The sequence below is a fragment of the Daldinia childiae genome (genome assembly GCF_008694065.1).
Source record: "Daldinia childiae strain JS-1345 chromosome Unknown Scaffold3, whole genome shotgun sequence".
Taxonomy (NCBI): domain Eukaryota; kingdom Fungi; phylum Ascomycota; class Sordariomycetes; order Xylariales; family Hypoxylaceae; genus Daldinia; species Daldinia childiae.
The window spans coordinates 3,557,378-4,472,742 of NW_022984644.1; the positions used below are offsets into that span (position 1 = coordinate 3,557,378).

The 915,365-nt window shown below is 44.1% G+C and overlaps 254 protein-coding genes across 262 annotated transcripts; 136 read left to right on the forward strand and 118 right to left on the reverse strand.

The window, feature by feature from the left end:
* Window positions 1-3,395: 3,395 nt before the first annotated feature.
* Window positions 3,396-4,905, forward strand: GL218_03684 (Vacuolar cation/proton exchanger 5; the record flags this gene model as incomplete). Its single annotated transcript, XM_033580257.1, has 2 exons — window positions 3,396-4,027; window positions 4,089-4,905. 2 exons carry the CDS (start codon window positions 3,396-3,398, stop codon window positions 4,903-4,905), a joined length of 1,449 nt encoding a protein of 482 aa, XP_033437329.1.
* Window positions 4,906-7,448: 2,543 nt separating this feature from the next.
* On the forward strand, window positions 7,449-9,154 carry GL218_03685 (uncharacterized protein; the record flags this gene model as incomplete). The annotated part of the gene is made up of 5 exons (XM_033580258.1): window positions 7,449-7,759; window positions 7,835-8,146; window positions 8,218-8,517; window positions 8,568-8,950; window positions 9,009-9,154. The coding sequence occupies 5 exons, from the start codon at window positions 7,449-7,451 to the stop codon at window positions 9,152-9,154; spliced, it is 1,452 nt and encodes a 483-aa protein (XP_033437328.1).
* Window positions 9,155-10,063: 909 nt separating this feature from the next.
* Window positions 10,064-11,257, forward strand: GL218_03686 (uncharacterized protein; the record flags this gene model as incomplete). Its single annotated transcript, XM_033580259.1, has 1 exon — window positions 10,064-11,257. The coding sequence occupies one exon, from the start codon at window positions 10,064-10,066 to the stop codon at window positions 11,255-11,257; it is 1,194 nt and encodes a 397-aa protein (XP_033437327.1).
* A 2,191-nt stretch (window positions 11,258-13,448) lies between these two features.
* On the forward strand, window positions 13,449-17,316 carry GL218_03687 (Protein kinase C-like; the record flags this gene model as incomplete). The annotated part of the gene is made up of 7 exons (XM_033580260.1): window positions 13,449-13,917; window positions 14,012-14,281; window positions 14,342-15,325; window positions 15,385-16,486; window positions 16,538-16,739; window positions 16,795-17,200; window positions 17,255-17,316. 7 exons carry the CDS (start codon window positions 13,449-13,451, stop codon window positions 17,314-17,316), a joined length of 3,495 nt encoding a protein of 1,164 aa, XP_033437398.1.
* Window positions 17,317-17,857: 541 nt separating this feature from the next.
* Window positions 17,858-19,225, reverse strand: GL218_03688 (Sensitive to high expression protein 9 like protein, mitochondrial; the record flags this gene model as incomplete). The annotated part of the gene is made up of 1 exon (XM_033580261.1): window positions 17,858-19,225. The coding sequence occupies one exon, from the start codon at window positions 19,223-19,225 to the stop codon at window positions 17,858-17,860; it is 1,368 nt and encodes a 455-aa protein (XP_033437319.1).
* An 815-nt stretch (window positions 19,226-20,040) lies between these two features.
* Window positions 20,041-21,064, forward strand: GL218_03689 (Pdp3-interacting factor 1; the record flags this gene model as incomplete). The annotated part of the gene is made up of 3 exons (XM_033580262.1): window positions 20,041-20,555; window positions 20,727-20,869; window positions 20,931-21,064. The coding sequence occupies 3 exons, from the start codon at window positions 20,041-20,043 to the stop codon at window positions 21,062-21,064; spliced, it is 792 nt and encodes a 263-aa protein (XP_033437318.1).
* Window positions 21,065-21,673: 609 nt separating this feature from the next.
* GL218_03690 (Bypass of stop codon protein 6) lies at window positions 21,674-23,242 on the reverse strand (the record flags this gene model as incomplete). The annotated part of the gene is made up of 2 exons (XM_033580263.1): window positions 21,674-22,769; window positions 22,851-23,242. The coding sequence occupies 2 exons, from the start codon at window positions 23,240-23,242 to the stop codon at window positions 21,674-21,676; spliced, it is 1,488 nt and encodes a 495-aa protein (XP_033437560.1).
* Window positions 23,243-28,987: 5,745 nt separating this feature from the next.
* GL218_03691 (uncharacterized protein) lies at window positions 28,988-30,054 on the reverse strand (the record flags this gene model as incomplete). The annotated part of the gene is made up of 4 exons (XM_033580264.1): window positions 28,988-29,570; window positions 29,646-29,670; window positions 29,745-29,918; window positions 29,973-30,054. The coding sequence occupies 4 exons, from the start codon at window positions 30,052-30,054 to the stop codon at window positions 28,988-28,990; spliced, it is 864 nt and encodes a 287-aa protein (XP_033436731.1).
* Window positions 30,055-31,560: 1,506 nt separating this feature from the next.
* Window positions 31,561-32,292, forward strand: GL218_03692 (uncharacterized protein; the record flags this gene model as incomplete). Its single annotated transcript, XM_033580265.1, has 1 exon — window positions 31,561-32,292. The coding sequence occupies one exon, from the start codon at window positions 31,561-31,563 to the stop codon at window positions 32,290-32,292; it is 732 nt and encodes a 243-aa protein (XP_033437561.1).
* A 2,171-nt stretch (window positions 32,293-34,463) lies between these two features.
* On the forward strand, window positions 34,464-35,561 carry GL218_03693 (uncharacterized protein; the record flags this gene model as incomplete). Its single annotated transcript, XM_033580266.1, has 1 exon — window positions 34,464-35,561. The coding sequence occupies one exon, from the start codon at window positions 34,464-34,466 to the stop codon at window positions 35,559-35,561; it is 1,098 nt and encodes a 365-aa protein (XP_033437562.1).
* A 788-nt stretch (window positions 35,562-36,349) lies between these two features.
* GL218_03694 (uncharacterized protein) lies at window positions 36,350-39,730 on the reverse strand (the record flags this gene model as incomplete). The annotated part of the gene is made up of 2 exons (XM_033580267.1): window positions 36,350-39,173; window positions 39,258-39,730. 2 exons carry the CDS (start codon window positions 39,728-39,730, stop codon window positions 36,350-36,352), a joined length of 3,297 nt encoding a protein of 1,098 aa, XP_033436578.1.
* Window positions 39,731-43,923: 4,193 nt separating this feature from the next.
* On the reverse strand, window positions 43,924-45,666 carry GL218_03695 (uncharacterized protein; the record flags this gene model as incomplete). Its single annotated transcript, XM_033580268.1, has 1 exon — window positions 43,924-45,666. The coding sequence occupies one exon, from the start codon at window positions 45,664-45,666 to the stop codon at window positions 43,924-43,926; it is 1,743 nt and encodes a 580-aa protein (XP_033437558.1).
* A 711-nt stretch (window positions 45,667-46,377) lies between these two features.
* GL218_03696 (uncharacterized protein) lies at window positions 46,378-48,086 on the reverse strand (the record flags this gene model as incomplete). The annotated part of the gene is made up of 4 exons (XM_033580269.1): window positions 46,378-46,626; window positions 46,686-47,264; window positions 47,328-47,784; window positions 47,842-48,086. The coding sequence occupies 4 exons, from the start codon at window positions 48,084-48,086 to the stop codon at window positions 46,378-46,380; spliced, it is 1,530 nt and encodes a 509-aa protein (XP_033436580.1).
* A 1,555-nt stretch (window positions 48,087-49,641) lies between these two features.
* Window positions 49,642-50,658, reverse strand: GL218_03697 (uncharacterized protein; the record flags this gene model as incomplete). Its single annotated transcript, XM_033580270.1, has 1 exon — window positions 49,642-50,658. One exon carries the CDS (start codon window positions 50,656-50,658, stop codon window positions 49,642-49,644), a length of 1,017 nt encoding a protein of 338 aa, XP_033436581.1.
* A 734-nt stretch (window positions 50,659-51,392) lies between these two features.
* GL218_03698 (putative cardiolipin-specific deacylase, mitochondrial) lies at window positions 51,393-53,098 on the reverse strand (the record flags this gene model as incomplete). The annotated part of the gene is made up of 2 exons (XM_033580271.1): window positions 51,393-52,745; window positions 52,817-53,098. The coding sequence occupies 2 exons, from the start codon at window positions 53,096-53,098 to the stop codon at window positions 51,393-51,395; spliced, it is 1,635 nt and encodes a 544-aa protein (XP_033436574.1).
* Window positions 53,099-55,917: 2,819 nt separating this feature from the next.
* Window positions 55,918-57,171, forward strand: GL218_03699 (Sporulation-specific protein spo7; the record flags this gene model as incomplete). The annotated part of the gene is made up of 1 exon (XM_033580272.1): window positions 55,918-57,171. One exon carries the CDS (start codon window positions 55,918-55,920, stop codon window positions 57,169-57,171), a length of 1,254 nt encoding a protein of 417 aa, XP_033436575.1.
* A 784-nt stretch (window positions 57,172-57,955) lies between these two features.
* GL218_03700 (putative dual specificity phosphatase protein) lies at window positions 57,956-58,969 on the forward strand (the record flags this gene model as incomplete). The annotated part of the gene is made up of 1 exon (XM_033580273.1): window positions 57,956-58,969. One exon carries the CDS (start codon window positions 57,956-57,958, stop codon window positions 58,967-58,969), a length of 1,014 nt encoding a protein of 337 aa, XP_033437011.1.
* Window positions 58,970-62,702: 3,733 nt separating this feature from the next.
* On the forward strand, window positions 62,703-63,584 carry GL218_03701 (uncharacterized protein; the record flags this gene model as incomplete). Its single annotated transcript, XM_033580274.1, has 1 exon — window positions 62,703-63,584. One exon carries the CDS (start codon window positions 62,703-62,705, stop codon window positions 63,582-63,584), a length of 882 nt encoding a protein of 293 aa, XP_033437012.1.
* Window positions 63,585-65,100: 1,516 nt separating this feature from the next.
* GL218_03702 (putative carbohydrate esterase family 9 protein) lies at window positions 65,101-67,796 on the reverse strand (the record flags this gene model as incomplete). Its single annotated transcript, XM_033580275.1, has 5 exons — window positions 65,101-65,720; window positions 65,790-65,858; window positions 65,954-66,197; window positions 66,250-66,676; window positions 66,763-67,796. The coding sequence occupies 5 exons, from the start codon at window positions 67,794-67,796 to the stop codon at window positions 65,101-65,103; spliced, it is 2,394 nt and encodes a 797-aa protein (XP_033437009.1).
* Window positions 67,797-69,231: 1,435 nt separating this feature from the next.
* Window positions 69,232-70,938, reverse strand: GL218_03703 (uncharacterized protein; the record flags this gene model as incomplete). The annotated part of the gene is made up of 4 exons (XM_033580276.1): window positions 69,232-69,683; window positions 69,756-70,560; window positions 70,623-70,703; window positions 70,774-70,938. The coding sequence occupies 4 exons, from the start codon at window positions 70,936-70,938 to the stop codon at window positions 69,232-69,234; spliced, it is 1,503 nt and encodes a 500-aa protein (XP_033437010.1).
* A 674-nt stretch (window positions 70,939-71,612) lies between these two features.
* Window positions 71,613-73,490, forward strand: GL218_03704 (uncharacterized protein; the record flags this gene model as incomplete). The annotated part of the gene is made up of 2 exons (XM_033580277.1): window positions 71,613-71,780; window positions 71,853-73,490. 2 exons carry the CDS (start codon window positions 71,613-71,615, stop codon window positions 73,488-73,490), a joined length of 1,806 nt encoding a protein of 601 aa, XP_033437015.1.
* A 965-nt stretch (window positions 73,491-74,455) lies between these two features.
* On the reverse strand, window positions 74,456-75,636 carry GL218_03705 (Carboxypeptidase S; the record flags this gene model as incomplete). Its single annotated transcript, XM_033580278.1, has 3 exons — window positions 74,456-74,498; window positions 74,566-75,417; window positions 75,479-75,636. The coding sequence occupies 3 exons, from the start codon at window positions 75,634-75,636 to the stop codon at window positions 74,456-74,458; spliced, it is 1,053 nt and encodes a 350-aa protein (XP_033437016.1).
* A 2,650-nt stretch (window positions 75,637-78,286) lies between these two features.
* On the forward strand, window positions 78,287-81,340 carry GL218_03706 (ATP-binding cassette transporter abc4; the record flags this gene model as incomplete). The annotated part of the gene is made up of 3 exons (XM_033580279.1): window positions 78,287-79,448; window positions 79,507-81,166; window positions 81,229-81,340. 3 exons carry the CDS (start codon window positions 78,287-78,289, stop codon window positions 81,338-81,340), a joined length of 2,934 nt encoding a protein of 977 aa, XP_033437013.1.
* A 472-nt stretch (window positions 81,341-81,812) lies between these two features.
* On the reverse strand, window positions 81,813-83,234 carry GL218_03707 (Fumigaclavine B O-acetyltransferase; the record flags this gene model as incomplete). Its single annotated transcript, XM_033580280.1, has 1 exon — window positions 81,813-83,234. The coding sequence occupies one exon, from the start codon at window positions 83,232-83,234 to the stop codon at window positions 81,813-81,815; it is 1,422 nt and encodes a 473-aa protein (XP_033437014.1).
* A 1,911-nt stretch (window positions 83,235-85,145) lies between these two features.
* GL218_03708 (uncharacterized protein) lies at window positions 85,146-86,348 on the forward strand (the record flags this gene model as incomplete). The annotated part of the gene is made up of 1 exon (XM_033580281.1): window positions 85,146-86,348. One exon carries the CDS (start codon window positions 85,146-85,148, stop codon window positions 86,346-86,348), a length of 1,203 nt encoding a protein of 400 aa, XP_033437007.1.
* Window positions 86,349-93,607: 7,259 nt separating this feature from the next.
* On the reverse strand, window positions 93,608-95,068 carry GL218_03709 (uncharacterized protein; the record flags this gene model as incomplete). The annotated part of the gene is made up of 2 exons (XM_033580282.1): window positions 93,608-94,542; window positions 94,642-95,068. 2 exons carry the CDS (start codon window positions 95,066-95,068, stop codon window positions 93,608-93,610), a joined length of 1,362 nt encoding a protein of 453 aa, XP_033437008.1.
* Window positions 95,069-96,293: 1,225 nt separating this feature from the next.
* Window positions 96,294-97,073, forward strand: GL218_03710 (uncharacterized protein; the record flags this gene model as incomplete). The annotated part of the gene is made up of 1 exon (XM_033580283.1): window positions 96,294-97,073. One exon carries the CDS (start codon window positions 96,294-96,296, stop codon window positions 97,071-97,073), a length of 780 nt encoding a protein of 259 aa, XP_033436207.1.
* Window positions 97,074-97,804: 731 nt separating this feature from the next.
* Window positions 97,805-98,976, forward strand: GL218_03711 (uncharacterized protein; the record flags this gene model as incomplete). The annotated part of the gene is made up of 5 exons (XM_033580284.1): window positions 97,805-97,959; window positions 98,030-98,102; window positions 98,246-98,445; window positions 98,512-98,697; window positions 98,799-98,976. 5 exons carry the CDS (start codon window positions 97,805-97,807, stop codon window positions 98,974-98,976), a joined length of 792 nt encoding a protein of 263 aa, XP_033436206.1.
* A 1,147-nt stretch (window positions 98,977-100,123) lies between these two features.
* GL218_03712 (Cysteine and histidine-rich domain-containing protein) lies at window positions 100,124-101,203 on the reverse strand (the record flags this gene model as incomplete). Its single annotated transcript, XM_033580285.1, has 2 exons — window positions 100,124-101,007; window positions 101,098-101,203. 2 exons carry the CDS (start codon window positions 101,201-101,203, stop codon window positions 100,124-100,126), a joined length of 990 nt encoding a protein of 329 aa, XP_033436209.1.
* A 606-nt stretch (window positions 101,204-101,809) lies between these two features.
* On the forward strand, window positions 101,810-102,191 carry GL218_03713 (uncharacterized protein; the record flags this gene model as incomplete). The annotated part of the gene is made up of 2 exons (XM_033580286.1): window positions 101,810-102,007; window positions 102,066-102,191. 2 exons carry the CDS (start codon window positions 101,810-101,812, stop codon window positions 102,189-102,191), a joined length of 324 nt encoding a protein of 107 aa, XP_033436208.1.
* Window positions 102,192-102,363: 172 nt separating this feature from the next.
* Window positions 102,364-103,375, reverse strand: GL218_03714 (2-keto-3-deoxy-L-rhamnonate aldolase; the record flags this gene model as incomplete). The annotated part of the gene is made up of 4 exons (XM_033580287.1): window positions 102,364-102,897; window positions 102,949-102,974; window positions 103,028-103,120; window positions 103,219-103,375. 4 exons carry the CDS (start codon window positions 103,373-103,375, stop codon window positions 102,364-102,366), a joined length of 810 nt encoding a protein of 269 aa, XP_033436211.1.
* A 1,752-nt stretch (window positions 103,376-105,127) lies between these two features.
* On the reverse strand, window positions 105,128-106,717 carry GL218_03715 (uncharacterized protein; the record flags this gene model as incomplete). Its single annotated transcript, XM_033580288.1, has 2 exons — window positions 105,128-106,546; window positions 106,649-106,717. The coding sequence occupies 2 exons, from the start codon at window positions 106,715-106,717 to the stop codon at window positions 105,128-105,130; spliced, it is 1,488 nt and encodes a 495-aa protein (XP_033436210.1).
* A 1,051-nt stretch (window positions 106,718-107,768) lies between these two features.
* Window positions 107,769-109,535, forward strand: GL218_03716 (Acetylcholinesterase; the record flags this gene model as incomplete). Its single annotated transcript, XM_033580289.1, has 1 exon — window positions 107,769-109,535. One exon carries the CDS (start codon window positions 107,769-107,771, stop codon window positions 109,533-109,535), a length of 1,767 nt encoding a protein of 588 aa, XP_033436213.1.
* Window positions 109,536-109,887: 352 nt separating this feature from the next.
* GL218_03717 (uncharacterized protein) lies at window positions 109,888-111,006 on the forward strand (the record flags this gene model as incomplete). The annotated part of the gene is made up of 2 exons (XM_033580290.1): window positions 109,888-110,265; window positions 110,317-111,006. The coding sequence occupies 2 exons, from the start codon at window positions 109,888-109,890 to the stop codon at window positions 111,004-111,006; spliced, it is 1,068 nt and encodes a 355-aa protein (XP_033436212.1).
* Window positions 111,007-111,109: 103 nt separating this feature from the next.
* GL218_03718 (uncharacterized protein) lies at window positions 111,110-112,329 on the reverse strand (the record flags this gene model as incomplete). Its single annotated transcript, XM_033580291.1, has 3 exons — window positions 111,110-111,871; window positions 111,926-112,188; window positions 112,248-112,329. 3 exons carry the CDS (start codon window positions 112,327-112,329, stop codon window positions 111,110-111,112), a joined length of 1,107 nt encoding a protein of 368 aa, XP_033436205.1.
* A 772-nt stretch (window positions 112,330-113,101) lies between these two features.
* On the forward strand, window positions 113,102-115,498 carry GL218_03719 (uncharacterized protein; the record flags this gene model as incomplete). The annotated part of the gene is made up of 11 exons (XM_033580292.1): window positions 113,102-113,377; window positions 113,451-113,552; window positions 113,614-113,691; window positions 113,788-113,875; window positions 113,925-114,011; window positions 114,064-114,157; window positions 114,218-114,285; window positions 114,343-114,446; window positions 114,593-114,717; window positions 114,776-114,987; window positions 115,134-115,498. 11 exons carry the CDS (start codon window positions 113,102-113,104, stop codon window positions 115,496-115,498), a joined length of 1,599 nt encoding a protein of 532 aa, XP_033436204.1.
* Window positions 115,499-116,847: 1,349 nt separating this feature from the next.
* GL218_03720 (Fluconazole resistance protein 1) lies at window positions 116,848-118,724 on the forward strand (the record flags this gene model as incomplete). The annotated part of the gene is made up of 2 exons (XM_033580293.1): window positions 116,848-118,303; window positions 118,387-118,724. 2 exons carry the CDS (start codon window positions 116,848-116,850, stop codon window positions 118,722-118,724), a joined length of 1,794 nt encoding a protein of 597 aa, XP_033437058.1.
* A 745-nt stretch (window positions 118,725-119,469) lies between these two features.
* On the reverse strand, window positions 119,470-123,187 carry GL218_03721 (UPF0592 membrane protein C7D4.03c; the record flags this gene model as incomplete). Its single annotated transcript, XM_033580294.1, has 2 exons — window positions 119,470-120,562; window positions 120,615-123,187. The coding sequence occupies 2 exons, from the start codon at window positions 123,185-123,187 to the stop codon at window positions 119,470-119,472; spliced, it is 3,666 nt and encodes a 1,221-aa protein (XP_033437059.1).
* A 3,205-nt stretch (window positions 123,188-126,392) lies between these two features.
* Window positions 126,393-126,788, forward strand: GL218_03722 (uncharacterized protein; the record flags this gene model as incomplete). The annotated part of the gene is made up of 2 exons (XM_033580295.1): window positions 126,393-126,517; window positions 126,572-126,788. The coding sequence occupies 2 exons, from the start codon at window positions 126,393-126,395 to the stop codon at window positions 126,786-126,788; spliced, it is 342 nt and encodes a 113-aa protein (XP_033437060.1).
* A 168-nt stretch (window positions 126,789-126,956) lies between these two features.
* On the reverse strand, window positions 126,957-128,058 carry GL218_03723 (Ribosome production factor 2 like protein; the record flags this gene model as incomplete). Its single annotated transcript, XM_033580296.1, has 3 exons — window positions 126,957-127,818; window positions 127,898-127,981; window positions 128,045-128,058. 3 exons carry the CDS (start codon window positions 128,056-128,058, stop codon window positions 126,957-126,959), a joined length of 960 nt encoding a protein of 319 aa, XP_033437061.1.
* A 3,656-nt stretch (window positions 128,059-131,714) lies between these two features.
* Window positions 131,715-133,554, forward strand: GL218_03724 (putative cfem domain-containing protein; the record flags this gene model as incomplete). The annotated part of the gene is made up of 8 exons (XM_033580297.1): window positions 131,715-131,804; window positions 131,882-132,017; window positions 132,063-132,256; window positions 132,313-132,349; window positions 132,403-132,470; window positions 132,529-132,911; window positions 132,968-133,035; window positions 133,103-133,554. 8 exons carry the CDS (start codon window positions 131,715-131,717, stop codon window positions 133,552-133,554), a joined length of 1,428 nt encoding a protein of 475 aa, XP_033437062.1.
* Window positions 133,555-138,418: 4,864 nt separating this feature from the next.
* Window positions 138,419-139,302, reverse strand: GL218_03725 (Monothiol glutaredoxin-7; the record flags this gene model as incomplete). Its single annotated transcript, XM_033580298.1, has 2 exons — window positions 138,419-138,744; window positions 138,798-139,302. The coding sequence occupies 2 exons, from the start codon at window positions 139,300-139,302 to the stop codon at window positions 138,419-138,421; spliced, it is 831 nt and encodes a 276-aa protein (XP_033437485.1).
* A 2,418-nt stretch (window positions 139,303-141,720) lies between these two features.
* Window positions 141,721-142,770, forward strand: GL218_03726 (uncharacterized protein; the record flags this gene model as incomplete). Its single annotated transcript, XM_033580299.1, has 2 exons — window positions 141,721-141,807; window positions 141,880-142,770. 2 exons carry the CDS (start codon window positions 141,721-141,723, stop codon window positions 142,768-142,770), a joined length of 978 nt encoding a protein of 325 aa, XP_033437064.1.
* A 1,933-nt stretch (window positions 142,771-144,703) lies between these two features.
* GL218_03727 (uncharacterized protein) lies at window positions 144,704-145,090 on the forward strand (the record flags this gene model as incomplete). The annotated part of the gene is made up of 1 exon (XM_033580300.1): window positions 144,704-145,090. One exon carries the CDS (start codon window positions 144,704-144,706, stop codon window positions 145,088-145,090), a length of 387 nt encoding a protein of 128 aa, XP_033437065.1.
* A 1,737-nt stretch (window positions 145,091-146,827) lies between these two features.
* On the reverse strand, window positions 146,828-148,399 carry GL218_03728 (putative pectate lyase C; the record flags this gene model as incomplete). Its single annotated transcript, XM_033580301.1, has 6 exons — window positions 146,828-147,282; window positions 147,338-147,485; window positions 147,554-147,813; window positions 147,875-147,977; window positions 148,052-148,196; window positions 148,251-148,399. The coding sequence occupies 6 exons, from the start codon at window positions 148,397-148,399 to the stop codon at window positions 146,828-146,830; spliced, it is 1,260 nt and encodes a 419-aa protein (XP_033437066.1).
* A 728-nt stretch (window positions 148,400-149,127) lies between these two features.
* GL218_03729 (Aspartate-tRNA ligase, cytoplasmic) lies at window positions 149,128-151,866 on the reverse strand (the record flags this gene model as incomplete). The annotated part of the gene is made up of 1 exon (XM_033580302.1): window positions 149,128-151,866. One exon carries the CDS (start codon window positions 151,864-151,866, stop codon window positions 149,128-149,130), a length of 2,739 nt encoding a protein of 912 aa, XP_033437067.1.
* A 1,292-nt stretch (window positions 151,867-153,158) lies between these two features.
* On the forward strand, window positions 153,159-154,334 carry GL218_03730 (uncharacterized protein; the record flags this gene model as incomplete). The annotated part of the gene is made up of 1 exon (XM_033580303.1): window positions 153,159-154,334. One exon carries the CDS (start codon window positions 153,159-153,161, stop codon window positions 154,332-154,334), a length of 1,176 nt encoding a protein of 391 aa, XP_033436272.1.
* Window positions 154,335-155,296: 962 nt separating this feature from the next.
* GL218_03731 (uncharacterized protein) lies at window positions 155,297-156,425 on the forward strand (the record flags this gene model as incomplete). The annotated part of the gene is made up of 3 exons (XM_033580304.1): window positions 155,297-155,585; window positions 155,663-156,223; window positions 156,280-156,425. 3 exons carry the CDS (start codon window positions 155,297-155,299, stop codon window positions 156,423-156,425), a joined length of 996 nt encoding a protein of 331 aa, XP_033436271.1.
* Window positions 156,426-156,975: 550 nt separating this feature from the next.
* GL218_03732 (uncharacterized protein) lies at window positions 156,976-157,740 on the reverse strand (the record flags this gene model as incomplete). The annotated part of the gene is made up of 1 exon (XM_033580305.1): window positions 156,976-157,740. The coding sequence occupies one exon, from the start codon at window positions 157,738-157,740 to the stop codon at window positions 156,976-156,978; it is 765 nt and encodes a 254-aa protein (XP_033436270.1).
* A 6,225-nt stretch (window positions 157,741-163,965) lies between these two features.
* GL218_03733 (uncharacterized protein) lies at window positions 163,966-164,722 on the forward strand (the record flags this gene model as incomplete). Its single annotated transcript, XM_033580306.1, has 2 exons — window positions 163,966-164,440; window positions 164,508-164,722. The coding sequence occupies 2 exons, from the start codon at window positions 163,966-163,968 to the stop codon at window positions 164,720-164,722; spliced, it is 690 nt and encodes a 229-aa protein (XP_033436269.1).
* A 590-nt stretch (window positions 164,723-165,312) lies between these two features.
* Window positions 165,313-167,776, reverse strand: GL218_03734 (uncharacterized protein; the record flags this gene model as incomplete). Its single annotated transcript, XM_033580307.1, has 8 exons — window positions 165,313-165,876; window positions 165,957-166,555; window positions 166,607-166,684; window positions 166,734-167,227; window positions 167,281-167,333; window positions 167,385-167,432; window positions 167,499-167,522; window positions 167,579-167,776. 8 exons carry the CDS (start codon window positions 167,774-167,776, stop codon window positions 165,313-165,315), a joined length of 2,058 nt encoding a protein of 685 aa, XP_033436268.1.
* Window positions 167,777-170,348: 2,572 nt separating this feature from the next.
* Window positions 170,349-171,948, reverse strand: GL218_03735 (Mannan endo-1,6-alpha-mannosidase DCW1; the record flags this gene model as incomplete). The annotated part of the gene is made up of 4 exons (XM_033580308.1): window positions 170,349-170,900; window positions 170,983-171,221; window positions 171,305-171,784; window positions 171,861-171,948. The coding sequence occupies 4 exons, from the start codon at window positions 171,946-171,948 to the stop codon at window positions 170,349-170,351; spliced, it is 1,359 nt and encodes a 452-aa protein (XP_033436267.1).
* A 642-nt stretch (window positions 171,949-172,590) lies between these two features.
* GL218_03736 (uncharacterized protein) lies at window positions 172,591-173,622 on the reverse strand (the record flags this gene model as incomplete). Its single annotated transcript, XM_033580309.1, has 2 exons — window positions 172,591-173,407; window positions 173,504-173,622. The coding sequence occupies 2 exons, from the start codon at window positions 173,620-173,622 to the stop codon at window positions 172,591-172,593; spliced, it is 936 nt and encodes a 311-aa protein (XP_033436266.1).
* Window positions 173,623-177,306: 3,684 nt separating this feature from the next.
* GL218_03737 (Dolichol-phosphate mannosyltransferase subunit 1) lies at window positions 177,307-178,105 on the reverse strand (the record flags this gene model as incomplete). Its single annotated transcript, XM_033580310.1, has 2 exons — window positions 177,307-177,925; window positions 177,987-178,105. 2 exons carry the CDS (start codon window positions 178,103-178,105, stop codon window positions 177,307-177,309), a joined length of 738 nt encoding a protein of 245 aa, XP_033436265.1.
* Window positions 178,106-178,792: 687 nt separating this feature from the next.
* GL218_03738 (Calcium-transporting ATPase 3) lies at window positions 178,793-182,339 on the reverse strand (the record flags this gene model as incomplete). Its single annotated transcript, XM_033580311.1, has 5 exons — window positions 178,793-180,121; window positions 180,191-181,178; window positions 181,236-181,811; window positions 181,879-182,078; window positions 182,136-182,339. The coding sequence occupies 5 exons, from the start codon at window positions 182,337-182,339 to the stop codon at window positions 178,793-178,795; spliced, it is 3,297 nt and encodes a 1,098-aa protein (XP_033436264.1).
* Window positions 182,340-184,428: 2,089 nt separating this feature from the next.
* On the forward strand, window positions 184,429-185,363 carry GL218_03739 (uncharacterized protein; the record flags this gene model as incomplete). The annotated part of the gene is made up of 2 exons (XM_033580312.1): window positions 184,429-184,462; window positions 184,621-185,363. The coding sequence occupies 2 exons, from the start codon at window positions 184,429-184,431 to the stop codon at window positions 185,361-185,363; spliced, it is 777 nt and encodes a 258-aa protein (XP_033436263.1).
* A 4,160-nt stretch (window positions 185,364-189,523) lies between these two features.
* Window positions 189,524-192,612, forward strand: GL218_03740 (uncharacterized protein; the record flags this gene model as incomplete). Its single annotated transcript, XM_033580313.1, has 3 exons — window positions 189,524-189,622; window positions 189,697-190,242; window positions 190,294-192,612. 3 exons carry the CDS (start codon window positions 189,524-189,526, stop codon window positions 192,610-192,612), a joined length of 2,964 nt encoding a protein of 987 aa, XP_033437111.1.
* Window positions 192,613-193,510: 898 nt separating this feature from the next.
* On the forward strand, window positions 193,511-194,550 carry GL218_03741 (uncharacterized protein; the record flags this gene model as incomplete). Its single annotated transcript, XM_033580314.1, has 3 exons — window positions 193,511-193,533; window positions 193,598-193,860; window positions 193,910-194,550. 3 exons carry the CDS (start codon window positions 193,511-193,513, stop codon window positions 194,548-194,550), a joined length of 927 nt encoding a protein of 308 aa, XP_033437112.1.
* Window positions 194,551-195,208: 658 nt separating this feature from the next.
* On the reverse strand, window positions 195,209-197,037 carry GL218_03742 (putative transporter C3H1.06c; the record flags this gene model as incomplete). The annotated part of the gene is made up of 3 exons (XM_033580315.1): window positions 195,209-195,690; window positions 196,147-196,657; window positions 196,762-197,037. 3 exons carry the CDS (start codon window positions 197,035-197,037, stop codon window positions 195,209-195,211), a joined length of 1,269 nt encoding a protein of 422 aa, XP_033437109.1.
* A 2,707-nt stretch (window positions 197,038-199,744) lies between these two features.
* On the reverse strand, window positions 199,745-200,664 carry GL218_03743 (15-hydroxyprostaglandin dehydrogenase [NAD(+)]; the record flags this gene model as incomplete). The annotated part of the gene is made up of 2 exons (XM_033580316.1): window positions 199,745-200,158; window positions 200,215-200,664. 2 exons carry the CDS (start codon window positions 200,662-200,664, stop codon window positions 199,745-199,747), a joined length of 864 nt encoding a protein of 287 aa, XP_033437110.1.
* A 1,503-nt stretch (window positions 200,665-202,167) lies between these two features.
* On the forward strand, window positions 202,168-204,993 carry GL218_03744 (uncharacterized protein; the record flags this gene model as incomplete). Its single annotated transcript, XM_033580317.1, has 1 exon — window positions 202,168-204,993. One exon carries the CDS (start codon window positions 202,168-202,170, stop codon window positions 204,991-204,993), a length of 2,826 nt encoding a protein of 941 aa, XP_033437107.1.
* Window positions 204,994-206,106: 1,113 nt separating this feature from the next.
* GL218_03745 (uncharacterized protein) lies at window positions 206,107-208,665 on the forward strand (the record flags this gene model as incomplete). The annotated part of the gene is made up of 1 exon (XM_033580318.1): window positions 206,107-208,665. The coding sequence occupies one exon, from the start codon at window positions 206,107-206,109 to the stop codon at window positions 208,663-208,665; it is 2,559 nt and encodes an 852-aa protein (XP_033437108.1).
* Window positions 208,666-210,113: 1,448 nt separating this feature from the next.
* Window positions 210,114-213,516, forward strand: GL218_03746 (Protein PLANT CADMIUM RESISTANCE 3; the record flags this gene model as incomplete). The annotated part of the gene is made up of 5 exons (XM_033580319.1): window positions 210,114-210,733; window positions 210,796-210,959; window positions 212,904-213,050; window positions 213,126-213,240; window positions 213,297-213,516. 5 exons carry the CDS (start codon window positions 210,114-210,116, stop codon window positions 213,514-213,516), a joined length of 1,266 nt encoding a protein of 421 aa, XP_033436224.1.
* Window positions 213,517-214,366: 850 nt separating this feature from the next.
* GL218_03747 (uncharacterized protein) lies at window positions 214,367-215,669 on the reverse strand (the record flags this gene model as incomplete). 2 transcript variants are annotated; one of them, XM_033580320.1, is made up of 3 exons in its annotated part: window positions 214,367-214,426; window positions 214,539-215,297; window positions 215,364-215,669. In XM_033580320.1, 3 exons carry the CDS (start codon window positions 215,667-215,669, stop codon window positions 214,367-214,369), a joined length of 1,125 nt encoding a protein of 374 aa, XP_033437105.1. The 2 variants fall into 2 exon arrangements, with proteins under 2 accessions (XP_033437105.1, XP_033437106.1); XM_033580321.1 differs by lacking the exon at window positions 215,364-215,669 and having other exon boundaries at window positions 214,539-215,264.
* Window positions 215,670-218,772: 3,103 nt separating this feature from the next.
* On the forward strand, window positions 218,773-219,513 carry GL218_03748 (uncharacterized protein; the record flags this gene model as incomplete). The annotated part of the gene is made up of 1 exon (XM_033580322.1): window positions 218,773-219,513. One exon carries the CDS (start codon window positions 218,773-218,775, stop codon window positions 219,511-219,513), a length of 741 nt encoding a protein of 246 aa, XP_033437113.1.
* A 1,066-nt stretch (window positions 219,514-220,579) lies between these two features.
* On the forward strand, window positions 220,580-221,310 carry GL218_03749 (Elongation factor 1-gamma; the record flags this gene model as incomplete). The annotated part of the gene is made up of 2 exons (XM_033580323.1): window positions 220,580-220,633; window positions 220,702-221,310. 2 exons carry the CDS (start codon window positions 220,580-220,582, stop codon window positions 221,308-221,310), a joined length of 663 nt encoding a protein of 220 aa, XP_033437114.1.
* Window positions 221,311-222,246: 936 nt separating this feature from the next.
* Window positions 222,247-223,251, forward strand: GL218_03750 (Glycerate dehydrogenase; the record flags this gene model as incomplete). The annotated part of the gene is made up of 1 exon (XM_033580324.1): window positions 222,247-223,251. One exon carries the CDS (start codon window positions 222,247-222,249, stop codon window positions 223,249-223,251), a length of 1,005 nt encoding a protein of 334 aa, XP_033436329.1.
* Window positions 223,252-225,111: 1,860 nt separating this feature from the next.
* On the forward strand, window positions 225,112-226,501 carry GL218_03751 (Alkaline protease 1; the record flags this gene model as incomplete). 2 transcript variants are annotated; one of them, XM_033580325.1, is made up of 4 exons in its annotated part: window positions 225,112-225,411; window positions 225,464-225,832; window positions 225,895-226,000; window positions 226,056-226,501. In XM_033580325.1, the coding sequence occupies 4 exons, from the start codon at window positions 225,112-225,114 to the stop codon at window positions 226,499-226,501; spliced, it is 1,221 nt and encodes a 406-aa protein (XP_033436327.1). The 2 variants fall into 2 exon arrangements, with proteins under 2 accessions (XP_033436327.1, XP_033436328.1); XM_033580326.1 differs by having other exon boundaries at window positions 225,112-225,399.
* A 673-nt stretch (window positions 226,502-227,174) lies between these two features.
* On the reverse strand, window positions 227,175-230,247 carry GL218_03752 (the record flags this gene model as incomplete). Of its 2 annotated transcripts, XM_033580328.1 has the most annotated exons (3): window positions 227,175-228,472; window positions 228,521-229,864; window positions 229,944-230,247. In XM_033580328.1, 3 exons carry the CDS (start codon window positions 230,245-230,247, stop codon window positions 227,175-227,177), a joined length of 2,946 nt encoding a protein of 981 aa, XP_033436331.1. The 2 variants fall into 2 exon arrangements, with proteins under 2 accessions (XP_033436331.1, XP_033436332.1); XM_033580327.1 differs by having other exon boundaries at window positions 227,175-229,864.
* Window positions 230,248-232,592: 2,345 nt separating this feature from the next.
* Window positions 232,593-233,834, forward strand: GL218_03753 (uncharacterized protein; the record flags this gene model as incomplete). The annotated part of the gene is made up of 1 exon (XM_033580329.1): window positions 232,593-233,834. The coding sequence occupies one exon, from the start codon at window positions 232,593-232,595 to the stop codon at window positions 233,832-233,834; it is 1,242 nt and encodes a 413-aa protein (XP_033436330.1).
* Window positions 233,835-234,342: 508 nt separating this feature from the next.
* On the reverse strand, window positions 234,343-237,135 carry GL218_03754 (putative kelch domain-containing protein; the record flags this gene model as incomplete). The annotated part of the gene is made up of 4 exons (XM_033580330.1): window positions 234,343-234,417; window positions 234,547-236,345; window positions 236,396-236,473; window positions 236,532-237,135. The coding sequence occupies 4 exons, from the start codon at window positions 237,133-237,135 to the stop codon at window positions 234,343-234,345; spliced, it is 2,556 nt and encodes an 851-aa protein (XP_033436047.1).
* Window positions 237,136-241,751: 4,616 nt separating this feature from the next.
* GL218_03755 (uncharacterized protein) lies at window positions 241,752-243,798 on the reverse strand (the record flags this gene model as incomplete). Its single annotated transcript, XM_033580331.1, has 2 exons — window positions 241,752-242,908; window positions 243,696-243,798. 2 exons carry the CDS (start codon window positions 243,796-243,798, stop codon window positions 241,752-241,754), a joined length of 1,260 nt encoding a protein of 419 aa, XP_033436323.1.
* A 2,464-nt stretch (window positions 243,799-246,262) lies between these two features.
* On the forward strand, window positions 246,263-248,200 carry GL218_03756 (Ubiquitin carboxyl-terminal hydrolase 16; the record flags this gene model as incomplete). Its single annotated transcript, XM_033580332.1, has 1 exon — window positions 246,263-248,200. The coding sequence occupies one exon, from the start codon at window positions 246,263-246,265 to the stop codon at window positions 248,198-248,200; it is 1,938 nt and encodes a 645-aa protein (XP_033436326.1).
* Window positions 248,201-249,109: 909 nt separating this feature from the next.
* GL218_03757 (uncharacterized protein) lies at window positions 249,110-251,054 on the reverse strand (the record flags this gene model as incomplete). Its single annotated transcript, XM_033580333.1, has 8 exons — window positions 249,110-249,246; window positions 249,333-249,426; window positions 249,481-249,890; window positions 249,948-250,071; window positions 250,129-250,357; window positions 250,416-250,803; window positions 250,862-250,955; window positions 251,028-251,054. 8 exons carry the CDS (start codon window positions 251,052-251,054, stop codon window positions 249,110-249,112), a joined length of 1,503 nt encoding a protein of 500 aa, XP_033436325.1.
* Window positions 251,055-265,073: 14,019 nt separating this feature from the next.
* GL218_03758 (Cellobiose dehydrogenase) lies at window positions 265,074-267,280 on the reverse strand (the record flags this gene model as incomplete). Its single annotated transcript, XM_033580334.1, has 8 exons — window positions 265,074-265,340; window positions 265,442-265,674; window positions 265,729-265,807; window positions 265,857-265,906; window positions 265,956-266,049; window positions 266,115-266,239; window positions 266,305-267,171; window positions 267,232-267,280. The coding sequence occupies 8 exons, from the start codon at window positions 267,278-267,280 to the stop codon at window positions 265,074-265,076; spliced, it is 1,764 nt and encodes a 587-aa protein (XP_033436048.1).
* A 2,092-nt stretch (window positions 267,281-269,372) lies between these two features.
* Window positions 269,373-269,884, reverse strand: GL218_03759 (putative kinase domain protein; the record flags this gene model as incomplete). Its single annotated transcript, XM_033580335.1, has 2 exons — window positions 269,373-269,702; window positions 269,759-269,884. The coding sequence occupies 2 exons, from the start codon at window positions 269,882-269,884 to the stop codon at window positions 269,373-269,375; spliced, it is 456 nt and encodes a 151-aa protein (XP_033436333.1).
* Window positions 269,885-278,077: 8,193 nt separating this feature from the next.
* On the forward strand, window positions 278,078-279,090 carry GL218_03760 (putative fructose-bisphosphate aldolase protein; the record flags this gene model as incomplete). Its single annotated transcript, XM_033580336.1, has 3 exons — window positions 278,078-278,276; window positions 278,348-278,577; window positions 278,644-279,090. 3 exons carry the CDS (start codon window positions 278,078-278,080, stop codon window positions 279,088-279,090), a joined length of 876 nt encoding a protein of 291 aa, XP_033437195.1.
* Window positions 279,091-280,095: 1,005 nt separating this feature from the next.
* GL218_03761 (Autophagy-related protein 11) lies at window positions 280,096-284,368 on the reverse strand (the record flags this gene model as incomplete). The annotated part of the gene is made up of 3 exons (XM_033580337.1): window positions 280,096-284,016; window positions 284,082-284,193; window positions 284,295-284,368. The coding sequence occupies 3 exons, from the start codon at window positions 284,366-284,368 to the stop codon at window positions 280,096-280,098; spliced, it is 4,107 nt and encodes a 1,368-aa protein (XP_033437196.1).
* Window positions 284,369-285,171: 803 nt separating this feature from the next.
* Window positions 285,172-285,975, forward strand: GL218_03762 (uncharacterized protein; the record flags this gene model as incomplete). Its single annotated transcript, XM_033580338.1, has 3 exons — window positions 285,172-285,310; window positions 285,364-285,529; window positions 285,591-285,975. The coding sequence occupies 3 exons, from the start codon at window positions 285,172-285,174 to the stop codon at window positions 285,973-285,975; spliced, it is 690 nt and encodes a 229-aa protein (XP_033437197.1).
* A 4,307-nt stretch (window positions 285,976-290,282) lies between these two features.
* On the forward strand, window positions 290,283-291,057 carry GL218_03763 (Non-histone chromosomal protein 6; the record flags this gene model as incomplete). 2 transcript variants are annotated; one of them, XM_033580340.1, is made up of 4 exons in its annotated part: window positions 290,283-290,346; window positions 290,547-290,642; window positions 290,694-290,815; window positions 290,962-291,057. In XM_033580340.1, 4 exons carry the CDS (start codon window positions 290,283-290,285, stop codon window positions 291,055-291,057), a joined length of 378 nt encoding a protein of 125 aa, XP_033437198.1. The 2 variants fall into 2 exon arrangements, with proteins under 2 accessions (XP_033437198.1, XP_033437199.1); XM_033580339.1 differs by having other exon boundaries at window positions 291,028-291,057.
* Window positions 291,058-293,786: 2,729 nt separating this feature from the next.
* GL218_03764 (uncharacterized protein) lies at window positions 293,787-295,773 on the forward strand (the record flags this gene model as incomplete). Its single annotated transcript, XM_033580341.1, has 9 exons — window positions 293,787-294,214; window positions 294,276-294,352; window positions 294,405-294,475; window positions 294,527-294,597; window positions 294,659-294,736; window positions 294,813-295,042; window positions 295,105-295,216; window positions 295,274-295,401; window positions 295,508-295,773. The coding sequence occupies 9 exons, from the start codon at window positions 293,787-293,789 to the stop codon at window positions 295,771-295,773; spliced, it is 1,461 nt and encodes a 486-aa protein (XP_033437191.1).
* A 7,605-nt stretch (window positions 295,774-303,378) lies between these two features.
* On the forward strand, window positions 303,379-304,642 carry GL218_03765 (uncharacterized protein; the record flags this gene model as incomplete). Its single annotated transcript, XM_033580342.1, has 3 exons — window positions 303,379-303,918; window positions 303,980-304,212; window positions 304,264-304,642. The coding sequence occupies 3 exons, from the start codon at window positions 303,379-303,381 to the stop codon at window positions 304,640-304,642; spliced, it is 1,152 nt and encodes a 383-aa protein (XP_033437192.1).
* A 1,095-nt stretch (window positions 304,643-305,737) lies between these two features.
* GL218_03766 (UPF0202 protein KRE33) lies at window positions 305,738-309,234 on the reverse strand (the record flags this gene model as incomplete). The annotated part of the gene is made up of 7 exons (XM_033580343.1): window positions 305,738-305,951; window positions 306,012-306,757; window positions 306,823-307,823; window positions 307,871-308,176; window positions 308,223-308,733; window positions 308,792-309,137; window positions 309,218-309,234. The coding sequence occupies 7 exons, from the start codon at window positions 309,232-309,234 to the stop codon at window positions 305,738-305,740; spliced, it is 3,141 nt and encodes a 1,046-aa protein (XP_033437193.1).
* A 585-nt stretch (window positions 309,235-309,819) lies between these two features.
* Window positions 309,820-311,073, reverse strand: GL218_03767 (uncharacterized protein; the record flags this gene model as incomplete). Its single annotated transcript, XM_033580344.1, has 1 exon — window positions 309,820-311,073. The coding sequence occupies one exon, from the start codon at window positions 311,071-311,073 to the stop codon at window positions 309,820-309,822; it is 1,254 nt and encodes a 417-aa protein (XP_033437194.1).
* Window positions 311,074-313,471: 2,398 nt separating this feature from the next.
* On the reverse strand, window positions 313,472-314,749 carry GL218_03768 (uncharacterized protein; the record flags this gene model as incomplete). The annotated part of the gene is made up of 3 exons (XM_033580345.1): window positions 313,472-314,173; window positions 314,323-314,501; window positions 314,635-314,749. 3 exons carry the CDS (start codon window positions 314,747-314,749, stop codon window positions 313,472-313,474), a joined length of 996 nt encoding a protein of 331 aa, XP_033437189.1.
* Window positions 314,750-317,290: 2,541 nt separating this feature from the next.
* Window positions 317,291-319,200, reverse strand: GL218_03769 (Phosphoglucomutase; the record flags this gene model as incomplete). Its single annotated transcript, XM_033580346.1, has 5 exons — window positions 317,291-317,583; window positions 317,649-318,662; window positions 318,716-318,919; window positions 318,982-319,079; window positions 319,148-319,200. 5 exons carry the CDS (start codon window positions 319,198-319,200, stop codon window positions 317,291-317,293), a joined length of 1,662 nt encoding a protein of 553 aa, XP_033437190.1.
* Window positions 319,201-319,979: 779 nt separating this feature from the next.
* GL218_03770 (Oligoribonuclease, mitochondrial) lies at window positions 319,980-320,646 on the reverse strand (the record flags this gene model as incomplete). The annotated part of the gene is made up of 2 exons (XM_033580347.1): window positions 319,980-320,540; window positions 320,608-320,646. 2 exons carry the CDS (start codon window positions 320,644-320,646, stop codon window positions 319,980-319,982), a joined length of 600 nt encoding a protein of 199 aa, XP_033436391.1.
* A 706-nt stretch (window positions 320,647-321,352) lies between these two features.
* On the forward strand, window positions 321,353-322,165 carry GL218_03771 (putative methyltransferase AN0656; the record flags this gene model as incomplete). The annotated part of the gene is made up of 1 exon (XM_033580348.1): window positions 321,353-322,165. One exon carries the CDS (start codon window positions 321,353-321,355, stop codon window positions 322,163-322,165), a length of 813 nt encoding a protein of 270 aa, XP_033436390.1.
* A 1,807-nt stretch (window positions 322,166-323,972) lies between these two features.
* GL218_03772 (uncharacterized protein) lies at window positions 323,973-328,046 on the forward strand (the record flags this gene model as incomplete). 2 transcript variants are annotated; one of them, XM_033580349.1, is made up of 3 exons in its annotated part: window positions 323,973-324,309; window positions 324,378-327,314; window positions 327,364-328,046. In XM_033580349.1, 3 exons carry the CDS (start codon window positions 323,973-323,975, stop codon window positions 328,044-328,046), a joined length of 3,957 nt encoding a protein of 1,318 aa, XP_033436388.1. The 2 variants fall into 2 exon arrangements, with proteins under 2 accessions (XP_033436388.1, XP_033436389.1); XM_033580350.1 differs by having other exon boundaries at window positions 327,583-328,046.
* A 4,109-nt stretch (window positions 328,047-332,155) lies between these two features.
* On the forward strand, window positions 332,156-333,915 carry GL218_03773 (uncharacterized protein; the record flags this gene model as incomplete). Its single annotated transcript, XM_033580351.1, has 2 exons — window positions 332,156-332,163; window positions 332,229-333,915. 2 exons carry the CDS (start codon window positions 332,156-332,158, stop codon window positions 333,913-333,915), a joined length of 1,695 nt encoding a protein of 564 aa, XP_033436387.1.
* A 1,524-nt stretch (window positions 333,916-335,439) lies between these two features.
* GL218_03774 (Aspergillopepsin-2) lies at window positions 335,440-336,129 on the reverse strand (the record flags this gene model as incomplete). Its single annotated transcript, XM_033580352.1, has 1 exon — window positions 335,440-336,129. One exon carries the CDS (start codon window positions 336,127-336,129, stop codon window positions 335,440-335,442), a length of 690 nt encoding a protein of 229 aa, XP_033436395.1.
* A 1,029-nt stretch (window positions 336,130-337,158) lies between these two features.
* On the forward strand, window positions 337,159-338,399 carry GL218_03775 (uncharacterized protein; the record flags this gene model as incomplete). The annotated part of the gene is made up of 5 exons (XM_033580353.1): window positions 337,159-337,311; window positions 337,363-337,620; window positions 337,682-338,073; window positions 338,136-338,308; window positions 338,359-338,399. 5 exons carry the CDS (start codon window positions 337,159-337,161, stop codon window positions 338,397-338,399), a joined length of 1,017 nt encoding a protein of 338 aa, XP_033436394.1.
* Window positions 338,400-339,520: 1,121 nt separating this feature from the next.
* Window positions 339,521-340,333, forward strand: GL218_03776 (uncharacterized protein; the record flags this gene model as incomplete). The annotated part of the gene is made up of 1 exon (XM_033580354.1): window positions 339,521-340,333. The coding sequence occupies one exon, from the start codon at window positions 339,521-339,523 to the stop codon at window positions 340,331-340,333; it is 813 nt and encodes a 270-aa protein (XP_033436393.1).
* Window positions 340,334-340,543: 210 nt separating this feature from the next.
* Window positions 340,544-341,984, reverse strand: GL218_03777 (Obg-like ATPase 1; the record flags this gene model as incomplete). The annotated part of the gene is made up of 3 exons (XM_033580355.1): window positions 340,544-341,095; window positions 341,300-341,785; window positions 341,838-341,984. 3 exons carry the CDS (start codon window positions 341,982-341,984, stop codon window positions 340,544-340,546), a joined length of 1,185 nt encoding a protein of 394 aa, XP_033436392.1.
* A 1,054-nt stretch (window positions 341,985-343,038) lies between these two features.
* On the forward strand, window positions 343,039-343,881 carry GL218_03778 (DeSI-like protein sdu1; the record flags this gene model as incomplete). Its single annotated transcript, XM_033580356.1, has 2 exons — window positions 343,039-343,146; window positions 343,213-343,881. 2 exons carry the CDS (start codon window positions 343,039-343,041, stop codon window positions 343,879-343,881), a joined length of 777 nt encoding a protein of 258 aa, XP_033436386.1.
* A 278-nt stretch (window positions 343,882-344,159) lies between these two features.
* On the reverse strand, window positions 344,160-344,723 carry GL218_03779 (putative 37S ribosomal protein S18, mitochondrial; the record flags this gene model as incomplete). Its single annotated transcript, XM_033580357.1, has 1 exon — window positions 344,160-344,723. The coding sequence occupies one exon, from the start codon at window positions 344,721-344,723 to the stop codon at window positions 344,160-344,162; it is 564 nt and encodes a 187-aa protein (XP_033436385.1).
* A 664-nt stretch (window positions 344,724-345,387) lies between these two features.
* Window positions 345,388-347,065, forward strand: GL218_03780 (Mitochondrial import inner membrane translocase subunit tim44; the record flags this gene model as incomplete). Its single annotated transcript, XM_033580358.1, has 2 exons — window positions 345,388-346,337; window positions 346,390-347,065. The coding sequence occupies 2 exons, from the start codon at window positions 345,388-345,390 to the stop codon at window positions 347,063-347,065; spliced, it is 1,626 nt and encodes a 541-aa protein (XP_033437256.1).
* Window positions 347,066-347,476: 411 nt separating this feature from the next.
* Window positions 347,477-348,169, reverse strand: GL218_03781 (uncharacterized protein; the record flags this gene model as incomplete). Its single annotated transcript, XM_033580359.1, has 1 exon — window positions 347,477-348,169. The coding sequence occupies one exon, from the start codon at window positions 348,167-348,169 to the stop codon at window positions 347,477-347,479; it is 693 nt and encodes a 230-aa protein (XP_033437257.1).
* A 1,243-nt stretch (window positions 348,170-349,412) lies between these two features.
* On the forward strand, window positions 349,413-350,849 carry GL218_03782 (putative integral membrane protein; the record flags this gene model as incomplete). Its single annotated transcript, XM_033580360.1, has 1 exon — window positions 349,413-350,849. The coding sequence occupies one exon, from the start codon at window positions 349,413-349,415 to the stop codon at window positions 350,847-350,849; it is 1,437 nt and encodes a 478-aa protein (XP_033437254.1).
* Window positions 350,850-351,323: 474 nt separating this feature from the next.
* GL218_03783 (Altered inheritance of mitochondria protein 6) lies at window positions 351,324-356,969 on the forward strand (the record flags this gene model as incomplete). Its single annotated transcript, XM_033580361.1, has 7 exons — window positions 351,324-351,517; window positions 351,580-351,790; window positions 353,849-354,107; window positions 354,160-354,201; window positions 354,256-355,161; window positions 355,217-355,314; window positions 356,577-356,969. 7 exons carry the CDS (start codon window positions 351,324-351,326, stop codon window positions 356,967-356,969), a joined length of 2,103 nt encoding a protein of 700 aa, XP_033437255.1.
* A 1,474-nt stretch (window positions 356,970-358,443) lies between these two features.
* Window positions 358,444-359,132, reverse strand: GL218_03784 (uncharacterized protein; the record flags this gene model as incomplete). The annotated part of the gene is made up of 3 exons (XM_033580362.1): window positions 358,444-358,499; window positions 358,550-358,766; window positions 358,842-359,132. 3 exons carry the CDS (start codon window positions 359,130-359,132, stop codon window positions 358,444-358,446), a joined length of 564 nt encoding a protein of 187 aa, XP_033437260.1.
* A 3,116-nt stretch (window positions 359,133-362,248) lies between these two features.
* GL218_03785 (Trichothecene 3-O-acetyltransferase) lies at window positions 362,249-363,685 on the forward strand (the record flags this gene model as incomplete). The annotated part of the gene is made up of 1 exon (XM_033580363.1): window positions 362,249-363,685. One exon carries the CDS (start codon window positions 362,249-362,251, stop codon window positions 363,683-363,685), a length of 1,437 nt encoding a protein of 478 aa, XP_033437261.1.
* Window positions 363,686-364,152: 467 nt separating this feature from the next.
* On the forward strand, window positions 364,153-364,848 carry GL218_03786 (Sterol 24-C-methyltransferase erg-4; the record flags this gene model as incomplete). Its single annotated transcript, XM_033580364.1, has 1 exon — window positions 364,153-364,848. The coding sequence occupies one exon, from the start codon at window positions 364,153-364,155 to the stop codon at window positions 364,846-364,848; it is 696 nt and encodes a 231-aa protein (XP_033437258.1).
* Window positions 364,849-365,758: 910 nt separating this feature from the next.
* On the reverse strand, window positions 365,759-368,023 carry GL218_03787 (Interferon-induced GTP-binding protein Mx; the record flags this gene model as incomplete). The annotated part of the gene is made up of 2 exons (XM_033580365.1): window positions 365,759-366,040; window positions 366,092-368,023. The coding sequence occupies 2 exons, from the start codon at window positions 368,021-368,023 to the stop codon at window positions 365,759-365,761; spliced, it is 2,214 nt and encodes a 737-aa protein (XP_033437259.1).
* Window positions 368,024-369,822: 1,799 nt separating this feature from the next.
* On the forward strand, window positions 369,823-371,358 carry GL218_03788 (Eburicol 14-alpha-demethylase; the record flags this gene model as incomplete). The annotated part of the gene is made up of 1 exon (XM_033580366.1): window positions 369,823-371,358. One exon carries the CDS (start codon window positions 369,823-369,825, stop codon window positions 371,356-371,358), a length of 1,536 nt encoding a protein of 511 aa, XP_033437262.1.
* Window positions 371,359-372,018: 660 nt separating this feature from the next.
* On the forward strand, window positions 372,019-372,963 carry GL218_03789 (Acetylxylan esterase A; the record flags this gene model as incomplete). The annotated part of the gene is made up of 1 exon (XM_033580367.1): window positions 372,019-372,963. One exon carries the CDS (start codon window positions 372,019-372,021, stop codon window positions 372,961-372,963), a length of 945 nt encoding a protein of 314 aa, XP_033437263.1.
* A 185-nt stretch (window positions 372,964-373,148) lies between these two features.
* On the reverse strand, window positions 373,149-373,499 carry GL218_03790 (uncharacterized protein; the record flags this gene model as incomplete). Its single annotated transcript, XM_033580368.1, has 2 exons — window positions 373,149-373,294; window positions 373,355-373,499. 2 exons carry the CDS (start codon window positions 373,497-373,499, stop codon window positions 373,149-373,151), a joined length of 291 nt encoding a protein of 96 aa, XP_033436443.1.
* Window positions 373,500-374,695: 1,196 nt separating this feature from the next.
* GL218_03791 (Oxidoreductase UcpA) lies at window positions 374,696-375,721 on the forward strand (the record flags this gene model as incomplete). Its single annotated transcript, XM_033580369.1, has 3 exons — window positions 374,696-374,738; window positions 374,797-375,483; window positions 375,549-375,721. 3 exons carry the CDS (start codon window positions 374,696-374,698, stop codon window positions 375,719-375,721), a joined length of 903 nt encoding a protein of 300 aa, XP_033436442.1.
* A 317-nt stretch (window positions 375,722-376,038) lies between these two features.
* GL218_03792 (1-phosphatidylinositol 4,5-bisphosphate phosphodiesterase 1) lies at window positions 376,039-377,784 on the forward strand (the record flags this gene model as incomplete). The annotated part of the gene is made up of 1 exon (XM_033580370.1): window positions 376,039-377,784. One exon carries the CDS (start codon window positions 376,039-376,041, stop codon window positions 377,782-377,784), a length of 1,746 nt encoding a protein of 581 aa, XP_033436445.1.
* A 3,291-nt stretch (window positions 377,785-381,075) lies between these two features.
* On the reverse strand, window positions 381,076-382,574 carry GL218_03793 (Demethylsterigmatocystin 6-O-methyltransferase; the record flags this gene model as incomplete). Its single annotated transcript, XM_033580371.1, has 5 exons — window positions 381,076-381,395; window positions 381,447-381,898; window positions 382,003-382,126; window positions 382,218-382,344; window positions 382,401-382,574. 5 exons carry the CDS (start codon window positions 382,572-382,574, stop codon window positions 381,076-381,078), a joined length of 1,197 nt encoding a protein of 398 aa, XP_033436444.1.
* A 2,333-nt stretch (window positions 382,575-384,907) lies between these two features.
* On the reverse strand, window positions 384,908-386,263 carry GL218_03794 (Mitochondrial chaperone BCS1; the record flags this gene model as incomplete). The annotated part of the gene is made up of 1 exon (XM_033580372.1): window positions 384,908-386,263. The coding sequence occupies one exon, from the start codon at window positions 386,261-386,263 to the stop codon at window positions 384,908-384,910; it is 1,356 nt and encodes a 451-aa protein (XP_033436447.1).
* Window positions 386,264-389,461: 3,198 nt separating this feature from the next.
* Window positions 389,462-390,704, forward strand: GL218_03795 (uncharacterized protein; the record flags this gene model as incomplete). The annotated part of the gene is made up of 4 exons (XM_033580373.1): window positions 389,462-389,574; window positions 389,629-389,802; window positions 389,919-390,215; window positions 390,275-390,704. 4 exons carry the CDS (start codon window positions 389,462-389,464, stop codon window positions 390,702-390,704), a joined length of 1,014 nt encoding a protein of 337 aa, XP_033436446.1.
* A 3,054-nt stretch (window positions 390,705-393,758) lies between these two features.
* GL218_03796 (uncharacterized protein) lies at window positions 393,759-395,108 on the reverse strand (the record flags this gene model as incomplete). The annotated part of the gene is made up of 1 exon (XM_033580374.1): window positions 393,759-395,108. The coding sequence occupies one exon, from the start codon at window positions 395,106-395,108 to the stop codon at window positions 393,759-393,761; it is 1,350 nt and encodes a 449-aa protein (XP_033436449.1).
* Window positions 395,109-398,929: 3,821 nt separating this feature from the next.
* GL218_03797 (uncharacterized protein) lies at window positions 398,930-400,171 on the reverse strand (the record flags this gene model as incomplete). The annotated part of the gene is made up of 1 exon (XM_033580375.1): window positions 398,930-400,171. One exon carries the CDS (start codon window positions 400,169-400,171, stop codon window positions 398,930-398,932), a length of 1,242 nt encoding a protein of 413 aa, XP_033436448.1.
* Window positions 400,172-402,179: 2,008 nt separating this feature from the next.
* Window positions 402,180-403,627, forward strand: GL218_03798 (Pyrimidine-specific ribonucleoside hydrolase RihA; the record flags this gene model as incomplete). Its single annotated transcript, XM_033580376.1, has 4 exons — window positions 402,180-402,216; window positions 402,268-402,540; window positions 402,612-402,646; window positions 402,701-403,627. The coding sequence occupies 4 exons, from the start codon at window positions 402,180-402,182 to the stop codon at window positions 403,625-403,627; spliced, it is 1,272 nt and encodes a 423-aa protein (XP_033436451.1).
* A 234-nt stretch (window positions 403,628-403,861) lies between these two features.
* GL218_03799 (U6 snRNA-associated Sm-like protein LSm8) lies at window positions 403,862-404,309 on the reverse strand (the record flags this gene model as incomplete). The annotated part of the gene is made up of 3 exons (XM_033580377.1): window positions 403,862-404,056; window positions 404,122-404,198; window positions 404,282-404,309. 3 exons carry the CDS (start codon window positions 404,307-404,309, stop codon window positions 403,862-403,864), a joined length of 300 nt encoding a protein of 99 aa, XP_033436450.1.
* A 1,456-nt stretch (window positions 404,310-405,765) lies between these two features.
* On the forward strand, window positions 405,766-406,404 carry GL218_03800 (uncharacterized protein; the record flags this gene model as incomplete). The annotated part of the gene is made up of 1 exon (XM_033580378.1): window positions 405,766-406,404. One exon carries the CDS (start codon window positions 405,766-405,768, stop codon window positions 406,402-406,404), a length of 639 nt encoding a protein of 212 aa, XP_033436260.1.
* A 1,512-nt stretch (window positions 406,405-407,916) lies between these two features.
* GL218_03801 (putative transcriptional regulatory protein C1F7.11c) lies at window positions 407,917-410,751 on the reverse strand (the record flags this gene model as incomplete). Its single annotated transcript, XM_033580379.1, has 5 exons — window positions 407,917-408,072; window positions 408,135-409,268; window positions 409,338-409,397; window positions 409,471-410,533; window positions 410,630-410,751. The coding sequence occupies 5 exons, from the start codon at window positions 410,749-410,751 to the stop codon at window positions 407,917-407,919; spliced, it is 2,535 nt and encodes an 844-aa protein (XP_033436259.1).
* A 2,731-nt stretch (window positions 410,752-413,482) lies between these two features.
* GL218_03802 (L-ascorbate oxidase) lies at window positions 413,483-415,696 on the forward strand (the record flags this gene model as incomplete). Its single annotated transcript, XM_033580380.1, has 2 exons — window positions 413,483-414,179; window positions 414,270-415,696. 2 exons carry the CDS (start codon window positions 413,483-413,485, stop codon window positions 415,694-415,696), a joined length of 2,124 nt encoding a protein of 707 aa, XP_033436262.1.
* An 871-nt stretch (window positions 415,697-416,567) lies between these two features.
* Window positions 416,568-417,402, reverse strand: GL218_03803 (Monothiol glutaredoxin-3; the record flags this gene model as incomplete). Its single annotated transcript, XM_033580381.1, has 2 exons — window positions 416,568-416,648; window positions 416,719-417,402. The coding sequence occupies 2 exons, from the start codon at window positions 417,400-417,402 to the stop codon at window positions 416,568-416,570; spliced, it is 765 nt and encodes a 254-aa protein (XP_033436261.1).
* A 914-nt stretch (window positions 417,403-418,316) lies between these two features.
* On the reverse strand, window positions 418,317-419,469 carry GL218_03804 (INO80 complex subunit 1; the record flags this gene model as incomplete). Its single annotated transcript, XM_033580382.1, has 2 exons — window positions 418,317-418,906; window positions 418,959-419,469. 2 exons carry the CDS (start codon window positions 419,467-419,469, stop codon window positions 418,317-418,319), a joined length of 1,101 nt encoding a protein of 366 aa, XP_033436256.1.
* Window positions 419,470-420,567: 1,098 nt separating this feature from the next.
* Window positions 420,568-423,124, forward strand: GL218_03805 (Drebrin-like protein; the record flags this gene model as incomplete). Its single annotated transcript, XM_033580383.1, has 4 exons — window positions 420,568-420,879; window positions 420,939-421,013; window positions 421,067-422,936; window positions 422,997-423,124. 4 exons carry the CDS (start codon window positions 420,568-420,570, stop codon window positions 423,122-423,124), a joined length of 2,385 nt encoding a protein of 794 aa, XP_033436255.1.
* Window positions 423,125-425,057: 1,933 nt separating this feature from the next.
* GL218_03806 (uncharacterized protein) lies at window positions 425,058-425,594 on the forward strand (the record flags this gene model as incomplete). The annotated part of the gene is made up of 2 exons (XM_033580384.1): window positions 425,058-425,132; window positions 425,388-425,594. 2 exons carry the CDS (start codon window positions 425,058-425,060, stop codon window positions 425,592-425,594), a joined length of 282 nt encoding a protein of 93 aa, XP_033436258.1.
* Window positions 425,595-427,052: 1,458 nt separating this feature from the next.
* Window positions 427,053-428,816, forward strand: GL218_03807 (Cytosolic Fe-S cluster assembly factor NAR1; the record flags this gene model as incomplete). The annotated part of the gene is made up of 1 exon (XM_033580385.1): window positions 427,053-428,816. The coding sequence occupies one exon, from the start codon at window positions 427,053-427,055 to the stop codon at window positions 428,814-428,816; it is 1,764 nt and encodes a 587-aa protein (XP_033436257.1).
* Window positions 428,817-428,861: 45 nt separating this feature from the next.
* Window positions 428,862-429,768, reverse strand: GL218_03808 (uncharacterized protein; the record flags this gene model as incomplete). The annotated part of the gene is made up of 2 exons (XM_033580386.1): window positions 428,862-429,531; window positions 429,587-429,768. 2 exons carry the CDS (start codon window positions 429,766-429,768, stop codon window positions 428,862-428,864), a joined length of 852 nt encoding a protein of 283 aa, XP_033436254.1.
* Window positions 429,769-430,601: 833 nt separating this feature from the next.
* Window positions 430,602-431,001, forward strand: GL218_03809 (uncharacterized protein; the record flags this gene model as incomplete). Its single annotated transcript, XM_033580387.1, has 2 exons — window positions 430,602-430,803; window positions 430,874-431,001. The coding sequence occupies 2 exons, from the start codon at window positions 430,602-430,604 to the stop codon at window positions 430,999-431,001; spliced, it is 330 nt and encodes a 109-aa protein (XP_033436253.1).
* A 1,678-nt stretch (window positions 431,002-432,679) lies between these two features.
* Window positions 432,680-433,528, forward strand: GL218_03810 (uncharacterized protein; the record flags this gene model as incomplete). The annotated part of the gene is made up of 1 exon (XM_033580388.1): window positions 432,680-433,528. One exon carries the CDS (start codon window positions 432,680-432,682, stop codon window positions 433,526-433,528), a length of 849 nt encoding a protein of 282 aa, XP_033437048.1.
* Window positions 433,529-441,005: 7,477 nt separating this feature from the next.
* GL218_03811 (Serine/threonine-protein kinase SCH9) lies at window positions 441,006-443,728 on the forward strand (the record flags this gene model as incomplete). The annotated part of the gene is made up of 2 exons (XM_033580389.1): window positions 441,006-442,234; window positions 442,288-443,728. 2 exons carry the CDS (start codon window positions 441,006-441,008, stop codon window positions 443,726-443,728), a joined length of 2,670 nt encoding a protein of 889 aa, XP_033437049.1.
* A 2,691-nt stretch (window positions 443,729-446,419) lies between these two features.
* On the reverse strand, window positions 446,420-447,245 carry GL218_03812 (putative atp synthase h chain protein; the record flags this gene model as incomplete). The annotated part of the gene is made up of 3 exons (XM_033580390.1): window positions 446,420-446,700; window positions 447,039-447,126; window positions 447,222-447,245. The coding sequence occupies 3 exons, from the start codon at window positions 447,243-447,245 to the stop codon at window positions 446,420-446,422; spliced, it is 393 nt and encodes a 130-aa protein (XP_033437046.1).
* A 589-nt stretch (window positions 447,246-447,834) lies between these two features.
* On the reverse strand, window positions 447,835-449,387 carry GL218_03813 (uncharacterized protein; the record flags this gene model as incomplete). The annotated part of the gene is made up of 4 exons (XM_033580391.1): window positions 447,835-448,164; window positions 448,261-448,793; window positions 448,952-449,215; window positions 449,348-449,387. 4 exons carry the CDS (start codon window positions 449,385-449,387, stop codon window positions 447,835-447,837), a joined length of 1,167 nt encoding a protein of 388 aa, XP_033437047.1.
* Window positions 449,388-452,313: 2,926 nt separating this feature from the next.
* On the reverse strand, window positions 452,314-453,819 carry GL218_03814 (Serine/threonine-protein kinase psk1; the record flags this gene model as incomplete). The annotated part of the gene is made up of 1 exon (XM_033580392.1): window positions 452,314-453,819. One exon carries the CDS (start codon window positions 453,817-453,819, stop codon window positions 452,314-452,316), a length of 1,506 nt encoding a protein of 501 aa, XP_033437044.1.
* Window positions 453,820-455,690: 1,871 nt separating this feature from the next.
* Window positions 455,691-457,312, forward strand: GL218_03815 (U4/U6 small nuclear ribonucleoprotein Prp4; the record flags this gene model as incomplete). The annotated part of the gene is made up of 2 exons (XM_033580393.1): window positions 455,691-455,735; window positions 455,798-457,312. The coding sequence occupies 2 exons, from the start codon at window positions 455,691-455,693 to the stop codon at window positions 457,310-457,312; spliced, it is 1,560 nt and encodes a 519-aa protein (XP_033437045.1).
* Window positions 457,313-457,922: 610 nt separating this feature from the next.
* GL218_03816 (Cyclin pch1) lies at window positions 457,923-459,345 on the forward strand (the record flags this gene model as incomplete). Its single annotated transcript, XM_033580394.1, has 2 exons — window positions 457,923-458,390; window positions 458,461-459,345. The coding sequence occupies 2 exons, from the start codon at window positions 457,923-457,925 to the stop codon at window positions 459,343-459,345; spliced, it is 1,353 nt and encodes a 450-aa protein (XP_033437042.1).
* Window positions 459,346-460,241: 896 nt separating this feature from the next.
* Window positions 460,242-461,484, reverse strand: GL218_03817 (tRNA-dihydrouridine(20a/20b) synthase [NAD(P)+]-like; the record flags this gene model as incomplete). Its single annotated transcript, XM_033580395.1, has 2 exons — window positions 460,242-461,385; window positions 461,438-461,484. 2 exons carry the CDS (start codon window positions 461,482-461,484, stop codon window positions 460,242-460,244), a joined length of 1,191 nt encoding a protein of 396 aa, XP_033437043.1.
* A 423-nt stretch (window positions 461,485-461,907) lies between these two features.
* Window positions 461,908-464,005, forward strand: GL218_03818 (phosphoribosylaminoimidazole carboxylase; the record flags this gene model as incomplete). The annotated part of the gene is made up of 3 exons (XM_033580396.1): window positions 461,908-462,820; window positions 462,934-463,512; window positions 463,677-464,005. The coding sequence occupies 3 exons, from the start codon at window positions 461,908-461,910 to the stop codon at window positions 464,003-464,005; spliced, it is 1,821 nt and encodes a 606-aa protein (XP_033437040.1).
* A 1,136-nt stretch (window positions 464,006-465,141) lies between these two features.
* On the forward strand, window positions 465,142-466,323 carry GL218_03819 (Pyridoxal reductase; the record flags this gene model as incomplete). The annotated part of the gene is made up of 3 exons (XM_033580397.1): window positions 465,142-465,562; window positions 465,676-465,787; window positions 465,867-466,323. 3 exons carry the CDS (start codon window positions 465,142-465,144, stop codon window positions 466,321-466,323), a joined length of 990 nt encoding a protein of 329 aa, XP_033437041.1.
* Window positions 466,324-469,317: 2,994 nt separating this feature from the next.
* On the forward strand, window positions 469,318-471,967 carry GL218_03820 (uncharacterized protein; the record flags this gene model as incomplete). The annotated part of the gene is made up of 2 exons (XM_033580398.1): window positions 469,318-470,031; window positions 470,081-471,967. 2 exons carry the CDS (start codon window positions 469,318-469,320, stop codon window positions 471,965-471,967), a joined length of 2,601 nt encoding a protein of 866 aa, XP_033436309.1.
* Window positions 471,968-472,877: 910 nt separating this feature from the next.
* GL218_03821 (putative ATP-dependent helicase C23E6.02) lies at window positions 472,878-476,542 on the forward strand (the record flags this gene model as incomplete). The annotated part of the gene is made up of 3 exons (XM_033580399.1): window positions 472,878-473,682; window positions 473,810-475,779; window positions 475,838-476,542. 3 exons carry the CDS (start codon window positions 472,878-472,880, stop codon window positions 476,540-476,542), a joined length of 3,480 nt encoding a protein of 1,159 aa, XP_033437631.1.
* A 1,463-nt stretch (window positions 476,543-478,005) lies between these two features.
* On the reverse strand, window positions 478,006-478,792 carry GL218_03822 (uncharacterized protein; the record flags this gene model as incomplete). The annotated part of the gene is made up of 2 exons (XM_033580400.1): window positions 478,006-478,689; window positions 478,760-478,792. 2 exons carry the CDS (start codon window positions 478,790-478,792, stop codon window positions 478,006-478,008), a joined length of 717 nt encoding a protein of 238 aa, XP_033437630.1.
* A 3,163-nt stretch (window positions 478,793-481,955) lies between these two features.
* On the reverse strand, window positions 481,956-482,723 carry GL218_03823 (uncharacterized protein; the record flags this gene model as incomplete). The annotated part of the gene is made up of 1 exon (XM_033580401.1): window positions 481,956-482,723. The coding sequence occupies one exon, from the start codon at window positions 482,721-482,723 to the stop codon at window positions 481,956-481,958; it is 768 nt and encodes a 255-aa protein (XP_033437629.1).
* Window positions 482,724-487,211: 4,488 nt separating this feature from the next.
* GL218_03824 (uncharacterized protein) lies at window positions 487,212-488,202 on the forward strand (the record flags this gene model as incomplete). The annotated part of the gene is made up of 2 exons (XM_033580402.1): window positions 487,212-487,793; window positions 487,960-488,202. The coding sequence occupies 2 exons, from the start codon at window positions 487,212-487,214 to the stop codon at window positions 488,200-488,202; spliced, it is 825 nt and encodes a 274-aa protein (XP_033436313.1).
* Window positions 488,203-488,574: 372 nt separating this feature from the next.
* Window positions 488,575-491,315, reverse strand: GL218_03825 (N-acetylated-alpha-linked acidic dipeptidase 2; the record flags this gene model as incomplete). Its single annotated transcript, XM_033580403.1, has 2 exons — window positions 488,575-488,757; window positions 488,811-491,315. The coding sequence occupies 2 exons, from the start codon at window positions 491,313-491,315 to the stop codon at window positions 488,575-488,577; spliced, it is 2,688 nt and encodes an 895-aa protein (XP_033436834.1).
* A 940-nt stretch (window positions 491,316-492,255) lies between these two features.
* Window positions 492,256-495,122, reverse strand: GL218_03826 (Vacuolar protein sorting-associated protein 35; the record flags this gene model as incomplete). The annotated part of the gene is made up of 4 exons (XM_033580404.1): window positions 492,256-492,423; window positions 492,482-492,628; window positions 492,683-494,894; window positions 494,986-495,122. The coding sequence occupies 4 exons, from the start codon at window positions 495,120-495,122 to the stop codon at window positions 492,256-492,258; spliced, it is 2,664 nt and encodes an 887-aa protein (XP_033436311.1).
* A 937-nt stretch (window positions 495,123-496,059) lies between these two features.
* GL218_03827 (3-(3-hydroxy-phenyl)propionate/3-hydroxycinnamic acid hydroxylase) lies at window positions 496,060-497,731 on the reverse strand (the record flags this gene model as incomplete). Its single annotated transcript, XM_033580405.1, has 3 exons — window positions 496,060-496,895; window positions 496,988-497,370; window positions 497,436-497,731. 3 exons carry the CDS (start codon window positions 497,729-497,731, stop codon window positions 496,060-496,062), a joined length of 1,515 nt encoding a protein of 504 aa, XP_033436310.1.
* A 1,640-nt stretch (window positions 497,732-499,371) lies between these two features.
* On the reverse strand, window positions 499,372-500,262 carry GL218_03828 (putative plasmid p 4b orf-3 family protein; the record flags this gene model as incomplete). The annotated part of the gene is made up of 1 exon (XM_033580406.1): window positions 499,372-500,262. One exon carries the CDS (start codon window positions 500,260-500,262, stop codon window positions 499,372-499,374), a length of 891 nt encoding a protein of 296 aa, XP_033436317.1.
* Window positions 500,263-500,931: 669 nt separating this feature from the next.
* Window positions 500,932-502,313, reverse strand: GL218_03829 (Protein KES1; the record flags this gene model as incomplete). The annotated part of the gene is made up of 3 exons (XM_033580407.1): window positions 500,932-501,796; window positions 501,870-502,189; window positions 502,254-502,313. 3 exons carry the CDS (start codon window positions 502,311-502,313, stop codon window positions 500,932-500,934), a joined length of 1,245 nt encoding a protein of 414 aa, XP_033437639.1.
* A 1,194-nt stretch (window positions 502,314-503,507) lies between these two features.
* GL218_03830 (uncharacterized protein) lies at window positions 503,508-504,950 on the reverse strand (the record flags this gene model as incomplete). Its single annotated transcript, XM_033580408.1, has 2 exons — window positions 503,508-504,320; window positions 504,375-504,950. 2 exons carry the CDS (start codon window positions 504,948-504,950, stop codon window positions 503,508-503,510), a joined length of 1,389 nt encoding a protein of 462 aa, XP_033437095.1.
* Window positions 504,951-506,537: 1,587 nt separating this feature from the next.
* On the forward strand, window positions 506,538-507,998 carry GL218_03831 (uncharacterized protein; the record flags this gene model as incomplete). Its single annotated transcript, XM_033580409.1, has 2 exons — window positions 506,538-506,950; window positions 507,008-507,998. The coding sequence occupies 2 exons, from the start codon at window positions 506,538-506,540 to the stop codon at window positions 507,996-507,998; spliced, it is 1,404 nt and encodes a 467-aa protein (XP_033437578.1).
* Window positions 507,999-508,421: 423 nt separating this feature from the next.
* Window positions 508,422-509,249, reverse strand: GL218_03832 (uncharacterized protein; the record flags this gene model as incomplete). Its single annotated transcript, XM_033580410.1, has 1 exon — window positions 508,422-509,249. The coding sequence occupies one exon, from the start codon at window positions 509,247-509,249 to the stop codon at window positions 508,422-508,424; it is 828 nt and encodes a 275-aa protein (XP_033437579.1).
* Window positions 509,250-510,400: 1,151 nt separating this feature from the next.
* On the reverse strand, window positions 510,401-511,569 carry GL218_03833 (uncharacterized protein; the record flags this gene model as incomplete). The annotated part of the gene is made up of 3 exons (XM_033580411.1): window positions 510,401-511,068; window positions 511,123-511,189; window positions 511,240-511,569. The coding sequence occupies 3 exons, from the start codon at window positions 511,567-511,569 to the stop codon at window positions 510,401-510,403; spliced, it is 1,065 nt and encodes a 354-aa protein (XP_033437580.1).
* A 6,339-nt stretch (window positions 511,570-517,908) lies between these two features.
* Window positions 517,909-519,564, forward strand: GL218_03834 (uncharacterized protein; the record flags this gene model as incomplete). The annotated part of the gene is made up of 1 exon (XM_033580412.1): window positions 517,909-519,564. The coding sequence occupies one exon, from the start codon at window positions 517,909-517,911 to the stop codon at window positions 519,562-519,564; it is 1,656 nt and encodes a 551-aa protein (XP_033437563.1).
* A 410-nt stretch (window positions 519,565-519,974) lies between these two features.
* Window positions 519,975-522,002, reverse strand: GL218_03835 (uncharacterized protein; the record flags this gene model as incomplete). The annotated part of the gene is made up of 4 exons (XM_033580413.1): window positions 519,975-520,396; window positions 520,943-521,324; window positions 521,380-521,395; window positions 521,458-522,002. The coding sequence occupies 4 exons, from the start codon at window positions 522,000-522,002 to the stop codon at window positions 519,975-519,977; spliced, it is 1,365 nt and encodes a 454-aa protein (XP_033437564.1).
* Window positions 522,003-523,448: 1,446 nt separating this feature from the next.
* GL218_03836 (Microcystinase C) lies at window positions 523,449-524,963 on the reverse strand (the record flags this gene model as incomplete). Its single annotated transcript, XM_033580414.1, has 1 exon — window positions 523,449-524,963. The coding sequence occupies one exon, from the start codon at window positions 524,961-524,963 to the stop codon at window positions 523,449-523,451; it is 1,515 nt and encodes a 504-aa protein (XP_033437565.1).
* Window positions 524,964-526,961: 1,998 nt separating this feature from the next.
* On the forward strand, window positions 526,962-528,006 carry GL218_03837 (uncharacterized protein; the record flags this gene model as incomplete). The annotated part of the gene is made up of 2 exons (XM_033580415.1): window positions 526,962-527,251; window positions 527,319-528,006. The coding sequence occupies 2 exons, from the start codon at window positions 526,962-526,964 to the stop codon at window positions 528,004-528,006; spliced, it is 978 nt and encodes a 325-aa protein (XP_033437566.1).
* Window positions 528,007-530,244: 2,238 nt separating this feature from the next.
* On the reverse strand, window positions 530,245-532,180 carry GL218_03838 (Delta-1-pyrroline-5-carboxylate dehydrogenase, mitochondrial; the record flags this gene model as incomplete). Its single annotated transcript, XM_033580416.1, has 3 exons — window positions 530,245-531,747; window positions 531,814-531,921; window positions 531,992-532,180. The coding sequence occupies 3 exons, from the start codon at window positions 532,178-532,180 to the stop codon at window positions 530,245-530,247; spliced, it is 1,800 nt and encodes a 599-aa protein (XP_033437103.1).
* Window positions 532,181-532,969: 789 nt separating this feature from the next.
* On the reverse strand, window positions 532,970-535,531 carry GL218_03839 (uncharacterized protein; the record flags this gene model as incomplete). The annotated part of the gene is made up of 3 exons (XM_033580417.1): window positions 532,970-533,838; window positions 533,892-533,970; window positions 534,020-535,531. The coding sequence occupies 3 exons, from the start codon at window positions 535,529-535,531 to the stop codon at window positions 532,970-532,972; spliced, it is 2,460 nt and encodes an 819-aa protein (XP_033437104.1).
* A 1,740-nt stretch (window positions 535,532-537,271) lies between these two features.
* GL218_03840 (Rhomboid protein 1, mitochondrial) lies at window positions 537,272-538,852 on the reverse strand (the record flags this gene model as incomplete). Its single annotated transcript, XM_033580418.1, has 1 exon — window positions 537,272-538,852. The coding sequence occupies one exon, from the start codon at window positions 538,850-538,852 to the stop codon at window positions 537,272-537,274; it is 1,581 nt and encodes a 526-aa protein (XP_033436121.1).
* A 1,583-nt stretch (window positions 538,853-540,435) lies between these two features.
* GL218_03841 (putative carboxypeptidase C24C9.08) lies at window positions 540,436-542,367 on the reverse strand (the record flags this gene model as incomplete). The annotated part of the gene is made up of 4 exons (XM_033580419.1): window positions 540,436-540,626; window positions 540,689-541,447; window positions 541,506-541,939; window positions 542,027-542,367. 4 exons carry the CDS (start codon window positions 542,365-542,367, stop codon window positions 540,436-540,438), a joined length of 1,725 nt encoding a protein of 574 aa, XP_033436120.1.
* A 719-nt stretch (window positions 542,368-543,086) lies between these two features.
* GL218_03842 (uncharacterized protein) lies at window positions 543,087-543,656 on the forward strand (the record flags this gene model as incomplete). The annotated part of the gene is made up of 1 exon (XM_033580420.1): window positions 543,087-543,656. One exon carries the CDS (start codon window positions 543,087-543,089, stop codon window positions 543,654-543,656), a length of 570 nt encoding a protein of 189 aa, XP_033436123.1.
* A 644-nt stretch (window positions 543,657-544,300) lies between these two features.
* GL218_03843 (Trichodiene oxygenase) lies at window positions 544,301-545,158 on the reverse strand (the record flags this gene model as incomplete). The annotated part of the gene is made up of 2 exons (XM_033580421.1): window positions 544,301-544,466; window positions 544,533-545,158. 2 exons carry the CDS (start codon window positions 545,156-545,158, stop codon window positions 544,301-544,303), a joined length of 792 nt encoding a protein of 263 aa, XP_033436122.1.
* A 3,051-nt stretch (window positions 545,159-548,209) lies between these two features.
* Window positions 548,210-550,095, forward strand: GL218_03844 (Asparagine synthetase domain-containing protein C4F6.11c; the record flags this gene model as incomplete). The annotated part of the gene is made up of 4 exons (XM_033580422.1): window positions 548,210-548,872; window positions 548,936-549,358; window positions 549,415-549,960; window positions 550,012-550,095. 4 exons carry the CDS (start codon window positions 548,210-548,212, stop codon window positions 550,093-550,095), a joined length of 1,716 nt encoding a protein of 571 aa, XP_033436126.1.
* Window positions 550,096-550,828: 733 nt separating this feature from the next.
* Window positions 550,829-553,501, reverse strand: GL218_03845 (the record flags this gene model as incomplete). Of its 2 annotated transcripts, XM_033580423.1 has the most annotated exons (5): window positions 550,829-550,951; window positions 551,019-551,214; window positions 551,522-552,324; window positions 552,500-552,706; window positions 552,767-553,501. In XM_033580423.1, the coding sequence occupies 5 exons, from the start codon at window positions 553,499-553,501 to the stop codon at window positions 550,829-550,831; spliced, it is 2,064 nt and encodes a 687-aa protein (XP_033436124.1). The 2 variants fall into 2 exon arrangements, with proteins under 2 accessions (XP_033436124.1, XP_033436125.1); XM_033580424.1 differs by lacking the exons at window positions 552,500-552,706; window positions 552,767-553,501 and having other exon boundaries at window positions 551,522-551,880.
* A 1,649-nt stretch (window positions 553,502-555,150) lies between these two features.
* GL218_03846 (uncharacterized protein) lies at window positions 555,151-557,039 on the forward strand (the record flags this gene model as incomplete). The annotated part of the gene is made up of 4 exons (XM_033580425.1): window positions 555,151-555,384; window positions 555,438-555,701; window positions 555,756-555,846; window positions 555,913-557,039. 4 exons carry the CDS (start codon window positions 555,151-555,153, stop codon window positions 557,037-557,039), a joined length of 1,716 nt encoding a protein of 571 aa, XP_033437018.1.
* Window positions 557,040-557,294: 255 nt separating this feature from the next.
* Window positions 557,295-558,188, reverse strand: GL218_03847 (uncharacterized protein; the record flags this gene model as incomplete). Its single annotated transcript, XM_033580426.1, has 2 exons — window positions 557,295-557,881; window positions 557,942-558,188. The coding sequence occupies 2 exons, from the start codon at window positions 558,186-558,188 to the stop codon at window positions 557,295-557,297; spliced, it is 834 nt and encodes a 277-aa protein (XP_033436127.1).
* A 1,147-nt stretch (window positions 558,189-559,335) lies between these two features.
* On the forward strand, window positions 559,336-560,861 carry GL218_03848 (Oxalate decarboxylase OxdC; the record flags this gene model as incomplete). The annotated part of the gene is made up of 3 exons (XM_033580427.1): window positions 559,336-559,722; window positions 559,782-560,121; window positions 560,173-560,861. The coding sequence occupies 3 exons, from the start codon at window positions 559,336-559,338 to the stop codon at window positions 560,859-560,861; spliced, it is 1,416 nt and encodes a 471-aa protein (XP_033436655.1).
* Window positions 560,862-564,427: 3,566 nt separating this feature from the next.
* On the forward strand, window positions 564,428-566,618 carry GL218_03849 (uncharacterized protein; the record flags this gene model as incomplete). The annotated part of the gene is made up of 3 exons (XM_033580428.1): window positions 564,428-564,764; window positions 564,832-565,721; window positions 565,800-566,618. The coding sequence occupies 3 exons, from the start codon at window positions 564,428-564,430 to the stop codon at window positions 566,616-566,618; spliced, it is 2,046 nt and encodes a 681-aa protein (XP_033436654.1).
* Window positions 566,619-580,510: 13,892 nt separating this feature from the next.
* On the reverse strand, window positions 580,511-581,671 carry GL218_03850 (Methylenetetrahydrofolate dehydrogenase [NAD(+)]; the record flags this gene model as incomplete). Its single annotated transcript, XM_033580429.1, has 3 exons — window positions 580,511-580,603; window positions 580,658-581,390; window positions 581,469-581,671. The coding sequence occupies 3 exons, from the start codon at window positions 581,669-581,671 to the stop codon at window positions 580,511-580,513; spliced, it is 1,029 nt and encodes a 342-aa protein (XP_033436799.1).
* A 939-nt stretch (window positions 581,672-582,610) lies between these two features.
* Window positions 582,611-586,307, forward strand: GL218_03851 (MMS19 nucleotide excision repair protein like protein; the record flags this gene model as incomplete). The annotated part of the gene is made up of 3 exons (XM_033580430.1): window positions 582,611-582,704; window positions 582,776-585,249; window positions 585,507-586,307. The coding sequence occupies 3 exons, from the start codon at window positions 582,611-582,613 to the stop codon at window positions 586,305-586,307; spliced, it is 3,369 nt and encodes a 1,122-aa protein (XP_033436800.1).
* Window positions 586,308-586,613: 306 nt separating this feature from the next.
* Window positions 586,614-587,417, reverse strand: GL218_03852 (Signal peptidase complex subunit SPC2; the record flags this gene model as incomplete). Its single annotated transcript, XM_033580431.1, has 3 exons — window positions 586,614-586,958; window positions 587,017-587,300; window positions 587,378-587,417. The coding sequence occupies 3 exons, from the start codon at window positions 587,415-587,417 to the stop codon at window positions 586,614-586,616; spliced, it is 669 nt and encodes a 222-aa protein (XP_033436798.1).
* A 442-nt stretch (window positions 587,418-587,859) lies between these two features.
* Window positions 587,860-588,805, forward strand: GL218_03853 (ER membrane protein complex subunit 3; the record flags this gene model as incomplete). The annotated part of the gene is made up of 4 exons (XM_033580432.1): window positions 587,860-587,906; window positions 587,957-587,990; window positions 588,045-588,567; window positions 588,624-588,805. 4 exons carry the CDS (start codon window positions 587,860-587,862, stop codon window positions 588,803-588,805), a joined length of 786 nt encoding a protein of 261 aa, XP_033436956.1.
* Window positions 588,806-588,908: 103 nt separating this feature from the next.
* Window positions 588,909-589,739, reverse strand: GL218_03854 (DNA-directed RNA polymerase III subunit rpc8; the record flags this gene model as incomplete). Its single annotated transcript, XM_033580433.1, has 5 exons — window positions 588,909-589,137; window positions 589,193-589,256; window positions 589,316-589,402; window positions 589,477-589,672; window positions 589,728-589,739. 5 exons carry the CDS (start codon window positions 589,737-589,739, stop codon window positions 588,909-588,911), a joined length of 588 nt encoding a protein of 195 aa, XP_033436962.1.
* Window positions 589,740-590,529: 790 nt separating this feature from the next.
* On the forward strand, window positions 590,530-592,345 carry GL218_03855 (uncharacterized protein; the record flags this gene model as incomplete). The annotated part of the gene is made up of 2 exons (XM_033580434.1): window positions 590,530-591,455; window positions 591,514-592,345. 2 exons carry the CDS (start codon window positions 590,530-590,532, stop codon window positions 592,343-592,345), a joined length of 1,758 nt encoding a protein of 585 aa, XP_033436804.1.
* Window positions 592,346-593,672: 1,327 nt separating this feature from the next.
* On the reverse strand, window positions 593,673-594,574 carry GL218_03856 (Ribosome biogenesis protein nsa2; the record flags this gene model as incomplete). Its single annotated transcript, XM_033580435.1, has 3 exons — window positions 593,673-593,925; window positions 593,984-594,510; window positions 594,572-594,574. 3 exons carry the CDS (start codon window positions 594,572-594,574, stop codon window positions 593,673-593,675), a joined length of 783 nt encoding a protein of 260 aa, XP_033436801.1.
* Window positions 594,575-595,039: 465 nt separating this feature from the next.
* GL218_03857 (Homocitrate dehydratase, mitochondrial) lies at window positions 595,040-595,675 on the forward strand (the record flags this gene model as incomplete). The annotated part of the gene is made up of 1 exon (XM_033580436.1): window positions 595,040-595,675. One exon carries the CDS (start codon window positions 595,040-595,042, stop codon window positions 595,673-595,675), a length of 636 nt encoding a protein of 211 aa, XP_033436802.1.
* Window positions 595,676-596,470: 795 nt separating this feature from the next.
* GL218_03858 (Serine/threonine-protein kinase mph1) lies at window positions 596,471-599,283 on the reverse strand (the record flags this gene model as incomplete). Its single annotated transcript, XM_033580437.1, has 2 exons — window positions 596,471-597,325; window positions 597,403-599,283. 2 exons carry the CDS (start codon window positions 599,281-599,283, stop codon window positions 596,471-596,473), a joined length of 2,736 nt encoding a protein of 911 aa, XP_033436966.1.
* Window positions 599,284-600,145: 862 nt separating this feature from the next.
* Window positions 600,146-600,592, reverse strand: GL218_03859 (60S acidic ribosomal protein P2; the record flags this gene model as incomplete). Its single annotated transcript, XM_033580438.1, has 3 exons — window positions 600,146-600,192; window positions 600,251-600,380; window positions 600,434-600,592. The coding sequence occupies 3 exons, from the start codon at window positions 600,590-600,592 to the stop codon at window positions 600,146-600,148; spliced, it is 336 nt and encodes a 111-aa protein (XP_033436967.1).
* Window positions 600,593-601,643: 1,051 nt separating this feature from the next.
* On the forward strand, window positions 601,644-602,888 carry GL218_03860 (uncharacterized protein; the record flags this gene model as incomplete). The annotated part of the gene is made up of 1 exon (XM_033580439.1): window positions 601,644-602,888. The coding sequence occupies one exon, from the start codon at window positions 601,644-601,646 to the stop codon at window positions 602,886-602,888; it is 1,245 nt and encodes a 414-aa protein (XP_033436188.1).
* A 1,716-nt stretch (window positions 602,889-604,604) lies between these two features.
* On the forward strand, window positions 604,605-605,863 carry GL218_03861 (uncharacterized protein; the record flags this gene model as incomplete). Its single annotated transcript, XM_033580440.1, has 4 exons — window positions 604,605-604,828; window positions 604,877-604,907; window positions 604,968-605,589; window positions 605,649-605,863. 4 exons carry the CDS (start codon window positions 604,605-604,607, stop codon window positions 605,861-605,863), a joined length of 1,092 nt encoding a protein of 363 aa, XP_033436187.1.
* Window positions 605,864-607,137: 1,274 nt separating this feature from the next.
* On the forward strand, window positions 607,138-613,687 carry GL218_03862 (Calcium-channel protein cch1; the record flags this gene model as incomplete). Its single annotated transcript, XM_033580441.1, has 5 exons — window positions 607,138-608,727; window positions 608,801-611,176; window positions 611,235-612,997; window positions 613,055-613,144; window positions 613,198-613,687. 5 exons carry the CDS (start codon window positions 607,138-607,140, stop codon window positions 613,685-613,687), a joined length of 6,309 nt encoding a protein of 2,102 aa, XP_033436186.1.
* Window positions 613,688-616,437: 2,750 nt separating this feature from the next.
* GL218_03863 (uncharacterized protein) lies at window positions 616,438-616,728 on the forward strand (the record flags this gene model as incomplete). Its single annotated transcript, XM_033580442.1, has 1 exon — window positions 616,438-616,728. The coding sequence occupies one exon, from the start codon at window positions 616,438-616,440 to the stop codon at window positions 616,726-616,728; it is 291 nt and encodes a 96-aa protein (XP_033436185.1).
* A 914-nt stretch (window positions 616,729-617,642) lies between these two features.
* Window positions 617,643-620,810, forward strand: GL218_03864 (Solute carrier family 40 member 1; the record flags this gene model as incomplete). The annotated part of the gene is made up of 4 exons (XM_033580443.1): window positions 617,643-617,813; window positions 617,876-617,928; window positions 617,990-618,438; window positions 620,434-620,810. 4 exons carry the CDS (start codon window positions 617,643-617,645, stop codon window positions 620,808-620,810), a joined length of 1,050 nt encoding a protein of 349 aa, XP_033436184.1.
* Window positions 620,811-623,661: 2,851 nt separating this feature from the next.
* On the forward strand, window positions 623,662-624,471 carry GL218_03865 (uncharacterized protein; the record flags this gene model as incomplete). Its single annotated transcript, XM_033580444.1, has 1 exon — window positions 623,662-624,471. The coding sequence occupies one exon, from the start codon at window positions 623,662-623,664 to the stop codon at window positions 624,469-624,471; it is 810 nt and encodes a 269-aa protein (XP_033436183.1).
* A 1,110-nt stretch (window positions 624,472-625,581) lies between these two features.
* On the forward strand, window positions 625,582-626,121 carry GL218_03866 (uncharacterized protein; the record flags this gene model as incomplete). Its single annotated transcript, XM_033580445.1, has 1 exon — window positions 625,582-626,121. The coding sequence occupies one exon, from the start codon at window positions 625,582-625,584 to the stop codon at window positions 626,119-626,121; it is 540 nt and encodes a 179-aa protein (XP_033436182.1).
* A 945-nt stretch (window positions 626,122-627,066) lies between these two features.
* GL218_03867 (G2/mitotic-specific cyclin-B) lies at window positions 627,067-628,775 on the reverse strand (the record flags this gene model as incomplete). Its single annotated transcript, XM_033580446.1, has 4 exons — window positions 627,067-627,173; window positions 627,224-627,362; window positions 627,419-628,663; window positions 628,767-628,775. 4 exons carry the CDS (start codon window positions 628,773-628,775, stop codon window positions 627,067-627,069), a joined length of 1,500 nt encoding a protein of 499 aa, XP_033436181.1.
* Window positions 628,776-630,440: 1,665 nt separating this feature from the next.
* Window positions 630,441-631,758, forward strand: GL218_03868 (54S ribosomal protein RML2, mitochondrial; the record flags this gene model as incomplete). Its single annotated transcript, XM_033580447.1, has 3 exons — window positions 630,441-631,452; window positions 631,512-631,585; window positions 631,648-631,758. The coding sequence occupies 3 exons, from the start codon at window positions 630,441-630,443 to the stop codon at window positions 631,756-631,758; spliced, it is 1,197 nt and encodes a 398-aa protein (XP_033436191.1).
* Window positions 631,759-632,745: 987 nt separating this feature from the next.
* GL218_03869 (Peptidoglycan-N-acetylglucosamine deacetylase) lies at window positions 632,746-634,273 on the reverse strand (the record flags this gene model as incomplete). Its single annotated transcript, XM_033580448.1, has 4 exons — window positions 632,746-633,229; window positions 633,289-633,624; window positions 633,677-633,844; window positions 633,900-634,273. 4 exons carry the CDS (start codon window positions 634,271-634,273, stop codon window positions 632,746-632,748), a joined length of 1,362 nt encoding a protein of 453 aa, XP_033436190.1.
* Window positions 634,274-637,819: 3,546 nt separating this feature from the next.
* On the forward strand, window positions 637,820-639,198 carry GL218_03870 (Diacylglycerol pyrophosphate phosphatase 1; the record flags this gene model as incomplete). Its single annotated transcript, XM_033580449.1, has 2 exons — window positions 637,820-637,995; window positions 638,067-639,198. The coding sequence occupies 2 exons, from the start codon at window positions 637,820-637,822 to the stop codon at window positions 639,196-639,198; spliced, it is 1,308 nt and encodes a 435-aa protein (XP_033436999.1).
* A 1,628-nt stretch (window positions 639,199-640,826) lies between these two features.
* GL218_03871 (Casein kinase II subunit beta-2) lies at window positions 640,827-642,223 on the reverse strand (the record flags this gene model as incomplete). Its single annotated transcript, XM_033580450.1, has 3 exons — window positions 640,827-641,303; window positions 641,357-641,602; window positions 642,164-642,223. The coding sequence occupies 3 exons, from the start codon at window positions 642,221-642,223 to the stop codon at window positions 640,827-640,829; spliced, it is 783 nt and encodes a 260-aa protein (XP_033437000.1).
* A 721-nt stretch (window positions 642,224-642,944) lies between these two features.
* On the reverse strand, window positions 642,945-646,344 carry GL218_03872 (RAB6A-GEF complex partner protein 1; the record flags this gene model as incomplete). The annotated part of the gene is made up of 3 exons (XM_033580451.1): window positions 642,945-643,643; window positions 643,691-645,862; window positions 645,928-646,344. 3 exons carry the CDS (start codon window positions 646,342-646,344, stop codon window positions 642,945-642,947), a joined length of 3,288 nt encoding a protein of 1,095 aa, XP_033437001.1.
* Window positions 646,345-646,954: 610 nt separating this feature from the next.
* GL218_03873 (THO complex subunit 3) lies at window positions 646,955-648,374 on the forward strand (the record flags this gene model as incomplete). The annotated part of the gene is made up of 6 exons (XM_033580452.1): window positions 646,955-647,067; window positions 647,198-647,271; window positions 647,390-647,628; window positions 647,679-648,048; window positions 648,104-648,148; window positions 648,211-648,374. The coding sequence occupies 6 exons, from the start codon at window positions 646,955-646,957 to the stop codon at window positions 648,372-648,374; spliced, it is 1,005 nt and encodes a 334-aa protein (XP_033437002.1).
* Window positions 648,375-650,239: 1,865 nt separating this feature from the next.
* GL218_03874 (Glutathione S-transferase omega-1) lies at window positions 650,240-657,493 on the forward strand (the record flags this gene model as incomplete). Its single annotated transcript, XM_033580453.1, has 12 exons — window positions 650,240-650,546; window positions 650,618-650,960; window positions 651,015-651,092; window positions 651,184-651,453; window positions 651,506-652,097; window positions 655,171-655,703; window positions 655,757-656,270; window positions 656,514-656,608; window positions 656,666-656,843; window positions 656,911-656,991; window positions 657,055-657,180; window positions 657,236-657,493. The coding sequence occupies 12 exons, from the start codon at window positions 650,240-650,242 to the stop codon at window positions 657,491-657,493; spliced, it is 3,375 nt and encodes a 1,124-aa protein (XP_033437003.1).
* Window positions 657,494-660,404: 2,911 nt separating this feature from the next.
* On the forward strand, window positions 660,405-662,540 carry GL218_03875 (uncharacterized protein; the record flags this gene model as incomplete). Its single annotated transcript, XM_033580454.1, has 1 exon — window positions 660,405-662,540. One exon carries the CDS (start codon window positions 660,405-660,407, stop codon window positions 662,538-662,540), a length of 2,136 nt encoding a protein of 711 aa, XP_033437004.1.
* Window positions 662,541-665,060: 2,520 nt separating this feature from the next.
* Window positions 665,061-667,085, reverse strand: GL218_03876 (Pre-mRNA-splicing factor clf1; the record flags this gene model as incomplete). The annotated part of the gene is made up of 1 exon (XM_033580455.1): window positions 665,061-667,085. The coding sequence occupies one exon, from the start codon at window positions 667,083-667,085 to the stop codon at window positions 665,061-665,063; it is 2,025 nt and encodes a 674-aa protein (XP_033437005.1).
* Window positions 667,086-667,639: 554 nt separating this feature from the next.
* On the forward strand, window positions 667,640-669,569 carry GL218_03877 (U4/U6 small nuclear ribonucleoprotein Prp31; the record flags this gene model as incomplete). The annotated part of the gene is made up of 2 exons (XM_033580456.1): window positions 667,640-667,957; window positions 668,061-669,569. The coding sequence occupies 2 exons, from the start codon at window positions 667,640-667,642 to the stop codon at window positions 669,567-669,569; spliced, it is 1,827 nt and encodes a 608-aa protein (XP_033437006.1).
* A 9,657-nt stretch (window positions 669,570-679,226) lies between these two features.
* On the forward strand, window positions 679,227-680,054 carry GL218_03878 (Transcriptional regulator NRG1; the record flags this gene model as incomplete). The annotated part of the gene is made up of 1 exon (XM_033580457.1): window positions 679,227-680,054. One exon carries the CDS (start codon window positions 679,227-679,229, stop codon window positions 680,052-680,054), a length of 828 nt encoding a protein of 275 aa, XP_033436997.1.
* A 2,405-nt stretch (window positions 680,055-682,459) lies between these two features.
* On the reverse strand, window positions 682,460-683,707 carry GL218_03879 (putative acetate kinase; the record flags this gene model as incomplete). Its single annotated transcript, XM_033580458.1, has 1 exon — window positions 682,460-683,707. One exon carries the CDS (start codon window positions 683,705-683,707, stop codon window positions 682,460-682,462), a length of 1,248 nt encoding a protein of 415 aa, XP_033436998.1.
* A 3,812-nt stretch (window positions 683,708-687,519) lies between these two features.
* GL218_03880 (uncharacterized protein) lies at window positions 687,520-690,246 on the reverse strand (the record flags this gene model as incomplete). The annotated part of the gene is made up of 3 exons (XM_033580459.1): window positions 687,520-688,827; window positions 688,894-689,045; window positions 689,097-690,246. 3 exons carry the CDS (start codon window positions 690,244-690,246, stop codon window positions 687,520-687,522), a joined length of 2,610 nt encoding a protein of 869 aa, XP_033437621.1.
* A 4,092-nt stretch (window positions 690,247-694,338) lies between these two features.
* Window positions 694,339-695,506, reverse strand: GL218_03881 (Protein transport protein SFT2; the record flags this gene model as incomplete). The annotated part of the gene is made up of 4 exons (XM_033580460.1): window positions 694,339-694,491; window positions 694,547-694,697; window positions 694,966-695,086; window positions 695,278-695,506. The coding sequence occupies 4 exons, from the start codon at window positions 695,504-695,506 to the stop codon at window positions 694,339-694,341; spliced, it is 654 nt and encodes a 217-aa protein (XP_033437620.1).
* Window positions 695,507-701,169: 5,663 nt separating this feature from the next.
* On the forward strand, window positions 701,170-702,795 carry GL218_03882 (putative helix-loop-helix dna-binding domain-containing protein; the record flags this gene model as incomplete). Its single annotated transcript, XM_033580461.1, has 1 exon — window positions 701,170-702,795. One exon carries the CDS (start codon window positions 701,170-701,172, stop codon window positions 702,793-702,795), a length of 1,626 nt encoding a protein of 541 aa, XP_033437623.1.
* Window positions 702,796-703,911: 1,116 nt separating this feature from the next.
* On the reverse strand, window positions 703,912-706,395 carry GL218_03883 (Nitrogen permease regulator 3; the record flags this gene model as incomplete). Its single annotated transcript, XM_033580462.1, has 3 exons — window positions 703,912-705,031; window positions 705,117-705,513; window positions 705,576-706,395. 3 exons carry the CDS (start codon window positions 706,393-706,395, stop codon window positions 703,912-703,914), a joined length of 2,337 nt encoding a protein of 778 aa, XP_033437622.1.
* A 760-nt stretch (window positions 706,396-707,155) lies between these two features.
* GL218_03884 (uncharacterized protein) lies at window positions 707,156-707,533 on the reverse strand (the record flags this gene model as incomplete). The annotated part of the gene is made up of 1 exon (XM_033580463.1): window positions 707,156-707,533. The coding sequence occupies one exon, from the start codon at window positions 707,531-707,533 to the stop codon at window positions 707,156-707,158; it is 378 nt and encodes a 125-aa protein (XP_033437618.1).
* A 723-nt stretch (window positions 707,534-708,256) lies between these two features.
* On the reverse strand, window positions 708,257-709,049 carry GL218_03885 (uncharacterized protein; the record flags this gene model as incomplete). Of its 2 annotated transcripts, none has more annotated exons than XM_033580465.1 (2): window positions 708,257-708,713; window positions 708,793-709,049. In XM_033580465.1, the coding sequence occupies 2 exons, from the start codon at window positions 709,047-709,049 to the stop codon at window positions 708,257-708,259; spliced, it is 714 nt and encodes a 237-aa protein (XP_033437617.1). The 2 variants fall into 2 exon arrangements, with proteins under 2 accessions (XP_033437617.1, XP_033437616.1); XM_033580464.1 differs by having other exon boundaries at window positions 708,257-708,737.
* A 906-nt stretch (window positions 709,050-709,955) lies between these two features.
* On the forward strand, window positions 709,956-713,771 carry GL218_03886 (putative succinyl-CoA ligase [ADP-forming] subunit alpha, mitochondrial; the record flags this gene model as incomplete). Its single annotated transcript, XM_033580466.1, has 12 exons — window positions 709,956-710,008; window positions 710,082-710,116; window positions 710,172-710,286; window positions 710,339-710,403; window positions 711,221-711,301; window positions 711,370-711,491; window positions 711,603-711,746; window positions 711,809-711,899; window positions 711,960-712,034; window positions 712,099-712,315; window positions 712,385-713,363; window positions 713,538-713,771. 12 exons carry the CDS (start codon window positions 709,956-709,958, stop codon window positions 713,769-713,771), a joined length of 2,211 nt encoding a protein of 736 aa, XP_033437535.1.
* A 198-nt stretch (window positions 713,772-713,969) lies between these two features.
* GL218_03887 (putative transporter MCH2) lies at window positions 713,970-715,920 on the reverse strand (the record flags this gene model as incomplete). Its single annotated transcript, XM_033580467.1, has 8 exons — window positions 713,970-714,166; window positions 714,272-714,415; window positions 714,525-714,767; window positions 714,824-715,323; window positions 715,375-715,465; window positions 715,514-715,610; window positions 715,678-715,732; window positions 715,802-715,920. The coding sequence occupies 8 exons, from the start codon at window positions 715,918-715,920 to the stop codon at window positions 713,970-713,972; spliced, it is 1,446 nt and encodes a 481-aa protein (XP_033437619.1).
* Window positions 715,921-718,073: 2,153 nt separating this feature from the next.
* GL218_03888 (LIM domain-containing protein C4F6.12) lies at window positions 718,074-720,332 on the forward strand (the record flags this gene model as incomplete). The annotated part of the gene is made up of 1 exon (XM_033580468.1): window positions 718,074-720,332. The coding sequence occupies one exon, from the start codon at window positions 718,074-718,076 to the stop codon at window positions 720,330-720,332; it is 2,259 nt and encodes a 752-aa protein (XP_033437626.1).
* A 1,263-nt stretch (window positions 720,333-721,595) lies between these two features.
* GL218_03889 (Ubiquitin-like protein SMT3) lies at window positions 721,596-722,063 on the reverse strand (the record flags this gene model as incomplete). Its single annotated transcript, XM_033580469.1, has 2 exons — window positions 721,596-721,664; window positions 721,821-722,063. The coding sequence occupies 2 exons, from the start codon at window positions 722,061-722,063 to the stop codon at window positions 721,596-721,598; spliced, it is 312 nt and encodes a 103-aa protein (XP_033437625.1).
* Window positions 722,064-724,030: 1,967 nt separating this feature from the next.
* Window positions 724,031-724,449, forward strand: GL218_03890 (Cx9C motif-containing protein 4, mitochondrial; the record flags this gene model as incomplete). Its single annotated transcript, XM_033580470.1, has 4 exons — window positions 724,031-724,033; window positions 724,084-724,131; window positions 724,208-724,220; window positions 724,271-724,449. The coding sequence occupies 4 exons, from the start codon at window positions 724,031-724,033 to the stop codon at window positions 724,447-724,449; spliced, it is 243 nt and encodes an 80-aa protein (XP_033436863.1).
* Window positions 724,450-725,178: 729 nt separating this feature from the next.
* On the forward strand, window positions 725,179-729,717 carry GL218_03891 (uncharacterized protein; the record flags this gene model as incomplete). Its single annotated transcript, XM_033580471.1, has 7 exons — window positions 725,179-725,257; window positions 725,324-727,348; window positions 727,409-727,679; window positions 727,742-727,854; window positions 727,905-728,220; window positions 728,845-729,117; window positions 729,201-729,717. 7 exons carry the CDS (start codon window positions 725,179-725,181, stop codon window positions 729,715-729,717), a joined length of 3,594 nt encoding a protein of 1,197 aa, XP_033436864.1.
* A 2,281-nt stretch (window positions 729,718-731,998) lies between these two features.
* On the reverse strand, window positions 731,999-733,183 carry GL218_03892 (uncharacterized protein; the record flags this gene model as incomplete). Its single annotated transcript, XM_033580472.1, has 2 exons — window positions 731,999-732,267; window positions 732,397-733,183. The coding sequence occupies 2 exons, from the start codon at window positions 733,181-733,183 to the stop codon at window positions 731,999-732,001; spliced, it is 1,056 nt and encodes a 351-aa protein (XP_033436861.1).
* A 6,529-nt stretch (window positions 733,184-739,712) lies between these two features.
* On the forward strand, window positions 739,713-741,278 carry GL218_03893 (uncharacterized protein; the record flags this gene model as incomplete). Its single annotated transcript, XM_033580473.1, has 1 exon — window positions 739,713-741,278. The coding sequence occupies one exon, from the start codon at window positions 739,713-739,715 to the stop codon at window positions 741,276-741,278; it is 1,566 nt and encodes a 521-aa protein (XP_033436862.1).
* Window positions 741,279-743,313: 2,035 nt separating this feature from the next.
* GL218_03894 (uncharacterized protein) lies at window positions 743,314-745,934 on the reverse strand (the record flags this gene model as incomplete). Its single annotated transcript, XM_033580474.1, has 4 exons — window positions 743,314-743,357; window positions 743,429-743,932; window positions 743,993-745,867; window positions 745,919-745,934. 4 exons carry the CDS (start codon window positions 745,932-745,934, stop codon window positions 743,314-743,316), a joined length of 2,439 nt encoding a protein of 812 aa, XP_033436859.1.
* Window positions 745,935-747,793: 1,859 nt separating this feature from the next.
* On the forward strand, window positions 747,794-749,235 carry GL218_03895 (V-type proton ATPase subunit C; the record flags this gene model as incomplete). Its single annotated transcript, XM_033580475.1, has 5 exons — window positions 747,794-748,097; window positions 748,154-748,248; window positions 748,323-748,414; window positions 748,475-748,967; window positions 749,029-749,235. The coding sequence occupies 5 exons, from the start codon at window positions 747,794-747,796 to the stop codon at window positions 749,233-749,235; spliced, it is 1,191 nt and encodes a 396-aa protein (XP_033436860.1).
* Window positions 749,236-749,515: 280 nt separating this feature from the next.
* On the reverse strand, window positions 749,516-750,476 carry GL218_03896 (Adenylyl-sulfate kinase; the record flags this gene model as incomplete). Its single annotated transcript, XM_033580476.1, has 2 exons — window positions 749,516-750,188; window positions 750,469-750,476. 2 exons carry the CDS (start codon window positions 750,474-750,476, stop codon window positions 749,516-749,518), a joined length of 681 nt encoding a protein of 226 aa, XP_033436857.1.
* A 1,022-nt stretch (window positions 750,477-751,498) lies between these two features.
* GL218_03897 (UPF0644 protein PB2B4.06) lies at window positions 751,499-752,210 on the reverse strand (the record flags this gene model as incomplete). The annotated part of the gene is made up of 2 exons (XM_033580477.1): window positions 751,499-751,528; window positions 751,587-752,210. The coding sequence occupies 2 exons, from the start codon at window positions 752,208-752,210 to the stop codon at window positions 751,499-751,501; spliced, it is 654 nt and encodes a 217-aa protein (XP_033436858.1).
* A 1,454-nt stretch (window positions 752,211-753,664) lies between these two features.
* On the forward strand, window positions 753,665-754,327 carry GL218_03898 (uncharacterized protein; the record flags this gene model as incomplete). Its single annotated transcript, XM_033580478.1, has 3 exons — window positions 753,665-753,667; window positions 753,737-753,860; window positions 754,002-754,327. The coding sequence occupies 3 exons, from the start codon at window positions 753,665-753,667 to the stop codon at window positions 754,325-754,327; spliced, it is 453 nt and encodes a 150-aa protein (XP_033436865.1).
* Window positions 754,328-754,553: 226 nt separating this feature from the next.
* GL218_03899 (Ribosome biogenesis protein MAK21) lies at window positions 754,554-757,677 on the reverse strand (the record flags this gene model as incomplete). Its single annotated transcript, XM_033580479.1, has 3 exons — window positions 754,554-755,877; window positions 755,934-757,075; window positions 757,138-757,677. The coding sequence occupies 3 exons, from the start codon at window positions 757,675-757,677 to the stop codon at window positions 754,554-754,556; spliced, it is 3,006 nt and encodes a 1,001-aa protein (XP_033436866.1).
* A 474-nt stretch (window positions 757,678-758,151) lies between these two features.
* Window positions 758,152-760,364, forward strand: GL218_03900 (Proline-tRNA ligase; the record flags this gene model as incomplete). The annotated part of the gene is made up of 7 exons (XM_033580480.1): window positions 758,152-758,187; window positions 758,319-758,403; window positions 758,461-758,501; window positions 758,567-758,657; window positions 758,717-758,799; window positions 758,871-759,000; window positions 759,049-760,364. 7 exons carry the CDS (start codon window positions 758,152-758,154, stop codon window positions 760,362-760,364), a joined length of 1,782 nt encoding a protein of 593 aa, XP_033436339.1.
* A 479-nt stretch (window positions 760,365-760,843) lies between these two features.
* Window positions 760,844-762,401, forward strand: GL218_03901 (uncharacterized protein; the record flags this gene model as incomplete). Its single annotated transcript, XM_033580481.1, has 5 exons — window positions 760,844-760,948; window positions 761,009-761,214; window positions 761,279-761,881; window positions 761,979-762,191; window positions 762,266-762,401. The coding sequence occupies 5 exons, from the start codon at window positions 760,844-760,846 to the stop codon at window positions 762,399-762,401; spliced, it is 1,263 nt and encodes a 420-aa protein (XP_033436340.1).
* Window positions 762,402-763,187: 786 nt separating this feature from the next.
* GL218_03902 (Lipase 4) lies at window positions 763,188-765,101 on the forward strand (the record flags this gene model as incomplete). The annotated part of the gene is made up of 4 exons (XM_033580482.1): window positions 763,188-763,745; window positions 763,802-763,936; window positions 764,012-764,267; window positions 764,332-765,101. The coding sequence occupies 4 exons, from the start codon at window positions 763,188-763,190 to the stop codon at window positions 765,099-765,101; spliced, it is 1,719 nt and encodes a 572-aa protein (XP_033436341.1).
* A 1,030-nt stretch (window positions 765,102-766,131) lies between these two features.
* GL218_03903 (uncharacterized protein) lies at window positions 766,132-772,057 on the forward strand (the record flags this gene model as incomplete). The annotated part of the gene is made up of 9 exons (XM_033580483.1): window positions 766,132-766,780; window positions 766,836-766,864; window positions 766,922-767,471; window positions 767,533-767,615; window positions 767,665-767,793; window positions 767,843-769,000; window positions 769,081-769,799; window positions 769,852-770,843; window positions 770,901-772,057. The coding sequence occupies 9 exons, from the start codon at window positions 766,132-766,134 to the stop codon at window positions 772,055-772,057; spliced, it is 5,466 nt and encodes a 1,821-aa protein (XP_033436342.1).
* A 2,905-nt stretch (window positions 772,058-774,962) lies between these two features.
* GL218_03904 (uncharacterized protein) lies at window positions 774,963-778,491 on the forward strand (the record flags this gene model as incomplete). The annotated part of the gene is made up of 4 exons (XM_033580484.1): window positions 774,963-775,573; window positions 775,634-775,943; window positions 776,002-776,217; window positions 776,272-778,491. 4 exons carry the CDS (start codon window positions 774,963-774,965, stop codon window positions 778,489-778,491), a joined length of 3,357 nt encoding a protein of 1,118 aa, XP_033436324.1.
* Window positions 778,492-782,863: 4,372 nt separating this feature from the next.
* Window positions 782,864-783,478, reverse strand: GL218_03905 (Carboxypeptidase Y inhibitor; the record flags this gene model as incomplete). Its single annotated transcript, XM_033580485.1, has 1 exon — window positions 782,864-783,478. The coding sequence occupies one exon, from the start codon at window positions 783,476-783,478 to the stop codon at window positions 782,864-782,866; it is 615 nt and encodes a 204-aa protein (XP_033436805.1).
* Window positions 783,479-784,923: 1,445 nt separating this feature from the next.
* GL218_03906 (uncharacterized protein) lies at window positions 784,924-787,567 on the forward strand (the record flags this gene model as incomplete). 2 transcript variants are annotated; one of them, XM_033580487.1, is made up of 5 exons in its annotated part: window positions 784,924-785,103; window positions 785,195-785,289; window positions 785,347-785,464; window positions 785,518-785,616; window positions 785,669-787,567. In XM_033580487.1, 5 exons carry the CDS (start codon window positions 784,924-784,926, stop codon window positions 787,565-787,567), a joined length of 2,391 nt encoding a protein of 796 aa, XP_033436334.1. The 2 variants fall into 2 exon arrangements, with proteins under 2 accessions (XP_033436334.1, XP_033436335.1); XM_033580486.1 differs by having other exon boundaries at window positions 785,195-785,464.
* Window positions 787,568-793,354: 5,787 nt separating this feature from the next.
* Window positions 793,355-794,620, forward strand: GL218_03907 (putative hmg box protein; the record flags this gene model as incomplete). Its single annotated transcript, XM_033580488.1, has 1 exon — window positions 793,355-794,620. One exon carries the CDS (start codon window positions 793,355-793,357, stop codon window positions 794,618-794,620), a length of 1,266 nt encoding a protein of 421 aa, XP_033436336.1.
* Window positions 794,621-795,880: 1,260 nt separating this feature from the next.
* On the reverse strand, window positions 795,881-797,247 carry GL218_03908 (putative sec20 domain-containing protein; the record flags this gene model as incomplete). Its single annotated transcript, XM_033580489.1, has 2 exons — window positions 795,881-796,841; window positions 796,913-797,247. The coding sequence occupies 2 exons, from the start codon at window positions 797,245-797,247 to the stop codon at window positions 795,881-795,883; spliced, it is 1,296 nt and encodes a 431-aa protein (XP_033436641.1).
* Window positions 797,248-797,731: 484 nt separating this feature from the next.
* On the forward strand, window positions 797,732-798,096 carry GL218_03909 (54S ribosomal protein L44, mitochondrial; the record flags this gene model as incomplete). The annotated part of the gene is made up of 2 exons (XM_033580490.1): window positions 797,732-797,912; window positions 797,981-798,096. 2 exons carry the CDS (start codon window positions 797,732-797,734, stop codon window positions 798,094-798,096), a joined length of 297 nt encoding a protein of 98 aa, XP_033436642.1.
* Window positions 798,097-798,449: 353 nt separating this feature from the next.
* On the reverse strand, window positions 798,450-801,794 carry GL218_03910 (Inorganic pyrophosphatase; the record flags this gene model as incomplete). The annotated part of the gene is made up of 5 exons (XM_033580491.1): window positions 798,450-798,675; window positions 798,728-799,071; window positions 799,150-799,269; window positions 799,344-799,556; window positions 801,783-801,794. 5 exons carry the CDS (start codon window positions 801,792-801,794, stop codon window positions 798,450-798,452), a joined length of 915 nt encoding a protein of 304 aa, XP_033436150.1.
* A 1,311-nt stretch (window positions 801,795-803,105) lies between these two features.
* GL218_03911 (uncharacterized protein) lies at window positions 803,106-804,685 on the forward strand (the record flags this gene model as incomplete). Its single annotated transcript, XM_033580492.1, has 4 exons — window positions 803,106-803,708; window positions 803,757-803,895; window positions 803,969-804,309; window positions 804,365-804,685. The coding sequence occupies 4 exons, from the start codon at window positions 803,106-803,108 to the stop codon at window positions 804,683-804,685; spliced, it is 1,404 nt and encodes a 467-aa protein (XP_033436149.1).
* An 891-nt stretch (window positions 804,686-805,576) lies between these two features.
* GL218_03912 (Retrograde regulation protein 2) lies at window positions 805,577-807,514 on the reverse strand (the record flags this gene model as incomplete). The annotated part of the gene is made up of 3 exons (XM_033580493.1): window positions 805,577-805,766; window positions 805,815-807,269; window positions 807,408-807,514. The coding sequence occupies 3 exons, from the start codon at window positions 807,512-807,514 to the stop codon at window positions 805,577-805,579; spliced, it is 1,752 nt and encodes a 583-aa protein (XP_033437373.1).
* A 4,278-nt stretch (window positions 807,515-811,792) lies between these two features.
* GL218_03913 (uncharacterized protein) lies at window positions 811,793-813,499 on the forward strand (the record flags this gene model as incomplete). The annotated part of the gene is made up of 1 exon (XM_033580494.1): window positions 811,793-813,499. One exon carries the CDS (start codon window positions 811,793-811,795, stop codon window positions 813,497-813,499), a length of 1,707 nt encoding a protein of 568 aa, XP_033436146.1.
* Window positions 813,500-815,231: 1,732 nt separating this feature from the next.
* Window positions 815,232-815,698, forward strand: GL218_03914 (uncharacterized protein; the record flags this gene model as incomplete). Its single annotated transcript, XM_033580495.1, has 2 exons — window positions 815,232-815,389; window positions 815,440-815,698. 2 exons carry the CDS (start codon window positions 815,232-815,234, stop codon window positions 815,696-815,698), a joined length of 417 nt encoding a protein of 138 aa, XP_033437379.1.
* A 3,740-nt stretch (window positions 815,699-819,438) lies between these two features.
* Window positions 819,439-821,019, forward strand: GL218_03915 (Heterokaryon incompatibility protein 6, OR allele; the record flags this gene model as incomplete). Its single annotated transcript, XM_033580496.1, has 2 exons — window positions 819,439-819,979; window positions 820,052-821,019. The coding sequence occupies 2 exons, from the start codon at window positions 819,439-819,441 to the stop codon at window positions 821,017-821,019; spliced, it is 1,509 nt and encodes a 502-aa protein (XP_033437378.1).
* Window positions 821,020-825,216: 4,197 nt separating this feature from the next.
* GL218_03916 (G protein-coupled receptor GPR1) lies at window positions 825,217-827,147 on the forward strand (the record flags this gene model as incomplete). Its single annotated transcript, XM_033580497.1, has 2 exons — window positions 825,217-825,437; window positions 825,506-827,147. 2 exons carry the CDS (start codon window positions 825,217-825,219, stop codon window positions 827,145-827,147), a joined length of 1,863 nt encoding a protein of 620 aa, XP_033436152.1.
* A 991-nt stretch (window positions 827,148-828,138) lies between these two features.
* Window positions 828,139-829,003, reverse strand: GL218_03917 (putative glutamine amidotransferase-like protein C13C5.04; the record flags this gene model as incomplete). Its single annotated transcript, XM_033580498.1, has 2 exons — window positions 828,139-828,426; window positions 828,527-829,003. The coding sequence occupies 2 exons, from the start codon at window positions 829,001-829,003 to the stop codon at window positions 828,139-828,141; spliced, it is 765 nt and encodes a 254-aa protein (XP_033437376.1).
* A 6,875-nt stretch (window positions 829,004-835,878) lies between these two features.
* Window positions 835,879-836,815, forward strand: GL218_03918 (putative f-box domain protein; the record flags this gene model as incomplete). Its single annotated transcript, XM_033580499.1, has 3 exons — window positions 835,879-835,920; window positions 835,987-836,656; window positions 836,715-836,815. 3 exons carry the CDS (start codon window positions 835,879-835,881, stop codon window positions 836,813-836,815), a joined length of 813 nt encoding a protein of 270 aa, XP_033437383.1.
* A 2,899-nt stretch (window positions 836,816-839,714) lies between these two features.
* GL218_03919 (uncharacterized protein) lies at window positions 839,715-841,392 on the forward strand (the record flags this gene model as incomplete). The annotated part of the gene is made up of 2 exons (XM_033580500.1): window positions 839,715-840,206; window positions 840,265-841,392. 2 exons carry the CDS (start codon window positions 839,715-839,717, stop codon window positions 841,390-841,392), a joined length of 1,620 nt encoding a protein of 539 aa, XP_033437382.1.
* A 575-nt stretch (window positions 841,393-841,967) lies between these two features.
* On the forward strand, window positions 841,968-842,651 carry GL218_03920 (uncharacterized protein; the record flags this gene model as incomplete). The annotated part of the gene is made up of 1 exon (XM_033580501.1): window positions 841,968-842,651. One exon carries the CDS (start codon window positions 841,968-841,970, stop codon window positions 842,649-842,651), a length of 684 nt encoding a protein of 227 aa, XP_033436584.1.
* A 4,354-nt stretch (window positions 842,652-847,005) lies between these two features.
* On the forward strand, window positions 847,006-847,563 carry GL218_03921 (putative cupin 2 domain-containing protein; the record flags this gene model as incomplete). Its single annotated transcript, XM_033580502.1, has 1 exon — window positions 847,006-847,563. One exon carries the CDS (start codon window positions 847,006-847,008, stop codon window positions 847,561-847,563), a length of 558 nt encoding a protein of 185 aa, XP_033436585.1.
* A 1,964-nt stretch (window positions 847,564-849,527) lies between these two features.
* GL218_03922 (uncharacterized protein) lies at window positions 849,528-849,845 on the reverse strand (the record flags this gene model as incomplete). The annotated part of the gene is made up of 1 exon (XM_033580503.1): window positions 849,528-849,845. The coding sequence occupies one exon, from the start codon at window positions 849,843-849,845 to the stop codon at window positions 849,528-849,530; it is 318 nt and encodes a 105-aa protein (XP_033436582.1).
* A 3,564-nt stretch (window positions 849,846-853,409) lies between these two features.
* On the reverse strand, window positions 853,410-854,474 carry GL218_03923 (Copalyl diphosphate synthase; the record flags this gene model as incomplete). The annotated part of the gene is made up of 1 exon (XM_033580504.1): window positions 853,410-854,474. One exon carries the CDS (start codon window positions 854,472-854,474, stop codon window positions 853,410-853,412), a length of 1,065 nt encoding a protein of 354 aa, XP_033436583.1.
* Window positions 854,475-857,055: 2,581 nt separating this feature from the next.
* On the forward strand, window positions 857,056-859,023 carry GL218_03924 (putative HC-toxin efflux carrier TOXA; the record flags this gene model as incomplete). The annotated part of the gene is made up of 5 exons (XM_033580505.1): window positions 857,056-857,256; window positions 857,343-857,440; window positions 857,508-858,495; window positions 858,593-858,868; window positions 858,934-859,023. The coding sequence occupies 5 exons, from the start codon at window positions 857,056-857,058 to the stop codon at window positions 859,021-859,023; spliced, it is 1,653 nt and encodes a 550-aa protein (XP_033437559.1).
* Window positions 859,024-859,517: 494 nt separating this feature from the next.
* On the reverse strand, window positions 859,518-860,555 carry GL218_03925 (Glutathione S-transferase 1; the record flags this gene model as incomplete). Its single annotated transcript, XM_033580506.1, has 5 exons — window positions 859,518-859,914; window positions 860,007-860,190; window positions 860,251-860,362; window positions 860,444-860,466; window positions 860,528-860,555. 5 exons carry the CDS (start codon window positions 860,553-860,555, stop codon window positions 859,518-859,520), a joined length of 744 nt encoding a protein of 247 aa, XP_033436889.1.
* A 775-nt stretch (window positions 860,556-861,330) lies between these two features.
* On the forward strand, window positions 861,331-863,038 carry GL218_03926 (Ent-kaurene oxidase; the record flags this gene model as incomplete). The annotated part of the gene is made up of 3 exons (XM_033580507.1): window positions 861,331-861,534; window positions 861,593-862,010; window positions 862,104-863,038. 3 exons carry the CDS (start codon window positions 861,331-861,333, stop codon window positions 863,036-863,038), a joined length of 1,557 nt encoding a protein of 518 aa, XP_033437557.1.
* Window positions 863,039-865,506: 2,468 nt separating this feature from the next.
* Window positions 865,507-870,292, forward strand: GL218_03927 (Ent-kaurene oxidase; the record flags this gene model as incomplete). The annotated part of the gene is made up of 7 exons (XM_033580508.1): window positions 865,507-865,746; window positions 865,826-866,246; window positions 866,303-867,174; window positions 868,570-868,646; window positions 868,710-869,477; window positions 869,541-870,001; window positions 870,072-870,292. 7 exons carry the CDS (start codon window positions 865,507-865,509, stop codon window positions 870,290-870,292), a joined length of 3,060 nt encoding a protein of 1,019 aa, XP_033436579.1.
* A 1,316-nt stretch (window positions 870,293-871,608) lies between these two features.
* On the forward strand, window positions 871,609-871,912 carry GL218_03928 (uncharacterized protein; the record flags this gene model as incomplete). The annotated part of the gene is made up of 2 exons (XM_033580509.1): window positions 871,609-871,791; window positions 871,847-871,912. The coding sequence occupies 2 exons, from the start codon at window positions 871,609-871,611 to the stop codon at window positions 871,910-871,912; spliced, it is 249 nt and encodes an 82-aa protein (XP_033436576.1).
* Window positions 871,913-873,371: 1,459 nt separating this feature from the next.
* Window positions 873,372-875,172, reverse strand: GL218_03929 (putative fad binding domain protein; the record flags this gene model as incomplete). The annotated part of the gene is made up of 3 exons (XM_033580510.1): window positions 873,372-873,602; window positions 873,741-874,629; window positions 874,682-875,172. The coding sequence occupies 3 exons, from the start codon at window positions 875,170-875,172 to the stop codon at window positions 873,372-873,374; spliced, it is 1,611 nt and encodes a 536-aa protein (XP_033436577.1).
* A 2,205-nt stretch (window positions 875,173-877,377) lies between these two features.
* Window positions 877,378-878,367, forward strand: GL218_03931 (Carboxylesterase NlhH; the record flags this gene model as incomplete). Its single annotated transcript, XM_033580511.1, has 1 exon — window positions 877,378-878,367. One exon carries the CDS (start codon window positions 877,378-877,380, stop codon window positions 878,365-878,367), a length of 990 nt encoding a protein of 329 aa, XP_033437326.1.
* A 4,875-nt stretch (window positions 878,368-883,242) lies between these two features.
* GL218_03932 (uncharacterized protein) lies at window positions 883,243-884,409 on the forward strand (the record flags this gene model as incomplete). The annotated part of the gene is made up of 4 exons (XM_033580512.1): window positions 883,243-883,288; window positions 883,352-883,618; window positions 883,825-884,110; window positions 884,172-884,409. 4 exons carry the CDS (start codon window positions 883,243-883,245, stop codon window positions 884,407-884,409), a joined length of 837 nt encoding a protein of 278 aa, XP_033437130.1.
* A 4,807-nt stretch (window positions 884,410-889,216) lies between these two features.
* On the reverse strand, window positions 889,217-889,808 carry GL218_03933 (putative ribosomal protein s21 protein; the record flags this gene model as incomplete). The annotated part of the gene is made up of 2 exons (XM_033580513.1): window positions 889,217-889,673; window positions 889,759-889,808. The coding sequence occupies 2 exons, from the start codon at window positions 889,806-889,808 to the stop codon at window positions 889,217-889,219; spliced, it is 507 nt and encodes a 168-aa protein (XP_033437399.1).
* A 6,238-nt stretch (window positions 889,809-896,046) lies between these two features.
* On the forward strand, window positions 896,047-898,546 carry GL218_03934 (uncharacterized protein; the record flags this gene model as incomplete). The annotated part of the gene is made up of 4 exons (XM_033580514.1): window positions 896,047-896,071; window positions 896,157-896,240; window positions 896,300-898,389; window positions 898,454-898,546. The coding sequence occupies 4 exons, from the start codon at window positions 896,047-896,049 to the stop codon at window positions 898,544-898,546; spliced, it is 2,292 nt and encodes a 763-aa protein (XP_033437323.1).
* Window positions 898,547-899,332: 786 nt separating this feature from the next.
* Window positions 899,333-900,214, forward strand: GL218_03935 (Carnitinyl-CoA dehydratase; the record flags this gene model as incomplete). The annotated part of the gene is made up of 1 exon (XM_033580515.1): window positions 899,333-900,214. One exon carries the CDS (start codon window positions 899,333-899,335, stop codon window positions 900,212-900,214), a length of 882 nt encoding a protein of 293 aa, XP_033437322.1.
* Window positions 900,215-902,659: 2,445 nt separating this feature from the next.
* Window positions 902,660-903,681, reverse strand: GL218_03936 (Glutathione S-transferase 2; the record flags this gene model as incomplete). The annotated part of the gene is made up of 3 exons (XM_033580516.1): window positions 902,660-902,989; window positions 903,277-903,514; window positions 903,578-903,681. 3 exons carry the CDS (start codon window positions 903,679-903,681, stop codon window positions 902,660-902,662), a joined length of 672 nt encoding a protein of 223 aa, XP_033437397.1.
* Window positions 903,682-906,395: 2,714 nt separating this feature from the next.
* GL218_03937 (uncharacterized protein) lies at window positions 906,396-907,081 on the forward strand (the record flags this gene model as incomplete). The annotated part of the gene is made up of 2 exons (XM_033580517.1): window positions 906,396-906,398; window positions 906,494-907,081. 2 exons carry the CDS (start codon window positions 906,396-906,398, stop codon window positions 907,079-907,081), a joined length of 591 nt encoding a protein of 196 aa, XP_033437324.1.
* A 1,328-nt stretch (window positions 907,082-908,409) lies between these two features.
* Window positions 908,410-910,349, reverse strand: GL218_03938 (SH3 domain protein; the record flags this gene model as incomplete). Its single annotated transcript, XM_033580518.1, has 2 exons — window positions 908,410-908,898; window positions 908,949-910,349. The coding sequence occupies 2 exons, from the start codon at window positions 910,347-910,349 to the stop codon at window positions 908,410-908,412; spliced, it is 1,890 nt and encodes a 629-aa protein (XP_033437321.1).
* Window positions 910,350-915,365: the final 5,016 nt, after the last annotated feature.

Genomic DNA, 915,365 nt, shown 5'->3' on the forward strand with positions numbered 1-915,365 from the left:
GTGAATATTTGATCATCACATTACATTTCATCATGAATCCAGTATCATATAATTCACTCTCTTCGGAACACTCAAGTCCAGCGGCCGACGACCACGATCGTACCTTATGGTCGCACTCCCCTCAAGATTCAGGAGGGCCTATATCTTCACCGAAGCTCCCAACCGCGCCGAGGGAATCGGCTGGACAAGCCCGGGCCTTCGGTGCTGGCCTGAAATACCTATATACCGCTTGGAAATGGGAAGCCGCGAATTGTTTACTTATCCTGGCTATCCCCTTCGTCATATTTGCTACGCTGTATCCACATGATGGGTACCCATTACCCCAGTGGCCATTTCGAGTCTCGATAAATACATTGCTTTCAATATATTCTATCATTCTAAGGTCCGGCTTATCCTTCATTCTTATGTCATGCATTGGCCAGTTCCAGTGGAATTGGTTCGCACAAGAACGCCGTCCACTGTATGACCTAATTCGATTCGACAACGCAGGGCGTGGAGCTTGGGGTTCACTACAGCTTCTCTGGGCACAACGCCTACACCAACCTCTTATCGCTTTGGGTGGCATTCTTATAATTGCCTCTACAGGAATTGATCCTTCTATACAACAACTGATAAGTCCATCTGACTGCAGCGTGGCTATATTGGATCGAAGGGCTACGTTGCCTAGGACAAACTGGTGGTACGACCCGACTAACTACCCCATTCCAAGTACTGGAACTTACAATGGATTTCAGTCGGCATTCTTACAGGGAGTTTCACAACTGAAAAGTGGCTTGTATCCCAAATGCGTGACTGGCAACTGCTCTTTTTCAGACCTTTACAGCACCATAGGATACTGTAGTGTTTGTGAGGATATATCTAAAGAAATAACCATAGACTCGTTTCATGTTACTATTTCTAACAAATCAAGCGAGTTAAATATCGAATGTTCGGATAATTCTACCGTCTTCCGCGTAATCAAATCTAGTATTCCAACGATCAACCATTCAACACAAGCATCACCGAGACCTTCGCAACTGAACGTGACGAGTTTTATTCCAACTCGTACCGAGTCCCCTTGCTATGACTTTGGTCACATGGAAGTGGCCAAAATCTACACCTTAAATAGCCTAAGTGCAGATGATGGTTGGAGAGTTATTGTGAATATACTCGCTAGTAAAACACCTCTCTCCGACAACCACAAGGATATAACTACTGGAGATCTGATAGCAGGCTGCGAAAACAAAACATTAGTTGACTCGTGGCGCTGCAGAGGATATGGGGCTGCAACATGCACAATCCAGCCGTGTGTGCGGGTCTATAATGCTATGGTAGAAGCAGGTCGTCTCACTGAGCGCCTGATTTCCCACTCGGGGACTACGGCTTGGGGCGTAGGAGGATGTCTCGGAATGATAGATACACACTGTCTAACATCGCAAGATATAGATGAGCTAGCAGGTCAAGGGTATAATGTCGACAAGACTCATCGGTGGTTTCCCTACGACGAATTCGACCCTGGAATCAACTCATCACTAGCAGACTCTCTTCTTGATCGAAAATGCTTGTATATTATAGATCATGTATTTGGGAGTGCCACAGGACCAATAACCATAGGCGAAAATTGCGAAGGGGTACTTAAAGCTGGTTCGGAAATCGAATGGACCGACGGGTCCCTACAATTGAATGAATTTGACGGCCCCCAGACGTTGCAACACATATATAATTCTGGGCGTATTGATTTTGACCGCATCCAGCAGACATTTTCAAATATTTCCGATTCACTAACTACTTGGGTTCGAACTCACGGCCACGAGAACTATTCAGACCCTGCCGTCGGGCAAGTCTTCCACTACGCAACCTGTATACAAGTCCGGTGGCAGTGGATGCTGTTTCTATCATCAATAGTACTACTAACTATGTTACTATTCATAGTAACAGTATACTTTACGGCGCTTAAACAATTTCCGGCTTGGAAAGCATCTTTTCTTCCCTGGCTTATATGTGGGCCCGGAAGCGCTGAAATTCTAGGAGTGGCGGATCAATTGGAAGAGACCTCATGCAGTACCGATGAAATAGAGAACAAGGCCAAGGAGATTGCTGTTGTTTGGAAGGCTTTACCCGAACCACACGTTCAATTATAGGCTTAACAGTGATGATTGGTGGCTCACGACTGGGGCTTAAAATATACCTGGGGAAATCTTTAAAAGATGATGGCGTCTGGTATAAGATATGGGTTATAAAACATGGAAATTTCTCTTAGTTAAGATATATAGGAGAAGTAGGATTTGAAGTTAAAATGAAGTTTGAAATAAGCTGGAAGAACTTGGGTTGGTATCAATCTGCGATTGTACTCGTTGGAGATAATACGTCAAAGTACATTTGCTTAATTAATTCTCCGACGTATTACCATGTGTTGACGATGAATGCAAAACGGTACAATATCTATACACAAAGTGCACAAATAACATATTAAACACTCATCTACTCATTTAAATTTTGAAGATCTTTCAGTTAAATTTGAAGAGTAAATAGCCTGTTAGTTTAAATCTATAAGTTACAGGAGAGAGTATGTATATGAATGACTTGAGTAAGGAGTTTCATTCTCACAGTCAAGCCTATCAAAACTAACTTGAGATCTTAAGAATCAGCCACTATCCAAGTACATAAAGTAACTACCTAGTATTCAACAAAACAAGTTCACAAAAGAAAACAAATCAAATAATGTTTAGTTCGTCCCGCTTCTTAAATATGACATGGAAGATCACCTTCGTTAGGAAGCTAGCTTTTACCTTTGAATTATTTCTTTATACGAAGCACCGCTTCTCATTCGAGGAGTTCGTCTAAATGCCCCGCCTTTGTTTATGGCTGTTAAATCTAATACAGGCCCTCCCCCGTTTCATAGGTGGATCCTTGGAATCTGGCGCAGAACGTGCCATCGGAGGCCTGACGATACATATATAATGTACATACATAACATGGGTAGATGACCTAGCATACATATGTAGATGAGCATATGGGGGTCGAATACATTAACCATGTACCGCATGTAAACGACGTACCGTAAGCAAGCAAAAGCAGCCTTCAATTCGTCTAATCGTCTTGGCAGAGAACAACTCAGCAGCGCGCCAAGTGGATGAGTTTATGAATTGCTTAGGCCATAAGCTATGGGGTAAAGTAATAAATGATTTATTCATATTTTCCTTTCCTCATTGTTTCACTGCGCTGGGGCTGATGCATTGAAACCATAAGCGCCAGACATTTATTTGCTTTCTGTCTTATTTTTCTCTATTTACCTGCTTTCTTTCTCAGCGGCTTCAGATTCATTTATTACTTTCCTTGTTTTCTTCTCTTTTACCCTCCTATTCCTCGCCGGTTTTCTCTATGGTACTGAACAAAAAGTACCTTGAAGCTCTGTGATGACGGTAAACGGTGAGGGTATTGTCGGGGATCGCGAAAAAGTTACACGACGCTCCCAAACCAACAAGCAAGCATCAGCACTTCCTCAGACTCGACAAGAGACAATGGGTAACCCAGAGGGCGGGGTCCGCGGCCTGGTACGCATCAAATCGGCAGGAGAATCGGGACGAAGTGGCATACATCCTCTCCAATTCCTAGCCATCGTTTGGCGATCTACTAGTTGGATATCAAGGGCTGTGAACATCCTCTGGCCTTTTGTACCCGCCGCAATTGCTCTCCATTATGCGGTTCATGACGGCTATGATATACTCAAGTTCAGTTTGGCGTACATCGCCATGGTTCCATGCGCAAATCTCATCGGATTCGCTGGCCAGGAGCTAGCTAGAAAGATGCCGCATATGCTCGGCGTTCTCGTCGAAACCACCATTGGATCCATCGTCGAAATTATCTTATTCATGGTTCTGCTTCGTAAAAACCAGTACTACGTTATTCAAGCTGCCATTCTCGGGTCTATTTTAGCTAATATGCTACTGTGCTTGGGATTGTGTTTCTTTACTGCTGGTTTACGACGAGAAGAGGCTACATTCCACGGTGCTGTCAGCGAAGTTGGCTCGAACCTCCTACTTATTGCGTACGCCTATCCCCCAATTCCATTCTCACTCTAAGTTTTATAGAATGCTAACACATCCCAGCGGTCTCGGCCTAGCGATCCCTACAGTTTTCCAACGCTCGATCACGAGTACAGGCTACAATCTTACCACAGAAGAGATCGATGCCAGGGTACTCAGTATCTCACACATCATTGCAATCCTTCTTCTTATCGCATATGCCGTCTTCCTCTTCTTCCAGATGCATACCCACCACGGTATCTACGACGCTGTATTCGAGCATGACGAGGAACGAGATGCCGATGGCCACAAGGACCGAGCGAAAGCTAAGCTGACATTTACGGAGTGTGTCTTGGCACTAGCCATTTCAGTAGCCCTTGTGACGTTAATTGCCATTGCATTGGTCGATCAGATTACGCCCATTGTGGAACAGGGTCACGTTTCCGATCCCTTCATGGGCTTGATTTTAGTTCCTCTGGTCGAAAAAGCTGCCGAACACTTAACGGCCATCGACGAGGCCTGGGACAATCAGATCAACTTTGCCCTTACACATTGTATTGGCGCTACCATCCAAACCGCCATGCTGAATGCTCCATTGGTTATTATCGTCGGATGGGGTTATAACTTCCCGATGGATCTCAACTTTGAAATTTTCGATATTGTCATGTTGATCCTCGCGATTATCACCGTTGGAAACTTCCTAAGGGACCAAAAGAGCGACTATCTAGAGGGCTTCTTATGTATTATCGTCTATGTCGCTATCGCCGTGGCTGCCTTTTACTTCCCGAACCCCCACGAGATCGCGGGCCACGGAGCGAGCAGTGAAGGGGGAAGCGAAGCAGCCGGTGAGGCAGCTAGTGAGACCGCCGCTCACGTGGCAAGGTACCTAGGACTCTCATAGCCGAGTTCATAGGACGTCGTAGTATGCATTTACCAAGATTGGCGTTGGATGACATCGGTTAAAACTATCGCATCTCCATGGTTAAACCCGTGGATCCAGGAGTTCCCTCGTTACTATGGAGTCAATGTTTTCCAGGTTCGACGATCGATATGAATTCTTTTTTGGCCTTATGTGGCCACTTCTTATCTTTATCCTAGAATTTGGTTGGGGAATTTTGAATATGTATTAGTGAGGGTCTGGGTTAGAGGAATTCCCGTATTTGAACGAAAGATTGCGTTGTGGGTATACAAAGATGAGGTAGCGGGATAACAAGATAGGAATCGAGAAAAGTCATAATCAGTAACACATTGATCATAATAAGTACATGCGAGCGATGAGTATTTACCGATCTCAACTGTTATATCAACCGGAAACTGACCCAGCTTCTCCGGCTCAATTTCAAAAGTAGGCGGAAACGTAACCGGTAGGGATAACGCATCCACTACTAATGAACCGTTTCTCATGTAAATGAGGTACGCTACGACGTCAGCTAGCCAATACGTTTTCTTAGAGGCAAGATATCAGTTACACTAAAGGGAACCGCCCATGCAAACATGTTGTCAAACAACGCTTTCCTCTCCGTCAATAGATTCAATCCTAGCTAGTTGTACAACAATATTATCCAATCATGATTAACGATGCAAGCTACAATCGACAGTTTTAGTAACGGGCGAATTTGGGGTACGTAATAGTCCAAGACCTTCGACGTTGTGCCAATGCTTGGTTGAGCTTATTTTAACTACCTACCTTATCCTAATACTTATCTATATACGTATGTACAATGATCGAAGTTATATATATTAGGCACTTATCTCATATACGTCTTGTTACTTGTATATCTGTATTATTTCATTACTATGTAGAGACCACAACATGGGTATTGTTATAGGTACCTAATGTACCATAGTATATCAATTCATTGCTCGAGAACCTGTGTACGACGTAACTGTATAACTAAGCTAAAGCCTGGCATATTGATCTTTACGAAAATACTTAACTAATATATGGAATGTTAAGATATGGATCCTAAAATTAATCTCATCTTCATCATTATCATTATCATCTCACGGTACTAGAGTTAGGTAACCATAGGAACGATCTTGAGAGGGATTACCTAGCTTTATTTCTACCTATATCGGCGTTAATAAAAGACATTATATCGATCATTCCTCAAGAAAATACTGAGTCATTGCTTCGAACGCACGAGCAGATATTGGAAACGCCATTAAATCCCCTCTAGTGGTTATACACGGAGGCATACATGGCATGAGGCGAACTCCACTCTCTATCATTCAAATACTTCTATCTAAGCGAGAGTTGATCCTAAAGGAAAATATAAATGTAAGTAGGTACCTACCTAGGCCAGGTACTCATAAACTTAATGCTAGCCTAATGAAGATAAGTTATAGTGCTGCCAGAACTAAGCATGTGTGTTAAGATACGAGGGACTAGAATGCTTATCACTCCTAATTTGAGGCTAATGGCCCTCCTTATAGACACATCAACTGATTATCTTGTATATGCGATCATATCATGGTCTCCTGATAGATGGGTAAAGCTTAGGTAGGATTTGATATTGAGCTAACAATACTATAGGTGTATTCTACGAGAATGATTTAAATACCTTATTTCTAAGTTCGATTCTGTCTTTATTGTAACGACCATGTATGTTTCCATGCCATCACTGGGTAGAATGATTCAAGAGACAATTGTGGGTATTAAGTTCCTGGGCTATAACTAGTTGAAGAGATAGTCAGGTCTGACCTCAGACAGTTTGAGAGTATTAGACTAGGAATTGAACACCAATAATTTAAGTACCCCCACGAAAATTTGTCGTAGAGTAAGTTGTACTAGATGTTGTGTAAGGCGCTAGACTGAAGATTCCATGGCTTGGTGATAGAAAAGGACTCGGAGTTAAGTACCCAATGTTACTAGTGTATCACCCAAGAATTCATCATGTTATGAATATCAACATGGATATATTATATCCATTGGCGTTCTCACAGTGACTTTCTTGCAATGAGGATGATTTTCACTTGGTCTAGTAATTTGTGGTATCATCAAGCCGGCATGACCGACCCATCCGAGTTACGGAAATAAGGCCTGAAAAGCTTGCTGGACCAATTACACTACGAAACCGTAGTCTAGCTTTGTTAATGTGGACGTCATTCGACGCCTCAACCCGAATTCCGAGCCGATACCCCTACATATATGCAGGGCGACCCAATCTAATGATAAGCATATGGGATATCTGATTGGGCCCGAGTCGGCGGGCCAGGAAGCATTTCGTAGATCCCCTTGTTCCCGGTGGCTTTTAATTATCTCGATGTGGTATCATTCAGGTCCTAGTAGAATTTGTGGTTGCTGACATCCGCTCCTGAGTGTGTCAATGCTAGTGGATATGTACGTAATATAGCGCATAGCTCTCAACTTCCAGCCGGTAGCCGAAATCTCTTCATGAATTCATCAGGTGAAGCGACCCTTACATAGCTATCGCAAAGAGAATGGAAGAGAAGGCCGAGCAACCGACTGCACATGCCCCTGACTCGGACGCAGATGCGGCGCTCTTTGCCCTTCAGAAAGTCGAGTTTAGTAGCGCATCTCACCCCATTCACTGGAGTTCGATAAAGAAATGGCCTATCATCGCCGTCTACTGCTTGCTTCAAGTATTCGTTACCCTCTCGACCACGACCTACGTCAGCGCCGAGTTTCTCGTCCAGGAGAAGTATGGCGGGTCTACTCAAGTAGTAGCTCTTGGCCAGAGCATGTTCATTGTAGGGACAGCTGTCGGGCCAGCATTTTTAGGTCCTCTATCGTATGTGTGCCCTTAGTATTGCTGCTGTTTAAAAGAGACCCACTCCTTTTATAGAAACTAAATGGTGTTTTCTAGTGATATCGGAGGACGAAAATGGATTTATGTAGTGTCCATCGGCGTCTATGCGATCCTGAACATCGGCACGGCATTGGCGCGCAACTTACCAATGCTGATCATCTTTCAATTCCTCTGCGGAGCTGCTGGGAGCACGGCTCTCTCTAACGTAGCTGGCACTATTGCTGATCTCTTTGGCGATTTAGATGGAGCTGGTCAGCCTATGGCGCTGTTCGTGATGTCGGCAAATTATGGCCCAAGCATTGGCTCTCCTATTGGAGAACTGATTGCCGAGAACGAGCACCTGGGGCTGCCGTGGATATTCTGGATCAAGTGAGTCTGCGCTCGGCAACTTGCTCCATGATGGACGAGCTTTGGGGACACTTAGTTCTGACCTCAGATAGCGTCATCATCGCCGGTGGTTTTACCATCATCATGTGCTTCATTCCAGAAACACTACCGCGGGTGGTCATTAGTAAAGCGGCCAAGGCACATAAATCATCGGATCCAACTGAGCTCGTTGTTATGGAAGAACGTATCGACGTACTTCGGGAAATGCGTTTTGTCACCTCGATGGCGTTTCGCATTATGCTGACAGAGCCCATCGTCACTTTCTTAGGCATCTACAATGGATTTGCTTATGGGCTGCTATACCTATATCTAGATGGAGTATTTGATGTCTTCGTAGTTAATAACGGGCTATCGTAAGTATCTCCTATCTTTGCTAGAAGTATATCGACTCTAACGGGACCAGATATATGTCAGCTGATTTGACATTTCTTAATTTCGTCGTCAGCGTAACTATCATGTTCGCGTTTGTGCCGGTTCAGACCTGGTTTTATAAGCGCGACCGTATGAGGAACGGTGGTATCGGTCGCCCAGAAGCGAGATTCTTGACTTCGCTCTTATTTGTCTGGGGCTTCCCGATATCCCTGCTATGGTTCGCTTTTACCTGTGACGGAAGCGTGTCATTTTGGTCGCCCGTAATAGCAGGTGGTCTGTTGGGCTTCTGCGACCCGTTACTGTGGCTCAGTATGCTTAATTATATTGCTGATTCATATACTAATGTTGCTGCATCGGCTATAGCTGCATTTTTGATACCATCTTTTCTGATTGCGGCTGCTTGTTGCCATATAGGTGAGTGTTTTCCAACGCAAAGCGTTTTCCGAGTCGACTCTAACATATAGAAATGTAGGTATCGTCATGTTTCATAATCTAGGTGCTAAGTGGGCGATGGCAACGTTAGGTTTTATCTCGTTTGGTCTTGTAGCGTTGGTTTATGTCTTATACTTTTTCGGTGCGAGAATTCGAGCTCGGTCAAAGTTGGCTAGGAAACACTGAGGATAAATAGTATACTATGTATCTAATGCGAATATCTGCCCCTATGCAAGACCAATTTAAATTTTTGGTGTGTATGAGATTAGACCGACTTAAGCATGATCTAAACAGTTGAATTTACCTAGGGGATTAGTTCTTTTTATATGAATACTTCTTCTTATTGCATATCTATCTTTTAGATGTTTGGACGATGTTTTCGTTTCCTACGATATTGTTTCATTTGGTGCAAAGTCGTTTTAGTTGCATGCATTAGCTTCCAATGTTCACCTTCCCCTGTAGATTAGGGCCGATCTAGAATTAATTCTAGGCTAGCTGCGCCGCAACTCAAAATCCGAACTAGATCTCATTGTCGGGTTTTAAGAGCTGCCTAGATCACAATTTCGATGCTACTTTTGATTATTAGTGAGTCACTATTTTGATCATGAGATACTCTTTACGAGATGTAAAGGTTAGCCTATCTGTCAAAATATTGTCTAGAATTGCTATGTAGAAAAGAAAAAGAACAATACTAACTAACTACTAAGTAGTGATAACTAGAGGTAATTATAGGAATATGTAACTATATAAATAGTATCGTGGCGACGTTGATATAGTAGGTAGACATGTAACATGCCTACGCTAATGGCAAATCGCGCCGACTCTTTAAAAGATGACCAGGGCTGAAAAGCTTGGCTCTCGTTTATTTTCAAATGAAAGGCGGCAAGAATCCCCCTTCGATTCATCTCTCTATTTCTTGTCAGCCCATTCTCGTGCTGGAGTTTTCATCCAGCTCGTCGTCGTTCGTTACATTACTGGGAATATTTCCATCCAATCGTTTTTATTATTGTAACTAATTTTTTAATCTTTGCGCATTTACTTCTATCTTTACTTTAACATAAATAGTTACTTATATTGTGACTAATTATTACCAAGATGGCTTCGAACGAGAATCCACGACCGACAATTGAGACGAGGGATGAGAATGAAGTTTCTTCTGTGAGCAGCCCGGCTTCAGTAACCCACGAGAACGCCCCGGCTCCGACGACGAGGGATCAGCTTGGAGAACCTGTTAACGGGGGCGCACCATCGATGCCAGCTAGGTCAGCAGGAAATCCAACTGCTCAACCACAATCGCCAGCTCGTCAGCAGCCACTCCCACAACCGTATCCTCAATATCCATCACCTTATGGACCATATGCCTACCAGCCCCAGCCGTACCCGTGTGCGCAGAATGTTCGAGTCCTTCCTCCTTATTCAAGGTACTGGACAGCCATCAAACTCGTTCTCACAGTCTTCTCGATTATATTCGCTATCGTAATCCTGGCCTTATCATGCGCCTTCCTTGACGACGATGGTGGTGCCGAAGGCATGGTACTATATACCCTTCCCATCACCATCGCTGCCATTCTATGGAACGGCGCTGAGTTGATCACCTTCGGTATTCGCTCACGGAAGGACGTTAAACGAGGGATCCACCCAGGGGCACACGTCGGCCTGCACCTCTGCTTCTGGCTCGCCTGCGCATTCGCCGTTCTTATTACGGTTTCGATTTCCCTCTCCGTACAGTCTATGATCAGAAATTGCGCCGAGGAGGAAATCGAGCGTTATTCGTCTTATAGTTATAGTTACTGTCGCCGCCATGACATCGAACTGTACAGCAACGGCACGTATCTGCCCATGATCCAAGCCGTACTTGCTTTCTTCTGCTTGGCAACCATCAATCATTTCATACTTTTCGTCGTGGCATGCATTGATACGCACAAGCGGAATATTACAAGACCTGCAGGCGTTGTTCTACCACCTATGTTATCGACGGGAGGCATGTACTATCCACCTCCGCCACCACCGGGTACTACTCCTTACTATCCATATCCGGTGGCGATGCAGTCGTTATCGCAACCACCACAACAGTCGCAAGCGGGATTTGGTCCAGCTCCCAACGGAACTGGCGCCGTAGCACCAACCGCCCCTCAAGCCAACCCGGTCGGACAGAATTACCAAAGCCTCGCCGGATTTTACGCACCGGCACCACCGCAGCCTTCTTATTTGCCAGCTCAGCCCGCGACAAACTCAAATAACGAAAAGGCCGTGCCCTCTACTTCTGCTACCCCTGGCCAAGCATCATGATGTAAGAGCATCAACAAGGCAATTTCTGTTTTTTAGCATTTCATAATGTCCTAATACCCTGCGTTTGGTTGTATGAGATCAAACGAGATAAGACATGTCTGTATAGCTGTGAGCAGTTTTGGCTCGTTATGTTAATACTATTGATACCCCCTGATTGCGTTGTATATGAGGTCTGAATCTGAAGAACTTGTTACGTTAGTTTATAGCCTTGGGCATCAAGGATCATCATTTATTTAAAGCTTGCCATGTTGACTTAATGTGTCCATGGTATCGAATGAAATGGCGTATCACGTGTGAAATCTTGACCTGCTTCGATGAACTCGCGAATCGCATAATAACCGCAGCATCATCTCTGATAGTGACATGTTGATAGGTACCTACGTAAGGTGGGGTTAAGTTCTCTTCTCGTTTGTAGTGCTTGTGATATCTAGGGGATATTGTTTCTTCCCCGCCCTGTATCAACTTTTTGACTTGACAGGTCACTTCTTGAAAGCGGCTCCCTAAATCGCCGGTATGTATATTTTGCGTTACGGCACCTCCGGGGACGCGCAACCCATTTTCTTAGCTGACAAATGGATAGAGTTTTGTTGTTTTCGTGATGCCTAATGGTTACACCGGTAGGGCAAGATCAATATCAAATATTGACATAGTTCTATGTATGCGAGCCGCGACTCTTAACCCGCATCTCCACACATGTACATATGTGACGATCTTTACCTATATTGTGTTGTGTTGCAGATTCTGACCGTAGATTCAGATGCAAGCCGTGCGGTGGTGATATATAGATAATAGTTGCTATGCTACCAGGCATGTAGACTTGATAAGAGCGGCAGAGCAATGTATGATGTAGTTGTGAATAGATACCTACCTCTATGCAGGTAAGTAAGGTAGGTAGGTATATAGAGGTATATAGGTAGTGACCTATATCTATGGGCTAATATAAAAAGTCTCAACTTCCTACTCAAATGGAACGTGGGCTGTTTTAGAGTCGATTGATCTCACCTCGCCTGATATTAGTTTGCTTTCCCTGGACGTCTGTTTTATTCTAACCTACTTAAGTTTAGGTATTTTCCTCTTCGATTTATGTATTTGCTGTTTTATTTGAATCCTTCGAGTTGCTAATGATACTAAGCAGACGACAAACAACTTGGAGATTGATTCTTATTCTGGTGGCTGATTTTGGGTAGGCCGAATAGCTCATTTGTCTGCGAATTTGGTTACCTGGTAAACCGATGACACGCAGACGGCTAACACCGACGTAGTAAAATCAACAAGTACCGACTTCGCACTTTTATATGTGTAAATGGTAGGTATGCATTACGCTTCTTTTTCAGGGTTTCCGGTGGCGCTCGTCTTCCCCGGCGTTATCTATTCTTTTTTTTTTTTTTTCTTGTAATTGTCTACTTTTTCGAGGCTTGACGAAAAGTTACGACATTCCATTCTTACCTATAAATCCCCGACTTAAATAATAATAATATGATACCTGGGTAATACTAGAAAAAAAAAAAGGCGCCCGTTGGGTTATCATTGGAACTGATAACAGTAACGGCTACACAATAACAACCTTGAATTATTTAAGTGCACAGCAAATCCTCCATAAATCCATTAGTCCATAAATCCATAAATCCACAGTGGATCTCAACACAGACCACCCATAGACTTGCGCCTGCCGCATGCGAGACACAAAACCCCGCCATTGACACAAGGCAAACTTGTACATACCTCTACCTAAAAGGTAGCGTACTTGACACTGACGACATCGCACTACCCAATTTTCTTAATCTTTTAATCTTTTAATCTTTTGCTCCTTACCCGCTCTTTGACAACACGCCAACCCGGCAACTACACTTGCTTCAATCTAAATATTAACTGGCTTCTGTTATAAGGCTAACGTTAGCGCTGCGGGTAGTGTGTGCCCTGGGCCTACCGATTGCAGCCAATACAGGTAGTATAAGGCAGTATAGGCATAGGCATACCTAGACATAGGCATAGGTATAGGCAATACCGAGTTGTGAGATAGCTTTTCTCCAGCTTTATCTCGGGCCGCCCGCATTTCTGCCTCTGCCTTTCTGCCTCTCTGCCTCTCAACTTCTCAACCTCTCCTCCACTCACACAACAACAAGTCTTAGTACATACCTTCTACATACCTACCTGGTCCCGCGCGTGACGACGCGCAACCCAGCTGCCCATCATGAACGACGAAGAGGCCATGGCAAATATTTACAAAAAGATCGAGCGCGAGAAAGCTCTGATCAATGCTGCTAATTCTATGCGACAGCAGACTAACAACGACGATGTAAGGTCTCGTCTCGATAGTCAGATGCGAGAGGGCCGTCGGAATCTCCAATTTTTCGAAGAGAAGCTTCGAGATTTACAGATGAAGCGTCTGGGACAAGGTGTGGATAACATGAGCATCGGTTCAAGCTCTACCGCAGCCGGCTCGTTGCGTCCTAGTAGTCTCGATATGCGTGATGGCGAAGGACCACCACCGCCTCCGCCTAAAGATGCCGGCGCGTGGTCGGGCGATCAAGGCTCTTATGGTTCGCTACCTTATAGCCAAATCGGCGGCCATGGAGATATCATGCCACCGCGGCATCCATATGCCCCTCCAGGGCCATCATCGACGGTTCCGAAACTGAGGCCAAACTTTACCAAGTTAGGTTTGTCACCCCTCCTTTTCCTACTCCTATTACTACGGGCTCTACCATAGCCCTTATAATAAAACCTCCATATCTAATTCTTATTTGTCTTTAGATCTTATTAAATACGATACCCCTTATCTCGGTCCTCGAATCCAACTTATGCTTTCTCAAATCCAGTTTAAGCTTAACGTCGAGGAGCAATATCTCAAGGGTGTAGAAAAAATGGTTCAACTCTACGGCATGGAAGGTGATCGCAAAAGCAAAGCTGATGCCGCAGCAAGGAGGGTTGAGAGTAAACAGAAGATTCATCTCTTGAAACAGGCACTCAAGAGATACGAAGAACTTCATATAGATGATTTGGATTCCGCCGACTCCCCTGATGGTTCGCTGCCCACTCCGCAGTTTTTGTGTTATATTTCACGCTAACAAGCCTACCTCGCAGATGATAGTATCAACATGCCTAATCTACGCAAGCCATTAACTGGGCAGCTTTCCATTCGAATTGTCCAGGTAAGAGATGTGGATCATGCTAGTACCGGGCGGTTTTCGCGAGGGCCAGAAACCTTCATTGCTATTAAGGTCGAGGACAACGTCGTTGCACGAACAAGGGTATCACGTACCGATCGATGGGAAGCCGAATACCACAATATCGAGGTGGATAAGGCGAACGAGATCGAACTTACAGTTTACGACAAGCCAGGTGAACATGCATTACCTATTGCCATGCTATGGGTGCGGATATCAGATATCGTGGAAGAGATGCGAAAAAAGAGAATCGAAGCCGAGGTCAGCAACTCTGGTTGGGTATCTGCCGATAGGATGGGAGGAGGCCCTGGAGTGCCCCCGCCTCAGTTCCCAATGGATCCGCAACAGCCACCGCAAGCTGCTGCCGGTCCTGCATCCCCTGGATTAGCTGGTCCGGGTCAGCAGCAATTTGGGCCGCAAGCGGTGCCACAAGTTACCTCTCAACCGATCGATGCGTGGTTTAATCTGGAGCCTACAGGTGCTATTCACCTATCGCTCAACTTCATAAAACAAAGCAAAGACCGCAGAGCCGTGGACGTTGGCCTTGGGCGAAAGGGTGCTATTCGTCAACGCAAAGAAGAGGTACACGAGATGTACGGACACAAGTTCGTGCAACACCAATTCTACAATATCATGCGTTGTGCCCTTTGCGGCGATTTCCTCAAATACTCTGCGGGTATGCAGTGCGAGGACTGCAAGTATACTTGTCATACGAAATGTTATTCGAGCGTGGTTACAAAGTGTATTAGCAAAAGCAACGCCGAAACAGATCCAGACGAGGAGAAGATCAATCACCGTATTCCCCATAGGTTCGCGCCATTTTCGAATGTTACCGCTAATTGGTGTTGTCACTGTGGTTATATACTACCTTTTGGAAAGAAGAATTGCAGAAAGTGTACCGGTACGATCGATACTTACTCTTTCTTCTTAGTTGTTCTAATATGGCTAATACTTCTATAGAGTGCGCGCTTACGGCTCATGCCCACTGTGTGCATCTTGTACCGGACTTCTGCGGTATGAGTATGGCTGTTGCTAATCAGATCCTCGAAGGCATCAGATCACAAAAACAGAGGCAACAAAAAGCGACTTCCTTGACTGATAAGACTCTTAGACAGGGCAAGTCTAGCCCTACCAGCACATCGTCAGGTCCCATGTCACCCTATAGCACTCATGGTGCACCATCTTACCAGCCTAGTGTCGCATCTCAAGAGGCAACCGATGCTGCTAAAGCTATGTATGCTAGTCAGGCCTCGCCGACGAGACCTATCTATCCTGATCGTACTTCATCTGGCTCGAGTGCTGCCGCTGCTGCCGCTACAGCTGCTATGAGTGGTACTATAGGTTCTCCATCAGGTCGCCCAGGACAAGTCTCAGACTACTCCTCTGGTAGGACTGGCAGCAGTTATAGCGGGACCATAGACGCTCAAGAAGATCCGTACGCAGCCGGTCAGCCCTACAATGTACCTTCTCAGCCGAAGTATAACCCAGCAGCGTATGCAAATATTGCCAACTATCCTCCAGGCCAGCCACAAATACCGCAACAACAGCAACGCCCGGCCCAACAATCGCAATCTCCACCACCTCAAATACAGCAACAGCAAATGTACCCCCCTATCGCACCGGTTTCAAAACCGCAACCAGTCCAGGAAACCCCTTCACTAACTTCGAGTACTACATTGCCGCCCCCTTCAAGGAAACCTTTACCCTCTGCAACTGACCCGGGAACTGGTCAGCGTATTGGATTGGACCACTTTAATTTCCTTGCAGTCCTCGGTAAAGGTAACTTTGGTAAGGTCATGCTGGCGGAAACGAAGAAAACACGACGGCTTTATGCTATCAAAGTTCTAAAGAAGGAATTTATCATTGAAAACGACGAAGTCGAAAGTATCCGATCCGAGAAAAGGGTGTTCCTGATTGCGAATAGGGAACGCCATCCGTTTTTGACTAACTTACATGCCTGTTTCCAAACCGAAACAAGGGTGTATTTTGTCATGGAGTACATCAGCGGTGGTGACCTGATGCTTCACATCCAGCGTGGACAATTTGGCACCAAACGTGCACAGTAGGTTCCAATGTTTATAACCCCTTTAAGCATGTTTGCTGACCTTCGTAGGTTTTACGCATCTGAAGTTTGCTTAGCACTTAAATATTTCCATGAGAATGGCGTCATTTATCGTGATCTCAAGCTTGACAACATCTTACTCACACTAGATGGTCACATCAAGATTGCGGATTACGGTTTGTGCAAAGAGGACATGTGGTATGGCTCTACGACTAGTACCTTCTGCGGTACCCCCGAGTTCATGGCCCCTGAAGTATGTGTACCCCTTTACTTTACATGCCTCTGTACTGTTTCTAACGTCATGATAGATATTACTGGATAAGAAATACGGTAGAGCGGTGGACTGGTGGGCTTTTGGTGTGTTAATTTACCAGATGCTCTTACAACAATCACCTTTCCGGGGTGAAGACGAGGACGAGATCTACGACGCAATTCTTGCGGATGAGCCGCTCTATCCTATTCATATGCCCAGGGAATCGGTCTCGATCCTACAGAAACTTCTCACGAGAGACCCCGACCAGCGATTAGGAAGCGGGCCAACTGATGCTCAAGAGGTCATGAGTCAGCCTTTTTTCAGAAACATCGTATGGGATGATATTTATCATAAGAGGGTAGCCCCTCCTTTCATGCCCACGATCAAGAACGCAACGGACACCAGCAATTTTGATTCAGAATTTACTAGTGTTACACCGGTTTTGACGCCGGTGCAGTCAGGTAAGAACAATTGCGTCTACACCCAAAATATCGGTCATACTAATAAAATTATAGTGCTTTCGCAAGCTATGCAAGAAGAGTTTCGCGGATTCTCATACACGGCGGATTTCGACTAGGCGCCAAGACTGGAAGTTGAGGACTAATCGAAAGGGTATGATAACAGGAGCAGCAGTAGTGGTAAATCCCAGAAATGAGCGGAGGATTCAATCGTTTTGCTATGACCCAGGATCCGTGGTATACGACGGCGAGGTGATCTGCTTAGTTCGAGGCGCATTGATCAAAAAAGAATTTTTGCACGGTCGATATCACTGTAGGCCACGGCGCACTTACTACTCGTGCCACGGATACATAGGCGTTACGTGAAATCCCATTCGCTGAGCGAATATTCAAAAAAAGGTCGATTACTGTTGGGCGCGATTTAGAATTCTCAGTCGAGGGGCGGCAAGCAGACGCTATCGTACAGTCTACCCCGACATATAGTAGCTTGCCATTAATTAGACCGGCAGATAATGCAAACGTCATCCTTCTTTTTTTCGAATTTATATACAAGGTGAATGTACATGGTGTGCTGATAGGGGCGGTCTTTGGGGGGTATCGTATTGTACAGCTGTGGGTGTTGAAGTTAGAGTACATACCCATTTGACACTTTGCTCTAGTCTAGGATCTTCGGATAAATATAATAGCAGCTATGGTACCGATAGTTGCGGCACCGGCGGCGGCGCCCTCGAGCGCTATTATAGAAACATCTCGCATCTTGAGGGCGACTTTCTTATCACTTGATAAGTCGGCGTACGCAGCTTTCCACCACTCCAGGTTCGAGAGTGACTCTCGCCACGATGTGATCGGCGGACCTATTATGATACCATCGGCTGGTTCTTCCGGTTTTAACTCCGCCGTAACTGGTTCAGCGTCGACTACCTCGGCCGCAATCGCGGTCTCAACGGCAGCGGCGGCAGCTTCCTTTTCTATCTTCCTCCTCTCCTTCTCGGCCCCTCTAAATGCCCTCTCGAGTCGGCGCTCCTCTTCTAAAGCCTCGCGAACCTTCTCCTCGAAGCCCTTGACGAGCCTCCTGCGTCGCCAGGGTTCGGCGCCGAATTGGAAAACGAGGAACATGAGGACGTTGACACCCATAAGGCCCCAAGTACCCCAGGTGCTCATGCGGCGGATCTTGTCACTCCATATTTGCTCCTCGTGGTAGCGGCTCAGAATACCAGCGCTCAGCTCACGGCCTAGACGCTCGGCTTCGCGTTCCGCTTCCTCGAGCTCGGCTGCCCGTGCCGCCACCGCCGCGTCCAGCTCGTAGTCCTGTCGGTACAACGCCGTAAAACGCTCAAAGTCCGTCGGCGACCACATCTTCTGTCGCGCCAGTAGCGTCGTGACTTCTCGCTGCGTCGCGGACCGCGAGGATACCGATGACTTGTAGGCACTACGCGCAGCGTGCAGCCGGGCCTGTGCCGCCGCAAGCTCCGATTCGAGACCGCTGATTTGGGTCTTTAGGGTCTCGATCCCGGAGTATCCCGTCAGGTCGTTAATCCGCTGGGACGCAGCGAAGAGCGTCGTCTGCGCCCGATCCATGAACGTGCTGAGAGAGCGGTTAAGAGCGGAGCGCCGCGAATTCTGAGCCGAGGGGAGTTCGGGGTTCACCGTGGAGTGACTTTCCGGGGGAGGGGGTGGCGGTGGTTGCTGTGGCGGGGGTGTCGGTGTCGGTTTGGGCTCCGGTTGTGGAGGTGGTTCGATGAAGGGTGGGGAGAAGGGGAATATAGGTTCATTTTCGAGAGGCTTTTTATCACTTTCATTATTCCTAGGAGGGTTTGGCGGAGTCGAGTTGGAGGAAGAAGACGAGGACGAGGACGAGGAGAACCGAAGCTGGCGGCTTAAAAAAAGCACGGAGCTATGCCGGCAGGTTGGACATGCCGAGGATGGGCGGCTCGAGATGAGCTTCCTTGTAGACTGAGGTGCCAATTGATCGAGAAGAAGCCGGTAGCTAGACCCGAAAATGGGCTTCAAGGCCCTCGAAGTCGACATCAAGGCAAGCTAGAGGATGGGTCGGGCTACCCTTCCTCTTTGCTGCGATTGAGTTGGCGTATGATCAATCTATGGTGAAAATACCTAAAGTAGGGGACGGGACGGAACAGGGAAGGACAAAATATGACGCTGTGTAGTCCGGCCGAGAAAAGAAGTTAAAATAATACCGGGAATTACCCGACCACCGCTTACCGCCCACCGCCTTACCGGGACCACAGTTAGGCAATAGCTGGTAGCTACGACCTAAAGTACATAAGCAACCAGCTATAGTGCATATAGTGCATATACGTAGGTACCTAGTACCTATAATGTACACTAAAAAGCATAAGGTAGCTTCGCCAAGATCACTAATAAGCCTCAGTGGGGACCCTTTCCTTTTTGGCAGAAAAGCATAGCCGATCGACAAATTTGATGGAGGGGCAGAAGAATGGTAGACAGAAAGAGCCCCGCGGATCGCTCTTGTTTGTCGCATGTGTTCGGAGTCGGTGTTAGTATTGGCTTTTGACCCTTGGGAAACTTTATTTCACTCATCCTTTTCTTTTCTTATTTGACCGGCGAGCACCTACATATTCGCAACTCATCTATTTTTTTCTCACGAACTTGCTAGACGTGAGGCAGCGTAGCACGCAAAGGACCCTTCATTTATCGTGTGACGTCATTCCTTTTTTCTGAGATATTATACCAAAGTCCCTCATCTACAAGATAGAGAGTATAAGAGACAACCATCAAGTGGATACATATTAGAGGCAATACGACTCGACCAACGACATCTAGAATACTGGATTTAAAATCATATTAAACAATAGACAGGCATCATGGCTCAAACGAACAACACCAATGGCACTAATGGGGTTAACAGCACACTCCCCGCGCTGCGTTCCAACCCCAAGGCCATCTTCTTCACCGACTTTGACGGTACCATCACGCTGCAGGACAGCAACGACTTTATGACAGATAACCTAGGATACGGCACTGAGCTTCGTAAGAAGGGTAACCACGATGTGTTGTTTGGCAAGCGTACGTTCCGCGACAGCTTCCAGGAGATGATGGATAGCATCAAGACCCCCTACGACCAATGCATTGCCACTCTACTTAAAAATATTCAACTCGACCCTCACTTTGCCGAGTTCTTCACCTGGGCTCGTGCAAATAATGTCCCTGTTGTCGTCCTGAGCGGTGGTATGCAGCCCATCATCCGTGCTCTACTCGCCCACCTTGTTGGCGAGGATGCCGTTCAGCATATGCAGATTGTTAGCAACGATGTTGAGGCTAGACCCGGCAAGAGCATCAACGAAGAGAATGGCTGGAACATCAAGTTCCACGATGACAGGTAAGCTTTTCCCTTGTATTGTTTTACGTTCTTAAACATTTTACATATTGCATTTTGTATTTTATTCAGAGAATGAATAAATTCCTAAAGATACATACCTATATAGGTAGCTACAAAGAAAGCTCCAGGTTAGGAACCAATAACTAATATATACAATTTTGCTTAATATAGCGACTTTGGACACGACAAGTCCCTCGAAATTAGACCGTATGCTGCACTACCGCAACGACCTATCATGTTCTATGCCGGAGACGGTGTCTCAGACCTGTCTGCCGCCAAGGAGACCGATCTACTATTTGCTAAGGCTGGAAGAGGTAAGTTTTTCTTTATTCCGACGACTTTAAAGATTCTGAAGACAATATGCTAACTCACCAGACCTTGTCACGTACTGCGAGAATGAGAAGGTGCCATTTGTCACTTTTAACGATTTCTCCGATATCCACAAGATTGTTGCGGATGTGGTCGAAGGCAAGATCACCGTTCAGGAAGCGGCGAAGGGAAGAGTGTAAATCTTCAAGCTTCGAATTCGTAGAGGAATACTATTTCTCTCTCTTATCTCTAGATTCTAGCGCGGGATCTAATCTTCAAGCAACATGGCATATACATTTCCAGTGTGCAGATAGATATTATCTTTAGACGGATGGATAGACAGGTAGACGGTGCATAATATTATTCGATGCTGAGCGTCGCCTACCTTTTTTTAAAGAAGGATTTGCAGTACTAACTACCTTTTGTGACTGGATATATAGTATCCTTGCCGTCGGAAAAGGTATTTGCTAAACAATTGCCCACTAACAAGTTAATTCCCAAATACGCCTTACCTAATCTAGCTTAAGAAACAAGATAAAGGGGCTAACGGGGGGGATAGATATGAACAGCTCTAGGTATTTGAATAATGGTTAATTATAGACTATCTCTAAGTAAGGCTAGCTATGTGTTGTCATTGAACTGTAGTCGTAGTGTGTGTATTCGTTGTTGAAGAATAACTAGTATAATTCCTTGGACATCTATTTCAACATAGGTAATACACGTTGCCATCATCGCCTCGAAACCATTCTACCATTGTTCTATTCACCTATGTATAGAGTATGGCTAATATATGGCATTACCATACTCCATTACTCCGTCCTCTTCCTAATTCCAGGCTGTCCAAACCAGCAAACTAGCATGAGGGCAAACAAGCCAATGGCGATAGGGTGCATGATAAACGTACCAGCAGCCTCAGATAAGAGACCCGTAGTGAACGGGGCAAGGGCGCCACCAGAACTACCAAAAGCGCTGATGACGCTCATACCACTGACCTGCTCGCGACGCGAGAGGTTACGCGTAAAAACATACGCAGCACAGGGATAGACAGGACCCAAAAGTAACCCTACAATGGCCAATGACACGGCCTCACCAATAATATTGGGGACCAACCAGACTAGCAACTGGAAGACGGCAGCCCCGACCACGATAATGTAAACGAATAACTTCTCGCCGATTTTAGAGCCGATGGGCGAGAGTGCGAACCGCCCGAGCGTGATGCCGGCCCAGAAACCAGATGTCACGTAACCGACAGACGAAGGGTTACCGTCGCGATTGGAAATCAAAAAGGAGATAACCCATCCCGAGATAGACACTTCAGCTCCCTGGTACGCAAAGATGAAGATAGCCGCTAGGATAACGACCTTTGACTTGAAAGTAATGAGCATAGCTGACACATGGTCTAGACCACGTGAGCTGGTCTCGGACAGAGCATTCGATTCGCTACCGCCAATTTCTTTCTCGTAATTCCAGAAAGCCCAAGTCGAGAAGCCGACATTCCAAATAACAAGGCCGAGAGTCAACAGGTAGTACCGGCTCCAGATAGCACCAGAAGATGCAATAGAAGTCGCAACGAGGGGTCCAATCGTACCGCCAATACCATAGCTTCCATGGAAAGCACCAAGCATCGTCGTGCTATTGGCTAGGTTTGCGCAGAACACATTGCCGATGGCGAGCTGGACGGCAAGACCGAAGCCGATGAAGAAGTTGGCGATCGCTACCGCTGGGAAGGGCGCCGTGCAGATCAGGGGTATATACCCGATGCCGATGAAAAGCTGTGCCAAAGCGATGGTCTTAGCTCGCCCAAGACGCTGGCGGATCCGGTCGATGAATGGTGCGGCCATAATGAACCCTAGAGCGTTACCGATGAAGATCAGAGCTACTACGGAATATCCAATATTGTAATGACTACATTCGCCTCAGTCAGTCTATGCTGTCTTTCTTTACGAGCGTTCGGCAAGTAATCAGCTTGAGATAGGCTCTACTCACGATTCCATATAAGGAATTAGGGCACCAGGCGCCGAATCTGTTAATCCGCCCAGGAAGTTTAGGAAACAGCAGGTGGCTAGACGGTATTTGTTCATAGGCGGGTCGTTCAGGGTCGGGAGAGCGTCGAAGGTATCGGTTGGCTCGACCGGTGTTCCCGGGGCACTCATCTCAATATCCGTCTCCTCTTTAGGAGTAGCGGGACTCGAGGTACCAGAAACGCCGGCATCATTGAGAGGATATCGAAGAGGCTTCAACTCAATTGAGTCTTGCTGAGGGACCGCTGGGTACGTCCTTGATTTTACTCTCTGAGGGGCTATAGGAAGAGGATGTTCATCTTGCCGGGTCGAGTTGGACTCGACTTGGACGAGAGTCCCAAATAATGAAGAATTCATTTTGGGTACCTATTTGAGTATTGAATATCTACTTATCTCATGACTTGGAGGGAAGCTTTCCGGATAAGAATCAATTGAAATTAGAGGGACAAAGAAAGGTGCCTATAAAAGAAAGAAAAAATTGAATAGTAAGAGAGCTGATTAAAAAAAGGGAGGGTTGGCTGCTTAATAATTATTAATTCGTAGTGGTGGGATACCCTGTATTACATGACAACTTGGCGAGCTATATGACGCTGAACATTTTGTCCAAATGACGCTGAAGAAAGCATTTCACGATCCTATCGGTGTGGTCTGACCCCAAACATCCCCGGACAACAGGCCGGCTACCAACCGGTGTTACCCCATTCGTATGTAATCACCAATCCTTAGAAAAAGCTGTAAGGGTCTTATCTGCCAATCATGACCATTCATAGACAGTATGTAGGAAAATATCTTTGATAATACATAGCTCCACTGCGACGACCGGAGACCGGGGCGGGTAGCTAGGTAGGTAGTCAGTGTACATAACAAGCGAAAGCTAACTCACGGAGCATAAAGTTGAAAGAAGGGGGTTTAATAGCGAGCGGGGTTGACACCATATGCTCCGTCGGAAGGAAGCTATGGTCTGGTGGGGACCCGATTGGACGGATTTGTGTAGTGGTCTGCAGCAGCACATGTTGTTGGAACATTGAAGCTATTGATAAAGCGTAAAAGCCGCCACTCAGAAGAGTCCAAATTCTCAAGTAGGAAGTTCCGCCGGCTTAATGCCGGCTTTGGGTAATTCTCGGTTAAATTTACCCCACGGGAAAGCTTATATGTATCAGCATCAGGGGCAGCTGCGGGGGAGGATTGGGAATGACTTATCACATTTCACAAATGAGCTGACCTTAATTCTATATGCATAACTTCACCCCGCATAATTCCATAAACGTAGCATTCACCAATCAAACGAGTTCTCTCCAACACGACGACTACAAGATTCCCTTCTGTATTAATAAACTACCTCTACGGAGGTCAGACGAATTCCTGAAGCAGCCAGAATTGCTAATTTATAGGCTCGAATATTATTTCCAAATCTCCAGGAGTCGTAGTTGGAAAGGATCATAACTGCAGCCATACGAACCTCGAGAAGCCCAAGCTGTTTCCCAGGACATAGGTGTCTTCCTAAGTTTATATTAGCCACGAAACTCCTGTTGTACTGATCTCAAAAATCAACATACCCTTTGCAAAGGGGCTAAAAGCATTGGCGTTCTTCACCATCTCGGGAGTTTTGAGAAGACTGGCGACTCACCATATGTGTCCCGATACCATATTCCCCAGCAACTATTAATAAACAAATAAAAGCCACAAAGGAAGCCTATCCAGGTGTTAATCAAATCAAACCCCATAACTATGAAGTATATAATAATACAGACCTCTGAGAGTATTAGAACGCCTATATTCATATTAGTGCCCAGACAAGGAATATTCATAATAGAGATACTATGATAGTGATCACTTACAATCATCTAGATCAAAATTTCTCATCAGAATCCGAGTGTACACCCGCCCGATAACTGATGCTATAGTAAGAGCTAAGCAGAGGGAGGCCACTACTATTCTTTGCGGTTGCGAAGAATAAGGATTGACAATATTTGATTCCACTCCCGGAGGTGGTTCGCGCGCCAGTGCATTGTTTGAGTCCATGACTTGTATCCTTTAAAATATGACGGATGAAGACGCAAAAGGGGTTTTAAGGTAGATTGATAGTCTTGCCTCTACTGAGAACTTCTCACCTGAAGATATTATTTAGCCTAATGCTTAGAGTGGCATGGGTAAAATTATATAGAGGTAATAAATAATAGTAAAGCGTGCAAAGGAAGGGGGGCAGAATCCTTTTGTGATCCATGATCCGTGAGCTATTACGTGTTTTGTTATTCGTACTCTCAGGTTTTATAGCATATGCAAGTGTGTTCCATCGAAGATGACCTATATCAAGATTTGTACAACTAATAAGGAGACTAAAACATTGTAGATCACTGTACGTTGCTAAAGCTCACTGGCTAGATATCAGCAGTTTATTTAAACAATCCTTCTTGAACTACAAGGAGGAAAAGGACCCCGATTAAACTTGCGTAATAGACGCCGTGCAACAATAGAATCCTTTCGTATCGGCTACGGCACCTAAACAGTATTAGTGTAACCTATAGAGCCTGTGGGCCGCATTTAGACGTTATCCTACAAAGGCTACGTTAAAATTAAGCACTGGGTAATATCCATGAAGCTTTACTTTAGATTCCGTAGTTATACGAAATAAGAACCCCTATTTTCTAACTAACCACTAATATCCCAAGACATTGAAGCATCCTAACGATCTTTTGAAAGATCAACCGCTTTCCTTCTCTGATATCCTAATGATATTCCAACTTCAAATACGCAATAGCTCTTGTATACGAAACCGACTCGCCCCTCTCGATGAAATTTGGTAGCATTGTAGCTAGATTTTCCAAGGCTATCTTTTTCAAGACTAGCAAGACGCCGGAGTTTTGTTCTGCAGCACATAATGAGACGTCGATGAACATGAGAATTGTTCTAGACATCTGAATCAACTGCTTCTCTCGGTCGGACGAAGAGACGATCTTATCAACCTCTTCGACGCGTAACTCAATAACCGCTAAAAGCTCTTGGTAGTTGCTGGTTGAGGCAATCTTCGTGAGGCCAAGGATCTTCGTAGCTAAAGTTCTCAAACAACCAGGCTGTACCTCTTCAGCTATCGCAAATAAGCTGATGAGCGCGTCAAAAATAGTGCTCAAGTCCCGAGCTCTCAGTCCAGCTGATTTATTATTACCAGCATTGGTTTCTTGCACCGTTTCAAAGCCCAATTCAACGAAAGGTTGTAACGCCAATCCCGCCGGTTCGTTCCTATATCTGACAGCCGCGCGAAGTACCCCGATGGCTGTGAGTGTAAGGCCCAATGCTTCATCGTACTTGTTATCCTTAAGGCATCCTTGATATTCTTTCCACCGTTGGTTGATCAACTCCACAATCATGTATTTCATGTTTTTCTCAAGAGCCAATTCCCACCAATCCAGCCATACCTTACAGAGCCTGTCTAGCAATCTCGTTTTAAGGCTCAATGCTGCTGCTCTCAACAGCTCAACTCCAGCTCCTGCGCAAGCATCGGCATTGATTCGATCGTGATTCATAACCACATTTGAAAATCGGGTTGACAATATGTCAATCAGTTCTTGTATTAGTGCTTGTCCTTCTTCGCCAAGTTCCTCGACGTCATTCACTGCCTTGATCCAAAGTTTAGAGATAACAAAGGACAAATGCCTGAACTTCTGCCCTCGCTTAATGGCCATTAGAAGTAGTTCAATACCAACAGAGGCTAAAGCCTTAGATTTTTCGGATCTCTCGTTAGGGCTCAGATCTGGGTTTATAAAGTGTCCCTTGAGCTCACTTGCACGCCTTTGAACTACCATTTCCAGCATCGACTCACCAAAACCGGGATAAGAAACCAGAGTATTCAGTGCCTCAACCCATGTATTAGCGATTAATCTGATTACAGCTTCGTCTTTGCTAGTAATAGAATCCTCTAATATCTTCACTGCCGCTTGAGTCATCCGGTCTAAGACTTGCGGGAGATGCTCTCTTAGGCCGTCTTGACCAAATGTAGTTGCTCTTCTGTGAAGATGGGGAGATATTCCATCAGCATGATCAGCATCAAAGACCAGTTCATCATCTTTGCTTATAAAGTTCATACGCCTAAGATGATGGATAAACTGCCGAAATCGTGATTTACTGCTCCTTTTTCTCCTCGGTGGTGTGTTGCAGTTATCTTCTGGCTCTGTGGCCAACATTATCACGTCCTGGAAGGCATTCTCGCCAAGCTTGGCTAATCCCCTGAGAAAAGATGTTTCACCTTTTATGATTTCCTTTTCAAAGAATTTCTCAAATTGATGGATGAGGCTATTGATAGTGGCCGTGCTCCTCGTCTTCACAGTGGCCCTGAAGATCTTTCGCTGGATCTCTTGACGACCTTGCGAGCTGGAAGCATGATTTCCACTATATTTAGCAGCATTTTCATCCCTTGCTAGTAAAATGTCTTTAATTTCTTGATGTCCACGGTCTTCTGCAGCTTCATAAGCAGTGCCCATCGGTCCCTTGGCTTTGCGAATCTTGGCACCTTTATCCAACAGCAAACGAACAAGCTCTGGGCTCCCGTGATATGCTGCTGCACGAAGAGCTGGCCCTACAGCACCGCTCCGATCATTGACATTTACTCCATTTCTGACCAGTTCCTGTATAATTTCAAGAAAAGGAGCTGGGTCCAGCCCTGGATTAAATCCCGTGGCTGCGGCTGTAATAGTGCTGCCGTACGTTGCGTGCGTTGCATGAAGAAGATTGGTCCTCTTTGAGCAAAGGAGCTTGACAAGATCTGAGTGGCCATGAAATGCAGCAGCATGAAGAGAAGTTCCAAATGGTCCATCCTGTTCAGTAAGTTTAGATGTTCCATAACGGTTGAGTATTACTTCGGCACAGCCACAGCATCCGACTAGGGAAATAGCCTGTAAAGCAGTGCCAAAAGAACTTCGTATCTTCACATCTGCTTGCGCTTTAACAAGACGTAGTATTACATCTTCGTGGTGCATTCTACAGGCAGCTATTAAAGCCGTCTCTTTATTCTTATTTTCAAGGTCAAGCTTGACCTGATTATCAAGAAGCAGCTGCGTCACCTCCCCATTTCCACAGTAAGCCGCGTAATATAAAGGAGCCCGGCCATCTTTGTCTCCGATATTAATATTGGCGCCATATTCAATCAACTTTTTAACAGTGGAGGTAGCACCCTGATGATCAATTTCATTCCGTATGGCCCAATGGACCGGGCTCAGATCGTCATCGTCAAGCCTTGTTGGGTCAAACCACCCCCTTTTCTTAAAAATGTCAAAAAAATTGACAAGAGAAAAGTAACTGACGATGTGTTCATGGCAGACTCCGCCAGGCATTGTTTTGCCCAAATTGATTAAGTACACCTGGAATGCCAATTTCAGATTTCCTTTCCTTCCGACTGCTGATTCCTTATCAAAAAGTATCCTCAGCCGACCGAGTATCTTAGAGTGGCTTTTTTCGAGGTCAGTTTCCGGTTCAAAGCTTTCCTTCATGCTTATGGCCCATTTTAATGATGCAAAAGGTAGAAAGGGATGCTCCTGTAGAATCACTGCCAGGCTCCCAGGACTATACCACCTAGCATCATCTTGAGGGCCTCCAGAGAACTTTGGAGAACACAAGTGGGATAAGCAAAGGTCCGCAATTCGGTGGTTGTATATAATTAACTTATATTCCCTAAAGAACTCAAAGACGGTTCTATGGCAAAACTGAAAGACACCAAGACTCTCGTTGATTCGAACTAGGTGATTGCAGAAACGGACGATTATAGTAGGATCCTTGGTCAAGTCATCATAGAGCCCCTGGTCTACTTCCCCATGATCACCCAATGAGAGTGCCACAAGAATAACCTCTTTCGTCATTGAACCGTTACTGTGTGCGAGAAGAGCCATTGTCCTTTGAGCTATCTGCTGCTGGATTAATTCTTGGAAAGACTCAAAGCCTTCAGCATAGACTCCGTACATGTCTTGTAGTTTTTGCGGTGGAATGAGATTTCTTAGCGCATTTAAGACTTGTGATTCCATTTCCATCCTGCAGATGTTCAATGCCTGCAGGCCAGCCCATAGGAACCTAGTCTCTCCATGTTAGTTATAATCAAGGAGATAAGGTTCATGATACTTACATGCCATCCGCTTTTGCACTTAAGTGGTTAAAGACCTTTTCCCCAAGGTCTGGTCTTTTCTGAAACAGTTTCGATTTTGATTCGAGACATTTCTGAAGGTATATTTCTATATCACGCTTGTTTCTTCCCGCTGTGACTTCGATTGGGAATACTCGATATGTTTTCAGTTGATCTATGCCGTTGCAATCACGAGAACTGATAGCTACGCTAAGACGGCTGCCGTCCGTTTCATTCCTGAGCTTTTGGGCCAATGCGGTTAGGCCGTTGAGAATTTGATATTGAGAATCCAGGGGAAGTTGATCTAGTGCATCAATGACGAGATATACGTTGCGTTTCGAAAAGGTTAGAAATTTATGTAATTTGTTTTCGATTAACTCGATGGTAGAATGATTTCCGAATGTATTGATCGATTGTTGATTAGATTCGTTAGTTGCTTGCTCCCAAAATGTCATCAGCATCTTTCGATAAAGCGTATCCTTTTCTTGATCATCGCCAAAGCCGACATAAAAATAAAGCAGGTGGATAGTTTCAGGGCCTTGTTCCATGAATTGATGATATATGCTCTCGATGACACGAGACCTTGACATGAGCATTAACTTTAGCTAATTCAAGAGCAAACTATAGGAAGTATCTATGGTCTAAGTGGACACTTACATCAATGTTGATTTTCCACACCCAGCTGTTAGGTAGTTAGCGAATAGTACCTAAGGTAGGAAGACATATACATTAAATTAGGTGATTATAAGAACTTACGGCGACCATGAATCCAAAGAAAAGAAACCTCCCTATCCAGTTTCTCCCACAACTGAAAATCATTTTCCCGCAGCAGCCAATCACATGTTCTATATTCCTCCCACTCTGACTTCACCTTCTTGTGCGTCTCCAGCGCAACATGCTTCAAGGTCAGGGGTCTATCGGTATTACCATCTAAAAATGTAAGTGCTGCTATGACTCATAGGGTGCTAAAGGTTCGAGACCAACAGAAAACGTTGTCCCCGTAGTGGACTGCTTGAACTAGGCCAATATTGCCGTGTTGATTAATTGCGTAGCTGTGTCCAGACATTGTAATAAAGGACCTAGTTTCTAAGCCATTCGACAATGAAAATTGGCAAAAGGGTTTACATGTAATTATGTTATAATATCACATACATACTATCCCATCTAGGTATTTCTTACAAACATAAGAGCCGCATTACGATGGGTATGAATGCTTACCCACCCAACACCGCACCGCCCGATAACGTCAACCAATAGCTGAACTCCGGAACTCCGGTATGGCTATTTGACTGAAGCTGAATCGAGTATATACTCCTTAAGGCTTGCATAGTTGATATATTGACATGATGTGCTTAGGTATATATTATAGAAATTTAACGTGATTGGATTGAACCTCGTTACAACCATGTCATAGTGCTTACATTAAGCGAACAAATATTGGCTTGGTAATAGACAATGACATAATACAGCACTTTATAATGTAACTATATTTCCGGGTTGATTTACCTCGCTACCAGCTTTTATACCTTATCTTCTAAAATGCAAAGGTTTCGCCTATTATCAGCCTTATTATGTACGGTACTGACAAGGTTTTATTTATAAGCCATGTATGGTAATGCAGTTACTTTAAAATGGCAAATGTAAGCGAATATTTAAAGTTACAATGTTATAAAACCTTTAACTAAATGCCCCTTTTTTTTTAAAAAAAAACTGTAAAGTGGTTAGGAATTCAATGATATTAACAGTCACTAGTTTAAGAAAAAAAACCGCCCCCCTTTTAAGTTTACACCTGTTTGTATTTATTAGATAAAATTCGAAATCAAAGGTTATGAATGATCAGGCTCTCAAGGATAACGTAAGCGGCTATTGAGGCTGAGTGCCACGATGCATTTAGGAGGGTTTTGCCACCATTACCTCTATCAGCTCGTACCAACATTGGGCACCTTGTTTCCGCCAACCCTGCATGCCAGATGCCGCATGTTGAAACATACGGGTCTCCCGGATGATAATTAGGTACATAGTACCTCCTTTCAACACTTGATATACGGTATATTATTAACAATTTCTTATCATCTTATGCAGCAGCAATGCTTGTGACCTATGAGAAGATTTATAGATATTACTTTCAACAAATTAAGGTATATTTCTAAGATGTTTGGCTGTAAAATATGTATAGATCGATGGATAGGGTTTATTGTCCCAGAAACCTGTGGAGCCAACCAATGAAATATCGAGATGCTTCTTTTCCAACTGCCTTTGCGGCTCTACGCAAAGTTGCTATATGTACGTGACCATTTACGGCTTACGTGGCTCAAGAGAGGGGAAAGGCATTTTTGTGACTTGGCACCTGAAAAGCAAAATTCCAAGCGCTTTTAAATACAGCCTTACTTAGGTAGTCGTGCTACATGTAGTTCAAAGACTACACCGTAGATAAGTACCTCCCAGCTAAGCATCTGTGTTCGGATGTAGCTAAGATCAATTTAAATACAAGTCTACCTTCTTGCGTCCGGCCTCCAAAATGGTACTACTCAACACACGCTCTATGCACCAGTGCCCGGGTCCCTCAAAAACGATGGCTCCATCCACGGCAACCGATCTCTTCCAATGTCATATCAATACTTTAGGTTGCTTTCAAATTACACCAAAGTTCGCGGGTGACTTCGCAACTCATCAACTAAAGCTTGATAATATACAGCTTCGCCTTTCCCGCTTGGGCGAAATTGGTATTGATACGATCGACAACGCTGATAATGACGCAAATGAGGTGGAAAGAGTACTTGGCGATATCGGGGATCGTATAGAGCGTGCTAAACGCGAGACATCAACACCAGAGAATGAGATAGGCAGGGACGTGGGATCAAATTTTCCGAGTGATTTGAAGAAAATTCGGAACCAGTTCATGAAATCCCTTGACGGCCGCAAATTTCAAGCATCCAAGGATACTAAAATCGAGAGGCGGGATTTTGAGAAAGAGGAACTCTTGGACAACTTTATAAAAAATATGTGCGAACTAATGGATGATCTCGAAAGAACCATCCCGGAGGCTAAACGTGAGGTCCTCCTTAAGCTCAGTGATGAAGAATGCAAAGGGTTGAGCAAGTCTAATCTAGAGGAGCTCAAGCGGATTCTTCAGGGATGCGATCCGTGGCTTGAGAAGTCTGTGGATAAACAGCTGGAAGCTAAGGACAAAGGGAATGTCATCAAACAGTCTCGCAATCAAGGTACGACAATTGGGGTACAATATGGCGACAACAAGGGTATTACCAACGGTGATAACAACAGGCAACGAATGGCCTTCAACTAACACAAAACTGTTGCTGGCGGGGAAATAGGGACAGCTTTCCTAATCGTTTGAAAATTTGGGGGCTTGTTTGGATGTGTTCAGGGGGCGAGCGATATAGGTACACAATATAAAGGTTTAATAGACTTAGAAGATTCCTCTTTAAGAATAGCGCAAAATATTCACTTGATCAAATCCAAACTAAACTAAACTATAGATCCTTAAAATGAGACCTGCATAAAGGCGGGAGTCCTTGACGCATGCAACTCCCAGTTCGGTCAGTTTGGACGAGTGGCGATTCCATGACTATTTTATTCACAACTTTACCGAAACAACAGGTTAGGGACCTCGGATACCCAATCAAAAAGGCGTCAAAACAGATAGCGCAGTGATCTTACTAGTAGTCGTACCGCCTTTTTACCGTCCTTCTACTGGGTACAGATAATAGTTAATAGGCACCTTAGGTACTTATATAGGCCTAACTGATTCCTGCTTGTCTAGCGGTAAGAGTACGCCTATAAAGCCTTGCGAGGCGGGTTAAAGTACACTATGTCTTATGTGATATGTATCTAGGTATGTATTAAATCTATGCAGATGTCTTAGATGCTACCTAGGTACGATAGAATAGGCCAAGTGTAATACAAAGTGAAGTTTTCTAGTACACGTGTGAATTTTTCACCGCTTACGCTTCTCATAGTACTTTCTCACAAGGCTTAGCATCCCGGCTAGGCAACCACTGAGCATTAATAATCCGGGATATACAAGTGATGTAAATGTGCGGCGTAGGCTGTAGCTCAATATTATGCAATGAGATCCGATGATTATCGTCTCTCAAAATGATAGGCAGTATAAGCCATGGAGCGGGTGCTAATTGGTTAAATCTCTAGAGCTGGTTGGTTTTATGCAAGGCACGAGTTACGTTACCATACATGTTTATAGATTTGGTCCCTGTAGGTGCAACTGCCGTGATGCTTAATACATTTTCCATCTATATTAGGATAAAGCATAGTTCTTTAATATTTACCCCCTAAAACTTTAAGGCCTTTGAGGTTCATAACAGCTGGTGCAATGAGAGTTTCCAGTGTTGATATTCCCACTATTAATGGACAAATACTAGGAGATAGGTAAGGTAGTTAAGTAGTTGAGAGCTATAGGGCGAGAAACCCCGTGGAAAAAAGGGATAAGCATGTAAACCTATATCCAGACGTAGTAGCTACGCGGCTTATGTTTTCCATAGACTACTATGCTATCACATAAATAGTGATGACCTCCTATTTAGTAAATCGTAAATCGTTCAAGTTTCATTTGAAAATTTTCCCCTATTCAAATTCCGGGCAGTATTAGAAAAGTTCCCCGTGCTTTAACTCTTCCACGTAGCATTTTTTAACCATGGAGAAATTATTTCCCCGCGGTCGTTATAAAGCTACAGCCTTCGCAATATCAGCCACAAGAAATACACCAATCAAATGTAGTCAGAAATATATAAGTACCTAACGTATATCTTTAATGTACGTACTTGTTACACAAATAAAAAATATTTACGTTTTACCCAAGCCAGATCAGGTCAGGTCCAAGTCAGGTCAAGCTATTAACTGACTCATCGAACTTGCTGAGTATGGGGGCCAAAGCCAGTGAATTTGCCAGAGGTCCGGAAGGCACATCGATGTTTTATAATATGATCTGCACATATAGACCAATAGGAATACCTATATATATGCTAAGGTTTATATTGAAGAATGAAGGATGAAAATTCTAAAAAATGTGACTATATGGAAGTTCCATTTCGCTTGGTTTGGATGAGTTGCCGGGTCTCCCTTAGTTATCTTAAAAAGGGGGTTATAGTCTTATCAGAACGATGAAGTAACCTTGATAAATGAATAGTTCCGCTTCGATTTACTATTAGTTAGTGACTTTTCCACCAACTTTACGTAACGAAGGATAGTATCTCTGCTCTTCTGAATCTTCCAGGATCTCCATGTTAAGTTATCTATAGAGTACCTATGTATATTGATACCAACGTTGTAATATTAAGATAACATATGACATAACTGATTTCCAGTAAGCCATTTTTCGAGATAAGCATTACCCCTATTCGCACCAAATCTTGAGTATATAGTACAAATATAATAAAGCTTCGCGCTTCAACATATTCAAAGCCCATTTACTTTTATTTATTAACCTATCTCGTAATTACGATGACTACTATTCGAGTTGCTGTTATACAAGCCGAGCCGGTGTGGCTCGACCTTGCGGGGTCAATCCGAAAAGCCTGCGAACTTATCGCCGAGGCCGCGGGGAACGGCGCCAAGATCGTTGCGTTTGCGGAGGCCTGGGTCCCCGGATATCCTGCATGGATATGGTCCGTGTTTGACTCCATTCCCGTCCTGTTTCACGGAGCTCTACTAACATTAGGTATGCAATATAACAGGACTCGTCCTGTGGATTTTGAGCTCCAGACTAGGCATATTTACAACTCGTTGGCTATAGAATCAGAAGAGATGGAACAAGTCAAGGCGGTAGCCAAAAAGCACTCCGTTGCTGTAGTTCTCGGGTTCTCGGAGAGAAGTCCTTCGAACAGCACCTACATAGCACAGGCAATTATCTCACCGCAGGGAGAGCTAGCCCTCCATAGGCGAAAGATAAAACCGACGCACATGGAGCGTACCGTATTCGGAGATGGATCCGGCAACGATTTGACTAACGTCGCAGAGCTTGACTTCGGCGCTCCGCTAGGCAAAATCAAGGTAGGAGCTTTAGCCTGCTGGGAGCATACTCAGCCACTTCTCAAGTATCACAGCATCACGCAAGGCGGCGTCATTCATATATCTATGTGGCCGCCGGTAGACCCCACAACCGGCGTAGATCATCCGGGTCTATGGAGCATGACAGCCGACGGATGTCAGAATTTATCGCAGACATATGCGATCGAAAGCGGCGCTTACGTTTTACATGCTACATCTGTGTGCACTCAGGCCGGCATTGACGTCTTCAACACTCAAAATGGGCTTCTCTGTGCGCAGCCTGGAGGGGGTCACAGTTGTATCATTGGTCCCGACGGGAGAAGATTGACATCACCGCTTGGTGATGGTAAGCCTGAAACAGAGGGCATCTTATATGGGGATCTAGATCTCACCAAGGTCGTAGCAAATAGGGGCTTCCTGGATATCGTCGGTCACTATAGCCGGCCCGATCTTCTCTGGCTAGGCGTTGACAAACAACAAAAGCCAGTTGTCATTTCTAAAGCCGACGCAAAAAAGCCAGAGTCGGAGCAAGAGACATCTCGGGCGACGTGATAGGTTCAGAAATTCCTCTATTTGGGGTTTGAATAAAAACTATGCTATTTACAGATTGCTTTGCCAGCACTTGTAGACAGACCAATTTGCAAATAGCACAGCTCACCTAAACTCGTATATAACGACGCTCTGATACCATATCCCGATGCCCTGTTCCCATGCTATAACGTTGCTACTCTGAACTACCTCACCTCCACAAGCTCCCTGTATTTACCATACCCGAAGCATGATTTATCGATACCGTAAAGAAACTCCAAGTCCAGTCACGAATAGAATTGCAATTTCACCAAGAATAAAGGAACATAACGTTGTTAAATGTAGTTACAATAGTTCTTTTAAACTATCAACTAACTCCGGGTATTCTTCCCGATAGTACAATACTAACTATGTGCACCTTTCTCGGGTGCAAGTATTTCTGCTCGACTGTAGCCGACCGCGTATAAATACAGGTAGAACAGTACTAGGTTAAAACATTACGTATACAATCCCTCGAATCCTCCAGCAATACCGGGGTTCGAGTATTATACAATAGGTAGTCGGCCAGGTTCGACCGTTCAAAAATACAATAGCTATAAACAGTAAACCAAGGTGGTGATGCTTTAATACAAACGCCCAATGCTGAATCCAGGTGAGCGCGCTGCCATACCCAATGTGTAGGATGTCTGATTCCTGTAAATGCCAAGAAGGAAGGAAAAGTAGTACACATGGGCGTATGCCCATATTGACTTTCATGGAATCGTAATATGTAAAGATGTTCATCTTTCAAGCTTAGTCAATGAGCCAATGGTCTATACCTGCAAGCTCTTGAATCGTCCCTCGAAAGCTTTGACCTTTTCGGCCTGGAGCTCTCTTTCCAGCTTTCGCGTTTGGCTAACGGCCGCCTCTCGCTCTTCCTGCAGTTCCATGACTTGGATTTGAGCAGTATTCATGCGGCCGACAACCTGCTGCATCTCAGCATCCGCATCGGTTAGAGCATTTTCGAGCTCGGCGATACGTGCGCGAAGGTGGTCAATTTGGGCATCATCGGATACCTTGACAACCGAGCCGGAGCGCGTAGCGCTGAGACCAGGAGACCGAGCATTTAGGCCTGAGAAAAAGGGGGATAAAGGCGACTTCGGCGGGAATGTACGGGGAGAACGTAAGCCGTCTCGCATCCGTTTTAGCTGCTCATTGTGGCTGGCCCTGAGGTTAGATATATCCTCCTCGTATCGTGTGATCCGGTCCTCAGAAGCATTTTGGGCGGCCTCTAATTTCTCCTCAAGATTTCGGAGGTGTACTTGCATTGCGGTAATGCGCTCCTTATTGGCCTTCTGCTCAGCTTCACCGCGAGCCACCGTATCCGAGATTCTTTGACGTAAAGTCTGATTAGTAGTCAACTGCTGACGGACTTGAATAGCTAGTTCTTCGACGCGACGAGCTGATTCGCTCAGTTCGTCAGCCAGTGCTTTTTCGGATTCGAGATAAACCCGTTCGCCCGCTTTAAGAGCTTCGAGCTGCTCCTGATACGACGTCGCTTCTTGGCGCGCAATGTCGCGCTCTGAGATCGTCAAAGAAAGTGCCCGCTCAAGCTTCTCCGTTGCAAGCTTTGTGAACTCATCTGGTGAGCTACTAGCCTCGAGCTTTTTAATACGTTCAAGAGAGCTGGCATATGCCTTCTGGAGATCTTCATAGGCTAGTGCTAGAGAATCTGATGTTACTGGGGGTGCGAATTTGTCGCTCCCGTTGCTTAGGCGTGAGATAGACGGTGGGATTAGAATATCTTTCTCATCAAGCAAGCTCCTGAGAGATGCTATCTCCTGCTCGGCTCGATCAAGATCCATCTTAAGACCTCCGAGTCCTTTCTCTACTTGCCACTTCTGCTCGAGCGCCTCATCAGCTCGACGACGCAAAGTGGTAATCTCAGTTCTAAGGTTGGATATTTCTTTCTGGAAGCCGGCCTTCTGTGGTGACTGGGTCAAGAGACGATCGCGCTCCATCTCAAGGGCTTGTATCTTCTTTTGGTTCTCTCTATTCTGATATTCTTGTCTATCCAACAGATTCCGTAGAGCTCTGTGCAAAGCATCTCGTTGCTCTTCGACGTCCTTAATTCGCTCTGATAGCTGATCCCGAGACTCAGATGTCTTAACCGACTTGGATCTCGTTAGACCTGAGGGCGCTCTTTGAAGCCTAAAGGACGGCGGAGGGCCGGTCAAGGAATTGGATCGAGACAGCCGGGACCCAGCGGATGCTGTATCTTCAGAGATGGTGCCCATCGAGTTGGGCTGCGTCTGTTTCAATGACGAGTTCTCGCTCTTCAGAGCTTGAAGTTCTTGCTGCATCTTTGTCGATTCATACGTCATCTTCTCTAGCTCCGACGCCTGTGTTTCGAGGCCTTCCACACGTGCTCGAAGTTGGGGGACGACCTCGTCACGAAGGTTATCGCGTTGGTTGGAGGCATTTTCGAGCTCACCCTTGAGCGCTGCGAGTAAGTCTTCAAAGTTATCCTTGACTTGGCGCTCTTCGGTAAGCTTGCGCCGCAAAGTTTCGCAGGTGCTTTCTAGTTCCTTAACACGTCCGGTTGTATCAACATTATTGACTTTTGCGAGATCAATTTGGGATGCCCTTTCCGAAAGCTCTTTGATCTGCACATCAAGTTGTTGTCTCCTGGACCTCTCATCCTGGAGTTTGTTAGTCAACTCGAGCCTAATCTGGGCTTTCTCCTGCTCTGATCTCCTCTGAATTTTTTCTATCTCTTCCCTCGATTGGTCATACTCGCTTAGTTTAGCAGAGCTGTATCCCGAATCGGAAAAATAATCGCTGGTTCTCTTGTTTCCAGCTGTCGTAGGGTTATCCCTCTCTGCTTGTAGCCTGTCTACCAAGTCTTCTAGGTCCATCTCGCGCCGAATTGAAGCTGCCAATTCGGCCGAGATGGCCTTTAATTCATCTTCCATTTCTTCGATTTGATATTGTGGTGGTATCGTACCGGTTGATGGTGTTGCCAAGTAAGATTCGTAGTAGTCCCTTGAATTTGGAGATCCGAACAATGCCTTGGGGGCGTCCAGTAGTGATTGTGGTCCGATTGTTGTGACTGGGGATGCATCGGTAACACTAGCTGCCTTTGAGAAGTTAAAGGGTGATGGAATAGGCGAATATCCTTTGTCTGACGCCTCTGTATTCGAAGGCGAAGTCCAGCCAAAGAACGTTCCTAGCTTTGACGAGCCGGGTGATTTCGGTAGGGGTTTATCAGTATTGGGCGACTTAATGTCGTTTGTGTCGGCCTTTGGAGTCAGCGACGTATCGTCTGACTTGAGATTCAACTGTGGGGGTGTGATTTTCCGGGTAATGTGCAACGACATAGTATTAGAATAATTAGAATTAGAATTATTAGTATCCGACGAATCTGAGTTGTATCCGTCGAGAATATTGTCACTTAGCGGATCCTCGTCTTCGTCTTCGTCACTAAAGAAATCGTCATAGGCGGTCCGTTCGTGATGTTGCGACGAATCGGTAGTGTGGCGTGTTTGAGAAGAGGCAGGGTTGCTACCCTGAGAACTTGGCCGTTCAACTTCACCCGCCGTGACAGCCGGGCTGGAGTCGACAGAAGCTAAAGGATGGCGAGTCTCGGGAGGTTTTCTGGATAAATTCGAGTGTTAATTAACAACGTCCTATACTTAGATAACCGGCATTGGATTGTAAATTAATAAAACTTTGACTTACTCTCTGTTACTCTGGATCAATATGAAATCGTAGGGAGATTCCAATCCAGGTTTAACTAGCGGACCAACCGGAGGGCGAGGAAACTCGTAAACGGTAGGGCTATCAACTGAAAAAGAGCGGGAGAACCGCTGGTCTGGGCCAGGTAACCCTTTTGCAATCGCGAGATATTCCCCAGAAGAATACCTAGTAGCGATTGGTGACGCGGTCGACGACAGCGGTTTGCGTCGAATGGACCGGACGGGCGGTAGGCCGGCAGAGCTGTCGATGACAAGCTTCTTCGTGTTTCTCGAACCCGGTAGGGCTTGAGGTGAGTCAAGGTCAAGGTCAAGGGATTGGTCTGGGAGGGAGGGAAACGGCTGCTGAAGTAAAGAAAGATCAGATGAGGCACGGGAAGTCTCAGAGTAAGCCGTTAGGGAAGGCCGATGCGGATGGTTTTGGAGGATCTGGTTCGGTAGAGGCTGAGGGACAGACATGGTGGTCGATATACTATCTTACTCCCTTGTCCTGTCATTCATGGCTAGGAGGAATGAGTGGAGAGTTACAGGCTGGGCTAAGAGATTATCGAATCGGCCTGCCAGAGGAACTTGGTAATGTTTCACTGATACAATAAGAGGAAGGCAACATGGGCAACATGGGCAACATGAAAAAACCCAGCAAATAATCGACAAGCCAGAAAGAGTGAGGGCACACAACAGAGAAAGAACGAAAAAGGACCACAGCTCGTCTAAGCATGGGGGTGGAAATGTTCGAAAGGGGGATGGCGGCATAGACTACAGGCCGGGTAGCGTTGTAATCGGTCGTTTATCCATTATTAGACCATTAAAATGTTCAGGGGTATTAAGGATATGAAAAGCATGAGCATCTATGTGGCTCTTGCAGAATGAGGCAGGCGCTTGAGAGATGATAGACATCTTCTAGCGCGTAACTTTTCCCCAGTTTGTAACCCTTAGTTGTCCTAATTGTCCTGATTCTCCTGGGCTTGCCTGAGATGGTACTCCTTTGGTTCGTGTGGCTTTCAAACGGCGATTTTAGTGGCTAATTATTATCAACAAACCCTGTCAACCTATCAATTGCTCATTAGCATTCCAAGCTGCAGATCCTTGTCGCGTTCGTTTTTGTCTATTTGTAATTTTAATTCCTTGTAATCGATTAGTACTTATCCCTCGGGGCAAGGCTGTCGTAAGTCGGAGGGTAAGAAACAAGATATTTTGTAACCAATCTTGCAGGTTTTTTAGTTGACGAAGAGGATAAATTCTTTCTGTTGTACCGCTAACCAAGTAGTACCTAGATCCTGTTGTGCATTCTCCTGCATACTGCAGGTACCAACCTGCATACGACGGCACTTACAGGCATACATAATTGGTAAATGATCATCAAATCTCTACCTGTGGACCTGTTGGACCTGTGGGGGAGATGGGGGGTATCGGTTCGCTTAGAGGTACGTGTGTGGTAGGTAATCTTATTTCCACCATCCCCTATTTAGGTTGACAGATAAAGAAAAGATCGATCATAACCATCTGATTGATTAATTCGTAGCGCGGCTAACGGAAATTTCGCTTTTCGTCGGGTTTTTGACTTTGCAGTCGTGCTGCGAAAAGTCAGCATAGCGCGCGGTAAGATGTGGCGTCAACAGCATCCAGATAGAAAACTGAAGAAACAAAAGTTCATAGAAAGACTTCGTGTACCTAAGGTACATAGTATAAAGCAGGGAACCCCAGACTTGACAAGTCTGTGTAAGCTTGACCCTGACCCCTAGTTAGTTTGGAATCTTTGATTAGCTTGAGCCTCAATAGTTAACGGGACACCGTACTACATTAGATGCGTGATATATACGTTGATATAAGCGCTACTATCGGAGTTCATAAAATATTTCTTAATACTTTATCTAACTCTGAAGAATTATATTAACAAACGGGGTTGAATTATGAGCATTTACATCCGCAATGCTTACCGTATTCGCAGTCGTATGAGTCAGTGGGGATGGTGATTTGAGGGTGGTCCGGTAGATCAGGGCCTTTTCCATACAGTCGATTCAACTGTCAGCACTTTCAATCCTGGTGCGCATCAGTGGGACGGTCTTGCTGGCAAGAGAAGTGACCGAAACTATGTAGATTCATGACCGCTTAACAGCCACTCTTAGAGGATAAATGGAAATTCCACGTAAAACTGCATAGAATAGCTTAGGGGCCTAACCTAATGCCCGTCGTAAAAAAAAAAAAAAGTATGACAAATGAAACAATTGGGCGTAATGATTAAATGGCATAACTAGATCACATGGTAAACTACGACTGGATAAAAATAGCCCGGTACGTCAGTGAAAGACACAGCGTAGTACGTACCGAAAGTTTAAAATTCGATCAGCAACTCCAATTGGTTATTCAATGCGGGTACGTACAGATGGTCGAGTTACAGATTTAATCCTAATAATCATCTTCGGAAGCTGCTCAAGCTTGGTCAATATAAAATATTCCTACTTGTAAGAACTTCTAGAACCGTTCTTTCTCATGTATGGTAATTAAATCCTATACCTACCAGAATCAGCATACATTTATTAAAGGCAGTACGAAGACGAGCCTAGACATCCGAATACCCGGATGAAAAGATACTCTAGCCATGGACCAGTTTCATCTAACTATCATTATACAGAATTCTCGAGCGAAGAAAGGAATATGAAGCCCCAAGGGCTTTGGTAGAATTCTATACTTAGAACTTGGCGCTTATGTTATCCTATCCAGGACTTGCCGTCAGAGTATGCTGATGCGAGTTTACCATGCGTACAGAGTGGCTTGCCTGAGACACTACTCTCTTAGTGTACTATAGAGAGTTCCTGAAATAGTTCTTCGTATAATAAATCCTTCCTGAGTATCCTAATGAGAAGGAAACGTAAGTACCTAATCAAGTTGTATGTTCAATCTTATATAATTCAATTAGGGAGTAATCTAACTATTAGATTACCTCAGTATATAAGCCTAGTAAAGTGGCATGAGGGATGCATAAATGTGAGGACAGTGCTACCTTTCTGGGAGCATATGAAGTGCCTAAGGAATGAAAAAATATATTCAAAAATTTAAGTCATCATGTCTCGCAGAGGTCACTAACATGGTACTCTATACGATACTTGCTCCCAATCATTTAACAAAGATTGTCTACCTAGGAGCCCTATATGATATTAGATACCAAGTTAAAATTACTAGGAACAAGAGACTTCATTATCGACTATTGCCCCTAGATAGAAATGGTTTCTTTTACGCTTTCATTCTATCCTGGCCCACGGCGAAGTGTTATAGTATATCGAATAAATCGAGGTTGAAAGAGTAGAATACAACTTACACAGAAAAAAATAATACCACAGTATTTGACACAATTATGTCTTAAGACATGTCTTGATAAAACTGTTCATATAGATAATGAACAAAATACAGTCTATCAATAAAAGGACACAGTCCTGAAGTATAAAGTTTTGACGACCTTGATATATGAGGGTAAAAATGATTGGACCAAATACCACCTTCGAAAGACTTAGGTACCTCCTACATACCATAGTGGGGCAAGGACATGTGCAGTATCGGCTAACAAACACACACACACACACACACACACCTGCTATAGAATATATACCGTAAAAATTGACGGTCTCTTACGCCCGGTTAGCTCAATCGGTAGAGCGTGAGACTCTTAATCTCAAGGTTGCGGGTAAGTTCTAAAGATTTACCACAGCTCATATCACACTAGCTAACATTTCCTTAAAGGTTCGACCCCCGCATCGGGCTCAATTCCTGATGCTTCCCAGTATACTGGGATAAGCAACCCTAATTTTTTGATTATTATTTCTTTTTAATATATGATCTCTTCCTTTTCTCTATCTGTATGTCATTTTCTGTTGTACTTTCTCTAGCGACAATGTGTTTTAATGTCCCTGTATGTTTATCGGGTGGTTTGTATTTTATTTTTTCGACCCCGCATCGTGTGATCAATTGCTACTTTTTGCAGCTTCTTTCCTTTTTTCCACCTGCATGTCTTACTTTATCCGCTGAAGATATAATATATTATGATATTCTGCGCGGCTACATTGTGTAATGTAATTTTTATCGGTTACGAGAGACAAGCGGCTAACGTTCTACCTAAAGCCATCCCATTGTAGATTACTCGATATTAAAAAAGGTACATTGATGTCAGCTCATTTATTATAACTTGTTACACCAGCGACACGCCGGAGTTTCTTCGTGGTGGAACGATTTCAATGTTGTGCTTCCATAAGATCCCCCACCGGGTTCTGCTGTTTCAAGTCGATGATCCGACACGGTTCTAGCAGATAGCGTTCATGAAGTTAGTAGCAACGCATAGCCGCTTACTAAAAGCTTGCCCGACGACTTTTTAGCACTGGTCATGCCTAATACTATATTATGATAGAGCGGCTTTACTCCAGAGAGAATCGAGCTTCTTCCGTAAAGTCGTCTTTGAATCTCTTGGAGCGAATTTCAAATATGCTACCAATCTCGTAATAGCTAGAAACTCCAGACTCTACAAGTATCGTAAACTTGTAATGTAGAATGATATTCCAATGCCAACTGCTCGCTGGAAATACTCTAAAAGTGATGAATTAGCCCCCTTTTCCCCAATGCTCAGACCATCCCAAACGCCAATGCCATGCAAATTCTTAGAATGTCTAAAACACGCTGTGCTTGCTCCATTTATTAGCAGCCCTAATCCGTCTCCCGAAAAAGTAGAAGATAAACGGCACAGGAATCAACAAGCATGCAAACCCAGCAAAGATACTCGACCCGGGGCCGACCCCGATGTTGTGATATAACGGCGTGACAACCAGCGGAAATGCGGCAGCGAAGCAGCTCCGCAAGAATGTATTAGCAGCCACGGCACTTGCCGCATACATCTGGAAAGTGTCGACGAGATAGTTGAGCGCTGCTTGGAAGATTGTGTTAAAACCACATCCAGTAAGGTAAAGCCCGATGACAGGGACGATCCAGGGGGCGACGGCTGGGTCTGCAGTCCATCCAGTGATGAATTGGCCGGTCGCAAAAAGTACGGAACCTAGCATCATAGGAGGTAATCTCTTCTCGGGGACTGCTCTGTCGCCTGAAGCATGGTAAGATTTATTGTAGTATAGCTGGTTCGACATGTTGATAACTGCGCCGGTTAACGAGCCAAGACAGATGGCTAAAAACGGTAGTTCACTCGACACTAGGGACCATCCTCTGATCTCTCCGAATATAATAGGCACCGCGCCGAGCTGCATGTATAGAATACCATAGCAAAAGCTCGCATACAAGGCAACGAGGAAGCAAATCGGCGTACAAAGAAGCTGTATCGGACGAATAAGAAACTTCCGCGCCAGTTCAACAACGTTCACATCCCATTCTTCGAACTTAGCGTGGAGCGCCCAGTTGCCCGTCTCGTGCCTCAGTCGTCTCGCTTTAGCAACAAGAAGCCTCGGTGGGTACGTCTCGTCGATAAAGATGATAGCGAATAATAGGACAACGGACTGTAACATCCCCGTCGTGTACTCTGTCCATCGCCAGCCGAGGCTCGGCTGCGCTACAACGGCGGCCGACACGATGGGACCAATCGTCGGGCCACCTACAACTGCCATCGCATAACCTGCCATGGCGATACCACGGTAGGCCGGCGTGAATAAGTCGCCTAGGACGCCGCCGGTATTCGTCACCGGAGCAGAGGCGAATATAGCGCCCCAGAACCGCGTTAGCATGAGAGTCTGGAAGTCCTTAGATGTAGCGGAAGCGAACGAAAAGCATATAGAGATAAACATAGGCGTCAGCACCGCTACGCGCCGACCGTAGACCTCGGAAAGCGGTGCCCAGAGCAGAGGCCCTATGCCAAATCCGAGGAGAAAGAGAGTGGTTCCTAGTGTTGCTGTTTGCCTCCCGACGCCGAATTGCTCCGCGATCTGCAGAGTTCCGGCAGAATAAGACGAGGATGCCCAAGTCGCGGTCATAGTAACTAGACCATAGAGCAGTGTTGTAGCTATCTTCTTGTGCTGCGGCCAGTTCACAGGACGATAGGGGTCATCCGGTCCGTCGAAGTCGACGAGCGATTCCTGGCCAGTCTTCACTTTCGCGAGCGGATGGCTAAACGGCGGCACCTCCGGACGGGACCGTATTCGGGATAGTACGGTATCCCTACGCGATACTGTCCGCGAGATTGGACCCGAGAGTCCGCCCGAGCCATCCCGACCACTTGCGCGTATCTGAGATGGTCGTGTGTCGAGGGTACACGGCCGGTGGCCGTCGTGGTTCTTTTCGCTCAAAGGACATTCGCAAGACGAATCTGAGTCGAGCTCGGTCGCTGGCGGATCAGCATCCGGCATAGGTATTCTCGAAGGAGGCCCTCGGCGTGAGCGTTTGGACTCGTCATCGTCATCGCTTATTGACATTATCGTCTTCCAAAAGCTACTCTGTAAAATATATGTACATAAAAAGACCAATATACAAATTGAAAAATAGTCAATGGCGTCACTTGGAAATTAGTAAATAATTTACATCATAGCTGGGGTAGCTAAATAGTTAAGTAAGATCCCCGGTTCTAATGACGTAGTACTTCTCCAAGAGCTTTCAATGCTTGAGCAAAAGGTCTTGATTTAACTAACTTTCAAAGGCAGTTAAACAAGCGCCACTGTCTATTATAGTCTATCAAGTTGGAAAATATAACTGGCGATTACGTTTAATCACGGCGTTGCTTCACGAGAGCTGCTTGGGAAATCATTCGACTGGAAACAACACCTGAGGAACCCCTAGGTTATTCGCCATCCGGCCCCGCTCCGGCTAAGCCCGTATCCGGGTCTCCGGGAACCCCCGAAAGCTTAGAATCTAATATTTAAGGTAACATTATCTAGAAAGTATGACATAGAAGCTCAAGTATCATGCTCATAATAACGCATAAAGAACCAATGTTTCAGAATTTATTAGTCCGTGTCATTATTAAGGTCACGAAATCTTACAATCACGCTCAAAATAGGACTTATATAAACTGAATGAGATGAATCTCAACATATTCATGCTATTTCCAAGCTCTATTAGACATAATCATTAGGTATCTATAATCTATCATTTCTATATGCAAGTCATGCAAGTGGTATAAACCATCCTTATAAGCTAGGATTAAATCTCCCGCGGATACGCTCGCCAAATATAAAAAATACGACCGGTATCGGGATGAGCGCGAGCGCGATGAACCCGAGAAGGCTGTTGCCCCATCCTAGGCCTAATACGTTGTACATTTCGAGCCCACCAAGAGGAAGAAGGGCGCCGAGGAGTGATCGGAGGACCGTCATCGCAGCGGTGACGGATGCTGCGTAGCGGGGGTATGTATCGAGAAGGTAGTTTTGGACGCAGAACTAGTTGAAATGTTAGTATTCTATTATAACCAGGGAATGTTTTAAGGGGTAAAACTTACCATGACACCCATAAGTCCCGCGGCGAAGATGAGCACACCGAGCATAGGAACAATCCAGTGTACGCCAAAGTTGGTAGTCCATCCGTAGATGAACAGGCCAATAGGAAGTGCGATCCCGCAAGGGATGGTAAGCACCGGCGCAATACGGACTTCAGGCCTATGGACGAGTCCCTTCTTATTGTTCCTCTGGACCATCAAGTCGGTGAGTTGTCCAAAACCCACAACACCAATCATCATGCCGATTCCGGCCGGAAGAAAGGTCAAGCCACTGTCTCCCTCGCTGAAGCCATACTTCTCAGTATAGACGAAGGAAAATGTCGTGATAAGAAGGTATAAAATTCCATAGGTGATGGCGACGTATAGCGACATGAGAGTGACAATGGGTGTTAGTAGGAGGAGCTTCATTGGACGAAGAATGGCTAGTTTGAACTGTTCCTTGGGGCTTAGCCGTCCTGCGAATTTGCTGCGAAGGTTTTGGTTTCCGGTCTCTTTGCGGAGCCTTCGAGTTTTCTTCGCGATTAATACAGGGCCGAACGTTTCCAGGAGGAAGAAAAAGGAGAGGGGAATAAAGATGCCGCCCTATGTCCATGGTTAGCCCCTATTTCACCGAATAAGTGTGATATCTAGTGTAAGTCAACTTACCATAATGACGATTAACCAATACACCCATCTCCACCCAGCAGCCTCGATCAGATAACCACCAGCGATAGGACCAACACAAGGTCCAAGAAGGGGACCCAAAGCCCAAGCAGACATAGCCCTTCCACGCTTCTCGACAGGCATTATATCCGCAATGCTGCCACTTCCAATGGTTATAGGCACCGAACCGGCAAGACCCATCAGTAATCGGAAAGCCATCAACATTCCGGTGCCGGTGCTGAGGGCGGCGCCCACGGAGAAGATGACGAAAAGGATGTTGCCGTAGATGTACAGGGGCCGACGGCCAAAGATCTCGCTCAACGGCGCTATGACGAGCGGACCGAAGGCAAACCCTAGGATATATACCGAGACGAGGAAAGTAGCTATGGTGGAAGAGGTCTCGTGGAATTCTACCATGATGCCGGGAATACCAGGGGCAAACATTGAAGAGCCCAGTGGACTGTGGTATGTCAGTATGATGCCGAGAGGATCTTGGGTAACACTGATTGCTACTCACGTTACTAAGGTCATTATAGAGAGGATGGCGATGTTCAGCCATTTCTTCTTATCAGACCAGTTTGCCGGGTTTTCTGGATCGTCTGGTCCGTCCCAATCTACGACGTCGGGATCCTTCTCATCGACTGTGGTTTCGCGGTTATCAACACCCGCCTCGACATCTTGCTCCGATTCAGCCCCAACTGTCGAGTCCCTATCAGGGACTGTGGTGTTGATAGAGCCCTTCTCCGTCATGTCGGTACTCATCGCGAGTAAATCTTTCTATACTAGTAGTAGTTAATGTGACTCCCTAACAACTGTTGTTATAAGGGGGACCTTGAGGCTCAAGGAAGTCTAATAGTTTATAGAAACGATGGTGATCCGTACAAGGGGGATTATAATATCCTGGGAAAAGTGCTGCCTCCATTGCTTATATACATAGCATAGTCGGGCAATATCAAGGGTCCCGAGCATATAGTGAATATGATGGTCCGTTCGGATACGGCTTCGTCCCGGAGCTAGAATAGCATAACTTTATACATACCCCACATGGGATTTGCCTGATGTGGATTCCGGGCCGAGTCTCGAATTTGGCAAACGTAGAAGTACGATTCAGCTCTCTAGCGTCGCGATTCATTGGTGGGTTGGATGGCACTAAGCGCCATTCATCTTGAATAACAAGTAGACCCCCTTCATCTCGCACCCTCCGAAGGCTAGGTATTTGCATAAATATGACCCATTCCAGTTTTAATCACGGCGTCCCCCCCCTATATTTAAGAGATAAAATTTATCTAACTGGTTATAGTTGAATATACATAGTCCTATTTACGTGATGTGGTCTGTTTTACATTAAAGGTACGTTATATCTCTGAGGCGCAGTAACCAACAATTTTCCTTCGGTAATCGGTATTTATGAAATCCGTCTCGTAACGCTCGTAATACTCGTAATATTCGTAACTGTTGCGACGGATTTCGCACCCGAATAAGTTATGTCAAAGACATCCGGTGACCTCCATCAAAAGCCGATCCCCACACGGAAGTGTAATGGTGTATGGGGGCGGGACACATAACTACCATTGATATGATAAATTTTTATGCAATCAGGAAAAGGCTTATGGCAATAAATACTCCCGAAGCCACAGTTGGGAATTCATATATTAACAGGCTCTGAGTATGTGGCAAACTTGCTACTACTAACACTACTTTATATCTCGTTTACCTTGAAGGAGAAAAGATGACGATACGCCATTGTTGGGTAAAATTATATGTAGATGAAATCACGACGGTAAGATCCTGTTAGATTCAAGATCATCTTAGCCTTCCCGGATGCAACGTCTCTCGGAAGAGTGTATGCCATGTGGGCATTCATAAAATGGTAGCTAAACGGAATTTGATGAAAAGTTCTGGTATATTCTCCTTATGGGATACCCCTTGTAGATTGTCCAATCAAACTTATTATCTAGGGGGTTCATGAGGAGGTAACTATGCGGAGTTTGTAGCTTGCACGGCAGGGTTGAGATGGGGCTAGGCTGGACCACTGGGGCTATCGACCGTGAGAGTAGCACAAGTGATTCATGCTAGTTAAGATTCCGCCTCTTGGCATTTCAAGGATGGCATTTATCTCATTCGGGGCCGGGCTAAACTCCGTATAGGGCATTCGACCCTTGTATGGAATATAGTCTATTAGTACGATTTCTATTCCGTATATACTTCTAAGCGACGACGACGACGGAATTAGTAGCAGTACTTAATAGTATCCAGGGGTTTCCCCCATTGTTAACAACCAAAATGGTAGTTCTGTACATACAACTCCTGTCCAAGATCATTCAAAGGGTACCTCGTTCTGTTGGATATCATTGACGCGAAACGTCTCGGGATTTCTCAAAGGTGTCCATCTTTCCAGCTCGCTGACCCGGTAGGTTCTGGCACTATCGAGGGCTTGCCACGAGGCGGGAAATATGATGGATTGGCAGTCGAACCCGACGGGATGTTCTGAGCTAGGTACCCAACGCCGACCCCGATACTCTTCGAACGTCCTCGCGAAAAGTTCGATATCGAACCTGACTTCTGCATCATTCCATCGACGCAAGTACTGCTCTGGTACCTCCTGGATTTCGAGGACTTCGGCGAACTCGGTGCTCACCGTGTCTCGTACCTCCTCCAGATAGCGGCCCATCCCAGTCATGCGCCTATCATAACCGCGGTCTACATAGATGATATTATTCTCCGAACCATTGGAGGGTCTCCCGACTTCGCGGAGCCGACAACGTCGTACCGGAGGCCGAAACCGAACTGCCGTATCTAGAATGGCTTCAGACGCGGGAAGTATGCAAGACATAGTCCGCAGATCCAAGGACGGGTCGCTGAGCAGAATCCAGAGAAAACTGCCGTCCTTGATAGTATGCAAGTCTAATGCTACATGCCGCGTGCCAGGAGGATATCTGCCCCACCTAGGCACTGCATTGATATCAGTAGGAGGCCGGCAAAGGGTTATGTAGACGATATCCAGGTCGGGGCGAAATGCGCGGAATGGCACGGGACAACCCGCTATGTGTGAGTATCGAAATCGCAACCGAGATATCGCCAAGTAACGTGACTCCTGGCAAACATGCATAATAGTAGGGAAACATGTGTCCACAAGGAATGGTTGTAGATAGTTTGTTGACCTAACATGGCCGACGTGGTCGTGTGGCCAGCGTACTGGCTCCTCCTCCAACGGCCACGGGATACATATCTCCGGGATATCGTCCGGGATAGCTAGCTCCCAGACGCAATGGCGTAATTCGATAGGCAGATCGTTAAATTTCGGGAATGCCGAAAATTTTACCTCCTCTGACATATTTTTTTGGAGTACGGATACTGTCTTCGCGTCACTGGGTCGTTAAAGCGAAATGGGAGTAAGAATGACGGCGGAATGAAGCCGGGATATATATGTTCGGAGATGTATATTCGGAGATGTGGGTCGTTGATTGTTGAGCACATGGGCATGGGTTGAGTAATATTACTACTATAAATACTATCTAATCAAATCTAATCAAATACCTAATCACTCTTACTATCTGGTATCTCTATCTAAGTATTTCCTTATGTAATCACTATACCTCGAGACATCTTAAGGGTTACACAATCATCTAAGCCTGAGAATTCTTTGTCGACCTGGATATAAGCATGATGCAGAGCGATGGATCAAAGTAATATATAAATTTCCTAATCGCTCTTATAAGCTCTATGAATATAATTTAGATACTTGAGCATAGTTAATTATAATTATGGTTGTCACTATGAAGACCTAAAATGACACTTTATCTTGCGCTTGAGGAGATAAAAGATAACGAGTCTTCAGTAGTAGTACTGGTAATTATGTTCAGTAAAGATGTAAATCTAAGTGTAAGTAGGTATATATATGTATATAATGTTGATGTACCATAACTCGCGAATAATGTACAGTGTAGCTGGCTTCTGGTCATTATTATCGTATTATCGTCAACCAAAAGCTCTAAGTCTAATTATCCAACCAAAACGCCAGGCAATGCATTCAAAATCCATCACTCCATTATTTATAGACATGAAAGCCTACGACAAAGACTTCTCTTGTAACGTTCGTTGTCTCGTATCTTCTTGTTCCTCGCGGATGTATTTGTTGAACTCGTCTGGGTTATCGAGATAGAGGTGATGACCAGCCTGGCGAACGATGATAACTTTTGCATCGCCTTTTTCTTTCTTCCTCTCTTCTTCGGTGGCGTTTAATAATATCTTAGCTTTCGCTTCCTTGAGCTTCTCCTCTGCCGCAAGACCACCTGCTACATCCATCCAGTCGTTTTCCCCGTACATGAAAACGATCGGAAATCCCGTTTCTTTTACGGCCGGTTCCGTCTCGGTTGCAGGGGTGATGACTTGTCTACCTACACGATGGACTCGATTGATGACTGGTCGTCGCGCATGCGCGCCAGGGGCGAGGAGATAAGGTAGCACGTATTCACCACTTCCCCTTTGCCTAAAAATCGAGTATGCGTAGTCGTGGAGCGTCTGCTTCTCTTCCGAAGTAAGATGGTTGAACCGACGAGAGGTCCAACCTGAAGCAAGTCGTGGTCCTAGCGGTCCCGCCAATCGTACAATACTAAACGGTGACACGTTGGCGTCCCATAACCAGACTAACCATGAAGGATACGGTCGTTTCTTAGCTTCCTGCTGTTGCACCTTCTTATTACCATTAAGACCATCGATATTGTGGCTTTCTGTTGTTGATTGCTGATCCATGGTAAACTCGTCTTGGAACGTCGACTCCATTGGCTCTGGCATGTCGGCATTCACAGCATAGGGATCTTCAGGTATACCGACCGGAGAGGCGAGGATGAGCTTATTTACGTGACCAGGATATTTGAGCGCATAGGAAACGCTCAAGTAGCCACCTAAAGAATGACCAAGAAGAGTAAATTTCTCAATCTTTCGAATCTTCCTCCATTCCTCCAGCGCATCTATGAACCAATTCTCCGCTTCTGTGATCTTTGCCGCTGGATCTTTTGCACAGACCCTGAACGGTGGTCTTGCGGAGTTGCCCATTCCTAGCCAATCCAGCGCATAGAGCTTCCAGCCTTTGGCACGACTAAGATTCTCGAAGTTTTTGTAGTAGAAGCCTAGCCCGGCTCCATATCCGTGAAGCATAACGAGCGTGTCATCAACGGGTTCTCCGACACGTTCCACAGAGAACTCATTTAGGCTTCTATTTTTGCCAGACAACTTTACCATTGTTGACTTCCATATTCTTGGCCCGTAGGGATCGATTTTCGTCGATGTCTGAGCCTCACCAGGATGTTCCGCCGACGGGATATCTGTCGCAGAGCTCGTACCTGACGCGATGGCTTCTCGAAGATACGGAATGCATGATATCACGTTACGTTCAGCGATCGTAGGCGTTACGCTGTTCCACTACGGTTTGGTCAGAATAGGTTCTAAATCCAATAATATGATGAAGTACTAAATAAAACGACGGGACGTACCCATTGAGATGCAGCTTCTTTATAACCTAAAGGAAACATTCCCGTAGCTGTAGAAGGTGGTTTAGAAAGCCCCGTTCCTTCTGGGGTTTGCTCTCTGACTCTCCGAGATGCCGACATTGGTCGCGGTATTCGTCCGATTGGTATACTGGATGGAACTGGAATAGGTTTCTCGGGGGATTGATTGATCTTCACTGGGGGAATATTGTCGGCGTGCTGTGTCCGCGCAAAAGTGGTCACAAGCTTCCTCGACTGTACAATAATTGAAGTTGAACCTTTGAGCATACCGGAGGGGTGGCAAAGCCGGCTACGCCTTTTCTTATATAATTACGGGGGGGCAAAATCCGAGACATGGAATGCGATAACCACCTCTTAGGGGGGTTAGGGGGGTTACTCACACAGCCACTATACTGACCACGTACGTATGAACTACCTAATGCGCAATGTAAAGTCCGACCATCCGCAGTGGTAGTGTATTGCATGCAGGAACTCTGTGGCAGAGTAAAAGTAACGAGTAACGTTTTGAATCTAAGATTAGTTGCGTAAGCCGGATTAGATGAGATCCCACGGCTTCTCAGCTCGGATTGGCTGCGGGTTGAACGAGTCAAGAAACATGGTCAGGGGGGGAGGATATGAATCTGTGGATAGATTAGACTCGGAACATTGAAAACGGGGAGTTTATCTTCAGCTCGGCTTTTATGTCCTCCCGTGCCGACTCTTGCTTTACATAATATTCAGCTATTGAATAACTTAGGTATTTATTTGGCTCCCATTCCCGTTACAAATGTCTACTTATATTAGGTACCTATTCCTTATGAGTAAACATTGACTCGAATTCTAAATTTTATCAATAGGTATTTTATATTTAATCATTCCTCTTAATTGTTACACGATCACGCTAGAGAGAATTCTGCAAAATCGTCGATAAAAACTGTATCTAGGTATTTAATCCATGTCTCCTTAGCGTAATAATACGGATTTAGACATTCGGGAACCGCGGGAAACTCTAAGATCTTAACTCCGCGGTAGAATTATCTAGATCGATTCCTTATTGAGAGTCCGTGCCAATCTAGCTGACCTCAGCTACATATTGTAGGAGCGCTGCATCGGACTTTTGATACGAATAGCACTCAGGGGTAATTGGAAATTTTACTTCAATGGTCTCTTAGTATGAATGCTTCGTTGATCGACATTTAACTGAGCTTCAAATCGCTCGCATGTACTAATATTTCATTATAGCCTTTTTTTCATTAGGTCTAATTGATGACTCGTTTCTCATTCCGTCTTTGAAAACTTTCACCACCTTATATTTCGCCATAGATATCTCTTCTTGCGATAGTTGCGAAACCAGTCAGTTGATTGTCTTTACTCTCAGTCGACCCAATAGATCGCAAGAGGCAGGATTCTGAAACTCCAACCATTTTATCTGGTGGCTAATCACTTCGTCAATATCGGGGAATCGACTGCATATTAGACTTGTCGGGTCCAGGTTAGGCGAATATGTGTAACTCCAAATCCCCCAGGCGATGAGTTCTTTCGCATATCATCAGGAGTGCTGCAAGACCTCAAAAAACAAAACCTCACACTAGATCTAGTGGCCTCAAAAGAACTCCTAACGGGACTAGTAAGTCGCGAGAGGGCTTTGACTATACCACTGGACCCCTGTGGAGCCATAACTACCACTCACGGCCACCACCCCAAGATGCGCCACAGCCAACCGTTCTGGGCTTTTTGATTAAAATAGTTCGTGAGAACTATTATAGATCTCGGGTATAATAAGGCTAAGAGCGCATCTTCAACCTGCTAATGAATCCGATGCTCTTCATATGACCTCTCATTATAAAAGCATGCATTTCTTGCCTGGCTGAAATCCATTGGGCAAGACATCTGGGTAATTGACGTCTGCATAGATCGACCTTGCAGCAAGTTTGGTAGAAGCCGGCTTAGCGGACCTGGGTACTTGGTCTTTAAGGGGCTTAGAACTCGTATTGCTCGAGGCGTGGGTATATGAAGAAGATTTGCTTGGATCCATAATAGCTAGGTATTGTAAAGAAAAGTATAGCGGGCTTTATCGATCGATCTTCGGGATGTTCAAATATTAGTATTTGAAAGACAAAATCACCTCAACTAACAGCGGGTCGGTCGAGTTTAAGTATGCTTCATTCTTGTGTGCCCCACGAGCAGAAAAAAAACGTAAGAAGCCCTAGAAAACAGATTATCGACTGATGTTCATTGTAGCGTGCAGTACAACAATATAAACTAGGCGTTTTCTTCTCAAGATCGTCACCAGGATACGTCAGCGCCTATGTGTCCGCGGGATGTAGGACGGAGACTATTTCGATATGAGTTAAGAGTCCTGCATGTGCTGCACCAAGCTCCTGTTTACAGAGATCATGTGGGCTGATTCTGCGGAGCTACGTATGTTGGGTTAGGTACTGTTCGGAGAGATGTTTAGGAGATAAATCTGCCCAAAGCCTCGAATTGGATATAATTATTCTGTGCTTTAAATGTCTGATCACAAATGAGCCACTCGTTTCCTAAATTTATATTCAATATCGATATATCTAATATATACCTTGTAGACGACCTGGTAAGTATAAATAAAAATATCTAGGTAGGTTACATACCTCTTACGATTAGGTGATATGTTAATAGAAGCATTATCACGAGAACCCCGCACCAGGTGGATGGCAGGGATTAGGTCCTCGGGACAGAGCTATGACCACATACCCTAAAGCTTCAGCTGTTATCAATACATATCAGCTGTCCCTGTGGGGGGATAACCCATCACAACGCTAGGAGGTACTACTAGCACCTGCTACAACAACTACTACTTTGTACGTCAACAAAAAAAAAATATTAATAAAAAAGATGACGGCACTCTAGAAACCGCAAATTCTACAGTATACCTATGTAATTACGACAACTTACGACAACCTGAATGAATCTAAATTCTCACTATTAATTTACGAGATTACGATAATTAAAATTTGCACTCCTACATGCGCCGATAATCTTCTAATCACGTCGATGCGGGCCTACGTCCCGAGCTACCTCCTTTGATTCGTATCGTAGCCATCACGATCACGACCGACACAAAAACTATGGCCGACACTATCGACTCCATCGTCAAGGGAGCCCCTCAACTCGGCCAGGACATGAAATCCCCGCCAATGGGCACGAGCCCTATCGGTGTAGAAAAACCCGGCGATCCTTTAAAGCACACGCCAAGTTCGCCTTCTATGATCTACCTCAACATGCTGATACTAGAGGCTTCGCTACGCTCCCAGTACCTCGAACTCCGTGCCCGTCGACGAAAACACACCTTCTTTCTTAGCCTTCTGTGTCTGTGGTTAGCGGGATTTGGATATGCTCTATTCTTCGCACCCCGAGAAGACGGTAGCGGCGTTGGCGGCTCAGTATATTGGGTCGTGGATATGACAGAGAAGGTGTGCTTCATAAGTGGAATAGTCACCGGTATACTCGTCTGGGCGACTGGTATATGGGAGCGTGGTATTAGGTGGCCGCGGCGCTGGTTTAGCATATGCAATAGAGGCTTGCGCGGATTCAACTGCAAATTGGTTGTGATCAAAAGATCTTGGTGGGTTGAGCTCGTGTCGCTCATAGGTTTCTTCTTCACCTACGGCGCATTCTCTAGCAGGGCTGGTCAGTATCATTTTGTGGAACCTTCGATATTACGCGAAGTTGATCGAGAACTAAATCTCGGCCGGCATGACCACCCTCCACTCCCGTTCGTCAGTACAGACGAAGAGAGAGGAGGCCACGAGGAGGATCTATCGCCTGGGGGAGACTACGTCAAGCTTCTACTATGGCCTAAGCCTTTCTCACCTCACTTCCGGGAAAATTGGGAACTTTTCAGAAGCGAGTACTGGGAGAGGGAGAACGAACGCCGAGCGCTATTAAGAACTAAACTAAAGGCCCGTGAAAGGCAGCTAGCAAAGGAGCAAAACGGTTGGTTGTGGTGGCTACCAGGAGGCCCGAAGGCAGAGGATAAGGCACATTTACATGGCTCCGGGGTAGGTGATGCAGAGAAAAGCATACATCATCGACATTCCGGTCTATCAAAAGAGAACAAGCGTACTAGGAGCGGTAGTTTTCGAAGAGCTAGTAACTCGGCTGGATCAACGCGAAGTCCTACACCGCCGGTGGAATCGGAGGAAGGTAGCCGTAGTAGGAGAGGCAGCATGAACTCGATTACTTCTGAAAAGAGACGAAAGAAGCACCTTTCAACTAGCTCCAGACCGAAGAGGCCAGGCGTCGAGTCGCGATCCGTCACACCGGAATTTACTTCGCCGCTTGCTAGGGAAAGTAGTATTGGTACTAGTGAGGCTCCATAGCGATTATCGAAAGGCCAATAGTTATATTTACTTGCTCGTCGGCTGTGGTTTAGTGGTTCTAATGGCTCTAATTTGTACGAATCCTGCCTGTCTGGCGTACTTTAAGATATAATATACGAGAATATATGAGAACGAACGTATCCACTTTTAAACTTTCTTGATTGTTTATCTTGATCTGCATATTTAGAACAATTTAAATAAACGTAGGTTCCAATGAGTTCTAAAGATTGTCTGAAAAAGACGAGGTTACAGGTAGTTAATGAATTTAATCAACTTTCTTTTAGTATTGAAGACGGTGTACATGATGGCAGGTGCGACATGAATGTACCCAATGTATCTTGGGTACATGCATCTTAGAAGCAAACAAGTAGGTATGTACCTACCTCATAAGGCAGATTAAGTACATCTGCCCCTCATCCCATATATGATTTAGATGCCTAGATGCAGGTGGTGCCGGTGCAGATGCATAATCCCCTGAGGCGTAAGTTGCTTTCTCCTATCTTTAATTTATTCCGTCACATCAGCCGCGTTCGCATGCATTCACACTTTGCATTTTATTGTCAACATCGTGTGCCAATCTATTCCCACTCATCTCCCCGCCAAAAATAAGATTCTTTTTTTTTTTTTTGCGACGATCAGTTATTATTATTTAACTATCCAAAGATCAAACTCACTATCCTTCACATATACGTATTGTATCTGAGGCTCGAGAATCTCGAGTAGCTCAATCAAAGTCGTTTTTGAACCCACAGAGCAAGAATATGTCCAGTTGAAAATAGCTTACATGGACCCTCCAATTTCTCACCGGCATGGTGCCATTCCGGCAGCGCCTTACTCTATGCGTCCTCCTAGTCCTCCTTCTATCGTGATACCCGCCCCCACTCTACATTGTGCGAGTGAGCATATCAAAATCGTGCCAACTTACGAAAAGGTCGATCCGGCTTCACTTAGCCCCGATGACCTTAAGATCATTACCCAAAACTATAAAGAGCAGATAGCTCAAGACTCAGCTCTTAATTGGGCATATGAGAACCGTCGTGTCGCACAACCCATCCTCGACTTCCTCTACCTCGGTCCCTCGAGCATCGCTCGAGATCGCCAGTGGTTACTTGACACAGGTATCACAATGCTACTAGCCGCACGAGATTCTCAGATGGCCATGGTGCACCTAATGGCACCCAGTAAGGTGGCACAAGAACTTGGCATTCAGCTTGAATGCGTTGATGTTTCTGGCTATAATGAGCTCATTCGCGCCTTTCCCTCAGCCGTTCAAACCATCAATAACCACATGCTAGATGTTTTCCGTGGACAACGTATCAGCAACACACAAATGCAAGTTGATGATGGAAAGATGGTGATTCCCCATGACAAATTCCAAAGAGGAAAAGTTTTAGTTTTCTGCGAAACAGGAAACGATCGTTCTGCTAGTGTTGCCGTGGCCTACCTCATGTCTGTGTTTGGTATGAGTCTGATAGAATCTTGCCAGTTTGTCCACTTCAAGCGCTTCTGCGTCAGCTTAAACGATGATCTTAGGTTCGTTCTCAAATCGTATGAGGATCTACTTTCCGCACAGCGTACCGTGCACAGATATGAGCTTGACAATCGTTCAACACAGACAATCGGCGCCTCAAGCAATATACACAAGCCGAAGAGAGGCATCGAAGATACGTTCGACGAAGATGAGATGGGCGAATCTGGAGACTCTACAGCACTAGATCATGATCGCTTTTTGGACCGCGAAAAGTTTGTTCCATTCGTTGACATGGTGGATGAAGACATGGAAGAAGAATCCAGTTAGTATGGTCCAGCTAGTATGGTCTTAGACCAGCCATATTGCACAGGTTACTTTATTGATTTCATAGGAGCATACATCAAGCATCAGGTTGGGGGGAAGCAGGTGACATGGTTAGCTTCAAGTTATGGGAATTAGCAATGGCGTACTGGATGGCTTATACCCATACTACTTTTTTTCGGACGTTTCACGGTTAGTAGTTACATAGGCGAAGCAGTGGTACAAAAGGTATTGATGCGTTATGATCACAACAGAGTCACTAAGACACCATTATTATCACGAAAATATCTCGCAATTCTCGGCTTCGCTTATTAAATGTGTCTGTCTACCATTGCAGCGATGTGCAGGTGCCAAACTTACCTAAGTACCTAAAGTATAAGTTAGCTTTCCGTTGGATCTTACAAGGCATTCCCCACCAACTCCTAAATCGTTCGCATTTCTCCCACACCTTTTGGTGGATGAATACAAGCTCCAAGTCAAAGGAATGATTTCATATTTAATATTAAGATATCACGTAATTGAATACCCACAGTACCGTATCCCAAGAACGTTTCTCGATAATAACACATAATCATTAACAAAATATTATAGCACCCTCTCTGTCAAGGGTGTCAAATAATGAATATCATCGTGGAGCCGTATGTCAGCTATCAATTCAGCAGCATGGTGAAGCTGTTAGGATTCTAGGTGAGACAGACGTCTAGAACAAAGGATGCCTTCAGCATTTATAACCACAAACTTCTATTTTAAGGACCTGATTTGGAGTTCCTTGCAGAACAACCAAGTTCTTTCCATGCCTTCCAGTCCCACCTCCTAACAGAGCATAATTCAATGGCGCTTGTCAAAGCAGGAGGGTGCCGAAAGTATCCAATGTATCATTTAGAGTAGAAGCCGTACTAACTATTCGTTATATTCGGTTACGTTCGAAGATAGACCCTTAAGTCGGGAGTCTCTACAGAATCACAGTTAATGGCTCTGGGGTGCTTCTGAAAGAGTCTGCCTAATGTCCAAATTCTAGACAGATATGATAACTAGCAATTGCTTCATATTATTAACAATTTTGTGTAAATTGCAACATAGATACATAGGCAGTCGGAATGCTACGTACACAACTGGATAACAAGATAGTGATATGATAATGAGACCAAAGGTCATATCCCCCTTATTTAGATCTAGAAATGGCCCTTGCACAGAGAACAAAAATACAAATTCATAATTTAGTAATGTTAATATAATCACATTAAGAATTCATGGTATAAGTGCTTCAGTAGTGTCATGTATCCTTAGATGTCTTTTCCAGGTTATATGCTTATCTGGAAAATGCTTAGCAAGGACCTACCTAGGATATAGGCGATACTACCGTTCAATCATCAGTGATAGAGCTACAGCGCTTGAGGAATAGGGATAGATACGGATCTTCTAACGTGAATTAGTTAGGCATCACGTAGTTAATCGATAATACTCTACGACTTCACCTTTCATGCACATGCTATTACTGAGGTTGCCTAGGATACCCACTCCGTCCAACTCTTCCTTCTGAAGTTTCTCGAGACAACCAGAGTGACTGTTTGCCCATATCCCTCAGAATTCTACGGGTCTCCCATAGCTGCCTTTTCACTAGCAATTACAAGAGATACCCAGCCATATTGCCCACTCCAAGATATTGGCAAAGCCTTCCTTCCCATACCAAAATATCTCCTAGGTGACCAGTTGGCATTGTATCTCATCATCCACAACACACAGGCTCCAGCTTTCCTTTAGACAACCTGCACCTTCCAGATCTCTAGTTACATTATTCATTAAATTTCTTTTCTTATCTGCAACTGTTGTCGCATGTCACACGGGATACAAAGCACACTAAAATAACTTCTTCAATATTGCTTCTAGGCGAGCTTAATATTTTTACCTTGATGGTAACACATTTCTAAAAGGAAGCTCCATGGATTCGCAAACAATACCTATAGAGGATGGCCACGCTGGCTGGGCTGCAGAAGAACACCCATGGCAGAGCATACCTCAATCTTATATCCCCGAGGATAACACTTCGAACATCCCTATTCTAGACTCACACAACTTTAGCAACCTGACCCTCGATGAAAGCCTCCCCAGTCAACCTTTATCTGTGAACCTATCTACGCTTGAGGCTCTGGTACCAACAAAGACTATATTCTTCCCACTCTCATCTACGCCCTACTGGTCACTCATCGAGTTCCCCGTAAAGGAGGTTATTCTAAGGGTGCTATCTGATAGCCTTGGATCATTCCAAAAGGCCTGCAATACGCTTGAGCTATTTAGCAATGAAGTTAGAGAATTCCTCGGAAGGCGTAGTAACTCGGAGCCCGCATCTTATACATTGAAAGAAGAATCAATTGCTTATGGATGCAAGTACCTTCGCTCCAGAGGGCTCGAGAGGTATGTGGAATGCTTTGAAGAATATGCAAGACGTATCGATAGCTGGCCGTTGAGTATTAATTTTAACGACCTGAACTTTGAACTTCTCCCAGAACCACTGGAGTATGAAGAACCAACTGTCGAGTTCTTGCCTCATCAGCATCAGGATTCACAAGCTAGAGGATTTCAGAACTCAACCGCCAAACGCTTCTTGTCTCTCTCAACAGAATCGATCGCTATTTCCGTCAATATCATGAAAGCAGCCTTCCCTGATACTTGGAAGTTCTTTTCAACGATCGAGTCTTTTCGATTGCCTGCTGGAGTTGTCGTGGTTAGTCCCGATGGCATAAAGAAACTCCTTGAAGGCGGCAAGTACACCATAGTCAACCCACCCCTTCCAGCATTCTCTGAGTTACACCAGTTCATCATATGTGACAATGCTCCAAAGCATCCAATGCCTCCAACAGCTGAATTTCCGATCAGCCAGAGTTCAACGCATCTTGGCCACGAGGGAACGCGCCAATCTTCGAGACCTTACTCGACAGAGAGTTCCGATCCTCGACTACCCACTCACTCAAATGCAAGCTTCTTTGATAATATGATCTCATACCGTACTCGAGTCGTAGAAAGAGCATTAGAGGATAACCTCATCCTGCCCAGCTTCCTAGACAACAATACCAGTTCCATTTCCTTACATCCTAAGCTACTACTACAGCCTCGGAAAGATGCCAAGTATCTTTTACCCGGAACTGAAGATGAGGTGGCGAGAGAATTGCATCAGAAGGGACATAAGGGACTCCTACACTTCTATTTACCAGCAGGTTACTCAGTTATATCCCCAAGTGGTTATAAGATGAACTTCGATACACCTCGAATGGGGGAGAGCGATGGAGAGAGCTCGCCCGGTCGTGGTGGGGAGTATATAGTTATACCACCCGAACACGCCGTCCATGCTGATAACTACAGAAGGGTAAATCTAGCGAAAAGTGACATAGCCTGGATTAATTTCAAAGAGTCTGTGGTTGTGTTCCGTGATGGGAAAATGCTCCCCCGAACAGTCGGAACGGGCCTCCATCGATTGTCGATACGGAACGGTGGGTTAGGAATAAGTTGCGAGGATGGAGAGTATGACTTAACCAAGGCCCTGAGAAATCCGGATCCCCGTCACTTATTTACAATCAAATCCACCCCGATCTACGCCGTTGACACCGCATCGAAACAAGCCGTCGCAAATTCTCCTACTCCCAATGATGCCACTCTATACCCGGCTCAGAATAATATAGAGATCGAGGAGGAGAATAATGAGAACAGTTTATATAGTCCTTCAAATACCGCTACATCAGCACTAATGGGGACATTACAGGATCGAAAGCGAAAGCAGCCTCAAGACGCGATCGAGGAGTTACCGCAGAAAAGACCAAAGATCGGGCCCAATGTCCATCCACTAGATCTGCCAGCAACTCCAGAGACTCAGGGAGTAGAAAACACGCAGATAGTTGGACTTACACCCTTAATCGAGCCTCAGCTTCAAGCCCAGCCTAAACCCAAAATCAGGTATGAAAATAAGGCTCAGCTAAAGGCCCGATTAAAGGCCCAACCCATGGCTCAGAAACAGCCTAGATTCTCTGGGGTTACCACAGAAAACGCTGCAAGTCTAGTTAGAAGCGTAGCGTTGCAGACATCTAACACGGTGCCTCCTCCAGATGCTACAACTCAAGAAGAGGCGCTTACGCAGCGTCAGGATGAAGAACAGGCTCAACCGGCGGTTCAGAAGAAACGCCCAATACGTATTGTCTTGACCAAGAAGAAGGTCGCCACACCCGCCACACCCAAAGAACAACCTGACACAAATCGAAGCTTGAGTTTCAACACTCGACGAACATCAGCCGGAAATTCCCAAGTTCAGGCTCAAACCCAGACTCAGACTCAAGCTCAGGCTCAGGCACAGTACCCAGCTAAGCCCCAAGCCGGACGACGACCACGAGGACGCCCTACTAAGAAAAACAAGAAGGTTGCCGCCTCAAACAAACCCTATGACGAACAGTCTGCTACAGCCTCTAGCCTGTCTATCGCCAATAGAGCCTCATCGTTTACCGCTCCTCAAGCTCAACCCCAGGCCGAAACCCCGTCTTCGCGAAAGAACGCCCAAAGACGTACCTCTATTCCTACCCGACGATCGTCACGCCTCAGCGGAGGCCAAGAGAATCTCAACACGCAGCTGGAGAAATAAACGCGTGTGCAAAATTGCATTAACGACATGCGAGAATGGACTGGTTAAGATAGGAGGATCGGAGTCGCAGTATTTGCATTTGGAACGCGTTGCTATCTGCGGTTGAGGATGTAATGGTCTTGTAATAATTGGCTACTTGTAGGAAAAAACCGCGATGCTATTGAATTGCAATTTGTCTTCTAGTTTCTACGAAGGAAGAGTCTGCCATACATTGGTAGCTCTCCTCGATTACCTAGTATTAGGAAACTCCGTAGATTTAATTCACGAATGTTTTTTACACTGCCTGGCGTCTAATATTATTTTCGTAGTAACGCGCGCCGTGTTTTTTCCCAAGGGTTGATATGCCTTTAGATATTAAGATGATCAATGTAATTGTATCGATGATCGAAGAAGGGTAAATCGAGTCACGACGCTTACGGTTGGCCAGGATATATTGCTGTAATTATCGAGTCTTGCTCTCACGGTGTACTGACCCAATAGTCATCTAACGGCACGACGGAATAGAGGAATACGACACTGTCGGAAGAGGGACTCTATATTCTGCTTTCTCTAGCACTCGAAGGATAGGCTAAGGATAGTATTCATATTCGGTTGCAAATGCAAACCTAAGGCTCGGCTATTTTGTCCCTATCACGCAGGGGTTTCTTTAGGTTGATAGAGATAATCATCGAGGTAGGGACGGAAACAGACTTGGCGGTCAAATCTACGCATTTCTAATTTTGAGGCTATCGGTGTTCGACTTGTTCGGGACGCGAGAAGTTTATTGAATTTTGTTACAATTGGGCACTAGACATAACCTATACTTGTGAAGTACGTTAGCTGGCTAGAACTATAAAGAACATGGCTGGAAATGCAAGTACACGGGGAAGCAATGAGAGTAGAAGTCACTCCATCGGGGTTTGTTAGGAGTTAGAGATGCTATAGAGATACAATATCCATCTCGGTTAATATGCTTACATTTATTGCAGGAACATATTATGTAAATTCGAAACGTCTTAACGTAGGTCATTCGCGGTAGGATTATGTTACGACGTACTTGGAACGAAGGACGCGATTCGTTCAGCATTACGAGCCAAACCGATTATCAACAGCAACTCCCGAGTAACTTTCCCAATAGAAACCAGAACTTGTTAGTTGTCAAACACATCAGCATCTAGTTTCCTTAAAGCCTTGTATTAGTCTGACACGTGTGAATTTTTTGTCGTAGCGGTGCTCCATCCGATATCCATGGTTCGTGCGGCTCGTACCGCCGGTGCACCCGAAACGGGAAGCCAACTCCCCGATCGCTTAATTCCAGCGTCCGACCCTCGGAAGGGCCGATATGAAATTTATTCGACTCCAGGTACAGTATCTTTAACCTAGAAACACAGTCTAGGTCCGTTAACTCCAGCGGTACACATGTTGAGTACCTATGTTAGGTACCCCCAAGGCTACAGAACCACAGAATATGCATGTTTTATTTTATATTAGGTATTAGGTATTATCTACGTAGTACGGAATACTTCTAATACTAAACCTAGTCAACGTCTGGATAGCATCTCTGAACTTTACCTTCCTCAAAGATCAGGGCGACACGCGCCCCAAACTCAAACGGGTCTCCTTCATATATCACAAAATCCCTACTACGCGGAAGCCTCAGAATATCCTCGATATTCTTAGACACAAGGTCCAACGCTAAACTCCGATTTCCTGGGCCTGCAACCCAACTGGCTTCCCAGATGCTATTACGAATATGATTATTAGTATCATCCCAATTAGAGATACCGACCTTAACGCCTGCATCTATTAACACCTGCGGTCCTAAACGGTCTGTTAGGGGAGGGCCTGGTAAGCAGTTACGAGCATCCCAGAAGAGAGGCTCACACCCCCAAAACGGTGCTACAATAACTGGTACGTCGGCTTCTGCAAGCTCAGTAGCTAGGAGATGTGACTCTGATCCTCCCATTATGACGATATGAGCACCCGTCTCCTTTTTCAGAGCTACCACGTGTGCAATGACATCTTTGTTATTTGTATGGATAACCACGGCAATATCGCCCTTCGCTGCGCTGTCGTAAATAGGATGGAGATGTTTGTCTATCGTAAGGAGGTCGCGCAGCCTACTTATTTGAGAAGTTATAGAAGGTGTTCGAAATGCTATTTTTTATGGTCATCTTAGCTTCCATGAACAACGGACGAAGGAAAGGGGAAACGGCAAAGACTTACATTTAGCCTCATGTCCAATTGTGAAATGTAGAGCAGCGTTAGGCTCGATAATAGCGCCATCTTCAAGGACTGAGAGCAATTAGTAATTTACAACCTAATAACATCGTCTTCGACTGCCTTGTTGTCTAACAGTTAGAACTAAAATAAGAAATGGATATACATACCGCTTTTCGCCCCTGATCGGAATAAAGTGCTAATCCCATGGAAGAAGCCATTTGTCAACGGTGGCGTTACAATTCGAGTTACGCCGCTCCGATGAGACCTCTCGAGATGTATGCCGTCAAATTTAATACCGAACCGGCTCGAGGGAGGTCTCTCGTATTCCTCGCCTGTTGAAGCACCATCGGATGTTGATGGTTCTTGACGCATTTCAGTTAGGCCGTGCTGTCGCGTGACAATCGTAAGACCCTAACTTTCGGTTAGACTCTTGAAACTGAATTCAGAGATGGGTTTGACCTACGGGAAGTATGTATCCATCTCGAACCTCTACCAAGGGAACTTGATCTTTTATGGCCTGTCTTGCTGCAGTATCGCATTTTCTTTCGCCAACACAAACGACACGACCGGCGCGCACAACAACGGTCAAATTCCCTGTCTCGGGATGTTCATTCCGCAGTCCATCTTCATTAACGAAACTTGTTCTTAAGCCACGGATGATAATGTCAGATTGGCCTGGTATGCATGCATTCTTAGGTGTATCACTAGGTCGTGATATAGGGACTTCTTTGAAACCCGGTATAGATTCCGAAGTCTTCCACAAACTATCCGAGGCCCGAACAACACTATTTCCATCGATATACACTTCGAGGGGTGTAGCACCCACCTGTAAGGGATGACGGTTCCATACTACTAAGTCGCCGTCGTAGCCTGGCCTGACAAATCCAAGCCTACAAATATCGTTAATATCAAATAATTCGATTAGATGGGTAAATATAATGCTATGATGCCTACATGAACATGCCTTTGTACTTACCTGTTGTCGAGACCTAGAAGGCGAGCTGGCACCGAGATGACAGATGAAATGGCACTCTCCGTACTGAGGCCAAAATGATGCGCGATCTGGGCCTCATACAATAACCATTGGCCGTGTTCCGCCGGGTGGTCCCGAGTGAGAGCAAGGGGGATGCCATGTTCAGCTATCATTGCCGGAAGACGAGAACTAACGTTGTAGAGCTCCTTTTTGTCGCCCCAAGAATCCGAAAAGCCGGCGACGGCTATGCCTCTATCTCTAAGCTGGTCCATAATTAAATTAGTATGGAGCGCATGATGCAGCGCCGTAATGTTGAACCCAAACTCATCGGCGTGGTCGAACATAGCTAGCATGTCTTCGGTCTCGTAGCCGTGCACATTTACACGTACATCCCCGCGTAAGACGTCGACTAGGGTCTGCCATTCAAGCGAGAGAGGGTATTCATGCGCTATCGACGCCAGCCCCTTCGCCGTCGAGGCAGCTTCACACCACCGATCTTGTTCTTGTTTTACCCGCCGTGCGTTATCATAGGCCTTTCGAAACCAATACGATTCCCCCAACCTCGTCGACGGCCCTCCCGGCACGTATTGAAACTGCCTCTTTTGGTTTTCGCCCATAGCCATCTTGAGATATCTCTGCGGCTTGCCGCCGCTTTCCGTCGTATTAATGAGAAGCTCACTGACCGAGTTCGCTCGCTTCATCTTAATGAGAACGCCTTCCCCCGAGATCAAGTTTTTTGCTCCCGTTAATACTAACGAGCTCGTCACACCGCCGCTAGCGATAACCGGTATAGCCTGGTCATGAGGCTTCAAGGCATCGACTGCACGGGCCCAAGGTGTTACCGGAGACGATATCTCAGTAACGTCTTCGGTGGCCCATAGCTGGGGTGTCTCCCGAACGCCGGCATGGGAGTGCATCTCTATAAGTCCCGGCGTTACAATTCGACCTTGTAAGTCAATAACTTTATCGTTGGGAGAAGCTGGTTCCGGAAAACCCAGTGCAGCTTTTGAGACCTTTGTAAATATCCCACCTTGCATTTCGATAATGCAGTCTTGAGTAACAGCGCCATCGCCATCAACAAGTGTTGCGTTATGTAGAATAATACGAGTGCCCACAGGTTGGGTTTCTAGACGAGAAGATGCTAGATTCCTGTCTATGACTGGACGTTGCTTGTTTAGAGTACATTGTGTAAGGCCGTATTTTAGGTCTGCCGGGTTAATTTGATATGTGATGCTAGGATGCTCTGGATGTAGATATGTATGCCACTGGGTTGAAAGAAAGTACGCAGTAACAGCAGTTAAAATAATAGTCAAAATAACGTTACTCTTGGTACCGAGAGAAGCTATTCCTTCGTTATGATGCCGGTTCCGGCGACGAGACCGTCCTTGCCATCTCTTCTTTTCCATGTTTTAGTAGTAGTTATCGTATCATTCATAGGAGTTTCATGTTCAGCTTAACAACAATGAAGTTTTCATTTATAATATTCAACGGTCTGATTTACACAATCTTCAACAAGTAAAGCCAATATCTAATTGCCAAGACAATTATATTCTCATCATATATCCACCTGTAGGCCATTGTCGTATCAATAGAGCGTATCAATAGAATAAAGTCCCCCTTAGTTATTAAGTACCCATTAGGAAACTGACAAGCCGAGAGATTGGTCGAAGTCCGGGAATAACGTTCGTCGTAAATGTCGTGATTGCCGATCTTAAATACTTGTTATAGATACTTGTTACAGTGCGCATCGCACTTAAACCACAATTGTGGAGTACGGACCCGCGACTACGGAACTGTACGTGCGCTATATACACTAGTACACAATACGTAACAATCTAAGAGACCACTTGAACAGCCCGGTTCTAAACGGCGTCAAACCACGTGTGCATGGTTTACATCCTAGAACCCTTCCTATCTTGAGGTCCTAAGTACCTCTAATATTTCCGCTGCTTTGGTAGTCCGGGGAACCCCGCGCCTAATAATGTTAGCCCATGAATTAGCAAGGCTTAGTTTTAGCCATCAACGTATTACATACATGTAGTAGATAAAACATTATGCAGTGCAACCAACAACTGCGAGATAGCAATAATTCTAAGATTATTGTGTCATGAATATTACAAGTTCTACATAGACATATAGAGATAACTTTGCTATGTGGGTGGGAATATGTAATATGTTGGTAAGTTCATCATGCTACTCATATTTGCAAACAAAAAGCCTCCATTTCCTTTCCCCTTCTCTTCTCTTCCACGTTAAAACTCGTAATAGATAATATATATTCATTCCTCCAATTAAATCAAAGATTGCTTAGAAATTCCCACTAGTAACACCTCACCTATTATATCTCCGCTGTAGATTAGGTAGGTATTATAACTTCATAATACGCATAGATGCGTCCTTCTTACCAAACACGAGGCACGCAAAAATGTTACCCGTCTTCCTGTAGATCATGTCTGTAGCGAATTCCATTTCCTAGAGAACATAACGAAAGATAGCCTCTTGCTGCTTATCCGTTAGGTCGAGGAATTCGTTGTCCGTGTTGCTAAGCTCGCCTTCTGACAAGTGAAGCTCGTCTCGTCTCTTATTTTCCACAATAAGGTAGAATCGTAGAACAATGGTGAACACGATGCAAAGAGCAAAACATATAAAAGCAGCGAGAAAGGCGGTTTTGTATGCTGGAGCCTCTCTTGGGAGAAAAAGCTGAGGAGCAACGACCTGTCCAACGCAGAAGGCCACGTACATCATCGTGGATGCGGTAGCTTTCTTTGTATACCCGGCGAAATTACTAGATACCAACGACATGGTGAGTGTTCCGACTATACCATGCGTTTGTACAATATAGTACGAGCCGAGTAGCCCACGCGAATTTTCCCGAGGCAGAGTGTAGAGCAGAACAGCTCCGATTAGCGCCGGGATTTGGCAACCTAAATATACGGTCAGCGAAAAGGAGATGAGTGAAGATAACCTGGGGGGGAGGAGGTTCGAGAAACACATACCGGCGATAAGCCAAGTTCGGATGTTTTTGAAGCGCTTGGTCATGAACCCCCCGAAGAGGATACATATGGCTTGGATCACACCCAAGGGTACTAGAAGAAGAGTTGAGTAGAGAGCGTCATAACCAAACCCCTTGACTACTATGCTACCAAATGAACCAACTCCGCCGGCGGGAATATCGTCGAGGAAAAAGGTTGCTACAAGAAGCCAGCATTGTACATCCGTTACGCATTCCTTGACCTGTGACCACTTCCATACATGATTCTCAACTCCAGTACGGTTGCTCCGAACACGCTCGATGGCCAAGGCGCGGTCATGATCTGAAAGCCAACGAGCATTTAATGGTGAATCAGGGAGGTAGTAAAACAGGAAGATGCCGTAGAGGATGGTGATGGCACCGAAAATCAGGAAGAACCAGCCCCAGTTCGGGACATTGTGGTTCGTTATATGAGCAATACCATAACCGAGAAGTCCACCGCAGACCTGGCCGATCGAATTACCGAGATACCAGTACGAAATTCGTAATGGTTGCTCGTCGCGCGTCCACCATTGAGATGATATAACAATAAAGGCGGGATTGATGCAAGATTCGAGACAACCTAGGATAGCACGGATGACCATTAAGCTAGCGAAAGAACGCGACGCCGCTGTGGTCATCAACACAGCACCCCAAAGTGTGGTAGCAACGGCGACGAAGCGGCCGATAGGGAATCGGACAATCAGGCGGGCGACAAAAGGCTGGGAGACCATGTACGTAAGATAGAAAATGGATCCGGAGGCCCAGCTGTATTGATTTCCTACTAGTTTCTAAAGCAGTAAAACTTAGTCGCTTTACGGATGAGAGGCTAAGAGCCACATTAAAAACGCACGTTGTCAGTGATGAGGCCAAAATTGGCCGAATAAGAGAGGGCATTCTTGTCCATAAAGTTTAGAGTATAGGTGATGATCATCTGCCAGATATCGTTAGCAATTGGTCAATGCGACTATATCGACGAGGTCTTCATGTATAGGTATATATACCAAGGGTAACAGATGATGATCGATCTTGCGTAAGATGTGTTTATTGTCCTCGTCACTCAAGGGGCCGACGGCATGCTCCTTTGCAAACTCGTACGCGTTGTCGACATCATCTGGTCTCCCATCGCGTACCGACTCGGCTGTGGTCCTATCCGGGTTCTTCTCCATTTTGGATATTTCTGTACTGTCCGGGCGCGTGCTTAGAGACACGGTCTATTGAACACCAGAGAATGAAGTAAAACGAAGCGACAACAGTCGGATTAATTGTCAAGACAGCCTACTTGTCATCGCCTTATAAAGCTACCTTTCACGACGATCTTACGCCTTATCTCTATACTGCCGCTAAAAGAAACCAAGCGGGAGAAGTTGATGTTGAAACTAGGATAAGGTCGGGTGGGTAAAGGAAGTTTTAGTTTGACTTGTTGGTTAGTTATCTCTCTATCTGTATACAAAATTTCGTACAGGGCAATAGCACAGGGTAGGTATAGTCTGATAGTGTATTGCTTGCATTGATTCCTCATTAGCAAATTACCTATCAAGGCGATTGGGTACCTACTTCCTAACAGTCTAGGCCTTTTAGGTACTAGACTTACTAGGGTATAACTACCTACTAGGTATCGCGTGGTAAGAGCTTGCGAAGTTTCTCAAGATGTCGTTCGTTCTTCGCCAACTTTGATAGGAAATTGCTCAGATAAGTAAGAGCAATACCGAAGCCCCGCAAAGTGGATCTGATCCACATCCCGTTGGTTCCTTCAGGGTCTTTCTACCCTCCGCCCCTAATGTGTAGTATGGATCCAAACCCATCAATTAGTCAAAGTTAGTCTTCCAATCTCACAACAAACATGAATCGAACTCGGCCAGCGAGGTCCAAGACAGGTTGTTCCTCCTGCCGTCGTCGCAAAGTACGGTGCGATGAGACGAAACCTATTTGCAACGCATGTACGCGTTTATCTTTAACTTGCTCTTATGAGCCTAATCGTACAAATTCTTCAGAAACGCTTCGCTATCGCGTGCGCTTCGTTAATTCTCGCTACACGAGATCGCGTGCAGATGACAAAACTACTTCATCTGACTCATCTCAGCCACGTATTGCCCCTGAAGCCAAGCTCAAACAAAAGCCTCTCAAGGAAAATACAAGGGGCAATGTAGAACCGAGCTGTAGCGGAAATGGGCCGGACAATTCCACCGTGCCGCATCACTCTCCCGTTCAGGCCTCGCCCGGAGGCCCGCCTCCTCAGCATGGCGCCGAGCCCAAGGTGGTTCCAGAACCCGGTATGGTTAATACCAACACCATCTCACAGTTGGATGTTTACGAAGCCCAAACCCAATTGAACCCCGGTTACATACCGGCCTTCTTTGATCTTAATATGAACTTCGATCTACTCGGCGAAGAGTGGCTATCCCCACATACTCCAGGAAATCCAATGCTATCGTCTGAGTCGGAATCAGAGCCATGTCAGGTTGAAATCCCGGGACCTGTTTCAAGTAATCAGGACGCTACTGTTGTTATCCGTCCTGATGACCACAGACTCATCCAACATTTCTTGAATGTTATGACTGGCTTCTCCAAGATACGTAGCACAGGCGAGGAGAACCTCTATAGCCACATTTTCAGTAACATGGCGCTATTCTATGCACCATTATTCAATACTATATTGGCGTGGACAGCCTTGCATCTTGGCCAAACGAGGCCCGAGCCTGACCTAGTTCGGAAGGCAGAAGAGCGATACTCACTTGCCATCACAATGCTGCATCGAGACCAAACTGTCGCTATCAATTTTGAACGTTCTATTGTTACTATCTGGTTTGCTCTCCAGTTCGAACTCCTTGCGGCACGGGATATTAGTGGTTACTGCCAGCACCTGGAATTTATTGCAGATCTTGTTGACGCTCACCGTCGCCACTTAAAAGCCGGCGGAGAGGCGACGCCACTTGGATACGTCGGCTCTCGCATGCTAGTCTGGCTAGGTGCATACGATGCTCGGGGGGCCTGGATCGGAGGCACAGGACGTCTCTTGGAGAATCTCGAGTCATTCTGTGCGGAATACAATTTCATAGACGCCGCGTTTCCAAACTTGCCTGCCAGTACGGAAGATTTAAAACCTTCTCTCCGCTTATCCCTAGAGCTCGACTTTTTGGATAGCCGGATTGTCCACTTACATCGCAGGACGGGCCCCGCGCCAGTTGCAATGTGGTCTAATGTACAATCCGGACTTATTACCCTCCGCGAACGGTTTGATCGCGATCCTTCGGTTGCACCAATCATTTCTTATATTAACGAGCCGAGCCGCGCTCTCGCCGGTCAAATTACGACGAAATGTTTCAATTGTCTACTACTGCTAGCAGCGTATTACGGAGTTGTGATAAACTACCACAGAAAGGTTCCCGCTCCTATATCTGTTAGTGTACCGAACAAACTCAAGCCAGCCGAACTGGCGGCAATTTACATCGTGCGTCTAGCATCCTTAGTCGGTAGATTGCGCCCACCCTCACCACAGAATATCTGGCCACGTCTTCTGTTCTTAGCCGGTATCGAGACTACGGATGTCGTTTATCAGGACTGGGTGGTTAAGACACTTATGGAGGCTGAGATTTGGGGAGCTAATTTTCGCAGGACCCGTTTGCTGCTTGAACAGGTCATCAAAATTCAGAGTACTAAAGGAGTCCGGGTTGACTACCTTGATGTTATGAAGCAACATTCGGGCATATTCATTGTCTAAGATACCATACATCTGGTAAAGCAGTCCATATTAAAAAAAGATACTAATGTATTATGGCATAGTATCTATAGTAAGGTGGTTGCATTATCCTATTATCTGGCAGGCAGAACTAGGAATGATTTATATAGGTATCTACCCCGTGCTCACTCAAGCATCATGAAGAGCAGAATTTCTTGTTAGGTCTAATCTAACTTACCTAGCTAATAGCAGGTTTGAATCCTCATTCTCAAATTTTGCAATCTACGTAAAAGAGTTCATAAGCATCATCAGACGAGCAAATTCAATATCACAACACGCGTAGAGCCGCTACCAGGGAAAGTACATTATCTGACGTAGGTAGTACTTAGATAATGTCCTCGCTGCCCAAATCTGTTTCTCGACTTGGGAAAAGTGTTGTAGGAGATAATAATTTACTAATCGCCGATTGCACGAGCCGGTGTGCCTCCTATTCCCCCAATCATCATGTATCCACATAACATCGGTTTGATCATCTCGCTTCTCTTCATCTAAGATTCTAGCGCCAGGTATCTAAGTTGATGGCCTCGATTCATGCGCCGTCCCAGCTATCGAAATTCCGGATCAAATCTGTCAAACATTTTAGTATATGTATCCAGAACATTCTCTATCACCAGGTGATTTACCGTAATATAACCTCATGCCTTCCAAGTGAGCAGTCAGCCCCATCCGCTCGTCGATCCCATGCTGGTTTAACCTGGTTCCATTTCGGGATGGGGTAAATCTGTATATATTGTCCGTAAGATTCCAATAATGAAGAGTGTCTGTGTTTCCCGTCATGATATTCCCAGCCGGGACAACGATTTTGTCCTGTCCACTCTCTGTATTCTCAAATACATTCCGTATAGTACCGCTAAAGATATTCCACACATCATTATCAGTTGTTGATATTGGGGCTATATCAATTATCTGTAGCGTTTTCATCTTTAAGATTCCAGATGAAGTGGTTTCTAGTTCCGAGTCCTCTGTATGCGAGGTGTTGTGAGTTTCAACCTGAAAGTCAAGCTCATATTTCCGTATTATAGGGTCCAACACTCTTCGGATGTGATTGTCGATGTACTGGTTGGATTCATGTAGCGCTACGCGGTGATTCACTTGGAATTCAACATTCTCGGGCAGAGCATTGACTTTAACACCTCCGTTAATGACATCGATGGCCTGGCTTGTTTGAACCAACCATTTCTCTTCTGTTTCTTCTTCAGCGAGCTTCTCGGCAATTTCGTACTCGTCTCCACTGAGAAGTGCATCACGTAACCATGGTTGAACTGCACCAGGGGAGTATCTCGTTCTACATTCTAATACCCTGCGAAACGGGTTTGAACGTGTTAAACGGGGAACATAGGGCTCATTTTCCAGTGCTACGATTGCATCTGCCATAATACCAATACCGGTATGCTTCGGGGGTCTCGAGCTGTGGCCGCCCTTGACCTCGAGTGTCAGCTGGATATCGTAGTACCCTTTCTCCCCTACGCCAGGATAAGCATAGAGAACATCCCCTTGACTCTGTATCCCCATGCCACCTTCGTCCAAAACAAACAAGAATGATTCCAGGCCCCATTCTTCAACCAGAGATTGGTTTAATGCGGCTGCGCCTCTAACACCGCCTGTCTCCTCGTCAAAACCAAATGCGAGTACGATAGTGCGGCGAGGCACAAAGGATTGCGAGAGTAGATCTTCAATAACCGAGAGGATACCGATGAGAACGTTCTTACAGTCAGCCGCCCCTCGGCCCCATATAAAAGACCCATCAAAATACCCTTCATATGGCGGATATGTCCAACGAGAAGCAGTCCCCGCAGGGACGACGTCTTGATGTGCCGTCAATAGAATGGGCTTCTTAGAAGCATCCTCACCTCTAAATGTATATAAAAGACCGTAGCGATTTACCTTGCGAAGCTCAAGTTGCGAGTGCCTATATTTCCGAGAATAAGAATACAAGGGTGGGCCTCAATTTACGAGTGATTATCACTTACACAAGCGGAAGTAATTGTTTCAGTACCTGGTGTAAGTCCTGGAACGTTTCCCAGCGAGGATCCTCGTCGACATCCCCATTATCATCGTAGCTCTCGGTTGGAACACGTACAGCGGCGGAAAGGCGTTCGACCTGTAGTTGTAATTGCCGAGAGTTCATAAAATGTTCGCTCGGCTCAAGGCCATCGTCTTTGGGGATTGTGACATTCGGCAAGGGGCACCATTTTTCTGGATCATCATAGTATGGCTGATTATTGCGTGATCTGTTCAAGCAATGCCTGACTTGCGAACGGAGTAACGGGCCAAAGTATAAAGAGATCAAACAGAGGAAAGCCAATGAGCAGAAAAGCATATATCTGATATTACCGAACTGTCTTCTGCGTTCGTATGGAGAATTTACTCGGTGCTTTTCCATCGTTAAGCTCATGAAGGACGGACTTTGAAAGCCCTAAAATTTATAATAATGCTACCTCATTGGTAGACAGTACAATACATCAAGGAATCACATCTGAGGGATACCCAATACATAGTTATATCTTATATCTAATTCATATATTAATTAGTAGCGTCCTCCACTATGATACCTACATGTAGGTAGTATTGGAGAGTACTACCATTATCAGACTGTCAAAACTGTTAGATAATGGCTTGCTTAAGACCAACAAAGTGCGATGAACACTGTATTAAGTACCATGAATTGGCAAATCGGGTCCCGCTCTTTGGGGGGTCCACAACCTTTACAACACTACCGACAGCTTCTAATTGAATCTTTTTTATCTTCTTGTACGGAGATATATGGAGTATGGAGTATGGAGTATAAACCAACAGGGCTAGTTTATCCAATCGGATAATAACTACCGCATTTATCAAGTCTTCGCCTCTCGGACGAGACCGCGTCGGTATTCTCATGTCCAATAACAGATAGTAACTTAGCGACGTCGCTACACCTTAGAGCTACATTTTTATTATAAGCCGTTTTTAGGGATATTCGGCTTTCATATAGAACAGGTAGCTAACCCCAAATATTAGCGTTATTCTAAGCGGTAATTTAGTGAAGTCGTCAACTGGCGGCTTAAACCGAGTTGTAAAAAGGGCCTAACTAAGAGCCTTGCGTTTAAAGCATTTCGTCCCCCGGCCGTTGGACTTACACACTTGAGAATAAACATGCCCTACGACTACGACGAGGACGAACATGCACCAAGTTCTCCTCCAGCACCTCATGAACTCCGATGTGCCGCAGATACCAATTGTAGGCCTCGGGATCCTATTGGATGAGAAAACTCCTGAGAGGTATGTAAGCTCCATTGCAGCTTTTTTTTTTATATCAGTATTTGCCTAACTAATCCCGTAGTGAGATATGGCAACGCCGTGCAGCCAAGCTATCTGATTTTATAGGAACTGGTCGCTTGCAGCTTGCATGCGTTGGGCTATCCCTTATTTCACTATTGGTGTCTATAATTTGGTCCAATGGATTCTACGGCCGCACGGTAAAGTCCCATGTCGACCGAATATGTAGGCCTTATACACCGCTCGAGTATGCTATTACGCAAATAGCTATCCTTGCAGCAGCATTATCCCTAACGCTGTACTCCAAACTCCAAAATGGACCATGGATGGAATCATTTGCTTTGGGCTATCTGCTCTTCCTGGGAATTTTACAATTCGCCTGGAGGCACAAGGCTGTCAGCATTTCTTTGAGCCGCCACTTGAACATAATAATAGCAATTATCACTATCTTGGAAGCTATCAGAATCATATTTCCCATTGCGATTATTGGTCCACACAATAACCCGTCAAGTATTGAGTGCGTTAAACTCGCTTGTCTGGCATCTGCATTTATGGCTTCGTTCGTCTCGCCACGTCTTGTACGAAGAAAAGAGCCTAACCCCGAGAGTCAGGGCTTAGATGATGTGAACGGGGAACTATCCCCCGAAGAAACCTGCTCGTGGTTCTCGTATTATCTCTCTTACGAATGGCTTACATATCTTATGATTCGTGGTTTCTCCCGGGACTTAGTCATAGACGATCTTCCTCCTCTACCGACATACGATGCGCCGACAACATTGCTACAACGTATGCGCAAAGCTCGTCTAAAAGGGGGAAGAACTTTCTGGACCCTCTGTCGAACGTTTCGGAATGATATCAAGACGATAATGCTATGGTCAATCGCAACCGCGATGGCAGAGTATCTTGCCCCATGTGCTATGTTCTATCTTTTAGGCTATTTCGAAGACCCCGACACAACCGCTACAGTCGTTCATCCATTCGTATGGATTGCACTCCTATTCTTTGGGCCTATGGCTCGTTCTGTCTGCTATCAACGATCTATATTTGCGGGCACGCGGCTCCTTGTACTATCTAAAGCAACTATGATCCAGGAAATATACCAGACGATGTTATGGGCAAGGACAGACAACAGCATACAAGAAAAGATTGATCCTCAGACACAGAATGGATCCAAAGATGCAGAAACAAAGGAAAAGGCAAACTCTGTCAAGATGGAAAGCCTATTGTCATATGATGCTGACGCGATCGCTAATGTGACCGATATATTCTACGCCTTAACAGCGAGTACAGTATCGGCAGTAATAGCCATGACGTTTCTATACCAGTTGTTAGGGTGGTCATCTCTTGTTGGCGTTGCAGTTCTACTGTCTCTTACCTCGCTTCCAGCCCGGCTTTCCGGACGCCAGTCCCGATTGCACGGATTGGTAATGGAGGTGACGGATAGTCGACTGTCAAGAATCTCGGAATATTTACAGTCGATTCGAACCCTAAAATTCTTCGCTTGGGAAGATGTGGCAGCCAAGATGATTAACGCCATCCGAGCTACAGAGCAACAACGGATCTGGAAGCGTAATGTTACTTCTATGCTAATTTTCATGGCCGGCGATATGCTCTCTCTTGTCAGTCTCCTCGCTATGTTCACGTCGTTTGTCCTCTTTACAGACCGACCTCTGCGAGCTCCGACGGCTTTCACAGCACTGTCTCTCACAGAAATATTACGAGCGCAGTTCGTATGGCTATCCAAGGTTATCCAATGGGTAGCACAAGGTCACAAATCATTACAGCGAGTCGACAAATTTTTCGAACTAGCCGAGGAAAGAAAACGTCTCCCAGTTGGCCTGCCCGAGCTCACAGATGCGACTTTCTGCTTGACACGTTCCTCCGGATTTCAACTCCGTCATATATCCATTTCATTTCGCGAAAAGGCGCTTAACATTGTGACGGGACCAATCGGCAGTGGCAAGACGTCCTTGCTGCTATCACTCTTGGGTGAGACAACTCTAGAAAGCGGAAAAGCAACCTGCCCTCCGGACGTAGCCTACGTGCCCCAGACAGCCTGGTTACAAAACAGCACTATCCGACAAAACATTCTGTTCTACAGCTCATATGACGAGTGCCGATATAAGCGAATTATCCATGCTTGCGACCTCGTAGAAGACCTGGCGCAATTGCCTTCGGGCGACTTGACGCATGCAGGAGAGCAGGGGTCTAGCCTTTCCGGAGGTCAGAAACAAAGGATATCATTGGCGAGAGCATTATACTCATCGTCTTCCACCCTTCTTCTAGACGATGTATTCTCGGCGCTTGACACTCACACTGCCTTGAGAGTCTACGAGCGATGCTTCCGTAGCGGGCTCCTAGATGATCGGACAGTCATTCTGGTAACGCATTTTACTACGGCTATAGAAGATGCCGAACTATTGGTGTCGTTGGCTCAGGGGAGAGTGTCGTCTACGAAGACAAATGCTAAAAGCCCTTCCAAATACGCCAAGTCGTATTGGACAACTCACCAAGAGGAGGTTGAAGTCGACTCCTCATCGCAATCAACCACGGCCCCTCCGACAGCAGGGATTTTTGTACAGAGTGAAACCACTGACTTGGTAAATCATGAAGTTCACGAAGTGGACGTAGATGAAACTGCAACCGAAGAGAAGAGGGCGTCGGGGCGTGTCCCACGTGGATTCAGTAAGTTTCTCTTAAGAACCTATACAAGAAACGATGCTAATTAAAACCACCTAAACAGTTGTTAGATACATGCTACTCTTTGGGGGCTACATAACCGCTACTCTTACGATCCTAAATACCTTCCTAGTACAAATTGCCTATTTCTCGATCACCTTTTGGCTATCCATCTGGACTGGATTATCATCCAAGCCCGACTACTCTTCCAAAGCGACAACATATCTCCTCATACATATTGGCACGGTCATGACGTTCATATCCCTCCAGTTTCTCAACAACTATATTTATCAAAGGGGAGGGTGGAAAGCGGCGAAGACCATGCACGAACGCCTGGTTGTTGCCGTCCTCAATGCTCCTATAGCTTGGTACGATAATACTCCTGTCGGTCGTATTATCAATCGGTTCGGTGTAGATATACAGTCTATGGACAGCCTTCTGGTGGACTGGTTACGCATGACACTTGATAACGGAATTAGGCTTGCCCTGCGGTTGGCAAGTATTGCGTCCATAATGCCCATCTTTGCATTGCCGGCGAGTTTCTTCTGCTTTCTCGGTTTTGCTACAGGAGAAGTATATGCAAGAGCGCAGATATCGATTAAACGCCTCTGTGCCGTGCAAACTTCACCTATCTTCTCTCACTTCAGCGATTCTGCTGGAGGTCTTGCGGTCATTAGAGCTCGCCAGCCGATGGACGATGTCTTCCAGACGATCCTTGCTGATAAGCTCGCCGTGTATATGCGCGCGATGGAAGCTCAATATAACTGCAACCGATGGGTGTCTATCCGTTCCGACTTTTGCGCCGCCACGGTTGCGGTCGCGGCTGGATGCATAGCTTACTATAAATCCGGCGCTCCGGGTCTTGTTGGCTTCTCGCTAACTAACGCTATTGGTTTAAGTCAAACTATCCTGACGTTAGTGAGGAACATGAACGAGTTAGAAGTGGAGTTAAATTCGTTTCAACGTGTATCCGAGTACGCGGAAATCGAACCCGAGGTAAACTCCGAGGAAGAAAAGTCGAAGGCAACTGAGATTCCTGCAGCTTGGCCGGCAACTGGTCATGTGGAGTTCCAGAATGTGACTGTTCGCTACACGATGGATGGCCCTGATATTCTACGGGGTGTGAAACTTAACGCCCGGCCAGGTCAGCGAGTCGCTATTATTGGTCGTACCGGTAGTGGTAAGAGTACCATTGCGCGTTCCCTACTGCGCTCCACACACGTGGTTTCCGGTAGTATAGTCATTGATGGTGTCAATATTAACAACATACCTCTTAAACGTCTCCGAGAAAGCATTAGCTTCGTGCCGCAGGACTCAGTCATCTTCTCTGGGGATATCAGATCGAACCTTGACCCCTTAGAGCAACTCGATGAGGTAGAACTGCAGTCTGTCCTTACGGCGTGCGGTCTCACTCAAATATATGACACCGATAGCCAAGCGCCTGGTCGTGGAGTTTCTATTCATACTCAAGTTGCAGCTAATGGGAAGAACTTTAGCAACGGACAAAGACAGATTCTCGGGCTTGCGCGTGCTATGTGCCGCCGGTCTAAAGTTGTTATTTTAGACGAAGCGACGGCTTCCGTGGACCATGAGACGGACGTGCGCATGCAGCAGATCATTCGTTCGGAGTTTGCTGGCTCGACAATCATAACCATTGCTCATCGTCTGCGGACGATCATAGATTATGACCAAGTAATCGTTATGGAAGAAGGAAAAGTTATAGAGTATGACTCCATCCACTTGAGTTCTTCTCTATTATCTTTGTTCACTGCTGACCACTTTACAGGGCTGGTTCCCCCAGGGACTTAATCGACATTGAAGGCGCCTTCTGGGGCATGCTGAAAAACAGCGGCGAACACGACGAGTTGATCGCGTTGGCAAAACACAACCAATCATAAGTAATACCAGTAACTACGCTATAAAATAGGGACATGTATCCTTGGGGCTAGCTCGTCTTTGGGCTTATGGACTCCTACGATATTCCTGCCATCTTACATGTATATATCAATGAGTTAATACCTGCACATAATCACGATTTGCAATTTAAAGTACTTTACGATGTGTTATTATAGCGATTGCTCGCAGCGTACATATATCCAAAACGCAGGCAGTGGTGAAAGATACGATTCATGAGCTGTAGTTGTATATTGACTTAATCTACCAACTGTATGAGTGAGGAGGGAGGTCCTTCTTATATGTACATTCCATGCCAAGATACCATGTACTGTACCTGAGAGTAGTCCCTTGACCACTCATTTCAACAGGTAGGTTAAAAACCACTATGATATCTAAGTACCTCCATAAACTCTATCATGAATATGAGTCCTAGGCATATGGTCTTATAAGATTACATGAACACTAGACCCTGCTTTACGAACAACACCGAGTAGTCGCGAATTTTTTAATCGGCCAACTCTGCTCAAATTTGAAGAACACTTGCGTATTGAAGCTAACAATTACCTCTAAACCTCCTTCGTCGCCGTTGGTGCTACTTGGGATCCTAGGCAGAATGATAGGGTATCTCTTATTTGCCAATTTGGGCCACCTAACGGCGTCACATCTCCCAACTGTATCGCCCCAATCTAACTCATACACGGCTTGGTCCGCCCACGAGACAATTGATATGCCGTCATGGCGCGGTCCCAGCGTGATTGGCGGATGGTCACTAGACGCGGTATTTAAATATGTCAGGATATCTCGCACGCTTTGCTCATCAACACTGCGAAGGGAAGCACGAATTGTGGAAGCAATCTCGGCTAGTTTTGAGGTCGAGGTAAAATCCAATAGGGCGTGGTCACTAGAAGAGGCTGCCCCTGTAGCAAAAGATATTAGGTCCGTCCGTAAAGCTGTGGCGGCTGTCATCACAAAGGCGGCACCGAGGTAGTTTAAGGGTAAGGGTGGGCTAAAACGAGAGCGAAAGTTCACGGGGAAACCTATTGTACTGGTATCCCTTTGGTTAGTCGTTGCGTCCGATTCAGCGGCGGACGGCACTTGTTCGGCAGCTAGTATGGCGCTCCAAAGCAGCGCTGTGAGAATATCACCTGAAGAAACCCAGCCTGCATTACCCTGAGAAGCGATATGCTTATTCACGGCATGCTTCAGCGCCTGTAGCTTCGTTTGCGGGAAGAAGAATATGCCAGTCCTGAGATCATTAGGCGATGATGCTGGACCAGCAAGCCTAGCATAGTCGTCAGGTCCCCGGACATGGAGTAACCTAGGTATAGAAGTAGGTGCTATCACATCGGGGATGCTATGTCTCTCAATCAAGGCCCCACGGTCTAGCCAAGACGGATCGAACCTAGCCACTGCAGACGCGCCTGTGCGGCAGTAAGAGGCCCATATCTTAAGCAAGGCCCCGAATCCGGTGATGTCGGTCGTGCAATGATGAACGGCGAGGCATAATATGAATCCACCTCTAACCAGCGACACGCTCGCCCGGAATACCGGCGCCGGATTCGGAAACGGGGGCTGCGTGTCAGGAGGTATAATCTTTGGTGCAGTAAATGCTGAGGGCGGGAAATTTTGTGTCTTGATAGCGGCGTAATCAACGGTATCCGAAAGATCTTGTTCATAGCAGAGGTTCTCTAGTGTTTGATAAGGACTGCTGAGGGAAATATGTTTTTGGTCTTCGCTGGTGAGGATCCCGGAAAGAAGGTAGGGAACATCATTTACAACGCCCTTCAAGCCTGCTCTAAGTGTATTAATTATGTCGGCATGTGTCGAGGGGAAGCAAAACATTTGGCGGACGTAGCCGCGGGGCATAAGTTTGTCAAGCGGAGAGAGCGCGGCCATTTTGAACGGGACTATACAGATTTTGCTAGAGGAGTTTTTAATCTATGACTTGAGATCTAGAGAAGGCATATATTTTATGAGAGCATTATCTTGATGTCTACGAACTAAGAGTTTAGTGGTAGAATCAAGACGGTATGTACCTAAGGTAAGCAGCATTAAAACTTATTCCCGAATGGACTCTAAGAGCACTCGGCTACTATGTAAGCGCTATATGAAATTGCCTACTGATTAAAATAAGATAAGTATAAATATTAATCTTGTATCTCACGTTGAATTCTTCGCAAAATTATGACGGTTACTCAAGATTCCAATGAAAATCAAGAATAAATGATATTCTAGTCTAGGGTCGGTAGACCAATTCACGCGTCCGAGTAATAATAATTGCACGCGTCTCTCGTTCGCTATTACAAACGCGACGTCTAAGAGGGAATGCGGGCGGTTCTGACGGAGATTACTGCGAATAAACTGTCGGATCTATGTAACCATCCCCGTCACCCTTGATATAATTTAAGGTAGAGATATTCTTATTAATGGGACATAGTAATATGCGATCCACTGCTTCCCGTCAGAAGCGGATATATCGCGGGCCTTAAATGTCATCCGTCGGGAAGAGTTGAATTGCATCCATGACAATCTTGTGCGCGATGGTTGCTGGGTCAAATAGGTACTATATAGGTACCTAAGCCTATGTAGATTACAAGGGGATATAGGTCAAAACGCGTCGATTGATACGTACAGCGCGCACAAGATAGCACCGTTGGAATCAAGCTAAGGGACTAGACATGGGGTTATCCAATACCCCAGCATTCTTAAATTTCCAGTTTTACTACTTAAGCGGTTCAAGGTGGCTTAAACGCGTGGCTTCTTAGCAGATCCAACCGTTAAGCAGTTAAGCCTAGACTAAAAAGAGGGAAGCGCGTTTTCAACAGCCACAAACGTTTTAAATGTATCATTGTACCGTATCTGCATCAAAGTATTTCTACTGCAAGGCCGAGTCATTAGCTTACTAGCGGCCTTTCGTAAATACTACATCACTAACTGACAGAACAACATTGGAGAGGCCCGCGATCAGGCCCACGACATAATAGTACACATAAACATGGGGATATGTGTGTTTTAATGCTGTTCCTCCATCTTTAAGTCAACCTTAGAATTCCATTAACTAGTTTAAGTTGCTTCTTTCGTATGTACAGAATACACACAAAATTCAAGTTGAGCGCATTGCCAAAAGATTGAAGAGCTTTCTCTATATTCCTTTATACCTTTACTACCTACTCTTTCATTGCACAGAGCTACTATCTAAATACCTAATATTGACGTCGATTTTGCGCCCTTGTCCCCCGGATGACATATCCCCGGCACCACCGCGTTCAAACTCGAATTTAGAACCCTTCCACACCACACACCCAGCATCAAACCAGTCAAAACGTTAGAAATCATAAAGCGCTTATCTACTCCTCGATATCTTTCTCGCTATTAGCCATCCGTTGACAGGCGACGTGACGTCCTTGCGTGAATAAGGAAAATAACGGGAAATGAGAAATGCCCAGTCGATTGCAAACCCCTCGAATACGTCCTGTTCCTAATCGAGAGCCTTTGACTCCCACTCGACAAAGCATTAAACAAGGTAAACATAATCCAGTCTACATATTTATATAATCCACTCATCTCTTTTCTATTCCATAAAACGTTCGTTAGCATTGTTTCGGAGACAACTAAAATATTGTCTTCTCACATTTTCTTGGCCCATTTATTGTTCGGGACAAAACAAAATCACCACTATATTCTAGCTCGGAAGGCGGTAGAACTACACTAACATATTATTCCGTAGAACCTACATACACAGACAATAGTGTACTAAATGCCAATTCAAAATTGAAACCGGCGCATACTTCCAACAACGTGAACACCATGAGCACCCACAGTCCGACCTTGGAGTCAAAACACAGCTCCTATGCCAACTCTGGTTTCTCTCCCAACAGCAAGAATAAGAGCAAGAGCAAAATACCATCCACCATCCGTACCGTCCCTAGCTTTGAAGCACCTTCAGATATCTCATCAGAATCACCATCCGCGCGAAACAGCGGGTTTTCAAGCTCCATTAATAGCAATGTCAGCGGCACATCATATAACTCTCAACAAGCACAAAGCAGCTCGACGGTCAGGTTAAAATCGCAATCACCTGGCTTAGAGCCGCCTTTACCGATATCGCGAAGTGAAGACCCGTATATGTCCGCAAGTGCTGCGACTCTCGGAGAAGAGATGGTGGAGGAACCAACCTTATCTTTACAGGTTCCGGGGACACCTATGCCCGAAGATCATACAGGCGGAGCGCCGGAAAGTTCACCGCAATGGGACGGCGCCGTCGGTAAGGCCGGCTTAGGAAAGACAGGCAGAGTGATTAATAAATTGGTGTCGGACAATGAAGCCTTGAAACGAGATATTCAGATTGAGCGTTTCAAGGCCGAAGAAGCAAAGCGTGCGGCTAAAATAATCGAAGACAAGATGGAGCATATGGTCGCAGACTATGAGAACCGCCTATTAGAAGCTACAATAACTAAGACGTTATTAAGTCGCAAGGAACGTCAAGTTGAGCACTTACAATCTACGGTCGACCTCGAGAAGAAGCGCACAGCGGATGCTCAAGAACGCGAACGGATATGGCGTGAAGAGATGGAGAAGAGTCGCCGGGACACTAAGGTTCAGGTCGAAGAGGCTAATATGCATGCGGCATTAATGGAGGGTCGATACAATGCTATATCATCTCATTGGAAGGATCAGGGCGACGAAGTGAAGCGTGCTATGGCGGGTCTTGAGGACAGAATTAAAACACTGGTTGAGGAACGTAGGACGGACGATGAAAAAATCAACGTTCTCCGCGATTTATGTGACCAGCAAGACGGAAACATTCGAGACCTGCAACGACAGAAGGATGAAATTGCCCAGCAATTTGAGGCCTATAAGCACGAACAGGAGCAAGCGCTAAAGGATATCAAGAAAATCGCCCATGAGAGAGAAGAAGAGCAGGAGAGGGCTCTCGAAGAGGCGAAGCGCGTGCTTGGCCAGCTGAAATGGGCGCTTAACGTGAAGAAAAATGTGAAGGGCGCTGAGTAGTAATATACTCCTAGCTTTGCTATGCAACCCCTTCGTCGGCAAAACGCCCCTGAACACACAAAAACTCATGCTGGTCCGTTCCTCTTCGACAAAATTATTCCTCTATTATGTACTAAAATGGCGGCTTGAAATTGCAGTACCTCATTCCCTCTTTTTTTTCCCCCTATTCCAACCTGGTGCATCGCGGCTCTGTATTTCCAAGCATGTCGCTAGTACCAAAATGATACCATTCGAACTATAATAACGACCTTTTCGCTCTTCGCGATATCCTACAACAATTCCCTTTCGGATTTTATAATACAACCTCGACGGTTGACTAAATTGAGCGACCAGGGTCAGGTCAGGAAATGGTACTCAAAGAGAGTTCTGGTCTGGATATGTTACGATACATAGGATTGGCGTTCGAGGCAAAGGATATTCTGTGATTGCGGTCTGAATCAGAGTGAGACCCAGCAGTCCATGGCATTTTCATTTCATCATAAGGCCCCCAAGTTTGAGAGGGCAGAAGGAGACCCTTGGCTGGTATGATAAAAGGAGTATGAACATTTACATTCATGACCCTCCCTTCTATTGCCCACTTACGTTGTATATACCCAGGTTACCAGTTTATAGGTAGGTAGTTATAGAAAGAAACCATTTGTGATGAACAGATTTACGAGCACTTAATATGTTCTACTCAGCTCAAATTTGTTAATCACTAAGGCATCCAACACTTACTATTATCATTGCTTAGAATACTTCTCTCGTACTATATCGTGTTACAAAGAACCTACTCGTCCTAGTTGCTTTTTTAAGCAAGCCAGTATTTTCTTGCCAAGTATTTGAGCACCTCCTGACCATTAAATCCACTGCAGCAAGGTTTGATTACATAAGCAGAATACCCCTTTTCTACCGTCTAGTACTAAAATTCGCCAAATCAAATAATCCGATTCACCATGACTGTGTGTGGTATATCCTTGGACGAGGTATAAGTATAAGTAAATCTCAAGGTTGTTTCTACCTTTGCATAGGCATTTCAAGGCATTCCAAGGCATTTAATTAACGTGCTCTCTTTTTTATGTATTAACCCATCAGTGTTCGATGCAATTTTCCCTCATATACAACATAGGTAGATCTACATGTTTGTATATATTAATTCTGACGTAGAACAGCTATATATCATTATTTAAACGTCCAAGGCAAATAACTATCTCTTTTTTTGTTTGGTATTCCAAGCCAGTAACATTATTTAATTTGAACAATATATTCTCTGCTAATCGGCATGTCTTAACCGTGTTATTTTGTCAAAAAGTATTAATAAATCATTATGATCCCGTCGTCCCTGTGGTTCACCTTGGGTCAGCATTTCCATGGGCTTATTTTAGATCCATATGTGTCAGGATTCTAGAATAAAGGGCATATTTAGTATATATAGCCACGGGATCTCATGGTAATATAGGTTAGGGCTTTAAGAGGAACAAGTTGTTTCCATGCTGCTTGGTTCCACCTCGTGACACAATCAGCATTTCCAGAACATGTTGTACTTAGAGGGCTGATTTAGCTGTGCTAGCTACTTCTTGATTGCTGCTAGTTACCCCGACTACCCATTATTTTAATTGTATATACCATTTGTTACTAACTGCCTAACTGTATAATTATTGTGCGCAGCCTTATGTGGCTTGGTACTGGGTAATATATCAAGTAAAATTTTAAAAAAAGGGGTAGACTTTGAGAGTTTATATGTGGTATAAATACCAACATACTCGTTATAATTCCAGCTATGATTTTTATACCACAGGACATCTTCGGCTACAGGTTTCTATACTTTAGGTAAAGTTTCTTTCGGAATAAAAAACTTAGTCTCATGCCTTCTGAGTCAAATTTGTGATTGCCCGTCTTTGAAATTACTAGATGAAGGGTGACACGAACTATTAGCATAATCAACCCTATAATAAGTTAGTTTAAAGTGCTTCGGTACATGATATCTTCAAGTTAAGTTGTAATAATCCGTAACGTTATTCCATTATACTAATTTGGTTTCTTATAAGAACGAATAATTTTATGGCAGATACTCATATTCCATCAACCTTAGCTGCACAATTTATGTCAAACCGACTCAACATGGCCATATAGGAAAACTAAAATGAACAAGATCAGCTATAATAGCCTTTTAGGTCAAAATGGAATATAGTAAAATATTGTATCGTTCCATGCAAGCACCTCGTGGCTAATGAACGATATTGGTAGATATTTAACCTATATGTATCTAGGTTGGTTCAATAGGTTTATTTCTACATTGCACATATAGGTATTTCAATGTATTAGAGAAAAAAGAAATCTTGGTACATTCAATAGGTACATGTTTGTGTACACCACATGCACCACATAGAGGTACGGCATGACCTGATCTAAGGAGTGTTCTTATTATGTTACATGAGGTACCTAACCTAACGGATCTGAACTTGCCGTCCCGAGAGCAAGTACGACTAGGAAATAGCGCCTGATAAGGCAGAACATGGGATTGATGTAGGTATATATGTATTGTGGGCACCTGCAGTACCCAAATAGATAGGGGGGCCTCGTGGTCATTTCCAAAAACCAGAACTGTCTTGCATCGGTTAGTGGCAGGAAAGAACGTTTAGGTCATTAATGTTTGGAAAGACCGACTTCCTTCGTTCTTTACCGTTTAGTTTAAGCAAGCACCTACCTTGTGTAGTTACCCAGGTGATTACTCCCCAATCGTTCCTACCAACTTACATGCAATCTTGATCTGTAGTGAACATCCACCTTTTCCAATTCTTTCCTCCAAACATCATCCTCCAATTCTTCACTTCTTCTACACACACAAAGCTCACAACCAACGCCGATCATAAAACAACCTACCTACCTTCTATCTACTATTTAACTATATTAAGTCTTGAGGTACTATTAATTCCTTTCTCTGTTCTAATTCCCGTACATCATTTCTCACAACAGCAGTCTCTATCAATACAAACCCCATCACGTCGCCGACGCGACTTCTCAACCCTAAAGACTCAGTTAACCTTGTGACCTAACGTTGTTTGTCAAACATACTCACCTTTCAACCTTCATTCCGTGTGAAAACTACCGGCTCTTTGCCTTCATTATTTGTATCTCGTCGCCGACCTCACTAAACTCCACCGTCCCGTGTCTTCTCCTTCCTTATACAATATATTGTTGTGCCTTATCACTAACTACTTACCCACCTCTTGTCGCCGTCTTTGTTATTGTACCAACTAATACCGTGAAGAGTCTTGTCGTGAAGAATTTGTTGAGAACATCTTGTTTGCGAGTACACAACTTCAAGGTAAGTACTCTACGACGCGTCTTAACATGTTACTGGACGCATATTGTCAATTAACAAGATTGCAACGTGCTCATAAACAAAAATTATGAACACACAAATAATGGCTAACATCCCTAAGGATAGGAAACATCATGTCTCAGGTATCCACCCAGCAGGACCTTGTCGCCGAGCGCGTTGCTGAGGCGCTTCGTAACGACTTCCCCAAGTGGGTAGCTGCGAAAGAAAAGCTCGAAGCCGAAGCTGCCCAGAAAGAGGAAGAGGAAGAGGAAACCGAAACCGAGTTTTTCTTGGTTTCTAACTGGGCATTTCACCCAGGCGGAGTCCAGGAGTTCACTAGTGAGCTCCAAAATGCCTTCCCAGTAAGTTTCAACCCTTATTCAAAATTACTTACCTCGAAATATAATTGTATTAGACAGTTTGCTGATATAATTATAGGGACTTGAAGTCTCTTACAACTTAGAGACTTCCTGGATGAAAATCAAATGCCTAACTGCTGATGAAGCAGAGGTAATGCTTGCCTGCCAGCTAGTCCTGGACGGCATAGCCCGGCGAGAGCTTGAAAACGGATTGGTAAGTGTTCCCCCTCCCCTATTTCTCTCGTTTCAATGGGTTTTTTTTATTTCTTCATTTTTCTTTTCGTTTTTAGAATATTATACTGCCCCTTGCTAGTGGTATCTAATGTGCATATAGCCTTTCAGCGATAGGATTTTCCCTTATCATGAAGGGAGTGTAGGTGCCCATGATGCCGGTACCGATGATGCCAGTACACCGGACATCTCGGAGGTGATGCTGGCCACTGCACCTCCGGAAATCCAAGGGGCTGCTTGCAGAGCGCTATGGTGGGTCCCTGAGGGACTTCTTGGAAGAGGTCCAAACCCTTTCAGACTAGCAACGGCCGAGGTATTGGCCAAGTTGCAACATATCACGGGTTGTGCCCTGGCATTAGAAAGCAATGGGCTTGCCGTGTTTGTCGGCGGTGAATCACTCCAAGAGATAAATGTAGTGATACGCAAGCTTGACACTCTTGCGGAACATGCCGTGAGTTTTATTAGTCCACTACTATTACCACGGTTGAAGTCTAATATTTCTTAGGGGTCGCCATATCAGGCTGATACTCGTTGCGAGAGTTTCATTTACGCAGAGGATAAGCAAAACAGTCCTGCGGCATTCACTTACATGGTCCACGGAGAGAAAGCAATCCCAAAGACTTTCTTTCTCGACCGTGCCAAATATGAGTTGGCTGAAGGGGTTTCCGTATACGGAAAAATGGTTGAGCAGGGCGTGGTTGTGGTTTTACCACATACCAGCTCTCAACCAACCAAAGGCCCCGGGCATATCAGACCAGCTATATCGCCGAGGGACAGAAAAGTACCATACAAAGCATTCTCATCTCAGATGTGGCACTACGAACCGAAGTCTAGAAGTTATGTCTCGGATGAAGTCTCATTCAACATTGAAAATAACCCATGGGTTGCCTCTTGGGTTACTCAGGTGCCTAAACCAGAGTGCAACCAATCTTGGGAACTTTCTGGAGGACCTAGCGCAAATCTGGATGATGAGAATGTTCGGCTAGTAAGCCCGATGGCATCATATCCTCTGACAGAAACAGTTGTAGAACAATCATCCGTGACCCCCAATAACCTAGAAATGTCTTCAGCAGAACAGGGCCTTATCGGATTCGACCAGCAACAAACAGAAGAGCTATCAGCAAATATTCTCAAAGAAAGTGAGAGAACAAGCATCACTCAGTCAGGAGCAGAAGTCCCTCAACATCCACCGGCCTCTGAAATCGAACGCGAAGACCCATTCATTAAGTTATGGAAGGGTGCTCAAATAGGAGAGCTCCGCGTGGAGCCCAGCGTTACACCCCCGCCTCGGCGCTCTACTATGAGACAGCAGGCAGGTCGCCGATATGATGGTTTTCAAGTCCCAGGATGTCAACCTAGTCACGAACAAGTGCATAGAGAGCTGGATCCAGATCCCGAATTGATCCAGGCCATCACCAAGAAGCTCGTTCGGATGATGGGCTCTCTAAAAACCTTCACTGGTAAGGTGTCTTTGAAAGCTGAACTAGGGCGCCTCTGTCTCATGAAAGTCAATCACAACCATGTGTACTTGAAGGGCAGCGCTTATCAAGATAAAGTCAAGTCACTACAAGACATAAAGGAAATCTTGGATAGACATCATATCAAACCACGACATGCACCTTTCGCAAGATTTCTTACAGGAGATGGCGGGGATGCGAATTATATAGCATTTGCCGAGAATAGTTCTGGGGAAAGACTATGGACGCCTACTGCTCGTCACACTGTCTATGAGATACACTGCCGCGTTAAGACAGCAGACGAAAAGTACCACAAGTTCACATTGGAGGTCGATGCCAAAGAATTCACCTATAGAATCTATAAACAAGGTGGTGATTCTTGCGCTGTCTTTGTGCATTGTCCCAAGAGAGTATGGGACTTCCAAGTCACCCTCACCAAGTTGCAAGACTTGGGCCTAACTTACGGTGACTTTGCAGAGGACCTTATTAACAGTATGCGAGTCATGTAAGTTTACTGCTACTGAACCATTTCATCTATTACATCTTTGCTAATATTATGATATAGAAACCAAGACTCTGGTATACCGTTATTGGAATTCATTGTTAAGGGAGTATACCAGGCTGAGATACAACTCGTCCGAACCCGTAATGTTGCATCTTACGCGAGGAAAGAAGGAAGTATTCAGCCCTTTTTTAACGCCTATGGTTCGAAGTCATCAGCTACGAGCGTTCTAGAGATCTGCGAGGTACACGACATGGCACCAAAGACTATCAGCAGAGAAAATGACAATGTGACCATCCTATTTAAGCAGTATGGTGGAAATAAGGAACTTGGTCACTTACCAATCTGGTACGAAGTCTCATTGCAATCCAAGGCGATCAACGAGGCACTGCAGCAGAACCGAGACCTCGAAATTGGCGAGGAAGTTTCTTGGACACCTCAGCAGCTCCAGAAAGCTGGGGCATTTGACGAAATTATCACATCTGCGATGGAGGCGGTAAAGAACATTGATGGAATAGGTTACTGGGGAGATAACTGCCAGAACGCAAAAATCCATAAGATGCCCCCTTCGGGAACAGAGACATATTTGCAACATCCAACTTCTAAGCCGCCCGTCTGATAATGGAACGCTCAGCCAGGGAGTACGAACGGGCGGCCTTGATTGTTATCGTGAAATTGTGTATGATTTGGTGAAAGAGAATGTTGGCATCTGGATCGGCGTATGGTCTGACTTTTGCTTCATGGTTATTCTACTCTTTGTGCGAAATGGCAATTCCTACTTCTTGTTCGAAACTTTAATACGATATCACATAGATGATCCTTGACTAATATGCAAGATCGCATACCTGTTAGCCGGTTTGTTAGGTAGCTGAATTCTAACGGATAAGATATTCGAAGTCTGCTTACAATGCAAATTTATACTTTACGAATAAAACTTGGCACGAGGATACAGACATAATGCTTATGAATTTTTATAATGCTTGACGTCATCAGCTTCTAACTAGAGATACTTATTCTAATTGGTAAGTTGTGATATAATCTATGGCTTAATGCTAGTAGGTTAGTAGAGACTGGAGAATGAACACCTGTGCTACTAATAGGTATTCTTTTAATGAAGTACATATATATAAAGGTACAGATGCACATACACAAGGCATATTATCCTCCCATCCGACCCTTTTCCCTACGACCTCGAATAATCTGTTCATGTTTCCATTTCCTAGCTTGAGTCGATACTTGGGTACCCACTTAAGCTAAAGGCTTCACCAGCGGATGCTCAACCAGTCATACCCTTCTTTCTTGGTCTTTTCCTTTACACCCCCTGCATCTTCTGTTTTCCTCTCTGTCCCTATTCCAATTTCTCTTCTTCCCCTCAGCATTGCCATGCCTTGACCACGACTACTCCCCTAGAGCGCACTTAGGTCCAGCGGCACGCTGCTCCCACGACCGGCTCGGTACTTGCGGGGACCGCCTTGGAAGGGTCGGGGTTTGGGGAATTCGCTCTCATCCTTGAAACGCCAGCGGCTGTCGTGGATGATATACCGCTCGCCTCTGCTCGCCTCGCGCGGGCTGGGTATCGCGCTTCCTGTGGGAGTAGGGCTCGGGCTCTTGCTGGTGCCGTTGGGGACTAGCGTGTATGTGCTCGGGTCTAGCATCGAGCGGAGATTCGAGCTGGCGCGCTGGCGATTCGAAGGCGGATCTCGCACTACGGGAGGTGGTGTTGGCGCGGAAGACGGGGGGAGAGGGGGTAGTACGCCGGTAGGAGAAGAAGCACGGCCTCCTGTTGCCGTTGCACGCATTGCTGCTTGGACTGCTATATTTGGTGATGTTGAGTTAGATGGTGGTCCTGAGGGCGGAGGAGGAGGGGGTTGTGATCGCGTTGTAGCAGGGGGTGGTCTGGGAGCCGCGGCTGGGGGAGGCGGTGGTGGTGCGGGTGCCGATACTGGCGGCGGAGGTGGCGGTGCCGGCGCAGATGTTGGTGGTGGAGGTGGAGGTGCCGGCGGCGCTGGAGCAGATGATGGGGGTGGAGGCGGCGCATGTGAGCCCGGTAAAGGAGGAGGAAGAGACAGGTGAGAGTGTGATGGTGCGGTTGAGGGTTTCCTGGACCCGGGCGGAGGAGGCGGCTTTTTCCCTATTGGCGGCGGGGGGCCTTTTGAGGATGCTGCTGATGCCATCGAGACTGGTCTTGGGACATCACTGATCGCCTTCCTTAGAGTCGCTACCGAGGCGTGAGAGACCGTAGTCGGGGGTGTGGGTACTGCACGAGCTGGAGCTATTGGTACGGCGGGGGCGGATCCGACAGGCGGTCTCGGTACTAACGGCGCTTTCGGGCCTGACGATTCTATGTCGTTTAGATATGATGCGTTTTGATTTGCTACGTATGCGGTAAGTAATCATCGTCACTGAGCTTAATAAGACTGTAGCACTGTAGGATGCTTACCTCCTGTATCTACACCTCCACCTCGTTTCTTTAGCTTCGGCATGCCGCCCACAAATAAACCTGCTAACTGCGGCGCGGGCTCTGCCACTCCGCCGCTACTATGGTCATTGTTGCTAGCTCTATTTCCCGGGACCGGTGGTGCGAGGCCGCCCGGAACGGCTGGAGCCCCCCTAGGTATTACAGGAACAGGTGGTGCTCCTCCAGTGGGCATTCCGCCTCCTCCTCCCCCTGACGCCTTCGCTACCTGGGGAGCTGAACGATCATTCGTAACGGCCTTTCTAAGGGCCCTCCCTTTCGATATATCGCTAAGTAAAGCACCTCGGCCAGCACCAGCAGCCGGCCGTGGAAGTCCGCCAGGGGGAGGGGGAGGAGGCGGTGGCCCCCCCATACCCGGGAGCGGCGGCGGCGGAGGTGGTGGAGGAGGCATCTCGGAGATTGGGCTCCGGCTCTCTTAATATATCGAAATACTCAGTCACGTAGGCGATATAGAGGAGCGTTTATCGAGTCGATGAGGATTGTTATAAGTTGAGGGTTGGAATAGGCGTCACCGTACGTGTATCGAGTTAATAAGAATAACTATGGGAAATTGGTAGTTATAAGTTATAAGTGTCTTGGTAAAAGTGAATTGATATATGTTCTGTGTTTTCTTAATTACGATGGGTATCTTTTTACTTCAATGTAAGTCGAACAATGTAAGTAGAAGGGGTGAGAGATGTGGTTAGTACGTAACGACGCGAAATGCAATTTGCTGGTGCCTTATCGATGGTTTAGGAGGTAGGAATAAGATACAAGTCATTGGACGTCGTTGGAATTGTTGGAAACATAAGCTTCTCAGCCGCGCGTTGTCGTCACATTTGTGGCGCAGGCGCAGGCGCGGATTTGCCCCGCCTTATCTCGGCATTGAAGCATATTATTTGAAATATTGCATGTGACGAGGAAGATAAGAGACGATAAGTCACATCTCTATTACCTAACCGAGTCTCATTATTGAGCCTTAATTGAATTCATTTCATTACGTCTATCACAGGGCATATTCACATATTCACCACACCTTAGTCTCCTGTCTCCTACCTATTATAGAAATCGCTGTAATGCCTCGACCGACTGCTGTTCCGCGACCGCAGTCAGTTTGCCAGATTTGCGATTCTATCATTACTCGCCGTTTCTATTCCACAAAACCTGCATTGAGCTCTCATAATACTACTCGGCATCGACCGCAAATAGTGCAACATGCCCTACGAGTCAATGCAGTCCAGAAGGCACTCTTAGCTTCTACTATATTGCCAACTAGAAAGAAGATACTAGAGACTGGTAACACTCGGCATACGCTAGGAGAGCATGATAGTAAAATCAGAGCAACACCTAAGACAGCAGCGAGCGAAGAGTTATCATCTGTCACTAATATGATGACTTATTTGGAACGAAGCAAATCAAAAGTACTCTCAAATAAACGCATACCGCCAGAAGCGGACGTGAGTGCGGCTTTCCTAGCATGTCGTGTAGTGGCTGATTATATTATGGATGATGCTGTACAACCACAAATCGCTCATATGATAAATGAGTTTGATTCGGCCGCTTCTGAACTACTTTCGCTGGATAGCACAAGCAATCCTAACTTCCCCAAGTCTATAAATACTGCCACTGCCAGTATAATGGACCAGGTCAAGCAGATCATCGATCGAATATCAGACACCGCCTATGCGGTATTAGCTCACCCACCTGTCTTCATAACGCCAGAACTACTAGAAAAATATGTCGATGTGCAAGCACGACTAGGAAAACCTGAAACGCTCCCTCAGGCGTTTCAACTATATGCGTCAAAGCCCATGCCTCGTGAAGGAGCGGGGTCTATTAGCTACGCAAAGCAGAATCCCAACAAGGTGGCAAATGCCGTTGAGCCTAACGTAATCGAGAAGGCCCTGGACACTGCAATTGAGGCTAGAAATTTAGACGCGGCAGTTGGGATTATCGAGAACACCTATGCCACGAAAGCTTTCATCCGAAACAAGCTCTTACGCAAGGCCCTACTACCCGTGGGAACCTTTGCGGCAACACCATTGGCGGCATACGTGCTTGCGATGAACTTCTCCGACCTTCAAAATACCATGGACAGCGCTACTGCGACTAATGTTGCATTCGCTGGTATATTGGCCTACGTAGGCTTTACAGCATCGATCGGCGTTGTAGCGCTAACTACTGCAAACGATCAGATGAAGCGAGTGACTTGGGCACCGGGAGTACCTTTACGGCTCCGGTGGATAAGAGAAGAAGAGAGAGCTGCCCTGGATAAGATTGCTTGTGCGTGGGGATTCCAAGAGAAATGGCGCCAAGGCGAAGAGGAGGGAGCGGATTGGGATGCCCTGAGAGAGTATATCGGTCAGAAGGGAATGGTCTTGGATCGGACAGAACTAATGGAAGGGATGGACTTCTAGTAGATCTAAAGCACGCCTATTCCTCACAGAATTGTTGCGAGCAATATAGAATCCACTTGGTGGTTTACCAAGCATATCCACCAAGATGAGATAACATTAGTTTAGAGCCGGATCTGCTCTTCTAGCAACGATCTTCATCTAAACCTGGTCGCGATACTATCCCACCCCACCGCGGATCTCGGAAGTGAAAAGCAGCGAATCTATGTACAGCGATACGGGCCGGGGTTATATGAACAAGAAAGCATGGCAACCCTATTGTTGTTATTAGGTTTGCTTGAACTGCCTACTAAAATTATCTACTAATTGCACAGCCTCCTAATCATGTACATCACTACTCGCATATCGGCCTTAGGGAAGAGATAAGCTATTAGTTTTTACAGCCTGAATATTAGGGACTAACACGTGCGGCCGCTCTCTCGGCGTATAGGCAAGGACTGCACGACTCGCCATGGCTAGACAACGCATCATAGGACGCTGCGGCCCTACTTGGCGTTTCCCTATACTTTGTCTCTGGCTTTGAGACTTCACGTCTTTGTTCGATTATATGAGGCCTTCATCCTCTCTTTTCCCCTCTTCGTACTCAACGAAGCTGTTGGAATAATCTCTCGAATCTTGATCTAAACTATATATATATTATCTTGACAGCGGAAGTGTCTTCCGTTTGCCGTCATTGATTTTTATTGTTTATTTATACGCTACGTATTCTCTCTACCGTCTATCCCTGAATCAAGATGGGCGGGCAGTTTACACCTTTCGACCCCTTAAGATGCCCTCACTACGCCCAATTTGCATCCGGTCTTGATAGAATCCATTTCGACGGTATCTACTGGGCGCTATTTTTTCTGGTAATCGTTATCCTGTTTGCTGCGTCATGGGTTTATCAATCGTATGTGATACAATCTTCTAACTCCGAGATAATGAAGTGTGACTGACTGAGATCAATGCTGGATATACAGGACGATGATGTATCGAGAAAAACCCGGGTTCTGCGAGCATGAATTTCGACGGAGAGTTAAAATAGGCCTTGCTGTATGAACCACTGAATCTCCTTTCACCGCCCTTTCAGTCTACTTTGGAAGTCAATGCTTTCAACTCGAGCTAGTTAAGGGTGTCTTCTCTTAAGATATGCCCAAGCCCCTCAGAGAGATGGTTATTAACTCTTATTACTGTAGTGGTCTACGCTACTATTCTTAATAGCAGCCGTCTTCTTAGTGGTCGAAGTGTTCGCGCTTCTAGCACTACAATTCTGCGATGGCGAAGACCTCATGGCTCTATACTGGTCCACATGGACAATGTTACAACTAGGCTCTGAGATTGCCATTCTTGGTGTTGTACTGGCGCTGTGGCATCATCTCAGCGACATCCAACTTCCGTAAGAACCCCGGACATTTTTTCCTAGTTTCTCGTATTGTGTTTTCTAATTAATTTTTTACTTTAGGCTTTGGGCTCTCGCGCTAGGCACCCCTGTCCTAGTCGTCGCGGGATTCGGACACGTTATTCAAATTGCGTGCCGGATGTTCTACAGGCGCGCGCGGGCTCGCACACGGGCTCGAAGGGGCATTGACGATGCTGAGGCGGGTGAGACGGACAGGGAGCGGGAAGACAACGACTCTTTTTGTTCAAGGTAAGTACATACTTGAATCCCGCCTAGAGAATACCTAAAATTTACTATGCGTACTTCCTTTTATTATTGACTCCGATATCTAATTGTTTCTTTTTCTTTAGCACTAAACCAGAACACGAGCACAACAGCCTCCGGGAAAACGAACTGTCCATGTACTTCGCGATGGACGTAGGCGACGATGAACGCGTAAGGAAGTGGCCGTGTTTTATTGGGTTGTCAAATGGCAAGTCAATTATCCGCCTATCTACGTACTCGGGGAATTTGCCGAATTCACCTTGACATTGCTTCTAAGCCGGGGTATATTATTATCACTTCTTTATGTAGTAGAAGCGCTTAGTTCGCTTTTAGTTACTACTACTTTTTCCGTGGGTTGGATTTGTATTTAGTTGTTAGCGACCATCTAGACGCCGTGGTTGAGTATTGCCCGGATAGTATCCGGAGTATGTACTTCCTGGAAGTCGGTGGTATATTGAGGCTCAGTGCGAGCATGGTAGCTCTGGGTCAACGAGATCCTCAGGTTCTACTAATCCATAGCTTCGAGGTAGATGTTTACCTAATATCAAACGATACTGTATCGTTTCCTATTATGTTGACGTATAAGTGGGAAGACGGCGGGAACATGACAGGAAGATGCGTATACGGACTGGTCCGCAGAAAGCGTCTGCTTAAGGCGAACCTAGGTCTCTAGGTAACGATGGATGGAAGTTTATTTGCATGCTAGTCGTCTTGTCGGCCGAAACATGCAGATTCACGACTCAAATACAATAATTATGATCACTCTATGCATTCTACGTATATATGGCGTTTGTCTTTAATTGATAATTTAAAGCTACCTGGATCGTGTACCTACTACCTAGCTCTTATTAGATGACCGACTCACGGTTCATGACCCAGAGGGATTGGCAGAAAGCATCGGCTGTCTTATAACACGTGACTTTCTAATAAACGAAGCACGACGAGAGTGGATGCTCCTTTAAATGTAGCCTGCTTCATGCAGCAATGAACTTTCAGTCTGAAGAAACTTTCCGAAAAGTCTTGAGCCGAAAGCTTCGCTTAGTGTTTACGCGTTATATCGAGAAAGTGGAACAACAGGCGACTAAGATGGAATTCACTGTTGAAATTTGTCTTTCTGATTATTGAGAGTATGACATAATTGATGATTCAACGCCTTCATACCGTCAACTGTGGGATTGGGATTGGGATTGAGATTGACGGTTTCCCGGTTCGACAAGGGAGGGAAGCAGAGGGGCTAGGATCTGCGCAGGGATTAGTTTTGACATTTGCAAATGTGCCGAATAGACGTTTTCTTCTTCTCAAAATTGCTTATTACTATGCTGACGGTCATAAATCCTTATGGCCGAGATAACCAGAACTTCAGGTAGCGAAGTATTCTGTTAGGATGATGGCATGATGACAGGATGATAGGCTACACTCGTCCCGCCCGTCCAACCTGCAAGATCTCGCCTGTCAGTCGCTCGTCGCTCCGCAGGACCGGCCAGCTCGCGCCATCCGCCTTGCACAAGCTAACCTCGAGCTTCGTGCCGAGGATCTTGTGCGTCGACTTTTCTGGGTCGATGCGGCCGAATAATGGGACGCTGGTCTTATAGCGCTTAGGTTGCGCGTCACTTGTTGGTAGGTCAAGTACAATTGTTTGAGACTCGAAATTCACCGACGCTTTATCCTTGTCAATCTTCTTGAGGAAGAAAGATGCTATTACCGTCGAAGGTGTCTGGTAGAAGTCATGCCGCACGGTTTCAAGTAGCTCCTCGCCATTCGCGGTTACGGAAGAATTGGCCGCGCCGGGCTTGCTCTTCTGTTGTCCGGAGCCGATGAATAAGTGTCTGGGCGAGGTTTTACATCCCTCAATCTTCATGAACTGGTCGAACTCTAGCACCCGTCTCTTGCAACAGCTGTAGCCCTTACTGCCTTCGTGGAATATGGGGGCGCCAGGATGATGGACACATTTCTCGTCGTCAGATCTGCCTTGACTCTTCTTATAAGCTACATTGCAGCCTTTCCGGCGGCAAACCTTGCCATCGGGGATCTCAAGAGATGAATCGTCATCTTCGGACTCGGGAGGCGGCGGGGGGGCAGTAGGAGCAGGCTGAGGATTGAGAGGGGCACGAGTAGGTACTGCAGATACAGCCTCGGTGAGTTTTGAAGCTAAGGTCGAATTCACATCGGTATTCTCTGGAGTCTTCTTCTCGATCTCCGGGGGTAGATCAGTTGTGCTATGCTTTCCTTCTGTGCAAGGCGGGATCTCGAGGAATTCGTCAAAGGTCAGGACTCTCGGTTTACAACATTTCCAGCCTAAAGATTGGTGAATATAGACTTGCGTTAGCGAATCTCTTGTCGCTTATAGTTAAGCCGGCTAATATAATAATATAACTGGTTGCCCACCTTTCTGACCCTCGTGAAAGATTGGAGGACCCGGATGGTAAACACAGGTCTCATCTGGATCCGAGTAAACCTTGCCACAACCTTTGTGGACGCACTTCTGAGCCATTGTTAGGTGGCACGTATGATCTTAGCGAATATAATTGATGTTTAGTTGATTCTTAATTGGACTAGATCAAGTAAAGTCGGTATTTTTTCTCCGGCGAGTTTACTAAGAAAGTGTATTTGTTTGCATTTATTGTATTTGTTATTTGTTTATAAAAGATCTTGTAATTAGATGAAGCTGATGGAAGCTACGAGAGCCTCGAAGCTACTCACCGCCTTCTGTTTGTGGGAGCTCTATGTTAAGCCAAGTCCACATAGCACCTTTTTAGGTAACCTTAGAGCCTATGACGTACGTTTTTTTATAGTACGTACATGCTTTCAGAAGCATTTGTACGGGAGGTACATATTTTTCGCACCGGCAGAATTTAGGAACCCCGCTTGGTGGGGTGAAGCTACCTATTTGTTGTGTATAATAAGATATCCATATATCCATATATGTATTACCTAATTCTTTATATCCTAGAAACTATTCCGATGGCTTAACTTGTTAAAATTCAACATGTTAATCGTTCCACCTATTTCTTCTTAAATTAACAAAAAACCTCATTCAACCCAATTTACTTTACTTGATTATCTATATTTCAAACACGGTGAGACTTTGGACTTCAAAATGCGTGCTACATGCAGACTACTTCAAACCTGTAGGATCACGCTATTCACACGTGAAAACTGTGGACTTTGTACCAAAGCCAGATCTGTTCTCTCCGACGTTTGGGATTCTCGGCCATTTCAATTCAAAGAGATTGATATCATCAAGTCAGATGTTAAGCCTAGCTGGCGAGATCTCTATGAGTTTGATGTCCCCGTGGTATATACAATACTCATACCTGAAACCATCGTCAATAAATTAATAAATCTCTTAATAGATTCACATTAGCAAGTCTTCGACCCCAGAGGAACATCCGCAGTCCGCCTCGAAAGCAATCAAACTCATGCACCGGTTCACTACTGACCAAGTAAAAGACAAAATGGATCTTGCCGAGAAAGCATAGAGCAGCTAAGCTCGTGATGATGAGATAGAGGTGTAGACACCTAAGTGATATTACTAATGTACGAACCCCGTTATGAGGGCTTATAGATCTGGGTATATCGGTTTATGATCTTACTCATATTGAAGATAAGAAATTCCACCACCCATTTTGTCTGTACGGCAATAAGATATCCCTAGTATCTTCCACCAGCTTTTGATGCCTGCTGCCCTCGAGCAGTGCTTAACGATACGCCTAGCGATGCCTGCAACAGCGTCGCGTCAAGTGCGACACTGATCATATGGAACCCCTTATCGGCATATTGCTTGGCCTGTTCTCCGCCCGTGGCGAAGAAACCGCACTTCTTCCCTGCTTTATTGGTGGCCTCTAGGATCCGGTCAATTGCCTGTTCTAACTCAGGTTTAATAACTCCATTTAGTATGGGATAACCAATATTATTCCCTAAGTCGAAAGGACCCACGAAGAGAACGTCAATTCCTGGGACAGCGGCTATCTCTTCAACGGCATCAAGCGCTTCTTGCGTCTCTATTTGGACCATCGTCAGGAGCGATTCGTTAGCTTGTTGCAGATACTCTGTCATGGTTGGCACCGGGTTGAAACGTTCCATAGAGAATGGCGATCCGAGCCCACGCTGGCCTTGGGGCGGAAATTTAGCTGCGCTAACGATTCTTTTGGCCTCATCAGCGGAACGAAGAAGAGGGACCAGAATCTGTTTTGTTAATATTGTTCTAATACCCGTTACTGCTTGCTAGCCACTTACGCCGTGTGCCCCTGCATCTAAAGCACCTTGACTAGATGTTAGCTACATAACATCGCTAGGTTTCAAACAATTAGCTTACGTTTGATCATCCAGCCTTGCATATCAGGAATCCTCACGAGAGGACTAACTCCACAGCTAGCGATAGCTGGGACGGCCTCATGCATTGCGGCGTCTTTGCGAAATAAATGTTAGCTCTGTCTTTGAGGAACGTTAAAACATATATTCGTGTTTAATCGTCGCCTCCTTTCCAGACAGTGTTAGGTCTCATACCATCCATGTTTCCGTGCTCGCAGTCAACCATCACCCAGTCGAAACCAGTACGTGCCAATATTCTCGAAACGTTCTGACCTGGCAGAGTCTGCCAGGCTCCTATGCTGGGGCCTGCATTATTGATAAATACGTTCTTCAGTACACACCCTTGCAGCATATTGGAGTATAGTCTCGTGTGTACTATGATATTAGCACGAAAAGGAAGAGGATATCGCTTTGGACTCGACAATGAAGTTCGACTGGCTGAAGCAGCAACTCGAGCTATAAATGGCATTGGTCTTAATGAACTGGTTGAGTAGATGGACTAGATCAACTCTTTTGCCGGAACGGGGTAAGATAAAAGACACTTGGTTTATAAGACTACCATCTCAAAATTCGATATGATCCTTCTGCAACCTTGGAACGCTCCGTTTATGAGGAGAAACCGGTTACCGGCCCCTCCCGATCATACGGTAAGCTACCTACCGAGAGCGGGGTAGTTACCAGTATAAGGTCTAGGGATTCTTAGACCATGCACCGCGATGATCCATTAGACGAGATAGGAAGATGATAACTGAACTCATAACGTTCTTTTTTCGACGACTTCTCATTCTCGAGTTATCCAACATGGTTTAATTGTGGCTTGTAAATAAATACCTTGCATGGTTACATCACTCATGTTGAGGCTCAAGAGGACCCATGTTTGCAAGGCCAAATTTTAATAAATTAAGTATGTTTAAATGGGCCCTTTAGATGTATACCCCGGCAAGGTACCTCGTAAGAATCGAATCCTTTATGTAGTATTTTATAATAAAATTGCATGTACTTTAGCATTTCTTACTTAACCTTTAAAACGTAAAGACAAGGTGTAACCTAAAGTTGCCACATCTATACCAGATGCTGTGTTTAGTAAATGCTAGGTTGTACAATGCATGACAACATAGTAACATCGCACATAGTTTAAATGGCGCCCATTGGATGGCCTGACTCCGGCTGTGCCGCAACCGATCCCCGAATTCCGACTTCGTTTTCTAAAGTATCCGAGGTGTGCCCCGGGGTCCGAGCCGGAATCCTAATTAACCCGTCTCGGATATCCGAACGCCACCGGGTATCTTACATAGGTAAGGTAAGGTAAGGTAAGTGCCAGCTTGACATGTTATTTTTGCGAATTCTTCAACGTAAGTAATATTAACTATGTGATATATTGCTAAGTTAAGCGTTTATTGTTATAAACAAGAATCTTCAGGGGAATTAAAGCTATTATTACATAGGTAGATAGCATATACTTCGTAAACACGCGAAGTTGATCCTAGGTTTGGAGTTGATCTATTCATAGTGGTGTTTTTAGCCCTTCCTTAATATAGGTTTACCTACGTTGTAGTCAGCTTAAAACTGCACGTACTGTATAATACATAGTTAGCTAGTGATCCCCATAGCCTTTCCCTTCATTTTAACCCATCTGTCATATATCGGCAGATCACTATGTCGAAGTGTATGTATATGTTGTCGCCCCTTATATCTTCTGCCAACACGCTTTACAGCAAAGCCAATAGCCTCATATAGTAGATGTGGCGAGTCGGCGCTACGGCGCTTTAGCAACTTCTGTCCTTAGCTGTTCGAACCCTGATAAAACCATCCCGATAGAGATAGATCATGGTATCGATACCGCATCCTCAGGGACGTAAATCCCAATATTACATATTTCACCTCCTATGTGATGAATCGTTCGATGCTATTGTACATCAGCCTCATGAAAACTCCTAACGTTGTAGCGTTTAGTTGCGTAGTCATGCGATGCACATCTAAGGCATCCAAAGAAGCAAATAGCATTCTACTCGACTAGATCATACTCTGGAGATTAAGATCTTGCCTAGGCCGTTCAAGCTCGGATCAACGACGCTTGACACGAATAGGTGCAGTTACTGTAGTTTCAATGTAACACGTGCGTATCATCTCGGAGTGACATTTGCCGGCCGAATTCTTGGGATTGAGCTAACATGGTCTGATGGGCGAGTGCGTCAAGGGCGTCGCCTGGCATCGTTGGGGGCATATTCTGCACAGCAGAAAACATTTGACTCACGAGCTCAATATGACTGACGTAGCCTCCATTCTGGCCGCTTTGGTCCAACAGTGCCGTCTCAGTGCAAGATTCCGCGCCCCATACGTCTGGTGGTATGAAATCGCCCTCGTATAATGCAATCCGTACAGGCCATTGCAGACGAGGCCACCATTCTTCATCGTCTGGGTCGAATAGGGAAACAATGCCCATGACTTCGCGACGCGCTAAGCCCTTTAACCACCAAACACTATCGAGAGACTTTAGTAAACCAAAATAACTAGCAAGAATTGCAAGAGCACGTGGGCGCCGGGACTCGAGCAATTCTACGAAACGGCGCGAAACGGTTGCGAGAAACACGAGAGGAGCACCGGTATGGGGTATCTTATGAGCCCAGTCAAGTACAGCGACGGCGTGCTGGTAGGCCTGTCGCGTAAGCTCCTGGGTTGCGGGATCATCTTGGTTGGCAACCTCGTCTTCCACTCCGGTTAGTAGATGCCCGAAAAAATTCGCATTTTGCCCTGATAGATCAAGATTAAGCGCGGGTTGAGACTCGATTATCGGAATCACGATCCCACTATGACGCAACCATTGCCAGCTAGAAGCCACAACAGCCTTGATTCCTTGAAACGAGTGAAACCACGATAGCGGTAGGGAATACCCATCAGATCGGTCCTTCAAGTCACTGCTGTCATCCCTAGTGAAAATACGGGACGCCGTCGACTGAAATGCGATGAGGGCAGCGGTAAGGAATAGCGCTTCAGCGTTTGACTCCGTTATACCCTTTCCTAGCCTCGCACTATATTCCGAAAGGGTTGACGCCATATATGAATGACTAGCGCGTATAAGTTCTTGATCTTGTGGAGCGTGTGACCGTAGATGGAGAGCGGAAACGGCAAGCAAAGCGTCGGCTAGGAATTCTGCACCAGTAAAGGCAAGATTCGGCACAGTATCCCGCCATATTTTCTCGCTCACCGGTGAGGATATGGCTAGAGTCTGACAAGTAATGGTAGTGTAGTGATGTAATAGTTTTAACTCCATCATGCGATTACTTTTGTTCGAGTTTGTCAAGGGAAGAGGTTCCGGATGTCGATATAAGGGAAGAGGCGTGCTCAACTCTACGGAGGGCGTTGGTGGAAGAGTACTCGTTGAGGGACTATCGCAGTTACTTGTAGATGTCGTCGGACGGGGGGTTTCGACTGGACTAAGAGTGTCGACGATACCGGGATGCTCAAAGTCGCAAGCAACACCATGTTTGGTACAATTTCCACACCTAGGATGGACTTCATCGCACTGCGAACGCATCAGTTGCGCCGCTTCCTTTTCTTTTTTTTCTTTTTTTCCTTTCTTTTTTTTACGCCTTTTCAAGCGCAATTAGATCCAGACCACACATACCTTTATTTTTCGAGCTTTACATCTTCGGCATCCGGCACGAGACTTTTTATGTGATCTTCTTGGAGGCATTATTTCGCAATATCATAATATCATAACCGGTGACGAAATGATATATCTTTTACGTCGATAAGGGCATATAAACGAAGCCATCGAAAAAGATGTCGGAAAGGTCCAAATCAAGTAATTGGGCTTATCGGAATACCGAACCGAAGGGCAGTAGTGTCCAGAGAGAGTCGGTGCAATTGAAGGAGACGGGATTGGATTTACTGCAGAAAGTGGGGGGGTAATTTGACATTTCACATGTGCTAAGCCACCGTTAGGGACGCGGCAGATCCGGGGGAGTAGCCGTTTAGCCAATCATATCTATCTGATGACCTAGCGTGGCAGGTTATACTTAGGTCATTTAGCTTGTGTGTCCATTGGAAGTGATGTACATAATTTAATGTAACCTTCTGTACGGGCATTAGGTACCTGTACTTACTTATATGTATCTAGGTACCTACGTTAAGTTATAAAACATGGCGTAGTTAGGTATAAGTTTAGGATATATTCAACTTGATATATGATATTAAATATTAATAGTTGAATCAATTTACTCATGTATTAACAGCAAGTTCTCTTATTAATATATTCTCTCATGTACTTCATATGTGTTGTATTATCTATTTAAGGTACCTAAGGTATTTAAGCTGTGCCTTAGCCACATCTCTCCAACTTATCCACATACATCCATACGTACCTGTGACATACATTTGTTCGGATTGTGCTACTTGCATGAGCCGTAGGCGTTCGGTATCCGAACGTCCCCGAGGTACCGAAAAGCTAACTTTCAGTCTAACATCCACATCACGTCCTTAGAACTAGAACAACGACCATTCCCTATTACATCATCCGGGTCCGATATGCAGGTACAATTCATCCCATGTTAGAAATTAGATAACTACACTCAAAAATAATTACGGCATCACTTAAGACCGGACTGGTCATACCGACCCGGGTTTCTCACGTAAGCCTCATAAGCCTCAGGGGGTATTCGCGTGTCAACGTGGATGCGTGCCTAGACTCGAGAGGCCTCCTAAAATCATTTCGGAAATTTCCTACAATCTCCAACTCTAATAACATGGCGATACACGTGAAAAAGTTAGGTTGGCTCGCAATTTTTGTTGTTGTTTGTTTTACGCTCTTCTGGGGTCGGTCATTTTATACAACTACGAGGCTCTCGGATCAATTATGCTCGATCTTAAGGACGTGTAAGACCGAAACTTCAAAGTCCTTCTCAGTCGAAGATACACCTATCGCACTTGAGGGTTATGGAAATTTCACTGGAAGACCGGTAAAAACCACGCTGAGCGGTGCTGCGTTCTCACACCCAGTTGATGCTTGGCTCGGTATTGATTATGCAACTCAACCTGTGGGTGAAGGCCGTTTTAAGCCCGTCGACTGGCCAGCTCCATTTGACGGCGTGAAAGCAGCCACGGCATACGGGAAGGGGTGTATTCAAGATCCCAAATACGTGAGCCTAGAAGCTCAGGGGGAGGCTTGTCTTAATTTCAATGTGTACCGGACGCAGGGTGTTCCACTAAGTAAAAAGCTTCCAGTTTTCGTCTATATTCATGGAGGCAGTTTCAACTTCGGCAGTAGTAAGAGTCTAGATGGGGCCGCATTTGTCGCATCATCTAAGGCGCCAATAGTCGTGGTGAGTTTCCACTACCGCCTCAACTCGCTTGGTTTCTTGCCCTCGGTAATGTTCAGTAAAGAAGGCCTCCTCAACCTTGGTTTGCGAGATCAATACTTCTTTTTGAAGCATTTCATGCAAAAACATATCAGCTCCTTCGGCGGTAACCCAGAAGACATCACCCTTGGTGGTCGTTCCGCGGGCGCTCATTCTGTGGGGATTCACCATTTTCACAACTATGGCGAGGACGCTGGAAAGCCATATTTTGCTAGAGTTATCCTTCAGTCCGGATCCGTCACCGCGCGGTCGTTTCCGAATGCTAGCTACCCTCTCTACGTCCGTCAATTTGAGGAGTTTATGACACACCTCCATTGTCCTATCAATGACAATGTGGCAGCTCTAGCCTGTTTACGTTCTGCCAAACTAGCTGATATCAGGAAAATTAGCATAAAATTATACGACGATTCTCAGTACAATAATACATGGCCATTCCAACCAACACAAGGAGGTCCAATGTTAGAAAAGTTTGGTTCGCAGTCCGGTCTTGACGGTACTTTCTTCCACGTACCCACACTCACGACCAGTGTCACGGACGAGGGAAGATTCACCGTACCAGGTGATATGCAAACAAACGACGAATTTTTGAATTATATGCATATTACTGCGCCACTTCTGACTACAGACGAGCTTCAGTCGCTGGTAAGTCTGTACCCAGATCCTGTGGCAGATGATGCGTCTCCCTTCAAAGGTTCTCCGAGAGGGGTACAATACGCTCGTTTATCTGCGGCTTGGAGTGATTATGGATATATCTGCCCGGGACAGGAGACCGCATATAGGGTATCCACCGCCGGCGTACCCACTTGGAAAGCTCGTTTCAACACCAACAACAGCTTCCCAGCTTGGCGCGGGATTCCGCACGCAGCCGACGGGAGGTACACTTGGCCTGAACCCAAAGTGCAGCACCCAGAAATCGGCCATGTGCACCATGGCTATCTATCCAGCTTCGTCGCAACTGGTGATCCGAATACACATCGGTACCCAGGTTCTCCCGAGTGGCCCAAGTATGAGCCTGAGGGATATGGACTTGATTCTAAACCAGCACTTCAGCTTGTTGTACAGCCTGACGATACTAAAGTCGAGTCAGACGATATCCGACGCGAAGCCTGCCTATTTTGGAGAGATCCTAAGAGAGCGCCCCGACTGAACAAGTGATTTGACACATGTTCTTTCAATTATTATATTAATACATGCTATTTTCTACCTGCAAAGCTTTATGTAGCTCGTTGTCTACATATAGGCTATAAACTGTTGGCCTACTCCAGCACGTGATCTGAAAGCTGCGTACGATGCGGAGAAGGGCAATCCTAAGCTGGGTTGAAAACGTTGCGATATATGGTTAAAATGACGTGATTTAGACTTGTACCGTATTGGTACCTATCATTTCAATGGGATTTTATTAACCCAAGTTTATTTTAACTATTTAGTTTAAAATCTTACAGTAGGTCGTTTATACTAGAAATTGATATCCTGAGGCGTTAATATCTCATCACATCAATTACAGACAATGGCTACAGCATTTAGCGAGATCCCAATAATAGATCTTTCGCGGGAAGATGACAAATCAACCAAGCCTGGCTTGCTAGATAGTCTTCGCTATGCTCTTACAGAAGTTGGCTTTTTATATGTGTCAAACCACGGCGTCCCAGAAGTTGTTGTTGACGGGTTGGTGAATGCATTACCTACACTTTTCGACCTAGATAAGGACGCCAAGAATTCCGTTGCATTAGAGAATTCGCCCCATTTCCTTGGATATAGCGGTGTCGGTAGTGAAAATACAGGCGGTAAAGAAGATCAGAGGGAACAGTTTGAATTCGCTACGGAGCTTACAGCAACATGGCACTCCGGCCTCCCATTATACGAACGTCTGCGGGGCCCTAACCAGGTCTGTCTACAGTCCAAAAGCTATAACGGCATATGATACTGATTATCCTAGTGGCCAAAAGGGCATCCAGAACTTCGGTCTACGGTAGAATCATATATACGAGAGCTAACGAACTTGGGAGAACGATTTCTAGATCTTGTTGCTCAGGCTCTGTCGCTTCCGTCTGGGACCTTCCAGCCATTTCTATCAGATCAGCATCGCTTAAAGTTGGTGCACTATCCCGCATTGCAAAACGGGGACCCTGCAGGTTCCCGGCAAGGTGTTGGTCCTCACAAGGATTCTTCGGGTTGGTGGACATTCTTGCTCCAGGCATCGCCCCCTGAAGTTAAGGGGTTGCAAGTCCTGAACAAAGCTGGAGATTGGGTCGATGTCCCCGTAGTGCCAGGAACTTTCGTCGTCAACATCGGCCAAGCTTTTGAGGTGGTTACCAATGGAATATGTAAAGCCACAACGCATCGAGTTCTCTCAGGTCCGCACGAAAGGTATAGCGTACCTTTTTTTCAGGGTGTTCGTCGAAACCTTACAAAGGCAGAGGCGACTGGGTCTCTTAAATCGCATTTTAGCACTCTTGATACCGGCAGGGAATCTGAGGAGGGACATGCGATCGACTCTGCCTTTCTAAAGGGCCAATACGATACTTGGGGAGAGTCGCAGTTACGGACGAAAGTGCGCAGTCATCGCGAGAACGGCAAAAAATTCTACTCTGAAGTATACGATCAGTACATCAACGACGACGCGTAAAGTAGGATGCACTATTAATAAACAAGGAACAGCCGAGTGTCCGCTGTTGTAACCGCGATAGTATTAATTCATTTCGAATTAGCCATATTTATCAAAAATATGTCTAGTCATAATATTTAGCTGTTTTGCCACGGATGATCTCCTGCTCAGATACATCACTCCTCACTTTATCTTTGGCGACTCCCCCAGCGACACGCGCCTTCACCCACTCTCCGGCAGTGATACCAACCGCACTTCCGTCCGTGGTCTTGTTATATCCCAGGCGATCCAACACATTACTCACGATTGGTCTCAACTCGAGGCTGTCCTCGGGTCTCACAAAATATAGAACGCCCAACCGGTCTATATTGGCCTGGTCGGGCGGCGGGACAACAACGCGATGGATGCTGCTCTTCAAGAATCCGTTTGTCAGAAATTCTAGCGAGTCGGCGAGATTTACTGTGATACTTTGTGGATACGGCTTAACCCACTTCCACTCCCCCTCGGGTGTGCGGACCTGTAAGGCACTCACGGGTTGCCGGAAAAGTAGAGTCAGGCTACCGAAGTCCGTGTGACCTTTTACCCATACGTTCTCTAGGATCTTGTTTTGCTCCTCGGTCCGATGGTGGTATTTCATGTATCGCAAATGGCAGTCGCTCTTTTCTTCATACCGGTGTCTCTGCAGGAAGTAATCCTCTGGCAGCTCTAAGATAATGGCAAAGAGGACGAGGAGCTTGCCTACAATGTTATCGTTGATATGCCGGGCGAAGGTCTCTATCTCCTTCCGGTTCTCGTTAATAACCTCGGGGTGTGGCTGTTCAAATGCGGGTATAAACTTGGGTATGTTGTAGATCTCTGTGTTGTCGTATACTCCAGGCTTCACTTGCTACCAAAATATTAGCTGAGAGGTAATATAGAATATCCAGGCGAAGAAACTTACACGAAGTCCGAGCGGCTTGTAGCCGTTATATCCCCCATGCTCAAGGTCTGCCCGATATTTCAGCTTCTCCTCAGTCGGCAGCTGAAATACTTCCTTGCCGATGGCAAATTGCCTGTCCACCTGTTCTTGGGTTAAACCAAAGTTGGTGATATAAAAGAAGCCGATCTTTTGAATGGCATCAAATAGCTGTGTCGCAAGTTTCTGCTTTCCATCCGGCTGATCGAATTGGGAGAGATCCAATGTTACAAGATCTGCCCAGTCAACTATATCGCACGATATCAGCGTACAAAGCTCCTCATGAATGCACATTAAGCTCTCTTACGCTCGTATTTTGTTTCTGGAACCTGATGATAGGTCGGTATATCCGCTTTCCCCTCAGCGATTCTACTAGCGACTGCCGCCATCTTGATAATTTCAATATAGATTGATGTACGGATAGTTAATTAACTGACTATGGTTTAAAGTTCTACTTAGGACCTCTCGCAACAACACGCGATCGCCGTAGCCCGGAGGTACGGTTCGATTTATGCATGACATAGCTAAACAGACATCGGATCCGATGTAACGACCTCCACGATTGCGTGATCGGCTTACGAGCATTCATTCCAAATGGATTCAAGGGTCCTGCCGACCGAAGAGGGGGGGCCGTCGGTTCCAAACTACCGGATTCTGTCAGTTCTACGTACTTGATGTGAGCTAAGCGAAGTCGTGATCATCCCGGCCGATGACGAATCTCGGGGGGCACACTCTGATCGGTCGAGAGCTCCAACCCCAATTCCCAATCCCCTACCACATTATCGGAAAGGGTCCCAGAGTGTCTAACTTCAGCACGTAGCTATCAATGATAATAAGAAGATTAACAGGATGTTTGGGTCTTCTATCCACCTCGTCTATTTCATAGAATTGATGCTAGTAGATAATATCAACTAGGTGTAGTGTCGTATCTTGGCAAGCGTGTAACAAGAAATTCGTAATAATAGTGTGAAATGATTCTATGATCATTGCTGGGCTTCTGCTGGGTTGTTTTCGTCGTTCGTCGTTCTTTAACTTATCCTCGGACTTAAAAGATGTAGCATACTTGATACGCTGCTGCATTACATAAATAATAATTTTCCAATCCGACTAACCTCCTTTTACTCCGGATAGAAGGTTGCGGCCTCTTAATTCCAGAAAAAAATGTCGAATTTAAAGACGACTGCAGCAACGTCTTCTGAAGCCGCAGCAGATTCCAGCTCCAGCAGCGTCAATGATGGATTCCACCACGCCCGAAGAGGCGAAGTAACTGACGATGTATCTGCTAGCGAGGCCATCGATGGATATGATGCCGAGCGCATGCGTGCGCGTACTGCATTAACAGTAGAAGAAGAAAAGAGGCTCATTAGACGAATTGACTGGCACCTTATGCCTTTATGTTCTATCATATTCATGTTCAAGAATTTGGATTCGGACAACGTAAGCTTTATATCACATCCCTAGCTGCAATATAGAAGAAATAAGAGAGCTCGACTAACATGAGCGGCTTAAGGTTTCAAATGCTCGTATTATGAATAGAGGAACTCCTGACAATATCATGACGCAGTTGGGGTTGACGTCCGATGAATATGCTTTGGTTACCGTCTTATACTATGTGAGTCCAGTTATGATACGACCAAGTGCGATTGATGAGGAAAACTCACTATGCCAAACAGATACCATATATAGTCGGAGAAGCACCTTCGAATCTACTGCTTAAGAGATTCTCACCTTCACATTGGCAGTCGAGAATTGTAAGCACCCCTAATGAATTCAAGTACCTCCCTTGTACTCCTATTGAGAGCATACAACGAACCTCTTTTTACGTAAACGCTAACGATGAGCTATAGATGATTACATGGGGAATTATGCTGGCATGCCACGTCGCTGTTAAGAATAAAGAGGGTTTATACGTGACGAGATTTCTTCTGGGTTTAGGTGAGAACTCCTGGACCACCGAACGAGGCTTTGCTGACCATTACCTTAGCGGAAGCTGGAATGTTTCCGGGAATTATACTGCAAATGACCTACTGGTATCGACCAGATGAAATGTCTCTCAGGCTTCTCTACTTCTGTGGGTAGATCCAAAGCGAATAGGTTGCTCTTGGGGCTAATACATATGCCAGATATATGCGGGAATCTGAGTGGAATATTTAGTGGAATCCTTGCGTTCGCCTTTGACCATGCTTCGGGAGCAGGGGGGTTATCTGGATGGCAGTGGTGAGACTACTAGCAGCTCTCATATCATAACCTCTTGCTCGGATCGCTGATATTCGGCAGGTTATTCCTGGTTGAAGCAATAGCAACAATTATCATGGGAGTCGGCGTATGGTTCCTCTTACCGGACTGTAAGTTAACTTGATTGGGCGACGCTGCAACCTTCATCACTAATAAAACCTCAATAGTTCCCGAGACAGCGTCTTGGTTGACAGATAAGGAGAAAGCATTCATACAAGCACGGCTCCCGTCAAATTCCCCAAGGGCTGCAGAACAGGATTTCAAGCTCAGCGTATGTAAAATATCGAGTTCCCCCTCGTGTTTTCTTCTTAGATCAAGTAGATCATGTGTTTCTGACTCCTATCGAATGCTCTCTAAGAGTTGTTACTTATAACACACTCAAAGAAGAAGAAAATACTAATTTCTGTATTATTATAGGAAATTATTTCATCCTTAAAGGATAAGAGGTTATGGCTCTTCACTTCTATCTGGGCTTTCTTCACGGTTGGGACTTCGGGGGTGCGCTTCTATCAGCCAACAGTCATTGCAGACCTTGGTTTTACGTAAGTCCACGAATAATACATGGATAGGAATTTTGTTGATTCTGACGACATATTTCAGTTCAATTGCGCAGGCGCAGCTTCTTAACCTCCCCATCACGATCCTAGGCCTCATCGTGATCGGCATATCTGGGGTCTTCGCCGATAACGGCCGGCTTCCAAGACCGTTATATCCGCTCTCTTTCCTCACTATCATTCTCGCGTGTTACGGGGTTTTAGTGGCATACCCTAATAGCGGCGCTGTTTATGCGGCGACCATGATTGGAAATGCTGGTATGTAACGCTGAGAATTCCATATTTCCCTATTCGTCGGTCTGTCTTGTGAGATGGTATATCCTTATTGAGATTTCGAGACATAACCAAACCCATTAACCCCTTAGCCCCTTAATAAAATAAGTAATTATTAACTCTTGTTACAGTTACCAGTGCCTGGTACCCTATGATGTGGCCGTGGCGTGTTCAGACGACCAGCCGGGCAACTGGGTCTGCATTCTCTATTGGATTTGTAAATAGCTACGGCCAGATCGGAGGTGCTATCGGTCCTCAGATCTTTAGGAGTGCTTACGCACCACGGTACCAAACATCTTTTGCTATAGCCATGGCTCTCGTAGCATGCTGCATTATCACTACCCTAATAACCTGGTGGGTCACCCGCCAGACTGAGAGCGATACGCGGAAGCTTAAGCTGGCGAGAATTGCCGCTGCCAAGAAGGATGATACTATTCTAGACGATGTAGTGGATAATGACTTGAAGAAAAAAAGTGATATATCTGCGGAAGTTTGATAGAATATCAAATACAAGTGGGGGTAGAGATGCCCGGGATAAATCTTTAGTATAGAAGATCAGCTCTAGACCGTTACAGTTGGATCGAGAGAAGACAAGAAGCCAACAGGACGATTCCCGTTGAGATAGATAAGGATTAAAGTCGACAAGATTGGACGTTTGAATAAATGGAGCTTACGGATGCGTTCCACAACCTGCTGCTACTTGATACGATCTTTATACGGGATGGGTTGTATATGAGTAAGGTCCACATTGGATGAGAAAAGGTATCGTGTTGTTCCGTTTAGGGTTCGCTTGAACATCAAAATGCAGTCGTAAGCTCCTAGTTAAACCTTTTCGGATACCCGGGAAAGACATCTAACCCGAGAAACTAAACCCCACGAACCCCATTACCACATTCCGGGCCGGGTTATACTGCAAGTGTAAATGTAGGAGGGAGCCAACATCTTTACGGCCCTTCATTGGTTGGGTTGTAGCCCACCTACCACCGAATATCGGTAGTTCATTCGCGACCCCTGAATTTTTCGGCCGGGTCAAGAACTACCGGGGACGCAGGGTATATATGCATTTCCGCATGTTCCTACATATAACCGTGTCCATATCTAGAAAAGCGACCTACTCCAAGGACTTACCAGTTATATCCCTTCAAAATTTCGTCTTCTACACACCCACACCGTCTCCTCGTGTGGGTAATCTCGGTATGCTAATCCGTCCCCGGCCCTTGGGCAGCAACATATTCGAATTATACGCACGCCTCGCATCAAGCTAAGAACTTTCCTACCTCACAAGCCGCCAAGCGTAGAGGAAATTCGACTATTGACAGACCTTATCTCCAGCTTACAAATTTGGAAGTCCGGATCCGATATGATTAAATGCGCATATATCATTACCGTCTAACCAATAAGATGGGGAATGTGGTTCTTGTTACTTAAAAAACGCGGCCGTCAATCGCGATCTCCGAGGACGTCATGTCATACACATGCCGTAGTCGAGATTACACTACCTAAACTGACCTCATAATCGTGATGAGCTGTCCGGAGTATCCTCACCATGTGGTTATCTCAGGCACAAAATCTAGATTAATCAGGTCGCTATCATGAGTGGATGTATATGTGTGTGTGTGGATGGGATAAGACTGATGTGAGCTGTCTCGTGCATGCGGACCCTAAAGAGAATATTGCGATATCGCCATGATCCTTTCCCACGCACAACTTTTAAGGACGAAACCAAGCACTCGCTAGAGATGGAATAAACCATGGTCTCGTCTCAAACTCTTTGCCGCATTCTCTCCCCTCGATTTATATTGCCCTTCGTCAGTTGCTAGCACGCAAAGGACAGACGACTAAATCATGCGGGAAGTCATCCGCGAGACTAGCATCGGACAGATCGCGCGCCTAGTCTTCGGCCGCAAGGATCTGTTCCCTTACCCAGAGGAGCTCCCCTCGTTCCAACTCCCGGCGAGTTTAAGCGCCGGTGGTCCAACCGCGCTCCTGGACCGCAAGCTAGAGGATGAGCTAAAGAAGCAAGAGGTGTTCACATCCTGCGTAGAGCCGTCGGTCTTCTCTACGGGTACGGTGACGCCCTTTGATGAGAAGGATCTTGAGGCTGGTACCTCGCAGATATGGGATAGCGGTTTGCCGAGCCCAGCAATAGCCGGCAATTCAACCCCTAAAGGCGGTGTGGCGTCCGTCCAGACTATACCCGTATCCGTCACTCCTGTACGCGAGCCTGTCATAGTGGACTGGTACGGTACCACAGACCCGGCCAACCCTGTGAACTGGCCGTTCAGGAGAAAGTTATTCATCACTACGCAGATGGGTTTATACACATTTGCCGTTTACATAGGCTCCTCTTTATATGCTCCGGCAGAGGCAGATGTAATGGCCTCCTTCGGCGCGAGTTACGAAGTTGCTGCACTTGGTATCGCGCTGTATGTGTTTGGCTACGGGCTCGGGCCTCTTCTCTGGTCGCCGCTCTCCGAGATGCCAGCAGTCGGACGCTCTGGTATTTTCATAGTGACATTTTTCATCTTCGTGATGTTAGCACTTGGTGCCTCGCTAGTTAATAGCCTGAGCGGTTTATTCGTGCTTCGCTTTCTGCTGGGCTTCTTCGGGTCGCCTTGCCTTGCTGCAGCTGGTGCTACGCTTGACGACATGTTCGTGGCGTGGAAACTGCCTTATGTGCTGACAGTGTGGTCATCGTCGGCGACGTTGGGGCCAGCATTGGGGCCTATCATATCCGGGTTTGCGGTAACGGAAAAGGGCTGGCGATGGAGTGGATGGGAACTCTTCTGGATGGCGGCGCCTGTGTGGGTGCTCATGTTCTTGACCCTGCCTGAGACGAACCCAGACACCATCTTACACAGGAGGGTAAACCGGCTCCGAGTTCGTACGGGACGGGTTGAGCTGATAAGCGAGGAGGATCTTAAACGCGCCCATATGAGTGCGTTGCAAGAGGTTGTCTACGCCTTAATCAAACCCTTTCAGATCAATGCGCTTGACCCTGCTATCCTTTACACCACGTGTTACGCCGCAGTTCTTTACGCTACGTACTATTCTTTCTTCGAGGCCTTTCCGATAGTATTCTCTGACATGCACGGCTTTAATCTTGGGGAGTCCGGCTTGCCATTCCTGGCTTTTGTTCCGGGTCTGTTCATTGCCGTGCTAGGCTATATTGGCTGGTTCCGACTCAAGGCAGAGTCTGTAATGCGCCGGGAACCGCCACCTCTATACGGGTTTCCCGAAGCAAGGTTGCTTCCGGGAGTAGCGACGACATTTCTTGCCCCGATTGGGTTGTTCATTTTCGGTGAGCAACATGTTTTATTCTTTATGCCAAACGTCTCGCGAATGAATATAAAATGCTGATGGTCTCCTTTTTCTTGCGATTAGCGTGGACCTCGCGACCAGATATCCACTGGATCGTGCCAATCATCGGTCTCACGATTTTATTTATTTCTATCTTCATCGCATTTCAGTGTATGAGCTTCTATATTGCTCGGTGCTATCCGAAATACTCAGCCTCTCTGTTTGCTGCCAACACCTTCGCACGAAGCTCATTCGCCGCTGGCTCCATCTTATTTTCCAGGCCCATGTACCAAAAGCTTGGCGTAGGTGGAGGAGTAAGTCTGCTTGGGGGACTCTCAATTGTGTGCGCCGTTGGTATGATCTGCTTGTACTTATATGGCGATAGGTTAAGAGCTAGAAGCAGATTTGCTCAGTCGTCTTAATAATTTAGAATATAATATATATGAAAAGAGCGAAATGATATAGATTGCTTGCGGTTGAAAACATCAAATAACCAAGTTAAAATCAAGAGAAATCAGGCAAGGGTATTGGGCTCAAGTCGAACCCACTGTCGGGTAATATTATATAATCCGTCCTGACGGTTGGTTGATGCAATGCTATGATACAAGCTCAAGCTCAAGCTCATGTGCTGGAGTCTATGGACTCTTTCCCACCGATGGGGGCCTCTTTTATGTATATACCTACACGGCTATGAACCGAAATTGCAAAGTGTATTCGCATATCTGCCACCTTGATCTAATCCGTTCCTAAAGTAAAGTTTTCTTCTGTTTTTCTATTGATCACTCCAAAGTTATATCCGGTACCTCCTAGCCCTAACCTAATATATGCTCAAGTCTGATGGGGTATGTTGTGTCATTCCCTGGTCATGAGAAGAAAACTCGAGTTTCTCGGCGCCAGATATGACAATTCCTCAACGCCAGTCAACAAGTCGGTTGCAAGTAGAAATATAAATAGCCGACCCCTTCCGGATTTTCGAATAATGTATGCGAGGTCGGATAGTTGTCCGAAATCTCGAATTTGCCAAAGGTTAACTCCAAACTCCCCGTAAGGTATCTGGCTCTTTTTACCATAATCCGCAAAAAACGAAATCACTTAACATCTCGCAATATGACGCCGAGTATGCAATCCAAGTTCCTGAGACCTCTTTTCGAGGTGTTGGATAGTTAATTAAGCGAGCTTCCTGAAGCCCTCCATCTCAAGAGCTGGTACTTCTACATCGCTCAAGCCTGGAACACCCTCGTTCCGCCTTCGATCAACGAAACTGTTACATTCGGCAACGACTAGGCTCCATTCAGCCAAGGCTCGACCGGCATATTTGGCGCCTGTAGCATAGACACCTTTTGGTTCAACCGACATGACAAGTGGTTCTTGTGTTGGGGCGGTTGGGGCCGGGCTGCGGAGGGACACTTCATCCTTGTTTTCACTAGATCGGCTCAAAGGCCTGTTGAGTGGTAAATCATCGCTGCTTCTCTCAATAGGACTCATCTGGCTAAAACTCTGCCGACGGTCAAACGTCATGGAAATCCGAGGAGGTACCTCAGATGGATCGGCATTCCTTGCGGAATCGACCAATCCAGGATTAGGGCTTCCGGATACCGCCCGAGTTGGAGCCGGATAACCAGGAGCATGCTGCGGCGAATTGTCAGCCCGACCCTTTGTAGCGACACAGCATTGTGCAGGACTCGGTAGCCGCGGGCGAGTAAGGATACGATTGGGCGGAGGCATTGTGCCAGCAGGGTTCCATGACAATGTAAACTTGAAAATAGATCGCATATCTTCATAAATGGGCGATGAGCCTATGCTGTCCGAGTCAGACGCAGGCGGGCTAATGTTTGCAGAACCCTTAGAAGGTAACATCGGTCGAGTACGTGAAGCCGCAGTCTCGCGTCTCACGGATTCTAAATCGCTGCCGCCAGAAGTGCTACCGCTAAAGGAGAAAATTTTACCCAGAATGCTGCTCCTCTTCTTCTGAAAGCTCGGTTCGATGTCGAAGTCAATAACGTCCATGGATTCAAAGTCAGTTGCTGGGCTTGACTGCAGGTCAGTTTGTGGAGATGAAGTAGAAGAGTCAAAGCTCATCATAAGTCCAGGCTGCGCAGTAGGCAATTCGCTACGAATAATCATGAATCGCTTCCCAGGGGCTGGAAACGATGGCGCAGTCGACGGCGGAAATTTTCCTTGATCGTCCGCAATCTGCTTCAGCCAAAGATAATGTGACCATACAGTCTTGAGGCGTAAGTAAACAACGAGGAAGATTTTGCTGTGGCAGAGTGAGCAGAGTTCTAGAGTTAGGGGGGTTACAAAATCCTTACGCGTCTGCATCAGTCGCATTGCCAGCGTCCCTACATAATCTCCAGCAGAGCAACCGCATATAATAAGCTCTAACCATAGGACACCAATTGGTAAATAGCTTATTGAACACTTCCTCTTGAAGTAACCACTCTAGACATACGATCTCCTTACGTGACTGATTGCTTTCGATAGCGTCCCAGATCGAGAAGATGAAAGAGACAACTCGAATCTCGGACATTGTATGGTTCGAGTTCAATATTTTCTTACAAACATCGATCCAGAAGGGCCAATCGACGTAGGTAAACCCGGGATTTTGAACGTCGACAAAATTGTCATAAGCCACCAATGCTTCTTCCAGAAAATCGCAAATTGTGAAACACGCATTGTGGTCAAATTGCGAAGTTCGCTTAGCGGCAGCTTTCATGATAGCCATAAACGACTCGGCAAACGTATGTCGTGCGCCTGCGAAAAACATCGAGGCACTAGACAGGAAGTCTTTTAGGAGTACTATGAGGCGGTTCTCGCTCATCCCCTTCATGATATTGTTATTTGGTGGCATAGGTAAAGCCATAGCCGACGCATCAGCACCGTGAACTGCATCTGAGAGAGGAGGTCCTAACATAGCCTCAACAGCTGCCTGACGATGTATAGTAGAGTCTAAAATGGAAAGTATCTGGGCATTCACGAGGACAAACCCCGGGGCACGAGCTTTCTCGGCGAGGGGTAGGCCAGATGGCATGAATTCTTCGGCCAGCATGTAATAGTACTTGCAAAATATGAAGAATAAGTCTGTATCGCGTCCAGTCCACCTGGAGACCCACGGACCACGCCAGGAGATCTGGGCTGCCATCACCGGTAATGTTGCAGGTTGCTTAAGTAAATTAGACATGGCCCTGACGGAGGACCAACCAAGTCCGCCGACGGCCGGAGGAAAGAATGCTGCAATAGCATCACTGTCGCCTTGACCATACCGGGGCAGGCCGAACTCATCTATAACACGGCGTATCTGATCCGAATTTAAAGACCATAAGCGTATGAGCACGTCCGCAATGCCTGGCGCAAAGAAAAAAGCATAAGCGTAAACTTTACCCGCAAAATTGACAAGACTTAAAGGAGCATGTCGAAGCGACAGCTTGTCTACCACAATAGCCATCTGCGATACCAAGTTTGTAATAAACATAACTTCTACATTATGTCTTGCAGATTCGGCGAGGAAGACAGAATCCGTGGAATCGAGCGAGGAGGAAGACATATTAGAGCTGGCTCTGGCTCTTTTCTCGAATTGGTCTGTGGAGTTTCGATCTGCCAGCGCACAGAAGCTAACGTTGCACTGCCGCCATTCCGGTCGCATCATAATAGATGTCATAGCATCAAGTAGGTCAGGTCTATCAGCTCCTGCAACAGGTTGTTGAGTCTTCCCTTCCAGCAGCTCGAGAAGTCCTTTCCACCATTTGTCCAAAATGATAGCTCTCCGCTCTAAATCCTCGTGGTGCAGCCTCTTATTTGATGAGTGATTTGCATAATTCCCCAAGAAGCGCATCAATACGCTTCGAACCATATCCATTTTTACACTAGCAGGATTGACGTTGGGTTTTGTCTGCGCTTGAAATTTATGATAATCGTTATCTAACCCCTTAAATGCCGACCAGAGAGGATCTCGAGATCGTGCCGATTTTATGGGCGGGCCATCCTCTGGGAACGTACTATTGCTTGTCTCCGAATTATGTGACTGGCGAGTTTCTGTAGATGGGGGCGCAATGCTGGCTGTGGAGGAAGTAAGACTTTCATTATCAGTATGAGTTTTCCCCTTTAGCATAGCTGGTTGCCGTTGCTTGATCCTACTAAGGTATGTGCCAAATTTACTAGTAGAGTCGGCTGACTTGCCGCCATCGCTACTAGCGGGCGACGCTGGGCGCTTTCGCGAAGACCTTTTAAGCTTCATAATCGAGCTGTTGCTAGCGGATCGTTCACGACTAGGTCGGGTATTAGATGTTGCTTCTGTCTCGTCCTTTTTTTCATCCTTCTTTTCGTCTTTCTTGTCGTTGGGCGAGGGCGATCGCGATCCAGATATCCACGAGCGTCTGGCAAACGATACAAGCGACTCTGATACGTTTCTATACGTTTCCTGTGGATTCGGGCTCAGGAGTTTAGAGTTTCCAGCCCCTTCATCATTGCTAGGCCCTCTCTCCGTAATCTCTTCAGAATCCTCTGTAACTTGCAACGATGGTCTAGGCGATCGATTCATTGCCGTCTTCCATTTCCCCACCCTGCCTGTCCTGGGCTCAGGGCCAGGCATATTGTCTTCGGTGGGAGTGATCGTAGGTTTCTCATTGGTACTATCGTTCAACAGCTGATCTGAGAAGGAAAGAGTCGGGTCGAAATCCGTGCCGAAGTCGAAAGTTGGTACATCGAAAGAAGGTGGGCCAGAGGAGGCGTTGGAGTTCGAGGATCGATTTTGCGAAGAGTCAGTCGAAGTTGACTGGGCTTGATAGGCTTCTGTAGTGGAATGCGAATGAGAATGGCTGGGTGACTGAAATGACTGTTCAGGCTTGACGGTTGGTAGGGCCGTAGCAATCAAGGTTGAGCCACTCATTTCATGGCAAGTGTCTCTGCAGCCGGGTGGATCAGCCCAGCTGAGGACAGTTAGAATGTCAGCGGACAGATCTGTTAGTAGATCTGCTTCTCAGTCGCCCTGGCGATCAAAAAAGGGGGAATTTCGCAACTTGAATTAACTATGAGGAGGGGGGCTTGTCTCAAGGTTCAATACAACGATGTCACCTTAAATCATTAAGTTAACTGATGCAGCATAACGATTTCCCCGCCTGGAATATGAAATAGAAAGCAATGGCGAAAATCTTTCCCTTCTGCAATATGCAATAGAATAATATAAAGACCAGGGCTGAAGGTGGGAAAAAAAATTATAGGCACAAACGAATGTGGGCGCAAAAAAAAAAAGGTGAATAACGAAAGACCAAGAGCGATGGACAGGTTAAGCTAGTAAATTGGTGTTTCAAAAGCTGAAGGCACGCTGGGTCTTTGGTTATTCACGGTCCTAAAGTTGTACTAAACAGGAGGCAAGTACCTAAAAGAAGTATCTTACTTGTGGGGCTAGCGCTTAGGATAATGACGGCGGTTTTTGGTTGTAATAAGGCGGCTCTCTCAGCCGAGGCGTACTGCAGTGCAACTAAGATAAACAATAATGAGATAATTGCGCGTCCGACATATTAAGAGGTACCTAATAATTAGATAACTGTTTTATTATTCTGTTATTACCTTTCTGTAGGTATTACTAATATAACCCCATCTACCAGCTTACATGTACCTAACTTATATTAATATAAGTGAATACATCCAGTAATTCAAACAATTAGGTATATTAGGTACCTACTTATGTACCCATCAGTGACTTTCCCCGCTTACAACTAGGTATCATCTATACTACATCCGAAATACCATCAACGTGGGCTGCCATAACCATAAGCGCAGTTTGATAGTGAATAAGAAGTTGGTATGGTAGTCGTCACGACATACAACGAGCTTATGAAACTGTAACAATGATGCGATCAGTTACGTGTTTTTACCTTCAAACGTTGCTCATCCTCCCCAGAAACGGCACCCACAAATACGTGTGAAGATCAATCGATACACGTACACATTTCATAGAGATCGACAAGCTTGCCAGGTCTATGAGCTAGGATACTCCAATAAATGGAGGACAAAGCCAACAGACTGCAATAAACGTCCGGCAACCAAGAACTAATACTTATGGTCACAGGGTGAGACGATAGTTGAAAAGACCATGGATTCTTAATGGCTTAGTCACAGCTATCTAAGTAAATAACTTCGAAAAGGGGCCCTGCGAGGTGCTTATATCTACCTCTATCCGAAACCACCAAAAAGGTCAAACTTGATATATACGCCTACGCTGTCACACCTCATCCTATACTACTGTATCACTATACTATTGGTATAGTTATTATTCTAAACATAAGTCAAACGTTGGTGTTAAATATTTAGATATATTGACTGAAGTTTAAATAAAATGAATACCTATCTGTTGGCCAAAGCTTTTTACCCCTTAACGCATTTAACTTTCTTCCATCCCTGCGCAGATATTATTCAGCACACGTGTAAAAGCGACAGCTTTTTAATGACTTTATTAAAGACTTGCCACCTTAGGTTGTTGACTTGTCATCCAATGGCATTTCGTCTTGTTTATCTGCCAGTTTGCATTATAGCAGTCATATTTTGACTAAGCAGCTAATTGGCCCTACGTAAATTTTTTTCTTTGTGTAGCTGAGACTTGGCAACATGGCAAGCTGAACTTACGTCTTCCTTAATTGTATTAGTACAACCCAATAGCACCAATTTTACGGAAATTTCAATAATTAATACGCCAGAACGATACACATTGGCCACTTCCAAGACATGAAACTACGAAAGAGGTTTACGGTATAATACGACTAATGCAATACTCTGGTTAGTGCTGTTGGATGTTTAAGGGCTATTCGTGACGGGTTTACAAACTCAAGATAGATGGGAATTTTGATTGCTACCTACAGGGGACAATGCATATGTATGTACAAACCTAAGCACGGGATGAAATGACGTGACATGATATGCAAGGGTTTAATTATAGCTTATGGGCTGCATGAAAGGAAGCCAATGTATCGTTTATTGCAAATACTTCATAATGCGCTCAATATGAAACAAGGCAGTTATATTGAGTTATCGAGATATACGTTGGTCTAAAGAAGCATTTCAAGATCATGATACCTTTGAATGCAAACCCCAAGCTTCCTCTTCCCCTTCCCAATTAATCAAATCCTCCGAAACCAACATGCAATACCATCAGTCTATATGCTCTCTAAATTCAGGTTTGCGGCAGAAGATATTCGGGATTTGACGGGAAATTCCATATTGTCATTATCGGATGAGTATCGTCGTCGCCATCTCAGGTCCGCTGTCGTGGAACATACCAAGACCGCTTATGTGAGACAACATTTTCGTACATTCTCGTGGCCGGCAGAGTCCGTTAAGACTCATGGCGTCTTAGTCGCCGCCGAAGAATTTTCCATGGAAACGTAACTTAAACTCAACGTAAGAGATTTAACATGTCGGTGAGATATAATATTACTGAATGAAGCATGGATAAAATTGATATCTATTACTAGCCTCTTGAGTCATCTTTGTCGCCTGAGATCTCTCACCGAGCTCTCCTCTAGGTATAATGTGGTGCCCAATTGGAAATCTCGACTACGTGGGTTATTATTTGCAGTCAACAAGCCATGGCTACTCTGAATAGACTACCTACCTGTTATCGAAATACTCCTTTAGGATTATCAAATATAGATTTTTGCTGATGTCTAAAGTATGCCACGCCCATAATATAAGCCCTTTATCTTTTATATGATCTCAAAGTTGTCCTATATATGCTAGATCATTCCTCTAACAGAGAGAACGGTTGTCAAAGGACGGAACCTAGTTATGTCATCCGCCGAGAATAGTGGGCCCCGGCTCCGAGAAATCGGGTTCGCTCTTTTCGGGGCAATATTATCGGCCGGTTTTATCAACCCATAATGACTTTCAATATGGCACGATTCCGCCCAGGTTTAAATAACAATCAATAGGCACTCAGTAGTTTTGTAGAAATATAAAAGGCCAAGTTGTTCCACGATGGTAAGAATATATATTTTGTAGTAATTATCACCTGTGGTTGAATATAGCTATATCCCGCCTATTTTGATACCATTTAGCACTTATTAAAAGTAATATTATCCGGAAGAGTCTTAAAAATCATGGCGAATAATTCTAGTGTTGACCGCGACAATAAGCTCGCAGCTCTTAACTCTGCTACCCTAGGCGCCGAGATGCCTCAAATAACACTCCCGGATGGCAGCAAAGTACAAACCGGGACTATGGGGTCTGTCTCTCTCTTCATAACTTTTAATGCAAACTGCTAACTTGGAGTCGAAAGTGCTCTACTCATAAACATACGCGCTTACAACGAAGCGCATAAAGTTGAAGACAAAGATAAGAAGGCGGAACTAGAGGAGTCGATGCGCGCAACGCTGCCGCTTTTGGATAAAGTTGGCATGTTCGAACTTTTCCCGGCGGAGGAGTGGATTTCAGGGAACAACGAGGGTCGGAAGGTCGTGGGCCAAATGTATCAAGAATTCAAGTCACGGCAGTAGGGGGCACGAGATGCTATTAATGTAGCTGTGGGACGAAGATCGGACGAGGTATAGATATCATCAACGGGAAACTCCCAACTCCACAAGACATGTGCATGTAGTGTAGTAATACCAATCAATCAACCCAGCCAGAACGCCATTCCATGCGCTTCGTCCGCAAAAAGCCAATTACTTCTTCTGACGTTTCAGAGCGTCCTCGTCGACAACGGGATCCTTCATTTCTTCATCGTCCAGATCTCGGCTCCTCTTGAGTCCCTTCATCTTCCTCGTTTGCAGTTCGCTGAGATCCTGCTTACCAAGGTGGATACGGCCGATCTTGTCACCAATGCTGTCTGTCGTTACGTTCTTCTTGGTCTTCTCTTCGCCCACCTTAACCGCCTTCATAGCTTCCTTTAATATCGCCTCCTCGGGCTCCCGCATCCGACCAACGCGGAGGTCCATGCGAGGACCCATCTCCTCTACTTCGACTCTGGGGAGCCGCTGTCCGCTGCGCTTTGTCGAGATGAGATAGATGCGCAGGTGGATCGCCGGCTTTACAGCATCACCTACGGGCTCATCGGCTGACACAGACACGATGTACTGTAGGCCCTCTACATCAATTTTGTCGCTTGTGGCGTCGCCTTTGAACAGATCGATCAACATGCTTTTAGCCATCGTATACTCGTTTGCGACGGGGCTCTCAAAAGCAGTCCCCGAAAATAGCATCATAGGCCGTAAACCAACTGCAAACTTGCGACCCTTGAATTGCGAGATCTGCCGGTAGCTCTCTGGATCCAGATGAAACTCTAACATATCGAGGATCTTGCTTGCAAACGTGCGCGCTAAAGTTAATGTGTGCGGGCGCTTTTTAGAGCTGCTACCAAATACGAGAAGCGATGTATCATTTTTCTCGCTGAAAAACTCTAGCGAAGCGGGATCTTCGAACGGGTGGATGGCATTCTTCTTGGTAAACTTCTTTGCGAGTGGCTGGCGTAAGGAATAAAGGTCGGTTAATGCATCTTGTACGACTTGCGAACAAGTAGTTCCACGACTAAAACTTAATCAGTCTTCCAGTATAGGGTATGAGAAGATCCTCTTGCAATATCGCGGATCTGGATTGAATAGCATACAGGAAAAGAGCAGTCTTGGGGTTCTCGACTACTTTCGGGGCTTTCTTCTCGAGTGCTCGTTTCGAGCGCGCATTTCGGGGTTTTCTAAGAAAGTCTCATTAGCCTTTGTATAAATCTATTTTAGATATTTGATTATGTTGTCCATACATTTGTTTCAGCATTGTGTCTATATTTTTAATCGAGGGTTCTTTTAGTTGTAGTGAATGTTGTCGCCAAAGTTCACGTAGGTTGTCTTTCAATTGGAGGGGCCTATGGAAATTTTTAGGACGGCAGAACTTTTTTTATGTGGGTACCAAAGTAAAAATAAGTAGGCGGTGTAAAGTAAATTCTCAGAAGGATCATCCTACCTATTTGCATTCCCCTAAACAACCAAGCTCAAAGTCCCAAGGCCCCTAAAAGCTTCAATTTTACCAACGCCATTTTTTAAGCTTTAGCACATATCAGATCTTCACATCTTGGTATCTTCCCCTGCTTTATGCCAAGGTGTTTTTTTTGTCGGGTTCTTTTAACCAATGACTACCTTGGATACGATCCAAAGGAAACCAGGTTTGCCTCTTGCCCTTGTATCCCTAGCTTCGCCCAGCTTCGATCTATTGTTGGTAGACACAGTTCATATGATGGCATCACGGAATATAATAATTCCCAAGTATTTCATGTAGGCAGGATCAGACTATTAAAACTTAGAATGAAGAACTGCGGTTAGATTCATCGTCTCGTCACTAACTCACCTACTCACTTAACAAGTCCGACCCCATTAGGAAGAGTGTTTACTTGTTTCCAACGCAAGTTCCAAGGCGAAATATATTGCTGCGTTGAGCTTGATATATCATTTCGTCAGATATTTATCAGCGCGCTAACCTTCCACGCTACATCCTTCGACATATTCTAGCGGCTTACTCAAGAAACAGTAATCATATAGAGCTGTAATTTCCTTGAAGAAATAGTCTTCCGCATTCGAAGCTAAGATCTGTCTCTGCACGACGAATCGAGATAGTCGAAACACGGTACGGATCTTAAGCCTCATATTTATTGAGGCTAATGCAGTGGCATTATTGCGGCTAACTAGTCTTCCTATTTCCGAATCAATAGCGGCAGTCGTCGTCAGGCTAAGTTGACTGGGTAATCTAGCCTCAAGCGGACGGCCTACACCATACGGAACATTTTTCATGTAGTGAAGTTGGTCTCGCGTAGAGACATACCGTAGGTCATGGAGAACTGTATGATGTCTTTAGCTCCTTTACGATTCTTTAGTTGGATGGCGGCCCGCACTCTAGTTTTCGACTGGCCTTGATTATAGAAGATGATACGCAACTATTAACGATAATGATCAGTTAGTCAATTCCACTAGCTTAGGCAATATGGTTTTTGCCGTCATCCTCTTATAGTTGGTTCATTGACGATCACCGACGATTCAACCCCTGATATTTAGGAGCGGATCGGCCTCTAACCTTTCCAGCCTTCTAGTCACCGTCGCGGAGGCGTCCCGAAATATACTTGGGCAGCTTCTATTGCAATATATATTCTAGACATCGTGCTACTTGCTCCGATCACGGCGTGATCTACAGAATGACTTCTCGGGATTGATAATTCCGTCGACGTCAACTTCAGCGTAGCATTCCTTGGATGCTACGATCGACGGCACATCTCTAATAGTAGCTATTGTAGAGTATACGCTAATACTGCAACGACCGTAACCATCTCCGTGGCGGAGATGTTTCTTTAAACTATCTACATAGGTCATACGGTTATGGGCTGTTCTGCATTAGGGCTTACGTTGTGTTTGAGATCGTGATTTAACTCGGACTCCCGTATGCGGCAAGCTGTGCGGCAAGCGCTGCGTTAATATACTCGCCTCAGGAGACTATTGTCAACTTTTCTCTTCCTGCATATTGAGGCGAATAGAGAGCCAGGCTACATTTTATTGATAGATCCATATGCATTGTTCGTCCCCTTCCACACTATTATTATCTCATAAACCTCATCTCGACAGCTTTAAGATGTAATCTCTGCTAATAGCTAGTGGATAAAAGCTGTAGTATGCCACCATCGTAGCTAATCCCAATAGGGTCGGTAGAACGTACACTAGTGTGGAGATCAGCCTTCCGACAATATAGAAACCCACCTGGTTTCTGGGTATGTAGGTACGTAGTAAGGGGGGTCGATAAGTTTAGACATGTATTGTCAAAGCGCATTCCATCTTGCCTAGCGAATGCTTGTATGTTTTAATCATGTGTAATAGAAACTCACCGACGACATTTCGGGTGTTTGGAGACTTGCCGTAGATCTAGCGCGACGTCTTCTGTTTACCATGTTTTGGGTACCCAGAGCTGTCAACGCGGGTAGAATGAATTTGATCGGACCCTGATTCTCTTTTGAGATCTACTTTACTAGTGCCTACCTGTATCTTGGGTGCGCAGCGGAGTAACATGAATCCAGCAGGTCATACCCTATCTATGGCCTTACTCGGTAATAGATGCGTAGGGGAACGAATAGAAGTGAAGTGACCCTGATTTAAATGATTCGAAACAATCATCTGTCAGAGCGGTTCCCTGGAACACGTTTTTTTTGTGTGCCTATGTGGGTTCCGGGTTTCTGGGGTTTGAGCAACCGAACATAATGGCAGAATGGCAACTACCGGAGTGGATATGCAGACCGTTTGATTGCGCCGTCCCAAGACCGGTTCGCGGCTCTAATCGAATCGGGTTAGAATTGTACGTCTAGCAAATCACCAGCGGCATAGGTACGGAGCCGCCACGGAGGTATTAACCATATCTGGAATCCCGTCCGTCTATAGGGTGTCTCCAACGCGACACTGGTCAGGAACCAGCTTTGAGCCGCATAAATTTTATGCCAAACTACCAAAATTTCATCGGCCTAAAGTTAATCAGATGTGTCATGCCAATGAGATGGTGAGATGGGTAATAATACGCAGCAGATAATGTTAACTATCTACCTAAGGTACTTACCAGCACTCCGGTCAGTCGGGCAGGTCGCATTTGCATGCATGAGGCTACGATAGCAGAGTAGCATTCCGAATAAACATTGAGTTCTAAGCAACATTTACCCCGGTCGGATCTCGCCGGGACAGCCAATGTTGAACAGACGAAAAAAAAAAGCTTCGAGAAGCTTAAGCGAACACCACGATGTCACTTCATAATAAGTCGCGGCCCTGTCCCGGCAACCGGCCACCCATCTAGCCTCAAAGTTGCAAGGGCAACACAATAGCACCGAATCGCCGAGTCCCAAGTACGTCAGCAAGCCTCCTTTATCTTGCCTAGACGACTCTAAATCTGGGGGGTATATCTCCTAATTCGGCAGGTCTAGAAACTAAACCGCGCATAGTCATGATATGATAGTGATAGCCAAGGCCGAAAAACTAAGGCCTGATCGCGGAATTATCGCCACCGGTAGACTACCGGTTTCGAGCTTAGCTGTAGTTTAGCTGTCACACCAGCTTGTAGATATCGACGAACCTCACGAACCGGGATATGTCCCACAAGGCTGGGTTCCCAGAGCAGACAGAGTTACATTAGTGAATTCTTTTGCACATGAAATCACGAGGCATGAGAAGAATTGGGTATCACTAATGATCGACACTATGTTAGTCCTTTGATATCCTGGTCTCGCCTTACCGAGTACTTTCCGCTGCTACGCATACACACTCTCTTTAGAAGCGGGTGGCGCTTGATTAGACTTCTCTCCAGAAAATATACTAAGTCTGGGGTTCTCTTCCTTTTAAAAATTTCTATGGTTCTGCGGTGTCATTCGTTTTGTTTCCCCCCTATAACCTCAGATCTTTCGTTTGCGATCGGTCAGGATGCAATTCCTTTCGTTGCTTCTGCTATGCCTGACGGCACTGCAACCAGCGCTGGCCGTTCTCGACGTTACAGGAGCCCCTGCTTGTGGTGTAAGTCTTCCAAGGAAGAGGAGGGGAGATCCCTTCGAGGAAAGTCTCAATGAAGACTCAGGCTAAGAAGTGTTCAGTTAAAATGTATCCTAACGTCGACTGCCAAATCGGACTGCTCAATAAGCAACACTACTTGTATATGTGCTACTGCGTCGCTACAAGCTCAAATTACCGAATGCGTGACTACTAGCTGCTCGATCCGTGATCAATTATGTGAGTTAAAAATGAGGCTTGGTTCGTTTACATGACTGACTTGAGTGATGCTACTAGCTACGAAGAAATTCTCGGCGGAATCATGCGGCATAGAAGGCGAGGATAGACGTGGCCTTATTCGTGTCCTTGCGGTAGTCTTTGGAGCAATTGGGCTTGTGGCTTTCATTCTACGGTGCACTGCAAGACTTATTGGGCCACATGATTGGGGCCATGATGATACTGTTATGTGTATTGTTATGGTATGTGTTCCTGGGCTGGGACATAATCCATCGAGTTTTTCTAACTTACTTCATAGGCCCTTGCGCTCGCCTTCGCAGCCCTCTCGTTCCCAAGTACGTTGCTTGCTATAATATCTAGATAGTTTTCCATGCTAATATTCTACTAGTTACCGATGCCGGGCTTGGTCTGGACATGTGGTTCGTTCCGCTTGATAGTATAGCAGAGGTTCTTCGGGTGAGTTGGCTTCTGCTAGAGATTCACAAGAACAATCTGTTACTGATACGAGAAATAGCTGTACTTTTTCGACGAATTGCTATACATCACGGCCTTATCTCTAACCAAGATCTCTATTCTCTTCTTCTACCTGAAGGTTTTCCCGAAGCGGTCATTTCGTCTATGCACATATGCTCTCATACTCATCAACTTAATTTACGCCGTCACCTACGATTTACTTTTGATCTTCCAATGTGATCCGATACGCGGCGCCTGGCTGCAGTGGGACGGCGAATTCGAGACGAAATGTATTAGCATCAATGTGTTGGGATGGTCTGCCGCAGCTATCAACATCGCTTTGGATCTGGCTGTCATTATACTCCCGCTCCCCGAACTGTTCGCTCTGTCCTTGTCGCTAAGAAAGAGGCTGCAAATTATTGCTATGTTTACTGTTGGTTTCTTGTATGCGATTCATCTGAAAATCTATAGCGAAAGGCACGCACTAATCTATTGCACAGCATTACAATCGTCAGCATCGTCCGTCTTTACTCGCTCATCCGATTTGGTAACACTCAAAACCTCACGCGTAAGTGCTTTCCCTGCAAGAAATTTGTTCGTACTGCCTAGCCGGCAATCCTAACCCGACTCATTAGAGGATTATGTTGAGACGGGATACTGGTCGACAATCGAAGTCCCTGTGGGTATTGCGTGCGCATGCATGCCGGCAGTGCGATCACTCTTCAGTCTTGCGCTTCCAAAGTTGTTCGGCACCACTCGCGCGGCAGCCGGCTCGACATTCAACAGCTTCGGTCCATCTTCTTCTGGCAATCGGCTGGGAGACTCCCGGGCCAAGATCAGCATCAAGCAGGAGTGGTCAGTGCTTAGCGAGGGCCCTGCTGAATTCGATACCGAACGACATGGACGTAACGATAGCGATGTCGAGCTCGTAAATGTGGGCGTGGCTACCGCCGAGGGTAACAATCGTCCAACCCGGAAGATGACCCTTTCGAAGAACGGCGGTGCGTGGCGAGGCATGAGCATTCCGGAGCAGCAAGAGGAGACGTACAAGTCGGTCGCTTTCACTGGCGAAAGAGAGTTGCGGTAGAGAAAGCCTGTTGTCGTGGTCTTGTATAAGTTAAAATCCAAACTATTTCGCTCGGTATTAGATCTTGATAGATATATTTACCTTTTCTTTCCAAATTTTTACACTAGGTTTTGAGCGGAGAGGACTTCTTCCCCCGTGAAATGATTACGGAGTTGTGAGCGGAAGTGGAGGAGAAAAAGACATCAGGGAAATGCGGCGCCTAACGGTATTACGGAAATCGAAAAGTTAATAATAAACTATTCATCACATTACAGCCCAGTCTTATTCTTCAGATAGCTCGGCTCTAGTACAATGTTTCTTCTTCATGACACTACGCAAGGTAATGACCATAATGAAAAAAAGATGTCTCTGATAGGAGATGGTGAATCAAAAATTAAGTCCATGAGTATGCTCAGTATTCATGATCGCCAAGCACGGACCAAGAGCGTTGCCAATACCAATGAAAAAAAATTGGATATTGAACAAGGCTCAGCTTCCTTCTTCCTAGATAACCTCACTGGCACAATGTACCAGCAAGGGATTAGCAGTACACATTCCAAAACTGTAAAGGGGGAGGGGGGACGTACCTGATAAAAAGGTACGCATCCGGGGGTCCTACCACTCCAGCACTCTGAATCCGACGCGAAGATCACAGAGCCTGGGTATGTTTTTTCTAACGGCACTTTCAGTAAAATCCCAAAAGCACCGTGTCGCAGAGCACGGCGCGAACGAATCGGCTGCCGGCAGGAGGCTTCGGGGAGCCCACAACGTATCTCCCCTAGGCGTGGAAAAAGACTCCTGGAAGGGCGTAGCCCCCAAGGTCCTCCGTGCGTTACGAAGGGAAGTGGGAAAATAAAGGACGGGTAGAAAGTCAATGCACTACTAACTCTCCGACCCGCCCAGTTGTTGTTGTGGAAAAGTACAGCCAGTTCGAACCCTTAGGCGATCAAAGCCGGCGTGCGAAGGAGTTGTTCCGCTGCGACAACCTGGGAATATCGCGACGCACGACTTGACATCTGAATAGCCAGGCATCTGACAGTGGGTTAGTGTTTATTCACCGTGTGAAATACCCGCAGGCCACCCCCAGAATGTCAGGCTGTGAGAGTTCGCCAGTGCATCAGCTCCCGCTCAACAGTTTTTATAGAAAAAGATAGGACCCCCTGCGTACGGCAAAAAAAAAAAAAAAAAAGCCTATCAACATTAGCAGGACGGGTCTAGGAAGAGGAAGCGTCACGTTGAATAGTTCTAGGATAAATATAGAATATTAGTATCTGAACCATCTGAGATGCAGGAAGGAATATGAAAATTTGGAGTTTAATGAAAAGTTGAAGGGGTGAGTGAGGTTGGCCAAGGGTAGGTTGGCACTATGCAAGGTAAAATGTGATGTTGGAAGGCAGGTGTAAAATAGGAAATTCACATAATGATGAGTGATACAACACGCGTATATATTAGGTGAAAGTTGTAGGTGCTAAGGTGTAGAGCAGGCTTAGGGTTAAGGAAGAGTACATACCTTAGCTGAAGTTGTTGTTGTGTTGCATGGTGTATGGTGTATGGTGTATGGTAGAAGGTAGAGTGAAGGTAGAGTGAAGGTAGAGTGAAGGTAGAGTGAAGGTAGAGTGAAGGTAGAGTGAAGGTAGAGTGAAGGTAGAGTGAAGGTGGAAGTTGAAGAATGTTGAGGATAAAATAGAATGGTAGGTAGGAGAAAGGAAAATGGGAAGATGGGAGGAAACTCCTCAGAATTAAATAGAAATGGGCAGGGCGGTAAAGGAGAAACAGAATCAGCATTGGCAGAAATAAAATGCAAGTGCTGATCCTAGTTGCTGTGGTAGTAACTATGGCAGTTGCTTCATTAATGTCAAATGATCTCTAAGAGTTGTTCCCTAAATGTGAAGCTTCTGCATAGAAGTACCTTCTAGGCAGAAACTGGTGATACTCTACTTGAGTTGTACTTCAGTTGGCAGGTGCCCAAGCAACTGCTACTTGTTACCCGCCACCATTGATCTGAAAATAAAACTTACTGCGGAAGCTACTGCCTTTAATATATTCAAGATGTTCTGATCTAATGGACTCTGATCTAACGACAGCAGCCTAATTATTCTGATCCTGCATCAAGTACATCTCGTAGCCTAGTAGTTCCTACCAACCTCCCTAATCGATCTGTAAGCTACCCTACTTAAAGTACTCATATGTATCAGCACCTACATCCTTTCTATGCATGTACGGTACCTAAATTTATTTTTCACTCCTGCACTTAAAAACTTGCCTTAGAAAGTACTTACCCTTGAGGGTACAGTCGACAGCAAGCAGGTATGCAAGTAGATACCTAATCAGCATACATGTATCTTAGGTATCTTAGGTAGCTTAAAAACACCCTGCATTAGCAATACGTTGGTTACTACGAGAACGAAATCATGAATATCTTTGGTGAACTATCTATGTAGCGGCTGGCTTGGATATAGGTTAGGTAGATGACGGATCGTGTTTAGCATTAACTAATCATAAAGGGTACGCGGCTTCTCTTATTACGAGAAATATGTAACAATAACCTACAGATTAATAGTATCAGTCCAACGGGTTGCTTGACGATGAGGTGGCCGTGCTATATGAAGAAAACATCAAAATATATCTCCTAGGCTATCCTAATAAATGACCAATATTTATTAACCTATTAGGGTGCTTTCCTATGTATAAATATATCTAATACGCTGTAAGTTACCCGTTCTAGCATAGGAGAAATCTAACATACAAAATTAAATCTACATTAGGTACATAGAAACCGTTGTAACCAAGTTCATGGCCAAACCTTTCATCTGGTTGATGGAGATTTACTTCTAATGGATACAAAATTATATATAGAATCGCGGTACAAAGTCTCGTATCTAGGTAGTGATGTGCTAGATCTTAAATGTGAACGTCCCGTCAAGTAAGAAGCTTTCGATCGGTTTGTCCCTTTTCTCTAGTTGCTCCAGTTACTCCTGAAAGCGTTTTCAGGTAGTCCCCACAACTGCAGGAACATCAAAACATCAATGATGGGTTGGTAGATATACCTACCTTAGGTAGGTTAAGAGGATACAGATATCGAGGTGATGCTTGCTTCAGGAGAAATTACTCGGATATAATTTGCCTGCGATTCATTTAATGAAGCTTCAGCATAGGCAAATAGGGGCATCATTTCTACGATGAGCTTCGGACGCGTTTTAGTTCATCCTTTGTATGTAAGAGGTTCGTTTAATCTTTAATCTACAATCTCCGGTATTTTACTTGACTATAGAGTCTATATATATGATTTTATATGATATTATCGAGCTTCTGGTACGTTATTAATATTGTGACGTCGTTGTTCGTTCCCATGTGTATATGTAAGAATGCTTCGCAGAGGATCTCAACTACGTTAGTATACTATGTGGATGGTACAACCGAAGGATCTAGACTCAAACAACAAGATACAAGCTTTAAAGATGTTTGAATGGTAGTCTTATGTGTTACGAGTCTTCTTGATTGTAACAACAGTACGTATTTAGACGCGTAAGTTCGCGGATATATATAAATGGTAACCCCAAACAAAGTTCAGGACAATTCTTAGGGTTACTCTAGAAATATCACAAGCTTTCTACCTATGTAATATATTCTATATCATACCTAACTCACTACTGTTGGTAAAATGGTTCGCTATACCTCCATTACCAAAGCCGCAATCTTCCTGACCGGCACCATCAATGTGCACCTTACTGCTGGCAAAATTTGGGCACAGTTCTGTGACGATACAGGGTGTACCAAGAATTGTGGCGTTTCTATTGATGTGAACGATCCTGGCTGCTTAACGGGAGAAGGGGGACGTCAATCGCTCAAGTTTCACGGATCCGACTTTATCGGCACTTATCTAGTGCATTCGCCAGACAACAATTGCGGATGCCAGCAAGACTGCACTGAAATATCCCGTAGCGCCCCGCCTTGTATTGATATTTCTGGCAAGGTCGCCTCCAAGTCCTATCGCTTTCAACTCACGACTTGTAAGGAACTTGAAGGGGGACCTGGGGTCGGGAATAATTGCAAGCCAACAAAGATCGTCGCCTCGCTTTAACAAGAAGGAAGGGAGGATATGCGTCGGAAATGTACGGCGGCTTTGAATGTTGGCAGGCTAGTCTCTGGAATCACCAATTAAACCAACTCGGTTCAAGGCTTATTTAGGACATTTAGATAGGATGTAAGAGAAATGAGAAGGGGTTATTCGTCCGGTATATATCGGACCTGAAACTTCTCTACAATATAGTTCTAGGAACAGATATCAACAGAACGACATGTATAACTAGCCCCTTATTTGTTATTGCTTTCTCCGTATTTGCTTGAGTTGGTGCTGCTGACATGCTACTGGAGGTGTTAGAAGAACTGGAAGGACTTTTATCCGTTACTGTCGGATTCGATATTGGCATACTGTTAAAGGATCTTAATCTTTGCGTGATCAATTGCCATTAATTTCCAACACCATTCGTCACAAGCTGAATATTTGGGTAAAAACCTTGGCTTACTGGTTCGTATGAAGACTGCTCCATAAATGAACCTCGAAAGCTGGCTCGAAGGCCTTATCCGGATACGTGCCTATATAGGTTCATACAGGCACAAGATGTACGTGTTTCAGCACATTATCATACACTGAAATGTCCTAGAGCTGTAAGTCTAGAACACAAAAGCTGAAGACCACGCCTTGGTCTTGTACCGTCCGTGCCAGACCCAAATGCCCAACACAATAGTACTTAGTAAAAGAGACCCCAACGCCATACATGCAGATAACAACGGTTTGTCCGTACCTTTGCCGCGTTCCGTATTCACTTGACCCCCAAGATATCCCGAGAAGAAATCGTTGTTTAGGTGTCCGCGTGTGCCTTTATTACTCCTGCTTCTCTTTGGTGTTCCCGACGAATCGCTCCTTCATAGATAACTGCTTCCCTCCCATAGACTTAAACTTGTCAATGAGGGTTTTTCTCGAGTCTAGCTCGGCAATTTCGTCACTACCCCCAACACTCTTGCCATTGATCATGATATTGGGCACTGTCTTACGTCCCGTCTTGATACCTAATTTGGCCTGTAGCTGCTTGCCTAGGGGATGCTCGTCTAGTTCGACAACGTAAGGCGCGGGGTCAATAGAATATTTCTCGAGAAGGACACCCTTTGCCCTTTTAGAATACGGGCAGAACGATTTTGAGAAAATAACAACTAAGTAGAAGTAAGTAATAAGATAAGTGTGGCAAACGACATGGTGATCTTACCAGATGACTTTTTGAGTAAATTATTAAGAGTCGCTTCGACTTCGCGATCTTCCTCTGACTCTTCGCTCTCCTCGCCTGTCTCCTTTGAGCTCCCCTGGGAAGCGCCTTTCTTCTGCCCCCCAGCCGAACTCCCTATACCAATGACCTTACTCGGAGTATCTGGTTTTAGTGGTGCCTTAGCATTAGCTAAATCCTTGGCCTTCTGCTCGGCAGCACGTAACCGATCAGCCATCTCCTTTGCCAACTGCTCGTCATCTTCGTCGACAGATCCATCCCCATCCTTGTCTTTTACTGTAGAATCAACGGTCGTTCCTTTGCCGCTCATCACAACTTGTCCAGGACCCTTTTGGGGTCCTAGGCCATTCATAGTCTTGCCAAAGAAATCATGTACTGTCCGGTTGTCGTGGGGAATTGCCGACCGCATCTGGGATGTGAAGAATAAGGTGGTGATAACAGCGGCTAGCACTACCATCATGAGGAGACGTACTCTTCTAGCTGAAGGCATCGTGAATTGACGGGTGCGAGGCTACTTGGAGAAATTCGATTGATTATTTTTCCTCGGCTTGGGAATTATGTGCACGATTGTATGCTTGAACGAAAGGAATTGAACCCTGATGTTTGTTACGATACGTATAAGGGTTTATCGGACGACCGGCGCAAACATGCCTCTCTATATTGTTTGAATGGTGTCGCGCTGCTAGTACCCGCACCAAAACGTCGATTAACAGATGACTTGAACAAAATTTGGTAGAGCGGGAACAAAACGATTGAGATTGTGACGTATAGCGGGAACTTTTGAAACGAGTTGCAAACTTGGAAACCGGAGGATATTCTGAGGATTGGCAAGGCTGAAATGGAAATCTGGCAAAGACTGGACGTCGACAAGAGTTTTTCTCGAATGGAGGCGGCTAAATGCGACCCTCAGCGCAACACGCTATTAAATTAGTCCAATTGTAAGGAGAAACTGGAGAACCGGAGAACTGATAATTGAGAGCTAAAGCAACAAGATGTGGCCGCGTATGCCACTGGTACCAATGATGTGTGAATGAAACGGTGGATTGAAAATCAATGAATGGACTCTGATAGTTGAAACATAGATGGCGATGCTGCAAACTGCGAGCTGCAAGCTGCAAAGAATGACGAAGTGTAGTTTTTGGTTTTGGTTCAAACTTTAAACACTTAAACTTGCCTCGGGCGGCCTGGACTCTTGAATGCTTCCCCTGTACTAACCCCTGTACTTGATGTACGTACCTAATGTACGGGTTTATACCTTGTCTAGACCCCGCGATCCTGGTTAGATCGGCATTTTTGTGATTTGAAAAATATATTAAAAGAAAAGAAATAGAATCAATTACTAGGATAATTACTAGAAATAGACTAACCTGTTTTTTAAAACCAGGCAAAATTTCTGCTACGAGCTTAGCCTCTTCTGCAAGAGGAAAGGGGTTAGTCTGCCTCCTAGGTCCATGTCCTTATGTAAGTTTAGTACCTAGGTAGGTACATAGGTACCTAGATAAGTTAGGTCTGGCACAGCAAAATCTTACCGGTCCATCACCACGCAACAAACGCAGATCTGGGGTAAAGTTTCCCCTGTACAAAGCTTTATCCATCTCTTGTCAATACGATCCTGGCCTCTTATATTATTCCATTCAATATAAAGATATGTAGAATCGCTAGCAGCTATCGATACATATAGTATAGTTTCTGATCTGTTACCTTTCTACCCCTGTCATTTTCGGCATGCTTCATTGGTTTCCGGGGTCGAGAGGACTTGTACAACTTCATGATGCTACAGGACGGACAGTAAGGCTGGCCCCGTAATGGCTACACGCAGTTGAATATTCTAGTGCCGTATAACTATTGACTTACCAAAATATCGAATCTGATTGGACGGAACACCGCCGCTGATATGTCCTCTGCTGTGATGGTAATTATCGATCAATAACCATGGATAGGCTATTATGCTAGTAAGCATACATAGCGATCATATCAATATCTTACTACAAAATAGCATGGTAGATTTACATACCTATTACGGAATTACCGAACTCTCAGATTTAAATTTACTATCAGCTATCTTCTCACGACAATACCTATACCAAGTGCAGAGCTTCGTATTTCTGCCAGGTGGTTAAGTGGCTGAATAATTACCTAATCTTAGGAGGTATCGAACGAAGCACTTGACCAATACATATCCATAGTATATGTTGCAAGCAAAATTGGTGACTTGGGTACCTGCATATAGTCAATTGAACTTCGGTAGGTAGTACTTACCTGGCTCTTTCCATCCGATAATTGGCAATCATCCGTACCTACCTCTCATCTAGACTGTCCGTGCACCTATGCGGAGTTAAAGAGGCAGCTATGACCACGAAGTTTAGAGATAAAAGGAAGGACAAACACCCCCACATGACTAAGCATACAACCGCACGTACGCTAGTACAGCTGTAGCCATCCCATCTCAACCCGTTCATGAGTGACTAAGTGACTCTTTCACGAGATTTACGGTCTTAGAGGTGGATACATAGGACAATGGCAGTAGCAACCGAATCAATGCAAACCTTGATGGCTAGTTCTTCGGTCAGGTACGTCAGAAGAGTTAATTGCAAAAATAGCTTGCCCATCAAGGTGTTCAGGTGTCCAGCGCCGCACATAAAGGAACAGACTTAATCATATCAAATATCAACGATACCATACATATAACAGACAATTATCCCGCGCGTACTCTCAGGGTCGTCGACAATCACTGACAATTATTAACTTCAAGTTATGACTTGGAAAATAGTACTTTTCTTGCAACCTTAGCACACATATTACTATTTCCATTCATTCTTCGAACAATTGGTCTTACAAACGTCGCCTCTGTTACCTTGTACACAGAGTCCTTCTCTTTTCCTGGTGCAGCTCATCAGCTATTCCAACAATGGCTAGGATCTCACGGGATGTGTTCCTTGAGATCGCGCAGCATTTAGACGTCAAGACTCTATTCAAGCTTTGTGAGACAAGCAAGGTAGGTCTCCTCAAGACTTGAAAACCTAGATTGTTTACATCTAGACAAACAGCTGGCTAATTTACAATATAGGAGGCCAATATGCTCCTCAAGACGTATGAGCGTTCATTATCACAGTTACGCCTAGCAAACTTCCCTGTCCCGCCTACTGGTGATGTGCTCTCTTCAGAGCTATATCTTCGACGCCCAATTAAGCATAGAAGCTTTGAAATGCTTCTAGAGTTAGAGAATCGGAAATCCCGAGTTAAGGACATACTCACGGCCTCTCCCCACTTCAATCTTAAGTCACCACCCGGCTTAGGAGAACTCACGATTCCTCAGCAAGAACGCCTATGTGCACTCCTATACCGTGCATTTGCACAATGCGATTATATTGCAGATATCGCAGCCAATACACCTTGCCAACTTCCTGAGGCACAATGGTATAAACCCCGATTCATATCATGGTGGATTGGGCGTGATGTACCAGAGGGCTTTCGTCTGAAAGATCCGTATACGAACTATTCCGCACGCCCTACGCAAATGGAATACATCCGCAACCTATCCAAACAGGATTGCATCATGATGTACTATCTGATGAATATGATGGGATCGTGCTTCGTCAAGTCCCGCGAAGATTGGATCCTCTCAGATCCCGCCTTTTACGAGAGGACTATTGTCTTTAAGGAATGCGTTCTGCGACATGGGTCATGGTACGCATGGGCTCACTTCATGGGAAACAGCGAATGGGAAATCATGACCGTTGATATCGCTAGGATCGGAATGGCCGAACTCAATAGGTTTGAGTACGGCGACCAAGATGCCATATGTAGTCTACAGTCAGTGCTGATTGGTCGGTTTAATGAACTGCACGAGTCCCCTGACAACAAAACCGAGGTCGTACAACAGGCCGTCAGGTCTTTGATCACTGCGAATATTGACGACAGCGACGATCGAGACCGGGATGAGGAAGACCAAGAATAGAGTGTTGGGGTCAGGATAAAGACGAGTATTGGGGTTGGGATTAGATTTGGCCTCGGTACGCCAGTATATAAGGGTTGGCGTATGAGAGCGAAGGCTTGCTGTTTTCTTTGATATGGACAGGCTGGTATACAAGGTTATTGGTGTATTATGTTTGCCAAGCGACTTTGAGGAAGCAGGCATGTTAGGCCTTACATGTTAGACCCCCTCTCCTCGATTTCTGCTATGCATAGCAAGCCCGGAGCAGATGTCGATGCGATGAATTCATCTCTTCCCTCTAAGAATTGCAAACAGTGAAATGTATTATATATGTCTGACCACGATATTTTATTGGTGTTTAGATAGAGGTTTATGGCGATCCGGGAAATACCTAAGTGAGGTGGATATGGTGCAATGTATGTATGTGTATTAGTGGATATGGCCTAGTAGTTGGTTGATTTGACTAGCAGGATCTTTACTATAATAGAGTACTTCATACTTTATATAACTAGAAATGGCATAAGGGCAATCCCTATTAAATTGATGGCTATGAGAATAACCTGCTTTGAGATTGAATTAAAAATGCGTAACAAACGATTTTGGATAGATTATTAATTCGAAGGGGGCATTTTGATTAGAGTATTAAGCACCTAATTGAACAACACCTCCGATCTAAAGACTAATGCACACTTCATATGTTTTATATTATTGCAGTACCTATTCATGACATACTATTCAATTTGTCATCTGGTTGACCTGTCTTTAATGTGTCATCATATGATTACAAACAAAAACGCGCCTTACCTGATGCCGGGTGTTACATGTAGCAACTAAAGGCCGTGAGTCAAGTCGTGAATATTCACCGCAAATAGAAGCAGGTATGAAAAATATTACAAGCTGAGGTAGCTAAGATGAAAAAAGGAAATTCCAGACGATACGCTTTCACGCATTGGACTAGTGATACAGATAGTTAAGAGACGGTGCTCCGGGGGCCCATTTAATTTTCGGTTGGTGCCGGCAGCGGGCCGGGGTATAGCGTGTGTACTTCATTAGCGTGAGTCACCCGGTGGAAAGGCAATTCTAAGCAAATATTTGGAGACATTTGGGGATAAGCCCCCCTCATCTACTTACCTTACCTATTATAGTATGCTCTCGCATTAAGATGCGTCTTCATTGGTCTGGGACGCGTATATCTAATTTCGTACTTCAGCAGACAAAAATACAATCCGATCTCGCAAGGCGTATTAAGCCAGGATTCAGATCGGGTACCCAGGATCTGATGACCGTTCAATTGGGACTTGGGAATTGGGACTTGGGACTTAGCTAACAAGAATTATCTGGCAGCCTAATAATTGGACGCGTCAATACAAGGAAAGATTCGTTGCTTTGTTTGCTTGATACGCCTATGATATCAATTAATATAACTATTACCCTATAATAAGGTCGGAGTTCTACTATATGTAGCTAAGCAGAAGTCAACCACGAAATGTACCTCGGTAGCATTGTGCCGTAAGAGTCATCTTCTCACCCTGCATTTGTGGCTTGTTCGATGGTAGCTTACGTCTAGTGGGCGTATAAGCGTATTATCACCTGTTGCTTGTTGCCAGGCATCACTAAGATGAACTACTTCTGGCCAACCAGGTGAAAGTGAATCATTTGTGTAGCCTCATAGTAGTCTGCCTGCATGATCAAGTCTAAGTTGCGTCACCAGCCCCCATTCCGTCTATAATAGTTGCCTAGGTATTAGTCATATTGGCATATTAGAACCTCTTATAAGACTGATGCCTTTTTTCTAAGGTTGGTTAATGAATTTGTCCTTCATCAACATCACTATCATCATCATACTATCAGGATACAATTTTGCAGTTGTCCAATAGATCATATAAGACTTCAATACAAACTACCCCTTTGCTTGCATTATAAACTCGTAACGAAAAAGCCCTACACCCTTATAACAATGTGCCAAGATTGCTATCGAACGTCAGCGGCAGCCGTCTCCATGTCTCTGGCGATGACGAACCCGGAGCTCATCTGGCCATATCATCAAGAGCAAAAGAGACAGTCAGCCCATTCACAATCATCGAAAGCACAAACACAAGCACAGCTAGACGTCAAACCTTCATCTGCCTCGACTTACTCAGAGTCTACCACATATTCGTACGACAAGGAAAAGAGTCACAGCGATACCAAGCAGAAGCGGTCGATGCGGCAACGAATTAAAGAGACTCTCAAAGATATTGGGAACCCACCTACGGCAAAGTCCGATCGAAAGAACGGCCAAAAGACCGAAGACCTGACGACTGACTACGGTCTGATGAGCTCGAGTACACAGGGAAGGACGTGAGGTGAATAATAATGAGGTTATAACGAGTACCAGCCTTAATGCGACCTATGGCATGGGTATATAAGCTGGGTCTGCTAAGGGGTATAAGCTCCAGGTGGTTTTGTTAATCTTAATAATGATAATGAGATTCGGGTTACTCGTGGGGCTCGGCCCATAGGGGCCAGGATGGGTCCCTGAGGTAAAGATAGGGGGGCTAGGACGTCTGCGATAAAACAAAAGTGTGCACTTGTATTGGAATTGGATAGGTATTAAATATTGGAATTAATGCCAATGGCTTCGTAGTAATGTTGAAGACGATCTTGGCTGAGCTGGGTGAGTGGGATACACTTTTAGGACAGTCATTTAATACCATTTTCAGCCTCAAGCCTCTGTATCACTGGAAATCGATACTGATCCGTAAAGTAACAAAGGCTCATAAAAATCATAGTAGTTGTTAATAGTGCCATGTCCTCTGAGGAATATAATAGATGGAGTTCTAATTCATAGATATCTGGCTGTTTGCGTCGGTTCCCTACCCAATTTCCCAGCACGGCGCTTTCAGTAACTGAACATCGCCTTGCTACCTTTTCTTAGTTCTACCTGAAATAATTACCTATTATATACGTCTTTAAGAGAACGTCATTTGCTTCTAGTACAATATGTTTAATTAAACATTCCTATTAAGGGGTAGGACTCGCCGATACTGTAGATCAAGAAGAAAGAAAAGGTTATAATTTAAGAAACGTTCAGCTACTGAATATATGATGGCTATTCCCAATCTGTAATGGTTCTTTATGTACTTCTAGAAAAGGGTTGCATTTATGACTCAATAAATTCGCACCTGACTACCCCGACGGAATGATTTGAGTTCCTAAAAAGGGGGTTCCCTCTTGGAAAAGTGACTAATAGAGAAGTGCTAATCATATACACCGGACTTTAGAGGTTACAGGCACAACACGTCAATTACAAGAAAAGAGGGTTGGAGGGGAATCGAGTAAAAGACACAAAGAAAAAGATTATTGTAAAGAAATTGCTGAATGATAATACTAAGCTTGTTAATACCAAAATGAATAACCTAGTTGAAGGAGATAATAAAATGAATGACTTAGAATATTTGCGTGCGACACTAGACGTGATGAGGGGAAGTGAAAAAAGCAACGAACGGTTTAAGAAAAGGCAAAAAAGTTATGATCCCTCGGGCCGGAATCGAACCGGCGACATTTCGGTAAACAATCTTATCAATTACAGCCGAACGCGATAACCAACTACACCACCAAGGGGGGGCGTGTTTTTGCAAGTACTGACGGAAGGAAGTGGGCTTCCTTCCGAGGGATAGTTGCTGTGATGTCGATGGATTTTACAATGACCTATATTCCATGTTAAAATGTGCGCAGAAATATCCCAATTAGGGATAGTGAAATGGTAGAAATGGCTCGTGCAGAATTTCGGTTTTTTTTTTTAATGTACCATGTACCACGTACCTAGCTAGTACGTACCTTAGGTAATCAATAGGATGTAATGAAGCCCTCGTTTGAATCAATTAATTGTTTTCTAGAGACATCATGGTAGTTGAATTACACGAAAGGTATAAATTGTAGTGATAAATTCTCCATTCATAACTTAACTTCTCTTGAAGAAATATACCTATGCAATAATGGCCTTGGACTCATGGCTATAGATTTCAATGGGTTTTGGCATGATTACCATCATATGCAAATTGCTACTTCTAATCGATATGCTACTCATTTTTTTTGCTCTTTATGAAGAGGGGACGAGAGAGTTAAGATATACTTCAATATTCGTATATCCAGAACTACTAATCTTCATCGCGTCGCTTGCATCCCGAGAATTCAACCCATGTGCATTCTCGTACGCGTCCGGAATCCCGTCTCCATCCGTGTCCGTAGGCGCGTTTCCTTTCGAGTTATCTAAAGAGCCCGCGTTCTCTGCGCTAATCAGCTCGCCCTTCTTTCCAAAGCTCTGCACTTCCGTTACGAGACCTTTGTCGATTTCATCGCGTCCAGGGAAATTAGCACCGACGTTGCTGAGGACGTAGGTCAGCGCATCGGGCGCCGCCATTAGACGTTTTGGGCCTGGATAGTCGAACTGCGTCTTCTGGATATCCATGTCGCTGTAACAGCTGGTCTGGACGCAGAGGGGAGACCCATTGAGCGTCCCGTCTTTATTGCTGTCGTAGTAATTCTCCGATACATCTAGGTAACAAGGTGAGCATTTACTTGGAAGCATGGTATTAGTTAGCACACTTACAACCGTGGAAATTAGCATTTCCTCGCGTGAATGCGGTTACGCTCGTGCTGGGCCCAGAGATAAAATAGTTGTTGATGATGTTGGCATAGCTCTGACCGTCACTGTCGCCAGCGATGTAAGCACCACCCCCTCCCCAGTTGTAAATGACCTGATGAGTTGTTTAGTATCCACTTGTGTGTCTATCTAGTACCCAATGGCACATTTGGTAAAACTTACATTGTTCTGAAAGTCGTTCATACCCTTGACCTTGGGGTTTCTCGTCTTGTTGTCGATGTACAGGTTCCTGAAGAGACTAATACCAAAGTCCGACTGCATCAGTCCACCGCATGAGTGGGTCTGCAGGCCCTGGCCGATGATCGTGTTCTGTACCGTTACGTTGTGAACGGCTCCGTTGATAGAAAAAGTCTCGTCTCGACCCCAGGTGGCCGACACATGGTCGAAGATCATGTTACTGCCATCAGCAATAGTAATCCCGTCTGTTGGTAAGTTTTAGTACATGATCTGATTCTGAACTATCTTTATAGGATGGAAGAGCACCTTTGCCAGAATCACCGCTTTTACCCATACGAAATCGGATATAACGCACGATGGCGTCGTTAGCATTGGAGAACGATAGGCCATTGCCATAGATTGTGATCCCCTTATAGAACTATTAGCACACGGGATGAAACATACTCTACACATCCTTAGCAGATATATATTCCAAGGACCTACATTGCCTGGAGCTGTCTGACCAGCAATATAAATATTCTTCGAAACTACAACCCGCTTAGTGATTTTAATGGTTCCGCCAACGTCGAAGACGACAATGCGATTTGACTTCGACACAGCGTCACGGAAGGATCCTTCCCCAGAGTCGCTAATGATCTTGTATGAGAATATTGAATTTATAGATATGCGCAGCTACACTCACTTCAAGTTCGTGACATGGTAAACCGACCCCGTCCTACCACCAACCGCGTTTCGACCAAACCCCTCAGCCCCAGGAAACGCGAGAAGTGCCGAGGCGTTCGGAATGAGGGTAGCTAGGCAGGCTATAGTTAGGAATTTGAAGACGCCCATAGCTGCGAACGAGTATCTCACTGCTTGAGAAGATCACCTTGAGAATACTTACAGCATAGGGGGGGGGGGGGATATTGGGTAGTTAATGTACTTAACCCGATACACCGAGCAGTTATAAATTTCCCGGCCCCTATTAAGGAGACGTGGGGATTAATCCGCCGCCATGGCATATTAGGACGGTGCCGCTGTCAAGATTGGGTAGAACGGCCGGGGTGAGTCGCATGCATTGAGCGGACCCCTGGCTCCGGTGCAGGCTAAACTTGTACACCACTTATACGAGATTGAAGGACGATGCCACCGGAGTTAAATGTGAGAAAACAGCATGTAGCAGCTTAACATGTCTCTAATAAGCCGACTTCTGTTTCGAAGAATCTCCACTTAGGTCATAATATAAATCTACCATTCTCCATACGACCTTTTCATCACGATAGCTAGACTCGTTGAGGCGTCGTAGCTCTCGTTGAAACTAAAGTCATGACAACAATTAACATTCAGGTTAATGAATTAGGGGTCTTTTTTATTATCCTTCTTTTCTATTATTAAGCCGCCCAATATTTATTGTCCACAATGGGTATCTATCATCGTTAAGAAAATGCTCATGAGGTGCGTCCAGATCATCTACCCTGGTATCGAATTGAACATGTCTCCGCGCCAAGCCATGCCGTGCCATAATAACAAAGGAAACCAGCAAAAGTAATTATGTCTTGCGATTGTAAACTAATACCCCTTTACATCTCGTCCTCGAAGAACTTAATCAATGTCCTAGCGCCAGAAACTCCTAGGCCCATGAATGGATAACAGATGTAAACCGGATCGTGCTTCACGCCGAATTTTTCTCTGAATTCGCTCTTTGCTACTAGCTTTAGTTGTTGCGCGACTGTCTTATATGTGCGGCTTAGCAGCTTGGCTTTAATGCCGTTTAGGTTGCTCCCGATGAGAAGCTCATCCATAGCACCAGCACCGAAAGTCACGCTGCTGACCCCTGTAGCTGTTAAACTTTGGATGGCGTGAGAGATGAGCGCCTCGATACTGCCGGATGGCGAGCCGGGGAAGTCAAGCGCAAACTTGATTTGGTATCCGTGCTCGGGGGAGAGGCGGTGCAGGATGACAAGGCCAACGATTTCTCCAGTCTTATCTTCGGCCCATACATAGCGCCGGTGTGCCATCGATATCCAGGGTTGGACTTCGGTAATGTGGACCTGCTTTCGACCTTTGCGGCTCTCCTTCCAGTCGACAATACGCTTGTCGCATTTTTCCCTCACGTCGTCAGGGACCGGCTGACCGAGTACTGTTTCATGTATCTTGATCTCGGCTTTCTGGGCCTGGCGCTCCTTCTTGGTCACGTTGCCTACATTTTCCATATCCACGCGCTCTTCAGCCACGCATGTCAGTGTCCTCCACCCGAGCTTCGCGCCAAGGATATCTTCGACCTGTGCGGAGACCAGGATCCAGATGGGTCGTAGATCCTCGCTTTTCTTCAAATATTTGAGAAAAGAGCTGATGACGATAGGATACTGACGTGAATCGCAAAGTGGGTTGCCCATTATCATTGCGTATCCGTTCTCCTCTGCGTATCCAACGGCTGCTCCGGTATCCACATCCCGCCAGACCTTGTACCTTTCGTCAAGCCAGGAAGTGTTTGTAGCATCACCATAGTTTACGATGAGCTTATCTAAATCAGGTAGATGGACGTGGTCGTGTTCTCCTTCGAACGCATAGCGGATGGTATCGGCCTCGGGGAAAGGGACCTTGCCGTTTTGATCATGCCTCTTTGCAGGAAGGGATTTCGGATCTCTTGGGAATAAGGTGGCATTCCGGACGTCTCCCAAATTCAACATCAAGAATAACACACGCTCGAGACCGATACCACACCCCGCGTGCGGTGGCGCACCCCATTCGAAGGCCTGCATGTACTCTTCCATCCCTTCTGGGTCTACTCCAGCTTTCTTCATTCTCTCGGCCAAGATTCTTGGATTGTTGATTCTTTGACCTCCCGTTGTAATTTCTTGACCACGAAGGAATATATCAAAAGAGTTAGTTACCGTCTCGTCATTCGGATCTAAATGCGTATAGAATGGTCGTGCTGATGCTGGGAATTTGTCGAGAATGAAGTAGTCAGTCCCATATTTCTCTTTGACTAGCTGGCCAAGTCGGATCTCTGCACGAGTCACGAGGTCTTCGTTCTCAGAAGCCGGCTTTCCATCATCATCCGTCCACCCAGATGAATTTAATAATTGAACTCCCTCTTTAAATGAAAGACGAGGTGTCTGTTCCAACCAGACTAGATCTTCATGGGGAAATCTCGTCTTGATATTCTCAAGCTCCTTGCGGTATCGTGAGTAAACACCTTTGAAGATGGCCTTCAACATCTCATCAATTACATCCATCGCTTCGTGATAGTCCTTTTGAATCGTCATTTCCAGATCTAAACCGGTATATTCTGTCAGATGTCGGTGGGTATTGCTGTCTTCAGCTCGGAAAACAGGTCCAATCTCGAAGACACGGCCAAAATCAGCGGAAATTGCCGCCTGCTTCGCCAATTGCGGACTCTGCGCCAAGAATGCGGTTCTTCCAAAATAGTTGACCCTGAAAACTTCCGCACCAGACTCGGTCGCGGCTGGTTGGAGTTTGGGGGTTTGAATCTCAATGAATCCTTGTTCCTCCAGAGAAGATCGGAATATACTACAGATACCTGATCGGATGCGAAAGACGCTCTGCATAACTGGTGTTCGGAGGAAAACTAGTCGGTTCGCAACGCGCACACGATTTGAGACCGCTAACTGCTTCTCATGGGTGTTTTCATTTTCCTCCACCTGCTCCATGTTGTAGACATCAATGGGTATAGGATCCTCCACTGGCACAACGACATGCATGGTGTCAATGAGGATCTCGAGATTGTGTAAACTGCAGGTTTTGATCTGCTCAGGTGGTTCGCGTATAGTACCTCGAATGTGTACTATAGACTCGGTATTAAGATGCTCGGCCCACCGTACGAACTTCTCGGACACAACTCCCTCTCGAACTTGTAGAACACCTTGTACGGTATCGTCCTGTTGGCGTAGCAATATGAAAGCCAATTTCGCACTTACGGATCGCACATGGTGAAGCCGGGCACTGAAGCTGATAGTCTGCCCAATATTGTCGGTCGACAAATGCTCGAGTAGAAAAGAGGGTGGCATGCTCTCTTCGGTGAGTGTGCCATAGCTTGATTGTAACTCTGGTGGTTCACTAGACAATGCTGCCAGCTCTTCCTCCTTACGCTTTTGTTGTAGCGATCGCCGATTTTCTTCTTGTAACTCTTTCTTGGCTCGTTTCTCATACAGGGCTCTTAAGTGCTTCTTATCTGCCTCTTCATCTAATGCCTCTGTGTCACCAAGATGAATTTTGGTGATATGATTCTTGGCCGACGAATGCCCAATAACCCTATTCAGTAAGAGAAGAGGATTCTTCATCCTAATCGAAGGCATATTGATATTACGGTTGGGTATCTCTGTGGGGAAGTTTATAGACGGGGGTATGGAATCAAAAGTTGTCTAGTTTGTGGAGATGTAGCGCTGATTATAAGACAGCGCTTGAAGAAAAAAAAAGAATATATGATGAGGTCAGTGGTACACAGTAAATTGTTAGATCCAACGGAAAATCTGTTGGGTGTGTTACTTAAGAAGCAATGGACTCGCTGGCAGGTTTATAACAAAAATCTTGGCAGAAACCTGGTTGATAGTAGATGATCTATTGCGTCTGGCCTCTAACTTAGGTTTACTTTGTAGATTCTTCTAGGGTTTACTGGATAGAATTTTACATCGACGGCCATGTGAATTAAGGTGTGGGCATGTTATGGCAACTTTTTTTTTTTTTTTTTTTTTTTTTCGCTATAGACGTTATGAAATTCCTAGCTGTCTTTGCCCGACTTTGTATCTGTGACGAAATCAACTACCTCGGAGTCCCCACCCGGAGCAAATAGACCGGTCCTGTAAGGGTAACGATAGCCAATCAAAGTGTGCGCTGCCCTCTACATCCATCTCTATTTGGCGATTTTGCTATTTGTAGGCGCATTAGTGCAGGGGTTGGTGCCAGCGAAGGTGCCATTAGTGATCTAAGTTCGCGGTATTTTTATGGGTCTACGAGAATCATGACATCATGACACCAAACATTCGGATTCGACAATTCGATCACATTCATTTGACTCCGATATTGTCAAATTATTATTGAAACGTCTGGTTAATATTTGTACCGAGGTAGAATTACCGAGCCCTCTATCTTGTGGCGTCCACTACCCAATTTACAGACTTGCCACATAAGCGCCACAGATATGTATAGACTGACAGATCAGGTACCTAAGGTCCGGCAAGGAGCAAGGGACAAGGGTTTAAGTAATGGTCAAGGTCCCAAGTAGCCAACGTCATATTGACAAGACGGTACACTCTAAAATACTGTTACTGTATCATGAATTGCTTATCCTGTTTACGCAATGTGCCCGCCTATCCTGTCTTGTTTATGCAAATCCCGACATATCGTTTCAGATAACTTGCAGCTGAAGACTTCTTATCCATAGCACTCAAATTCCATGTCACATCAAATCTAATGCAATCACTTGTCGGCAATAACACGGCGAATTATCCATCTAACTAACTACCTTCCTTACCTTACTTCTACCAAATTCTTTTTTGTATGACAAACAAATAATTAAATAAATCTAGAAGATTATAAGAAGCATATTACTAAAGTTAGCTCTTACGCGACCTATTCTATACCCTCCAAAATGCAAACGGTTGAAGGGATACCCGTTCCCTCGAGCAGTGACCCAGGAGAAAAATTACCTGAAGTCCCATTGCCTCCCAATAAGAAACCGCGCAAAGCAAAGGATAAGACAGGAGCTCCGCCCTCACGTTTCTCTCTCCGGGTTACCGCCGGCTGGTGGAGGTCTTTACAATGCATTGGAATGAGTTTACACTTCCTCGCTTCTCCGCGACCACCAAATCCAGACTTCATCAAGTCTATTACTTCTACCATATCAACCACGAAAGGCCAATTTAATCTCCAATTTTATGTACCCGAAGGTTACAACAAGGATCCAAAGAGCGAAAAATGGCCAGTCGTTGTAAATTTTCATGGAGGAGGGTTCACGTTGGGTAGCGCATCAGACGATGCAAGATTCGCTCGCTTCGTACTCGAGAAATGTCACGCGGTTTTCGTCTCAGTAGATTACCGATTGGCACCAGAATTCCCATTCCCTACCGCCGTTGATGACGGAGCAGACGCATTATTATATATCATCAATAATGCAACGAGACTTCGGCTTGATAGCAATAGGATAGCAACATCGGGGTTTTCAGCAGGCGGTAACATCGCCCTCACGGCACCGATCCGTTTGTTCGAACATCGAAAAACTGTGGAACTTCCCGAGTATCGTATTCTCGCTGTCGCAACCTGGTATCCAATTACCGACTACACACTGACTCGTGCCGAACGCCGGGCATCTGCACTCCGTCCCGAAGCCACTCTCCCGCCGACCTTGACAAATCTATTCGACGCGTCATATCTATTTCCTCCCGAATTAGACCTTGCTGATCCATGTCTATCACCCTCGAAAGCGTCGGACGAGATGCTGATCGAAGGCCTGCCTCATAACGTAATATTTTATACGTGCGAATGGGACATGCTTTTACACGAAGGTGAAGAGCTTGCTCAGCGACTACAGAAGCCGCCTATCTCGAAAAACGTCTTTTACACTATGATACCTGGCGTAGCACATGGATGGGATAAAGGACCAAACCCAATGAAGCCTCCAGAGAAATCGGAGAAGCTATATGGTGAATGCTGTCGCAAGCTTAAGAACATATTTGAAGAAGATCAGGCGCATTCGATCCTTGGTCTTCCCTTAAAACTACCCCCTTTACTACAACCTAAACCCAAGGATGGGAGTAGCACAAAGTAAAAGAAGCGAACTGTCGAGACTTTACACACCATTTGGGTTTAACGAGCCACTAAGAAGCTGATGGTCAAGTATACTATCAATATTATTGAGAAACGATGCCTAACTCTACTAAACTAAATACCCTACTGTAATGAATCGTCATTCATTATTGTATTCATCATTGTACGCGAAAACTGCCTGCAGGCTACTAATTCTCGTAATATAACAATCCATCTCTATTGTATCTAGTATAACCCTAAAAATATTATAAATTAAAGCGAGCATTTGAATGGCTATCAAATCGATGCATGAAATCATGAAGATGTGCGATGTCAGATCCAAGACAAGATACCTTGAATTTCGTCGTAACGGGCCAAATCCTAAGGGTCTAGATACGTCATCCCGTAGCTTTGGGTGTGGGGCAACGCTAGAGTTTTAAGACTAGCGCTACTTATGTAGCACAGGGGCACACCCGTAAGCTAATAGGTGCTTTTGTTGCATATCTACGCCTATAGATCTTCTCCATAATAGCATGTGTATATTTCTAATCGTATAATCCTGCGGCATTTGCTGACCTACAGTATCCGAATTGTGCATATTATACCAAGTTGCAAGGATTAGAACTAAACCGTTCGGAGTTTATCTTTAGGACTGGTCAGTTAAATGGTCCTAAAGGATTATCCCTGCCCAGAGGCTCAGAATCAACAACGTCATCGCTGTCCTCTGGGCTTTCGTCAGTCTTCCTATGTACCGATTTTTTGAGATCGATCGATAATACAATGTCTACACCCCGACCCCATCAAAATCATGGTGCAATTCAAAATTCTCCAAAAATGGGATCAACAACTTCCCATAGAATTGGGATTTTATTCATTAGTAAATGATCAAATGATTGTGTCGGCTCGACTACAGACATAATAACATAATAACCTAATAACCTAACGACAACCTTTTATCATCGTTTCTCCAGATTTCAGTAACTGATGAGTCGCGATATGGCTAGCAATGACTTGGAAAACGGGAACGCTGATTTAGACCCGCCTCCAGCATTGTCCGGTCCGGACGAACCTCCGGATTCATCCGCTTCATCTGCGACCGCAAGCAAGGATCCAAGCGAGGAGCTACCCGGCCTACCACGACTAAACTATCAGATCTTAGAGCACAAGAAGAAGCTTTTCTTAGTTGGAGGACTTTTGGTTCTCGAAGGAAGCATATTGCCGATTATTCTGTTCTATCCGCTATGGTATTATACGACCCTGAGACATGGCATTCGTAAGTATTTATTTCCCTTATCTCAATATAGTTCTTCTATGAGCGGGACATAATCACGAGCTTACACGTTGAATCAGTTTTCGCAATTATTACTTCATTCTTTGGCATCGTCTCGGGTCTCGAGTTCGCTCATCGTTCATGGCGATTGATTCTAAAAGATGATACGTACCGGCCACTAGACGGCAAGCGCTGGCGCTTTGACTTCACACATACGACACTATCTATAGGCTATACAGTCATGACGGGAATTCTAATCGGCGCATCCATTCCACATGAGCCGTTAGTCCGCCCGTTGGCTATGCCTCTACCCTTATTCTTCATCGAGGTGGGCTCTCTCGCCCTCGCTACAGGTTGGATGGAAGTCATGAATATGCCCACCACGTGCAAGGTCAGCTCGACCCCGAAGGGAGCGCCGATACCACCTGTGCTATTGACATTCATAGAAGATGTCGTAGCCGTTGATGGCGGCGCAGGGAAGACGTATAGACAGAGGATACTGAATAGATATAAAGTCAGTAAACATTTCAGGACGTTGATTAGGGGCCTGAACTGGTTCTGGGGTGTTGGCTCCATGATTGTCGGAGTCGGTTCTTTGGTGGTCGTGTGGACTATCCCCCAGGAAATAGCGTACGGCATAGGTAAATTACGATGTCCTCTAATTCCTCGTAACCCCTTACTAACATGAAGTTCATAGGTTGGGGAGCACCACTAGGTTTTACCATTATTTGGACGTTCATCACGATAATATGGACGCGTAGGAGTCTGAGAGTCGAAAAGAAACGTTGGCTAGATGATTTACGGCGGAGCAAACAAGAGGGTGAAAAGCCGTTGGACTCATGAGGCATAAGCACATAATTAGATTGTACTATTATGATACACGCATGGAATATGGTCACGAACATAGACAACGTAAAGCAACGAAGATATATCCATTAACAAAGCATTTTCAATCCCTATTCAAATATTACAGAGGACTTAATGATGTACTGACATACATAGAGTTTGTGGCAACGGTACTTATCTCGTTCATAGAATGTTTCAATTTAGCAACCGTGAAAAACCATGGCCCAATAATATCAACAAAGGCTGACTCGAGTTCAATTTTCTCGAGATTACCATCTCTACCGTCAAGCGTATCAAGACACTAGGGATCATACATGTAAAGCAGTCATACGAAAAAAGATGATATAAATATAAAATTATTTACGTGTAATATTAACTAATTATAGAATTAAAAATAAATGCAATCCCTCTAAATCCTCGTAAAGGAGCGTGATTCATATGTAAATGCCATCATAAAACGCCAACGCTAATGCATGATCATAAATGAGTGAGTTTTCCGAATCCGTACCGATGTAATAAAAATACCCCCTATTTCCTTTCTTTTCATTTAGCACGTGTAGTCGATGTGGAACCCGTTCTTCTTGTCCTGGTCCATAAAGACGTGGCCGAAGCCCGAGAGGGTGTCGAGGGCGATTCGGATGTAGATTTCCGAGCTGCAGTTGACGGGGCCGATGAAGTGAGGCCAGGCGGTCTTGGACTGCTTGTCCCAGTATGTGAAGTCGCCGTGCACAGGCTTGGCACCCGCCGGCTCGAAGGCGGCTACGCTGGATGAAGAGACGGGCTCGCCGTAAGGGAAGCCGTTCAACTGTAGGACGGAGACGTAGCCGCTGTCTTCGACGGTGAAGTTGCGCTCCGACTCGTCGGCTTGGTCCCAGTTGATATTGCATGTCTTGGCCTCGGACGGGATGCCCCGGAAGACCATCGCCTGTTCCACGGGTGGCTTGTTCTCCCGGGTGGAGACGTTTATGAAAGAAACGGATGGTTCAGAATGGTCAGGGTCTTCCGGGAATAGGTTGTACATAGACGGTTGCCAGACGCTACCCTTGGTGCCGTTCGGGCAAGCAGCAGCGCCGAAAGAAGTGCTGGAGCTGGCAATGGACGTGGTGGTAGTGCTAGGAGAGGCGAGAGAAGTAGTGGCAACTGGGGGAAGAGCGCATGGGTCCTTTTCGAAGCACCCGCGGTATCCATTCGAGCATGAGTAGAAGACCTTGCCCGTGGGGCAGTCCCATTCACCTCGCTTCATGAGGGGAGTCGCCATCGTGACCGCTGCGAGGCAGGCCAAAGAAGCGGCAGTCTTGGCAAATGACGACATCTTTGATATTATTATGAATTAAAAGGAGCTAAATTAGAGCTTGAAAGGTAGGTTTTATAAGCAGTAATGAGCTTCCGAGAGGGGGTGACGAGATTATGAGTAAGGTCGATGGTGAATAGATTATTAAAGATGTAGAATGTGTGGGAGATGGTGATGGTAAGTCATCTTAATTAAAGTGACAACCGATCAGAGATTTATATCTACGAGATCGACAAGCCTCGTCATGTTGGTCCCCGCAGCAAATAAACTTCTACAAGGCTGGGTTGCCGAAGGAGCCATAGTCGGGTCTTGGCTGCTGACCGCAAAGCACGGCTGAGCGCAGGTTGGTGCGAGCTTGCACATCATAACCTGATGATGGGGTCGAGAGGAGACAATAAGATTAGTAGAGATACTAGAGAGATGGGGCTAAGATTACCTCTTACCAACGGATTCTTCTTAGTGGTCACGATAACGATGCCCAGTGGGACTTGAACGTAGGCCCCGGATTCTACGTGGCTGTGCGGATATATCCCCTCAGCTGGGCTTGCAGTTGGCCCGTCGACGTGGCTGCAAACGCCAAGTCCATTATTCTTGGCATAGTCTATTAATAAATTCACCACGTGTGACCTGTTGTTAGCCGTCACCGTAAATATTTTTTTGGACTTGATATTCAATAACGTCCTCTTCTCGTATCCTTCGCAAACGCGCCTCCATAGGCTGACTTGGTATGCCGATAGCCAGGACTTGTTAGGTGAAGTTTAGCTTGATATCACGTTGCGATCTAGGACTTTTAGTAAGCTGTTTTCTCAGAAACCATATACAGCGACAACTAGAGAGTCTTCAAAATAATACAACCTATATTTTAACCTTTACCCGAATCCTCGACGTAGAACTCTCGGAAAACGTGGCTGGGGTGGCTACCAGGGCGTACTTAAGAGTTGTTCGTAGTGTAACACGATGGCTCACTTAGTGAATGTCTTAAAAAATGATTTGTGATAGACCAATAGTCTCGTATGACAGTGTAGTACGAATATGCTACACAAATAGATACGATATTTGTCTGTGCCACCGGGCTGGTAAACATTAAAAAGTTAGTTGGTCCCGAACGTTCGGAAATACGACTACCTACGGTGTTACGGTATTTCTACGCCGAATAGCGTACGTTTCCTGGGCTGGGGTCCCCTGTTGGGAAACAATACTTGAGAAATACACTCTTGTCATCATAATTCTATTATAATTATTTTCCCTTTCATGGCGGTATTCACGTCTTAATTCTTTGAAAATTTTATCTCATAACTATTCTAATTATTGCTTTTCTACTTCCGCTCCACTTAAGCCGACAGTCAATCCCAACAAAGATTCCATACCCAAGAGCAGCGATACTCACTCTCTTCAATACTATGGCTTTCCCCAAACCATTTGTTAATGAAATATAGAAATGATTTAGCAAGCTGGCCTAGTGGTAGCTAAACAACTTAATAGTCTAAGGAGAACTGGGCTCCGCTTGTTGTTGAGGCTTTGAGACCCGGCTGCGAGTCCTTGAGGATATAGGATCGGGGATTTCTTCACCAAGGTCTTCATTGTTGATAGGCCGGTGGTTTCTTCTATCGCCCCAATACTCATGATTGACGACAGTGTCGATATCAATACGCTCCTTCGGATCGTGTTTAAACATGCGCAATAAAAGGTCAGACAGGAGTAATACTTCTTCTCTAGGCATGCGAACTACCCGCTTCACTAATTCGCCCCCCTTTTCTGTCGAGTTTTCGTTGGTGCGCTGGCGCTTCGCTTCTCTTTCCTCCCTGTATTCGCTAGTATTTTTCTTCCCTAAGGACTCCTTAGGACTCGATGGAGTCTTAGTTTGATTATTATCATTTTCGTGAGACTGTAGATCTTGGGACGCTTCTTTCGTTTCAGCCAGCGGTAACTTTTCAGGGAGGTTTTGCTCGTCTTGAGGTTGCTCTATTAGATCCACAGGGATATCAGGTATCGGTAATGACGGCGAATTTGACTCTTCGCTCCCTTCATCTGAATGTTCTGAAACTATTTCTTGGTTCTCGATACCTTCGAAATCAACTTCTAATTGAACATTGATGTCCACATGAGAGCATTCGTCTCCCGAAGACCAATTCTGACCCACGGCGTCTGAACTACTAAAATCAGTGTCCGTGCTGTTTGATGAGATATACTCTGCATCGTTTCTTTCATAGATATAGCATATTTGCTCTTCGCCTAATACTGCTTGTAATGGATTTGACCAGGTAGTTCCCTGCGTAAATAAATATCTTGCTTTCTTGTATTCATCTGGGGATAATGAAAGCGGCTGATCTGGATCAGATAGTTTATCCTCGTATATTGATGTTGTGTTGCTCGAGGGCTGCTTTCCATTAGATGATATCAGGTTCCGCTTTCTATCTCTCTCTAAATCGGTGCTTGCAGTCTTTCGATATTCCACAGGCAAAGGCCCAAACCACGATTCCATCTGGCGTATCAGGGAACTGTAGTCCTCATATTCACTAAAGAGCTGTGTTTGAAGTTTAACCTCGTAAATAGTACAAGCCAAACCCCAAATATCTTGGGGAAATCCGCTTGGGGTTTTTGTAAACAAGAGTTCTGGTCCTGCATACTGCCTATGCCATCGAGAGGGTCTTTTGAGACTCGAGCTATGAAAACTATGGGAGAAGTCGACAAGAGCTACCTGGCCGGTTCGACATTTCGTTTCTAATTTGTCCAACGAAGCAGGTAGTGCTAAGTACCTAGGTCCATGATGCGAAGGAGTCGTCCCATTCCGTGGATAAAGAGTCTCGCATCCTCGGGGCCCAAGGTACCTATAGAGCCGAGTTTCTGGTAATTCCATCAAACTATACTGATGTAACTGCATAAGTATGTTGCTTGGCCTTAGGTCTTATCACATTAATTTTTAATTTTATTTCTTATACGCTAGTTCTTAGAGATTGGGTACTTACCTGCGTGGCAAATTCCTTTCTTATGAAGATACTGTAGCCCCTTACTGACCTGGTACGTTAAACTTGTTAAAATCTCAGGGGTGTGAAGTCCGGTGCCGAGAGGTGAATTCCTAAATAAGCTTGGGCCAAGGAGGTCCGAAATTAGACAAAGATGGCGACCATTGGGCCCCTCAATCCAGAAGTATTCATGCGGTATAATGATATGATTATCTTCGAGTTCCCGGTGGCTAATGTCACCCAAGGTTTTCATTATGAGAAGTTCTGAACAGTCTTCTGCTGATTCATCTGCAGTCATAACCTTGACTGATCTGTAGTACCCGGACTCTTTATCGAAACATAGCCACACAGTAGAGCTCACGCCCCACCCCAGTTTATGGATGACATTAAATCGTTCGTTAGGTCCCAGGTTATCATTGAAATGAATTGGGTGATATCCACCAGGCCGGTACCTCTCTCTGTCTTCTATTTCCCCAGTGTCTTCCACGGCAGGTTGGTATAAACGCTGAAAGGGCTTCATAGTGCCTGAAGATAAGTAATAAATAATACGATGCGACCTAATAATACCAAAATAACAATTAAAAATGATCAAATCAGCTGCTTGAGGTTACGGGTATACATAAATTGAACCTTCCTTTGTTCACGATGTCTTGGGGTAGTGTCGGGTAGGAGTATTCTTCCTAGAAGCAAACACGAATAGATTAAATTATTTAATAATATTACTGTGCGTAGTTGGTATATAAGAACCGATTTCTTATTACAAGGACAACGGCGTAGATGATGGTTCTGTAAGTTTGGGTGCGAGATAGTTTTCTAGATACGTTTATTGGAGCCCGACCGTCGGCTTAGGATAAATTAGTTCTTTGTCCGCATAGTGCCCGGTCTTGGAAAAGATTCCTAGTTCCATTAAACATGTTAAACATGAGTCTTTGTTTTATGCATAATTTGTTCAAAGCTAAATTTGTTCCAAAAAAAAAAACTCCCCTTCGAGAGCTTAGTTACCTCTTAAATCGCCAAAAAAAAAATAATATGTTCAACTGGATTCATGTACAGTGTTGGGCCGTATTTAATCATTATCAACTAAGTCCGTATCATCAATGCCATACCTAGTAGACACCTAAGGTAGAAATGATACAGCTATTGAATTAATTGTACTTAAGTCAAGAGAAATTTGAAACCCGGCTTTTGTAAGCCGAAGGAACTACTTGGACGTGCTTTTTGTAGACATATTGAAACTCTATCATTGAGTACAACTTTTTCACAATGAGACCACAAGACAAGTAGACAATGAACTCCTTACTCAATTGTTACAGATGGTCCCAAATAACAACTAACCCATACTATTAATGGCAGCCCTTATTCTCCACTGCCGTCTTTATTTACATTGGTATATATATGATGAATATGATCTTATATAAAGTACTGTGTTAGATAACAAGTTTTATAATCCATAATAAGTATATTATAACGAGATAAAAAACTCAAAATGTTGTTCGACAAAGCCAAAGGACGAAAGTGGGAACCTGGTATGGATCTTCCACGAGGAGGCAGACCGAAATTACGGATAAAGCCAGATGACCTTAAAAACTACCCCAGAGATGGCGAAGGAACACTCGATAATCCCATGGTGATTTGGGCTGCTCGCTTGACAAAAAAACAACGACAAGAACTGACAGTCCCCGAGTTTGAGGACGAAGCAGACCTATACCGTGCGATCGATGCTAATACCGATATAGCAAAGACAGTAGCTGTGAGGTCCGGATGTACAGTTGTGTGGATAATTTGTCCAGTTCACACTAGTAAGTACGTTTATGATAATGGCGAAAGGGTGCCAACGAAGTGGGACGATGCTGGAAATCCAACTGATTATCTTGTTGTGGAGGCTGATCCACACATGACTCTAAGGCTGGGTACGAGCGAGGATGTATGTCTCCTCCACGGTCATGCAAATGTACTTGTGGATGAGAGAGGGTTCCCGACAACATTTACGACTGGGTTCCAGAGACGTTGCAATGGACATCTCACTGACGGTGACGATAGGGTCCTTGAGCTTTTCGAGTGGACCGAAGAATCTTCGATTGATGAATATTTCCGCCGGGCAGATGCAGACTACGAACTCTTTAAGAAATTAACTATGCGAAGTGAAGGGTGGGAAATCGACGATTTAGGAAACGATGACGCCGACTATAAGCCACCTGATCATATAGAGACCATACTGGAAAATGATGCTAAGTATGTACCTGTGGTAGATGAAGAAGCTGAATACCTTAACCCAGCATTTGAGGACTATCTCATCCATGAGTGGAGCCCTTACCAAATATGTCCTAGAAAACCAAGATGTGAAGAATCTATTTCTACCCGCAATTTTGGTTATAATATCCGGCAATCTAGGTATAAGTATCCTAACCTATCACGATATTTTAATCGGCGTTCTAGGGCTACTTGGTATTAGTAAGGGCGTAGGATGTTGAAGTTGTAGCGTGTCATAATGATTATACTAGTTAGATAGTTAATGTGTTCAATACGATGTAAATTATATAAAATATTTATTTTAAAGCAAAGTCGTTCGCGTTGAAACTCATATAAAAAGAATAAGGAGCTGTCGAATTAAGTTATTCTTATAAGCTATTATGTCTGGAAAATATATCCAGTATTAACTTCATTTTAATACGAGTTCAAGTACTGTGCCTTACATGGAACCCAAGGTACGCTGACAAGATAACTAGCAAGACTTAATATGATAAAAGGGGTCCATTCATATTTACTTACCTGGTAAATAAGGTACCTTTAAGCAGCTAGTAATTGCAAGTATACCAAGTTATGAAACCGCTGAGCCAATGGTATGTTTCGTTAGAACCAAAACCACTATTTCATCCCTGTAAAATAGCCATGACTTGTAACCAATATATGCTCATTATGTATTAGATCGAAATATTGGGCCGCCATCGGAAGGAATCCGTAATATTACACGACGTAGCTTACATGTTGCTTCTCACGATCTTGTATCTCCTCGGAGTTGGAGTAGTTGATTGGCAATGAATACCAGAGAATCATATGCAATGAAACTATATAATACTGTTGAAGGCCGAGACAGGAAAGCTAATATGACTCACTCAATCCCCATAGTCTGCCGAGGTTTATTACCGAAACTCTAGTGCTCGATCTTGAAGATCCCCACCTGCAACATTAATAAATGAACCAAGTATGAATATAAAAGGGGCAAACATCCCAAGAGTCTCCTCGAGGTATTACATGCTTAAGCAGAACCAATTCATTATCCACCATGCCCGACTTCCCCGAGATCGATACAGCGCTAGCCTCTATAGAGGCCAGCCCTCAAGTCCTCCAGGTTCTTCGCGACTTACATACACAGGCCCTTTCCGAAACCCCATTTTTAGGTGGGAATGGGCCGACAACAGGAGCTTTAGACAAGTTTGTAGCTCTTGATCCCGACAAGTGCGCATTAGTCTACCTTCTTCTGCGATCTACCCAGGCGCGCTTCGTTGTTGAAGCCGGGACATCTTTTGGCTTGAGCACCATATATCTCGCGTTGGCTGTAGGCCAGAATGCCGGACTACAGGGCTCTGATGGAAAGGTCATCGCAACGGAGAACGAGCCTGTTAAGGCAGATAAAGCCCGAGAGCATTGGGATGCCGCTGGAGGCGAGATCGATAGGTGGATTGAACTAAGACAGGGCGATCTTCGTGAAACTCTCAAGACGGATTTGCCTGAGCAAATTGACTTCCTACTGCTAGACAGTGCGTTCCCTCATCACTTTAACGTGGAATTACCTGTTTTATGATGAGATGAGCTAATATGAAGAAGTCTGGACTCCCCTAGCGCTACCAACCTTGGTCCTTGTGCACCCACGATTAAAGGTTGGCGCGATGGTCGTTGCTGACAACACTATCATAGCGGCGGATGGATACAAGGACTTGATTAGCTACCTAGAAGACCCTGCCAACGGATTTAAGATGACAACAGCCCCTTATTCTGGGGGTCTTCTCATTGCGGTATACGTCGGGAAGAGAAATTCGTAATCGGTTGTCGGTACTTTGAGCAATATTTTCAGCTTCAACGGTCTTTCACTTCATTAGCTGATATATCTTAGGGTTGCTAGCGTTGAGAAGGTCTATTTTTACCCGGCATAGTCTAGGAAGAGGCGACCCCTGGATCTCTGGCTCAGTGAGACATCCGGGATGAAAAGGTTCTAGCTAAGTTCATAGATTTTTGTACTTACACAAAACTATCTTTTCACTTCTTGGTCGCATCCTCACAGCAATAACTTAAATGAATATGAGTTGTCTTAGTGTGTATTGAAAGGCTAATATTCGCCTCCTATTTACGTTGTCGTAGCACCTATCGTGTTTCGATATATACAGCGTAGAGATTGGCCATAGTATATGGTAAAATAATCCTACTGCAATCCAACTTGGCGCAGCCTTTTAAATCCATAACGCCATGTCAAAGACTTGTTATCCAAAGAACACCGTAGGGAACCAAAACTCCTATCCACTTGCTAAGATTCTTCGAATCGAGACAATTTACTTATTAGCCACATACGCCATATACAATCGTCAACGCTTAACTTATGCATAACCAATCATTATCCGCAGCTTCATGAACTGCCCTATTCATATCCGCGTCGCTGCCCACGAGAGTTTGCATCATGGCTTCGCCTGTCTTGACTACGTCTTTGTCTTCGTGCCTCCCTTGCTCTGTGTTCTTCGTATCGTGGAAGAGGTGGAGTTATTACATCGTATTCGCCCGACGAGGATTCGACTCGTCCATCTTCATAGTCCATAAGGTGATGGTTGTTCCGCAGAGGCGGTGGAGTCTGAACCCCTTTAGGACCCCTTGGCACGTCAACTGCCTTATATGTCCCTTTTCTAAAGCTTCCCATCCAGAATCCGGATGGATGTGGCAGATGCGTTAGGACAAGCACAACGAAATAACTGATTGTAATCGTTGGTAACATCCAAGAGCTTCCGTAGAATGCCGTGCGCCTGTCGCCTCTGAATACAGCATCTTGGTTGGCTACTACTAGAGTAAGAAGTGCTAGGACGATGGAAATTGAAATGCAGACGGCAGTCCTGAGAATATTGAAGGGTGTCCATCCTCTTCGTTTAGAGATGATGTGCATAATAGTCAAAATAAGCAAGACAATGCCAGCACATGCAAAAGCATAAATATACTGAAATTCATCACGTCAGCTGCCTTAATATGGAAAAGGGGGTAAGATAGGTAAGATAGGTAAGATAGAAAACAACTTACAACTAATCTAAACCTTTTGGCGACTGCTACTGCTGCTTCAGACTGCCAATATTCGGGCTTGGGGCCATCCCCTTCCCCTTCAGGCGGATCGATTTCAAAAGCATTGTAGACAGCATTGAGCATCGTGTTCATCAAGTCTATCAGATCGTTTTGGTAATGAACCAGCGTCGAATTATCTGGGTGGGAATCTTCTTTCCAGAATGAGTCAGGCATATCAGCAATATGCTCCAGAGTCTCATTCACGGAATCCATCGTTTCAAGGACGTCGGCGGGTTGATATTTCTCAAGGAACGGTTGAATCACGCTCGCAAGCTTTTCGGAAACCTCTTCGGACGTCATGTCTACGAACTGGATCTGAAGATTGACCACCTTTGAGAGAGCTGCGTTGGAGGTTTCGAGGATACGGGCCCAGACAATAAACTGGTTTGCGCCTTCAACGAGAAGAGTAAGGGCGATATGGAAGGGTAAATGTACCGCTGTCCATAATACCTGATGCCGTCTGGACATTGAATGCTCGTCATGCATCCAGTCGAAGTAGAGCTGGAAAATGATGTATATCAATGCAGTACCGGCGGTAACGAGACCGATGAGAGTCGAACCTTGGCATGTTAGCGATGGAAAAAGAACCTAAGTAGGGCAATAATACGTACTCCACATCGAGTAACTGGATTCTTTGAGGTAAGTATCTTTCACCAAGAGAGTGATACTTTTGGCTAGAATTATACAACCTGTCATATGCGTTAGCGTCGTTCTTCGGTTAGGGGCCGATAAGCATACCTTCTCCAAGAATAACTAGGGTGAGGAGATTTAAGCGCTCACCCAGATGTGTACCAAGGAATGTTAGAACATGGGACAGCTGGGAGATACGTAGGTGTAGAGCCATCTCGACACCACCACCAATATACCAGACGAGAAAGACCCGACTCGTCTTGCCTAAGTTATACCTAAACGAGACACCGAAGTATATCGCGGCGGCGATGAAATGGAGAACGGCGGTGATGAACATAGCACGTTTGCCGTGGGCATACTTGCGAATCTGGAATGTGACCATCCCGTACTGTAAAGCAAGTACGAAACGAGAAACGGCAAGGAATAGCGACATCGCCCTAAATACCGATACTATCTGGTCGTTTGGGTCGAAGGCGGCACCAATCTCGGCAAATCCTATCATGACCCCTAAATGAATGGCCTTGCAACAGCGTTCCCACACACTATCGGCCGTAAACCGTACGTCGTAGAGGGTAGTTAATAGCCATGTTGTCCATAGGAGACTAAATATTGTGTGAGACGACGTTCCAACGCATGAACTACCAAGCTAACTTACACGATGTATCCGATAAAAGACGAGAACTTCGATATATCTGAGATGTCATGTTTCTATGCCAATGATCAATACGGCAATGTGGTCTGAGATGTAGGAAAACTCACGCTAGTAAAGACATTTAGATTGGCTACAAACCACAAGTCGTAGAATAGCTAGGTCAAACGTCAATAATAGAAAACTTAGGTAGGTACCAAGTAAGAGCACGGGCCTAGGCGAACCTCGAAATTTGTAGCCGAGTGAGTCTAATGTATGTTAGTCCTGTTCAAGCAGAAAAGACGTATGGGCCAAGAAAGCTCACCTTAAGGAACTTCGGTGTATGATGCCTCCCCTTTTCAGGACTTGACTCTTCCGTGTCATCGTAAGAGCGAGAATGAGAATGGTGATGGTGATGATGCTGCATAGGAATAACTCGGTGGCCGGAGTCCTCGGCCTCCACCACTCGGGAGCCCACTAACTGCAGCCGTCGGCCGGCATAGTCGAGATCGTGATGGGACATCTCGAACTCGCAGGAAGTCTTTTTTTCTTTTTTTTTAGATCCTACTTAGCTAGGTAGTCGACGATCCTCTCCCACGATCGCAGAAGATAGGAATGCTGTGGATGCACAAACCAAGTCAAAGCCAAGAACGGCGGCTCTCCGCAAGTTATATGTTCAGGCCAACGACCCAGCTCTGCGCTGGTGCCCAGCCTATGGGGCAGTGTTCCGCCTGCGTCTCGCCCCATCTGAGTTGAGTATCCATTTTTTTTCAACATATCCCTTGTAGGTATTATGCTGCGTTGTCGTCCTTATCCTTCAGTAAAGACCAGGAGCCTCATAAAAGGAAATTCTTCACACGGCTCATCAGAACCTATGCATAGCTACCTACAATATTACATTATACCTTAACGCAACTAAGATATGCGCTCCAACAGCCATACACTAGCACGAAGGAGGGAGTACATAGCAAGATTATCATAGCTGGCATATAGGGCTGATAGTTAGGCTCGGCAAAGCTTGGCTAAACCCACGTCCACGCATGTTTTCATGACAGGGGCTACACGTTTCCGTGGTGATAGCTGGCGCCACCGGTTGGCCAATTCTAACATTGGCTAGCGTGAACTGACCTATCAACTCGAACCCGCAGGTTGTGTACGCAGCATCAAGACTTCTTTAGGCAATATAACCATGTATTTGGGTATGAAAAAAAAGGTAAAAAGACATCATCTATAGGCTGGCGTTTGATCCCACGAAAATCCCCTTGTCTGCTGATGCAAGCCGATGTGCCTCGTGCAACCGAGGTGAGCTCAGTCTAGGTACTTTGATTGGCGGTGTAAGACATTAGGGACTTGCATGTCTCCATGGTACTCTCATGTTCTTAGGAATATATTCATCTATATGTGTAGTACGGGATTTGTCAATTTAATCTAGGTAACGACGCAACTTCATTATCTACCAATAACCATCTATACGAATCCATGGTTTCTTGGATATGAATTCATGACAGACTTCCATTGTTTGATGGCAAGAGAGGAGGCATCCAACGCAGAGGGTAACCAATGACAGTTCTTCAACCAGCGCTTGAGAATCGGCCATACGGATTCGAAGTGATATCGTATCAAGATGCATACCACTAAAAAGACTGACGGACGTGCCGAATTCTGCGACATCTCTATCTTATTGGCCTGCCAGCTCAATCATAAGCTGGGCAGTGCGGATCATCGCAGTATGTGTCTTTGGCAAAGATCGGCAGCGCTACTTCGAGTTTCGCGCAGGGTTTCTGTCGTTTCTTAGCTCTGTCGCATAGCTCGATTTCGTACTTCCATTCGCCGGTGCTCTCTTCAACGAACCGGCATCCGCACATATAGAAAAGGTCGTGACTCTTGCACATATTGACTTTAGTTTATTTAAGTGGCAATGGTGATTTTACTTGGACTCTTTAGAGTAAGTTGATGTTGACTCGTACTCGGTCTTCCTTTATTACTTGGACTGAATTTGTAAAAGGTGTCTACTGATGATAGTTATAAATATATCAGTTAACGTCTTGAGAAAGAAGAAGGGTCTGTTCCGGCGTGTATGTATGATCCAAAACCTTTCCACAAAGAACATTTTCGCTTTGTACTGTCCGGAATACCAAGCCACTTAGTCACAAAGTTGACGAAGCGTAAAGTCAATTTCACTCTCGGTTTCATTAACATGCAGTTACAAACTCTATAGACTGTAGGGATTAGGATATAAAGGACATGGACTTGAAATATCTAAAGACAATGAGAAGCAGACTTAAATTGCAGATCTCTCGCTTGCTTGGGTTATAGTTACCTCCTAATAATAGCATCAGCAGTCGGATACCTAGGTCAATATCTAAAACATCTCATAAAAGAAATAAAGACAATCATATCCTAAACAAGTAAAACACAGCTAATATAAATATAACTAGTATTTCTAATAATTTGCTTTGAATACTATTATTTGGGCATGCTTTTTATTATGCAAGGCCATGCGTGAGAGCCCCTGAGTGCATAACTAAAATGTCTTTGTATCATGCTCTTTCCAACTCCGTTTCCGAAATAATCTTCAAAGTAATGAAATTATTTATAGCTCTAGATACACATAAAAAGGTATACTGAAATTACTAAGTCAGCTTCGTTTGTATTAGAAGGTTCCAGGTATCATCTCAAGAAAAGATAATCTATCTCTCTTATATTGCTATTGGCGTATACAACGCTTAACATGTGTCGTGAGACTACGGTAAACTTAACATGCGGCTGCAAAACGAGGTCGGACTCTATCGGCTGCGTCTACGATGAAGGACAAGCCTGTAAAGGCTGCGGGGTGTTCATAATATTCTCCAAGGTATTCAAAGAAGGACAATGAATAGTCGCGGGAAATATACTGCTAGCTTGTTAATTTTCGACGACCCAACCCAGACACATTCGTCCTTGAAAATATCATCAACAGAATTAGCAAAGCCTGGGCTAGATAACCAAGGGCGCCTGAATAGAATATTTCATAGGTTCTATCTAACAGGTACCTATCTACCTACATACTGCTATCTAATATCTAATTAATCATAATAAAAAGGTATACTACAATATTACAACAGGAGGCTTCCCAGTAATACTGATCCTAAGAGAGCGAGGCCTACACTAGCCTTCGTTCCCGCATTACCGTGAGTGTCATCGCTGGAAGTATTCTCCTGTGAATCTTCATTTCCACTTCCGCTTCCACTACCGTTACCGCTACCGCTACCAACGCTGCTGTTGCCCCCTGAGGCCTGCTCTCCCGCAGGCAGGATGCTTACCAAGGCACTTAATACATTCATCTGCTGAGCTGCCCCTGTATTGCCATCAAATTTGCCAGTACTCCAGACGAATCCACATAGTCGACCGTTATTACCCCCCGTGCACTCGGCCACGGCCGCCTTAGCACTTGACTTGAGACTAGGCTGAATCTTGCCAGCGGTGTGCGGCGCAACTTGCATAGTCGACGCGAGCGCCCTGTGTAGTATTCCCTTGAAGAAGTGCATGTCAGAGTTACAAGATTTCTCTTCGCACGCGATCTCGGTCGCGACGCCATCCGGAAAGAAGAGTTCGATAGTTCGATCGACAAGACCATCCACGCGTGTTTTCCAGGTATCGTTTCCGGTCTATATTTGATTAGCGTCTGAGGATAACATATACCTAGGAAAAAGATGAATGAATAGGTAAGGTACCTAAGTAGGTACTTACAAGATTATACATGAACGCGGAGCCCTCCAAGAGATACGCAGCATTCCATGAGAATTGCACCTTGTTAATATCCTTGCAGTCATCCACGTGTGCCCCATCGTAGACATTGAAATTTTTGGTGATAAATCCGATACGCGTGAGTATGTCGTATGTAGAAGCGGCTGCATCCGCATAGGATTGTTCGCCAGTCAAATATGCCAATTGGGCAGCTAGATTCAAGTATACAATGTTCGAAGAAGCTAGGATCAAAGTTAGCGAGCGGAATCTATACTAGATCATAGGGGATACGGCAGAAAACTGCTAATATGACAGGATTACCAACAGTCAATATAATTGTAGCCCTCATTTATCGCATATAACTGCCACCTCAAGGCCCCAGCGCAGCCACCTTCTTCGACTCGTCTATCCTCGCTACTTAAGTTGTCGAAGACGTTCTTAGCCAGCGTAAGCCACTGGGGAGAGTCTTTCTCTAATTGCAAGCCGGTTTCGTTAGCTGTGACAGCGGACAGAGCCCATATGCCTTGATCCGAGTTGGCGATTGTCACGGACCAATTTGCAGGAAGGAAGTTGTCATTCGACCCAACCTGCCATTGAATACCACGCGAGATAGTTTCGTCGTACTTGGACTCTCCCGAGCGAGCTTTATAGTCCAGTAGAGTGTCCCAGAGAACACCCCCTGTCCACCAACCAATATTTCCATCGGCAACCTCAGGCAAAACGCCAGGAATATTACCTGGTTTTTCGCCATCATATAATCCCATGAGATCCTCCGCTACGAGAGCTGCCGCCGCCTTGATAGAATCTGGTGACTCGTGTGAGCTGTGAATAGGTACCTCCTAATTATTCAAGAAAAACATCCTCTCGCCGGGGGTACTAACCTGTATTTTCGACGTCAACTGTCAAACCCGCAAGCGCGCCATGGGCGGCCAGAAACCAGGCTAATGGATTAAACACGACCCTTGCCATTTTTTTGATGCTACAAGATTTGCTAAATTGCACAAATATCTAGGGCTGATACTAACGGTACAGCTAAATGACTGTTCTAAACGAATGAATGCCAACTATTGCTAGATCAGGACTACGGTGATAATAACCAATGTAAAATAAAGGCGGCCATCCTTTTCTATTGATGGTACTGCGCCTTAGAGACCTAGGTATATATATATATTAGCTGAAAGTCGGAAATTACCCCTATGCGCTTATAACCATGGCTGTCTACCTAAGGCTAGCCCTAGAGAGACATGAGATGGGGTTCTAACATACTATATTAATATCCTCCCTGAAGCGGTATAACAGCTTGGCACAATAACTATAGGACCTATCCTAGTTTTTACCGCATACATACCTGTATTTCGCACAGCGCACAGCCGCTTTCGACCCAGTCAGCCCTACCAGCCTACCAACAACCCTTACACAGGATCGCTTCACAACATAAACCCAAAGATCTTGGCAATCTTGGCACTAGGCTCCAGTCCCATAATTTACAGAACGAGAATACAACTGAAACGAAGACGGGATGATTCGTATGAAATTTGTAGTACCTATCACGAGAATGTTTGAAGATGATCATATCACCCTAAGGGTATCAATAAATATATTCTGCCAGACTTACCGAGCCTTGACCTTTCTAATGACAACCTTCCCACCATCTAGTTCCCACCCGACACCGTCCTCTGCCGTGAGGCTTCCCCATTTAGAGTCTGCGCATGACTCCAAAAAGTCCAGGTCCACGCTCAAATACGCCCTCCCGAAGCACTTGAGTAGGTGTTTCCGCATACCTTCATCAGCGTATTCCAGTAGCTTCGCCTTATGTCCATCAACCCTTCTCTTCAGGCGATTAAATTCTATATAGTTGTCGTGTGCTAGCGCATCGAGAACCATATCAACCTTTGCGTCCCTCAGCCGATACTTGTGTCGCACGGCAAATGCCTCGGCTAAGTCGTTTCTCCTACACGCCGTGTCAAGGACAAGATAACCAACCACTTCGCTCATCTCGACCGACGTCATGCTATGCAGCGGCTGGATTCGGCGCAGTAGGTGAAGGATGGCTGGATGATATGATTCAGGATGCCTGACTAAAACAGAAAGTCGAATACAAAAGAGGTACACTTGAATAGCAAAGTCGTCGACACGCTTAGAGGCTACAATGCCCTCTCGTAACTTCCTCAACGCTGACAAGACATCGGATAAACCTTTCGTATTACTCGGTATGGTAGCTGGTGCCATTGAAAGTCGATTCGAAACCAAAGAGGAGGAACTAGGGATAACTTTCGCGATGGAATTCTCGTGCTTAGAGATAGTCGAGAGCTCTAACGATGCGAAGCGGCGGAGGAGTTCATCACGTTCGCCGGCATCAGAGCAAAAGGTCATGTAGCGTTCGACAATCTTGGTGTAGTAACGTTCTTGAGTCTTGAAATCGAGCAATCTACCCGTGTTTTGTTAGAGTTGTGTCCATCTTTTATTCTTGAATAGACCAAGATCATGACTATGAAATAGATTATGAAATAGATTAATCACCAACCTACTATCACCTTTAGACGGCAAACCCATCGACTCTAGCGGGTCCAAATCCACTGGTTTAAGACGACTCCATGGTGCAGAAGGTGTTCTGCTTCCTCGGGCGCCCCCGCGTCCGCGCATTTTAGGTCATGTCAAGTAACAGCCAAAGCGAATGGTGGAACGAAAGACACACGTCCAGGACAAAATGTCCTGAGAAGTTGATAAGTTTGAGATTAGTTTCGGGTTAATTTTATTAGGGTCAATTGTTGAAAGGTTGAAATACCTGTAAAAGGCTAAAATGATGTCTTAAGAGTCTCTGCACTTGGTAAAGCACCTCCGATAAAGCGATAAGAGGATTAGCGGGGTGACGACCCTTAGAGTACCTAACCTATAGGTATACCTAAGCTTATAAGTACCTAACCCACATACATACATCTACTGAGGTATTTATGTGGCTGGCCTATACGGCTTCTGGGTTACACTTCTACGCTTCCTAATACTACCTCCTAGGTACCTGATTCAATCAGGACTCAACTTAATCAGTCACAACACTCTCCCAATGAATCGCTCCAAGGTTCTTCATATTTGTACAAACCCACAAAGACCTTGAGAACAGTTAATTGACTATATCTAGATCGTAATTTTTTATACATCAAATGACCAACATTGAGGAAGTCATTGTACAATAGGGCTATTAAATATGGTTGTTAAACAATTCTTTTGTTTGTGAAAGTTGACCAAGAAGTTAAATATCCGGTCATTCGAACTCGACTTGATTTCCGCATCTCTAGGTATACTCATTAACCTAATAACCCAACCTTAACGATATATCATTACGGACGCCTACTAAACCAATCAACTCATCCGAAAATAACAGAGTATCTACTAAAAAAGAATCTTGAAATAATGGGAAGCGAAAGTCCCTTTCCCTACAAGGGAAGAAGGTTCTCATATAACACTAAGTCGACTTCCAGTTTGTTCGAGCGACCCAGACGAAAAGGCCTAGGCAGAACAAGACAGGACAGAATAGACAAATTTATCGCTGCTCGTAGAAAGCAGAAAGATCGAACCACCGTAGGTGTCGAATTTGAGTTTCTACTCGCTGTGAAAACAGCGCAGGAGGCCGTAGATCCACATCCGGAAGAGACACGATGGCATGCACGCAAATTGGCACCCTTCTCCGAGTCCTCCGCCGAGTTTAGAATTACCGTTCGTAATGAGATAATTGATAAGCTTAGGGAGAGAGGAGTGATAGCAGTGAAATCTTGGAACGACACCGAGCTCGTGATGAATTTCAAACCCAGCACAGAATTCAGCTGGACATATAGTAAGGAGCAAGATTTAATTCGAAATAGTACTAAGATCATGCCGTTTGCGGGCGAGTACAGATGGGATTACTCTCAAGACAATAAAGTGAACATCTCCGTTGGCGCTAATCATTGGCTAGACCAGTTTGAGGATTTCCATAAGGAAAATTCACTGGAATTTCATCATACTTTGGATGAGGATATTGATCTTATTCAAGAAAGACAACTCTATGTTAATTATAAAGGACCGCGGCAGTGGCCAAAAACTGCTCAATTCAACCTGGCACGGAAAAGATTCAGAGAATGTGCCAAAAATCGAACGTTAGAAGTCTTGGGGGAGTATGAGAAACGAGTGTCAGAGGAGGTCGACCCAAACGCTATTGATATCCACGGATCTAACCCTCTCTATAGAGCTTGGACGTGTGGTGTAGATCTAACCATAATGCCAGATGACTTTCCACACGATGAATGTATGCGTCTTTATCGGGTTCTAAAGGACTCAGACTCTATTCCCGACTCGTACCTATCCTTTAACGAAGATGGGAGCCCACTCTTAGATAAAGACGGATACCAAATCTTGTCCCAAAACCCCCTAAAGCTCTATTCTTGGTATCAGGGAGAACTACGGACACCCATCCTGGATTATAACCATTGGAGCACTATGACTGCTATCCGGAAGGCTGTAAGTATCATCCCCGAGTCTAATGCAAATCCTATCTTCCACATTTATTTTTAACTCAAAATGACTAACTCTTATATAGTGCGCTGCTCTCCGAGATGCTTTCTGTATTCATAAACCGATGTCGGTCATACGGACTGGCCTCCATATCCACTTCGGACAGGAACAGGCATGGACATTATTACATCTTAAGAAGGTAAGTTGGAATATTTGCTTTATACATTCAGCATATTGCCTTACTATCAATGGGCTAGTATATCACCGAATAGTAGTCGATGCAATCTCATAACGTTTCATTCTATATGATAAACCATGCTAACTTTAGAATATAGTTCGCCACATTCTGGCTTATTCTCGAGGAAATGCTGGAAACACTTCACCGACGCGATCGGTCTGACAATTCCAACAATTACTGTTTGCCTAACCGGGAGCGTTGCCCAATCATCGTAGCATTGGAAAATTTTACCACTGACTGCTTGTCAACCATCGAAAGCACAGACCCGGAGGCTTACGAAAGGAATATGGATGAGATGAGTCAATATGTGCCATTTTCGCCGTTTGTAAGGGATATATATGACCTCAGTGACGACATCCGGGATATAGTCCATGAGGTTTGGAAGTACCAAAGTATCACAGAGTTAAGTGGTGGCATGTCTGGCGATGCTTTTCTTTATGTAAAATTCCGGATTTATGGTGACACTGTATCGGTTATGAAGGAGAAGGACACAGAGACGCTAGAGATAAGGCTCATGCAGGGGACGTTAGACGCCGACCACATAGAGTAAGTCGTATTCCTGCTCCAATCCCTATAAAACTAAACTAACTCACCGTTTTCACAGGCGCTGGATGAAGATATGCGAACGCATCATCATGTTTTCTCGAGACGCATCGAATGTACAATTTCGCGACGGAATAAATAGATTACTACGCGGTTCAGTAACCCTAGAGGAAATAACCGGCCTTCCTCTCGGATACCTAGATTGGTTTCGGGATCGGCAGGGGGACTCGGGATATTTTGAATACCCTGATAAGGATAGAGTGAATGTATGTAACAACCCTCTTCTTACCCTCTATAACCTGTTTCGATTCGCTAAATCCCCCCAACCTTCATTAATTAAAATACCGATCGCTAACTTATTGCTATAGTGGGATAACCTTTTCATGCCTCCTGGACACGGAGCTACTCATAATCCTGAATCTTAGGTAACTTCGGGGGAGGACGGCAGTTTATTGAGCTTCTACAGTCTCAGAGACGTTCGAATCTGAGGACTACTGAGAATGCAAGAAAGATTGAAAAATGTTAACTTGGTGAGTAATTTATCCCCTAACATACTTTCTCGGAACGTAGTTCTCGTGTCGAGGTAAGGTATACGGTCGGGGGCCGTCCGAGGAAAGCGATACTTTTCCTCTTACTATTTCACCATTTTGGCTGTCAGGATTGTACTGATGGACGTTCGGCTGTTTTGATTTTCATTAGCTCGTAGTTTCGTAAGAGTAATAAAAGGTTTGTTTCTTATTGCGATACTAGGAGAAGGGTTTATCGTATCGATGTGTCTGTTTAGGGATATGAGACCTTAGCTATCATGTATTATGGTAGATGACAATTGAGTAAATAATAGGGAGGAAGCCGCTTAAAAAACGGCTTGTAAGAAATTCCCCGCCGAGCTTCACATTCTAAACAATTGATCGCTCATAAATAGATATCACAATATTTCGCCTGCTTTAACTTAGTATGTATAAGCATCGATGGTACATACATAGATAAAACTATCTAACCAGAGGCCAAGCCGACTCAATTGCTTTACCCCTTGCACACCTAGCCGGGGTATATTTTCCACATCAAACCTTCAACCATAAGCTGAGCACGCCCTTCGCATACTCGACGATTTCATCACCACCAAGCTTCGACTCGCCGTAGAGACGGTCGACAAAGCTAATGGGAACTTCAGCAACACTGAAGCCCATGGCCTTGGCGCGCACCATCATCTCCATCTGGAAGGTGTAGCCCTTGCTTTCGGTACTCTCAATGACCTTCTGCAGGACGGACTTCTTGTAGAGGCGGAAACTGCCGGTTAGGTCACTGACGCCGGGGCGCAGGACGGTATCGGCGAATAGGTTGGCGCCGCGGCTAACAAACTTGCGCTTGAGGTCCCAGCCGTACACGCCACCGTTGCCTGCGTACCGGGTCCCTGTAACAATGTCGAAGTTGCCGGCCCGTTGGCGCGCAATCATCTGCGGGATGAACTTGGGGTGGTGACTGAAGTCGGCGTCCATGATGATGACGAAGTTGCCCGTCACAAACTGTAGTCCGTGTACGTATGCGGTTCCTAGCCCGAGCTTACCCGATCGCGTCTTCAGCACTACGTGCGGCGAGTAGGCCTTGACCAGTTGTTCCGCTACAATCTGCGTTCCGTCGGGTGAGCCGTCATCGACGATGATGAGTTCCCAGTCGAGGTCGCTATACCGCAGTTAGCTCCTAATCATACCCAAGGAGTAAATAAGGAGGGGAGATAACGTACTTCTCGGTAAAGGTGCGGTTGAGAAGCCAGGTAATGATGGGTAGGTTGCGGCGCTCGTTGTACGTCGGCAGGATAACCGAGTACTTGTCCTTGGTTGCGGTCGCTTTTGTCGGAGCCATTGTGATTTCGACCTTGATTATTTAGGATATAAGGGTTCAAAATAAGAGGAATTGGAATTAGTATAGGTAGAAAGTGAAGTAAAGTTACAGATACAGGGCAAAGGAGTGGACTGAAGTTGGGTGATGTGAAGTTGGAATTCGGCGCGTAACTTCGATAATTGGGTTAAAGGAACAATTGACAAGGAACAAGGGACAATTAACAATTGAACACGCTAAATGATAAAAAGATCTGGGGCGTGGGGCAATGCTACGGGTCGGATGACTCAGCATAATTTAGCCCCTTTTCGGCCTTCATTACCCCTTTTCATTTTGGACATAGAATAGATCGAAAAACAAATAAAGATGAAGTTATAATATTAAAACAACGTCAAAATTAATATTCAAAGAGTTATTATATACTAATTCATTGTGAGTATATCATATTTATATTTCTGGGCCATCCTGTGTAGGTAGGTAAAATTGAAATAATCGGAAGCAATACATAACCTTCGTAAACATGGTATCTACAATAATTACACTATCTGGTATCCTTCGTGTATCCTAGCCGAGCAACATTTCCTCGACTTTCTAAACAATATTTAGTAAATACCGTCCCCATTTTATCATGTCGACTTTTCAACCCCGGAGAGAGCATAATTATTGCTTTCATCCAGCCAACAAACTATGTCGTATCCAAGATGTATGACTTTATACGGGACTCGTGTCCTTCCTCTCCTTCGTACTAGCCCGGGTATCAGTAGTATGGGTTTGCCCAATACTTCGCCAGCTCTTTAAACTGCTGAAGCTGAACGTGTGGTGGAACTTGCGGCTACCTTCCTCGCTACCTTGAGAGAACGCACCTCTTACGACAGCAGCATCTTCGAGTAATCTGAAGTGACGCTTAGCCAACTTCCAGAGTTCCACACCAGCAACGAATATAATGGTCGCGACGACAACAAGACTCCATTCCCAACTGATACCAATGTGCTTGAAGACGTTGGTATTTATTGTAGGAATGTATACAACAGGAAACACGCTAATAGCGCCTAGTACCACGGCCCAGAACAAGAACTTATTCTCGTAGACGTCCTTGAATAGCGGGAACTTGGAGCTGTCATCTGGGTTGAGACGGAACATAGACCGGCGAATGTCCTTAAACTCCCAGGCGCTAATAAGGATCAGCCACGTCAGCTCCGCGAACACCGTGGCTCGCGCCCGGAACACAGGCTCGCAAAGTCCGTCAGGGCCATACTCCCTATTGCAATTTACGCCTAGCTGCCCACCGTTCACCCCGTAGATGACGATGACAAATGACATAAGTGATAAGGTGCCCATTAGCAGTCCGTAAACAAGCATATCGACCAGGATCTGGTTCGTGAATACGCCTCGCTTCCTATCGTGCGGAGGTTTACGCATCACTTCACGAGAGGCAGGCTCACGACCGAGGCCGAAGGCGGGGAACGATGAAGTTACCATATTGATCCAAAGAATTTCGAGAGGCGAGATGGGGAACACCGAAAGGCCTGTTTCGTCCTGAAATCCAAGGCCGCATATCAAAAGAATAACTTCTCCCACGTTCGAGGTAAGTAGATGCAGGATGAATTTCTGGATGTTGTCGAACATTCGACGACCCTCGCGGATGGCAGCAACGATGGAATTGAATTTATCGTCAGTCAGCACGATTTTAGCTGCAGACTTGGCTACATCAGACCCCGAGCCCATTGCGATACCGACATCAGCTCGGGATAGCGACGGAGCATCATTGACACCGTCGCCAGTCATAGCCATATAAGCAGATCGGCGGCGGAGAGCTTCTATCATACGGGTCTTCGTGTCCGGAGCACAACGTGCAAGAACAAGTGGTAATTCCGGTAAAGCATCGATCTCGTCATCAGAAAGCTTATCAAAGTCACTTGCCTTCTGCACAATCGCACTGGCGATTTCATGGCTAAGAACACCTAGATTTCTGGGAATAATACCTACTTCCTTGGCAATCGCTTCGGCCGTAGCAGGATGGTCGCCCGTCAGCATGTGTACCTATGATATAGTAGGTTAGTACCTAGGTATTATGTTTCGATGTGCGTTTAAAAGTATATAAAGACTTACCTTGATACCAGCAGTAGAACATTCGGCGATCGCCGGTGTCGTCTCTTTCCGTGGCGGGTCATAAATCCCCGCGAGTCCCAAGAGTGTAAGGCCACTCTCCACTTGCTTCCGCAGAGGGTCGTCCCCTTCGTTATTTTCAGCTGTAGTCTTTTCCTGATATTTCCCTTCCCACGGTCGAGAAGCGATGGCTAGAACACGCTGCCCTTGGCTAGCAAAGACGTCCATCTGTTTTAGAATTCGCTCCTTGTACTCCTCAGTCATTGGCTCTTGGGAGTCTTCGGTACCGACGGTAGAGCAAAGGTCAATGACTCGCTCGACGGCGCCCTTGGTGAATACCATACTATGATCAAGGTTTGGACCATTGTAGACAACAGACATACGCTTTATACCACTGTCAAAGGGAAATTCGGCAACTTGCTTCCAGCCTTCTGCCTCCATGATCTTCTTCCCTTTCTGAAAACGATATGAAAATACTTGTAAGGCAATCTCGGTCGGTTCGCCAGTAACTTGCCATTCGGGACGACCATCGCTAGGCTCTGGTTCGTGCCTAACTGTAGCAAGGTTACAAAGCGCTGCAGAAAGAAGGAAGGCCTCTAGTTTAGGGTTCATAGTGGCCTCTTTCTCGTCTTCCTTCTTCTGTCTAGGAGGATTGAGCTTCTCGTCTGGGACGTCAAACTTAAGAACTGCCGCGCTACGTTCCTGGTCAAAGTCTCTTTTTTCAGGCTCTTGGTCTTGGTCATCAACCTCTGAGAACGTGACTCTCCCCTCAGATGGGTTACTTGGATGCTTGGAGTCTTCAACGGTATAAATTGCTTTGGAGGGAATCCATACTTTCCGCACTATCATTGCCCCTTGAGTCAAGGTGCCTGTTTTGTCAGAGCAGATATTGGTAACACCACCAAGAGCTTCTAGAGCGGACAAGTTTCGGACTACTACATTGGTCTTACGCATAACAGTAACAGCAACAACCATAGTAATAGTCAAGACTCTGGAAAATATGTTAGTGGTAGTGGCGCAAGGATATATATATATGACGAGAACTTACGCAACAAGAGATTCAGGTATGATGGCAATACCAGTACTTATAGCATAAATGACAACTTCCCGGTCAACAGAAAACTTATTGACGGCGAATACGATGACGGCAAGTAATAGAGCACAGCCGAAAAGTACATAGGCCAATTTTGCTAGCTTGATCTGAAGCGGCGTGCCTTCAGTCAGTCCGAGGAACTTGCCAATGAAATCGTATATGCGCCTAAAAAGACCAATAATCGGCTGTCGCTTTCCGTACTTCTTATAGTTCATAGAGCGACCGGCTTTGCGATGTTTCTTTGCAGTCGAAGCAGCAATCTTGCCAACCTCGGTCTGCATACCAGTAGAGATAACAACACCCCTACCACGTCCCTTTCGAATAGTTGTTGTTCCGTAGGCAATGTTTATCCGGTCGCCAATGCCGAGGTCGTCATCTTCCAGGTGTTCGACTATCTTCTCAACGGGAACTGACTCTCCAGTAAGAGATTGTTCGTCGGCGGCCAGATTCATGGCTTCAAAAAGACGGATGTCGGCAGGGACTGTGTCACCCATTTTCAGAATGACAATATCGCCAGGTACCACTTCAGCACTGTGAATAGGTACGTTAGCATTGTTGTGGAGCTAATGTAATTACACGGATGATAATGCGGGCTTACTTAGGAATTACTCGAGTCCTACCATCACGAAGTACCATAGCACTAGGAGCGGAAAGTGCTCTAAGAGCATCTAACTTCTTTTCTGCACCATACTCCTGGTAGAACCCAATCGAAACATTAAGTACAATAACGGCAAGGAGGACGCCACCCTCAACCCAATCGCTCATGCCAAAGCTTAGTCCCATAGCAAGGAATAAAATCTATCATATAGGGTTAGCTCTATAGTCATATTCTCGGGTATGGTATAAGTGACTTACCAATATCATAGCATTGAATAGTTGCTTAAGGAAGATTTTATACCCGGGAATAGCTCCGCCGACATCTAACTCATTAGGGGGATACTTCTCCTGTAGCTGCGTGACTTTGGCAGAGGACAAGCCTCTTTCAAGGTCTGTCTCGAGTTCCTTGGCAACATCTTGGGCAGTTAAGAGGAATGGATGGCGCTCAAATTGCCCAGCCATCGAATCGGGTTTGGGGCTTACACGAATATTGTCGGCTTAGGACTCGACTTAGAACTCGGCTCCTCATAGATGAATACAATTGTAGGTATATACGTCTATGAATTTCAAGATTTTTGGTCTTAGCTTAAAATATTTCTAGATAGCTTATAGAAAAAAAGATCCTAGAAAAAAAGGAATCATCTGATCACACAAGTCTTTTTGGAAGCCCAGCCGCACAGATCCGGGATATGGATCTCTTTTATAACCTCGAATGGGAGCAAACAGTTCGCCCAGGCGCGGGGAACTACGCCGCTGGAGATACAAAATCTTTGTGATTCCATCATCGGCGCCAAGTAAACCAAGAGCACTTATCACCATCATGATGCATTCTAGTATGCTCGAGGAGTTGATAAGTCACCGAGGTGCTGTTTAGCGTGGGTATTGTGCGTATGAAGGTTTCTAATTGGCTAATACATGCAGAAAATATTGGCATGTAGTCGGTCCCAAGAAATTAAAACGTCAGAGATAACACCACATCACTACATAAAAGATGGATGAGGCTCCTAAGCAAGAGATAGTCGCGGGGTTCGGCACAGCACGCGAAGAATCAACCTTCGTAATTGGTAACATACGGCTTGGCCCCAAGTTTACCCAAGGCTTGGCTTCTTAGCGCTAAGACTTGGCTTCTAGAACGTCTTTGTTCTAAGAGGCTCGCAAGGCTGGGTGTTGGTGATGCGCGACTCGTAGTTGAGTCTTGGGAGGATAGAAGGAGAGTTTAAAGTGGAGCTAACCTGTTGATTTTGGGGAAGAGGGTTTGCACGTGCTAACTAAATTTCAGCAGTTTTAGCCACGTGACGCAATGCCTATTCCCCTTAGTGCTTGGCGGCAGAATATCGGCTAGTCGGCATAAATTTGGTTCGGAATTTTGGAATTGTTCAATCATCATGTCGTGTGCATAACAAATAAGATTTCAACCTTTTACCAATGTAGATCATCAATTTCCATCTCTTAAAATCCACCTATCACGCCGTTTTCTACGTGAGCCTCAGCTTACGGTAAATGTACCTATATTAGGTTTGTAAAGGAACTTACCTTACGACATCGAAACCGAAAATGATTGAATACATTATCTGTTAAGTCTGTCTAGGTATTCGTCTTACTTATTAGACTGTGCGAATATAATATTAAATACTATGTCCTTAACCGGGTGGTACGGTATGTATGCGATCCATGCTGTTGTTAGGTAAATGATATGAAAACAGATATTTCCGATGCAAACGTCATCCCACAAGCTGACAAATGACAATTCACATTCACAATAGTCTCCGTCTTCTCATAACATTTGAACCTTTTAGCATCGGTCCGTCTTGTCTATACCATTTATCATGTACAATGTATAATATAGGTAATGAACTTCATGTTCGATACTCATAACTTACACAAGTACGTTACAATATATCATTACAGTATATGCCGTACAGTTGAGTGTATGTAGATAATGGTCTGATAATTCTCTTGGGTAAATTCTATAAATCCGTAAATCCTAATGGTCAACTAGATCTCCCCCGGCTCCAACTCTCACAATTATGTATTCTGCAGCTTCCCCTCATTGGTCCTATTGGTCCTATTTGGTCCCATTGGTGGTTTCTTATTGGTAGTCGGATGCAAGTGTTCCCTAGCTCTCCATGCTTCCATGCTCCTCCCCTGTCCACCCCTTGCCCGATTTATTCTACATATGCATGTTTGTGTCTCGGTTGCGTAAGGATCTGAGAGCAAATGGATATGGAATGGAAGCTTCCTCATCCTCAATAGTTTTCCCGGTCCGTCGACGTTTCTGATTCGTTCGTACTACTGAACTGTGAGATGGATCAAGAAGCTTGGTCGACCTCAAACCTCAATTTTCCTCCGTTTCTATTCCTTTTTCTCTTCTTTTCATGTCAGCTTCTAACAACGCTTCTGTAAAAGCCTTATAACACTCAACATCAAATTTCCATCAAAACTTTTACATTGCTATACTTTCTAGCTCGCGTATTCCTTTTGCACCGATCCCCTTATACCAACTATCGCACACTGTGCATATTCTTCAGCTAGCTCTTCTGACGTCATCAACATGGCCGACAGCATTACCAACGGCATCGAAAAAGGTATTGTTTCCAATAACTCTACGGCCTATATACCGTAGAAGATTTTGCGACCCTGATCCGAGCCCAATTGAGCTATTTTGAAAGCTCATACGCACTTATACGGTTATGCGACTGGATCGCAATATATTCAACACAGTACACTAACTGTATAGAACTAGGCACGAGTAGCGAAGTAACAACATCTGGGTCGCAACCTAGTATCCCGCCAGTTGCGAAGAGTCCCATTAATCCAGGAGAAGAATCCATGGAGCCATCGACTGTGGCCAATGTCGTAGCTCCCGGGGCGGCAACTGCGCCTAACTCCGAAACCCCGGCGCAAAACGATGTTGCTACCACTGATTCAAAGGAATTGACCGAGAAGATAGACGCTGCTGACAAATTGGCTTCGCAACCGGAGAAGTCAGCCGAAACAGTGCCTACAGAGTCTACTACTACTACTACGAAGATAGCAACTGATCCACCATCACTTACCAATGGTGAAGCTAAAGAGCCTCCTAAACCCGTTACTATCGAAGAGGTTCACGATCAAGATGCGCCAGCTGCGGCTCAACCTCAGCCTGCTGAGATGACTGGGGCATTGCCCGTCCAAGAACCAGCAAACGATACTCCGAAAGCTGATCCAGTACCGGTTACTGCCGAGCCTGATAAACCAGAAGCAAATACTGGAGAGAAACGCAAGCCAAGTGAATCTGAAGCATCTAATGACGATGTTACGCAGGAGGAGTCCCCGGAAGATGCACCGGCCGAGAAGAAGCAAAAGACCAATGGAGCTAATACTAATGGCACGTCCAAGAAAGTTGGTCGACCAAAGAAAGAATCGAAGAAAGATAAAAAAGCACCACTCCCCGTTGGCAGGACGGCAAGAAAGACCAGAAGCCAGGGAGCTGCGGATCAAATCTAAACTAAAATGACGGATGGATGTTGTTCATTCTTACCCCTTCCTATGCATCGATTCGATTATCTTGTAAGGCCGTGGACTGGGAATATCGGAGGCGTCAGTGGGAGTTGCTATCCACAGGCTTGTGAGGCGTAATGTTTTACATTCATCCTATTTTGTACATATTGATATTTGAATGATCAAGAATAAGGGTCAATTCCCTTTTTTGTCGTTGCATACATGGAAGGAAAACCAGAGGCCTGTGCGATGGGAATGTGTGTTGTGCGACGCAAGCAACGTAGCGTTAGCTAGTCGAAGATAGTGTCCTAGGATTACCCAAAGTAGGTATCCTATAAAAATGATCAATATAGAATCTTAAAATAAATATTGCATAGAATATAAGAAACTGAAATATATGACTCCGGAATGGTTAGATGGAGAGGGGATGAAGCAAGATTAACTTCTGTTAAGATTTTAGATGAGACATTTACATAGAACAAAAGAATAGCATACCTACCTTATAACCATATGTTCCCGTAGATGGTTTAGAGTTCCTCGCGGAACGAAGTTATTGCCTAGCTTCTTGGTCCACCTCGTGAAAACTTCCCTTCTAATCTACTCCAAGTCTATAACTACGAGCAGGTATCTGATTCAATTGATATTCCATACCACATTCAATCGTATCTGCCCGGCTGGCAGAAGTCTAGAACAAACTATTGGGTCTATTGCTTAGGGATAATACTGGTTATTAATTATCTGGGTATGTGGTTATTGGTGCTTTAACTTCAGGTGGTTATATCGCCATGTCACATTGTTATAATATAGGACGCTTCTCAAAACCTACACGGTGTATCAATGCACGACCTTTCCATCTATGCCTCTTGAAGTAGGATGAAAATCATTATGCTTCTTATAAATTACGCCTCTCCTCTAGGATGTTTTGTTTCTAATCTATTACCCTACGTCTAGTTATAAGAGAGCTTACATAGTTAGAACATTCGATATGACTGTTAGGCTACAAGTGAATTAGGGGTAGATGTAGGAGTAGATCTCCTATATAGGAGGCGCGTAGCGCCCTCGTAAGAAGGTAGAAGATAGGCGATAATGGTTTAACTTATCTATTCTGATATTCACCCTATGTATGACCTTAATTAAGGGTACAATGTCTGACAAAGACTGTGCTCAAGCGTACTCTCGTTATTGAAAGTTATTATTTATATATCAAGTCTTATATTTTATCGGGTGACACACGACTTGAAGCTCCGAATAATGATTGGAACCCGCAGTCTATAAGAGGTATATCCGAGTAACTTAGGTACATTTACACCTCGAACGAGTATCAAAGAGGCGAAGGCCGCCTTGCAAGCTTATGGATTGTGGGATGCATTATGCAACATTCTTATAAGTAGCCTTCTGTAACCTAGTGGCTTTTGATAGAAACTTCACCTAAGTTTCTTACGGGGTATTGTGGAGGCAGTACCTTAGTCTCAGTCTTCTCCATTAGGTACTAAAGACTATGTTGGATGGCATTGGTCAGCCCTACTTGTGAGTGCAACTCGACACTAGAGCTTAATTTTCTGTAAGACAATTTTAATAATATATCGAACATATATTAAGCACTAAAACTATTAAGTTGTACCTCGTCGCGCTTGGGCAATATCCTTACCTATTATTAAGGTCCTCAAAGACTCTTGATGTATGCTGACTTGGGTATTTATACATGAATAACTATTATGAACGGCAGGTCTCATTTCTAGTCTAAACGCCGTAAAATCAATCGTGAAGGAAACTGAAGGTCAAATTTAGAGCGAAAGAATTCATGAGCGAGTATGAAGAATATGCGCGTGGGACTTCTTATAATGTAAACAGAAGTCCTCTCTTTAAAGGTCTTACATTTCGCTCGGCAATTGCGGCATATTTCTATGTTAGGAAGAATCTTTAGTGTAGGAACGACCAATTCATAATTTGGTACGCGTTTATATCATCGATTAGGAGCCACCTTTTCCCACGAATAATTAGTTGTTGGTACTGATGCCTTTCGTCACGTGGGGTCACCCACATGGACCCTAACGGATACACGGAAGAGATATTAGGATATCCGCACATAAATCTTCGAAATGCATCGTTATTGTGAGCCGAGCGAAAGATTTTGCCATGGTAATGTCTTGCGGTACGGCTGGATATCCGAAGCGTGGTAGCACTAAGCCGGCCGAGCGTATCGGCTTCTTAGCCTGATTCAAGAAAGGCCGTTTAGGAGACCGAGGCCACCGGCCGCGACATCTTACCAACTAAATGCAGTACATACGTACATGTGTGTACGTGTAATGAGTAATTTCTTGAATACTCTATTGGTTGTCGTTTAGTAGTTTAGGAGCCTTGAAAGTTAGATTTACACATTGCCAAGGATGAGGTTCTTAGATAGTGGATTATAAGCCCCAATTCCCGAGACCCTGGTTCGGGGGATCGGCGGCGACCCTTACTACGTTACAGATACTGGACCTTGTATCTTCTACATACATAGTACATACATGTAAATAGATGGGCACTATGGTAGGCACTCGATAAATTCAGATCGAAGGCTTAGGTACATATACGTCGAATGTATAATGGTTGGTCATTTCGAGCATTCGCAACCCCTTGCTATATTAGGTATTTTTATATTCACGCGTCTGTAAGCGCGTGATATATGAGACGGAATGACCTGCGCGTAAGGCCATTTAAAGACAACGTTGAGGCCAACAATGTCTTGCATACCTCTGGCGGTCGAGCTCGTATTCTAGAATGGCCCCACTGAGATACCCCCCGGATCTTACGGTCTCATTGGCTATGCGATAGTGTTGCCCCTAGGGATGGACCAGTCAAAAATAGAAGTTGTGAGTGGGGATTGAGCGGTTTCGTTATTTTTGTTATGCGATTGGACACAAATGTTTGGCTTCGAGTCTCATTTGAAGCTTCTTCAAGGGTACATAGTGAGATGGTAGGATAAGTGTCGATTTTGATGTTTGAGCATTATGCAGTTATAAGGCATTGGTACGCGGATATTCGGAAATCTTGTATTATACGGTGTATGGTTGCAAAGGGATCATCTGTACATATGCTATGTAGGTAGGTAGGTAGGTAGGTATGTAGGTACCTATGCATACATCTTCAGGCACTTGTACATGGAATAGGCTATTAATTGTAGAAACAGAAACTTAGCTGTAACCTTCCAATCTTCCCATCTTCCCATCTTCCAATCTAGAGTATTTGATAAACGCTTATTTCGTATGTAGCTCGTATGTAGCGACTCGTTAAGTGAGCTAGAGCGGGTTAGTGCATGTACTATGTGGTGCGTAGCTCGACGTGTTCCAGCCGGCAATGCGGCTTTTCGTCATTCAATCAGTAAGGTACAAGGTAAGTATCCCCTGGATCTAAAAAGTTCAGAAGGGATCCTGACTCAAGTTATCAGTGCATTCAATGTTCCTGAAATTTCCAAAAATTTCTCAAATAAGGTATTCGTTTTCTTCATTGTATATGACGATACCTTCTTTTCTACATACACGCATATAGGGTCTTATCCAAACCCAAGTACATACATGTAGATTAGGTACATGCTTACCTAGATACCTTAGGTACCTACATATCTCTTGTCGTTATCCCCACGCTGCTATCAGATCTTGATAGGCGCGATCTTGGCTCTCCTCCATCTTCTCTCTTCCCTACCAACAACACCAACTACGTACCTCAAACTACGATACCTCGAGCCTACCTACGTAATATAGGATATTTCTTTCTCCCTTCGCTCGTGTTACTTGTTCGACTCTCGATTTATTCCTACGGTCACGTCGCTCGTTTGCAGTTGCTTTGTGCATTTCGACCTAAGTAGCATCTCGACCATAACGAACGCCTTTGTTAGAGAATAAGAGAATAAGAGCTTGTGTTCTCTTGTTAGGAAAGACTACAAGACCCTAGAATACTTTCGCTACCGAACCCGACGATAACATATATATATATCACTATAAGATATTGGACTATCAAATGCTCTATAGACGCTGCGGATGAGCCCTATACGAATCTACGAATTTGAATACGTTTTTTAGACAATTGGCCACTGAAGTTGCCTCTTCAGGCCTCAAATCAATTTTTTTGGAGCCCACTTCCACCACTGGCCACAGAAGGCTACCCAAACAGACTTCCGTAGTAGTATGGATGTCTGGGCTCATGCGCGGTTCCTGCTACCCAGGGACGGACCAAGTCCGGTTGAGGAGCTGCTAGACTTGCTGCGGAACCCCTTTAAACAGACGGTAATTAGATCAACCTACCTACTTACCTACGTATCTCTATTGCAGAATAGATAGCTAACTTAACTTCGTCATAGCTTACAGATGGTGCTATCTGGTCTGCCTTGGGTACATCAGTAGGATTCACACTCTTTATCGCCATCGCTTTCTCGTTTGTTCGACCATATAATTCCGTTGTCTATGCACCGAAGCTTAAACATGCCGACGAAGAGCATGCACCACCTCCGATTGGTAAGGGGTATCTTGCGTGGATCCCGCCGTTATGGAGGACGAGTGAGAAAGATATGATATCCCACGCCGGCATGGACGCTGCCATATTTATAAGATTCACAACCATGTGCCGCAACATCTTTCTTGTGCTTGGCGTCGTCGGTTGTGGAATTCTCCTCCCCGTCTTCTACACTCTTAACAGCGACAAGACAGGCAACCAGAGATGGTTCATGAGATTGACACCTTCCAATGTCAACGATCAACCTGTTTGGGCAGTTGTGGTAACAGGTTATATATTTAACTTCGTCATCATCGGGTTTCTGTGGTGGAACTATAGGGAAGTTCTGAAGCTTAGACGAGTATATTTTGAAACCAAAGAGTACCAGCAGAGTTTATCCGCTCGGACCCTAATGGTAAGTCCTTGTTTCTCCCATATCGTTTATATCAAAACTTACCAAGAGTAGTTGAACGATATTCCCCGAAAATATGCCAGTGATGAAGGTATTGCAAGGATTATCGACGATGTCATCCCGCACGCTTCATTTGCTAGGACAGCCGCTGCTCGCAACGTTAGGGATTTGCCTAATTTAATCCAACAACACGACCATACCGTTCGAAAGCTCGAGAAGGTGTTGGCCATATATCTCAAAGACCCTCAAAACTTACCAGCTGCTCGGCCCGTGTGCTATCCGTCCAAGAAGGACCCATCATATAGTACTTATCCGAAGGGACAGAAGGTTGATGCTATTGAATACCTTACTCAGCGAATAAGAGAACTCGAAGTAGAAGTGAAGGAGGCCCGGGCCAATATTGATAAACGCAGCAGTTTATCTTACGGCTTTGCAAGTTACGATGATATTTCCGAAGCCCACAGTATCGCATACGCCCTGCGTAAGAAGAAGCCTCAGGGTGCTACCATCGTCTTGGCTCCGAGACCAAATGACATTATATGGGATAACATGCCCCTTACCCCGGCGACGCGGAGCTGGAGAAGGATGATTATCAACTTCTGGATTGCTATACTAACGATCATCTGGATTGCGCCTAGTGCTATGATTGCTATTTTCTTAGTCAATTTAAGTAACTTAGGTTTGGTTTGGCCTGCCTTTCAGGCCCAGCTGTCCGGCAATACTGGGTTCTGGTCCATTGTTCAAGGTGTTGCGTCTCCGGCCATCTTATCTCTGGTCTACCTAGTGCTTCCTATTATCTTCCGTCGACTTGCAATTAGAGCTGGTGATCGCACGAAGACCGGACGCGAGCGCCACGTCGTTGCTAAATTGTACGCTTTCTTCGTCTTCAACAACCTAATCGTCTTCTGTCTTTTCAGCACTATCTGGAATTTGGTTTCGTCTGTTGCCAGCGACCCGCAGAAGGCTTGGGATACGCTATCAAACTTCGGCATTACCCTCTTTATCTCGTTGTGTGATATCTCATCATTCTGGGTTACTTGGCTATTGCAGAGAAACTTGGGTGCTGCCATCGATTTAGCCCAACTGTGGACCTTCATCTATAGCTTCTTCATGCGCAAATTTTCGAGTCCCACGCCGAGGGAGATGATCGAACTAACGGCACCTCCGTCCTTCGATTATGCTAGCTACTATAACTACTTTTTGTTCTACTCCACTGTGGCTTTAGGTTTTAGCTGCCTCCAGCCCCTTGTTCTTCCGGCTGCGGCATTATACTTTTCTATCGATGTATGGTTGAAGAAGTACCTGCTGCTTTACATCTTTGTGACAAAGACGGAGTCTGGCGGGATGTTCTGGCGAGTCCTGTTCAATCGCTTCGTCTTTGGCACTATACTTTCGAATCTGGTGGTCTTCCTAACGGCTTGGGTGCATGGTGACGGACTCCACACAATGGCCTTTGCAGCCATTCCTTTACCATTTATTATGGTAATCTTCAAAGTATATTGTTCTCGAACATTCGATGCCAAGATCCATTTCTATTCGACTCGCAACATCCAGAAACATCCTGAAGGGACTATGCAGAAGGACCCATTACGCTCGGCTGGACTCGCTCATCGCTTTGGTCATCCCGCTCTTTACAAACCTCTCATCACGCCAATGGTACACGCAAAGGCTCAGAATATTTTAGCTTCCATATACAAAGGGCGCCTAACGGATGGCCGTGAAGCTTACTCTGGAGATACGATGTCTACATCTGGCTATTCAGATGCCTACATCATGAATCCAATGAATGCTGGTAAACCTGGGAAAATGGCGGGCATACCGGGATTTGAAATAGTGCCAGAATCAAGGCTTGACTTCGAGTATTACAAGACACGATCTGAATTTGCGGCCGAACATGGTGGCGGCGATATCTTTGGCCGTTCCAATGATGTTATGCGCCCTGGGACGCCTGGTAGTTTATGGAATGGGAGTGAGCCAACGTCTAGATCAGGAAGCCCGACGATTCCAAGCATTCCCAGGCTGGATAGCCCAGGATTGATGAGCAGAGCGCTTTCACCTGGTTCTGACGCAGGTATGACATATCCAAGCGGATACAACCAACCCTTAGGTAACCCTTACGCTCCCGAACCCAGTATTAGTCGATCGCGTAGCCCATTGTATGCGCATGCAAACGATAGTGGATCTAACCTGGTAGGAAATGCAGCAGCGATGCCAATAGCTGCTCCTGTCAGGGCACCAGGTGGTGCAGGAATGTTGGGCGGCGGCCCGCGAGGTTATGGTGGTCTGCCGCAGGAAGAAGACCTCGGGCCGCCCGAACAGGATCCTATGCAATATAATTACTTCCGAGAAGCAAGAACTTCACGCAGGTATTAGGGGTAATTAATTTCCGATGAGAACGAATGTACATACAACTCGGCGCAAAAAAAGCGGATTCGGATATAGAGGCTTTCGGCGACTCGGGTGCGGCGTTTCTGGCTGAAGAAAGTTGGCCACGGTGACGGCGACCCACGACGACTTTTCTGATATTGAGTTATAGGTTATAATAGAAAGGGATGCATGATAACGACATGATCTTTTTAGATAGATGGGACTCGGGCCTCATTTATAGCGGCTAACTTGGCTTATAATATGCAAGCAGGAAGAGTAGCCGGCGTGCCCTAAGGGCCGTCTTAAATATTATACTAATATTCTATAAATACTAACGTAAATGTCTTTTCGGATCATAGTAGAACTCGTTGAGGATATAAATACGAGGCAGAATTTGTGGCTAAGTCATGAGTAGGCTGACTGGCATCTGGGTAAGTTTTCTACCTACCTAGGTACCTCTTATGCGGTCTTCCGATCTGGCCAATGCTTGTCTGCTACTCACGACATGCATTAGGTGGCACGCATGCTTTTGAACGTTACCTTATGCTGTGTTCCATGTTCCATTGGTTACCTAGGCACCTAAGATATGTATGACAGACCTAGAGAGCTGGCTTGTCTTAGGACTCAAAGTCAGCGTTGTCAGCGTTGTTTTGAATATCACATTGCGATGTCTAGGTTGGGTAGTTAATGACCTATCGCCTTGGTAGCATTGCACGACTTTCTGCAGGCTGGTTGTCGACACGGCTTGCTACAGAACCCCGCAGCAGCCCGAGCCTCGCGTACAAACTACAAACGAAGTCTCCCACCTGTCTTCAATATAATACTAACCCATCCTTTAAGTAACCATCAAATTCTCAGATGATTATTTATTTTTAGATGTAATTTCATTATCCAAGTATTGACAATGGCAAGCGTCCCATATGCAATGTAAGACTAGCGCAAATTAAAGGAGTCAATCCTATTATAGAAACCAACTTACATTATTCTCTAGTATTGCCGCTTCGAAGCCGTTCAGATTCCTCGTCGGGCCGGACAAGAAAGAGTTCTTTATGCATGCTGAGCTGGTCGCGCGGATGTCTAAACCCCTCGGGACTTTGGTCAACGGCGAATGGAAGGAAGGAAATGAAGGATTTACGGAATGGCCCGACGTCGACGAGGGAACGTTTATCCGGTTCTACGAGTTTGCATACACAGGGGATTATAAGGCTGCGGAACCGTTCGAAGATGTGCCGACACCACTAGAGCAGAAAAAGGGTATGCTATTAGAACTTACCTGACATAAATATACTCACAAGAAAGGTAGGCAGTGAAGTTGCAACATCCGCGTCGGGACCAGTAGTCGACGGAGAAGAGATTATCGAGGAAGCTTCGGCTCAGGAGCTAGTAGTTAATCATTCTATGTTTGGTGGATCGTCAGTAGATTCTTGGGATGCCTATGGAGTGTCGAGAAGATACAAAAACAAGAAAAAGGGGTTCTTCGAAGAACAACCGCAGCCACCACCGTCAAAGAAGGATATCATCTGGCGTGAATTTCAGGAGGAAATTAATGATGAGCCGGATAAGAGAGTGAAGGAAACTCCAAATACGGTCCCCTCAGCAAACTACTCCGAGGTTTTCCTCTCACACGCGCGTCTGTACGCCTTTGCAGATTGCTACGGTATCGATACGCTTATGGAGCTCAGCATTCGCAAATTACATCGGACACTGAAAGTGTTCAATCTACACAAGGGGACGAGAGTGACCGACATATCCCAGCTCATCGACTACTCATATAGGAACACGGTGAATAAAGGGGGCAAGCAGGACAAGCTGAGGAGCCTACTCGCGACCTATACGGCGTGTAATATCGAGGAGATGTGGCCGAACTTGTATTTCCAAGACGTTCTAGAGTCGGCTGATGTTTCGAAGGCTATCATCGGGCAGCTACTCAAGAGAGTGGATTAATCACACTGAACATAGGCCGTTTATGAATTGGTATTACTTATACCGGGTTACTGTTCAGTTCTATCGTAAGTAGTCGTCGAAAAGTAGATATGAATAATTAATACATAGCCTCCATGACAACTTTATTGGTGACACCGTTCTAGATGTCTTAGGTACCTCTGCCTTGCCCGCTTTTTATATTTGCGAGTGCCTTGTATATGAGATATTTCCCCTTAGATGTCGCATTTCTCTAATTGCCTCGCTGGTATCCTCTCGAAACTTCAAGATACGAAGGTGATAGTTTTGAGGTGTACTTTACATTCAATGTGTGATTCCTATTATTCAAATGGTGTTTCATGGAAGCGTTTTATGGGGGCTGAAAAGCTGTTGTGTTCTAGTAAAACGAGAGCCCACCGAATCTAGCGGTCGCGAATCTGGTCTTCGTGATTATATATCTAATCTAATATGTATATCGTGTCGTGTCTTTACTATTATCATTAATATTAAACAACATCTAAAGGCGTTGCTACCCCTATTAGCATTATCATGTATCCTCCCATATCTTAATCAATATATTCCTGGACTATAATATCTCATCATTTGAGAGTCCCGCTGTCGCCAAACTAAGTCGATTGACCTTTCATAGCCCTACTTGGTCACTTTAAATCGTAGCGGTAAATCATGTTTCAAAGTGCTGCCGTCCGCGTTCCGTCTTTTGGAGAGTCAACTCTTCTGTTAACAAAGATGATACGAAACCAAGGCCAGAGAAACCGAGCATTGCGTAGAATACGCCACGCATGGCTGACAAATACGCTTGTAAGACGGGTGCTATGACCTCCAATGGAAGATTTACGGTTCGCATTATTGGAATAAAGGCGACGGCATTGTGCGGATCCCTGAGAAGACTTAGGGAGTCGGGCAATTCCCCAATCGTAGCAATCGCGGACCCAAAAGTGCTGCTGAATATTGTCGAACCAATAGCGAGTCCGACTAGACCACCCAAACACCGGAAGGTCAACAACAGGGCGATCGCATGTCCAGTGTCATCAACGCTAGATACGCTTGCCTGCATGGGAAGATGTAGAAGACGGAGTAGAGCACCAACTCCCGCACCCCAAATGATAGGGATCCCGTATCGCATACCAACCGATGAGTACGGGTCTAATAGAATTAGCAAACCGGTTCCCAGAGTCACCAAGCCCCAGCATAGCCAAATCCTCCTTTGGTAACCCATCCCGGCCTTCCCGATTCCGATTACTGAAGCAATAGCACCTATGACGCTGGTAACACTAGTAGGAAGTAACGACACCGCGGCTCCGATTCGTGTATCAAGCATAACGGCTTGGTAGGACAATGGAATATATTGCAGAAGTGTGTATAATGTCATACCATGAATAAAAGCGCCACATAAGGTAACCGCCGCGGTTCGAGAGCGGAAAATTCGAAGTGGGATAACGGGGGCCTCGGGTTTCGTTTCGTAAAACACAAATAATGCTATGACTGCGGCGCCTAGGAGCAAGGGAACGAGTGTTTGATAAGAATCCCATGGGTACAGAGCATCAGCCCAGCTTAAGGGGAGCACAAACACGGTACATCCTATCGTCAGCAATAACATACCATTCCAATCTAAGCGCTTCAGTTTGGCATCGAGCGACGAGCCGAGTGACCGAAGACGAAGAAAGAAGGCTAATAGGGGAAAAGCGATGCCCAAAAGCGGTAAGTTGATCCAACCAATCCACCGCCAAGTAACGTAGTCGCTGAAAAGCGCGCCGATAGTTGGCCCAAGGATACTACCAATAGCAATGGGCAAGGCCATGATTCCGACGTATAGAGGCCGCTCTTTCAGAGTGGTCATATCGGAAACTATGATCTCGCCAAGGACATCAAGACCGCCACCACCTAGGCCTTGGACGACCCTGCCAGCGATGACAGCAGCCATATTTGGGGCGAGGGAGAAGGAGAGAGAACCGGCGGTAAAGAGCAGGAAGGCTACGTAAAGCGGGGGTTTCCGACCAAAGACGTCGGAAATACTCGCAAATAGGGGCTGACTGACAACGAGGCCGAGATAGTAAGCGATTCCGGCCCAAAAAGATTCCAATGTACTGCCATGGAGTTCTTGCGCGATACTCTAAGTGATGTCAGTATGGTCATCCCCGACTTGATTCTCATAAAGCCAGTCGAGAAATCGAGTAGAGGGGAGAAGAAGAAAAAAGGGGTAAACTAATTACTTACGGGAATAGCCACTGCGAGAGTAGTAGCATCTAGAGAAAATAGAAAGACGAGGATATTGATAGCCAAGAAAGAGAGATAGAACCCCAAGGGCTTCTTTTGCGTAGTACCATCATCTGCTGCTTCGGCGTCGGCGTCGGTGTCGGTACTGACCTCAATGGCTTCAGGTTGATCGATCTCAACTAGCCGATTCTCTGGTTTGTCCGTGCTGGTACCCGAGGTTTTGGGTTCAGTCGTAAAAGACTCCCTTGCGCCGGACTCTGCACTAATGTGCGTCATGATTAAATATTACAAAATCCACCAGGTGTTTGCTTGTCCAAGTCAATCTATACGGAGTGGTATAAAATGTAAGGAGATATGTCGATTTCCAAGGATTAAATTCTCACGATCTACAAGTCGCACAATAGATATATTAAACCGCGATAGTTGACTATGCCTAGGTAAACATCGTTGCAGGCGCCTAGGTACCTAGCTTTCCATTTATGAGAGGCAAGAGGAATGAGAATACAAAATCAAAAAGGCTGGTCACGGATTTGAATCTCATAGGCGGCCTCTGAATTCCAATTGAGCGGGAAAAGCGGGAAATAATTAAGGTTGGTTCGGGTACCTGAATCCACAAATACCCCTTGAAGAAGTAACCTATCATGACAATTATAGACCTAAAACGGCGGGTTACAATGGGCCTTCAGCCCTACTAGTACCAACACCTTTAGCGAAATTAGGCAGTCAGCAGGATTGATCGGTGATCGGGTAGTTATATACTTCCACTCAGGCTATCAGGGATATCAGGCAATATCTTCATCAGCATCTCGTTTATGTTTAGTATAACAGGTAGTTATTTTAATACAATTTGTTTAGCCTGGTTTATAGGTAGTTTAGTGATAAACTATTCAAAACAATGTAACTATTGGAAAAACAATCATGTCCCTAGTATTTAATAGAAATAGTTACCTTAAATAAGTTTTAGGTACAATTACCAGCTAAGAAAGGAGCATGAGAGCTTTGACTTGTTGTGATTAAATTAACAATTCACATTCAGTACTTCTACGAGCATAGATTTACGCCCCAAATAGATCGTGGTTTAAAAGTTTGCCGAATAGCTTACAACCATGTTTCAAGAAAACAAAGTCCTCTTAAACAAAGAGGAAACAAGCAGAATTTCCTAAAATATAAACCTTTAGGCAGCAGTATTTAGAAGATTGTATACCTACATATCTCGACTTGCTTAAGTAGTCTGCTAATGCAATCAAACACCCCGGTATATCGGAAAGAGAATAAACAGTCCCAGCCGCTAACTACTACCTTAGGCACATTTCAACAACCGTTATTGGGGTGCATAGGTACCCACAGTATTTAGTATGTATCCACCCCGGAATCCCCGGGCAAGCCCCGGTACCGACTGTTGGTTCTAGAGTCCGGATTCAAATATACCTAAATTCCATGGTTCCATGTTAAGCCCCGCAACCTTCCTAATACATATCCAAATACGGGTGTAACGGAAAGATACATGTTTTTAATGAGGATACCATGTCTGAATAGAACTTTTGAAGTTTAATACTGGCTACATTAATATATCCTCTTTGATATAAGTTAACTCCTCAGCACCAACAGAACTAGCCAGCAACTCCATCTTAACTCTATATGGCGGCAAAATAGCCAACGTGTAAACTCGAAATTTCCAATAATTATAAGGAACGCCGTAATAGCACTTAAACTCGTGTTAAATCTATATAAATGTGTATAATATACTTAACATAGTCTCGAAACTTCCGAGTTTCATTAGGTAGGTTAGGTAGTTAACAGGTAGTTAATTGAATCTCGGAGCATTTTTATGTACCAGAGTCCAATATATATAGTATTCAAGGAGTGAGATATACTTATTATAATATCTAGTGCCTTTCTAAGGGTGTGGACAAGTTAAGTTATGACTTTATTTCCAAATTCACGTACCTTCTAAGTCTAGCGCCGTTTAGACATGGTAGTGGACTCCCTCCAAAATAGAATTATACCCCCTTCAGATAGACTTCTTTAAAAATACTAGTACGGGACATCATTATGTAGTCACTACCATATATCTACTCGGTAGACACAGGTATGATACTTGCTACACCCCTGCCCCTATATCCGTTGGAAGTCAGCAACTTCGCATATTTTATATTCACTATATACTCCCTCATTTACTAAACAACTGGCATCTTGTATACCTAGAGCGCCTATATAATTTTGGGGTGCTCTCCGTTAGCCCGTCACCCATAAATGTTACGTCATATTCTCATATTACGGGATTGCCAACAGTCTCACCCCCCTTGCTGAACGCTCTTGTTAGTCTACTGATGGGACATGTCATCTATGTCAGGGGGCGGCATAGTCGGTGTCGGGGTAATCTTAGTGGTACGAGGCCATGTATACAGAGGTAGGTAATGTCTTCAACTGAGCACACGGGCATTATTCGAATAATAGCTCTTTACAATTTCCTATAAATATAGACTTTAGCGCCGGTTCTAGCCCTAATCATATATTTTACCTGTTGAGTAGTTCGCAAAAGGTATTTATACTAAGGGATGGCCGGAGCAAGGTCTTCTTAGCCAGTGTTAATAGATTTACTCGAAGCGAGGCAGGCACTATTATTATGGTTTATATCGAGTAATATCAAAACAGATAGTTATTGAATTTGAGCAGGTATAGAATAATAGCTGCATTAGTATTTCTTGAGGACTGGAATAGTCACGGAATGTTGTTATTATGATGTCAGTTAAGAGTGAATGAAATATCTAAGGCGCGGAAGACTTGTCAATAGGGCGTAGTGATGGTTTTTTAATCCATTATTTACTCGTTACTAATGAATGAAGAATAACTAAAAGTATACGGTATTGCCTTTTTAACATTGTGGCCTGATGGGGGTAGATAGGAGAGGGGGGGAGGCAAGCCTGAAAAAACCATTTGGACGTATGGAAATGACGAGAGTTATAACCAACTAAAATAAAATTTAAACCCTCTTCTCGCCTATATATTCCCCCTTTCTAGGGCGCATGTGTTCAAATATGGATTTCATACCATCGTTGCAGGGACTTGGCGGACCCCTGAAATACACATCATCGACGAAAATCTCAACGACGAGACCGATACTCGATTCTTCGAAATTTTGCCCCCAAGAATCCGAAAATTTCGTACCTTGAATAAGCGATTCGATGGTAGTGGTCACTTTTTGCATCTGGGTTAGGTATTCCTGAGGATACGCATCCCATAGCTCCTTAGGTAGTATATTAGTTCGCACCGACCCAGGACAGATGGCGTATGTTCTTATACCATCCTCTTCATAGAAGATAGGGGCGACCGAGCGCATAAAATTTATTATGCCCGCTTTGGCGGCCGAGTAGAGAGGGGTGATGGATTGAGGATACTGGATGTATATGAGATGCGGATATTACCATAAGAGGTATCCTATCAAAAACTCACTATACCAGCAACACTAGATGTCATAATGAGAACGCAATCCTTGCCGTTGTTCACATTTGCCCTGAAGTAATGCTGAGCAAGGTAACTTGTCCTAGTTATTCCTTTGAGATTGACATTGATAGATAGTTCCTCTGGTTCCGGTGGCGGCGAAGATGGATTGTGCCTCTCGAAGAACTTCCCCTTTTCCATGACGCCAGCATTCGCGAAGACAAAATCGAGTCGACCTTCAGCCTTGAAAACGGCATGGAACGCAGATGATAGCGAATCCCAGGAGGCGACGTCAACTTGATGGAAAGCGCAGCTACTTAGACCAAGCCCCAAGACATCTTCGCCAATCACGTTTAAGTCGAAGGCGTGTACTCGCCAACCTTTTTGAGATAGGGATCTGGCGATATCAAATCCTAAACCTGATGCACCGCCAGTTATGATAGCTACTTTGGAGTTTGCCATTACTCACATATAATATCTACGACAGTGTGTAATAATAAAATTATTCAAAACTTTTTAGTACCGGTTGCATTCATAGGATAGGATAGGTACCTACCTCCTAGGATAATTTTATCTAGGAGATAGATAGGGGTTCCCCGCACCGGCATTTCGTGAAGTTGTGTGCTTACTGGAGTGGCTCTGTTCTTCTACTAAGAAATGCACCTCTTCTATGTGGGAATATCAACGATCGGCGTCTCGAATATAGTAGGATAGAAGAGCCGCATCGTGGTTGGTACTGACACTGATGTGACGTGTGATATATTCAATGGAGAATAGAGATTGACACGATGCTAGAGTTGACACTTGTCACGAGCAGCAATGCGATAAATGCGATAAAGAAGTAATCTGCCACGCTCTTAAAAATGCGTGGACATATGATAATATTGTGGTTTTTGATGACATTAAAACAAACTATATCCTTCCGTCCCGTATCTCATTTGGAGTTGAAAATGACTTGTTATACACTACATATAAAATTAGTAGGTGATGATAGGATGATGACGTTCACAAGGCTTACGATTCGTGATGAGTTGCTCAGTCTGCTAAATTATATTCACAAAGTTCATAGAAAGGTACATGAGTCCTAAGGTACGTACCAGTACGTATACTAATCAATCAATCCAATCAAATACTGAGAAGCTGAGCGAGAGGGTCCAGATTGGTGGAAAGTTCAGCTAGACTGCTGCACATGGTTCACCGCTTTCCATTTTGGGTAGTCGGAATCAACGTGGGTCCTGGCCGCGCGAGTCGCGACGCCAATTTTGAGTGCAGCAGAGCTCTCTAGGTGATGATAGCATAACAGCTTCCAATTATCTTCTAATTCTCTTCCAGTTCTTGCCTTTTTTCACTACACTCTCTATCCTCCCATGTGCTCAGATTGATGTAACACTAAGAACCATGGTTAATAAATACTTATTCTAATACCCTTTTTTTTCGAGTCTATTGTTTCTTCCTTATTTTGATTTTTTTTTTATCTAGCGTGAACTATTACATGTCATGCATGTATATATCACCTAAACGATTATGCTCTTTTCTGCTTGACTTTGACCCTCGTTACTGTCGTTACTAGAGATAATGGATCGCGGTCGACTGAATTCTCCGGGCGTCTTAGCCGCAAAGCCCAACGGACATACAAACGGTTTCAGTCACGGCGACGGTCGCGTTAGCAAGAACGCGACACAGTCCTTTGGCCACCGACGAGTATCGAAAAATACTATCAAATCCGAGTCAAAAGAGAACAATATTACATCCGACGGCGAGACCAGCACTAGTAGCGGTTCTCGTCATCCGCTATATTCAGCCCCCAAGTATATTCCGAATACTCGCAGATTCAGTCCATCCCCACGTAAAAACTCCGAATCACCGCGCGAGACACGAATACCTCTCCCCATGAGTACAACACCTTTAACAACTTCGCCTAGCCCCAGAGATAAGCAAGCGAACTCTCAGGGGCAAACCCTCGATATGCGCCAACCCATGAGCTTCAGATCAGCCTTTGCGCTGGCTAAGAAGCAGGAGGTGGATGACCAGCTCGACGACGACGATACCTTTAGCATTAAACACGCCTTTAACATAGCCAGTGCCGAGATGAACGGACGTATTGACGGCTCCCCTAGTCCTGCTCCACGAAAATCTCAACTAGGGCGTCAATCATACGGCGCCCTTCCGCGAAAAACAGCGACAAGTAGTCCGAACACCGACCTAGGGCGTCATCTCCAACGATTTGACCGAAACCACCAACTTAGCACAGGTAACGGGCCACTTAACGGGTTGTTTGGCAAAACTCGAGTAAGGCCCAATGTACCAGAAGCTGGCAACGGCCTAGCTAAGAGAATAAGCGATGGTAATCTCAGAGGTTCTCCAGTGCGTCGCAGAGAAAGCCAGTGGGAACCTAGGTTAGGAAAAGAAGATCCTGCCAACGCGCCTGTTCCTATCCCGTCAATCGAGTATGAATCCGCTAGCGATGACCGAGCTTCTCCTATCGACGAACTTGCCACTCGATCACCCGAAAAAAGCTTTAATTGGCATCTAAACGCCGATTTTACGGCGGGAGATCTCCAAGTTTCTGATAGTCCTCGCATTCGGGCCGGTCAGTCTAACGAACGACCTACCCGACGGCCACCAAGTGTGACAAGTTCTCCGGTTAGGAGTACACCCAATACGCGTCGCAGCAATAATCGGATCGATCAAATTCGGCAGAAAGAAATTGAGGTTGCAAATGTTGTTTTGCCGGAAGAAGATATATCTTCATCTATGCGAACAAACAGTCGACTCGACGAAATAAGGGCACGAGAAAGAGAAGCGTTATCTAAACGGGTGATGGCTTCGAGTAGGCTTGAAGAAATCCGAATAAGGAATTCCGAGGCGCGTTTGGAATCACCGGAGACCGGAAGGAACCCCTACAGAGAAGATTTACGCAGGACTTCACTCCAGGCCGAAGAGATCACAAAGACGCCAGATGGAAAGCTAGGATCAGGGGCGAAAGAAGATCACGTTTTAAACATCCCTGTCACTACTTCCCGGAGCCCAAATAACCAGAAATTCAACGAGCCTCCGGAAGAGACGGGGAAAGAAGATGAAACTAAGGTGGAAGAGGATAGAAAGAGTGTCAGACTCCCACGAAATGATTCACAGGACTTACTTTGGCGTCTCGCGCGGGCAACAAGTACCAGCCCGCCTGCCGAGAAGATCCAACAACCTGTCATTCCTGATAATACTCTACCAAAGGTATCATCTGAGAGTAGGGAAAGCAGTCGCCCACGTCCAACACGAGAGGAAAGGAAACCTAGGAATCTGGAAGTTAAGAGCTTCAGAGAAAGGCCAACAGTTGGATTCACAGGCTTGCCAAGGGATTCGTCTATTGACTCTGTTCGAGAAAAAAAAACCAGTCGTTCCGGTTCTGAAGTAGATCCTACGGACCGTATCGAAGCCGAAATGAAACTGTTCGCACCGCTCGACAATTACTCCGAGAAGGGCTCCGTCCGAGCGCCGTCGCCCATTCCGCCAGAGCCAATCGATGAAGAGACGCCACGCCCAAGTAAGATTGACCCATTGACACAACCGACCCCGCGCGTCACCGGAGCGTATATTGAAACACCGGCCACCGTTAGAGTTAAGCGAGAGGAACGCCTAGAGGATATAAAGGCGTTAGGTGACCCCAATCGACCTTTGAAGATAGATTCCGAAGTTCGTGGTAGGAGCTCTAGCGACCCCTCGAACGTCGGTCACATTAAATCTGAGGATGATGATACTCAAGATTTGAAAAAGGCATCAATGCCGCGATCTTTTTCGGTTCCTGCGGCTTCTCGTCGCGCTAGATCTGCTTCCAGACGCCGTCGGCCTCGTCGTCCTCTGATTAATACTGCTAAACCACCGTCGGTCAAAGACGACATTCGCGCCATACTGCGTACGAATCAAATAGACGATTCCACACTTGAAGATTCCGACACGATTCTTGCCGACCAGGAAATTGATGATGATGAACTCGAGAAAATGGTGAACGACACCATGAACAAGATTGACAATGATCTTGAATTTCCAGAACTCTCGGAACGGGATCGTGAGCTTCAGGTTTACGATAGGATGAGCAAGTCGCTAAAGACCGGTCTTCTAGGCATTCGATCCGCGAAGAAAGGGATCGAACGCCTAGAAGATAGGGTTATGCATACCGAGCACAAGAAAGGTCCGGATCATACTATTCCAACTATCCCCAATCCCAAATCCGAAACGACTATATCCGTTCCTAACCCCGCCCCCGTTATACTCTCCATCCCTGCCCTGTACCAAAAATCTCCTAAATTCAGACTCACGAAGTTGGGCTTATTGACACTTGTCATGCTCATATGGTACGTTTTCGAGTCGGCTTTCTGTGTCCTATACACGCCTCATTACGACTGTACACCAGAGTTACCATGTGATTGGTCACCAAACGAGCCATACTTTCCATACGCGATGCCTTTCATGCTAGATGAATGGGCCACAGGCGGCAAAGGAAGAGCGTTTACATGGAAGGTTGGCGAAGAAATTGGAGATATGGTTGCTGATGTCTCGGACTGGATTACAAAAACAGATTTTACACAATTTGACGAAAGATTTATGAATGTCTGGGAGCGCAAGAGACATAGGAGACGACTACGTAAGCATGGCTTAATTCCTAAATGGGTGGCACCTCCTGATTATAAACCCAAATATGCAGAGTGGAATGCTGCACGGTTGGCCAGGGAAGCTGCTGAAGAAGATGGATATGAAGTAGAAGATGAGACCATGAGCGCAGACGAAAGGGTTAGGTGAGACACACCAACAATCACGATAGGCCTCTAGGTCCTAGTGAAGACGTCACCTTGGTGAACATTGCAGTATATAATTTTGGAACAGCAACAGCTACGCTCATTTGAGTGTCAATTGTGTGTAGGGTATCCAAGGTGTAATTTTATTTTGCATTTGCAACTGGTGGACTGTTTACGGGGGTGTTCACTGGCTTGGGCGTTGTGGTCTCGTCAGAACAAGGACAAAAGACAAGGGTTACTTGACGCTCGTACCAAGTTACTGCACATAGTATTAAAATTACGTAGGCTACGGTCATAATAATGGAAAAGAAATCTCCCGGCGGTTATGAGGTCTCGTTTACACAGGCACAAGTTTGAGTCCCTCTACATAGTATGTAACCTAACCTAATATATTCTTAGAAGCTGCCGGATTCCCGGATTCCTTGTATCTCTTGGGTTCTTAGGTCCTTGACTTGTTCTAGCCCATGATGATCTTCCCATTGCCAAGATTTATGTTTCCGCTTTGAGCCGCAACGTCAACTTCAAATATTTACAAGTGACAACTCATACCAGATGTCATACGAACTAACACCACCTACGCAATCAAGCTTATTTAAATAGGAGCTGATCAAGATCTATCCATAAAAACTAGAAGCCTTGGTGAGTTGGGGTCAACTGACGAGAACCCCGATGACGAAATTGATCTTCTAGTCTATGACGGTTCGGCACCAACCTCTTAGTTCACGACAGCCCAATTTCTGATTGGACAACGAAAACGGACTGAGACAAAGCCATTAAAATGTTCAACATGGTCGCTGCTAACGTCTGATGTCATGACTATGTGTATTGCTGGTATCATGTAAGATGGGCAAAGCTGAAGCATACTTGCGAAAGATCTGCAAGATATTGGAGCTGTGGCGTAACCTATTCAAGCTGTATAACTATGGGCCGGTCTCTCTATGAGGCTCGTAAGACGTATTTAAGACTCGTGAACCCTCTCGGGTTATTGAAATTATAATAAATTAATACATTTGATATTGCAAGACATTCCAAACACTTCTACTTGCCATAAGATACCCTCTAACTATATTCAATACCCAACAGACCGACTCCTAACACGACTCATCCAACTCTCGCAATGACTTCTTACACCGTTCCACAAGAATCTGAACCCCACCCACCAGGATCTTTCCCAACAGACGACATGGTCGCCACACAGGATTCCAGCTTAACTTCCTCGGGCTCACATCATCAACACAATAAGTTACACAAGCGAGAAGACCCAAGGGGTTGGAGTGAAGAAGAGAAGGCAGCGTGGGGACATCAACACACGGACTCGGGTGTTGGTTTAACAGATCCGAGCCTGTTATCAAACTCCCATACTCGTGGTAGAGTGAACGAAGGAGCTTTTCAACCAAATAATGCTACTCTACAGAACAATGATGTAGCACCAAGCACCGTTACTAATACCACAACAAGGTCACCCAACTACCAAGGAAATGAGAATAAACCTGGCGTTATGACTGGCGCCTATGGTCATAGCAATGTTCATAGCGGCAGCAACTACTATCCTAAGCCGACCGCGGAGGATACGTCGTCCCAAAATCAAACCAGCGCAAGGGGCGTTGGTGCTGTTGGACCCGCACCAGGGATAGCTACCGCTACTGAACCAGGCAATACAGAGCTAGAGCAAATACCTGAGGATCGTAACACCATTCGGAATGGTTTACGTCAAACCAGCAACGTTGAGCATGATGATCCATACTGGGGCGATGTTCCCCACGGTACCGGTGTCTATAACACAGTTACTGGACACGGTAGCTCTGAGACAGCCACCGAAGGCTCCCTTCATCCACAGGACCCTCTAAGTCACGAGCAGCAGCGTGCATTCCCACTTGAAACTTCTAACGATGCCCCCCACGACGAGAGTAGCCACCGCAACGGTTCTCGGTTTAAAGAGGGGTTAGGCGAATCAACTACAGGCGCAGCGGCAGGACTTACTACATATGAACTTGCCGAAAGGCGACGAGATCATCAACATGAAAACGATCTGAAAGAGTCTACCTCCCGTAAACACAATGAAGCAGATACCAAAAAGGAGAGTAAAATTGGTAGCTTATTCCATCGGGATCACAAGGGTGAGAAGGAAACTAAGTCTGAGAAGCCTAAGGAACCAGTTCCCAGTAAAGATGACAGACCACTGAGAGAAAGGGACGCTGGCGTAGCCCTCGCCGCCGCTACTGGTGCATATGGTGCGAAGAACCACGCCGACAAGCATGACAAGAAAACTAGAGAATCTGAGCATGATATAACAGATAACAAGGCACACGATATTTATCAGCATCCTAATGAGAAGATTGATTCGAAGGATCCTTTTATCGCCGCCGGATACACGAAGCCTGGCAGCCAGGGTTCTACAAAGATTACCAACGATGCTTACCCCCCCTCTGAAGATGTGACCACGAGAGATCGCCCCTTTACCTCTCAGACTACAGAGAAGCCTAACCAACGAGACGATTCAAAATTTGGCTACGGCCTCGCAGCCGCTGGCGTGGGAGCCGGTGCTGGTTATGCTGCTCACGAGCATGCCCACGGTGATAGCGACAAGAATAAGGTGCACCCCAACCAGCAAGCATACCACGATTCAACGACGGCGTCAAAGGCAACCACGCAACCATCGGACACTGGTTACACTATCGGAAAGCCTCAACTCGCAGTGTTTTCCGGCACCGGAGAGACCGCCGTCCCCTATGAAAAGACACAGGGTCTGTCGCAGACAGGTTCCAGCGCCAGCCGCTCCCCCAACGACCCTAGCCGACACGGCGAGTATAACGTCCTGCAAGACGGTACTCCTTCCGGCGTTAACTTCGGAGATCATCATTACAGTGACAAGAAGAACGTAGTAGCTTTGTCGTCGCCGAATGCTACACGCGATGTCTTGACGAAGGATAACCACACTAGTGCTAAGGTAGCAGCAGCTGGTGCTGGTGTTGCCGGCACGGGCGCTGCGGCTCACTATACTGGCAAGCACAACAGCAACACTTCATCAACACCATATGAGGTCTCCGGCGCCAACGGTCCTGCACCCACGAACTCTACTCAAGGCAGCACTTACAAGAGCCTGCCAACCGGCACTCCCTCTGGTATAAATGTCAACGACAGCCAGCAGTATAACAAGCACAACGTCGCTACGTCGTCTCCTACTAGTGCCACACGAGGCACTGTGGACGACAACAACCACAGCCGTACCAAAGCTGCTGCTGGTGCTGCTGGTATAGTCGGTGCTGGAGCTGCTGCAAAGCACTATTCTCAGCGCGATACTAACAATACTACTACTGTTCCATCCACCACATCTCGCGACCACCAGTCTTCCACGACTAGCTCGAGCAACCGTGTGTCGAGCGACTCCAGCCACGGCGGACAGTACAACGTCCTCCCATCCGGCACACCTTCAGGCATCAACATCGGTGAGCGCGACGACCTCAGCCGCAAGAGCCTAGACAACACAACCAGCAAGACCAAGACACCTGCAACCGTAGCTCATCCAACCGCTGCGAGTGCGATTCCCGCTCCGAAGAAGGACATCGCTGGTACCTCGGCAGGTGTCCCGGCGGGTCTCAACCCCGCAGACAAGGTGTTGCACCGGTGCAGGAAGTGCGGCGAGGAGAATGATATCACGGGATACTTTCGCGTATGAGACGAATAAATGTGTAGGGGAATGATGGATATGAATAATGAGAGAGAATATGCTGCAAATACTGGAACTGGAACTGGGACTGGGGAATGAATTGGATATGACATTGGTCGGAATTGGAAACGATGGGTATGTAATTATGTAGCTATGAGGTTCAGCTATAATGAGAATAAAAAGTACCTAACTATGTCACATATCAAGATTGCTGTCAGTTCCTGTGTACTAATGCTTTCTTGCAATGGTGTTTTCACGATGAAGTGGTATATATACCCCCTCTGATATTAGTATTAAAAGACGCATATTGTTGAATCAATGTCATTATAAACTCAGTTAGTTATACATTTAAATCAAGTGAATACCACACGTATACATACCAAGTCCAAGTCGTCAATACTAGACCGTCGCTGATTAGTCTATTCCATATCGTAGTACACTTGGGCCTAATTGATATGTCTACTACGTATAGTATAACATATCGGTGATATATAATCTGTATATGAGATTCTAACGATTCTATCTCTGGTTAAACCAACGCTCGATGAGATAAGATGCCCCCCAGTGCTAAACATAATAGCTGCTTGAATTTGTTAGTGTCGAAGGAGATGATAAGATCCACAACTATAAAAAAAATTCACTCAAAATACTCCACTTGGCGTAGTGGAGTTGCAAAAAATTGCAAAAGTAAATGCATGAACGGGGAGTCGAACCCCGAGCTCAACCTGACATCAGAAATGGAAGGGTTGAATGTTACCGCTACACCATTCATGCTTATAATTACAGTCACATATTTGACATTATATTACCTAGCCTTTAGCCAGTCAAGCTACCACTTAGCATACAGAGAAGCATAGTTTCGAGAGATTGACTGACTTTCAGTTATAGTCGTACCTTTTTCTTTGAAGTTTATTATTTAGATGGTTTATTTACTGTTTATAGTACATGTATTAGGAAACATGTCACTGGGTCATCAAAACACGTAGAATAAAGGAGTTACGTGAATGTGAACTGGGCATTAGTCCTATGTTAGAAGGCAGCTCCTAGATCTTTACACGACAAAGTAGTTTCCTCTGTCCTTACTCGCATTGTAGAAATGTCAAATGTACAGGTGCATGTTATTTTAAATAATTAGTAGAGTTGGGATAATATCAAACTGTCATGTGGATCACGAAAAGGTGAGGATATCATAAATCCAAATCGCCAGGGACAACATCGCAGGCGGCGACAGAAGTTGAGTCATAATACTCGGCGTTGATTTCACTTCTGGCAAGACCTTATGTTTACCTTCCTTGATCGAAGCCTAAACTAAAGGTCAACCAAACAACACCACAGTGAATGAACAGTGACGTCCGTACTCATAAGCTAACCCCAGCTCGTGCTCTCTATCACGTCCCCCCCCTTATCATATCTCTGTCGTAAGAAATCCGAGAACAGGCGCATCAGCGATTCAAGCCATGGATCAGGATCCAGATCCGCAGCTCGGCGTGACAGCCTACGAGGAGCTTCACGCGGAGGAGCTTCACAAGGAGGATATTCAAGAAGATATTCAAGAGGATATTCAAGAGGAGGAGATTAACAAGGAGGAGCTCAGCAAGGAGCTTCATGAATGGTCTCCACCTCTCACTGATTTTGGATACAATCTTACGAGCAATAACCTTAAGTGCATCCCACAAGAACTCCTTGACATCGAGTGCTCAAAGCTCTATATTGAAGTCCTGCTACAGTTTATGGATCCAGAAACAGAAGGCCCAGATTCGGACAATATAGCAGTTACCACACACACCGTGTTGAAGGTCGACTTCGTGACTCCGCATGACAAATTCAAGGGCGTACGAATCGCCATGAATCTAGATACGGAAGAATGGTCCGCCGAGCTGGGAGTGTTGGGAGTGTTGGGCGTAAAGTTTCGCACATACCCTGGATGGACTAAATCGTCGGTTCGTAGTTTTATGTTTAAACTACTTACCTCTGTGAAAGTTGGTCAGATCCTCGAGGCCATTACCAGCAAAAAGATGCAGTACTTCTCATTTGACTATGATACCAATGGCAAAGTCTGTGGATGCTCTGACTTCGTGTAAGTTCAACCATCTACAGCACTACAAGCATCAGTCTTTAAATACTAACAACATTTCTTAGTACCCAAGCTTTCTACCAACTCGAAACCCTTGGCTATGTCAGCCCTCAAGTAGAAAGCATCATTCCGGAGGAGCCTCAGATGCCTAGCGGCTTGACCGCCTATGATGTTCTACCCATGGCGTTCAATCGCAAAAGAGGCCAGGTTGAACATTCTATCGGCAGAGGTAGATTCGCGTTTTACACACGAGTTGAAGAACCCTACATGAAGTACGATGATAATATTTCAATGGAGGTTGACTAAGGTCCTCTTGGTTCTCTTTTCTTAGTTTGTTCTTTCTGGTTGGTTTGAAAAATTCTCAATAATACCCAAGGGCGTTAATTAGGATGCGTGAATAGGGACAAGGAGAATACTCATGCAGGCGGAATTGTATTTAATCACGGAGTACGCTGTAAGTTGGTTGAAAGGTTGTTTGAAGCTGGTCTATATACAGACCAGGCTATAATCACGGTTCTCGTCTCGAGTTGCGCTTTGCAGTTATTAGGAGCATGGAAATGACATATTTGAGGGGTTATCATAGCTTAGTTCTAGTCCTGCTGTTATTCTTATGATTGAATAAACTAGGGGAGACCTACCTCATACCTTTCTCCAATATTAATAATATAACTGCTTGCTTATAATGCTATAAATTGCGATTTAAAGAGGATACTAGCGTGACCTTCGCTCCAATTAATGGTGGTTTAATTCTGCTACCTAGAGGTTCTCCTATCCACCAAAAGATCCTTTTTTCCCCTCTCAACTATTGCCGATGGGCTTTTCAAGGATGACACGTCGTTAGAATTAGAACCACTATGCTGGTATGTATTCTGTAGAGGTGCAGAGGCGTCTCGTTTTGTTTCATATGGACTAAACTATTAATGTGTTCTTAACGATTTGCTATATTTAGCTCGGCTACGTCAGGAGGGAGGGTAGTATTGCAGATAGATACCTATGATATTGCAGACCTAGCCCTGTGAAACGATAATCATAACAAGGTGTCTAGGTAGGTACTTGAATAATATTCTCTCAAATATTATTATACAAAGGTAATCCAATGCTGCTAACTATAATATATTCTTTAGACTCTTACGATAGGTAATACCGCTGCTAATTCTATTGTTTTCTCTTTTTTCTTTTGGCGATAAGTATCCTTGCGCACGGCATTACAAAAGTACCTCGAATTAATGATACACCAACATTGTGAAGTTCATGCCAAGATCAGCAGATCTACGGTCGAACTGCTCTACGAGAATGGGGTATTGCCCCGTAGGGTTCACTCACATTCGCCTGGGGCAGGGAGGGGGGCCTGGGTACCTAGGGATTAAACCCATGTCTAAGTTCTGCCTTACGCCGCTAATTTAACCCTGGTTTTGGGGGCTGAATAGGGACTTTTTTTCTGTTTTTGTAGCGGACGAACGGGCGCAGCAAGCGGTCAAGCAACTCATTTTTCTTAGCCTACAACGCTGATTCGATAGACCCCAACGATTAAGCCAGATATTATCGTCATGTCCGTGCTCTCGATTCCTACTAAGAGGTGATTTTCATTCTTATCCAAAAAGCTCGGCGAACCATTTTACGCTTATGGCGTCGCTGGCGGAGTAGGTAGTCAGGTAATATGCACAGCTCCTTCAGCCGCAGCTAACAGAGACTCGATTGTGGATCTAGTGTGATGTGATGGGTGTTTCGTCAGGAGATGAATCCTTCATTACCAGATTACCTGGGTATAGTGTCTGTATAGGCTGCAAGGGTTTATTCGATAGTTTACATAGGTAGCGCGTTGCCTACCTATTTATTAATCTAAAGTAGCTTCGCTGAAGATTTACAAAGGTTTGGTCTTTTATTCTTTTCTAAAAATTTCTCCATCTTTCTCCTGGCCGGTCAATCTCTGATATTATCCAACCTGTAATCAGTGTAAGACAAGCGCAAACAAAAAAGCCAATCGGTTCAATATTGTCCCTATTATAACACCTTCGACGAGTTGGTCCATTTGCAAATATCACGATAATGGACAGTCAAGAGAAATATGTCCATACTGGACCTCAGTATCCTCAAGGCAGCGATCCTCAATACCAAATGCAAGCTCATCCACAAGTACACCCTCAAGCACAACCGCAAGCCCATCCGCCAGTAGGACCTTATGTGCATCCTCATGCACCCCAACAACCGCAAGCGATTCCCCGAGAAGCCTACGGCCAGCAAGGTGGTGAATGGCAAGCGAGTTTATGCGATTGCTCGCCATGCTCGAGCTGCTTATTAGCCTGGTGTCTACCATGTCTCCGTATGTTCCCCGATCTTAATCGACCATAGAACATAAGTAGATTAGACAGCTAACACGATCTCTTTTCCTTCGTAGTGCTCGGTCAAACCTCCGAGCGAATTCGGGATCCCTCGATGCAGACAGCCGACATGATGAACAGCGATTGCATGATTCACGGTCTTATTACATGCTTCACCGGTTGCGGATGGATGTATGTTCCCCCCTCTAACTGTTTTAAGTTGATTCCAGTGTTGATCTTTATTTCAGCTACGGCATGCTCAAACGAACCGAGATCCGTGAACGCTACGATATCAAGGGAAGCGGATGCGGCGACTGCTGTGTATCGTTCTGGTGCTCGTGCTGCGCTCTCATCCAACAAGATAACGAAGTCAAGATTCGGCAAAAAAATGCCCTGCCTATTGCTCAAGGCTACCAGCCGCAACCAGGCATGCAAATGCCAGCGCCCGCATACGCGCCGCAACATTAATTTTTCGGCATCATATCTTTGATTCTTAATTCGAAATCACTGGCATTACTAAAATATAAGGATTTCTGTGGATGTTTGTAAATATAAACGGCGATTGGAAATTGCTTCGGCCCGGGTTGGGCATGGTTATGAACGACTTTTTAGGGGCTGTGGGCAAAGATGCGTGTCGGATTTAATGACAGCATGTGCTATTGAGATATGTAGGTGGAATGTATTTGATAAGTATACCCAAGATGGAAAGGACTGAAATATTAAGCCGGAACGAGTTTATACGCGGAACTATAGTTTGTCTAAATATAAGAACCGCACAAATGAAATAGCAATCGTTCTAGATGTGTCTTTTATTAGCCTAGAGAATAAGCATCCATCGTAGTCTATGGCCTGTTTGTAGTTTTCAAACATAGTCGTATCTTGTTGAAATTCAATTCAATCCGTACTTTGCTCCCCAAGGTCAAGTACTAAGTATGCCATCGTATGAACTTATCAACATCGTTAAGCTCCAATCACTATAAGGGTATATATATCCAATATCATAACACGACTATCTTACACCTTAAGTTCGCTCAGATCCATATCGAACGAACCGAAGACCTTCGATCGCCCCAAAGCTCTATCTACTCTATCCACCCCCATGAACAGTGTCTTGATCCTTTGGGCCGAGTTTCCCATTTCGTAGCTTCATATATATTTCGGTCCTGGATCTTGTAACCATGAATAACCTCGGCCATGAGTGGGGTCTCTAAATGGGCGATAAACTGTGCTTTCTCGCCCTCCGTGAAGTCGATCCAGCTTTCGCCCTCTCCATTTTCACGCAATATCTTGGTTACATCTATATCCGACGAAGTAGTACCTACGGTGCCGCGCCAATGTATATAATATCTGGTACATCCCTCGGGGACCGCTGGTATATCTGACCGCATGCGCTTAGAGATTTGGGAGCTTCCATCGATTCTATCCTGTTCTACACTTTCATTCTGCCCTCTCTTCCTCTTTGAACCTAGTTGAGATCCACTCAAACTCACATTATCGCTTTCGACCGCCGGTGCTGGCACTTTGCGCAATGGTTCGACTAAACGAATGTACCTGTCAATGTCGTCGGGATTTTGTGCCAGGATTATTACGCCTTCCGCTGCAGGCATGAAGTTAAAAGTCGCCTCGAATACATCGTTCAACATAGTCTTCCTGATCTCTACCCAACTGCTGCCAGCTTCGCGTTGGACTCCTATGAGGGTAGCCTCAACTATGTAAGAACCTTCGAGCCCGCGGTTACGCACAGCATTAGCCACGTACTCTCGGTGAGGTTGTAACCGCGACGCCGCCTTCTTTTCAAGCTTTTTCTCGTGCGCAAGAATGGTATGCTGCTTTTTCAATTGACGCCGCACGGCAGCATTTTCTTTGGCCAACGTTGCATACTCCTTGCACGCCTGCTTGACGTCTTTCTTGTCCCATCCAACCCAGAGCATCTTCTGAAAATCGTTACCTACTTTTTGACAGTGCAGTCCCTTAATTTGCTCTATAGCTGTCATAACGACGTCGAAGTTGATCCCACGGAAGGGCATGGGATCTGGAAGAATATCTGGATCGCTGTAATAAGTTTCCAGGAACATGTCGATGTCAAAGTTAAGCTTTTCCTCCAAGGTAGCTAAATTATCAAAGTCTGCTTGTCGACGGCCAGAGAAACATGACTCTTTGTAGGCTGAGGATTGTGTTTCCCAGTCCGCCTTCATCTTCTCAAACTGACCTGGCATAAATGACTGATACTGTCTCTTGATATCGCCGAACTGAGATCTTTTGGTTAGTAGAGCCATCATATTAATATTTAGCAATATATATATATATCAACCCACATCAGGTTTGAGAGATTCCCTGCGGAAGAGTTCTCGTAACTCATCTTTTGAATAACTGTCTACGGGCCCTAGCACCACGCCATAGTGTCGGCTCTGAGCTTCGAGCCAAGGTTTCGTCACTACTCGGAACGTCTCTGTACGCCATTCGCGAAGTTGGTCTTCATCGGCACCCTCCGGCTCGAAGAGGAGTCGCCTTATCTCTACAGGCTCCACACGAGGTATGCCTTTCACAGTAAGCCTACCATTGTATTTAAAACCTTGACCGAACACTGGTTGGGGTTTGGGGGCTAAAGGTTCGTACTCCATCTTTGGTGATGGTATATTGAGTAAGAAATGGTCGAATATTGACTTGGTTGGTATATCTTAAAAGTACATTATAGTGTAGGTTATAGGCTATTTTTAGATACTAATATGTACCTAACCAATAAGTATAGATGATGAAGTGGAAGCCGATAGTTGACGGCGAGGAGATCAAAGTTCTATTGAAATAGCGTTGCGATTGTACAATTGAAGTTTAGGTACTGTAAGTTACCCGACTGCCCGGTCGCGAAGATACATGCACAACCCCCTGTCCAGGGGCAGAAGGACAGGGGTAGAAAGTGGAAAAGAATATATATGCGGGGCTCGGTACCTGGGGAGCTTAGTAATAATTACGGTACCCCATCGGCTCCTTATACAATTCGGTACCCTTGTCCTGTTAGCAGATGGTGTAAATTCTGAATGCCTTCTTTATTTAACTAAAGCAAATACCTAAAGTATAAGTTGAAGCAAAAAGGTATATTTTTCATCTCAAAAACACCTAATAAGTACAGGCTATAATAGATTAACATCATATAACTAAGGTACCTATGCATTTGTATGGCAAGTAAGAAATAACGGGTATTTCTAACAACAAATGCGTTGCCCCTCAATCACATATATTACTCGCTTCGCCTAACCATTCTTTTTTCCAGAGCCAGAAATATCCAATTGCACGCGATGCCGATGTCTCAGGTTCAGGTATATAGCAACCACCACAAATACCCAACGGCGTAACTAAACCTTGCCATTCAATCGTAATTGTTGAGTATTGAACCCGTAAACGAACGGTGCACGCCACGGGCGAAGCATTCACTTCGCCGTGCAAAGAAAATGGTCCGATATCATCTATTCCATTAGATGCCTCTAGTGAGTATGTATCGCCCTCGATGTTAGTCTTGCAAAAGGAAAATATAGTGGGAGGGCCGACTCGAGCTCCCGGTAGTAGGCTGTATACGAAGGTTCCACACCATTCTCCCTCGACTTCCCTTGCTAGGTCGCGCACTCGCGTGGTATACCATGACCACCATCCATCACCGGCGAAGGGGTAGAAGTAACGACCCTTTTTTCCTCCAACAGAGATAAGACTAGGCGTAGGAAGTGGGAATCGTGCGCGTAGAGACGTAGCTCCCATCCATGTACCATGCTCAACGTCCTCTTCTTGGCCGCTTTCGAAATACCAAGAACCAAAGAATTTGATATTCCTTGGATTTGGGAGCTCTATTAACATCCGGCAACCTTAAATTAACAATCCGATTTCTAGCAAACATAAGATACGGAGCTCCTTACCTTTTGATGTATAGTAAATATTTCGCGCAACGAGTTCTATCAGAAGAAGCGTATGTGTCTGCCTACCTATCCACGAGTTTTGGAATTTGTCGTATCCTTGATCCAGTGTGTTGCCGTCGTATATTTTCTTGATAATAGTGAGGTAACTGTTCGTTACTGGAAGCTCGATAGCTAAACGGTGCGTTCTGGATTGGCACCACGTTTCGAGTTTACTTAAAACCAAGCAGAAAGCGAACTGTAGGGGATTCTCGCCGCCAATACACTGATCAATTCTGATAGTATTTAAGTCTCGAGATAGAGAAAAGAGACTAGGGCATAAATTGTCAAGTATAGCAGAGACGCCAGAATTGCAGGCCGTTGTGTCTATGCAAGCCATCAGTGAATATATCCTAAAGAGACAGCAGGGCTATAACACGAATGCAATACTCACATCCCCAGATAGGTAATGTAGAAAGTAAAGCGATCAGGCCTTGGAGAGATGCTTTCGTGTCTTCGCTTAATTGCGGCGGTCTTCTCATAGTCAGCGTAAGATTCCCGCGAACCTTAACAGTTGATGCTATTGGCTCTGCTAATCTTTCTAAATCTGCCTCGACACCTGGAAGCCGAGCTACAGCCATGGCGAGACAGAGCCATGTCATCTTTGGACCTTCATTGCGCTGACAAGGCTTGTTGGGACCATCAACATAGCCGTCCATGAAGCGCACCAATGCGGCCTTATTCCCAAAGGTGGTGGAGGTAAGTTCGGGAAGCTAGTATGATGAAATCAGTTCCAGACCTTAGGAGCATTGGGTAATGTACGTTAAAGTAATAATACATAAAGCTGGAATGACATTCGGAAGACGGCAGCAGTGTTACATGCTTCGTTAAGAATTCGACATGTCCGGCTGAGCGCTAGAATGTCTAGGGCCGTGCATCTTCCAGCAATAAGCTGAAGTAACTCTGTAGGGAGGTCTGTAATAGCCGGCATTGTAAGTTTAGTAGGGGCTAGATACAAGAATGAATGTTAGAAGGTGGAATATTATCAAGGAACGACATAAAACTAAGCGTGGGAATATCTAGAGTTTGAGATTGAAATGTTATCGCCGGAAAGAAAGTACACTAACCTAGATGTCTCAGCTGAGGAATATACCTAGTACCAGGTAGGCATCCATTTAAATTTACGATTCGCTCTGTAACATCGCGCCTTTTCCTGCCCCGCCATCAAGCTTCAGGTCACATGGAGGTAACGGTAACATCAATATCCGTACAAATTCAATATATCGTGAAAGATTAAGAATATGCTGCGAAAATATAACAACCTAGATTAATACGTTGAGAATTGATTTGGATTTGTGGTAATAGATTGATCGTTTAATAGATAACTAGTTATATTATTTACCTGTAAGATTGTTTGTATTTGGAATACCTAACCTATTATATTAAAAGATGAGCTGACTAAGTACTTCTTATAATCGAATGATAGGTCTCATGATGAAATTGAATTAGCGGGTCTGCTCAGACACCGCTCAGGTACGGATCCGTAAATTTGTAGGATTCGCCATTCTTATGAGACAAGAGAGGTCATTTTGTTTCTTCATTGTAAGCAGATTCGCTCACTGCCTACAAGATTTTGATATCCTCGTATCTTCTTTTCACTAGTTATCCTACTTAGTTTCTCGCTTACCCAGTGAACTGCATAAAAAAGTCGATGTCTCATTAGATATTAACTACTCTGACTTTCTGGAGAATGGCCATCTTATTGAACCTACCTAATGAGATTCTCATATCAATTCTTAATGCCCTCTCTGATGTCGATCTTCAGTCACTCATCATCTTACAACTCATGAACCGCCGGCTTTATACGCTCGCGAAGGATATCTTATACGACGTGAAGAATATTTCGAGTACTGACGACGTGAGCGACGATGAGGGAACACGAATACATCCTCTTTGGAGAACAAAATTTAAAGGCCTATTCGATACGTCAGAGTGCTTTACGGACGAGGAGAAAAAGAAAATGGCGTTTCTGACGCTCAACGGCGATTACACACTCCCCTTTCGTAGGCTCTCATGGGCACAAACGGAAAGTGAGCGTGACGCGTATCGCCGCTCAGGAGCGAGCTGGCGCGAAATTAGCCTTACATTCGGCCGAGCTCCCATAACCCACTTAGACGTAGTCAAGAGTTATTCCGCTCCTGAAGGCGACGCAGTCGACTATTACCAAGTTGATCTACCACCGTCCGGTATGACAATGGGTCTCTTCTACGATGTTCTCCTATGCGACAAGGCAACATACGGCTATGAGACAGGTAGTTGGGAATTGATCGTCGGCCGAAGATTACACAGCTTTGATGTCTTATTCGAATACGAATGCTTCATTCCGGATGATAGAGACTTGGTCGACATCGGTAAAGAGGCGCGCCAAGCTGCAGTGTTGTACGTGCGGGGCGGCCCAGTGAGCCGTAAATTCATACCCGAACCCGTGGTAGAGGACAGTTGGGTCGTCAACAGCAATATGGAGCGACGACTGCTCCCGTGGCAAGGGCCTATTCAGAATTTCATCTTTACCGGATATTTCGACTAGATTCTTGGAATTAGGACTGTTAAAATCTCAAGGTTCTGACCGCGATTGCACCCTACGATCTTCCAAATCGGATACGGTTTACCTAGACGATCCATAGGACCATAGGATTAAGAAAACATTAGAACTTTATGTAAGAGTGGATATTGACTTTGACATAATGAAACAAAACGGGAGGACAGTGGACATAGACTTTATCGAAAACCTTAGGTACCTACCTACCTGCCTAGTTAATTACGTCATATTTCGAAGTTCTAGAGATTCGGTAAAGATTACCGACGGGACAATCTCACCTCCGTACTTCAAAATTTTCTAAGCAACGAGCGAGTTTATTTCTAAACAATGTAAGATCTCTGTTACACAAGAAAACATCCAGACCAATAAAAAGCTCACATCGCAAGGCTACACTTCCGCATTTGAGATGTTGATTCCTAATCGTATAGATATATAAGCATCCAATTAGTAATGATGAGAGTTATTTCCTTATTAGCGACCAATTGCAACCCCCTTTTTATATTGTATGAAGCTTAAGGTGGTATCTCGATAGATCTACATTGTTATTACTACGCGTCTAGATACACGACCATGGGCCAACTATTCTAACCTAACCTAACCAAATCATAGGTAGACTTCTATTTCTAAATAGATTGGTTGACATATAATATAAGTATAGTGGGGCTTGAAATATTCAAGGCAATACATTAGTAACGGACAATGTTGCAGAAGTGATGGAATGGGAAAAGACTACCGTCACCGCCCTCTTTCCGCTGTGCTTCGGACCTGTCCAGAACGAGTGACACGTTTCAACACCGTGTAAGTGCTGATATACTGACTAATACAAAAGCCCACCTTAAAACTAATATTGGACCTATTCCTGAAGCTTCTATAGTGTACATCGAAGTGTATAAATAACGGGTACCTTTTCGAGCCTAAAATGTAATAAGAGGGGTTGTCTTCCATCAGTTCCTACTTCAATCACAACATTAAGACCATCGATTACAACATCGCAAATAGTCTTTTCACCTACCATAACTCCCAAAATACCATACTTCATATTTACTCGACAATCATGGCACCTTTTGGCAAGATTTACTCCTACCCAGGAAACTTCCGTGTCGAACGGGTAAGTATTTTTATTTTATTTTTATATAGTAGTTAATTTATACTCATTATATCTAACTTATTTCACAGGCTCAAGTCGTAGCTGCTTACAATGGCCTCGAAGTGCCCTTAGCTGAGGACTTCAAGATGAATGTGGACAACAAATCCCCTGAGTTTCTGGCCAAGTTTCCCTTAGGAATGGTCCCTGCTCTAGAGTGTGCCGACGGCTTCTGCGTCGGCCAGGGCGGTGCCATCGCCTACTATCTTGCGCGTTCGGGACCCAAGAAGGACCAACTACTCGGCGCCGATCCTAAGACCCAAGCTATTATCGACGAGTGGGTTTTCTTAGGCGAGACCGAGCTTATCCCCAACATCCTCCCGCCTACAGCTATTGTGTTTTACAAGGGGTACACTCTGGACGATGATCGCTACAACAAATGTATAGCGGCTGCCGAGCGCGCTCTAAAGCGTGTCGATGCCGCTCTGCAAGGCGGCCAGAAGTACCTTGTCGGTGATAGTGTCACTCTTGCCGATATCATGGTAGCAGGCTGTGTATTCTTCGGCACCAAGGTCGTTATCGACGCCGAGATACGCAAGGAGATTCCAAACGTCGTGGCGTGGGCGCAGCGATTGGAAGCTCTTCCCGAGTTTAAGGCACTGGGCGAATTTAACTTGCTAGAGACTCGCATTAAGCCATGAAGGACTTAAGATAGCGGGGAATATATCCACTGCTACCTTAGGATAGGTTAGGATGTACTTAACGAAGGCAAACTATGAGCATCACGAAAAACTTTAGGAAGCATTAAAATATCAATAAAGATGAACTCGAGTCGAATCCAAAGGCCTGATAGTATCGCAGTATGGCATATTTATGTCTATTGCTCGGATTATGATTTGGGGGTGAAAGGGATCGATAAATCAAGATAGTTTCAAATCATGCTACGAATGCAATTATTTCGGCCCATAATTTCTCTCTTAGACCATTTCGGCTCTTGCTAGCCTCCTCGTGCTCTAAATATATTATTTATTTACCCGTATTAGTAGTGCGAATAGAGAACTAGGTACCTAATCATAAGTATAAACTATATAGGTACCTACCTAGGTAACTATTAGAAGAATAGTGCCTTTACAACTCTAAGCTGATGATTAAATATTAATTGTCCAAAGGTAAAGGGGCCCACCCAATCTGAAGTCCTTGACGATACCGCGTAGGTAAACGAATACAACTAACAAAAATAACAACTGCGGGGACGCTAGTCATTCGTAAGGTGTATATAAAGATAGATGCTTCTCATCATTGCGCTTCATCATCTGAGCTCACCAATTCGCGCCCTTTTATATACATACCATTTGCCGTTCTAGTCAAGTATAAGCGAATCAGCAAGACGCAAATCCACCGGGATGATGACGACAGTGGGAAGATGTTACGCAGCGAGAATATCAGTCAGATACGCCCTCCCGACTACAAGCCGCCGGTCTCCGGTTCCGGAAAGTATTTTACGGTCCGGACCCACGACTTCTCAGAGACGATTTATATTTTCCAACCCTACCAAGTTTTCTAATCTCCGAAAAGACAATCCAGCAGTCATAAATACAACCCTACCAAGTAGCAATCGGCAAAACCTGCAGAGTAACATGGCGCAGAATACAAATACCCATCACATCGTTGTCGCTCTGGAAGCTTCAATTGTTCCAGTTCCGCCGCTGGACCTCCCTGCGCCACATACATACGAGCTCAGGGAGTACGGAAGGACCCGCCCTGAGGAGATAGCCGAGAGGGTAAAAGATGCCGACGTAATTATCCTAACTATTGCTCAGATCAAGGCCGACATGCTGCGGCCCGAGATGACCCCTCGCCTGAAAATGGTAGCCGTAGTAGCATCTGGGACCGACTGCGTGGATCTAGCAGCATGCAGGGCCCGAGGGATCGTCGTGGGCAACACGCCGCATTGCAACACTGTTTCTGTCGTCGACCATGCCGTTGCGCTGTACTTTGCCACGCGGAGATCAGTAGCGCTTTTACACACGATGGTCCAGTCAGGCGAATGGAGAAAGGAGATGTTGCATAATACCCTCAACGGTCCAGATGGCAGGGCGCCAAGGACCTGCCGGGACGAAACCCTTGGGATCATCGGTTATGGTGCCGTAGGAAAGTTGATCGAGTCTACTGCTAAAGGCTTAGGTATGAAGGTCCTAATATCCGGACGCAAAGGTGATTCGACGGCGGCGGAAGGCCGTACTCCATTTGATACGCTGATCCGCGAGAGCTCGGTTATTGTGTTATGTCTGCCGCGGTCTCCGGAGACGATGAATCTGATCTCTAACGCCGAACTGGATGCTATGAAGCCCTATGCGGTTATAGTTAACGTTTCTCGAGGGGGTATCGTGGATGAGAAGGCACTCGTGGCAGCCCTGAAGTCGAGAAAAATCGCGGGTTATAGTACAGATGTCTATGAGCAGGAACCTGCGAATCCTGATAGCAGCCCTTTGGTGGGACCTGATGTAGCTGGTCTTAATATCGTTACTACGCCGCATGTTGCTTGGTGTGCGGGTGACACTATCGCAAATTACAATAGAGCGACGAAAGAAAATATTGCTGGATGGTTGACTACTGGGCGGCCAAAATATTCGGTGGTATAAGGAGTATGGGCTATTAGATAGATGCTTTAGATACCGTATTGCATTGCATCATAGATACCTAGAGTACAGAAATAAATACATGTTAGATGGTGTACATATATACCTGTTACATTGGTGCAAACACTGGGTTGCCGGGTTGTGCATGAGGGTTGTGATGGTAATAAATAAATAAATAAGAACAGAAGGTTGCAGGGCAACCTAGAAAAAAAAGTACCTGAGAAAGTATTCCTTATAAGTCATAATAAAACAGCAAACCGTCACCCAGAATGGAACGTCCCAGTGGAGGCTGCGGCCTGAGAAGCTGGTGCCACCCCATGACTTGATGGTTAGAAAAACCCAAAGGGGCTTTTCGTAAGGAGAGTTAAGAAGTCACGCCTCCCCAGCTTTTTTGGCAGTTACCTCAAGGTCCACGGTTCAAGTCACTGCATTTATTCTTTTTTTTTTTTTTCTGTAGGCATTCTTTTAAGACGGCATGGTCCGTGATATCTACGTAGTTTGCTACAGTGACAGCCGCCATATTTTCCAGCTAGGATATCCAGCTGACTAAGAAGCAATTATTTCACCTATTCATATGCCTAAGGATACTATTTAGTTTAACTCCTTTCTTTTTTCTTTTTCTTTTTTTTTTTTGGATAGAGTTCCTTTGTTAACTGTCCACTTTGGTGGTTACGAGGTAATCATAATTTTTGATTCTACCCAAGCAGAATTTCAGGATCGGAATTGGAAATACCATCACCTCAAACTACAAAGAGAAATAATGCTCATTAATATTTATATTACTACTGTAAATAACGTCGTTATATCTGCTCAATATATTTCACTTGTAGAGGATGAATACCAGCCGGAGTAAAAAGTCTCCAACACAACCAAATACAACTCAATTATTCCTCATATATATTTCTTGTGTTGATCTTAAATTCTATTGTTCTTACCACCACATTTTTACTTAGTCTCGTCTACTACACTTACTATTTTTCATGATATATGACTTAATGAATTAGCACAGCTAGAAATGGACTTTACAGAGTCAATATATATAAAGAGGTAGTTATTGGCCCATTTGCTTGAATAAGACACGTCTTTGCATTAAGGAGCACGTATTGAATCTCTGCCAGCATATGTAATAATATATTCTAAGTTATTTACAAAAGTAATATCTATCCACAATGTTTATGGTTACGTTATATTTAGCGTTGTACGGACAGTTTCTGAGGTAATGTCTCGTAACAACATTAGTTATGAGCTTTAGGTTTCTGTTAACGACTAATATGGGTTATCTTCCTTTAATAGATTATTTGTGACCTCACGAGATGAGAATGATAGAGGGATGGATGATAAGCTAAATATAGAATAAAGTTATGTAGGTCTAGCTACGAGTTCTGAGCTTGAAGTTATGATCACTTACACTTTGGAGACAAGCAATAGGCATTATGTAATAAGTTTTCCTCTTTCTTTCTTTAGTTAGTTATTTGCTTTTCTCGCCTTACTCTTTTCATCTTTTTCTTAACCTGCGTATGTCTTCGGAAGAAAACCCTCTTGGCGCTGAAGCTAATGCTCTGTAGAATAGGCAAATGTCAAAGTTATCTAATATGCCAAGTAAACGATACCCGGGTTCGACCCACTCAGGCCCAGCCATAGTTTGGTAATGGGACGGTAATTTCCACACACCTTACCCGAATCGGATGATGCCCGGGGAAGCAGAAGGTTTGAATACGAGGACATTGCTTTCTTCCCCTGATTTTGGTGGATAGGGGTGACCTGCCGAGAAAAAAGGAAAAAGAATAAAGCTCCGGCGCATGGCCTAATTTACTAATATGCTTTTCATCACTGGGTTCTAAGTAATCTATCTGACAAGACAAGATGCCGCGCTTAGCAAGACTGGCTTTGGCCATTTTCGGACTCGCTGTTCCAGCGCTTGCTAAGAAAGTTGACATTTTGAGTCTGCAGGATGGCGACCAAGTGCCCGGCAGATACATCGTGAGCCTCAAGCCTGATATAGATATTGGGGCCCACTTGGATTGGGTGCTCAATGTGCGCAAACGGAGCCTCTCTCCTTGCAGTACTAATGGTCCCGAGAAGACATATGGGTTCAAGGGCTTCAACGGATATGCGGGCGAATTCGACGAGAAGACTATCGCGCAGATCATGGTCAATGAAAATGTAGCGCTCGGTTCCCAACTCTATTGTAATGCGCAAGTGCTAACGCTCATAGGTCCTGGCCGTTGAACCCGATAGAGTCGCGCGTCTGACGTCCGTAGTACAGCAGACTAATGCGCCGTGGGGTATTGCAAGCTTATCTTCGCGATCGCAACTTGCTAACGACAACTCGCGGGGTCACACGTATTCTTATAGTGACTGCGCAGGGACTGGAACGTATGCCTACGTGCTAGACTCTGGAGTCCTAACCAATAACAGCGAGTTCGGGGGCCGCGCCATCAAGGGTTATAACACATGGACAGGCACAGAGTCCTTCGACGACCACTTCGGCCACGGAACCCATGTCGCAGGAACCGTTGCATCAAAAACTTTTGGCGTGGCAAAGAATGCGACTATTGTAGACGTCAAGGTTGTTAGAGGGCCGGTAAGTTAAATCTGTGCTTCGCTATATTAGCTATTATATTCTCATACTGAGTGAAATCGTAGGGTTACTCGACCATCTCCCACGTTATCGACGGGATAAATTGGGCCGTGAACAATATTACCTCAACGCCGGGACGAGCTGGCAAGTCCGTCATCAACATGAGTCTAGGTATGTAACTTACAATCTCATCCTCCACTCTACCTTCCATCTAACAACCTCTTAGCGTTTACGACCTCGTCAGCCCTCAACAACGCCGTCAATGCTGCCTCTCTACTAGGCATACTCTCCGTAGTTAGCGCAGGCAATGATAATGCCGATGCCTCGACACGTTCTCCCGCCTCAGCCGAGTCCGCCTTGACGGTAGGCGCCGTAGGTTGGGATCGGACCCGACCTTCATGGAGCAATTTTGGACGTGACGTCGACATATTCGCTCCCGGAGTCGATGTGCCCTCGCTGTGGAACGTGGAAGGCCTTGAGACCCTCGAATCTGGTACTTCTATGGCGTCGCCGCATGTCGCAGGCCTTGCGTTGTACCTCAAGGCACTCGAAGATGGTCTGGATTCGCCTGCCAAGACGGTTGCCCGCATCAAGGAGTTAGCTATCGCGGATGTCGTTATTGATGCCGGGAACGGCAGCCCGAATTTATTGGCTTATAATGGTATTGCGTGATGTACCATATATTGTTAGTGTCGTAGGGAACGAAGGGTTGCGGATCGTATGCATACGTATTATAGACTATGTGAATGGGAAAAGCATCCAAGAGGAACTGTACTAATTACTTTTATCATTGAAGAGTCTTGTTAGGATATCAATGAACCTAACTAGAAGGTAGCTTATAATTACACGCGTGCGGAATAGTCAATCCTTTACGTGATAATACTTCTTGATACACATGTCACGATCCTCATCAACATTAAACTGTCCATCACGAGTATCAACAAAGTGTACAATATGTGGGTTGCTCAACCGAGTATGAAAAGTTTTGGTAATCGGTATCATCCTAATCCTAGTGTAGGCACCGTAGCCTCGATGCCGGAGATGTAACCCTGTGTAAGGAAAAACAATCGTACATGCAAATCTCAGACCCCCGTACCTCTCAGCAAGAACTTTTCTGGTCCGTTCCATGCCCCCGCCAATCAAAACGAGGGAGTAAGCGATACCCCCAAGAGCTCATTAGAGTAGAGAAAGTCTCATGATCAACTTTGCGGAAAAAGAAAAGGTGGCATGGTTACCGTTGTTACCAATGCTAGTAGTACTTTAGATCTAGTAGTACTGTCGGACCTAACCCGAAGCCTCTTAATTAGGTCCGGGGATGTCTGCGATTCGGCCGCTTGCGTGATGATTAGTGGTAGTTACCACCCCAGCCTTGCTGTTGCCGGCCGCCGTAGTAATTCCCGAAACCTTGGTTGCCTCCGTAACCCCCGTAGGGACCATTGCCGTGCCCTTGGCCAGCAGTGCCCCCGAGGCCATAGGCGCTCCCTGCAGACTGGTTGCCGTGTAGACCGTGGCTCAGATGACTAGGGTACCCTCCATATCCGCCCATACCTTGCTGGGCTGACTGGGGAGGTGGAAGGCCGGATGCTGCGGCAGTGTTTGTAGCAGAACCCGGTCTTGCGGCGGCGCTGAGGGAAGGGCTAGGTCCACCAGCAGCCTTCGAGTCGCCATACGGTTTCAAGTCGTCGTTTACAGGCCCCGTACTTGAAGCAGGTGCATTCGGAGCGTTGAAAGACTGCCCGGCCTGAGAGGGGTAAGCAGAACCACGTCCGAACGTGTCGTGCATCCCGCCGAATCCGCTGCCACCAAGACCGCCTGGCGCGCCCGTCTGAGTGGAGCCTGCGCGGCCATAGTTATCGATGCCGGAAGCTATTGCGCTATCACGGCCACCGAGAGAGGACTGACCAAAGCCGCTTGTTGCGGGAGAAGAGGCATGTTCATAAGGACCCTGTGGGGACATTCCGTACTGATGGGGTTGTCCATAAAGCCCCCCTTTACCGTATGGGCTGCCGTATGCTCCCTGTCCATAAGCACCGCCATACTGGCTCATGTACTGGGCGTAGTACGGACTCGAGTAGTACGGGTGTGAATAGGGATATTGATTAGCATGCGGCTGCTGATGAAGGTTGGACTGAGGCTGGGTAGCTTGGCTCGAAGCCTGTTGGCCGCCTTGACCGATAGGATTTGGTGTATTGTGGCCGCTGTTGTGAGACTCGGCAGAAGCAGCAGCTCCATATCTAGTCTGTTGAGCGCCGCTCTGCGGGTACTGACTTAGATTATCATTCTGACCAGCGTTGTAGCTACTAAATCCACGGTTTGAAGCGTTCGAAGTCTCGTGATGGCTTTGGCCAGTATGCTGTTGCCCATATTGCTGCTGCTGCTGCTGGTAATAACTATTGTATGAACTACGAAGCTGCGGGTCATTTGAATAAGGCGGGTAATCACCCGGTGTGGAGCTAAATGCGCCGCCAGTTTGCGGTCCTGAGGCCTGAGTTGTAGGAGTTGGAAAGTTATCGAGACCAGCCGAGCTGGTAGCAGTCTGCTGACCGAAGGTATCGAATGATTTCTGCGGGAAGCCGGCCGGTTCTTGCGCACTGGCTTGACTATAGCGTCCAAATTGCTGGTTGCTCGAGGGCGCTTGCGGCGCTGTAAGAATATTAGTAGGGTGACTGACTTGGGGATACTGCGACATACGCTGAGTTGTAATAGCAGCGGGGCCGGTCGGTGGGGCCACGGGTGTCGCTAGACGACGGTTAGTGAGCTTCTTCTTCTGAGAACGGTGAAAGGGTGCTCTACCAGTTACGCTGGGTGCTGAGGGTAAAGATGTAGCAGGCTTCTGAGTAGCCGCAAATGCGTCGGGTACTGCTGCAGGTTGAGACACCGGAGGCAATGAGGCACGGGGAACGGCGATCGGAGATTCAGGTGGCGGTTGAGTTCTAGTTTCAGGATCTTCACGGTCACCATCGATATCATCTTCAATTCCGTTTAGGCTGAAAGCACCGAATTGTACGGCGGCACGATCGACCTCGCGATTCCCAGGCATTCGGACCGCTTCTTCCTGCTCAAGAAGACGCTTTTGATAACTAGGCATGCGAGGGGCAGGACGTTCGGTTGCCTTAATCGCGGTTGTCGCAAACCCACTAGCAGCGGGGCGTGTAGCTTGGTGCTGCGCCTGGGAAGCCGAGAGCGGAGTCGCCGTAGCACTATGCTGCGGTTGTCTGGGATCCCAGGAATCTGCGGCTGTGCTAGCAGCTGTAGCGGTATTTGGGGGTTGAGATTCGTCGGGTAGCTGCTCGAGGTTGACTCGGGTCAAATCGTCTTCAGGAGGGGGTAGTGTAACTTCAGGCTCGACAACCTTAGGTGTCTCTGCGGGGGCAGGCTGTTCGGCGGCCTCTTTCGGGGTTTCCTCAGGCGCAGGCGGCGATTCAGGCTCGGGGGCGGCGGGGGCGGCGGCAGCGGCGGTAGGTTCGGCGGGGGGAAGAGGTTCCAACACTTCGGCGGGCTTGGGCGCAGGGGCTTCCTTCGGCTTCGGTGCTGGTTTCGGGGCGGTCGACTGGCGTAACATGCTAGCCCAGGTCTTCTGTGTACCTTGCGGGATAACACTGGGTTTAGCAGGAGCCGAATCAGTAGTAGTAGCGGTGGCAGGCGTGGCAGGCGTGGGAGTAACAGTAGCTTCGGTAGTAGAATCAGTTATTCCCCAGGCTGGGGTGCCTTGATCATTGGTAGCAGCTTCTTCAGTAGTGGTATTGGCAGTTCCCCACCCAGAGGATTCTTCAGTCGGAACGGATAGTTGTTGGTTTTCCTTCAACCGTTGACCATTCGTAGTAGCATGAGAAGTTGCCCGGCCTCTACCGCTTCCTCGACCTCGCTCATTACCACGGCCACGACCACCTCGTACACCATCTGAGCGACCGCCACGAACTGGTCTGCTGTTACCGGTCGATTCGGCGAGGCCAGCTGAAGTGGAAGCATCCTTCGGCTTGGGACGGGTAGTGGTCTTCTTCTGCTTTGATACTTCGTCCCACTGGGAGATGGTACCTATAAGTGATGATTATATTAGCAAGGCGAAGCGGTAAAAGAGCGAGGGTGGCGAAGAATAATGAGGGTAGGAGCGCACCTTCAGCAATTCGTGTAGCGGCGACTTCAACATCACCGTCTGTTTCTTTTAGTGCATAGAGAATATCGGCATCCGACCAGTTCGGGAAGAGCTCTTTAATAGTGTCGAGCTTTGAACCATACTGCTTCCTGAGTTGGCTAACATCACCGTCGTCATCGAAAGCGGTCGCATCTGCATTCGTCAACTTATCACCATTAGTCCGTCTGTTCGTAGAAGTACGGCTGGCGAAGCCTCCTCTGCCACCGCGGCCACCACCTCGGCCACGAGAGGATGGTGCCTGTGATCGAGCCTGAACCTCAGCCATCTCTTTAAGACTTAGGTTAGACAATATGATATGTGGTGTAAATAATTCCCTTCTTAGAAGGGGGTTTCAACGATAGCAGTCAAATCGGCGATAACACCAGTGTGGTGGGCGTTGCTGAAATGTGAAATGGTGGAGAAATAAGTTGTAGGTTGAATGACAGAATTGATTTGGGTGGGTGGATGTTGGAAGAGGTAAGAAGTTGGGGGCGCGTGGCACTGTATGCGATTCGACGCAGGTGAAGGTGAGGCTGACAAAAAATGTGCGACGTGTCAATAACGCGACGGCAGGCGAATTGGCCAATTGTCTTTAGACAATGGCAATCGGGGTTGAAGTAGGAGAAGCTTCAATGCGAGAGAGGGATGTTTAAGGTAGATATTTGCTTTGTGTGTGTTGTAGTACGTGCGTGGTGTGAGAAGGCAATCCAGAGCTTGCAACGAAAAAGGGAAGTGGACTGGATCTGAAGGCTTTTTCGGCTGTTGGATTATCTAATAGTCCTGGCCTATCTCATGTAGGTTACCACTTGTACCACTTTGGTTTGCTTTTAGGCATGTTAGGTATGTTAGATACATTTAAATGTACTGTGATACTTTGAAAAACATGACCTCAGGCCGGATTGGTGCAGGTAGCCTTCCCTAGATGTACCTATATTCCGCCTGACCTAGTGGACCTACCTGACTTGGGTACCTAGGGATTATGCCCCACAAACACTGAACTCTTTTTTTTCTTTTTAATGATTGGATAACCATACAGGTGGAACCTTCAAGTGATAGCACGTGCGAGTCAGTACCTACAGTATGGGGAAGCTGAACCTTGTGACTTTCAAGGCTACCTAACCTAGGAGACAGTCGCTGAGGTAACTAAATGCCTGCCCGGTATCTATTGCATGTAGGTATGTACACAGTAAGATCAATCTGCATGCTTTCATACGCACATAGTATACATATGCATACCTCTACGAAATCGGCTATTATTCGATTGACAGGGAATGAATGTGCACTTGGCTAGTTTTACGCACTTTAGATCTGCTATACTACACGCATTTTATTATATTTTATTATATGTAGATACCTTCATAAAGTTAACGTATAGATAAGTATTTACCTAAAACAGGAACAGAAGGTAGGCATAATATTTTTCAGATACGTATTTAGGTACTTATTTTTCCTATTAAACGAACAAAGGTATAATAATAGAAGGGGCTTTCTTTTTTTCTTCTCATGACGAGATCCTGGAATTTCAATGGTCGAACTCACGTGCCAACCCTTTAAAATCTGTCCGTGTTCATACCAACCCTTGATTTAAGAAATCCTAGCTACCTATCTAACAGATACAATACCGGATCTAGGAAGTGTCTGTCCTGCAGATAAATTATACCTACCTCCATGGAAGGTACATATATTTTACTTTACTTATCGTAAGGCTGGAGGTTGAGGGGACACGCTTAATGCCGTCATGGCCTTTAACTTCTTATTTAATTTAACGATGAACTGCCCGATGACTTTATCCGGAGTAGGTATTATAGGTACATATTTTAAGCCATGGCGTTGTTTGTGCCGCGCGGTTCAGTGCTGTGTGACCATTACCTGACTCAGTCGCATATTTGGTTCATCATTTGACTTCTTCCGACTACATCGCCGGTTGCGTTATCTGGCATGGCGAGACTATCGCCCCATGTTACCGTATTATTATGATAAGTTTGTGGGAATTCGATATCTAGTGCTTCATTATATCTCTTATTCGACTGACAACACATACCTGATAATGTAATGAATTATAAGGATGTGAGACATCGAATTAAAATCTTGAAAAGAAACTGGGCTAGTTAGCCAATCTTTAATACATAGAGGTAGGTATTTTCAAATCCTTTTGTATTGTCCAATATGTACCCAACCCAAGTAAGGTACCTAAGTAGATACATGCAGTTCAAAAGACCCATAACTGAGATCTGTCGCGAAATCTGGCAAAGGATTCAATATGTAGATCCAAAACCCGGGTTGGAACATGTAGGTACCTTGGTACATATGTAGTAGTAGACTGTACCCGACCTGAGCTGAATTATGTAAGCATTGTAAGCACCGGGGGGGGGGGGAGAGAGGAGAGAGCTAGAACTAATCGTCCAATCATTATCTGCTTATCGAACCATCAATCCATCTATATCTATCGCAACCTCTTAAGTGACGATGTCGACTCGACGACGTAAGAATTGACGTTTTTGAAACATCGTATCTTAACCCGACCCTATCAGGTATATATTCAAAAACTTGAGAATTATGATTGAAGTCTGGATATTCCCATAACATTAAACCTGTTATCCTATCCATCGTCACCATCATCAAAAGCTCAAGATGGTGGTCCGAACTACTTCGCTCAACTCGCTCAAGAAATTCCTCCCCAAGATACACCAACCGTTACCATTGACCCACCGCGAATCCCAACAGCTTCTTGATTCCATCACGACGTCTTTCCGAAAGAACCTCGATAGAGAACATCCGTGGGAGCATCACGATGATATAACATCACAGACTTCTGCACCTCAAATTAAAAAGCCTATCCTTTCGACATCTCTCCCCTCTTCGTCTTCTTCGCTAGATACCCCAGGTCAACAACATCCGACAGACCAACATTTACGCGCCATTCTTTCCAACCCCCTCTTTTCCCATCAGGGCAAGAAGAAGCTGCCTTCAGCATCTCAGGACCCTCTCCATGTCTTCGATTCTGCCGTGTCGCGGGGCCTTATGACCCCGCAACGTGCTGTCGGCTTTCTAGCCAAGGTACGATCACAGATTGGAAACGGATCGGCCGACGATATTCGGCGGGGTATGGCCGCCTCCGGGGCTGGGCTAAGGGTGGTTCAATGGCTTCGGGCCTCTGGTCTAGAAAATGACCTACAGTTCAGCTCTAACTCGGCCTTATTTGCGGCCCTTATACCGTTTATGTATGCTGAAGGCCTTGAGGAAGTAGCTTGGACCTGGGTAGCGCGCTTATCTATATGCGACAAGACCTATGATACTAAAAAGCTTCACATATCAACCCTGTCGGCCCTATTGTTCGCTATTGTGAACCAGACGAGTTATACGTACTCTGGGGTGAAGACTACCCTTGACCCCTCGTACGAGGCTATAATACGTGCGAACGATATACTGCCTAGACAGAACGAAGTAGCGCTCAAAAGTTTCCGGAAGGCGTGGGCTGGATTGTCTTGGATTTCTACGGTGTGCGCCTCGGAACGGCCAAAACCCTCAGCATCTCTGTTCGAATCGTTCGTCGACATAGGGCGCCCATGGAAGATGCCGATGGATATGGCGCATCTGGAGCTCCATCACCCGCTCGTGCCCAACCATTCTGCCGCTGTTCAGTTTTTACATAACAGCTTTGATTCCGCAAATCTTCATCCATATACCCGCAGGCGGCTTGTTTGCTTAGCCCTGGATACAGCCGATCGGTTGAAAGAAGTCGGAGATACAGACGAGGTCTCCTGGGTTGAGCGTTTCTTGCTAAGAATAGGAGACGACTTGAACTTTAGCATTTTTAGTGCACCTGGAAAGGACTTGATCGCATCCGAATTACCCATTTATCGCATGATGTAAGGAACGCAGAACCATAACGCGAGGATGGGAATGACCATAGTGTTCAAAATTATATTAGGGGAAAGGAAATCTACGTTGGGTCGGCGTTTCGAGGGAATTGGGCAGCATACTGAGCTTTATCCAATGGGATGGGATTCGAAGTTCGCAATGCAGCGTTTAAGGGCTATCAGGAGCATAGGCACTTCTTAACAATAAAATTACTATTGTATATTTTGATGCCCCCTCTTGTGTTTCCTCCTATACTCGCCGGTCGTATTCCAATCAATTCGCACGAATACGTTACATGTCGTTACCATGTTTCTAAGCCTCGTCACAAATCTGGGTATCGTACGGCCATTCAACGAAACAAAAAACCCAAAAATCCAACTGGACAGGACTCGTATGCAGATCATTCCTCGTATATCGTTCGTCCATCTTATTAAGATCTTTCACCAGAGCTTTTTGCCAAGATGTTATGTTTTAGAGTCAACTACAAAAAAAAAAGAAGCATGAGAGAAGGCAGGCATCACTATTGATCTTCTATCCCATTAACAACGCGTAAGGCACGTCTGGGGGCCAATACAACACTAATGAAATTCGGTTGCTATAATAATAAAGTTAGCAATTAATTCTTGATGCAAGGAGCCCGAAGCTCCCTAGATCAACGCGATTAGGAAACTCCGAAGACGTAAACAAATGAAAGGGAGGAAGAGAAACATTGAATACTACGTACCCGTCCATCTAATAGCGCGTCTGCCGACCCAGCTGTGCTGCGACTCGCGCCACTCTTAGATCGCCCGATGCCTCCTGCGCCCGCCGCCCCGCTGATGTAGTTATCATACGCCCAGGGGCTATCATCGCTAGGACGCGACCAACCATAGCCCGAGCCCGATCCGGATGCACCAGAACTCGGATCGTCGCCGGCCCTCTGCTTCTGATCACTCTGGCGGCCCACCCATCCGAACTGTTCGCCAGGGCCATCGGAGGATCCGCGGCGGCTCCTGCGTAGCTTCTCGCGCATCCCGGCGACGGTCGCTCCGAAGCCCTTATCTCCATCTATGGAACCAGAATCTCGGTTTACAATAGCCATATGCTGCTTATACGCGGCCACCTGGCGACGGTATAGCCATGTGCAGAACCCGAGGTATAGTGCTGCCAGACCTGCTAGGCCTGCTATTACGCCTGCGGCGACCAAGCCACCATTCGCACCGGTGGGTGATGAAGATGTGTCGCTAGACCCTGAGTCGCTATTTGTCACGGTTGCGACGCTGCCCGGTGCCGTGATGGTAAACACAGGCGGTGTACCAGTTTTGAAAGGTCCGTCTGTAGCTGGGCCAGACGCTGGTTGCGTTGCCGTTGCGCCACCATCAGATGAACCACCTACTACCGACTGAACTATATCGGGCACTTTATAACCGTAACTACCAGCCAATATGCTGTTCTCTGGGTGATCGTCTGCCGGGTGGTCTGCTGTATCGAAAGAATCTTTCCATCCTAAATTTGAAGCGTCAAAGTTGTAGATACCAGGGTTGTCACAAGCAATCTCAGTGCCGACATAGCCACCAATCACGATCATCTGACCATCTCGGGCAGCACATTGATGACCGGCTCGGGCTGGTGGCTCCTTGCTAGTCGAAGTATCGACTTTAATCCAAGTAAATGAGGGCACGGTTAAAATCCATATGTCCGTGTATTGCGTTTGATTTCCATACGGGAGCAGGTTCTGTCCGCCGTACATATAGATATTAAACGAGCTTGCATCGGGGGCCGAGAAAATAACTGCGCATGGATTTACTCGTACTTGAGGTGCTTCACCAGACGTCTCTTGGTGATACCAGGTACTAGTTTTTATGTCATAAACATCAATAGTACTCATAGAAGAGAATGCGTCGGTGGTTTCGTGTTCTCCGACCACCCCTCCGCCAAGGCCCAGTAAAATACCTCTCGGAGCCCAGCCCGGAACGTAAACGAGAACACCGTCAGCTCGCTCGGTGAAGCCATTCTGATTCTGAATGCCGCCCCATGTGATGTTTCTGTAAGCACCGCCTGGGGGGGCGCCAGAAGAATGGAGCGAGTCGACCCCAGAGTTTGCATACCCTGGGTGTGTGAACTCAAGTAGGCTCTTCAGATAGACACGGTCAACCTGGTTCGTCCATCCTGGTGTAGTAGCCCAATCTAGGTGGCCGCCGAAATACCAACTGACGCCTAATTCGGGGACGGAGATTCCTGCGCCTTCCGCCGCCCGTTGTACGGGAGTGCCTTCGGGATCTGAAAAGTTGCCAGCTGATGTCATAGGATCTTGGAGTTCTGTCCATGTTGATGAAGCTACATCATACATCCATGTGGAGATTGGCGATGGTTGCACCACAGGGTTATCGGAAAATTCGCCGCCATAGAGATATAGACGGTCTAAATCGTTCCAGAGATAACCAAGAGATACCGCTGGCGGACCTGATGGTATAGGGAGACCTGACAGGGCTGGTGAGCTGATATCCCATGATTCAGTGAGATCAAGGGCTATAAAGTCGTTGTCTAGGACCCAGTTAGCAGAAAGTTTGCCAACACATCAATGCTTTGCCTACTCCATGTGTTCGTTTCCTGATCTCCATTATTCTTTGACCGACCGCCGTAGATATATACCGTCCCATTAATCAAAGCGCCTTAACGAGGTTAGTGTCTATTATATGAAGAACCCAAAATTATCCGATAGACACTTACTTTGTCCGGACCACCTTGTACAAACGTCTGTAGGACTATCCTCTCTGGTTTTGAGAATCACGCTCGGATTTGGTCTAATTACGCCTGCGTCTGCGCCGCTGACCTCAACCTTTTTACGGCCGTTATTATAACTAATGGTAGGAAGAACAATTGCGATAAGTAGAGCGATCATGGAGAGCCTATGAAGCCCTGAGATCATGGGAGGTGGCGCACTAGAAGTAGTTTTCATCCTTGGGCGCCTCGACGGTGCCAGTTTAGACAACCACTTAGACTTCCCCCTCAGCGAACCTTGCCCAATAGAAGATCTCGTTTCCACCGGTGACGCTAATTCTGAGGATGGCCCAATTCTTTCATCGGTGTCACTTTCTTCGTGTGTTTCGGAGGCTATATTTTGTTGACTTTCTCGCTCCTCCGCGGTCAGTCCTACTTCCTTAAATATTGATCGTCGTCCTTTCCTGATACTGTTCCCCATCGAAAATGTTGGTAGTCTTGAGCCTTCTCTTAGACGATCTGATGTGACTAATGAATTAAATCTTGGGCGCCGAGTCTCGTGTTGTCGACTTCCGAGGTCAGGATTGCTATTGAGGATTTTGGTAAATGTCATGGTGAAATAGCATTTTACTGTCACGTAAATGGTTCTCTTCTCAAATTCACCGCATAAAAGAATATCGCCACTTCATGCATGGTGATGACCACGGGAGGGGGAATGGTATCTTCATATATGGATATGAGATCACAGAGCAACCCTTTTGAGGCTTCCGGGGGGGCAGCTAAAATGCACAGGATTAATCCAGGGACCAATGACGATGGAAGTATCATGGTATTTGCGGATACATCAACATCGGCATATAGTATAATAGGTCCGGGTAACGTTTAAGACTTGTGGATGTAACGGGGTGACATGGGCGCTTAGCTCACTACATCATGAAGATGAAGATTATATGGCATGATTGCATCAGCCGTAAGATGGGCTCGATGCGGCGGATTCAAGTAGGAAAACTTGGCAGCTTGTCTGATAGAAGTCGGTAGGCGTGTAGTTGCTCATTGCCATTTTAAGCCAGGAACAGGAATATTCAGCGCAAATGATTGGCTCCTAATGAGTGGACCAACCGGGGTAGGCCAAGTATGACGACACGTCCCCAAGATTTGATCGATCTAAAGTCTGAAAAAGGCAGGATTATTTCTCCAAAAGGAGGTTTTGTTCCTATGTACAGTTAGTGTAATTACTTTTACACTAACGCTTGGATCGGAAATAATAGAGAAATATAAATATGTAATTAGCAATCAATAATAACGAAGACCTTACCCATAATCGATCGCATTGCTGAAAGAGTGTACTTGAAGGATTCTTTAGTCAAGCTTCCAAATCTTAGGTATGAAGCCTAATGTGTCCTTATTCAGCCACAACGAACGCCACAATGCTGTAGCGCCACATCACATATAACCCCTGAGGTTGCTTGTAGAGGATGCTTTTCAAGGGGCAGCTGTGAGATCCGTTTAATCTTTAGGCCAATGATGTCTTAAGTTCACTTACTATATACAGTATCCAAGAATAACATCCTATTCACACCGAATAATCTCCTTTTTTATCAAATATATTATTGAAATGTCTTTTAGGGTGATTTAAGGCTACATTGAACTTGCTAAAGCCATTGGTGAATTATTTAGAATTAGTTTAGTGAATAATATAGATACCTATATACACCTTACCATGAGTGTAGCATAACCCCTTAAAGGACTAGGCTCTGGTGTATAATACATCGGCTATTAGATGTAGATACAATATTGATTGCTCTTTTCGATCTGAGTATGGCTGATGGCGAAGTAGCCCTGCTGTAAAGTAATGGTGACTACTAAGTGACTAGGTTACGATTATTTATTTGGGTACTAAGGACACGACTTCACTTGGAGAACAGACAAACAATGATGCCATGATAGATTCTGACTCAGGTACAAGTGGGTGTACACGGCAGAAAGTACGGGAAGAATGTGATTTTGCTAAGTTAATTTCTGACTACCTACATCGCCTCTAATGAGTATATAATCAAGCACGGGTTCTTTTGAACTTCCTTGCAGACATATATCTGTATATTATTATCTTTTCGGCTTGCTTATCTTCCCCCAAGATCTATGAAGACCCGTCTAATCAGCTAGGTACCTTGTAGACCCGTGGAGCTACAAAGGCTGTCGCCGCGACAATGAATACATACGCGATGCGTAACTTTCTGTTTGCTCTGGTGGTACGTGCATCCGGTCTCGATACAGGACAACCACCAGAGCTGACTACCGTCACTATTCGTTCGATGATAATTACAACCACAAGTACGGTTACCGTTCCTTCAGTCTTATGGGCAAATACCTCCATTCAGACCTTGCCCCCAATCGAACCTTCCACTGCACTCATCTCTAATACTACTGGAGGAACGCTGGATACAGGCGCTACAGCAGCAACTTCGGCCATTATAGAGACCTCGATTAGCGGGACTGGGGGTTCATGTATAACTGTCACCCCTAACCTATCGGTTCAGCCTTCCCTGCTCCCCTCAACAAGTTCCGAAACGACATCAACGTCAACTAAGGGGGATCAAACCATGTCTTCCGTGGCCATCATCTGGCCACGACCGGGAATTGCTGATCCCCCAGAGGCTCCATCATCATCTTCCAGTGTACCCCAAACTACCTCAAGGTCACCAGCCAGTTCATCTACGCCCGATACCGTAGGGAGCAGCACAATAATAGGATGGAGCATCTCGCCGACGATAAGCCCGACGGGGCTCTTTGGTTCTTCTACTGGTCAGAATAGCGATTCATCTACGTCGACTAGTAGCGAGACGTTCACTACTGAAACTTCGTCACAAGTGACCAGTGTGAGCACCGTCACCACCCCTGATGGGACGGGATATGGCGAGGCTACGATGATCCCGACCACCGCTGACCTAAGTCGTCCCGATCAAAGTTCATCCAACTTTAGCCCCACGACTCCTCCATCGACCCCTTCTCCTAGCACGACCATAAAAGTGTCTGCTATCAACAAACATTTCATAGAAAATTTTTTATAATTGACCATCTTATATAGCTGTCCGGGGATGGGTCTATTGAGAGATGTTCTGGAGTTTATTCTCTTTTCAACGAGGCATCTGAAGTCCGCCCAAGAATTTTTTTTTAAAAAAAAAGAAAAGGGGGAAGGGGAGGGGTGCTAGCGGGAGATAATATGTAATAGGAAAATGGTTTAATGAATTTGGAGTTGGGTAATAGTTTTAGGCTATGGTATTAATTATGCATACTTCGTATGATTTTCGGAAATCCTTCGAGGTTGCTTGAGATAATCATGTCTACAGTATATTGTAGTCCTAACACTGAGTTTTCATATTTCTACTCTAGTAGTCGTGAGTGAACATATATATATATGATCTTTTAATGTTTCTCCAAGTATACAGAGTTATCATTATCTTCATTGTACTACTTGTCGTACTCATAAATGTGCGTACCTAGTCCAGACTGATTCAGTTAGTAACTACCCTAGCCAATGCAAAACTCCAGTCCAACACTGTAAAAACTGCGTCTAAAACCGTGATGCGATCAAGTCCCTTGCCCATGATCCATCTATCATTCTTTCGGCTCAACGTGAAATTCAAAATCGCCTGAGAGAAGTTTGCGAGACCAAGGACAGTCAATGCTGTAATATCAAGCGGAATATCACCCGCGCTAGTCTTTGAAGAAAGGTATCGCGAAGGGCGTAGTAGTGAATACAGTCGAATAATTGAGAGAAGAACAAGCGGGGAGTTCATCCCGCCTAGATATGCCATGATGTCGTGATGCCACTTGTCACCAGATGGTGAAGATCGGATTGCTGGATCTTTGAAAGTTTTGCGGTGCGAAATCCTTCGCATTACGTGGGCTTGGCGAAAGCCGAAGTGAATGACAGCACTTGTCATGATTAGTTTTTGATCTTATTCGGCATCGAGGGTGAATTTCGGAGTAAACATGATGAGGATATAAATCTTACCTACTAAACCATAGCTTGAAACAAAGAAATGTTAGTTATCGAATAGAATTAATTATTAGTTGAGAATCTAAGACTTACTGCATTTCCGGCGTAAAGGGCTCGGGTTAACCCAGGGCTAGTAAGCGCTGATAAAATGTCACTCATTGTCGGTAGCTCGAAGATTAACCTGTTACTTTATTCTATCGTTGACCTTTTTGTGTCTAAAGCATTACCGATCAATGATTTAGTGGTATAGTTTTCTAAACATGCTCTTAGTAGTCTGGCGAACAAGAGCTTATATTGAGAGGCACTATTCGTAGGAATCCTCAGCCAAGACCGAGGCAGGGCTTAGCCAACTCCACCTAGACAGGACACCTCGGCTGGGGCATCCAAGACGTGGGTTTAAGCTTACCTCTCCACATGGGATGCAATAACTTAATAGGCAGGTAGAACTTCCGGAGTTGGTATAGGAGGTAAAGTAAACCAGGGCTCATACATATACTACCCAATACATAGGTGGTCGATACGACGGCCGGGGTATGGCATTCTACGTCCCCATGCTTCGAATCCCGATTCTAGTAGACACTAACAAAAGCTCTCGGGACGCTCGGGTTCCCATTATTATTGATAATGTCGTATACTAGACTCCTTTGAGAAGGCTATCTATCGATGAGTAATGTCAAATGCCATTAGAGTGCTTACAATCACCTATATACCTATCCTATAGTACTATCGTATAGTCTCTTTGCCAAAAAATTATATCTAAAGCTTAGAGCACTCTCTACACACCATATTACGCGGGATCTTGGATTAATATTAACAGTTGAATGTTGAAGAAGCATATGGGGAGATTATAGAAGATAAATGGTACAAAAGGGCAAGATCGGTTGCTTAGGTATATAAGGGGCGCTGCGCGCCCCTCGAAAGAGAGTAGAAAGGTTAAGCGTTAATAGATTCATACTACTACACGACTACTATACAGCAGCTTCGCTGCTGCTTCTACCATTCACTCTACGTATGACAACCATCAAGGGGTATCTCTGACAATCAGTTGATACAAAGTAACGAGGCTCGTAAACTGCGGGATAGCGGCAAGCCCATTCAACGCCATCACGACCAATATTCACCTGCCCGGTCTACTTGCCATTTTGTTCAGCTAATTTTAGCTATATTTGAAATAAATTAACTAGAAAAACGCTGCAACATGAAGCAAGAGAAACCTCAAACAGGAGCCCTTAATTTTCATCTTCAGAATCCTCAAGCCAGGTGACTTTACCATCGGAATGCCTATGAAAGTGTTGCCTCCTTTTCGCATCCCATTTCCAATACTCTTGAGCCTTGCTCTTTGGTTTGGATGATCCGCGACAAGGTCTTTGCGCTGACGAGGCCTTCCGCTTGTGGCTACTGCTACAGGATATATTGTCATCCCCAGGTGGGGCCGATTTTGACGACTTGACGGAGCTTGACGCCGCTGGGGTGGGCTGATAGGGTTGCTCAACCACAACGTACTTAGTATCGTCTGCGTTCGTATCCCCGAAAGTGCTATCAGCAATAGGCGCGGAAGCTTCTTCGACAATTGGGTGGAGGGCACTGCTCCGCTGCTTCCAGTGCTCCTTTAGCTGATCCCTCACGGCATACGACTGTTTCCTCGCATAGTCCTGTTCATTCCTAAGCCCTATTCGGCCGTCTTTGAGCCCCTGGTGAGAGTCTATGAGGCTTGTCGACTTAATGGGATACTGGTGGTACTCAAGTGTGCCATCTTCTGATGGGGTAGCATAGTGCGCAAACAAGTTGAGAGTAGTGCCGTCTGTGGTGAATGTTGTGGCCTCGGCACAACTAGGAAGATTAGGTTCCCCGACAAGCTTCAACGCCTCGTTCCGGGCGTAGACAAGGGTAGCTTCATCGTAGGCGCTCTGCAACCTCGCTTCTTCCATATCCTTTTCACGTCCCTTCCATTCCCCGGCAATATGTGGCAATGTCAGGGAACAAGGGTCGCCTTTATAGAGAACGGCCCCCTTGACATGCTCGTCGACCGGAAATGGGCGGTATTCTGGCATCTCAAGCCCTTCAATAAAGTCGGGCTGCGGCGCAGACAAGCCGCTGTTGAAACCAGCATCTTTCGGAAAACCTGTGAATGCCTGGTTGAATACTCGGTTGTAACCCTCCCTTGGATAATTCTTCAGGAGTTGCCAACCAACCTCGAAGACCATAGTCGCTTCATTACGAGCTCTTCCAACTGTGTCGACATAGTCCTCGTACATCGACTTAATTGGTGAAGCCGTACCGCGAGACTGGGCGTATCGTGTGCGGATATCCTCAATATTTGTGGGAGGATTGGAGCTGAGAGGGTCAAGGATACCATTATTGTAGGCCTGGATGGCAAAGCCAGATGCTATTGTCGAAGTGGTCTTTGTTGATGACGACTCAATCGTGGATTCAGGGGGGGGGGGGGAGCAGACGCCTTCCTGGCTCCCTTCTTCCCCATTTTATCCAGTTTGGCCAACTTCTCCCGCGTCAACCGTGCCGGCTTTAGCTGATATTCGTTGTCATTGTCGTCAATCTGTCGTTTCCGCGGTAGTGTGGCTGGAGAGACTCGCCCCTGTTCCTCGCTCCTGGCCTCGAGAAGTGAGGTGGATGGTCATCTTGGAGGCTTTGGGTGCTGCAATCTACACAAGCTGTCAGTAGTTGGCATACATCAACAAGTGTAGTCCTACCTCGACGGTTTGTTCTAATTACTCGTCCTCCGCTTGGGGTTGTGGATTCCTTCTCATCGATCCCTGTCGCTTTGATAGTGATATCCAAGCATCTGCTTCGATTTGCCGTCTGAAAGAAGCTCTCGATAGGCAAATAGGATCTCCACTGCTGGTGGGTTGCTGTCCTTGAAGTCTTGCACTATGCCTCGAGGGTCCTGTACCACGTTAACATGTTTTTCACACCTCTTGTCCGTATGGCAGGATATTTACCTCTATGTATGTCCGTCCGTGTCAACCGCGCTCTCTTCGGAGGCGATGTATCGTTCGTAGATGCTGGGCCTAGTGACCGTTTGCTGGATTGCAAGGGCGTCGTGTCTTGCGTGACACCTCACCGGCTGGAGAACGACCTCCGCGACCCGGTGGAATCTGCACCACGGATTAGTATATGTTCCAACTTCCTGGAACACGGTCGTTCGACATGCATACCTTGAGTCCTGCTCGCAACAGCGTCTAGCTGCTTCTCTTGCGATGCCTTGGGTAGGTTGAGATGAGAGCGGCAGGCCCGTGACTTGGAAACTCTTCCCCTCATGATGAGAAATGTGCGGTATGAAAAAGAAGGACGTTCTTTGTATCAATTTCCAAGCTGGCCGACAACGGGTTGTTGGAGGTGGTCTTCTAGCCTAGCTAATGCCCGAGTTTACGAGGGATATTGTCTTAGGGTCCTATTTACGAGATAGGAAGTGCGTCTATGCATAACTTTTAAACATTTTCATTCGTTATGTATATCTCTAAAATAAATAGAATCTTTCTAAATCCCTACTTTCATCTTTTTCTCAAAATACGTATCTTTTTATTCCAGATCTTTCCCCCAAGTATCGAGTCTTCTTTTTGGCTGCCGAGTCGTAGGTGACGGTATTGAGCCCTTCTCCTAGGTGCCGAGCCGTGCTGTGGGTGAGGGTAAGAGTGTCGAGTATTGTTTAGGGTTTCGAGCCCTTCTTCTGGGTGCCGAGTCCTCCTTTTGGGTAGGTGAGGGTATCGAGGGTAAGGGTATTGAGGGTATTGAAGATGTTCAAAATATTCAAAATATTTAACTGTACAACCTCTGTAAACTCGGGCTACTGTGGCAGCCCTCTGGATGGCCAAAAACGAGGCTCCTGATCTTGGCCTGAGGCGGATGCCGGCTCACACTACGCTCAGGTAAAAGCAGCACCAACTCAGGTCAATGCACGACAAAGGTAATTGCTTAGAGCAACTTCCGGGAAATGCATATGTCTGTTATAAATGCCCAGTTAGACAATGTTGACAAGAAACTCTTAAGGCTCCATTTATCCTAATCCTTAGGCCAATATTTTACAGCTACTAGATGATGTCTTATAGCAACGATTCGTATTGGGTATCCGCGTCTCTGGGATAAGTCAGGGTCTCTGTCGACGTGTGGGGAGGGGGGCTAGTGACAGGTCAACTTGGCAAAGCGCCCTAGATTTACATGGGGATCCCCGCCTCTGACAAGAAAATCCCGCGCAAAGACCCTGACGGCATGGAATCTCGATCTTGGTAAAGTTGGGGTGGGGTTACGTTACGTTTGAATTGTTTAGGAAAGGCTTACGGTTGAATTCATAGTCGATAAATCGAGTGCGTCAAGTGCTACGTATGTTTTACATACAATTGGAACCCGACCTGTAGTGTTTTCTTATTATAGGTTAGGTTAGGTACTTTAGGTAGATAGGAAGTAGGTATGTGCTGGACTTTTTTGAAGCGATTTGGAAGTATAAGAGACCCCCCACGTTCTTCTTCTAGAACTGGTGCCTATTTATTTAGGTACCTAGCTTTAATATGCACCATTAATTCAGGCGGTTGATCTTACCAATTAACTACCTAGATTTAATATAATAACTTCCATAAAAGAATAAATATTGGCTAGAACCTGTTAAAACACGTGGGACAGCGGGGAAGAAGATATTGGATGGTAGTTAAGGGGCGAAAATGAGATGGTGGATGCTAATGGTGTGTAGTGATAGAGAATTCGAGTTTCTGGTCTTGATGCGATGCAACTACAGAGAATACAACACTGCCAACACTCTTCTTTTTTTTTTTTTTTTTTTTTTTTTTTTTCCCCTTCGTGTTTCGTCTGAACCCAACTCCCCTTTATGTCCTGTGATTAACACGTTAAATACACGAAAAGCTCTTATTCCATCCACTAATATTGATACCGCCGTATCCGTTATCCTTACCCGGGTTGCGGAGAACCTTACCTACCGGATGGCCTCGGGTTCACGGGTACCTCAAGATACCGCTACCGAATCTTCTCCCGCATAAAATTAGGCTGCATTTATACTTTAGGTACCTAATTTAAGTACCTTTTTATACTTTATAACCCTGATGCGTACCTAAACCATACCTATGTATCTAGGTACATACCTATGAGGTACCTAGTTCTTCTAATTCCCATTTATCTAATTCTTCTATATTCACATTATCTTTTCTTCTTCTAGATTTCTACCCCCGTATTTCTGTTTTGTTAACTGTAACATGTGACGCAATTGAAATTGAACGTTTTTGCTGCCCTTTTTGATATTTATGTAACTACCTAGGTATACATCAACTACTTACATCACAGCCTACACAAATACCTACATACACCACTTTAGGTACATACACAGACCTTTCGTCGCCTTATTCCCGAACCGCGAGCAGCCATTATCCCTGCTACTAAAATCTTGCCGTGCTTCATCTTATTGCTGCATTGGCCTCCAAGCATCTCTACTTTTGATACCGACCATCATCCCTGTAGCAATCTTCTTCTACTCCGCCAAATCTCCAATTCTTTCTTATGGTCTTTTTTGCCCAGCATCGTCTTCTCTTAACCTTTATCCCGGTCTCCCTTTTCCGTATCTAGTGATGACCTCGAGTCGCGTTCCGAATACCCATACCCTCTCGACGAATTCCCCAATCATCTCTACTACCATCCCTTAGCATTCGTAGCTACAATTGTAACACGAGGGAGCGGCGTGATAAGACAGAAGTGAAACGAACCGAACCAGCGGATCGCCGTCATGCCTGAGAAGCCTCTTACCGTTGCCACATATGCGGCCGGTGCTTCTCTCGCTGCGATCACTCTCTTCTACGTCTTTGCCCCCAACTATTTTTTAGATGGTGATTCTAACTCGACACGTAAAAAAGGCGTCGTAGGCCTTTCGAACCCGGCGAACGACTGTTTTATCAACTCCGTCCTCCAAGCCCTCGCCGGCCTCACAGATCTCCGAATCTACCTCATCCGAGAAACTCACCGAAGAAACATAGATGAACCATGGGTATATCAAGAAATAGTGCAGGATCCTGCATACAAGAGCAAACCCGAATGGAAGGTCCAGGGTCTACAGGCCGGGCTCGTTACAAAGGGCCTGAAGGATATCCTTGATGCTCTTAACGAACGGCCTATTTACAAGAAGACCATATCTGCTGGCCCCTTTATCAGGGTCCTTGAGACTGCTTTCAAGCAGCGCATTAGTAGGCAACAGCAGGACGCGCAGGAATTTTTACAGGTGGTAGCCGAGCGATTATGCGATGAATACCATGCTGGAAGGAGAGCTCGACAAGCTGCGAGAAATAAATGCGGTGCTGAAGCGTCAGCAAATAAAGCAGAGCCAATTGATGGTGACGCTGTTGAGCAGCGTTTGGCAAAGCTAGCCATAAATGGAAACGGAAATATTGACACTGCTGGGCCAGAGGAGAGTGAACCCGAAGTCGAGGCGCAAGGACTACCGTCAAGGAACGAAGAAGATGGGTTTCCGATGGAAGGCAAATACGAAAGTCAAATTGAGTGTCAGAAGTGTAGCTTCAAACCAAAGCCAACAGAAAATACGTTCTGCACTCTGACACTAAACGTGCCGCAGTCAAGTTCGACATCGCTCAATGCTTGTCTGGATGGGTTCTTTAAGACTGAGTACATAGACGACTTTAAGTGCGACAAATGTCGTCTTGTACATGCAAAAGATGTCCTGGAGACACAGTTATCGCGATCCAACTCTGAGAGTTTTAAGGCCAGTACGCAACAGGCGATTGCCAAGCTGCAGCATGCCATCGATAGCGACCCTGAGAATCCTCCGCCAGACGTTGAATTACCTCCTATGCGAGACGCTCCCGCTTGTAAAATCGCGAAGCACACGCGACTGACGGGCTTCCCTAAGATTATGGCTGTCCATCTTTCCAGATCCATATATAACAGTATCTCACAGAAGAATTCAGCCAAAGTTACATTCCCAGAGCAGCTACTAATGGGAACTCTATTGAATCGTAAAAAATACAAATTACTTGCCACAGTTACGCATAAAGGAAGTCATCATAGCGGACATTACGAATCTTTTCGCCGACAAAACATCTCTCTTCCGTTCTCAACTCCAAATGCGTTCCAGGCTTCCGACATCTTCGCCAAATCAGCTACACCAAGCCCAGCCTCAACTCCACGCGTTAGTGCTATAGCGAGATCAGGGGATCCTAGCCCAATAGCCTCTACTCCGGATCTTGGTTTCTCTTCGTCCGGAAGCAGCTCGTCTAATCACTCAGTTGATGTCCTACCTCGGCCATCGACGGATTCCACGCCCCAATCTTCCGCAACGTCTAATGGTCGACATTCCTCTCGTCGTAGCCCAAAATTTTCTTCCCTAAAAGATCGCGAGTCGGATACCATCAGCCTCAAGTCAGTTGCGGCATCCGCGCGATCGACTATGTCGAGGATATCACACTCAGCTCGAAACAGTAGACCGAGCAGTCCAGCTAGCCAGATTCCGGTCGCGCCATCTACTGCAAACGGGAAAGCGATTACATCTAAAGTAAATGGGGCGAAGCCGAAGCGTCGAAAGCAAACCGACCGATGGTGGCGTATTAGCGACGAAAAGATCAAGGAAGCTAAGACGGGCGAGGTATTAGGGATGCAGCGAGAAGTATATCTGCTCTTCTACGAATTAGAGCGCGAGAGTCCGGCAGAGTCATAGAGCGATGCATACCGGCTCTTGGATGATATGACGCGGGCAGCAACTTATAACCCCGAGGAAGACGAACAGGAAGACGAACAGGAAGACGAACAGGAAGACCCATTTCTAAAGCTCGAAGCCGAGCAAAGTGTTATTGGATGGATTAAAGCAATTGCTTTAGGATTTGGCTTGAAACTGGGCAAATTCTCCCGAAGCATACGGAGAGTTATAAGACATTCATGGAATAATTATATGGGGTACTCTGAATTTAATGATCTCGAATCCGGTTTTGGAAGAGATTCCCATCGATGGCAACAAACTAAGAAGAGCGGAAGCACCGCACGTCACGGATGTACGGGTATATGGATGGTGCCAGAAGGGAAAAACTTGGATCGATCATGGTCGTCTCTGAAGAAACCGACTGGCGAAGATTACAAAAGAAGTACATTAAACTCTCTCGAGGTGCCAACTGCATAAAGACATATCATAAATGGTGTTTTGTGGCGCATGGAAGGAGGGGGTCTATCGCATTTTCTGGTCCATTTGGCATATTGGGAGGGGTTTTTGTGGTTCATAAGCATGGATGTGGATATGAACTTGCTGGATTAGACCTTATGAAGGGTTCGAACGCCGCACCCAGGTGAGTAGCAATACATAGAAGCACTCATAGAGATTCGGCATCAGTATAGGATTAGCATTTTGCGTCGGAAAAAACGAATAATCGGAAGATGTCCGTACTAGCGCTATACTAGGTAGGCTTTCGTGTATACCGTATTGGAAAATTCAGCGGGAAATATTAAACTTGAACCAAAAAAGCATCGTGGATCCATGTTACATACGTGATTTTTTGATCCCTCACTATTATCCGGTTTTGCGTACCAGCAACTACCTCTTATTTAAGCACGAAGTCGATTGAACAACTCTATACTTTTAGTACTGTCCTTCGAGCGTCAATGTTCCTGTCTTCGTGATGAGATACTCGTTTATAGCAACGTCCTTTCCAGACTCCTTGCCGAACCCCGAGTCTTTGATCCCGCCGAACGGCGCCTCCGCTGCTGACGAATTTCCTAATCGGTTTATATGTTATCAGCCTGCAGTTCTGTGCGAAGCTTGCTAACACGCTTAGTTTGCAAGTACTAGGGTGGAAGCTTACCGCTGTTCAACCCAATCATGCCCGCCTCGAGATTCTCGAACAGGCGCCATATCCGATCGATGTTCTTGGTGAAGCAATATGAAGCCAAACCCATCTAAATGTCAATGTTAGAACTTATAAAACTACACTACCTATAATTAGGACTCACGCTCGTGTCATTAGCTGCCTTCACAGCTTCCTCCTCCGTGTCGAACGGGAACAGCGCCAGAAGCGGACCAAATGTCTCCTCCGAAGCAACCTGCATGGACTGCGATGCATTCGTGATGATGGTAGGTTCGAAGAAGTACCCGCCGTTCGAAATTATGCGGTTTCCACCCGTAAGTATAGTGCCGCCGTTCTTCTTCGCGTCTTCAACCTGTCCGGCTACCTTGTCGACGCCCGTGGGGACTGTTAGAGGGCCCATCGTGGTGGTCTTGTCGATGCCGTGGCCGACTCGGATTTGTCGTGTTTTCTCCGCGAGGAGATTGGCAAATTTGTCGTATATGCCCTTTTGGACGTACACCCGGTTCGCGGTTATACAAGCTTGTCCGGCATGTCGGAATTTAAGTGGTATTAATGCTGAAAGGTTTCTGATTAGTTTGTCTGCCAATCTATAGTGGAATTATGAAGTCTTACCGTCGCAAGCTTGTTCTAGATTCGCATCGTCGAATACAAGGAACGGGCAGTTACCGCCTAGCTCGAGAGTGAGTTTCTTGAGGCTATCTGCGCAATGGGCAGATAGGATCTTTCCCACCCTGGTCTACTAACATGTCAGTTAAATTATTAAATATGTTTGGGGGGAAATTGGGTGGCGTACAGAGCCAGTGAAGGATACTTTCTTCACGAGTGGATGCTTGCAAAGAGCCTCGCTGAGAGCTGGAGTATTGGCTAATGTAGTAGGCATAACGTTAAATACGCCTTTGGGGTATCCAGCCTTCTCAGCCAAGTATGCTAGCGTTAATGCCGATAGAGGCGTCTCGGGTGACGGCTTCGCGACCATCGTGCATCCTGCTGCTAAAGCAGCGCTCGCTTTCCTCAAGACCATTCTAGAGTAGCATTAGGACCGAGACTCGGTTCTCACTTAAGTTACAGCAATCAACCTACGCAATTGGGAAATTCCAAGGAACCAGCGCGGCAGTAACGCCAAGCGGTTGCTTGATGGTGAAGATACGTCTACCGGGAATGGCGGCGGGAAATGTAGTCCCCTGAATTCGCTCCGCCTCGCCGGTGAACCAACGCGTAAACGAAGCCGCGTACTCGATCTCGCCGTAAGCTTCGACTAGTGGTTTACCCGTCTCGTATACCAAAATAGTGGCGAGGTCATCTTTATGCTCCCTGATCAAGGCGTCGAATTTAGCCAGCAAGTCAGCGCGAGCTCGAGGTGTAAATTTGCGGTAGACTTGGAATGCCGCCTCGGCTGCTTGCACCGCATCATCGGCATCCTCGGCGGCCATGTCCGGACATGAGGCGAATTTCTGGTCAGATCCTGGGTCTGCTCGCTTATAGTATAAGCAAGAAGTCGAATATCAAATGAACAAGCCATTACTGACCGATGACATCGAATCTCTTCCCAGATTTTGCTTCGATCCATTGTCCATTGACATATGCTTTGTCTCGAAAGAGCTCTGGGTTCTTGAGGTTAAGCTATGTCTTTATCAGCTACCTACGAATACTTCAGGGGTAATCAATGTTGACCAATTTCAGGTGAAAGCTTACGTCAATAATTAACTTAGATTCGGCCATAGTTGAATGTGATATTAAGGGTCTAGAAGGTTGTCTACCTAAATAATACTAAGTTCTCTAGCGATAGGAAGATATCTTTACTTATTTACTTAGTGGCAACGGCAAGTTGCCTGGATGTTTTACGTCTCCAATATATAATCACCGTTACGCTAATTATCGTCACGAAAGTCACCCCGCATACGGTGGACTATTAGTCCAACTATGCCAAAATCAAGAAAATTAGCTGCAATATGCCTAATATAGTTAAGCATATAATAGATATTAAAAATTATATATTTTAAAATTATATATTAATATTTATATATTATATAAGTAAATATTTATAAATAAATATAATTAAGGGATATATTTAAAATATTAAACTATATTATATATATTAGATTGTTTTTATTTATATCTTTTTTTTTTATTTTATATAATATTATTATAAAAATAAAAAAGAAATTTATTAATTTTAAACTATATAAATGGTAAATTACTATTTAATTTTATAAAAAATTTATTATTAAATAAATTTTATATAAATTTAAATAAAAATATTATTAAAAATTATTACATAAAATATTTAATTATATAATAAAAAGTTAGAAATTATAAAAATAATATTACATATAAAGAAAAATAAATAGAAATATATCAAAAAACCTAAAAAAAAATATTATTTTATTATTTTATTAATTTAATATATTCGATTAAAATATATATAACTAATTAAATATTAAAAAATATAATATTATTTAAAAATAATTTTAATAAATTTAACGCAATTTCGGTTTAAAATGTTATATAAAAATAATAAATAAAAAATAAAAAAAAATCGATATTATTAAAGTTATTTTAAAAGAAAAGTTTTTTAAATTAAGTTGGTTAAATAAATTTAGATAATAATATATATATAATATTATAAAAAATAAAAATAGAAATTACTTTTTTTAATTTATACAAATAATAATATTTTTTTTTTTTTATTTTAATATTATATAAAAATATATTATTTAAAATATATAAAAAATTTTATTTTAATATAGTTTATTATTATATATAGTATATTTAAAAATAAAAAGAAAAGTTTATTATATTTAAACTTAACTAGGTTTAATATATTAATAGTTATAATAAATTTAAAAAGTAAAAATTTTATATTTATAATATAATTAACAATTATTTAAGATTTATTATTTAATATTAAATTTTTTAATTTAAAAATATTATTATTAATATTTTAAAATAATATTTACACATTATAAAAAGTTTAAGATATACGTTTTATATAATTTATATAAATAAAAATAAAAAATTATTTTTATTATTAAATATTTATTAGATTTTTTTATAAAAAAAATACTTAAATAATAATAAAATTGCGGTAAAATTTGGTAATTATTTTTATTACGGTTAAAATATAAATAATATTTGTATAAAATTTTAATAAAGATAATTTAAAATATTTTATTTAATATATTAATAAATAAATTTATATTTATATATAAATTAAAATATAAATATTAATAATATTATAAGTTTTATTTAAACAAATAAAATATAATAAATTTTAAATTTTTAAAAATTTTATTTCTTAAATAGTTTTTATAGCTATATATATATTAATTATAAAAAACAAAATTAATATTTTTATTATTAAATAAAACCGGTATAAAATTTGCCTATAATAAAATTATAAAAACATTATATAAAAACGGCTTTAAAAAAATTATTTTATTTCCAATTTCGATTTTATTTTATAATAAAGATTTAATATTAATATAAATTTTTTAACCAATATTAAAAAAACTATTAAAAATAATAATATCAATTAATATTTTTTTAAAAATATTTTAAAATAATACAAAACTTATTTTATAAAAATTAGTTTAAATTATATAAAAAAAAATAATTATAAATAACTATTTATTAAAATTTATAATAAATTTTAAATAATAATTTAAATATAATTTAATAATAGAAATTTTTTCGGTTTAAATATAACACTATTTTTTTCGAAAAATAGTTTAATTAAATTAAAAAAAAAGTTAAAAAAAGTTTAAAATTTTTTAATTAAAAATAAATTGAAATAAATTATATAAAAAGTAAATAGGCGTAAAGAAAAGTTAAATTATTTAGAAATTATATCGTATATAAATATAAATAAATTTAATAAAAATTATAAAAATAATTTAAATTTTAAAAATTAATAATATTTATAAAAAAAGTTAAATAATAGAAATAATAATAAAAATAATAATAAAAATAATAATAAGTTATAATATAAATAGTAAATATAAATAATATAATAATAATTACAATAATAAACTATAATAAAATTTAATTATAATAATATAATAATAAACAAATAATATAATTACTATTTATTTTTTATATAAATTATTTATTAATTTAAACTATTTAAATTATTATTTTCTTTTATTAAAATAGCGTATATTATTATAGTTATTTTAAATTATTATTTTTTATACCGAAAATAACATATAATTTTATTTAAATAAAAAAAGAATTAAATATAAATTAATTTTTTAAAAATATTACCAAAATTATTAAAATTATTATTAAAAATATTAGTAATATTAGTAAAATTGGAAATAGGTAATATTTTCGGGCTTTTTTTAATATTTTTAACTATAAAATTTATATAATAAATTAATTAAAAAGTAAGCAATTTTAATAGCATAAAAAGTAATTATAATATATAATAATATTAAAATTTAACGCATTTTAAAATTGTTAATTATAATAAAAAAGTTAGATAAAATAGTAAATTAAAAATTTTCTTAATAAAAAAAAATAATTTTTAATTATTTAAATATTAAAAAAAAAATTAAAAAAAAAATTAAAAAAGTTTAAGGTAATAATAGAAATTATTTAGCAAAAAAATAAATATCTTACACTTTATATTTTAAATTTATATAAAAAAATCTTTATTTAGTTTAAATTTAATAAAAATAAAAGATTTTTTTATTTTAATTTATATATAATTTTAATCTTTATTTTATAATTTATATTTAATAAAAAAAAAAGGTTTTTTTATTTTAATATTATTTTTATAACTATTTTTAATTTTTATATAAATATTAAAAAAAAATTATTTATTTTTAATAATTTTAAAAATTATTTAAATATTTTAATATATAATAAAGATTTTTTAATACTTTTTACTATTTTATAATTTAGTTAAAAAAAAATTATTTTATATTATATAAATATTATTTATTTTCTATATTTTTATATTTAAATTAGTAAAATTTTTATTAATAAAAATTTTATAAAAAATAAAAAAATATTTATTATTTAAATTTTTTTTACGGTTAAAATTTTAATTAATATATTTCTTCCACTAATTATTAATATTAATAATTTATTTTAATTATACAATAATATTATAATTATAAAATATTTTTAAAAAATTAGGAATAAAAAAGGATAAAAAAAAATTATTATTTTCGTTTAAAATTTATTTAATAAAATATATATTAATATTAAAATAATATTATATATAAATTAAAAAGAAATTTTTTCTTACTAATCTATTTTATATAATATTAAAATATTTTATTATTTTTATAAAAAAATTAATAATTAATTATTTTTTTATTTTAAATAAAATAAATATTTATATTATAAAAATAAAAATAAATTTATTTTTTAATATAAAAAAATAAAAAATAAAACGTTAATAAATAAAAATATTTTAATTAATTAAAATAAAATTATTAAAATTTTTATATAATTTAAAATTAAAGATCTTTTTAATTAATTTTTTTAAAATAATATTATTATTATTAATAATAATAATAATTTAATTTATAAATAAAATTTAAAAATATATTATATAAAAAAAATTAATATTATAAAATTAATAAAATCTTACGCCAATTTATAATATATTAATATAAAAAATACTATATATTTTTAAATAAAAATAAATATTAATTATTATATTAATATAGTAAATATATATATTATTTATAATAAAAAATAAAAAAAAAAAAAAAAAATAAAATTATAACCAAAACTATAATAATATATTAATATTTTTTTTTTATTTTTTTTTTTAATTTAAATACCTTTTTTAAAAATTTCAATTTTTTTTAACAGTTAAAATAAAGAAAAAAAAATAAATAAATCCTATATTTAAAAATTATATAATAATAATAAATTAAATAAATTAATTAATAAATAATTTAATTTAATTTAAAATATAATTTATTTAATTTAAATAGATTATTTTAAATATTTATTTAATTTTATTTAATTTAGGTAATAATTTTATTTTTTTATTTAATAAATAAATAAAAATAAAAATATATTTATATTTAATTTATTTAAATTTTATTATAGTTAAATTAAAATAAATTAATTTAGGTTTTTTTTTAAATATTATTAAATATTAAAAATAATTTTATTACTATTATAAAAAAATATATTTAATAAAATTTCTTTAATTAAAATTAGCTATTTAACGTTATTATTAAATAAGTAAAATAATATTATAAATAAAAAAAAATTAGAAATATTATAAATAAAAAGTAAAAAATTTTTTATACTAAATAATATTTTAATTTTATTTTTTTTTATAAAAAAGAAATATTTTAAATATTTAAATAACGCTATTAATATATTTATTACTTAATTATAATATTAATAAAAATAAATATTTTTATTATTATATATTTTATTATATATTTAATTTATTAATATAATATAAATAAAATCTTAATAAATATTATTAAGTTTTATAAAATTATTATTACTATTATTATTATTATTATTATTAAAAAAATTTTAAAAAAAAAAGAAAAAATAACAAAAATAAATTTTAATAATTATAATAAATATTTAAATATTTATTTTATTTAATAGTTTTTTTATTTAAATATTTATTTAAAAAAATTTTATATATTTTATTTTAATATTTATTTTATATTAATAAATTAATATAAGGTTTAAACTAATTATATACTAATTTATATAACTTATATATATAAATATATTAATATATTTAAAGTTTTAAAATATAGTTTTAAATATATATATTTATAAATTATAAAATTATTAAAATTTATAGTTTAATATTAAAATTTATTAATAAATTTAATAATAATATTAATAAAAAAATTAGCTATAATATTAGGTATAGCGTATTATAGCATATTATAATATAGGTAAATATTTATTTTATAATTTTAATTTTATTTTAAATTGTAAATTTATTATAATATTTAGCATAATATAAATTATATTATTAAAATTTTTAAATTTTTTTAATTTTTTTAGTATATATAATATTTAATTAAAACCTATTTTAATTATATAATAAAAATAATTATAAAATATTAAAAAAAATATTTTAAAATATTATATTTTTAAAATTAAAAATATAATTAATAATATTATTTAATAATATATTATTTAAATATATTTTTAAATTAATAAAATATATATTATTAAATAATTTTAAAAAAAATAACTTTAATATAATATCTTATTTATTTTTTTATATTTAAATTAATTTAATAAATATAATATATTTAATATTATATTATTTTTAACTTTATTAATTTTATAACATTATAATTTATAATATATAATATTTCTTTTTTTTACTTATAAATATAAGAATTTTTATATAATTTATATATAATAATTTATAATTTTTAACTATTTTTAAAAAATAATAATATTATTTTTAATTAAATAAAATAAAAATTTTTATCTTTTTTATATTTAATTATATTTTCGATCTTTTTATTTTTTAATATATTATTAATAAAGTTTTTAAATTAATTAAATCCGAGATTTTTTTAAAATAAGATTTAAAATAAGATTTTTAAAATAAAACCTTTAAAATAAAACTTAAAATAAAATTATAATAAATTTAAACGTTTTATAGTTTATTATAAAATAAAATTATTACGGTTAAAATTTATATAAATATTTAGCGGGGTAAAATATTTACGTAATTTAATTTTAAATTAAATATATTAATTATATATATAAATTTTATAATAAATTATAAAATTTTTTATATTTTAAATTCCCTAAAAAATTATTATTTTTTATTAATTTTTTAATTTTATAATAATAAATAAGAATAATTTTATATTAAATTATGTTTATTAATTATTTTTTAATTTATATTAATTTATATAATTTATATATATATATATTTATTAATTTTTATTAAATATATTATATTAATATATAAAGAAATTTCTTTATAAATATATTTAATTAATTTAAATTTTAGATTAATATATAAAAAAAAAGAATATATTTTAAATAATATAATTAATAAATAATAATAAATTTATAATAAAAAATTTTATAAAATTAATATAGTTAAATATAATTTTATAATATTTTTTAAAATTTTTTAAATATATAGGTAGGTTTAGTTTTAATATAATTTAATAAATTTTTCAAAGATTATTTTAAAAATTAAATATATTTATTTATTTAAGATTATTTAATTTATCTTATTTTATAATATTAATTAATTAATATATATATTAATATTTTATATATAATATTATATTTAATATATTATATTAAAATTTGGAGAATTTTTTTTTAATAATATTTTAAATTTATTTATTTTTACTTATATTTTTTAAAATATTTTTATTTTAAATATTTTTTTAAATTTTTTCGAAATAAATTTATTACATTTTTTAATAAATACTTTATTAATTATTTTTATTAGATTTATATTTTTTAATATTATATAATTTTTTTATTATTTAAATAAAAGGTTATATATTTCTAATCTTTATTTTTTTTAATATATTTACGTTTATTATTTATATTATTTTTTTATAATTAATTATAATTCGATATTATAATTTTTAATAATAAATAATAATACGTAATATTTAATAATATATTATATTTATTATATTTTGGTAAATAATTTTATAAAAAATAATAAAAAAAAAGATTTTATAAATTTAACTGGTCTTTTTTTATTTAAAATTATAAATATTAAAGGTTATATTACCATATTTAAAAATAATATTTTCGAAATTAAAATTTATTTTTTTATTATTTTTTTAATTTTAATTTTATTTTTATTTTTACTAATTTATAGAAAATATTATATTATTATTTTAATTTTTAATAATTAAATATTATTTTTAAATATATTATTGTTTTAGCGTAAGGTAAAATTTTTTATAAATTTAAATAATTTAATATTTATAAAAATCCAAAAAACCGAATTATATTATATTTTAAACAATTTTAATAGCGTTAAATTAGTTTATATTATTTTAAAATAAAAAATATTTTAAATAAAACAAAATAAAATAAATAATATTTTTATTAATGCGAATAAAAATATCTTTAATAATTAAAAAAATAAAATTCTATTTTAAAACAATTTCTATTATTTATAAAATTATAGTTTTTTAATTTTTTTTTTTAAGTTTATTACCTATATTTTATTTAAAATGTATTGATTTATAATATACGTTAATTATATAAGTTTAAATAATAATAAAACCTACGAAATTATTATAAAATATTAAAATATTAAAATTAAAGGTTTATAAAATATTTTTGCTAAATATTTATTTATTTATTTTATATAGTTAATTTTTAATAAAAATATTATATATTTTTTTTTAAAGAAATTTTTTTATAACGTTAAGGTTTTAATTTTAAATAATAATGGCAGAATTAATAAAAAATGCGGAAAAAAGTTTAATTTAAATATTTTTAAACGCTAATTTGATTTTTTGCATATTTATTTGCTTTGATTTAATAGGGGTATTAATTTTAATAATAAGAAATTGCGTTTAAATAATAATAATAATAAAGATTATTTTTTATTTTATAAAGTTGGAAATGGTAAATATTTTTTATTTAATAAGATTAAAAATAATAAATATTTATTTTTAACAGATTTTTTTTTATTTTTATATATTGTATATAATTGGGTTTTTAATAGAGATTACGATAATATAAATAATGTTTTTAATTTAAATATTATAAATTTTAATTTTAATAAAATTTGTAACTAATTTCAAATTAAGGAAGTTAGATTTAACGCTTTTAATACCTATTTTTTAATTAAAAAATAATAATTATTTATTTTTAATATTAATATTAAAGATTTTACCGGTACGGTTTTTAAATTTGTATATAAAAGGGATAGTAATTCTTTATTTAGTTTAGGATATAAACATATATTCGATTTATTTAAATTTATTAAAATAGTTAAAATAAATAAAAACGTTATAAAAAATATAAATAATTATTTACGGTTAGGTTTTAAATTTTTATTATTAACTATTTAGAATAAAATTTTTAATTTAATATATTTATTTAAAAAAGATAAATATTTCCGTTTTTTTTTAAATTATTAATATATTGTTAATTTTAAAAAAAAAAGGTTATTTAATTAATAAAATATTATATAAAATAAATAGATTAGAAGTTATTGGTTAAGGTTGATATTTTCGAAATTTTTAAAATTAGATTGGATATATCGGTTAATAATATTATAACTTTTTTTTTTTTATATTATTTTTATTTTTTTTAACTTTAAAATATTTTTATTTAAAATAATAAGATAAATATAAATATATTTTTTTTTAAAAATTTATATTATAATTAATTATTAATATATAAATTTAAGGTTATTTTTTAAATATTATAAAAGTTTAAATTTATTATAATTATAAATTATATATTTATTTATTTATATGGTAAAAAATTAAATATTACTATTATAATTTAAAATTAATTTAAATAATTGGGAAATGTTATTAGAAATAATAATGTTATTTATTAACCAATTTAGATGTTTAAATATTTATAATAACTCTTTTTAATTTTTTTTGGAAAAATTTTTAAAAAAGAAAATTAATTTTAAATTATTTCCGAAAAAATACGGTAAAATAATAGCTATTATTTATAAGTATAAAAAAAAAAGGTTTAATAGTAATCTTTAAATTTATTATATTTTATATTTTAAAGTTAAAATAGGTAAATTTTAATTTAAAAGAAAAATTAATTAAAAATTTATTTTTTTTTAATTTTCTTTTTTTTAAATATATTATTAATTTTATTATAATTAAATATTATAATATATTTAACGTTATATAATTTTTTTTATATTTTATATTTTATAGTAAATTATATATAGGAAAAGAAAAAAAACAAAAATAAAACTATTTTAAAATTAAATTATTATTTAAATTTAAACGGTATTAAATATATACCAAAATTATTATTTAAAAATTAAATAGTTTAATAGGTAAATATTTATTTTATAAATTAAAATATTAATTTTTTATTTATTTAATTTCGATTAAGTAATTGTAATTATAATATTTAATTATTATATATAATATATCTTTTTTAAAATAATATTTTTTATAAATTATTTTATAAAATAAATGTATATATATATTTACTAAATTTAATAGTAAAATAATATAATTAATTATTTTCTATTTTATTAGTTTTATAAAAAGTTTAATTTTATTAATAATTATAATAAATATATTAAAATTTTAAATATATTTATAATTATTTAATTAAATTTAATTAATTAATATTTTTTTTATTAAAATATAACCGTATTTAAAAATTTTTTTATTTATATTATTAAAAATTTTTATTAAGGTTTTATATGTATTATTATATATTAAAATATATTTTATTTATTTTTAATATAAAATTTTATTTATAATATTAATTAATATATTATATTTAATTAAATAATATAATAAATAAATCTTATATTATTAAAATTATTTTAATTAAAGTTTTTAAATAATATAGGTTTTAAATAAATATATACTATATTTTAATTATTATTTAAAGATATAATTAATTTAATATAGTGTGTAACCGTAAAAAAGCTTTTTGTCAAATCTTATATTATATTTATAATATTAATTAATATATTATATTTAATTTAATTAATATATTATATTTAATTTAATAATATAATATATATAATTTATATAATTAAAATTGTTTTAATTAAAACTATTTAATAATATATAAAACTATTAAATATAAGCTTTAAAAATAAAGTTATTTAGATATAAATAGTTGTAATAATTGTTTTTAAGAGAAATTATATAATATCCTTTTACGGTTATATATATATAAAATTATATAAATATTTAAATAGTAATTAAAATATTAAATATATTTATTTAAGGCTTATATTATTTAAAAGTTTTAATTAAAATAATTTTAATAATATAATTTATATACGTTATATTATTAAATTAATATAATTATAATAGTTAAAATATTATTTATTAAAAATAAGTAAGATATATGTATATATATACCTTTTATATTAATAGTAAATATAAGGCCCTAATAAAAATTTTTAATTATATAAATTATTTATATAATTTAAATTCTTTTTAAATAATATATTATTTTATATTATATATATATATTAGTTATTAAATTTTAAATAAAATATATTTATTTAAATTGTATATAATTTAAATATTTATTATTAATTTTTAAGTATATGATTTTTAATATCTATTATGTGTTTGACTATATTAGGTATATTGCAGCTGATTTTTTTAATTTTGGTATAGTTGGACTAATAGTCCACCGTACTGCATCTCCTATCGCATACCACCATCCCAAAAACTCTCGGATATCTGATCAGCGCGACCTGACTATTCTTCTTAGCTCTTATCCCCGCAGCCAATCCAAACGCTCCCCCTCTACCGAATCCGGTCAATAGTGTACCTACATAGCGAAGCGACTCTAAGCTACCCCACATAAGAGCAATCATAGATATCGCCCGTGATGTAATGGTCCTATTATAACTACATCGTAAACGTTGTGCTAAGTAGTTGAAATTTGTTATAATTATACTTTGAGTATAGAGAACGACCATTGAAAGCATATCGCAATTTGGATTCGGGTTATATGTCGATGTGTTCGGTAGCTTGTTATCCAGCAGTTTTAAATAAATAAAAATACTGTGAGGAAACTTGATTCGAATATACGAGCTGCAATAGAAGCGCCGCATAATGCATACTACAGGGCATAGAAAAACAATGAAGATGTCTATACATATCTTAATCCATATAGAGTTTCATGTAAGAACGCGGCCCCGGCCCCCAACATTGCTCGTCATTTTTTACCTTAAGTGGCTTATAGCCTGCTCGTAATTATTAGGATCACAGCCAATCAATACCTATTCCATACTATTTATGCGACATTATAATCAAAACTTCCCCCTTTCGATTGAATCTATTTTTAGTAGTTGTCTTTTTCTCACATACTAAAGTATCAGTACTCTAGCGACTCGCTATCTACCTAACCAATCTTGTCCCTCAGGATTCGAAGGTATGTTATTCAAATGGACCTTCGTTATAACGCAACAGGCTCAATGACCTCCTTATCGACTTTATCATTAGACTCTCTCATTGTAGAAACACCTCCCGAGAAGAAGCAGTCAATTTTTAGGAAGGTTTTCACAACCATCTCGACACAATGGACTCGTACCTATCGAGAAACGTGGTCGGATTTGCGCTCTGTCCGATGGGCACGTGCGGGACTTTGGACGCTTTTTACATTGTGGACTATGGCGATATTGGGTTTTTTCATCTTTATTGCCTTATATAATTCTATCGATTTCGAGATTAATAATGGATCAGCGTGTAGGACTGACGGTTCATTCATAATCAATGCATCTGACTATAGCCTATGGAAATCATCGAGCTTCTTCGACATAAGCTTAGGCTTTGGGAACCTAACTTTTGCGGAGGCGAAAGTCATTGACATATCATGGGATATAGTGAGGAACACAGCATCTTATAAAGCAAGCATGAACTAACATGGTTGCCTACCTACCTAGGTAATTGGTCGCGGAGGACAAGCACTTATGGCATTTGTGTCTTGGCGTGTATTTGCCGACTATGTAACCACCTCGATGGAGTTTGCACCAGTAACTTTTACAGTTTTTTCCATTATATTCCTACAAGATGAGCCATCCTTCTTTTCAACAATAAGCATCGTACGGTCTTTCATCTCTGGACGAGGTCTCAAGTCCAAAATATCTATGGTTTTCATGGTCCTGACCATGGTATTCATCATAGCATGGCCAACAGTTGCTGGCGCAATGACTGGGTATACTACTATCGGTAAAGCATTTGTCCCAGATATTGACAACAATTACATCTCATACTCAGCTTTCCAACCACTGGCATATATTGTCCATGACGGAGAAAGAGTCAATCTCACTAGCAACTATATATATTTCGTCTCTGAACGTAGTCAAAGTAGGTATTCAAAGTACCTCGAACGCAGTCATATTTGCTGATAAATTACTCAGTGGAATCAGTTGCCTCTTATGACAGATTTTTCGAGGCTTGCGAATTTAGTGACTATTACGTGAGACCCGGCTGCTGGTTACAGTCTAATGTATCTACCTGTTCGTATATACCTACGTAAACATCCATGTCAGCGCAAAACCTCAACTAATGCACTATATTATAGATGCATCTTCGTACGGGTTCTACGGCCTAAAAAATATATCATCTCGCTGGATGAATACGACAATCCCAAGTCCAACGTTGAATATATCAGCCTTTTATATACCTCCATCCAAGTCTTTATATGGATTTAACTGGTCCGGCGACCCAGGGACGGAACATACACGAGAATTCACAAATATATCGAATACAGCCTTTCTATATTCTAACAACACATATAGTCTTGACTATGTTACCACCAATGGTAGATGTCAGCCTGTACAAGATGTAGGTGTTCATTCCACATATGTTATAAACTATATCACTCATTAGCATCTATCATTTCTAGCGATTCAAATGGGGATTTTCGTGTATACAATTATTTCTCGTACTAGCGTTCTTGTCCATTGGAACGATTGGAACTTATCTACTGTGGCTTAAAGCTCGATTTCAATTGCCTCTCCAAGGAGAGGTAGAAACATATAGAGGTTGGAGAGCAGTATTGAAAATGGCTGAAAAGATGACCAAAGAATTGCAAGAAGCCGGTATTGATGCCCGCTCTTTAACAGACCAACAGCTCAAGGTTGCAGTTGGGAAACAGCTCAATGGCGGTTCAATCTCGTTTGACGCTCCACTCACTAGAAGTGGGTATAGCTTCCGCCATGGCTCGTGGCAATGGATGAAAAGAGAATGGAAACGGTTTCTTATATTGCTTTCAACTTTAATACTCACAGGGGTCGGTATGTACGGCTTTATATGGGTGTCTCTTTTTGGATATTTGTTTACCTTTTCTTTCTTCCCTTTCTTTTTTTGCGGGGCTTACTTCGCAACGATAGTAGGAAGCACAAAAAGGAGCAGGCTCCTCATGATGCTCTCTTGGACAACATGTGGACTCATCATTGGCCTGGCTGTATTTTTGAACAAGTACATCCCCTACTTGAGGTTATACTTATAAGACATAGAAACCTAAGGTTTACACCGCACCATACCTGATATTTATTAGGTATTGTAGCCTTAATGAATATTAAGATAGATTAAACTATGAATGCCTCCATCTCACGAGAGCGCTGCACACATCTTATATACCCATGCCTAGTAGATCTACTCCTAAATTTACCTCTCAATCATTTATACCTTAATAGAATTCTACCTCTCTTGTCATTTATTTATTTTTTCTTATTCTTGTTTTATTACTTCTTGTAAGGTAGGAAAAGTCCGCACAAGGTAATAAGGCATATATACCGAATAGGAAATCTTTACTCACATTTAACACAGTATCCTAAGGTAAACCTTAGGCATTACTATGTAATAAATTTTCTCCCATCGAGGAAGTACTCTAGACCGATCACCTCACCTATTCCATCTGAGCCAGCCTCTGAATGGCCTTAAATACCTCTCATTACGTTGCTCTAGTAATAAGCATGGTTTATTTCAAGTAATTGGACAACGACAACGACCAGACGACCATATGCCGGAAAAATGGGGTTCGATTGAATGGATTATATTCTTCTATATATTTTCACACTCTGATCACCCCCTAATTAACCGTGATTATCTTTGGAGCGGGAAGTGCCAGTATTTTATTCGCCGCATGCTCGGCGGCAGCAACGATCATTGCTGAAGGGTTCCCCGTCATCATTCCTGGGAAGATGGACGCATCAACGACGAAGAGGTTGTCCGTACCATAGACCTTGGTGTTTGTGTCAACGACGGACGTACCATTGGCCACCCGGCCATCGTCAAGTCCCATCTTGGCCGTACCAACCCAGTGATTCGAGCATCGCACCGCCGGTATTGCAGGGATCTTTATGTTAACATCATCAGTCCTTAGTTCTTTTATTTACATCGTCTTCTCTTATATGGAAATAGATGAATTATAAAGGGGCAAAAGTAATCCTAACTCACTGAGTCAACAAACTGTGTTGATGTCTGATTTGAAGCCGGCCGAACCCAAGTCAAGTTCGAGATGGGTCCGAAATACTTGCGCACTCTCTCAAGCCCCTCGATAACAGCTGCCTTGTCGTTGGAATCTCGGAGATAAGGAGGGACGGACACGCGAGTATTGAGCTGAGGTGTGACCACCATACGACCTCTCGATGTTGACCCAGTTCCAAGATACTGGGTGATCGTCATGGAAGCTAAACCGCAAATTTAGCACCGGTATATGAAAGATATCGGGATAATAGGCTTACTGTTCTTGGAACCCTCGACTCGCGCTTGCCAGTGCAGGTGACGATCTATTCCATCCTCACCGGGAATGATCTCCCAGAACTATACATGTGTCAATATTATTATCCCTAACCCGTTTTAAGTTACTTACGATAGGACCTAGGTTAGGCGCTGCTTGGGCGAGAATACCGGTGCGGTTTTCTGTGATAAAGTCAATGCCGGATTCATTATTCTAGCCTGGATATCTTACGCAAGTATATTTCCGTATCATTTAAGATGGGCTTGCTGTATGCCCCATAGAAATCGTAGAAGACGACGTCAGGGTGAGCAATCTCAATGTCGGTCTAATATACCGTAAGTTCAGACAATGGTCCTAAATAGCATAGCCCTGGATAATATCAGTACTCACGCCAACATGGTCGATTAGATTATATCCCACTGGGAGATCAATCCAAGAATCCTCAGATATCATAGTCTTCGCATCCGACGTTGAATTCTTCACCACATTCAATTGGTCCTTTGGCCCAATGCCGCCTATTTTAACTTGTCAGAAGACCAACAAGTACCTGAGGTTATGATAGATAGATGAAAAGCTATACTTCTGAAAAGGAGTTTTGCTGAGCCAAAGGAGCCAGCAGACAGGATGACACGGCCTGTTCCAGGGGTAACCGAGACCACACCAGCGTGTCCAGCAGCATTTTTACTGCACTCGATCTCAACGCCTGTCGCATGACCTCCCTCACGAATGACCCTCCTTGCGGTAGTGTTCATCCAAAGTGTGAACTCCTTGCGCTGGCTTGCATCGACTAAGTATGTCGCGAGGGGCCCGCCCCGTTCGCCGTTAGAGAACATGTGCGTGCTGTGGCCAAAAGTCCGGTTCTTGCGATCGGGATGTTCGTTAGGCACAATGAACTCCCACCCGCTTGCATTTAGTCCTGATGTCAACGCCTCGAATCCCTGCTGCAGGTATAGCTTGCCGTCCGTACTGGGATGCGTCGTTCCTGGTATTCGCTCGAACACCCGCGCGGTCGCATCAACTACATCGGAGCTTTTCCAACCTTCGGGCCAGCTATAGTCCCAGTCGTTTGGATGCGGCTTCCACCATAGGCCAGAATTGACAGCCACGCCACCACCTAGTACACAACCTGCCATCTGGTCGACATCCGTACATACGACGCCAGTAGGGTTGTGCCAAATTTCGTTGGCCAGCCCAGGCACGTCAAAGCGAGTAAGTGTCGAATTATCCAACCACTTGGGTTTTAAAGTGCCTCCCCAGACGCCCGTCGACGGCGGACCCTTCTCTAAAAGAAGGACCGTGTGCCCAGCCTCTGACAGCCTGTCAGCAAGCGGGATGCCACCAGCCCCTGAGCCTATGATGATATAGTCCCAGGTCTGACTAGTCGTGATATTAGAGCAAACTGGCGGTGCCAGAGCTACATTAGCCCGTGCTGAGCATGGTTGGAATACTACAAGAGAGTTAGACAGGATCCACGCGTCTACCTATCTATCCTTAGGTGTGTGCTTACAAAGCAAGGCGGCTGTTGCGGCGGCGCTTAGGTATAGATTACCATGCATCTCAGCTATAAGAGGTCTCGCGTGACTGAGTGTACAGAGAAGACTCCGCGTCAAACCTCAGGGGCGGACCTAAGCCTTTTTTAAAAACGGAAAAGAACATGATGTGTCCCGCACATCGCAGATAGGACATTAGAAGCCATGATCATGCCGCCACGCCAATGTCGACTTGCATGCCTAAGTCTCGCACGCAGAAGCGCCGCTTCAAAGTGCTGTCGTCGGTGTATCGAAGAAACTAGCGCGCTCGAATGGGTCACTGGTTCAAAGTTGTAGGGATCTGCAATCCTTTTTCATTTGGGCGCAATTAGCCGAGTGCGATGTCGTGGAGCGTCCTAGGAACCAGGGTGCCCATACTTAGCCGCGAGCGAAAAACCTGGGGTGACCTGGGGTCGTCTGGGGTAAGGTAAGGGCGTGCGGCTGGCCCAGGTTTCTGGTGAGGTCCATTCACGATCCAAAATGGAAGTGCCGATGGAAAGGGAGGGCGGTGATGGTGCATCAGGTCGTCACACTCAGGACAAAAAAAGTAGCCCCCGCAAGGCTACGGACTTACGGTGATTAGCAAGGAGGGGGATTAAAACCAGGTGTCTCAGGATAATTCCGGCCAAGCCATTCGGGTTTGTGACGTTTTCAGCTTACTGCGGAGATATAGTTGACAATAGGAGTACGTAGTAGGTAAAAAGGAGAGAAGGGATCAAGGATCACGACAGTGACATTTCATCCGGGCGTTCTAGCCCTATTCCTTTGGCGGCTATCAGTTTGATACATCTTAATCCTTGATAATCTACGTTGAAGGGAGTAGAATGAGTATTAGGATACATCTTAATCCTTGATAATCTACGTTGAAGGGAGTAGAATGAGTATTAGGATACAACTAACCATGGATGTTCGCGTGTCCAGTAGAAAACATTACTACTGCCTGATATATTCCAGAACAATTCTATGTTGAAAGAGTACGGTTAGAAATGGATCATTTAATGGGACATTCAACCTAAGATTTATCATTACATTACTAGCATTAAAGAATGATTTCCATGATAGTTATAGTGAAAAGCCACCCCGAGTTCCAGGACCCTACTTTTCTTGTAAACTCAATTAGTACTTCAAAACTTCAACACTATTAAACGAACGATTCAAATACTCCAAAACCTATAGTATCATGGCGCTGGCACCAGCTGTATCCTTTAGTTTGCGGCCAATGCCCATATTGCTGTTAACCGTTTCTTGTGTCCCACTTGTAGATTTCTGCTCTTCATTAGCGGTACTCCCGCACTATAATGTCCTAGTCAGCGGGATGCTCGGTCCTATTATATATGTAATAAGGTATTATTGTATGAAGCTTACACCTACCAGCTTATCGAGAGGACCTCCAGCCACTGACACTGGTTTGGTCTTTTGGGCTTCAGGTTGCTTAAACCAAGTCAACAAAAGCATTCTACATAATACCGAGAAGACTCTACTTACGATAGCGCCAGGGGCCTCAAATATACCGCTGGCTAGATCAACATTTAGCAAGGCATTCATACTACCCGTGTCAAAGCTCTTGCCAGCTTTATTCTGATCTTTCCGCCCTGCGGCAGCCATGTTCTTTCTTGTTGCGAGATGGGAGACTCTTTTTAGGGATTTTGGAAATCCTACGGTGTACCAAATGAGAACGACGAACTAGACGAAACTCTTTCGACGATTTATTCACCTTTTAGTCAAACAATTTCTCGCCTCATAATAGTTATTAGTACGTCATCTTACAATGAGGCTCCATATGGCCGGTTGCGACCTAGCTACTAGATATCTGGGGATTTACATCACGGCTACGTGATAAAGGTTGGGACCCGAAAATTTAAATTTTATCACTTAATGAATAGGCAAAAAGTACTTCAAAGCCCAGCATTAATAAAATGATTTGCAATTCCTATGGAATAGCCCTTTCCCAAAAAACTCGGTTTTGTAGGGTACGGTTTGCCGGACAAAGGATTGAAACCGGAGCCGGGGCCGGAGTAGCTCCCGCCAACTGATAGATTGATGGTAGAGATTCATGACATATATATGATCTATAAAGAAACAAGTATATTACAAGCTTATTATATCTACTTCCCTGCTCCTATATATCTGAATCTGCATTATATATAAATTCTTGTATCAAGTCTCTAATCGCCTCATCAGTCTCACCCCTATCTCCCGGGAATACTGCGGCGGTTTTGGTCTGTACGGCATTTTCAGCTATTCTCAGCATATCTCGCAAGCTCATTCTGTCTGACTCTTCGTATGCTAAGCATATAGCTAGGAAATCGCGAATATCATCGTCGAGCGTAGGATATTTTGCGCCATTTCCATGGTGTAAAAACTCCGTTGCTCTTGTCTCGAACCCTTGGTATTTTGTAATCCAGGCCGATATTCTCACTTGTTGTCTTGCGATGAGGTTAACCATAATCTGGAGCGACGTTAGCTTATTAATAGTTCTAGTTGGAACGGGATTGCCGCAAATACCCTCATTACTGATCGAACGTTATCGGGGACGCCTTTAAATCCTTCTCTTGTTCGTCCGAAGTCGATGAATTTGAGCGGTGGAACTAAGTCGTGCTCCGGGAATCCGCCACCAGCTTTACCTATCATGACTTTATGCTATTAGTGAAATGAAACGTCCTGGGAAAGTAGTACCAAACTGTTCGCTGCACTCAAATCGGCATGTTCAATCCTGCTCGGCTGTGCGTCATCTCCTGGGATCGTCTCCAACTGGTCTGGATCATCTTCGCCGCTATTCGGAGGGTACGCGAGGGCAACACAAGCTCTTGTCACTAAACGTATTAGGCATATATTAGACTGTTATTTCTAGGATACAAGAGAAATAAAGTTGGTATACTAACAGCAGAGAAAAAAGGACCATATTACTCGGTTAGGTAGTAACTGATCACGATTGACTAGTCTTTTATATAACCGTGCTAGATCTCCATTTTCTAAATACTCGATCACTGCTATTGGTCCAGTTAATCCTTCTAAATATTCTTCTAAGGCAGATCGTCTTCTCAATAAACGCTTTCGGTCACGTCTAAAAAAGGTCGTTGGGTGAGGTTCGTCGCGAGATGCTAGTATCCCCACAACATGTTCGGCTCCGCGAAGAGTCTACAGCATGTGAGTCATTAGCCATCTACAGTTACTGTTACACGCCCTATACGAACTTTTAGCCATTCTATTTCATTTCTTAGGTCGTCTTCTCCTCGGGGTTTTAGAGATCGCTTCACTACAAGACGTCGAGTCCTATTATGCGAGAGCTTTTCGACGAGACAGAAAGCGATGCCGAAGCCACCGCGACCGATTAATCCTTCAAATGTAAATTTATGATGTTGAACAGCAAAATGAGACCTTAATTCCGCTTCGATATCAGCAGCAGATTTGTTGCCATAGGCAGCGGGCGCAGAGTGAGGTCGACTCATTGGTAGTCTTTCTATTAAACCCGTGAATTAACTGCTTTAAAAAAAACTTATAGATAATCCTAGTAAAAAATACATAGTAGATGTGTAAGTGTAATAAAGCGGCTATTATATAATAAAGAAAGATACTCAAGTAGTCTGATTGCGGAATAGGTACATGAACATATTCCACCCGAGTCAACTTTAGGAAGAAAGAGGTAATATCTATTATATTTATAGTTAACTAGATGACATCTGTTACTGAACTATGTATTGTATACCCTTTCTAATCCAGGTAGTTATATTTCTGTTGGATGGATAAGGATGTTACATGTAATATAAAAGGGTATCATATATATGATAAATAAAAGTTATTATTAATAATGTTCAATATATATTCTAATTATAGATTAGAATATATAAGAATATATATAAGATAAGTAGGTCTATCCTACCTAAGTTACATAACTAACGTTTTTATATTAGTAACTTTTTTTTTTTTTACGTAATTATATAATATTATAGGTTTATTATATACATTAATTAAGGTTATAATTTTAAGGCGTTTTAAACGTAATAAAATCGGCTTTTTTTTATAATTTTTCTTTTTTTTTTTATTTATATTAAATTAAATTAATAATTTTTTATAAAATAATATATTTACGTTTTTAAAAATGTTTAAAATTTAATATTAAACTATAATATTATAAATTAATAATTTATTAATATTAATATTAATAATTTAAGGTATTTTATAATTAGGTACAGTTTTTATTAGTAAAATATTATTAAAAACGTATAAAAATAATTAAGGAAAATTTTTTAATAAATGAAAAAAAAGTTTATAAATTAATAGTTTAAATTTATTTATTAAATTTATTTAAAAATATAACAATTAATTAATATATATATTTTAAAATATATAATTATTATTTTATTTAATAATTTTTTTTTTTTTAAAATATATATTTATTTATTTAAATCGGTTAAAGGAATAGTTGGTATTATTATTTTAAATTTATTTAATCTAATTTTATAATTTTATTATAATATAATTGGTATTAATAAACGTTTTAAAGATTTTATTAATATTAAATTTTATTATTACGTTAATTAAATTATTTTATTTATAAATTTATTAAATATTATTAATTTTTTATTATTTATAAAATTGTTAAAACAATATAATATTAATTATTAATTGTTTTTTTTTTATTATATTAAATTTAATAAAATATTTATATAATAAAAATAAATTAATATATATAATTATAAATACTATAAAAAATTAAATTTTATTAAATATTAATATTATTATTATTTTAATTATTATAATTATATTTATATTATATATTATTATGTAGATTTTATTTATTAAAACGTTTTAAATAATTTATTTATATTTTATAAAGTTTTAATAAATTAAATTATTGGTTATAGTAAATAATTTATTAATTATAGTTTTATTAATAATAAAAATTTTGTAACCTATTTAAAAATTAAAGTCCTTATTATTCATAAATGATTTATTAATAAATATAAAGATTTTTATTATAATAAAATTTAATTTAATATATTAAAAATTTTATAATAAATTATTTAGTTATTATTAAAATTATTTATTAAATTTATTAATTTTGGCTTTATTAGATTTTTGGTATTAAATAATCTTATATATATTAAATATTATTTTAGGTTAATAAATTAAAATTATATAAACGTTATAGGTTTGTTATTATATATATTATTAAATAATATTGTTTTTTCTAGTTTAAATTAATACAATCTTTTTATTTTATTCTTTTTGGTATAGGTAAATATTATTATTATTATTAATCAAAATAATATAATTATTAAATATTAATAAAATATTTTTATTAAAATATAATTTAAATTTTGTTTTAAATTTTACCTTTTTTATTTTATCTTTTTTAAATTTGTTAAATACCTTATTTAATATCCTAAATATATTGTTAATTTATATTTTAATTAAATTAAATTATTTAAATAATTTTAAAATTAAGAAATATAAATTATATATTAATATAATTATAAAGAATTTTTTTTGGTAATATTTAAAATAAATTATTTATTAATATATATTAATTTTAGTTATTTTATATAATAGTTTTATAATAATTATTATAATATTTTTAAAAAATTAATTTTTAAATTTATTAAATAGTTTAATAATAATTATATAATTTAAATTGATATTTAATTAAGTATATATTTGTATAATGTTATAAAATTATATAATTATTTTACCTACTTTTTATTATAAAAATAAAATAAATATAATAATAATTTATTAATTAAAATATTAAATTATTAATAATTATATAAATATTTCCTTTTTTTTTTATTATTATAATTTTAAATAATAAGTTATAATTTTTTATACAGTTTATTAATATTTTTTTTTTTAACTTTATAAATAATTTATAATTTAAAAAATTAAATATTTTTATATTTCTTCTTATTATATTTCTTAAATAAAAATATTCTTTATCCAATAAATCCTTTTATTTCCTATATATTTAATTTTTTAAATAATTATTTCAAGGTGGTAATTTTTTCTTTTTAATATAATTATAATAATAATTTTATATTTATTATTTTTTTAAAAAATATGTAAATTTTATTGTAAGAATTCATTTATTAAAGCTTATTTTTATTTTTAAAAAATTATTTTTATAATTATTTAACTATAAATACGTTAATTTTAAAAATAAATTTATTATTATTACCGCGTTTATAGTTTAATTTTTCATTTATAAGGTTTGGAATATGAATAAATTTATTTCAAAAATAAGGTTTTATAATTATAATCTTAAATTTAATTAATTTTTTATTTATTTTAATAATATATATTTTACTGTTTTAAATAATTAATTTATAGGATTTAATTTAGTTATTATTTTTATAATAAATTTATATTTTAAATTAAAAGGATAAATTTAATATATTTAATATATTTAATTTATTCTTTATATTTAATATATTATTAATTTATTATTTAATTTTAAATTTATAAATTTTATTTATTACCTTTTTAATTACTATAATTTAAATAATTATTAAAAAAAAATATAAAAAGTTATTTATTAATTTCAAATATATTTTAAATATTAATAATATTAATATTAAATTATTTAATTTTATTATATTATTAATAATTTTTATAACCATTTATAAAATATAATAAATATTAGTTTAAATATCTTAAAGATTTTTTAATATTACCTTATATACCTATTATAATAGTTTATAATAATATTTAATTTTTCTAATTAAATTATATATTTTAATAAATATTTTTTTAATAATTATTAATAATATTTTTATATTTAAAATAAAATCATTAATTATAAAATTTATATTTATATTAAAAATTAAATTATTAAATAGTTTAAAATAAATATTTATCTATATTATTTTTAATATATTTTAAATATACTTTACTATCATATTTTTAAAAAATTTTATTATTTAAAATAATATAGTTTTATTAACAACATATAAGATTAGTTTGCCTTTAATATATATTATATTAACATAAATATTATAATTAAAATTAATATTATTTTTTATAATAAATTTAAATTATTTTAATATATTATTGTATATTTAATATTAATAATAATATTTATTAATTTTTTTAAGGAATATTTAATTTAATTTATTATATTTAATTTTTATAAAAATATAATAAAATTAGTTTATAATTAGATAATTAAAACGTTTATATATTTATTATAATTTTTTTTTAATTAAATAATAATATATTATTATTTATTTTTTATTATTAAATAAAAACCATAAATATTTTTATTTCCAAATAATAAAATAATATTTATTTTTATATATAAATATATTTTTTATATTATTTAAAAAATTTTTTAAATAATTTATATTATAAAAGTATAATAAAAATGATATATTAAAAGGTATAATCTAAAATTATATAGTTTTAAATAAGGTAAATATAATAATAATATTAATATTTCTTTACTTAACACTATTATCAAACCATATTATATAATTTTCTGTTGTAAACATATTTAATTTAATATAAAAATATATATATTATAATACTTTCATTTATATTTTACCTTTTAACAATATTCCGGTTACCCCAATATTAAATAAAATATTTTAAAATATATATATATATTATTCTTTAAAATAAAAGGTAAAAAATAAACCTAATACTATATCGGTATATTACTTAAAATTATTTCCAAAAATATCTATTCTAATAAATATATAAAAAATTATTTAATTTATAAAGATTTTAACAATTTAAAAACTATTAATTTTATTATAACCTATAAAATATTATATAAAAAATAATTAGGTTAAATTATTTTTATTATTTATATTATTATTATACTATATATATCATAAATTAAAATTATTATTATTATTATTATTATTTTTGTTTTTATAATTAATATTAACTTTTTTATAATTAATAAAAAATGTTATAAAATTTTCTTTAATATTTTCCATTTTATATTTTTATATATATTAACGCCATTAATTACACTTATTACGTTATTTATATATAAAATATTTAATAAATTAACAATTTAATTTATTATAAATAAAATATTTTTTTTTTTCGTATTTAATATACTTTTAATTATTAAAACGTTTATTTTTATTTTAATTTATTTAATAAAAGTTTTAATTTTTTTAATAAAATTAATTAATATAATATTATTTATTTTTTATTTTAAATTTATTAAAAAAATTTTAATATATATTACTTATTATTACATAAAAATTAACATAAATACTTTTAAATATATTTAATTATTAAAAAAAAATAGATAGAAATATTAAATATTTTTATATAATATAATATAAACCTTTTTTAAAATAAATTTTTTTAATATAATTAATTAATAAATTTTTATAAATATATTATATTTATATAATTAATATTTTAAAGTATTTAAATAATATTTTTTTAAGATTATTTTATATAATATTCTTAATTATTATATTTTTCTATTTAAATATATATATTTAAAAATTTTTATTTATATAAAAAAAACCTTTTATTTTATTAATTATTATATTAAAATTAAAATTTTTTTATATAAGATATTTATAAAAAATTTTTAATATTATTTCTTTTAATATAATATTATAAATATTAATATATAAATTTAATTTAATTTTAAATTTATAATAATAAAATAAAAAAATTTAAATTTATTTATTTAATATTTTATATTTTTTATTTTTAAATTTAAAATTATTATTATTATATAATTTAATTAATATAATAAAAAGTTAAAATTTACATATTACTATTTACTTATCTTATTTATAAATAAATAATTTTTTAATAAATCTTTATACTATTCTTAGAAAAATTTTTATATTTTTTATAAATTAACTTTATTATATAAGGTTATTTATTATTATTAAAAATATTTAAATTAATTATAATTAATAAATTATTTATTTTTATTAAAATATTTAAGTTTATTAAAATATTTAAAAAATTAATTAAGGATTTATAAATTATATTAAATTAGGTTATACCTATTTTATTTATAGTTATATAAATATTAATATAAAATTTTATATAATTACAATTTAAGTATTTATAATTTAAGCTATTGAAAGTAATTGCGGTAATAACGTTGTTATTATCGGATTTGATTTAATTATAATATTTTCCGTTATAATTTTTAATAAGTATATATATATTAAGTTAATTATAAATTTAAATTTAAAAAGGTAGGTTTTTAATAATTTAAATATTTTTTTTTTAAAATATATCGGAAATAATTTTATATTAATAATATTTATTAATATTTAATAATTATTAATTATTTTTTTTACATAAACATTATAAAATATAATATATTTTTTAATTTTAACGCAAAATAAACGTTTAATCTTATTAAAATAAACTTTGGTTTAATTATTAAAATTAATTTTAAAAATATGCTATAAAATTTCGTTAATTATATTTTCATTATAACCTTATATATTTTTAACTATATATATTTCGATTTAAACTATTAAAACTTTTATCACATCGTTGGCTATAAATTCCGCGCTAAATTTTTTATTGTTAATATATTTTTATTAAAGGTCTTATATTTATTTAGCCATATTAGGTATATAATATTATAATTAAGGTTAATAATAATATTAATTATTATAATAAACGAAATAAATAAAAAAAAATAATAAAGAAAATAATATTATTAAAATATATATTATAAAAGAAAAGGTTTATTTAATTTTATTTTTATAAATTATTTTTATAAAAGGTTAAAAAAAAGTAATATTATTATGTACTTTTATAATTTTTAAATATTATTATTTTTTTAGGTATTAAATTTTTAAGTAATATTAATAGGTAAAACTTTTTAAGTAAGGTTAAAAATTTTTAGGTAAAGTATAAAATTTATTAATAAGGTAAAATTATAACGTAATTTGTAATGTTATTATTTTTTTTTAATATCTTATATATTATAAATAAAAGCGCGTAATAAATGCGTAAATTAATTAATATAAATTTTTTCAAAATTATTTACTTAATAAAATAAAGTTTTAATATTACTTATTTATACGTAATAAACGTAAATTTAAGATTTAAAATTTAACGCGTAAATTATTTCTTTTATTTAAAAATCTTAAATTAACACGAGATTTCTTAAAATTATATATAAAATTATAAAATCTTAGGTTTAAAACTATATACGAAAGTATAAAATTTTAAAGTTATTTACCTTTTCTTATCGAAATTTAACGTATAAACTATTTTTTCCCTTTTAAATATTTAATTAATTTATAATTAATTTATCGTTAATTATTAATTAATATTAAATAGATAAAGATATTATATATAATATAAAAAAATATTATATATATAATAAGTAAAAATTATTATTAATAATATTTAATACGTATTTTAATTGTAAATTAAAATATGTGGGAATATATATAGGATAAGTAAATCTGTCCCACTTAGGTCACATGACCAACGTCCCCACAATTTCGTTTCGTAATTTTAGAAGGTTATATGATAATATACACGTAGGATAATTTATGAATCAAGTAATTCAACTAATTTAAGTACCTTAGAGGTAGTTATTTAATTAAACTTCAGTTTATCTTCAATGTTGTATCCCGTCCCCAGTCTTTAGTAGCTAAGACGCAAAAAGCTAAAGCGATAACAAAATGATTGGCCAAAAAAAGCTCCGACGGCAGGTGCCGAACCACTTTAAACTCGGCTCCTCCAAAATTTCAACTCGACAAAGCTTCAAGAAGCTCTGCACAAGATTCCCGCATAACGCATAACGCATAACGCTCACTCGATCAGGCCTAACTGGTACCAATTGGTCTGGAGCCTCTTCCACTTAAGATGGCACCCGCGCGCCTTATCCAACCACCGACTTGTCTCGACTGTCTGCGCCGTCTCGTCCACCCCACCCCGGCATCGCCCCCCTCGTTTCTATCTCTGCAGACTCGAGGCGCTAGGTCGTCGACGAAGGCCGAGGAGGAAGATTTGCAGGGTATTCCCGTGCGCTTGCTACAGGACATTCAAGGGTTTGGTCGGAGAGGTAAGTTTTCCCTTATGTCTCTATATATTTCTCTAGTAGATTATTGTATAGCTTATGAGGAAACGCGATAGATGCCATAATCCGAGTCAAACCCGGCCGCATGCGCAACTACTGGTTTCCCAAGGCGCAGGCCGAGTACATGACGCGCCAACGCTTCAAGGAGCTCGGTCTAACTGAGGCTGCCATTGGTGTGCGCGATCGGTCCTTCGGCACCAAGCTCCTCGTCGAATCTGAAGATGTGCTGGCTGAGGAGGGGCCTAAAGAGACTTGGAAGAGCAAGAAGGATACCTTGACACTACCCGTAAGTTTAGCTTAATACTTTTACAAGTAATCCTACGACATGACCTATGTTAACATATAAATCCAGCCCGAGGAAACCCTCACCCTCCTCGAAACTCTTCTCCCTCCCATCCTAACCTTCTCCCGCAAGCCTATCCCAACTGTCTCCGCGCCTCTATCTAGCGAGCATAAGCCTACCTCCACTCCTCGATCGCCATCTCTCGCCGCCAACGCCGCAGCATCTACAGACTCCACCGCCGAAGTCTCGACTTCGCCTCCGACGGGTGAGGCAGCATCGGTAGCCATCTTTGGTTCCGTGTCCGTAAGCGATATCCTAACCTTGATACGAGAAAGGTTGTTAGAAGCAGACCCGGCGCAGGGTGGAAGCGTGGCACTCGAGGCAGAAGCCGTGCAGATCCAAGGTCTAGAGGGCGAAGACCGCATCAAGCACCTCGGTACCTTCGAGGTTCTAATCTCCGCCGGCAAAGACCTGAAGCCCTTGGTGCGGAAGATTGAGGTCGTACCAGAGGAGTAAATAGGGGCGATGTGCTAATTATTATGCCATCCCCGTGGGATAACTGGCTTCGACATGCTTATCTAGACCAAGGGAAGTAGAAAGCCTGCGAAAGTGAAGTATCTACTACCTGGTAGCGAGCTAGCATGGTACTCATATACGCATGAAATGACATAGCACGTGTATGATATACTAATCAGCTAGGGTAGCTGAGCTAACACTACCTAGACATGCACATATGTCGACAGATTTGGATCCATGTATCAATATATGCAGTGCCCATCTTGAAGTCTTTTTAAAAATTCGATCTTTAAAATAGCATACGTATTTCTCCAAGGTTGAAGTGTTATTATAAGAAATGCGCCGGGGAGGACGTAGATTAAGGCAATGGTCGATAGGTAAATAATTAGGTCATGGATTGGGTATTATTTTCCATCGAGGTCCTTCGCTCTCTCTCTCTCTCTCTAATACGACAACTTAGTCCCAACCCCCCAAAATAAAAAATAATAACCAAGTGTCCAAGCATCTATTATGAGACAAGAAACCAGAAAAAAAAACCCCGCAAGACAAGCAGACCCTTTTACGCCAGCGCTGTGCCCAATAAAAATATGATACGGGAATATTAGCCTGTACTGTGCCATTCATCCTGCATATCAACGCTGGTCTTCCTTCCAATTAATCAGCTACAAACTTCTTGTGCTTAGGTATGGAAGCGGTAGATGTGATGATGTATGGTTATGGACAAGAGAGCTGACCAAACCTAATCATCTGCCGGGATAACTAACGTCTAAGTTCCATAATGAATCCCATACAATACTCCTTCTAACGGGGCTTGGGTTTTCGATAGAAGTAGCGCTTATTTCTCTGCGGAGTTGGGAATGCTGGAGTCGTTGTTGTTGCTGTTGTTGTGATTGTGTTCGAGGCTGACCCGACGGCCTCTGCTGAGGCTGCTGCGTATTGGGGTTATCGTCTATTCGGCGACGCTAGATCCCATCAGCGACTATGTCTCAAGGATCGAGGGTGGTGTTAATTATCGCGCCGCACCTCGGTTTGCTCGCCTTTATCTGCGGCAGTTTGCCTGTCCCCTGTTGATTCTTGCTGCGTTCCACTTAGCCCTGCGCCCCCCGGCCCAACTGTTGGACTTGTGATACTGTTTGTCTCGCTAGCTAGCGCACTGCCTTTTGCGGCGACGACCCCAGCAAGAGGCTGGGCCTTCTTAGAGCCTGAACTGCTACGCCTGCTCTCGAGACTCTTGCTGAGGGTTCTACTGACACCCTCAATTCCACCGTTAGGGCCCAGTTTGGATTTCCCCTTGCTCAAACGTCCATGTGCGTGCATATCTGCGACGGCTGCAACAGTGTTTGCGGCGACGGTGGACTTTCCAAGCCCAGGGGTAGATGGGGCACCGGGTTTATCTTCGTGCGCATCAATAAGCCACCAGCGTAGACCATCCGACAAATCAAATGGATTGTCATTTTCGTCGCCAGTATTAACAGAATCAGTTTCACCCTCTGATGGAAGAGCAGTGGTAGATTGCAAGCTCTTAGATAAGTCGACTACTCGCTCTTGAACACGGGTTATGCGGGCTACAAGCCACTCGCGGCTGCGCAAGCGGTGGCCTTCCTGCTCCCGCAAGAAAAAATGAGGACATCCGACATTGAAAGCAGCCCAGGCACCTGTCGTCTGATTACGGGTGGGGAGAAACAAGGCCAGGTCGCCTTCTTTGAATTGTCTAAAGGCAATCTTGTCACGAGCTTCCTTAGCGGCATCGTGTGCCCGTTCTCTGTAATTACGGGCGTCCCGAGTCATCTTTCGAGCAGTATGCTCCACTTCCTTAACGCGACGATACATGGCTTCAGAAAAGGCATCAATATCAAAGTTGCCTGGACCGGCCATGAAAGCTTGGTACTGCTCATCTTCCGTATTCGAGTCCTCCGCGTTCATCCAGTATAGTAACTTAAGGTCAGCACTATCAGCAAGGGGGTTACTTGTTAACGAGACGGATCGCCGTATAGAAGAGCCGGGATCAGACGAGTCGTTGGGGTTTTGAGATGTCCGTTCAGACCGCGGAATTTTTTGGATGGCCATCGACCCATCCTTGCGTGTGACGGAGAACCCAAGGCGTTCGAGAAGCCTGCATAGCCTCTCATTTTGTGTATATAACCGCTGGGTGAGGTCTTTAGTGCGACCGTTGCGTACCTCAGATCGACTATTAAGGACTTCTAGTGTAGTATCGGACGCCTGTAGCTTCTCCTGGAACATTCGGACTTCCTCTTCAAGGCTACCTAATTGGGATTGTTTTGATGCCACTTGTTCGGTTAGCTCTGCGACTCTCTTTTCCTCATCTGCTAGTTTCTGCCGTAGTGTCTCTGATCCTGTTTCGCCTTCAGTCATCTTCATTCGGAGTTGGTTGAGTTGCGCTCGCCCTTCGTTCACTTCCATCTCAAGAGTCGCGCTTCTAGTCTTCTCCTTATCCAATGTCTCCCGCAAGTGCACCGAGCTCATCTCTTCACTAGAAAGCTTCTCTTTCGCAGTGTGTAATTCGGTTTTTACATCTTTGACAGTAGCCTGAGCACGCTCTAGATCAGCCTTCGTTAGAGATATGTCTTGTTCTAGGGATTTCAATCTGGCCAAGACATCGTTGGATTTAGTCGCGACGGAATCTGTAAGGTCTGCGAAGTCTTGAGGAGGGTCGTCCGTTGGAGATAACTGGCCGTAAAGCTCCCTGAGCGAGCGAGCATGCGTGTCCATACTATCAAAGAAAGTTTCAGCTCGCTTGTTTAGCTCTTTGACCTTTTCACGCGATTCCTTTAACTCCCTCTCAAGAGACACATTGCGTTCTCTCTGAACTCGGGCTTCATTACGCAAAAACTCGACTTGTCCCTGTGTCCTTAGAGCATCATCCCTCTTCTCTTTAGTAAGACAATCAACCTCTGCTTCGAGAGAGTGAAGTTTCTCATCGTACGTCAACTTCTCATTTTCTCTGGATTCTCCGAAATGCTCGATCTCATCTTCGGTCTCCTCGAGGCGGGCCTTCAGCGCCTTGACTTCGTCTTCCAAGGATTTACGCTCTTCCATGAATTCTCTCTTCAGGGCTTCCATATTTCCTAAAAGATCTTGCTTCGTGGAGTTCACTTCATCCATACGGCCTTTCAAGTCGGCGTGAGCATTCGCTTCTTTCTCTAAAACTGCAGACCGTTCTCTCTGAGCACTGAGGTCTCCTTCTAACTGCGCAATACGATGATATAAAGCCTCGTTGCCCTCTGAGACGATCGATCGTCGCCGATCATCGGACACGCGGGGTGATTTAACGGAGCCGGTCGAGTCGTTTTGTTGGGGTTGAAAGATATTACCCAAAGGTGACGGTCTTGATACCTGAGTTTGGCGATGTAAGAGATCTTCCAGGCGGCGAACTCGACTCTCAGCTGTCCTCAACTTATTCTCTAGTTTGGACTTATCTCCTTGTAAGCTTCTTAGAAGATCGTCGTCTCCGCGAATAAGCAGACCGCTTCTCCCAAGAGCTGCTTCGTGTACACTACCATTCTTGAAAGCTTTTAGCCGTTTCGACTGCTGCTTTGTTGGATTAGTGAGATCGTTTATTAGCTTGGTGATATCGCCCAAAACTCCTGCATCCGCATTATATCGCCTTAATACGGTCAAGAACTCATCAAGCTCTTGCTTCGTCATCTGAGGCCAAGATTCATCATCACCATGAAGGTTAACCTCGAAGCCAAGTACGCTGCTCTCGGTCTTCTCTGGGCCATAAGTACTACCAACCATTTTATGCCACTTCCGGCGTCTCTTCAATTCCTCGTCTTGGAATATAGCCATTTCATTAAGCAGCGTCGAAGAATCGGCTTTTACCTTCTCCGACCACTCTCTACGCCGTATAGCCTCGGCGACAAAAGACGCATACATGTAAGGGAGTTGTTGGATGAGGCGCAGATAGTCGAAGGTAGTCATCTCCTCTTCTCCTTGGTTTATTGCGTGCATCTGAGTCTTGACACTATGGTGTACGCTGGTTATCTCAGCAATCCTACGCATAAAGGTGAGAGATTCAGCAGCAATGCTGTTTCGCGCTTGAGTGACATAGCGGAGCATGTCATCCATCTCAGAAGCTCGGGTTTGAATACTCGGTAAGAGCTGTTTCGTGTGATTAACAGCTGTTTTTGAAGCCTGTGGGATATCCTTTGCTTGATTAGTATACGATAGAGTGGTCTGGTAATCCGTATCGACCTTTCTTGCAACAGCCTCGATATCTTCTAGTAACTGGATACTGTCGCGTTTATGTCCCATCACCGAGCGATCTAATAATTTATTGAACTCCTGTATCAACTCTTCGCAACCTCCAAACATCATCTCGACTGTCTTGTCTAACTCGGATATTTTGTTATTGAACTTTCGAAGGGATGTGGCGGCGAGTTTTCCAGCTTTCCGAGTAGGCTCGGGGTCAATGAGATCCTCTAGCGTTGCTTGACGAGGCTTTCGAATGTCCTGGCCTGTCATAAAATGCACCATCGTCGGGGAAATAGCAATGCTCCGTGCTAGCTCAAGGTATTGTTCCCAATTGGAAACCAGATTGGCATACTCATCTTGAATGGGCGTTGCCCATTTCTTGAGTTCCGAGTGCTTTGGATCTATTAATTTAACACTGCTGTCGAGATTTGCGACAGCGGCATCGAGACATTTTAGCATAACATCTATTTCATTATACCGCACCTGGGCCGCATCGGCCATAATGGTGCAGTCTTCTACGACTTTTAGGGTCCAGTCGCGACGTCTCTTGAATAGATCCTGCCATGATTGCAGCGAATGCGCGTTCTCGATCGAGTTCGGGGGAGTAGATATAGTATATCGTTTAGGCACGGGGGACTCGGAGATAAGAGCGCTAGCAGCGCCAGACGAAGAAGCTTGAGTTATTCGGATATCATAAACATATACCTCCTTCTAATGAAAATATTAATCTCAAGTTTATACATGGGTCTAACTGAGAAATGATAAGGTGGACAAACCTCAGATTGTATGTTCTGGATCTTGACGGTCTTTCCTTGCGATGTAAGAGCAACAATATTCTGAACGGGTATAGAGCTTTGCCTGGCAACCAACGCCTTGAAACCATCTAAGCTGTAAGAAGAGAATAAGGCCGTTAGCAGAAGTATCCATGCAGACTAAAAAAAATGCGGTAGGCCGCATACTCAAATTAGAGTAAGTAATAGAATACGTACGATGAGAACTGAGCGGTATCGACCTGCAGGCGCTGGCCCGTGTGGGCAATCAACACCTGCGTCTGCGTCGCCATGATTTATACAGTCCATCCCCTGAAAGAATGAAGTAAATGATGCGACAACAAATATGAAGTTTCAGATATGCAGAGCCCTAAGGTGGGAAACTCAAGCGTTGACAAGCCGCTTGAAGAATAATGAAGATGGTAAGTGAAGCTTTATCTTTCTGTATCGGAGCTCAACGTCAGCTGGCAGGCAGTCAGGCGCCGTTCGTACATAAGGCTCCCTCCGATTTCTCTGTAATTCGTCACCGATGATCCACAAATTTTGCTGGGGACGGACTATGTAAACTTAGACCCTCTGGTGCTTAAGTACATAAATGATCTACTTCAGATCCGATACACGAATCATATGTATTCAGGTACCACGAACACCTAACAGTACCTTATGTACCTAATAGTGGACGTGTAAATCCCGTTCGTGTAATAAAGTGTATCAAGCTTCCATAGTAGAAAGTCTTACAGGTCGAAGTTGAAGCTTAAAGATTTGAATCCAATTTGCGTATATTATATAGGCATAATTTTGGTTTGCGCCAAATGCGTTACACTATAGCTTAACTTGAAGTTTGTTATTTAGTGTGCTAATGGATGTTACAACAAATGGGGGATCTAAACGCGAACAATCAAGCCACATTCAACCTTGAAGTACAGCCACATCTATTAAACGTAACAAGCCTAATACATCTTTACCTCCATTGTAATCTTGTAAAAGAAGCGATAACCAAGCGAAAGTGTGTTTCATAATAAAATAAAGATCATCTCACACGCTTGTATTTCAAACAAACCGCCTTTACGTCGTGTATGCTCATTCGCAAAAGGACATGGCGGGTGGGACGATTCACGAACCAACGCCACTACTCCTTTCAGATGACGAGAATCGCATTCTAGGTTTACATGATCGCCTTCAGCAGCTTCAATTAGAGATCGCCTTACTCTCAGCCCAGAAAAATTACGATCCACGTAAGTTTCTATTACCAACTTATAAAGTATACATCGAATCTAATTAATGCTAGGTATAAGTCCGCCTACAGGAGATGGGAGCATAGAAGTAGCCCAGAAAGCGCTTCTGGATTCAAGATCCAAATATGTCCTCCGGAATCAAGTAGTAGACAGTGTTGTGGCTGCCAATCCAATCCTACAGGCAGTACACAACGGTACCAAGGCATCTCCTATAGAAAGGTAAGGCTTATAGCATCCACCCCTATACCATTATTTCTAACTCTAGTCCGTAATTCTATAGGGACTTACTGCCCATTCTAGAACAACGCGACCAGTCATCTTCAGCATTAGCACAGCAGTCCTCAGAGTTACGCACACTGCTTGACGAAATCACGGAGGTAGAGAGTCAGAGTCTACGCCTCGGTCGCGAGAACGTAGAGCTGGCGTCCAAGTTACTCGAACTTGCTGAGCAGACGAATCGGAATAAGGCCGAGGCGGTTAACCTAGATCCGGAGCGGGCAGCTGAGATCTCGAACCTGGAGGGCCAGGTTAAGCTAAGTAGACAGAGATGGCGGGTCCTGAAAGGCACTGCAAGTGCAGTGGTTGCTGGCAGTGGAGTTGATTGGTCTAGAGATTCTGAGCTGAGGGATATTGTTTTGGACCCTGAAAACGAGGATGAAGCGTGATAAAGGGGTTCAAAATTCTATGTGTTGATGAGAAGAGCAAGTTCGATGATACCCACCTGAGTAATAATCTCACTAATCTGACAATACTATTCTTTACCTTCATATGTGAAAACTCGTTATTTTCTTTATCGTCTTAGTCTACAAACCCTAGAATAATGCATCTGAACCATTAAGTCGTCACAATGCTACCTCACAGATAGATAACCCTATCGTCACGGCTTATCTAGACCCATACCAGCTTTGATAATATGTAGATTTCCAACGCACCAGGTGCATCCGTTCCTGATAGATAGGGCTTAGCGTAATCAGTCTTGGCCGAAGCAGGCATGAATCACGTGGAATGAATCTATTTTAGGATTTGATGTGATGCATCGAAGGTTAGGTAGCCAGTAGACCGATGAAGTTGCTATAGAAGTGGCAGATTGCATGAAGTATACTGCAAGCAGATAGGGACATGAAAAACTTGGAAATATTGTTGACGAGGCAAGCCGTACTTTAAACTAACGGATGGATCATTATATCAGACGTGACGTAAACAAAATGGCGTGTAGCATCAACCTGGGCTTCACGCTTACACATGTAGACTTATTCAAAAGACTAGAGTTCAGTTAGTTAATTGTATTTTGCCTCTGACGGAATCAATGCTTGTTTTGCCATGGTGTTATCAACGGTGGAGAATCTTGAAGGGAAGAAAAGGTCGTCATCGTTACGCTAATAAAAAAAACCACCATAATCAATATGGAAAATGAAGAATGCGAACACAGTGTAAGATGCAAATGAGACCATTCCCGAAGCATCTCTTGGTGTAACCCGCATCTCTGCAATAAGATGTACCTGTTTAAACATGTGGTACCTGGCTGTCTTTCGATGATTTTGGCCTAGCAAGACACCCGATGCCCTAGAATCAGATGAGACAGTAAAGCAGCCTGTTTGAACGGATCAAGACGAGACATGGCCAATATTCCCAAACGGATGTACACATGAGAACACCATAATATGAATTGTTGTTGGTGCTTGGGTATATCATGCAGAGATCTGACTAATAAAATCTATCGCGGGCTAATAGAATTTTTCGAGGATTCGCATCGCGTCCCTCGTCCCTAACTAATATAAATTATTTGTCCGTTTGTAGATTGTAACGAGTTTACAGTAAGGTGTTGCAAATGCCTGCCCATAATGCGACTCGATAATATGGTGATACAACTCCAAATCGGTGCGACAGGATTGCATTGCTCATATTATTGCTACAATAGGGGGGCTTATTCCTTGAAGGATGTGCAGCAAGCTTGAGCAGGCTGGCTTACGGGACTCTGCGGGATGAAGTTACGCCAGTACAACTAGGATAACCGCAATGCAAATTCTTAAAGATTATTGGTCTATAAAATGGCTGCGTTGATATTTGCCTGTGTGAACGTATTGGGTTGGAACAGCCCCTTGGTAATATCCCAAGAATATCGTGCGTGTATGGATAGTTTACGCGATTCATATTCGTCTAGTGGTTAGAGATGCCATATAAAATATCCAATAATCATCGGGCTATGATATCGTAAAGAGGGTAAAGTAATAGGACATGGGCTATAGGAATCTAGATTTTCTTAGCACTTTAGAAACAAAACGGAGAGTATATCGCGAAAATAAAATAAAACGTCGCCATGGAAATGTTTTCACTAAGGCAAACGGAGATGGGGAGAATAAAATACTGGGCCTGCGTAATCCAGCTGGATAGGTAATATCACCGTTGTAAAGCTGGAAGAGTGGTTGGTAAAAAATTGTGAGGGGTCAATGCTGTTTGGGGGTGGGATGCGAAAGAAAGGGGAGAAAGACAGAGAAACTGGTGCAGAGGCGAAGAGGGGGAATGTCAGACTCCCAGAACTGCAGCCAGAAATTTCGTGTGGTGGTAATCAGCTGCAAAGGACCAGACCAGGCAAAAAAGGCATAAAAAAAAGGCCATCCCATCCACCCAGTAAGTCCAGGCCTGATAGGTAAAAGAAAAGTACCTAGCATGGGTGATGTACATTTACGCTAACAAGGAAGCGTAAAGTACTTCCAAGCCATAGTGTACAATCATCAATTGTGATGCACCCGGGTCAGTCTCCAGTCTGAGGTACATACAGTCTGTACGTACATGTATGTACGCGCGTGGGCTTAACGCTGTACCTCCAGATAGCTTTCCCTAAGCCGTCTGGTTTTCGCATTCTTCTTTTGTTTTTACTTTCCTCTTCTTCTCTATGCAATGCAGCACTTCCAACTTATGCATCGTTTTCCCTTGTCTTTTGGTAAGATGCAAGAGTGCAACTAAGGTTGAAGGAAGTAGGATGCATGTACATATGTAGAGGTAGTAGGTTATCTATATGTAGGTTATTATGTTGAATAATTGAAGCATCATAGCGGAAATGGAGTCTTGTGTTTATGGTTGTTTTAGGAATGGAGGCACGTTAGGTAAGTGATTAAAACGTTGATTCCCGAAGCATTGACGCAAAAAAGAGGAAATCAGTGATGCCACTCCATCGAGGTACACAGTATCAGACATCCGGCTAAGACCTGGTATGAGCCTGGTGATGCTGTACTAATATGAGTTTTCCCCCTTTTCGTCTAGTCTTTTCTCTATCTATCCAGCGGCATTCTGCTCAATATCCGTCGGAGAAACTGCAACCATTTCCCGTGTTGTTTTTCATGGGCAGATTAGAGGGAAGTTTGAGAAGGACAACAGAATGTATGTACGCGGTATAAAGATATTACCGGTAACCACTTTATATTAGGTAACGTACCGTGCTATGTAAAGAATAATAATAAATGATTTAAAAAAAGGAGTCATAAATCGGTTCCATGCTTTGCAGCTTTGCAGTTTTGCACACCTACATGTAGCTATGCTGAAGAAGAATAACCAGGACTGGTTGGGCTGGGCTAGTTGCCGCTATGAGCGATGAATGAAAGAGTGAATGAATGAAAAATATATTGATGAAGAATAAGTGATACAGTGATGGAGTAATAGGTACATAAACAAAGCAACATGGCAACATACCCTAATATTTCCTCTCATAATGTTGACCGTTTTAAACATTAATAATAGTGATATGTACATACATAGCCGAAGGTACAGTGGTTCTTACAGTGCTTATTGCACTGTGGCGTAGAGGACTTACTTCCCTGTATCGTGCTTATTGCAACGTCCAAACCGACTAATAACACACAAGGTATGAGAAGTACCTCCCTACCGAAATTGGGTATACAAGGTACTAGACAACCTACCTAGGTAGGCAAAGCCTGCACACAGAAATTCTCTAACCTAAGAACAACCAGTGGTTACTCGCTTTGGGCTTGGTTACCTCCAGTTCCCTGCTTCCCCTACCACCTGCTCAGGTACCTACCTAGGTATCTCTCCAACCAAAATCACTCGGCCACTGTGCCTACCTTACGGTCTGTCTATCGCTTGCCCGCTTTTTGGTGCAGACCCCCCCTCCCTCTTTGCACCCTCCCTTAGAAATTGGGGCAGTCTCAAGTCTGGCTTTGCACACAATCACCCAGGCGCAGTAAAAAGGCAGTAGGCCAACGCTCCCCCCATACAAATTTCCCTTTCTTCTCCCACATACAAATCTCCCACCTAAATCGTCTCTCATACAAACGCAGCCTACACTCAACCTCAATAGCTGCCCATACAAATTGTGAGTACCTCCGTTTATATGGCACTGCACTGCAAACCTCAAGTCACCTCAACCACTTCCTTACATTGCGCGCATCTTATCGTCCCAGCAATGTCAATTCATCTCTAAATAGATGCATCATGTTTTTAACTTGATTTGCATCATCGTCGGATGTTTTGAAGCTTATTCGATAGCTTCTGTTGACATTGACTGCTGCATCGACTTCTTGCGAATCCACCATCAGATTTTCCTAGTCCACCCTGCATTTTAGACTGGACAATTCCACTGACTGCGATTGCGCGCAACAGCTTCATTCAACCACAACATAACTTTTCAAGTTTTTAAGAAGTACTTCAAGGTATGCATTTAGGTCTACTTTGCTCAATTCCGAGCTTCAAGTCGCGGTTTTTACGCGTTGTCGCATACAATTGCATTTGCGACAACAGCGCATCGCATTCAGCATGACCGTGCATCACCACCTCAACATCTTATCCATCTGCCCCTCATTCGCATTTATTCGAGTTGTCGCCCGACCGCACCACCCAGCGACCGATTCCCTTAGCACGCTCACTCTACCACATAACCTCTTATAGTTCAATCTTAGGCACGCACGTCCATTTAGTCTAACAGGAACTAACATACAATTACATTAGAATATCAGTCAAAATGCCAAAGGAAGCAACCAAGCGTGGTAAGGCCGGTAAGGTCGAGAAGAGAAAAGGAAAGAAGGGTGAGTCATACAGAGTTGCTGTTTTCATATACTCGGTCTTGATGCATACCAATTCCGGTATCTAATCTAGCATACTTTTGCTACATTAATCCCGGATGGCTCGAGTCTCTAGGAGTGCTATAAGACATCATCCATCTGTTACTAGCCTACCACCAAGCTCGCATACTTGTTGGAATAATCACTAACTCTTTTGGACATAGACCCCAACGCACCCAAGCGTGGTCTCTCTGCCTACATGTTCTTCGCCAATGAGCAACGAGAGAACGTTCGTGACGAGAACCCTGGTATCTCGTTTGGTAAGTTATGCTAGTCATACGCCAAATCTCCTCGTACTAACTTCGTCATAGGTCAAGTTGGCAAGATCCTTGGTGAACGATGGAAGGCACTCAACGACAAGCAACGTGCTCCTTATGAAGCCAAGGCAGCGGCCGACAAGAAGCGATATGAAGACGAGAAGCAAGCCTACCAGGTAAGTTACTCGCATTCCTGTTATTAATATGCAGCGCTGAGCGTGACTAATTAGGCCGAATCCGATTAGGCTGGCGGAGATGATGAGAGCGAATAGTAATGTCCTCTTGTCTTGCCCGCCTGTTGGTCATGAGCTTTCACGACGAGATGGTTCTGGTCGTGCGGCATAGGAAGCCTTTTGACCGTGGTAAATGGCACAAGTTTCCTTTCCAGTCTAATGCGTATGGGATCGGTCGGTGTTGATGCACAGGGAAAGGGACATTGTGCTTTAGTTTTCTTTACATCATTTTCACTCTGACTGGACCAGAGTTCGGGGAATTACCCTGGTCCAGTGGCGTTGTCGCAGCTAATTTAAGCTAGCCATCTTGCTACGAAGCACGAAGCTATGTCAGTGCTTCTCAACAACGCGATGTAAAAATAGTTTGCTCTTATCATTGAAGAGAGTTGTCCACACACTACTAGTATTTAGTCCCAGCTGGCCTCATTACTCTAGCCCGTGATATAATGATTACGGATACAATACTGTGTAAGCGCGGCGTTCTCACGTGGCCGAATCCAACCCAAGTCAACCCGTGCTCGGTAGACAGATGCATGCGAGGATCTTGTCCCGGAGATCTGGATAGTCAGGGGTCTGACCAAGAGAAGTGTGGGAGGCAGACGTGGCTAAGATCCTTGCCCGACCTATTCCCCTACCCTCCTTATTCACAACAACGCCGCAAACGCAAGGCTGTAGGACTAAAACGAACTACCTGGAATTTTGTAGCCTATTAAGTCATTCTTGAAGACATAGGTGCTTACCTACCTTAGGTAGACATATATATATATATATATATAGTTGACTTCTCCGAACTTTCGTTGCTTGTTTCGACAATGCCACCACGGATAGACTGGACTTACGATTGGCCCATACGGAAGGGAAATGGATGATTCGATTAAGCCAATCATCGGAGTCCTAAATTAAAACACGGCATCCAGTCGCATCTTCGGCGACGGCGGCAGTAGCATATGCAGGGCAGCATAGGTACCTACTCACCAAGATATCGTCCGTCATACAGCATACGTATCCCTACATATCGATCTAATATATTGCTTAGATCAGTCAGATCTGACACTCATACGTACTAGCTGCCCAAATCGCTCTGGGACTGAAAATGCATGCAAGCACTGTTGTATGTAAAGTAACGCAAGGAAGCATCGGGTTCATCGCACGCCATCTGACCCTCGATCGGAGCTGTGTATCAGTCCCTCGACCAGAGCTAGAGATGATGCTGATGCCCTTTCCTTATAAGATACTAGTCTATCATGCTGCATATTCTATGATATACAACATTCAGATCCACCCTACACTACCCGATAACCTGCTGGGCAGATGATATACTAATATTCTATCACCATCTAATACGGTCGTTCCTGTTTATATACGATCATATTTTATTGACCAGGCATTATTTTCGATCGCAATATTTTTTTAGCCGCCCGACAAGCGCTGGCAAACATTATATACCATGGACTGAAACAATTATCGCCGACCAAAATTTGGTACGCATCGGCGCTTACGAGACGAGCGGTAATATTCATCACAGAAAGTCATAAACGCCAAAAGTTTTGTCTTTGTTAGATTTCTTCCCGCTTCATTATTTGTTATCCCATCAAATTCCGGGCTTGCGCCAGGCCGCAGACAGACAAGCGCAAAGCTGCCCGGCAAGCATCGTCATGACAAAACCCCTCGTCCCTCGTCCAGTCCGCTTTCTTCCCTGCATATTATCTTATGCAAGTGCTCCCTTCTCCGCGCCGTGAGCGTGGTAGCACCATGGCCCGCTCTACGCCTGATCCGGTCTTTGCGGACAAGATCCACCAATCCCTGGTGCATACGCTTGCTTAGAGGTTCGCTGCCGGGCTTCGTGGCAGTCTCTTACTTGAGTCAAGGTAATAATGTTTGAAAGACCACTTCCAGAGCTGCCCGCAACGGCAAACTTCCGAACAGACAGCCAAGCCAATTGGCGGGGGGTGGTTTTTTTTTTTTTTTTTTTTTTAAAATGTTCTTTTCTTTTTCATACCTTTCCCATCTTGATCGTCCTTATGCTCATTTATGTATGTCTGTGTCGGCTGATTCCTTCATTGGACCTAATTGATATCATCTCTACGGCTTGCCACTCGGAGCAAAGGGTTATTATCATTTTTTGTCCCGTCGATTAATTTCGTATTTATGCACTTCTCACCGGCATCAGAATAGCTGAGCCACGCATGCACTTCTATCTCGGTCAATAACTATAGCAAAATACTAAATACCAAAATTCAGATCTGAGATTATATAGTTACTAGGTTTCATACGATTATAGCCGCATCGTCGTATAATTAGTATTATCCTCTCTTTTCCCACCTTCGGTGTTTGTCCACACGAACTCCACACACACATACGGCCTTCTTCGGATCGAGCCTTTTCTCGTTGGGGAATACATACCTAACACGTCACCCCACCGTCGTTGGGCTCTGGACTCACGTTATATGAGATTTGCAGAAACATACTTCCTTTCGCGGGCAAGATTCTCATTACGTCTAAATCTTATTAGGTATAAGACGACTCTTCTTGAGTCTACCCTCGCTAGTCAATTCATTCTTAAAATTCCCCCTCCCCACACGGCCAACAACCTCTCATGTGGAGACGGTGATCTTCCGGGTGCTTATCAACAACCGAGTGAGAATCTTAGTGTTCCTAAACGACGCTATACTATCACGTCAATATCGATTTCGTTCGCTTTCTGCTACCTTCTAGAACCGGCATCAGCTGCAAGTACTGTCAAGCTTGGTGTGTAACGAAACCGAGTCCCGTGGTGGCTGTGGAGGATAAGCTGGATAGGCGACATTTTTCTCTTCTGCGGTGAGACATCTTGATTATTTGCCATCATGGGATCATAAGAGCTTCATTAGCCATGGATCCGATTCTACACCGTAATAGAACCCCGGCCGCCAGGATGGCGGTCCAACAACTCAGCCCTCAGTTGCTCAATGGCTGTTTTCTCGAAGCTGATCGTGCCGATATGGTTGGCTTTAACCTTCAAGGGCTACGAAATTGTCTCCCAGAGCAGTTCCATCCCCATTTAAGCGGGATTATTGAAGAGATATATAACACAAGCCGTTTACTACGCGACCTTGCAGAGCAGGCCCAGATTCACGTCTCTCAGCTGCCCGCAGTCTTTGACTATCTTAACGTCGTCCTGCCATGTCTCTGCAAAACGCTCCGAGATATCATGTCATTCTACGAAGACAAGTCAATGAACAAGGAGCACCGATGGAGGACCATGTACCATAAACTTGGTAACGAACTCCCTGGTACCACTCTACCGGCTAGATTTATCATGTATAATCAATTCCTGCGGCTGCTTCAGGAACTTTTAACAAGGTATGGCTCCTATCATCCCGGTTGACTTGTTAATAGATCCTTCTGCTACCCAGTTAGATAGGTCTCCGAACTTCGATTTGAATGGGATGGAATCCTTGCGCATCCGTATTCTCCAACTACGTGCAGCTAGGAAGATACGTTAGTAACTCATACCTCCTTATTATTACAATATAGCTGATCCTTCTTGTAGCCCCGCCAAGTCCTATCAGAACCGATCTCATCCGACGAGACGAGGCATTAGAGTTCTGGAATCAAGAAACAGTAAGCCTTTCAACACTTCTTTCTGGGAGCAGTTGTATTGAAACCGGGTAGAATTCGCACTGGGCAGAGGCAATCTTTACTCAACCCCTGCCGTCGCGGAGGGAATTTAAGCATCAAGGACGGTAAGTTATCTGCTTCTCTAACTGGACATTTCAAGGTCAACTTGCAGCTAATATCGGACAGCTCAGACGCTTTCGGCCCTTTGCAGAAACTTGGCCATCTCCCGCCACTCCCACGAGACGTCAAGATACTAATCAAAAGGTAACTATCCGTCTAATTTCCTCATGGCGCAGGTTTACTTCGGTACATACGTACGCTATACTAATATACATCACAGGTCATTCGATAGCGATCGCATCTCAGTTATTTTCTTCCTGCAGCTTAGAGACCAGGCGCCATCGCTTCTGATTCGATCGAAAGTCGCTAGCCAGAACTGGGTTTCCGTCCTCGGTGTCCACGAACTCACTATTCGAAGAGAAAGTGATTCTGTCCTGCACTTATCCAGATGGAGCCGCTCGGAGCGGAAAGTCAAGCCTTGGGCAGACTTATCGTTTCTGACTTGGGAAGGTTAGCTTTCCCCGAGACTTGAAAGATTCATACTATTGAAGAGCCAAGCTGACTGGTGGTAGAAATGGTGCTCTTCTACTGCACATTTCTATGCCTACGAGTTCGTAGCCAACTTACACTCAACGTTAACCCTGCCGAATATCACATTCGCAAGGAGAGACGTCTGTTTCAAGCGTGAGTCATAAATACACTAGGTTTGTAATGAAGTAGTGAGGCTAACATGTAAACTAGCCAAATTATCGATGATGGTTATCAACATGTTCTAATGGTATTCGAGGATAGCGCCACGGGCGGCTGCCGCCTCCACGCTGCTGTCTGGGAAGGCAAGCTGCGAGCATGTCCCGTATGGACGGCATTTAGTAGGTGTCCATTTACGTATTCCAACAGCAATTTTCCTTCCACATTTTCGTCTCTATTTCTGCTATGTGGTCCCATCATCAGCTAATCGTGATGTTCCCCTATTAGTTCCGCCGAACGTGTCTTCGTCCTGGCTCCTCCGTAAATCGAAGCGTCGCATCTGGCTACGTGATATACAGCCATACGTGTTTTGGGAGAAATACCGACCCACGAACCAGCGCAGGGGTCGCCTTGACGCGTTCGAACTTTCATTCGCAAATAGCGAGGCTGCCACGCGGTTTCAAGAGCTGTTCGCCTCGTCGCCGGATACATCAGCTGCATCGGCCGCCCCGGATCCTTCCGAACAAAATGATAGGGTTGCGGATGCTAATTAGTCTATTTATACGGAACAGACAAGGGAGAACGAGAGTAAACAGCCTCTCTAGAGACGATATAATATATACCATACGGATAATAGCGCCGAGAAATTTTTCGAGATTTTTTCTCTCTTCCCAAATATTCCATTTTATTTGCAAGGCTGCGAGAACTCGGATATAGCTCCTCGGCTACAGTAGCCAGCTCGCACGAAATCTAAGGCTTATACGATTCGAACATAAAAAAGTATATGCGGCATACTTAACTCAATTTCCCGAAACGACAAGATTTACGACAGACACGCGTTTGCATGACTACATTCACGAGTTAACGAAGCTCACGATATTTCCCATGTTGCATTTCCTCCAATGAGATTGATGACTGAAAACGATGATGACAAGAGAGGCAGATTGTTCGATGATACCCCTTTTCTTTATCATAGCATTCAGCGAAATCTTGATTTATTCTCCTATTATTTACTATGTTTATTTCACATCCATAATCATTTGAAATACGTGTGATTAAGTTAATAATGGCTCCGTTGATGATGAGTTTTATCTACGTATGGGGGCGAGGACGGGGTTATCCTATACCTGTTTACCTATCTTAGGTGGGTCGAACAGCAGTTCAAGTCGGGGGAGATATTTTTGGCCATTGTTTTTAAGAAGCATAATTCCCCTAAAGTCTTTTATATAATTTATAGCTAAAGTAATCACAAGAACGTTGCTACTGTCTAGGGAACTCATCCATTGTGTTAGGTAGAGTTCGTAGGATCTATAGGACCAGCCAATAGTCATAGTGCGGGCACGGAGAGGAGTAGGAAAGTAAGAGAATTAGAACGCTGATGGATATCTAGATGCTACTACTTTAAGGGGAACGCAGTACTTTTCTATAGGGTACAGGAATAGCAAATATAAAGATAACTCAATCCCTTCCCAGCTGAAGTATCAAATATCTATACGCCTCGCAAGCCAGTTCCCTTGGTACCCCGGCCATATTAATCCATTAACGCCTAATGAAATACAATTGTCCATTTCTAACGCTTGATTCTAGAACGCACTCAGACCCCACGACTGGATACGATGATCGTTTGTATGTGCCAGTCGTCTCAATGCCTCGAGGGAAGCATAGTCGCTGAGAAATCGAATGCGAAGAAGTTTATCCTCAGGATCTTCATCGATCCAGAGTATACCGTCAGTTGCATACCACCCGCTCTGTGTCTTGTTCCAGATCTTGTGTATTGGCGACTCTGGATCGTTATGGAAGCGAGGGTAGTTGAGCTCATCCGTTCTGTAGAGAGCCTCTCGATACAGGCGCATATGTGCCGGGCCTGAGACAGGGTATGAGTTGTAGCAGAAATTCACATACTCCGCACGCATTGGAATAATATCGGTCCTAGTTGGGCAACACCAACGAAAGAGTGTTTGTATGCCGACAACTTTTGAGAGGTCTTCCAGCTTTAACCATTTATACGGATCTTGCTATCGCGGGTGAACTACCCGTTGCTCGTTTAGAATTCCATTCTTGCTAAAGCATTTGCAACCTGGACCATGCTGAGCTTTCGGTAGAGTGATATCATTTTCTTCTAGTGCAACTATAAATCATGTAAGATTGGATATCCGCGTAAAAAGGGGTGACATAAAATAATAGCAAGGAATATTTACGTACCTAAGAACCTATACGGCCAATGCCTAATGGCCTCCACCTGGATAATCTCTCCATGAGAGAAGTTGATTCGGAAACCGAGCACCCACTCTGGGTATGGAGGTATTTCCAAAAAGGGTGTAGATGTATGTTTGTATCGAGTAGGTATCTGGTGAAACAGATTAAGGAATATTTCGCGCAAATAAAGAACTCGAATCTTTCGGGCGTGCTCTGTGGCCGTCTCTGGAATAATGTCACGAAGCTCCGATATATCAAGTCCATAATCGCTTCCCAAGATGTACTCAGCTGCATCCTGGAGCTCAGGGAGATGGAAGGCAGTGTACATCCGAAATAGCTTGATATCCCATTCACGACAGTGGACGTAGTCATTGAAGAATTGTTTCAACTCAGCTATATCTAGGGGATTGACTTTGCGAGACTCAATAGCCATAACAGCCAACTTGTAGTCATTGGGATCAAGTCGGCGAAGGATGATGGCCCTGGAGATGTGGTTGGAACTTTGGACGTAAACCTTATAGAATCTCTTTGGTGCGAGAAAAAGTGCACGAGCTTCTCTGGCACTCTCCATGGAAGTGAATATCTCGACGACAATCCTAAAATAAGATACGCACAAGGCGCGATATTATAGGAATCTACGTCTTAATTGAAAGGTGTTTATCACCTACCTAGGTAATCTATATATTTCTGGCTCTATTGAAGCCAAAAAGAAGAAGAAAAAAAAGGAGAAGAAAACAACACTTCACGGCATGTGATCTCCAAGTTAACCCTAGGTACCAAGGTACTCTTATTGTTTTCTTTTGGGGAGGGGAGGGGGGACGGTGGGCAAGGGGGAAGGGGGAAGGTATGATTGTATATAACCTCAAGTAACAAAAGGTTGACCGACTAACTGAATGAGTGATTGACTTGAAGCAACCCAATATATATAGGGTGATAGCCCGTGACTACCTACAGGTATGCATACTGAAAATATCCTGTATTTTAGACATCTCATCTGGAATCTTAGTAGTGGCATCGAGTGAAGATTTTTTGGCTAAACTACTTCAATTTCTCTATAATTTAAAAATATGGCCTGCCCACAAGACAATACCGGCAACAATACGACAGAATAAAATGGGTAAAAGAAAGAGCCGTTAGATACACACCTCTTTAGGTACAACCTTTAAGTCTCAACACCTGGAGTTACTGCGCCCCGATCCCCTATCTAGTGTCACATCTTCCATTGGACTTCATACACTGGCTAAGCTGAAACCAACTTCTCAGGTAGGGTAATCTGGTATATGTTTGCGACTCTTTAGGAAGCGGGTGTTTATACTTGCTAGAAATTTTCGTACCCTGTTGGTCCTGCCTAAATGGCTTCTTGCGTCTAGCGTATCGCTATAGGGGGATGACCAATTATTCAATGCTTCATGTGTTAAGTACTATCATATATTCTCATAGATTCCTAGACATAATATTAGATTAAGTCTGTGATGGTCCACTAAATTCTACTTGATTCCCCTGAAATTCATATAAAAATGTACCTCCTATTTCCGATATTTTCTTTATTGTATGGAACTAGATTTTCACAGTAATAAATAAGCTACCAGAAACTATGTATCTAGACAGCCATACCATTATAGCCTGGAAAAGGCAACTAGGAAGTACGATTTTATATCCTTCGTTCGAGATACTATGTCGTAACTTTTAAAATGTCGGTAAAGAGGTTGTGATAAAAGGTGGCCATCAAGGCAACTGGCAGGCAATTAGCAGCCACCCACTCCAAAATCTAAATCCACGACTAACTCTACGTGGATACGGCTGTTTAGTTTTACTTGGTATTTTACCCTTAACGAATGATCTGAAGTTCTAGACCTGATTGGTACTGAAGTGTCTGGTAACCGTATTCTTCGCTGGCTAGACTAAACAGTTGGGATAGCTTTAGACTGATAAAATTGCGAAAACCATTCCGATGTTAGATTATCCATTATGTATGCCGCCACGTGCAATATACATGCTTGGCAATCAAGTATTCTTACCGTACTTCCTATGTAACTAGTACGAGCCGTACTACCTGCTGATAGCGCCCATCTTTTAGTTCTTCCTACGAAGCATGAGTTAGTAACGTAGAACCGGTAATTATTAGTAAGGGGCCGTAGATGATATAAAGTTTTAGAACGATCCCCTATTGTTAAAGGGATTCGAACTCTGTGTTATCCGAAGACCGAGGTGGGAACTGGTTCCTAGTAAGCCTTCTTTGAATCATGAAAATGGGATCTAATTGGCGGAAGCAATGATGGACCATGTTATGTGGACCATTGCTTAATTCGAATTTCTCTCTAGCTAGTGGGCTAGTTCATACTTGGGGAGACAGCATGTATTTTAGTCTAATTAGACTCACCATTGGACCTTAGCAGAATGGCGTTAAAATAAACGGCGTGCTCTACCATCAACTATATTGGCGGCGGTGCCTGTCTTGACTTTATTCTGCTCAAACATGAATAGAAAATAACGGCTGGAGTACCATTAGTCTCTGACCGTACTCTTAACGACTCGAGTAGTCCATAGTTTTAATACGAGCCGACTTGAATCTATGACGGCTATGACAAATGCCAATGAGAAAGAGAATATTTTTACCTGGAATTAGATGGGAACTTATTGCTATTCCTTGACCGTAAAGTTATATTTATCATGTGATAAGACGTGCCCATATAAAATGAGCCTTTAAGACTTCTGGAAAGCCGGAGTTGGATGAAACAGCTTTGGGGAGAGTTGGGGTAATTCATATAGCGCATCGTACGCATTAGTTTAGTGCCATTGGTAACCAAGATCCTCCTCTTCTTCGGTTAAGGTCTACTCTACTGTATACGGGGAACCAAGGAAAATGGCAGCTAGTATGTTTGACAGGTTAAAACCAGATACACTATTCGTCTCAAAATAGAGTAGAAGCTTTAATAGTACAAACACCAAAAGCTTATTCTACTTGTCTTGCTCGTCTAAAGAATTAGCTGGCATATCTGCGGTGGTACGTCGGTTGCTCTAACCTAGATGGGTTAATATAATGTCCGGAATGGGGTTTTTATCCTAGTATTTTGACAAATGCTCCAGTAATACAATAATCCGCTATGACTTTTGGTATGTATTCATTACATATTCTCTTTCGCGGAAAACCTTTCCGTGCAGCTGTAGCGTGCCGGACCTGCATCCAATATGCCCGACCCCAGGGCCCAAATCCCCAACTAACGTCATGAAAGGTGGCAGGCATTTATACAAGATATAGATACTAAGGGCATTCAGCTCGTGGCAGAAAAGGAGCTTGAATAGCGGGTCTTCAAATCTCGATCTGGACCCCCGGGAAATTCTCCACTCATAGCATGGCGTCAAGCATCGCTATCCAGTCGTATTGAAATTTTTCTTGAGCTTGTAGGTTCGGTAAGCTTGGGCTGGAGCTCTAAACGATTTTCGGTTTGATTTCTGTTGATGCGATTGGTATGTCGTTCTAGTTTCATTCTATTTGAGCCGCATTATAGGGAGGGAATATGCACCAGTTAATAAAGCCTCGGAGACATTCTTCGGAAAAGGGGGTTAAAGCTCCATCCTTACTACTACATTGTGGTATGTAGTGACGCTTCTACGTATGGAATACTTTACATATGAAAGTAATCTAGGCCCTTCCCGTCAAGGAAGTTATTGGAGTCCGCACTACAAGGGAGCCTAGATGCCAAGCTCCTGACCGAGAGCTTCAGTAGTGTGGGGCGTCGGATTAAGGGAGGTCAGGTACGCATGCTAATCAGAGCTCCAGATGTCGATCAGTATGTATACCTACCTAATGAATAAGGATTTGAACCGATTGGGGGCCAAAACTTGACGTCTGTCAGGATATATGCTCCAGTTTTGCTCCGTCTTTATACTAGACCATGCCGGTATGTAATCATCCTGGACCTTCTGTTCCGTCTGTCTGGAATACCTTGCAGCATGTGGTCTGATGCGCCGTCAGGGTCACTGGGGTTATTGTTCAGACTTTAAAAGTTCTACCTCGTGGCTAAATTGCCCCTCACGCCATCATATGTGTAACAACGAAACGGATCTGCTCCGAGCCGAGAAACGCCTTGCCCGCCCTATAAGGCAATTTGAAAGTCAAGTCGAAGAAAGCTTTCGGATTTACTGAATGGGGGCGAGCTTTTGGATACCCGATATCTTTATCTTGTTCTCATTCTAAGCTTGTTTTCCTCTTTGGTATATTTCGTTGAAAATGCGACAGGAATATTCGTAGAATATAAAGTCTATGGGTGATATGTATGTATTCCTTATTACAACCTCACATTGACGATATTTTTAAGTAATAGCTGTGGTGATCATTGTATATATGTAGTACGTAGTACGTAGTAAAAATGACTCGGTCGACCGGGAATTACCAATGAACACCCAGGGATTAAGATCTTATCAAGTGCATCCTCCGGAAATCCATTGCCTGAGGTTCCAGGGTTGGCATGAAAATTCAACATTATCTCCAAATATTTCTCCAATTAGATACCTAGGTAGGTACGTAAGCATGGCAATATAATGGTCAGGTTCTTTTGTTGGAAATTGAAACCTCACTACTTCATCACCTTTTTGGAGGCATATTTCTACTTATTATTCTATAAATGTCTTTATTATACTCCCGCTTACCTCCTAGGCCAAGAAAATTACATAACTTTAAAGATAGTTAACTAGATGATATAGTTAACTAGTTCTTAAATACCCATGTAACGTATCCTAAATAGTGGCTAGAATTTGATAACTCGCATTCTGGGGTTAAGTATTATGTACCGACAACCTTGTGTTGCTCCTAGTGTTTTGCTTATCTCCACTACATAGCGGACCTTTATGCGCGGGCTTGTTGCGCGGACCCTCGTGCAGGCTTGCGGGCTTGCGGGCTTACAGGAAACCAAGGGGTCTCTTGTGGATGTAAAGTGACGAAAAGGAAATATGAAACCGAAGATCTCAGCCAAAATCAGAGAAAATCAGTGGAATACTGCAACCTTAAGTCTATGTACATGCAAAACATCAAGCCTTTTCAAAGGCTTATTCATATGTACATACTAAGATACGGTGGAGTTGAATTTCGAGTTCTATTTGATATCGTTTCATGGGATATCGCCTCTAACTTGCGAAGTCCCCATCAAAAGTTTTGTCCATAGGTCTGCCCCCTGTCAGCTTTAACCAATATTGACGGGGCTTGACACCAGCTGTAAACCATATGGTACACGTACTGTCCTAACTACTCTGTTTTTACTTACATATCATAAGCTATATATTGATTTGAAAATAGGGAAAAAGCATATAGAAATACCAAAAAAAATCTAGAAACAAATAGAGATATAGAAATATAAAAAAAATTCCAAAGTTTTTATATCTTTTATTCTGTAGTTATATTTAAGGTATAGTTAGTTGTATATATTAGAAATGGTAACGTTTTATGTACATCTTAAATCGCGGCCGTCAATTGGCACTGTTAGTTGTCAGGTGGCGTGTATGGACAAAACTTTTGATGGGGACTTCCGTACCGTCACCCCATGCCCATGTCTGTGTGCGCTACCTATTTCTTTAGAGTACATTAAATTCACATACTAGTTGAATACCTATTCAACGTCTCCTTCGCCGTGCGAGATCTGGGGTTCGGGACCATCTGACTTTCTCTTAGTGTTGGACTATTGAAAAGTTCCTAGGCGAACTTGGCTTAGACAGACACTCACATCTAGTTTCACTTCGCTTCGTATGATAGATCTGAACGGGACGGGTTCTGTATGAAGCCTCACTTTTATCAGTGATTTTTTATTTTTTTTTTAGCTTTGGATTTTTATGGTATATCATTATCGTGTCCCTTATGGTTTCTCGCCTCGTTTCTTGTCGTCCGCCAGTATTCCAACTCCCTATTTACGGGTGTTTGCAGGAGCATACACCAAGAACGTCATTCAATCAGCCAACTAGGAATCGTTAAAATGGCGAGCAGCGATGGGATTCCTTCAAAATACTTCGAGCCGCCCAACAGCCTCTTGGCTATGGAAGACCGTACTTACAACGGTCTTCTCGCTATAGGAACTCTCGCTACTATTTCACTAATCTTCACGAGTTCTCTGCTGAGTTTCGTTACGTGGAGAATGATAACGTGGAAATCTCATTACTCCAGTGCCGTCGGTCGAAATCAGTCTGTCGTGCTCATTTATCAACTTATTCTCGCCGACTTCTTACAATCGCTGGGCTTTTTGATATCATTTCACTGGGTGGCGGAGCGTCAGATCATTGGGCCGAACGAGGCGTGTTTTGCACAGGGTTGGCTAATCCAGCTCGGAGATGTCGCGAGCGCATTCTTCGTCCTCTCCATTGCGATACACACGACATACCAAGTTATTATCTCAAGAAGCTTATCCTACAAATCATTCATTTACTGTGTGCTTGGCATTTGGGGACTTTCTCTACTTCTTACATCTCTCGCGCCTATGATAGGTGGTCGGTTTGTGTTTCAGAGAGCTGGCGTTTGGGTGAGTGAATCCGCTACTATGGAATATAAATACGAGTTATGTCGCCTAACACGAATGCTAGTGCTGGATATCTACTGACAATGAGGGACTACGTCTTTCCCTCCACTATATATGGATCTTTATCGTCGAATTTGGCTCTATCCTCGTCTATGCTACCGGTTTCTACTACCTTTTCCGTGCCAAACGCTCGGATTCAATTGTAGTGCCTGCACGTAGTGCTGAGACTATGCGTAAAGCCCGAACTGCAATGTTGGCATACGCAATAGTTTATACACTCCTAAGTCTTCCATTAGCGTAAGTTGTATCTAAATATTGCTTGATGATTCCAGGCTGACGCATCTTTAGTGCTGGGCGTATGGCTAGTATGTCGAACAATCAACTATCCGACGAGTATTATTTGTTTGCTGGAGCTCTATTTACTTCTTCTGGTTGGGTTGATACCCTTCTTTATACCTTTACTCGACAGGCTTTACTATTCGACGAATTAAACGTTTACAGTCGCCGGCCTGGGACTCATGTGGAAAGCGGCAACCACGGTAAAGATACGGGGTTCCAGCGGCAGAGTAGCACGGACAGCATACTCGCCAATAACGGTTTTGGAAGTATGAGAGGAATTAAAATGGAGAGAACAGTGAAGGTGGAATTGGACGACTTTGACAGCAGTACTAGCAGTGGAGGAATAAGACAAGAATATTATGCAACGGCAGAGGCATTCAAACCATAAGCGGACGGTTTGGTTCTGGAGGAATGTCAATGGGATACTATGGATGAATTATAGTTCCGCTTGTTCAAGCCGCTACATGCAGTTTCTGTAGTCGAATTATGAACATTCCAACAGGCACTATCTTAGGTATTTAACGATCTCTTTTAATTATAATGAGTAACAAAGTATTATTTAGATATATTTGAAAACGACTATATTGGATTTATGAATAATATATATATATATATATATTAATACGTAACATGGTGTATAAGGTTGACTTATGATCAGTTCAGTGATGAAGATTGTCCACAGGAGAAAGTAAGATTCAATTGGCCATGACCTATCTTGTGATAAGGGGTATATACTAATTTAATTTAATTCACTAATCATTGTTTATGGGTTATTAGAAAATCATATTGAGTACTCTGTATATGACCTTACTCCTGTTCGGATTCATCGTAGTAGGCAGCAATGAGCAGAATATTATAATTATCAGGCCGATGGGAGACGCTTGAGTTGATCTTACTGTTCTAGTTTTGGAACCAACCCTCCAGATCTTCAGAAGGTAACTCTAAAGTCTTAAGAAGTCGCTCATGCACTTTTCATAAGCTATAGACAAAGGGGAGCGATTGACGTAGCAAGATATTGATATCTTTGATATACAACGTAAACAAATCAATTCCTCAACTTATAAACTTTGTACAATATTAACTAACTAGGTAGTTAGTTAAATTATATGTTTAAGAAAATATGTAATCCTACTAGAATAGCCGACATGTAGATCCCAAGGACGCTTACCTCATTAGTATGGGAAGACGCCTCCTATTGGCTGGGGTAACACAATAGCTTTCTCTACGCCCCGGTCTCGTGTCTTTGGAGGCGTTTAGAAGTGACCGTCTATTTGTCAATAGTAATATAATCGCAAATTGTGTTATTTTGATCGTGGGTAATGGCAGGTGGTTGACCATCTTCGATGCGGTGACCATGAGCGGCTCTATTGCCCCGAACATAGATTTGGTATCACTTCTAGGTGTTGATATATATACATACGAACTTATTACCCCAAGCTCGCGAACGTCAAAGAGCCTTGCGCCAATAATTATCGACAATTCCTCAATCTGTTGCACCTTTCTTAGACTTCTTTGCTTTCTTGTTCCTCTTGTCACCAAATGCTTCCTCGTATACTTCTGCTGCCGTCACGCCGGCTTTCCTTTTGGACTGCTTTGCTTTCACGCTAACAACTGGATTGGATTGGCCCTTCTTGGTGGCCTTCAATACTTGTTTCTCTGCTTCTTCCCAGCCGGGTGCATCACCCTCAATCTCATACCTGTGATATAATGTAAGTGAATTGATCTCCTTAAGCTATTGGGGGTGGGGTTGATCTTACTGGTCAAGAGGGAGAGAGTCAATGAGCTCCCTCTGCTTCGCCCGCAATTCTTGCAATGCTTCATCTCCAGCCTCATCTAACTCATCATCTAAGCTCGTTTCAAGGGGTGCATATTTGTCGTCTACTACTTCGTCTTCGTGTACTCCAGACGCATTTTCCCTACTAACACCAATCGCATCCGAGTTTGGCATATCAGCTTCGACGGCGGAAGAGATCAATGTCGAGAAATGTGCCGTGATCTTTCGTATGATCTTCATAAACATGGCTAAGCCCTGTGATGACTCCAAGGACAGCTCTGCGCAGATAGCCCCCACGTCCTTGCGCTGCAAGCCAATTCCAAGCAAAAGGGCTCGCTGTACGCCCGTGAGCTTAATGCTTGGCTTTAGAGGGCCCATGAAATAGAGATCTGCTAGCTTGGGTACAAGATCTAGAATGGCATGATGATCTAACACACCCCTGGCATAAGATTCCAATCTTTTGCAATCGAATGGTGTTAGGGCCCTGTCCAATTCTGATTTTGTTAACTCGGGCAGCTGGTTTGACGGATCCAGCTGAGCACCGGTTGTGGCAGATTGATCTATACTTAATGCGAGAACACACGGGAAATCGCGGAATCTGTACGAGAGTAGAGCAAGGAAACGACGATGGAAGTCGGCAGCGAAAGCTCCAAGCCATTCTCGGTCACCTTTTAGTGGCCTAAGCATGACGCAGGTGTGTTCACCGGTTAGATCATTAGCCGTTTGTCTCTGTAAAAGGGTTAGTTTAAAGGCTTAGCATATAGGAGGAATTGATTCGGATTTAGGGATCTTACCAAGTATACTGGTATGAATAGGGCGCGCGACCAGAACTTATGGAGCGCTTGAGTTAACCCATAGCTCACACCAACATATTCAAGATTCTCTGCCTTGCGTTCCGCCAGTCTCGAGAATAATGGTTGCATCTTATCGATATCTCGAATCTTGATGTCTTCATGAAGAAGACCACTCCTTTCGCCTTCTGTGGCATCTATAGCCATGCTATCGGCGTTCTTGGCTAAGGTGTCGTTATCTTCCCCTAAGTTTACGAATTTGCCTTCATAATAGTCGATAAGAAGCTCGAGCGCTTTCGAGCCGTATCCCATCGAAACACAATCCGGATGGGTTGCTATTCGAACTACGCGAGCACCGGAGAGAGAAGCAAAATCATCTTGGAATTGCTGACTGACTAGCCAAGGAATCAAGTCTCCAGCAGGCCTCTGACCTCGGTCTAAACCAGCCATTACACTCTTCTTGCTAATATTTCCTTCTAGCGCTATTTGAACAACGCATAGAGGCTCGGGCAAACCATTTTCTTGAATTGTCGACGAAGTTAACACGAAGAGCTCGTGCGCTGGAGCGTCGCTAAGAAGCTGAAGGTCATCGGGCGAATTTTTATAGTGACTAGTGACGAAGAGGGCTATCATCTGTCGAAGAAATCTCTCTGGGACTGGATGGAAGGAGAAAAGGGTGTCCCGGTTGACATGTAACAGCTGACATTGGGAAGGATCTGGGAATACGCTGTTCTTTGGTTTTGAAGGGGTCACATCTAAGCAGAGAAGTGCGTTCAACCACTTCTCGACCGCATCGCCTTTTCCATAACGTATCGGCTCAGCAAGAGTGACTTCTTTTAGCGATCTTGGACTTCGTGTTTCACCATCCTGCGCCACACTAGTTGCGGCCTGCTCCTTTAGCTGTTTTATTAGTTTGAGTGATAGAGATCGACCAGTACCTTCATAGCCACTTATTGTAGAGGCCATGAATACTGTGTAAGGTCCCAAGAGCTTTCGTACCAGCGCTTTTGGGTGTTAGCACATACATATGAAGTAGAGGAAGAAACCTTACGTAGTGGAATGGCGGCTGCTTCATCAATTATAACCAACTCTGCTTGTCCTAGGACGTGGGCATCTTGCGGTCGTATGTATTGTATAGTCTGTCGGTGATTCCGGAAAATGTTGACCCTGACAATTGCCTTCTTGAAGTCAGGGTTTGTAGACTGAATAATGGAATAGTCCGTGTGGTCTTGATAGTTTAAGGCGTCAAATGCCTTGAATACGAATTCGAATAGCGTGCCTAAGTTTTCCGGAGAAGGTGATGTAACGAATATGTTACTATAGCCATAAGATACAGCAGCAGCAATAGCAACACCCACTACTTCAGTTAGTCAGTTGCTTTGGGAGTAGATTAGGAAACATACGAGCTGCTGATTTACCACGACCACGGGCCGCAGTTAATGAGACAGTATTGCGAAGTGTCTTGGCAGCTATGGCATCAACAAATGTAACGAGAGCATCTGCTTGATCCTTTGTCCGGGCAAGTTGAACCAAAGATCCTATCGGCTGTGTTTCCCGAAGCGACTCCTTGATTTTCTCCAGCTCTATTTGTTCCGGAGACTTTTTCTCCTCCTTTGGCGGTAGTGGCTTCACCCCCCTACCACCAGATATAGGAAGAACATTTAGCTCATCATCAATAACGAGGCAAGATTCGCAACGGCCTAGAGATAGCAGAAATCGTTCGTTGAATCTTGCGACAACATCGTGGTGGGCTTCGGTTCTATAGCGCGCGTGCACATCCATCGACAGGGTATAAAGTTGCCTTAAACTATCCATTCCTTTTAATAAAAGCACAACTAAGCCGCCTCCTTCGACTGTTTCGATAGTACGGGCTAACGTATTGGGAGTAAGGGCCTCGAAATCTTGTAGGATACACTATAGAAAAGGAATTAGTTTGCGCGTAAGGTGCGGTATGTTAGCCTCGACTTCTTACCATGCCAAACGTCCTACCAAGAATTTTGTCGGTCTCCTTGTAGTATACATATCTAACATCGTGTAGAGAGACGAAGAGTTCAAAAGGATCTTCTGAATTAGCTTCTCGAATACCACGTTTGATCTCTTTCTTGATCTTAGCCTCTCGCTTTTTTCGGTGACTGGTAAAGCCGAGAAGCTTGTTTTTGTAGGCCCATAGTACAGATTTATTCTGGCGCAAATCTGTCTGGGACATTATGTAGTGTAGCTGGACGATGACATCCTTCGATCGGTCACCGACCACGATGAAGAAGCTGCGCTTGTGCTCGGCGAGGCCATTTCGAATTAGAGTAGGAATGCGCGAATCTCTGGAAAATAATACGGTTAGTTGTATTCAGGGAATTGGAGTTATATATTGAAAATTGAATTTATAATATATATCACTTACACAGCTTTTCGCACCATCTTGACGTCCTGCTCCTGTGCGATTCTCTAATACCGAAAATCGTGAACGAGCTTTACTTCTAGATGCTAGTCGGCCTGTCGGCGCAAAAAAAGTTCCCCAAAGAAACATTATTCTGCCAGGCGGTGAAGTATTTCTGCCGGGCGGTACCCCACTAAGTACTGTTGTACTCTACACTAAACTACATGTACCTAAGGTAATTTCCATGGGTTACCTCATACATAGATGTACCTCATAGCCGCAACTTCAAAATGCAAACATCGTTATATTAGTTACATATAAATAAGCTTTTCAATTTAAAAGAATCAATCACGTATATTAGATAGAGGCTATGAACGTAGCACAATTTCAATAGAGACAGATTTTCCTCATGTAAGCATCTCCGCACTCAAGGCGTGGTAAAACTGCCAAACCGTAAAACCGCCGCCAACTTAGAATTCCTTATGTTTGAGGAATCTTTCATACAGATAACGCCAAACGACCTGTCTTGGAAATAGAGGGAATCATAAAACCGCCAGACCTAACCCGAAATAATACACAGCCAGTCCTGTCTAACAGCCCGTTCCTTTTCTGCACTCTTCCCTCATTTAATGCCGAACTTGCGCATAATCTGCCGGATTATACGCATAGCCTTGATTCGTTTGCGGGTTATTCTTATATGTACCCTGGTGGTGATGCTCCTCTGTGGTCTCTTGGTGGGTTGGTAATTCAGCTGCGAATCCCTTGTGATCTAGTCCGGGAGACGCGAAACCGGCACTACCCGTATCCGAAGAGTACGAGGTAGGCCGAGAACTAAGTAAGGACGGACTCGGTTGGCCTTGAGACCACCCCCAAGATTTGAGCTCAGGGGAGTGGGATTGCACTGAAGATGGGGAATTTCGGCCTTGGTGCGGGTATGTTGGTGACGGGTAAGGTGGCTGTAAGTGTGGTGATGACTGAGGATGGTGGAAATCACCAGGTAATTCCATAATGGCGCTCTGGCTATTTGGTAACTCGGCGTATTGCTGATGGATCTTCTGTTCGTTCGAATCGACTTGCTGGAATTGAGCCTGCCAATGCGCTGGGTAGCTCATTGAATTTGCTGTCCCTGGTCGGCTTCCTTGTTGCAGCGACATTGGCCTTGGGACTTGATATGGTACCGATGGCGACATTGGTGGTTGATGATACGGACTTGCTGGTGATAGTGGTGGTGATTTCATCCCTGCGCCTACACTCAGCCCACCAGTGTAAGTACTATTATTAGGATTGAACGTTCTAATCTTCCCGTCCTCGATCATTCCTTGCAATATTCCGGAATCAAGTAATTCTGCCTTTTTGATGATTCTCTGTATCATTTCTTTACTAGCTGTCTTCATCTGCGCCTTTACTATACCGACCATGGTAATATTACATCGTATCTCGATGTCCTCTCTTAGGTAAAGTCCATCTTTTGGCGCACCGAGCGCAGCAAGTCCAATCTCTTGATGTTCCGGAGGCTCAACACCGGGTTGATTTCCTCCAATGCGATACTTGTTTCGGAGGTCGACACCCATCGGCGCGTAAATGTGCGTTTGTAGACCCCATGGAAGATCATGAAAGCAACCGTTAAACGTGATCTTCCCGGACCCGAATCTTCCTATGCCAGGGACATATTGAATTCGCTCGTGTATTTCATACCATGTTGAGAAATACTCATCGGACACGGCATCGCGAGGTGCCTTGATTTGTTTGTACTCGAGTACGAGGGGATTTAGTGTTATGACTTCGCCGTGGCTGTGGAGAATGTCGATTGCTAGCTGGCGGGGTATAAAGCTAGGAATGGGTGTTATCACCGTATATACTTCTTTCTTTTTAAGCACCATCGCGGGCAACCCGAAATTCGATATTCCTGCTTCGTATTTTTGGTCGTTAACTTGAGTCGATAATGAAAAGAGTAAGTTGATGATCAGAAGAATAATCTCCCTCAGTTTTTCGTTACACGTAAGCCTGCTCAGCCGATCGCATATTTATTGCTGCGCAAAACGATTAGGTTGGGAGGCTTGTGGTCGTACAGAGCCTAACAAGGTGATTGACAGGTAGAACAAGATGGTTATCAACTAGAACAAGGTGGTCAGCACATCAACGATACCAGCTTCCTAGGTTAGTGTAATCTATTCTTAGTCCTAGGGCAGCATCAATCACTTATTCTAGCCCGGTAACAACCGATTCCCAAGCCACACAACGCTCGGGAACCAACAGGCTGGGCCCATCTTGGCAAAACCTTTGTTTGGCCTCCGGATGAAAAGACCTCCGGACGAAAAGATGTTAGGGAGTTTCCCATTTAGCCATTTACGTACTTAGTATTCTTCACCCGCGTCATAATGATCAACCAGCTGAACCAGTATGAACCAGTAAGAACGCCATGCTCTCGTCAGCGTAGATGTAAATGACGGTACCAAACCATACAGACGTAGGTACATACGTAGAAGAGTTAGGATTTTTGAGAAGGCTGATAACACAATATGTTGTAAAAAGTAATGATATGCTGCTCATTTACTTAAGTGCTTACGGATTGCATACGTTCTTAAGATGTGCCAATGAAAAGTTGGTGGAGCATTTTTCCAAAAGGCCCGGTGGAATCACTCCAGAATAACGATCCGAAAATGAGAGATTTTGCTTTAGACCTAGTAATACACAACGTCTCTCACTCATGCGGTGTTACCTTGCTTTCTAACTAATGCTACCAGTTACGCGGCATCTCTTTAACTACCGAGTCTTAGTAGATGATTTTTGAGAGTCTAGAATAAGATACTGCATCCCCCACTTCGTATTCCCAGCTACCATTTCCAAGAGCCCCAACCTAGATACAACCAATCAAACAGCTCAGAGCAATCCGTCCTATCACGGATGTGTACAATAAGTGTTTAATAAATCGTTTGTTTTAGCAGCATCTAAATCCAGAAAATACAAATAAAGACTTTAGATGTGCAATTTGACGATCTTTACGGCACGGTATAATTAGCATTAATATCTTATCATCAAGGTCGACCAGCTTTGCCTTTAATGCAATTCATTAGGTACTTTAGGAATTTGCCAATGCTTATTATTTGCTAGAATCGAGACCTACATACAGGAGAGGAGGGGAAATTTTTTTTTCTGTTGAAAGGCGAGCCTTTTAGTAACTTCGTGAATCAATAAGAAATATAGCAACTACAGTCTCAAGTTTAAGAACCGTAACTAGTGTACAAGGTGCAAATTAGTCTTTCTATGAAAGAAAGAGCCAAGGCGGCGGCATGCAAAAGGGGGGCCATAAAGAATAGGCGTGTCCCATAACAAGACGATTATGCAATCGTATACCTGGTGCTCAGTTAGAGTGTCTAGGCCATTGTTAATGGCTCAAGATGAGCAGGTAGTTGTCAAGAGAACTTATCGGCAAGGCCGTAAGAGTCTACTAATAGACGGCAGAAAATAAAACCACCAATGAGGCTTTTGAAATGCCGCAAATGAGGCCATAGACAAAAGTCACAAAGAGGCGTGTTTCCAATTCCTAGGTAAATCATCCTGAAGAAATTTAGGTTGGCTAAAATCCATTGGCGAGAAATCCTAGGTGTGGATGGGAGTTGAGTGTCATAACTGTGGGCGCATATGTAGAGTTGTACCTGAATAGTGTCCATGGATCGGTGTTAATGATCAAAGTCAGAGGGCAAACCAGACATTTGGCCCGTTGATGAGGTGAATAGAATGCTGAGTCGCAAACGATGAATCGCATATAAAAGCTGCAAGGAAGGTGATGGGTGTAAAGTAGGCCATTAACGTAAAACGTGGGCGTAAGCGGGCCTCAATATGAACCGCGGCTGAGTGAGAAACTGCATATAGGAGCTTCCAATAGAAAAGAGTGAACGAAGAACCGTGCCGGAAAATTGGGGTCGTCTTTTTTTTTTTTTTTTTTTTTTTTTTCGGAAATCAAGACGTGCTAGAATCATTGCCGAGAAAGTATGAATGAAAAATTGTAGAAAAAGAAACCACGAAAAACTCGTGCTAGAGTCGTAAATGAGTGACTCTTAACGAGAAACTGCAGATGAAGAGCTGCAAGACTGCAGCTATGAGATCCGAGGACAATAAATGTGCGATGAGTACGAATATATCTAACTCGTCTGCTATTGTGGCTACCTCTAAAGGAACTTGGATCCGGTCATAGGTTCAAATTATCGAGCCCCTGTGCTACTACTATAATAAATGTTAGTAATCTCCAATAAGAAACTTTGGGATTTGGTTTATATGTCACATACTAGCTACCCAATTATCGAAGGCGCCAATCGTTTCAAAGATTCTCTCATGCTCCTCAATATCACAAGCGCTAGGCTTGTGATATGGAATAGGAATCCATTTCGCAGTCGCAGCATCAGCCCGCTCGCAGAGGGAACAGGAACAGTCATCGCCGGGGACTGTTGGGGAAACACGAGCGACGTGTGCTTTGAAGCTAGCATCGATATAGTTATGGACTTCATCGATAGCCCATACCTCTTCGATGTCGTTTGCCCAAGTCCAACCCCAGTTATTGTGTCCGCCGTACATTTGGAATGTAGTTAAATGTTTACGTGCATTCTTGTAAAATATCAATTCGGGATGCACGTGGTGCGGACGCTGCACTGCGACTCGGTGGAAGCCCCGTTTGCTCCGAGCCTTGATGCGTTTATGGATCGGTCGAAGGGATTTCCCTTCTGCTTGAAGGATGGCCACCTCTTTTGGGAAAGGGGTCGAGGATGAATTCCAGAGGTGCCAGTCACCGATCATCATGATATCGTTTTCAAACGAAATAACTGGTCCCCTTGCAATACGAAAAGCCGGCATGATCCTTCCATAAATAAGGTCCCCGTTCTTGACTCTCTTGTACAGATCGGTCGTCCAGAATTTAGCCTCCTTACAAGTAAGGAACAAGACAGGGCAGGGAGCTGACTTGATTCTGCGTAGGCGATACGTTTCCTATAGCAACAATAGTCAGCAATTACTGTTATAGAATGGTGAGTATTAGGAGGTTTAATATGTCTTGGGAGCAGGGATTCCCAAACAAGCCAGGAAACTAATTGTCACTGAAGATAAGTAAAAAAGAAGAGATAAATTCCAGAACATACCACGAATCGGTCCTGCGCCCACGCGGCGTAACGCCAGATCATACCTCTCAACTCCCGCGGGAGTTTCGGGAACATGTGGAATGTCTCCAAGCGGGACATCTTTCCCGGGGTTTTCCGAAACTTCGACAGCCGTATGTTGGAGCTGTCTTCACGATTGATGGGGACTTTGTCCTTGCCCTCTATAGTCAAATTAATACCATGTTAGATAATATAACAAAAGCTAATAATGAAAGTAGCAGTAATTAGGTAAACGAGAGTTACATTGACCTCTGGAATAAGACAAAAGCAACATTTCATGCTTGGGAGACTTACCAACCGACCTGCGGAATTTTTCCAGAATGGGTATCTTGTCGGTAATCCGGAGAAGTGTTCGAATAATTCTGAGCTCGCTCGGCTCGAGTTCTCTTGATATGCTTTTGTCTTCCATCGCGTCGGTATTGTGGACCTTCGATACCGAAGACATCTTGGTTGCGATTTCGTCCTTGTAAGTCCGGGAATGATTGTCTATTATAAATAACCAACGTCCCCTTGGGAGATGGAATTATTCAAGAGCGGTTGGTAGATACAGGTAATGCTCAAACGCGAACTTGGTGTTATCCGACTCGTGATCAAGTGTATAAAAGAATCCAGTTGACGAAATACGCATCCAAGACGCACTTAGCAGTAATAGGGAAGGAAAAATATCAATAGGGTAAAAAGAGTAGTGCGTAGCAACAATGCCGAGGCACTGACTAGCCCTTAGGACAGAGAAGTTATCCTAGAGTGCAAGGTTGAAATGTTGATGACGATGAAGAGGTGGAAAGTAAAGAAGGATGGTTTGGGAAGGATAGAGAGTAATGTTCACTCTGAGAAATTGAACTGCCTGAGGACCAAAATCAGTATTTGCGAAATTCTGAGAAGGCATTCACAGGCGCTTTTACCTACTGATGTAGTAAGAGAGGCAGGATGTCACCTATTTGTATGGTAATGAGAAATTAGGGGAAGGTAGGCCTCTCTAGGACAGCTTCGAAGGTGGCAGTTGCACAGTGTTTGGTTGAAAGGAAGTAGATAAAATGAAAGGAGTAGGGGGAATATTGCAATTCTAGCAAGTCCCACCACATTTGTTTTCACCGCCTACCTTGTTGCCTTCCTCCGAGAATCAGTCAGTTGTATTTCAGCGGTTTGTATTGGCAGAAAAAGGGATCACAGGTGGCAGAGGAAGTAGGTGCGGTAGTTAAGGTAACGAAAGTACTTGATAGTTTGGGTACCTAGAAGATATCAAGAAGTAGAAGGTGGAAAGTCATATGTAGGTACCTCTAAGTACAATGTAAATCTTCTACAGTCATTAAGGAGCATTTAAAAGCAACGGAAAGTACTATCTAAAACTGTACATAATATCAAGGTTGGCTTTTCTTCCTTCGTTTCTCTCAGATTAAATTACTACATGACCAGATAACCCGACACCAGCATAAATACATACATCTCATCCAATTCTGGTGGTATCCTTTGACTAAACTAATGATGAAATAGCTCAGAATTAATGGAATTTATTATCTATATTCCTATCGGCCACCTGTAAAAAAAAATGAGGCTACTAATGATCAATTGTTGATTTGGATATTATCCCGTATATGGAGTTCCCGACTCCGCGGAAAATGCCATGATATTCTCACTTTCTCTCTACTTTATTACTTTGATATCATCAATATTCAGGTACTTCTGGGGATCACTTGTATTATTTATGCCCTTAGGGGGTTTCTACTAGACCTGACTGGGACACTGTCATAACAAACTAAATTACTTTCGAAAGGAAGAGTGACTCCAATAGGTACATTCTTAAAATAGAAAAGAGCAATATACATATATACCTAGGTACCTACCCATTAGTTAGTCAATTAGTTAATATATTTATTGCCGAGGTGATGGAGATGGACCAGTTCTTGCAAATTTTCTTAAGGACATGTGGTGCGTAAAGTTACTTAGGTACCTAGGTATTTAAAGATTAATAGCTACCTAAATACCTTCCATACTTTGTTTCCCAATATTTCGAAAAGTTAGTTTTAAAAAGTATCACGTATTGTGTGTGGTTAATCATGTATGATGTCCAGATCTAGTGGGAACATGGTTTGCTATGTTAAAGAATGAAAGAACAAGTACAACGAGCTTGAGCTTATCCCTTATATAGACGCACAGCTGACTGCTAAGCAAGATGAACGCACTGGCGCCCCTTGCTCTATGACAAAATGCACAATTGATAATATTTTAGCCGTTTCCGTTAGGCTTTCCGGACAAGTTCATATTCGGGCCGCTAATAAGACGTCGGAGGGTTGCTTTAAGCCGTCCGGTATCCCGCTTGCAAGGACGTGGGGCTTTTTCGGCCGGAGGGCATCTGCCGGCCTTAAATGTCGGCCCCACTTCGGGTTCGGCGGTTAGTACGGAGGTCCGTTTCGAAAATTTCTGCCATAGGGAACCGGAGTCAACATTGTCGGCAGCTGTCTGATATTTGGCTACATCTGTCAGATGATTCAAAGATGTGTATGTCGTTATCCCTTATGTTTAATACTATGTTTTACAGCTGAAAGTAATATTGACATTAAAAAAGACCTATATTTATTCTCCCTCCTCTTGTCTTTATAAAATTTCTCCTTATAAAATTTTATGGTTTATTTTGAAGAACTATTCCATTCAACCTTTAAAGTAAAATAAGATATGCTTGTTGGATAGTCTCCTTATATATGGTAAAAACTTTTGAAAAGGACATCCGTACACCTACTGATTGAGCGAATTCCTAACGCATTATATCAAACTGGAGTGATTTCCCCGGCTATATTACCCAGTAGCTTGTTCTGAAAAGTTCGTATTTCCTTCAACATATACTAGTGGTAACTACGTGATTTCTTTTTTTAGCAAATAAGTTCCAATAACTACCCCTATAATCGATTTTACTCCCTGCTCCCAAGTTTTCAACCTCGCTGGCCCGTAGTCTCGTCTATGTCTTCACATCCGGCTCGTCACGTCCCACGTACTCCTTGAATTTCAACAGATCTGTGGCAAATTTGATTTCATCCTTGAGGAAGTCCTGGGCGTCTTGACTATAAGTTGAGGCGTCGTTGCTATACTTCTCGATATATAGACGGATGGTCGCACCGGATGATCCAGTCCCTGAAAGTCTCACAACAATCCGACTGCCGCTATCGAAGCGGGCGTAAAGACCCTGGTTTGAAGCGACGGAACCGTCCAGGTCAGTATAGGAGAAGTTACCAGCGTCAGTTACCGTGCGTTCTGTTAAACGTATGTTAGTATAATAGCTTAGCTTATAGCCACCCAGTGGGTTAGTGGTTACGTACCTCCTATCTTGCTTCCCTTAAAGTTAGGATCGGCGACAAGGTCTTGTAGTGTTTTGACAACCTTGTTTGCGCCGTCAGAATCAACGTTCTCGTAGTCGTAACGGGTAAAGAACACCCGGCCATATGTCTTCCAGAAGTCCTGCTGAATCTGTTTGATGCTTGGCTTAGTCTCGGGGTGGGCCTCCCCTAAACCGGCAATAATGTTAAGCCATGCTACGACAGCCCATAGTCCATCCTTCTCACGAACATGGTTGCTACCTGTACCAAAGCTCTCCTCGCCACAGATGCTTAACTTCTTTGCGTCAAAAAGGGCACAGAAGAATTTCCAACCTGTGGGTACCTCGTAGGAGTTTAGACCTTGGGCTTTGGCAACAAGATCGACAGCCCCGGACGTTGGCATACTGCGGGCTAGTCCATACACACCTTGTTTCTTAAAGTAGGGGATGAGTTGTGCATGGTGGGCTATGATTGCCAGACTATCACCGGGCGATACGAACGCTCCGGCACCATAGATCATGTTTCGGTCACCATCACCGTCAGATGCTGCGCCGAAGGGGATAGAGTTCTTATCGACAACTTCCACTAGAGAATGAGCATAGGTGAGGTTGGGGTCTGGGTGTCCACCGTTGAAATCAGGTTTGGGAACACAGTTTTGGGTAGAGTCGGAGAGTCCTAACTCCTGCTCAAAGATTGCTTTTCCATATGGTCCTGTAACTCCGTGTAGACCATCAAAGAGAACCTTAAAGTCGGGATTTTCGGTGAAGAACTTTTTGATTAGGGGGAAGTCAAAGATGTCCTTGAGCATCTGGACATAGTCTGCTGTGCTGTCGATGATTTCGATTTCTAGGCTACCGTAGGTCTTAGTCCCAATTGTAGTTATATCTACGTCGGGGATATCGGCAACCTTGTAGGAAGTGAGGGTTTTTGAGGCTTCGAAAATCTTGTTCGTTACACTTTCCGGGGCAGGACCGCCATTGGACAGGTTGTACTTGATGCCGAAGTCTTGGTCGGGACCTATGAAAGCCACAGATTAGGGATGTAATTGTAATTGAACATAATGGACTTACCACCGGGGTTGTGACTGGCAGTCAAGAGAATGCCTCCCGTAGCCTTTCGCTTTCGAATAACATGACTAGCAGCTGGAGTAGACAAAATGCCGTTCTGGCCGATTAATAACTTCTTAACCCCGTATCCGGCGCCGATCTTCGCAATTAGCTGGATAACCTCGGGATTCCAGAATCTGCCATCACCTCCGATAACCAGGAATGAACCTAAGATGTTGAATTTCAGCAAGCGTTGCTGTATGTGTCTAGTATATATTGAAGATACTCACCCTCGACGCCTTCGGGGATAGAGAGGAGGATGCTAGCGATAAAGGACTCGCTATAGTGAGGTTTTTGGAAAACCTTGACCTTTTTTCGAAGACCTGAGCTAAAGGGGTGTTAGTAATGTTAATGATAGCGACAGCGGGGTAGCTTTGAATGGAGCTATTTACGCACGTTCCAGGTTTCTGATCAGTAAAGGGCTTGAACTCAACAGTTTTGACGCTCATGATGATATCTATCTCGGATTGAGATTATAAAAAAGTGCAGAATAAAAATCAAGCAGTTCACTTGCGTACGGGAGCTTGGAAAGACTCGTGAAGTTATGAAATGGAAACTTGTTCAGGGGATGAGGGGATATCAATAAAAAAAACATATGACGAAGTTGTTAGTGGGGTAGCGTACAAGCTACCCTCCTTAGTCCCGTCCCTATTACCATAGTACATAGTACATACAAGTTACAAAGTTACACAACACATCACTGCTTTAAGGTTGCGACGAATAAAACGATCCAATAGTGTAAGGTGATCTCATTAAGTGTGGTGGAGTATAAACACCAAGGAAACGGCCGACCTCATATTCTACATACCTAGTACTTGCTTAACATCTTATAGAAATAAATAGAAAGGTGCTAACGGCGGCATAGTGCGCTGATGAGGATCCACATCGTGCATTAACCCCCCTATCAACAAATCAACATGTAATTAATCAACTCTGTCACTTTGCGTTGCCATGAAAAACATCTTAGGTAGCTGAGTAAGATGATAACCAAACAATTTGCCACATGGGAATTTCTGCCCAATACTGTCTTTTCATATATGAATTGTCGAATCTACATTAATGATGGACCGCATCCCGCCTTTTCCGATACCGCGATAGACGCTATCGTGAACGCCAGGATGAAAATTGGAGGTATTTCAATATTATATCATCTATTCTACTGGATACAATATCAAAATATTTCAAGGGATTTGGGTTATACGCTCATTATTAAACTACCCAATCTAGTCTACCCTTGACTTGTCTTGTCGTTCGCTTTATCAGCGTGTTCAACGGCGTGGTCAAAAATCACCTCCTTGTAATATTGAGCCTCAGCAATGCTCTCAAGGATATCCTCTTTCGCTTGGTGCAGCCCTTGCTTGACCGGTGCATTCTTTATGACGCTTCTGGGACACCATCGCCGCGCGGCCTCCTTTAGAGTGCTGACGTCCAGGATTCGGTGATGTAGGTAACTGACTACTTTCTTGTACGGTTCTTTTCGAAGGAATGCTCGGTCTGCGTGTACACTGTTGCCGGCTAGCACTGCGCCTCTCTCCGGAACATATTTCTTGATGTATGCTAGCAATTCATCTGCTGCTTGTTCAGGGGTCACCTTGGAAGACACCACGGCAGCTGTCAAGCCGCTATTCCCATGCGTCCGGGTACACCATTCGTCCATCTTGTCCATTCTCTCCTGTGACTGGTGGATGACAGTTCCCCAACCATTATCATCTAAGACATCTAGCGTACCCGACGTGATAATACAGAAGATCTCGATGATTTCCTCACAATCAGGGTTAAGACCCGTCATCTAGCCCTTAATATATTAGATTCATCATCATAAATTTGTGTACCGAGAAACGTATAGAACTTATTACCTCGCAGTCAATCCATACTAGCGCACCGTTACTCGCCATAGTTATTCGAGAAGGATGGAACTTATGGTCAGTGATAAAATATGGTATGCAACTGTAACTGTAAGTATGATGCGTTGATGCCCATTGAATTGACCTTTTATTGGGAGAGCAAATAATAGTGGTTAGTCTTTTTTTTTTTTTTACATGATTATATAATCGATAGGAAATGTCATGCAGATTATAGTATAACACTAAATACACACCCGTATGGAGGTTATTTAGAGCGATGAAAACAACTTAGGGAACCCCAATAAGATTTTACCAAAAAAGAGAAAAGAAAAAGGGGGGCGGGGGCAACTGGCGTATACGAGTTACATACCTACCCAAGGTAGATACCTAGGCATTTAATTAATAGTTACCTATATTGGTATCTATCCTAACGATATGGCCCAGGAAAGAGAAGGCATATATAGACCAGCTGGCTCGCAGCTGTTAATGATATTATGATAAATTCCTATACTAGGCATTCTATATAATACTACTTAGCCCGAGTTGATTGCTATTTATTAAGGAAGTAACTTTTATTACTTTTATGAATAAGTAAATGTGTGTACCCCTTGATTAAGAAAGCCAATGACTCATCGGTGAATGAGCTACGAATTAGTAGAATCTATAAATCTAATAAACCCTTGAAACTTTCTTGTGTATAATCTCGAAGCTTACCTATATATCCGCTTATTTACTACCAAAACTTTCCATAGCAATAATGCCATTTACTCATAATCTACCTTCTCAGTCTGTCCGCTACCTACCCACAAATGAAGCTTACGACCGATGGGCGATAGTTTACGACACAGATGGCAATTTCTTACAGGCGCTAGATACTATAGAGCTTAAGATGCTGTTCCCAAAGTTCCTGCTATCTATCATATCCCCCAGACCATGGCGTGTTGTCGATCTTGGCTGTGGCACGGGCCGAAACACTATGTTGCTTCTCGATGCCCCTAACGTTGCAGAGGTTATCGCACTAGACTCTAGCAGAGGCATGCTTGATGTCGCAAGATCACGATTACAGAAGGAGGGTGATGCTGTTGATATATCAATTAATAGCCTATCGCGGACGGGCCCGAAGCTGCATCTCGAAGTGTTCGATATGCTAACTGCGTCATCTCCCCCAGTTGTCGCACAGCAAGCAGACGGAGTGATATCTACCCTGGTTATTGAGCACATACCTTTGCCAAAATTCTTCTCTCAGGTCTCGCAAATCTTGAAGCCGGGGGGTGTACTCCTACTAACCAATATGCACGAACAAATGGGTGCGATTAGCCAAGCCGGGTTCGTGGACGCTAATACGGGCGAGAAGATTCGGCCGACAAGCTATACGCATGTTATAGCTGATGTAATAGCCGAAGCGAATAAATATGGATTTGATGTTGAAAGAATTGGTGAAGGAGAAGGAGAAGGGATCCGAGAGAGGGCGGTGGAAGACGATATGGTTGAAGGGTTAGGACCTAGGAGTAAGAAGTGGGTGGGTATAATGTGCTGGTTTGGTGGCTTATTTAGGAAAAGGAGAGCTTAGATGAGTATTGGCTACAGATTATAGGCTGCTTAAACCGACCAAATACAGTGAGCTCCTAAAAGAAAAGACTAGACTACTATGCAAGAATTTGGAGTATGCATTTGGTTATGGGTGATGACTCAAACTTGCATCGCGGGGAGTTTGGCGGAGCTGCGAATTGCAGGCCATATATACACCACCTGTCTCACGATATTTAACCAAGTCATCAATTAAAGAACATTCTAAGCTGGTTGTTAATGCTTATATAGGATACCATTAGCTACGCCCTTCACAATGCTTGGTTAATGTTTACACGTGTGGGATGCTTACACACAGCGCGATATTAACGCGCCACACGTCAAAGAGGAGTAAGATCGAACCAAATAAATACAATCAAGGCAAATGACAGATACTGGTTAAAATGCCTCAAAACGTTTACGACCGACAAGATTTCTTCGAGAACTATATCAAGTTAGACCGCCAAGTTAAGGGGCTTCAAGGTGCACCGGAATGGCCGCAACTAAAATCAATGCTTCCAAATCTTAATGGTCTCACCGTGCTGACCTAGGCTGTGGGTTTGGTTGGTTCTCTCGGTTCGCGAGAGAGAACGGCGCAGAATTTGTTCGCGCGATTGATATCTCCGAGAAGATGCTTGAAAGAGCTCGAGAAATGACTAGCGACGACAAGATCCAATATGAAAGGGCCAATTTGGAAGAACTAAAATTGGCGGAAGGTCAATACGATATCGTCTTTAGCTCGCTGGCTTTTCACTATATCGTGAACATTGCTGGTTTGATTAAAGAGATAGGCATCGGACTGAAGTCATCAGGACGCTTAGTATATTCTATTGAGCATCTGATATATACAACACCGTCAAGACCTAGATTTATAGTGGATGAAGAGATAGGTAGCAGGTCATGGCCATTAGATGACTATCAGAAAGAAGGATTGAGAACGACTAATTGGTTGGCGCCAGGGATTCAGAAGCAGCATAGAACGATCGGAACCTATATTAATATCATGCTGAGAAATCATCTTCAGCTCACGGATTTTATAGAATGGTGTCCAACGGAAGAAGAATTAAAATGGTTTCCTACAAGAGAGAGCGAAGTAGTGAGACCTACTTTTCTGTTACTAGGTGTAACAAAATGACCTTATACCTTAGGTACCTAACCTAGGTGCTAAATAGAAAGGAACAATGGATTATGTCAATATGTAGAATACCTTGATGCATGCGGCTATGAAAATGGGTTATGGAAGCTTTGCTTTATGCCAGCTGTAAATAGGTGACAGTAGGTGACACCAACTATGATTAGATACCAAGTGAAATAAGCGGCTAAAGGTCGGTAAAACTTAAATCTACCTACCTAAAATGACAAGATAGGCGGTGATCTTGCCTTAGGTAGGTACGGTAGGTACGGTACCTCCCAGCCCAGGCCTGTTATGTCTTGTATATCAAGTCGCAACGACCTTGTCTGCTTGTGCCAGGGATCATATGAAGCTTACCAGCCTACCTTGCGCTTGTCGTCATCCCTTATTGCGCAACATCAATCTCTATGGACTATCTTACCTTTATAAATCTTTTTTTTTTCTGAAATTATAACGCGCCAGTTCGAACCGGAGTCGATTTTACCTTCAGCATCATAGATATAATTTCGAGTCTCTTGCCCGCTTCATAAGTTAAAAGCCCCTTGCGCTAGACTAGAATCAACTTCGCAGCCCCTCATATTTCACACCAACTAATTTATCAGGTACTTACTTAACTCCTGGCGCGAAGCTGGGAAGAAGATATGATTGAGAGATTCCGGTGGACGAGACGATTGCTTGAATGCAACCCCTGAATCCCTTCCTAGCCGCCTTCTTCAAGCCCGGCAGTCCTATTGTCACCCAGTGCACTCCCGTTCATCACCACATTCTCCTAGTCCCGACAACCGAATTCTTCCTTACCTCCCGCGAAACCGAAAGCGGCCTATCTCTGTCAGACATTGTTGGGTCTGAAGATTTTCTGGGAAGCCATGTACTTCGCATTCCCAGTCCGGCCACCGCTGCGGGAGGGAAGGACTCCGTCGGAAACTTGCGCGAGCAGAGGGGCAAGGCCAGACAATACTCAACCTTGAATGGGCGTAGCGTTGTCGTTAAAGATGCTTTTATTTATAGCAACAAGGGTAAGTGAAACTTGAGATAGCGACACTCTGGCTCTTCCTAATCATCTATCTAATTGTCAATTTGACAGGGTTCAAAACACTTTCCCAAGCACAATTACTAAACGACACTCTCTGGTATGCCGACAGCATCGAGCCGCGGCAATGGTTAATATATTATATCTCGCGACCTTTGGTCGGCATCTGGGTAGATAAGGAGGTGCCGCGTGCTATTTTCATAGAAGGCATGGCAAAAGCTAAACTCGCAGAGACCAAGCGAGCTGCTGCTGTTGAAAGTGGCGAACCGAGTACCCCGCGGAAGAAGGATATAAAGAGTTTTCATGATCTTCTCAACCATTTCCCAATGATTGCAAGGCAGATGCATCCTGGGTTAGAAAAGTTATTCCGAGAATTTACGACAATTTTCGAGAGACCGCTGCCCCCTCCGCCGTCTGCAACACACATTCCTGATCCTATCCCAGACGGACCTATAGCGACAGCTATGAAGAAGGTGCGCTCAAATAGCTTATCTGTACGAAGAACTAGCGTAGAAGACGACGAAAGTACCCGAACAACTGAGAGTTTCTACACCGAAGATGATGAGGATGTTATGAGAGCTTCACTTGAGACGGCAGTCACGAGTGCTATCGATCTATTTCAAAGTGTTGACAAGCAGCAGCTTTCTATGCTTGGGGCGACAACCGATCTTACTGGCCCAGTGGTTGAACGGCTAATAGAACGGTACGTGGCTGAGAATGTTCATAATCTTATATGGCCTCGACTTGCTGCGATGCGACGACCAGAGGACCTCGAGCTTGAAGCAAAAATTCGACAAATGGAATTTATCGATATTTCGCAGCTGGGAATCTTTATTGAAGGTGGTCCTAGAGCGAAACATGGGCTTACGGTTAGACTCAGCCACGCCGTCGAAGAATTTCGCAGGATGTCCTCAGCGATGTGTCCACAGGAGATGATGGAAATCTTGTTGTCGACAATGAAAGCCGCAGCACAATTGACCGAACAATCCAAACCAAACGCCGGATCTAGTACGACAGAAAAGTCCACTCTCACTGTCAACGCTGATACTCTAGTGTCACTGCTCCTCTTCGTTGTGATCCGGGCCGGTGTAAAATACCTTCAGGCCAGGTTACTTTATATAAAACACTTCGTCTTCATTGATGATGTAGATAGTGGCGAGTTAGGTTATGCCATTAGTACATTCGAAGGAGTACTCTCATACCTCTCCACGGACTCGAGTAGCCTACGAAGAGCGAGTCGCCGGAACAAAGGTCTCTGGGACGCAGCCGCGAAAGGCGATATGAATGAGCTCAAAAAGATGATGGATCCAGATCCAGATGCTATCAGTTTCGATGCTGACGAAGAAGAACCCTCAGCGTCTCCAGTTTCGAGTCGTTCGCCATCAATCAGCTGGAGTATGGTTAATGGCTCCTCCAGGAGATCTTCAACAGCATTTACACCATCCGACTCATATTCCCGTGGGTCGGGGCTGAGCCATGTATTTCCATTTCAGAACCAGACCCTAGAAGATTCTCCAATGCCCCCCATGAAGAAAATCAAGAGAGTTGCCATGGACACTAGGAGCATGTCAAGCGGCTCAGAGTTTTCGTATCATTCTAGGGCAGGTAGTATTATTACTCTAGGAAGTGGCCTTGAAGGCGATACGTCAATTGAACGGCTCTGTCAAACTGAAGATTCTCTTGGGGAATCTATTCTAATGATGGCGGTCCAAAATGGTCAGCCAGAGGTACTCAGATACCTGCTCTCACTCGAAGATTATTTCCCACCCAGCACCCTTTTGGACGACTCTAATAACGAAGGCACCAATCTTCTAAGCGCTGCTGTTCAGCTGGGCCACACCGAGTTAATTGATGTTATCCTAGACTTTGTGATAGCATCAGCTTCTGAGCCGCAGATTCGGAATTACTTATCCCTGCAAGACACTCGGGGTCGCAGCGTCGCACACTACCTATTCCACGCACCATCTCTAATCGGCCGCATTGGTAAGTTACTCCCTTGGCGACAAAAGGATAGAAATGGCCAAACACCATTGTTCGCGCTCTGTCGGTCGTACGACCACCAAAATTACCATGATATGGTCGAGGCCGGTCTCGAAGCAGCGACCGGTGCACAGGGCGATGGCCAACCACTCCACATAGACGAGCATGTTGATTCAAAAGGGAATACTCTCTTGCATATCATCAATGACCACCAACTAGCAGTGAAAATCCTTATGCAGTGCGACATCGATGTCAACGCTACAAACGATAGGAAATTCACTGCGCTAATGGTAGCTAGTAAATACGGTCGCTTTGAGATGGTAAGGGTGATGTACTCGGATCCAAGGGTGGACGTAGCCGCGAAGGAGCTACGTGGGCTTACTGCGGTAGAACTGGCGAAGGATGACGACGTTCGGAATAGAATCGACGACCTCACACTCTTTACCATGCCGCCTGCTGATGACGGACGTATCACTGGCGTTGTTAGATCCTTCTTCGTGGAAGACGCTACTATTCGGCTAGTTCTCAAGTCGGGAGCTCCTGCAGATGACGATAGTTACACGGTCACTACATGCCGTCGCTCTTTTACAGATTTTGAGCGTCTAGCCCACTTGCTATCTATCGAGAATCCAGCGTCGTGGATCCCGAAAGTCACAAGCCAACGGTCACCATTCCAGATTCCTTCGAAGCCTTCGAGGGCCGTCCTGAAGGACATACAAATACGAACTGATTCGTTTCTTAAGATACTTTTAGCTCATCCTACCTTTGCGACACATGAGATGTTGTGGGAATTCTTTTTAGTGCCCGATTTACAAGCCGACATGATGGAACAACGCAGCAGACTAAAAGCTGAGACGAGAGCCGAAAAAGTGCGAGATGAGTTGGAACCTCTAGAAGATATTCGCGAAGTAGAACAATTTGTGGAACACGCCCGAGATATGGTCCGCAGTGTTAATTATTCGACTAAGAGTGTTGCGCGAAGGACCAATGCTATCGGCGTCGTCACAAATGGTATTAATAACACTTTCGTATTTATTACCTAGTACTAATATGTTTACAGATTTCTATGATGCAGCGAGTTTAGTTTCACGAGACGTTAATAATCTTGCATTTCTACCTCAAACGCACATCTCTGCGTTTGACGCTTATGTTCGAGCGCTTGTTCCCCCGCAATCTAATCCGTCATATCCATTTCACAGTTCCTTTTCAGCTCTTCAATCTACTATACAAGCCATGCTATCGTCATTATCCCGGCCATTACAGCTTGTAACCCAAATAGTATCTTCTCGTAAGGCGATAGAACGTAACTATAGTTCCGTTTCGCGCTCAACAAGATGGCCACTCGGGCTACTTGATGAAACCCGCCAGCGTCTCAATGAGGAAAGGGAAGAAAAAGCAAGGCGTGCTCAGACAGAGGTAGACGTCCTAAGCAAGGAGCTTCGATACACACAACAGACAGTAGCAAGTGAACTAGCGGGATGGGAGGATATGCATGAGCGTATGGGCCGTAGAGCCATAAAGGAGTTCGCTAGAGGTATGCTCATCTTGGAGCGTGAGCGACTACAGGGTATTCGTAGAGCGCAGCGGAAACTGCAAGATTTAGGATCGGCTTTTAACAATGAAGCTCATGAGTCAGGAATTGATCCCAATGATACCGCGGTAATGGAAAATGGCGTTGACGATGATGTCGGAGGCAGCGAATCTAGTACAATGAGCGAGGCGTTCGTGGATAGATTAGACTAGGTATTTGGCAACGATCTGAGGTGTTAATCCGGGTCCTCTTAGATGGGTGGCCGTTGAATAGCAAGCAAGAACTTAATGCAACTATCATAGCCACATTGGCCATGCCCGTGTGCCATTCGGATTCTCATGTACCCGTTCTCATACTTCAAGCCAACCCTAATATCGGTATATCAATCGTACTCGGCAGAGTAGACCGAGAGTACAAGAAAAAGGGAGGCAGTCTATTGTCATATTATATACAGCTTACGACGATTTAAAACTTGATTTGAGCTACTTGGAGGTGGCCGTGCTACTTGAAACGGACCGGATCATCGATGAGCGCTTCGCCTGGGCCGAGTCGATGGCCAGACAGCGCGCACCTCCCCTCCCTTATACATGTCTAAGACGCAGGCCAAGAGAAGCAGAAAAATCTAGAGACGGGCCGCAGAATAACGACCACGGAAACGAAACAAAGTTTAGCATTGTTGTATTCTACATGCTAATATAATCGTAGATGTAAGGAACGGTGGTCTCGGGGACTTCCACCTATACCATATTTACTATATCCCTACATCTTGTGCCGAATAAACCAATTGATCAAAAAGCAGGATTTCTCGTGGCCTTATTAACGTTTCCGAATGTCTAACAAGTACCAAAGGGTCGGTAAAATCACAACTTGAATAAGCTAGACTCAAGATCTAAGACAAGCACATCTTATGTAAAGGTCGCGAAGACAGGTCATTCCCAGCCACTTGATTTTTCACTTACCTTGGGGATCAGAGACGGATCGTCGTCCCGCAAGCATCATGGATTTTACTAGATCAGCATTTTCTCAATATATCGATACCTAACATATCCAGCCAAGCATGTAGAGTCATAATCATACAACGATCATGATTATCGTGCAGAAATTTAGACAGACATATGGATGCATCTGCATGTGAGAGCTAGGAAAGATGACTCACTCACTCAGACGTGCATATACAGATAAACTAGACGGTGAACAACACCTAGGAGGGGAGCTATGAGCGAACGAGAATGGTCCCGGTAGTGTAGATCTGAAACAAAAGCCTGAAAGGGAAAAGACTTGAAACGAAACATTTTTTTTCTGGGTTTGTTCTTCTAGTCTGCCGTTTGGTATGGTTTCTTTAAATTCTAGCCAATAGACCATCTTCGACGCGGTTGAGAAGGTACTTCTCGTGGGGTAACAACATGTCGTGAGCCGATTGGTTGTAACTATAAGTTTAGTTACAATGAACACGAGCGCGTTGGTGACCCGCGAATTGAGAAGGTTTTACTGCGCGCCATTCTTCTTTTGGAGCCGAGAGTCGCGGGGGCGGGGCCGTGGCTTTGGGCGTGGGCGACCGGACTTTTCTTTGGGGTGGAAGGGATAGGTAACTTCCTATTCCATTCTTACTATTTTGTGGCAGCCCGTGGCAGTGGCATTTTACGCGCCGGGCGGGGAGGGGCTGTGCAATAGAATTTACTCGTGTAACTTTGTACCTAACCCTTACCTTGACGCCTGACGATGTCGGATGATGTTTAGGCGCGCTTTATTCCATTGCCCTGGCGCTTACGGCTTTGCTCGGACGTCGAAGATCCTCGTCAAGGAATTAGATGAAATAATCAATAAAAAGACCTTATCTCTTAAGGCAAACCATAAAGGCATAAGGAAGGAGGATAATCATACGTATGAAGACTTACACGATGGTGACTTGGCAGTGCTTATAGCCGCTGAAGCAGTAATAATCATTCTATACGATTTCACAAAAGTTCTGGAACACTTCTTGAAGCTGCTGTTTCAATTGATGTAGTGCTTCTTCATCTAATAACTGGTAGTCTTATTTGATTAATAGAACCTATTAAGTCTACTTAACCCTAGTATATTAAGACCAATAGGACCATATTCGGCGGTCTTGTCGCCTTGCCTTATCTCTGGTCATTAAAGTTTTGATTTACAGGTTTGCAGATTTATATAGGTACACAGGTATACACACACCCGACTATTACACAACTTAGGTACCTATTATACTGAAGAGAGACAAAAATATGCATGCTCCCATAGTCACCATATGCTACTTCGGTTCACCTTTGAAATAAAACTCCACAATAATCTCTAATTGCCGCCCAACCATCGATAGCCGCCCGCACTCCCACTAAAAAAAAAAGAAGATAAGATCGCTAATCAATCTTCTTCAGTCAATGCTTCATTTTACTTTTACTACTATTTTTGGTTATCGGCAATTTAATATTAGCGAGCGGTAAAAAGATGTCTATCTCGTCAATCAAGCGCAAGCGCGGAGTGGGAATACTAATATTACACATGATCAGATCTATTACATGGTATACATGTAGTATTACTTGCGACTATCTATTGCTAAAGAAGAAAAGAGGAGTTCGGATCTTCAACGTTCCTGTGGCGGAGTGCGCGGTTGTGATATTGGGTAGCAGAAATTCATGCGCGCTGCCTCTTTTTGCCGTATCGCATTGAGAATGTCCTCTATTGGTATAATTGTCTAATGACAGCAAGCCTAAGTGTATGCATCACGAGGATGTCGTGGAAATAAGTAGAATCTTAGAACCGAGCTCTATAGCTAAGTAAAGAGTATCAGGGCAAGAAACAAGTGGTTGTGTGTTGTGATATTGTTCGCTATAGCAACGCATAGCAACGTAAAAGACACGGTCGTATGTAGCAGTAGACGTACAACCACGTCCATTCACGATCATGACGCCCTCCACGCGTCGAATGATAGATTGCAGACGCGTTCTAACGTCTTGCAGGTACATGCAGAGATTGTTCCCGGGGATGCATCTTGCTCCACACAATCGAAGGACTACAAGTTGAACTAATGCACGATGGGACATGTGTTTATTTCTGATATGAGTCATAATGTCGGGATTCGGAATAGTTTGTTCTTAGTTTGTTCTGATATGACCTTGCATCCAACTGACTAGGCTACGAAAACTACGAGAACATAAAAACGAATTCCCACATTCTATCCATACCTACCTAAGTTAGGTACCTAAGGTAGGTTATCTACGCAAATGGGCAATGGGCAATGGGAACATCTCAATGTGGAACGTTGCACCGACTGAACTATAATGCTATATGAGGTGGTAATATGTATATAGAGGAGCAAAAAAAAAGAGAATAGTTTTGTCCACTCATCGTTGAGGATCTACGGTCCGCAGAGGGATCCCGGGCTGTCAGATCTGATAGGCCTATTTTCTGTAGCCACGATGAGCTCTTGGCTTTTTTTTTTAACAAGGGATAAATAAGGTTAAAATATAATAAATGCACTGTGCTTAGCCGCCCGTTCTACGCTGATCTAAACTGATCGTAACGTGTAAGTTGGTTTACCTTTTTACGGTATAATGTACTGTTTTATTACTCTGCGCTAAGAGAAATTGGTGGTGGTGCTAAGCCCGAGCCTGTACGCGCTGCGTTGCGCTGCACAGCGGTACAAAGATGGCGGGGCGGACTACTCGGGACCCACCCGTTAAGTATACCCACTTTGCTACTCTATTTTCGGTACGTAGGTACCGGCCCAACTTCACCTCGAGCCAAATCCAAATCCACTTACACGCAGCCCATTCATCCAACCTACCAACCTACTAAGACCCTTACTATGGGCCGACCAGACCGTTCGGTTTCCTACATACTGCGCTACTTACATCCGAATTATATTCTCCTTCTCCATGTTTCAGGTTGGCCATTCTTGCATTTAGAAAATACATCATCGTTTAGCCCAAGGCTGGTTCCGCCGAGCTGATTGGCATCCCGGTTCATCGTGGCCCGGCCGTATCCATCTCGAGGATAAGAGGACCGGTCCTCCTCCTCCTTCCGTCTCTCTTCTGTTCTAGTTCTTCAGTATCAACTCTCTGATCGTATAGGATCAGCTTTTCTTTTTCATCCTTATTTATTAGATCTTTTATTTCGAGGCAGGCCGCTGGCTTCACGACCTGAATTTCCTCTCTTAGCTTCACAGCATCAAACCTCCATTCACATCAGTGCTTTTGCCCTCCACCAAATACTAAGGAGCCGGCTCTCCTACTCACCTTCACTTTATAATCTATAATCGTCTAGTTCTTGTCTAAGCAGACAAGAACACCCAAATCCATATATCGACATGGCTACGTGAGTCTCAAGGCCTCTGCTCCTATTATTATAGAGACGTAATAACTAATATCCCCTTTCCATAGTCTGGCAGGAGACATGTCTTTTGACTTCACATTCCCTTCATGCGAGCCCGTCACACCACCGAGCTTCACTTTTGAACCATCTTTACTTGAATTTTCTTATCATCCCGGACATGCTCGCTCAAGCTCGTATGGATCTTTTTGTTCTACTACCGAGACGTCGCCCTCCGACTCGGTTAGCACACGGGTCACCACACCGTCCCGCTCACCACCGCCAATCCGACAACATGGCCCCATTCTGCTACCCAAGATCCGCTCTCAGGACCAGGCCATTGACTCGCCCGCCAAGCGTGTCAGGACATCGCCTACTCCCACCCCAAAGCCTAGCCGCCGCCCAAGCTTCCGCCCTTCGCATACCCGGAGCTATACTAACCCGGAGACTTTAAACCACTTCTCAAACGCATTCTTTACGCCCCAGGATGAACAAAATACTATGTCTCAATCACTTCTATGCTCTCCCATCACCTTCCCTCAGGATAGCATGAACCAGCCCCGCCGCGCCTCAGCTGTCAGCCTCGATGGTGCAACGCTTGAGAAGTATGGCTTTCCTACTTATCGACAGATGCCATCATACGTTCCAGCTGTTCCCCAGCCCCAGAACGATCAGTTCTTCTACAGTTATGCGCCTCGCGCCCCTTCTCCATTAAGCCTCTCTTCCACCCCCACACCTGATCCGACCCCATCTACCACTCTCATGAACTACCTCACAACATCCAATCCTGCTCCGTCTCTGGTTCGCACCATCTCATTCCCAATGCGCGACCCTCATACCAAGCATTTCTGGTGGGACGTTCGCCAAGTCCGATCATGGTCCAGCTTTAACTTAAGCACAATACTCTCCCTTCCCGGAGCATCTGGTCTCTTAAACTGTCCAGTCCCGCAGCCGCTTCTCCAACAGCCCCCCACTGGTGCACGCCACCCCGAGACAGAGACCGCACTCCATGCAATCTACGCCTCTTACTACATCCCTAAGCTTAACTCGGCTCTTGGGCTTTCTTCTCAGCGACCTGTCCAGCTCTCTGTTCCTTCGACCAAGGCTACCACAACTTCATCGAATGACCACGTCTTCGTGGGTAACATCGCTGGCGAGTCTTCTACCGCAGCAGCAATCTTCGGTGGCAAGCCTACAGCTCGTGTGGTTGGACTAGTTAAATCTTTCGACCGCTTCAACACGGGTATGCGTGTTGAGGGCAACATTAAGCGCGTCGAGTACCTACGAGGCCTAGCTCACTTACACCATGTGATGCGCGAGCACGGTACACGTTACGGTTTTATCCTAACTGAAATCGAGCTTGTTGTCTGCCGTAACGGTGCTGAGGGTACCCCACATTTTGGTTACCTAGAAGTCAGTAGCGTCCAGCTTGCTGCGACAGCCGACTCAGTTTCCGATGAGAGTGATGAAATACCCCTAACTGCTTGTCTTGCACTTTGGGGTCTGTGCATCATGGCTAGTGATGATGGCGTCAATTCCCATGGCCTAGGTTTTAACGGTCAAGTCACATGGAAGGCGGAAATAGGAGCTCCTGCTGAGGGGACGAGAAGAAAGGCGCTTCCAAGAGACGACTGGATGCCCCAACCACAGCTCGCAGAGAAGCGCGAAGCGAAACGCGCCAGGGGGTGGGTCTTCCCAGAGGAGCCCGTAGGCAGAAAGGAGCTCGGAAAGAGAGGTGTCCGGTATGGTGGCTGTTAATTAATTCTTATTGAGTTCTAGTTCTTTGGGTGAGCAGGTTTGGCTGGTTCCAATCCTTGCTCGTTGTATCTTGTGGGAGCAGTGTTTTAAGCGGATGAGAAATGAGGCATGATTGACGAACACTGGCTTTATGTGGGGGATTGGGGCTACTTACTTGGTTGGTTGGATTACCAACCCCAGATATCCAAGAGATAAATCATTAGTTACTTTTAATACTGAAGCAAATCAGTTAAACTATCCGTTCAAGTTCCAGAGTAAAATGACTGGTGTTGATGGTTTAGACAATAAGCTAAGTAGAGTGTTAGTAAACGTAAATGATCAGTCGTAGTTTTACAGGTGAAGCAGTTCCGCCCTCTTCTATATGGTTAAGGTCTCTCCTTGTCGGTTTCATGGGGTTGTCGTGACCAGAATTAGGGTCGTAACATAACACAGAGTGCTTGGACAAGTTAATATAGTAAGTGATGTGTTACTACACTCTAATCATTCGAGAATGTCATCTTTGGTTAACAGCGCTCTCCGAAGAAAAAGTAACTATCAATTCTCATAATTCAGCCCTAGTGTCTTGAGGCATGAAAACGAAATCGATATATCGAATACATTCATACCCACTCTCACATTCCTTATAGTTTATCCCCCTTTTTATAACAGCAAAGTAGTTCGACGATAATTAGCGACTTCTTACGGAATTTTATTTTACTCGACCAGTGACCAAGTATGAAATATGATCTAACTATCATAAGTAGGTAGGTACTCTTAACAACATGACAAAGCACACACTTCGGTATGATGATGTTAGTTGTCATAATACCTTCTACAGAGGAGTTTGTAAAATTATATGCGGGAATATATAGTGGGCACTTAAGATACAAAGAGTATTAATGGCCCTACCCAACGAGGTACAAACTGCAACTGAAATTTATACGTGTGGGACTTAGCGTCCATTCACCGGTATAAATATGTATTACTTTATATTACCCGGCATGTACGTGTCTCCTTCATATCGCTCACCTCACTCGCACATTCGGGACTATCCTCTCGGCACCATCTACCCGAGCTCACAACTAATCGGTCAGAAATTGGGGTAAAATGACGTCTGTCTATCTCTTTTTCTTTTTCCTCCTCATCCCTTTTATCCTCCGGAGCGCCTTGGCATTTCTTAACCCGGTTGTCGTTGGAGGCTAGATATACCCATGTCAAGGTGGCAATACTGGGCGCGTGGTTTTTTTTTTTTTGAAATAGCCGTTGGTCTATGCTGGATCTAGATGCCTATTGTTAATATATTGCTGCCGCATGAGTTCAACGTCAGGAGATGTGGGTTTGACCTCATCGTTACAGCACGCACGAGTAGTTTGTACAACTTCGACACAGGTTTGGGCTTCTCGTTAAAATTTCACCTGGAAAATTCTTATTTAGAGAGTATATATAGCTTAAATTGAATTCTAGAGAATATAACTACATTATAAGCTATCATAAATATTTCGTATTTTCGGCATCCCCTTAAATGAGCAAGTATAGGGGGCCCGCTTACTGCTGCTGTTGGCGAATCGTGATGCCATCAGCCGAAACCGTCGTTTTGGAGTAGATCTGCCCGCTAGTACCCTGAATCTCAAAGGTTCCAGCTCCTGTAGGTCCGACCGTGGTTCCGTTCGCGAGGGTCGCGCTGCTCTTGGTGAAAGTGACTGTATCGAAACGTGGTACACGGACTAGCTCTCCAGCCTCTTGGTAGGCCTGGACAAACCAGTCGGCGGCGAGTGCTGTCAGTGCGCTTGGGTCTTCTACTTTGGTGGGGATAGGCAACGTCTGAGTCGACTTCTTGTTTTGAGTTGTGTTCTCGACGACGACAGTACCCGTAGACTTGTCCGGATCCGAGATAGAAACCGTGACAGTAATCGAATCCCCAGCACTTACAGGCACCGCACTCGTGATGTCAGTCTCGTTGTCTGGGTACCAGGCGGCGAAGGATGTTAGACCGTTAGAATAATTAACACCACCCTTGAGTACAACGTCTTGTTCGAGAGTGTCTCCGATAGCAACCCATATCGAAAATTTGTTGGTTCCGCTTAGGTTAGGTACAGTGAAGGTTCCAGTGATAGAGGTAAAGGATTGTCCCTCGGGAGCTTTGAGAACGGCGCCTCCGCGGTTCTGGTCGAATGCTGCAAAGGCAGCGGAGGCGAATAGGTTCGCGACGAGGGAACTGTAAGTAGAAAACCTCATTGTTGATAGAGTAACGTGTATACGATAGAGTATATGTCCCGTGCGTATGTATGTGCCTGACAAGTTCCTAAAGAAATATATTGCTGTGCGGTCTAACGGAGGGATTACAACCCGCAACAGAGCTGACCTTGTCCCCTTATTATGCGATCGACATACTCAAGACATAGAGCCTACGAACTGGCCACGTCCAACAGATGATTCCACAAGATACCACAGGGGTCATCTTCCATCCATGGCTACCTTTGCTACGACAAGAAGATATCTAAAGGTTGGCTATAATACCTCGTGGATACGGTCAGGCTCGATTTAGACGTTGGGACCGGATATCCCCTTTTGGGAAACTGGAGACCCAAAGAAGCCAATCAGAAGGCAATGTCTACCATTTTTATTGGCTGGGTATATTGTCGACTTTTGCCGTAAGAAAAGGTTGTCATATATCCGGTATATATAGAGCCAAGGTCTATGCCAATGTTATTAATAGATTACCGCTCTGTGTAATTACGGATGTATTAGAGTTGCGCGAGGTTGGATGTCTCAATACAAGGTTAGTAAAATTCTTTCAACCTCTAAGGAAAGGATTTGCTATCATTTTCACATGGCGCAGAAGTTGGGAGAATTTTCGACATACGTAGATTAATAGATTGATCATCATTGCATACTATGCCAGAAATCTGGTAGGATACTATATGCGGCTGAGGCAGTGTGCTATCTCGGGTTTCTAAACATCGTATAGTTCGGCGTCAAACTAACCAAGGAGTCGGGCCGTCAATGACAAATTTCATGGTCTTACACCTTATCAGTCTTGGGTATTTCTCCGAAGAGGACACTTGCAATCGCCACGCATTCATGACCCAGTCGTTGGAAGCCCAGCTTTGAGAAATGGGTCTCGGCACTTATACATCCTTGCTATCAGGCCCTCTCTAGTTCCTATAAAAGATACTGTATCAACACCCATCCTCTTATCACGCTGACTACCTCGCTAAAATCACCAGAACACTCATCTTAGTTCCTTGTAACTGAGGCGTCAAGATGAAGTGGCTCTCTCTTACCACGCTGGCGCTCTTCGCGCCCAGCCATGCTCTCATCCGTTTCCCTTGCGCTCAGTTGGTTGTTGACCGTCTTGATCCATTAGTCAATCCCGGCTTAATCCCTTCGCCGCATCTTCACCAGATCGTAGGAGGCGTAAGTACTCATAGTTCATAACACTGACTCCAGTAACTAACACCTCGCTAGAACTCATTCAACGCAAGCATGGACCCGGCTAAGGATATGCCTGGCGAGTCTACTTGCACGACATGCCAGTTCAGTGAAGACTTTTCAAACTACTGGACGGCAGTATTATATTTCAAGGCCCGAAATGGGACGTACAAGCGAGTTCCTCAAATGGCTAACTCCGGGTTTGACGGTGTCAATGCCGGCATGACTGTTTACTACATGCAAGACGGCCTTTACAACTTCCAGCAGACCTCTAAGGTTACAGCTTTCCAGCCTGTTAGTACTATCGTATTTTTATAAGGGAGAGACAGTTTATTTGCTAACTTTCTACTTCTAGGGTTTCCGCATGTACATTGGTAACGTCAACGCTCGTTCTCGCGAAGAGATGGAGCGTTTTCGTCAGCTTACCTACACTTGTCTTCAGGACATCAACACCCGTGATCCCCAGATACTTGACTTCCCTAATGAGCCTTGCCCATACGGCATAATGACGGCGTTAAGATTCCCCACATGTTGGGATGGAAAGAATCTTGACTCTGCCGATCACATGGCGCACATGGCCTATCCCGAGAGCGGTACCTTCGAGACAGGTGGCCCTTGCCCGGCATCGCATCCCGTTCGGATGAGCCAACTCTTTTACGAGGTTAACTGGGATACTCGGCAGTTCAACAACAAGGAAGACTGGCCCGAGGATGGATCCCAGCCTTTTGTCTGGTCCTTTGGTGATTTGTGAGTAGCCAACTATCCCCCCTAATATTTAAAGCTAGTCTAACATTATACTTCTTAAATAGGACTGGTTATGGCAACCACGGTGACTACGTCTTCGGATGGCAGGGTGATGCGCTCCAGCGTGCTCTAGATCAGCCTTGTTACATCAACTGCCCTACGCTCAAGACCCAAAATACCCAGGCGATGAATGCATGCAGCAAAGAAAGAGTTGTCACTGAAGACAACATTGACGATTGTAAGTACTCTGAATACAAGTGTTTTATCGTTGAACTAACAATGTCCTAGGGGTTGAGACTCTACCTGGTGGAATGGTTGCGGGCATGTAATTGAACCAACCCTGTCTGTTCCCGGATGTTTCTTCCAAGAAGGGAACCAGCATTTCAACAGGAGCATAATGATGGGGCATCGTTAATGATGATTAATTGGCCTAGAATTGTGTTATATGAGTCTATGTATTTGCATTTCCCTCAATATTCCCCAATGACTACCTGATCGTTAGATTCGCACATGTATCATAATGTTTTGTGATCGAATAACGTTTCGTCGCCAATTGACCAAACTCAGTTGTAAATGCTAATATATGGCGAATATATAATAGTACGTAACATAACTCTCATCAACCAGCAATAATTCATGCGGATATATGGTTGTTGGTTATGGTATCAATTGAAGGGATAGAAAACGGCAATATAGTTGGGTTAAATTGGAGCTTAAAAATGTAACATTTAGAAATTATAATTCACTATCACTACTTTTATTATATATTTCTAATCGCCTTGTAGCAAAACTGCAGCTTAGTATGGCTATTAATGGGGATTACACCGGTGTAGTTAATGAAGGAATAGGAGGTATAAAAACAGGAGCTAATATTAGAAGTATAGAGCTCTCTCTTTACCACGCGATATGTAAAAATAGACTGATTTCTGATTTACATAATACACAGGGTGTGCGATTGTATTGTGTGGTCTAATGTTATGAAGTGAATAGTGAAGTAAGGGGTAACGAATGCATTTTCCAAACCGAGACATTCCAAATTTAAAAGTTAAGGTACGCGTAGGACATTGCATTCCTATAAAAGAATGATTAGGGATATTTCGAATGCGTCTTCCGCCACATACTAGAGGGGTTCCAGTCGAAGAGGGAAATGGTTAGATCGTCCGCCTATGCACTGAGAATATTGTAACACTTATGAAGGCAACCGTAAATTCTAACCTTGGGCAAGGATCGCAGTGAAAGTCAAAGAATCCTACCGTTTTCAGACAAAGAACAAACAGTAGGCAGTTACTCATGTATATATCAGTGTCACGCCCAATCTCTCAATCGAGAAGCACACTCTTTCAAAAAGTCAAGACAAAGAGTTTCTCAACATCTCAAGTTCACTCTCACCTCCTGCTCTAGACCTGCGAAGAGAACTCATAATCATTACTCCAGTATAGCTATAATCACCATGTCGCTAGCACGTAAATTCCACAAGCGCGGTCGCGTCACCGCCGATACAGGTAGCAAGGCTGTTGGCGGATGGGGAACCACGGCGGACAATCCCGTGCCCTCTGTTGAGAAAGATAAGGGATACCCCGAAGTTCGCTACACACGAGCAAACCCCAGAGACTACAACAACAATGAATCCTATCATGAAACATCATCCCCGTCCACACCGCCCCTAAAAGTCCCACCTTACGTCCCCAATCAGCCCGTCAACCACATCCCGGACTTCTCCGACTCCGACGAGGAGGCCGAGTTCGCCGCGAAAGTTGAGGCGACCTACAAGAGGATGGAGGCTGACAGGGGGCAAAGGCCGACGGTGCGGCTGGCTGCACCCAAGCGGAAAATCACTGAACTCCTCTCTGACGACGATGCCTCCGACGACAAGGTAGATGTTAAGGAAGAAGAGGAAGAAGAGCAAGAAGTCAGAGAGGAGGTCGAAGAAGATGAAGAAGTGCCGATCGCGCGGTCCGACATGATAAATAACTTAGTAGACCTCTTGGAGATGACTGGTATCACGCTAAACTTCGTCGTCAAGTTACGAGGAGTCGATATCGACCCGACGGACTTGGAGGAGGTTAGGGATGTGCTTGATGACTACCTCGAGAACGAAAGCAAGCCGTTAGAAACGCCTGCTGAGGACGCATCCGAGCACGCGGCGGCCATGATTGAGCGGCTATTCGACATGCCGCTCCGCGAGTTCTTACCCCTGGCATACGATGTTGCCCAGTTTAGGGACGACATGGAAGCGCAGGGAATTTCTCTGAACCAGGAGTAGTGTTCATTTTCATATTTGAATGTATAGTTGAATTTGGCGCGAGGAATTCTAGTAGTTTGTGTACAAGATTATTCTATTAGGTTCATAGGTTAGGGGAGGAAATGGCAAATGGAGGCGTTCATCTCAGATGTGGTATCGTTTATTCGTTGCAACATTGCTCGATAGGTAGCAATAGACTTTATACTCATTGGATATATCTATATTCGCTCCCTAGCCTTTGGCAGCGCCGGCCTTGATCAATAAAATATCGCCGTCTTCTACTACGTAGTCTTTGCCCTTGGTCATAACCTTACCCTTGGCCTTGACTTCGGCCTCGTCACCCAATTCCTTGAGTGTGCTGAAGTTGTATACTACAGCCTGAATAAAGGTCTTTTCGAAATCCGTGTGGATAACACCGGCAGCCTGTGGTGCCTTGGTACCAAGCCGGATGGTCCATTGCCTTACCTCGTCGGTACCGGTTGTGAAAAAGCTACCAAGATTCAATGCCTTCCGCATCGTTGTGATGATTTTAGGCAATGCCGACTCGATACCGAGCTTCTTGCATTCTTCAGCAGCTTCTTCATCAGAGCCGAAGTGCGTGAGACGTTCCTCAAATGATACGGAGATGGGTAGAATAGGATCGCCCGCGGCGTGCTCCTTCATCCACTCAGCAATCTTGGCGAGATGCTTGTTCTTCTTGCGAGTATAGTCCTTCTCTGACAAGTTGACTAGGTATACTACTGGTTTTGCGGAAAGAAGAAAAAGAGTGTTGATAACCTCGACCTATTGACATATGTCAGCTGCGTTTTCCTGTAGGTATAATAATAATATTTGGAGAGGTTTAGGTTATCAGAGTATTCTTTTATCACAGTATGCGCTCTGCGTTGTATTATTGAGGCATTCGAAGAGCTGGGATTAGATCAGGCGCTATGGCCCTTGTTCATCATGGTAAACGAGAGAAAAACGGGAAATAAAAATTCATCTTACCTCCTTTGGGGTCCAGGCGCCTTTCCGAACATCTTTCCCATCCTTCAGCCACGCGAGGATTTTTTCTATAGTGGCTTCTTCCTCTTTAGCCTTCTTCAATTCCAGGCTTTGACCACCTACGCGGGTCTTCTTCTTGGAGTTCTCTATAGCTTTCTCGACGAACTCGATATCCTTTAGTCGCAGCTCCTCTGCGATGATATCTAAATCTCTGACGGGGTTAACGTCACCCTCGACGTGAATAATCTCGGCATCATCGAAGCATCGGACGACTTGGAAAATAGCGTCGACAGCTCGAATGTGTGACAGAAAAGCGTTACCCAGACCTGCACCGGTTGACGCGCCTCTCGTCAGACCAGCAATATCATAGATGGTCAAATGAGCGGGCACACGCGACTTGGGATTGTACTTCTTGCACAGCCAGTCGTACCGCTCATCTGGAACCAAGACACGGGATTCTTCCGGGTCAATGGTAGCATAAGGGAAGTTCTACTCGTACCCGGTTAGCTGGATTATGAGATGTACGAAAGCCCAAACTTACGGCAGGGTTACCAAGACTACATTTGGTGATAGCCTGGAACAGAGTCGACTTGCCAACGTTGGCAAGACCGACGATACCACTCTTCAAGTTATTTCCCGGACGACCGAGGAGGATCTTCTCCTCTACAACTTGCTTCTTGGGAGGCATTTTTCGTCGCTTGGCGTAGGTACGAGTAGAGATATAAACTGTGGTGCAACTAGGCACGCGGTATGGAAGAAACGCAGAGCTAGCTGCGATAGGTCGAAGGGTGCGGAGTAGAGAAGTGAAGGGAAGGGTAAAGGAAAGGGAGGAAGACACGACGGTAGATATAGGCTGAAGATCAGCCTCGATATCAGGTTAAACAAATAATAGATATATGTCTAACTCCTGACGACCATTGATTTAAGGTATTGTTGGCACTGGACTGCTGACCTCGTCAGGTTTTTTTTTTGTCGCACGGTTTGGCACAGCTGTCCTGTCCTTTTCCTGTCCTCTTGGAGGGGCAGTTGGGAGAGAAGAAGAAAAAAAAAAGCTTGCCCTTGTGGATTCCCAATCAAAATTGAATTTCCAGATATTGTTTCGGAACCCGGAAGTCCTATTATACCGAAACTTGGTTTTGACCCCACCTTCCATCTTGGTTAGGTAGGTAGGTACCTAGGCTAGCAAGCCGGCAGCTGTGAACAGTAGATTGCCACTTGTATTGTCAGCTCCCCTCAGGTCTTGCCTTCCAGCGCTCTTTGTAGCGAGAATCGGGCAGTCGGGACTGCGGGGAGGCAATGCTTTTCAGCAGACCCTAACCAGATTCGCCATATGATTGGTCTACGTATCAGCTGGATGTGGCTAACGCTTTCAGCCCATTAGCTCAATCCTCCTTACCTAAAATGCTTGCATGTACCTAACTGGATAGCATGAAGTATGAAACTGTATTGTCCTTCGTAGTTGCCTCGAGGTAACGTAATCTGCCTTGCGTCAACTTTCCGACTTTATTCATGGCTTTTCTCTTGTTATTCACGATGATTCTCCGAACCTCCGTCTTATAGTAACACAACCGATACTATAGCAATATTCTCGTCTCGTCCATTATTTTCCTGTACAGCATACATCAAGCCTTCTTTGGATGTAAATGATTCTCCCCCGCTGCATTGGGACACCTCCTCTCCATACTAGGCGTAGCCGTACTTCCGCTTATCCTCTCACAACGTAACTCATACTAAACGCAAATATGTCGTCTAAGAAGTCAACGTCCAGCAGGACGTCAAGACAATCCCATCGATCAACGCTGTCGCTATCAAGAACCGAAATTGTGATTAATGTCTATGATCTGTTACCTGTAAGTAATTCAAAATATATAGTGTCGTCTAGCAGTGGTTACTGACAAAATGCCCAACATTAATAGCCTAGCCGTCTCTCTTCCGTCCTTTGGACAGTTGGTGCCTCACTACTACATTCAGGTGTCGTGATAAACGGGAAAGAGTATGCTTACGGTGGTCACGATCGGCCTGGGTTAACGGGCGTGTATTGGACACCACCAAAGACAGAACCACCTGGAGGTACTTTTAAGACCGAAATTCTACACGGTTTCTCGTTTGCGACTCAGGCCGAGATTGACACCATTATTCGCCATGCCTCCGACGAATTTCAAGGTACATCCTATAATCTACTTACCCGAAATTGCAACCACTTTACTAGCTACCTCTGCAAGAAGCTCACTGGTAGGCCTGGCCCGGGATGGCTTAATCGCGCTGCAAGTATTGGCGTTGCTTTCCCGTGTATCGTTCCTCGAGACTGGATCGAACCGCCTGATTTCGAGACGGCAGATGGTGCGCTGCTAGACGAAGAGGGACTCAACGACCATGAGAGAACTAGGATGCTTAGGGAGGATAGTTCTAGGAGACTGGCAACACATGAGAGCGATGACGACGGAGAACATTCGAGCCGGGCCAGCGAGGAAACTCACCGTTATAGCAGGGGTGGCAAAGGAAAAGGCCGAGCTAAGGACACAAGCGGACGAACATTACCACCTGCCGAGAGAGCACCTTCGTCTGGTAGACCAAGCATGTCTTAAGTGGAAGGATGATTTGATTACACTGGATTACACTGACTGCATTATAAGGCGTTGGCAACGAGTATGATAGTAACTTGGCTGGGTGGCGTTACATGAGGTTTGATTGATACCAAAGGCACGCTCCGTCGTTATGTAAAGCGCATTTAGCGCTCTTTTGACTATTTATATGCACAATGAACTTGCTGGATGATATTGTCCACTAATGCATATGGCAATGATGTGATATACACTGGTCGTATAGTTAATTGTTCCACTCTTACCCTTACTCTCTTCGTTATTTAGCCTAATCTTCTCGGCTTGGGGCTCCTTGTGCCACCGAACTTAAGCCTCGTAGAATCTGATACCTTCACGATCTTATCTCTCAGCATACGACCTTCGGTTCCCAGAAGAACCTTAACGGCGGCCTCCCGTCCAGCACCAAAGCCTCGTAGAACAACCTCCATGGCCGTGATATTTTTGTGCCAATTTCCCTGGTGAAGTTTATCTATAATGTACGCCGTCAGTTGGTAGGCAGCGTCGTAGGTGCTACGTTTAGCCTTCTTGAATCCAATATCGCCGGCTGACTTGCTGATAATTGCGCCACGATTCGGCTTCGTTACCGTGATATGGCAGTTGTGCTTATGTGCGTAGATGTGGAAATGAAAGGGCTCGGTCGCAGGTCCCCAGTCCTCTTTTGCCTCATTCTCATCGGCTCCCAGGATCTGTTCGGTTATTGTAGGCTGGTTTCGCGCTTTCGCAACAATGTCTTGCGCCAATATTCTTTTTAGAGCGGACATATCGCCTCCAGCTCCTAGACGCGGAGGTCCATTCGGTTGTGATGATTGCGCACTTCGTGGCAGCATGCTGAGAAGTGAAGGTGTGCGTTTAGGTCCATCATGCTGCGAATATGTTTGAGAGAAAGGACGGATATGTTGGTAGGTAGTTTGGGAGTAGGATATGGGAGTGCGGGCGGTCGCCAATAGGCGATTTTGTATTCGGCTCATCGTAGAAGCATTAGGTTGAATAGTCTGTCGGTGCTATATCGGGAAGCCCTCAGATATTACTTGAGAAGTAAGGCCGACGTCAATTGACCAATGTTGAAATGTCACCGTATGCCGTGACTCGCGGCTGATAAAACCTAGAAATTTTGACGGCACGGGATAAGAGAATTGCATCTCGGACCGGCCGAATTGTAAAATTCTGGGACTAGTATTGTTGGGTCGGAATATGATTGGCTAAGGTAGTTATTTTATTTAGTAAAGTACTACTTCTTCGGGTCAAGTTGTACATACATGTACATGTAAGTAATAGCCCTGTAGGTACCTAACCTAGGTGTATGTTCTAGGTACAATATAGAAGTACCTAAAAGTCCATGCTTTAGTTTAGGGAATTTTTCTATTTTCTATTTGCCGGCTTCGCCCGCCTTCATACATCAGTTGCGAAGAAATTCCTTGCCGGTTTTAATATCCTCCTACTCCCCCTCCAGACCGGTGGTCTTTTTTTTGCGACGCTTTCTCACAGCGCGAAATGACTTCACTAAGACAAGTTACTAGGAGCGCACCCCCGCCGGCCTTCCTGAGGGCACCTTCGTTCGCAGCTCACTCTTACGGCAGAGCTCCAGCATATAGACGGTTACTATCGAACACTGAGAGCTCTAAATTCTCAGGCAATAATATAGCACCACTCACCTCTCCTCGACTACTTTTTTCGCCACTTTCTCAGCTACAGTCACCCTTCATTCCCGAAACTATAGCTACCTTACAGTCCCGTCCTTTCCACCAAACGTCGAGATGGTACCAAGAACAACCCCAGCAAGCCCCGCAATCCGCTAAGCCAGACCCTAAACCTGCGGAACCAAAAGAAAAAGCCGAGCAGAAAGCCTCAGATACCGAATCCGAAGCGAAATCCAGCTCGGAGGAGAAGGCCGATCAACAAGAGGAGCAGGGCAAAAAGGAGGAGAAAAAGGAAGATCCACCGCCGCCACCTCCCCACGGTGACAAAACGCCATGGCAAGTCTTCATGGAAACAATGCAGACCGAGTTCAAGGCTTCGAAAGAATGGAACGAGTCGACCAAGCAACTGGCTGACTCAGCTCATTCCTTTACCGAGAGCGAATCTGTCCGCCGTGCGAGACAGGCCTATGAAAGCACCACAGGTGCTGTTTCGTCGACAGCAGGAAAAGTGCTGAAGACTTCAGCTACCGCGGTTGGAAAGGGTGCGGCATGGACATGGGAGACGCCGGTCATGAAAGGCGTTCGGAAAGGAGCAAATTTAACTGGAGATATATTGGACAAAGCGACGAAGCCGATACGGGAGACTGAGGCATACAAAAATGTCAAGGACGTAATCGACGATGGAAGTAGTTCAAGATATGGTGGTTGGGTTGAAAAGGAAGAGCGGAGGAAAGCTAGGGAACTTCGGGAGAAGCAAGCTCGTTCTATCCATGGCAAGGCAGAAGATGCAGTCGAAGATCCAAAGTAAGTCTAACAAGGATATTGGTTAATCGCAATTGACACTAACGATCTTCAGCGCTGGTACAAATATCACATTGCACAAAGACGCAGCCTGGAAAGAGGCGTGGCGGGATTTCCGAGATCAAAACAAGTTTGTCCAAGGGATATTCAATATGAAGAGTGTCTACAACGAATCTGAGAACCCCTTAATAACAACGGCACGGAGTATCACTGACCGTGTGGCTGGATTCTTCGCGGAGAACGAAACGGCCATGGTCATTCGAAAATTTCGCTCTATGGACCCTAATTTTCAGATTGAACCATTCCTCCAGGAGCTGAGAGAGTACATCTTACCCGAAGTGCTCGACGCTTATGTCAAGGGCGATACTGAAACTCTGAAGCTTTGGCTTTCGGCTGCTCAGTATTCAGTGTATGAAGCTTTGACCAAGCAGTACCTTCAAGCTGGCTTGAAGTCAGATGGTCGAATTCTTGATATAAGGCACGTAGACATCCTAAAAGCCCGCATGCTCGATCCTGGTGAGATTCCCGTCTTCATCATTACCTGCCGGACGCAGGAGGTTCATGTCTACCGAAACGCCAAGACAAATGAACTTGCCGCAGGAATGGAAGACAAAGTTCAACTGGTCACGTATGCGATCGGCATTACACGGACACCTGAGGATGTTAACAATCCGGAAACAAGGGGATGGAGATTGATCGAAATGCAAAAGAGCGGAAGGGACTATATATAAACCAGATATTCTGTCATATCTACACGCAGATACCCCCCAGCTCTATGATATAATACTGTACACTATCGACTAGAGACGACGGAATAAAGGCCGTGGAAGGCGGTCTCACTACACCACTCCAAGTTGGCGGCCTTGGACTAAGGCAGGCAAGGCGTTTGGGGTCAGCATGGTCAAATGTATGATAGACAAAAAGGTGCATATATGGACACGCATGGAACACTGCAATATACTAACTCTAAGTAGTAACCATGCCTCAATACATTAAACAGCAAGTCTAGCTTTACCTAAGTATTTCGGCTTCGTTCTATTCTATTTGCCCAGCAAACCCTATCAAGTCATAATCTAGTAGACCGCATTTTAGTCAGACTGTCGAAATCGAAGACAATATTTCAGCGTACCCTTGGGGGATTCCTAGTTTTCGAAGGTCTCCATCATCATCTTTATTTCTTCCTCACGTCGGATGCGATCTCGTAGTTCCATGAGGATTATTCCTTGAAGATTGAGACCCCACCTCAGGCGCCGTTGCCATGCTACCCTCCAACAATATCCGTTGCCCCAAATGTAGTCAAACGGTGATGCCTGGACAATCTGTCGGTTACCTGTCTCTAGCAGAGCTTCCTTTAATCGTTTCGAATGCTTAGATGCCTCGTTGGACATTTCAAACCATGACTCACAGGCAGCGGGGAGGGTGTCACGGGGGATATATGGTGCCGTGAACTTATGCCAATTTGCGTCGTAAAGGATGCGCTCACGATGGCTTTCCCAGATAGCTTGGTCAAAGTTCTCAAGGTTCTGGGCCATTTCTTTAGCCCTATGTGGAGATTTACACCTAAGGATCTCGGCGGCGATTTCCGGTTCATCGAATAAGAGCGCTTTGTGGTGTAAGTAGTAGTGCTCAGCTGTTGGGTAAACTTTTGACGGGTCGTAACTGTCGCGGAACGGCGATGGGTACCACATCGACATAAAACCGTACTTTTTCTCGAAAGGTTTCCAGTAGTAGACGATGTCTGGCTCTGGTTCTGGATCAGGGCCATATGAATCGCTTCCTATTCGGCCGATTCGGCCAAATATGGGCAATTTAATCTTGCTCAGGAAGGGCGCCATTGCTATGGTGTATTGCAGATATGATGGTATGATAGTATGACAGTATCTCGGTATGATAGTATACTGGTATACTGGTATACTGACTGACAAACTGTTTAATGAGTAGGTCAAACTAGTAAGAGATTTGAATACAATGTTTAAAAGGCTTGGTTACTTGAAATATTTTCCCAGGCGGATGTGATTAACGTATATATACTCGGTCCTTCCCGTTAGCTTTGATACCAGTAAGAACCATAAACCCCATGCCAACTACGACCAGCTATCTCGTGGGGTCAAAGTTTTCTCATAATATTCCCCGTGCGGCTTAAATGCAATAAGTTGGAACTAGACCACGAATATGCCCCTTCTAGAATAAGGGTTCTTTACGAAGACAGCAAGACCGCTTGTTCGCTACTTAAACTATCCACCCATAACCTCGGACGATGAAAGAAAAGGCATTTAGTTGAGTATATGAAACTATAAATGATAAATGTTTTAGGTGGTATTATAGGAGGCCCTTTCATATCTGGTAGATAGCTTTTAGGAGATAGCTAGAACAGGTAACTCTCGAAATAATAAACCATCACTACTACTGCTACCTGTCAAGCTTCGTGAATATGTAGCCTAAATTATGTAGTTCATGTTAATAAACAAGTACCTAATAGAAGCTATCTACACATAGGTACCTAACCTAGATATTTAAATTAATTAAACTGGCCTCTTATCTCCCTGTTCGTTCAATGCTCAGGCACTTCTATCCATCTCTACGTCCAAGCGAAAGGTTGACAAGACTAATAACGTATTAAGAAATATAAATCCCAACAATCGTAATAAATATTACGAAATGGTTTAAAATACGCATCGAGCTATGAATATACTAATTGAAACGGGCTGTTTGATTTATTTTGGCCATTAGAGCTTTAGGGGGCATTTACGTAGAGGTACATTAAGAGGTACCTAAGTATAGGTAGGTAAGTGAGGTCCTAGCATCAACGTTGAGAATTACCTAACATCACTAAGAGAACCTTATACATATGGTCCGTGCGCTATGCCTCTTCTAGGTCTAGCTGGTCTAGCTGGTCTAGGTAGCATTTTAACATTTTAGCGTTCCTAGAATAGAACATAGCGGAAATCATATCGTACCTAATTGTCAACAATGCCTTTACCAATTCTAGCCACCATCATCAACAAGTCATTTAGCTCATTAATAAAATTGAATTTTGGATGAGAGCATGACGATCGAAATAGCAAGGCGTCTTGCTCGATGATCTGCCGACCTCGCATTACGAGAGATGCTCTCAGCCAGCCTGGCATTCGCGCCTTGCTTTTTCTCGTAGCCCTCGTTTCTCTATACTCGATATACGGCTCATTCTACTTTTACCGTGATCCTCTCTCCATTTTCTTCTCCGAGGAACATGGGTTCGATCGTTTCTACTCGGCCACGCGCCAGGCCGAATCTGATTATTTTCTCGACGCCGTTATGGCGGACCCCGACTTGGCGCAATCCAAACTAGGCAATTCTGGTCCCACACCCCAGATTTGCGCCGTCTTTATAACCGTTGGAAGGAATGTGGATGGTCGGCAGTACATCGACAGTGCTGTAGGCTCATTCTTGGCTAATATGTCCCGTGCCGAGAGGCAGACCGTGCACTTGAAGCTGTTCTTTGCCGACGTACCGAACCCTACTACCCAGCACAAGAGCTATGCCCACCTAACGGCTGCTGGTATCGCCGACGAAGTATTCACTTATAACTCCACCTTACCACCGAAGCAAAAGGATGACAAGATTCGCGAGTTTATAGAGTATACCAAGGATCGTCAGGATAAGCATGCGCTAGAAAAGAAAACTGTATATGATTATGCATACGCTCTAGATCGTTGTGTTATGACTACCGAGGCTCCTTACATTGCGATTTTCGAGGAAGATATCCTTCTTGCTGATGGATGGGCCGCGAGGACTTTAAGGAATTTAAGAATTATCGAGGAGATGATGAAAGACCCTAAGCGGCGCGATCCTAAGAAAGGTAAAATTGATCCAGGTATACCAAACACATGGTTATACTTGCGTCTTTTTAACCAAGAACGGAGCTTTGGATGGTCGGGCGGGCCCGGATTTAGAAGCAATAACCTTCATGTCATATCAGCCGCGGTAGCTATTCCGCTCCTCTTAGTTCTCTTTTTAGTACGGAGAAAGCTACCGCGTCATCTAGCTCGACATCTGGATGGCTGGACGTTACTAGTGGTTTGCGGCGTTGCAGTACCGCTTATATTGTGGTTATTCTATGCCTCTGGTAAAGCTGCCCTCATTGGTTCACCACCGGGAGTTCGTGAGGAATTCTTCGGATGTTGCAACCAGGCATTGGTTTACAATCGTGAACACGCGGGAGAGTTATCAGAATTCTTGATGACTGCTTCTAAGCGAGCCGTCCCTGGTAGGAGCGATATGCTTCCAAAGAAGTTCGCTTATGATCATGGCTTTGCGAGAGTTAGTGCGTATCCGATGTTAGCGCAGCACGCAGGTAGAGTGAGCGCGATTGACACGAGTAATGACGAGGCGAAGCGTGTATGGAGTATGGCCTTCGAGGACTTGAAGCCGTCCAAATTGGCGAAGGAGCATGTTAAAGATGTACAAGTGCTGTTTGGAGACGAAGCAGCCGAGCAGATGAGAAGACAGTGGGTTCAAGCGCCAGGTGTAGCGTGAACAGTTGTCAATACGATTCATGAAATGAAGTTGCCTTAGCCGTTGTCTTTACCTAACACCCAAGTCAGCTATTCTACGCATATGATAGACACATATCAAAATTTTGAGATCGCTAATCAGTTCAACATGGGTTAGGTATTTTATTGAATTTTAATGGCCAAGACCAGGCGCTAATTTTCAAAGAGTTTAGCCTAGAGACTGTGCCGCTTTAATAGATCTTAAGAAGTGAGTCAGAAATACGGATGAAAGCGAGGCATATCGATCCATGAATCCTCATTAAAACTACCCTAAACCACGAAATTCACATTATAGAGTACCTACATATTCAACATTATTAATAAGACATCGGCGCTCAACACTCAACGCCCAACGCAATAGCTAGAATGGTAGTTGGGGAGAGTCTACTACCTGAACACGCTTCTAGTGGTAGCAGCGGCTTCTTTAGACTCCTCGACCTGCCCCTGGAACTTCGAAATGAGGTTTACGCGCACCTACTCGTCCAGTCGGAACCAATCATCTGCTCACGTGTATGGTTCCGGACCGCAGCTCGACACCTACGTCGGTTCGCGAAGGAAAATGCGCCTGATTGCTGTGGCCAGAACTACGCATGTACGCACTACGATGGGCGACTACGCCCGCGAACAAGCCTACTACGGGTCTGCCGCCAGGTAAGCAATGAGGCACTTGAGGTTTTGTATACCCAAAACGTATTCCGTGTTGACCTCGAGAGCCGCTTTACGTTCCTACGGTTCTTTACCATCGGCGAGGCGAATCTACGCCGTGTGCGCCATCTACGCCTCAGTGCCTTTACTGCGTACTATTCGTACTGTATAGCTGGGCCCGGCGAGAAGCAGTGGCAGTTCTTCCGCCCTGCAGCCCTCGACGCGGCGTCCTGGACGGCATTGCTTGAAGGCTTACTTACTCTTGAGTTCATCATGAAAGTACCTACCTGGGGCCATCATCGTGGATGGCCGGTGTGGGTTGGGCAGCTTGAGACCGTGCTAAGTTTCGTGGGCGGATGCATCGATGAGAGTACGGATGTTATTATTGACGATAATTACTCGATATTCCTATGCGAGGCTGTCGATCGGTGTTTTCGGAAGCCTTTCCGAAGAATAAGGACTAGGGAGGGCGATGCTTATTATTATAAGACCCGGTTTGATCCAGATAATATTACAGGTCCTGTAGCTAGTGATGAGGGCTAGACAGGTGAAATCTTGGCTTTGAATTTTATAATACCCTATCCTAGCGAATATCGTTACGGGCGCGTTCCTAAAGTCTTTCCTATAAGGTAATTTACATGCCTGATTACCCAGATGTCTGCCTACCTAGGTATACTTAGACGCTTGGTAATTTTCAACCGAATTGACGTTTAGGTTGTTACTAATGAAACTCCATTACCACCTGACATATGCACAGCCCAAGGTTACCAATTCTTATGGTTGGTATTCTATAACATTTAAAAACTCGTTGAGTTGGTTGGTTCTTGCTGCATACGACAAGATTGGTTGAGGCTGTGGAGGGCTTTGCCTAAGGGATACATCTGATACTTAGGCCTCACCAATAACTACAACACTATATTTTATACCTACGGCTACGGTACTATACTTTTATCAAACCAACGGTCGTACATAGTGGTTAAGAAGCTCCGAGCTAACACCTCTAACCACTGTCCAAGCTTTTGGGGCACTAGACTAAGACGACTTTCGGTGTGTGCGCTTTGATTCTACTTCAAACCAGTATCAGTATACTTCTCGAATGATAATATCATCTGACGATATATTGGTTGGGGTGCTGGCCCGTCTGGTTCTCTAATCGTCACCTGTGTCTCACTAGCGAACCAAAACTAACGAAAAGGGGTCTACGGATATTCTCGTCTACGATCACGCGTGGAAAGCCGTCGTAGCGGATGTCGCATGCCGTATTACAACTACCTAGGTTCTTAGAAATTCAACAGGTACAGCATCGAGACTGTCTCTAGCTAACGTACTAGTGTATTAGGTATCCTAGGTACTCGTCTAGGTACCTGAGGTAATCCTAACTACATCAGAAAAAGGAACAGCTGCGGTTGATTTAGTATATTCCTACTCTGCTCCTACTCTGCTGGATATTACATTATTGGGTTATTAATACTTAAAATGACAACTAAAGATCGCCAAGACCAAGTGCTACCTACTGTAGCTCTTCAGTTTTGGCGCTTCGTGTAGCACAGCAGATCCGAATCAATATTTTCCAGACCGGAGTAGTAGATCTGAAATCCTTCGGCCTTTCCGTATATTGAGTCGGCGTACAGGATTGATACATTTGACTTATAAAGAAGGATAATAGCTGAATATGTATTTCGACTATGTGGTTTCTCACCGAGCTTCCTTCTTGAGATGTGCTGGCTTGTGACCCCTGAGTACAGGTCTGTATTCACATGCTTAGACCTACAATATTATGAATGAGAATCAATTACATTAAATAGCTTTAAATGCATCAACCCACAAGCATCGAACATGTGTATACTGATTTGATTTAAACATATTCTCACCAAATCCTGTATACAAGAGTCAGATTTACAAGTGAGGATATAATTAGATGTAAAGTCGGTATATCCGGCCAATGCACATGAACCCATCCCGGGTCTCAGCTTTTGGATGTGGGGGCTGACCGGGGAGAACACGCGGTAGTCTCCTTTAAGAAGGTGTTATTTACCAAGGATCTCCGAACGGCACACGGGCTGAGAATCCGCCCCTTTATTGGTCTATACAACGTAGGAAGCTAATTTGTTTACTGCCTCTGGTATTTTTTGTAGTTATAATAAAAGCCACATGTTAGACTTGTAGATTTTACAAAAATCGTTGCGGATCTGAGATTTTGCTTCTCAAGCATCCTTGGTCGCCTCGCTCTCGAAGCTCACTGAAATATGGAGCTCACCTTGCTTGCGATCGCGGTCGCTGGACTATCCGTTAGGCTCCCAATGACTTCATTCGCAATTATATCTAATAAAGACATAGTCTATCCCACTCGCTCAGTGTGAGAAGCAAGTCACAGATGGAATATCTAGCTGTGGAAATGAATGGATGCCTAGAGACAATGTCACTATTGCGCAAGGAACGGACACGCGTAGTGGATATAGTACGGCGGTGCAAACCTTTTGTAGCACAGCGAATGGGCAGACAGTGAAGTCTGGGGGATATCTCTCACTCGCGACAGAAGTCTTCCTTAACGACGGGAAGAGCCCCGCTACATACGGTGTTCTAGGATTTGTATACTGTAAGTTTGTTGTGTTGAAGTCTTCATCGGAGTCTAATATTCGCTCGTGTAGTCGAGGTCCACAATAAAGAAAACTCGGATCATACTATTTCAAGTCAGTACTGCAGAGGGGATGTATGATATGGGCCCGACTACTAACACTAGCTAGCCGAGAATTGTGAGAAATACCTCTTGGCACTTAGCGCTGACGGTGGTCAATGTTCTGGAGAGCAAAACCATGACACGAAGGGTGGCACTTGGCAAGTCGGGAATAATGGCGTCTCATACCATGCCCTGGGAAATGAGATACCACCCAAACAAGACGCCGTTAATAAGTTATTTTCCGGCTCTGCTTTGGGGGCACAAAGTGTCAATAAAGGATCCGGCCCACCCCTGAACCCCTGGCCGCTGGATTCTCTGAATAGCGTCAAGCCTACGAACTGCCATAGTCATAACGACTATACCCGAAATATCCCCGTATACTCAGCTTTAAGTGCAGGGTGCATTGGGATTGAAGCTGATGTTTGGTATTCTAACGGAGACGTTATTATTGGCCATATCCTTCCAACTCCTGGAAGGACTTTAACAGTGCAGTATACCCAGCCGCTGCGAGCAATACTGGATCACAACAACGGCGGCTCTCCCGGGAATGTTGGTCTGTACAAGGCCAGCCCCGGACAGAGCGTCACGCTCCTTGTAGATTTCAAGACCTCTGATACCCAGACTCTGGATGCTGTCGTCAAGGCACTCCAACCCCTCCGGGACGGCGGATACCTCAGTCACCTCGATGGTGATAAGTTCGTTGAGAGACAGATAACAGTTGTCGCTAGCGGGAGTGCTCCATTTGACCGCATCAACTCAGGCGACGGTGTTCCTAACAGAGACGTATTTTACGACGCCCACGTAGACCAATGGGACAGTAAATTCACCAGCCAGAATTCATACTACGCCTCGGCCGATTTTGAAGACGCCGTTGGAAGCCCAGGCAGCGTGAGCGACTTCAGTCAGGACCAAAAGAGTACAGTCCAATCGCAAGTTGAGAAAGCTCATTCGGCAGGTCTTAAAGTGCGATACTGTAAGTTCAACTCTGCTATACTTCCAGTTTAGACATAGACTGACATACCTTATAGACAATTTGCCGGGAGATTATCTTTGGGAACCCCTCGCAGCTCTTGGAGTAGATCGGTTAAACGCTGATGATATGTATGACACGGCTAGACTTCCACGGGTATAGTATGATTTAGGATTTGTGAATATCTGTAAATAGGAAACCTAACCTATACGAGAGGTATGATTTTGGATAAGAGAAGTCTTTGGGGGTAGAATATAAGTTAATGCGTGGAAATGTCCAGGTTAGTCCCGACGAGATGGAACCCAATTCGAATCCTAGTAACACTAGACTTTTTCCGGTTTATTCAATCCTACCTACCTATATCATTCTACTTACCCACTCTAGAGGATGGATTCTGATATATGACGGAGGATAAACTTAGGTACTTACCTAGAAAATTGTAAATATTTTAACCTAATACTAGGATACGAATGGCCTCCATAAAGGGCCACCAATTGATTCAATAAGAGACGCTATAGGTCAAGATGCACGCGCCTCATAACAAACACCACGAGCCAACCGGATTCGGGGTTCCATCCAAGCACCCCACGACACAAAGAGGCCTGCAGCTAGCCTATCAAGAAGCGCTTCTTTAGAACGAACGAATAGATAACTCCAAGATCCCTGAATGATGGGTTCTGTCGCCGAGTACTACTTCCATGAGGAGATCGACTGTCCGTAATTCTAGGCTTGTGACCATATCGGGCTCTTGTGATAGGCAACTCAAGCTTTAGCTTCTTTAACTCCAACGCGAAAGCTCAAAAAGTCACTATCGTGAGCGTATTCAATGTCTTCTCATCGGCTCATATCGGTGCCTTCAAGGCGTCGCGTACGGCCCGAAACCCCACCACCGGCATATTCAGAATACGACATGCACGAAATGTCCCAGCTAGTTCCCTACGACCAAGGTATTCAGAGCACGCTAGAGTTAGAGTACCACGCAGCGGGTATACCACCGCAATCTGCCACAACCGGTCCCCGTTGTCAATCCACCTTCTGTTATAGAACCGTGACAGGGACGAGCCACTACTGTCGAAAACATAAATGTAATATAACCGGCTGTGTTGGTCGTAGAGAAAAGGGGCATGGCAAGCGCTATTGTACGGTACACGAGTGTTTCTGGAGAGGATGCCACAGCTCTAAAGCCGGACGTTCGAATTATTGCGATCAGCATACTTGTCAACTAGAAGGTTGTCACGAACCAAGTCCAGAGGAATACTATCGTTACTGCAATATCCATACTTGTCGTGTCCAGCGCTGTGCTGGTCGGCGCGAATCTCCCTCGAGGTATTGTTCCAAGCACAGATGCCACGCCAGCCACTGTTCTCGCGCATTTTCAAAATCAAGCGAATTTTGTATGGACCATAGATGCGAAGTAGATCGATGCGGAGCGGCGCGGCGCGACGGTAGCAATCTTTGCAGTCGTCACGAGTGTTCGGTCGAAGATTGTAACGGGAGGAGGTTCGAGAAGAGCCAGTTCTGTGGCGCGCACAAATGTGTTACTAAGGGATGCGCGGATGTTCAAATTGAAGGGTTTCGCCATTGCGCACAGCACAAGTGCCGTTCGTGCGAGAGGCCTTGCATCCCTGAGAGTGGTTTTTGTCGTCGACACAAATGCCGAGAGCCGAGATGTCCGCAAGCACGAGCGAGCGGCACGACCTGGTGTCTACGGCATGTCTGTCAATGGGTCGGATGTACTGAGCCTGCGTTCCAGCGTAATGGGTACTGTGGTGACCATACCTGCTCTGCAGGAGATTGCACTGAGAGCGTAGTTCAGGGAGAGAACGCCATTGGCTTCTGCTGTCGTCATCATACTTGTACAGAACAGGACTGTCTTCAGGAGATTTCGAGAATCGCGTACTGTGCCGAACACGAATGTCCACGACGCACATGTCTCAACTCTCGATTTTGGGGTGATAAGAAGGACGAGAAAGAGCACCAATGTTGCAGAAATCATACATGTGCTCAAGAGACCTGCTACGCCCCTACGATGCGTAACAGGGCGTTTTGTGAACAACATGTATGCTCCTATACTGGGGGTTGCATGTCGTCTAAAGTTCCTAACCTCGAATGCTGCGAGGCGCATAGGTGTAACCAGGGTTCATGTCGAAACCCCTGTATCCCAAGTAGTCTATTCTGCAACGATCACGTCTGTGCTTGGGAGATAGGATGCTTACGCGGTCGTGGTGGTCCAGACCATATCTATTGCGAGTCTCACACATGTACGGAACAAAGTTGCTACGAGAGATGTAAAGGACCGCATGGTCTTTGCTCCGTACATGCGTGTCGATGGAGTCCATCGTGCCTGGACGCACCCTCGAACTCCGGCGAATATTGCCAGCGTCATTCGTGTATCAAAAGCGGATGTACTAGGGCAAGTTTGGTTGAGGGGAGTCTGTGTCGTCATCACGCCTGTTCCTGGAATTCGTCCGTCTGCCTCAAGCCTCGTTGGAAAAAGAGTAGTTACTGCGGAGATCATACCTGCGGCGAGATGGGCTGTGGCTTTTCTCGAGTTCCGGGCGGGTCATATTGCTCAGATCATTCCTGTCAGGCATCTAAATCTTGTACCGGACAGGCGGAAATGGGAAGTGACTATTGCATCGAGCACAAGTGCGGTAGGCCGAACTGTAGATTGAAAAGCACAGGGGGTACACGGTTTTGCAAGAACCATAAATCCTTATATCACCCAATAGGGACTCATCAACTGACAAGCCTACAGAGGTAAGGATAATATCGTCCCCGAAGCGTCATGTTAGCTTACTCGTGCAGTTTTCGGTCGCGTGCGGGATACGGTGTAATTGACCCCTTACTCGCAGCATCGCTTACACATGTGGACTCTCCACGGAAATTTCCGAAAAGTCATCCTCGGCAACGCAAATGGGCGTGAGATAGTGGCCGTTGTTCGTAGTGACTAACCTTGATTTTTGAAATGACTAGATTGTACTCATATGAATCCATTGTCAGATTGGGTTGATACTGGTACCTGCCACGAGATATTGATTGTACGATTCAGCTTATGAGGCATATGGCAAGTCTATAGAATTAGCATACGGAGAATGTATATCCTGAGGTTAGATTACTATGGACCATTTACAACTGATAACTCTTATTCAAACCGAGTTAGGAGATTTTCAGATATTGCAAGGTTTCTTGTAAGGTATTTGTATATGGGTTGAGCATATCAGAATTCCTACAATTGATATGAGAACATGTTCTGCGCCTCTTGACAACATATTACCGAACCTTTCAAGAATGAATCACAACCAAAGTCACCTTTGTCCAGGGTCTGTCCACGTCATATGCTTAATACACTGTCAGCGTGAACAACCCTATTGGGGACGCAATGACTTACCGGTATTTCCTGCAGGCGTCCATCGAAAGTCATACATGCCGTTAAACGGGCGAACCCCGATATTTCCTCCTATTTCCAAATCTCCTCGAGACTTGAAGGATAGTTCGGTCTGCAAAGCATCCGTGTCAGGATTGCACCCGTACACAACATCATAAATAGCACGTGGATCTCCACGTTCAGTCATGAACATTTTGGTCGTATTATCTTTCACCTCATACTATGTATTTATGATTTGTTAGCATCTATCTAGGAGGTAGGTAACTAGGAAATATCGAAGATTTATTAGATTTACCTCCCCGTTGATGACTGCGCGGCGAGGCGGGTCCCAAGGTAGAGTGATCACGCCGTCAACGAGTATAAGCTGGCTCGTGGAATTTCCGGCCGGACTAACAAAAAGATGTTGGTCACCGCCACCCCAGTCCCAGATATTCAAAAAATGGTTATGAATGTCTGGAAATGACGCATTCTGTATCTGAAGGGCGAAGCTCTCGGCAATATTGTTAGAGAGTGGGCTTGTAGGAATATCGCATGCCAAGATAGTGGCGGCTAAGATGAGGATAAGAGAGGTAGGCAGCATCATCATTTGAAGAATTTACTTTGAAGCAGATATTAGAGCTACTATATCTTGATACCTCTTTTGTCCCGTCCTAGTTGTGCTATAATATATAAGTGAGTTCCAATAGTCTCAAGAAGTCAGCTGAAGATGAACAAAATGTTATACGTCTTTGCCAAGACTTTATACGAGGTTATGCATCAGCTTGTACAGAAAGGTTGTATTATTGCTATGTCATTTTGCTGCAGAATCGGATCTAGACGCTCGATAAATCTTACCTGCAGAACGTAAGGTAATACACATTGTTACTTTTAACTACCTACCTCATGTACTTAATTTCTGTCAACTGGTCACCTGAGTATAAGCTTCTAATAAATGGTCACTTCATTCGCCTTTTCAACAATCCAAGTTTCCCGACCATCCGCTGCAAGGGTCAAACTTGCGCCGTATTACCTTTAGTATATGATATGTGATATATGATATTAGATGAAGAATGGTATGGCTTAATGGGGAAATGGTTCTCGCTGTATAATGCGGAGGTATCTACCTAAGTAACTTAAAGTAGCCTTTTAAGTATTCTCTTCACTAATAGGTACCTAACCTAGGTAGTTACCCAGTAATTAAAAGCGGTTTGTTATTAAACTCTTGATAAATGGCTAGCTTTTTAAGAGTCCATTCTTTTATACGCGTATATAACTGCTTTCATATTCTTTTTATATCATTTCCAATTGATATATTAGCGCAGTCTATCGAGTCTCGTGCCTTTCGGGCGCTGCAGATTTCCTATTAAAGAAGCGTGCAGGGCCAGGGGATACCTCCGAGCCAATTAAAAGGTGTGGAAAAAGCGAAAGACTCATGAAACTTTATGAAAGTTCGGAAATATCCCAAAACGGGTGGGAAATGCGTTAGTGCGGAAGTATTTCGGATGAGTCTTTACTTATCGGCCGATTCTTTCTTTAATTGATGTAACATTTGATAGACAGTGCTAATATTAGTAATAAGACCCAATTGTCGCATGCTTATTCTTTAATAATACGACAACTTAATCATTAGTAGTGCTATAGATGTGGTTACTTATACTAAAGTAAGATTTTTGTATTACCTAATAAGCTGTTTGTTTATATAGGAGGTAGTTATAGTTATAAAAAGTCTAACTAACTAATTTAGAACCTCAATCAATACACTATTATTCATACTTGTATTCACGACACCGCTACATGACGGATTGTAGGTGATACATTAAGTACATGTTATTACTATCAATTAACCTTTACTTCATGGTGGCTTTTGCAATGAAGCTCCGGACTCAGAATAATTGTCCCGAAATTACTACTCCCGGACAGTTTTAAGCGATCTTTTATGTATTGCAATTTTGCCACGTACTTTTTAGAATCACATTCAAGTATCACTTTCAGCAGCCCACATAGTTGTCAAGTTCCTGTTTTAGCTATTACAATACCCCGCTATTTTATCTGGTATAATCATACACCGAAGTAGGTGCCTAACATACGAAGATACCTACCTTATGGTTAGAAAATGTAGTCTGGAACTTGATGTCGGCATACAATAAGGCTACCCCGCTGGGTAGTCGCTAAATACCAGGTCTATAAAGAGACTATGCGTTCCCCCTGTTCTTGGAAGCGCATGGGTTAAGACAGCCACCAATATACTACTATACTAGCGGCTAGGCCCTTACTTCTTGCTCGGTGCAGCACGACCGACCCATAGCACTTAGTAAGTAAATGCATTAACTATCTCTTAGTTTTCCATAGATGCCGACAGCTAATCAAACTCCCGTAATAGGCGCTTCGGCCCCATGAGAAACGCCACTGCGCTAGTGATGCCGTAGTTACTAGTATACGTAGGTAGTTCGTGAATCTTAAAGCTATTGCTGTAGACTAACAAAGTCCCGGATTACTTGATTAAGTAATCAATCAAAACAAGAATTGCTTTTTTTTTTCCCATGGCCAATGCCTCGTTTAGGAAATGTCCAAGTTCGGTTAGGAAGCCCCAGCTTCTGAAACAAGCTTGAAAGGGCAAAAGGGACTCCGAGGCAATCTTGGCAGAAGCAGCCCCACGGTGGGCGGTCGGATGCTTAGAACGAGGTATGATGTCTTGGTAAAGAATGTCTCGTAAACGAGAGAAGACGGGTCAAATCTTAAAGAGTTATATCGGAAATATTTGATCTCTCTACAATCTAAGGAAATGCTTTGTTTTAATAATGAACTAATAGTGAAGCATTTATAATCACCTAGCTTAATCTATATACAGTTTATATATTAAAACTGACCACTTGGTTTCGGGGAATTCGTATAATATACTAGGTGAAGATACTAACTAGCGGGATACCCGGAGACCCGGGATGCCAGGATAGTCCAGCTAGGTAATTTACCAAGACTGATGCGAAGCGCCATCTTCCCCTTGATCGGGTAAAATGTGATCTTGGAAGTCCACTTCGTATTACGTAGTCCACGATATCTAGCTCACCTTAGCTGACTAGCCCCCAGCATTCACTATGTTATGTGGAAGATAACATTAGCTCACCGATAGTCGAGAGTATTCAGAATGTGATCACTCGGCGAGGGAACGAGTTAATTGTTACGGGAAGAACCATAAACTTATCTTATACCTAATTTGTTGTTGATATAGTTAATAATTATTCGTTCTACCTACTAAGCTATCTTAGCATTTTGAAGATGGGGCCTTCTGACAGAGACTATACTCATATATCATATTGTTAAGCACTGTAGAAGTATATACCCCATCTCGCGCTAAGTACGCATAAAGGTTCCCGGACTGTTTTAACACTAGATCAGACCACTTAAAGGTTAAACTGACCATAGGAACTCGTAGTTTCCACCGTAAATATGCTCATGATAATTAACTAGATATGTGATAGCCTAGAGGTCTAGTTTCTCTTAGGCTACAAGGATATGGGCATCTAAATGTCTCACTATGAACCTTTCCCTCTCCCCATACTCACGTAGGTATGCCTATATATAAGACACTTGGAGCTATCGACTTTCTCTTATTATTAACATTCTTTCTACTACTACTATATCTTTACATCTTGATCTGAAACCGAGGATATCTTATATTATCTATCTAACAAGTTTCCCTTTACTAAATACATATAATACGTTGCCATGCTTCAGCAACAAGTGTTTCACCTTCATCCACATGGCTGGGAGGATGACCCAGAGGAAGAAAGATATAAGGTTTCAACACTTGACTACCTCTCCGGTCTTCGTTATAACAATTATGCTCTATTTTTCAGACTAGATGACGGGGCCAAAAGACGAGTGGCTAGTATTCTAAAGGAAGGCCTCGAACGCACTATCAGTCAAGCACGACATGTGTGTGGGACGATTGAAAAGGATTCAGAAGGCGGACATTCTTTTGTGAAGAAGAGAGACAGTACAGTACAGTTTGTTGTCCAGTGGCTCGACTCGGCCGCGGACAACTATCCATCATTCGATGATCTCTATGATTCACACTTTAGCACACTCACACTAGGGCCACTGGATCTCTGGAGCGTCTATCCAATGACGGCTGGAGACAAGCCTGAAGCGCATCCAGATAATAGTCCCGCTGTCTCGGCGTTCAAAGCAAACTTTGTTCGAGGCGGGCTTGTTTTCAACATGCATCACCACCATTACGCTAATGATGTTCTTGGTTGGACTGCGTTCACTCATCAACTAGCCGAGAACTGCTACGCTCTTTTTAATGGGACTTCATTCCCTACATGGGATCCTATATATTTAGACCGCTCGCGGGTAACAAAGAATGAAGTCCCCGAAGAATCTAGGGTTACGGGGCCTATCCAGCAAGAACGCCACCCTGACCATACTATGGGCATAGTGCTCCTCTTCCATTTGTCCAAGAGCAAAGCTAGTGAACTGAAGAAATTGGCAACGCCAACTAACGGTTCTCGGATATCAACATACGATGCCTTTTCTGCCTTTATATGGCGCACACTTTCTCGACTTCGAGCCCCCGTGTTCAAGCCTGATCCCTCATCCAACTTATTCTGGGCCGAAGCCGTCGATATGCGTCGACGTTTCCACAGCCCCGAATGTCCAGAGCGTACGCAGGGCAATATTATGTTTGCAGTCCGGTCCACAGCAGCTCCGGTTCAGCAACCAACAGTGGCTGAAATTATCTCAGAATGGCCACTCTCTAAATTAGCATCGTATATTCGCAAGCTCACAAACTGCGTCACGCAAGAAAATCTTGACAAGACATTAGACGTTGTGGCACTTATACGAGACAAGACGGCGTTGAATGCTCGTGTCGACTCACATCCGCCTATGTCGGTTCTGCAAACTGACCATCGTCGCGCAAATGTTGCTGCTGCCGACTTTGGTTTTGGGAAGCCAGTTACGTATCGACATCTATGGGATGATATATCCGTAGGAGTGATCCTTATTTACCCCCCACGCTCAACAGCCCCTGATTCAGATGAAGGCTGCGAGTTTGCTATTATGTATGAGAAGAATTTGGCTCAAACATTGATTAAAGATCCAGAGTGGAATAGATATTTCGAGTATAGGGGAGTCACTGCTGATCATCGCTGTGGCTAACCTATTTTATGGTGTGTAATTATTAAGAGATAGTCAAAAGCATTACGTTCCAGTGCTAAATATATTGAGTATTAAAAAGCTTGGAAGGCATCTGCTCTCCAATTTGCTACCCCCCAATGTGCTACCCAAATATTTTGTTATTGGCCATTTAATAGATTTTCACATTAGAGAAAAACCTCCCCCATTTATTACCTTAGGTACCTCCTAACCTACTATAACATTAAATGCATGCATTAAGCCCCTATTTCCCCGCTGGTATATTCAACCGATTGATCCTTGAGTTGGTTTCTAGATGACCAATCTTATACGATGAGATCTTTTTTCCGACTCCGCGACCCGTTTTATTGTGACTCATCGCCGAGTCTGTGATATAGGACGGAAGTATTTCTACAAGATTTGGAGGTTGGAGTTTGTAATTTTGAATTTCCAAATTTCAACTTTAGATTCTAAGTGCTTTAAAATTAGGAATGAAAATGAGTCGAACCAACGTACCTGAAGATGTCAAAGAACGCATCAAAGCGTCTTACGATATTATAGCGCCGAAATATAACGAATGGACGGTGAAACACATCCCTCTACGGCAGGAGTATACAGCAAAGGTCTTTGAATTTATATCTGCTTCTGGTCCTTTGCAACAACCCCGCTTCCTCGAGCTCGGCTGCGGCGCTGGACTGCCCATTACGAAAAAGCTTCTATCGCACCCAGAAGCACATGTCACTGCAAATGATATATCGACCACCCAGATCGAACTTGCAAGGAAAAATCTGCTCGGGGCTGCGGAAGAAAATGCTAGAAGCTCAGAACGCTTGGCTCTCATTGAGGGGGATATGACAAAGCTCTCCTTTACCGACCAATCCTTCGACGCTGTATTCGCCTTCTACAGCTTGATACACCTCCCTCGTACAGAACAGACCGAGATGGTTGGAAAGATTGCACGGTGGCTGAAGCCCGGCGGCTACCTAGTTGCTAATTTTTTCGATAGTGACAAGGAGGCAGTTGTAATGGAGAAATGGCTTGATAAGAACGATTGGATGTTTTGGAGTAGCTGGGGTAAAGAAGAGACGTTGAAAATAATAGAGGAAGCCGGATTTCAAGTCGTTGCCAGTGACGTAAGGAAGGATGAGGTTAATTCTTCGTTTCTTTGGGTCGTTGGGAAGCGATAATATGATTTAATGATGATACGTATTGTTCCTATCTATTGGCGGTTTTGAAGTCTGTAACTCGGTAGGAAGTTTTGCGTAACACCTTATCATCTGATTTATCTAACGAGCAAACGATGACCTGTTTGATTCGTAGTTTCTTAATATCTAAACCCCTAAGGAGCTGTGGTTAAGTTCTATATATACCTCGAGGACGTAATTAGCGGTCATTATATTAGTCTTGTAGTAATTATATAGAAATACCTAGGTTAACCTCATGTGAATAGTGGCTTTGATTCTGAATCTAATGAAAAGTATCTCAGCTCCTCCGGTGAGAATTTATCGTATGGCTTTTGAAAGCATATGTGCTTCATGAAGCTGAAGTTAGAGCCTTCAATAAAAGAACCAAATTCTATCATGGGAGAAAGGTTGTTAGGAAGAGGACTCCAGTCTATTCCTAAACATTGGTAATTAGTTATAATCAACCGCTTTTTAGAGAACATACATTTATTTAGTTTTGAACTGAATCCATCCCATCCACCGAACCCTCCAGAATTTTGTTTGCTCTTGATTGGACTACCGAAATTCAGCACCGCCGGTCCTTTAGATACCATTTCGGTAGAACTTTCAAATAGTGAGCTTTGGGTAGAAGGTGGCGGTGTTAGCTTTCCAAAGGCATTGGTAAATGGATTCCCAAGTGAAGCAGTAGAAGAATTTTGCGAATCTAAAACCCCAACATTGCTTAACCCAGTCAAGAATAGTGAAGAGAATTTCGGAGGGTTCTTATCGCTAGAACTGGCGCTACTAAATAGCACACTTTGATTTTTGGTGATGATTGGGATTCCTTGAGACACGAGTGCATCCTTTGAAGTATTTGCGGCTTTTGGTGTCTCTGGTTTGGTTAATATCGAAGGCACAACTGACGTTACAAGCATTAGTGTTTAAATCTAATATTGTAAGGGTTCGAATAATTACGAGTTGATTTCCGCTCCTTAAATTTGTTGCAGATCTGCAATCCCTTCTTAAGAGCATCATATTCCGCCTGCAACTCCTTGCGCTCCGTTTGAACTTCTGGTGACTCTGATGCAAGCCGCTCAAGTTCATTATCTTCCATCCCATTAACTCTAGTTGTGGTAAATATTGAAGGGAGATCTCTCATGAGGCAGTTCTCGACAGCTAAGACGACTACATTATCGGTGAAGGTCCGAAGCGACATCTATAGATATCTAATGTTAGCATTGGAATTAAATTGAAATTATGGCTTTACCTCGTAATAGGTTTCAGATTTTTCGATCAAGTTGTCCACCCCAAACTCGCTCACAGGTTTGGACCATTTTACTCTCTCAAGGTCCTTACGCGCCTCTTCCGTGAAGAACTCGGGTCGACTTGCCATCAAGTCTTGGAGGATATTAATTCCGACATTTTTCTGACGTCTCTGCGCAAGAAGAACCCTAAACTCGGCATCAAGAGGTTGCGGATAGCCGCTTTTGTAGTGACAGAGAAGCTCCTGAAGTTTAGATTCGAGTACACCAGACTTTTCTTCGAAGAATGGATCTACAATTTCCGTGAGAATCGCTGAGCAAGTCTTTTTGTCTGGATTTATAATATGTCCCACGAGCTTCTCAACGAATTCTTTGGCCATATCTAGCACGAGCCGTAGGTGACAACGTGCAATTTCCTCCCAAGGTTGAGACTGGTCCTGGAAAAGCTTCACGGCTAAGCGGTCGTTTGAGGTACCAGGGAACTCATTGCCCTGGTTGGCCGACGAAAGTGACTCTAGATCATATGAAATCTTTTCGAACGTGATCTTTTCTGGATCCTTGAACTTGTATTGATTAGCTAGTGGCTGAAGGAACGTCGGTAAGATCAATTTCTTCGCAAATTCCTCAGATTGCCCAATAGTGTGTGAAATATTACCAATGCCATTCGAGCTCTTAGGGAGAATGATGCGTCTTGAACCTTTAGTTTCTAAAATGTAAGCGAATGTCCGATTTAAATCGCGTACAAGTGCTCGGAACTTTCTGACTCTGCTGTTATCAACTGCGGATGGGTGGTCGAACGCAGGATAGAGACCCCCGAAAAACTCATCAGTGTAATTCCCTTCCACGGCATGTAGACACAGAATCTGGAACTTGGAGGCAATTTTATCTAGGTGTGTCCGTAGCTCTTTTGGAGTTGACCTTGACTCTCCTAGACGTTCGAGTTGAGTCTTGCGACTATTAATATTTTTCTCAATACTCTCAATGAGACCTTGAAGATTATTCTTGATATGTTGCAGGAGAATACCGCTCAGCTTCTTCCGAAGAGCTGCCACGCCTCGATTCTTCGAGGGCACACTGGACCATAGGCCTAATTCAAAAAACTTCGTTTCTTTCTCGTCTCTCTGCTCATCAGTATCCGAAGCTTCCATTTCGCCTCTATTACGAAGAACGTGCCACCCCAAATATAGCTCATGCGATTTATCAAGGTTTTTAGCCAATCGAATAAAATTATTCTCGTCCTGGGTGTCAGGAGTAAGAACATCTGGCTTTGTAATAATTCCAATAGTCCGTTCCTTGAGCTTGTCGTGAAGCTTGACTTTGGATAGTACCTTCTGTAGTATGATCTGATTGCGCGCCGAGATAACAGCTAGAATAATACTGTTCTTGCGAGCCATGTACCTCTCCACCAGGCGGTCCACAATCTTTCGGCCAGCAGCCGACTGATTCTCATCTTCCGAGTGGTAGAAGCCGGGAAGATCAACTAGTGTCAAGTGTGGGACATCGGGACTCCTTATCTCGATTCTAAGAACGTCCTCGGAGAAGCTAGCATCATTCTCGAGAATTTTCTTCTTGGCTTCTTCCACAATACGAGGTAGATCATCTTTACTAAAAGATTTCTCATCAAATGGAGGCGTAGATTTATTGAAAATCGAATATGGTAGAACGCGTACATCGACCTTAGTTTGACTGTCGGTACGAAGAACAAGTTCCGTTGCGAATCTTGTACACAGTCCATCTTTGACAGGGAAGCGTACCCTAGAGATGGCTTCAAGAACGGAGCTTTTTCCTGACGATTGATCTCCAACGACAATTATCTGGGGAAGATCGACGAAACGATCAATGCCGTGTTTACGAAGGTCATCAATAGCATCGAGGAGAGCCTTCTGCTCTCCGTGGAGCTGTTCAAGAACTACCGAGTCTAAAGAGATAACATCCATTTTTAAATTGGATGTGTTTGATAATTGATGAATGTAAATGCGAATGAATACCTAAAGGTGGGCGATTAAAACTCGGCTTTCCTTTTATATTTATCGACATGATTGCGCCTAGCTAGAAAGTTGCATGTGATAGGTACCTATCTTGCAAGGTTCTTCTACCAACAAACAACCCCTTCATTTTAAATGTACTGTATAGGTTTAATCTAGGTAGATTACAGTTTCATCAAGCAAACAAACGTCGTTCAAAGTAGGTCCGGATTAACTCCTGGTTGGACCCTTGTTCGGCTACCCGAATCCTCCCTTCGGGCCGCAGCTTGGCTCGGGAAACGCCTCTCGGTTCATAAATGTCGGGCGCTTCAAGGGCTGTTATTATTGGTCTTCTAATTCATATTAGGCGAATGGAACATATATCACAGTGCGAATTCAATCGTATTGCATATCTACAAACGTGAAGTGCGGTAATATCGATGGTCACCCTTCCCTGTCAACAGAATGTAGCAGTGCGAAAGATGGATATCAGCCTTACCGTTGCATAAAAAACATAAACTCAGTTGCGACGAAACTATCGAAGTTATTTATGTCAAATGTACTAATAACCCTCTAGCTTAACCGTAGGTAGTCTATATATAAAATCCGTCAAATGTTTAACCATGCCAAGTATACAATATATATTTACTTCACTACGATATATCTCATAAACACGTATAAAACGCATTTATATTCGGTCATTTTAACTCAATCTCAACTTCTTACTAATATGGTAATAAAATTAGGATCTTAGGTGAAGCATTGAGCAGCAAGGATGCATTCGGTGTCCATTAGTAGTTGACCAACCTCCATAGTCTACCTAACTTAGGGTTCAAGTTCCTCACAAAACAACTACTTGATAACAACAATGGTATTGATGTTAATTTCTGAGAGTATACTCTAAGTACGTACGTACATGTAGCATTTCTCTGCCCATAAGATCTACAGGTAACCCTAGCATAGGCTCTTAGCCCCTGCTATATTTTCCAACATTCTGTAACAGGGTGGAACAAATCATCATGGAATCAACTTCGTTGCTCCGCGAGGAACTTTAACCTAACTACGGGAGCCTATGGCCATGTATACTAAACAAGTCTTTTGTTGTAGATGTCTAGTGACACTTTTAGTGAGACAAATAATTTCCAAGAGTGGAAACGTTAGTAGAAACGAAATTTAAGAGCGGTGAGGGGGTGTCGTGTTGTCTTTTAATAAGGTGCTGCTATAAGCAAACCAGTTTCGTATTGTTCTTGATTAAGTATCTAGCACCAATGCCAACTAATATTTAAAGTTGGCTACCTACAGGTAAGTATACAGGTAAGTAAATACCTACCTAAAGTAGTCAATCATGTTGGGCATTTCAGATTAGTAGTTTACCCCTTGATTGGTAACTATTCTTACTGCTAGAATTGTAGTTGTGGGTACGTGTTGGATAATAGATCATTGATTGAATAAAATCTAATGATACAATTATTATTTTTTTTTTTTTACAAACACTCATCTATGATGAGCGTTTGGTTGACACGTGACCGAAGGTCACGTGTTGAGATGTACTTAGGTACATCTCACAGTACGTACCTACTTAGCGAACTCGAATACGAGAATGTCTTGGCATTATATTGCGGTTGACTTACACATAAGCCATCTACCTACCTATCTCACAGTGAATTTAGAAGTGAATATTTATAGAGGTCAAATATCATCTTCATCTGGACTGATCATCTTCCATTAGCAACTTCAAATACAAATACGATAAAACCAAGTTTTACTGCGTCATGATAGACCTCAACACCCCTATACATAATGTGGCCTATGTCATTGCCACCTTGATTCTTACGATCGCCATCAACGTACTTTGGCAACTATTGCCTCGGAGGAAATCAGAGCCGCCATTAGTATTTCATTGGATTCCCTTTGTGGGCAGTGCTATCTCATACGGATTGAATCCCTTCGAGTTCTTCACGACTTGTCGGAAACATCATGGCGACATATTTACCTTCGTACTCTTTGGCAAGAAAATTACCGTCTACCTCGGAGTCGAGGGCAACGAGTTTATCTTGAACGGAAAGCTACGAGACGTCAATGCCGAAGATATCTACGGCGCACTTACTACCCCTGTGTTTGGCAAGGATATCATTTACGACTGTCCGAACGAGAAGCTGATGGAACAGAAGAAGTTTGTTAAATTCGGTCTTACACAGAAAGCCCTGGAGTCATACGTGCCATTGATCGAACAGGAAGTCCATGAATATATAAAAGCTTCTCCCAGCTTCAAAGGTTCCTCCGGAATAGTCGATATATCAGCCGCTATGGCAGAAATCACCCTCTTCACTGCCAGCCGTGCCCTTCAGGGAGCCGAAGTACGAAAGAAACTGACGGCTGAGTTTGCCGATCTATACCACGACCTCGATCAAGGTTTCCAACCGATTAACTTCCTCATGCCATGGGCGCCTCTTCCACAGAATCGCCGGCGAGACGTGGCGCATGCCAAGATGACTGAAACTTATCTGGAACTAATTAACAACCGTCGTGGCGATAAGAAGAGCAAGGAGACCAATGCCGACACCGACGGAACCGACATGATTCTTAATCTCATGGGATCTATCTACAAAGATGGACAGGTTCTTTCCGATGAGAATATTGCCCACTTGATGATTACCCTTTTGATGGCGGGACAGCATTCTTCATCCTCCTCAAGCGCATGGATCATGCTTCGCTTAGCATCACGACCAGATATCGCTGAGGAACTATACCACGAGCAAGTAAACAATATTCACTATAACGGCGAACCACTCCAATACTCCGACCTCAACAAGCTTCCTCTACTACAGAATGTCGTCAAGGAAACATTGCGTGTCCACTCCTCCATCCACTCGCTTATGCGGAAAGTCAAGAATCCGCTGCCAGTTCCTAATACCGAATACGTTATAACCCCCGACAAAGTCCTCCTGGCCTCGCCCATCATGACGCATCTGAACGAAGAATACTTCGCGAACCCGTTAGCTTGGGATCCGCACCGCTGGGATAATATCGTCGAGGTAGAAAACAAGGAGGATATGGTTGACTATGGCTATGGCGCTATGTCAAAGGGAACAAGGAGTCCATACCTACCCTTTGGTGCAGGTAGGCATCGGTGCATCGGGGAGAAGTTTGCGTTTCTCAACCTGGTCACGATAGTCTCTACCCTTGTTCGAAATTTCAAGTTCACTACGGTTGACGGCAAGTCTTGGGTACCCCCGACAGATTATACATCGATGTTTTCGCGCCCTGTTCAGCCAGCCTGTATTCGTTGGGAGCGTCGTTTCCCTTAATCTTCCTAGAAGAGTATCGTTAGTTTGATGCCATTTTACTGCATTTGAGACTGAGATATCTTGGCTTTTAGCTTGGCAGACATGATGGGACAACTTTGGCAAGGGTAGAATGCAGAATGTAGAACATAGAATATATTATATATAATAGAAAATCTTCTCATTCTTTAATATCAGTGATTGATTGCAATTGAATAGGTGGCCACCTTTTTGACAATAATTTACCATCGTGTAGCCCCTAGTTTACTATCTCAACGGACTCCGAGCACAGTCCTTCCACAATTTAGCTTTTATCGGTTATTTGTTATAATTTTTAAATATCTGCTCTTATTACCAAGCAACCATGGATCTTCTATCTTTCTAATCTTTTATTTTTTAACAGTGTATACTATGAACAGAGCCGCATGGTCAATAACACCGCCCCCTGCCCCTTATTGATCTCCACTATAACCCTCCGGGGTCGCGGAGCGCAATGCTCCGCAATTCGCGGAACACCATCAATCGTCCGATGCGTCTAGATGTCTCGATTGAAGATATGTAGCGGTGCAAGCGTGGTGTGTTCCCGACCGTGGGGTTATAAATGGCTCGATCCCATATCATAAATATTGATTGTATCTTCGACTCTTCTCGTCAAGGCATCGTCCCATATTACTGCGGAGCAACATGTACTCTACATTGCGGTCTGCCTTCAATTGGCTTCTAGCTGCTGCCCCTATCTTTACGCAAGGCGCTTCCCTCCAAAAAGTCACATCTGACTTTGGCCCAAACCCAAGGAATGTCGGCTTTTACATATATGTTCCAGATAAATTGGCTACTAGACCGCCAGTTCTTGTCAATCCTCACTGGTGTCACGGCGACGCGCAAGCTTGCTACTCGGGGTCTCAGTATTCGACTTTAGCTAGCAAGTACGGATTCATTGTCATCTATCCTGATAGCCCAAATACGGCCGATAAGTGCTGGGATGTTTCTTCTAACGAGACTTTAACACACGATGCTGGAGGCGACAGCTTGGGTATTGCTAGCATGGTGCGGTGGACACTCAACAAATATAACGGCGATCCGAATCGTGTTTTTGTTACTGGTATTTCCTCCGGGGCTATGATGACTAGCGTATTACTCGGAGCATATCCCGATATTTTTGCTGCGGGGTCTGCATTTGCCGGCGTACCATACGGATGTTTTGCCGGGAATGGTTTTGGTGTTTGGAGCGACGCTTGCGCTACAGGGAAGGTCAAGAAAACTGGTACTGAATGGGCCGCATTAGTTAAAGCGGGATATCCAGGCTATACTAGGTGGCGGCCTAGAGTTCAGATCTTCCACGGAACGAACGATGAAGTGCTCAATTATATAAATTTCCAAGAGGAAGTCAAAGAATGGACTACGGTGTTTGGTTTTAATGAATCTCCTACAAGCACGACGCCTAATACTCCCGTCAAGGGGTGGACAAAGTATGTATATGGTAGCAATGATTGGCTCGAGGCCTATAGCGCTGCAGGAGTTTCACATAACATTCAGAACCAAGAGGCTACCGCTATGGAATGGTTCGACCTTACTTGTACAGGCGACGACTGCTTTAAATGGGGACAAGGGGGTCCAAAGGCACGATAGTTGAATAAGACAATGTGTTAGTAGTTAGTCACCGCCTATTTTCTCTGATTCTCGTTCTCTGTATTCAACACAGGCTCCTATTTGTTAAGAACTGCATTGACAGTATAATCGATTCAAGGAGAGAAATAGACCTTAAAAATCCCAAGCTACCCTATAATACAAGGTAATTTCGTGTTTTCCCTAATCTAATTACTCCTACTACCTTGACCCCCGAGAGTTGACTGTACAGATCCGCCGACACTACCCTCTGTAGTAAACTGCTTTCCAACCATGCCCTCTTTATCCAAAGGCCCACCGATCTTCTGCGCTGTACCGCCAATCGCCCCGTCTTCTACACAATGAGGATTAGTCTTTCTATCGTGAAGCAAAAAGGTATTGCATTCATCCTTACCGGTAAACTGTTTGCCGATAGAGCCCTGGGCATCAAACATCTTGGGTTTGTCCTCGCCAATGCCAGCAGTGGCGGGTGTCTTGATTTGCGAAGCCATTCCCGTGCCTGTCTTGGAGCCAGTGTTGGAGCTGCCGTGTGATGACATTATGTATAGGTACCTAAGGTAATTGTACAATTTAGACTTGTAAGTTGAATCCGGTTGAAATTATTTAATGAAAATGATAATTGAATCTATGGAGGATTTGAGGTTCTGCTATGGGTTTCCTTTAAGTACGTTTTGATAATACAAAGTTAACTAGGAGACAGTCGGGCCTTGACGCTACAATAGCAAATCTATGAGGTCATAATTTCGTACTTTAGGATCAGCTATGTCACCACTTACGAGATCAGCCTTACGAGCCCGCTAACATTAAATCCAGATCTATTCCCATATTCAAATATTCTACAAATTATACATAATATGTAGTGTCTCTGGCTGTAGAATTAGTATTATAGCGAATCCTTAACGACGAGATATTATTACTTTTCCCACCTCTCAACTTTCTACTATGCTTGGCAGTAATCTCAGGCCTATCAAAATGCATGTTAACCCTCGCCATAAACCGCTGAACTCTCCTCTTTTATAGCTAGGATATTTAGGTATACTTTGCTCCTCCAAGGAAATTTTGAAAAGCATTAAATGGACAGTAGATCTTAGGTCCCAGGGTTGACGTAAAAACTCACAAATGATGCCTGGCCTAAATAAAACAATCTATCCCAACGGTGTATGATTTATCATCGAAAGCATACCATAAACATGTCACCATCATCGTAAACTCTACGTAAAGAAAAGTAGGTGAAGAGGTTCCGTATAATAGAATGATTAAGTCTTGTTTAATAGTCCTACTCAATAACTCAATATATTGTCTAATACCTTAAAGCCGTAGGTAATATTGCATTAAAGAAACTTAAAATAAGAAGTATCTTAGGTACTCCTTTCCATCTAGGCGATAATCTCCTTGCCTCGGTATGTAAATAAGACTACCACCCTATTATAGGACGGACTTACGAATCTCACAAGGGTATTTCCTAATATGTACTCCAACACCACCACCACGTTCACTTTATCGCACTGATTTATTGGTAGTCTTCCAAGTGTTAGATTCAAATCTCATAAACTAGTGGATATAAATTAAACGCCGATAGTAATCGCCGTCGTACAAGAAGCTCGATTTCAAAGCATTGAAGTACCTAGGTAGATAGTATATCTAGACCGTTGGGATCTTAGAGATCGGGCCACAAGTTGACTCACTTTCTCAACTTTAAATTTTCTACCCAATATCAACGTATTTAATTATAATCATGCCTCCTCCGAAGGGCACTCCTAACCCTCTAGAGGGTCCAGGTACGTTGAGAGATCATACTAGACACAAGACAATTTCAAGTGCTAAATGCACGCTTAGGTGACTATGACGTGACCTCTGTAGTACACAACGACACATATCCTGCGATCGATTCTGCTAAGGCAAACTTGAGCGGTAAGGCCGTCCTTATCACCGGTGCTTCTAAAGGCTTGGGCAGAGCGATCTCTGTCTCGTTTGCCAAAGCTGGCGCATCGATGATCGCAATCGGAGCTAGGTCCGATCTCTCAACTACAGTCAGCGAGATTAAAGCAGCAGCTGAGAAGGTGGGAAAACCGGAACCGATAATCTTAGCTCTCAAGCTTGATGTAGCCGACCCCAAGAGTGTCGATGATGCGGCAGCCCAAGTTAAGGAGAGCTTCGGACGCATGGATATCGTTATTAATAACGCTGGCATTTTTGATGTAGCCATGATCCTAGATACCGACCCCGAAAAGTGGTGGAATATATGGAGAGTAAACGTTATGGGGCCATACAACACTGCACGCTCCTTTCTCCCACTGCTATTAGAGGGGAGTAACAAGACAATAGTTACATTAAGTAGCGTTGGCGCTCATTTGGTAGGGCCGGGACTCAGCGCATACCAACCCTCTAAGCTAGCAGTGCTGCGTCTTTCCGAATTTATCTCGGCGGAGTATGGCGACAAGGGCATAGTCGCGTACTGCATACATCCAGGAAATATTCCAACAGATATGGTTGCCGATGTCCTGGTTCCTGAGATAAGGGATGGTAAGTTCTAGTTTCTCAACTAAGTGAAATAGAAAAATAAGCTAATGCAACTATCCCATCGGTAGCATTTGTCGAGACTCCGGAGTTAAGCGCAGATTCTTTAGTGTATCTAACATCGGAGAGACGGGATTGGCTGGCAGGCAGATATATCAATGTCACTTGGGACCTACCGGAATTGATGGAGAAGAAAGACGAGATCGTTAAAGGTGACAAGTTAAAAGTGCGGCTAGTTATATAAATTGTGTAGGTACCTACCTAGCTATTTCCTAGATAGCGGAAACACGGCACGGCATCGTTTCCGATATCAAATTGATACAAGTAACAACGACCAATTATTTTTTTTCTCTAGGCAAAATCGCAAGTTCCACCCTCTTGTCCCCTTGTCCCCATAGGGCTGAGACAGGGGCTTTGCTGATCTCAGCTGAACTTGTCAACCCTCTATTTACGTAAGCTCATCCTTTTCTCCTAAAACAATTAACCTAACAAGTCACCCGCCACCTTTTTCTTTTATTTCCTTTCTCCTCAGATATCAGAAAAAAAATAACATATTTTAAAATGACAGATTCTCTTGTATCCCGGTTCGCCAAGTTGAACCCTCTATCAAAACTTTCTGCTGGGGTCTACGACGAGGATGTTGGAGAAGAAGTTGACGAAACCACCATTGCGGGGGGAGGCCACGGTGCGCGACAAACGACTATTACTAAATCCCAGTTACGAGTTAGCCACGCATTAAAGTCGTTCCTTATAAAGAACAATGTGCTATCCGAGGAAGAAGCAGGAATAGAGTCGGAGCAGCCCAGCACCGCACTACGAGCATTACTTGACAAGTCGCACATTGAAGTGCCCTCTATAGTGACGGACAGATCCTTTCCACTCCCAGAGTATTTTATAAGCTCTAGCCATAATACATATCTTCTAGGCCACCAGCTTATTGGTCAGTCTTCTGCTAATGCTTATGAGACCGCGCTCAATGCCGGATCTCGGTGCGTTGAAATTGACGCCTGGGATAATGAGGACGATAAAGAAGAGCCTAAGGTTACGCATGGATACACGCTTGTTTCCCATATCCCATTCCGTGCAGTATGCGAGACAATACGCAATGTTGTCGACCGAGAAGCGATGCAATCTAGCAACGCGGATGGATACCGGGCGGCACCAATCATGCTCTCCCTAGAGAATCATTGTAGCGCGTACGGGCAGCAGCGACTCGTTGAAATCATGAAGGAAATTTTCGGCCATCGTTTATTGAACAAAGCTATCAGGATAAAAGGCCACCAGGAGCAAGCCGGGGACAGTGACCCAGTCACCTTAGCGGAACTAGGATCGAAGATAGTTCTCATTGTCGAATACCACTTACCTGAGGAAGCAGACACAAGTGATGATGACAACCCTAACTCTGACGATGATGAGGTAAGACAGGCACAAGAAGCTTATCAGACCAAAAAGAAAGAAGCTATCCCTACTATAATTGTTCCAGAGCTTGCGGAGCTGGGTGTTTATGCCCAATCCGTGAAACCGAGAGACAATTCTTGGTTTGAAGGTGTTCTAAAGGACGCCCCCAGAAACCACTTAATCAACGTCTCAGAAAGTGGACTGGCGTCATATATGCCGGCAGCGAACCAGATGATTGCACGGCACAACTCTCGGCATTTGATGCGCGTCTTTCCGAAGGGTACACGTATCTCTTCGAAAAACCTCAAGCAAGTTCCGTTCTGGGGTGTTGGAGCACAAATCTGCGCGATGAACTGGCAAACTTTCAATGCTAGCATGCAGATCAACGAAGCCTTATTTAGCGGCACTGACGGCTACGTCCTAAAGCCTGCAGCGCTGCGGGCGGGCGGTAGCATGAGCCTCAACACTGGTAGAAAGAAAAAGCTAGTGCTGCATGTCGCAGGAGCATCAGATATACCTCTATCAGAAGGCCAGGAAGAAGATGATGTCAAGCCGTATGTTACCTGCACGCTCGTTCACACAGATGAGTTAGACGGCAACCATCCCAAGAGCAAGACCAGCCCCTACAAACACCACAAACTAGGATTCCTCCATAGGGGCGAGAACCCCCCACCGACAGACCCGATCTGGGATGAGACGCTTGAGTGGGAATATGAGGACAATGAGCTAGTTTTCCTCCGTATTCTACTCAAGAATGACGTCAGCTTTGCAGAAAATCCCGTCTTCGCAGTTGCGGCCGTGAGACTCTTATACGTGGTTCCTGGCTGGAGCTTTATTCGCATGCTGGATTTGAAGGGCCGAGAGACCAAGTGTTCGTTGCTGGTGAAGTTTGACTTAAGCGACGTCTGAATCCGAGAGCAGTGGATGATTTCCTGATAGGAGGTTCCCGAGATAGCGTGTTAGTATCAGGTAGATCATACGCTACGCAGGTCGGTATGTCGGTAACCTACCTAAATAATGTGAAATAACAGATGGTTTATTAAAAGATTTCATTTTAATTTCATAATATATTTTCATGTGCTCAGATAAAAACAGCAATACCTCAGGGGGTAACCTTAAGTGAATATAGGTGCCTACCAATAGAAAAAATGACCGAGGGGAACCCCGGATTTACTTTCTTCGGTGTTCGTAACTTAAGCCTTATACCATTTTTGTCATAATACGCATTATCTTAAGCCACTGCTGTAAGTGTTCATGCACATGAGCCACTCGGTACCAAGTTAATAAAAACCATGTAACTAACTAATTCATGCATGAAGATATATGTAGAGCGTCATTGGTTCCTTCCTATTGGATTATTTTGGTTTTCTATCTCATGGCGTTTTCTCTTTTCAAGTACATCTAGATCGACATATGTTATACTGATCGTATGTAAACTTACTTAGATGCGGGATTGTTTCTTATCTCCCGAGGATAGTTTAGCAGTGGGAACAAACTATTGGCTCTATCCTCCGCAACCACGAGGTTAGTGAGACAAAAGGTTCAGCAATCGTTAAAATAATTGCTGGTAAGAGGTGGCTTATCCTGACATAGGTACGTCATAGTCTGCTCTACGGCCATACAATATGAACCAAGGGCGATGTCTTACATGCATAAGCATACTTGTTGGTCATTAGTCTAATATTACGTTCCAACTACTATCCAGCTATGATACCATTAGCAACCGTAGAAAACCTCATTAGATCAAGAAACAGTAAGAGTCGCAATGTATTGCCTTGACATATATTTGATTTCTTGTCGTGAAACAATAATGATCAAATTTGTCTTTAGCAAGAAGCGAGTGGATGAACGTATCTGATACTTTGAATGTGACATTGGAGAAGTGAATGTGTAAGAACATCGATGACTCCGATCCTTACCCTAACCACCTATCGGATCAGTTCCCCGATCATTGAGCCAACAATTGTTTGGTCGTGATCAAACGACTCGTTATAGTTTCTGAGCAGTATCCCACCGCGATCTGATCTAGGCGCTCTATCATCTATAGATTTGGTGGTTAGTTGTAACTGCTAAGAGTTGTATAGGTGAATGCCTCGATGAGTTTGGGTGTAATATCTCTTTGGTTAAGACAAAGTACTTTTAAATAAACTCTTGAATACTTACAGTATAAATATTTTGGATCTGCAGACTTAGTAGTCCTTGGACTAGTATTCTGTGTTCGTCTAATGAGTCCACCAAATAGCTTCCCAGTACGAGATCGGGAACAGCTAGCTGGGAAGTACCCCTAGGAGCCGGTGTTGAAGATAATTGTGGATAGGCACTCGAGATATCTCGACATGTTTCGCCAAGTTTCTCTATTAGAGACGTAAGAATAATTATATTTTCAAAGTGAGCCATGCAGGTCTCGCAATCTATCATATCGTTTCCATGACGTAGGGCCTCTTTATTGGTGCTGAGGGCCTTGTCCAGATTGTCAATCCTTATAGTGATGTCTTCCAAATCGAAAATGATTAGGATAGTTCTATATGTGTGAAAACACTGGCGAGGATGCGTAGTTTGATCTGTGTGGCAGTCTGCAACGTGTTGCCATTCCTCGCAGGATCCTGCAAACTCGAGATGACATAAGAATTCATTTCCTACGTCTGCATTCAAGTTATCTTCCTTTAGCTCAGTGTTGAGAGATATCAAAGGTTCGATAACCGTGTAATCCGGTTCAGTCAACCTGGGCATCGAAAGAAACATATCCGGCTCTGCAAATGGCCACACTGGTGATCCTAACTGGGTCAAGTCCAGAATAGGCTCGCATTTGCCTTCCATGTTGCTAATGTTTGACTCTGAGGCCTCGTATTGATCTAGACTTGTCGTATGGGTCAACTCCGGTATAGTGTCGACTATGTATTCGTCTCCTGAACCGAAAGGGATTTGAAGAGAAGTATCTACCGAAAGCGAACTTGGATTTTCAGTTTCATGATGCTCCTCCAATTCATCAGACTCATTCCATGATGTTGATAGACAGACTGCCTGTTCGCGTGGTGAGACTATTTCAAGGGGCACTCCCTTGGTATGTGAATGTTGATAGGTGCATTTCCTTGAGAGTAGTCGGCATCTCTCACAACCTGTTCTCTCCTTGGTACATTTTAGTTTCTTCGCTCTACACAGATTGCAAGCTCGTACTCTAGTCGCTTTAAGGGTCACGGGGTGAAATATATACGATTTTTCGAACGGTACTGGGCTGCTAATCTTCGATCCAACTTTCCATTTGCTCAACATGATTATCTTCAAAACAATGTTCAGTGTACCTAGGAAAAGGATTCGAACCGATCGTGAGCGTTCCGTTGCTAACAAGTGGTTGTATGCCATCCAATAATTGCAACTGTCTCCTTACATATAACAATTCTTACGTGGTAAGCAAGCCTCGAAGCCCAGACATCACCGGACATAAAATGGAGTTGTCCAAGCCATGTCATGCCCATCTAGTTCATGCATTAGACATGGCGCTCTTGCAGCATCCCGCCTTGGCAATATCCCGAAGAAAAGGCACAAAAGAGCGTAGTTGTGCGTAAGGTACTTAACGTCATGTAAGTATTATTATGCACGCTAGACAGATGCCACGGCACAAATTACCGTCATATTATATTAAAGTGAAATTAAATTTTAATTTAATAAAGTGGCTGCTAAATTGTGATATTAATAACACGTAGCATATCCTTTTAGCACTTCCTTGAGTTTAATACCAGGTAATCCAATAGGTTTCTCTCTAAATTAATGATTTGATAACTCGAATAATTTATCATGAAAGTCACTGAAAACCCCTATGGCTAGTTTTATAAACGATATGTAGGTAGGTAGATAGATATATACTGAAAGTGACAACTATTAGCATACGACTGTACCTACCTCTCTACCTACTTCTCTCTCTTGATGTACATCTATTCAATTATCCAGCACAGGTAGATGATAATACCATTACATGACTGGATCTACATCAAGTTTCTCAGGAAATCATACAACCAATAAGCTATATTTCTAACGAATCCCTTTATCATATACGAGCGATACGTATGCATCATAATGAACCTCAGGGATAATATCCATGTTATTGAACTTGGTTTGTTGAAAACGCTATGCGCCATAAAACTGTGGTCATTCGTTGAAAACGCCGAATCCCATAGAACCATTGAGAACCCCAAACTAACCGAACTACGCCTTGAGCATCGCTTCTATAATCCCATCAGCATCATACTGAGGTGGCAACCAAACTTTAACAATGTCAAACCCGGCCTTCTCAAGTAGTTCTCGCCATTGTCTCTCACTCCTTTCTAGTCCCCCGTTGAATGCCATCATTCCCAGATCCAACATTCCCTGATATGATGAAGCCCCTTGCTCTGGTACGATCGAATCATGCAAAATTAGCTTGGAGTATCCAGGCTTCATAGCCTCTTTAACCGGCTTCAGTATCAGTAAACACTGCTCATCGGACCAGTCATGTAGAATGTGATGGTAGAAATATGCCCTCGCGCCTATGAATACGTCAGCATCATATTGGGAGGGGGGTACATCGTAGATCTCACCTTTGATGGGCTGTTCGGTGAAGAAGTTGTATGTCATCGGTTCAATCACTGGGATCATGTCGCGTATGTTGGTAATTACCGGGGCCGAATCTTGTAGAATAAGGCGTCCCTCTACATGCGGAAACCTTTCATGGAAGGAGATCAAATCGTGGCCCTTTCCCCCACCGATATCTATCAGCAATACTGAGTTCTTGGTGAGGCCAGCCCCTGACACGAGTTCTTCTTTGACCGGAAACCAGTCGAACCAAAACTTCCTGTCGCCCATTGTGTTCCCCATAGATAGATTGAAATCGTGCAAGAGCTGTGGGATCGAACTGAGTAGGTCGAAAGATGAAAGTTTCGTCTGGTAGGCATATTGTATCAAACCATCCTTAGGGTCTGTAGGGAATTTGTAGCCGGCTTCTTTGAAATATTTCGGAGCCTTCACTATCGGCTGGACGAGGCAGTCGTGTCTATATTGTGGGAAGTTTGAGTTAAACTATTATGCTCTCATATTAAGAGATGATACTGATCAAGAAAGAAAAAAGAAAAAAGAACGCATTTTTTTATTACTCACACCATCCTGTGTGTCGCGGCAATTTCCTCCTTAGCCATTACCTTGGTGATGGGCGTCGCTATCCATGTACGTTCACCAACTTCTTCAACGAATCCCAGTGAAGATATTAGCCGAAGGATCCTGACTATTCAGTACATTAGCAATTACACTCCCATTTTCTCTGAGTATTCTGTTTATGTTCACAAAACCCAGTAAAAGAGGGGTTAAGGTCATACCGAGCATTATTTCATCCGCACCCGTTAATGCCGCCAACTCCAGGGAGGTAGTTGGACCGTCGTGGTCAGCGATGATTTTGAAGATGTTAAGATCAACAGCGACCCTCGTGAAGACACTGTAGAATGGCTACCAGGTAGTAAGTTCACTATATCCATAAATTCAATAAACATCTGGGTTAATACCGCGTAGGATAACTCTATTGCCAAGTTTTCCGGTTTCTCGATAGAAGCCGCGAGCTTTCGAGTTAGTAGTAGGGCCTGCTTCCTGGCATCTTCGTCGCCTTCTGACAACTTTGGGGAAAGACTGCTGAGATTTCCGATAAGGGTATTAATCCGACTACTGTCAACAGAAGCCATTCTACCAGAAATAGTTACTAGTCGTAGTTCTCTTAAGGTAATACAAGCTGTTCTGTATGTTCAAATTACTCTGCTAGGTGGTGATAAATAGGAGTGATATTGTTAGTAAAAAAGAGGAATGTTGCTAGAATATATATAAATCCAGAGGTCTTAGATTCCATAGGCTTATATGTATCATATTTCCTTTTCTATCTTGTAGGTACCCATTTTATCATTAATGATACTTTCTGAGTTACATGCATTCACCCATCAACCCCTCTTCTCTTCTACCCATCCGTTATCGCCGCTACCACCCTATATCATATCTTGACGTGTATCCTTTTCCTTACCGGCAGGTTGTTAAGTTACCCCGTCTTGGGTGTAATAGTACCTAGGTAGATATCCAAGTACTTCAACTCTTGGGGCAGAATTCGCTAGGACATACCCACGGTGGAAAGTCAAGTAGTCCCGTGCGCAGCTTCGTATTAGCGGTGACGAATGTGTATGTTTTCCTTCTACGTACAGATCTTCTACATGAGCAATTTCTAAATAAGGTAATATCAAAGTCTCACTTATACACTGTGTATTTCGTGGCTTGGTATTGATGAGTCAAAATTAGAGTGCATTGCAGAATACCATTCAATAAAGATTACCTAATAATTCATCGAGAAATATGTTCTCCGACCCCTTAAATTGCTACCGATCAACTCCTTGGACTCATACAGTAACGTTGGCTCGGGCCTATCGGGTATAATACTTGCTCATTATTATTGAAAACTTGGCTACCTATATAGCGTTGTCAGCTGTCTCCCGAAGCTTGACCCCGAGTATCGCCGTTAAGAAATACAAGTCAGGGAGAACAATTCTATGTTTAGTTAGGTTCGAGGTATCACGTTTCCTTTCCTCTTCTCACTTACTGTGTAGACCAGATCTACATTCTTAGACACTATGATACCTTAGACGATAGCTTTCCACATAAGATTTACAATAGTAAATCTAATCAAAACGTCACAGAGACTTGGTACTTGCTCGTTACGGAATGCTACAACTGATTTTAACCAATCATATTCAAAAGTAGATTTGTGAGTCTTTACAAGACCCAGAGAGGGTAACAGTAAGTATTACATGCAGCCTCTTCAAACCACTCTTTCTGTCTATATGGTTCAAGTGGATCACCGCCTGTAGATACCCATTAGTAGACCCTTGGCATCCAGATACTGATGCATACAACTACCTAATATACGTGCCAGGAGCTAAGCTGAACCAACCCCGGGTTCTGACAAATCTGACAAACTTATTACCCATGAGTACCTAAATCCGATCCCGAAGCCGAGTCCGTCACTTTTTTATCCCCGATACCACCCGGTATAACAAGGAGGAACGCGGTGATGCACACGATCGCCTTTTGATCAGGTGTTTACGTTAGCACCCGGTGGTTTATAACTTCGGTTGATGTCGTATTTCTAAAGTGATCCCGGCATTAGAGCCCGGGGACGAAACCCTAGGTCATCCGAAAATGACCTGTTCTGCATCAAGTTTTAACAAAGACCAACCGTACTATGCCCCAAATCTACCAACGCCGTATACCGCGATTTCGTCTAGGTCCAGTCGACAGCGTTAGAGATACGGGCTTGAAAATCGGATGGCCTATATATAAAAATATATACACTACCAATTTCTTTCTTGATGATATATTAGTAATTTTCTTCAGAAAGCTATCTAGCCAATTATTGTACCTTTCATAGACATATCGCACAAGAATGGGCATCAGGTAAATACTAGCCTGTTTAGAAAGTAGCGAAAGGCCGATATGCTCCAAAAGGATCTTGGCCATGGTTGGCTCGGTTGGTGGGAGTGACAGCCGCAAAGGCTAGGACATCCTATTCTAGGAGGTACCTAGGTTAAGCTATTCCCGCAACCCCACGTTGACAGTTATAAACCAACTGCTCCGGAAGTTGCCTTTACTTCGAACCCCAGCCAGTCAACCAGCCAATCTCTTGTTATACATCCCTGTCATATGAGGAGCATTGCGTGACTCTCGTGCAGCTTGCAGGACGTTTCTCTAAATCCTCCTTTAAATTAAATAGCTTCCGTCTGAGATACTTTCAGAAGTCAAGATTCGTGACCTGACAAATGGCCTGAGAAATCAGCAGTTGTCTATGTCGAAGCCTCGAGATGACAACATTATGTTGTATTTATTCTTTAACAAAAGACAGCGGACAGCTCCCGACATGGCGAGTAACGTACTCTTAGAATGATCATCTCCTATAAAGGCATACCGGCTGTTGGGGTATCTCATGTATAATACATTAGTTAGATAGGTAGTTGTTACATATAATATACAGGCCAATGGCTTATTTCTCCGGTTCTAACTTTGTCGGAATGAGGTGTTCAGCCATGCTGATGGCGCCCTCCATATCATTTTTGTTGAACAGGAAAAGGCCTTGGATAGCAGCAGTGCTAGTTCGAGGGAGCGACTCGCCATCCTTCGCGTCGCGAAAGAGCCCCAAATCATCGAGTCGCTTCAAGAACCTTTCCCGGTGAGTACCATCGGCATCGACGTCACCATAAAATCTGTCCCACATCTGAGCAGCTTGATACCTGGTTGCCTCGCCTATGCGGACCATCATATCCACGCGGCCTGGCCTAATCAGAGCCGGATCCAGAAGTTCGACATGATTGGTAGTGAGGAATGCAAGTCGTTCCTCCCCCGCAGATAATCCATCTAAAGCATTCAACAACCCGGAGAACGTCACCGTCCCGCCGCTGTATCCATCTGACTCACGCTTCCTCCGGTTGACAAATGCGGAGTCAGCATCCTCCAGCAGGAGAATAGTCCGCTCTGGAAGCTTGGTAAGAAGAAAGGCGAGTTTATCATCGGTCACTCCGATCTCGCTAAGATTAACCATGGCCACGCTAAAATCCAGTTCGCCAGCCAGCGCCTGAATGAACGAACTCTTGCCACTTCCCGGCGGGCCGTATAGAAGATATCCCCTACGATACGGGATTCCGCGATCCACATACCATTGTCGTCGGGCGAGAAAGTCCTTAGCATCGTTGACGATATCTTCCTTAATACCTTGGTCCAAGATGACGCTGCCTAAGGGTCGCTTTCTTCGAGGCTCCCCAAGTGGGACCCAATCAAAATTTCGCACCGAATAAACTACAGTCTTCCCCTCGTTTGCTTGGAGTGCAAGACCCCGAGCCTCAGCGAAAACATCTTCGAAAATGTGTCGATGCGCATATAAAGTAGTAAGTTCCACGGTCTCATGGGGCTCACCAGTGTTTGTCTTTGCTGTTGCCTGTTTCTCTCTGTTTACGGCAATGTACGCATGTTTGTACTTCACAATATGACGGCCGTATCCAGGTTGTAGAAAGAAGCTGGCTTTAGTGGCGCCGTTTGGAGTAGAGCTAGTGGACGTAGTAACAGATAGCTTGTTGATACGCGTCAACTTCTTCGCAATTAAAGAAGTTTGTTCACGAGGTTGTGATAACCAGGCAAGGACCCAAGGATAAGACGGGTCTTGCCTACTAATTTCGACATTAACAAGCATACGACGTCGAATCATACCAGCTGTAGCCAATGCGCCTCGGCGAGCAAATGCCAAAGCGGCGCCAAGAGACGCGAGGCCAAAGCCTCCGGCAAAAACAGGATTTTCAAGCAGCGCATTGAGATTTAGAAACGACTGCGCTGCTGCAGGATCCGACATGACGCATCTGAAAAGCTTAAGATGAACTTGACGACATTTTTTTGATGAAATGGATATGGCCTCAAAAAAAATTGTGCTGACTAATTTAATACTACCGTTGTTTTACCGGTCATTCAGTCATCGTACTCTTTTCCTTTTTAAACAATATTATGTACCTTTAAACAGCAATTTTAATCATCGCACTTTTATCGGGTACTGATGCGTTAACGGGGTGCTATGCTCGAAGCCTCCCCTTTATCTCCTAAATACACTAATACATGTATTAAAGACTTATGACGTTACATTAAACTTATCTGATCCGTCATTATGCATGCATCGACACTATGTTAACTATTGGTTAGTCTAAGGCTAATCATGAAGTCATCAACGTTAAGGTGTTAGTATGACGACTTAGACTAATTCAGTTATAACAATAATCAAACGACTCTATAGCCACATACTAGTTGCCCATAAAAGTCACAAATAGCTAAATTGACTATACTATTCGGTTTTCATAACACTCACTATAATAAGAAACCAATATGCCTTCCGGAACTGAAAAAGCGAAACAGCAATTCATGAGCGGTGTTGAAAAAACCAGGGCTGCTGCTGATGGTGCATTGTTTCCCAATCTCGTATTAAAGAGCAGTTACTAATACTACCTGTTCAGATAATTCGATGCAGAACAACCTCAACACTCAGTCAGTCTCAGGAGGCGATAATCCAAAGTCTGGAGGATCCTCGTTCAAACCTATTGCCAAGGGTGACACTAATTCTTCGAACTACGTCCCTGCGAAAGGACCATCAACCTAGGACTTCTATAAAATTTTCTTGATCCTAGAATCATGTATATAGAATAGATATAACCATTTGAATTAATTTTGTAAACTATTAATCCCTGGCTGAGTTGAGCGCCCAGAATAGGTAACCTAATCCCTAGAATATGCCATTTTATGCATTAAACGACATGCTCGGGAGATGTCAGCCCCTATCTTGGCAAGAATGCTCCAGCCTTGGTCTGGCCTAAAGTTAACCTATGCTACTTAGGTACTGCAATGTTTATGTCATCATAACAAGAGTAAAGAATTGGATGAAAGATGAAATAGATTTTATCAGTCAATAGATAAATGAAATAGCCAAGCCAATACATAAATGCCATACTGACCCAATCTTTCAACAGACACATTATAAGGTATCAAGGTTCCAGCATTGAATGCTAAAATATATAACATCGTACAAGTCAATGGTCACTATCATCATATCTATACATTTCCCAATTCGATATCATATAATACGCTTCAAAATTGAGGAAGCCTAACTAAACCGCATCTACCAAGTAGCATGAATATTAACAATATAATAGCCCCTTATCCAGTTCCGATCATCATCACAAGAGGTCAGTTATGTAACTTCAACAAAGAAGATATATATATATATTGACAACGTGAGATTAGAGAATGAATGGCCAAAATTTCATAACGTTTTAACCATGATACCGGTGGCAATAATATGAAAGCCTTCGCAGATTGTTCTAAGTTTAAAATGTTGGCACTGATAGCCAATCAACTAGAATGGCGTAGACCTACCTAATATACGCAGTAATTCAAAATAATATAATATGTAAAAAATAAGAAAATAAAATGGCAGATTTAATTCTGTTGCCTACCTAGGTAGGTAGTCTTACTTCGAACTATATCTACCTCCTTTCAAGACGTTGTCGAGGACGGGGAGGAATAACCCTCAAAAAACCTCGATGATTTCACAAGCAAGTTTTTACAAAATTGGTCACATACTGAAATATTCAGAAGCAATATATAAGGAACTTATAGACCCATCACGCACTTAGAGGGACTAATCCTTTGGTACAGCAGTTCTTTAATCACAACGCCACGCTGGATACCACCACTACTCCTATATTGAACATAAATCTCCTTGCTGGTCTTGACTTATGTAGCTCAGAATCCCGTGATCAATATATCTTACATACTTGTACATGATATAGCCATGTCTCCGCAAGGGTATTACAGCTGTGCAATAAGGTACATAATTATCACACCATCTACGGTAAGATTACGGCGTCTCTTCGGAAGCATATATGTGGCATAAAACTACTTGTGCTGCCTGCATAAAAAAGAGTCGTGCCGTCCTTCTTCGCTCGCGTTTCGTCTGAGATGCATCTAGAGTGCATGCATCTAGCTATCTGCATTTAAGACGTCATCATAGGAATTTGGAATTCTTAACCAGGTTTCAAATTTGAACCGTTTCCAATATAAATTTCTTTTCGTTCCCAAATGGCATCTCTACGATCCCTGTCTCCAGACATGGTGTTGAAAAATTCCGGCCGGGTGTGATCTCGTGGGTAATCGCACATTCTACCTCTCGGCCAATCCGATATCTATCACATGAAAAAAAACGGCCGACGCTAGAGAACATCTACCGGGATCGAGTACTTTATTCACTATATTTGTCCTCTTCATGTAACGCGTACCAGGCCATTCCCATGCCAGATGTTGCCTTTAAGACTCCCTTCTACCATCCCAGCCAATCAATTATGAGCCTCAAGGTTGGACTGATACTATTTGGGCAAGGCACTCTCGGGTTAGGTAGTACTGAGCCTTAAAGCAGTAATACACTATAGTAGATCCGTTTATACCTAAAATATCCCTAGGTAGTATCGTACTCTCATTATGTCCTTCAATCTCTCTCTTGATATCTGTTAGGGAGTGTCCTACTCGTAGCCAGTATAAACAGGACAATTCCTAATAAATAAGAGATTCATTTATCTGGATTGACGGGGAATAAATATGCCGTGTTTCCATTGCAATCTTTTCCAGCTTCCTAAAACTTATACGCGGACCAGGAGTTGGTCACTTCCCGGCAGAATTCAATCTGGCTAAATGACAACTTCGTTCCACACTTAATCTCAGAACTGTTAACCATTCGACGATATATTTATAACTCCATCGGTCTAGAGGACTCAATCCCCTGCTATGTACCCCAGAGGCCGAGCGAGCACATGGCTAAGAGATATGTAGGATTGTCGGCAATTGTGGCCTTCGGCGCTCAGGAGACGAGCCCATCGATGTGGGATGCGACATAAATCTCCTCCATTATCCCCCTCCTTAGGTCGTCCAGAGTCGTTTTAATCTTGAGGCGTTTTTGAATAGACTTGGGATCGACAGCCTACTGTATTACTCCAGAAAGGTTGCCCGCACCAAAATGCAGTTGACAAACCTCGTACTCCTTGCCGCCGCGGGCATCGCGCCCAGCGTTAACGCAGCCGCGACTCTTCGTTTCTCGTGCTCGCAGCTCGTTGTCGAACGTCTAGACCCGTAAGTGATCATTCGACTCTGAACTAGAGGTTTTTCTAACCAACTTACTCTTAGTCTTGTCAACCCTGGAGAGAACCCGTCCCCTCATCTTCACCAGGTTGTCGGAGGAAATGCCTTCAACGTCAGCATGGACCCTAACGTACACGATTTGCCTTCGACGGCAACGTGCACTTCCTGCACACCAGTTGAAGACTTATCTAACTACTGGACTGCTGTTCTCTTCTTCAAGTATGATAAGCCACTTTTCCTCACTTCTAATTTACCATAGTAACGACATAACCATGGATCGGAATTTAACCCAAATTTGGGGTGGTATGATATTATACTAACAATTCTCCTTTCAGGGCGAGAAACGGAACACTACACCGTGTCAACACCTTCGGAAACGAGCTCGGTTTCACAGGTGCCAGTGGCGGTCAGACCGTCTACTATCTCTCATCGGGCAAGGTGACTGCTTTCAAGCCCGGATTCCGCATGACAGTCGGAGACCCGTCCATTCGCACAGCTGAGGAGCTTAACCGAAGATACAAGTATATGGACTTTACTTGCCTTGCCTCCTCCATGACCCGAGGTGGTCAGACCACATACTTCCCCAAGCAGCCATGTGCAGCCGGTATCATGGTTAGCATCCGCTTCCCAACGTAAGTGTCCATTTTACCTTTCCCCGGAAGCGATAATAAATTACTGACTCCCTTTACAGCTGCTGGGATGGTAAGAACGTAGACAGCCCCGACCACCAGAGCCACGTCGCCTACCCCAACGGCAACGCATGCCCATCAACTCACCCGGTCACAATCCCCCAGGTCTTTTACGAAACTTACTGGGACACCCGACCCTTCAACAACAAGGCGGAATGGCCGGCCGACGGATCTCAGCCTTTCGTCTGGTCCTTCGGTGACAAGACCGGCTACGGTATCCATGGTGACTACGTCTTCGGCTGGAAGGGTGACGCTCTCCAGCGTGCTATGGATGCCAACTGCAACAGTGACCTGTTCGCTAACAAGATCAACTGCCCTACCCTCCAGACCCAATCCCTCGAACAGGCCAACAAGTGCACGAAGACAAAGACCGTCACCGAGAACCTCGACGGCTGGCTCCAGGAGCTTCCTGGTGGAATGCCCATTAGCTAAAGGGATTCCTCTAAACTAGAGTTTTGCTTAAGGGATATGAAGGTGCTTCGAGGGAGCCAGAGTTTTTATCAGCTTTTTGCCCCCTTGACGCAACCCAGTTCTTCGAGCCTTATACCTAATAGTCGATTGTTTTATATACCTTAGTACCTAGCTGAATAGAATAAATTCTTCGCCATAAACCCGAGTCGGCCCAAGTTTGATGTAAGCCTTCAGTACTCATGTAGTCGCAGTCATGCCAGCTTTCTCTACCATATTATGCCGTCACTCCCGAAACTCCTGCTCCCATACGCCAGGCAAGCAAAAATATGACGCTGCATCAGCCGCGAATCGAACGCGGGGCCCATCGATGGCAACGATGGATTTTACCACTAAACCACTGATGCTCATTGGATTGTCATTGGATTGCTCCTTGATGAAATTCTGACTTGCAATATTTTCTTATATTCTTGGTGTGCGTTCTCCACTGCCGTAGGACCCATTCTTCGCCCTATTGTTAAGTTGAACTAGCACTTTCCGAGAAGTGAGGGCCCATTCGGCCCGTTCTAGACCGTCAATTTGAACAGAACTGGGAGATCTAGGCAATGGCCAAACACACCCGTTTCCTAAGGATCTTGAAGGTTTAGTCTTTTAGGTATATACGTGTGAAGCTACCAGATGTTAAGGCGAGTGATTGCAATGAAGTTGATTAAATTGAATATGAGGCGAAGCCTTTCGTATGAGATCTAGTAATTGTTATGAATGTGTGATAGTTTTTATATTAGATACGTCCTAGTCTATGCTACCATGACGTACCCCGCTTTCAAAGAAGTTACGATGCCTTCCTTTCTTTGTCTAACTGCTGCTTCCTTCTGTCAAACTCTAACCCGAGTCCTGTTTCGTGTCTTCCAACTCCAAACTGACTTATGTTCATAAGGTAAACTGCTGGTTTGAGGAATGGGATTGTCATCTCAGGGCAGTGGGAGGCCGTATATATGTCCAGATCTGATAGTAGTGGCTTAGTTTAGTTTAGTTATCCGCGCTGAAGTCAATAGTCTAAAGAAAGCGAAAGCAACGGTGGTGGGAGGTAGATAGAGTACGTAGAGTAACCGGATTTATTTCACACATTCATGAAAATGATGAACTATAAACCCAATATAGACTGGACGACTCATAGCTAAGAATTTTTTGCCCTATGTCTCAGAGTAGCAAGCATGGTCGTTCCATATTGAATGGCATGCTCTAACGCACAGCCTCAGCTCACACATCGGTACGGGGAGTATTGCTAACTACCAGAGGTTGATTAGGGCCAAAGTATTCGTAGGGAATGATTCGCAAATCACCAAGGGTCCCCCCTGGAACGTGCGTGTATGTCAGAGTTGCTTGTAAATTTGTCGTGCAGATTAAGACTGATCAAAACATTGTCAGTCAACACTTAATATATTAGACTCAGGAAGCAATTGCGTGCTCAAAGAGGTTGGAAGGATACTTACCTGCTCGAGATGCCCTTGTAATGAACCTGAGTTTCAAATGAGTCGTTGAATTTCTTATTAGGTGTATTAGATCGGTCATCAGTTCGCAGTCTAGTTGCGTTTATTGCCAACATCCATGATTCCGAGCATTCGCGATCTTGTGTTTTGATAGATTTCTGTGTTATTGATATTGGTGAAGTTGCTGTAAAAGTTCTAATAGAGAACTCGTCATGTTGGGCTCAGATGCCTTAACTGTAAGTCTTACACCTTAGCAGTATATCCGATTTGGTTTGTGAATAAGATTTAGGATTTATGTTTAACAGTATGGATGATTTGACTTCAAGCACTAGAAAAACAGCGTGTTTGATTGCCGAAGATGTTGCGAGGTGGTAAGATAGTAGAGGGCTGTGTCTAATAGATGCAGAGAAGTAGGGGTAATTATTTTGCACCTTGCTGAAGTTGCGCAGATTAAATTGTTGAGTAATAGTTTGAGGAGTTTTGAGGATTTTATATGATGAAGCATGGAGAAGGAACAGTAAATCTTTAGGATGAAGTGCGAACTTTACTGTTGGAGGGTCAGCGCGAACCTTAAGATTGAGTCACTTTTAGGTTTTTTTCTGTATTTTCTTAGAGACATACCTTCCCGCCCAGTGCGTAGGGAGATAAAAAGAGAAGGAAGAAGGAGCAGAAGTTGTCCAATGTAAATTATCTAGCAGTTGCCCCATAATCGCTATTGCCTCTGCTTAAGATAGCATAACAACCATCCTTCCCCTTTTGCCAAGGTTGTTACACAAATGGAAGCTTCGATTATCGTTACCTCATTTTATTATTCCATTGTCTAAAGCTAAAGCTGTCTAAGGCAGGTGCTTAATATAATTGTTCATTGAAGACTGCCTACATGTATCTAGGAGGTATGTAGTTAGCTCCTTCTATGCAAGGTACTCACAAGCCCACATAGGAGGTAGCTTTTGCAACTATCGTCACAACTCTTAGATACATTCATACGAGTATCAAGTAACTTAGAAAGGTATAACGGAAAAACGTTTCCTTTCATATACACATTCCTCACTACAAAATAGATATACTTCGTACCAAGGTAGGTAAGGTTAGATACATGTATTTAGTAACAATCTCTAGTAAACAGCAGAAAAGGGGCAAACGTCTCCTTCAAAACAACAATTACAAGTGTACATGACCTCAATGACTATACCTACCAGGCATTACAGTACATTAGGTACATAAAAACAATATATCTTGCAGGAATAAATCATGTAAAGACAATATTCAAACAGCCGACTCGAGAAACTTATGCTAATGAATGCCCGATGGATCTAATGCTAAGATACAATACGCCAACCGAAGCCGTTCGAGCTTTTATCGAACGTGATCCCAACCGTACGCCATGCATTCCTACCGATGCAAACCTCCCTAACCCAAATTGCCATGCATTTTGCACCCGCAATGAATCCGCCTGCTAATTTTACAATCATCTAACCAGCCGGTATTGTCCATTCGACGAAACTTCGACTCGCCAGCATTGCGTAGCTCGAGGAGCGTACACATGAATGCTGCTATCTGATTTGACTAGCTGTCTGCCCCAGCGACTCTATGCAGAGACCTTCAGTAGGGGTCCTAGTACCATTGGCGAGGACGTTTCTGTCGTATCTTTTTGCAGCGTCTCTTCAACGGGTTCAGCGGTCGACGAGGTTTGATTCAGTTGCGATGTGTTGGTAATATTGGCAAGTGTAGAGCTTGCTGATCGAGCGAGCTTCTTATTCCCCTTGGCCTTGGTTGGCACGTTCTCCTTTGTATCCTTCTCGTTTTCCTGGGAGCTTGAAATAGGTCGTAGCGTTGGTCTCCGAGCAGCTCTTCTACCTCGCCCAAAGGAGTCTGAACTTCGCAAGAAATATTCTTCTTCATCGGAAGAGTCAAAATCCGCAGTGGGCGTTGGTCGTACTCGACGGCTTCTCTGCTTTGTGGTCACATCAGAAGCGTCTGAAGACTCTATCGATAGGCTCCTGCTCCTTGTCCTTCGATGGCTATGGTGTTTTCGGCTTGATGTATTTTTTCTTGTAACGGTCTTATGGAGTGTTGAAGTTGATTCGAAATCTGTCGGTAACTCGCCGCTCCTAAGTTTAGCTTCTACTGCCCTCTCGTGTACTAGCCGGCTTAAGCTAGGTGCATCGCTCATCGTCGTCTTACGACTAACGTGGCTAGCCATGCTTCCACTTCTGCTAACAGGCACTTTGCCTTCCATGACCTTCGCAGGCGGCGGTGGCTGCAACATCCACATAGTAGCGTTTTTGTTCGTAGGCTTCTGTCGCACAATCGGGGGGTGATATTCATTGACGGGAGGATTCCTCGGCGCGAAATAGAAGTTATGTCTGTCTTCCTCAGTAACCGTCTTAGGTTCCATCCCTAATCTTGTTTCCAGAAGTCGACCGGCTGATGATCCCGCCTGCTTAATCGCGTCCATCAGCTTATGACCTGTACGGGACAGCTCATGACCCCATAACTCTTCATCTTCCCTTTGGTAACGCTTTCGGTTCCAATCGTCCGATAAGGTAGTTGAAAAACTGAGCTTGCCGTCTTCCGCCACGGCAGTATGACTACTTACCGGGCTCATGCTGTCGACCTGCGTACTACTTTCGGCAACGCTTGTAGTCTCCTTGCCGGAACTACTCAGGCGCTTCTGGCTGTTATTCTTACCATTGCCGCCGGTATACTTCTTTGATTGTATTCTCGGCCCCATCATTATCTCCTCCGACCAGTACGGATTTGTATTGAAAGGGTCAGGGTGGCGGTATGATTTAGGGTTCGCAGCCTGAAAACGCGCTTTCACTTCGCTCTCCTTCTTGGCCAGCGCCTTGGATTGTTGGTGATGCCTTGCCTGAAGACATGGTGCACAAGAGACGACGTAGAATATGGCAGATTGGACAGCAACGCCGAACGACATGATAGATATGGGGTAGTTTCTCCGTAGGGGGGGAATAGAATGTACAGGTGCCTATTGAGGCTTATATCGAAGACAAGAGAGCTACCATTAGCAACAGCATTGGTGAGTGATTTAAGGTACTTCGTCGGGGGTAATCTAGAAGTCGTATCGAGAGTTTGGAGTTCGGTAAACGGGAAAAGGTTCGCAGAGAAAGCGGCGTCACACGTAAAACTGAGTTTAACTAAGACAAGACAAGTTTAATTCTTAGTTTCGTCGAGCTTAAAGCTAATCAGAATACAAGCTTGTTTCTTTAGTATGTATGCTGAGCTGAGGAAAGTTCGTCGGTAAGGAGAATAAGTAAGTACGTGGATCGTCGACTTCCAAGACGCGGTTGCTCGTGAGATAACTGCACAAGGAAAAGGGGGCAAAACTGATTGCTAAAAGGGTTCGGTGAGATGTAAAAATCGCTCAATTGGGTTATGAGACTTGAAAGTTATAGGTTGGATAAGTTGATGATTGAGCTACCCAAGTAAAAATGAACGTGGAAACTAGTCTAGTAGGATAGTAGAGCAAACAAAGTATCCTGTTAGTAGTAGAAGTCGTTATGTAGTGAGAAAATAACCAATGATGAAACTGAATAATAATACGCTCAGTCGGTAGGCAAAAAGGTCTTGATTTACAACGAGAAAAACGAAGAAATGAGACTTGAAGCCGCCGCCGGCAACGAACGGGAATAACTAACGAAAAGGAAGTAAATGAGTGGAGGGAATTCGGAAAGTGAATTCAGGATTCGATGTAAACTGCGTAAACTGCAGTTGGCGATGGGCAAATGGTGTGGACGATCCCACGCTCTACTGCATTTGCCTGCATCCTAAATGTACCTGTGTAGAATGTATAATGCAGACCAGATGGTGATTAACCAATAATATCAGACGGAGAAATGGGGGTTTGCCTAATTACGCTCATTCGGTTTCAACGCCACAGCTTGGCTTTGTTCACGATGCAGGGATTATGGTAATATAACCCCTGTAGGTGCAGTAAGTATTCTGTAAGTGCTACTTTAACTAACCCCCCGTATCCTCCTTTGCCTTTGTGGCATACCGCTAATTCAGCACTGATGAACCTTGCTGAACCACAGAAGGTGGGGTTCATCGAACTGATAGTCTCCGCAGTGCCCGCTAATCCATGTAGCCCACGCAGCTTACGATCCACCATTGTGGCACATTCATTTACGCATACGTCGCTACTAATGGCTGGCCTTGCTTGCTAGGAGCCTTCTCAGGTCCAGGCGTTCAGCCCCTCGTTTTGATCCTCAAATTGGAATTTGGATAATCCCTCGCTTACCTTTGTACATAATACATGCCTGCACAATCTCACGTTTTACCCTTGGGTTTCTACATAGATTAAAGGTCTTGCATAACTCCCCGCACAGCATCTCCAGGAACCATGTAACTCCCGCATCTGATAATAAACCAAAAATATGCATAATGACCCGCCATTAAGAACCCAGAAATTCGATCTAAGATGCACCTCTCTTTTGCCTCGTGTCGACTCCTCACTTAATAACTGGATAGCTCGATGCAAGAGGGGGGAGTATACAAATATGTATTCACCTATCTTTAATTTACACGTATATACGTGTAATTGAATATGGCTGCCTATCTGGTTGAATAGTGGCTCAGCCACGATGACTGGCCATTGATGACCATAATCATCGTAATAGCTATGATGACCACACGTCAGAAGCTTAGTGATCCAAGATTATCCCCTCTACATACTATGCAAGGATCGCCTACTTCTATCGCAACCACAGTCATGAAATACCAAATATGTGTTGATGCATCTGTTTATGAGACGCCGAGATATACGTTAGGTACCTAGGTAACATACAAATTCATAATTATACCAAATATGCTTCATTGACGCCACGTAGCAACAATTTGGTATTATTCGAATCACTTAGCTAAGTCGAATAGTTCAAACTCCTATAATAGCCTTTGATTGGACATATTCCCGAAAAAGGTTTGCTCTGTAACACTCTCACACTTGAGGACTTAAGAATATATGTATACCTAACTACCTACCTACCTAGGTATCTAATAAATTTTATTGGGTTTAACTTGGTTACATTGTGAGGGGAAAGCTGTCACACGTGGGCCTTATCTATCATATTTCGTTAACCCTTGAGCCTCTATCATGGTTACACATTTTTTAGTAATAAATGATCGTTTTTCTTAAGTAAGACCAAGAACTTACTAGCAGAGAGACCAATATCAAGCATGCAAGTCCATCATATGTTTACCTACCTAGTTACCCAATATAATAGAAACGTGTCAAATGTGTCTTTGGTTGCACGAAGAGAACTCACTCAAGCCTCTAAGTTAATAGTTTACATAATATATAAACCCTACAGCCCTTAGCCGGTTATGTACACTAGTTGTGTAACAAGCAACAAGCCTAAGCCTAAAGCCTAGAATGTATGACAAATACCGAAACACTTGTCTTACAATATGAGGCAGGAAACTGATACCTACCCAGAAGGGATGCCGCCATGGAACAGTTGATACGATGCTACATGCAGATGTCAAATATGAGGAGGGACCTTATTCGATGAGATCTCTTAGTGGGGTGTTACACTTAATATGTTGCCATGACGTACATTCTCTATCTCCTACGAGAATCATGAGTTCATCCACATCCCGTGGGAGTGCTAAGACTATCTACCTAAAGGTCTATCGAGTAAAGTAGAAGAAATATAGATTTTATAGGTTTGTAACTTAGAGCTAAGACGTTAATTTGAGAAAATAGAAACTGTGTACCTCTGCTTCCCTTCCACTCGAGGATATTGGTACAGAGCAGACACAAGAACAGTGAGTTATTTAGACAACTGCCTATACGTGGCAGGAATTCCCCATAATTTCTACCCAAATGAATGCATGAACACTAGACTGGCAAACTCTACAACTTGAGGGAAAGCAAAGAGCCGGAAAATATTGGGGCTTTCTCTCACAAGCCAACTTGCATTATATCTATCCTTGACTTGGGTCTCTTTAATTTCTCTCCAGAGAAGACGCCCCTGACTGGTGTTAAATTTGCTCATAATCTATGAAAGTGGTTAATCAATAAAACAGACATGAACTACTAATACATGCATTAACATGGAATTAAGATGATTTCCTCATGTTTTTTTCTTCCTTTTTTTTGCTATACATAATACAAGCCGCAAGTCACCCCCATTGATAAAGTATTCGGGAGAAAGTCAACAACTGCCGCACGTCTGCAACCTAACAAGATAGCATGGACACAGATAAAATGAAAGTATACGCATTCATTGAGCTATTTGAATTTATAGCCACTACAACTAAGAAATAACGACGCCCAGTATCCGTCCTCCTATAGTGGACTTGAAAACATTGGTACAGTCTCCGGCTACGAGTTGTAGTCATCAGGCAACGGGTAATTCCGTACGTCTGTATAATAACAAGCTGCAATTATCAGGAAAGAAAAATCATAAGTCACTAATACAAAGCAAGGATGACCAATTCTGCGTTTTCTCAGGGAAACGGCAAGAGGAACGTCCATCTTGCAATCCAAGTCCAAGCCCTTTTTTTCATAAGCGATAATAGATGTCCATGTGCATAATGGGATTCGATACGGTGTGATGTGTCGAGGAGAATACTGTACAACAGCAATATTGACCGTTGGTGTAGAAGGTGTGATGATGGTGATGGTGGTGGTGGTGGTGGTGGTCGAGTCTATGCAATATTCACAGCAGACAAAAATGTATAAAGAAGTGAAGATGGACGCCCCTGAGACACCCATGACGTGATATTTTTAACATATCATACGTCCCATTCTTTTTCTTCATCATTATCATCTGTCTCCTCGGGAGTCAGGGCAGCAAAAGAAGAGTTGCTGCTGGTCAGGATCGGCTTCTTGGTGCCATTGACCGGAGCCGGGGCCTTAACAGTGGGGGTGCTTGTGGCGCTCCGACCGTTGGTAGCCGGAGCAGAGGCAGCCGACACATCAGCGGAGACATCCTTCTTCTTTCCCTTCTTTTTGGTCTTAACCTCGCTCCACGAATCCTCTTGACGGAGTAGCTCCATCTGCTCTTCCTCCGAAGGCATGCTGGACAACCAGGGGTCGGACTTCTTAGTGGTTCCGACAGCGCTCACAGTGCTCGGCTTTGTGGGTTCAACCTTAGCTTGTTGCTCGAAAGTGTCAAGGGGTTGGACCGTGCTGTTTTTGTTGGTGGATTTTTCATTCCAGGCATTTTGGGCACTGGCTGTGAAGCTCGAGCCGTCCTTAGCGGGTCTTCCCTCAGCGATACGAGCAGTTCGTCTCTGTTGTTCCTGCTTAACCTTGCGCTCCTTTTCCTCTTCCTCACGGGCAGCCTTAGCGGCCTCAGCCTTTTTTCGGTTCTGGCGTTGCTTCTTAGTCTCAACAACTTCGGGTGCTTTTTGCTTTCGTTCCTTGGGCTTCACAGAATCGGTGTCTGTAAGACGGAGGACGGAAGGGCCAGATGCGACAGGCTCGAGCATATCGGATACATCACGACTGTCAACAGCTCCAACTACAGGAGAAGTTTGGGACGATAGATCGTCATCAGCATCGTCAGCATGTGAGGAAGGGACAGATGCCTTCCCAGCTGATGCATCTTGGATCTCTTGAGCTTTGGACTGCTTGACAGACTTCTGCTTCTTATCGTCAGATTTCTTAGTGCTGAACTTAGTTCCTGCATGGGCGCTGGCTAGCTGACGAGCAAATTCACGGTCGGCTTTCTTGCCAGCAGCTTCGTCCTCGTCTCGATTGAAATTGACATTGGGTGTAGTGCGTTCGTTCGATGTGGTGGTCGGAGCTTTTGGCTTGGGTTTGGGCTTCGCAACCTTTTCAATCTTCTTCTTAGTATCGGTCACGAGATCGGTATCATTTTGTCTTCCTGATTGTTTGGTGAAGGAGCCGCGGCGAACGGTCCTCTGAGTCTTCTTTTGCTGGTTCCGATACCAAATAACTCCGCTGATCGCCAAAATGACCACCCATCCGCCAATAGTGGTGAGGGTCGAGTGGCTAGTGGAAATATCCATTATGAACCGAAATTGTAGAGGGAACTCCTCTGTAAGATTCACCAACTAGGTCGAAGTAACAGTGGAGGTAAAGGAGATTGATGGCAGCACCAAGTGCCTCGATGCGATGGTGTCTCAACGATGCTCAATTGTGCGTGGACGTGCTTCGCAAGACACTAATTGTACGTAGATCTTTGGGAAGCTAAACCAGTGAAGGAAGGTAGTGCGTCGATTATGTCGAGCAGTGCACTGTATATTTATAATACCGGTTAAGAAAGAGTGTGAAAGTAATGCAGCTGGGGACGAAGGATGAACATTGAACGATGCAAGCTCAGCTGAATCAGAAACAGATGATTCAGTGTCGATTTTATTAAATAACAAGGTATTTCTCTTTTTTTTTTGTTGACGAAAGAAAAACTTGTTGTATAATACGAAACGGTAAGATAAACGACAAAGTGAAGGTGGTTTTGCACTGCACCGCACAGCTGCACAGAGGTCAGAGGTAGTCTGTTCAGGTTTCGGCAATGGGATGAATTGACTGATGGCTGATGAGTTGATGGTGTAGGGGAATTTGGATTTGGGATAAGCTGTCATCAACTGTTATTGACCAATCGGCATAAAGTACAGACTTGTACCTAAGATGTGGTAGGTATGAGCACCTGGGCACTGAGGTATGGAAGTCTAGAAGCAGAAGGTTATCTTGTCAGCCCGTGTAAAGGGGTTCAATGTTGAAAGCTGTCCAATACTGGAAGTACACTAAAAGTACCTAACCTTAGGTACCTCCTAACACTAATAAGAGGTACAACTGATGGTGAGTCTCCACTTAATATACACTAACTACAACATTTGAACTGTCTGTTTTCCGTATCGCCTTATCCCGTTACTGTATTAGCGTCTCATCAAATTCAATTGTATACGTGGAAAAGCCCCTTAAAATTGACGAAATAGAAATTCTATTCGCTTGGCCGTAAAGTTGCTGAGCGACCTCACAGCCAGCGTAATTCTACACTCGTACATATGTGACTGAGCAATTGACAGATTCAATTTGATATGGGGTGAAAATATGTAAAAATCGTAAGAAAGTTCGGTTGGTCAAAAAACTCCCGTGATGCAGTCCTCCCTTACTATGAAAAATGTTCCCAGCCTGCATAAAACATGCAGGTCTAGATCTAATACCAAGATTTATATTTTTCTTTGTTAAAGTATTTCCGTGGAGTGGCTAGTTTTGGGGTTGATATCTAAAACTGATGCCGCCATCCGATTCAGATAACCCTCTTATAAGGCTGACGATCTCAGCTATCAAGTCCTGTTTTAATATGCCTACCTGTTAATATATGATCAGCCAACTATTACTTAGATCAACCCTCACTTGTTTCTTTAATGTATACCTTAGGTATTTGATGCATGTGAATGTTTCAAACATGTCAAGCTTTCGACAAACTAAAATATGTATCAATTTATAAAATAGTGGTGATGTGTTAAGTACTTGTTATCATGCATTTAAATAATTATTTGATATAGTGGATTCGCTACATGCTGGCTCTTTGTGGAGTTGTTAAATAAATACCTAGGTATATATATCACTAAGTTTCCCTGGTACCTTCCTTTAATCATGGAGTATTACTGCTTGAATTTATTTAAAAACAATTGGGTTGATATTTATTGCGGGCAGCTTTGAATACATAGGCAACTTCAAACAGTACGAAATATGCGGAAGCTGATGGAGCGCGTACATGATCTCCGCTTTCCGGTAGACGGAGACTAGCGGGATCGTCTCTCCCCCCCGCAGGTCACCGACGGTAGGAACCCTGGGGGTCACGTCACACAGTAGACTTTAGGTATTAAGACATAATAAGAGGTACCTAACTTCCCACCTGTAGCCGCATCTTATCGATAATATCAGTCGTGACTTTGCTTCTTAACCCACACGCCTATCCAGTAAATATTTAATATCATATCTACTTCAGTGTTGCTCTAGAATTATATAGAACTCCGAGTTAGAATTCTCTAAACATTCGCTGCACTAGTCATGGCACCAAGAAAGATTATTATAGATACCGACCCAGGTAAGTAGCAGCAAAGGGAGATATTAAACTTGTATCTTAACTATTTTATAGGCGCCGACGATGTTATAGCTATGCTTCTCGCCCTGGCCTCCTCGCCCGACGAGCTAGAAGTGCTGATGATTTCGGTGACTTATGGTAATGTGGTTCTAGAGGGCTGCTTGCGAAATGTAGTCAGCATGTTCCACGTTCTCGACCAGGAGATGGAGTGGCGCAAGTCTAAAGGGAAATCATTAGGCTATGAGGTTCTACGAACTTATAAACCTATTGTTGCTGTCGGCCCTGAGCATGCTCTGGAAGATGAGATTTTAATGGCAGATGATTTTCGTAGGTTGAGAAATGTAGATGTATGCGGAGTTGCGCTAGATGAAAAATGCTGACGAGGTGCTTTCTGGTAGATGGAGCTGACGGCTTACACGGTGTTCACGAAGCTGTATGTTAAAAACATAACTCGTTGGTGCGAGACTCGACTAACATATTCTAATAGCAACCTCACTTATCACCGGCTGATACTTGGAAAGCTCTTTTCAAGGATGGACTTGAGGGAAATGCCGAGGATCCCTCATATTTAAAATATTTCACGCCGTCGAAAACGCCAGCACATAAAGAGATCCTGAGAATCCTGAAGGAGGAGCCTGCTGATACGGTCTCAATATGCGTCCTGGGCCCATTAACTAATCTAGCTCTAGCTGCTTCGGAAGACCCCGAAACTTTTCTCAAGGTCAAGGAGGTGGCTGTTATGGGTGGGGCTATAGAGTGCGAGGGCAACGTAACGCCAGTTGCTGAATTCAACACCTATGCCGATGCCGTTGCTGCCGCTCGAGTGTTCGCTTTGACGTCACCGAACCCGGCTTCCACTATGCCACCCGTACCCAAGGACAAGGCAACTCTACCGCCGTATCCTGAAAAGCTTTCACGGCCCCTGAACTTGAGTCTGTTCCCACTTGATATTACTACACCTCATCTCCTAAACCTAGGCTTCTTTCTGGAGAAGATTGAACCGCAGCTCGCCGGCAATAGCCCGTTAGGAGTATGGATAAACACTTTCATGACTGGCATATTCCGTCAAATTACCTCCATCCTCGGTCCTGAGGTGGAACCGGGCCTATCGCTTCATGACCCTTTAACCGTCTGGTACATGCTCACAGGATCTGATCCAGCGTGGAAGCTGGCAAAGAATGCGCCAGAAGATATCCGTATTGAGACCTCGGGACAGTGGACTCACGGAATGCACGTTTCGGATCGTCGCGGTAGAGCACGGCCCGACGGTGTGACGACTTTTGAGGTCCCTAGGGATGAACATGGCTGGCTCAGCTTGGTGAGGGGCAATAGAATAAACAGATACGTTAGCAGTCCAGGCGAGATGGAATTTGCGCCATTCCTAATGGAGCGTCTGTTCGGGCGAAGAAGATAGTAATTAAAGAAGACAACGGGTTGGTCACCATATATCTGACACGGCGGGGACGATAAAGATGTCAGCAGAACGCATATGTGGGTATCATTAGACAAGAGCGTACCCTATGAGTAAAGCTTCCAGATTCCTCTCTCATGTAAATGCAATTATTATTTTCTCCCCAACGCCAAAAGTGCAATCTCAAGGTATCAAGAGCATGTGTTTCAGGGCATGATCCGCCGCCGCCGTCGACTCCTATATATGTTTAATACCACCAATTGCCGAACCCTTTACCTGTTCCCAGTTGATGCTATCGTCAAGAGACTCGTCTACTAAGCCCACCACGCAAACATTGTCTCCCCGGACAAGGTAAAGACCCAAAGGGACTTCGGTAGACGGATCCGTATCGTCGGGTGTTCGGATGACGCGCTCGACTGCTTGTCCAAGGACCTGGATACGTGGGATTAGCCGCAGACTCAAAAATCTAAAAATATAATATAATGCTCCGCCCTTACCAAGTTGGTCATCTGGTCACAGCTCAAGAGATTCCCCACCAAGGTTCGAGAGTCAGCTGTAATTATCAGGACCTTCTCTACGCGACTGTTAGATTCCTCGCGCTGTAAGCCTTGCTCGAGCCTCGATACTAACAAGGTCAAAGGGTATAGCGTAACTTACTGTTGATATAATTATTTAAGTTGGACATCTTGAAGATGCAGCTGTTAGGATCGAAGGTAATCCTTACTGGCGATAAGATCACGAGGTTAAGTTATAGCTACCTTAGGTAGCTATCTGTGCAATTTTTAGGGATTGCGGGGTGTAGAATAAAGTATTAGCGATCTGAAAGTGCGTAATGTTAGACTTGATGCACTATCCGTCAGGCAGCTTCAAGCGGTACCTCAAGTTTGGAGCTCTCCACTATTCAGATCGAACAGAAAAAGCTCAAGTCACCAAGCCACAGATTTACATACAAGTAACAAGCTTTTGTGGCTTGTGCTTGCCTTTTCGGCTCTCCATATCGGCCGATGCAATTGACGGGGGCTAGATGAAGAATGCATGGATTTGGATGTACCGTAGCTATACTTAGGTACACAAATAGCGGACTAATTATTATTTCGACATCCGAGGCGGCCGAGATCCGTATAAGTGACTTAAATTAGCCCCTTTGAGTACTCAAGTATTTGGTGAACTTCCTTATAAGGAAATTTGCTTGTTTTAAAGTCGCCCTTAATTTTCTCCCCAAAATCCCCCCCAATAAATATACGAAGGCAAATGGCTAGGCTCTCAAAGGAATCTCATTAATTCTCATTGATGGGTTTAAAGGACTGCAGCTTAGAAAAGAACTGTGCCTCGCCTCTGTTCTAGAACAATAAAACCTATAAGTTCCTTTTACATCATAGTTGTGGCCAGTTCCGATCCTTAAGGCCAATCAATTGGAAGCGTTTGGTTTGAAACATCACAACCCTAGCCGGGGTCATTTGTTTTGACTTGCGGCCTTCAAGACCATTTAGTCATAATGATTGGCTATCACTATTACCCCTAGTTCACCCCTGTCGTCCTTGCACATCACCACCTTTCTCGTACTAGCAAGATACGGGAAGGTTCAAGCACTTTATTCACTAACATCATTAACAGACTGACCAGATTCAGGGGCTTGGCTTCAGGTGGCACCTGCTAGATTGTCCAGTTACATGTTAGGAGGATCGGCTACTTACAGTAGGTATCTAAGAGATCTCTTTGTCTTATACCCGGATACTTGATATATATCCTACGCTGATCCCGACATTAATAGTCCCTCTTCTTTTTATTCACCACCCAACTAAGTCTTGTTCGTGTCTGGCAACATTTCACTCTCTTTTACTTTTTTGTATAACGGGTATTATCCCTTTACCTTTCTAAACAATCACCTTCTTTAAACAACAACCCCTAGCGGTTCCATTCTTTCGTTCTATTTTCGTTGCCAAACCACAAAGTCACTATCTTCAGGCTGAGCCATAGACACAAGATTACGTGGACCAACACGAACAATCGACCCAGATCCTATAAAAGCAAAAAGCAAACATCGTTCTTTTTCACAGGTTGAAAAAGACGTCGATCAATTACCACTTTTGGAACTATTAAGATAAAATCTTTCATCAACACCAACACCAACCACCATCATCATGAAGGTTCAATTCGCTTCCGCCGCCGGTCTCCTCTTGGCTGGTCAGGCTCTTGCCGCTCCCCGTGTTGTTCACGAAATCCGTGATGTGAAGACCGCCGCGGCCATCATTGCCGAGGTCGCACCCAGCACCGTAGACTGTGCTGCCGGTGGCGAGTGCGTCAAGTCCGACGTCATCGGTCCCCTACTGGTACAAGCCATGCAGCAGTACGGCATCTACAACCCGGCTCAGATGGCCGGTATCATCGCGCTCACGGCTTTCGAGTCCGTCGAGTACACTTTCAAGCACAACGTCTCCCCCGGCCGTCCTGGCCAGGGTACCTCGAACATGCAGATGTTCAACTTCAACCTCATGTACGCCAACTCCATCCCGGAGCTCGCGAGCCAGGTTGCTGGCGTCGGCGAGGATGCCCCCGATGACAAGAAGAACGAGGTCCTCTCCCTCGTCAACGACAACAAGTACAACTTCGGCAGCGGCCCATGGTACTTCAGCACCCAGTGCACTCCCGATGTCCAGGAAGCCCTCAAGAAGGGCGACGACGCCGGCTTTGCCGCTTACATGGGCTGCGTCGGTGTCACTGTCGACCCCAAGCGACAGAGTTACTGGGACGCCGCCAGGAAGGCTTTTGGCCTCATGTAAGCGTGCCGTTAGCCGTTTGTTTGACACTATGCATGTAGGAATGATGTATGAGGCATTGAAGTTGTCAGATCATACGGGCGTTTTGGGCATTGCTTTCTTGCATCATCATAGCATCTAGTGGGGGAAAATAGCGTTGTTGTTCTTTTAAATTCGGTCTTATTCTATTCTCATGTATATCAATATTTTATAACACTTCATATGAAAATCTTGTGGTCTGACAATATTCATTGGTCTTTCTCGAGTCCCTAATGTGATATGATATGATTTTTTGTAAATATATGTCTTATGCCTGACCAAATTTCAATCCTCGTTCTATCGTTCCTCTATCTCACGCTCAGACTACAAAGCGATATATTTATTAATGTTGTTTAATATTCGTAAAATCCCTTACTTACACATTGAAAGCCATCGACGTTGTGTAACGGGATATGCATGCAATACAGAATATCGGGCACCTGCATTCTATTTATAAATACCCAAGCATGCTTAATCAAGATGGCGTTACACTACTTGAGTTACCTAACTAGAAGACTCAATGTTTGTTGGGTTTTAAACATAGTGCTCTCTGCATTGATTACCGGGTGTAACCTGCAAATGCGAATTCCCCTGTCTAACAAGGTACACATATTCCGTTATCAACGCCACTTAGATTAGGCCTCACGCAATGTAGTTAATATATACTTGAATCCCCTCGTTTTATTCTATTATTATATCTAGGTAATTATATACTCTCTGAGAACTTAGATACGTGTTAGTTAACATCAACAACGTTACTAATACCCCAGAAGACCATACCGATGGTTAAGAATCGTACACGTAAGACAAATAAGATCTGTTGCCTAATCAAACTGCTTAATGCATGTAGTAACTCGCGATGCGCTTAAGAGGCGTAGAACTTTATATGAATCTGCCTACCTTCCTTTCTAGTCCCTTTTTTAATAGCCACTGACGCCAGGAAAGATATGTTAGCTTCCGAAGAGGCTGCTTCGGATGAAAGCACGTCGGACAATTCCTCAATTAACATGACACGAAGAGATGGGAGACTATAAGTTAAATGTAACTTAAGTGTTATTAGTTGTTCATCATCTTGAGGTTTGGGCGGTCATACAACATATGTACATAATAGCTCAGTTTCGAAGTCCTTAAGTATGGTAACTAAAAGCTACGCAAGAAACGCCATCAAATATCCCTCTCACTGCTGGCGGCGATCTACAAGTGGCTTCAGCCGTAAAGGATAGCCAGGTCTATTTTAGGCACTGATATGCGCCCGGAGGAGAGTTGTGTAATTGACTTACGTACCATGGACATGGTCAAAAGAGCTATACGTACATATTACGTCCTCCCTCCATCCGCAATTTTCCTTTTTCTTTTTTGTAACCCCTAGAATAGACAAGAGTGCCACACTTGAAGCATAACGATACGCAAAGGCTCCTTACCGGGTATCTGACTTTCATACCAACCCATCACAGCCAAGCGCCATCTTCAATATTCACAAAACTAGAGCCGGGAAGGCTATGTGCTGGGCGTGTCCGGGTTCAAGAACGCGAAAGAACCATCGGAAGATCCTTGTTGGGATTGGGATTGCTGCTCGGGGTTCCCCGCGAAGAATTGGAAGGATGTCTGATCTGGACCCCAAGTTGCTGTCTGCGCGTAATTCTCAAATGCGTCCTGTTAAATTATAGTTAGCCTAATATTTACCATCTAAGGGTGTATTGAGTCTAGGAGCATACCCAGTCGAAATTATGATCAATAGCCATGTTGCCCCCTCCGCCTAGAGTTGTGAACATGGAGAACGGTGACGCGGCGTTGTTAATTGTACCAAGATTGTCAGGTTGGAATTCAGGTGTAAGTCCCGTTCTAGCCCCGACGCCTCCCACGCCTCCCACGCCTCCTAAATTAAGCTCTATATTCGGGTAAGTTGTCCCGCCGGGTGACTGGATGGTTGACGCCGAGCCCTCTGAGAGCATACCGAGAGTCATCGCCGCGGAATGCTCGGGTAGCATTTCAACACCAAAAGTGAAGGGATTTTCAGGTTGCGTCGTTGGTGCTCCAGCAGTACCAACCGGTGCTGAAGGAGGATTCCTGAGCTTTCCTAGCATGATCTCGAGAATATTTGCAGCCTTGTATGCCTCAACTGATTCGTTGGACAGTGACTTCCAAATTTCTGCAACCGCTTCGAGAGAACTCATCATCTTCTTCCGTTGCTCTGGCGTCCAAAAGTAAATTGCCTGCGAATCCTGCCGCTTACCAGACGTGGCAGCAATATGATCATGGTGAAGATCAAGGATGACTAGCATTGTTGGAAGCAATGTGTCTTTAGAGGTAGCCGATACATACCATTTCATAGAACGAAGTCGACCATTCGGTTGACATTCACGATGTATCATTCTTAGGTGCCCCAGAATTTCTAGTGAGGCCTCAATTGCGCTACGACGAGAATGCGCGTACCGCGGATTCTGCCTCGCGCGTAACATGTGTTTCCTGTGCAACATACACATGATCTTCTGGTATAAGATATCCAAATTGAACCTCGCAATAATAAGGGTCACGGGGTCGTGCGATCCATCGAGAGGGCGAATCTTTAGATGCGGTGGAAACTCATCCAAGATTTCGCGGAGTTTCTTGTCGTGTTGTAAAATATCATCATAGCTCACCGGCTTGCCTACTCGGGAGACCGAATGGAGAACATTTCCTAATTCAATACACAGCTTGGTTTTACTTATCATATAAGCAATCGGACTCGGTTCCACCATCGGCCTGGAAGGGGGAAGAGTTTTGCTATTGGGACCGAATTCTTCGTCAAAGATGTTATGCGGGAGCTTCGTGTCGGTGTCATGTTCGTGGATGCTGGCCGGTAAGGAAATCTTTAAATATATTAGTGACCACCACGAATAGATGGAATAATAACTAGACATCGTGTATAGGTGACTTACTTGATACGAGAATATGATATCAGACATGCGTATCAAAGCCCATGTTCGTCGTCGCATTTCCTGTGACGATAGTATCAGCGATATGCTGTTCTACATGATGAAGTTTCAAACTTGGGAGATGTTCTATTCATACCCCTTGGAATGGCGTAACTGACGGAAACCAGTCCGCATCTCGGTGATAACCCATTCGAAAAGCCAATTTCGCAATAATACCTGTTATAATCCACAATGAAAAATCTGCGTCCCAGCGCGAAGAGTATTCTCCAAATAAGTAAAGAATCAGTGTTTCCACTGTATACTCAACCGGCTTGGTATAATCCGCGACTACCAAGCATTGTACCGTTCGCAATCGATATTCTGCTGCGAGATCTAGAGACCTACCTTTCCATTCCGGAGGCTCGTCCCCTACCTTATGATAACTGAGCATCGCAAGACATAGCATAGAATAGAGCAAACCTATCCATGTGATAGTTGACTTAGATGGATCTTGCCAGTGCGCCCGTAGTTGTGATTGAAAGGTAGGCGCGTGAACTATACTAGCGGCAGTATCTAACGAGTTAAAATATCTCGATATTAACGTCATTATGGCCGTCCTCGAGGGTAGTTCCGCTCTCAGTTCGACTTCCACGGCCGGCGGAGCAGAAAGTAAAAATATGGGCGAGTCTCGAGCAGTTACAGGTTTTGAAGACATAACTCTCTGGTAACTGCTTTCAAGTTCCTTCTTGTGAGAGGCAAAGAAATTCTTCACTTCAGCAATGTCGAGCAGGAGTAGATGCCAATGATCTTGCCCAATGTACATGGACTTCCCTTTATCTGCATCGACTTTAAGCATACCTAAAGACGTGGATAGCCCATCATCCACGTCACTGCCAGGACCATCGCCGTCGGCCTCGTCGTCCCTCATAGCCCCTTCATCGTCTTGATCGACATTGGGAGAAGAACTATCAGACGTAGAAGGGGCTGGGGGTACGGTACTGGAGGAGTTGGAGACTTCGATATTCGCACCGCCATGCATCAGACTTAAAACTAAACCTTCTAGACGGTCAATACGGTTCTGCATATCATCAGGAGTTGCGGAAGCTCCAGCACTACTTTGATTTTTTCTCCGACTTGTTGGAGTAGCATAGACGCAGGACTGTGTATCACCACGTTTGATGCAGTTCTCACAATTTGGAGTTCCCCTATTGCATTTCAACCTGTTGAGCAGGTCAGCGATGTCGTCTTATATAGAAAACTGCGAAGTGTTGGATTAGGGAATTAGGCTAGCATTTTCAAGGAACAGGATCACTCACTTCCTCGTCCGGCACGGATAGCAGCTAAGCGGCACCCTATTTCGACGACGAACCACCCTGAAATGCTCCTCGGGCGAATGGCCCGAGGATGATGTCGTAGCAGACGGAGGTGTGGGGGTCATTTTGGAATAATTCAAATACTGTAGGCAAATAGAAGCTCTTTTCGGGGTGCTCGCTCTTGCGTTCAAGATGTATGCCGGACTTAGGAAATTCGAATGCTATAAGAGGGCCTAGCCTATTCTTTAATCTACGTAAGCTGCTCTCTGGAATGGCAACTTAGAGCATCAGGGATCGAGAGATATGAGGCCAGTGAGTAAGCGTCAAGGGCTACTGGGAGATAGTAGGCTGACGTTAAGGATCCCAATAGTTCGGAGATAGAGAGTCCCTTGCAGGAAGTTCAGGGGTATAACGATGACAATGCTGCTAAGAGTATTGGGTATTCGTTAGATCACGGCTTCCACCAGTGATAATAGCCAATCAAACACAGAAACTCTGTATGTAGACTTGGAAATGAGAGGACCACGACTGGGCGATCTCGCGAACGTAAACCTTGTGGTATGGTCCAAATCAAGATATTCGTTATGCTCGAGGTGGAGCAATGAGGGGCCGAAGCAAATCTGATGCGGTCGATATCCCAATGCGATAGAGATATTAAAGCAGCGCGACCACCAGCGAAGTATCTTGAGAAGTATCTTGGAGTATTACAAACAGCACAACTCCTCCTGGTAAATAAGCCAGTTGGTTGAGCAATAAACCTCAACTTAGATACGTCTGGATCTATTCTGTATATTCTTTCGAATAGGCCAAATCCCAGGTGCAATATTCCAACTAGAAAAAAGTACGACTGGGACTACGGTCGCGATCTTCTCGTAAGGCTGGGTTAGGCTTGGTCAGGCTGGATCGGATAAAGCGGTCACGGCGTGCAAGCGATTCGTGAAGTAGATAGGTATTGATAATGCTCTATTTTCCTGGTAAGCAGACACGCTACTACTCGCAGTCGATTCATCGGCGATATACAAGAGTTTATGGGTCGACATACAGAAATAGAAGAATTTGGCCACCGCTAGTTTGTATGTAGTTACATTTGGTACTTTATAATATTGCTGCAAATAAGAGAGTACAACCGCTGCATATAATACGACGGTTTGTACATAGAGTGGCGAAGTATTATCTGCCTTGGTCTGTAATGTTTTTTTTCCTGCCTTTTCTCTACGAAAATAAATCGAAAGGGGGGCGGGATAAGGAGAGGGTTGGGAATAGGAAGTGAGAGAGGGAGAGAAATAGAAGGATAGAGGTTGTTGTTTAGGTGTAGGTAAGATGGGATGGGATGGGATGAGATGGTGAGGGTTGCGATGGTAAAGTGGTCTATGGAGGAGGCGCGGGACGAATTACGCTTGAAACTAAACTGAAAATGGATAGTGGGGGAAGGGAAGAAATGTTATGCCCACCTAACGAAGCCAACGGAAAGCTCCTAACCAATCACAGCTTAATTTGACTTGATATGCTACATTGACTAGTGTAAGAGGTACGGATGCAAGAGAAACCTTGTCTTGTTGATGCAAGGCTACGACTCTAATAAATTTCTGAATTTTGATAGTGAGTCATCTCTCCTCAAGTTGTCAGCAGATAATTCGGCACTTGGCCAGATTAGGTACTGTTGTACGTATGTTCCTGGGCTGCCTATTCCCGTCTTTATTTCAATCGCCAAGCTTAACAACTCCAAAAAATTAATATGATATATGATAGTATGTATACCACGGTAACATTATTCTTACTATTGTTTATCTTTACATCGTAAATTCGTTCAATTGTATTCGTGCGAATACTGAGAGTATATATAATGGTAAACTTGTAACCAGCTATACGTAATAATTTAACTTATAGACTTAAGGCTGACATACTACGGATTACGTTCGTAATATATTACTGGTCAACTTTAACTTTAACTCTTGGAAACGTCAACTAAAGACTTGTAACTAATGCATAGTAGTATATATTATGTAAACAGTATAGACTAAACTAACCCTCAGTTCTAAACCATTGGCTTATCGTTTAAGCATAGTGTCTAGAGAGACGAGCTACCCAGGTTTTATCTAGAATGTTTTTTTTAACAATTTGAAATTCGAAATGCCATCCTATATAAGTCTCCACAAAGCATATATCGCGGATTCGCAATTAGCAACGCGGTCCGTTCCCCGGGGCGGGTCGTACCGAAGACATTGACCAAGCACGGAAGACGAAAGAAACGGGGGCTTCTACAATAAGAATAAAAAAGGCCAAGCAAACATCATATTAAATTCGTCCACCACATTTACTACTAATGCATCTAATCAGCGCTCCGAAGAGACGGTACCTTCGGCGATTAGCGTGCCGGTCCGACGCATCTGCCGCGGTGAGAACTAATGGGCATACGTGATGAGGTTACATTTGCATGTGTCGGGATCCAATCATATCGCCGTAGTCAGCACATGGGGATCTTCAGCCTAACTTTCTAAAGATAGTACTCGCTCTCGCCTTGTCGCACAGCACTACAAGATAGTAATAATGAAGACGTTCGTTGAACTAATATCTTGATCATACATATGAACCGCCTTGCCGCTCATGCCGATGAGTCTTTAAGTTCTAGATCGATTTCTTGTTGGGTTGGACCAATTGTCTTATCGCCGTCGGTTGTTTCCATGTCAAGTCGCTTTTAACAGGTAGTTAAGCTACGATTCGACGAGGTTCAAAGCCGCAATAATAATTCGGTGATGATTCACGATGCTACTTGAGTAAGGAAACCAACCAGTAGCTTAAACCCTTTAAAGCTCGGAGCTGTGCTCGAAAATTTATTTTTTCGATGTTACGGTAGAAATGGTCATCCATCGCATCTTACATGCCCTATCGCCGACGGCGATCCATCGCGATGAGGCAAGAAATCGGCTTTCTGGCGTCGAAGAAGGCGAAGGGGATAATGTTGCTTACTATGGGGAAGAGATGGAAGAACAGGACCGCCTACTCATATCTGGTCGTGACAACGTCGACGTGACGGTAGAAGAAAATTCAGTTGATCAACGCCAATCAGTATGGCCGATTACCGCCTTTGCTCTCGCCTGTGTCGGCACTATTTTCTCTTTGGCATGGGTAGCTCTGTCGTTAGATCTCCACCGACGACCAGAACCGTCTCCTCTGGAGATAGCACATAGCATTCCTCTTCGCCGTCCAGACAAGGACTACATACTAAATCCCGACTGGGATTTCGAAGCCCCGAACCAAGTGCGAAAGTATGACTGGCTGATCATCGACAAGGATGGAGAACCGGATGGAATTCTGAAGCCAATGATAACTATAGAGGGTCAGTTTCCTGGACCACTGATAGAAGTTAATGAAGGTGATATTATCGAGGTCAATATCCATAACCATGCTTCCAACGCCACCGCTATCCACTGGCATGGCATTTTCCAGAACGGCACGAACTGGATGGACGGGGCTGTAGGCGTTACTCAATGCCCCATTGCTCCTGGAGCTTCGTACCTTTACAGGTTCAATGTTACTGGCCAAGCTGGTACCTGTAGGTACTCTCTCCACTAGCAAGCCCGAGACCTCGTGGGTCTCTTTGCGTCGTGTTATATTACGAGCAAGATATTGACTCCTCATGCAGATTTTTATCATGGTCATCAGGGCGTCCAGGCCTTGAATGGACTCGTAGGACCTCTCGTGATCCACGTCCGGGACGAAGCGACGCATAAGCCCATCCCATACTCGTCAGACCGCGTGGTCTTACTCCAAGACTGGTACTATGATTCAGACAGTGGGCTAATGCGAGACGTGCTATCTCCGGGTGTTGAGGATGCGCCGATACCTAATACAGCTTTGATTAACGGTGTGAACCAAGCTGACTGCTCAGATCATCCCAACAGATGGTGTTCAGAACTGGAGAGGTCTCTCCCCAACTTGGATCTAGCCCCTGGAGAGGGCCACAGGTTACGATTCCTGAATGTCGGTGGGTTTGCTTGGTTCCAGGTTGCAGTAGATGAACATGATTCTCTGCCAATTATCGAAGTGGACGGTACCGCCGTTGAACCCGTATCCGAGTCTTCGCTAGTAATTGCCCCAGGACAACGGTATAGCGCGGTTTTAACAGCAGATCAGACCGGAAATGAGACTTTCTGGCTTCGTGCTAGGATGATAAGTGCTTGTTTTGCAAGTCAGACGCTTCCAGAAAATGGCATTGATGAGGCAAAAGCCATTATACGCTATCATAATAATGCAAGGAGGGATAATAACCACAAATCCCCTCCCCTACCAAACACTACTTCCAGCCTACAGTACCTGCCAATATGTAAAGACATGAGTTCCACATCCTCGCTTTCCCCTTTACCAGCGCAGCCAGCCCCTATTTACGCCGATCATTCATGGTATCTACGTGTCAATCTTGCTATTGGCGACTGGCGATTACAACGAGGCGTTATGAACGCATCCTCGTTCCGACCGGATGTTACGTCGCCGACCTTACACCGAGTCCTCGACGGTCTCGCCCAAAACAACGAATCCTTCGTCCAAGACGGCATACTTAACACGGCATTTGACCCCGTCTCCGAGCTCACCATCTCTCACAACGGCGTTGCCGACACCGTCGACATCATTCTGCAGAACATGGACGAGAATAGCCATCCCTTCCACCTCCACGGTTACCAGATGTGGGTTCTCGGGGCCGGCCACGGCTACTTCCCCGGCTACGAAGCCCTTGGGCTAAACCCCGAGGGCAAGGGGCTTCTCGACCCTGCGAACTCAACTGTTGTCGATAACCCTTTGAAGCGAGACACGGTGACTGCTGAGGGCTTCGGATGGGTGCTCCTGCGGTTCGTAGCGGATAATCCCGGCGCCTGGCTTTTCCATTGCCACGTACTCTGGCACTCGGAAGCCGGCATGGCAATGCAGTTCCTCTCCCGCGTAGATGTCATGAGGGAATGGGAACTACCCAGTGACGCGAAGCGATTGTGCTCGCTTCCCGAGGCGGAGTTGACGAAAGGCGCCCCGCCTAAGGACGAGGTATTCTTCGGCTTTAATAACGAGGATGAGGGATGATAGAGGTAGATTGTTTGTTTATGCATGGACTGTTTGTGATACTAATATCTATATGAGACTATAGGCGATAGATAGAGTCGCGTTAGATACCCCGTACATATATATATGATATTAGTTAATGGTATTGCTTTGAGGTATATACCGAAATCATATTATAGAAGAATACCAAATATACCTAAGAAACAAGTATTTAGACCCTATTAAAGTATCTTTACGACACGATAGAAAGCATTGCAGTGAAAAGAGAATTTTCCTTGCAATCAATTTATTAACCAACTAAAATATTGATATTGTGATCGTTACCTCCTAAATTTTTTTTTTCAAGACAGATACTAATTCTCCCTTAGTTCAACAGAAAGATAAAGGAAATGTATGTAAGAACTATAAAATAAGATTAAACCTCTACGATTCAATTTCAAATACCACCTAAATACTCTTGCTAATGAATAACAAAACATAGAAGCAAATCATAAAGTGCACTTTCATTTCATGGCCTTAATACGATTGGTGGCTTAATTCATTCATATTATGGTATGTAGGTCGAAGCACTAGTTATAGTCCTTTGCACAATCATTCGTTGTAGCAGTATCATAAGTCTATCGACCCCAATAGCCTCCTCGTTCCACATGGAAGAGAAACAATGGAATAGATCGTATGAGATAGACGTCGAAGCAACCGAAAGAAGCTTTCAGATCCCGAAATTTACCAGAGTATACACTTAGCGACGTAGGCTATCAACTACTTCGATACCTGCGTCAGATAGAATCTGTCGTAATCATTCGTGGCATGCAATGTCCAGCACACACTTAGATCATAGGTAGTAAGTACCTCTCATCAGCTACGCAGTCTCCCCATTATCCTAATGTGGGATTCAAGCAGCGGTAGCGTCATATCCTTTAGAAACGCTGAAGCTCTTGAAGAAATTGGGCTCCTTCTCCAATTCCTCTTTGACCTACGTTGGATAAATATATTAGCTAGAATTCTCTTTAGAGAAATGTAGTGGAGTTAAAGGAAGAACTCACAATATCCAGACCACCGACTAGCTCGCCCGAAACCCACAGTTGCGGGTACGTCGGCCAGTCCGCAAACTTCTTGAGACCTTGCCGAACATCGTCGTCCGCGAGGATGTTGAAGAAGCCATACTTGACGCTGCGCTCTCGAAGAAGGTTAACAAGCTGGCGCGAGAATCCGCACTTAGGTTCGCTAGGCGTGCCCTTCATGAATAGCATGACAGGAGCCGCGCTGACTAGTCCCGTCAATCGTTTATTAAGTTCCTCCTCAGGGTTCAGCACATCTCCGTTCCTGTCTAAGGAGTCCTCCTCTATGGTATCTGGCTTGTTACCGTTGGTGGCGTCGGGCTTCAGCGGGGCGTGCGTCTCGATGACCTTCCGTAGCGCGGCAGCGTTACTGCCGCTGACGGCATCGAGGACTTGGTCGTTTTTTTGCAGGACTACGTAGGGTACAGCGACGACGTCGTATATCTCTGATACGTCGCTGAGCTCTTCGGCATTGATAGAAACCCAGCTCGTGGGGGGTGCATCCTTCGCGGAGTAGTCATTCGCGAGCGTCTCGATAACCTTGGCCATCTGTGCGCATGGTGCGGCCCAGGGGGCATGGAAGAAGATGATGAGGATGGTTGATTTGGGAAGCGACCCGACGAAGGTTTCCCACTCGTTCTGGGAGGTAATCTCCTTCACCAACCCCATCTTGTCGTTCGCAATAAATTGTATCTATGTGACGTTGGTAGTGATTGAGCCTTTGTGTCGTGTTTATCTAGGGTATCTATACCTGACCTTAGGTATAAATAAAATAAGAAGCAGACGAAAATGGTGGTAGGTATTGATTTAGTGGTTAACCTTTTTGATGGCGTGTTTTGGGAATATTTGGGAAAGAAGTAGATTGCCCCTCCGATAGATGCGCCGGTTAGGGAGTTTAAAGGCTGAAGGTCCAATGGAGGGGCAGTTGATTACCTTTTTTACTTAAGAGATCCTTATCCGTTAGCGCCTGCGAAGTCTCCGGAAACTATTGCGTCATTTTGGGTGATTCCCATATATGGACTACCTACCTCCTTAGTATGTATGTACCTACATATTTCAAAGACCATGTCCCTTCCGCTACCGCTATTGCCTTTGTCACTGGCTGAATAATATCACTATTTACCGATTTTAACTGTTAATATAACTGCACTCTAAATACTTTAAAAATAGAATTATCAAACTACGTTTTTATATACGGTATTTCTGCGTTATTGGAAACGGCCACCCGATATCCCCCCCTTTTAGTATTTTTTAAGTAACATACTTAAAGACCATAGGGTCGATTCTAATAATATTCAAGAGTACTTTAAAATCTAGCGGAATAAGGCATTCACTGGCTTTGCGGTCTATACTGAGAATGAATTGTAATTAGTATATTTTGTCGAACTAATGACGCCGTTGCTGCTGGATGTATTATTATATTCCCTGGAAGTTTGGGAATGCCCTCATAGCAATGCCTTAAACGCTTCCCTGCGCTTCTATTCATGACATCTAAATCCCTTCTATAATCCACAGACAGATGTGGACCACATGGCATTGCCTTTTCATTACTATTTCGAAAGGGTGGGGCTCTCTTCAAGCCTTTAATCTGTGAGCTGGCTTAAACTGGCCGCAGTAACCTGCGAGCCGTTGGCGTTATCCTGAGTATCCTCCGGCGCTACACTTCCCTCTCCCTTCTTAGCTATTCGAGTTTTTGCCTCTGCCTCGAGAACCAACTCACGTCGTTGCCACCAGTCTTCCTCGATTTGGATGACTTGATCTAACAGAGCCTCTTTCTCTAGCCACTCCTGCCTGTATGCCTCTTCCATCTGTTTGCACTGTCGCTTCAGCGACTCGCTATCTTTCGTCACCCACTTGAGATTTGCCACACACAGCTTGTACAGAGATTTCATATCCATTGTAAGCTCCTTGCTAGAGAAGCCCTGTTGCTCCGTCAATGGTGTAAAGAAGTCTGCTATGTCCGAGCCGGTATCGCCATCATCTACGGCATCGTCTTGACCTGCGGCGTGCGACTGCGGGGTCTTGATTATGATCTTCAACTTTCCGGACTTGGGGCCGGACTGGGTCTGCATTGACTTGGGTACGGGATCGGATGGCCGCAAAGCCTCGGTCTCGTGGACTGTTCGCATATGTTTCGCCAATGCGTCGGACCTTGTAAATGCACGGTCACATTCTATTATTATCAGTTCCTATTCCCCTCATACGATGGAACTTGATGGTCTTACCGGGCAAATAACAATAGAATGGCTTCTCCCTTGTGTGGCTTCTCATGTGAGCTTTCAATGCGTAGCCACTAGCATGCGGTAAACTTTTTCTAGGACAGCCGATCCATTCGCAAGTATACTTTTTCTGACGGCTCTCGATATGATCGTTATGAATATGCTCGACCAGCCTGTCCATATTCCCCAAGTCGCCTACTCTACACCCGTCCCAGGCGCATACCGTGACTTGTTCCTGGAATTCGTCCTCATCGAGTTTAGCATTGATGGGGGAATTGGGTATGTCACCCGAAGTGTCTGACGAGATATCGCCGTCGAGGTCATGGTCTGATTCTTGTTCAGGCTCGGGCTCTATATGAATGGAGGAAGAAGCTCTCGACCTGTCGCCAAGCTTCTGTCGTTTGAAGGGAGGGGGCGCTGGTTCATCAACGACGCCGGTATCATCGAAATCGTTATCGGCTTCAGGCGAGTCGGATGATAAAGAGCTGATTGACGATGAATCTGACAACAGCACCATCTTTGATCGCGCTCGACGTTCAAATATTAATAATTTAGGCGTAAGGGGGCGTTAAACGGAACAAGTCCGCGCTAGAATGAGTTGGGGAAACGAATAAGTTATAGGCGCAATCTAGGTAAACGACTAGGACAATTCGATATTGTTATTTGAATATTTCGAGGAGGTGAATTAAAGGTTGATGGATAATAGGTAGAATTTAGATTAAGGTAACCTATGTAGGTAGGTAGGCTTGTTGGATGACGAAGGGAGGAAAGTAAATCGTAGTGGTGGAGGAAGGAAAAAAGGCTGATGAGCTGAGACAGCCAGCAATCAACAAGGAATCTCTAAATTGTTTCTAGAGATGGGATGCTTCCGCGCGCATTAGCATTGGCGGCCGCGTTGTTACGATAAGCATCTAACAGGTATAGCTTTGAATATGCACAAGATGAATAAAACATTGGAATAATTTAATGCGAATTGTAAGTTACTTTTTAGGCTGCTAGGTTAGGTACCTTAGGTACCTACACAGGGGGTAATGAAACGAAATATCTCCAACAGGTAACCCACTAACCTGCTAACATACCGAGAGAGACTCACTAACACGTGGGGTATCATAAGCTCAAGGTCTTCAGGTGACTTTCAATTGGAGAAGTTGGGCTGCTATGTACCTAAGGTAGTGGAGTGAATATGTATACGGCTAGAAGGCGACCCCGAAGGCCGGGCACTAAAAACCAAACACAGCCCACTTTCGTAACAAGCTGCGATTGCTCGCCAGGCACGAATCGAAACTATCGATAAATTGGAACTGCGAGGAACTTCCTCTCTTTCCTTTTTAACACGTTAATTTTACTCAAGCAATCGCCATCGAAACAAGCGTAAACTATCATTAGAATACTTTGTTCAGGTTGGCTAGATAAGGTAATTTGGGTTCGAGTAGCGGAAATACTTTGAAGCTCTCTTCCCCCCTGGTTGCTGTGACATCACCCCCACTCACTCGAATTTATTACTCCTTGTGTTACTATTCTATTATTCTATTTAGGTTGTATTTCACCAAGCCTCATCATCGACGATATACGATAAACGAACCAACTGTTACAATACCTTTCCTCTCTCCAAAAAATGGCTTCGTTAAATCTCTCTACAAACGGCCCCTCGATCAAGAGCAGTTACCAGGGAGTTGTCAATGCACCGCCTCCGCCTTCAGGAAGTTCTTCTACATACGGTCAATGGGCCTTGTTCTACGTACAAGCCCCTCTAGCCAATGTTTTCCAAGATACCGGGAACAAAGAAAGTGTTCTGAAAGTTCAGTCAACCGGCTCTGGTGAGCTAGAAGATCTTATTGAGGACTTCAGCGAAGGTCGTATCCAATTCGCTTTCCTTAAGGTTAAGGATCCGAATACAGGTCTGCCTAAATATGCTCTAATTGCATGGGTTCGTCTTCTCACTCTTTTTCAATGAGAATTGTGATTAATCTGTTAACCATATTGTAGTGCGGCGGAGGTGTTCCCGAGAGGACTAAAGGCTACTTCACGAGTCATTTAAATGCTGTTTCTAAAGTTCTTCACGTATGTGATTTAAATTCTTTCTAGCATGAGATCACGATGCTAACTAGGACTAGGGATACCATGTTCAAATCACAGCTCGTTCCGATACCGACCTCGAACCCGCAAATATCCTCCAGAAAATCTCTGATGCGTCTGGTGCCAAGTATACAGCCGGTGGAAGTGCACCCGTGCAGACTGGGGGAGGACCCCCTCCAGTGAAGTCGAAGCCTGTATTCTCTACAACTTCGAACTCGTCTAGTAACCCCATAGTCGCCGCACGAAACGCAAGCCTGCGAAAAACAAATGACGACGGCTGGGGGGATGCACCGCAGGTTTCGCGGACCGAGCTTGAAAAGGTGGAATCGGCATATAAGCCAACCAAGGTCAACATAGCCGAGTTGACAGGCCAGAAACAAGAGCCCTCGAGGTTTAACGGCTCAAGCCAACAAGATGACAGGCCTAGGGATACAATCGGGGGAGGGTACCAACCCGTTGGGAAGGTCGACATCGCTGCCATTCGAGCTGCAGCAAGGAACAAGCAAGACGATCGACCGATACCGGTCAAGGGTGCTTATGAGCCGGTAGGCAAGGTTGACATTGCTGCGATCCGAGCTAAGGCACAGAAGCCAGGGGAACCTGAACCTGCACCTGCACCTGCACCTGCACCTGAACCTGAAGAACCACCGAAGTCTCTAGCAGAACGAACTGCAGCGTTTAAGCAAGCCGAGCGTATTACGGAGCTTCCCAAGCCTAAAGTTGCGAAGAAATGGGGTGGCGCATCTACATTTACAGGCACTAAGGCGCCTACTCCTGGCGCATTGGGTTTGGGTAGCCCTTCGCCAACGCCCGTCGCTCCTCCGGTGGGATCTGCTAGTCGAACCTTCGCGGATCAAGGAGGCAAGACGCCAGCTCAGATTTGGGCCGAGAAGAAGGCACAGCAAGGCTCTATTTCTGGAATCAACAATCCTCCAGCGTCCCCTGTCGCAGCGCAGAAGAGCGGGGGAGGTGGTTGGCAGAGCAGTTACAAGGGGAAAAGCTGGGCACCGGTCCAGACGGGATCATATGGCCGTAGTCTTACGGGGCAAAAGACTGGCGAGACCGAGACTAGCCAAGAGGCACCGGCATCTCCAGCGGGAAGCGTTGGTGCCATACGCGATCGTTTCAAAGAGACAACTCAGATTATCTCACCCGCACCATCTGCTCCGAAGATTCCATCACCTGCTGAAGACAATGAGCGTGCGCCACCTCCGCCTCCTTTGGCCTCCCGGCCTTCGGACGGAGCACCTACCGGTGGTTTTGCGCTTCCTGGTATGCCTCCACGCCCGCCTCCAGTCGCGGATGAGGATGAGGAGCTCGAACGAGAACAAGAACGGGAACACGAGCGAGAACCGTCACCTATTCGCATGGCAGTACCTGTCCCTCGTGGACCTGAGCCTGAGATTGAGCCAGTGCACGAACCTCCTCGATCGCTTCCTGTACGACCTATCGAGCAAGAACTCCCTAGGGAAGAAGAACTACCAGCGGAAGAGGAGACTCACGATCCTCGCGCGGCTGCCACGGCCGTTGCTGAATCCCAGTTTGGCCACGAGCAAGTGGCAGAAGCACCAGCGGCTTCGAGCGGAGGCAAACGTGCTCTGATCCAATATGATTACGAGAAGGCTGAAGATAACGAATTAGAACTCCGCGAAGGCGAGTACGTCACTAATATTGAAATGGTTGACGAGGACTGGTGGATGGGTACCAACTCTCGAGGCGAGACGGGCCTGTTCCCCAGTAACTACGTTGAAGTTGTCGATGATGAGTCGGAGGAACCAGCACCGGCACCTACAGCCAGCCATGAAGCACCCCCGCCTGTGCCGGCTGCCGAGGCTGAACCCGAGCCAGCAGCGGGTGCCGGACATACAGCTACAGCTCAGTTTGACTACGAAGCTGCTGAAGACAACGGTAAGCAACCCCTATCCGACCTATTTGCTACTAGAACAACATAATTAACAAGCGTGATAGAACTAAGCTTCCCCGAGGGGGCTACGATTACTAACTTGGAATTCCCCGACGAGGATTGGTGGTTCGGCCATTACAAAGGGGATTCGGGTTTATTCCCTGCCAACTATGTGCAGCTAGACGGGCAGTAATCTACTATTATCTTCGCCTACAAAACGATGCCACGACGAGTATGACAGCAGCCGTTGATTTGGAGAGTTACCTAGACAAGGAGCAGTTGACAGCGACTCAGCAGAGAGACTTGGCATGAAAAGAGTTTGTTTCATTTATTTTTCTTGTTTTTCGTAGTTAGCTGAATAAGAAAAAAACCGCACTTCTATATACGAAAAATCAATCAATATTCCCCGTATTTCAGTGTCCCCTAAATAAAGGCTCCTCTTTGATATCTTGGCATTCGGAATCTTTCAGCCCTACGTGTGATTGGACCTGCTTTTGATGCTCCATTGCACCTACAAGCACATCCAAGCAAGCAGGGTCCTACTCGGACGGGGATATCCGGCTTCGGACAAGTAAAAGTTCATAGATTCGGTTCGTGCCTTACGTTAGTTTCTCTTTGATGCAGTAAAGTAGCAATATTGGTAAGTTGTTAGACCGATTATCTTCCAATTATATACGCACATATAAGTCATTGATATTAAGAAACGGGGGTACGTACCAATAAATCACATGGGACTTAGAATCCTTACATGGAGAATAACTAACTATATATGGTATATATACACGTATTGGACGGATATCTCGGCCATTTTAGCGCCAACCGAGATAGCCTTTCATTCCTTTTCTATGTAGTATTTAGTATCTAGGTAGTATCTAGTGTACCTAGGTAGTATCTAGTATTTACTACCTATCCCATGCGGACGTGAACGGGCTAAGTCAGTGGGGAATATTAAAAGCCTTCCAGCGCATACGTACATCTTACCCTTAAGCCAACATAGCATACTACCCGTACGTGGCTGATGAAAGACGGGAGGCCGCTAATATGGATCAAGATGTTAAGCAGCGGTCTAGCGTACGCGCCACCTATTGCCAACTAACATATTCCTTTGTAGTCTTGTTACATAGTAGTTTTACTCGGTATATTTGAATTTCTGGCAGATGTTGTATGTAACTAGTTGAGATGATGTTGTTGCGCAAAGGAGCATTTTGTACAACTACCTTGATTTTATAATTTGTACGTACTTATTACATTACGGGTACTATGCGAAATATAGATTTGCCTACACGTATATTTGATATGGATAATTAGGTACTTACATATAAGTGAATAAGGGGGCTGTGAGTTTCAAGTATGACGCGTTTCGAAGACCTCGAAAGGCAAAAGTCAAAACAGTAGCGCACCTATGTATGTTAGGTACCTTAGGTACCTAACCTACGTTAACAACGATAGCGGCTGAGCCACCTTGAGTTGCGTGCCGCTTAGCCGCACAGCACCGCAGCAACTTGCAATAGCAACCATCCGAGACAGCAAGAGAAAGCGCCAGAAATAGTACCCGTGCAAAGTACCATGCAAATGCGCTAAGGCGCCTACCCAATGCAGGTAGCAATTCCAGTAATTCCAATGATTCCAGTCATTTACAGCTAAGGTACATGTGTATCCCTTGAAACTCTTTTCCAAAGAAGGAATGCATGACCATCCGATCTCAATTCATCTACAGTTACATACAGTTACAAGTCTTATATTTGATGTATCTAGTACCTTAGCAATACATTTACATATTCGACCCACCGCCTTCTTTTTCCCTTTTCATTTACACTTTCTGACTTCTTGACCTTAATTATTATTATCAAGATTCTCGTCGTCACCATCAACTTTTCCTTCATTTTGATCCTTAAGAACAACCCGACCTATTCTATCATTTTCGGCGTTTAGACGCGAACAAAACATCTCCATATCTGAATAAAGTACGTATAGCGCATTCAGCTAATGATGGTTATTCGATTGAGGCTCTAGAGCTTATATTCTTGGCGGATTGACCTAACCGCACCGCCATGCTTCTTGGCTAACTCAAATCTTTGTTGTCGCAGGATCCCAAATTCAACTTACATCCATCAAATCTTTCCAAGATGGCCAGTCACGATTACTACCAGCAAGGTCCTCCTCAGGGTTATGGTGGTGGCTACCCGCAACAGCCTCAGCCGGTATGTCGCATTTTAGTAAATCGCTTCATCGTTCCTAGAATATCTAATACATGTCGCAATCCCATTGAGACATCAAATCCCATTTGCCAAGACAATACCTTATGCCTGCGCTGCACCCCGCGATCTCCAAGCCTCTAGGCCAGCACGCAATACTAGGCCAAATATCACCTTTGTTCTATACACGAATAGCAACCTTTCTCTTCACTATAGAAATATAGAATATAAAGGTTAGAAGCTAACTTGATCGAATTATAGGCATACGGTCCTGCTCAAGGCCAGTACTATGGCCCGCCTCAGGGTCAACCCCAGATGCAATACCAGCAACAACCCCCTCAAGAAAGGAAGCAGGGTGGAGGTGGCTGTCTCCAAGGCTGTCTAGCAGCACTATGCTGTTGTTTCGTCTGTGAGGAGGGATGCGAATGCTGTGCCGAATGCTGCGAATGTTGTTTCGAGATGTGTTAAGGTGGCCCCTATCTAAGCCGATACGATAACGACGCCCCTGACGAAATGAGATGGCGGATCGGCTGCACTTGAAGGAGTGCGCTTTGGGATGGGGTGTCGAATAATATTGCGCATGCAAACTGCTACCTCGACGGTGCACTTCGACACCAAGAATGAATAAAATTCGATAGGGTGATTGGTCTTTTTGCGAGATTATCAATGCTTCTATAGCAGATGCGTTTATCCCTGTTTTCTTTTCAGTTCATGGGCAAATCCAGGTTTCAAAATCAGTTTATATGATGATGCTAAGCCAGCTTCTTTTGGTTTTACGACATAGGCACGGAACATAGGTTTCTTGCCTTTTCCCAAGCAAGATTTTCTTCTGTAATAAGAACACCATTTGCGTGTTAGCAAATATGCATTACAATATTATGGCAATTCGTGAAATTTATGATTTTGTTATGCCCAGACCAAGCATTATTTTTATCATCGTAGTGAACATCTGATCGTAGAAATGTACTATGGTGATGTAGTTGGGTTATAGTGCTTAACTATCTATTCAATGTATGCCAACAGAGAACTGTGAAACTTGTAAATGTAGGAGTCTTAGTGAAGCCGAGGTAGAATATACTCTAATAGATGGCTTCATCGTACGTGCATGAAACCGGAGATCCCATAGATGTGCATATAGGATTCCATTGCTTGTTCTTTGTTACATTTCCTTTTAGTTCAACTACCTATAAGAAAAATAACCACTTAATCCTTTTTTAACTACCTAAACTATACAAAACTCTTATGTTCGTAAAATAATAGATTGTTTAAAATATCTAGTAGACTATATGCTCTTGACAAATAAACATGTTAATGTATAGACGTTTTTAACGATAAAGTCATCATGTTAACAGGTGAATCGCTATTTTTCAACAATCCCAAGTTTCACAAGGATTATGAGCGTACAGTGCGATATAGTATAATCTTATTATTTGCACGGTACGCATAAATAAGGGTAACCCCGCGGAACAGGGGCTTAGGTATGTACATAGTAGTGGGGTACCGCCACCCGTCCAATGCTAGGGAGCCGATTTCGCATGACAAAAATTCGATAAACCGCATTTCAAAGCAACTCCAATGCGACAATCATTACAAAACTCCAAGAAATTTGCCTTTTCACTTTCAGACTACACATTTCCTTAAGAGGAAAAAATACTTGTGTCTTATTCATATGCCAACTTGATTATACCTTGAGCAAGGAAAAGTATTGGCTACAACCTCTAACGACCTTTATCTATCATTTTGGCGTATACGCATTTCCCATCGCGTAGTCGGATTGCCAGTGTCGCATCCCAAATCCATAGGTACCTCTATTCAATCTTCCAAACCAACCAACCAACGACGGAGCTATATAAATAAATCAGGGGATTTTTCCCCCACGCCTCGGCTGCTCTCCTTTCCCCACGTTCTCCGACACAAGCATACACAATGTCGGCGATCCTCTCAGCCGATGACCTAAACGACTTCATCTCCCCGGGCGTAGCCTGCATCAAACCAGTCGAAACGCTCCCCGCCGCCCCCTCGCAACCCAACCCCAGCGACCTCGAGCACGAAGTCATCCTCGACGGCCAACAAAGCGCCGACGCGAACACAGCAGGCCCCGCTCAGATCTCGCTGACCGACTGTCTGGCCTGTTCCGGCTGTGTGACATCCGCCGAAGCCGTGCTCGTCAGCCTACAGAGCCACTCGGAACTACTGAGCGTCTTGGACGGCGCGCCGGGGTTACGGATAATACAACGCGATAACGGGTTCGGAGTTGAGGGCCTTGAGAACCCAGATAGCAAGCTCTTCGTAGCAAGCGTTTCGCCACAGACGCGCGCGAGCCTTGCAGCGGTCGCGGGACGAGACGTAAGCGAGCGAGATGTCGGGCGCATGATATCACAGTTATTAATAGGATCAGATGGGCTGCGCGCGGGCGGCAAGTGGAATAATGGGTTTACGTGGGTTGTCGACACAAATACAGCAAGAGAAGCATGTCTAGTCCTGGGCGCAGAGGAGGCGCTAAGCGACAAGGGCAAAGTTGCAAAACCCATTTTGACGTCAAGTTGTCCTGGATGGGTATGCTACGCCGAGAAGACACATCCACATGTCTTACCTTACATCTCGAAGGTGAAGTCACCTCAGGCGCTTATGGGCACGCTACTGAAGACAACGCTAAGTCGGACACTGGGGATCTCCCCCGACCGGATATGGCACCTAGCTGTCATGCCGTGCTTCGACAAGAAGCTAGAGGCAAGCCGTGAGGAGCTTACGGACGCTGTGTGGAATGGGAATGGGCAGCCAGGTAGGGGAGTAAGGGATGTAGATTGTGTCATCACGAGCAAAGAGATCTTGATGTTAACAGAATCGAGGAGTATTGACTTCTTCGGATTATCCAAATCCCCTGTTTCCGCCTTATTGCAAACTCCCTTTCCTGATCCCACACTGAGGCGCTTTCTCTTCCCTCCGCGGCCTCGAGCAGGCCAGGCGGACCCGCTAGCAGGGACCTCAGGTGGTAATCTCTATTACACACTAAAATACGTCTCCGCACGACACCCTGGGTCGAAAATCGAAACCGTACGCGGCCGGAACGCCGATGTTGTGGAGTATACAGTGAACTCGCCAACTGGGGAGCCGATATTCAAAGCTGCGAGATATTACGGCTTCCGGAATATCCAAAACTTAGTCAGGAGGTTGAAGCCGCCGAAACTATCGCGGATGCCGGGCGCGAAAGTTACCGGACCTCGGAGACCTGCGGGTAAGCCGGCTGGGCTGGAATATGCTTACGTTGAAGTCATGGCATGTCCCGGAGGCTGCACAAACGGCGGCGGTCAGATCAAGGTTGACGATCCGGTGGTCATTGAGAGGAGAGGCTTAAATACGAAGCCTGGACCTCAGGAACAGAAGCAGTGGTTGGCACAAGTTGATGAAGCATACTTCTCGGCTGAAGACTCCGACTCGGATCCGGAGGCCGAGGATGTGAACTCGGCCGTAGAAAATGGAAATCAGGCGCGAGGTGATATGGTCGACAGCATTTCTCCGTCGTACATTCGAGATACCCTGACGCATTGGGCGGGCATAACAGGCATAGATGTCGATAGATTGGTATACACGAGCTATCGCGAGGTGGTGAGCGACGTGGGCAAGGACAAAGCGGCGGGTAGCACGGAAAGGGTCGTCCAATTAGCTGGCAAGATCGGCGGCGGCTGGTAGCATCATTATTGTAGATCGGCATATAGAAGAACCCAAGTAATAATATCAACTGCCCTTGGCGCCACGCTTGGCAAAACCGAACCCTCCCCTTCCACTCCCGTCCGGGCCCCGTGGTGCACGGATGATTTGATCTTCCTCCCGCGGCGTAGAACGCCGGGACAATGGTGCTCCACCATCGCTGTTGTTGATGTTCCCTTTCCGCTCAAGTTGAACCCCAGGCTTAGGCGAGTAGTTTGGGTCGTAGAGCTCCCGTCCCCCGCCCGACTGGCTACTAGGTCGTTGGATGTTACTATCCCTGTCCCTATCCCTCTCTCCTCGGCTCTCATTATGCCGGTGTCCTCCACCACCCCCTCTACCACCTCTTCCCCTACCCCGCGGACCCCGCCCCTCGGCCGACCGCGGGGGCGTCACAGCGCCAGGCGTCGAGGTGCCCGACGACGGGTTCGAACTTCCTATGACAGTACTATTAGTGCCGAATATCTTAGCGCGAGCCTCGTCGTAGCGTCGCTGCTTCTCCTCGCGCTCCCGTTGCTGCTTGGCTAGGATCTCCTCAGGTGTGAGCTGCGGGGTCTTCTTGTTGTCTTCGTCGTCGTCGCCAGCATTGGGGTCTGAGACGGGCTTCCGGCTCAGGACCTTTACGGCGGGCTTAAAGCCTGTCGTGAGAGGCGGTTCTGAACGCGCGGCGAGGTAGTGGAATGTCTCGGGGGGCGCTTCGCTGCGAATGTGTGTTAGTCTATCTGAGAACGTAGGAAAGGGAAATAGAGACATACGCTGATTCCCAGAGCTTCTTATTGGACTCGGCATGTTGCGCTAGACGCTCGGCTTTGCTCAATTGCGGCTGCTGTTGCGGCTGAGACTTCGATTCTTCTTCGATAGTGATGGCCTTGTCTGCTTGAACCTCCCAGTCGTCGTCCTCCCAGGCATCTGGAACTTTAGTCGTCCTCTTTGCCATGGTAGCTAGGTGTATTGGAATGCGGGGCGCTCGAGCGAATTTAAGGCGTATATACTGATTGTATTAATCTAAGAATAATCAATTATCTCAGCTCCTCAGCTTCTATCCGTAATCACATATATAAGATTGTAATCATATTGGGTCTTTAAAAAGGAACAGCTCCAGCAATTGAGCGGGAGGGGAGATTTTTCGCTTTTCGCGAACGGAGTTATTAGGTTAGGAAGTACACATGTAGAGTTACCCCATAACCCATAGCCCCTTGCATTTGACGCGGAGCTTTCGAGCTTACCTAATTTGTGGCAGTCTGGCTAACCTGCTGCGTACATGTATGTACGTTTTGTGTTACAGTGCAGGGTAACCTGAGTTACAAAGAATGGAGCCAATCACAGTAGCTAATATAGAGTGGGGTCGGCTATTGCCGCCCTTAGCTCCAACTACAACTCTAGGTTACAGCTGTACCTAAACTGTGCTACTAACAACTAACAACTCACCAAGAAAACATCAGACAACATTGAAGACACACAGTCATTGGTAGCAAATATAATATAAGGTACACACTAGACAACTTGCTCAATATCATACGGCCTACCTTGTTTTCCCTTTCTTCCTTTTTACCCTGCCTTGTTTTACTTAAATTATCTGTCTATTCACGTTTCTTGGAATATCACAAGCTCAGCTATTTATATCAGCATAGGTTAAGTACCTCTTACCCAAATCCTAGTAAGTCAACTACTACGTTGGAAGACGATGGGATATCGTAACTAACTTTAGGCTGTAGTAACTGAGACTTATTTATTCTGTTACCTACAAGGGCTAAAAGATACTCAGAAGCCATGCAGAGCAACACTCCCAGCTCATCTCGTCCGCTCACCTCGCGGGTACCGGGCCAGCTTCACACGCCCACACACTCCTTTAGCGATGCTGCCTTCACCCCGGACTCTTCCGAAGTCAGAGTGGGTACCTGGAACGACAAGCGGTCCAGGGAGGATCTAGATCTTGCGCGAACTAGACTTGCCGACCAGAAGTTCAACATGAGTAAGTTTCTATGTCCTCCTTGGCTATGTTTAGAATTTGTCTACTAACCGTAGGGTATAACTTTTTACAGGAGATTTTGAAGATCCTCTCCTACCCCGTCAACATCCACAATCTCATTACTACCCAAAGGGTGTTACGGAAGAGACAGAGGCCAAATTACTTAAACTCATTGTCGAACTCACAGGCTCCTCTAGTTGAGTTTCATGAGTCTGGAGTACAGATTAGTAGCTAGTATCTAAGGATATCTACCCTGGAATTGTATACTATCCAGCACTAGAGAATATATTGTTTTCTACCTATCACCTTGTCTCTGCCCCTAAGACTCTTTCGTTTTAGACATGTTCGTCGATTAACAGACCGCCTCGGATAATATTCTAAACTATTGTCTCTTATTCCTATTGGGGATGCCACATAATAATGATAACAATATCTTGATTTAAGTTGCAAAGGGGTTCTGTTTCGAACCAGCTAAGCAAGTAATACAGAAACAAAGGATATAGACTTCGCAGCCAGTCGAGACGTACGACTACTTAATTCATATAATAAAAACTCCTTCGCTAGAAAGTGTACATATATTCTGACCAATATTGAAGCTCCTACAGTACTAGAATATGTTGGCCCTATTGTCAAATATATAAACACACTATTCTTTTTCTTATGTCGCTGGGTCTTCTCGGTATAAAGCAACCAACGTATCCTCTTCTATCTCTTAATCTCTCCTCTGTTATAGGATCCTACTACGATACGATACACGATACAAAAGGGGTGTATTCAAGATTGCCCACAAGTAGCAAAGAAATACAAGGTTATTGTCCGGGATGTCAATAAAATTTAAGAGGCATCTAGGTACCTAAATCTACTGAACAATTTCATGGTCTTTTCTTTGAACTTTGTTATATAGGACATAACCCACCAACAATGCCGTCTTGTTTTCTTGTCAAATATTATGTTACGATATTAAACGAAATTTGAAAATAAAGGGCTCGATACCCGGACCTGATACTAATTTTCAAAATTACCACCTGTGTACGTCTGTTAGGAATATCAATTTTTTAATTAGCATTGACCAGGTGTCTAAAGAGAATTTAGGGCAAGATACCTGCATACCTAAGGTTTTAATATTTTTTAGGAAGGTACCTTAAACCCTCAGTGCAGAGTTGATAAGTATCGTGATTATTTTACAGCTTACCCAGCCTTCTCTTACCGCCCAAGTTCAAGCAAAGTAAAGAAACTTTTACAACACAGGACTTAAAAATTTTACTTCTTCCTCTCAAGTTCTTTCTTTATTCAAACCCTTCGATCAGTTCAAGAAACTACAACTACAAGTACTCCTCCTAGAGAAAAGAAAGCTACTACAAGGTGAGTCAAGTACTTCGTCATATGTAATTTCAACATCCACCCCATTACATTCACCTGCACCCTTCAAAACTTTTGTCAGGTACACACTACAAAAAACTGTTATGGTTATTTAAAAACAACGTTACCAAAAAATCAAACACTTTATCCTCAATCATCGCGACAAAATTACACTCTGATATATTTTCACAACCCACCATATCACCTAACGTGTCTAGCAGTCAACTAACTATTTTAAGATGCCGCTATCTTCAGTAACCTCGTCGAAAGTGACCTCGTCAACAGGGAGCTTGTCGGTGGACGAGCCACAGTTATCACCAGAGATTCCGGCTTCACCATGGACTGACCGATGGCCAAACCACAACCTACAGAACTACTAGTAAGTAACATTGAAATTTCCTTTTCCCTATTTATTAATTTGTCTTAAGAGCCACTGGCTCCTAATCGAAAAGACCAATGAGTTTGTTCTTCGAGATACATTTACTCTTTGCAAACACATGCACTAACCTATTTTCAAAGCATGGACGCGCAGGCCAACGCTGTGCCTTTTCCTGTCTCTCCGGGTGGTCAGAAGTCCTCTGCTACTTCAGTCGAGCAGCAGCCGGTAGTTTCCCGGAAAACTGTTCCGATTGGTGATTTGCGAATCACTCCCCCTTACGATCCTAACCTCCCTCGGCAATGTACATATCCCAACTTCAACGAGCATCTAACAATCCTTCAACGACGGCAGTTTAAGCTGTTCGTTAAAAGTCTCAAGCAGCCTATCGCCATTGTCCTACCGACAAAGCGTAACTACTACGATAGCAGGCTGGTTATCACTAACCTCGACCAAGAGCGTGTCCTCGTCAATCTTGAAAAGCACCCACTAGCCCCCATTGATGAAGGAGACCAGGCAAGTTCTGGTGACGCGGAAGATCAGAGTACTGCTGCTGCCGGCGAAGAATCCTACCAAGGATCCAACGAGGGATCTGTCAGTCCCATTGACGATGACGATAATGATGATGACACCGAGGAACCTCCTACCCCTCCCCGTCGTTCCATTCGCATCAAGTTAATCTCTAAGACTAAAAAGGATGCCGTAGACGATGCTGGCTCTCGGGTTGCTATTCCCCAGGACCCCCTCCCGCATGGAACAACACTCGCCTCAAACACCGGTCCCCCCTCCGAGTCAGCCCCAGACACCCCATCAAGCCCGGCACGTCTGTCAAAGCGCGGCCGTGGACGTGGCCGTAGACGTGGTCGAGGTCGGGGTCGAGGTCGGGGTGGTGGTCAGAAGCGTAAGATGGACGACGACGCAGTGTATGAGTCGAAGGATGATGAGTCTAGTGAACAGGATGGTGTGCGCAAAAAGCGACATCGGACTGTATGAACGTTATCGGGATGACCTTTTCTTTCGGATAACTGATGTCAGAGAGGGGATATAAAGTTACGTTAAGACTATGCAACGAGATTTAGAAGCTCGTCGTTTGCGAATATGGTCTTGGAACTTGCGCGTTTGGTTTGTCTAGTACTACTCCGATATCGAGAGTAAGAGGTGGACATAGGATGAGATGACTTGAGGATTACGTCTGGGTCTAACTACTTGATTTGGACAGGGAGTCGATAGGCTCATGGCAATAGGAGGATCACGATATGGTTCTTCTGTTCTCCTAGCAGTATGGCAACAATAGGTCATGGCTGTTTACCATTAGGCGTCACACTCACTCTGAGGTGATGCGATATATATGGATATTAGTGCTATTTGCTGATAACGAGAGTTCTCTAAGGAAGAGACTGGCAACTCAAGTACATAGCTATATAGATGCTCTGGCATTTTCAATCAATGCGTGTTTATGTTTTCATGGTATTCTCTTTACTCTGGTGTCTGGGTTCAAGTAGTGATGCCGAGTAGGCTCATCTAGAAATACTCTTAAGATTACCTTCTAAATATGAAAAAGTTAGGGTTACTATAGCTCTAGTTCGGAGAAGAGAGGTAAAGCCATCATACTTTAGACATGCCTTCCATATCCCCTTAACGAAGATACGATTCCTACAGTAGAGTACTACCACGGGGTAGGATGAATATTGTTACCCTAGTTCTAGACCCTAGTTCTAGAGTCTTATACAGTTACACAATCTGTCGTAAGAGACGCGTATTATCATACTTCTAATAACTTAGTAAAAGGCTGACTGAGATACACTCCCTATTCTCAAGATGGCCGACTAACAAATGGGATATCTGGTGTCGTATGTCTGAAACTATTCGACTCAGCTTATCGATCATGAGCAACACACTCTGGTCAGCGCTATTGTTAGTGAAGTCTTGGGCTCAAGTGTTCTAGGTCTCAATATTCAGGTAACTAGGTGGTTAGGTTAAAGTTGCTATAATGTGACCAATATAGCTGGATTGTTGCATTGGCGCTACCCCTGGTGTGATAATATACATAGCTCTTCATCCCACTAATTTATATCCTCCATTCAATGCGTATGAGCTAGGCGCTGGGTGCTAGCCTTGCTATATTTATCGTATAACCGATTGCTACACGTGTTATCTAAGTATTTGGAGCAATTGCATTTCTGGAAGGGGATGCTACCCTCGATAAATCTGTGGAGTCGGTTGTGCGTACATGATACACGTTACCTACCTACTTCAGCAGGTAACTTTCAAGTCTCTTACGTGTTCAAGATAGAGTGTTAGGTAGTTGATGTGGATTAGGCCTGTCTAAGGAAGGATTACGTGTTCGACGGTATAGGAAATAGGGTTCTGGTTCTGATATAGCGTACATGTGAAGATGAGAGGCGGGCATGTCTGAGGTAATCTTCAAGGGGAAGGATATCGGGACATGGGTGGTGATCGCAAACTAGATAAGCTTGTAGACATAGACGTATTCGTGTATGGATGTGAATAAAATTCTAGACTTCTCATCTTGGTTTCATTCTCATCTTTACATATCCATCTATATACGCTCGGTAGATACCGTGGTAGGGGTATATTTATTATATCTCCAACTTGAACCTTACCTTGGGCGACAAGCTTTTGGCGGGGATGGTACTCGATACCCGATCTCCCCGTCTCTGCTCTAGAACTAGAAAACGGGACTGCGCCGTCCGTTGATCTTGGAGGTGGTCGGCTACCACATGGCGACAAGGGTCCCGTTTTCATCCTCTCCCTCTAGGTGAGCGTCTCCCTATTCTGCCTGATAATTTCCGAAAGGCTTAAACCGAGAAACTTAGGTAGCATCAAAGGGCGCTTACTGTTGCTAATTCATATCGGCGCCCTCTGGGGTGAGTAAGAAATTTTCTCATTTTCTTTCGCCCCCGGAGTGACGGAGGATATTTGCGAATGGAGCCGCGCGGGTTGGTGGCATCGATCCGTCGGCTCGGATTAGGATGGTGGGACTTACGGCGCGCTATGAGGTTAGCGAGATAATAGATCCCGGCTCAGGGTTTTTCATGTACTATGTAAGGTATACTACCAAGGTTATGTATGTAAGGTATAGCCCTAAGGCACGCGAGTATCGCGTGGCCCGAGAGCCTAAAAGGATGGATGGACGGGTTGAAGAAAAGGGAAATGTTGATAAATTCGGATATCCGTAAATGGGGTAGCCCAACGGCTTGGCATCCGAATTCTTGGATTTGCTAAGCTTCGACTACTTAATTATATCGTCACTTTTGTGTTGCTGGATACGGTAGAAAGGGGAGGTCTCACGATCTAGCCAGCTTGGCTGGGTTATGTGCAATACTACACAGTTACCCACGGGAGAGCACTATAGATTGCTACCCATCCGTAATGAAACCCCGGATATGGATAGAAAGCGGCGATGGTTCTGAGAAAAGAAATTTTTTTTTTTTAAATAAATTGAATCATGACTCGCAGGCTTACACCACCCCCCCGATCCCCATCCCGCATCTCTCGCATATAGTCCCACGATTACGATCAAGTGGCTTGCGCATGCGTGACAGCTCGGCTGCATCATCGGTACTAAAATGTCCTTTTGAGACACGGGCATATGTGAGCGCCATAGGCTAGGTACTTGGAATAGCACTTGACAAGGCCATGCTGGGTTGGTGACGATGCTTGGGGAAACACAACTTTGTCGTCCCGCTTTACGTTGCAGAGGCGCGCGGAAATACACACGCATGAATGCTTGCTGGTAACGAGCAGATTAGGTATGCCTATCACTGCAGCAGCCTCTTCGGTCAGTCAGCGTCGACATGATGCATCCCTTTCCCAACGGACCAACAGTTGACATAATCCCTAAAACATTATCATGCATGTTACGTCATTGTCTAGTTATATAGAAATGCATATAGAACTTTTAGTAAATAGTCTTGTCTTTAATTTAAGTCAAGTATTGCAATATTTGCGCTTATAGTTGACAACAATATTATTAACTAGTTAATATTCAAGACTTCTTGTTAGAGTGTTACACGTAACTACTATGTATGTAAACTATGTACTAACAGCAATGAGATATGCAGCTTACTTGCTGGATTGGCCACGGCCATTATTAGCAAGGGGCCAATCTACAAAAAGGAGATTAACGAAAAGAGATTAAGGCCCGGAGCTGTAACACGATGCTATTCCAAGCTTGAGAAGGATGCTAAATAATAAGCGTCTAGTTCAAGTTTAAGATAGCTCAGGATTAGGTTAGTGCGTTTAATTCTTATTCAGGCCATGTTCATTTTCATTGTGGTTGGCAATGCAAGCGTCCAGCGAGAGAAAAGGCTACACAGGGATTCATTAATGACAAACGCTGCGTTCCGCATTAGGGCTGGTGGTAGACGCCGCCGCCTTTTAAAAAGGAATCGCTGATATCCTATCAGACGTTCTCCACATCAAAGAGGTAGGTATGTAATAAGGATATGTAAATAGGAGGTAGTCTAAGTACCTACCTCTATGTGCCGCAGTAACGAGGTTAAAGGATTGCCGTGTGTACATATATACATGTATGTATGTATGTTATGGATTATATACGGATTACATCTCGGGCTTATATTACTTAATATATATAGAAATAGTCTCGACACCGCAACTTCGAGACTTCTAGAAGAACCAGCCACCTTAAAAAAATGTACAGGGCATAGCCGTGATCTTTCCGTCTTAGGTATCATCTTAGGTAATATAGGAAGCCGAATCAAGTCGATGAAGCCAATGATAGTAACAAATGATTATAGTAGGCTCTTCTGGGCTCTTACATACCTAGGTAGGTAGTATACATAATATTATTCGGGTCGGGTGTCATGTCATCGAATCGTCAATAAGGAGATCCTCCCGGATTCTACCGCCTTGACTTATTTTTGCTTGTTTTGCGCCTTGAGGGCGTTGCATATGTTGCATATGAAACCAGGTAAGAAACTTGATTTTAAGGATGCAACAGGCGTAATATGGTACCGGTGCTAGTTCTGATGCTGTATGATGATGCTATATGGTTTCGTACGTTTCGTACGAAGATATATAGATCAACAAGGTCTCAGATCTTGCCCGCTCCGGCGAATATTCGTTGACAAGGTCTTAGTAGAGATATTCTCCACCTTTTCCCACCTTTTCCTACCGTTTCTTATATTTTCGCCGCAATTGGCCTGCCTCCTTTCTTTAGTTAAATGGTATTTGGAATTGGGAATTGGAAGATAATTCATTCCCGATTGTTCGTGTGTCGTGTTTTCTGCAATTCGAATTCATCATACCTTTGTAATACTTTAATCCCCCCCTTTCCCACTCCGTTTCCCGCCAAAAGTCGGCGTTGACAGGTAATCTCATCGCGGCTAGTTTCAGAATTGCGACATAGATCTCGCTCGACTTAGCCGGCTAGCCAGACCTAGGTACGATCGCCTTCCCCATCAGGCATTCCGCTGGGTTAGGCACAAGGGACTGGTACGGTATCAAATCACGATAGCACAGTTCCCCCCATTCAGACCCTTCAGGGTAAGAAGAATCAAACGTCGGAGAAGGGAGAGAAAAAGAGAACTTCCTTCGAGGTCAAACTAGTACCCGAACCTCGCCGGCTTCTCCAAGAGGGTACACCGAATCACATCAGGAACTTGTGATAGTCGGCTGATTTCGGTACCGGTAGTATCGGTAGTGAAATTACTGGTAGATATTACTGGTATTTCTCGAGAGCTGAAATTTAAGCGACAACTACCTTAAGGGTAGGTAAGCCCATCGCTTGTATGGTACCTATGGTATATGGTACATATGGTGTATGCTGTCTGGCTATCTGCTGTCTGCTGTCTGCCCGTGTGTGGTTTATGGTATGTACAATTCAATAGAAAGTACGTGGACACACACGAAAAACAACACGAATGCCGGTGTACCTAACGTTGCCACGTACAGTACAGTACCGTAGATCTGGTCCTTGGACCCTGACGACAAAAACCACCTTTTATTCGAAAATGGTGAATTACCTCATCTCTCGTACCTTTCGCACCTATTGAATTCGTACACGAGAAAGGAACCCCGCCGTAAACGACCCTCTTAGAAATCGATAAAGAACATTTAAACAATTGTAAGTACCTATTTTTATGTATCTTATGTGTACGGATCCGTACTTTCCTTATCTAAACTGTATATTAGAGTACACTAGGGTACGCTAAGGTACGCACCTTATACTCGGCGTCTACCGTTCGCGCTGTGCCGGGCGTTGGCGGAGCCTAGCTAAAAATTGGTCAGCCACTAGGCGTTCCCGGGTCCTTTTTTAGCAGACTGTCCCGATTGAATTTTTAGTTCCCATTCTTGGTGATTAATGCTAGGTATGAAGACCCTTTCAACGGTCTAACGTATCCAGTGGGTTATCCAGCACAACCAGCATGTACTAACCTTCTAACGAATTGCCCCGCCATCAGGCCCATCAGGTCCATCAGGCTCAAATCAGAAGCCCGCCTTTTTCAGCAGCGAGACATCAATCAACCGCAACATCTCTCCTTCGCGACATCATTTTACCAGCTACCAAAACCATTGACGCCAGAAAAAAAAATACTTTCCCCTCACGCAAATCAACAACTCTTCTCCGTCTCTTTTCTCTCAACCCCCACGCTCGCGTCAAACCTCAAATCTCCAACCAAACGAAGTTCCCTCTGGTAATTGATTTTATTTTATATTCATCTCACCCATCAAATCGGTACTCAAAGAACCAATACATATTACCACTACCACTGCCGCACCCACCCGCCGTACAACTAAACTACAACTACTAACTACTGGTGGCTCGTAGTAAAGTTTTAGGGAAATCTGTTTGGATAGGAACCTGGCATTGAGTGAGAAGATCAAAACTACAAATTTGGTCCATCATCATGTCAGGTTCGGAGGGCGGATTCGACCTGCTTCGGCGGGCAACTCAGGCGATGATGTCAAAGTAAGTCAAAAAGAATTGGAAAAAAAAGGGTTCATATGTTATGTTGCGTCTATTCTCCTCAGATCACCAGATCACCAGGTCACCAACTCGGAACACGCCCCCCATTTCATTTATGCCCTCCTCCCCATTCCCTGTTTTTAGTCGCTGTCAATCAGATTCATTCATGGTTCCAAAAGAATATTGAATTAGCCCTTACCCATACCTCACAATACCTTAATACTTCACACCTCATACCTCATACCTCATACCTCGTGCTTCACATGCTTCACTTCACATGCTCCATACTTCATATTTCATATTTCCCGTCCGTTACAAGTTTGCACAATTTCCCCAATCTCGCCGTTATGCCAATTACGCAAGCCGCGACCTCTGGAACCTTTGGAATCACCTACAAGGTTCTCTTTTCCGTTTAGCCAGTATTTATCTTCGGATTACGGATCACTGCCCAAGGATATTCCAAAGTTGGCCGTACGACACCCCTGGTTCGAAAGTACCTAACTTTGACCGCAATGGGGCCGGGCTTGATGAATCGTCGCCGACGGCTGTACTCGTACTACAATGTATACTACGAAGTACTCTCCTCTCTCCTCTCTATCTACCTGTTACCTGTCTTGGTATTTCTCTGCTCTCTCAGGCCTTATACCCAAGCCGGCTATACGAGGTTACTCCAGATACACCAATCCGCATCACTTCAGCTTCGCAAGTGAGTATTCGGATGAGACGCTCAGCCAGTTGTGGTCCAAGTCGGTCTTCGGCCCTCTTCCCGAGAAGGTTACCAGATGTATACAACTCGACGCTTATTTTTAGATGAGACCTCCCTGGCTTATCTGCGTTGTACAGTCGTGGCTGGTCACCGATATTCGCAACGAACAGGTCCCCATATTGCTTTGGCCAGCTCCGTTCTGCGGCGAATCTGAGCGCGGGGTCTGGACGAGGCTTATAATTATTATCATATTGAGGCCTGACTCCTTACTCGCCAGTGCAATAAACCGCAGAGGAGCCCAATGTGTCTCTATGTCACTTATGTCACCCTCCTCCCCCCCTTCGTTCCCTGCTGGGCTATTCCCTCTCTTGCATCCACCCCACCTCGCGTCGATCCATCTCCAACCGCACCCCTTTTACCCCCACCTCAACTCCCCTTCAAGGTTACCACATGGCGAGTGTCATGGGTGGTCGCTTCGAAAGCAACATGGGGTTCGGTTCGATGAAATGGCTCGTGAAAATTTCGCTCTTTTTTACCACCTGCCCGCCCATCTTCCGCGTCGCTTGCAATCTCGCATCTATGGATATCTGGTTACGTTGCGGGATCATTGGACTTCCTCACCGCTGCCGTTATTGGATACTTCTTCCTTCGAGATGTCCTCTACCCAAGATACCTCCTTAAATCTCCTTTGACTCTAATAATGTTCATATCCTGTTAACCCCTCGTCCTTTTAACCCCTGCTTCGCTCTCGCCCTTTAGCTCGAAGAACATCTTGATTCATCGTCCTGAGAATTGGAGTGATAGTTATTAACATGCCAAGCAGGACGTCTACTACGGAGGAAGATGTGTCTGATCAAATTGGTTATGACACCCCACGCTCTGGCATCGCTACGCCTCAGCCTGACCTCCACGACAAACGACTACCGGGTATTATGAGTTACTTTGGCCAGGTTCGTTGTACCCCTCTGCCTTATTCCCTTGGCCGCTCGTCTTCCTCCCGAACACAAGAGACTGAGTCGACCTACCCTTCATGTCCCCAGGAAGAGAAGGATGCGCGCACCGTACCTCAACAACTGCCGAGCCCTGGGTCGGATTTGAGCAGCAAGGACCTCACGCCTGATATTTCACCTCTCCTTCCACATGAGAGGATCGAACCCCTGGCAAAAGTGCAGTCCTCGCAGCAATCAGCTTCCGATATTCATCCCTACCCTACGCCTCCTTGTTCACAAACACCGTCAGAAAGGGGAGGCAAGTTGTCTGATTCGAGTGGCGATTCCGACGCGGCCGCTAGCGGCTCATCGAATCGTTCTTCAATGAACAATAAGAGCGCCACAGATCTCTCGCAGCTGAAAGTTCGGAGGGCCACTTTGGCATCCCCCCTTACGAGTATTGTCACTACATCTAGTGTCCTCGCGAGTCACCTCTCTATCCCTAGCGACCGTACCTCTGCAACAACACCAAGCTCTCCCTCGGATACCCAACCCCCTGCAGGCGATGTTGGCAGTTTTTTCTCTAAGTCCGCTTCGATTGATCGACTCAAGAAGCTAACTGATGGATCGAAAAAGAGCGGTCCCTCGACGCCTACTAGAACGCTCTCGGCTACCCACTCGTCCCAACCCGAGGAGAGGTCACCCTCAAAGCTTAGTGGAGATGGCTCGGATGCAGGTGGCAGGCAGACACCGGTCTCCTCCGCGAGTGGTGGCGCCGCCGCGCCACCTCAGAGGGGCAAGCTTACTATCAAGATTCTGGAGGCAAGGGGCTTACGAAAGAGCCGCGACCCCTACGTCGTTGCCGTATTCCAAAGGAGCGAGCTGATCTCTCACGGACCGCGAACATTCGAGGACGAGGACGAGTCAGTACCTCAGCCGGTTGCGATGGGCGGTATTCCCATCCAGCGTCAAGGCAGCGACCCCGGTCGTGCGATGGCAATCCCCATGCGCAGTCGCCAGAGCAGTAATACTAGTATTTCGGATTACAATACTTTCCGCAATCGTCCGCGGCGATCGTTTACAAGTCCAAAGTGGGATGCCGAGGCATTATTGTAAGTATCGTAGATCGGTCGCGTCCCTTGGGCACATCGACTAACTTCAGTAGTGACGTTGTTGATAAAGACATGCTAGTGGATATCTCGATTTACGACCACAGTACACAGGGGGAAGAATTCTTAGGCCACGTTGACTTTCAAGCAGCTATTCCTGGAAAAGATGAACCTGTGCGAGGTTGGTTCCCGTTACGAGGAAATGCCGACACGAAACCCGATAAGACACCCACGGGCGAGATATTCGTTGAGGCCATCTACCAGAGAACAGAAAAGAGGCATTATGGTCCGGATGATTTCCAAATTTTACGATTGATTGGAAAAGGTACATTCGGCCAAGTTTATCAAGTGCGGAAGAAGGATACCGGCCGGATATATGCCATGAAGGTCTTGTCGAAGAAGGTCATTGTGCAGAAGAAAGAGGTGGCACATACAGTTGGGGAGCGGAATATCCTGGTCCGGACAGCCATGTCAGAGTCTCCATTCATCGTCGGTTTGAAGTTTTCCTTCCAAACCCAGAATGACCTCTTCCTTGTCACAGATTATATGTCTGGTGGCGAGCTCTTCTGGCATCTTCAAAAGGAGGGACGATTCGACGAGAAGCGAGCCAAATTTTACATTGCGGAGCTCATCCTCGCTATCCAACATCTTCATAACAACGACATCGTTTACCGCGACTTAAAGCCCGAGAATATTCTACTCGATGCGAATGGCCATATTGCCTTGTGCGACTTCGGTTTGTCCAAAGCAAACTTAACTCAAAACGACACCACCAACACATTTTGCGGAACTACCGAGTACCTGGCCCCGGAGGTTTTACTGGATGAAGCTGGATATACGAAAATGGTAGACTTTTGGTCCCTTGGCGTCCTCGTGTTCGAAATGTGCTGCGGATGGAGTCCCTTCTACGCTGAAGATACGCAGCAGATGTACAAGAACATCGCATTCGGCAAAGTACGATTTCCGCGAGACACACTTTCGCAGGAAGGCAGAAACTTTGTGAAGGGCTTACTTAACAGGAACCCGAAACATAGACTGGGTGCCATGGACGACGCAGAAGAATTGAAGCGTCATCCGTTCTTTGCCGATGTGGATTGGGATATCTTAGCCAAGAAACTCATAACCCCGCCTTTCAAGCCAAAGTTGAAGTCTGAGACGGATGTGTCTTACTTTGACCCGGAGTTCACAAATGCGCTGAACACGAATGGATCATTGAACGAACGTGCACAGCAGTTAGCCACGGGTTTTGCCACGTCAACTCCCCTTTCTCCGACCACACAGGCGAATTTCCAAGGCTTCACATTTGTCGACGAGAGCTCACTAGACGATCATATGAAGGGAAGGTACATTGACGAGGACATGGATGACGTAGATCGCCGAGATAACGACTGGGACGACCTTGACGACATCGATCTCCGAAAATCAAATAGGATGAGTGGAATCGTTAAGACGGGCAATAACGATGAACCGTTTGGTGAATCCCACTTCGATATATGACACGGATTTTTCTTTCTGCTTTTCTTTTTCTTAACTGGATTCCTACGACACGAGGATGACCTCATCCGCTCGTTCTTGGCATCTAGAGTGGATTCGTCCATTACTCTTAAAATTCTCTCCATGGCATCATGCATAGGGCGGCATTCTGCATGAGGCGGCGGTTGGCAGAGGTTACTTAGTCACTACGGAGTGGTAGGGCGTTTGGCATTTGCAAATAGTCTGGAATCATGGCACATACGTACACGAAATCGCGGGATAGTTTCGGAAATACCTAACCAAAATCACCTATTCAGGTCATGAGGGACCAGTACAGATCGCTATGATCCTACTCCTTTGTCACTTCAGTTTGGAATTTTTGCAGGCTTGGATGCCGGCTATAGGGTTGATAGTGATGCCTTTGTTATTGTTGAGAAACTGGGCATCTAGGCCAAGTACTCATTACAATCTCAAAACGCAGAAGGAATTGGTAGTTCTTGCTTGGTTGCTTGGTATGACAGGTGGCTACTAGTATGCTAACAATGCTTTTGCCGAAGCGAGCGAGCTGTGTGGGCGTTTGATTTAAGCTGAGTTCTTGCTGTTTGCTGCCCCTTTGTGGGTTCTAATGATGAGCCTGAGAGGCATGTAAGCAGGGCTGGAATGCAAATAACGCACACGAGTACATAGCGTACTAATTTGAAAGGCTTACTCCCAATGAGGAGCAAGAGACCAAAAGTCAATTAAAACTACCTAGGTTGCTTATGATAATTAATTCAAGTCGCAACGTGATTTCGCCCGTTATTCTTAGTCAAAGTGAAGATCATACGTCGTAATGCTGAGGGAATGCTCATCTCATCGGAGCCTACCCCAGCCGTTACATTCGGATACATGTAAGATTATAAACTGTGTAACTGACTCTATGTAGGACGAGTCTGACAAGTCTATGTTGAATCCCCATGTCTTCCCCCTTTTTTCTCTATGCAGTCATGATTCATTTCCCCCTCTTTCCACCGAGACAAGATATTAACCTAGGTATGTAACTAGGTAGGATCACATTAAAGATGAGCTTTTACTAGAAATATGCAAGCCAAGTTTTGCATAGGGAAGAAATTTCCCTTGTCCAAGGAAACACAAAGCGGGTGGTACGACTTTTGATAAAGGGGGGAGGGGTTGTAGTATATATGTACCTAATATAAGCTGATTATTGATGTCTACCTAGGTACCTACCCATACCCTCTCTTCTTCGCGGATCTAATCGTACCCTGTTGATATGCGACGAGGTTTTGCAGAACTCGTCATGATGAAGTAAGAGGGATTAACGTTGAGAACGACGGGGGGGGAGTAGGAGGAGGAGGAGGGGGAAACGTCGAATAGGAGAGGAGGGCATATAAACACGGGCAACGCTAGAAAATGTCACGTACGACCATAGGATTCGGAAAATTCGGGATCCCGTCCGCTCTCCCCCTTAGACAAGCCGGATACCGCCAGATTAGTAGTTGGGTCGGTGACGACCAGCGAATCCCTGGTGTTGTACGTTTTTATTTTTTATTATTTTGGTTTTGTATTGGCTTTGCTTCTCTTCCTTTTTGCCTCCCTCGTCTGTCATGGAGGCGGCTAGGTATTCGGGCTACCGTCCGGGGTTGTATAGGGTTGCTAGCTTCACCGTTGGCTCGTCGATCAAAGGAGATCCCGGGTTTGGCGGTGTTACCTATGTGCTGGATGATCAACGGTGTGAGGATACCATGGGCATGTGAATACCCTCACATAGACCGTTCAAGGTTGCAGACTATTCTACTTAGCCGGGACGCTTGTAGATAAAATAATATTGGTTGAGCGAGTATTCCTCCCAAGTATTTTTGTCCTGCTATCCTTAAGTATCTCAGATATGGTGGTCGATAAATCACTGAGCCTCTACTTGATCTTGTTCTAACTAGACCGGGCAAGCAGGTGAAATGCGTACCTACGTATATAGCTATAACCTACAATCAAGGGATTTTCAAGTGCTCTATCCGCTCGCACAACACCTAGTTACATATCTTCTTAGGGGTGAACGGGGAATAGTCTGGGTAGACATCAAGGAGACAGGAGTGTGTGTAAAACATGTCAATTTGTGATAAACCTATACTATAATTTTATTCTATAAATTCAATGCTGGGGAATATTCATGAACTATCAAGATATTCCCGGATAACTGACGAAGACTAGACGTAAGACACGGACGAGATGACGCTCGTTGAATTAAGAGTTTGTAAAAACCGTCTCTAGTAAGACTTAAAAGCGAGCCATATATTTAACATAAAGTACGAGACACGCATACATAGGGGTATATGAATACCATGTAACCTAGGGACGGTAGAGACGATAGTAACCCATTTACTTTACAAGTCGAAGTAGACTCGACTCTACACAGCAATCATTACAATTGGAGCGTAACTATACAATTTTACTGCGAAAGGATAGCGTAATAAGTGTAAGTTCTTCAATAACGAAGGATCTATTTGTGATTTGGCACCAGCGATCCTAGGAATAAATGTACATGGACGTTAGGGATCTGTCTTCTCTACCACCTCTGACGACTTAACATAACACTGGAGTATGTGTATATGCCTCGCTTGCTTTCTCTATTTCCCTCTCTCTCTCATCCTCCCGGTATAGCTTTTTCCTCTCGGCTCAGCCTCTCCTCTCGCGTAGGTAATTAAGTCTCTTGGTACGAATTTAATGGTGAGCAGCAGCGCCCTCCTCTTCTTCCTCATCGACAAGCCAGTCCTCGACGACGGCGGGTGTCGACGAGTTGGCAGCGGCGCCCTCGTTGCCTTCGACCTCGACGGCCATGCTCTCGTACTCCTTCAGACTGCTGGCTAGGTCGGCCTCCTCGGGCGACTTGGGGGTCTTGGGTACTGTGAAGGTCTGGACTTGGCCGACCGAGTCAGAGTCCTTGACGGGGGGTGCCTTGTAGGCCTTGAGTTCCTTGAGGTAGAGCTCTTGTACGAAGTCGGCTGCGGGTTCATGTTAGTATAGGATCTTGCCAAAGTACCTAGATATGTAGAATATTCGAGAATTGGTATGTGGCATGTATTCCGAGTTGCGAAAAAGAAGAATTGGATAGATGTACGAGATATCCTTTAGCTCTACGCTACTCAGATATATCGCAACCGTATGTCGAGTCGAGTTGGTGAGGGTACGAGCTGTTGAACCGGATAATAATAATATCTCATCCCGCCGTACATCTCCAACTCTTACCATTCCGGTCCCGGTCATATACCCCAGCATAGCGCACTTCTCAATTGTCTCTACTATCCACTTGGTATACGATAAATAAACATTCGAGTCTTACCTCGTCGCGAAACGGTAGGAGCGATAAATCCTCTGACGGCGTTTACCCTCGCCACACGGGTGATAGCCGAAGTGGCCGACCGAACAGTCTGAGCGTTAAAAAAAAGATCAAGTTAGCGAATAGTTCCTTAATGACGATATTATACCGAATATTAAAAATAGAATATATAAAATAGGTACTTACCGAAACCCTTAATTGCACGAGCATGATGTCCGTCTGTTATGGGGATTGCCTCAATTGACGGTATATGAGTGGTGGTGGTGATGGTGGTAGTGGTATGATAGTGGTGCAGGACGGGAAGACGGAGGATCGTGGAGAGAGTTGCGATTGAGGTTTTTCCTTCGCCGCTGCATTTCGTCCTTCAATTCTTAGCGCCGAAGTGGCTAAAGGTGGAGTATCAGAGCTTCCGATTGGTCAATCACGTGATTACTCTACCTACTACGACTTACATAAATGGGCTTACATAAACGGATTTACATAATAACAGTCTTCAACTCAAGGATCTCAAATATAAAATATACTATGTACTTTTAATTATTTCTCTATTATATCGATAATCACTTTAGGTACCTATATAGTATTATGCCAAAGTGTCGTTAACAAATATCATTAAATTTTATGAATTCGGTCTAACAAGTCCTTTCCGTTTTTATAGAACACTGGTCGCTATTATAGTGTCTGCTCTTTTACACATATACCACATCTAAACTAAACTCATAAAACCCATCCCGTATCAAAGCGCTATAATGAAATACTCAAGTAGGTGTGTAAATACTCCTGACTAATCAGATACAAATCAGGAATTCTTCTGCTCATAACCTCCGGTTCGGCGGCGGCGCCACTCGCCAAACAAAATAGTACCGATGTATATAACGGATATAAGGATAGCGAAGACAGTATATACCACTACGAAGGCTCTGGAAGCACCTGCAAGCTTCAGACCGAGCCCGCCGTTTACTATGCCTGTAATTATTAGGGCGCGGCCGTACCAGATATGAGCGTGCGACACGAGACCTCGATGTTGGTGTCTCATGAAGTGTTTATGATGGAACCAGCCCAGAATCGGTTGAAACCCCAATAGGCCAACCACGACCGTGCCGAGGATCGTATGTGTCGAATTGAAATCCTATTAAGAAAATTAGCTGTGGTAAAGTTTTGTTCTTTCACTCTGCTGGGTTATCTATGTAGGGCAATGCACGTATCACATATCGACAGGACTTACAAGTTGAATGCGCTGCAAGGCGACGATACCCAGCCCGAAGCCACCCCACATTATTATGAAGGCAAAGAGCTGCCACACGGCGTGAATTACCCACTTGCCGAATAAGGGCATGAGCGCCGAACCCAACGGATATAGGACGATCATGACGACGGTCATGATGATGCCGTGGCACAAGATTAACATGCGTGGGTCGGCGAAGCTGCCGCGGTCCACGCCACGGTTGTTGTTGTCGAACTGCCTTACGCCCACGAACGGGTTCGCATCGTCAGTCACGGTGGCTACCGTCAGGTCGAACGTCCACTCGTCGTGCGCGTCGTGGTACCGGATCTGGGCGTCCGGGTCTGCGCTGTTGATAGCGTCGCCTACCTTCCATGCCGCAATCCAGGGCGCCGCGTTGTCGTCTAGGCTCATGAAGCCCCCCGGCCATGTACCGCAGTTACCGCATCGGACGTTGGCGACCATCGTCTGCTCGTTATTGAGGAGGCCGCTTCCGTCGAGAAGCTCTAACTGTACGATTGAGTTGTACCGTGGCACTGTGATTGATAGGTGTTAGTAATCGCTATTTCGTCAAAGGAGTAGGTATATCCCGAGTGATAGATTTTGGCTAACTGGTTAATGTATTCTGACTGAGTCCCACGATGGACTAAAAAGGAGTGGATGAGGATAGAATATAAGGCTCGATTTTACGTACTGCTATGTCCAGTTCCAGTACGTGCTGACACCGTCACGTTACCGTTACCGTCTTGATACATGACAAAGATGCTCGAATCTTTCATGGCATCTCCTGTACCGAAGGCCACCCACGAGTATGATATCGGCGCTCGTAGCTGTAGGTATATATTGCCTCCATCTCTGGCGGCGGATACCTCTGGTACCGCGACTTGGTAGCATACCTCCGCGATTGGGCAGTATTGCACCGGCACGGAGGAAGCGAGGACGGTGTATATGAACGCATCTAGGAAAGGTGAAATATGTTAATGAATATATCGTTTCTAGTACGCTATCGCTATAATTATAGAATCCCCCCCAGTGTACGACTATTAAAGAAGAACGTGAATGTTGCTATTGCTGGTGGGCATTGACTTACACAACGCCGCAATGGTAAAAAACGATATTCGCGCCATCATAGAAGCTATCCTCTAGGTATTCTTTGTCGTATAATCGGTATCAGACCTATTAAAAGATTTAGCCTTGCGGTAGATTCGCGGTTTTGCGATATGATAGCTCGAGGAATAGAGGTGTGTAAATGCACGGATTTCAACGCTCACCTTTTAGTATTATGTCTCGATTCGTTTCCGAGGTCTGAGTTCGACTGATATATCCGGAGAAGCCCCCCCCTCTTACGTTCTCGCTTTTAAGCTCCTTCAAACATCTAAATGATGTAACCCGCTTGCGCGCTGGCTATGCGGCCCTCGGCCTCGAGTCCTTATCGTATTTTAACGTTTTGAGGGTGTGCTTTACCGAAGTTAAATTCTCCGGGTCCTCGAGACTGAGATATATTGGAAATTTATGATATATACTTCTTATAGTTATATGCGAACAGAAAAGAGGTACGTAGTAAAATATGAAGATAGACCTTCCATGGGAGAATATATATTCAAGTAGATAACCCTTGGCTTTCTTAGTATATGTGAATGAACTAAGAAGGGAGATCTTACAGACATCAAGATGTAAGTCATTTCATAGTACTATACCTTGCTTGCTATGTACATTGATGCCGTACATGGATCTTAAGTCTATTTCCCAATTTCATATATACCTAAATACCTAACCTTACTGTATCATTAGGTAGATACGTACATATATGCGCATCATACTTGGCGTCTTGGTATATTCACGCTCTAGACGGCGTGAGACTTTCTGTCGTCCGCTAATATCGTCCTGGGCTAAGAGATCAAAGCCTCTATGCCTACGTATGCTATCTGAGAGCCCCAATGATCTCGTTTCGTCCTAGACAGAAACGGTAGGTAAGTGGACAGGCTATGCATACATTCATGCTAGGACCGACGATCTATTTTGTCACGTTGTAGATCATAGGTTAAACCCCTGTCGGCCCCCGATGAAGCTGTCATGTTTTGAGATTCGAACTTGGGGGGCAGGAGGAGGGGGGATAATTGGCGTCGCTGACGACAACGTTCTTAACCCCGGAATCTGGAAGACCCGATGCTTAGTGACTTGTTTCGGAGGCAGTGCAACTTGGCGGATTCGGTGTTATATGTAAGTTCCGCTTAAGTGCCCTTAGGTACGGTAGGGTTTCCGGCAGATGGGGAACCGGACGCAACCCCAACATCGCCGTTATTAGAATCGCGGACGTGATGATTCGTCAATCTGTTTGGGACGGCATCGAATCACGCGGCGGGGTGGGGGAGGAAGAGGTTTCAGGGGTGCTCGGCTCTGGCGATCATAAGCAGCTTGATTTATACTTGATTTACACTTGGCTTTATATTTGGCTGGCGAAACTTACTATAAATTTTATTTTCGTCAACGATGTGCAGCGTTTAGTAATGAGCTTAACTGAAATATCTAGAGGTGATGATCTATTTGTAGATATTATTTCTACCTTGACTTGAGAACGAAAACTGCTATATTAAGGATTTATATTTTCGTCATTTGGTCACAATCACGAATTATCTTCAAGCTGTTTAGATCCAGTATGGTTTTCTCATATGATAAGATCACATACCTAGGTTAATTCAAGTTAATTCATGCCAGAGCGGGGAAATAGGTCGAATCAGAACCCTCCGGGCATATGTATCGTCAAACTATAGGTAAACTAAATAATGCCTAGTCCAAGCGATGATTATTTTAGATGATATGAGATAAGACTTTACATACCAACATAACTTCGCGTAAGAGGAAAATATCTCCCACGTGTTAAATAAGACGCAGTATATAATCGTCTATCACTGGATAGTAGTGTCACCATTCTCGACCAACAACGAGGATCAAGCATCTATGCAAACAAGGTAAACGAATAGACAGCAAAACTCTATCTATCCGAGACGCTCCCGTAGTATTCCCATCTATAGCCCACAGCCCCTGGCCCCTAGCCATGGACGCGGTACCATATTGACTGCATGCAACCCCACGAGCTAAGACCCAGGGGATTCCTAGTTCATATAAGATAACCTATTCTACCAAGTTAACTAATGACTTGGAAGCGACCGCGTCAGCAACTACGGATATAACTATTGGATAGGATGTGCTTATGAATAGACGAACAACATTGAGACACGTTGGTTTCGAGTACCGCAGTCGGCTAAGTCGGCTAGGTACCTAGGTAGGGTTCATCTATGGATCTTAAAGCTAATCTATTAACATACAAGGTATAAGGTATAAGGTGTATATTGTTTATTTACTTTCTATGAGGCTTACGACGGTATATAGAAGCTTGACCAGATGGATGGAGTATGTACTTTTCAAGTTCGTGTATTGTAATCAATTTCTATCTACCTTTCTGCACAATACTCACCTTCACCTGGACCACGGTAGTAAAAAAGTTATTTATTAACATGACCAAGGCTACTATAGATGCAAACCGACTCGCTTAACCTTTGATATCATCTATTTGGGCGACGTGAAGGCGGCTTGATTCGCAACATACTATAGCGGTGTAATATTCGGGGCTATGCGCTTGTGTGTCTTTTGAATAAGTTGGACGTTTTCGGTCACTATCCTAGACCAAACGGTGTTAGTATCATGTAAGAAAGTATCAGACATAGGCTTCATTTTGATCCGAATACGTCAATTTGCAATAATCTTTTTCCCGCCGTGGCAGTGTCCACATTAGTTGTAACATCACGCAGACCCTGTCACAGATGGTAAGCAAAGGATCAATTGCTGTCGTCTAGTTGAGGCCTCCTGAACGCCATTCGCACTTCGAATTCGTTAAGCACCTGTCTAGAACTGTAGTGCTAAGCCCTCGCTTTAAAAACCCATCTCCTCCTATCCCTTCTGTTAGTCAAACAGCATATAAGCCGGCTTCAAATCACAATCTTTTCTATAACGCCCCCCGCTCTGCTTACATTCGAAGCTGTGTGTCGCTGATAATGCTTAGGCTTCGACAAATATAAACCCATGGTCATCTAGCAGGCTGCTGGAAGCCACGTAGCTGAATCCGCCAAAGGGATCTTCCTTTAAGCTATCCTTTAGTAGCATATCATCCAAAGGACACTTGGCCAAGATAGGGCTTAGAGGTAAATCGGTGAACTCGGGAGCAAAATTTTCTGCCAGCTCAGGGTCCGTGATCATCGGCTGGATTGGTGGCTCTATTTCCCTGGCCGCAAGCTTCTTCCAATCGATCTTCCGGAAGAACCTGTGCTTCTTGATGATTAGGAGGTCTTTGGGCATGTTCGAGCCAAGGCGCTTCGTAGGATCTTTCTTCAAAAATCTTGTTAATAGATCCTTGGCGTCAGGCCCTAGGAAATACGGCAAGACAAGCTTCTGTTTAACGATGTTGTTCTGGATCTTGGCGTGATTGCCGCCGCGGAAGGGTGGGTTACCCGTCATAAGGTCGTAACCCAGCGCACCAAACGACCACCAATCGACGGCTTTGCCGTATTTCTGACCCAAGACGACCTCCGGAGCCATGTATTCAACTGTTCCAAGTATGGACTTGCAGCTATCATCATCCACCGCTACCTTAGACAGGCCAAAGTCTGTTAGCAGGAGATGACCTTGTGCGTCTAAGAGGCAGTTTTCCGGCTTCAAATCTCTATAAACTACACCGAGCGTGTCGTGGAGATGAGATAGAGCCAGAACCATTTCTGCCATGTAAAAGGCGGCAACTGGCTCGGGGAACATCTTTTCGGTATTGAGGTGAGTGAATAGTTCTCCACCCTGCCCATACTCGAGGATAAGATATAGCCTCTCTTGATCCTGAAAGGCGTAGAATAGCTTGACAACGAAGGGGTGTCTGTTGACGGACTCGAGTATCTGCCTTTCTGTCTTTGTTTGCTCGATAAGTTTCTTGTGTACGACAACAGAAGCCTTTTTGAACTGCTTCTGCGCATAAAGCCGACCTGTAGTACGTTGCTTAACTAGTAAGACGGTTCCGTATGTGCCCTTTCCAAGACAACGCAATGTCTCGAAGTCGTCGGCCTGCATCTTTCGGGGCACTAGCCCACCTTCAATCGCGCCATATCTCTTCTCGTGCACGCTTTCACTCACGAAGTCATGCTCTAACTGGACTTCGTAACTGGTTGATCCACCCTCTGAAATTTCGTCGTCACTACGACCCATTTGGCTGGTGGTTCCGCTCATGTAGCGGCGGCGACTATTACTTCGAGTTCGAACCATAGAGCTGGAGCGAGAGCCGCTTAGACTAAGGGGCTCTAGCTGCATACGCAGCTTAGCGATGCCGCTGATAGCAGGAGAGTTATGACCACGAAGTATAGGGCTACAGTTGGCGCTAACAACGTCGTCAAGACGAGAGGTGCGGCCACGTCGCGCAGATAAAGGTGGCGTCTGGCAGTGATCCGAATCTTCGTCGCCGGACATTATTGGGGTGTGCGCGAACCCGCGAACGGTGCTAAGGGCTGGAGCGGCGGGAGGTAACATGGTGAAGAAGTTTTGGATCCTTGATAATATTTAATTAATTAACTAAGGAATAGTAAAATAGAGTCGTCCGTCGATATGACTCTCTCAACCCGCCCCTATTCAAGGTAGGCGGGAGCCACGTCGTCGCTCGGCGTCGGCGCGTGCTTCGCAAAGGTAATCTGGATGCGCTGGCTGAAGGGTCCGGGCGAGCATCTGGCTACGGACTAATGACGAAGAGAAACTGTCGGAATCGGTTTGCTGATGCATTGGCAGTCGAATAATTAATCGCGCGGAGGCGTCTTAGATTTGTTTGGTGTAAAATATGGGTTCACCGTATGGCGGTGGTTGAGAAAAGTTGAAGAGGTAAAAGGAAGTGAAAGCCGAACAGGGCAGGTGTTTGTTAATAAGGCCACCACCTGCTCTAAGACAATGGAATTATACGACTTCTTGCCTACAACAAGGGTTTTTTTTTTCTTTTACGGGCGGGGTGTAGTGAGCGGACCTCAAATTTTCACAAGCCAACCAAATCTTTTCTATTTTCAGCTGTGCAGATTGGAAAGCCCCGTGCTAAGGGTAGTCAAGGGGGGTTAGTCAGGCTAAGCGGACACCAGACCCCCAGACCCCCAGTACGCCCTAGCACTTCCTAGTACGCTCCTTCAGGCTGTTCAGGTGCCCCAACCATTAATCCACCCTACCATCCTACCTAGATACCTAGGTACCTACCACCACTAATCCATGTCCCGCGTTCCCGCGATTAGCCATTCTGCCATTCAAATATAAGCTGACTGTCAGGCACTATGCTTTTTCCTGCAACCTTTGCCATAACATTTGAACCAATAGGATGACTAAATCAAAGAACGCACACGGAATATTAATACAGTATGTATAGCAACTGTATAGCAACTGTATACATTTTGTAAAGTACTATCGTTATATAATCGTAGATATTTTAATTACTTGTCATATTGCGCTACGACAATATGAGAGACATTGAAAGCAAATTATTACCAACATTGGCTTGGTGTGCTTGCTCATCTTATGATACAGAGGATTGTGGATACAGATCCGTTAATAGGTAAAATGATGACTCGTACTTTGATATTGCGGTTGGGTAATGTGAAGAGGGTTAGAATCGGTAAAAAGTCGCCTCAAGGGGCAGAGTATTGTAAGCGAGTTATAACTTGCAGTAAGGTAATTATGTCCTACAGGGAAACCTGCAGGACAAGTCGGCATTATTTGAAACGTAGCATTAGGATAGATCGGTATGCTGCATGTGCCTTTTGGAGACCTAAAAGATGGATAATATTACAATGTTGGGTCAAAACAAAGAATTCCAATCCAAGTCCAGTGTTTTAGGAATAGTATTGATGTTTTCAACACAAAGAATAACTAGTACGTGAATCGCCCTGTTTAATTCGCAAAACAAGTAGGTATGACTGATTTAATAACCCGCTTCAAGTCAGCCTTGGAAAAAGGGGTAAGTCTATTTGAATATAAAATGTGATACTTTAAAGATCGTGAAATGGATAAACTTGGGTAATAGTTAGAATGTAGTCAAAATTGGGAAGCAACTGCTGTCTTCTGACCTTTTACGTACAAATGTAGGTTACAAATGTACAAATTCCAAACGGATTCGGCTTGAAGCTTAAAGCTAAAAACTTGGAGCTTTGACCACTGATAGCGTGTTTCTCCACTTTTATATTCACCTTCAACGCGGGTTTGAAGAATTCGCAAAAAAGCTATCAATCTACGGAAGACATGTGGATACATTTTCTATAGGGGACCGAAACTCTTCGATTATCAAGCGATACGTTATACTACTACCGTTCCAAGTTTTCGAGTAGGTACGCGCATCAGATCCAAGCCCAACATCCTGTGACCTATTGCCCATCATGATGCACCCGGCGCGACAGGCGTATGTGGAGGAGGCGGAAGATGTAAGTTTGCATATCCAATGTCTTTTCGCGCTGACGTTTGGTTAACGTCTTTTCTTCGTTAGGATCGTGGTATGACCTTGGACGAGGTCCCCGTAGATCGCGACTATGACATTCCCTCGGCAGCCGCCGGCATTGCGCCGGAGAAAGCATCAGCTATATTGTCCCAGTTTGAACGGAAGAGGCGAGCAGCAACAATGGCAGTACCTACAGATGATGGCCGAGTACGTGCTAGGCTACGGGAACTTGGGGAGCCTATCACACTTTTTGCCGAAGGCCCAGCAGACCGACGAGACAGATTAAGAGAACTCTTGACCCTACAGGCGGAACAAGCACCTACAGAATCACCAGATGTTGCTATGGAAGATGCGCCAGAAGAGGACCAGGAAGATCAAGAAGAGGAATTCTACACCACCGGTAGCGATGAATTGTTACGGACGCGGCAAGATATTGCCCGTTTCTCCCTGCCACGGGCGAAACAAAGGCTATCTTTTCAAAAGCAGGAAGCATCTATACCTTTACGAACGCACGTCAAATTTCGCAAAGAGATCAAGGAGCGCCTACAAGCATTCGAATTGCAAGGCAGCCAGACCGCAGGAGATAGGAACGTCAGTATGACGAGAATATCTCCTAATGGCGAGCTTATTGCTGCCGGAAATTGGGGAGGCTCTATCAAGCTGATCGGAATACCGACGTTGGAGGAGAAGATGACGTTACGGGGGCATACCAACAGAGTCAGTGGTATTTCGTGGTTTCCTGGCGCAACTCTTGCCGAAAATAATGTTTCGCCAGAATCGGTTAATCTGGCTTCAGGAGGAGCTGAGGGCCAGGTAAACCTTTGGTCTTTAAACAAGGACACGCCGCTCTCAACACTAGAAGGACACGGTCAACGAGTATGTCGAGTCGAGTTTCACCCTTCAGGGCGGTATCTCGCTTCAGCATCAGAAGACACTACGTGGCGCTTATGGGATGTCGAGTCGACAACGGAGTTATTACTACAAGAAGGCCACTCGAGGGGTGTCTTTGCTATTAGCTTTAATTCTGACGGTTCGCTACTGGCTAGTGCAGGCTTAGATAGCATCGGTAGAATATGGGACTTGAGGTCTGGAAGAACAGTCATGATTCTAGATGGACACGGAGACGGGCACATCAAACCTATCCATGGCATCGATTGGGGCTCAGATGGTTATCGAGTTCTGACCGGATCGGCAGACGGCTGGATCAAATGCTGGGACGTAAGGAAGGTCCAAAGGACCGGCGGTATTGGAGCTCATACCAGTGCAGTTTCGGACCTCAGATGGTACAAGGGGTTAGATGATCCTATCCTAGGTACCCCTCCAGGCCTCGACGAGAAGGGAAACCAGCTCCCTAAGAAGTCGAGCACGTTCTTTGTCTCCAGCGGATTTGACCGTAAGGTTAACATCTTTTCTGCCGATGACTGGACTCTCATACAGACCTTGGAAGGACATACTGGGCCAGTTTCGAGTGTAGATATTAGCAGAGATGCGAGATGGATAGTCAGTGGTGGACACGATAGAACAGTTAAGTTGTGGGGTCGAAATGATGGAGAGGGAATTTAGTAAATTGTAAATTGTATTGGGGGAATAGTTAAGGACGGAAGGTAAATACAAGTAAAGCTCGGAAGATACCCAATAAAATGATCTTGCTATATCGAGGAGAAAGACGATGTGCTTTTCCAGAGCAAGACGTTAACATACTATGTACCGTATATATACTGTGTATAACGTATATACATACTGTATCAGGTACCAACCTTAAAGTGTATAAGAGTAAGAGGTACCTACCTCATATCAAAGGATTGGTTAGACCCACGCCTATGGGTTCAGTAACGAATCCGATTGAGAAGCAAGGGCGATCTGATAGCAACCATTCAGATTACCATCTCCATCTTGCCATGCCATCCTACCATCCAACTTATTTCTTTGTATTAATTATTTCTTTTACTTCTACATTTGCGTAGGTATCTATCAGAATCTCAACTTTTTTTTTCTCAAAAAAAAAAAAAATACAATAAGAAACAACAGAAGAGATGATTTCGTTAATTAACACTACTTAAAAAAAGGGTTCCTTTAGGCGACTTACCTAAGGTTTGAATCGCCGTAGGAACTTTGAAGCTTTCAATTGCTTCGCTCAACTCCCCACAATCCACGGGCCACGGGCCACAACGCAATGGCGAGCATCGATCGATACCGACCTCCTCAACGGGAATCATATCAATTTCCACCTGCACCTTCTAGCAAAACCAGTATTAATAGTTCTTCAAAGTCGCCATCTAGAAGACGCGACATTCCTCCCCCGGCTCCTTCACCACCTACGAACTCTTCGCGCACATCTCCTCCAAGACCACAGTCGCGACGAAGCGCGCCATCTCCTACCCGCTCAGCAACCAGAACACCCCTCACCATGCCAAATCAATGGTATTTTAGTCAGGACGAGGTTCTTAGCAGCCCTAGCATCTTGGATGGATTGTCGCCACAAGAGGAGAGGTTAAGGCGAGCAAAAGGCGTCAACTTTATATACCAAGCTGGCATTCTGCTCGAACTTCCTCAGACTACCCTCTACGTTGCCGGCGTGTTCTTTCACCGATTCTTCATGAGATGCAGCATGGTTGAGGAAAAACATGGGATACACCACTATGTGAGTCTACCAACAAACCAAGCCAAACCATCCGACAAAAAAAAGACATAACTAATCGTGTCTGGTACAGAACATCGCTGCGACTGCGCTTTTCTTAGCGAACAAGACGGAAGAGAATTGCCGCAAAACTAAAGACATTATTATCGCAGTTGCAAAAGTCGCACAGAAGAATGTTAAGCTTATCGTAGATGAGCAGTCTAAAGAATACTGGAGATGGCGTGACAGTATCCTCATGTTTGAGGAGGTTATGCTCGAGAACTTAACCTTCGACCTCATGATTGAAAGCCCGCACTTTAAGTTATACGACTTCCTTGGTCAATTACAGTCGATTCACAATAAGAACCTGCGACATGCCGCTTGGGCTTTCTTAAACGACTCGTGCCTAACCACCCTACCACTTCTCATGGACGCGCGGGATATCGCCATCGCAGCTATCTTCTTCTCCAGCGTTTTCACTGGGGAGCGGATAGAAGACATGAACGGCGAGGCATGGTGGAAAGCGCTAAATGGCAACGAGGATAACTGTGCGAAGGCAATACTTGTCCTCAAAGATTTCTACATCGAGAATCCCCTACGCAAGCAGGAGAATCCATATTCGCAGTCTCCTGTCTTTATTCTCGATAGTACTCGAAGAAGAGGCGAGGACATCGATATACGTTCAACTAATGGCACCCCTAGAACCGATAGTGCTACTCAGAGCCCCAGAGGCAAAGTTAGCAGTGTTGACGAAGCGGCAGCAGAAAGGGAAATCGACACGGCTGCTGCCGAGTCTGCCTCCCAGGCTGCCCCGGGTGATTCGGACGTCGTCTTAAAGGAAGCAGCGAATAATCCTGGTCTCCACCCAGGGACTAATGGCACTAAGCGGAAAGAAGTCGAATCGCTCGCACCAGAGAGCCGGGACACGAAACGGCAACGTCTTAGCTCGGATGACGACGAGGGTGAGGTGTATGAATAGGGAACTACATCATCCCAGGACGAAGAGTCGGAAGGAGATAATCAAGGGGAGGTAGAACGACCTAAGTCTGAGTCTGAGTTTGAGCCTGAACCCGAGCCCGTAGCCTTGGGAGTAGGTGAATCCGACTCAGGATATGCAGCATCGGACGATGAATAACGTTTAAGACGCTTTTTACGCGTTTTCGGGTATCATGGAACCCAGCTATTTTCCAAATCGCTATATCACGAAATAGGCCTACCTATTCCGGTTCAGATTTCTACATTTGGATAGCCGGCGCGATTTCGGTCTCTACTATTACTACCACCAAACCTGTAATATGATTCACGCACTGGTTAAGGTTATAGGGATAAATCTGCCGGTCTAAGGGAGCAAAAGGCAATACGTTCGGAAATACCTGATTTGGTTCCTTTTTTTTCTTGTTTCCTACAAGAGCCTTAAGGCTGCATGCGGCGTTCTCGGCTCAAGGGCAACAGCGGAGTTAATCACGGCACATTCTGACTTCTCTCGAGGCGAGGGGGCGGCGCGGTGCCGTTTTATTTTCTTCTAGGTTAGGTCTACGATACCTCTGTTACATTACGTTCTACAGTCAGGTTGTTGTACAGTAGAATGGACGCATAAGGTGCATTGCATTATGAGGGGCTTTGTAGCAGAGGTATCTATCTCCTTAGGGGGAAGGGGTGGCTAAGTGATACCGGACTTTTTGATAGGCTTCGAACTATTGAATGCATAAGTCATAATCATCGTATTTCATCTTGTTCAAATGCTCAAGTTTATTAATGCTATGCTTACTATGTGTTCGGTTGCTATAGAGCAACATCCGCCATAATGGGTATCGATTCCTTCCGAAAAATGTACATGTATCTATCCTATCTATCCGTTTTAGACCGCCCAAATGTTCAAGTAAATCGCACGACGCCGCCTTTCCCTCCACGCTGACTCTTGATCTCGTCCATATAGTCAATCACGTCGATCCAGTTACTTATCTCGTTAAGACGTATGCGTTCCTTCTTCGATAGTAGGGCGGCGTTACGGTCCGGGCCGAAGCCTGGCCCGCACATCTCATTTAGATGGTGTATCGCTAGTTTAAGGGGTAGCGGTGCTCGTGCCACATTGTTCATGAATACGTCGACGGCTTCCCAGGGACAGGCGTTGTACCCGGCGAAGAGCGCCGGGTTTGCGAGAAGTGCGCGTGCGGACATGAGGCCGGATAGGTTGGGTAAGTGGAGTTTTGGCTTGGAGGAGTTGTTCCCAGTGGTATCGAGGGACGAATCGCTAGAGGTAGTGAATGTGGGCTGGGGGTCTAGGAGGTGAGAGGTGTACGGGAGTGTAGACAAGGTAAAAACGTCGCCAGATACGAGGATTGGCAGTTTCGTGCCAAACATAGAGGTGAGCATCTCGAGCGCCTCGACATTAATGGGTATACTGCTAGGAGTGTTGCGCGTGCGCGGATGGATGGTAAGCCAGTCGATGTTCCGGTGGTGCTCGTCCCCTAAGACAGTAGTGATAAAGTCTACTGTCTGCCGCAGGTCCTTATGTACTCGAATCTTAACGCTGACGCTACGGCCTACGCGACCGTCAACATCGGAATCGGCACCGGCGAAACTATCTACATCCCACCCGTCGCGCGCGAGCCGCTCCCTCGTCGCAACCACCATATCGCGCACCAGCTCGCGGCGGCCCATCAGCGCGGCACCCAGGGTTTCGGCGCAGGCCCAGCTCTGGGGACACCCGCAGTTGAGGTCGACGCCGTTGACGAAGGGGGCGGCGAGGGAGGCAGCGCGAGACAACTCGACGGGGTCGTTGGCGCCGAATTGGGCTATGGTCGGGACCTCGGCGCCGGTCGACGAGACGGTTAGGTCGCTGTCGCGCGCCACACTGCTCCGGTTGAACTCCTTAGCTAGGATCATGGGCGTCCAGCATAGGTCCGTGCCGAAGTGGTGCACCGTCTGCCGGAAGGCGAGCTTGCTGTACCGCACCATGGGCGCGCAGGCGTATAGGAGTCGTTTCTGGGATCTGGCTGCATCGAAGAGCTTGAGAGGGCTAGGGAGATATGTTAGATCGGATTTAGAAAGGAGGTAGTATAGGGGCGTACTGGATCTTAGGCTGGAGGAGCTGACCTCCGTTTTCTTGTAAGTCCATCTTGGTCACCTGTGTACGTGTTGGGATTGGAGGTGGAACATGTTGCGACAGATATATTTTGTGTGGTTATATTCCAATAGTGTTGCAATTTTTGGCGCGGTTCTAATATACAAATGTCAAAAATCTTATCATGGCCTACAGATTTATGAATTGGAGTTGCATTACGCTGGTATGTGCTGATATATAATATAATGTATGTTCTTGTATAGTTGAAATCTGAAGCTAAGTGTAAAAGTCAAAAAGAGATATGATCTTGGTGGGGTTAGGTACCTACGTGGGATGGAGGGGTAGCAAGCTGAAATATGCAATTAAGCCCTTGTAATAAATCATTGGAAAGTTTACTTTCTTAAGGGGAAGAAGTTTTTCATTCATCACTTATAAGTGACGCTTAATTATCCCAATCTCTTATATCTTTCTCTTATAATGGCAGCAAAGAAGCCTGTTATTGGGCTTTTAGGGGGTGGTCAACTTGGACGTATGCTCTGCGAAGCGGCTGGACCCTTAGGAATACCAATTGCTATCCTCGATGCTGAAGATTGCCCGGCAAAACAGATTAACCAGAGCAGTCTTCACGTTACTGGATCTTTCAAGGACGCGGAGAAGATCAAACTCCTAGCATCCCGTGTTGACTTCCTCACGGTTGAGATCGAGCATGTGGAGACGGAGGTGCTAGAAGAAATAGCAACGAAAGGTGTAGAGGTGCCTTCGCCTGATGGGAATGGTACAATATTGAAGAAAGTACCTGTGCATCCGTCATGGAAGACCATACGCTTAATTCAAGACAAGTATCGCCAGAAGGAATACTTTGCTCAAAATGGTATTCCCGTCACTGAACAGATGGCTATAGAGTCTGGAGAGGGCAAAGCCGATTCTCTGGATGAGGCAGCTTGGAAGTATGGATTCCCTTTTATGTTAAAAGGCAGTAAAGGCTCGTACGATGGCCGTGGAAACTTCAAAGTTAGCGGTCCGGAAGATTTGAAGAATGTCGCAGAGCAGATGGGAGACCAGCCGTTATATGCGGAAAAGTGGGTGCCTTTCGAAATGGAGCTCTCAGTCATGGTATTACGGACAGAGGATGACAACGGCAACTTAAAGCACGTCTATCCGTATCCAGTCGTTGAGACTATACACGAAGATAGCATATGCACCAAGGTGTTCTATCCGCCACGGAGCATACCAGAAGACGTCAAAAAGCGAGCGCAAAATGTAGCAAGCGATGTCATAGCTAGTCTTTGGGGTCGAGGAGTCTTCGCAGTAGAGATGTTCTTACTTGCTGACGGCCAGATTCTGGTGAACGAAGTCGCTCCTCGTCCGCATAACTCTGGTCATTTTACTAGTATGCATTTCCTATCCGCTACTCACTCCTGGAAGCTTTTTAAACTCCCTTTATTAGCCTTACTCTCCCCCAGGGCTTTCCTAGCGAGTGGTTACTAACTATGAACCTTATAGTCGAAGCCGTACCTCAACTGTCACAATATAAGGCTCAACTATACTCCATACTAGACCTTATCCCGCAGACAGGCGCAAATCTCAACGCGCGAGTGTCTTCCGCAATTATGCTTAATGTTCTTGGCGGTGCTCAGCCGAGTTCTCACAATAGATTCGTGGAGCTTGCTGAGAGCGCGTATGATGAATTCACGGATGTATATGTACATCTCTACGGGAAGGAATCGAAGCCGGGGCGGAAAATTGGTCATATAACCGCCACGGGGTTCTCCTCCGTTGAACGTCTAGCTGAGACCATAACCCCTCTCATCAGTGCTATGGATGAGATTCGAGCTGAACGTATCGGCTCGAAGAGCTCAGCGCAGACAAAAGCGCCACGAGCGAAAGCCGTCCCTCTAGTTGCTGTAACTATGGGGTCCGATTCGGATTTAACCACCATGACAGCCGGTCTGAAGATTTTAGATGAGTTCAATGTGCCTTACGAAGTCCGTATAACATCGGCGCATCGAACACCACATCATATGATGAAATTCGCAGCGGAAATGTCAAAATCTGGCTGTAAGGTTATCATTGCGGCAGCAGGTTAGTACCTAGAAAATTTCTCGTGTTTATTATAAACCACTCTCGATGTGTGAAACCTGCCTTAGTTGGCAGAACTAATGAGTATAACCTACATATTCATCATTCATCATCCCTAATCGTCCACCGAAATCACCGAATGGGATCTTTACTAATATCGGAAACAGGGGGTGCTGCACACTTGCCGGGTATGCTCGCGTCTGAGGTGCATATTCCAGTAATAGGCGTTCCTGTGAAGGCGTCGGTGTTGGATGGTGTCGATAGTTTGCACAGCATCGTCCAAATGCCAAGGGGCATACCCTGCGCTACAGTCGGAATCGGGAATTCAACCAACGCCGCGCTGCTCGCGATCCGGATTTTAGGTAGCGCATATCCAGAATATGCGGAGCGCATGAAACGCTACCAGGACAATATGAAAAACGAGGTGCTAGCTAAAGACGAGAGGATACAATCTGTGGGCTGGCAGCAATATTTACAGGGTATGCAGAAAAAATGAGCTATACATAGATTCCCTACGGCGGCCCCAGTGTGGATCTCGGAACCCCGTCGGCGTAAAATTCGTCCATAGTCGGATTCACGAGGAATATCATTGGATATATTACTACCTCACATTATATTAGTACACACTTCTTTCATGTGATTACTACTTAGACCATACACATGAGACTCAGTTACTTATATACTAGGCTTCAAAACTCAGAGCAGAACTTAGAACATTCTGAACCAATAAAGGTTAACCTATGATGTTATACACAGTAGTCAAAGAAGGTATTCGATCTTCGTACGCCCTGGATCACTTGAACGATGAGGACTCTGAGAAGAGTATTTTGCGTAACCTTACATATTAACATTACGTGATTATATTGAAGGTTCAAGTCAACTATAGTAGCTAAGGTTATGGCTAAACCGTATATAGGATCTATAGTCTCCGGTTCCCGTTAACCCGTGGTCGGGGCCCGACATCCTTAACGCCGAACAAGTTGACAAAACATACTCGAGTATTTGGGATGGTCTCATATCGATATATCTAGGTACCTTCTAGTGCGAAGTCGGTAAAAGGTTCATAGGAACTTTTGTAAAATTGGGGCTTGATAATATTTGAGTAATAGGTTGATAGGCATGTAAAGGTACCGCATGTAGTGATGAATAATCCCACTCTCTTAAAGCCGCAAGGACCATCGTGGTGGTGATGCCATATGCAGTAACTGCATGTGGTCAGGGTGCATGATCTTCGGTATGATCTATGTGACCAACTTAGCAAACTAGAACACATTACGGAAGCTTAATATCTGTAAAAATGCGTAGTTTGATCAGCTCTCACTCTAGAGTAAGGGGCTAGAATCGTCGGGGTTTTACGTATGGAGGTATTAGAAAGCCGAGATGCTAAAGCCGTCCCGCAAAAACCGTACCGTTGACGTAGCATGCACACGCCATCACTATTACCATATTGCGCCAGGTATGAATCTATTCAATGTCCCGAAGGCAGGTACGTTTGATATATAAGGCCTCGCCGCCGCAATGACTCGACAAGATTCAAACCATATCGAACTCACGAACCTTCACAGTTAACCTACAAGCTCTTGAGAAACTCGTCGACATTCCCTAAAAGAAAGAACAGACGAAACAGCAAATATGCCTACGCTAGTTGGAAAAGAAATCGGACCTACGGGGTACGGGTTGATGGGCCTGACCTGGAGGACGGAACCCGTCTCGGACGAGAAGGCTTTCGAAGCGTTGAAGGCCGCGCTGAAAAATGGGATGAACTTCTGGAACGGTGGCGAGTTCTACGGACCGCTCGAACGAAATTCCCTCGTACTGCTGGAGCGTTACTTCGCGAAGTACCCCGAGGACGCCGAAAAGGTCGTGCTTAGTATCAAAGGCGGCATGGACCCCAACGGACTTGGACCTGATGGTTCACCGGAGGGCACTCGTCGGTCTATCGACACCTGTATTGCCCAACTCAAAGGCCGCAAGAAGATTGACATCTTCGAGTTTGCACGCCGTGACCCCAAGGTGCCTTTAAGTGTAACCTTTGGAGTTATCGAGAAGGAGTGTAAGTCTTCGACCTCCTTTTATATTTTTGCTTACCTCCCGGCTTCCAAATCGGCAATTCTGTTAACTACCCCTGTACACATTTAGAGTTTCTAACATACTAACATGTATTAGATATCCAAACGGGTAAGATTGGAGGCATCTCGCTTTCCGAAGTTAGAGCTGAGACGATCCATGAGGCCGTGAAGGTAACAAAGATCGTGGGGGTTGAGGTCGAACTCTCGCTGTAAGTATACACTGCCAATATATTACCAAGATGTTCCTCAGAAGCGTAACAGAAACAGTGAGCTAACTGGCCCATGAAGATTCAGCAGGGAAATCCTCGACAACGGTGTAGCCGACGCATGCGCACAGTACGATATCCCGATAATCGCTTACTCGCCCGTTGGCCGAGGTTTCTTGACAGGCCAGATAAAGTCGCTAGATGACGTGAAGCCGGAGCTCCGGTCCTGGCCGTGGTTCCAGCCGGGCAACTTCGAGGTCAATCTGCAGCTGGCGTCACAGGTCGAGGAGCTGGCCAAGAAGAAGGGTGTGACACCAGCCCAGCTAGCTATCAACTGGACCATTCGCTTGTCATCATGGCGTAAAGGCGCCCCTAAGACCATTATCCCGATCCCTGGTGCCACGACGGTGGCCCGTATCGACGAGAACGGCGTACAGGTAGATATCTCGGACGAGGAGATGGCTCAGATCGATACTACGCTCTCTAAATTCAAGCCTAGCGGCGGCCGGTACCCGGACGTTGTTCCTGTTAACACGTAAATTCAGAAGGGTAGGGTGGAAAGGGATTTGGAGCGTTACTGGGATTGTTGCTCATATTAGAATACTGTTGTTATTTACAATGGTAAACGCTAAATGACAAACACCTCTCTATCACATATTATATTGGTAGTTAAATGTTTGTACATGCCTACCTACCTGTGCATATAGGCCATAATAACAACTGTACTTCCAAAGATTTAACAAAGGCCACACTAGCCGTGTTCTAGTAGTGTATTCAACTTGTACATTTACCTCTGAGTATCAATGTTCGATTCCCTTGGTGGCTACATTTTTCTCGTTACTTCTTTTCTCTACTATTTTGTTCACGCCCGTTGCCATTTGCACGTCTTTAGAGAATTTCCTAATGTTTTGTTTTATTGAAATAGAGACCTACATCTTCAAGGGCTTAATCGCTACTTGAGTTGACTTATGCTGTATATGTTTCCAATTTCTCACCTTTCAATAGCTCAACACCCTTAGAGACCTATTATTATGGTTAGTTAATCAATATTATAATAATATGATTCATATGTTGACGGATACCACTATCAGGCAAGAAAGTCTCGACAGATTAGCAAGCCTGGAAAGGCCGCTATTAAGCATTGCAGAATTCTTGGTATTGCTCATCACTTAGTGATTAAAGAAGGAGGTAAAATCAGATGACTTTAAGAATGTACTTACGTTAGAAAGAATGTGAGTTGGTAGTTGGTAGTTCGTGAGTACCTATCCTAGATACGTTAGGTCAAGATGCTCGTCGGTGATGAACCATAAGGAGCCAACACAGCAATATTATTAGATCAGCAACATTCTTCAACCTCATCGAATTAGTGTTTGCTCTTCATTGCCTATGCTAGCATGGAACATGATATGTTCTATTTAGCATATCGAGTAGATCGTAGCAAGTTATGACCTATTTAAGTCGATAGAAGGGACTTATACAAAAATCATGAGAAGAGGTCAAACTTGGATCAATGTGAAAATTGCTGTGAAAATTCCTACAGTCAAGTAAATATGGGGCTTACAGTTTAGCTCCACTCGGAAATTTATTATATAAACTCCTCTCTTAAAGCGATATCTAGTTGCACTTCAGGTATCTCACCTGTTTATAGAGTAGCGTAGTCTTGAATATCCACTCTCCACTCATGAAACATGAAACAGTGCAAATGTCGATTTGCGTAAAGGTAAAAAGAGCCTTGAACTAATCTTGCATTTATTGGTACGATATTATTAGTGCGTCCAAGCGGTCCGTCCCAACGCGTCGGGAGTTCCGCCGGTTTCCATTCTAGGCTTCTTTTCAATGCCTGCATCTTCTAAGTCTCATCGACAATCGACAATGCGTGATGAGCATTATCAATACCTAGTGTAGATTGATCACCATAATCTTGATGATCGGTCTCGTGAGCCTCGTTGTCGCACATCTTTTCTACATAGTATCTGCATAAGGTATGTGACAGTGATCCCCTTACTTCATAGTAGAATATAGTAACTGTACGTGCCAGATTATAGATTACTTGCATATACATACCTACATAAAGATGGCCCTTGTCGTCTCTGCATACATATATATCGCATTGAAACGTGACAAGGGGTCAATGGCATATCTCTTCGTCCTATTGCACGTCTGTTTCCTACCCCTAATTCACAATCACAGCGTCGCGGGAATTTTTGCAAAATTTTGAGGATCCTAGCTTACTGGGTTGCATGAATATGGAAGCTCGTTCCTTGGGCTGATGGAATGAATAAACCTGGTTTATTCATTTTGTTATGCATAGAGCTTTTACCAAGCACACTTTAGCCTACCTAAGTAATCTTCGTCCCCGTATTTCAACTACCTTAGTGTATTCTAGCGGCCGTCTTGTTTGGTTTATTAGATACCTAGCTATAGTATTATAATAATGTGGGTGTCCTTTTCCTCTATTTGAATTTCTTTCCGGCTTTTGTTAAACTATAGAAAACCTTAGCGTTGAAAAAACACGAAGCCCTCGCTATCTATCTAGCAATCCAAAGCCGGCAGGTGTAACGCCGGCTTATGCTAACAAAATTTAGGGTCTAGGTGATCCGAAAACCAAAAGGAGGCTTCGTCATTTCAGGTGTGCTCCACCGTGTTAGACAGCCAATTAATCAACTAGGACCACCCCAGAGCTAGCTTGGCTTTTGGTCAGGTACAGGCAGCATTAAGCGTCCAATTAAAGTAGTTGCGCTAATATACGTGAAGTATACGGATCCGTACACGTATAGTACCTACCCTACTTACTAGGTTAAACCCAATAACCTCGCTCTCCTTTGCTTGCAACTCCGAATTACAATTGCCCTCTTGACACCCGACGAGAATGCCGGTGCGACTACGATTTTGATCAGGGAACAGGACACTCGAATCGATCGATATAGACATCACCACCTGCATTACCATCACTATCACCATCGGCGCACTTCGAATTCGGGGCGAAAGAACATACCAGTTAATACTTCTGGATATTGGGATTGGAAAAGAATATTGATATTGGCTTTTTCTATCATTTTCGCTATGATAATCCTTGGTATTCGTCAAACCGCCGCATTCGCCTATAACGTCTAAAGCGATCCAACCGATTTTCAATTTCATGTTAAGGTTTTTGCGGTTTCGCAATTACTTGTCCGAACGAACCTTACTCTATCTGAATTGGCTTTACATGTGATTCCATACCCATCGCAACCTAATATCGCTTTGATTTACTCTCGAGTCCTACGAACGTTACGAATTTGCACAGCCTCTTTTGCTCTTTGGGGTATACTTTGGATACACCGGCATCAACCTAATTCATACGCTCGCATCCGCTTTCGAAAGGCGGTGCGGCTAATTGCAGTCTGCAGTCTGCAGTCTGTCTTAATCTGTCACCTGTTTCTACTAGACTCTAGTAATCATCACCTCGTAGAGTTTTTCGCGAATACTCTCCGTTGGTGACCTGCGCAAACGACAAACCTCTACGATATCTAATACGATAATTAACCGGCCTTATGTCGCCAACGCGAACGGTTACTACTCCGCCAGCCCAGGCTCAGGCCTCGGGGTCGGGATCTGGCTCCATGTCTTATCCACCTCTGCCAGCATCACCTACGCTGACAAACCCGGATATGATATTGCCAGATTACGAAGATTCATATTCTTCTCCAGATAGATCACAATCGCCTTTGACTATGTGGAAGAACACACAAGTTGCTAGTATGAGCTTTGATCTTACTCCTCAAGCCTTCACAGGGCCCGTCACCCCTACTACCCCTATCATATATGGAAACGGGACGATGCTATCGGATATCGGGGAGGTCACAGAGGTTGAGAGCACCTGCCCTCCGAATAAGGCACGGTCCGGGTCTACGCGTAGTGACGACTCGATACAACCGGCATCCATGATGCATTACGAGACGCTGAAGAAGAAAGACTCGAAGCTTTCTCGTGATAGGCGAGCATCAATAGACTCGACAAGTACTATTACCACCCACGAGCAAGCTACATTATTTGCCGACTTTGACGACACTGTCAGTGTCGACGACAGTAACTTTCAAGGCGATGACGAAGAAAGTGTTGCCGATTCTTACATCGACGATGCATCTATTCAGGGACATGTCTTGCCAAGTAGTGAGGTCCGGGCCAGAATTGGAGAGGAGCGCTACTCAACTGCGCTGAGTCGAAGAGCGGAGCAGATATTGGCAAATGCTAAACGACGATTGACGGTAAGTATCCTTGAATTACAGTTGATCTTGTTTATCTGACGCATAATAGACCATGGAAGGAAATTTGAGCCGGGCACGAACCCTTCACTCCCCTACCATATCCACTGATTCAGGTTCAACAGCTTCACCCACCATGTCTCGGCCTACAACTGCAATCCACCGCGATCATGATTCTACTCGCCGCAAGAGTGGGCATGGCCACACAAGAGTATCTAGCGAGAATAATATCCCTACTCTTCCCCTTGATGTGATCAAGCCGGGTGTGTTTGTGCCGAGATCTTCGAGTGCCTTGGGCGCAGCGGGTGGATATCGACCGCCCCTCCACAGCCCTCGTAGCGCAGATTACATCAATGAGGGTGCTAAATCATCCTTCTACGCTAAAGAGTCTACCCTCGAACCGTTAAGCGAGGATGATGCCTCGCAAGAGATAGATTCGTCAAGGCCGAGTTTGGAGGGTTCGAGATTAGATACGTTCCTAAGTCCGACTTTTGGGTCTTATACAGACAAAGGGCTGCGGCGATCTGCGTCGACAGCACAAATGCGAGATCTAAAAGACCAAATGAAAGATCTCAAAGGAAGACTGTCTACGCTAAGAGACCAAGCCCGAGCGGATAGCTTAAAGCGTCAAAGTATCCAGAACCTGCGAACGCCTAGTCCTTTCACGCACGCTCGAGTTGATCAGTGGTATGCTGATACGGCACAATATGAGGACGACAGTTCTGTTCATAGCGGTTATCAATCGCAGCGATCGAATGACGATGTTTCCACTATTGACGTTAACGAGGGGCATTTAGCGGCGAAACGTATGGTACTCGAAACGGATGAAGCGCAGGTCCCGAAGGAGATCTCCACAGAGGAAATCGTTCCAGTGCAGTCAAAGGGTATCGAAAGTAGCTCTTATCCACCTGAGAATAACGAGTCACCAATAATCAACCAAGTGGAGGATGATTTTGATATGAAGACAGAGGATGGTTACGATGACAGTGATGGGACAGAGAAAGACGAGGAACAACAGGAACAAGTGGAGCTAGAAGAGGAGGACGAACAGAACCTGGTAGATGATAGTGCAAGCGAGAGTGGCGCGTCTTCGTATTACGATTCCGTCCAAAACCAGGTTTCTCATGAGGATCGTGAAGATGCTTTCGACTATGAGCATTTCTTCCTGCACAGTGCAATGGGTAGTATGAGCCGAAGTAAGATGAGAAGCAAGGGCAGCCGCGAGAGTTTTAGCTCCGAAGACTCGGTAGAGACGACCCGAGGACCAGTTGCATCCACCAATGTGACCTCTTCCAGTAAGATTGGAAGGCATTCTCGCAGAGGCAGTACCGGCTCAATCTCGTCCGTAGACTCATTTGCAACAGCTACAGAGGGTCGGAGTACGAGGACAGAACATTTTGTGGAGGTTTATGGCGAGTACGGTGTTATAATACCCAAACGTGCCCGAACGCATACGCCAGATACGGCAAAACGAGCCGGATTCTCTACCGAGGCGAGCGATTCTAGTTCCGATAAGATTCGATTTAGACACTCAGATATCCGACGACCGCAGAGTAGCGCGGCGGCATTCATGCATCGTCCTTCGGTATCGTCGTTAGACTCGAATAAGACACATAGGAGCTTCCCTTTGGTGAATAAGCCGAAGGTTAACGGTGGCATGTTAACGCCACGAGAATCGCCGGACAGGGAGTTGAAGCAAATCTCGGAAGTTATTCTAAACGAGAGTGCCTCCAGCAGCCAGAGCGGAGACAGTAGAGCAACTCCGATCGAGATGCTACAAAAAGATGATCGAATACTTGTTGAGCGTCTAGTTGCTAGCCTTGGCCGATGTGTTCTTGGTTTGGCTGAATCCAGCCGCAACACGGCTGAGTATCGGGCGTATCGGAGGAAAATAGAGGTGGCGAGACGAGTTTTGGAGAGTTTGGACGGATCCGCGTAATACTTAATGCACATCTGATCAGGCGTTTGCGAATTATACCATTTGATAGGCGCATCGTGTTCATGGAGCAAGGCTACGAGAGCTTTTCCATTTTTATTCCCCTTTTTAGGACATAATGTTTTGGTAACTTGTGTCTTTTATTGTCAAGGAGTTCTTCATATGGATTACGATTATGAGGAAGAGAAAAAAGAAGATCCCTTTCTGCACTATAGTACTCTTTGATCCATATGGTCCATGGATTGAATTTAGGAGAGTTCATCGGGTCAGTCACAGTAGCGATGGCTTTTACATAGCATAACTCTTCGATACCCTCGGCTGATATGTAGCCGTTCTATTTGTACCTATTGCTTAAAAGTTATAATCCGCATATAGCTAAATATTGAACCGAAACAGCATGGTTATAAATTATTCAAGTCCTACGTGTACAAATTCTAAGTTGTTTTGGTAGTTAATATGTTCGATTCTGTTTGCTGATCTGATTGTAAAATTGCGGAAGCCAAGTTTGTCGCAATACAGGCATACCAATAATGCAATATTAATAACTACAATAACTGAATTAACCCGTTTAATATACTTAAAATAGTAAATTAGGCCGCATTTTGTACTAGAATAAATGCATAGATTGGAGATTTGGGGGTTGCAGCTGCCTTTCAGTTCTGCCAGTTTAACATCCCCTGTTCCTTCTTACTAATAAATCTTACCTGTACTAAGACTGCACCTTCCTTCTAGATCACCATTTATTTACCTATTCATTAATATATCTCTATATACATTTGTATAATAGCATTTTTATAACCTTCCACTCTAAATATGGATTAAACACCCTTCCAAGTCGTAATCCCATTACCAAGGCCACCCATGGATAAGATCTGCTTTCACTAACACGGCTCCAGTATCACTAACTGCTACAATGGTGTCTACAATAGACATCCCAGGGCTCAACAAATACATCCCTGCTGGGTGTCTTAAGTTATCCGTGGTTGATACCAATTTAATATCACCCGAATCCTGGAAAATATCGAATTCACAGTCATGGAAGTTCTTCTCTCGGCGTCTTGATGATATCCCCGAGTCTGCCTGTCTTCCAAGTCAAGCACAGGAAGCGCTCCTGAAGTTACCTATATTGCAACCGTTTATAGGATCATGGCAAAGTCGATGGATTCAGATGTCTTTTAGTTTGACTTCTTGTGTCAATAGCAGTAGCCGCATTCGGGTTTATATCCTCCCACAAGATGTTGACAGAAGCACTATTGATCTTCGAAATGAGCTGATGAGAGCAACGTCCTTACTTATATCCCAGCTTGACTTTTCATTGAAATCATGGAATGGAGAGGAAGATAGTTATGAGAAGCCAATGCCCCAGAGCGAAGGTCTGCCTAATGGCGAGCCCACATCTCTCTTAACCATGTTCAACAATGTTCCTTCTCCCGACCCCCTCCCTGAGTTGGAAACTAATCCCGATACCCGAGACGGGATGCAGTGCTTGCTAGAGAGTCAGGTTCCTGGTCTAACTACGAAGCTTTACCCCTACCAAGGCAGGTCAGCAGCACTTATGCTTCAACGCGAAGAAAATCCTGGCAGGATTGTCGATCCCCGATTTCGATCAGTGCTCGACCAAGAAGGACAGCCTTGGTACTTCGATAATGTCTCAGGCATTGTTTTGAGAGAACCTAGATATTATGATGGAGTGCGTGGCGGGATCCTTGCCGAAGAAAGTGAGTACAGCGAGAATGTCTTAGCAACCCTCTGCCTTAGAGGCTGTGACAGTGTGAATAAATCCCTGACAGCCTATCAAGCCATTGTTAGTCTTCTTAAAATGGAAATTACTGACTATTGCGATAGTGGGTACCGGCAAGACCCTCATATGTCTAGCTCTTATTCTGTGTACGAAAAGTGAACCGACAAAGGCTCCAGAACCCTTTGTAGCTGAAGTTGCGCCCAGGTTAAAAAGTGCAAGCTTACTTGACATGGCTGCAGCCACTGCAAACAAGAATTCCATAGCATGGAAGCCCTATTTCGAAGCATCTGCTACTCGATTCGGTTATGAATACCGGAACTGCATCGACGCCTTGACCAGGCTGGAAAATCGTGCATTATATAAGGTACAGAACACCTTAGTAGAACCAAGAAGAAGTAACAGAACCACATCTCGAATTGTGCCGCCCAAAGAAGTCTATCTGAGCCATGCCACGCTCGTTATTGTCCCTAACAATCTTGTTAAACAATGGCAGAATGAAATGAAGAAGCATACGACCGGTTTAAACACACTAGTGCTTGTAGAAAAGCAATCTATTCCACCGGTGACTACCTTGTTAGGTTATGATTTGATCATCTTTTCCGAGAGTCGCTTCGAGTGGATCCAGAGGGAGCGATCAAATAAGGAGGGGCCAACTTCAGATATTTATTGTCCGCTTGAGTACATTCGATTTAAACGATGTATCATTGACGAAGGCCACAAGTTGGGGAATAAGAGTCGGAGCTGGAAGAGCGATGTTATGAGAGTCCTCGATCGTCTTGAGATTGCCGCCCGGTGGGTCGTCACAGGAACTCCTTCGAGAGGTCTTTATGGTATTGAGCAGCAGTCTTCTGAGACGAAAGATAAGAGTAATAATGAGAGCACAAAAGGGAGAGTGCAGTCTACCTTACGACAAGAAAGGGAGGACCTACAGAGAATTGGCAACCTTGCGGCAAAGTATCTTAAGGTTCGCCCATGGGCGAATACGAAGGACGAGGCTGGCGATAGTGTAGCGGATTGGAACACGTATATGATGCATCCAGAGCAGCACGCCAAGGGCCATAATCGTAAAGATTGTTTGAGGACGGCTCTCAATTCGCTGATCATTCGTCATCAGCTTCCGGATGTCAGCACACTCCTCCCCCCAGTAGAAGAAAAGATCGTGTTACTCGACGGCTCGTTCCAGGATAAGCTGTCTCTAAATCTTTTTTCGATGATGATCATTTTCAACTCAGTGCAGTCGCAGCGGACAGATATGGATTACTTCTTCCACGAGAGGCAGCGTAAGAGTCTTGCCCAACTCGTTAGGAACTTAAGGCAAGCCTGCTTTTTCGGCGGGGTGTTTTACTCAGCTGAAGATATCGCGAAAGCATTGGAGACCGCAGAAGGCTTTCTTGAGAAGAAGGACATTCCTATCAGCGGCGAAGACGAGGACCTACTGAGACAGGCAATTGACTTCGGTAAAATCGCTGTGAACAACCGGTTAAAAGATGTAAGCAACACATTCCACGCCATGCCGTTGTATATCGACAACTTTCCTGGAGGTGGCGGAAAGAACTGGTCGCTTGATGATTCGGACGCCGGTGGCCAACCAATTTGTACTGATGCTGGGATGGTACACGCACTACAGAGGTTCTTAAATCCCTGCATTGACGCCCCAACATCTCTACAACTTATGATAGAAAGTGGTCGTCTTGATCAACAAGGTGCGGCCGAGCGCTCTCAGGCCTTAATGGCAGCAATGGATGCATCTGGTTACGTCGCAACACAACCAAGCCAGGCTTCGGCTTTGGCGGGAAACACCGCTCTTGGGGGTGATTATCACGCGATACCGAAATCAGGTACACTAGGAAACGCAACACAGCCGGTAATCGAGAATGCGCAGGGAATTGGAACAGAACTAGGGGGTCATGTTAAGGTTGCGGAGCCTTTAGCGAAGACTAGAATTATCTCGACAGTTTCGGCTAAGTTGTCCTACCTCATTGATTCTATCGTCAAGTACCAAGATGAGGAGCAGATCATTGTTTTCTATGACAACGAAAACATTGCGTATTACTTGGCTGGCATGCTAGAAATTGTAAGATATTGCTTCCCCGTCCGCTTATTAGTATATTAGGTACTTACTTGAATTATAGCTACAGATTCAACATTTGATCTATGCAAGGGCCGGTCTCAGTGCAGACAGGCGTGCACAATACGTTGCTACTTTTACACACAATCCGAAGTTTCGAGTTCTTTTGATGGATATAAGTCAAGCAGCATTCGGTCTCGATATGCGCTCTGCGTCGCGAATATATTTCATCAGTCCAGTATTGAATCCTCAGGTCGAGGCGCAGGCTATCGGAAGAGCGCGACGGATCAGCCAGCAGAAGCCGGTGTCTGTCGAGACTCTTGTTTTACGAAATAGTATCGAGGAGGTCATTATAAATCGCCGAAAGGAGATGACATATGCCGAACATAGCAAAGTCAAGTCGATCTTGGACGATAGACTTATATACCGATGGATCCTAAATGCGAAGATAATACCTTTGCCTGACGAAGAAGATGGTGTTGCCCAAACTGCGATGTTGGAAACTCCGCAATATGTCTTTGGTAGAGGATCCGGCCGCGAGCTTCATCCTGATGAGGGACTGATCACAGGTAGTCCGGACGCTAAAGTAAGGTCAGATGCCACCACATCAATAGGCGGGCCCGCCCCTATACCTTTCAGGATGAATAAAAGCCTAAAACGAATGCATAGTCTGTCATCTACGACTAGCGAATCGCCAAGTAAGAACAGCGATACCGAGGCACACGAACGACCACCAAAACGCAGCGCCAGAGTAGCTTTCGCAGTTTAGGATGGATCTACATGCCGACGTCTTTCTACTTGTCATGATATTTGGTCTAAGATTCAAAATTCAATCTTAACACTACCAATCTGGAAAGGGATATACCATAAGGGAATAAGAGGATCGCAAGGTATTTATTCATACATGGAAGCCATCATACCGTGAAGTTTCGGAATATCAGGCGCATCATTGATCTTACTGCCATAGTCTTCGCTTTAGTTGTTATTAATTCAAGATGCTCACTTGCCGATGATACTAAGAAGTGATTATACTTAGTTACCTAGGAGATAGTTAGGTACCTGTTATAAGGAATGGTTGAAGTCAGCCCCTTTTTAAGCAATTACCTTCAATCGCTGATTAATAAGATTAATTGCAACCAACTAAATCGTAATCCGTACATGCATCGCAACTTACTACCTGCTACTACGAAAATAATGGTTAAGAATACCGAGGGGGACTACTACATATAGGTACCTACCTAGATAACATGCGTCTTCTCCTCGAAAGGGGGGCTAGTATCGGGCCTAAGGACCGTTGGGGATTCACGCCCTTGCACATTGCAGTCTACTTCGGCCAACTCGAAGCTATAGAGTTCCTACTCCAAAACGGGTGCGAAATCAATGAGGAAGATCTCCTGGGAAGAACTCCTTTGATGTCTGCTGCAGAGCAGGTGGCTAGAGAAAACTGTGCCTTTTTGCTCCTCCGACATAACGCAACTTTCCAAAACCCCGAAGGTGGTTGGCTTCTACCATTACTTAGCTATGCTATCGATTGCAATGAAATCGATATTGTCAAAATACTTATTGAGGGAGGGGTTCCGTTCCGGGTCAGAGACCGAAGTCTCCTAACGCCTTATCAACGTGCAAGGCGAGCAGGGCACCAAGCGATTGCTCAGTACATTTACGACAGGGCGATGGGAGATAAGAGCTACAGAGCTTCAAATGAATCAATAGACACGATTCATGGCCAAATGGAACCGGCCGATGCCCAAGGCACAAGCATCTCAAGTTTCAATATGGAGAAGAGCAGGTCAGGGGGAGAACTAGCAGATACTTCAGAGTGGGAAGTAAGCGTAAAAGGCACTAATCCTGCTGTGTCCGACGGACAATCATCGTCCCTATTATCGATATTGGGGTTGACGGCAAGGGAATGTGGTCTTATGGTCACGATTATTATCTTAGTCACGATTTTGCTTTGTGGATGAACGATATATATGAGGCTGTCGGATTGGTAACTCCATAACTAGTTGTATTTAGTCATTTTATGACGAGTACTTAGTAATATGATCTATGTTCAAGATACAGAGGAGTTTGTAACTTGGAGAAGATAGAAAATTAGCCATGTCCAAAGTCACTGGGTAAGAGCAACATCGTTCGCCCTGTCTACAATTAGGATAAATCGGTTTAGTTTGTTTTATTATAGGTGGTATAATCAGGTATTTAAAAGTTCCGCCTCTTACAATATCCCTATTCTTAAGAATTCTCTCTTGTCGCACTTGTAACAGCATCGTGACTTGACAGCTCTGATATTTGGTGGCTATCGAGAGTACCAGAGTTCCAGCTGGACGTGCTGAATGTTCCTGGCTCGTCTCCAGCGAGCTCAGGCTTTTGAGCCGAAGTAGCGTCTAGTTCGGATTTGTACCCATACCACGAGGAGGCTGGCTGGGGCGATTCGGGGCTAGCGGTGTTTACAGGCTTAATAGAGCCTTGATCATCGTGGATTTCTTGCGCGGTGACAGGTTGCTGGTCTTGACGTGGTGCTTCATCCTGAGGCTCTGTGTTAATCGCTGATGCCGCTGCTTTTGTTACGAGCTTCCTGCGCCGAAGGAAAATTGCGAGGAATATTAATGCTGCCAATAGGGGGACACCCACCCCAACGGTCACGCCAATGATTACTTTCGTATTTGACGATTCTTCCTGTGAAGCATTCGAGGTGGGTGTGGGTGAAGCCGTGGAAGAAGACGTCTCGGTGGTTGAGTCCGGATTTTGGTTATTGGTAGAAGTAAGGGTCGGGACCGCGGTAGGGTTGAAGCTGATAGTACTCCCAGAGGTGGGAAGATGTGCAATCTCATAAAGACTAGACTTCCCGTTCGGGTTGCGGATTAACGCTTTAGAGGCGTTGCACGCGCAGTCCGGCTCCTTCTGTATCTCAATCCACTTGGGATGATGGGAACAGCCTGACCATATATCTACTTCATCACCTTCGCATCGAGCTATTGCTACATACTGCTGATCGGGATACTCGTACTTGTTTGTGCATTTGGCAGATGTGAACGTTGAGTCTGTGCATCCGGCGAGGTATGTAACAACGGCTATAGTATTACCTGGGTCAGTCCTGGGTAATTTACATTGTGAGGTAATGAGAAAGACGAACTGTCATTGTCAAAACAGGCCGTGCTCGACAGGCAAAAATCCCCAGCGTAACAACAAGACTGAGGGCCCAGAAGCTCAGAATTTCCGCAGGGAATATATTTCGAGTCTGCGACTTGACCCGGCCCGAAGAAACATGTGCCCTTGGATATGTAAAGGTCAGTCCCATTCATGTTTCTTACTTGTTTATACTTGAGAATCTCACAAGAGATTGCAGGAATAAGATTAAAAACGATCGAAGGGGGGTGGAAAGAGCCCTTTCAAGACAATTTAATGACAACTATTGGTATCCGGAGCCTCATGATGGGCTGGCTATATTACCCCGAGCTGCTTGTCCTCCACAATATGCCACTCGCTACTAGATATCGATGTGTATATTGATGTATACTAGCCCCTCTCAACATCTTACAGCAGGCTCTTCGATAACCATGTGTACCACGGCATTTGGAGTCATCTGTGGCCATAAGCCAGAGGCAAAAACCCGGTCGAGAGGATCTGAATCACGCACAATTATGTCTAAGGCTTACTCTAAGATATTGTGTTATACCAGGAAAGGATTTCTTAAATCAGAAGGTTGCATATATTTGTCTCGTTTGTTATGGACTTCCTTGAGATAACAGCATAGAAAAGGGGACACGACCTATTCGAATAGCACCAAAGAGGCGATAAGCAACATAATCCTTATAGGGTTAAAGTGGTAAGCCGGGCGCGTAGCTGGATGTATGTAGACCTTAGACTTCCATGCCACCCATATAGATACCTAAGCCAACCAGCGCTCGAGCGCGACGCCGAAAGTGTTGGATTTGCGTCACTGTGTCACGCTGGGTGGGATGACAATATAAGATGTGCGTTTCCTTGTCCTCTATTAGCATGCAACCTTTGTACTGATGGGATCAAGGTCCTTAGAAATGGGAGGCAGGCTTCGGTATTCATTGCATATCTTCTTGACGATAAAGGAGATAGAAGACGATACTATACGAAACTAATAGGATTTAATGCCACTAAATGCACAGTATGTCTTAAGTGGTAATAACTCTAATAGAGATATCATCAAAGAAGTTTGAATTATGCTTCCAATCGATATACACTGAATCATTCAAGATGCTAGAGTTCTCCAACCCCTCATTTCCATTTTCATTGGCTTGCATACTTTAGCTTCAGACGAAAATCAGCCATCAAGATAGCCTGGAAACTATTTCCATCTATGGCTTCATGTCTCAGATTCCGTATAACCTTAGCCTGACTAGGGTGAGCTTGTACTATCTAGAGGACGTGGACCTGGTAGACCAAAAACCGCCCCCCTGTATTCGTAACCGCTGCGATTAAGCTGCGTGAGCCTGATATCTCAGTAGAGTCTATGGGTGGCGTGCTACCATATCTCCTTTCCACAGCATAATATCGTAGTAACCTGGCACAACTTACATTATAAATCGTCTGGAACAGCGAAAGGATTAGTACTCCTGTTTGTAGTGTGCAAGACCGCATCTTAGACTATAGAGTCCATATAAGCAGCAGGTGGCCAGAATGTATTAGCATATTCCCCTTTCTACCAAGCTCTTACCATATATACCTAGATTGAATTAGCTAGAAACAAATAAAACGGGGAGAATACGAGAACTTGAGCAGTTGATATTAAAATATTTGAAAAGTTGATTGCAACTCTTCTCTATATGTATTTAATTACTTATGCTACCTAGATTGTCTATTAAGAAGTTGCCTGAGAGAATATGCTTAGACTCTTGACTTAAGTGCTAAGTTTTTGTTATAAAGAGTAGCTAAGGGAGGTTACAGGGAAACAATCTGCCCCATGTCTCGATTTGATATCTATTTGGTAACTGATACTAGGATATTGTTACGGGATTGGCTTTCTAGAATTGATCTGCAACTTACCTAATCGAAACTTCGTGTACTTATAACTTGGCTGCTTGGCCTCATTATTTGTTGAAACTTCCCCTCTTCATCTCATAACCTAGGACTTTTCGCTCCTAGATCGTTACACAGCAGTAGTATAACTATCACTTCTCTGTAAGGAAAATTAACTATCAAATTTGAGCAAAACCATGAAGCGAACGACCCCTTTTCTAGCTCACGTGAGCACATTCATATCATACTTGCCTTAGGTACCCAGGTAGACAGATGGAAGTCGATCGACTAGGTCGAGGCTATACTGCTAATCGCGTTCAAAAAAGCCAAGATATAATATTGAGTGTGCCATAGGCAACTAAGTGGTTGAATTGTTCCAGTATCAGACAATTTTTCTCAAGGTTACTAATTCAAGTCGATTAGTTTATGCCAGACTTATTTGCCCGATGACGATGATAAAACAAATAACATGCATTGGCTTATCTGAGCGGGAAACTGCTATGGAAGACAGTATTTTTCTGAGGGCGTTTGAACTGTTTATTATCTTCCCCTTTTCTATTTCTCTCAGTAACCATTAACATTGGCCCAGTGGCTAATATTTTAAACTTTTCCTCGTAGTTCTCTTTTACTTATAAGTGTGTTTGGGGACTCAATCTTCTTATATTCTCACTACATGTACAAGTACTTAAGTAGTCTCTTTACGAAGTTTCGAAAATTTATGATATACTGCTTTCATGTTGCGTAATTTTTATTTTTGGTATCCACTAATAGAAGTATTCTTTACATTGAGACCCATAGTTACGTATCGTATACTTCGGTATATTTAGGCCCTATAATTACATATTTATCTATTAATAGCATTCAGTCGACTTTGAGATGATGTTATTTTGACTCTAACAGGATTAGAGATTAGTTACTTAGGTACCTACATTGTGTCACGTTTAGGAAAGAGATTATTGGGTGGGTTGATGCTATGTGGTCAATAATGTGTATAAAAAGGGGTTGGATGTTAATATCGAGTTTCTCGAATAAGGCGATATCAATATAGCTATTGTCTTGTATTAAGTACCTATTTATCGTAAGACTATAATTATTTTCTACCGTCCAATTAACCCAAGTATTCCATTTCTAATAACCAAATTTTCCTATCCCATACATGATAACGTGAACTCGTACATGCAAATTGTACATCATAGAGGCAAGCATAGCTGTGTTCTGAGGAACTCCGTTAGACCCCTCTCAATAGAAGCAGAGAGGGCAGCGAAAATGATCATATTGGTAGACGATGGTGGCGGGCAGTAATGGACATCCGGTAGGATCTCTAACTCCTCGATCCCCTTGACGCGGGCGAGCTCCCCGACCCAATCTAAGCTCTCGTGCTTGAGGTCGAAGAGAAGCTTTAAGTCTGCCGCGGTGAATTCTTTCGGCCCTTCCCATGTCGCATTGGGACGGCCACTCTGCACCACCAACCGCAGCTTTCTGACAGACCCGTTATTTTCTAGGAACCGGCACACGCTTTGCCACTCGCCCCTGTCGTTGTCGTAAGGTGGGACGGGCCCCCGCTTATACAAGGATATTTCTCGGATAAGCCCGCGGCTCTGGGGTGTCAAATCCGAGAGGAAAGGCTCGACCGCTTCGATTGCGTGCCCGAAGTCGAACGTGTGTCTACCATAGACCAAGTATGATGTTTCTTCGTATATCGTCTTGTTGATTCTCATGGCAGATACGCAGAAGTTAACACCCTCGGTTTCGAGATGATAGGTCGTCTCGTAACAGCGGCGATGAAATGTCCGTTCTAAGGTGTAATACCTCCTTCGTCGTCTGTCTTCCGTCTTTGGTAATTTTTCAACTCCCGCGTTCCGAATTTGCAATTGCTTATGTCCGCCATCATCGAATAGGTATTCAAGTATCATCAGCCGTACTTCTGCTGGAACGCGCATCAACGGTGAGACCTCCATTGCTTCTCGTCGCCTTCGATATCTCCTACTGCTCGATAAGAATTGAGCTCAATGTGCGATCCGATATATCTTGGTAATTCGATTCGGTAGCGAAATATTTATATCTAAGACATTGTAGAGCAACAACGCGTCCGGAAAAAAGGAAAACAAAGTTAATAATAGCATCAATATTGAAGATGTTAAGGGCCGACCTCTTATCAAGAATCGAATGACCATCCGGGTTCTCAATTGCCCGAGCCAACAAGGTCCTCCGTATCGCCGTAGACGTCAGTCCTTGAGCCAATCGCTCTTTGTATTTCCGAGCTTAGGAAAAGTTAACCTTGGAAGAAGACCCTAGCATCTGATAAAGATGCTGTTCGAGATCCTTTGTTTCGTACATGAAGCTGGGTCTTGCATAATCCCTTCGAGAGGTACCGCAATAATTACAACCAGAGAATGATACAAATTGGCACGGTTCTCTTTTTGATCATGCCACGATCATATGTAGACCGCCTCAAATCCCCACATTAATGTTTCGTTTTTGTCAGCTTAGCAGGGAGAGCGTCTAAAGCTTCGATAAGGGAAGATTTGTTATGAAAATCGGTGATAGCTGCTTTAACTAGGAGTTAAGGAGCCGAAGGCATAGTCAACGAATACCTAGGTCTCAGAGTACGTTCGTCCTATCTACCTATCTTATCAGACTGTGAGCTTTCAGGAGGTTTAAGCGGAGCTTTCGGCAATGCAATAACGAAAATGCTTGTTATTATTATCTTTACGAAGCACTTCTCCTGAGTTTCCACTCTTTCATGCGCCTAAGAGAAGGCGTAATCCCATAACCTTGCTCAAACTCCACCAAGGAACATAAGCAACATACTGGACTTCATCTTCGTTTTCTCTGCTTGACTATGGTTATGGAAATCCTTCAGCACTCTGGGTCTACATCATGGGTAAATGGCGGTCTTGATGTTGTGCAAGGTAGGGATCGAAGAGAGTTACATCATGAAATAAACTCCACAATACCATTAACCATCCTCAATAGCCTATCTTTAACTTATCTTACGAAGAGATACCTTGATCTAAGAAATATTACGTTAAGAAACCTTTAATGGTATTGTACCGAGGCTTAACTGGGCATATAAAAGCACTGGCAATGACTGGGAGTTGAAAGAATATGTTAACTACCTCCTAACTAGCTGTTTAACTATCAAATAGTTTAAGTTGACTAAGCAACCCTAGGTGTCAACTATGAGTAATGCAAAATCTATGATAATAATTATCAAGGTTGCTTGTCTTCAGGCGAGGTTCAATTACTTAAGTTTAAGTTCTAGTAGGTAAACCAAATTACAAGCCCACATACGAATATTGTAGACTAATACCGGAGATAAGTCATAACTAATTAGAAATAAGTAACTACAACTAACTAACTATGCCTAGTCAACTAAAGCTTTACTTATTCTTACTAACAACCTATACGTATTGTAAACATAAAGTTGGAGCTTAGTTAATAATTAGAACTCCTTGGAGCATTGTCAGTTTCTACTCGGAAAATATATCATTCAACCTAGGTACAATGGTTATAATACATTAATGCTCGCATACCAAGTTACGTTACATACAAGTAGTAACACTTGATAAATTAGAATCAACCATCAGCTAGCAGTTCCATTAGTTTAGGAACTGACGAGGTTTATGGAATAGTCTATAGAACAGTTGGTAATATAAGTTCATGTAGCTAATGCCACGAGGTGAACCAAGAAGCTAGGAAATAACTTCGTAGTTCTGCGAGGAACTCCAAACCAGCTACGAGAACCCACAGGTATACACACTAGCATTGATTTTTGTTCTAGATGTCTCATATAGAACGTTGATAGTTGACACATTCCATACTACAATATTTCTCCGTGTTTCTAGAATCCTTTTGCTATCGTTCGTTTTCAATAGTCGCTTTTTTATGTGGAATAACAAGCAATATCTAGAGTTAAAGGTCCCAAACGAGAAGAGAAACTATTTCGAAGGGAAAAATAAGCATGATGATGTATCTGGCCAGTCACGGGTTATTTTTACGGAGCCTCTTACGACCCGGCCGAAGAGACGTAAGAGGACAAGAACGACTTCTAACACTAACCAGCCAACCACAGAAACAGACTAGCATTATATCATCAAATAGAAAAACTTCTAATAAATTCATATAAATCTTAAACATTTACGCCATAAATGAACCGGGTTAAATTTTTATTATGCCTTGTTACTTGTTTGGTGAACTCGGTCTCCAGGTTATAGCAGTCAAAGAATGCTTAAGGAGCCGTTTTTCATAATAGTTTAAGGTAATGATGAACAAAACAACCTGCGACAAAGCTAAAAGCGTGACTATGAGGATTTCTCTAAATAGTATTCCGCAATAAAAATTCAAAAATTTCTAAGCCAATTTCTTTGGTTTCTCTCAGAAAACTCTACAGCATATGACGTGATGGGAAGCCAGGCATCTATACTGTTTCTAGCTTAACACTTAGACCAATAGCAGTAAGAGAAGAGTTTGACATTTGCATAATAGTCTGTGGCTTATTTGAATAGGGCTACGGATGGAAGATGTCAAACATTCGTCTATAAAGAAAAGTAATTAAAAGTATAATACTTGAGAATATATTTAACCACCTGTAGAAGACAACGAATAGTCCTCGATATTGTGATACCTGCATGTAGGAAACTAGCTCGTAACTCGTTGCAAGAGAATACGCAAACGCTCCGTTTGGAAATGTAGGAAATATTTTTCTATGTTTCTCTATGTTTCTCTATGCTTCTCTATGCTTCTATATGCTTCTCTACCTAGATACAATCTAGCAGTCAACTCCTTCACACAAGTCGACATACGTATTATGTATGGTTGCCTCGTATCAAGCACTGTTCGATTCTCAACAAGATGCGCCTCGTAATATAGTGCCTGCATATTCCCGGCTCCTATGTGCCGAGTGCGGAGTAGATAGTGCAAGTAGCCGCGCCGCTGTATGCTAGCCGGCGTGGCAACGAGATCGTGACTCCCGAGCATCTTGTATTAATATCAATTAGTTAATGCTAGTTTGTATGTATAGTTATCTATGTACCTCCCTTAAGAATACCTAGGTACCTTTTCCTATCTTTATGTCGAAATTGAGCCTGCCAAGGCTCTTGTAAAACTCTGGGCGTGTGATTTTCTTCTATTCTCTTTACCAGGAATATGAATATGACTTGGGTGACTATAGACGTAGAACCTTCTAGGTAGTTAGAGTTCCTTGTGGAATAACGAAGTTGTTTCCATGCTGTTTGGTTCCACCTCGTGACAGGGATATCGTAAATTTGCAGGAGCAGCAGAACTCCAACCCAACCGGCTGCTCGCAGCAAATTCATCCTAACCTACCTAAGGTATTTAGTTTTCAGCTGTGGCGTCCAATGCCAACTTTCCAATTCTTGGGATGTGCCACGGAACCAATAGCCGCGTGGCTCTTAGCGTAGTAGAATCCTGCTCTGGTTCAGGTAAGGATTGCGCTGCAGATAGTGGCTTGTCGGCGCAAGGCGTACAGACGGGCTATCTAAAAAAGAGTCATTCACTCTAAAGGGACCTGAGGAAGAGAGGGGTTTTGGGCATCAGCGATAGGCAGAATATGTATGAGCCCGTTGTCCCCATCGCTGCCGTTTGTTCAAGGACTGAATGCAATGGCAGCTGGCAGCCCCCCGCCCCAACGGCCTGAGAAATTGTAGTTGCATAGCAACCAATTTCTACTAGAATAGAGCTCTTCTCAGGAAACGAGGAAAATTCTTTCTTTCTTCTTCTTCTCGCGACAAACACGAAATAGCTAACTGATGAACAGCAGGGACACCATGCTTGTTGCAGGGTAGCATATTACGTAGTTTCCAGCCGCACGGATCCCCTAAAGATCCTAAAGCAAGTGGGATCTTATGATCAAGAATAAAACACACGATCTCATCATCAACATACACTCTTTCCAATTTTTTTTTGTTCAGAGTGTAGCACTATCATCTGCTGTCCAGGGCCTATTTTAGGTGCTTGGATAGTTGGAACGACAGTTATACTCTGCAGGTGACCTCAACCCCTATTCACTACAGCTGTAAACTGCACTGCAAATACTACAGATCTTCTATCGGAACTTTCGTTAACATGTAAGTCAATTGATCGAAGTTCGTCCCTATGAAGATAATTAAGTCACTGATTTGTATTTTTTTAGGACGCCGACCACTAGACGTGCCTCGGCGGCTGCGGCCCTGGAATGCCGGGTCATCGATTCGACAGAGCCGTCCAAGGAGTCGTTGGTGGAACCTGAGCCGGCTCTGTCGCCCTCAGCTACCGTCGTCTCTGAAGATGATAGTAGCTCACGCGAGTCTTCAAGGACCTTGAGCCCTTCAAGAGAAGGGACACCTAATCCTCCTGTCCGTGAGACGGAAGTGAAATCGGAGCTTCCAGAACAGTCTTCGGAGCCCAAAGGCAAGGAGCCTTGTCGCACCTATTCATCAGTACTGATGTCGACTAAGGTTAAAGTGGAAGCACCTGATCTATCTGGAACAACAGTGGCGAAAACCAGTAGCAGCAATACCCTTGTGCAACCTCCTATAACCCCTAAGCGCAGCAGAACCATCGCTGCAGTGGACACGGACGATGACGAAGACAACAGCGGATCAGCCAGAAAGCGTCTCATGGGAGCAGCCCCGGTTTCCATCCAGTATGAACCCGTCCCTGAGTACTGGGATGACGACCCATCAACTCACGGCATCCCCGAGTGTTTTGGTGACGGCCCACCAAGTCCTATCATCAAATACGAAGACATCGACTTGGAGGATGAGAAAAATCGCTTCTTTATATCACCCGATGCCCAGCGACACTACGATCTAGGCCTAGACGCAGCCCCGATCCCGTTTCGGCGGTCCTCCGCCCACTTGCCCTTCCCTCCTCGGCCCCAAACTCCACCGCCTCCCGGCGTACCCTTCTACCATCCCAACTTCCCGCTGCGCCGCCCCCTCCGCTGCCCTAACCATCGTTTCGACCACCTCAGTTTCGAGCTCAAGCAGTCCCACACCCTTTACAACCCAGATAGATGGTTCTACGTATGTAGCGATGTAGGTTCCCGCCCCTGACATCTTTTCAATTTATCTATTTCACTCTGTTATCATTCTCTTCTCATTTTCTGCTCGTCGAGGGGTTCGATTATCTTAATCTTACGATATCTTTCTAATCTCTTATTGTATACCTAACTAACTCTTACTACTGTAGTGCTATGATGGCTTCATCTGCTGGGCCGATGACCGCGGGGTGCATAAGAACAACCCGGAGTGCTTCTGCGGGTACCCATCGCGCGAGGAGATGACGACCGAAAGGTCTCATAACCCTCGAGTGATTTTTTACAACTGCGCTACGAAGGGGTGTAGGTTTCGAGACGCTAACTGGGAAGATCAGCTATCTGAAAGGGAGGTAAACGAGTATTACGGACGGCAAATTTACCCGAATGCGAAATAATCATTTCCGCTTGGTGGACATGTTCGATATCGGCGATGCTTCGCTGTCTTCATTAGATCGGACTTCTGGACTGTTATACCCCCTTGATGATAGCTTCTAGTTTTTTGTACTGGACGAGTTGTAAAAGTTAATTCACATATTTTTTATTCCCAAGACCGTGAACTCATCTTGTCTAATGAAATCTTCGAGTCTTGTTCCCAGCCGAGCCTCGAGTTATGTGATGATACCCTGAAGTAATATAGGCCGATGTATAAGACTCAACCACCTATAGGTATAATACAATGGTGAACCCCTTCCAAATTTCCCACTAACGCCGAACAATGCATCCATGACCTACAAGAAGCTCCTTAAAACGTGAGCATCGCGAGCCTCTTATTCTATTAGCCCCTTGGCGGCATCCCTTATGATACGAGCAGTTTTGTCGATAATATTTTGGACTAACGGCCAATCTTCCGCGTCGACGGCATCCCGAATAGCTGGGAAGTAGGCCTCGTCATACCCGGACCACAATTGCGGTCCGAAGACAACGTGCTTGAACTGAGTTCGGTTTGGAATCTGCGACAACCTGTTAATACAAGATCAAGATAAACGTAGGGACTCCAACTCACTCCACCGCCAAACTCTAAGTCTAGTAACCCAGTCTCGAAGTTCGCCATGCGGCTATTGTAGTCGCCTCTCCGTTGGGTTAACCCTACTGGCTCCCAGCCGTTTGACGCCACTACGCTTTGTTGCCAGTCCGTCTCCCATTTCTCGAATTGAGAAACAGCCTTTTCAACCTCCTGGACTGCGTTCTTGACGGGTTCCAGATTGAAATGTCCGTTGACACCTTTATCTTCAGCCCATTGCCATAGATCGCCTAGATATCGGCCGAGAGCGAGCGCATAATTACCCATATCAAAGGGTAATATCGGCTTGTCAGATAGCTCTAGAATAAGAAGCCCAAGAACTTGGCTAAGCAGGTTGTGGTATATGAACCCTTGATCTCCAACACGGTCCATCCAGTCAAAGTTATCGTACGAAGAATGGTAAGGATGAGCGGCCCCATCGAATCGAATATCGATAGAGCTAGTACCCGCCATGTCCTGGAATGCCACGTAGTCACTGCCAGCACCAAGTCCTTCAAGCTCCCCATTACGCCCATCCCATAACGCGCGAAGCGTAGCATTTAGGATGGGGTCGAAGACTCTGTCAATCACCTTATAAAGAACTTTACGGAACATCGGAGATGCGGCGGCATGGAACTCCTGGCCCGAAACTGCAGTGTCAAGGTTGATATATGCGAAGGCATTCTTCTGGAGAGTCTCCATGTTCTGTTCAACAAATTCGGTGCTGCCGATCAGGTTATATTCTTCGGCGTCCCAACTCATAAACTCGATCGTACGAAGCGGTCGCCAGCCCCTAGCTAGAAGATCGCCAAAGATGCGCGCAACCTCGAGCATAACAGCCGTACCCGAATTTGGATCGGTTGCACCAAAAGCCCAGGCATCGCGATGATTACCGATAATGATGGATTTTTCGTTCTGTTCGACGCCAACAATTTTACCATAGACATTCCATATCTCTTGTTGCTCTTCTTCATCTTGTTCATTCTTCAATCGCACAACCGGCGACGAGGAGTTCCCCGTCCACCACTCAACTTCCGGTATACCACCCCGCCAGTCGTCTGGGCACGGTTCGCCAAAGCCCTGAATATGTTGTAGAAGCACCTGGGCATCACGCCAGGCGAGGGGAAGACTCGGGATCTTGACGAGACCAGCCGTCTGCTCCGTCTTCATTCGTGGAAGGCCTTTCTTGCTCCCCCAACCAGGTGTGAGTACGTCTCCCACCACCCAACTCATCAGGCTAACTGCTCCTCGCTGAACACCATCCGGAGGCATATATCGTCCAAGAGGTGCTGGCTCCCCCTTTAAGAAGCCGTCTTCCGCCGGGTCGCTGTATATGATGCATCCGGCAAATCCGGCCATCTCGGCGGCCTTAACCTTTAGGGCCCGATCACCCTGTGTACCGTAATAGCGTACAAGTGCAATTGCGCCCTTGGTGTCAACACCCTTATCAGAAAGCCTCTTGAAATCCTCTCTCGACCCATAGTTGGCATATATTAGTGGTCCTCTCACGTCACCTGCTTTAGAATGGCCGTGAAACACAAACGTCTGGCGGCCCGCCGTCTTTTCAACGACTTCCTCCTCTTCAAGGGCAGCTTTCCACTTAGCTTCCTTGCCATCCTCGGACATTATTTCGACAGCTCTGCCGCCGGCTTTCGGATAATTCAGATATACATAGTAGTCGTCTACTGTAACTTCCTCCAGGCCATATTTTATGAAATCATTCCGCACGTCCATCGCAAGCGCGTAGTCACCTTCAGTCCCCGCGATGTGCGCGTAGCCCGTGAAGTGCTTTAACGTATTTCTCAGCATGTCCGAGTTAACTTCGCCCTGTACGTATTGACGAACAGCTTCAGGGTCGAACATGTGGCCGCCGATGCGCCTCGTCATGTTCGTGAAAATGTCACTCATGAATAAGAGGTACAGGAAACCTAGGATGAGGAAAACCGCAAGCAACCTACCGACCAGAAGTATAGCAGCAGCGCTGTTGATACTCGGCAACCTGAATCTTGTCCTAGTCTCGCTAGATTCCGTATCTGCATCATTTGCGGCATCGCTCTGACGAGGTAATCGAACAGTAAATCTAGGGAGCCGCCATCGCCATTTCCATTGCGGTAATGAGGATGCTATCCGTTTCCTCCATGAAGAAGATGATGATCTTGAACTCGATTCGCCTAACGGGTCCTCAACTTCCAGCTCCTGCATTTCGCGCCGAACCTGCGCGTCTTCGCCGTCCTCACTCTCATCATCGTCAAGGGTCCATTGCGACCCTTCGTCATCAGATTCTACATACGGAGGTCGGTACCCTTGGGGCGCACGTCTCGACGAGTCGGCCTGCCTGGTACGTGAAGAAAGGAGGGATTGCGCTTCGGTTTCATTATCGGGTCTTGTATCTATGGGCGAAGAAGGCGGGGGCCAGTCCGGGCGAGAAGATCCAGGATAACCACCGGTCGCTTCATCGTATGTAGGTATAGGTGGTGGTGGTATATACTGAGACTTTTCGGAAGGCATCTTGGTAGTACAACGTCATTGATATATCGCGGGTATAAGACTTAAAGGTCGGGATTCTAAAATAAGATATGTCCGGTGAGTACGCGTAGATATTTATTTAATTGCTTGTCGCAGTGATTAAACGAATGGTTAAAGTCGAGTCACGATAAAGGAGTGAAATTGATTGGAGTATGAATTTGAAATCAAGAAAATAAGGCAGACATAAGACCAAGTACCACCGCGGTGGTCATTGGAGGTAAAACTAAGAGAATTGATTTATTAAGAGATTATCAAAAAAACAAGAGGCGAAAGTAAAGTAATTGGGGATTCTGATGTCTCAACGGTGTTCTGAATTCAAGATCGCTCTCTCTCTCCCTCAGGCTAGTGCTAGGTACTACCAATTGCGGAGCACGCGGGCAGTTGTGAATCCATTAGGTTAGTCATCAAGCACTGCCACAATCAGGGGCATTACCTACAAGAACCTAACCTTAGGTACCTAGTGGACTGCATACATGCAAGGATCTACTATCTACTAAAAGACGGACACTATTAACTATAAAAAATTAGGTATTACCTATACTAGGTTATCAATAGGCAAGACAAAATAGATATAAATCAAATATAAATCATTAAAGCTAGAACATTAAAGGCAAGTAAAATGGAAAACCTCAGTGATTCGTGCAGAGGGTCAGACCTCTTGGCACTAATTAACTAACTCTTAAATGCATGCCTAGACTCCTCTGAGAAGCCTGGCGAATCCTTTGAAACCGTCAGAAATATACATATGTACACGGTTATCTCTAACAAACAGGACGGCGGCGACGCTTTCTTTTCCCTGAAAAAAACACCTTTGGTACAACTTTCTCACTACGCAAACTCAAGCATCTCAGTGACACTATGCAACTGCTTGAGTACGAACCTGGACTCTTATCCCGACCGAATTCCTATATCTCAGGTATCATTATTTCTGTGGATACAGAATCACTCCTTCGTACTGCCTCGACGCGATATTGTCCAAGGTGTGCTTGAAATGCCGCCTGCTGCTCTCAACACTTGCTGAATCCTGTTGGTTCGTGTTCAAGTTTGAGTGGATTAGCTCAATGAGCCCATTAATGTATTTAGTGGTGACCTATCGAATACGTGGTTAGCTAGGCAGGTATACTTAAGCTATAATATGAGCATCTTACCGATTCGTTCTGCTGGTCGAAATAGTACACATAGCGGTCCAATATCTCGACGAACAGTTCGATTGATGTCGCTTGTTCCATACAGGAATCCGCAACACGCAGAGCTCTTTGCAAGCATTCTAATACCCGCTTTCCATCTCGGTAGAGCTAGGGGGAAAAATTAGTTTGAATCTTTAACTTAAAGACTGACACAAAACTTACACCTTCATCCGACTCATCGATAGCGGTCATTGGCATCGCCCACCATAAGTGGCTCGCTAGATATACCGCTCTACATTGATCCGGTTTACGCAGCAGCTTACTTCCATGAAGGGCACACTTTGTGATAAGAGTATCATAGTTCTCTTTCCCGAAATTTCTTGTCTGGTGTAGTGCATTGGCAATAATGCACACAGCTTGGAATTGAGCTTTCGAGTCCGAAATGGCCTCTTCGTACACTGTAAAAGCCTGTGCGAAGAACTCGTACGCAACCTCTTCAAAACTCGTCATGTCGGCGGATTGACCGCAGGCAGAGAATAAACGCAGAGAGAGTTCGGCAGCACCAGGGCCGTTGACTCTTGTGTAGATACCGGAGATCGCAGAGTGCATGAACTTGTATAGGGCACTCAGCTGGGTTTCCCAATTGTCCTCATAATGCTCCCTAGCCTTAAACCGGCGTGCCAGCTTCATACCAGCTGTAATTAGGGGAGGAGTCGTTGTGCGGATTCTCTCATTTCCTTCAGCAAACGCCTTACGTACCATCTGAAGGAGACGAAACTGTGTGTCGTTATTTTCACCGTTGAGTAGGTGAACGATCCGTGCCAACCAACCCTGCTCTTCCATTGTTTCGTCTGTTTCCAAGGCTCGTCGCTGGGGGCCGCCAGGATATCCAGCAGGGGGTTGCGAACCCTCCTTAATTAATACTTTAAGGATCTCGAGAACATTTTCAAGCTGAGCCTCTGTAGATATCACGGTCTGATTCTGTAGCAAGGTCCTAGCAACTTCACCTGCAACAGCCCTTCTAGTTGGGTAGGTTTGGGACTGAAAGAGAGGCACATACGTGGGAAGCGACAAGGCTGTGAAAATGGAAATATATCTCTTGAGAGGGGCTTGTAACAGTGCGAGTAAGCTTTGCTGTGCCGGCGCAGAATGGAGATCGGCGCTATTAGCATGCTCTTTAACCTTGCGATTCGCATAGTCAAGAATTTGGTCTACGTAGTCCAGTCGGCTAGGATATATGTTTAAGGAAAGGTTGGTAAGGGAAACCAGTAGCGCGATTGTGTCTTGGATAGGAAGATGCTGCGCATTAACAAGATTGTTGACTTGTTCAAAGAAAACCTCGTAAAGTTTGACATCAGGAGGGATTCCACGCTGCTTCTTGGGAGTTTGAGGAGCATCGTCTGGCTCTTTATCAACAGCTGTTGTCTCGGTATCCGCAACTGACGGGGCAGGTTCCGGTTCCGCCGGCGCATCATTCTCAGCAGGTTCCGTAGGTTCGCCATTAGTATTCTCTCCGTTCGTATCGGTAGACACTTCATCCGGCGTTGGCTTCGCCTCCTGCTGCTCTTTCCCTAACCGGATCTTTTCTAGGAGACTTGACAAAGCATCTTCTTCTAGTTTCGCCCTGTCTTCGACATCTCCTTCTTGCGATTCCCGTTCAGCATAGGCAGATAACCTATTCATCAAGCCAATTACGATAGCCTTGACGTTAACGTGAGGATTCAGCCGCGACACCGCACCCAGGAATTGGTCCAACGTATGTAAGTGAAACTCATCCGGGAAAACCTGGGTAATTATCTCTAGAAGATACTCTTGGGCTAGGACGTCCCGGCATTGTACTACCTGTTCCAATAGCGGGGCCAAGATACCGTTCTTGTAAGCCTCGAGATCCACCAATTGACTCAGCCGTTCAATGTTGTTGCCTACGAGAAGCTTCAGCTCCTTGCGCTCCTTGGTCCTCTGCTCCCGTTCCCGCGAATGACCTTGATGCTGTAATCGTACCCAGAGTTTGTTCATCTCGACGAAATTCGTTAGGATGAAGTTGATCGAGTCCTGGAGGTTTCCTTCAGGACCATCACCATCACCGGCAGGCAGGTAGTCCCTGGCTTGGCCGGATAAGAAATAACGAAGAAATAGACCACGGATAGGATGCTGGACACCACGGCTCATATCCATCATGTCCTTCATTAACTCCTTAACCGGCGCTTCGGGTATAGACATATATGCGGTACCGACGGTTATCATGAGATATAAACGCGGAATGATGTTGCCAGCATATTGGACGAGCTCGTAGAGGTCGGCGAGGTGATTATGGGGATGATTTTCGCGAAGATGTACCGAAAGATAGCGCAATGCATCGAAGACGGCCATATATAACTCGTAGTATTGCTTGGGACCTAGGCTACTTGTCCGCAGCTCAGCGACCAAGGTAGAGCTTCATTATATACCTGTTAGCTAGTTGCTAGAGCGATAGAAGGTGGGTGGGCAGTAAGGTGCCGTAGTAATTAGATTATGATAAGACATACCAGCATTTGAGAGCATCCATGAGTTTGCCAGGAGTATCGAGACATTTGCGCATAAGTGCAGTCTGCTGGCGCACAGCAACCAAGGCATCTTCCAGCAATCTCGCCTGGTCCTCGGGCGGAACGGGTGTGGTGGACATTTTGGAGGATTATGTCGATAATAATGGCCGAGTCTGCAAAGGAAAGGAATACCGTAAAAGCTCAATGATATCTCGCGCAAGTCATTGGGTCACACCGTTCGCTTGAATTCGATGTCGAGGTGCAGGAAGAGCCTGCTGCAAGCAAGGGGTTCTTTAAGAAATCGGGATGCCTGGCGCAGTTGACGTTAGCGGGACAGGTACAGAAATACAGCAGTCAACCTTGTCCGCGAAAGCATTCGTCAGCCCAGCAGACCCAGCCACATGCCGGACAGCCACAGGGGTTCCTTAGCTTCAACCACACGTGTCACCTTATTGGTGAATTCTATCTTTGCCAACTAGAAACAATTAACAAAGTCAACTCAATACAAACATATTATTATTATTATTATTTGTCTTTAATATGTGGTGCCTTTCAATACTGCCAATTAATAGCACTTCAAAATTATATATCATAATCTCTTAAACATTTCCGCCAGTAGCAGTCTACAATATAGTGCATCGCTAGTGAAAGCGTACGAAAAAGTACGACGTGATTATTACTATTATGACAATACTAACGACATATATCATTTAGTTTCCAATAAATGATAAAACGGCCAGAAAGTAAGGCTGTTTGCTTAAGTATCGTACACTTGTAGGGCTTATTATTGCAATGTCAAAATATCCCAATCACATCTATCAAATAGACAAGCGTTATTTTTAGACCAAATAAACACTGACTATTACAATGCCTCAAGGTGACTATTCGTAAATACTTTCCTTTGCGAGGGAATTATTCGTAAAGCACCTCAAAACTCAACTCAATAAATTATGCGGCACTTCGTCTTTGAATAAGAAAAGCTACACGATAAGTCTATAACCATTACCTAACCATTAGAAACTATACTACTACCACACTACAATCTATCTATTACACACCAAAATCAACAATCTAAAACTACCATATAGGTAGTTTCTCAAGGATAGGCAATCTATAACGGCTAGTGAGAGCCATCGACGCCGCCAGTGCAATGCCACAAATACCCACCACACTTAGAAAAGGGGCCACTAGGTTCCCTTGGGCCTTCTTAGCCAATAATGCCCGAGTAGCTGGGTTTGGCATAGGATGAGCCCAAGCAACATTTCCCTTGATCGTCTCCTCGCCGTCCACAAAATCCAGCACCAGCCCGTTGCGTATGGCCCTCTTGAAGGCAAGTTCCAGCATCCAAGAGTCCGCCCACTTCGGGAAGTACGGCATCATCCAGGTGTCAAGCAACCAGAGCCAAGTCGTCCGCTGTGTCTGCTTTCGTATTTCGTGGCCCGAAAGGTCACAGCCTTGATGGGCGCCCGCTAGTCTCCCGTCTTGGTACCGCTTGAATGCAGCGGACAATATCTTAGTATTCGGCCCCTTGCCGTCATACTCTCCGTTTGCGTCGTCGCGGTATGGTTTCAGGACACTATGTAGAATGTTGGTAAGAGCAAGAACATCTTGCATGCCATTCATATATCCTTGCCCAGGGTTCGGTGTGAATTTGTGTGCAGCATCGCCGACGAGAACAATTCGATCCCAGTACCACCGCTTCAGTACTCCCTCCTCGAGGTTGGTCATACCTGCGTGGATACGCTTTGAGAAAACGTCTTTTACCTTCAACTTCTTACCAAAGGCCACATCTCCCCACCGCTCGCCACACGCAATAACATCCTCCTCCGTGTACCTAGTAGGTTCTCTAGTCGGGGTTGAAAGACGCTCGTAAATGAAGATCCAGCCTCGGTTATGTCCAAGGACATATTGTACTTTAGTGAAAGTCAGTAGCAACTTCTTAGACTGGGAAGTTCCCTTCGAAGAACTTGACTCGAAAAGAAGAAAAGGAAAAAGAAACACGTACAAGCATGGTCACTGCAATGCGTGCTTCCTCCCAAGCCCGGTGGGCCGTCGTGTTTATCACCCTGCAAGGGAAATGAGGCCCATAACATCCTATACTCGGCCAAAAACGGCTTCTCCGGATCGATTTGCATTTTGGGTGAAGCCTTCAAGGCATTGCTACGCATATGTTTTCGAACAGCACTGTGAACACCATCGGCGCCGACGACAATAGATGCATCGTACCGTGTTCCGTCCGCACAACGAACAGTCACGCCCCAGTCGTCAGATGTAACATCGGTTACTTTCTTATCAGTCAAGACACGAGCCTGGTCGGATTCACTTAGGCCCTCGTAGATTGCCTGAATCAACTCGGCCCGGTTGAAAACGCTGCTCGAACAGCCAAAACTTATTAAGAAGACGTTTGTCAGCACCACAGACACAAATCAGAATAGGGGTAGTGATGAACTTACTCAGCCGTGAACTCGTCGCGAACCGATATCGTGTTATACTCGCGGCCGTCTTCAGTACATGTCCGCGAGTCGGTGAACTCTACGCTTATCTCGCGAAGTCGTTCGTAAAGTCCAAGTTGCTTGAAGGCGCGCATCCCGTGAGGGCCAATAACCAGGCTAGCACCGGCATCTTCGAAGACACTCGGTCTACGCTCGAGTACGACAAATTCGATTCCGGCTTTCGAGAGCGTGTGGGCCATAGTTAAGCCCACAGGGCCACCGCCGACTACAACAACTCTGAACTTTCTACCAGCCATTGTAGGTTAAGATGTTATTTTTGTTTGCTTTTTTTTGAAAATTAGTTGTCTAATGTGAAGTTGTCGTGAAGTTAGATAGCAGTAGTAGTAGTCTTCTGTTGATGATTATAAATATATAGTAATAGTTGTGATGAGTCTGGACATGACGCTTTTATATAATTTCCTCCACTGTTACAAATTGCTACTCAGTCCCTTTTGCCAGATCATATTTCCCCATGGGTTACGTAGAATCGTTCCATGAGACCCATTGAACAACCCTGCCGTGACTCTTTGCTTACAATAATAACAGCCTGCACAAGAGAATAGAGCCTGCGGGAATTTACCCTTCGGCCAATACCCGAATGAGTACCTAATACAGACGGTAGGCTGCCAAAGTTTAGGTATAAGATAGCATAACTGATTTATCAACCAGCATGAAACTAGCTATTAACCCAGACGCAGAGTTCTTATTTGATGATAAGATTTCTTGTATCATCATACCCACATGCTAAGCGTTCGTTAAATCCCGAATCTTGCAACTCTATAGTTCTATTACTGGTACAGCCCCATTATAGCACAGCATCATAACGTTAACGGTCCATTGGCATGTTTCTAGTTACAACTTTTACTAGGGTAGCTCTTCGTGTACAATAGTAAACGTCGCTATCGAGCGGAATTCCGCCAGATGAATTCCTGAGGGTTTGACAATCGAAGCCGCGGAAATCGTGGATAACATCCCGACTTGCATCGGCAGTAGAACTTCCGTAGTCGTCAGTTTGTGCCCCCTGTCTGACTCGGGGAATAATTCAACGACAAGAACATTCCGGAACAAGAGTGGTAGAATCCCGTACATTATCCCGTTATTCTAGTTGACGAATATCCCCCTTTTTAGTGTGGGCAGCAACAAGGTTGATAAGTATAGTGAACATCAGATAGACTATTACTTAGTTATACTATAGTTACTACTGGTATTGGTTACTAAACATACGACATTTACAATTAATATTTTACCTAATAAACATAGGCTTTCTCATTATAGAAAAAACCGCAACTCGCGATATCGAACCCATCTATTTTATTGCCCAGTATATTCTTAACACGAGTAGATTTATAAAACCAATCCGAGTATGTAGGGGCCTCTGCTGTAGATTTCTTCACCCTCGGGTTGGCATAGTTTCCGTAAGCCCGCATCCTATCCGGATACCGATGAGATATACGGAAGTCATCGGAGATTACATAAAGACCCGCAAGAGTCATCTAGACTATCCATAGTTGAGAAGACTATGGTGCCTCTTGAATGCATAAACCTGCAGGAACGGAACGATCACGTTTCCCGCTCTCGTTCATCTCGACATATTATAGGTGGATTCGTATCATATTCTATATTTACTGGCGGTTATTGAATAAACACACTGGTTAGGCAGCCAAATAAGAATACCATCTCATCACCATTACATCAGTAGCTCCCATAAACAACGCAAGATAGGTACCGAGTACCCCACTGGCGTTGCCCATCTATCTGCCTGGCCCCTCGGTACCGAACTTCCTATCACGTCCTAGCCAGGCTACTCTTTACGAACCAGAGGCCTCTGTATACGCTAGTTAAAGGCAACTATTTCCATCTCGGCCTCCTGTTCCATGCGATTGAAGCATTTGAAGAGTCACTCATTCTTGAGCTGTTCATTGATGCGTAGGCGGTCCCACACATGGACTCTCTCACCCGCTAGACCTGCGGCGTCCGCATTACTACATTTATGTTCATACCACCACATTTTGTGGCGCTGATCTCCATCAGGGTTCGCGGTACGGTACGCTTCCTTGAGATCCTGCCAACCCATTGGACCGCCTACGTCCTCAGCTGCACAATGGCCGGCACCATCGATGCACACGAAGTTGTCCGTAGCGCCGCCATACCCTAAGAGCGTCATTTCGTGCTCCCAGCTGTCGCCGAAGTCGTAATTATAGACCATCTTATAGCCGGCGTACTTCGGGTTATCGAATAAGTTATACAGCATAAAAGAGCCAGCTTTCTTCTCTATGGGTTTAGGGCGTTGTGGGGCCAAGGATGACTGAAAGTCGAACCCGAAGGACTCATCATCCTCCATGTTGGGGTCGACAACGCGGAGTAGGGGTTGATCTGGAAAATATGAGCCGGGTTGTTGCTCGGGTCTAGGATTCCTCCACATTTCTTGGATCGTGGCTATCATGTCGGGCGAGGGTATATGGGAGGCCTCGAATTCGAAGCAATGGGTAGTCGCCCAGCCGAAAGCGATTTGCAGGGCCATGTGCAGACGATGGAAATCAGCGTCGGCGGGACAGGAGAGTGTGCGGAAGATAGGCAGGTCTGTGATCTGCTTGGGTGATAGCTCGAACTTCACAATGTAGTTCCGAGGGACGCATCTTTTTTTATGTGTCGGCCAGAAGGCGACCTGGCAGTCTTTAGAGCAGAAATAAACCTTTTTGCAGCGACCACATAGTTGCAAAGACGCCGAGCTGGATGTGTTGTCGCATTTAGGGTTGCCACACTCCTGTGATGTTTCTGTAGGAGGCATGATGCTAATGAATTACAGGATATCCCTCTTCAGCTCAATGGCTGTGGTTATATCGTTCGAATTTTTCGAGACAGCAACAAATTACCAACATATGTTTTCGATAGGAGCTTTATATAACCATCGGCAAACAAACATTTGCAGTTAAAAAATTTTCTGTTTGCTAAAGCTGATTTAGGACAATATATTAGTCGCTAGGGCGGGAGCTCGTTCTTCAACGACAATAAACTTCTATAACGGACAGCATCGATTATCCTAGTTAGCCAGAGTCTACATATATTCCATTGGACGATACAACTAACTTACATCTTATCTATATATTTCGCCCAATCATTTTAGTAAAAAGCAATGTTTGTACTGTTTATTTTCTTTCCTGTTATATGTCATTTATCACTTTTTATTTATCGTCTATTATGTCTCATTTTCATTTGTTCTTCTTTGAACGAGTTTGCCGCGAGAACGAGGGGTTCGTTTAATTATACTGTGTGATCTACTACATTATTAGGTAGGTATTTATGCGGTAACCAACCGGTGAAGCAAAATGCCCTCCCGATGCCTACATCCGCGTTTCCCTTTATCAATATTACTTCATCACCTACATGATTCGGTATCGTATACCATCTCTATGCAATTACTTTGGACACTCTTGCAGATAGAGATGCTGGTAGGAAATTACTGACCTAGCAGCTCTTGAGCTATTTGAATTCTCTCTTCTTCGCTCAACTCATGGCTCTTGACCTTCTCCGCTTTGGCCGCATCAAACCGCCACAAACCGCCCGTCTTGTCCGCATCGCCGCTCGTACTTAGTCCCACGTTGGGACCTAATGCTCCAAGAGGCAAGTCTGGTTCAGTGAGAGCAGTGAAATATCTCCGCTCCCACTCCCGACCCTCTGACTGCTCCTTTTTCCGCATTGCCCGCTGCGCCTGCTCGATCTTGCTCTTCTCCTTACCGACGTAATCCATATCCCCTTTGGCAATGCCTGTCGCGACGTTAGCCCACGCGCGTCGAGACTCCAACGGGTGCTGCTTCTCGAGAGGTGCAATCTTGAGTTCGGTCGTGGGATTGTCAGTAGGATCCCAACTTCCAATGAGATTCTTAGGCGAATTACTCTTCACTGGGCCGGAATGGATCTCAAACGCCTTGGTCCATTGGCCAGAGCAATTGTAGAGTACGTCCTTTTCCTTGCCGGTTGGATACAGAGTAGCCGTAAATGAATTCTTCTTGCCACTTATCCAGCCCTTGCCACTGTAGTCTATTTTAGCAGTAAATCCTGTCGACGTGGTGATATAAGAGGCGCCGTCGAGCTCAATGAAGGGAGCGCCAAAAATTAGACCCTCAACGTGAAGGGATGGTAGTGTGATCAAGTAGGTATCTTTCTCCCCGGGCTTGGAGGGGTCAGGAACTGTCAATACTGCGTGTCCTATCTGCTTGATATTGATAGTCTTGGAGAAGCTAGCCTTTTGGGCGTTATATCCCTGGAGATGAACCCCGGAGGTCTCATTGATAATACTGTATGCCGTTGCTGGCGGGTGGTGGCTAAACCGTAGGGTTAGCCCAGGTTTCAAGGGTTGCGTCTAGATATTGCTGGGTTTGGTTGCGCCAAACTTACTTCACCTGCTCACTGATCAACTCGGTTGTGCCTGCGTCATCTTCCCACTTCCCTAGAAAGATTTCGCCTAAAAAGGGGTTGAGAGGTTTCTTCTCATTGCCATATTGCTCACTGCGACTAGCATATTGTTGCTTAAGCGTAGTTAGAAACCATTTAAGCACTAGCAAGGCCCTCTTTGCGGGGTCCGGCTCCTTCGCTGGTGCTGCGAAAACGCTAGGATGTTCAGCCCAGTACGAACTGAACTCGGTAAGACTCGTAGAGGAAAGGATGAAGGGTGGGGCTGTGAGAGAGGAGAGGTCGCCGTTGAAAGAGGCGATAGACTATTCGCGAGGTGGTCAGCTTCAAGTAGAACAGAAAGAGGAACATTAGGTCAGGCTAACTTACCTTGAGAAACGCAGCCCAACTAGAGCCAGTAGCCTGGGCATTTGGTGTAACTTCTGACATCGTTGCGACGTTTTCAAGATGCCGCCTACGTATAGGGAAAATTCACGGACACGACGTGGTTCGGATGATATACTGCGTGATTAGGAGAACCCTCCGTATTTCAAAGTCTGATGATGTTTGTTTCGAGTGCGCGAAAGATGGCGGGCCGACAGGATAATAAATTCTGGCGGGGGATACAGAGTTCCACAAACAATCTGAAGCTAAAAAGGGGCGGAAAGTTAGGCTACTCCTTAGTTATCCTTAATAAAAGCTACTTAGGTATATAATAATAATATAAGGCGTCTTGTTTTCGGAAGATACGGGAAAAACTGGAATGACAAACCAAAAACGGATTGTATTCTTTTAGTTGTGCAAAAGCAGAGCTGGCAGCATAGATGAGTAATATGATAATTTGGAGAGAAAAGTAGTATTACTTTGGGATTTGACGTCAAAAAACAAAAAAGTCCCAAAGGTAAAGTTCCCCACACGTCATCGACCCTGCCTTCGACTGGTTTGGTACCTTGACATTATCCCTGCTTGAATACGCGGATTGGTGGGATCTACAATCCACTTAAATCGCGTGCCCAACTTTTTTAGCTTATCGCTGTACTACGCTATCTAACTACATGAACCAGTACGTATATACATTAGGTACTTATAGCATGATGCAAAGTTAAATATATTAAACTTCCCATCTTAATGGGGCATATACTCCCTATAATATCCCCTGGAAATCCTACATAGATAAAGTTAAGTTTCATTTATATGTGCGGCTAACTCGTTAGGGACTTGGAAGAAGAAGGTACCTACATGTACCTCGCCCTTTTCTTATCCTGCCCTAAGGCTTGTGGTGTTGGCTAAGGTATTTTACGTGAGAATTCTACTAGCCTTGCAGCGTCACACTGCATTTCGATATATTTACCAGCAATTGCTTAGCTATATGCTCGGAATAGGAGTATATCTTACATTCGTCGTTCATAAAGAAGATATAGAACTATACAATTAAATCCAACTAGGATTAAGAAGCTTCATTATAAATTACATTCCATCCAGGGTATCATTCCAAGTCACATGCCCCCTCCCCTCTGCGAAGTCTATGTATAACGCCGCCCCTCTAAACAGTACGTCTCTACTGAATGAGACGGTTTGTTTATGTCATACCGACCCATATTTATATAGAACAGAATACCAGAGATTGAAAGAGACATGAAGACCCTATGCTGGGCCGTGACATGAGTCTTCTAGCTTCTGGGCTAGCTGCCCATTTATGCCAGAAAACCGACCCTCGGCGACATCTCCTAGGATTGCCCATCGCGCAGTGTGACATTGTTGACGTCCTGGATCAAATGTCCAAGCTAAGCATTCTGTTGAGTGATCATGGCAGATTTTGACACAGGCATCGACTTCCGTGACCTTGTCTATGGTCTTGCTGTACTCGTCTAGGCGTCCCACGTAGTCCACGTTAGATCGAATCGGTTCGGCGATGAACGAAGCGAAATTCGGAGCGCCATAAATCTTCCCCAGCTGTCTCCAAAATACGGGTTCCGTCATATTTTTGAACGTATCGCCTACATGTAGCATAGCGTCGTCCTTGCCGAGGCCGTGGAACGATACTAAGGGCAGACAGAATCTGTCGATCCACATCCGCGTCATCCAGGGGGGTTCACCATTAAATAGGCGTCGGTATGTCTCGTCAAGATAGATCCCTACTTTCATAAACGTCGTAGAAAGTAGCTTATCGCCCCAGATTGCCGTAGCCGACTCCTGGTGGCCCTCAGCAACGACCTCGGGGTGTTCTTCGTACAGCTTGCTCAGAGCAGCACCGGACATAACTACAGATGATCCGCCGTGTGGGAAACGACCTTTGTAGTCGCCTACAGGGTTGCCAATGAACTGCGGTTTGCCGTAGTTCAAATGCCCCAGGAGTAAAGCCAAGGATGATTTGATGATATAGGTGTCGTCATCCAACATTACGTACCACTTCTTTTTCGGCATGGTGTGCCAAATATATTCGAGACTTGAGAGAAACTGAACCGCACGTTAGCAAGTGGTGGCTCGAATCATAATTGAGGTATATCGAACCTTCATCGCATCCAATTCCCATCCCATGTCCTTGCCTAATGTATCAGCAAGCATCCACTCTTCGCCGTCAACAGCATCAGCAAGATTGATATATTTCATCACGCGCTCCTGCTGTTCTTGGCCCTTTAGAGAGCCCCGTTCTAGATTCCACCCGATGATGTCGATGATCGGCACTTCTTTTCCACTAGCCAATGTATAATTCTTCTGATCCGGGAACAGCGGAAAATCCTGAACGACGATAGTATCCGCATTTAAGGACTCGCTGCTCAACGCTTGCAGCGCCGCTGATACCCGTTTTTTCGTTCCAAATCCGGTCTTTATTACTATGCCGATATCATTATTAGGATCGATGGGGTAGGGTTGAGGCTTGAAAAGCCAGGAATCGCTCGGGAGGGTATTCTGGTAATAATCTTGTATGACATTATGTTGGAACCGGAAGAATGATCTTGGTCGACTGTCGTATGGTGTTAAACTATAAAGAATGAATAGGAAGACCAAAGCACCCAGGCCAATTTTTTGCGGGCGAGACATGCGTGTAATGCAAGAGCGGATCGATCTTCGTTCGGCGATCCCCATCGTGATGGTGGGTGTTGATTGCTGTTGTCGATTATGTCCGTGCGACCGAGACCAGCAGTCAAACGATGCTGGCTGATAAGACGGAGAACATGCGTATCAAAAAACGAAAGTCTGGAACGATTATAAATGTTCTCGTAGACAATTCAAAGTTGGAAAGTAGTAAGGGAAGTTAAGAAAAGGGGGATACAGGTTTCTAATGCTGACCCCAATACGAGAAAAAAAGGAAAAGTGAGAACTGAGAACTTTTTTAGAAACTTGAAGATGAGAGGTAAAGATGTACTGAGCTCTCGATATGCGGGGGATTAGGAGGTTTAGTGACGTCCAGGTTAAGCTAATTCTAGGATTGATCTCATCTAGATGGGAAATGATGGGCGCTATTGCGGAACGGAGTGCTAAAGTTGGCCAACCAAGCGTTAACTAATGCAGCCGCGTCCCACTAAAGCTCACTAAGAAAACCTGGCATTGTACAACAGCCGGACCCAGCGCATGTACTATAAATGCCCTGCTAGGTGAGGATTACGCGTTCCCAAAGGTAAAGCTTCTAGGGGTACGATTGAACTTTACCCCTGTCAACATGGTACATATTATGAGGTAGGTATACATGTACCTACATAACACCTAAAGGGCCAATAATATCACGTGAATTCTACTGCCAACTCTGTCTTGAATATTTCGGTTTTTAAAAGCAACTCTACATACAAATAGGTGAGGCGATCATCGAACCATCGAGTGCGGGAATTGGATCAAAGCCTAGGCCAACAACCCAAGGTACTAACAAAACCCTACGTATTAACAATTATGCGGGTAGATACGCCACCACGGAACCACATCTACGAGTTAGAGCACAAGGACTGATAGGACTTACATATTAATATATATAAATAGGTTATATAATAAACGACGGAGCGTTAGCTTTCATAGACTACTACATAAACTACTACGTAGACGGATCAATAATTATAGTAGATTGTCACTGGATCACTGCTTCACCACAACATCGTAGGATTATCTCCGAAAGTAATCAGATTCCTTCGCCCCACTAGATTTGCCCAGGCCAGTAATGAGCTAGGCATTACAAGAGCATCTAACGATTATGAGCCCTAAGGCTTAACCTCCAAGCTTTCTTCATTACTGATCTCTTTCAACCGCCTATCTATTGATCTAAAGGCAGCATGTTACAATTCCTAGGGCCCTCAGGCCCTCCCATCACATCATTCATCATGAGAGGGATTGGGTATTTAACCCTAGCTAGCTTGCTGTTCTTCTCATTCTGCTTGTATCAAGCTCGGATGATGTTTCGGCGAGTTCAAAAACAACATGGGATTGTGAGTAACTTCTATCATTCAGCACTAGAAGCTTCCGAAAGACGTCGAGAGATTATATTCCTATTAAGTTTATACATATCTTCCTATAATAATAACCATTTGTAGCCAATCATGCCCCATTCGTTTATTTTTGGTCACCTTTGGACGCTCGCTAAGATTAGCATTAAATAGTATGTATAAAACACCTCCTGATACCCACTACATAAGACTATAGTAATTAAAATCTAATAGTAAAATCCCACGAGACGGCCATGGTCAATGGATGTTTCTTTACATCAAGCAAGAATACCCTGAGATTGCGAATCAGGGTATTGTTTACATGGATGTATGGCCAATCGGCTACCCGATGCTTGCGGTCTATCATCCCAATATGATGGCACAATTCATTCAGGAAAACAGTCTACCTAAATTCTGGGCTATGCCCCAAGTTGAATTCAAGGGCTTCACCGGAGGTCAAGACATAGTGAATCTAGATGGCCTAGAATGGAAAAAGGCTCGAAACCTATTCAATCCTGGCTTCTCGGCGAAGAATCTATTATCTCTCGTTCCTGATATGATAGAGGAAGTATTAATCTTCCGAGAACGACTTGGGAAAGTTGCTGCCACTGGAGAAGTTATAAAGCTCGAAGATTATACGACCAATATAACCGTCGACATAGTTGGGCGCGCTGTACTGTAAGTGTGAACAATGTGATTCTATTTTTCGAAACTTAACGCTTAATATAACAATAGGGGAACGCGTTTACAAACGCAGGTCAAGCCAAATCGTTTGATGGAAACAATGAAATCTCAATTAAGTCTACTCTATTTTGGACTCGACCTTCCCAAGCAACTAAATCCAATTCTTCCGTTGAAAAACTGGATATACAATCGCATGATTCGCAACGAATTGGCCCCTTACATTCTTAACACGGCTCAGAATTACGAGAAAATCGAAGGGCCCAAAACTATTGTCGCCCTAGCTCTAAAAGAATATATCAATGAGATACAGGATTACACCGCAAGAGGAAATATCCCATCTGAGTTTGTTGAACGGGTTATCAAACATATCAAGATATTCATGTTTGCTGGACACGATACTACTGCTACAGTTCTTGCGTATATATACTACATGCTTAGCAAACATCCGGACAAAGCAGCTAAGATACGTGCCGAGCACGACGAAGTATTGGGTGCAGACCCGAATGCCGCTGCTAGCTTGATTAGAGCCGATCCTACATTACTGAATAAGTTGCCGTACACGATGGCCGTTCTCAAGGAAACACTCCGTCTATTCCCTCCTGTAGGTGGTAGCATCCGTCAATCACCGCCGGGACACTTCCTTACGCACCCCGAAACTGGGGTCCACTATCCAACATATGGGTTCATGATGCATTCCTCTGCAGCAACGTTATTGCGTGACCCAGAATACTGGCCCGACGCTGACTCGTTCATTCCGGAGCGATTTATAACACGTGATGAAAGCGATCCCTTATACCCAGTGAAAAACACCTGGCGACCATTTGAGATGGGACCTCGGAATTGCATCGGTCAGGAACTAGTTTTTGTCGAGGTGCGGCTGATCCTCGCCCTGACAGTACGCGAGTTTGAAGTCGAGGAGACTTACCCAGCAGATGCACCCTCGTGGATGGGCTTCAAAGCGTACCAGATCACGAACCCAGAAGTTATTTCCACGGCTCACCCCAAAGACGGTCTTCCCGTAAGGGTCAAGTCCAGGAGCTGAGGTAGTTAGGCTAGTTCATTCTTATGTATATCGTGCAAAAAACTAGCATCTATTCTTGTTCATAGTGAATTAATCTATCTGCAATACATTGAAAACCAATGCTTTATTTACTCGAATCAGCCAATCTAATACCGTCTGAAATTACCCCTGGATCGTGTATTCGTTGCTATAAACGACCCACTCCTTATTATGAGGAATTCGATTAATAAAAATACTCTGAAATAGTTACAGCACTATATATAGTCAGCACTTATAGAATGTTTTAGTTACAATAGTTACTATCGTAGATGCCTACGGAGCATCAATCTCGATACTACCCTAATCATATAATAAGTTACGGTTGTCTAGACTCCGAGACCATCTAAAGTGCGAGTAAACAAACATAATATGCAACAAGCGCTCGTGACTATTACAATCGATTATCTACTGCTTGAAGATATTCCTCATCTCAATTTCAAGGCAGCCGGCGTAATATTCTAAGCGCGGCACATACAGCTTTTCATACCATTGTAACAACTCTACCACGTTGTCAAATACCTCTGTCCCGTACTGGCCTTGATCAGCCACGTACCTCCATGCCCACTCCTTGCCAGTTTCATCCTGCCGGCAGTAGGCGATAAAGCATGTTGTCTCGGGGCCCCTACCGCACTCCCATCCAGCCTTGGCCTCCCAACCATCAACGAGAAACTGTTTAGCCAATTGACCATCAGGACCAAACACGCGACAACCAGCCTCTTCCTCGCTCTCGCCCAGCCCGTCCCAGAAACGCACCTGCTGGCCCTCCTCTCGATATTGCGGCCATCCATGACCCTCGAGACTATCTACCTGGCCCATAAGTACTTCAAAGTCAACAGGAAACTTAAGCTCGGGGTCTATCTTGCGCAGTTCCGTTTCTATGCCGTTCTTATAATTTTGCCGGAGTAGCTCTCGGCGGTTGGCATCGGATCCGATGTGTGCGCCGTCTAGGACGAAAGCTCGCACCATGGCATCCCATTTGGTCATCACGTCGGCGGGCATATTGATTTGGAGCGACGGATCTAGGTTCTCTGGTCGCGAAACGTAGAGCATATCATAGAAGAGCTGCTGACACACTTCGGAGATGCGGTCGGGAGTTATCGACGCGTTTTCTATTGCGAGAGCTGCTGCCTCAATATGCTGTACAAAGCGTTGGAAGGCGGTATGATTATGTTGCAACACGCTGGCACGATAATGCGCTAGAGCTGCGAGAATCTCATCTTCGGAAGGTTGCATCGTTTTTAACTATGCCTGTCGCTTCAACAGTGACTGTCTCTGCTGTTGATATGTTTTCGTTACTAGGTAGGTATGTATAGTGGTTTTGATCGCAATGGGTCACACAATCCCTAGTAGGCCTCTATTGATTGAACTGAAGATGGTAGGAAAAGAGAATAGTTTCAATGAAAAGAGCTTTTGAGGTATAAATACTAGAATTGACTTCGTGATCATCCAACATTCCGTAGCACTTATGTTACATGATTTGATCACCAGACAAGGATACGGAATGACTCCATTTATATACCCAATGAATTAGAAGAGTTAAACTCGCTACCAGCTTCTACACCTAGACTTTTACAATAGAGCCAACATCAACCATGATCTCAACTAGGATCTCAACTAGGCAATCATTGGCTGCCTACCAACTAGCATAAAGAAAAACAGCTTTTAATATACATATATTGTTCATTGGGCATTTTATTCAGCCAAGGGCCTTGATATTATCTTAATGATTTTGTTAATGATCTTCACCCCGGTCGATAACTAAGGATCTAGAAGTGGCACGGATGATAGTTTCGGAATGAAAAGAAAGTTGCCTTAGGTAGATTTGCTATTAAAACTAGTACAGCGCCTCGATCCAAACATTTTATTTTATATTCGTTAGTTAATTAGAGACTTGGCAAATAGCAAGATTAGTACTGATTTTAACGTTAATTCTTAGTATTTTAGTTAAAAGGCCATCGGGATGTTTTGGCTGCAAGATTCATGTTGGCAATAAATAGTCTTATTCTTCGTACATCAGTTATAATTTGATGCTTACCCTCTTATTTGCCATACGTTAAATTAGATATTCCAATAAACTCGTTTCCATATTATAATCCGAATATACTTTAAACGGAAAAGTTATGTCCTAACCACACGATAATCTTTTGATAAGAAGAGAGCAATCAAACTGTAGTTTATTTGGACTGTGACCACCGTCAAACAGTTCCTGCCGACCAGGTAGTAATAAGAACGCTATGGTTTATAATGCTGGTATTTGGTAGTGTTTAGCTATTTAGACTGCTTGCTGAGCAAGCAAAGCAAGACAAAAATTCGCTAGAGCTACCAACGAAAAACACCAAATACCAGTTCAAATTATTTCCTAATACAAGACACCCACGGCCTCCTTATTCTATACGCCCATTGCATTTCTCATCACCATCCTCTTCCACGTAGCCCTCATCAACCACAGTATCATTGTTTGGTAAGCCACCCTTGTCCATGGTGTTCTCCTTAGGCTCGTCACTGGCGGGTGTGGAACTAGTCTTGGCTTCTATCTCGGCTTTTGACTCGGCTCGAGATATGGTTTGGGTAATGGAAAGTTTAGCCCTTTCTCCTAGGTCTTTCTCAGTTCGTATCATAGTTTCTATCGCCTCGTCAATGGCCGAATGTAGGTCCTCGCTGACCTCGGCTTTGATTTCTGAAAGTCGACGTTTCCAGAAACACCATCGCTCAAGACTGCAGCCACTCACACCAGAATATAATGGCCCACAACGGTATGGATAACCTTTGTCCGGACCTTCGGGATAATCCGAATAGCTATGCAACAGAGAGTCAAGGAGGAGGCGGCAGGAACTCCGCAAAATCCACTCAATCGCAACTCGGACTCTAGTATCTGGCGTCGGCTTGTATTCCTGGGGAGATAGAGGGGACTCTAGGCCATCATGAAGTTCCCAGATCGGAAATTTTCCCCATCCCGTCTGGTTATCATGAATTCTCGCCATAAACGAGTTTAGATTCAGCCATTCTGATTCAGTGAGCTCGTAGGAGTCCTTTTTATTCTGAACCGTTGGGGCTACCGGCAAGGTCAGGGACGTATTTAATTAGGCAAAGACTGAAAGGTACTTACAAAGATTCCAGGTTTCCCTCACCGCAATATCGAAGTCACCGAGGTCCTTCCATAATTGGTTTTTAGGCTGGAATAAGTTAATTGGTGGTTATACGCGCGAATATAAATCCATCTTACCTTATCTCCCTCTCCGATAACTTCTAATAAGATCACAGTCTCAACGAGGACATCTTGCTCAGGACTGCAAGGTGGAACTTGGCTCGCTATGTTGATGAGGTAATCCCAAAATTGCCACACAAAATCTTCTGGTTCTAGTCCCGATTCCTCTATGGATGAGAACTTCATTAAGTTATGAACAAAGTGTGCGGCTTTGCTTTCTGGGCTAGTTGGAGGTGAGAGCTTCAGTGCAGACTCCAAAAGTTCAAGGACACGAACGCCAATCGTTCCCAGGTATCTGCTCCCATGTGTTTTTAAGTGGTGAAAATCGACTTCATTGGTTCCCACCATTTTGGCAATAATTTTTGAGAAGTGAGATGGCCAATCTAGATAGTAAAAGGCGACCGAGTTTTTTACTAAAGAGAATTGGGAAGATGGTAGTGTTTTTGTATCGTTTTAGATCATAATGTTTGTCTTGGTGAATGTAAAAGATGGAGAGTGGATATGGGAAATCTACGCTGTGGGGTTTGTGGGGACATGTGCAGGGATGACTCACGAATAGAGCAAACTAGGTGGATACATACTCTAAATACAGTACGTACATGTATGTACCTAACATCAGAGCAATTACATTATGAGGTAGTATCTTATATATTGGCAGGTACATACTGCTAATGTCACTTAGGTACCTAGGTATGCATGTGTACCTGCATCATGTACCTGAATCATGTACGTTTGAATGGAAGGCAATGACTCACCTTATTAGAAGATGTCTATCAATGTGTAGAGACTTCCCTGTCACCTCAAATATAATAGAGCTTCATAGAAGGAGCCATGTGACCCCGTCCCCGAATACATCAACTTCCCGTAACTAACATTGTCACTAACATTGTCACCAATTAGATGAAACCCCATAATAAGTCGTTAGTAGTGCGTACCTAAGTACATGTAGGTAGGAAAAGATATATGCTCATTTTTAATAACGATATTTAATTCTTTTTCTCCTCAATAGTATGCCCTCCAAATTGAAGTGTAGCTCCCTTCACTTCAAACCCAACTGGAAGTTACCGTCAGCTTCTCTCTTAAGTTAGGTTCCGACCTAGGTATGTCAATTACTACTTCCCATGCTTCCCCATACCCTAATCCGCGGGTAAAAGTGGTCCAGATCTACTATGTACGTTCCCTTGCTAATGCAGATCGTTTCTATTTTTAGCTTAAGATCCCTGAGCAGCAGCCATGGCTAGCAAAGGCAATAGCAAGGACAAGAAGAAACCGGCTCCCATCAACACTTCCATCGCAGCTCAGGCGAATGTTGAAGATGGCCCTAACACCGGAAGTTCGGTAGTAAGTGTTAAATATGCAATTCAAACACAGGATCACAAACATTAAAACACCACTAACATTTGCTTTACCTAGTATTCGTGTACCGATTTAGATAGGGACCACCCATATCACTATTTAAACGCAGCAGAAGTACGGCGCCAGGCCAAAGATGCACCTAGCGAGAAGGCAGAAGATCCCACACAAATTAAAGGAAAGACGAAGTACCCTCAAGCCTTCTGGAACAGAGAAGGAATTCAGGGTCTACAAAGTAAAGAGCCAAGAACAGAATACCCTATAGTTCTCGGAAAGGGCACATGGAACCAGATGTCAACGGACAGATCAGGGCCGGCGCGGGTTGTTATCAACCCTGACCCAGAAAATCGCGACGAATTCGATGTGGTTTACCACTCTAGCAAGACGCCTGGGCAAAACAAAAGGGACATGAAGCCGGCGCAATATAGACCAGCCAAAGCATGAAACAAGGAAGCTCCAAAAACCTCGGTCTGTAAGGCTTCAATGGTCGTTTCTTCGGTATTTCCATCCATTCCTAATATCTAGAATTCATACCAGGTTTTAAGTTAACTAATAATTCATTAGCAAGCAGTTGAAACTTCCAATGTCCGCTCAATCGTCGACTTCAGCATTCTCATGTATAATAAAGTTAGCATGGCTCGCCCGAGACCATCAATTCCTAGTGATCTGATAGATACCAATTATCAGATACGCAAGCAGAATATGCAATAACCTTTCGCAAAGCATATGTGGAGGCGAATTGAGTATTGCAGAAAGTGGTTATTTTACGAGGGTACAGCTTACTCATTAATTGGATTGGACTGGAAGATATGACAGAAGTTCATTTATACATGTATACTTCTTGAGATGTCCTCTAGTACCATACGTTCTGGAGGATGCCGGCACAGAAATCAACTCCTGTCGTAAAATATACTACCAATTGCGCAGTTTCGTTCTTATTTCAAGCAATGTGTGTTAAGTCAGGTTAGCTGTTGATACACTGAAGCAGGGATAGTGCAAATATTACCCTAATAGTAGGTAACCCAACTACAAAGTTTAGGTACATATACGATGACATATTGGGGAGAGATATTATACTAATCTAAATTTGCGTGGCAATGAATGAATGGTTTTAGTTTCTGTAGTGCCCAAGGAGCATCTGCTTCGAAGGCTAGATTTTCTTTTCCCTTCAAAGAACATCAGTGCTAAAGGTGATGCATCTCAAATAACAATGATTGATTTCGGAGTAGTTACTCTTAATAATAATTGAACAAAAAAGGCGACCGGTTACTGCATTGAGGCGTAATCTTTCACTAGACCAAAACCTTTCACTAAACTACCTAACTCTTTAAGTATCGCCGAAGCTGTAGATATCGTATCACCGGATCTCCGAAGAAAATCATGCCGTAAAACCATGCATACCGGCTGTTATTGATGGTAGATGCCAATTTGGAGAGCCCCATCGAACCAGGGTATGACAAGGGTATTTCAGTTGCTACGCCGTTTTATGTACTCAAAGCGTGTAAAGCTTGCTGTTTCTACGGCCATGAACCGATAATATTGAAGACGATAGTCGTGTGATCATTTTTCGCTTCGTGGTCGACTCGGGTTATTTGCGTTATATAAAGCCTGATATTAGGTAAAACAAGTGTTAAAAAGTACCTAACACGCAGTATCGTTGCTTGAGGAGAGTTGACTTTTAATGGAACTTATCTTATCCCAATACTTGGGCTTTTATCTCTACTTAGGATCTTAATCCTAGTAAAGATTTCCTGAATTCTTAAGCCAACTATATGCTTAACTAGCGGTTATTGAAACTTCTGAGATTATAGCGTAAATCGTTGCTTTATTTTCGCTTAAGATCTTCCGCTTCAAAATCCGAGAAAGCTCTATCATAGGTGACTTACCTATCTTATAATGCCTGTCAAACTTGGGAACCTTTCAGTCTCTCCATCTAGCCCTATTCGTATCTGAATAAACGCGTGGAAATTAATGGTTATATTCAATTATAAAATTATGATTAATTACACGATTACTATACTCCACTTATTCCATAGGGCTGCGCGTGGATTCGCCTAACCAGCTAGCTGCAGACAAATGCGGTAAGGAGTAGCTGAATACTGTCGCCTGATACGTTAGCAGTACGGTCCCATTCTAGCTAAACAGCCCTAGTCTTAGGCTTAAACTAATATAGACAAGTGAATGCCGATCTTGATCTCCTCAGGGGCACAGGCAAACAGGCTAGGTAGGAATATTTATCTACGGGTTTGAGCATTGCATTCCAACAGAAAACCACAATTGTCCTGTATCTCAAGTCCTTATCAAACGTGCATGTTTAATCAGATGAGGAGATTCCCAAATTGTTGGGTCAAGGCAATTAATTCATCTATCCCCTTGAGTATATTTCCCGTTTCTGGTATCGCGCTAAACATACAGAACATGGTATGGCTTCACCCATGATATAGAGAACCAACAGCATGTCTTACAGGCTCGAGGATGCCTTCGTAGAATTCTATAAAATCCACCAAGACTTCCTTCAACCTGGCCATTCTCTTTTGCTCCTTACCCGCAGTTTCATCCACTCGTTTCACTTATCGGATTGTTCGGGCCAGTCTTTCGTTAAGCTATCAGTTATTCACTATACTATAATATAATACCTAGGTACATAATAGCCACTTAATCCAACTTCAACGTGCCAAAATGAAGTTCACCACTACCATCTCCATCATCGCCGCCTTCTGCGGCTTTGCGGCAGCGGCCCCCTCACCTGCGCCCGCATCCGCTCTATTCCCCCGCGAAGACTGCCCCTACGGCGGCAACTGGAACTACTGCGAGCTCAACGGCTTATACGTCGTCTGCGTCGGCGGTCGCGCTACTAAGTACACTTGCGATGGGGACTGCCAGCCCATCTGCCCTGAAGGCCAACCCTGCACGCCTCGCTGCAATAATGGTCGCCCGGCCTAAAGGATTTGGATAGAGAGTTGTGCCGGAGATGGTGGAAGCAGGAGGGGTTGATTAAGTAGAAACTGAGTTTAGTTCAGTCAAAATCACAGTTGAGAATATAAACCTTCATGATCAATACTCGCGGATTACGATGATTAGCTGTTGATTGCCTATTTAGGTAGGTATTAAAGGTTGGAATAGCATTTTCATTTCATTGTTTTCCCCCTGTTCTTCAATTGTGATAAAACAAATTTATTAAATTTTTTTTTTTAAGTTAATTATAAACTGCCTCACTCCCCCCTTTTTTTTCTTGTTTTCTTTCAACTTTTACTAACTATTTTTTTTATCGTTTTTTTATTTATTATACCCCCCAAATACGTAAGTACTATTTCTTTATTGACAACACCGTATTTAAAGTAGCATAAAATCTTTTTTTTTTTTTTTTTTTTTTTTTTTTTTGCGTTTTCATCGGTATGTAGCGGACAATATCCATTGTAGGGACACTACAAATTTAGATATCTTCGTATCCCATAGGAAGAACAGGAGAACCTTTAGCCGCATCCTGACCATGTTGTCCCCCAAGGTAAACTACTTACATTTAGCCTTTTGGCGTCTACCGCTCGTCCAAAAATTTAACTAGGCACCTACCCATGTTCCTGAAGACGTGAAAATACAGCTCATGCAAAGGCATTTTTCATCGTCCTCTTGAACATGCGCCCGTAGATAGGCAATCCAGTCTCGGTTTGACTCACTTATCTGCTCGCCTATATTCCATCTGTCGACTCGATCGAGTATAATAAGGGCTATGATATTATCGTCGATCTCTAAGAGCTCCGCGTCAACACCCTCCCAAACTTTCAGATGATCGATCAGTATATCGGCTAGACGGGTTTCACACTCGCATTTCGCGGGCACGTGTTCAAACTTTTCATACACTGGAAGTCCAAGATTGTCAAACTTCATTATGCAACCCCATGGAAGGGGCTTGCTCGATTCAGTACTGCTATACGACATTTTGACGCGTTTCTAGGTCTTAGGATGTAAGTAATTGCTCAAGAAATGTTCACTCAGAAATTGTTGTAGACTATGTGAATTTTTCGTCGGGAGATAACGCTGCTAAGTACGCCGATATTATAGCGATGGCTCAAAAACATGAAGGCATTTTGTGAGGGGATAGGGCGCTTTATATAGATATCGAGAAAGCGTAACTATCACGGAACGTGTCGGTTACTAACGCGAGTAACAAAGAGGTTGTTGATAATATATGTAGGTAACTACTACCCAATACTTCCTTTATACTAGATAATTTTTTGAATCATATCATTATTATTCTGTATGTTACAAAGCCTTGGTGTCTATCTGCTACCGTCATGTCACGAATTCTCTATTTCAACACAGATACAAGTCTCTGTCACCTATGGAATTCAAATAAGAAGGGATCAAACATGTTTTCTAATTGTATGATATTGAATTGAAGACTAAAGAAATTGGGAATATCTCTATATCGATTAAAAAATACCTACATCAATGTCTTCGCATGAAAAGAGGTGTAGGAGAGACTATTTGGATTGAAATCAAAAAGGTTGGACGAGCAGGGAGTCGAACCCTGGGCTTCTCGCATGCAAAGCGAGCACTCTACCACTGAGTTACACGCCCTTAGAAATAAACTAGACTACAAACTAGCTGATTGGTAATGTGTGACTTAGTTTGCATTATATAGTTTATGAAAAGGTGGCTCATGACGTCACCCGTTGAACATTAAATTTCACAAAATGCAAACAAAGAGACGCTTCAAAGGCAACGTTGCTGTTTATGCTTTACTTTCTTTGTTTAACCTTTGTTCATAAAACAAATTCGTTATCATCATTATTGACATCTTCGGTACCCGAGGGATGCGATAATGCAAAGCAAGTGCTGGTATTGATTCTACATGTACTAACGAACTTAGTGATATGTACCTGAGGTACCTGAGGTAGTGGGTCGAATTATAAGACTTGGGGATTTAGGTTAGCCTATCAGACCATTACTGATTTGTCACTGTTGTACTCTTACTGGCCACCTTATACGGAGGGAACGACGGACCCGTGCCAGTTTGACAGGGCGCCGTTACGTTACTGAAGATTACCGGAAGCTAACGGGGTCCCTTTCGTTCCTATGTCCGCATCGGACGACATCTTGCCCGACATAACATACAAGGTTCTCAGCCTCTTAGGGATTCGCTATAGTGTAGCACAGAATCTCTTCGCTACGTTACTCATGTGGGGTATATGACATTTCGAGATTTGGAGTCTTATCTAAAGTATATATTTTAGTATATATCTTCTAGCTATCAACTTAAGCATTAGGTAGGTTAGACATACTAAACCATACTCAACCATCTTCGAGGTACTATCTATATCTTCGCAAATCACTATGGCTCCTCATAATATTCAAGACGAGACGCCGTCGGAATTCAACGATGGACCTGTGGCAACCCAACCACGGCCGCCCACGCCACCACCTATGTCCGCAAGTCCACCCCGAGTCGTGATTATCGGCGCGGGGTCGCGGGGTCACACCTATAGCCGCTGTATTGGCGAATCCAGCAATGGCGTCGTAGTCGCCATTTGTGAGCCAGATCAGTACAAGCGCGAGGAGTTCGTACAGAACTACATCCAGCGCGACGGCAAAAAGCTACCTGAGGGCTCTAGCTTTAACGACTGGCGCGATTTCGTTGAATGGGAGGTACGCCGTCGTGAGCGCGAAGCTGCTGGAGATAATGATGTGCCTGAGGGTGTCGATGCTGCTTTCGTGTGTGTTCGCGATGAGATGCATCACGACGTTGTCGTTGCTCTCGCCCCGTTGGGCCTGCATATCATGTGTGAGAAACCACTCGCCGGAAACCTAGCTGAGTGCATCGCCATGTATCAGGCCTTAGCTCCTTTGCAGTCTCACAAAGTCTTCTCCGTCGGTCACGTACTGCGATACTCGCCGCATAACATACAACTCCGCAAGCTGCTGCTCGAGGACCGCGCTATCGGTGATGTCTTAAGTATCGCACATACCGAGCCTGTTGGATATTGGCATTTCGCACACTCATATGTCCGTGGCAACTGGCGTAAAGAGTCCACCACAGCGCCGTCTCTACTAGCCAAGAGTTGCCATGATATGGATATCCTGCTGTGGCTGATGTGCTCGCCGACACGTCCTGGATCTGATGAACCTCCGCATATCCCCTCCGAAGTCACATCTATGGGCTCATTGCAATTCTTCCGGAAAAGCCGGAAGCCCAAGGCCGCTGGCGCCGCGACAAACTGTCTTAGTTGCCCCGTCGAGTCGGAGTGCATATACTCGAGCAAGCGAATATACGAAAGCCCACGGCACTACGGCCTAGAAACAGGTAACAGGTCCTGGCCCATCAGCATCGTGCTCCCAGATATCGAAAGCTTCGGTGGCAACATTGAGCGTGCACGCCCAGCGCTCCTCAGCCGTTTAGCCGAAGACTACGACGAGTCGACGCCGCAAGAAGAAATCGACGCGAAAAACTGGTTCGGGCGGTGCGTGTTCGAGTCCGACAACGACGTGTGCGACGAGCAAGTCGTCAACATAAAATGGGACGACGACCCCCTCCCCTCCGCCGCCGCCTCCTCCTCCTCCACTAACTCCGTCGGTAACCGGGGCGCCAAGCAAGCAACCTTCCACATGATCGCGCAGACGAAGAAGCAATGCGAGCGCTTCACCAACATATACGGAACGACGGGCGAGATCTACGCGGACTCATACAAGATCACCGTCGAGGACTACAAGACCGGCACGACGCAGACGTACACCCCGAAGCTCGAGAGCGGGGGCCACGGTGGTGGTGACCACGGCATTACACGCCAGTTCATCCTGGCCGTCGACCGCGTCAAGAATCACGGTTGGGAAGCTCCGCGCGCCCAGAGCGAGTTCATCGGGTGTAGTTTAGAAGAGATTATCCGCAGCCATGCCATAGTGTTCGCTGCTGAGGATTCACGGAGAGGGCGCAAGTACGTTGATTTTAAGGATTGGTGCGCTGAGAAGGACATCGCTGCCATAGCAGCATATTAGACCGATACTTTTTTTGCTACATTCCGGTTACTCCTTTAAGCATTTCAACGAAGTTCCTAGTTGCATATGTACCTCCTAATCTAGCTATGCGTGGAGCTCTGGTCGTTTTGGCGTTTTTGCTGTGTATCACATTGGCATGGAACGAGTCAAGATATGGTTATGATGATATGAATTCTCGAGTTCATTAGATTGTGAAAATTATGAACGCTTAGAAATACAACAGCACGCTTGATTTGTTACTTATACCGTATACCGGGCGCACTGGCCTGCTATAATACATGTTTGTCCCAATGTACTCGTACAAACCCGAGGCATCGTGCCTCTCAAAGTAATTCGACAAGAATAAGCCTCCATCCATATTAGGAGAAGCACCCCCATTAGAATCTTACAACTCGAAGTGCTTGAAGTATTCATTGTGAAGTCGGGGTATTGGGCATCTCTACTCCACGACTTCGCTGTAGCGATTCTAGATAATCCTGCAAGCCCTTCTCTCTTCGCCGTCGTACAACTAATTCCTGCTCTGTATCCCCGGCTTCGCGATGCCAGGCTTCTAGCAGCTGCATATTCTCAAATACCTGCAACTCGCTAAAGCCACGTCCAGCCTCGGCGGTGTCGATAGCTCTTTCTAAAGCATATCGAGCCAGCGCGTGCCGTGGATGGTCTTTTACCGCGGAGTTATCCACGTCACATCGGCTTCTATGAAATTGAGCAATGACGCGCCACGCCACCCAGTTCGTCCAGTCGTACTGACCGGATACATCGAGCCGAAGGGCAACGCGAGCCAATTTAACTGAACGTTCATCGAGCGGTCCTTTCTGCCAAAGGTACGCCACTGGCTCAATGAGCGTCATTAGATCCGATGAGTGAGACCTGCCGTGAGAGTCAAATATTGCTGACGCTGATGCTACTGCTTTCTGAAGGGATGGCAAGTTAGTTCTTGTCGAGTTAGAGGAGATTAAATCTCCCAGCAGAAAAAAACTAATAGACGGTGCGATAGTCTGCGAGAAATCATTCGTCTCGAGCAACATGTCCAATATGCTCTCCATACAGCTAAAGATGAAATCAACACCAGTTTCCAACGTGTTATTACGGAAAACCTCGTGTATTGCAGTAAATAATCGGCAGAAGGTACTCGATCGCCCCAAGACGGCTTCTGCGTACCCAGCTAAATACCTCCATAATTCCTTCGCTAGCCCATAATCGGGAGATATCACGCTGGCTATTAGTAAGTCAAACAGGCCAAGGGCGGAGGGTGATTTGATGAGTAAATGTAACGAGTTGAAAGCGCGCTGACCGAGTAGAGCGCCGAGAGGATAATGGTTCCTCGAGAAGAACCAACAAGCCCTACTAAAGTCTCTAGTAGCCTCGCATAACTCACCATCGAAATAAGTATTGAAATCTTTCTCGAATGATGCGGGTGATTCTAACGAATCTCGCCAACCCAAGGTAAGATCCTTAAAACATGAGACGAGGACTTCCTGGGCGTGAAGGTGAGATGGTAAGGTCATATGTTGGGGTTCAACGGGTGGAGGCGTGAGTGCTCGTAGATATTCGGGTAAGTCGACGCCGGCGACAGGTGTTACAAGTTCAAAACTTGAAATCCCTTTTCGCTTCATGTATGTTTCAATGTCAACCGACCTTCCGTGGCGACGAAAAGCAGTAGGCTTGCCCACAGCGCCGCGCTCGCGTTGTAGTCGCAACATCATCGCCACGTCCTTCTTCTTATTATTCTTAACAAATCCCCATTGCGCAAACTTAGCCTATACACGATCAGCTTTGTTTTCCGTAGTATTATCCAGTTGCTTTCTTCATTACCTTGTACATACGGGGACTATGAATAAATTAGCATACAACTCCAATACGCGAGTAGTTTGCCGGTATATATATACTGACGTTGCTCCGAACCCCTTTGCTTGCATTATGTCCATTAGTTCATTTAATGATTTATTTTCTTCGATGTAGAGTTCATGTATCTCCTCCTTATATCGTTCCCATATCTCCGGCTGGAGATGGTGGCGTGTTGGGATTTTGCTGTACTGTACCGGTTTCGCCGGGCGAACGGCAACAGCCAAAGGGCCTGGCGAACAGCTTCCATCCTCAATTGCATATTTTCCCTCCTGCTTTGCCGTAGCTAGGCTTCTATATGGTAATAATGAATCCGAACTGCGGCGGCTAGCAGTTGTATCCGGCTGATCCTCCCCGGTACTATACGACTCCGAAGGGGTTAAAGAAGAGCCGATCGTTCCACTGTACTGAGCTAAAGCAGCACTGGAACTCGGACTCTCAATCTTCACGCTATAACTCGGAGAGGAACCATCGATAGTAACGCCATCGTGATCGGCGCCCTCTAGAGTTTGGCGCGGTTCATCTGGCTTCACCGCGGGTTTCAAATCCGGCCCCGCTGATTGATAATGAAATGCTGGCCTCATGTGATGCATCAACGCGTGAGGTACTTGGACAACCGACAGAACTTGGTAAAGAAGCTACATGTCCTATACCACGTTTTCTAAGTTTGAACCGGCCAAAGGGACTTGAAGAGTAGACGGGCGATTATGCTAGAGGAAGCACAAGGTGAGGAATAGTAGACCAATAAATGAGGAAATTGACGGTGGCTCCGTGGGGGTTTAAGGCGTAACATAGACGGCCGAGAGAGGTAAATGCTTGGCAAAAGCACGTTAACGGATCCCGTTCTAGCGTCGTCGTAAGACTTCCTACCAATCTATCATCATTACTTTAAGTATTGGATAGAAATGGTATGAAGAAGATAAGGAGTAGTTATTCGTCGGAATCCGGTTGTATCGCATGGCTGAGTGATTATCTTAGGTACGGCTGGGTACGGCTGGGCCCTGCAAGCCTGTAAGGGATAGTGTATGTAGCAGAACTTTGAACAGCCTGAAGACCTGAATGGGACATGAAGGAGCCCGGACCAAACTAGCGCTGCCCTGTCGGTACTTGTGTTACACGTGTATTTTCTCCAATATAAAACTAGTGAGCGCGGTAATCAAAGAGTTAGGTTAGGTCTAGGTAGATTGGGGGCCGAGATGCAATATGTATGTAGATAGTGCTCACCCACGTGTCTCCCAACTTGACAAGTATCGTGATACCAAAATAGTCCAGCTGAAACGTTCAAGTAGACCAATGTGACGCAATTCTCCAGGGCTGAATAGTTCCCTAAATCCTACAGTTCACACGATACGACATGTATGTAGGCACGACATATCGGGTACCTTCAGCCGCATCCAAACTTGAATTGTCGATCTCTGGTCAATTCTTCCATCTTATGAGGTACCTAGATCCTAATAAGGCAGGCAAATCTTACTTGGCGACTTGGCTGGGGTGTTTGGATATGTACGTAGTAAGAACATGCCGCATATTTCAGTCATGGTTGGAGTTCCAAAATGGAGAGCTTCGTGTAAACGGTATTAGATGCATTAGCTGTTACTAATATATTAGGTAGTACGTTATGTACCTATTAGGTTAATGATGTAGGTTACACGTAACTACCTTCTACCACATGAGCTTTGCATAAGGGGGTTACAATACTTGCTTAACTAAAGGGCCTAACTAACATGAGTTAAGTCCCTTACTACATGGACGGCGGAGGGATAAGTACTGGCGGAGTTACCCCTGACCATTACTTTTTCTAGGTCCATTAGGAGGTACCTACTTACCTGTATGTAAGCTAATAATAACTATGTAGCTGATAAGGCTGACTGGGTTGCATCTAAGTCCCCCTCCCCCTCCCCCCCCTCTCTTATGCAGTTGTCTATATCTTCACCTAAGGTGTCCATAAAGCGCAAACGAAAGATGCCTCATACATCTCGGTAAATATCACGAATTCTACCTATTAACATTATCGTAGCTAGAAATTATTCACCCAAGCTCTATAATGGCTCATTAGACATTGAAATCAACCTTGCAGAAAGGTCAGGGTCCTCAAACTGGCGGTCGAATGGCCACATCGGACGACTGATCCGCTTATGTCCTAATCGTTCTAGATCTTGGTCAACACCACCAGGCGTAAGACCAAGCATCCAATCGTCAGCCATATCATATAATTCCGGCTCTAAGTATCCTATCTTGACGATGACGATATCTGCGGACCGGGGTACGAGGTTTAATTCCGTAAAATCGCTTTCATGGTGGTACGGTTTACGCAGTTTAGTCAGGATCGCGAAGACGCTACCAACCTGCAGCACGATCTCAATCTCTGCGTGGCTGTCGCCATGTTTTATCGAATGCACCCGTCCTGTCATAGTGATAGGTCCAGCATGAATATCATCTACTTCTGCCCCAACTGTCACCGTCACAGTCGCCCCTACGCCCGCTTCGACCGCCTTTTGGACTGCTTCGGGGCCCGGTACACTAGCATAGATGACTTTCAGGCCTGATTCCGACTTAAATTCCGAACGCGCGAGGAGCTGCGTTAAGCCCCATGTCACATCTCCAGAACCTCCGGCCGTAGGATTGTCGCCCGAGTCTGAAATAAAATACGGGCGCTTATCCGATGCCAATGCTGTGTCTAAACATTCATTAAATGACCCCGTTGGTGCAACGAAGGTAAAGTCCTTATGCGAATCCCAAAATAGCCGTGCTAGCCGCTCTGCACCCTTAGTAGTCGCCTCTCTGTTCCAACCGGTTACTACAACTGCAGCGCGGTTTCTTGGCTCGTCAGCCCAAGCGTAGCCAACCCATATAGCCGCATCCAATACCCCTTCCGTAGCCTCAACCTCAGGCACCGCGGCGTAGATATGTGTAGCCGGCTCATCCCTCGTGGAAGTCTGTTCGCCAGGGAGTAGAATCGGAATCGGAACCCAAGCCTTGAACGGGCGGATAGTTTCCTCGCCATTCGCTCGTCGCCGAAGCAGCTTAAGCAAGTTCCTGCAAGCCCTCTCTTTTGTTTCCGCAACATCTACATGAGGTGCCGTGCGGTAGCAAGTAATTAGATCCGTTTGATGCGCTAGTTCCCGTGAGATGTTACCGTGCAGGTCCATCGACGCCGATACTAAAACATCAGAACCGATGACTTCGCGGCAGCGCCTTAGTAATTCGTATTCTGCATCGTCGAGCCCCTCGACACACATCGCACCGTGTATATCGAACCAAAACCCGTCAAGTTTAACTGTAGCCACTATCTCTGTAAGACGGCTGAGTATCTCCGAAGAGAGCGACTCAAAGGCATCTCTAGTCACGATACCACCTGGTAAGGCATGGCCAATGAGTGCACCGCGCCACTCAACAGCATCGCCTAGCAGTGTACCAGCTTGAATGAAGGGGTATTTGTCTATGATCTCTGTGCCACGCCGGGGGTGAAATGCCGGTGCGAGGGTCCTCGACGGCGTGAAAGTTGATGTTTCGCAGGCCAAACCGGCGATGGCGATAACTGGACGACGAGACATGGTTATACTCTATACAGCAGTATTACACTAGCCCAGGTTCTAGAGAAGGACCATATCATAGGATTGTTGGTTTCTTGATGAGATATCATCCCCGCTTCCCCGCATAAGGAAGCTCTTCTATCAGAACACGCTATGTACAAATGTACCTAGTCAATATACCGATAAACTAGGCCTAATAGTAACCAATAGGGTTATGTTGAAGCAATACTGTAGTATAGAAGGGTAAGTTTACATATATTATGACAATATATCGTGTAGCCTTACATATGGTAACCATTTATTTTCTTTCTTTTATAAATGAGAGTGTCGTTAAGGACCAAGGTCAGCCGTTAATACTCGTAGAGCGATGTCAGCCCTCGTTTACACGAATATCTCTGCATATATATCAGTTATCTTATATAATTATTTTTCTGTCGCTCGGCCAGGCGGTAAGCTGTCCAAGTGAATGTATAGAAGATATATCGGTATATTTTAATAGTCATACATATTAGCTCAGTATGAGTTTACTTATGTACTCTTATTCTAGATAATGATTCGTAGAACTTCATCTCAAGGTGTGTGAAAGGTACAGATACATACTCCATCTAAGTCCGAGTAACTAAGCCTTTCATGTCTTCAATTAACTAATTGGCAGAGGTATGTGCCTTTCCTAACGCCTTGTGAGATAGTTTCGGCCGACATTTTATTTCATCGAAGAGTGAGTTAAGAGATTCGAGCAATGGCAGATATATAATAGTAATGAACGATCTTAAAAGGCTATAAGATATGGCGTTCCATCATATTTCAGTCACCGGGGAAACGGGTTAGTCCAGGGATTATTGAGGGTTTATTTATTTGCAAGATTCCAGAAGCTCCCTTAGAAATCTTGTTGGAAGTATTTCTGTTATACACCTTAATGCTTGAATACACGTGCTTTCGAAAAGGACTAACCTAGTAGGATCGAATTAACCATCGAGGAACGATGGATAAGTCATTTCCAAGACTCGACATATTACTTGTTCGCGATCATCCTTTAACATCTCGAAGAAGTCTGGCATCCAGCCGTGTGCCCCACCGGGATCTTCTGCTCCCGCGCCGCTTGAAGATCCGTGTCAAAGCGCTTGAGGGACCCCGGATCTCATCACGTACAACAATTGATAGATATCATTTTTGTAAATTATCTATCTCGGTCATTATGTATCTGAGATGACCTATTATCTACCGAAATATCTATCTCGGAATCTCCGTAGTAATATTGCCTACTGTTTTTGCCATAGCGATATTCAGAACGCTACGATCATTGTCCTATATGTAAAGAGTCTCTAACTACCTCTGTACCATGGAGCTTTCGCCGTAACTTCGGACTCGGGATCATCTTCGCTTATGCCTTTCGGAGCTTTTATATAGGGGCTCTAATGTAACATCCCTAGCATATATTGAGATGATTTATGTAATAAGCCAAGCTTCAAGGCGAAGCATTCACTAATAATGTATTTGAAATAAGTCACTGAACGCGTCTGGCTCTTCTTTACTACAATATCCAACATATGTATATGAATACGGAAATTATACAGCATAAAACTCTATCATAACTTGCTGTTATTCCTAGTTGATGGCTATCTTTTCTGTATGTAGAACCAAATGATACTTCGTATATAGCCTTGTGGGGCGCATATTAACGCAGCTCTCTGGCACAGCCAAGGGTATAGACAACTTGACAACCAACATCAATATGATACGCATTTCCCAGCGGTAAAATGCCCCATCTAATAGGGTAGTGGGTACACAATTAGCTGTAGCAGTTTTACATAAATAATAATCTGAGACGAGATGTGCGGCATTGTCCTCATAATGGTACTTGTCCCTCTAACCCATCGATGTACCGCGTAGCCCGTGCTGCGCGTAGGGGGCTGGAGAAGAATTAGGCACAGAGTCGATCTTGGGGCATCACCATCATCTGTCATTCCCGTTCACACCCACATAATAGGGGATGCCATTGTCATATCAGATACGAAAACGATGACTACGCCGACCTACACCGACGGTATCACAGCCGCGACCTCACTCGGTCCGTTAACCACAACGTTCTCGCCGCCTTCGTCGTGTTTTCCACTCAGCCCATATACGGACACAGTAGATGGCACACAAATCTACAAGGTAGGTACTGTGAGTGCGGACGATGGTTGTTTACCTCCAGACTGGGTCGTCAACGGTTATTACTCCCCAGGAATATGCCCAAGCGGTTACACGGAGGTTTGCGAGGCACCAGGTGACAATGTCGTGACAACAGTCTGTTGTCCATATTACCAGTACGTTGAGTATTAATCTGGACTCCGTTCTTTCACAGAAACTAGTTAACTAACTAAACTTCTATAGTTTCGACTACTTTCAATGTTATCCAGGGGTGAAACTTGGCAGCTATGGATGTGGATATTACACTACTTTTCAAGGGGGCGAGTTCGCGAATATCTTAGCTCCCAGTATCCAAATATTGAATGCAGCGAGTGATACAGATAGTCTTACAGGGTCTACTTCTTCTCGAGGGTCAAGACCTACTGGATCGGTAACATCCAGCGGAGTGATACCGACCGGCTCAACGAACACGATCAACTCGGACCTATCCACCTCGAATACAGCCAACCCCGGTGTGGGAACTTCTCCCTCGGATATTTCTGCCGTAGACACCTCTACACAAAATGATTCGGACTCTTCAAGCTCAGGTGTTCGAATATTGGGAAATGGAGCTATTGCGGGGATCGTAGTGGGAGTTGTAGGCGCCTTGATACTCGGAGCTGCGTGTACCTTTTTCTACATGCGTCGAAGGTTAGCGAGTAACCCGCCGCCTTCATCCCCATCCTCGTCCCCGTCACCACCTGTTCTTCCGCCTCGAAACCCCGAATTAGCTATACATGAACTGCACGATAAGTCCAGACCCCCAGAGATGCCGGAGTCAAACGCGCTTTACGAGCTCCATGAACCACATAGTCAGTCGGAGATGCCCACGTGGAGCGAACATAACCCCCAGGGACCCAACAAACCAATGGCATGGGAATTACCTGCATAAAGTTATACCGTTCGAATTTAGCATAAAGAAGTAAAAAACCACTGCGCGGAGTAGTGACGTTTCATCGTTGTGGAAGGTTCTGGTCTATTGAATTCAGAGCGAGGCGTATATTTTCAGGGCCGGTGTACATAATATCATCATTTGATCATAACTCCTAAAAGCCTTATAGAGCAGATCTATACATTTGAGCTTGGCTAGCTCGATCACAAGAAACACTTACTAAACCATTCCCAGCGTACATATCGAACGACTAATAGGTGCGTCGGGATAGTTGCATTGGAATCATTAGCCGAACGAGCTGAAGACAATATCAAGTTTAATGTGACTCAAGGAATTCACAAGAGCTTAGCATCGACTAGGTCACAACGTGGGTCACATTAGGATTTCGCATCATAGTAAGCTCTAAGGTTAATGCTCCTGTTGGCCTAGTCAGAGTTAGTTTCGTAGTTTTCAGCTCATCTGTTTTGTGTGTTGAACTGACTACAACGTAAAGATTAGGGAGACATCAGTCTCAAGCCTTTATAGCAGCACCAGTACAAGCTAGCCAAGTCTAGAAACATTAGCTAGTTAGATTAGGTTTATCTGAACGCATCGGCTGGGTGAAGATCTTTATTTACATGCGAGGAACGTCTGCAATCTTAGTACCTCTAAACCCACAGAACTACTGCGTGGTTTCTATTGAGTTGACGTAAGTGATGTTTATTCCCTGACTAAAAAAGCTTGATTTGAAGTCATGGTAACTTCATGAGATATATGACAGGGACATCCCATCCTGTAGTTTCTCGAGTTTGAGGGCCACAGCAAGAGAATATCAAGTGAGGCTCAGATAAGTACCTATGTGTGGAGATGCGGAAACTTTGGATATAACGGTTTAATCCAATCGAGACTTTTTATTACCTCTTATCACATGTAGCCCGATGAAGTATTGCGTATTTATTCGGGCGGTATGATACCAAGAGTAATGAATCATAAACCATTCCCGAAAAAGGCTCTCTGTCTTTTGTTTCTTGATATTTACTTAAAGATCGAGTAGCCCCCTCGGTCACCTGTTTACTTTTAATCGAAAAACGTGAATTACAAAAAAAATATCATATAACTCAAGCCATATATAAATATTATTCAATCAACATGGACAAGCTGAAGAAGGCAAAGGACGCCGTAACCGGCCAGACGTATGTTGCATCTCCCAACATGACTCCCTGATATGCGAAATAACTCACAATTGGAAAAGTGCGGCCAACCAGACTTCCCAACAGCCCGGTAAACATGCCACCAAGGACACCATGGTCGATTCCAGTATGTTATAGTATTTGCTCCAGTATCGTACAGTTAACTAAAAACATACCATTAGTGGTGGACCGAGAGGCGCAGAAGAAGGGCGTTCCTAGCGGAGCCGACCCGATGATCAACAACGTCGTCAACGATGAAGTCAACAAGTTTTAAGCACTGGCTTCGGAACGATACGATACAGAGTCGTGGCTGATATTATTATTAGGTATATAGTATATATTCGCCAAATCATCTCTTTTTAATACTTAATAGTCCCCCCGTAAATTATATCCACGGTGTCTCCATGTACGATAACTATCCTCTTCTTGCGGTATACTTTAAAAAAGGTACTAGAATTCGTAAGTGTATTGGGTATTTTTACTTCTAATTGGTGATGAAACAAGAACATCGCCCACGTATGGAATTTCCCATAATACCACAATATAACATACCGTCGCCGCATTTCACACCGGATTCCCTGTGAAAACAATATAAGTGTAGGTCCGCCGTCAGCATACTCTTAACAAAAGATAAACCTGGAGCACAACGACAATACGGACACAAAGTAAACAAATAAACACCGTTCCCAACCCCAGATAAAGTGAAAGGTAACGCGAATACGACAGGCAAACTACGAGATCTGATTAGTAGCACCCAAGCACATTTTTGTATGGTGATATCGCTCTGTTGCCCGTAAAAGGGTCTTGTTGACATAAAACCACGTCGCCGTAACCTACGTAGAGGATATAACAAATATCATTCACAATAGAAATAAAGGAGAAATTGCCCATAGGAATTTAATAGGATAAACACCTGTATATTCGATCTTAAGCAGGTAGGTAACTTTTATTCGACATCCTACGTGCCGTACTCCATATAGAGAGCCATATCATACTTGATATCAAGCGATCACAACCATCGACCGCCAAACCACAACCCTAGCTACCTCCTTAATAACTCCCCACCAAACTAGACCTCATTACTAGGATACTCTACCGTATTACTAGGCAAAAACTCCTCCTTAATGCTCCTCAGACTGACAAATCTGCTGATAATATTGATGCTACCCGCCTTATCATTCGTCCCGCTAGCCCGCGCGCCACCGAACGGCTGCTGGCCCACAACCGCGCCCGTGCTCTTGCAGTTGACATAGAAGTTGCCCGCCGCGTTGCGTAGCGCGTCCTCCGCAGCGCGGATCGCATGCCTGTCCGACGCGAACACGGATCCCGTGAGGCCGTACTCGCTCGTGCTGTCCACCAGCTTACACGCGTCGGCGAACGCCTTCTCCGCGTCGCCGGTCGTATCGTCGTACATGTACACCGTCAATATCGGACCGAAGAGCTCCGTCGATAGCAGCTTATGCGTCGGGGTGCTGGCCTGATAGATGGTAGGATGGACGAAGTACCCCTTCGACCCATCATACTTGCCGCCAGTTAGGAGCTCCAGTTCAGGGTCGTTCTTTGCTTCGTCGATGACTTGGGTCAGCTTTTTAAAGCTGGGCTCGTGGATCACGGGCCCGATGAAGTTCTCGGGTTTCCACGGCGCGCCAACCTTGAGCGCGCTGGTCTCTTTGACTAGCTTCTCCTTGAACTCGGGCCAGATCGACTTGGCGACATATGCACGGCTCGTAGCGCTGCACTTCTGACCGGAGTATTCGAAGGCGCCGCGGATAGTCTGGACTACGGCATTTTGGATGTCGGCGGATGAGTGGACCAGGTGGAAGTTTTTGCCGCCGGTCTCACCTACGATACGCGGGTATCCTACGTACCGGGCCTCGGCGATGCCCTGTCCGATTTGACCGTACAGCTTGCGGAATACGGCTGTGCTGCCGGTGTAGTGTAGCGCAGCGAACTGCTTGTGCGCGAGTACCGCCTTGGTCACCTCTTCGGGGTTTCCGGGCACGAACTGAATTACATTCTCAGGTAGTCCCGCCTCGAGCAGGATCTTATGTAGCAAATGACCCGCTGCAACCGCAGAGTCAGATGGCTTCCAGATAACCACGTTACCCAGAAGCGCAGGTGTTCCTGCCAGATTGCCTCCGATAGCAGTGAAGTTAAAGGGGCTGACGGCGTAGACAAAGCCCTCCAGCGGTCGGTATTCGATACGGTTCCATAACCCAGGCGAGTTGTGGGCAGGTTGTTGTGCGTACAATTCTTCTGCATATTGGACATTGAAGCGTAAGAAGTCGCATAGCTCCGCTGCAGAGTCGATCTCGGCTTGCCAAGCATTTTTACCCTGGCCGAGAATTGTAGTGGCCATAATTTCATATCGATACTTAGTAGCTATGAGATCTGCTGCCTTGAGGAAGACGGCGGCCCTGTCTGCGAAAGGGAGCGACTCCCATGCTGGCTTTGCAGCCAAGGCTGCTTCGATAGCTTTATTAACATCAGAGGGACTAGCTGTGGAATAATTGGCTACCGGCGTGTTGTGGTCGGAAGGGTTGTGTTGTGTAGATTTTTGTGATGTTTTGACCTGTATAGGAGATTAATCTACGGAGCTTAAGAGGATATTGGGGTTCGTATTTCGTATTATACATACCTCCTTGCCCCCTATCACGAGCGGAATTTCTATTGTGCCCTTCTTCTGTTGAGTCTCGATTGCAGAAAGGAGTCCTGCTCTTTGCGCCGAGCCCTTCGCATATATGTGCTATGTCTCTTGTTAATTACTTGGCTGATGATTGGTGAGACTGAAAAGCATGTATAATAAATAAACGTACATTAGGTTCATTTGTAACTTTGGGTATCTTGAAAGTAGCTAGCGACGTTGTTCTGGCGCTCGTCGTACTCAAAGCCCTTATATTTCTAGGAGATTGAAGAGCTGGTAGACATTTAGAACAAACCCTCGAAGACAGAGTAGGGCTCTGAATTGCCCTCATAAGGCCATAGCCTCTGGGTGTAGACGCCATATCGAATATACGAAGGAAGGGAATGGGTATCTTAGTATGTTATTATAGATCAATGAAATCTCATCACTGGATATTGTGTGCAACGTAGCTACTTATCAAATAACAGAAATTAACAGACGATGCTTCATCGGCGCTTCACCTCCGATGATTATGATGTATGAGCTCGCTTTGTTACGGCATAAACGAACGACTATGCGGGGCAAAGAAGCGCAAAGTTCCAATTGAAGGGAAGCACCAATTAGGAGCTTGATATTTACTGCAGACGAGCCGAATTCGGCATGAGCTTCTTGAGCCGCCTTGCTAATCCTAGTTTAACTTATAAACTGGAAGCTAACATTCGATTAGAACGGAGAACGGCTAGATTCGTATCTCGGCGTCGGACCCGCTGGATCTTATCAATTCTTCAATAACTGTTACTATCGACTCGTGAACTGTGGAGAGGTAATCTCGGCATATGGAACTTAGGCTAGGCTTCCTGGATAATGGGATAGCGAACGATGCGAAAACGCTTCTTTGCACACTATAACAAGCTGCCAATCGTGATATCAGTAGTGGAGTATAAAGTACATAACTATCGAAGGGGATTCAAAAACTAATTAGTTATAGCAATCCACTTTCTGGGGTATTATCCTTCGTCCATTCTTTTAAATACGACCTTGTGTATTCCTAATCCACTCTTGAAATATATCCGACACGTAGACGGTATGATAGACCGCGTAGTATATACGCCCTTATCTCGGTTACGGTCTATAGTTGCATGCCAATCATACTCACTAGCTAGGCTTGTCTCTAGTGAGTGGCTTCAGGCGCCGAGACAGGTAACGAGGGTGCAGTACTTGGAGCAAAAGAGCTCGCAGCTCCAGCCGTGTCTGGTCGGCTTCGGTGGTGGCGAAGATGATGAGTGTGCGCGTTGGTACCAAACTTTCCAGCTTCGTAGTTAAGAACTGGAATCGTTAGGCCGTACGGTTCCGTCTTACCCTCATTATCATGCTGGTCAATCTCTACTCGAATGCAGACGTCGAGACCACCATCGTTGTCTTTGCCATGCGTCTCGAAATTCGCGGCCTTGTGCTTAGTGCCCGCGCCGAATTCACCTTTGGATAGGAATGAATGTCCATCCTTACCATCGAACTGATTCTCCGACGGATTGGCTTCCGCCGGTTCTGCGTGGCCATTAGTAGCCCCACCCCTATTGTTTGGCGAGTTTTCTGTGAGAACAGCGTAATTTCGGCTAGGCATCGTGACATTGTTCGAAGACCGTGTCTTGCTAGAATTCCCTGGGTCTTTATCGAAGAGTGCCATGAGCGTTTCATCCGTATCCGCATCGAGATGATGGATTTTGTTACGGCTTGCCAGGAGGTTGGCAATTGCCGCCGGTGGGGGTTTATTCACGATCGCGGAAGATACCACGTTGACTATGTAACGATGATCGGCTTCAACTGGAATGTGCAGGTTTGGGTTTGAGTAAAACCGTCCGAGAGCTGCCAAATGAACGTCTCCTCCGAGAATGGTGAGGCGGACCGAAAACTCTGAGCAGACAGTCTGAAGCCGCTTTATTAGAGCGTTTCGCTCTTTCTTATGGGTCCTGGCGGTATAGTGGTCGTCCAAATCATCTAGGAGATCCACACTACCGTCGAAGTGATTAAACACGCCGCCACCTGTGATAATCATGAATAACCGCGATAGTTAGACAAATCAAGGCAGTACTTACCGAATCCGAATCTTCGGTTCAAGAATTTAACAGGAGCAATAAGGGGGCTGCTGAACACGTTCTCCAGCCAAGTGAGTCGCTAGTACTATTAGCAAAGTGCGATACTTCAAAGAACACAAATACCTTACCGGATACGCAATCGGAATACCTAACAACAAAATCAAATGCCTAAAAGGTCTACCAGCTGCTGCCGCTGCTCCTAGTTCATCCTTCACGCGACCAAAAATGAGGTCGTACGTCTCAGGATAGTTAACCTGGTGTCGTGTACGTTCGGTACGAGCGTCAATGCCAAGGAATGCAATTCTGGCGCCGAGCTTGGAAAACATGTTCATCGAGTGTTCGGCGACATATGGTCCGGGACTGCTACCGATGATATAAGACGAGTCAAACGATTGCTCTTTCACAAAGGTATCTACGAGTTGCACCGGATCCTGTTGCTCTAACCCATGCTCTGGGGTTGCGGGAATATCCGACGTGTATGTCGAAGGAGGTGGTGCTAGATGATGCTGGAAAAGCATATAGTATTTGTGAGCAGTGCCACCAATACCTCGGAATACATCGCACTTCATGAACTCGTTAACATAGGATCCGAAACCATCAATAATATCATGGTCGTCCCAAATGTTTAGCTGGGGTATTTGTCCATTGGCAGCGGCGAACGGTTCCGTTGAATACCACCGAATATAATTATTTAGGTAGTAATCATCACAAGCTGCTCGCAAGCTTTCCGGGAAAGGGAAATCGCGTCGTTTCTTCGGGTTCCCTATATCGGTCCATTCACGAAGAGGCCCGCTTACTCGAATACCATCGTTATAGATTTGGTCGCCACCTCCTATCATTACGTGGAATGGAGCTTTGGCATGATTTCTCACTACGTCATTCCATAGCGCCGGTCCGCTCCAGGCGTCTTCGTCCGTGCCCACGCTGAAGCCATTGCACGAATGGAACATGATTCGCATCGACTCGTCGATGGCTGGAACGAAGAAGTAGTTCGTCTTTGGCTTCGTAGCGCTTTTGTAGCGCATATTGGCAATCGAGTACGCCCATTTCGTTTCGGTATTGCCGATTTCACAAGCAATAGGAAATTGCCAAAATGTGTTCCTAGGATCAGAATAGAGACAGATACCTGATACGTCGGCGCCGTTCCGAGCGGCACTGGAACTGCTCGTCCCTAGCGCCTCGGAGCCGTTAACGCTAGATTCCGGATGAAGTAAACCTTGCTGCCCGGGGGCTGCCTCGACACGACTGAGGCTTAAGGTAGGCTGAAAGGCTTGGGTCTTGCCACCACCCTTGATAACAATCAAAACGCTTCCGTGCCACGTCCTGTCTTCCATACGTCGGTAATTCAGTAGAGGTCCACACACCACCTCTTTCCCGTCGTCGACGATTCCTCCGTCGTGTGCGCCATCAGCGTTACTGACAACAATTGGTTTATAATTTCCGGCAGACCCGTCGCCCTCGACACGCGCGGAGTTGAAAAAGTTGGACAGATCCTTTGTGTCTGCACTAGACGATTGAGCATCTCGTGCAAGTGCGGCGCGAGCGTAGGAGGACGACTCTTGATGTCTCCATTTATTGGCTGAGGCGTAAGGATTGCGCGGATCTTCTTCGATATGATCAACGTTCTCAGGCGTGGCCATGGTGCTTTCTAATACGACGGACCGACAGTTGCTTTAGCTTCAACTTGTTTTAAGTATTGCTTCTACTCTAGTAATGTAGGCTCGAAAAGGACTTGCTAGTCGGTGTAGCTGACGGCGCTGATAAGAGCGTATCAGTGTTGAGAGTCCTCGATGCAAGGCACGAAGAACGGTGAAACGCGACAAGTTGCTTTATTTAGACGAGGTCTACAGAGATCGCGCCGTGGCACAATTGGAAAGTATTGTAGACAAATTCAAATTTCGGTTGGATGCAGAGCACGAAAGAGGCGTCGATAACGAGTTACAACAAATTCGACAGATCAGGGTATCACCTAATAAACTAACAAAACAGGGACTCAAATGTATGCCAAGAAACCGAGTACTCGAACACGAGTCGAACAATAAGAAGCGAAAAAGTAACAATTGAGATTCAATTCTGCCGATATACGGTAATTAATAATTACATTCAAGTTCAGCCCCCAGGGGAGAGAAAGGAAACAAAAATTGGCGAAATGAGGAAAAGAGAGGGTGTGGAAATTTGGATGAAATTTGTGAGACAAGCGTGTGCCGATTCCGAACAATGAAAATCATAACAAGAATAAAATCTCACGATCAGCAGTTTCCGTTGTCAGCAGTGATGATCCTTCCTAACCAGTCAGCTACTAGCTAAAGAGCTACCAGGTAGGCAGCTGGGCCCGCTATAGCATGCAGGCAGGCAGGCAGTATCAAGAGTGGAGCACGGGAGTGATGTTACGTCGATGGTGAATGGTCACTGGTTAGATTCCTCGTGGCTACTGTAACCAGGGCTTGCGCCAGGGAAGCCTATCTTAATTTAGGGTATGGGCTAATTAGGTCAATATTTACCTAGGTACGTACACTTGATGTTCAATGTTGGTATGGCTGCTTTACATAGCATACTTGATCCTAATTCTAAGTGCGATAAAGGGGGTTTTTTTTTTCTAGATTTATACTAAGGTGTTTTACAGGTTGAAATATGTATACCCATATATTATGCATAGAAACCTGTGTCTAAATTTATAAATCCAAGATGAGATGCTTTGTGTAAAGTCGATTACAGATCAATACATATTTGCTCTCATTGGTCATCTTGTTTCGACCCATCCCACGACATATGTGTACCATAGAAATGCCCTACGGGGATATTGTAGACCGCTGTATGTATATCAGCAAGGGAGGCCTCGCAGCTGCATCGCCTGCATCGCAGCCTCGTCGGCTTTGACCTTGGCTTCGCTTGAGGATGCGATAAAATAATCTTATAACTTACTCTCTTAACCATGGGTGTTTTCTACATATGTAGTGTCATACGCCGACGCACGTTGAGTATGAAACCGTTGGGGCAGGTGACAGGCTAAGCCATGAAAGTATACCTTATATACATGTCTTACACGTTTTCACTTCGAGGCTATTCGTTGGTTTAACCGCACGCATCTGCTGCACATAAATTATTCCCCTAATTAGAACTGCTACCCTAAGAAATGACGTACGTCTCATGTGGGTAGGACGAATACTCCACAAAGGTCATGCTGGGTTCTTAACAGGTACGTACTATCTGATATCTTGAAATGGAGTCTTTCTATATACCTACATACAAGCTCTATCATATCAGTTAGTATATTATACAAGATTTACATGGCCGCCGCCTTTCAACTTCAAGACCTGTAAATATGTACAGGGAGAATAGAGACTAAGTACATGTATGTCACTAGTAATTTTGGTCAACGCTTAACGCCCGACAGTCGTTTGGAGCGTCCCCTGGGAGTCCTTCTCCTTTACTTGAACAATCTTCTCCAGCGCGCCCATAGTCTTTAACCTTTCGGCCCTAACCCTCGCCTTCTCATCCATGTGTCTCTTGACAAGGTCCGCCCCGGCTACGCCCGCTAACATACCTCCTAAATGCGATGCAATGTCGAGGTTATGTGCCCTCTTCGAGAATAGGGGGAGCACATGTAGACCCAATATTAGGCCGATAAAGGCTAAGCCCTGCGGGCCAGACATCGGATCAGGGGGGTACCCAAATAGTTTAAACTCGTCGTACCTGTGTAGCCAGAAATACGCACCGATGATTCCGTAAATCGCCCCCGAAGCCCCAAGTGTCGTATATGTTAAGCCCCCAGAGAGAACTAAACGTGACAGACTACTTATGAACCCTAAAGTTCCAGAAGCAAACCACAAGGCGAGAAAATTGCCCCTTCCAATCTCGTCGTGAAGCCGAATGCCGAAGAACCAAAACGCTACCATGTTTAAGGCTACGTGGCTGAAGTTATGATGAGAAAAAATCGCTCCAACCAACTGGAGGGGCCGTGGTGTCGCAGGAATAACTATAAAGTATCGGTTCAGGAGTGCCCATAGCGGTGGTAATTTCCAGGCGATCCAAACTGTCAAGTTAATTCCGATGATAGCAAGACAAGTTGCAGCTGCAGGCGGAATAGTCGGCCACAATCTTTCAGATCGTCTAGGCGGCGTATACATGATAGCATACGCGACGCATCCCGCCAAGACTATAATGGTCATAGCGAATTGTGGAAGTAGACGTTCCCAGGTCTTCATTTCAGGAGGTGCCTTGAGGTCGGATGATGCGCGCGCTGCCCACTTCTTCACGAACGGGCTCAACTCTTTCGGCTTATGCTGCTCAGTCTGGAGAGTGCCGATGTTCTTTGACGCCTCCTCTTCCTCGCGCTTCTTCCGTTCTTCCTCCAACCTCTTCTCTTCCGCCTCGCGTTTCGCAATGTTATGGGCGCGAATTCGGTCGAGAGGACTTACTCCATAAGGTGAATCGGTTTTATCTATTTTCGGGAGTCGTCCGGTTGGAGTTAAGTATTCATTCGTTACGGTGTCGGAAGAGGGGCCTTGCGGGCTACTTTCTCCGGTTTGCTGTTCGCCACTCTCATCTTCTTGTTCCAAGTATTTGAGTTCGTCCTCAGCTCGTAGGCCAGCATTAATAACCTCGTCTACGGGAATATTAGCACGTAGATATCCCAATGCTTTCCTTTGATCCGCAGCGCTGAACTGGGCCGTGTTCGTTCGAAGATTCGGGTCATCTAGAGTTCCTGCTACTCGACGACCATGTAAAATTCGAAGAAGCTTGTTTGCCAACGAAGCAGGGAGGTGCCCTCCACCAAATATCTGGTTAACCTCTCTTTGGTTGAGATCTTCTTTTCGGAATGGCAAGCCCTTGCTATCTTCGTAGGAATCAGGTAATTTCAAGTAATGTGTAATCGCGCGGAATCTAGACAGCATTCGAACGGACATTCGAGGTGACAGGTTATTTGAACGGTAATTTCTCGGAATTGTTGAAGGGCTCATAGCCCCTCTGTTGTTATATCGACAACATGGCGTTGTGGAATGGTGCCTCGTTAAAAACGAGCGAGCCGCATAAGAAATCAGCGAACTCCCGGAGTTACCAGTGATAGCCCGCAGGCCAAGCCGAAAACTTGACGGGGGAGAGAGTGAGGGGAGAATAGGCATGGTATAGTGATTATACCATCATGCCGCTATATCATTTTTAACCCTGCGAGATCCATAAGACTTATACGGGCGAAAGAGATCTAGGTCTTGAGCATGTTGCCGGATAGATTTGATACTTTTTTACCGCATCCGATTTTCAATGGACCCATAAGGTTTAACGTTTGCGCCAGCTGCATGGTTAGTTGTATCATGCTAATATGATTGGCTAAAGGGGAACCCCGCGCTAACTTCAACTCAATTCAGTGGAACTCTTAAATATGATAGGTACATGAGCCCCTTACTACCTTAGCGTCTGTATATATTCGGCTCAATTATTCTAATCTGTATATATATTGTTTTTTACAATATACCGCTTAAATTATTTACGTATCCCTATTTTTACCATTTATTAGTTGAATAGTATTGGTACGGCTCCTCCGCTGCACGTGCTATTATTTTTAAACGTATATGTGATAGAGCCATACTTATACTGTTCAATTGAATAAGCGGTATAAATATCGTTTAATTAGAATGAGCGGTTCAATTTTTGAACCGTTTAGGGATATGAACCGACCAATTAAATAAGCCGTATACTTATAGCTTAATATAAATGGTATATAATAGATTCAATTGAATAGACATACCAATTAAATAGACTTAATTAAATAGACTTAATCAAATAGATTTAATTGATTTAGTATGTGTAGCCTTGTATGTGGCTTTGTATGTGGCCTTATATGTGGTATGTGGTATGTGGTATGTGGTGTGTGCGTACCTGCCCTGTTAGATACATATATACCATACTAAGAATATTATGTACGTGCGCGCGTAACGTGACTACTGATATTGATTGGTCTATTTGAATGATGTCTATAACTTAACCAATTGAAAAATTAGATCCTGTGACTTTGTGACTGTAATATTTACCTAAGTAAAAAAATAAATATGTAACATGTAAATAATAAAAAGTATAGCACCATATAATTAGTATAAGGCTGTACCTCCTTTTTGTTATATATGCCTATACACTATATGAACCGTTTAGATTTTAAGCGGTTTAGCTATAATGAGCCGTATTTATACCGTATAAACACGGCTTATTATATAAGCGGCTTATTTTGGTTTAGCGTTTTCTTTTTAAAACGTTTATAATTTTTTGAACTACTCAATTAGGTTTAACGGTTTAAAATTCCAGCTGCAACTTTTCCATATAAGTATTAGTGCGGTTTAATTTTTTAAATAGTATATATACAGTATATATACCGTTTGGTAGACCCCCCTATCCCCCGCTAGGTATCTATCAATCATCAACTTATCAACTTACAATCATATGAATACCTTTGCTATGTACATTTTTCGTTGATACCACTTAAGGAGATAACCATCATCTTCAACGGCAAGAAATAGAAGAATTACCTCTATTTGGGTATGACTTATCCAAGTCACAATTCTCCAATATCCACTTGTTCCTCAAAAGCCGCAACAGGAGACGCATCAAAGTTCCTAATTAAGTCGTAATAGAACCTGACGATTTCTAGATGAGCGTACATATCTACTCTTTCATCGACCGTATGAGCATTGGCGTTGCGTCCCTGACGAGTCGGTGTCCACCGATAAATGTGGTTGGTCAAGTCTTGGAAATCGAAAATTAGTAACTATTATCGGGGTTCTAAATGAATCTAGAGCTTTACTTACTCAGATAATGGCGAGTGTCCGTGTTACCTGTCATGAGCTCTCCCACGGGAATTACCTTTCCGCCTTCAAAAGCAAAGCTATGCTGGATCGTTCCCGAGAAAACATCCCAGATTGGCCCTGACGTTGGTGAGATCGGAGCAACCAAAGTAGATTGAGACGATGTAAGGACAAGTGTTCCATTGTATTCCACCTCATACATCGGGTCTACAGCTCCGTCGCTGAGGTTCTCATCCAGTTCAATATCTGGATTGTGTTCCTCCCCTTTGAAGGCGCTGACTGTCAACCCGAATTTTTTCACGATTGGCTTGATCTGTTTCAGGATGTTGGCCTTCACTGCTGATATGGAATCCTGAGGCGCGATGCGGTGGTTGACACCAATCTTGATATACTCCGGCATAGCGTTGATTTTTACCCCTCCGAAGAAATAGTCAACAGCTTGAGAAGTCTGTATACGATACTGAGTCGGCCGATCGATCGTCGCCAGTTCTTCGGTCAATGATTCCAAGTCCCCTTTGTTTATTAGCTTGGTGATGTTCGGTGACACATCAGGGGAATATTTTGCCTGGCAGACAAAGTGATTGTAGATGGGCGAGCCCTCAATGAGTTTGGGCTTCCATGGGTTAGATTCCAGATGATTAACAAACTCAGCCATTATACCAATACCTGTATGCGGAAACGGTGCTGATGAGTGGCCTCCATTTACGTAAAGTTCCAACCAGATATCAACATGGCCCTTTTCCATAACAGCAGGAAGAGCGTCTATAGTATATAATTAGCCCAGAAATACGGAAAGCGTATTCTTGTATTAGGTACTCACACAAAGTGTCGTTGCCAAGGAGTTGTAATCCCATTCCTCCTTCATCGAGGATTAGGGCCACCGACTTAGGACCATACCGCTTTTCTAGGTATGGCCCAATATGGCCAGCTCCTCTACGACCTGAACACTCCTCATCAAATCCAAGTGCGAGTATTATGGTTCTCCTTGGCACCCAGCGAGGGTTTGATAGCAGGGCCTCCAGAGCAGAAAACAGGCCAGTCAAACTATTCTTGTCGTCTGATGCGCCCCGTCCCCATAGCCATTGCCCATCAAAATGGGCCGAGAATGGTGGATATTTCCAAGTTGAGGCGTCGGCAACTGGTACCACATCTTGGTGCGCAGCTAACAGGAGTGGTTTAAGGGCGGGCTCTGTTCCCTCAATCGTATATACTAAACCGAACGTATTCACTGTCTCGCGGGCTGCCCGAAGGTGACTACGAATCGCGGTTAGTTCGAAAGGTTAGTGGGATACCACGATTTTCTTAATGATACTAGAAGATTACAATGTTATAGACACTTACATATTAGGATATAAAGCAGCCAGGGCCCTGTGTAAATCATAGAATACATCCCATCTAGAGTCTTCGCCCGGTTCTCCGTTATCATCGTACGAGATGGAAGGTATCTTTACAATGGTACCATGCCTCTTAACCTGAAGCAGCAAGGCCTCTTGATCAGAGAAGATATCACGAGCAGCCGGTAGTCCGTCTTTCGAAGGGTCAACCACTGGCGGGATATCGCATTTGAAAGATGCCGGTCTTACATCGTCAAGTACCTGTTGAGGCCCATCTTGGTGAACTGATCGAGCTATAGTAGCCCCCGTTAAGGTACTGGCTACAAGAGCCAACTTAAACACGATCATGGCAATGTCTCAAGGATACCAACAATAATGCAAATTATAATTAGCGTCCCGTTATATACACAAAATGGCCAAGTTTCCCGGAAACTAGAGACAGAGACAGATGGTAAATATAACACTTTCACCTCCCCAGCTCTGATAGCTACTCCAATTCCCGAATGTGACGATAGGAGCTCCATCTTGTAGAGAGTATCAACTCTGAATGGTCAATTCGAGCGGATACGACTCTTAGGAAGATAAGGAGGTTCGCACTATACGTAATAAGATGCCGAGTAGGATGCCGAGATACAGGGCTCTTATCACATCATCTAAATTTCCTCAGACAGCCGAAACTCCAATGGTTCAAGGTGGAGAGAGTTGCGATAACGGTCGTGATAATGTTAAGTAAGGTAAATAATATGTACAAACTGACAAGGTATATAAATGCCCCGCATGCCCCTCGGTATCCATATTTATATGGCCCAAGCTCCTTTCAAAGCCCCGCTAAAAAGTTTCCGGAATGGCTTATCGATGGCGCTGATGTAGTAGATAGGTACCTAAGGTAAGTACCTCTTTTATACATACATGTACAGCTTCCCTCCAGGCAACTTTCAGCATTGCGACAACTTTGAATAACGTCAAATTAAGAGCCTTGAACTTACCTAGGTACCTACATAAGTTGGACTTCTTAACATATACCTACCGGAAGACCAATTAGTAGGAAATTAGACCTCTTTTGCAATATGTCTTCCGAAGCACAGCCCATAAACCCAGCACGCTTCGCCGAAGCATTAAAAGACTTATCCGCTGAGAATCTCGCCCTTAAAGTCTTCGAGCTACGTAATTCGATAGCCCATCTAGATTACTCCAATGCTGAACTTAAGCCCTATGCCGAAGGGCGAGTGCCGACTCTAGATCAGCAGGACAATACTACGGAGCCAGACCAAGATTGTATCGACGCCATCGCAGAGAATGAGGCTGTCATCGCGCGCATGCAAGAGCGCATCGAGTTGATACGCACCGAAGTTGAGGGCCGCGGACTTAGCTGGCGCGAACTCCAAGGGAAGGTCGACGATGAGTATGTTACTCCCGCCGCAACCGATAACGCCAACGCAGAGACCGGCAACTTGACAAACGGAGTAAATGGTCATGGAGTAAACGGAGAAACCCAACACCCAGCATGGCGAGATGGCACGTTCCAAACGGGAACGCTAAGTCAACTAGGAGATGAAGAGCGGGAACTTCTACGGCAGCTCCAAAGTCGAATGCCGCCTGAAGATGACGAGGACCCCGAAGGTGGCATGCATCTATGAGCTAGTCTCGTGATATATTTTTTTACGCACCATGACGCGGGGAGCAAACTATATCACCGTCGGCTTCAGAGCAAGCATTGATAGGACTAAGAGTAATTTTATACGGTGGAAAACATCGGCATCCCTTTACATAAGGAACTAGTTGTACCTTATACGACGGAGTTGAGTTGGAGAGTCTTGAAAGCGATATACCCTGAATCCACGGGACGAATAATCTCACGTAAGGATGGTATGTGCAGTACATTTACTGACACTAAGTCGCCCCGCTGGCCACCATACGGGGCGTTGAGGGCTCCTTGAGACCCTCCAAGTCGGTAGAACACTAGACCATAGTCATATACCATGAGGTAGACTTCAAGTCGATATCAATCAAACCAGCTAGTAAAAAACACTTCACTGCGGCTATTAGACCTTATATAGTTCATCTGATATAAAACAAAAAAGAGGCATGTCGTAATGAGTCTGTCGAAACTCCCTCGGTTTCCCTTTCATTACTCCTATAGTTCATTCTGCCAGTATCGCCCAAAGAAACTAGCGGCCAAGTGCCAGGAGAAAAACATAAGCCACATTTAAATCCGCCTAAAAATCATTACGAACCTTCATATGGCCATCATGCAGTGACATAGCATACTATAGCTTAAGAGTTATACAATAACCGCCCTTACGCCCTTGCTATCGGCTCTAGTCATAGGTATAACTATATCATAATCATATCGAATATCCTCCTCGGTGGTTTCGAATAGGCGCATATGCGGAAACACGCGTAACACCAACGCAGTAAGACCGAGATGCAGCTCGCAGAGCGCAAGACTATATTGAAGTATTTCATTAGTAGCGGCACACCAAAGCAACCTCCAGACGTCGGGATTTACATACTTCATACCAAAGCACATCCTGCTGCCCTTCCCAAAAGAGAGGTTATGCTGCTCGATCTCCCTTCTTTTTTCTAGGTTCTCGTCAAGCCACCGCTCGGGTATGAATTCATATGAGTTCGGGAATAGGGTCTCGTCGTGGTGAACTAGGGGTGTTGACATGCCAATGGCGTAGCCCCGGGGGATAATATACGCAAGTGGCACGCTCTTCTTGCTGCCCTTTGGTTTCCATTCCCCGCGGTACACCAGGTCTTCCTCGGGTGCCACGCGGGCGGTGCGCCCGGATGCACCGTATGCCAGTCGCAAGCCCTCCTGGAGCACTGCGCCGAGGTACGGCAATTTCTCCAGCGTCGTCCAAGGGGGCAGGTTCTGCGGATCGGACACGGCTCCGCGTAGTTCATCGGTTAACTTGCTCAGGAGCTTCGGTTTCGTTAGGAGGTGGTATGTAATGACGCTGAGGGTCCAGCTTGCGGTCCCGGTGCCGCCACCCATCATGGCCGTGGCCTCGTTTACGAGTCGCGTCATGGTTTTTTCTTGCTCCGGTAGGTCTGACTTGAGTAACTCGGCAAAGACGGTTGGGCGCTCGCGCTTGATGCCGGCTTCCATGCTGAGCTTGGCTTTCTTAACCATATTTGGTAGGATGGTCTATATTTGTCAGTTTGGGCCTATGACTCGGTAATATTCTTACCACGCACATTTAGCGTCCGGATCATCAACGCAGTGTCTTGAGGTAGGTAGTTTAAGAACCTAGATTTTGTCAGTAACTAGCTAAGATACAGTACAGTACTCCTGAGTGGTAACCTACCATGGAGCTACCTCTGCGATGTAGTTTAGGGAGGGAAAGAATCGGAAGAGGTGAACTGTGTTTAGGATCGAGATTTGCGACCGTAGGTAATTGGGCTCCCACGATTCTTGGTCGAGATATCCCGTGCTTTCACCAAAACTATAGTCTGAGATTGCATCCGCGGTGAAGCAACTATAAGCCACTACGGCAACGAAAGTCAATAATAACTTCTCTATAGGAAAAACAGTGGTCCAGATATTTCTTGGGATTAGGAACTCCCTGCTCGTTGCTATAAGAAAACACCAGTTCCGGAGACAAGATATAAGGGGGAGATAAGGAATTCTCTATGCTACATACTCGCAATGTTGAAGGGGCCCGTTTGTGCTAGCATCTTATTGCAGAGACGTTGGGCCAGGCGCTGGATCAACGGCTCGAGCTGCGCGAGCTGAGCCCTGGAGAAGAATTTTGCTACTGGAGCACGGCGTATACGGTGTAGATTATGGTCGGAGGTTCCAAAAGAAGAGGTGCCCATACTAAGCTCCTATAAGCTTCAACCGCCTAACAAGTTATACGAAAGTCTTACGCTGAGCCGTTCACTTGGTGCAGTGACTTGTCGCGCTTCCTACCACCTACTGCATATATCTCGTCTATGAATCGGAAGTCGTTGCAGTGAACCTCGTCGGGGTTAATACGAACTAGGGGGCCTTGATGATGTTAGTTTGACGTATGCAAGCACGTATCATGTCCGCAAGAACGCGTGGGAATATCAGTACCGTATATTTCATGCATTCTCCTTATTTCATGTGTGTATCGTCCGAACTTTACTACGTCATGGTAAAATTCGGGAAGATATGTTGCAGCTGCCAGTTTCGGACCAGGGATGCGGCTGAGAGGGTGGAAAGGGGAGATATTCCACAAAGCACGAACGAACTGGTAAGTTATCCAACTGAAAACAAGAACGAGCATATAGCAGGCTGCCATGATCCCGAATCCGCTTTCACGGGATGGTAGCATGGAGAGCAAAATATCCCGGAGCGCCATGGCATAAAACTTGAGGATAGCAGCAATAGATTCTTATGCTGATCGATAGCTTACCTATACTTTAGCAACAAGTCCTTGATCAAGCTGACTTTCTCGAGAGATACCCCTCTTTTATAATGCCTATTATCGAGTTTATAATAGTTACATTGTAACACAATCATCGTAATCGTATAAGAAGTAAGTGCCAGACACCGGTTACATAAACCCCTCACATCTTAAATTATGAGATGTGTTATACCGCAGGGATCACACGTATCAACGCAGAATCCGTGTTGCCATTTTAGGGTGGCGAGATGGACTACATATGGTCTTCCATAGCTCTTTGTGTAATGATGATAATGATAATGTTTACGTCTATTAGTGGCTATAAGCTACCTAGGTAGCTATAGCGGGCGTATCCATGGCACTTTTAGACGTTTAGTGTACCTCTTTCCAGGGAGGTAGAGCCAGAGTTTCGCCTAATATGAAAGATCTTCCATTTCCTATCCCCAACCTTTACCTGCCTATAGCACCACTCTACTTGGTTAGCGCTAGCGCTGGATAGTTGACTTTGATTAGGGAGAAAACTGTTGAATATGCCTTCTTATAACGGAAATATAACCGCCCTCAGCGCCCGGTAGTACCCAGGGAAAAAAAAAACTTGAATTAGACCATTTTAATTGATCACAATGGGAGCTCTTGTGTAACACGGGAATCATTTCCGATTTATGAGAGGTATACCTACGACAGGATAACGTAACTTGGGGGTATATACCTGTCTTGGCAAGACGAGGAGGTTTCCATTAATACGTCGGAGTAGAGAGGTTCTTGTAACTTATCAAGGCCGTCTAAACCTCTTCAAGAGCTTCTGCATGCAGGTGTGTAGGTGGAGGGCACACCAATAGAAAGTTACACGAATCTTACTAAATCCTACTTAGACCCCATGTTATATCCCTGTTAAATTATATATTTCCGCATGACTTGTCTGTATGAGTATATACCTGGGTCATAGATATCTAGGTAGGTATTTAGGTATGTATGTATGTAATCGTCTACCTCGAGATGTGTATGTAGGTGAACTCATAAACCAAGGACTTATACGCTTATCGATAGATGGCTGAATTTCGGGATAATAACGAACAAGAGCTACGACAGCTGCATATGCATTTGTATCTCCTATGATGCTTAGGTAGGTGCTGTCTTATGTACCTATTGTCCATTTACGTGAATCAAGTGGCGGAGTTAGGAGGCGTTTGCATGGGTAAATAAGTTAAGTTTCTAGACTGGCAGCGCTAAAAGCTTAAGAGCCGCATAGAACCTGGTTAGCCCCATCATTTAGGTAGATTCCATAGTACTGTTCCACCCAGCGCTGCTGCTATGGTTATATAGCGTAAAAACAGACCCTTACATCAACCACCGACTCAACTGACTATGAGATTTTAAAAAGCACCTTGGCGCAGTGGAAGCGCGCCGGGCTCATAACCCGGAGGTCCTCCGATCGAAACGGAGAGGTGCTATCTCGTTCTATTTTTGCATTTTTGCAAACCTGGACAGTTCTTTCCTTCTTTTATTTTTTTAATCTCTTTTAATTTTTCTTGCACCACTTTTTACGCCATTCACATAGACTCGTACATTTGTACATTTTACAATAGAATTTCTACTTGGGAGGAAATGAAAAATTTCCTTAGAAATTCACGCACGTATCTAATACGAGTTAAACTCTTGGACAAGTGGCGTCATGTGGCTGTGCTAAGGCAAAACAAGACGCGAAAGTGATAGGATTACTTTTTTTCTTATCATTCCTTTGGATTGTTGCCTCGATTCTTGACAGGTTCTTCTCCTCGGCATCATCTGAAATTGCCTTGGACATTGAAAATATGTGTGGCATCCATGGTGTAGTCTCCACGACTGCTATACCGGATATTTCCCAAGAGTTGAAGAACCTCTTGTCAAATCGTGGACCCGACCACTTCGGCCAGGTCTCTCGCGAGCTTCCCTTCGAAAATGGGAATTCGCTAATCAATCTCAATCTCACCTCTACTGTGCTAGCCTTACGGGGAGACCATATTGCAAAACAGCCGTTGGAATCGCCTGCAACTGGGTCTGTCCTGTGCTGGAATGGAGAGGCTTGGAGGATTGAAGGCCAGCCTATCAGTAGTAAAAATGATGGCGAACTTATTTTAGCCAAGCTTGATGTCGCCGATGCACCTTCGGCTGAGACCCGAGAGTCACATATTCTAAGCGTTTTGCGCAGCATTGATGGTCCGTTTGCCTTTCTGTTTTATGATACTCAGGATAAGCGCCTTTACTTTGGTCGAGATCGTCTTGGCCGACGATCGCTCCTATTTAACCAAGCCGAGGATGGTGACTCGATTTCTTTCTCGAGTATCGCGGATGTGCCTACTACTGGTTGGAAAGAGGTTAATGCAGATGGGATATATTCTTTGAACCTCGCTACACGTCTTGCGACGCCTAGTGGAATGAAGCTTGATACTCATCTCACTAGGTACGACTGGGTGACATTAGGAGGGGATAACATGGTAAGTGGTGGTCCAGAATCTGAAATTACGTGTGCGATCTTTGCTATAAAATTTACATGACAGGTTTCAAGTATTGGAAATTTCAACATGACGCTACCGCCACCTGATCACAAGCTGGACTTTAATTCCTTCTCAGTTGATCTTCTTAGACACTGGCTGTGCGAATCTCTCAAGCTGCGGGTCTTAGAAATTCCAGAGCCACCGAACTCGTTATCTGACACCGACGTTCGCGTCGCGGTTCTTTTCTCCGGTGGTCTCGATAGTACCACCCTTGCGAGGATTGCTCACGACTTAGTCCCTCCTGATCAGGGAATAGATCTCATTAACGTTGCCTTCGAAAACCCGCGCCAAGTCTCTGTAGATAAGACACTGCCTCATCAAGATGTAAGGGACATATATGAGGCATGTCCGGACAGGAAGACTGGCCGCAAAGCATTTTCCGAACTGAAAACCACCTGCCCTACACGCTACTGGCGCTTCATTGCGGTTCGTTTTCGGGTCACCTTGCTCAGGGTTGGATATTAAACTAACCTCCCCGATAGGTGAATGTTTCATTTGAGGAAGCAATGAGTCATAAGGCAAGAGTCGTTTCTCTCATGTATCCGCATAGCACCGAGATGGACCTATCCATTGCTCTCGCACTTTATTTTTCTGCACGAGGTATAGGTTACGCCTACACAGACAAGTGCGAATGGCAGCCAGATCCGCCAAGCGTAACCTCGCCTGCTAGAGTCTTGCTGTCTGGTCTTGGCGCAGATGAACTCTTCGGTGGTTATTCACGGCATGAGATAGCGTTCAAGACTGGTGGATACTCCCGCCTCCTTGACGAACTAAAGCTAGACATAGGTCGTATCGGACAGAGAAATCTAGGTCGTGACGATAGAGCCATGTCTCACTGGGGTAAGGAGATTCGCCATCCTTTCTTGGATGAGGAACTTGTCAGGTTTGCTATCAGCACCCCAGTTTGGGAGAAATGTGACTTTCAGAACCAGTTTCATCCAGCCGTTATCGACCCTGCCAAACGAGTATTGAGGCTCATGGCCGATAAGCTCGGCCTATCCGTAATCGCCAGGGAGAAGAAAAGAGCGGTATGATAACATCCAAGGAGCCAGCGTGAAAACATACTAATAGCATGGCAGATTCAATTCGGCTCAAGAACAGCAAATATCGAAAGCCGTACCGGCAAGCGCCGGGGCACTGCAGCGATTACTGAACTTGTATAGTCCGGTCGGTCATTGATATAAGAAGTGAGTAGAGTTAGATGCTCTGGTGATGATGATTACATCAGATACTTCCGAGTCGGTTCCCAGTTCAAATCTCATCATGCGTGTTTCTGCATTTACAGTAACCCTCTTGGGATTTGGAATATTGGTCTATCACCGACAATGACGTCTTAAAGGCATGTCTGAGCCAGAGCTTTCTCTACTTGATATCTTACTAAGGAATCAGATTATAGGCAGGAATAATCGCCATACGGGCATACGTATTTCGTTGCGTAGTGAGCTTGTCCTAGATAGCGTTTACTCTATATCTAAAATAAAATATCCTAACTGAGGCTTTTCTGCTTGTAATAACAGTGTTGAGTTTAGAGGTTGGTTAATTGAATGCTCCCCAAGAATATAAGTAATTATATGAAGAATCTGTTAAGTCTATATTTAAGCATTGATTAATATCTGAGGACTATAAAGGATCATCCATTCATATCTTCCCGGGCGAAGCCGACCATGTCCCCTCCCAAATCCATCATATTTTATAGGCGATATAAATTAGCCGTTGATAGTACCCGCTCTAGTAACACCACCTGAAGCCCCATAGTTCAGCTACTACATGACCTTAAAAGCAAAGAAGTCGAGTCCAGATCAAGGAGTAGATGGATACAGTAGCAAAAATCACTCATACATATACCTTTACCAACTACGAGGATCCCGAGCGCAGTTACCACTAGGTCTGAGGGTTCTACATTCTGACCCGAAGGAGGTACCGCAAGCGAACTTGAGAGATATCGTAGCAAATGTACTCATTGTAGAGAAGGTAGGCATTAGGAACGCCGGTAGCACCGGGCTTCACGTTAGTATCAGGCTAGGGGGAGAAGTTAGTTAGCATCAAGATAAACAAAGCGTCAAGATCGGGATTAGATTGTTCCTACCATTTTCACTCCTTTTAATGATGGGTGAACGCATTCGGCATCTTTCCATTGGCTCGGGCCTGTGCACCCCTGGCCCCAAGTTGATAACATTCCCTTTGACTTAGCATCTTCGGCAGCGCTATATGAGGCGTCGGTGAGTGTTTGCATTGGGTCACCAAGTTCTGCTTCGCAAAGAAGCAGCAGCGCATGCCCGTTGCTGATCGATGGGTAGCAGTAGTTGGCAGACTATGTGAGAGGTCAATGTTGAGCTTCACAAACTTGAGTCAGAATACTCACCTTGCTGGACATATCCGCCAAATAGATGCCTTTTCCGAACACTGTTATACGTTAACATCATAATACAGTCTAAGATATCATTCCTAGCAATATGATTTGTCTAGTATATAGAGAAAAATATGATAACATACTACAAATATGTTAGCTTCATTAAAATTAACGTTGGGATAGCAAAGCGAGCCCAATGAAGAAAGTGAGATCTCGGCGTGTAATATTGAAATGCATACCTGTAACCTGTAACCGGAGCCTCGGGAGGCGCGATACGTAATCCCTGTGAGAGGATACCACCAAAATTGGTACAGCGAGAGCCGTGCCACAAAAGTCGTCTGTCTTGGTATGCCTCGTGTACGGCTTCTAAGCGATCTTTTTCGCCGCCGCGCTCGACTCTGAAAATTTGCGATACCTGGTAGTTGGCGCTATGAGTTGCTCCTCGCGTATCCATCAAGTAATCCACCAACTGGGTGAACTCTGGACTCTCCTGGTCAAGCGGAGTCATCTCATCCATTCCTAAGCTCTGGAACTGTTGATCAAGCTTATTAATCTCTTCTTTCTGATCGCTCTTCATGAGTAACGATGCGTCCTTCATATCTGATAAGCTCTCAAGAAGTTCTATTTCTTTTTTGAGTAGTGTCGTATCTCGAATGACGGGAGGCTTATTCCTCCCAAACGCATGTGGAATCAAAGTGAAGTACAAATTCGAAAGTTGCTCTGTTGCCGAAATATAGCTAGTCTGATACTGAGAAGTTGCCAATGCTGGATTATTTATGACGGCCGAGAGATCTTTCAAAGCCTGAAAACCTCGAGAAATTGTGGTTTTGCTGAGTTTTCCTAGAGGTAGCTTCACAGCATCGTAATTAAGATCGCGCATAGTCGCTGCAAAGTACTGCTGATTGAAAATGAGCTGCATCAACTCCTGAACCGGCTTAGATAGTTTTGAGTCGGGCTCCTCGACATCCTCAATTTTAACAGTACCATCATTCGTGTCTTTCGTATCTTTCGTATCTTCTTCATCTTCTGAGTCCGGTTCATACTAAAGGACTTCGAGTTAGCAATTGCTTTTGCAAAGGGAGCTATCTAAAGAAACAAGTTAAGGATCTGTAGGATAAGATTTCTCTATATTCGGAATTCGTCGCTGGCTTAACCATACTTGGTTGATCCAGAATAAGATGCAAGACGGATAATAAGTAGCATGGAAAAATACTTACGCTTTTCTCGATGAAAGCGTATTTCCCAGATTTCGGAGACTCCCCGCGGTCGACCCATGAAAGACCAGTCTTCGACTTAAATTTATTGTTGAATTCATGAAGAGCGTTTTCAAGTGTTCCATTACCGACGGCTTTGGATTGGCCATGTTCACCTACTCGGCCCCAACGAGTCCAGCATATGAAATGATCCTTGACAGAGCGAAGCAACTAGGGAAAACCATCAGTACATCATCCAATCCATTCAAATATACGAGACGGGATTTTCACCTGGACACGGTAGAATTTATTGTTGTTGGCTGTCGAGTTGGTCTGGTTGAGCGAGGCATCAAAAATGACACCGTCGTCATCAATATAGACTTCATAATTATTGTATTTGCTGTCAGCGCCCTCGTCGAGTGGAATTCTGGCGTCTCGAGATTTGGCAATCTGACCATCAGCAATAATGACCTTTTTTTCCTCAGCCTTGACGCCTTTCTCTTCTTGGCTCTGTGCTTCAGTTTTCGAAGTCTTAACCTTCTTTTTAGCTTGAGGTTTTACTTCCTGCTTATCGTTATCTTCTTCTTCAGGTGTAAGTTTCTGTGCCGCCGATCGCTTTCTAGTGCCACGGGTCTGTATAGGTAGAGATTGCGACTGAGATTGCGGCTGAGATTGAGGCTGGGGTAGTGATTGTGACTGAGAGGAACCGATGCCATATGAGCTCTCAGCCATACGAGCTGTTTGGTTAAGGGAGTCCTCAAGCCATTGGAAGGTGACAATGGGTACGCCAAGAGATTGCGCAGCCTTAACCTTGATAGAAGGCTTGCTGTAGTCTGAATCGGTACTGATAAGGTGTGTAGTGGTTGCCGTAACAGACTTGGCTAGAGATGCACCAAGAACATTGATAAAGTCTCGCTCGATGGCGGCTTGAGTGTGGCCGGGTATTGTACCACTAATAGCTATACTGTAACCTTCCAATGGTGGCGGAGGTGGTTTAGCTACTGCGGCCTTCTTTCTAGGTGGCATTGTTTAACCTTTATAGGGGCTATGCTCTTATTATATTGAAACACAAGGTGCGATAATTTAATTGAATTCAATTAAATAAAATGAAATAATTAATATCGAATTGGATTGTCGAGGTAAGAATTGGAAGATGTGAGTTTTGAGGATAAGTAAGAGAGTTAATGAGAGAGAATCGAAAAGGAATTTGGGAGCAATTGAGGTCGAATAAATATTGACAATGAGCGCGCTCAGTAACACTTTCCCTCTAGGCAACCGACGCCGAGAAGGAAAGATGGATGCTAATTGATGCCACCATAGCGCGTCTTAACGTGACTTCCCAAGGCAGCAGCGCCGCCTTTTTTCTAGCTTTGAGCTTCTATGCCTAAAGAGCGGAGCTTGGAGCTGAAGATCTATTAAAGGCAGCTACCATGTACCTTGGTAAGTGCCTAAGTACATACCTAAGGTATTACCTACATACATATAAATGGTACAAATGTCTTTCTAACGAGAGAGGTAACAATGTCTCTTGTCGATGGCCTATTTGAAAGTCTTTTTGAGAGATGCTTCGATTCTGTAGGTAAAAATGTTTAATTGTCAATCGTTTTTTTTTCTAATTTGATGAATCGTTGCTCTATTAGAATTTTATATGTATCAATGGGGGCAGTTAGTTCGTTTAGTTGCATACGAAATTGGAGATGGCCCAAGACGGGAATGACCTATGGAGTCCACAAAGTACATTCATATTCAAGGTGGCTGGTCGATAATCGACAATTAACATTTGATATTGGTAGCCTAAATCACCGAAAATTCTCAAAGGTATGCTTTCGAAATAAATGAACTTGGATTGACTTAGTATACTAGAAATTGAACGTCCATATAACTATTAGATGTGGGTAAAAGAACTTAGTGTGATTTGATAGTTGATGGATTGTCCCTCTTACACAACTTACAATAATTCGACTCGATATACCAAGTTAAACATAGTCGTTACTTAATACATTGGCTGCGCAAATTAGATTTCCTTCTAGAATAATAAATTTCTAAGATCTAAGAGTTGTTATTCTGTATGTATGTAAAGTGAACGTAGATATTGGAGATATGATCATTTGACTTATAATTATTGAGCCTTGAACTGACTATTGGGTAAGCCTTTCGTTACGTAATATGGTGCACCATTAGATACCTGTTTAACGGCAACTGTCTCTTTTCATATCTGGCCAAGCTCAATCTTGGCGCGCAAACAATTTGAGATGATAGCCGTTTAGTTAGATCTATGGTTCAGCAAATCAGCAAATCTACCGTTTGTACGGGAAAACGTACCCCCCTAGTGAACCGATACCGGGTCCCGGAAGAAGGGCGGCGAGGACCCTGCAGCACGCCGTTCTTCTCAAACTGGGGGATTGCTCTAATGATACCCAGTGTTGATTGGTCAAGTAAGGGGACATGCTATCATCCCCAGGTTATAGTATTGCTTGTTTCGGAAAAGCCGTCCCGAGTTGTCTGTTTAATTTTCACGGAATCTGCAATCCTAATGGCATTGCATCTTATCCGCACGCGATGGCGGAACACCTGCAGACGTATATGAGCGTGACCCGGCCCGGGGCTAATCCTACTGATTTCTTCCGTGGTATTTCGGCCGGATTGTTGTGAAGACTATTATTGCCTCCGCAAAGATGGCAAAGGACTTAGAGATTGGCCAGAACCCTACAGCGGAGGTTGAGAACGAAGAAAAAGAGAAAGAACGGCAGGATTTCGATATTATCGAGACGGAAGACTCACCGCCATCACGCCAGGCTGTAGAAAGCGGACCTGAGGAAGACGACGGCACGACTAAATCGGACTTACCATTTTCTAAAGCAAGATGTATTGCATTGGTCGCAACGGTCACCGGCGCTAGCTTCTTGAATGTAGGTAGCATCGTCATTAAAGCCTATGATGTATTCTAGCTAATTAAGTCCAGACTCTCTCGATCCAGTCTGTTGTCATTATCCTACCAACAATTGGCGAGGATTTAAGCATTCCCGAAAGTAGATTGCAATGGATTGTGTCGTCTTATGCGCTCACATTCGGATGTTTCTTGCTTCTGTGGGGTCGCATAGCGGACATCTACGGCAAACGCTCTATTTTCATCTTGGGGAGTGCCTTCGTAGCAGTAACGATGATCATTAATCCATTCATACCAAATGAAATAGGATTTAACTTGTTTCGAGGCTTACAAGGACTTGTGAGTATACGGTATGACATCCAGAGCAGTCTAGCATAGCTGACGAATCCTCAGGGTGCTGCCGCCAATGTTCCTACAGCTATTGGGATCCTAGGCGTGACTTTTCCACCTGGCAAGGCGAAGAATTATGCTTTTAGCGCATACGGTAAGTTATCTCTAGTTCAAATAATGCTATGGATTTAACAGGATTTTTTGCTAATATCATGCTTAGCTGCTGGTGCACCCCTTGGCAGCGTCTTTGGTAACCTGATTAGTGGCTTCATCTCTGCGTTTGCTAATTGGAGATGGGTATTCGGGGCCACTGGTGGACTCGCAATTGCTGTCACGCTTGCGGGTATACTATTCATACCTCCGCCGCCACAACATCTAACGGCTAAGAAATCCAGCTTCGCATCACTAAAGTCTGTAGATTGGATAGGTGGTGCACTCGTCACCGTTTCGATCCTAGCATTGCTGTTTGCCTTAACGGAAGGCAATATCGTGGGCTGGAATACTATCTGGATCTATATGCTAATTGTCATTTCCGTGTTGCTTCTTGGCATCTTCATCACATGGCAGTGGTATCAAGAAAAGCATATGACAAGCAAGCCGCTCATGAAGGTGTCTATGTTCAAGAACGCCCGATTTAGTGCCGCTATGGTGATCATGGCCCTATTCTTCGCTGCCTTCAACGATCTCATCGTCTCCGCCACGTTCATCTTCCAGGACTACCAGGCCCTTGGTGCGTTGCAGACAACCTATCGGTTTATCCCAACCGGTGCCTCTGGGGTTATCACCGCGTTCGTCGTGAGCCACCTCATTTCACGAATACCTACTTGGATATTGCTCCTTTTCGGTAATCTAAGCGTATCGGTGTCCTGCTTGCTATTTTCAATACCTATTCCACCTGACACGTCTTATTTTGCGTACGGCTTTCCTGCTTTTATCCTTTCGGTAATTGGTGCTGATATTACTTGGCCAACCCTGACTTTGTTTACCTCAAAATCTTTGCCCCAGGACGACCAGGCGTTAGGAGGCGCACTTATCAATTCGATGGGTCAAATCGGAAGAGCTATTGGGTTAGCCATCACTACAGCTATTCAAACTGCTGTTATGGCAAGGGACAGGGGTGTTCCGGTGGAAGCGTCTGGCAAGATCTTGCCCTGGGAACCCGCATCTTTAGCCGGGCTAAGAGCTGGCATTTGGTTCAATTTCGCACTCGGACTATGCTGCGCAGTTGTTGTCGCTGTGTATTTCCGCGGTACTGGTATCGTTGGCAAGATTGAGAAGAAGTCACAACAACCGGTGAGGATGCTCCGACAAGAAGGTACAATAAATCAAGATGCTGCCCATAGATAGATTCCGCATATCGTGGACATTTTCAAGTTGTCGCTATTTTAACTAGCAACACAATCAATCAGTCCCAGTTGAGTGTTGTTGGATTTGGAAGCGGAATCTATTGCTACCTATTTATTTATTTATTTATTCGCCCATCTGGGTAGCAGATTGGAAATGTCTATGACCTAACAGTTCGGAAGCATTTGCTAACAAAAGTCGCAGTCTATATCTAAGTCTTTACCATGTATATCTAGGATTATCATCTATGTGCGACCGTTATTCCTTTTCCGCGGGCCACAGGAGCCACGACACGACGACAAACAGCTTCAAACCCGCAGCAATCCATAGTACACCAGCAGTACCAACTGCGCTCCTAGCCAGCAACCCACCAAGCACAGCACCGATGAGAAGCAAAACAGGGGCACCGACTCTACGATTGCGCTCGGGATTTTGCGGCGCGAGCAGCGCAGCATCGGAGAATAAGTCGCAGTAAATGCTAGTCAGGACAACGCTGGTAAGCGCGTTATATTTGAGCGCACGACTGGCAACCGCCTGGCCACAGCTTTGAAAAGCGATTAGGGCGATTGGGACAAGCACCGGCCAGTCGATAGCCTCTTTCTTGGACTCACTGTCGGACTGGGGGCCGAAGGTAAGAATCGCCGCAGCACCGGCAACAAACAGCATCTGGATAGTGAAGGACGCGCAGAGCACCCAACGCCGCTTAGGTGACGGTGATAGCATCCGGTGAAAGGAACTGAAGAAGACGGACCCGATGCAGAAGCAACCGAGTGAGGTCCCTGACTTAATCCACCGTGTTGACTCGTGCGGCGCGGCAATACCGAGACCGAAATACACCGTATTTCCTAAGTAGATACTATTTTAGCAAGACTTAGTAGTAGTATTCGTGGTAATAAGTGACAAACCTGTCTGCATCGACACGAACGAACCCCAGGTGGATATCGATGCGCTATCAAGCATGCCAGTAATGATATAACAAGCGAGCAGGACTAAGTCAGCCCAGTCGCGACGAACGTCTGTCGTTAAGCTCTTTCGCCATCTTGCTGATTTGGACGTCACATAACTACTATTAAGCAGAGGTTGCTGCTCCTCATCTCCATTTCCATTTATCCTCGAGTTGGTAGGTAGTGTGTTATTACCATTGGTAGCCATCTGGGAGTCGATCCGAGTATCTATAACAGAACACAATCTAAGTATATATTTTATGAGAAATTATTTCTCTTAACAACGTAGGGACGTGCGTAAAATATATAATAGGATTGGATGAGTGAAATATTCGGGGCGTTTGCTGCCTCCAATATAGAAATGAGGGCTGCCGCGTCCCCGTCCCGGGCTGTGTGCATCAACGTCCGTGTGACACCAGTTGAACTATTTTAGGGAGATCCCTAACGTCATAGAAGAAAGCGCCGAAGTTACCTCCCATCCTCTACATAGCACTATTTGCCAAGGCTGATATTTAACAGCTCAACGGTTATTTGACAGGGGGAAGTTGACGACGATGTCGGGCTGTGAATCCTAGATAGGCAGGAATATATAGAGCAACATTAGGCAGTGTCCGATGTGGTTTCACTGCCCAGGTACCTACCAGATATGTATCTGCAATCAACCTTGTGTAAAGCGACCCTAGATCTTGGGCCGTGTAAGCGCGAAGGTGCATAGGTGCATACATGTATTGTAAGGTTTATAAGTTTCGTTAGCAAAAGAAAACCACTTTTTTAACTTAACTAATGATGCTTGTTCATGTTTAGCTCATTCTCTATCGGCTTACGGCACCTAAGAGGTACCCACTTCTCTATACTCTATACCTTAATTTGACATAATACTGAAGGTACTTCCATAGCAGCAACCAATGGACTTTGGTAAGTACCACGGACATAATAGTTGATCCAGGAATGCAGGCACAATCACACCCATCACCCAGCGCTTGCCTTGTAAAGGCCCTATAGGGCGTTCTAGAGCCGAGCTGGAATGTACTGAAGTATATACATTCGGTATTTACTCGGCATTGACCCCCGTTTGCAATCGGGTAGTAGATTTACCAGGTACTTGTTACGTAGCTTAGTGTAAATGAGACCTTGAAGCTTGAATGGGTAACGAAGCTCTCCAAGAAGATTGCTTAACTATGACGCCCATCCCATTTACTTTTACTTATACTTTATTTACCTTCTTCTATTCCACTATCTTCATATCTAACTTCAGATGAGGTTCAATTGCCTCTTAGCTGATTTCTAGATCTTAGCTTCGTTAACTAATTGACAATTTGACCAACGACTTATAAGTTTACCGGCCATTCTTTAAAATGCAGTCCCGAAGCTATCGCGGTATTTCTACATGGCAGTTATTACTCACTGGCCTCGCATTGAGCAATCCCGGCCTCGCTGTTCCTGTAGATGATAGCCCTCGCCGGTACCTCGCAGCTGGTCTTGATCTACCGCCGAAATATAGTAAAAAGTCAAAGTCGCCTTATACTCCTGGCTACAAGGACCCTTATGACCATGCCGTCGATGCTATAGGCGAGGGATTAGATCCTCTCCCCTACCGCAATGGACTGGGAACATCTGTTCTTGGTCCCTGGAACCGAGAGAGGTCACGCCAGTCTCCGGATTTAGTCCGACCACCCAGTACGGATCATGGAAATATACAAAATCTGCGCTGGAGTTTTGCTGATTCCCATATACGCATTGAGGTATGAATAAGGTTTTAATATAGCTTTCCCCGCGTTCGACCTAACCAAATTTTATCTAGGAAGGGGGGTGGACAAGACAAACCACCGTCCGCGAATTAGGCGCTAGTGTTGAACTGGCTGCTGTGAACATGCGCCTTGATAAAGGTGTAATTCGCGAGTTACATTGGCATAAAGAAGCCGAATGGGCATTCGTCCTAGATGGCGAAGTTCGTGTCACTGCTATCGACTACGAAGGTGGCAACTTCATAGACGACCTCAAGAGAGGCGACCTGTGGTATTTCCCAAGCGGCGTACCTCATTCCCTTCAAGGACTCGGAGACAACGGTACCGAATTCCTCTTAATATTTGACGACGGAAACTTCTCTGAGGAATCCACCTTCATTATATCTGACTGGCTAGGTGTGTATTACAATGCCATCGTGTAGATTCTCGAAGCTGATATATTATAAGCGCATACTCCCAAGTCGGTCATCTCGAAGAATTTCAACCTGGCACCCGAAGTGTTCAAGCACCTCCCCGAAGGAGAAAAATACATTTTCCAGGGCCGCGAGCCAGGTTCAATCGACGATGAGAAGCCCACAGGTAAAAATATCAAGAAATCCAAGTACAACTTCGTCCATAGGATGCTTGACCAGGAACCCCATAAAACTAGTGGAGGTGACGTCCGGATTACAGATTCGAAGAACTTTGAGATTTCAAAAACCGTAGCAGCAGCCCACGTCACTATCGAGCCCGGCGCCATACGTGAGATGCACTGGCATCCTAACGCTGACGAATGGAGCTTCTTTATTAGAGGTCGAGCACGAGTTACTGTCTTCGCCGCAGAAGGAACAGCTCGGACCTTCGATTATGTACAGGGCGACGTCGGCATCGTGCCCGCAAACAATGGCCATTTCGTCGAGAATATCGGTGATGAGCCGATCGAAATGCTAGAGGTATTCCGTGCGGATGAATTTAGAGACTTCTCTCTCTTCCAGTGGTTGGGCGAGACACCTAAGAAGATGGTCGTCGATCATTTATTCAAGGACGACCCAGAGAATGGTGAAATCTTCTGGAACAGGATCAAGAGCGCAGAGAAAGATGAAGTCACTCTTCCCGGTTCTGACAACAAAGAAATGTCGGAAGAACGCGAGTTGTAAATTTGTCCTCGATGTTTCAGTTTCAATGTTTTCTATGGCGATTATTCTGTATTCTAAACCACCTTTATTACTTCTCAGATATTTATTAGTACTATTTAGATTGAATATTTAGCGATATTAGAAAATAACGTGCCGAAAGCATCATAGTTCCTTATTTCTAACACGTTATACATATTAACCACTAATAGAGTGGTTATGAACCAGCGTTAGCTTCTACCTATGAATTGTACCTATGAAATAGAAAAAGGCATATGTTAGGTATTTGTTAGTAATGATTAAAAGAGCAATTATTTACATGCCTATACAAAAATCTAATCATTTTAAGCAAGATGCCTTTAATAAAACCCTGTTGTCGGCCTAGAATATCGACAACAAATAGGTGCACTTTTCAATTACAGTTATAGAAACCTCAAGTCTTCCCTTGTAAAAACTTCCACCCACAATATTCGCGCTTCTAGGTTATATTTCTGTATAGGTGCCCAGACTTAGTATCGTGTTTATTCCTCGGTATGTAACACATTATTGTGAGCTTCCTCGTCAGCCTGCACCTACAGGAAAATGGTCAACTCAACATTTGGGGGCATATTGGTAGGATGAACGCCTCTGACCCTCTTAGGAAATGTATTCGGCCTATTATGCGAGATCCTTGTTTCGTTTAGTATTCCTTGGTCGAAAAAGAGGACGTGGTAAAGCCGCCGAATACCGAAATGAGGCGATATCTTGCGTAGAATCTATAAAGTGATAGGGAACACAGAGTATATAATTGCCAAGTATAATCGCCGACCAAAACACTCATTACAATCAGCCACTCGGAATAAAATAATGAAGCCATCTCTAGATAGTCGTCTCGCTTTCTCTTTGAAACTGCCTTCCTACCTGGGATCGCGTTCGGCAGGTCGGCTTTCGTCTGCCCAGAGCTCGGAATACACACGGCATTATGCATGTAATTTCTAGATTTATGATTCCAGTATGGAGGTGACACAGCTATCATGAAAAAGCCTTCCAAGCTCACCGTGTAGATATATCCTGTAACGTTAGACCAGCGAAACATGCTATACCGCCGAGAAATGTCCAGCTGACCATGCCGCTAATCCCGAGATGAAGCAATTTTGAGAGCCTCCCTATTTCAAAGATCGAGACTAAGGCTGCGGAAACACGGCAAGGCGGTTTCCTAGTCCGCTGTGGGGGAGTCTGGGGGCTGGCTTATGGGCTCCACGCTAATATTTTCGTCTGATCATATGTCCTAGGTTTAGTTTCCACACGGCTTCAGCTCTGAGAAGGATTAATAGCAATAATCATCTTTAGAAATCCTTCGTACATATAAACATGGAAAAGTACGTTATTCGTTTCGTAACAGTCTAAGAGGTCTCGTAACACAGCAGAAAAAAGAATTTATGCGCCTGTATATAGTCTACTTATATGGTAAGAGTATAACCCTTGAATATAAACGGTCTCATCGTCACTACGAGAAAAAGGTTATGCTAAACTATGTTATAGTCTGTTCTCGAAAAGGATAAGGCAGCTTCTACGACTAATATGTTGTCTCTTCCGCAGTAGGGTTACGTACCTCCAAGCAACAACTAGGAAGGTATCCAATCGCAACGTTGTCCTAGTTTGGATCAATAAGAATCAAGATACCTTTTGACTTCTCGCCTCGCGTACCTAATCTTCTCAAATAACTGGTGAACCCCACGAGGGTAGCATTAAATTGGCAATACCCCCCGAATGGCGCTTACGAATTCCGGATTACGGCACCAATTGTAGTAGTACGAACTGTTCAATCATATCTCGTTCCGTTGTTCCCCCCGTGTCACGGCAGCATACCGGTTTATACTATCTACCAGTTAGGAAAGTAACTGCGGTATCCAGTAGGGACGGGTATGTAAGTAAAGGTAGCTGTGTCGCAATTGATACTCACCAACCTATCAGAATCCTTGTCGTTCATACCCCTAACTAGGATCGTCGATATTTCACATTTGCACAAGTCTTATTTCTATTTTAAAAAAATCTTGAATAGAGATATCACTTCGCAGGAAGTAAAAAAAGAAAAGAATTTGTCTAATCGTGATGGAATTGATAGAGGTCAGTACGCCTATCACTTGGCATTAAGAACATGCCGCGTTACCAAGGTCTTGTCCATGCAATGTGACCGTTACACCCAAAGCTTGGTACGTGTCAAGCTTTCTCTTACCCTTGTAACTTAACCGAGAGGGGAAACTTTAGAACCCGTGGCGCTGTTCAACAGTGCTTGGCCGCATCGTCCAACTAAAATCTCCGGCAGTAGAAATATACCCCGGTTATACGGCAACGTATTAAGTGACCTGTTTGTTTCCTACGGACGCAGTTCCAAGAATCCAAGACTCTAGGCATTACCTAGGTATGCTTAACTACCACGCAATTGCATTGCGAAGCGTGACTACAAGCATGTCAATCCTTTGGGCTTAGCCTACTATCGCGGCCGCGATCCGAGGACTCGGAATGCTTTTTTTTTTGTTTTTTGAAACTTATAGACCGCCAAGAGATCTGATCAAGACTATAGATCGCTGCTTAGTATTCGTATAAAGTTGATCGAGATGTGCATATTATATCTGCAGAATTGAACCGAGTTATTGTACAATTGCTACAACGGTAGATAAGTATCTTGATATACAATGGGGCACTATCAGCACAGTAACTAAATAGAAGAAAATTATACCTTTAGATATATTTTCTATTTCTAGAGATCCGCACAAGGAGCTGTTGAAGCTCATGATGAAGTTATACCGAAGATGAGTCCATTCATATGTTATAATCCCGTTATAATCACAAAACAGCTGTGTGACGGCGATGCTAACCGCTGGACGAACAACATTTCTTGGCACTGATTGGTTCGCTGAACGACCCAAGATAGGTACCCAGATCACGAATCTTCTGTTTCTATTTTAGAGGACATCCTGTTCCATATACATGCTCCAACGTCCCACATACGGTCAACTACCCCGCGTCTCTATATCACTTCCCAGACGGCACTGTCACCCAAAGTTATGATCGACTATTAACACTGGCATACAGTTGCATTTAGCCACGAAATGGCGCCTAATCCTGTATCTCAGATTCGTCTGTGCGGTTTCTTTGTATAGCAGTGAAGACGGGAGACTCTTTTGCTTCCCCCCCTGAAGCCCGGGTCGTACCCTGGGCCCCCGCGTGGTCTATGGAGTGTGACTGATGCTGTGCTCCCTCGCACTGCTGTTTACATGAGCAGGAAAAGGAGGTTGATACTCGAGGAGAGTCTCTATAATACCGACAGAGTGGCGAGAATGTGCCGAAGGGGGGTATGATCGCTACGGAGGTGATAGGTTCTCTGAGTCGAGGGCGTTGTTGTCTCCATGATTGAGTATCTTCATGGAACCTTCTGTTTACGGAAGCCACCCGGTGAAGTATATTGATTGGAGCGTAATGTAAGGTAGATACTGGCTCTCTATAGACTTGGGTTTAAAGTCTATATTAATATCTATGTTGAGATCAGCCGCATTAATTAGAAGACATAATTCATCAGTTTCAGTCTTTTATGTTCCTTCTTCTTAACCATGGAGAGACAAACCACAGCTGTCAAAAACGCTGTTAAGGAGGAGTTCCGGACGGACGTTACCCTCAACCGGGTGGCGAAGTTCGCCCGCACTGCACCCAGGCACTTCCCATCAGCTGCTAAACAGTACCTTGCCGACAAGCTTCCTATCGTCCAGTGGTTGCCACGATATTCCCCGCCATGGCTCCTCCAGGACTTCATGGCTGGTCTCACGATCGGGGTCTTACTCATTCCTCAAGGTTTAGCTTATGCTAAGATCGCAACAATTCCTATTGAGAATGGTCTTTACTCTTGTTGGGTTCCTGCTGCCGTGATGGTGTTTATGGGGACATCAAAGGGTAAGATGTTCCCAAAATTAGAACTATGCACAACAGTGTAATGAAAGACACTTACAAAGAAGCATAGATCTATCGACGGGACCAACTTCGATCCTGGGTCTACTAACTGCAGAAATTATCCGCGATCTTAAGAACGAGTACTCCAGCGCCGATATCTCATCAGCCGTGGCCATGATGGTGGGTATCTGGTCTCTCCTTATAGGCTTGCTTGGGCTCGGATTCCTCCTCGATTACGTTTCGATCCCCGTCCTTACCGGATTCATATCTGCAACAGCCTTCGTCATCGGCATGGGCCAAGTCGGCTCCCTAGTCGGACTCAGCAACGTACCAGACGGTGCCTTCAACCAGCTAGCTGACATCCTACGACGTCTTCCGCATTGGGACGGTCCGACTTGCGGAATCGGGTTCGGAACCGTAGTTGTCCTACTAGCCCTCGAGAAGTTAGGCAAGACATGGGGTAACAAGCACTTCGCCATCAGGTACATATCGAGCAGCAGGGCGATCATTGTGATGGTAATCTTCACTTTGATCTCGTACCTCGTTAACAAAGATCGTGATGACTACCTGTGGTCTATTAGTGAAGTTAATACCCATGGAATTCAACACCCGAAAGCCCCAGGCGGCGACCTTCTCGCAAAGGTCGCGGCTCGATCCATCGCTCCCTTAGTCGCATGTACCCTCGAACACCAAGCAGTTGGCAAGGCATTCGCCCGCCGGAACCACTACTCCATCGATCAAACTCAGGAGTTCAACTACCTCGGTGTTACCAATATTGTCAACTCATTCTTTGGCGCAATGCCCGTCGGCGGAGCTATATCTAGAACGGCCGTCAACTCGGAGTGTCACGTCAGGAGCCCCCTGAACGGCGTCGTTACTGCGGGTTTCATCATCTTGACTCTATACGTGTTCTCGCCAGCTCTTTATTGGTTACCTAAGTCTAGCTTAGCTGCTATCATCGTAAGTCTCCCCCTGGGTTTTGCCAACGACACCGAGCTTCCATATAAAATACATTGCTAACGTTTCCCCTCTAAACAGATCATGGCCGTAATACACCTCTTCGGACCGGTCTCCCTAATCTGGCGCTACTGGCGCATCTCCCTCGCCGACTTCATCGCCTGCATGGTGGCCTTCTGGGTTACCATCTTCGTCTCGGCCGAGATCGGTATCGGCGCCGCTGCAGGATGGAGCGTAGCATGGACGCTTCTCCGATCCGCATTCGTAACACCGTCGATTCACGCCAGCAAAACAGCAGACAACTCGGGCACGCTGCAGCCGCTCGCGCGGGTCTCGACGCAGATACCGCAGAACGGGGCGACGGAGAATATCGGAGGCCCAGTTATCCCCGATGACACAGTGGTAGTGCGCTTCGCGGATTCGCTGTTCTTCCCGAACGCGAACCGCAACAAGATCAATGCGCTCGAGGCTATCCAGCTCGTGTACCCGTCGGTTCAGAACCCAACTTACAGCGCGGATGCGGAGCGCCTATGGAGCGTAGCAGCTGAGCAACGGCTAGAGCGTCTTCGCACGGCGCGAGGTGTCGTCATGCGCCAGATGCCTCTAGCTGTTGTGATTTTGGACTTCGGCATGGTGCCGTTCATCGACGCGACAGGCATTACAGCCTTAGCAGAGCTCAAGGATGATATCCGCCGCCAGCTCGGGTTCGGCGTGCAAATACGGATCGTGGGCATGACGAAGGGCGTGCGCCGTCGCTTCAAACGCGCTAGCTGGAAACTTGCGGACGCGGATGACCTGCTTGATGGCGATGCTGATATTGTGTATCCTTCCTTAGAGAGGGCTATTTGGGATGAGCGTGACCGGGACAGTTTGAAGGGTATTACGACGGAGAAGGTGTAAATTTATTATGGGTGGAGTGTGCAATGGTTTCGTGTTTTATCCTGCTCTTGTTAGTTATTATATGAATTCTATCTATAGGAGAGAGAAATTTGAGTCCGAATATTGAATGTTTGAAAAAAATGAAAGCTTTATATTGGGGTTATTAAGTTAGTACGCAGCTTCAACTCGAGTAGGATAAGAGAGAGTAGTCAGGGGTATACGTGATTAGATGAATTTATGATACTTTGAAGATTGCTATCAGGATGTTAAATATTAGAATGTGTACCCAACGTAGTGCATTAAATTGATGGTGTTCGAGGAAAGAAATTACCTTTGGCAGTAGTAGATACTAATACACTATATATCAGATAGATTATATCTTATATAGATGCATAGTTAAAATAGTAAAGAGGTGGCCTAAAAAGGGATTTTTACTCCGTGAAAGATTAAGGGAGATGCTCTTTACTTATAGTTCTCTTCATTATCTCAAAATCTCAGCCCCAATCTAGTATTTCACTTCGTATTATTACGTATAAGCCACCCAATGGCAGGAGCTTATGTTTCTCTAGGAGTATTATATGGGTTAAAGGAGAAAGAAACTTTGTTAATTTAAATATTGACTCTAATTGATCATGATTCAAATTGTTAAGAGTCTCACTATAGAACATCTTTAAAAGCATCTGCCTGAGTAGAAGAGATATCATGAGGAACTATAAATTGAAGTAATAGAAGGTCTTACTCGTGTTTATAAGAGTTGGAGATTTAAGCCATGAGAATTCGAGGCAAGACAAAGACTAATTATAGCTAACTTCTCTTTCTCCATACTGCAACGAATTTGCTTACTATAATATGAAAGTCCATGCGTACAAGCTCCTTCCATTTTATCAATATACCAAAGCCTTCATAGAACTAAGTATTCCTCTAAATCCTATCAGTTTTAGATCCTTTTCATTACCATAACAGAGGTAGGGGGTTTGGAGGAATGATTTTACTTACGAAATGGTTTTATAGGGTAGAACGTTTTTAATTTTTAAGTAATATAATTGGTTAAAATTTAAAATAAATAAATTCAAATTTAAAATTTTGGAACTTACTTTAAAATTACCGTTTTAAAATTATAAAACCATTTTATTTTATAATATTATTTTCTTTTTTGTAATTATTTTATTAATTTTTTATATATTTTAATAAATATTATTGGATAATTTAATATTTTTATTTATATTCGATTTTATAATTAAATATTTATTATATATTTTTTATATTTTATTTATTATTAAATAAACTAACATATAATTTTATTTTTATAATAAAATATTAGCCTAATATATTTTATTTTTTAGGTAATTTAATTCTAATTTAAAATGTAAATACCTGCCTTAAAATATATGTAAACTTTTTAAATTCTTAATAATCTTAACATATTTATTTTATTTTTAAAAATGGTTGATATATTTTTTATTAAACCTTTAGTTAAGTATAAGAATTTTTTAAGTTATGTTTTAATAAAAATTAGCGTATAGTTATTTATATATTACGTTATATAATAAAATAAAACTGTAAAGAAATATTAAAAAAATTAGATTATCTTTTAAATTAGGTTATAAAAACTTATATCGGTTATTTATTTGAATTATTTAATATATAGTTTTAAAACGTTCCTTTTACCTTTTTTAAGCGCATTTTTAATAGAAATTTGCTTTGTGTATTTAGATGTAAGATTTTGCGATTTTATATTTAAATTAAATTATATATTTATTGTTTTTTTGATAAATATCTTAGCGTATTGTAGAAAAAGTTGCGTTTTTTTATTGGTGCGTTATGGTATACTAATATTAAAGCTATTATTTGGTTTTTAAAATGTTTTAATAAAAAATTTACTATATTATATTATAAAATTAAATTTATATAATAGCTATGTAAGGTATAAATAAAATATATTTATATGGTTTTGGAGTAAAGGTTGCACCTTAACAATTAAAGCTAAAATATTATACGAAATATATTTTTTAATAAGTTTATGTTTGCTTATACTAATTTACAAAAAAAGTATTGGGTAATTTCATATAACTACTATAAATTAAAATAATAATTGCTAACACAAAAAAACTATAGCTAAATACTTTAAGGCTTTTTTTTTAATAAAAAACCGGAATTTTTTTTTATTTAACTTCGAAATAGTAAAAGTATAACGCTAAAAAAATTTAATAAATATATTATATCTTTCTTAAATAAATATGCCCGTAAAGTTCCCGGCTTAATATTTTAAATAAAGGATTTACCAATTTATAACAATACCGACGTTTAATAACGTTTTAATAAATTTAAGATTTATAATCTATTATTACTTAAAAATAGTTTAAACTTAAACCTTATAAAAAACGTATAATATTAAATAAATAAATATTTTATTAATACCTTTCAAAACCAAAACTTTAACGTTAATAGTTAAAATTTTATTTTAATTAAGGCTATTTTATTTTAATATTAATAAGCTATTAATTTAAACTTATTAAAAAATAATGTTAAAGGTATATTAAAATTATTAAAATAAATTATTTATATAAACAAAAATTTTATATAATTTTAATAAAATAATAATTATATAATATAATATATTTTTATATTTTTAAAGTTTATATTATTATAATATTATAATAATAAAAATAATTTAGTAAATTAATAAATTAATTTTATGGATTTTTAAATGGTAATAATAGCTTAATAAGATTAATAAAATAATAATATAATCTCGGTAAATTTTATTATTAAAAAAATTAATATATAAAATTTAAGAAATTATTCTAGGTTTTTTCCGAAAAATTTTATATCGTTAAAGATATTTAAAACGTTAAAAAATTTCGAATATTTAGAAATAATAATATAATAAAACTTTATTTTAATTGTTTTATAAAGTTATTAAATAATATTAATATTTTTATTTTTTAATAGTTTTAAATATATTTTTAATATATAATTTTGAGAATAATAAAATATTGTATAAATATATTCGTTTTATAGCTTAATTTATAATAAAACTATATTAACTATTAATTTATTATTAATTATTTCTAGTTTAATTTATTATATAACGTAGCCTAATTTTTTAACCTTTATTTTATAAACGCTTTAATAAAATTAATAATTATTAAATTATAAATTTATTTTATATATTATACCATAATATCGGCAATCTTTTTATAAATTTATATAAAATTATTATTAAAAAGTTTATATATTAAACTATTTAAAATAAACTACCGTTATAATTATTGCGTAATTATATAAAACTAAACCTTACGTTTATAACTTAATAAATTAGTAAAAAATTAATATTAATTTTTTAAATTAAAAATTATTATTTTATAATAATTATTGATATTAAAAAAATAAATAAAATAAATAATTAATTTTATATTATATATCGTAAATAAATCTTTAACATTTAATTTTATAACAATATTTTGGTTTAATATCTTATTTATATTATTAAAAATCCAAAATAATAACCTATTATTAACCCTTATAATAATATATAAAAATAGTTAAAATTTAAAACCTAACTAATATTTTTTTTATTTGATTTTTTTAATTATATTATAAATTAAAATAAATTTATTATATTAAGCTTAGAGATTTATTCTTTTAAAAATTTATAAATAAGATAATAAAAAATATTATGCTATATTTATATAGCTAATTTTATTTTAAAAAATGAAAATAAATTATTAGTATATTATTTTATTTAATTAAAATATAATTTATATTATAATGTTATTAGGGTATACCGATTTGGATATTAATAAGTAATTAATTTTATACTAACCATTACAAAATTATATTAAAAATATTAGATTAAAATAAAATAGTAGATATAATAAATTAAAATTATTTTTAATTAATTTATTATAAAAATACTAATAAAATATTATTAAAAATTATATATTATAATTAAAAAAAAAGAAAAAGGTATTAATATTATTTAGTTATTATTAAATATAATTAGGTAAATAGTTAAAAATATATTTTATTACAATTTTAATAAATGAAATAAATTTATTAAGTATTTAACGTTAGTTAAATATTTAAAAGCAAAAATATAAATATAACAAATTAATTATTTAGTTATTAAGGCTTTTAATATTAATTGGTAGTAAAGGTTAAATATCTTTCGTAAGTTTAAAACTATTATTTTAAAATTTATTATTATTTTTTATCAATTTATTTTATTTAAATATTTAATTTTATTAATTATATAATATAGTAATAAATAATATTTTAGTTTAATATTTATTTTAAATTTTATTTTATATTAAAATTAAATGTAACAAATTATTAAAATAAATAGTAATTAAAAATATTATAAATAAAGAAAATAATAATAATAAAATATATTAATTTAAAAAGTTAAATTAATATAGTAAAAAAAAAATTATAAATATAAAATAATAAATTTTTATATTTATTAAATATAATATAAATTATATATTAATTATTATAAATTTTATAATTTAATTTTAAATAGTAAAAAAATAATAAATTATTTAAAATGGTAAAAATATAATTAAAATTTATATTTTGAAATTTTTAAATAAAATTAATTAATAAAAAAATATAAATAATAATAATAATAAAATTATAATATTTATTAATAATCTACAGATAAAATTTATAAATAATATTAATAAAATATTTATTAATAAATATTATATATAAATATAATAAATTTAAAAAAATTATTAAATTTAATATAATTAATATTTTAAAGTTAAATTAATAAAAAAAAATAATGGTTATATAAAATATATAAAGAATATAATATCTAAATTTTTTATATATATATTTAATAAAGCTACTATCATATATAAGGAAAAGATAATCGATATATATTTTATAAACCTATATTATATATTAGAGATAAGATATTTTAAGATTTTTTTACGTTAATTATAATAGAAAATAATATCTTTATTATATATTAAACTATTATTTCTTATTATATCTTACATTAATATTAAATACCATTTTTATATATTCTTTATAAATATATATAATAAATTAATATAATAAAATATTATTATATATAATTATATTATATAAAACCCTTTAAAATATCTTTATTATTAATAATTTTTATAATAATAATAATTTAATAATTTTATATTAAATTTAATTAATATTTAAAAATAATATTATTTTATTTTGATTATATAATCCTAATCTATTTTATTTATTTAAATTTATTATTTTATAAATTTATAAACATTTTATTATTATTAATAAATTATATTTAAAAATTAATATAAGAAAAATATAAAAAATATATAAAATAAATAATAATTTTTTTTATATTTTATTAATATAAACTATATATATAATAAAAAATAATATAATATAAAATAATATAATAATTAGATATTTAAATACCAAAATAAATTTTAATAATATTTTATATAATATAAATTAATTTATTATATATAATATATTATAAAACTTACATTTTTATTTAAAAACGACTAAATTATATTATTTTTATTCCTATTATATCTTATATTAATATCTGCCATATCAAAATTGCCAATATAACTACTTTCTATCTTATTAACCTAATTATTTAATATTTAAATTGCCTTTTTTAACGTTTATTTTCTGCAATTACGCGGTATATTTATCTTTTTAATCTTTACTTTTTATTTTAACTTTAATAATTATTAAATATTTAAAAATTTAATATTAAATACTATATTAAACCTAATTATTCAATTTGGTTAGGCCTATATAAAATCTTAAATTTTAATAAAATCTTAAATCTTTATAAACCCTTATATTTTTTTAAAGGGTTTGGATTTTATTAAGATATTAATATTTATAATATTAATATTATCCTTTTTATTTCCCTTTCCAATATAACTCTTAATAATATTAGCAATAATAATTTTATCTTATAAATTTTTTTTTATATTTACTTATTTGTTACGTATTTCCATTTAAATAATTTTTAATCCCATTTAAATATTTTCCAATTTCACTTTAATATTTTTTAATCTTACCTTATGGTTATATATATTTATTTAAGCTCCTCCATTTAGATTAATATTATAAATATCTTTTAAATTAAAATTATTAAATAATTAATTAATATTAATATAAAAATCTTTTATAATATTATATTTACATTTAATACTTATAATATTAAAAATATTAAATTTATTAAATATATTTTTATAATTACCTATAATAATTTCTTTTTATTTACTATTTTACTATTATACCATTATAATTAAAAATTTTAACTTATTAATAAATAAATTATTTTTTAAATTTAAAAAATTTAATAATGCCTTTATTTTTTTAAATAAAAAAAAATTAAAATTATTATATTTATTTAAAAATATAGCCTTTATTTATATAATATAAATAATTTAATAAATTATTTTAAATAAAAGTTTTAATATAATAATAATAAAAGATATAAATAACTATTAATTAAATTGGTTTAATTTAACATTTTTATTCTTTATTAATAAAATTAAAAATTTAAAATTATTTTATAAACTTTTACAAATAATATTATTAATATTTTATATTTTAAATTTAAAATTCCCATCTTTATTATAATTAATAAAAACCTTTTTTTTTATAGCCTTTATAATATAGAATTAATTTAACCTAAAATTCCTATCCTTTTTAAATTTAACTAAAAGAATTATAAACAGTATAAAAATAGTATAAAAATGTTATAAAAAATAAAACATTAAATTTTTCTTATTATTAAGTGTAGATTTAATGTTTATAACCTTAAATATTATATAATTTTATATATTTTTAAAAATATTTATATTAAAATAGTTTTTAAGTTAAATATAAAAACGTTTAATAATTATTTTATTAGTTTAATTACACTTTATTTCTTTTAAATAATTTTAAATAAATTAATTAATATAAGGTTAAATATTTATTAATAAATTTTAATATATTACAATTATTATTATATTTATATAAAATTAATTAAATAAGATTTTATATTTTATATTTTAGTAATTGGAAAATATATATTTATAAAACGTTTTAAAATTGCTAAATAATATATTAATATTTTTATAAAATTTTTTAATTATTTAACTTATATATATTAAATTTTAGAAAATAAATATATATTTATATAATTTCTAATCTAACCGTTTTTTAACCTAAATTATTTTATTATTTATTAATTTAAGAAAATTACCGTTTTTATATTTTTAGTTATATTTAAAATTAATATATATTTTAATAAATTTTATAATATTATTTTGTTTAGGTTTAAAAAAAATTTTTAAATATAGTTTTTTAAAAGATAAAATTTAAACGTTTTTTTTAATGGAATTTGTAAAGAGTATTAATAAAGATTATAATAAAGGTATTATTACTATTACGTATACAAAGGTTGGTAATAAGGTTAATATATTACTTAGAAAGCCTAAGCTAAATGAGGTTATAATAGTAAGCATGCAATGTTAACTATTACATATTATAGCATAAACATTGCGGGTAGGTATTGAAAGAAGGTTGTTATTATAAAAAGATAAATTTAATATTTTATTACTTATTTTATAATATATCTTTATTAAATATTTATTAATTTTTATTTCTATTTTAATTAATAATAAAAAATTTAATATACTTATTTTAATATTTTATAATAAAAATTATTAAAAATTTAAATATTTAATTATAAATAAGTAAAAAATTAAATTATTAAATTAAATTTTAATATTTATTATTTAATATATTTAAGAATTTTAAAAATTATATATAGTTAATTATAATTATTAAAATAAGGTTTCTATTATTATATTAATATATTAATTAAAGTATTAAGAATTTAAAATTATAGGTATAAATAGTATAATATATTAATATATTAATATTAAAATAAATAAAGTAATTAATCCACCTATAATAACCATATTTTTTACTTTATTTTTTCTTTTTATTAATTTTATTTATAATTTTTTATATTAATATATAATTTTAACATTTTAACTATTTTTAAATATACTATTTTATATTATATATATTTACGTAATTAAATATTTATATTTTAGTTATTACTATTTTTTAAAATATTATATATAAAATAAATTGCGGATTTATCTTTTTCTTAAACAAATATATTTAATATATTTTATAATAATATACATTTAAATCTTAATATTCAATATAATACCAATAATAACATTAATAATAATATTAATAATAATATTAATAATAATATTAATAATAATATTAATAATAATATTAATAATAATATTAATAATAATATTAATTTATATATAAATATTATTAATACAATATTAACTTTAAAAATTTTTAAAAATTAAGACAATATAATAATTAATAATAATTATAAAAATATAATTAATAATATTAAATATATTAATAATAATAATAATAATAATATAATAAAAAATAAATATAATAATATTAATAAATATAAAAGTATATTATTTATATATATAATAAAATAATAAATGAAATAATATATAAATTAATATATTATAAATATTATTAATTTAAATATAATAGAAGATAATAATATTAAAAATAATATGGAGTATGTAGTATAGTTAACTTTAAATCTATCTAATATAAATACTATTATAAAATATAATAATATATTTAAATAAATAAAATTATTGGTATTAAAAGGATTTAATAAAAATAATAATAATAATAAGGAAGATTTAAGATAAAAAAGAAACTTAGATTTATTTATTTTACTAAGCTTAACCAAAGATTTAGCCAAACTTTAAGATTTAGATATTAGTAATAATAATATTATTGATATTTTATATCTTTTCAAAAATCAATATAATTAAAAATTAAATATATTTAAATTTAAAATAATAATTACTATTTTTATAGACTTTATTAATATAAATTATAATGAATAGATATCTTTACGTAAAATCCTTACGTTAATTTGCAATAAAAATGGTAACAAAATTAATAATATTTACATTTTTCTAATAATATTAACTATTTTATAATAATAATTTTATATTTATTTACTTCTTTTACTAATACATAAAATAAAAATCCTATTTAAAACCAAAAAAATATTTATTAAATTTAAATCTTATCAAGTTAAAACCTAAATAAAATTAATAAATTAAAACCAAAATAAAATATAAAACTATAAAAAATAAAAGGTAAAATTTATAAAAAAAATTTTTATATTTATAATAAAATTACTACTTTTTAATCCGGTTATTTTATTTAAAATTATTTTAATCTTTGATATTAATAATGATATATATTATAAGTTAATTATATTTATTAATAATCTTATAAAATTTTACTATAAATATTATTAATTTAAATTAATTTATATATTAAGCAATAATTATATTTATTTTAAATCTTAAACTATAATCTTTTTTAATAATTAAATATATTATTAATATATTAATAATAATTGTTATTATTAATTTATTAATAAAAATAATTTTAAGATTATTAATTTTTATATTGGACGTATATATGGCGTTAGGTTAGATATATATAAAAAATTTTATATAGGAAAAAATAAAATTATTAAAATATTATAAATTTAAAATTATATTTATTAATATTATAAAGATAAATAATTAAATAACTTTAAATTAAGTTTAAGATTTGACAAAAATGAATTAATATTAATTTTAAAAATTATTTATATATTAAAGATAAATGTATAATTATTAAAAAATATATATTTAAATTATAAGTTTAGGGAATATTTTAATAATTTTAAGTTTTTTAAATTACAGCTTAATATAAAAAAGTAGATAAAATAAGATATACTTTAGCCAAAATATAATATTTGTATAAGGCCATTAATTAAAAATAATTTTGAATAATATTAGTTTATTTATTATATAATTATATTTAAATAGAAAATAAATAAAGACCTTAATATATATATTATAAAAGAAATAATATCCCTTTATTATACCTATTTTATATACGCCAAATTAAAATTTCAGATTTATAATCGAAAGATATTTAAAAAAAAATAGAATTAAATCTTACTTAATATAATACCTATTAAAACTATTTCCTATATTAATTTTATTAATAAATTTAATATTTTCGGTAATTTATATTAATTTTTAATAAATAATTATATTATATTAATTGGATTATATAAAACAGATCAATTTAAACTTAATAATATATATTTATTTATATTTAAATTGTATAAATTAAATTTTATAAATATTATAAAAATACTTAATAAATTTGGAATATTAAATAAAATAATAATATTAAATATTAAAAATAAATATACCATAATATATACGTTTATTTTATATTATATAAAAGATATGTTTTAATAAATTAAAAATAATAAACTTAAAGGCCTTTATAAGATTAAATTTTACTATTATTATTTTATTACATTAATAAAAAATTTTTAATAATTTAATACTATATTAAATTTTAATATTATTATATATAGTTGATACTATCACTAATTTAAATATATATAAAAAATTATAATCAATATATATAAAAATAAGGTTATAAAGGTTATATATAACTTATAATAAAAAATAGTTAATTTTATACCACTATTTAAAACTATTTCTTTAATTTTTAATTTAATACTTTTACATTTATTTAATATAACTTATTTAAAATATACTAAATTAACCAACTTAATATATAATTTTATTTATAACAGTGTATTAATTTCTTTAATAATAAATAAATATATATTTAAATTATAAATATAACTATTTTTATTGGGTAAGTAGCAATTATAATTATTAAAATATTATTTAATTAATTATAATATATCATTTTATATTATTTAATTTATTATTATCCCTTTTTTCTTTTGTAACTAATTTAAACCCTATTATATAAAGGTTAATTTTTATAGGGAAGCGTTTTAAAATTATGAACCAATTGATATTATTATTTAAACTTATATAATAATTATTAAAAATAATTGTTTTTTAATAAGGTCTAAATTATTAAATATTAATTAAATTAATATTTTACAAAGTATTTAAAAAATTAAAAAATTTTTTAATTAATTTTATATATATATATTTAAATTTTTAAATTTGCAGGCAAGGTTTATTATATCTATTTAAGATTAAAATAATTAAAAAATTATTAGAAATAATATAATTGTTTTAAATTGTTTATTATAATATTTTAATAATACCTTTAAACCAAATATTTATATTATATTTTATTTTATAAATTTTATAAAGAAATATAGTTTAATAATAAATTATAATATATTAATTGGGGAAAATTTATATTAATAAATTTATTTTATTTTATTTTTTTTTATATAATATAAAATTATATCTTTTATATATTTATTTTATAAGGTTATCTAAATATTATTAAGATATATTTTTTAAAGTATACTTTAATAAATCGAATTAATATTTAATATTTTTAAATTTTATAAATATTAAATTTAAGAAATAAATAAATATAATATTAAAAAAGTTTTTTTTAAAAAATAAAATATATAAATAATTATATGTTTTATCTTTTAAAACGTTTATAGTAAAAAAAACCCCGATATAATAGTTTAGATATAGAAATTTTATATATAATATTTTACTTTATTTAAATAAATATTTTTTTGCATTAATTAAAATAAATTAATTAATATAGTTAATATTAATATTAATGTTAATAATATGGAAAAGGTTATTATAATATTTAAAAATAATATATATGTTTAAATTATAATAATTAATTGTGTGGATAGAAAGGAATTTATATAAATTATATATCTTATTTAAAGTAATAATTTATTATTTATAAAAAATTATTAAATATTTTTTTTATTTATATTTAAATTTTGCGTAATATATTATTATAATTATAGTTATCTTATTTTATATTTTATAAAATATGAAAATAGCAATAAGATTGTATAGGTATATAAATTTGGGTTTAATAATAAATAGGTTCTTTTATTTTTATTATTATTAAATATTTTTTTGTATAAAATTTAATTAATAATTTATTTATTTTAATATAATATATAAAATAATTAAGATATAATATATTTTTAATAAAAATAATTATATTTAATATAATAATTAAAATTATTTTGATTATATCGATTAAATTTTTATATTTAACGTTTATAATAATATTTATATTTTTATAATAATTATGCCGTTATAATAAATAAGGCTATATAATAAATTATTAAAATTAAAAATATTTTGTAAAATAGAAGAAAAGTTAATTATTATTAAGATTATAATTATTAAATTATTTAAACTATATTTAATTAACGTTATTAATATTAATATTATTAATATAAATTAAAATTTTTATTAATTATAAATAAAATAAATATATTTATTTATAATAAAATTTATTTTAATTAATATAAAATGGTTATTATAAGGTTATAATATAAATATATTTTTTTTAAAAAGATTTGGGGTTATATAATATATAATAAAAATTTAAATTTTATTAATTGTATGTAAATAACCTAATATATTTAATAGTTATTTTTTAGGGGGGAATATTATTTATAAATTAATAATTTTTTATATTTTATAAGGTATATATTTTATTAGTAGTATAGTAAATATTTTATAATTTAGCAGATAAGTATTTATATAATTATATATAAAATTTAATTAATATATTAAATTTTAAATATATAAATATTCCAAAATTTTATTAATAAGATAAAGTTTATTTTTATTTTAAATTTATATTATTATAATATATTAATTTAAAATAAGGTTATTAAAAAAGTTAAAAAAGATATATTATATTTTAAAAATATAATAATGTAAAGTTTAATCCTATTTTAAAATAATATTATTATATATTTATTAATTAATTATAAAATTATAAAGAATATTAAGGAGGAGATATATTATATTTTAAAAAAGTAATAAAATAAAATTTAACCTTATTTCAAAATAATATTATTATAACATATTAATTAATTATAAAGTTAAGAAATATTTATTTATAAATAAAGTTTAAAAAGATATATTTTTTAAAATATATTAGGTAATATTATATATATTTTTAGGTTTATGGTATTATTAATATATATTAATTTATTATAAAACTATATTTAAAATAAAATAAAAATATTATATTTAACCTATTTAAGGTATTAAAATATAAATATTTAAATATTTTCTCTATATTATAATTAATTATAATAATAATTTTAATAATATTTAAAATAGTATATAATTATATATTATAAAATAGAATTTATATATATTAATAATTTTAATATATAAAATAATAATATTATATAAAATAATATTAACGTATAAAATAATAATAATATAAAAAATAATTTTAAATAATAAAACTATATAATTAATTATAATATTACTATCTAATAAAATGATTTTATAAATAAAATGGTTTTTATATATATAATAATTTTTATATATATAATAGTTTTAATATATATAATAGTTTTAATATATATAATAATTTTAATACATATAATAATTTTAATACATAAAACGATTTTAATATATAAAACAATTTTAATATATAAAACGGTTTTAATATATAAAATAATTTTAATATATAAAATAAGGTAAATTAATTCTTTTATTATTATTAAGCGGAATGATTTTACTAAATATAATAGTTTTAGGTTTACGAAATAATTCTTTATACCTCCGAACCTTTTCTATAGTAGTTAATCATTTATTCTTCCTTATTTTTAAGGTTTTATTTAGTTCAATATTCATAGCAAACATTAGCATAGATGATAAAGCCAAGAAAGGCATTTTAATAATTTATAATTGAAATCAAGTTTTGTAACTTTTTGTAGCACACCCTGGGCATGCTTTTCTAAGATCTAATAGTATATGAGATATCGGGGTATCAGCTTATTCCTTCTAATTTTAACCATCTACAAATGCCTCGCTCTTGGCCTTCTGCGCGCTCTCGTCGGTAGATCCGTCCTTGTTAGTTGAAGGGCGGTTTGCAATCAAACGCTGAGCTATGGTTAGTACATCATAAACATCTAGCTTAAGTCATGGATCACATACCACAAGATTTCTAAGCAGCACCGCAATTGTAACTTTACCAACGGAAGGCACGTAAATCGATGCCTTCTCTTTGATAGCGGGCCCATCGAAGTTTCGGAAAGAAGAGAAGTTAATGCAGACGGTTCCATCGCGGATGAGCTCCGTCGGCACCTTGTATTTCTCTGAGGGGACACCACCAATGATGACGTCGCTGATGGGTATGCACTGCTCCAAGGTCCAGCCCTCCTTGTCTTGAACCTGGTGTCGTGGCTGCTTGATGCCCTGACCACGGGTGAAGAGCTGAACTCCTGTTATGTCGACAGAGTACACAGTGGCGCCATCATTGGCAAGTAGAGCGGCTAATGGCCGGCCATTGACCTCGGAGCGGTTAATAACCGTGATAGTTCTCCCAAAAAGTCGGTTTCCATAGGGTAGGATAGAGTTATAGATCTGAAGGTACTCTAAGATCTTAACCACGGCCAGGGGAGTGCAGGGCAAGATAGACTTCTTCAGGTTTTGTGGAGGATCCAGAAACCTGACATTGTAGTACATATTGTAAATATGTTTATGGCAGAGACCCTCAACATCCTTGGAGAGCGAAACGGTCTCCTGAACATAGCGGTCGTGAGCTGGGTTTCCAGGGAAGATGGGATAATAGACGATAATGCCGTCTACTTTGCTGTCCTCGTTGGCATTCATGATTTCTTCTTCTAATTTATCCTTGTCTACTTGACGTAGGTCGAATGTAAATCCGCTAATTATCAATAAGCATGATGCCCCCAGTGTAAGTGAGCAAAAAAGCCCACTGCATTGAGAGCATGTGATTTCTTACTTCTCTTCGCAAGTCTTCTTTGACCATTCAGCATACTTAACAGCTGCCGGGTCATCATTGGCAAGGAAGGCAACTAGGGTGGGTTGGCCCTCGTTATCTTTCTGAATAGACTTCAATGTGTCCTTAACCTCAGTGAGGAGCCCTTTGGCAATGGTCTCTGCCAATATGACCTTGCAGGTCTTTGGTACATCTTGCGTAGCCATCGTTCGGTAGGGAAAAAACTAGACTAAATCAGTTGTTATATCCTCCTGAATAGGTAGATATCTATGAGGATAAATATTATAACAGGTATATAAGATAGATTATAATAGAAGAATAGAGATTCTAGAAATTATATCTCAAATAGGACGAATGAGATGTGATATATATATAATACAGGGGCGAGTGAATTTCGACATACCTGCCCCACTACAAATGCTTGTAGTGCCCCGCGGTCTAAATTGAGGGAGCGTCGCGACTTGTGAAGTAGTTTGTGTTTGTGTAGTTTGTGTAAGTTAACGTAAGCAAAGGGATGCGTAGAAGAAATTTTAAGCTTATGGTGAAAAAGAAGGTCTTGTGATAGAGGGATTGCCAATGATAATGGAAAGCTGTGGATTTGACGGTTAATTATATATCTAAAAGAAGAATTTGGGGAATGAGTGACCAAATGTAGATTAATAGATCTCATCGTCAAACATCCGGAGTCGCTGTTAACTTTGAAGCCAAGTTTTTTTTCTTATCCTTTCCCGGAACCCCACCACGCTAACCGATGTGACTCGTGTAAAAGTCCCTGAAAAAAAAAATTGATTGCCCCTCTTACTTCTTTAGGTATGGAATTAGCTCTAAAATCGGCAACTGTACAGGCAATCTAGCCGGATCATCTTGCAGCCGCGGGGCATTTCGTCATTCAGATTAGGTGCAACCTCAATGTTAAGGTTTATTATTATTATTATGTACATCCTTAAGCCTGAGGTTAAGGCATTAACAAAGAAGTACTAAATTACCTACTTCGATATATTCTGACTGTCGCGACAGCGCATAATCAATATTCACCGCATTTTCTAATAGGATTATTATTCCAGGGGTGTTAATTAAAGAAAAAGCGCACCAAAAGACGCCTGTTCGACTTTGTCGAATAGCGTTGTCTTGTCCCACCTCCAAATATGGCGGGCGTTAAGTTTGACGATCTCGCTTTGCAGTATGTCCTCACAGATGAGAACGATCGGGAACAAGCAATATCAGAGGAAGCAGCCACAAGTAAGTTTTTCCCTTGACACAATAAGAATAAAAATAAAAATAAAAATGACATGCCAACACCATCTTCTAAGGAATTCAAGAGTCCACGAACAGCAGAATAGCTGTCGGCCAGTGGGTCGCATCTATAAATCGTTGGATTCAACCCGGCGATGATTCCAATGATGACAACTTCATCGCGCGGGCGAAGGCGCTAGATTTTCTAGCCAGTACCCTTGGGGTTCTTAAGAACAGAGATGTGCCCTTGAAAGCTGATCAAATTAAGCTCTTGGTGACTTTCTTTGGTTCCCTCTTTTCAAGCGACCACCGAGCTGGTGTTACAGCTTCTGCCAAAGCATTAACGCATCTGGTTAGCATGAAGTCATTCCAACCTACTCTAGGAGATGATATAATTTCAAGCGTCTGTAAATTGGGCGATGATTTCAAACTACAAACACCAATGACACGCCTAGAGCTCTATGAATTATTTATTGGGCTGCTCCAGGATCCTGCTGTGGCCAATGAGCTTGAATACCGCCATGGAAATACCTGCGGATTTATAACCAGTCTCCTGGACCTATGCCGGAACGAAAGGGATCCGTTGAATTTAATGAAGTGGTTTGAGATTCTAAAAACATTTCTGCAGAACTTTTCACCCTCAGAAGATATTACGTTAGAAGTCTTTAAGACCTTCTCAGCTTATTTCCCTATTTCTCTGCGGTCATCAGCTACACCGTCAGGTATTACCGCTGATGATCTGAAGGGCGCTGTGCGATCATGCTTCGCCGCCCATTACCGCGTGGCTAACCATGCGATACCATATCTTATTAACAAGCTTGATCAGGGGGACGCGGTAACTGTCGCCGTAAAGGTTGACATTCTACAGACCCTTGACGCATGCTTAGTACAATATGAGCATCCCAAGAAAAGTGTTATTCCATTTGCTGATCAAATATGGAACTCACTTAAATATGAGGTTCGAAACGGCGAGATACCGGATACTATTAAGGCAACTCTGAAGGTCATACGATCCCTTACCACACGGCTTGACGAGGATGAGCTTCGATCATTCTTAGCAAGCGCTTGGAGGGATCTTGTTGAAGACTTATCCAGTCCAACCTACACGGCTCAGGCTGGTAGACTCCTGGTTGCAATTTCTGGGGCTGATTTCCAGTCGTTTTCGAGTATCACTCCCCAGGCCATATCCCATGCTCAATCTACACTTAGACATACCCAATCCGCATCACATAAACAAGAACTCGTGGCGTTACTCAATTCGATACTCACCATACGATCGCATTTAATCGATACACTGAAGGATGACCTAAATGTCGATAGGAGCTTTGGCCTACTAAAGGACGAACTATTTGGTGATTCGCTCTTCTCTGAGGTCTATGAGCCTCTGTGGGAAGAAATCTCGGGTTCTCAGGCAGCAGAGCAAGTAGGTGTCTTCAAGAAGATTTTGGAAGGACTTGCTGTTCTTGTAGGGCAGCGATCTAGTGATGCCGGTCCTTCTCGTCAGCTGTGTTCTCCTTCCACTTGCGAGAAGATCTTTAGTTGGCTCGCAAGCCCATCTATCATCTATCCTTTGGAAGGCAAAAAGTTCAATCAAAACAATAGCGATACAAACCAAGACATCCGGGATGCTGCTGTTGCAGCGCTGAAGGAAGCTGTACCTTTATACCCCCCGGCATTCCAACTCCTGCTGCAGCAGTACCTCTCCTCACTCAAGGTAGCATACCAGCAGCAACTCGCTTTATATGAGCTCCCCTTAGAGATTAAACTGGTTGCTGGTACCCTATGTGAAGTTGGTAACTCAAATTCTCTCGGAAGCCATTCCTTATTATCAAACTCCGTCTCCCTAATCAACACCCTACTCGAGGGGTTATTATGGATGTTATCAGAGCAGGCACCAATAAGATATTGGACTGCGCTCATCTGTTCTATTCACTTTTCTATTATACAGTCCTTGGGTTCCACGTCAAAACAAACACCCGACACCTTGCAGCCAAAGCGGCCTGGTATTACAAAGGAATGGTACATACAATTTACTAAAAATATTGAGAATGCTGGGGCCCCTCGACTTGACCTAAACAAGCCTGGAAACCCCGAGCCGACGATTAAAGCACTTGAAGGATCAGAGACAGATGGAATCGACGCTCATCAGCAGCTATTGGCATACTCTCTGTTTGTTGTGGAGCAGTTATACCGTCGTTTCACTACCGTCGAGTACCAAAGTGACGAAAACAACAGAAACGGGCCCCAAATAGGACTTGGTAAAGATTTCAAGGGGGGACGTGATTCCGATATTGAACAAGATATATGTCTTCATCAACTTGGTCTTCTAGCCGCGTCAGTTGTTCGGGCTTTAAATGAGGAGGAACAGAAGGCTCTGGACCTAAGCAAGGATGCATTCATTCTTTTCCATAGTATCGATTCCACCAAAGCTACTACCTCAGGATATTTAGCCCCAGAGGCTATTGGAGTAAGCCCATTGGACGAATTCCGTACAGCACCTTTATCGATGGGTATCCTTCAGGGTCTCTATCCTGGTGTGATGAACGCAGAGGTAAGCAAAAAAAAAAACATTTCGGCTCTCATTGATAGTAGCTAACTGTATTATAGTACCATACCAATGCACTGAAGAATATTTGCACAGTCTTGACAACCAGCCCGTCACCTTGCTCAGATACAACAAGGGCCGCGTTAGATATTATCCTTACGATATTATCAAACAAGCTCCGCATAGAAGACAAAAACCACAGCAATGAAAAATTGCAAATTCAACAGAATTTGATCGATACCTTAACAAACACTTGGAATCAGGCTTCGGGATCTATGGTTCTCATCGTCCGTAGCATTCTTCATTTCTTAGCCGGCGATGTGGCACGATTCAGGAGTAGTCCTGATACACATAACGCATTACTCAAGATGGTGTGTGAAAAAGCGCCATCGGAACCCACACTAGGCCGCTCATTAGCAAGGAACTTCGAAGTACTCGTTAGTCCTAAGGAGTGCCTTGAGAAAGAAAACCATGCGATTCGAAAGAGACTAAGCGGCGAGTGGCTGTACTTTAAGGTCATCCAGCCTTATTTGAAGGACTGCTTCCCTAGCTCGGGGGTGGATGAGAGAGTTACAGTTAATCGAGCTATAATGGTGTTCGCGATCCTAAAGCACCTGAAGTACGAACAGTACTCCAGCGACATTGAACAGATCGTGCGGATCGGTATCCGATCTCTATCTACCTTTGATACCGGCGTGGAAATGGAATGCTGCCTTAACGTCCTGCTCCAAGTCCTTGAGAAGGAGCCGGACGCACTTAAAGAGCATATAGCTGGTCTTATCTCAGGTATGATTGTAGTCTACGAGACGGCTAAAAGGGGAAGCAAAACTACGGAGTCAACAGAGGATCATACGGCGTTTAAGAGCAAAGGAAAGGAACGAATCCTGTGCCGGAAATTTGCGTTGGAATTCTTCCAGAAACTACCAACTTCGTACGAGTCTCAGTATCTCGTGCCTTACCGCCAGCAACTACTACGTCCTCTGTCGGCAGCTTGTGGGGACTCGGTTAGAGAGATTCGTCGAACGGCACTGACAGCTAGGAAGGCCTGGGAAGCGCTTGCTTAAAGATTTAATGCTGAGTATTTGTTGAGGTCCTCGATGACCGATTGAAATGCTATCGTACTTAGCTACCATAATCCAGATAGGGGTTGACTCTTAGCATAGAAGATGAATATTAAAGCATATGCGAACTGTCTTCGATAGCTGCATTTAGGCACGTTTCGGTAGTCTAATTGTGTTCTCGTTATAATAGGGTAACATACGAATACATTGTAAACGGCACAAAACTATTCATGAGCGGGGCATCGATCGTATCAGAAGATATGACAATATATTTTAACACATGAACCCATGCATTACTATATTATTCAACTACGCCTTTCTGCGCTTCGACTTTTTGCTAGCTGACGCCGCCTCAGCACCAGTAGACGTAGACTGAGAAGCTGCGATGGCATCTAGGACATCTGCATCCGCATTTAGAAAATCAGGTACTGGTGCAGCGGCTTGCACCCGCTTGGGATCGGCCTTTGCGACCAACGGCACGGCCGTGGCGAAGACGGTTTGGAAGGGCCGCGCGATGAAGTGACCCTGCACGTCGAACCACTCCGTGAACGACCGCGCTAGTTCAATCGTTTCTGGTGCGCCGTTCTTAGGCGTCACGGTGATCTTGACGTTATATATTGGGACGTTTTTATTCGTCGATGTGGATATTGAGATCTATAGTGGTTTTGGTCAGTTGCGGAACTACTTCAAGGTAATGAAGGCCACGCCATACCTTCGATCCGTCCGGCGCAACGCCCTGGTACACCGTGCCCTTCTCCACGAAGCCGATCCAGTACGTTAGGATGCCGTTTAGCAGGGCGTAAACGGCGACGGCGGCAGCAGTGTAGTATTTGGTAGCCTCGAAGCCGAGCTTGTAGTCCCAGGCGAAGCAAGCAGCAGCGATGGCGAAGGCGCCGTACCCGAGGGCGAGCCGCGTGTCGATTAGACTGTGGTCCTGCTTGAACTTGAGCGAGTTGAGGTAGTTGGGGATCGCATCGTCGGATGTGTTTTTTAGGTCTGCGTGACGGGGGGGTGTAAGTGTTAGCAGGGTTGAGTTTGTTGGACGAGAGGATAGCAAAGGTAAGGCATAATACCCGCGAGGTTGTGGACGGCAATTCGTTCCTGGGAAGCCATTTTCAAGCTCAATTCTTTATCCTAGTGCCTGAAGAGAAGCTTATTAAGAATGTTTGCACTCGGATCGTGGTCGGTTGTGACTTGATATCGAGGTGAAGTAGACGATAGCTTAGGTGGCCTTCTTAGTCGAAATGTCTTGGTTGAGTGTTAGCTTGGAAAGATACAAAATACTTCGTAGTGCACCTCTAAGGTCCATTGTAACTGAGAGGTACGGAATAAAATGTATATCTGCATAGGTGGCTTTGGGGGTGGGGCGCTTTAAAGTTCAGCCCTGTACCGAGTTAGTGTAACGTTAATGGAACTCTACTTGATATCGCATCGCTAATACCTTTCATAATCAATGTCTCATAATCAATGCCGACTTGAGCTTCAACCATCATCAACCGTGTTATAGTATTTTGACAGGCAGTTACTGTTAAACTATAGCATCAAGTCTCTCACGATGGCTCAATTACCACCACAGACGATCCATAGGGATCCCCAGCTTTTGTAAGGGTTAGCTGGAGTAATGTTGAAGCTCTACTAATTCCGCTTGATAGCTACTGGATCCTACTTCCAATTACTGCTGTGATGGTAAGCTTATGTATCCTTTCTATCCAAGATACTCGTGTGCTAATCAAGGAATAGATTCTAACTGGTGTTTTACGATACTATGCCACCGTCCTTATGCAAACGCCTCCCAAGAAGCTCGACCAAAAAGCCATGAGAGAGCAACGGTCTCTGCTACATGGTGTCGCCGTGCGTAGTAATTTCCACGTATTATCTGCACCATCTTTCCGCGCGAGGAGAGACTATCTCACCAATGCCTACGAATCTGGTGCTTTCCTGAAAGATCCCGAGCGCCGCGGCCAGCCTCCCCCGAACCCGATGACCGACCCTGGTGCTATGGACGGCATGATGGGTATGATGAAGAATAACATGGCCATGATGATTCCGAACACCCTTATTATGAGCTGGATCAATGCCTTCTTCAGTGGATTTGTTATCATCAAGCTACCTTTCCCTCTTACTATCAAGTTCAAGAGTATGTTACAGGCTGGCGTCGCAACCAAGGAAATGGATCCCAGATGGATGTCAAGCATCAGTTGGTACTTCTTGTGCTACTTTGGTCTGCAATTTGTGTTCAACTTCTTGCTCGGAAATGAGAACGGTGAGTCCTTTTGGGTTCGTATTAGAATAGGCGTAACGAAGCTGACTATATACTAGCTGCCAACCAGATGGCCCAACAGATGTCAGGAATGGGGCCACAAAACGGCCAAATGTTCGGGCCTGGTGTTGATCCTGATAAACAGTTCAAGACGGAGGCTGAAAACCTTGCGGTGGTTGAGCATTACTCGGTCTTGGACGGAGTAGAAGATCGATTACTCGAGGGTATCAAGTCTAAATAAGGGGGCTAGGTAGCTAATCAGCCAAACCTATGCAAGTAGCGATTCCCAACCAAACGCCACCTTATGCAGTTATATACAATTAGTTAAAGGCAACACTATGAAATCACTCCCACCACAAACAGACCCCGAGCCCTTCTTTCATCATGGTCCCCTTTATGCGGTAAGGAGATAACTTCTTCGCCTTGTCGACTGCTTCTTCCTCGGCACTCTCAGGGGTCTGGTCGTGCCATTCCTCTTCAATCACCTGGAGGCGTACCATCTCGTTCTTGTCGTACCACATCGGATCACCCTCGGGATCATAGATCCATGTCCACGCATTCTCATTATGGTTGCTAGAGGGTGGTGAGTCACTTGCGAGGAATATAGAATAGGCCGGGTGGTACCTACTATTGTGTGTTTTCGGGTAACTCCTTGTACTCCACAAATATATCTTCAAAGAACTCAGTGCGGACTGGTATTGGTTAGTGGTAGTTTTCTATAAAGGTGCGAGAAGTTTGATGGAGAACATACTGTGGATTCCTTCTTGACTGGCTTCACTGATCCTCCCAAACATAGTCTCGCCCTTGAAGGGCCTGAAGACGATCATACGAAACTCGACTTTTATCTAAAAGTTAGTATTATTGTTTACAAGCTGGTTCCTCGTAATAAAATAAGTAGAAATTGAGATATACCGTTGACATTAACCATGCCACTTCCATGGCCGATGAGACCCTCAGATGCCCATAGTAGATCATACATGCAGATGCAAAGACCGATCTTCTGGATTACCCGGTTTGCATACTTAGCATTAATGCTATCTTCTATCGCGATATGGCTGGGCTTCTCAAAATTGTCTGGCCTGATCTGCACTAGATCGGCAATCTTTGTCTGGTATTTGGTTAGCTACAAAGATCCGATCCAGTATCCGTATAAATTAACTGACCAGAATGAACATAGTTGCGACCGTAACTGTAGTTGTTATTATGAAAATCTCATCATATGTTCATTTAGTTACACGGTATTGTACAATCCAACCATAGAAAGTTATAGCAGAAAGCAATGGGACCTTTTCTGAACTGTTTTTGTGTTTAGTGTAAAATGTAGAATGTAAAGCATACCGTGTAATTACAAAGGTATGTACTGTACAAGATATAATTCAAAAGACTGACAGTGCACATCATTCATGGGGAGAGGAGGTAGGTGCGGCTGAGCCGTCTGGTCGTACTATCAATATTCCCACTCCGACTTGATGAGTCAGGATTTTAGGTCTGCGCTAGCGTCGCGCTAAAAAAGTATTATCGCGTTTCCATAAAATCCTGCAGGGGTCCAGCTGTACATACAGACCGTCAAAAAATAGAACCCACACAACACAATCATTCATCATATACAACTCAGAAATCTTCGAGTTAACATCCATCAAAGGACAAACGTCTCTCGTAAAATATCTTAATTCTCTCCACGTCTTCAATCGTGACCTTTTCTAATTAGTTCTCTTCACACTCTGTGTTTTCCGTTTTTCATTCTAGTACACTAAAATCACCGGTCTTGAAGTCACCAGGCGGTGTGATTTTACCCCTTGCCTACCTATACAGTGGGCAGTTAGCCTCTGGTATGTTCAGCTCTCCCATCTATTTTGTTATTTTCTGATATTGTGTTGTATATCTTCTAACATCAAGTCCTCTAGTTATTCCTTAGGCTAACCTTTACTTACCTTACCTCTCTTTCTCAACTTTTACAAATTCAAAATGAGCAGCTATCCCTACGCACCCCCTCCGCCAGCTCCCTCAGCAGCTTCGCCGGGCCCGTATCCCCCGTACGGTCAAGGACCAGGGTATTCTCATACACCTCGTGGTGGTCATGCTGCTGCAGCGAGTAGCGGTAGAGGGCATGGCCATCACCAAGGACCCGGCCGTACTGAATACAGCTCGCCTTACTATCAGCAACAAGATTACTCTGCCCCCAGCGGTGGGCCGTACAACCCTCCTCAACCGACTAGTTACTGGCAAGGAACTCCACCCGCGAGCCACGGTCACCCTAACGGCTCGTCTCTTCCGCCAAACTATCCTCCTAGTTACGCACCTCAGGGATTTCATCCTCAGCCCAGCCAGTCCTACCAACCGCCATATCCCAACCAATCCTCTCGTCCTCCATATGGAGCTCCCTACGGTCAAGCGCCTAATGAGTATGCTCAACAACCTGTTCAGCCATGGGGCGATCAAGCTCAATCATTTTCTCACTATTCTAGTCGCGGCGGACGTGGCGGATATCCGAGTGATCGAAGTGGTCCTCTACGCAGTCCTTATCCTCCTACACATCACCAACCAGCTCCCCTCCAGCAGCCGTCGTACGGCTACCCCCCAGCCCCTTCCCCATCATATTCCGGTCCACCACAATCTCATTATGGATCTAATAGTAGAGGACATGGTCGTGGTGGCGGTCACGCTCACTCGAACAGAGGAGCTATGAACAGTGACCGTGGCGAGAAGTTTCGCCCTCGTGACCAGAAGCCGCACCAACCGTTCAACAACTATCAGAAGTCTGATCCTGCTGGCGCTAAGAAGAAGAAGCGCAAGACAAATACACTGGGACTAACCCCAGGGGACGAGGATTCAGACGATGGTGTGGATGAGGAGAAGCGCCTGGAAGAGCTACTCGGCACAGATGCCCCAGGGTAGGTTGTAATTCCATACCTATCTGCTCTATAGTCTAAGCTAACTGAACAGTTACAGTATACCTGATGGTGATTTAGCGAAGTGGATAGCGGAGCGTAAAGCGAATTACCCGACGAAGGCTCGTGTGACACAGAAGAAGGAGGCAGTAGTACTCTCGACACCGGCAGCTAATGCTAACGACGGCAAGGAGACTGTCGTCATCACTCAGGTCGATCCAGTTGAAAAAGAAGCAGATCGTCTACGTAAGAGGTTGGCGAAGCTCGACCGCCAGATCGAGAAGCGCAAACGTGCACCTAACGATGAGGGTGACGAAATGCGCTTAGAGTCTTCGGATGATGAGTCCGATGACGAGCAACCTGAAGCTTTGCCGACCGACAAGTCAGCTAGCGGATTTCTGCCTCCTCCCCCGATTACGCGAGCTGACCCCTCAAACCACTGCAAGTACTACTCTACTGGAGGAATTTGCGGCAAGAAGGGCAAGTGCCGTTTTGTACATGACCCAGCCGTTCGTGAGGCTGCTCTTCAGGAGCGGACGAGAAATGGAGGTCGAATGACTCTCAAACAGCGTCTCCTCCTAAATGACAAGGATCAAGACGACATGGAAGTGATCAAGACGATTGTGGATATGCGCTCCAGCGGACGCTTACACGATCCTCATACCTCTACCGATCAGCAGGACAAGGAGAAGGTCGCCGTCGCTGCTGTTTCTTCGCTACCCACTACTGGTGGAGAGGCTAACCTACCACCTAACCCGTACGCACACCTGAAGAACGCGGATAGAAACCAACAGTACCGCAAGCCTAAGAAGCCTAGTGATTGGTCCTCCCCCACCCAAACCCAAGGATGGAATATCCCCGGCTACGGAGGTGCTGGCATGCCACCTAAGTAGTTGCCACAGTTATGCTCTGGATGGGTATAGCTTTCCCACCAATCCGACACCAGTTTGCAGTGCACAGAATACAATTTTTCTCATCAATGTGATGAGTTTGAGCGATAAAAACGATGCCATGTGGCACGTAACAGGCCATATGCGCCTTTCGGATTAGTTATCCACCAAATATTAGGGGATGCTGAGTTTCTAACAATGGTTCGACATATTCCTTGTTACCAATCGCAGGACGTCATGATTCTCACACGTCATTTTAAACCTATTCGTCGTTCGTTTTCTTCGTCCAGGACCTGCCAAGCTGTAGCAGGCGTTATGACGTTGGCGTTTACTTCGGTTCATTACTATTTCCCATACTCTACATTCCTTTGCGACACGGGCGGATTAAACAAGAGACTGAATTTTATTTTCCTACGTGGAACGATTTCCGCCTTTGCTCTAAATTGCATTTCTCGACACTTTCCATTTTTTTGGCGAGCGAGTTCCGAGCCATCTCCATACACTCGCACCCGATTTTATCTGCTGTCATGGTCACTATGGCATTTGGGGGGCGTCTGGCGCGGGCACCGCTAAAAGGACTTGCAAGGACAAGCCTGGTTAGGTACCTAGGGAAGGATCGCGGGTTAAGTTGCTGGCGTACATGGATAGATATTAGGTTGCTGGCGTCTGGATTCATAGGCTGGCTGGTAGCGCGTATAATTTCTAGTTCCTACTGTCTCGCTTTCGTATCGGGGTATTTGATCGCTTATATTATATTTTCTTCATGATTTGTGGATGTGATTTGGCTTGTATAGTATAGCTCCGCGATTTGATTATGGGAATCGTAGACTAAGATTGGGTGCTATGGGTTTTAAGAGGTTAACTAGATGATTTAATTCACATATGGAGTCATGGTTTATGAATGTTTCATAATATCTTTTGAATATCTACTTTTTTCATCTCACTCATCTACCCCTTCTATTGGTGTCGGCTTACTTGCATGTCCATCAAACGCCTGACGCCATATTTAATGCATGGTGATAGCTACCAACGTATCTTCCCTTTTCCTTGGCAAGTGCTTGCTCATCTATTCCACCCCAAATATGTCCACATAGAATAGTTTACTATAGTTGTAGACACCTAGCGTTGCTTTCTTCCTCTCATCGTTTCGTCCATGTTTCTGTTGGTTAAATTTATACCAACCAATTAAACACAAGCCGGGAACCCCCCCCTTACAATGAATTCAGGGATTTCGTCATCTCCTCAGTCCCTATTCCAGTTTCCTTTTTTTTCATCATTTTCCCATTTCCTTGACCGAAGGTGAATATAGGAGTTATGAACCACACCCACTTTAAACCAGTAGCACCGCATTTACGCAACCGTCGTTCTCGCAGTTGTTCGTGATCTGGGCGTACCGGGCCCAAGCAACCTTGCCGCCGGCAGTGACAAGTCCGAGCTCGGACACGTTGACTTCGATGATGGTACCTTTGCTTAGAACACCGAGTTGCGTGTATAGCGGTTGCTGGGGGTTCTTCTTGACGCTGACGATGGGGAGCTGTAGCGTTACGCCTAGCTCGGGGTGCGTCACGTTGGCTTTCTTGTATCTATGGGGTGGGAGATTAGTATATATAAGTCGCTGAATACTGGAATATAATAACGTACCGTAGACCCATAGGCCGTATAAAACGCTCGTACTTGACAGGCCGCCTCGTGAAATCGGGCCCGACAAATGTAGGCTTGGTAACCATGCGCTTCCAGCTCTTCTGGTGGACCTTCTTTCCGGTGCTGATGACCTTGAACATCTCGTCCTCGCTGATGCCGCGGACCTTGGGGAGGGGCACGGCGAACTTGGCGGCCTTCTCGGCGCGCTTGTTCTTGACGGCGGTGCTGAGGGCCTTGGCCTGGGTCGGGTTGGAGCGGTCGAGCAGGTAGTTGGGCAACGGGGTCTTGGGGTCGTTCTCGGACGCTGACTTGACGTTGCGCTCCTCGTGCGCCTTGATCTGCTTGCGCATCTGGATCTTCTCCTTGTGCCGCTTCGCCTGATGCAGCTTCGCCCTCAGACCCCGCAGGTTCTGTGCGTCCTTGGACGCCTTGTGGCCTTCTCGCGCTTCGCGCTTCCGCGCCCGTTCCTCGTGGTCGAGACGGCGACCATGGGTTTTGCGGAATCGCTCCATGTACTCATTTTGAGGCTGACGTGCACCATCCGTTAGTATTATGACTTGTTATTCGGGAAGAGAGGAAGAATCTTACCATGATGAATGGATTTGCCCTCGAAGGGGTCTTGCGAATTGGCTAGAAAAGGCTCTCCTCTTGGATCGATTCCGAATTTCAGTAACAAATCAACGGGCAACTAAGGATTTATACTGAAGTATTATTATATTGAGATGTCGGTAACCAGTGATAAAAAAGTTACGGCGGTAGTTGTTATCGATCAAAAGACCCGCCACTATCAAAATTTCCAGAGCTCCAGCCACATCGATTAGATAGATATTTAGGTACGTACTTCCCGATTTCCGTCCTGCAAACCACAGCGGAAAAACCAGAGTCTCCACTTTAACTTTTCGACCCTCCGTCGACTTTCAAATATCACAATTCGGAGCTGTCGACACTATTTTTCGGCGACTCGAAGACGCCGGGGATAGCTACCAGTTGGTCCAATCGCAAACCGGCCAAATATTCTCCTACGACACGGAAGAAGGGAGGATATAATATAGCAAAATGAGCCGGTCACTACTGCGCTCCGTCCTGGAGCTTCGCACGCCTATAACACGTCTCCCACCAACCTTCCTCCTCCCGATCCAGGCCCGCACCCTCGCGACAACAGCAGCAAGACGCAATGTTGAACCAACAACGCCTCCGAGTGCAACACCCACACAAAGCACCGTGCCCCCCATAGCGCCCTCCAAGCCATCCCCCGCCCCCTCAGCAACCCCGTCTCAATCCCAAACCCACCCCCTACCGGGAACGACATCAAGCTCCGTAGCAGAGCTCTTCCCGCTGCTACGCGCGCAGCCCGCACACTACATCACCATCCACATCCACGGACGGCCGTACCTAGTCACGGAAGGCGACCGCATCCGTCTGCCATTCCTGATGCACGAGGTGCTGCCGGGCGACGTGCTGCGCCTGGACCGCGCGTCTACGCTCGGATCCCGGGACTACACGCTCGTCGGTAGCCCGCACGTCGACCCCTCGCTGTTCGAGTGCCGCGCCACCGTCCTCGGCGTCGAGTCCGAGCCCCTGCGCGTCAAGGTCAAGACTAAGCGCCGCAACCGCCGCTCTCGCCGTGTCGCGAGTAAGCACCGCTATACCATCTTGAGGATTAGTGAGCTTAAGTTACTTGGGCCGTCCTAAGTGTTTCTGTGATGAGAAATAAGTGGTGAGCTTTGCGCTAGGAATTCCTCCTTTTGGGGAGGGGTTTGCTTGGTTGGACGGGTGTGAAAGTAACGGGAAGGATCAGTTATCCGTTCTGCTATCTATGTCACTGCATTTCTCATCAGGGAATTCAACCGTGGAGAGAGTACTATGAATCCAAGTCAGTCAGTATTAGACTTCATGTATGTAACACTTGCAAAATGGGCTTGCAAAATATCCGGCAAGCTTCATGTATAAAAAACACGAATTCAAACATCAGAAAAAGCAAATATACTTCCAAGACTGATGCACACATATGAGACTGAAATATATCCACTTGAACCATTCATGCTTCACAAAAAGACTAAAAAGCAATATAATTAAACGTTAAAAATGATCAGGTTTGATTTCTCATTAAAAAGTAAAGTTTCACGGAAAGCGTAAAAACGACCACAAACGTATCGCTAAAACCAACCACAGCTCCAACAAACCGTGTCTAACGATGAAGCATCATCCCATGCCTTATCCTGAACTCCGTGGCTAATGCAGCATACGCGTGAGCAGAACATCAGGGATATCTCTCCATGGAGACGATACCTCGCCCCAACGACATCTTGAATGGTAATAAAAAAAGGGGAATTTAAACAACGGGATTATAGTATCCCAAAAAACAATTATCCATCCACACGAGCCCATATATGCAAATCGGCTACCATCCCCTCTTATTCAACCGTAATTTTTCAGTTCCTCAGTCATAAGTCATGTTTTATTATTAGCTTTCCAACCCCCGTCCTGTCACCTTGCGTCTTCGGGAGCGGCTCTTGAAGCCACCTCTCTGCCAACAGCTTTAGCGACGCTGCCCCAATAAGCCTGAGGCCATATGCTTAGCGCCTCGGCCTCAGTCGGCATCCTCTCGCGACACCGAGTAACGACGCTCTGAATAATTCGTCCCAGCAACTCTTCGGTGATAGGCAGCGTCCCTGCCGGCGCTTCAACGGGATACAGGAATGGGTCCGTTCTAGACAGCAATTCTTCACATGTGGGCCGCAGGTGCTGGTCGCGGCTAAGGCAGCGCTTCATGGTTCGCAGGAGGCTAGGAGGGACAGGTGCTCCGCCAATACCCTTGTCGCGGAACTCGATATCGTACTGCCAATTGATGATGGCGTGGCAACGTGCCATCTGGTTAGGAATATGACCGAAAGGCGGTGTACCATACACCATCTGGAACAATATACAGCCTAAACTCCAGATATCGCTTGGCTTGCCCAGCTTCATAAGCTTGGGACGCGGCGCGTTACCGATGGAGGTAATGCGGTGACCGGCGGAATCAGTGGTATTAGAGTCAAGAAGACTCTCCGGGCTCATATAGTTGGGGGTGCCAACCTGGGTCTCACGGTGCACATTGACGGTCTCGTCGGTCTGAATAGCGTTGGCAATGCCAAAGTCGATTAGCTTCAATCGACCTTGAACCACCACGAAGTTGGCAGGTTTCAGATCCGAGTGTACGATATCATGGACATGTACCGCCGCCAAACACTCGAGCATCTCCTGCCAGTAGTATCGCACGAAGACTGGGTCAAATTTGGCATTCTCGGGCGACAGCCGGAGGCGTAGGAGCGTGTTAAGATCCAACTCGCCCATTTCCATAAGCTATTTAGATGACAATCCAGTTAGCCCAGTCACACCTGACCTCTCGAGAGGCAATAGGGGCACCATTTAAAACTCACCAGGCTGAGGACCTGTTTCTCTTCGTTCATCTCGTAGTCGTATAGAGTAACAACACGCTCGACGTTATTTAGCTTCTTCAAGAGGTCGATTTCACCTTTATAGCCTCGGACTGTATTCTCGTCTGCACCCTCGATAGAGACACGCTTCAACGCGAACATCTTCCCGTTGTCGGCTGCAACTCGGTATACCTTTCCGCTTCCTCCGCGGCCGAGGGAGTCGAGCCTCGTGTAGCATTTTCCGTTGACTTTCATGTAATTTCGTCGCTTCGCCGCTTGTACCGTAGTTGCTGCTCCAGCTGCAGAGGTGGCGGCGTCCAGGATCGACATCTTGGGTGGAGGCGCAGGTGCTGCCCTGCGAGGTGTGTTCTGGCTCAACGAGCTTAATGCCTTGCGGTCCGGTGAGATAAGTCGTGCGGAACCCACCTCGGCAGCACTCGAAGGACGGGCTGAACTCTTAGGTATATCTTTCTCCAGAAAGCTTCCTACAGGGGGTTTGTTCCTCTTGAAGGTTGGCGGGGCCTCGTTCTCCTGATCTTGTCTCGTCGGCACTTCGGATCGAGGGGGTGGGACCCGATAATGTGGAATTATAATTTCGTCGTGTTCAGGTGAAGTCTGTCGTGACCGTGAGACACGTCCATTTTCCGCGGCAGTAGACAGTTCCCTTCTCTGGGCCGCCCTTGCAGATCCCCTAGAGCTAACAGGACTCCCCATGGCGAGACGGTCGGGTACGTAATATGAGGACGCAAGGTTATCCAGCGGATCGTAGTCCTCGGTATCCCGAGCATGAGGCGCATCGGATTCCTGACCGGATCGGAGAGGTTCTCTTCCATTCTCGGCGTCCTCCTCACTTTGTCTTCTTCGTCCTCGGCGTGCTGGCCCGCTGAGAAAGCTGCCGGGAACCTTTCCTACTCTTTTAACACGCATTGAACTCTGCACTGCTTGATTCTCGTCACTGCGATTCCTAGATCCGTTAGAGCCTAACCTAGAGGCGCTTCCCGGATTAGAAGACCCCTGTTGCCGGGGAACAGTCTGAGGAGCATCGGGAAGGTCAGTTTCGTCAGATGGCACGCCGTGAGAATGGAACGATGAAGCTAAGTCAGTTGGCCTAGAAGACATGGCCGACGAAGCCGACGAGCGACCCTTATTGCCCGACGATCCGACGGCGATTCTGACCACGCGCCCTTGCTGAGCCGGCGTATTTAAGTCCTTCTCCTTGATCAGCGAACCATTACCCTTCTCGTCTGTGACACTATCGGCTCGACTTGGAGGACGGTTCCTGCTTTGCGAAGCGGAGAACGACGTTGAAGTTGACCTCCTCTTTGCAGGCGCCTTAGGTAACGAGGTAGCAGCAGATGTTGCAGACGCGGCACTTAACCGGACAACGCGCTTCCTGACGGGACTACTTTCTCTACTAGGCTGACTCCTGACAGGTGAGGTTGGTCTTGATGACAACTGAGTACTGCTGGCACGGGTATGCCTTCTCTCTTCGCCGATTGAAGCTGCCGATGCACCGAGGACGCTGCGCCTCTTGGCAGGTTTGTCCTGCTCTGCATAGACGGGCGACGAAGGACGATGGGCTTGAGCTCGAGTTCTAACGCGTCCATTGTCTCGTTCTTGTTCAGCTCCCTCATCGTTGAGAAGAGCTTTAGTAAGAGCGCTGAGCTTCATAGGCACAGGGATCTCGTCATCTGAACTATCATTGCTCGCGTATTGCGACTTGGAGGCATGAACAACATGAACTGGAGCTGGAATATTGGATTCGGAACGGCCGATCTGCGATCTAGAGGGAGCTCTCCTCAACCCCGATCTTAACGACGACTTTCTCGTTACAGCTCCCGGATGATGACTGGACGCTCCGGGCGTCGGCGATGCGGAGGTCATTATTGTGTAAGCTATAATTATATGAAATTTAAAAACAAAGCAAGCGCAAGCGGGTTATAGCGCGTTGAATTGGCGAATTGGGCTATCTTATTGTCGATTTAATGGATATTATACGTGTCAAAGCAGATGGCGATCCAAAACATAATAGTTTGGTAGTCAGGTCGAGCAGATGGGGCGCGGTAATGCAGAAGTAATTGGCGCGGTCTTGTTAGTTGAAGGACATCTGAATTGTTCCTGACTCCCTGCTTCGATTGGCTTGGCGTCTTTTTCGTTTTTTTATCCGTTGCTAGGAGCAACGCCCACATTCCCTTTTTGGTATCCAATTACGTGTCGTTCGCTAATTCTACTACCAATACTAGTTCGCTTATGCAATCCACAAATATGGGTGTTGTTGCATAACATGCGCTGGATAAAGATAAACAGCCCCTCCATAGTCGACTTGTAATTTGAGATGATGTTGTTTATAAATGAAAGTGATGAAGCTGATTTAAAATGTTTACCAACTAGTAACATCAGGCGAGCTACCTAATTTAACCTAACTTATTCATCACACTAGCTAAACCTTCCATACCCTAATTAGTGGTAGCCTTGCATGCTAGGTCAAGACGTGCGAATAGGTAGGTTCAAGTTATGCTAATGCAAATTTAAAGTTCACAAGTACAATCACATGGGCAAATCAAAAAATTGAAGGACTCAAAATTCGGAGAAGTAGCACTGTATTTTTCCTTAACCGTCTCTAGATGCCTTAGTTGATCAAACGCAGACCCTTCCATGCCGGATACCATGTATGACCACTGCCCAATTCCGTGCCACCTCCCCGAAAATGCATGACTTCGTTGTCGTAACCATGTACGATATCCGCTTAGTCGAATAGACCGAAGCCCATGTCGTCGTCGGACTCCTCCTTCTCTAAAGCCGTTCGTCAGTATATAGAACCAGATAAAACCAGAATATTTAGTGAACGTACCCTCTTCCTTCTCTTCGACCTTCTCCTCGGCGGCGGCAGCACCACCGGCAGCGGCAGCGCCACCAGAGGCAGCACCGCCAGCACCGCCAGAGGGAACGGAGGCAAGCTTGCCGGAACCCTCAGAGATCAACTGCAATATCGTGTTAGCTTAAATTTACATTTTTCGTGCGTTTATAATCGTACCTCGTTGATGTCCTTGCCCTCTAACTCAGAGAGGAGCTTCTCTAGACGGTCGGTATCGGCCTCGATACCAACGGACTCGAGGACTTCCTTAACGTCGGAAGCGGAAGGCGAGGTGTTGCCACCAAGGCCAAGGAGGAGGTAAGCTGCGAGGTGCTTCATTTTTTCTGATTTGTTCTGTGTGCGCGAATCTTTGTTAGCAGAGTGGTCTTTCTTATACGAATTAATTTTTGCGACGAGGGGTGATCGCGGGGTGATCGAGTACAGTAATTCGTCGACGTTAAACGTTTCGACAATGATATGCGAATGCTTCAAGAGAATAGACTTACGAGAGATGAGAAGAACACGAGAAATCAATCGATTTAACCGCAATTTTGGGCGGAGACTGAGCCTTCGAGTTCTGTGGGAAATTCGGTGTTAAGAGGTTGAAGATTGAGAAATTGATGACTCTGTTCGGCCAGAAAAGTTCCTTTGGATTTTCGGTGCGCCTGGATTTGACTGTGGGCAAAGTGGAGAGTGGATCCTCGCCTATCACCTGATTAGGGTCGTCTTAGATACCTTTTTTTCAATCTTCCAATCAAGCTTCGCATATTTACTCCATAATCTATGTGGCTTGACTCTAAAATTTACCCCCACTCGGACATCTCTAATGGCGAATTACGGCCTTGACATGACGTAGATCAGCCACACTTACCGGTTACTAGAGTAGAGGTACCTGCTGTGGTACGTGCATGTCCAGAAGTTGAATCAGGCTCAGGAAGTATTTCGTACTTCGGACGTCTTGTTAGGAGCGGGAACGGCACGAGACTTTCTTTTTGTTCAAACGCCTTCTTATCATCACTTCTAACATTTAACGACCCTCAAGATACCCGCATTCTTTGTTGCTCGATCAGCCGACGCATTCGTTTTCTTGCATAAGTCGCATGTGATACCATTTCTCAATTACAGAATTGTTACAGCTGGTCAATCTGGCCATATCTTACCATCTTTTTGAGGTCGCATCGGGGTCTTAAGGAAAAGAGTCATCGCACATGCCACAGCCCGCCGACTTATGACGCCTCAGGCACACTATAAGCTCCTGGCGGCAATTAGGATACCCTTCAGAGACTCCCTCCTGTCATCCAACAGACATCGAGTCTTATCATAATGCCGGTACGTGTCATTTTTTTTACTACTCTTCTATTGTGCTTACCTCGGTTCTAACATCTTGCGCATGAAGATCGGTGACCTCCTCGCCGAGATCTCTGGCGGGAATACATCATCCGAGCCACGACCTAAGACACCGATATCGACCGCGGTAAAGCGCAAAGCCGATGACGACTCGCATAGCACAACGTCGAATAAATACCCCAAGTCGCGACAACAGGACGGAACTTACTCGACTAGTAAGACCACCCGCGATATAAAGACGGATCCTGTCGATCGACCGAAGCCTACCACCGCGTCTGCAGCCGTTAAATCATCGTCTCTACCTCACCGCACGAGTTCGCCGTCCATAAATGGCCGCTACCAACCTCCGGTGCCGAGTGTGCAACGTACAGGCATCTCATCTTCGAACGGCAGGCCGGGATCCAACATATCCCAACCGAAGAAATCAACAGATCAGATTGTTAGTCGGCCAAAACTTAGTGCATCTTCGCTAGCAGCTGCTTCCAAAGCGCCTCCTGCGAAATCGTCACCCACGACTCCGACCACCTCAGACCCATCCAAGGCGCCAAAGAAGGGTTCGTACCAGGAGATAATGGAACGTGCAAAAAAGGCTCAAGCGTCGATGGGTAAGGTCGGTATGATTCAGCACAAGGCCATCGGAACCGCTAAGAAAGAGCAGCCCGCGAAGGTGGAACAGAAGCCAAACGGTGCTAAGGGGAGAGATGGAAAGCCGTATCTTGGGAACAGTCGGTCATCCACTGCACCTCCCCGTGGAGGGGCGAGACCCGGAATGGTGGTTCGCGATGCAGGCCGAAATGGAGCCGGAAAGGATGCTAAAGCAAGTGGCAAGTCGAGGCCTGGCTCAGCTGGCGGGGAAGCACTAGAAAAAAAAATAAAGAAGTCGGCGACAGCTACTACAGGTTATACTGGAACCGCTCGCCCCCGACCTGGTGCGGTATCGGAGAAACCATCAGCATCCAGGAAAAGCAGCTCAGCTTACAAAACCGGCGGGCTTCTTGCACCCCCAAGGCCAAGTCGCCGGGATGAATACGAAGATGAATATGATGAGGAATTGGACGACTTCATCGAGTATGACGAGGATGAGGAGCCCGGCTACCGAGGCGAAAGGTATGGCGGATATGATTCAGATGCCTCCAGCGATATGGAGGCAGGCCTTTCGGATATCGACGTAGAGGAGCGAAGAGCTGAACTGCTAGGTCGCGAAGAGGACAAACGGGAGCAAGCCCTCGAGGAGAAGCTCAAGCGGGAGAAGGAGGAACGAAAACGACGACTTGGCGTAGGCCGTTAAGATATTACTTTAATACTAATCTGCCCACAAACGACAGAGTTCGGCGCAGATATTCGCGGGATGGCGGCTTCTTCATACTTTACTTCGTTCACGCTTATTTTAAAAGACATGGTTCACGTAGATGGAAATTGCATGGAAGACGGCGTTCTATGATATTTCCACGCGTCCAAGGCAGACCTTGGTGAGCAATGGCGTTCTTCATTCTTCATACATACCCCGTGTCAGGGTCGTCAACAGGATAATTCAACGGTTTGATCATATCAGCGTAGTGTGGCCTTAGATGTCTTTTTGACAATATTACTGTATATTTTAGGGACTAAATTATAGTTGGTAGTTATTAATACGCGCTTTACTTCTTCTTTTCGGTGTGATAACTTGACACACGTAACCCCTTTATCTAGATATCTTAGTCTTAGAGGCAGACCTTTTCACATCTTGTTTGAGATCAAGGAGGCAAATAATTTGGAATTGCTGCGGCAAAACATTGTATAGACATGTTCCCTTAAATAAATATTTGTCATTCATAATCCCCCTTCTTGACCCTCAGCCTAGAGGGTATACATATTCCCTTGTAGCTTTTTATATAATAAAATACCTTTTTCGACTCTAAATCTTGATAAGGTTCATAACTCCGACTTACTCTCCCTTTGTGAAGAGTTAACTTCTAGGTAGCTTTCAGTATTACATCCTTTAACTCAGATATTTACCTAGGCAATTGGCTGCTCAAGTATTATCTATATTACACGTGTCTCTTGGCAAAGCCCATTTCAACCGGAGAATTATAATCAATAGCAGAAATGACCTATTAGGGTATCGTGTCGCATAGAGTAAGAGATAGTGGTCTGGATACTAGTATAATAGTGCATTTATGACTGTATTGACCACTGCCTTTCCATGAATAGGGGGGAGGGAAGAGAGCTAGAACAAAGGACATTGTCAGTATGTATAGCCGTAAGCTCCCATAATTAGGTAGCTTAGAGTTCCTCGCGGAATGACGAAGCTATTTCCTAACTTCTTAGTCCACCTCGTGGCAATCCTAATTGCCAAACTAACATCATATACCATGTATCAGGAGGAAATACCATAGATAAACAAACCAGTCTCCCAACCCTCCCTTTCGACAAGGCACTATTGCAAGTATTACGAATGTGTATTACGAATGTGGTAGTTTATGCGGCACTGTTCTTGTTTTTTTTAAGCTGGCAGAATATCGCTGTGTCCTGGTTCCTACCGTGACTTCCCGAATCAAATCATGAGTCATGAGTTGTGCCAAATTCATATCCATCTATTTTTCTTTGTAAGATCGTCGCCAATATTGCTTCTCGATATCAGCTGCCGAGATCACACAGTTGTTATATAACCCTTAGTGATGATTGGTTTAGATGGTTAGACAGCTACCTATCTGAATTCAATATTTTTCTGTGTGGCTACCTGAATGGACAGCTGTTCATATGAATACCTTAGGTAGGTATGCCGAGTTTTCAGCCGCTTCGAAATGTGTCAGTCTATACGAAAATCTGATCCGTCATTTTAATGATAGCCCAGCTTAGGACGTCATCCTGCGCTTCGGGTAGCAAAGCAGAGCCTCATGTCGGTTTAAAACAAGGCTCGGGTGAATTCAATGTAACTAATATAAATATTTGTCTTGAATATGGCCGCTCTTCCACTATCTGTTATTAACATCACTAGCTTCACCTTCACCATCTCTTAACAACAATGTTCTTCAATACAATTGCAGACTCCGTCGAAGATAACGCCGATTTAGCTGCTCAGGCAGTCGGCGTCGCTCATCGTACCCAAAATGGGGTTCTTGATGCTATTGGTATTAACGGTATCTTACCCACTCCCATCAGGGATCTCAACGACAAGGTCTACGACGCAAACGAAAACCTAGTGCGCGAAACCGGGCGTAAGACTGCTACATTGTTGCGAAAGTTCGAGTAAGTCAAGCTATTCAACAAGACATGAATAATTTCTTACTGAAATAGTGGCTCGAGCAAACATCCTCAGGACGAAGAGGTAAGCCTAAAGCTGTAGCGAAGGTATGAACAAAGTAACTGATAGATAAACTGGAACCAGGGGATGAAGCCAGATGACAGGCCAGGTGCTAGTCCAAGCAATAGAGGACCTCATCCCTCCCGCCCGGATTCTCGTGACCATTTGTACATGTATACTGACAAGCCTCTGGGCCCCTATGTTGACCTTCGAAGTGGTTGCCCAGAGGTATATAATCAGCGGCATATGATGAGTTGTACCGCTCATGCTGTCGCTGCCGCATTTGAATTTGATGTCATGAAGCAAGGTTTACCCCCTTTTTCACCCTCCAGACTTTTCATTTGGTACAACGCTCGTGCTAAACACGGAGACACTGGGAAAGACGTTGGTAGCAATCTGAGGGATGCTATCACTTCCCTTAACATGAAACAACATGGTGTCTGCTCCGAGGATGATTGGTCTTACGAAGTTAGTGAAAGCGATAAGAAGACGCATATATTCCACCCTGGTGCTAAGGCAGCAACGAAGCCGCCTATTCGCAGAGAACATGCCCACCAGCACACCGCACCATCCTACAAAACATTCGAGAAGGCCACTGTGAAGGTGCTTAAACATTGCCTTAATGAAGGATATCCTTTCGTCTTCGGAATGAAAACCTACGGCCTCCTCCATGGAAACCGTATTGGTCCAGATGGATATGGGCTCAGTACGTTATGACCTAAAATCTACCTCTGCTGTTCACTAACATATGATATTGCTTCGTAGAAAAGGACCCAGACAGAAAGGACATGAAGGAAGAGCATAGACATTCACTCCTAGCGGTTGGCTACAAGGAGGAAGAGAAAGTATTCATCATTCGCAACTCATGGGGGGCCGACTGGGGCGAGGATGGCTATTTTTATATGCCATACCACTGGTTGAACCATTGCTATGATTTCTGGACTATTCGCCTTGTGAAGTATAATCCCGAGAAACATTGACGAGAAGTGGGAGAAGACGTAGTTACATCGGAACTAAATAATAATGGTAACTAGCATTATACGTAACCGTACCTATTTATGCTTAAATAGATCAATAACAAGCTACCTAAAGTAATAGGTCCCATGCAACGACATTATTGCTTAATACATTATTTTTTTTATTTGCACTCGTATCAAATTTGCATCTTTGTTGGCTGGGATGTGGATTAAAAATGACTATAGCGTAGGTTGTTGGTAGTTTATAAAAGGGGGGGAAATAGAAGTTGTACATCATTCGCAAGTATCCTATTACGTAGCGTAGAAACAAACGGGTTGCATCGTCATTAACTGAGAGGACGATCCACATGTTAGCTGACCTTCTATTACCCCTGCAGATAATAGCCCCATTTGGGGTATTGGGGATGCATCTTTAAAGAACCAGAGAACCAACTCGTATTTTAGTAACCTATCGATAGTGTAACAAACCTTGTATTGATTGTTAAGGATAAGCAATTAAACCACGTGTAAAGTATATCTATTAGATTAACATTTGATTAGCAAAGAATACAGCAGTATAAGGCTTAGTTTAGTTTAATCATTCCTTTTTTGGGGTCCTTCCGTTCTGTAGTTTTCTAAGCCTACCTCTGAGCCAATGGGTCGGAAAGAGGCTGAGCTTGCCTAGGTACCTACTAGCCAACTAGGAGACCTCAATTCTCTTTTGATGCAGGTCAGCAGCGAAATGCGGAAACATGTAAATCGTCGGCTTGGAACCTTCCTGTCCATGTCTTTTCATTTTATATTTTTCATGTTTTTAAATCTTTACTGTAACAACCTCCTACAGTAGTGAATTTTATAATAAGTTGAAATTTTGTAATGAGGATTGCAAATTACTTACTTAACTTGATAGAAAAAAAGCGTGCAACATTTTACGTCTAGTTAACTATCAATTGCATGTCCTTCTTTTTTTTTCTTCTTTTCTTCTAAGCCGCAACCTGCAACCCGCAACCCGCACTCTGCGACCCACGCGTCCTGATTAATGTGTTTCATACTCTCTTTTCCACGTCTCTCATTCTAATCCAACTTCACACCTTTTTTAATAGTCTTGGCATAACCCCGGATTTGTCTCGATACACTATTCGAAACGAACTGCCTATTCCTATGTGATGCTATTTGATATTGTTCAAGTAATCGTCTTGCCAGTGCGCTTACTTGCGTATTGCGCCCCGGCGTCTACGTCTCTACTTTCTCTCATATATATCTCTAATTGAGTGTCATCTGGATGACACTAAATCGCCATGACTAGGTCTAGCAATTCGCCTCGAGACTCGCAACAAAATCCTTCTACATCTTCGTCCCAATCCATCCCCTTACAGGATCTCGCGAGACAACAACGCCAACATGATAGTCAGTCGCAAGGCGGGGCCCAGAGGGGATCTGCGGATCGCAATCTAGGCGTCTCGACATATTGGGATGGTTACCAACAACATCACCACAACGCTGACTTGGGCCCGAGTCCTGGTGCTTCACCGATAGACCCTACTGCTCTGCAGTTCGCTTTACCTCCGGGGATCGATCCCTCGCCTCCAGCGCCGCCTCGAGCTACCTTAACATCTGCTCAACTTTATGCCCCCGAAACACCCTACTACGACGAGACGACTCATGTCGACTACTTTGAATCAGATAGTTCGCCCCTGACGTCTGCCGCGCAGCCGATCGCTGGTGCTTTGCCTACCCCACAAGTCGAGTCTCAACCGAGAGATAGCTTCCAGACGGTGTCGGATATAGACAGCTCTCATCCGCGTGGACGATCTGCTCAGATGCTTGGATTTGATTTGGAGAACTCATTTGCGTCGACCAAACACCGCAGCTATGGCAATTCTCTCACGCCAAATGATAATCGGACTTCGCGGATGCCGAGCACGGCTGATGCCTTGTATAGAGCTGGGTCAATTGTTAGGGCCATGTCTCAGCGTGTTGTTAATATCAGTAATGAAGGGGAAACTTTCGAGCAGCAGCAAAGACGGCAGAGATCAAGATCAAGATCACCAAGTGCAGATGGCCGGGCATCGCCTAGTCATCTTTCCACCGAGTTGAACATTGATACGTCATACCCTTCTCAAGTCTACACGAACACCGAGAAGAATGGCGATCCCGGATGGACTATGTCGGAAAGCCCCTTGTCCCCTCGGCGTGGAGCGCCAATGCCGAACCCTTTGAAAGGTCGTTCGCTCGGTATATTCGGACCTGACAATATCATCAGAAGAAAACTTTGCGATGTACTTGTGAATCCATATATGGAACCTATCCTGCTTCTACTAATTGTACTTCAAGCCGTCCTGCTTGCTGTCGAGGCCGCAAACAATGTATATATTCCCGGAAACGAACGCCCCAAGCTCTGGAATCCCTCTTCAGGAATAAACTGGGCTCTTCTCATCCTCTTCATAATATTCACCCTCGAGACAATGGCTCGGATCATCGTATCTGGTTTTATATTAAACGCTGCAGAATACAGCACCATTGACCGAAAGAAAGGAATCCGTGTAGCTATATCGGATCAGTACAATGCGGTTTTTCGGCCACAACGTCAGAAGTCGGTGAAAACTCCTCGTGAACAGGCTTACGGGCCTTCTACATTTGCTCGGTCCTTCACTATGATGCATAGTAGTGTGCCCGAGACAATCGAGGAACAACAGAGGATGCAATTGGCTCGCCGAGCTTTCTTGAGGCATGGTTTCAACAGGTTGGATTTTATTGCGGTTGTATCCTTCTGGATAGCTTTCGTCCTCAGCATAACAGGCATTGAAATGGAAAAACATTTATTCATCTTTCGCATGCTCAGCTGTCTTCGAATTGTTCGACTCCTTGCCCTTACGAACGGAACAGCGGTAAGTTACTTATAGAGAGAGAGGGAGGGGGGGGGGTAAATTATAAGGGGCATCATTCTAATTTACTCGCTAGATCATATTACGAAGTTTAAAGAAGGCAGCACCACTTCTACTTCGGGTTTCCTTCCTTATTGGCTTTTTCTGGCTCTTGTTTGCCATTATTGGCGTGCAAAGCTTTAAAGCAAGTCTAAGCCGGCAATGTGTTTGGCTGGATCCCTCGCAACCCGATAATATGTCCCTAGCATATACGAATGATATGCAGTTTTGTGGCGGATATCTCGATAAAGATGGTATAGAAAAACCCTGGGTTAAAAGCTCGATCCCCGGTTCTTTGCTGAACCTCGAACCTCAATTCCCAAAACCAAAGGGATACATTTGTCCCAGGAACTCCATTTGTCTTGAACAGTCAAGCCCATTTAACAATACTCTCAGTTTCAACAATATTCATCATTCCCTAGAGTTGGTTTTTGTGATCATGAGTGCCAATACATGGTCCGACCTTATGTATTACACCACATATTCTGAGTTCCTCCCGGCAGCTATATTTTTCGGTGCTGGCATTATGATAATGATGTTATGGTTGACCAATTTGCTCATTGCTGTCATCACCTCATCATTCCAGGTTATTCGAGAAGAAAGCAAGGCCAGCGCTTTCACGGGAGATGAAGACTTCCAAATTTCCGATCCCCAGGAAGAATTACGTAGGATCTCGACGTTTGAGAAGATATACAATAAGACACGACTCTTTTGGGTGTTCCTTATCGCGGAAGAACTCTTTGCTCAGGGTTGGCGCAGCTCAGATATGGGACCTACGCGAGCAAATTTTATCAAAGCAAACAGTATCCTGGTGACAGCCCTCCTGGACATCGAAATTATCATTAGAATCGCAGCTAACTGGAGAGCCTTCCATCGAAGCTACCAAAACCTATTCGACCTCTTCCTAGCGTTTGCAAATACGATAATAATCATACCCCCTATCTTGCAAAGTGGTCAGACATACATGTGGCTCACGATATTCCAAATCCTACGCTCCTACCGTGTAGTTATGGCCTTACCGCTCACGAGAAAATTGATTGTATTGGTCCTCGGAAATGCTACGGGTATTGCAAACCTCATCGTCTTTGTGTTCTTAATCACATTTATCATGGCAATTTTCGCGGTCCAACTTTTCCGGGGAGAGATCCCCTTATATGATGACGGCGGTGAGCTGGTTAGAATATCATTCTACAATATTTTCAATTCATTCCTTGGCATGTACCAAATCCTATCCAGCGAGAACTGGACGAACATCCTTTACGATGTGACGACGTACACCACTATTTACAGTACGTCCTGGTATGGCGCAATGTTCCTTATCGGCTGGTTCATCCTTGCATTCTTTATTCTTGTTAATATGTTCATTGCTGTTATCCAAGAGAATTTTGATGTGTCAGAAGATGAGAAGCGGCTGGAGCAAGTTAAGGCGTTCTTGCAACGCAAGGAATTGGGTAGCAACGCAACTACTAATATTACCCTCTCGGATATTTTCTCCTTTGGGAAAGCTAAGCAAAGAGATCCGTTAGATTACGGACCGGCGACGATGGAAATGTTATTGAAAGACGCCGTCGTTCGAGAATTCCTTGACGATTCGATGGACCCATTAAACCAGGAATCCAGCAACACCTCCTCTCCCCAAGAGGGAGCGACCGGCGACGGTATTCGGCCTGGCTTTATGTCGACTGTTTGGGGCCGAATCCGAGGTGTACTCACCAGCAAGGAGCCGAACCCGTTCTATTCTAACATCCGGTTCAATCTACCTAATGACGCTCTCGATCCGCGGCAGATGGCTCGTCAAGCTGTGTCTGCCACTACAGAACGCCGCAAAGCTCAACGTGAATATCTTGCCCGTCACCCTACGTATAACAATTCTCTCTTTATTTTCACCCCCAAAAATCCTATTCGCCGTCTTTGTCAACGACTCGTCGGGCCGGGAAGAGGCAATGAGCGCTTTGATGGCGTGGAGCCGAACAAGTTCGCTTGGTATGGATTTACAGTGTTCATCTACGCAGCCATCATCGCTATGGTGTTGCTAGCTTGTATTACCACGCCATTGTATCAAAAAGAATACCTCCGAGAGCACGTGGGGGAAACCCGGTATAAAAGTTGGTTCGTTTGGGTTGACCTAGGCTTCGCGATAGTTTTCTCAGTTGAGGCGGTAATAAAAATCATTGCAGATGGTTGGTTCTTCACGCCTAATGCCTACTATAGGAGTTCGTGGGGTATCATAGACGGCATGGTCCTTATCACATTATGGATTAATGTGCTTACCCTCCTGTTTCACGATGGGGACGTCTCCAGGGTCATCGGTGCTTTTAAAGCGCTACGCGCCCTCCGCCTACTCAACATTAGCAACAGTGCAAGAGATACCTTTCATTCCCTAATAATAGTGGCCGGATGGAAGATTATTAGTGTAGGTCGAATTCTGTGAGATTGATACCCTAAAGGGCTCTGCTGACCTGACATTCTAGGCTGCGCTGGTCTCCTTGTCTCTACTAATCCCATTTGCCATATATGCCTTGAATTTGTTCAATGGGCAACTGTTGGAGTGTAATGACAATAATGACATTACTCACCTATCTGATTGCTTTGGTGAATTTGAAAGTACGCCGTCTAACCCAGACTGGCCAATACTTGCACCTCGTGTTGCAGACAATCCCTATTTCAAATTCGACGACTTCGCCTCCTCGCTATTTATTCTCTTTCAGATTGTCTCGCAAGAGGGTTGGGTTGACGTATCATTCGCTACACAAGCAATTACCGGTCGTGACCTTCAACCACAGCCAATGGCAGCGCAAGGTTATGGGCTGTTCTTCGTGGTTTTCAATCTTCTTGGTACAGTCTTCGTGTTGACTCTGTTTATTTCCGTCTTTATGCGAAATTACACTGAGCAAACCGGCGTCGCATTCCTAACGGCCGAGCAGAGATCATGGCTCGAATTACGAAAGCTTCTACGTCAGATCTCGCCGTCAAGAAGCTCTTACAACGATTCCGAGAAGAAATGGAAAAAATGGTGTCACAAGCGAGCAATCGAGAAGCGAGGCAAGTGGTATACTGCGATTACCGCGATATTAGTCCTTCACTTAATCTTGTTGATGTTGGAGTATTATCCCGAACCGGAGGAGTGGTCTATTACAAGAGATGTCATATTCCTACTCTTTACACTGATCTATATCGCTAATATCGCGATCCGCGTCGTCGGCCTCGGCTGGAAGCGATTTAGGAGGAGCACTTGGGACGTCTACTCGCTGATCTCTGTATTCGGTGCTTTTGTAACCTCCGCTCTACTAATCGCAAACTATGAGAATCCAACCTTTACTCAGATTCACAAATACTTCCTCGTCAGCATCGTCCTTCTTCTCATCCCTAGAAACGACGCACTCGACCAGCTCTTTAAGACAGCGGCAGCAAGTCTCACAACCATCTTCAATCTACTTGCTACATGGCTAGTATTCTTCTTGGTATTTGCAATAGCATTGACACAAACTTTCAGTCTAACTCGCTTTGGGGAAAATGAGGACGTCAACATCAATTTTAGGACGGTCCCCAACGCTCTTCTTCTACTCTTCCGCATGAGTGTAGGTGAAGGCTGGAACCAGATTATGGAAGACTATGCAAATATCGAGCCTCCGCTCTGCGTAAACAGTGGCGAATTCCTCGATAGCGATTGCGGTAGCACTAATTGGGCCAGATGTCTATTCATCGCCTGGAACCTCGTCAGCATGTATATTTTTGTCAACCTTTTCATCTCGCTCATATACGAGAGTTTCAGTTATGTCTATCAGCGTTCGAGCGGCATGGCACATATTGATCGAGATGAGATACGGAGGTTTAAGGAGGCGTGGCGCAGCGTTGACCCTGCTGGTTCAGGCTTTATCAGTAAGGAAGCATTTCCAAGGTTATTAGGAGAGCTCTCTGGCATCTTCGAAATGCGGATCTACGATTCAGAAGATTCAGTCCAGCAGATCTTAGAGGACGTTCGGAACGACAAGACACATATGAGGCATTCGTCGATCGCTACTACAAGCAACGTCAGCAGTGGACTGAATATCAAAAGGTTGAACGAGAGGCTCTCTAAGATCGACGTTCGGAAAGTGCAAGAAAGGCGCCGCCGTTACAACATCTTTTACGAGGAGGTGATGGTTTCCGCGGATCCTGCCCAGGGGATATCTTTCACGACGGTACTCATGATAATGGCGCACTATAAGATCATCAGTGACAGCAAGAGCTTAAGGTAACAAACAAATACCCCTACTAGGACTTGAGTAGCTTAGAACTGACAATATCTCAGACTCGAGGAATTCTTGCGTCGGCGTGCACGCCTTCAACGAGTTGAGGAAGAAGTTCGTCGAAGAATTGTCGTCGGTTTCTTCGACACAGTGTAAGTTTTCTACCAAGATGCCAATCGTCCCGATTCACTAACCCATATGCTAGCTACTGGTCTCGCCAATTCAAGAAACACATGGAGAAGAAGAGATCTGCACGAATGACAGCGGTTCCTCAATTAGACGTGCCAGATATCTTCGTCGACGATGAGGACGATCGTAAACGGACAGCGACGCAACGCAGTACAATGGCGGCTCCAGGCGCTAGCGGTACATCGGATTTCCTTAGCGTATCCGACGCATCCCGGCCGCAGCATAAGAGCTGGACTTCGGGCACCGATATATCAACATACGACTCTTCGCAGACGCATCCCTTGAGCTTACCACGAGCAAGCCCATCGATGCCAGGACATCGTTCCCACGCGTCTGCTTTAAGCTTTGAATTGCAGGACCCTGGGACAAATTCAGGCGAGAATAGCAGACGGGGTAGTTCAGTGAGCCCGTCCCAAGTCAGAGGGTTACTTGACGATTCCGCTTGGGTCGAAAGCATTAGGCGGAGCGCGACAATACGTAGGTCAGTACGGCGTTCTGATCGGTGAGACGGCTCATTTATACGATGACAACATTCACTACACTACGAGATAACGGCGGGTCAAGCTTCCCCGCAGATCTCGGGATGCACCTTCATACATCGAGATTCGGGATAGGTTAAAGCAGCATATCAAGAGGCTCAAAACGAAGCAGGGAATGACTTGGATGAGGTCAATAGGCGTTCTAGGCACTTTAGCGGGGTTTATATTGGACGGGATTATTCGTCTAGGCCGTGAATCGGCGGATCTTGTTTTACACTATATGTATTTGTCCATCGGTTGGTTGGATCCCAAATATCCCGGGTGCATTGTACAGGTGGAGATACCATTATCATATTATATGTGTTTGACTACACTTGTATTTGTTAGAGTTATAAGATCTAGAATAAAGACTAGAGAAATAAAGCATCCGACATGAACGCAAGGCTTGTTTAGGCGATAGGTTTTCTAGTTTATCTTTTTACCGAATCTCCGCCAAGGAGTGTTTATCTTTCGAAGGCAGCATCTGGAACATGGACAGGCTCTTACATACTGCAAAGGCATGTAAGTGTGGGGATGAGAGTCTACGTCCGGCTAGACTTGCGTTCCTGAACGATGGCCTCCGAACCGATGGTGCGGCGGTGCCAAGGGTAGGGTTCATTGGCAATGCCTGGGACCCCGGGTGATAACAAATCTCCGGTAGAACCGAGCTATGAGTCTTCTTAGCTGACCTAGATGTTTCAATACTAGTTAGTTATACGAACTTGGATAATAGTATTAACGGGTAACTAATTTATTATGGAAATTATATAGTTGACTTATAAACATTTTATGGCGACCTTATATTATACATGTTAATAATGAGTGTAAGACTATGAGACTGAGATTGTAAGTCAAGCCACAGCATTAAATCTCTTTGGCTGTTTAAATGCCAAGCGTGATAAGCTTAAGTAATCCATGTTCCACTGTGCTACTGTGCCACATGCAGATGCAGACGCAGATGCAGGTCCGTGTGTAACCGCATACACGTATCGCGTCTTTCCCCTGCCAATTTCAACGACCTGGAACATCTTCAATACTGGAACATCATTCTTAATTCTCTCATCCTTCGTATTCTGATGCAGCTCATCCATACTCATAGTAGTTATGTATGACTCTTAGTTCATATCACTTAATAATATACCTACTTAAAGTATAACTATCATTTTACTTTACACCATAATAATTTATTTAGTTCAGCCTTTAAATCCAATCTTGTAGTTTTATCGCTTTCGGGATTCCAGAACTTTTCTGTCTCACAACCATCATTATAGGAAATCCATTTACTCGGTCAAGCTAGTTCATGATATGCATATTTCTCTGCATCTATGATGAATTGATGTCTCTGATAGATTGACTATGTCATGCCTGTCATGAAACAACCTGAATCATTGACCAACCCATTTTCAGCAAACCCCCCTTAATCCCAGCTGACGATCATACGCTCCTGAGAAGAGGTGTCTTTACCCGTTTCGGACATAAGAAACCCAAAGACTGCAACGCACGCTCCACATCTACCTTGCCTAGCTGCCCAGTTCAAACAATCTGGCTGGTGATGGTGCAATATTCCATTGCTTCCGGCAGGGCTACGAGACAACGACATTGTTATCTTACGAAGCGAGCCTAGAATGGAATAGGTAGCGAAGAATACTCGTCTGTTTCACCACCACTTACACTACAGTACGCCCCTTGTAATAATGTTATTCAGCGGACCCCTAGAGCTACTTTGCTAAAATCCTAAAGCGTATATCTATTGTCGCCCTATGAGGTTGTTATAGCTTTTCGAAAACGTCGTTTCAGGGTATTTTATGCTATAAAAACCTGGTATAATAGTTGAGATGCTTTAAAGGGCGTTTGTTTATCCAGAATTAGAAGCCTTGTTTTGTATCGTGCACGTCCAGTAAGCTAACATTATTACAAGGGGCGTACTGTACGTACAATAGGCGAGAAAAGAAAAAGACTATTTTCGCTCGGTCGCAGATCTAGGCCAGTATCTGCATCTCGTCGTGTCCTACCATTCGTTACATCTCTAGTATCGATCGTAGGCGTTGTACTATCGTTTGTTACATAAGAGATCTCATAAATTGCTGCTCCTATATTATACAAGTGTATAGCCACAACCACAAAAATACGTAAGTCCTTGTCGCATTAATAAAACTAGACATTGATGTTCAAACCCCTGAGCAGGAGATGTATATGCTTTAACGAAGTCACATCACAAGCGATGTCCTTGTCATATCTCCCTGTTCCGTCAAACCCATGACCAAAGTGGATCAGATGTTTATCGACCTCCTTACTATGCGCATTCCTCTCTATCTTGCACCATCCCGTATCCAACCTCACAACCCTTGAACCCTTAGTTTAAGGCTGGAGACTTGGTGTAGATCTTCCCGCGCTCCTACTACTTAAAACTACGTCGGGCCGTATCTCATCTGTGTTCCTTCTTCCTCCAGACTCCTCTGTAGTGTCTGTTTCTTCCATCACTCCTCACCTAGGACCCATTCACCTAACAAGTATTACTTGTTTGTTCTATTCACGAATCTCTCCGGAATAGATCGTCCTATCTTTTTTAACCCAAAGCCAGCTTTGAAACCTTCATTCACTTCGCATTCTTCCAAACTCACAGGCTGTGCCTCTTTTTTACGCACTTTTAATCACCACCAAGCCAAGCCTTAAGGAATACCTGAGCCAACTTCGACCTATTCAAATCCCATATCAAACTGGAACAAAACACCTTCAAGATGCATTCGCGATTCCAGACCATCCGATCTCGATTCACCCCGAGCGGGATTCGCACATCTTTCCGCCGCTCATCTACGGCATCCACTTCCTCAACAAGCTCATATCAATCATACAGCTCGAGCTCTTCATCACCCGTGAGCACGATCAATGCTGTATTATTCAGACAACCGTCGATTGCCGACCTGGAAGCAGAGAAGCGCAGCTCTGGGCCTGAGTTAAACATGCTCGAGCCCAGACCCATCGTCTACTGGGGCGGTGTTGAAGAGCGAATGGGATCCTTACACTTCTAAACATGAGCTTAAAATTAGTTACCTTCGTCATACGGAGTAAACAGTTTTCAAGCTTGCTTCTTTTTTTCCAAACAAACCTTTACTATAGACCTTGATGGCCAGACCAGATGCGCTTAATCATATATTAAAATGGGGACCCCTGGAGGAGTTTCGCGGATGACCTTGGGTCAATGCACGATGTGATGGGACGGGTCTTATTGACTGAGGACGTTTCCCCACGATTACGGGACACGACACACAGAACTTGAAGATATCACAATCGCGGAGCACACGGGGGTCGGTCAGGAATGGGGTTTAATGGCGCTCCCCAGGAATGGGCTTATTCGGAGTTTTGCAATTGCCGCTCTATGAGATACAGTTTTAGAAGAGAGATTTTCCAGATATTTACGAGGAAATGAATAAGATACAGCTTGCTCAAACAGGCTGGTTTTTACCAAATTAAATTTGCTTGTTTGAATCGTTTGTGTGAGCTTTATGATGTTAGTCAAACAAATAGGTCCTAGTTAAATAAATTAAGCTTCCCCTTTTATTAGTAGAATAGTTTTATTTTGGTCACTTATAACTACCACTTTACCTATCAAAGTTCATCAACTAATTGTGTCTATAGGCAATTACACAATACATGAATAAAAATATATGAATAAGAAAGCTCCGGCGACCGGCCGCAATCCCGGTCAAAGCCCCGCTAAGGAAATAACATCATATGTCTACATTATGGCATTCGCCAATGATATAACATCATTCAACAACTTCTCGGCCTGACTCACTTATTGGCCAATTCATTGTAACCCAAAAAATACAGCTTATAGCAATTATTTTACTGAGCATGGTTTATTATAATAATTAGCTGTATACTACGTAGTTGTGGTCCGCTTCCATCAGGTATTCGAGTCGAATTATAACAATAGTATAACATGGATAGCGATACCGAGAGCGAAAGTAGCTTCGAGCTACCTGACGATGGCTCTCATGACGGCGGAAATAGCGGTATCACTCCGATTAGCCTCACTCGAGCACAAGCCTTGAATTTATATGTTAGCCATGCTTTCTCGACTTGGAACGCTCGTGGTTATGAGTTCGCGGCAGTATGTCTCCTAGAAGAAGCGGCTCGATGAACTATGTTCATACCGGCTCACCACGTCGATAGATTCTCTTTACGGCAGCCGCATATCCTGATACCCTTGTAGCAGCTGCGTTACGGTAAGTCTCACCGACTATGTTAAAAACTTGTTCTAAGCTTGTTGCTAATACAAGCTTGCAGCATGATCATAGTATATTTTGCCATGATCCTGTTCTCTAGCTCGGTTGGGCAATGGGTCCAGAAGTCTCCTAGCAGACTCCGCACGTTGCTCTCGACTATCGTTTGTAATCGCGGCTCAGTTATTCTCGGCTCCTTTTTCTGGGTCTTGATATTGAGTCAGGAGGACTTGGTAGGACGCCAAGCAACCTTTGTATTACCTGAAAACGCTATCCTCAAGGGTATAGGGTTCGCCATCGCTGTGACGCTCGGTATTATCGAGCGTTTAAGTGCGTCTGCTAATCTTATCTCGATGGAGCGAGATTGGGTCGTCACCGTTGCTGCTCCTGCTGGTAACCCCTATGACCTTACTCACTTAAATGCTGTCATGAGGAGGATTGATCTTGTCTGCAAACTCATCTCGCCCATCTTGATTTCAGCCGTTATCTCGATCCTCGGATCGATCCGGTTAGGTGTTATATTCACGGGACTTACTAGTCTTATTAGCATCCCAATCGAAGTCTTCTCTGCGAAGCGAGTATGGAATAGCAGCCCCTTGCTACAAGCACCACGTGTAGTACATACACCTACCTCGCAGCCAGCGGTGGTAACGCAAGGAACGTCAAGATCATGGATATCAAGGACTCGACAGTACTTTCATGGCTTCGAAATGTACTTCAGCACCTCTGTCTGGGTTCCGTCTGTCGCATTAGCACTTCTACATTTTAACATGCTGACCTGGAGAGCTACCTTCATCACCTATCTAATCAATATAGGTTACTCGCTTAATATAATTACGCTGGCCAGGGGTATTGGTTCTGTATTTGAGATAAGCAGTACAGTTATTACCCCCCGAGGTATCGATTACATGGGAAAGACGCATCACCACGCTTCTACTTCCCCTATAGACGAAGACGACGAGTCAGGGGCTCGCTTGATTGCTGATGATGACGAAGGAAACCGAGATATCCAAACCATGATAGGATTGCAGCGGTTTGGGCTCTGGGGTATAAGCTGGCAAATAATAAATACCGTACGTCCCTAGTCCCATGCGATTATATTGGTATCTCACGTACGAATACTTACGAACTGCAAAGGTACCGGTTGTTCTAGCTCTATGGGCAATCTCAGCACAACAAGAGGAAGCAGAAAACCTATTTGCTGTTATCCGGAGGTTTATCAACGAAAAGGTTCCACCCAATGCGGGCTGGAGCGTCGTCTTATTCTCATTTCTGGCGTTCTCGCGACTCGGCGTATGGGTCTTCGACCTCACTACCCAGCAATTGACGCAGATACTTGTCCCGGAACACCAACGGTCAAGTTTCGCGGGTACAGAGAACTCGGTGGTAAACATATTCGAGCTCCTCGGCGCTGGTGCAGCCATAGCTTTCCCCCGTACGGAGCAGTACAAGTGGCTAGCATTGGCGAGCTTGGTGTCCGTGCTAATCAGCTGGATTATGTACGCCGGTTGGGTTCGTCGACAGAGAGGCCATTTAATTCACTGGGAGAAGCTAGCTCGAGGGTTTTGCGTCAATGAACGTGGTTGGTGGATGGTCGAGTGGTAGATAGGGGGGAGATAGGGGGGCTTCATTCACTAACAAAGTGGGGGAAGGTCACAAAAAAGGGGGTAGTCGACAGGCAGGCCAGAGATGTGTTACAGCATATATTACCCCTTAGATGTTGTCGCTATATGTTATCAAGCACCTTCCCGCCGTAAGTTTAGGCAGGTTAGGTCTTAACAACTAAGCACCCCTCAGGGCTCAAGTCCCACCATAGGTCACGATCCTTTTTCTTAACCTAACCCACGCGCTGTAGCCTTGACTCCAAAACCTAAATTCTTTTTTTCAACTATTCACTCATTCTTATTCAGCCCCGTATTTTCTAAAGTTGTGAATATCTTTCTTGGTCGTTCTTCGTGAGTCGTACAGTTGCCGAATCCAAAAAGCTCTACCTCTCTCTTTTACAAACTTGCAAACTTCTTAATCGCAGCCATCTTCACAATTATCTTCCTATCCATCCTACTACAAAACTTCCTTCAACTTCCGTTATTAGTATATCAGCTCCAACATAGAATTGTCTTTCACTTAATTTCTACACACAAAGGCTTCTTGCACTCATGTCTTTCCCGCCGAGAACTCCCTCTCCTACGCCGCAACGCTCATCATGCGATCACCATCGGCGCCATTCTATAAAGTCCCCAACAATCATTACGCAATATATGCCAGGACTAGAACTACCTTCCGCTGATCGTCAGGCTCAGCTTTTGCAACACCCGTCGCCATTCGATTCGCCGACTTTCAACTTCCAGAGCACATCAGCCAGGGAACATTATCGTAGGCAGTTTTGGATACGGACATCTGACTGCGTTCCTATTGATCGTCCTGTTAATCGTCTATCTTCACTCGGCACCCCGTGCCCATTGCCCTCCGAGTCTCTCCTAAACCCTAGCCCTGCTAGTTGTGGAGTAGCTAACTCGAACAAGCCGTTTTCTTTTGACAAGAGCAAGCGATTCCTCGCCGCGGAGCTGTACAGGCTCGTGCTAGATGAAAATCCGGTTACTCAGCTCAACTATCTTGAGGCTGGCAAATATGGCCGCCCCAAGAAGCGAAACGCAGCTACAGATATGGACATGGAGAGTAGCGATCATGACTTCCATGCCGGATGTCAAACTGGGGATATGATGGAGGATACACACCCTGTGAAACGTACGAAGCTGTGTGACCCGGATATGGACACCAGTATCGCTGCCGACTCCCAACAGCTCCCTCATCCGCGAGTACATCCGCTATACGCTGCCCGCTACGGTAAAGACTCTGCCTGGCATATCCCCAGCACGAAGGGATAATATGTGGTGAAGCCACGCAAAGCACAAAGACATTAATGTTCATTACACCGTCTGATCTAATAAAGGTATGCTTAATAGATTCTATACACGATAATTAACTAACAAACAAAGATTCAGAATACGCAACTTTTACGAGGACCGTTAGCATAGCCACTGTTAGTAGATTGTCAACTAATCACCACTTTGTATACAAGCCTAAAAGGTAAGTCATGAAACTCGAGCTACATCTCCACTCGCTAACGATGTCAAAATCTCTAGTTTAGTTATATTGTATACAACAATCCCCCTTTGCAAATACCAGAAGACTTCAACTTTGCACATTGCCTAGCAGAACATGATCGAGATTAGTACATTACAAAACGAGTAGGAGGTGGCAGGTTGCAATGATGACGAAGGAGAGGGACCCAATAGGTCAAATGTGAGATAGAACATCTAGCAAAGGGGGAAGACTCGTTGCTACCTCCCATCAACTATGCAAATCAGAAACGCAAAACCGGAAAATCATGAGCATAGCTTTGATATTAGCAAAACCCTATTACTGCTCCTATACATGCTTTAGGCACCTAGTTTATTTGTTTGCCTCCTAGACTCATAGTACAGACCCAATAAAGCTCAGTAATGTTTAATACAAACCTAACCTCGTCATTACTCTACTCAAATTTTTCGTAACCATAACCAATGTCACGTATAGTATAATCACACTTCGGTTCTCAGCTTGGACCAATAATGTCAAAGGTATGATATGTCCTTATATTAGTAACTTACGTCTGATACTCACTGCTACAATTGAGCCTGTGCCTTGCGAACAGACCACCTAATCTATTTTCTACGTTTATACTTTGCTTGCATATTGCCACCTAAGGGTTTTTTTTTTGGGCTGTGACTTTTTTTTGCGCCTTCCTGCCGTATAATCGTTGGTTTGTTCTGCTTAGGTTGTAATTTTTGCACGGACCTTCTAGGCTATTGCACAAATCTGTCATCTCTCCTCGCAATGTTGTTTTCCTAAGTTTCTTATTTCCATCTTCACTACAAACATCTTCCATCTCAATCGGCTCTTTTTATCGCGACAATGGAAACACCAAATCATATACCAACTTACCACTTTATTGACGTTTGATATACTACTATCATCCATCATCATGGCTCCCATACCGCGAACTCCTTCTCCCCGGCCCAGGAGCCCATTGGACATGCCGACTCAGACAGTCCAATTTCGTGCTTTTTCTTTTAGCACCTTGCGTAGAAGATTCAAGAATGGAAATCTGGAGTCAATTTCACCCACCAGTCGTGCCATGTTCGACCACTACTTCAAGAAGCTACCGACCCCTGGCTCCAACAACCAGTTTAGAGAGCCATCCCCATTCTACTTGCCCACCTCTGACTCTAGAAGCAAGTCTACTTGCTGGGTGCGTCTTAAACAACAGCAGAAGATAAGACCTGTCGACCTACCCAGTGTTGCGCTACCTCTTCCAGCTCTTCATCCTTTAGTACCAGGATCACCTTATCCTCGGCACAGTCAAGAACAACAATCTCGTCTAAACCCGACCTCCGACTACACAGCTAAGAAAATTACAAAGAAGGTCGCAGCCCGGAAATCCTTAGCAAAGAAACTCCACTATCTTAAAGTTAGAGATTCTATTCCTATTGCTCCTCGTAGGCGCAATAACCCTCAGGGCTCCCAGGTCTTGGGTAAGACAATCTCTTTGAAAAGACGTATAAACATATATACAAAGAAGCGAATCGTTTCTCAATATGGAAGTACGGAAAATAGCTACGACGGTCAAGTAGATGGCGGACGGCCCAGCGAAATGGATCAGGGACCACCAAAGAAAAGTACGAAAAGACGTCCTTCAACCCCCCAAACCACTAGTAATACTAGTCATCTAGCTCCTAGTCACAGACAAGTTCACCCCCTACAAGCTCGTCGACTACAAGCTCGTCAACTACAAGATCATCACATACAAGCATATCCTCGAGTCCATCCGCGCCACGGCGCTAAATAGGATAAGTCACACATCTGGATCTTGGTTTCTATTGTGTATATACCAATGACCACAGGAGCGTCCTTGTTTTACCCACATAGCCTCCATAGAAGTACGATTTGGATCCTTCGAATTTGGAAACAAACAATCGGCCTCTATAATGGCAGACTGTCGGGGATGGCTTGTGTAGGACGTACTTAGGAAAATACCAAGGGGGATGTCAAGAGGGCTACTGGATGGAATAAGGGAGCGTTGGATTATATTCGGATGTCCTATATCTCGATAGGTACCTAATAGATCGTTCCCTAATATAAAGCCAGTAAGCACCGATCGAAGAGACGAATACATCGTCGGTATAGACCCGTGCTAACCATACGCAGGCAAACAACCAACCAGGCAACATAGTCCCAACATCATATAGTCTTTCGTAACAATTCACTTGGACTATATATATACCAAGGTACATACCTATGTACTTAGGTACGATATGTCCTGATATTGACTTGTCGCCAACCCTACAATTATGTTTGTACCTTTTTAACGTACACACCGCGTATATTACCAATGCATCGTCGTGTCTCTCCTGTGAACAGACCACTTAAGTTGATTGTAACTGGTTTGCAACTATACCCGACCTCCTTACTGTGTTCGTACCTGTTGTATATACTTACGGGTACGTCCCATATTGTTTGTACCTCTCCTCCTGGTGGTGTATAAATATCTAACATCCCCCCCTGTGAAGTTATTCTTAACTTTCTCTTCTACAAAAACATATCCATCTCTGACTACTCTCTCAATTGATATCTAGAAACACCAATCTAATATCAATTCATCATTCTCAATCTCTAGTACCTCAGACATTTACCATCATGTCTCCCGTACCTAGAACACCTCCGCCAGAGCCGTCACCTGACTCATCTGATGGATTCCACTCTCTGCCTCACACAACTCCACGACGGGGCTTGACTCCTGCGATTGCTTACGGACTCGACGATGAAGACGACGTCAAATTGACTTCGCTCTCGGGCCATGAGATATTGGAAAAGCATTATCAAATGCCTCAGATGCCCACCTGGCCATCGCCCTTTGACTCTCCAACATCAGACAGGATGAGCTCATCGGCTTCCAAATATCCCTGGTTCCAGGAGAATATCGTCAAATCCGTACGCATGACGGAACACCCACCAGACTGGCGCCTTTCGGCATGGGGCACACCATCTCGCTCCTCCAGCGGACGGGAGGGTCGGGCACAGCAGTCTTACTCCGGGGGTACATTCGTTGGCTACGGCAACAACCCTAAGCGGATACGGTATCACGAACATGATCCTGTCCGGCGGTTCCTTGCTGCAGAGCTCCATCGAATGGCAGACAGTCCACCTAGTCAAAACAACGCCACCAATACCGAATCACCTACAATACCTCAATCCCCCAACCAGGCGCCAAAATCTCGTAAGAGAGGCGCCACCGCAGTTGAGAATCAAGACAAAGATCTCGACGCAGCGATTAGGGAGAACGGTGACGAGGACTGGATGGACACCAAACTAGTCCCTGGCATGGCTGAACTCGAGCTTTCTCGCAAAAGTCCAACCCCGAGAGGGCGGCCCTCAAAGCGAGCAAAGTACACCGAAGCAGACTCAGACTACGAGGGCATTACCGACTGTCCTCAAACCAGTTATTAGCGGTTACCGTCCCACTATATACTGGGAGACAATCCAAACTGGAGCGTCTCGTCTGAGATCTGTATAATAGCGCGCTACTTGCGCGAGTCTGTAAGTGATAACCCCCCACTGAAGTTCAAAATCATTCATATATACTAATATAATTAATTACAGGCGTAATACTTTAGCTATTCAGCTTTAGGAGTTCCTTGTCGGAAAACCCAGTACGATAAACAGGAACCGCAGACTCCCCCAACACCGACTATTGGCAGACCTACGCCATGTGGATATGAGTGACTTGTCGTCTATCCGGTTGGACACTATTGTTGGGAAGGAAAATTGGTAGTCGTGGTAAGAAGTCAATATATCGTCATTAGGGGAGATGGGCAACGGACGTACAGCCAACAGGGCTAAGCGATAATGACGAGACTTCCTTCACTATCAATATATATGCCCTCTGTACGTGAAAATGCCACTACCTACGGCATCACGTACATGGTATCACACACAAAACTCTCTGTCTTAATCTTTGGTGACTTAATATGCTGTAGACCATTTGGTCATGTGACATAGACAACCCCTGAATGTGACTTTGTTTGTTGAATTGCCAACTTAACACTCGTGACACGTAGTAACGAGTGTAGCGGTTCATATATTTCTGTTCATCACATGTTATAGTATTTCTACCATTGGCATCAAATCAGGCGGGAAAAGAGTCCGAATTTGGGATTTTTAGTTAGACATACGATCGCATCATATAGATAAGATAGATTTAACCTGAAGGTATCTGATGTCGTAGAGCTTATAAGATGAGTAATTATGAAAATAAAGTATCATCCTTATTTTCAGATGGTAGTCATAGGATAGTAGTACATGAATCCCAAATATGCTCCTTAAAGACATATATAAGAGTCTTCTCATAAGACTTGCCCTTCCCCCTTTTCTTCTTCTCAGTACTGATCTTCTCATGCTATACCCTTATATCGTGAAGCGTGAACTAACCTTATAACTATCAGTTGGATCTTCAGTTCTGGTAAGTCTAATCCCCTAAGCTCACCTATAAACCCACTTGAATCGAAAAGACACATGTAGCCACGAGACATTATGGCTAACTTATACTAGACCATCACAATGTCTACGACAGCTGAATCTAATGCCAGCGACAACATCAGCTCGAACGCCAACAACAATGGTATACCCAGCCCCCACACCAATATCAACGGCTCTACTGAGGCCCAAGACAACACCGACACTACCAACATAGACCCCGAACCTAGTAACCCAGAACTAGAGAATGCCAACCCCCCTAAAAGCAATACATCCGAGATTCTCCCACCCAACAACCTCCAACCTCCAACCGTCTCTCCAGACATCGCGCCCGCAACTCCTCAACCTCAGAACTCGGAGCTGGACAAACCCCTTCCGCTAACCTACTGGTTACTTACCGGCGGCACCGGCGCACCGCCCTCGACGGGTAGTTTCCTGCGCATGACAAGCGAACGCAACGCCGTAACCCGAGAGGCAGAAGCGCGAGTAATTGCTCGACAGAAGGCCCTTGAGGAGCGTAGGGCATATCTCGCTCGCTGGGACGAGGAATGGGGCCCCGTGGGTGTTAAAGGACTACTGGCTAGAGTATTTAGGGGTAAGAAGCGGAAAACCCAAACAGGTTAGTTAAGAGGTAGATAGCACCTTTAATTAATCCCATTGATTTCATTAGTAAAGGCAGTATGCGTAGTTAACATAAAGTAGAACAATGATTTCAACAAGTTCGGCCTAACCTACTGATCCCCAATCCTGCAATTGGTCATAGTGAAATTAAAGAAACATCTAAATTCACAACAAAGGTATCATCAGTAAACATTATTAACCATATCAATAATTCTCACTTGAGAATAGACAAAAGCATCACAAGCAGTCTCACGAAAAACAAGAATTAGTTTTAACGTTAATGAAAAACCTTGATTAATGCAACGCAAATCGTACTGCCAGCCCCCCCTGCCCTTGCCCCTTGGTCTAATCCGAACCGCTTAACAGTATAATATGTACAACCTGTGAAGTTCCCTCCGAACTACCTATCGACAGCCAGCTCCGGGTGGCCGTCTACTAAACCTTCTCGGAGAAGAGTAGCAGGCTGAGCTGGCGAAACTCTGTTGATAGAGACAGAACCAAGCTCGTGAAACCCGAGCAGAGCATTACGATAGCCGCTGAGTAAGCGGTAGTGACCGGAAATTTCGTAAATAGGCAAAACGCCACCAGCTCTGGACGCCCGAGACTTTTTACCGTGACGTGGTGTGCCTAGCACACAACAGGGGAAATATGAGAGACGAATGTGTCAACGTAGCTGCAAGCTACCATAACCGGGGGGCCTGGTATAATGAAAAGACTTCCAGGCAGCATCTGGAAGTCGATTTGGTCGTGGGTATGGAAATTAGACGCCCGGATCAAAAACGTCCATCAGCTCAAGGAGTAAAATCCGCAATCAAGATTATGAGAATCATCGGCCGAACGTCATACAAGCTGGTATCGTAAGGCCATCATCCAACGAGACTCTGAGTATCCTGACACTCAGTAAGGCTCTTAACGTAGGAATATCATAGTGCAATTGAATGGTATGTATTAATAATCCGGCTCCAGCGACGAAAGGTCGTCCACAGATAATTTTGTGTCCGTGATACCAAAAATAGGCGCGTTCTTCCTGGCCCATTGGCGCGTAATCAACGAAGCTATGGGCCGTTAGTAAAGTAAATAAGCGTGACCGTGCATAATGACATACCTTTCATAAACTTCTTGCTAGCATACTTCTTGTAGAAGGCTTCGTGGCAAATGGGACGAGCCAGATAATCGACCATAAGCTCAAACACGGGTTCTATCTCTTCTTCCGTGTATCCGGCGTAGTAGGCGATGGTGGGGTCCTGATAGGAGTTAGAAGACGACATAAACATAAAGCTACTACAACATAAACACTTACCCATTCACCACGGTCGAGTATCATTCGAGCAAGATACATGGCACCAGCAGCAACATGGCTAGGTCGGTATGCTAGGAATCGGTAGTCGACGACACTGATCTCCATCAAGAACTTTCCAATAGTTCGACATTGAATATCGTAATCATCTGCCTTTGAGATTCGTCGGAGAAAGTTCATGGGGTTCGGATAACTTAAGTCGTAGTTCAATGTCTCTAAGATAAACCGCTCTGCACTAAGGATCTCGGCATCACTGAAACCGTCATCGGATACCATTCTATAGTTGCTGACATGAGGGGACAACACCTCCTCGTACTTGGCTGCAATAAACATGGCTGTAATACCGACAAGTTGAACGCGGTCTAGTTGGACAACCTTCTGAGACAAGAATCGATCGATAATGTTAATAGCGAGGAAGAGAGTCTCGGGAAGGAGATGAAATCGGGTATGAACTTCGATCATCCAGTCGACAAGAATACTTCGCGTCTTCCACTCCAGCTCGTCCTGGTGTCTTATGTAATCAGGATTGGGTACCGACTTGGATTCGAGGTCCTTGAGGTATTCGAAGATCTCATGGGCATATTCAGCCACCATCACAGGGTCATCTAGACCTTCTTCTTCCAAATCCTTAACACCTTCGGGGAGCACAAAACCAGCTTCCTCCTTGGAGGAAGCATCTTCTTTCTCAACGGCCTTCTCGGCTGCGATTTCCGACTTGGATGACTTGGTTTCCGAGCGTTCGAGCTTCGCGGGTTCGTTGCTCACTGTGTTGGCCTTCTTGCGAACCGGCTCTTCTAAGAGGACGTCTTGCTTGATTGTTGTTGACGTGACTTTTCTCTTGTGGGTCGTACCAAGGGCACCGGAACCGGATCCTGCTCGCTTCACCTCGGGCTTTTTCGCCTCCTTGGCGGCCAAAGCAGATCGAGTTGAAGTGGCACGGGCAGTGGTCTTCTGAATTCCCGTAGGTTGTGCGGCCTTAGAGACTAGACCAACTTTGCTAGCAGTTTTCTTGCCTTCAGCGGCCTCCCCTTTTCCAACGTTGCTGACATCACCAAGGGCGGCGCGCTTTCTTTGAGCGGTAGGATTCGCGTTAACTGCGGATTTCTTGGACTGAAGGGCCTGTTTGGCCGGCTGAGATGTGACATCGAGATCAAGAGCCGCGGCCTTTGCACGCGTCATACGCGTAGCATTTGCAGTTGCATTTTCGTCGTTCTCATTGGTAGCGACTCGCTGTCTGACAGAGCGTCCCTATAAAAGTTAAGTTAGATTATGTCGAATAACGCGATATAGCGCCAAGTTTGGATAAGAGCTGTGATCGGCGAAGAAGTCGGTGAAATAAAATAGGACTTACCGGAGGCATCTTGTAAGTGGACGAATTTGCTTGATTTAGAAATCACAGTTAGATTGAAAGTCTGTAATAATAGGTCAGCAAAAGCTTGAATGAACGTGCAGTGCATATATGCAGGGTGGGTATATATGTAGGGAATGCTGCGAAGCTACCGCCTTATATACGCGTAATTTGCGAGGCATTGGCAGGACAACAAGCAAAAACTTAATAAGTTGCGATAAGAGTAAGAGAAAAAAAACATTTCATACATGAATTGATTGTTGAATGGGTCAGGGTGAGTGTCTGTCAACAAGCTTTAATTAAAGATCAAGCGCTGAATAGTGCAAATGTTAAAATCAGGCAGTGAACCTTAAAGACAAGACGCGATGCTAGTAAGAAACATTCGTGGACGGCGTGATTGGAGAATAATGTGGTGGAGTAATGAGGGATAGAATGGGAATAGAAGAGGTAATTGGGTTCGTGAAAAGGTATGTAAGGTTGTAAAGTGGATGATTGAATGTTGTTGATGAGTAGAGGGAACAGTGATGTTTTTGAAGAGTGCGGCCAATGTTTGGCTTTTGGGTGGGTTTCGAAAGTAAAAGCGTGGTGGTGGAGGTACCCGTAACTTTGACGTGAGGGATGTGTTTGCACGTACCTATTTTATTGCACGTAGCAGATACACGGTACCCTAGCGCGAATTTGGGGGGGCTCTCTCAAGGCAGCTTCTAGGGCAGATATACCCCTGTTTAAGCTGTTGTTTCTTAGGGCCTTAATACCTAACTAGGTAGTTCTTGATACTTCGGTAATAAAGTGAGAATAGAATCTCTGGTGTACACGCGAGCAATCTCGGTCGAGCCACCAAAAGTCAAATTCCGATTAGACTATGTTGGATATTGGAGAATCTATTGTTCTTGAAGTGAAACTAGTGAACGAAGATTTAAAATTGGTACTTAAGGGAGGTAATATGGTTCAGAGTAGCCCTCTCAATTGCGTGTTTTGAGAATGGAAGATGGTAAGTAAAGTGAGTAGGTTAAGTAGAGTCTTGAAGGAGAGAGGTTGGTACTGGTTAAAGAATTATGGTAGCTCCATCACTGCAAGACTGCAAGACTGCAAGACGCGATCTAAGGATCCCACACGGTACGACTGTACATAATAACGGGTCTGCCACCAGACGACGGTTGTTGCGGACCCGCACCTGCTTCGGTTTTTCCTTGGATACGTGACTGACCCCACAAGCCCACTTGAATCAACAGAAGCAACGGAGGGGCAACGGTATTTTCATTGGACAAACTTCGCCGGCCCGGAGGATTCACTTCTTTTTGACCAATCCACTGACGTGATCCCGTGTTTGCAGGGGTTCATACTTCATCCGTACTTTACAACTCACAGTAAGATGTGGCTGAATCTAATAATTTTCATGCCCTGAATCATTAAACTAAATTTTCAGCCCCATTCACCTTACAACCTTACATAATCTCTAACTCATCAGCCTCAACACTGGCAAAAACTCGGCTGATCAACGAAATCTTCAATTAAGCTATAATGCCAAGCCTCTACCCTTGACCTCAAAAGAATTTGAATTCCAGAATAGCTTCAATTTCCGAATTTTAGTTCCCAACCTCCAAGGCCGGCCTAGCTTTTCTCTGCCGAGTGTGTCTTAGTCGACATATATGCCATCACTAGCTGTGAGATGATATAATGCTACAGCCGCGGATATTGTCCGTCTCAGCCCGGAGGGTGCTGGCTAATTGCCAATGCTCTTTAAGTCTGCCCCTCCGAGGCTATGCGACAATTCGCGAGGCTGCACATCCCCCCAACCCCGATGTCGACTATGTACCTAGGGTTCCTAAAGATGAAGAGGCTCCCCCTAAACCCGCGAGGCAGCACGCTCCGTCCGGACTCAAGTCTGAAAGGGAATCGACATTAATCCTACGTACATACAAACCTAGGACACCCGGTGTGCGACATCTTAAGCGACCTATCAACGATCACTTATGGAAAGGTAGGCCCTTCCTTCCGTTAACCTTCCCAAAGAAGGGTATGGGGAAGGGTGGCCGTAACAACAATGGCAAAATTACAGTCCGGCATCGTGGTGGTGGCCACAAGCGGAGGATAAGGACGGTGGATTTCCACCGCTGGCTTGCCGGTCCTCACCTCGTCGAACGAATCGAGTACGATCCGAACCGTAGCGCACATATTGCGCTACTCACCGAGGAAGCTACCGGCCAGAAAACGTACATCGTAGCAGCCGAGGGTATGAGGGCTGGTGACGTAGTACAAAGTTATCGGTCTGGTATCCCTCAGGACCTTCTCGAAAGTATGGGTGGAGTCATCGATCCGGGTATTCTGGCTGCTAAGACGGCACATCGTGGGAATTGCTTGCCATTACACCTTATCCCCGTTGGAACTCCGGTATACAACGTCGGTTCTCACCCAAAGGGAGGTGCTGTCTTCTGCCGAAGTGCGGGGACCTTTGCTGTCGTTGAGAGTAAGGAAGAAGAGGTAAGGGATGACGGAGTCAAGGTCATGACGGGTAAATATGTCAATGTTAGACTACAGAGCGGCGAGGTCCGGAGAGTCAGCAAGGATGCCTGTGCTACTATAGGCGTGTCGAGTAACCCTCACCACCATTACCGACAGCTTGGTAAGGCTGGTAGAAGTCGATGGTTGAACATCAGACCAACAGTACGTGGTGTGGCAATGAACAAAGGTATGTTGGATACGCGATCCAAGTTCATGTTAGATATGATGTTAATTATTGGCTTCTAGTGGATCACCCTCATGGAGGTGGTCGTGGTAAATCAAAGGGTAACCGACACCCGACAAGTCCTTGGGGTACACCGGTATGGCTCACCTCATCCCTTGAAGCTGAATTTAATGCTCAATTACTAACTCATTCTCTTAGTCGAAAGGTGGTTACAAGACACGCAGAAAGAACAACCCCAACAAATGGGTTGTGGTTCCTCGGGTACGGAACATGGGCAAGCGGAGAGACAAGAAAGGCAAGGAGTCATAGAATTGACCCTCTTCGAGCGAGTCCTATGCACTCTGTCTATATGTACAACCTACAGTCTCAGCGAAAAGAGCGAGACTTCTGTATTGAAGTGTACCATATTAACCGAGTCATCGTACAACTCTGGCTATCACTGGCTAGATATCTTTACAACACTGTGTATTTTCGACAGGTAAGTTACGCTTAGGTGTGAATTGCAACGTGATGTGCCGCCTGTGTTTATTTTCTTCCTATAGGCCAGCCTCTCTTCTCCTAATCATATAGCCTAAATTCATGTGGTGAGCCGTGGGCACGTGTTTTATGCACATCGACAACGTCAAATGTAAATTATACTTTGACACGTAAGAACACATATTCTCCAAGTTTCTAGGCTTCTAAAATGCTTTGGTAAACTCTATGTTTAGGTATATTTAAATTATTAGCTACTCCTGGATACAATGAAATACAGTCCGAAACGATGATGATTGGTGGAGGCCAGTGCTATCTATAACCCTCATGTAAGGAGTATGCAAACAAACTGCGAGCCTAAGCCAAAGTTAAATAACCCACAGGCGCTTGCAATATCCCTTTTCACATCTTGCAATACCCTAAATACACAAGCTTAAAATTACAGATCATAACCTTGAAGTGCATCGTCAATGAATACTCTAGTAGAGTATTCTATCGACCATTCCCTCAAGACTCAACAACTCACCGCCGCCTTTATTTATCTTATCTAAACATTAGAGTAAGAAAAAGGCGACTTTACGGCATACCCCCCTCTTCGACATGAGCTAAATCTCTATTATATCAAGGTGGAAGACTTCTTATCACGTTCCTCCTATTAACAGCTACGGAGATGTTCTGGCTAAGTATCTCTACTAAAACATATTGACACATATAATTAACTTTAATATTATAGAGAATCATATCCAAGGCCCAAAGTCCCAGCCCCTGCTTCAAAACAACATACAACCCCAGAGACAAGGCCTAGGAAGTCAGCACCTACTACTAAAGTTCCCTATACCAGTTTTGGACAGGATCCCCAAGACACTCGCCCACGGTTACAGCCTTATACCCTCGGCTCTGAATACCCTTGAGCATGTACTCGGTCAAGTTATGCACGGTCTGCTCATGGATATCATGCGAAATGACCAGGGCATCGTCCGAGTCGGGAGACAGGCCCACGAAAAACTGGTCAAAGTTATCCTTGGAATTCTGGATCAAGTCCGGCGAGTCGTTGAGGTAGTCCGCGGTGTCGAGGTCGAAGTATATGACGTGGTACCGCAGCGCGGCCAGGTCGTCCTCGCACCCGCTGGCTTTCGTACACGAACTGTACGGCGGCCGCATGTACGTCGGGATGAAGCCGAGGATGTTGCGGAACGCCATCTCGTTCTTGATCATCTCGTCCTGCCGTCGGGCTGACGTGATGGCGCTTAGGTCGGCGTGCGACCACGTGTGAGATGCGATTTGGTGGTTGTCGGTGTGCATGCGCCTGGGCAGAAAATACGTTAGGAGTCAAGTTCACTGGTTGGCAATGTGGGTAGTACTCACTTAATTATGGACGGCCATTGGAGACTTGTATTATCGATCTCACCCTTGCCGTTATTAATGCCGGTGATAAAGAACGTCGCTTTAGCGCTATACCGCGCCAGGAGATCCAAGAGCTCAGATGTGTACTGGCCAGGCCCATCGTCGAAAGTCAGAGCTACATCACCGTCATTCTGACAGTCGTAGATACCTACGCCGCCGACGGCCACGCTTCCGAGGGGAGACCGGGATAATGTCGAGGTGTTAGTGCCGCTGGGAGTTTTATTTGCGTCGCAAGCCGGTCCGTATTCGAAGAGACAATCCGGAGCATTGCAGTAATCAGAAGTGGTACCGCAATATCTACCAGCGATACATGAGCAACAAATATCTTCGACGGACGGGATGAGCTTACCCGGAAATAGAACAACATTCCGTCGTACCGCACACCTGATCGTCGAAATCAGGTCCGCAGCGCCCATCGCCGGAACTTCCACCGTTCCCACCACCGTCCGGCGAACACGTTCCAAATGCAGATTGACACCCGAGTTCACAGTAATCAGTCGAGTTACCGCAGTACCCACTGAGCATAGATGTCAATACGGAGTCCAAGAAGAAGCTCGTCCCGAATTACTCACTACTGAGAGCAGCACATGCCAGTTGGGCAGATATACCCATGCTCCCCGGCTCCCGTATTCCCACACGTTAAATCCGGTGAAGTCCCACCGTCACCATCGTCTCCAGATCCGTTTCCGTCGCCGCCGGACCCGCTACACAGGCCGAATTGTTCTTGACAGCCAGTGGCGCAGTAATCCGTACTGTTGCCGCAGTAGCCGTACTGGGAGCAGCACAGGTTATCAGAACATGTGTAACCCTTTGTCCCGGCCCCCGTGTTCCCGCAAGTCAGGTCGGGCGAGACATCGCGGTGGCTCAGCGACGGAGGCAGCACGAAGGCAAAGCCAATCGCCAGCTGACCTGCGAGAGCGAGGAACACTTGGGTGCGCGAATACATCCTGGAAGAGAGTTCTCAAGCGAGCGTGTTCATGAGCGAATGTGGGAAGCTAACGAATGGTGGTGTCTGTCAGACGGGGGTTGAACAGCAGAAAATTTTCAGGTACGTGGGAGTCGGCCGCTCATAAGATATTTACACCAAGTGCGGCTGACCATTCAGGGCGGCGCCATAATCGGATGGTACGGTCATCTATCCATCTCAGCTTTCGTCTCGGACGACGGCGGCGTGCCACAGAGCCACAGGAGCTCGGGAATTACGACCCGGGGCAGAATAGGGGTCATCCCAATGGGATGGGCCAGCGTGAAAAAGAAAAAGAAAAAAACAGGTGCATGCATGGGCGTCGGGGAACTCAACGAAAAAGTCTGGTATCGTGGCTGCATGCGAGATAGCATACGACGGACCATATAAAAAGTTTTACTCCAATTATATTGCTCGGACAAGTCAGTAAGTCCGTATTCTCTCCACGTTGCTATAGGTACCTAGGTATGTATGAACATGAATTTCTCGAACGATGATGTGATGGCGGATCTTTGGAGCCTAGATCGCCAATAAATCTGAGGCTCTTCCCCAAGTCCGCCAGATCGGTCCTGAGATTGCGTAATCTAGGATGTACAAAGAGATTACTTGATCAACTCGGAATCAGCAACATGTTACATACAAGCGAATCGAACACTAGGTACCGCATTACACAATCGGTCATATCACAATCTTGAGTTCGTATATACGCGTCCTCAAAAGCGAAAGGTTAGGACTTCTTCTTCCTCTGCTCCAAATATTAGTAAGAGAAATAAATACAACTACCAAAAGGGGTGATTCATCTTGCAGGTTTCTATCGATATTTCCTGCGAAACCAGCACATCACGGCTGGAAACGTGCAGGTTACATGCATGTTCAAGGCCTGCCGGTGAATTATCTGCTGGCTTTGCCAAGCCGTTATTGCAGCCACCAAATACGAGATCACATTGTTTTTTTTTCTCCTTATGTCGTACTACGCAATAGGGCGGAAATGATAATTGACATGAAAAAAATGCTTTTAAAGCCACCATTACTACCTAGTCAATGAGTTATGACTAAGATATATAAGTAAGTGGTTTGTTTCCTACTTTTGGAACATGATATCTAATGATCATGACAGGAGAGAATGAGGTGAGACGTTATCTACCCCCAATTATAACCTGCAAGACAGTTTTACAGCCAATTCGGCTAGAGAATACAACAGCTATAATTATATCATAAGATATACACAATGGTAGGTTTAATTCTAAGATTGAAGAAGGAATAAATTAACCAAAGCCTTGCTAGCTTATAGTCTTGTTTGTGTATAGTGAGATATGAACGAATACCGACAAAGATCAGCCTCTACTAATACATCTATCCAAGCGACGCTTCAACATACGCAAATGGGGCTTTTGCCCTAAGCCATGTCAACACAGGTCAGTTATGTAGGATATTATTTAAGACTTAATACCTACATAAATTGGGGGAAATATACGATTACGTCTCTACGACCACGTACTACGGAGGCCAAGCGACACCAAGAGTGGCAGTGTGAACTATCCGTGTATAAAAGTCGACATCACAGGTTATGAACTATTGTGTTTAAGCCACGCAAGCCACGTAATGTTAGGGTACCTAAAAGATCCATTGCGACCTGTCTTGCCCCCTGTACCTAAACATGTATCTAGGTACCTAGACAGGTATATCAGTACATTAATGGTCTTAATTTAGCTGGGCAGCTTTTCACCTTATGTATTAATTGCCGGTAAAGTTAAAATACCGTAGCGGCAGTGTATGGGTTTCAGGAAGGATTCCATGCGTAGATTATCATATTACCCATAATAATGGTTAAAATGGGTAATACCATACCTTATAAAATTATAATTCTTTTGTCAAAAATCATTCCTGGGAAAGGAATGATTCCTTGGAACTGAAGGCTCTGATTGGTTGGAATAAGTGGGATTAGGGTCATGTGACCCCCAAAACCTTAAAAATCAAAAAAGCTAGGAGGCCTGGGACTCGAACCCCAGGCTCCTAGCCAGCCCCACCATAACACACCCCACCAATGCGGGAGTGTTTTGATTGAGCTAGCAGCTCTAGTGGGTGGCCAGTCCACTAGTGCTGAAAGATTACCCGTTTTTGAACCTTATTACCCACACTTTCATTTTTTTAATATTGTAATAATATTTTATCCAAGCAAGATTCTAATTCCCGTACAAGAAAAGATATCCGATACAAGAATCATTCCACCCCCCAAATATCATATCTCAAAACCACATTTTGCCGGTATGGTAACCTCCCGCATCTCGTGTCACGCTCAGATACCTATGATGCAATAATGTAACCGCTGAATACCTATGCCTTTCAACAAGTCATTTGATATACCTACCTAGGTAGGTAGGTATACATAGGTAAATATAGCATGCGAATATACACCTAAGCGCGCTCCTATAACGAGACGGTTTTCGTCATAGTATAGAATTATAGTACAGAATAGGACAGCATAGCCTACCTTAGGTACTTGTAGCAGCATAATATTTTAGCGTGTACATACCTACTGAACACTTCACTTCACCACCGTATCTTATTAATGCAAGACACTACCTAATAAATCGAATCGAATCCCATCTATATTCACTTTAGATCGAAGGGATATCGCCACCTCTATACGAAGATCTTGATTTCTCTAAACATCTTGTAAGACCAGTCTAAGACCCGAGGCAACACACCAAAAAAAGGGTGCATCTAGTATAACGAGGACAGACAATTCCATTAAACAAGACTATTACACAACGCACCACTCTTGCGCTGCCACTTACATATACCTACCTACCTATACACTGCCACATTTGCTACTGTTTGACAGCGGCAGTTTTCGGCCGACCTGACCTAGTTTAGCATCTAGTAATAAGATAAAAAACGGAGCCCGAGGGTCCCAAAGGGAAACGATATAAGGGAATCCTCCCATCCGCGCGGCAAAACTCGTTCCTACATACATAGCGCTCGTCCCAACCGTACCCTATACTTTTAAACTCGCCCGCCCAAAAAAAAAACAAAACCAAATTCAACGGTGCTAAGCCAAGACCCTGGACCCACGCGACCTGTTACCTCATCAGGCTTGGCTCGTCTCGAATTCCCTATTCCTTTGCCTTGAAAGGCGCGGCATAAGACGATCTCTCCATTGGCATTCGTTAGCAGCGAGACGCTGTGTCGTTTTGCATTTGGGGGGGTTTTTATTTGGGTACTCTGGGAAGGTCAATTAATTTGTAGTTTGAAGGAATCTCCCGAAGGCAGTGACCAGGGAAACAAAACACCAAGAAATTCGGGGGGCACTTTTAAATCTCTCCACACCTTCTCCATACATACCTACATACGTACAAGCATCGTCATCTGATGTACACCTACATAACTCACATGCGTACCTGTATCCAAGTTATCTAAGACCTTAGCGGGAAGCGGATACGATCAATCTTATTGTTATTGATAATGCCCGAGGGCGACAGCGCTGTTCCATCTATCTCTCCTTTGCTTTCCCATCCTTACAGCAAAATGCCCGATCGCAGTTCCTCAGGCTTCCAGAGCCGTAAATCTAAGCTTAGCTTCGTCGTTATTGGGTCTTATGTATTCGACTGGTTAATACTTATAGTCGTCGGCATCGTCGGCGTCATTCTGGGCAATGTTACTCCGAACAAGAGACCCTTCAGCTTACAAGATCCTAATATATCGTACGTATTGTCCCCCTTTCGTAATTGTTAGGGAACTCCACCGGCGGGTGTAATTAGCTAACCGTCCACAGCTTTCCTTTCACCGTTCACGAGACCGTAAACTCCAAACTCCTGTTAATCTGCAACGCCGTTATTCCCGTCGCCGTTGTCCTAATCGTCGTTTTTATTTTCGTTCCGGGCCCTACCGTTCCCAAGGGCACTCCGAAGTCTTTAATATGGAAGCGAAAATTATGGGAATTACATACGGGATGGCTAGGTCTGGCCCTCTCCCTCATATCGGCTTGGATCATCACACAGGGCATGAAGAACCTATTCGGAAAGCCGCGACCGGATCTCCTATCCAGATGCCAACCGGATTTCGAGCACGTCGCTAGATATATCATTGGGTTCCACACGCCTGCCGACGACGGTTCATTAGACGGCCCATATAATGGCCAGCTTGTTAGTGCAGATATCTGCAAGAACCCGGACCGTGCTCTACTTGACGACGGCTTTCGTAGTTATCCTTCGGGACACTCCAGCTCTGCGGCTGCGGGTTTGATTTACCTTTCGTTTTTCCTAGCCAGCAAATTTGCCATCACGTTGCCTTTCGTGCCGCATGACGCAGCAACGGCCGATACGAGTGCAGTTACTGCTTTTCCGTCGCGACTGCGTAATATCGACACGTCTTATGAAGCTGTGCGAAACGAGCGGGAAATCGATAGGTCTGCCTCTCCTGTTGATCCAGCCACGGTTAAGCAGATCGGGGCCCATAACTCGGCTGTTCTCTCCACCCGAAGACAAGCAGCTGCCCCGCCTGTATACCTACTCCTCCTAACCGTTCTCCCCTTCTTTACATCCATATTCATCGCCAGTTCACGATGGTTCGACTTCCGACACCACGGATTCGATATCCTCTTTGGCTTTATCATAGGAACGATCTGCGCATGGTTTGCATTCCGATATTATCACATGCCGATCCGCGCTGGTGCCGGATGGGCATGGGGACCTCGTAGTCATGACAAGGCATTCTGGGCGGGCCTAGGATCGTGGAGCTACGCCACGGATAAGAAGCACTGGGAGAAACCCGGAGACGAAGTAGAGAGGATGACGGGCCACCGCGCAGATGATATCGAGTTAGGGATGCGGTATCGAACTAAGGTGGATGCTCCATCTCATGCGGAAAGTTCGGGAAATCCTGCTCAAACAGACGAGAGGATTTGAAGGGGGAATAGCATGGAGTTCTAAGGAAAGCGAGTTGTTATTTTTCGGCCGGTTGCTCAGCGTACGAGGGTGGCTTTTTCGCACTTGTAAACGATATTAAGGGTGCATATAGATAGGATACGAAGCAAACTAGCTGAATTATTACCAGCGGAATATAAAGTTGACTTTGAGTCTTTGGGCAAGCTGGGATATTCTTGGATTGCTTGTGATGACTGACATTAGGTACTTTAATAAGGCGTTTGAGAGGTACATGATATTCGTAATACAAATCATCAAGGTTTGTCTGAAAGTTTGAGATTATCTAAGGGTAGGACGATGTGTCAGGCTTCGTGGCTTGCGTCTCGTTGTAACGAATCCAGCCATCGCCCTTACGTCTTATCATGTGTGTCACACAATCCCTCCTTGAAGTTTAATAGCGAGCATCCCTTCCTGCTCCTTAACCGGGGGTAGCACTTACTATCCTGTCATTACAGTTGTAAGCCTAGGTACCTTATCTCCTTCCCCTTTTCTACGAAGTATGTGATGTGCAATTGCTTAGCGAGAAAGGTAGAGCGCAGGTTCCATTCGATACCTACCTACCTAGATAGAAAGGTTCTATACCAAAAGCTCTCGCTCCTATCATCAATATCTAGTAGACAACCTAGCAGCTGCTAGGCTCGAGGAGGAAAGCTCAACACATTTAGGACAACAGCAACAGCAACAGCAACAGCAACCTCACCAGCCTAATACATGTATAAATACCCTTCCTCTCCGTCCAACCTTTCAGTCTCTCCTTTTCCTCTTTTCTTCCCCATCTTAGTGCACGGGCTTTAGGCGTCACAGTGAGGAGTAATCCGAGTGCGTCTTTTTGCTAGTTGAAAACTATTCCCTGACCACTTCTGTTTGGGCTGGCCCGGGCAGAGAATTTTTGAAACCATAACGACGTCGTAGTACGGATTCTTTCCTCTCTTTTCTTTTTCGTCATGGTTCTGTCCCTGGTTGGACGGACATGAGGAAGAAGACGAGGTGACGATAGGTACGGTGTCTGGGATAGCTAGCTTCCCTACCTATCTACATGGAGAGTGAAGATTAGAATGATTATTTACTAGCTACGTCTTGTATATCTATTGGCCTTATCAAATGTTATATCATATTATCCATCGCGCAGGGCGCTACGTGCGTGTATGTTATCAATATAAATCCGAGATACCATCGTGTAGACATAGCAACCTTGAGAAACGTCTTCAATATCACCTTATCATATTATATCCGAAGGGAGAATTCCGTATACAGGGAAATATCATTAGTGAGGAACTTTATTAAAGGTATCCTGGGGGAATCTTGTAAAACGCCGTGGAATGACAGCCAAGTCCTTCTCAAACGCCTGCATAATAACATATCTGCATCTTGATTATGAATACCGCTTATACCGTCCACTTTGTACTCGTGCCTTACATTAAAATCGTTGTTGAAGGCATGGGACAAGACATCGTGCTACACAAATAGAAGGGTTTCGTGCTTTGATTTGGCCGTAGGTATCGGAGCATTTCCTTGTGACTCTTGTACGAATAAACTCCGACACGGCATACGCTCGTAGTGTTGATAGTGTGGCCATGCTCAGACAAAAAATATCCGGTCAGAACCAGAACCTAACCGACAACGTGCATAGCATCGCCTTCCATTCCCTCTAGCTCCAAATCGTCTTCCTCTTCGTCCTCTTCTTCGAGATCCTCATCGCCCACGTCTTCCTTGAACCCGCTCTCTATTTCCAGCTTTCGTAACCGTCGGAGCATATCTGTTCGCTGAGTATTTTGCCAACGGATCAACGCAGCCGAGGCGTGTACCTTGAAACCGTAGACGCGGGGTATGTATCGGTCGACGCTCTTAGGGGGAACTAATGCTGGGTAGACCTGAAACATGATGTTGTGGAATGAGGTACCGAAATACGCACCGTCGATGGCTGCGTGTCGTGAGGACTTCGGATTGTAGACATCTTCGCATCGAACGCAATAGAGCTTCACAGGCTTCTGATGTGGGATGTCGGTCTGGCCCATCGGTAGGAGCGGGTGTGAATGACAGAAGACTCGCGGACATTTACCGAAATCGGCTTTCTTGTATTTGTCGAGCTGCAAAGAATTAGTTAGCCCATATATAATCCAATAAAGCGGTATGAACATACCATCTTCGCCAGACCACGCGTAGTGACAATGTAACGGGCATGTATTAAACCGTACAGATGACGGGCCGATTTCTCTATAGTCTCCCTCATGTCGTCATCGCAGTCGAGGTCGAATACGTCTGTGATAAGATCGAGAGCATACTGATAGTATTGTACTTCTGTGTTGAGCCCAGTCAGGTTGAAGCGGTCAGTAAGGTAGTCCTCGTCAATCTCGCAAAAGTACTCGTTTCCGCGTGAAGATATAAACTAAGGGCGCATAATTAGCATCAAAATAATAATAATATCTGGTGATATGTCTAGGGAATTTAAATATTAATTTGGGGTCCGCGTAGATCGAGATGAAATCTAGCTCTGGTGAGCATGTGCCTAATCGTTCTGGTACTGACAGTGGACTGCTTCCATTTCTCAAAGAAAGACAATGTAGAACACTCTCGTGGGACTGATGCGGGAAGAGGAGGACGAAGGACTGGAGGATGAAACGTCGGTGGGAGCGAACTTCCCATGATCAATACTGGTTAAAAGAAAAAGAAATAGACTTGATAATATAATTCTTTTGTAAAAAGCAGAGGGAACGTCACTGTACTCCGAAGACGAGTTTCCCACGAATCAAATACTGGGGAAAAGTTGCAAGTTGCCATCGATACTTTCGAACAAAGGATATCTCTCGAACAAAGATAAAGGAGTTAATGTATTCCTAAAGTGGAATGCGCTCTCGATAGAAGCAACCGTGCCATTGGAATTTCCTACCCACTACACCGCCTGCGTACTCGCTTTGGAAGAAGGTTCTAAAGAACCACGTGCACTTACCCAATCTCGCCAATAGCTAGTGTAGTCACTATCAGATTCGGAAGCGAACTCGTCCATCATGACCACGTCGTCGGGCAGTCTTGACAGAACTGCTGGGTTTATAGTCGATACGACGTTAAGTCTGGGCGGTTAAGTCCGCGTGACAGAAGAGACAGAATGGGAAATAAGGAAATGAGGTTTATAATGGATAATGCTTTCAGGTCGCGTCGTATGGGAATACGGAGATGGAGGGGTTCAGGCGCAAACAAGTGACCAAAATTGATGAAATGCCGTCAAGGTTCAGTGGGCTGCTAGTGGGGGGGCTCGAAAAGTCCCAGTGGGTCCAGATTTCAGCCTCAACAGCCTCGCAGATGTATCCGGGGATGTAGATGGACTCTACCTGCCCAAGCAAAATATACGTATGTAGGTGTAGGTACCTTTCCAGTACGTAGTAGTACCAAGATACAACAGCATCAATTACTAACCTAAGATTACCTAAGATAATCGACCAAAGATCAATCTTCACTTATCATTGGTCATATTGATAACTCTTTTCATCAACTTTTCGAACTTTTCGAACTTTTCGTCATGTAGTTATTTGAACATATACTCAGACCTCGTCTCCGCGGGATAGGTAGGTTTTAAGAACAATAGCATTACGTTTCAGCAGACCAGTCTAAGCCTGCATTCTAACCAGACCCAAAGGTTTACATCTACAATACGATCCTTTAGCACATAACCATGTGAATAATGTAAAAACCACTTTTCGCTTTTCCCATTTTATCCCAATCAACCTCTTCTATTATATTGGACTAGCTGTGCCCAAGCTGCTTGTGTCGCTCGCTGATTGAGCGTCGGAACCTGTCTCCGAGTTCTGTCTCGTCATACGGGAGCTGCCGTTAGCTTTCCGAGGCGGCACTTCAAGTCTAGACATTATGTCTGTATCATCCGACTCTTGCTTGACTCGAATGTTGACCAATTCCATTGCCTCTCTTAATGTCTCCCCGCTTTCGTCCATCGCCGCTAGAAATCGAGCTAACTCTTTGCAAAGTTCCCAATCCTCTTCTCGGATCGCTCGAGAGAATAGCCGTACCGACTGCTCCGATGCTGCACTTAGCTCGTCGAATGTGTGTAGTATTAACAAGTAACCCCCTGCCGTTTTTAACGAACCGCGTTGAAGAGACTCTTCAAAAAGTTCTTGTGGTGGGGGTAGGTATGCAAAGAGCGTTCTCCAAGACCTAACCTCGGTTTTTCTCGTACATTGAACTACAATATCTAGATATTGCTTAAAAGACGATAAGAGAGAAAGTACCCTGGGAAGAATAGCCGCCTCTGGTTTAGGTGCCGAGTCGACCTCCTCGTCGAGAACATGATGGAGTAGTACCTCTAGGCCGTGTGCAAAGTACTCGAGGTTTTGGTATTGCCGGGCCAATTTGAGTGCCGCAGCAGCATTGTTTGTTACCAGATAAAAACGCAGAATTTCAGGGAGGAAAAGATGAGTCTAAAGACCATTAGCCTAGCACGGGAAAGGATAACCTATTTACCTACCCTGATAGAGAAACGGAAAAAAGAGAAACTGATGTCTCGTCGTTGGACTAATTCGGGTTCAACTCCCAGCACGATTCCTTTACCTAATAAGATGGAGAGAGGATAAAAGTCTATAGGCATAGAGACCGTAGATGGTAGTTCTTTCGTTGGCTCAATAGAAGTAGCTCGTAGAACTTCCTGGACATCAGGCCAGACTTTCAACTCGTGACCCTCAAATACCCATAACGAATTCCGAAGACTGTTTTCTTCGGCCTCTGTAGAGAACCGCGCACTAGATTCGCCTAACATGTTAACGGAATACTGATCTCTCATGCTGACGTAGAACTCTACGTTGTGAGATATGACGCGCATATCGTATTTGAGCTGTCCTTCGCTATTGACGGACGGTTGAAGGAGAACAAGTTTTCCATCTACCAGGAACAAGACTGAGGCAAACGCGACATCTTGTGAGGGGTCACCATCGATCATTTGGTTCTCGGGTAATATCCAACTAAGGCCCCTCACTCTGGCGGGAGATCTGACAATACCATGGAAAGCGATTTGTCCCACTTGTATGGGTCTTATCGCACCAGAAACGGGCGCAAATACAAAGTGATAAAGAAGGTTATCGTAGGTGTAGACTAATAGAGAGTCTTCTCCTGACGGGGTAATCAAGACTATAGGTGCTGGCATTTGCTGAGTAAACATGACGGTTGAACTTTCTAGAGCAGCTTCTCTCGAATATAACCGGAGCTCATATGATCTATTTGCTTCGACAGCTGCTACGAGGATGTGCTGATACCAACACATCCCGCCTCTGACCTGGAACTCGTTCTCCATGGCATCATTCGCAAACGTCTTCCACCTACCGCTATTAACGCTGTAGTGTGCGAGTCCACGCCTACCCGCAACCGCAACGTATCTACCGTCGGAAGACACGACGGTACACTTGATCGGCCATTGGTTCAGAAGATAATTGGCGGGGATCCTAGCGTTGTGCCAAAGGAATGGCTCGGCGGAGATGCTGGTGAGATCTGGGAGATCGTAACCCCGGTAAACCATAACGCTAGACGAACTCTGTAGTACGGTACGGAAGAGGTTAGGAGGAGTGTAGCAACCAGTAACTGCACTCCGCGCCATCTCAAGCAACCAGATGGATTCATTCTGACGAGCAATCATCAATATCTCGCAAGCTCCGCCAATCCAACTAGCTTCTGTGACGCCGCTTAACCATCCCTCTTGATTAGAGGTGGTAATAGAGGGATTATTATGAAAGCTGTGGCCGGCAGTCTTTCCAAACACGCTCCACGTTGCCCATCCATCCTCATAACCGGCGAAAAGGCAATATCCGTCTGGGGAATAACTTAGAGTTCTTAAGGGACCTGCCGATTCAGACGAGACTGGGATTCGGTGGACATGAGATGGAGGGATGTTGCCCGCGTAATCTCTAGCAGAGTATACGCGGATGCTCCCGTCCATACAGCCTACAGCTATTAGTGAGAACCTGGCATTAACGACTGCTTTGACGGCATGGTCGCCGCTGCTAAGAGGCGAATGGAAGCAGTATCCTTTGAAAAGTTTCTTTGGGTCGAATTCGGGGTTATCTTTGGCCTGACTAGCCGAGATTCGTTGAACAGCATAAGCTTTCCCGTCACTCGTAACCCAAGTAGAGAGGTTCATGGGCCGATCATGGGTCATTTCTTTGATTGATACCTTCTTCTCCAACCAACCCATGCGACTAACGAGCTCAGTGCTCGTCTGACTACCGCTGCTGTCAGGGGTCCACTTGATGCATTGAACAGCTGCTGGCTTTTTGGTGGCGACGACTAACTCGTCGTCAAGGGCAATAGCATGTTCAATACCGGCATCTACCTTAATCACCCTACGAAAACGGAGACTTATATCACGAACCCCGGCTCCTTCACCTGGACCCAACAGAATCTGGTCGGGTGTATTATTACCAGGACCCCCAAAGTGACTTTGGCGTCGCCTTTGGATATTGCTATGGTCCGAAAAGTGAGGTTTATAGACGCGGGACTCGGCATCGGTAGCAAGTGAATACGTAATTAAGAAGCCTAAACTTGTTTGAACGACAAAGATAACAGAATCGGGTCTTAATAAGAGAGCGACATTAGTACCGTAGGATCTAATGGACGCTTCGGATCGAACGACGACGGCTTGGATCACAGTAGGCTAAGAGTAGACATTGCCATGGTTAGCAGGTAAAATAAAAATATAACGTTGTATAAAGGACGAACTTTGGTCTGCCATATTGTCATAGTAGTGGCTGTAATGACGGCAAATAAATGACCGGTCCTAGACACTTTCAAAGCAATAATTGGATCTCCAGCTGGAATAGTACTCCCGCCAGCCCCTGAGAGATGTTGTTGTGAATTAGAGCTGCTACCGTCATGATAGATGTCATGTTCGACCGAGTTTATAGCTGGAGTAGCTGGAGTTCTGAGACCGGGTGTGAGAGGTGGTATATATGTGTCCGGTATGGTTCTGTCTTTTTCGTCGAGGAGTATGGGAGGGGGCGGCTCAGAGCTCGACAATGAGTCGCTATCGGCGGCGATAGAGGAGACGCCATCGTTGGATATGACGAAGTTCGTCTTAGTAGAAGCTTGGCTGGTGGTTGTCGCATATATCTTAGGAGTTCCAATGGGCCAGTACATGGCTAATACAGGCCCCTGGAACCTTCATCCGTATACCCCAAGTATTGGTAAGTCATAGACAAGGTATAATAAGAATATGAGCGGCCAATCGTGCCGCTATGTGAAAAATGCGTCAGTTGGTAACATCTCGAGATGTGATGATGGATGAGTTTCTGGGGAAGGTTAATTCGGGTTGATACATAAAGTACCTAAATACATGTGCATTGATGAGAGGTATGCGGATGCATACCTAGCAGTTAGGTACGATCGGAAATCATAATAATTGACTACAGCAGTTATAGAAATATCTTTCAAGATATAAGGATATATGGTTAAGCAGATATTTAGACTAGGATGATGCACTACCTAAGGTACCCAAGCTAAAGTGGGCCACCTGGGCATTCACTTTTGGTACCTAGGTACATCTAGATCTTTGTACCTCGAGCTTTATGGAAGCTTCAAACAATAAATTTACAACCTCAAACTATTCAACAGTCAACAAAAAGCATAGAACTTTTCAGTACCCGCTGAACTTTTGTCGAAACATATCATGAAACACCATATATTGGCGTGAAATTGTTTCTCTGCTCTTTCCGCAGTAACGGCATAGCTATTATCTACTCGTAAAGCCATGGCGCGCGTAGTACCGAGAACGTCCGTGGCGGCTGATAAGTTTAAGACTATACTTCCCAATTTGAAGCCGACGATTTACCACGACCCAGCCGTGAACAAGACCCCAAATAAGTAAGTTACTAGTTACCTTTCTCTTCACCTGGCGCTCATAATATGCGTGCTGTGGTCTCATAACCCCTTGCCGGGTACGACTCCTGGACCCTGTGTTATAATCTGAGATCTGACTGATTACTTCTATTAGCATTCGCACAATTGCCTGGAATCCACTGGGTACTTATATTGCAACTGGTTGTTTGGATAAAACGTTACGCGTTTGTACGTGATTCATCCTTAGCTCGTGATTCGGCGACATCATAATACCCTTTAGGATGATGTAATTGGGATTTTATGTTCACTCCGGTATGGAATGCTAATTCTTAACTACTGGTTTAAGGGAATGCGGACAAACCTAATGTTCGTCAAACGACTGAGTTGAAAGGTCATACGGCATCAATCGAAAAAGTTGCCTTCAACCCCGTCAAGGAGCTCGAGTTGTGTAGTGTGAGCAGTGACGGAGTAGTTAGGTTCTGGGATGTCAAGACTAAACAGGTCTTGAACGAGGTTAAGGGCTTAGGAGAGACCTTCACTTTAGCATGGCATCCCCGCGGCGAATGTGTCATTGTCGGGAATAAGGTAAGCATTCTCATCAAGCCTACTTTCCAAGCTCTGACCCCTTGCCTTAGGAAGATAAGCTCTTCGTTATTTCACCAACCCAAAGCACACCAATTTCTTCACACCAACAGCCTGTGCAGACCAACGACATTGTGTTCTGCTGGAGTGGCCAAAGAATATTTGCTACTACTGGAGATGGGAAAACAAGAATCCTCTCATTCCCAGATTTTGAGCCCGCCTACCAGTTTGACTACAAAGAAGGTCCAGATGCCGAATTCAAGCTGACCGGGCATACCTCATCCTGCATATCTGTTGAACTACATCCTTATAACCGGTACCTGGCCACAGGTGGAACGGATTCATTGATTTCGCTCTGGGAAACAACGGATTGGAACTGTGTGAGAACTGCGACGAAGATGATCGGCCCAGTTCGCAGTCTTAGTACGTATATTGAAATCATACACCGTAAATCATGCACGCTAACCTTTCGACGCAGGCTTCTCTTGGGATGGTCTCTATATAGTAGGCGGAAGTGAGGAGGGTGAGTATTATTAAGCCATGCATTTGTTGATCCTGACACTAAATTTCTTGTCATGCTTGTAGGATCCGGACTAGAGATCTTCAACTCCGAAACGGGAGATCATCTCTGCACATATAAGACTACGACACCTTCTCCCGTTATTGCGTGGTCTCCAAACCGATATTCACTCGCTTATATTGACTCGGGAAGTCTACGAGTAATAGGGGCCAGCCCAGGGACTAAATAAGAAGACCTGGAGTTAGTTTGATTAACGGTTACGAGAACGGATAATTAAGAGAAGCCCATAGTTTCGGTAGCTGCGACGACGGTAAAGACCGAATTCTGAACACGAATATTAGAAATTGTATTCGTATATGGTGGGTTTAGCGATCGTGGTAAAAAGGTAGTCTCTAAAAAATGGGTTTTATAATCTAGACGGATAGGGTGTCCTAATACTGCTTATTATTAACATTAGAGACAAGCGTTGGTTTAACAGGGTTGGGGGCGACGTCCGATACAGTATATGAGAGGCTATCTCACGAGATAATATTTCGCCAATAACCCTAAATTATCACATGAAGCTTACTGGGAGAGACGGCACTTTAATAAGAAGTTTGTTTAGTAGGTATTACTTTTCCCTGAAAGCTTTACCAAGGGTATTATACGGTGAATTGGCATCGCAATGCTTTGAGGCTGTTACTAATTTTCTCTGTGCTAATCGTCGTTATTTGAACTGCAAACTGCTTACGGCCGCGTACTTGGCAGAGCTGAGATAGATAATTTTTGGGTCATTTGCCATTTCAAGCTTAGATGTAGGCTTAGTTTCACTAAGCTTTCCGGACTGCGCTGTAGAATTAGGTATACCTATGAAATGTTGTCTTACACATGTGGTACAGCAGCTCCCCACTTATCTCCTTCAATGTGAGAGGTTTTGGACAACTAAGGGTTCCAATAAGTTCTAGAAAATAGAATAACCAATCAGATTTGATTATAGCTTATAGTGTATTGCTTAGTAGATGTGAAACCAGTACTCCGGGTTCTATAAAGATACGTGAAGGTACTAATACGATAACAATATACATAGAATTGCTCTATAGATATCAATAAGGCTTCAAGGTAAGAACGACGTAAAGAAGGAAATACAGGTAGGTAAGGTAGGTAGGTACATAGTTAGAGGACTCGAGACCCCGCTAATAATCTTATGTTAGGTAATAATCTTATATGGGTTAATCGATTCAATCTAACCTAGAACCCACTCTGTTACTTCTACATACTACATACTACTCAGCCCTACTGCGTAAGGTATATCAGCCGAGACGAGTCCCTTTTACATTAGTAATTCATGTTGGCTCGACTTTTTATTTGTGATTGGCAGGACATAGCGACATAGTGGCCGGGATTCATTCCTATATCCCTCTAATTTTGCATAAGTGTATTGAGAGAGAATAGTCATTCTTCCTGTTGCCTATGGCCTTAATAGCTTAGGTATATACTTGTCTACCGCCTCAGGATTTCGTATAGGTAGAGACATACACTATTTTCTTACATGGCGGCGCGTGGTTACTGTTAATCCCATCTTGAAGTTGGGGTCGCTCTTCAGCCCTGAATGTTCTTCAACTACTCGGTCCCAAGCAATAATACCATTGCAATTCCACTTATAGAAAAGAGATTCTATTAAGATCATTCCCCACATTATTAGACCCGGGATCCCCTCTCCCTAAGATCCTCTTCATAACCTCCATACATTTTCCCCATCTACTTGCCAATGCTTATCGACTCGATTTCCCGCCGTAAGATTTAGGGCTTATACCGCTCGGGCTCAACGACACATATTAAAGATTAAAGCATCGAGACAGAGTGTCGGAAAGTAGGAAATATTTTAAAAGAGGAGAAAAAGATCTTAGAAGGAGTTGGATTAAATTGTTTTTATCGCCGATATCTCGTTTGGACAGTGGTCCTCGAACTGGTGCGCGTGCTCGAGTCGCTATCGTGGCTTGAGGCCGAAGCGCATTCCGAAATACATACGGCTCTCCTATTCGGGGTCTTCTATCGGCGCACTACGGAGTCGTAGCTGATTTCCCGTATTTGCACCATCTAATCTTGTCTTAGATTATGTCGACTTCGACTGGCGAAGCCCCTGGCGCCGCAGCCAACGACTCTGGGTCTCAGGGAGGTACCGACAATAGTCCAACTGCCGATACGAGCCCGCCGGCCGCACCTCAAAATCAGAATAATGGCAACGTTCCCAGGCCGAAGCGGCTCGCGTGTATGATATGTCGAAAACGCAAACTCAGATGCGACGGCGTAAAGCCGAGTTGTAGCACATGCACGAGGTTAGGACACGCTTGCGCTTACGATGAAGTGAGACGAAAGAGTGGTCCTAAAAGGGGATATGTGAAGGCTTTAGAAGAGAGACTGAGTAAGTGTCAATTCAACAAGACACCTATTAGAATAAGCGAATATGAACTAAGGGATCTTGCTCTCATTTAGAACAAGTCGAAACGCTCCTAAATAAAACCCAAGAGCCGTCTTTTACCGTCGGGGTTGATACGGGCAAAACGCCAAACGCCACCTTCGAACAGCCGAATCGCAACCAACGAACCGCTCCTACGCCAAATTTCAATATCCCAAATCCTCAAATAAACATCTCAAGGGATCGTGATATGGACCAATGGAATTTCAATGCCGAGTCACCACAACCCACCGCCGGCTTAGATGATTTTAATTTTGGCGGGAACTTGAACATGGGCGGTATGGACAGCAGTTTTACGTGGGAGATGATTGGTCTTGGATTGGAGGAACCTCTCCCGCCGCAGGAGACGATCGACGAACTGTTAGAGTCCCTTACCTTATTATGCACACCATCTCGACTAACAAAAACTCGCAGGCATCAAATATACTTCGATAAGATCCATTCATCATTGCCTATGATTCATAAATTCCGGTACCTAGCAGCAATGAACTTGTATGATATACCCTTTGCATTTTTACCATGTACCTACCCTTAACTTTCCGGACTATGTTCATGTTGGCCTTCATACTTATTCACGGATTAGGGCTCCTAACCAACGACCTCCCGTTGCACTGCGATATGCGATCTGGACCCAGGCCTGTGCGGTAGCAGACAAATACGCGGATTTAAAAGACCTCTTTTACCAACGTGCTCGTAAGTATATTGAGGCGGATTACGTCAAAGGCTATGGTGAGCACATGATTTCAGTAGCTCATGCTCAAACGCATGTGCTGCTTGCCTCATATGAATTCAAGATGATGTACTTCCCAAGAGCATGGATGAGCACAGGCGCTGCTGTGCGCCTATGCCAGATGTAAGTATCGAACTAAAACTAGCTTGGATGACTTTATGCTCACGACCTTTAGGATTGGACTGCACAGACTTGACGGAACGGGCCTTGATGTGAAGCAATGTCTTCCGCCTCCTCGCGACTGGACGGAGCGTGAAGAGAGGCGAAGGACCTTTTGGATGGCCTTCTCGCAGGATCGGTATGCTAGTATCGGTACCGGATGGCCCATGACGGTCGATGAGCGAGATATCATGACCAATTTGCCATCTTCAGAGGAAGCGTTCGAAATGAGTCGAGCGGAACAGACGCAATCGCTTGCGGACTCAATGTGCCCAGCTGGAGCCGCCAAGCTTTCATCCTTTGGAGGTATAGTATTGATGGCCTGTTTGTTTGGCCGCAATCTCGTCCATCTTCATCGGCCAGATGCCGACGATCGCGACCACGATCTTAACGGGGAGTTCTGGAAGCGCCATAGAAACATGGACAACATTTTGCTAAATACGTCCCTCTGTCTACCAGACCACCTAAAACTTCCTTCCGGGCTTTCTAATCCCAATATCGTATTTACTAACATGAACATCCATACTTCGACGATATGTCTTCACCAAGCGGCTATCTTTAAGGCAGACCGGAATAAACTCCCACCGTCTGTTAGTGCGGAAAGCAAAGTACGATGCATCACGGCAGCGAATGAGATCGCTAGCATCATGAGAATGGTATCACACTTAGACTTGTGTGCTGTAAGTACCTATTGAAAAATCCTAGACGAGAACGAGTCCCGCATCTAACATCATTATAGATGAATCCGTTCATATCTTTCTGTTTATACGTTGCTGCACGAGTATTTGTTCAATACCTAAAGAGCAGGCCGGACGACAGCCAGACAGCAGATTCGCTACGGTTTCTCCTTGCTGCTATGAATGCATTGAAGAGGAAGAACCCCTTAACTGAATCATTCTTGGTACAATTAGATGTCGACCTAGAAGCATTAGGAACGCGAATACCTAAGCTCAAATCTGCCTTCCCAAGGAGTGCGGATAGCGTAAGTTTTATCCTAAATAATTCATGATGAATGTCCTAGACTGACAGCTTCAAGCCTGGCTCCGGTGTCAAACTCCCAAAGATGACTTATCGAAAAAATGGTGCTGGAGAGGGTAACTGCACAACGGATCACGAGTCAGGAGGTGGTGGCCTTCTTGCTTATCGCCATGCAAACGTGGGAAGCGATAATCCGCCAAATGCTTCTAATAATCATCAATCTGAAAATCGCCACCCGATTAACGGTAGACAACTGGTGGATGAGTTCGCGGGCCAAAATTGGCTCGCGAGAGAACAAAACTCAGCTACTCGCGACCAAAGTGGTAGTAATAATAATTGCAACCATGCAACAATCCCGCCCATAATGTTCCCAGGGTTCGTAGAAGGGACTGGAAGCGATTCAAACGATATATCAGCATCATCAAATACCGACGGGCCATCAAATAGACCGACGCCAAACTCGAGTACGGCTTCAGATAATCGCCAGAGCGCGACAGGGCCTGGTCAGATGGCAAACTCGAGCAGCAGGAGATCTTTTGATACTAGTCCTATCGGATCCCACCAGAGTCTAGGGCCGCAAGCCGAGATAGACGCTACTACAGCCGCTTTCTTTCAAATGGGGGGTGGTGGTACAGGCATGAGTTCAGATCAAGGCTTCACACTTCCAAATAATTGGGCTGGGCAAAATGATATGACGCCAGTAGCCGAGGGGGTTCTTCAAAATCTATTGGATGTACGAATGGATTTGGGATGGGACTCTAACACATAAAGCTATCACGAGGGTCATTAACTAACCGAAGCATGATCATTCTCTCGATATAAGCTGAATAGGAGTAAGGCAGGATTGGATATGTACAGGGTTGATCGTCAGGCTGGGCACTTTTATTACGACTTGGGACATATTGGGGCGTTCTAAGTGTTGCACACGCAATATCGACACGGAGGTTACGTCCATTTTGGAACTGTATAGTAGACTGCCATGACATGACGCACGGGGTTGGATTTTCTAATACGTCGGTAACGGAAGGCGAAAGGAACCCTTACCTCACTTATCCATATACTCCATTCATATTCACATAGACAAATAAATGACGAAATCCTACGATGTAGGCAGATACCCAAAGAAATGCGTATTTTTACAAAGATAGGTATCCAGTTGGAGTTGAAAGTTGGATATAGTATTGCATCACGCAATCTATTAACACGATGAGTGGAAAATATATTTTCTATTATCTAATAACCCCCTTATCTGTCAAATATCGCGGGAACAGCTCAGGATTGGCGACTCGATGGCTATCACGTACCCAAGTTAGAAAGGATGCAGATGCGGGCACGTAAGCTTCTTCGTATCACGACGCCATAATTACCAGAAAGAGGGTCATTCTCACGAGGGATAATTCAACGTGGCTCGTGATGAGAGGTTGATTCGTAGAAAGGGAACCAGACTTTGGAGCATTTTTTCAGCTTGGTATGTGTGTGTCTTCGGGAATGAAGAGCGAAGGGGGTAGGGGGGTGAGGGGTGAGGGGCAATACTACGAAGTCTGCGAGTATAAAGATAATGGATAATGGATAATGGAATGGATGAGATCTTATTAGATCGTCAGGGTCCAATTCCCACTATAGGTAACGATTATTGGCTCAAGTATATTACATGTAGGTATTACCATTACACTTACATCAATACATACCTATAACACACCTATAACATACATACATCAGCTCTTACATGAATGGAATATATTAATGTAACTACTAACCTAATGTACCCTGCGTACGGGGGTTTATCGTCCTTTGTATTAGGTAGTGCCGCCGGTATCTTTATACTAGTGCAGATTATAGTGTGATTTATAGTGCAGATTAATACTATGTAGTGCAGGATTAGTGTAAGTTAGGCCGTTCATCGGCATGTGGGGCCCTATAGGTACCTAAGGTATGGGAATTGATGAGAATTATAATTATAATGGGATGATAAGGTACAGACAAGGTGTTCGTTTGCCACTTTAGGACTAGACTAAGTTTCCCAGGGAAGTAGGTCTGGCCGCCCTGGGACTGGAAACTGCTATGTACCTATGTACTTAGGTGCCTTGAATGGGGCAAAGGACCCGCAAGGCGGGGCAATTTCGTGAGCTGCACTTTTCAGCTTCTATCGGCGCTTTTGGCATTTTTGGCATTTTAGCATTTCCCATCTGATCTTACTTTTTTTATATTTTTTATATTTTTATAATTTATTTTTAATTTTTTACCTTTGTACGTTCTAGGTAACTTCTAGACTCTTTTCCGCCTTGCCGGCATCGTCCGATTCCGATTCCATTAACCCAATTTGTTGACTTTCCGTTACTTTACCTTGGCCTACCTTGGATAAGCCAAATTCTTCCAACTAGTAGAAGTCAAATCATGACGGCGAAGACACTTCGCCTACGACATCCGACTTGAGAATGGGGTAAAAACATGCTTGGTGGCTGCGCCGAGTTTGTTCTGAGGCACTAAGCAGCATCGTCACCAAGCAGCAGACAGACTTATATACAAAAGGCATAAACCACGATGGACCCCGCCTCCGTATCTTTTCCACAACCGCCGCCGCCGCCGCCGCCGCCGCCGCCACCACATCAGCAGCAGCACCAGCAGCCAACATCACAACCACCTCCTCCAGGAACAGGGACTCCGCTGTCGCATGAACTTCACCATCATAACCATCACTCTCAGCAATCGCATCACTTTCGTGTCCCAACCCTTTCATCGCATACGAACCTCGATCTATCCACTCTCGATCCTACCGATCCCGTTTTCCAACAACACCTCCAACGTCTACAAGTCGTACCCGCTATCCCCGTCGTCCCAGGTGACTATACTTCGCATGTCCAAGATAGTTTCGATAATGAGCCAAATGCGGCTCATATGCTCCAGCGCTCCCATAACGAAACGACTTCCGACATCCACCGAACTCCACATCAACACCATGCCTCTCTCCCTCCATCGTCGCACTCGGCGCCGCCTGCCTCTAGTCAATTCGGCATCCTAACGCACAATGGCATGTCTCCAACTGCTATTCCCCAGCTTCAACAAGATGAGGACATGTTCATCCAATCGGCGCAAGTCAATTCCTCAGCAGCCGAATCCTCTGAGCCGAGACCCCATGGCCAATTGGTCAATAGGATAGTCGTTGACCCACCTGATCTTCAAGCTTGGCGCGAGAAGCTATTTAACGTCGACGATACGATTATCTTAACCAATGACCAGTAGGAAACAAGATTCCTATTGGAACTAAGTCGTTGTACTAATTACCAACTAGATTCGAGACGTACTTCCCCCATATCGATAATGTTTACTCACATCGTTCCACCCAAAAGTACAAGCGCAAGCCCTTTATATCGCACTACTGGGATTGCCGAATGAAGGGACGACCACCGGGAACGCCCAAATCAGATGACCCTTCCAAGAAGAAGCGCAAGCGGAGCGCGCGCGAGAGGGATCTATGCGATGTTAAAATCAAGATTACCGAATACTTTCCGGGAGCGACGATCCTACCCGGTGACGGAGACTCGAGCCTCAATTTAGCTGCGCCGAGTGTTTACCAATCTCCACAACAGCCAATGTTTAACGACGGTCTACCACAGCCTATGGATGCTCATCTCAACGGAGAGAAATTTTGGACAATACAAAGAGTCAATGGCAATGGCGGGAACGGTAAGGGCGACGGCGTCGCTGGTCCTCACAAGCATAGCCTAGAGAAGAGCGATGAGATCAAGAAGTCAACCGTACAGAGATATATTACCTCGCAAGAAAAAGAAGCAAAGAAGATTCAGGTGGGTTGTTCCTTGTATCATAGTTGTGATTACCTTTATACCCGGTTTTATATATGGAAAACTTCTGTTAAGATACAAGTGATCTAGAACGGTAGCATCTCCCTTTAGCACAGTGGAGGGAGGAAAGCAATTGTTATTAGAATAGGGAGGGGGGACAGTCCTTCTCGGCTCCTATTATCTTCTATTCACATCTGGTAGTTCTAAAAGCTAGCTATAATTGCTCACACTAACTTGCTCCTATAGAAGCCTTTACCTAGGAGGATGTCAGGAGCTGCACTTGCAACCGCGAAAAAGCACTTGAAGGAGCACGAATTGAAACTCTATGCTGCTTGCTTTTGGTAAGCTATCCTCCTAGAACATAAGGCGACTTATAAGCTAACGAGCCTCCTTATCAGCCCCTTTTCACAGAGAGTATGGATTGCTCTGGAAGCGAAGGGTATGCAATATCAATATTGCGAGACAGACCCATTCAAACGCCCAACCCAGCTGCTAGAAGCAAATCCACGAGGCCTAGTTCCAGCTATTCGTGAAGGCGACTGGGCCAGCGGTGAGAGTGCCATCATCTTAGAATACGTAAGTTATCAGAGTTGTGGGGCGATTATAGATGGCTCCCTCAATCGCTGACCGTCTAACTTGCTAGCTTGAGGATCATAACCAAACGGTACCCCTCTCTCCCACAGACCCCAGATTAAAGGCAAACTGTAGACTATGGATCGACCATGTGAGTTCCACTAGTGAATATCCACCGTGTAAAGGACACAGAGAGTCTGACTGGCCGATCTAGATCAATGCAAGGATAGTTCCGGCTTTCTTCGCTCTCGCGAGGGCTACCGATTTCACAAAGCAGTCGGAATACGCTGAGAGGCTCCGGAGTGAGATAACAGCCCTTGTTCAAGCTGCTAACGACAGGGTAGGTTTTCCATCCCGTACTTTCCCCTTCAAAACATCTCTAATCCGCCACCCAGGGGCCATACTTCCTCGGAGAAGATCTATGCCTTGTAGACATCCATTTTGCTCCCTTCGTCCTTCGGATGTCCCGCATACTCCGAGAGCTCCGTAACTGGGGCGATCCCGTGCCGGGAACACGTTGGCAACAGTGGACTGAGGCCCTCGAACAAAACCCACATGTTCAGGCTACGACTAGCCAGAAGGAGCTCTATATCGAGACCTTGGACCTCTTCCTTAATAGCCGTCAACCCCACGGCGATCACTTCGGATCGTAATATAATAATGGGATATATCGTCGTCGCTACATCCTCTTCTACATACATATTAGGTACTTACATACGCGCATAAATACGAGAGGTTGTTATCGGATTCGAGGAGTATATACGGTACATACTAAGTTATATCATACCATACACAACAGGACCAGGTAACCCGCCTAGGATTCTTTTTTCTCTTCTTCTTTTTTCTCCCCCTTCCCGTTTTCAGGACCGAGCTCCTTCAGAGTGCTTCGAAAAGGGTAACAGGGGATCGGAGTTGGAGTGGTCTGGACCATCCCCGTTTTGGGAGCCAGACAATCGTTAGATACTAGTAGGTCGTACATATTGCATGGTCATGTTCAGCGCATACATACATACATACATCAAGCTGGGGATGGGGTGGGTAGGTGGACCTGGAAAAGTGTGCATAGAGGGTTTGTTTGCTGCTATTGCACATTCTTTATAGCGTCGATACATAGGTATATACAGATCGTTGAATTGCTATGTCTTATTGATAATATGCGGTCCAGTTGTTATAGTAGTTATGACGCTTAAGGGGTAACCGCTAGCGATCCCATTTGGCACATACCCACTTTGTGGCACAGGTTTACACCAAAACTACTACCTTTTTAACCTTGAATAAAATCATGTATATTGATGATATAAATTTAAAACTGAATTTATTTGATACCTTATAAGGCCGCATTACTAAAAATATACTTTTAATAAAATCGAAAAATTTAGTTGTGGCACAATTGCTATGGGTATTGCTTAATATAAAGGTACATGGCCCCACATACAAATTAGGTACGAAATTAAGTATTTTTAATAATATGAAATATTGGAATATTGTAACAATAACGTCTTATATCTTAAATCTAAAAGATGTAATAGAATGCCCATGTCTTTTTATATATGGTATATATGTCTTATAAACATTGTACCTTTTATTATTAAAATATTAAAATTCGAAAATAGCCTTATAGTAAATATTATTATATTTGTATGGGCAAAACTTTCAATTTATGTAATATGCCACCTAATTTAATTACAGCCATAAAACTTCGTATATAGCGTAAGATTAACTGTATTAACCTTTTAAGCCTAGTATCTTTAAATATGGAATGTTTAAAAGTAAGTTATTGTAACGTCTTTTTACACCTAATTTGTATGTGATATTTTATACAGTATACTAAAGTACCAATCTCCCAATAATAATCACTCCAATTCCAATATTATATATATAATTATAAACACAAATCAATTCTTTACCAATTAGTATAAGTCTTAGGTTTTTTATCACCAATATATATGATATTATTCAAGGTTGAAAAGGTAGTGTTTTGGTGGGAAGTGTCCCACAAAGTGGGTATGTGCCAAATGGGGGCCACAGCGGTTAGCTTCTTCTGAGTTTTTCAACGGCAGAGGAGAATTATATGCATCAACCTTCGAGAACACCGGCACTTATTAGCTGATCTATTTCCTAAAATCCACACAAGGCAAATGAGCGTAGGGCTTAGTGGATTTTGGCAGAAATAGCTCCCACCTGACTCTCAAGCCGCATTCCTACGCGGTGAACTATTCGGCGCATAGGACTTTGAATGTTCCGTCTTACATCTACATTAATAGTCGCCATGTATTCACAGGGATATAATCAACCATCAACTTCGGGCGAAGGCTGAGCTGTCACGTTCGCTATACGAAGGAAGATAGCCGAACTAGCATACGCCTAGTGCGAGTACCCTTACATAGCATCATTGGCAGCATTGGCAGTGAAAGCCGCTAGGTTCTAGATTTTCCTATAAGGGGGGTTTTTATGTACTACTCGCGAAAAATATGATCTACGGTTGGGTAGATATGCCTTGCAGCGATGGCGAACTATGTCGAAGGTGAATCTGATCTTTAATAAAAAAACAGTTGTTTCTTATACACCATAAACTATTCATAGGCTACGAATAGAACAAGTGACGTTATACTGAGACATGGACAAGACACTAAGATATCGTCTGGGTTCTGATTGTGTAATGAACACAACGCCCAACAGCAACTTAATTTGTTCAAAGTTGGGTAGCCAGATACGATGCCTGTCGTGATACGGCGTACTTAGCTATTCAGATATTCAGCTATTCCACCAGATTCTATCCTCAGCAGTTACGGTTACAATATTATGAAGACTTCGTAGGGGCTACCCTGCTAAATACTAGGATTATGTGCCTCGTAAAACCGAGTTGCTTCAGCAAAAAACTTGATGACGTTAGTTTTGTAGGTTAGGCAAATTCAGTTAGCACATACATGAAGGAGCCACTTAACTGCATCGCTCTCACCGCGAGGCGCAGTTTAGGACTCCTTTGGAAGAATTTGTCCAGTCTCGGTAATAGCTTACGGTTGGGTATTTTCTCGATATACGTACCGTACCTACGCATCTTAAGTCTTTGCTGTAATAAATAAAATAAAATAAAATATATTAAAATTGAATAGTTTTTATAATATCTTGTCAATAATACCTGACATGTCTCAGTGACTAAACGACTACGAATAATATATCGCTTTTAAAAGGTCTCGGCTATGTATGTAGTTACAGGGGTTGACGTCAGGTTACACGGAGCTTCAAGCTTGTTTTCGCCCGGAGCAGTAGAGCAGCAGATAATAAATTGCCCCGCTCCAATTGTAACGCACTAGCAACACCACCATCACTGGCAACTGCATCATATGCGCCTAATACTCGCCCTTGCCCCCCTTCCCCCCGCCGCTGTGAATTATTGTGCTACTGTTCTGCCGCTCTGCCGTTCATTACTCATAACTTCCCAACTTCGACAACTTGAATCAGTTTAGAGTTTGATCCGTTTTCCAACTACACAAAACCAACAATTTTATACTCTCACACTTATACAGACTTATCACACTTATTACTCACTAACACGCGCCAACAATGTCCGCGTACGACCCTTATGACCCTCCCCCGCGCGAGTATTCCCGTCGGGTTTACCATGATGATCGTCGTGAGAGGGCAAGTCCCCGGTACACCGAGACTCAGGAAACATACTACAGAGTAAATCCAACGAGCCGCACCGCACTTGTGCCTCGAACGAGGGAAGATAGTGACCAGCTTTCTGTCGAGGAAGTTAGTAGAGACTTTCCTCCTCCAGGTTACTCCCGAGATATCCGTAGAGCCAAATCCGCCGATCCTGGTTACGATGATTACTACTACGACTCCCGCCGCCACGACGGCGCACGGGATCACCACTCTCGTAAGAAGCCCGCTAGTGTTTATTACGAGGAGGAGGAGAGAGCCCGCAAGCGCGTTCTATCTAAGCAAGAAAAGATCATTGCCGCTGTCGCCGGTGGTCTCCTCGCTGCCGGCGCTAAAGAGCTATGGGATCGCCATGAGGCAGAGAAGGAAGGCGCCGAAGTTCATCGCAACATAGCCGCCTCTGCTGCTCTCGGCGCTGCCGGTGCACTTGCCGGCTACCAAGGAGTGGACTATTATAGTAAACATGCTGGTAAAGATGACAAAAAGTCGACCTACATTGTTCACAAGGGACGAGATGGTAAAGTTGTCGAGTACTATTCCGACGATGACGATGACGATTCCAGGCATCAAAAAGGCAACAAGTCTTTTCTTGAAAACGCCCTGGCCGCAGCTGGTCTGGGAGGAGCTATTAAAGCCTTGACCGGTGGCGGTTCTGAGAGGGATTCAAGAAGTCGCCGCGGTAGCCCAGACTCGTACCGTTCGCGAGGTAGCACAAAGAGCTCAAAAGATACTCCTGCGGCTAGAATGCAAAAGGCCGCCAAGGCATCGCTCGTCGCAGGCGCTGCGGAGGCTTTCCGTGTTGCAAAGGAGCCTGGCGGATGGAAGGGAGAGAAGATGAAGCGAGTTCTTACCGCGGCTGCCGGTGCAGCAACTATCGATGCCGCTCATGATCCCTCCAAGGATAGCAAACGCCACCTTGTGGAATCCGTTATCGGTGGCCTTCTTGGTAACCGAATGCTCAATGGCTCCAGAAAGGACATTGAGGAAGATAGGAGGACAGGTCGGAGCAGGTCCCGCTCTCATGCACGCTCCCGCTCTCGTGCACGTTCCGAGGGTGGTGGAGGACCCGGTCTTGCGGCGCTAGCTACGGCAGGCTTGGGAGCTTTGGGCGCTAAAAAGCTTATCAGTAGCCGGAGTCGGTCTCGGTCTCGCCCTCGTCGGGATAGTATCGACTCATACGATAGCCGAAGCCGCTCGCCCCCGAAGCGCCGCAGTCGCAGCCGCAGTATCGTCGACAAGACACGACGCAGTCTAGCTAAAATTGGCCTAGGCAATGACCCTGATGACAAAGACGACGATGACTACTATGACGACCGGTCTTCTCGCCGGAGTCGTCATAGAAGCCCGTCAGATGACCGCTATGATGATGATCACAAGTCTCGCGCCTATATGAGAGGAGGCCGAGGCCCTGCTAACGACGGTTATGATGATTATGATGAGGAGGAACGTTCTATTGGTAGCGGACGACCGCGTAGTTCGTCCCGTTCACGAGGAGGTAGGTCCAGTTCTGCTTCTAGTAGTGATCTTGGAGATTCAGACGAAGATAAGAAGATGACGTCGAAGATGCGACGTAAGCAACTCATTACGACGGGGTTAGCAGCTGTTGCCACCATCCATGCTGCTAATAATGTATATGGTAGCATGGGGCAGCGCGACGCAAGGCACAGAGCAGTTAAAGAAGGTAAACTGAGCCCGGAGGAGGCTAGGAAGTTAAAAACTAAGGCACTTTTGCAAGATGCGGCCTCGGTTGGCATCGCGGCACTGGGCGTCAAGGGCGCCCTCTCGGAGCTCAAGGAGGCACGAGAACAGGCCAAAGCAGTTAGGGAATGGAAAGAAGAGAAGCAAAAGCGTCATGAGAAGCGGTTGGAGCGAATTAGGCAGGGAAATTCCAGCTCTAGTAGCAGGTCAAGGACTGACAATTGGCGTTCTTCAGCTCCTCCGCGGGAGAATCGGTATGACGATGGCCCCCATTACACTGACGGGAACCCTTATTCTGCCTTACCTGCACCTCCGGAGGGATACGACAGGAGGTGATAGGGTAGGGTTATCCACCACTATGCATTGACCTGCATAGACCCTACTCCTTTCTGCGCCAACTACATATGACGGTTTGCAGAGCATAATACCTGCACTGTACCTTTTGACGACTTGACGATTTACTGCTCTTGATGATTTTGGGAAAAATATACAAGATTGGTGTGTAGAGGGCGTTGGGAATAAGAAGAAAGCTGCTTGCCTCGCGTCGTTGCTGAACTAACCCCGGCTGTTTTGAAATAAAAACGAAATCTCGCTCGTCACATTAATTTCTTTTATCTCTTCTGAATCTCTAATGATACGCGAAATTTTACTATGATATATAAACTGAGCACCTTCGCTGATCCTGATTAATGTGTGACAGATGGGCGTCATCGCCGCCACCACCACCATCGCGACGACTAATGTATATATCCCGCTGTAATGCAGCAAGGGGTATCTTGTGCTACCTGATTCTTACCTGCGTTACCGAAAACGGGTCCAGGCGTTAAAGGAGCACCAGTCCTCTTGCAGCACAAGCGCGGAACAGGGGCGTCCACCAGTGGACGTTCTCTCGCTAACCGGATGCCACGGATTTGCGTCTCTGCCATCACAAAATTCGATTTGGGGGTTCGGAACCAGTCAACGGTCGTAATGAGGATGCACACGGGGATAGTAACAGGATCTGCAAGGTTTTTTTTTATCGGGACTCGGTAGGATCCAGATGACAACGGTTCCGACAAGTGGGAAGGGAAAAGTGGTACAGATTAACGCACGCGTGGATGGGATTTGATAGAAGATTCGATTGGGAATCGCGGACGGGATCTAAGGATACTACTATAGGTACACGTACCCGGGGGGACGGTGTGTATAAATGGAGAGGAAGAGGGGAAATTGGGGGATGAGGGAAGCTGCAGGGTTTCAAGATCTTTGGGTATTTCCGGGGGTATTATACTATCACCACATGTTTGATGACGACGATGACGACCTTGAGACTATTTCCGATTGGACGATGTGACGAAAGTCTTTTTCCCTTTTTTTATTTAAAATAAACATTTATCATTTATATCTTTTTTTTCGTTTATAGTCTATTACAAATTAAAATTAAGGGCTTTTATGCTTTTGTTTATTTTGACATTGCTATATCTGCATTCTTAGGTATATAATGCGTTTACTCTGCATACATAGTACTGATACCTGATGAGGGATCATTGGGCACAAGTATAGCCTATCAAGCAACTAGAATATAACTTGTCATGAGGACTGTATTTGGGCCACATATGATTGCAGTAAAGTCCCCTGTTTACATCGGCGTACATACGCACATGCATACGTGCTCCCTTGTTTGCATATGTCGGGAATAGATACACAGGCACTCGGGTTCTTTCAGGTATACCGGTGGGAATGGGGTACATTCTAGGAACATTTGCTCCGTGTTGGAATACTTTGACATTCGTATGATATATTAGGTACTGGTGGTTTATTTTATTCTAGTTATTAGATGCTAACATACATACTAACTTGAGATCGGGAGAAGCAGTACGGATCGGAGATAGTGTTTACTACCTAGCATAGCATAGCATATGTAGTAAAATAACTAACCTCTCTTTCTCTTTTACCTACGAGCTTACATGCCTCTACACACTATGTACCTTGGTATAGTAATACAAGTATACGGCGCTACATACATGCGTACATGCGTACATACGTGCCTCATATCTCCCGTCCTTGCCAGCAAAACTCATGACATCATCGTGCTGACCGCCTCCCGCCTCCCGCCTAGGACCCCCCACGATGCGATTTGATTTGTTTCCTGCATCTTCCTCCCCGTGGTTAGTCGGATCGAAAGAACAGAAACAGACAAAAAAACGTGGGCGCGCGGAGGACTGCTCCTTGGGGTAAGTAAAGTGTACGTAGGCAGGAAGTGGGTAAACTTGGAGTTGGAGACTTGGGAGCCGGATTCCCCAATTCTAGGACCCTGTCATGCGCCTCTGGCAGCTAACGATCCCCTTCGGTTACGCACGTGTACAAGTAGCTTGTCAGACAGGTGGTGTAGCATGGAGGTAGTCAAGCCAGTCAGCCCTGTGTTACGTCTGTATCGCTCCGGATTGTATAGTGCTATTCGGGAGTGAGGGATTATTAGGTGGGAGAAACTAGAAAGTTGTGTAAACTACAAACGCGTCTCGAGACTCTAGGATGTAGTTCCTTCAAGCTCTGTCGATAGCTTGGCAACATGGAGGGAGCTGAGCCGCATAGCTATCCTCCCCACCAGCCTTCTTGGCATGGCTCGTTCAGAATACATACAATTTATGGTTCTATAGAAGTTGGAGAGAGGAACATAGACGTGAACGAGGTTTCTCAAGATGAGGCTCGGTTTCGTACTGGTAATTTAATATTCGACCAGTTCGCGGAGGTCCTATTAGACTAGCTTTTTTTTGCTCTAAATATGTAAAAAAGCCTATTATGTACTATATCGAACCGTCGATTTGTATGGTATTTCCATCTGATACACGAAGAACATAATGCGCGCACTCATCTCGATTAGCTGACTGCACCACCCCCTTGCTTCCAAGCCTGAGCCATGGCAAGCAGCTTCGATAGATCTTGCTTCTGTTCGTCGTCTGCGGGGAATACGTAGTCGATATACTCTTCGAACGTGTCGTCTTCCAGTCTGCGCCTGCGCTTCGTCCTCCTTGGCATCTGCTTCTGGACTTTCTCGATGTCCTCTGCCGATCCATGCGTACGCTCGAACGATAGCCAAGCATTGAGGAGAGAAACCCTCTCTTCCTTGAGCTCCTTCTCCTTCATGCGCTTGTGAGCACGCTCGAACACATTGCGGGCTCTGGTCTTGGCCTCCTCGCTGACAGGCCGCTCCTCCTCTTCGCCCGTTTCTTCCTCGTCTTCTTCTGGGATGTTGATCTCGAAGTGCGCATAGCTGATCCAGACCTTGACATGATCTGTCTTCTCCAGAAGTCTCTCGTACAGGTCGCGTGTCTTGTCGTACTCGCCTTCCTCTTCCTCGAAGTCGATGTATGCCTTCCACAATAGTTCCGGCATATCGAGCACGGGTTGGTTAATAGCGAGCTCGAAAATAGCTCTTGTCCTGTCGAGGTCGTCCAATCCTCTTTCGAGCTCGGCAAATTTGATCCACGTCTGGCAGTTGGCTGGATTCCACTCGATGTGCTTTTCGTAAAGGGTTCGACACCGCACAAACTCAAATAGCTTTAATTCCAACTCGATATAACCCTTAAACAGCTTGTCCTTCGGACACATCCCGATTGCTTGCCCTAGCGTTTTTCGTGCGGTTGTAAGCTCACCCTGCCGAATTTCAAACTGCGCCCTCAACAACCAGACCTTAGCAAATGTGAATTTCTTGTGAGGTATCAGGTCGAGGCATAGTTTATAAATCTGGCGCGCTCGATCAACATCCTTGGCTTCCATCTCCTCCCAGATAGCGTAAAAGATCCATAAGTAAATGTATCGGCGCCAATGCCTCTTTTCTTGTGTCGGCGGGATTTGGGCTACAGCTCGCTCGTATACATCTCTCACCCGATCCAGGTCACCTGAGGTCTCTTCTAATCGAGCGTAGTCGAACCATATATCGTAGTTCTTCGGATTCTCCTTGATTTGGTCTTCGTAGTGTCTCCTTCTCTTTGATAATATTACGTCCTCTACGCCATCCCTGTCACCGTACTGCTTCTCGAAAGTCGTGTACGCCTTGTGCAAACCCATAGACTTTGAGCGAGGGAGGCGGTCTAGAGCGTATTTGTAAATGGCCCTAGCTCGCTCGTACTCCTTGAGCTTCGCCTCGAATCTGGCGTAAGCAATAAAAAGCCTCTCATCAACAAATTCGTCGCCCAAGGCCTCGACTGCAGCGCCGAAAACCTCCCTAACAAGATCACTAGTCCCAAACTCTTCTTCGAATTTGGCCCATTTAATCCAGTTACGCGGTTCCGGGTGTACTATCGTGAAGCGCTCGAAGATATCCCGGGCACGTTGGAATTCGCCGTAACGTTTCTCGAGCTTAATGTACGCGCTCCATGCTGCCTCGTCCGGCTCCCAGGCCATCCATCTCTCAAATACCTGTCTCGTACCAGGAATATTACCCAACATCTCTTCCATATAGACATATTTGTACCATAATTTGTCAATCCTAGGTAGGATAGTGATGGCACGATCAAGTAAGTTTCTCGCATGATTGATATTCCTGTTCTTCATCTCGGCCTCGATATAGCGAATCCATAACACGACAGACGTCGGATCGACATCGAGGGCTCTCTCGAAGATAGATCGCGCGCGCTTAAACTCTTTCTGCTCAAGTTCCCATGCAGCATAGCGCATCCAATTATTCATATTAATCGTATTTCGGCGAACGAAGCTCTCAAACTCCCTTCGCTTCCGACCCTGGAACTCATGGAGCTCTTCTAGATCACCAAAGCGCTGGGTAGGTGCTTGTAGGGACGTCTCCTGTCGGTCTACTGCTTCTCGGAGCAGCTGCTCGGCAGAGATTTGAATAGGCGCGGCGGCCTTGTTCTTGACCCTTGGAGGGCCGCGTGAGGACTCCATATTGACTTTAGTGAATAGTATCGGTAGGGTGATATATGTGAAGAGTGAAAATGAAGGATGATTGTGAAGGTATAGTGTGGTATGGCTTTGCCAACCAAAGCGTTTGGTTTTGAGCCAAGGGCAAGTTGTATGTTATAAGAGGTTGGCGAGGCTGATTAAGAAGAGTCTCGATTAAGAGATAACAAAACGCGACGAGATCAAGTTCAATTATTAAAGTGGACCCAATCCTGGTAAATTCACGGAAGAATTAGTTTTACCGTCCGTTGGCTTTACTTAAGACGAGTTATGATTGGATATGAAGCTTAAGGTCCCACATTAAATTATAGTCGCGATTAAGAAGGCTACGACCAATTTCTACATAGTACATCTTTTTTGATTTGCCTTGTCGCAATTGGAATTTGTTCACCTTCAATACACAAAGAACCATCGACATTTTCCGGGGTTCTCCTCACCTGTCGTATAAACATATGAACTACATATCCATCTACTTTTAAGTTAATAATTTATCTCATCGAATTACGTGATCGTCTGACGATATATTACCGTTCGACGCCATGTCGACTCTAGCGGAGGAATTGCTGCAGGACTTTGAGGACTCAGGGTCCGAAAATGGGGAGGAGCAAAATGACACCGGACTTGACCTCGATGGGCCAGCTATTGGTCCGCCGGCAAGCCACGATGATAACGACATGGTGCTAGACGGCGATGAAGAAGAGCCCGATGAGGACGAAGAAATGGGTGGCGTGAGCGCCGCCGAACCCGCGGAAGACGAAGAAGCCACCAAGGCCAAGGTCGAGAAGATGCAGCTAGGCGGAGTTAAAGATATTCGTAAGGTTACAACTGTTATGGACAGACTGGACCCTCTGCTTAAGGTTAGTTTACCCTCTACTCCCTCACTTCACACTACGAACAGTGATGAAATGTTTACATCTCTTATCTTGAGCTAGACCTGACCGACTGGTTACGACCTTATAGGATATCGCACACTATCAATCGAAACCTCTCACGCTACACACTATCAATATAGGTAACATTGAGGACAACCCCGAGTACAAGATCCTCACTGAATCCAACACTCTCTCCACTCAGATCGATGGCGAGATCATGAAGGTCCATAAGTTCATCAGAGATCATTACTCCGCTCGATTCCCCGAACTTGAAACGCTTGTTCAGAACCCGATCGAGTATGCTAAGGTTGTAGCCATTCTGGGAAATGGACCTATGGATTCGGATAGCATCAGAGCGCTTCAAGGCTCAGCTGACAATCCTCTGGGCGAATCGCTCAAGTCAGTTCTAGATGGACCATCGCTGATGATTGTCACCGTCGAAGCCACTACAACGAAAGGTCGTGAAATAAGTCAGGAGGAGCTTGAACGCATTCTGAAAGCTTGTCATATGATGATCAAGATGGACAAGGCCAAGAAAACACTTACAGACTACGTCCAGTCGCGAATGAATATATTTGCTCCTAACCTCACAGCCCTAGTTGGATCCTTGACTGCTGCGCAATTAATTAATACGGCAGGGGGGTTAACTAATCTTTCCCGGGCGCCCGCCTGCAATCTTGCAGCTTGGGGCTCGAAAAGATCAGGGAATACGGCATTCGCCACTAATGTGGGCGTGAAACAGCAAGGTTACTTGTACCATTCACCAATCATCCGTGGCATCCCAACGGATCTAAAGAAGAAGGCTATGAAGGCGGTGGCGGCGAAGCTCGTCCTAGCTGCACGGGCGGATACCGGTCACTCAACCCCTGATGGGTCATATGGCGAAGAACTCAGGGGCCAATGTCTAGAGAGGTTAGACAAACTAACGGAACCGCCACCGAACAAGGGTCAACGAGCGCTACCGGCCCCGGATGACAAACCTTCCCGAAAACGGGGTGGTCGACGGGCCCGTAAGGCCAAGGAGGCAACTGCAATGACTGACCTTCGCAAAGCTCAAAACCGCATGGTTTTCGGCAAGGAAGAGAAAGAAACGGACTACGGAATTGGAGACTCTACTACGGGCATGGGAATGATCGGCCAGACAAACGATGGACGAATTCGTGGAGTGCAGATTGATAACCGGACACGAGCAAAGCTTAGTCAAAAGCATAAAGGCTGGGGAGGAGCTACGCCTATTGGCGGCTCAGCTTCATCATTGCGCGGATTTGGCCAATCAGGCAACATTGACCTTCGTGGTAAGGGTCTACGAACTTCAGGGGTAGGATCCACTATCGGAGGTGCAGGGACAGCCTCATCTCTAGCATTCACACCAGTTCAGGGACTAGAGCTTGTAGACCCCAAGGTTCAAGCTGAGCTTAATCGCAAGCGAAAGGCGGAGGAGGACCGCTGGTTTAAGGGCGGTACCTTTACCCAAGTGGCCGGAGGCGGGACAGCTAGTAGCGCCAACGGTAGCTTCAAGGTCCCTGAACACCCCAATAAGAAAGTCGATACCGGTGCTGGTAAGATGGGCCCGCCGGCGGTACCCGCTAAGAAATAGAGCAAGCAAGGTACTGCACTGCTATAGGATCGCGCGAAGTAAGGGGGTTTTGTACAACGTATAGTATATGTACGCAGACAGACAAATGTAAGAAAGTAAGTAAGGCATGGCGTCAAGAGGAATGGTGGGGCCACTCGTTGGTTTTTTTTTTTTTTTTTCGCAGCATGGGGTCGGTCGCATGGTTACGGCGTTCTTGGAAGGGGGGCTATCGGCTACTAGACTACGGAAGAGGAAGCCAAATCGGCTTAGTTCTGATAGTTAACTCTTGTCATGCGATGTGTGCGTTTCTTACAGCACTCGTTTTTCTACAAACTTAAACTTAATTCTCCAAGGCCGCGCGCCGTCTGAAATATGAATTGAATGGATCCCCCCGCCGCCCGCGCCTCGTTTGTCCAACTCTATCCCTACCGTGTTCTGCTTGCCTATGTATGTGACATGGAGCCGGCTCCGGCTCCGTCGCCGCTCGTACATTGACTTTAGCTAAGGGATATAGCCTTCGCCGCTGCGGCGTTACGAGATGTTTCTTTCTTTTATAAAGTATCTATCTGACCTAGTCCCTACCTACATATAGCATATGCATGCATGTAGGTAGGGAAGAAGTGAGACTTTTTTCTATATTTCCTTTTTCCTTTTTTTTTTTGCCTCTAGGTTAGGTAGGTACCTAAGGTACATAACATACATACTCCACGTTTTGACGCAGGCGCGCGTAACGGCCACGGTCTAGGGGAAGGGAAGGGAGGAAGGGAAGAAAGTGTCACGACATTTCGAACAACAGGGACCTTGGAGGAGGAAGAGGAGAAGGAGAAGAGGAGGCTCGCACAGATCTCGATCGTCGGGCGGGAAAAAAAGGTCCTTGGGCTGGACTGGACTGGAGCGAGGGAGCTGCCGTGGTATGATATGTTGGTAGGAGGTGGTAGGTAGGTAGGTATGATGGCGCGGCGCGCGTGGGTTACACGATACGTGGTCCCCCAGATTCAATGTCCGCTGTAGTGTTGCAGCCTCTTACGTAGATAAGTAGGTATATTGTATATGTATGTAGGTAGGTATGGCATTCGCGTGTTGCCGTACGCAGAGCGAGTTCGGTACTGCTACTGCCGGTAGGTCAGATCGAAGTCAAGTTCAGACATGTATGGCATATATAAGACTCAGACTCGCATGGGCGTACGACCGTTGTCGCACGTGAAGGCGAGGGGCGAGATGAGAGGTCGTAAAGTAGTGTAGTGTTTGTGTATGTGTGTGTGTGTGTGTGTGTGTTTGTGTTGTGGAGGGGGAGGTGTTAAGGGGGGTGTGAGGGAACGCGAGGAGCGGGAAAAGGGGAAAATGCGAAAAAGGGAAAAGAAAAAGATGGCATTCTGGTGAAACTCGCAGATCCCGGATATGGGATTTTTTCTGATTCTGATTCGGATTTCTGGATTCTGGCTGACATGGCGATTTCCCAACATTCGCATCCCGCGCGAATGCCCTGGATAATTAATGCCCATTTCTTGTTTACTTCGTACATACTTATATACATACATACATATACTACGCACATCTACCCAAGGTACTACTAGATAGATACTGCACACCGCGCCATCCATCATACCTTGCCGGTTGATTATGTCGTAGCTGCGGTGCAATTGGTGGGGTGAGATGGGAAATGGGGACAGAGACGTTCCGAATAGTTACATTTTCGACGATATTCTAGCATTGATGTTCTTGTTAAATTTTTTTTCTGTCTCTTCTTTTTTCTTCTTTTTCTTCTCTACCTGCCTACATATTTATCTACTTGGAAATCTGCAGGGACTCGGCCGGGAGAGTATGTACATGCGTCCGTTCAATACGTATGAGATAGGTTATGTATGTAGGTATATATCTGCTCCCGTAGGTTGGGTCGAACTGCTGAGCGCCGATCAGTTGAAGATCAACAATGCTGAAAACCGGATTTCGTCATGACTGATCACGGTGACATATCTCTCTACTGTAGTATGTATAGACAAGGTCTGCATCGCCATGCGAGGTAACAGCTCACAGCTCACAGCCCACAGCGCGGGGTAAAATAAAATAAAAAACTGGTACCTTAGTTTAGCAGAGTACCACACGGACGCACATGTGAGGAGACGTGAGGAGGACGAGGAAAATCACATCCTTGTCTGTCCTGTTGTGCGTATTATGTATGTAGGTATGTATGTATGTATTGTGGAGGGTATCTTCGGTACCGGTTGTACTGCGCCAATACGCCAATACGCCAATACGCCAATACGCCAATACGCCAATACGCCAATACCCAGGCTACCAAAATCTGTAGTGTAAGTATCTACGTATATGTCTTCAATGTCAATGTATACGTGTTCTATGTATATGTATGAAATATGTATAAGATATGTATGTACGCCATAGAGGTTGCGAGTCAGGTTCGTGCAGTTGGCGTTGTCGTTGGCGTTGGCTAATATCGATATAGAAAATGCCCAGCTTTTGGATAGCGGGGACGTATCCAACTATGTAGAAAGAGGTATTATACATACACCACGTAGGTGTGTGTCCGTGTGTTTATCTTTACGTCTGTGTGTATTGACTAGGGGAACCTACGGAATCTCGGTTCCGGACATAGACTAGAATACCTAGTGCGATTTCACAACGCACGTAATAGCGACTATCTATCAATATACCAGAACTTTGCTGAAAAAGATCGTCAATCGTAAGGCTGTGCCTTCGCTAGCGAACACGAGACGTATCCTGGGGGCCGGGTCGATATGTATGTAGGTATGTATGTATGTAGAAAGGACCCCCAAGAACCCCAAGAACCCCAAGGGCCCACGATCGTGCGTAAGCCTATTTGTTGCATATACCGAACGGCCGGTGGTCGTCTCGGCTTGTCGTGGTCGCGGAGCCCCGGGTCGAGCGACACTTTTAACGGCGTGTCCCGGAATAGCATACCGCTTTATACCGGTCTGGGTCGATATTCAGGCGAGCGTCTCGCCATTTTATATAAGAAAGTGGTCTATCCTATATCTAGCTATGGCATACACATGTTTACATATGTTCGTGCGAGTGTAGTATGTTACCGTAAACATGTTATCGTAACCATCAAGGTAACTTCTGCCCCTGTGGCTCGTGGCAGCGCTTACGCCCTACCTTACAGAGTAGCTATCATCGATGGCATGATTCCTATTGGTCTCGTTGCTTGTCGCTATATTTCTCGTCGGGATCCTTACATTATCCTCGGTATGGAGGTACGTATGTTTTATTTACTGTAATGAGTTAGGTTAGTCTGCTGCGTTATCTACCTAAGCTGTACATATGGCGTGAATATGCTAAGTTTCGTACCGAATAATCTTTAAGCTCGGCCCCAGATTAAAATGCACCTTGTTGGCGATATTTTAGCATATTTGTTTGCGTATACGTATAAGATACCTACGTATGTAAGTATGTAGTATCGAGTAGAGGAAGAATGGGGTCTGGCCAGATCCTCAGATATAGTGCATGCGTAATGAGTATGCAAATGCCCATTTGAATCTACTATATGTATCTACGGTTTGCTTTGATCTTATCGCGAGATTCGCATACCGGCAAGTAAAGTCGGGTCTATGGAAGAGCTCTTGGGGGCTGCGGCTCGGTCGGCCTATATGCATGGTAAGCAATGCAAATGACAAATAGGGATTCAAAAGGCCATTATAACATGCCATGAATTTTTGACGACTCTTTATCAGCTCATGAACTGATGCTCGGATGTTGGCATTTGCTTGTGTGGGCCATTCTTATGCCATCTAGACCTAAACTACACACACCACACACCTATAGATGTAGTAGTTTTGTAGTAGTTTTGCACATTATCTCAGCAGGGGTCAAGGTCCTGGGGCTTGCGCTACTGGGTACGGGGTTCCATCCGGGCATCCATCCATCCAATAGAATAACTGACTTTTGCGTCCCGAAACAGTTGACATCTCATCCCGGGACGGGGTCCAGACCTTGTTAGAACAGCTAAGTAACAAATATGTAAATAGATGCAGATGGATAAAATTTTGTATAAGCTGAGTAAATTGAATAAATTGAGTAAACCGAATAAACACGAGGAAATCCCGAACTTCCAAGCCTTTTCCAAGCCCTACGAGGCCCTTGAAAGTTTCTTGGGACGGGTACCGACCAAGATGCCGAGCCGGAAACAAGGCATCCACGGACGTGGAAGTATATCGAAGGTTGAAGCGATGTCCCCTCGGAAGCCACGGCCGGGTCGCCCTACTAACTGGACCTAAAGCTCCGAAACGAGCGCCCCGTGTGAACATTAAATTTTTGAAGTCAAAGCTTCATTTGCGTCATTGTGACAATCGCTATATCCATATTTTTTTTTACTATGTACCTCGATGCGAACGAATGTATTGAATAGGTAGAGCTAAGTAAGTAATAGACCCGTCATCGATACGATATAGAAAAAGAAAAGATAAGAATATACAATGTTCTTGTAGACACAAATATGGAATAGTAGTTCGGATGTACAAAAGTTAATTAAGTGAAGTTTACCGGAAATAGAAATTTCGAATGATTCAAAATGTTATACGGAATAATAAATATATACAATAACAAAAAACTGTGATAATCTACTATCGGCGCTATCGTTAGATAAGCTTATAGATAATCTATAATATACCGCTTTTAAACGATGTCGCTCTTATGTCTCGGCGACACTCGAGAACGTACAAATAACATAGTTATAGATATTCCACAAATATTCTTCCATCCTATGTAATTATAAAACTTGTTGGAAGAGTATGTATATCCAAAGATCTGAAAATCCTATGTATGAGATAGACTTGATAAGAGTTGTCCGTTTCCGTCTAACCAAAATGGCTTGTACTCTGGTTGGCGCGCATGGACAGGGTATTAAAACAAACCGCATTCAGAATTCCAGGGACCACCATCGTACCACAGGCAGATGTACATGAGCCGGCTCTGCTCAGTATGTAGGCTGACAGGGCTTGGTTTAATGAAAATGTAGTATTATTAGACCGCCAGAAGCTTTGAGAATTTCGAGGCCCGCGACGGACAATTAACAAATCCAGGGGAGCACAACGTATGTACCTACATACATATAATCTATGTACATTAGGTACTATGTAATATGTATGCCCTGTATGCCCTGTATGCCCTGTATGCGTGTCCGGGACCCTGGCTGTCAAACGATAAGTTGGCCCTATGAGAAACACGAAGTTCGTGCCAAGAATTTTAAAAGGTGTGTTCCTGTAATGTGGACCTCGCCGGCGATCTTGCTAGCAATCGACGATTGCCCAACATTGTTTCGATCTCTGTGTTGCTGATGCGCGGAGCCAGTTTACTCAACCCTCAACCCCTAGAAGATTTGTTGCTACGCTTGCAGGCCGGCATGCTTCAAGGGCGGGTTGAAGGAATTGCTGGCCGTCTTCCATTCCACTCATTCTATTCCGGTAGGTAGTACTCTTATTAATTATCATCCGCATCGTCCTTGTCCTAATCGTGCCGATGCGCTTCCCTTTGATATACATGGGTACCTATTCACCACTCACCACTCAAGACTCGACGAGGTCAACGACTGAGCGAGTACATGCATACCTACATAGGGAGGGTAGAGAGGGGTAGGCTGTGTTGTGTAAGAAGGACTCAAACATAGTTAGCGCATACTCGATGAACCCTGACTTTTGTGATCAGTTCCAAGAGTTGGATAGGTGCCCAGTTTGCTAGTACGTAGTGTATTAAACCCCTACTCCTGCAAGGCTTCTTGCAGTGAGGTACCATATAGGGTTTAATGGACAATGCCGTGATCTATGTGTATGATCTGGTAATATGCATACCTATGTCCATGTTATCGGGGTACCGAAGCTGCGAAGCAAGCCACGCTGAGCCTCCTTTGGAACTTTGGACGTTGCACGTAGCTTTCATCCCTTAATACCCAGGTACCGTAACCTGCGTAGTGTCCATTTCTCAGGGTATCATATTCAGGGACTTGGCAACGGGAGAGAGACCGTAATAGCAACCCCATAATTAGCATGGGCAAGCCTACCAGACCCAGACAGGGCATAGAACATTGAGAAAAAAAAGAACCCCCCCCCCCATCCGCTCAAGTTCCATGTGGGGCTTGAATATCCGCTTTCATTCAGTCCCTTGCTAAAGTTCTGCGGCCCTCCATCAGGCGGAGACCGATCTCCCTCCAAAATCGAGATCGCTCTTAAATTTCCTCGGGTCCCATCGTTAGAATTTGCTGGCTATCGAAACAACCGCACACGGACACTCTCTCCTTCGCCATTTGGCATCGACCCGCTCTGTGCTTACCTCGACTCCGGGGCGTTTATTCATGACATCATTATTTTCCTCTCATTTCTTCCGATTTCCTTGCCGGCATTACTACGTCCAGGATACTATTCGGAAGCCCGATAAATAAATGATAAAAAGTCATTATGCTCCGGTCTTGATCTCCTCCGCATGCGGCATACGGCGCAAAGAAGGGCTAAGGGTTTATTACTCCCTCCTCGTCAGGACCCCTTAATAACAAGTCAGCGGACTGCAACACATCAAATATATGTCGCATGGGTAGACTTGCCGAGTTGGCGCCTTGTGAGACCAAAAGGTAGATGTGGCTAATGTACACTATCTTGCTTTGTGTCCACACGAGAGAAAAAATGATGGAGTGAATGGAGTGGATGGGTAGGAGGGATCGAGATGGAGGGGAGTGGGGTGTGAGTGGAGACTCGAGGGAAAGCATCGAATTCTGAAAAAAACAGCAACGGAAAAGAAGAATGCCATGAAGGGAAAGCGGATGACAAAGTATTCAAAGTAACCTTAGATGTTCCGACTCTACCTATCAGGTGTTAAAGTTCTAGAGCTCCTCTCGTTATCAAAAATCATTCAAATGAAAATCTAAATGATCCAATGATTTATATGGTAAGTAACGATGGTATCTTATTCTTTCAAAGTTATTTATTCCGCATATTACAGTTGTCATCCGTGATGGAGACGCATGCGAGGGTTAGTGGACTTCGTTGGAGCACATGTAACTTATTGTAACTTAACTAGATGTATTCTTGTCACCATGGATTAGATAGTTTAGATAGTTTAGATGATCTCTGTCGTACAAGGTTTCCGACATGTACCTTCTCTACTTGTTCCATGTACCCCGAGCTTCCCCCTTGTCTCCCTTTGACGCCATATGTCTTGGCAGATTCGACAAATAATCTTCGATCTATATTTCTACTTACATATAGTATGTAACCAAGAAATTGAGGCGTCGAGGGCGTCGACGATGCCACAACTTACATGCATCAGAACTTGATGCATCAAGGGTAGCCTGGTATTCTAAGAACCCTGAAACTTTACCGTCTCTGGCTAAGTCGATGGATAGCGACGGCTTCCGTTTAATTATTATTCTCTCTGGATCATTTGCTCCGGATCTTAAGTATATTATTATGCCTAGCCTAGTAGATCGTGTGTTAGTAGATATCATCGAAGAACGAGATAAAGAACTGTTAAGTCACGGGCCTCATTCTTTACATGCGTAGTAAGGTGAGAATAAAGACAACGAAATTTTTTTTTCATTGTACCCACAAACATAGTAATAGTATCATAAGCTTACCTTAGTCCATACCGCGTTTATACGTACAGAACGTATAGTAACAGACGAACACTACCAGCTCCTAATATATCTTAACTACCTGTTCCTACTTAACATAAGACCCTTTAAGCATGTACCCAAATGTCCTTCTATACTATAGTCAGTAAATAGTAATATAAGAGGTGGACGTGGAAAACTGTAAGAGCTAGGTCAGCTTAGGTATCTTCGATAGCCTCCTACGTCACCGTCATCATCAAAATTAGACGGTCTTGACGATAGCGTAGGCCCGCCTTATGGGACATTGTTTCTCCTTGCGTGTGGGCGTTGGATGGAGACTGGGAGCACGAGTTGCTCTCAGACTGGAATGTAAATCAGGGACCCGGGTGACCGGTCTGGTGGTGCTGGCATCCTGAAATAGACACTAGGTGAAGCGAAATATGCTAGCAAAGACCCGAGCAATGCAACATCTAGACGTGCCTGCTGATCATCTGTACGCAGCCTGGCAGCGCGACGCAAGGTGAGCCACCGCAGTGTACCCGTCTCGTCTGTGGCGTCCAATTCGTCAAATACCTTTCTTCACCTATCCTTGCATGGAAGAGGTACGTATCATACTCCACGAGATCGGCTTTGTCGAAGCTTCACTTCCTAGAACGGATCAACGAGAAATCTTCCTGCATAGCAACGACGCAACGACGCAACGACATAACGACGATATGTAAAATGCCTAGAATAGCGTTTGCAGAAATATTACTGCTCATCTTCGTTCTTGACCAAGAAAATTAAGTTGGATTCGGCAACAAGGGAAAAAGTATCTCCTCAAATGCCTCACGTCAAGGTTGCGGTGCGTCCTGGTAAAGTTCTATTCTGCGTATAAGTCTAACTGCGTAATATTCATACATGCCTAGGTACATACCTAATGCACATATGTAGTTAGTAATAGGTAATACGAGAAATTATTCTTCGGAACGGTCTTGGATAAGGACAACCTGCATACGCATATATTTCTAGAATGATGAATCACGGCTTACCATCGCGATAAATGGCTTTTCATGCAAGATACCTGTAAATATCTGAACATAGGTAGGTATCTGAACAAGCAGAGCCTTACAATGTAACTCGGTACTGGTCGGTACTGCAGGTAGCAGACGGGACTGGGAAGAAATGAATGTAACTAAATAGGTACATGTAAGTAACGAAGTAAGGAAATAAGCGGTGACGACGATCTTTTTTTTTTTGGTTGTGTTCTTCGGCACTACATCTAATATGTAGCACGCCAATGCGCAAAGGGTACATTTGTGATACTCGCAAGACTCGGTCAGGTACAATGCCTCAGTCCCATGTGTCTGCAACCGCCCCCCGCTTCCTTCTGCTTTTTTGGAACCACTTGCTAGCATGTAGCGGAACCCCTGATCCCTGTAATCTTTGTGCAATGTACCAAGGTACTCCTTGTACCTTTTAGTCTCTTCTTTTTTGGCTGGAAATGTGGAGGAAGCTGGGAACTCGATGGGATTCATGCCTTTCCCATGTTTCTTTTTAACCAACTCACTTCCCGTCGTATCTCGCACGAAAAAAGCTCCTCTGATCTTGCCTCACCTTCCAACCTTTATTCTCGAAAACCTCCCTCAAAAATAGCTACAGCACTAGTCAACCATACTTCCGTCTAGCAGCTATTCATCACAATTGTCTTCACCTTTATACTTCGGAAGAGAATAAACCAGTCCAACCTAGCTTAAGCTTAACCGTACACACACAACCTGCCGAACCATACCTCTCTTCAAAGACTATAAACCATCCCCACCTCAAATCGTCTCGTCGTCTTTTCGACTCGTGTCAATTTTAGCTACCACCCGCAAGAAACCTTCTATGTGTTCAGAGTGTGCTCGATTAACCACAATTCATTGAAGACTTTTTTTGTCTGCTCACATTACAATTTTCTCGGCTGTGCCTTACCCTACTACAAGGGTTTGAGCTTTACATACATTTACATAGTAAAAGACCGAACGACGCAAGGCAACGCTTGAACACAAGCACGGTTCAAGCAGTCAATTGCAATTGAATCTTTATCCCGCTTTCAGCGCCCTATCCCCACACCTACGGACAAAATGCACGCCCGAGACGCCACCGGCCGTCAGGTCTCTCTTTTAAACGATGACCCATACGCCAGCCACCAGTCATACCACACGGCTATCCACTATCAATCCACCGGCGACCAATCGCCGCCGCCCCACACACCAGAACTCCTCCGTTCGGATTCATACGACTCCAACGCCAGTTACGATGCCTACTCGCCGCTAACACCTAGTCTATACGACTATTCGTCACGACAGCTCTACGATGACTACCTTCCTGACCAGCAAGTCGGCATGAAACGCCCTGTCTATGTTGCGACTAGTCGTTCCAATTCATACGAAGATGATAGCTCTGCTAGCTCAGCTGCACCCGAGAAGGCCGGCAAGCGATATCCCTGCCGGTATCGTGATAGTCACGGTTGTGAGAAGACTTTCACTACTTCGGGACACGCCTCGCGCCATTCTAAGATCCACACTGCCGAGAAGGCCGTTCAGTGCACATACCCTGGCTGCCACAAGAAGTTCACCCGCGCAGATAACATGAAGCAGCACCTTGAAACCCACTTTAAGGACAAGTCAAGATCTTCTGGGTCTTCCAAGTCTAAGAGTACATCCCTATCTTCATCCTCCAAGCGTGGCTCGGTGTCTTCTAAATCATCATGCTCTCACAGCAGCGCGCCGTCTCACGAAATTCAAATGTGGGATTCGGACCAATACGGTCCCGATGCTTCACTTCCTTCCCCCGGTGGGGCTTGGGATATGCGTGGTCTCAACCTCCCACTTATAGGCCGGCCCGGCGCAGCCAGAACCAGTAGCGGACTGGACGCACTGGCAGCAATCGCTTGCCAAGAGGGTGCTTAAGACATCTCCAACACAAACTTTCTTATTTTTACAAACCGACTTAAGACCAACATCTAGTAATGAAAGGGTAATGGGATTGTTTTGTCCCTATCTGTGTAAGACAGGGACCGGTATGGTGGGAGATACGATATAATACGGCGTTTAGGTATATTTGGAAACAGTTCACGACGGCATTATTGATACCACGGTGGCACGCATACGATGGGCGCACCTTTTTTACTTTGCATCTTTGACAGACGGCTGGGAAAAGCATTCGAGCAGCATGGAGTGCTTCTCACGCTTTTCTCTGCTCACAACACGATAACCCGGGCCAATTGGCTTGTCGCCCCCGGTTTTTTTACTTGATTGGAAAAGGATGATGGAGCAGTTGTATAAACATTAGCGAGGGCGAATACGTGTGCTCTTGCATATTACACATGGGAGCTAATTAGCAGGCGCACACGGAAATGCGCCGGAGACCCGCCGTAAAGGGTCCACATACTTCGTCGGGCGGCATTTTGTCTACTATATATAAATGACGTTGGAGTTAGGCATTAGATACCAACGTCCGCCCGGATCAGAGTAGGGGCGGATGGCATACGAAAATGAAACGCAATATTTAATGATAAAACTTAAATCTCCTTTACTCGTTACGAATTGCCTACTTGAAAGTGTTTTAGTCTTGAGATCTGCTACGGTGATGAATTTGTATGTAATAACCAAGTGTCCCTGTCGCCGATCCGGCAAACGGACCGGACTCTACTCATTATGGGATACGACTAGTAAGTTATTAACGTCATTATTTTCCGCTGACAACACATTAGGGTCGGGATGATCTCCAGGGTTCTACCGTACCAAACAAAACAGAACAAGAGAAAATTAAACTAAAGTGAGCCCTAGCCTCGGTTGAGGAGTATGTACCAACCAGTCCCTGATCTTGGCATGGACCCTGATGATCCATCCATCCAACATCATCATCATCATCATCTTCTTCTTCTTCTTCTCCTTTGCCTTGCCGAGCAGGTACAATATGCGTATCGGCGGGGAGGGTGATACCTACATACATACATACAAATTAAAGGGGTACGTGGGTGGTGCGCCGGGCTACCGGCCGATTTGCGGGTTAGGGTAGAGTGTTGCAGCGATATTTCGGTACCATCTGGACGGGGCGGCCGTTGAGCAAGTGACCGTTTAGCCGTTCCGTGGAAGTGGTGTATAAGGTAGGTAGGTAGGTAGAATGGAAGGTATGTAAAGAGGTGTTCCTCGAACGGGACTATTACATACAGTAGCGTCAAGCATCCCAGCTAATTTAGTAACCACCTCCAAAGCTCGCGTGTGGTTGAAGTAAACGATAGGCGAGCAAGCGAAAGAAGGGTCGGTTTGGTTTGGTTTGAGTGCATGAGCGGTCCCGTACGTAGGCTACGGAGTAGCGCCGTCCGCAAGGGGGAGAAAGGGGGGGGCCGCAACTTGGGAAGTGGGAAGGAAGCGCACTATTATTACGCTCCCGGGGGACCCTTTCCCCCCCTTTTCTCCCCCCCCAAATCGACGTCATCTTGCATCGGTACGTCATCGTCCAAATACCCCCCCAGACCCTTACCCTAGACCCTACCTCTTTCCCCATCGAGCCATTCTTTTTTTTTAGGGTAGTCTCTCCTCCCGTCCAATTCCTGGCCTGCCCTTGGATATTTCACATTGAAAACAAAAAAAAGTTCCTTCGAACGTCTCCCGGTCCAATCACCAGATGACACCCCCCATACAGGCGGTAGTTCTAGTTTTTAGTCCGCTTGCTCGCAGTACGTCCTATTGTGGACTGCACTAGAGACCCGAAACTCCCCACCGCCTGCTGTCTCGTCACAAGTCACTTTTCCCAACGATCTGCTACGAACGATGATCATCGGTGCTGACAGGCGGGGGTCCATCGCTTGTCAACCCCCCCCGGTGCCTGTCGATCATCGGGTCTATTCTTTATTTAGGCGGGAATTATTTTTTTCTTTCTTTCTTTTCTTGGAAGTGGACTTGCCGGTGATCCCGAGCTTTGAGCAAATTATTCGTCGCTCTTGCGGGAATAGCTTCACATCCCGCCTCGCCTCGCTCGCGTTTCGACCCTTGTTCTTTTCCCCCCTGGCCCCGGTCGCTGACTACATAGGCGGGCCCTAAAACACGCCCGGGTTCGGATTGCGAGCCCGGATGGAGTACAGGGTGTTTCGTGCTATAGTCGTCGCAGGTCAATAGCAAGGTGAAAGAAAACGGCATAAAGATGCATCGATCATTTCTATGGATGGATATACCCCTTCCCTCTAAGTTGACATGCTATTTCCATATTACATTACCCCAGATTATTCCCAAATTCATCCCTCGTATGGCTCCCTAATATGCAATGCATGTAATGTCTGTGTATGAAAATAGATAGCTAGCTATCGCGTGTCTCACCACAGCTCGTCGTTGTCGGCGCACCCCCTTGCCATCTCGTACTGCTCGTCTGTGCGGCACACGAGAGTCCGGTGCCTGGCGTTCTTAGCGCCTACGTCCTGCACAACATTTGAGATCTTGGCCGCGTTGAGCACAGGGTCGATCCCGAAACCAAGGCACGCGGCCTGCCCTGCGACGGCCGCGCGCAGCTTATCGCTCTTCTCACCGATACCGCCCGCGAAGACCAGCGCGTCTACCTTGCCGGCTAGGGATACGTAATATGAGCCGACAAAAGCGCTCACGCGGTCCGCGAACAGGTCAAAGGCCAGTCGGCACTCGGGCCGGTCCGAGGTCGCGATCTTGCCGAAATTGGTGGTGCCCGTCAAGGCCTTCCACCCGCTCTGCTTGTTGAGAATTTCCTCGGCCACCGAGATGTGCAGCTCCTTAGTCGATGACGGCGACATTTTACCCACGTCGCTTGCGTAGTGGAACACCAGGCTCGGGTCTACGCTGCCGCTGCGCGTCGCTCCCGGAAGCCCCGCCAGCGGCGTTAAGCCCATGCTCGTGTCCCAGCTGCGGCCGCCCTTGATGGCGCACGCGCTGGCGCCGCTACCCAGGTGCAGGGCGATGATGTTGAGGTCCGCCGGGTCCTTGCCGAGGTACTTGGCGACGGAGTGAGTGATGAAGGAGTAGCTGATGCCATGGAAGCCGTATTTGCGCAGCTGGTTGTTCTTAGCGATCTCCTGGTCGATCGGATAGGTGCAGACGTGCGCGGGTAGTGTTGAGTGGAACTGTGAGTCGAAGTAGGCGACATTGAGGGCGCTGGGCAGTTCGTCCATACATGATTTGATGATGCGAAGCGAGTTGGCGTTGTGAAGCGGTGCCAGATCTGTTAGCAGCTCTAGGTGGTGGTAAGTCTCTTGCGTGATAATCTTGGAAGTTGTGTAGTCGCCTCCGTGGACAACTCGGTGACAAGCAACCGATATGTCGCCTTTAGAAGATAATTCGGGCAGTTCCTGGTCGCCGGTGAAGGTATCGAGCAAAACTTTGAAAGCGTCATCCTGGGTTTCGACATTCTCTTTTACCTCTTGGTGGTCAAGAACCTGTACATCGCCCCGCAAGTACGAGAGTTGCGCCGGTGGTGCCGTCAACCCGCTAATCTGGGCTTCGGCAAGCTGCTTCGGGGGCTCGCGGTGCTTAGCCGTGTACACGGAGATCTTGACGGAGCTCGACCCCGCGTTAATGGAGAGGATAACCTTGGTCATAATTTCTCCACCCCTTTTTTTCCCTGGAGGTATTTCTGGATTCTGTAGTACAATGCTTCTCTTACTGAATATTAATATTCAGGAACCTATGAGAAACGTTCGCTAGATACGATAGTAACTCTTAGTAAGTACCCAATTGGTGGGTATAAGTTGGTATGAGTAAGGTCCCGATGTAAGTAAGGGAAGTAATTGTAACGGTTGCAATCTCGTTAACAAAAGTGTTACGATGGTCCTCTTTTTATGTATTTCCAGTTGTCGCTGTCGCCTTCTAACAGTGTACAGCAGATACGAAGTTCCTTCTGCTGAATAACTATACTATGTAGTAACTGTCCACTGGCTTGGCTCTTTGTTTTCCCCGCTACGACGTTCCCCGGGCTTACAGAACATGTGCATATTACCTTGCATGGCATGATCGTCCCATGACGTCTACATATGGCCTGACTTTGCCGGCTTTAGCCACGCATTAGCCTCTCTTTGAACGGTCGCAGCGCCGCAATCCGATACTTATGACTTGCTGTTTTCTTACAAGTCCGATTGCGTGAGGCGGCCGGATGCTATCGAGTTTTTATTTTTCTGGCCTAGGATTGTTGTTAGTTGGATCGGTATAGGATATTCGGTCCGCAACATAGGTTTTTTGGTAAGATGCACATGGTATCATTGTCTTATAGCTTCTTTCCTGTGACTATGTATAAGACACGATAAAATGGAATTTTGGTAATTATTTCGGGCCGGGTGGCTGAGGCGATTAATACGGGTTACCCGTTTTAGGTAATTGGGTGTTGAAGGGTTTGTAGGGTTTTACGAACGGCTCGTCCCACCGGGGGGGGGGGGGTATAGGAGTAATGTTACAATATATGGACAGGTTTATGACCATGTTTAGTATAATAGTTACTAGCTAGAGGCAAAATTGAAGGAAGCCTCGTTTTTGGCAATTTTAAAAAATCTCAAAGTGAGTAATGGGAGTCTGTCTGATCTTATTAGATGACTTTATAACACATCATTAAAACAATTTGCGATAGGTCGTAATTTATAGCATAGGCATATTGCGTATGCATAAGACCAGAAAGCTTCGTCTCGATGACTTCATTTCTGATATCCAACAGTACTAAGCTAGGCTATTCGGTCATCGTCTAAATTGCGGCTATTCATGCCCTTTTATGTGTTGATTGGGATAATACTACACTTGCGTGGAGAGCACTCGATGAAGTCTTGGAGGCTACGGTCTTGGGGTACCAAAGGACGGAATTATATGGTAAACCGATTAGAATAACCATCTTATAATTTCATATCCTCATTGACTAGAATCTTCGCATAGTAATAACCCCTAGGAATCTGCGTATATGATTAGGTGTATGGGGAGAGCCCACAAATACGATAGGATATACTCGCGTAAGCTACTAACGAGCTCAAACGCCACTATGAAAAATGATTGTTGAAGCAATCCTAGGATAGTACGATAATTATATAAAGTACCTGTTTCCATCGTCTCGTTTCATAATCAGACCAGACACTTGCGCTTAGTTATAGACGTAATGACTTCTGCCCTGAACCGAGACCTAAGAACCCAGTTACTTAACCCTATCAATCTATTCCATGTATTGGCATGAATAAATCTAGTGTATATGATGTACTTGGGGGAGATGGCTGGGGGGTGAGGGAAAAAAAAAGGGGGGGCAGGAGTTACGACCTGATAACTCAATAAACCATAGTGTATAGTCTACGAAGACATGACACCGCCAACAACACGATTATGCTCTTCCTTTCCGCCCGGTCATATCACGTCTATACCAGGTTTCAAGGGATGACCACCAGAGCCCACGAAGAACTTATACTTCCAAGTACCTATACACATTGACCTATTTCCGTCAACTAAGTACCTAAGCTCTCTACCTAGAATTAAACATCAAACATCGTCGTGCTCGCCAGGTTTGAGTTTGTAAGTAAAGCTTGAAGTAGCAACTAAAGTAAACGAGACAGCTGTCGGTTACATTAGACGTCTGGAAGATTGTAGATGAAAGCTAGGCAACAAGGGAGGCATCAGAACAGATTCTCCGTCCGAGGGGTAGTAGGAAATCTTTTTTTATATTAATACGTATACCTGCCTCAACCAAACCCGAGCGTAGTTTAACCTCAACGGCGCCCAGACGACAGCCCTGTAACATGTCTAAAACATCAACGCGGTTTAATTTTTCATGACGTCCCAGTTATTGATAAGGTTCCGCTACCATGTTTCAAATATTCTAATTATAGTGAATAACAAATAGCCTTATTTACCGGGGGGGCAGAGAACAGGTAAATAGGCGTATATAATAATCCTATTTAGTATGTACGCGCGTAGTGCAATATATACATGGTTGGTATTCCCGAACAATAAACCACAAAGTAGTGGTGATAAGGCGGTGTTTGTCGTCAATCCGCATCAATAGATAGAAATAGGCACACACCAGCTATCCGCAAGAAACAAAGAAATCAGAATATAAGGTACTGTGCTCACAGAGTCGAGGTTCCTGAGGATTAGTATAGTTCCTTCAGGGTAAAGCTTATCTTCACTTCATCGTAGTTCTCTAGGTATATTTTTTAAAGTAGCGATGACGAAATAGGACGAGGGAACGATATAAATGGCGATAGGCGATGAAATTGACGCGGGACGAAGATGTTTCCGAGCACCTAGATGCAGCACTCAGATATCTCAAAGTTCCGTTGCGTTCTGTTTTTGTTTTGTACTTTCCTACTCATACATAATATAAACTCCATAACAAGAGAGAAAGACCTTTTTGTTTCTCCTTTTATGACGTCGAAGTCTATTTGCAAAAATTCCCCTTTCCGTGAGGCCTTCCCCTTATGCGAACAATCCACGCCGCGAATGCAATTGCGAGAAAAAGAAGAAAGAAAAAAAAAATTCAGTGCTTAATACTTTTGTCTAGCAGTGAGATGCTAACCTCTGGAGCGCAGAGGTGTCTAAGGGTAAACGAATCCGCAGAGACGAGTAACCGAAGGAAGGACTAAAAGAATCGCATTGATCACAATCACCACCTAGATCTGGTTCTTAGTAGAGTCCGTATTCTGTGCCACCAAGAGGACAGGCTCGTAGTGGTAATCCCCCGATGCAAAGCCCACTATTATTCGTGGCGGGTAGGTTGCTTTGTAGTAAACAAACGTAAGAGAAAAAAGTAATTGCGATGCCGAGTCTACTGTGACCGAGATGGTTGGCTCGAACTATAAACGAGGTGGAATCAATCTCTTCTCGTTTATGTGATAACCCACATCAATAGGCCGTAAAGATATATGGCTTCGTAATCTTTTTATTTTGGAGGTATAAGAGCTTCCTGGGAGTTGGACATCCATCATGTGCTGCATACTAATCGTTCGTAATCGCCAACGTGGTAAGTCCCATCGGCCATAAGTCCATGAATTGGTAGGACTCACAGCGCATCTTATTCAGACGTATCCAGGAGGTTTCATTGAAAGTAATCGATCATCATTGGTAAATGGGTATCCGTCCACTAACCGCACCAAGAAATTCCACCGAAATCGTAGAATGCTGCCGTTTTAGCTCCATAAGCCGGAGCCGAAACTAGAAGGAAAATAAAAATTCAAATGGTCCAGGTCAAGAAACATGATTTACCAGTCTATAAGCTGGCAACGTTGTACAAGACCCGTGAGATGCCGAAGCGCCGCATAAACTTCATCATTTGGTGACTCATCATAACGTTAGAATCTAGTAAGGTCGGCGCCTGTTTTAGGAACGTAATATGGCTTAGGAATCTAAGCCTTATGGATCATCTTTATAGTTAGTCCAAAAGACTAGCTTATTACGCCTCGCGCTCAGGACCGGCACCGGTACCATTTGTGATCGTTTCGTCGCTTATGCTAGCCTGCTCTTCCCTTCCGGAGCTGTGAGAGCCATTAGGGAGCGAACCGACTTGTTCACCAAAAGGCAAAGTCGTAGTCTTTCGGTCGGCGTTGTTTGACACCAGACCATTGCTAGAGAACGCCGGCACGGCTTCGCCTTCCTGGCTCGTCATGCCCATGGTGGGATTACCGATTGGGGAGAACTCTGGGACTGCTGCAGAAAGCTGGGAATCCGAGGGATGAGTATTGCCATTGATCCCGTTGCTCGTCGGGGAGGCCACGCCATTTCCATAAAGGTAAGGTGTGAAATGAGCATCTGCATTAGTTGGTGAGAACATGTGAGGTGCTTCGCCCACATATGAATTCATCTGGGGCCAATACATCAACTGGCTGTTGAAGGGACGGTAACTCGTTGGTCCGTCATTTTGGGCTTGTGGGAATCGCGTTCCTATTTCTAGGACCCACTGCTCCCAGTTCTCACGGCGTCGTACCTTGTCTTGCCCGTCTTCCGTTACGACAAACTCGATAAGGGGAGAAGTGTCACAGGCTATGCGAATGATCGGATACTCGGCTATCTCTTGCATTCGCTTGAAGGCAGCTATGATGGGCAGGGGTACAAATCCTTGAGAATCCATCCACTTTCGAAGGTATGTATCCTTGCAGAGGTTGTCGATAGAGAAGTAGTACTCAACTTGTGATAATACTCCACTTAATAGGTGACTAGGGTCTCCATATCCACCGTACGGACCGTTACTTTGCGGATACGCCGGGGGTTCGTACGGCATGCCGACTGCTGGGTAAGAAGAGGCTCTCGAAGATGGGTGTCTAGCGTGCTGTGCGCGATTGCTTCCCGAGCTGGGCCGACTACGGTGTTGGCTTCCGGTTGCCTGGGCTGGATATGCACCCCCGTATGGCATTTGCACGTAGCCGTTAGTGTACGGATGACTGGGTTGTCGTACATTTCCATTACTCGGGTAGTATCCGTTGGAGCCCTGGTTAAATTGAGATTGCGAATGGCCAGCTCCGTTCACGGCAGAATGACCTCCACGGCCGCGGGCGCCACCTCTCATGCGCTCATTACGGCTCACAGGATTTTGGCTCTGGAAGCTGGAATCCTTAACACCATCTCTTACGGGCGGTGATGATTTTTGCGTCTCATCAGCTCGCTGATTCGAGCTCGCGATACGTGCAGGAGCATGCTGTCCCGCAGCTCCATTAATTGCAGGATCAGGCGAGTTTTGCTTTGACGCATCCGCCTTTGAGCCAACCTAGAGTCAAGATTAGTTCATGATTGCATGACTTACCTGATTTGCTGAGACAAGTTCTTGACTTACGAATTGTGATTCTCCCGACGTCTTCCCCGAGGCTGCTTGTGCCTGCAGCTTTCGGCTGTCGCGAGCCGTGGACATGTCAATAGATGCACGCTTGGACGCTGATGCTGCAATCGTGGCCGATCCCGTAGCCGTGCCATTGTACTGAGTTCGATCTGGATAATAGTTAGCGGGTCGGCAAGCTGTAGAGAAGTCTGGTAAATTACCAAGTGAGGCAGTAGCAGCGTGATTGCCCCTTGCCGCAGCATCCCGTCCACCTCTGAGACCACCACGACCGCCCCGCGAGCCGCCTCTCGAAGGTATAGGCGTGTTGAATGACACACTAGGTACGAACTCTATGGGTTGCCACTCCTTCTTGCTCCGAGGCTTGCTCGGAGCAGAATCATCCTTCTGCTCTTTTTCGGACTTTCCAGTCTGAGCTTGAGTCTTCAATCCGCTTGCTGCTGTTTCAGGCGTTGGCCAGGATGAAGTGTTATTTGCGGCCGGGCTTAGAGTCTCAAGACTGGCTCTTTCTTCGCCGTTGTTTAGCCTAGCGCCCCTTGGCGCCGCTCTACGGGTGGTTTGATTGCCATTGCTTCGGAATTGATCGAACTCCTTCTTAGGCTTCATGTTACCCGACGACGGCCTGCTGTGGGCCGCGTTTACCTCGACACCCTCATTCTGGGGTGACTTCTGCTTTTGATCCTGTGTTGTTGCATTGGACAGTCCGTCAGGTTGGTTTGCTGTCGCGCTGCTAGAACTACGCGGTTGTGTAGTTGTGGGGGAGATGGTCTTAATCTTTGCAGCTCTGGCTTCCTGCCTCTGTGTCCATACGTTAACTGCCGGCACCGGTGCTTCAGACAGCTCTGGCTTAGGAGGTAGATTCTCCTTCTTCTCTTGGTCCTGATCTTGACTAGACTCCTTTTCGGTTGCTCTGCTCTTCTTGCCCTTTCGACCTCTCTTACCATCTCCACTATCCGTTGTCTGCGAGGTAAGGGTCTGACCACGCCCTCGCCTCCCGGCGCTTTGGGGTACAACCTCACCTAACACCTTCTCGCCCTGGCTCGGTAGACTCGATAGCTCCGCTGCTTTATCGCTGGTGGAGGCGATATCTGAATCGGCGCTATTTAAGCTAACAGATTCGGCCTTGACAGAGGAGCTCCTGGTATTTTGCGAGCCATCTAATTCATTCGATGTTGTTGAGATTGCGACGGATGGGGCCCGCGTACTAGGCGTAGGGACAACATCGCGACTTTGTGTGCTTGTCGTTGATAGCGCTTGACTCTCCGAACTCGACTGGGACGCAGTAGTAGACTGCATTGTAGTAGGTTGGCCTTTAGCGGCCTGAGCGTATGAAAATGTTCCCGAACTGGACATAGCGCTGCGACTCGAACTGATGATATTCGTATGCAAGTCCTGCAGTTGATCTGGTTATGCAACAAGGTAGCGACAAGCTACTGGTCTGTCGCGCACCTTAAATAGACGAGGGGTAAATAATCTGCCCACGTCCACCGACACGCCAGGCGCTCAACCAGCCCTGGAAGCACCTCACCAACCAAGGGTGGCCCTCCACAAGTATAGATTCAGGTTGATCAAGCTTCCAAGGGTAAATGGAACTCGAGTTGAAGCTCACAGATAGATCAATCAGCGTGGTAGTAGATATAAAATTGGTAATGCGAAAAATCTATCACACCAATAGTAGAATTTCGCGTCGAATATATTCGCGAAACTGGTGATGGCTGAGAGGATGGAGTACCGGCAAGAAGAATTTTTTTTCTTCTACTTATAAAAATGGACCAATGGTAATTGGTTTATCGATTTTCGAAAGTGAATGCGGGGTGCGATCAACAAACCTCCTAGGTGTAATTCGACTGAGGACAGAAGAATAAGTAAAAGTGAGTATGTGTGATCTCGAGGAAGGGGGCTTTGGGGCCAGGTAGAAGAAACTGCAACTTCTGAAATAACCGTTGACTAGTTACGTGGGTGACCAACAAAGTGGTGTCGTTTAGGTTTGGGAGGATTTGAAGAGGGGAAAAAAAATTAATGAGAGAAAACGTGACAGTTATCCGAGATGACTGTGCTTGGGGCTGCAGCGGATTTTAGTTTAGGAACCGAACCCGATGTGGCCTGACCAAATTCAACCTGCTTAAGTTAGAAATCCCATGGATTTCGTCCTAGTTCGTGTTAGTAACTGGATGTTGATCTTGGATGGGCGAAATAGAGAAGCGGTTCGGACCGTAATGGTTGCCCACAGTTTGCGTACGTGAGGGTGCGGGACAGATTTGTTGTGGTACCAGTAGGAGTAGGCAGGTGTAAAACGTACTTGAGTTGGTGATGATGGAAGGGGATAGAGAGTGAATAAATGTAGAAGTAAAAGTAAATGTAAAGGAAGACAAAGCGTAAAGTACCTGGTAGAAGCAGGGTTTACAGATTCGCGGAAGCGAAGTGAAGCCTGTGATGCTTCTTGGACGTGGATTGTCTTCCTTTTCTTAAGAGTAACTTGTATGCAGGGTTGAGAAGTAGGGTTTTAACAAATTGCAGGGTAATAAATGAGGAAGTGTGTGTTTGCAATGTTGTAAGAGTACGGGTGTGTGTAAATGGGTTTATTTTGTGTGCAATGGAAAAAAATAATTTTTTTTTCCCTCTTCTTCTGGTCCCTTGCTAAACGACCTAAGGAAAAAAAAAATTCTAGCTAAGATCGGGTAGCCGGTGGTTGTACGGGTTGAATTTTGAACTTTGTTACCTACAAAAAGGTACGCCTTGGTCATTTAGTTGGAAACTCGCAGCTACTGATGGATGGTGCTTGCTCCGTACAGGGACAACCCTCCACATTTAGTATGTTAGGTACATACAGTACCTACTGTAAATTTATTTAACCTTTTTGCACGTTCGCTTTTATGTACATTGTATTACCTCTTTGGGACCTGGGTACCTTATTTTCTTACTCATTTTTAACCTATTTCCGTCTATTATAATAACCGCAATGATATTACTTGAACTTCCACCTCTGGAAGCTAAGGGCAATGTATGGCAGGTGCCTGACGCGTAGCAATGCAAATATTATGTAGGTACATAGGTACCTACCTATTAAGGAGGTAGTTACGACTTGAGGTCAGATACCTAATCCAATACATGTGGTAAGGTAAGCACCTAACCTTAGGTACCTACGTAGTTACCTAAGGTAACCTAGAGGTCTAGGCGGAAACAAGGTTACATACCAGGTATTATTCCACGGCTGTTGCTCGGCACGAACATGGCATCTCCTAAGTTTGACGTAGCTTTGGGGGTAATACCTGAGATAATACCTGTAAGTGAATTTTAAACTAAGAGATAAAGCATGACGCTTAGAGGCACTAAATAGCCCACATTATTAAAGATAATTCGTGGGCGCGTACATAGACTGCATACATATGTAATTCGCGGCGGACCCATTACGAGGTGGGTGATGGTGTAAGAATCTTCAGACTTCGAAGATGAAGATGAAGTCGAAGACGAGCACAATCAAGACTGTGGGAATACAGATGTGCTGTCTTGTGCTGCGTCGCATTTGTATAGGTATACCTATACATAATATACATGTTTACATATACAGTGACAACTTGACCGGTCTACATAATCAGATGATAAACTCGACGTATAAATTATCTGTAGTAGCTTATCCGAATGAAGAGGTCTATGTAATTCCTTGCCGCACGGAACCATAAAAAAAAAAGATAATCAGCCATGGCTTATAAGTGAGGGGCACGGTTGCGCATAGCAAGCCTGCAACCAGACCATAACCATCACTATGACTAACTACCTAAGAGTATACGTTTTTCTTTTTTTTTCTTTTCTATCTAGGCGTGTTACAAAGTAAAGTTACACTCAATTAAAATTATATTTAGGTGCCTGTCCGGATTGCGACGAGTTCATCGTACACGACTTGCTTACGACTTTCTACAAACAAAACTAATGGATCGGCCATACCTTTAGTTTCCCATCTCTCAAACTTGTATCTAAATGCGCAATACTTACCCAAATAAGGCATGTATGTCTGAGTAGACATGCGTATTATTCCACATAAAGAAGCTTCTGGTTAGGCTGAAGAGGGGTACGCCAACCAGATCCCTTCTTTAATGTCTTCCGTCCGTCCCGTATATGAGGTAGGTATGTATATATATATCCCTCGTAGGGCGAGCGGACTTGATAACTTTCTATCATCTTGAGTTTAGGGTCTTCTATGCTTAAATGACTCATTTATTATTTATCTTTCTCCGCGTGGGGGGTTTGATGAAATCTTTAATTTAGGTAAATAACTAGATTGTCTTTTTCTTTCTACTTTGACCAAACCATCCCTCATTCTGCCCCGCGTAAATATAAATTCCATTTTTAGAACAATAAAGCATGTGAATTGTACTCTTACCTTCCGGTAAACTCTTTTTGATATCGCTACGCGACGTCTATGTCGGATTCTAGATCCCCTTACCATATATATCTACGTAGTACCGCAACTATCTCTTAAAGTCATCATTGATTTCCATGCTACCTGGTCTGCCTGTGTCACACTGAGGACCAACCACAACGGCCATCATCTTGCTCCGCTTTCTCCATTCGATCATCCACTGTATATATCTTATTGTATATGTACTTACCTCGTCCCTGGACTCGCTCCGTTTCTTCCGACCACCTTGAAGGTTTTCTTGGAGGGGTTTTTTGGTCGCTTGTAATACATTACCTAGAATTTGTCTTAATGGAATGTGAGTAATAAGTTAGACAACTATATATTGTTGCGAGTGAGTATTATTTGTGTTTTATTCGAGGCTTGAAACTTGTCTCCCGCCGCTATGAGTTTTTTTTTTCTTTACCTGCCCGGCTCTTTGATTTCATGCTAACTAGGTGTTTGCGAACGAGCTTTAAGATCGGAGTTTCTAAAAGCATGGATTATCTCCAGGCAAAACGGGATGCAGGTTCCGAGGGCCAAGGCCAAGGCACGCTCAACCCCAACCAGTGGTCCCAAATGAGCAGCTAGGCCTTATTCATGCCGCCCTTTAAACATTTCCAAGTTTAACATCTATAATAAATGCATTAGGTAAGTAATATAATGCGGCCTGTTTACATTGGGTCGAGCTCTCAAGATGAAGCTTCATAGACCGTTCTAGGCTGATTTGTTGATTATGACTTTGCAAGTTAGTAAATTACGTTTTCCTATAGTTAGGACTATTTATACTCCAATAAAATAATTGATTCATTGCCTTGTATATATGTAGGCATATATCAACAATTAGCCACTTACGAATATAGAGTTTAAGACTTCAAAGCGCAAATCAACACGGTGAGATATAGACAATGCTAACGCTTTACCTTCACTTCTATTAGTCTTGTAACTGTTCTCCATGGTAAATGAATTCCAATCATCGTAACCTGTAACTGGGACCAATAAACTTCTAATCGCAATACAAGCGAAACCTAATAATATACAATAAATAGGATCTAGCCAGTCATCCATGTAGCCGCCCTCCGCGCCCCAAAGCTGGTAGCTAGTCGAAGACCACTTGAGCCCATCGGAAAGTAACTGACAAGGTACCAGAGAAGGCATACAATCTGGATGACCGCAGCTATTAGAGTAAGAAGACCATTGTGGAGCTGTACTAGATTAGCTGCCTCGATCTTGCCTTAGAGTAAGTGATCAATGACTTACACCCATGGAGAAGTAGATAGTCAGTGCAATGGATCCGAAGTAGGCTGCCGTGAAGGGCAAGCGCGTTCCTGATGCTAGATGTTGAAGGTACGCCATAGGGCCCATCATGGCTGCGAAGGAACAGAGAAATAATATGGAGCCAAAGGTCCATCTAGGAGACAAGATACTGTTAGCATGTTATCCTCGAGTTGCACATCGTTTACGCGAAACCTGAACAAGGCGCAGAAAACGTCGTAGAAAGAAGGTTGGATCTACCAGGCTGATCACCCGTGTCGTTATGCAAGATTGATATATATGCAGCAGCGGCTGCTTGCAGAGATCTTCATCTTATCTAGAGTCTTATGGGTGCTATCTTTGACCACGAGGACAAAATAGCAGGGGTAGTAGAAACTGAGAAGCTAGGAGAGTCTTGGCCTTACAAAATGACGAATTTGCTAGGCTTGGTCACGAAGACCGGCCACAGAACGAAGCAGAGCAGAAAGCAGATGAAAGCAGCCAGGTTACAGGCACCGAATATTAACAAGCGGTCCCACCGGCTCACTAGGTAGAAGAATCGAGATTTCAAGTTAGTCTTGAGGAATAGCTACGGTGGGTTGTTACGTCCATGTGCAAAGGTAAGACAAGATGCGCGCCGCGCGGAAGACGCACGTGGTGTCAACCATTAAAGGTCCGCTTAAAGGTCTGCTGCAGGGGAAATTATAGGACTAAAAACAAGAACGAGGACGACTCACGGACGAACCATCCTTCCTCCTCTTCGCGACGGTTGCTAGCCGGCAATGGGGCGCCAGCGCCTTCTGTAGTAGGTAGTTGTACATATCCGCGATCTCCAAAGGGGTTCAACGACTTTATCGATGATAGTAGTCCGGACCGTTGTGACGTATTCGCTGTAAATTCTCGGTCTGGTTCACGGCGCGACCACCCTAAAGAGTTCATGGATTCCCTAAAGGATGCAGACGCCATCGTATATGATATCTCTCGCTCGTTGGAATTCAAGTCGGCTCGATAATATCGGGTTCCGGGATCGCAAAGGAGGGCGACTTCGGTATCGGTAGGTGTGCGTATGGTTTTTAGATATGGCTTGGAGATATACGGGGCGGATCGTGCGGGAGATGCTACTTCGTAGTGGATGTTACTATGCGTCAAATGACCCCTCTCCTCTCGCGTTGGAGCTGGATGGTGCTAAGGGAGGAGGCTGTGGGTTGATGGGAGATGAGATGCGTAGATGCGTAGATGCGTTGATGCGTCTAATTGATGTCGCGTTTAAAGAAGCACTAAAAATGAAGTGTGGTGGAGAGTGCGTACAAAGTGCGTAAGTAAAATGCATTAGCCAGAGCCATGAGCCACACAAGTACAAATACGGTTGGTGGTCTGTGCGAGTGGGACCGCTAGCATGACATTCAGATGTACGTCATTGGTTCACTAATCTGCATGTGGCTTCAAATTGATCCCGCTAAAATGGGACCCGCTCAACCTTGTCCTACTTATACCTTAGGTATACCTTGTCTCAAGATACCATACTACCTAGGTACTGCACGCTTGCATACCCGGTACAAGGTAGATGTTTAGTATAAATTATTTCTTGGTTTTATACAAGTGAAGGTGTTGCTATACTCAGGCATCTTTTAGAAGATTATCCTGGTCGTTATACTATAAGAATTTCTAATTTCGTTTTTAGAGAGTGAGCATAAACACGTAATTTGCGAATATATCTTGTAGCCTAGATATTGGCGAGTTTAGGTACGTGGTTTGTTAACGCAACTCGCTAATCTGCTTCCCACCCTTCGTAAATCTAAGCATCCGTCTACTCCGCAGGTGGATGTATGCAATGCCCCCCTATCAGGCAGATATTCCAAGTTGTCGACATAGTACGATGTTGATGTAATGCAATTTACACGCAGGTTCTAGTGGTTGCGTAGATTCGACGATTACTTGCTTGCATATAGATACCATATCTATATATCTATATACATAAACATACATAGAAATCTACCTACCTTTCTTATCATTAAGGTGTGTCGGAAGCGACGCATCCTATTGGTAGAAAGCACTTCAGTCATCTAAACTTGGGATATAGTTACCTCTCCTGATGGTTGCAAGATTGGTTAACTTCTTAGAGCGGCGGAGAGCGCGGCTACGCAGTTTGTAAAATATTAGTCTAGGGGGAATATTTGCTAGTATAGATTTAGGTCTCACATAACTAACATCCTCGAATTTATTTATTTATTTTTGTCCAAGTTTTTAAAGTTTTCAGAGTTCGACGTTTCTTAAGACAAGCCTTACCGGTCCATTTGAAGCATCAGCTAGGTCCCGTTATTGTTAGCCAGCTAAGATTGCCAATCACGCACCGTGCCGAACGGACGCTATCCAAACTTTATTAACAACTGCCCACGGTGCTGGATGCGCTACGAAAATGATTGGCTCCCACTGTTAATGCTGGGGATGCACCGATGCAGAAGCCGCGGATCGCCATGGGGAAGAGGCCGGCGACATTTGGGAACCTGCAGCCTTAAGTTACATCGGAGCGGTCGTCGGCCGGCAGAGGCCAAGACTTACTTCTATACTCCACTCACCATAGCTTCCGTTCACATCAACCTGCTGCCATTCTATAGAGCATGTATGTTCCAAGATCTACCCCTCCATCGTCAACAGATCATACTACGTTGTATGCAAAGAGACTCTATCCTACCAACCGCTATGACCTCATATCTTCGTATTAACATGAAGATATTATAGAAACGCTGCTGCCGCGCAGGACTCTATAAAATTAAATGTTTCAAAGCTACCTAGGTTTTTCTAGGTATGTAGGTAGTTAGGTAGTTATTCATTCATCCTGTTATAAACAGGTATGGATCCGTCTACACACCACGCGGCTCGCATGACTACCCCTGCGCGGGAAACTGGTAATAGACTACCTAACTAAGCTTAGAAAGTACCGTTTGCGCAAATGCTGCACCCCGCCATCACTGATTACATGTAGATTACATGTAACTACCTAGTTGTAAAATAGAAAGACACTCGAACGCGAGTTCCTAAACGAGTTTCCAAAGCGGGTGCCTTACGCAAAGAGCCAGATCTCGCAGTCTTCAGTCAGCCTACTAACTAATTCAGGGCATGGCCTCAATGACTATGACTCACAATAAGGATCATGCTGACAATTTCTAAGGTTTCTGTCGTCCATATTTCCTAAAATCCCATGTCTTCGACCACACTTTCCGATAGATCCTCGTTCTATCCTTAGGCCAAAATAAGGAGGGCACCGTGTCTCACCTAGGTGGGTGGGTTGGCTGACTTCGGCCGGGTCACGAGTCTAAGTGCCGCCCACCCTTCCCCTTTTGTCTTTCGCGGACAGGGGTCCCTCTTCATTATAGTATTCTGACGATAAGATAAAGCTTAGTTGCGCGGTTCGCGGTTTAAGATGTACATAGTGAGGTAACTTCGTATGAGTCCGGTGAGAGTTGGGAGAGACACCTCCTTCCCGCTGCCCTCCTACACACCATTATTAATTCAAACGGGGCGATTCCAAGTTATACCAAGTCATAAGACGCATGAATACCTGTTTGAATAAAATGAGGTAGAATGAGATGTGGTTTGGGGGGTTTGTCATCTCACCGGGGGGTATTTTTAGACGTACATAAACATTTACATAGACATTCGAATATAAAAGCTATGCACCCCACGTCCATAACCCAATGAACGAATGTTTCTGTCATCTCAACGATTGTAGTTAATCAACAGGACTGATACGCCTAATTTATGGAACGCCTTCCTACCAACAGAGGATATTGAGAATATTATATACAGTGGATTACTCCCGGATATAAGCTGAAAGACATCTATCGAAGAAACAACACTCTATCAACTATCGAGAGGATAATAGAAACAGAAAGCAAGCAAGCAACGAAATTTGGACGACCTAAGGCTATTGTTTTGGACTCTTCCTCTAGTAGGACTATTCGAAATTACGGCATCGGCATAAACGCGATCGACCTTGCAGGAGATCTGATCAGGGATTCGACAGACACCCCGCGGAACCTGGCTAGATAAATACACAACAAATTCCGACACTGTTTGGTTTACATGGAAGATATTGCCTGTTTATACTGGACTATCTCAACTCCTTCATCCGGACCACAGCAATATACACTCAATAATACGGAACGATCAGTACGGCAACAAGGGCAAAGCGGAAGGCCGGAGATCTGGTCGGTAGTATCTAAAGGATATCTTGGAACGGTACAAAAGCTCCGACAAGATACGATCTCACTCTGCCGGCTGCTCTCGTCAACCATACGACATCTGACCCTCATTCGGGAAAAGTGGTTAAGTTTGGGTCTTTTGGGTCCTTCAGTATAAGTCGATCGGAAGCCGGAGTCACTAAGTGCTGCATGTGCCTTCATACATAACTGGTTAAGGGCACACGCTAGGGTCTAGCACTATCACTCGCTAGCATCGAGAGCTATCTTACACCCTACACCCTCCCCCTAGCAACTTCCTAGGAAGTTGCAGCACCACTGCGCAACCCCCTACATAAGTACGCACCTAAAAGTTACCCAAAAGTTACCAGGTGTCCGCTCAAGGGTCTCTAAGCCTTTATAGGCAACCAATCAATTGCCCGAGAGTGACAGGGAAGGCACATAAACGGTGCACTTGCATTGGCTTGTATTACCCTGTTCACCTTGCGCTATCCCAAGTTCTTTCCCACCTTGTCCAATATCAGATCGAGCAGCTACTTACAACTCGTTCTTACTCGAGACCGCCTCCTGCAAGTTCCAAAACTCACCGTGCGATTCCTTCTAGCTCGCATTTTCCCAATCATAAGTTAGGCAACTGGATTTGTAGGTCCACGATCTATTAAATCCATCTGTACTACAAACAATTCTGTGCGGCCACCCTCGTCTAGTCGAACCTATCAGCACCTCTTGGTAGTTCCTCCTCGTATAGGACTTTAACCCCGGCGCTTTTCGGCTCGAAGCTTCGCCCACAGCTATCAGTTATCAGCTACTAGCTACGCCCGCTTCGTCTGGAAGTACATATGTAGACGGGAGAGAGAGCTGACAGGAATTGCCCTACCAACGAGCTCTTTGCTACTAAATAAACCAATAACCTTACTATTCTCGCCAACCGAGTTCACCCAACCCAGGCTAGGCTACCTACATCTTCCCTCTAGTTCAAGGACTTGAACACACACACGTTTGTACCTTCGGCCTTTACCGCCTCGATTCCTAAGAATCCTAGGGTCCTCTTCCTCTTACACATATAGGAGGGACATTCCCAACCCCTACCTTTCGCACACATCCAACCGAGTTTCCCTCTACCTATTCTTTGATCTATACGATCTGCTAGTCAGTTGCTTTGCGCTTCGGACTAGTATTTTGATCTGATATACGATTTATCACCTCTCGTGCAACTAGTCATACTTAATAAGAGCCGACTAATCCCGGCGTCACCTCCGTGCTTACGGTCTGACAAGTCTCGTCATTTTTAACCTCTTCGTACGCTACTTAGGTGTTACCTTCCGTACCCTGCAGTTCATCACTCTTCTGAGGTCAGAATCGCCGTCATCGAGGTTTACCGGCATTGCCTCGGTCGTCTTTCACATCTTACTGGTGTAGGGATTATAGCGATACCGCCTTTCAAATCCGACGAGGCGCAAAATATCTCTTCACCACCTATCCCCGAGGAAGCCAAACTTTACTTCTTTTTTTTCCCTCTTCCTTTTTCTTTTCCCACACAGTAAAGCGCTTACTCAAGCCGACCAATAAACTACACCAACGTCCATTGTTGGCCATGCGCATTCATTAACCTGTACGTATATCTCTACTTATTCATTCATTCCTCTCCGCACCTCGGACAACTCGCGTCCGACTCAACAGGACAAGGGACAAAAGCAGCAAAAAAAGGAATGCGAAAAGAAAAAAGAAGAATCTATGCGCATTTTTTCCTAATTCAACTTGACTTAGTTCATTCTAATTAGAGATGCAATAGATATACCTCAACGCCATTTTACGTCCCGCACCCGCACCCCCCATCTATATAGCTCGGATCCCACAAGATATTTTATCTAGGCGACACATTCGCGCAACGTTGTCTGTTATTTATCCTGCATGGCTACGTAATCTGTGGCCAACGTTAAGAAAGACGCTTACACGACTTCGTGCATCTTTTACCCGAGGTAGATAAGATATTTCCTTTTGTATCCTTGTTACATAAACGCCCTACAACATTGGCGGCTGCCTTCTATTAATATTAGTTAGGTACATCCAGTGAGCTGAGTCTCCTCGGTGTATCAAGTGTATCAACCCATGGTGTACCTTGATGCTTCCTTTGCCCCACACACATCCCACTACTCCCACTACTCTTCACTTCCTTCTTCCTTCCATACCCACTCGCCAACTATATGTAGATGCGGGGCTGACTCTGTCCTCGACAGAATAATTATACCAGACTCCCAATTGCCGACCATACTCGACAGGGTACAACAGCCTCATATTTACTGCCACTGCTATAGTCCGACAATAGCTTGAAGGGCTATACATAACTGACCAACTACACACTATTATTGCTATTGTCGTTATTTTCTTCCTTAACCTTTTTGATATCTGTCCAACCCGACGCCGGACGCAATGGCACAACACGCCTTCAACCAGTTTGGTGGCGGCCAGAACGCTGGCGGTGCCAGCAGCAGTGTCGACCCGAACGACCTGGCAATGTCCGGAACATACGCAGCCTCATACTCGAACAATTTCAATGGAAATAACAATTCCTCCAATTTCTTCGGCGATGACGAATTGCTCGACACCCTCGGTAGCCCGACGGATCCTATGTCCAACCAGCCCGGCATGCACAACCAAGGCCAGGATTTCGGTGGCATGAACGAGATGAACATGGGCTTTTCGCATGGCATATATCCATCACATCAAGGAAGCCACGGCATACCCATGGAGCAAAACCATATGAACGGTTATTCCAATACGCCGGATGGGGACCCAATCCAGAGTCCATTCGTCCATAGTTTTAACCAGGCGCAATTCCATCAGATGCAGCAGCAACATCAACAACCATTTGGAAACTCCCTTCAATCGCCCATATCCTATTCTGGCTCTCCCTTGGCCGGTTCCGATCCGAACAACGAAGGTGGTGATCCCAGTTACCTAAACGCCAAGTCCCGCCCTCAGCTCTCTAACATGCAGCGCAAACCATCGAGTACCCGAAGCCCGCTTACACCTAAGACTGCTGCCATGTCCACCTTATCCGTGAACTCTCGGGAACAATCAGGATTCGGTGCCCAGCCAATTCGAACTACTAACGGCCATCACGAGAAGTCACCTTCGGGCCAATGGATGCACACTCCCAACAGCCTTTCTTCCTTCCCCGGATCAGGTTTCTCCTCACCTATGCAACACGGTATGCAAAACCCGCAGATTGCGGATGTGCTACTAAAGGGCGGTACTTCTATGCCTACCAAATTAAATACGCCACCAAATGCAGTTTCGTCACAAGAGATGAAGAGGAAGCGACGCCGCGAATCACATAACCTTGTTGAGCGACGACGCCGGGACAACATCAACGAGCGAATCCAAGATCTAAGCAAGCTCGTCCCAACGCATCGATTAGAAGACGAGAAAATCAGGAAACTCATACAAAACGGCACGCCATTATCTCCTAGCCTAACCGGAATGTCTCACCCAGCGCAGGCCACCTCGGGATTAGCCGGTCCGGGCGCAAAGCGAGCCACTGGGGTGGGCAACATTACCACCGGCCTTCCTCTCGAAGAGAAGGACAAGGGCCCCAACAAGGGGGATATTCTCAACGGGGCGGTCAGCTGGACGAGAGACTTGATGTGGATGTTGCACCTTAAGCTTCAGCAACAAGAAGAACTTATCAACACCATCGTAGAACTCGGTGGTAATGTTCCACTTGGACTCACGGATGACGAGAAGCGAATGCAAACAGAGTTGATGGAAGCAATGGCCAAGAATGGTCCGCATACCTTTTCATACTCTCGCTTTGCTGGATCGGGTCTACGAGTGCCTCAGCACACTGACTACAGAGGGGACTCTTTGAACGGGTCAGAGAGTGCGATCGCCGCCACTTCTGTGAGCCCTGACGGCCGGAATGGCGTAGACCTTGCAGCGGATATGGGTGACGCCGGCCAGTTCTGGAATGATCCGGATGATGACGACAGCGGTCCCGCGTCGATTAACTTCAAGGAAGAGGATGAATTTGGGATGGATCTCTCACACGATTAGTGATCTTTGGGCATTTCATACCCCTCGCATCATCACAGCATTTTCTGGTGTTAGCCAAGCCTTTGATTGCTCATTTGATTTTTACTCGTTTGGTCATTGAGCATCATTGCCGTCATCATCACATTTGAGTTCGGGTCTTCAGGCATTTTTTTCCATCGTTCCAGGCATTTTAGTCAGGGAAAGGATTCACTACTGCATATGGCGGCCGTTTTGGGTGGAATGGACTGGCGTTCTATCTTACATACTCCACGAGACGGTGGGAAACCGGCTCGGAGCGGCCAGGGGTGGTCTATCATTTTCATGGGGGTTGTGTCCGAGACATCCGGAACAATGGAGGGCTCTTTCGCTTGTTTCTTACACATTTTCCCATGTCGTTTCACATCATCTTGTCTCTTTTTTCTATGTCCCCCGGGCATCATTCATCTGCGGGCTGGGTCTGATTTTTCTTAAATGATACCTCGAGGGCTGCGGAGTTGGGGGAGGGAGGGACCATATTTCCGATATTGCGTTCCTTATTTTCTTATTTTTTTTTCGCATTTGCATCGTCACATTGCTGATCGGGGAGTTCAACTTTATTTTTTCTTCTTTAGGTTCCCACATGTAAGCCGTTGCAACCCGCCCAAGGGCGTGGTCTCGGTATCGTTTAACTTGTGTATTCGTTGACCCCCGAAATGGGAACCCGATTTGGAGAGAGAGAGAAGACATTCGGAAGGCTGAAAGGTCCATATATACGCCGCTAACATATCCCGGGCTATCCTAATATTCCAATACGTTTACTTGCACAATGACGTCCATGTATTTGCTTTGATGTGAACTTTTCAACTTGTATTGGTGAATCTCTATATGTTATTTGGAATGCTATCCAAGCCGGCAGCCCTAACATGTCTCATCCCTAAAATGTCTTATCCCTGGCAATTATGTAGGTAGGACCCGAGGTAGCAACCCGGCTTTTATTTTCTTCGGTCTGCCGTACGACGTCCCCGTCCCCTTTCGTCCGAGATATTATGTAAAGTTCCTACTGACACCCTATACGCTATCTACATATATTACACTACATGTACGTTGGTAGGTAGGCAGGCAGGTAGGTTAGGTGCTTAGATAGTTCTATAGATAACACTACCAATGTCTCACGCACAACAGATATTCGCTCATAGAATTAAGCAAGTTCCACGCGTCGCGGCGCTTCAGGTCCTCGTGCAGGGCGACACGCTCCAGGGCGTAGCGGCCGTTGAAATATTTCCAGAAATCGGGCCACTTGGCGCGAGGATTTAGACTTGACGACCCTGCCCCTGCCCCTATCCCCTCTTTTCCTTTGTGACCACTGCTGGTAGTAGTAGAATGTGTGATCCTCTCCGGCAATCTCCGGGCAATGGCAAGTAAGTACCGGGAATCCCGGTCGCCGACACGGCCGGCGTCGGCGATAATATACGGGGTTAGATGCGCGAGGTACGAGGCGTCGTTAGTAGACGGGTGGTCAGTCTGTCGGGGCGGGGGACGGCGGGCGTGAGCAGCAGCTTTTTCGGCGGCGGCGAGGTGTGCGCGGGTGGCTAGGCGATCGAGGCGGGCTTGCTCGGCGGCTTGTTCGCCAGTCGTAGTCATTATTGGTGATCTGATTGTCGCGGTGGAGGATGTCATTGACAAGATGCCTGGTGGTGGTGGCGACGACACCGCTGTCGGGCTGATGTTGCCTACGTGGTCGTCGGCGGATGTTGAGAGAGGGGGGGACGGGGAGTGTGCGTCGTCGGGTGAGGAGTTAGGGGGTGAAGATGATGCGTGAGAAGAGGACTCGGCGGAAATGTCGGTTGCGACGGAGCGGGCTTCTTGGAGAAGTTCCTCGGCTTCAATCTCGTAGTCAACTTCATACAGGATCTCGGGCCAAACGACGACGTACGCGAATGTGCACAGCTGGGTAACCCAACCGCCGCGCATGAGCCAGGCCAGCATGGATAGGTAGGTTGGGCGATGGTTCTTGCTAGGCGCAAACAACTTATAGGAGCGCGGCGCGGCTGATAGAGCTGCGAGGAACTCGGGGAGAGGGGGTGCGAGGGGGAATACGCGCGCCCACGTTTGGCTGGCTCTTGGTAGCCGGCTCATGTCGCTGTTTGGCGATAGGATGTAAATGTCCCGCGCATGTAAGGGTGGGATTGCGATCGCCCGCCGCCAGAAGATGAAGTGTTGTGCGTATTTGCGCACTTGAGCTGGAGAGAGGGCCGTACCTTGACCGATCTGGTAGAATCTGTTTGATGTAAGTGTGAATAGGTCTGTCCGTATAAAACTGAGATTTGAAATATAGAAAATCAGCATTAGCCATCTTCACTTACGACATTGTCGGCTTTGAGAGCCTGACGAATTCGATCATTGCCGCTGTCGTCTCATCTGGGTCGGCCTGGAGCTCCGCAATGATTTTTTTCTCATCGCTCATGAGAAGCAGCGCAAAGTTCTTGTCGAGGAAGGCGGGATCATTAAGGCTATCTTCCTCTACAAAGTTGTTTGCGGTGGTGATCCACAAACCTTTAGAGCCGCCCTCGTCGTCGGGTGGAAGATCAGGGAGGTAGAAGGTCACGGGGATCTGGACCGAATGTGTCACGGCACCTTCGGCCGTATCTAGCTGTAAGGCAGCGATCCTATTATGGGAGACGGCCTCATATACATCCTGCATAGATGCTGCAAGGGAAGATATCTCCAGGATTTCTCTCCATAAAGAGCTCATCTTAGTCCCTGCGTATACTTTGTCAGCTTACCAATTCGTATATACGATGGAGACTACCTTAAGCACGTACTTGATTCTCGCCCCTTATCCTTTAAAGCTAGGATCCGCTTCGATTCTTTCCAGACAAAATCACTCTTCTGTTGGCTGTACTTGTAGGCCTTGTTGACCTTCTTGATTATGTGAAGATAGAGATTCTCTGCCAATTCCTTCGCCTCGTGCTTTTTAGGGCTCAGGATAAAGACAAGATTAAACATAGTCATCCCGCTCTTCTTTTCGTCAGCCTCGTCCGGTAGGTTACCAGCAATAGCTTCCTCAGCCATGTCCCTAGTTTCTATTTGTGGCACGTCACTTGCAAGAGCAGAGGACTCGCCATATTTACTTGCCGACTCCGTATTCTCGGGCGATTTGGGGGGCTGGTACTTTGGCTGCTTCTTCTTCTTCCGCCATATCCCGTTTTCCGGAACGTATATGGGATACGATGCGAAGCAAAGCTGCTCCAACGAAACGTGAAAGAGCTTCTTATGAAAAGCGCGGTTAGGGGTGAGAAGACTTTCGAGATCCCTAGTAGGATAACCGGCTACGTGCTCCCAGGGTACTATCTGGGAACCGCTATCGGTCTCTAAATGGTCGTCGTGGTTCCAGTTCTGCAAATCGAATGACTTGGGTAGTGAACCAGAAGGCGCCTCAAAAGGGGGATGGGACATCTGATTTAACAGTTCATCATCGTCGTCCAGCTCATCTCTAGGAGCACTATCGCTAGAAGGCGAAGCGTACGGCCCCTGGATCTGAGGCGGATAGTGGAAGACAAACAAGGGCCCATCGCGTAAGCGGTTGACAACTAAGGCCACGCCTAAGAAGTTGGAAGTGTTTGGAAGTATAGGGGACGCCATGGTTTTTAAAGTCTGGTGTTACGGATGGCGACACAAGTCTTAGATGCAATCGTTATTTCCCCAAGCCCGAAGGGTATGAGGTACGCATGTACGCTGCGGTCTCCCGAAGACCATTTCAGCTGGTCCGTGGCGTCGCCTGTGCAAACTTCATCTGACAGGTAGAATTGGATTTGAATGATACTTCTTCTACATTAACAAATGAGTATCTGTTTTCTCACATAGAAGGTTACTAGTAGCCACATCCATCAGGTTGTAACAAATACCAATGCGAGTAAAGTTAGGTACTTTTGAAATTATTCATGTAAGTATTTGTAAGTATTAGATTCTTCTGATATGTAAGGTACTGAATAGATGCACTTTAAGATCAATTATAAGGTAATCGACTCCACTTAATTAGAGTAGCTACATGTATTATCGATAGCCACCCGGGCAGGTAATAGGTACCTAATCTAAATCAACTATCTCGTTGGTAAACGATTTTAATTCTAGAATCACATCCAATAACACTTAACGATCCAATTTACTATTATATACAATAATTTATTTAGCAAAGTCTATTTAACATGGAACATGTATTCTATTTATCACAATGCAATTATACACCGATTTTTAAGCTCTATAGCTACTAGTTTATACTTAATATATCACTTAACTAATAGTAATGCTAAAATCCCTAGACGACTGAAATAGGTTAGGTACTTAGGACAGAGGGCTCCTAACTATATACCATATATCAGCAGTCCAGTCTTAGCATAATCCATCAAGCTTCAACAGAGACGTGTCGTTGCTGTTGCGTCTTATTCAAATTCTCCTCATAGGTAATTTTTTCAGTATCACATTGGCCTTTACCCCAGCGACGGATGAGACCCGTAGACACTCGTCTTCTTAGCAGAGTAGGCGGTTCCACGCTACTCAGCCGTAGAAATGACCGGAAGCGGCTCTGGTTCAACTCATCGGGCTGCACCTCCTCGAGCTTAATGCTCGATAGGTCCGGCAATGCCGGCGTTAGAGACGGCGCCGCAACCTCTAGCGCGGGAATGAGAAGGTAGGAGGAGGGAAGTGGCCGTATAGGCTTCGGCGCCACGACTTTCACCTCACTCGAGTATAGGGGGGCTTGGTCTTGTTGGTTGGCTGGCATGATGTCGGCTGGGTTGACTTGATGATACTGTTATAAAAAAAATACAAACGTACTCGCTGAGTTATTAATAGAAAAACTCTCAGTTGCAATGAGCGAGTAGAATATATTAAATTCAGAACAAGTTCTTATAAATGTATCACGTCGATTGTTCTGTAAATGTTTGAAAGAGTAAGCTATAGGTTATGTTCGAAAGAACATTTAACTAACAATCCTCATTGTCTAGTTTCATTAAGCTATTAAGAAAGGCATTGTTTGATACAAAAGCGACCTTCGGGCTGAGACACTTCTGTTGTATTATGACGAAAGAGATGTTCATTAAGTTCATTAATATACTCCTATTGTACTCTTCACAAGTAATTCATAATAGGAACTCAAGCAAATGAAGCTTAGCATGATGCAAGTTGAGAATTCGTTTCGATAATTCGTCGAATTGTTTCATTCATTTTGATAACCCACTATGTAAATAACATCCTATCCCCATTCCGAACCCCCGATGTCCAAGGAAAACGTTCCTTCATTTGTTCCGTTTCTATGTGCAAAGTCCCCAGTTCCCATATTATAGGCACATATCTAGATACGCCAACCAAATATACACATTTAGAAAAGGGCCATAACAATTCGTGACGTCATTCGATCAGTATTTAGATCCCGGGGATCCGAAGCACATCGGCAGGTTAGTTCAAGATTCAAATCATCTGGCTATGAAAGTCGTTCGACGAGTGCTCATATATAACCTCCAATGAGACTTAATCCGATGCTGGCGATGACGGCAACTATAGGAGCAGCGGTAGGTCGTGCGGCGGCATTTCCGGTGCCGATGATGAAACCTCCGGTCGTACCGGCTTGCGTGCATTGGGCACTTTGCAAGTTGTAACAAGCCTCAGATGATAGGCTTGAGCAAACAGATGTTGCCGACGGTGCGGGAAGTCCGGTGGCTTGCGTGGCAGCAATTGTCGTCCCACCGCCTCCCGGAACCACGATGGTCACGCCATAAGCCGCGCTACTTCCACCTAAACCCGAAACACACGATGCGTAATTCCTCGAGCACTGGTTGAGAGCTGATGTACATGCCACTGAATTCGCAAACGACGTCGGTATATACGGAAAAGAGAAGTACGTATTGCTCACGTAGGACACAGAGGGCGTTGGACCGGTTGGTGCCACTCCTGTACACGTTGCTCTATAATTGAATCGAATATGTAAGCTTCGAGCAACGAATCGTATCCTAGGATACAGGTACTCTCCGTAGGATTACTTACGTAGTAGGGCAACAGGCCGCTGAACTATAGGCATCTAAAGCACATAGCTGTCCATTTTGACAACAAGTTCCTTCGAAGACGGGACCCCGATCCTCGCAACTGAAAAAATTATCGGGGCAATCGATCGCCCTCTTATGAACGGGGGAGAAGTCTTCGAAGGTCCCGTACTCGAGCGGATTGACGATAGAATCAGCGAGCGCAAGTGTGGTCGCAGTTATCGAAAGGAGCGCGACATGTCGGCAGAACGTCAACCGCATCTTCTATCTAGAATTTCCGCGAGCATCAAGTTGGACGGTCACCTCCGTACCAGGCGGTCGCGCGGGCTTATAAGAGCGAGGATTTCGATACGAGGAACAATTAGATAGAGCAGGTATTGAGTATATGTATCTGGATTGGGTATGTGGTATTCCAATTCACAGCTGACGACGCTGCAGACACGAGGTGGGGAGAGTCGCTGGGTGGCAGTGCGCTACTGGTCTTCACCGATTTTCAGGTATGCGAGTTTTAAGTATGAATGTATACCTAGGTGCGTATAAGGTGTGTAAGTGTAAGTGTAAGTGTGTAAGTATGTAAGTGGTTAATGCGATTTATTATAAGTCAAGATGAGGTGGTATATTTAAGACGGAAATACACAAGACTCGCTTCAAATTATAAACTCATGTTTCAAATAGGAGAAAGTCGGCTATTGAAGCAGATAAGAGTTATTCAAGTACAACATGTGCAAACAGCAGAGCAGTACATGTGTTAGCTAAACTGGATATTGAGGTGATGTCAAAATTGATTCGGCAGCCCGTTGTTCGCCCAGCAACCAAACACAGCCCACCTACCCACCTAACAACCTTGGAAAGACTTCCCTGATCGACCCCGGAGATCTTTGACCGATGTGGGGGGAGGGGTCATCCGTAAAGTACCATGTACCCATGTACTTTAGTACCTAACTTAGCATAGTGTGAATAGCAATTTCTAACACTGTCGCTCTCCAAAATTTCAACACTTACATTCGACATCCATTATCGAATCATAAGTTGAAATCAAACAACATATCAACACAAATCAACATATCATTACATTAAGATTAGCAAATAGACAAACCTCCGATTTAATCTCTCGTAACTAATATTAACTTCAATTCACGAGTTAAAGAGGGTCAGATAATTATTCCTATGAGTTCCTTCGGCAGCCCAGGCGCGGGTCCATATACCGGGAAGCCTACCCCGTACGTCTTCTAGATATCACCTCTATTCTTAAAAGAGAGCGCATGCTGACTTTGGTCATTCCTTCGTTTATAGACCTCAACGTGGAAGCTTCCCTTTAGATCATGATGGTTAGCAAATCTTATCCTAGAAGTATTTCTTCATTTATTAACCGTGCATCCCTAGGCGAATGCAAGGCCGTCATGACCAAGTATCTCTCATGTATCAAAAAAGTCAAAGGCGTCAATGACGAGGAGTGCCGCAACCTCGCTAAAACATATTTATCCTGTCGTATGGACCGGTAAGCTTCTAACCATTCTCTAAGATCATCCAGCCTCTTTCTCACTGTTCAGGAACCTTATGGCGAAGGACGACTTCAAAAACTTGGGTTTTGCCTCGGAGACGGATACGCCCTCTAGTTCGGAAGCACAGGGACGACGGTAGTATGGCAATAACTTACAACAGAACCTGCTCGTCGGGATTCGAGAAGAATTATCCAAATTTTGCCAGTCTAATTACGGAATTTGACTCCCTTCTGCTACCACCTGCGAGTTTCTTTACCGACGGAATGCCTAGTCGGTAGTGACCTCACTCTCTACTACTAAGAAGTATAGGTCCTAAATTATATAATTTAACTCGGGGCCGTATTGTATTATATATTAGGAGGTATGTTGAATTTTCAAATGAAAATGAACGGAACTGCGGTTCATATTGTAAACCATTAAGTATATCCGAACATACCCAACCTCCGGATCGAATGTTCTTATAACCAAACCCATGTACATACACAAGTCTACAATGCAAATTACATCCAACTTATAACTACTCACATTGCTTATATCTTACGGCTTATATCTCTTTTGAATACATTCTAGTTAGCGCATTATTTATTAATGCATCACTTCCGATTCTCTCGTAGTTGTCGGTAATTAAGCATATCCGACTTATTCCCAGGATTTGTTAAAGTTGATGAAAGACATCGGGTCCGGTGCCGGGCTAGTTGCTTCCGAATATTGAACATCATATATAAAGACCAAGACCAGCTTATCCAGCAATATTTCATTTAGTTACTTATCTTATACATGTAATACGATGAATAGTTTATCTCAACCCAACAAGACATTTCAATAACATGTTCTGTAACGTCCTGAGAACTAGGTCCTTGAGGCACACCTCTTTCATCTCCCGAAACCTCGGTCTGTCAAGAGTAATACTACAGAACTATCGCTACTTAGGTTCTAACTCAAAGTACGACTTAACGCTCAAGAATCTCAAAATTGGTAGTCATACAAGGGTTATATTTCAGGGGTTTACAGGTTTATCTCCCCAACTTACTCATCTACCTACTCCTTAGCCTACCCTCCTGCTTACACACGAAGTACAGGGAAACAAGCCACAGCCAACGCTCGTGAATCTTTAGAATGGGGTACCAATATCTTAGGAGGCGTGACCCCCGGCCGGGAGGGCGAGCACTTAGGCTTGCCCGTATTTCCTACGGTTCACAAGGTACCGTCACACATCCCTAAGGATTTTGTTCTACGATAGTGGGACACGGAAGGGAAAGATGTACCTAATTAGGAACGGGAAGGAAAAGTTAACGAATTCCGTTCCCTCTAGGCCGTGGAAGCCCTCAAGCCAGACGCGACGGGTATCTACGTAGCTGCACACCAAGCTACCGGCGCGATCGAGGAGGCCATCGAAGCCGAAGTGCCGCTTATTGTCGCCGTGGCGGAGCACATTCCGCTTCACGACATCCTTCGTGTGAGCAGTTAATACCAGTTTACCTATAATAGCTATGAAATCCAACTAATGACGAAATTTAGATTCATTCTATATTGAAAACGCAGTCCAAGTGTAGACTAGTCGGCGCAAACTCGCCCGGTATCATATCGGCGGTAGGAAAATGTAGAATTGGTTAGTGTGCTGGTGTATTTCTTTTTGACGATATTAACTTATAGCCATCATCACCCATAGGTTTCCAACCACTCCCCTGCTTTGAACCTGGCCGGATAGGGATCGTGGCAAGGTCAGGAACATTAAGCTACGAAAGTAAGTCCGCTATTCATCCCACGGGGCGTATCCCCGATTCTAATAATACTCTCCCCTCCCCTAGCCGCTGCTTCTACACTCAGATCCGGTCTAGGTCAAAGCATGTGCATAGGTGTCGGCGGGGATATCCTCCCGGGTACGAGTCTAAAAGAAGGTCTCCAGATCCTCATCGAGGATGGGGACACGGACGGTATTGCATTAGTAGGGGAAATTGGAGGAGAAGCCGAGATCGAAGCAGCGGATTGGATTAGAGAGTACCGAGCTACGACAAAAAACCCAAAGTGAGTCAAGTTCCTACTTTTTACTGGAGCTAGAAAGCTGGGAACAGCATAGTTGACCGGTACCTATAGACCGATCGCTGCTCTTGTCGCCGGCGTGAACGCAGTTCCAGGTCGGATCATGGGTCATGCCGGAGCGTTCGCCCTACCCGGCGAGCCGTCTGCACTAGACAAGATCGAAGCCCTGAAAGCAGCAGGAGCAGCTATCGTCAATCATCCCTCTAGATTTGGGCCGGTGTTAAAATCTATGCTAGACGGTGTGACGCCCACAGGTTCGGGTGTCACCTCCCCAACCAATACCTCACAACGGAGGGGAATACATACCATAGCCCGCCGTCCTATTCCGCCCCAGCAGGCCATATATCACCCTCCTAGAGGCCAAACACGTAGCATCTACCTCCCCCCAAATACCGCCCTCGACCTCCTCCACCAACACGGCATCCCCATCTCCAAAGACCCGTCCGCCGGGCCCCAGAAACTCCTCGCAATATCCATCGACCGGTCTACCAAAACCCCCTGTATCATCGCCTCCCCAACCATCTCAGCCTCCCAAGCAGCCAAATTCGATCTCACACTTACCTCCACGCCCGCCATATCACAACACCTCAACCTCGACCCCGAATCAACCACTTCCCTCCAAGCCCTCCTCACCGCACTAACCACACTCTTCACCTCCAAAGAAGCCTTCCTCCTCGCAACCCACATCACCACCACCGCTCCCCACCGCACCATCCACGTATGCGCCGCACACCTCGGCTTCGACGCCGCCGCCTTCCGCAGCTGCGGCCGACAAGCCGACATCCACGCGTTGCCGCGCGGCGAGGACGCGGCGGAGGCCGAAGCTGCGAGGTACGGGATCGTGTATATCAAGATAGAGGGGACAGGGAACATCGGCACGCTGGTTAACGGCGCCGGGCTGGCGATGAATACGGTGGATGCGCTGGCGGATGCGGGGGGCCGCGCTGCTAATTTTCTGGATACGGGGGGTAAGGCGACTAGCGAGACGGTGAAGAGGAGTTTTGAGGTGATTTTGACGGATCCAAGGGTCAAGGTTTGCCTCCCCTTTCTTTTTCCCTTTCTCTTCCCCTTTCATCCCTTCCTCTCTTATCCGCCCCCCTTTCTTCTTCGTCTCTGTCTGGGTGTTACTATCCCCCACATCATTATCTCCTAAACAACCTATCAAATACATATGGCAGCTAACCCACATCCCGCTCCCGCGTTATAGTGCATATTCGTAAATATATTCGGCGGTCTGACCCGCGGTGATATGATCGCCGAGGGCGTGATTCTGGCCTTCCGCGATCTGCAGATGGCGGTGCCCGTGGTAGTGCGCATCCGCGGGACGAATGAGAAGGAAGGACAGAAGATTATTGCTGAGAGTGGATTGCCGCTATTTGCCTTTGATGACTTTGACGAGGCGGCTGCGAAGGCTATTGAGTTGGCAAATAAGGAACTTTAGGCGGAGAAGTGTTTATAGAGCATATTTTTAAACTACCTGTCATAGATATTAACTATATCATTCAGCCCGTTTATATGTGTTTCAACGCTGCTATATGGGTTCTGTGGTAAGTCTTTTATATATCTTGTCTTATTTTCATGGCTATCCTATGGTCGACGTACACTACGTTCTGGATGACCATAAGCCTCAGCCCCTACGCTATACCCGTTCTATAGCCCATAGTCCCTCAAGAATAGATAATCGCCGTCTAGGAGGAGTGGCCTGATCGTTGTTTTGAGACTGGCGCTCTATTGCAGAGGATAGTAGGCCTTCGTCACGAATAGCAAGTTCTCGCTGCTCCTTATCGAGTCGTACCTGTTTCAACTCCCAGACTTTCCACGCTCTAAGGGCCCAGCCTATATTATTGATAGTTAGCGAATCAAATGTCAAATGAGAAAATACGAGGCTACTCTCAGAATTCAATTGATTAAAAGAGGGTCTACCTTGGCGGTGTGACTTACCGAATATAAAGGCGCCAATATAACAAAACGCGGTGAAGAGCTGGACGTGGAGATAACCCCCTGGCCCAGACCGTCTGAGGCTCACACCGATGACTTCGGCGAACGTCGCCGGTAGAACCAGCACGAGCCAAGTCATTGATAACGCTACTTAGAAGTTAGTACATCGTAGTCGGTGGAAGCATGTGTTAATAGGGGTTGCGTTGCGTTAACAAGTTGAGCCAACGTAGGGTGATGACGGAGGTCATTAGCTAACCTGAAGGTATGAGAGCAAGTCCGACAACTTCGGCACATATAGGGGCAACCGTAGCCCACATTACCCCGGCAACACCGCCGGCGAGGAGAGCAAACACTATGCAAGTAGCTAGGCTTTTAGCTCCGAATATCCAAAAGAACATGCAAAGAAGACCGCATAATAGCGTAGACAGGTTGGCGATATTTAGACGCCCAACTGAGTCGCTTGATAACCCTATCGCAGGCCGCCCAAGTCCTTGGGACACTATATTTTTAGTTAGCACTATTAGACCAAAGGCACAATCCAAACGAGAAACTCACGGCTAAACAACGCGCCAACTAAAGAAGCCTGAGAAGCCGTTAAGCCAACAGTCTGGCAGTAGTCAACGATACTGAAAATGAGGATGACATATCCAAGAATAGAGAGGACCATCCAGGCTTGGAACAAAAGGAACGGTGGCCTCTTGAAGAGCTTCCAGTTAAAGGCTATATGAACTGATCCGATAGCATGGTTGCGGTCGCGAATGAGATAGCTTGCGACAGTATTCACTACGAAGCATACAATAGCTATGACGCGGAAAGCCCAGGGTAGACCGATATTGGTGATCATAGCATTAGTCGCCAATGAGTAGCATAGACCCCCGAAGCCCGACCCCGAAGCGGCGATCGAATTAGCAAAGGATCGGCGTTTTACAAACCATTGAGGGGGAACGGCAGCAGAGGCGACGAAGCAGAGACCCATACCAAGGCCGAAGGATACGCCTTGACTCAGAATCAAGTGCCATAACTCCGAGGCAAACGATGAGCCGATGAAGCCAATCCTATGAGAGTTTAGTATCTGGATTATCTCCGTGAAAATCGGGCGAGCCTACGTCTCAAATATAGCCCCGAGAAATATAGTTAGTCGTGTCCCGCACCGTTTCCAACCAACCAAAGTAGTTGCTAGAGGAGAAGCTAAGAGAGCTATGCCTCTGTTAGTTAAAATCTCGGTAATATGTATAGCTCACGTACCAATCGAGATAGATAGGCCGCCTACGAAGGCATACCCACGTTGACTTGCACCAAACGTGCCAGATCTAAGGTAATAAGCGAGGAAGACGGCAAAACTCTAGTGGTGATAAGAGATGGTTAGCAAGCTGGGAAGATAATATCTTGAACATCTTGAACACGCTTACAGAGTTGAGACCCCAAGTATGAGCGTTGAGTAAGAATACACCAAAAATAACGACCCTAGAGAAAAGAGAGTAGTTAGTATCGTAGTGCTCTCATGGAGATGTTTGAGATTTTCGATAAACTAACCAACCATAACCACCCTCCTTGAATTCTTCTTGCGGTTGAGGATCTTGAGATTCAAGGTGTGTGTTGACTGAGTCATTACTATCCTGGCTATTATCTGGATCCTTGTCGGATACAGCCATGGTAGTTAGAAATATGGTAAGTTATAAATTACAAAACAATAGCAAATAAATCTTGATAGGGATAACTAAGTTGTTGTTTATAATTGGGTAGTTTGTATTGTCAGGACTCCAATGAAGGTTCATACCTAGACGTATTATATATTTCGAAAAGTCTACATCTATACCCTCTATTAGGTAAGAGTTGGTCGGGAATAACAAAGATTTAGTCATTTTTGCTGAGCCGTACTTGGATCTAATAATTAAGCCGGTGCCCACCCCGGTCCGACTCCCGAGTTATCCGCCCCACGGGGTTACGGCGCAGTTGGTATCAACCTTTGGGCGTCAACATCTTCTGTGTTACTATCATCTCCGTGTCCGGCGAGGCATCTCCACCTATAGTACTCATAAGCGATAAGAAGAAACAAGGTTGCATTGGGCATAACCAGTAATCATAAATATATATCACTAATTAATCGGGGAAAAACTTCACCAGTCTCGGTTTTTTGTTTATGATATGGATGGCCGATATCGATAGTGGATCAAAGCTCGACTCGTACAAGTAGTCGATTCAAGAAGCATTTGTCCCGCGTATTAGATTCGACGGTCCCGGATTAGGAAAACCGAGTTACTAACCTTAGAAGGACCATCGTTCGTCCACTGGATAATATATGTCATAATACTACCTCGTTGAAGGCTGACGTTTGATAATCTCGATATAGATAACTTTCGTCTTCCCATATTACTACGCTAAAACCACAGAACCAACACAAGAGCGACATCCGAGTATGGTTTTCGTTCTGCAGGATCGACGCCTAATAAAAGAGCCGCAATTAATAGCACGTGGTAAATGACATCTGCATGCAGAAAATACCGACAGCAAAAGCGCATTTAAACCCGGTACTACACTCGTAGAGTGGATTGTGATTATAATAAAGACTGTGCTGGTAGGCTAGTTTTAATAGATGAATTAAGATGAACCAGAAAAACAACATTTAGCAATGTTGTTGATGAAATAGGATTGGTTCTTTGAGTCATCTTTTACTGCGTAGTACCTGCCAATATCTGAGATAGGTATGGTGAATAACAAGGGGCGGAATTACATAGTGGTAATAAGTGGTTAGGGTGGACCCTGATCGAAGATTCCAGGTAAATTCCAGGCCTTATCTGCCTAGTAATAGCAGGGTAAAGTCTGGCTGAACTGCCTGAATTAACCTTTAAAAATCCTTGGCAGCTTCCGACCTTTGGGCATCGTCGCTGCGTCGCCAACTGTCGGAGTGGGGAACCTTGTAAGAACAACGGACTCCAACTGCCAGTTGTCCTACGCTGAAAGCTGCCCCCCATCCTGCCCATCTCTAGCAAGCCTAGGCGGTATCGACCCTACCTAAGCGGCTGCCCCGGCAACGCTTGGACGGTAGTACCAGCAAAACATTGGACAGCATGAACAGCCAAATTCTCCCCATTCCTCGCTTTACCCAGCCCGACCGAATAAAGGAAGCTGGGTGGACACCTCATCATGCGTTATAAGTTTTCTGTGAAACATATTTCTCAATACATAAATAAAAACTCTCTCTGTCCCTAGCAACATTCGGTAGTTAAGAAGTTGTTCTAGTAAACAGAATTATTCATCAATAAACCGCCATAGAAAGCAGCTATTAATCACATATTTAACCTGCATCCTACCAGTTTACCCCATTGTCAACAAACCACCACCGATTTATTCACGATAAAAACATTGCAACATTGTTATAACATACTTACTCTACCTGCGCAGCCATGTTGCGAGGCAGGTCGAAAGAGAGGTCCTCTAACAGAAAAGTCACACCGCCTTCGCCAAGTTATATGAACAATGAGCAATTCGGTTCGTAAACATCTGAAAAAAAAAAACATGTGATATCAGTATAGCACTAACCCGGACACTTTCTATAGCTACATATCTGGCAAATCTCCGAGATAGTCGCGTGAGCCGCCCAGGAGGCGCACGGCCCCTCCCTCCTTCGTCAAAGCCACTGCACCGGGATTCTACAGAACGACTCGCCACCGGCCGCCCGTCCCCCGCCGCCCCGTCTGTCTTGTCCGAAGCCCCTAGCAATCACCAGAGGCCGCTGTCCGATCTGCCAAGACCACGCGGTAGCCGCCCTAGTGCTGCTCCAAGCGTAGCCTCTCGCTATTCTACCATGACCTCCATTGGAAAGGATTATTACCCCGAGAACCCTACTGTTGCGCCTTTGAAACCAGGAGAATTTGTTCCCAGTGCCACATATATCGAGCGCGGGCAGCGATGGATGGAGAAGGAAGAGGCTGTCTCACTTCGTGAGGCAATGGATGCTATGGATGCCATGAATGTGAAGGATGGGGACAAGGATAAGCAAGGAGATGGAGAGCAACAGGACGACGATGAATCTCGACTCTACAATGCGGCTCTCGATGAGGCGGCGGAATTGGTCTGGCAGCATCAACACGGAATAAAGCCCCCTGAACCAGGTGCTCCGTACCGATATAAATCCCACCTGCGAAAGGATAGTTACGCTCATGCTCGTGCCGCTAGTGCCGGACGGTATGGTAATGAGATCAGTCCTACTGGGCTCGCGAGGGACTCCATTCGGTCATTCTCTGGTAGTTCGTCAGGTAGCGACAGGGCGCACTCGCCAGTGAGTGGACGCACAAGTATGGACCAGCAACGTACCTATTCCATCGGATCGACCAAGTCGAAATCGAAATCGTACGGCAGTATGGGTAGTGCGGCACGTTCGAGTTCTGGTGGCCGACGTCTTAGCAGCTTGAAGCGCAATATAAGCGGGGAGATTGAGAAACCCTTCTCAGGCGACCAAATATGGGAAGAGCCAGAAACCATTACGCCTGAACGGTCCCCAAAACGAACTCAACCGTCAGACAAATCGCCACAGAAATCGCCACAGAAGTCACCACAGAAGTCACAACCCCTAGGACTTAAGTCAAGAGGCATTCCCAACAGGGTTCAATTCGCGCCCGCCTCGGTTGAGGACGATCCAGACGATACTCCATCGTCAGTGCCCGCCAAGCCTGTGTCAAGATTCGAAATCCACAAGAATCCTCCATCACAATCTCGCAACCCGGCCTACACCACAAATACGCCGTTAGAGTCGCCACCGAAGCCTCAGGAAATTCAGACGAAGCATGGTATGGAGATTCGGGGCGATGATATTAGATTGGCAACCACTATGCGGCTCAAGGACCGCAGTGCGAAGCTCCCCACGCCGTCGGCCGTCAGCGACAGCCCCGGGCGTCCAATCGTAAGCTTTGATAAAAACTGGAAGCCCCCAGAGGAAGAGGCGACTGATTCAAAATTAGAAGAGTCCAAGCCCAGCAGCCACCGATCTTTCGGGGTCGTCGGTAAAGAGCGTCCGGGCCAAAATCCGCAGCCACCTGTCCCTACTATCTCAGTTTTGCCGGATACTGAAGTTCCGAAGCCGTCGTCAGCGTCGCGGCCATCCGGTAACACGCCGGCCATCCCAAGTATCCAGATAGGCGGGGCGGACGACGGTCCACAGGTACCGATGATCTCTGTCTCAGATGACGGCCCGGCCGTCCCAACTATCGTACTACCAGGAGATGACGATGACTATAATAACAAAGCCCCCAATGTACCAACTATAGTTGCCCCTGATAGCGGTAGAAAGCCTTCCGCTAGACCCTTACCAAACCCCAAAGCACTCAATAACACGCAAGATCGCCGCCGAAGCCATTGGTCTCCGGCACCAGGAGTGACCGGCCGTCGCGCGACGGCGATCTGTCATGAGTGCGGATTTCCCATCGAAGGCCGCTTCGTAGCCTTGGCCGGAGCCTCGGAACGGTTCCACCCGCAATGCTTCCGGTGCTACTGCTGCGGCACAGCTCTCGAAGCGCTCGAAATCAGCCCTGAGCCGGATAATTTCCGGGGCGAACGACTCGACCGAATCCGACGCAGAGCCGCAGGCGAAATCCTCGACGAGGAACCGGGGAAGACGATGGCAGAAGACGGGGATGCGCGACTGCGCTTCTACTGCCATCTAGACTGGCACGAACTCTTCGCGCCGCGCTGCAAACACTGTAAGACGCCCATCTTAGGCGAGCACATGGTAGCACTAGGCGCACACTGGCACTACGGACACTTCTTCTGCGCTGAGTGCGGCGACCCGTTCGACCAGAAAGCGACGCACATTGAGAAGGACGGGTACGCGTGGTGCGTAAGTTGCCAGACGAAGCGGACGGAGCGACGAGCGCCCAAGTGCCGTGCGTGTCGGCGTGCCGTCATCGGTTCGTACGTGCGCGCTTTGGGAGGCGAGTGGCACGACGAGTGTTTCCGGTGCGCGTCGTGCGGCGGCGGCTTCGACGACGGTCAGATCTTCCCCATGCCCGAGCGCGGCGAGGGCGTCGTGCTGTGCACGAGGTGTCGCGCCGCGGAACTCAAGATGTGACGTGATACGTACGCAAATGAATTACGAACGACGATACGATACGATAAGATAAGATAATTATTAGATATTAACTAACCGACGAACGGCATAGTTTGCGATTGTGTTGGTTTTTGCGACGGAGTACTTTGGCAGTTTGTTTGTTTTTGCCTCCTCTTATGCCTTCCTCCTCCTCCCTTCACCTTGTCATCCTCTCCTCTTGTGACATCTTGGTGCCTTAAGAGTCAAATTGAGCGGCGAGTGCGAGTTTGCGGAGTGAGAGATGGGCTGGCTGGTGGGTGTTGTTATTTGCCTTTTCCCGAGTCTGGTTTTCGTGTTGTACGGTTTTGCGTTTTGTGCGCTTTTGACTTTGTGCTTACCTTACAGTAATACTTGATTCATCCAAGGGCAAGGCGTATGTGCGACTCGAGTCTGACATTGGTTTAATTTGATTTGATTCGGGTTGGTTTAACCTAGGGGAATTGCTTTGCTGGTGGTAATTGGCGGCGTTTTTATTATTATTATTTAGTATTGGAGTTGAGCAATAGCAGCAAATAGCAGTTCGGAAATACAAAAAGGCTTGCTTGGTTTCTCTTTTAACTACCTAATTACGATGTTATGTGGTTTTGTGATGTGATAATGCCATGACGTATTTCTTTTGTACTTTTATTTTTCATTTCACCCTCGTCTTCTTACTATCTCTCCTACTCGATCAATTATCTGAGAAGATAGGATCCCCCGCTTCCCATTGACTTCCTACCGATTTGTGTAGTCGTGTTGTTCTTGCTCTCGAAAACGTAGAAACCATCAATTACAAAGTTAAGAGATAGGGTTGGAAATGGTAGATTTGTTCCCCTCCATTTGTTACGCCTGCTTAACAGTCTGAACATGTATAAGACAGCAAAAGGCGAGCAGCAAAGGATAGATAATTCCGAAAATAGTTGGATATAGAGACGAAAATATAGGAAGAACAAACGCAGCTCTAATCTGAGATCAGCCGCCACCTCGATTAATAGAAGACAGTACCTCTGAAAGACTCATAAAGCAAGAATCTACATGATAGATACTCTCCAACTTAGAGCAGAGCGAAGGGGGTACCGAGGACACGCAAAGAACCCTTGGGGGCGAGAGACCTCGTTCATAGTCGTCCCTGTTGCTTCTACTGTCACCTGACTTAAATCAAGGATACGGCGAACCCTTTGAACCCTCCCATTCCAAATCCATATTCCATCCATATATCATGCCAACGGCGAGATCGATCTGCTAATCATGGGAATATTGGCAATATCAGCGGCGACAGGCACCTCCCACCTGTTCCTGGTGAACTTCCAAGGTGTCACCGTCGGCCATCTCCAGCTACGGAGTGAATAAGATGGTTAGCTTACGTAAAGTATACTCAAATAGTAATGCGTGAAGAGCGAACTCTTAAGATGATAGCGATATCATGCCAAAATGGAGAGGGAATGATCATAGCAAATTTAAAGAGGGTTAAGGGCCTAATTGGCAACTTACCGAATCGGGTGTATCGCTCTTTTGAACCCGCTGCCCTTCGAACAGAAAGCGCACGGAATCGACAACCTTGCCTTGACGCTCACAAAAGGCCGTCATCAACTTCTCGAGCTTAGTAGAGCGCTTGATTTTGAAGAAAACCTCGTTATTGTTGTCTGTCACCTTGATGTTAAGGTGTTCGCTGCCGCCGGCAGGTGCGTCCTGTCGTTCCGCGGCAGGGCTTCCGCTGTCGTTCTCTCCGGACATCGTGGGCGTAATAGGCGGTGCTTGTGGAAATATCAGAGGATAATCTAAGTCTAGTATGTCGTCCGTTTGAGAGATATCGACTCTCTAATCTTTTACTAGTCAGCTAAAGGAAGAGTGGGGGTTGTGCGTTGCTTTTTAGGAAAATGGCTAAAAAGATTTGTGGTTTTCACGCACACCGGGAAAGATGTGAGACTTACGGGTAGTGTAGATAGTGTACTAATCGATCGAGAGCGAGGTATGGCAGTAAGGAAACTCGAGTGTAGAGGCTTGCTACGCTCAACGCGATTAGTATTGATTTTTACGAGTGGTAGAGGAAAAGGATTGAAAAAACGCAGTGGCCAAAAGAAGAGAAGTGAAGTTTGAGAAGTATGCGATTGCGGTGGTGAAGTTTGGAATCAACGCGAAGGCTACGTGAGGCGCCTTCTAGGTGGAAACAAGGACCGTTAACCACGCTAGATGCGGGGCAGTTACTTCAAGCGTAAATACGCTAGCAAGGAGTACCTTCTGCAGGTCATACTTTCCCTATAGAGGTACATATCTAGGCCTTTTCCGTGGGTTATGTACCTCTTACAGTCTTTGATTTCAGGCTAGACTCACCTAAAGGACGAATTATACATAGTAGATACAGCGTATACTGTCTCTGGAGGGGAGGGTCTAACTCCAGCTGAAGCTTATTCTTTCGGTGAGCCGATCTATGTAAAATACCCCTCACAGTGTCACTCGCACCTCTTTAACGTACATTTTCATATTACATTTATTATACGTTATCTGACCTAAAACTTTATGATACACGCCCTAGACGCGTGGATTATCATTAGCTTACCATAAGAAACCTGTGTGATTCTTAGGCAATTTTCTCATTTCGATTCGGAGGTCGGAAAGCAGGAAGTCCTGGTTCATTGGAGGCCTAGTCTTTATCTCCGATTCGTCAAAACCGAACCTGTTGCTTTGCGAGGTAAGACATGCAGGTAGATTTGATAAGTCAATCATCTAGCTTAGGATTTTAGCCTACACACTCTGATGCATCTTATTCGAATACCGTGTATGCACTTTGCTGCCTAACTGGTAATAATCCCCTATGGCTGAAGGTGGTCAAGATACGTTAAAAATAGAAATCCAATTCGAATCTCCTACCATAATTATGATCTTATAACAGTGTTATAAGGAAAACATGTTGAAAGGTCGACTTAAAAAATAAAGGGACAAAGCTGGTGAGTAAATATCATATTCTAACATTAATCATATTTCATTAGATCCGTACGACGACTAACTAATATACAACTTTTGGTGTAAGAGCGGCCGGGCCTATCTATGGCGAGTTTACCAGTTGAGCATATCAATTGAGAGCATATGTGCTCTTATAGAGTGGCTTTGGTATAGTAATATGCAAGAAGTCGATACGTGAAATTCCTTAATAATGTGAAGAATTTTCCCATTGGCTTTCTCTCTTTTTACTCCATAGTCTTTGGCTATTTTGCTCGACTTTTATATAGCCAGAGATCAAGCTAGGGGCTTCTTATATTATAGCAATTACGTCTTACAAGCAGAAGTGATACCTATAAAACTCAATAGAAAATCAGATTATGTCGTAAACTAGAACCTCGTGATTGAAGTCAATATTTTTAAATAGGAAACACCACACTGTAGACTTCATATAAGGCGAGATGATAGCTTAATAGGTAGGTACATGCTGTGATTATCAAAGCTGATTATCATTTATTGGGTAGGGTTTGGGGTCTCCTTATCCGCCTTATAATAAGCCCAATGAGGTTAGCTTTGATAATCTGTCTACGTCATAATTGATCAATTAGTGGCATATGTAAAGGTAGGTAATCTCATAGTTAGATCAATTCCAAACTCTTAGATAGTATTATGTTAAAGGTTATTCGGTATTCATGTCAATAATCTTAATATCATCCATTTACCCCACAACCCTGAAAGAGCGATCCGGCATATAACAATAGAATATGGTCTGTCTTATTAACGCATTGGGGGCGTATCTAGACTAACTATGACATAGGGATTGAAAGAAGATCTCGAGTCAAAACCACCTTGCCATCCTCGCGCTGTGAGTACCCAATATATTATACTAAGTCTGGTGGGCTGAGATTGAATATGTACGTAACTAACATTCACCCATTTAGTGTGCTATTCAAGGTATGGAATTTGGACACCTAGACTGTCGTTTGGTTCTAATGCCGGTACAGATTGTTTGGGAAAGAATGGTTATAACGAAGCCAAATGTTCTCGCTATATCGATGCCTTGTACGAATGCTGCGACGCTTTCTATAAAAAACATGGAGACGGTGCAACAAGTCCCAGCTGCCCGAAAGCAAACCTTTTACGTTTAAAAATGAAGCAGCGACAAGACGAGCATAGCAAGTGAAATTTACCATTTACATAAACATACATATCAACATTAGAATAGATCTGGAAAGATCTTCTACCCGGTACGGAGACGAGTGTGGTATGTTCTACATCTCCTTCTTTGCGTCAACCCGAATAAAGAAACCAGGCAACATTTACGGAGAGTAGAAATCCTTCTAGGCGATCATTGAGCGCGCGAGAGATCCGCATGGGACCTGGATAAGCATTGAAGGAAATAATGGCTTATCCCGAGACTCTAATATGAATGCCGATGACATTATTGTAGAAGAAAAGAAAAAAGAATAAAAATTTCGGCAGAGAAATTCTTTTTTGTACTCCCTTGCAGCCACTGAGGCTAATCGAATGAGGCTAGTGTGTTTGCTACAGGCGGCTTTCCAGCCAATCTGCTAACCTGCCAACCTTATCCAATCTTATCACTGCTCCATCGACATCTCTGAGTGGGTAGCTGCTACCGACACGCATACATAGGATCTGAGTCGCGTTGATTCTTTTTTAGTGCAAGTGCTTGACAGCTCCATTCCTGACGACACCAAGTATCGCATTTCCCCATTCTTTGAACCGGACCAATAAGTAGAACAAATTATCACCTTACCTACCTTCATAGTCGATAATACTGTGGCCTGCCTTTTATTGTAACCGCAGACAATTCGGAGGATGCTGGCTAGCAACCAGCTCCTCGCCTAAATATACCAACAACCCACTCTCGGTCATCTTCCTTATATCCACGATGCTGTCTCAAAGAGCTCAGCGTACGTACGGCATACCGTTTGGTGGGCCGTCGCCATCCCCCGACCCTGATGAGCAAAGTACAGCACCACTACAATCAATTGAACCAGACGAGTGGTTAGAGGCTAACAATGACATGATAATAGCGTCGCCCATATACGACGATGCAGAAAATGAATTCGCACAAGATGCCGAGGAATTTGCTAAAGGCCTCGACTCTCTCTCGATAGTGCAGAAGCCCAACGCCGAGAAACGAGCGGACATATTCAGACTCGTCGATACTTATTACCAATATGCGTCTAAAAAAGTTCGCGCCTTGCGCAAATTGCAAGGACAACTATCTGGGGCTGACCCCCGCCATTCGTACGAGATTTCTAGCCAGGACTCTATGGACCTTGATGACGGAGATGATTTGGTAAAATCACCAGCCTCGTCCGAAATGCTTAAGAACTGGGAGCTAGAAGCACAGACGTGGGATATGTTGCGTCGCCTCTTACCTCTACGATACCCGAACAAGACCTCTCTTAAGCCTGCCCGCCACGACGTGTCAAGATTCCAATCATGTGCGCAACTCTGGGACGAATTCCTCCAGACAGACCCTACCGCCCAGGAACGCAAAGCGATTCTAGAATGCCTGCAGACTAGCGCAGACGAATCGCGGGTAGATATAGATGAATTAGTCCGAGACTATCAGCAGCGAGCGGAAAGAGGCGATATAATTGCTTATGGATGGCTTCATACGCGATCTGCACTCAAGATGCAAAAAAATCTAAACGGTTGGTCTGGAGCACTAGACCCTAATGCTACCGATGTTGTACAGAAACTCCGGAACGGATCAAATCCTATGGTAACCCAACTTGATCCTGACGTAGCAACAAGGCAGAACCGGAAGCTTCAACCGCAGGATGAGTACTTCGAGAGGGCTATCTGGCTTGGCTGTTACGAATTACTGCGAAGAGGGCGAAGCATTGCTGAAATTCGAGATTGGTGTGTTGAAAGGACCGAAGTTTGGCGAGCTGTTAGTATGTCAGCTATGCCATTATCAAAGGACGAAGGTGAGAGCCGGTTTAACTGTGACCCTCTTTCGATGCTTCTGTGGCGTCGTACCTGTTTTGCCTTAGCGAGACAAGGAGGTACCGATGACTTTGAGCGTGCTGTATACGGTATCCTTTCTGGTGATATTCCAAGCGTTGAGAAGATTTGTGAAGACTGGGATGATTTTGTCTACGCTCATTACAACGCTTTGCTTCGAACCCAGTTCGATGCTTACCTAATGAAGCGATCTTCACCAGATGCGACGGCAGCTATAACACAATCATTCTCTACCTTCAACGCCGTACAGTTTCATGGTGACGCTGCTTCGGTCGGAGAACGTCTGGTAAAATCACTGGAGACGAATATCAAGACTTCGGCGGAAGCAAAGACGCCGATGAAAACTCTCCAGGCGGCGATCATTTCCAATAATATAGAGCAGTACACCTACGAGCTCGGTCTCGCACTTGGAAAGGCGGCCAATTCAGGGGATATTTCTGCTTTGATACCGAGTTTCGGTGCCTCCAATGAAGATATAGACGATGGCAAGTTCGTCCAACTAAGGGATCATAACGGTTTACGAATTTTGGTCCACGTGTATCTGATCATATCAAGTCTCGAAGAACTACAAGGTGGTTTGCACATGGAGCTTTCCGAACGCCACAGGGCGCGAGAGAACGTAGTCTCCGCCTATGTTAGCACTTTACGATTAACGGGCTTAACGGATATGATGCCGCTGTACTGTAATCAAATGCAAGGGGATAGGGCTTTTTTCACCCTGAGCAGGAATGTTACTAGCGTAACTGACCAGCATGAACGAGAGATACTACTAAGACTCATGGAGAAGCTCGGTATGGACGTTGCCGAATTTGTCCAATTCCAGCCTCGTTCTCTACTTCAGGAGCACCCCGAACCTGAGGAACATCCTCCTCCATTTGGTAGATTTACCGTCTTCTCCAACGATCCACCTACACTTAAGTACGGACGTCCTTTGAAGCCTGATTTCCTTGGGGAACCCCCAGAGAGTCTAGACCCTGTCGACGAGCATCTTATCCAGTCATTAGAATGGTTCCTTCTTGTCGATGGCCTTTGGGACGAGGTCTTCCAATACGGTACTGCTATCTACAAGCGCTTTCTTAGTAAGTAGTCACTTTCACGGTACACCTAAGACAGAACTTTCAGTGCTAATGTTACACTAGAGCAATTCAATCTCCATGCGGCTCGTGCCTTGTCTGAACGAGTTCGTTGCGGCGAAATTTTCAAGCGGAAAGCAGGCATTGTCTACTCTGACGATTCGGACGTGTCGTGGTTCGACGAGGTTCGAGCGAGCGCTGCGGCTGGCTCATTAGATGAAAACAGCCTTGGGGTTGAAGACATCGCAGTAGCGCAAAACTTTTTCGAGATGGAGTGCCTAGTCCGAGCCTTGGATTCGATGGAGACTATCGCATCAAGTGAACTATTAGCCCAAGAGTGAGTACCTGCCATGACAACTACAGTTCTATTGTGCAATACGAAGCTAACTTTCAACACAGCCCTGCGGAGAAAGTAAGCCGGGACTTCTGGTCCAACGTTGGACGCGAAGTAAAGAACATCAAGAGCTTTATGCGCCATATATTGAGTAATTGGCTTATGGAAACTATTGAAGGTTAGTTATAAGCAACTCAAGGAGGGAATACATCTAACTAGAGTGATCAGAAGACGAAGATTTCACGTATCTTCGAGATGCGTATCTGCCCGAGATGATTATTGGATACGTCAGCGTGTTACATTTCGCAGGTACAACTCTAACCCGTGACAACCTGTTAGAATGCATGGAGCTTGCCTCTGTGATCGCCAAAAAGGATGCGGACGTGGCAGCGGTTATTATGAAAGCCGGACGAATGAAGGAGCTCGTGGAGGGCTTCGCAAACTGTAGCAAGGCGCTAGCTATCAGCAGCAGCGACAAGAAAGGAGCGGGTGGTATTAGCAGCAAGAGGATGATGCGAGAACATGGATGGACTCGGGAATTATGGTCAGTCAAAAACTGATGAAGGCCCGTAAAGATCTACATTGGGTGGATAGGTACTAATGCTTGTAATGCTTCTTCTACCTTTGAAATTCGGAGTGGCTATGGCTTGCCGGCGTTGATGATTCATAAGGATAAGAGATGACTATCAAAAGTGAAGGCGTTCATTGGGGCATATGAGAATGTCCGTAGTCTACACAATCAACCCATAATTATCCAAGTGTCATGCACAATGTATACATTTCAGAGGGTGATTAAATCATTTCTTAATTTGTTTCTGTTCCTTAACAGATATTAAGCTAAGGTTGAAGATGTTGATCAAATTTAATACATTAGGTACAGATGGACGAAGTGGAAAGGGGTATTGGGTACTTTATAAATGATAAGATAAGCGGGTGACGTTAGGCACATGTACTTCGTAACTCACCCACTTCGTCCAACAGCTTGATAGCTTGACCTTTCCATCCTAACTTTAGGTAATAATCTATCGTTTGCAAGCGCTACTAGAGCTCTTCTATTGTCTCTTCTATTATCTCAAAGTCACATCATAGTTAAATTATAGCACGGGTACTGACATTATCTAATAATACCTAAAAATAAAAATAATTAAAAATAAATTACCATGTACAGCCCGACTCCCCCACCTCCTGTACCACCCCCGAAGCCGAGCAGCCACGACGCCAGCCGTCTAGGTACTCCCGCCACCACTAGCTCTCCTCGACCACCGGCCCCGATTCCGGATGATACATTCTTGAGGTCTATAGAGGGGAGAGACAATTCACCGGCTACTATGGATGCGTCAGGTTTGATCCCAGCCTCGGCATCTATGACCAGAGGGACAGAGCGAGAGATCATACCGGATCCCGGTGATCAGTGGCTGCCGAAGGCCCTTGAGGATAAATCGTGAGTATTGATTCTTATACCAATTTAACATAATGAATAGGTATATATTATATATTCATAGTATATATCTAACACCTACATAGGAAACAAGACCTTGCCGAAATCCTCTCCAACCCAGCCGCCCTCGACGCTCTTACACACGCACCTTCAACAGCTCACCCGTCCCTGACCTCAACCCGCGATGCGCTCCTCGCCGCGCTAGACGATAACGTAGCCCTCGCAAACCACCTCACAGAGCTCGAGCTCCACCTCTCCCAGCAGCGCGCACAAGCACAAGCACAGCTCCTCTCAACGCACGCCCTCGAGCGCCAGTGGCGCCAGAAGCAAGCCGAGATGGATACCGCGCTCGCGCCGTTCGCGCCCGCAGCTCTGTACGCGAGGCTAGGCCAGAGCCTAGCAGAGCAGGAGGCCGTGTGCCGCGCGCTAGAGGAGAGCTTTCTAGAAGGAGGGGGGAGCGAAGGGACTGGAGGCGAGGAGTTGGCGACGGAGAGGGAGACGCTGGATTGGGTGAGACGGTATCGCGAGGCTAAGAAGCTGTTTTATCTCCGCCATGAGCGACGGGAGAGGTGGAATGAGCACCGCGTTGGAGGTTGGCGATGAAGGGGTGTTTTGTTCGAATTCTAAGAGACGGGTCTCGCGTGCTTTGATACTACAACACTAATAGAAGCAGCGCCGAGAAGAATAGTCCTTTGGCGAGTTGAGTTACTTGGCCTCCGCGCCCGCGATACGACTGGCATGATTCTGGCCTCATCGACCCTCGAACGATATACACGACGATTACATTTAAGCCGATATTGGCCAGCATGTTTACTGCTGAATTGGGATAATTTACCCCAGCCGTCATAAACGACCTCGAGGAGGGGTCAATCTTCTTTTCCTGCGTTGATACCCATCCCACCGCGTTTTAATTTCAATTTACTCTTCTACTCGGGGGTGTACCTAGACGCACGTGCTACGAGAATTATTCGTGGTCTAGAGCCGATCTGGTTCTGGGGTTTCTCTTAAGCGCGAAATCGTGAGCGAACTGTTTATTAGGGGTTGAGGGGAACGGTCCGACTAGTAGTTTGTGAGTTGTGGGGGAGTATGGACAGACAGGATGAAGCGCGGCGGCTAGTAGGATGGGAGAACATGCGAGATGGTCGCGCGCCTAGCTTCTACCGAGCCATACGTCGGAAGGGGCATTGCTCAGGGCTTCACGGTTTTTAATCCCACCACCGACTAGGCTGTGAGACCTTCTACAATGGGATAATGGCAGTCTACTCTACCCTACGAGTTGTGAGGTTGCTCACCGGTTAGTGGACCTGACCTGAAGGAGGTGGTGGTGGGCGGTCGTTTCAGGACGAGCAAATCGCAGGCGGGTCGGAGACGGGTAGGGCAGGCGGACATAGATACGTATAGCAGGGCGGAGCTGCGACGAATCACAGCGGGTATGGAAGCACATACTAATGCGTCGCGAGTGGTCGTTGCGTTGATGGTCGTGAGGGGCCTCCTATTCGGACCGACGCACGTATACGGGTTACAGCATGTGACAACCACGAACACACGTGCAGCAGCAAGTTCTGAGCAGTGATTGTTGATTGCGGATTGGATTGGATTGGATTATATAGATAGTCTTATGTATAGTATAATATATACATGTGATGAACCCAGACTAAACGGATGAAGTATCTATAATACCTATATAATCGCTCAAAGTGCTGGGATGATAGTAGTGATAGGAAAGACTATCATTTCGTGTCGTACGGATGGACTTCACCTAATAATTAACGCGCGTAGTCTTTCTGCATATCCAGTTACCTTATGTAGGTAGGTAGCTAGCTAGCGATGCGTTGGCGCGGCGCGGCGTAGATGGATGTAAGGGCGATCTTCAACATTACGCGGTAGGGCTATACATACATACATAATAATAATAATAATAATATATTTTGTTGTTTGAACCAAACTCAACAAACCCGGTTGTTTTCTTAGTTACTACATATTTCCGACTTTTGGCTTCTTGGTTGAAGGAGTCGTGTTAGTTAGGGTGGTGTAGTGACGGGACTGTTATTATATCGGGCATTGGTATACTTCTTATACTATAATATGTTATACTCTTCCCTCCCGTCCCATCACGGCAGGTTTGTTTGTTGCTCTAAGGAGAGAGCATATGGTCTCGGCTTCAGTTTGTTCTGTCTCTACCGACTACATCTACCTGGTTTATCAAGTACATACCGGGTAGACATACATACATACACGCATCATGCATGCGGGCTATTCCGACCAGCACCAAGTATATTTATTTGATTGTCTTAGGTAGGTTAGGTAGTGTACCTAACCTAACGTACGGTAGCATATCCAGACCCCCATCCCTATCTCTATCCCTATCCGCTATGACACGCATCCGCGCGGAAGCCGAGTGGCTGGGTAAGGATTCCGGCAGTCTGGCCATGACAGCCACGTGGGTCCTTACCCCTTTCCCGGCACTCCCGACTCTTTGGCTCTGCTCTAAGCTATATGTACCGTGCATACATCATACATACGTACGTACGGTACGCCCTTAGGCAAGGGATATAGGTATTATCCTATGGGATTTTTGATTGTTTTTTTTTCGACCACTAAGTTCTATTTCCATTCCCGACTCTTATCCCCTTTTACTCGTTCACACCACTTCGCTACCTGTATTTTACTTGATTTCATATTATTACTCTCAACTTTCGATCCTACTGAGCAGGCCGTATCTTCCCCTTGTCTACGTCGTCGCGTCTGCTGTCTCAAGCGAACCCGAGCATCTATCAGTTATATGAATTCTCTAGTATAGTATTAAAGTCCAACTCAAGTTCCACATGCCTCGCTATAATTTATCTCAGACGAGATATCTACCGACTCCATTTCCTCGCTTGTCTTACTTTAGAAGGCTGAACGGGCTCATGGCCTTCATGTCGGGGCTGCGCGGGCTCATCGGCAGCGCAAATAGCTCGTCTTCCGTCTCTTTAGTCTGGGTCGCGGGTGGTGGTGGAGCGACTGCTTGCTGGTTCCCGCCGAGAACGGCATCTAGGGATGCCACGTTACTGGTATCTGCACCCGTTCTCAACGCTGTTGTCTCTTTCCTACCCGGAGGAGGCGGATCACGCTTTGGAATATATTGGTTATATTGATGCGAGTAGTGAGTACCTAGAGAAAAGGTAAGTTTGTCTGTAACGTGAGAATAGTAACGCGTCTAGGGATTAGGTAGGTAGAATTTTCAGAACCCCTGTAACCAATACAGAGAAGGTATAGAGAACAAGGAAAAAGAATGATTACCTGAATGATTCGCCAAGTCCGACGGCGAAGTCGCCAGCTTTAGCCCCTTCAACTTCTCGCCTAGACGGCCACCTATCGGGGAACGCGGGCTTTGCGGAGGTGCCTGAGATATAGAGTCGGTACCAGCGGTGTTGAAAGTGGCATCAGGAACGGGGAGATCATCGAGACCGAAGTGGTCGATAATCCAGAGGCGTTCCTGAACAGCCATCTCGAGCCCCACGCTCTCGCTATTATCGCGGAGCTCCGCACGAATCTCATCTTGGAGCTGTTCGGCTCGCAGCCGCGCCCATACCGTGTGCAAAACGCCGCGGCGGCCCGCATCACGGGACCCGATCCAGAGTCCCGGCGCGAAGATAGCCGGCATTGCCTTAGCCATTAACGTTCGGCCCGAGGTGGCGTGAGATATAGTTACTATAGGGGGTATTACGGCATCCGAAGGTAATAGGAAGTAGACACGTTGCCGGCGCTGTCCTCTCTTCTCAATGTCCTCTTCCTCGTCTTCTACTCTCTCGACGACTGGAAATGTCGTCGTCTTAGTTTCCCACGTCACGACCCAGCCGTCCTCCCCAGACGGTGTCGGATCCCATTCCACCATAAGAATCTTGGATCCCTCGTTTCCGCGGCAGGCCTCGAATTCAAACCGCGCGAAGGCGTTTGGCGAGGCGGGAGATACCGGCGAATCTACTACGCCCGGTTCCGAGGGGGCAAAAGATGACGGGGCAGCTGATTCGGGTATCCGGAGGGGACCGGACCCGGACGAGGTCGGCTGACTCGGTGTAGGATCCATAGCCATCTGTGTAATTGTGTGTGCGCAAGCCCGGTAGCCCGCTTTGGGTGAGAACGAGTGTGAGGTTACCTCCCGAGGTGTGTAAGTAGGGTAGAGGACCGCCGCTAGGAGCGCATCGAAAGCCAATGGAGATGGCTGAATAGACGGTCTCTCGAAGGGGGGGGAAGGAAAGGAGCGCGCGTCTGGCGCAAGAGGATGGACGACGGACCAATGTTCCCTGAACACACGCGCCGCACACACGCACAAAACTTACTCGCGCAGCCGCGAAGCGGGGGGAATAATCTGTCAAGTTGTCTCGGGAATATTGTCTAGCAGCGGATGAATCTACTGGGTAATATCAAGCGGCAGCGGCAGGGCCAGTAAGGCGATGTAGGCTCCCTTCTTGGCTACTGCCACTACTCCTCATGCAACGTAGACATCGGCAGTTGAGAGATGGCGATAGGGAAGAGGAGGGCAGATCAGTTTTCAAGTCGCAAGCGAAGACGAAGACGAAGCGAAAGCTGAATTGTTATGCCTTAAGGCTTCAACAACAGCGTAGGCCTAGTAACAAGGGTATGGGTAAAGGGTAGTTGAAAAAGAGGCTACTTAGGTGTGTAAATTAGAGCCTTCGATGATAATAAAGTGTAGAAGTTCCCTTTGGCTCTTCTAGACGCGACTACTAACTAGGTACCTAACCTCACTCGTGTAGTTTGAAATGAGGCTACTATACGTATGCGGGCGGGTATGAGCCTAGAAGGTGAGGAGTAGTAGGCGGGGAGAGGAACGAGATAGAAAGAGAGAGATCGAATGGTTCTTTTTTTTCCCCAAGTGACGACTCTCGTGGCAGAAAAGGGAATGCTCGACGTCTTGGCGGCGATGATGTATAGTACGAGAGAGGAACACGTAGGGTGAGCGAGGCTCGCTATGTTGAGCGGTGTTTTTAACAGCCCATTCCGCCATTTTGGAATGGCATCCATGTAACTCCCAAGTACCTATAGTAAGGGGACGTCAGTGACAGCGGGGGGGTTAGGAACGCCATGCCATGAGCGAAAGCGACTCAGTGAATAAAAAGTCGTGCCAATCCACGCATACATGTGGCTTTCTAAAAATAGACGACACCCACGGTCCCACGCAACGCAGCGCAGCGCAGCCAACCCGTTGGTTCGGGGCTAGTCGGTCGTTGATTTCGGCTGCGTACTAAGGAGAAATCGGAAATTGGGGGAAGCAGTTTTTTAGGTGAGACTCGCGAATTATGTTAATGGGCATGGGGGTCGTTTACTATGTAAGCCTGTCCCCATATTCCTTCGACAACGAACTTCCTGATCTGTTCTTCAGGTGAAGCTAGGATGCAGAATCCCATCTTTGGGAATTCCAGCAGCTTGGCTCCTCGTGCTTCTCATACATACTATGTAGAAAAGAACCCATAGAAGCCTTATCTAGAATCATTCTAGACGCCTGTACGCGCACGCGTCCCCCCGTGTTTGGGAACGTAGAGATTCGGGTTAGATCAACTCCGAATCGGCAAGTCGAACAAGCTTCTTAATAGGGCTGATTTCCTAACACCATTTTCTTTTCTACGTCGCTTGCTAATTGGTGGTCTTTTTCTACACAAATGTGATTCAACGAGATTTATGTGGTTGGGGTACAGTTGCTTTAAGGGAGTTGCTTTTAAAGGACGGAGGCGGGCCGCTATTAGTGGCGGGAGACACAGAAGAGCAACTTGCCAATGTCGATTAAGGAGAGACAGTGAAGCTGGAAACGACTGCCGCTTTACACCATAACCTCAGGGAATGATACGAGCTGTAGGCTAGCTCGCGTCATGGATACTGTCTCCTGTTGTGTGCCCATTCTTTCTCTCGAGGATTGGTTCGCTTGGTTTCATCTTGAATATCAAGTATAAGCTCATCACTGGAATGTTTATCGCTGTGCCTCAGCTGGCGAAACAAGTAAATGAAACGCATGATAGAACATGTTCACATGAGCAATAATGCCACACCGAAATCACCGAAATACACTAAACATCGTCTTATGGTAGCGGGAAGAGATAGCCGGCTTCTAAAGGACAAGCCTAGACTAAGAGTACTGCAACGGAGAATAAGAGCCACGTTGTTGCATAGATGATATCTAAGACCGAGCTCGGGAGAAGTCTTCTGCGCGAAACAGACGAAGAACCACGGCTATGATGGCCAGAATAAGGCTAGCTGAACATAGTCGCTGGATATGGTTTGTCAATAACTGCTTTTTATTTCACCAACCTTGTGTATTCTGCCTCCATCGTGGAGGTTAGTGTTGATCGTCACCGCATGGCGGGTAGAGCTAAGGTATTAAATGGTCATGGATACATGGAGTCTTGGAGCATCGGAAGTGGCCCCGATGACGTTTCCCCAGGCCATATTTTGTAGTATCCAATAGCTCGCTACGTGCGATCGTCCTAGATTTAACCAAAGACGTATAGCTTCCGAGTTATGACATCTCATCGGAAACATCTACTAGAATTAGTTCGATTTGATTAGCAAAGCCATTGCAACAGATGTATCATCTCGAGGAAGGTCGAGACGGCGAATAGTTATCGGGTATTGATCATTTCAAAGAGACCTCAACATGTGCTAATGTATTAAATATGATATGAAAGCCGTAGAATTGATGAGTAGACCATCAATTTGCGTCATATAATGAATAGGTCTGGTTTAGATCATGAGTACCTTAGGTAGTTAGTAGCAATGTTTCATTCTTTCGACTTCAATATTTATTCTTATAAAGATCACGTTGCACCCGCGGAGGACAGTGGCGTTTATAAGATCCCTACAGCTGGCACGACTCTCATTTCTGCTGCGGGCAGCCAGGTGATTTCTGACCGCATCTACACGGCTCTGGGAAATTATCCACAACGACGTCGTACTCCAAAGTACGTGCATGAGTCAGGCTGGCTCAAATCCATCGATATAAACATTCCTGTGTGATATTACTATAGTGGTTACATAGAAATATAGTCTTCTCTAGTCTCGATTTAATAGTGAGCAGGTTAAGAAGTCGTGAGTTATAGATATGTAAAGAAAAGGCATAATTCGCGTCTTGGATAGAGTTGAATCTGAAGATGAAATTGAGGGCTGCTAGCCAATGAGGGCGAAATTATGTCGGATACTGGGAGGGTTAGAAAAGGCCGTAGTAAGGCCGTCCGATCCACATGGGCGGACGGTCCCTTTTCCTTTTCAACCAGCAAGACGGACCCGGCGGCTCTATCGCGGGGAATTCTCAAGCCCTTGTTTCTGACGGGGCACGGTCACATCTGGTAGGCATCATGTAGGAAGGTGTCCTTCTTATGTACATTGTAGTATAAAGAAGTAATGATGCGATACGATCAACGCACTTGGCATATCATGTTACCTTTGCATCAGAATGTCCAAGGTTATCACCGTTCATCTAGCTTCCCCATCTTCGCGTCTATGTAGTCGTAGATTGTGAAGTACACGGGATGAAGAGATATGTATGTACATACTCCGGATAAAATACTTGTGCTGACAGGCACCACATTTGGGACGCTGTGGGAGTTAATTGTGCCGAGACGCAAGTAATAAAGGAATACCTATGTAGGCTTCTATATGCATAGCCATTGTATCATGATGCAAGGCCCCTTTGGTTCTTGATTTTCATTAATGAAACTTGACGGCTTAGAATGGTCATGTGCAATGTCTCGCAGAAGTAGAGATTGAAAAAGGGGTCTCGATCCCATTGGGAAAAAGGGTGGTCTCTCTGTCTAGGTGGCATGTTACACTGCGAGACCGAAATGAGAAAAGCAACCCCAGAAGTGCCGAAATCAAATGCAGATCTTTCCCAAACGGTAATTGCATCACCAGCGCTGGTGAATCGTGAATCGTGAATCGTAAATCGTGATCAAAGACCTCGCTCTCCCTGGTAAGTTGGCTTGATACGGCCCTTAAGTGAAGCCACTGGCTGCATGAGATCAAGCCTTATCATCTATTGTTTCTCCTGGAAGCTTGCGTCTGGCTCTCGGTCTGTAGGCAGGGGATATTAAGTTTAGATATTTGGGTCGGATCCCGCATATGCCAAGTGTTATCACGACCGCGCTCATGATGAGCGAGGGAGGCCAGAATATCGTAACCGAGTTTACAAGCATCTTCGACGACGTCAAGCAGAAAAGTCGGTACTACTCTCGGCACTGACCACGACAAGTATTATAATTTCACGAGACTATGAACGGAAGCCCACGAGGCTCCGCGAGGTACAATCGTGGAGCAATCGTGGAGCTGCAAGCTATAACCGAGCTGGAAATAGGCTAAATGGGAAAAGCTTGGTTGCGATGCTTTCCCAGCTATCAGCCAACCCCATAAAACCCCATAGTCAGATCCGGCCAGACGCCCAATTGGAGGGGGTCCTAACGTGAGACTATATGTTGATGGTGATATGTCTAACGGGAGACAAAAGATAACACGTAGATAGAGCTAGCAAGGGAAAGAGAGCTAGGTGAGATATCATGAAAGCTGAATTTTGATAAAAGGCCGAAGGAGGGAAGCTAGCTAGGATTTGATAGAAATTATTTGCGGACGGCCGATATATCTATGAAGGTGTCCGCGGCCCGATAGGTAGTGACTCCGAAGAGGACCGGCTGCTGGTAGGTCTAGGCTCGTCATATCGAATGCGGTGCAAGTCGGATGCTGATGGGAGATGATACAATACCAATGCCGTATGAGGAAGGCTATCGGTCAAGGCCGTACTATGGAACACTCACGGAATTTGTCTGACTTCACTAGGAGCTAGGATACGGTAATAACCTTCCCCGGGTTCAGGTACGGTTGAATTGGTTTTAGCTGGTATTAGCAATAAATAAGCTGATGCCGGGGCTTAATGTTTAATAATAATACACCCTCAATGTGTTTGAGGTGTTCATTAATCAGGATAGACCCTAAGCCGTGAGTAAATGACTCTGATGAGTTTTATCACAGTGTTTTTTTTTCTTTTGCATATATGAGCAAGACGGCAAACGATTCGGACAATTGCGTAGTGATAAGAACATCGATGTAAAGTGTGGATCGTGGGAATTGGTTCAAGGTGTGGAAAAAAAAGAAGAGGGGGAAAAAAATTAAGTGGTTTCTCGGTGCAAAAGAGTCAGGGACTAATAGTGGTAATAATGGTAATAGTGGTAATAGTAGTAAAAGTCAGGCTCGATGTATCTTTTTTTTTGCGACGATTTAAACGATAAGGCGCATAGCGACATATCACTCGCTGGCGATAGGTCGGCAGCACCTTCCAGCACTCCACTATTTGGCCGGCCAAATCGCCGTAAGCAGCAAGAAGACACCCCCTCGGGCACCCTATTTTATAGCTCATACCACCATAACACCGAATAGACTTGACGAGTTTTAGTGGATTTTCCTTTCCCCCAGTGCCACCCACGCCCCAGACAAGCCAGGCCAGCACACCCCCATGGGCTTCTTGCTCAAGTACAATCGCCCGTTCTCCACACCTACCTTACAATGTACCCAGTCTAACTTACATGTACCAGTCCTTCTTGCAGTATTTTTTTTGGTAAAGTTACTAATGACCCTCGTCTGGATTTTCCCGCTGTTTTTCCCTGAGCCACTCCCAATCCACTCCCGTACACTCCCCCCCCGTCCATTCCCGTCCTTTTCCAATCCCCCCCCCAAGCTTCTAACTCGCGGACTAGTTCCCACTTGGGTTCTACCATCTTCAAGTTCTCGGCCTCATTTTTCCCACGCTCTCAAACCTTATCCACTTCCTTTATTCCAGTGGTAAACTCTATGGGTCTATTCTGTTCCTAGTATTGGCCATACGGCATCTTGCCCTATCTGGTCACTTCTGTCAACGTTGCCCTTCTCTCCGTTGCCTTGTCTCAGTTGTTTCTCTCTGTTCAACACCATTTCGAGACCATCTCTCCCGCTTCCCGAACCTTGGTCCAGGAACATTGCGCCTCGTCTCTTGGCTTCCTAATACCTACCAGATACAACACCTGTGCTTTCCTAGTCGACACTTTTTTTTCTTTCCGCCGTGATATTCGTCTTCCCGCCAACTCGAATCGCGTTCGTGACGATATCGAATCCTCAGGGTCTGCGACAGCTACCTAATCTTCGGTCACCATATCGGTCTTGAGACTCAACATTCCAATTCCACCCCTACGGCCGAAACTTAGCCAACCAGAGTTTGCTTTGAGCGAGAGAGGAGGCGCAGAGCGCTTTGGCTGTCGTATTGTGTCTATACATCTGACGTCGCTCGCTTCATCTCATTGCTGTAGTTCTAGTCTGTCCTTTTTTCAGTCTCCTTCGCCCTCGACTCGACCTGCGAACCGTCATCCTTCACTCCGAATCCGTGAACGGATTATCCAGCCTACTCTCTAATTCACTCGATATATTCGATGCCTCAACATGTTTGATTTGCGTTCGGCCATTTTCAATATTATCGAGTCCGTCGCCGTCGCCTTTCCTGTATGATAAAGGACAAGCGTGCATTACAAGCACTCGCTATCTGTCCCATTCGATCCAGGCGTGCCGGTACAATTGTCTAAAAGTCATTTATAATGGATCCTCCACATCTCACCGAATTCGCCTCGCAGCGGTATTTCGATAAGCTCAAGCAGCTAAGCGAGTCTAAAGATCAACCTCACGATGCTATTGCTCAAGCGCAAGACGGCCCTATCGTGGCCGAATCCTCGACATTCATACTACCTATCAGAAGACCGAAGGCAGTCGACCAAGTCTCGCACGACACCCACCGGGCGGAAAAGCGCCGTGGCAATTTCATCGGTTTCAAGATTTTACCGTCGCGCAATTCTGTTGATCACGACTCCCGACGACTGTCTGTCGATTCTACGAAGAGGAAGAGCACGCCTTTCGATCAATTATTTCTAGCCCTCCCCAATGAGCTGAAGATCCAGATCATTGCCTCTCTGCCTTTATCTGACGTACTGAGCCTCCGATTAGCTTCGCGGTCATGGCATGCGATGATTACAGTGAACGAATTCCCGATTGCTCGATACCACCTGGAACATCACGTCCCGGCTTATGCGAAGCGATTATATCCAGTGCCCGACCCCACCGCGATACGGCTCCATTATCTCTGTGGAATATGGCACCGACTGCATGTTGCTGCTAAACTTTCTTACTTAATATGTGAGAGGGTAACGAAAGAGATATTTCTGAGGACTACCGAGGCTCAGCGCCTTGAATTCGAGCCGCAATACGAAAGGATGCGCCGCCGATTAATACCTCTACTCTTTACAGTATTTCATTTCTTCGAAACGTACCGAACATTACATATCGAATACATCAAGGAACATGGGCATGGCTTGTCACAGGAGCCATATACCCTGAACCCTATCGAGTTAAAGATCATGAGCATGTACGACGATCAGACATTATTACGCGTTCATCAGGTGTTCCCCTTGGTAGTGTCTTCTTTCTGTCGACGTCTTCGACCACCGTCCTACGTGGGTCGGCTAGAACGTTCTCTCCGAGGTTACTTGAAGGACCGGCCTCCCGACGAAGTTTACGTGACTGCGATGTGTGTTGGTGGACTTCGACAAGTGGAGCGATTCTGGGAGATTAAAGGGTATAATTCAAGGAGAGGGGCCGTCGATTCGTGGTATAGTTCGGTCTTGAGGGAGCCTATGGAGGTAGCGTTGAAAACGCGGCGAGGATTTAGGGGCCTTACCCGAAAAAAGTCGAGCGCGAGCGAGGCCGATTTTACGAGATCTGGAGAACCCTGCGTAAACGGCCGCGGACGGCAAGGGTCGGACGTGGGCCGACGTGGCAGTGATGCATCGATGATTACGTGGGAGAATTTGGTCTTTAATACGAGTCTAGCTGAGGGAATGCCGATGGGTGAATTATCGCGCGAACAACTGAAGATATTGCTTCCCGACCTACCGAACTTACAAGACATATGGCTCCCAACAGCCGAAGCTCTTATACTAGACCGAGGGATCGTGGAGCGCCCTCAGGATATTAAGCGCAACGCCCAGGTCATGCTGGAGCTGATTCGGGAGGACGGTGCTGCTGAGGAAGACGAATGGTGGTATGGACGGACAGCACCGGAGTCGGTCCGGCCACCTCTCGAAGCGATCGAAGAAGATCCCATCGAATAATTACACTATCTACCCATCTATTTATTTATCAAAGGGGAAAGGGGACGGGGGTTGTTGGGTTAGTTGATTGATACCTAGCATAAGCGCTTAGAAGATATCCGCGGGGGGCCAGCCGTCGTCTAGCCATGTCATCAGCATTTACAGGGCGTTTATAACAAGGGCGGGAACTTAATCTCTTTGGTCTGAAATTTTTTCTTGTCGTTTCTCCCGAAGACGGGAAGTACAATATTTCTTCTTATATATCCCTCACCTCATGGGTAGGCGGGGATGGGAAGAAAAGGCAGGGAGCTTGGGCGAATCTATAGGAGTTCGAATCATCCGAGGAGCACACTTTTTACTGCTTGCTTGCTTGCTTTCTTGGCTCAACTTGGGGCCAAGACATATATCATACCATATCATATCATATCTATCGTACCAATACCAAACCTACTTGGTGTTCAGCTTTTTTTCCTTTATGTCGCTGTTGCCTTTTCCTATCGCTATAGGCCATAAACCGAAATGGGGCGTAAGTCCATCTTATTTTTTTTATGTTTCTTGCGGCATTATTTTATTTCGAAATTACACAAGCAAGCAAGTGAATTTTCTGAGCTACCGCCCCCAACATGTGCTAGGGGGCAAAAGGGTGTGTGGTGTATAGCAGGATGGATATCTTTGGATAAGGGAGAAAGAAAGGACATGTGAGATTGGTTGGTGGATTGGGTTTTTATGCGGATATCACTGGTCGCACACATGAGAAGTGAGCGAAAAGACGTACGCGTCTTCTATAAGAATATGGACGGGGAGGAACCAAGCGAAGTAGATATATATCCCATATATCAATCGATGATGTTCTCGAGCCCATCTTATTTTATTTCATTCCGTTTCACATGTCGCGCCTACATAAAGTCACCCGTCTAGCCCCCCCCTATTTCCTCACACTTATCCTTATCCCCTTTCCTTCCTTTAATGACCACCTCTTCATCTGCATCATACCATGCCATACCATCCAACCTCATATCCAGCACACACTCAACAAAAAGTGCAAAGTCGTAGCAGTAATAGAACGAACCCGGCGACACAAATGGTATATTTGAAACAGACACTCGAAAAATTCCGTAAAGCATGGTGTAACAGAACCCGCGCTCCCGACGCTTTGCTTTCCTGATATGAGGACCGATGCCCATGAATAACAAAGTGAGGAAGGAAGAAGGGAGAAAGTAATCTGTGAAAAAAAGAGTCTGTGCTACAAAATAATATTCAAATCAAACCCCTCTCGAGAACCGAAAAAACCCGCCCGAGTGTGCTGGCGCCGGTCGGAGGGGGGATCATTTCACTATGAAGAAACGAAGAAGAATAACAAGTGGCCCTTATGCCATTTCCTTTCCTGAATCCCTTTCCATTTAAGACGTTCCATCGTAAAAACCATGCAGCGAAAATAGAACAAACAAACATAATGGCGGAGAGCAGTTTGAGCTGTGCCCTCTCTACCCCTGAGATCCAGATACAAACGCCACTTTATATTTTTTTTGGACCATTCCCTATAACGCCGCGTCCCGTCATATATCATGTGCATATTGAACCTTCCGTGCTTCACGGCCCCCGGGGGTCAAACGAGATAGCTCATGACGGCCACCTATTCTGAGTGGCGCGGCCGACATTCGAAGAGGGCAAATAACTATTATTCATCCCCGTAGCTGAAGAATAGAGAGATGCTGCGCTTGAGCCGGTTGTTCGCTGTTGCGAAGGCACGCCGCTGCCTAGACCGTACGAACCGGTACTAAGTCCTAACCCACCATGATTATTGCTAGAATCTAAGCTCTGGAGTTCTAGGAAGCTCGAGTCAAAAGAAGGTGCAAAAGTTGAGGGCATCGCAGGATGTGATGTACTATGAGTAGTTGTTGGGGTCTGACGTGCGCCGAAATGGGGCGAGTGGTTTGAAACACCGTGGCTTGTGGTACCTCCTGCACGATAGTTGCTATCAAGGGGTGATGCTGAGGGTGTTCGACGCGGCGGATATCCAGTACTGCTGTGAACAAGTGACGGTGACCCCCTATAATTAGTGTCCCCTTGCATGAGCGGTGAGTTGGACTGTGCGCCAAACTGAGGAGAATTAGTCATATGCTGTACAAGACCTGTTCCAGGAGATCCTGTAGCCATATGCTGAGGCTGACGTTGGCTCGTAGAGTACGTGGGCGTTTGTGTGTTGTAGGACGAGCTAAGAGTCTGTGTTTGGTAATAATTTTGGGACGGTCTGGTCTGCTGGTGGGAAGCTAATGTAGATGGCATCTGTGGAGCCTTCGAAGTCTGCGAAGAAATAGGGGAAGCCGTTTGGGTATTCTGTTGCTGCATCTGTTGACGATTGGCAGTCTGCTGTCTTGCGTTATCCTGGCGATTTTGGAGGGCCGTGAAACGTTCGTAGTGAGCTTCCAACCCTTCCGCAGGGGTCGGAGAGGCTGTGTTACCAATTGATGCCGTTGCCTGATGCTGCTGTTGTTTCTGGGGGCGATTAGTGTTGCTCTGTACTTGGTCACTGCGATTCTGTAGCGCAGCTATCCGTTCGTAATGAGCTTCGAGACCTTCGGCCTGTGTATGGCTTTGGGAAGGAGCAGTGACCTGGCCGGCTTGCCGGGTTTGATCCAGGTTTACCGTTGCAGACGACGCAGGATTCTTATTCCCTATATTATTCGGAGTTGAGCGTTTCGCTGTTTGTAGCGATCCCGACTCCTGGGACTTACGCGGTCGCTTTGTAGACGGTGTAGTATTAGCATTCGCAGAGGTCTGCTGAATAGACTGAACGGCTGACGGTTGCGTTTGAGAAATCGAAGCTGAAGTTGCCTGGGAAAGGCTAGACTGTGCTTGTTGGGGAATTACATTACTTCCGACAACACCATCGGAGGCTCCGTCAGTTTGAGGGTTGACAGTACCAGTGGGGGCAGACTGACGCTTCCGCTTCTTACCAACTATAGTCGACTCCTTAACTTGCGGGGTTGGCACCTGGCTGTTAGTTATAGCAGGCGGAGGTAATAGCTGGGCTCGCTGATCGTTCTGAGAAGTAATACCATCCGTGATAGAGGATGTAGCAGTACCACCTGTAAACGAGGGGCCAGCAACAGCATGCTGGCTAATTTGCTGGTTCGATAAGTCAGCCGTCTGCTGCTGCTGTGATATAGTACCATCTTGACCTATGGACTCGCCGGCGGCCTTAGGGCGATTCTTAGAACCCTTTGGCCGTCCAGAATTTGTTTTCTTTCTAGGTTGCTCACCGAGCATGGGTATTGGTACTGGTACAGGGGTCACCTTTGGTGGTATTGGGAGCGTCGATACATGATCGGCCTGGATAGGGTGAGCATTCGAGTTTGCAGGCGTAGGATCAGCCAGTTGACCAGCTTGCTGCACACCAGGCATGTCCTTGGGTCGGTTTTTTGAGCCCTTTGGCCGTCCACGTCGTTTTGTATTAGATCCAGGCGCAAGCATCGCAGTCGCATCGTTGATAGACTTAAACCCACCAGTCGAACCCATGATCGGGGTATTGTTGAACTGGCCTCCGCCCTGAAGTTGCGGGGGTGTATTCGGAGCATTCTCCGATGGCCCCTCAACCTCGACTAGATCGTCGTCTCCGTTCAATTCCAGGACACTATCCTCTACATCCACCCAGCTGTCATCTTGAGCTTCTTGGGATCGGTTTGTGGTTCCCTTAGTACCCTTCTTGATACCCTTGTCACTCCGAGACTTGCTGGCTTTGCTGCCCTTCGGACGCCCCCTAGGCCGTCGCTGATGTATAGACTGCGTGGATGGGAATGATGCCCGCCTCCGAGGTTCTTTTAGATTAGGAAATATCTCAGCAATCCACCCTACAAATAAAGAGCCGGATCCATTTGATTCTGCGCTTTCGGGGAACTTGCCATCAGCAGGAGGGGGAGCCTCGGGGATGCCGCCAAAGAATGCCAGTGCCTTACATAATTGGTCGACTACTGTATGAGGGGGAAGAGTTCTTAAAAGCGTCAATAATCGAGCCTGTTCAGTTTTTGTTTCGGTGATAGTGAGAGGGCTAGCTGTCTCAGGTACTGGCGCTGGCGCTGGCGCTGGCACTGGCACTGGTACTGGTACTATTTCAGTGACCGGCTCTATAGAAGCAGACTTCTTCGGGGATGTGAATTGTTTTAACCCAGGCGGTCTGGGATAGTTCGCTCGTCGTTGGTGGGATACGTAGCTGTCGGTCTGAGCCAATTTGGCCTGCAGAGCCGTGCTTTCGCTCGTGCGCTTCGCAGCGGCATCACGACCTTCGCTAGCGCGATGACTAGCAACATCCATGTGCATTACACTGAAATTCCCCTTCATCTGTTCCGTAACATCTTTCAGTTTGCTCGGGACCGGATTCCTAACGCGTCCGTCTCGAGGATATTGTCTTAAGTCTGCATGCATAGAGCCATCATTCGATAGCGTAGAAGACAGAAGGCCATTGGTACTGCCATTAATAGTAGGAGCGGCCAGAGATGGCGACGGTGCGGTTAGACCGGGCGTAGGAGATTCAGAGTGCGGTTGGATATTGGTACTCGAAGCTCTAGCAGCAATGGAAGATGAATTGTTTGCCAAATTGGCTGGTTGTTGGCCTATGACATGGAGTTAGGTAGAGACATGAGAGGGAGGGGAAAGTGGCATACTGGATGTGGTAGCCATTTGGTTGGAGCAGTACCAACCATGACAAGGAGAGAATTACTATCCGAATTCTTGTCTTGTTGGCTACACCACAAAAATCGAACTTATCACTGACAGCTGAGTATGGACCGGTTGGCGGGATTCCATGCTCATCGACCGCAGACGGATATATAGGAACTACCAGCGCGTCATTGCGAGTAGTCGATGCGACACCGCGATCAGCCGGGGGTAATGAAAAGGGTCAATGGGTCGAATGCGCCGAAAAGTTTTATATCGAGACTACCAAGCGATAGAAATAAAAGTAACAGCAGTAATGATAATACTAATAATACTTCTAATGGTGTTGTAGTAGATGCTGGCTACACTAATAAAGGTGGGAAATCGGGGCGGCGAATACGGTGCAGATTAAGTTTTGGATGCTGATGTTCAGATGTTCAGCCCGTCGGCGAGGGGACAGGACAAATCAAAGTTAAATGTGGTTGATGGCGACAGGTGGTTGGGCTTCATAGGACTGGCTGACCGCTAAAGGTTGGTGTAACGGATGATTAGGACGACTAGGACGATGCAGGTTATGGTTATTCAAGACCAAGAACCAAAGGGGGTGGGGGAAAAGAGAAAAAAAGGTAAGATTGTTTAAAAAAAAATGGTGTTTTGGTAGTAAGTGGTTCGGACGATTTAGTTCTCGTGCTCCTTCGTCGGCGGCTATTGGATTTACACGTCGACTCTCCAAGATTTGGGGTTGTACCTCAGTCAAGACGGGATTAGTGGATTAGATAGCGGAGTCGCGAAGCTGTTCTGGTAGTTTGGTAGTTTGATAGTTTGGTAAGGATGGGGGATCCATTATCGCCTTCCATGGCTGCCATGGCTGCCATGGGCAATCAATAAACAGGATCGACTACGGGTGGTTTAATGGTCCGTGCATGCCGTGTCCCGCAGCAGAAACAGTTAACCTGCAGCAAGTTGGCAAGTAAAGACGTTATCTTATCAACTAACCTAGGTACATGTACCTTTATCACCCTCTAGCCCGAACTGCGTGTATCTTTATGATGTTTATTTGATTGGCTCTAATAACGGTAAACTCGTGTAAACTCGTGTAAGCTGAATGGACTATGGCGTTTGAAGGCCCATAAGCAATTTACGATTAACAAGACAGGTAATAATATGCAAAAGTAGACTACAATTATGACAATTGCAATAGTTTACAAGTCTTAATGCAATTGTATTAAGTTAGTTATTTTATATTTGTAAGTGCCACTTTATAGCATCAACCGAGTATCTGCCACAATATAAGCTCTATTTCAGTAGAAGAGTTATCCTCGATGCTATCTAAAAGTCTACCTAAATAAGTTATTATATAGGTACCTAGGTAGCTATATGTGTTAGCTAGCTACCTAACTTAAGGTAGATCCCATAGGTGCTTTTGTAAGCCGTAAGACTATAGCAGTGCACTTACACACAATTGAAGTACCCCACTTAAGGCTGAGCTAGAAGAAGCACTGACGTTGAATCTACAGCGGTACGGTACTTGCAGCTGCTCCAAATTCCAAAACAGCCTTACTTCATCTTTCTATAGCGCAGCTCCCTCTCGACCTCACCTCCATACATATACTTACCATAATTCACAACCCGAGCCACAAACATCGTGGCTACTTTTCATGCGAGGAAGTCATACTTATTTATTATCGGTGTTTCTTCCTAGTTATACGATATATACTTCCCTAGCTAGCTCAGCTCCATATTGTTTAAAACTAAACAATATACTCCGACTCCACCTTCGAGAGCTCATCTTTCCAGCTCCTCTCGACCATAGCTAAAGTTGCATTCATCGACGGGCATACCACGCAAGCACGAACACAATTGTTTAGTCCCAGATCGCCGCCATGGCCCCGACTCCGGCGAAATATGTTCTCTTGTCGCTACCCCTGAGCACCTTCGACACAGGCGACCAGCAAGAAGCTCTCGACTCCGTCAAGACCACCATCACGTCCGATAATGGAACCGTGTTGCCCTTCCCTGTCCCCAACTTTAAGATAGGAACTCTAGACGCCTTGGTTCAGCAAGCCGACGACCTAGCAAAGCTTAATACGGCCTGCGAGGGAGTGGTCAGCAAAGTTGGCGACGCCTTGCGATCCTTATACGAAGGCAACGATGATAAGGCTTCTGAACAAAAGATGGTAAACGACAGTGCGTACCCCTTTTTACAAAATTTAACATGTTAAGATATTAATATAAGACTTTAGAGCCGACGGATCAGTATCTTCGCACCTTTACTTGGAACAAAGTCCGCTACCGAGCCGACAGGCCTGTAGGCGAAATCGTTGATATCCTCCAAAAGGTACTCCTCCTTAAACATAACTCTGTCCAGTTCCAGACGGGAGTTATACTAACAGATACTCTTTGCGCCGCTAGGAATTGGCTACGATCGACAATGATGTCAAGGGCAAATTCAACCAATACAACCAAGTCAAGACCAACCTCGCAACTCTGCAAAGAAAACAAACGTAATGCGCCCTCGAATTTTAGTTCCCGGAGAAGATACTAACCTTACTCGTTGAATTCAGGGGCAACCTCGCGACCAAGTCTCTCACACCGATTGTCAACCCATCTCTACTGGTGCAAGACTCCGAATATCTCGAAACTCACCTCGTCGCTGTCCCCTCCAACCTGAAAAAGGAGTATCTTAAGAGCTACGAGACCGTGTCACCCATGGTAGTGCCCCGGTCGTCTGTACAGGTTGCGCAAGACGATGAATTTATCCTGTTCGCTGTCACCACGTTTAAGAAGCACAGTGCCGAGTTCCAACAGAAGTGCCGAGAGCAGAAGTGGACGCCCCGCCAGTATAAATACGTCGAGGGCGGTAAAGAAGAAGAGCAAAGAGAAATAGATCGCGTCACTCGGGAAGAAAAGAAGGTCTGGGGCGAGGCTCTACGATTAACCCGCACGGGATGGAGTGAGAGTGTCATGATATGGGCGCACATCATGGCCCTCCGCGTCTTTGTAGAGTCGGTGTTGCGCTACGGCTTACCGCTAGAATTCGTGTCAGCTCTCGTACTGGTAAGTGCAATACTTGATTTCACCTAGGCAATTTGATCCTGTACTAATTCAATAATGATAGACGACCGCGAAGTCGGTAAAGAAGGTGAAGACAGCGCTGGACTCGTCGTATTCGTACCTGGGTGGAAATGCGTTCGGACGAGACAAGCGAGGGAGGATCACAAAAGACGACGCGGCGTTAACATCAGAAATGGCAGCGGCCGGCTTGGGGCACGCAGGGGAAGGCAACGAGTATACGGCATACGTATATTACGAATTCGAAGTATAGACAGCATGCAAGCAGCTAATTTATCAGGTTGGCGTTTTCGCGGGCGGACCAATGTCATGGCTAGCATCTCCCCGAATAAGGGACTTTGGTTGTCACATCGTAGCAATGTGACTTTTCTGTATATTTCTTCGGAAGGGTTGATATCCATTGCTCAACTCTACGTGTTTCGCCTCGCTTCTAAATAGCGATTTACTTCTCACTTCGTGATAGATTGTAGTTTACATCCATGCCAGCTTCAGATCAAACACCCCTTCTCCTATTTTATACTAACCAGCACCTCTCACGAAGCGAGAGCAGCAACGCCAGAATTTCCCGCGGCATCGGCAGCCGTAGTGGTAGCAGTCTTTGTAGGAATCAAATCCTTTTCCTCAAGCCACTTGACAATCTGCGCAACACACTCCTCGACGGAGTTCTCATGCGTGCGGATAGTAATCTCGGGATTCTCGGGAGCTTCGTAAGGGCTGCTAATGCCCGTAAACTCCTTGATCTCGCCGGCGCGCGCCTTCTTATACAGACCCTTCGGATCGCGCTGCTCGGCAACCGCAATCGGGACGTCGACGTAGACCTCGACGAAGGGGATGGGGACCTCGCCGTCGGCGGTGACGGCGTGCAGGTCGCGCGCAAGCTGGCGGTCAGCCCGGAACGGCGAGATAAAGGAGGTAATGGCGACTTGGGCGCTGTCAGCGAACAGCTTAGCCACCTCGCCGATGCGCCGGATGTTCTCCTGGCGGTCGGCGTCGCTGAAGCCTAGGTTCTTGTTCAGCCCGAAGCGCACGTTGTCCCCGTCCAGCCGGTACGCGGCGATGTTCAGGTGTAGGAGGTGTTGCTCTAGCGCGGTGGCGACGGTCGATTTGCCAGAGGCGCTGAGCCCGGTGAACCACAGCGTGAAGCCGCGCTGACCGCGGAGGGCGATGCGCTCGCTGCGCGAGAGGGAGGGGTGCCAGGTTATGTTGCTGGAGGGGCGAGTTAGTTAATTAATGAGTTACATATTTATGTAGCTATTTGTCTTTTTCTTCTTTTCGATTTATTCCCTCCTATTATCAGGAAAGAAACATCTATTTTATTCATCATCCAATTATATTCGCCATGTCCATTGGTTCGATTACAGGATATCCAATTTGTAGTGGGTATAGAAAGGAGGTTGAGAAGAGTATAAAACTGAGGGATAGCGGGGGAGGGGTAAGAAAAAACTCTGAAGAGTTATACGAGCAAAAAAAGAAAAGAAAAACTCACGTCGCCATTTTTATCTTGATTTTTAGTAACGGAAGCTGAAAATTCTCAGGTGAGGTATAAAAGAAAATATACACAAAATATAATAAGATAGATAAATCTAGGATAATAATAATAATACTCAAACCCTCATAAAAAGTAATTATGGAAGTTCCCGTCTCAGCTCGATTTCGCAATTCAAGGTTCTGGACTATGTCGATAGGTGCTGCACCTAAGCTCGACTTACTGACGTGCCTTAGCCGCAGCGGGTATCAGTTACCGTTTAGGATATCGGTGGTCGGATGACGTGCTTCCATCCGCCTCCGATTCGCGGGCCCTCGCTCAACTGGGCAATTGTCTGAACTGCTTCCTATCAAGTTGTATAAGTGATGCAGGATAGGCTAATAGGTATTTTTTAAACTACGGGAAAATAATATTTACCAAATATGATTTATGAAGGAGTTCTACGATGCCAACTATGTTTTACATATAGCTAATGTATAATAGAAGGTGTGCTTAATGAAATATTTCGTCATCTAGCTGCGTAACGCGTAAAGAGCACGCTATACTAAACCGGCGTGGCCATCCTGTCTTGTAATGTCGTATGCTTAACGTATTCCCGATCTTTACTTTAGCTTATGAGATACCGTCCACTAAAGCAAAGTAAGACTTTATATAAACCTCATATAACAATATTTATTTGCTTCGAAAAAGTTATGTCGGGACATCTCTTCGTCTGTAGTTGTTCGGATGATAAATACGTCTTCCATACCACGTACTAATAATGTTCGATAAAGACATAGCAAACCAACGCAAACTATAATATAGGCTTGCATCTATGAGGGGTTTGATGTATAGGGTATTAACCAATTCCCGGACAAGTGTTCAGACGGTCCGATCCATTCCGTCTCCGATCCCTATAAGGTTCGAGTAGAATACCTCGAAAATGAACAAATATCAAGCATTACCAGCTCTCATTCCAACTCCATGCCAGGCGTAAAGTCTTGTCTATCCCGATCTAAAAGTCTATTCATCACAATGCCATCGTCTACCCTTATGCCGTTGGGTACAAGTTCATCATCATCTAAAAAATACACGTTAGCTAATTTTGTCTTAAAGATGAGTCTTTGGTATATACAAACCGCTGCATGTTTAGGAGACACGAACAAAGCTGTTGCCTCCGCGAGGACCACCGGAGTCTCGCCTTCACCCACCAGGGTTTCGATGCGGCCTTCGACCCACGCCTTACGTCCTTCTACCTTCGTCGTCGTGGCTCTAAGCACAATGTACGAATCCGCGTGTGCTGGAGCACGGTAGTTTATGTTTAGGTTGGCAGTCAAGCCCACCTTATGCGGCAATGCGGCAAAACAGCACCGCGCCAGACCCTCGTCGAGCATGGTCGCGAGGAGCCCGCCGTGCACTATGCCCGGGTGGCCGCATAGCTCGTGGCCCAGGTACGATATTGAGACTATGGACTTGCCGCCCGCCTCGACGAAGGCTACCGGCGGTACGACCACCCTGCCCGGCCCCATAAGCGTACCACCTGTCAGGTTGTAGACCCGGTAGGGGGCTGGGATCTTGAGATGTGGTCTCGACTCGTAGAATTCTTCTTTGGACCGCATCTCTTTAGTGAGCGGGTGATTGTTGATGAACTCCTCGACCTCACGCTCGTGGTCCGTTTCCGGCTCGAACATGGTCAAGGTATCCTCGTCCGTAGGCGGGTTGAGGAGATCATTGACGATCGGCGCTGCGGGTGCTGCTGCCATTGCGATGCCGAGGGAGGTGAAGAATAGACCGATAGCTATAACGGAGGCGGCACGACGTAAGAGGGAAGGTTTGGGTGATAAGGACGAGTCTTATACATATATTGTCAGCTTGGGGTATTACTACGGCGTCGATGTCCGGTTAGAGGAATCCTACCTGCGGCTGGGAGTGTGCTGACAAAGCGACTAGATAAAGACGGACTCGGATGCAGGATCTGATTTATAGTCGGATATACGGTATATTTCTGGCGGCGACCCTTAATAATAAGGGCGCCGACTCGCATTCGCGCAACCAGCATGGTTAGGTTATTATAGGGATTAACCACCGGGTGGGGACTCCCGAACCAGCGGAATATATCTCCTAACCAATTAAATCAGATCCTAAACTAGAATATTCCTCATCGACATAACAGCATAATTTGAAAAAAAGGCGGGCTGTTGTTGAGAAACTTCACCAGGTTGCTTGGCTTGCTGGCTGGACTTCTGGCTGGACTCTTGCGGATGCAAATTCCCAACGGATTTCGCTCCAAGTCGCTCCAGTTGTCCGTCAGCCGCTAACTTTAGGGACCACTTTTTGCCCGACAAGGAAAATACCGAGGTAAGTTTTGTTATATTAGGTAAGCCGGGTTAAAGATTTGTCTGATAAGCAGTACATCTAAATACATTCTAGAAGACTTGACGTCTGAAAAAATGATGCTAGAAGTTAGCGTCGGCATGAGGGGGGGGAACACATCTAAGATCTGCAAGGAACATGAAACCCACCGCCATTATAAGGGTCCCTCTTTAAATGGATCAATTAAGAAATCCGTTTCAGAGTATTTTCTGTACCTCAACTATGACGTCTGTTGGAACATGACATATCTGCATGAGTACTAGGGATATGTATGTAGTATAGAAAAATACTTGCTTTAATATGTTCGTATTAAAACATACAGGCTAGAGCCAGTTGCCGCTATATCCGCCTCCGTAGTGCACAATTCCGGCCGTCTCCGTATTAGTGGCCGGACAGGTTTTACCCAATCCAAATGCCAAATTCAATAATTCATTCTACTATGTACTAAGACACATCCAATCCCCATCCGTTACACAATATGATCCGTAACTACATACGTAAGTGTCCTATCATTTAGTAGCATCAGCCTTCCCTCTAACGCAAACGAGCAACAAGACTTATGACGTTCGTGTCCATGATTATGGGCTGCCTAGCAATCTAGAATCTAGAAAATTCATGTACATATGTAGATTACCCCAGTCTGTCACACCACATTTGAGTGATCCCCGCGATCTGATGCTGAGTATAATAATAAGGCGTCTGAACTAAGCACTTTACTTTGAAGCTTGTCACTCAATTAAGATACGTCACTCATATATATCTATCATCCTCCTACATTATAGAAATTATCACAAAACACTATAACAACCTTACATACTTAAGGCCAATTATATACACCAATATCATGGTAAGCAACATCTCTATACACATGCCTGACATCCAAAAATATAAATGGCTAAACAAAATGACTTCATAGGCCTCCGCCGAAACAGTTGACCTGGGACCACCCCATCCCCCCAAAGAGGAATCCCTCAAACTCTTCAGCGAGATCGAATCCGAGCTGAAGAAGACGCTTCTTCACATGAAGCATACATACCGAAGTATATACCTATTCTCACTTCTCACTCTCCGACTCTCCCCCCCCCCCCCCCCCCCCCCCCCCCCCCACCCCCCCCCTTCCCTCCCCCAATCCAAGAACCCAAAAACATAGCACTTTCAACTCTGCTAACACGCCCCTCCAGAGCACGAACCTGAATACTTCGCCCCAGTCCAATCCCTCAGCGACTCCGACCTAACATCCTTCTCCTCCTCGGACCTAGAACAAGTCCGCGTCGGCATATCCGCCTACGGCCTACACCTATTCGGCAAGCAGCGGCTCCCCGCCATGCCCGACTCGGGCCCCGCGTACATCCACTTCCGCGCCTTCGTCGGCGGCGACGGCCACAACGAACCCGGCATCGCCACCCTCCACAGCATCCATACCGAGGATTTTGAGGAGCCCGACGGCGGCCATAGGTACCGCGCCATCTTTACCAAGGAAGATCCGCTCGAGTGGTTTGACACTTGAAAAGGGGGTTAGTTATGGCGGGTTGATGGGGTGGAAAGGGTTATTGATTGTAACGAAATGAGCAGATGAAGATCACGAATAATAAATTAACAATCACTTATGAAATTTGTATTATTTTGAAATTTCAGTACCAAATCGGGTATCTTGAATTTTGAACGGTCTATGTCCAGCCAGAGTAAAAATATCGTTGACCGTCTGACACCATTAAAACTATCTATTTGCCAGTTTACAAATCATCGTCATCTTGAGCAAGCAATTCCGCATAATCATCGGCTGACGCGAAGGTAGGCAAATTTTTGAGAGCCTTCTTCCTCTTCTTGCGGTCCGACTCTTGTTTCTCCTCGTCCTCCTCGGCTACAGGCGCCTGTTGTAGCTCCGACTCTCCTTCCTCGTCATCATCCTCCGAGTCGTCCCAGAACTCGGCTCCGTCTTCGTCTTCTGAACCTTCTCCCTCATCCATCTCTGCCATCTCCTTCTTAAACTCCTCGTCAGACTCGTCGAGGCTCATTAGATCGTCAAAGCTGGCGTCGCTCTCTGAGTCGCCTTCCACTTCTGGTCGAGATGCCACGAGCGCGTCCCAGATTTCGTCTTCTTGTTCCTCTTCATCATCTTCGCCCTCTCCTTCTTTCTTGTCTGCCTTCGATTTCTTGCGCTCAGCCTGTTCGGACTTGCCTATCCGCGTAAAGTATTCATGGAAGAAGACATCCTCCACAGCAACATCCTCACTCTTCTTGTTCCAGAATTCCGCCGAGTTCAATGTGCTTCCCGCTCCCTTGGCCGAAGGTCTGCTCGACAGCAAGATGCTTCCTTGACCGCTTGCAGCGACAGGTTGCATAATAGATACACCCTTGCTCGTGTCGGCAGCCTTTGCATTGCGGTAGACGAATTTGTCTAAGAATGCTATGAGCGTGTGGTTAGCCAAATCGGGCTTCTGAGCAATCTCCTGTCCGTTTATCAGACATGATGCATAGACATCCACAGAAGGGTGAAAATGCCGTATGAACGGTAGTAATTCCCATAGACAACTGCGGTGCGCGTTGCTATATTCGGGGTCTCGCTTTCGCCCATCATAAACATCCTCGACCTTCTTCGACTGGGCTCCCGGCCCATCGATAACTGCTGCTTCCGTCGGGGCATCTGATGCCACCCCTGGGACCGCTTCAGCTTCATCATGCTCCTCTGGTTCATTTATAAGCGTTTTTAAGTCTGGAAACGTTGTGCAAAGATCGATTATAAGATAAATGATACCACAAACGAAGGAAGGCTGGTGCAAATTCAAGACCTGTAACATCCTCTTGACAAATGCTTTCACACGGCGGACATCCACGTCAGATTTTAAACTTCTATACAGGAGGTTCAGGTATAAGGCCTGTTTAGAAGAGGTACTTAGACGCGGGTCTAGTAGCGACTCGTACAGAGTCCGATAGAATCTTTCGGTGGCAATATGTCGGGTAGATGATAGTTGCTGAACAAGTAGAAGAGCTTGAATACTAGTGTTGAAGTTAGAGGAATGTGTAATACGGAAAAGCGTGTCTAAGTGTGACTCGAGTCTGGGACAAGTTAGTATCGTCGCACAAAATGATATACTTTAGATGGTAGGACATACGTGGACTGTTCGGCCTGTGAAAACGGCACTGCTCGATTCACTCCGGTAAGTATTGCAGAGACAAGCTTTTCGGCGGCTTCTCGATCACCCGGGCTAGCCTGAGCCTTATCCTCAGCCTTCTTTGTTTGCTTTGGGTTCTTCTTCTGCTTGCGTTTATCCCTCTTGGAGGTATCAGGGTTTCCATCATGCTGACTAAGTTCACCACTCTTGAGTAGGGCAACAAACAGACCAAAGTATATGTTCAGAAGAGAATCTGCGACTTGGGGTTCTTTGGTGCTTAGAATAGTCTGATTCAATGTATTGATGGCGTAGTACTTGGCGCGGATTTGCTGTCCGGGTCGAAACAGGATATCTTGTTCGATGCTGCGAATGACTATTTGCTTCATTCCGGGATGGGTATTTAAGAGTTGTAGGAGTAGATAGGAAGCTCTCGAGGAAATCTTACGCTCGCGATCGCCAAGCTTATTTACGAGAAGTCGTAGGAGATTGGATTCCTGTTCAGGCTTGTCTCGCAACAATGCGAACGCTAAGTCGACGGCCTTGGTTCGAGCATATTCAACCTCATCATCGCACCATACTTCGAGGTTTTGGATAATCTTGAAATAGGCCTCCTTTAGCCAGTCCTCAAATATCCACGATATGAGGTGCTCCTTGGTGATTTTTCCTGGTAACTTTTGACCAGCAGACCATCTTTTCACGCCATACTTTTGGAGAGTTCCGACGAGACCCAACTGCGAAGAAAAAAGACGTAGCCGTCTATCCGATGGTAAAATCATACCGGGTCCAAATAAGTCCACCAGAGCAGCGAGAGCAGAGAGGGCCTGCCCACGACTCCTTTTCGCAGAAAGCCCTATCAGGTTCTCAAGGGCTTTAATATTATGTATGGGGGATTCCTGGATAGCCAGAGTTAAGGCGGATACCTTATCTGACATCGTACCCGAAGACATAATAGTAGACATGAACTTGTGAGATGACGATTTAGACAAGGTCTTATTGTACGTCGTACTATCCTCGTCTAAGACAGTTTTGGCATAAACCTTTAACTCGGCTATTGCTGGTGCGTAGGCGGCTACATCATCAGACGCTGGAGTCGGCAGTGATTTTAAACTAACAGCATGCCAGTCAGGACGAAGTTCAAAAATCTTAGAGGCCAGTCAGTTCAGCTTATACAGCGGCTCCTACATTTATAGATATGCTTACTAACCGTCTTTCTTTTCGGATCCTGTGGAGATTTTTCTTCGGTCTCATCATCATCATTGCCATCCTCACCTTCGCTTTCGTCTTCTTCGACACCTTCGACTTCTTCGGCGTCGGGTTCCGGTTTCACATCGTCGAAACCGAGACCAGCAGCAAATTTAGCTAATTCAGCTCGAAGACCCTTGTCTGCACTCTTCTTGCTTTTGAAATTGCTAGGTTCCTCATCCTCGGAATTTATATCCTCTACTAACTTTAGGTCCTCCTCGTCGCCTCCAAGAGCTCTAATTTCATCTAGAAGGGTACTAGAGTTGGCTTTCTCAGAAGTACTGGCTGGTTTTTGAGTCTTCTTTGGGATACGGTTATTCTTGTTATCGCTGGGCTTTGATATATTTTTCTTCTTATTGGGTGGCGATTGGACAGCATCTCCTATTTGGTCCCGTTTCCTCTTGCCCTGGTCCTTCTTTTCTGGGGTTTTCTTAGACTCGGCGAGCTTGCTGTCGATTTTGGCTGTCAATTTCGACAGCGCTGTATCGTCGAAAGTCGCCATTTATATATAAGATACCCGGACGAACTGAGTTAGTAGGGTTACTACTGAAGTATGTATATTTACGTTGTCGGGATTGCCTATGCCCGGTATTTATCAGGCCCTAGATTATGGGGAGGCGTTATCCGGTTGCGACGAGTAAAAGAAAATTCAAAAACTGGAAGGGAAAAAAAGTTGAGAGGGGCGAGGCAGATGGTTCCACTATGCGAATTAGCCAATCGATAGGCCTCGATACTAAGCTATTATGCAAGGCTGAAGACCCCTGGAGCTCTAAAACCCACTCATAGATCTTATCTAACATAAGTACCTAAGTATCTTTTAGAAGTGAAATCGCATGTTTAAACTCACAAACACCAAGATTCAATTACACTTGATTATAATAATATCCAGGTGGATTCTCATACGTTACTAAATATTATTTTAAGAGTGTAATAAATTCACTGAGCGTGTGAAACAATTAACCATGCTACAGCCAAGATGATGTTCCTATCACGTACTCCAAGGAGAAAATATGTATTGGCGTTCCAGCGCTTGAGGATTTACACTATACGACCTTCGAGTACCTTAGCATCATCAAACGATCTACCGGTTTGGACAATGACCCTTATTAGCATATCATGACATACAAGTTAATGTATCCTTAGCCTGAATCCAATATACAAGACAGTTTTACTCGCCTGTCCAAGTTTTGGATACCTACGGGAGGAATAACTGCTACCGAAAATGAAGGTACGCAGTTTATGTTTTAAAAACAATTTAATTATGACCATCCTGACATATATCTAGACGCTCATAGCAAGTTAATTCGGGCTGGATACCTTCGTCAAGTGAGTGATCATATCATGAGTTGTCTTATTTTCTTTCGAGTCTTTCCTAACAAACCATTTCAAAGTCTCATGCAGGGATATTCCACATGCTCCCACTAGGCCAAAAGGTTCAAGAGAAATTAGAAAGACTAATAGATAAATATATGTCACAACTTGGTAAGAACTATATATCCCCTTTTCCCAATTATATTCTCACAATGCTTATCTACATTAAGGTGCTTCTAAGGTATCATTGTCATCTATCTCATCGCAAGCACTGTGGCAGCAAACAAATCGACTGGAAGGCTACGGACAAGAGGTAAGTTGAAGAAAGAATGCTCTTAAACTCAGATTTGATATACTTATTTGATACCTTTTTTTTTTTTTTAGCTATTCCGATTTGCCGATAGAAAAGATGTCCCATATCTACTTACGCCAACTCATGAAGAAGAGATCACAACACTTGTCTCGAAAACAATCAAGTCATACAAGAATCTCCCCTTGAGGCTCTATCAGATTGGTAAGTTTCTGTAGGTAAATATCTAAATCTTTAGTCTTATTTTGTCAGGTCGTAAATACCGCGACGAAATCCGGCCACGGCATGGAGTGCTACGGTCAAGAGAGTTTCTCATGAAGGATCTCTATACCTTCGACTATTCTGTCCAGTCAGCACTCTCAACGTATGGACAAGTATGCGCCGCTTATTCCAGACTCTTTGATGAGTTAAAGCTTCCATATCTAGTTGCGGAGGCTAGCTCTGGTGATATTGGAGGCGATCTAAGCCACGAGTACCATCTTCCAACTTCGATTGGGGAGGATAACGTGATTAATTGCAATAGTTGCGACTACGTCGCTAACGAGGAGCTCGTTACTACACGGATTAGCCCCTCAGAAGACATACCCCCAACCGAATCTGGGGATGTGCTTACTGCTGGCGTCTGGCGTGGTGTTTCTAAAGATAGGACAACTCTTATTAATGTCTGGTACCCTGCTTCCTTCTCGGACGACGACATTAACACATATGCCATCAAATCCGTCCTGCCTGAATTAGATTCGAGTCTCAATGACTCGACACCATTCTGGTCTTCTACACCTTCCGAAACTAGACAAGGTCTACGGTTAGTGAATATTATCGATTGCAGGCTTGGTTCTCCTTTCACTACCGCACTTAAAACTAATCCAAGTCCCAACTTTTTACTACCCCAAGGCGCCGACCTCGACCTTTCTATTATCACGAGCGACTACATAACCGCGTCGGCAAATGGAGACCCCCTCAATGTTCTTCGCATTCGTGATGGCGATGACTGCCCTCGATGCGAAGCCGGGAAGCTCAAGGTACAAAAAGCGATCGAGCTCGGGCATACATTTCATCTCGGGACACGATACTCGGAACCCCTTGAAGCTTGTGTACAAGTGCCTACGCACTTGATAGAAGGTGATACCGCAACCACCAAAGCTGGAAGTATGACAACTGTACCTATACAGATGGGTTGTCATGGTATAGGAGTGTCTCGCATTATCGGCGCTGTCGCAGACCATCTGGCCGATAGTAAGGGGTTAAATTGGCCGCGTGCTATCGCGCCTTTCGAGGTAGTTGTCGTCCCAGGCCGTGGCTTAGAGAAAGATAGTGTTATTGTCTCCGAATATCTAGCGAACTCCCAAGCCTCCCGATCCTTAGACTTGCTACTCGATGATCGCTCGGAGTCGTTGCCATGGAAGATGCGAGATGCCGACTTAATAGGATACCCGATTGTCGTGATCCTAGGGAAGGGATGGAGTTCGGATAGGCTCTGCGAGGTTCAGTGCAGGAGATTATCTAGCGTATCACACGTCTTACTCGAGGATCTCCCCATGTACATTAACCAACTCCTTACTCAGCTCTAGTTTCTAAAAGTAATTCAAACAGTGCAGAGACATTCATATTTTTGACCGTCTACGAATCTGCAAAGATATCCGTAAACCCGCGCGTTGCGGGGTCGTTAGGAAGACTTGTAGAACAACGGCATAAGATCTACAAGGGTCTTACGTGGGGTTTAAGACCTTTCGGCACCGAGATAATATCGTGTCTTATGCGAAATCATTGTATGTTAGAGCGGAATGAATATGAAAGTCGGAAGCGCGAAGACGCGGGAATCCCCACACCCGGCCGTCCGGCTCCTCACCCTTCCGTTTTGTCTGATCTAGTAATAACAATATAACACAACACTTGGCTTTTAATACTTTGATAGTTCTAACCTAGGATAACCTGTAGTTATACATCTAACATAGTCATTGGCCTGTTCGTCGATCGTCTGAACTATCTACAGCATTTAACTAAAATATACTTGTACAATTAGATATCTCACTCCTCATATCACATCACCATGGCCGCTCCCGGGAATAAGTTCTTTATCCAAGAGAAGCTCAACCAGACAGCGCCACACCACGAGAGCTTCCAGGCCTTATGGGAGACGAAGTGGAAGCGGCCGGTATGTCTCCCGACTTGGTTGACAATTCAGTCAGCACATAACACTAATCAGTTAGGCTAGTGTGAGATGGGCGTATACCCATTCATGTTTGGGACTACACAAGACTTCCAGCCTGTAGTCGACGAGATTATCGAGAAAGGGCTAAAGAGACCTTATGACTGGGACGAATACGCCCAATGCTTCTTTCCTAAAGCAGAGGAGCTTGTGGCCCGCGCAGACGCTGCTAATAACGAAGGGGAACGGGCTAAAGCCTCGGAATTATACTTGTGCGTTATAACCCGCATCGAATGATAACTGCCACATTATTCTGTAAGCTGACCTTTATTTTAGGCGCGGGTCGGCGCTCTACCGTATCGCCCGGTTTCCAGCACCGCGCTCTGAGAAACAGCGGTACGCTTGGACAAAAGGTAAAGAGGCTGCTCTCAAGGGGTTAGAATTATCGCAGCATCCCATGGTGGAGATTGAGATCCCACACATCCACGCAGCGAATGGAGACGGGCCGGTCCTTTATGCTTACTACCATCACCCAACCGCGTTGTCCAAGTCGCCAACTTGTCCCCTAATTATTATATTCACAGGTCTGGACGGCTACCGGACAGAATTATCGGTCTGGAAGAACGGCTGGGCGGAAGTAGGCTGTGCCACACTCGTCGTCGAGATCCCAGGCACCGGTGATAACCCCGGAGCGCCGTCTGATCCCTCTAGCCCTGACCGGGTCTGGAGCAGTTTGTTCGACTGGATCGCGCAGCAGGACGACATCGATCAGAACCGAATCGTCAACTGGGGCTTTAGTACGGGAGGGTACTACTCGATACGCGTGGCGCATACCCACGCTGATAAGTTGAAGGGAGTGGTGGCTCTTGGGGGTGGTGTTCACCATATGTTTGATCCGGAATGGCTGGATGCGGTTGACGACTTGGAGTATCCTTTCGAGTAGGCCTTCCGAAATATTCTTTCCTTATTTCTAGACTCTAACCTCGAGTAAACGAGGTAAAAAAAAAAGTAATTCTAACTAATGACGTGTCTTTAGTCTCGCCCGTACACTTAGCCACAAGTTCGGATACGCAGGCCAAGAGTTTGAAAGATTCAAGAAAGAGGCGCGAGATAAGTTCTCTCTGCTAACCACTGGCATATTGGATAAGCCATGCGCACGTCTACTTCTGGTAAACGGAACCGAAGACGAGATATTCCCAATTGACGACTATTATCTATGCTTACAACATGGCAGCCCGAAAGAAGCTCGGTAAGCTACCCAAACTAACATTCGTTTTTCTATTCCTCTAGGTGTCAAGAAATTAATTTAATCTCCCGCTTTAGGTTTGTCCCGGGCGTCAAACACATGGGCGAACCGCAATCCTTCTCTATTATTCTGCAATGGATCTTTAAGCTGCTTGATATCCAAGGAGATGTGGGGAAATTCCTGTCGACTATCCCATTTAAACCGAAATATTAGATGACAATGGTGTGGTATTCTTATCATATTCAATTAGTATTATATATAACATGAGACATATCTATATAGGAATATAATGTACTTGCAACCCTAACTTAGTATTGCTTGTATATCCTGACGACTAGAGAGTCAAGACAAATTGGAAAGATTATAGAAATATGATGAAATTAGTAATTATAATTAGGTATCTACTGTTTGTATTGCAAACACGCCTAGTCTTTGACACATCTGCAAATTCGCCCTGGTTTACGGGTACCTACCTACGTACCTAAGGTACCTGTATGCCCGTTCTTTGTCCTTTCTCGGTGTAGCTTTCCCAGAGGTGATCAGCGCGGGGTTGGGCCTGATGCTGTGCTACGGTGGCTGCAGCCGATTGCGAAAGAGGCTTGAGGTACCTTTCTTTTCCCGTATGTCTCTTCTCAGCTGCATTTCGACATCGCTAAGAATACGACCTTCCTGAAAAGGTTCACTACCTATACTTACGCGGACAATAGAATTTCTAAGAATGCAAGGGGAATCATACAATTTGTCCTAGGTATTGAGACATATACCTTCACCGTCTACAATACCTCATATAGATGGGAGGGAAAAGTTATCGGCCCCACCATCGGTAACGATTTCTGGACTCGTGGGATTCCGGATCTCTAAAAGAAACTTGACATTTATGGAATATCACGAGTCTCCCTCAAATCATACTTATAACTAATAATTATAACATATATTAATCTCTCCCCATCCATTCTGGACCGCTTAGTTCTTGGAACTACAGGCACGATTACCCTCACAATGGCGGTTTCGGGAATCGTATTGGGCCTGCTAGCGGCGGGATTCGGCAGTACAGCAGCAAGGCTGACCAGAGCCGATCCCGTGGTGACATTAACGAATGGTAGTTATGAGGGCTTATACCTTCCGGGCTTTGAGCAAGATGTCTTTCTTGGCGTGCCGTACGCCCAAGATACCGGTGGACAGAATCGATTCCGCGTTCCACAGTCCTTGAATGAGACGTGGAACGGGACACGGACGGCTAAGGCTTACGGTAACGCTTGCCCGGACTATTACTTATCGGCTGAAGAACTGCATGGTATAAGTGAGAATTGCCTCAGCATCAACGTTGTGCGACCGGCTGAGGTCCGTGGTAGCAGTAACGGTAGTAGGAGCACCTCGCCCCTCCCAGTGATGCTATGGATCCACGGAGGTGCCTATCAATACGGCGGTAGCGGACAATCCGTGTATAACCTTACATACCTTGTACAGAAGTCGGTGGAAATCGGCTTGCCTGTTATCGGAGCTAGCATTAACTATAGAAAAGGCGGTTGGGGTAACATGTACTCCGTTGAAATTCAGGTGAGACACGGCTGCCGCTCTACTTGAGACCTGCAAAGAGCTAATTAAGAGTATAGGGATCGGGGAATACTAACCTAGCACTGCGAGACATGCGTAAAGCGCTAGCTTGGATACAAGAAAACATTGAAGCCTTCGGAGGGGATGCTTCATCAGTGACAATATGGGGCCAATCCGCCGGATCATTCGCCGTGGTATGTCCGAGATGAGTATTTCGAGGAAAGGGGCCCTAGAGAAAGTAAAGAAGCTAACACTGTAAAACCGAGTAGGGTCAACTTTTAATGAGCTACGGCGGACGAACGGATGGTCTCTTCCATCGTTCTATCCAGGAGAGCGGGAGTGCGACGACAGCGTGGTGCAACGGGTCAGACTGGTATCAGCCTATTTATGATAACGTAGTCGACCAGGCCAACTGTAGCTTGGTTCCAGATACACTTGAGTGCTTACGAACCATCGACTACGAGACCCTCTATCCTCTCCTGAACTCATCAGTTATCCCCGGTCCGGGTTTCTACCCTACTGTTGGTGAGTATAGCAAAAAGTAATTTGCGCACAGGTAGTAGCAACAGCTAATCTTGATTACCAATAGATGGTGATGTGCTCCCCAACTACCCATCAGAACTCTTGCGTGCCGGCCGGTTTGCACACGTACCACATATCTATGGGACGGTATCAGATGACGGCACTGACAACGCCCCTTTCGGCATTAATACGGATGAGGACTTACGGGACTTCCTGCTCCATCGCACGGGTTTCGGCTTCCCAGATGCGACGGTTGATCATGTCCTGGAGCTATATCCGGACGACCCGACACAGGGAATCCCTTTAAATACGGGATCAGAACGCTTTGCAGATTATGGATGGCAGTATAAACGAGTTGCGGCTATCGTAGGCGACGTCTTTTACCACGGGCCACGACGCTTCGACACGCAGAACTACGCTCCGTTCTCGCCGACGTACGTGTATAGATTCAATACTCGACCATGGGAAAGCACACTCACGAACACCACGGCGATTGGTAACCCCCTTAACGGGACCGGAGGGCTCGCACCCGCTTATAAGGGCGTGGAGCATTTTAGCGAAGTACCTTTCGTCTTTGCTAATCCAACGATGCTGGGCCCGTGGCCAGAATATCACAAGCTGAGCGACCAAGTAAGTAGCCAGTGGATACGATTCGCGCACACGGGTAATCCGAATGGCCAGGGATTACCACACTGGCCGCGATACGATGAAGGTAAAGAAGGTCTTAATCTGGTTCTGCAGACGGAGGCGCAAGGTGGAACGTATGTAGAAGAGGACACATACCGGTTGGCTGGACGCGAGTATCTGACGCAGTGGGCGAGAAGGAGGCACGTATAAAAGTCTTCCAATCGAAGGCCCAGTTGTAATAAAACTCATATTTAATCCTAGTGATAGGTATAGGCCAGCTTATGGTTAAGACAGTAGCCCCTATTCACGATATTATAAAGTCTGACCTGCGTTAACTATTCATCTTCGGTATTGGCTATTAGTAGCCCATCGTCGATTATGGATGTCATCAAATAGGCATGATAGCCAGCCACCAGAAGACGAGAAGATGAGAAGATATTCGGGTCAGAACCTAGAATACCTATCTGCCAATCGGTTAAGATTTTGTGTAGTACAATGTGCAGTCTATCAATGCAACACGAGTGTATATCGGAACCGTAAGAAAAGTCGCATGTTGCTTGCTTACTATTTATTGAAAACTGACGTGTAGCGCAGGCAACATAACCTCCATCACTCGTGTAAGTAGGCAGCATAGGCGGTCAACGATTCAGAACCGAGGTATCACCATAATCAATTCTCATGATGAAGTTGGAGTAAAATTAAATAAGGGGTGTGCTGCCTTAGAGAATGCAAAGTCGTCTAGTCACAAGACTTCGCGACAAGTTCAGATCCTTAATTGCTGTAGTTCCATCATAGACCCATAATTTTGTACCCGGATACCCCTGTTTTTTTTAGGCTTCAGTCGCGCTAGATTTTCTTCGGCGCCTCAATGGCGCGTCTGCTACCCCACGATAGTTCAAGTTAATTTCTTCGGTTTAACGTCATCCCATCCATCCTTACCAAAAAAGGTAACAATACGAGAGTATGTACATAGAATTACCCTTAGAATTGGCGAGTCTGCCTAATTCCTATGTTCGATTGTCTATATCGAGATCTGTGCCTATTGTACATAGATCATTAGTATAAAATATCTAATACCATCCCGTCCCATCTCAATCAAATGTAGTTTTATCTTCAGTAGCCCAACTTGATATATCTCACTTCTTTGTTCTTGTTGTATTTCTCTTACCTAGGTATCTAGTCACACCTCACTTTGACTATCTTGAGCACTTGGATTTTGAGCTGAGCTCAGTCGAAAACAATGGCAGTTATAGACCTTCCTAAGTTGCCCGCCGCTCACGACGGCCTGGTAAACTACATTGCCAACCACCATGAGACTCCAATTAAGGAGATAATGGAGCCCTACCGCAAATTCGAGGCCAAATTACGTGAAGTATACGCTCAGGAGCGCAACAATCCAGTCTTGGATGACCCCTATCTCAATGTTCTACCCCTTTTCACTAAGGACACACCAAATATCAAGACCCGTGCTCGTAACCTTGAGGCAGAATCACTTAGCGAGAAAGAGAAATACATTATGTCTCTCCCAGATAACAAGCGGCGCCCAAACGACTCACCCGCCGTTGTGACTTCTCTCAAGGAGTTTCGCCGCAACTTCGGCATCTTTTCCGAGTCCTCTCTCGCCGAGATGGACTGGAGCAACGTCGTCGCCGCCGGTTCATCCGTAGTTAACTGTCTCCTACCTGTTCCCGATCGGTATAATCATTCCAAGAGAGCTCTTCGCGAGTATTACCACCAGAAGTTCTGCCCGGCTTCTGACGTCGACTTATTCTTGTACGGACTCGATGAGCAGCAGGCTATCGAGAAGATTAAGAACATCGAAGCCCGGATTCGCGACGCAATCCTCTCGGAGGTGACGGTCGTGCGAACTAAGAATGCTATCACTATTTGTGAGTTCTCATTTCTATATGGTTTATGGCTACGATCTAACTCTGCGATAATTAGGCAGTCAATATCCTACCCGCCACATCCAGGTATGGTTTCATGTTTGGTTTAATTTACACCCTATCAGCTATTGACATGTCCCTTAGATTGTTCTTCGAGTGTATAAGTCTATCTCGGAGATTCTCACCGGATTTGATATCGACTGTTCTTGTGCTGCTTATGACGGAGAACAAGTCTATTGCTCTCCACGAGCTCTAGCCTCGTATATCACCCAGATAAACCCCATCGATCTTAGCCGGAGGAGTCCCTCCTACGAGAACCGTCTTTCCAAGTACAGCCACCGAAACTTTGAGGTTTACTGGACAGAACTCGACCGGTCTCGGGTCGACCCAACTATCTTCGAGCGCAGCTTCCAGAGGGTCCTTGGACTAGCCCGTCTACTCGTTCTAGAACGACTACCGACCACGAACGCTAGAGATGAGTATATGAAGAAACGCAGACAGGAAAGGGGCCGACCGGAACTACCTTTTCGCTACCAGCACCGTCTCCGTGGAAATATCAAAGATTTCCACGAAGATGAAGTGGCAGATTGGGTCGACGAGGACGAAGTTGCTAACTATCATACTTTTACCATTCCCTACGGCGAGAAGTTCCATGCCAAGAAGATTGAAAAACTTTGCTACACTAAAGACTTGCGTAAGTCGAGGCTCCTTTACTACTATAGAGTTATAATCTTTTATGTCTAACCTAATCCTAGTTTTGAACGCCGAATGGAATCAACCTAAAGAAAGGGAGGTCTATCTTCACCGACACCCCGCCTTCTTTGGAAGAGTTCAAGATGTAAGTAATATAATTCTAGGTGCTTCGACACGCTTCTAACGATTTCAAGGTGATTGGCGACTGTTGTGGTACCTGCCCAAAGCCCGAGACTCCTGAAGAAATCGAAGTAGCCGAGAAGGAGAGCGAGATTTACGTGTCTGGGAAAGTGACTTTTCGTATTGATGACCCAGGCAGACAGGTGAGCGAGGCCCATCTCCAGTTACATATGTATAATTGACACTTCGTAGCAAATCGGTTCATTTAATCCGCTCACCGAGGATGACTGGACCGAGATGGCATATGTTGGCAATACTGCTCGACTCTGCCAGGCCATCGTCAATGATGACCTCGAGCACGTGGAAGATTGGCTCTCACAAGAAGGCGCCGACCCCAACAAGAGAGATTACACAGGCCGAACCCCACTTCACCTCGCCGTCATCAGCTCGACTCCTCAGATCGTGCAGTGTCTAGTTGATCACGGAGCGCGTCTTATTGCCCGCCTAGCGGATGGTCGAACCGCGCTTCACCTGGCTGCGGCGCGAGGCGATATTGAAATATTAAAGATTCTCCTCGAGAAGAGTAATGCTAACGAGGAAGAAGAAGAAGATAAGCTCGACCGGCGTCGGAAGGATCGTAATGCGACGGGCAAAGACACCCAACCTGGCGAAGCTGATGAGGAGCCCGACCACGAATCCGACGATGAAGGCTCCGATCCCGAGCTGGTAAGCGATGAAGAATCCGAAGATGGTGACGACGCGCAGTCCGTAACGACCGGGTCATTTGTCAAGGTCCGCAAAGACAAAAAGGCCGACGACGAAGATGTCGTAGTCCTCGAAGACGATCAGAGCGAACCAGATTTCTACAAGATCGACGCCGTCGCTTGGGACTCGAAATGCAGTCCTCTGCATCTAGCCATCCTCGGGGGTCACTGCGAAGTTGTCAGGCTCCTGTGCCAGGAATTCGGCGCCGATGTGCTAATGCCCGTTAAATTCGGCGACGGGTCATATTCGAACCCCAATGTTGCCATCCTGACGTTGACCTTGGCTTTGGCTCTCCCGACTGATAAGGCCATACCTATGGTAGAAATGCTGTTGAGCTTAGGCGCCACGTCTTCGCAAGCCGAGACAAACGGGGTCACCGCATTCCAACGATACGTCCGAAGCGGAAGGCCGGAACTAATCGAGGGCCTACTAGAGAAGGACAAGATCGGCCTTCAAAATGCGATCAATCACGTAGCCGCTCACGGTACCCGCTATAACGGCAGTACGACCAACCCGCTGATCACAGCTCTCGGTGTAGATAGCCGAGAGATCGTGCCCAAGCTGCTCGAAGCCGGAGCAAAGGTCGAAATCGACTACGAAGACTGGTTGAAGAGCGCCAAGCTCTCCTACGGGGATCAACTGGGTGTAAGTACGCCTCGTATTCTAACATCATATTTTATCCGGCCTTCCATAAACGTAAATACGTACTAACTAAAGGTTGATAGAACTACGAGAGGAACCTTCAGACATTCAAGGATCAAACCGAGCAGCCCCTAATCGTGGCTATCAAGTCTCGGAACCCTGCTAATGCTGTCGAGCTACTGGAGAAAGGAGCCGATCCAAATACGATGACTAAAATAAGCCATAACGTCGCTAAGGGTCAGGGCTCTAGTTATAACAAGGGTGAAACTTCATTGGATCTCACTCGTGATATACTCGAACAGGCTCGCGAATATAGGGGAATGTTAGCCGAATCGAGCCAAACAACCCAATCTGGAGAGATATCAAGTTTCTATAACACAGTATCAAACAATGTTCAGAAGCGCCCAGCTGAACCTTTCGGAATTGAAGAGTTCCTGGCAAAATTTAGCGAAGGGACTTACCAGCATTGGATCGTCTCTATGGATGCTACCGCGAAACTCGACCGTCATAAGATGGATCTGAAGTTCTTCGAGGAGCAAAAGGAAAAGAGCGCCAACCTACAAGACGTAAAGGAGAAACTTGAGGTCCTCGAGGATGTCATCTCGCAACTTGAAAGCCTAGAGAAAGCTCTCGAGGCTAAAGGTGCGAAAACGTTCAAGGAACTATATCCTGACGCTCGGGAACCCCTGCAACACGTAAGATATACGTACACGACCCCAGAACCGACGGCATACGCCCTGGAGTTCAACTTTACCAACGCCCCGGACGTCACAGAGACAAGAAAAGCCGCATATATCAAACTGTGAGCACAGCCCCCGAACCTATAACTTTTCTATAATACTAACCTGTCAAAGTTTCGAGGCGGCTTGGGCCGGCGACCTTCCTACGATCAAGTCGCTTACCCTAGCTTCGTGGGACGCAGAGAAGCAGGAACCGCCTCTTAAGATAGCAGTGTCCGACGCGAAGTTCAACAATCCGTTTTCTCTCGCGTTCATACGCGGGCACTACGAGGTGGCGAAAGCGATTCTGGATATCGCCCAGGCCCAGTGGGCACCAAGCGAGGAGAAGACGAAGCGATTCACAATGAACAAGGACGAAGATGATGATTCGGCGGAGTCCGACAGCGACGACGAACCCGAAATATACGAAAAGATCATCGACGACCAGTTCACCATCGAAAACATCGGCCAAGTCTCTATGCAAGTCAAGAGCCAGACCACCGCGAGCGCGCTTCTCAACTGGGCGGCGCCAACGCGCATACTCCGCGACGGCTCGCTCACGGGAAGCATATACAGACAAACTCCCCTTTTTACGGCTATAGACCAGAACGATGCGAAAGCCTTTAACTTCTTGCTCGACCTGAATATTCACTTCGCCAGCAAGGAGCCCGTCGGCGAAGACGAGTCAAGCCGATTCTACAAATTTCCGCAGGACCTATTCGAAAATGCCTTGCGACTCGGCCGAACTGATATGCTCGCCAGCGTCATCAAGCGAACCGGGGCCGGAATCCCGATAGATGACCTGGTGAGCAACACCGGCGCCGAGCTGAAAGTGAAACCTCGCTACTATCAGGGTCTGAGCGTTTACGGAAAGAAGAGATCGGATTGGGCTACAGCCGGTCGCAACCTCGTCGTCAAGACTACAGGAAGCAAAATACCACCGTTGCTTACCGCTGCTCTTCGAGGTTCTTTGGAATCGACGGAGTGGTTCGTCAGCGACGCGCCGATGCGGCTCTACTCGGAGTTTGGTAAATCTAAGGTCGCCAAGGAAGATCCTCGCCTCAAGCACTTGAGCGACGCACCCGGTGGATTCGACAGAGCTATCGCAAAGTGGCTCGGAGCTCAAAGTAAGTCGAAATACCGTAGTCTGAATCTGCCTAATTCTTTTTGCTAATGGTTTACAGATGACCTTGTCATTCACTGCGCCGTGATGAGCGCGTATACAGAGAAGACGAACAAACTCATCGAGTATCTGATCAAGGTGTGCCCGGCGTCGCTCGAGGCCAAGTCCGAACAAGGGTGGACCCCTCTATATCTAGCATGCCTCCTCGGCAGGGTCGACTTCGCAAAGATACTGATCGACGCCGGAGCCGACCAGTCGGTGAAGGATAAGGAGCTAAACAACATCATCCACGCTTCTCTGACGAACTTGCCGACCGCAGCGGGGCAGCTCAAGCTCGATAATCTTCGTGCCCTCCTCAACCTCTTCGATCCAGATCTCAGAGCGCACTTGTTCCTGCAACGAAACAACCTCGCCAGCGGCGGCGACACTCCTATTCACTCCTGGCTCAAGACCGCCAACCGGCTCACGTACTTTCGGACGAACCAAAGCTGGCCCGCTCACCAGCTCCTCAACGACGAAGACCTGCAGAACATCGACGTCCTGCGCCTCCTCTTGGAGTTTTCCGGCGGCGCAGACCTCGGCATCCTCAACGGCGCCGGCGACACCATCCTCCACACCGCAGTGCTCCGCCACCTAGCAGAACACACGCAGGTTCTCCTGGCCCAGGACCCCAACCTAGCGTACCGCGAGAACGCAGTCGGCCGCACCCCCAGCGAGATCGCGTACGACCTCTTCATCAACTCCAAAGTCGAATCGCAGGAGTCCGTCGAGCTTAGCCGAAACGCCGAGAATATAGTCGCCACGTTGAAGAGCGGCAACCGCGAGACGCTGAGTCGCTACGTGCGGAAGAGAGGTGCTAGGCAAGACACCGTCGGCAAGAACCGCAAAGAGTATACCTGGCGGGTCCTCGAGGCGCACCTCGCCAAGGTCGACGGCAAGCGCCGCCTCGTCAGCCTTAACGAGGCGAACGACGTGGCGAAGCGGCTGGGCGAGAGCTACTCCTGGCAGCGGTATTATCAGAAACCTACGGCTACTGATACGGAGCGGGCGGAAGAGGAACAGCAGAAGCAGCAGCAGCCGCAGGAGGACAAGCTGGTGGGATTCATGAGTACTCAGTATGAAGGGGCGAAGCAGAGAGCTTGGATTATTATGAATAAAGACGAGCCGGTTATTCCTCTGCCTCCTTTTGTTTTTGGGATGGGTCTTTATCACGCCTAGGTTAGGTTGGAGTAGTTGGTCTGAATATGGCTTTTGGATTTGGATTTGGTTGGGTATGATGGTTATAAAGATTTGTTGGTCTATTTTTCTCAATATGATGGGTATAGAGGTATATTTAATCATTGCTTTAAGCTGTGTATCCGAATACTCTTATGATATCGTATTTAAGATTTATATAAGGAGATGAATTATACGCATTTTGACGTAGCGAGTATAAACCATAACAAAATAATAGACTAGCACGTACTACTATATTATTCAGAGAGCTTGGGGTCTTGCCGACTATCTATAGAAATATAACTTAAGGTTACCCCCCCGGGTAACACAAAAGCCTAAGGCTTACACCGCATCATAACTCCCTGATATTTATCAAGTATTATATCCTTGGTAAATATCAGAACATATTAAACTATGAATGCCTACCTTTCACCCTTTTACTCGGGTACTTCACGTATTTTATACGCTCATTCCTAATAGATTTACTCTTGAATCTACCCGTAAGTTATTTATACCCTAATAGGATTCTACCTCCTTTGTCATTTATTTCTTTTTCTTTTTCTTCTCTTAGGTAGTTATAAACAAACTAGGGAAGAAAAGTGTTATTATACAATATCGCAGTCACTATCATATACCTAATCTACTAACCCTAGTATAATCTATTTCTCTACCATTTTAGCACCGAAAATATTCCTTGCATAATAGCTAGCCATGAACGTACCCTTAGGTAGCGTTTAGAATGGTATCTTTTCATATACTTAGATAAAAGAGGGACAGGAGACTCCTGTTTTCCGAATTCCAAGTATGTATACATTTACGTAAACGAATAAAATAAGGCGAGTTTAATTGAAAGGAGCATAAATGTAGTTGAGGTATGTTGCCTCATCATAGTCCTACCTAGGTAGGTACCTAGGTATAGGTAGACAATTGATGTATGTTGCAAGATGGCACATACATATGTAGGTAGGTAGCAATGGAGCTCAATCTGTAAGTACTTAGGTACATGTATACTGAATGTGCATTAGCTCCGATCATGTAATATATCGATAAGGTTATCGGAGAGCGTAGATTAAAAGGTACCTGCATAGGTGCGGGGCGTGGATTCCGAACTTATAAGGGGAAGGAACGACCTTAGCTCTTGCCTTCGGGCATTTGGTCAATTTGAAACGATACAGTACGTACCCTTAATACTGCATTTCAGACCAACAACAATGCTAACGAGATTTTATAGGAGAAGATTAGCATGGCCCCTGCACTAAGGATGACACGCTTAATCAAAGTGAGCTTCAAATTTTTTTGCTAATTTTTTTGCCAATTTTCTTCCTACTCTACTGGCATTGTAATATCTGATTGAATATCTGGTATGATCGCATTTATTTTTGAATTAGCTAAGTTCCTGTAAGGACGAATGTTTAAAGTTTAAAAATGTGGGGCACCAATCCGAAGGAAAGAGCATTCGAGTCTAGCAAGAACACTTTGCGTAGGTTTTTTTTAAAGGTCTTACCTACCTAGCTTCCATTACATAAGACATGCATATGTATAGAGGTACCTTCCAAAAATTTTGTCCATAAGCCAACCCTTGTTAACTTGGCAAAGCTTGGCCACAACTGTTAGCCATAATGGTAATTGTAGGTACTTCCCTGTCACGGTTAAGAGTCTCTTTCATGTATATATAGCCTTGCATCTAATGTAGTTATTTACTATAACTACTTTAAATATAAAAGCTATTATATTAAACTTTACATTATAATAAACTTAAGCTTTTAAATTGATAGTCATTCTAAACATTTGATACTTTCCTCGTATGTTTATTCATGTAATTACCTGAATAGAAAAGAGTACCTGGATAGAAAAGAGTACCTGATTTTAATATACTCAGGTATCATTGTAAATTGCCAGGTGGGTTCGGCTGTTCAACAGCTGTGGCCAAAGCTAACACTTTTGGAAGGGACTTCCGTAATTGCCCTTTTTACCTTAGGTAGTATGGTTCGTGTTTGCTATGTATGGTCTGTGCATGAGCCTTTATCTCACCGCCCAACCGGCAGAAAAGGCGGTCGCACATATTCAATTGCACAATTTGCACAACTCCCCACAAACCTTTCCCCAACTTTCCCACAACTTTCTCCGCAACTTTCTCTCACAATTACCCACAACTTTTACACTATAACATAACTCTCCCATAACACTTCTAACTAGTTATAACTACTAGTAACTATAACTAGTTAATTAGTTATAACTTTTCTATCATTATAACTCTCCTACACCATTTCCCCTTGCGAAATAGCCTCGATTAAAACATCGCATTTACCTTATATCGTTTCTACCTTAAGAGCGAGGTACCTATAGATGCGACGCTTAAGCGCCATCCCTTTTCAAGGCTAGTACATTCAGCAAGTGAGTTCCTACTAATGCGAATTTCCATTGCACTTCGCGTTACTAACTCATCGCAGGTGGCTTTACTCAGCAAATAGCCGCCGAGCAAACCCGACATCAATCTTCTCGGACTTAACGTGAGTTTTTAATTATTATTTTCTTTTTCTTTTCTCTTTTCTCTTGCACTATGTCCTCAAGTACCAGAAAGACGCATGTACATGTTCCACTTGTATTGACAAATTAAGACTTTGAAAAGACTTAAAACATACCACTTTAGGAGTGGTATAAACATCTCAACCAATCACATATAACCAAGTGGACACTGTACTATTTCTTTCTGGCACTTACGGACAAGGTAACTTACATATGTATATAATTTAAACTAACATACATTTGATTAGTATAGCTACCTCTATAAGTTATTGAGGTCTTATCCTCGGTTCCTTTCGACGCTATTGATTGTCCTGAGTAAGTACATTATTCTTCTTATATCGCATGCATTCGAGAATAGGCAACTAATGATGCTTTCTTAGCCATGCCTCCTAAAGCCCGAACTGACCGCAGACCTTGTATCTTGTGGGCCCCAGAGGCTAAGGTATTCTGCGGTGGTGGTGGCATGCTTGATGGCCTTGAGGATCACTATAAGTCGTGGTTTGTATGGAACGTTAGCCGGGAATCTCCCCCTTACGTCGGCTTCACCATCCATTTCCCCCGTCGCGTCGACGGCGTGTATCAGTACTATGCCCGAGGTGCTGATAGACCGTCTGATGCTCACAACATCTTTTTCGGCGCTCATCCCGGAAAGGTAGACCTTGTCTTCGCAGAAATCGCGCCCGACTCGGAAGCCCTTCCCGAAGAGCTGCGAGGTAAAGTGGATCTACCATGGCTCGACATAACCATGAAGCTTCACGACGACGCTGATTTGATCTGTGAAGGCTGGCCGTGGCCTTTTGAGGGCCGTGACCAAGCTGCTGACGCTGCCTTCCATCATCACGGACCCGTTGATGGCGCGCCGATCACCCTCTCGCAAATGCAACAATTGCGGACCTGGTCCTTCCTCGTGAAGGGGGCCGGAAACGAGAAGTACATCAGCGCCGCTCGTGATTCTGTCTTGGACTTTGAATTTTACTATCCATTTGGAAGCAAGTAAGTGGCTAATCAATATTTTACCTTATATTTTATGCTAATGTTTCTGTCTTAATCTAGATTTCATTGGGATATGGAGCGATACGCCGAGACCATCCCCAACTTCCGCGCAGAGAAGCAGTTGAAGAAGGTTTATGTGCATGCCTCTTTGAACAATGCGCTTACTTGCTTTACTCAGAGCGTTGTTCAAGATGTCTTCCCCTTGCTTGAGTATGCAGGGAATATTTGTGGTATGGAAGTGCAGGCTGGCTTCATGATTCCCCGGAACCTGTCTTCCTCAAACGAAGCTGGCACCAAGTCAGACGTGATGGAGGAGTCGGAGGTAGTAGAGGAGTACGAGGTTATTGCCGAGTTAACTCCCGAAGTCCTTGTGAGTCTATGATACCATTTAACCACAACTGATATTCGAGCTAATAAATAATCTATAGGCATTTAAAGAAGCCTTGCGCATCCTAACACGGCATGGTCACGCCTTGAAGATCTTCTTTCAGCCACCTCAGCTTGTCGATGGTGAGGTTATTGAAGATGAAAACTTCTGGGAGGGTACCATAGAGGGAATGGATTTCACAAACGGCCGCCTCACGTTCCGCGCGTGTCGTCCCACCGATCCCGAAAACCCACAATACAGGATGCATGAACAGGTTGTGAATGTCATACAGGAATCTAAGATCTGGGATCGGGATGACCGGATCAACTAGGAGAAGATCTGGGTGCTTTTTGATTCATCAATCGCTGTGGCAAAACGACGAGTTAATGCGGTCAATGAGTTGGCTAAACGCGGGTCTTTAGGTGCAATCTTAAAATATTTTGACGATGCACCTGAAGTACTTGAAGAGCTTTTTCTTGAAGTGCTCGAAAAGCCCGAAAGGCCCGGAAACCAGATTCATAAAGCTGATGAGATGAAGAAGTTGATTCGCCGACGCCTCCAAGGCGAGATCCTTCAAGGTGCCTCTCTTACCTCGCTCTTGCCGGACTTTTCGCATACTACGGAGACTCTAGGTCCGTCTAGCTGGGATGAACTTCTCGCACGTCCTGACCTCCAACAAGGTTCTGAGTATAATTCTCACCTACCCGGGTTCTCTCTTCAGCCTCGCGGTACTCCTGGTCAAGGCAAGGAAGTTTCTCCTGCGTTCAATGCCATGGGTGCCTTTTATAAGGAGAAATGGAAGAATCCAGATCTGGTGGAGATAATCCTTAGACCCATCAGAGAGGATCTTCCTAAGTTCAAGGAGGCCCTTTCCAACGTCCCGCTGAGCGTATTGCCTATTATCGGCTTCCCGGGATCTAGCAAGACAAATATGCTTGCTACGATTCTAAACATGTGCTTGCAGGACCCAGAACATGACAGAATCATGGCATGTGCCCCGACTCATGCTGCTGTTGGCAATTTAGTCGAGCGTATAGTACGGCTGAATACAGAAGCAGTTGACTGTTACAACAAGTTTTCGCGAGGTTCTCGGTGTTCTTACGCAACCATTGTCCATGCCACCAACCCAGATGTGAATGACACAGCATTTATTAACATGGTTCGGTCTGGTAGTGATGACACTTCTATTTGGGAACCCTTGAAATCGGACACTACTCGCCGATGGTTCTACGAGAACTCGCTGTGCGATTGGGCGTTGAAGGTAGTCCGCTACAAGACCTGGGCTCTCGACCGTGATGATAGCGCAGCCCTACATGAACTCCGCTCGCGCCTTCAGGCGGATGATAAGTGGACCATGTTCCTCTCTTGGGTAGCAGGAGAGACGAAATGGGAGGCACTAATGGAGGACTCAAACGAGAAGAGGGAAGCCTGGGAGGAAGAGTTCGGAGAGGAGCCTGAGGCTACACGACCCCCCGAGCCACTATCACCGAAGGACTTCGTAAGGAAATTGATGGAGGAGGTTTGCCTAGCATCAGACATAGTCGCTGCTACAACTCATGGAAGTAGGGATAATCCCGTGGAAAAATTCAACCGCGGCGTAGCTAAGATGACTGCATTAGATGAGGCTGGTGGCATAGGTATTGCCGAGGCATGCATCCCCTGGATTGATGGCCGGCCTATTGTGATGGCAGGTGATCCTCGACAGCTCTCCCCTACGGTCAGGACTTCGCTATTGCGCATCGACGGGAGATATGCGAACATGTTCGCACAGATGGGCAAGATTTCTATTCTAGAGCAACTTCAATTAGTAGGTTGGCCATGCCTTGTCATCAACCGTCAACGTCGCATGGTTGTCGGTGGATTTGATTTAGTCCACGAGTTGTTTTACAAGGACATTGTCGATTTCTTATACGACCAAGACCTCTGCGCCATTTACAAGCACCCGATTGCTATATTGATGGAGCACTGGATTGAGAAATTTGGTCTTAAACCAAACTTCGACAAGCTCTGGCCTGTGTTCTTCCATTGTGAGAATACTTCTTGTAATGTCGATGGTTTTGGATCATCATACAATCCCGATCAAGCAGCACATACTGGCAAGCTCATTTCCGACGCCATAGCAGGCAAATTCACGACTGCAGACAGCTTCGTCGTCATTGTTCCATATTATGCGATGAAGAAGTATATGCAGGAGAAATGGAAGTCGGACCCCGTACTCTCGACCATTCCCATCACCACCACAGATTCCTTCCAAGGTGGTGAGAGTAGCATCACGGTATTCGTTATGACTCGTACAAACAACCCGGGATTTCTCAAGGATGCCCAGCGCCAATGTGTAGCCTTCAGCAGACATCGAGATGCACTTTGGGTTGTGGGAGACAAAGATATATGCGGTAGTTTAGATGCTCCGTATGAATCCGCTAAGCAGAAAACTACCAATCCCGAATATGGTGAAGATGGAGCAGAAACTATATACATGGGCAAGACACTTCGACAGGCGCTGGAGTGGTTTCGCGATCGCGATCGCATTGTGCATCTAAAGAGATTATAATAAATACCACCCTCTCGGGATAATAACAATGATATGCATTGGTGAGATGGTGTGTAAGAGATTTTTGTAGTCTTAATTAAGTTTACAATTCCTATATTGTGATATAGCAGTGTAATCATCATCAATATAGATGACAGTGCTTTATTTGCTACAAAACTACCTCTTAGCTAGTGAGCAATTAGAAAAACCTTTACGTTTTTCACTCGATTATTTATGCTTAATTGAAGCTCTACTCTCATGATAAACACCTCAGGAACGACATTTCTAGTATAAGCGCATAGTTTCTTGCTACTTTTTATCTACAAGGCCACTACCTATACAAGGCCTAGGGTTTACGCCTATCTTACTACGTTGCTGTACTTCTCTTGTACCCTACCATTCTCAGTTTAATCTTAGGTGTGTTTCAATTTTCTAGTATTTACACCTCGTGAGAGATACTTTGAGCTTGCTAAAGCTTGGTAATACTTAAATGGACCTCAAATATGTCTCGAATAAATAAACACTCCTTTTAGCTCCTACACTGTTATCTCGTAGAAAGTTGGCCGAGTAAAAAGCAAGTACAATCTTTTGTCAGGGTATAAGTAGGTAGGGGTATCTATCTACTATATAAGAAGCCTCGCAAGACGATAGAAGTCCAGGCGTTACTAGATCAATAGAATATAATACTTAGTCTGCCTATTTTAGACAATTACTCTATATATAAAATTAATCAATAGATATCAATCTTCTTGCAAAATCCTCCTCAACCGCAAACAGGATTTTTAATCGGTATGGTCAAGGTAAAACCTGCCACTCTTGCTCCCGAGAACGAGTTGCCCAGGAGAGCAAAGGTGCATTGTCCCATGGGTCAAGTTCAATCGACCCTCCACTCGCCCTACAGTATATACCAGGTGGCCGCTTGGGCGAATAATATAGCGTAAAGATAATTCGCTAAGTGTCAAGAGTTGATCGTAGTCATTGTAGTAAACTTAAGAGTAAGCGCAGATGCGAAATTTGTTAAGTTCGTAGAGGAAATACGTGTAAAATCAAACGCCATGATATACTTCGGCGTGCTGTAGACTTGTAGATTTCGGCAGAATCGCATACCGCATTCACCAGTCGTGGATAGGTGGTCATTTAGATCACGCATGCGTACTAGTAACACGTCCCCAATTATTAAAAATGTTAGGTAGGTACCTATGCTTAGAGGAATTCGAGGACTTCCTGGCTTATAAGACTTGTATGGTAATAGATGCCTAGCAGAGCTGAGAGCTGAGATACTCCATACGATAACGCCCACTCACCTTCCCGAGCATAAGATAGCTTCCATATAGGTACCTATTTTTGCTAGTTACATATACTTACCTGGGTATATAGGTACCTTGTAAATGTTTAAGATTGGTGAAGTTACACTCTTTCGGTGATCCCTGACAGCGAAGTGAAGTCCAAGGTAACACTGTTTAAAAGGCAAGCGCAGCTTTGGCTGACTGCCCTTTTTGTAGCTCTTGTCACAAACATTCGCAAAAAGGTACCTAGGTACCTATGTATCACAGCCTTCGCACTGGCCTCTTGAGGGCCAGTGCAAGCTGAGATTAGGAAGGAGAGAACAACTGGTGACAACCCTGTAACAGTTAATTACATCGTAACTAGTTAATATTTAAGCAGAGCCACTCCCGTCAATATTTTTCTTCCTGTCCTCAATTATGTCAACACCTCTAAAATATTCAAACATACCACATTAAGAATAGTGCAATTAACTCTATCAACCCAAGTTAAGCAATAATACCTGTCTCTCTCTCAATTCAAGGTCAGGATTCTCTATTCATTTCAACATTATACAACCCTCCTAACAAATCATCCACGAAGTCATCCAGCAACACCGACATAAGACTTAAATAAAGCATATTCGTACCCCAACAATTCAAACTACTTTCCTAATACTACCGAACTCTACCCAAGGAAGCTTCACCAAAGCGGAGGTGCTTGATGAATATGAAGTAGTCGCTACCTTGATCAAGGAAATCCTTGTGAGCTTTTTAGATCATGTTCATATGTAGAATATGAATCTAAGCTAATCAATAATACTAGGGATTTCGCGATACTTTACGTATCATAACAAGGCCTAGATCGAGACTAAAGATTGTCTTCCAGCCGCTAAGTTCCTCCATGGGAGAAACCCTTCGCATAGCGTTGGAGTTTCGTGATCGAGATCGCATTGTGCATCTGACCCCTGAAAAGATCGGAGTGGATACCGCCCTCTCGGGAGATGGTGACAACGACACATGGGGAGATGATGACAATGCTATATGGGCAGATGGTGCCAACGGCACAGGGACGGATGGTGGTAATGAGGGTCGGGGTTGTGAAGTTATTTATGACGCTGATACGGAGTGGTGAGATGATGGATCTCTATAGTCTCAATTAATGCCTAGTCTTCTTACTGCTTTCCATTCAGGAGATCACTCTATGGATTGTACAAAAACCTGAGGTTTGCGTCTATCTTGTTGGATTCCCACCGCACTTATTGTCAGGATTCTAGATGAGACATCTAGAACAAAGAACATGTTTAGTATATAGACATAGAACCTTTTAGGTAGTTAGAGTTCCTTACGGAACAACGAAGTTGTTTCCATGCTGTTTAGTTCCACCTCGTAACACTTATTTTATACCCAAACATTCCCAGCTTAACCTTAAGTTCTAAATTTCTAGGATTTGTAACTTGTAAAAGATGATAGGTACTGTGGGAAGGTGCAATGAAATGAGGGAATATATAAGATTCCCACTATTGAAATTAGAATAGAAGAATCTTTACAATACAACATCACTTTACCTATCATTCCACAATATTTATAAAAACTTAATAGTTTTTCGAATAACCCTTAAATATGTCTTGAATAAGTAAATGTTCCTTTTAGTATGCTATTATTTAGTGAAATATTAGCTAAGTAAACCGCGAGCCAGAAATGATCCTGTAGCCTCCCCTTCCCCTGAGCCTTGGCCCTCCCCAGCCTAGCCTTACGCCTTACTTAGCCAAATCTACCAGGCCTACCTACACTACCTACCTATGTAGGTATGTAGCCTTACCACCTCTTTCTATGCGGGGTTATACGCCTTGTACCTGCCAGATAGCTGTTGTATGACTATAATCTAGATACCTCTTGTTTATATGGCCTACTACCCGCTCAGCAGTATAAGCATATCAGTTTCCTGGGAATATTGTGAAATGTGTTCCACGTTGGTACCCATGCTGGAAACTTGTCGGCTCGGTTGCCATGAAAAACATATCTTAGGAAAAAATAGAGTTTAGGTCTGACTTATTGAGCTGTGTGCTTGCCCTGGTACGGAATAGTAGTCCGCAAGTGAAGCCAGTGGAGTAGGAAAAAAATTGGCAAAAAAATTAGCAAAAAAATTTGAAGCTCACTTTGATTAAGCGTGTCATCCTTAGTGCAGGGGCCATGCTAATCTTCTCCTATAAAATCTCGTTAGCATTATTGTTGGTCTGAAATGCAGTATTAAGGGTACGTACTGTATCGTTTCAAATTGACCAAATGCCCGAAGGCGAAAATTTATGCTATGCTAGCTCGAAGCTTCGCTTTGGGGTCTATGATAGAATGGATTGACAAGTGGTATTGGGCCAGGGGAATCTTCCAGCCTTTAAATATTGGAAGGGTTCGAAAAAGCAGCAATGGCACAATTCCTATGAATAACACAGCATAGGGAATAATAAAGTTGTAGGCTTGGGAACTTGGGATAGACATACGAAGAAAAATACAAAGCAATATGTAGTCACCCAGAAACACACTGAGAAAGCCCTAGGTGATTTGTCATATAGCAGAGAACCCCCTATTTTAACTTAGGTTAATTATCCGCAATAAGGGGGTTATGGCTATCGACAACCCTAAGAGACTTGATGAAACGAGTGACTTGATACTACTGCTTTTCCAAACGACATATGGCCTCAGGTCTACTTGGCTTCGATCCGCATAAATAATAGTTCGATGAATAAAGATATTGTGTTTATAAAACTTTTTGAATAAAGCTAGCTGTGCTATTATGGTCTAATTCTAGACACATAACTTTTGCTTCCCATTTCTCTTTTATGCTGTTGAGTTTTCTTTCTTAATCCTCTTCGGATTATTTGTCTTGAGTCCACTAGCAGGTTGTGCTACTATGAAACCTGTAATATATATATATATGCCTTCATTTTTATGCCACTACAGAGTTTTCAAGAATAAGAAAGTTGAACGATTGAGATGGTAGCTAGGCATGTGAAAAAAATGAAACTGATGCGTTCGCCTTGCCTAGCACACGTGCCAATGCCTTTTATATAGTTATTGTAAGAGGTAGTCTACCACTAAATAATTATACTACTTGCTTCGAAGAGAGGCGAGTATCATTGCTCCTCATTCTGAGCATAGATAAAATTCGCCGCTACGCGCTCATCAGCATCTCTGGTCTCCATAGGATGATTTAGGATCGGACTGCTAAGATACTCACCAACAGGTTTGAGACCGTTCTTTCCTGCCCAATCCCTCACGCCGTGTCTCGCTTTCCCTGTGCCCCAGTGCTTTCTGTCATCCGGTTTGGTTAGATGAAGCGGGTCTGTAGTGCCGTTCGCGGGAGCGAATAATAGAAACACGTATCTGTGCTTTCCAGTCTTGGGTGGCGGGCCAGGAGGCTTGTACGGTATAACATCTTTTAAGCTAGATAAACGGAGAGCAGCAGGCTTCGATGATGAGATATCCACCCCCGTGGCGATGAAGTGACAGAATTCAGACCACTCCGGGTTATCGCGAGATGGAGCGTCTGGATCAGTAATGATGATTGTGTAGGTCACGCTGGAGCGCTGCTCAGCCGACGACGATGAGGAGTGGCTCTGGCGTATTGTGATGGTGGGTTCGTCTTGAACATCATCCACCTTCACGGTATTCCCTAGCTCCGTACGTTCTCCCGACGGCCATTCCGCGTCAAGAAGAAACGAAGGGAGGAATTTGTCAATGACTATCATTGGTTAGCTATATATCAGATCTGTAAGTAGAGACTTGCCTGTTGGAAAGATCTCTGCCTTTTTCAACCTGGTATTTACTCTGTCAGTTAGGTCCTACGTTGAATGCTATTGGTATGCTGAGATGCACATACTCATGCTGGACCTTGTATACGTCGGAATCCAGCTGATGCTGCTCAGATGTAGAAATGACGATCTGCTCGGTAGGTTGGTGTTTACCGGTCACGGTTAAAGCTTCTAATAAGAAAAAGATGATCCATGTGGGTAAATAAACTAACATCTTCTTAGGTTTTGATATTAATTTTTATTTTATTAGTACTAAACTTATTAGAGTTCTGGGTTTTGAAGACATCTCTCTGACACTTTTAATATTGGAAGTGATGTTACTCCGTCCCCGCATTACATTGTCGTGATGTCACCTAACCTACCTGGGTAGGTATAAAGTGACGATCCTTGTAATTACTATTAGAATGGTTAATATTATTTATTTTGATTTCAAAAGACTTTGATAGGACTAGAGACTTATTGTTTAGATTTAGCATCCGTAAGACTATAGTGGTTATGCCTAAACTATCATCGGCCGAGACCGTAATTAGTGAACCTTGGGGGGGAGATGTTGATGTTATTTCATTAGATACTTGACGCGAGTAAAATTCCAGAATATCGTATCATATAGTTTTGTTAATAGGTACGTACATAGTGTATAACATAGATTTACGAATATATTTAGAAATTATAAGAGATAAGAAGTTTTCATAAATTGAAAAGTTTAACTTTAGAGTATTAGGTATCATGTGCCTCTTTAGTATTTATACATTCGTTACCTGCATAGGTATTTGGGTATGCATATATAGGTACGTACCTAATGTACATCCAGACTCTTTCAATCTTGTGGCTTGGCCCCCTCTTTTTTGGTGGGCTGCGGCGCGTAAGTGAGATCCACATGCCATTCTGCTTGCAGGTTATCAATTCTGGGTGTACAGTTGCGTCGCGTAAAATAGACTTGAGGTGCAAACTCCCAAATCGCGCCTAGAAATTTATTCCCCCAAATTACGTGCCTACCAAAGCTATGTACATATAATCAACTTCACCTCACGTCACTCTATTAATTGCCGAATGTAGCTGTGCGTTTTTCCAAACGTCAACAATACCTACGACGTATCCTGCCCAACTTATTTTTAGGTACTGGCCATAATTAAACTCTACTTTTCTCATAGCAATGAAATATCTCATTCTATCTGTACCTATGTTTAACTTCCCTTAACCCTAATTCTATCTGCCCTCTTCTCGCCTGCCCACGACACTGACCACATCGACCACACCGACCACACCGACCAACTTCCAATTTATTTCTAAGCCCGCTTAAACTTCCTTCGTTGAATTCCCTGCGCATTTGTTAGCCGAATATATCTCGGCCATCAAAAATCACCTACGATACACTTATCGTCATGGTTTCATCAAGGAAGCGCGCCTTGCGCGATGCCGAACCAGAAGCTGAGGCGCAAGGCCCCCCCAAGGAGCTATCTTTACTTCATCGCATTAGAAATACTTGGCAATTTGCCAACCTGTTCCAGTGGATATACTTATTTGGCAAGGTCGTGAAGATAGACGATAATCTCGAGATAGATGTATGTGCTCCTTGCTATCCTTAATCTCAACTGATAGTTCCTATCAGGATCTTTAATATCGATCCGTAGCGCTAACACTCTGTCGTGATAGGATCTAGAGACCGAGTTCCTGAAACCCCGTTCGACCGTTCTAATTAACATTGGCCTTGCCCTACTCAAGTTTGTATCGTCGCATCGCGGCTTAACGTATGTCCCTTCGCAGTATACGTTTCCAAAAAGTTGTATTATTGACTCGTCTCCAAGACCGGATCTCTTCGACGAATATACGCGGCGGCAATATGTTGCTAAGGCCGCCGATCGAAATCCGTTTGGTACCGCGGACACACCCGCCAAGTTCGATGACTTCGATGCTCTCACAAAGGTTCGTCGGTCGCATAGTAGACAATCATACAATACTAAGAGTTTCTACTGCAGATCAAAATATTGCAGCAGCTTACCCAATGGGTGATGCTACATCCCGAAAGAATCCGAGAAAAGATGGATGAACAGAAGCCAAGCGATCAAACAGAATGGGTACGGATCTCCCCCGAGATCTTCTGATGAATATGCGCTAATATTATATCAGAGAATTGAACCCTCTGGCTGGGATAGCGACGATCGCATTTATTATATCCTAGACGATAACCGAATATACCGCATGACAGAAGCCCCGCTGACCCCTACGCCCTGGAAACCCAAGAAGAATACTAAAAAGGCCAAAGCAGCAGCAAGAGCTGCCAAACGACGACGCGTATCAAGATCCGCAGCGCAAAACGGCGGCGATGATGATGATGGCTCTGCTTCCGACGCGGATCAACCTGTCGAACCGGAGGATGACGGTCTGGGGGGTGCGAAGTGGGAGTGCATTGCAGCGAGCCTCACAGAAGTACAGGAATTCCTTAATACTATTCGAAAGACCCGTGACGACAATGAAAAAGTCCTAAGGAGTACTATTGAGAACCACCTTCTACCTATTTTAGAGAAGCAAGAAGAATCTCGGAAGCGGAAAGCTCTGCAGAGGGAGAAGGAGCTACTTAATCTCGAAAAGATGGCACATGCCAAACGTTCAAGCCGCCTCGCCAACAAGGCCGAACAACAACGATTAGAGCAGCAGGTTAAAGAAGAGGAACAGAAACGCCGGGCAGAAGAGATGACGGCTCGAAAGGAGCAACAAAAACGTATAAAAATGGAGAAAGAGCGCGATAACCGCATGATGTCTCGGGAGCAACGACTTCGAGAACGGGAGGACCGACGGCGACTGCACGAAGAAGAACTAGCACAACTGTCTGAGGATAGTAGAAACCTAAGCGCTGGGACCGGTCGTTTATCAGAGAGACGGTTGAAAGCGGAGATCGAGAAGAACAGGCAAGCCCTGCAGGAGCTTGAGGAGGAAGAGGATGACTGGATTTTTGACTGTGTCTGTGGCGTCTACGGTCAGGTCGATGATGGCACACACAGTATTGCATGCGAGAGATGCAATGTTTGGCTGCATAGCAAATGCGTTGGCATCAGCGAGGAAGAAGCCGATCGCGATGATTTTCATTTTATTTGCAAGAGCTGCCGCCGAAAGAGTTCAACGCCAAAGTCTGCTACGGTCATCAAGTTAAAGGTTAATCAACAAGATGCTTCATCTTCATCTCCTATCACAAAGTCGGACGGTTCGCCTACTCCAGACCGTGCTCGACTCACCCAACGCTCTGGCATTGCAGTCGAGATACCGGCAAGGCTTAATAATACGCAGCTCACCACTCAGCCACTGATCCCTATAAAGCAGGGAGGTCAACCTAATGCTCCTCCTCCATCTTCACCCTTCACTAATGGTGATGGGCTTCATCCATTTTCTTCACCGCACCCAAATTTATCGCCTCCGGAGCAGTCGCCTAATAAAGCAAGGGCCTATTCAACCATGTTCAATGCGTCACCAACCTCTGGAAGCCGTTCCGGGGATGTAAGGGTGCCACAAAAGGGTGTGTTCCGCGTGTCACCAAAAGCTAACGGCGTACCTCAATCCGCACAGTCGAACAATCTCCCGCCTCATGCAGATGCCTCTATACCTCCCGTGGCCGCCAGATCTGATTCGCCTTTGAAGCAGCCTTTTGATGCCGCAAGCAGCAGCCTTCCAGTTCTTTCGCCACCATCTGTATCATTTTCCGCTTTAGCACGCCCTTCGAGCAGTGATGTCAACGCTCAACAGACAGTGCTTTCTACTCCACAGCTTAAGAAGTTTGACCAGGCAGGAGCACGGCTTGACGCAACACCTAGTCTACCACCGATCCAAAATGGGATCTCGCCTCTAAAACGCTCGCCGCCTCCACACCAGCAATCAGGCAATGGCTTATTTTCGACCCCAGCACATTCGATTCTCCCTCCAGTGACGGCCTTATCTCCTTCACCTTCACAGCAAATACTGACACCTCCTGTCAAACCTTCCGACCCTATACGGCCGGCATCGCATACGCCAGGTGGGATCACTAGGGATGAATAGTCAGAAACGCCTTGGGATAATGGCTTAGTTGGGCAGCCAACTAGACTGTTACAGGTCACCGAGAGTAGACTAATCTGTCATGTAGTCTAGAGACTGGTCATATTTTCAGCGCAATTTCTTTGGCACTGTAAGTTCGACTACGTCCTAATTGAGATGGGATACAGATCTCATATATGCGCCTAATTATGGCATTGATATTAGGCAGTTTTCTTTAGCATACGGGTGTAAAGATGGATAAGTTTAGGTGTTCCCGTAACGTCAATCTCTTCCCCGTGGAATGGGAAAGGGATGCATCCGCAAACCCGTTGGAAGCATGTAGGAGTAAGGATTTCCGATTGGTTTAGATAGTTGATGCATTTTACGGCGTAGGAGACAGGTAAACCAAGCCTGAAATGTAAACTAGAAGGGAAACGTTATAATACGTTATTTTTGCATGCATTGACGCACAACTGGTGCCGGCGGTTTTGTAGTGCAACATTCAGGAGAATAGGTAGGTACAGAATCCAATAATTCAAAAATGGCCGTGAGATATTATATTATGAGGGACCCATTTTAAAGATTCTTAGCAAATGCATATGTACATACATGTAGTCGGTAGCAGCCGTGCGTACATGCATCTATTTAGGTACCTCTTAGGTAATGTACTTCCTACATGTATGTTAGGTAGGTTAGGTACCTGGTTAGGTCACGACGCCTTACCGCTCATTGGAAGCCTCTTTCCCTACGGGCAGTACCTAATTTCTTCTTACGGGTCGGTCCTTTTCTAAATCGTCATATTAATAAAACAATATGTAAATTTATCACTATTCATATCAATTAACATCCTGCTGCAATATTTACATCTCCTACGCAAGGTACTAGGTACCTAAGGTAAACGAACCATTCATCATACCAATAATAGACATATCACTTTCACTTCAGTGTATCATTCTATTTCATCTCCCCATATACTTCTTACTTGTCATCTTTTATCATAGCATTTCTCATCTTAATGTCTAAAGCAAAGCTCTCCCAGTGGTAGACAACTACACCGACTCCACGTTTCTCTCCTCGGTAAGCTGCAGATTGCATACATAGATGCACAGCAGTTCGCAGCCCGGGCGGGTCTGGGCATCCTACTGGACAGGGCATATTTTCCAGAGCCTAGGATGAGCTGACCTATCCTGCATCTGTCAATGCTTAGGGGGAAGCCTAACTTAATCAACCTTAGACTTCTGGTAGCTATTATTGGGTAATGCGCCATGCCGTCGAAGTTGAGCTGTCACACAAGTCCCGAATGTTCGCACGAACTGTTGGTCAGAGCGCTGAGACAGAATATGAGCAGACCGGTGCATGAAGAAATGCAATTAGCAATGCAAAAGCGAGTTAGTTGAATGGTGCGCACATATTTGTATGCTTCCAAGTGCCATTAGTCAAGCAAGCAAGCGAACGAACAACGCAACACGATGAAGTCATATACGCTTGATACCAGTATTACCAGCATTAAATTAAGTATTATAATATGAAGATGTTGAAGGTGAGGGGATAGGTCAACTAGGTTCTTTCTAACGGTTTCATTGTTATAACTCTACACATCCGGGTTATGAGCAAGACAGTACATAGCAAGGGAGAAAAAAAAGAGACCCGGGAAGAGCTAACTGCGTGATGACCTCAAAGACAGACCCCGAGTCCAAAAAAGACGAAAGAAAAGAAGATAATACAAGCCGGTCTTTCAAGAAAGTGGCTGGCTAGTATATATGTATGGACGCATACGCGATGCTGCACAGTAGCATCCTTCCACCATGATGCCCATCCATTTCTTACATACTTCTCTTCGAAGAAAGATGATTATGTCTCCTTAAGCCATGAGTATTTCTTTTCTCTTAATATTCTCTCAATACGACTGAAACCACTGCTTTTACTAAAACAATTTACCTTCCTATCCGTCAACATAATTGTACGTCAATTTTTAGTTGTTGGGCTTTCCCCCTTTTAGCACTACTGGGGTCGAGGTTCAAACAGTCTGCAGAGCTAGTGTAAATACCCGTCGTACGGTACAGGGATGCGGCTGCAAACAAAATGCCCAGGCACGATCTGATCTGCCAGCCATACAGCTATACAGCCATACAGCCATACATGCTCATCACTAGGGAAGGACAGCACTAGCAGCATATTAATACTGCAGTTAACATCCATATTGCAGATTGACGGGTCTAATCAACAGCCAGTAGGTTCTTCTTGCTTGGCTACGGAGCTGATGCCGAGATTAGCCCACCCCCAAGATAAAGGGGTTGGCCTATAGAGCTATGAAGACACTACATGTTGAGAGCTCGGAGATATTCTCTTTACTCTACTCCCTCTCTAGTGCAGCTACTAAGACCTATTTAGTGGTTAGTAGTAATGCGTCATGGTTATCTTGACCGGCTGCTTGTACGCCGCGATCTGGCTAGGCAAAAGGGTGAAGAGGGGAAGAAAGAATCCAGCTCCAGTCTGTCTGCATTGGGTTAATTTCTTCAGCAAATTCTCAAAGGAATGTTGGAGTATCCGCGCCACTGGAGAATTTAGCTGTAGGAGACACGTTTTCGGGACCTATACAGGAACCAACATTCCAGTCCCTCACATCGGCCAAGAGTAGCTACGACGGTACCCAGTGATGGTGACCCTTCAGAAATCCTTGTTAAAACACTACCAAAAGCAACTTGTAGTGGGCAACTAGATGATATTTCCCCCTGGTCGTATTGAAGATGTGGCAAAAAAAAAAAAATCTAGGTTGCTCGGGAATCAAGTTCATTCAACTCCCCGGTCCCTCATGCAGCACATCTCATGCAATCTTGCATGTAGTCTATTAGCCCAGGATCTGCGGCCATCGGTATCATGTGGGTACAAAATGCTATCTCTTTTTTTTTGCATATGTCTTACCCTAGTGGGCAATAGTTGAGTGGGAGTCCATCGCTATCGGCGTTAACAGGTGTAAGAGCATACGTGAAAGCGAGAAAGGGAGAGAGAACTAGGTATAGGCTACATTTCATCTACTCTAGAAATCATGACACTAACAATACCAGTTGCTTACTCTCTCGCTCTCTACCGGCCCGGAATGTTCGGTGCCCAACATAAGTACAGTTCCTAGATTCTCTCCCTTTTGCCCCCGAACACGGCTAGGGCTATCATAGCTCCGTAAGTGATCTAGAGTAATTTTCTAGGCCAGCACACGTTGTACAATGCCTCGCATTTTTCCCTCTTGCTTTCCGAAAGCGGTAATGCGCAACCTTGCGGCCGCATTCTACCTTCCGAAGAAAGCCGCCATACAAATAACTATAGCCCCAGGAATATGGCTTTGAAAGGGAAGTTTAGAAAGATGTTTCTTTTTGTTGTTGCTTGTTACCTATCGCTGCTTTTCGTCGTTCGTGCTGGGTCAACAAAGGCGGCATCTAGCAGTAGTTCTCTATCTGGTCCTTTTCACCTATCCATCTATACATGCAGCAGCTTCTTGTCGTACTATACAACTTGTTGGGTTGATGGGGATAGGGAAGGATGCTTATACAGTCGGCCGACAATAATTGATAACTTCACATATTCGATACTCAGATCAATTTCCACGCGCCCCATCGATTTTTCTGGCTCAAGGAACCAGTCACATCGTTAGCCAGCCTTACGGAGATACTAGTTCCTGTTACTTCTGCGGCACGTGGGTAGCTGAAATTCCTTTGGCGAGGGAGTGGAAACAAAGAAATAAAGGAAGCTCGTGCGGACCATAGGCCGGGGAGGTTGCATCAATCAGTAACTCGTTGTGCCTACCTATTGCACTGTACCCACTAAGAAAGGGGCGTGAACTCATCAATCAATCACATAATTCACCCCTCGGAGAGGAGAGAAGCCTTACACATATCTCTCTATCCCAAGACTCTGGTTCAGCTTCTACCATCGGTCTTCCAGATTTAACAACGAGACAAAGTGAGGAAGCACGCACATATAAGCAATATCGGGAGAAAAGAGAAGCCTCGTCGCGGCGCTGCTAAAGCAAGGATATTACAGACAGACCAACATTCTATTAGGCAGATATCATGCAATAGGTACGTTCTTCTAAGTCTCTATGCTTCGTCTTTCTCCCCTCTCCTGCTCACATGACCGAATGCGGCTGCATGCCCCCTTCCCTTGCAGTGTCACGACCAGAGACAAACCTGGTTTCTGATAGATCTATGCCTGCGGCTGCAGGCTACACTGGCACCAAGCCGGGTAGCCTATGTTGTCTGGACGCACACATTGCTTCTCCAGTTGCAGAAAAAAGATACAGCTTAATAGCCCATATGTGGCGGAGCAGGAAGGCAATGTGGGCGACTAGAATTGAAGACTTACTCACCCATTCACAGACCGAGAAAGTCCAGATGAAAGCTCCGGCACCTCTGTAGTTGGAACAACCTCAAAAGTGGTAACCCGAACCGGTTGCCCGATACATCTTCGATATTCTTCCAGGATATCTGAATCAATAAGATACTGATTTCTACTTTTGAGACGTCTTCTTCCTTGCCTCCTTGCTGTATATGTCTCTCTCGACCATACTCACACTATTTGATCTCATCCGCGGCCTTATCACGCCCGCCGCGCTCTAAGTTGAGGCGTTCCCAGGTAGCTACGAACCAACTATCAGAGACATACCCGAATAGACAAGTTAGAGACTGGCTGCCAATCTACGTCACGGTAGATCTGGTGGAGACCATACACAGGCACGGAGACGCTGTGTACTAGTACCTCCTTGTACCTACATTCATCTCATCGATCTATCTAGTTCGCAACTCATATCCAAAAGATAATCGCCGTAATCATCAGTACTCCATCCAAGTTGAGGGGCTTGGGGTATTGGTGGGTGAATATAATATTCATTACTCACCAACCTTTTATCTGGTAATAGTTAAGCGAGAGTCTGGCCGCTTGTTGGCTATTCGCTAAGAGGAAGGAATAGAACCGGCAGCTTATTGACAAGAAGACATCCTCTAGTTTCCTTTGCACGTAGGCGTACGTTGTCTCTGTCCTTACTCAGGGGAAACCCGGCGGCTCTCTAAAAGTGGCCTCCTTATTCATCTTCAATCTTTATGGTTATCCGTCTTCCCTCAATATTTACTACAGTTTCTCCCTGTCCGCCTCAGACCATTTTCAACGACCTACTCCCGCTTGTCGCATAATAGTGCAGTAGAAAACAACCTATGACATGGAGAAATCCGGTCCGTCATCGCCAGCACCCTCAAACAATAACAATCCCCCTTCCTCTACAACCGCCGACGACGTCCTACAAAATCAATTCCAACAACTTATCCAGCATAATGCGACAGCGGCGTCTGTTGAGGTGCACAAGCAGATAAACTCAAAACCACCCTCACGATATTCAAGCCCGGTTCCGGCTCAAGCACAGCAGCAGCAGCAGATGGTCATGCCTATATACGACCACGCCACTACGTACAGTAGCGGATATCAGCAGCAGAATTATCAGATGGAGCCAAGCCCGTATCCTCAATTGCCCGATACAGGCTCGTCGTTGGTATGTTATTATTAGAAATAAAGGATATTGAACAACTTCAATAGACGAACAATCAACTTGATTTCCTTTTGTCCTTTATTGTTCATCTTCGTTAGAGATTAATCTTTACTAATGTCTTCCTATAAAAGACACCCCACAATGCTTATAGCACTCCTGCGACTTCACCACCAACACCTTTACAAACAGACAGTATTAGAACAAGAAGCGGCCGAGCTATAAACCGGACGCGAGAAGGGACACCGATGATGAATTCTCGAGGGCTCAAAAGGCAATCACCAATGTCTGGGGGAGAAGGCACAGGCGCAGGCGCCAAGAAGAAGAAGAAGACCAAGGGGCAGTCAGATGAGCCACCAGTGGTACTGGACGCGCCTCTGAGTATACTAGTAAAAGATATTACCACAGTGCAGGACACTAATATCGAAGACTACGTAAACCGAGGCGCGGAGGTGCGGCAAAGGGAGGTAAGGGAATCGAAAGATGGCAAGGTGAAGCGTCCGATGAACGCATTTATGCTTTATCGGAAGTCTTACCAAAATCGAGCCAAGGAATGGAGAAAGCATGATAACCACCAGGTTATCTCACGGATCTGCGGTGCGAGCTGGGCTATGGAGCCATCGTCTCTGAAAGAGCAGTTCGACTCCTATTCCAAGATCGAACGGGCAAATCATGGCATTGCTTTTCCTGATTATAAGTTCGCGCCAGCTAAGGCTAAGAACAGGAAATCCGGCAGTAGAAGTACTACCGTCAATGAGTCGGAAGACGATGGATCTGACCTGGAAGGTTACCACTGGGATACCGCTCCGCCGTCGAGAAGTTCCTCAAGACCGCTATACGATCCAGATGGTGAATACCAACCACCAGGAACGAGAACAAGGTATCAGCCGTATCAGTCACCAGTCATGAATCACCAACGACTGCCACATCCAGCACACCCGTCTTCGTTTCATCACTCGAACCCGGGCAAGCCTCGGCCAATCGAGTACGGGATTGGGCTTGGACCAGGCCAGTACTATCAGCAGACGAGCGACTACATGCGCCCGACTTACCCACATCATATGTCGCCATACGGCAACCAAATTCCCTTTGTAGAGAATGTCTACATGAACAAGGCGAACTCACCCGTGGGGTCATACCATAGCTCCCCTGTTGACCACTACGGAAATATGATGGGATCCGCGTACCCGCCACCACCTCATCCGCACCAGCGCATGAGCGAGCACCCTATAGACCCGTCACTCATGGGCCAACAAGGTAGCGAGCACTTCGACGCGCTAGGTATCCTCGGACTAGGGAGCCAAGGTGAGGGACTCCAACCTCACTACACGCTAGACCAGGGAAATCTGAGCGGACACGTAAGCGAAGAGCAGCACCATCAGCAGTTCGAACAGGCTTTCCATCATCCTAACCACACTGTGGCTGAGGAACGACCATCGTGGCACGACGACGTACCGAAGCTGGCAGAGGGCGAGTGGGAGACACTAGCCGCGGGCACCGACTTCGACATCGACGGCATTCTGGGGACGACGGAAAGCCCTGGGAGTTAATCTCCCCGAACAGATGTAAAGATTAAAGGCGGAGATGATAGATAGAGTAAGAAACAAGTAAAACCAAACAAAAGGATCGGGAATTAGAACGCGAAATATCTTGCGTTCGGAGTTGGGAGTAGACACACACTTTTATGTATTTAAATTTGACCTTCTTTCTTTTCTCTCTCTCTCATCCTGTTTTTCCCATCGGCGCTTTTTGTGCCTTGGCTTACTTGTACGTTTCTCCACACGCTTGTGTGTGTTGTGTTTACGTGTTGTTTGTTTGCCTGTTTGGTTACATGTGTGTGTGTCGGTGTGTCGGGGCATCCGCGCTCAGAGCAGTAGTTTGGCGGCGTCATCATCGTTTCGTGGACATAGACTTGGGCGGCTTGGCTGAAGAAGCGGTGGTGATGATGATGATGATACCCCCCTCCCCCTTTTCCCTCCCACCCGTGGCCTGGAAGTTGTGCGGAGATCTAGAATGGATGAACATCAAGTCAGATTAAGTTTGTTAGTCAGATAGACAGACAGACATACAGACAGACAGAAATAAGCCGCATCAGAATTTGTTTTTGGGGGGGATTTTGCAAGACGGCTGCGTGCTTTTTTAGTAGTTTGGAGTAAGGAGGATGGACTTTGAGGATTCAGATTAGTAGAATGAAATGATAAATTACTGCATAAATGCACCTAACCTATGTGAGGATAGCTACCTACTTAGTTAAGCCGTGATTGTTTTCGTTGCTTGAGTTAGAAGTTAGGAATAGAAACGAGAATATTCTTCGGGAGTTAAGAATTGTCAGATATAAATATCTGTCCGACATATATAAAATGTAATAGAATAAAATCTATTACCAAATAACCTTTTAGTGGTGTAGCGGTATGTTGACAAGAATTTGTTTTATAGGACAGAGGGATGGATGATCATATATATCAAGCCATTCCGCTTCATCTCTTTTGTTCCCGCCCATACATATATGAATAAGAGAATCTACGTGGCTCTCTATTTAACATCGTCCACCCCTCCATTAGCCGCACCTTTTCATTGTGCAAGCGAAATACAGAACCCAAGTCAATAATAAAACGATCGAGCCCCCCGTCTCCCGCGCGGGGACAAAGGAATGTTTTAGCCTTCAACTTACAGGAGCTTTCCGCAGGGCCGCGGGGCCTTGAAAGGGATTAATATCCGTCGAAACAGACAGAACTATATACCGCGCGGGATGGCAATAAAGAATTTTTTGGATGAGGGTAAGGGATGTGGTTTATTCGTTTTCTAATATATTACAGCTCATCCTTGGGTCTTTCTTCGCTATTAGAGGATGGGGGGCCAGTATGCTCTTCTACTTCTACTTCTACTTCCATCACGCGCTTCTTTGGATTAGGGGGTTCGTCATCGTTGCGCTCCCTTAACACGGTTTCTTCCTTTTCTTGTCCTTCTTCCTGTGTATCATTTTCTGCTTCCGCTCCGGGGGCTTTTTCTGCCTCCACCGTTTCGTTATTAATAATTCTATCGACTTCCTCCATGATAGCTTCTGTACTCTCGCGTGACAGCTCCGATTGATAACTGACTTGCGCCGTCTGGACCTCCTCGTTATTCATGTATACCTGCGGCGACCTGGATTGTGTTGTAGACGCGTCGAGGTCGGGATTTGATACTTGTGCGTTTCGCCGGGAGACCGTATTCGACACGCCAACTGCGCCTTTAAACATGAGCTTCAAGGGGAGCCAGACGAGCCACCATGTCGGACCCCAGAGCAGACGTCGGAATATTAACCACCCGATGGTGACTACTAATATATAAAAAGCCGACTGCAAATACCAAGTATCAGTCTTCTGGCTCTTGAGCAGCGTACCAAGTAGCGCTCTCGAATTCGACAGCATGGTATCCAGACTCGAGTAATTCTCGGACAGCTGCGACAGCGCGGCCGTCGACTCCTTCAGTGCATTATGTGCGAAGTCGCTCTTGGATAGCTCGGCGGCCATCATATCGTGGGTCCTGCGCATCGACTCCGTCACATCGCTGCTAGCGCTGAGCATCTGTTCCTCTTTGGACATCTCGGCGCGGGCGCGGGGTTTCCGTCGGCTGGGCGGTAGTAACGTAGTTGATTCCGGGGGTAGGGGGGACGAGGCGCCGGATCGTGGACTCGAAAAGGAGGCGTAGAGAAGCTCGCGCTCTTGGCGCTGGGCTAGTTGTAGGTTGCGCTTCGCCGAGACTTGGGCTTTCCTAAAAGCCTTTCGACAGCTATAAAGGAGTTAGATTAAGTACCTAGATAATTTCATAAATATAACTTGTATATATTTCCCCTTACGTACTTTTGCAACTCCTCCTCAAGCCGTGTTGCGCCGTCTTTCAGTCTATCTTTGTCATGTTGTAAACTGCTCCCTGGCTTTCCTGGGTGGATATCTATTATTTCCTCGTGCAGCAACTCGAGCTCCTCCTCCTGTTCGCGTAGTATCTGGTTAATTTCGGAGCTGAGTTCAGACCCGACATTGTCGTCGTCGTTTGCGCCGAGGGGCACAGAACCTGGTTGAAACTTGAAGTTTGCTAGTCGGTCGATCAGCACCTTGAGCTGGTTAGTCGCATCTTGTAGGAGCGCAAGACGGTCTTGTAGATCGGTAAATCGTTTCTCTAGAGCTTCGTGAGACATGTTGTTGTTGGTTGAATAAACCGAGCCTCAGCTCTTTATAGGGGTATTTTCGTGGCCTTGTTCATAAAGGCGAAGTGTGGATTTGTGAGACCTGTAGGTTAATAGGTAAGGGTTTACTTATACGGAATTATTTATTGTTAACGGTGACGTTGCAGGTTCCGTTGCAGGTTCCATTGAATTGGAAGCTTTAAATGTGGCTAGTATAAGTGATGCACGGCCACATCCCCTGCATTCTATCCCGTCCATCTTTCCGTCATCCCCGCTCATTCATCCCACCTTATCAGCACCAGCCACATCTTGAATTACAGGCTCCAGAAAATCTTCGGAAGCTTTATCGTACGTCGTGAATCTCTTATACTAGTACCGAAGGGACGAGCCAATTCGATGCACATGTGAGCTATCCAAGTTAAATACACTTCAACGATTAAGCTATAGTTATATATACTAATAAATATCTAATACGTAAAAGTAGACAACCGGCACAATGATCACGCGCTTCATCACCGAGGTGAACACCAAGTTCAACCCCTTCTCCATACGCTCGCGGGCCACGAGGCTATTCCTCAGCGTCCTCCCTCCCAATGCGCGACAGAACGGTATGCAGATAAACACAACTATCTTACCGCGAACATCTACTATACCAGCTACCCTAAAGGTCAAATTCAGTACGTCTAGTTCCAACGACAGCTTTAGGCGTTTATTATTCGGGTTGTGCTAACAATACTTCCTTAAGAGGATGGGAAGGAGATGACCTTGGATGGCGAGCAGTTGGGTATCAAGGGCATAATCGAAGAAGTCGATAGACATTCGCGAGCCTTACAAAAACAGTCAGACTTAACAGATGGTTAATGGAACAAAGTTATTCTTATAATTTATCCCTCGACTTTATAAGCATTGACTGGCGTTTTCGTTTTGCTCGGATTATTAGCGCGGAGCACCCCCCCTAATTGAACGGGTATATATCATTGCACAAGAATATGTCACTGCATTTATCGTCTATGAAATCGCAAACATGTCAGGGCAACGAACGAGAGCGGATTGGGTAAATTCGATGCCCATTTTACGAATGACCATTTATTCATCTTAAGCCAGCACATGAGGTCGAAGCATGTCAGACAGATATGCTACCAAACGGAGCCCCTTTAAGATTCAAGCCCATCAGCACGCCAAACTTTTCTCTACCGGACCCAAGGATATCCAGCCTACGCGGCAGCACCGCTGATGAAAAACCACTTGTCAATCGAGCTGTCAATCTTTTCGGGCGCGAGTTCCTCATTGGGGGGTAGGGGAGGTAGCTGCTCAGGTCCGACGCGGCTAGGTGAGTGGGACACGGTCAGATTGGTCGTAGAGATGCCGCCGGGCTGCGTCTTGCCGGTGATCAATCGTTCCCAAGCCTCACCGCATTCGCGAATGACATCTAGGGCGTAACTACGTGTTTCGTTAGCAGTGAATCCGGTATAAAAATAGGGGTAACACTCACGCCTTGTTCTTGCATTCACCGGTGAAGGCGAACTGGTTCTCGGGCTTTCCATCGGGGATCTTGTAGATACGGAACCACTCATTGGTAGCACGGAGGAGGCCGGGGAGGTGTCGCTCAACATCCTCGACATCGTTTAGCTTAGAAGCCAAGGGGTCGTTAATGTCGACAACGATGACCTTCCAGTCGGTCTCTTCCTCGTCGAGCAGAGCCATAACACCGAGGACCTTGACCTGCTTGACCTGACCTACGTAGCCAACCAGCTCGCCGATCTCGCAGACGTCGAGTGGGTCATTGTCACCCTTAGCCTTGGTTTCCGGGTGAATCGAGTTGGGATCTTCCCAGGTCTATGTAAGGTACACACGGTCTTAGTAGGTATATCAAGCAAACACGCAAGAGATACACAACGACGTGGAATGTATTACCTGAGGGAAAGCACCGTAGTTCCAGAGGTATCCCTTGTGGGGGAAGCAGTTGCGGACATATCGTAGCTTGCCCTTCTTGATGTCCTGCTTAATGGGGTTCAGGAGTTCGTCCTTGGAAATCTAATAAAAGGAAGGCCCTAATTAGTAAAACTAGCTGCGCCAATATGCCGGAGCTACTCTGGCATAGTGCATACCTCAAGCTTGGCATTGGTCCATCGGGGAATCTCAACGATCATATTCAGAACGGTCTGCTCCGCGTTGGCAAAGAGAGGAATGTCGTGGAAAGGAGAGACGGGAACGCCATCCTTCTCGATGTAAACTCGGTGCTCCAAGGTATTGGGAGCACCGACCTTACGGACGCCATAAGACGAAGCCATTGCAGACGAAGATGCTGAATTACCCGAGTTCTGACCGACGGTTGATGAAGTAGAGCCCTTAAGGTGTTGGGCGAGTTGAGTAGTACGACGAGACGCAATCTTGGAGGTTGGGTTTTTAGGAGTTGAAGAAATAGGAGAAAGTTCGATATGTGGATTTGGGTTTAGATGGCGAAAGTTAGATTTAGTAGTTTTAGTAGTTTTAGTTAGGGGCAAGTGGTCAGAGGCGGCAGAAGAAGGAGGGGGAGGGGTCGAAGACGTGTTGCTGCAGTGGACCGCCAGCTTGGTCGAAGGGATGACGTGATTGGCCTGATAATTTCGTTGTATTACTAGTCGTTCAAGTAGTAACCGTTTGTGTGGATAACGTGGATAACGTGGATAATGATAAGTGAGCAATCTTTTTTCTAAAGAAAAAACTTGCTGGCCAACTCTTGGTAATAACATGCGGGATAGCCTTATTAAAAACAAAAGAAAAAAAGGCAAAATTGAAAGGGATGAGGGTTAAAAAGGGGTTAGATAAATTATAGAATGACCATGAATAAACAATAAAATCAGTTGGCTATTATCCACAAGACGAGCCGAACTTGGCCGTTTTCCTTTTTACCGCTTCTTTACCGTGGTTGCTTAAACAAGTACACGATTAGATTAACCTAGGTCAACATTTTACTCTTGTCTTCTACATATGAATATCCCCGAAAGACTTACTATGCGAGCCACAAATTTAGTTCGGGTCAAGTGTGGCTCGAACACGGAGTTTATTGCCCAATTAGGGCCAATTAGGGATGTCTTACTAGCCACAACTCCCCGCCGGTCGCATCTCAATTCTGATACCTAATGTACTGATAGTTTGTCTAATAAACCTACGTCATCCTAGCTTCGACGTAACAATATGTAAACAGTCTGTTCTAGACTGCTTCTTATGCAAACATGTGCATCGCTTGTTTAAGAAACATAAAATTTTAATTACGAGCGGACACATACCTAATATGAGAATTGAGCTGTCACCACCAGTCAACTACCTAATTCTTGAAGGTAAACCAATACTTCGTGAATAGTTGATTCCGTATAAACCTCGTCGAGATATGACACGTAAATCCGTATGCTACCATCCGAGCAAACATTGCCAACACATTTCCGAAATAGAAGAGTAGATTTCTATGGCTTTCGGGGTAGAAATTGACTTACATAACTCGAGTCTCCAGACTCTAAGAGGATATTGCTAAGGACCTCTACACCTTGGTTAATCAAAGCTATTGTTAGATCCCCGGATTACCAAGACACTTATAATAAAGGGTCTCTGACTATATCAGGAGCTTGGTTTGAGCTATGTCGATAGGTAGCTCCCTATACTGAAGCATAGCTAGCTGTGTTCTCACTTGCATACTACTCGCATCCTCACACATGACCTTCCAGTGTTCGGCCAACTAGAAAGCCACAACCCGAAACCCGAAGTCTTAGTGAATAGATCGATCCCGTGTTGTTAGTAATGGTATAAGAATGGATGCCGTTTTAGCGATTGAATTTTGGCCTGGCCGGTGCCAAGTCGACTCTTCCTCGTGTAGATATCATATAGCAACAAGTCGTGGATAGTGTTTTCTAACCTGGAATGAGGTTTAAAAAATCGATTTCCGGACGATAACATGTTATAACTTAGGTGGCGCTAGGTCGGTTTCTTCCCGAAATTAGCTGTCATGGCTCACTCCGTCACATGTCATCGGGTACTCGCAGAACCGGGCCACAGCAATAAATGTACTGCCTACAGGTAAGTAGGTAGCATCTGGTTCGAGAAACTTTCCGGGTCCTTGCTGACTTGAAATGACGCTGCATCGAGACTGTTGCCTCCCCAGTTACGTTGGATTGCATATGCTTTCTCAGTGTTAGGGTGCGCTAGAAAAACCAGGACACGTTCATGTCAAGCTCATCTTCTCAAGTAAACCAAGCTATTTCTAGGATTAGTTATCAGCAGAATTTAGCCCGGACGTAGTAGGAATACTTACTTCGCATAAGATCTAAGTAGCCATAAGACTCTTATCGGCTTGGATGCGGCAGTAATGTTACGATATCTATTCGTGAAAACTATTCGAGCTCCCCAGCGTCGAGACAAATATCATACTCAAACCTTTCTCGACTGGATGAAAATAGGGTTGAAAATCTAGCTACCATGTGTGATGGTATTGTCGGAATAGATCTCCACGCGAGTAAAAGGGAAAATACAGCTCCGAGGACAATGCCTTCGGATGACGAGAACTAGTCGCTTACCGGACTGATCATGCCATCCTTTCAAGATGGATGAACATGGTCATGGTTGACCGTACTTACTCACTCACAGTGCGTCGCTCTCAGAGCTCGTCGGCGACTACTAGTACTCAAGGGCTAGGTCTGCTTCCCCAGTCCAATTTCCACTCGGAAATATCTGCACACACCAGCAGGAGGATTGGGAGGATGTAGGAAAAGGTCAAGAGTTTAGCAGAACGGATGGTCGGGGGACCAAGGCCTTATATACCAGACCTCTAGCCCATCCAGCCCATCGTTCTATCGTTCCATTAATTAGTAACGTGGGGGCATTCCCTCGGAAGGCCGATACGATTATGCAACCACTTGCCCAAGTTCGGTGAGAGACTGGAGTCTGGAAATCTGGATGGGAAGGATCATGGATCAGGGGTAAGCTAAATGCTGGTACGGAAACGACCTGGCAATATTCGATACCCGCTGCTACATCATACATGGAAATGCACACCCTACCTACCCAGGTAGCTACTCATGTAGGCGCGTTGGAGTCGTCTGGCACCCCAATACATACACACCTGGTACGTGTGACAGAATACTCAAAAAGTAACGACTATGCGAATTGTGCAGAGCGACTGGGTTACCTAGCAAGGCCTGCACGGTCCTTGATTGGACCCTAGTAAATTTTCCGTATTTGTTAGCGACTCTCTGTCGGAAGAGCTATTACTGGAATTTTGGAGTCTTTTTTTCTAGTGTATTTGGGACCTTTTAGTCCAAGATATCTATAATTGTCTTGAGTTAGACTATACACCAAACCCCAAATTTACTATGGAGTTGCGATTTCTCAACTCTACATAGCTTGGAGGTAATTGGCTAGTCCCTAATAATAAATGTCTAAATTCGGTGCTTCAGCCCAGAAGAAATTCCGTCATGGGCTGCATGCTGTCACATGATTTCAGGACCCAGCGCCTTGGGTGCGACACAATCTTCCGCAAGCCGTAAGACTCCCAGTTCGGTAGAGACCGGGGTATCTATAGGTCAATGGGGTGGCCCTGTGGTGGCCCGGTCCTAGGGTGTAGCCAATGAGAGTTGACGGCCGCAATGCGCACTCTCAGAGGTACTCGCAGATGCGGACTTGGGGTCGTCAAGGCCTCGACATGAGACGATGTCTTAGCAGGAATTCATGACAGTTCATCACTTGTGCCCCTTTGGTCCTCAACATCACTTATCGTCGTTTTCCCCCACTTCAGGTACCGAAGCGACCCGCTGGCGTGTGCTGATTTGTCTCGTGCACGGTCTGACAAAGAGACGTACCTACATATACAGGCGACTTACACGAGCCACGCAACTGCCAACATGAGCAACAGTGACCTATCCCAGATCACCTCGGAGATCCCTGACTTTATTGGCGGGCTCCCCAAGAGGAGACAACCCAAGGTTCCTGCCCCACCGGATGAATTCGACCAGTACTTTGATTATAAACGTTTCTACGAAGGATCCCCAGCCGCCGATGCCGACTCGCGGAGCCGCTCTGACGCCTCTTCTATCCCGGGGCTAACCTCCGGTCCCTCGGAGGAAGACGGCGCATCCTCCCCCAGGTCCACTGAGGACTCTTTCCACTTCAAGGAAGCCGTGGAACAGATCAAGCAACACGATGATCGCTTCACTGTACCAGCTCGTGAGATCAGACCTAACGGCGTGGAGCCATACCCATGGCATATGGATATAGACGGTACGCTAGGTTCGAGTGGAGCCGAAATCCAGGGACTCGGTGGTAGTAGTAGCCCGCTCTCTCCAGCCTCTTCCAACGGAACTGCGCCGTCCTCATATCACAGCTCTTCTTCGGGCGAGTTGCCACTTAGCCGTGGCAAGCGACATCGCCCCCTAGATAACCCAGATAAGGTCGCCCAGATGCGCAAAATTGGCGCCTGTTTCCGGTGTAAGACGCGCAAGGTCCCAGTGAGTAGCCATGGTCGTATCTCGGCTTCCTTCCTAATCAACTAGAAGTGTGACCAACAGATCCCTTGCTCGCGTTGCAAAAGTGACGCCAATAAGTACTGCAACGATGATGACGGCGAACTAGCAGAGCACATGTGTTTCCGCCGTCTTTCCGCCAGCAGCGACCTCGTCTTTCATGTGATCTGGAGTATGTTAATCCCATCATCACTGTCACCTAAGCTTTAGGTTCGAATGGAATTTTGAATAGCTGACCGTAGCAGAGATGAAAGTAAACCCCCCTGTCACGTCGCAGAGAGGTAACCCATCATTGCGTTGGGACGTATACTTCAAGCCGTGTCTTGCGACCCAACAACCCCTAGCAATTTCGGTCACGCGTAACGATAGCAACCACAATAATAGTCAAACATGGCAGAGGTGGCAAGCCAACCCAGGACAGGCAGCTCCTCAATATGTTTTGAACCCTCATGGCGCGCCCGAAGACGTTGTGCTTATTAAATGGGCTTCGTGGCAAATGCTCACAGACGAAAGTTCTGACTTCCAATCGGCTCTAGACGTTCTAGTTAGCAGATATGCCCAGGATGAACACTCATTTCTACCATATGTTAGTCTAGTGTTACTAACCCCCTCACGTTGTATACCTACTAACATGTCGCCAGCACTCTCTTGTTCGCAAAGTTTATGACATGAGGTGCATGTATAAAATCTGGCGGCAAAAGAAATTTTTCTGCCAAAAATATCCCGGATCCGGTCTAGAGGAGCTTCCTAGTCAGATATGTCAAGACTTGAAGCGGATCATAGTTTTCAGGATGAAGACTCTCGAGTCCGATATCTTGGCGCAGTTCTGGAAGACCTTGGACGCAGCCTTGAAACCGCATGAGCGATTACCCCTATGGGCTTGTATGATGGAATTTATTATGATGTACCGGGATATATATGAGCTCAATCAATCGGAAGGTAACGAGGCCACCCCAATTTAGAACGCATGGACCTAGCTCACATTGCTCAATAGACATTTGCGGGGATCCACTACAGATACAAACCATAACCACGAGCGTCTTCAGCAACTTAGTCGTAATGTGTGAGATCTGTTTCGGCAAAAAGAAGCCGGAACCTATGAATGAAGACGGAAACCCGATGCTGAGCGCAGCGAAGAGGCAATTGAATGCCGATTTCAGAAGGGTGGAAATCCGCAGAGACGAGTTCTGTATGTTGCAACGGAGGTTCTCGGAAATTGAAGTGTTTAATGAACTGACCATTTACTTTAGACCAGACCCTCCAAGACTGTACTACTTATCCACACTCTTCCACGCTGGACCGTCTGTTCTGTGTCCTGTTGATCGGCGCACAAAGAGGCGGTACAAGAGCTGGGGCCCGAGCGCCTAAGCGAGCCAGGCGATAGATGCGTCGTCGTATCACGAGGATTCTGGGTAATTTTATTTCTTGTTATGTCTTTTAAACCTGGTTCGGTTCGGGGTTGGTAAACAGAGTTTCGGTATGAGTTCATTTTTGGCCTGTTGGGTGATCGATGGTTTAGCGAAGGAGTTTAGCGACAGGCTGATACCCATTTACCGCATTTGAGCTTGCATTATGCCTCGCGATGAAAGGAGGAAACATTTCAAAAGGCATATTACTTGTTCGACGACACTCGCTGCCGGTATCAGCGTCGCGGGGGGTTATGACTGACATTCCCTAGTAAAAACTGCGAGGGTCGTCGTTTCGGTTGTGTTTGCATAAGTCATGTTCTCACCATATCTGAAAAGTGGTGTACGATACTCTTAGACAGCTATAATAGTAGCTTGTAGTTAGAGCGAGTACACTTTCCGTGCCCAAAATATCGGGGTTATAATTTAAGAAGAAATGACTAAAGTTCAAGCTCCTCTCTGGATAGTGAGCTCGACCTTCCTCTCGGTCGTGTCTGCGACATCTTGATACTTTCCAACGCCCTTGAAAATACTGACCAGTTCTTCCGTATCCAAGGCTTGGAGAATTGTTGGAGACAATGAAACTGTTAGTTGAATCTTAGTCTTCTTCTTTGTAAGTTTCATTGACGAGCTGAATCTATACGCTTGTTAATATGCAAATAATTCATCATTGCAAGTTACTTACTTGATGACCTTCTTCAGCCTATCCGCAGAATCTGGGCTCGCTGGACAAAGCACGGCAAGCAGGTTGGCAACTGCACCGATATATTCCACCCAGAAGTTGGCCTCAGGGGTTGACTGGCTAACAAGTCTCTGCAGATTAGCTTGAAGCAGTTTATCAAAGGCGCCGAGGCTGGCTCCCCATCTGTAGCAAAGGGTCAAACCCAAGACTGCTCGCGCTAAATGACTGAAACCAGGTGCACTAGGGTCACGGTTAATGGCTTGGTGCAATTCAAATGCTGCGTTGGCGCCACTTGGTTCTCCAATGCGCGTCCAGATATTGCTGGCGAAGAGTGGACCAAGTCCTAAAGTGAATACTGTTGGGATGTTGGAGAAATCGAGATTGCTCGGTAGAGATGATTGCACAGTATCGATCACCGATTGCAAGATTTCAAGTTCGTTGCAACTAACTTGATGGAGAAGTAGCAAGGGGCTTTTCTCTCTTACAGCCTTGGGGAGCTTCATAAATAGAGCACCCTCTCGATTGCCACCACTGCAAAATGTTACTGTGTGGATTCGAGGAATAGCACAAATCAGTGCCTCTACGACTGTAGCGATAGCTGGAAATTGCTGGCGCCGCCGTTTTGACATGCCATAGATCTTGCTCTCGTATTCGGCATTTACCTTGCGCATATGTTCAGTCTGGCTAAAGAACGAGCCTCCAACAGTGTATGCCCCAACCGCAGGAATTGGGTATGGCTGGATAGGATCAACGTGCATTAGGAGGCTGCCATAACCCCTAAATCCACCGCCGCACAGGAAGACGTCGACACCGTTACTATTTTGGTTGATCTGTGTCTCCCGTAACGGCGAAAACTTCTGCTGGAGCTGGGCGAAGGCACCTCGCATGCCCTCTTGCAAACTGTTTACAGCAGCAGCTCGAACCTCTGTCTCGTCGCCCTCCAGGATTTTGATCAGCTTAGCAGCTCCAAATGGTAGACTCTTTCCGGTTTGCGCAGCTGAAATTTCGTAGCCATCGATAGAAGAATTCAAATAAGTCATCTGCACCGAACCACCTCCTAAATCAAGAAACAGGCCGTTCACCGTGTCGAAGCCGCTTCTCGCACCCATGGAGCCAAACAGAGTCTCGACTTCTGGCGCTAGCACATGAATGCCAAGTCCTGAACTCTCCAAGACAGCATCTAGCATAGCAGCTGTATTTTGGGCCTTCCGCATAGCTTCCGTAGCGAATACAGAGATATGCTCTGTCGGTACGCCATAATCATCGGCGATAGACTTGAATCGAGCTAGGGTCTTAGACACTTGGGTAATAACATCTGAAGAAAATGCCAAAGGACCACTTGAAGCCGATGTATGGAGAGCGTCAAATAAAGAGATAGCAGCGCGCTCGCGATATAAACATCTGAGAAGACGACTTCGCGGAGGCGATAGATCCGAGATAGAGAATCGTATGCCATTGCTATCACAAGGTTACTAAGAAGTAAATAGAAGAGATAGCACTAGTTCAAATAGATGGATACGAGGTATCTTGGGCTAGGTTTTGGGAAGGGCTGCAATCTCAAAATAGACAGGGTGACGATGTGATGATGTGACAAACCTTCCCATATCAACTAGGGCATAAAGGTGGTTGGAGAGGTTGGGGTCCCATCGTGGCATATTAGATGCAAAGTTATCAAGTGTGATAATATCAGTAGTGGACGACATATTGAATGTAACTACATGAGATAATATCCGAAGAGGAGACGTTGAGCCAAGACCAATTATGGGAGTTGTTGAATGGAGGTAGTTGGTGTAAAGCAAACTGAAGCTCCACATTGCTTTTTAATCGACATCATTCGTACCACAGATAATGTCAGCTGTCAGACAAATTGGCGCCGTTTAAAGGCACGTGAGATAACGACGCTTATATAATCTACCAGCGATTAAGTATCTTAGGTAGGTACATACCTAATGTATATAGAACTGAACGGGCATTAATTGGGAATATCCATGGAAGTGGATACCTTCAAATACATACCTGCACTCCAACTTCGGAATAGATACATACCTCTTACATACCGAACGGACATACATATACCTCATATCTGTACATAATTCTCCGTAGGTCGTTAGTTGCTTTCAGACGTTTCGTATTAGGTAGTTATGTAATATATTTCTTACTTACCTAATTGCCTAACTAGCTATTTAGTAATAGTTTGCGGTAATAATACTATATCTTATGATGTTTCTAACTTTCTATTGACGAGAATTATAACTTAGGACATGATTAAGATGCAATTAAAAGCAATAATTATTCATTTTTGTAGTATATGGTGCATGCCAATTATTGACCGAAGCATCAAGGTTTTTGCTATACCCTAAGGAGCTTCGTTGTGGGATTTAGGGAAGAAATTCTCAATCCGGTTTCTATAAAACCTACTTACTATAAGTACATTAAGTTCCTAAGTTGGTGGAAGAAGAAACCTTAGTAATCTGATGATTTAATAAGATCTGGTAATATAATGTTCTGTAACAGCAAGATCGTCACCGGGAATTGAGCACACGGCCGCTGGACCGTGCGGTGTTATGCCGTACAACATCAGCCTATAAATGATCTCCGAAAACAGGACCTCCTTAGAGATTCACGGAAGCGTACATGCAGGCCAGACCATATTGATCCTCGGGGCTGTTCGGAATAGGACCAATCCCTCGTGGTATCATGTAGGTACTTCTATAGTATAATGGATTGGGCTTCCGCTTAGAGAGGATGCATAAGGAACGTATCTTATAGTAAGACTATTCAATGGCGTCAATGTTCACGTAATAGGGATTTACCCTATCTCTCAGCCAATCATTATTGCGTGGGTAGTTTTTATGCTCACTTTACTTCATGTATGTAAGTGCATATTGATAGAAAGTTGTCAGACAAGGTCTTTAAAAATCCACGAACCAAATAATCCAATGAACGTAAAGATGCTCGTATGGAATATATTCTTGACACTTATTAGGAACCGAATCCAACCTCCCTGACCATGTGGAATGTACGTGGGGTAAGAGTAATGAAACCTCTCATGCTTCCTATGGAGTACAGACATGCCTACGCGTTGATTCGCGTTAGTTTCGTGTCGTTTTCTTTCGACGGAACATTCCGATTCGTCAGTCAAGCAGCCCGTTAGTAAATGGGGTTAAAAGTGAGGCTACAATTTCAAATTTCTTTATGAGATGATATAATAATGGTTAACTCAAGTTGCGAACAATACGACGAAAGTACTGTTTAAGTATTTTAAGATATAAGTATAAGTTGTCTTAATCAACTCTATACATTTCTAACTTTTTAGGTGGGAGAACCTTTAATTCTAGCTACTAACAACACCATCGATATTACAATAGCCGCTTATATTTAGTGGGTATTGAAATTATTATTATGAGCAATCCACGTGTAGCTTGTATATTCTTGCAATTTATTAGCTTGGGGTTAGTTTTATAGACTACCTATCTTCTATGCATGTTATAGTGTTTCTCCAGGTCTTTAATTTCTGTCTTCGTAATATCTGTAACAAAAGAATTTTGCGACAATTCGAAGCCGACAAGTCTTAAGCATTATTATTATACGGGTCTCTTTTCGGCTATAAATCGCATGCTATTTAGAGGAATTATTGTAGTCTACGTAGGTAGGTACTTGATAGATATGTACTTCCATAGCCGCAATATTCACCTCGAGACATTGAACGGTCGCGTCACGTCACATGCCGTCACATTTTATGATGTCTCACCTTGAAGGTCGGGTCTCGCCCGTACCACAGATCTTCTAACCGCCATCCCAACGCATTCTCCTAATTATATTCCTAGGGTAAGATAGCTACCATCATAGAAAAACTTGGGCAGAACAAATGAACGATCAACTGCTTGCTATGTGCTCTGATTAAACTCCACTCGTATTGATACCCATTTTACTACGTGTTTGCATCCTATGTACTTCGAGTCGACTAATAGTCGATAGTGGACGAATAGGCTGGCGACAACCAAACACAATACCTACATACGGGAGACACCCGGGATGCGCTAGGTGCCACTAAATCTGCCTAACTTGATCTCACAATCACAGCTCACAGCTTCGATTACCTTAGGTCCTTAGGTATGTTAACATTGCCTCACTTACGTTTGGGTATATTTGGGGTCTTCTAGAACTCGAAAGCCTAAGCAATATGTGTTGTTCGCAGTGGCATGTACGAAGCTCCAGTACGCGGTACTGCATAATCCAACGAACGAAATCGGCCAAGTCGAACGAATAAGAGAATAGAGAATGTGAATTCACGCGTTGCATGAAACATTCTCGTCCACTCGATTTCGCGCTTTTGGTCAAACGCGTACAGTGAGTATACGACCAATTCGCACGGGTACGTTCCTCTAGATCTAACTGGAACCCCAACTCTCCATTCCACTCCATCCAACTCCATCCAATTCCCCCCATATAGGCTGGCGGCTAGGGGGTCTTGTTCAGCGTCTGTGCCCTCTGCCTATCATCGGTATCCTCTTATCCTCCCACTTGGCGATCACTGCATATGCACTCCTGTCGTGTCCCTCCGCTGGCCAAAGCTGCTGTCCGGAGTGCATGAGCAGCGGCGCCAGTCGTCGCAAGTCGCAAGCAGAAGTGCGTCAAGACAAGTAAGTTACTAAGTAGGAAGTTAACAGTTTTCGGCCACATATCCCAAGTACCACTTTTACTCTTCTCAAGGTTCAGCAACTTTTTTTTTTCTCCACCGATTTACAACCTTGTTAAAATATCCGCGACCTGTTTTACAGTACAATCGTACCGATATGTAGGTATCCCCCCGTGTCTCTCGGTTTCTCGTTCTTTTCTCTCTACCCCCTTTGTTCAAAATTTTCTTGTTACATGTATGTAGGTACATAACTTAGTTGGATAGTACATAAGGTATACATGTAGTAGTAGCACATACAGACATAGCATTTTACCTACCTTGGTTAATGTTAGATGCACTTGCTAGAAAATAAGGTCTAAAGTCACATTAAGCCCTAGTCTTTGAGGTTTGTGCATTGGTTTAGAGCAAGGAACCCCAACTGACCGCTTGAAGTTTCCCACTCCTTATAGTGGGGTCTCTAGTAAACCTTAGGTCTATAAATGGCTTAGCGCGATATTTCATGCCGCTAGAACTGCCAGAATCAGCACGCAGGGTTCGCACCAGTGCCACTCCCGCCTGCTGATTCTGGGCAAAGTACAATTCCAGTGGGCCAGTGTAAGGATCAGTACGCAGTTACGATGTACGATCGATAGATACAAGAGATACAAGTTCCTAGTTCCTAGTTCTGTTTAAACTAAAGTCTTCCATGTCCTAGTCTTTCCTAATCGGCCCCTGTCAGTTGCACCTGCAGCGCAACGTGATTCTACTACCCATCCACCTATTCCCTCTCAAGCCCACACCTTAACTATCCTCTCTTTCGCATCCTCTTTACATTTTGCCTCCTATTTCTTTTCAATACCTAATCTGTCGTTCCTTTTCCTCCCCTAATCTTTCGGTTGGGAGGGTGGCTACCGATCCCCCCCCCTCGTGGTAGCCACTATTCTACCTACGCACGAAGCACGCGCGCGATCGCATACTACTTACTCTCTACGACTTCACTTAGTTATTCCCTTAACGTGAATCCTGCGAACGCCCGTCTACGAGCTCGTCCATTTCATTCCCGTCGAATTTAACTATGCGCTATCAAAATCAATCAACCAAGAAAACTTAATCGCGATCCTACGAGATACTCCTTCGATCTTCCCAATTGTGCGACAAAACAGATATAAACATAAACTCTTCTGGCTTCGTACTTCGAGAAACTGTGACTAGCGCCAATGATATCCTAGATCCCGACGTCTTAATTACCGGTGTTATTAATGAGGTGGATTTCTTGAACGGTCATGAATGTGTCTATCTGATTGATTCTGGATTACCGCGGCGGATAGTATAGGAACCACCGATGCGCCATTCACATTCCACAATGCTACAATTCAACTCCAGTAGTCGTGGTCTAAGTCAGGGGCCGAAGACACCCGAACCTTCAGCCCCTGGCGACGAGTTAAGACTTCCATCACCACCACGGCCACGATTGAAACTAAAGAGACGACATGTATCTCAGCACCTAAACGCGCCAACCCAGCAGTTTTTGGCGTCGGTCGCGGCAGCGGATGTGCCAGTTCCAAGTATCGAAGTAGAGGAGCCCGACAGTATGGAAATATACGAGCACTTAAATGCGCCAACTTTTTCGCCTCCGAAGACGCCTGCAATAGAGTTCGCGCCGCCTTCCGAAACAAAGTTTCCCGACTGGTCTGTTGGGTCCGAGTGGAGCTACTCGGATGTCGAGTCAAGTCCTGAGTACGAGTCTAGCAGGCCATCAACAGCATTTTCCACTCAAACTAGTTCTTCGTTGTTCAGTCAATTCTCGCATGCTTCCGAGGATGGCAATTATATGAGCCCAGAGCTTAAGGCTCTAGAATTCCCTAAACTTGAGTCTGATACTAATGTAAATGTACCGCACAAAGAAAGGTCGCGAAAAGCCCCATGGACCAAGGCTATGGACTCGCACCTATGGTCGACTTACATGTTATATCTACAAGACCCGCGAGTAACACCGATACGCTTAGGTAGAAGTCGTATTCCTCCTAATGGGGTCTGTTTGCGTGTTGCACGCGAGACTAAAAGAAGTTGGAAAGGTTCTAAAGGACATCTAACAGTGGATATGAAAAGTGGAAGCAACACCCCTACCGCAGAGTCCGCCAAACCATATATTGAATGGCCCCATACGTGTGCAGCTACCCGAGCTCACCTACGTGAACTTTGTAGGATGAAGGCCACGGCTAGTCCAGGGCGATACATGTCCCGGAGTCCTACACCCTTTCACAAGACGGCTCATCGTCGCTGGAACCGAAAACCAGTCCCAGCTCAGTCATCTGCAGCATTTTCTGCTCGCGATATGGCCTTTTCTTTAGCAGTCAGCACTTCGGATACTATGAAGCTTGATGCTCCTCTCGCTCAACTCACAGGTTCCGAAAGTGAACCCTTTCCAGAATTCACCAAGGATGCTGAGACTATCGTTAGACAAGCACTCCCGTCTCCGGAACTTCCCCGTCTCCCATCTCCGGTCATGGCTAAGAGCTATGGCCCAAGCTCATCATCCTCCTTTGTTGCTGATATAACCCCGCCACGGCAATCAAATTCTCTAGGCTCTCGAAAGATTCTCAAGTCACCTGTTCGTTTAACTAGGTCGCGCTCGGGAACACAAAAGCGGAGGTCAGTTAAGGACGTTGAGGACCTACCGCGAAAGCGACCGAGCCTGGCAGCCGCTTTTTGGAAAGAAGCTTCGGAAAAGGACGATTGCGGAGAGCCTTCTACTTCATCAGTTTTGCACACCATCTCAGCTGCAGCGCCTCAAGACCCATTTGTGCAACCACGTCGCCTAGGATCTCCATTCTCTGGCGCAGGTTCTAGCTACAGTTTCCCTAATAGACTATCAGCACCAATTAATTTCAATTTAACAGCTTTACGCCGACCTTTTGCGACTGTACAGCAGCCAATCAGGGAACGTTCAGAAGCACGATCGCCATCTAGACCATCGTTGGCGTCTCGATTGGCTTATCTCGATCAACGACTAAGAGAATTACGAAACCGCGGCAGCGATCGCAGACGTTCTCAATCACCCCCTTCATGAGTTCAACAATCAAGTTCTTAACTTACTTCAACAACACTAACACGCACTTTTTTTTTTTTGTATACGACTATACCAGACCTAACGATTTCCTTACGATGAATGATATTTACGCTATCCGGATTATGCGTATTTAAGGCATATCCCAGCTATTGATTTTTTTTTATGCGAGACTACAGTCCTTCACCCCCTCATATGTACCAGAGGAGGGGACATCTCACAGATTTTCGCAATTTCATGAACTTCACATATTTTGGAGAATGACAGCTTGGAGACCAATTTATCAGAAGCCCGGGAGCTTACCCCAGCAGAAGGAGATTCCTTCACACAACAGAATTTTCTTGATTTCCTTTTCTAATGAGTATTACGAAGGATGAATGATTGATGAGATAGCAAGAGTACCTTCTTGTTCGGATCCACGGTTACGACATGGCATATCTCTTGGCTAACCCAAAGCAATATGAGATGATGATTAGCTATTAGCTACCAGCTACGATTAGATCTAGGCGTCTTTGGCTCGGACTGAGACAGAAAAAGTACTGATGACGTGACAATAGTCACGTGTTACAATTCTAGTTCGATAGGGGGCAATCCTCTAATAGATAGATAATGTTGATAGAATCAACACGATCTGCTATAACTTTTCAAAAAAAAATTCTTCTATAAAAACGATTCGTACTTGTTTATGATACCATTAAGCAAACCCCATCATACCTCTCCATATAACTATCATATATATACCTAAGTATTAGATCATACTCCCGGAGCTTTCATCCATAGGCAATGTCGAGTTCCGAACCGTCACGATGAAAATTCCTGCGTAGACTCGGCGCATTAGGTGACCGGATTATGAGTGTGTCAACCCTAATGTTCCTCTATGCTCGCGTCCTATGTATTAGCTACTTGGGCCTTTTCATATACCAGGTAATCGGTGCTTACTGTGGCATATAGCATTCCACTCTCAAGTGAAGCTAACTCATCAAGTCCAGAGATTAAACCAATGGGAATAGATGCGTTCTCCTGAATTGGCTGGACCCTGTGACGACGAATAACTCGAATGAATAAACGGAGACTTGGAAGAAAGCACATTATGAGCAAAGTGACTATCCCAATAATTGTCTCATTTGAAACTGTCATCCTAAGTTCGGGATGAGAATATATTAAGTAAATGGGGAGTCTGGATAGTTATCTCTAGATGCAGATCCATGATTTATTAGTGATATCAAGGGCTATTTCTAGGAGAATGAATGACACGGAAACGAGTACTCAAGCCGTCTTACTAGTAATAGGAGGCTGTACGAGACCTAACTGTAAGTACTGGGCCGATAAGCATATTCAGATTTTGGACAAGATTTTGGACATTACAGCGAGGCGATATTGGTTCCAATCAAAGCAGGCAGATTTTGGGCAATCCAATCAAATAGGTTAGATTTTGGACAATGCAATGAAAGAGGGCAGACTTTGGACAGTCCAATCACAAAGGGCAGATTTTGGACGCAACTTAACGAATCAGTTAAAGCTGATATGCATAAAACTATTACCCTCTGATACGAAATAACTCGGAGAGCTTTCTGTTATGTAACGCTCGCAGCCTGATCCCCCCCTCCCTAAAAATTTGTATATATCTTCGTCTTCCCCATCATCGAAACCAGAATGATAGGTAAGTAGTCCCAGAGGTTCCACCCCCATCAAACTCACAATAACTATTCATCCTCTTCATGATAACTCAGTCACTATGCCACCTGCCAAACGCCGCTGCCCTGATCCAGATCCTGATGAATGGGTATGGGAACAACACAGACCTACCTTCCTGAGGCTCTATCAAACAGAGCGGAAAACACTCAAAGAAGTAAAGGAGATCATGGAAAGCGAACATGGATTTCCTGTCAATTCGTATGTCAGCGGATACCGGCTTCAAATTGCGTTGCTAATAATATCAACAGCTTGTTGACTTACGAAACAAAGCTCCGCGATGAGCTTCACTTGCGTAAAAAACTCAAGAAAACCGATTGGGTTTCCGTGCACCATCATCGCCTAAAAAGAGGCGACAAGCCCACTGGGGTCTATCTTAATGGGACAGAAATCCCACAGCACAAAGTGTGGAAGGAGATTAGAAGATCAGGAGCTCGATCAGCAGACAATAGTAAGGAGCCTCGCCCAAGCCTAAGCACTTTACTACCGGCCCATATGCTGCACTATTAGAGGCTGACCCTAATCTACATAGGTCAATACATTCCACTTCCAAGGGACATAGTTGTGAGAACACCATCACCTATCGGACACCACGTGCTTCATGTATCATCAACGCGACAAGAGAAGCCGCAAAGCCTCTCTCCTCAGGTTCTAGCCTCCTCAGTGACGATGCTCTCCGTGCCATCATCGCCTGGTGTTTTTATCTCTAGCCCACAAAACACAACTTGGCCATCTCAAAGCCATGTAGATTCTTCAATGAATTACGAGGCTCAAGGGGGTAAACTTGCCAAGTTGTTAGAAACTTCTTCGGGAAGCACTGCCACTGCATTATTCAGTATCCCGTGGGTTACATTTAGTAACTCTATACGTCGTAAGTACCTATATAAGATACTTTATACTACGATCTCAATATCTGGATTAACATTAGCATTAGAGATAGCTACTGCCTTATACCGCCCAAGTGCATATAGTAGAGTGTTGGACCATCCATTAAACTTCGAATCTCTACCATTTACTATATATTCCGAATCCGAGCTAGCGTCACCTAAGACATGGGGAATTGAATCCTCATTACATAGCTTGGCTATACCAAGTCATACGCCCTCATCCTCAGCACCTACATTAAACATGGATATACTTTATCTACTCTCGAAAGTTTTCTATCTGATTTCTAACAATAAGTTAGAAGATATTCGTGCCCCATTTACCGAATGCCCCAGTGTTATTCAACTTATACTCGACCGGATTCCTCAAGTAGGCTTAAAAAGTCTCTTCCTGGAAGATCTACCTACAATCAGGGCTGCGTGGCAATACTTGACAACTTGTGCTGGTAAATACGGCTACCGAGATACGTTTATCTACTTGATGAGAATTGGGCTTCTTCACCGCGACTGGGTTGTCCCTAATGGAGCATCGTACCTCTCATTCGCTGCGTCGATGGACGCTCTTGATGTTATTCGAAGTCTATCGGGGGCTGGGATTCGTGCCGATGGTAATATTGGGTATTATCCAAACCCCGCTATCGTCGAAGCAGCTGCCACTCGTAACTTAGAATGCATGGAGCTGCTGTTAGCAACATGTGATGTGAATTGTGAAGTTCGAGAGAGCACTTGGGATGGGGAGCAAATATCTATTTTCGGCGAATTTTTCTCTGCCTTGGCTAGGGGAAACATTTCAACATCATTAAAACGAGACCATGCATATCCCCCGAATTATTTCAAGGAAACGAAGAACAATATTATCCTAGTCCAGTTCAGTCTCGAGGATGAGCTACAAAGTCAAGCGCTAGATATGCTATTACAAAGTGGTGCGAATGTCGATACAACATACAGATATGAATCGGATGGGATATTACTGAATCAAATTTTAAGGGAAAAATGCCCTAAGGAATATTTACCAACGATCCTCGAACAAAGCTATTACATAAGTATAAAATTGTTTTATAAGTTGGCTCCATATAGCACTCAGACAACTCGGCTTTTCTTCCGTCCAGATATTTGCCTCGCAGCAAAGCAAGGATATGAATTTCTCAGAAAGTGTTGGACATCACAGCCAGCTCAGCCCGGATCTAACGGAACTAAACTCTTAGAGTTAGTATTTGCCGAGCAATTCTTAGTCAGATATCGAGATACCGACATAGATATTGTTAAAAGCCTTCTCGAGCTTGGAATTGGCCCAGATCTTACTTCGCTGCAACTGGGTAGCGGCTATTTCCTTTGGCGTATAGTGACACATGCAAGCACTGACGGCTACGATGAACGCTTTGCCCCTATTTTTAAGGCACTTGTTCAGTCAGGAGCAGTCATAGATTCAGGCGTCCTAGAGGCTGCAGTTGAGGAAGAAGGTGTTGGCATCCTAAAATTCCTTCGCGAGTCTGGTGCTAATGTGAGCAAACATGGTGTATTGGCATTGTCTACAGCAGCTCGTCTAGGTAATTACGAAGCGGTTTCGTGGCTATTGGAAGTTGGTGCAGACATTAATGCTGTGACAATGATTGAGTCCAGTACGCCGCATATCGGATATGAATCATGGAGTGTAATTGCATTAGCAAGTGCCGCATGGAGGCCACATCGCATTGAACAGTTGCCTGAAGGGATATATGGAATGCAAGACACTGATCCAGCAAGTTTCGAAATGATCGATTACTTGATCGATCACGGTGCAGAGTTGAAAACCGGCCCTCACGATCTAAACGCCGCTAAATTCCTACGACGTCTTTTCATTTATGCCTGGAATCACGACTTTGTCGACACAATTTTGCTTGATCAGATGACCTTTTTTGTTTCGAAATTGGATCATCACGACCTATCTAGCCTCGAAGTGTGTCTATTGAATGATTGTGCTACTCTACCTTCTAATATAGGTGACTTTAGCACCGCAGAGCAGCTGAAGACGTCCTTGTTTGAATTATTTCGTTCTCATGGTGCCCCAATGCCAAATGGCGATATACTTGCATATTTAATATACAATAGAAGCCTACCCTGGTTAATTCAAGAGTTTCTAAAGGAATGTACGGACATCGACAGATATTATACAGGGGACATAATCGAATTTCAATATACCCCTGTCCAAGCCGCAGCCTACCGAGGTGATAGAGATTTGTTCGAGCAGTTAGTAAAGATGGGAGCTAATATAAACATGCCCGCATATGAGGTCCGTGGGATGACGGCACTCCAGGCCGCAGCCTCTCAAGGTCATATGGCTTTGGTTGAGCGATTGGTACGTATGGGTGCTAACATCAATGCGCCCGGGGGTAGACGGGAGGGTGTGACAGCACTCCAAGCTGCTTGTGGACTTAATGCGAAGTCAGCAACAGAAAGGGAAAATATGATAAAAGTCATACAGTTCTTGATAATGGAAGGAGCGGACGTGAACGCCCCTGCGGGAATAGGGGATCTTTATCACGCCGGTACGGCCTTGCAAATTGCAGCTCGTGAGGGGGACATGGAGATGGCGCTCCTACTGATCCAAATGGGAGCAGACATAAATATATTTTCACAAACGATGCATAGAGGACAGTGTTCTGCGCTAGATATAGCTGCTTTATTCGGAAGGCTTGATATGGTCCAGTTTCTATTGAGTCTCGGGGGTCTCAGTCGTTATCGAGGACGGACAGGATACGATGGAGCAATCCAAGCTGCAGAAAGTGAAAAACATTTTGTCATTGCCGATTTGATACGACAGCATTACGCGGAGGATTGCAAGTTGCTGGGCACAAATATTGCGAGAACATTCTTGGAGGAAGAATCATTATTAGAAGAGAGATTTTCAGAGAAAGAACTAATAGGATAGGAACACGACGTATAACTTTTGTATTTCTTAAGTATAATAATCAATATGATAAAATTCTTAGAAGAGGTGCTCATTTACCAACAAATCTGGCCTAGGTAGACCATCTACCTCTACCTGTTAAAACTACCTATAGACTGACTTAGCTAGACGACAAGAAATTGTATCATCCGAGAAATAGGAGTAATTAGTAATATAACCCATAGATCTGAAGATATTGACTACCTTAGGTACCTAGTTATTTTTTATGCAAGTATGCTTTTCTTAGATCGTCGACAATCTATCTTAGAATAGCCGCCTTTCTTGATAGCTACGAACACGTGACACTGATACTTATTCATCTAACTCTCTTTCTCTCTTCGGCGATTTTTGTTTTGTTAATGGCCATCTCCCTCGAGTTATTTGTTGGAGAATTTACGCGTAATTAAAGCATCGCATCGCACCAATCAAACATCCATTCCATGACATCCACAATTACGTTTCAATACCAACTCTTGCCGGCAAGATCAATTCGAATAATTAAACTGTTACCGGCGCATCGGTCTGAAGATCCATTAAGATGTACCATTGAGGCCGTCTGCCTTGACCACGCAAAAGCGCGACCGTATGAGGCCCTCTCATACGTATGGGGCGAACCGGCTCGGCAATGGCCTCTAGACTGCGGGGGCGCAAAGCTCCTAGTTACTAAGAACTGCCACGAAGCGATGGTAAATTTGCGGCATAGGTTCATGTCGAGGGTGCTGTGGATTGATGCCATTTGCATCAACCAAGGAACTGATGACGAGGCGATCAAGGAGCGAAATGGCCAAGTGAAGATGATAGGAGAAGTATACCTCAGAGCGAAATTGGTCTTGATCTGGCTTGGACCGGGAGACGCGTCAACCGCGGTCCTCTTTCGTTACCTCCCGATTTTTAACCTCTTGGATAGGATCCAGGATGAGTACCCGATGCTTGAAGATGCTTTGTATACGTTAATTGCTCAACACTTTGACATCAGTTACGGTAAGCCACGATTGGGTTCTCATGCCTAAGGCTGCTGCCTAGTAAAAACTACACTTACACGGCTCGGAATAGGGTTTCTGGTTAAACACAAGCGTTCTCGATTGCTAGAGTCAATGGCCGCTATCCTCAAAAACCCGTGGTTTGAAAGGGTCTGGACGATACAAGAAGCTGCGTTTGGACGAAAGTGCGTTATCATATGTGGCAAGTCTAGTGTAGATTGGGAGTCATTCTGCGGGGCCTACCTGGCTGAACCCAAACTACGAGGATCGAGCCGCTCATCTAGGGACCTAGTACTCCCTCGCTGGAGGTTGTACTTATCGCTGCGCGGCTCGAGTCTCGAAGCTATCCCGCAGACCCGCTTTGAAGGAGATGGTCAAGTAAGATTCGAACTTGGGCTCTTGTCCGAGATTCGGAATATGAAAGCAACCATCGCGCACGACAAAGTGTATTCTCTATATTCGGTATTCCAGGCCATGGGAATCAACTTGCCGAGCCCTGACTACGGGAAGGATGTAGTAAAGGTTTTTGAAGAAGCAACGCTGGCTTATATCAGAAGCCGTCAAAATCTCAATGTTATCGCAATTACACTGCCTCCAGATCCAAGCTCCGGATCTCCTTCTTGGGTCCCCGATTGGTTGACCCCGGGACGCAACGGCTCGGCGTTGATTTGGAAAATAACAGACTTTGATGCACAGTATCATTCTACCACCCCTATACTCACTGATAACACCCGAGATGGCAAGTTAGGCGTAATGGGGAAGGCTATTGGGAAAATCAATAAGAGGATTCGTTGTCCCCTTGTTTTAGACCAGGCACTCAGTCGAAGCCAAGCATATCAAGAGGTTATTTCGGCTTGCCTCGACTGGCGCCATTCAGTCAGTAGTCTTACTAGATATTTACCGGGAAAAGATCCGAAGATCATCGGACAGGCGCTACTTCGCCCTTATCACGCCAACGTACCCAACAGCAAACTAGGTGTTTTATACCGCTGGGCTTCGCATGGAGGTGACACATCGCCTCCAGATGATGGTAAGTGTTAAGATTAAGGTCCTATGAAGTTTCTCTTTGCTAACCCTAGGAATAATTAGAAACTACTTTTGAGGCTATTATGGAGAAGCGTAAGCTTCGAGAAAAATGGGTAATATTCACCCTTGACACAGGCTACTGCGGTACAGCGTACCATAACTGCCAAGCCGGTGATGATATAGTTCTTCTCAAATCGCTCAATCCACTTGTCCTTCGACTCCAGCCGAAGTCTCACGAGTTCAGAATTGTAGCTCACGCTTATTGTGAAGGGGCAATGAATGGTGATATAAATCTGCATGATGATGAATTAGAAGAGATGATACTTGTATAATATTGCTGTATAATATTTCGTTTAGCATGCAGTCGATGCATGGAAATTTAGGGGAGTGTTTTGATGAAAAGAAGTTTGAAATAGGATAATAAGTAGAAGGCCAGTGTTTACTGAAGGCCGCTATGTACCCTATTATTCAAATTTCGAAAGACTACTTTAGCTACCATGGTTCCTAAATGGTAACCGAAATGAATAAATTAAATCAGTTCTTAAGAAAAATAATTTATTGTTGCTACCTACCATCCCATATCCCAGACTTGGGGACTAACTTCAAGGTTTCTAGTATAAAGCATCGTAAAACATACTAAGTTATAAAATTGCTAGAACTTACATTCGAAATATAACCGTAGTTAAACATAGAAATTTCGGTGAGTTTCCGTGGTAGAAAATTATTATTATGATTAAGGTAGTTTTATATATTACACCGGGGGGGGGATTCCAGTATAAGACAATAATAATCCATAAACTAGAGGTGAAGTAAGTCCTTCTATTAAGTTAGAGTTATACTAATTACTAACAAGATACATATAGTAAATTTCAGTTACTCACGTGAGTTAAGAAGTAAGAGTGAAGTGGCTCAAGATTAGCCATATTTGTTAGTAAGTAATGCTATTCTGGTATTCTTGTCAGCACTTTGCTAATATATCTCAACCCAACCGTATCGCTTACATATTAATAACTAGTTACTTAATCACCAATAGGTAGTTATGTAATAGTTTCAATTCATAGATGCACCAACCATTGCACGCATGTAAAGAGCCTTCATCCTAAGGTGTCAGATAGATAACCTCGGAAGAGTGTATATTAAAACACAACAGTTTAGCTACTGCATCCAAAGATCTAGTGTTAAACTCGATGAGACGGTTGTGTAACTTGGTTAAAATACTGGAATTGGCAAAAGCCTTTAGTCTCACTCCCAACTTAAGGAAGCTCACTGGTAGCTTTTGATGAAGTTAGGAATCAAGTGCTCTAGCTCCTTGTTCTAAAGCCCCAATCCTCCGTCTTGTCGTGTAGCTGTAAGTGAACTAAGTTATTTATATTCTAACTTGTGGTCGGACTTCCCATAGATACTGGGTTCCTTTCTTAAGAAACTCGCCCGATCATACTGCCAAGATTCACCACCGCGGCGATACTAGATAATCGTCTAATCAGATCGGACAAGGCGTTAGATTACGACGTCTTTCGTCATCTATACACTGCTGCGCACGTGTGGTTTATCAAAGACCGGCACAGCACGCAAGGATGTAGCTAACGACAAGGGTGGCAAGTTTGATTCGACATACGATTAATCTTGCGACTAGGTAATTTGTGATCATCAATGGGAGACGCACTTATGTGTGGGGGAATAGAATGCGGAAGGGGAGTCCTTTGACTGAAATACTCGTAGCCGCCCGCTAATGAGCTCCCGTGTATGATTGGATACAATAACCGAAGATGTTACCAACGATTAAAACAAGTTTCAAGTCTTTATAGCCTATCGCGAGACTAAGAACATTCCTTCATAAAACACTAATGCTGTGATTTCACATTTTGTCTTTTCCATGTTTTATTGGTCTAGAAGTACCCAGCCGCGCAAGGAAAAGAAAGAAAAAATTACCAACTCGAATCCTTCGCTTTCAATACCCACTCACTAAATTACTACGACATAATAAGCTTGGTGTCTTCGGTGAAGGTGGTTAAAGAAGGAACAATATGTCTTACCCGAGACACGTTATTACGAGGTATTCTCGAATGAACTTACCCTTATTGGCTATAAAATAAAATGAGGGGATCCCATTGATTCGTAGCTGAAACTAAGAAATAATAGTAAAGGAATAGAAAATACATTTCGGATGTATCAAATAAAGAGTTGCACACTTTGCAATAGGTAATCTATTATGCTCTATTGTGTAGATACGAGATCAATAATGAATCGGCATATGAGATTTATGTTGATTGTCTCGGGTTTTCTAATGGGTTTGTGCCACGCACCATTTCGGAGATGTGAGAGTTCTCGTACGAATCAGATCCGGGGCTTTATTTGGTATAGCACGACCTCAATCCTGATATATTGATTCAATCTCATATGAACTTGTCAGTTGGCAGTAGCTTACATCTAGTCCCCCAAAGGATTTGTGGATAACATGACGGCTTGAGGCTCCGCCTTTGGGATTAAGTGCTGCACTGGACTTATGAGAAGAGTATGCGGGCCGCCTTCTCCGCTAAGTGTTTAGCGGGTAGATGAAAACGGTTGTAAATAGTAGGTTAGGTACCTAGGTTTCTACTTAAAGATACAACTAATAAGAATTTAGCTATGATGGTAAGCTATGATGGCAGATTTATATTGGATGTTTGCTTCCCTTCTCGTTTTATATAGATGAGAATGTAAAAATAATAATATAAGAAAAGTGAAGTTGTATTTTGTGGGGGTCAGCAGGCATGGGATTTGTCCCGGGACGACGGTCACCAGATCTGGGTTGCATGCAACAAAGTGTGCTTGCCTGCTACGTGGTTGAGGTTATGACGAAAGCAGAGGGGTCATTGTTACGAGGGTGTTTATGGGGAGTAGCGCGCTAAAAATTCATGGATGTTAGCCCCGCATATGTTCCGTTACGCCTGTAGCGTCACTGGGGCTTCATCACTTGGTCAAAGTTTTAGGGCTGGAGATCCTATTGGGAGGACCAGGAATGTGTAATACCTTAAACGTTAAGCCCCCCTTAAAAGTTAACGGGATGTTTAGACCCTTACACCGATAGCTACCAAGGTACAACAACCTACTTACACACAAGGTATGGACATTTGGCACATCGCACACACATTATACATTGCACATTGCACATTACACATTGACCATTACACATCCCACATTACACATCTAACGCACCTTTACGTGAGAGTACAGTACCGTGCATCTTTTGTACATATTTAATTATTGTAAATTTATTGCACATACATACATTAAGTACATGACATTACATAACATACACATACCATTCCCTGGTTCTGAAGTCCTTCACATATCCCAACGTTCTTTTTTTTTTTGCTCTCACCGCCACGAGCATAGAAAATCATACCGCCAATGGTAAATTATGGTACGGAATATACCCTAAGGTAATCCCTTCATATTTTCTTTGACTGTCACATCTCTCTCTACTTACATCTCCCCTTTATTTCCTTGTTCCTTTAACCTCTTCTTAAACCTTATCCTTACATGTATTACTACATGTATGTAAGGTACGCACAGCTTAGAGGCCGGCATTTGCTCTAGTTGATTACTGCATTCCTACGTTTTAGCTCTTACACTGCTCTCATACTGCTCTCATACTGGCTTGGGCTTGTGATTGCCACCGCGTTACCGGATACAGAAACAATTATTGACATATTTTACCTCTTTCAAACGTACAATATGTGCAATATAATGCTCTAAGCTTAGGTTGGCTTCTTAAGTACGCTATGCATGACTTGCATCCTAGGGGATATGCTTTCCCACAGCCCGGCGCTTCTTCGTGGAGTGGATGTGAACTTAATTCACTTTTACTCCCTCTTGTCTTCTTCCCATATACTTCTCAGATACTAAATACCTCTTAACCTCTCCTTAGAGGCTCCCCTAACTTGGAATATTCTAACCTATTTGACCTATTCTTAGGCATAGAAAGAGCAAATTTGTTGCCTTGCTCATATATTTCGAATTAAGAGTGTCTTTCATATTGGCTTTCCAGCAGCTTTCTCACACTTCGGCGGCCTCCGACCCCATCTACTCATTATTTCCACCTCATAACGATCACCAGCAAATATGATACTCGAGATCCGATTGAACTAAGGCAAATTCATTGGGAAGCATGACAGACTATCTCTTGCTTCAATTGCACCCCGAGCCTCCGTTTTGGCCACCTCAACAAAGATGGCTCCCGTAGCATGGCCACCAGGCATAGCATCCCTTGATGAATCCCTCGCATCCTATAATATCATCACGAAACGCAACCCCACTCGAGATTCGGATTTCAACGACCCGGAAATCGTGGCCCTTATGTCGATCTCGCTCATTACAGCTGCCATCAGCGTATTTGCGGCTTTATGCGCCTTTTACTTGTTTGTTAGGATGAGGAGGAGCTTCCGTCATGAGTAAGTTGACTAAATTTGGTAATTTTGTTGTTCATGTGATAGTTTTAGATAAACTTACAATTTTGCAGCTTAATTATGCTTTTGATTCAGAGCGATATGACCAAGGCACTCTGGCTCGTGGTCTGCCCGCTTGCTTTCTTCGCTAGGAAACCGATCGACTCGAAGTCGACCTCATGTCAAGTCCTGGGATTTCTCCTTACTATGAGCGTTGAAGCCTCGGATATTGCCGTTCTCTTGATCGCAGTTCACACGGCCTTGTTTATTTTAAGGCCCCGGAATTCCAGTGGCACAGCCGGCCTCTATCCGTATAGACGCATAGCCTACATCTGTTGGGCCATCATTCCTATCATCCTAGCAGCAGTTGTACCAATCACTGGTGGCCGTTTCGAAGATAACGGTCCCCAGTGCTATCTACCTGCTCATCCTGATTGGTATCTCAGTGCACTCAGCTGGATTCCACGATACATTATTGTTGGTGTCATAGTAGTTACTTACACTTTTCTCTACATATACGTTGCTTTTCGATTTCGAAGTTTCAGCAAAGACCAAAGACGTGCCAGCACAGTACACGGCGACGATCCTAACCGGAATCATAAGCGCGATCACCGCCGTGACAACAGTGGGGATGTCCCACCTACACCGCCTTTCACTGACCACGGATTGCTAGATTCGGCACGAGATAGCCTAGCGAAAGAGGATGATCCCATCGATCATCAACAGTCAGTTGCCTCAACACTTAGCAGTCTCAATTGTGGCGGGGACACTCCCACTTCTCTGCGGCGACCCGAACATTCTCTACGATGTTCAGTTAGATGGAATCCCGTAGATTTTGCCACCGACGGATATTTCGATCCACGAGCGAGGCGCGGCAGTCATACAGCCTTTGGTAGTCCCGCTGCCTCATCGCCGCGCGCGGAAGCAACAATCCCCATCCGCCCTCCCGATTTCGTCCATTATAGTCCGCCGAAGTCCTCGCAATCCACTCGTGGCCATTCTCGCTGGAAGCATTCTATGTCGTTCGGCTCGAATAGCATAGCAGCTTCTGTTTCTAATACGGCTAGCATCCCGCGACGTGGGTCACCGCAAGCGAATGGTTCAAGGCGAAGCACATCATCAAGTTCCGTCTGCTTGCCTCAAGAAGAAACCGAAGAAGCGATGAGGCGGTCACGGGAGAAGCAACAGCGACAACTCCGACTCCTATTCGTTTACCCATTAATTTATATAATAACGTGGGTTGCACCATTTGTGTCACATATTCTCCGGTATGACGGTAGTTACACCTCGCCCGGAGAGAAGTCGGAACCTGTTGCACTGCAGGTCATCAGCATCGCGAGTTTGTGTATCGGCGCTGCCGTCGACTGCTGTTTCTTCAGTGCCTGGGAAAAGCCTTGGCTGCACCTGCGTGGTGGATTTTGGGAAGGCTTAGCATCACGGTTGCGGATACGCAAACCCTCACAACGGCGGCAAAGGGGTATGGGTCGTACGCGCGAGGAACGGTTCGTAGACGCGACGATGGCACGTGTACGCCGCGAGCAAGAGGAAAATCTTGAAAGCTTGAATAACGGAGCTGCGGCCGCTGGAAGGCCTTCCGTACACTGGACGCGACAGAACACGGCGCCCCGCGAATGGTGGGACGTATTAGACATGGAATACGATGATTCCCCCGGGACGAGCCGCCCCCAATCACACGAGATACAAGCAGGATCTTAACATAATAATTACGAACGGCATGACGAATATGAGGGCTAGGCGCCAATATGTATTGGGTAACGACCGGGAAACGACATCGGCGTAATATCGAATGCAGGTCAGACTAGAGCATTTACATGGGGAAGGGCAACGACGGTCATGATAAGATTCATTTGCATATATGCATGGCACGGTGCCCGGATTTCATTTTGGGGGACACAACGGTACTATGGTATACATACCTAGGTTGGAGAAGAGAAGAGCGTGGGGGTTGGATAAAAAAACCCTTCTAATTGCTCTTGACACATTTACTGCGTATATTCCATCAGCGTTACGGGAGGCGGGGAGCATTGCTAAAAAAGGGAGGGCATTGGGCGGCGTTCACACATATGTAATAAGCATGGAGTTACATCAGGCGATGCGACAGGAGGAAGGCTACCTATCCGAGTAGTCTAAATCTGGGCATTGAGGGTCCATACCATGGAATTATAATTCTTGACAGAAAAGGATGGTTAGGTTATTGGATCCAGAATAATTCAACACGTGATGTTGTCTCACTCATTTATCACTTCTCTGTTGGCACTTGTGCGATGATGATTCTTTTTTTTTTTTTTTTTTTCTTATTTGATTGATCTTCATACTCGATCTGAGACAATGTCTGCTATATGTGATAGAAGAACTCTGCAGACCTACAGACTCAGATAGGAGAAACGGATAATCGACAACCTTCTTATTTTACTCAACCGTTATGTGATATTAAGTCGGTAATAGATATGATTATTCTGCATCAAAGGTACGTATCGCATCATAAGACTTCATGGTGTCTGAGGAACTGGTATTCCCCGGCAGCTAGCCGATTGGTCTTCATAACCGGTCAATAAAGCACGATCCTATTTTGTGTAACCAACACCTGCGGATCGTTTCTGCCCCGTCTTATCATGGTGCTGTTCGAGGATGTCTATAAATTCCGATTTCCTCTCCTATCTTTTACCTTGTCCTTCTCTACTATCTCTTACTGTCGTAAGAAACGCAGGAAAGCCCTAGCAACAGCGATGCCATCGTGTTTATTACTAACACGACGCATGCCGTCCTCGAAGATGTCCGGGCCCAGAATGCCACCATATCGGCGCATCTCGAGGATCTCACGCACCATATCGTCGGTGAACTCGGGATGGCCCTGCACCGTGATAAATCGCTTCGGGATATACATGGCCTGCACATCGCACACGTCTGTGCGGGCCAGCTGGATGGCGCCTGGGGGTAACGAGAACACCTGATCACGGTGCATTTGGTGGATTGCCTGTGATGCGCGCAGATAAGCAACTGACTACTTAAGGTAGGATATGGGGAAACAAGGAGGCGTATGGAAATGAAGAACGAAAAGGACAAGGTATACGAACCAGCTTCTGTACGCCGAACAGCTTCTTACCCTCTTCTGTGAGGTCGTGGTCTGTGACGCTTATCTCCCATCCGCGAACATTTTTGCCGACCTCAACCCCAAGGGCACGGCCAACTATCTGGTGACCGAAGCAGACGCCGATAACTCGGACGCGGCCGCCTTCGAGACACCGCCTCGTATACTGAGTGAGGCGGACGATCCAATCGTCATTGTCATATGCGGAGTACTTAGAGCCGCTGATGAGGATGGCGTCGATCGTCTCGGGATCCGGGTACGAGTCAGGGTGATTTACAATGTCGTGAGACGAGAGCTCGAGTATGGCAGAGAGGGGTTGGGGTGGCTCTAGAGATGCACACGCCCTCTGAAAAAGATATTTGAAGACCCCGCCGTACGACCCGTATTTAGCTTTGATTCCAGGAACTGGGTTGTCGGCTTCAAGGATCGCGAGGCGGATCGGAGGGATGTACACAGAACCCATTTTGCTATTTGGGGTGTTTTTATTTTTTTAACCCGAAATTATTGGGCAATGGGTTGGCGATTAAGTAAAAGGGTAGGTCAATGGAAAAGTATGATAGGGGCGCGTTGGATGTTATGAAGATGCAGTTGGCCCGAGGAAACAATGAAGAGGATGAAATGCTTAAAGGCTAGGGAATCTACCGGGTAGACCAAGCGAGAAGAATGTCTCAAGACTTCGCACTAGCCTTTATATATACGATTAAGACGCCGGTAGTGGAGGCCAGCTCGTGCGTCGACAGGATTCAGGTGGTGAACACCTCCCCCCTTATTCAGAAGTGATTCAGAAGTGACAAGTGTTGGACGTGACTGTACTTCAGCAGATGCAGGAGATCCAAATCCCTCTCTCCTGCCCCTCATGGCGACATACCTTGGCCCCCAGCAGCTACCCAGACCCCCATTAATGAAGAGCTTGTTCTTAGTTGCACTTGCATATACGTGTCTGTGTACGCCAAGAAAACTGACTGGATAGGTTCGGAGATAGAAATGTAGACGGGTGGCGGGGGGGAGTATAATGGGCTGAATGGGTTATAATTGGGGGGGGGGAGAGAAAACTTGGGCAAACGATAGGAACATTAAACAATTCGATTCACTATCAACGGAAACTTCGATAGGCAGAATTATAGGCGGTGAGCCTTTTCGTCATTAGTTAAGGAGCTAAACCAGGTTAACATTACCCAGGTAGTCCTAGTGTATTACAGTGTATGTATGTATTAATTATGTACTACATGTATAGGACCAAAAACCTGGTTGGGTAGCACAACTGCACAAGTGGGGATTGTTACTCCAAAGTATCTTCCCTTGCCGTCACCCGTTGTATATACATATATTGACACTATCGTACTTGAATCTTTTAAGACCCTAGTTCCCTGACAGTACATATACATTGAACCTAACGTTAGCATATTATGGTACGTATATGTAGTACTAGACTGGACTTCCAGGTACGTAATGCGCCTCAATGAAACAGCACAACGCGCCATTGCGGCTCGGTGTTCAGGTTGTGGCTAAGGAGCCTCTGATTCGTTAAAAGGGGAACTAGGTCTCACGTCCCAGCAACATATTAACTAACATTACCTAACTAACATACACTATTAACATTATTTGCCCTTCTACAATACGAACAATTAGAGCTATTCATAATAAGGCTTAGGGTGATTCTATTTTTCTTCAAGCTTATTTAATTATAGCTAGCCTCACCTCAGAATTTCGGAAATAACATAGCTTGTACATTTCCCTCTTTTTTTCCCTCTCATCGATTGATGTCTTCTCTCCTCCTCTCTCTCCTTCTCCTTCTCATCTCACACCCACCTTTAACACCGGCAAGCTGGATACCTATTCGGTCCGCTGCTGAAAACATTGGATCGGGATCCGGCTATTTCAGCTATTACAAATTTTGCAAATTCATATCGTATGTGACCATGTGTGTCATAAACCAATCAATGAACATTCAGGGACCGATGGTAAGCTTCCCATTCGCTAGAGAAACGGTGCTGCTTCAGCTGCTAGGCAGTTCGGCTGGTCGGAAGAAGCAAGGTGCTGTATAAGATAGTGTAGTCTCTTGCAAGGTCGTCAAAACTGAGGCAACTATCCGCGAACATGGAGCCTCTTCCTAGCACGTATCCACTGGACAATTCTCCACTCTGATCTGATAGTTACACTTCTTGTCCCTGCAATGCGACACCCGCTTCTGGGGAAGACATGCCTCGGCCTCGGGGTCTGCCAGTTGCGGTGTTTGCTATTGGTGTGGGGGTGGGCTGCTTAAACCGTCTTCTATGTCCTATTGCGAATCGGGATATGCAGTAAGCAGCCATCCACTGCGGCACTACCGCAGTGACACGTCGGGAGGGTGTGTCAAGATTTCGGTACCTGGTTTGGGAAGCTATTCAGATGCATCTATTCGACCCCAAAAGGAGATAAAACACGATATTAACCCCAACAAAGTGACGACAGTGGTTCTATCGTGATTGAAAAAGCATCTCATCGCCCATATTGATCACTAATGCTAGATACGATCGTCGGTCACTGCATGAGCTCTTCTGCTCAAGGTACAAGGTAGTTTATGCACAGTGGCTGCAATCTGCCGCGGATGGCGCCGCCGTACATCAGAAACGACGAGGGTGACCAAACCTGGCGTTTTGACTTAGATCATAGTAATACAACACGGTACCGCCTAAAAGCTTGTTAGGTGAAGCAAGCGTAGACCCAAACTACCTACCTTCCTAGCTTTGCTCTTGTCTATGCCCTGCCAATGTTGTTAGGTGAAGTTAGCAACAATAATAGGAGAACTTATTACTTCAGGTGCCTAAATAGGAGAAGTTTATTTCACTACAATAAAATGCCGTTAGGTTTTAAGAGGCAAATTAGACACGTGCCAGTCTAATATCATGAATATCCATCACATGCATCATCTAGCGAACTTCAACCGAGCAATAAGAAGGAGATACTCAAAACCCCAAGAAACACGGATTTTCAATAATCATCACATATCCCACACCTAGCAATGTAACTGCGCCCAAAGCTAAACCGAAACTGACCATGAGATACGAAAGCAGCATTGGCACTAGTTGGGTTGTAAAATAGCCTAACTACCAAAGGCAAAACCATACGATCCGAGCATGAGTGTGCATCGAAGTGAAGGGCTATAGGATTTTAGGCTCGCATTTTTGAGCCAGAAAAAATCAGGAGGGTTATAGTAGCAGTAAGGAATAGCTCAATGCGGGATTACTCGGTTGATAGCTTTTTTTGCGAGGCGACGGTGGGAATATCTGTCAAAATCTATCGTATTACCACTGTTCCTATCCGGAAAACGAGCTTACCGGTGAGGAGTTGGTTGGCTAATAAATTCATTGATAGGGCGTAACATAACCAAGATTACCTAATTAATTTCAGATCGCCCATAAATAGCGCTTGCTGCCGATGATCGTTTCATGAACAAGACTATGTGTAGACATCGAGATCGTGGGAGACTGGGTAGTTTTATTTCGTTAGAAGACTTACTGTGTTTGCCGCGTTGACAAACAGTTAGTCTCTGCGATCGCATAACATTGATTAAACACAGTAATAGTCGGAGAATTAGACCAGGCCACACGGTAGGTCTCAGGCACCTCACAAAACTTGATTTCATTGCTTGGTTTCTTGTTGATAAGTGTGGCAGGGTAGTTAATCGAAGGCTATTGATTGGGAAGAGCTAACAACTACAGAAAGACTTAAACATAATATTGTCTCATGTAGTAACTGCAACACTCTATTGGTGTCAACGTACCCAATATACCTTACGTAGTCGTTTCGGTATTTATTACCCAAAAAGGTGCGTTGGAACTATACCCTACACTAAATCCAACATCCCGAGTTGTTATTTCGTTGTCTCCGGAAACATAGCATATTAGACTTACTTCTCGGACAACATCGCAAAATAAAGCCCGAATCACTCCTATACTTAAAATAAACTACCAACACCGAATCCCTATCATCTCTGGAATTTGGAAAACATGTTTAGCAGTTCGGCAAATTCGTAACTGTATGGCCTTTACTCGTGAACAGCAGTTAATTTAGTCAAAGACTCGCGCCCGCTTAAGATAGACATATAGATACCTGTAAGCCCATTTGTATACTTGTGCTAGGGGCATATGCCTATCTTTATAGAGAAAATGAGATGCGTTATAGGCGCATTATATTGGAATTCGTTTAGGGAATCAACTCCAAGTGGTGAAGCCCAAGGGTCTTCATTGATAGTATCGATAGTTAAGTGCGATACTTCTTTTCTATGAGACTATGATCGAGAATGGACTTGGTCATGTTACTGGAAACAATGTAAGTGATAGACAATGATACATACATATCAATATGCCTTATAGAATGTAGTTATTAGTGCTTAGAAAGGTATAACATTATATTTAATTATATCCACTTTATGCCAAGGAAACTCGCATTTGGGGTCATATATAATTGAACCCCTTACTTGCATGTATCTCTGTCTAGACTCTTCGAGGCTTGTTTGCCCCACTATCAATAAGTTGTGTTCCGGAACACCACAAATAAGCTCATTATTAGCCCATTAACAATAATATACTAGTTAAATCAAGAATAAGTCAAACGAATAACCAATACGCCTTGTTATCCTTGTTGGAATTCTGGCCTCACTACATCTTTTTCGGCTATGCTTTCTAAATATGGTTTTCGTTATCAGAACTCCAGTTCCCGGCAATCTCTAGTTAATTCTAAAGAAGATCCCATAACTAGATCATCTCCTGAAAACTGCAAATTGAATGGCGTGTCGAAATCTATCACCCCCAGATCGAACCAATTGAAGTGATTCGGATGCGTATACTGTTAAGTTCACAACGGCTCATTCTCGTACTATAATTCTCCTCCGCTGATCAGGCTTAAACGGGAGGAAGTTAGGGAGCGAGCTCCTTGAGACGGGCCTAACTTCAAGCGGCCGAAATATTCCAACAATTGCTGCCCAACGCTCGCTTCATCTTACCCACGGCGAAATCCCTTCGCTTTTCTATGCCTTAATATCGCCCGTAACCCCAATCTAAAGTATCGGAAGGAGGCCCAGATCTAGGGGTTGGTGTAATATGCTGTAGAACCAGAGCAGCTTATACGCTAAAAAGTCTCGATAGTTTCACCGCAGAACGTGGTTATTAGGTGGCTTGACTAAGGCTGTGCCATGTTGCTCAGTATGCTGCTTGCCCTTGACTGCCTAGGTAATTATGTGGCCTTGTCGGGATGCCTGGCTATTTGCCATGTTGTAAAGATATAAAAGAGGCAAGTTATAGCGATGATATGGAAATTGATGAAGACGATCCATCCACCACAGTGGAATCTAGCAATGAAGTTACTAAGATCCACCAGTTAGGGTTCTTATTTTTGGGAGACCCTCTTTGTCTCCCGCCCTTGGCAAACGCCACAATGCACGCTAATATTTCTCGGACATGGTAATGCATGTGAGAAGAAGTCGTATAAGCAGGGCGATGCTGCAGTTATAGACGATGCAGGCTGCCGCATATAAAGTCGTCTGGAAGCTTTACCGCGATCTCGGGCATTGGTGCAGATTATTACATGAGATCAGCGATATTGGTGCATTTACTAAGTCGAAGATTGGTTGGTCATGTTAGAGGTCATATGAGGCTCCGTTGATACATGGAGGTACTTAAATAGGGCAGCGGCATACTTATGCACACTTGAAATCTTGCTTGAAAATCGGATTGGAAAATACGGCGATCATGTCCTATATCGATTTCTACTAGATAGTTAGTAAAGAGCCGTGGCTAATTTTGTAATATATTGGCAGCGCTACATATCGGAGTGTTCTTACTTAGACTTGTAACTAAGAGGGTCGACACATTAACCTAGAAGACTGACGATATCGCAAGTGGCTGAAAACACTTACCCCTATCTTCTCTATTGATCGGGATGAACTGCATGTCTACATTGAAGCATTTAAAATGTTAGGACTCAGCCTGCTGTGGATAAGCGGCATTCAAGGTAGCTTAACTTGGTAACAAACCTACGAGATAGCACTTGTTATTTGAAACGATCATCATGGTAAAGGGATATGTATGTAGTACAATGTAAACTGATTAAATCGCACGCGCTTCTACGTCTAATTAAGCTCGCGGATCACTGGATGACTTTAAAGAAGGAATAAATTCGGCCCTGGAAGGTATCAACTCGGGCCTTGGCATTTCCGGGTTATCTTGTCTCCTATGTAATAGGACAAAAATAACTTAAGAAAAGATATGTCGGTAAAAAAGAATACGAACCAATTAAAATATACCTATGGCCGATCTCTATATCTCGGAGATAACATGATTGCACCATCAAAGCAATATGCAAAAAAGAGGATTTGCCCCTGAATGATACCTTGATTCTAAGGTATCCCCTTGGCTGGCATAAGACAGCAACTCCATAACTTTCAGTATTAGTACATAAGACTTAACGTCATTCATTAACATAATAGGAAAAGGCCTTATGATTAGTCTCTAAAACCGCAACCCACAAATATTATTGGTCGATTCAGTACCGCACGAGCGTTTCTTTCTTTTCTAGCCAATCCGTATGTATTGATACTGAAAATTATGGAGTTGCTGTCTTATGCCAGCCAAGGGGATAGGTCGACGATTATAATCCGTACAGTCCCTATAGTAATATTAACACTCAAATTACTGTGTCCATTAAGATAACGACGATAACGGCCTTCGGAAATGTGGCAAAAACATAACCATTGTCATCATTGTTCCAAACATATTAAACAAACGGTTCTTCGGTGTTACTATCTCACCAAAGTATTATATTCAATATACATAGACCAGCTGAAAAACTTATCAAAGAGTAAAAAAAAAAGAAACCCCATAAAAAACTCAGCTCATATCGTATTATCAAAATTTTCTATATCACGCAAGGGGGAAAGTTATCTCGGAGCAAACCGGGCGCGCTTAAGGAGTCAAGCGACAAACTCGCCTGATCTGGCGTGGTTATGTAACGGCTGAGCCTCTACGTACATCGTCGGCTTTCGTTCGGTAACGCGGTCGATCTACAACATCTGATTGCGCTAAGATCGCAGACCGACATTATCAGAGCCTCAAATTCGACTGGGTATACTGTTGTCGCGTTGGCCCAGGCCGTGATTCGCCATTTACATTGGCCATCGTGGCCGCATTAGGTCCACTCACGTCCCGAATATCCCAGCTAAGGGTCCCGAACAGCTTGATATAAATAGTCCTTCGGTCCTAGTAGTACGTGTCTTGGTTTTCCTTTGAGGCTACGACGACGTGCTTTTGTGTTTCTGTTGACCCTTACTACGTATCTTTGATCTTGCCCATACCGCACGTCATGGCTCACTCCCATCTCTCGATAGATTCTCTCCCGAACGAGGTATGAGACCCCTTATATCTGACATGACTTAGTCAACTTTCGAAAATATTAACATCCACCTGAAAGATAATTCTCAATGTTCTGAGTAATTTCCCGACTCGCTCGCTGTTGCCCCTTGCTACTGTCTGCCGCCGGTTCTATGGACTCGTTGGCCGAGTGCACTATGCACGTCTTGTGGAAACATCGAGGCTTGAGGATCACGAAGTGATTCTCGAAAGCTTTCACCCAAGCGAGAAGCTTAGTACGCCTTCGCTGCACTGCGAATTCCAAGGGATGCGTGGACTCGCCGAGGCCGGCGAAGTTGCTGACCTCGGAGAGCTCAACAGCATATACGCACGCTTTCGCCCCTGCCTCGACTCCGAAAAGGCAGCAGGACAGATTGTCCAGATGCCGTCTCACGAAATTTCCCTGGATTGTGGCGAACTCTTCTCCCAACTATGCACAATAACCAACCTGGTTAAGGTGGGACCCAGACGCGGCCTATTTTCCAGCTTTGCCAACATTACCGATAACGTGGTTCGTGTATGGCGTGACTGGTTGAACGAGGCAGCAAAAGCAGCAGCAAGGACGCAACAGCAAGCGGGCTCGGGCTCAGATGAACGGACCATCCTCTGGACCGATTCGTCAAAGACCGTCGGCATAAGATTTCGAGTCGTTGAAGATGAGAGCATACCAGCACCCGTCCTCTTCGGCCGATATGATGAGCCTTCGGTTTCATATTCATTAGAGTACCAAGGTATGTTTATCTAAAAAACCGATGTTTAATCATTCATAAACTTACGAAATTATTGCAGAGTTGCTTATAAGAGCAAACTGGCTACTTCTCAGCTTCGAGTCATCTGAAACTCAAGAAGAAACTCATGCAGGTAAAGCAGTCGTAATTGCATCCATGTGAAGAGCTACAGCGCCATTCAACATTAAGAGTCTAAGATAAAAAACATCTGGACTCGGTTGCCATCAACCTTAACCCAATAGCCAGTCCATCTATGGGCTGGCTACGAGACATGAGAGCCACATTCGCGGATCAAACCGTGATGCGACGCAACCAACAAAGCTGTTGAGCATGTTCCGTCGGTGCGAAGGAATAATGTTGGCCCAGTGGACCGAACCGAACCCGAAATGGAAACCAACCAACGCGAGCTGCATTGGCTGATCCTGGCCGTGCTCATATCACTCCCGACCACCCTTGGTTGGAGATCCACTACTTTTTTAGATTGAAGAACATTGACTCACATATCTTAATATTTTAGGAGCCGTTTACTTCCCAGGTACCGGCACGGTTTACCAGCCCTGTAATAGCTTTCTGCAATGCGCCATCCCGTCAGAACGACTGTTTCGGTCGATGGCACCGACGTTCGTTATGTAAACCGCCACGAATTGCGGTATGGGCTTACGGACTTTAATGAGATACGATATTTAATGCTATGGGTATAATACAGGGACATGAGGATTGACATATGTCAGACTATGTAATTCGGCGATAGGTTTTTGTCTTTTAATGATGTGCTTGGAGTTTATGTTTATAAACCGCGCATTGAGAGTTAGCGTTTCTATTTCGAAGACGGGCCTTATAGAATTAGAAATTGGCTATAATAACTTAGAATCTCAAATATTCCCATATACCTCATATCTCTATTTCACGAGTCTTACGCGTTGAGATGAAGGACTGCCCTAGGAGTAGTGCTGGTTTTTGGGAATCGATTCACATTTTATCATCGTACGAGATAGTTGATGATAACTCAGATATAATTAGGCCGGCATTGCCAAAAGACGCCGAAATACACATGCTACATTATCTACGACTCCTTATCGGTGATGTGTCACTTACATCAAGTCTCACCGCTGGCTCTGCGGACCATGACGAGCGCGAGACGGTATATGAGCGAATTCACGACGGAGCCGTGCATGAATATACGTACCCAAACTAGATACTTACCTACATATATGTGTAGATCTAGTCCGGTTCACCTATCGGGGGCTCACCGTCATCGACCCTCGCCTCTCTACCCGGTAATGCCCGTTGCCGTCCGGGACTGTCTGCGTCGTTCCTGCATGGATCGCGGCCTAGGCGCATACCGAGTCTAGACCGAGTCATACACTAGCACACATATGGCAAGATGATATGTTCACTTATGTATACATAAATATATACGTGCGTTAGCGGCTGCTTCGAGGATTACCGGTCCTATCATTAATTCTCCGATCGTACGGGACGATGAGGTTCAACTGCGCTAGGGCCACATTCACATGGAAGAAGATTTTGCTTCGGGTATGTGTACTTAATAGATAGAGCAAGGTCATCTTACGATGGATGGCCTGTCAGATAACATATTCTGGTCCGTAACGATAAGAAAGCGGGCCAACAACTTGAAAATCTCTTTGGTAGGTGTTTACCCGTCCAGTTTGGAGTTGGACTTACATACCTACACTTAGCTGGCCGGTTTTCTATGGTGTGGTATTTGTCTTTGTTGATGCAGCGCGGGATGATCCGCGACATGCTCCCTGCGTCAGGCGAGTTTCACACTGGCCCGAGCGCTGATCGGAATGTGCCGACTTGCTCCGGTACGCTTCTCTCTCTTTTTTTTCTCTGTTTGTTTTCTCTGTCTTCGTCCTTGATCTATTCCGTTGGCCCAGATCTAAAAACCGCACCACAAGTAAAAAAAAATATTATATCGATCTAGCTAAGGGATTCAGAAGTATGTAAGTAACATTCTGTGATTCTTACCGAAAAAAGGCGTTTTCTTGCTGCTCGGAAATGATACATACTGTAAGTAAGATGTTGTGCAGAGGAAAGGATTTTAGCTTGGCAGACTTGGATCCTTTCACACCGTTGACATCCTGAGACTATCACAACTCGCCTTGTGATCATAAGAACAATCGATGGATGACTCGGAGGGGGATTAGGAATGATGACAACAGGATTTTGTTCAGTTCAATCAAGTTATTATCGAGGATTCACTTAACTCTGGGCGGTTTCGCCAGTGAGCCGGGCTCACCAAACCCGAGCCACATTTTGAAATACAGCAAATAATACCCTTGTTCACACTGACTAGCGTCCGCGATACCCATGAAGCTCTATGGCGATCTCACAAAGCAAGTGTCCGTGCCATCCTGCCTGTGGATGGGACTGAGTGTGGTTCTACGAGTGCCACTTTGGTAGTTGACTTTTCTACATTTGCAACACCAACGTGGTGTTCGCCGTCTTCAATATTGTACTAACATTTTATTGCGCTTTCATTTCTTCGAAGTAGATCTTCGTGGGCCTGGTAGCCCTTTGTTAATTATACTTGTTAATTACCTTCATCCATTGCTGGTCATTTTCGCGCGCCGGCGATAAAGTCGACCGCACATTCTTAGGCTTAGGACAACGGTCGTGAGAGAACCACTTGTCGCAAAAGTTTTAGTGAGAGGTTCGTCGCTAGAAGAGAGGCCATATCGCGATAATCGCCGTCATGGCATCTCCGGGGCCGATGGTTGAGATATCAAATCCAAAGAGGAGCCTACCGGCAACACCAAAACCGCCTGTTAATTATCGGAAGACGCTTCCGCCTCTACCGCCGCCGTCGCCATTACCCCTACCCTTGTATAATAGTGAGAAGACCGAGGGGTCGAATACTAATCGAGCATCAACAATTTCGAGTACGCTGGAATCATTGTTGTCGGTTCTAGGAGGGAATAGGAGCGATGGAAGGTTATCGTTGGGCATACCGTCGATGGGGCAGCGCCCTCCGAGGCCGATAACAAAGGATTTCAGACCAGAGACTGCAGCCACTGCGCTAACTACAGAAACTGCGATGTCATATTCGACTACGGGATCGAAACGGACTATTAAGTACGGCACGGGAAAACTTGCGAACGTCGAACTGTCTCCGCAGCCCAGCGAGGATCCCGATGATCCTTTGAATTGGCCGTTATGGAAGAAGCATCTAAATCTAGGAGCGTTACTTTCTATGGTCGCACTGGTGGGGGCGATGAAGACGGCGTATATCAGCGTAAACAGTGTTATTACAGTGGAGGAAGGGGTCTCATATACGGCAGCGGTAGCCTTAACCGCCGTTCCATTAATGATGGCTGCGACAACGGGGCTAGCTTCTTTAATAGTGTCGAGGATATGGGGTAAAAGGCCGGTATACCTTATTTCAATGGTAATGATATTTATAGGGACTGCTTGGAACACAAGAGTAAGGGGGGATTTGGCGCAAAACATGGCGGCGAGAATATTCCAGGGATTGGGTTGGGGTGCCTTCGATACTCTGGTCCTAGGATCGATATACGATACATATTTTGTTAGTACAACCCCCTTGTTATTTTCTTTAAATTTTATGTGCTAATTCGCCTGTTCAGGAGCATGAGAGGCAATCTAAGATTATCCTTTATCATGCTATCTCAGTTGCAACTATGTTGGGCTCCCCGCTCCTTGGAGGCGTTGCTTCAGCTGGTCCTAGGGGATTTGAGTTACAGTTCGAGATTATGAGCGCCTTCTTAACGCTCTCCATCTTATTACTTGTGCTGGGCGCTCCAGAGACGGCGTACAGCCGTGCCACATTCGATGTCGAGGTACCAACTCTTGAACGTTCCCAGTCGCTCTGGCCGAATATAACATATACAAAGGAGGCTGCCATGCAGTACATTACTGATATGAAGCCTTGGTCATACAAGGCGAATGAAATTAACCGCGCACTAATATTGCAAGCCCCCCGAGCCATAATTGCGCCGACGAACGCACTCCTTTTTACCGTGACCCTTCTGCCATATGCTGGTTACTGGAGCCTACTACACTCACTTTCGATGCTGTTTTCCCCACTTCCTTTCATGTTATCTTCGGCATCTATTGGCTCCTTGATGGCAGCCCCCTTTCTCCTTGCTACACCTGTAGCTGTTGCGCTTGCTTTTCCTTCATTTCTCAAACGCTTTTCGCGAATCATCCATCTCACGACGCTTGCTCTCGGTACCACTTTTGCTTCAATTGGGATGTTAGGATTTGGCCTCTACCTCTCTGCATCAATGGAAATGCCTGCAGATAACTCAACAATGCCCTTCAACACGCCGTGGAGCTTTGGGTTAGATCGGGTCAGTCTCCCGGTAGTCTCATTCCTTCTTGGACTTTTGGCAGCTGGGTCTCTAGCTCTGGATAGCACATTCTGGCCCGTCATCCAGCGATCTACAGCTTTCACTTCGGCGAACCTTACAGTCTGCCTGCGCAACACAGCGGATATGCATGGTGGTCTTACATGCTTCCGGAATATTGTCGCAGGTGCCCTTATCCTAGGCCTCCCTAATTCTGTTCTTTCGTGGGATGACCTCAAGGCAGCTACATTGGGTCTGGGAATCGCGCAAATTATCCTAACGATAGCAATATGCGGCGTGTATTGGTACTGGGATGAAAATGTGAGACGGCTCGACGGCCGGATAATGGGTTTAATTGATTTATCCTTGTTGAAGGAAACGGCTAGCATTTTCGAAACGGATTAAGAGGTAGCTTAATAATTTGAAGTAGGAAACAGCCCTTGAAGTTTTAATATACCTACCTATTGTTCAGGGTTAAGATATTCGCAGTAATGAACTCAGCGTGCAGCGACAAATACTCGGAGTGATGAACAAAGTGCAATCTATAATATAAACTTGTACCCTTGGTCCCTAATATCACTAGAACCGGGGCAAGTCACTGTATATAGTCGGAAAATAGCGGCAGTCATCTATTGCCTATCAACCTACGTAGATTCTACAATAACATCTTATAGGTAAGTATAGAGGAGGCTAACCGAGATGTACCGACTGACTTGATTACATTGGGCTCTCTTCATTATGAACATAGCGTGGGGCATTAGTAGTATACTCGAGCTTATCCCTGAGGAGGTACTTATCTAAGTGACTCATGTAACTAGGGCAGAGCTATTTTGCACTAAATTTGGACATCGTGTAGCAGGATACCTACATCGGACTTGACTCCTTGTTCAGTTGAACTGAGACATTATCTTTGAATTATAGTTAACTATAATATATCATATGTTATCTTATAGAGTCTTCATATATTAGATAACTGCACCATGGCCCAACACGATATAGATGCTACGGATATCATCTCGAGACGATCTATAACCTCTCTCATTAGCGTGCACTCGGCACCCGTTCGGGACGGACTTCCAGACCCACCGATGAAGTTGGGCCAGGATATTATAATTGAGATCCCGCCTACATCTGCTGCGGACGACGAGGCTTTCGTGGCAGCTCTCGTGGAAATTATCAACGCCGCATACACAGAAACAGAGGGTGATATTTTTAAACCCGGCTACCTACGAACATCGGGGCAAGACATAGCAACTCTCTTGCGATCCAGCGAACTAGCAGTTGCGTCACAACATACATCGTCTGGTGGTCGTATTCCTCTAGGCTGTATTTCTATTCAGAAACTGGGTGAAACTCGCGCCGAACTCGGTCTATTTGCAGTTGTAGCCGAGCTACGTGGTAACGGACTTGGTCGGGACCTGCTTGAATTTGCTGAGCAGCATTGCCTTAGCGAGCTGGGGGATTCTGGGGCTGTTGTCACTCAACTTAACGTCCTATTTCCGAAACATTTCGAGCACCCATTCAAAATTCGCCTGCAGAAATGGTACATGAAGCTGGGCTATCAGATCGTAAGGCATCGAGACTTTTTACTTGATTACCCGCAGTTGGCACCGCTACTTACAGGGCCCACTGAATACCGTATGCTTGAAAAGAAGTTAGTTTAGATAACAGATAGAAATAAGAAATATACTATGAAGTATCTACTTGTTGAATATCTATTTAGAAAATCCGAATATTAGCGAGAAGCAAAAAATAGATACACTAGGATATTCTTGAAATAATCTAATTCTATCATCCCGTACGGATTATTCTCTTATTTACAATTTAATATTACCTCTATGTCTCTTGAAATGCTCGTGACTCTTTACGAAAGTCGTCGAGCATAAGCACTATGGCTTGGATCATTCCATGACGAACAAACTTAACATCCGGCGAGGCGATTTTCGGAGGAAATACCGGGAAAACAATTTGTTTAATAAGTTATTAAATTAACAGTCGATTAACCAGTTGCATCTAGTATATTATGAAGCCATTTTAGGATGGTATTTACGTCGAACTAAAATTGTGCCATTAGGCGTTGACCTAGTGGAAGATGTATTTGAAGACGATTCGGTAGTCTGTAGGAGGTTGCCTGGACTGTTTCAGGTATAGGGGTTATAATTGCCTCCTATATATTTACGTATATATCTAGAGTGCGAATTCTTAAGAGGAGGTTTAGGTTCGGGGTTTGTATTGGTTTAAAGCTTTCAATGACCTCTCTCCACCTAATCTGAATTTTTCACGTCAAGAATCTGCAAGAATCATGCTGGCCAGCTGCTCAGCCATGGCATACAGCGTAGCTTGTGGATGTCCGCCCAGGGGTACTGGAATAATGCTTGCGTCGACAAGCCTAAGTCCCGTGACGCCTAAGACTTTGCCTTACCCATAGCCGCAGTACCGCCAGAATGTTGGTGTTGCTCTCCAATCTGCTGGAGTCTTTCCAATATCTTTTCATCACTTGTATCAACAGTAATCGGTGTTAATTCTTCCAGGCCTTCTTTAACAGATGGCGATTCACCCTCGACGATAGGCTTCAAGTTTTCAGTTGCCGTTAGGACCTTTATAGTTGTACGGACAGCATGAATAAGAGCATCGCGATCTAGTTGGGTCGAGAGATAATTTGGTCGCACGGACGGGAGGTCCTTTGGCGAATTAGACCGAATTGTAACCTTACCGCGGGATGTGGGAAGAAGCAGCATTGTTGAAGTTGAAATGTGGCTGCCATCAATGGGAATACCAGGAATTCCTGGTTTAACATAAGCTGTAAGGACCTCGTAGACATTTCTCTTCTATGAAAAGGTGAGCATGGACCGCATCACCAATGGACATACCTAACGATATAACCCCCCCAGACTAAGTTCGCCGTCCATGTCCTTACTTCCATTGGCTTCGGACTTGTGAAAGCATCCATCCTCGTCTTCTACGATGGAATCTTTCATAATGTTCGCCCTTTCCGATTGGCTGCCTATGTCATGCTTGGACTTCTCGGCGCATGGTCTATTTTCTTCTCCTTAGCTAATCTATTCATGTTAGTAATGCCGAGCGTTCTTTTCTCTCCTTTTAGCCTGTCTTTGGAGCCAAGGTTCTCGAATAAAGATGAACGAGGAGTCGGTGCTCATGAGACATGCTTGACATTATTAAACTCATTTCTTAGAAAAGTAATTACTTACTCTTGTTATAGCTGTTATCCTGTTACAACGTTGATAGAACCATACTATAACAATAAATGTGTTGATGAAGCAGCTGTATTTCTTTCCACCCTCGTCACCGATCTTATATTTGATATTCTCATCCTAGCTATGCCAATTCCTATTACCTTAACGATGATATATGCATGTACCTACCTTAGATATCCATGAGAACATATTGTAACGTGCGATCACCAAAACACCTCTATAACTAGACTACACATCGCCTGTCTTCTTCTGGGGTAACATTGAATTATCTATTGCTATATTATCAGCTTATCTTCCAATATTGAAACCAGTATTAGTTTATTTATCCCCTCCCGGCCCAGCGAAGGCGCAAAAACATCATCAACTACTTGGATCGTTTAGGTTTTTGGTAGGTTGTTTATATAATATGAGGCGATGTGTACTTTAGTCGTAATATATCATGTCTTAATCACAGGGACTGGACTGAGCCACGACAGTGGTATGCTACCTAACGGGGCCGTGACAGTCCGTTAAGACATGCATTGTTAGCAATAGCTATCGCTCGGACCCCACGATACTCGTGCTAACGATATAGCCCGCACTATTGATTTAACAGTTAAGAAACCCCAGGCTTTAGAGAAATTAAACGGCCCAGCAGTATACAATCCTAGCCCAAAAGTACCCGTCGACCGGGTTTGGAAAATCTGGCAAGCAAAGGAGCTTGCAAAAGCCCTTGAAGAGGAATTTTGTACCCTTGAATTCTTGCAGTTCAGCCCCCTGTACCATGTTAGCGATCGTTTCTGGTCAGATTAAAACATGCAGATCACGCGGTACTTGATATTCTCCTTGTGTCTTAAGATAGAGTGGAGCTTAGCGGCCCTTCAGCGCTCGTCCCTCTCAGCTACATTGTTCACTTCTACATAAGAGATCCGGCGTACACCCCGCACAGTTGACTATATGCGGTACATGTAGTATAAATACCCGTCGAATTGTTTGGGTACGTGATGTAAGTGACTCTACGGAACGTTTAGAAGTAGGGAGGTAATGTAGCGGAGGTTCCCTTACAGTATGTACAACCAACCGTCCTGTGTAAGATAGGATGGAACAATAAATATCATCCGATCATAACCTACTACAACATAGTATACCTTTGAGAACGTCCCGAGAGTATGTATATTCAGGCTTATTTATGTCTGATATACTATATAGACGAAGTCGAAGATGGCAAAATATTAATTCTCACACTTCTTAAAACAATACTCCAGTCTATCTAGAGGCCGATCATACTAATCGTGGGCGTCTCTGGGGTTATTGAAACAACTGACCTAAGACGTGGCAGCGGCGACGATAAAACAAATATTAGGGTGAAAGAGAAGGTTGAAGACATGTGAAACTTTGCGTCGACCAGTGCGAAAGCATATGAAATTGTTGATCTCGAATTTTGAAGATGTCGAGCCTCGCACAAGCCATTGCCATAGGCTACTACACATATTTTCTCCATAAAAAGCGTCTATTATCTGTACGAAGTAAGACTTGAATGGGTAGAATGGCGTCAAAGTCAGATACCCCGTACCAACCACTAGAGTGGAGATCACAAGGTTTACTTACTACATAGTATCTATATCCTGGCCTGTCTGGCAAGGGTGTACGTATGAATATGATAACAATAAAGCGTTATTATGCTCGAACCCTGGAAATTGACAAGATATTGAAAAATAGGTGGGTAATTAAAACCGATAATACGATCTAGTTAGTGGTCTGTCTAGGTAAGTTGACTTGATAAAAAAAAGAGATAGATAAAAAAAAAGCCTGCCCCCACACCGGATTGAACGATGGACCTCTCCATTTCGATGTACGCTAGATTATGCAGAATATAATCAATCACATGATACGAGTGGAACGCTCTACCACTGAGCTATAGGGGCGTGATATTGTTAAAACTTTATCAAATAATCCATCTTATATTTTGGGGTGGGGTGAAGGGAGTGAATACCCGCCAAAACCTTTCTAATTAGCATAGCTGTAGTGCGTTTTCCCCCACTAACTTTAGCTGCTTAGTACCTAAAAAAAACCCCCTCCAAAGTTCGGGGTCCAATGGAACGTCTATATCGCAATTCAATTCTACGTAAATATAGCTTTGACATGTGGGGAGTATCCGACAAGACTAGATTATCACGAAAATAGACTAGACATCGTACGATTCCGTCAAAGCAACCATGGTCAAGAAATAGGATATAAATATTAGAAAGCTGATTAAAGATCGTCAATCGTGTACTCCTATATACCAAGCGGTACGTGCGTAGAGGCTAAGTAATAGGAAATTGACATTATTGACACTAGCAAGTGGAGTGTCTCGCGCTTTCTTCGCAGATCGCTATCATCTCCGGGATTTCAACTCCTGCCGGCATGGGGTCATCGGGGGCAGTCGCGGATTCAGCTTCGCGGCTTCTCATCTCGTGCCGGTTACTAGATCTAGTTAGTGCCGCAAAGTACGTACCTTCGATATAGATTCAGGTACGCATTATGATCTAAGTAAACCTTTGCTAACATTCTACTGGCATTATAGGAGAGACTTCATGTATAAAAACCACCTCCCCGACTTATTTTTCGACTTCCCCTTAATGACTCATTACCAAACCCTCAAGATATAGCCTTTATCTGGTTCTTATCAACACTGAACAGTGCATAACTACCTCCTAACCTAGTGGCCTTGGAACGGCCTGTAATCCCTACGTATATTATACACCTCGCCAACTATAGTTCGCTTCGGGACACCATCGCAGCCAAGGTAAATCACATCGAAGTCCATCATTAAAAACCCGTCATGACTTCAGACGTCACCCCACCATCCGGCGTCCGCGTAGTCGTCACGGCCCACGATGAGGAGGGAACCTCCATCGTCCACTCGGACCAAATACACGAACCCTTCATGCCTTTCGGGCTCGGAGGAAGTTCCTTCTCGATCTTTGACACTCGTTCTTCGGTGCCTATAAATAATAAGGGAGAACCGCAGTACCTCCAGAACACGATTCCCCGTCCCGAGCCGGCGGGTGTCACATTCTGCATAGCCAATTTGGCGCCCCACCACAGCTCACCGATGCACCGCACGCTAAGTTTAGACTACTGCGCCGTACTGTCGGGTGAGATTGTGCTTGAGCTGGACGGTGGTGAGGAGAGGACCATTAAGACGGGCGAGGTGGTTGTGCAGCAGGGTGCCAACCACGTGTGGCATAACCGCACGGATGAAGTCTGTAGAATTGTATTCGTCATGGTGGGGGCGGAAAAGATTAAACTTTCGAACGGACAGGAGTTGAGGGAGACCCCGATCGGAAATAGTTCTAATTCTTGCTTAGATTCCCTAGAGGAGCGGGTTTATGCTTGATTGGTTTTAGGGGGCCTATGGTATGAATAGAAGTTAGAACTCCAGGGTATTCGGACGGGGGTTTGGGTATATTATATTCAGTTAGAATGCTTTCCATGCATATACGAAGGTTGGGGCCAAAAGTTTCGCACATTTAAGCTTGGTAAGCCACGTGCGAATTAAAAAAAGACTGCACGGTTTTATTTAAGCTATAGTGGCTGATATCGCTATAAATATAGCGGTAAGCCACCTAGATTTAGTGGATAGGCCACTATTTGATTTTTAGCTTAGCGTGTGGCTAATACAGTATTGATAATTCAAAGAACATATAAAATACGGTGCCAAGATTTGGACATGTGCGGAACTTTTGGCCCCAACCTTCGTAGTTATTGGAAATATAACCCTTGCTCTTACCCCTTTTTAGTGTGCCCCTGAATGCCACCGACCGTATTAACCGACCTGGTATTCAAGTCATAATGCTTAGAGAACCAAGATGTGACTTCATTCCGGTGTACTGTCAAACACTATCTGCCCCTTATGCATTTACTCTAGCGTCGTCGCAAATTCTTTCCCCTTGATGGCTTTGATAGGCCAGAGTAGAAGGTATCCCCCTATTCCCCGGCAACGCGGATATTCGTTCCACTTTATTAATCATTATGTAAGCGTCCTAAGCTGTCGATATCGCCAAAGCTTTGAGGCACAGTTGAAAGAACTTCATCAGCCCGTATCGTTTCGGTGAATTTCCCAACCAAGAATTGTAGAGCCTCGTTTGCTACATTATCTGGGCTGAGGGATTCCACCACGGCCTCTAGGCACTTCAGGATCTGCTGATGAACAATTATTCGCGCTGCACGATGATAATTCCACTCATAGGCAATCCGGAGATCGGGGTGGAGTTGAACAGTGCTGGTCAGGGATTGTATGGAAGGATAGAAAGGGGGCAGGTCGGATACGTTTAAGATCTTACAGGGCCATTCGGGCTTCTGCCGGCAACTAACCACCTCGTTATCAAGCTTCATTAACTCGTATACCATGTCTAAGATCTCAGATATCGACGAGCTACCGCCAGCTAGGGTATTCTGCAACATCCTCGCCCGCTCGCATGTCTTGCTAATGCAAAGAGAGTCTTTCTCTAGGCGAATGAAAGACATTTTGTCGTTCAACTGGCTAATCCAATGGTCCGACTCATCGAGTGGTTTCATGTTGAAAGCCAGCTGCTGCTTTTGCTGCGACTCGTAAATATCACATTGCTTCGCTGGGGGGGAGGGGGGAGAGGGGGTAAACTAACAATTCTGTGGTGAGCAAGCCTGAGTAGACTCCAGCCTCGAGGGCTATAAATCTAGTCCGATCCTCGCAGTCTTAGGATCTGTGCCACTATAATAACTAGAGTTAATAATTGTTTCTGATGAGGGGTTGGGCAGGTCTCAGGATTAAGGGTAGTTTAGTAGGGAAACCTTGGCACATTAAAAGGCGCTGAAAGGGGGGGTGCAGGGGACTCTTAATTCTACCTACTTTCCTGAGCATGAGCTCCCCTCATTGCGGGATCATCAATGAAGAAGGTCTAAGGACTTAGCATATGTACATGAGGATTAAATAACGCTCATACCTACCTCAAAGATATCTAACATAACTACGACCATAAGATCGTAGTCATCGGAGATCTTTCCCACTGCTTTTAACGATTTGCCTAGTGCCAAAAGCGACAACTCGTAGCAATGGAATACTTTGGCTTCTAGGGCGTCTCTATTTCCAGTCTTCGACAAATCAGCGAACGCTACAGCCTAAGCGGCCTAACTAAGAGCGAAGCGACCTTCCACCTTTACTTCTGTAAATAGACATGGAAGTTGTTCAAGAAATCTGGGTGATGATGTCTCGTTGCCCGGATATAAGATATATTTATCCATACACTGATTGACAGCATCATCTTCGGGGGTAGGTCAAATGATCCGAGATTGCATTCGTCCACGGAAATCGCTCCGGTAACTTCAATCCAACAGCTTCTTCCATCGTGAGCTTAGAAGAATCGCTAAATGTTGTAGACAATTTGCTCCGATATGACCCGTCGCGGTAGATCGGCTCCTCCATCTTGAACTCCGCGGGGTTATCGTAGCGGACAATATTGTTATAGCATTAACATGCTCGACGACCTTTTTTGTCTCGTGACGAGATATTATGCTTGCTTCATCGCGATATCTTTCGCATGCCTCATTGCGGTTTACGCAACGCCGACAAGCGGGACGTCCTTCGTCGCATTTGACTCGTCGTTGGCGGCATTTCAAGCACCCACGACTAAGACGAGACATTAAACATTTTGCAGATGGAATTATAAGATAGTTCTATTAGTCATGATTTGTTGATGTGTTATATGTTTAGCGTAAAGGTCCTTTTTTTGGTTTTGTTTTGTGTAGCAGTGAATAACCCTCATAACGGTGATATCAACTTGTCAGCATTCTTGTATTCGAGTACCGGAATAGGGGTCACTCACGTGACAACCTAAGATAGCATCAAATCGTCTTCCTATTCCGCTGACTTAGGCAACCGTGATAGTTTCTTTCTACTATTCTATAGCTAAAGCTCTGCTAAATACAAGCGTATCTTGAAATTCAAAAGAACTTACGAAATACCACAAGATGCTACTAAGCTATACCACCAATATACCCAACCACTAATGTGATCAATACATTATTTAATATTAGCATAGGTATCACTTTATTCTTGCAGATATACAACACCTAAAAATAGGAGGTACCCCTTTGTCTCTCTCAGGATATACAATAGTTACTGTCAGCGCCAGGTCTTATCAGGTTACGTGTTACAAATGTCACGTCCAACCACATGGCCATACGGCCAGCCACACCGTCAGCCCCAGGGTGTAATTCCAGTATCGGGTACCAGGCTTTCTTTTCCTCAGTAAACTCGAGGCAACGGGCAGGCGAATTATAAAGACGTCGCTGTTCAACAAACTGGAACTTGTAATATTACTTAGACGCGCACGGTAGACTATCTTGATTCAAGTTAGTATCACTTGTAAATGAGAGTGACAAATTAAGAGACAGCTTCACATCAGAGCCTAAGTTCAATCATAGATCGGAGTAAATAAACGATGCTTCCGATGCTTGTGCAGATGTCACGGCAAATGCAGCGAATAGTAAAACTGCCAGTACCAATACAACCATTCGCGGTACGGACAGTAATCCTCCCCGCGTTCGACCCGTGCAAATAAAGCTTAAATCTTACAGAACGCGTGTGAAATACTTTATCGCGTCACCATGATCGGTCAGATAATAGCTACTCCAAAGTTCATAGCAGATTGAGAAAGTCTTTTTGGTTGCACTCTCGTGTATAAATTACTCCTATTCCTACCTATACTGCAAAGTTCACCACATGAACGAGTGAAAAGAAATGAACGACGACTCTAGGGATCATCTGCTTCGGATTTCTGTCCGTCATCAGCAGTCCATAATTAAGCATCTTCTCGATATTCAACAAAAAAATGAACAACGAAATGAAGCTTCTGCCAAGTTTCTTAGTAATCTTGAGTGCTTCTGTGTTAACTATGGCAACTCTGGGAAGGTTAGTCTTGATAGGTGTTGGATTGATGTCGCAGAAGAGCAAAACTATGTCGCCTTATCATACACCTGGAGCCCTTCAGAGTACGAGAAGAGCGCGAAAGGCCGCTATTTAGTACAGGATAGGAAACAGAAGAATCATTACGGATCTCCTGTACGAAACTGTGTTTTAGACCGCACTACGAAGTACATGAAGCATATGGGCGTACAGTTACTCTGGATCGACCGGCATAGTATCCCACAACAGACTTATAAAAAGGATCTGTATGACAAGAAGGTCGCAGCTCTCCGATCTATGGATTGGGTTTATAAGAAAAGCCGGTACCCCGTAGCATTGCTAGGTCGGCCGATAGACAAAGAGTGCGAACTGGAACTTCTCTGTCAGATCCTCACAGGAAAGTTCGCCAAAGGGGTCAGGCGAGGGGTTAGCTCGGATCAGGGGGAAAGAGATGCATTGATTTTACTATATCAAATTACAAGCGACCTTTGGTGGCAGCGGGCTTGGACATTTCAAGAGAATTATAAAGGGGGCAAAGAAATGACTTTGCTCATTTCGCATCCACCATTGTTAGAAGAGCTGAAGAGGAAATGCAGGGTTTTTGGGAGCGTCCTAGGTGAGCTCTGCATTAAATCAACTTGCCTGTTTGAAAATGCAACCGGCCTCTGCCTAGGATTGAAGAGTAGAGGAGATATGACGCCCGGGGTGGAGGAGATGATAGAATGCATCTTAAGCAAAGCCGGAAGATATAAGGAGTTACTACCGAAATCGAACCCAATGGATCCAGCCATAATTGCCGATATCGAAAAGCGAGGCGTCAAAGAACCGTGGGATCGTCTTTCGATCGTCGCTAATTGTTGCGATTATCCAGTTCGCCTGAACGAGCGATATTTACAACAGAGCGGCTGTAGCCTCAGCTTATCGATGTTAGCCATGTGTCTTCTAAACGGACTGATTCTTTATAACGGGTTCTCGAAAAATAAATCAGTATCTAACATGTGTTTTTCTGAGTTCCTCGAGATGCAATGCTTCAACAAGTTCTGTTCTCCACCGGGTGCACTTAGCCTAACATTTAACAAAGGTTGCCGGTTCATCAATGTTGAACTTAACGAAACTGGGATCGGAACGGAAGGTCATATATGGGAGCTGAGTCCAGTTCTCGACATGGAATTTGATCATTGGCCATCCTGGGTAGACAAGCCGAGAAAAGATTTGGCGTTACCGGCGCAGAAGGTGCTCACTCAGCTTTCTCATATGTTAAGATGGCTCCGCCAAGAACAGCTTGCCGATGATATTGAAGCCTACCTACGCGAGAAACATGTTGGAAGCGATTCTTACCAATTTGTGGGAGAGTATATGCTCATGATGGCAGAGGCGGTAGCTGGCGCGATTGAGGAGGGAAAGGCATTAAGACTTGGAAGACTCTGGAATCCCGAGGGACATACTACCCCGTATACGGCAATCTTCATCTGGGAGGGCGCATATAAGAAGGGCTCCGATAACAGGCCGGCATTCGCATTCACTGCTTCGCAACCTAAGGAAATTGGCACAGATGGATACTATGTCAATGATACAGATCGCCACGTTTCTCTTGAGGTACATTTTGTAAAGAATCAAGGAAATAGTGACATTCCGTACCTATATACTAAGCGTTGGCTTCTTGGGCTGTGCTTTTTCCCGGGATGCCGTCGAGAGAAGGTCATTTTTCCGTGGCCGCAAGCTTTAAGGGATATTAGGCCTGATATGTAAGACCGGGAGACTAGGGATGGCTGGTTTGGTTCCGAAAGGGAAACCCTTCCTTATTTATGAGAACAGGAATGGAAGCGATGGAACGAAAGGGTCAACGATCGTCTAGGATTATAGTTAACTTTCTATAGCTTTATCCTTATACCGTGCATCTAAGAGCTTCCATCGGAGACTTCTAACTTCCTAGCCCTAATATATCTCAAGTTACGAGGCGTTCATTGCGGAGGTATCAATTGAGATGCCTTCTACATCTATGTGACGAACGTATACTTGGGTACGTTGGATATTTTGTAGCCGGTCCATCGCTAGTACTTCACATGTTAAGAATACAATGCTGTATGAATCGTTTGAAATTTATCCTACCCAGTTACTATTATTGATAATAAACAACTAGAAGTAGTCGTACGTTACTAGTATCTGAACCATGTACCCAGTAAGTAGCCAGCTAACTCGTTGCGTACACTATAGCTGCTTTTCTGACAGCCTAGTCAATGTATAACCCCCTTTCTCAATTTAAAATGGCAACTATGCCTTTGGTTAGGTAAGTACATAAATTACTTCCTCGTAGCAATATCCTTCACGACGTATATCTGCCCATAAAGATCTGTAACATTGACAAAAAATCTAATCGCACTCATCCATTTACCATTATTTCTGCCACTGCTTGACGAAATCTCATGATCCAACTGATCTAGCGCAACATTGAGACAACGCCTCTCGTATTCTGAAATGCTCATAAGCTGGGCCTTGGCCTCTTGTTCTGTTATGCCGCCATCGTCTACAGAGAACTCGGGAAAATTGAGCGAGTTCAAATTCGACTCATCAAGATCCCGGGCTAGAGAGCCGTAGTCGTTGTATATTCGGCATAGGCTAGCGAGGTGCCTGCACACGTCCTCGACAAGGTACGCTATCTTGGGCTTGCGGCCCGCAACGTCTCCGTGGGTAGCGAATAGCAGGCATTGGAAAAAGACGAAGGAGAAGGGGCACGAGGTATGATCTGCGGAAGTGTTATGTACCCAGTTGTAGAATGTCCGGCCTGGATTCTCGTATTTCTTGAAGTATCCTCGGGCTCCATTAATTATATCTTCCCCTTTCGCATCTCCTGCGCTGTCGCGATTCCCGTTGTAGGCCTTATGTGACGTTTTGTTACTAGGAACGGGAACGCTCATTGAACGCTTATTCGATTGATGAGCAAACTTATAATTATCTTCTGCGTGGTCTATATGAGCAAGAAGGAATGTTTCAAGTTCTCTAGCGAGTCGGGTCTGCATATCTCGAGTGCTCTTTACCACCGAGGGGTGCTGAAGTATATGGGCGATGTAGCGACTAAGTACCACTTTCATGTGGCTAAGGTCAAGGCTACTGCCATTCTCATGGCCATTGACTTTGGTATCATCCTTGTCATAGCGGCCTGGTAGGTTTGATTTCGATGTCCGTGGGGGAATGTTGCAATTCTTAGGAGCTTCACCCTGCTTATTTTTGTTAGGAGCGGTCTCGATAAATAATTTCCTTACTGTATCTCGCGCTGATGCGAAACCCTCTTTATATTGGTACTCATGCTCCAACATATTCTCCATATATTCGTCTACCTGATAATTCAGCATCGATAAGACCGTCATGTCGAAAAGCACCGCAAGACTGACACAGTCATCTTGTAGTGACATACATGCCGTCCAGGTGAGAGGAATAAATGTCAGATATTTATCTTTTCCCATCCCCGTCCGTGGAAATATGTCTAGACGGCGACATTGGAGGTCCGATAGAATATAACAGGCTTGCAACTGTGCAGCAAATAGAAGCTGAGCATCGGCTTGGCTGAATAGAGGCGTGCGACTAATCAAATTCCTTGCTTTGCTCATGTCTTGTAGTACTCTCTCAGAGACTTGGAATGGTGATGGTGTTGTAATGGTAGCTGGCGATGTCGCACAATTGACTGTCGCGGCAAGGCAGTAGACCTGCGACAGAATAGTTGAAGAGTATGTGACCTTCTCAGTCCATAAATATGCACCGTCTTTCCATTGGGCTCTGTGCGCAGTGAGAAATACCTTTCCCTGATTCATACTATCATATACCCGTTCTTGCAGTCCCGCCTCTCCCAAGAGGAGTTGTGCAAATGAAGATAGTGTCAAGATAGCGTAAGATGTGAGTTCACAGCTCTCTTCCCAATTTCCACGATTATTCTGCATTTTCAAGACAGTCATCAAGACTTGAAGTGAGATAGTGGGAATCTGCTCCTTGAGATGAGGTGCAGTTACTAGGAGGTGTTCACAAAAAGTCCTATTTTTCTGCATCTGCTTATATATAAGAACCACAGCCTTTGATAGAAGCATCATCCAGTATAGTTGATGTCGGTGCTGTTCTCCCAATGTCAGTTACACTGGATATAGAGAAGGACGAAGTTGAAGGAAATGAGGTCAAGGAATTCTTACCCATTTCTCCTTGACATCTCCAACGAAGATTGTTTGACATACGAAAGAGGCTGCTTTAGCAATCTGCGGTACATAAGGAAGGGGGTCATTTATGAGTAGTAGACAAGAAAGCACATTAATGTTAGTGCTTAAACTTGGGTTGCGTTCAGCCAGGTAGGTTTGGAAGTGATCGACAGTCTCAAAGGTGCCAATAAGAGCTTCGACGTAAGGCTCTCCTATTCGACCAAGATAGAATAGAGCTATTATAGATTTGGCCGTGTCATCTGCATCTGCGAGTGATCCAGGCGCTAAAGGCTAGGCGGTCAGTAGTACATCTTTTTGGGGAGTACATAATGAAAAGGAATTTTTGAAAAGAGAAAAAAGGATCACCAAAGCCAACAATGCCCTTCTGCATTTGTAAAGACGTCTCCAGGAACATTCCTATAGCTGAAGCTTCTGCTTCGCCGATAGGGATGTTCGACTCAGCAAGTGTCGTTATTGCCTTGTGTATGGTAGGTAAGTGTTGTGCTTCATACTACAAGATGATAACCTTGAAGCTTACCCAGGAGACCTCGAAAATCGAGCTGGGCCATGCCGATGGCACGCTTCCACATCCTCGACCACTCCCATTTAACAGGGCATCTCGGAGGTATGCCTCAGCTAAATCATCCCATTTCGAAGCATGAATTAGATAGGCAGCCGTAGAGGACGGAGAACCCATCATTGATCCGTTAGATTCGCGCCACTGGGAAATATTATTAAAATCGATATGACCAATTAATCCTTCTAGGGAGTGATATAGAGCTGATGGCCCCTTGTATACCAATGAAGCTGGCAGTCGAGATAATTTTATCTCTCGCAGAGTCTTCAGCTGCTCAAATTGTGGAACTTGTAATATGACTCCTTCTTTCTCAAGTAAACTCAGGTGAGTCGTAACAAGAACCTCGTAACCAACTTGATCGCAGGAGAACACATCCCACCCACGTATTAGCTCCGCAAGTGCCCCTTCTGCTCTGGATAATATTATTCGAAGGTCGGGAGCCTTCGGGTTACGGGATAAGTGTTTTCGGATAGCTAGTAATGATGCCGCAGTATTCAATATGCCGTCCAATACGGAGGCATAGCTTGGCCAGCTGCCATCTTCTAGCTGGTTCCTAAGAATATAATCAAAGCACTCAGGAAATAGCCATTCCTTGTCATCGCCTGGCTTCTGGACCATAGACAACCAAGCCGTATCATAGATAGATACGGACATAGTGCCAAAATTGCTGCTAGAGGCGCAATCTGATGCCAGCTTTTTTACAAGAGCCTGGCAGGCATCGATAACATTACTCCTAGTAGCCATCTTAGGTACTGTGTACAAATTATGTCGAAATTAGAATTTGATTTGATGTAGTAGCCGAGAAGTAATGAAGAACAAGACGTGAAGTAACATAATGGATAATTATGAAATCCATTAATTTACGATTGAAAATGACTTTATTTATTATATATCCATTGGTACTTCCCAGTTATGCTATGTAGTCTTTTTGGCACGTTGTAATATTCGGGTAGAGGAGCTTGGGGTACATTACATTGACTTATACGACACAGTCTTAATAACACCGTACGTGTGCTACCCACCATTCTTGATAATGATATCCTGTTATCTCCCTTTATTTATTGACTTGTCCTTTCGGGTTCCAGCCTTAAGAGGGAAGGGATTTCACTGAACCCCCCGGAACACCCCTTTACCGTAGCTCAGTCAAACAAGGCGGCTACATTCATATCTTGTTAAGAACATCTTGGTATTATGGCAGACACCGAGAAGGCAGAAATAAAGACAGGGAGCGCCGAGGATATCTCCATTCACAAGGAAACTGATACGGGGCCTGAGCCCGGAGGCCGCCAGGCTTCTGAAGAAAACACCATCAACCCAAAAAATGAAGTTAAAGGAATTAGGCTTGTCCCGATATTTACAGCCGTTTGCATGTTCACATTTCTTGTTGGACTGGTAAGTGTTAGCTGACAGGCACAGACAACTACTACCTAATGGTTGCATATTTGGTAGCGAGCTAACAGAACTGATCCCTTATCTAGGACCTAAACATGATAGCAACAGCTATTCCTATCATCACCGATCACTTCAACTCCATCACAGACGTGGGGTGGTACGGATCATCCTTCATGTTGGCATTGTAGGTGCACTTATGCTTCTCATCACAACCTCCTTTTTCTTCGCTTTGTCCACTCACGTCATTTTAGGTGCTCTACTCAGCCGTTGGCAGGTAAAATCTACGTTCTGTTTCCCAAAAAGCTGGTGTACCTAGTGTACGTTGGCATCTTAGAGGTTGGCAGCCTCGTCTGCGCATTAGCGCCCACATCCAAGGCCCTTATCGTAGGCCGCGCTGTGGCCGGCCTAGGAGCGTCGGGCATCTTCGCGGGTGGCTTTATCGTGGTGACTACCATAATCCCGCTTCATAAGCGTGCCATCTACACAGGTACTATCAGCTCGACCTTTGCTATAGCGAGTGTCGTCGGCCCTATCATCGGAGGCGCCCTAACTGAACACGCTACATGGCGATGGTGCTTCTATATTAACCTCCCTATTGGTGGGTTCGCCGCCCTCCTCTTTGTACCGTTTTTCCACATCCATTCCGACGCGAGCGAAAAGATGCCCCTGAAAACCAAATTAAAGGGCCTCGATGGGCTCGGATTCTTGTTATTTGCCAGCTCCATGACCATGCTACTTCTTGCACTTCAATGGGGTGGTGTCACGTATGACTGGAACTCGTCCATTATTATCGGTCTTTTTGTTGGATGTGGTGCCGCCTTCGCGCCTTTCGTTGCGTGGCAGATCTATATGAAGAATGATGCTCTCATCCCCCCACGCTTATTCACCGTACATCGAAATGCCTGGCTCATCTGTGCAAGCTCCTTTTTCGTAAACGGCCCGTTCCAGGTTATCATCTATTGGTTACCTATCTGGTTTCAAGCAGTTCTCGGCGCCTCGCCCACCCAGAGCGGTATCAACTATTTCCCGACTGTGATTGCCGATGCGGTAGCCGCTTTCGTCGGCGCCGGCGTTATTGTACAGGCTGTTGGGTGGTGGAATCCTTTCCTTCTACTTGCTGAGGCGTTGGTGTGCATAGGGGGAGGCCTCTTGTCCACCATCTACCCGGAGATATCTAGTGGTCATTGGATCGGCTATCAGATTCTCGCCGGCTTCGGGTTCTCTTTGGCCGGTAATTTGGTATGTAACAATTTGATTCTCTAGTCCCTCATCCCCTGTCTGAAATTTCCCTTTATATCTTACTGCTAGGAGGAAACTAATACAGACTGTGTGCCAGGCCCATCTCGGTATGCAGGCGTCTCTACCAATAGAACTCGTACCGCTCGGTGCAACCACCCTTCTCACCATAATCTCAACAAGCTGCACCATCTTCACAGCTATAGGACAGACAATATTTCAAAAGCGGCTAACGGCTAATCTGTCGGCTGTTGTATCACCTGAAGTTGTACAAGCCATTATTTCCGCGGGGGCCACCAACCTTGACTCCATCGTTGACCCTTCAGTGTTATCAACAGTGATCCGAGAGTACGGAAACTCGGTCACACAAGTATTCGTATGTTACATACCCTACTATAATCCTGTTTACGTAGAACGATGTGCTGACGGCGCGTCATATAGTATGTACCTGCTGGAGCACCTGTCCTTTCGTTCGTCCTTGTGGCCTTTACAAAGTGGACATCTACCAAGAAGCGGCCCACTCCTACATAGGCCGAGGGGGAAGAAAAACAGAAGTAACTTGCTCAATCATTTGATAACAGGTAGCAGACCTTAATAACCTTGTAACGGTACTTCAGGCGTATTGATATAGGCAAACCTAATGAGAGGTATATAGGGGAGTTACAGATGATTGACTTTTGCAATATTTAATTATTTCAGCTGCGTAATTTAAGTAGGAATCTAAGTTATATTTATAATTGGAAAAACTGTAGCTATGCCTTGGGCACCTGAGTACCTAACTTAGGCACCTAGCTAGGTAGGTAGTTAACGTACGAAGGCTACTACACGATAGATAAGGAAATCTTCGTTGTAATGGCGGAGTATACATGCGTAGCAGCTATGTCTTGCTCTAGGGCGGTTGACTCCAGTGTAATGGACGCGTGGGAATAATTTCTCAATCAGAGGATAACACTAAAATAGTATATGGACCTATCTTAGGACACTTCCATCTTTCTAGCTTAATTCACCAACAACTTGGTCATGTTTCAAGCATCGGTACTTTCTCCTCTGGCAACTGCTTCTTCAAATTCTTGATGTGTTTTAAAGCGGGCCGGTCTTCCTGTTTCTTGATCCAAACCTTGCTCCTTCATCAGAGGCTCCCGAACTTCCATGCACCGTTTCCACGCGGGGCGCGAGATCATGCGCTCATGCCAGGCCTGTACGTTAGGGAAACCAGAGAACTTGTCCTGCGGCTTGCAGATAATGGTAGAGTCGATGCGGTCGTTCCACGGCACGAAAGCCAGGTCAGCGTACGTCATCTTGTCGCCGACGAGCCACTGCCGCGTTTCGAGCCACTTGTCTAGGACGCCGAGAACGCGCTTCAGCTGATTATTGTAACGTTCTATGGCCGAGGGCAACTTCTCCTGGTGGAGCACGTTGAACCTAGATTTTTACGGCACAATGTAAGTTTTGAGGGGTTGACTACCTCTTGGGTATATAATTGATAAGGCTACAGGACCAGGCGAAGAACTCACCATGCACATACGCCATAATACGGTCCTTGACCACTCATTTGGAACTGAAGCCACTGGTTGAGTTGATGTCTTTCTTTGAGAGTAGTGTACGTGAGCTTATGGTCGACATCATATTGCTCTATAAGATACTGAATGATAGCGCCCGACTCCCAGAGAGTAATGTCGGTGTTCGGATCATAGATAGCTTTACCGGGTTAAATCATCATGTTCATCAAAGCAAGAGACAGAAAGGAAGAATTCATACCTGGAACACGACCATTGGGGTTGATATCGGTGTAAGGAGACTTCTTGACATCGTCAAATTTGATGGATGTTATCTTGTAAGGTATGCCGAGTTCCTCGAAAATAACGACCACCTGCATATTTAAGTTAGATAAAGGGGTCTTGCAGAGGGAAAGATTAATAGCGGCCAAGTTCTTAATCGGTAATGGGCTTACCTTCCAAGGATTTGGACCGGCAGCTTGTTACGAATAGGGTTAACATCACGAATTGTAACTAGAGGCTTTCCATGTTCGACTTACGGATGAGCCAGATTCGGATGGGCTTCATGGGGGGCAATGATAACGAGAAAGAGAAAGAAAAATAGTATTACTTTCGTAGCAAAGTAGGAAAGACTTGTACGGGTCAATTTGGAAGATGGATGTTGGAAGGGGACACTTATTAGTGTGCTACGTTGACAAACAAAATAATAGTAGATAATAAGTGGTACCTAAGGTTAGTACATCCCTAGGAGGTACACAGTGCCTCACATAGGTAATGATAGGAACGGTCTTGAGCACGGGCCACATTGGAGTTGGTTACAGTTAACTGTTGACATGTTACACAATCAAAAAGGGTTGACTTATCACAGCCTCTTAGGGAATGAGTTTTGACATACTGTGTACAATTATTAGGATTCTTTAGTGCTTTAGCGCCGTACGGTTGCACAGCATAATGTTCTCCAAACATTTAATATCACCAAGTCAGGTTATGTTTTTCTACTTACCTTAGGTACCTAAGCTACCTATCTTAGGTACGTTGATACCTAATTACCTCTAAGGTAGGTACCTAATGTAGGCACACACATGTAGCTCTTACGACGCTGGTATCTTTGCTTAATCTTGCTTAAGTCGTGATCCCGATAGTTATTTCGAATTTAATATGCAAGTCTGCTCATAGGTACCTAGTAAGGTATCTAGTATGTTACTTGCTTCTTCAAACTGGACATACATAGATCTCTGTAAAGCTCTATAGACCTTTTACCTAAGAAATCCCTGTTTCTAGTCTCTGCTTTCTGGCAAACAAGTTTCGTCGCCTATAACGAGAACCAATTTCTCCTTTCGTCATGGAGAATAGCAACTACTGGGCACTGCCTTTAATTGTTTTCTTGGTTTATTGTGTGTATGATGGCTGGATGGCGAGAAAATCAATCAGGAAGAATCCTGATATACCCTTTATAGGTAGCCCTTTCACAGCGATACCACGGTTTCTTCTGAACCTCCTATTCGCTTCTAAAGCGGCGGATATCGTTGAATGGGGCTATCAAAAGGTGGGTGGGGGCTATCACGTCCCAAACGAAATAGCGATTCTAACTTTGCCTGATTTAGTTCAAAGGCCAGGCTTTCCAACTTATACGAAATGATGGTCAAGTTCTACTTCTTCCATTGTCGGTCCTTGAAGAGCTTTCAAACCTGCCTGCCTCGGTGGCAAGCCCAAATACCGCCCTCGAGCATGATTTATTGGGAAATTACACAGGATTGAGCCTAATTCTGGAGAGTAGAGCTCATCATTCTATCGTTCAACGGAGAGTAACACCACGCCTTGGTTTAATGACACCTCGCCTCGAGGTAGAAATACACAACGCATGCGATGAGTCTCTTACCAAATCCCATGAATGGGTTGAATTTCAACCTTACAAGACACTTTCCAAAGTATCTGCGAGAATCGCTGCGCAAGCTATTGTGACTCCTGAGTTTGCCCATGATCCAAAATGGCTGGAAGTTTCAGTCGAATATACTGAGAACTGTAAGCTACATGCACTTTCCCTACTGCCTAGGTGTAGCACCTTATATCGCTATCCGAGCGTTTCTATTTTTGCATCCTAATGTGACATGATAGTGTTTCGAACTATTGTTATCACACGGCTTTTCCCTTCGTGGATGCAGTCGTTTGTCTGCCGTCATCTGCCATCCTTCTGGGCTGGTCAGAGATACATGAAAGAAGCCAAAAATCTCCTTGGTCCTAGAATCAATGAATTACTTCATATGAGTGACGAGGGGGCCTGGAAGCCTCAGCCCAATGAATCCGACTCAAATGTCCTCAATTGGCTTGTAGACACTGTAAAGGGGGCAGACCGTGACGCGGACACTATAGCCCATGTAGAGGTGCTACTCGCTCTCGCCGCCGTTCACACCACCCTCCTAAGGATGGTCAATGTTCTATACGACATAACGGCATCTGGCCTCGCTATGGAGCTTCGGTCTGAGATCGAAGAAGCCACTAGCCGGTCGGGGACTTGGGATAAATCGTCTTATGACAGTCTGCATAAGCTTGACAGCGTGCTTAGCGAGTCGCAGCGAATGTCACCGCCCACTACTTTAGGTATGAAGCGTATTTTTCAAGAAGATTACACATTCAAAAATGGCTTGCATATCCCCAAAGGTATGTACACAGCGATGCCCATCTACGCTATCGAGAACGACCCTGCACACACTTCTAATCCCGAAACATTCGATGGGCTTCGCAATTATCGCCTTATGCTAGAACATAATATTTCTGACGGTAGTGATGGCGACGAGGGAAGAAAATTTCGTTTCTCAACGCCCCGCCCAACTGTTCTCAATTTTGGATATGGACGGCATGCATGTCCAGGGCGCTACTTCGCAAGCCTCGTTCTCAAAATTCTATTTACTAGGCTCCTGACCGAATATGAGTTCGAGTTCCTTCCCGGAACCGGGAGACCTAAGAACTTGTTGGCACACGAGTTCCTTTTCACAGCACCATGGCAGCGTATGCTTATTAGAAAGAAGGAGAAAGGGAACTGTCCTTTTTGACTGGAAATAAGAATATATACCTGCTTTAAATCTAGGCACTTGATTAGTTTTAATGCGCAAAAGGGTCAATTTCAGGTCTCCATCATTGAAGCCCTATAATGAAGTATCTTATTAAAAACTAACTATGTATTAATAACTATCCACTTGTGATACACGAGTAAGAGATCTTCACCTCTTCCAACGACACCTATTTTTCAAACCGTCGTGCCGACCTGAGTACCTAGGTAATTAGGCAAATAGCAAGGCTCTAATATCTAATTCCAGTGGATGATATAGTTACGCTTAGACGTAAGAAATATCAACACCGTGTGTGACATTGATAGAGTTCTTCACCAGGTCCGCCTGTGTGATCTCACTATCAACTGTACGCTCTAGTGGTTCGTCTTCTTTCGGACCCCCCAGGACGTGCACGTCATGGCGGGAATCAGGCCACTGTGATCTACTAGTAAGCTCGACCTGGCTCTCGCCATGGTTAATTTCTCCATTATTTCCGGATTTTATCAGCTGTATGTCATTTTCCGATTTCTGTGTCTTATTCTTGCTGCCTCCGGACCCTTGGGAGCCGCGGCGAGAACCCCAACTTCTAAGGGAAATGATGGAACGCACGCTGCGCACGAGGGACTCGGGCGCGCGGCCGCCGAACCTAGATAGAAGAGACCCGTAGCACGGAAGACAGCCGGCTATAATGGAGCAATGAGGCTCAAGAACGAGGAAGACGAATTGTTTGGATTGGATTGCTAGAGATATTCCATTAAGTCAGTCTTCATTGCGGCAGCAGGTCCCAGAATGGTGGTGGTTGATATTTACCAATGGATTCCTTGGCTTCGACGACGGCAGATAGTAGTTCTGCGAGGAATACTACTCGGACTATGGATGCGACGCAGCAACTATAAAATGTCCATTAGGAAGGGGTTTGGCCATGGGTATTGGGGAGGAAACTAACAAGATCCCCAGCCAGAAGATAAGCATGATGGATATCTTGCGCGTAAAAGCCATGTGAAGTCTTGATATGACAGGGAGAGGGAAGCACAAGACAAGGAAGTCCAGGGCGATACTTGAGCCAACTTGGGCATATCCTACAGCTGCAATGTCATAGCGAAATTTGCCAGTGTTGACTTCCCATGGTGAGTCGAGCGGATCGCCTTGAAAGGCCGTTAACTGTAATTGAGACGTAGTTAGCGCTCTCTCGAGCTTCTAGCTGCTACTAGGACTCTGGGCTGCTTACGAAGATGAATAATATGCACCAACAGAACAGTATGGCTATTAAGGTCCAGACGGCAATCTTGAACTTTGGCGTGGCAAAAACTCGCTTATAGAAAAGCAAGACAGCAATCTTAACCGAAGTCAAGGCCGGCAAAGTAAGAATGGAAGCCACATATAAACACTAATATGTGGACTTGGTCAGGAAGCTCTCTGGTAAGACTATTTGGATATGGCCCAACCTGTAGTGACAATGTCGTTCCTTTAATAGGATCAATCTTGTAGTAGTCAAGCCCAGTAAGCGAGCCGAAGACCCAAACATCGATACTGAGAAAGAATGCTAGAATCTGTATGAGATTTTTGCAAGCATTAGCAGCTAGGATATTACCTAGATATCATTGCTCGCATTGTTTCGAGCCAGGTAGGTGACATAGCAATGGTAGTATAATTTCATACCCAGGATATGAGCATCCACCAATCATCTGCAAGTAGCTTCGCGCGCTGTATCTTTCGTGCCTTAAACCGGAGGACGGTTGCTGCAAGTGATAAGAGCATAAAAATAACAGAAACAATTACCAAGGCTGTAGTGACCAGGCACGGCGTTGGCATCGCATTGTCGGCTTGTCGTTTAGTAAAGAACATCATGATGAACAGAATTGACAACGTTCGCGACACCGATTGCTTGGAATTACGTTCGCTGAATATTGGATACTGGAGAAAAAAGGCCTGATAGAGGAAAAGATTTCAATGCTAGCCATTTGCTTCTTGGAATTTGGAGAATTCCTCTTACCGTACGACCTGACCTACCTACCTCCTAAGCTACATGGGAGCTTTTGTACAGAATGCCGGCGCATCGTAGCATCCTGCACGACCCAACATGCAGTCCGATATCAAGCAGGCTGTAGCCTGCATTATCACCTAAATATTATATCCCTGCTCCTATTATAGACAGTGTTTTGCACTGTCGCATACCTAGATAGGTACATACCTCCAGGTGACCTGCATGGGTCAACTGTTCGCGGTTCCAAAGTTCGTATCGGCTATTGTAGCCGCATGTTTCCTCCAATGAGACATTTAAGTCTCTGTATCAGATACTACAATCGGAAATTATTATATAAGGCACTTTGGGTGCACATGGAGATGTAGTTTCATGAATACATACAGGTTCATAATACATACTTACATTAGGTCCCTATAATCTCGCATTGGATGTTCAAATGAGTCGTTAGATGCTTACATTACTCTCTGTACTACGCACAAAGACCAACATGAGCCACGTAGTTTGGATGACTGCTGCTGTTGCGGTCCCAAACAGACTACACCTCCTCCTTGTGGCTGCGTTTTTCTGCCTTTTCATTCTTCTTCTACTTGCCCTCAAACGCCCGAAATATGTCGTTTCAGGGCAGCTCCCCCTCATTAATAGGCGTTTCGCTTGGGAGCCTAGGTTGTTCGCACGGCTTCGCTGGGCGCTATTTGCTCGTGAAATCCTGCAAATGGGATATAGGAAGGTGAGTAGCATCTCCGTGCTTCAATATCAACATCAACGACGTAACATCCGTGTAATATGGATAGTAACATTATTGCCAGTCCGGGGGAAAGCCTTACCAGCTGGAGCGCGGTGATGCCGACTACGTGGTACTTCCGGCAAGCTTCATCCCTGAGTTGAACCGTCTACCTGTAGACGTCCTCAATACGAGAAAACATCATAGTTTTAGTCTCCTCGGCCACTTGACAGGAATGCACGTTATTCTCAAGACGAGTTACCATGTGAAAACGCTTTTAGGCCGGATTAGCCCGGCAATCAACGGGGCCACACTACCAATGGCCGAGCGCATGACAACGAGACTAGATCGCTTGTTTCCCCAGGAGCCTGGTTTATGGGTATCTATAGATCCTGTTGATGCACTCGTACGCTGCATTAGTGAATGTTTAGCATTTACATTGTTTGGACCGCCAATTTGCGATGACCCTGAACTTGTAAAGGTCTGTCATGAGCATACTAAGAATGGTGAGTAGCATTGAGCAGAGAACATAACTTTATTTCATCGTCCTAACACGGGATAGTCTTCACTCTCGCGTTCTGTATGCGTATCGTGCCCTCATTTCTCCAACCCGTGATCGTCTGGTTACTTCCTGCCAAGTGGCGTCTCGTTAGCGGCTGGAAAACCTGGGATCGCATCGTGATCCCTGAAGTGCGCCGTCGACTGCAAGAAAAGGACTTTGATCCTTCAAAGAGAGGTGACCTGATCTCCTGGATGTTGCACGATGCTAAAACTCCTATTGAGCGCAACGAGCACGTCTTATGTCATCTCTGTGCCGCCGTTATCGCAGGTGCAACATATAGCACGGCGAATCTCGCGTCTGAAGCTCTGGTAGACCTTATAGCAAATCCTGATATTTTGAAGGAGGTACGCGAAGAGATCAAACAGAAGCATTCGGATATAGAGGGACAGTGGGATCTATCTGCGCTGGAAAGACTTTACAAGCTGGATTCGGCACTGAAAGAAACCTCCCGCCTCGCACCAGGTGCTGCGCTCGTGTATCAACGTGTCGTACAGAGGGATGTCCAGTTGAGTTGCGGTATCCAGCTAAAGCGCGGACAGTTCATCGCACTAGCTTCACAGGAGGGTATAATGGCCTATATCGCGAATCATGGCGCACCGGGGCATGTCCCAAATACGTACGATGGCATGCGATTCTACAATGACGATCTCGAGCGTCACAAGGCGACACCGTTTAGTGGAATATCAGGAAATATACTTACATGGGGCTCCGGGCGCTGGGCATGCCCGGGGCGGATAGTGGCGAATATGATGATTAAGGTGATAATGGTGGAATTACTAGATAAATATGAGTTCGAGTTCATAAGGGGTAAGAAACCAGGGGTAATTCGAATTCACGAGTTCTTAATGCTAAACCCGATGGCAAAGATCAGGGTACGTAGGAGGGAGAAGCCACTCTGCGGAGTGGTTATGGCGCCTAAATAGATACCTGGGTGCCTTCTATGGTAGACACCAAGACAGACAATTGTCAGAATGTTGAGCCCGAATAGGGGTAATAGGGGTAATAGGGGTAAGAGGCCAAGCGGCCAAGCGATTACATAATTTCTTGAGGTAGAAACTCGAGATACCTAGGTAGCTTTTCAGTACTCGCTAAGACTTTTTTTAACCACCTTAGATAGGTTAGGTACCTAAAACTTACCAAGGGACAACTGTTTACTGCATCTCATTGTGTATCGTAGGAGATATGATTCAATTTTCTCGCACTGTGCTATTAATATATATTCGGAAGAAGGGATCCAATCTCACGATAGGTAGTACCAAACTGAGTAGGAGTGGCATTTGTGGTCGCACATAGAAGTAGGCATATCACACTGAAGCTCGGGACTGTAAACGGTTACACGATGAAATCATGGCTACAAAGGCAGACCTTTTGCTATCTCGCGAAATGCTTCTCAAGATGGCAATGCATACAACGTAGGTAGACAGAGCCTCACATATCGCGTACTCCTTAAGAAGTTGGTTCAGTTTACCGTCCACACTGCATTAGATGAACCAGTTAATCCATACTGTCACACAGCATCAAACGCATATATTAGGTAGGTACCTATCCGTTACAACCCCACCAACCAAAAGGCGACACCCAACTTACAAGTCAGAATCCATCACACGCTGCGGTCACTTAAAGAAAATATTCGGAATCATGCATTTCCGTATTGTTCTGACTTATCAATTATAAATCGTGATGTTATTACTACACACTGTGATGATACAATGGTGTATACAAGGAGAAGTACACGGCCATTGAAGCAGCATGTCTTTCCATCAAGTGAGGACTTGGAGTCTCATTGAACAATGCCATAGTATATATTGATCACGACGTTGTCGTCTCATTAGCCTTATCGTCCATTAAAGATATTACCTACCTGTAATCCTTCAGAGCCTACATTGCGGGAACCCCTAGTATGACCGCTTTTAGATCATACCCATTATAGTTTCCCCTCTCTAGAGAATCGAGGTATACTTTCAAGCTTGGAAGTATAGCCTATGAGCACGTAAGGCTATGAAGCCTTGAGACTGTGAATTATTCTTTTATTTGACCCGTAAGCTTTGGCTAGATTTTGGTCGTATGAGAAATATACGTTGACATACGAATGTGGAAGTTGATATATGCATATTTGCCAACTTATCAAAATGAATACTGTTCATAGTCTTGCTGTATACGCTCAATCTTCTACTGGGGCATGGGCCACTGCCGCAATTCTGACAGCGTCATTGGCGATTATGCTAGCTTCACTCTTGAGGCACAACGATGCTCAACGACCGCCCCAGGTTAAGGAGACCATCCCTTACGTCTCTAATATCTGGATATATATGACAAGTAAGAAGGCTTTCCTTGAAAGAATAACGTAAGTACCCACTAGGTTAGCAAGAAATAATCAGTTTTACATAGTTTCTCACAATTAATATAGCCGGGCACTCCTGAACAGTCCTGTCGTAGAATGCCAGCTGGGGCCCATGAAAGTGTATTTCGTCACTGGAAAGGCTAGCGTTTCGACAGTGCTTCGGCAATCCTCTATCAATCTCATATCGGAGCTATGGATGTTACTCATACTCAAGAATGTGGCTGGCTACACAGATAAAGACCTGGCCAAGCTAGCACGGGACAAATCAGGTATCGGAAAGTTGCCGCTCCCAGGTAATGAATCCGTGCTTCCGGAGAAACGTATCTGGTATCTCAAACATCAAATCCATAATGATTATTTAGCGACACCTCAACATACAGAAGCTCTTGCAGTTTCTTTCCAGAATCATTTTGGAGAAACGCTCAACACTTTTCCAATTGGAAAATGGGCTGAAGTATCCGTATTCAACTTCATTCGTCATGAGGTGGCTGCTGCTTCTGTTTGCTCCGTGGTCGGTAGGGATATCTTGACTGATAACCCAACATTCATGGATTTGTTCTGGGAGTACGATAGCTATGCGGAGAGCCTGGCATTTGGTTTACCAAGGTGGCTAAACAGAAAGGGAATAAAGGTTCGCGAAGACCTACGTTCCGTGTGTCTCAAATGGTACGAAGAAGCGGAGCAAGGATTATCAAATGGGGACAACATCAAGACAGGCAAAGAATTTGACAATGCGTTTGGCTCGCAATTGTCAAAAGAGCTTGGGGAATGGGCCAAGTCGTTCGGATTCTCAAAAGAAAGCATAGCAAGTGTCTACATGTTCCTCTTTCTCGGGTAAGCCCACGTCCGCCAGGATTCACATTTATATATCTTTCTAACAAGTGCTCGGCGTGCCAGCTTGAATACTAACACCATTCCGATTTGCACTTGGGCATTGATGGAAATTATTAACGATACAGACTTATTTCAGGCCACACGAACGGAAGTCTTACAAGCTCTCGTTACAAATTCCGTCTCTGGGAAGCGTGCATTTGACATCCGAAAGCTAGCATCACTTCCTTTAATTCAATCTATTTACACAGAGTCCCTACGCCTACACTTAAGCCTTAACCTAACTCGAACCGCAACAGAGGACATTTCTATTGCGGGATTCACTTTGCCGAAAGGGTGCACTGTTCAAGCGCCAACTCAGATTTCTCATTACGAGGAAGCTGTCTGGGGGACACCGGACCATCGTGCCTCTGAGTTCTGGGCTTATCGACATGTGAAGCCATCAAAGACTCAGGATAGGGAAGCGAATTCTGGCAATATGTTGGAATATTCGATTTCTGGGCACACAGGATCATTCTTTCCTTATGGTAAGATTTCGTTTCAATCTACTTGCGCGGTCCCTACTTCAAGTCCCTGCTCACAAATGCTCTGGAACAGGTGGTGGGGGATATATGTGCCCAGGGCGAAACCTTGCGAAGCAAGAGATTTTGCTAGTGATAGCAATGGTTGTCATAAGGTTTGATGTTAATTGCATTCAGTGGACGAAACTAGACGGGTCGCCATCACAGCGTCCTGCTCAGAACGACCCGAGGTATGCAGGTGCTGGATCTGTCCCACCAGATAGAGATATGAAGATCAGGTGGAAAAGACTATGGTGAAGATTTATTAGGTCTTTCCTGGTAGTTCCCTGGTTAACCGGTGGAATTAGGTCGCTCTTTTGACGAGAAAGCTGGTATGTAGGTACCTAAGGTAGACGAAATTAGGGGCTAGCTTGTTGCTACAAAGAAACAATATCTATTGTTCAATTGATATCAGTTTAATACCCTCCTAAGGCAGGGTCGTGTACGATCAAGCTAGCAGACACTGTGGGCATTACTTCTGGGGAGCCTGCTTTGAGGTGCTGTTTAGTCAAAAGATTCTAGTTTGTGTCGATATACCGCTACACCACTAAAAGGTTATTTGGTAACAGATTTTATTCTATTACATATTATATATCGGACAGATATTTATATCTGACAGTTTGTATAGAAAGACATCTAAATAAATCATATAGAATGTGATTGCGGTACTTTCAACGATGACCAAAGCGGCGACACTGCAGTTCCAGCATTAGGTACATGGCGCCAATAGCTCATACAGATGCGAACCCCCACACTGAAGCCAATGCAAATTTAACTTGAGGGAATATTATATAGTATTGTATTGTGTGATAGTAGAACAGTCGGTAGTCAAAATTAAAAGCTTGTGAACATTTATCTCGCCACGTACTACAGACTGCTTACAGGCCATTGTAATTCTTCTCTCCGACCAAAAGGGAAGAGGTTCTCTGGTCCCAAACATACCTATAGAGCTATTTGTCAGACTTAGGTGCCCAAGTAGTCATCTACTGGGCCAGAACGTTCCTACAGAACTTTCGATTCGACGCCAAGCTCGCTGAGCAAGAAAAAAAAGAATAAGGACAACAACTACTAAACTTATTATAATTAAAAGCGCCGTCATATCGCAAATCTTAGAGTTTACCAATGTTACATATGACGCGGACCCGTTGTTTAAATTAGCGGCGCGATCGATTTTGTTCGTAGATCTAAGGTTGCGGTCGGCGATGATGGCGGGTTGGGGATTTGCCCTCCTCCGCGTTCCTCCGCATTTACCCCAGACGAACGACGGTGGATCGACAGCGTATGACGTGCCAATGAACAAATACTCGAACCTTCGAGCGAATCGATCTCGAGGTTGTAAATGGGATGCTGGTCTCGTTCGCGCAGCGTCGCACGGCTAACATCAAAATATGAAGTCATTCATCATGAGACATCACGAGATGGATGGCCCGTCTAGGAAACTAACGCAATTATATAGATGTCAGAGTTTCCTTCGATTAGAAGAGGACTTAGCTTAATTTGCCATCAACATACACATTTTAAAGATTACTCCAGTACATCGAAATCAATTATCAACATCAGAAACAACATCAATCATGTCTGCCGACGGACACGGACTTACAGACAGCGCCGTTATGGGCGCGCACGACATGATACATCATGCCGAACAAGAAGAGCATGAGCATGAAGCCGCAATGAAGCGAGGAATTACAGACGAAGCGGCAGAGGCTGAATATCAGTTGATACACGGAGCTGAGGAGCGAGCTGCTCGGGCCGAGGTAAGTTCAGTACTCGGATCATGTCTAGCAATGAAAGAGACTAACAGTTAAATAGAGGAGACGAAACTCACTTACTAAAGTAAAGAGAACTTTCGAAAAGATTATCCCTGGGAAGCATTAAGCTCCTATTGGATTACTGACTCGCTGGCGGCGAGTGATATGCTTGTACAATAAATTGAGAGTTTGATGATATCCTGTATCTGTACGGGCTTTAGGCCTATGAAGGACCCCGTCTTGGGTAATTTGCGTTTATAGTTGTATCTTTACAACGTTGCTACTCTTTACAATAAAAATATTCTTCAAGGTTCCTATATTTTGGCTGCCGTGATTGCCCTCTGTGATATTTTATTCATCCTATTAGTGCAATTTTACTCCTATTTCGAAAACCTGCTGGGATTGGAACATCTCTCCGTAGGTTGGCACCTAAGGTTACGACTCGACACGTTTTCCGCTGCGTTCACGACAAATTTCAAATCAAATACTAACAGCAAAACAATGCTAGCTACCTAGGTAGGTAGGTACCTATCCATTTATTAATTACTTCAATAGACTTCTCTCCTTCTCCTTTTATTTTTCTCTGTGTTAGCTTCTCTCTTGAGCATACGCAGCAATATCCTACCTTACTCTCCGCCACCTAACTTTCATATCTCTGTCAGGCGGCGCTGCCACTGCATTAGAATACCCGATGTCATCAATTGCAGCCCGGTTCGAGGAAGTCCCATCTGTTTTTATCCATTCGACGAACTCTATACCGAACTTAGATAGTATCATAGATACTCCAAGTAGGATCTCTGCATTTGCAATGAGAGTTCCTCAAATCTTACGCCCAATAATGACAACGCAGCACCGCATATTCCATTCGTGCCGAGCCACGCAAGTTTATCAGGGATGCGTAAGTTCATCCATAACATATATCGATCTGGGGCACGAAGTTCGGCGCGCGGGGAGACCACCGTCGCAACCTTTGATGATCTTACCTCGGTGGATCTCAATTATCACCTCCAGCTGAAAGCTATGAAATCCAAAGAGACAGAGAATACCCACGGGAGTGGTCAAGTATGAACACTGCAACTTACGAGACATTAGGATCCTTTCCCGATGAAGAAAATGAACACTCGGCGGAGCGATCTCCAGAAGGAATATTGGAACGCCAATTTGTTTAACAACTCCTGTTTTCCCCTTAGATCTTGTCAACTTGACGCAACAGTACTTCTAATGACGTACTACTATTTTGTCGCAAAGGCCGACTGGGTCCCTATAGAAGAACTATCTCTTGGTTTCTATTCCTCTGATGTATTGGTGGGGGAATATCCTGGGACAATGACCGGCTACAGTTTTATTAGTAGAATATAATATTATGGAAACAACATAGCCTTCGAACTCTGGAGATAGATTGAGGGATTTGCCGAGTGAATTTAGGGAGATTAGGGGGTATAAGTTGCAATATCACTATTATGCCCAGAAACCTTAGCCCCGAACTGTATTTCGCATAGTAAAATACATAGTTCTGACACTCCTTTTTATGAAGATAAATATTGGTATAAAACCAGGGTTGTTGAGTGAACTAATCAATCTAGCATCTATACGCCCTCACTTAAGGCATCGTAGCGACTACCCCTTCCAGTAAGGTAGTCGAAATCACGCTTGCCAGAGTCGATATCGCTCCCAGAGTCCCTAGCACCCAGGACATCTTGGATTGACCAAGCAATCCTCTCAGCTCCGATCCTAGCGCCGATTAGGTTCGGGGCGCCCGGTCCAAGCTGCAACGCGGCAAGCCTGCCAGCTAGGAACATGGGGACGTCGTCTCTCCACTGGATTATACGGAGTTAGCTATGTTATATAGAAAAGAAGACATAAGTGCTCCAGACTAGGGAACATCGATAGCAACTACCAGAACCCCCGAAGAGGCTTTCAGGGCTAAAGAGAAAATAAATATGGAACAAGCTTACCGCCATATTCTCCGTAATACAAGGCATTCCCCCGCAGTTCTCAATGGGATAATCAGAGCACATAGATTTCAAGAAGGGGAGGCATTCGAAATTGCCCTGAACGCCAGTTGCGAAGTAGATATGGTCGATCCGAGGGAGTTCTTGACTCTCGTCCGATAGCGACACCGTCCAAGTCTTGGAGCACGGGTCCCAACTCTTATCCTTAATCGTGGTATTCTGTAGTAAGGACAACCGACCAGTAGAGATATGCCGCTCGAGGACTTTCTTGTATGCCGGCGTAATGCTACCCCCGTTCCTAGCAGTCATTATCTTCTCCCATCGCTCCTCGGCAGAATCGGAAGTCCAGAAGGCAGCTTGCTCAAAGTTTCGGAATTTGCCCACCCATTCGAGCCCTATATCGAAATATTTCACTTTAAGGGGTCCACGCATCAACAACCACACCTTGTTTACACCGCGACGAATAGCCAGGTCAGACAATTGAGCCGAAGTTAACCCGCCTCCGACAATCACGATGTTAACAGGGGATTTGGTGTTCAGTTTCGCTCTAACGTGAGGAGATGGAAATTCCTTAATATGCATGGAGTGGGTTGCTCCCTCTGCCCCCTCCGAGAGATTGTCGGGGATCTGGGGTGGGTTACCACCCACGGCCAACACCACGGTCTTTGCGTAATGAATACCCCTATCTGTTTGGACAGTGAAGACCTTGTCGACTTCGGAGACGTCTTCGACGTAGTCGTAGCGAATGTCGCCTACTTTTTCATAGCTTACAATATTGCCGCGTAATCCATAGCGGTCCATAAGACATCCGCAGTGAGAAGCAAAAAGCGGCGTCGAAGGAACAAAATAATCGTTTCGATCACGTTCGTCAACAGTGGGTTCAGTCCGTGGTCTTTCATGGTTGAGTAGATGTTCGCATTGGAAACTTGAATAGGAATGCTTACATTCTTCCGGCCCTCTCCCTCTTCTTTCTTTGGTGTTTACTTAGTTCCTTCCCAACACAGCCCCGAAGCTCTGTAAGTTCATTCCCCCTATCATTTCTATACGTAAATGCTAGCAGGCCATCTCGTTCGGCGGGGTCGACATGGAAAAACATTGGACTTCTAAGGTGGGAGATATCGAAGGTCTTGAATAGGGTATCCCATCGCGCCATCCAACAGTTGTCTGTAGCGTCGAGCACTAGAAGATCTAGGCCCGCACTACCTGATGAAGTGGTAGACGATTTTCGACGCGTCTCGAATCCTGTCTTGTAGTTTTTTATGCTGGCCTGGTTTCGGTGTTTCCTAATCCAATGGTACCTTTGATGTTCATCGTCTGAGAAGTTCGCTGCCGGCATGCGTTCGGACAATCGCGCCGCAACAGCAAGGCCGCAGGGTCCAGCGCCGATAATAACAACGTCGTGGACCCGTATATCACTCATCTCTCTATCAGTCATATTTAGGTACTTTTGGTGTTATGAGAATATAGTAGTAGAAAACCCATAGACTGGCTTGAGGGCTATAAGGGACCAGATGGGAGAACCTTGATGGTGGGTTGGACACCCTGATGGCATCTCCGTCTTCAGTGGAGATGACCTTGAGGTCACCATTGTCAGAAACGACTCATTTGAGCACATTACATCAATAACTACTTCCGTCATTGCTGGCTGGATGCTTATGGCCATGCTGGGAGCTGATAGTTGAGTAGAACACCGATTGCGGAAGAGTAGACCAGGCCAAAGGGCCACGAGAGCGAACCCTGCCATGGTACGAAGCGTATTTTAGGATCACCCCGCTACGGTTCATACAGAGTATCCCGATCCCTTCTTTGATCGGCATTTGGGTTTGTATAGCCATCGAGTTGATCATCACCAATTTCCGTTTAGAAGCCCGCTGGCAGACTCATTTATTCAAAGTGCTCTGATACGTGGTGAGCCACAGCCGTCTCGTCTCCTTCGAACGCGCCACACACTGGGCACGTCACCGTGGTCGATGTTACATCCGTAGTAGAATTTGCCACCACGTTACTCCTTAAGGACTGGTCGCCCCGGGCCGACCCATCTGGCTGGTCAGTCTGCTTGGAACCATTTTTGTTCTTGCCCTTGCGTCTTGAAGGTACAATATATGCACCTAAGTCAGCCTGATTAGATGGAATATCAAGCGGCTCTTCTAGCCTCGCATCCCGAAAACGCGGGTGACGCGCACGTGGCTGTGAAGTAGTCCCCTCCATCAAATCGGCTAGTCCACCTACGGTTGACGTACTTCCTGATGCTACATCATCGGAGATAGTATTTGATGTTGATGTTAATGTTGATGTTAATGTTGATGAAATAGTGCTCATACTCTGGATCCGCCCGATACGACCATCAGTGAGTCGAACTTTGATACCGCGATGGTGGTCACCTCGTGTTAGAACATCACGAACAGTTCCGCATACTTGGCGGCCCGTGCGCTGATCGGCTTTTAGAACAATATTCACAAGTGCGCCTCGAACTACCTCGGTCGTCTTCGGAACTCCACGGCTTGTCATCGTAATAATGTGGTAGTGGCGTCTGGGGATAGTTTGGGGAATATGCTAAGATCGGTGAGCAGATAGGATCAGATCTGTTTTACTTTTTAATTAGAAATATGACGAGTCTGAAAAAAAAAAAAAAAAAAAAAAAAAAAATCCTTCATCCATTATTCACCCCTCCTCGATATAAGAGAGTTTTCTTATACCCTATAAACGCAAATATACGTTTTAATGCACTCCGCTCAGACATTCGTCTTCCCTGAATTCCATGGCTCCGGGTTTCTTCTTGCAGCTTCTATTCTGTAATATAGCTTCTATATAAGAGTATTGAACCATGGATGATTGCAGCTTGCATGCAGCATGCATATAAGTTTCGTCACGGGACTTCTTATAGGCAAGAATTGCTCCCCTTTCTATACATATTTCTATTATCGGCCGCACTCTGTCGCCATCTTTATCGCCGACACGTAAATTCTGACTAGTCACTATGCAGATGATCTATCGTTTTGGAGAACAGATAGGAGATGGCCGTTAAGCAAGTAATAAAAAAAGAAGTGCATTAACACTTAGATTAAATCTTACTGACAACCACAGTTTCGAACTACCGAATTAAATCGTTAGAAGAAATGATAAAAGTAGTAGCTTTACTTAACTGAAGCACTCATTCTCATTTATTCGGTTCTTAATTCCAAATATTTGTTGCGATAGGAAGCTACCTCTATTTGAACTTAACCGTATGTTAAGCTGTTAAGCTGGTAAGCTGGTTCGAGATATGCGAGTTATTTCGCTATCCGCTTGGCCGTTTCTCCAAAGAACCGTGTTTTGTGGAATCGATCTCCAAAGACGCCTTCTCTTCGATCCTCACCGACTGCCGGAAATTTTCCTTGCTATGCTTCACGCGATTGGTTAAGGTGTCTCCAGCTAGTTCTCCATCCCTTGCAATAGACACGCTAGGTTAGCTTGTCGCCATCGACTAGCCCCTGTACATGTAATGCTCCGATATAAATGTCAAACCGTCTCCTCGACTGGTAACTTCTTGGGCGCGTAGTACCCAAACTTTCAAGGGCGTCTCAACTCGACACGGAAGCCCTCACCCCTACGCCACTCCGGACTTGTTGGACTATCTACACATATTACGGCCTCACTCAGAATGCGCAAGGTTTTGGCGGGGCCAGCTGACCGCTTGCCAAGACCACCTTATGACGCTGAGATAGACGCGATATTTAAGGCTCTAGGTGGCACGCCTGAGAGGTATGAGGTTGAGAAGCTTAGGAAGGATGCGGCGGCGAGGACTCAACCTCTCACGAACGCTCTACTTACCGACGAGAGTGTTCAAGTCGACGACGTCACAATCCCTGGGCCTCGAAGGGATCTAACGGTCTCGGTTGTACGGCCAGCGGCCGCGACGGGTGATCAGCATCCATGCATTTTCTACATCCACGGTGGCGCCTTAGTTGCAGCAGATCGCTTCGCGGGATTGGATACTAGTGTCGTATGGGCAAGGGAGTTCAATGCCATCGCTATAAGTGTGGAGTACGGACGTGCGCCAGAGAATACAGGTACGCAGCCTGCAGAAGACTGTTACGCTGCATTACTCTGGGCTGGTAAGCACCTCTCAGAACTAGGTATCGATCCTGACCGCCTGCTGCTCTACGGCACATCTGCTGGGGGCGGTTTGGCAGCGGCTACAGCATTAATGGCACGTGATAAGGGCGGCCCGAAGCTGTGTGGCCTTGTTCTCGAATGTCCTATGCTCGATGATAGGAATGAAAAGGTTTCGTCCCAACAGTTCTCGACTGGCCCATTTTACAATTCGACCCTAAACAGGTTTGCCTGGCATTGTCTCCTCGGTGAGCGCGCTGGGAGCAACTCTGTTACTGAATACGAAGCACCCGGTCGAGGGCAGGATCTCTCAGGGTTGCCACCGACATACCTCGACTGCGCTTCGGCTGAACCCTTTCGGGATGAAATTGTGGCATTCGCCTCCAAGCTATGGGAGGGCGGGGTTCAAGCAGAGCTCCATGTGTGGCCTGGTGGCCCTCATGGATATGAAAGAATAGTTCCAACGGCACCCTTTGCGATAATGGCAAGGCAGACCAGGCTGGCCTGGATTCGTAGAGCTTTCTTTCAAACAACCTAAAGGGCTTGGCTATTGGAGTTGACATTGTCATTAAATCTATAGCCGCTACGTAATCACATTTTGTGGCTCCACGATCAAACGATTCGGTGGTCTGTGGGAGGTTGTCTGGACTGTTCCAGGTATAGGGGGTATCAATGCCTCCTATCTATCCACGTATATATCCAGATTGTGTGTTCACAAGAGGAAGTTTAGGTTCGGGTTTTGTATTGGTTACAAGCTATCTTACCGGAAGAATGTACAACATTTACTATACTTCACCGGATAGACCTTCTTTGGTTGGTGAACAGGCTTACCAACTCCTTACGGGTGTATTAATAATTAGTCCACCATAATTAGATTCGGAAATTGATAAAAAAAAAACCGTCCCATTATCTTATTCGGTGTCGGTATCAACGGCACGGCCTTCCTAAAAATACCAATTAAAGCACCATATTGATTTTACTCGGGCTAACTCGAGGCGAACACGAATTATAAACATCTTCGTCGTTCTAAAGACCAACCAAAATTTTAAAGATCTTTAATTCATTTCTTCCGCCTCACTTTTCGCTATGGTGTCGTTTCATTATCCCTGTCGCCACGCGAAAAGCTGCAAAGAAAAGAGAGAGAGCTAAAGTAGTATGAGTTAGTTAGAGCTCAGACCATCATCTTTTCAATAATCAACCAACAAATGTTCAGCCCTGCCGAAAAATATTCTCCATTTAGCACTCGACATTTAACTAACGGACACGCGTCAAATTCTCACCCCGAGGGGACGGAGCCTTCATCGAGATCCCCTATGTCACGTTCTCCATTCCACTATAACCAGATATTGGTGTTTTTAGGGATGACCGAAGACCTCCGAAGATGGTTTGCTATGCGCTCTGACAGTTGATAATGACGTGAGGTTCCCCATATTATCTCTAAGGCATGGCCGTGCTTTATCAGAAACATAGCGCACAGAGTGCTGCAATTCTCTTTGGGCGACAGTAAGGTACCAATCTGGTCTCCACTCCCCTTTCATGTATCTGTGCGTCGTGGTGTTGCCATACCTATAATATTTGGTCTATAACCCCTGGTTGAGGAAGTAGTACGCGAATCAGTACATAGAAACGTTTGTCAATGGGTAGGAGAGTCAACTCCATACGCAGTTCAAATGCTACAATCGTACCGTTAGAAATATTTCATGCCAGCCCACTTAAATATCGCCGTTTGCTATGCTCAACTTCGCCTCATGTCTCTAATATTTTCATATGCTATTCAGATTCGAGTCGGATTTATATTCAGATACAAACAGGCTGCGAGGAAGGCCGGTTTAACCGGTTTGAATAGGTATGTTAACATTTCTCGCCATGTCAACCATTCTATTTGAGTATGTAGAACAACCCAGACTCACCGCCAAGTTTCCTTCAGGTCCTTTTGTTTACTACGTCCACCACGAGTTAATTATATCACCCGAGCCGTACTACATCCACCACTACCTCATCATTACCTATCTAGAGGAACTCGACGCGATATGAATGATACCACCCCCAGAGCCTACATTTAATACACAATTAAGCCCAAGACTCAAGAAATACTTGGACAAGTATATTTGGGTAGGATACTGTCTGTCACGAGGTGGAACCAAACAGCATGGAAACAACTTTGTTGTTCCGCAAGGAACTCTAACTACCTAGAAGGTTCTACGTCTATATACTGAACATGTTCTTTGTTCTAGATGTTTCATCTAGAATCCTGACACTGTCATGACCTTTAAAAACCCGATATTTACAAAATATAACCGAGCTACTAGTTACCAAATAAAACGTCGTAAATGATAGGAAATTATTTTAAAATGTACCTGAACTCGGCGGAAGTGCCGGCATCACAATGACATACAGCGTACTCCTAACTAAAAATCATCGTACCTGCATTTTCAAGGAGGTACTTATAAGGCGTGGCTACTGGTCTTCCTTCCCTCCCGAAGTAATATACCTACCTAACCAGCTACTCTCACAAGCACCGCCAAGCAAGGACAGAGACCATTGGCAAAAGAAGTAGCTTAAGAATGACCTATCATACGGCATTCCGGGATAATAATAGATTATTTAAGATCTTCCTGGTTCTTCTTTTCTAAAGTACATAACTGAACAAGAACATCCGAGTTCCATTAGCGGCACTCATAATCAAGGATAACGCACCTAATGTATCTACCTAAGGGGTGTATTAGGTAGCTAATCGGGGCCTTGAAGTATAAGAGGTACCTTGTAATAGGGAGGTACGTTAAGTACCTATCCAATTATCAACTTCGTATTTTTAATTTTCTTCTCCTGCAAAACCGTCGCCATTCTAAATCCTTGCGGCCGTACTACCCTAGTAACCTAGTTTCTTATTATCTTCGGACTTTCGTTTTGCACACATTGAATCCTTGTGGATATCTAATGGCGGAGTTTCGGCAAGATTCACGCACTATGCTACACGGAAACAAACTGCTGGCTGATGTGGCTGACTTAATGTCCCGCTCAAACGTTTGTACTTGGATCACTTGACATCGCTAGACCGAGGTCCTAAGCTCTTAAGGCTATTTTAGAAATATATATAGGATTTAATCAGGTATAAATCTCCGCATTAAACTAAATAGTTAAGAGACTACTTTCAGGTACAGTATATGGAATAGTGACATGGAATGTATATATAAGAAGGACCTCCCTCTTTATCTGTACAGTGTCTAGGAATCCAAGCCATATTGAGCAAATCAAAAAATCGAGACAGTTGAGCGTTGGCACGAACGTTTCTCTTTCCAAGGGTATGCTTGAAAGAATCGACAAGGACTGAGGCAGATATCTGATATTGGTGCCCCTGAAATAAGCTTTCCCCTACCTTGTTTGTGGTCCAATAGAAAACCCATCTCAACGTGCTACGAATCTATTTCTAGTATTAGATACAGTCGTGTCAAAACTAAAGTCCTTAATTTTGGGTAAACGGTGCTCGTAGTAGATCAAGTAAATATCACGAATATACCTTTACAAGAAAGGCTTGGAATCTTCTAACTACCTTCGGCTATAGTGAAGCTATAGTCTTAGATTAATACCTGAAAACTCATTTTCGCTTTAGTGTATTAACTAGGTACCTATTCATCCGTCGCTTGAATCGATTTTTAGAATTCTGACTTTACCAACCTCTTTAAATCCATCGAGTTGATATTACCAATAGCGCCTGGTTCCGTATGCATAACTAAGAGCTAACAGCTAATAAATCTAATATTAGGTACCAACCGATATATCTTCCAAACTTAACACTTCGTTTTGTAAATTCTACCTTATATACGTATCGTCACGTCATAAGGTCAATATCCGGAATTCCAACCAGACAGACGTTTTTGTACCTATTATTTTGGTCGGATTCAGGTTCTGCGCACGGTCGGTAAGCTCAGCGATACTAGGCATTGATGACTGGATCACTATCCCGTCAATAGTTATCTATATTGCGCTGTCGATAACTTAAATCATCGGCATGTCGTTAATAGGAAGAGTGTAATTATAGGCACTTAAGACTAACTGTTATTGAACAGCAACTACGGTCGGCGGCTTCGGCACCTAACAAGCACTTGTGAACGGTCAGATCGCGCATACCGAGGACTTCTATATATATGAGAAAGCGACTCTCTCGAACCAATTCGAGATAAAATGTGGCGCGGCTTGTATCAAAGTTCAGCGATTCTATTTCTCTCTAGACATCTCAGATCTGATCTTTAATGTATCAATTTTCGTCGTACTTACCTATACAACATGTTCGTCGGCTCAAGCTAACCTGGAAACAGAAGATTGCCATTGCCGGATATTTTTGCTCGGATATGTGTAATTTATTTCGTATTCCGTTATTCCAGGAAAACCTGTATTTATCTACAATAACTCCTTTTCTTTCTAGAAGCGTATACCAGAGCTAACCGAAACAGGGTCATTACTATAGGCATCACGCGCGCCGTTATTTTCGGATGGGCGATATCCTTTACTACAACCCAGCCTCTTGTGTACTTCTCAGGTATCACTTGGTACTCGGTTGGTACATACGTTACTCTAGCACCTAGTTAAGAGTGTTGTTGGCCTGCTAGGTTCTTATCCGGCTCTAGCCAAGCGTCTAGCCACGCCTTCGACAGCTACCCTCTCGAGGCCATGCCAAAAAATAAAATAGTTATAGATAAATCATTTCGTCTAGAGGTCTCGGCAGTTTAATATACGGACACTGTGCAGTGAAGGCCAAAACAGCGAAATACTTCAAACAATGAGTTTATATATGTATATTTTACTTGTACCTCTCGATATCATGTATAAGTACTTAATCCCTTACTTCAAAAGGCGACCGGGTCTAGCATCCTAGTCACAGATGAATCTGCCAATGCTATCATACGTCTCCCCTCGCTAACACTTTTTGACATGTTGGGCTTTGTTCTCTCTATCGCACTCTAATTCCGTGCATCTTCAATTCCCTTATCTCTAGCCCCTCAATGATCCTCATACATTTTCGTGATTACTTCTACTCCAACTTATCCCTTTCTATCTATGTTCTTGAGCAATTATGCCTTGTGCCGCCTTCCTTTCGTCTTTACTTCCCAAGCTATCGCCGGAGTCGAAGATTTTGAGAGATACGGAGTCCTCCGACTTTCAATTATCCATGAGACGCTGGTCAAACTACAAGCTAAAGGTACCGTTTGCTATCGTTCAACCCGCAAACGAGAACGACATCGTACATACTATACGGGAGGCCATATCAGCTTCTGTGCCTTTCGTTCCGGTCTCAGGTGGGCATAGCCAATGGTCATCTATTGGCTAGAATGGAATCATTATCGACCTGAGCCGATACAAGGGCGGTTCTATTGATGCAGACAACAATCTCGCCACGGCCAGAGGTGGTACTCGGATGAAGGAATTTCAGATTACTCTACACCTTCATAAACAGTTCGCGGGTATAAAATAGAAAAATTAAAGATCCATTCTCCCCACTTAGCATATACTTACGTCAATATTAGCTGTTGGAAATGGTAACACTGTCGACATAATTCCCTACTACCTCGACGGTGGTATCAGCACTTACGCCCCTTTCATCGGTTACGGTAGTGAAAACATTATCGCTGCCAAACTCATAAACTCCAAGGGTGAGCTAGTAGAAGTCTTAGAAAGACAATATCCGGAGCTTTTCTGGGGAGTCTGCGGTACTGGGCAATTTTTTGGCCCAGTCACGGAGCTGACTATCAAGACGAAGCCATACTCCTTACTTGGAAACGAAGGCGGACAACGTATGTATGGCACATACATCTTCTCTATGCAAAGCCTCGATGCTGTCTGTGTCGCTTTAGAGGCTATCATGAATAGCACAGAGTACATATCAGCAGGCCATATTATGATCGTCCAGGCGCCTACAGACTTAAATCAGCAAGTGCTGTTAGTTGCGCCTCAAGCCTTTTGCCAGCCACTAAAGCTGCCAAACTTTTCCAATAACTAGTAGACGCCGGTCCAGCCCAGCAGATATTATTTCCGTCTACTTTTGACAAGCACAGCGATCATCTAGATTGGGTCTGCGCCGAAGGCAATTTGAAAAGATTCAGCCAAGTGGGCCTGGCTGGCTGGAGTACTGGGAACTTTAAACGCCTTGCAGAGCTTCATTCCGAGCTGGTTGAGAATTGCACAGACGCAGCACGCTCAGGGTACACAGTTGAATGGCATACTCCATGCCGGGCTAAAAGAGAGCTTAGATCTTCATTCGGCAACGAGAATGTAGAGTACTGGCTGTAAGTTTATATGGAATCTTATCTTAGAGTATTGGAACCAGGATTTTCTGACTCTTGCTAGTAACATTCTGAGCTGGTATACAGATGCCTCCAACCATGAGTTCGTCGATATGATGGAACATAAGGCGCAAGCTGCCATGCGTGAGGGTACTGGAGAGGAAGCATCCATCTCCTATACCAATACTACCCGTGAAGATCCTATAGAGTACCGCTACAAAGATACCGACACAGTGGGTAGACTTCAATCACTGAAGAAGCGCGTTGATCCTACCGGTATCTTCACAGGAGAGTTCTTATAAGTACCCAGGTAACAAGTACAGCTTAGGTAGGCCTCTCCTGGGGTTCGAATGTGCAGATATGCTTAATCGTATATATTTATCTACCTAGGTAGGTACCTATGTAAGTAGGTGGCGGTGAATGCAAAGTCACACAAAATCATGTATGCCTTGTTGCAGGTGCTTACCTAGGTAGCTACATAATTGATGTTTCTTGTGTCTGAAATTATATACCTTAGGTTAGGCACGAATAAACATGTCCTCGGTTCGACAAATATTGATGGAGAGTACCTGAGATCCTACCCCATCCTAGCAGTGCCGCAGTAGCGGGGAAATACTCAAGACGGGGCTTGGAACACGATGGTCATCAACTGGCTGATGCCGCGTTGCAGCACCCGGAGCTTCGACCGTAAGCCATCGCTCCCAGTCTCCCGACATGTTCTCAGAGTCGTACGAGACTAATAAAAGGTAGAGTCTCAGGGTTTGTTCTTTTAGCTCAAGGACAAGTTACATAGAAGCGAATCTGGGATGAGGCTTTGGCATTACTTCGAGTAGTGATGGGACCAGATCATCTGATCATCCGGCCTGTTAGACAGTTTTTTTTTTTTTTTAAAAAAAAAAAAAAACCTACCTTCGTATCCTTTTTTTGGACTACTTGCTCTCGTAGTGGAGCTTTTCAACCTAACGACAATGTTCACTCATTAAAATAGTAGTGAACATTATTTCGAATGCCGGGACGAAGTTATACAAGAGTAATACGTCTTGTTTTATATATTATTAAAATTATAGTGAATTCAAGTTTTAATAAGACGTTTTGATAAATTTCGTCAATAACATAACATTACAAAATGAAATTTAATTAAGAAGGGGGAAGAAGTGGTTAAAAGAAAGAGCTCCGCCGACCCCCTAAAACCCTCGAGACAATAGCTTTTCAAGAGCTTGAGGCATATTTTCCGAAACAACCGTTATCGTCGTGATAAGTTTTGGCTTGTTTATCTTTCCCCGGTGGAGCCTTCTGGCCAGCCTGTAATGTGCCTCGCAGCTACATAAGCATTACCTACCTATGCATCTGCGCATAGAATTATTGATTCACAGGTATCAATGTATGTACTAGCGATAGGGACTGGAACCTCCAATGTATTCCGTCCTTCACTACTGATCACTCAACTCCCTTCTACACGGCATAGACGAAATGACCAAGCCTAGGATGACAAGGGTCTACTCGAAGTCAACAAGCGATCAACTTTCTATTCTATTCATAGAACTCACTTACTGGTAAATATTACGGGATCAAGTGGCTGCTGTAATAAGCGTGAGTTCTCTTGGCCTCTTAAGGATATCCCAACCGGAATGTACCTACTGCTCGCTAAAAAGTGACACGGCAAGTCCGTAACAAGAAGGCTTGAACACGTTAACTGACAAGGGGGTCACAGCGCGGCCGTTATGGGGCGGCAAAGTGCGTCAAGGGGAAGTGTGTTCAATGATTGTCAGGGGACCGGCAAGTAAAGTCAAGACGCCATTTGTCGCCTCATTAATGTATGAAGAAGCACGGATAGACCCGCCCTAATCCAATAACAACCTACGAATCTCCCGGTGGTTATGGCAAAGTTTGAGGCTTGATTAAGGCCCTGTCATAAAGAAGTAAAACCTAATCCTAGGAGTGAGCAGATATTCTAACGACCCCGATATTCACGTCTCGTAAGAGGAAGGCGATTCATCGTGACGCAATGGCAAAGCGGCGTCTGAATCGGTGTATGCAGAAGTACGGCCTTAAGGGTACCGGTGAGATCAGCTTTTTTGAGGCTTTTTTTTCTTCTTGTCGCTCCTTTCCACCCTTGACCGGGAATGATACATTACTAAGACTCACGAGCGTTCGCCAAGTGGATATACCTATCAAGATGTATCTCGTAAACATGTATTGGCATTAGACACCCGAGAGAATTCCAACCAAGATCTCCCCGCCCCTCCTCCAAATAACTGATGACTTTTGCTCATTTCTTGCCCCTTCGCAGTTGAGCTGTACTTGCTAGTACGTTCGGCTGCCTCCTTCCCACCGCCGCTGTCGCACGTTCACTATCTCTGTTTCGTTTCTTTGCGACCCGAGCCTAAATCATGATAGGTGGTTAGCGTCTTAACATACAATGAACAGAGTAGACAAGCCATAATTATTCCTAACTTACGATTTTCGCAAGCTCAAGTGACCACTTAGTCGCCTGCCAGTTATCCTTCAAGAGGCTAATCATAATAAACATGAGTGTCATGCTGTCCTCGCCAAGAAAGGGCTGCAGGACCATCGTGAGTATACTATCTCTAAACTTTAGGGGTCCATTCTTGGCAAGAGCTTCTAATGTGCTTCTTAGTGCCATTAGTGATAAGTTAATGTCATTGCCTTCCTTGAAAGTTTTCCCCGTGGTTTCTGCTTGTTCGGTTCTCTCGAAGCCTGCGAGATCTACTATGCAGAATATGCCTTCGCGTGCTTTACCATGACTACCTTCGATTTTGGTGACTGTTTTGAGGCTGATGATGAAATGAGACCGGGATGAGGTTTTATTCAAAGCAGTCGCTTCGAAATGCCTGTTTTTCATCCCGGAGTTAACTAAAGCGCTGAAGTCTTTAGCTGAGTCGAGCGTCTGGAAGTCTGAATTCACGATGCTGCTTATAACCCGTGGTTTCTTCTTACTTCCGTCTGCTTGTATTAACCATAGATTCTCGTCGTATATCTCAAAACAGCGTGCACTAACCACAAGCTCAGTACCAAGCTCGCGGAGCCTTTTCTTCTCTCTGAAGATCATTGTCTTTACCCTTGGGATAATACCATCATTCTCGTAGTCGACACCTTCTTCTCGATTCTTGACGTTATCTAGATTACTCATCGTGTATGTCTTACCGGTACCCGATTGACCATAGCAGAATATACATGCCTTTTTCCCTTCAAGGACCGATTTCACGAAGTGGCTGACTCCGCCGAAAATATCACCGTTTGTGTCCTCGGGAAGAAATATCCGCTCAAACTCATATTGTAGTTCTTCTTCTTGGACTATTAACTTAGTCGCGTGGTCGTAGAAGTATCCTGTCTCTGTTTTATATTCCAATAACTGACTGGAAGCTTCTGGTCGGATGCGACACATTACACGGATGGTTCCCTGGAGTGTTTGAACATGTTGAAAAAGTCGATGTTTCCTATTCTCTTCTACGCTCAGCTTATCGGTTAAGTTTTGGATATCTTTAGTCATTGTGTTCTTAAAATCCTGTAACTTTACACTGAATTTCTTCTGTTCTTGCTGTAGAGCTTCTTGATGCAAACTTTCCCGCTTCTGTAGCTTTTCTAACTCTACAATTGTTTGCTCTAGCTTTTGTCTTAGGCCGGCTAATTCTTCCTCCTTTGATTTTAGCTGTATGGTAACCGCTTCTATTTCCTGTGGTATTATATTTGTAGGCTTATTGTTATCTTGTCGTTCTGTTTCTCTGAATGTTTGCTGTAGTATCGCGATTTCTTGTTTGTTCGGTTTCATATCCTTGATCTTTTGATTTTCCATTTGAAACTTTTCGTATTTATCAAGCCTTAGTCGTATCCTTCTGACCTGTCTTTCAAGCCTTGCAACTTTGGCATCAGTTTGTGCACGGCTAAGTTGTAAATTACTCCCTCTAGCCATCCATAGGAGAGCGGCAGTTATGGCCTCTATAAGTGCATACATTTCGGAGTGTTGCATTAGGTCTTTCTGGAGCCTAATGTAGGTCATTCGGAATTTACTCTTGTGACTTTCTATCTCATCTCTCAATCCTTTCTGTGTGTGTGTTAAATCTCCAGACAAAACAATCCCTTTCAGCAACGGAGACTCAGCTCCTTTATTTTAAGGTCTCTGCTGCCTCTCACCGCTTATTGTTCTTCCCGTAGCTTCTAAATTTCGCCTTTTGAAGCTCCCTCGGCATTGTTGGGTTATATAATATATTGACGCGTCTACGCTACTCTCCTTCCATGTAGAAGTATCTAGCATTTTGACCTCTATCCTTGTATACACTTCTCCCTGCTCAAGTTGGCTGTCTAGTATGCCTTATTAATATTCTTACGACCCCTCTGGAGCCAGCTAGAGGCAGACGTAATTTTCTTTTTCAGTTTCCAGTACATCTTATAGGTTTATTTTCTCGGTCTTCTTCTGTCCTTAGACTCCAAGTTACATTTTAACTATTTCTAGTTGCCATACTCTTTTAAGTAGGTAAATAAGAGATACCAATTCCTCTTACAAATCTACTAGACAATCGAACCTTTTCTTTTTAGGCCGTTTCGACCTATCATGGCGCTGTTTAGCACTCGGCACGTTTCTCTTGGTTGCGTATTATGTATACACGTTGCTAACATTTCCTCAACTGCTTAAATTATTGATTGATGCTAATCGGACTGTTGGGATCTTTATAAATTCACTATTAACTTGTAACGGCATTGTGTATTAAATATGATAGACCTTACTTATAATCTGGTCGCGTCTCCTGAATGCCGATAGGCGCGCCTTTCTTCCCTGGGCTGTTTGCTACCGGCTGTAGGCTTGTCTGGACAAGACGCCAATATTGAATAGTTGATGTCCCTAGGATTGTGATAAATACGCCGAAGGCTAGGGATGCATTGCCTTTTTTCGTATAAATCATGTATTAGGTAGCTTCGCCCCTTTTTACTTTGACAGTTTCGCTACTGTTGCTTCTTAATTCAATGCAATCATGCAATCGAAATTTCGAGAGCATAGTCGCATGATGTACAACATATTTAGATTTATATAATTGGCGACATGAATGGTGTGATTCAGGTCGACCTGGACAATTATACACGAAAGACCCGGATTTACCAGCCCTGCTTTGTTAACTCTCTGACTCTCTTGACACAAGCCTTGAACCCCTTTTGAAATCTCTTCTGCCATCTCTCACTCTTAAGCCTCTTTCGTTTCAGACCTGGTCGCTCGTGGTACCTCTGAGAGTTCAAGTCATGTCGGACCCTGTTTGACGATACATGGACAGATAAAAGCGCAAATGACCGTGCTACATCAGAATTTTTCGTGACATGAATAGTACGACCAGTTCGTGGGACAAGGCGCAATATAGGACGGGTAGGGACCGGTCTTTCCTCTAGAAATTTGTTCTTGTTAAGTTCGCCAGTTTCGAAGTCGATTTCGGGGGTGAAGGGGTCATCGTATGCCGAGATATTTGGCTTTTTGATCTCATCACCGCTATTATTTTCTTCTGGAAAAGGATCGCCCCAAATAGAAGAATAGTTCTTGTGCCGCGCGCGGGCTAGAGGTGATCTGGGAGAAAGAGTAGAGTCTTTAGGAGGGCCGTTATCAGCATCGCTTGACCGTAGAATCGGAGAAGTTGAGATATGCCTTATACTCGGTATTAAGGGAGTAGTAGACACGACCGAGAAGGAGCATGGTTGCCATCTCGAGGTGGAATTTCGGAGGAGTGACGTTGATCGAACAGCGACTTGCGCTATTCGACAGAACTCAACCCTATAAAATATAAAGATTAGGGAAGGTGTAGCATAATTGGTGTCTAGTATTTATTCTTACATCTTAAGAGTTATACGAAACTTGGCTAAGTCTCGAGATTGAGACTTGAGATCCAAGGACTTCCTCCGGTGGTCGCGATTAAAGAAAGCGAAGCTTCCGTTAATTGCGGTCCATTACGATTTTCTGATGGGTCCACACCATAACTCCGTCCTCTTTTTTTTTTCCGTGACTCTAGTGCCGATAATTTGCCGTATCCGCTGTATCGTTAGGTACCTAAATACTTAGTCCGAAGTACCTAGGTACCTAAGGTGATTGAAAAAAAGGTATGCGTCTTTATATATCAACATAAGGATTTATAACATTATTATTATAAAGAATAATAATATTTAAATAAATTTTATAATATTTATTAATATTTAAAATAATTATGTAAAATTTTAAAAATTATATTTATATTTATATTATTTAATAGGTTAAGTTACTTTATTAAATATAACCTATATATTTTATAGTAATAAATTTATATTATCTTTTTTTTTTTATATAATTATCCTTAATTATTATAATATTTTCTTTTAAAATATATTTTAATTTAATTTTTTTTATAAACGTTACTTATTTTATTTTAACAATTTTTTATTAATATATTATATATTACAGATTAAATATTTATTTTAAATATAAGTAAAAAATAAATTAATATTATTATATTTATTTTATAATATTATATCTTTAAGATTTTAAATTTTATATATATTATTAACGTAATAATTATTAATAATTTAAAGGTTATTATAATAAGGTTTATATTTAATTATCTGTTATTTTATACGTAATATTTAATTTCCAAATATATATGTTTTAATTAAACCTTTTTTTTCTTATAAATATATTTATATTTAATCTTTTATTAACTTATTACTATTAAAATTATTACAAATTAAAGGTACTTTATATTATATAGTTAATTATTTTATAAATAAAACCTTTTTCTTTTTTATTATTTTTTATATATATTTATTATATTTAATTAATTATTAATTTTAAAAAAATTATATACCAAATATTAAATAAAAATTACTATATTCCCTTAATTTAAAAATATAATTGTGAATAATTAACGCTTTTTTTAATAAATTTAGAAAATTAATTATAAGGTTTATTTAATATTTATATAATATAATTTTTTTAATATTTTTATTAATTTTTTTAATTTTTCTATTCTTTTTTAACTGTAACGGTATAAAATACTTAATTATTAAACCTTTTTTTTAAACCTATTAAATAATATTTGCGTTTATAAATAATTTTATATTATTACTAATCTATTTTTTAAAATATTTATATATATTATTAATATAAATAAATAATAATTAACAATTAATAAATAATATAATTTATATTAAATACATTTTTACCTATTTTATAACATATTTTATAACTATTAATAAAATATGTATAATTATTAATATATAATTAATTATTTATTATATTAATAATATTAAAAATTAAATTAACTATAAATTAAATAGTAAAAGATTTAATTTTTTTATTAATTAATAAATAAAATATTTAATAATAATTTATTATATAATTAATATTATATTTAAATATTAATATTATTTTAATATATTTTTTTATATTATTTCAATTATAACATAACTTTAATTATAGTAAATTTTATATAATTAAATAAACAAATTATCATATTTTAATATTTTTTAAAGGTTTACGGTTTTATATATTATATTTATTATATATAATAATTTTTCAGATATTTTTTTATATTTGATAATTTTATATAAATATCTTTTATAAATAATAAAATAATTATTTACCTATTTTTTATTAATAATTGTTAATAAAATTATCCCAACTTTTATATATTTGTATATAATTTAAAAATTTAATTGGTTTAATTTATAAAAATATTAAATCGTTTATTTAAAGGTTTATTTATATACCAAATAATTTAAATTATTTAAATTTTTAAATAATTTTAATAAATAATTAATAAAAATATTAATTTTACTTAAATAATAAATAATTTTAATATTATAATACTTAATAATATTAAAAAAATAAAAAATTTTAATAAATTATTTAACTTTAATATTAATTATTTTTAATAATTTATAATTTATAATTATTATAACATTTTTTCTTTTTATTTAATGTTATTAATATTAAAGTGTTAACATTATTTTTAATAGTTTTCTTTTTTACGTTAAATAGCATTTTTATGTATTTATTAATTTTTTAAAAAAATAAACTATTAAATAAAAGATTTTTTAGTTTCCGTATATATATAACTATAAAATAACCACTCTTATATATTCTTTATTAACGTTTAATTTTAATATTATTAATAATTTTTAATTAAATTTTTATATAATTAACATTATTATGATAGTTTTATAAATTTATTTTTAAATTGTTTTTATTATTGCATTTAATTTTATAAATACATTTTTTTACTTTTTTATAAATATTGTAAGTAAAGTTAACATTTCCAAATAACCTTTTATAAAATATTAAAAATATTTAATAATATTAATAAAAATTTTAATTTACATTATTGTTTATAGTATCGGTTTATTTTTAATTGCTGTTATTTTTGCTAAATTTGTTTTGATCCCGTTTTTTAATATAATAAATTTTAAAAATATTTTTTTTTTAATAAATATTTAAGTTTTAATAACGTAAACAATTATACCATATTTAATAAATTATACAAATAATACTTAAATTTACTTATAAAATTACTTTTTTAAATTTACCCATAAATAAATGTTATTTAATATTCTAATAATTTATTTAAAAAATAACTTTAAAATTTTATTAATTAATGTTTAAAATATTATTAATATATTAATAAATTTAAATAATATAACCTTTTATTTAAAAAGTTTAAATAACATTACAAAAATTATTTTTTTACAATTTTTATATTAGATTTTAATTTACTAAAAACCATTTTTTAAATTAATAAATATATATTATTTATACTTTACTATTCATTAAATTTAATCCCAAATATTAAGTAGTGAATATATATTTTTTTTAATATATTTATTTAATTTTTTATAATTATAATAAAAACGTTATATAATATTAAGATTATTTTTATTAGGTTTTATTATTTAACCTAATACTTTTTTAAATATTAATAGTAAAAATATACCTTATAAATTTTTATTTTTCTGTATAATTATACCTTTGTAAATTTTTATAAAATCTTATAACGTTTATTTTTAATAAAAACTATATTATTTAAATAGTAATTTAATTAAAAAATTATTTCCTATATTTATTTTATATTTTATATTTAATTTTATATTTTTTTACTTTTTTTTAATATTAAATAATTTAAAAAAATTTTATTTATATAAAACTAAATATTTATTAATTTTTAAATTATTAATTAATATTTTTTTATATTATTATATTTTTGGTATATTAACTATATTATAAACTATTTCTTTTATTATTTTTATTGTTTAATTAATTATAAAATTTTTTATTAATTTAAAAATAAATTTATTGATAAATCTTTTTAAATATAATATTTTATTAAATAAAAACCTTTTATATTAAACTTCTTATTTATAAAAAATATTCTATTTTAATATAAAATTTTTAAAAAATGTTTTGTTAAAAATTATTTTTATAATAATAATAAAAATATTATTATAATTGTTTAATATTTTAAATTTTATATAAATTATAATATTTTCTTTAATTTATAATCCAACTTTTCTAATCCTTATTATTATTAACAGTTTTTATAATAAATATTTAATTATATCTTTAATTAATAACTTTAATACGTAATATATTTCGTAACCGTAATTAAAAAAAATTGTAAAATTTTTATTATTATATATTTATATTTTAAATAAATTATAATCCTTTCTATAATTTTTTTAAATAAGCTTATTTTTATATAATAGTAGTTTATTATTTTTATTTATTTTAATCTAATAAATATAACCTTTTTATTAATTTTAATAATAATTTATTATATTTTCTATAATATTTTATAATATTTAATTTAAATCATTATTATCTAAAATTTATTTATTTAATATATTATTATTTTCTTTATTATTATCTTTATTATTATTTTTAATAAAGTAAATTTTCTTATTATTTTTATTATTTTTTTATTTTTTTATAACACCTTTAACTTTTTTTTTAAAATTTCCATTATTTTTATAAAAAATTCTTTTAAAAATAACTTTTTCGCTATTAAATAATATATTATATAATTATTATAACTTTTTATTATAATTTTTAATTTAATAACTTTTTTTACCGTAATTAAAATATTTATTATTTAATAATTTAATTATATAATTTTAATTTTTTATTATATAAATTTATTAATTATTAAATTTAAAATTAACTATTACTATTTTTTATAAAACCTTTAATATTATTTATAATATGTTTTTTTATTTAATTTCTATTTTTCCAAAGTTATTAAATATAGTTTTATTTATTTTTAGATTATAAAATAATACTATTTTACTTTAAAACTATATAACTATTTTTAAAATATTAAATATTTTATCTTTTACTATTATTTATATTATAATATTTACTTACTTTATTATCTTTTTTACCAATTTTTATATATTCCACATTTTTGTATAATCTTAACATAATATTTAAACTTTAAATATATATATTTATAATATATTAATTAATATCTTATATATTTAATATATACCTTTATTATCTACCAATAAATAATAAAAAACTTCGTAAACATATTATATAAAATTAATTAAGTTTTTATTTTAATTTAATAATATTATTATAAATAAAAATAATAAATTATATAATATATAATAATTAATTAAAATTTATAATATAATTTTTATAAATATAATTTAATTAGGTTATATATTTTTTATCCATACTATAACTTATTAAAAATCTTTTAATAATTTTATTAATATTCATATTAGCCATAATTCGTATAATATTAAAATTATTTTTAATCAGTTTTATATTTTACTTAATTTATTAAATATGTAATTATCTGCCTATATTAGTTTTAAATTAAATAATAAAATAACTTTATTTTTTATTTTACATTTTGCAAATATTTTACTTTTAGCCTTAAAAATTACTTTTAACTATATTAATTTTACTTTATATTTTTAAATATTATATATAATATTATATATATTTACTTAATAAAAATTAATTTTATTATTTAATAATTTTTATCCATTTATCAAATTTTTAAGTACAAATTTAAATATATTTAATTTAATAACGTTAAGGTTTTTAATATTTAAATCTATCGCAAATTTCTAAAATAATATTAATAATAATAATAATAATAATAATATTTTTATTAATAAAAAATTTTATTATATTTATTAGAAAATATTATTTAATAATTATATATATTCTTATATTTTATATAATACATTTATTATTATTATATATTTTTTCTTTATATTTTTATTTATACTATTAAATTTCATATTTATTTTACCGCCCATTTTTACTATACATTTATAAACGTTTATTATAATATTATTATAACCTATAAAAAATCCCGCAATAGTTTTTATACTTTTTTAAACTTTAGATTATTCTTTACTTTTAAACATTTTAATTAATAATAATATATTAATATAAATATAATGAATTTTTATTATTTATTTTTATTTATATACTAACATTTTACCTATAAAAATAACTATTTATACATTTTTATATATTAACATAAAAACTTGTAATATTATTATTATAAAGAATAATAATATTTAAATAAATTTTATAATATTTATTAATATTTAAAATAACTATATAAGGTTTTGGGGACTATATTTACATTTATATTATTTGATGGGCCAGGTTGCCTCGCCAGGTGTGGCCCGTGCGCTTCGTGGCAACGGATCCACAAAGGTAAGCCCCACGTGTGGCTGTGCTTAAACTTTTACCTCTAATAAACTGGAACCTTGTCAAGATTCAAACCTCGCGCGATCTACTTCGCCCTTGCTAAACATTTTCGTCCTATTAATCTTTTTCTCTCTTATTCGAGGTTTTGCGATTTGCATACCTCTTGTCACCGATCTATTCGGTTAAATCCCTACCTCCCCTCTATTACGTCTGCCGGAATCTAGTAACATTCAACATTTCTATTATGGCGTATAATCCCTACGGTGGAGGTAAGTAGCTTCTTGATATGTTTACTTTGATATCTCCTGTCATTCTAAGGACTGGAAACATGCTAATAATAATACTCACCTCAAGTGCCTGGCTTCGGCCCGCCTCCGACATACGGTTCATATCCTGGAGCTAGCGGTGCTCCAGGTGTTCCGTCTGCTCCTGGTCTAGGTAGGTTGCTGTCGCAATTGACTATTGCATTATTTATCGTATACTAATATATATCCCAGGACCTCCTCCAGGCATGTCTGCCCCAGGAATGGCGCCACCACCTGGCGTTCAGCAGCACAACATCAATCAAGCTAATCGACCTAGCGGTCTGCCATCCAACTTCCAAGCTCCTCCGAATATGCCTAATATTAACTTCAACGCCCCCGTCATTCGTCTCGGTACCTCTACGAAACCCCCAACCCCTGGGATGCAAGGCCGCAAAGACAGCGAGACCCCCAACTCTGCTGGCCCTAGAGGAGGTATGGGGATGGAACGTGGCTTAGACCAAACACGACAGGCCATACGCGAGAATATGCAAGCATTAGTCCCACCAACCAAAGAAGAAATCGTGCGGACTGTCTTTGTGAGTGGGATCACAGATGGAATTAGTAGCAATGAGGGTGTGGAGAAGATCCTCAGCACCGTGGGTAAGGTGCGCCGTTGGGATAGAGCTGTCGATGCTGGTGGGAAAGAAATGACCTTTGGTTTCGCCCAGTTCGAAGATATCGAGTCCCTCTGGCTCGTCTCCGAGATCCTAAAAGATATCAAGGTACCCGTGAAAAAGCAATTACCATTAGACGAGCCCGCGAACGACGACGATTCCTACGCGAATTTCGAAAAAACAATCCTTCAAGTTAAATTAGATGAGAATTCGGTAAAATACCTGGAGGCGTATAGGGAGAGCAGGCCTGATGACTCCGGTGCAGAGGCAAGACGGGAAGCTGCCAGAGGTGCGTTAAAGCAGACCATAAAAAATCTCTTTTATCCTACCTCGCGATCTGGAGCAGACGCGGATGGGGATGTCGCTATGGGTGACAGCTCGGCTCAGAACGGCGAGAATGTTGAGGTGGTTAATATCCCCTTGGCACAGGAGGACGAACTAGCCGATATCCCAGCTGAGATGCGCGAGACCGTTGCTGCTGAAATTGCCGCTTTCAGAGAACGAAGTATTAGGCGAGATTTGGAACGCTTGAAGAGGGAGGAAGAACTCGAGGCAATGGAACGTCAAAGGAATGGTGCATCTCGGCCCTCTCGATTAGCGTCACCGCCGCCTTCCAGTTCAAATAATATTCCGCTAGGACCACGCGGTGTACCGAACGCGCCATCTGGTCCGAAGGGACAGAAGTCTGATATGGGCAAGGATTACAATAGGTCAATCAATTTTATTAACGGCGGCACGACAAATGGTAGTCAATCTTATAACAGGGATGATGAGGACGATTCGGCTAGTGATGAGGAACTAGAGCGTCGTCGAATCGCTAAGCAAAATGCGGAGACTGAGAAGCTCTATCTGGACGCCGAGCGCCGATGGTTGAATCGGGAGAAGTCTCGCACAGCTGCCCTAGAACGAGAAAAGGAGCGCGACGGCTCGGATGCAAAAGACTTTGCTAAGAACAGAGATAAAGTTCTCCAGCGACTCAAACATTTTGATGACGATGCGGAGGCATCACGAAAGTCGGAAGATTATTACAAGGACCGGAGCGCTTGGATCAGAAATCGCACTGCATTTAGAGCTAGAGAAATAGCAGCCGATGACACAGACCGACAAGCAGAAGAGCAAGAACGCGTTAAGGAAGAGGCGGAGCGAGAGCAAGCACGGGGTATGGCTGATTCGTTCCTTGAGAGGCAAGCTCAGGAGATGGAACAGCGCCAAGCCAGTAGGGTCGGAATTACCGCACCTCAACCCTTCAAACTATCTCTCGGCGCAGCTGCGCAGAAGGCGCAGGCGCAACGTGCGGCGCCACAAAGGAAGACCATCGCCGAGGTTGAGGGTCTTCTCGAGGACGAGGACGAAGATGCGACTTCTAGGCGGCAGCTCATACCAATTCAATTTGAGCCCGCTGCTGCTGCGGCCATGTCCGACGAAGAACGAGATCAAGCTGTGCGTGCGTTGGCACAAGAAATTCCAAACGAAAAGGAAGGACTCTGGGAGTGGGACGTCAAGTGGGATTTCTTGGACGAGAGCGTTATTCGCGAGAAGCTCAGGCCCTTTGTCGAGAAGAAACTGGTCGAGTATCTAGGTGTCCAGGAGCAACTTCTTATCGAGGTTGTAGAAGAGCATCTTCGGAAGCACGCCAAACCTGCGGAGCTGGTAGAGGAATTGGCAGAGGTACGTGACTTGTCATATCACGAGTTCTTTAATTAATATGCTAATATGCTAACTATACTTTTAGGCCTTGGATGATGAAGCCGAAGCTCTTGTTAAGAAGCTTTGGAGGATGGTTATTTTCTTCACCGAGAGTGAAAAGCGTGGTCTTTCTGCATAGGGTGAGAAGGTACTTTGATTTCTCGATGCCTTGCAATAACATCATACCTCGGTAACCACTGTACAATTCAAAAATTTAAAAGTTCGTCTTGTAATTGAGGATATCTAACCCGCAGTTTAAGATAGTCTGCGTATGGGGAGGGAGTATAATAAAGGGAATACCCTTCGGATGTCTGGATCGATGGATGAGCCATAGTCTTCAGACAGGAGGCTCATTCTACGTGATAACCGATAAGAAATAATAGCTCTGGATATTAAGAGCTAGGTATTACAGTAATACAGAATATAATAAAGCTATTCGTCGAAGCATATTCGCGCTACCTACTTTACTTGATTACCTATTTCATAATATCTTGCACAGTAAATTGGAATGACTGACCATATGTAGTAACCTGCGGAGCTTGACCGTCAGGGGTAACAACCGGGGTCCGGGTCCGGTTTGCGATTTGCGGAGTACTGTGGGTCCAACGGAATGCCGAGGCAATTTAAGGTGAGAATTGAGTAATAAAATATCAAACTTACCATTCTAACCGAGCGAACTCAATATAATCTTATTTACATCTCATTTATATTTTGTTTTAACTTATATTTAGCTTATTTCCATGTCATACTCTTTGTCTCGAGAACATATTACACTGCCTGAAGATAAGCTAACATACGGCTTTATCTTTTATTATTTCCTGCATCATCCCGTCTATAGATATCTGACCTAAAACAAATCCATTTCGTCTCTTACGTACGAAACGCATTTACCAAATTCCCAACCCTCCTTTTTCAAACACTCACCATGGCTCCCCAATCTCAACCCCTATCTTCATTCACAACGCCACCACCCAACGTCCCAGATACCCTAACGTCCTTCCCCAGCCCACACATCCTACTCGTAACGCTCAACCGCCCACAACAGCTCAACGCGATCCCGCGCCCGCAGCACTTCGCCCTCGAGCGCCTGTGGGACTGGTATGATGCGGAGCCCTCCCTGCGCTGCGCCGTGATCACCGGCTCCGGCAGGGCCTTCTGCGCGGGCGCAGACCTGAAGGAATGGGATTCTATCAATTCTTCCCCCGAAGATAAGGCGGTGTCGGCAGAGGAGCACGGTCGGCAGAACAAACGGTTCCCGCTTGGTGGTTTTGGTGGCATGAGCAATCGCGGTGGACTCAAGCCTATTATCGGCGCTGTTAATGGCATTTGCTTCGGCGGCGGCATGGAGATGGCTATTAACTGCGACTTGATCGTCGCGGCTGCGTCGGCGAGTTTCAGTCTTCCGGAGGTTACTATCGGGGTTATCGCGCTGGCGGGTGCGTTACCGCGACTTGCGCGCAGCGTGGGCAGGCAGAGGGCCGCGGAGATGGCACTTAGCGGGAAGAAGTACGGCGCGAAGGAGATGCTGGCGTGGGGCCTGGTGAATGAAGTCGTAGAGGGCGATAGCAAAGCCGTGTTGGAGAAGGCATTAGAATGGGCGCAGCGCATCGCGGGGAACAGTCCCGATGCGGTTATCGTGTCGCGCGAGGGGTTAAAGTTAGGCTGGGAAGGGGTTGGGCCGGAGCAGGGCACAGATATCCTGGTTAAGGGCTGGTTTGGACGTATAGAGAAGGGGGATAATGCGATCGAGGGCGTGAAGAGCTTCGTTGAGAGGCGGAAGCCGGTGTGGAAGGATAGTAAGCTGTGAGTATAATCGTCGGGTTGATTTTGTAGGAGTTAGGTAGGATCTTAGGATATTTTTTGTAGCGATCGTCAGTATGCCAAATTTTACTTTGAAGTCAGAATATGACCATTATATCGGGTACTAGAGAGTGTGATCTGTCATGTAATGGTGTCGTAGATTTAAGTGTAAATAATAACGTGTTGATTTAGGTTCTAGACTCTATATTCGATCTATAGTACGTACAGTGGAGAGATCCCCTCATATCTTAACCGTATATAACTAAGCGTACCTAACATTATACGTGGTAGATGCTGTAGTAGGTCTATTCTTAATCCATGTTATTTGCACCACTATTCGGTCACGTAGTAAAGAAGTCTTATCCGTGTTCTCAAAATTGTAAATGATAACCGTGAGAATGAGAATAAGAACACAGCTTTGTCGAAGCAATTTTGGGTGGCTAAACGATACTTCATTATCAAATATAACTACAAAAAACAATTTGATACTCCTGTTGAGAAATCGGCTCTAAGATTCGGCCATTACTCATAAAGCTAGGCATTCTTCATTCTTAGGACTTCGTTTAAATGAGGCACAGCAGGTGTGTAGTACTGGAGAGTAAATCCGACAACCTAATTGGGAGAATAGAGGACCCCAATCAGTCATCGTAGCTCTTCAGATGCATTTGAGAGGCGAGGATTAATCATAACCAATGATCAAGATGCAAATACTACCACCATTCTTCAAGACATGAGAATTGGGGGCTTAGCTTGAATCATGTCTACTAAAGGAGTTCCCCGCTCAGAGAATATTTATGTAGAGTCCGCCGGCCTCTGCTCACTTTTTAATCGCGTGAACTGCAAAATCATAGATATTAGCTGGCCATTCATCACCTCCTTATACAATGGATCGTCTTGACATTACCTCGGGTAGTGTGTCCCTGACGTTGTATCTAGGCGTAGGCATATCTGCGATTCTACTTTCCACCCTTTTTGTCATGATCCGTTTATGGAATACCTGGGTAAAAGAAAAGACCTTTCGAATTGAAGAGTGTACGTCCGCACACAGCCTATATTAATTTTGCGCGAAGTTTTATATTAATAAGAGATGTGTTAGACTTATCCATTGTTACGATCTTACTTTTAGTCCTTGCATTGGTATTGAGGATATACGTAGTACGAGCATATATAAGCATGGCCGATCCTGGTGTGTTCAAAAACCTTTGTCAACGTCAAAATCTAATATATTTAATAGAATCAACAACACCGGAGAGAATTATATCTTTCTATTTATCTGTAATGCTGGAACCATTTTATTCCCTCTGTTGACATCACTAACTTATTCCAGATGGAAATGGGCCAAACTATAATTGCTGCGTTCCTATCATTCTTTGCCAAAGTCCCCTTATTTGTCCTTTACATTCGGCTCTTCGGATCTGTGAAATGGGTTCGGATAGCTAGCTATTATTCTATTGCCCTGGCGCTTTTACAATTCATAATAAGCTCGTCTTTACTGGGTGCCTATTGTAGTCCAATAGGAAGATATGTATTAGATGAACTTTTCATCAATAACTGTACGGTGTGGTATCCTTGTGTTGTACTGTGGAATGGAATCATTGCAGTTGTCACCGATATAATACTCTTCCTCATCCCGTTCCCAATTATCATCAAGCTACAACTTCCACGTCAGAAAAAGATAGATTTAGCAATTGTATTCATGGCTGGGATTTTGTAAGTTGAAACTAAGGATAATTCCTATACCTACCTACTGCTAACATCCACCATGACTTAGTGGAATAGCTATAGGTGGCATCTCCTTGTACTGGCGGGTGATAACTTTCAGAAACGGAACTATCCCTAGATATACTTTAATGCTCAGCACGTACGTCAAAGCAATTCCCAGAAGCCTTCCAATCCTATAACTTACATATCGTTCTAGTGCTGGGGAATGCTCTATAGCAATCATTATCAGTTGTGTGCCAGCCATCCCATCGTTCTGGACCAACCACGTCTCAAACTCGACTTTACATCTACGAATCAAATCGGTTGTAGCATCTACACTTCTTCGGAAACGCAAAGCTTCCTCGAGTAGTTATGAAAACCTTCGAGGGCATACAAGCAATGTGGCGGGCAATGACCATTGCTTGGCGGGACCGAATGACGAGAACGCCATCAAGAAGTCTCATGATATTGAATATGGCACCTCTGAAACTTGGTTAACCATTTAAAGTAAGCCGGTAAATTTCGGCCTTTGTCATTTTTTCTCCAAGAGAGCTTGTCCTAGTTCATGGTTTAATCGCCTGTATCAAGCAGTTATTCCTTTATCAAGAGCCAGGTCTAAAGTACGAATATATTTAATTTCCTAGGTGCCTAAGACAATTTAAAGACATCACCATTTAATATACCATATTTACCCCTAAAGTCCTCAGATTTTCCTTGGCACCAGATCCTAATGCAAACTCGTATACGCGACTCAATAGCTAGCACGGTCAGAAGGCACCTGCACTACATCGCCTTGCCACTTATCAGTCGCCCCTTTAATCATCTGTTTGCCAAACTTGCGCATTGTGATATAGAAATCTTGCCCATCGGGGCTTAAGACAGCCTCATCGGTAAACGGATAAGGTACAGGAACCTGAAGTCCTCTTTGGAAGCCAGGTCTCTGAAGGAGCTTATCATGCCACACCTTAACGTCGGGGAACTTGTTGACGTTAATACCACACCACTTAGCCGAGTGCGCGTAGATGAAGATTGCAACATCGGCAACTGTCAAACGATCTCCTGCCACAAAGGGAGAAGTAGACTAAAGAAAGTCAACCATATGTAAGTGGCCTTGATATCTTATCGTCACAAACAAAGCCATCATATCAAACACGGGATGTATCAGCTGTTTATCCAGCACATGATGAAGCCTTCGGCTTTCGGACGTGTAGCGCCAAGAACCATATGGCACTGTCTCACTCGAATACCGGTTGAAATGGCATGCTTGGCCCATCATAGGACCGTAACCGGCGACCTGCCATAAGAGCTATATAGGGGAAATATTAACTGATCGTTCTGCGTCGTTACCTAGATATGGACAGTGCTTACCCAGGACAGCTGCGTCCAGTACTCGGACGTGCCAACAGGATGCGAGATCTTGTGCTCCTTATCAAACTCGCTAGCGATATAGAGCAAACAGGCGGCACTTTCGAAGGCAGTCACGGAAGCACCATCGTCTTTGACGTGGATGAGTGAGGGTATACGACCATTCGGATTAATCGATGTATACCACACGATCTGAGGCTCGCCTGCGCCCAAGTCCACGTTGATATAGTTATACGGAATGCTAATAGGGCATTAGATTGTATACTTGCACAGGTTATCAGCGTCAGGGAGGGAAAATACTTACCTAAGCTCCTCAGCTGCAATAGTCAACTTATAGGGATTTACGGCCGCAAACTCGTAAATATTTAGACCTGGCTTAGGGGCCTTCTCGGGCGGAAATGTGACCATTTTTCTGGGGCCGCAAGTGATAAAGATGAACGAGATATGAAGGGGGTCTAACTTAACATAGGGACGAAAGAGGTCGCCCCTAAAGCGAAGTGATAGAGGTATTAATAAAGGAATAAATTTAAACCAAATGCCTATGGGCTTATAGGTATGAGCCTTGTTTATATAGGAAGAGGCATAGAGGGGATAGAAGAAAGGGATCGGGTAAATATCGCAATAGCATCCTAGCATACATACATATATATATATCGGTGACTACCGTACAAATAACCAATCAAGCCATATATAGTGATGACTGCAGGAAGATATTATAAACATATCAACCTATTTAATTAGGCTCTCGGACTTAACAACATGTACCGATTGATTTAACATAAGGGTAGTGTGCTTTACAAAACATTCCTAACTTCGCTTTTAAAGGAGATATGTAAGCTTAACAGCAGCCTCCTTCATTCATGAGAAAAATCCTTTATACTTGACCCAGGTCTATGTAACTCGATAAGCGCAATACACACGACCACTAGGCCTTCGCCTACTCAATTTCAAGTCGAAGCTGTGGACTACAACTCAAAGCTTTTTAAAGTTATCGAAAGGGTCGTGAAACACATGGAGGTGACCGTGGGTCGGTCTACCATCGCACAGGTTTGTTGACAGCTACTCTAGTGTACCTATGTATTATAGGTACCTAAGGTATAGGGGTTCTATGCTCAACCTAATAGCACTAAGTTTCCTACCTCAGGCGGCCATCCACCTAGATACAAAAGGAGACACTTCAAGGCATCAATCTTGACGTCCCCGTATCAAGTTGATGTCTGTGTGCCAGTACATACCTGTAAGGTAAATAAATAGTAATCATTTGCCGTAGTACCGAGTTTGTCTATTAAACACGTAATCCTTTAGGAAACTCAAAGCGCCCATTCGCTCTGCTCCCGTACTAATATGCAACTCAAAGTAGAAATTTTTTCACATGGCCAAAGTCAGTAATGTCGCCATTCATCATAGCGTTATAACTTTTACTCTTCTACGACCATATAAGGCACTCCACCCCCAAGATGTCCAGATTCTCTTCTACCTTTTCCCTCATACTTTGTCCGAAGCTAAGATGGATCCCTTAAAATCCGGAGCAGAGCGCGGCTATCCTCTTAATGGCCCGACAAAGCAAATTTCCTTCATCTCAATCTCACCTCCATCACTCCCATCACTTCATTAGCATGCCAAACTCCTCATCACCCCTCTGTTTAAGTCTATCACCCCCCCTTCCATCAAACATCTACACTGCAGTCATCTCCACCCCATTCCCTCTTAGCCCCCCTCCCAGTCTACGCGTCTTCTTCGAGACCCTGCTTAGAGCAAGGAGATCAATGAAAACAAATGGACATCAAAAATTGTGCGAATGCATCCCGACCTTGTATTGGGCACAAGGCCGGTAGCCCAGGGGCACGATGTGCAATGGCTCCCTGGGGAAGAAGTAATTCTTGAGCTGCCTCTTCCATCGCTCCAACACCATGAAGAAGAAAAGAAAAGAAAGGAGAATTCGGTGGGAAGACTGCTGGGTTATTATAGTATTAGGAACGAGAACCCTTGAGGCCGCTCGACAGGATAAGAGGAAGTCGTGGGGACATAAGTGTTGATGGAGGAAAGGAGATTTGGGCAATGATGACGCAGTGCTGGGTTTTGGTTGCATATAAACCGAAAGATCGTACGAGGGGAACAGGGAGAGATGGAAGGTGACTGTCCGAACATCGCACGAAACTAGGGAATACAAACGGGTGGAAGAGGGTAGGAGGAAGAGCGACGAGGGATTATTTACGTCATGGGAATTCACGAGGCAAGTTATACTTCATAAATTGAAAGTTCTTGCTCTATACTACAGTCGTGGACTAATAGCGGGAAGGTACGTGACAAAATATCACCTTGAGACAGGCAGGTTCAGTGAGATGAGGTGTTATAGAGTTCAATGGCTTGATGTTCCAGGTTCACAAGAGATTTGCACCTACTAAGAGTCAAGCAACATACAAGCTTGAGCCTGCCTAATCTACCTGTTGTAAGTTTGGGCTCCAAAGACGACGGAAGTAATCATGTAAAATATACGACATGAGGAATTAAGTCAATGTCGATCCTCAAGATGCAGGTGCCTAATACCCCAACGGATATAATACAAATCCGAAGTTCCCATAAATCTATTAGTACCTATGGACCTGTGATAGATACATGTTTCATAAAATACCCTTAACCTTAATGTGCCACTCAGCGGAGAGGATAGACTATATGCACTTACATTTCGCAATATAAACACCCACTAGCATAAATATATTTCGGCATCTTAACATCCCGGGCTATAGAAATCCGCTAAGGAGGTATTAGAACTTACATAACTCCCATCTCGGGTTATGAATATCCGCGACATTGTCAATGACAATCGTAAAGATAGTGTCATATAAGTGCTACGAACCCAGCATTGCGCCCAGGTTAAGAGGTTTAGACGGAATTAATATCTCCGAGTTGCTATGTTGACGCAATACCCAACAAATATACGATGTCGTTTGATATAAACATGTTGTAATCATACGGCGACAGAGAAGGGAGAGTTTAGCTGTAGAATAAGTCTTCACTCGAATATCAACCATTCTAATCTGTCACGATTTTACAATGGCGTCAAAGATTCTTGTCGTGCTTACCTCTCATAACAAGCTGGGCGACTCTGACTAGTCTACTGGATGGTACTTGGTAAGTAATGTCCAAGTCCTATACAAGCCCCTTACGCAATTAGACTACATGGTCAACAAACAGAATAATAAATGCTAAATAACCATAGCCCGAATTCGCTCACCCCTGGGACGTCTTCCATGCCACCAACGCCGAGATAACCGTAGCCTCATCCTTAGGCGGCACTCCCCCCGTCGACCCAGGCTCCGTTGAACGCTCCCAGAACGACCCCTTCTCCGCCACCTTCTTCGCCGAACAAAAGGCTCTCTGGATAAACACCCCCAAGATTTCCTCCCTCCTCGGCCAAGCCGACCACTTCGACGCCATATTCTTCCCCGGCGGCCACGGGCCCATGTACGACCTGGCCACCAACAGCGCCTCGCAGCAGCTAATCGCCGAGTTCTGGGGCAAGGGCAAGGTGGTAGCCGCGATGTGCCACGGGCCCGCCGCGCTAGTCAACGTGAAGTTGGCGGACGGGAGTTTCTTGCTTAGTGGGAACAGGGTCACTGGGTTTTCGAACCAGGAGGAAGAAATCGCCCAGTTAACGTCGCTAATGCCGTTTTTGCTCGAGACGGAGCTGGATAAGAGTAGCGCGGGGAACTTTGTCAAGACGAATGCCCCGTTTGCCAAGAAGGTTGTTGTTGAGGGGAGGTTGATTACGGGGCAGAATCTTGATAGTACTAGGGGAGGTTGTTAAGGCTTTGGGATTATAATGACCCCTATCTAGTAGTTGTTATTAGGATAGGGGGACGATATATGATCCAGTGTTATTAAATTTGGATCGAGTTAGTTACTCATTCCTAGCTTGGTGCCCTCAACTCTGGATCGAATAATACAACCCGAAAATCCCAACTCTAGGAATAGAGCTATAGAGATGCTACTAACCCCTAACTATAAGTACCTATAAATATTGGCCCAAAATTTTGAGCCAATGCTAATTCCTGTATCTTCAACCGGCGATCTGAAGGACAAAAGCGATTTCATTTCACTTCCATACTGTTATCCATGTCTCCCGATGTATTCTCTTGAACACACTTACACAACATACCAGGCTTATATTCAAGCGAATCTCAAAGGTTTAGTGAATCATCACTTTATTCGACTTCCTAAGTAGGCAGTCTAGCTACGGGAACCTCCGGGCCTCCCTGACATAACCAGCCCCGCAGAGGCACATTTTGTAATGACTTAGTTTTCTTCATAGAAGACATCAACATCACATATCTCCCATCCCCTAGCCACTATCATCCACCTTCGTCGTCCTCCAGCTAGACCTTGGCTAACTCATAGGCGTATCAACGTCGACAAACCCCCATTGCCAACCCTGATCCAGCTCTCCCCCTAATACCGATACCAGGCGTGCTCATCATCCCGGATTGTGCCGCTGAAATGAAGAGAAGGTACCAAAGTTGCCAGTTGGCTCTTTTCCAAGGCTGGTTGGAAAGAGGTTGAAGACGCCACGACGGTCTAACAGCCAATATCGTCCAATATAAGAACGATCTGTTGACCCCCGTGACGGCAATAGCAAAAGATGCTACGCAAGGCCAACGGGTGCTGACCATACGCAGCCTCAAAGCTAATTGGGAGAATAAAACTCATCCCAAAACTAGAAATTATCGACAAGAAATTACCAGATTATCCCGATCTGAGCAGTATGTAGTAACTACGTCCAAATAAAACTGGAGTAATGCTCCACCGGGGTCGGTGCTTTAGATTTTCGACGAAAAACGACGAAATGAACATGGGGTAGTCAGAAGTGAAAATAAGGGAAATGCAGAAAAGACCAAAGGGTTGAAATGTATCAAGTGTAAAGCAAAGAGTCGCAAGCGAGTGTCGAGAAGATTAAATCATTCCCAAGTTCATCAAGGTTCGTCAAAGTCGAGGATCTGTAGTTCGAGGTAACTGATGAACCATAGTCCAATAGAGATACTCATATAATTCAGGTGAATACTTAGTATAACCAATATCATATCGAGTAGTTGTGGTTCCCATTCAAGTTGATTTGTCTGGTGTTCAAAGCGTCACACCTTAATATGCTTGACCTGGAACGGGTTTCCTGCCAACAGGTGCCTGAGGAGGGCCCCTGTATTGCTGTTGGGGAGCACCACCATTAGGATTCATCGGACTAGGTCCCGGTGGGGTCATCCTTCGCTGCTGTCTCGATCCCGGGGACTGAGGTCCCGGGCTCATCCGACCATTCGAAGGAGAAGCCGGACGGCTTTCATACGGACTCATACGTCCAGTTGCGGGGGACTGAGGTCGCATAGAGGCTGGCGATTGGGGACGACCTGCCATAGGATACATAGGTGATTGTGGGCGGCTGCCAGGAGTCATAGCTCTTTGTCCAGGAGGGTAGTTTGGGCCTGGACCGCGTGGCCCACGCGGACTAGGAATAACAGGCGGGCCGGGACGAGCTCCTGGGGGTCCACCGGCTGGACGGGGCTTCACGGGTCGAGTTGACAAGCAAGTCCTAGGGACGACTCCCTGCTGCGAACGGTCGAGGCGGATGCAAAGAGACTGGTCAGGTTAGCTACTATTACGTCACAATGCACTTTTTGAAAACTTACCCAGCCATCGTCATACTCATGCAAGAGCCTAACCAGTTGACCAGCTTTCAGGTCCATTTCATCCTCTAGAGTCCGGTTGAAGTCCAGTTGGACACGGTGAACGGCCGTCGATGGGGGGCCGCCAGCTGCTGAAATAGCCGCCGCACTTCGGGAAGGACCAGGCGATTGACCGGGAGCAACAGAATGAACGCTGAATTCGGTTCCGGCTGGACTGGGAGGTCCAGAAAGAACGGTAAGGTCGAGAGGCGCAGGAGCTTCCTTTCGAGTGGAAGCCTTTCGGGTCAGGGCGGTGCCTGCAGCAGCAGCGCCTAGAGTAGCTGCACCGGCAGTTGGTGAAGATCTAGGAGGCGAGTTCGTGGTTTGAGCAACGCCAACAACGTTCTCTGGGTTGTCAAAAGGATTTGTTGGCTGCTCAGTGGGCGTATAAGCACGTTCCGCATTGTTGCCGAAGGGATTCTCGGGGTTGTTAGCACCGCTAGAGCCAGGTCGTTCCCAAAGAGAGCGATTAGCACTCTCAGGCTTTAAGGCTGCTCCACCAGTTGCAAGTGCGAGAGCAGCTCCCTTGCTTGATCGTCGTTCGCCGAAAGTGGGCATGAATTCGGCCGTCACAGGCCTTAGACTAAGCTGGGGTGCGGTAGCGCTGGTTTGGGTCGAGAGAATTGACACGCGGCGATTACTCATATTGGCCTTCTCATCCTCGATCTCCTTTTGCTCAAGCTGCTTCTTGCGCCTGGCGAATAAGAACCAGATAAGTAGACCGACCACCAGAACACCGCCAAGGACTCCAATTGCGATACCCGCTTTCGCTGCGCCGCTGGTGTCAGGGACTGAGGAATCTGCGGTAGCCGTCGGAGAGGAAGTGGCTGCGGCGTCCGTCGCGGCAATTTGAGATGTGTCGACGTTCTTAGTTGCTTTCGTAAGCGTCGTGGGAGTGCTGGTAGCGATAGCTAGTGTCGAATGCTCACTAATATCAACGGAGGAAGTGCCCATAATCGACCCAGGCAGGACTTCGGTAGCCGACTTCTCAGCGCCCTTCGTAGCCGAGGCTGGGTTCTCTGCCTTGGCGATCGAAGCTGCCGCTGTCGTGGTTTGGTCCTTTACTGGTGAGCTGGTTGGTTTCGCCTGTACAACTGGGGTTGGTGTCACTATAGGCGTAGTCTCGGGAGCATCTTCATCTTGACCTAAAGTTCTATATCCACCGACTGGGCCATCGAAGGTTTTTGGCAGAGTCTGGTATACAGTCTTTACAACTGTGGATTGCTCGGCAGCCTTTGCCTGTACAGTAGGCGTCTGCTTGAAAGGATTGAAGTCGTTGGCAATACTCTCAACGCCACCGACGAATTCATCCCAGCCGTTATTGCCTTGCCTTCTATGAAGGTGGTTATGACGGTGACCCGACATCATGAATAGTTAGTTTTTCCAGAACACTAGAAACGTTATATTACTCCTATAAAAAGCCAAGTCGTATGTTCGACCACATTCAGCCTTAGAGATAAGTAGGTCGCGCCGCAGAGACGTAAGTATAATCGAGTTGTGATTATAAGTGCGATGCAGTAATCGTTATGCAATCGTGCTAATCTCGGATTTAAAAAAAGAATGTAATCCACGTAGTGTTATGTTGGTTGTAATGCGACTCGGTATTGGCGGTAGTGGCGTAATTTACACTGTCGTGCTCTTGTTTACCGCGGAGGCAAGCGTCGAGATCGCGATTCGTGGGGTAACGAAGGTGTAAAACCTCGATAAAACCGAGAAGCTACGGTTTGAAATGAATGTAATTGAGAAAGGATCCAACGAAAGAAACCCAATTCTCGTGAAGAGAGGGGGAAGAGACCGTGTGTCTGGGTTGCGACGTACGAGGACGGTGAGGAAGGGAAAGGAAAGAATGAGAGAGGGAGGAGAGAGAGGATGAATTGGAATAGTGAAGCGCCAGTGGGAGAAGCGAATCCGGGATTGGCCAGCTGCCAACCTCTAGCGCGTTTCCCGTCCAAGGGTACAAAGATACTCCGGATAATACAAAGCACTTGCACTGGCTGGTGGTTCTTAGTGTCTTTTGCTTCCCTGTAATTCAAGACCTCAAACGGTAGCAACCGTTGCTTATCACCTGTAACCTTGGAAGCAGTGTTTCTAAACACATACAATTGTACAAAGTACATACTACATACCTCATACAAGAGCCGGGACTTGTATAGATAGTTCTTCTCGAATTATTATTGGAATAGGGTTTCCTTCCCGGCTATTCTTGGGTGGTTGCATGAACATGCAGTCTATCATATCATTATATTCACAAACGGGAATGCATTATATCAATTTAGTATCCATCCATCTAATTTGGTGATTGTTTCTCCGTTTACTCTTTTCAGGTTGTTACCTAGGGGTACCTAATCTATGTAAACTTCTGTCAATACTGAGCCAGCTCACAAATACCTACATAATAGACATTACATATTTACGTGTTTACTTCGACTTTAGGTATGTACCTACCTATCTAGCCTAACAGCCTAACAGCCTAACACATATAATACGAACAACGCCACTCGTATTGTCCTGTGCGCTTAAGATCGTATCTTCCCCAGGTAGTCGATTCACTTGCGCCAAAATCCAACGAGCTGTAAAAGTTGGGCTGCAGTCAGCACCAAACATCCTTCATCCAAAGTTATGGCTGAATGGATCTTCTCATCCTTGCAATCACCCCCCAATCCCCAATTGATCATCTCATCTCTTCCAATGGACGAATGTTGATCATTTTCGGTCTTTCTTACTGGCCCGCATGGTCCAAGCTCCCCTGCAGTAGTCAGGCACAGAAGCGCCACTTTCAGGAACAGGTGAATTTTGATTGGATAAAACATTTAAACCTGCATATTAGGCGAAATTTGTGTAGCCAGGGATCTGCCAGGGGCAAGCATCCTCCATTAAATATCCATTGGTTAGCATGAAAGCAATAAAAAACCGCTGCCAGGCGCCGCAGGCATAGAACTACAGTACGCCCTTTGTAATAATGTTATTTAGCAGACCCTTATTAGTATTTAATAGGGGTCTTTTATATATATATAAGGGAATACAAAATGTAATAATGCTTATATATATTATTATATATATAGTTAAGGTTTATAAAAATTCGGTATTTATATATAACTTTATTAATATAATAAAATTTAAATTAATTATTATAATTTTTTTACTATTATATACTTTTATTTATAAAATAAATATATTTTATATATTTTTTTAAATATATTATAAAGTTATTCTTAATCTTTTAAACCTAATAATTTTATAAATTTATAATATTTTTTTTATTTAAAAATTTAATAAATTTATTAATTAAATTTTTTTTTTTATTAATATATTATATTATAATATGGTTAGTTTTTATTTTTTATTTTATATAATAATAGTTTTTTTATATATATTATTTTTAATAATTTACTACTAATTTTTTTAATTAATTAATTATTATTATATTATTATATAATAATATAATTAATTTTTTAAATATATACTTTAATTTTTTTAAAAAATTATAAATTTATACCGTATTAATAATAATAATAATAAATATAATATATTTAAATTTCTTTAAATTTTTAATAATAATTACTTATAATTTAAATAATTATAATATAAATATTTTAGCTATAAAAAATATATAACTAATAATTAATTTCTTAATAATTAGGTTTAAAACATAATTAATGTTTATCATACTATATAATCTAATTTTATTAAATTTATAATATAAATAATTTTTATTAAATATATAATATTATATATATTATTTTATTATATTATATAAATATTTTATTACTTTTTTAATTTTTATTATATATTTTATTATAAAATTATTTATAAACCATATTTAAATTAATATAATAAAATTAATATTAAATTTTATTAAATAAATTAAAAAATTTATTTTACCTATTAAAAATATATATTTAAATATTTTATTTATATTTATATAATTATTTATATTATAAAAAATTATATTTTTTTACGCTTTTAAATTAAAAGATATTATAATTTTTTTTGTTTTTTTTAATACTATATTTTAAAAAAAAATTTTAATATATTACTTTTAATTACAGTAAATATTATTAATAAAAATAAATCTTATAATCTTTATTTTTAAAAATTAATTAGTATTACCTAAATTAATAATAAAAATATTTTTTTAAACATTATTTATTAATATTTTTAATTATTTAAAATTAAATTTAAATAATAAAAAATTATTAATATAAAAAATTATTATATTTTTTATTTTTTTATTAATATAAATAATATTATTAATTTTTATTAATATATATCTTAATTTTTTTAATATTATTTAAACTTTTTTTTACTATATAATATTAAACTATTTTAACCTATATAATAAATTTATTAATTTAATAATTTTTAATTTATTAAAATTATATTTATTTTTTTTATTTAAATATACGTTAAAATATTTTTTTAAAAATAAGAAAAATTTTATAAAAATATTTTCTTTTAAATTTTTATTAAAATATATTATTATAAAATTAATTTATATAATATACCAATTTAAAATTATAATTAATATTATTAATATCTTTTATAAAACTGTTTTAATTATTATAATTTTTATTTTATTATAATTTATACTTTTATATTATATAAAATCTTATATATAAATATATATTTTAAATTTATTTAATAATTTATTAAATAAAAATTTTTTTTTTAATATTTATTTAAAATTTATTTAATAATTATATATAATTTTATATAATAATATAAAATTAAATATATTTTATTATAAATTTTTTTAAATTTTTTTATAAATAATTTTAAATTATTTATCCTATTTAAAATTTATTTTTATTTTTTTTAATATAAATTTATTATTATTTATTTAAAATATTTTATATTATTTTATAAAATTAATAAAATATTTTTAAATAAAATTATTTATTTATATTTCTTTATATTTCTTTATATTTTTTTAAAAAATTATTTATAAATTCTTTTTTATTATAAATAATAACATTAATATATTAATTTTTAAAATTAAAATAATTATTTAATTTATTTTTTTAATTAAAAATTATTATAAAAAAATTATTTATTTTATTTAATATTTTATAAACGTAAAAATTTAATATAAATTTTTTAAAATATCCACATTTATACTTAATTTAACCTTTTTTTTTATCGGTAATATTTTTATTAATAATATTATTATTTTTATTTTTTACGTTAATTTTAAATATTTTAATTACTTTTTTATAATATAAATATTTTTATATATAATTTAATAAAAATTTAATAACGTTTTTTAAATTAAAGGTTTTATTATTATTTTTAATATATTTATAAAAAATAATATATAATATAATAAAAAACTTTTTTTTTTTAAATATTTATATTATAAAATTATATTTTTTTTAATAATTTAAAAATATAATCTTTATATTTTTTTTATTAAATTTTTTAATTATTATAATTTAATAATTTAAATTAATTAATATAATATAATAATTTTTAAAAATTTAAAAATAAACATTATAAAATTTATAATTTTTTTTAAATTTTAAATATAATTTATATCTTTTTATAAATATAATATTTTTTTAATTTAATATTTTAATTTTATTAATAATATATATAATTATTAATAATATATAATTTTAAAAATAAATAAATATTTTTATTATAATATATATAATTTTAATTTTATTTTATAAAAAATATATATTTCTTTTTATTATTTTATTTTAATATTAATTATAAAATAAAAATTAAATTAATTTAATTTTTTTTTTTCAATAAAAAATTTTTAAATAATTTATTCTAAATTTTTATTTATTATTAATTTAAAAAATTTTAACTTATTTTTTAAAACTATTAAATAAATTAAATAAAATTTAAAATATTTTATATAATTAAATAAAATATTTTATAAAAATTTTAATAATTTTATTTTTTATTTTATACACTATAAATTATTATTATATATTTTTATTATTTATAATTATTATAAAATATTTATTATTTTTAATTAAAATAAATTATAAAATATTAAGATTATATTATATAATTTTATTAATATAATTTATTTATTTTTAAAATTTTTTAAAAAATATTTTTATAATTTTTATTTAATTATATATAAAATAAAATTTTTTTTTAATAATTTCTTTATTAATATTTATATTTATAAATTTATTAATAATTTATTTTATTTTTTTTATATTAAAGTAATATAATCTTTAATATTAAAAAATTAATTTATTTTTTATTTTATTTAATAATTTAAATAATATTTTATAAATTTAAACAATTTTTTTTAATTTTTTATTATTAATATTTATATTTATTTTTAATTTATATTTTTATTAATAAAAATATATTAAAATTTAAAATTTAAATTTATTATATTTTTATAACAAAAAA